The sequence below is a fragment of the Erpetoichthys calabaricus genome, chromosome 8 (assembly GCF_900747795.2).
Source record: "Erpetoichthys calabaricus chromosome 8, fErpCal1.3, whole genome shotgun sequence".
NCBI lineage: Eukaryota > Metazoa > Chordata > Cladistia > Polypteriformes > Polypteridae > Erpetoichthys > Erpetoichthys calabaricus.
The window spans coordinates 163,638,452-164,791,884 of NC_041401.2; the positions used below are offsets into that span (position 1 = coordinate 163,638,452).

A 1,153,433-nucleotide genomic window follows, 5' to 3' on the forward strand; every position below is an offset into this window, starting at 1 on the left:
AAGGTGGCAGAGATAACGGAAAATAATGGTTCTTTTTACCTATGTTATAACTAAAATCAGTTTCTCCAATTTCAAATTAACAAACAGTTTACTGCTTAAACGAGGACAGCCGATCAGCATGTGAGCTTTCTAGAGGTCAGTTATTATTCCATAGACAGAATTTTAACACAAACTTCCAGAGGCTCAGCAAGAGATGTAGCAGGCTGTTGGCCATTATCACAGTTCCCTAATACTGTAAAGCACTTGGTGGTGCCATCTGTCTACAGGTAAGAAACTTTCCGCAATTACTGTAACTGGTCGATTTAATGCGATCCCTCTCGCGAAATTAGCAAACGCCAGTGCTACACTGCTCACTCTTACCTGGTTGGCTAATGTCCGGTCAGTAGTATTCAATGTTCACTTTTGGTCGGGTTTGATGAGCGGAGGGTAGCAGAGGCAAACACGAGTGCGAATGAGGCTGAGGACCTCGCGAACTTGAAACTTCAGTGCCCAGCAGGACTTGCGCAAGCGCATCCGATCGCCGAGCCACCGGCTGGGGACGCGGGCGAAACTAATTGGTGGAGATCGAATTGTGCGGTGCGCTATATGCAGCAAAGCTAGTTAGTGTACAATGTTGATTTAATTTAACAATATATTAGAATTAATTGATTCAGTTATTCCAACTGGTTCCACGTTAATTACTTGCAGAGTTTAAACATAATCAGTTAAAAAAGGTACAAAGTTTGACAAAGCCTTTTCATTTCGATTGTACAAATTAAATTGGTTCAATCAAACTAGATTTTAAACATTACCGTATTGAATACATCTCATTAAATTAATTATTTTTAAAGAATATTATCTCGCAGACTGTAGCTGCATGCCCTTTCAGGAATAAAAAAGGCATTTTATAATTTGCCAGAGAGTCACAGACAAACTCTCATAAATCTGCTTCCACCACAACACGAATCCCGTGGCAATGCTAAATTTTGTTTTAATACATTTCGCAATGCACAAAGATATGGGGTTACGTGTACGTGGAGTGTCCTTACAAATATTTTGCCAAGCAAAGGGAGATTATTTTATGCAAAACTAGATCGCTTTATGAAAAATTCGAAATGAATAAATAGCTCAGAATCAGCAGAAGTAGTTATAAAAAAGCAACACAAAGAGCAGCCCACCTAATCGATTTTCCCCAGTGGGAAGCGTTTAAAATAACCAAGTGGTCTGCAACTACCTTGAAACATAGGCGTGATAAGGGCAAGTAGGTGAGCAGAGGGCATGTGTGAGAGGCGGTCCAGTGTAGCTGGATTCATTTGGAGACCTGCTCATTGTCAGCGGAATGCAGTTCTTGAATGGGGAAATAGCCGAAGTGCCGTTGTGTGAGTACAAAGCAAGTATTAATGTTAAGTGAAAAAAACTTGGAGCGAATAGAGTTTGGCAGAAAACATTACAATTTAAACATTATAATCCGTTTACGTAAATACAGCGAACGCAATCAAAAATGGTTAGTTGGAGGAATTTAATTCAGTTACATTATTGGCGTTCCACGTAAGTGAGTCAGTTAATTCAAGCTCAGTCAGTCATTATCCAACCTGCTGTATCCTAACACAGGGTCACGGGGGTCTGCTGGAGCCAATCACAGCCAACACAGGGCGCAAGGCAGGAACAAACCCCGGGCAGGGTGCCAGCCCACCGCAGTTAATTCAAGATCAGTTTAAAGGAATTAGGTGAACGTACCTTATTTGAGTAGTTTAACTGATCACAGTAATTATTAACACATTTGTTAAAGCTTATTACTGAATGTTAACGAAATATAAGCGTATTATTATACACTCTTGCATTGCACGATACTTTCCTAACGGTTTAAGCAAACCTTTCCTTTAAAATAAATTCTATTTCAATATTTTAAGTCAACTGGCAAAAAATGAGATAATTACCTTTATAGCATTGATTAGTATTGCCAAAGAACCAATTATACAAAAGTAATTAACATATTACACGACTTCCTATCTTCACAAGAAGAAGAAAAGTCTGCTCCTGTGGCGTAGGGTGTGTCACTCAAAAACAATCTTATAATATAAGTAAACATTTTACATTATATGTGTTTAAAATACTGAACTTTTTCATTAGCTTTACTAAATCCAAAGCAAAATAATGTGCTTTCACACTTATTAACTCAGATTATTTTAAATTTATGAAATCAGTTCACAACTTTAAATAAATTCATATTTTTCATTAAGTTTTGAAAAGTGCTTTTCGTTCTTTTTAACCATAAATACAGCATTTATATGCACAAATCTAAGTGTTTGTAAGTAAATTTAATAAGTGAATAGTGTAATAGACAATATGGCAGAAACTACACATTTTTTTTATTAAAGATTAATAGGTAAAGTGCTGCCATAATATGCCTTCATGTTGGGATAGTTCATCCTCAAAATGGATGGATGGATGTTTGAACTGTTTTATATTAATGATAACAAATCACATTAATTAAAATGCATCATTTTATTTTCAGTCAGATTATCAAAGACAAACATGCCCAAAGCCACCTCCATAAACACACAAATGTTTGGTCCTTCAATAACTGCCATGTTCAGTCTTTATCCTTATCTGTCATTAGACAAATAGGTGTAACTTGATAAAATTATGCAGTATCTTTATAGAAAGGATGGTCCCTTTAATTCAAACAAAAAACAAATATAGCCCTCCCAAACATTCTAGAAAATATGCCAAAAAAAATAATAGCACTGACATGTCATATCCTTCTTTTTTACCCCCATTTGAACAAAAAAAAAAAAAGATCTGGCAACATTACGGTGTGGCATCCTAACATGATTGGTGATTCTATGGGAATGAAATTCATTTGCTTTTTATAAACATAAATGATCCGCGTTACTATGACATCTGAACAAATTATGCCAGTGGTACTAGAAACAGATACGGTATGTCACATTGGCAAGCACGCTCATTTTGGGTCAAAACAATCTAAAGTAGCTGAGTAATGACACATTTCATCCATTCATTGTCCAACCCGCTGAATCCGAACACAGGGTCACGGGGGTCTGCTGGAGCCAATCCCAGCCAACACAGGGCACAAGGCAGGAACCAATCCTGGGCAGGGTGCCAACCCACCGCAGGACACACACAAACACACCCACACACCAAGCACACACTAGGGTCAATTTAGAATCGCCAATCCACCTAACCTGCATGTCTTTGGACTGTGGGAGGAAACCGGAGCGCCCGGAGGAAACCCACACAGACACGGGGAGAACATGCAAACTCCACGCAGGGAGGACCCGGGAAGCGAACCCAGGTCTCCAGGTCTCCCAACTGCGAGACAGCAGCGCTACCCACTGCGAATGAAACATTTTTCTGGAATAATTTTTTAAGCTTCAACAAATATTCATTTTCAGTAAAGTCAACCTCAGGTAATTACCATAGAAATTATTTCTGTGAGTGGTGCTGTTAAAGCAATGAAATCCATTCATATTGTTTCTATATTAATTATACTTCTTAATGTGACAGCCAAGAAACTTAAGTCAGTTGTACTAGAAATGAACAAATAAAGCCTTAAAGCCTAATTTTGAATAAAGTCAGTTTAAGATAGCTGCTAATAGCAATGCATCCCCCTGACAAACCGCATTAAACGCACTTAAGTGACTGTGAAAAGATAAAGTTTAGAACATTGTTATTTCTTGGTAAACAGATACATCTGTTAACTGTCACTTGGATTAGAAGAAAGAGTAATCCATACAGTACATCAGCATGGGGGCACATTGAGTCCTAGGTCTGATCCCCTGCCTTTGCTTGTGTGGAGATTTCATGAACTCTCTGTGTCACAAGGCTTTCCATGTGACATCCTAAAATCATGAAGCTTAGGTTGATGTGGTTACTCTAAGCTTGCTCATCGTGACTTGGCAATTGATAGACTGGCACTCCATCCTAGACAGGTGCCCCATACTTTGGTCTTGGAAAAATTGAACTGGATTAAGAAGATCTGTAAATGGATGGATAACTAAATGTTAAAGATTATTTAATTGTTAAAGATTAGCAGATGATGAAACTTGATGTTTAATTATTTGACTTGTTAGTGCTTCCAATCTTCCAAGACAAATCAATCACATTGTAGATTTTTTGTTTTCTGAGAACATTATCCATATGTTTTGTGGTACTGGACAGATTTGTACCTCTTGATCTTTTCCTTCTCTCTCATTTGCTTCAAAGCATGTTATTAACACAGACACTTCATGGTGCACAGATTTAAATGAAAGCATGATCGCTGGAGAGCTGGTGGTACATTTGTCATTTTCACCTCATTATTAACTGATGACTGGTTAAAAAAGTGGACAGCAAAACCTTAATGCAGCAGTTTAAAACTAAAATAGGCACTTAAGGGTCATGAATAAGTTAATTAAAACTATCCATCCATCCATCCATTTTCCAACCCGCTGAATCCGAACACAGGGTCACGGGGGTCTGCTGGAGCCAATCCCAGCCAACACAGGGCACAAGGCAGGGAACCAATCCCGGGCAGGGTGCCAACCCACCGCAGGACACACACAAACACACCCACACACCAAGCACACACTAGGGCCAATTTAGAATCACCAATTCACCAAAACTAAGACCAACAAAACATATTGTTTCAGTAATAAATAAATGGGTTCTAATTAAACATTTGATTAAAGCAAAAACCTGCAGTAACTGGACTTCGAGGACCTGAGGTGAGTACCCCTGACCTACAGTATATTAACTTTTAGTAATGAAATGGAAAAATCACACGTAATGGGGGATCAGAAGAGGTTGGTGAATAACTGTTACACTGACACATTATTGCTACAAATGTTTGTAATGCACCATCTGTTGGAGCGACAAACACAACACATTTATTACTACATGTATTACAAAATACATTCCAATAGATGGTGCACTCTGCATTGATTACTTAGATTTCAACCCGTCTTAATCAGGTAGTACAGTTAGTGTACTAATAATTCTGTAGAGGCTTTACATCGATGTTTTCATCAAAGAGTGGATTGCTGTCACTGATCTATTGCAAAATTGGTGTTACATTTTGTCCAAGAGCAACATCACATCAAGATCCCATTTCACTGGTACCAAGCAACCAGAGGCAACCAAATCCAAGTTATGTCAGCCTAATCGCTGCCTGCAAAGTAACACCAACATACAGAGAAGTGCTGTTTTTAAACTTTGTATGATGCATAATATGGCACTGCACATTTCACAGTGTAGTTACTCTTTAATTTACAAGGATTTGAGTTTTCTTTTTGTTTATGTATGGTGTTAATCCTTGCATTAAATGTTTCATTTTCATTGTTTTTTAAAATATGTGTTTTCATTGATTTCATCACTGCGCATGGGAAAGGTGCTATATAAATAAAATTTATTATGATTAGTAAACGTGAGTCTTATTAGAACATTTGTAAAACTTTTGACAAGGGCAGGGCATTTGGCCCAACAAAGCTTGCCAGTCGCGTCCATCTTATTCTTACAAAACAACATCAAGTCTTGTTTTGAAAGTCCCTAAAGTCCTACTGTCTACCACACTACATGGCAACTTATTCCACATGCCTGTGGTTCTCTGTGTGAAGGAAATATTCCTAATATTTATGCAAAATTTCCCTTAACCAGTTCCCAACTGTGTCCCTGTGTTCTTGTTGAACTCTTGTTAAAGTAACAGTCTCAATCTACTGTGTAAATACCTTTCATATTTTTGAGTACTTCAGTCATATCACCTCTTAATCTCTGTTAGATAAAATTTAAAAGGTTCAGCTCCTTAAACCTTTCCTCGTAACTCAGACCTCTCAGCCTAGTCAATCGCCTTTGGTCTTTTTCTAGCACTGCTGTGTGTTTTTTGTAGACTGGAGACCAAAACTGCAGCCAGTACTGCAGATGAGCCCTCACCAGGGTGTTATAAAGCTTGAGTATAACCTTCCTTGACTTGTACTCTACAGATCAGGGCGCTATATAACCTCCCATGTGAGACCTTATTAAATGCTTTCTGGAGCTCAAGATAAATAATATTATATACCGTCCTGGTCATATGCTGGAATTCTATGAGGAAGCTTCAGAAGGATAGTAATGAAACTGTCCTCCCTCGACTGAACCCATGTTGACTGTTCCCTGAAAATCCTGTTTTTGAGATGGCTTATGTATTATAATTTAAATTATATTTATATGTGTATTGTACTTTTAATCCATAAATTATTACCAATTTAAATTTTACCTCACCTTAAATCTGTTAAACATTATTGAGCACATTTGGAACAGCCAGCTTTTGTCAACTGCGTTTTTTTTGGTGTATTGAAAAGCTTACTTGGAGTACTTGCCATATTGGTTGAATTTAGCCCAATTTATTTATTTTTTGCTTTTTAAGAATAAGGGGGATATTCAGGACTGCAGTAACTACAGGGGGATAAAATTGATGAGTCACAGCATGAAGTTATGGGAAAGAGTAGTGGAAGCTAGGTTAAGTAGTGAGGTGATGATTAGTGAGCAGCAGTATGGTTTTATGTCAGGAAAGAGCACCACAGATGCGATGTTTGCTCTAAGGGTGTTGATGGAGAAGTTTAGAGAAGGCCAGATGGAGTTGAATTGTGTGTTTGTGGACCTGGAGAAAGCATATGACAGGGTGCCTAGAGAGGAGCTGTGATATTGTATGAGGATGTCAGGAGTGGCAGAGAAGTACGTAAGAGTTGTACAGGATATGTACGAGCGAAGTGTGACAGTGGTGAGGTCTGCGGTAGAAGTGGCAGATGTATTCAAGGTGCAGGTGGGATTATATCAGGGATCGGCTCTGAGCCCTTTCTTATTTGCAATGGTGATGAACAGGTTGACAGACGAGATTAGACAGGAGTCCCCGTGGACTATGATGTTTGCTGATGACATTCTGATCTGTAGCGATAGTAGGGAGCAGGTTGAGGAGACCTTGGAGAGGTGGAGATATGCTCTAGAGAGGAGAGGAATGAAGGTCAGTAGGAACAAGACAGAATACATGTGTGTAAATGAAAGGGTGGTCAGTGGAATGGTGAGGATGCAAGGAGTAGAGTTGGCAAAGGTGGATGAGTTTAAATACTTGGGGTCAACAGTACAGAGTAATGGGGATTGTGGAAGAGGGATGAAAAAGAGAGTGCAGGTAGGGTGGAATGGGTGGAGAAGAGTGTCAGGAGTGATTTGTGACAGACGGGTATCAGCAAGAGTGAAAGGGAAGGTCTACAGGACGGTAGTGAGACCAGCTATGTTATATGGGCTGGAGATGGTGGCACTGACCAGAAAGCAGGAGACAGAGCTGGAGGTAGCAGAGTTAAAGATGCTAAGATTTGCATTGGGTGTGACGAGGATGGATAGGATTAGAAATGAGTACATTAGAGGGTCAGCTCAAGTTGGATGGTTGGGAAGGGACAAAGTCAGAGAGGTGAGATTGTGTTGGTTTGGACATGTGCAGAGGAGAGATGCTGAGTATTTTGGGAGAAGGATGCTAAGGATAGAGCTGCCAGGGAAGTGAAAAAGAGGAAGGCCTAAGAGAAGGTTTATGGATGTGGTGAGAGAGGACATGCAGGTGATGGGTGTAACAGAACAAGATGCAGAGGACAGAAAGATATGGAAGAAGATGATCCACTGTGGCAACCCCTAACGGGAGAAAGAGAATGAAAACTACGAATGCTCAAGTCAAGTGTATTTACTGCATGCTATCGCTCAGTGCGCCATTACTGGTGTTTAGATATTGCAGTTTTTTGCAAAATGGCAAATGGCCGGCAAGATAACAGCACCTCTTCAGGAGGGTTGTTGAACATTCCACAATGTGGGAACAAATCTTTTATTATGGTGCTGAGAGTGACAGCCAGACTGAACTATTTCATAAAGTTTCAATTTTTTAACACCATATTTTAGTTGAAAGATTACATTAGAAGTCAAATTCCCCTGTCCTGCAAACACCACATTTGGAAAGGGTGTGCATTTACAAAAAAAAACCCAGCAAAGTTGCTAAGAGAAAATTTCAATTCATTTTAATTTTTATGTTTTCAATTTGATGCAGGTCAAAGTGGATTTAAAAGTAAAAGTAACTGTTGTTTCTAAGACCATTGTACAATAATAAACACAAATATAAAAGATGCTGAAACATAAACAGACGAAACTTTAAGCAATATTTAAGTTCAAATTTCAGCCGTCCCTCCCTGGCTAGCTTTATTTTGACAATGGTCATATACTAAGAAAATAACTACAGTTTAATTTGGAGAGAAGAATTCTGAAAACGAGTCTATCATGGTGACAAATTCACACCAAGGCCATCATGGACAACCAAAAGAGAAATAGTAATGACAGAGTAATGACAAATCAAAAATGACTATTAAAATGAATTAAAAACCAATATAAAACAGCCAGTCTTAACAGCTGTATTCTATGCTAAAATAAAGAGCAGGTTTAAATTTGGACACTGATGGTGTTTCTCCAACACTGACGTGCAGGTCATTCCAGTTTGTCTGTCTATTAGTTTAAGTGGATACAAGAAATCCTTCATATTTTTAACCCATAGAACCTGCAAATAAATAGGCATCCTTGGCTTTGCCCCAAAACCTTTCTTTCTTTCTTTCTTTCTTTCTTTCTTTCTTTCTTTCTTTCTTTCTTTCTTTCTTTCTTTCTTTCTTTCTTTCTTTCTTTCTTTCTTTCTTTCTTTCTTTCTTTCTTTCTTTCTTTCTTTCTTAATCCATATAAGGGTGAAAGTGAATCGAAGCAAGCTGAAGACAACTATCTTAAGCTATAATGAATGTGGTATAACCAGAAGCAGAGGATATCAGTAAATCCTTTAAAAAGACTGTAACAGCACTTTCATTACTGTGGCAGGGTTGATCTGAACTCTTTCTTAAAGTTTCAATTTGGTTTATGTCTCTTAACAGCATTTGAATTTATACCTCATTTCATTAAAAAAGGCCTAACAGTGACCATGTTAAGGAATCTGGACCATATCTTTTAATAGTAAAACACTAATTACATTATGTCGACTGTGAGGTTCCCTAATATTGCAAGTGATAGTTTTAACAGAATAGCTTCTATTTTATTAAGGCCTGGTGAAATAAATTTATTACTGATTTTTATTTATTAGACTTTGACTCATTTGGTTTTAGATTACTAAATTCCTTTAATTATATATTACTTAAATGGAGAAAATGCTTTTGCAATGTAAAATTTTTATTAGGTTTTAATATTTTATTCAACACTAGATGGCAGTATTTCACCACATAATAAATTTTCATGTTTAAACTAGATAAAAATGAAAGGCTCTATATGCTAGACAGATGGATTGATAGACAGGAAAGGCACTGTATGACAGACAGACAGACAGACAGACAGACAGACAGACAGACAGACAGACAGACAGACAGACAGATAGATAGATAGATAGATAGATAGATAGATAGATAGATAGATAGATAGATAGATAGATAGATAGATAGATAGATAGAAGCCCAGCCCTCGAGCAGTAGTGCATGGAGAATCCCACTACTCCATATTGCCAATAAAGTGTCTTGTTCTTTAAACAGTGTAGTCAGTAATCACTGGTGCAGTGCAGTCTGATCTAACTGGCCCTTATATTGTGAACACTAAAAGTAAACTCTGTGGGTCATCACAATAGACAGGAATGAGAGGGAGGAGATATGCATGAGGCTGGAGCGACTCTTCTGCCCCCTCTGCTGGTTAAAGTATGAAGTGCCTGTAAGATAGGGAACATACCAGAGCGTGATATGTTGTATGGTTTATCATTTTCCTCAATACTAGCCCTCCTTGTCTGTTTAAGAAAAAAAGTCAGTGGAGTCAGTTACAGGTTAACATACATCCATTTATTTTGTTTTCCCACTTAGACTTCACAGAGAACTGGAGCCTATTCTGGCAGCACTAAGCACAACTTAAAACGGAATGCCAGTGCAGTCAGTACTCTATTAGATACGTATATATCCATATATTATCCAATTTCCTTTGAAAGATTGTCTAATTCGAGGCTGGTAGACTCAGATTGCCTCCACACATCTTTCACTTGTTGTTTAGGTTCCTTTCTGTGCTGCTCTCCTCTACATGTCCTGTCTGCGTGTATGTCCGCCTATATATTTTTCAAAGGCAGTTTCCCTTACTTGGGATCAATGGTACAGCTGCTCAGAAAGTACAGAGTATACTAATGCACAGACAACACACCATAGCTATGTATGCATTAAAGACCATTTCAAAGGCTAGATAGATAGAAACTTTATTAATAGCAAAGGAAATTGCAAGGTTGCAGCAGCAGACAAAAAAAAAATAAGCACAAACATACATTTAGCAAGAACTGTAGTATTCTTAAGTATACTAATTAGGTACAAATACACATTAACAAAAAATATCTGTTAGTAAATTAACAAAGTGTAGATATTTATTCAGTGTAAAGTGGTGGCGGAGTGGTGGCTCTGAGGCTAAGGATCTGTGCTGGTATCTAGAAGGTTGCCGGTTCGAATCCCCGTCACTGCCAAAAGAGATCCTACTCTGCTGGGCCCTTGAGCAAGACCCTTAACCTGTAATTGCTCCAGGGGCGCTGTACAATGGCTGACCCTGCGCTCTGACCCCAAGGGGTATGCGAAAACTAACACATTTCTAATACGAGAAATCGTATAAGACGAAATTAAGAACAAAAAAAAAAAAAAAAAAGTTATAAGAATTGCACATATCTATAAATTACAGTTTCACCATACAGAATGTCAGTCATGGGCACAGTGCATTTCACATACTGTAGCTTCACTGTGTGTCTGCTTGACCAGCTCAGTACCATTCAACATGCAGGGAACAAGACTACATCAGCTGTGGGGTGACTCATTCTGGAGCCTGATGTCTAAGGGTAGAAATGATCTCACACAGCAGTCCTTGGAGCAACGGTTGTCTCGGTCTGTTACTGAAGGTGCTTCTTTGTTTAGCCACAACCTCATACAAGGAATAAGAGTCATTGTCTAGGATAGTAAGCAGCTTGATGAGTTACCCCTGTTCTACTACTTTCTCCAGTGAGTCCAGCCTGAGTAGACAGATAGATATGAAAGGCACTATATAATAGATAGATAGATCGAACAAATGAATGAACAAACTTTATTTGTCCATAAGGGGAATTTTGGTATTAGGAAATTAAGTTTCACTTACATGTGCTTAGTAGTAGAGCCAGGTCCTGTCTCCTTTCTTGTTTACCCTCTACACACATCCACAGCTTGCCATCTACAGAAATTGTCAGGTGACTCCTGCATCATAGGCTGAATTAATAATGGAGACAAGCTGGAGTACAGGTGGCTTATGGAGGACTTTGTCTTATTGTGTAGGGAGAACAACCGGCAGCTCAGCATCAGCAAGACAAAAGAGCTGGTGTTGAATGCATGGCATGCTAAAGAATGTCTGAGACCAGCCAACATTTAGGGGAAGGGTGTGAAAATGGTGTAGAGGTACAAGTACCTGGGGGTTCACATAAACAGCAAACTGGACTGGTCTGACAATACAGTGGCTCTGTACAAGAAGGGCTAGAGCAGACTGGACTTCCTGAGGAGACTTGGATCTTTTGATGTATGTAGCATCCATCCAAACATCCATTTTCCAACCCACTGAATCCGAACACAAGGTCACAGGGGTCTGCTGGAGCCAATTCCAGTCAACACAGGGTGCAAGGCAGGAACCAATCCTGGGCAGGGCGACAACCCACCGCAGGACACACAGACACATACACACACACACCAAGCACACACTAGGGCCAATGTAGAATCGCCAATCCACCTAACCTGCATGTCTTTGGACTGTGGGAAGAAACTGAAGCACCTGGAGGAAACCCACGCAGACACGGGGAGAACATGCAAACTCCACGTAGGGAGGACCTGGGAAACGAACCCAGGTCTCCTTACTGCAAGGCAGCAGCGCTACCACTGCACCACCGTGCCACCCATGTATGCAGCAAGCTGCTTGAAATGTTTTATCAGTCCATAGTAGCCAATGTACTGTTCTACACTGTGGTCTCCTGGAAAGCAACTTGTGTTTAAAAGACAATGCCTGAACCTAATCATCTAACTAATCAACAGGAACCTAATCAAGGACTTTGTTAAATGGTGCGAAACCACCTACAACTGAATACCAGCAAAACCAAGGAGTTGGTGGTGGATTTTAGGAGTACCAGGCCCCTCATGGACCCTGTGATCATCAGAGGTGACCGTGTGCAGAGGGTACAGACCTATAAATACCTGGGAGTGCAGCTGGATAATAAATTGGACTGGACTGCCAATACTGATGCTCTGTGCAAGAGAGGACAGAGCCGACTATACTTCCTTAGAAGGCTGGTGTCCTTCAACATCTGCAATAAGATGCTGCAAACGGGCGCTGAGCAGGCTCCTGTCAATAATGGAAAATCCACTGCATCCACTGAACAGTATCATCTCCAGACAGAGGAGCAGCTTCAGCGACAGACTGCTGTCACTGTCCTGCTCCACTGACAGACTGAGGAGATCGTTCCTCCCCCAAACTATGCGACTCTTCAGTTCCACCCGGGGGAGTAAACGTTAACATTATACAAAGTTATTATCTGTTATACCTGCATTTTTATTACTCTTTAATTTAATATTATTTTTTTTTATCAGTATGCTGCTGCTGGAGTATGTGAATTTCCCCTTGGGATTAATAAAGCATCTATCTATCTATCTATCTATCTATCTATCTATCTATCTATCTATCTATCTATCTATCTATCTATCTATCTATCTATCTATCTATCTATCTATCTATCTATCTATCTATCTATCTATCTATCTATCTGAACAAACATTAGGAAAGTCTGCTCCATCACAGTGCTAATGCTTGACACATTGGAAGTGATTGTGGAAAAGAGAATGGCAGTAAAATTGGGTGCCATCATGAAAAATCCTCTTCATTCCTTCCAGGAGGCGCTGTCTTGGAGCACTTTTATGGTGTGGTAAGAAGTACCCCTGGGGAACTTTGTTGTCAACTACTAACCAGCAATTCAATGTTTCCTCTTGGCATCCCAGACTTATACTCTTTAAATTACTTGTATTTATTTTGCTATTTTCTGAACAATATATGTTCTTTTTTTTGTTTAGCTATTTTGGCCACCAGGGGCGCACCAGCTCCCCAAACCTAACACAGACAGACACCAGGAACAATTATTTTCCGCTGTGAAACCCTTTGTTTCCCAGCACACAGCACAGTACAAAGTGCCAATAAGCAGCACAGTACAGCAGTTTCTATTCTCTGTCTGTCTTCTGCCTCCACTAATCTTTTTGTTAGCTTCAGCTCTCCTCCTCCTCCCAACTCTGGCTCCTCGAATGAAGTGAGGTGGTCTTTTTAATGTTGCACCTGGAAGAACTTCAGGTGGCCCATTATTATTATCTGGAAGTGCTCCCAGGTGTGGTGGAAGCCCAAAGTAAGGCTCTGCAGCTCCCCTTGGCGACCCCCATGGAAGCCAATAGGTCTGTGCCAAACTCCAACTCCCATGGAGCCCTGTGGGAATCCAAGATGCCACTAGCAATCCAGAGAAGGCAGTGCCCTGGTCCTTCCTTTATAATGGTAATTTAGCATTGAACCTCTGCCCAGTGATATATCTGGTAAGACTTTATTAAATAAATATTAAAAGCATAATTTAGATTAGCTGGAGATTGTGTTTAACCATAGTGACTGAAGTAGGAAAGAAACGTTTTAGATTTATTGCAGTTCTTGCCTTTAGTGATCAGTAACATTTTCTCAGTAGTAATAACTGAAAAAGATTGTTGCTGGGCGAGTGTAGTCTTTGATTTTATTTTGGGTACGTTTCCTGACCTATGATGTATGCAGGACTCCAATGGAGTCCAGTTTCAGGCCTACAATCTTTTCTGCTGTATGAATAACATGCTGTAGTTTATTTTTTGAGTGAGCATACCAGCCAATTCACCTCCCTCTGATATGGCACCTCGTCCCCGTCTGTGATCAGGCCATTGAGGATGGTGTCATCAGCAATTTTACAGATGGGTCACTGGGGGTGCATGAATTGACATAGAGAGAGAGGGAGGGAGAAAAGGAGGGGAGGCAGATCACAGCCCTGGGAGAACCTTGAACTCAGGGCCAGGGGCATAGACTAATATTTCCCCAGATTCACTGTGTGACGTCTGTTTTTCAGAATGTCGCCTATCCAGAGGCAGCACAACATAACAGTATAAAATACTGCAAGCAGTATTGACTTTCTAATAGCAAATGTAATTTAACATAATCATGACATTCACAAATCCCGCTTCATCTAATTGAGGGTTAGGGAGCACTGAAGACTGCCAATGCAGGATCAGGTTCTAGGCTGGAATCACATACACTGGCATGAGAAACATGAACTGACCTAGCACGTGTAATTTTGGTGTGGGAACACCAAGAGAAAAACCCACATAACACAAAAAGAATTTACAAATTCTAGACATAACTAATTAGATGCCACAAGACAGCACTGCTAACAGCTGAGCCGCTGTGCTGCCATTTTGACTGTCTTAAATGGATATGCTCTATAATATGCAGAAATAGTAACAACATATGGAAATGATGAACTCCTGTTCCAAAACAGGGTGGCTGGTAGTCAGAATTTATATTGGAAGCTCAGGCTGCAAGGCAGGAGCCATCTCTGGATGGAGTGCCAGTTCATTGCTGGTCAATTCAAGGTTTGACTGTTGAATACTGGGATAGTCCATTAGAAAACTAAGGTAATATCAGAGGTTAAAAAATGGTTCATTACATAATGTAGGTGAGCACTTTAAATAATAAAAATGCCTGTTGTGACTGTAAGCAATGCCAGAATATTCTGTTTCTATGTTGTTAATCAATAACTGCAATATGTGATCCTGTTTGGAATTGGGAATTTGTATGTTTCTAATGGTATTGTCTGAGAATGGAGCTTTTGTAAGTGCCATGATAGCAAATAAAAAATGTGAAAGGCACTATATTAAGTTAAAAGTGAAAAAGAATAGTAGTCATGGAGGAAGACTAACAGTGTTTGGTAGCAACACTGCTGTGCCCACTGTCCAGCATGGCTCCTTGTCCTTAGTGGGTGGCTTTCAATGTTACTGCCCATGTGGATTCAGGCGTTTCTTTAGACTCCTCCAGGACCTCCTGGTGTGATCTTACTAAGACTTTCTACTATGTCCTGCTTGAAGCCATTGTCCACTACAAGCATCTGTTCACTAAGTAAGAAGCACTAAGTGCCATCAAGAAACAAAAAGTAAGGTTCAAGGTGGCATTTGTTCCTGTTTGGTAAACAGGGAACTCTTGGCATCTGTGGACGCGGATTCACTTTGACAGCACTGCCACACATCTGGACTTCATTGTGTTGCAAGTTCACTAAGATCTCATTGTTTCTTTTTTCTCAACAAAACAATGGCTTCAGATTAGAGATGAGCACTGCTGCTGGCATGCTGCTGTGCCACCTGCACAATGCAGCTGCGAGGCACACACGGCCGCCTTGTGTATGGCTCCGAGTCTTAATCACTACATTCAATTCTTCTTGGGACATTGTTGATGCTTCTGGCATTCCTTGATTTTTAATAAAACATGAACAAAGGATTTGAAAGATCTATTTTAATATAATTGCTTAGTGGGACAGCACAGTGACTCAGTGATTAGCACTGCTGCCTTTTTGTGTTCTGGGTTAGAATTTCTTCCCAATCTGTATGGATTCTTCAGGCTCCCCCAAGTCTGTGTAGCTTTCTCTCAGGGTCATTTGTTTGTCCTCTCGCTTCCAGAAGATGTTAAAGTTAAGTTAAAATGACTAAATTCACCTTGCTGCCCCGATTGGTATTGCACTGTACCTTATTCCCAATGTAACCAGATTAGGTAATCACTCTCTGTGAACCCAATCTCATTGAGCAGATTAGAATATGGTGGGACAGATCATGTCAGACATCCTAACTTTACTGCACAGAGCACCATAGTAAGCATGACCTTAAAATAGTGGACAACAGTAGAGTGCTGCTCTGGACATCAGATAGATAGAAAGATAGAATGTTATTTGTCCCTGTGGGAATTTGTTTTTTTACAATAGATCTTCATTTTAAATAAATAAATACAGGTAGATGGATAAATAGAAATTATATATATATATATATATACATACAGTATAAATATATATATATATATATATATATATATATATATATATATATATATATATATATATATATATATATATATATATATATATATACTCTGGTCTGAACACGCATCAGAAATTGAACTCAAACCAAAATTTAAAAAGCAAAAAAAAGGTTTGATTTGGCAGTCACAGTCACAGTCACAGTGAGGCATTATGCAGACATATTGCTGTTGGTATAAAGGACCCCTGTAGCATTTCTTGATATACTTCTGCTGAATTATTTGTTGACTAAAAGTCCTAAGTGTTAGTGTGTCAGCGAGAGGATGCACAGCTTTGTTCATAATGGCACTTAGTTTTGTTTTAATTTTGATCTTTATTACGACCTCCAGGGGAGACCAGAGTGTGCTCTATAACTGTGCCTGCTCTTTTGATTAGCTTGTTAATTTGGTGGGCCTCTCTTGAAGTGAAGGGGGGGGGGGGGGGGAGGTCAAATTAAAGGGGGAGAATACTTACATAATTAATTATTTTGTGTTTTAAATTTGTAATTAACTTAGACCAATTTGTAATTAACGTCTGTGTGGACTTTCCCTTGGTTATCCAATTTTCCTCCCACTTTTCCTAAGGTTTGCAGTTTAGGTTAATTGGTGATTCTTTCATTCCCACTTTATTTAAAAATAAAACATGTTAACAGAATAAACTAAATCCACCAAGTAGGATTAACATCAAAATCAATCCAAAAAAAGAAATCACCATTCAGAATCCAGAAAGAGTGATGTGAATACAGAACTCCTTCTGAAATAGTTCTTTGTTTATGATAAAATAACAAGTAAAGCAATAAAGTTAAGGACATACCTGGCATGATATTCTAGAATTGTATTAATGGGTTCTTGCCATGTTTTGAAATGAATACTTGGAGATTCTGAATTACTATGTGTGTGTGTGTTTGTGGGTCAGTGGGACTTTGGCAGACAGCTGGGGCCCTTACCAGGCCAGGACACCTGTGTAATAGAAAGGCCAGGGGAGAGAACATACACACTGCGTTATTTTCCCCAGAGCGCAAGATGGCAGCCCCTGTGGGTTGCAGCAGTGCCTCAGACTTGCACAGGGCTCCATGGGTGTAAGAGTTTGGCACATCCCTGTTGGGTTCCATGAGTGCCACCAGGGGGTGGTGCAGGGACTGCAGAGCCCTTCTTTGTTGGACTTCCAGACAATGCTAACAGGTCACCGGAAGTACTCCCAGGTGCAGGAATAAAGGAGTCCATTGCCACAACTTGAGGAGCCAGAGTCTGGAGGGAGAGGATGATGCATGCGGGATGAGGAGTTTAGGCAGACAGGGATAGAGACAGAGAAAAGAAGAGGAGAAAAAAGTACTTTATTGTGAATATTGTGCTTTGTAACTGTCCTGAGAAGGTGGGAAATGAGGGAAGCGTTTCCCACAGACAAAATAAAAAAGTGTTGTGCGGACCTTGTGTCCTGTGCCTGTCTATATTGGGTTTGAGTAGTTGGTGCGACTCCTGCAAGCCACAGGGACCTATTCTGGATGGGTGCCATTTCTATGCCTTGTGCTCATTGCTGCTAGGATTGACTCCAGCCCCACATGACCCTGGATTTGACACTCCTACTGTATGTTTTGGTTCATCTACAGTGTTGGTATGCTATCTTTGTTAACTGATGTAGAAGACAGCTTACTTAATGTAAAACACTGGTGTAACAAAACGCATAAACATTTGGAAGTGTGTGGACATATCTCTGTATGAGTGAAAATGATTTCATTTTATCTACATGCAAGTGTCTGGATCTTTATGTGGTGCTAACTGCACTCTGGTATCTAATTTTACTGCATCGATTGTATCAGAGGAGTGCAAGCAGGCTGACTATCACAGATGATGAGAATTGTTTATGTGCCATTTGAAGTTCACCACAGGATTGTGCCACTTGTGAATTATGTATTGAATATATTTGGTACAAAAGGTCATGTGTTTTGCCTTTCAGAGGAACGCAAATGTGTTGAGTGTTATTAGAGACAGACACAGTTGAACTTTCATCATGCTATGATATTCTCAAACCTGCTTCATCCAAATGTTAGGGTCAGAACCTGAAAACATCTGCACAAGTAAACAACCAACTCCAGACAGGGCATCAGTTCATCACTGGGCTCACTCATTCACACACTCATACAGACATTCCTGTGGGGTCAGTTATAGGTCTATGATATTGTACCCCTCCTCAAGACCCTTTTCCCATCCCAAGACTGATCCCTAGAGTAGCAAAAAAAAAAGGAAAAGGTTAATAAATGATGCAGAGCACCAGTGCCCAGCACCAATTCCTTATAGCCACAACAAGTAGTAAAGAGCACACCAGAGAAAGCAAATTTAAGAATGGAAATAGAATTATTATTGTAAATATTGAAAAATACACACAACAATGAATCAACTATTTACAAAATCCTGCACTGCAGTGCACCCCTCCACACACAAGGATTACAATTAGTGCTGGGCAACAATTAAAATTTTTAATCGCGATTAATCACAGACAATCACAACAATCACATTGTTATACGCAATATTCAATAATGAACTCAAAAGTAGTGTATTGCCTGTATTTGGTGTGCAAACACTTTAAACAAATAAGGTGCTTTTTAACAGCAGTATTCCCTTTAAATACAATACAATACAATACAATTTATTTTTGTATAGCCCAAAATCACACAAGAAGTGCCACAATGGGCTTTAACAGGCTCTGCCTCTTGACAGCCCCCAAGCCTTGACTCTTTAAGAAGACAAGGAAAAACTCCCCCAAAAAAAGGAAAGGCAGTTCAAAGAGAGACCCCTTTCCAGGTAGGTTGGGCGTGCAGTGGGTGTCAAAAAGAAGGGGGTCAATACAATACAGTACAATACACAGAACAGAACAAATCCTCAATACAGTATAAAAATAAAAATTTTAGAAGTGCGGAGTAGAATCTAACAGTAGATGATATCACATAATATGATTTGGATTTGTTTAGAGACATGGAGACCTCATTCATCAAGCTGCCTCCCCCATTTGGCCATTCCACATCTGAAATAGCGCTAATCCGATGAAAGGACCCCTCTTTCCCACAATTCCTGCAATCCTCCATCAGGGATGACTTTACCTTAGGCAGGCAAAACCACTTGGCAGGTGGGCAGTGACACCAAGTGCCACATTTCAGTACCAAGAAGAGAAACAGAATAGGTGAGGGTTAGTATCAAATTATAACTATCATGTTACTTATGTTTTAGTGCTAATGACTAACAACAGAGATGCAGTCTGTACAGTTAATCAGCAGCTCTAGTCAGGATATGCTAAACTGAAGTAATGAGTCTTCAGCCGGGATTTAAAAGCTGAGACCCAAGGGGCATCTCTTATAGTAGCAGGCAGACCATTCCACAGTTTAGGGGACCTGTAACTAAAAGCTCGATCTCCCACTGTTATTTTATTAATTCTTGGAATCATAAGCAGACCGGCATCTTGAGATCTTAATGTGCGCTCAGGTTTGTAAGTCATGATAAGTTCAGACAAGCCGGACCTTGGCTATTTAATGCTTTATATGTTAAAAGGAGGATTTTGAAATCTGCTCTAAACTTAACTTACATAGTAGCAGTTAAATATTTCTTGTAAATCTCAATTAAACATTAATGTAATCAAATCAAATATAAAACCAAAGCTATTTGCCACTGCCAGGGCATTAACGTTTTATCTAGTTTGCTATAGAAAAACAAGTTACTCTTAGAGCCCAGAGCCACGATCACAACATTATAACAGGCACCTTCCGAGCTACAGCAAGTTAACATTTCAAAATCTGTTTTCTTTTTTATCTTAACAGATACCAGCAGAAACATTTTCTTTTATCAGGGAGCAACATAAACAGTCTATGTTCAGTAGCAACTCTTTAAGGGCTAATATTTTTCCAAAAAAACTCAGTTTTCTGAAAAGCGCACAAAGGCAATCGTTTCACACATAAATCAACATAAAACATCTGTTGCTGCCTGTTGTGTCTGTCTGTCGGTGCCTGTATGCAGTTTGCGGTAGTAGTGGCTGTGCAGGGGGGGAGCTCGACGACCAGCAGGAATGCACGGTGGGCTGGCTGTCTTTGTGAGACAGTGGCAGTTGCAGTGAGACGCAGTATGGTTTGTACCTCCTGTGATAGTAAGCGTCTGTCCTCCCAAGCGAACGTTGCCATAGGTGCATCAGCTACACGAATGTGTTAAGCACCACAATCAACTGGGAACCGATCAGCTTATGCTGGTACCTAACTTTTGTTTTAGATCTACATCCCCAGATCACTTCATCAAAATCGGAGTCCGACAAATCAGAGTCTGATTCAGCGATAATACGAAATAAGTTTTGCTTTGAGCATTCACGTTGGTATCTCTCCACATGCCATTTTAGAAGTTGTTTTCTCTTCACTACTCAGGCACGCGCAAGGAGTTAAGGTCAAATCAACAAAGCTAACTTTCCTTCTAGCAAAATCATATTGAAAAGCGCAGTAACAAGAAGATCACTCACTGATCTCTATCGATCTGAGACTGAGGCTTTCAAAATAATAATAATAATAACAACAAACTGCGTTAATGCACGATAAAATAATTGTTGTTGTTAATTAATTAATGCGTTAATGCGATAATAACACGTTAACTTGCCCAGCCCTAATTACAATATGAAACACTTAACCAATATATAACTAATACACACATAATAATTGTGGTGACGAATTAAGAGTAAATGAAAAAAGAATTCTCTAAATGTCCGTCAAAAGAACAAAAGAATTAGTGTTTTCCTTAATCTTCGTTATTGCAGGTCAGCCAGGCCCTCTCCTAAGGATCCCCTATTTCTTCAAGTCCTTTTGCCTTCTGCAGAAATAAAGTTGGGTTAAACAAAATACATGCTTAATGGCGCTCTCTCGTCAAGACAATTTTCCTGTTACAGTGGTTTGTACAACAGGACGATGTCTCTCTCTCTCTCTCTCTCTCTCTCTCTCTATGTTAGTTAGGTCCGAAATGAGACACCGCCTTCCGGAAACATCTTTGTTCTATACTCAGAAGACCGGAAGGAGTGGGGGCTACCTTGGCTTTGTTGCCCTCAAGGGACAGTTTCTCAAGGCTGTGAGGGAAAAAGGACACAAGGCTGTTAGCAACATTCATTCTGAATTGGTACCACATACCTTTGGTGAGTCTGGAAGGCAATCCTCTGGCACACATGCATGACAATAGATTACAGAAATTACTGCAGGATAGACTAATTGACTCAAGCAACATTTACCACATACCAACAGAAAGGAAAGAGCAGCGTTAATAATGAGCAAAAGCATTGATCATTGAAATTTGCTAATGTGTTTTTTGCAGTAAATATGCTGTGTTCACCGGTTACCTTGTTTGGAGAACATTTTCCTGGAAGTTCGTTGTGCAAGCAGCTTTAGCAAACATTTTTCCCAGTGCTTCATGATGCTGGGAATGACACCACAGAGCTATACCAGTCATACACTGAACTTTCACACAAGTGTTATGTAAGAACGTTGCCAATCTGCTTCATGCATGCTGTTGTGATGTCACAACCTGTTCAGTATTCCAGCCAGATTTCCATCCAAGTATTAAAAAAAAAAGAAACAAATTGCAGTATTTTCATTTATGAGGTAAATCAGCTGACCATAATGAGTACATTATTAGTACTCCCACCTGATATATAACACTGATCCCTGTGTGCAGAGATGAATGGCTAATTTACATGCATACTTAGCCATGTGTTGCAGCTACTAGTCAAAACAAGCCTTTAAGGAGCCCTTTCCGTCCCCTTCTCAGAAAACACATAACAATAATAATAATAATAATAATTAAAGATGTGTTACTATCTAAGAGGCATTTTATTCCTGAAGGGAGAAAAAATTGCAAAACATTTGCATAGTTACATGAGAAACAAAAAAAGGGTTGGAGCTGTGACTTCAAACAATGGAATGATCTTCTCCAATGTTGCCACTTTGTGGCATGGCCAATGTGTGCTCCAGGAACGGAACTCTGTGACCACAATGATCTCCATTTACTTATTGCTATTTTGTGTCCATTTGATATATTTTGTTTGTGGTTATTGTTCTGTTTGTGTCTTTTGAGTTCACAGCTCAGGTGACATTTTTGGTCACAATAATTGGTCCATCATAGTTAGCAGATGCACCTCTGGCCCTTGGGGACAGTTAAAAGTCCATTGCACCATTATAATCAACTCAGAACTAGTTTAGATTATTTTTACACACTCAGGCCTGAAAAACCATGCATGTCTATAATGAGGTTTTAAAAATACCAAATTGCAAATAAAATGAGCATACCTAAAATAAAGACATTAAAATATTAATCCATCCATCCATCAGTTTACAGAATCTGGTTAATCCTATGTCAAGGGGAGCCAGTGCTCAAGAACCAACACTGAACATGGCACACTCACTCTGGCCTAATTTACAATCGTCAAATAACCCAGCATGCATTTCCTTCAGGTGAAAAATGGTGTACCCTGAAAAAAGTCAGGCAGATACCCAGAAGATGTGAATACGCAACACAAAAAGTGATTAATGGTGAGCAAACTAATTCGCACAAAATTGAAAAACTCTTGAAAAACTTTGTGTTTCTTGTTGCAAAAATAACAATTTGGATGTGAGTGTCAGTAGACCTATCATAAAATAGGTAATTACGATAGCAATTGACGAGAAGAATTCATAATTGCAGAATTACTGTATTTGATGGTTCCTCTAGAGTGCCTCTTTCTCTTTCTCAGCACATCGTCATCTCATAACAGGCTTAAGTTTCAAGTTTGGTATTTTTCCATCCAACCATTTTAGCTCTAGACTATCTTCAAGAAACTGTGACACACACACACACACACCTATCATCGAGATATTGATGTTTTCATTATCAGGGGTCTCTAAAAGGTCAAGATCTGTTGAAAACTGGAGATCAAAATTTTTGACAAATTTAAAGCTTTCGTTCCTCCCCATACACAATAGGTTATGGTGGGGGAGGGCACAAAGCAAAAATTGTAAAACAAATGGTGTTTCGCTTCTACCATATCTGTAAGCATTTTCTTGCATTAATTCTGCAAGCATCTGATTGTTGTTTAGTATTTAAATGAAAATGTTTAGTAAAAAAAAAAAATAAAACTCACCAAACTCATTTCCTGTTTCATGTAGACATTTTATTAACCCATCAGATGGGTATTGTAATTGTTCTGGTATGCCCACTTTACCAATTATGATGTGTCAAACAAACACCTTAACTGTTCTGATCAGGATTGCCGTACCACCTCAGGGCGAGTTGGGGTATAGTAACTAACTGTCTTGTCTCTTACTTCCACAGCTCAAAAAAGGCACCTCAGGAAGCTCATTCCTGAAAGGTGGCCGAAGGGTGGCCTCTCACTTAGACTTGGACTCGCAGTAGGATGGAGCTCCTCTATGTGCCTGTTTATTTAATTGCAAACTTTTTTGTTGGGAAAAAGATATTAAATGGGGTGGTCCTTTTGGCACCCCATCTTTTTTTGAAACACTGAACTATTATTCATTCACCACAGATAGATAGATAGATAGATAGATAGATAGATAGATAGATAGATAGATAGATAGATAGATAGATAGACAGATAGATAGATAGATAGATAGATAGATAGATAGATAGATAGATAGATAGATAGATAGATAGATAGATAGATAGATAGATTCCTCTGCAGAAATCAAGAAACAGAAGAGGGTAGTTGCAAGGTAAAGGGCAATGGGATTTGTCTCCCATATAGTGGATGTGTTTTGAGATGTGTTCATTTGCAATATATGCAGCCTGTCTCATATTTTAAAAAACTCAAAGTTCTCCTTTCTGGTTATGTAGAAGCATAACTAAAATTCCTTTACTAATTTTACTGGTGCACATTATGCAGGTAGTAAGTTTCCTGTTTTGCAATTGCAAAATTGCTTGCAAAACATATTTTAATGTGTGGTTGTCCGGGTAATGATAATCTGACAAATGAAGAATTTTTGAAGTGCCAACCCTGCCATTCCTGTTAAGTTTCAATTTTCAACCAAAACAAATGCACAATGGCGTAAAAGGAAAACAAAACAGTCACCACATAGAGTGAGTAGCTGACTTAAATCAGCTCTTTTGTTTGGTTCATCAAAATTCGTGGAGTTCCTTAGTTCATGTCAACTCTGGCTCAAGAGACACCTCCTTCTGGGCAGTCACCCTTTTAATGCCCAGGGACCGGAAGGGGCGGAGTTAGTTGCCCTCACCGTGCGGTTTCTCAGCACTGTGGCTGAAGAACATAACAAAACGGTTAGCAGCAGCACCCCCTCTCGGTCCACACACATGACAATTGTCACGTTCACAAAACTGCATGCAAATTGAAACTGGTCTGTTTCACCCATCCCTAATAGTGACCTTTCTGGCTTTAAAATCAGTTGATGAGAACTATTGTTACACCATAGCGTCATGATAAATTTACTCAATCTGTTACAAAAGAGGCTTGTTATTTGCTAACTCAGTGCTACTGCTGTTGTTCATCGTGTTAAGTTTCTTGCATAAATGTGTATGTATAAAAGATGCAGCTTGATATACATAACTCCAGATATAGAATATTTCTTATTTCAGATAAATACTTTTCACTCAACCAGCACATGCATTAATATGTAGTTAATTTTTTTTTATTTTACTCCATTTGAAAGCCACTAGCATCTTTCAGCTGATTGCTTCTTTAAAATATGATTGTGCTACAGTAAAAAACGTTCACATTTAGATAATTTTTTCATGAACAAGCTGTTTGTGTGATATAGAGCAATCATGTTCTAAATGATAGTTATTTTAAGCAAATGTGGGCTGTATTACTAGGAGAAAAATGCAAGTGCCATTTAAATTAGAATTCTCAAGTCAGCTCCTTTATTGGTGTTTCAGTACTACATAAAAAAGATAAATTTTACCAGGTGCACACTTGACCTGCATGTTCTATATCATTTATTACATATGTGCCTGTATTTTCGTTTAGGGCCATAAATACAGTACATAAGATAATGTGCTGATTTATTTTAACAGACAGTACTATTACTGCAATAATTATCATTATTGAAGTGGTAATGAAAACAAGATGACATTCTCTATTCGTCTTTCTACTTTTTTGGACTAGGTCAGACTAAATTTACATTTTTGTCTTATTATCAATGCATTCACCTGCAATATCCATTCAAGATGTGTTAGACTGGCATCCCAGCCAGGGTTGCCTTCTGCCATGTGCCCAGTCCTGCTGAGTCTGTCTAGGATGGCTTCCTGCAGTCATGAACTTCATAATTTTTTTGATAATGTGTGGAGGAACATATAAATAAAAATCAACATTATATTCCACACAGGGTCCACTGAAAAGGTAGAACTAATTTGGCTACATTGGCTACATTCACTCACATTACTGCCGAGGGAGATAAGTTATATCATCCTTATTAATGTTTTTTTAGCCCAGCAACAGAAAGGATTCACTCAGTTACCAACACTCTGATGATGAATCATTCTGACTGTGTATTGCTGGTGACTTCAACCAGGGGAACTTTGGAAGGAACAAACTTCTGGTCAGCATACTCCATTTGAGAACAGAAAAAGCTGGACCTGGTCTCTCCAAGATTTTAATGCCTTTAAATGTAAACCTGTGGTACACATGGGCAGATGTGAATACATCTCACTACCACCTACAAGCTTGTGACAGCAATTAACCAAGCCAGAAGTTCTTATTTGTTTGGTGGGCTGTGATTTCTCAAAATATTTATATTTTTTGTGAGCTTCTGATAATTTTAATTTCCCCTTGTGGACAAATAAAGTATTATCTATTGTCACACACGTGCAATTGGGAAACAGCTAAAGGGCCAGAATAATAGTAATTCCACGTCAGAACAGGAGGCGGTGAGGTGCACTGACTTTCTTTGCCAATCCCTTGTAGACCATCCATGGGAAATCCTGCAAGGTTTTGGTCCCTTTGATGACATGATTTGCAGTTCTGGCGCACCTGATGACGTCACTTCCAATCTCGGCACATAAAGCCACCATCTTTGTTAACCAGCATCAGTTCTATTCTTGGACTCAGACTTTTGAACATCTCACAAATATTTACTCATTTGCAGACAAGGCATATTATATGGGTGGCTACCCCAAACCTTTTTGATGTCTTTCTGTTGTTCTTGTGACACTATCTATCTGTTATATAGCACAATGTCATGTCTTTCAATCCTAACCCAGCATAATCAGCTGCTGTACTCTCCGTTAATTCAAAATTCAGAGAATAAAGAAAGCAAGATGTCCGACTTGCATTTTACAACCAAGAATAAGCTTCTGATTGACATGCCTATAAAGGGCACTTCCACTCATAAGCCCAGTGAGCTTATTGATTTTATTACAATGAAAAATCTTCCGCCATGAAAGCCCTCCAGGGATTCCAAGAGGGGATGGGTCCAGCTGCAGAACACCCTCCATAGGCCCATTTGTTTCCATGGTAATGTATAGGAATACCTCTCAAGTAAAGCTTTTTTAATTTTGAAAATTCACAAGTCACGCAAGGGTTTTCCCTATTTTTAGTCATAATTATTTATTGATTAGTTTTATGTGTAGATTTTCATATTTTTCATTTTTCATTATTTTTATTTTGCAGGGTAGATTTTTTTTGCTCCATACATCTATTTATTGAGTCCTCTAAATCCAATTTTAGGAGTCCATGAAGCCAGAGCCTATTTTGACAGCATTTTGTCCAAAAACAAACCAATTCACAATGATGAGAATTCTGTGACCTTCTGGTTAATTTAAAAAATTGCTTAGTCCTGCTGTATGTACTGTAGGTGCAGCGTAAAAAGAGGAGAAATTATACGTTGTAGTAGGAAGACAGACACGCAGAGCTGGCAAAGGACTTCTCTATAAAAGGTTGACTCCTATATTTGGAATTTGAGGGATTTCTTTGATGGTTAGGATCAGAAGCCACAGTTTAAGAGACAGTAATGGCTAACTCTGAAGCATGCTTTCAATACTGTTGCACTTTGCTCTGTGTTTTCTCCTTGAGATTGAAAGGATCACAGAGGTGCTATATCAGCACAAGAGGAATGCAGTAGGAGAGTGCTAGGTGGGTTTCTTAGTGGACAACATCTCATCTAGAAGCCTACCTAAAGAATGAGGAAGGTGGATTAGGACATTCCAGTGCCATTGGGCCACCTCGAGTGTTTCACTTCCAAGTGTGCTGTTTCAATAGTTTTTATAGTGTTATAGATAGGTTAGTTTAGTTGCCTCAAATCCCCATTTTATTGGATTCTAATCACAATGCAGTCACCATTTGTTTTATTGTTTTATCAGATGAGTCTAATACAAAAGTATTAACGAACCTCTTAAGTTATTTTCTTTATGGGAGAAGAAATGTCAAAACTGGCTATGTAACTGTTACCTGTATCCTCTTACCTTTCTCAATGTCTGTTTTGCATACTGTGTATCCAATACTCGGGACTTCTAATGGCAGGCATGCAAATGGGTTTATTTTTACTTTTAAACCTTTACTTCATCCCAGTTTTACCATCAATAGAGGACTTGACAAGAGTGTCCTCTCTTTACCTTAAGGGAGCATAGATGGACAAAGAATTAACAATTTTGCTTCTTGGCTACACAAAGAGCAGTCAGACAAAGAGACACTGGCTTTAAGCTATTGCTTAAACAAAAAAATATTTATTTCCATCAAAACCATTAGCAGGAAATATATGTGATTCAAAGAATTCTTTTAGGCTTAAATGGAGTTCCATGAGTACAAACTATACATTCTTAATTGAATATTTTAAAGAAAAAGATTTCTTGCTCAAGACAGAGCTCCTTGGAAAGTGTCCAGCAGCTAAGCAGATACAAAGCTTTATGCAAGTGTCTATTTAATCTGAGAGGATCCTTGCAAGTGTCCATTTTTGTAGCAGAGCTGAGCTCTGTACAGAAACCTCAGAAAAGCAATAAATGGACTGAGAAAACTCTTTTTGAAAAAAAGTTATAATAAAAGGCCGTTTGGTAAGTCACATTATGGCAGTGGTGTCTAAATGTACGTGCGTCTTAACAATTTACAGACATTCAATTTTGGTTTAAATAGTTATAGAACACTTGTCTTGAGTATTGAAACATGGTGCTGATAAGAGGGCTCTAGAGTTTTTAACGACATCTGTGGCAGTGAGCTACGCTTCTCATCCAGGCCAGGGCATGAAGGAGACATCAAGCCGCAAGGTATCAGGCAGTTAGGGTTTGAATCAATTTCAGAATGAGAAAGGACTTGATAGAAAGAGACAAAAAAGAGATTACTTACCAGAGAAAATCAGAGTGGGAGCGTCCATGGCTGTTTATACATGAAGAGCATGGGCATGGATCTAAAGGCTTCCTTTTAGGTTATGGAGCTTTGAGCGGACTACGTGGATATGCACTAGGTGATTGGAAGGGGCTGTGTGAAGCATCCATCAGGATTGGAGGAAAGAGTCCCGAGGGTTTGTAAAAACAGAGTGATGGACATTATTTTTGGCAATGTCTGACGTTAGTGCAGGGTACACCTCAGTACTCCTGAGCAGCTCAAACAAGGAGAGGAGGGGGTGCAAATACTGTTGATTATCCACTAGAGTACTGAGAAGTGGGGATAACGTGCTGAGCTGGGACATTAGTTTCTTTTGTTGGAAGATGTCCTTGGGTCACTTGATCAGCCTGGGAAAGGAAAAAGGAAAAAAGACTTGGATTTGTGTGTTGTTTTTGTTTTTGACTTAGAAAATCCTAGGAGTCCCTTCACACTGCCTGAAGAAGGGCAAAGGGAAAGGACTAGAGTCATTGTGTTTACGTCCATTTAAAATGTTTCTTTATTTCATCATATTTATTTATACACAAAGGATCTGTGATTTTTTGATGATCTTACCAATGTGATTTTTTTTAACTTTTGATAAGAATTGATATTTTGATATCACCCTGGTTTATCCTCGCTATGACTTCTGGTCTAACCATTTCAAGGCAGCTACTCTTCTCACCCCTTATCACCTAAAAAAAGAACACCTTATTTGTTTTCATCCCTATTAACTGAGACCTTTAAATTTCTCAAAACATACAGAATGTTGTTGAATCATTATCACAAGCTCAAAGCTATTTCCCATGAGAAACAAGAACTGCACTCTTTAACTAGGCAGCTTTCAAAGAATACATTGTACTCATGTTCAGCTTGAAAAGACTTTCAGGTTTAACACTAGAATTACCAGGGCCTACGAAAAAACTCGTAAATCCGTCCCACCTTAAATCGCGTCTTAAATCCGTTTGTACCTCTCCGCCAGAGTCTTTTGTCATCTAAATTTGCTGATAAACACAAGCTACTAGCAGCCAGCTATTCCATCTCCCCACCGACTTAGAACGAACTTCAGACTACTATAGAAACAGAACACACATGAAATGCGTGTATTCCAAATAACGCTATAATATTTCCACTCTAAAACTCCACTTCAATCCCAGATACTGTAATCAAATCAAGGCAAGGCATGAGCTAGGAGAAGTTCGTTCTAAGTCGGTGGGGGGATGGAATAGCTGGCTGCTAGTAGCTTGTGTTTATCAGCACATTTAGATGACAAAAGACTCTGGCGGAGAGGTGCAAACGGATTTAAGACGCGATTTAAGGTGGGACGGATTTACGAGTTTTTTCATAGGCTCTGGTAATTCTAGTGTTAAGGTAAAGTTTGCATTTTCCCAGCAGACAGCGTCCTCCCACACCCAAACAATGCACAAGTTAGGTTGCATGGCACCTCTAAGTTGTCTAAGTGGTTTTTGAAAGATTGACACCCTGTCTAAGGACAATTGCTTCCTTGTGTCCTTTTCTGCAAGGATACACTCCTGCCCCCATAGTCTCAAAATGAAAGTAATTAGTTAACTGATGTGGCGGATGGCTGGGATGCCCCTTTGATACTGGATTCGGGGGAGCAGCCATGGGATGCACACTACATTCCCCCGGAACATTTGGTGGCAGCACCCCTGGGTTGCATCGGACCAATACCTTGGAACACCAGTGCTCATCCCTGTTGGGCTCCGTGGCCACCACCAGGGGGAGCTGCAAGGCTTCCTGAGCTCAAGTGGGTGGCAATGCAGCCACACCCAGAAGTGCAGCCTAATCTAGGTTAATTGCCACCTGGAGCACTTCCAGGTGGAGTATAAAGGGAGCCTGCAGCCACTAGTCAGGGTGCCAGAGGAGGACGAAGCTGCCTGGGAGAAGGAGTAGTGGAGGAAGAAGAGTGTGGTTTGGGGTGATTTACTTTGTGTGTTGTTTTGGGACTGTGTTGGGCCTGTGGGACATGGGGAAGACATGCCCCATGGCTGAAGAAAAATAAAAGTTCTTTTTTGTTTATTTTTACACGTGCCTCCGTTGTCAGTCTGTGTCAGGTCGATGCCTATATAGCGCCTTTGCCACACTGGTTACTCAAAGTGTTTTATGTAGACAGTTGGGAGACACTTCAACCACCACCAATGTATAGTGGCCACCTGGATGATGTGATGGCACCCTTTTTAAAGCCAGTATGCTCACCATATATTAGCTATTAGGTGATGAAGGAGTTTGAGACAGGGATTGATTAGGGGACAGAATGACCAGGATATTAAGAAACCCCCTACACTTTCCAAAGATGCCTAGGGATCTTTTATGACCACAGGGAGTCAGAAGCTTAGATTAACTCTTCATTTGAAAGAAAGCACCATTTTTATTTACAGCAGTGTCCCTGTCATTGCATTGGGGTATTGGGATCCACACACAGACCACAGGTTAAATGTCCCCTATTGGCCTAACCAATAACTCTTTGATTTTTTTAAAAGGGAATCATTCTGAATTTTGGGGAGTGGACCAATGCAATGTCCAGACCCAACCCTTTATAAAGGCCCCTTTAAAATCACATTAAAAACTGTATCTGTAAACTCTTAGATGCATATGATGATGTAACTGGACTGAATAAAATGAGAGGAAATCATGACATTAATAAAATTAATGAAGAGTTTGTAAGACTATATGCTACAGCAACTGGAGTGTGAAGCTCCAGTTTATAGGAATAAAATGTGACAGTTTCAATGATTTGATTAATAATATAATGAAGACGGAAAACATGAAGGAGTAGAAATAAATTCCATTTGTTTCACACTGTAAAATGAGAAGAAGATGTACAGTAAAATCAGTAGATGTGCATTAAGAGCATTCTAGTCGTTTTACAAAACAAAGGTCCTTTTATCGGGTGGCATGGTGGTGCAGTGGTACTGTTGCCTCCTGGAGTCATTGGTTTAAATCATGGTATAGTACCTGTCTGATAGCAACTTAAAACATGTTTATTTTTATCCTTATGAGGTTCCTCTATATACAAGCAGGTTAGGGCCAAAGGATTTCCCAGTGCTTGGTGCTGGATCGGCTGAGTCCAAAGGATGACCAACGATATCCAGAAGACATGTAGGCTCATTTGATTGGTAACTCTAAATGGACTCAACATGGATATGCCCAATAATGAATTGGTTATATATGTGGTGTTTCATTTACATTTTTTACTCCTTTTATCCAAAGTGATTTACAAAAGGGATCAACATAATCAAGTAAACATCACCCTGGGGGACTGCTATGTTGTGAAATACTTTAACATCTTAGGTTTTTTTATGTTGGTGGATAATTTAATACTGGAAACACCTAAACATTTACACGTATATCCTGCAATACTTATTTAACATTCACTCAGGACAGATACCCCTCTAATACACAAAAAGAATATAATAATATTACATTTCAGTTATATAGTGCCCTTCCCACATCTCAGTGGCTACCACTGGATAACTTACAGGGACTAGATACCTGCACATTTTACCAAGGGCTAGAAGCCGTTCTGCTCATGAGTCGCCCCTGCTGGGATTTATGGACATGTGCTTTGGATTGCATCCCCTGAAAGGGCTACACTTTAGAATACCTTAGCAAAAACCAGGAGTCAACACAACTACTCTTGCTCAGGCTTTTCATACACGAAGGCTACCTTCAAAAAGGCTGTACAGTTGAATGGAAGCCTAGGGATAATTGCTACCCCTGAAAGGACATAACCTAAATAAACAAATTTTGTATTAATAGCAATTATCAGTTATTGATTTATGTCAGTAAAAAATTGACAACTTAGGTAAAGCAATACCTAACTTAGTTTTAATCATTACTTATGTTTATTTGCAGAAAAAAAATGTTATTTATGGAAATATACAGCCTGAACATTTCAAATCACTTTCAAACAGCAAGCTTCGTATCAGATGGTGACTATAGTGTTTAGTCATTGCAGCCTCTTTTCTTTATAAACCAAGTGATGCTTGGGATCATAGGGGCAGTCTGTAGAAGGCAAAATTTTATTGAATTGCTCTCTCTCTAATCTTCAGTAATGAAGGCTAATGTGGTGGCTAGTCTATATATGGTCTAGTTGCCTCTTAAGTGAAGTTATTTTTTTAAACATGTTGAATTACAGTCCCAAGCACCTATCACACATCTTCCTACAAGCCTGTACACACTGGTTAGTTTATCTAAGCTTAAACAAATACATTATAATAAAAATCGACACTAACATTTTTAGACTTATCAATATAGAATTCTTATCTATGTCTATTTTACACACACTCTTTGTAAATACAGTGCTTGTCCCTTGTTCTGTCTTTAAAAAAACTTGAATATTAATAATTTAATGCTGTTTCAGTTACAGAACGCTTTGATTACACAAAACATTCAATGTCAGCTTTTCCGTATGAGTTTTGGTCACACAGGTTCAAAGCAATATTTAAGTAATCCTAAAATAAAAGCACACCATGATAAAACATACACATTATATATTATGAGTTGTATTTAGCAATGTGAAAAGACACAATATTTTAGCAGCATTACGGGACTGTTTGGGGGAAGAGTGTTACAGGATTAGGCTAGAAAACTGATCATCACAAGTGAAGAACTCAGAGCAAAATGCAACCTAGTTACAATTCTTTGGTTACTAAAACCTATCAAAACCATTATCAACTAGACAGAAATTCACAAACCAAGAGAGTCTTCAACTGCTACTTAAACACATTGAGGAAGTCAGCAGTTTGAATGGAGGTGGGTAGCTTGTTCAGCCAGCCAGGAGTTACAGATGAAAAGACTCTGTATTAGGACTTGATGCCACTCAGAGGTGGGATCACGAGATGACATTCATCAGCAGACATGAATTGTCAATCCAGTGTAGTGATCTGAATGGCAGAGTGATATGTGTCCACCTTAGCTAGGTGGACACAAGACATGCCATTGCATTTTGAATCATCTGCAATGGCTTCTTAACATCTACTGGTTCTCCTGCTAGCAGATAGTTGGAATAGTCCAGACATGACAAGGCCAAAGTGTGGTCGAGGAGTTGTGCTCCATACTAGGTTAAATACGGTCTGACCTTGAAGATGTTGTATATAGCGAATCTGCAAGACCAAGAGACAGTTGCAACATAGTCAATGAGGGAGAACTGGTTTATTGATCACCATCCCAAGGTTGCATACTGACTTGGCAGGTGTTAGCTGAACACGGATGGGATGCTGAATAGAGCTGATTCCTCCTTTGTGCCCAACGCTGTCAAGAATGAATTCACTCTGTGGTGTATGGCTGGGGATTCAGCCCAGTCGGGACACCTGGAAGGACTGGGAGAGTGACAATACCTCCCCCAGGCCACGAGATGGCAGCCGCCCTGGTCTGCGTGGGGGCCACGGGAAGAGAGCTTGGAAGCTCATCCCTGTTGGGGCACGTGGTCACCACCGGGGGTGCTCAGATATTTATGTAGCCCTGGAAGGTAGCACTTCCGCCACACCAGGAAGTGCTGCTGGAAGATCATCAGGAAGCACTTGGAACAAAGCCAGGTGAACTATAAAAGAGGCTACTTCACTCCATATAGGCAGCCAGAGTCAGGTAGAAGAGGACAGAGCATCCGACGGGAGTAGTAGAGACGGCAGAAGAAGGTCCGAAGAAATAAAGACTCAACTGAGGGTGGATTAGGCACTATATTGTATGTGCTTTGTGGATAGCAGAAGTAAAAGTGTGTGTTTTGGAACATTCTGCGTCTGCCTGTTTGTGCTCGGGTCCACAGTTCACAACTCCCAGTGACCCTGAGAAGGATTAGTTGAGCTCATTTAACAGATGGATCCACTAAAGTAACCAAGATACTGTAGCTACATAAGCCTGAATTGGAAGAAACTGGTACTGATAAATGAATGATGTTTTGTGTACTGAGTGGTGTTTGAAAGCAGCAGATAAAGTCATGTACAGTGACAAGAAAGGTAAGTGGAAAGAAGGTAGATCAGGAAACACTTTCACACACAAACATAGGAACAATGCACAGTGACCGGACTTCATTATTAGTGTTTTGGTACTTCATTAAAAAAAATGTACACAAAAAGGTTAATGTGTTCCTTCAAGACAGTACATGCTTACTGTTTTTTGAGAAAGAAGAATGAATGTTGTGACAGATAGGGGGCGCTATCGCTCCCTTGAACCCTCAGACTATATGCCAGACACCAGGTAAAAGTCCAAATATAATATTTATTTGAACAATATAGTGCACAAAGCACCCTCCTCTCCACAATACTCATAATAACCAATAATCACTACAATAAACAATCCTCCACTCTCCCAGACGCGTTGCCACCCTTCCACCCAGCTCACCTCAACTCTGGGATCTCCCACAGTCCTTTATCTAGTCCTTGACCCGGAAGTGCTCCTGAACCCCTGTCCATGTGACTTCTTAGCACTTCCGGGTCAGATCCAAAAGTTTTCGTTTCATCCCAGAAGTACGTCAGTCTTTTTGTTCATGTGATTATGACGAACTTCCGGGTTGTATGAGAAAGTCTTGCTGCTCCTCCCTGCAGCACCTTCTAGGGGCCCCTGTGGTATCCAGCAGGGTTGTGGATGAAAACTCCAATGTCCATAATTCCCTGCTGGCATTCGGGGCACCTCTATGCTGCAGGGAGGGCTCCATCTGGTGGCCTGGGGGTATTGGCCGGGATGAAAGGCCAGCCATATCCCACAATGTAAAGAGCAAAGTTTCTGTCATTATTAGAGTTGGAATGAAACTAGGTAATATTGTCTGTTCATCGTTGTTTCTCTGTCTAGCACTAAATGAAATATAATTTGAGTCCAAATTAATTTTTTATACATAAGCCTTCAATGTTCAATTAGGATGTGATGGACTAGGATCCCATCCAGGTTTGGTTCCTGGCCTTGTGCCCAGTCTTGCTCAGCTTGCAATATGCACAATCATGTAGAAAATTATTTTGGAACGTAAACAAAATACAGTACAAACATGTCATTAGGTGACTGAAATGACTAAGAGTCTCTTTTCAGAAGACTCTGTATAACAGTAGACTGGTATAAATAGAAGACATCAGCAGGTGGCCATCTAATCCTTTCCTATCTGCTCTTCTGGCATCACAACTTTACAAATTGATTTCTTCCTTTTTATTGTTCACATTTTTGATTGGCTTATTAGAGCACTTGCTATTTCTGTAGCTTCTCTATCAGGCATGTGAAGAAGGAAGCATTATTAATCTGGGGCTCCCGGCGATCAGACATGAATACCTATGGTCATGCTTGGGAACATCTGGAGAGCACTCTCAGAGGCAGACAGCTTCTAGTAAGATAGGAAGTAATAAACTTTATACTGTAATGATATTTGGGACTGTCCAAAAAAACAATTAATTTCAAACACTTAGGGGTTAGGGCCAGCATCTGGGTCTGCACAAGAGCAACCCATGAAGAGTGCAATATGATGTGCCTTGTATAATATACACTTTCTACTTCACTACAATACAGGCCTTCTTTCTATTCTAGCAGAGCAGTGTGTGTGCAAGTGGACTATACTCAAGCACCCATTTGTAGAATCCTCTCAATCTAAATTCAAGGTCAAAGGAAACTGAAGGCGGAACACAAGGTGGGGATTAATCCAACCCAATGCAGTATATAATATACAGGATATCCATTTTACATTTCTCTTTCATAACAATTAAGATTGTCAGGTGTAATATTATAATACAATGTAATATTAATGTGTGAATTAGGTTTTCAAACAGGGGACCACCATGCTGCTCTTGGGGCTCTGTGGTTGCCTTGCTGTCATACTAAAAAATTAAGCCAAATTTTAAAGATTGTCTTTAAATCTTATGTAATTTTTTAACAAGCATAACTCAAAATGTTCTTCAATTATTGATTTAAGGTAGCCCTTAATCGTGTAGTTATTGATTGTAGCTCAGGTGATATATGAAGGGAACACAACGATATCTCTTTATTAAAATAAAAAAATCCTGGGACGAGATAAGACTTTTTAGCCTGGGATGAGACGTGGCTTTTTCAGAGAGATACTTTCAAGTCCTGCAAGCCAAGACTTTGTGCCAAGAGATTTAACCACACCTGGGGCCGGAAATAAAAGACAAAGAGTAGATGACAAAGTAGAATGTCGTAAAGAATTCAAAAACATTGACGCAATACACATGCAATGCAGGTTAGAGATAATGAAAGTACTAAAATTCGAAAGTCTCAAAAAAAAAATGATAGTAAAGACTGCATTAGTGAAAATAAACGGAAATTATTACTCTGTGAAATAACGGAACAGTGAAAATAAATTGACTATATTGTTCAGATTTAAACTTTAAGTCAGAGACTTGTAGATCGTCTAATTCGTGTTGCCATCAGGGAAAAGTAGTGTTTCTTCCCAATGAAGTGGTGTATCCACGAGAATTAAAAAATTTGTTGTTTGGTGAAAGTGAAACCACATACGTGAGTGGCAGAAACGTGAAGTGGCTGGTGTGTAGCGCAGGCTGGGGGGGTTGGCGAGCGAAGCCCCCTAGTGTGTATATATATATAATATAATATATATATATATTGTGGAAGCTGGCCCGGACACACACAGGTGGACACGTTAACGTCACCCACAACACATTTATTATACATATTATTTACACAAGTGCACCTCAAAACCCCCAAATACCCCAAAGTCCAGGCCACTCCTCAAATGCCTTTTCCTTCTCTTCAGGCCGCCTCTTTCCTCTCCTCCCAAGCTCTGTCCACTTCCACCCGACTCTCGCCACTCTATGAAGGGAGGCTGTCCCTTTTATATGCACCCGGATGTGTTCCAGGTGCTTCCCGGCAATCTCCCACCGGCACTCCCTAGTGTGGCGAAAGTGCCGGCTGCATTCCGGGTGTGGCGGAAGTGCTGAGGTCCAGGGCTATCCAGGCATTGGGGCTCCCCCTGTCAGTGACCACAGGCCCCTAAAGGGTGGAACCAAGGTGGTTGCCCCCTTGAGGTCTGGAGGAGGCACAAACCACCCCCAGCCGCGTGCCACAATATATACAGTATATATATATATATATATATATATATATATATAATATATATATATATATTACAAGAAAACATGACCCTTGATAAAACATAGTGGCTAAACCTTGGTCTTTGTGCTCGGCTTCACTTTAATTCTAACACTCCGCTCCATCTCACCGTGCTGGTGCTTTTCAGACTTCACTCCCATCTCACCATCCAGTGATCAGTGATTCTTGAATGATTCGCTCTTTTTGAATGAGTCTTTTCAGTGAATCATATGAATCAATTTATGAGCACAAAAGAGTCGGTTCAGTGGGACTCAAGTGGACTAATAATAAAGTGTATGCATGGCCTGTGGAACATTTTCATCGCCTTCTGTTCTGCTCCTGCTGGTAGATGTGAGAAGCTCATGCGCAAGAACCATGAAAGAACGATTCTCTTTCGCTTGATTCCTGAACGAGACAGTACCCGAGAATGAGTCTAATGATTCTCGTATATTTGATTTGTGAATAAATCGTTACAAGTTGCACAGTTCTCATTTACTTGTGATTCTGTAACAGAATGTCCTGTTTTAAATTTGCAACCACAATTTGTTTTGTAGTAAATGAATTATCATAAAGAAAATACATAATTAATTATATATGCATACACAAAAATATGAATTTGTTAAATATATGTAATTCCAAAATATTGTATTCATTTGTAAGGCAATTGTAGGGGAACCTCTACCTCTTGAACTACATCTTTTAAAAAATATCAATTAACTAAAACAGGTAGTTTGAAATAATTCATTTAGTAAAATAAGAATAAAATGCCCATCACAATCACCCACCCCATGTCACTCTTCTATTTCATGTATACCGCCTGCACTAATTCGAAGTCTCCCTCTGCTTACATTGGGGGGGGACATAACCCTACCCTCTTGCTCCCCACCTCTTTGAAATGATTCATGACAGAAGAGCGACTGTCCCAAACTTAGGGATTTTTACAAAAAAGAGCATCGTGAGTGCTACCCTTCTCACCCCCTCCACTTTCTAAAAAGAAGTGTGCGCATTTCACTCTCACTCTCTCAGGTCCATTCCACCAACATTACAATATTTTTAAATTTCGTAAATGCTTTTAGTGCCCCTTTGTTTCTGTCACAGCTGCAGTTATTGTCAGACTAATGCAGAAAAAAATGCAATGAGAAAAAAAGATGAATGTTACTTGTAGCTGCTGGTGCGTAAGGCAGGATCAAGCATGGGTCAAACGTGTGCTGAAAGAAATCTCTCAGTCCAAAAGTTCATTTTAGAAGATTTAGTGAAAATTCAAAGCAAATAGTTCACACAAGAAAAAAGAAAAAAAGTAGTTACACATGTAGATTTAAAGGCAAAATATTGGGAAAATGTCTCTTCTCTAAATTTCGCTTTTCTTATCAAACTTTAGTTATTTCTATACTTAAAGATGCTTTACTTCGCCTTCAGTACGCTCTAAATATAAAGCACTGCGCGGTCAATACAGCATGTTGCATTTCATACTATTAGACACGTGTTAGGGCACATAAGGCACAGTTTAAAAACCATGTGCTCTCCCTGCCTCACACACAGCAAGGCAAGTCACTAACTGAGGATAATCTGTAGTCAGAGAGGCTAGAAATAGTTAGAATATACACATTTAATTGTAAGAACCTCCCATAGACTATGCACTAATATGTAGGCAAACATTTAATGTAACTTAAATAACTAGCAAATGGCTCTTACATTACTATCTCTCTATATATAAAAGAAAATCCTGGAATGGAAAGCAAATGCAAGGCTACGATACGTGATCATCTCGAAAGACATTTTAAAGACCCGCGAGACCAAGGAGACTTGCCACGGTGCGTCTCGCGGGGACCGTAAACATGAGACTTGGTGCCAAGTGATTGTCCCAGGGCCGTAGCAGAAAGGACAGCGGCTGTACAGGCTTTAAAAAGATCGAAGGGCAGCATGACAGCAGCTACCCCCCCCAACTCCAAACGCGAGCAACATTATACATTCTGCAAGAAAGAATTCAACCACGCCAGGGGCCAGAAATAAAAGACAGGTATTGCTTTTACAACGTCACACGAGACCAGGCAGTGAGCCATCATTTAAAACAAGTCAACAGACCTCTAAGCTAGCAGTTGTTGGATTGCTTTTGGCAGGTAAGCATCATGTGCTCCGAGCTCTTAAAACAACGACATGCGGCAGGCAGAAGAGACAGCTAGCAAGCAGCAAAAAGACAGCAAATGATCCAAAGACATATCCTTAGCGTACGTTCAGCCGCAACAACCTTCACAACACGAGCAGTATTATACGTCTGGGAAGAATGAGATGTAACCACGGGCGGGGCAGGAAATAAAGAAACAAGTATTGTTTTTACAAAAGTTTTTAAAGTAAATGTGAAAATAATGCATATGTAACAATTCACAAGAAAATAACAATCTCTTTAAATTGTAGATTGCCTTCCTAAGGTAAAGTCATCCTTGATGAATGGGGACGTGGGAATGAGGGGTCCTTTCATTAGCGCTATTTCAGATGTGGAATGGCAAAATGGGGGAGGCAGCTTGATGAATGAGGTCTCCAGGACTTAAAACAAATCCAAATCATATTATGTGATATCATCTAATGTGAAATTGTATCCGTACTTCTAGCATTTTTATTTTTATACTGTATTGAGGATTTATTCTGTTCTATGTAATGTACTGTATTGTATTGACCCCCTTCTTTTTGACACCCACTGCAAGCCCAACCTACCTGGAAAGGGGTCTCTCTTTGAACTGCCTTTCCCTAGGTTTCTTCCATTTTTTCCCTACAAGGGTTTTTTTTTGGGAGATATTTTCTGGTCTTCTTAGAGGGTGATAGTTAATATGATAATATGATTAATATGATAGTTGTAATTTCTTAGTGCCCCTCACCTGCTTCTCTTTTCGATACTCAAATGTGGCACTTGGTGCCACGGCCCACCTATCAAGTTGTTTTGCCTGCCTAAGGAAAAATCATCCCTGATGGAGGATCACAGGTATCGTGGGGTAGAGGGGTCTTTTTATCAGATTGGCTGGCCCAGCACTGACTCGGCAATGAGCTTGATGGCCGAAGTCTCAAGGACTGCTCTGTACTTGTAATATTTCTGTTGCACTATTGTATTGTATTGAGTATTACTTGTGTTCTGTTCTGTGTATTGTATTGACTCCCTTCTCTTTGACACCCACTGCACACCCAACCTATCTGGAAACAGATCTTTTTTTGAATTGCCTGTCCCAAGGTTTCTTCCATTTTTTCTCTACTAGGGTTTTTTTGGGAGTTTTTCGTTGTCTTCTTAGAGAGTCAAGGCTGGGGGGCTGTCAAGAGGCAGGGCCTGTTAAAGCCCATTGCGGCACTTCTTGTGTGATTTTGGGCTATACAAAAAAATAAATTGTATTGTATATCCGGTAAACCAAACACAGGTGTTGGCGAGCGAAGCGAGCAGGGGGCGGAGCCCCTAGTTATTAATAAAAAATAAACATATCTAACATTTTATTTTAGTGTTTACTAAATGTCAATGTTCAGGAACTTTCATCCTTCCTTAAAAAATAAACCCAGGAATTTGGAGAACCTTGAAGCAGAACTGTGTAGCCAAGAAGCAGACTCAGCCTTCACATTGATGTCTGAGTTATTTTGCTGCTTTTTTGACCTGAAGTAGAATGTAATTTGTGAATACTTCTTAAATTTCTCAATTCACACTGTATGTATATTTAATTTATGTAAATTAAAAGTATGAACATTTCAGCCTTTTCTATGTTTTACTCTATATCAAGCATTAAAAAATCTTCTTTTTCTTTCGGCTGCACCCGCTAGGGGTTGCCACAGTGGATCATCTTCTTCCATATTCTTTTACATTAAAAAATAATTAATTAAAAAGTTTTTGTCTTAGATAAAAAAATTAAGACACACACCCACACAAACCAAATTTCAGTGTTCACTTGTTAAAATCACCAGATGCAATATTAGCGATGGGGGATTGACGAAAGATCACAATTATTTGTACCTAATAAGAGTTCAGTGTTTCACAAATTAAGACCAAACAAATTATGTTTTTTTGAAAAGGGTGGAGTGCCCTCTCAGGGTTGGTAGCGAGATCCTGCCCCAAGTGAAGGAGTTCAAGTATCTCGGGGTCTTGTTCACGAGTGAGGGAAGAATGGAGCGTGAGATCGACAGGCGGATCGGTGCGGCATCCGCAGTAATGCGGGCGCTGCATCGGTCTGTCGTGGTGAAAAAGGAGCTGAGCCGCCAAGCGAAGCTCTCAATTTACCAGTCGATCTATGTTCCTACCCTCACCTATGGTCATGAGCTATGGGTAGTGACCGAAAGAACGAGATCGCGAATTCAAGCGGCTGAAATGAGTTTCCTCCGCAGGGTGTCTGGGCTTTCCCTTAAAGATAGGGTGAGAAGCTCAGTCATCCGGGAGGGGCTCAGAGTAGAGCCGCTGCTCCTCCGCATCGAGAGGAGTCAGATGAGGTGGCTCGGGCATCTGATCAGGATGCCTCCTGGACGCCTCCCTGGTGAGGTGTTCCGGGCACGTCTAACCGGGAGGAGGCCCCGGGGAAGACCCAGGACACGCTGGAGGGACTATGTCTCTCGACTGGCCTGGGAACGCCTTGGGATTCTCCCGGAAGAGCTAGAAGAAGTGGCCGGGGAGAGGGAAGTCTGGGCATCTCTGCTCAAGCTGCTGCCCCCCGCGACCCGACCTCGGATAAGCGGGAGACAATGGATGGATGGATGGATCAATTCATAGGTGGGTATGTGAAGAAAAAGGCTGAAAATCCCAGATCTAGAGATATCACACAACGTTTGATGATATACTGTATGTGTCAACAGTCTGCTGTAGTTAAGTATTTACTATGATTAACAGGTCTACTATTATGCAAAATCATGCTGTCGGACTTCTATTAGCAATAACCAAGAATCCAAGCTCATGCTGTACTTCACAGCATTGGTGTTATAATAGTGGGGGGTTGGCCTGACCAGATGGTACAGTGTTTTGGAGGGCCTCAGCTTAAAAAAATTTAGGAGCCCACGCCTTAGATTACTTTTTGTTCAATTGATTGGTGAATTTAAGTTGGTGAGTGACTGGGTATGGGAGGGGTGAATGTTCATAGTACCTTTAATGGAATTTTGGGCCATTCTAGGTCCTTGCTTTACTTCTGGTGCTACCTGGATATGTTTTATGTGTTTCATCACCTTAAATTAGGTTAAGTAGATTTAGTACTATAATATTGGCAACACAGTGGTGCAATTCTCTTAGGGCACTCTGGTTTCCACCAATATCCTATATGAAGGCATGCTATGGTTACTGTTCATTTAAGTTTGACTATTTATTAATGAATATTGGTATGTGATGGACTACCTATTATCTTATTTTACGAAAATAATGAAAATATTTTTTGATTTATTCCAGTGCCATCATTACCATCAAGCCACCCCTGTTAAGCAGTAAGATGCCGGTCTGCTTATGATTCCAAGGATTAATAAAATAACAGTGGGAGGTCAAGCTTTTAGTTACAGGGCCCCTAAACTGTGGAATGGTCTGCCTGCGACTATAAGAGATGCCTCTTCGGTCTCAGCTTTTAAATCCTGGCTGAAGACTCACTACTTCAGTTTAGCATATCCTGACTAGAGCTGCTGATTAATTGTACAGACTGCATCTCTGTTGTTAGCCATTAGCACTAAAATATAAGTAACATGATAGTTATAATTGGATACTAACCCTCACCTATTCTGTTTCTCTTCTCAGTACTCAAATGTGGCACTTGGTGCCACGGCCCACCTGCCAAGTTGTTTTGCCTGCCTAAGGTAAAGTCATCCCTGATGGAGGATCGCAGGAATCGTGGGAAAGAGGGGTCCTTTCATTGGATTGGCTGGCCCAACACTGTTTCAGCCATGGAATGACCAAATGGGGGAGTCAGCTTGATGGATGAGGTCTCCAGGACTCTAAACAAATCCAAATCTTATTATGTGATATCATCTACTGTTAAATTCTGCTCCGTACTTCTAAAATTTTTATTTCTATACTGCATTGAGGATTTGTTCTGTTCTGTGTATTGTATTGTATTGACTTGACCCCCTTCTTTTTGACACCCACTGCACGCCCAGCCTACCTGGAAAGGGGTCTCTTCCATTTTATCCCTACAAGGTTTTTTTTTTTTGAGAGTTTTTCCTTGTCTTCTTAGAGAGTCAAAGCTGGGGGACTGTCAAGAGGCAGGGCCTGTAAAAGCCCATCGTGGTACTTCTTGTGTGATTTTGGGCTATGCAAAAATAAATTGTATTGTATTGTATTGTATTGTAAACTCAGAGACATGCAGGTGGATGAGCCTGTTGTGTTCTGGATAATGGACCATCTGTCAGGCAGACCGCAGTTTGTGAGACTCAAGGACTGTGTTTCTAATACGGAAATGAGAAAACCTGGAGCACCGCAAGGAACAGACCTATCACCTTTTCTCTTCACTCTGTACAGCTCAGAACAGGAGGTCTGCACTAATAAGGTGTACTGATAAAGAGGGATGAGACTGAGTGTAGGTGTCAGGTGGAGAACTTTGTTTCTTGGTGCAAACAGAATTGTCTGCAACTTAACATCAGCCAAAGCCAAAGAACTGGTTATTGACTTTAGTCTCACCAAAGAGCCTCTATGTCTGGTCACTATTCAGGAAGTGGGTGTAGAGGTGGTTCACTCCTACAAGTACTTGAAGGTCCACATCAATGACAGGTTGGACTGGTCTCAGATCATAAAGGAACTACAGAAGAAAGAGCAGAGTAGGCTCTTTTTCCCGAGGAGACTGTGTTCCTTTAATGTAGTAAGTAACATCCTTCACATCTTCTATAACTCTGTGATGGCCAGTTGTGATTTTCTACACTGTGATATGCTGGGCTGGTAACATCACTTTAAGAGAGGCCCACCAAATTAACAAGCTAATTAAAGGGGCAAACTCCATTATGGAACACACTTTGGACCCCCAGGAGGTAGCAGCAAAGGAGAGGATTAAAGCAAAACTGAATGTCATTATGAACAATCCTGCACATCCGCTCTCTGACAGACTAACACTAAGGACTTTTGGACATCGAATTATTCAGCAGAAATGTGTCAAGAAACACTACTGGGACTCCTTTATACCAACAGCAATATGCCTGCATAACACCTCACAGTCACTGTGACAGCCATTCCAAAAGTTTTCTTTCTTTTTAATCTTCTTGCTTTATAGTCATTTGTGTGTGTGTATATTTAGTTTTTTACTTAATTATTTATCTACATATTTATTATTTATTTATTTAAATAGCTGCGGTGGGTTGGCACCCTGCTCGGGATTTGTTCCTGCCTTGTGCCCTGTGTTGGCTGGGATTGGCTCCAGCAGACCCCCGTGACCCTGTGTTTGGATTCAGCGGGTTGGAAAATGGATGGATGGATGGATGGATTTATTTAAATAGATTCTGTAAAAAGACAGATTTCCCATTGGATACAAATAAGGTTCTATCTATCTATCTATAAAGGGTTAGATAGCCTCTGTTTCTGCACAAACCTTTAATGTAAAATATCATTCAGTCATTGTCCAACACGCTATATCAATAACACAGGGTCACGGGGGTCCGCTGGAGCCAATCCCAGCCAATCACAGGGCGCAAGGCAGGAATAAACCCTGGGCAGAGCGCCAGCCCACCGCAGGGCACACACACCCACACACCAAGCACACACTATTTCACTCAACATATGGCTTGTTGACTGCCTACTAAGCGCACATGTGTGACAATTTGAAATCTCCTGCTCAACGTGTACTTTTAGGGCCTGACATCAGTATGCCCGAAACTCTCTTGTCCAGTGCTTCCTCTCTTGAATGCATTGCTATAAAGCCTGCTTCTCAGACTTGTCATTATTTTCAAGGCTCCTTGCTCGCCTCCTGTCTGCTTTTATACTTAATACATACAGTGTTTTAACACATCAATATATATATACATATATAAAATCCAACATCTGTCTGTCTGTCTGTATGTCTGTTCACTTTTCACGAGAGAACTACTTAACGGGTTTAGATCAGGTTTTTTTTATAATTTGCTTGAACATCCATCCATCCATCCATTTTCCAACCCGCTGAATCCGAACACAGGGTCACGGGGGTCTGCTGCAGCCAATCCCAGCCAACACAGGGCACAAGGCAGGAACCAATCCTGGGCAGGGTGCCAACCAACCGCAGGACACACACAAACACACCCACACACCAAGCACACACTAGGGCCAATTTAGAATCGCCAATCCACCTAACCGGCATGTCTTTGGACTGTGGGAGGAAACCGGAGCGCCCGGAGGAAACCCACGCAGACACGGGGAGAACATGCAAACTCCACGCAGGGAGGACCCGGGAAGTGAATCCGGGTCCCCAGGTCACCCAACTGCGAGGCAGCAGCGCTACCCACTGCGCCACCGTGCCGCCCTGCTTGAACATTCCGGTTGATTTTGCGACTTCTCTCATTGCACTATGTATCATAGTTCACTTGCGGTACAAATTTATTTGCATGAATCCGAGGGAAGGGGGCAGGGCCCACCTGAATCACGTGCCAGCCTCCGTTCAAGTTGGTCTACCTCTTGCCATGTGTTGGAGTGTACCTTGCCTCTGCTTAGCTAGCGATAACTGTTTGTTCAACTGACATTATTATCTACGGATTGTTAAGAAGTAATGTTTGACGTTTTTGAGAGAGAGATCGGAGCTACAGTACATGTGTTTCAGAGTGTAGCTGCTGATTGCCAGAGATATCACTGCCACATGCTTTTCTCCCCACATGGGGAACGCTCTCCCGTCAGACCTCAACACAATCGGATACAGTACCAACATCTATTGATTTTTAAAGTTTGTCCTGTTTTACTGCTACATGGGTGCAGCCATAGTGGACAGCTAGTAGTATATATACAGACCACAGTGGTCTTTCCAAACACTCTTTTACTCCTGTTATGTAGTGATGCAAAAGTCAAAATGACAATAAGATATTTAAATGAATCATTGCTCTAGAATTGATAAAAGCAATTCCAGTTTTTTATTTTCTTCCAGTGTCAAGTCTTTCTTTCAGTTTATCTTCTTTTTCCCTGTTTTTCCCTAGTCATTTTACATATTTATCTAATACATGAGTTAAAATGAGAATGTAACCCCAAATGTTTAAAGTGCATAGACTAAAGGAAACTGGGGTGAGATTTTAGGAAAAGAGCCTTTTCAGAGGTGAATTCTGCTCCTATTCATTAGAAGCTTGTTAGTGAGTTCTCCAGAGACGTGTATTCACATCCCAAGAATCACATCTGAGACTATCCATCCATCCATCCATCCATTTTCCAAGCCGCTGAATCCAAACACAGGGTCACGGGGGTCTGCTGGAGCCAATCTCAGCCAACACAGGGCACAAGGCAGGAACCAATCCCGGGCAGGGTGCCAACCCACCGCAGGACACACACAAACACACCCACCCACACTAGAGCCAATTTAGAATCGCCAATTCACCTAACCTGCATGTCTTTGGACTGTGGGAGGAAACCGGAGCGCCTGAAGGAAACCCACGCAGACACGGGGAGAACATGCAAACTCCACACAGGGCAGACCCGGGAAGCGAACCCGGGACTCCTAACTGCGAGGCAGCAGCGCTACCACTGTGCCACCATACCGCCCACATCTGAGACTATTGAAGTAGTAATGAAAAAAAAAAACGTCTTCTGTCCGGAATACGATCAAATTAAATTTGAATCCTATGGTTATCTTTCTCAACATATTTCCAATGAAGGTGTGATAGACTAGAATCCCATCCAGGGTTTGTTTGCCTGGCTCCCTACAGCCTGGACTGGAAGAAAAATCTGATTCCTGAGAACAAACTTCGATACCCCAATGGTCTACTTGGAAACATTGTCTTCATAAAGAAAAAGGCTGCAAGTCAAAATAAGGGTATATCTGAATATCTAAGTTTAAACCACCGACTGCCTGATCAGCCAATTGCCAATGTCAGTGGCTTGGCACCTGACTTTGTAAATAATTAACTTTATGATGTTGGCTTCTCGCTTTCAAAAAACACAGCTGCCGACTGCAGCTCACGGTTCGCACCGGAAGTCAGGCTCACCTTGGTAATTCTCCTGCTGCCACTCTAGCATCCTCCACAGTATCCTACAATCATTTATTGTCCTTTATCCTCCCTTTCTAATCTAGCTCCGATGACCTTCCGTTCCTCACTCTACCTCAGAGTCTCTCTTTTTTTCATTGGCCGACTTCTTAAGTCCAATCCCCACACAGCAAAATAGTCCAAATAATTACAAACAAAAAAAGCGAAAATGCCCACCCAATGAAACAAATACAACAGACATGTAAAAATAAATTAAGTAAATGTGCAACAGAAAAATCTCACAGCAACAAATCTGCATAATTCAACAAAACAAACACATTAAGCAGAAGCAAACAACATTCTGTTCATACTGGGGCCATTTTAGAATTGCCAGTCAACCTAACCAGGACATTTTTCAGGATAATTGAAGACAATTAGAGTGTTGTAACAAAAACTCACACAGATTCAGGGAGAGCAAATATAGAGTACAGTGCATGAACAGTGACATGACGTGGGAATGGAACCCAGGACACTGGATTTCTGCTTCAACAGTGTGTCATCCCTGCCAGTAATATAATGAAATATTTGCCTACTGCTGTTGAATTTTCTTAATGCAGTTCTTGGAGCCCATCTTGACAGCATCAGGTTCATGGTCTGAACATTCCCGTATCACGCACAAGTCCTTAACAGGGTACGCTCATTCACACCCAATACCTATTTATTCAGAGCCAGTTTAGAGCTGTCAGTTAATCTTACATGCCTGCTTCGGTTTATTTGATTTTCCTGGTGGACCATGCAGTATTGGGTCTGACTTTTACTCAGTGCTGCCAGAATGGGTTCTTTGAACTAGATTCACCAGTCTAACTGGAAAACACCAATCAGACATGTGAAGATAGTCGAAGAGCTGAGATTTGAACCCTAGAGCTAGGCTATATTATATTATAAATGGTGGCGCAGGGAAACGAGAAATTTTGGAACTAGGTGTTGGCGACCCTGGGGTATTGGCAGTTGTTTGTGACTGAAGCAACCTCGTTTGGAACCCCTTGCCATTAGTTATAATGGAGCAGTGGAGTGGTGTGTAACAAGCGTTTGCTGTGAAAGCCTTTTATAATAATGGTGATAGTGTGACTGCTGAGCAAAGGGAATTTCAGTGTGTGAACCCTGAACCCGACACACACAGACATGGACTCCAAATGTCATAAAACACACACGTTTTATTTTCAGTATAACAACACAGTGCACAAACTAGCACAATAATGCTCTTTCCTCTCTCTCTTCTGCCGCCTCCAGTCTTCACACGCAAGCTCCGTCCTCTTTCACCCGACTCTGGCTCTTGGAATGGAGTGAGGTGGCCACTTTTATAGCGGACCAGGAAGTACTCCAAGTGCTCCACAATTAACAACCGGCAGCACTTCCGGGTGTGGCGGAAGTGCTGCAGACCACAGTTCTGGAGGTGTCCGGGCGCCCCCTGGTGGTGGCCACATCCTCCCATAAGGTTGAGCTTCAAAGCTCTGTGGCCCCCCTACAATCCAGGGAGGTTGCCCTCTTGCGTTCAGGGAAAGATATACCCCACCTCCCGGTCCTTCCCGTTTCCAGGGATCCCGGTGGGGCAAAGTCCCCAGACGTCTATCACTGGTGTCATTACCACTTAGGACATCACAATCTGCTCACGCAATTACAACATGGGTGCATAATTTCGAAGATCAATCAAATAACAATCGATGGCAGCTATTTGACGATTGTTTGGAATGCGTGTACATTTCATACAATGGTGACATTCCATGGCCTCTGAGATCCCCAGATCTCATTGTTTGTGATTTTTTTTGCTTAGGGGACATCTTAAAAGCCAAGTGTACTGCATACGTCTTGCAACCATCACTGACCTAAAAAGCAGGACTGAAGAGGAATTCCTGGCATTCCTCTTGACATATTATGTTGAGCAATGCAGAATTTCTACAACAGGCTGCCAGAATGTGTACAGAGAAATGGACAACACCTTCCTGATGTTTACTTCAAAATATAAAATGAATATTGGTTACCATCATTAATTGCATATCCTATACAAAATATTTTATCATTAAATTTATTTTGTAATGTGTTTATTCATGCATTGGACGTCAGTTGAAAATTTCCTGTTTCCCTGCACCACCCAGTATTATATTATGGTGCTGTGTCTGCCGATTGTCCCTGCTTTCTGCATTATGCTTGCTAGGAAAAAGCTGCTTTAGAAAATGGATGGATGCATATTATAGCTTATATTATATGATTAAAAGGTTTGTCTGTATAAATAATCAGTGCAGCTGACCATATACTGCCTGACATTGTCCTAAGACTGTCCTACTCCACCAGGTCCTTATAACCAGTGTCAACAGTCAGAAACATTGCGGGGTGAGCCATGGCCTGGCTTGTCCAAACATAATTAGTGTCTTTCTTCCTCTTCCTCCAAACACTGAGATGAAACAATAGGCTTGACATTTAGCAGAAGTGATAAGAAGCTTGTTTTTTCTGTCTTTGGTGATTAGAAATGATGTGGAACCAGTGTTAAATTAAATTGGCCCCACGCTGATTTCCCCAGCCATTCAAAGGAAATAGTTCTGTTGGCACAAAACAGTGACATTTGAAAGAGTCCTGCAGCGTCAGCTTGGAGCAGATGTATTGATGAATAAACATGTCTGTCTTATTTTCACTCTTGCAGAAACTGGCTTAGCAACCCAAACTAATTACGGCATTTTGCTGCTTTCATTGAAATTGGGTGTTTTTTCCCCAAATAATTACTCCCTCCTGTAGTGAGTTAAAATGAAATAACACAAGGAAGATTCCTCACGTCTTTAATTAAAGGAGAAATCCTCTGAAATTAATATGATAAGAACTTTATGAATGTAGGGATTAAGTTGCACCATTCTGTGTCGTGGCACTGGGTGACGCTTACCCCTCGGAGATGGAGCGACACACGCTGACAGGCATAAGCCTTGTGGAGTTAATTTAAAGAATCAACACAGGCCACATTCACAGAGGCTAGTGGTCTGATGGAAGTCAGGAAAATTCAGTCACATGCTCTTAACCCCATCAGCTACTGTATATGAAGCTGTGATGAAGGCTGCAGTATGTTAAGCTCGTCTTGCAACATGAGCTAATCTTGTGATGAAATAGATAAGAAATGGTGCAATTACAAATCCAGCTAATAGCTTTCCTCCTCATCACAGAACGAGTCTGCTGGGCTTTATGCCTGGCTGCATTATTGTGTTATGCTATCCAGTAAAAGAAAGGGCAGCTGCATTTAATATATGATGTAATACAATCAATCAATCAGTCAATGTGTTGATTACATTTGTAAATATATATGTGAAAGTGTTACAGTGCTCTAAGCCTGCACTCAGTGGAGACCACCATACAAAAATAATCTGAATTGAACTAAAATTAGGGTGGCACAATGGTAGCATTGCTGCCTAAATTTAAGGAGACCAGAGTTTGTGTCCCAGATTGCATGTTTTGAATTGGTGACGCTAAATTGTCTTTAGCGTGAGGTGTTGGTGTGTGTTGGCACTCTGTCGAAGGTTAGTTCCTGTCTTGCACCCTATGCTAGCTAGGATAGACTTCAGCACCCTCTGTGAGCCTGGTCTGGATTAAGTGGGCTATAAAATGACCTGAAATGAATTCAATTACTTAGTCGATTGATTATTCAATTAAATTGCCTTCATATCAAGTGCCTTTTTTGATAAGCGTTGGAAAGCACATTCCTAAATACATCATGTGTATGTAGACAACAGAGGACTGTTAACAGAAAAGACCATAAAGGAAAAAAAGAGGTGGAAATCAAGTGTTTCACTTGTAAAATGCAGAAGACTTCACTCTTAATTAAAACGTTAGGATCAATGGAGCAACAGACTCTGGCAAGGAGATCAAGAAAAGGCTTCCCAGAGCTAGATGAGCATTTGCTGAAAGGAATGTAGAAAGATGTCAGGATAGCAAGAAAGATGTCAGTTGTCTCATATGCTTGGTCAAGGTATTTGGGAGGAGTAGTGGGGGTGGTCAGAGCTTTACAGTAAAACTCCTGCTACACTCCACTACACGCTGTAGGTGCCAATAGTCCTAAAATTAGGGAGCTAGCACATTTTTTTTTTATTCTACCTACACTTTTCCCTAGCACACATGCAAACCATGGGCAAATACAGTTTGTTTAATACGCAAAAGACATGATATCATCACTCAGTGCAACATACAGAAGTTACTTTAAAAATTATTTTTCAACAAACTAAAGCGGAATACACATGGAAATAGGTTAATGCAGGTGAATCAAACTAAGGTTATGTTCACACTAATATGTATTCATTGAAAAACACAAGCATTAGTCTCCATTTTTGTCATTTGTCCACACTACCCCAGCGTTTTTAACCTCCTGAAAACAAAGACTTTTGAAAACGCTCTATGGAACCATACACTTCCGAAAAATGCAGACTCAGCAATGCAATGTGAACGGGTGAAAATGTAGAGTTTTGAAAATGTAAGCTTTAAACTTTCCCTGATTTGTTTGTGCTCATTAAGTAGCTCTTCCCTGATTGAATCCTCCTCATCCTTCACGTAAGAAAATCATATTCCAACACAGCAGACATAGATAGCTGCTTTCTATAGTGCTTATGGGTCTAAGTTGTGTTTTGAAGAGTCTGAATGCTCCATACATGCGGAAAGGACAAAACAATTTGGTGGTCTCTATATAATTGACAAGCGGCATACCATCTCTTCTAGGATTTTTCCGATGATACATGCACGTCCACTGTACGTGAATATCCATAAGATACGTGTTTTTGGTTGTTTTAGTGTGAACGACAATATTTTGCTCAAATGACAGCCAGACAGACAGACAGACAACCAGATAGATAGATAGATAGATAGATAGATAGATAGATAGATAGATAGATAGATAGATAGATAGATAGATAGATAGATAGATAGATAGATAGATAGATAGATAGATAGAAGTATTTGGATAGAGCAGGATCTCTGACTGAACAGGCCTAATAGACACTAATTCCTTGTCTGAAGTCACCAGCGTTAAGAATGATTTATCAAAACGACATTGGTACAGAGTGATTCATGTCTGATGTTGAGTCAGCCAGGATGATATAACTTATTTTTCTGGGCAGTGACATGGATTTATTCAGTCTGCAATTTAATGCCTGGATCACACATTTAGTTTTTTCATCACTAAACGTTCACAGAAATCTCCAGTCCTCCTCCTGCTTTTTCTACTCAGTCTGGTCAAACCTGTCCAGAATAAAAATAGCATCTGCTGGTTCTCCGCAGTACCCAACTATCACAGTACCTGAGCTCGCCATAACTTGCTATCAGATATAGCAATTCAGACAACTTACAAGAAAGCAACAGAATAGAATTTTTTTTTTTATGTTCTCTGATGTTATAGACATAGGCATCCATCAGATTTTTTGTACTCACCGTGTGACATTTCTCGAGTTCGCAGCTTGTCTGAGAAGCAAGTGAGGTGAGCCGGTGCACGGGTGTGTGTTGACAGCAGCATCTCTTCAGTTTATTTTAAAAATTCATTCAAAATGTATGGTAACAAGCCAGAGGCCAAATATTTCTATTACTAATTAATAACATCAATTAATTACATTCAAACCATTAATAAGTGATAAGGAGATCGTTTTCATTCAAAGATACTTTCTTTAAATGAAAACATAGTAGTGTGGACATAGCCTAAGATTCTAGAGGGCTGAAGTAGCTGCAGGTTTCCATTTCAAGTGCTTTCTTAATTAGTAGCCAATCACTGCTTCCAATGACACCGACTTGTTTCACCTTAATTTTCATTAACTTGCCTTTTAAGATTCAGAACCCTTGTTCTCTTTTTTCCTTTAACCAACAGCCAAACAATAATAAAAAGTAAGCCAACATCTTACCAGTTAACTAAGGGATCACAAGCAGTTCTGGAGGGTCACCATTTCCTAATCAAAAAACAAATCTTCCTGTCAATGAAAATTATTTTTCATTCTGTGTTTGCTTAGCATTATATTTGGTACATAAAAATGTTCTGATGCACAAAAGGAGAGCGCGGAGCACAAAGGACTGTAACAATAATGTGAATAAAATCCCAATGTGAAATCCAAGGTGACGTCAAAAAACAGAGCAAAATGGTAAAAATCCAGAAAATGACAATAAACATAAGATACAGCAAAATCTCAAGAAACACTCACCACTCCCTAGGACATTCAAAAGAGCCACAAAGTACATTGGGATACCCACTGCCTTTATGGGGCTGTAGGCAGTATCTTACAGTGATGGGCAGCTAGCCCCGCCTCTTTATGGGCAGCTAGATCCGCCTCTTTAGGAACCACCCATAAAACACAAGGAACATAACACAATACACATTGAAATAAAGAAAATAAATACTCACCACTGAAAACAAAGACTTTGAGCATTTGTACCACAGCCATGGGGGGAGCTGAAACATAACAGTAAATATTTACTTGTCTTTCAGCTATTGTTGTGTTGAGTATTTCATTTTGAGATAACTTTGAGTACTGGAGGTTGTGCTGTATAACAAAACAATACGTTGATCTTCATTTTGTGATTTATTTTGCCAACTTTTTTTTCATGAATGATGCCGGTAACCTAATAAATTGTGAAACGCAGTGTCTCTTCTTCACGGTTTACTGGATGTCATCTTCTTTTTCCATAGCCATCCAATGCCACTGCTCTGTTCATCGATGCTGTTATAATGTGCTATTTGGTTTATTTTTTGTTGACTTTTCTGTGAGGTCTGAGTATATATTACAGATTTTGAACCCTATTATTTTTACCTTCATTTCTTCCACTATTCAATACTTTGATCATATCATTTTGTGACAATGTACTAATCATAGTAGAGCATTGATTGTTGTCACAGAGATCTTTCCCAGAATCACTCAGGAGTATCCAACATGTGATATTCTAAAGACCAGTACTTTCTGTTCCAGAATATCCAATATTAGGATTTCCATGTTGCTGTGCTTTGCATTATTTCTCTTTTCCTGGTTACAAACCGATATTTTTCTGGTTACAAGACTTTTTTGTTTAATATTTTAGACTTGACGACTCATCAGATTTCTTTTCTGGTTTCAACTCTTGTCTGTTCTTTCAGCTGCTTCTCATCTCTTGATCTTTTTTTCATTTTACTGTCTCATCTTAATTCAGTGTAGATGCCACTGACTATGCCTCGCACCACTCACTTGGAGTCAAAGGCATCACCATTTGCACTGACTTTACCCTTCACTGTGAGCTGATCCAAGCCAGGATCCATTCAGAGACTCACTGATATCTATATTCTGAGGTCAATGGATTTAAGTGGAAAAGTGAATTTTGTATATTCTCCTCTTGGAGTGTTTGATCATCTCTCCGCTCTCTGTCTCTCTCATTTTCTCTCACACACAAACACACATAAACACACACTCACCCAACACAGACACACCCTCTGCACAGGGCCCCAGGGTGGCTTTGCCTTTCAGACAGAAGCTCTTTCCCAGGTTTATATAGTTCCACCTGAATCCTTACGCAAAAAATGGCACTGTAGACTACAGTATACGCCTAAAATTTTATTACATAAAGTATGAATATGTGGCAGAAATTTCACTTCTGTGTGTCAGAAATGGTGGTTGGTAAAACTGGAGAACCTCAGGGAACTGTCCTGTATCCCTTCTTGTTTACCCTCTGCACAACAGACTTCCAGTACAATACCAGAACTTGCCACCTACAGAAAATTTTAGATGACTCCTCTATCATAGGGTGCATTAATAATGGAGACCAGTTAGAGTTCAGAAAGGCTGTTGAGGACTTAATCTTGTGGTGCAGGGAGAATAACGTGCAACTCAACATCAACAAGACAAAAGTTCTGGTGGTGGACTTTCGGCTTACCAAGGAGCCGTTGAGACTACTCACCATTCAGGGTGAGGGTATGGAAATGGTGCAGAGCTACAAGTACCTGGGGGGCTCACATAAACAACAAGCTACACTGGTCTGGCATCACAGTGCCTCTATACGTTTGGGTTTGGGTTTGTGTGTGTAAATATTGTAAATAAACGTGTTGTGGTACTTTAAAATCATGTCTACCTGTCTGTGTCCAGGCTGTTCCCCACAAAGTGTATATGTTTAATATGTCACTGTGCTCTGTACAAATATTTTATAAATCTACTTTTCTTTCTACTCACATGCACAGCTAATACAAAGCCAGATTTAGCACAGGGACTCATCATTTAGAACTGCTAGGCAAGCATTAGAAGACAAGACAAGGACAACTGCGAAATGGGCATTGTATACTATTTTTGTGTGTCAAAGTCAGCATGAAACTGTATCCTCTTTGCCTTGTTTGGAATGGTAATAATAATTCTTTGCATTTATATAGCACTTTTCTCACTACTCAAAGTGCTTAGCAATTGCAGGTTAAGGGACTGTTAAGGGCCCAACAGAGGAGAGTCCCTATTGGCATTTACGGGATTTGAACTCGCAACCTTCCAATTGCCAGTGCAGATCCCTAGCCTCAGAGCCACCACTCTGCCCATATGATGTATGATTTACCTAAGTAAATCATGCCTATACATGAAGAAAGAATATATAGCCCTGGAACATTGCCCAGCACACCTTTGATGCCGCTGGACAGATGGGAGATAACGTCATCCAATCCTGAAAATCCTTCCAACGCAGCAATGAAAATGGCACTCTATACATCGGGCTCCCACTCCTGAATTGGGTTCTTGTCATGGCTTTCATCTGTTATGCCACATAAGCTGTCATTAAATAAAGCTAAGTTATTTCTCCTATGTGATTTCTTACCGCCGTATTACTAAGGGAGGGGTATCACCTTTTTATATTATATCTATATAGATTCAGGTAGTGTAACATGCTGCAATTACAAAAGAACTTATTCCAACAAGGGAGCTAGCACCCCCTGTTGGATACATCTGGGAAGAATTCCTTGTGTATGAAATTGTTTCTGTAGCCATTGCAAATGTTCCTAATATGAAATCTTTAATGAATAGTAGGCCTGCTATCCAGCAGGATACTTAGAAGTCAAGCAAACCTGAACTTACCCTGGGTTATTGAATCCCTTTAAAATTGTGAGCAAATCTATTAACATCTATTCATGGTGATTCATGGAACATGTTCCAGATATAAATAAGTAAAGATTCTCTCTGGAACTTTCATATGGATGTTTCATTTGGAAACCATAAAGTGTTTCCTTGCTTGCCTTTATTTACAAGAGTGTAAAGAACCAGGAGATTCTTTGTCTTTCAAGTAAGGTCAGGTAGGCCAACTGTGCTGAGACATAAGAAAAACGGCTAATTGGATTCTTTTCCACACAGATAGAGCGGCATCTGAGAGTCACGTATGTATTCTCGATCCGTCCATTAGGAAGTAATTCAAACCTTCTTAAATCCAAGATGCTCTATAAAATGCAAACCATAAATGAAAAGTGGTGGCGCTGGCTCTCAGGTGGAGTCTATTCAGCCTTGTGGGAGAATAGCTAAAGAAGATCTCAGATCAGTAATTCGTCCCACAAACAAATCCTGATAGACACATGTTGAGATCACCTCTTCTAAGCGATTCTAACAGATGCCTTTACTGTTTTTATTGTATTTATCTGTTATTTGTTCAGACCTTATCTTGTTTTCCTCCTGCCGCATAACCCTACGTTTCTATCTCTTTTATGACAGGTAAGCATCTGTTCTTTGAATTTTGATCTTTTTATCTCATTTCCCCCAGTAGTTGCAGACAACATAAGTTTTGTCAAAGAGCACTTGACTCTGGCTGTAGGCAATGTTTTATATCAAAGATGAGAAACCTGCAACTGAAGTAGGAATTAAAAAGTGGATAGAGAGAGCAGCCGACTGCTGATAGCTTGCCATCCTCTTGGACTTTTTCTTTTTTATTTATTTATTTTGCTTTGCCTCAAGAGCTTTGGCTGGGTAATTGATTCCAATCACAGTGCTGAGCTCAGACAACATAAATCTGAATCTTAACTCTTTCATGTGCTTTACAAAAGGCAGTCTCCTTTTTTGGAAAAACCCACACTCAGAGAACTATACCATACACATGTAAGTGTAGACCCATAGTGTGATAATCAATGGAAGGATACTTTACAAATACAAAATACACATATCCACATACTATACTGTACAAAGTCTTAGGCACCTGTGAAAAAATGCTGTAAAGTGGGAATCCTTTCAAGAATAATGCCATGAATAGCTTTTATTATTAACATTTCTAGAAAGTGCAGTAAACTGAAAAAAAAATTAAAACAAAAAAATATGAAATCAATAATTGGTATGGTAGCGCTGCTGCCTCGCAGTTGGGGGACCTGGGTTCGCTTCCCGGGTCCTCCCTGCGTGGAGTTTGCATGTTCTCCCCGTGTCTGCGTGGGTTTCCTCCGGGCGCTCCGGTTTCCTCCCACAGTCCAAAGACATGCAGGTTAGGTGGATTGGCGATTCTAAATTGCCCCTAGTGTGTGCATGGTGTGTGTGTGTGCCCTGCGATGGGCTGGCACCCTGCCCAGGGTTTGTTTCCTGCCTTGTGCCCTGTGTTGGCTGGGATTGGCTCCAGCAGACCTCCGTAACCCTGTAGTTAGGATATAGCGGGTTGAATAATGGATGGATGGATGGATAATTGGTATGACCATCTGTGATTAATATTTATCATTTTAACATTTGTTTGGGAGTAACACAGTGATACAATGGTAGCATTGCTGTCTTGCAGCAAGGAGACTAGAGTTTGCATGTTCTCCCCATGTCTGCGTGGGTTTCCTCCGGGTGCTCCCGTTTCCTCCCACAGTCCAAAGACATACAGGTTAGGGAAATTGAAATCAATAAATTGACCCTAGTGTGTGTTTGGTATGTGGGTGTATGTGTGTGTGCTTGCCCTGTGATGGACTGGCATCCTATACAGGTGTGCTTTATGCTGGCTGGGGTAGGCCCCGGTCCTGACTGCAACTCTGGTCTGGATTAAGCGGTGTCACAAAAAGCAGACACAAGAGTCATAAAAAGGTTTGGGGTAGCCACCCATATAATATTCCCTGGCTCAAATGGGTAAATTGTTAGCACTGATGTGCTCAGAACGGAGTCCAAAACAGAACTGATTAGGTTAGTCAAATATGGCGGCTTTAAAGGCCAGAAAAGGAAGTGAAGTCATTGAGGGCAGAAGCAAAAGGGACCTTTTCCATAAGTTCGGACCCAGACATGATGTCATCAAAAGGGCCAAAACAGGAAATCTCTTCGGTGATGGGTTCTTCACCGGAAGTGATGTCATCCAAGGGTCCGGAACTGGAAGTGATGTCATTAGGGCCAGGCGGGATTTCCTGTGAACGGTCTGCAGGAAAGTGAGAAAAAAGGCCAGTGCACTCCGCCACCCCCTGGCCTGGCATGGAATTATTCTCATTTAGACCCTTTAGCTGCCTCCCATGCACGCGTGTGTGACAGCAGGTTAGAAAATGTTTGTAAATGTCTCAAGAATTATTTAGTGACTTAAAGAAAGAAACAGCTTTCTTTAAACATGTGATGGTGAACTCTCTAAAAGTTTTCAGAATTCTGTAACCAAGTCATGAAGTCCAAGGAACTCTTTGTAGACCTTGGCGATAAAATTGTGGTAAGACATCAATCTGGGCATGGATATAAAGCCATTTCTAATGCTTTGAGTGTCATCAGGAGCACTGTGGTCTCAGTAATTGTGAAACAGAAGAAGTTTGAAACCACCAGAACTCTTCCTAATGTTAACCGTCCAGCCAAACTGAGTTAAAGGCATGAAGGGCCTTGAACGGGATGGTGACCAAGTATCCAACAGTCACTTTAACAGGATGTTAGAAATCCTCTGCTGAGATGGGACAACCTGTTTGAAGTACAACCTTCCTCAGCAGCATTCCATGAATCAGTTGTTTATGGTAGAGTGGTGTTGTGGTGTGAAATTTTGCATATAAGTTGATCAATATTTTGTTATTTGTAAGTCAGACAAAGCAAATGTAATATTAGTGTTTTATTACATTAATATGCTATAATGTGTAATCTAAGAGTCTTTAGCACTGAGTCAGGAAGTCAATTTTATGTCAGGGTTGGAGGAAAGTGCCTAAACCAGTTTGGGAAGTGGTTCTCCACAGACCTCACTCAATCAGCCCCCACAGGCAAGCCAAACTACCTGGCTGGTTAGGATTCACTCAACAAATGGTTTTTGGGGGCAGGTGTGAAAATAAGCCAGTAACTGGGGGATATGTTGCACCAGAATTCTATTGGTCGCAACTTGGCTATTTGGATTTGAATCAGAAGCCATTTTGTACCACGACACCCTATTGGCTGTAGAATGTGAACAGAGAATGTATAAATTTGGTTGCTTTACCCATCCCTCTCTCTCTCACACACCATCATGATGAAGGAGCATCTCATACACCATGAACTCAAAGGAAGACCACACGGAGAAGCACAGCTTGGCAGCCATACAGGCATGTGGCCTGTTCTGAAGAAACATGATTAAAAATGATGACTTAACTAGAGACGTTTTAAGTAACTAACAAGTCTGTGTGCCGCCTGAAACTACACATCAGCATTTATCAAATTGTATGGTTGCCAATATTCAAATGTACTTTGCTTATTGTTATTATCTTATGAATATTATCAATAACACATTATTTAAAGTCGTAACTTAACTCCTGCTTGTCTTTTACTCTATGTAATTGTATGAGGTTATAGGTGTAGAAGGGAAGGTGGGGAGAAATTATCAAGTACAATACCTTATAAACAGTGGTGAGGTTATGGGATTTGAGGCATTCTGATAAAAACTACACATTAAAGAATACAAAAGGGGTAAGCAGAGTAATATAAAACTCTACCAAGACAAAACAAGTGGCTAGATGGAAGTCACTCTTGAGTAAAAGGCATTTGACAGACAGCATTTAAAGGGCTCTGGGGAAAAGATTTTCGGGTCTGATGAGACAAAAATTGAATTCTTTGGAAAGAACTCCAAACAATATGTAAGGTGAAGGCCAGGCACTGCTGATTACCTGCCTAATAAAATCAAGTTCATGCTATGGGGCTGCTTCTCAGCATCAAGGACTAGAGGACTGGTTAGAATTGAGGAGTTGGTGAATGAAGCGAAATACAAAGAGATCCTTGGAGAAAACCTGCTTCAAAGCAAAGCGCTCGTGACCTTAGGCTGGGGACAGTTCACCTTTCACCACAACAATGACTCAAACCATACTGCTACAACAACGCTGAAATGACTTTGGGAAATGTCTCCGAGTTTCTTTGAGTGGGACAGCCAAATCCCAGTCTGTTGAGAGACCTGAGGATGGCAGTTTACGGATGCTTCGTGTCCAATCTAAAGGAACTTGAGAGAGAATGTGGTAGGTAGAATGGAATAAACTGCTGAAATCCAGGTGTGAAAAACTTGTAGAGACTTAAACAAGAAGACTCTTGGCTGTAACTGCTGCCCAATGGGCTACTACAAAGTACTGAATTAGGGATCTAATTAGTTATATGAATGAGAGATTTCAGTTTTAATGAATTTGCAAACCTTTCTGTCATGAGCCATTGCATGTAGATTGATGTGCATAAACAGGCAAATGTATCCATTTGAAATGAAATCTCCAACATTGTAATGTGTACAGAAAGTGAAGGAGTCGGAATACTTTCTGAATCCACTTTATGTTTCTCTGATTCCTACTGAAATATAGCATTTAATGAACTGAAAAAACGTGACATAAAAAATGTAACCACAGAAAATGTCTTTTACTCACACAGCTCAGCTAAATCTCATAGACTCTGAAGGACCAGCAGGTCACATTGGGTGAGCAACACCTTTTTGATTTCTGAGATTAAGTCCCTCTTAATGCCACAATGATTACTGGAGAGAGGAGCAGTTCTAAAATGAGTCGATATGATGAGTGCTTTGACAATTTGGGAGAGGGAGAGGGGGAGGAAGATCCCACCCATTTTCATTTGGCCGCTTGTCTTTGTAGCAGGTGACCTTGTCCACCCCTAAATGCATGCACGTGGCAAAAGTAATTGTGCCCTAACCTCCCAACCCACCCCACCCCCTAACCAAGGCTTCTCTGAGACTTTCATTAATAACCTTCAAAGTGCGCTTGACAACGGGAGAGCTCATTACTGGAGGAGCATCGCTTACATTCCACATTTAATTTAATCAGCTCTTCCATTGCAATAATACAGCCCTTTAATTGGCTCTGTCAGCCTGGCAAACTTGTTGCTAAATAGCTTTCCTCGCACAACTTTTACATTTCTAATTAAGTACAATCAGGCAGAGTGATATTTATCGATTCAGCTGTTTTCATCTAAAAGAGATGTCATTCTGTTTGTTGTTTCTTTTTTTTGTTGTTTTTTTTCATTTGCCAACCAGAAATAACATTTGCACTTTCTCCACCTTAAAATTTAAAATCGGTAAAATAATTAGGAGTGAAAGCACTGTGCCGTTTTGTTCATTTTCTTCATGAATTAAAGGAATAAAAGGAGGCTTAGAAATGAAATGAATCTGCTTAACGTTGGGCAGCTTATCAGTCTGCAATCAGCTGGCAGTCGGGGCCTCAAGATGACTTACAGCAGCTTTTCTTGCTTGGATTCTCAAATCTACCTTGAAAAGGAACTCTGTTTTATGTCTGTTGAATTCACGTCTCTTTTTATTATAAAAGTGTCCATGAAAGGCAGTATACTGTACAAGTCTCCTGTGTTCTTTTTATATGTGAACTAGAGAAAATGCCCTTATACTGTACCTCATCTTCTTACCCCAGTTGTACATTGTCACAAACGTGCTACTTGGGGACAGTCAAACCGCCCAATCACACATGAAACCACGAGAAATGGGGATTTGGAATACGGCACTAATGCTATCTTTTCCTTTACACACGGAGGAAAACAATAGAATAAAAAACCTTACCGCAAGAAACGGCTCTGATCTCCCACGAAGAATACCTCCATATCACTCCATCGATTCATCGCACCTCCGGCTTCCTCCTGATGTCAACCCCGTCATTTCCATCAGTTAATTTCCTGTTTTCATTAAGCCTCCTCCATAAAAGCTCAGAGAAACCACATTGTGTTGTCAAAAGTGTATCAGTTGTTCAAATTTTGACTATCCTGACTTGAACTGGAACCTATGGCCAGTATATGGGGAGGCTCCCCATCTCTTTACCTGTCTTGTTTGTTTTGATTTATTACACATGTTCACCCACAATACTCAACCCCTGGACTCCTTATGCTCTCAGGTTTCCAACCTTGAAAAGACAAACAAGGCCATCTCCTGGTTATCCTACAGGACCTGGGATAGGTGGGAAAATCCTCTACCATCTTGATGATTGCTACTGTCAGTAGACACGTTAGTTTCAGTGAGATGACAACACACCTCAGAAGAATCCTCAGAAGAATCATACATCAAGATTTGTGTCAGGAAAGCCAAAAAGCCCAACTTCTATCAAACAATGAATCTAAAGAATTTAAGAGTGATGAGAAAGAAGCCCTTTCTGCACTCACACCACAAACAGAGTCGATTGTTGTATGCAAATGCTCATTTAGACAAGCCAGATTAATTTTGGAAAAAGTGCTTTAGACTGATGAGATAAAAATTGAGTTATTTGGTCATAACAAAAAGCGCTTTGCATTGCGTAAGAAGAACACCGCATTCCAAGAAAAACACCTGCTACCTACTGTCAAATTTGGTGGAGGTTCCATCATGCTGTGGGGCAGTGTGGCTAGTTGAGAGACTGGGGACCTTGTTAAAGTTGATGGTTGGATGAATTCCACCCAATATCAACAAATTCTTCAGGATAATGTTCAAGTATCAGTCACAAAGTTGAAGTTACGCAGGTGTTGGATATTCCAACCTACGTAATGACCTAAAACACAATTTGAAATCTATAAAGGCATTCATGCAGAGGGAGAAGTACAATGTTCTGGAATGGCCGTCACAGTCCTCTGACTTAAATGTCATCGAAAATCTATGGGATGATTTGAAGCAGGCTGTCCATTCTCGGCAGCCATCAAATTGAACTGAACTGGAGAGATTTTGTATGGAAGAATGGTCAAAAATACCTCCATCCAGAATCCAGACACTCATCAAAGGGTATAGGAGGCATCTAGAGGCTGTTATATTTGCAAAAGAAGGCTCAACTAAGTAATGATGTAATATCTCTGTTGGGGTGCCCAAATTATTGCACCTGTCTAATTTTGTTATGATGCATATTGCATATTTTCTGTTAATCCAATAAACTTAATGTCACTGCTGAAATACTACTGTTTCCATAAGGCATGGTTAGGTGGATTGGTGATTCTAAATTGGCCCTAGTGTGTGCTTGGTGTGTGGGTGTGTTTGTGTGTGTCCTGCGGTGGGTTGGCACCCTGCCCGGGATTGGTTCCCTGCCTTGTGCCCTGTGTTGGCTGGGATTGGCTCCAGCAGACCCCCGTGACCCTGTGTTCGGATTCAGCGGGTTGGAAAATGGATGGATGGATGTCATATATTAAAAGGAAGTTGCTAGAGTTGTAATTTATCTTGGCACAGATACAGCAATTAGGTTTCTGATACCAAGTCTTTATGGATGATGTCTGGTGTTGTGTGGAGTTGTTGCTTTGTTGTTGATCCACATTCAAGCTGAGGACTTTTCTTGTGTTGGAGTGCACTCTTTTTCTTTGCTGCATGATCCTTGTCAGTGCTGTGCTGCTGCTGCTCCCTCAGCTTACCTTCTGGTGGAGGTGAATCAGCTAAATGACTTTAGGTAGAATGTCAGGGGACTTAGGGTATAGTTAACCCAGCAACTACTAAGAGGCATTGTTGTAGGGGCAAAATTATAAACATTATGATTTATATAGATAGAAAAGAAGAAGAACTTTGTTTATTCATAGATAAAAGTGTGGCATAGCTGAACAGCCTGGGCTCAAGGGAGAGAGTGAAATCTCAGGACCAGGTACTCAACACCAGGTACCACCTGCTGAACATCTTTAAGCAGCAGAACGTGCAACAAGAAAGGGAGACGATCAGCTATATCTTCACAGGGTGCATAATGCTGGCTTCTATTGACTACATAAACCAGCACAACAAGGTTGCCAACTATCAGTATTGGCCATTGTATGTGCCAGCACACACCGTAGGTTGTCATCAGTATTGGGGATACTACCATCATGTGGGACATGGCATCACAAATCGACAGTACCAATTCATCTAACTGTTCTGATAGGGTGGGCCAACACAAGAAGGAGAAGAAATGAATGCTGATCAGTGTTCCAATGCCAGATGACAACAGCATCAATGAAGCAGAAAAGCAGGACAAATATAAAGATCTTGAGGCTGAGATGAGTAAGATGTGGGGCACCAAGACTTGAGTTGTGCCTTTGTTGGTCGGGGCTCTTGGTACTATCAAGAAAAGGTTTAACAATTCAGAAATGCAGAAGATCATACTGATAGGAACTGCTTGCATTTTCCACAATGTACTTGGTTATAGGTCCCTTGTCAGGACATGGACACAGCGGTATCCACCGGAAAATTGCCATGATAAACAAATAATAATAATAATAATAATAATAATAATAATTTGGTATTATTAGTGAGTATTATTAGTAAGATAAATCATATAATTGTGAAATATCTTACTAGTTTAGATTTCAACTCTGACCTTTGAAGTAACCTTTTTATGTGGTTTATGACCACTCAGTGGTCACCCTAGAAATGTGCAAAATCTATGTTAACGTGGCAGACCTCATTTTAGAAAAGTGAAGAATGGGAGTCAGTTGTAAGCGTGTCTGTCTGTCTGCCTGCCTGCCTGCCTAGCCAGCTATTTTGAAGAGAACTGTAGTACTGGCCAAGGTTTAAAGATTAGGTGCATTACACACCCTAGCTAATTGTTGCATTTAGACACCGAATGAGGACAGACAGATTTATTTAGTTGCCAATGGCAGTGTTATGGGGTTGATCACCTGGAGCAGTGAGCTCTCATTGAAAGCAGGAGTTTGCCAGTAGTTGGAGATTCTGGTTGGCTGTAAGGTTGAGGTTGTGGCTCTATTAGCCAAGTTAGGCTCCTGATTAACTTTTGTTGGAGTAGACTTATCATTCTGTTTTGCTCTGACGTGAAGATTTTTTCCTTTTTATAACATGGCAGATATTGCTTCCATTTTTCTGTAATTTCTTTTTTTGCTGTGTTTTTTGTTAGTCGCATAGTGGTGGTTATTTTTTCTTTTTCCTTTTGTGTTTTTGTTAATGAAATTTGTTTTTTCAGATATTCTCCACTGTAAATATTTTCACTATAAGAACTGGGAATTGTTTTAATGGAACTCTTTTGCAAATAAAAAGGACCCTTTTTTTCACCATGCTTGCATTGACTTTCACTTATACCTTTTGTCTCAGGGAGATACCTCAGTGTCTGCAACCATCTGCACCAACCTCTTCTGGGACATCCAGTAGTTTGTAATCAAGATGGGCTAGGACAGTGAGAAGACAGACAAGACCTTCTGTGCAAAAGTGTGTGCAGACGTTTATTAAAAACAACAATGAAGAATACAAGTGCATATTCAGTCATTTAATAATTGACTTCTTTAAAAATTGTGCCCATAAAACAGTGACTTCAGGTGTGCAGTTAAATAAATAAATACTCTTAAAACCAATTCATTCTTCCACAATGTATTCCCTTTCTCCCTGTCAGGACACTGGGAGAAATCCCTCCTGCTTACTCTTTAGCATCCTCATCTTCCACCTCCATCGGTGCCCACAGACCCACCTGTGGCCGGTGAGCAGCATCTTGATCTGCCATCTCTGTTGTTACCTTGCAGTCCATAACATTCTGATCAGCAACCTCCATCAGCGCCCATAGATCTGATATGCTACATCAACTGGTAACACAGATTCATTGACTATTTGCCCTCTTTACTGATAGTGGTACACTTTGGATACTACTCAGACTCTATTCCTGCACCAACTCTCCACTGTTCTCATCTGCTCTCAATCTTTCTCCTGGTCAGTTAGCAGATTTGCCTCCCGAACCTTATAGAAATCATCAAAGCTATGGTCCTACTCCAATTTGCTACTCAGCAGAGTCGATGTTGCCTGTTCTGGAATGTATCCCACTAACTCTACTTTTCTAGATCAATTGTTCCTCCTTTTCTCTCAGTCCACTCTCCTTCTTTCATTTTCTATTTTTTTTAAATCATGGCAATCACAGCAGATATTCATTAATCCCACTCCACTCCTCCTACAGTCAACTGACCACGAGCGACTGCACAAACTCACATGTGAACTGCTCAAGAGTGGTGGTTAAACCATCAGCAAAGTGCACTTAAAAATCATTAAAATCAATAATAAATTAAGCCATTAAGACACCGTGTGATATGACTTATCACATGGGTTAGTTTTGACTGCTAGCAGGCCATCTGCTCTGCAATTGACATGTGACAGTCTCCATTGCTTATTTTATACATTCTAAAAGCCTATAGACATTATTTTACCTTAAGCTTAAAGTTCGAGCACTCCCTAGCACTACATAAGTAGACATTTGACGGTGCTTTTTGGTTTTTGCATATATCGCAATATCCATCCATCCATCCATCCATTCATCCATCCATCCATCCATTATCCAACCCGCTATATCCTAACTACAGGGTCACGGAGGTCTGCTGGAGCCAATCCAAGCCACCGCATCCCTATGACCCCCATTCTTGTCATCTGCTTCTTCAGCTTGTTTTTGTTTGCTTGATTAAATGCCCCTACATTTATCTGGTGGGCTCATATTTCCATGTATTAGATTTTTAAATGAGGCCCCAGGTCTGAATGACCTTCACCCAGTGCTGTTACTTGCCAATTTTCACTCCAGATACCCCATTAGTCTTCGGTGCTGAAAGCTCTAATAGGGTTAAATTAAGAAAAGAGGCTTTGAAAGCTTAGAATTGTAGAGAGTGTGTGGATTTCCCAAATAGATTTAGCAGCAAGAGAGCCAAGGGAGAATAACCTCTGTTGGAGAAGATTTCGTGAGAGGAAGGAAAGATCAAGCAGAAAAAAATGATGAGGCAAGAGAGAAATATTAACAACAAGAATGGAAGACAGGAAAGAGTCAATATTGAACCAAAAAGTAGCAATGGTAGGAAATTCCAAAAACATGAAGAAAACTGTCTACTGTTCCAGGCTGACACAAAATGCCTGGATAATTTCGGCCTAACCCAAAATAAATCATAGAATATAATCTATGATCTATAATCAGAGAGTAGGTTTCTAAATGAGACAGTAATGCTTTTAAAAATGATAGACCACTGGAGTAGAGGGGCCATGGATATATCATGTTGCCAAATAGATTGAATAGGTAAAGCATAATGTGTGGCATCTCGGAAGAGTGCATGTAACGCTGATCCTGGTTTTATAGACTGAGGTTTATTACTTGACTAGCAAAATACCCGCGCTTCGCAGCGGAGAAGTAGTGTGTTAAAGAGGTTATGTAAACATATATATACATAAACATATATACTTATATACATATCTACATATACACATATCTACATATATACATATATATATATATATACATATAGACATCCACATATACATACGTATATACACATATACACATCCACATAAACATATATATACATATACAAATTTACATATCTACATATATATATATATATATATATATATATAGACATACATATATACATACATACATTCATTCACATATATATATATATATATATATACATATATATATATATACATATATATATATATATATACATATATATATACATATATATATATATATATATACATATATATATATATATATATATATATATATATACATATATATATATATATATATATATATATATCTACATATATATATATATATATATATATACATATATATATATATATATATATATATATACATATATATATATATATATGTGAATGTATGTATGTATATATGTATGTCTATAAACTGTATATATATATATATATATATATATATACTGTATATATACATATCTACTTAGTGGCTCCTGTATTTAGGATATAGCAGGTTGGATAATGGACGGATGGACATTTGTATGCATAGCCCCATTTGCCCATTTTCATTTTTTTTCTTCCTTCAGTAATATTTCAGCAAACCCGGAGCTTGTCAGTTCAAATCCTGGTACTGACACCACTGTGTGACCCTGAGGAAGTCACTTCACCTGCATGTTGTGCAAAAAACAAAAGTAATGTAACAAATTGTACCTCAGATGTTGTAAGTTGGTGGAATAAAGGCATAAGTAAAATAGATAAATATGTATTATACACATAGGAACTATTCATTTATTTTCAGTTAAGTCATCTGCAGCAAACTTTTATAAATGAGGGTTTCTGATTTTTAGATAGTGCAAACTGTTTCTTCTTTATTGACGTTTTCTCTTGGAGAGCTTTTTTCATTTCATTGAAAATGAAAGCAGCAGCTGCCAAAATATGTAGGTTTTTTATTAATTTTTCAACATTGTGTAAAATAAATGTATAAAGTAACATAAAAAGTTTAAATACTGGTTATTCTTTTACACTAAAATATTACTACAGAGATAGAAAAAAAGTAAAATGGATATGTTCTTTTTCTTTAAGGAGATTAAATATTACTGAAGAAAGAAAAAAAAAATGAAACAGCCAAATGGGGCTATGCATACGAACTTAAAAGGTTTAAATAAAACAGAAATATATATTTTATTTTTAGTTGCTTAACTTGTGGAGGGTGTATCCTGTAGCAAAGCCCTAACTTTTTTCGTGAAAGCCCGTTTCAGTCAATAAGTCTTAAAAAAACGTGTAAAGATATTGACAATAAGCTAAGTCATCTGCAGCAAAGTTTTATAAATGAGGGTTTCTCCTTTTTAGACAATAAGCTACGCAAACCCAGGAAGACATGGAATCGTTTAAATCAAGTATCATTACATCTTCCTTTCTTAAAGAGAAGTAAGGCAGTACTTATAAGCTTACATATTTATATATAGACATACATATATATATATATCTATATCCGAAGCCGTGCAAGCACACTCTTTTGAGAATGCAACGTATAGTTGTACAGAAGAAAAGCAATCTTGCCTCAATTGAATGGCAACCTTTTGTAGGTCTATGAAGTTAATTTAAACTTTAGGTTTACGCGGTGCTTTCTTTCCGAAGTACCTGCACTCATGAATATGTCTGTATGTGTCAGTCGGTCAAATCCACGCGCTTCGCACCGGCGAAGTACCGCTTTTAAATTTTTATTAAGAAGAAAATAAAACGTTTTTAAATTGAGGGAAAATATACTAATAACAGTTTGTTAAGGATCAGTTTTTTTGTGAAGCTGCCTTTACTCGAGTGATCACTTCGAGCTGACTTGGTGGCCAAGTGTAAGCGTTACCTGGAAGTAACCACCCATACAATCAGATTGTGAATCAGACTACGAATGCCGTGAATGTAATTACACACTCACTGCACTTGCTTACGGTAATCGAACCTCAGACGTCAGCGCTAGAGGGGCTTAGCAGCGGTGAAGTATTGGTTTTAAATTTTAATTAAGAACAAAAGAAAACCTCAGAGGTTCGATTCCCGAAAGGGAGTGAAGTGAGTGTCCGGCTACCTACCAGGTATGCTTATGGTCGGACAGCAAGTGACGTAACATCAGCCACGGTGCCTTCAGTTGTGAGAAGCAGATCATAGAATGATTGAAAATAGTTTTGCATTTACCTTTTTAGTAAAAGGCGAGCTTTTAAGCCTGAGAAATCACCCCGTAAATGCACACGTTTAATTGCACATGTGTTAATATGTATGGTTACACAGTATTAAAAGACAGTGAAGAACGTGATTTACCTTTGTTCCCGCGTTTGATAAAAGGCGAGCTTTTAAGCCTGAGAAATCACCCCGTAAATGCACACGTTTAATTGCACGTGTTAATATGTATGCTTACACAGTATTAAAAGACACTCAAAAATTAATGTCATTTACCATCAGCCACGGTGCCTTCAGTTGTGAGAAGCAGATCATAGAATGATTGAAAATAGTTTTGCATTTACCTTTTTAGTAAAAGGCGAGCTTTTAAGCCTGAGAAATCACCCCGTAAATGCACACGTTTAATTGGACATGTGTTAATATGTATGGTTACACAGTATTAAAAGACAGTGAACAACGTCAGTTACCTTTGTTCCCGCGTTTGATAAAAGGTGAGCTTTTAAGCCTGAGAAATCAAAAATTAACGTCATTTACCTTCGTTCCCGCGTGCGACTCGTGCTGTAAATCTCTTCCTTGTTTTTAGTTCACGTGATTACGTAGGAGGCGTGATGACGCGATACGTGACTCCGCCTCCTCCATTACAGTGTATGGACAAAAAATATGTTCCAGTTATGACCATTACGCGTAGAATTTCGAAATGAAACCTGCCTAACTTTTGTAAGTAAGCTGTAAGGAATGAGCCTGCCAAATTTCAGCCTTCCACCTACACGGGAAGTTGGAGAATTAGTGATGAGTGAGTCAGTCAGTCAGTGAGTGAGTGAGTCAGTCAGTCAGTCAGTGAGGGCTTTGCCTTTTATTATTATAGAAGATTAAGAGTGGAGAAGATAAAGACATTTTGCAGAGCTTAAGCACCAATCTAACCTGGTGATAAAAAAAGAACGACAGTGAAGGAATCTCATAGATGAACCTGAAGGACTGAAATGTATGAAAACCAGAGTTGTCAAAAATCTCTCAGAGTTTGGAGATGCCTCACTTGGACCACAGTGAGAAAAACACTGGGTTAACCTTCAATACACAGAGCTGGATTGTGAAAAATAGCAGTTTGAAGATGCCATAATGGGCACAAATCCAGCTGTCACTCCACCTCACTCCAAATACTGAATGAGTAAGAAACGATAGGGTGAAGGTGTAATTTGTGGGATTTTCATTTTAATGAAGTAGCAGGCAGAGCAGAAAGGGAGCAGCAATACTACATTCAATTAAAAGCCTCAATCAGTAGGCAAAAGCCAGATCAAAACAGGGCTCAGTGCAAAGGCCCAGTGATATAATTCCATGTCTGGTGAATACAGTATATTACTCCCTTTGCCCCCTGTCTAATTAGAGTATTATGCTTAAGCGCTAGTCTTTTCTTGTTCCATAAAAATACAGAAAATGAGGACTTAATATTAGACCAATAACTGGCTGGTGGTGGTAAGGGTAGCAGGGAGCTAACATAATTAAATTGTGAAACCTCGGAATTTTCATTGTAAGAATAGTTAGTCTGGAATGAAAGGACAGTAGGAGAGTGGATCAGGTAGTAAGACATTCTTTAATGCTTGGTAATACTTGCTGATAGTTATTAGTCACAGTGGAATGTAAAGATGGAAAAATATCCTGCCCTAGATATTTGATGAACTTTGATACTGGGATAGTGGGTGGAAAATTATTCTGCTCTCAAATAACGGTAAGTGGTAAAAGACCCAATTAATTCTATAACCCTAAAAGAATTCAAAGGATTTAATTAAATTTAAAACATGAGGTAGATCCTGAGGTGTATTGTCCAAAAATAGTAAAATGTCATTTGTATTGCAAAGTACAATTTTTGGGGGACCCTATAAATACTAATTGGAGTAGTTAAATCATCGGAATGAAGAGCAATGGCAAGGGGCCCTAATGAAAGATTAAAAAAGTAGAAGAGACAACAGGCAGCCTTGTCTTGCAACTTTAAAGTTAGAAAAGGGACAGGATATGTCAGTATTAATGATAACAATTGCTGTAGGTGAGGAATACAGTTTAGAATTGTTTTACAAATTTATTACAAATAAATAAAGAAATATCACATTGACAAAAATATTCAAACCCTTTGCTATGACACTTGAAATGTTGCTCATGTACATCCCACTCTATTGGTCATCATTGAGATGTTTCTACGGTACACCTTGTTTTGAGTCCACCTGTGGTCAATTCAGTTGGCTAGACGTGATTAAGAAAGGTGCACACCTGTCTATGGAATGTCCCACAGTTCTTAAAGTGTATCACAGCAAAATGGAAGAAGTTTGGAACAACCTTTACTCTTCCAAGAGCTGGCTGCTTGTCCTAACCAAGGAATTGTGGGAGAAGGTCCATGGTAAGAGAGGTGACGAAGAACTCTAGGGAATCTATGTTGTGAACCTGAGAAACTTTCCAGAAAGATAATCATAATTGATCTGGAGTTTATAGCCAAGTGGCCAGATGGAAGCCTCTCCTCATTAAAAGACACATGAAAGCCCACCTGTTTGCAAAAAGACACCTAAGGAGCTCCCAGACCGTGAGAAACCAGATTCTTGGGTCTGATGAAACAAAGAATAATATTGTGTCTGGAGGAGACCAGGCAGTGCTCATCATCTCTTCAATACCATTCCAAGATAATAATAATAATAATAATAATAATAATAATAATAATCTCCTTATTATAAATGAAAATCTTGAGACGAGGTGGGACTATTGCCAAGAGATTTTTTCAAGTCCCACCCTCCTCTCAACCATTTCAGATTAATGGCCCACGGTTCTCTCACATCTCATTCGTGTGAATGCTTTTGTCAGACGCAGTTCCTGTACTCTCAGCTCTTATAAATTTTTACGTTTTCCTCACTTTAAGCTCCCAACAAAAGAACACTTATGTCCAAATCTTAAGGGTTATCGACAGAAGAAATGAGTACACAGGCAACCCTAGCACCAAGAAATGATGAAGTCAAAAATTGTCAATTGGTTACATGGCAAATTGGCATATCAATAGACTTACAACATCTTGTAGAAGAGTGGTCCCCAAACTTTTTGACAGCAAGGACCACTCTACTAGAAACAAATTTTTCCAGGGACTGGTGGTGCGGGGGAGGGGTGGGGGGGTGAAGGGTTTGAGGATTCAGGGTGGGTTCGTAGGGCTGTTTTATACACAATTTACATTGTATTTCTATTATTATTCAGTTATAATATCCATCCATCCATATTCCAACGCTGAATCCGAACACAGGGTCACGGGGGTCTGCTGGAGCCAATCCCAGCCAACACAGGGCGCAAGGCAGGGAACCAATCCTGGGCAGGGCACCAACCCACCGCAGGACACACACACAAACACCCACACACTAAGCACACACTAGGGCCAATTTATAATCGCCAATCGACCTAACCTGCATGTCTTTGGACTGTGGGAGGAAACCGGAGCGCCCGGAGGAAACCCACGCAGACACGGGGAGAACATGCAAACTCCACGCAGGGAGGACCCGGGAAGCAAACCCGGGTCTCCTTACTGCGAGGCAGCAGCGCTACCACTGCGCCACCATGCCGCCAGTTATAATATCGTAATAGAAATTATAAAACTTACCATAATGCAGAATCATTCTACTCTGTAATCTCGTTTTGGTTGCTGTCACTGCAGAAAACGCTGCCTTACAAAGATAGGATGTTGGAAATGGAAGCAGACTTTTCAGTGCTTTTGTAGCAACCTCAGGATATTCTGCCTTGACTTTAATCCAAAACGTATGGAGATTTGAACTTGTCTCAAACATACTTTTAAGGCCTCCATCATTTGCAACCTCAAGCAGTTGATCCTCTTCAAGCACAGACAAAGTTGATTCACCTGGCTTATTCACAAATGGGTCACAAATCCATTCCTTCCCATTTCGGGGGTCTTTTGTGGTTGGGAATAAAGCTCAAACTCTATTGAAAGCTGAGATAGCTGATCATACACCTGCTGGGAGAAAGAAGGCCCTGGCTTGGTATCTTTAACAGCCTCTGCTAACGTTTGAAACATATCAAAAATCCCAATGTTCACTTGTCTGCCCCATAAATCAAGTTTGGCTTTGAATACAGCCACTTTATCTGCCAACTTGAACAACGGGTATCTTCTGCCTCTGCCCCAATGCTGCTGCTGCTCCACTGCTGCCTCAGATTTTCTTCCTCAGGCTCCTCCAGCACTCCTCCAGCCTGGCTGGATACTGAGTCTGTAGAGTGGGTAAAGGTGAGGTGCCCTAGTGCCTGAATGCCAGTTCATATTGTGAGGTTTGTGAACTCTTTTGGGATCCCCCCCACCCAATGGGAACATCACGCTGAAGTGTGTCCCTGAGCTCGATTGCTTCACAGTAGGGCTGTGAGCCTGCTGTTGCCCCGGCAACAGATAAACAGTCTTAAACAGACGTGGTGATTGCACTTCAGGATGCTTTTCGGCGTGTTGTCCCATTGACGGAGGTCCCAAGAGAGTTTAGAAACCTCACATTTTCTTGAATGAGTGCTGCATCAATAGGAATGTTTCATGAACGAGCATCACTGAACCACATAAAAACTGTCTTCAAATGCAGCAGTTCGCATACGTTTGCAACCCAAGATTTTTCTTCTTTTTTTGCATATAACAAAGACATATGCATTGCATTTGTCATTCCAACAGATTGCACATCACAAACATTAACACTGTTATCGTGTTTTTGTGTCTGCCGTTTCTATAGGAGGGTGACAATGAGTTAAATTCCAGTGGATGTTTTTCAAATGTTGACAAGCAATAAGCAAAAGGTATCACTGAAAACCACAGAAAACAAAACAGCAAAAAAAAAAAAACAGTACGAGGTTCATAGGAAGAATTTTTTTTACAATGTTTCTGTTTGGGGATTGTTGTGCAAATGTGCACAACTGAGCTGCGACCACAGCTAACTGCTCTGTGGGTGATTCATTCAAGCATTTCAAGGTCACTTTGTTGTAATGAAAGTATCTGCTGAATGTACTTCGTAGTAACGGGATTTCTATAGACTCGTGTCATATGGGGAAACTGTCGGGACCGTAAAAATACTTTGTTGTAATACTCTGTCACTTCGGTCTCTCTCTTCTCTCTGGGCCGCTGCAAAGCCCCACCCACCAAGCGTTCTGAAAAGTCTGAGTCTCCATTGCTGGCAGTTTTCTTGCGGCCCGGCTGTCAGACGGTTGCGGCCCAGAAGTGGACCGCGGACCGGGGGTTGGGGACCCCTGCTGTAGAATATCTACAACCGGCCGAATTACTGGGAAGGATGTATCATAATGTTATTGTATAATTTATGTATGAGTGATGGGCTATGCAATAGGACAAGATTAGTTGTATTCAAGATTGGTCGAACAATTCAGAGATGTAAAATTTTAACAGGCGATAAGAAAGGTAATGTGGTACATCTTCCGCAGATAACATTACACACCAAATGAGATCTTGATATGCTATTCGTATTAAAACGTTTACAGTTTCCTGTTAGAATAGCTTTTGCTATGACAATTAACAAATCACAGGGACAAACATTCGAAAAAGTTGGTTTATTTATTAGAGAGAAAGAAACAATATTCACTCACGCGCAATTGTACATTGTGTTGTCGCAATGTAAGTCCAAACATGGAATCAAAATTCAATGCAATATTGCCGAAAAGTTAATTCTAAATTTTGTTTTTACTGAAGTTTTACAGTAAAAGTGAAAGTTTAAAAAGTATTTACTTGTTAATTTCAAAGCTGAACAGAACGAAAACTTATAACGCAACGAATGCTTCTAACGCAACATGAAACATAATTTTTTTTCAATTTATTACGTTTTACAATTTTTTACTATGGTTAATTACTCACTGTAATGTTAAATAAAGTTAGGTCTATTATGCATATGTAACAATTCCGATGAAAATAACAATCTGTTTAAATTGTACATCTGCTTCCCCATACGCGAGCGGCAGAGCATGAGGTGGCTAGCGTTTAGCTCCCGCTTGGGGGTTGTCGAGCGAAGCAAGCAGGGGGTAGAGCCCCCTAGTAATAATAATAATAATAATAATACATTTTATTTATATAGTGCCTTCCCCATGCTCAAGGCACTTGGTGGCAGCATTATGCCTTGAGTCTGTTTGTCATTGGCAGGGACTGAGAGACTAGACGGGGTGGATGGAAAGTTAAATGGAGCAAAGTACAGAGATATCCTTAATGAAAAGCTGCTCCACAAAACTCTGGACCTCCGACTTGCTGAAGGTTCAGCTTCCAGCAGGACAATTAATTTAAGCACAAAGAAAAGACAACACAGAAGTGGCTTAGGGGCAACTCTGGGAATGTGCTTGAGTTGCCCATCCAGATCCCAGACTTGAACCCAATCGACAAAAACTTGAAAATAGATACAGTATCTACCAGTGGTCTCCCACCAACTTGATAGAGCTTGAGAGGATCTGCTGGGAAAGATAGCAGAAAATACCCAAGTCCAAATGGGGGAAGTTTGTTACATCATATCGAAGAAGACTTGAAGCCAGAAGTATGTACTGTGGAAAGGGGCTGAATACTTGTGTCAGTGTGATATTTTCAATTTTGTATTTTTAATAAATTTGCAAACATTTAAGTCCTGTTTTCGCTATGTCATTCTGTGGTGTTGAATGTTACTTGATGTGGGATAAAAATTAATTCAAATGTTTTTTAGCCCAAAGCTATAATATAGCAAAATGTGAAAAAGTGAAGGCGTCAGAGTCCTTTCTGAATCCACTCTGTAGCTGTGCAGTGTTAATTTGTATTGAAAGATGCTATCTTCGTATAAACTGTTTACTGAAGAACAGAATGTGAAACGCATGGTCTCAAAGCTTGGAAAATGAAAAACTTAATTTCTTCACATCAGACTGTTGAAGTCTAAGGATTCGTAAAGATTTGTGGCGATGCTACTCAAAATCTTGCTTTAAATTAACACAAAACAGTTAACTGCCCTGATATGAGGCCAAGCTGAGCTGAAATTTCAAATTTCAATATGGTAGCAGCACGTCCCCTCCATAACAAGCGAATCATTCACTCCTTTTTCTCATAACACGGCACTTTCTCAATCCATAACTCTTAACACATCTTCATGTGCAGCAGATTAAAGATAACTAAGAGTAAAAAAAGCAAACTGTAAACCTGCAATCCTCGAAACTGCATCACTCTCTTTAAAGGGGGTTGAGTCTCATGCATCACATTAAAACAAAAAGAAACTGTAAACGTTTTGATCCTTGAACTCCGAAACCTTTTCAGTCTTCCAGAGAATGGCACTCAGCCGCAATGAAAATGAAAAGAATAAAAGGACTTTTCCTTGGAGAGAGACGTAAAGTTTCAATGAAATGGGAAAGCAAAAGAGAAAATTCCCCAGTGTGGCTCGATTACCGGTGCCGAGCAGCACTTTGAACAGCGGCCTTTCAAAAATGAATGTGTGTGAGAAGGGGTCGGGTCAGCTGTTGTGTGTGCGTGAGTGACAGACATTGCGAGTTTTTACCGTGTGTAGCTGTCTGTCTGTCAAAGAGTGTGAGAATGTGATTGTCCGTGGCAGTGTTAAGAGAGGCCTCCAGAACAGGCACCCGCATGTCAGTGCAGACTGAACGAGACAGACCTTCTGAGAGTGTGATTATAATAATAACCCATGTTATTTATATAGTGCCTTTCCCTTACTATAGAAGTGTGAATATGACAGTGCCAATATGCTTAGGTTAAATTATGCAATCATTAACTGACAGAATCTGTTTGTGCGACTGGCAGTATACTGGCAGGACCCCCGGAGTTTCACACACGCTTTTGTATTTCTTCCAGAATAATTTTCATTCCATTTTCTTTCGGGTGACATGCAGTGTCGTGTTTTACATCGAGGCATGACATGCTTCTAGAATCTGTGTGATGAGAAAATGAGAGCCAGCGTTTGTGAGATTTATCTAGGACGCAGATGGCTCAAATCAGTTCTGATTGTTTGCTTAAGTGGGCATGCAGCTGGGTTTCTACAGCCCTTTCATTATGGAGAATCGGCTAGGGGGCGCTATATGTTAGAGTTAGGCAGCAGTCCTGGGGGAGCCCCCTGTAGCTGCAGGTTTTTGTTCCACCCAATTTTACAAAGCAGTTTTACCTTTAATTGATTTTATTGTTCAATCCTTTGTATTACTTCTCTTACTTTGCATTCAGAAAAGTGCACAAGTGTTAGATTTACAGGACATTTGCCATAAAGTAAGAAGTATTTGTTTTTTTCCCACATTTTTATATGCTTAACTCTTTAATCTTCTTTTTAATGCACTTTTTTCTGTGGAGTTTGCTCCATTAATGGTACAACCCCAACTCCAAAACAATGTTGCACAGTATGACAAATACTAAAACTAATAAAATGGAGTGACTTGACTTGTGTTCAAAGAAAAACAGTATAAAGAGAAGGTATTTCATCTAATCCGCTGCACTGTTATTCATTTATTCTAAAAATGATGACCGCAACACATTTCAAAAAAGTTTTGACAAGGCTTGTTGCGGACTTAAAACAACATGATAAGCTGAAATAACAAGGTGATGTGAAAAGATGGAGCAATCGTGTCATAGTACATAAGAGGTTAGCAGCAGGCACTGAATCAGCGCATTGCCGCACCCACCACTTGACAAGCCAACCCATGATACCAGATTAGGACCCGAGTGCAGCTGTGTGACGAGTGACACCTTAGCACCACACTAGTTCAGAGGGAGTGGAGCCAGTAGGAGTTTTTTTCTGGTGGCTGGAGTGTCAATTCTGCCATCAACCACCAGGTTTTTTCCCTGCAGGTTGGAGGGCCTACATGCAGGGCATAGTTCATAAGGAGCCTCCAAAAATGACCTAGTCCTTCAAGGATGGGTTGAGACTTACCAGTTGATTGACAGATATGTCAGTGAATAATTCAGCACTTTAAGAACAATGTTCCCCAAAGTGACATCAGCAGGATTTGAGGCATTTCACCCTTTATAATTATATAATTTTATATAATTAAATAAACCAGGACTGGTCTCCTCTAGACTTTCTCGTATACTCAGATATGGGGTTGGATATATGAAACCACAAGACAATGATTCCATTTTTATATTATGTACATTAAAGAACCATCAACCACAAATCAAATCAAATTAATAATATATTGAACAATTACTATAAAAGTAAAGTTGAATAAATTGGACTCTGCAACTGCATGAATAAAACAGTACCACTTCCGGTTAGCAGAAATAACTCAAAAGTTGATAGAAATCTATGTTTTATACCTAAAACTTGTATGCAACATTTGGTCGACGTAACTGAAAGCGTACTCAAGTTATCATGTTTACACACACACACACACACACACACACACAGCAACACACACACACACACAGACATAATTGCAAATATGGCATTTTCAGACTCAGGGAGGTCTAATACATCGAGCTTCGTCAAATTCTTGAAATCAAAATTTTGGACGATTACAATACTTTCCTTACGAGAAAGTAAATCGAATTCTGGGAGGTCTAAAATGTTGAGATTCATCAAAATCTCGAGGTCGAATTTTTAGACGATTATAATACTTTCCCTATTCTTCGTATACAAGAAAATAAAAGTTAAAAGATCTGGGGAAATCACATTACATAAAGGGCAAGGCTGAAAACCCCTTCTGAATGTGCATGTGAGGTCTCACAGATGTCACTGTACAATACAATACAATATAATTTATTTTTATATAGCCCACAATCACACAAGAAGTGCCACAATGAGCTTTAACAGGCCCTGCCTTTTGACAGCCCCAAGTCTTGACTCTCTAAGACAGGGGTTCTCAACGTCGTTTTTGTTCCAACCAGCTTCTGTTTTTAATTGAACTCCTGGGCTAATTAAATGAACTGATATTTCCCAAGTTCTGTGTTTAGGGACTGCGGTGGGTTGGCACCTTGCCCGGGATTGGTTCCCTGCTTTGTGCCCTGTGTTGGCTGGGATTGGCTCCAGCAGACCCCCATGACCCTGTGTTTGGATTCAGTGGGTTGGAAAATGAATGGATGGATGGATGTGTTTAGGGAACAATATATTAATTAGAAAAATAAGTTTGCTTAAAAAAAAAATATATTAAAATGTACCAAGCAGTTATATAGGAATAATGTATTTTTTTTCTTTTTAACAGTATTTTCATCTTGATTTTCATTCTACTTTTCAAGGTGTTCTAATTGTTTAATTAATCCATTATTTACTAATTTGTGGGTATGTTGCTAAAGTAGTTGCAGCCTTTGATTATTTAGTGTTGTTTGCCAGCGTGTCTGCTCTGCTCATTTTAAGTTGTCATTATTAAGATACAACGAAGGGGGAAAAACTGCACAGAGAAAGGGCAAAGTATAATGAAATCAACAAAAGAAAGTTAAGCATTTAAATCTATAGCAAAAGCAGAAATTTTATAAATGTCTTATAAATGTAAAAATCATGCTGCTGTGCTTTTCTGAATGTCGAATAAAAGAAAAAAAAAAACAGCTAATTAAATGAGCTCAGTGTTATCAGGTGTTGTCACTGATTAGGAATCTGGTTGGAACAAAAACCTGCAGCCACAGGAGGTCCCCAGGACCGAGTTTGAGAAACACTGCTCTAAGAAGACAAGGAAAAACTCCAAAAAAAAAAAAACCCTTGTTGGGAAAAAGAAATGGAAGAAACCTTGGGAAAGGCAGTTTAAAGAGAGACCCCTTTCCAGGTAGGTTGGGCATGGAGTGGGTGTCAAAAAGAAAGGGGTCAATACAATACAATACAATACACAGAACAGAACACAATATACAATATAATAGTAAAATAAAAATATTACAGGTACGGAGCAGAATTTAACAGTCGATGATATCACATAATCCATCCATCCATCCATCCATTCTCTTCCGCTTATCCGAGGTCGGGTCGCGTGGGTAGCAGCTTGAGCAGAGATGCCCAGACTTCCCTCTCCCAGGCCACTTCTTCTAGCTCTTCCGGGAGAATCCCGAGGTGTTCCCAGGTCAGCCGGGAGACATAGTCCCTCCAGCGTGTCCTGGGTCTTCCTCCCGGTTGGGCGTGCCCGGAACACCTCACCAGGGAGGCGTCCAGGAGGCATCCTAATCAGATGCCCGAGCCACCTCATCTGACTCCTCTCGATGCGGAGGAGCAGCGGCTCTACTCTGAGCCCCTCCCAGATGACTGAGCTTCTCACCCTATCTTTAAGGGAAAGCCCAGACACCCTGCGGAGGAAACTCATTTCAGCCGCTTGTATTCGCGATCTCGTTCTTTCGGTCACTACCCATAGCTCATGACCATAGGTGAGGGTAGGAACATAGATCGACTGGTAAATTGAGAGCTTCGCCTTGCGGCTCAGCTCCTTTTTCAGCACGACAGACCGATGCAGAGCCCGCATCACTGCGGACGCCGCACCGATCCGCCTGTCGATCTCACGCTCCATTCTTCCCTCACTCGTGAACAAGACCCCAAGATACTTGAACTCCTCCACTTGAGGCAGGATCTCGCTCCCAACCCTGAGAGGGCACTCCACCCTTTTCCGGCTGAGGACCATGGTCTCGGATTTGGAGGTGCTGATTCCCATTCCAGATATCACATAATATGATTTGGATTTGTTTAGAGTCCGGGAGACCTCAGCCATCAAGCTGCCTCCTCCAATTAGCCATTCCTCAGCTGAGACAGCTCTGGGCAAACCAATCCAATGAACGGTCCCTCGATGAAAGGACTGTCTTAAAACCCATCATGTCTCTGTAAAGGATATCATGACAGGGCTGGGGAATAATTCAGTAAAACTTTGTCATATAACACCATTTGTCCACAGATGCAAGTTAAGGCTCTACTATGCAATCTAGACACCATTCATCAACACCACCGAGAAGCACCGCTGACTTCTCTGTGCCTGATCTCATCTGAGATTAATAGTTGTTTGCTTGCCTTTGAAAAGGTCATCTCAGATAAAGGAACACTAGAATCATGGGGTAGAAGGATTCTGTCATCAGATTGGACGGCACAGCACTGACTCAGCTATAGAATGGCCAATAGGGGGAGGCGGCTTGTTGGCCGAGGTCTCCAGGACTCTGTTTCTGACTTGTCTGACTCGTTTTTTTACAATCTAGCTATGCTTATACCATTAGCTGATAGACAGATACTGTTGTTTTTTTTCATATATGTTAAGTTGTTTCTACTTTGTTTTTGATCTGTATCCTCAAATGTGAGAGTTCTGTATTTTGTGAGTGGTATAATCTATTCTTTCATTTTGTCTTGTAGTTTGTCCTGTTGTATTGTATTTCTGAGGTGGCAATGATAGATTGGCCATCTAGCAATGTGAAGAGATTGCTTGTGTTCTGTTTCATGTATTGTATTTAACCCACTTTTTTGACACCCATTGTGCACCCAAACTATCTGGGTTCGGGTCTCTCTCGGAATTTTCTTTTAATAGATTTCTTCCATTTTTTCTCCCCAGCAAGGATTTTTTTGGGGGGGAGTTTTTTCTTGTCTTCATAGGGCCGGGATATACAGTACTTAATGCTCAGAACGCATTCCCAGCTCTCTTTTGATGCATCCTCTGAGCACATCATCAGAAATTAACATGATGCGTACTTGAGGTGCAGTACCAGCCATGGGTGCCACATATGTTTAAGCTTTGGTACGTGACATCAGAATTGTTGCTTATTATCAACATCTCCATAGTGACAAACATGCCTGTTGATGCCAGCTCTTTGAAAGTGGATGTGGAAATGTGAAAGACGAAATGGAAGCAAATTTGAGACAGATACGTCCAAGCAAAGTTGAAAATGTCCAAGCAAAGAAGTGGAGATTTGACCATTGCAAGATAACGCTGTGTGGCGGCAAGCTACTTTGCAGCTTCAACAGGATCAATGTGCGTGCTTCGATGTTGAATGAATGGTTTGATGTGGTGAAACAAATCATCACACTTAAATGCTGACATAGGAAAGTATTCACGGTGCTTTTCTTCATCTATTTCTCACATAGTAAATACAAGCATCACATATTCCCCGTCGTAACGATGTGATACATTTAAAAGTCTCACATACCATCTTCTGCAACTTTGTTGCTGTTTTTTTTTTGCACCTTTGCAACAGCATCTGAATGCAAATAATTTTTATCTTCAACATCTTTCTTCCTTCAACTCACAAAATGGCGAAGCCAGACATTGTTTTCTCACCATGATGATCTCTCACACTGCCACCTGGTGGAATCCTCCAGATTTATATAAAGTACGTACAAGAGTATAGTCTGTATACTGCAAGCATAGGTGTTGCATACAGTAACATCAAGTATATCACAGCTGTTAAATAGTCAGCGGGGGGTCTGTCAAAAAACATGGCCTGTAAAGCCCATTGAGGCATTCCTTGTGTGATTTTGAATTACAGTATACAAGAAATACATTGTTGTTGTTGAAGCAGAATTGAATCGTGTTTTGTGGTCCAACAAGTCAACATTTCAAATGTTTTTTGGAAAAAAGAGGAAAAGGACCATCGATGCAGATATCAGCATCAGGTCCAAAAGGCAGCATCTGTCATGGCATTTGTAACTTACTTATCTGTGAGGACACCACTAATGAAAACTTTGATGCAACATGTGCCAGACACACACCATCCTTTCTAGGAATGTCCCAGCATTTTCCAGTAGGACAACACCAAACCAAATTCTGCCGGCTTACAATTGCAAGTTCCTAAGGAGAGAGAGCAGATATGAGATTGGACCACCTGCAAGTCCTGATCTGTCTCCGATTGAGAAAGTGTGACGCATTATGAAACATAAAATACGGCAACAATGGCACTAAACAACTGTGTAGCATAGTGAATGAAATGGGAAAAGGCCGCTTGCTAAACACATTAACCAATTTGTGTGTTCAGTGCCCAAATGCCTAATAAGTGTCATTAAAACAAATGGTGGTGTTGTACAATGGGAAACACTTGACAATCCCAACTGCTTTGGAATTAGGTTCGACATGAGTTCATATTTTCAAAAGAAAATTATATTCACAAGGTTAAACATCAATCTGCAGTGGGCTGGCACCCTCTCCGGGGTTTGTTTCCTGCCTTGCGTCCTGTGTTGGCTGGGATTGGCTCCAGCAGACCCCCGTGACCCTGTAGTTAGGATATAGTGGGTTGGATAATGGATGGATGGATAAACATCAATATAAGGTGTTATTGTAGTGTTTTCAATATAGTACAAGGTGGATGGAAGTTACAAATCACTCCTTTTTTATTATCATAATTTTCTGCATTGTCAAAAATTTTTTGAAAGCGTGGCTGTATTCGAAAAAAGATAATTAATGACAAGCGGAGCAGGCAAGTGATCTCAATGATCAACAGAAACTATTCTAGTGTTACCCACTTGTATGCTTATTAGGAAAAAATGGCTTGACTATCCAGAAAATTAAAAAGAAAAAAATCTAAAAAGGCAAAAACAGAACTTATATGCATCTAAATTCCTGCTTCATTCAGTTAACAATTAGTATAACCACTTTGTAATTTCTGCATTGATACAAAAAACACAAAGTGACAAACACGAGGAGACCATTCATCCCATCGAGCTTGTTTGTTTAGCTAATAGCTACGCTGTCCCAATATGCCATCCAGATTCTTCTCAAAGGCTGTCAAGGTTTCTGCTTCTACTCTATGTCTCGGTAGTTTGTTCCAGGTTTTTGCAACTCTGCTTAAAGAAGTGTTTTCTGGATTTTGTCTTAAATGCACTTTTTCCTAATTTCCATTGATGTTCTCGAGTTTCTAACTTCTGTTGGATGCACTTTATCAATGCCTTTGAGAATTTTGAAGACCTGGATTAGGTCCCCACACAGTCTCCTCTACTTGAGACTAAGCAGGTTTAATAATCCGAGTTTATCGGTGTAGGACACGTTCTTAAGTCCTGGGATGATTTGGTTGCTCTCCTGTGCACAGATTCAAGTATTGTTGTGTCTTTCTTGTAGTGTGGTGACCAGAATTGCACACAATACCCCAGATGTGGTCTCACTAGTACATTATATAATGTCCCTTGATTTATAGTCAACAGTTCTTACAATAACGTCTAGCATTGTATGAGTTTAATCGCTTCTGGACATTGTTTACAGGATGAAAATGTTGTGTCAACTGTGGCCACCAGGGGCTGCTCCAGCTCCCCAAAAACCCAACACAAGCAGGCTCAAACACAAGTTAAAAGCACAAAGAGTCTTTTATTGTGGGAAACCCTTCCTTATGAAGCGTTTCCCACCACCTCAGCCACAAGTACAATAAAGTATAAGCACAGGCACAACTCTTTGTCCTCTCTGTCACTGCCTCCTCCACTCCTCATCAAGCATCGTCCACCTTCCTCCCGACTCTGGCTCATCCATGTGAGGCAGGCAGCTCCTTTTATCTCCCACCTGGGAGTACTTCTGGTGCTCCATAGACGTGGTCTGAAAGCACTTCTGGGTGAGACAGAAACCCTATGAAGTAGGGCTCCCCAGTCCCAGCAGCACCCCTTTGGCAGCACCCACGGAACCCAACATGGCTGAGTCAAAGAAGTCCATGTCCCATGCAGCCCTGTGGGAATCCAAGGCACTGCTACAACCCAGGGGGACTGCTATCTAACTCTCTGGGGGAGATAATGCCCTGTGCATGCTTTCTCACCTGGTCCTTCCATCCCAAGTGCATCCCGGCCAGGTAAGGATGTGGACTATCCCTCAAACAATATAAACTCTTAAATCCTTTTCAAACATTGCTTCCTGTAGGACAGTGTCAGTGTATATATAATCGATGTTCCTTTTGGTACCACTTTGCACTTTTTTACATTAAAATTTAATTTGCAAGTGTTCAAGGGTTTTGGCTGCTACAGAGTCTTTCTTTTGCCAGCTTTGGACTATGTACGTTTTCAGAGCCCTTGCCTGTAACTATTGAATGTTTTCAGTAGTACTAGGGTGCTGTACCGTGTTAGCCATTATGAATGTAGAGAAAAGCCAAGCAAAATGACACCTTTTATTGGCTAACTAGAAAGATTACAATATGCAAGCTTTCGAGGCAACTCAGGCCCCTTCTTCAGGCAAGTGTATATAAACAAAGGAAACTCCAGTTTCTGTATTACATCTTATCTGAAGAAGGGGCCTGAGTTGCCTCGAAAGCTTGCATATTGTAATCTTTCTAGTTAGCCAATAAAAGGTGTCATTTTGCTTGGCTTTTCTCTACATTGAATGTTTTCAGTAATTTATTAAATTTGTCATTTATTGTTGGATATGACTATTTTGCTTTGATTATTGCAAATTATTTTTATGGATTGTTTACAATCACCAACAAATACTGGATTATGATTCTTCCTGCAACAAGACTTAAGATAGTGTATCATGACACTCATATACAGCGGGGAAAATAAGTATTGAACATGTCAAACATTTTTCTCATTAAATATATTTCTAATGGGACTATTGACATGAAATTTACATCAGATGTCGGTAACAACCCAAGTAATCCACACATACAAAGAAATCAAAACAAATAAGTCCATAAATTATGTGTAATAAAGTGGAATGACACAGGGGAAAAGTATTGAACTCATAAAGAAAAGGAGGAACAAAAAGGCATGGAAAGCCAAGAAACCAGCTGAAATCTGTTAGTATTTAGAAAGCAATCCTGATAGCCCCCTATCAGTGCAAATGCATATCAGCTGATTTAGTCCTACTTATCTCCTGCTGGGTAAAAGCAAAGAGCTCTCTCAAGACCTTTGCAACCTTATTGTTGCAAAACATACTGATGTCATTGGTTACAGACGCATTTCTAAACTTCTGAATGTTCCAGTGAGCACTGTTGGGGCCTTAATCCGGGAATAGAAAGAACATCTTTTCACCTCACAAGATTTCTGACAGAGGACTCAAAAGAATAAACAGAAGAGTTGTACAAGAGCCAAGGACCACTCATGGAGAGCTTCAGAAAGACCTGGAATTAGCAGGTACAGTTGTTTTAAAGAAAATAATAAGTAATGCATTCAACTGCCATGGCTGCTATGCACGTTCAATGTGCAAGACTCCACTGCTGAGGAAAAAGCATGTTGAAGCTCCTTTAAAGTTTGCTGCGCAGCATTTGGACAAGCCAATGAAGTACTGGGAGAATATAGTGTGGTCAGATGAGACCAAAATTGAACTCTTCGGATGTCATTGCACACACCATGTTCGGAGGAGAAATGGCACTGCACATCACCCCAAAGACACCATACCAACAGTGAAGTTTGGAAGTGAGAACATCATGGTGTGGGGCTGTTTTTCAGCCTATGGTACTGGCAGACTTAATATTATTGAAGGAAGGATGAATGGAGATATGTTCCAGGACATTCTCGATAAGAATCTGCTGCCATCTACCAGGATGCTGAAGATGAAACGAGGGTGGACATTTCAGTAAGACAATAATCTCAAACACACAGCCAAGGAAACTCTCAATTGGTTTCAGAGAAAGACAATAAAACTGGTAGAATGGCCCAGTCAGTCACCAGACTTGAAAATCTATGGAAAGAACTGAAGATCAGAATTCATAGAAGAAGCCCCCAGAACCTTCAAGGCTTGAAGACAGTTTGTGTGGAAGAATGGGTCAAAATCACACCTGAGCAATGCATTCGACTCGTTTCTCCATACTGGAGGCATCTTGAAGCTGTCATTACCAACAAAGACTTTCCTACTAAGTATGAAATAAATTTCAGAAAAATGTGTTCAGTACTTATTCCTTGTGTCATTCCACTTTATTACATAAAACTTAATTTATGGACTTACTTGTTTTGATATCTTTGTATGTGTGGATTACTTGGGTTGATAGCCCCATTAGAAATATATTTACTGAGAAAAGCGTTGATTTGTTCAATATATATGATGGATAGCCAATATTACAATTTCTCTGAAGACCAGAGTTTGTATGGGGGTTCCTCTTGAAGGTCTGAAAGTCAGCTGATATACAAAAAACTATTTCAGAGACCTTGTCCCCCTTGGGATGTGCAAAAGCTTGCAGAAAGGTCAGATCTTTTTCTAAATAATAGGTTGGAACTGAGGTGATGTGCAAAATGCACTGGTATGCATGCAATAACTGCTGATTCTCCTAAAGGCAGAACTAGGTACCGCTGATGCAGAGTACCGGTGAGTACCCATCCACTTCAAGCACTGCCCTGGTGTAAGGAATACACAGGAACACCACACAGTATTTGAAGTTCAGCTCTTAATTGCACAGCCATATTTAGTGTTATCAAACACAGAGAAGCCCAGCACGCCTAAACCTAATGATAGTACCATGAGGACTGATTTCGAAGCAACAGAAGCTTTGATAGTGGCGCACCTTGCCTTGCCCCACCATTCACGTGAAGTGGTGATGATCACTTCTTCTCTCTCTCTCTCTCTCTCTCTCTCTCACTCTCTCTCATCAGCTCATTTCTAGCATGCTGTCTCCTCTTATGTACTCCTGTCCCTCCACAACAAACACTCAAAATGTGCATCCACCCTACTAAAATGCTTTCCAGATGGTGTAGGGAATTTTTATGAAGTTTTCTGCAACATAAGGTAGCAGCACCCTGTCCCAATCTCCATGCTAAGCCTGCCAGCTGCTACATCAGACAACAGTGTTTGTTTTGAATATAAATGAACCGATAATGAAAACGTGGAGTGTGGCTGCTAGGGGCCACACCAGCACCCCAAATCCAAAGACACAATTGCACCAGAACAGTTCCAGCTCAATTATGTGCTTTTAATTTAAACAACACCTTCAGAATGACTCAGCAATGTGGTACAGCTCTCTCTTTTTTCTCTTCCTCTTCTTTTTCTATACCTCCATGCTCTCTGTCACACTAACTCTTCCCGACTCAAATGGTGATCACTCATTTAACTCCAGACCTGGGAATACTTCTTAATCTATTTGCCCCAGGAAGCACTTCCAGGTTAGGTAGGATCACCGTAGTCCTTGTAACATCAGTATTGAAGAGCTCCCCCTAGTAGTTCCCACAGAACACAGCAGGGCAGGGCAGATCCATGGGACCACAACTCCCATGCTGCCCTGCAGGCATGCAGACTGGGGCTTACCAGATGTGATGCAGCCACCCAGTGTATGGGGGTACACTCTGTCCATAGCAGGCAGGTGACCACTGTGTGGTTCTCAAGTCCATGCTGCTCATTGATTGTAAGAGCACCATTCCAGATGTAGCCACTGTAATATCCTTCCACCTCCTGGCACAGAAAGGAGGCATCTTGCCCTCCCTGGCCATCCTTTAGGCTGTCCTGGCCTGGTAAGGAAATGGTATCCATACCGGCTGGAATGCTGGTCTGCCCCTCACAGGTGTAATTCAATAGCCATCTGTCGTTATGATTAGAGAGAGAGAGGTTAGGGGCATGCACTGAAACAGCACATTTCTGCACCCACCACACAACGAACCACCTCAGCCCAAATTAGGATCTGAGCACAGCTGTGCAACGGGTGACACCTCAGCACCACACTGAACAGTGTGAGGTTTTTTACAGTGACTGAAGTGCCAATCCTGCCACCAACTCCCAAGTTTTCCCTTGCAAGTTGGAGGACCTGCTTACAGGGCTGGATGCAGGTTAACGTCATACCTGGGATGGAGCAATTGCAGGTTAAGGGCCAAGCTCAAGGGCCCAACAGATTATGATTTGAATGATGATCAGGTAACAGTCAATATGAACAAATATGCAAAGATTATTATGCAGGAATGAACACAAGACTCACGCATGCACAAACTTTTGGGGTCTGATAAGCCATACTTGTTTTACTCTGCTGAGTCCTTAACCTGAATGGAGCAGGCAGCTACCCCTGTTCAGCTTTCACATCGCGTTCCTTAAGTTGTCACCTCAACATTGCTGTATCGACTAAACTTTCAGACTTCTGTACGACTCCATTCCAGCCTTTGAGTTGACAGGCGCTCGCTCAGTTTTGATTGATGACATTTTATGCGGGGGAATATGTTCACACAATAAAGGAAAAAGTCGAGTACTCGCCAGAGGGGCGGAAAAAAAAAAGAAAAAGTGTGCCAACTTAAAATGATAAGTGAAGTTTTTGCAACTAGTAATATGAAACAAAAAGAACATTTTATGTGGTAAACATGAAAAAGTAAGAAAAAACAAGAACTCCAAGAAAGGATCATGCCAGCTCCCAAGAATTTACACTGGAGACAGCGAAGGGAGAGCTGTCTGCAGATTCACATAAAACCCAGTGGGTGGCAGTTCTTAATAATAGAAACAGGAGGTGAAACCCTAGCTAGCTTTATCTGACTGGTAGGATAGCCGAGTGGCTGGGCATTGAACTGTAAAAGATATGGCTCTTAGTGCAATCCCCACTGCCATCAACTGGAAGACTATGAGATTCGTTGTGTTAAGATAATTGGGTGCACCATGACCTAGAAACTAAGGTGGTTAGCTATAAGCCAAACATTGTGCAGTCTTTGTGCCGGGGCTCACCAGGGCTAGCATATTCAGGGGCGCTCAAGGACTGTGCAGGCATTGAAGCCCTCCATGGACTAAGTTCAGCAGGTAGGTTCTAGAACCTACTCAATCTACTTTAAGGTTTCAGGGGCCAAAGGCTAACTCACCAGGATTGAATGAAAGGCTGAAACCTCCACTCCATCACAGGGACCACTTTCATTCACACACATGCATATTTGCACACAGTGACAACTTGAAATTGCCAATTAACATAACTTAAGTAAAAGAAAAAAAATTATAACAAATTGCTTTTTTTGCTTGTGTTTGTCTGGCCATTGTAATTTTCATGATATTGGACTTGCAAAACTATTCAGTTATGACAAAGGTGAGAGAACAAAAGTAAAAGGCAAACTTTATTACAGTGAGTAATCATTATGGTTATGAGGTGAATGTGGCACTCTGATAGTGAATTACAGGGTGACCAGATTTTCAAAATCCCAAACCTGGACACTTGTGTAGCATGTACTGTATATCCACATATAAAGCCCATTACTGTTTGGTTAATGCCTGCTTTATCTCATCATCATCTAGAACCTTCTCAATCCATTTCAGGGTTGCGGGGACCTAAAGGGCAACAAGGCTGAAAACAGACCTGGGGAGGACTCTAATCGATGAAGGAGGCCACTCTCGCTCACACACACACACACACACGCACACACGCGCACACACACGCACACACACACACGCACACACACACCATATTCACACACAGTGACAGTGACAATTTGCAATTGCCAAATTACATGATCTGAATAAAATGCCTGGCCATTGCAATTTTCATGATATGGGACTTGCAAACTTACTCTTTTATGACAAATGTTAGGGAACATGCAAAAGTTAAAGGCAAACCTTATAACAGCAAGTGACAATTATGAATACCAAACAAATGTTGCTGTCTGATTATAAATTATAGGGTGAGCAGATTTTTTTAGTCCCAAACTTGGACACTTATGTAGCATGTATGCCCACACATAAAGCCTAATTTGATTAATGCCTGCTTTTTCTCATAATCAGTGCACAGAAAAAAAAAATAATTTCACAAGTAAACACATAAGATTACACATAGTGTTTGGAGTGAAAATAAATAAATGGCAGTATACTGTTTGTTGTTTGTGCTTCATCATCCTCCTCGCAAAGCTGTTTATTTTTAACACAAGTTCCTAATCAAGCAGGGTCCACCCATTGCATTTCATGCGTACTGTAGTAAATGTTAATGTGATGATGTTTGGGGCACGGAAAAACTTTATTAGGTAGGTAGACTGTTAAAACCAGGACACTTGGATTTTCTTCAATTATTTATTGGGGTACATAGAGTGAAATTTGTTCCTGCCATCTCCAGGATGTCTGGTCAATTCAGTAAATTATAGTGTTAAGTGAAATGGTGAATCATTATAATCTGAAGATTATGGAGGTGTGAGGTTGTTTTAGTGTAAAGTTAATACTGAGTAAATGTTTATTTGCTCTGGTTATAACAACTTAAGTTACACACCACATGGTCCTTTATAGATATATATTTATATATATCTTCTCACACACGTGCGCATCGGATGCAGCTAAAGGGCTTGAAAGAGGGCAATTCCGAACCAGACCAGGATATGGAAGAGTGCACTGACTCTTTTTCTCGGTTTTCTGCAGACCGTTCACAGGAAATTCTGCCTGGCCCTGTTGACATCACTTCCGGGTCTGCACCTATGGATGAAGACCCTTCTATTTCTGGCCCCTCTGATGTCATTTCCGGGCCGAGCCTATGGATGAAGACCCTTCCGGTCCCGGCCCCTTTGACGTCACTTCCTATACTGGTCTTTAAAAGCCTCCACCTTTCCCCTATCCCCTCAGTTCTGTTTTGGACTCCCATCTATGCACATCAGTGCTATCACTTATTTCAATTTTGCAGCCAGGAAATAATATACGGGTAGCTGTCCCAAACCTTGCTATGGCTCTTTGTCGAGGTTGGGACGATATATACAAGAGGGGACCCAAAAATAACCGGAAATATTTTTAAAACGTGTTTAATTTAATTTTCTGTACAAACTACAATTAGTCTCCTTCAAAGTACTCTCCATTGGCGGAAATACACTTATCTAACCATTTGTTCCATTGTTCGAAACATTTTTAAAATTCGTCTGAAGTAATGCCCATTAATGCTCTGGTCGTTTCTTGTTTTACCTCTTCGACGTCAGCAAAACGCCTTCCTTTCAAGTCTTTTTTCATCCGAGGGAACAAAAAGAAATCACACGGAGCTAAAGCCGGTGAGTAGGGTGGGTGGTTCAGGGTTGTCATACCGTTTCTTGCCAAAAATTGGCGAATGCTGAGAGCAGTGTGAGATGGAGCGTTGTCATGATGAAATAACCAATCGCCCGACTCCCACAGATCAGGGTGTTTCCTTCTCACACTGTTGCGCAACCTACTTTTACAAAAAAATTCACTGAACACAAGCACAACCTTCCAGACTGATGGCACTTGGCAGACTGACTTTTGAGGAGTGTAACTAGATCGCCCTAGCGGCCCAACCACGTACTACAAGTACCAACCTAACAACAACAAAATTCCGGTTATTTTTGGGTCCCCCCTCGTATATACTGTATATGTAAATATAGATAGACAGATAGATAGATAGATAGATAGATAGATAGATAGATAGATAGATAGATAGATAGATAGATAGATAGATAGATAGATAGATAGATAGATAGATAGATAGATAGATAGATAGATAGTGTTTTGTTTTCCTTGCTTGCATTTTTACCTTTATGGTTAGGAGGATCATTTAACTTGCTAAAAATTAAAACATCAGGAAGACTGAGCTGTTGCAGTATTTCTCTTCTACATGCACTAAATCTGCACACACTCAGGTGGAATTCTGCACACACTTTTATGCACTGACAGCAACTTCCAACCCTCACACGCAGTCTGCTTGTGTTTCATTAACATGTACTGGGGGTCTGTTTGCAGTCAGGGCTGTAGACAACTCCATCTGCGATGAAGCTCTGTGGGAATCCGAGAAACCGCTGCAACCCATGGGGGCTGCCATCTAACGTCCCGGCGGAGGTAATGTTCAACCCAGGCTTGCTCCCCAGGTCCTCTCAGCGAAGAGGCGACACGGCCGGGCAAGGATCCTGACCGTCCACCACAAATGATGTATTATTATTATAATGAAGACAGATATGGCTCTCAATACAGGTGTTTTGCACTTTATATGTGGATACAGAGCTCACCTGTTGATATGTAGGCTCCACTGGATCCAGTATTATAATAAAGGATGTTGTATTTCCTGATTCACTGAAATGATGATCTAGATTGATATTTAAGAACATTTAAAGAGAATTTGTCTATGTGCTTTAGTTGCTAAATTTTATCCAGCACTGACCCATCACTGTATGATTCTAAGCAACCAAGAATGTGCTAGATAGAGCAACTTTGGTTCAATCTTTTTGTGGTGAAGTTACAGGAGTCACTGAAATCACCCAGGCTGTATTTGTAGACATATAATATGTAATCGATTGCAGTAGACACTTTGACGGCACACTAAATTCTGGGATATGAAATACCAGGCCACTGTTTCAATCATCACCCTTGTCAATCTGTGACTGTGAGTGAATCAAAGAATCTGCCCAGGCAGCAATTGGAAATATATGGAAATCATTGTGCTGTAATATTTGAATGGCATTCGGGTGTTGTAAGTAGCATTGCTGTCTTGTGATATCCTAATTATGATACTTTTTTTGTAAAGCTGGTTTTTGTCTGCAGGTTAAAGATCTACTCTCTTGTCCTATTGTGTGTGTATGAAAGAGTTTGCCCAGTGAAGAACTGGAACCCCGTTCATGGTTGGTTCATATCGTGCTCCCTACAATCCTGTTCTGGAGAAAGACAAAAGAGTGAGTGAATGTTCTGTTCACTAGGGATTCGCAGAACACTTGGCCTGAAATCATCAGCTAATAAATAAAAGGTAAAATTACTGCAGAGTTATGAAGGTCGTTCCATAATTAATGTTCCATATTTCTAAAGAGGTTTTGAGCCTGCAGCACTGTCACTGGCACAGTGTCTGAATTCCTGCTTTTTTTACACTTTACATCCCTAGATGTCACATGACATCCAATATCATTCATCAAACATGATGGCTATCCATGGTATCCATCAGAATCAAAATGTAGCAACTGAGATCTTGGAGGTGAATACAAGTGACGGGGACACATCCATAAACTTCATAAAGTGCATTGAGGTTTAATTGTCTATCACTGCAAGGTGTCCATTTGTTCAAAGGTGATGTTCACCACCAGGCCAGCATATATAGATGGAACTGACAATGCTCTCTGATGTTCCATGATCACGGTGGCACATTGGGTAGCGCTGCTGCCTCGCAGTTAGGAGACCCGGGTTCGCTTCCCGGGTCCTCCCTGTGTGGAGTTTGCATGTTCTCCCCGTGTTTGTGTGGGTTTCCTCCCACAGTCCAAAGACATGCAGGTTAAGTGCATTGGCGATTCTAAATTGTCCCTAGTGTGTGCCTGGTGTGTGGGTGTGTGTGTGTGCACCCTGCGGTGGGCTGGAGCCCTGTCCAGGGTTTGTTTCCTGCCTTGTGCCCTGTGTTGGCTGGGATTGGCTCCAGCAGACCCCTGTGACCCTGTAGTTGGGATATAGCGGGTTGGATAATGGATGGATAGATGTTCCATGATGAGACATGGAGAAGCAGGATTTTGTTCCTAAATGTTATACATAAGAAGTGAAGAATACAAATGCCGATTTAACAACAAATAAAAAATTAAAACATTTCTTTTTCTTGCCGTCTGACTGACAAACACACACTGTCATGTACATGTGTTGGTTTTATGAAAGTGAACATTTAATATTGTGGCTGGGATTGGTAATTTTGACCTTGAATGTTAATTTATTTTTGTAAAATGCATTTCTCCTTGTAAGCTTGTAATACAGCATCACATATGCACCTCAGTGGCCACCTTATTAGATTCACCTGCTTGCTAATGCAAATAGCCAATCATATGGCTCAACTCAATCTAAAAGGAGTGAAGACATGGTCAAGAAAATTAGTTGGTACCAAACATCAGAATGAAGTAAGCGATGTTTACCATAACTCTTTGGAGATTTGCATGCACTTGCAATCTTTAAAGTTTACAAACCATGATGTGATAAATAAAAAAAAATCCAAAGAGTGAAGTTCAGTGTGTAAAACAGTCAGTGAAGATAACAGAAAGACTATAAATATTCAAATAATGGCTCCATACAACAGTGAAGTGTAGAAGGGCATCACTGAATGCTCAACAAAGTAGACCTCATAGCAGAAGGGCAACAGCAGTAGAAGACCACCCCAGAAAATGAAGCAGAGGCTACAATGGTGTGGTGCCTCGTGCTATGGTACCAAGTTTCACAATCATGGCACCTGGAGCCATAACTGATTGACGAGTGGAGGGAAGAACAGAGACACAGCAAAGTAACTACTCAAAAACAGACTTCTGGTTTAATCCAAACATGTCAAAAATTGTGACTTTCTGCATGTTTTCCACAAGAAGACACACCAAAGCATACCATTGTGCACATTTCTGTGTTTTCTACACAGAAAATCTACTATATGGAAAGTTTGCCTTTCCTATATGGAAAGTTTGCCCGCAGTGATGCGGGCATTGCATCGGTCTGTCGTGGTGAAAAAGAAGCTGAGCCATAAGGCAAAGCTCTCAATTTACCAGTCGATCTATGTTCCTACCCTCACCTATGGTCATGAGCTATGGGTAATGAACAAAAGAACGAGATCGCGAATACAAGTGGCTGAAATGAGTTTCCTCCGCAGGGTGTCTGGGCTCTCCCTTAAAGATAGGGTGAGAAGCTCAGTCATCTGGGAGAGGCTCAGAGTAGAGCCGCTGCTCCTCCGCATCGAGAGGAGTCAGATGAGGTGGCTCGGGCATCTGATCAGGATGCCTCCTGGACGCCTCCCTGGTGAGGTGTTCCGGGCACGTCCAACTGGGAGGAGGCCCCGGGGAAGACCCAGGACACGCTGGAGGGACTATGTCTCCCGGCTGGCCTGGGAACGCATCGGGATTCTCCTGGAAGAGCTAGAAGAAGTGGCCGGGGAGAGGGAAGTCTGGATATCTCTGCTCAAGCTGCTGCCCCCGCGACCCGACCTCAGATAAGCGGAAGAGGATGGATGGATGGATGGATGGATGGAAAGTTGCTTCATATCCCCTTGCCATTGAGTCCTACAAATAAGGAATTTTATATTCCATAAACCACGGAGCCCTGAATTTAATTTCGGTCTCCAAAGAATCTTTGGGAATACACTTATCAAGATTGTCATCATAACTGACAAAGTAAGCATCCTCTCACCAGTTTGTATACAATACACGTCTGACAACTCAACAAAATGTCTACACTTTACTGGAAATAAGTCAGGCGATTGTTTTGTTTTTCCCCACTAGAGATCTTTATTTAAATGACAAGCAGACATATGTATAATTAATTGGGGGCACTGCTAGTTCCCATAATCAAGTGTGCCGAGTAGACAGGGAGTGTTGGAGAAAGCTGGGGGATTGGTGTCGAGTGTGTCCTGCTTCAGATTTTATCAAAGGCACATTATGTCTTGCTGATTGTAAATGGGTCGAGGCTTTATACTCTTCTGACTCAAGCCCTTTTTGTGGTAAGGGTGATTTATTTTTGTCAGTATCAACCACCCCAGCTATTTGTCCTGCACTAACTGGCATTGATGGTAACAATGTGTCAATGAGCACTTAAAAATGGAAAGCAGTCCTTTTTCACCATAAAAACAAAATTAAGAGATAGATAGATAGATAGATAGATAGATAGATAGATAGATAGATAGATAGATAGATAGATAGATAGATAGATAGATAGATAGATAGATAGATAGATAGATAGATAGATAGATAGATAGATAGATAGATAGATAGATAGATAGATAGATAGATGGTTGATTATAGTTTGTGTCTGCAATGAGGGACCTTCAAACCATTTATAAAAGTTGCCATCATTTCATGGTTTCCATATGGTAACTGACGACAGTTTTATTTTATTTTTCCTTGTAAGATTGCAGGAAGAACAGGGGGCCCACCAAGTGCTATGATAATAAGGGTAAGGAGTATGTCAGTAAAGAGGATTTGTGTTTTTGATTAATAAAATGAATTTTATATTTTAATGCATTCTAGTGTGATAAGTAAAAAGCACAGAGACACAGGTTAGGTGTTGGTTGATCTTCCCCGTATACTGGTTTCAGGTTCCAGTACAGTCAAATGGTCATAAATCACCTCAAACATTTGACAACAAAAAAAGTGCTCTGACTTATTGTATATAGAGGCTTTACAGGAAGTATAATTAACAGCAGCTGGTGTCATAGAAGGTAGTAGTGGATGGAGATGACATCAGTAACAGAGGGATGGAACTGAGGACATCAGAAGGGGACCGGAAGTGAGGTATTTTCTTGGAGCTGGAAGATGAGTCTTCTTATTTTGTTGGGATGGTTGTGGATATTGGAGCGTTATGTCGGGTAGGAATGTTTTTTTATTCTGACATTTTTCTGTGAATGGAAGGAGAGAAAAGCATTAGTGCCCCCCGTTCCAGTTCCCCCTCTCTGGGTTTCCACACACCATTGAGCCTTTTGACTGTCCCCTAATTGTGCATGCGTGACACTAGTTTATCATGGCAGTGAAGAATGACATGGTGTATGTTTTCACTGAACGTGCAGATAAGAACTTCTCTGATAACACTGAAGGACAAAGTGGGCCTTGCCCATTCTGGTAGGCTTTAGTGATATACCAGGCCTGTTAAGAAAGCAGATTTAACAGGGATGCAGGCATCCAGCTGTAACTGATCTCCAGCTTGTACAAAGATCTGCCTGGTGTTCATCTGATAACAAAGGTGTAAATCAGAGTTGCACTGACATCTCTCCAGAAGTCCCTCTGCAGACTTCTTGAGCTGGAAGGTGCAAAATGGACTCAAGCAAAAACAAAGAGCTATAATTCAATGAAAGATAACTAGAATTTGGAGAGAATAACTCATCTATTAGAAGACTCTGATTTTGAAACTGTAAGTGACTTTTCTCCAATCAGGAAAATGTATAACCTTCCTTTAAAACCACATGCACCCCATCTATCAAAGGGAGAAGCGAAGAGCTTTGGAGAATTGAGAATTGGACACACTCACTGAAATTCTCTCGGGAATCCAAAAAAACACTGGGACTCTTCCCAGAGGCCCTCTGGGCACATTCTCCAAAATGACTTTCTAACGTCTTCTCTCAGAAAGTAAAAAGCTATGAGATGTCCTTTCCATAAGGAGCTGAAAAGATTAAATTGTCTTCTCTTCGTGAACCAGAAGCTGAGACCCATTCTATTAAGCCAGAGCTGTGAGGCAGATGTCTGACAAGGCTGAGAAGCCATTACTTCAAGAAGGTAACCTCAGTATCTAAACTCTTGGGCCAGAATGAATAAAGCCTTTTCACTCTAAAGTGGCAAAAGGCAGCGGAAGGCAAGCTGAGGAAGCAGCAGCACAGCACTGACAAAGATAACGCAGTAAGAGACAAAGTGCACTTCCAACACAAGAAACATCCCCAGCCTGAATGTAAATCAACAACAAAGAAATAACTCCACATAACACTGGACATCAATCATAAAGATCTGGTATCGTAAAACTATTTATCTGTGCCATGATAATGTAAAACTCTAAATACCAGTAAACAGCCAGCTTATATTTTATACCCTGTATGTTTGTCTGTCCCCGTGTCTGCGTGGGTTTCCTCCGGGCGCTCCGGTTTCCTCCCACAGTCCAAAGACATGCTGGTTAGGTGGATTGTCGATTCTAAATTGGCCCTAGTGTGTGCTTGGTGTGTAGGTGTGTGTGTTTGTGTGTGTCCTGTGGTGGGTTGGCACCCTGCCCGGGATTGGTTCCTGCCTTGTGCCCTGTGTTGGCTGGGATTGGCTCCAGCAGACCCCCGTGACCCTGTGTTCGGATTCAGCGGGTTGGAAAATGGATGGATGGATGGATGGATGTTTGTCTGTCTAGTCTGTCTGCGTCTAGTCTTATACGTCACTATTTACTATAATCCTTGTGTTTATTAATAAATTGTATTATTCTCTTCTATAAAATGCGTGTGCTTCAATTACCTTGATAAATGTAAGTGTAAAGGCTGGTTAACAGCTCCCTACAACAGAGAAAGGTAAGATACAGTAAATAAAACAGGGGCCTTACCCAAGTATTTGCTTAATTACCAGTATTGTCAAAGGTAAGACTGATAATTAATTAACCAAATAATAATTCACTCAATTCCTACAACACTACTTCTACTACTACTACTGAGCCATCTGCCATCAAGCTCCTCTGCCAGCGCTCACTAGATGTGGGAATACCTTTGGTAAATTTCATAAACAGCTCTTCAGCTCTCCCTGCTCCAAAGTCAAAATTGAAGGATTCCCCTTCCAACATCTGGGGCTAAACCCCACCATCTTCTGAGAGCGAACTTAGGTAAAACTCCCCCTGTGAATGTATGATGGAAGGAGCCCACCACATCCACCAAAGAAGGTTAATTCTACTGGGACAAATCCTTGATCCAATATTCTCTAAGAATCCAGAAAAACACAGAAAAAATTAGGAATCAGTTTGCAAGGGACAGTTAGATTAACTCTCCAATATAACAGAAAAAATAAAAGGTTATGTGAATTAATGAAGATTTATATAAAGGTATTAAAATATAATAATCAGAGAGATAATAAATCAAGAGATTAAGATTATACACATGTGCCTGCTACAGATAGACGTGCAGGAAAAAAAGCAAAATAATGTGAACAGCTTAAGAGATGCACACAAATGATTAAAGGCTGCGTTCAAATGGCACTAACTCCGTCAATAATACATTTTTGTGATATTTCTTCACACTTAATAATATATTTGCTAATGAAGCTTAAGCATATGATTGAAAATGCCTAATTACGCATCTCAAAGAAACTCTGGTCGGCATTAACACATCTCATGTGTCTTATCGCAGTGTGCTGATTTAATGCTTGAATTGAAAATGATAGATTACTAATGATTTATTAATGGCGGTTTATTGGACCAATGGTCCCTAAGGAGTGAAGCAAAAGCACAGATGGGTTTCAGCACTTGAAATTCAGCACCACTCTAATATTGACTTCTAATGAGCCTGAGCTGGAGAGATGCAGCCAGGGAAGGCAGCAGGAGGGGTTGGGGTGAGGATGAGGAAGCGGCAGCCTCATGAAAAAGGCTGGGGAGGAAACTTGTACTGAAGAAGAAGAAGAAGACGTGGTGAAGGCTGGTTTATTCATTCTTTTTGATCCACCTAATCCATGATATAGTCTCGTGAGCACAAGAATCTGTTCCAGAAATAAGGGCCATAGGGCAAGAATCAGTCCTGGATTAGGTACAAATCCATTGCAGGGTACAATTGCTGACAACAGAGCAATTTTCAGTCCTCAGTTAGTCTAACACACTGTCACCACAAGGGGGCACTACTGAAACTACAGACACAATAGCCTCCAGCACATCTTTAAACTCAAATAAATGACTTTATTTGACAACAAAACACATTTCCAATTGGGCATCTGCCACGTCAAGACAGGAATGTACACAATTAATTGTTTCTAAATCACCCCCTCCAAGTTAGAAGGGATCCAACTCTGTTGGGCCCTTAACCTGAAAATTGTTCAAGTGGCACTGCACTCTGTCATCTGACCCCCAAATGTCATACGAAAAGAACTATTTCCTCTCAGGGATTAATTTAGTGTGCCAAATACCAAAAAAGAAAAGTTGAGTTTTACCTATTGCCTCTTGACTCTGACTCTCTAAGGCGATGCAGGGGGCTTTTTTAAATCAAACCTATAAATGCTTTTGGCATCACAGCAGTGGTCATTCAGAGTATTTTAGCATCACACAGAAACCAGAGCAGTCTTTCCACAGGAGAGCCTTCTTCTGTCACCCAAGGACCCTGACACGGCTTCTCTTCTACACTCCAACTCCCATGCCACACTGCGGGAGTCATAACTGGGACCAGCCTAAAGGGACACTGACATCTACCATGAATGGCATTCATGTTTACTCAGTTCATACATTATCATTCCACCCCAACTGGGATAAGAATCGCTAATCATCCCAGCCGGGTTGCAGCTCCTTTCATGCCATCCTTCAGTTATGGACTCCGGGCTGGGTAAAGCATCGCTCTCTGTCCCTGTCAAGATGCCAGTCCAATGGCTTTGGCACCTACAACACATACACCGCACATGTTGAACCTAATGAGAAGCAAAAGAAAGCCGAGAGGGTATCACACAGATAGATGCTGGGTGCACAATAGGGCTTTAAAACTCTACCCTCTCGATCCATGAAATTAAAATCCCAATAAATACCTTGACAGTGTCTTCTAATCTACTTCTTTATGTTTGTACATCACTTATTTTCTTAGTGAACCATCTTTTGATGAAATTCATTACTTGATTAAAATCTGACCATGTTGAATCTGCAATATTTTGACACATTGTCACGACAACTCCTTAAGGTCACCAGTGAAACTAATCCACTTCTGTTTGTGAAGTCTAAAGAAACTGCATAGAAACACAAGGAGAACATGCAAATGTCACACACATGGTGAGTGGGCTAAGATTTGAACCCAGCATTTTGTACCACAGGACCACTCATCCATCTAACAATCAGTTCTAATTTTTTTGTAATTCACCATCACTAACTGCTCCCAAAAAGCATGGTAGTGTGGCCTAGAAGCCCAGAAATCGGACAATAAATTAAGAGCTGCTGGGTTCAGTGTCATCCACTGCCTCACTATGTGAACCTGAGCTAGTTATTTAATTTTCCAGTATTACAGTAATTGAAATATATAGATAACAGCTATGCATTACCCCACTTTGCACTTACATCTTGTCCAGGTTTAGTTCTTGCCTTGTCACCTGTGATGCCAGGATGGATAGACTGTGATGCTCCACCAATGGTGTTTCTGCATTAAGGGCCAATGGGGCACAGCCCTGCCAGCTGCTGTGCAAAATGAATAAGAAATTCCCTCAGTACTTTAACTTGTTATTAAAATATTTATAAGAATGCTTAACTACGTTTTCTTAAGTATCTTTTTCCATGTAACGGCTTATCTAGAAAAATCTTGCTTCTTGTGGTATTTGCAATTGTCTTCATGCATAGTGTGGTGAGCCTTTTTCTGCCTGAGTGTTAGGACTAATTGGCCCTGCAGTGTCCTCTGTATCCTTGGGTGTGAGCGCATGTGCAACATGAACTTTCCACTTTAATGATGGGGTTTTGAAGGTTATGGCCTGTATTGAAGTGAGGACTGTGTGCCAGACGGCTGGGGACCCTACCCAGCTGGGACAACAGGACGGTCCACAAGAGGGACGATACCTTCCCTGGGCCATGAGAGGTCAGCCGCCCTGGTCTGCTTGGGGGCCACTGGAACAGAGCTGGGAAGCTCATCCCTATCAATAGGGGCGCCCAAACAGTTATGGAACCCTGGATGGCAGCACTTCTGCCACACCAGGAAGTGCTGCCGGAAGAAATCCCAGGGGCACCCGGAGTGCTTATCTGACACTTCCGCCACACCAGGAAGTGTCGTCGGACGGAGCACCTGGTGCCCATCGGGGTTATTATAAAAGGGGCCACATCCCTCCAGTAGACGAGCCGGAGTTGGGAGGAAGGAGACGGAGCTTGTGAGGAGGGGAGTGGAGGTCAAAGAAAGAGAAAGAGAAGAGAGAGAGAGAGAGAGAGAGTGACAAGAGACAGTTGTTGGTAATAAGGCATTGTGGTGTTTATAGAAAATAAACGTGTGTGTTTTGGACATCCTGGTGTCTGTCTGTCTATGTCCGGGGGCTGTTTTTCCACAACTGCTTGTTGATTGAGCTTTTCCTAGTTACAATGCAGCGTACGTCATTGAAATGGAACAGAAATATCCAGTATCATTTGTTCCCTTTAAAGGTAACCACAGGAATATATCAAGCATAATACTTTACATTGCATCTTGATTATCGACCTCTGAGGAGGACCACTCTAAGTTTGAGAAGGCCACCAAGGAAGCCTACATGTGCTCCTTCACTTCATGGAGCAGAAGCCAGCAGTCTGATGCTCCTGTTTCAAAGAATTGAGAAGTCCTTGTGTGGTAAGAGTGGGTATGCACATAGAAAATCTTATTTTTTTTTTTAATTTTTTGCTGGGGGTCTTTCTCACAGGCTAACAAATGCTGATATGCTGCACTGCTGAACGTTCAGAGTGAAATTCAAGTAGTGCTGTATGTATAGTCAATGTTTGAGTTATTGTGTTCATTTTCACCTTAAAGCCTTCAATTTTGAACTTCAGGTTTTGCCATTCAATTTAGGCCTTGCATAGCAAATAGGTTTTCCTAGACATTGGGTGGCTTGAAAGGCTATCTTTTATTTTTATAGAGTTTGTATTTTGTTAAATGATGGTGTCAGAGGATGTCACAATGATCTGACATCAGTCTAGACACCATCTCATTGTTTGATTGACTTTTGTGAAGGAAAAGCTATATGAATGTGCATGTTTCATTAGCAAAAGAGAGACAGACATGAGTAGTTAAGTGAGTTAATTTTTCCATTAGAAAAATCTGATCCATTATATAGGAAAATCCTGGAATTGGCCCACCACAACTTTTATGCCTACAATGCCATTGCCAGCGGCACGGTGGCGCAGTGGGTAGCGCTGCTGCCTCGCAGTTGGGAGATCTGGGGACCTGGGTTCGATTCCCGGGTCCTCCCTGCGTGGAGTTTGCATGTTGTCTGCGTGGGTTTCCTCCGGGCGCTCCGGTTTCCTCCCACAGTCCAAAGACATGCAGATTAGGTGGATTGGTGATTCTAAATTGGCCCTAGTGTGTGCTTGGTGTTTGGGTGTGTTTGTGTGTGTCCTGCGGTGGGTTGGCACCCTGCCCGGGATTGTTTCCTGCCTTGTGCCCTGTGTTGGCTGGGATTGGCTCCAGCAGACCCTCGTGACCCTGTGTTCGGATTCAGCAGGTTGGAAAATGGATGGATGGATGCCATTGCCTCTCACAGTCATCTGCTGTAAAGAATGGGCTTAGAAAATGAAAGAGTAAAAACATTTGACATTTTAAGTTATACTGCATAAATGGGTTAATTGTAAAATAAGATTTAAAAATTGGTAGCACATTTATGTTTGAGTGTTTATATCATTTTAGTTGTTTCCATAGCTGATAACCATTATGAGCAAACTCATTCACAATGCATAAAATAAGAGCAGGAAGTAACGGGAGACATGCTGAAGGATTTTGAAGTTTAGAAGTTATATGCTTATTTAACCAGGCTCCACTATTTGAAATGCTTTGGAAAATGACCGGTAAACATAAATCCTAAACAAAGACCATACAGACTTCAGAGCAATACCATCCAATAATTAAAACATTGCAACATTTTATGAACTTGCCTTCTCCTGGTCAGAGCCTGTCCCAGCAGCTTAAGTTCATGTTAGAAGGCCAATCCATCACTGGGCACATCCATTCACTTGCAGTGGTCCAAACAACCTACCCAGTACACTATGGGTGGATATTCATTCAAACATGAGAAGAAATGGGTCGTGTCTGGGGAGTGAGGAGGTTTTATTAAAAAGTAAGCTTCAGACTGTCTGTCTTGAAGTGCCGGAGGTCTATGTGGAGACAAGATATCCATCCATTCATTATCCAACCCGCTATGTCCTAACTACAGGGTCACGGGGGTCTGCTGGAGCCAATCCCAGCCAATACAGGGTGCAAGGCAGGTAACAAACCCTGGGCAGAACGCCAGCCCACAGCAGGGAGACAAGATACCTTTAGCCTAATTCTTCAAATGGAAAAAAAAAATATTTAGCACCTTTCACAGATTTCTGAAAGTGGAGGCTCACACATAACTGGGTTTAAGTTCAGGAGGACTGCGTTGAGACAAGACATATCTTCATTCCACCTTTCAGTGAGTATTTCTTTATGTTTAAGCCCAGCAAAGTAAAATGAAAAAAAAAAGCTGTTAATTTGTGCTTTTTTCTATTTTTTGCTTTGCCCGGCACTATATTAAAAATGATCAAGGAGAATTAAAAATCCACAAAGTCTGTGAATATGGCAGCATTTATTGTCATAGGGTTAAGTATTAGCCTGATAACATAGTGTAACGGGCAGCCGGGATTCCAACCAGGCAAGGACACCTTGGTAAGGGAAGGACCAGGGGAAGGAGCTTGCACATGGCAATGCCTCCCCCAGGATGACTAAGGAAAGTCCCTCTGGCTTGCTACAGTGCCACGGAGCAGGGAAGCTCAACCCTGCTGGGGCCCATGGCCACTGCCAGGGGGTATGTGGAGAATGGCTGAGCCCTCCTGTGCAGGGCTGCCATCACACCAGGAAGTGCAGCCGGTAGGTGATCATGGAACAGCTGGAGCACTTCTGGGTGCTCTATAAAAGGGGACAGCTGCCACAACTCAGGAGCCAGAGCCGGGAGGTGGAGGACGAAGCTTGAGGGAGGAGTGAGATGAGACAAGAAGGGACAAGGAGAGGGAGAGGAACTGAGTGCTGTGTGGTGACTTTAAAACTGTAAATAAACCCTGTGTGGTGCTGGGACTTGTGCCTCTGTGTCTGGTATGTTAGGTTGGGTTTCACAATAGGTAGGTATAGACTGGAGGATGTGCTCACATACTGACACAAGTCTACAATGACTCCAAGGAGATCCAAAGTAGGTTAAGAAGATCTCACAATATCAAAAAAAAAAAGGAAACTGATAAACCCCCGGCCCTTTCTAGCAGGTTCTCAATTGCTTCCTATTAGATGGGGTACCTGTTATTTTTGATCCACATTCCAACACCTTTTCCCCACTTTCCCTGGATTCTTTTCCTTCTGCCACTTGAACCGTAGTCTGTGTGTCTTATACGTTCAATGGCCCGTTAGCTCTTACGGCCTTTTAGGATGTGGCTCAAGATTACTTTTGGGTCACTTTTGGCCCAGTTGAAAAATAGACAGACCTCCATTTTTCACCAAAGACACAAGTCCAGAGCTCCCCCTACTGATTCCAGGCATTCCTACAATTCACAACATAACAGTGGCCTTAAAAGCCCAGAACACAAAAACCTTCTAAAATGGAATGAGTGGCACCTTTATCTCATACTGCTTGACTCCTCTCCTGTATGTCATCCTGCCCTTGCAAAAAATTGATTATTTTTATTAGGGGAAAAAAAATTTGTATTCATGTCAAAATTCTTTGGTATGAAGAATCCACTGCCAAGTTTGCCACAGCTTATGGTGGGTTTATGCTTCTAAATTGTATCCACCTACCCCTCATGTCAGAACATAACAAACTGTGCGCCCCATTCGAAAGGCAATGCTGAACTGGAGGCCTCTCCAGACAAAGACTTTGTGGAGGTGGAGCCTAAAGTGTCTTACAAAATGTAATAATGCCATGACCATCCAATCACGGTCCCTTTGGAATTCTCACTGATAATCCATTCAACTTCTTTGGCTTTGAAATTTCGCTGATCAAGCAATCCTGCTAGCAAGGTGAGAGGATTACGATTTTTGTTTGAAGACCAGAATCAGTCCGCTCCATTCTCCTATGGGGTATGGAGGCCATTTAGAGAAAATGTAAGCTGTGATGCAAGAAGGGCACCTTGAGAAGTTTCTGTATGTGCGGTTGAAACATGCTTTTTCCTTTTTTCATTTGTTTTCAGCTGGGATTTCCCGACTGATTTACACATCAAACATCTGAACTTTGTACCCGGCTCCCTGAGAAGGGACAGCTCTCGTTTGTCATTCTCCTTCTTGCTGCAGAAACACCAGTGCCTGCAGTTAGTCGCATCATAGTGCTGCTCTGAGGAGCACAAATGTATATTTTAAGTATAATGCTATGTGCATTGTCAGAGATCATAAAATGAGGGAATGTGGCAATGGACTGGCATCCCAACCAGTAATGTTTCCTGCCTTGGACTCTTTTCTGTTTTAACACATTCCTATTTTCCCTTTTTACCCTGAACAGGAAAAAGAGTATGAAAAACAGACGTGTAAAAGGTGGGTAAATTGGTATCCGATTGGAGATATGCCTCACAGGCATAGTACCACATCAAAAAAACCCAATAGTATTATGCTAACTATGAAATTGACTTTGTCAGAAGGCAAGTGATTCCAAAGGACTGGGAGATGATAGGGCAATAACAGAATAGGGCAAATGAAGAGTTGTCATTAAATGAGGCACAAGATCAAAAATCAGGATGACAAACGTGCTAAAGTCAAGACAAACTGAACCCCAGAAGTCAACGTTGACAACAGCAAGTGTGAAGTGCCTAAGGTGACTCCCTAACTATAACTATAACTATTTCCCTAACTATAATAAATTATAGCAAAGATTCATTGAAGATTTGATTTTTACATACAGAAATTTGGATGCCAACTGCTGCATGGTTAGTGGCATAATGTCATATGTTGTGTCAATGTCGACCGTGTGACTAGTAATCAATCATCCATCCATCCATCCATTATCCATCCCACTATATCCTAACTACAGGGTCACGAGGGTCCGCTGGAGCCAATCCCAGCCAAAACTGGGCGCAAGGCAGGAAACAAACCCCGGGCAGGGCGCCAGCCCACTGCAGGGCATTAGTAATCAATCATGAAAATGATAAATATGATGGCTGCAGCCATAAGAAATAAATATATAATGACAAATAGACATAAAGCAATATGGTATTATGTTAACATAACAGAATAACATCATTAATAAATAATAACACAATGAATATATTACAACTCATATATCAAAATTATGCCCAGAAATACAGAAAGCTCATGAGAGGCCATATCTTCTGGACATCATTTCCTGACAGCATGTCTTGTTGAACTGGACCTTCTGTTTAGTTTAAGATTTTTGAATCCACCAATATAAATGAAGTTCCTCTGGGGAGCTATCTTTGTGCATGGGGCATCTATATAGAGTGCCAGTCTTTTACTGGGCACACTGTCACTTTCACCCACACTCACTCAGTCTTCATCATTTAATCTGACCTGCATCGGTTTTGAATACAGTTGACAAACTGATTACTTGGTTAATGATGTCAGCAGAGACAGGGAGAACTTACAGTGTGGAATGCAGCACAGTACAGAGGTCATTGTGATGAAAAAAGGGAACACTTAAAAACAGATAAACAGAAAAACGTAAAAAAAGAAGATATTACAGGGAGCAGTGAAACTTGCAGTCAAAAACTGGTAAAGGTTTGTACACTTTTAAGTAATAAACTAACAACAAATCCAAATTGTTAGTCAGGATTTAAATAATAGAATGCAGAGCCAGAAATCAAAATAAATAAGCTAACAGTTATCCCTAATCAAAAATAAATGTGTCGTACATCAAGATGGTGTTTTTCCAATTCTCCACAATCTAAGATACAGAATGTGCCGCTCTGTCAACTTAAGTACACTATTACATCCTGCATCATGATGCTCACAATCCCATGTTAACAACTGGCATGGTTGTCATAAACAATACGACCATGCACCTGCAAAGCACTAAATGGTAAAACAAATCAAAGAAAACCCACACAAACTTGCAATAAAATAATGTCACTGTCATAATGATAAAAATAAACAAATGAGTGAACACAAAATATTGATGCACAAATAAATAAGGACAGAAATAGAAAGTTTTATGACACTCAAATGGCAAAGGGTTGAAGGGGTATAGATAATACCAGGGAGATACAAGGCAAGGCAAAGCAAGGAGAGTCCTGTATCAGTCTTCTACACCATAGAGTCAGGCCCACACTAGCAATAATACTGAATCTCAGTACCCTAGTATGGACAGGAAGGACCAACTGAAGTGACACAACCTGCACTCTAGATTAACAGCCTATAAGCTAAGTGTTGTGAAGCTTGAAGGAAAAGAGAAACAGGTGGTAAAGGGGAAATGTTTTTATTCACTGAGATGGAAATTTAGAACATAGTGACTTTCAAAGTTTGTTGGATAAGCTGGGGAGTTTAGGGGAGCAAGCTGTTTGTCATCAGTCAGGGTAACTTGGTACATAAGCCAATTGGAGATGGAGTAGTCAAGGTTTCATCCATGGCTCAAGTGTCATTTTTTTTCCAATGTATTTCTTGTTTTTCAAATATTATTTTGCAAAGGTCATGACTGAATATGATTTTGTTTCCTCCCTTTCTGTTTTATGGCATCCTTTAATTATATTATATTGAATAATAATGTTATTTGTATGCGCATTTTCTTGTGTATCTTTGTGCTTTTTTGGACCTGTAGATGATGTTTCTGTTGTTTATTGTTTTTATTTTGATCTTGCTATGAAAAGTTGATTTTGGCTAATGTCACGTCTTTTCTTTTGAAAGCATCACATGACTTCATTTATTAATTGGGATGAAATTATAATGAAACAACAGTTTCACAATTTACTATCTCCTGAGGAATAAAACAACACTTAGTGTAGTTAGCTAATTTTCAAGTAAGCCCTAGCACCAGGTTTATTCCTAGTTTTCCCGTTTCTTACTTATATTCTTGACAGTAGATTTTTGTTGTGCCCCTTGACTTGTGTATTTTTGGTCCATTTTGATTTCCTGGTTTAAACATTGTGTCTCACATCCAATTATGTATTGTTTCCATTGCCATGTCCTGATCTTTTTGATTTAATGGAAGATTAGAGATGGAATAAAGAAGTAGCCAAGCTTAAATTACTAAAGCGAGAGGAGTGGGCATTCTCCTGTTAAGGCAGGCCCAGCAGAGTGACACTTTTGACTTCTTCTGCTCCCCCTTGCTTGTCCCATTCAGATCATTATTTTGTGAATGCTAACGTAAAGTATTATGAACAAGAGTATATAATGAAAATTGTAAGACTAAGTTTTCTTTTTAACTTTTATATTTTTGTGGTAGCAACTAATCTAGACCAAAGAAAAGAGAAAGTACTTAAAGGGGTGTTTTGTTGCTTAAGACATGAATATTTTCTGGGCTTTGTGAGTTTGGAGCAGGATAACATACATGCTTAAAAGTGAGGCTCGAACCAAAGGACACCAGCGTGCATGCAATCAATGCAAATGCATTGACTGATTAGATACCTTTGTGCATGGACGCTGCATAATGACAATGAACAGAGAGTAAGGCTGTGTGGGGGTCATCTTGTGCTCAGGTCAGGTCAGGCTGGGGAGCATGCACTTCTACAACATGTTGCTGCACCCACCAAATGACGAAACAGCTCAGGATCCTGGTTGGCAACCGCAGGTAGACACATGGTCCAGTCCCACCCTCCAGAAATGACCATTTATCTGATGCAGCCAGGTATTACATGGGCATCCCTTTGGCCTGGTTCAGCTGCTTAGGTCCTCAGCAATGAGGATCCTGTGATCTGGATCACCCTCGGGGAATTGTGCCAGAATGCTGTAGTGCCGTAATTGATGCTCACTCACAATTCAGATAATGTTCCTCATTCTGGACTCTGTGAGCAACCGCTCATTTGACACAAAGTAAAACCAGCAGTACCCAAGGATTCTCCGAAGAGATACAGTACTGAAGGAGTCCAGTCTTCATCCGAAGTCACTGGATAGCATCCACGTCTCGAAACCATATAGCAAAACTGGGAAGCACCAGGACTCTAAAGACTTGGACCTTAGTGCTTTTCCATAAATATCGGGAGCGCCACACAACCCTTTCCAGGGACCTCTTGACCTTCCATACTCTTCCAATCTGTCTACTGACTTCATAGGAAGAGTCACCAGAGACATGAATGTCACAGCTGAGGTAAGTAAAACTCTCTCTGCAAACAAATATGGCTGGGCCCAAGAAGTCATTAAAGGCCTGGATCTTGGTTTTTACCCCAGACACTCGCAAGCCCAGACACTCAGACTTAAACAACTCAGCGGCATCAAGAAGAAAGAGGGAAGAATGAGGCTCACATGGCCCATGTCGTGAAACACATGCAGCAGGAACACAAAAACTGAGAGACACCCGAACACCACCACACAACAGCAATGCCAGTGATAGCTGCTAACCATCCAAGTTGTATGGTGTGATTGTCACATTTATTTGTTTTGCTTCTGTTTCAGGCATATTAAGAATGTTAAATCTATAATGAGTGAATGAAAATTTTGTTTCCTTGCTTGTCTTGCTGCTCTATCTTGCTGCCTGGGATCCAGCCATTTAGGGTGGCGCATCCAAGTTAGAGAAACTGAGTTACAATGCAGTCAGCCCTGGGTGAAGTTTCAGGTGCAAGTGCATTGTGGCCACAGGATGTGTCTCTTTCATAGACAGGTGAGTGCAAGGATTGGAGGACCAGAGTCAAGATGGATGACATATGTGTGGGTCTACTTAATAAAGAATCTGAATGTGATCATTTAAAATAAACTGTTTTTTAGTATAGGGCCAACCCAAAACCCATCCAAGATAAAACAGACCCTCTTCTGTTTGATTAAGGAAATAAAGTCAATCATTCTTCATAATGTGCAGCCCTTAGCATTTAGTTAGGGTGAAGAGAGGATCCCAAGAGAACATTGTTCCGTTCTGTTTTCATACTTGATATTACTTTCAGGTCATTCCAAAATGTCTCAGTAACCTTTCATGTAATCTTAAAATATCTTCCTGTAAATTTCAAGAAACCTCAGACCAATCTAGGTGCCCTAAAATAGAAAGCATATCCCATTGAGAGGCAAGTCGTTTTCACAGGATGTGATTTTAGGATATTTTTAAATGCATCTGAAATCATGTAAAATGTCCAGCAAGGTTATTTTTTAATTGGAAAAAAAGTACAGCAAAGAATATACTGTATTAGTCCAAAACATATTAAATTTAGTTCTAATGTTTTATGAAGCACAATAATACAGTTATAAATTGCAATTACATTCATTCTCAGATCTGCCTACTCTGATTCAAGGTCATCAATGGAACTTTTCCTGGGAGAACAGGGCACTAGGCAGGAATCAGGCCTGGACAAGGTGCCAGTTCATTGCAGGGTTCACACACACAAGGACAAACCAGTATTGCCAGTTCACCCAACCTGAACAACTTCAGGGATGTAGGAGGAAAACCAAAGTACCCCAAGAAAAGCTTACACAAATACAAGGGGAATGTGCAAACTCCACGTCAATGTCTGGGGGCTGGATTTGAGCTGGATCTTTGTGGCAATGACACTACTGCGAATTTAACAACATGCCAACACAAAAAATACATCGAAACATAAACTGAAACCAAATGACATTTTAGAGAAAACAAATGAGAGAAAGCCAAAGCTCTCATCCAATGAACATTTTGAGTTAACGCCCCCTGTGATTTCACAGCCTAGTACTGTACTTCATTAACAGTGTCTGTTTTTCCGTTGTCAATGCCTCAGTGGTTAGAGCTGCTGCTTCAAAGCTCTTGGGTTCAAGTGCAGTCAAGTCACCATCTTTGTGGTGTTTTTGCATTTTCTCTGTTCTATCAGAGTCATCTTGTTTTCTTGCCAGATCCTAAGCAAATGCAGGTTATATTGATTGGCAATTCTATTTTGGCACCTGTGTGTCCCATCAAGGATTATTTCCTGCAACACAGAGGACCACAGTGGCATGGCTTTGACTGTCTAGATGTAGGTGGAAGCTTGACCTGGAAGTGACTGTTGCTTGAGAATGTAGTGGTGGATGGAAGAGCTAGGTGATAACTTCACCAGGTGAATCTAAATCATTGGGTGGCTCTGAGTCAATAGAATCAAATAGAAGTGGCTGAATCTGAATATTATTCAAGTGATCAGTTTAAAACAACTATGCAGGAAACAACTGATTCATCATCATTATAATTTTCATTCTGCATTTAACTACTGATAATCATAGTGGCAGCATGCCACGCTCGATAGACCAGGCCACCCTACCCTCAATAGCTTCCTCCAGTTTCCATTGAGGAATTCCCAGATACTGCCATGCCAGTCAGCAAAATGTAATCCCTACAGTGTGTTCTTAGTATTAACCCATCAATCTTCTCCCAGTGGGCCATGCCTTGGATCAACCAAGTTTAAGAAGGACATTTTATGTTATGTTAATTACAGTGGGAGTTGCACTTTGGGCTACCTGGTTTCTGTGGTGTTTGGATATTCTCCCAATGTCTACTTAGGTTTTCCTTATCCATCCTAACAACAGGCATGTTAGGGTAATTGGGGGTTCTAAACAGGCTTGTGTGTTGGTGGAGGCCCTATGATGGACTGCCATGGTGAAATTGACTGTGCCCAAAACCACAACCGTGAATTGGATTAACTGGGTTTGTTCTATGAGTTTCTAGTCACTCTGGCACAGGGCTAGAAAAGAATCCCCGCATTTGAGTCAGTATACGAACCTGTGCCAGTCACTTAACCTGCCTGTGCTGAAAGTGAAAATAATGTAATGTACCCTGATCCTGTAAATTGTAAAGGTGTCTGCCCAATTTGAAGTAACTATAGTTCAATTTGCATTTGCATTATGCATTTTAAGGGGGAGGCTTTAATGTTTTCAAATGACAGATTTCTGGTAAAGGGCTAAGGCCTAAAAGACTTAAGCAAGCTGGACAGGAGTGAAGTGTATTATGGGAAAGCTGAAAGGCAATTCAGGACCTTAGAATGTTTTGTATGGTCAGCCTGTTTGCAGCTTAGTGCTGCTTTTGATTTCCACAGGAAAACAACTTGAACTGTAATGGTGTTTTGAGAATCCACTTGTTCTTCCAGCAGAAGAAAACCAGGCGTTCATTTGGGCAATAAGTAGGGGTCTTTTCACTAAGAGTATCAATTCAGTTAACAGTTCAGTTTTTAGTTTCCTTTTAGTTCAGTTTGTGCTCTGTTACAAGAACGAAGTGTTTGATTCATCTGCTGCCTTTCTGACACTGACAGGATCCATGAACATTTAAATGGTGCTCGCTGTCTGCTTAGCTGCTGGACATCTGCAAATGAGCTTTGCCTCCGGCAAGAAATTTTTCTTTTTCACTTTTTGATTAAGAATATATAATCTAAAATCTAAGGAACTGGGCCACCTGAGAACTGTCATATGGGACTGTATGAAGACTGCATGAACCCACCCAGGTTGTATAGTTCTTTGTATCACTTCTATTTGCTGCTATTGGTTATTATGCAAATAAATCTAATTTTTATAAATATCCGATTACTGATTACTAGCACAGCCTAGCATTGATTGATCATTCCTTGGCAAGCTACAGTCCCCTAAGGGCACAAAGTATGCTTTGTGAAGTCCTCTATTGGTGGTAAATTGGGCTGAAGTAAAAGAATGAAAATAAACGACAATCACAGTCAGTGAGCAGCCTGCCATTAGAGGTCTGTTGCAGAAAATACTTAGCAAATAAAAAAAAATGTATTGCTATACAGTAAACAAAATCCAAGGATGTCTTTCATTTACACCAACTGGTGCAGGCTCAGTATGTGAGTAGCAAGGCTCTCAATTATAAGTCTGGTGAGTCTTAAGTGAGCAACTCCTGTTATCCCCTTAGGTTCATTTATATTTAGTATCTAGTAAACATTTCAGTCCCACCAATAAATGCTCAGATAAAAGGTAGCAATATCCCTCTGACAATTAATAACATCCAAAAGTCCAAAAATAGTTAATTGTTAAAAGCCTTGTCTAAACAGTTGCTTTACAGAATTAGACTTCTTATATGTAAAGTGTTATCACAGAACACAGCACAAATTTAAATGTTATATATGATATCTTTTGTTTGCTCTGAGGATGTTGATGGAGAAGTTTAGAGAAGGCCAGAAGGAGTTGCATGGCATCTTTGTGGACCTGGAGAAAGCATATGACAGGGTGCCTCGAGAGGAGCTGTGGTATTGTATGAGGATGTTGGGAGTGGCAGAGAAGTACATAAGAGTTGTACAGGATATGTACGAGGGAAGTGTGACTGTGGTGAGGTCTGCGGTAAGAGTGACAGATGTATTCAAGCTGGAGGTGGGATTACATCAGGGATCTGCTAAGAGCCCTTTCTTATTTGCAATGGTGATGGACAGGTTGACAGACGAGATTAGACAGGAGTCCCCGTGGACTATGATGTTTGCTGATGAAATTGTGATCTGCAGTGATAGAGGGAACAGATTGACGAGACCCTGGAGAGGTGGAGATATGCTCCAGAGAGGAGAGGAATGAAGGTTAGTAGGAACAAGACAGAATACATGTGTGTAAATGAGAGGGACGTCAGTGGAATGGTGAGGATGCAGAGAGTAGAGTTGGTGAAGGTGGATGAGTTTAAATACTTGGGATCAACAGTACAGAGTAATGGGGATTGTGGAAGAGAGTTGAACAAGAGAGTGCAGGCAGGGTGGAATGGGTGGAGAAGTGTGTCAGGAGTAATTTGTGTCAGACGGGTATCAGCAAGAGTGAAAGGGAAGGTCTACAGGATGGTAATGAGACCAGCTATGTTATATGGGTTGGAGACGGTGGCACTGACCAGAAAGCAGGGGACAAAGCTGGAGGTAGCAGAGTTAAAGATGCTAAGATTTGCATTGGGTGTGACGAGGATGGATAGGATTAGAAATGAGTACATTAGAGGGTCATCTCAAGTTGGATGGTTGGGAGACAAAGTCAGAGAGGCGAGATTGCGTTGGTTTGGACATGTGCAGAGGAGAGATGCTGGGTATATTGGGAGAAGGATAGAGCTGCCAGGGAAGAGGAAAAGAGGAAGGCCTAAGCGAAGGTTTATGGATGTGGTGAGAGAGGACATGCAGGTGATGGGTGTAACAGAACAAGATGCAGAGGACAGAAAGATATGGAAGAAGATGATCCGCTGTGGCAACCCCTAACAGGAGCAGCCGAAAGAAGAAGAGAAGAAGATATTTCGTAATATATATATTTCCTAATATGAAGTGTACTGGTACAAATGAAGTCGGGATGCCCGAGTTTATCATGTAGGCAGTTTCGAGCACTTTTTTATTTTCCCGTACAGGTCCTTGGGCAGGAAACAATAAGAAAAGCAAGAGAGGTAAGAGATTACAGAGGTTAAGACAGGTAACAGTTACATAGCTGCTTTTGACATTTATTTCAATCCCCATTAAGAAAACATCCCACGAGGTTATATTGATACATTTTGTGTTGGGTGCACATCACGGGTGATCTAATAACACAAAAAGGAATGCATATTACGCTCAGAAGAATTGCTTATGAATGCTTTATAATCACGTTAGGTTTGTTATTGTCTGCCACCTTCTGATAAAACAATCACACATGATATATCATTTGACTCATCTTGATGTTTAATTATTTTTGGAATCCCCCCTCCTCCTTATTTCTTGCTCTATAGACCTGAAAGCACTCATTTGTAGGCCTATTTAGACCATATTTTGTGCAGGAATTTACACCCTTGTGATAAAGAGTAACCCAATAAGCAAAAACGATCAGAAGGACTTGACGTTGTGCAAGTTTTTTCAACCATCTCTAGGGATTCACCCCCAAAAGGCATACGAGGGGTCAAAGTTAATCCTAAACTTTGAAAAAACGGGGATTGGTAATATAGTCATGCAGAGTGTCATTTTATGGTATTTCAAGTTGCTGATCATGAATATGATCATATACTGCTCAAAACAATTAAAGGAACACTTTTAATTTGAGTATAATATCAAGTCAATGAAACATCTGGGCTATTGATCTGGTCAGTTAAGTAGCAGAGTGGGTTGCTAATCAGTTTCAGCTTCTTTGGTGTTAATGAAATTAACAACAGGTACACTGGAGGGGCAACAATGAGACGACCCCCCAAAACAGGAATAGTTTAACAGGTGGAGGCCACTGACATTTTTCCCTCCATCTTTTCTGACTGTTTTTTCATTAGTTTTGCATTTGGCTTCTGTCAGTGTCACTACTGGTAGCATGAGGCGATACTTGGACCCTACAGAGGTTGCACAGGTTGTCCAACTTCTCCAGGATGGTACATCAATACGTGCCATTGCTAGAAGGTTTTCTGTGTCTCCCAGCACAGTCTCAAGGGCATGGAGGAGATTCCAGGAGACAGGCAGTTACTCTAGGAGAGCTGGACAGGGCCATAGAAGGTCCTTAACCCATCAGCAGGACCGGTATCTGTTCCTTTGGGCAAGGAAGAATAGGATGAGCACTGCCAGAGCCCTACAAAATGACCTCCAGCAGGACACTGGTGTGAATGTCTCTTACCAGACAATCAGAAACAAACTTCATGCGGGTGGCCTGAGGGCCCAACGTTCTCTAGTGGGCCCTGTGCTCACTGCCCGGCACCATGGACCTCGATTGACATTTGCCATAGAATACCAGACTTGGCAGGTCCACCACTGGCGCCCTGTGCTTTTCACAGATGAGAGTGGGTTCACCCTGAGCACATGTGACAGACATGAAAGGGTCTGGAGAAGCCATGGAGAACGTTATGCTGCCTGTAACATCGTTCAGCATGACCGGATTGGTGTTGGGCCAGTGATGGTCTGGGGAGGCATATCCATGGAGGGACGCACAGACCCCTGTACAGGCTAAACAACTGCACCTTGACTGCCATTAGGTATTGGGATGAAATCCTTGGACCCATTGCAGACTCTATGCTGGTGCAGTGGGTCCTGGGTTCCGCCTGGTCTCATGTGGCGATAGCATGCAGGCAGTTCCTGGAAGATTAAGGAATTGATACCATTGACTGTCCCCCATGCTCGCCTGACCTAAATCCAATAGAACCCCTCTGGGACATCATGTTTCTGTCCATCCAACGCCACCAGGCTGCACCTCAGACTGTCCAGGAGCTCTGGTCCCCCAGGACACCATCTGCCGTCTCATTAGGAGTATGCTTCTACAACCCCCCCCCCAAGACGTTGTCAGGCATGCATACAAGCATTTGGGGGCCATACAAACTACTGAGTATGATTTGGAGTTGCAATGAAATTTCGGCAAAATGGTCTAGCCTGCCACATCATTCTTTCACTTTGATTTTTGGGGTGTCTTTGAATTCAGCCCTCCGGAGGTTGATACTTTTCATTTCCATCAAACGATGTGGCATCCTTTCGTTCCTAACACATTTCCCAGTCCATATCAGTATTAATATCCAGCAGGATTTTTTTCCCATTGAGATCTGATGTGTTTTCAAAGTGTTCCTTTAATTTTTTTGAGCAGTTTATTTTTGATATTTGTTTCTTAACTGGTGGTCCTGGTCCTCTAAGAGACACCCTCAGAAGGTTTAAATAACAATTTTCAAACATAGGCCTGTGGGTTATCATTTGGGCTGTTTCTAGATCAGTGATAACATCCATCCATCCATTTTCCAACCCGCTGAATCCGAACACAGGGTCACGGGGGTCTGCTGGAGCCAATCCCAGCCAACACAGGGCACAAGACAGGGAACCAGTCCTAGGCAGGGTGCCAACCCACCGCAGAGTGATAACAATATAATGTTATTTTTGATCCTTTACTTGGAATGTATCTGTCTGTGGAGTTCAATCAGAGGGTGAAAAATGACAAATTTCTACTGCAATCGTGGCTATTTAGACTTTAAACATTTAAAGTGAAGCACAGATTTCCAATATTTGATGCAGCTGTTCTAATTTATGACATACTTCTGCCACATAAAGTAAATCATTACATTTCTTATGAACACCACAAAATTGGGGCAATTTATGCTAATTCAGACTTTTTGTAATTAACAACACTTCCCGTGTTGTTGAGTGTGTTAGTGCTCTTTTAATTTCAGATGTTCTAACTCATCTTCATGATTACAATTAGAGTATATGAGTGTTCTATTTTTTTGGTATGTTATACATTTTCATTGGTCTGCAGTTGTTCTCTTTTTATGTTGCTAGCATTTATGAATTGAGAAAGATGAGTGTCCTCGTCATTTCTCTCCACACCCAGTAGTCCAAAAATCAAGAAAACAGTCTGTTAATTCCATATACAAAAAAATACAGCACAAACAAGGGAGGGAGAAACACATTGTAGGTGCCACACGGGGTGGATGGGCATCCCGGCCAGAAGAGGGGATGGTTCCTTACCAGGATGGGAGGCTACTAACAAACAGATAGGCATCCAGGCCGGGGAGGAGAAGGGGATCTGACCAAGAAGGAAGGACCAGAAGGGATGGACGGACAGCCCACTGGAAAAGAATGACATCCTTGGGGGCTTTTAATTCCACAAACTAGATGGCAGCAACCCCGGATGTCAGTGCCAAGTGAGAAGCCAGCTGGGCATGCTGGGAAATGTAGTCCGGTAGAGCAGCCCTGGTGGGGTCACTGGGTGCTGCAAGAGGGTGCTGCATGGAGACAAGCTCCCTGCTGTAATGGACTTTCACATGATGTACTTTCATCGGGCAGTGGCCCTGGCACTGGAAGTACTCTCGGGTCCTTAATAAAAGGAACCACACTCCATTACCTAGTCAGAGCTGGGAGGAAGGAAGGCAACACTCAGCTGGAGGAGGGCAGTACGGTGGTAAGAGTATTGTGGTGAGAGGAATTATGGTTATAGAGAAAGAGAGAGATCTCTTGTGCTTTTGATACTTGTGGAGGATTTGATGAATCAACCATCCTTTACACTCTGTGTGTGTTCATGTTGGGGGTTTGGGCCTTGCTGACGCCTTGGTTTCCATCACAGCATTTAGAATACAAACTGTTTGTATCTGCTTGTCTTTTTTAAGACTTAACCTGAAAGCACTACTTGTTTTGTAAAGGGGGTAATGATTACCTCCTGTGTATTAAATACTGTATGCCAATTATAAGTTTCTAGTATTTATATTGTTTCACAGCCAAGCTGTCATGCATTTCAATATCTGCAAAGTCAGGCCTCATGCTATCACTGATTTTCTAACATTAGAAAATAAATTGCCATTGGACATTCATTCCAATTTTATGGCCCTGTACCAGGAAAGGTCCTTTCATGCGTCACAGTGAACACATGGGCTACAAAATTCTGACATCTCTCTAAGATGTCCCATGGTCTGGTTGGTCTTTAGTATTGACAATGGACAAAAATGTTGCCACACTGAATCAGTTGTATGAATAACACAAGAGGGATGGAATGGCATATAAGACACTATAGGGATTAGTTATAAACCTTCAATATAAATCACTATGAGACAAAGCCCAAACAATAGTAAGAGTTGTAAAAGTATGCTGATTCCCCAACATCAAAGAAATTTACCGTCCAAGCCAGTTATGATGTTGAAACTGTAGTCCATGTTGATAACATGACAAGAGCATCCACATAACTGTTCAGTATTATGCTGATTTCCTATGGCATTTTCAGTGCTAAATCAGACAAAATCAGCAAGGAAAGTGGCCGAGCACAACCCACCCCCCTTTGTTTGTAAAGACTGCTCTGCAGTACAGGATTTGAAGATATGCCATAGTCCCTATGTTGTCCAATCCTGACGCCATCTGATTACTACTTTAACCTCAATTTGAACAGTTACGTGTGTGCTATACGATATTAATGATTAAGACAATAAGTCAGCTACAAGAGTGGTTGCACAAGCAAGACAATATGTTTTCATTGAGTGGCATAGACAAGTTTTGTGAATATTTTATGTTTATTAATTGTGATGGCCAGATGGGCCACTTTCCTGGCCATCATAAAGGAAGGAGCAGAACGCTAGATGGCAGCCCCCCTGGGTTGCAGTGGTTTCTTGGATCCTCGTAGGGCTCTGTGGGAGTTGGAGTTGGAGGCACAGCCCTATTGGGGTTGATGGGGGCTGCCAGTCGGATCTGCAGAGCCCTACTTTGGGCTTCCACCACACCTGGGAATACTTCCTGATAATTCTGATGGACCACCTGAAGTGCTCCCAGGTGCAGCATAAAAGAGACTGCCTCACTTTACTTGAGGAGCCAGAGTTGGGAGAAGGAGGATGAAGCTTGCTGGAATAGGATTGGAGGTGGAAGAAGACAGACAGAGATTGACAGAGAAGAAGAAAAGAAAGGGCTGTGTGCAGCTTTGTACTGTGCTTGGTACTGCACAGATGGGGAACGATTTGTGAAGCATTTCCCACTGAAATAAAGCTGTGTGTGTTGCAGAGATTCATGCCTGGTGTCTGTCTGTGTTGGGTTTGTGGAGCTGGTGTGCCCCGTGGTGGCCACATAGTGTTTGCTGAGCTTACAAGTAAGTGGTATTTCTGTTAGTGTTCACTGAGTTTATATGATGTTTCTCCTACATCCCACCTCATAAATGTTTGTGTTGATATTCATTGAAACAACTGTAAACATTAGGTGCTGTGGCTTTTCACATGATGCTGTAAAAGACAGAAATATATATATGCACATATACTGTATATACTAGCCCGTGGTGTAAAAAGTCCGGGGTCCTAGAAACTATTGAAATCATCAGAAAATAAACTGGAATGTATAGATGTCAGGTAATTGAAAGGAACTACTCTGGGCATCTCTCTCCTAGGAGGTTTTGTTTTGCCAATGTGCTTACATCACTTTTGCATTAGTGGTGGGAGGAAAAGTAAAAGGGATATCAGTGACTTTGTCTTTGTTCGGAGGTTTCATTTTGCTGACATGCTCGCCTCGCTTGTGTGATTAGTGGCTAAGCGAGTTTTCTGTTTCCTCAGAGGCGGAGCCCTTATCCGACTACACCTCTCACTTCCGGGCCGGACAGACACATACACTTTCACGCATAGACATTTATATATAAGATATGCATATATGTATATGTTTATGTGTATATATTGTCACAGATGGCTGAGGTTCTTACCCAGCAGGGACACCTGGAAGGACCGGAAGGTGGCATAAATATATTCCGAGCCACGAGGAGGCAATCGCACTGGGTCATGGGGGGGACCATGGGATAGGAGCAAGGAAGTTCCAACCCGTCACCACCGCCAGGGGGCGTTTCAAGCCTCTGGAAACCCGGGAAACATTTACTTCCGCCACACCCAAGGAGATGGAGGAAGTTCCTTCCAGGGACACAAAGGGCAGCACTTCCACCACACCAGGAAGTGCTGCCGGAAGAACGTCACAAGGCACCAGGAGCACATCCGGGTAGAAATAAAAGGGGCTGCCTTCCTACAATCTAGGAGCTGGAGTCGGGAGTGGGAGCAGGACAAAGCTCCCATGATGAGAGGAAAGGTGGCCACGGACTATGAAAAGAAGCCCAGAATAGGGGTGATTTGGTGCTGGGAGCACTGTGTGTTGTGCGGGACTGTGTATTTGTGCGAAAAATAAACGTGTGTTTTTATAAAGATGTGGTCTCCGACTGGTAGTGTCCGGGCAAGTCTCAAAATATACAGTACTGTGCAAAAGTTTTAGGCAGGTGTGAAAAAATGCTGTAAACAAAGAATGCTTTCAGAAATATAAATAATGATTGTTTATTGTTATCAATTTGCAAAATGCAAAGTGAGCGAACAAAAGAAAAATCTAAATCAAATCAATATTTGGTGTTACTACCTTTTGCCTTCAAACCAGCATCAAGTCTTATAAGAACACTTGGACAAAGTCAGGGATTTTGTAGGATTATAGTCCGGTGTATGATCAACAAATTCTACCAAACAGGTGCTAATGATCATCAATGTCACACGTAGGTTGAAACGCAGTCATTAACTGAAACAGAAAAAGCTGTGTAGGAGGCTTAAAACTGGGTGAGGAACAGCCAAACTCTGCTACCAAGGTGAGGTTGTGGAAGACATTTTCATGTCATGGCAAGATTGAGCACAGCAACAAGACACAAGGTAGTTATACTGCATCAGCAAGGTCTCTCCCAGACAAAGATTTCAAAGCAGACTGGGGTTTCAAGATGTGCTGTTCAAGATTTTTTAAAGAAGCACAAAGAAACGGGCAACGTTGAGGATCGTAGATGCAGTGGTCAGCCAAGGAAACTTAGTGCAGCAGATGAAAGACACATCAAGCTTATTATCCTTCAAAATCAGAAGATGTCCAGCAGTGCCATCAGCTCAGAACTGGCAGAAACCAGTGGGACCCAGGTACACCCATCTACTGTCTGAAGAAGTCTGGCCAGAAGTGGTCTTCATGGAAGAGTTGCAGCCAAAAAGCCATACCTCCGACGTGGAAACAAGGCCAAGTGACTCAAGTATGCACGAAAACACAGGAACTGGGGTGCAGAAAAATGGCAGCAGGTGCTCTGGACTGATGAGTCAAAATTTGAAATATTTGGCTGTAGCAGAAGGCAGTTTGTTCGTCGAAGGGCTGGAGAGCAGTACAATAATGAGTGTCTGCAGGCAACAGTGAAGCATGGTGGAGGTTCCTTGAACGTTTGGGGCTGCATTTCTGCAAATGGAGTTGGAGATTTGGTTAGGATTAATGGTGTGTTCTCAACGCTGAGAAATACAGGCAGATACTTATCCATCATGCAATACCATCAGGGAGGCGTATGATTGGCCCCAAATTTATTCTGCAGCAGGACAACGACCCCAAACATACAGCCAAAGTCATTAAGAACTATCTTCAGCGTAAAGAAGAACAAGAAGTCCTGGAAGTGATGGTATGGCCCCCACAAAGCCCTGAACTCAACATCATCGAGTGTGTCTGGGATTACATGAAGAGACAGAAGGATGTGAGGAAGCCTACATCCACAGAAGATCTGTGGTTAGTTCACCAAGATGTTTGGAATAACCTACCAGCCGAGTTCCTTCAAAAACTGTGTGCAAGTGTACCTAGAAGAATTGATGCGGTTTTGAAGGCAAAGGGTGGTCACACCAAATATTGATTTGATTTAGATTTCTTTTTTGTTCATTCACTGCATTTTGTTGATTGATGAAAATAAATGATTAACACTTCCATTTTTGAAAGCATTCTTTGTTTACAGCATTTTTTCACACCTGCCTAAACTTTTGCACAGTACTGTATATAAATGTGTACATATATATATATATATATACTGTATATATATATATATATATATATATACAGTATATATATATATATATATATATATATATATATATATATATATATATATTGTAAATAAATAACAAACACAGCATAAAGGTTTGGAGTTGTCCGGCCCCATATACTGTACAGTTTGCTCAATAGGTCAGTGATTTTCCAAAATACAACAGACAGAAATGGCGAAATGGGGAGCATTTATGGAGTGGGACTGGAATTGACACAGGGGAATGCTGGGAAGGAACCGAGGTGGTGGATGGGAGCCATGATATCATCAGAGGTAGACAGAAGGAAGGGAAAGAACACGGAAGTGGCAGTACGTGCTTAGGGAGTCTGGGCACATTCATGGCTGTGCTGCTTCTTTCTTTCTGTAGGAAAAAATAGAGAGAGGTTAGTACCCCGTTTTTTCCCATTGGCAGGAGTTTTCGTGTTGCACCTTGGGTCTTTACGCAGCTCCCTATGCGTGCGTGCGTCACAAAATATATATATATACAGTATATGTACATGTGGATATTTGGACATATATATAAAGAGAGAGTGAGAGAGAGAGACATTTATGAGGAACATCTGCCTCTTCTTTAATGTGATGTAAAAGGGACAAGGAGATGGAGGTTGCACAGTGGCCAGAATTTACAAGCTTTTGTAAATGGAGAAATGGTGGTTGAGTGATGGAGGGTAATCAGGGACACATTCTCTGTTTTAATATTAAAGAAATAATTTTTGTAGTGGTATGCCTACACAGGTCATGTAGCTGTTTTCCTTTGAATTATACATGTATGTGTCCCCAATGTGCATTTTTAATTTTTGTGAATACATACAGTATGCTCTATTTTTACAACCTCAGGTGTCTTAATGTCTAGGTCAGCCATCATGAGACATTGTGTGATGAATGCTAAGAAGGAACTGATGGCTTTAATGGTAAGTAAACACAAATGTGCAGTCACATTATCATCCATTTTGTACACAGTAGATATAATATAGGAAAAGCACGAGTCTCACCCCAGAAGATGTCCAGGACTGTGGAGAGTGGTGTAAAGAGAATTGGCGGGTAACCTGCTAACCTGTGTTAACATAAAAAATGGCTTTTAAACTGTAGATATTGATTATAATAATGTTTAAAGTACCTATAATGAAAGTAAAAATAAGAAAATAGTCAACACAGTGAGAGGGGATATCACTGTGCCCAGGTCTGAATATATGTGTAATGATGGTGGTTAAGCTCTTGTTAATTTTAGAAAAGGCACCTTGTCGTTCTTACTCCTTTCACCCAATATGAGCTCTTTGTCCTCATTAAATGCAAACCTAATAGGACCTAGTAAGTAAAATGTTTTTAAGGCTGCTTTTCCTCTACATCTGCAGGTGTTAGGATCCCTGAGAGACCCAGGCTCATTGCTGATCTGACAGTAATGTGGTGTCCATTTTGTTAGGGTTTTAGTGGGAGACAAGGCCCTTTAAGACAACAAATCTAACAGAGATACAGAAAGCCAGCTGAACTCACTCCAGAACTCCAGAGTGAAGCCTGAAGTGAATGGCTGAACTGCAGCTCCACCAACGTTTGGGTCATCTCTGTACTTCATCCGATTAAATAGGTGTAAATTAGAGTTGAGCTGACACCTCTGCTGAGACTCTGTCAAATGAAATGGCACCCAAAAGGATATTCATTTTAGGTTTGTAACTACAAACTGAAGTCTTGCTGGATGTGATGAATGAAATAACTCACCTTTAAACAGGCCCTGGATTTGTAACGGATAAGTGACATTGATCCAATCACCAGAGTTTTCAAAGGTGCATTCATCTCTTCTGTGTCTTTGGGAGCTGAAAACTGTCGATCAGTTGCCCTTTGGAGAGAAAATCCACACATTGACTCCAAATGAAAAAGCTCATAAACTTTATTTAACCTGGAAGCTGCCCTCCATTGATCATTGGAGCTGGATGCCCTGATCTTCCTCTAAGGTATATTCTTCCAAACAATGTTCTGTTCTGGTGACTGAAGCCATGTCTGAGAAGGCTGAGAAGATCAGTGACTACAATCTTGAGCCAGAAAAAGTAATGCTTTTGCTTTTGAAGTTGCAGAGGACACAGCAAAGAACCTAACAGAAAGCTCAGGAAGCAACAGCACAAAAAAATACCATCCATCCATCCATCCATTTTCCAACCCGCTGAATCCGAACACAGGGTCACGGGGGTCTGCTGGAGCCAATCCCAGCCAACACAGGGCACACAAGGCAGGGAACCAATCCCGGGCAGGGTGCCAACCCACCGCAGGACACACACAAATACACCCACACACCAAGCACACACTAGGGCCAATTTAGAATCACCAATCCACCTAACCTGCATGTCTTTGGACTGTGGGAGGAAACCCACGCAGACACGGGGAGAACATGCAAACTCCGCGCAGGGAGGACCCGGGAAGCGAACCCGGGTCTCCTAACTGCGAGGCAGCAGCGCTACCACTGCGCCACCGTGCCGCCCACAAAAAAATACCATGAATCAAAAAACAAGAGACCACTCCAGTGCAATTAGAGTCTCAAGAAGAGTTCTTCACCTGAACCTGGAGCTTGACATGCAACTGCACACAGCATGGGACAACATCCTTAAAGGCTTGGTATCTGTTTATCTTTGCCAAGAGAAATAGCCAGCTAAGCCGTCCTTTCTCAAGTTTGATTCTTTCTGCTTCACAAGTTCATGACTGTGAGTTTTTAATTACATTGTAGCAAGGGCACACTGACTGTTATGTCATACTTACATTTCAGAAGTCAAATACTAACCTGGAAAGCTTATAAGATCAAGAAAATCTAGAAAACCGTCAAACACACTAAGAATAACCAGCCTCTTCTGCATTACATCTTTGTCTGTGTGGTCTGCCATGCATCCCACATTCTGTGTCAGTAACAGTTAGTACATCCCATGGAATGTTTTATATTTTTTAAAATATGTGGGCATATCAAGTTTTGATCTTCATTTAAACAGTATCTTAGATAAAGGTGATGTAATTGAAAATCAACAAAAATTTGACTTTGCAATAATTTAATCCACAAAAAAATTAACAAATATTCCATTTCCATCTGTGGAAAAAGTAAGCGCACTCTTGGCTCTAGTAGATGGCATTGGCCACTTTGGCCACTTTGGCAAAATCAATCTCAAGGAGATGTCTCCTGTAACTGATCAGCCCTTGATATTGACTGGGGAAAAAAGTTTCTCCACTCCTCCATGCAGAATACTTTCAGTTGTAAAAAATTTGAGATGACTTTTTGAAATCCCAGAAGGAATCTTGCAAAGGTTTAAGATTTGGGCTTTGATTCGGCCATTTTAGAGCCCTCTTTCTTTTCAACCAGTCTTTGGTGGATTTGGTTGATACATTTTGGGTCATTGTCATGGTACAAGGTCCACCTTCGATTAAATTTCACTCGTCTGACAGATGATCTCACATCATCCATGAACATTCCTTGATGCAATGAGGAATTCATAGAGGATTCCCTGGTGGTAACGTGCCCAGGCCCTGATGCAGCAAAGCAGCCCCAAACCATAACATTTCCATCACCATGCCTTACAGTTGGTTTTAGGTTCTTCTGGTCAAATACTGTCTTTAGTTTTTGCCAAATATGTCTTCTGGTACAGTGTCTAAATACCTCTATCTTTGCCTCATCTGTGTAGATCACAATGTTCCAGAAGAAACCTTAAATCTTGCCCTGATATTCTTTCTGTTCAGCAAGGAGTTCTCCTGGCACACCTCCCATTGCAGCTCTAATTTGTGCAGCCTCTTTCTAATGGCACACTCATATACAAGAGCTTCCTGTAGGTCCAGTGATTAATTTTTTAAGTTCTTACAGATTTTTTTCAGCATCTTGTTTTGTAGTCTCAGGCTGAATTTGGTGATGTAGAATGGCGTGGACAAGTTGGCAGATGTTTGAATTTTTCTCCATTTGCAGATGATCTTCTGGACAGTGGCATGGTTAATTTCCAATTGTTTGCTGGTCTTTTTAAATCCATTGGTATTTCGAGCCTTTTTTCTGAACCTAAATGTTTGAGGTTTAAAAAAGACAAGATCCTCTCTAATAACATTCTACAGTATATCATTTGCACCTGGTCTGGTGCATACGATTCTAATTTTGGGTATTTAAGCTAGTGATAAATGTGAGACTAGACTTACCTTTTCCACATGTGAAATTTGCATTTATGTTTATTTAAATTACACAATGGACTACAACATGTAAATATGGCATGGTGTTTGTTATACTGTATTAGATCTATGAATAATGCTAGAACAAAGATAAAATCTTGTGTAAAATGCATAAAAATAGTCAGCTGGAAGAGTTGGAGTTATCAGCCTGATATCCCTGTTTAATTACCGTTTGGATAAAGATCAAAAAGAAATAGCACATACGGGTGCAAAATAATAGCGTCTGCCACAATCACAGAAAAACGTTGTAATGTTATGTTCATTTTTTATATTAACATTGTTGTTCATTTAGCTTGTATTGCACAAGGCTCTGTAAAGGCTGAGGAACACACAGTCCCTTGCGGTTCATTAAACATGCTGGTGCTGGTGAGCTCTCTATTGTTTTTTGTTTCTTTTTTTCGATTGTTGCTTTTCTGGAATTCAACCCCTGTGCTCTGTTTTTTGACCATTCTTTGTATCATGTAGTTGGACTTGTTTGCTATCGGACTGCCATCTTCTTTTGCCTTTTGTGCTCTTCTGAACTTGACTGTATTTCCAAGCACTTTTGGCATTCTGGATCAGAGAGGAAGGGAGATCACTCAACTTCCGGGTGGCAAGCCTCTGAACTGCAAATTAAAAAGAATATGGTGATAGCCAACAGTGCCCCCTCACTGCTCGGGGTAGAATTTCTTACCTGATTGGAACCCTAAAGATGTCCCCTAAGCACACATACTTGACACATGACATGTCCACATATGTTCGAAAAGAATAAAAAATCATGGGGTGTACTTACTTTTTTACAAATGCATATGCAGTTATTACATGTCTATAATCTTCATGTTTATCAATAAATTGTATTATTCTGTTTCTTAAAATGAGTGCTCTTTAGCCATCTTGATATACATCTACTGTAATGGAGGAAAATAAAGTGGGAAGCTTACCAAATATTTTCCAAAAGTAAAACTGATAATTAATTAACCGTTCGATTAACATTAATCAATTGATTATTCTTCTGTCATCAAGATTCCTTACAGTGGACAGACATCAGGTTAGTGTAATATAATAGCAGTAAATTAGATATTATAGTTAAAGTGTAGAAATATCCAGTTGGTCCTTTTGAATTTGCAGAACAAAAGTATGACTTTAGTTTATCAGGTTATGAAAGGTGCATTAGTGGGCACGACAAATATAAAGGAAGGTGCTGGACAAGTGAGAGAAGCAGCAAGCAAATCTTTCCCCAGTGAGGGCTGCAGCCTTCTACAACTGCAAAATTTAAAAATAAAATCAGAAAAAAGGTTTTTCATTACAGAGGCCAGAGATAATATTTTCCTCTTGCTGTGGTTGATTTCTGAGTGATGCACTGACAGAAACGATCATTTTAAAATAAAGGCCAGGCTCCCGACATAAGCCAAGACTATTGACTCGTCCCTGATTGCCTATCTGATTTGCGTCAAATTGCCTCGGCCCTCAATTTTCTGCTTTATTCACCTGTTCCCCGTACTTTATTTATTCTCAAAGCTTTAATCTTTCAAGCTCATCTGAAGATTCTGACCTCTGCTGAAATTAGACAACCCACAGAGATAGAGAAGGTGTGTCCCAAATTGGTAGAATCACACTAAGTAACAGCAGCTAGTTATGCACCTTCACCCAGCACAATCTATGGCCTCTGTGGCTCACCTGATGACATTTCACTGGCCGACCTGCCATATGCCACTATAATACTTTACCATTACTTTATAAAAACAAAACAAAACAAAAAATTTAAACCATTTAGTCAATTGTATTTTAAATGAGAGCACTTCCCTTGAAACAGAACGGAGATGGCAGCAGCTGATCCTGGGGCCGCTGTGAGTGAAGGCATTTGCTGAAAAGTTTGCTCTGTCTTAACCTTGTCGAAACCTTGAGAAATGTTCAGATGCCGACTAGCTTAGAATGATTAAAGCCTCGGCCATGTGACCCAAAAATGACATTCGGCTCATCCTCTATGACCTGTTTGACAACCACACTGCGCTTCCCTGTTGCACTTCTCTCAAAATAATGTCACTCCGGCTGCTCCTTGGGAGCCGTCTTGACAACACGTTGATCAATGTAAGTGTTATGTGTAGCAAAAAGCAGGACCCCACCGGAGCATCCTTGGGTTTACTGACATCACTGTTGGAATATAGCAGGCATGTTGAGGGGGGGGGATTTTTTTTTTTTTGTTTCTAAGCTTAAGCATTGGCTTTGAGTTTTCTGGGTTAGACAAGAGGATTGCTCAGGGTCCGACTGGTTATTAGCTGAGGCAGAGGTGAAATAAAGAGGCTTAGGAGCTCAGATGCATTTATTTATTACCTATAAAATATGAAAGGGTACACCTGACCAGACATAATTATTTTTATTTACAAAATACAGAATACAAAAGTCCATCCATCTGGGGTTTTCGACTGTAGCGTGTGTGCTGGCTGGGGTCAGTCATTTAATTTACTGACAAGTGCAATGAGTGGCTGGGCAGCCTAAAAAACAACTGGACTCAGATCCACAACAGACATTACTCAGCAGGGTTAGAGCAGTGTAACAGTCGTTGAATTTAAGAAGAAATTAACGGCAAACTCGGGCCTCAGATCGGGCTCTCTTTAAAGTTTATATCATAAAATGGTAGTGACTAGCAGTTAATGTATCTTGCGTTTTGATTTTATACTTTTTTTATACTACGTTGTGTTCAGATGCAAGTTGTGGATTTGGGTTGGGAGAAGGCTAATCAATAGTCCATCCATCCATCCATGCATCCAACCATCCATCCATCTTGCTTATTCACTTCAGGTTCATAAATGACCAAAGTCTTCTGAGGCATCATCAAGTGCAAGACAAAGGTGCACAGCTTTTGGAGGAAAGTGGAAGCGCCTTAGTTTAAAACCAGACAGAGTAGTGTATATGTATATATTGTGCACATTTATATCTGCTGTACAGAACTGATTTTGGTGCAGAGAACTAAACCCATCGATTCTTTCTTCTTGCTAAGCCACTGATAGCCAGTCCTGCATTTGCTATAACAATAGATAATCATGTAAACCGCTGTGCTTTTTTAAGGATATTCACCTACTAAGGTTTCCCGCTGCTCTGACAGATTGCACATCATACCTCTACCTGCAGGGCCCATTGAAAAGTCAATAGACCCTTTTAGAAGATTTAGAATTTAACTCCTGAAACCAAGAAACATCTTTGTTTTTTGAACTCGATTTTTTTTTATTAATGTGTGTTCACACCCTTTAATAACCACAATTAAAAATTAACTGTAGTATGACCAGATATCCCAATGCCCATCTGTGGTTTTCTTCAGACACCCCAGTTTTCCTCCTGCACCGCAAAGACAAGCATGATAGGTTGATAGGTAAATCTAAATTGGCTCTATTTGAAAGAATGTGGATGAATACACGATTGTGCCCTGCAACGGGTTTCAGTTCTGTCTAGTTTCTTGGATCAGATCTTTTACTTGTGAGTTTTCACATACGCGTTCTTGGGAGGCGTTCAAAGCAGAGCATCCTTGGGTTTACTGACATCACTGTTGGAATATAGCAGGCATGTTGAGGGGGGGATTTTTTTTTTTGTTTCTAAGCTTAAGCATTGGCTTTGAGTTTTCTGGGTTAAACAAGAGAATTGCTCAGGGTCCGGCTGGGCATTAACTGAGGCAGAGGTGAAATAAAGAGGCTTAGGAGCCCAGATGTATTTATTTATTACCTATAAAATATGAAAGGGTACACCTGACCAGACATAATTATTTTTATTTACTAAATACAGAATACAAAAGTCCATCCATCTGGGGTTTTCGACTGTAGTGTGTGTGCTGGCTGGGGTCAGTCATTTTAATTACTGACAAGTGCAATGAGTGGCTGGGCAGCCTAAAAAAGAACTGGGCTCAGATTCACAACAGACATTACTCAGCAGGGTTAGAGCAGTGTAACAGTCATTGAATTTAAGAAGAAATTAACGGCAAACTCGGGCCTCAGATGGGGCTCTCTTTAAAGTTTTTATCACAAAATAAGTAGTGACTAGCTGTTAATGTATCTTGCGTTTTGATTTTGTAGTCTTTTTATACCACACCCTTTACCCATGTGCGCTTTTCTTCAGACACCAAAGTTTTCCTCCTGCACCGCAAAGACAAGCATCATAGGTTGATAGGTAAATCTAAACTGCCTCTACTTGAAAGAGTGTGGATGAGTACAGGATTTTGCCCTGCAATGGATTTGAGTTCTTTCTAGTTTCTTGGATCAGACTTTTACTTTTGAGTTGTCACACATGTGTGCTTGGGAGGCAGTCAAAGGGTTCAAATTGGGGCATTGACACGCAAGACCAGGGCTTGGCGTTGAGTACTAATGTGTCTTCTCCTCTTCCTACAGAACTTCTGAGGGAAAGGCCACTGAAATCAGTCACTTCTGCCTGATCCTGACCTCCGTACCAGCCCCCACTGATGACATCACTACTGGCACCCATAGCTGACCTCATGCCACTTCCTTCCTGCAAACACACCCTTGCTGTTCCTCCGCTATAAATGCCTACTGTTTCCTCTTTTAGTCAGTACCAGTGTTTAGAACGTCATACCAGTCGCAATAGATCACTCATGGGTGTGCATAATATACAGTACAGGGTGGATTTCCAACTCTTTTTCACTTATCCTGTGCTTTATTACAGAGTATAATCAATATTTTTGTGCCATTTTTTTTATTGTGTTCTGGCATCACAAAAAAAAAAAACTGGTTATTAATGTTTTTTTTTTTGGGGGGTGGGGAGGTGGGCTTGGATGTGTGCCTTCAAAAACTTGATATACTGTATGAATGTACAAGAATCTATTGCTAATTGTTTCCCATTCCTTCATGACCCTAAATACACTACCCTTCTTCCTGAAGTAAGTTCCACAATTTACACAACCATCCTCTTCATTTCTTCCTTCCTTCCTTCCTACTCCCCATAATCCTGTCCCTGCTGGGATCATACAATCTCTCGGAAATGAAGACTTAACTGGCTGTTCTAAAAGGACTGTTTTGTCTTTGTAGAGTTCTATATTGCTCTACTTTCCCCTTTTGTATTCTTTGGTGTGTAGTCTTTGACAGAATGCCTCAAATCCAATAGACTTATCACTGTTTTTAAGGTATCGTAGTATATAACTTCTCCTCACCTTCCCTTCTACATCTTCAACCTCAGGCAATTACAAAGAGTAAAAGACAAGCAGGAGGAAATTTACAACTTTAAATATGTATTATTAATAATACTTATAAAATAATAACAATAAGCAAAATACATTTGAATATTGGCAACCATATAACCTAATAAATAGGGCCCACGATTTACCACGGCCCGTGGAATTTAACGCCACACAGCGGAATTTAGGGTTTTGCAGCGGTAAAACGGCATGCCACAGAATTAACCTAACTGTCGCGGAAAATACCAAATCTGAATCAAATCTCACCATTTGAGGCATATTGATATTATTATGATTAGTTTTGATTACTTCTTTAAGTTCTTTCTTTAGCCTATTGCATCATCTCATTATGTCATTAGCCCTTCCGTTGGAAGAGTAAACATTAATTTTTAAGTCGATTTATAGCATTGGTGGTACTTGTAGCAATTTTTAAATCGATTTATTGGCTGTGGTAACAATTTGACCTATCATGTACTTTACAATCAATTAGGGTTATTTAAATTTAGTAAAATTAATCTCTGAGTATTGTCAATAACAATAACAAGCAACGCAATAAAACTGCAGTGAATATTGGACCGGAACAGCGAGTTAAAGAATTTGGACAGGATAAATTCTACGCCGAAGGTGGTTTACTGTGGTACAAGACTTCTAACGAACCGGTCGATCATGTTAGATGCCAGACTATAACTGATCATCTGGGGACAAAAAAAGAAAACAGAGCGTGCAAATAAATGACAACATGAGGCCACGAATGACCCCACAAGCAGCAAACGACAAAGTACTATTACCGGATGCATTGAACGATCAACTGCTGCAACTGCTGCCAAACATCCGTTAGTGATGGAACTGGTTGAATCCTTCATGGCAGCCAATATACCGCTGGAGAAAGTTGACAACCCTACCATACGTAGTTTTAGGCAGAACCTGAAGAGCGGTGGTGGAATACACTTAGGGAACTATACGTTACAAGAATTTTCAACCAACAACAGGCTAATATAATAGTGAAGCTAACTGGACAGAAAGTGGTCGTTATTGCCGATGAAACGAACGGATGTTGTTGGACGTTATGCTGTGAATGTGCTTATTCAACTGCTCAATGCTTTTAAACCAGATGAATGCACAGCAATGTTAGTGAACACAGATTTTTTAACCGAAGTGAACAATGTAAGCATTATGCAACTGATTATCTGTACTCTGACTGAGGTTAATGTGCACTTCAATGACGTTGTAGAGTTTGTTACGGATAATGCAGCTTATATGAAAAAATGCTTTTGTGACAGTTTGCGAGGAATACTGCCAAATGCCGTTCATGTCACATGTTTGGCCCACATCCTGTCATTAGTTGGAGAAGAGTTTCGTGAAGCACTACAACTTTGTAATATGCTGGCTGCTTCTGTCAAGGCCATATTCTCCAAAACATCAGGACATCGTGCTAGATATCTTCATCATCTTCGATAAATGAAAGCTGAAAAGGCAGTCATGCCGCCAACTCCAGTCATCACAAGATGAAACTCTTGGTTCGAGGCTGTGCTTGGTTCACGCTGAGTACCTAGACTATTATATCTCGTTCGTTGCTACTGAAATCGAACACAGTGGAGCTATAGTCCAGTTAAAGAAGCTGTCGGTGTTTCTGCAAAGTACCAATAAACTTAACGAGCTGAGAGCTGAACTTGAATTTGTATCTGTTCATTGCCAGCCAATTATGAACACTCTGACTTCTTTTGAGGCACAGTCATTCATGGCTGTCGATGTCTACAACAAAGTGTCTGACTTACTGTCTTGCCTGAAATTGTCCGGATTTCCAATTGCAACCAGCAGCTGTGAAGATGCAAAGCACAATGCCGCTGCTAAACTTGAAGAATATTTTGTGGGAACCAAACAGCTGGCAACAGACCTATTCAGATCTGTGAGAATATTTGATCCATGACAGCTACCACTCTTATCGAAGAATTTTGCTGATCATGCACAATCAGTGCCAACAATGATGGCTGCAGCAGATGAATGGCAAGCTTATCTGGACATAGCATCTCATGAAGTAATTCCAGCTGATATCACTGCCTTTTTGCGTGCCTTAGAGGACAGACTTCCTTGCTAAGCAGCTCTTGCTAATGTTTACATTACATTGCCGATCTCTTCTGTTGATGTGGAACGTTCGTTCTCAAAATATGGATCGGTGTTGTCACCACTGCGATATTCTCTGTCACAAGAAAACCTACGAGCTTACAGTGCCGTTTTCTTCAACAATAAATAAACAATAACTTTAGAAACATTATTTGATAGTTTGTTGAGAATAATATTATGCCTACATATGTTTCAGCATCATTTGCCTAAAGAAAATCTGTGGATTAAAATGTGTGGATGTGAACGCTTTGATATACCTATTTGATTAGATAGATAGATAGATAGATAGATAGATAGATAGATAGATAGATAGATAGATAGATAGATAGATAGATAGATAGATAGATAGATAGATAGATAGATAGATAGATAGATAGATAGATAGATAGATAGATAGATAGATAGATAGATAGATACTTTATTAATCCCAATGGGAAATTCACATTCTTCAGCAGCAGCATACTGATACAATAAATAATATTAAATTAAAGAATGATAATAATGCAGGTGAAAAACAGACAATAACTATGTATAATGTTAAATATTAACGTTTACCCCCCCGGATGGAATTAAAGAGTCGCATAGTTTGGGGGAGGAACGATCTCCTCAATCTGTCAGTGGAGCAGGACAGTGACAGCAGTCTGTCGCCGAAGCTGCTCTTCTGTCTGGAGATGATACTGTTCAGTGGATACAGTGGATTCTCCATAATTGATAGGAGCCTGCTGAGCGCCCTTCGCTCTGCCACAGATGTTAAACTGTCCAGCTCCATGCCAACAATAGAGCTTGCCTTCCTCACCAGTTTGTCCAGACGTGAGGCGTCTTTCCTCTTAATGCTGCCTCCCCAGCACACCACTGCGTAGAAGAGGGTGCTCGCCACAACTGTCTGATAGAACATCTGCAGCATCTTATTGCAGATGTTGAAGGACGCCAGCCTTCTAAGGTAGTATAACCGGCTCTGTCCTTTCTTGCACAGCGCATCAGTATTGGCAGTCCAGTCTAATTTATCACCCAGCTGCACTCCCAGGTATTTATAGGTCTGCACCATCTGCACACAGTCACCTTTGATGATCACTGGGTCTATGAGGGGTCTGGGCCTCCTAAAATCCACCACCAGCTCTTTGGTTTTGCTGGTGTTCAGGTGTAGGTGGTTTGAGTCGCACCATTTAACAAAGTCATTGATTAGGTCCCTATACTCCTCCTCCAGCCCATTCCTGATGCAGCCCACGATAGCAGTGTCATCAGCGAACTTTTGCACATGGCAGGACTCCGAGTTGTATTGGAAGTCCGATGTATATAGGCTGAACAGGACCGGAGAAAGTACAGTCCCCTGTGGCGCTCCTGTGTTGCTGACCACAATGTCAGACGTGCAGTTCCCAAGACGCACATACTGAGGTCTGTCTTTAAGATAGTCCACGATCCATGCCACTAGGTATGAATCTAATCCCATCTCTGTCAGCTTGTCCCTAAGGAGCAGAGGTTGGATTGTGTTGAAGGCACTAGAGAAGTCTAGAAACATAATTCTTACAGCACCACTGCCTCTGTCCAAGTGAGAGAGGGATCGATGTAGCATATAGATGATGGCATCCTCTGCTCTCACCTTCTCCTGATATGCAAACTGCAGAGGGTCAAGGGCGTGTTGAACCTGTGGCCTAAGGTGGTGAAGCAGCAGCCTCTCCATGGTCTTCATCACATGTGATGTCAGAGCAACAGGCCAAAAGTCATTCAGCTCACTAGGACGTGATACCTTTGGGACTGGGGTGATACAAGATGTTTTCCAAAGCCTCGGGACTCTCCCCTCTTCCAGGCTCAGGTTGAAGATGCGCTGTAGAGGACCCCCCAGCTCCGATGCACAGACCTTCAGCAGTCGTGGCGATACTCCATCTGGACCCGCTGCTTTGCTGACACGAAGTCTCCTCAGCTCTCTGCTTACTTGCACTGTTGTAATTATGGGTGGGGATGTCTTTCCTATGCTGGTATCAGCAGAAGGATGTGTGGAGGGTGCAATACTCCGAGGTGATTAGTACTGTATTACGAATTATGATTGATTATTATTAAGGATTAAGAATAAGAAAAATTGCATTTATTTTGCTTGGGTTACGAATTAGTCTTAGGGAGTTCTGGTACTGCATTTGTCGTGCCGCGGTACGCCACGGAATTTAAAAAAAACACGCCGCGGAATTCACGATTTCTTGCCGTGGTAAATCGTGAGCCCTATTAATAAATGCTGATATGTAGTTTCAGGTGGCACACAGACTTGTTAGTTACTAAAATGTCTTTAGTTAAGTCATCATTTTTGTCAGCTTTCTTAAGAACAGGCCGCATGCCCGTCTCAACATGGCTGCTGCTTTGTGCTCCTCAGAGTGGTCTTCTTTTCAGACCATGCTGTGTGAGATGCTCCTTCATGTTGTTGGTAAGAGATAGAGGGAGAGGGGTAAAGCAAGCAAATTTATTGATTCTCTGTCCAAACCCAACAGCCAACAGGGTGTCATGCTACAGAATGGCTTCTGATTCCAACCAATCACAAACAGCCATACTTCAGACCAATGAGGGCACACAATACCTTTCACACTTGCCCCCGAACACATTTGTTCAGCTGATGCTTGCTAGCTTGGTAATCTGGATTTCCTTTTGGGGTTGACTGAGCGAGTCCACCGGAGGAATCACTTGCCAAACTGATTTTAGGCTTAAAAATACAAAGACTTATTCCTAAAACTTAGGTTCTTAACCATCAAACCATTACTGTTCTTATCAATGATATAACACTAATATTACACTGCTTTGTCTAAGTTACATATACATCCAAAATATTTTTCAACATATACAGTATATAAAATTTCACACCACAACAGGACGACTTGGGGAGAAACTGGGAGAGAAATCTTCTCATATCTGTATATGCTTGGTACCTGTTATTAATTTTTTGATGAAAATTTATATACTGTACTCAGATTTGCTTATGCTCTTGTAATTAAGGCTGCAGCCTTGTCTGAGTCAAAATATTGGGATTTATTAACTCTTTTGTGAATTAATTTTATGTAAGTTAACATACTTTTATGGGTTTATTTAAAGATGTTTTAAACTGTCGACACAACCTGCAATGGTGCCTATATCTGGTCATGGATAGGGATGATAACCAAGGAACAAACTTCTTTGCCATATAAAGAACCACTTATGCCTTTGATTACTTGCAGTTTTTTCAAGTTAGAGTGAGAAAAAAAAGGTGCAACAGATGTGCATGCTTTGCTTCTTCTCTGCAGTGTTATGTGGTTTATTTGAGATTTTTTGTATTTAAAGATAAGGAAACCATATGAAAGAATAAAGGTTATGTTATCTGATCCATTGTGAAACCTCAAGTCCAACTTTTTTCATAACAAGAGGCTTTCTGCTCATGTCCAAAACTGGCCTCTATGACGAGAATGTTAGCTTTTGAAATACTTACAGTATATTCATCCATTCCTCAGGACGCCCATCCATCCAGGGCTGTACTACTGGAGTCCAGACTCGAGATGTTTTATTGATTGTCTCGGACTTGTCTTGAAGTTAAAGGTATTTGTACTCAGGCTTGTCTTGGTCTTGGCCACTGGCCTCATCAACTAGTTTCAAGTTCAAGTTCAGCTGGCTTTTTTAACATTTTACTTCCATCCATCCATTATCCAACCTGCTATATCCTAACTACAGGGTCACGGGGGTCTCCTGGATCCAAGCCCAGCCAACACAGGGCGCGCACACACACACACACAAACACACTAGTGACAATTTAGAATCACCAATGCACCTAACCTGCATGTCTTTGGACTGTGGGAGGAAACCGGAGCACCCAGTGGAAACCCACGGGGAGAACATGCAAACTCCACGCAGGGTGGACCCGGGAAGTGAACCCAGGTCTCCTAACTGCGAGGCAGCAGCGCTACCCACTGCGCCACCATGCCGCCCAACATTTTAGGATTCCAGTCGTACAGATTTGAACTTACTGTGCTCAATTTTTGTGCACTTTCACATACCGATTAGATTCTCATTTGGGAATGTCCTGATTAATTGTACAAACTCAATTCCCATACTGCCCTGACTGCATCCATAATGGATCTTGCCCAATGGGTTGCTGCCATCCAGTATATGGGGGATGCTCTGCCCATAGCAGGCAGCTACCCAATTTTTCTGTCTTTCTTGATCCCCAAGACCATCCCAGGTGTCACTCAATGGCTATAGGGATGCCAGCCCCCACAGTAATGTCCTTCCACATCCAGATCCTGGCAAGGAAAGAAGATATTGTCATTCCCTCCCTGACATTCAGTTATCAAGGACTCCTGGCCAGGTAAGGGATTAGGGTCCACACCTGGTGGGATGCCAATGTGTCTCTCACAATGATTATAAATGAAACCTGTTATGGATTTAAATAAATATATTTATCTTCTGGAGTGTTTATGCGCATGGATCTTTTAGGAACCTAAAATTGTTCCTGTACTGCATTTCTATGAAGAACCACTTTCTGCAACCGTGACATTTTTTGCTTGTTTGCTTGAAAACACATGTTGTTCTTGGGGTTTGAATATTATAAGTATTCACAAACAAACAATACATGTTTTGCCAAAGTAGATATTAAGTTTATTGTTATTCTCCGTGCAGATTATTTGGTTATGAGCTTTGTTGCGCCTTAAGAGAAAGTGAAAATCTATAACTTGTATCACCTAAGCAGATTGCAGACTGTAGTCGAAGCTTGTACATTTCATGATGGAAGGGGTTGGAAAAAAAGTACTTTAATTTTAACTTGTTTGTACATAATGTGTTTTTCTGCCCAGACCAAAAAAAAAAAGAATGATTGAAAATGAAATGTAAAAATGACCAAAAGGTACAACGGAGCTCACAATAAATATTGTCCTCTGTGGTACTGTGAAGGACACCGAATAGCATTGTCCTTTTTGGGCAGAGATGTGCACATGCAACTTCTCTATAAGGATAAATGGATTATTTCGAAGTAAGGTAGTTTATACATTCAATGTTTTAAGTGACTAATTAAGTGCGTTGTGTGATAACATAAGTGTGTTGTTCAGCATTTTTATTGCTGTTTCTTGTTATTTACAGGCTGTGACCACAAGGGGGTACCAGAGAGCCCCAAACCACAGACACAGTAAAGCACCACATGTTAAATGAATAAAATAAAGGCTTTTATTCTGCCAAAGCATCTTTTCCCAGTCTTCCCAGTAATAAGCCATAATTATAAACACAATAAACTGTCAATTCTTTCTACCTTTCATCCTCCAGCTGACTGTTGCCCACTTTCTCCCGACTCTGACTCCAAACGCTAAGGTGAACCCGAGAGTTCTTCCAGTGACGTTATGTGGCCAGATGGAAGCACTTCTGGGCTACAAGAAAGCCAGGGAGATCCTCCCTGCCAATGCCCTTTACCATCCCCTGGGTAATCCTACAGGGCTGTACTTCCATACTCCAACTCCCATGCGGCACTGCGGGCATCCAGACTGGGACCCTACATGATGGACATTGCCACCTAGAATGGTGGGGGATGAATTGCTCCCCTGCTGGTTCCTGACGTCTTTGGGCATCCCAATCAGGAAGGGAATCATAAGGCGTTCCAGCCAGGTATTGCCCCCTCCTATTCCACCCTTCTGTTATGGCATCCCAGCTGGGTAAGGAATTTGCCTCTGTTCTGGGTGGGACATCCACTCATTCTTTGGGGTATCTACAGGACATAGAGAATGTTACTTGTTATGACATATTAGAAAGGTAACCTGTGTAGTACATTAGAATTAAATCTGATATCGAGTTGTCCATTAAAATGTCAAGTTTCAGTTCAGCTTATTGTGACATCTACTTTGATTCAGCAGAAAGTCCCATATGATGGTGTAAGTTCCATATTATTACATATTTTTAGAGTACTGAGTGTAATGCCAGGTGAAAAACCATTCATAAAGTAAATAAGACGGCCTATTTTGATCTTGCACTGTTTTTTCTCTTTTTTGATCATCTGTATTAATAAAACCGGAAAACACTCTGTCTGCCTTTATACATTTTCAGCTTTATTTGATGCTATTCATCCATTTTGCACACTAAGGAGCTCATTTTAACCCTCAGATCACATTTTGTCTGTCTATTTGTTTATTTATCTGCTTGTTTGTCTGTTTGTTTGCTTGCCAATCACACAGAAACATCTGAACATTTTGACAAAATTATACATGTACTGTAGGTTGACCCAACTTAAATTATAGGCTATATGTTGTTTTTAAAAAATCATTGAGAAGGAGGACACGTAATGAGGACAACCCAAAAACTGAGCATTACTCCAAAATGGTTGAGTCAGTCTTATTGAAATGTTGCATTGAATTAAAGCCGAACAAACATAAAATTCGGGTTACACGGCATTTCAAAAATGAGCAAAAAATGCATGACTCCAAAACTGCTAAGTTGAAGTTCATGAGATTTTGTGTGCATTTTACTGTTGATACAAGTTTAAATCTAGACTTTAAGGCCTTGCAAAAGTTCCGTTAAGACATGGGGTTGTTATATGGGGTGCAAAACACTGAGGAGGCCAAAAAAATGTAAATGCTACAACATACATTATAATTCAATGATGACAAAGGCAGCAACAAGAATACTACAACTAATAATAATAATAAAACTCAGGCTGGCACAGCATAGGAGACACAGATCCACCAACGATAAATCCTAATAGACCAATGGACTGCTTTTACCTTTAATACGCTCAGAGAAGTGACTAAGTTACATCATCCCCAGTGTGTCAGCCCCAGACTGATGGGCTGGTGGAAACCAATTGTTAAGACAGATACTTGAAAGGGTCAGACAGGAGAGACTGGGACCAGTGCTTCCCACTTGTTTTGTTTGCATTCGGGATGTGCCTCACTTTTATACGGGAGACTAGTAGACACAGTAAAGAAAGGTCGGAAAACAGAGATCCTTCATTTAGTAAGTATAATTGAATACATCGCCCACTTGCAAGACAGAGTCTCAAGAATATGATGAAGGAACACTTAGAGCATTCACAAAGAAAGCAATCTAGACAGTACAACTGAGGGACTTCCCAGTGTGAATTTCAGCTGGGGACGACAGGGTTATGGTGTTGATTCTAACTATCCATCCATCCATCCATTATCCGACCCGCTATATCCTAACTACAGGGTCACGTGGGTCTGCTGGAGCCAATCCCAGCCAACACAGGGAGCAAGACAGGAAACAAACCCCGGGCAGGGCACCAGCCCACCGCAGTGATTCTAACTACCCACTCTAAATTGCCAGCTTACTGGCAAGGACCCTGTGAAATTAGAGAATGACAGTGATTGATGGACTGACTGACTCGTATATGAATCTAACCGATGTCCTAAAGAGACAAAATATCACATTTATTTATTTAAACCATGAAAGGACTAGAGGCCATCACTGTTACTTCTCTCTTTACTAAGACCTTAGCTTTTAATCTTCAGTAATGAATTAATTCCGTCTCAAAGGAACAGTTAGAATGAACCATCCTTTCTATAAAGCAAGTTGTTAACACTGAACCTGGTCTGACTTTTCTCTTTGTGCAAGGCATTGCGACTGAAATGGAGATTGTAGTTTGAGTACGTTTATATCGCCTGCTGGAGACAAGAAAAGCTGAGGTGTGGTTGGAAATCAAATGTACAGGTATGCTAGATCTAGAGCTATTGAACAGACTTTCAGCCCCTGGTCTAATCCTATTGTATTAGCACTAAAATTCAATGGCAGTTGGCATGTTTGTAATGATTTTCAGAGGCTTCATGTGGACAATCTCTTTGACTGGCTCACCAAAACCCAATTTTTAACCACTCTCAATATGACTAAAGGTTACTGTTAAATTCTCTTAATAGAATCCACCAAAGAAAAGACGGCATTTACCGCCTCCCAGTGGACATTACCATGTCTTGGGTTACATTGGGCGTCAGCCACATTCCAACATGATGCCATAATACCTACAGTGCTGCATACTTAAATAATACGATCATCTACTCCAGCCCATGGGAGGAACACATGCTCCATGTTTTGGCTGTGCACACCTCTATTCATAAAGCAGACATCTAAATCAATCTAGCTAAATGTTATTTTGGATTAACTGAGGCCACGTATTTAGACTATGTGGTGGGGAATGGCAAGGCCAAACTGCAATGTTCTAAAGCTGCAGCCTTCCATGATTGGCCCCAACCACAAACAAAAAGGTAAATACAAGCCTTTCTTGGACTTGGAAGTTACAATCAACACTTCACACACTGATTTTCCGAGAGAGTTATGTCTTTAACAGATTCAACTTGGATATGGGCTCCTAATATGATGGCATGAAATCCCAGTGATGAAACAGCTTTTCATGACCTTTAGAAGTTTTTGATGTCAGCATATATTTTAGTGGAACTTATCTTTTCTTTCTTTGTTTTTTCTGCATTTGGGGTCTGTGTTTAGTCATATGGTCGACAGTATTGTACACCCTCTCATATATTTGTCATGATTTGGGTTTGGTTATTTATTTTTTATTCAGTTTTGTTCATCAGTCAGTATGATCTTGTATTCAATTTGGTGGATTACCAAGAGAAGGATCCTATTTCTGTCATTTATTTTGTTCAGTTTTCTTAATAGTGTAAACCAGTGGTCTCAACCTCCAGTCCTGGAGGACCTCAGTGGCTGCAGGTTTTCGTTTTAACCCTTTTCTTAATTAGTGTCCTGTTTTTGCTGCTAATTAACTTCTTTTGCATTAATTTTAATTGACTTGCTTTTGAAGACTCAGACCCCTTAATTGTTTCTTTTTCCTTATTTAGCAGCCAAACAATCATGAAATACAAAATGAGCCAAAACATGAACAGCAAACTGTGACCATCATACAATATCTGAAAATAAAGAAAGGTGAAGATCTCAGGAATGTTTTAACAGTGCTCTTAGATAAGAGGAAATCGGCAATTTTGGAAATGTCTGCTATTGCACAATGAGAGCAGCAACAAGCCATGGAATTAAAGAACAGGTTTGATTAGCAACAAGAATCTGTGCCTAATTAAGCAACTGGTTGGAGTGAAAGTGGTTGGAGTTTGAGGCCTTGATGTTGTTGGTCTTCTGTTGGCTCACTCACTTCTCATTTCATTTCTGTTTGAGTGCCAATTAAGGAAAGAAACAAAGCAATTCAGAGGAACGATGAAGAAATTCAGGGGAAGAACTCTTAAAAAACAAGTTAATTAAAATGAAAGGAAAAGGAGTTAATTAGCAGCAAAAACAGGTCACCAATTAAGAAAAGGGTTAGAATGAAAACCTGCAGCCACTGCGGCCCTCCAGGACTGGAGTTTGAGACCACTGGTGTAAAGGTTGTGTATTTTTATAACATTTTGGATACACTTTTACATTTCTATGGTAGCTTCTGTTTTTTGAACCTATCGCTAGGTCCATATCCATCGTTGCCAGGGGCATGGCATCTGAGATTGTGACCTGTTGGTAATCGGAACAAATATTTAAAAGTCCTGTAGTTGGTTCACTTATCCAATCTGCGGACACTTTTTTGCTATTATCCTTCACTGTATTGTCCTTCGGTATTGACTTTTTTTCTTAAACTTTAGATTTTGATTTTTCTCTCACACTCTGGTTTTGTTGCAATTTTTGATCTCTCTCTTTGACCCAATCTCTGTCTGTCATTTTTTTCAAAAAATATTCTCCTTTTGTTGCACTGTCGGGACAGTACCTAAGCAGGAAGCTGTTGGAGTATGAGAAAAGGCCTTTGGCAGTTGGCTGGTGATTCAAAGAAGTTATTATTTCTTCAAGCGGGAGCTCACTTTGGTTATAGATCATACTCTGCTGCGATGCCCGGCAACTAATCTTCGAGTCACTCGGTGGCTTCTGGACTTTCAACTTTATAAATTTCAAGTTCTCCACCACAGTGGGCTGATGCTCTCTCACGCAACCATTACCTCATGGTTAGGTCTGCTTGTCCCACAGTGGGCGAGCTGTCTAGGAGACATCTTCAGGGCTCTGATGTTTAATGTAATTCCACCTCAAACCAAGAAAGGGCATGGTCACTAACCACTTCTCACTCTTTATCTGCTGTTCAGATGCTCACCATCCAGAGGATATGCAACCCAGCGTCTATGTCAGCCAAGAAGCTCAGCCTTTCTGGGATTACACATAAATGTAAAGTATTACACATTGGAAGTATGAAATGTTTGAATACACAATGGGAGGTCTGAAAATTGACAGTACACATTATGAGAAGGATTTAGGAGTCATAGTGGACTCTGAGCTATCGACTTCCCGACAGTGTTCAAAAGCCATTAAGAAGGCTAACAGATTGTTAAGTTATATAACACTTTGTGTAGAGTACAAGTCAAAGGAGGTTATGCTCAGTCTTTATAACACACTAGTGAGGCCTCATCTGGAGTTCTGTGTGCAGTTTTGGTCTTCAGGCTACAAAAAGGACATAACAGCACTAGAAAAAGTCCATAGAAGAGAGACTAGGCTGATTCCAGGGCTACAGGGGATGATGAAAGAGTAAAACAGCTGAGCCTTTACAATTTAAGCAAAAAAAGATTAAGAGGTGATATGACTGAAGTGTTTAAAATTATGAAGGGAATTAGTCGAATGGATCGAGACTATTACTTTAAAATGAGTTCATCAAGAACACATGGACACAGTTGAAAACTTATTAAGGGGGAAGTTTGCACAAACATTAGGAAGTTTTTCTTTACACGACGAACCATAAACACATGGAATAAGTGACCAAGTAGTGTAAAACTAAACCCAAAACTAGACTTGATGTTATTTTAGAAGAATTAAGCGGATAGGAATGGCGAGTTTTATTGCTCTGAATGGAATGTTCTTGTCTAGATTGTTCTAATAATCTAATAAAAACCTGCAACCCAACAGAAACCAGCATTCAGATTTGAACCTTCACTAGAGGTGGAAGGATCAATTCCTTGCCTGAGTATTCTTTCTTGGCATAGCAACAATGTTTATGCACCTTCCTGTGCCCTTTATTTACTCCTTTTTACAACCTCAGTTTTTAACGGGGTTTACCATTACTGCACCCTAATTGTCTTTTCTTAAAATATGTATACATATTGATATATATGTTTGTAAAATGACACAAAGAATACAGATAAAAATTTGGGGTACTGCCTTGGAAACCCGTATAATTTGACAGTTTGAGTAGATTAAACACGTAGTTGGTTGCAGTAATGTCTTTACAGACATGAGTCCAAACAGAAGCGAAGTAGCTAACAGGTTTGCCAGTTTATAAAGGAAGATGATAGGAAGGAGCGGGTCCAAGAGGCCGGACACTGGAGATCACATCAAGGATGGTAGGGTCATCAATCACCCAGTCTGCAGAGGGAGAAAGAGAGAAAGGATCAGAAAACAGTGCCAACACCTGACTTGGCAGGTAATTATATTTATTAGAAGGAACACATTGGTGAGCTCAGCAACACCAGAAAGTTAAGACAATTCTGGAAGACAACTGACCTGGATGATTACAGAATTCTGTCCCTGGTGAAGAAGAACCCCTTCACAACATTTTGCCAAACCAAGAACACCCTCCAGAAGGTAGACCATCATTGTCAAAGTCTACAATCAAGAGAAGACTCCATGAAAAAGAGTTTACCACAAGATGTAAACCACATAAGCATAGGAAGGACAGATTAGACTTTGCCAGAAAACATTTTTAAAATCCAGTCCAGTTCTGAAACAGTTTTCCTTTGGCAAAGGAAACTATGATCAATATATACCAGAATGATGGAAAGAGAAGAGTATGGAGAATGGAAGGAATGGTTCATGATCCGATGAATACCACATCATCTGTGAAAAATGGTGGAGGCAGAGTAATGGCACGGGTGTGCATGGCTGCCAATGGAAGTCAGTCACTGGTGTTTATTGATGATATGACTACTGGCAGAAGTAGCAGGATGAATTCTGAAGTGTACATGGCTATACTATCTGTTGAGATTCAGCCAAATGCTACAGAACTAACAGGACAATTCATTGCATAGATGGACATTGAGCTAAAACATATGGCAAAAGAAAACTAAGTGCTTTTCAATACAAAGTAGTGCAATGCTCTTTAAAGGCCAAGTAAATCAATTGACCTCAACCCAATTGGACATGCATGTCACTTGCTGAAGACAAAACATGTGGTAGAAAGTTCAACGAACAAGCAGCAACTGAAGAGAGCGACAGTAAAGACCTGGGTGTAAACCCAACATTTGGTGATGGCCATGGGCTCCAGACTTCAGACAGTCATTGACTGTTGCAGGATATGGCCGTCCGTTCACCCCGGCAAATACCCCCATGCCGCCAGATGGAGCCCTCCCTGCAACATGGAGGTGCCCCGAATTCCAGCAGGGCCTCATGGACATTGGAGTTTTAATGCACAGCCCTGCTGGATACCATGGGGGCCGCCAGGAGTCACTGCAGGGAGGCCCAGGGATTTATATTTTCCATATAGCCCGGAAGTAGTTCCAAGTCACGGGAACGGAAGAAATGATATACTTCCGGGCTGAAGAAAAAGAAAAGTTTTTACCTGACCCAGAAGTGCTGGATAATCACATGGACTGAGGGCTGAGAAGCACTTCCGGGTCGAGGACTATAAAGGACTGTGGGAAATCCCAGACAGCTGAGCCGGAGTTGGGAGGGAGTGCGACAGAGCTGCTGGGAGGAGTGGAGGATTGATTGTTTATTGTGTTTGAATATTGATTTATTATTGGAGTGTTGTGGAGTGGAGGTGCTTAGGGCACATTATTATAATAAAAGTCAAAATATTAGTGTCTGACGTGTCGTCTGAGGATTCAAGGGGACGAGAGCGCCCATATTTCCACACTGTAAAGGATTTTCAATCAAATATTGAAAACGATCATTATATTTATACTTATGTTAGTTGATCCCAACATTTCTGAGCCCCTGAAAATAGCGGGGCCATGTATAAGAATGTCTGTCTTTTCTAAACGGCTCATACAATATTTTTGGTAAGCCCTTGCTGAAAGTATACACTTGATTCATATAATGATTACTTTATTCCAAATACATTGTGGTGGCATACAGAGCCAAAATTACAAAAAATCTGTCAATGTCCAAATACTTATGGACTTAACTGTATAGCAACAAATACCTGAAATAAATATTGTAAATGTGTTCTATCCTATGTATCCATTTTTGTTTGTCTTTTGTTGGTATTTTGTATTTTTATCAGTTGTTCTGAGGAGACATGCAAGTAAGAATTTCAATGTACTGATTTCAAGTGACAATAAACTTGAATTTGAAGTTGGATGGAATCTTGTACTATTTGAAAAGTTACATCAACCAAATAGAAGAAATCTCTCATTTTATCTGAAATTATGTAATTTTCACCCATCTCTGTATTGATACAAATGCATGTGTGTCTATTGTGCTTGCCATTTGTGCAGCTCACAGACTGCTAATGAAAAAGACAATGCTGAAAACGACTGCTTTCTTGATCTTTGCATAAGGATTCGCTGTACAGGACTGTTTACGGAGACTGTGTATTTGTTCTGTTGTTGCCATGACAGCAGTGAACGTCCTCGTCCCTCTAACTGGGCAGTCTTATACACCTTTGGGAAAGACGGCAGACATCTGTATGCCAGGATGGCTAGAGATCACCCATGAATGACTTTGTGTAAATGAGCCCCTTCTTCTGAATGTTTAGGCTCGACTCTAGCCTTCACTCCTCTCCATACCATGTCTGTCTTTCTGTCTGCTAGAAAAACGAGACTTGGAGAAGTGGGATTTATAAGGGTCATAATTTCATGAGGGCCTCGGCTGACAGTAAGTCCCTGTCTTTAAGTAACTCACGCTCCTCTTTGATGCTGGATCAAGTCAGAAAAGGAAGGACTGGCCATGCATGTGCCCCTGCCTTAAATTACGCAGCTTGTGTTCATTTTCATTCTTTTCCTAAAGGCCCTGCTCCTAGATAAAAGACTTTTGAATGATCTTCTGCAGAAATAAATCTCATTGAAATCTATCTAATGGATTAGTTAAAAAGCGCTTTGCGGCCTCATCAGAGTGGCTTTAACCTGAGGGAAAGAAGAAGGGAAAACGAATGAGAAGAAAAAAAAAGGATGAACTCAGTTTAAACCTTAAAAGTTCATCACGCTGCCACTAATGTTTTGCTGCTTGTGAAACATAAGTGGGATGTTTCAATTATCGTAATTGTTCAGCATCACAAAAAAGTGTTAATTCTGCTGCTTGCAAAACTACAAAGGGAAAGGTGATGGCCTCTCCCAGCTTCGTTGATACGTACATCTCCTGCCTTAGGTGGAGCACTAATAGAAAGAGATTCAGAATTCCCAGAGAATTAATAATCAGCTGCAAAAACAATTAAAGTCAGCGGATTTGGGGGCAAATTTAATTAAACAGTTCATTGCTTAAATTTGTTAGGGGAGAAGAAAATGAAGTATGCAACCCAACGCAGCTTGAATAGCTGAATATTTGGCCGCTTTTTTTGCTAAAATTGCTAAACTTCAGTTTGTTGGCCATTTGGGATCCATCTCTGGATTCTAACCAAGTCCACATCTTGTATACCACAACATATCCATAGGAGCCACATGTCTGTAGACGCACTGGGAGTTCTTAGAGCTCTGTGTTAGTTTTGACATCGTTCATCTGAGAAAAATGTATTTTGTGTGCCGGCTGGCTGTGAACGCAGGTTCAATTAAAGGGGCAATGTCAGGTGGTTTGATTTCTCATCTATTACTGGGCTTGTGTGGTTGTTTATTTTTATGAAGGATTGAGTATCAGAGGAAATATATAACCATATATATATAACACAGTTGGTTATATATAAACAGGGCGGCACGGTGGCGCAGTGGGTAGCGCTGCTGCCTCGCAGTTGGGAGATCTGGGGACCCGGGTTCACTTCCCGGGTCCTCCCTGCGTGGAGTTTGCATGTTCTCCCCGTGTCTGCGTGGGTTTCCTCCGGGCGCTCCGGTTTCCTCCCACAGTCCAAAGACATGCAGGTTAGGTGGATTGGCGATTCTCAATTGGCCCTACTGTGTGCTTGGTGTGTGGGTGTGTTTGTGTGTGTCCTGCGGTGGGTTGGCACCCTGCCCGGGTTTGGTTCCCTGCCTTGTGCCCTGTGTTGGCTGGGATTGGCTCCAGCAGACCCCCGTGACCCTGTGTTCGGATTCAGCGGGTTGGGAAATGGATGGATGGATGGTTATATATAAACACAGTTGGAAATATATAACACAGTTGGTTATATTATATTATATTATATTATATTATATTATATTATATTATATTATATTATATTATCCATCCATTTTCCAACCCGCTGAATCCGAACACAGGGTCACGGGGGTGTGCTGGAGCCAATCCCAGCCAACACAGGGCACAAGGCAGGAACCAATCCTGGGCAGGGTGCCAACCCACCACAGATTTATATTATATTATATTATATTATATTATATTATATTATATTATATTATATTATATTATATTATATTATATTATATGTGAAGTTTGAACTTTTTCTGTATTATTGGGGATTGTGTACACATGCTAGATTAACTGTTATCATGAATGTGTGTCTGAGGATCACCATCCTGAGTCATCTTGGGTAAACAATCCTATCCCATAATGAGAGGGGGCACTGTAGCTAATGGCATCATCTCTTCCTGTTCATAGAGAAAACACCCACAATGGGAGAACCATAAATCTGAGGGACTCACAGAAGGTGTTCTCATTCTGGACGGATGCTCAAGAGAGACATTTTGCTTTATTTTTCTTTGCCTTATATGAATTATCGTGAGTCGTTTCTGTTAAAAGTTATCAAGTTAATTAAATGAGGTGACCCAGCTGGCACCCCAAACTTTTTTGGGATTGATTCTCAAACATTGCACAACCACACTGGTGATTCTACTTTGGCCCAGTATATGTGTGTGCATCCATGAGCTGACGCTGATATGGGCTGATCTGGTATTAATTTTAGGAGATTCTCCTCCTTGCCATCCTTCCTTTTCCTCATTTTTTAGGATATAAGGTGCTACATTAAATATATCTGCTTAGAGTATGTATTTGATTAGCTTTATTTTACAGATTGTATATGATACAGTTTATTAAAGTCTGGTCATAGTTTTTTCTAAATGATTAAATTAGTACAGGAAATATGTAACTATCCTAAAATGTGCAATGTACTACTCCTCTTTAATATAAGAAAAGTTAAAATGAACAATGCTTTAAACTTCAATGATGTAAATGTCATCATTTTATACTTTAAAATTATGATTTGCAAAAAGCAGATTATAAAATGCAGATTACAAATAATTTAATAAGAAAATGCATATTGAAGCTGCACGTTCAGGAGTTTCAAAGGTAATAGTTTTAAAAGGCGTGAATGTGCTTGGCTGTCTAAGATGTATTCCCACTCATGTAAATGAGTAGAGGAATTTATGCACATTTCTTTTCTAATGGCGGGTTAAGTGCTGTCAGTGTAAAAATGATTGACGCTTACCACGTCCCCTTCTGAAGCATCCTGCTTGCATTGTTTTCATTTTGGTATCAGAGGTAGGAAGGAGGAGACAGAGATTTTGGATGCCACAGGCAGTAAGGATGATGGAAGAATACAGATGCCGTTTTGTGAGAGGCCGGAGGTCAGATCCTGTTTAAGAAGCGGGGAGTGCAGGACCATAGCGCTTTGAGTACTGAGAAAAGCACTATATAAATGTAATGAATTATTATTTTTATTATCTCTAGCATTTTTGCCGCCTTAGGCGAAGCTGAAAATATTTTGCCCAAACCACAACAGGAAATGTTATACATATACTACACTGAAGATCCCCCTTGGTGTTTTGAGCGAATATTTTCTTACATATTATATCAAAGAGTGGGAGTGTGGTGATTTAGTATATCAAATGTGATTTTATACAGATATTATAACAATCAAATTGTCCCCCTTGGTGTTTCAAGCACGATGCCACCCCCAAAGAACTTTGCCGCACTTTGTGACGATCTAGTTTGCCTATATGGTGGAGCTGGTCCTAGGAAGGCAGTATTTGTTGGAAGCAGAAGGATGTCTTAAAATGGACACCATAGACTGGCACCCTACCTTGGGCTGGCTTCTGCTTTATGCCAGTGCTACAAGGATAGACACCAGCCCCTACAATTCTGAACAAGATATATCAGGGTGGTGAATGTTGTGTTATGTTATAAAATGATATGATATAATGGTAGCAAAATGGTGTGGTGGTTAGCAGTGCCGCCTCATAGGTCAGGAAATTGGATTTCAGTCCTGGCCCAGTCACTGTCAATGTTCAGTTTGAAGTTTGTTCCGAATGTCTCTATGAGATTTTCTCCATGTTCTCTTGCTTTCTTTCCATACGCCAAAGACATACATTTTAGATTGACTGTCAAGTTGAGACTAGTCTGGAATTAATGAGTGTGGGTGAGTAAGTAAATGTGCCCTGCAATGAACTGTATCCAAAGTTGGTGTTGTTTTCATCCATTCAATAGTGTTAGGATAGGCTTTGGCACCCAATGACTCTGAAATGAAAGGAGCAGGTTCTACTAAAGTGAGGATAACCCACTTTATAATAAAATACTAAGGTCTATGTGTGCATCCAGTTCCTCTGATCAATACGACCGGTCAGTTTGGCCTTGATGAAGCAATTGAAAGAGGAAATGCAAATGTGAGACACATGACGGGGAGTAAAGGCATAGGAGGCACACTGAGAGTCACCTACAAAGACAGGAAATATAAAAGCAGACTAGAGATAAACAAGGTGGCTTGAAAATAATGATGGGAGTCTGAGAATAAGGCTTTACAAGAACGCACTCCAGGCAGGGAATGCCGAGGCAAGAGAGGTTCAGACACATGCAATAACCAAGGGTAGGTGCTGAAGGCACCCATATAGCAGGAGATACCAATTTTGAAAATAATTCTATTAACTGTCTTTGACAGTTAAGTCACTAATATAATATAATATAATATAATATAATATAATATAATATAATATAATATAATATAATATAATATAATATAATATAATATAATATAATATAATATCCCATCCATCCATTATATCCTAACACAGGGTCATGGGGGTCTGCTGGAGCCAATCCCAGCCAACACAGGGCACAAGGCAGGAAACAAACCCCGGGCAGGGTGCCAGTCCACCGCAGGGCGCGCACACACACACACCCACACACCAAGCACACACTAGAGACAATTTAGGATCGCCAATGCACCTAACCTGCATGTCTTTGGACTGTGGGAGGAAACCGGAGCACCCGGAGGAAACCCACGCAGGCACAGGGAGAACATGCAAACTCCCAGGTCTCCTTACTGCGAGGCAGCAGCACTACCCCCTGCACCACCATGCCGCCCTATAATATAATATAATATAATATAATATAATATAATATAATATAATATAATATAATATAATATAATATAATATAATATAATATAATATAATATAATATAATATAACTGCATCCATTTTTTTTCACCAGTGCTTTATTCTGATTTCCTCTTGTGGACTTTAGAAGCAATTGAGAACTGTCCATCCATCCATCCATCCATCCATCCATCCATCCATCCATTGTCTCCCGCTTATCCGAGGTCGGGTCGCGGGGGCAGCAGCTTGAGCAGAGATGCCCAGAGTTCCCACTCTCCGGCCACTTCTTCTAGCTCTTCCGGGAGAATCCCAAGGCGTTCCCAGGCCAGTCGAGAGACATAGTCCGTCCAACGTGTCCTGGGTCTTCCCCGGGGCCTCCTCCCGGTTAGACGTGCCTGGAACACCTCACCAGGGAGGCGTCCAGGAGGCATCCTGATCAGATGCCCGAGCCACCTCATCTGACTCCTTTCGATGCGGAGGAGCAGCGGCTCTACTCTGAGCCCCTCCCGGATGACTGAGCTTCTCACCCTATCTTTAAGGGAAAGCCCAGACACCCTGCGGAGGAAACTCATTTCAGCCGCTTGTATTCGCGATCTCGTTCTTTCGGTCACTACCCATAGCTCATGACCATAGGTGAGGGTAGGAACATAGATCGACTGGTAAATTGAGAGCGGTGATGAGACAATGAGCGGTTAAACAAACCTCCTATGATGGAAAACAATTTTGGACGGCGTTTTCCCTTGCCCGGACGCGGGTCACCGGGGCCCCACTCTGGAGCCAGGCCTGGAGGTGGGGCTCGATGGCGAGCGCCTGGTGGCCGGGCCTGCACCCATGGGGCTCGGCCGGGCACAGCCCGAAGAGGCAACGTGGGTCCCCCTTCCCATGGGCTCACCACCTATGGGAGGGGCCAAGGAGGTCGGGTGCAGTGTGAATTGGGTGGTGGCCGAAGGCGGGGACCTTGGCGGTCCGATCCTCGGCTACAGAAGCAATTGAGAACTGACTTATTGAAATCAAATTAACAACAAAATAAAATGAAGCAATAATAAGAACTCAAAAAGGTCATAATCAAACAATGAAACGCTAAACCTTCAAGGTCTAACTGAGCAAAGCAGGTTCCTGATTAACCTGTTGGGCAGCTGGTCCACTTACTATCTTACTATCACACACTTTTCTTCTGCTCCGCTTCTTCCAGTATCACTCTCCTTCTCACCTCTGCCTTTCCTTCCTCCTGCCAGTTGATGTCTTGTCTAACCACTAGATCCCAACTCCAAGCTCAAAGATCAGGTGGCAAGAAGGGCTTTTAGGCCGGGGTCCATGATAACTTCTGGGAAAACCATGGCAACCGCATTATGAATTTTCAGCGACCACCCAATGTCCCAGTGCTGTATCATTCCTCCTTTGATACAAGATGTTCCTGCATGTCCATATCACCACAAACTTGTACAATGTCATTTTAGGCATTGATAGTGAACGTTTGAGATCCATTAAATGCCAGACTTGTTTGCTGTTTTAAATTGAAACAAATGCCAGGGATATAGATAGATAGATAGATAGATAGATAGATAGATAGATAGATAGATAGATAGATAGATAGATAGATAGATAGATAGATAGATAGATAGATAGATAGATAGATAGATAGATAGATAGACACTTTATTAATCCCAATGGGAAATTCACATTCTTCAGCAGCAGCATACTGATACAATAAATAATATTAAATTAAAGAATGATAATAATGCAGGTGAAAAACAGACAATAACTATGTATAATGTTGAAAGTTAACGTTTACCCCCCGGGTGGAATTAAAGAGTCTCATAGTTTGGGGGAGAAACGATCTCCTCAATCTGTCAGTGGAGCAGGACAGTGACAGCAGTCTGATATGAGGGTTAGGGTCCTGTAGGCAGCCCATTTATTTTGCCATGATTTTTAATGATAGAAACAAAAATGCATCAGAGGCTTGGAGCTCAGTTTTGAACAAAAGGTGGTCCTAGAGTGAGCACAGACTTCCAGTGGGACTCTTGATTATGTATCATCCAGTGCAGAAGGGGTGTGGCTTAGGCTAGAAAGGAAATGACGTCAGCAATCTTTTGGGTTTTTCTCCTATTTTAAGGAGATAGAAAGAACAAAAGTTAGGAGCGTATCACACTTAATTCCTTCCCTGTATTTGTCCAGCACAGAACTGTGAAACACTCCCTATGCCCATGTGTCTGACACTGTATTGTGCTAGTGTAGGTTGAAAAGTAGCAAGAAATTTTTAGGCCCATTCATGATTTTTTTCCCCATGAGCCTGTCCTGCATGTTCTTACCTTTTAAGAATGCAGATTTCACAGAGGATTATTCCTCCTTCCTCACAGCATGTATCTACAGTAAAAGTTCAGAGAGCTTCCAGTTTTCAAAGATGGTGTTTAATGGCTGTCAAATGGGACTGACAGTTTAATTGCTTTCCAATACAATGCAACATTTGATAGTATCTTTAATGAATCACACCTTTCTTTAACATTATTTACTGTATCTTAATGTATGTAGCTTGAATCGTGTTATAGATATTAAGTACTGAATTTGTGTCAATTGATGATATGCTTGAGAGGAGTGTCGAAAATCATATTTTATAAAGATAGAGTTCTTTAAAATGACAGCGATTAAACAGAGCCCTTATTATGCATGTGTGTCTGAACTTATATTTATGATTAGGAACATTTTGAAATATTAATAATTGTTTTAAAATTAGTTTTGGGTGATGTCCTTTTACAGTGTTTATTCATAGGCACGCTATGTTATTTGAAGGAATGACTCCCACTGCTTGTCACATGGGTATGGCATGTGACATTATGTGGGTGGGATATCACATACATGCTATTTAAGATGGATGCATTTTGTAAGAAATACAAAATATGATTAATTTCTTAATGAGGAACACAATGGACTTGTTTAACACTTCTGGGAGTTTTATAATTTAATATGGCTGCTACTTTAGCTTTGTCTATACTTGTGCATGTGCAAGAGGTTTCATAACCCAGAAAGATCAATGAAGATTAATGCAACTCACATTTCTGCATTTTAACATGAATGTTATTCTTCTATAGTTTAGAAAGAACCTACTAAACATGAGTAAAATGACAGTCAAGGTTATTAGAATAAATGTTACTGATATAAACTTAAACATAAATGCCTAAAATCTTCCAAAAGAAAAAAAACAAACACATAAAAAAAATGTCCTGATGTTTAAAATATTGCAGGAGCATTAGCCACACCGTAAAGCATCACGCTGCAGTCATAGCGTCCAGTAGGTTTATCTTCCACTCATCTCCTTTTGAGCTCCTCCATGATCAACCTTAGTAAAAATAGTGGAACCTGTCAACTGTCTAAGGAGAGGAGGAGATGAGCAAAAAAGGATAATTAATCAACCCTTATGTTAATGGTAAAGAGTTCTGAAATAACTTGAGGTACACAGACAGATAAATGGGAAATGTATTATGACCCATAATTGTTTTGAAGATCAGTATCTGGTACTCGCTGAATTCCAAAGTGAAGTATTGACAGGTTTGTCCTAATCATCTGGGACTTCTTTTGCAGACTTAAATAGCCTGCATGCACAAAAGCACTGTGGACAATAATGATAGGGCCTGAAAACCGAGTTTAGAGGTCTCTCTCTCATTATAAGGTGTGGCACTGGAACAGCCATTAGGAATCAAGATCAATGGACTGAAAAGTGCCACATCACTTGTGATTAAATGAGTGATGGAGTCAGGCTGCATGATTGTCAATAATTGGCAAAATAGGTCTAAGATTATAGCGAATCTGCATTTAAAATGAAATAGCATACGCAGAGGTACAAAAAAAACACAACTCCACAGGCCTTCTAAAAGTTACAACCAGCAAGACTTGTCTCCGATCTGCTCCACTGGGATGTTGTATGGGAACAAGTATATGGTGTTCCAGGAAAAATGTCCTTTTCTTGTCACTGTGACATTTTTCTTCTATATGTTTTAGAGACTAAGCATGTAATGTAAAGGTTAGCTGTGTGTAGTCATATGGAATATCCTATGATGTTTACTGTGGTGGTGCTCGCTGTGTCTCTCTTCTCCATCTAGGGTCAGGGTCCCTGGCTTGGACTCCAGCCCACTGCAGCGCATACTCCCTCACTCAAGAATCCAGACACACACCATCATACATCCATCCATCCATTTTCTAACCCGCTGAATCCGAACACAGTGTCACGGAGGTCTGCTGGAGCCAATCCCAGCCAACACAGGGCACAAGGCAGGAACCAATCCTGGGCAGGGTGCCAACCCACCGCAGGACACACATAAACACACCCACACACCAAGCACACACTAGGGCCAATGTAGAATCACCAATTCACCTAACCTGCATGTCTTTGGACTGTGGGAGGAAACCGGAGCGCCCGGAGGAAACCCACGCAGACACGGGGAGAACATGCAAACTCCACGCAGGGAGGACCCGGAAAGCGAACCCAGGTCCCCAGATCTCCCAACTGCGAGGCAGCAGCGCTACTCACTGCACCACCGTGCCGCCCCACCATCATACAGAGTTCCCAATATAACCAACACTCATGTCTGTGAGAAGTGGAAGGAAGAGCTGGAATACATGGGTGAATAACGTGCAAGTGCTACAATGCCAGTGACCAGATTGGCAGCTAAACCCAAATTCCTGGAGCTGAGAAACAGCAATGCTGCCTACTTTGTCACCATACCTGATTAGAACTATAAAAACAGTGTGACGGTAGTAGAACCGTCACCAGGTCTTTTGTCAGTACAGGGAACCTGAAGAACCAGCAGCAGCCACTATTTAGCCAAATATAATACAGTAAAGAGTTAACAGGTACAGTGCTGAAAGACTCATGAAGTTAAATGAATCCCCATAAGACACTTAAATGTTAGCGCATCATTTTGGTAAATATCAGATTTTTGATTTTAGATAATGCCTTCACTTACTGGCTTGGCGAAGTCCTCTTCTTGAGTGGACTAGCAGCTGTGGCAGACAGCTGGGGATCCTTCCCAGCCAGGACGACTGGAAGGTTGATGGATCGGGAGAGGGACAATACCTCCCCAGGGACATGAGAGGGCAGCCACCCTGGTCAGCATCGGGGCCACAGGATCAGAACTTAGAAGTTCAATCCTGTTGGAGCCCATGGCCACCACCAGGGCACACCCGGATGAATTACAGAGCCTTGGACTGCAGCATTTCCACAACACCAGGAAAGTGCTGCCGGAACAGGAACCAAGTACACCCGGAGTGCTTTCGGGTGCCCATGCAGCACTTTTTCCACACCATGAAGTGCTGCCGGAAGATCATCACGGAGTACCTGGAGCACATCTGGGGCATTATAAAAGGGGCCGCCACACTCCAGTACATGATCTGGAGTCAGGAGACAGAGAACAGAGCTTGCGAGGAGAGGAGTAAAGGCGGCAGAAGAATAGAGGGAAGAGAAAAGAAAGAAGGGGCTGTGAGCAATTTATAGCTGTTTAGTGCATTGTGTAGTGCTGTAAAACCATAAAGGAAATTAAACGTGTGTGATTTTGGACATCTAGGGTCTGTCTGTCTGAGTATAAGGGCTGACTCTCCACACATTATTACATGTCAGTTGACGGACTGTTTTCATTCTACACACACGTGGCTGCGTATTCCCTTTATGCTGATGAAAACTGGCAAGTAGCTGATTTCGCAACAGTCGGTGGAAAGTAGTCACAGTGCAGGGATGGTAGTAGTTTAACTCCACTTTTTCATGTATTTTATGTCTTGTTGTTGTTTAAGAGTTTAGATGTAATCCCTGGGGATATGTGAGATGTAGGTAAGACAGTGTATGTATAGGAATATAGTGAGGATAAGGGGGTGTACCCCACCCTCTATCTGAATGGTAGGAGCCCATTGCCTTTAGGAACTACTTAAAAGGCCTCAGTGCCATTTGTAGGGAGGTGTCGCTATTGTGCGTATTGCAAAGGTTCATTTTCTTCCCCATGCTGCAGGTTGTCTTAAAGGTATTTTTACAACCTTGTTAAGCCAGTGAGTCTCCTAGATTTCGGGGAGAGCTTCAGCACTTGGGGAGTGATAGGTTTTGGCTGCTACAGAGCCATTGGACTAGTTATTCGACCTTTTTCTTGCTACCATTTCTTCTTTTTTGGCAGCTTTGGACTATGTGCATTTTATGAGCATTTGCCTATAATTTCTATGCATGAATGTTTTCAGTAATTTATTGAATTTTTTCCTGTTTGTTGCATGTGACTATTTTGTTTTGCTGGATTGTTACATTTTCTTTTTTTTGTATTGTTTATTCCTTCATTTTTTTTTTTTTGTGTGGTTTTTTGTCCTTTATCTCACCCACAAATACTGGTTTATGATTTTTCTTGATTTGGTGACTTTGATTTCAAGAGACTTTGTATTTTATCTGGATTTTGGGATACCTTGAGCCCCGTCTGACTATGAACTATTAGCGGACACTGACCGATGACAGTGTATCGTGACAAACAGTAACAACTGACTAACTGTTGGTCAACTGTTGGTAAGCAAGGGTGTACAAGTGAGATAAAAGGGAACATCCAACAGTGATACATGGGCTATACACACCTTCATAGCAGATAGGTAAGCCTGCCTTGTCATAAGGAAACGCTAATTGTCATTGTCCAAGTGCAATGAAATTGTAAAAACTACAACTGTAAACTGTGTGTGAGATGAACATTGGCAGCTTTTCTCAGGGATGGCCTAACGTCCAGTAAGATATGAGTCATACCTGGGATTCTTCCTGCAGAAATGAGCAATGAAGGCCAGGATTCAGAAGAGGAACAACACTGTTCTGTCTTTGTCATTTTGGGGTACTGGTGTAACTATAGATAGGCAGTTTGTTAATTTCTAAATGAGAAAGTCGGTAGACTTGCCAGTGTAGCAGCAGAAATCCATAACATGTTTGAATATAGCCAGATGTTTGCTGGCATTATGCCCCTGGGTCACACCCTATTCTTCAGTCTGTCAGCACTGGATCAACATTTCAGCCTTGTGCATCGGAGCACAACACCCACATTTCGATCTGTTTTTGAGAGATAGAGAAAAGCATGGCCACTCCAATGGCCCAGTTTTCGCCAGGGAACAGAAAGGCATGATTTATTATGTGTTCTTGCACAGCTCATTGTTCAGCATGAAATGGAGAATGTGCACGAGCCACTGCTTGGCACTGCTACTAAGTATTGAAGAAAGAAGCACTTACAGAGCTACTCCTTCCAAGTCTTTGGAACTCTACTGCTGCTGACCTCCTGCTTTACATTTTATGTGGCTACATATCTCACAGAGACTTGTCTGAACCCACATTGAAAGATTTCTATAGAAAAATTCACAGCTCATTCGCCACTGTTTCTATTCAGAGACCCTACTCTGTTAGACCAAATAATAATTTCTTAACATCCACTCTACTTACATATCACTCATCTTATAAAACAGTCCATGATTCAGTCTCAGTACAGCTCCAGTTTTAACTCCTTCCAGTTTGTTTTTAATTTAGAAAGTCCTGTGGGGAAGCTTCTGCTTGAATCTCAAGGTTCCGTTTGGAATGACACACCTTCTCTGGGAACTGAAACAGCGGAATACTCTGTAAAAAGACTGGCATTAACTTCCAGTTTCTGGAAGAAGACCATCCATCATCTCTTTGCTATTCCAACTGGAATACAGTGAACTTGAATAAACGTTTGGAGGGAGTTTCCCAACCGGACTATCTGAAGATGGTTTTGCCTTCTCTCTGAATCTTGTGATGATCTGGCAATTCCTTCAAAATGAGCTAAAACCTTGAATGAATTGAGATAGCTGGGATTCAGAAAGTCAGTGAAGGCTTTCATGGCACAAAGTGATTGCATGTAACTGGATGTTGCACTGTACTGACATAATGCAGAAATTTAGAAGCATCTGACCCTAACTGTAATTTGTACTTTCCCTGCTACAGGCTCCTCTAAGATTAATACTTTGGGTCATGGGGTGGCACTATACTCTCAGTGCAGTTGCATCGTGAATCAGATGTGGCAATTTATTCAAACAAAAACTACTAATGCAAAAGCTGCTTCTCCAGATATACTGGACTGCCAACAGATGTTCCAGATTCTCCCAGTCTACTCCTCTCTTATAATTTTGTTGGGCCTTAACGGTTGTCCACTTTTTGGACTCCACTTCTAATATATTCTTGGACTTACATCCTCTAGTTGCTTCTTGTTCTTAGCCTTGCCTATCGGTAGTTAGACGTCATCAAATATATGACAGTTACTTGATTAGAGAGGTGCACATATTAGAGCAAAGAAGGAGATGGACTGTTTTCTGTTTGGGGTTATGGAAGTCTGTCTGTGCCTTTCCATCGTTGCACTTAGTGGTATGATATCAACTCATGGCTGTAATAGCAATTCAAGTACTGTATATTTATATTTGTACGTAGTACAATTAAAATTGAACTTGCATGCCTCCTCAAAACAGTTGATAAAAATACAATACAAAACATGCAACATAATAGAGTGTTTAAAATATATACACTCTGCTAGCTGGGATAGACTCTAACATCCCCTGCAACCCTGGTCTGGATTAAGTGGGTTAGAAAATGACATTGCCATGTATCTGTTTTGGGGACAGTGGAAGGGCTCTGACAGAATTGCTGAAAGACTTTTCTTCTCTCAGTGCAAGACAAAAGACTGTCCCACCTATGACATACAGTGACATTTTAACAGCCCCCGTGCAAAGTAGTGTGCTGGGACCCCTGTTTTGATAGCAAAACAGAAACATACATAGGCATCAGAAACATTGTGGGCACCTATGCTCTTGGGGTACCTAGCCAGTGCCCACTATGCCCATATGTTAAGACAAGCCCTGAATATCACTTCTGTCATGCGCCCTCCTAGACCCGCCTCTTTCTGCCTGGATCTTATTTAAGCACCTCCTACTCCACATCACCTCATTCTGATCTTGGACTTCTTTCCGAAAAGACATATTGCTTGTTTCAATATATATTTGTTTTTGTTTTCACCCCAAAATATATGGGATCACGTAAGTGCCCCAACCCTTTCTGATCTGTTCTTGTATTATTCTTACAACATATATATTTATACACTGTTATGTTACAGTATTTGAGTTCTCATGATTGATGGTTCAGCAAATTACAACTTGTGGGTAAAGGCTATCTCTGAATCGACTGGTGTGAGTGCCAACATCCTGGGTACAATTTCCATTCATGACTATTGATGGTATAAGATTTGCATTTTTTTCCCACATCTATTGTCCTCACAGATGGTGCAGTGGTAGTGCTGCTGCTTTACAGTAAGGAGATTGTGGGTTCGCTTCCTAGTTCCTCCTTGTGTGGATAGCGCTTTGAGTACTGAGAAAAGCGCTATATAAATGTAATGAATTATTATTATGTATGTTTTCCCTTGGGTGTTATTACCTTCCTTCCAAATCACCCCAGCTGTGCAGGTTAAATTAACTGGCAACTCTAAATTTGTATTGTTTTAGTTGGCCCTGCTTGCATTAGTACTCTTTCTAGGGCTGTTTCCTGCCTAATGCCCAATGAAGCCTAGGTAGGACTGGTTTATGTGAGCTTGGGGAATTGTATGGTATATATTTTGCCTGTCTGCATACCAGACTGACCTTTTCCTCAATAAAGTGTAAATTAAAGAGCTGTTCCTTAAGGCCATGTCACATTTGATGTTAGTGAGCCTGAGGTAGTCAGAAGTGCACTTCCGTGAAGTCCAATTGTCTACTCAGACATACCCAGTGGCTCTTTGCAGCTGCTGTAGTCCATGAGCTGCTCCTTAGACTGTGTGTATGAGCACTGACAACCAATAAATGCTGGAAGTTCAATGCATATAATGCAGCGACAAGGAAAAAGGAACACAGGGGCTTTGGACCTCACAAACAAATGGGAAGCTTGTCTGTCTGATGTCTCATGTTTTATGCACCATGGTAGAATGAAAAAAAGAAGAAAAGGGGCTGAGATTTTGAGTGAACTGAATTAACAGCTAACCCTTCGTACAACATGGGCTTCATCAGCAGTGCTGTTCGAAGCCAATTTGGAGCACTAGGTGGGGCTGGTGGATGTCACCTCTCGTTGAGTAGTCAGTATTATTAGACTTTGACAACAGGGGGTGAAGGGAGTCCCCTTCTGTGTCCAGATCGTGCACGCCTTCAATAGCACAAACGGTGGCCCTTGTAGCATATACCATGAACTTTAAGGAGTGCACGCCCCTAATTGGTGGGCATCCCACTCCGTTATCATCATAGTTTGATAATGGAGTGGTACATCCTCGGTGTCTGGACTGTGTGCCCATAAGATTGTGGTGCCCTAGGCGACTGCATCAGGCAGCACATAATTGGCTGTTACAAAAAGAGGCGATCAAGACTGTGCTGTAAGGTTTGCACACAGTCAGAAAGTTCGGCATGGCCAATGATTTTCTAGTGGTGAGATCTTCAACTGCAGTTGGCAAGTTTGACATACCACACGACTAGAGGTTGCATAATTTGACATTGGTTTTAGTGGCTCTAGAAGACAGTGCAGCCCTAATCTTGATATCACGTTACAAAAGTCACAGTTTGTTCTGGATTCCACCCCCTGCTTCTCCTTTTATAAGCTGTCTGCCTTAAACCACACCCACCAGGTGCCTTTTGCCCTTAGCACTGCTCATCAGTTACTGTTGCTAGGCAACATAATTTATCTGACTGACACTTGATTGGTGGAGTTTGTATAATTATTTAGAAGTTTCTGCACTCTAGGATTGTACAGTTTAGTCTACAGGTGAAATTTCTGCTTGGTTTCTGGGCTATTCAGCATCTGAGCAGAATAAGTGCTTTGAGCATGGGAAAGGTGTTATATAAATAAAATGTACTGTTATTATTACTATTATTATTATTATTATTATTATTGCTTTCATGATTTTGAGCTCCACCTGCTGCGTTTTGGTTTCCTGTATTTTGCCCGTCAGTATGCGAGAACTACCTTTTGCCCTTTTTTCTAATATTGCTGTTATGCAATAGAACTTACATATCTTTTAATTGATCTGCTAGCTCAAAACCCCGATTCCTAATCCATCTTTAGCAGGCACTCAGCTTCAGGCTGTGGGCTGGGTTTTGTGATCAGGAAAAGCGTCGTGACGAGTGGTGGGCATGCCTCAAGGGTGGAGCTGGGCAGTGTCACGGTGCCATACACTGGTGCATCCATCACCACACAGTGCCATCTGAACCCTCTATATTTTCTTAATGGCCTGAATTACTTAATTATTCTGATCACAATATGCGTCTCTATCCACCTATTCAGATAATAACAAATTGAACATAAATGATTTAGCCCCACATTTCCAGAAGGTTAGACTTATGAGATTTTTTACATTTCCTTTTATCTTGAGAAAACATTTGGCCGTTTCTATTTGCAGGAGGTGTTACCATCGTCTATTCTTCTGTTTGGCACTGGAAGCATATCAATATGCAAATATCTGTGTCTTTTGCAGGCATATTAATTAGTAATGCTTTAGAAACGCTCCACCACGAGACTTCAAAGTGCATCCCACGCTGCGCAAATGGTATTACTTCGCACAGTCTTGAAACTGGGGCAGGGAAAACGGCTGGCGTGTCCTAAAGATGACCCCTAAAATGGGATCATCCCTTTCAAAAAAGAAGAGCTAAGGAAAAGAAATTGGCAGCCTCAGAAGACATGTTTTTCAAAGCCGACAGCATTTTAACAGACTCGTAAGAGGGAACTTGTCATGGCTCCTGTGTGTGTGTGTGTGCGTGCAGGAGTGACTGGGCGCACACACACTGTGATGTGACAGCTTAGAGGACCGTCTGAAGAAAACCCGAGGCGTGCGAGTGACAGACACCTGCACAAGCAGACATTACCGTGCTCAGTCGGGAGGAGCATGAAACAGAGGAATAGAAAGGGGGCTGCACGTACCGGAGTCTTTCAAAGTACATCAATGCATTTACATGAGCCACTTAATCTTATCTTATGATCATGAAGAACACTCTTAAGAATAAAGGCTTTTTAATGGCACTATACAGGGTTGTGTGGTTGCTAGAACCATTGCTTGACGAAGAACCATTTCATTCAGTGAAAGGTTCTTTGTATCTAAATTGGTTCTTTGGGCTTTGAAAGAGTTCCTAAAATGTGCAGAAAAAAATGGATGTGTAGTAGGCCACCTAGCAGAATAAAACATAGCAAAAGAAGTTAACCTTAGCCTGTGTTCTTGTATACAGCAAGAGACCTTTTAAAATCAGGAACCCATTGGTTCCATGTTCTGAGTGAGTGAAGCACGATTGGGTTATTAGTACATTTGCGATAACTTGCATTTATTGGAGCGCAGAGCAGGGAATATAAAGAAGTACTGCAGGATTTTACTTCTATTGCGGACCAAGCCTGTGTATGTTCATTTATTTGTGTCCAGGTTTTTATGGCTTGTATGTTTGCTGCCCAGTAATAAAACTGAAAATTAGGTAGAGCCATGCCACCTTCTGCCTGAGGTCTTTGTAGGGTCACTCTTCAGATACGTGAATGTGTTGAGTTCCAAATAAATGAGGTTATAGTTGAATCTAATTGCTTAAAAATGACTTATTGATATATATTGGAATGTTTTGAAATAAAAAAAAGAAGCTTAGTAAGGATATTCATCTTAACAACGTTAATTCTTCCGGCTAGAGTGAAATGAAGGGTTGACCATCTATGCAAGTCTTGCTTAATTTTTTCCATACAGACGGAGAAATTTTGTTGATAAAGAGCTTTATGTTTACTTGTGATATTTACCCCTAGGTATTTAAACTGATCTGCTATGGTAAAAGGTAGGGTGTCCAATCTAATATTATATGCTTGTGAATTCACTGGAAAGAGTATACTTTTATTCAAATTAATTCTGAGACCAGAAATCTTTTGAAATTCTGTAAGTGCTGTTAAAACTGCAGGCTCAGTGTTTTCTGGGTCTGATATATATAAAACCATATCATCTGCATATAGAGAAATTTTCTGTTCCAGTCCTCTGATAATCCCCTTTATCTGATAAGAATTTCGACAGTGGACCGCCAGTGGTTCAATGGCAATTGCAAACAGCAGTGGTGACAAGGGGCATCCTTGTCTGGTGCCACGTTCTAGCTTGAAGTAGTCTGAACAAATGTTGTTAATACAAACTGAAGCTTCTGGATTGGTATACAGTAGTTTGATCCATGCACAAATATTCGGGCCAAACCCAAATTTCTCCAATGCAGTGAAAAGGTAGTTTCATTCAATCATATCAAATGCTTTTTCTGCATCCAATGATAATAATATCTCTGGGGTGTTTGACTTTGCTGGTGAATATATAACATTAAACAGGTGTCGAAGATTGGAAGATAAGTGTCAGCCTTTAATAAATCCAGTTTGACCCTGTGATATTACCGAAGGCAGCACTTTCTCCATCCTTCTAGCTATAATTTTTGAGAGTATCTTAACATCATTATTCAGAAATGAAATTGGTCTGTATGATGCACATTGTAACAAGTCCTTATTTTGTTTAGGAAAGACAGTGATTAATGCTTGACGAAAGGTTTGAGGTAGAATTTGATTGTCTCTAGCTTCTGTAAATGTTGCCAATAAGAGGGGAGCTAGCTGAGTGGAGAATTTCTTATAAAATTCTACAGGGTAGCCATCAGGGCCTGCTTATTTCCCGCCTTGAAGTGACTTTATAGCATCTAGTAATTCTGATAGGGTCAGAGGTTTATCCAGTTCCTCAGCACTAAAAGTATCTATTTGTGGTATCTGTAATGTATCCAGAATGCATTAGATTGTGTGTTGTCTTCTTTAAACTCAGTAGAATATAAGGTTTTATAGTAGTCTCTAAATGTGTGCATTATATTTTTATGGTCAATGATTTCATCTCCATTCGTGTTGGTGATTACTGGGATTGCATTGTGAGCTTCTTGCTTGTGGATTTGTTGAGCTAAAAGCTTATTAGCTTTCTTTCCGTGTTCATAGTAATGATGTCTTGATTTATAAATAAGTTGTTCAGTTTCTTTAGTTGTCAACATGTTGAGTTCTGTATGCAGAGCCTGCCTTTTCCTATGAAGAGCCTCACTTGGACGCCTGGCTTGTTCTTCATCTATTCTAGTAATTTCACTTCTTAGCTCTGACACTTTTGTGGTTTCTAATTTATTTCTGTGGGAAAGATATGAAATAATCTGTCCTCTTAAGAAGGCCTTTAGAGTTTCCCAGAGTGTTCCTGCAGAAACCTCTGAGGGTGTGTTTGTCTCTAGGAAGAAGCTGATTTGTTTGGATATAAATTCTGTACAGGGTTAAGACGCCATCTGCGAGGTGAGTGTGAGGGGCATAATGATTTTAGCTCCAAGACTAGAGGTGCATGGTCGGATATAACAATTGTGTCGTATTTGCAAGATTTAATCGTAGGCAAGAAATTATGTTCTTGAGTTTGGGTTTAGAAACCTCCAGGGGTCTGATAAGTTGTGGTCAGTTACAAACTGTGTAATTGTCTTTGCAGTGTTAGATGTCGCCCCCCCTGTGACAGGAGTCCTATCTAAGAGTGGATTTAAAACACAATTAAAGTCCCCAGCCATTATAATTTTATGAGTATTTACATTGGGAATGGATACAGATAGATTTTGCATGAATTCCTTATCATCGACATTAGGTGCATAAACATTTATCAAAATCATTTTACAGTTAAATAAGTTGCCCATGACCATCACATATCTCCCTTCAGGACCCGATACTACATCTGATGCTACAAATGAGACTGTTCTATGTATGAGAATTCCCATGAGAATTCCCACACCTCTAGTTTTCTTTGTAAAGCTAGAATGGAACATTTGGCCAGTCCAGTCTTTTTGCAGCCGGAACTGATCCTTGCTTAGTAAGTGGGTCTCCTGTAAAAATACTATTTTAGCGTTTAAGCCTGTTAGGTGAGAGCATACTTTCTTTCTCTTTAATTCGTGATTCAGGCCTTTAACATTCCAGCTAACAAAATTAACTGTCCCATCATGGAGCCATTGATTCTGAATTTTTAATGTCATTTTATAGTCTTAACTGGTAGTGAGGCAGTTTTAATCTTAATTTACAATTTCCCCACGAGTTATTGCCAAACAGCCTATTGTTACGTTAATAGTTATAATTATAAGGATTAAAAGGATAGATTAGATATAGCCTGCTCTCTTTCTCTCCCCCCCTTATCCCCCCACCCCCCAATTTTGCCTCCCACATGAGGCTAGACCCCACTTCACAATGTCCCAGTCCTCTGACATACCGAGCACGTCCAAAACAAAGCTAACCCCCCCCCCCCAAACCCCCCCCCCCTCCCGCAGCGACATTTGAGAATTGAAAAGTAGAGACTTGTTTTAAATGTTGTATCACTGCCTGGTCTCACGTGACGTTAAAGTTTCTCTCGTGGGACATCAAATTGTCTTCGCGTGATGTTAAAGTGTCTTTCACGGGATGTCAGATTGTCTTCCGAGAAGATCATGTCTCGTCTCCCTCTCTAGTCTCTCTGCCAGGATTTTTTTTATAATAGAGAGATAGCACTTTAATAATAATAGTAATAAGTAGTTACATTTACATACTGCTTTTCTACATCAGGGTCCTCTCTATCTTCAGTACCAGAGGCTTAGTCCACCACTCTGAAAATGTGGCCACTTTAAGATATCTGTGAAATGGAAAAACAGGGGAGGGGGTCGTCCATGGAGTTAGGAGCTGGGCTCTTGGAAATGAGGGGCAGGAATGCTAAGTCTATTAGACGGTTTGATGAGAGGGCTCTAGTAGATCAGGGGCTGGATGCCTGAGATCAGAGGATAAAGCCCTGGTAGTCCCCCACTCACAAACTCACCACTGCTTTACATAGACAGTAAGGAGCCACATCAACCACCACCAATGTATACCATCCACCTGGATAATGTGACAAGAGCCATTTTTGCATCAGTACGCTCACCTCATATTAGCTATTAGGTGGTGAAGGGGTGAGAGAGATAGCCAGTTAGAGAAAGGGAATGATTAGGGCACCACAATGACAAGACTGTTGGAAATATAGCCAGGACACCCTACTTTTTTCAAAAGTTGACCAGGGACCAGGGACCAAAGAGAGTCAGGACCACAGTTTAACAACTCATCTGACGAATGGTGGCAATTTTTACAGCACATTGTCCCCATCACTGCACTGGTGCATTGGGATCCACACACATACCACAAGGTATTTGCCCTCGATGGCCTCTTCCAGTAGCAACCCAAGTTGAGCAACTCAATATCCAGTCCCAAGCATGCTTAGCTTCAGGTGGATTAATTATAATTATTATTATTATTACTAGTTCTGAAGTTCAGCTGACATGGTTTGGTTGTAGGGTTTCTTGTAGAACCTTTGCAAGGCAAAGAGTCTTTTCATTCTGGGAAGGGCTTTTTGGGACTTTGGGTTTTGTACATGTTCCTAATATCTGAATTATGCCCAGCTTCAGGGGGTCATGTACCCAAGGTAAGCCCCCAAATATCATCTCACCTTCGCTGTTGGGTGTAATGTTACTTGTTGTATTCTTGAGTCTTTATCACGTCCTTCCCCCTTAGTATTTCAGACACCCCTTTCAATATTTTGGTGTGAATGAAACAAAAATCTTTTATTGTTTAATAGGCTACCTATGGATACCAACAGATCAAAAACACCCACACTTAGCCTGTGTTATAGTATGCAGCAAGTGTCCTTTGGAAATCTGGAAACCACTGGTATTTCACCAGTCTGTAATGACCTATTAAAGAATATTTATGGAATGTGTTTTGGATTAAATAAATAAAGGTTCTTTATGGATCTCTCAAGTGGATGGCTCTTTAGGGAACCTAAAGTGATTACCCTATGGCATTGCTCTGTAGAACTACTCAGGCACCTTTATTTTTTGGGAGTGCAGGGAGTAGATACGTATAACAATACATATGCCATCCATTTACTTTTTATACATCTGTCCATTTTCTAACCCTTTTAAGGGCTGGGCGTACCAATGCAAATTTGAACAGTGTTTATTTTAGTGGAAATATCTTAAACAGGCTTCTTATATCTATCCAATCAGCAAAACTGTTATACTTATTTTTTCTTCTCCACTCCTTCCCACGTGAACATTACCCTTCTGCACTCCCAACTTCAACTTGCCTCAGTGAGGTGGAGCTGGTTCTTATATGCCAGACCCAGGAGTACTTAAAGTGCCACAATATTGTTCCTATGAAGCAGTTCAAAGTCAGATGGAACCATCTTAAAACATGGAAAGCTCCTTCTGGGATGCGAGCCAATTCATGTCCTCTATTGCAAGATACAGTTATTACACTTTGTGAGATATGTAAGAAAGAAGGAATATTGCGCCCCCTGGTGATGCATATTTAACATATAATGTCTTTATGTTCTTTTTCCAATCCATCCTCCCATGTCCAGTCTGAGTCTCTGCTTTCATCAGCCCATGATATATGATAAGAAGCCCACACTGAGCCAATGAAGTAATAGTAGTTATAACTGGTAACTATTAAGATATTTCTGCATTTATTTAGAGTTAGCAATTAATCCAACATGCACATCTTTGGGATGAAACCCAGAATATTCAGAGAAAACCTCATGCAGGCAAAAGGAGAATTTACAAACTCCATACAGACAGTGACAGGGTGTAGGGTTTGATCCCTGAACTCACACCATGTCACAAACTAATATGAAACATTTTCAAGTGAGTAGCATTATTATCCTTCTTCTTCTGTTTCTTCTTCTTCTTTGATCAACCTTCTCCATACAGCTCAGTCCTGCACCAGACAGACCCTTTTCCTTCAGATCTTCTTTTACTTTTTCCATCCACTTCCATTTTGGCCTCCCTCTCTTTCTCATCTCCTGTACTTCCATTCCCATCACTCTTTTGCCCACATATTCAGTGTCTCTCCTCATCACATGTCCATATCACTTCAACCTGCTTTCCTGTACTTTATGAGCTTTCTCTCCCACTTTTGTTGTACCTCTGATTGTCTGGTTTCTTAGTCTGTCTGTTTTTGTAACTCCACACATCCATCTCAACATTTTCATTTCTGACACATCTAACTTCTTCTCCTGCACTCTCTTTACTGCCCATGTCTCAGCTCTATACATCACTGCTAGTCTTACTACTGACTTAAAAACCTTGCCTTTAACCTTTGTCTTAATTGTTCAATCACACAATACTCCTGATTCATTCTTTCAGTTGTTCCATTCACACTGCATTATATAGGTTACTTGTATCTCTGTATCTAATTTTCCATCTTGTGCTACCACTGATCTTTGCTATTAAACGTATCAACTCTTTTCAATGGCTCTTCCTGCAGGGTAACTTCTGAATCCCGATCATCATCAGACCTCATATATTCTGTCTTCTTCCTATTTATATTCAGTCTTCAACCTTGCAAAGCTCTTCTTCATTCTTCCAACTTTCTTTCCACTTACTCTCTTCTGGTGCTACACAACACAATGTCATCAGTAAAAATCATGCACTGGAGGATTAGTCTTTTATCCCATGACTCAACACATCCATAATCAGATCAAAGAGTTGAGAACTTACAGAAGATCCCTGGTGCAGATCTGCTCTAACTGGGATCTTGTCTGTTACCCCAAAACTGCTTTTAACCCGAGTCCTCACATCTCATACATATCCTGGACAATCCTCACATAATTCTCTGGTCCTCTTTTCTCTCTCATGTACCTCCAGACCTCTTGACATAGTACTCTATCACATGTCTTCTTCAAATCAATAAAAAACACATGCAAGCTTTCTGTTTTTCTCAATGCTTCTCTATCAGCTGTCTCAATGTAAAGACTGCATCAGTTGTTTCTTTTCCTGGCATAAAACCAAACTGCTCCTCCTCTATGGAGGTCTCTTCCCTCAGTAAGTCACAACAAAGTAACATAGAATTGTTGTTTTGCAGAGTTTTTGCTGGCAGCATTGGGTGCAACATAGGAGCTGCCCTTGGGTAGGGTGCCAGTTGATCCCCTGCAGGGCCCCACTCATGCACACACCAACACTGAGCCAATGAAGTGTTAGTAGTTTTAATTGAAAAACTGTTGAAATATTTTTGCATTTATTTAGAATTAACAATTAGTCCGAAGTGTACCATCTTTAGGATTGAAACCCAGAATACCCAGAGAAAACCCTATGCAGACAAAAGGAAAATTTGCAAACACATATTAAACACATCCAATGTGGGACAAACTCCAGACACACAAAGAACTAATGGCTTAGGGGCAATGGTAAACTCCCAATTGGTCTGTCTGAAGCTAATTAAAAAGCAATGAGGTAAGCAATTGAATTTCCATTTCTTCATTTTCCACCTTCGGGTTAATAAAGTGTCTGCCCTTTATGATGAGAAGTAAAAATGATGAGTAAATGGGCCCACAATTACTCATTAAGCATAATGATATCCCCGTACCGCACACTATGGCCGCATTCCCATGCCTCTTGCTTCACATTTGGCCATTTGATGCTATGCTGGACAGTGATGGAGTGAGACTACTGCAATTTCTGGATTTCTGTTTGTTTACTCTGAACACTTTCAGTACACTGGGGACATTTTTGAGATTATAGGTTTTTCATATTCTTATTATTTAGCAAATCCCACCCAGTACCAGTTCACACTATCAGCTATAGGCAGAATTTCTTTCAGGGTGGGAGGCCAGGTCAGTGCTAAAGTGCTGCAATTCAGAGTGTCTCAAGCAATGCATTAAATTAATTGTACATTTTAAGAGATCTAAACTACTATTACATTTAATTGTTAGAAATGTTTTAAAACCATTACATGTATGTATGTTTTTTTACTTGAGAACAATTAATTGTTTCAATGTGCAAGAATAGTTAATGGATAGTTTTTGTTCTAACACACACACCAGACTCACAATGATGTTGAATTAAAACACTGAATTGTATGTAATATGAATATGTTGTAGCACTCATTTTTTCTCTAAAACTCCGATCCATCTCATTTAGTTTTTCTCATATTATATTCCAAAAATACAAATTTCAAACAAAAATTCCTTTGCTACTGTATATGCATTGTTTTCCACTTTTCTGTATTTAAAATTAATTTTCTATTAAATTACTTTAAACTACTTAGCTAAGTACTAGTTTTTGATTGAAATTCATTCATTCTACAAAAACAACATTTATTTCTAAAACAAATCTTCATAAAAAGAACGTAACTTGAGTAAATGACAGTGAAAGTTAGAAGAAAAGAAAAACAAACATGATTACATAGAAGAATAATGATGAATGGAAGAAGACGAAGAATGAAAAATAAATAAATAAACTGCTCAAAAAATTAGAGGAACACTTTGAAAACATATCAGATCTCAATGGGAAAAAATCCTGCTGGATACAGTATCTCTACTGATATGGACTGGGTAATGTGTTAGGAATGAAAGGATGCCACATTGTTTGATGGAAATTAATATTCAACCTACAGAGGGCTGAATTCAAAGACACCTCGAACATCAAAGTGAAAAAATGATGCAGCAGGCGAGTCCATTTTGTCAAAATTTCATTGCAGCAGCTTCAACTCGTACTCAGTAGTTTGTGTGGTTCCCATGTGCTTGTATGCCTGTCTGACAACGTCATGGGGGGGGGGGGGGCATGCTCCTAATGAGACGACGAATGCTGTCCTGGGGGGGGGGGGGTCTTCTCCCAGATCTGGAGCAGGGAAACACTGAGCTCCTGGACAGTCTGAGGTGCAACCTGGCGGCGTTGGATGGACCACAACACATAATGTCCCAGAGGTGTTCTATTGGATTTAGGTCAGTCGAGCACGGGGGGCAGTCAATAGTATCAATTCCTTCATCTTCCAGGAACTGCCTGCATACTCTCGCCACATGAGGCCGGGCATTGCCGTGAACCAGGAGGAACCCAGGACCCACTGCGCCAGCATAGGGTCTGACAATGGGTCCAAGGATTTCATCCCGATACCGAATGGCAGTCAAGGTGCTGTTGTCTAGTCTGTAGAGGTCTGTGCATCCCTCCATGGATATGCCTCCCCAGACCATCACTGACCCACCACCAAACTGGTCATGCTGAATGATGTTAACAGGCAGCATAACATTCTCCACGGCTTCTCCAGACCCTTTAACGTCTGTCACATGTGCTCAGGGTGAACCTGCTCTCATCTGTGAAAAGCACAGGGCACCAGTGGTGGACCTGACAATTCTGGCATTCTGTGGTAAATGCCAATCGAACTCCACGGTGCCAGGCAGTGAGCACAGGGCCCACTAGAGGATATCAGGCCCTCAGGCCACCCTCATGAAGTCTGTTTCTGATTGTTTTGTCAGAGACATTCATACCAGTGGCCTGCTGGAGGTCATTTTGTAGGGCTCTGGCAGTGCTCATCCTGTTCTTCCTTGTCCAAAGGAGCAGATATTGGTCCTGTTGATGGGTTAAGGACCTTCTATGGCCCTGTCCAACTTTCCTTGAGTAACTGCCTGTCTCCTGGAATCTCCTCCATGCCCTTGAGACTGTGCTGGGAGACACAGAAAACCTTATGGCAATGTCACGTATTGATGTGCCTGCCATCCTGGAGAAGTTGGACTACTTGTGCCACCTCTGTAGGGCCCAGGTATCGCCTCATGCTACCAGCAGTGACACTAACTGTAGCCAAATGCAAAACTAGTGAAAAAACAGTCAGAAAAGATGAGGAGGGAAAAAATATCAGTGGCCTCCCTCCACCTGTTAAACCATTCCTGTTTTGGGAATCGTCTCATGGTTGCCCCTTTAGTGGACCTGTTGATAATTTCATTAACACCAAAGCAGCTGAAACTGATTAACAACCCCCTCTGCTACTTAACTGACCAGATCAATAGCCCAGAAGTTTCATTGACTTGATGCTATACTCTGATTTAAAAGTGTTCCTTTAATTTTTTGAGCAGTATACATAAATAAATAAATTAATATGATCTTATAAAACATAAAAATATATTTAGTAGAAGAGTAGTGTCCTTATATACAATATCATATTGTACGTCTCCATAGATGAGTACAATACTAAGGTCAAATGGCCGGAAGGACAGAAAAAAACAAACAAAAAACTCCATTTAAGCTGGAGGATGCTTATGTGGAAAGAATGTTAATCTCATGTTAATGTGGATACAATTTTAAAAGTTTATTGCATTCATTTTACTGAAATAACATTGTAGTCATCTATAATTATTGCCACATTTTTGATGGTTGAATGATTGAAATCTCAGCTTCCATTCATTTAACTGTTGAAATCCTCTCCATCTGTCTAGTACTTTGCTCTCATTTTTATAATGGGATAACACCTCACATTAGAAAGATTTTGGACAAGAACAGGTCATTCAACAAAACCTGCCAGTCCAATCCATTTAATTCCTCCTATTTTGAAGGTCCATGAAGTCCTATTATCTACTACACTTTCTAGTAATTTATTTCATGTGTCTATTGTTCTCTGTGTGAACAAAAACTTCCTAATGTTTGCATGAAATTTACTTTTAACAAGTTTCCAACTGTGGCCCCGTGTTCTTGATGAACTCATTTTAAAATAACAGTCTCAATCCACTGGACTAATTCCCTTCATCATTTTAAACACTTCAATCGTGTCACTTCTTAATCGTCTTTTACTTATATTGAAAAGACTCAGCTCTTTAAATCTTTCCTCATAATTCATTTCATGCTGTCCTAAAATCACCCTATTTGTTCTTCTCTTGAGTTTTTATAGCCCTTCTATGTCCTTTTTTGTAGCCTGGAGACCAAAGCTCTACACAGTACTCCAGATGAGGCCTCACCAGTGCATTATAAAGGCTTTTGTGATCTCTCTCTCTCTCTTTTTGATTTTTGATCCCTCTCTCTCTCTTTCTATACACACACACACGCACACACACACACACACACACAGACATATATATATATATTTGAATATGCTATGTTGATGACACATTCATCATATTTAAAAGTGACCAGTTGTCCACAACCACATCAACATAATATTCCCTGTGATCCAGGTTCCATACTATGGAAAAAGAAATAAACTGACTCATCAGTTTCCTGGACATATCCAATGAAAGAGGTAACAACACCACACTGATTTACAAGTGTTTATCATAAGGAATGTTATGCAGACAAAATATTACACTTTGCTAGCAATCATCTATTATTGCATAAATAGAGCTGTGTTAAGACACTATTCAGAAGAGATCACACCCATTGTAATATCAAGAAGAATGAAATGCAATATTTTTTCCAACTGTTCACATCAAATGGCTGCCCAAAGGCATTCTTCAGACATGCCAGGAGATGCCAGAGGAACCCAATCAGCTCCAACCCCCATACGCTCCAGTCCCACCTGGCACACACTTCCTTATCATCATGGGGTATCAGAAGGTACAAGCCCACAGACACGCTGTGCAAGGTACTTTTTAATGCTAAATGCAAGAAATCGCGAGCAGAGACACAGGACATGGTTTACAGCATACTATGTGATTCATGCCCAACTGTATACGTAGAACAAACATCATAAACACTACAATGGGGTCAAAAGAAAGGACCCACGATCTCTGATTTTCATTCACACAAGTTCCACCAGACACACATTTAAATGGGACTCATTGCAAGTAAAATTCAAGGCTAATAATAAAAGTGTTAGAGAGCTGACTGAAACATTGCTATCCAATTATAACGCCATTACCAGACATTTGGACGTGAACCCAGCATATGCAGGTTTGAAAAGAAAAACATGCACATAATAAATAAGACTTTATGACTAACACCCTCTGAACCCCACCTCTTTAATTCTCCCTCCACATCCACCTACTCTTCCCTCCTTATTTGCTATATTTTACTTCAGATTCCTGTAAATCTAATCATTTTCCTCTGATGATGAGATCTGATAGGAGTTGAAAGCTTAAGGATTCCCATCTACAAATATGTAAACTATATCACAGACCTTCTCTTCTATATATATATATATATATAGTTACACACGTGCGCATGGAAAGCAGTCTAAGGCCTTAGATGTGAGTAAGACCAGAGTCTGGGGTTGATTAATTGCATTAATGCCTTTTCTTTCTCTTTCACAGACCTCCACAACGAAAGCCCACCTAAAACTCCTCCCACTTCCGGCAGCAGTTCACACCTCCCTACTGAGTCCATTTCCAATTGAGGACCCATCTCTTCCTGCCCTTCAGCTAATAAACCCGACCAATCCTCTCCTTTAGTCACTGTTAGTTAGGACTCAGTCTTGGATGATTACATGTTTGAATTCATTTTTGTGTGAAACTTCCCCCAAAAACTTTATCTTGTCCCTTTTAATTACAACATATATATCCATCCATCCATTATCCAACCCGCTGAATCCGAACACAGGGTCACGGGGGTCTGCTGGAGCCAATCCCAGCCAACACAGGGCACAAGGCAGGAAGCAATCCCGGGCAGGGTGCCAACCCACCGCAGTACAAACACAAACACACCCACACACCAAGCACACACTAGAGCCAATTTAGAATCGCCAATCCACCTAACCTGCATGTCTTTGGACTGTGGGAGGAACAGTCCAAAGACATGCAGGTTAGGTGGATTGGCTATTCTAAATTGGCCCTAGTGTGTGCTTGGTATGTGTTTGTGTTTGTGTGTGTCCTGCGGTGGGTTGGCACCCTGCTCGGGATTGGTTTCTGCCTTGTGCCCTGTGTTGGCTGGGATTGGCTCCAGCAGAACCCCGTGACCCTGTGTTCGGATTCAGCGGGTTGGTAAATGGATGGATGGATGGAATCCACCTGACCTGCATGTCTTTGGACTGTGGGAGGAAACCGGAGCGCCCGGAGGAAACCCATGCAGACACGGGGAGAACATGCAAACTCCACGCAGGGAGGACCCGGGAAGCAAACCCAGGTCCCCAGGTCTCCCAACTGCGAGGCAGCAGCGCTACCCACTGCACCACCGTGCCGCCCTAACATATATATATATATATATATATACTGTATAGTGGTGGACGGCTGGGACCTCTGCCTGGCCGGGACGCCTGGAGAGCGAATAGACCGGGAGAAGGACAATGCCTCCCCCGGGGCACGAGATGGCAGCCACCACAAGAGGAGCTGGATTCACCTAAAGCACTTCAGCTGTGCGGGAAGCACCTGGAGCACTTCAGCCAGTGCAGTATAAAGGAGGCCACCTTACTCCAGTAGAGCAGCCGCAGTTGGGTGGCAGAGGATGGTGCTTGTGAGTAGAGGAGTGAGGGCGGCAGTAAAGAGAAGAGAAAAGAAAGGAAAAGAGAAAGGAAGGTCTGAACATTGTGAGTTTGAGCATAAACATGTATGTTTTGGTCTGTCTGTGTCCGGGCTTCTTTCACTATATACGTATATATCACACATGTGCAAACATGGAGACAACTAAAGGGCCTGAATAATTGTAATTTCATGCCTGACCAGGGAGCGGCGAGGTGCACTGATTGTCTCTCTCAGTCCCTTACAGACCATTCTTGGATAATCCCACCCGGTTCGGGCACCACTGACGACGCCACTTTCGGTTCCATTACTGCCAACAGCATCACTTTCGGTTCAGATGACATCACTTCCTGTTCTGGCCCTGATAACATCACCTTCTCCACTGGCCTTTAAAGCCACCATCTTAAGTCAACAAGTTCAGTTCAATTGTGGACTCTGATCTGCTAAGATCTGTTTATTATTTTCAAACCCATTTGCAGCCAGGTGTCTCAGTGTCATCCTTATCACTATATATATATATACAGTATATATATATATATATCTGTGGTGGGTTGGCACCCTGCCCAGGATTGGTTCCCTGCCTTGTGCCCTGTGTTGGCTGGGATTGGCTCCAGCAGACCCCCCGTGACCCTGTGTTCGGATTCAGCGGGTTGGAAAATGGATGGATGGATATATATATATATGATTTTGTAGAAAATTTAAATAGAAAAAATATAGCGTGTAAAATAGACTCTCAGAGGGAGTGCAAATCTGATTTGAGTCCATTAAACATTTTTGGATGGTCTGCTTTTATTAATGTAGCAAAATTAGAGCAGGAACACATTTTATAGATAAATGACAAATTTAACAAACAGCTTTAAAGAGAGCATATTGTCCTCCTAGGCCCCAAGTTTGAGACCCTCGAAGTCAGACCATCAGATAGAAAGATGCTCTGTGATAGTAAATGTGTTCCAATGGGATCAGTACTTCATCTACTTCATCTTTCTTATCATTTTTTATTAAAAAAATATTTTTTTAGGTAATATGGTTATCTGTGTATGCTGTAATATAACAAGCAACCAACTTAGAATGAGTGTGTTATGAATGGCATTCCTGAGTGAGCGTGTTGTGAGTGACGTCATAGGTATTGCAGACTGTAGTTATCCTCCACTGCATTTCAGTTAGGTGACACTTCTATGCTTAGATTTAAGAACTACAGTTAGACCAATAGTTCATTGTTGATTTATTGGGGATTGGGTTAGCTAATATAGAAATAAAAAATAAATAAGATATAAAATATGACATCAAATATGACCTATGTACATTACACTTTAAAGTATGCATTATGGAGCCCTGAAGGTAGCATTCCACTGGCATCCACCAAACCCAGACTTGTCCATCAGACTGCCAGATAGTGAAGCGGGATTCATCACTCCAGAGAGTGTGCTTCCACTGCTCCACAGACCAATGGTGGCCTCCTTTACAACACTCCAGTCTCGGCCTGGCATTGTGCATAGAGATCTGCTTGGTTATGGGTACCCATTTCATGGAGCTCCTGACACACAATTCTTGCACTGATGTTGCTTCCAGAGGAAGTTTGGAGTTCAGTTGTAAGTGATGCAACAGAGCTGAGGCAATTTGTATGCACTGTATGCTGCAGCTTTCTGGGTTTGTGTGGTCCACCACTTTGTCGCTGAGTTATCTTTGCTCCTAGATGCTTCCAGTTAACAATAATGGCACTTATAGTTGACTGGGTTTGGAGAGCAGGTATTTTCCATACTGACTTGTGGCAAAGGTGGCTTCCTATGACAGTGACACTTTTAACGTCACTGAGCTCTTCAGTACAAACCATTCTACTGTCAATAACTCAATAATTTGGAGGGGTGCTCACAAACGATTGGCCATTTAGTGTATCATCTTTGTGCTCAGAGGGCGGCACGGTGGTGCAGTGGTAGCGCTGCTGCCGCGCAGTTAGGAGAGCCGGGTTCGCTTCCCGGGTCCTCCCTGCATGGAGTTTGCATGTTCTCCCCGTGTCTGCGTGGGTTTCCTCCCACAGTCCAAAGACATGCAGGTTAGGTGGATTGGTGATTCTAAATTGGCCCTAGTGTGTGCTTGGAGTGTGGGTGTGTTTGTGTGTGTCCTGCGGTGGGTTGGCACCCTGCCCAGGATTGGTTCCCTGCCTTGTGCCCTGTGTTGGCTGGGATTGGCTCCAGCAGACCCCCGTGACCCTGTGTTCGGATTCAGCGGGTTGGAAAATGGATGGATGGATGGATCTTTGTGCTCATAGATTCATGCTGCAGCCTCTATGGTGAGTTTGCATGTTCTCCCTGTATCAAAGTCATTTTTATCTCCGTACTCCTGTCTACCTAACTTTAACGATTTGTATTTAGTTTAAATCCTGCCTCTTAATTTACTCGGTATTATTGATTGTTGATGTGTCCCACTCAGCACTTAACTCTTTTACAGTCTCTAATGCTGTAATGGAAAAGACTGGAGGCCAAAAATGAACAAATGGATAAAGTTTACACTGAATAAACTCTGGGGTGAAGCAAAATAGCAAGCAGCTGTCACAGATTTTAAAGCTGTGCTTGAGCAGAATGATTTATTACAGAGTTCTGACAATCCAAACAAGCAGCGGTGATTGAGGTAAAAGCTGTTTTGGAGAGAGTTTAAATGTAGGTCAGAACGTGCTACTGAGCTAGCACGGACGCCAATCCTTTATATCCGGATCATCAAAGCTGGAAACAACAGGCAATACAAAGAAACGGTGAAGAAAAAAGAAAGAAAGAGCTTTTTGAAAACTATTCCTGAGTCCCTATGCCACCCTTTGAGGTGGTCAGTCACAAGATCGCCAGGTGACTAGAAGAGGCTCCTCAAGATGATGTTTTCTGGTGACCCCAGCATGCACCACACCTCTGCTAAGAAAATGTAAATGCACAGACCTTGTCTGGGGGTTGCCCACTGACCTACTTTAAGGGTGGGCAGAGGCACAGGAGATTTATGTGGCTGACTCTTAGTATTAGGAGTTTGTTGGAGCCATTTTTGAGATTCATTTTGCCGACGTTTTTAATGCAAAATTAATTGCAATTGTTGCTTTTTCATGTTGTCTTGGTGTAATCACCAAATCACTTGGTTTTTTTTTTGCCATTTTTTCCTGGGCATTGCCATTTTGTGTGTTGGTTTGCATGGACTCCACATGGACAATGACCCTGTTGCCAGCCATGTGATGGAAATGTGTTTCCCTATAAAATATGTCAGTGTGCAAAACTGAGCACTAATAAAGCACCAAATTAAAAAATGACTACTAAATAATATTCTAGTATAAGCATTTTGAATTTGCATTTTTCTGACTCTGATTTCTGTTTTGTATTTTGGTTTTGGCATTCTGGTTAATACATAATTCCTTTTCTACTTTGATTATTATCAGGATAAGCCCTTTAACTTGTTTGCATTTCTGTCTCTCACAATAAAGTCTTAACAGTTTGGGGTTCATCCTGTGATGGACTGGCAACCTGTCCTGGGTTTTGTTCCTGCCTTTTTCAGCACGCTAGCTAAGACAGGCCCCAGGACCCTGTGGCCCTGGTCTGGATTGAGTGGGTTAGAAAATGATGTGATACTTTGGGGTGTGCATTTGATTGGAAACATTTTAAGGAGCTCACCTCTCCACTAAGAATGGCATGTTAAGGGATTGCTTATGCAGAATTAGAGGATTTTGACGCTTTGACATTCCTTGGCATTAGGGGGATGATGTACCCCAGTGGCAGTCTGTTATCTTCACTAAGTCCTGTGGCAGATTGGCATTTAGGTTACCTAACAGTACACTGCCATGTATCTTCCAGTTGCTTCAAGAGAGTCAGCTATTTTATGTATAAATGCGCATAGGCGTCAACCACAGCTTAATATCAAATTTATGTACCTGTATGTTGTGAGCTGGCCGAATACAGCTTCAAACAAAGCCGGAACAAATCACAAATATTTGGGACACCAGCCAGGTAATCCCTTTTAATTCTCTCAAACGTCTTGATAAACTTAAACAGGTGCTGTCTGGTAACATTTAACATAAGGCAACAGAGTACAAAACAGAAAATAGCTTCAGCGTTAACTCTAGCTGACGAAACAAAGGAAGGCTTTCCTAGAGCTTTCACTTGTTGGAACTGGTCTCATCCAAAGACATGTTAATGGAGGCAAAGGGAAGACTGGAACAGACAGAGCTAATTTCCATCCTGGGAGCTGTGGGGAGAAAAGGAAACAGAGTTAGCGACAGTGCCCCCTCTCGCCCTGGTAGGTTACCGTTTACCTCGAATGAGCCAACAAGGAGATCCTCAGACGTACATGTGTGACAATGTGTTCAAGAATCTCTGAGCTTAATATCTTGAATAACTGTCAATTAAAATTTGGTATTAATTCTTGACTTTTGTTCTTTTAGATAGGAGTGTGTGATATACCAATCTGCTGTTCTTTAGCTATTCTACGTAGCAAAGACTTTTTAAGCCCACTGCACCCAAAATGGTGAAGGCGAGATCATTTTCTTAAGCTGTTAACTATTTCTGTGCCTTTTCTAGTAATATAAGATATTTTATCCACATAAGGTACTGTACATGATGTGATAAGATCTTTTCTATTCTCTTCAATATAACTGATAAGCTGTTTACCAAAGACACTTAAGTGTTGTAAATGGAAGGCAAAAGATTTGGGGCTCTGCTGAAAGATTCACAATTGATTCGTGAAAATGGATAAAAAAAAGCAAATCAATACAAGAAAGTAGTCTTTGTGCCTTCTATAGGTGCCAGTGAAGAACTGCAGGAGCATCTGTGCTGCTCAAGCTCTTCTATTCGAATGACACAGGTTGCTGGTCAAGAAACATTTTCATTCTGTCTTGGTGGAAAATGTACAACTGAAGTGCCACCAGGTTTGGAGTTTTTGCATTCTAGTGGGGGGAAACAGAAACTGTGAGAACAAATTTTTCCATCTCAAATGCTACACCTTGTGAATAAACTCCTGGATAGACTTTTGACCTTTCCCTGGTAAGAATGCTGATACAAAGGACAGAGTGCCTGCCAGGGTAAAATGTTCCCTTAGTGTGCAGGGTGTCAGCTTGCCTCTGATGTAGCTCCAGTCTGGATTCCCACAGGGCTGTATGGGAATTGTAGTTGCAATTTTCAATCCCAGAAGAACTCTCTTGGAGGTCTTGGTGGGCAGCTTCCCTACACTCAGGTGCCTGAGCCAGAAATGCTGAAGTAAATCTGGATCCCACTTTAAACGAAGCCCATCCTCTTCCACCAGGTGAGTCAGATTAGGGAGCAGAGTGAGACAAAGCTCACCTGGATTGGAGACAAGGAAAGCAAGAGAAAAAAGGTAGAGGTTTGTATTTAATTCAAGTATAATATACTGAGGTACAAAAATGTTTTTTGCAAGGGAGAAAAACACAAATAAAAGGCTTGTTTGAACCTGAGACAGTGTCTAGTGTAGCTGCATCTGAGGTCTGAGGGTCTGAGAAACCCCCCACCAGAGGCCATGACCCTTACAGAAGTCGAATTAGGGGATTCATCAACCCCTGTGTGTGTGAGACTTACTTATGATTTAATATGTCTTATACAACTATGAACATTTTCACAGTCTTTATAATCTCAGCTTTCCCAATTCACTTTGGCTATTGTCATAGCAAACTGAGGTGTTTATATGTGTGCTCACTGTGATCTGTTAAGTAAAGGACGTCCATCAGAATCACTACAGGAGTGATCTCAGCTGTTATTTAAGAAAGAAAAAATTGCAACAATGAATTTCAAGACAACTGTATAGGTATGGTAAAAATTTGCAGAAAACTTGAAAACACATTTAAACACGAAATAAAAAATGTACAAACTGATTTTGTTGGTATTGTAGTGTCTTAAAGGTAAGGTCTTTGCATATGGAAAGCATATAGAAAGCTTTTTGTCCACCACCTTGTGCCACTAAGAACTGGAAGTAAGGCAGTAGAAAGGCAGTAGTATTTCATGTTGGAGGCACAGCTGAATTTGAAGGCCATTTTCATTCGATAAACAGAATCAGAAAACAGATGGAGTAATTGAAAAGTATACACTTGCTGGTACTGAATATTTAGGCCCATTTGTAGTAATCCAACATAGCAATATTGGCTCCTCAGGCTAGCGCCTACCATCCCGTTGTCTTTTTCTCCTCTCAAACATCTCTTGGTAAACCAGGGGCCATTTACCTTTACGTGCAGGTCCAGGGGCCTCATGCATAACGCCATGCATAGAATTCACTAAAACATGGCATACAGACAAAAGCGGAAATGTTCGTACACACAAAAAAATCCAGATGCATAAATCTATGTGTTCACCAACTTCCATGTTCTTCCGCTCCATAAACCCCGGTAAGCGTGAAAAGTCACGCACGTGCACGCGCCTGCTGCCACTCCCCAAGCTCCTCCCAGGATTATGCCTCTTTGAATATGCAAATCAATATAAATAGCCCTTAAGTTCAGAGTTCTGTGAAAAGGCAATGGCAAAAGCATGGGGGGAAATAGAAGAATTTCAGTGAATAACAAGTGGAGGCTCGACTTACTGCCGGCAATGCGGACCAAGCTCTGGCACCGATCGTACAGGGACCGAACAGCCCTTATCAGGGGGGCCGGTACCCCATACTCTCGGAGTACCCCCCACAGGATTCCCCGAGGGACACGGTCGAATGCCTTTTCCAAGTCCACAAAACACATGTAGACTGGTTGGGCAAACTCCCATGCACCCTCCAGGACCCTGCTAAGGGTATAGAGCTGGTCCACTGTTCCGCGACCAGGACGAAAACCACACTGTTCCTCCTGAATCCGAGGCTCGACTATCCGACGGACCCTCCTCTCCAGGACCCCTGAATAAACTTTTCCAGGGAGGCTGAGGAGTGTGATCCCTCTGTAGTTGGAACACACCCTCCGGTCCCCCTTCTTAAAGAGGGGGACCACCACCCCAGTCTGCCAATCCAGAGGCACTGTCGAACCCGTTTCCAGTGAGAGTTGGACTCCGCCAGGGCTGCCCTTTGTCACCGATTCTGTTCATAACTTTTATGGACAGAATTTCTAGGCGCAGCCAGGGCGTTGAGGGGGTCCGGTTTGGTGGGCTCAGGATTGGGTCACTGCTTTTTGCAGATGATGTTGTCCTGTTTGCTTCATCAGGCCGTGATCTTCAGCTCTCTCTGGATCGGTTCGCAGCCGAGTGTGAAGCGGCTGGAATGAGAATCAGCACCTCCAAATCCGAGACCATGGTCCTCAGCCGGAAAAGGGTGGAGTGCCCTCTCAGGGTTGGTAGTGAGATCCTGCTTCAAGTGGAGGAGTTCAAGTATCTCGGGATCTTGTTCACGAGTGAGGGAAGAATGGAGCGTGAGATCGACAGGCTGATCGGTGCGGCATCCGCAGTAATGCGGGCGCTGCATCGGTCTGTCGTGGTGAAAAAGGAGCTGAGCCGCAAGGCGAAGCTCTCAATTTACCAGTCAATCTATGTTCCTACCCTCACCTATGGTCATGAACTATGGGTAGTGACCGAAAGAACGAGATTGCGAATACAAGTGGCTGAAATGAGTTTCCTCCGCAGGGTGTCTGGGCTTTCCCTTAAAGATAGGGTGAGAAGCTCAGTCATCCGGGAGGGGCTCAGAGTAGAGCCGCTGCTCCTCCGCATCGAGCGGAGTCAGATGAGGTGGCTCGGGCATCTGATCAGGATGCCTCCTGGACGCCTCCCTGGTGAGGTGTTCCGGGCACGTCCAACCGGGAGGAGGCCCTGGGGAAGACCCAGGACACGCTGGAGGGACTATGTCTCTCGACTGGCCTGGGAACGCCTTGGGATTCTCCCGGAAGAGCTAGAAGAAGTGGCCGGGAAGAGGGAAGTCTGGGCATCTCTGCTCAAGCTGCTGCCCCCGCGACCCGACCTCGGATAAGCGGGAGACAATGGATGGATGGATGGACCAAGTGGAGGCAAGGAAAAGCATACTATTTGTTGGTTTAAACAGTGGTATAAACAACAAAAGGAAGTTGATCGAGTGACATAGAGTGTCGGAGAAACTCGAAAGCTCAAGTTCATAAAGTCGCACAGTGGCCAAAATAAAAAAGTTGTCAGATATCAAAGTCGCCATGAAAAGGCGAGTCGTAGCCCACCGTCTGAGTATCATATGAAAGCTTATTAGGGTACAGAGAAAAATAAATAGGCATACATTTGGAAAAAAGCACGAAATGTCAACTTTAATCTCGAAATTTCCACGTTAATAATGTAGTTTATTTTGTCATTAAAGTAGAACATCATAAACTTCATCTTAAAATCATTTAATTTACTAGTTTCTCAAATCCCATCATAACTAAAGTAGCACATTAAATGCTTTGTTTTGTATGTCTTCTTCTATGTGCTCTATGTATGTGAATCACTACGTGCTTCTTAAATGGGCTTTCTATTCCTCTGACAGGACACAGAATCCATTACATTCGTGATATTACAGCTCTCTGAATAATTTAAATACTGAGATATATACTTGATATCATTTTCATGATGATAGGAGTTAAAGCATGTATTGAACATGGGAACACGGTGGTGCAGTGATTGTTCATGTCTCACGCAAGATGCTTGCTGCGCCATACGCGGCCTTCAATGAAATACTTTATTGTAGCAGTACTGTCTCTTTCAAACGTACTAACCCCCAATTCCTGTCCTTACTTTTCTTTCTCCAAATACCCAATCGCCACACAATCAGCTCTGTAATAGACATTAAGCAATCTGTAAGCTGAGAACGACGATTCTTCAAAACATTTAAGGAACATTGAAATATCTTCATAGTGCATGTTTAATTATCCTATCCATCTATCCTTTCAGTGTCGCACCAGCCCCAGCAAGAATACAGCGCGAGGCAGGAACAATCTGTGAACAGAGCGCCAGCTCCTTGCTAGCGCTGCGGCACTGTGTCCTCACATGTTTAATTATTAACAATATAGATTATTTAAATAAAGTTGAAGTTTTAAATGTATAATATAATAAACATATTTTGCTGCATTTCATCTTAAAAATTATATCATCATCATATGTAAATACGCACTTTATAAAGTGGCGCAGGTTGTGCAATATTATAACTGTTGTGCAAGTTTACATTGAGGTAATTGTACTTATAAGTACAAACAGTTCTAGATCTAGATCAAGGACCACTTGATGGACTGATTGAGTGTGTTTATAGTTCTTGGGATGAAACTGTTTCTGAACCGCAAGGTCAGTACAGGAAAGGTTGTGAAGTGTTTGTCGGATGAGAGCAGTTCAAATAGCGAATGGCTGAGGCAGCGTGTGCTTGATGCTGTATACCAATAATTCTTTTTCTGATCAGCTGCTGTAGAGCTGTGATTCCACACTCAGATACAGTGTGTGGAACATGACCTGGACACAGACAGGCATACATGTTTGAAACACCCAACACACGTATATTAAAGTGCTCCTTATTTACAAAAGTGCCACAGTCCTCAAAAGTCCCCAAAGTCCTGGCCAATACACACAATGCCTTCTCTTCAGGCCGCCTTCTTGCCTCCTCCAGAGACCTTGTCCTTCTTCCACTCTAGTCCAACGTATGAAGGGAGGCGGCCCCTTTTATAAGCACCCGGATGTGCTCCAGGTGCTTCCCGGCAATCTTCCACCGACACTCCCCAGTGTGGCGGAAGTGCCGGCTGCGTACCCGGAAGCACTCTGGGTGTCCCTGCTTCTCTTCCCCCCAGCACTTCCAGGTGTGGTGGAAGTGCTGAGGTCCAGGGTGCCCCCTGGCGGCGACCACAGGCCCCTACAGGGTTAGCAACCAGGGTGGTCGCACCCACGTGGTCTGAGGTGGGCGTAAGCCCTCTTCTGGTCCACCGTGATGTCCCGGCCGGGTCACCCCCCCAGCCACCTGTGACAAGTGATATAAATACTCCAAGTGGTGCAGTGAGAGTAATATGGAAAAATTTGATCCACTGTGGCAACCCCTAACAGGAGCAGCTGAAAGAGGAAGAAGAAGAAGAAGAAGAAGAAGAAGAAGAAGAAGAAGAAGAAGAAGAAGAAGAAGGTGCAGTGAGAGTAACAATGCTAAAGCAGCTATTGTATTCGGAATAGTTATTCCGTGTACCATTATATTGTTACAGGTTAACTACAATCAGATGCCTTAAACTAATAAACAATATGTGATTAATTTCAGTGTATATGATAAAGCCACATCAGGGATGTGGATATAAAAAAGAAAGGGAAACCACACTTGAAGAAAAGCACTGCTTTGACGCTGGGTACCACCAGTTTGCAAAACTGAGCGGAGAACTTGCATACGCCAGGGTTTGAGTTGAAAATGTGCATGGTTTTACGCCAAGTTTAGGTTTTATACATCGCGATTTGAGCATGGAAACGGGAGTACGCAGCATTTTTCGTTTATACATGAGGCCCCAGGTTATCTTCAGGGTTTATGGTATACATGTCATTGTCATGTTCTTAAAAAAAATAAATGTATCAGATATTCCAATTTTAAATAGTTAAAAAAATGAAACTGTTACTTAATTGTTTTAAAAAATAGTATGAGCTTATTGTTGTAGGAATAGCCTAGAGATAGCCCTCAAAACATTGATTCACAAGATTATAGAACTGCTGTGTTGAAGAGCTGGCAGCAGAAGCATCACTTGCCTACCATTCTTCCTTGAAATCCAGCAATAAGGAATGGCATCGGGTCTTCTTGCAAACCTCCACAGTGACCCATCCCCACAGATAATTAATTTCAAGATGGCTAGCTGTCACTTTTGCAGGTAGATGACCACAGTTGCCCCTATCATGAAGCATATGCTCATAAAAATGCATCCCTCAGGCACAATCGCCTGTCAAAACTTTGAGCAAATCCTCTGGCTGATAAGTGGCATTTAATTAGGGCTTTTTTCCATATGTTCTGGACGGATGATTGGAAAAGACTCACGGAGTTTGCACATTCTTTTTGGATGCATTTTATTATAATAAATATTTTATCACTTGAGACCAAATCCTCTCCATCTGTGAAGTCAAATATGTTACCATCCTGTCTGACCAAGCAGACGTTGCATGGTGTTGACTTTTAACTGTTAATATTTTATTCAGAAGTTTGATTTCAGTTGGGGTGAAAGCGATTGGCTCAAAATAATATCTGGAACTACAAAAATTTGGCACAAAGTGGGAGTGTGTCAGATGGACACCAAAATGGGGGTCACATGTAGCACTAGACCTCAGCTGTCACATATAGTCACATTTCTTTGTTTTTGCAAAGAAGAACACAGGACTATTAATATTCGCACTATTAGATTCAGAGAATATTTTTATCCACAAATCATAATGTTATTGAATAGTCAATCAAAATAACAAGTACAGTATATGTCCTTGTATACCATACCTACCATGCTATCCATCTAAAATGGGTTGAAATGTAAGTAGTCAACGTAGACCTCAGTATTAATGTTTACAGTGCACCATGCAATGCTTATGTCTCTATTATATGCCATTTGGTATTGGATTCACAAAAGCAGTGTTAATTTTTGTGATGCATTATCAGTTTATCTGATGCTTACAGAGGAATCGAAGCATTACACACATCCAAATCTGTTCCTCAGAGAGCCACAGTCAGGGCGACTGACGGAACGGCTCTTACTGATGACATTGCAGTTGTGACCCGCTGGGCTGGCTACCTTGAGCAGTTGTTCAAAGCTGATCCTCTGGCTAGGACATTGGATATCTTTGGGTCCATGGTCCTTAAACTGATCCTCCAATTAACTGTGAACCACCCAGTCTCACTGAGATTGCACAGGTGGTGAACCGGCTGAGAGTAGAGAAGGCTGCAAGGGTCTGTGGTACCAGGGGTGAACTTCTCCAGGCTGGTGGTAAGGCTGTCCTCCTGGTATTGCAAGCGATCTTTGCTTCCATTTGGGAGACTGGCATCATCCCAACTGACTGCAAAACGGGACTTGTTATCCCCATCTGGAAAGGGAAGGGTGATCGCCTGGATTGCAGCAACTACGGGGGGATAACACTGCTCTTGGTGCCGGGTAAGGTCCTTGCTAGGGTCGTCCTCAATAGAATCCGTGATCACTTGCTCGCCTACCAGTGACCGGAACAGTCTGGTTTTACGCCTAAGAAGTCCACCATCGACCGCATCCTGGCACTGAGAATTTTCATGGAGTGCAAACACGAATATCGGCAGAATTTCTTTGCAGCCTTTGTCAATTTTTGTAAAGTGTTCAACTCAGTTGATTGAGCTGCCCTGTGGGACATCCTAAGGGTTTGCGGGATCCCCTCAAGGTTGCTCGATATCATGACTGGCCTATACACTGGTACTATGAGTGCTGTGCAGAGTGGAGGCAGAACCTCTGTGTTTTTCCCAGTTGATTCTGGGGTTCATCAGGGATGTGTTTTTGCTCCTACTCTGTTCAATGCTTGTATGGACTGAGTGTTGGGCAAGGTCGTGGGGTGCAGTGGCTGTGGGGCATCTGTTGGTGAAGATCAGCTGATCTTGACTTTGCTGACGATGCTGTGATCATCGTGGAGTCGATAGCGGCTCTGATCAGGGCTCTCAAAAGACTGAGCAAGGAGTCCGAGTGTCCTGGATAAAAACCAAGATCTAGGCCTTTAATGACCTCTTAGGGACAGCCATCAGCATTGTGTCTGTCTGCAGAGAGAGTGTCGAGAGGTTTACTTACCTTGGCAATGACATTCATGTCTCTGATGACTCTTCCTATGAAGTCAGTAGACAAATTGGGAGAGCATGGGGGGTCATGAGGTCACCGGAAAGGAGTGTGTGGCACTCCTGATATCTATGCAAAAGGATGAAGGTCTTGCTATATGGTTGTGAGTCATGGATGCTATCCAGTGACCTGAGATGAAGACTGGACTCCTTTGGTACTGTGTCTCTCTGGAGAATCCTTGGGTACCACTGGTTTGACTTTGTGTCAAATGAGTGGTTGCTCATGGAGTCCCAAATGAGGCCCATTACCTGCATTGTGAAGGAGCATCAGTTACAGCACTATGGCCATGTGGCGCGATTTCCCGAGTTGAGGACCCGAGTGGCTGGACCAGGCCAAGGGGACGCCCACGTAACACCTGGCTGTGGGAAATAGAGGGTCATTTCTGGAGGGTGGGACTGGACCGCGTGTCTGCCTCGGGGGTTTTCAACCAGGACCCCAAGCTGTTTCATCATGTAGAGGCTGCGGCAACACAATGTTGTAGCAGTGCTACTATTAGTTAAAACTGCATTTCCCAGCAGTCCCTGCAGGGGCTATTGGGGCCAAAGGTGGTGAGAAGGGTTTAAAAGGAGGGCAGGTGTCCGAGAGAATAAAGGTGTGTTTTTTTGTTGTTGTATTTTGTGTTCCATTTACCTGTCAGACTGCCTCCTGTTGATTAAGCCATATTTAGTCTTTGTGTCTTGGATTGTGTCGTTGTTGGAGTCTGGATCGTCATCTGTGTACCTGTGTGCTGATGACTGATTGTGGATTCATTGGCTTCCCCGCAAGAAAAGGAGTGCTCCTGAACCATCCGTCCGTCTTCACCCTTACAGTATCTACCAGTAGGAATGCTTTTTCATTCCCTTTCAGCGTGCAGATCTCTGGACTCACTATCGTCATCTTTCATTGCATCCGGTGTTGTTTCCAAGGACTTTGCTGTGTGGAGTTGTTTGTGTTAATATGTTTAATGTAATATCGCCGTAGGGGTACAGGGATGATATTATTGTTTTCATTTATATTATTTAATTTCATTATATTCTTAATTGTTGTTAGTTCCCAGTGTTTTATTTTGTCTCTGTTTTTGAGTGTGTGCAGGTCGGGCCAAGGCTGGGGACGCCCCTGGGATCTCCTCAACAAAAATAAATAAATCACCGTCATATGGACGGTGTGAATCTTAGCGGCACCGGACCGCTACAATGTACCAGTGCATGCTCCCCAACTTGACTTGACTTGACTATCTGTTGGAATGAAAGGGACATAGCAACCAGAGAGACGCATAGAGATTTGTCTTTTTATTAAGATGGATCATATTATAGTTTAAAATTTTTTATATGTTATTTTTTTGGTACATTTTGTTAGAATTGTACTTCTGTCACTATTCTGATGAGACATGCAAAAAAAGGTTGTGTTGTACTATGGACACTTAACAACAAACTATAACTTGAACTTGAAATTCAACTCAGACTTCCAAATAGTAAAGCATTTCCACTGCTCCACAGTCCAATGGTGGCCGGATTTACACCATTCTAATCAAAGCCTGACATTTTGCATAGTGATCTTATACTTGTGTGCAGCTGCTTGGCCATGAAAACTCATTTGATGAAGTTTCCAATGCACTGTTTTTGTGCCCATGTTCCTTCTAGAGGCAGTTTGGAACTCAGTTGTGAGTGATGCCACAGAGGAGAGGTGATTTTTATGCACTATACGCTATGGCTCGGTGAGTTTGTGTGGTCTACCACTTTGTGACTGAGCTGTTGATGCTTCTTTATGCTTCCAAGTCACAATATTAATTCTTGCAGTTGTCTGGGACAGATCTAGGAGAGCAGATATTTCACATAGTGATTTGTGGAAAAGGTGTTTTCCTATGACAGTGCCACTTTTGAAGTCACTGAGCTGTTTAGTGTGACCCATTATAGTGGTAGACCACTACAGTTTTGGCCTTGTGGACAGAGGCATGTGACATGAGGAGAAATCCATCTATATGACCTTCTGCCCTGGGTGGCTGGCTTTGGGGTCTCTCACTGGAAGTCCTAAGGGGTTGTCAACTCCCCAATAGGCAGTGGGTCTGCTATGACATGGCCTGGGTTGGTGGCAATCTCAAATGTCGACTGCATGACCCTCTGCCTTTGGAGCTCATCCGCGGTTCCTCTCTGGGAGGCCTAGAGATCCCTGGTGGCAGGCATTCACCTCACCCTGCATACTAAGTCTGAAGGGCACTATGGTACCCTTTCCCAGAAGCCTGGTCCCAGCCGATATGTTCCTATGTACCACTGCCAGAAAGCATCCTAGAACACAGGATGGAGGCCTGAAGGGACTGGTGATGCACCTCCTGTGCCCAGAAGAGACCTGGCGAGCCTGGGAAAGTTCCGGTGACCCTCCCGAAGCCCCAGTTCGAGCCGAATAGGAGACTTATAAATTCGGTGGCGTTGTGTGACTGCCAGAAGTCCGGAGGAACTGGGGCTGGCCCCGCTGTGCCCAGGGGGAGAACTGAGAGGCCTATGCAGATCTCAGGCTGTCCCGGTACCCATTTCAAAACCCTGGTTCAAGCCAAACAGGGGACTTAGAGATTTTGCAACAGTGTCAGTGTTCCTCCTGGTGCAAGACAATGCCTGTCCTCATGTGCCCAGTGTGTATAGGCAGTTGCTGGCCTGCACATTCCCCAGAAATGAATCCAATTTAGAACCTTTAGGACATTATGTATCAGTGCATTCAACACTCACCAATGCCCTGATCCAGATCTGGGAGGAGATCCCTAGGACACCATCTGCCATCTCATCAGGAGCAAGTCCAGATATTGTCAGGAGTGCATACAAGCATGTTGGAGCCATACACACTGCTGAGTCACATTAAGAGTTGCCGTGATGAAATTCACGCAAGTTGGATCAGCCTGTGATTTCAGATTTTGACTTTGATTTTCGGTGTGATGTTGAACCCAGCCCTCAATGGGTTGGTGATTTTGGTTTCCATTGCCCATTATTACATCATTTTGTTCTTAACGAATTACACAGTATTACTCAATAAAGATTTTACAGTTGAATATTTTGTTCATCAAGAGCAGATGTGCGATTTAAGTGTTCCCTTAATTTTTTTGGGCAGTATATAATTATATTCAATGAGTAAGTAATAACAATAACAATGAAAGAATCAATTCATTCCTAATGATTTGGCTTTTATAAAAGACGTGTTCAAGCAAATACCAATTAGTAAAACAGAAAGCAATATAGTATAAAAGGTGAAAGGGGTTTGAGTTTCTCCTGTTCAGCCTGTCAGAAGGCCCTTCCCTGTCCCTTTGTGCTAGTTACTCCATGGAGAAAAGTGAAAATGCCAAAGGATTCTAAAGAGGCATGTCATGTACTGATTGCTCTGGGTAGCAGTAGCTTTAAATTGAAAGGAAGTCGAGAGAAGTCGTAAAGTTAAAATAACAAGATAAAGGTCATAACCGTGAAGATATCAATAACAACAACAACATTTATTTATATAGCATGTTTTCATACAAACAGTGTAGCTCAAAGTCCTTTACAAAATTAAATTAAAAAAAACAAAAAAAAAAACAGGCTGGAGAAAAAACAAAATCTGCAGGGGTTCCAAGGCCAAAAGACCACCCTGCCCCAACTGGGCAGTTCTACCTAACATAGATGTTCTAGATCAGTCCGTATGGCTTTCAGGCTTCATATGAATGAAATTAAAGATTATCCATAAACACAGGGGCTGCATGGTACCTTGATCAGTTGGTGGTGGCTCAGATCACCACACTGAAGAACTGGAATCGACAGCAGAGAATGGTACAGATTATTAGGGAACTGAAGAACCCAGAGGAAAATAATAATGCATTTTTAGCATTTTTTAAAAAAAATTATTCTACAGTATTAGCCTGGCGAGTTTCTGTTGGTAAACTATTCCAAATTTTATGTTCATAACAGAAAAGAGCCGCCTTACTATTTCTTTTCAGGATGGCTCTTGAAATTATAAGCAGACCTTCATTTGAAGATCTGATGTCACGACTTGGAGTGTAAGGGGACAAACATTCCAAAAAATAGGACGGGGTGAGATCATTTAAGGCTTTGCAAACCATCAGTAGTATTTTAAAGACAATTCTAAATGACATGGGTAATCAACGTAACAAAGCTAACACTGGTGAGATGTGCTCAGATTTTCATTTTCTACTTAAGATTCTTGCTGCTGCATTCTGCATTAACTGTAAATGATTGATGTCTTTCTTAGGTAGTCCTTTAAGGAGTGCATTAATCTATCTATCTATCTATCTATTGTAACAGATAGAGGGCACTATCGCTCCCTTGAACCCTTGTTCGAGACGCCAGACACCAGATAAAAGTCCAATATGACTTTATTTTATAATAATTATGTGCACCAAGCACCCTCCACTCCCCTATACTCATAAATAACACAATAATACAATCAATAATAAATTAATCCTCCACTCCCAGACGCATTGCCACCCTTCCACCCAGCTCAGCTCGCTGTTGGATTTCCCATGGTCCTTTTATAGTTCGTGACCCGGAAGTGTTTCACCCTCAGTCCATGTGACTTCTTAGCACTTCCGGGTCAGATCCAAAAGTTCTTTTTCATCCCGGAAGCACGTTATTCCCCCGTCACAGTGACTAAGACGTACTTCCGGGTTATAGGGCACGTAATAGTCTCTAGGCCTTCCTGCAGTGACTCCTGGAGGCCCCCATGGTATCCGGCAGGGCTGTGAAGAAAAACTCCATTGTCTATGATGCCCTGCTGGAACATCTCTATGTTGCAGGCAGAGCTCCATCCGGCAGCTTGGAGGTGTTGGCCGGAATATATGGCCGGCAATCCCTCACACTATATATTGTGACAGATAGGGGGCGCTATCGCTCCCTTGATCCCTCGGACCAGACGCCAGACACCAGATAAAAGTCCAATTATTATTTTTATTATAATAATACAGTGCACAAAGCACCCATCCACTCCACAATACTCAATAATTAAACAATACACCAATACAATAACCAATAATCAATCCTCCACTCCCAGACGCGTTGCCACCCTTCCTCCCGACTCAGCTCACTCTTCTGGGATCTCTCACAGTCCTTTATAGTCCTTGACCCGGAAGTGCTTCTGATCCCTCAGTCCATGTGACTTCCCAGCACTTACGGGTCAGGTGAAAACTCTACTTCTTCATCCCGGAAGTACGTAATTTCCTCTATCGCTGTGACTAAGACGTACTTCCGGGTTATAGGGAAAATAGCAGTCCCTGCTCCTTCCTGCAGTGTCCTCTTGAGGCCCCCATGGTATCCAGCAGGGCTATGATATAAAACTCCACTGTCCATGATGCCCTTCTGGAACTCGGGGCACCTCTATGTTGCAAGAAGGGCTCAACCTGGTGGCCTGGGGGTATTACAGTATTACAGTAATCTAGTCGACTGAAAACAAAAGCTTGAACTAATTTTTCAGCATCTTGTAAAGGTATAAGTTGTCTAACTTTGCTGTATTCCTTAAGTGAAAAATACAGTTTGATTAATATGTGATTTAAAATTTAGGTCAGAGTCAGTAATTACCCCTAAATTCTTTACCTCTGACTTGACTTTTAAACCTAAGGGATCAAGTTTATTTCTAATACCCTCACTATATCCATTTTTGCCAATCACTAAGATTTCTGTTTTCTCCTTATTTAGTTTGAGAAAGTTAATGCTCATCCATCCATCCATCCATTTTCCAACCCGCTGAATCCGAACACAGGGTCACGGGGGTCTGCTTGAGCCAATCCCAGCCAACACAGGGCACAAGGCAGGAACCAATCCTGGTCAGGGTGCCAACCCACCGCAGTTAATGCTCATCCATTTGGAAATATAAATAAGACACAGGATCAGAGAGCCAAGAACATCAGGGTCATCAGGCGCTATTGATATATACAGTTGTATGTCTTCTGCATAGCTGTGGTAGCTCACCTTGTGATTTGAGATAATCTAACCTAAGTAAAGCATATAGATTGAAATACGAGACCAAACAAAGCTCAGGATATGAACCGAAGTCAGGAAACAGTGTGGGATTCTGTATCCAAAAGGGAACACATAACCAGAGCCAAATCAAGTAGACATTAATCGTAGTGAAGAAACAGAAAAAGTTTCCATAACCAAAAAATACTAACAAGAATAATTGCTAAAGGCTGAAATATCAGATGATCAGGAAATACACAATGCTGACCTTTATATAGCCGTATTGATGTAGCGACAAAGCACCAGTGAACAGAAATGGCTGATACCATAATAACGGTGCCATGGAAGAATCTAATTCATTTTTAGCATCACGTAAAACATGTTGTGTAGATGTAACTAATGGATTCCTTGATTTTCTAAACTCTCGAAACGATGTGTGAAAAAATGTAAAAGATCAAGGAAAAGTCAGAAGAAAGTTTAAATTGCCAGCCAGATCATGACAGGTCTTTACAGGGAATGGCATTCACTTCAGGTTATAAGGGACTGAGGGAAGCGCATAGCAAATAGCTCAGCAGCCCTGGCTCTAACGGCTCATGAACAAGTGGAGGATTTTGTCCCAAGGCACGATAATTACAAGTGCACATCAGGTCAGTCATGGGTAAACCTCATATTTCTCAGGGTTTCTCATCTCACTTTACACATAACACTAACCAATCATCTTCAGTACAAACTGTTTTACTCACTCTGATTTGTTAGTAGGTGAGTATCCCAGTGTCCATTGATATTACTGTAGCTCTTTTATCAGTCCTGTGTGATCTTGCTCAGGTGAGGTTCTGCCAAACTAAAAGATGAAAACTGAAACTGTCACTCAGGTGACAAAGCGGAAAATGTGATCAGAACAGCATGACACACATCAGTCCACACATCGGCAGTGTGTAAAAGAGCTTCATCTCCTTACTACCTGGTGCTTGGATTTCAAATTATTCTGGGAAAAAAAAAAACTTCCTGCAAAAGAGATGCTTGTTTTAGCGTCTGGCAATGTTTCCTGCCTGGGGAACACCTCTTCAAGGTGATCACCTCACTGTTTGTAATCCACATTCAAACGATTTGACGCCTTTGCTGTTTCTTTGATTCTGACTGCTGTTAACTCCTCCGACTGAGTGCTCCATTTCTTGCTTTTGGCTGTTTAAATACTTGCTGATGAATCTGGACCTAATTTCTAAATAAAATGAGGGCACCACAGTCAATTACAACCTTACCCATTTCATCATACTCCAGATATTTAAAGTAAATTCTCAACTACAATATATATAGGAAGGTTTATGCTAATCTGTGGCTTACAGCAAATATGACAAGACAATAAAAAACACTGTGACTGTGCTACAAGTTTCTGTTCAAAAAGGGAAATGGAAATCAAAGTGAGAGGACAAGATCAGCAACAGAGAAGCAAAAATAAACCGCAGAGAGGAGCAGTAAAGATCTAATACTGTCAGTGCCAATATTAAGAAAACTCCATCAAGACAAGTTTGAGCTTCACCAACAATGATGAGCAGCTTCAGCAGACACAGTAAAGCCCTGATTATTCAGAATGCACAAGGCCGACCAGATGAAGCTGTGCTAAGCTCCAAAAGCAACTTTGTGAAGCCCTTTTCATTACATGTTAGGGCATTTTGGATACTCCATGACAGACATCCCTGTTCCCTGTTATGAGCTGAGGTACTGTGCCCACTGCATAGGGATGGGAATCGAAAACCGGTTCTCCACTGTTTCAATTCCTTGGAATTGTTTGCCATTTTTGCAAACGATTCCCCTATCAATTCCAGTCGCCTCGAATGACATCACCACGTTGCGTAGCGTCATTTACCCAGCAGGAAACATGGCGCCTAAGCGGCACAAATGCTCAAAAGTTTGGTTATACTTTACGAGAAAGGATGACAACAGGGCAACTTGCAATACTTGCAAAGTAGACATTTCATCAAAGGGAGGAAACACTACGAATATGCAAAAGCATTTGCACACAAAACACGCGATAACCTTAAATGAATGTTGTGTTTTTGATCCGCTCCGGAGTAGTGAATCTCAACCCAGCAGCAGCGGTAACGTTTGCACGTCCTCTCCCGTTAATACGGCAGGTAACTAATCAACTAACATTGCATATTATGTTAGCGCGATTTGCCTTATTGCAAAACCTGCTATTACTGTGCATTGCATTTAGATGACCATGACGAGAGAGACAGACAGAGTCTGGCTGTCTCAGATGCTGGCAGTTCTCGCTGCAGTCTACCGGTAGCTTCTCCTTTCACAGAGGCGGGAAAAAGTAAAATGACACAGGCCAGGATAGACGAATGTCACCGAGCAGTGACTAAGTTTGTGGTAAAAGGCTTGCACCCATTTGCCACAGTAGATGCCCCCGATTTTCGGTAAGTGAATGTGTTTAATTGTAGGCTAAGTCAGGGAATGTCAAATTTGCGTGTTCTCCTCTTACCAGATGTTTCATCCGTTTCCATTTCTGAGCTGAAACATGTGTTGAAGGCAGCCGTCACTGCAGATGGATGGGCAAGTTTTAGTCAAGATCATTACCTCACAGTAACGCTGCATTATGTCAGGAATGGCCAGGCTCAAGAAAAAGTCCTCAAAACCAAACCAGTGTACCAGGCACAGACAGGGACAGCTGTAGCAGAGGAGACTGATGAGATCTTGGAGGAGTATGGTATCAAAGACAAGGTGACAAGGTTGTGGCAGCCACTGTTGATAATGCAGCCAACATGGATGTAGCTGTCAAAATAGTTGATGGTTGCAGAATTGCACAGTGCACAGTTCCATTGGACTTGAGTTGATTGTATTTGTTGCTGGCTGATGTAGTTTTATTTTTGAGTGCTCAGCTCATATATACTTTTAAAAAGGAGAGTGTAAATGTTACTGGACATTCTTGTGTAATTGCCACAGAATAATTTATGTTATACTTTGTTATTGCTACAGAAGAATATTTATTTTATTATTATTTTACATTTACACATTTTTTTCTGGGGACCCTGTGGCACCCCATCGAGGAGTCGTAGGCTGTGGATCTCTTAAGATCTCACTGTTGGGTTTGTAAGGTCATGCTACTCCTAAATTTCTATCTTGTTCAAAGATAAGCTATAAAACAAAGTTCTAAGCTAATCGACCTGTGTGTTCTCCTTTTTTAAAAATAAGAATCGATAAAGAATCGAATTGTTAGAATCGAAAATGGAATCGGAATCGTGAAAATCTTATCAATTCCCATCCCTACCACTGCAAAGACCAAACTTAACAAGCCCTATGAAAAGTCAGGCATGCCAGCTGTGTCTTTAATTGTTAATAACTCCAACCTTAATTAAGAACAAAATGAACACGTTGTTTGAATTGAATTTATCATAATAAATAGGTAACAATAAACTAGTGGCTGTTAACCAAGAAATGATTCCAAGCCTAATGGAAACAGTCCACAAAGAAAAAGGCATTTAAGAGATAAGTTGGTATTTGTCAAATCAAAGTTGTTTCTTCACAATCATGGTATATATTATGTGGAATGCAGCTCAGACACAGACGGGTAGACATCATTGAATTCAACCCACACATGTTTATTTACAATTATATACACAATAGTGAAGCACACAACCCAGTGCCACAGCACCAATAACCCCAAAGTCCAGGCCTCTTCACAATGCCTTTCTCTTCTGGTCCACCTCCACTCCTCTCCTCTCCTCTCCTCTCCTCTCCTCTCCTCTCCTCTCCTCTCCTCTCCTCTCCTCTCCTCTCCTCTCCTCCAGGCTCTGTCCTCTTCCACCCGACTCCAGCCATCGAATGGAGGGAGGCGGCCCCTTTTATTCCCACCCGGACGTGCTACAGGTGCCTCCCGATTAGCTTCCGCCGGCACTCCCCAGTGTGGCGGAAGTACCGGCTGCACACCCGGAAGCACTCCAGGTGTCCCTGGTCTTCTTTCCCCCAGCACTTCCGGGTGTGGCAGAGGCCAGGGCTTCTCAGGCATTCAGGAGCCCCCTGGCGGTGACCACGGGCCGCAATAGGGTTGAGCCTCCAAGTCTAGTTCCCGTGGTCCCCAAAGCCACCAGGGCGGTCGCCCCCTCGTGGTCTGGAGGAGGCGTAAGCCCTTCTCCGGTCCTCCTGGGCGTCCCGGCTGGGTACCACCCCCAGCCACTTGCCACAATTACTTTGTCACATAAACTGCATTATAAAGTTAATGTTTTTTTATAAATTTTACAAATGCCTTGTCTGTTCTTGCAGATTACAATAGGGCTTAATGGTACATAAGTCCATAGATTAATATTTTAGAAAATATGAGACATCCTTGTGATAACAAAAGGAAACTAGAAATAATTATATTATCTCAGATTCTTAGAACTAATTTTCCTGAGGTAAGAATACATTTCCTGATCATGTGTCTGCACACAGCATTCATCATTGTTGGAGTTATGACAACCCAACAAGTTTATACATCAGACAAAAATCTACCAAGCACAGTTCAGGGGTAAAGTAAAACATACATACATTGACTTATTTGGCCGACACCTTTATCCAAGGCGACTTACAACATTCATGACAGAGTTGGTTACATTTCTTTTGGTTTTCCAATTGACACACAGGCAGGTCAAGTGAATTGCTCATGGTCACACAGTGTCACTAGTGGGATTTGAGCTCACAGCGTTAGGGTTTGAAATTCAAAGCCTTAACCACTTCACCCCAGAGACTCATGTCTCGTTTATAAAGCTCCTTCTCTGCCTTCATCTCCTTTCAGTCCTCCACATGCGCTTTCTCCCTCTGCCTCCTATCTCACTCTTAGATGAGGCAGGGTGGCTTCTTTTATGTCAAACCCGGGGAGCACTTCTGGTGTCATAGTATTGCATGATTGAAGCACTTCCAGGTCATATGGAAGTTCTCCAAAATAGTTAGGTCCATTCTTCACAGCACCCCCTGCAGCACCCAAGGACACCGACAGGATCACATTTCTGAACTATAATACCCACGCAACTCTGTGGGTGTCCATACTGAGCTCTAGCCAGGGGAGCACTGCTGCTTTTCGTGCCTGGGGACAAAAGGTCCACTTGTCCCTTGTCCATCTGTTATTTTATCATCCTGACTAGGACATAAACTGGTGACCGGCTGGGTTATGTTGCCAATCTTGGGCTCCATCTATTACAGACTCCCAGGTGGGCTGGACTGCCACTCCATCCAATCCGACATTTATAGCTTATTGTCTTACTTTTGCTTCTGTAATTCTGTTTCTAGAGTAGTTATCTTCTGCCACGGCTTGTAATGACAGACATATGTGCGCTCAAATAATAGTGAATTGGCACTGCTAAAGTCACCCATGAGCGTGTGTGTATGTGTGCGTTTTCGCTGCCCTGGATAAGCAGATTAAGAACATGGATAGATTATTATTATCAATATTATTATACCCAAAGTGGAGAAAAACATGAAAAAATTAATGTTGTTCCTAACATTTAGCTTGTGTTGATGCAGGATCTGCTTTTGGGTAAATCGTTTTCCACTTGTTCCAATTCAGAGCATCCTCATGGGTGGTGTTTACTTATCGTCTCTCAGCAGATTGAACCAGAGTTTCTTTGGGCACCAGCATGGCTATGGATCAAATGTCTATACCATAAGGAGGCGCGCAATACTATTTGAATAGATTAATAAATGGAAAATATTGAGGAGAGCAGATAATTTTTTTTTTGGGAGCATGCACTGATAGAGTTTATAATAATAATAATTATAATAATAAATGGCACACTGGTGATTCTGCTTTCTTGTAGTGAAGGAGACTGGGGTTCACAAATGCATAGAGATTGCTTGTTATTCCCAGATATTACGGTTTCTTACCACACTGCAAACATATATTTTAAAGTGACCCATATTGTGTGTCTGTGAGTTGCACCCTGCTTTGGAGTGGCGCCTCATCCATGGATTGTTCCTGCCTTGCGCTTAATGTGTGCTGTTATCGGTCTCAGCCCTGGATAAGCCAGTTGGGAAAACCGATGGATGAATGAATGTCAATCTGTACAGTTCTTGTCACTTAAATTAAATGATACATGCCTGCTCAATATTCTCTCTCATTGTGGCACACGTACGCTTTATCAATCAAGGGTCATTAAACAATCATTGCGACCTAAAGAAAAAAGCTTCAGTATAGTGAAAGAATAAAAGTAACCGTAAGTGTGCCTTTTTCAGTTATTATTGTCTAGTTATCTATAGAAAAGAGATATCAATTTACATCTGAACATCAGTATTCAATAATAATGCTTTCCGAGGTGAATCCATGTGGAGGAAGACAAATGGGGTAGTTGGCAAAGTGAAACTTACAGCTGGTCTCTTTGAAATGGCTGAATCTAATTACAGTAGTCTCCTTTTTGCTTTTTTACCTTCTTAAAAAAACATGGATATGCTGTTTTGTAATTTGTGTACAATCTCCAGAAAGTGGATCAATACTCAACAACAGTTTGGACATATTCAGTAAGTTTAACAGCTTTTTTTTATCACCTATGGACTTGTGTACCCTTTTGCCACACTGTACGCTGTAAAAACAGAGAAGGCATTTTTAAAATTTAGAAAAAAATATTTTATCTTTAGAATGCAATTTCATGTGACAAATTAACATTTATAATGATTGTGATGAAATAGCTCCAACTTGAAAATACCGGTGCACAAAATTGTGGTACCCATAGATAGATAGATAGATAGATAGATAGATAGATAGATAGATAGATAGATAGATAGATAGATAGATAGATAGATAGATAGATAGATAGATAGATAGATAGATAGATAGATAGATAGATAGATAGATAGATAGATAGATAGATAGATACTTTATTAATCCCAAGGGGAAATTCACATACTCCAGCAGCAGCATACTAATAAAGAACAATATTAAATTAAAGAGTGATAACAATGCAGGTATAACAGACAGATAATAACTTTGTATAATGTTAACGTTTACCCCCTGGGTGGAATTGAAGAGTCGCATCGTGTGGGGGAGGAACGATCTCCTCAGTCTGTCAGTGGAGCAGGACATTGATAGCAGTCTGTCACTGAAGCTGTTCCTCTGTCTGGAGGTGACACTGTTTAGTGGATGCGGTGGATTCTCCATGATTGACAGGAGCCTGCTCAGTGCCCGTCGCTCTGCCACAGATGTCAAACTGTCCAGCTCCGTGCCTACAATAGAGCCTGCCTTCCTCACCAGTTTGTCCAGGCGTGAGGCGTCCCTCTTCTTTATGCTGCCTCCCCAGCACACCACTGCATAGAAGAGGGCATTCGCCACAACCGTCTGATAGAACATTTGCAGCATCTTATTGCAGATGTTGAAGGATGCCAGCCTTCTAAGGAAGTATAGTCGGCTCTGTCCTCTCTTGCACAGAGCATCAGTATTGGCAGTCCAGTCCAATTTATCATCCAGCTGCACTCCCAGGGATTTATAGGTCTGCACCCTCTGCACACAGTCACCTCTGATGATCATGTCGTCCATGAGGGACCTGGTTCTCCTAAAATCCACCACCAGTTCCTTGGTTTTGCTGGTGTTCAGTTGTAGGTGGTTTGAGTCACACCATTTAACAATTTAAATTTATTTAAATATGACTATAAAATAAAACAACAAGTATCTTATATACAAACACCTATGCGTGGAACTGTGTGTGTCTGTCTATCCGGCCTGGAATTGAGAGGTACACAAGCGAGGCGAGCACATCTGCAAAACAAAACCTCCGAAGAAAGAGTCACTCGCTTAGCCGCTAATGCACAAGCAATGCAAGCACATCAGCAAAACGAAACCTCCTAGGAGAGAGATGCCCAGAGCAGTTCCTTTCAATTAATTTCTCTACATTTCAATTTTTTTTCTGACAATTTCAATAGTTTCTAGGACCCCATGCTTTTTACAGCACAGGCTTACACAGCTAGTATAATAAAAACAAAAGTGAGAAATGTAAGTGAAACCAAGTTCTACATGTTTCCAAACTGCAGAAAAAATAATGACCAGAAGAAAAATATGTTAAATCCAGAAGAAATTAAATAAGCATAGAAACATCACAATGATAGCGGTTAAATAATAAATGAAAAGAGAGACAATAAGGACACCACAGTGACTTGGGCAGACTTGTGGTAGATGAAATGTATGATAAGTAAATGTAAAGTATTACATGTCGGAAGTAGTACTAGGGTGCTGTACCGTGTTAGCCATTATGAATGTAGAGAAAAGCCAAGCAAAATGACACCTTTTATTGGCTAACTAGAAAGATTACAATATGCAAGCTTTCGAGGCAACTCAGGCCCCTTCTTCAGGCAAGATGTAATCAAGTACATGTCGGAAGTAAAAATTCAAGTACACAATGGGAGGTCTGAATATTGAAAGTGCCCACTCAGGAGTGACTCATCACTACCAATATACACAGCGTGTTCATAAAACCATTAAGACCAAATGTGAGGTTATATAGTGCTCTGATGTGTAGAGTACAAGTCCAAGGAGGTGATGCTCAAGCTTTATAATGTACTGGTAAGGCCTCATCTGGTGCACTGGTTGCAGTTTTGGTCTCCAGGCTACAAAAAGGACATAGCAGCACTAGAAAAGGTGCAGAGAAGAGCAGCTAAGCTGACTGCAGGGCCACAGGAGATGAGCTATGAAGAAAGATTAAAAGAGCTGAACATTTTCATTTTAAGCTAAAGGGGATCAATAGACGACGTGATTGAAGTGTTTAAAATTAGAAAAAGATTTTTGTAAGATAGATAGATAGATAGATAGATAGATAGATAGATAGATAGATAGATAGATAGATAGATAGATAGATAGATAGATAGATAGATAGATAGATAGATAGATAGATAGATAAAGAAATTAGTCCAGTGGATCAAGGCCATTGCTTTAAAAGGAGTTCACTGGGAAAATGGGGACACAGTTGGAAAGTTGTAAACAGTTAATGTTACCCAAATGTTGGGAAGTTTTTCCACACAAATAGAACCATAGACACATGGAATAAGTTACCAAATAGTGGGGTAGACAGCAGGACTTTAGGAATCTTCAATACTCAACTTGATGTTAGTTTGGAGGAATTCAGTGGATAGGATTGATGAGCTTTGTTGGGCTGAATGGCCTGTTCTTATCAATATTTTTGTAACTTTATAATGTTTTTTAATTTAAAAATGAATTTAAGCAAGCAAAAAAACTATTATTTCTAACAATGCCTAAAGAATATTTAAAAAAACAACATAAAGGTTAAATTAAATGACAACAAGTTTGATGCTGGTTGTTTTGTAACAATAATAACAAAAATAAACCAAATTAGAATTTAAGCTTTGATTGTCCTTCACAACTCTGTGCCCTCCAGTGTACCAGCAAGAACCCACCAGTTAAAGCTCAACAACCTGCTGATGTGCCAAATGTTAGAGTAGAGTAGTGCTTTGTGGCACTTTGTAGGATGCGTTTAATTTACCAAACCTAACAGTAATTCACTTTCAAAATCATTAAAAGAAGCTTCCCCTATGCTGGTGCTCAGTCATGCTCCACATCTTCCATGTGGGGCACTAAATGTTACCTTGTTCAGCCCTTGCCAGGCTGGTAGTGTTGGGTTAACTGACAAATGGGTGAGTGTACACTGAGAGTCATAAAAAGCAGCTTACCCCCATGCCAGCAGCAGTTCTTGGCCCAATTTACCCATCCAAAAGATCTTTTGTGAAATATCCTAGAGTCCTTGTGGTGCTGAAGGTTCAGCTTTACTCAACTAGGTTGTGCTCCTCATGACCACTAGAGGGTGCAACATGCTAGCCTCTCTGGAGCTGGCCTCTGTGACCTATTTTTCATTCCATGAGTCGATATCTCCTTGAACTTCAGGGAGGGAGAGAGAGACTGGGGGGGAAAAAAAATCTCTTGAAAGAAACATCCACACTAATGACATCTGAAGTCACAATCCGCTCACACGACATCCATTGGGCTCCAGTCTATTTTTATTCCCTGGCATGGAGCCGGCAGTCAGGCGGGGAGCGACCTGCTTGCCCGGGTTATGTTTTCGTGCGAGAGTTGTTGTGTGCTCACTCAAAAGCTATCTATTGTGACAGCCCGTGAGGTTTTAACATGCTGTGTTTCCATCTTTGTGACTCAGCGAAAGGGGTTTGTTTAACAGCTGCCAAATGCCAGCATTTCTGCTGCATTAAACCCATGTAGCCACAGAGACTCTGGCAAGTGCTGCCAGTCCACTGGGAGCTCTCGGGCGGCTCGGTGCGTGTCAGCTGCATTTTCACACAACAAAGCAGGCAAATTCAAACCGACGCCTCTCTCTCACAGTCAGCAGGAGGCTTTACAAATTCTTCCCAGTGGGACTGAATTTGGACTTATTGTTACAAAGATGACAGCAACTTTTCAGGCCCCTGCTGTGTTTTTAACTGTTAAAACCTGCATTGAATGTGGCGGATTAAGCATTCAGTGTTTTAATATAGCGCCTCAAAAAAGCCTGCATTAAGTTTAAAAAGATGTTTGCTATGGACTGTTTTATTTGCTTTAGAATCTGTAGATTGAATTTAATAACATCTAACTGTCTCCACTTAATGTGTTGCCATGTACACATGTCAAATGTAGATATATATTGTATGTATATATGTAAATTAGTTCTGGTTGTTCTCTTGCCATCTTTATGCATAAGGCTTTAGATTGGAAAACAATATGAACCTGTTTCTGATAAGAGTGAAGGTTTGTTTTGTTCTTTAGAGTTTAAATTTTGTTCAGCAATGCCCATGTTGATTTTCTATTTAGTATACTTACATTTAATAGAAATTATCGTAATATTAATCAATGATAATATCTAAGTAACTATGGCATATCTTTATTGTTTTTGTTGATTACTCTTTGGAAAGCACCTTGATTTGCATATAAATGTTTGATAAGGTGCTATATAAATAAAGTTTCTTCTTCTTCTTATTATTATTATTATCCATCCATCCGTCCATCCATTTCCCAGCCCACTATATCCTAACACAGGGTCACAGGAGTCTGCTGGAGCCAATCCCAGCCAAAACAGGGCACACGGCAAGAACCAATCCTGGGCAGGGCGCCAACCCACCGCAGGGCACACACACACCAAGCACACACTAGGGACAATTTAGGATCACCAATCCACCAAACCTGCATGTCTTTGGACTGTGGGAGGAAACCGGAGCACCCGGAGGAAACCCACGCAGACAACATGCAAACTCCGCGCAGGGAGGACCCAAGAAGTGAACCCGGGTCACCTAACTGCGAGGCAGCAGCGCTACCACTGTGCCACCATACCGCCTATTATTATTATTATCCATCCATCCATCCATTTTCCAACCCGCTGAATCTGAACACAGGGTCACGGGGATCTGCTGGAGCCAATCCCAGCCAACACAGGGCACAAGGCAGGAACCAATCCCAGGCAGGGTGCCAACCTACCGCAGGACACACACAAACACACCCACACAAGCACACACTAGGGCCAATTTAGAATCGCCAATCCACCTAACCTGCATGTCTTTGGACTGTGGGAGGAAACCGGAGCGCCCGGAGGAAACCCACGCAGACACGGGGAGAACATGCAAACTCCACGCAGGGAGGACCCGGGAAGCGAACCCGGGTCTCCTAACTGTGAGACAGCAGCACTACCACTGCGCCACTGTGCCGCCTATTATTATTATTATCATTTAAGATTTGTACACTTATGTTCATAGGAAATTGTCATTTTAAGAATACATATTTCAAAACAAAAGTACGGATTCAACTGCCACCAACATCATTACCTACACTGAGTATTCACTTTATTAGATGCATCCATCCAATATAGTGGTGGTCCTCGTCCAGCCAAAAGGATGCTGGCCTATGTCAGTTCCTTTGTTTGTGTGATTCTTTCTTTCTTTCTTTCTTTCTTTCTTTCTTTCTTTCTTTCTTTCTTTCTTTCTTTCTTTCTTTCTTTCTTTCTTTCTTTCTTTCTTTCTTTCTTTCTTTCTTTCTTTCTTTCTTTCTTTCTTTTTTTAGTATTTTTATTGATTTTAATTAGAAACAAATAACATTCCATACAGTCAAGTCAAATTTAACAAATCAAAGCAAAAAAGACCCCCACCCAAGTGAAAGAGAGAGATGCCAGCAACCGAATCTACTCTATAAAAGGAGCAAGAAAAGAAGGGTATCATTTACCCCGAAATGGAAGCTTATCCTAAAATGTTATTGATTAGATCAGTGGTCTCAAACTTCGGATCTGGAGGGCTGCAGTGGCTGCAGGTTTTCATTCTAACCCTTTTCTTAAAATAGTGACCTGTTTTTACTGCTAATTAACTCCTTTTCATTTCATTTTAAATGACTTGTTTTTTAGGATTTGTTCCTCTGAATTTCTTCATTGTTCCTCTGAATTGCTTCATTTCTTTCCTTAAATGGCACCCAGACAGAAATGAAATGTGAAGTGAGGGAGATGACAGAAGACCAACTAAGTCAGGGCCTCAAACTCCAACCAATTTCACTCCAAGCAGTTGCTTAATTAGGCGCTGAGTCTTGTTGTTACTTAAACCCTTTCTTTAATTCCATAGCTTGTTGTTGCTCTCATTGTGCAATGGCATACATTTTCAAAATTATTGATTTTCTCTTTTCTAAGAGCACTGTTCAAATATTTTGGGGACCAGAGCAGATAAGCATTCCTGAGACCTTCATCTTTCTTTATTTTCAGATACTGTACTTTGGTCACCAGTTGTTTCGGCTCATTTTGTATCTCATTATTGTTTGGCTGCTAATTAAGTAAAAAGAAACAATTAATGGGTCTGAGTCTTCAAGAGCAAGTCAATTAAAATGTATTCAAAAGAAGTTAATTAGCAGCAAAAACAGGTCACTAATTGAGAAAAGGGTTAGAATGAAAACCTGCAGCATTTGAGACCACTGGATTAGATCCTGCCATATTTTTAAAAAGTTCTGAACAGATCCTCTAAGTGAGAATTTGATTTTGTCAAATTTCAAGTAGTATAGCAATCCATAGTTTGAAATTAGTTGCTTACAGATCTCTGCTCTAAATAGCTCAATGTCACAGATTCTGGACAGGATTGAGATTTAGACAGCTTGGATAATAAAAGGGAAAAACTGTTATTGTAAATGGGTACCCAGCTGGCATCAGGTTACTAGAAGAAAGCATAAGGTGGAGGACAATCTACAAGAGAAAGCAACCTTGTTTAGCAGAGAGCATCTAGGTATGCCAGTCTGTCAAAGCAAAGACCACTAAGCCACAATGGGTGCCCCAGGAGGGACCCTACTGACCACATTGTGCAAACATTCAAAATGAAGAGATGTAGGGATACCAGGGTTTAATACCTGGAGTACTGGTAGAACAGCCCACAGAAACATAAGGTGAATGAGCAGAATTCACACACGCGCAGCAACCACACTGGCAAAATGATGAACATTAAAAGTATAATGTGACGGCTAATGTCAAATGATCGGGATTTCACTGCCATTTGTGATATGAACTTTAGGAAGGCTGTGCTCATGCAAGAATGGAAGTATACGCTGGAGGTGAGCTAGCAAACCCTGAACTGAGAATTAGCTTCTCTTTCTACAAAACTAGGACAGAGGCAAGAGGGATTCTTAGCAATTCATATCACATATTTAATGGACAGGCTGCCAGAGGAATTGATTGTGGAGCGTTTTTCTGCAAGCCGCCTGTCAGATGTTCCCATCCTCCCCTCGACGTTTGAACGGCTGCACCCCAGAGACTGAAGACGAGAGAGACATTTGCGTAACCTACCGCGCTTTCCTGAATACCGATTATTCCCTCTAGCCGCTGCTGAGATACCAACAATGGGAGTTTTTCATTTTTGCCACTGTAAATCATTCACTGTTGCTTTGGTCTTTTTCTAGGATTGACAATGTCTCTCATTTTCCCTATTTCTTTCTTTTTCATTGAAATTTCAAATTTTTGTGGTGGTAAAAATGATTTAATTTAACAAGCTTTATAATAAACCACTGTATAATAATTCAGATAAAAATAATATTAAATTATAAGCTTATATTAATAATAATAAACAACTTAATGCCTTAAAAACTTTAACTTTAAAACTATAACTGCTGCAACAGCTCCAGATTTCTGGGTTTGAGTGTTGGTCTGGTCACGTTCAATGTGGAGTTCACATGTTTTCGCTGTGACTGTATGTGTTTTTCCCTGTGTTCTCCAGTTTCTCCCAAATCCTAAAGATGGACAAGTTATTATAACTGTCACCAAGTCTGAGCCAGCACAAGTTTGTAAAAGTCGGCTCCTCAATAAATTGAGAGCCTGTCTAAGGTTCACTTCATGCCTTGTGCTCAGTGCTACTGTTCAATCTCTGGCTGTCTGTAACCATTAAAGTGCATGGATAATAAATATTATCCAGCCATCCATCCATTATATCCTAACTACAGGGTCACAGGGGTCTGCTAGAGCCAATCCCAGCCAACAAGGCAGGAAACAAACCCTGGGCAGGGCGCCAGCCCACCTCAGGGCACACACACACACCAAGCACACTAGGGACAATTTAAAATCGCCAATGCACCTAACCTGCATGTCTTTGGACTGTCGGAGGAAACTGGAGTACCCAGAGGAAACCCATGCAGACACAGGGAGAACATGCAAACTCCACGCAGGGAGGACCCGGGTCTCCTAACTGCGAGGCAGCAGCACCACCATGCCGCTTGATAAATATTATTGATGTACTAAATCAATCAATCAGTAAATAAATACATGAATAAATAATAATAGTATATACAGTAGTTTTTCAAATGTAATTTATTCTTATTTAGTACAGTGCCACACATAACGCCATAGCACTATACAAAAATAACAAATAGAGTTAGGAAAAAAGAAGTGCAACGTAAATACAAAACATAACAATGCATCAAACAATAATTCATCATGCAGCATATATAAAGAAATTTACACTTTTAGACATATATACTGTACAAGATATTATTTCTTTTTATGTGCAAATTCTGACTGCTTTAACTAATAAGGCCAACATTTACAATGAAAAATCTACTCTATGTCAGAGCAAGTGGCACTGTGCATGGCAAGAAGGGAAAGAAAAGTGGGCCTAGTAATCAATTAATTAAAAACCAACATAAGAAAGGATTATTATTAGTTTTACTAGCTGTGCTGCTCATCTAAGCAATCTAAACAATCAATGTGGACCTCAGCATTAACGTTTGCAGTGTAGCCATGCAGTGAATATGTTTGCCATTTGGTACGGGATTCATACAAACCAAGTTTATGTCTGTGATGCGCCATCTATTGAAATGACAAGTGCAATGCATTTTATTACTAAAAATGTTTGTGATGTACCATCTATTAGAATGACAGAGACACAGAAATCAGATGGCACACAGACACACATCCTATTATTAAGATGGATATCATTTGTTTATTTGCCAGAAGCTGCCCAGGTTTCTAGAATTAATAAAACTCTGTGTAGATTTGAGTGTGAAAATACATGTACACCAAAAAACAGAATCAATTGTACGCCAAAAAAGAATCTGATTTATAATTACTGTTGAATGCACATTTGTTTTCAATTTACCCTTTAAAAATAGCAATTACCTTGCAAATCTGAATGCGTGAACACTCCTCAAACCATGCTCAGTTGCCACCCTGAAACAACCATACATGGAGCATACTAATCAACCTCATACATACTGTATACTGTATATATGAAGAAAATGTGTACCTGTAAGGTGAGACATTAGCAACAGAAGAAGACTGGCAAAGAGCAAAAACTTTGAAGTGTGTGAGATGGAAGTTCTATTATTATTCGATTATTCTGTGGCCTACTGGCTGTGTGGTGGAGGATCTTCTTAGCTTGAATGTTGGTCTTGGGTCTCATCTTCATCACAGATTGGTTCAAAGATTGTTAAGGCTTGCACTTCTCTTTGTTTTACTTTGCCACTGCTTTGAGGGAGTATTCTGCTCTGCCAGCCTCATTAACCTTCATGAGCTTGGTGAATTTAGGTCTACTGAACTTGATGTTATTAATAAAGCCAATGATAGGACTGTTTCATGCAGACATCTTTGTCTTCTTTTGGCTGCTCCCGTTAGGGGTCACCACAGCGGATCATCTTCTTCCATATCTTTCTGTCCTCTGCATCTTGTTCTGTTACACCCATCACCTGCATGTCTGTTGCATGCAGACATGAGTGTAATTATTCCACAGCCACCATTCTGTCTCTTGACACAAAGTTGATCATTTTGGGTGGTGAAGTCCATTCATGGTCAGCAGCTTCCAGGTCTTGTTGTCCATCCTCTCAATTTCAAATCTCTTCCAGCTCCAGTATTATTATTATTATTATTATAGGCACACTAAATCGATTATATCAAACATAATTATTTCAAATCAAGATCAGAGAGGGCCGGCACCTATCCTGTCAGCACTGCCACAGGTTATTATTATTATTAATAATTTTTTTATTATTCATAGATAGATTATATACTGTTTCAATTCAGGTTTTTTATAATTAAGGGTCATTGGGGGCAGAACCTATTTGAGGAGCACTTGTGTCAGACTGAGAAACATAACTAGATGGTGCACCAGATCATATTTTCTTCTTCTGCTTTATTATTATTATTATCCATCCATCCATCCATCCTCTTCCGCTTATCCGAGGTCGGGTCGCGGGGGCAGCAGCTTGAGCAGAGATGCCCAGACTTCCCTCTCCCCGGCCACTTCTTCTAGCTCTTCCGGGAGAATCCCAAGGTATTCCCAGGCCAGCCGGGAGACATAGTCCCTCCAGCGTGTCCTGGGTCTTCCCCGGGGCCTCCTCCCAGTTAGATGTGCCCGGAACACCTCACCAGGGAGGCGTCCAGGAGGCATCCTGATCAGATGCCCGAGCCACCTCATCTGACTCCTCTCGATGCGGAGGAGCAGCAGCTCTACTCTGAGCCCCTCCCGGATGACTGAGCTTCTCACCCTATCTTTAAGGGAAAGCCCAGACACCCTGCGGAGGAAGCTCATTTCAGCCGCTTGTATTCGCGATCTCGTTCTTTCGGTCACTACCCATAGCTCATGACCATAAGTGAGGGTAGGAACATAGATCGACTGGTAAATTGAGAGCTTCGCCTTGTGGCTCAGCTTCTTTTTCACCACGACAGACCGATGCAGAGCCCGCATTACTGCGGATGCCGCACCGATCAGCCTGTCGATCTCACGCTCCATTCTTCCCTCACTCGTGAACTAGACCCCGAGATACTTGAACTCCTCCACTTGGGGCAGGATCTCGCTACCAATCCTGAGAGGGCACTCCATCCTTTTCCGGCTGAGGACCATGGCCTCGGATTTGGAGGTGCTGATTCCCATCCCAGCCGCTTCACACTCGGCTGTGAACCGATCTAGAGAGAGCTGAAGATCACGGCCTGATGAAGCAAACAGGACAACATCATCTGCAGTGACCCAATCCTGAGTCCACCAAACCAGACCCCCTCAACGCCCTGGCTGCGCCTAGAAATTCTGTCCATAAAAGTTATGAACAGAATCGGTGACAGAGGGCAGCCCTGGCGGAGTCCAACTCTCACTGGAAATGGGTTCGACATACTGCCGGCAATGCGGACCAAGCTCTGGCACCAATCGTACAGGGACTGAACAGCCCTTATCAGGGGGTCCAGTACCCCATACTCTCGGAGTACCCCCCACAGGATTCCCCGAGGGACACGGTCGAATGCCTTTTCCAAGTCCACAAAACACATGTAGACTGGTTGGGCAAACTCCCATGCACCCTCCTTATTATTATTATTATTATTATTATTATTATTATTATTATTATTATTAGCAGTAGTAGAAGTAGTAGTAGTAGTAGTAGTAGTAGTAGTGGTAGTAGTAGTAGCAGTAATAGTATTAGATGGTTATCCAGTCCTTCCTTGGGTGGTTCTTACCTTACACATAGTGCCATCAAATGAGTATCAAGTTACATGACATATATATTGTAATAAGAGACAAGAAACAATATGAAAGTTTGGGGATTCCACTCTCTATAGTAGCAGTTCTGCAAATAAGATAGCTTAGATATCGAATAGTCATAAAGCACTGAGTAACAACATAGACTGAAACTTAAGAAAAGTGCTCCGTCTTTATAGTTGAGGGAAAGGAAGAGGTGGGTCTTCGGGCGGAAGTGAGGTCAACAGGGGTGTGGAATGCTGATGGAAGTGGGCGGAGATTTAGGCGGGCCTGTCTTCTAGAGGTCTTCAGGAGAGGGAGAAGAGGCGTTAGCACATACTCTGTGTTTTATTCCCACTTAAGCCCTTAGACTGCTTCCCATGCACACACGTGTGACAATATACATCTAATTCTTTTATACTATTTACTGGGCACTACCATATGTAATTTCACAACATATAAAAAGCTTTTGTTTTATATGGCACCTTTTATAATAAGCACACTTTGCAATGTTTTGTTTAATAGCAACACATAAAATTATACTACACTATAAATGTAATTAACTGAAGTCAAGTCAGTGGTGTCATTCTAAATTGTGTGTTTTTAAAAGAGACTTCTATAAATGGATTTTCACCGTATGGCCCGTAGTTGTTGGGCTATGAGATTTTTAAAGCACAAGATTGCCAGTTTAACCCTGTTGCTTAACCTATGTGAAGGTACTTTAAAAAATAAAGATTGTTTGTATCAGGATAGGGTTGTTGGTTTTAAGTAAGAACCCGAGACAATCTGATGATATTTATTACAAGTTTAAATTGCAATAACCTATGAGCATTTTTAATTTGGCACCCCATAGTTGAAGGTGCCAGAAAGAAAGCAAAGGCCAAAGAGGGATCCTACTAAGGAAGAAAAATAAAACAAAAACCTGCCATCTTAGCCCACCTCTAAACATCCATGTAGACATACAGAGGCCAATATTCATTTTCATCATGTGTGGCACTCTGGATGTAAAGCCTCTGAGGACATCCAAGACAGAGCATGACCACGGAGGACTGGCAGGAGACTTGTATAAATGCTCTAAGCTGACATGTGGAGTCCAATATGTTGTCTCCAGATTTGACTCTATATTTCCGGGGTCAGTCAGCACATATGCAGCCTTGGAACGCAGACCCTTTACTTTAATGTCTGACTTGGGAGTGTAGTGACACTAGGGGCCACCAGATGGCACTCTAACCTGTAAATATAAAGGAAATACAAACAACGAATTTCAGACGTGCAAGGTGTAAAATATGTGGACACTAAATAATTTAGATGGCAGTTGAAGAGCTTCATTCTAAACCTTTATAATATCCCTGACATGTATTTGAACAATTGTTCTTGCAGCATTCATAATGTAAATTACAGACATGGAACAGAGCAGCCTTTAATATAATATTAAACTGTATATTGTGAACAATAATACTATCTCCCCAGCAGATGTTAACTTTCATTTTAAAATCATTTCTACAGATTTATTTTTGAAGTTCTATTCCATAGAGTGTGTGGCTATTCAGGTAAGTTGTTTTAGTGAATACTGATGTTAAAAAGAATTTGGGCAAAGCAATACAAATTAAAAAATTAAAACAAAATAAAACTCTTATCCTCTGATTCACTTTCATTTAAAACTTGACTCAAGCTACCTGGAATGAGAACAGCATTGATTGTGAATGGAGCTGGTGGGCAATAAGGCTAAGGATCTCTAAAGCATCACGTTTCTGCAGATCCAGAGAAGTCCACACATTCCTAATGCAGTGTGTTGAAATCCTTCTAAACTATACACACCTGAGTATGTGAGTTACAAAAGTTACAAACTTGCTTGTTGCAAAACTAAATGTCTTTGTGCCTTTAATGCCTTAATGGTGATTAGCATTAAAGAACCTTTAAACAGTGTAAAACAGTGGTTCTCAATCTTTAATTATGCCAACAAGTAAAGTGGGCCGCACAGTAAGAAATCAATGTTACCTTGAAAAGGGAAAAACTAAATGTTTATTGGTTTATAAGATCATTATTGTCACAGTAAAATTCTTATGTGTATGTGCAAATCCATATGCAACACATTATCACTTTCCAGCACTATGTTTATTAAGTATAACAACTTTAAAAGAATAAATGTAATGCAGATAAAGGGGTGGGGTACAATGCCGTGTAACCTGTTGAATGTTTGGTCAGGCAGGCCAAAAGACAAGAATAAACAAGAAAAAGATACTGTGGTGAGTTGGAGTCACTTGTGCAGATGCGGATTCCAGAATGATGGGTTGTAGGCAAAGTGACTTCATCTTTCCTGCTGGATGTTCTCATTTCTGAGAGAGAAGATAAGAAGAACAAACAGACAGAGCCACCTCGTGTATCAGAGTGGGACCCCTACACAGAAGTGTCTAGCACAACCTTACCTTCAAACTTCTGATTTCCTTTCAGAACTACAAATGATGATGTGTGCATAATAGTGCTGGAGTAGTACAAAAATTTTGTATCAATACTAACCTTTCAGACCTCAATGCCGGCACCAAAATGTTTCCAAAGCAAATAACAAATATCTCCAAAATGCCCCATTCTACTCCAAACTCCATTTTGTTCCACACAATTACTCACCTCCATGGTGTGCCGTGCCATTGTGCCAAAGTACACACTCTTTCCTTCTTGAAGCGGTGAAGATCTTGATCAAGTTGAAGCAATAAAAAGGGAGGGCCCCGGTAAAGTCCTGACTATATCAATACAATAATGGGGGTATCCCCCATGAAGTCCTGATCACACTGAAGCAACATCCACCGTAAACTGCTTATTGCATCAATACAATGGGGGTGCGTGGTCCACCGTGAATTCCAGATTATGCTTAAGCACGTACTTTTGTTTCATAAAGAATACGAAACAGATCTTTTTCCACAACTGCAACAGTGAGTGTCAAGGGAATGGGGGGATTGGGGGTAGGGGGTTGAGAGAAAATCTGACATTTAGTTTTGGTACAGACAATACAGAAATGCTGGTACCGTATTGTTTTAAAATTTGGGTTTTTTTCCAGTACCGGTATACCACACAACCTCAGTCTATACACACAGATTGTGTTATTGCAGAATGCCTTGGACTAGCCATGTTCATTATGGATAGGCCTACTCACGCACACCCTAAACTTATGTAGCCCAGGTAGAAATGTGCTTCAATAACTGATTGATGTAAATAAGTTATTAATGTAAAAATGTAAATGTTTGTGTTTTAAACTGTTAATTTTAGTGTAGAAGTTCGTTTACGTGGTTATGCAGACTTTTATTTTGATAACCGGATGTTGTAGAGAAAACGGAAGTGGGTGGAAGGACCAGCTGTAGAGAAGAACGGAGAAGAGAAAAAAGACAGCGTGACGCCGAAGTGGTGTAGCAGAAAGATTGGGAGACAAATTATCAGCAAGATAATTTACCGGAATACGAATGGCTGAGATAGACGGAGAATTTCAATTAGATGTTCACAGTGTCTATCCGGCGAAGAACCACTCGTTAACTCAGCGATGGGAAGTAGCAGTGTGAAGAGGCAGCAGCTAACTCAGCTCAACACGCTTCTGGTGGACGTTCGCTTATTTGGAGACGCTTTTGGATTCGCTCAGCAGCGGTTCCCTGCTCACGGACAGAGGCAGAGAAGTCAGAAGGATTTGTTGGACTGATACCACCATTGCCAAGTAAGGTACCTCTTTCATTTTATTTGTTGCTCCTGGTGGAGTGAAATGACCGCTAAGTTTTTGGTCGTAATGCTTACAAGCACCGAATCAGGCCTGCAACGTTTTGTTTCAATATGAGTGACAAGACTGAATGTGTTTTTATTTTATAATTAATAGTGTAATATAGTTCCTGATTATTTCCAGTTTATTAATTGTGTTTTGTTGGTTTATAATTAAATGGGGAGTTTATAATTGTTTTATAACCCAGTTTCTTAGTGTTTATTATAAGTTTGTGTAGTATAAACTATTGGTTTGGGAACAAATGTTAACGGGTAACTTCTTCTACCTTTATTTATTTGTTATTACCTGACCAGTGTATTACTAGAATTAATTAATAATGTTTTGTTCATAGTGACCCGAGACTCAAAATATTAAAGTAATTAGAATCATAATAAATTAGGCATTGGAGTAAAGAACTCAGGGCCCCTTTCTACACACAGTTAGAGTAGACGGGCTACACTTAAACACACACACACATACACACAAGACACACAAATGCACAAACTTAAGGACTGATTATGAATGACATGTCTGCACAACCTGTAATTCCACGGTACTACACATAGCAACTCTCTAGCTTTGTTTGGAGCAGAACAAATTTCCTTAGACACTGAAAGCTGAAATACCGCGGTCCCCAAATGTCCCCTGGACATTGGAGGATTTGTTGCAACTTACTAATGGTGTGTTATTTCTTCCCATTCTGCTCACTATTGGAGGCATCCCACCTCAGCTGTTAACCTTGTGGGAAAGAAGTGGTTGCCTACAAATGATGATGTCATTTCCCGAGGCCGAGCCTATGGATGAGGACCCTTCCGGTTCTGACCCTTTGGATGACATTACATCCTGTACTGGGCTTTAAAGCCACCATTTTTCCTCTATCCAGTCATTTCTGCTTTGGACTCTGATCTGTACCCATCTGTACATAATTTCTTCCGATTTTACAGCCAGGATATAATTTACGGGTGGCTGCCCCAAACCTTTTTGGACTCTTTGTCCGTTCTTGTGACAACATATAAAATAGAATGCTGGTTCTGTTTGTATATTCCCCTATACATTCCTACACACTTCGACTGATCTGGACCAGATTTTGCATTTTTGTTCATTAGAAACCATTTAGACAAAACAGAATACTATGGAACCCAAAATTTTGACCCTGAGAGTCCCAGGTTTTTTTCTTCTGTGTGCTGCAGTTTGCACGCCAGTACCACCTTCTGGCTCAACGCAAGTGAAACATCTAAACAGACTGAAGCCAGACTATCAGATGAAATGACCAGAGCTTAACATTACTTACACACACAATGCCACATGCTGCTTCTATCTACTGTAATAATAAAAGAGTATTGTGCACTTTTGCAGGAGGGTGTTGGGTGAAGCTTGATCGAGTTTGGAAGTGCAGCACAACACAAAGCAGAATCAGTAGGTGGTTGTTTAACTCCTGCTTTGTCGTCTATTTTCATAATTTGAGCACAACGAAATGTCCACCTTGAACTAAGAGCACATGTGGGACATGACAGCATTCATGGTTACAACTCTGCAAGGAGTTACCACAATTCTGGAATCCAATTGGACTCAAAAATAACAAATTTGTGACTCAGGAGAGCAGAGACATTAATAGACAGGAAGTGTGAATGACAGATGGGACAGCTAGCAGAAACAACAGGGTCACCATTTAAAAAACACACACAGACCTTTGCTCGCTTTCCTTAAACTATTCTAAAAATATACTCGAGCAACACTGGGTACTGGTAGATTGATGAGCATTTTGTCACATACAATAAAGATAGTCTACATCCAAATATGATATTTTTTTATAATGGATATATTCAAAATCCTATTTAAGTCATCATTTAAAATAGAAATTAAAACAATAAATCAGACACTTCATAACATTTTTTATATCATTACTTGGTATTTTATACAGAAGGCATTAGGAGCTTTTGGATATTTATGCAGTGTATGTATTAGTAACATCAATTAACAAAAATCATTTTGAATGAGGGGAATAAGTCACAACAGAAAAAACATTGTTGGGAGGCTGCGACAAAATGGAAATAAAACACAAACACAAGCACAGGACATTCAAAAGGACAGAAAGGTGTGATGAATGAGCAGGGTAAGCAAACGGCCCAAGACATACAATTTTTTTCTCTTATGTGTATATTAATGATGCTATTGTGAATATGAATGTATTTAAATCTGGGGTAGACATGTTGATGGTGATGAAAATGATGCCCCTCCTAATAGAAGAACTTCCATGGTAATGGGGAAGAAGAAACCAATCAGTAAAGAGGAAACAGTAACGCACAGTGCTAAAAAGTGGTGCTGCATCCTCTGGCAGTGTTGCGAAATTAAACTCAGATAATAAGTAAGATGGGGCGGCACGGTGGCGCAGTGGGTAGCGCTGCTGCCTCGCAGTTGAGAGATCTGGGGACCTGGGTTCGCTTCCCGGGTCCTCCCTGCGTGGAGTTTGCATGTTCTCCCCGTGTCTGCGTGGGTTTCCTCCGGGCGCTCCGGTTTCCTCCCACAGTCCAAAGACATGCAGGTTAGGTGGATTGGCGATTCTAAATTGGCCCTAGTGTGTGCTTGGTGTGTTTGTGTGTGTCCTGCGGTGGGTTGGCACCCTGCCCTGGATTGGTTCCTGCCTTGTGCCCTGTGTTGGCTGGGATTGGCTCCAGCAGACCCCCGTGACCCTGTGTTCGGATTCAGCGGGTTGGAAAATGGATGGATGGATGGATAATAAGTAAGATTCTGGTACTATAATGGAGAGAAAAGATATACTATTTATGGCATATCAAGATTCATGCAGACCCGCAGAGTCTTTCCCTTGAGACATTTAACTTTGGCATAAATTTAACTTGCAAATGGTACCTTAGTAAGAATTCCTGGTCTTGACCTTGCCATGATTTAGACTATCTTATGATTCCTTCACGTTCTAACTGAGGTGGAGCTGCCAAAGTCTAGGCTCTGGATTTTCAGTGCACTAGAAAACAATATCAAATTCAAAAACAGTCATTAACCTACATACGCTAAGGAGGGGAACCGGCCCAAAGAATATCCAAAATTCTCAAAAGGTAGATGGGAACTGTCAAACCACTGGGACATGAAAATTTGACTATTGTCTTGGTGAGGAGTCAATAGCTGAATTTCAATAGGACGCAGTAGAAGGCACAATCCTGGTGACATGGCATAAGTCACAATTGACATTAGAGTGGGGGTGGGTGGTTCAATAAATACGGTAGCACAAAGTTGAGTTGGTGGCTGCAATATACAAGCAAAAGAAGCTAACTGGAGATGCGACTTATGCTGATAATTGTGGCAAAACTCATGGCAATTAAAAATTGGAGCAGGAGGCTCAATGGCAGCAGCACAAGCAGAAACTTGTGACTAACTCATACAGGAATAGACTCTTGAATTGGTGGTTTCACATGAGATGGCAGAAAAAACTGGAGTTGGTAGTTCAATGGAGGTAATTATAAAAACTGCAGAGGCAAAAATTGGAAACTTGGTTGTGATGGCAGGCAACATGGGGGAGAAGACAGGAGACTGGGACTTCTGGTTGACATGGGCAAGCTTTACTAAGGGTTCATACGGAATCAAAAGCCTAGATTCTGATTATGCTACCCTGAAGATGCTGAATGTACAAAATCGCATATGTCATAAAAGTCATCCTCCTCCTCAAGATTAATAATTCCAACTGAAAATTATGATACTTCTGAATATTTTTTTCATTTTTTTATTCTAGCAGATAATTAAACATCTGAGTAAGTGCTTTAAAAAATGCCAGCTCTTCATATCTATTTCCGTGACAGATTTTTCAAAAATATAGCTCAGCTTGAACGCAGCTACTTCACAGTTTTTAACTTTGTAAGGTGGGATTATTTTGTTATGAGTCCAGCAGGCTCCGAGGCTCAAAATGAGGTTGAGCCTCCAAAATCTATCTTATAGCTTGTACGAGGCCTTCAAACTAATGTCATCTTTTACCTCAGACTCAAAAGCAGGCTTTGGTATTCACTGACTGTAAATGGGGAACAGCCCAAAGAACACTCAAACATGTTGAAAATTATCAATAGGCAGACCGCTGTGCCAATGTCTCTTGTGATGAGACATTAGTGGCACCTCCTGGGGACACAACAGAAGTAACTGTAGAAACCTCAAAGTAACTTTTTAGAGCATTTATTTAAAAAAAAAAAAACAATAAACAATGCATAGGCATTAATGAATCAAAACTGGTGATCATTAAAAGGCAAACAGACCCTAATTTGTAATCCAATATATGTAAACCTTAAATAGAAGCCAACATACAGAAAAAAGAGGAACTTAGAAAATCCACAATGCAATCCGTAAGTCACAAGAGGAGTGTTTACCCGATAATTATCACATAAGGGACATTAACCCTCAACAGTCACTCAGCTGAGACTGTAGGTGATTGTGATTTTCTTGTTTGGATGGTGTGCCTGGGACCTTAACATTGGGCTGACGAGAGCAAAACCGCGTTAGCGACTGCATTGCATAATTAAAGTGCTCCGAAAGCTTGCCTGGTGTCCTGTGTGGTTCTATCAAAAACTTGCTACAATATATATATATATATTGTCACAGATGCGCGATTAGGGGTCAGCCAATGGGCCCGACATAGCATGAAAGAACAAAAGATGGAGATTTAAAACAAAGTATTAATGCCTTTCTCCCTTCACCAGAAAAACAGAGGACTACAGAATAAACTTTTTGGAAATCCATCAACATAACGTCCGTCCTGATTCCCGTAGATTACTCCACTTCCGGATCCCGTCCAACTGGTGACGTTTCCGTCCTATATTGCTGACTTCACTTCCGGTTCCTTTACGATGACATAATTTCTGGCTCCTGATGATGACGTCATCTCTGTCGTTAACTCTCCACATCATCCCCATTTCCTTTGTCTACTTAACTTCCTGCCACTAGTACATAAAAGCTCTATTGAAGATTGTTTGCTTGTCAACTGTATGGATATTGCATCTTTGACTGTTGTATCAGTCTCAATTGACTGCTTGGATCCACCTACATTATATGGGGAATTTCCCCAACCCTTAATCTGTGTTTTTCATCTGTTTATCTCTTCACTATTATATATATATATATATATATATATATATATATATATATGTTCGATTCCCGAGAGGGAGTGCAGTAGAGTGTGTACGCCTGATGAGCCCAGAATTAGGGCGAAACACGTGTCACGTACTCTTTGCATTATTTGACAGTAAACTATTTCAACCATTCTATGATCTGCTTCTCACAACTGAGGGCACCGTGGTGGATGTTAGCAGACTTGCTGGCCAACCACAAGCGTTGCCTGGTAGGTAACCACCCATACAATCAGATTGTGACACAGACTTCGAATGCCGTGAATATATATATATATATATATATATATATATATATATATATATATATATATATATATACAGTATATACGAAGTAGGGCTCCCCACAACACCCAACATGGCTGAGTCGCAGAAGTCCAATTCCCATGAAGCTCTGTGGGAAACCGTGGCACTTTCACAACCCTGGGGTGCTCTGGGGGATATAATACCCTGTGCATGTTCTCTCCCCGGTCCTTCCAATATGGAGGCGTCATTACCAGAAGCACTAAACCTGCCACTGAAAAAATGGGGCCAAGAATGAAACTGCCATGACATTGAATTGAGACAATTCTTGAACTAACCATGCCTGATATTCCCCTGCAGTAACTGTTAATTGATAAACATAATAATAATTTCATTTAATAATAATTTAATAAGTGACTTTTGAATATTTTTACTTTCTGAAAAACGCATGCATGCTGGCTTAATCTTTTCTTGTATTATTTACGATGACTGATATATAATAATATTTTCTTTTTACTTTAATTTTGGACTTTAGGGAGTGATAATGGATTCTCAAATAAGCCAGCATCATTTAAGAAAAAGTAAAAAAAAATTATTAACTTAAGAAAATTGTAGGGAGGAGAAAAAATAATAAATATCATAGAACCTAACTTACTATTTTCTTTGTTCCTTCTTAATCTTTCTAAAGGTTTTTCTCACAAGGTATTATCATGTCTCATATGTCAAGTGGGTATTAACCCACCACGACAACAACAAAATAGACAATCTGTGTGAAGAATGCTGCAGTGCATATTATCAACTGAAGATGAAAATGGCACTAAAATATGTCATTGTAAATTGTTTATATAAGCAGTATTTACTATACTTTTGGGATTATATGAGTTTAAAGGAACGCCTTTTGGATTATTTAGTGATCCAGCAATGTTTCAATATTTTATAGTGTTCCCAGCAGAAGTGAATTAACGATTCCCTGTTCTTTTATCTTTTGTTTGCGCCAGTCTTTTCTTCAAATTTTCATTTTCATTTTATCTAGTTACAGTTAAATAAAAAAAAAAACAACATCAACATGGGATTAAGGGTGTGATAAGTGGTCCATGGTGTAGGGTAGCTTTTAAATAAATAATCGTGTCCTGGTAGCATGTGGGCACCAATTGGGAATGGGCATGCATTAGCTCACTTCACTCTGGCGTTGATTGGGGTGAAAGTGAGCTTCAGTCAGGTGCCTCCTTCACACCACTGAGGTAGCAGCGTATCACACTCACACCAATCAAGCCAAGATAAAAGGAGCCTGCATGGGACAAGAAGGGGAACAGAAAGAGAAAAACAACAGAGAAGGAAGAGACAGAAAGGAAATAAAGAAGAGAGAAGCAGGATCAGGAGACACCAAGAAGCGGATGTAATTTAGGGCTGAAGCTCAAGGGGGCTGAAGAGGGCTACTACAACTGAACATTGTTGGAGTAGATGACCAGTTCTTTTCTCTTGTGTAAGGAAGTGGGAGATGGAAGAAGTAAAGTGAAGCTTGGTGTGGTGCCTTGCTGGAAGCCTTGAAAAGCAGGGACCCAAGCCTGTAGATGAAAAAGGTTGGCCATGCTTGTCGGAGGAATGTCTCCTCTGTCTGCAGGATCCCATATGGGGTAAACAGAGGAGACGTAGGTTTTAGAAGAAGGCACCAAGGGTCATGAGATTTTAAGAGGCTGTGTCCTGCCAAATGATTTTTAACCTCATTTTATTTATTTGTAATGTTGCTAACCTCACTGGTTTGATGGATTATTTATTTATTGAAGACTAGCAAAATATCCGCGCCTGGCAGCGGCGAAGTACTGCCTTAAAATTTTTATTAAGAAGAAAAGTAAACCTTTTTAAACTGAAGGAAAATATACCAATAATTATTTGTTAAGGATCTGTTTGTATATCACGTTGTCAGTTCAGCCCTCCGGTTGTAATATGACCAAGCTGTGCACTGAGCTTACTCTTGAGCATGCAACGTACAGTTGGCCATGTGAAAAGCAATCTTGCCTCAAATCAATGCCAACCTTTTGTAGGGTCTGTCCCTGAGACTTATTAATTGTCATTGCAAAGCAGAGCCTTACTGGAAATTGGAGGTGTTTGAATTGAAATGGGAGATCAGAGGGTATAACAGGGATGCGAGGAATAAAAACTCTCTCCCCTGAGCCACTACCAGTAAAAATAGTTGCCTCAATTAGGTTCTTTTGCAGACACGTGACCTGAAGTCTCGTGCCGTTACAAAGTTTTGGTGGCTGCAAGTTTCTGAGTAACATTATTGGTGCCCCAACCTTCAAAATTAGATTATGCTCAGGAGTGCCTGGAGAATTCAGAGTGTGGAGAAACTCTACCGGATAGTGCACCGCGTCTTCCACTTCTACAACTGAATCCACAGACTGATATGTTTTCGGTTGTGAAGGTAATTCTTGAAGTAAAATGTGGTTTATAGTCGTAGTCATATCATTTCTTGGTGTCAGGATAGCTCTCTCCCTCAACCATGACATGTCGTCTTCGTGGAGATTTCGTAGATTGGGGTAAACATTTTGAAGAAGGCTTTGTAAGAGGCATTGGCGGTTGTCCAAAGGTGTAAAATATTTTGCCATTTTGGTACACTTGAAAGCGACAACCGAACAATTCAGCGGCAGCCATCAACTCACATGCAGAACCATAGGTGAAGGGCTTAAGCATTTCACTCTTATAGTGCTCCTGTGTAGTATGATTATCTCCTGTACTGTCATCAGTCCACACCTTGAACCTGTCCCAGTCATTCAATACATAAGACACAATGTTCTTCCGGATATCAAGAGTGAGCCTGATATGGCCGTACAATATGTAACACAGAGAATGGAAAAGGCAGGCGCCATCTCCGGGCATGGAAACCACTCGGTAAGTGACAGTTCTTTGATCGATGGTTATCACCTCGATAGACATGTTAATGGGGGTACGGTTGGAACGCTAAAAGAAATGGGTACCTGAACAATGTAAACTAAGTCAAAAATACCTACACAATAACTATAATCATAATAAACGAACAATAAAACAGCGGAGAAGCCGTGAATTAAATAAAAAGGCTGCAGTTATCAGCAGGGAGACGTGAATACCGTGGCAAAGCAAGGAAGGGAATGAAGAGACCGGAGCGACAAACGGCCTTATAAAGGCAGGCAGCCAACTACGTGGGAGGCATGGGGATGGGGGACCCAACGCCGCCTCAGACGGCGATTGAGCTACAGGCTGTGGACGTATATATGTACGTAAGTAGGATTCAGTTAACGTTGGGAACCCGCGTACCAAGTTTCTTGAAGATGGGCCCATAAGTAACAAAGACAATTGGAAAGTTCAATATGGCGGCCGACAGTGGCGTCATACCAACGAAATAAGTACATACATCGGTTTCGGTTAGCGCAGGGAAGCCGCCTACCAAATTTTGTGAAGATGGGGCCATAAATAAGAAAGTTTAACATAGCGGACGTTATCGACCGTTATGACCGTTACGCGTAAAATTTCGAAATGAAACCTGTTTAACTTTTGTAAGTAAGCTGTAAGGAATGAGCCTGCTAAATTTCAGCCTTCTACCTACACGGGAAGTTGGAGAATTAGTGATGAGTGAGTCAGTGAGGGCTTTGCCTTTTATTAGTATAGACTAGCAAAATACCCGCGCTTCGCAGCGGAGAAGTAGTGTGTTAAAGAGGTTATGTAAACATTTATATACATATACATATATATACATATCTACATATACACATATCTACATATACATATATATACATACATATACACATCCACATATACATATACATACATATACAAATTTACACATCTACATGTATATATACATATGTACATATATATACATATAAATATATATATATCTACATATATACTGTATACACATATATATATATACATATGCACATATATATATATATATATATAAATATAGACATACATATATACATACATACATACATTCACATATATATATATATAGCAAAATACCCGCGCTTCGCAGCGGAGAAGTAGTGTGTTAAAGAGGTTATGTAAACATATATATACATATACATATATACATATATACACATATCTACATATACATATATATATATATACATATATATATACACATATCAACATATATATACATATATACACATATCAACATATATATACACATACATATACACATATACATAAACACACATATACATCCATCCATCCATCCATCCTCTTCATATATACATATATACATACATACATAGTGCGTTGTAACACGGGCTGTGATTGTTACATGGGAGGGAGACGACAAATCACAGCTTCCCGCTTTCTAATCGGGCTTGTGATTGGTGCTTCGACTGATGCCCAGATCCCACAGTATCTCCCCTTAGGAGAGGCGTTAGGCAAGTGTAATTGAATAGCGGTGCTGCAAGTTTAGCTTTACACCTGTTTTTAAGGCTTATTGACTGAAAAGGGGCTTTCATGAAAAAAGTTAGGGCTTTGCTACAGGATACACCCTCCACAAGTTAAGGAAGTAAAAATAAAGGTATATATTTCTGTTTTATTTAAACCTTTTAAGTTTGTATGCGGGTGGCATGGTGGCGCAGTGAAAGGTGCCAGTTAGGAGACCCGGGTTCGCTTCCCTGTGTGGAGTTTGAATGTTCTCCCCGTGTCTGTCTGGGTTTCCTCCGGGTACTCCGGTTTCCTCCCACAGTCCAAAGACATGCAGGTTAGGTGCATTGGCGATTCTAAATTGTCCCTGGTGTGTGGGTATGTGTGGGTGTGTGCGCCCTGCGGTGGGCTGGCACCTTACCCGGGGTTTGTTTCCTGCCTTGTGTCCTGTGTTGGCAGGGATTGGCTCCTGTATTTAGGATATAGCAGGTTGGATAATGGATGGATGGACATTTGTATGCATAGCCCTATTTGCCCGTTTTCATTTTTTTTCTTTCTTCAGTAATATTTCAGCAAACCCGGAGCTTGTTAGTTCAAATCCTGGTACTGACACCACTGTGTGACCCTGAGGAAGTCTCTTCACCTGCCTGTGCTGCAAAAAACAAAAGTAATGTAAAAAATTGTACCTCAGATGTTGCAAGTTGCTGGAATAAAGGCATAAGTCAAATAGATAAATATGTATTATACACATAGGAACTATTCATTTATTTTCAGTTAAGTCATCTGCAGCAAACCTTTATAAATGAGGGTTTCTCCTTTTTCTTCATTGAGGTTTTCTCTTGGAGAGCTTTTTTCATTTCATTGAAAATTAAAGCAGCAGCTGCCAAAATATGTAGCTTTCTTATTAATTTTTCAACATTGTGTAAAATAACTTTATAAAGTAACATAAAATGTTTAAATACTGGTTATCCTTTTACACTAAAATATTACTAAAGAGATACAAAAAAAGTAAAATGCATATATTGTTTTTTTTTAAGGAGATTAAATATTACTGAAGAAAGAAAAAAAAAAACTAAAACAGCCAAATGGGGCTATGCATACAAACTTAAAAGGTTTCAATAAAACAGAAATATATACTTTTATTTTTACTTCCTTAACTTGTGGAGGGTGTATCCTGTAGCAAAGCCCTAACTTTTTTTGTGAAAGCCCGTTTCAGTCAATAAGTCTTAAAAACAGGTGTAAAGCTAAAGACATTAAGCTACGCAAACCCACCAAGACATGGAATCGTTTAAATCAAGTATCATTACATCTTCCTTTCTTAAAGAGAAGTAAGGCAGTACTTATAAGGTTACATATATATATATAGACATACATACATATATATATCTATATCTATATATATCTATATATGTATATTTATATATCTATATATATCTATATCTCTATATACATATATATATATATATATATATATATATATATATATATATATATATATATATACAGGGCCGGATTTATATGAAAAGAGGCCCTAGGCTATTCCACTTATGAGGCCCTTTCACCTTCCATTTTTAAGTTTGTAAATTACATGAGAGATAATAAAATTTTGCTAACAATTTGAATGTAGGCCCCTCTTGATCTTGAGGCCCTAGGCTGAAGCCTAGTTAGCCTATAGGAAAATCCGGCCCTGTATATATATATATATATATATATATATATATATATATATATATATATATATATATATATATAGATATATATATATATATATATATATAGATATATCTAAATCCCCGCGATGTACTGCTTTTAAATTTTTATTAAGAAGAAAACCTTTTTAAATTGAGGGAAAATATCCAAATAACAATTTGTTAAGGATCTGTTTTTTTGTGAAGCAGCCTTAACACAGCTTTTCCGCTGTTTTATAAACGAACGCCATATAAGGTCTTCCTTTTTCCTTGCTTCGCCAAGGAAGGAGCCTTTTTATTAAATCCAAGGGTTCTTCGCTTTTTTTTCTTTCTTTTTTTACGATTGTTATAGTTCTGTTTGTATACCATGTTGTCAGTTCAGCACTCCGGTTGTAATATGACCAAGCTCTGCAAGCTTACTGTTAAGAATGCAATGTATAGTTGTACAGGAGAAAAGCAATCTTGCCTCAAATCAATGGCAACCTTTTGTAGGTCTATGAACTTAATTTAAACTTTAGGTTTACACGGTGCTTTCTTTCCGAAGTACTTGCACTCATGAATATGTCTGTATGCGTCAGTCGCTCAAATCCACACGCTTCGCAACGGCGAAGTACTGCTTTTAAATTTTTATTAAGAAGAAAAGAAAACCTTTTTAAATTGAGAGAAAATATACCAATAACAGTTTGTTAAGGATCTGTTTTTTTGTGAAGCTGCCTTCACTCGAGTGATGACTTCGAGCTGACTTGCTGTCTAACCATAAGCGTTACCTGGTAGGTAACCACCCATACAATCAGATTGTGAACCAGACTACGAATGCCGTGAATGTAATTACCCCGATCTACATGCTGTCAAATAAACAAACCACACGCTGTGGCGCAATTTTAGGGGCTTCGCCTCTAGCGCTGACGTCCGAGGTTCGATTCCCGTAAGGGAGTGAAGTGAGTGGGTGGTTACCTACCAGGTAACGCTTATGGTTGGCCAGCAAGTCAGGTAACATCAGCCACGGTGCCTTCAGTTGTGAGAAGCAGATCATAGAATGGTTGAAAATAGTTTACTGTCAAATAATGCAAAGAGTACGCGACACGTCTTTCCCCCTTATTCTTGGCTCATCAGGTGTACACACTCACTGCACTCGCTTACGGTAATCGAACCTTGGACGTCAGCGCTAGAGGGGCTTCGCAGCCATGAAGTATTGCTTTTAAATTTTAATTAAGAAGAAAAGAAAACCTTTTTAAATTAAGTCTTAAAAAGAGGTGTAAAGATATTGACAATAAGCTACGCAAAGCCACCAAGACATGCAATCGTTTAAATCAAGGCGCGAGTCGAAAAACACCATCCCATAATATTAGTTAACGATTAACACATTTCTATATGTATTGTAAGCATACAATACAACTACTAATATGTTGCGCTTATTTATCTGGTGTACCGACATTTTTGCTTATTTAACCCTTTAACCGCCAACTCCCTAAATATTCCCCAAGCCAGGCGAAATCTGAACAATTTTTGTTTTTTTACTTTTTTACATTTTTTTTACATTTTTTACATTTATTCAAGCAGTATTGACCACTAAATGTTGTGCAAGTTGCCAGTGTATACACGAAATCTATAAATGTAACCTGAATTCTCAGCTAAGCAAAACATCTTGATACCAAACCGTGCCCTTTTCAATGGTAGATACTGTCGAAACTGTAAGCGGCCCTTCCACGACAATAAACTTTCATCAACTGCAACTGACGGTCCTGGCATGTAGGGCAACTGAAATGCTTAAAATAAATGATCAATCAAAGGACGTAGCTTGAACAAGTGGTCGCGGTTTGGATCTTTCTTATCTGGCTCGTTTCTGTTGTCATTCAAATGAAAGAATTTCAGGAGCAAAGAGAATCGGTTACGTGTCATGACAGCTGCAAAAATAGGTGTTGCATACATAGGATCTGTAGACCAGTACATCTCAATATCTGGTTTTCTGATTATTCCCATCAACATCAAAATCCCAATGAATTTTTTCATTTTGTTTTCATCAGTGTCAAACCAAGCACGAACACGGGAATGTGGAGGTAAATTGGGATTTTTCTCAATAAACTGTGCTGCATACAGATTTGTCTGATGAACAAAATGTCTAATCAAATCAGGTGACACAAACAGCTCATAAAACTGCTCAGCGGTGTAATTGTTTACATCAACAATAAAGCCACACGTTCCCTCAAACGAATGCAGAAAAGGTAGTTCACCTCGGGCAGCAGCCCAGCTGAGATGCTGGGGATACACCCACTCAGCGCCGTCATCCGATGCGTTTTCATTCACAATATCATGCAGCGCACGTTGCTGCTCATCACTGTCGCTAAAATCTTCTTCAGAACTGCTACAATCATGATCAGAACTGTCCAAAATCGCCTGCAAAGCCTCACTTGAAGTCAGTTTACGTTTCGCCATATTCACAGCTGTTACATGCGAATCACGTCACATGACCGGCCAAAACAACCACAGACTTGTCGAAATACAACGTAGTAATAATACCCATGCCAAACCGTCAGTTATACTACTTGCCAGGCATTCATATAACCACAGGCAAATGTGCCGGATAATTCCGGCAGTATGGCGTTAGCATTAAAACAGCGGTGCCGGATATATCCGGCAGAGGGCGGTGAAGGGGTTAACGGCTGAAATCCAACGTGGTTTGTGCCCTTCAGAATGAAAACATTTTGCATTTATCTTTTTAATAAAAGGCGAGCTTTTAAGCCTGAGAAATCACCCCGTAAATGCACACGTTTAGTTGCACATGTGTTAATATGTATGCTTACACGAACTTTAAAGGTTTAAATAAAACAGAAATATATACCTTTTATTTTTACTTCCTTAACTTGTGGAGGGTGTATCCTGTAGCAAAGCCCTAACTTTTTTCGTGAAAGCCCGTTTCAGTCAATAAGTTTTATAAACAGGTGTAAAGATATTGACAATAAGCTACGCAAACCCACCAAGACATGGAATTGTTTAAATCAAGGTGCGAGTCGAAAAACACCATCCCATACTATTAGTTAACGATTAACACATTTCTATATGTATTGTAAGCATACAATACAACTGATAATATGTTGCGCTTATTTATCTGGTGTACCGACATTTTTGCGCGTTTAACGGCTGAAATCTAACGTGGTTTGTGCCCTTCAGAATGAAAACAGTTAGCATTTACCTTTTTAATAAAAGGCAAGCTTTTAAGCCTGAGAAATCACCCCGTAAATGCACAAGTTTAATTGCACATGTGTTAATATGTATGCTTACACAGTATTAAAAGACACTCAAAAATTAACGTCATTTACCTTCGTTCCCGCGTTTGACTCGTGCTGTAAATCTCTTCCTTGTTTTTAGTTCACGTGATTACGTAGGAGGCGTGATGACGCGATACGTGACTCCGCCTCCTCCATTAGAGTATATGGACAAAAAACAGGTTCCAGTTATGACCATTACGTGTAGAATTTCGAAATGAAACCTGCCTAACTTTTGTAAGTAAGCTGTAAAGAATGAGCCTGCCAAATTTCAGCCTTCTACCTACACGGGAAGTTGGAGAATTAGTGATGAGTGAGTCAGTCAGTCAGTCAGTCAGTGAGTCAGTCAGTGAGGGCTTTGCCTTTTATTAGTATAGATTTTAAAAACTGCTCTGCACGTAATGGGAACACTATCTGATTTTTTTGATGGCTTTAAATAAAAGCACTCTTTTGTACCTTCACCTGTCTGCATGTGTGTGTCCTCATTTGCCTGCATGGTTCATCTCGGTTATGAGTATCAATGTTTTTAGGGTGAAGAGGCACACACCCTGGACATACAGCTGACTCAGGCCATCACAAAGGGTTGAATTTGCAGCTCAGTAGTTGTATTCTTTTAGGAATGAAGTTTTATGGTGAGGTTATCTTAGGGTTAGTTGAGAATAGATTTCTACTGAGCCAGTGCATATCTCTGAGGCATGTAGTATGTTTTAAGTATGTTTTATTGGCCATCACTAACATTGCAAACTCTTCTCCATTCTCTCAGAAGAAGTACAGAAACACTAGCCAAATACACAAGCTTCAAACATGCACATCAGATCACCTTTACCAAGTTAAAACAGTAGGTGGCAAGTACTCCAGCTTTTGTCTATGTCAGTTTCTCTCAGACTCTGCCACTATGCTATAATGCCAGCTTAATGGAATTGATAGTTGTGCTGGCTCAGATACCGAATCCTGAAGACCAGGCATTTACTTATATTTTTAGCTTTAATGACACATCTCTGAAACCCATCACAATCCCTGCTGACATGTTATAGAAGGAAGTGAAAGTACATGAGAGTGTAGCACTTTTTTGAAAGTAACAAGTACCATTGTTCAGTGCCCTAGGTGGGCTTATGACCACTGCCCATCATTGTCCATAGTGGGTACTTGGTATTATTAGCCTTTGACGACAGGGAGGGGAGTCCCCCTCATTATCTGGAGCATGCGCCCCTTCAATTGGACAAACAGCGCCCCCTTGTGCATATACTGTGGGATTTATGGAGTGCATGGCTTTCATAAGTGGTGCCCAGTTGGTAATGCCACCTACTCAGTATCATCAGAGTACAGCAGCACCCCCTCAAGTTTACTTTTCGTCAATGGTGCCTACTTCTTATCATTATAGTTTGATGACCTGTCCCCCTTGGTGTCTGAAGCGTGCACGCCTTCAGACACATAATTAATGCCCCCTTTGTGTACATACCATGGAAATTTTTATAATACTTCTATGACCCTTCCCCCTCAGTGTTCGAAGCATATACTTTTATTAATGGTGCCCCTCAGATGATGGCACCCTAGGTAGCCACCTATGTCACCTAACGGATTGACCAGCTGTGCCTTTGCTCAAGTTACTTGTCCAATGTCCACATATCATTGGCATATCTTTTTATCTTAATTGGTAAGAGACACTCTTACTAACACAGTCTCCTCTTTCAACCATATTACTGTGGGACATCAACCTGAAGACACTTGACCACCCTTACTCTTCAATCCAGGAAGCCACCAATAGTGGACATTTGGTTTGAACTTGTGTCTGAGAGAGATGGAGCTCCTGCTTTTTGTTTCATGGCAGACTCCATCATTATTTTCTTTCGTTTTTGGCAGTCGATTAAACAGGGTTTACCAGAGTGGTACCCCAACTCATCATGCTGTTCTGTTCTTCTTACCAACATTTTAAATCGCAGCTTCTGTACACAACTTCTGTGCTATTTTGTACACTATATCTTTGAGATTTCTCAATAGAGTCCCTGTGGCAATCTGTACTCATCAGTATGGAAGGAGTTGGTGGGCACCGTGATGTCCCTACATTGATGGATTAAAGGCCAGTTAGTCCACATGACCATAATCATCAAATTCTTCCATGTGAACCCTGAATACAATGAGGACTGACTGAGGTCATTTATGTCTAGAAGGGGGCTGGGTGGTCTCGTGGCCTCGGAACCCCTGCAGATTTTATTTTTTCTCCAGCCGTCTGGAGTTTTTTTTTGTTTTTTTCTGTTCTCCCTGGCCATTGGACCTTACTTTTATTCTATGTTAATTAGTGTTCCCTAATTTTAATTCTTATTTATTTTGTCTTTTTTTCTCTTTCTTCATCATGTAAAGCATTTTGAGCTACATCATTTGTATGAAAATGTGCTATATAAATAAAATGTTGTTGTTGTTGTTGTTAGTAGTCCTTCTTCAAGTCCTTTAGGTTCCCCCTACTCCTTATTGTACATGCTTGTATCCTTTACCACCTACGAGTATATCAGGTTTCTTCCACTAAAATACGCATAGACGTCAGACATTTAGTAATTGGCCATCAAAGGTATTCAGTTTGCAAATAATACAAATCAATTATAACAAAATGTGACTAAACAAAACAATCATTATGTAATTCAATCAAATGTCAGCCGTCTGCTTCATTTATTATGGCTCAGATGAATTGAGAGTGGAACTGTCATAAGCATTTTGAAAGTATGTGCATAGCTTCAGAAATCTTCAACAGGAAAATCAAGAAATGCTACGGCACTTGCTGATGATGAAATGATGACAACAAAAAAGTTACATTTTTAAGGACAATTTAAATTTGTTCAAGAGTAAAATATTACCTTAAAGTACACCGCAGAAACAGTGTACTTTAATCGTAAAAAAAAAAATGTCTGTTAAATGACAGTGTGAAATCCTGAGGCTTGCAATTCCATGCAAAAGCAAATCTCTTTGTCACTGCCTCCAGTACGCAAGATTAGCACCACGCATCTGCCAGAGCCGAAGCGTGTCTGAATAACTAAGCTCACCAAATTCGATAAGTCACGGCCAACATGCAGGAAAATATGAAGTTGAAACAGAGGTCATCTCTAACTTTTTTTAGATCAGTTATGTATTTGATTTCATATAATAAGAAATTTAACTGTGTACATTTTTGAAGTCTGAGGAGCTTCTTTTCTTTCTTCCTTCCTCAGTTTGTGCTGTTACACATTTTATATGTACCTCCCAAAGAATAGACTCTAGCTTTATGTTTTCTGGAGAGTATAATCATTATGGTAATAGCAGCAAAGTTATATAGACAGGCCATTGCAAATAAACTTCACCGGCAAGAAACTTCAAAGTATCCGTGCTAGTGTTTCTTGGTAAAAAAAGCATTGAAAGGGCAGGTTAAATACCTCACCTACATAATCAAAAGAACATCTAATATCAAGGGGAATTCAAGAGGGTTTATTAATAACCAGGACCTTGAAGACCAGCATGTGAAGAACGTATGATTTAATAAGGATTTATTTTCAAGGATTCAAGGATTTTATTTAAGTGGCCATTTACACAAAATTATCTAAGGCACTTTGCATTGATAATACATAAAATACAAACTATAGAAATAATTTTTTAATTACTAAAAAGTGAATAAAAAGACAAAAAATTCACACATAATAATAATAGAGTGTTTTCAAGCAAAGGCTGTAATAAACATGCAGAAAAATTGAAAAAAGATATACAGTATGTGTAAATGGGTAAGGTAAACACTTGAGCAAAGAAGTAGGTCCAGATTTAATCACGACTTTGTCTAATTATGAGTGGCAAGAAACTACAAAGTACTGGAGCAAAATAATTAAAGGCACAGTCCCCATAGTTTCCACGCAGTAAGGTGGAATGGACAGGAAATGGGCATCAGAAGATCCAAGGGCTCTGCTTGGCACATGCAGGCTAATTAAATCTGCTAAGTAGGTCAGTGAGCCACCACACAGTTAATATTTAAAATTGTATCTGTTGATCAATGGGGGGCCAGGGCAAATGGGACACTCCTGGGGTACTGCGAGCTCTCGCAGTTGTGTATGCATGTGTGTCAATAAATGAGCAACTGAATTTTGAACTATCTGGTTTACATAACAGACACTTAAGAAGACCACTGTAGAGGGCGTTAAAGTAGTTCAGATGTGAAAACATGAAATTGTGAATTAGACTCTTGGCAGCAATCTCTCACTATAGTAAGTAAATAAGTAAGTAAAATTTATTTAGAAATCGCCTTTCACAGACATAACATCATAAAGCACTGTACAATAAAAAACACAAAAAGTGCCATCTAAATATAACAAAACAAGAAAAATAAAAATAAAAAATAAAACAGAAATAAACAAGAACATATTTAAAAATAAGCTAAAAGTCCAAGTAGAGGCTACTCAGCAGTGTTCAAAACCCTGCTTAACAAAAATGTCTTAAGTCGCTTACTAAAAGAATTAACTGATGCAGTCATGCGCAACGCTAATAAAAGACCCAATGGACACAATGGACTGAAAAGCACAATCCCCACATAGTGCCCGGGAGTCTAAATGGTGGCACAGGCAGCCAGTGATATATTGTCCACAGAGAGCTCTATGGGTGAGCACCAAAATTTTAAAACAAATTCTGTAATAAACCAGAAGCCAGTGCAATGCATACAAACTATGCACCCTCATGACTAGATCGAGTTGAGAGCCTAGCAACTGCATTTTGGACTAACTGTAGCCAAGAAAGGGTTAGGGATTTATTCAGACCAGTATAGGGTTAGGCATTTATTCAGACCAGTATACAGAGTGTGACGGGTCCATGGCTCATATGAAAGGCCAGTTTTTAAATAGATAATCGCCACACTCGTGGTTTAAAGAGGGGGCATGGTATTGTGGCCGGAGCAGTTCCTGGGGGCTTTGTGATGCTCAACCAGTTACATTACTGATGGTACTGGGTTTGAGAGCTCCCCAGAAGCCAGATGGGAGCATGGAGCAGAACCCACATCGTCACAAAGGGCATTACAGTAGTCAAGATGCAGAGGTGATGCACAAGGATCTCCAATACCATTCTTCAGACTACAGACCTCAATTTAGAAAAGTTTCTGAAATGAAAAAATCAGGAACAGCTAACAAAATTTCCATGTGAATCCAGGCTTATTGAAAATAACCCCCAGATTAGGTAAATTCGATTTGGCAATTGGAGAGCCAGACGCCATCTTGAGTCTAATCTCAGAGTGAAGGCTAGGGGGAGCAACAATTAGAACCTCAGTCTTTTCTGATTTCAGCTGGAAGTAGTTATTACAAAGCCAGTTATTAATCTGTGACAAGCAGTATGCTGGGAAATCAGTCAGTTTAGGTTGGCAGCTACTCGCTGCTATGTCTTGTGATAATGGACCTTACTAACTTTTACCCTGGTTTACCCCTCTCTGACAATAACAAGATGCCACATTTATAATATGCGGTCAAACATTGCGATTATATTAAAAAACAAACCAACAAACACAATAAAGAAGTTTGATACACACACGCCCAGCTCAGAAACATAAAATGCGCACAACACAATGTAAAAACCACAGACAACAGGTGACCATTCCATTAATCCTCACGATTTGAAAGTTCAAACCATAACCAGGGTCACACATGTGCATCAGAGGGTTACCCTCCAGATTCCTTCCAGGAATGTAGTTCCACCCGAAAAGGGGCACTGCCACTAACTGTGTTGTCTTCCTTTTCCTACACAGTACTGAGAAACGTGAGGGCAACTGACTCCACCTCTTCTGGCCCCTGTGCCATAAAAATATGACCTCTCAGAAGGAAGCGTCACTTCGCGAGTGAGCGATTAGAGAGACAGAGCTCGTGCATAACTTAAAGATATCTAGAGAATTAGTTGGCCTTGTGTTAATGGGAGGCTGCTATATGGCTCTGTTTTTGATTACATCAAGCATTTCTTTTTATTTTTAATTCATTTAATTTAATTTATTTTATTGAGTCTGTCATTCCTTCAGATGACCACACCAGATAAAGCTCAGTTAAACACAGAATGGAAGATGGAGAAGCCTCTCAGATAAAAAACACAGTTTATTCCCGCTGACTCTTCCACAGCCTGCAAACAGCCCACTCCTCCAGGATAACTTTAAGGGAATTGTCAGCCTAGGTAAAGAGTATCCATAATAATTTCAGACTATCACTAAGAGGTGTGCCAAAATCTTGGTGTTGGTGCTTGACAAAAAATTACCATACTGGGATCACTTCCTCTAGTGAGTAGGGATGGGAATCGAAAACCGGTTCTTGTTGAGAACCGGTTCCCACTGTTTCAATTCCTTGGAATTGTTTGCCATTTTTGCAAACGATTCCCCTATCGATTCCAGTCACCTCGAATGACGTCACCGCGTTGCGTAGCATCATTTACCCAGCAGGAAACATGGCGCCTAAGCGGCACAAATGCTCAAAAGTTTGGTTATACTTTACGAGAAAGGATGACAACAGGGCAACTTGCAATACTTGCAAAGTAGATATTTCATCAAAGGGAGGAAACACTACGAATATGCAAAAGCATTTGCACACAAAACACGCGATAACCTTAAATGAATGTTGTGTTTTTGATCCGCTCCGGACTAGTGAATCTCAACCCAGCAGCAGCGGTAACATTTGCAGGTCCTCTCCCGTTAATACGGCAGGTAACTAATCAACTAACATTGCATATTATGTTAGCGCAATTTGCCTTATTGCAAAACCTGCTATTACTGTGCATTGCATTTAGATGACCATGACGAGAGAGACAGACAGAGTCTGACTGTCTCAGATGCTGGCAGTTCTCGCTGCAGTCTACCGGTAGCTTCTCCTTTCACAGAGGCGGGGAAAAGTAAAATGACACAGGCCAGGATAGACGAATGTCACCGAGCAGTGACTAAGTTTGTGGTAAAAGGCTTGCACCCATTTGCCACAGTAGATGCCCCCGATTTTCGGTAAGTGAATGTGTTTAATTGTAGGCTAAGTCAGGGGATGTCAAATTTGCGTGTTCTCCTCTTACCAGATGTTTCATCCGTTTCCATTTCTGAGCTGAAACATGTGTTGAAGGCAGCCGTCACTGCAGATGGATGGGCAAGTTTTAGTCAAGATCATTACCTCACAGTAACGCTGCATTATGTCAGGAATGGCCAGGCTCAAGAAAAAGTCCTCAAAACCAAACCAGTGTACCAGGCACAGACAGCTGTAGCAGAGGAGACTGATGAGATCTTGGAGGAGTATGGTATCAAAGACAAGGTTGTGGCAGCCACTGTTGATAATGCGGCCAACATGGATGTAGCTGTCAAAATAGTTGATGGTTGCAGAATTGCACTGTGCACAGTTCCATTGGACTTGAGTTGATTGTATTTGTTGCTGGCTGATGTAGTTTTATTTTTGAGTGCTCAGCTCATATATACTTTTAAAAAGGAGAGTGTAAATGTTACTGGACATTCTTGTGTAATTGCCACAGAATAATTTATGTTATACTTTGTTATTGCAACAGAAGAATATTTATTTTATTATTATTTTACATTTACACATTTTTTTCTGGGGACCCCGTGGCACCCCATCGAGGAGTCGTAGGCTGTGGATCTCTTAAGATCTCACTGTTGGTTTGTAAGGTCATGCTACTCCTAAATTTCTATCTTGTTCAAAGATAAGCTATAAAACAAAGTTCTAAGCTAATCGACCTGTGTGTTCTCCTTTTTTAAAAATAAGAATCGATAGGAGAATCGATAAAGAATCGAATTGTTAAACAGAATCGAAAATGGAATCGGAATCGTGAAAATCTTATCAATTCCCATCCCTACTAGTGAGTGTAAGAATTTATGAGTAGAAAACGTCTTTTCATGATAAAAGAGTGTCACTAGTGGTTTTATTTTTATTTCATGGGTACAGGAAGTAAATCTCAGCACTCAAAATGTATTCCTAATACAGGCAAGGCAAATCATGAAATAGTTGTCCAAAGACAAAGAATTAATAGCAGAAGTTATAAAAAGGAATTTGTATTTTTTTTAGACTGGGGGGGTGTAATGAAGGTTAAACTTATGCTCAGAAAGGAAGAGAAATGAACAATGTTAAAGAACTAAAAAATAATAATATTTCTTAATCTATTCTTTCCCTTTATCTGTATCTGTAATATCCAACATTTTGTGTGATCATTTGTCTGATGTAATGTCTTTAGATAATAAATTTGAATTGGATGTTTAAAAGAAAGAAACAGATTTCTGACAGTAAGCATCATATCCAAAGTAAAAAGTGTTAAAAGTTTTTTGGGAAGACATTCTTCACTGGTACAAACAGCTGTGTTTTATGATGTTACAAGCTACAACTCCACTATACTATATACTAAATATGTGAATTTCCCCTTGGGATTAATAAAGTATCTATCTATCTATCTATCTATCTATCTATCTATCTATCTATCTATCTATCTATCTATCTATCTATCTATCTATCTATCTATCTATCTATCTATCTATCTATCTATCTATCTATCTATCTATCTATCTATCTATCTATCTATCTATCTATCTATCTACACATATTTTGTAGGAATTATGTCACTGAGAAGAACTTTTGTTAATTATGAGGTATGTGCAACTTGTGGTTGAGAGGTTGAAGTTTCCGAATCGATTTTATTGCAAAAGAGTGCTTGACTATAATCTGCACATTCACTGAATGTGAAGCTGCTGTTTTGATATTCTATACATAACATCTGAAGATCGCATTTAGTTGTATAGGATGAATTTATGAGCTTCTGGAAAGAGGACAAGTTTTAGAAGCACCCCTTCTTCTTCCAGGAACACAGCTTAGGGGAATAGAGGTGGCAAAGATAAAAGGCCAAGGATGGAATGGAGTTGTGTCTGAGCAGAAGGAGATGCACTACACCCCTACTGGTCCAAGAGGCATGTGATAGGATTGTCTAAAAGTAAGGACTAAGAGAGACGCTCAGTGTGTCTGCTTTTCCATATATTTAGATAGCTATGCTGTGTCTCATTCATGCCGATGACCATGTGTCTCTGCAGGCAATCCTCTTGTGTCCGGCCAAGAGTCAAGCTGGACCACATTGGACCAGTGACTAATCAACATACTAAGACAGGAAGCCACCTGATATTTTAAGCAAGCAAGAAGAACTGCTTATTATTCAGGTTGTCTTTTAATTATTTTGCCAACCTCACCCTACTTTACTTCTGTCTTGGGCACAATTGGAAACCTTGAATTAATCAATGCATAAAATATAGACTTTTTCTCTCCTACCTGCTCTGTTTAATTGCCTGGGGATCGAGATATAAAAGAAAGGTGAAAGTACTTAAGTACAACAGCAGTCAACCCTGACAGTGATCAGCTGATAAGAGTAAACATACAAGGGCTATAAGTAGGATTGGGGCAATCTGTCCAGGTCTACATAGTACAGAGTCTGAAAGGGAGAATACATTCACCTTAGGACCCTACCACAAAAGTAGGGATATGGAAGTCGTAGTTTAATTATTATGTACGGGAGGGATGATTCATTGTTGCAATCCCTAAACATTACAGAAGATAATATCTGATACTCTATCAATTGATGATTGTGTGGGTATTACACTAAAACAGCAAAGAGTCCCTGGATAAAAGAGCTGTGAATACAGATTGACGAAAAGAATAAAAACATTAGAAAATATTCCAGTGTACAAATCCTGTAAAGTTATAATTGTAATAAATAAACCCTGCAGATGCTGTAGTGTGTTTTTAGTGTTCCAGATAAGAGTTTGTAGGAGTAGCCTGCTCGGGATTTACATGTGTGCAAGTGAGCTTAAATAAACAAGGCCTAAGGCTCATTCCTTAATGATAGAAGTCCTGGGCTTTGCCATTAATGAGGAAGACTTGCAGAGAAGGAGAAACAGTCATTTAAAAGAAAGAGCTGGGACACTGGGATGAAGCATGGAGGCACCAGTGGGCAGCTGTAACTGCTGGCCATCGGCAGGTGGGACTAACTGAACAAATTGCAAACAGGAGTTTTATGAGTTTTGTCTTTGTTTCATGTTTACTCTTTTTGACCCACTCCTGAAATGTAAAATATGTTTTCAAAGAAGTCTTTTAGTGTCCTTTAGGGATGAGTTCACGTGGGGTCACGCCCAGTATCTTGCCTTAAGTATAAGGTCCTACCAAGTGTATGAAATTAAGCTTCAGTAAAATAAGCAGCTGTTCCCTTTCTTCCACACTGGATGTTGTGATGATTTTATTACATTAAAAGATTATTTTTAACATGTATCTCTGCAGAATGAATAATCAGAACAGGATTAGCGAAGAGTAAGCCTGACAAATACCCGATCTTCTTTTATCCGGTCCAAGTGAAGCTGAAATGAGTGCATCCTCTTATCTTTTTCTTTCAACTGAAGCTTAGCGATAGTTTGAAGAGCTCACAATGCCTCTGCCTTTGCCTTTTTCTTACTCAAATATTCAATTACACAAGAAACTTGCACCTCTTCTGGCTTTGATCTTATTTGATTCACTATAAAAAAAAGAGCCCAGGGGTTCATACCTTTCCTGTCACGTGGCATGTGTTCTGTAGTGACTGCATGGTCCATCCCGCCAGCCATCCATTCATCTGTCCACACTTCTTTCCATTAATCAAATTGACATAAACCAGTTCACTCTTTAAGGTCTTTCTGATCTAAATAAAAGCAAAAGTAGCACTATGTCAACTACTGTCACCTTCACTTCACTTTGATGTAAGTAAAAAACAAAAGGCTTAAATTGGATCAACATAAACAAGAAAACCCATGGACATCCTGTACTCCCAAGATCAAAGATCTAGTCTCAGTAGTTCACAAGTACCAGCAAGTTGCCAGCTGTCATTCTTCTTCTTAATATCACGTAATTGGCTTCTGTAATTTCCTTCATACACAGGAGAAGTTACTGCTGTTTTTTTTCTTTCTGAAATGCTACCTTCCGAATCAGTCTGCCTATGCAGCTTGTGAACCCCGATAATTTCTTGGAGCTTGCTGCTAGCCACATTTTTTACTTCACCATTGTATATCATGTCATAAGCTTTTTTTTTTTCAAGATCATGGATGTTGACCCAGTGGCTCGCAAGTAATGATGCAAATGATAGATGCAACCCTTAGTATTTTAAATATATAGATAAATACACACATATATTCTCCAACCTGCTTAATCCATTCAAGATTATGATAGAGAGTAGCCTTACAGACAGCATTGTTCGCAAGCAAATGCTCCATACCCCTACTGGTCCAAGAGATGTATCAAGGGTGACAGAATGTCTAAGCCCTTAATTAAGGGCTAAGAAAGAGAATCAGTATCTCTACTTCTCCATCCATGCTGATGGCCATGCTGTGTTTCTATCATTTTAGCCAAAGGCCAAGCTGGACTACGTCAGACGGGAGACCAACCAACATATTAATATAGAGAGCCACCTCATAGAATTAGCAAGCAAGAACAACTCCTTATTATCCTGGTTGTTTTTGGTATTATTTTTTTAACACTCATTATATTTGGCTTATATTTTGGGCACAATTGGAAACCTTAAATTAATCTATGGTCGGAGAAGAACAGGCATCCTGGCCAGGGAGGTGCATGGGTTATTACCTGGATGGGAGGACCAATTGGAATGATGGATGGATTGGCCGACTAGGCAGAAAGATAAACCTGTGCCCAGCTGGTATAAAATAATGGATGGACTCGCAGAAGCCAAAACTTGGAAGTGGTTCCATCCCCCATGCACTAGGTGGCAGTGGTCCTCGTATGGGAACCTAGTCAGGACACTTGCAGGGGTTGCTAGTGAAATGGAGTCTGGAAGTGCAGCCCTGTAGGGGGCCCTCCCTTGGGATTGGTAGAAGGCATTGTAGGGGGAGGACCACCCTACTTTGTTTTACCCAATCTACGTGTGGTGCTTTACAGAGTCTGTGGATTGAGGCTCTCTGTCGTCCCCTTGTGGTTATCTTATAAAAACAATTATAAATACCAGCCAACCCATGGCATAGCATACGCCACATAATTATTTATTGATGGGTGAACACTTCCTGAAAGATACAGTTGTCCAAATGGGGTGGGTTTGAGGATACGACTGTGAGTGAATAAAAACATGGAACTCTGGAGAGAGCAACATACAATTGTCCATGACTGAAAACTGGTTTTGGCAGATACAGGCATATCGTTTCGAAAGTTTGGCCCTGTGCCTTATTAATTGTCATTGCAAAGGCCAATCTAACAGGAAATTGTCTGTGTGTAAAAGTAAAAGGCAAATTTGAATCTGATGGGGTCAGGGATATCCGGGGAATAAGGACAGTTTGTGAGGTAGGAGCTCATCACAGAGACTTCTTGCTGGCATGAGGTTTCTGAGAAGCATGACGACTGAACCTATTTTAATTTTGAGTTTATGCGGAGGCATGCCAGTGGGAGTAAGACCATTAAGAAATTCTTCGGGGAATGAAACTTGATCTGCGGGATCGTCTGTGACAATGGAGGCAACGCGGGTGAAAGTTACTTCGTCGGTAGGGAAAAGTGTCAGTACTTGTTCATTAAGGTGTAGTGAGTCTTCATTGGTGACGCTTAATATAGCTCGCGTACTGAGTTATTCCGGAGTCACTGTTGAGAAGTCGAAGTCGCCATATAGTTGTTGGATGGGATCAGAAATAAAAGGAAAACAATGTGAAGGTAATGGACGTGGGAGGAGTGTTAGAGTTGGCGGGCAGGGCTCCGTCGTGTGTGCCATGGTCGCTCGCTGCACAGGGAATGCACAGGGAGAGAATGAACACATGTGGAAATCATCGGCGCGCATGGCTGCTTAGTGAATTGTTGGTGGGTGGGGCTCTGTGAGTTGGAGGGCGTGGCTCTGTCTTGCGTCTTGCCTGCCATGGCCCCATGGTCTTAGAGTTGGTGGGCGTGGCTCTGTGAGTTGTCATCGTATCCCATGGTCTTAGAGTTGGTGGGCAGGGCTCTGTGAGTTGGCTGGCGTGGCTATGTCGTGCGTATCCAATGGTTGTCTTGCATGCCCTGGTCGGCTGCTTAGTGAATTATAAATATAGATTCTCTCTTGCTTTTTCTGGTATTCTGTTAAATTGCCTGGAGATATAGATATATGTAAAAGAAAGGGTGATATATTTATCTACAGTAGTAGTCAACCCTGGCAGTGACCAGCTTATAAGAAAAAACATACAGGGGCTATGATTAGGATTTGGGGTAATATGTTCATGTATACATAGTAAAAACTCTGAAAGGTAGAATAGTGTCGCCTTAGGATCCTAGAATGAAATTAGAAACATTGGAGTCATAGTTTTATCGCTGCAACAACTTACCATTACACAAGATAACATCTGCTATGCCTACAATCGATGCATATGTGGCTGCCACAGTATAACAGCAAAGTTTTTCCATGAAAAAAAAATGTGAACGGTTTGCAACAGTTTGAAGAGAGAAGTAGCCTATCCAGAGAGCACCGTGTACAAAGCTGGAAACAAAGGGCCCATTGTCGGTCCCCATTCATGCACACTCACAAAAGGCTAATTTAGATTTACCAGTTATGTATGTTGTTGTACACGATCAAGTCAGAATCATCGGCACAAAAATATGAAGTAAGGTCACAGAAAGTGTTAGATGGAACAAGATCACTAACAGCCTCTCACCTTTCACCCAGAGGACAGAACAGACTGATATCACTCTCGTTTGGAACCCAAAGAATCTAACTCTTCTTCCTATTGGGCTACTTAACCAACACTGTTGTCAGAAATAATTGTTCTTAATCTGATCAAGAGAAACACGAGCATGGAGCTCTGTTAAAGAGGTTAAATAAGCGATTACTTGACTGACAACTTTATTTTGCTTTTCTGAAACTTGTATTTCAAATAAACAGGGTAGTGGTAAGTCCCCCACACTTTATATTCTCTCTCTTTACCATTATAACATGTACATAAATATAAACTTATAATAGCCAGAATTCCAAAGCATTTTGAGGTTGTCCTGGACAGGACAAATCATCACACTTTGCACTTTCCCTGTATTTGATAGAACTGGCAACTCAACTCACCAAATCAATACATTGCACTGATGCCATCCCAGGCACATGTGTTTTTGAGTGTGGTTGGATCTTTTAAAGGTTTTCTGATGATTAAACAGTGCATTTCACCAGAGACTGAAAATCTGGTTTCACTGAAGCAATTGGTGTGATTGGATTTGTGATTATTTTGGTACCTTGGAAAGATTACAGGCTGGGGTCACCACCATAGAAGTAAAAAAAAAACATGATAGGATCCTTCAGGCTACTTGAAGGAAGACATGTGAACCTTACACTGTGTTCATTATCCTCTAGAAAATGCCTGATATACTTTTAAAGGCTTTATGATGTCTGAGGATTCAAGTCGTTCAAAGCAGAAAAACTGGCGTCCTTGAAGCAATTGTATGGCAGCCTCTGACCACAACTGGGACTGGACTGAAAGCGAATCCTCAATGAAGTTTTTGAAGTGTTCAGGTAGATGTGAAGTCTTGAGGACTGCAAGGACAAGTGCTCGACTAATAAAGGGTGAGAGGCTAGAGTGACAGAAAGAGAGATGGGCAGTAGAAAGTTGTGTCATGGTGCTTGGGAACAGAATGGAGGTGTGGGCAAATGGACCAGCCATCCTCTATTATGAAGACCCCAGTTGGATTCAGGTAGTTATTGTTTTTGTCTATTATTTTGTTTTTGTTCTTGGTTTGTCCCTCAAATTACTTTTATATTAAATCTTTTTATTTATTCCAATTTTAGCCTCCTACAGTATACACACAGGCACATTAGATAGTTCAAAACATCTGGCTATTTTATGTATTATGAATTAGTGAGTTAAAGAGTGCATTTTAAAATTGCAAACATTCCTTTTACAAAAAATGAAGCAATACAATATGATATTTGAATAACCTTAAAGAAAGAAATTAAGTATATAGAGCACTGTCCTATTCAAAAAAGAAAACATGAAATCTTTGTAAGAATACAGCTCAGTGTTTGATTACGCATATAAAACAAACAGGTGCTAATGATCAATGACATTATGAGTAAGTTAAATCAAAATGATTAAATGTAACATGAACAGCTAACTGGACAAGGGACAACCATACTAGAAAGGTGAGGTTTTGGTAGATGTGGATATTTAACTGCAGATCTTATGCCATGACAAAAGTGACCATAAGGATAAGGCACAGGTTGATCACCCTTCATCACCAAGGTCACACCCAAGCAGAAATTTCACATCAAAGAGATGTTTCCAGATGTGTTGTCTAAGCTCTTCAGCAGAAGCACAATCAAATGGGTAATGTTGACAACTGGAAAGGCAGTAGTCATCCATTTAAACTGAGTGCAGCAAAAAAGATCAAATTTACTTCAAAACCACTTGGACCTTAGTACACCCTGGAAACATCTTATCAGAAATGGTCTTCATGGAAGAGTTGTTACCAAAATGTCATTGCTGTGAGTTGGAAATATAGCCAAATAACTTACCTATGCCCAAAGACTGGGGTGCATTAGGCAGGTTGTCCTCTGAAGGACAGGAGAACTGTATGTGGATCAATGTTTTCAGGCAACAGTGAAGCACGGTGGAGATTATCTGAAGGTTTTGGGCTGTATTGCTGCACAAGTAGTTGGTGATTTGATCAAAATTGACACCAACCCACTGCTGAGAACTACAAGCTGATTATTATTAATCATCCAAGCATCTGATTGGCCCTAACTTGATTCACTGGTGCGTGTCTGATCTGTGGACCACTCTGCGGGCTCATCTTAAGTATGTACTACCGCTCCGGGTTGAGAGGAGACACTTATGCTAACCTGCTCCTCTCTGGTTCCATTGCAGCACTGAGAAGACACCAAGTGAAGGCAACTTACTCTGCCCCTTCTGGTCCCTGACCTATAAATACTGCTGTGCCAAAAGAAGGAGATCTGTCTTTTGGCAAACCTACCGCAGGATGGAGTTCCTTCCTCTCAGTACTTCCTTTAACTAGCCTGACGGCAATATGATTTTTAGAAGTCTTCTTTCCTAGTGGCATGCATAGAGGCCATAATTTGCATTGTTTTTACTAATATTTTGTTTGAATTAAATGGGAACAACCAGGTTGGTGCCCCAACATTTTTCAGTTGTAACGTGCAGTACCTTTCTTGACCACATGTGACAATGACCCCAAACACACAGACAAAAATATAACAAACTATCTGCAGTGAAAGGAGGAACAGAGAACACTGCAACAGCTGGTATGGCCCCCACAGATCTCAACACCATTGAGCAAGCTTGGGACTACAAGTCAGAAAGCCTAACTCAGAGGTGAAACTGGGGCAAGTTCTGAAACAATCAACCACACAAGGACCTTCAGAAACTGAAAATCAGTGGACCTAAGAGAAAGCAAAGGGCAGTCTAAACAAATATTGGCATCGGATACAGATGGGCTGACCCCGGTAGTGATATCATAGATGGTGACACATCAATGTTCCTTTCTACAGAGGGGAAAGAAAAACAGATACCGTCATTGCTTAGCAATCCCACATCTAAGCCCGTAAGTTGTTCTCAAAGCGCATGTGTGTGACTATATATATATATATATATATATATATATATATATATATATATATATATATATATATATATATACACATAGACACACACACACACACACACATTCACTGGCCACTTTGTTAGGTACACATATTAAACTGCTTGTAAACGCAAATATCTAATCCGCCAAACACATGAGAGCAACTCAATGCTGAAGTTCAAACAGAGCATCAGAATGGGGAAGAAAGGTAATTTAAGTGACTTTGAATGTGTCATGTGTGTTTGGTGCAGGACAAGCTGGTCTGAGTATTTCAGAAACTGCTTATCCACTGGGATTTTCATGCACAACCATCTCTAGGGTTTACAGAGAATGGTTGGAAAAAGGGAAAATGTTCAGTGAGCAGAAGTTCTCTGGGCGAAAATGCCTTGTTGATGCCAGAGGTCACAGGAGGATTAGCCGGACTGGTTCAAGCTGACAAAAAGGCAAAAGTAACTCAAATAACCGCTCATTACAACCGAGGTATGCAGAAGAGCATCTCTGAATGCACAAGATGTCAAACCTTGAAGCAGATGGGCTACAGCAGCAGGAGACCACACTGGGTGCCACTCCGGCCAGCTAAGAACAGGCAACTGAGGATACAATTTGCATGGGCTCACCATGGACAGTTGAAAACCTGACGGCACAAAAACGTTTCCTGGTCTGATGAGTCTCAATTTCTGCTGCAACATTCAGATCTGTGGTATCAGACTTTGGTGTCAACAACATGAAAACATATGTAGTATCAATCTTTCAGGCTGGTGGTGGTGTAATAATGTGGGGGATATTTTCTTGGCACACTTTGGGTACTTTAAAATCAGCTGAGCATCGTTTAAATGCCACAGCCTACCTGGGTATTGTTGCTGACCATGTCAATCCCTTTATGACTGCAGTATACCCATCTTCTGATGGCTACTTCCAGCAGAATAACACGCTATGTCACAAAGCTCAGATAATCTCAAACTGCTTTCTTGAATATGACAACGATTTCACTGTACACAAGTGGCCTCCACAGTCACCAGATCTCAATCCAATAAAGCACCTTTGTGATGTGGTGGAACGAGAGATTCGCATCATGGATGTGTGGTTGAAAGATCTCCAGCAACCACGTGATGATATCCCGTCAATATGGACTAAAATCCCTAAGGAATGTTTCCAGCACCTTATTCAATCTATGCCTCAAAGAATTATGACAGTTCTGAAGGAGGTAGGGAGTCCAATCCGGTACTAGCAAGGTGTACCTAATACACTGGCTGATGGGTGTGTCTATATATATATATATATATATATATATATATATATATATATATATATATATATATATATATATATATATATATAGATGATATCATGATATCTTGTGCAATAGTGTTCATGTGCAATTAAGGTCTTATGTTGAATGTTTGTGTTCTACCTTATTTCTTCTTATCCTTTTGTAATTATATTTATTAAATTTTGACACCGCAGGAACTGCACCTAATTTTGTTGTATATGTTACAATGACAAAAAGATATTCTGATTCTGATATATATATATATATATATATATACAGTATATATATATTGTGGGGTGGCACGGTGGCGCAGTGGTACCGCTGCTGCCTCACAATTAGGAGACCCAGGTTCGCTTCCCGGGTCCTCCCTGCGTGGAGTTTGCATGTTCTCCCCGTGTCTGCATGGGTTACCCTGTGGGATCCAGCAGATCCCCGGGACCCTGTGTTTGGATTCAGCGGGTTGGAAAATGGATGGATGGATATATATATTGTCACAAAAATGAGACATAGTCACATAAAGGTTTGGGGCAGCCACCCGTATAATTTGTTCTCTTGGCTGCAAAGTTGCTTTCTTTTGAAATATAGCACCGATGTGCTCTCAACAGAGTCCAAAACAAGACTGAGGGAATAGGGAAAAGGGGCAGGCTTTTCAAGGGGAAGACAGGAAGTGAGGTCATAAGGATCGAGCCCATGTTCTTCAACCATTGGTTCAAGCCCGGACGTGACATCACAGGGGCCGGAGCCAGTAAAGTCTCCTTCCATTGGCTCGGTCCCGGAAGTGACGTCAAGAGAGCCAGGTGGAATCTCCCGTGAATGGTCTACAGGAAAGGGAAAAAATGAGTCAGCGCACTCTGCCACATCCCGGCATGCCTCAGAACTGCCTTCACTCAAGCCCTTTAGCTGCCTCCCATGCGCACGTGTGTGACAATAGATATATATATATATAGATAGATAGATACAATATATATATATATATATATATATATATATATATATATATATATATATATATATATATATACTGTATATATATATATATATATATATATATATATATATATATATATATATATATATATATATATAAATAGATAGATGCGATATATATATATATATATATATATATATATATATATATATTGTGGAGGACGGCCAGGGTTCATGCCTGGCCAGGACGTCCCTTGTACTTGTATTCCGGGGGAGCAGCCATGGACTCCTCAATACCTCCCCCGGGACGCTTGGTGGCAGCCTCCCTGGTTGATGATGCCTCAGTTTCCCACAGGGTTTTATGGGAGATGGAGTGCTTCCCAACCCTGTGGGGACCTGGGATGGCCGCCAGGGGGCGAGGCAGAGATAGTTAAGCCCAGCTGGTCTAATCATGGGCCCCACACAGGAATGCAATTGGGAACAGGTGAGCAAGCACCAAGAGCACTCTCGGGAGGGCTATACAAGATGCCAGCAACCACCACTCAGGGCCAGAATTGGGAGGAAGAGGACGAGGTGCCAACGGAAGGATTGCTGTCTTGAGAAAGAGAGTACTTTGGGACTGTGTTTTACCTGTGGGGTTCACGGGGAAGACGTGCCCCACAGGTGAAGAAAAAGATTTATTTGTGTTGTGTTAAGTGCTTGTGGGACTGTGTTGGGCTTGTGGGACACGGGGAAGACGTGCCCCACGGCTGAAGAGAAAATAAAAAGATTTGTGTTCAATTTATATGTGCCTCAGTGTGAATCTGTGCCGGGTTGGACGCTTATATAGCTCCTTGTTCACAATATATATATATATATATATATATATATATATATATATATATATATATATATATATATATATATATATGTATACATATGACATGTTTATCCAGGGTGACTTACAAGATCATGATAAAGTACTGTTGTTTGCAGACAGCTGGAGCACAGGCAGGTTAAATGTCTTGCTCGGGATGACAGATTGAGGCAGAGGTGAAAACTGAACTGGCAGCCTTAGGGTATAAGGTCCACTGCCTTATCCGCTAAATTGCAAAAATCCATGTTTGTCTTTCTCGATTTTATCAGCCCAATCATGTTTTTCATTTAACAGAAGTTCACAACACATTGGCCTACATTAACACCATTTTAATTCATTGTCTTAATGCAGCTCGGAACAATTTACATTCAGCTTTCAGGCACTGAACAAACTGGGAAAATCAGCTGGATAAAATAAGCAAGTATAATTTTCCTAAAGATGGCTGTGGGAGGACCATTCATGTGGGAATAGGGTCTCCTTCGTAGAATGCCATTGTTGAGGCTTGATTTTACAAATTAATTAGCTGAGAAGATTGGACTATATGTAATTATGGAGCCATTGTTTGCCTTACAGAATTTCATTAGCAATTTACGGGATGTAAGATGCACGTTTGCAAAACAAATTTGCCACCTTGAAAGGGACATACAGAGACCAAATATAATAAATTAGATCTTGCAGGGATCTGTACATGAGATTGATTAAAAAATAAACATTTGCCATCCTGTCAGCTTTCTCCAAAGCTGCAAAAATCCTGCAGGATTAAGCAACCGTGAATGATGCATTCATTATGCACATTGCCTGGTGCAGAGAAGATTTGCATCACAATAGGTGAGGGAGAGCAATGCGTAGAGCTTTATTATTAAAAGTTCGTCCAATGACACAAACTAAAGGTTTAACGTTTGACCCGAGACAAGGTGGCAGATTCCCAATTACACATAATCCTGTACAGCGATGCAAGTTTTTCAGAACACTTTAAAGATTAACAGTTTAGAAATCAGCAGTTGCTTCAGAAATGTAATGATATATGAGATAAATACAATAAAGACCGAAAAATGTCTTAATATTCATTATGCAAGAAAGAGAGCAATAATTTACCTCTTCGCTGCTAAGTGTCCTTGGGGCATTATCTTAAAATGTTTTAGTATTAATGGGCTTCATATATCATCTGGGAAGGTGCGGCACAAATCTGTGTGTAAAGTGTGAAGATGAAGCACCATCCATCTGTTTTTTTCGTTCCTACTCTAGCTCTTCTAGGGTACCAAGTGGCTGTTGTCTATCCCAGTGGCAGTGAGTGTCACTTCTTCACATTGGAATGATTTGGGACACAACCAGGTTTGCTCATTTCTAGGTTAAAAACGTGTAGGGCAAGCTACAAAGGTGAGCTAGCACACTGCAGGCAGCCACTAAGGCATTGCCAGTATTCATAATGTTCTTTCTGTCTCTTTCCATTTTATTCTCATTCTTTCTCTTAAGAATCCTGTCCCTGCCTTCTACTGCCTCAAGAGACTGATGGAACTGGTGAGCAGAATCAGGTCATTGATCAGTTCTTCCAGGTCTGAGATCATTATGACGGAATGAACAAATTTGTTATCATTCCATGTTTTGTGCTTCCATGTTTTTTATTTTTATTTATTTTTTCAGTTAAGGTAGCACTATGGGCACACCCTTAACTATATCATGAAGTCAAACTCTAACCAATGAGTGATTCGTCTATCTAAGCTATTCCAATGGTTTGGTACTGATTGTACCCTGAGGCTATGCACCATTAACAAAGCATTAATTTTTCCATGGCAGCATCCCTTATGAACCACAAAGTTGCAAAGTCAGAAATCATTGTGTCACTTTGGGATTGGTTTCCTAATTTCAGGTTGTCCACCTTAGTGTATTGTTGGTCACTGTAATGAACTAATGTAATGGTTTTATTTTTGCTTTTCATCCTCGTAATGGCTTCTTTCACTTTCATTGGCACAACCCTTGTCTTCATTTTCAACAATGGCAACTACAGACTTCAATCACGTCTGAATTTTCTAATTTGTAATTTTAAACTGTGGAGCAAGGAAAGCAAGAAAAGATTACCCTTTTTCCCAAACATTATGGAGGGCAGTGTATATATATATATATATATATATATATATATATATATATATATATATATATATATATATATATATATACATATATATGTATATATATATATATATATATATATATATATATACATATATATATATATATATATATATATATATATATATATATATATATATATATATATATATAATATAGTCACAATAACGGTCCAAAGACAGGTTTGGGGCAGCCACCCATATATTGTGCCCTGGCTGAAAATGGGTAATTTTGTAGAGAGGTTCACAGCTTTGAGTCCAAAACAGAACTGATTTGGCTTTAAAGGCCAGGACAGGACCAGAACCGGAGGTGATGTTGTTGGTGATTAGAAGTGACATCATCAATATCACCAGAACTGGAAGTGACGCCTGTGGGGAACAGAAGTGTCGTCATCGATAACACCGGTACCAGAAGTGACGTCATTAACGGGACCTAGCAGGATTTTCCGTGGATGGTCTACAGAGGATTGAGAGAGAAAGTCAGTGCAGCTCACCACCCCTTGGTCTGGCGTGGTACTACTATTATTCAGGCCCTTTAGCTGCCTCCCAATCGTACATGTGTGACAATATATATATATATATATATATATATATATATACAGTATATATCAAAATCTCCACTTGCTGCAGGGATATCGAACTGTTGGCCGTAAGTTTACGTCCTTACTACTTGCCCAGAGAGTTTGGACATGTCATTGTTGTCATCGTGTACATACCTCCTCGGGTGGACGAGGAATCAGCGAGTGACATCATCCATTCTGCTGTTGCTAAGTTACAAATGCAGCACCCTGAGGCGCTTGTGCTAATCGCTGGAGACTTTAACTATGTGACGCTGGACAAAACATTACCTGCATTCTCCCAGTATTTGGACTGTAACACCCAGGGAAATAAGACTATTGATTTACTGTATGCAAACATTAAAGACGCATACAGCGCCACCCCGCTACCTGCACTTGGGAAAGCAGATCATAACCTGGTTCTGCTTCAGCCTCACTATAAACCAAAAGTGAGAGTCCTACCTGTAACCACACGATCATTCAGGAAGTGGACCCCGGAGGCTGAGAATACTCTGAGAGAATGAGAGAACTACAGACTGGGATATCCTGAAGGGATCACATAGTGAGAATATTGAGGAAGTTATTGACTGCACTACTGACTACATCAACTTCTGTATGGACATTGTAGTTCCAGTAAGAACAGTACGCTGCTATGCTAACAACAAACCATGGATTACAAGTGACATCAAGGGCCTTTTGAACCAGAAGAAAAGGGCTTTTAAAGACGGTGATCAGCATGAGCTCAAGAACGTGCAGAAGGAACTCCGAGTCCAGCTCAGGGCGGCGAAGGAGCAGTACAGGAGAAAGCTGGAGCAGAAGTTGCAGAATAACAGCATGAAGGAAGTGTGGGATGGGATGAAGATCATCACTGGCTGCAGCTCGAAGCGGGGTACCACCATCGAGAGAGATGTGAAGAGAGCAAACCAAATGAACAACTTCTTTAACAGGTTTGACCACCCTAACCCACTCTCACACTCACCTCAGAGTACTGCACCCTCCACACATCCTTCTGCTGATACCAGCATAGGAAAGACATCCCCACCCATAATTACAACAGCGCAAGTGAGCAGAGAGCTGAGGAGACTTCGTGCCAGCAAAGCAGCGGGTCCAGATGGAGTATCGCCACGACTGCTGAAGGTCTGTGCATCGGAGCTGGGGGGTCCTCTACAGTGCATCTTCAACCTGAGCCTGGAACAGGGGAGAGTCCCGAGGCTTTGGAAAACATTTTGTATCACCCCAGTCCCAAAGGTATCACGTCCTAGTGAGCTGAATGACTTTCGGCCTGTTTATCTGACATCACATGTGCTGAAGACCATGGAGAGACTGCTGCTTCACCACCTTAGGCCACAGGATCAACACGCCCTTGACCCTCTGCAGTTTGCATATCAGGAGAAGGTGGGAGCAGAGGATGCCATCATCTATATGCTACACCGATCCCTCTCTCACTTGGACAGAGGCAGTGGTGCTGTAAGAATTATGTTTCTAGACTTCTCTAGCGCCTTCAACACAATCCAACCTCTGCTCCTTAGGGACAAGCTGACAGAGATGGGATTAGATTCATACCTGGTGGCATGGATCGTGGACTATCTTAAAGACGGACCTCAGTATGTGCGTCTTGGGAACTGCACGTCTGACATTGTGGTCAGCAACACAGGAGCGCCACAGGGGACTGTACTTTCTCCGGTCCTCTTCAGCCTATATACATTGGACTTCCGATACAACTCGGAGTCCTGCCATGTGCAAAAGTTCGCTGATGACACTGCTATCGTGGGCTGCATCAGGAATGGGCTGGAGGAGGAGTATAGGGATATAATCAATGACTTTGTTAAATGGTGCGACTCAAACCACCTACACCTGAACACCAGCAAAACCAAGGAGCTGGTGGTGGATTTTAGGAGGCCCAGACCCCTCATAGACCCAGTGATCATCAAAGGTGACTGTGTGCAGATGGTGCAGACCTATAAATATCTGGGAGTGCAGCTGGATGATAAATTAGACTGGACTGCCAATACTGATGCGCTGTGCAAGAAAGGACAGAGCCGGTTATACTACCTTAGAAGGCTGGTGTCCTTCAACATCTGCAATAAGATGCTGCAGATGTTCTATCAGACAGTTGTGGTGAGCGCCCTCTTCTACGCAGTGGTGTGCTGGGGAGGCAGCATTAAGAGGAAAGACGCCTCACGTCTGGACAAACTGGTGAGGAAGGCAAGCTCTATTGTTGGCATGGAGCTGGACAGTTTAACATCTGTGGCAGAGCGAAGGGCTCTCAGCAGGCTCCTATCAATTATGGAGAATCCACTACATCCACTTAATAGTATCATCTCCAGACAGAAGAGCAGCTTCAGCGACAGACTGCTGTCACTGTCCTGCTCCACTGACAGATTGAGGAGATCGTTCCTCCCCCAAACTATGCGACTCTTTAATTCCACCCGGGGGGGTAAACGTTAATATTTAACATTATACATAGTTATTGTCTCTTTTTCACCTGCATTATTATCATTCTTTAATTTAATATTATTTATTGTATCAGTATGCTGCTGCTGAAGAATGTGAATTTCCCATTGGGATTAATAAAGTATCTATCTATCTATCTATCTATCTATCTATCTATCTATCTATCTATCTATCTATCTATCTATCTATCTATCTATATATATATATATATATATATATATAAATACTGTATATATATATATATATAAATACTGTATATATATACTGTATATATATATATATATATATATATATATATATATATATATATAATAGGAATGTGTGATATACATCATTTACGATTATATTTTAATTGCTGTTTTAACGATGTGCGGGATTAAATTATCGAGTATGTAACTCGCTTTGCAAAACAAAGAAACATGGAGTTCATTCACTAATGCAACAGTATAGACCACTGCGCATGCGCAAAGCGAGTTGCGTAGGCAAGCACATCCAGCAAGCCGCAAGTTAGCGTCCCTCCCTGCCTCAAAATGAATGAACAAACAGCGCCAGATGATAAAACAGCCTTGCCATCTACGTTGTCAGAGTTAATTGCCAGACGTGGTTCATTCTCACCATGGCAGTGGTTTGGTTTTGAAAAGATTGATGTTGCTCAAAAGACGGCAATCTGCAAACTTTGTGGTAAATTGATTGCAGTTAAAGACACCTCGACAACTAACTTATTTCACCATTTGCGAACTAACCACCGCACAGAATACGAAGAATATGAAAAGCTTAAGGAGTCAACTGTCCAGCACAAGTCTAAAGCAAACACGGTACAAGCACAAAAACACACTCAGCAAACTTTAGCGGACTCATTCTGCAAAAAAGTGCCTTACGACAAGAAAAGTAACAGATGGCATGGCATCACCAATTACATCACAAAAGATATGGTGCCAGTTCAAGTGGTTGAGTGAGATGGTTTTAAACATCTTTTGAATACTTTAGACCCAAGGTATACATTGCCTGGCCGAAAATATTTCAGTCAAACAGCTCTGCCTAAGTTGTATGATTCGTGTCGCCAAACTCTGATGCATAAACTGCAAAAGGTTTCACATTTTGCCACAACAACGGATTTATGGTGAAGCCGAACATCCGAGCCATACCTCTCCCTGACGGTGCATTTCATTGACGAAAACTGGCAACTGCAAAGCTTCTGTTTGCAAACATCCTACTGCTGGCATCATGGTCACTGCGAGAAGACCGCATGGTTTGCATGACAACAGACAGCGGGGCTAACGTTGTCAGTGCACTACGGATTAATAACTGGAAGAGGCTACCTTGTTTTGGGCATAGGCTTCATATTGCGATTGGTGAGTAATTTGGGGTTCCTCTATAAAATGCAGTTTAGGTTAAATTGATCTTATTTATTATGACGTTTAAAAATACAAAAAGACCTGATAAGTAAAGCTATAGATGACAAAAATATAATTCAATATAATTTCAAATGATACATTACATTATCTTGGAATTATCGTTATCGTCAAAGTCCCAGCAAATATCCAATATTGCACACCTCTAATATATATACAGTATATAACAAATTGCACAGAGCGAGATCAGGTGAACATGAAGGCCACCCGACATCACCACGCAGGGAGATCAGCCTCCTTGGAATATGAGCTGTTGCTCCATCCTGTTGAAACCAGGTCTCCACCACATCTATTTCTTCCAAGTGGGCCCACAAAAAGTATCATTTCAATGTAACGTTCTGAAGTTGCTCCCCCTCCTCAAAAAATTAAGGGCTTTCAATGCCAAATTCTGCAACAGTGCACCAAACTGTAGCACGCACACTGTGCATGGGTCTCTAATGAAGATCAAGAGGATTGGTTTCAAGCCCAATAGTGAAAGTTTTGCTTGTTTATGCACCCATTCAAATGGATATGTGCCTCATCGCTGCACATGACAATGGCATCTCGATGCACAGTTTGCAGAATGTTTGCGCACAACTCTCTACGGCTCTCCCAGTATCTCTCTGTGAGTTCACGCACTACCATCATGGATGGAAATTAAGGTCCTCATGCAAAATTCTCCTCAAAGACGTGTTGGAAATGCTTAAGGCATAAGCATGTTTGTGCGCTGAATGTCTAGGAGACTGCAAAATTGATGGCCTTACAGCTTGGATGTTTTCAGGCATTCATACAGTCCGAGGAAGGCCTGCAGATTTTCTGTTCAATGTTGTATCCGTCTATCTAGATTTAGCCACCCACTGAAGAATTGCTTTCCAATTTGGGATGCCAACGTTAGGGGGAAGGCACGTTGTGTAGTGACTTTGTTTTTGAAGAACGCTTTGACAGAGAAAGCACGGTGCGCATCAGACCAAGGCATGTAGCCGACTGAAAACTACAAGGAATCGCATATCAAAGGATCCCCACACCAACTCACTCAGCTGCCTCTGTCTCGCACAATGACCTTGAGAAATATGGTACTTCATTATTGGCTCGCCCTGTACAGTATATATATAAAAAACTGGGGAAGTTCACTAATAATAACAGGGGCACCACCTGGGCAATCCCGTATGATAACAAAATAAAAGAAAACAAGGGCATAATGGAATGTTGCCAGCTATAACATCCACTGCCTGGATTTCTCAGAAAGGGGTCATATACAGGATCTAGGAATGAATGAGATACAATCTTCCGGGAATGTCCCTTTTAATACAACTCCTGCCAGAAGGGGAAGAGCCTTCACTGGGCACCATGGACAGAGTCAGATGTCCTCACTGGGTGTCTTTATGGGGTAGCAGGTGGAAGAGAAGAAACATTTTGGCAAAAATACACCCTCTCATCCCAGACTTACCTCAATTGAGCCAGGAAGGAGATCCTCAGGTGCACATGTGTGACAATATGCAGACCCTTAAATCAGAAACACACCTGGTCAGTCTAGTCTTTGTTTACAAAAGGTACTTTATTGTCCAGAATGAAATAAACAAGGGAAGATGAAATAGAAGGATCCAAAATAACCCAAAAGGTAAACAAAATAATTGTTAAGGACGCGCAGGATTATTGTGAACTGAAAAAAGCAGGAGATTATCAGAACACTGAGCAGACAGGGTCAAAAGGGAAACGCATGGGTCAAAAGCCAGAAGAAAGAACAATAATAAGCAAGCAAAACCTGATGGAAAAACAAGAGTACAATTTCTTCTTTAGATTTGAAACTGACACTACAGAAACCGAAACTTTTTGTCTACCAAGGGATAACTCTAAAGTGTGACTACTTCCTTCTTTATATGAAATGTGTAGTGACATCAATGGTGTGAAGCCTTTTAATATATTTAACTAATTTGGGACCAGCTTAGGGGAGGAAAGGCTGCAGGGAACTGTGGTATCTGGGGTGAACTTCTCCAGGCTGGTGCTAAGGCTGTCCTTCTGGCATTGCAAGCAATTTTTGCTTCCATTTGGGAGACTGGCATCATCCCAACTGACTGGAAAACAGGACTTGTCATCCCTATCTGGAAAGAGAAGGGTGATCGCCTGTATTGCAGCAACTACAGGGAGATAACACTGCTCTCGGTGCCGGGTAAAGACCTTGCTAGGGTCATCCTCAATAGGATCCGTGATCACTTGGTCACCTACCAGCGACCAGAACAGTCTGGCTTTACGCCTAAAAAGACTACCATCAACCGTATCCTAGCACTGAGGGTTCTCATGGAGCACAAACAAGAATATCGGCAGAGTTTCTTTGCAGCCTTTGTCAATTTTCATAAAGTGTTTGACTCAGTTGATCGAGCTGCCCTGTGGGACATCCTGAGGGTTCACGGGATCCCCTCAAGGTTGTTGGATATCATGGCCGGCCAATACACTGGTACTGTGAGTGCTGTGCAGAGTGGAGGCCGAACCTCTGTATTTTTCCCAGTTGATTCTGAGGTTCATCAGGGTTGTGTTCTTGCTCCTACTCTGTTCAATGCTTGTATTGGCTGGGTGTTGGGCAAGGTCATGGGGTCCATCATCACTGGGGCATCTGTTGGCGAAGAAAGATTCACAAATCTTGACTTTTCTGACGATGCTGTGATCTTAGCTGAGTCAGTGGAGGGTCTGAGCAGGGCACTCGAGAGACTGAGCAAGGAGTCTGAGTGTCTGGGCTTGCGAGTGTCCTGGATAAAAACCAAGATCCAGGCCTTTAATGACCTATGGGCACAGCCATCAGCAGTGTGTCTGTTTGTGGAAAGAGTGTCGACCTTGTCTAGAGGTTTACTTACCTTGGCAGTGACATTCATTTCTCTGGTGACTTTTCCTATGAAGTCAGTAGACAGATTGGGAGTGCATGGGGGGGATCATGAGGTCGCTGGAAAGGGGTGTGTGACGTGCCCGATATCTATGTAAAAGGACAAAGGTCCAAGTCTTTAGAGTCCTGGTGCTTTCTGTCTTGCTATATGGTTGCGAGACATGGATGCTATCCAGTGACCTGAGACAAAGACTGGACTCCTTCGTAACTGTGTCTCTCCAGAAAATCCTTGGGTACCATTGGTTTAACTTTGTGTCAAATGAGCGGTTGCTCATGGAGTCCCAAATGAGGCACATTACCTGCATTGCAAGGTAGTGTTCAGTTACGGCACTACGGCCATGTGGCACGTTTCCCCGAGGGTGATCCAGCACGTAACATCCTCATTGTTGGGGACATGAGTGGCTGGACCAGGCCAAGGGGTTGCCCACGTAACACCTGGCTGCGGCAGAGGGAGGATCGTTTCCGGAGGGTGGGACTGGACCACGTGTCTGCCTGGGGGGTTGCCAACCAGGACCCCGAGTTGTTTCGTTGTGTAGTGGGTGCGGCAACACACTGCACCAGTGCATGCTCCCCAACTTGAACTTGAACTTGGGACCTTTATATTATACTTAAGACATTAAGGGGTGTTACTAGAATATACCATTTATCTGTGTGAACTGATTGGGGTAAATTGAAAGGATTTCAATATGATATGTAAATTAATTTGCTGTACTTAAGATACTTTGACCTTTTAGCCAGTCTGCCATGTTGCACTGAACAAGAGTACATGATTGCTTGTAAGAGTTGAATTTGAACCCTGGTCCAATGTGTCTGAGTCTCATATCCTTCTGAGCTTATGCTTAAAAGCTGATGCTGTTATTTTATTATTTACTATGATAAATGTATGCCTGGTTATTTTATATAACCCCTTAAGAGAAAATGTTATATTTATGGTATAACCATTATTCTATAGTACTAAGTTTCCTGTTTTTTGTACCCAGCTGGATCATAAAAAAATTAGGCCATTGTTTTTTTTTGGAAAACAGGATGAACATGGACAAACAGACATCTCCTAAAATAAGAATAAAAATAATACAGTACATTTAAAATGTCATGTGCATCCTAAGAAAACAGGACTATCAATCAATTTGTGGTCATTTAAGGTATCAACATTTGCCATGTCCCATTAGCAACTAGGTGTAACCAATCATGTTAAAAGTTTTTTGATTGTGTAATGAATTCGTTTTTGAGTAGTGACCTAATTAATGAATTGTATAAATATAGCGCAGAGGACACTTTGTTTCTTTGTAACATGTGGCTAATAAGATATGCACTTGTTACCTCTTGTGAGATTTAGATAAAGAATAATGATTCTCCTGCCTATGTTTTATTGCTTAAATTGGGGCATTCCAGTGAGGGGTGTCTGAATTTATTATTTTCTTCCACATACTCCACCAACATGGTGTAAATAAAGGACGTCCATTTTCGGATACACTTGTGACGATGTTTTAAGACTATTCTTTATTTACAGAGTATTGACTCTAACAGGGAGCTGAGGTTATGTGATCAAAACCAATTCGTCATCTATACAAGAAAAATTAGGATGGTAATAAAAATCTATATTATCAACTCAAAAAGTAAAATTAAATTGTAAATAGACTCTCCATGTCTAACAACCAAATATATGGATAAAGATGCATGAATATTAAAATAATTAGCACAATGCCTCTTTGGGCCTGTCTAAACACAATAGGGATAACTTCCAAAGTCTGAAATCAAGTACAATCCCAGTCTTCTGCTTCCTCTACATAATTGCCTCCTCTTCCAACTTCAACCTCAACAAACTGAGGAAATGACAGCCCTGAAAAGTTCAGCTCTGGGAGTACTTCTAGTGCCATTCCACTTTGAGACGAAATACTTCCGGGTCACACACAAAACTACTACTCCCAGCAACCTATGCAGTACCCTGGATCTCTGCAATACAGGACTGCTGCTGCCATCTAGAGAACTGGGGGTTTATTGCACTTTTATAGTGCATCCCCAGCCAACAATCCAGGATGTGAACCAACCTGTAGCCAAATGTTACTATATATACAGAATTATTTGTTTTCCTCTATTTGCTGTGGTGTTTTGTGATCCCCTTATCACAATATATGCACATATTTTGGAGGTTTAAATATCAGGGTGTCCAAAAATATAGTTTTTCATGATTTGAAAAAAGAAGAAAATGTTGTTTTTCTTAAATGCCTTTTTGTTTGACCTCGGATGACAGGTCGGTTAGACTATTGGTTTTGACTTCAACTTTTGCTTTGAACTACATTTCAACTCCTGATCTTCTTTAATAAAAATTCTCACTGTCTCATTTACAAAAACATCTAAAATATTATTTTTGCTTTGGCATTTACAAGTATTGATTGTTGCTTGATGTAAGGGAAAATCAATGTAAATGATTTTAGCACAAGGTTGCAACATAGCAAAATATGAAACAGTAAAGAGATCTTACTCTATATATATATATATATATATATATATATATATATATATATATATATATATATATATATATATATATATATATATATATATATATATATATATATATATATATATATATATATATATATATATATATACTAGATATACTATATCTTTATATATAAAAAGTTGCAAGCCTCTGATTAACCTGCTGAAGAACTGATAATAAACTCTTGGTTGGAATTATGGTTTTCACCAATAGATTTATCTCAAAGCCCTGAGCGCCAGAAAAATCGAATCCCACCAAAAAGTTGTGATAATAAAGAAATTTAGAGAAAACTGCAATGTTGTGTTACATTTAACAGTCAGAAATGGTGATCTTAGTACCAGTCTACAACAATTATTGACTACAAATCAGTGGCATCATGGTTCTGGTCCTGTCTGTATTCTTTTTTTTTCCTTGATCTTATTTATGGTTCATTTACAGAAATCTATGAAGAAGTGAAATAAGAAATCAAAAATTATTTTTGAATTACTTCAAAATGATCTCTTATCATAGGAAAATGTTTTTCCACAATGGTCTAAAAAATGTAGGATATTCAATGTTAAGTCTTTGCATCTATTTATCATATTTTTTTGTCTGGAAGCGTAATACTAGTCCCATGATTTCCTTTGAATATTCTACCAGAGTGTTCTGTATTCCATAATTTAAACTGAATTACATTACTAATGTCCCCTAAGAAACAGGGTCCATCACTGTCCAGGGTCCAAACTGGCTTAATGATAAGTCTGTTTTGATTGCATTGTCCATTTACAAATCTTTCTTCATGTGATATGCTAGATCCTACCTCCCTCTTTCTTTGTGTGTTTTGTTGCCTTTGTTCATCAGATGCTTTAGCTCTGACAGCCATCTTTCTTTGTGGTTCTTCTTTCCTCTATTCATTGGTCATTGCAGCTCTTTGTGGATGCTGCATAACATTATGCTCAGGCAGAGATACAAAATACTATTTACTGTGAAAGAAAAATTAACTGCTTGCAAGCTACTAAGGGCTAAAAGCTGAGAACTCAGGTTCGCTATAATGGCAGGTTATTCATACAGGCGTCTGTCACAAGACAGGTTGCAGTAAGCTGACCTAGGACAACTTCCTTTTTTCTGAACGCATCTGTTAGATACATTAAAGATGGACTTTCCTTCTTTAGGGCCCCTCAGACACGTACACAAAACTGAAACAGTTGGCCGATATGTGCAATACAAGATGAAATGCTTGGGTAAACAATATTGTGCTTTTTTTATAAGTAAGGTGAAGTGGAAGGGAGAAAATATAAAAAGCCAACTAAAAAGCGGAACCTCACTCTTCTGCTTTGCAAAACATGAATCCTATGTACTGAATAAAGACTGATTGATTGAACTATTCCTGTCTTCCTCGGGAGTTACTTCCACAGTTTCCATCAATCTATCCTTAATAACCCATAATGACAAAGTGAAAACAAGTTTTAACAAATGTACTGTATTAAAAATCAAAAACTGAAATCTTTTGTTAATTTAAGTATTCAGATCCTTTGCTGTAGCACGCTTCATTGTGGTCAGATACATTCTGTTTGTTTTAATTCTCCTTGAGATGTGTCCAGAACTTGATTGTAGTTCACTTGTGGCAAATTGAATTGACTGGACATTGTTTAGAAAGTCACACACCTGTGTATATGAGATTCCACAATTCCCACTGAATTTCAAGACAAAAAGCAAGTCATGATGTCCAAGGAACTCTCCGTAAACCTCCCTGATCAAATTGTGGTAAGGCATAGTTTAAGGCAAAAGGATAAAATCATTTCTAAAGCTTTAAGTGTTCCCAGGAGCACAGTGGCCTCAATCCTTATGAAATTGGAAGAGTCTGGAACCACCAGGACTCTTCTTAGAGTTGGCTATCTGGCCAAGCTGTTTAATCGGGCATGAAGGTACTTAGGGAAGTGACCAAGAACCCAGTGGTCACTCTAACCAGTCTTTAGAAATCCTCTGCTCAGATAAGATAACCTGTTGAATGGACTACCATCTCAGTAGCCCTCCATCAATCAGGTGTTTATGGTAAAGTGGCTAGAGAAAAGCCACTTTTGAATGAAAGGCTTATAATGGCATTTAAAGCCTTTCGGAACATGTGGTAAATGATTCTGTGGTCTGATAAGACAAAAGTTGAATTATTTTTAAGCAGAGCAAAACCAGATATCACGTGCCTAATACCATCTCTACGGTGAAGCATGGTGGTGGCAGCTTCATGCTAAGGGTACGAGTGATATGAGTTTTTCATTTTTAATAAATTTGCAAATGTTTCTCAAAACATATTTTTACTTTGTCATTACAGGTTACCGAGTGGAGATTAACAGACAAAAATGGTAGATGTATCCATTTAAAATTAAATCTGCAAAACAATAAAGTGTGCAGAAAGCGAAGTGGTCTGAATTTTTTTCTTTATCCACTGTAATTGCCAAATTTCCATCCATCTTCCAACCCGCTGAATCCGAACACAGGGTCACAGGGGTCTGCCGGAGCCAATCCCTGCCAACACAGGGCAGGAACCAATCCCGGGCAGGGTGCCAACCCACTGCAGGACACACACAAACACACACTAGGGACAATTTAGAATCACCAATCCACCTAACATGCATGTCTTTGGACTGTGGGAGGAAACCGGAGCGCCCGGAAGAAACCCACGCAGACACGGGGAGATTATGCAAACTCCACACAGGGAGGACCCGGGAAGCAAACCCAGGTCTCCTTACTGCGAGGCAGCAGCGCTACCACTGCGCCACCGTGCCACCCTAATTGCCAAATTTGAGTTCTTTAAATGTCTCTTATGCTATATGGACTATCATGATAAACGAGTTAGCCATTCCAAGTGAAAAAATGAACAGCTTCCCTTAATTATACAGCCAGTATATGTACAATTCAAAATCGTTTTGAAAATGTAAAACTCTTCATAGAACTAGAATTGGCAAAAGTGGAAAACAAGTAAATGTAAATGCAAATGGTGTGCCACAGTGGCCCTCCCAGCTCCTAGGTTTAATTCCTGATCCAGTCACTCTCTGTGCGGAGTTTGCATGTTCTCTACATGTTCTCACTGGGCAGAACACTGGAGCCAGGGGCCAGATGTTGCAATCCATTTTCTCTGAACTGAAGATACCTGCTCTGGTCGGTAATCACATCAGGTACAGATTATGCACAGACCACCGGAGGACACGCACACCTCTTCTGAAATCTGGGTGGTTCACTCTGCTCTGGACTTGATATTCATATCAGATCTCTATTTTTAAATGTTGATGCCCGCGTGCTTTAATATTTAGGTGTTTTCCTCTAATGATTATCTCCTTTGTTCACTTTCCTGCCTTATCCTAAAGACATGCAGGTCAGGTTTAATGACAGTCCAGTCGGAGTGAGTGTGCTCTGTAATGGAAGGCGTTGAATCCATGGAAAGTTTTTTACTTTTCACCCAGTGCTTGAGACAGAAACCCATTCCCCCAAAACTCTGATTTGTAATAAGCAAATTTAGAAAACACATAGTAAATTCAAAAAATTCATCGATTGTAACCACCATAACAATACATTCAATGTTAATGTAATTTTTCTATTAACAGGCACAAATCAGCATTTGCAAACTATGTGTGTGACATTGCTTTGTTGCCAAATACCATCAGAGCATTGAATTGCACAGATGCTTTTATGAAAGCGCCTTCTTATAATACATTTAGATAAATTAACCCCAAGACTTACTACAACAGCCAGCAGCTGATGAATAAACATATTATTTGCGATGCCAGCTACCAGCTCCTGAATGGTGTTGCCTGCTATTTTTTATTCTTTCATTGGCAGGCACCTTTGCTCAAGGTGACTTACAAAATTAGGATGCATAGTATATGCTTGGCAAGACAAGATAACGTTAGCAGTCAGAATAAATATTTTTTAATAAATATGAAGCAAATTGAAGGCTTCAGAAAAATCCTGAACAGTGGTTCATTTGTCCCAGGCCTTTAAGTTCGATCACCAGCCCAGCTATTGTCAGTGAGGACTTTGCCTAGTGTTCTGGCTTCCGCTCTCATCCAAAATACAATAACAGTAAATTTCCCTGTTGAGGGTATGTGTGTCTGTGTATATTTGTGTGAAAGTGACAAGTGGCATGGATAGGTCCTGTTTTAGGCTCTGGCAAAGTGAATGGAAGGACAGAGGTATTGAAGTATGAGGTGTCACACATGCACATCAGAGGGTCGACTTCCGGGTTCGTCTGAGGTAAGCACTTCCACCCCAGGACAGCAGTGGGAAATATACAGTAGCTGACACTCTTATCTCTTTTGTTACCAACAGTTTGGAGAAGATACCCATTTGAGGGCAATTGACACTACCCAGGAACTATAAAATTAAGGTACTCCCAGAAGGTAGGGTCTCATTCAGGAGATGAGTCCCCCACATTACGGAGCTCCTACCCTGAGAATGGACCACTCTGCAGAGCCTGTACACTCGCGGCCAATGGCTAGAAATTTGCTTTGTTATTTTACCATGCTCTCGAGCATTTGTATTTCTTATTTGCTTTAATTTTCAAGTAATCGGGGTGGCCAGCTGGCACCACAGCATTTATTCTTGACTTCTGTCATACCCGCCATCAGTGTCTTCTGTTGGAGTATTTTAGATCACATCTTGTGTTCGCCACACTTTTCAGATCTAATTGAGTCAAAATGTCCCAACATTTATGATTGACAACTTAATTAGATTGAACTCCATTCTTCTCTTTTGCCTGTGAAAAATCTAAGTCCAGTCTGTGGGGACAAGTATTAATAATAATAATGTATTTTACTTATATAGCACCTTTCCCATGCTCAATACACTTCGCAGATATTTGAACAGGTACATAAGAAATTAGCACAGAAAAATATGAAATTAATAACACTGGATATAAACTACTATCAAATATTAAACACCAGATAAAACATTAACACACAAAATACAAAGGTGTGAAAAAGAAACAAACAACAGGAACCAAAAATACAAAAATCTAAAAGAGAAACCAAAACCAAATAACATTATTTGTGTAACAGTACAGGTAGGGATATCAAGGTTGATATTAAATCACCACTAAAGAATTACTGTCTTAACCGAGTTCGCAGTTTAGTCAGATGCAATTCCTTAAAAAAGAACAATTATACTGTTGAGAATGATAAACAGTGATGAGTAAGAGAGGACTGGATTCTGCTATTAGTTGTGGCCGATGATGAGGAAGCAGTCAGAAGCAGAGAGAGGTGTCAGGGTTCTACCCTGGTAACCCTGGTTAATCAAACAAAAAAATTAAAGAAACAAAACAAGTGCTTAAGTGCACAACATAAAGGACAGCGATGTAAGGTCAATCATTATGGCTTTCTCTTGCTCTGTTCTCTCTTGTAAGCATCTCTGGCTCTTAGTGGACTCCAGGTTGGCATAAAGATGCCTCCTTTCCGTGCCATTGCTTTATATGGTGGATCAGATGGAAGGGGTAGGGCTTGCTCCGAGCAGGAGTGCCCACACTGGGTGTATTCTCTGGGCTGCGGAGAAAGGACAGGGCAGCCCCCTCGCCCCAGCAGTGGTATTACTTACCTCAGTAAGACCCTTGAGGACCCCAGACTGTGCACATATGTGATAAAGTTTGAAGCAAAACTCTCAAAAGACAATAGACATTCAATGGCTGTTCTTTTGATGTTTAGATTAGATCTAACAATTCCAGGCAGACCGCTACCCTGACCTGTGAACACACCCAGAAGGAGTCACTTCATTTGGAGCTGCAGACTCAGTAGGTATTTGCAATGTGTCAGTTAAGGATTAATATACAAACACTATTCTCCATGTGATGAATCCTGTGTTAAGCAAAGCAAAAGTAATTGGTAGAAATTTTATTGTGCACAGATCCATCTCCACGGTTTACTTCAATGTACTGTAATTTTGGGAAATTGACACTCTTGTGATCAAATCTTTGAGCTGGATAGAGTAGTTCAGAGCAAACAATACTGCAGTATGCCATCTTGTAAATATTCCAGACTGAACCTTTCCTCTGGATAGAGTGTGAAATTTGGTGAAGTTCATCACGAGAGTATTTTGGCAAAGAACAAGTTCAACTTTTATCCAGTAACTACCAAGGTCAATGAAAGGGCAGAGGAACTGGGCAGTAGGGCAAAGCAACACAGAGAACAGGCTGTTGGACTTGCTTGTAGTGAAGAAAGGTGAGATATGGCATCAGGTGGTAGCAGGAAATTAAAACAGATTCATTCAATGTACTGGAAAGAGTTTCCAACCAATTGCCTCTGAAGAAAAAAAAAAAATGGTAATTAACACCCTTACCACCCAGAGTGTATTCCCCTATGTTTCTGAAACAGACTAACATTGATGTTTGGAAATATAATAAAAATTCATGGTGAGTATGTTGAAAGTATAGGGGATTTTCTGAACCTACTTATTCCAATACAGGCAAGCTCGTGCTCAAAGTGGCGAATAAAGCCCCAACTGGATACACATCTGGACTCACTAAAACTAGTCAAATAATGTAATGTGTTTAAGTTGTGTATGGTGTAGAAGTTACATACAAATTCTATTTATTTTCCTATGAACTTCAATCATGTTACCTTGCAGGAACTTTAAAAAAATAGGAAGATGTCCTCCTTTTGCCTGTCTTCTGGATTTGCTGAAAACATTTAAAACAATAGCATTGTTTAAAAAAACTGGACAAAGGATTTGTGAATTTAATATTAGCTAACCTATTTTTTCTTATAGTCATGTAACTAGCGGTGTCATTTTCTTCTACAAAGATGTCCTGAAAATACAGTAGGTGTTAATTTTCTGCTTTGGGATGTGTATGTGAAGACCCCCTTTTGTTGATTTTGTGGCATTTCCTTCACAGGGCAAAAGGACTTCTTGAAGAAAACCCATTTAGATTCAAGGAGAATGACAAAGTCAGGGATTTGAATCTAGGACTTGGAAGCTGTGAGGAAGCAGAGCTAACCCCTGCCCCATCAAGACACTCCCAATAGACAGCATATGGGATTAAACCAATATGTTCCCTTGGGTATTGTTAAATTATTTCTGGCATCTGTTAAGGGACAAATGACTTATCTGTGGATTATTGCAAGCATTAATATACCAGGAAATTGTTTCTCACCATCAACAACATCTTGTATATTTTTTATAAAATATGTACCAGGAAGTCAAAAACGGACAAAAGAAGTGTTAGCCAAGGGGAAAAACAATAATCAAAAATCTGGGACAGAAGTGATAGTTGGTAACCTAAAATCAACCATGCACTAAGGTCTACTTGAAATTAAACTAATTACACCAAACCAAACATAATTTTATCTGTCTGTTTTGTATTAAAAGAGGTTTTATAGTTTTTTGCTGCCTTACTATTATTATTTTTCATATTTGTATGCGATTTCTTCCAGTTTAATTATTGGTACATTTTGCACTGTCTCTTTAAATTTACTTACGTTTCTTGTTCTTTATGACTGGTACAGTCTCCCCCTGGCTATTTAGGTCAGAGAGCTCAGTTGTGGTGCATTGAAGTTTTGTGAAGTCTGTTGTGAGTATTCACTTTCATTGTTCTTCATTTTCTAGCTTCGACTATACTGTTCTGTTTCTTGGAGTTCTCCTGTTGGATCATATTCCGTTGGATACATATGACATATTGAGTCTTGTTCACTTTGGTATAGTGACTTGTAAGAGGTAGTGAAAAGAATATGAAAATGATCGGCAGAATCTGAAGTCAAACAACGAGCTATGGGTCAAAACTAGAAGTCAAGAAGTTCTTTCATCAAAGGCAAAACACAATTGTAAAATTCAGAGTCAAAAACAATAGCAGGGATTTGAAAAACCAGAAGTACTAAATAATGATCTTTTAATGTAGCAAAACAAGTTGTATCTCTTAAGCTTAGATGCCCTACAAATGTCTTCAAGTGACTTTTGTATTGTCGCAAATTGACACCACAACTGAACGAAACTCTAGGAAAGATCTTCAGGAGATGACAGAAATAGAAACTTAACATAGTGGCATCTAAACACGAAACAAAACAACATTACAACAAAACAAAACTCTCTCAAAGCAGGGTTTTACACAAAATAAAAGACTATATTCAAATTCCTTGAGTCGCAAAGCCATATAATCCATATACAGTTTGATGGGAACTTCGCAGGGATTTACACAGAAATCCTGTGTAATTAAGCCCTGGCTAAATTACCAACATTAGGCTGGTCATTCTCGTCCCCTAATCATCCCCTGTCCCTTGTTGACTATCACTTATACCCCTTTACCACATAAAAGTTAGTACATGGTGAGTGTAATTGCCCAAGAATGGCAGCCATCGCATCATCTAGGTAGATAGTACATATTGATAGTGGTTGAAGTGGTTCTTCACTGTCTATGTAAAGTGCTCTGAGTAGATTAGAAAAGCACTATGTCATTATAATATGAATAATAATAATTATTATTATTGTTGTTGCTGTTGTTGAACAAGTTTCCTTTGTGCCATTCCATCCCTATATTGTGCTAGACAATTCTGTTGCCACATGATGGATATAATGAGATAACAGTCCAAGGAAACAAACCAGGAGATGGAAACAAATCAGAAGGAGCAGCTCAAGGAGACTCTAAATAACAGACCAAAGATCAAAAATCTAAAACAGATGTCCTGGACATCTGAAAATCATATTCCTATAAAGATCATTAGTTTTACCGAGTTTTTTATTTAGATTAATGCATAAACTTGGACGTTAGAGAATACCATGTCACCGTCTTAAATACTGACCTTGTTGTGATGTCATATGTATCATTCTTTTCATAAATCTCTGTTCAAATTGAGATGCAACAATATCACCATCATAACAATAAAATAATACATCATAAGAATATTCAAAGAATAATATGCAAAAAAATCTAAAGCATTCAAATAATTCAAATAACTAATGCCTATAACAAAATCATGTCAAAAGGAGAGGCAAGGACTGGAATTTTAGCTCTGACGCTGTGTATGGTTTTTACTTTTTGTCTGTGTTTTTGATTCCGTTTCTGTTTCTAACAGTTTTTGTCTTATTTTGCTGCCAGTCTTGTGTCTTGCTGTTATGAACAAATACTACCAAGCACACAGAGTCCCTAAAAACTCACTAGAGGGGAGGGAAGCAAACCCATACTATTAACAAAAAATTCAGACATGAGCGTCAGTAGCCTTTGCACCCTAGGAACCAAGTTACCCGAACTATTCTATAACATTTCAATAATTGCTTACTGCTATGATGCTGATCTTTCTGATCATAAAATATGTCACTATGATGGCATAATTAATTGCAGAATTATGGTATTTGAGGGATCCTCTAGAGTGCCTCTTTCTCTTGCACATTTGGCTCAAAAACTAATCAGCACATTGTCATCTCATAACAGGCTATTTTTCCGTCCATCCATTTTAGCTCTAGACTATCCTCAAGAAACTGACAGACATACACACGCAAACACAGACAGACACTCATCCATCATCAAAATATTGATGTTTTAGGTATCAGGGGACCCTAAAACATCAAAATTCGTTGAAAACCGGAGATACTTTTTTGACAAATCTAAAGCTTTTGCTCCTCCCCAATAGATGATAGGTTATGGTGGGGGAGGGTGCAAAGCAAAAAGGCAGCGTAGTATCTTTATAAATAAAAATGCTGTGTAACAAAATAATAATAATACATTTTATCTATATAGCGCCTTTCCCACGCTCAAGGCACTTACAGAATATAATAAAGAACGGCAGAATATACAGTATATAGCATTGTACAAACCAGATAAATAAATAAAGAAGATTAAGACAGTAAATTCTGAAAAAAAAAAACAGACAACATAATTGATGGTCTAGCACACACATACAGGTTACATTGGCATCTTGACAGAGAAGTAAACTGAGAGAAAGGTAATAAAGTCAAGTAGAGCTAAAAGCCTTCCTGAACAGATGAGTTTTGAGTTGTTAAAGCTCTAAGCATCACAAGATGTAAAAGAGGGCGCCTGAACAGGCAAATGAAATCCAGAGCCAAACAAGTCCCAAAGCACAAATAAGAGAATGGTCAAAACAGAGCAACAGGTCAAAAAATCCACAAATCACAAAGAGAACAGAATTAACACAACAAACCTCACTACACCATGAACACATTCAATGAAGCTCAAAGGACTGTGGGTTTTCCTCAGCCTTTATAGCCTCATTGGCAGGTGGGCCCACCTCTTGGGGAACCACAAACACAAGGAATATAGCATAATACATATCGACATGTGAAACTTAAATAATACACACAGGGAACACAAAACATGGACACAATACAAACAAATGAACCATTTGAACCCCAGACGGCAGGGGACCCTGGCTGAAACGCAATATGGACCGCTTGCATGTCTTTCTATCACTCTTTTGGATTTACATTTTAAAATAAAGTAAACATTATCTTTTTATGTTTTAGCTTTTTCTTACCCGTTTTGTCACGGCCTCTCAGTCCCCTCAGATTTTTTCGGGTCAGCACTCCTAACCTGCCTGCTGTGGTGTGCCCGGTGTAAGAGTGCCCCTTTGCTCTCTGTCCTCATGGCTTACTTTACCTCTCTTTGTTGGTTGGTGACTTGACAAGGAGACCAACTCTGAAGAGGAAGTCAGGCTATGGAAACTCGTCAGCTTCCTTTACACAAACTTTTCATTCATTCTGATGTGACTCTGTACCTCCCTCATCTCTCTTGCTCCCTTTATGTCAATTACACTTTAAAACTGTAGGGCATGTTTGCCTGACAACACTGACTGCAGGACAATGGCAGTCCCGGAGAGTATCAGGGGTTGTTTACTATCACTTCCTCACAGTAGTGGTGCCACCTTCACGCACTCATTAAAAGTACTGAAATGCTCTTGATCTTTCAGTATAAAACTGAAAGCTCACCTCTTCAGATTGTAATTAACCTTGAAGGACTAAGTGGTTGCTGGGCATTTAACTCCTGCTGATTTGCTCAGTCTGCTTGTTTGTGTGTAATGATATGAACTTTATATTTTGATCTGTTTGTTATCTTTTATCCATTTAATTGCTTCTTATTGTAATTATCACAATGTCTGACTACTGTTTACTTGTAATATTGCACTCCCTGCTTACAATGCTAATGTATTTGATTATAATTTGCTGAGGATAAAAGCATCTACTGAACAAACAAATACGTCATATGTAAATGCAGCCATAATAACCGGTAATGCAGTGGCACAGAGGCTAACACTACTGCCTCATTGTCACAATGTTCAGCAGCTTCAATATGTTTAGGTGCTACTCTGGGAGTTTTATTTAGTTAAAAATTAATTTTACTTATCGTTTCCATTCTCTTATTTTCCCCCACCTTAATGATGTTGTGCTGTGCTTTCATGTCATGTTTCACATCTAAAGATGCGCTCTGATTGCCTGCATCAATTGATGATGTACAGAAAGGGCCTGTTTAAGAGTCTAGGGGTGCAGCACAGACTCCTTCTGTATGTTTCTTAAACAATGAAAGAAAAGGCTTTGTTCTAAAAAAAATGAAAAAGCCTTTAATGATTTAGATTTCTGAATAAAGCCAAGGTCACATTTCTTGACTCCTAGTTGTGGGGTATTTTAGATTTGCCGTCACTGATGTCATCACTAGACCATGTCAGTTTAAACGACTGAAAATCGCTGCCCGTGTCAAACTTACTGACTGAGTGCCAACTTTCTAGCACAGTCTTGCTCTCCCTTTTTTTCTGACAGCCCAAATGTTCTGCCTGAAGGAATTGATGGTGTATGATGGGTTAAGACATATGGCAAGTTCAGAAGCAGTTTTGCCCCTCTTTTCTTTTTTTTTGTTCTGTCATGGTGCATAAAACACAAGACATCAGAAAGACAAACCTCTCTTCAGTTTGTAAGGTCCAAAACACCCACATTCCTTATTCTTCATCGCTGCCTTCTATGTCGGGGTGGCCAATTCCAACCCTGGAGAGCTGCAGTGGCTACAGGTTTTTGTTCTAACCCAGTTGCTTAATTAGGAAGTATTCCTCACCAATAACAGATCTTATTTAATTTCATGTCTTGTTAGTGTTTTAACTTTACCATGTCAGTTCATTCTTAAATCACAGATTTTTTTTCTTCTCCAATAATACATGTATCATCCAAGTGATTTGAAACCTAAAACGGATGAGTAATTGCTGGAAAATAACTGATGGTTTTACCACAGTGTGTCATGAATATGATCTATTTCCTAATATTTTGTTTTGTTTAGTTTTGTTTAGCATTTTTATTTTTATGCTGCAGCACCATTCATGTGTCACACACGTACGCATGGGAGGCAGCTAAAAGGCTCACAAGTAATTCCTCACCAAACCAGAGAAATCCTAATCCTTGCTCTTTTTCATTGACAGACTGACCACCGGAAATTCCGCTTGGATCCAATGAAGTCAATTCCGGTCCTGGGCCAAAGACGTCACTTCTGGTCCCGGCACTGAGGATGTCACTTCTGGTTCCTGTTCGATGACATCTTTTCTCGTTTCCCACCATAAAACCACCATGTTTGTCTGTTTGCTTGGTTCTTGTTTTGGACTCACATTTGTTACAATTGGGAACGTTCATTTCTTCAGTTTGGCAGCCAATTCAAGTATACGGGCAGCTGTCCCCAAACCTCTCTCTGTGTCTGGTGAATTATTCCACACATGTCATTTTCGGTGTGACTATAAAACATGGTTGGCATGCAACATCTTGTATCCTAATTGTTGGATAAAAATAAATCAAAACCAAAAGTTTCTTGGGAATGCCCGTTTCACGGTGTCTACCTTTTCTTTGGTTTTCTGACAATGGTTTTTGATTTACCCCTTTTGGTGTAGATTGATCCAGGTGACTAACAGTTTTGACTTCTGCTTGCCATTTTGACAATGGTTTTGCTTTGCCCTCTTCAATATTTAATATGCCCCAGTCATAAAATTTATTGCTCTAAAAAAGCATGCAGCACCATGCAAGAAATATGGTGGAAAGAGTTAAAATGCTTCTGCTATTACAATTTGTTTGCTTTGAATCATATTTTGGCTCACATATAAGATTTCCAAGATCAGCATTATCTTCTCTATTTGTATTTCTTTCCAGTTGTTGTTAATGTTATTGTTATGCAAGTAAGAATCTTCCTGATCTACTATGTACACTGAAGCGGTGCACACAAATGATCGCAGGATGGGAGGAATGCTGGGTTGGCCAGCCAGCAGCAAATTTCTTTTATTTTCAATCAGCAAAACAGAAATGTAACAAAAAATGGCACTTCACTCGTGCAGGTTATAAGAAACAAAGTCTTCCTTCACAAGGCTAAAAAGACCAGCTTCAGGATATTCAAGCCAGGTTCACATCAGAATGTGATGACCATCTCTGTGGCTGCTCTGCCTTTATATGTTGTGGCCCAGAAGGGGCGGGGCTTCTCTTGGCTGGGTGCCCTCAAGGGGCGGTTTCTTCAGGCTGTGTAGGAAGAAGGAGACAAGTCTGTTAATGGCAGTGCCCCCTCTTGTCCCGGTGTGGTATTATTTACTTTAGGTGAGCCTGGAAGATGACCCTCTGGCCCACATGCATGATAACACATACATTTGAACTTGAACTGAAGCTTGCTTTTACAATTCATTTTTCTTCTTTACACTCGACTGAAATAATGCTAACACTAAAACAATTGCCAGTGGAATTGTTTAATTATTCTAGCACTATTATGAAACTTGCAGGTTTAAATATTACCCAAAGGACCAGTGACCACATTTATAAAACCTTGTTTAGATTCCTTACTGAATTTTTTCTTCCATTTGAAAGACAAAAATGCTGTACTCAGAAAAAAAAACCTTATTTACCACATGCCACTCGAACTTGAGTTATAAATCTCAATTCAGCTTAAAACTAATCATGCGTGCATACGATTTTTGCATCATCACCTCTTACCAGTAACCATTGTGGCGGATGGCCCGGTCCCATACCCGGCCAGGATGCTCCTTTGACGCTGGATCCGGGGGAACACCCATGGGCTACACTCTACGTCTCCCAAAATACTTGGTGGCAGACTCCCTGGGTTGCATTGGGGCCACAATAGTGGAACACTGGAGGTCATCCCTGTTGGGCTCCGTGACCACCGCCAGGGAGAGCTGCAGGGCTTAACGAGCCCATGTGGGCTGGACTCCAGCCACACCCGGAAGTGCAGTCTGAAGTACTGTAGGTCAACCAGCACCTAGAGCACTTCTGGGGGTGCTGTAAGAGGAGCCTGCAGCCACTAATCAGGGCGCCAGAGTTGGGAGGCGGAGGAGGAGGACAAAGCTGCCTGGGAGGAGTGGAGGAAGATTATTTTGTTGTGTTTTTGTTTCACTTTGGTGTGCTTGTGCGGGACTGTGTTGAGCCGGTGGGACACAGGGAAGACATGCCCCATGGCTGAAGAAAAATAAAAGTTCTTTTTCTTTGATTTTTACACGTGCTTCCGTTGTCAGTGTCTATATAGCACCTTTCACACCATGTACAATCATGGGGAAATTTACAGCCCCATTTCAAATATATCTGACAAGCTGTTTGTTGGTCACAAAGTATATAGGTCATTGCAGTTAAGCCTCTGTAGGTCTTGTGTGGGTCACATCTACACATACTTTAACTGCCGGTAGTGAGTAGCACAAACTGATCTTCATGTCTCGGCCACTACACTCTGGGTCTGTGCAAGAGAGTGTTTCATAAACCTTGGATTACACCAGTGGTGGGTTGCTGAGTGGGTTGCCTAATCCAGTGTTTCCCAACTATTGTCTCACAAACCAGGTTGCTTCTGGTGGGTAGTGGGTTGCTGTCTTTAGCTCTTGGGTGAGTCCTGGGTGGGTAGTGGTGGGTCATCTAAGTAATCAGCAATGCTGTGCGATATGTTTCCCCGTGTCAAAGTGAGCTTGTTTCACCAAGGGGGGTCGCTGATCTCATTCATTTTACCAAGGGGGTAACCATAAAGGTTGAGAAACACAGATGTAAGGAAAGAAGTGTGGGCAGAATATATAAGAATTAGTCATGTTTGAGCAGCACCAATTAAAAGAAACTTTAAAGGGCCCTCTAAGAGTTAGAAAACATATGAGACCCTGTAAAATAATAATAATATTAAGATTTATTACTGCAGCTGATTTTGGACATTTCTAGAGCATTATTACCCTATTGTTTTCCTATCGCCCTCAGCTAAAAGTATGACTCACTTATCTCAGTTATTTTTTTTTAATATTCATGACTTAATTACCATATAAGTTTGGCCATGTCCCTGAGTAACATCTTTTCTACAAACCAAGGTAGAATAGAATACAAAAGGCAGCAAAACAAAACTTTAGTCAACGTGAACCTGAGGTATTAGTTCCCACACTACTGTTTGTTACAATAAAGGAATTGTGGGTTGAGCTGGACCACCTTGCAACAACATTAGTCAGAGACATTTGAGCATCCCATGTAAGTTGTATATTAATTGAATGAAAGTGCTTCTGTATACCAAAGCAAATTCACTCAGTGACAGAACATTTATCGTAACATGTGTGCAGTCAATTGTACTGATTACATTAAGAAAATCAATAATTGCTGGAAACTGCCTTTAGATCTTGGCCTACTCACTCTGTCCATAATAAAATTTGTTGTGTCTGGGTAAGATCTTAATTATACCATCCCACAGAGATGAGATGACAAAGATGACTGCGGGATTCCTGATCAGTAAGCCAGTTCATGCTCAAAAGTGCCTGTCGCCAAATACACTACAGTTGTTAAAACTTGTAGCAGAACAGAGATTGCATGATTTCTGTGTGAAGGTCTCTGTTATGCAGGCTCTAATACAGCAGACAGCTCCAAGAGCATGGCTCCAAGACACTTAAATCGGCTTAGAAGCGAGTCAACAACATGAGCCAAAAATTAATTGCAATTCCTGAAAACTCAGTCCTTACATAGCCTACCATTGATGATATTTGCCAAAAGAGCTGACACTGCCATTGGTAGTTATGTAGTACAAAACAGGACGTATGTTTTATAGTCCAAAATAGATTGGCTGTACACTAAGGCAAATAAACATTAAATGTCTGCATTAGGTGCTACTACTAACACTGAACACAGCTCTTTTGAGAGAACATGTCAATAAACTGTGATATAATTAGTTCAAGAACATTGAAATGTGATAGACTTATTATTGAAATTTGGAATGCAACAAGATTTTCTGTTTACTTCATTGTCCTGCCGCATGAAGTCACTAACACTAAAAAAAGTCTGCGTAGTACTTATGGATGTTTGAAATTTGACATAACGATAAGCCAATTCTTATGTCAAGTTCGAGTTTTATAAGTCCTGACTTTTTCGTAACAAATGGCTTACATAATGTAATAAGCTCCACAGAACACGGAAAGAGGTTTGGGGGAAGCCACCCGTATACTTGAATCTGGCTGCCAAAATAAGCGAAGATTGTGGTTCAATGTTTCAGATTTCAGTCCAGAACTAGAACAAAGCAAAAAGGCAAACATGGTGGTTGTATAGTGGAAAATGGGAAATGATGTCATCAGACAGAAACCGGAAGTGGTGCCCTTGGAGTTGGGACCGGAAGTGCCATTGCCTGAACCGGAAGTGCTGTCATCGGACCCAAGCAAAATTTCCCATGATCGGTCTGTCAATGGAAAAGAGCAAGGATTAGTGGACTCTGCCATCCCCTAGTTTGGCGAGGAATTACCATCTTTTGAGCCATTTAGCTGCCTTCCATGCGCACGTGTGTGACAATATGTTTCCGAGCATTAGAACATTTTATGTTTGAGGCCCCAGGAGACAAAAGAGAGGATAAGGATCTAAACAGGAAAAGGTCAAAAACAGGAAAACCACCAAATGTTAAAAACCCAAAGGCCAATATACTAACCAGACTTCAAAGTTGTGAAAAATGCAAATTCCTAACTCCCTAAAAAGATTTTTTGATCAGTAAACTACACACGTGTGTGTTTAGCTTTCATTGTACAAAAACTTGGATGTTGCTGATATTGGGCTGTTATCTCAAATAGTGGCTGCTCGGTGACATCACACGGCTGCCACCTGCTAGCACCGAGGAGCTGCTGCCAACAAGAACATGACGGAAACCATTAGAAAATACACATAATGGTTGTGCCCATTGGTGAATACAAAAATAAAATGGCATTGAAAAAATATAAATCCAAAAAATAAATCTAAATTAAAGTAACCTTACAAAGCACATGCAAAACTATAATGGGGACAATAAAAAAGCTCAAAAGCGGATAGTTGTCTAAAGCTACCTTCATTCTTTATATTTCTTTTTACTGTTTGATACTGCCTGAGAATCGTCATATCTTCACCCAAACGACAATCAGGAATTACAGCTAATAAACCAAATGACCACCTTCTGCTGGGTGTCTGGTAGCTCGCTTGTGGAGGTTCAAAATGGGAATGCTCCATCCCTCTTTGAAGATGCCTGTGGCCACTACTGGATGCTTCTACTTTTCAAAATTTCACATGAAGAAAATGTGTAAATGGGGTCAGTAGCCCAGAATTTCAGCCCATCAAAATGTCTTCTGGAGGAACATTATAAAAACTTTGAGGTCTAATGGGCCGGAAAACATATAAGAAGTTGGAAGAGTTAAAGCTGAGAAAAGGAAATGAGATGAAATACTCATTGGTGCAATTGATTATATTCTTTAATTAGAAAAACATTAGAAGCTGAGGATTTGCAATTTAAACACAACCTGGGGGATTGTGGAGACCAGAGCTTATCTTCATTCAGACAGTGCAAGGATGCTTTCTATAATTATAGCCACCAGAATGTTGAGTTGTATTTCTATAAATTTAGTGAAGAAATGTGAACAGCTGAGGCTGAAAGGATTGATTATGGGAGATCATGAAAGGCAACAATGAGAGTAAGTAGGCTAAAGTGTAACAAAAAGGTTGGACCCTGTAAACCTACACTTTATGCCAAAAGTACATGGACATCCTTCCAAATTACTGAAATCAGATAATTTATTTGCCCGTTTTCTTAAAAGGTACCTAAACTTAAGCATATAACCATGCAATCTCAATTGATAAACATTGGCAGTAGAATGGGCCATAATGAAGAGCTCAGTGACTTTAAACTTGGCACTGTCATAAGATGCCACCTTTGTCACAAGTCAGAATGTAAAATTTCAACTCTGCTTAATCTGTTTTGGTCAACTGTAAATACTATTGTTGTGAAGTGGAAGCTTCTCAGAGCAACAACAAGTCAGTCGTGAAATGTTAGACCATGCAAACTTGCAAAGTGGCGTTGCTGAGAGCTGAAGTGCATAAAAAATCACTTCTCTTCTGTTGCACCATTCACAACAGAGTTCCCAGTTTCCTCTGGAAGCTACATCAGCACAAGCACTGTACATCAGGATCTTCTTGAAGTAGGTTTCCATGGCTGGACTGCTGCACACAGGCCTAAGATCACTATATGAAATGTTGCATGTTGCCTGAATTGGTGCAAAGCACGATCCCATGTCTTCTCTGGAGTGATAAATCACACCTTTACTAGACTGCATAGTGCCTAAGGTGAAGTATGGTGGAGGAAGGATAAAGGTCTGGGTCTGTTTTTCGGGGACTGCGGTAAGCCCTTTATGGTTATGTACTTCAAACTTTGTTGGAGAAGGCCCTTTTCTGTTCCAGCATGACTGTGCCACTGTGCACAAAGGGAGATCCATAAAAACAAGGAGGACCTCAAATGGCCTGATAAGATCCCTGAACTCAACCCTGCTGAACACCTATGGGATAAATTGTATTTAATAAGCAATGACCTAATGGCCTGGGGGATGAAGCTGTGTTTGCAGCCGGTGGAGTGTGTGGTTTAGAACTTACCAGATAAAGAGGAAGTAAAATCAAGAGATGAGCTGGATTGCTGCCATTAGAAATGATAAGATTCAGCCATTCCCAAATATCGGATGAAGTAGTTGGGGTCCTCAAGTCAAGCCAGTTATAATTTTCACTGAAAGGTCAGAGCTGTACACACTCTGTGCCTCATGTACAAGGAGACAAAACTGGAATTGTGTGCATGCACAAAAAAATCGAGGTGCATAAAACTGCCTACGCCAAGTTCCACGCACTTCCCCTTTATAAATCCTAATGAAAGTGAAATTTAACGCACCTGCGTACGCTACAGCCACATCCCGACTCCTCCCAGAATTCTGCATATTTGAATATGAAAATCAATATAAATAGCCCCTTCCATTCAGTGTTTTGTTAAAAGACAATAGAAAAACACATAGAAATAAGAAGAATTTCAGCAAATGCAAAGTGGAAGTAAGAAAAAACATATTATTTGTTGGCTTAAGCAGTGATATAAGCAACAAAAGAAAACTGATGGAGTGATCCAGCATGGCAGAGACACTGGAAGGTTCAAGTTCAGAAAGTCGCACAGTGTCCGAAATAAAAAAGAAATGGTCAGATATCAAAGTCAATGTGAAAAGATGAGTCGCAGCCCATTCTCTGTTTATTCTTCTTCAGGCAATATTACAAAAGCTGACCCCAGTGTCGAGGGCGCGACTCCAGGTGGTGATGGTGATACTGTACCCAACACATCTTCAGACACTGGCTGCAAACACACCTCAGCCATCGGAAAATACTGACAGACGCTGTTCTGGAGTAACAAAATGCAATAGTGAATGCTGTAAGAGATGTGGCCAGTGAACTAAGGAATATAAGAACTGTACTATGTGATATTGACTACAAATTAAATAAATCGGTTAAAAAATAAATGCTGCATCAGATTTCCATTTTTTACATTCTGCTAATTACATTCAAACAAAGTTGTAGCGCTGTTTGATAGATGGATAGATTCTCTGCTCTTTACATGGCTCTTTGAGGTGACTCGCTATCTTTAAAAGGACTGCTTGCCTTTTGCCACACTAGTTGGAAAAGCACCTGCGACTTGTGGAGCTGTCATTTTTATAGGTTCTCCAGCTATATATGATGTAATGCCAGCTCATTCTTTTGGTGATTCATCCCCGGCTGATGTAAGTTTTGCAGAGCCATTGCAATAGCAATGTGCGTGCAGTTGACTGTTCTGATTACATTTAGAAAACCGGATATTGCTGCGAATTGCACTTTGATGTTTGCTAATTCAACCACAGTGTTTGGAAATCTTATATATCTGGATGAAAAGCGGATAATACCATTCTATATAGCTGGCATGACACAACTCAGTGATGACTGAAATACCCAATCAGTCAACAAGTTTACGTTGAAAAGCTCCTGTGGCTAAAAACCCAAGAATGGACAGAACTTGCAAAGGAGCAGGTAGAGCACAATTCCTCAGAGTGTGCCTTTGTGAAAGGGGAGTCCCAAAACATATGCCTGTGGGAGGCCAGAGCTGATTGGCATTGTCCAAAATTAGAGAAAAACTCACATTACATGTCAGCGAGAAATTGCCAGAAGGCCGATGGTAGACTCTGAAGTGAGTTGGAAGAAGGTTCTATGGTCTGATGAAACCAAAACTGAACTTTTTGACATAGCCAAACACTACAGATTATAAAAAACACACCATCCCCATCATGAAGCATAGTGGTGGTAGCATCATGCTGTGTGGTTGATTCTCTGCAAAAGGTCCAGGAAGGTTTGTGAGGGTAATGCAGCAAAATAAGAGAAATCCCAAAGGAAAACCTGATGCAGTCTGCAAGAAACCTGTGCCTTTGGAGAAAATTTGTGTTCTAATAAGAAAATAACCTCAAGCATAAAACCAAAGCTACACAGGAATGGATTAAAAATGACAAAGTTAATGTCCTGGAGTCTCAGTCCAACTGAAAATTTGTGGCAGGACTTGATTCACAGACTTAGGGCTGTCATGGCAGCCAAAGGCACATCTACTAAATACTCACTTCAAATGGGGTAAATACTTATGAGATCAATCATTTTGTGTTTTATATTTCTAACTAATTTAGATGACTGCAGAGATCCGTTTTTGCTTTGACATTAAAGATACTTTTTTTTGTTGGTCAGTATGAAAAAAGCCAAATTAAATCTGCTGTGATTCAGTGTTGTATAATAATAAAAAGTGAAAACTTCCAAGGGGATAAATACTTATTATAGTCACTGTATAAACATCTTAGCTCAAAATGTATCACAGTTAAGTAGATGGAAGCATTTATTGAAGGTATGATTAAGCATCACATGACAAGTACAGAAGCATTTGGAAGCAGATAACATGGATTCAGAGATCATCTTCACTTAATGTGTTAAAAATGTTATAAGAAAACAACAAAAACATATAATCTGAGAGGTACATATGGTATTATTTGTCTTAATTATTAAAATCCTTTGATAGGGTGCCACAATAGAGGCGACCGACCAAACCAAAGAAATGGCAGCCCCAAATGCAGTGCGTAGATAGTGGCAAGCTTGCTAAAATACAGAAAATATTAACTTATGTTGCAAGAAATTTTTACTGAATTGAGTGATGTTAAAAATGGTGTCATGCAGGATTGTTCCTGTTATTAATTTGTATATATATTATTGAGATAAAAATCATTCAACAAACTAAGTTTTCAGATGACATTAAAGTGATGGCAAATACCTAGCAGTCAGGAAAGTCATTACACATGCATTTCTCCAGAGCTCAAGGTTGGTCAGGCCTGTGGTAGATATAAAGTTAAATTATTACACATGAAATCGCAGTGGTTTTCTGAATCTTGAAAGTACACCTTATGTGAGGGACTCCTCAGTGGACTCATCCAGAGGGTGCTGAAAAGCGATTAAGAAAGCTAGTAGGATGTCAGGCTTTAAGGCCTACTGTATCAAGCAGAAACCAGAGGGCTTATACTTAAAACAAGACATTTGGGGATCTCATGTGGAACAGTGTGTGCTCAGTTTTGGTTTCCATGTTATAAACATAGATGTTAATATGCTAGATAAAGTCCAGGAATGCAGAGAATGAGTTATGTAGGGATACTAAAGGAACTTAGAAATGTTTCCATTTTACCATATAGAGAATAAGAAGAGACATGACAGAAATTGCTGATGTTTTCAAGTGAGTAAGTAGGGCGATTTCCAGCTGTTACTTTAAAATGAGATCTTCAAGAAGAATATGGGATCATAAATAGAAGCTAATTAAGAGTAAATTTCACACTAATGTGAGAAAGACCAGATATAGTAGAGCTGCATTCAGAAACTATTCAGACCATTTCACATTTTGCTATATTTCAGCCTTGTGCTAAATCTTTTAAATTAATTTTTTCCTTCGTTAAACAACACTCAGTATCCCAGTAAAAACTAGGTGCAAAAGGAATTTTAGAAATGTTTGTATATTTATTAAAGACCCTATTCAGACCCTTTCCTATTACTCTTGAAATCTGGCTCAGGTGCATCCTATTGCATTACTCATTGTCAAGATGTTTCTACAACTTGTTTGGAGTTCAACTGTAGTCAGTTTAATTGGTCGGACATGATTACACACACCTGGAACAAGGCACAAGGCACATATCAGTCTATAGAAGATCCTACAATTGACAATGTATGTCAGAGCAAAAACCAAGCCATGAAGTTGAAGTAATTGCCTGTAGAGCTTAGAGACAGGCTTGTATAGAGGAACAGATCGGGTGAAGGCTGTTAAAAATTCCTGCAGCACTTAGGTTTCCCAAGCGCACAAAGACCTCCATATTTCTTAAATAAAATAAGCCTGGAACAACCGCAATTCTTCCTAGAGCTGGCTGCCCAGCCAAACTGAGCCATTGGGAGAGAAGGGCCACAGTAAGAGAGGTGACCAAGAATCTAAAGGTGTCACACACATGTGCTTGGGAGAAAGTTGATAGGATCAAATAACAATGTTTCTCAGCTGGGCCAAGGGTTGGCGCTGTTATTTAACCATCTCTCCTTTTGTCCCTCTGCAGACAGCAGAAGAATCAACCAAATAGTGACATCACCTCCAACCTGTCCCTCTGATGATGTCACTTCCAGCCTTTCTCGATGACACCTTCCCTCTCAGAACCCAACTATCAAGGTATCACCTCCTCTTCCAGCCACCCTGGACCATCCAGTTTCTGTCTCCACCATATAAATGTCTCTGTTTTCCCTTTTGTATTCAGTTCTGTTTTTGTTTCACTGCATTTTTCAGTATAGGGGTTGCCATCCCCAAAACATTTTGAGTCTTCTGCTCTCCTTATTTACAATGGTCACTCTGGATAAATTCCAGAGAGCCTGTGTGGAGTTGGAAGAAAGACAGCCACCACATTAACATTCCACTAATCTGGGCAATTTGACAGTGTGGCCAGATGACACATGAAAGCCCACCTGGAGTTTATGAAAAGACACCAAAATAACACACATCGACTATGAGAAACAAGATTCTCTAGCCTGATGGAACCAAAATAGAACTGTTTGGCCTCAGTTCTAAGCAGCACGTCTGAAGCAAAACAAGCACTGCTCATCACCTGCATAATACTTTTCCAGCGGTGAAGCATGGTGAGGGCATCATCATGATGTGGGGATGTTTTCCTGTAGCAGTGACAGGGAGGCTAGTCAGGGTGGAGGGAATGTTTAAAAGCGTGCAAAGTGCAGTTCCCATTGAGGTATTCCTTGTGTGACTTTGCGATGTACAAGAAATAAATTGTTGTGACCATAGGCAGGGTTGAAGGTTCACTTTCCAACAGGACAATGACCTTAAGCACAAAGCAAAGACAATGCAGTTGTGGCTTAGGGACAATTCTGTGATTATTCTCAAGTGGCCCAACCAGATATCTCCAGGAGAGACCTGAAAACAGCTGTGTATGGACCATCTTCATCCAATCTGACAGAACGTGAGAGGATCTGCAGAGAAGAATGGCAGACAATTCCAAAATCCAGGTTTGCAAAGCTTGTCATGTCAGACCCAAAAAGATTCCTGGCTGGAATCATAAGTACTGAGTAAGGGGTTTGAATATTTGTGTCAATGTGATATTTCAGTTGTTTATTTTCAACAAATTTGAAAAATAAATTCTAAAATTATGTTTTTGCTTTGTCATTTTAGGGTATTTAGCCTTGTTTGATGAAGAAAAAAATGAATTTATGCTATAAGGCCTAATGCCTAATACTAATGCCTAAGGCTGAAACATGAAATACACAAAATATGTAAAAAATCAAGAGGTGTGAATACTTTCTGAAAGGACTGTAGAAGTGTGGAATCAATTCCTAGGTAGAGTAGTGGACAATAGTAGACATCTGGGGACATTAAAACATTCAATTCAGTGTTATTTTACAAGATAGGTGAACAGAGTTTGATGAAATGTGTCAGGCAGACTGGCCTATCCTCCTCACAATGTCCTGCCCTGTTTATTTTGGCTGCACTACGTGAATTTCCTTATTCAGATTTTAATTTCAAATATTCCTGTAATGTCCTCTGACATGGTGATTGTAACAGAAGAAATAATTATTGTCTTCTGGAGTTTTTTTTCGCTAACGCCCATTTTGTAAGAAGCTATTTAAGTTAAAGGTGTTTGATAAATTGGAGATGTACCTGTCTCACTTTAATATCTCTGAAATTACAGTGGTTTGAAAATTGGTCCCATCACTTTATAATGACTTTCATAAAAAGTTTATTCATGTATTTACTCTATATTTATATATGTATATTATGTACACACTTTTACAACTTAATGTTAAATACATAAAAGATGAATATAAAGTCATGTAAAATTTTCTTTACAGGAATTCAGCTTTACAGTACTTCACATGAAATCGTATCACGTATTTACAAAGAGTACGAAATCCGCAAGGTCGATGCTTCCAATGCACTGCACCTCCATAGCTTAACTCCAGCAATGTCTTTGTATTGCTTTGTAATATTTTGTCACAGCACGCATTATGAAGTCAGCTTCATGGGTGACCAGTCTGTCTGGTTCCTGGGGAACTTCACATTGAAGTTCTTTCACCCTGAGACCCATTTGATTCTCTATGGAAACTTGTAGGAGTTCTCTACCCAAAAACATAATGATCCCATGATAACAGCTGAGGATGCCTGGAATTGGGCTCTGTTGTCATTCAGCAGCACAAAATTTGATCATCATCTCCAAACCAATGTCTAGTTGTGACAATTTATATATTGTTAATAACATTTACTGATTGATTGGTTATTGGTTCGATAAACAATCAGACGTCACCAGTACTAACACACCATGGTGCTGACCATCAGAAAAGAACTCAGCGCTTTGCTTACACCAGTAATCTAATGCTGGACCTGTAATATTTGAAACATTTTGATCCCCTTTTTCTTTCTTAATTTACAAAATGTACAGAATTACATTAAGCACAATACACAAATTACACAGACATGGCATCTCCACAACATATATTGTAACTTTCTTTGCAAGAAGAACAGAAGAATACTGGAATTTTTGACACGTTCACTTATTTTGTAAAAACATGATTGGACTTCATTTATTAATTGGAGGAGTCAGCTTTATTTGCATGGACTCACTTTGCCGACACACACACAGTAATAACAAAGCATACAAGCAAATTAGTTCAGGGTCAGATATTTCAAATTTCAATTTGACTGCATTACTGTGGAAAGTCAACTTTATACTTCTTCAGTGTAATCCCAGTAAAGATCCCATAATCTACTACCCCTGTAGAAATGCCCTGCCATTAGCTGTGCTAGCGCTAACCATGACAGTAGCAGTTTATTGAAATAGCACCAAGGCAAATATTGTACTTGAGCAATATTACAAATTGGAGAATGGCAAAATACTTGATTTCTATTCACAAGATGCTTAATTGTCAGGTGCGTCTTTGACAAATACTAGAATCCCATTTGTTACATTTCCTAGATAGATAGATAGATAGATAGATAGATAGATAGATAGATAGATAGATAGATAGATAGATAGATAGATAGATAGATAGATAGATAGATAGATAGATAGATAGATAGATAGATAGGAAGCAAAAACAAGCCCCTATTGAGTAAAGACAGAGTCCTAAAATGTCCCATCATTAGAAAAACGTTTGGTAGGAATGGTGAACAAATAATATAATACCATTAAAGGAATGTGTAGGATGAACTTATAATAGTAAATATTTCATACACAGAGTTACAAATAGGAGTGAGACAATCAGGGTTGTTAAATACAGAGTGGCACTTAAAGAAGCAGCCATGCTCACTGTTAGGAGACCCTTATTTTAGCAGCAGCAAACATATTTAGTTGAAGGTAGCAAGAAATCCCTGTGTACATTTTGTATACATTTTTTTAGTTCTGTTATGACTGTGTAGTGATGAGAAGACATTGAAAAGTATATGTTTGATTATGAAGTTGTATGTTCATATTCTTGGAACCATACCTCATTACCTGTGCTTCACAATTCAGTCAGTGCTCTACTGCTTGCTCTGTGAGCAATGCAAGGAAACCAAGAAACACTTCTGTCCATAATCCAGAGGTTGGCACCACATTCCAGATCACATGGAAAATCAACATGTCAATTATCACAACAGAATTGTGTGTAATGAAAAGTCATGTCAGCTGGCTACTTTTTAGATAGATAGATAGATAGATAGATAGATAGATAGATAGATAGATAGATAGATAGATAGATAGATAGATAGATAGATAGATAGATAGATAGATAGATAGATAGATACTTTATTAATGCCAAGGGGAAATTCACACATTTTTCATGTGGTACCAGGTATAAATGCCCATAGCTGTATAGGTGGTAGCAGGAAGGCTCATTACATTATATATTGTCCCATGCTATACAGTAACAATGAACAGTCAATCAGTCAGTCATTTTCTAACCCACTTTGTCTTGAACAGGGTTACAGAGGGTGCTGGAGCCTATCCCAGCTAGAATTGAACACAAGGCAAGAACAAACCCTGAAGAGGGCACCTCTCCATGGCAGAGAAAACCTACATACACACATACAGACAACCCTACCATATTAAATCTGACCTGGGACTGCTAGTGGTTGTGTTAATAGGACAGCCGTTGAAGTTCCAGAGGGCAATCTTGACCCAGAAAATGTTTATTGTGATATTCCTATAAGCAGATTTAAATCTCCTTCTAGCCCGACAATGAGAAAGGCTGGAGTCACTGATGACTGGCAAGAGACTGATGGATGGGTAAAAATGCACAGACCTATCTCACCCTTAAAGCCATTCCTAAAACTTCTAGAAGGCACTGATGGGTGAGACAAGGGCTTGTATGCTATTGGGGTGAGAGATGAGACCATCAAGCCCCTGCGATAGAAAGGGATGCATCCTGTACAGGAAAGTCTAGAAAGGTCAGGGTCTTTCTGTTAATTTGGTACTTTCTGACTCTTCATGTTAACTCTTCCTTTGCTTATTTAAAGTAAATTGACATTATTCTGGGTTTGGTGGTGGGTCAAGAGTGCCCCTTTTGTTTATGATAGATAGATAGATAGATAGATAGATAGATAGATAGATAGATAGATAGATAGATAGATAGATAGATAGATAGATAGATAGATAGATAGATAGATAGATAGATAGATAGATAGATAGATAGATAGATGTTATCAATTACCAGCTTTGGATGAAAGCATCTGTTAAAGAAATACATATAAATGCAAAGGATACTTTGTAGGACGTGTAGCCTAGCAGCTACACTCCTGAACCTTATCTAAGAAGGTTGTTGTTTCAACACCCTGTGCAAGCCACTTATCCTGTCTTTACTTACATCTGAGTCATATGGAAACAATTGCACCCATACAATTTTAATTAATTTTAGGTAAAAGCGCCAACCAAAATAAACGTAATGCAGAGAATCGGCCTAACAATTCTAGATTGTGCAGACAAATTTTGCTTGCTTTTCAATGAGCATTTATACTGACTCATTATTCCCAAACAGTCTTAGCAGAACAGTTAAGAGACAGAAGTGCATGTTATTGCTTGTATAAAAATGAAGAGGCATGGGCCATTCCTGTGTTTGAGCTTCTGGTTGCAAACTCTAGTAGAATTGAGGTATCATCTCTCCTCTCTTCACCATTAGGTGCCTCCAAATGATATGTACATTATAAAGTGGATGCTTTCAAATAAAAACAGCTCTTGTCCAGCAGTTCCATGGCATACAGATGTCAAGTGAATTGTTGGAAGGCGTGCTCGGTTGTTTTAAGGTGTGTATTGTGACTGTGCACCGGTGACGTGTGGCGCCACCTGTCTGTTGAGTTATGAGTTTTGCCCCTTCTGGAATTGTCGTCTCCCTGAGGAGCTGGAGTGAACAGGCTTTTTAGGATCAGCAGCCATGTAAATGTCCCACCTCTTTATTCCTTCGTTTTCCAGACTGTTAACAGACATAACTCCTTGCTCTTGCTGGTCGGTTAGCCACATGGCACTTCCAGAGTCTTTTGTTTTTCATGCTGGAGGTTTTTTTTTTATCCTTTTTAGGTCCTTCAGAACTCCTTTTCTTGTGCAGATTCTGTTACCATACTTGAAGTTAATAAGTTTAGGGTTGTGCAGTAACCCCAATATAAATTCTCACAAACTGAACTCCACCTGCACACTATGGAAAGACTTAAAACAAATAAAATTAAAAGAAAAATGGCAGCTCTGCAATGGTGAATTCTGCATCACATCACTGTCTCCATTTTAAGCTGCACATAAAAGGCTTCATCATGTCCCCTGTTTAATAATCACATTATCACTTAAGCTCTAGTATTTCATATGTTGCTATTGATGTAGTATTGGGCAGAAAATAAGAGAATATTAAAGTTATCTTAATGAGTAATGGAACGTAGCTGCCACAGCTCACCTATTAACAAATTAATGAACAGCAGAGTTTTTTTTTGTTTCTTGCTTTCTGCACCATAGAAGTTAAAAAAGTCATTTTAAAGAAAACCAAACACAGAATTGTTTCCCTTCTCTCTCATTCGTGATACCTCATATTGCTTTGTATAGTGCCTTTCCTGCAGGCTTTGGTCAACGTTAGTTAAACTTTTTCTCAAGAAGCCTGAGACATAGAGAAAGGTATGACTCCACTCAAGAAATGTGCAAGAGAATACATAATGCATCCCTCCGCTGTGGAACTTTAAACAGAAAACTTATTGCTGTCAGATCCAAAGAAAATCTAAGGATTATCATGAACATTCCTGAGGAGGTAACTGTATGCTCTAAAAAAAAATAAATGGTTTGGCTGTAAATCAAGTATTACCACGTGTAAAATATCAGCCAATCAAATTACACAATCTAATAGTTACATCCACTATGAACAGCATGTAAGTTTAAACAAATATTACCTAATAAAGCCAGTAATTGGCTTCTTGGTAAAAATCCATCTGTTCATTTCCCCAGTTCTCTTAACCCTATTTTATGGGCAGAGACTATCCTGATACTGCTGGGCACCTGAATAGGTTTGTAATATATTACTTGGCACACCTACAGTTATCTTACAAATTAACTAACTTAGAGCCACCAATTAATGTAACAAGTACGCCTTTGAGACGAGAGAGGAAGACTGGAATACAGAAAAGTCTCGAGAGACACAAGGAGAACTTGCAAACTGCGCACAGTCAGTGATCAGGCGGATATGAGAATGTGGTCTCCTGGAGCTAAGGGGTGGCAACATTACCTGCTCTGGTGTTGTTTTACTGTCTTATTAATTCTAACTTTGAAATCAAGCATGTACAAAGAATCCTGAGGGGGGCAGCACTGAGCAAACATGACTGACTTTGTCACTGCACTATGTGCCATTGAAGCTGATTTTCAAAACACAAAAATACATTTTTCTTTACTTTTTTGCACATTTAACATCTCATTATTACAATTTATCTCTATATTATGATAATATAATAAAGTTACAGACTTAATCTATGGCATTAAATCAGGGGTACTAAACTGTGGCCCTAGAATTCTGCAGTGGCTGCAGGTTTTTGTTCCAACCAATTTCATAATTAGAAGTCAGGCCTAGCAGATAATGAACCATGGTATTTAATTACTTGGCTTGTTAGTGTTTTCATTCTTGCAAGATAATTCTTATCCCATTGTAGATTTTTCATTTTCTGAGAACTATTATCCATATGTTTTGTGGCCCAGAGCAGATTTGTATCTCTTGGTCCTTTCCTTCTCTCATTTATCTCAAAACATTGTATTAACACAGATGCTTCGTGATGCACATAAACAGGTTTAAATGGAAGCACATCAGCTGGAGAGCTGGTGGTTTTTCTGTATTTTTCACCTCATTGTTAACTGATGATTGGTTAAAAAAATAGGCGACAATTAAAACATAACTAAAACAGGCAATTAAAGGTTTTGAATCGTAAATAATGAGTTAACTAAAACTACACCCAAAAAACAGGTAGGTATAATAGTAAATACATGGGTTCTGATTAAAAATGTTGGTTAAAGCAAAAAGCTGCAGTTACTGTGGATCTCCAGGACCAGAGTTGAGTACCCCGGCCTTATGTAATGCAGTGACTTCGCCACCCTGTACTGAAGGAGGGCAGTAATGATAGCAGCAGAGTGTTAGTTCATCTTAACAAAATTAGACACTTGCCTTTCCCTTCTGCAGCAGACCTTGTTATAAACCTGTTACACTGTCATTGGAAGCATTGAGAAACACTGAATGTGTGATGAGCACCAGGAAGTAACGTCTACACCCTGTATTGAGAATGAGAGATATGACTGTCCTAGGCTACAGATCTGGTTAGCTTAGTATGTTAAAACACGAGACTTTGACAGAAAGGCTGGATAACTTAAAGATGGTCAGAAGTTTGGATGCAGTCAAGTCAAGTCAAGTTGGGGAGCATGCACTGGTACAGTGCGTTGCCACACCCACTTCACAACGAAACAACTCGGGATCCCGGTTTGCAACCCCCCAGGCAGATACGCAGTCCAGTCCCACCCTCCGAAAATGACCCTCTGTCTGCCGCAGCCAGGTGTTACGTGGGTAACCCCTTGGTCTGGTCCAGCCACTCGGGACCCCAACAATGAGGATCTCACGAGCCGGATCACCCTTGGGGAAACGCGCCACATGGCTGTAGTGCCATAACTGACGCTCCCTCACAATGCAGGTAATGTGGGTCATTCGGGACTCCATGAGCAACTGCTCATTCGACACAAAGTCAAACCAACGGTACCCAAGGATTTTCCAGGAGAGACACAGTACCAAAGGAGTCCAGTCTTCATCTCAGGTCACTGGATAGCATCCATGTCTCGCAACCATATAGCAAGACAGGAAGCACCAGGACTCTAAAGACTTGGACCTTCGTCGTTTTGCATAGATATCGGGAGCACCACACACCCCTTTCCAGTGACCTCATGACCCCCCATGCTCTCCCAATCCGTCTACTGACTTCATAGGAAGAGTCACCAGAGACATGAATGTCACTGCCAAGGTAAGTAAACCTCTCGAGAAGGTCAACACTCTCTCCGCGAACAGACACACTGCTGATGGCTGTGCCCAAGAGGTCATTAAAGGCCTGGATCTTGGTTTTTATCCAGGACACTCACAAGCCCAGACACAGACTCCTCGCTCAGTCTCTCGAGCGCCCCGATCAGAGCCTCTATCGACTCCGTGAAGATCACAGCATCGTCAGCAAAGTCAAGATCCATGAACCTTTCTTTACCTACAGATGCCCCACAGCTGCTGAAGGAATGAATTTGGATGCAGGAGGAAAAGAATTTCTACCAGAAATGGCGAGAATCTGTAATGATGTAATTGTTTCTTTATTATGAAACACAACACTCACATGACACTTACGTTTCCCTTCTAGAGCAGGCCTTGTTTTTCCTGGAGATCCCTAACTTATGGTGGGCCCAGTATGAACCTGATACACTAGTATTGTAAGTATTGAGGAGCACTGAATGTGTTATAAGTACAAAGCAGCAATGGCCTAACCCTATAGTGAGAATAATAGATATGACTATACTGCCCTAGAGAACTGTTTAAATTAGTTTAGCATGCTAAGCACAAGATGTCTTCAGATGGACTGGATAACTTAAATTTTTTCAGAAGTTTGGATAAAGGAGGACTGGTGCTTGGAATGATGAGGATCCATAACAATATAATTATTTCTTTATTATGTGATACAATATTCATATGACACTTGCTTTTCCCTTCTGGAGCAGGCCTCGTTTTTCCTCAAGATCCCTATCTTGTGGTGGGCAGGTTACATTACTATTGTAAGTACTGAGAAGCACTGAATGTGTTATAAGTACAAGGCAGTGACGTCCACACCCTATAGTGAGGATGAGAGATATTACTACACTGCCCTAGAGAATTGTTGTATTAAGTTAGCATGCTAAGACACAAGATGTCCACAGAAGTATATGCTAAATTTAACTCGGTCATAGTTTTGGATGCAGCGAGAGAAGGACTGGCACTGGGATGGTGAGAACCCACAACCATATGAAGATTTTGTTAAATTGAAACACAACCCCCTCACTCATGCTCACTCATTACAACAAGGACACAGGTGACATATCAGTAAAGTACAGAGTGTGCATTGACAAATAGTGCAATTTGACACTAGCAGCTGTTGTCTGCTTAAATATAAAATAGAACAATGATGTGAGATATGAAAGAATTGCTAATAGCCTATGCTTGTTTTATTTTACAGTTAAACCTCTAAACAAAATTTATTTTGTTTTGATTAAATTAGTGTTTAGGTATGGTGGAAGGATAAAAAAAAGTCACAGCAAATACTGCAAAATCAAAAAGGACCGATGCCACAGGTACCTGTCCTGTAATAATAAAATATATATTTTAAAAATTAAATGAAATACAAGTATATATCCACAGAAGCCAAGAGAAAACATAAAATTTAATTCCTTTTTTAATAATAATAATAATTTGTAATGATTTAGAGAAAATGAAACTGGACCTTTGCTTCTGGTGAGCTTGTTAACACATGACAGCAATTGACAACAACGGTGATAGCATCTGACCAAACCTCATACGATATGTGTGCAAATATAAAACTTTTTGCATCTTGCATTACTGCTAGCAGTGAAATCGAGTTGGATGATTTGTGGCATGCCTACATTGAGCGGCTTTGTGTCAAACTGCAACAATTTTCGGTATCGAGATCTGATTTGATTGTTTTTGAACACCCTTCCCCTCTGCCACAGTAACACTACTATAGAAATAATAATCTGCTTCAACTTCAGGTTTACAAGTAGTGAAGTTCTATCGCATCCAGATGATATGGCATAAGAAGCCATTGATGGATCCATTTTCTCCACAGGGTGTCAATTTATCATAGCTGTTCATGTGTCAAATGTAATTCGGTCCCTGTCTTTGCAGTGTCCTGCATTTTCTTTGCAGAATGCCCTCCAGGTATAAACACGATTGTACTTCATACACAAGATCACTAATGTCCCATAATCCAGTCATCACAAGGTATTCAGTAATTTAAATGTTAGACTATATGCTTGTCTGCTAAACTTTTCGTTTTTGTGAGATCTAATGAAAATATTCTGTTATCTTAAGAAAACAGTAAAATAAAAATTATATTGCCTGTCCTCTCTCTTCTTCTGTATACTGTATTCCATAGCTATAAGACACATATCTCATTTTTATTATATCATAATGATATTATTTGTATATTACTGTATTATAATATTCTGATATTACCATTATTTTATCTTTGGAATAAAATCTTGCAATTACAATATAAAGCATCTTTATATTAAATGTACAGTGTTATTGTGAAATAATATCTTAATATTATATTTCATAATTTTGAAATACATATCTTATACTATATGTAGTATCTTGTATATATCTTGTGACTGTGAAACACATATTTTATTTTTGTGAAATATTATTTTGTTATTACCTTCATACATGCTCAAGCCTGCTAATTACAACTGAGGGTCATGGAAAGTCAGAGCCCATAATGCTGACACTGGGAGCAAAGCAGAAACTAATTCTTGCATATTGCACCAGTCAATTGCAGGGCACACACATATCCACAATCACTGACGTTGGTGCCAATTTAAAATTGCTAATTTTAAGACTTTCGGGTTGTGGGTGGAAAATTGGAGTATCTTGGGAGTCCTGGAGGAAAATCCACACAGACAAGAGAAATATGTGCCATCTCCAAACGACAACAACTGAGTGTAAGATTGTTTTTCTCTTGCACTTGAGTGCATTTGCCACCATAGACCACAGAATTCTCATTACTCATTGTAGCTTCTATGTGGCTCTGTCTGGTAGGGTATTGAACGAGTTTTCATTTTATACAACAGGCATAAAATTCTTTTTAAGTTGATGATTGTATGTGAGAGGTTTATAATGTCATATATGATGTAAATCAAGGATCCATTCTGGGGCCACTATTATTTTCAATTTACATGCTTCCATCAGGCCAGATTATATGAAAGTACAAAGTGAACTACCACAGCTATGCAGATGACACACAGCTTTAGTTATCTCGCTCATATTATGACCCGGAGGCTCTATGCCCATTGATCAAATGTTTCCGCTTATTTAATTATTTCTCCTTTGTAATTGTATATTTTCTCTTAACTTCTTGTAAAGTGCTTTGAGCTACTGTACCAACTGTAAAATGGGCATTCAGTCCAAAAAATTAAAGAGTGATGATCAGGAGAAAGAATGGAGTCAAAGCGAAAAGCAAGGGTCAAAACCAAAAGTCACAAATAGAGAAAATTCAAAGCTAAATTGTAAGACAAAAATCAAAGTCGAAAGGTAGAATGTTTTTTTTTTCAAAACGCCAGTAATCAAAATTAAAAGTGAGTAGTACACTAAGTTCAGTCCAGTCTCCAACATTATTCCAAAACTCCACAAGCAGTGCATCATGGAATATCCTCTTGGAAACAGGCGATGCAAAACCCACAAAATAGCAGCAGAATGCCGAAAACATAATGGTGTTTTGGAAAAGATGGTGTCACACACACGCGCATGGGAGTCAACTACAGGGTCTAGTTATTGCTGAAGTGCCGCATGGGACTGATTATGTGCACGAATACCTTCTCTCATTCCTTGCAGGAACACTTAAGAACTTTACTTCCTGTTTCAGCATAAGACCACCCCTGGGATGACGTTACTTCCTCATAACGACTCACCTCTTCCTCCCTCTCCACCACATAAACCCGATGATCCTCCTGGTCTTCAGTCTGTTATATGACTCAATTTGAAGAGACTACTCTCGTTTCTAACCTAAAGATATTTTGCCTTACAGTGAACCTGACAATATATGGGGCAGATCAACTCAAACCTTTATCTTGTTCCCTTTGTTTTCTTACAATGGCAATAAATATGAAACTTCTGAACAAATGTTCTAAACAACATTTTGTTTGCAGAATTGGATTCCTTGGGTGTTAATAACCCAAAAACAACACCAACAAAAAAAAAATCTTTGTATGAAAATATACTATATAAATGAATGTAGTTACTGTTATTTGGAGATTATTTATAAATATAAAATGCTAAGCTCTGTTCATCTGTCACACTGGGGCTAGATTCTTCATTTTGGTCTTAATCAAAAGCTTATGACCTTCTACATTCAAAAAATTTCAGGTAACAGCAACCTCAGCAAAGTAACCTGTGGTCGTGTGTTTGTTCAGGAAAGTGATTGCAAAATTATGTGACATGACGGAAAGAAAAGAAGAGCAGTGACATCTGCTGAGTGTCAAGCACATCACAGAAGGCAAATAAGTGACAAACAATAAGAAACGAGAGGACAAAACATTGAAGCACATATCAAGAACTGGCCTGATATGTTCCGCAAATTCAAAAAGTTTTAAGTCCTGGTGTCCCAGTGGCTACTTTACTGCCGGCCAGACAAGTTTACTGTAGTAAAAGCACGGACCCCGCAAGCCCATCTATTTGAAAATCCCTCAAGCCATGATACATCCATGTTTAGAATTCTTAATCAATTGTAAGTATTGTGTTTATTGATCACTGAACATTGAATTGTAATAAATGTCAATAAAGGATGGCTAAGTGACCTGTGGTCACGTGTTTACAGCATAGTGAGTGCAAAACTAAGTGATGGCCACTGCAATGGCAAAAAAGAAAATAAACTGCAGTGATGTCTGCCGAGTGTCAAGCAAACTGAGGCGGGAAACTGAGTGACAAAAAATGAGAAAGACTAAGAAGGCAAGACTCTGAACCGCATTCACAAGCAAGATGTTATTCTGAACACAGAGCAATGGAACAGCAGACAAACATGATGGCAATGTGACCGATGTCAAGCTGCAGTTTTTAATGCTGAAAACAAATTCATGTGTTCCCACAATAGAAAAATTCCAGTTGTTCTAGATGAGCCAACAGAAGTTAAAAAAATATATAATGATTTCCACAAGAATTGAAAGAAGTAACTATTTAGAAAACGTAATATTATCAGCTCCATATCTTTAAGTTAATTTTTGTTTGCATTGTAGTTTAGGTCTGTTTTGATATAAATAACTTGCAGTATAAATATTGCACAATTTTGAAGTATCTCATTATTGTGAGGTAATATTCCATAATTCTAAGATACATACTGTATCATGTATTTATATATTCTGTCTCTTCCTAACCTGAGATAATCTTTTCATGAGGTCATGCTGTGTAATTATTGGACAAGCACTGCCTGTCTACTTCTTCTCACGCATCATGACAATGGTTTCCCACTTTTTATAAATGTTGTCATGTTTAACTTACCAACTAGATATTTTATGACTCTCCTATCTAGCAATTACTATAAGGTAGGATAGATAGGAATCTGGTGAAATACACTCAAATGCACCCACAGTCACTAACATCAGGCCAATTTATAATCAAACCAATGGGCACATTTTTGGGAAGTGGGAGGAAACCACTGCACTGGAAAAAAAAGCAATGTCAGCACTAACAACTGTGCCACCGTGCCAGTCAGGGCCACTTCAACTCAAGTCAATCATTTTGACCTACTGCAGCACCCACTCCAGTCCCCTAATGAGGCCCTGTTCACCATTCATCCAGCCCCTGTGAGAATGGCCGGGTCGATTTAAACTCAGGGCGCATAATCTTTGCCAACATGCCACCCAGGGCCACTCCTATTTATGTCAAATACTTCAGCTCCTGCAGACTCCTCTGCACCCACTTCAGCCACCAGATGAAGCTCTGCTCACTAGCCATACACCCCACTTACACTGCACCCTGCTGTACACCCTGTAGCATAGCTAGGCATGTAAATAAGGGAAGGTTAAACCGGGCTATCTTGCAGATGGACAGCTGTGTTTATTCCTCCAGTCTCCTTGCCGTAAAAACATACTGGAGCTTTGAACTGGAATGCATAGTGTTGTACATGAAACCAAGGTGAAGATCCTCAGTCTGTCTTCTTTGTATTCAGTTATTCCAATGTCTGAATCGCTATGAATGTAAATATTATCATCAAGGCGACTTTCTGCTTTATTACTCATGCCTTTCATTCAGGGGACATAATTAGCAGCTAACAGAGCCTAATTTCAATTCGAGGACACCAAAGACATAGCCCTTAGCTAAATCAGGGACATCTTTCCAAAGGAGTCCTTTTTGTCTTGAGGTCAAGGATATTGCAGCCTTTTCCTTTTAGGAGTTCAATTGTGTGCCCGTGTCTTTGTCAAGTCAGCCTCTGATGATCCTTCTCTCAGGGAACACTGAGCTGATTTCAACACTGGAGAAAATTTCAGTTTGCTCCTGGTTTTTTGTGCCCTGAGATGGACACAAAAAAGATTCAAGGGAATGTTAAGGCAGTCTTCATGTAAATACTGAAATCAATAATACAAACCCCAAAATGTTAAAAAAAGAAGCCATTTAAGTCAGCATAAAAAGAAAAAACAAATTCAAAGGAGCTGTCCCCACGTTCCTCCAGATGCTCAGCGATGTCAGGTTTTCTGAGATGGCCTCAGCGTCTGCCCTCTGACCATACCTGGATTGCTGATCCACTGCTGTTTAGCAATTGCACCCTCATGAGCTGCACGCTGCTCGTGATTTTCTTTTGGTGGCCTATTAATGTTACCCCAACTCTCTGCATATCCCTGCAGTCAACAAAAGAAGAAAACAGTAATAATAATAAATGAATGGGTGCTGAGATTGGTAATCACTTTCATGATTAGGAAAATGTATTAGTGAGAAACTTCAATTTCAACAAGACCGCACCCCCCTAGGCCTAAAACTGAGCTGGTCTCCTTCAGTTTCTGTTAAAACATGTTTCTGTCAAGCAAGCTAATATAAATGATTCAGAAACTTACCATAAGCAAATAAACTCTGTAGGCATGAGTGCCACCTACAGACAGGGTAGACAATTGCAGACTAAGGCATGCATGGCTTAGTGAGAGACATTCACATTTTGTTCAGGAACGAGACAGAAAGGCTCTATGTGTTATCGTCTGTTTACCCCTTACACTTATCAAGTTTGTTATTAGACTGGTCTACTCCCGCACCCTAAATAATAACACACATATACATAGATATACACATACACTTAGATCCTAACCACAACAGTGCCCTATGAATGACACACATGCAGCTGGTTAATTTCTAGCACAAGTGCTATAAGAATAACACAACTTGTCACTCTCTTAGGACTTCAAGAGACTTACTTATTATCGGCACAAACATCATACAATGTTTTAAATATATCTCAGACCTAAATATTACTTTTGGTCTCCAAGAAAATATTCAAACATACAAAAGCTCAGTATCCTTGACTATAGACCATTTATCAGCCAAGAATGCCGTACTTTACTTACTGTTCCCTATTTATGGGTGGAGCTCTCATCCTCCTCTCTTAATAAACCTCGCAGCACAGAGGTAATGGCAAATCTCCGGCTGCACCAGGTGCTCAAAGAAATCTACCTTATTACTTCAATTACTCTCGACATTAAGACAAAGCATAGAAAGATGAAAACAAGTTAATACTTATGACATAACAGTAATAAGTAATAGAAAATAAGATTGATAGTAAAGTCTGGATAAATAGTCTTAAAAAAGCTTACTGAAAGGAATCAGTGATGTCAAAGATGAATGTCCAAGGGAGGCATTTGATTTAGCAATCGATGTTCATGAAAATACCATAAATTGACGATCGGATGAAAACTGGTCACACGTATCTTTGTTTTCTTTTCTGACGCTGCTCTTCCGTCGTCGCTGTTTCTCTTCTGATGCTGCTTTTGAGGCATATTTATTATAAAATTTCATGCTGTGGTTTCACAACACATGATTGTTGCATGCACCTGACTGGTTGGCTGTCAATATGATGGATGAATTTTGCTCCCAAAATAATAAAATTGTTTGATGTTGCCTGAGGTATCGGCATGTCTTCCTTTCCCAGGCTGTAAAACCAATTTAGCTCTATGTTATGAACAACTGTTATAAAAGTAAAGTGTAAGGGAAGAGGATATGCCTTTTATATTATAATGCCTATACAAGTGTCCTGCATCTGAATTCATCTTGCTGGGATTGCACAAAATGTAATAAAAATATAGAGAATAATTTGTAGATTTTATACACCATAACATTCTAGTAATCATATCTCTTGAAACCGGTTGGCTTTGAGGGTCACACTCAGATATAAGACTAGGCCCTACCTACACACACGTCTCAAGTAAAGTTCATGTCCTTACCTTCAGGTTTCAATCCAGGTCTTAAATTATACGGATTACTTTCAAGCAAGTCAAGTCAAGCTTCTGGATTTAATCAAGCCAGTCAAGTCGAGTCATAGTTGAGAAGACTTGAGCTAAAAAATTGCTCTCCACTATCTGTAGTTAATCTAATTATGATAATGTTGGATGCATACTAACATCTAGACTAAGAACAGAAGGCTAAGAATTCTTAGAGAAAACTATTCACAATTAGAAGTAATAGTAATTGGCACATAATCAATAGGTTTACTTTTTAAGTGATTGGCATTTGTTTCCTACGATCAGTTTTCCACAGTTTCCTCATAATTGCACTGCATTTAAATAAAATACATTTTGAAAGGCTATGCCACTTCAGAGTAAAGTATCTACATAATTTATTCCCATTTTAAAATAACTTGTTCACATAATTTCACATATTTTTGTTGTTCTTTATTTTGCCTTGTACAACTTTTTGCACTAGGAATTTGTTAGTTTTTGCATACCCCTTAGGGTCAGAGCGCAGTGTCAGCCATTGCACAGTGCCCCTGAAGCAATTGCAGGTTAAAGGGTCCAGCAGAGTAGGATCCCCTTGTAGCAGTGATACTATTAGTTAAAACTGCATCTCCCAGCAGTCCCTGCACGGGCTGTTGGGTTCAAAGGTGGTCAGAGTGGCTTAAAAGGAAGGCAGGTGTCCAAAGGTGTTTTTCGTTGTATTCTGTGTTCCGTGTAACTGTCTGGCTGCCTTCTATTGATTAACTGTATTTAGTCGTTGTGTCCTGGATTGTTTCATTGTTGGGGTCTGGATCGTCTTCTATCTACCTGTGTGCTGAGGACTGATAGTGGATTCATGGCTTTACTGCAAGAAAAGGAGCACTCCTGAACCATCCACCCATCTTCACCTTTTAAAGTGTCTACCGGTAGAACTGTTTTTTCATTCCCTTTCAACGTACAGATCTCTGGACTTCCTATCATCATTTCATTACATCCGGTGCTGTTTTCCATGGACTTTGCTATGGGTAGTTATTTGTGTTTATGTGTTTAATGTAATTTCGCCATAGGGGTATAGAGGTGGTATTGTTTCCATTTATTTAATTTAATTTCCTTATATTCTTTAATTGTTGTTTGATTCCAGTGTGCATTATTTTGTCTCTGTTTGTGAGTGTGTGCTGGTCGGGCCAAGGCTGGGAGAGTCCCTGGGATCTCCTCCATAAAAATAAATAAATCACCGTCATCTTGATGGTGTGAATCTTAGTGCACCGGACCGCTACACCTTTAGCAGTAATGGGGATTCAAACCAGCAACCTTCTGGTTACTAGCGCAGATCCTTAGCCTCAGAGCCACCACTCTACCCCCAAATAAATTAATATAAATTAATTATAAATTAACAAAACATTTTAGCAATTCCCCCATCTTTTACATGGTTTGCACTTGCAGAAAATTAAGATTGACAGGATTTTATCACTTACTTGTGAACAATATACCTGCATTATCTTCCCTCTATGACTTAACACCTGCTTAACAAGGTAACTGGTTATAAGCACTGCCAGTATTCACAGGAAGTATTTACAAGAATACAAATGGTGCTTTCACAGTGGAAATATGGGGCCCGTCTATCATTAGTGACAATCAAAAAGCAAACCTAAGGCTTATCATTTCGAGTTCCATGTTTGCTGCCTCCATAGTTCATTTTAGACATGGCACTTGGATGATAAACATTGCTTTTTACTTATAGTGGAAGCCTAACATGGTTCATGGTTTTCAATTCACCTGTACTATGAAAGTTACTATTTCTGATTCTAGAGAACAAAGAGAAAATCCACATGCACCACCTACAAAATTGGTACAGCGGGTGACAGGAGTGAGAACTGAACCAAGATCTCTGAAAATCTCACTGTGGAGCTGTCATCATACCACTGCATCAAATTAATACAAAGGATTTCATGAGATCATTACAGACTTTAAAGGCAAATGCTGCACAAGGGGAGACACAGAATGGTAAAACAGTCCACTGCCATCAAAGTAAACTCTCAATATGTGCCGTTACATGGACAACTAAGGACTTCCATCCTCAGATGCAGTAAGCATCACTTAAGCTTTGAGAAAGGCTTGTTTCTGATCAGGAAAATTCATATTGATGTACAAGTTGTGCACATGACTCGCTCTCAGTTGAAAAATAGAAAAGAAAGAAAGAAAGAAAGAAAGAAAGAAAGAAAGAAAGAAAGAAAGAAAGAAAGAAAGAAAGAAAGAAAGAAAGAAAGAAAGAAAGAAAGAAAGAAAGAAAGATGTCCTGGCCGTCTGCCCAAACACTTCACTCTGTCTGGAGATTGCTAATAAAATCCTGCTTCTCCCTTGTAGTGATCTTCACATTTGGGGTTGCTAAGCAATCATCAGTCATTTAGTCCCAAGGTCACAATGATAACGCAGATAAGGAAATGCTGACCTCCCCGTACAAAAGGAAAATTAATAACAGGGACTGAGACGTTCTGTATATTCTGTACATGTTGTGAATATTATCATTCACCCAGTGCATGAGTGGAGGGCACAGTGTCGGGTCTCAAGACAATTTTCATGCTTGCTAATTTATGCAATTAAATATAGTAGCTTGACAAATTCAGAAATGCCGATAAAAGATCAGCTGAGTGACGCACACCAGCACTGGAGATACCTTTATTAGGTACAAAGTGATACCCTACAGCAGATTCCCAGTATCCATCCTTTAATGACATTGGCCTCCTCACTGACCAGCCCAGCCGAAATCACAGGGATCACATTCAAGGAGCACCAACAAGCCAGTGCCAAGAGGTATCTCCTTGCTGCTTTAGCCTGATAGAAATAGTAAGACATCTTCAGATAACATTCATGAGTTGGATTTACCGGTTTAAAAGAAGATGGCCGTCGAGTGGGGCGATCAGAGGACGTGTTAAAGCGCTTGAAAGTGCTGGAGCAGCAGCGTCTTGCAGAGGAAAGGTGACCGTCTAAACTGAGGAGAGAAACAAAGGAAAAACATGAAGATGTGACTTGCATTTGTGCAAAGGCACCATCTCCTCTATCTTCACCAACTTAGTTGCATGTGCTGGGTGAAAAGGATGGTGAAGAAAATGCAAATGGTGGAATGAAGAGCGAAAGTGGAAGGTAGTAGTGAGAAATCTAGAGCAGCCAATGGACCGTGCTTATGTGTTCAATGATACCCAGGCAAATATGATGCAGTGCTCTAAAGGGCATCCCGCTAGGTGGACTCATTGGGTGGGTATATGATGCCACACCTTTTCTTCAGATGCAAGAGTTACAGTAAAAAGCGTGCTGATTCCAATGAGTGGACTACATTATAAGTGACTGTGAACATCCTGTCATGAAAGTCATACATTCATCCAGTGAAGGCAGGTGAGATGAAGGCTTTATTGAACCATTACCTCGATTAAGTGGAGATGTGAATGATTGGCATAAATAAAACTGTTTTTACTGGTGGGCAGCTGATACTTGCATTACACAGATGCAGAAAAATACACTTTAGAGAGCAATGTTTCTTGTTTTGTACCCCAAAAATATTTTTTAAAACCCCCAAAATTCTTTTAGTGAATTTCATGTTTCACAAATTGACAGAAAAAAGAATTTTTGTGTTAGTTCCATGAAACTATATGCTAATCAAAACTTTACTGTTATAGTCTCTTTGAAATACAGTAACAGTGTATCCCTGTAATTTATAATGCTCCTCTTCCTCAGTGCATGACAGTTGCCTTCTCCAACAACTGCATATGATTTCTACATAAAAAATAATATCAGCGTCTGGCCCATCCATGTTGAAAGACTGTCAAGATTAAATTAACTGATTAGTTATTTGGCATTAACAAATGTCATTATAGAAATGGGAACCCTCAACAATATACATGAAAGACAAACCTGAACCAGTGGCTTATTATGGCCACTGACAGATGAGGAAATCGTATAATCTGAATTTGAAAATTTGGTATATTGTATAATTTTAATATAACAGTTTACCTGTCCCATAGGAAAATTTTGCTGCTCAAAGGTTGATATTTGATGACTCATGAGACTTAAAAGAGATTTTAATGTATACTTCATTTAGGAATCAACTTTGTCACAGATGTTTCTCCTAAAATTCCTTAGGAGAAATAACTGTACAGTAAAAGGAGACATAGGGTACAACCAAAGTAAATTGGCAGGTTAAGTGAATTTCTTGTAGTGTCGTCACATAGTGTCAGTAGTGGGATTTGAGCCCACAACATCAGAGCTTGGAGTCTAAAGCCTTAAGCACAATGCCATACTGCCTGTCTTCTTTTCTAGAGTGAGTCTGATCTAATTCGAGCACAGCAATATAAATCAGGGCAACTAATGGTAGTATTCAGAAGCAAGGACTACAGTTTTGTAATCATAGGAAAGTGCTCTTTTACCACAAACTATTGGTCATATATTTCACTATATATTACTGAGCACACAATGCAAAAATTTTCAAATTACAAAAAAAAAAAAATTATAAATCGATATAATAAAAATATAATATCAGTATTGTATATATAATATCAAGGAACTACTTGGAAAATCCAAGCCCATTGTGTGACTTTGCTGCTGAAACTGAAGAGCACACACTTGTGAGGATACCGGGGTATTTTGTCTCATGAGAAAAATCTGAGAAGATGGAGACAACAGAAAACGTCTGCATTTTATATCTTTCTGATCTCAATTGTTATGTAGGAAAAACCAAATAGATAATAAGAAGTTTTCTTTTTGGATTTTTTCATTCTTGAGTGGCATTATGCAGCTGCAGACACAAACAGGTGAACATTAAAAGGTAAAGTACCACTTCCAGTTAATGGAAATAGTCCAAAAGTTGATAGAAATCCACGTTTGGTACCTAATACTTGTATGCAAAATTTGGTTGACCTAACTGAAAGCGTACTCAAGTTATCGTGTTTACATACACATACACACAGACAGACAAACACACATAATTCCAAAAATGGTATTTTCGGATTCAGGGAGGTCTAAAATGTCGAGATTCATCAAAATCTCGAAATTGAATTTTTGGAGGATTCCAATACTTTCCCTGCACTTCATATATGAGAAAGTCAGGGAGGTCTAAAACGTTGAGATTCATCAAAATATTGATATTGAATCTTTGGACGATTACAATACTCTCCCTACACTTCATATATGTTAAAGTAAAAAGTCACTAAACAAGACTTTAGGGAGCAGTAGTCCTTGTTTACTACCCCCAAAAAACTTTTAAACACCCTAAAACTATTTTTAGTAAGTTTTGCATTTGCCAAATTGCAAATCATCAGCAAAACAAATTTTAATGTCAGTTTTACGAAACTGTATACAAATCGAAACTTGGCCACTATATTAATGGTATACATTGTTTAAATCACAGTAAACATTTACAGAACCTCTAAACTATGTGCCTACAGCAATGTTTAATGTTCCTCGCCCTCACTGGCAGTAGTCTTCTTCTATGATTGCATGTGGTTTCTATCTGCATAAAAAATAACTTCATTGTCTGCCCTAAACATCTGGGAAGTCCATCAAGATTCATTTCACTGCTTAGGTCTTTGACCATTGCCCACATGTTTTTGGTCTAAACAAATGTTATAAAAGAAATGTGAACTCCAAACAAGACACATCAGTCAAGTTCATACAAGAAGCCTTAAATCATTCTACACCTGAGAGACGTTACAATTTATGAGTTTAACATAACTTTCTCATACACGCATAATTCAATTCAAGGTCATAAGAGCCAGTGCTTATCCTGGTAACAATTGTCACAAGGTGTGCACCAGTGCTGAATGGGATGCCAGTGCATCACTGTGTATACTCACTAAATGCAACTAACCTCTATATAATTGGGAGGAAAGTGGTGAACTTGGAAAAAAAATAATGCTAAACATAGCAAGAATATGTAATCAGTGTCTGGGCAAGCCATTCTCATGGAGTCAGGGGACCTCATCTCCAACCATGGCACAAGCCTCGTGTATGTTGTCACACCTGTGCGCTTGGAAGGCAGGCTAAGGGTTTAACTGAGGGTGGAACACAAGAGCAGGTTTTTTTGAAGTGCACTAACCTTTCCTCTCCCACTCCTACAGATCTCCTGAAGAGAAACCAGCATAAAATTCCTCCACTTCCTGCTTCCCTTTCCTAACCACGCCTCCTACCAAGGTCACTTCCAGCCTCAATTACTGGACCCCATCTCTTCCTTCATGGCTACTATAAAAGCCCAGCACCTTTCCTCTTTAGTTGTCCCTTTTTTGGACGCAGAACCAGACATTATTCTGGAGCTACTTCTTGAAATTGTGATTTTTGTTGCATTGTATGCTGTACAATATAGGGGGGCAGTTCCCTTAACCTTTTTCTGCTCTCTTTGTGACTTTACAATGTGCAATGTCATAATTATGACCTGGCATTGTATCTTATAACATATAGAATGGGTAAGAAGGAAACATGATCTCATTTTGAGATATGTATCATTTTTCATCAGTATATTTCTTATTCTTGAGGTAAATATATTATTATAATTTTGTAACTGCATCTTTATTATCACTGTATTTTATCACAGTGACAAATATATCTCATTGTAAAAACAAACTGTCCTGTTATTAAGGAAAAAAACTCATTGTGGGGTTGAAAGTATTAAAATCTTGCCTTTATGAAAAAGAATGTTGTTATTGAGATAATTATCTCATTATTATGAGGTAGTATCTCAGTATTATGAAATAGTTTCACATTCTTGAGAATATTATTTCATAATTATTTCACAATTTTTTGTTTTTGAAATAAGTCTTCGATCTATGAGCTAGAATACATGCCACTATTTGAAACATCACCCTATTTTGCTGTTAAGAAAATGATGACAAATTCAGACAGAAATATTTGATTGCCATCATATCAAACTCATGAAAGAAGTTATTATTATTGTTATATTAATATTTCTTTATTAAGAGGTGTCATGTCTTAATTACAACTTACACAAGTCAAATATGACAATAATCTAAATCCTAGTGTTAATGTGATCACCTTCTGCACCGCAACATTGATTTTTTGAAAGCTATAAATGTTAGGACCAGCTGAAATGCAACACGTGAGCCAAGGTATTGCTTCATAGTGCTGAAATGCGTGTCTGTTTCTTAAATATTATATGTTATAATTAAATCATAAAATGATAACAAAATTCAAATAATGATTAATGTTTACAATTATGACATAGTCTTTGAAGTGAATGACAAAAAATATTGAAAAATGTATTTGTTATGGAATTGGGCTCACATAATATTGAAACATTTTGTACTGAAAATTTTTACCATAATACGTAATGACATTTAATTAACTAATTCAGTCTAAAATCAGTATTAAGAGTATGTATACCTGTATATATGAGCATTTATATAGTATATGTGCTAAAGTAAGCTCTCATTTTCATTGATAGAGAGGGTCATTTTATTTCATGAAAAAGGCATAATTATAATGTCTGCAAAATACAGTCTATACATCAATTTATCTATTATATAGCTCCTTACCTATCTATCTACAGTGCCTCTTAAAAGTATTCATCCCCTTAAAAGTTTTCACATTTTATTGTTACACAACATTCAATCACAGTGAATTAACTTGGATTTTTCTTTAAACTGATCAATGGAAAAAGACTAAATGAAAACAGATCTCTGCAAAGTGGACTAAATTAATTACAAATATAAAACACAACATAACTGATGGAATACATATTCACATTTTTCAAGTCAGTATTTTGTAGATGCACTTTTGGCAGCCATGACAGCCTTGAGTCTGTGTACACAGGTCCCTATTAGCTTTGTCTTGCCCAGGTCTCTTGTGGACTGCATTAGGTTTTCTTCCAGCATGTCTTCATATTTTGCTGCATTCATTTTACCCACACAAGTCTTCCAGGGCCTGCTGCAGAGAAGGATCCCCACAGCATGACACTGTGACCACCATGTTTTACAGTAGGAATGTTGATCTTTTTAGTTTTATAACATACAGTGTTCAAACATTTAGTGTGATGCTCAAAAAGCTAAATATTAGACAAATGAGACCATACAACCTTCTTCCATCTGACTTCAGAGCCTCTCGTGTGCCTTCCTGCAAGCTCAAGACACGGTGTCTGAAATGGGGAGTTTGAATTGAATATGATACACATGCAGAGCAGGTTAGAGATAATGGAAGTAGGAAAATTCGAAAGTCTCAAAAAAATTATAGTATTGAACAGAAAATATTACTCAGTGAAATAACGGAACAGCAAAAAGAGATTGAATAATGTTTGAGGATGTTTGGGGGAGAAGAGAGACAAGGCAGTGAGACAAAAGGACAGCTGCTATACAGGCTTTTAAACGTTCGAAGCAGCTCACGAGATGCAGATCATGTGGCATGGCAGCAGCAGCAAGTCAGCAGCTGATCGAGCAAAGAGGAGGTAAAAAAAAACTGAATTTGTTTCTCGTTGAATCACCATTTAAGATGGCTTTCGGAAGAGTGACCACGTCTCCTTGGGGTGCGTTCAGCCCCCCTCTTCACAAAGAGACCAGGGGGCAAAGCCCCTTAGTTTCCATTGTGACAGATGGCTGGGGCCCACGCTTGGCCGGGATGCCCCTTCACCACACCTGCCAGGGGGATAAGAGTGGGAAGCCCAGTATCTCCCCCTGGACGCTAGATGGCAGCCTCCCTGGGTTGCAGCAGTGCCTCGGACTCCCCCAGGGCTGCATGGGGGTTAAAGTTCTGTGCAGCTCTGTGGGGTTCCCAAGATGCCGCCAGGGGGTGCTGCAACAGGAGCAGCTGGCCTGTTTTTGGGCACTGATTTCACCTTACGTGGAAGTGCAGACGGATGTTGGCAATCAACTATCTGAAGCACTTCTGGGTCCCCAATAAAAGGGAGCCAGCGACCACCATGCAGCGGCCAGAGTCGAGTGGAGGAGGACAAGGTTGCTTGGGGGAAGTGGTGGTGCCAAGGAGAAGAAAGTGCTTTTATTTATGTGTGTGCTAGTGCTTGGGACTGTGTTGTGGCTGGAGGGATTACGGGGAAGATGTGCCCTCCAGCTGAAGAAAAATAAAAGTTCTTTGTATTTCACAAGTGCCTCAGTGTGAGTCTGTGTCAGATTGGGCGCAATACAGCGTCCAGTCTTACACCATAAACAACAAAAGCACACAGGACTAAAATGGGTGTACAATATTGATAAACCCTTAAGGAGGAGTAGTCCTTTCTTTCCACTCCCCAAAAAGCCTTTAGAAACTCCAAAAAATTCTATATGAAGGGAAACATAGATCTTTTGCTCAACACTCCCTGTTATGTTTTGTGATGTTATATTTTACATACACCATGACCCTAATCAGGAAAAGCAATTTAGGCGAGATATTTTAAAATAACTGAACCAGATTTAGCTGGACAATGGCCATGGTGGCATGATGCTTGTTGGTTTCGGCAAATAGGATTGTCATTGTCCGGTGTACAAGCTCATACATTTACAACAAACTGATGCCATCCTATGTTTATTAAAGCAATGCCTTCAATTTTTCAAAAGTCAGGGCCATTAAACACAAGCATTGCAAGTTCTCAATACCAATCAACACTCAGCATTATGTGCTATTTATGGCATCTCATTGCATTGCATGCATTATAAGAAAATTACTGAGGAAAGTAAAAAATAAACACGCACACAAAATATGGGATATCGCCAAACCACAATAAAACAGAATGAAGCACAATTTTATTTATATTGTATGCTGTATATTTTCGCAGAAGATAGTAGAAGGAGAGTAACCGAGGATGCTGTGTTTGAGTGGTTAAAAACAAATGGAAACTTTTACTGTTTCTTGTCGTTAGACATTTTTTCAAATCCATTTTATGATGAGACAGATCTAATTTTAATGCTTGATGCAAATGTGGCGTGTTGATTTGTAAAAAATGTAAATTAACTTTGAATGAGCCACCTTTGAATCATCTTAATAACATTAAAGAGCTCAGATCCTCTGTCTCTGTCCATCCAGTATTCCCTGGACCTCCACACCATACCTCCACTACAGATGCTTTCTGTGGTCCAAGACTGGATTAAGTGCATAAAGTAAAAATAATGTGACACAAATTTATACGGCAAAGTTGGCATTTAATCCATTAAAGCATTGAATGAGGTTAAAAAGAAATGATCTTAAGTTCAGGAAAGTGCTGCATCCATCTGTTAAGTCTGCACTTTCCTGGATGACCTTTTTTTCCCTGTGTATTTTCAGTCATTTTATATATTTTTGCTTTACTAACCCTTGATATATGGCCAGTCTCTCCTATACATAACAAAAACAGGAGATTTATGTGCCCAGGTCTACAGTGTGAGATTTAAAACCTCTCTTGCAACAGAGCATAAAGTCCGTTTAAGGAATAAATCACCGGTGGCTACTTACTCGAGATTCATTTTCATTACGTGCCCCAGTGACAGGTATCCAGCAGCGGCAAAGTTTTCTTTGTAGCGACCCATTTTAATGCCATCCAAAAAGTCATCCACTGTGCGACAGGAGGTGAAGTCGGGGACGTGCTTGTTTGTTAACGGGTAGTTTAACCTACAGGGAAGTCACAGCACCTTCAGTCAGTTAGATGTAATCTCTACAGGTGATTAATGTTGTACAAGTGCAATGAAAGTGAGTAATAAAGCAATTCATTAAGGGAAAGGATCAACACGATTTCTGAAAGGTAAACAAACTTTAGTCTAAAAGACAAAAATCAAACAGTGGCATCAGTGTCTGAAATGAAATACCCCACATAAAAAAGGTCACGGTTGCACCGCATATTGAGATTCACTCAAGAGGTTTCAGTTTTAATATAAATGTAATCTCATGCACTGGTAGCAGAAATGACTCAAATGTCTGAGAGTGACATAAGCTCTGAATCACATGTCTGACCGTACAGGTTATAACCTAAATATCCTTGTCCTTTCCTCAGCCGTCCAATTATTAATAGCATAGGTGGAAGAAAAACAGAACACATGGAAGGAACGGCAGTACAATTGAAACTGGCCATCTATTTATATAGTAAAATAAAGGATTTGGTATTTGGAATAGTGGCAAACATAAACTTTGCTAATACTAATTATTCATTGTATAACATTTTCCCAATATTCACAAAGGCAAAAGTAGACCTGCTGAGTGAAAAAGCTGGCCTCCGATGGGTTAGTTTTTTTATACCTTTTAACAGCTAAGATAAGCAGCAGGTACGCCTGCTATATTTCCTTACTTCTGCCTTCTATCGGCCAAAAGAACGTAATATCGTTTGACACACTACCCCCCTAACATGCTGGTCATGTCCTAAGCTCTGCATTCCTATTTGTCTTTCCCTTCCATCTTCCTCTTTTCTGGCTTCCAGAAGATCAAACTTGCATCGAACAGAAGGAGCTCAGGCGGGCCAACTGGCCCTTTTTTGGTGGTAATCTGCTTATGCTGTTCTGAACAAGACAGCGAAGTTATCAGCAGACGCAGTACTGCCAGTCGGAGTGCACAGAATAGATAATGTCTACAGCTTGTAAACTCTGAAGTTTGCTCAGAAGGTCGGGCTTCTTAATTCTTATTGCATGCCGGATGCTTATCAGGCAGACTGGCAGCACTGACAGGGACTTCCCCATTGAGAACTAAGCAAAGCCAGCAGAAAAAGGGCTACAGCGATCCAACTATGTATAATTAAAGATATTTCAAACTAGCTGGGGTCTGTTCCTATCTCAATAGTCTAAAAAAGTTCCTTATTCAATCACGCACTTCACTATACCCAGTCACACTGTTCTACTCCATTTGAACCACTTGGCTGTCTTCTGCTCACCACGAAAGGGGTGAAGTGGAGAGGTTAAAAGGGCTGCCTTCTTCTTCTGTTCACTGTTTGTTATGTTGCTAGAGCAAAATAAAACTACTAGATGTTTCTGATTTTCTATTTAAATTGTAAAATTCAAGATTTGCTTTGTTCCTTTTACCTTCCCCTTCCTTTGTCACTGTTTAACTGGAGTGCCGCTCTCAACTTTTCTCCTTGTTCTGGTTATGTTCCCTCATTCTTCCTTGATTTGTTAACTAGCCAGAGTACCAAGTATTGCCCAGGTATACTCGTATAATAGGCTAAAATAAGAAAGCTGGTATTTATGTGTTTTTTTTAAATGCTGCTGGCAGAAAAGTTAGTGTCCCATCCATCATCTCCACTACCTATCAATTTTTGCTCTCATGCATTAAGAATTTGTTATTTTTCTACATGATTGGATTCCATAACTGCAGGAACTCCTTGAACGCTGCTTCTGTGTATTTGCTGGTTTACTATGGTCTCATGAATAGATGTTAATTTCATATTAGCAAATGGATGATTTGTGGTGCAATTGAATTTTATAAAATGGCATTTAAGTGTGGTAAAACTAGCATTTTTGTGTCGTTTCCTATATTGAACCCCTATTAATGATGACACTGTTGAAACTCCATACACACTCTGTATGTCAAGTTGTGTTAACTATAATACAAATGAACAATTTCATGAACATCTACTCATCTGTTTTGGAGTAATGCATGTTTCTTGTGGTGTTGGTTCTCCCGCTTTACAACTCCCCTAGTGGAATTCTGGAAACTCCGTGCAGTCTAGATTTTAAATTGCATTACCATTTTGTGACAGTAGACATGGCCTTTTTGAATGATGCATGATCTTTATGTTGGTCCCCCATCACACCATACCACACAACACGCAGTCCATAAGCCATCATATCCATTAAATCACTGAGTGAATGTAACCTTCACTGTAAGTAGGGCCAAACCTAGTCTTGCTGAAGCCAGATGTATAATGTATGTATGAGTGAATGTTGCTTAAAACTGGGGAGGAACAATTAGACACTTCTCTGAGTGTCACATTTCTAAACCAATCCAACACCTAAAGAAGGTGGTGCTGAAAAAAAGGGAAGGTGATTTTGAACTGAAAAGATCAGAGCTGCTCTCGTTAACCTGGTCCAACAGACAGAAAACTTCTCATTACCATGAATTGTCTACAGTCTCCTAAAAAAACCTTATTACACATATAATGTGTGTCTTGTGGGCAAAGAGCACATTACACTTTTTAGAAATAAACATAACCTTCTGGAAGAGAAAAACCTTTCTGTTGCATCAGATTATACATTGGCGCTTGAAGACATCAATGGACGATTGGTAATTATGAATGATACTTTGTCACAGGTGTTGTGTCTGCTCTCTGTTGTTCAGTTACAACGATACTGTTGGAGTCGATGTAAGGTCGAAAGAATTGGCAGCACTTTCATGAAAATATGAAGAGCAAAATATGCATTGGAAGTAAACAATGTGACACACTCCATCAGTTGGACTGCCGTTAAGAGAGCTGAGTAAGAAGAGACACAGGAGATGCAGTACTCAAAACACACAAATCAACAGGTCGGCCTTATGACTCTAGTAAAGCTGACTGCATACAGTACCTAAATGAATAGCTAAACTAATATTTTTAATAACTAAAGAAGGTTAACATTACTATCTAATTATGAATGCAAACATGTCATGAGAACATAGTTATGGCATTTCAACGTGTTGCATATCTATAGACCACGAAGCTTTTCTAAACTCTGTTTGCTGTTGTTCTCCCATATAGTGGCGTACTCAAAAATGACAGAAAGATATCCCAGCAGACAGAAGCACATCTCAAACTTGTAAACTCAAGTTGCTGTGGTGGTCTCCATGTGTTCCTGTCTGTCTCCTTTGTCGTCACGCTCATTCCAATGTACAAATTAATTATTAAGCTTCAGTTAGTTTGTGCTACTTGAGTTTCTAAATTGATAACAGTGATTTAAGCTTTTTATTTTCTGTCTGTGTGAAATATTTTGTTCTGATTCTTTTGCGCTTTCCTTCTAAACTTCACAGATTTCTCTGGCATTCACCACACACTTTTTAGCAGGTTGTCCTCAAACATGCATTCACATGCATAAATAGTATGCCAAATGAATTACTACTGGCTGAACCGTTTTGGTCTGATAATGCAGATTTGTAAATTATGAGGAGCCTTAAAGTCTAAATTTTAAGTTACATCAACAGTGATTTGCATGCAAACTGTTAAGAAATTCAACTCAAGGTGTTTGGAGTGATGCTTTTCTTTGCCCTGCAGCCCCATTACAACAAGAATTCCTGATTCATTTTTTGTAAATACCATGTAGCCTGAATTTTAAGTTGCTTCAACTTTATTATACATGCATTAAAGTAAACTTACCTATTTTGAAATAATATACAGTTTTTGATTTGGGCTACCCATTGCAACCTCTTTACCAGATGAAATCTTTAAAATGCCATATAGTCCAAGTTTTAAGTTGACCAACAGCAACCTAAATGCAAAATTTCAATCAACTGTTTTTGCATGATTGGCAAACAAACCAACAAACAAACAAACAGGCAAGATGCAATCTGAGGGTTGAAATAAGGTCCTTGGTGTGCAGAACAGATAAATAACATCAAACGAAGCTGAAACATTCAAAAGACAGATGAAGAATTTATTATTTTAGATTACGTTAACATTATTCAAAGTTATTGTCTGTTATTATGTTTATTACTCTTTAATTAAATATTGTTTTTGTATCAGTATGCTGCTGCTGGAGTATGTGGATTTCCCCTTGGGATTAATAAAGTATCTATCTATCTATCTATCTATCTATCTATCTATCTATCTATCTATCTATCTATCTATCTATCTATCTATCTATCTATCTATCTATCTATCTATCTATCTAGAAGAATTGCAATCCACCACCTATAACTCAGTGGGAAAGTATCTGAAATTGGACAAAAACGTAATTCTTTAGAAAAATCATTTTGAAAATATTTTTAGAAGTTGGTACAAATTTCTTAATGTAATTGTAACATAATCTGGATGGGCTGCGTTTAACCTTTTAACTCAATTTGCCATTTTATTTTATGCAAAAAAAGACATTTTTGATGTGGCTCTTTTGGCGCCAAGTTCTCTGAGTCTACTAAATATTGGGGAACATATTGTATGTATTTGTTTTGACATTATTGTGTATTGTTAATGCATTCTGTTCTTTAAAACTATAAAGTAAAATAATAAAAGGTGTTAATTCAAAATTTATGTGCCAGCAAGACAAAGGACATACTTAGTTGTCTAGAACAGGGGTAGGCAACGTCAGTCCTGGAGTGCCACAGTATGTGCAGGTTTTTGTTCCAACCCAGTTCCTTAACGAGAACTCAATTATTGCTGATGAAGCACATATTGCTTAAGTGACATTTTAATGCTTCATTTTAGTGGTCTCGCTTGTTAAGGTTCTCCAACCTTAATTGCTTATTTCAATCTTAAACTGCTGCATTCAGTGTTTTAATTGCTCCTTATTAGCAATAAGATGTAAAACAGGGGTAGGCAATGTCGGTCCTGGTGAGCCGCAGTGGCTACAGGTTTTCATTCAACCCAATTGCTTAATTAGAAACCAATCATTGCCAATCTCAGACCTTATTTAATTTTATGGCTTGTTAGTCTGTGCAATGTAAGGCTCTTATATCGTAGATTTTTTTCCTTTCCAAGGATATCATCCAAATGATTTGAAGCCTAAAACAGATCATTTTCAGTCTGTCACATTTTTCTATTAAGTGTTTTATTAAATCAAACCGTGTATGATGAACACACACAGATGTAATTGGAAAAAAGCTAGCTGGAGAACTGCTGGCTGCTTTGTCTTTTACATCTTATTGCTAATAAGGAGCAATTAAAACACTGAATGCAGCAGTTTAAGATTGAAATAAGCAATTAAGGTTGGAGAACCTTAACAATCGAGACCACTAAAATGAAGCATTAAAATGTCACTTAAGCAATATGTGCTTCATCAGCAATAATTGAGTTCTCGTTAAGGAACTGGGTTGGAACAAAAACCTGCACATACTGTGGCACTCCAGGACCGACGTTGCCTACCCCTGGTCTAGAATGTCTCAAATGCCATTAGAGAATGTTGGCATGTTGTTGACAAGCACATTGTGTGTCAGCATGGACTGCTGCTATGAATTAAGATACTCCGCTGTGTTCAAACAGCAGGCAAAGCTTCAGCAAACTGGCAAACTACATTACTATCCAAGATTGGGGACACACTTAGTTGTCAGTTGTCCAGAATGTCTCAAATGCCATTAGAGGACATGTCCAAACAACAGGCAAGGCTTCAGCAAAGTAGATTGCGATCTGAGATCTGGTAACCCTTAAGTGTCCACAACAAAGATGGACTGACATCAGTGTGGTCCATCTGAGTGATTATGTCAGATCTGCCACCCATACTGCTGCAGAAACCACCTTCAGTCACAACACCTGCAATGGTGGCAGGGCAGCAAGATACACAGGCCATGTTACTGGTGTTACAGCTGTGATATTTCATCAAGGACCCGCCCTGTCCCAAGGCTGGGGTTCAGATTCATGTTTTATTTATGTTAACATTACTTTTATTGATTATGTCCATTATCCTTTGTTTTTTTGTCTATATATGTAAACTGCCGGTGTTATGTTTCATGTGTTTTGAAACATAAGAGGTGGGGCCACATCTCAATCGCTGCCAAGAACTTCTCTCCACCCAATAAATTCAGAGGGTCTGCCACAGTTCCTGGTGGTTTGTTGTGAATGCTCCCTGGAGTTGGTAAGTTTTGTTGTGCTTACTACTTTTGAGAATTTCATGACTTCTGACCTTCTACTCCTGTGTGTATTTATTATTGGATTCTGTTTTGGGACCGTATCTGCTCTGGATTCCTTTACTATTTAGGCAACTCCTTTTTGTCTTTTTTGCTCCACAGAGCTTATTTTATGCAACAGAGCATTATTTTCTAAAGATGCTGTGCTTTTCCTTATATCTAACGAGGGTTTGGAGGTTTACTCCAATCAAGTGGGCATTTTTAGAACTGTTCGGGACTTACATGCTTTCAGATTCTCCGCTCGAAACAAGAGAATAGCAACCCATTAGAGGCCCTCTGGTCTCGCTTCCTACACATCTGACACTCTGATCCAATGTCAGACATTGGTGTAATGGAAAATGTGTGCCTCCCACCGCAATAGTGAAGACTGGACCCCCTACCCCCCAAAAATGCATTTGTTTTAAACCCACCTGCCAGAAACAATTAAAATAAACAGCAAGGCACAGGGCACACCCAGCTGGCATGAGAAATGTTTCACGTGTTTGCTAGATTGGATTGGTTTTGGTTGCCTGCCATATTTAAAACTTACTTATTTTCATTTCCAACTGGGGTAGAAAAAGGAAAGGACTGGTGCTCTGTTTGAGGTTCAAATCCATTACATCTCAAAAGTTTAAATCTGAGCCATGAATACTTAGCTTTATTACTAGCAGGGCACAAACTAAGCTGAATATCTTACCGGCCAAGAGTCTCTGCACCTTTCAGATGTTCTGGAGTGCGCATAAGCTTGTCAAAAACAGTCACAATCTGGCAGAACCTGGGCCTCTCATTGCGGTCTTTCTGCCAACAATCCAGCATGAGCTGATGAAGAGTAGCTGGACAGCCCATGGGGGTGGGTAGACGATATCCTTCCTCCACTGACTTGATAACCTACAGGGGGAAAAAAAGGAGTAGATGTTCAAAAAGTCTTCAACACTGATGGGTAGTTTATACAACTAAAGAGCACCCTGCAGTAGCCTGGGCCAATGGCTGAAGCTGTGGAGGACTACTGAAAGTTAAAGGATGGCCTGCAGACTGAGTGTCTTCCCGCTTCCTCAGCACTGTCACCATGCAAGTAATCTCAAAGGTAATATGCTATATCTTGTATAAAAATTTGAAAAGATCTACGAAGTTCTATGAAAAGCTGCCACACCCAAAAAAAATATCTTTAAAAAGGTCAATGGGGCTAGCTGTGCATTTATTATACCTAAAAGACCAGATGCCACTTACATCTCTGTTAGTCAAATTCCAGTAGGGCCTTTCCCCATAAGACATCACCTCCCACATGACAACGCCATAGCTCCACACATCGCTGGCTGAAGAGAATTTGCGGAAAGCAATTGCTTCTGGAGCAGTCCAGCGAATGGGGATCTTTCCACCCTGTGATGAAGCAAGAGAGACAGCCATGGCTGGGTTAACATTTTTTTAGGGACATACCTATAATCATAGTCCTACAGCCACCAACATCAGCAAAAGTCTCATTAAATTTACCTTAATTATCATGTCCTTTATGTTTAATTTGAGTGTTGTGAGCTGCTGATGTCACTAGCCTTCTTAACTAGCTACAGCTTTGCCAAGACACGGAAATCATTGCTGCGCACCTTAATGCATATGTGGCATCATGGTCACCATCCCACTTAGTTTTGTGTCTTAACTTTCTTTCAATAAGAATGGCTAAGTTATTGGAACAAAATGTGCATGAAATAAGCAAATTGTTAAGCCAATGATCATTTCTTTTAATTTGTTTTTTTTAACTTCTAGCAGCAGCCTTTGAAATTTTCAAATGAAGTGGTCTCCATGGTCTTGTCCGGTTTCCATTCTTTTTGTCACTTTTTTGTTACATTCCTGTTCAATTTCTACTTAATATTTATAGTACTGGGGTGTTTTACCATGTTAGTCATATGAATGTAGTGAGAACTCAAGCAAAATGATACCTTTTATTGGCTATCTAAACAAATTACAATATGCAAGCTTTCGAAGCAAACCTTTCATTAGCTAACTAAAGAGATTACAATATGCAAGCTTTCGAGGCAGCTTGGGCCCCTTCTTCATGGAAGGTTACCTTGCCTGAAGAAGGGGTTTGAGTTGCCTCGAAATCCTGCATTTTGTAATCTCTTTAGTTAGCCCAGCGTTTCTGAACCTTGAAGTATTTGCGACCCAAGTTTTCATAACAGTTTTAATCGCGCCCCCTTAACGTTTTTTTGAAACCCTAATAAAATGTATTCCTATATTTTTTGCTGTTGATACACCGCTACAAGTTTAAAATTTTCCTACGAATAGTGAAATTACGCCACATATGGCAACATTCGTGTCCCCTTTTTTGTTATTCGTGCCCCACAGTTTGAGAACTGCTGAGTTAGCCAATAAAAGGTGTGATTTTGCTTGACTTCTCACTACTTAATGTTTAAAAATTAGTTCAGAGTTAAATAGGTTGAGGCCTTCATTTGGTCTATGGCCCTCAGATGTTGCAGCTACTAAAACTGCAGTCACTTGATGGTAATAAAAAAGGGATTTGACACGGTACCGGCCTCTCACCTTCCTAAGTTGCTCTTTTAGTGGGTTTCGTTTAGGCTTCTCAGTTTTGACTTTTGCTTCTTGGTTTTACGAGTAAGTATAAGAATGACATTTTGCATATTTTTATTTTTATTTAAATTATTTTTATTTTATTTTCATTTCACAGTGGTATTTGTTTATTTTTTTGTATGTTTGGTGACACGCGTTTTTAATGACATTGCTATGTTGCTATACCAATGGCGACCTTTGCTAGTAAGTGATCTGACATTCACTTCATATGTGATGTCAGCATGCAAAAACTATTTAGGACAAAAACTCAAGCTTTTGCATATGCTAAGATCTTGGAATTCTGTACAAATTATTATAGTTAGGAAAAGGATCAGTTATTTACAGTTAGGGCCTTCTTTTGCAACGTTTTCTTCGACTCTGACTTTTGGAATTTTGGTTTGGTTTTCAAACGTGTTACGTATTAGATAGTTTAGGTTTCAGATTCCTGCCTATTTTCTGATTATTCTTGCGCACTTGCTAAACTTCATCTACTGGTCTTTTCCTTAGGTTTTCCTTAGGTTTACGACCTGTCAGTCTACCAACTCACCAGTATACTTGGTAAGTGTAATAGTCGCTCCCTTGGACTAGTTTTACATTGTCACAAATCTGAAATGGTTTGCATAAAGCACTAAACCATATCTTGGCTTTTACCTTTCTTTTTGTCTTTAGGTTTATGCTATGAGGATTCCCTTCTGGATTTATTTTTAAGAGTGTTTCTTTGACTTATTTATATCCTTTGTTTGCTCCAGATCTTTCAGTTCTTTGCCAGGTAATGGTTTTTCATTTTGAATTATTCCTCCTTCTGTCTTATATTTTCCTTTAAATTTAATTGAATTATTATCAACTTCTGTTCTTTGTTCTTTTGTTAAAGTTAGTTCTGAAATTTTTGTCAGTTTATTTAACACATAGTAAATTTGTATTTGAAATATTGTATGGTTTTGGTGTTCCTATTAGAATAAAATCACAACAGTTATGAGTGACAGGATGCAGAATCAATGTAGTTCTCAATATCACACTGATGTAGTCTTTTAGCTCTGAGAACAAACTAAATGCTGAACTAAATTGTTTTCCTTTTCCTAGCTGTAGTCAATTCCATAAATTGTCTTCCTAAACGTGAATAACATAAACAAGTGACTAAACAAAACTGTGTCTTAACACACTCCATCTCTAATTATGTAAATGTCTTTTATTATGGAACCTTGCAAAAATCTCTCTTTCCACATTAAGGTTCAAATTGTGAATGAACACAAGAATTACATTAAAGAACAAATGACCAAAGTAACATTACAGTACATATCAAAGAGGGGGTCTGTCACTGCTGTGCACATTACAACCAATTCACTGAACACTAGATCTAAAATTGAATTCCTTACTTTAATTAGATTTCTTCTTCTTCTTCTTCTTTCGGCTGCTCCCGTTAGGCGTTGCCACAGCGGATCATCTCTATAGTTGTCCGCATATTGATTTGGCAAAATTTTACACCAGATGCCCCTCCTGATGTAACCCTCCCCATTAATCTGGGCTTGGGACTGGCACAATGAAACACACTGGTTTGTGCATCCCTAATTCTCTCAAAAAGGAGCTCACATTCCTATTGTATAAATAAAGACTGGACAGTGAGCTCATGCGGCACATGGCATTAACTTTCAGATTTAAACTGCTTTTTTGATGAAAATTATCTTAGTTTCAAGACAACATATTGCCCCCGTTTATGAAAACAATAAGCAAAAAAAGAATACATACAAAAATTCTGGATAAGTTTGGTATGTTTGAAGTCAGTTATTACTTCAAAGTCTATATAAATAATATTGTACGCTGTTTGAATCAATGTACCCTCTAATTTTTTCTTTTATTGATGAGTAGATGTGAATAATACAGGAGCTGGTATTTACTATTTCTGACTGATTTCTTCAATTTCCCCTGAATTGATGAGCGCTGAAAAGTGCCAACACAAGAATGATCAAGAGGGATGAAGTAGTGGTCCCTTGTGGGTAAGAGTCATCCATAGTGGTGTTTACAAAGGGAGAAAGGCACAATAACAGGTGCCAGACAGCTCAAAAGCCCTGCACAACACCAAAAAAAAAAAAAAATAGGTGTGCAACTTGTGCACCTGCACAGCTTAAAAGGAGCATAAGTTTGGATGTGTGTTTTCTTTGTCTGTTTATCGGTGTGTTTGTTCACTACTGATGCAAAAATGGCTGAACTGCTTTCACAAAATTTTACAGGTGTGTTGCCATTGGTCCAACTTAAAATATAGGCTACATGTCAAATCAGGGAGAGAGATTATAATGAAAGAGGGGACAACCCAAAAACCTGTGCAGACAAAGGGACTACAATTTCCATCAGTCAGCAGAAGTGCACGGGGGCTGAAGTGAAGACACCTATAGCCCGCACAAAATTTTGTAGCAACCTAAGTGCAATCTCATTAAAAGCAAGAGGTATATACAGAGTTTTCTTCTCAACTAATTTGGATAATAATTTAATTGTCTCACTGGATTACAGCTTTTGTCTCTTTCTCTCATAGTTTATATCCAAGAAGCACTGATACTTCAGGTAATTAATTTGCCCCAAAATCTTTGTTGTTAAATAAATCATTATTTTAAAATTCATAAAAAAGCATCTCTCCAAGTGGCTTGCAATGGTCATCTATGGTTAATCCTGAGAATTAATTCACATCTTACGATGCATATCCATTTCCTTTTGACAAAGACTTCACTTGTTTTTCTGAGACTCCAGCGGATTTAAATAATTTCACCACCCTCCTCATTTCTTTACCAGTCTCTCTACACAACATTGATGGCTGTGTCACTGAACGCCATTGTATCTTACTGAATGTTGCTGTCCTGCATTGATAGAGATTAGAGTAATCATGCTACATTTTTTTCTGGTAAAATTTTATTTACTCTATGGATTTAGACAAATAAACTCACTTTTTATACAGTTAATACGTCCAATTATGAAGAAGCAGAAATTCAACAGATTAAAGATGAAAGATGAGAGACAATCAGAGAAAGGAGAAAAATGAGGAGTCTTAAACTACAGCAAGGCTCAACACAATCGGTAGTAGGCTGTGTACATGTGGAAAAAATAAAATAACCAGTAACGGCGCACTGCACGATAACGTGTAGTGAATACCCTTGACGTGAGCATTCCTAGTTTTCATCATCTTTCTCTGTACGTTTAGCTTTCGTTTGCTCAGAGGTTGATGCACTTGCTCTTCTTTCGTCGGCATCTTTTCACATTAAAACTGATTAAGTCAGTGTTTGTGTTACAATTACTTAGTACATTTTCTTTAATTTTTCACATAAACTGGCACTTAAGTCTTCAATCTGCCTCAAAAATTATTTAAGATATGAAAAAGTAGGGGAATTGACTGCAAAGGTGGTAGGGATGAGAACGGCACCAGTACGCATGCGCCGCACGCTGCCGAGAACTGATTCTACAATACAGTAATCCCTCCTCCATCGCGGGGGTTGCGTTCCAGAGCCACCCGCGAAATAAGAAAATCCGCGAAGTAGAAACCATATGTTTATATGGTTATTTTTATATTGTCATGCTTGGGTCACAGATTGGCGCAGAAACACAGGAGGTTGTAGAGAGACAGAAACGTTATTCAAACACTGCAAACAAACATTTGTCTCTTTTTCAAAAGTTTAAACTGTGCTCCATAACAAGACAGAGATGACAGTTCCGTCTCACAATTAAAAGAATGCAAACATATCTTCCTCTTTAAAGGAGTGCTTGTCAGGAGCAGATCATGTCACGGAGATAGAGAAAAGCAAACAGATCAATAGGGCTGTTTTTCTTTTAAGTATGTGAAGCACCGTGGCACAAAGCTGTTGAAGGCGGCAGCTCACACCCCCTCCGTCAGGAGCAGACAAAGTGAGACAGAGTTTGTTTTTCAATCAAAAATCAATACGTGCCCTTCGAGCTTTTAAGTATGCGAAGCTCTGTGCAGCATGTCGTTTCAGGAAGCAGCTGCACAAAAGATCACAACGTGAAGATAATCTTTCAGCATTTTTAGACGAGTGTCCGTATCGTCTAGGTGTGCAAACAGCCCCCTGCTCAATCCCCCTACGTCAGGATCAGAGAAAGTCCGCGCAAAAGAAAGAGAAAAGTAAGCCGGGTAGCTTCTCAGCCATCTGCCAATAGCGTCCCTTGTATGAAATCAACTGGGCAAACCAACTGAGGAAGCATGTACTAGAAATTAAAAGACCCATTGTCCGCAGAAACCCGCGAAGCAGCGAAAAATCCGCGATATATATTTAAATATGCTTTCATATAAAATTCGCGATGGAGTGAAGCCGCGAAAGGCGAAGCGCGATATAGCGAGGGATTACTGTAAAACAAAATAAAAAGAGGTATAACCTTGGAGGTCATCATCACTCCGAAAGCAGATAGTAGACATCACGTAGTATATGTGTACCAAATTTCAGGTCAATAGGTCAAACGGTTTGTGAGCTACAGTGATTTAAAATCCTGGACAGATAAACCAACAGCCACGGTAGCGTATTATATAAGAAGATGACTACCGAGTACAAATTCTTTTGCTGTAGAGAGTGGACCTTACTAGTATGGTTGCTAAAACAGATAAACATATCCATGAATCAGCACACTTTGTCCTGATAGGCAGCCATTTATGTTACTGATGAGGATAATTTTCTAGCCATTATCCATCTTGAGGTTCTGGAGACATTTTTCCAAAATGAAAGTGTAGGAAGTGACCAACTTCAGAACTTTTAAATGAGCAGCTTTTGTTAGTAGAAGTCTGTTGATCTTATCAGTTGCAGCACCACATTTGCACTGATGCTGCAAAGCTCCAAGTGACATTTGGAGACACAGAAATGATTCCGTTTTCCAAAGCGAGAACACTGGCATTTTGTGACTTCACAATGGTCTGCTTTTTGTTGCAAGATTTCCTACAAAGTATGGTAAACTGTAATTCAGCTTTAATCTTTTTTACTTACAAATCTAGAACTTTAATCATAAATGTTTCATACAGAGCAATGTGGTATATGTATCCTTCCCTCAGGAAAGGTTTAGCCATTCATTTCTGATAGAAATACATTACTTCCAGCTTTATATTATTTTCACCAACTTATCTCAGAAGTGAGCAAAGTGCATTTCTAAACTCAGAACTGCTTTGAAGTGGACACATTTGCCAGGTTTTTGTATTGTTTTTTGCTCAACTATGAAAAAAATAACTGATTTCAAAAATGCCAAACTTATCCTTTATATCAGTGGTTCACAACCTTTTCTGTGTCCCAGCACCTCCTACAAAAGTAATATCATGTTTGAATATGGAGAAGTTAAATTTCTATTTTTTGAGCCACAAATCGAACCCCATACAGTACGAATTGAACTCCAAAACATAAGCTTTTAACTCAGTGTATACAATTTCAATATAAGTTGAGCAATTTTTTAATAACATTAGAACAATCTAGACTAGAACAGTCCATTCAGCCCCACAAAGCTTGTCAGTCCTGTCCACTTAATTCTTTTAAAAAAACAACAATTCTAGTTTTGAAAGTCCCTACTGTCTACCACACTACTATGTAGCTTATTCCAAATGTCTATGTTTCTTTGTGTAAAGAAAAACTTCCTAATGTTTGTGTGAAATTTACCCTTAACAAGTTTCCAACTCATTTTAAAATAACAGCCTCGATCCACTGGACTAATTCCCTTCATAATTTTAAATATTTCAGTTATGTCATCTCTTAATCTCCTTTTGCTTAAACTTAAAGGCTCATTTCTTTTAATGTTTCTTCATAAATCATCCTCTGTAGCCCTGGAATCAGCCTAGTTGCTCTTCTCTGGACCTTTTCTAGTGCTGTTTTGCCCTTTATGTAGCCTGGAGACCAAAACTGCACACAGTACTCCAGATTAGGCCTCACCAGTGTGAAATAAAGCTTGAGCAGAACCTCCTTGGACTTGTACTCCACACATGAGGGTGCTACATAACCTCACATTTTGTTTGCCTTCTTAATGACTTCTGAACACTGTCGGGAAGTTGATAGCGTAGAGTCCACTATGACTCCTAAATCCTTCTCATAAGCTGTACTTTTAATTTTTAGACCTCATATTTTGTATTCAAACCTACATTTTATTGTCCTACGTGTAATATATTACATTTACTGGCATTAAATTTAATCTGCCACAAATCTGCCCAAGCCTGTATGCTGTCCAAGTTTTTCTGTAATGATATAACAGATTCCAAATTATCTGCCAATCTACCTATCTTGGTATCATCTGTAAAATTAAAACCTTTATACCTTTATAAATCTTAATTGATGATCGGGGGGTTGGAGTATCCTGCAAAGCATCAAGGACCACGAGAAAATGACACATGATCAACGACAGAGGGGTTTGGGGGATTGGAGACCCCAGTGAAGCAATGGGCGCTGGCCCACTGCTAAGAAATGAAACACAATCGACAAGCTTTGTCCCCTGATAACACTTGCACTGCAATTCAAAAACAACTGTGCTGCATTTAAAACTGCTTCCCTACTGCCAGGACCACCAACACTGTTGCATCCAGTTTAGTCCCTTTCCCTACCTCTGACAAACCTCAAAATCAATGACATTTCACAATTAGGGCATAGAAATTAATACTAGACCTCAACGCTCTCTATGGATCATTGGAAGGTCCAAATTTCATTCTCTTATTAAAAGTTATTTGCCTTTACAAATTTCCAGCTGCAACAAGAAACTGATGAGAACGTGCATTTCTGTGGCTCATTCACAGGTGACAATTGCTCGTGCAATGCTTGATTCTTTCATATCACAAAACAGGAACACTAACTAATAAATGGTCTATATATTAAAGCACACTGCAAAACACTGATTGCACCACAATAACGCTGAACAATGCACCTCACTCAATTGTGGCGAATCGTGACACAGCCTTCCTTCTTGTCACACCCCCTGAAATGTCATCTCGCATCCCCTTTAGGTATGGGCACCCGAGGTTGGTAACCCCTGCTTTAAATACAACCCCAATTCCAATGAAGTTGGGATGTTGTGTAAAATGTAAATAAAAACAGAATACAATGATTTGCAAATCCTTTTCAACCTATATTCAATTGAATACACTATGAAGACAAGATATCGAATGTTCAAACTGATAAACTTTATTGTTGTTTTGCAAATCTTCACTCATTTTGAATTTGATGCCTGCAACACATTCCAAAAAAGCTGGGACAGGGGCAGCAAAAGACTGGGAAAGTTGAGGAATGTTCAAAACAGGTGTAACCAGGTGAACAGGTTAACTGGAAACAGGTGTTTGTCATGATTGGGTATAAAAGGAGCATCCCCAAAAGGCTCAGTCGTTTACAAGCAAGGATGGGGCGAGTTTCACCACTTTGTGAACAGCTGCGTGGGCAAATAGTCCAGCAGTTTAAGAACAACGTTTCTCAACGTACAATTGCAAGGAATCTGGGGATTTCATCATCTACTGTCCATAATATCATCAAAAGATTCAGAGAATCTGGAGAAATCTCTGCACATAAGCAGCAAGGCCGAATACCAAGACTGGATGCCCATGACCTTCGATCCCTCAGGCGGCACTGCATTAAAAACCAATATCATTCTATAAAGGATATTACCACGTGGGCTCAGGAATACTTCAGGAAACCATTGTCAGTTAACACAGTTCATCGCTACATCTACAAGTGCAAGTTAAAACTCTACCATGCAAAGCGAAAGCCATATATCAACAACACCCAGAAACACCGCCAGCTTCTCTGGGCCCGAGCTCATCTGAGATGGACTGACGCAAAGTGGAAAAGTGTGCTGTGGTCTGACGAGTCCACATTTCAAATTGTTTTTGGAAATCATGGATGTCGTGTCCTCCAGGCCAAAGAGGAAAAGCACCATCCGGATTGTTATCAGTGCAAAGTTCAAAAGCCAGCATCTGTGATGGTATGGGGGTGTGTTAGTGCCCATGGCATGGGTAACTTGCACATCTGTGAAGGCACCATTAACGCTGAAAGGTAGATACAGGTTTTGGAGCAATATATGCTGCCATCCAAGCGACGTGTTTTTCAGGGACGTCCCTTCTTATTTCAGCAGGACAATGCGAAGCCACATTCTGCATGTGTTACAACAGCGTGGCTTCGTAGTAAAAGAGTACGGGTACTAGACTGGCCTGCCTGCAATCCAGACCTGTCTCCCATTGAAAATGTGTGGCGCAATATGAAGCACAAAATACGACAACGGAGACCCCGAACTGTTGAGCAACTGAAGTTGTACATCAAGCAAGAATGGGAAAGAATTCCACCTACAGAGCTTCAACAATTAGTGTCCTCAGTTCCCAAACGCTTATTGAGTGTTGTTAAAAGGAAAGGTGATATAACACAATGGTAAACATGCCCCTGTCCCAGCTTTTTTGGAACGTGTTGCAGGCATCAAATTCAAAATGAGTGAAGATTTGCAAAACAACAATAAAGTTTATCAGTTTGAACATTCGATATCTTGTCTTTGTAGTGTATTCAATTGAATATAGGTTGAAAAGGATTTGCAAATCATTGTATTCTGTCCCAACTTCATTGGAATTGGGGTTGTACTAAATTGATGCACTTAGTCACACACAGCTATGACATCAACTCCATATTACACAATGTGTAATTTTATTGATGTCTTTACTACTCAGAGCCTACAAGCAAATTATAAATAGGCAACAAAAATAACTATAATTTTTATAATGCTGAATAAAATCACATACAGTACAAATAATGAAAAAGACATTCAATTTTTCTCTGATCCTCACATTGTTTAAATATTTCTGGCCACAAAAAATTGCTCAGTGGCTGACTACTGGAGAAACACTTACACTGGTTGTGTAGGCACCATCAGGGTCATCTTCCAGGACACGTGAGAGGCCAAAATCAGACACTTTGCATACCAGATTACTGTTGACAAGAATATTACGAGCTGCCAGGTCACGGTGAATGTATCCCAGGTCGGACAGGTACTTCATGCCGGCCGCAATCCCCCGTAGAATTCCCACCAGCTGGATGATACTGAACTGACCATCGTGTTTCTGTGGTAGGAAGAAAATAATGAAAAATGTCACGAGCATTTGGAAAATAGTTACAGAAGACAAGAATGAAGTGAAGATGAATGGATGTACTGACACTCAGAAAACTGAATAAAATGAGGAAATTACTTCACATCCACAATGTACAAGATGAAGATGGAGGGTCAGTAGTCAAGGACACCACTATGTTGTAAATACATAGTCAGTATGAATAAGCAGCTTACACAAACAGAAGTACCAAAGTTGTAAATACTGAACACTGAAAATTCTGTTTGTGTCACATCTGTCCTGATGGACATTCACCCAAGATGTACAAAACTACATGTTGCTCATGTAACACCTTGGTTTTAACTTCATAAATTTTTCCTGGTGGTATAATATGCCTGCACATTGGAGAATTTCCTCTTGGGCTCGATAGAGGTATGTGATAACCCACCGGGGCGAGAGAGGGAGCCGTCATTAACATTCTTTTCTCCATCTCTCCCCACAGCACCTGTGATGGCACTTAGCCCCGCCCCTTCCTGTTAAGAAGCTTGACTGGCCAAAAGGAGGCGTCATTTCCACTAAGAGTGACCCGCTAGATGGAACTCCAGTGAATGAGCCTTATTTCAACAGCCAAGAGATGGATACTTTATTATTGTGCCCAAGAGGCAATTTACTTTATCGCCAAGAGGTGTGATTTTCTTTTGGACCATAGTTTTTAAATGAGACAACCCCATTGGTGTCCCAACTTTTCCTTGATGCTGCGACCTTTCATTCCTGCACCCGACCACAGCCTTTTGTAGTGATTGTCATAATGTCTGTTTTTATGTTAGGGTCAATATGTTATTCTATTTTGGAATCATATTTCTATTTTCTATTTTTCTAACACTTGTTAAGATTTATTGCTACGATAGTGACACTGTCAAGGTGTTACCTTATTGTCGTTTACTCACAGCCACTTTTTTAACAGCTAATGACAAGCCAAGCAGGCATGTGGGTTTGTGGAATTGACAGTAAAATTCATTTTCCAGGCAATTTTGTAATTGCGAAATGCAAAACCCCCCCCCCCCCCAATTTTTTCTTTTTATTGGTGGTCTTTATTTAAATATTACATTACAAGCAGGTGCATGCGAATTAATCCATAAAGATGCTTCCTGTGTGAACGGAACAAATTTGGCTGGAAGTGAGATGCAATTTATTTGCGAATTTTTCTGAAATGTGACACTCTACCTGAACTGAGAATGCAGTTTTCACTCATCACTGTTGATGGTAAAGCTCCATTTTTTTCAGTCACATGATTTATTGTTACCTGGTTTATCGACTGCTGCTGAAGGAGGTTGACCAGTAGGGTATACCTACTTTTTCCACAGTACACTGTGAATGTTTGATGAGTGTGTTCAATATAAAGATACAGTCAGTCAGTCAGTCAGTCATTATCCAACCCACTATATCCTAACACAGGGTCACGGGGGTCTGCTGGAGCCAATCCCAGCCAACACAGGGCACAAGGCAGGAACAAATCCTGGGCAGGGTGCCAGCCCACTGCAGATATAAAGACATAAACGATCATAAATGTTTGGGTGTTGTGTGCTTAATCATATTGTGTATGTCTATATTTGTGACTTAGATGATGATCAGATCACATTTTATGATCAATTAATGCAGAAAACCTGGTTATTCCCATTCACATACTTTTTCTTGCCACTGTAATTATTTTTTACCCTGCCTCTGAACACTCACTTAGTATCCTTGCCAGAGCATAACATCAATATTCTGTTAAGACACAAAATAACACATTGAAGGAGGTATGCAGATGTCTGATATGGTGAATGGAAACTCTCCAATGTTGATGACTATTTCAGTAGTTTTCATAGGAGCCAGTGCCAGTGCTGTTGGCATATTTTTCTTAAGGGACTATGAGCTGCAGGAGTTTACACCAAACATGCCATCTTCTAGAGCTGTGTGTGTGCCAAGTGCAAACTGATTTGGATTACAACTTTTGCCTTTTCCTTTATTTATTTCATAGAGCACAGAAGAGCAGTAGACAATCCCACTATCTCTCCGTTCTCCAGTGCTAGTTTCATAGGGTGCCCCATACAGACCCCCAAACTCCTACAGCCAGGAGCACTGGTAGCTCTTTAATTGTCCCAACATTTATGAGAATTGTGTTATAGAGTGGAGTTCTATTTAAGGCTGATGCTAGCTGATGGGTTATCTCATTTAAAAAGACATTTTGTACTCGAGCTCCATATGCGCAAAGTATACAATTATTCAACTCAAAATTATATATCGAGCACATCTGTCTCGTTTAAAATTGTCCAAAATGTTTCCAGGGCAAGATCCAACCTGTGAACGCTGCAATCAAGTTCCAGCATCACTAGGTCACATGTTTTGGGCCTGCACCAAGTTAATATCATTCTGGACCAAAATCTTTAAATGGCTATCAGACAGCCTTGGTGTCACAATCTCTCCTAATCCACTAACAGCTGTGTTTGGTGGACTTCCAGATGGGCTTAAAGTGGAGAGGGACAAGCAAACTGTAATTACCTTTACTAAACTATTGGCACGTAGACTTATCTTGCTCAATTGGAAGAATCCTAACTCACCTATTCTAAGTCAGTGGGTAACTGATGTTTTATAGTTATTGAAACTGGAAAAAATCTAATTCGTACTTAAGAGGATCTGTACAAAATTTTTTCAATAACATCAATAACATTTTAGAATAAGCATTTAAATTGAGGAAGAAGGTCCTGTCCCCTCATTTACTCCATTTATCGTTATTGATTTATTAATTTATCTATTTAGTTATTTTTACAAACTTAAATTTTTACTCTGCTGGCCTAGCTCTCTTTTCTCAGGGGTGGGGGTTGATTTGTTTCAAACCAATTTTTATAAAACTTGAGTTATTGGTCATCCGGGAGGGACTCAGAGTAGAGCCGCTGCTCCTCTGCATAGAGAGGAGTCAGATGAGGTGGCTCGGGCATCTGATCAGGATGCCTCCTGGACGCCTGCCTGGTGAGGTGTTCCGGGCACGTCTAACCGGGAGGAGGCCCCGGGGAAGACCCAGGACACGCTGGAGGGACTATGTCTCCCGGCTGGCCTGGGAACGTCTCGGGATTCTCTCAGAAGAGCTACAAGAAGTGGCCGGGGAGAGGGAAGTCTGGGTATCTCTGCTCAAGCTGCTACCCACACGACCCGACCTTGGATAAGCGGAAGAGGATGGATGGATGGATGGATGGATGGATGGATGGATGGATGGATGGATGGATGGATGGATGGATGGATAGTTATTGGTATGGAATGTTATTTGATTTTAATAAAATCAATAAAATAAAAAAAATAAAAGGACATTTTGTGAAGACTGGAAACATTTATCATCTACGTCATTTTTGATGAATGACCACCATATTCCATATGTGTGGATTTTTTTATACACATTATCCATTGGTAGAATATTTAGTCCCAGGTATTTGACTGTCAACACGGCAGTTCAAAAATAGTCAGGCACTTCATTTAATGTCTTCAGACTCTCTTGTCAATTCTCCACTACCAGTAGGGTTAGGGGACACCTATACTGACGTACTGTGGAAAGGCATACCTTCCATATGTGTATGCAAGAGTTTTACTGGGTGGGAAAGTAAGTATGTCCATTCTCTCTGTATCAATCAACATGAAAGCTTTACTGGTAAGAGTCATGCAGATGGACTTTTATGTGATTTGCTTTCATATTTTGCATATAATATTTAGACATCTGCGGTGGGTTGGCACCCTGCCCGGGATTGGTCCCTGCCTTGTGCCCTGTGTTGGCTGGGATTGGCTCCAGCGGACCCCTGTGGCCCTGTGTTTGGATTCAGCGGGTTGGAAAATGGATGAATGGATGGATATTTAGACATGTATTTTTGTAATGATAAATCATGCGTGGCGGACAACTGGGGTACATACCCGGTCTGGACGCCCCTTTGCTATATGTTTAGGGGGAGCAGCCATGGACTGTGCAATACCTCCCCCTGGACGCTAGATGTCCGCCACACTGGGTTGGAGCAGTGCCTCGGTTTACCAAAGGGTTCCATCGGAATTGGAGTTGGGTGCAGCCCTGTTGGGTCCCACAGGTGCCGCCAAGGGGTGCTGCAGCTGGGACTCCTGAGCCTGTATGGGCAGCGTATTCACCACACCCGGAATTGCAGCCAGAACTTGGCAATCAATCACTTGGAGCACTTTCGGGTGAACTATAAAAGGGCCCAGCAACCACCACTCAATGGCCAGAGTCGGGAGGAGGAGGACGAAGCTTGGAGGAGGTGTAGTGGTGCCAGAGAAGAGTGTGTTTTGAGTGCTTTATTTGTGTATTGGTGACTGTGTTGTGCCTGTGGGGGTCACGGGGAAGACATGACCCACAGGTGAAGAAAATAAATATATAAATATACATGCCTCCAGGTATGAGTCTGTGTCGGGTCAGGCGCCTATATAGTGCCTTTTACACATGTATTTAGAAAAAACTTGTACTAGACAACAGAAAAAGTTTTCTTGTATCCATCCATGTACCAGAGAATAAATAAGAATTTACTATGCCTGTTCTACTTAGAGAATACTAGATCAGAACCAGTATAATCTATTAACTTAATCTATTGCCCACTTGAGTATGCAAGGACTAAAAACAAGTTTGTCCTAGACCAGGGGTATGAGTGAAACACTGAGTTGGTAGAAGATTCAAGGACATACTGCAAGTCATATGTAGCCAGGACTGGTCAAGGGGCACAAGGCCTGAACATGAAAGGGGACTTAATTCCTACACTATGACATCCCGTTGGTCCAAGAATTGCAGCAGAGAAGCTTCAGAGCTACAGTATTCAGAAGCTCAATGTCTCTCTCATGCCATCAGTTCCATGTAGAGACCATGCCACAACAGGGAGTAAACAGCTTATAACATAACCAAGATGTAAAAGCCATCAGGCAATCTAGGTACATTAGATGCCTAGACTCACAGCAGGAGGAGCTGCTATCCATCCAGGTTGTACAGGTGCAATGTGTCACACTCATTTTGCTTTGCATCTGCTTTGGACACATTAGGAACTTTGAATTAGAGGATGCTAATCTATAATGCATGTGTAACAGTGTAAACCTTCTCTCCTGCTTGTTTTGGTTTTCTGTCATCACCAAGTTATAGAAACAGAGAAAGGGGGAAGCAATTAAACATAATAGCAGTCAAACCTGATGGTGACCATAAGTGGAGCTTCAAATTGCAGCTTTGTCTTCATGATGGTAAGTGTAAGCATATGAGAGCTATAGTGAGAATTTGGGAATCACTGTTCAGATATACATAATAAAGAGTCTGAAAGTGGGAATAGGGTCACCCTAGGACCCTTCAATGATAACACAGCAGGTATATATGTATCAACACATGAGTTTTAGTGGGTAGGTAAGTTTATCCAAGTCAGATTCTATAAACATTTTATATACTGTTTTACTGGTTGGCGTACATTATTTGTGATGCATATTGGCTCAACATATGTATTCAAGAAGGACATTCTTTGAATGCATTATACATGTCTGTGAACAGAAATGAATGTCTGTGCAAAAAAAATAAATTATATTAAATTACAGCACAGCACCGTTTACAACAGTAAGTCAGAAGTTAGTAGTCAGTAGTAATCACACAATAAATTCTGGAAGAAGCAATAGCTTTCCAAAATAACAGCTCTGCTATTCCAAAGCCTGCAATAAGATTGATTAATTATTTGTAATTCCATTCATTTTTTAGTTTCATTAATTTAATGTGACACATATGGTACAGTACATCCCATTGCTTGCTTTGTACACCAGCCATTTTTTTTTTATTTCAGCATTTACAATTTCATTTACTGATAGGCAGTAGTACATGTGTGATTGTTTTTGTTGGTGGTTTTGCATTAAAGGTTACCAAGTTCTCATTCATTTAGACACTGTTAAAAGGGAAATTAGCAGAAAGTCAGGCAAAGTTTTTACTCAGAATGCACTTTATTGCGAAGTATTTGTTAATCCCGAAACTAAACGCCAACGGTGGATTAGATAAACGCACCGCCAGTACCTTCTAAATCAGAGGCCTGTAGGGCAGCATGCAGAGAGAGGTCCACATTCCCTGCTCTAGGAAATGACTTGCAATTAGCTTGACATCTTTGCAATACATGATTTTAGAAACACCACATATTATCTGAGGTGCAGGATTAACTGGTATGACATATTATGAAGAAATGAATAAAAGTGCAGTTTGAGAATGCTGTTCTTACAAGTCTTAAGGGAATAACTGGAAATCATGCAGAATAAGAGGCTTGGCAATAAGTAATAACAAACACACAACATCTATTAGTTTTTGAATGCCTTATTTCCATTATAGTGTCACGGGAAGTTATTATGGCAGTGTGCCCTGAAAGGAATGCCAGTCCATCATTTTGTCCATTCATGGACTCAACCGCCCCTCCTTTAACCGTCACCTTATCGTGGTGGAGGGGTTTGCGTGTCCCAATGATCCTAGGAGCTCTGTTGTCCGGGGCTTTATGCCCCTGGTAGGGCCACCCAAGGCAAACTGGTCCTAGGTGAGGGATGAGACAAAGAGCGGTTAAACAAACCTCCTATGAAGAAAAAACATTTTGGACGGCGTTTTCCCTTGCCCGGACGCGGGTCACCGGGGCCCCACTCTGGAGCCAGGCCTGGAGGTGGGGCTCGATGGCGAGTGCCTGGTGGCCGGGCCTGCACCCATGGGGCTCGGCCGGGCACAGCCCGAAGAGGCAACGTGGGTCCCCCTTCCCATGGGCTCACCACCTATGGGAGGGGCCAAGGAGGTCGGGTGCAGTGTGAGTTGGGTGATGGCCGAAGGCGGGGACCTTGGCGGTCCGATCCTCGGCTACAGAAACTGGCTCTTGGGACATGGAATGTCACCTCTCTGAAGGGGAAGGAGCCTGAGCTAGTGCGCGAAGTTGAGAGGTTCCGGCTAGATATAGTCGGGCTCACCTCGACGCACAGCTTGGACTCTGGAACCAATCTCCTTGAGAGGGGCTGGACTCTCTACCACTCTGGAGTTGCCCCCGGTGAGAGGCGCCGAGCAGGTGTGGGTATACTTATTGCCCCCCAACTTGGAGCCTGTACATTGGGGTTTACCCCGGTGGACGAGAGGGTAGCCTCCCTTCGCCTTCGGGTGGGGGGACGGGTCCTAACTGTTGTTTGTGCGTATGCACCGAACAGCAGTTCGGAGTACCCACCCTTTTTGGAGTCCCTGGAGGGGGTGCTAGAGGGCATACCTTCTGGGGACTCCCTCGTTCTGCTGGGAGACTTCAATGCTCACGTGGGCAATGACAGTGAGACCTGGAAGGGCGTGATTGGGAGGAATGGCCCCCCTGATCTGAACCCGAGCGGTGTTTTGTTATTGGACTTCTGTGCTCGTCACGGATTGTCCATAACGAACACCATGTTCAAGCATAGGGGTGTTCATATGTGCACTTGGCACCAGGACACCCTAGGCCTCAGTTCGATGATCGACTTTGTGGTCATGTCGTCGGACTTGCGGCCACATGTCTTGGACACTCGGGTGAAGAGAGGGGCGGAGCTGTCAACTGATCACCACCTGGTGGTGAGTTGGCTTCGATGGTGGGGGAGGATGCCGGTCAGGCGTGGTAGGCCCAAACGTGTTGTGAGGGTCTGCTGGGAACGTCTGGCAGAGCCCCCTGTCAGAAGTAGCTTCAACTCCCACCTCCGGCAGAACTTCGACCACATCCCGAGGGAGGTGGGGGACATTGAGTCCGAATGGGCCATGTTCCGTGCCTCTATTGTTGAGGCAGCTGACCGGAGCTGTGGCTGTAAGGTGGTCGGTGCCTGTCGTGGCGGCAATCCCCGAACCCGCTGGTGGACACCGGCGGTTAAGGATGCCATCAAGCTGAAGAAGGAGTCCTACAGGACCCTTTTGTCCTGTGGGACCCCGGAGGCAGCTGATAGGTACCGGCAGGCCAAGCAGAATGCGGCTTTGGTGGTTACTGAGGCAAAAACTCGGGCGTGAGAGGAGTTTGGGGAGGCCATGGAGAATGACTTTCAGATGGCTTCAAGGAGATTCTGGTCCACCATCCGGCGTCTCAGGAAGGGGAAGCAGTGCAGTGTCAACACTGTATATGGTGGGGATGGTGCGCTGCTGACCTCGACTCGGGACGTTGTGGGTCGGTGGGGGGAATACTTCGAAGACCTCCTCAATCCCATTAACATGCCTTCCAATGAGGAAGCAGAGCCTGGGGACTCAGAGGTGGGCTCCCCCATCTCTGGGACTGAGGTCACCGAGGTGGTCAAAAAACTCCTTGGTGGCAGGGCCCCGGGGGTGGATGAGATACGCCCGGAGTTCCTCAAGGCTCTGGATGTTGTAGGACTGTCTTGGCTGACACGCCTCTGCAACATCGCATGGACATCAGGGACAGTGCCTCTGGATTGGCAGACCGGGGTGGTGGTCCCCCTCTTTAAGAAGGGGGATCGGAGGGTGTGTTCCAACTACAGAGGGATCACACTCCTCAGCCTCCCTGGAAAAGTCTATTCAGGGGTCCTGGAGAGGAGGGTCCGTCGGATAGTCGAGCCTCGGATTCAGGAGGAACTGTGTGGTTTTCGTCCTGGTCGCGGAACAGTGGACCAGCTCTATACCCTTAGCAGGGTCCTGGAGGGTGCATGGGAGTTTGCCCAACCAGTCTACATGTGTTTTGTGGACTTAGAAAAGGCATTCGACCGTGTCCCTCAGGGAATCCTGTGGGGGGTACTCCGAGAGTATGGGGTACCGGCCCCCCTGATAAGGTCTGTTCAGTCCCTGTACGATCAGTGCCAGAGCTTGGTCCGCATTGCCGGCAGTAAGTCGAACCCGTTTCCAGTGAGAGTTGGACTCCGCCAGGGCTGCCCTTTGTCACCGATTCTGTTCATAACTTTTATGGACAGAATTTCTAGGCGCAGCCAGGGTGTTGAGGGGGTCCGGTTTGGTGGGCTCAGGATTGGGTCACTGCTTTTTGCAGATGATGTTGTCCTGTTTGCTTCATCAGGCCGTGATCTTCAGCTCTCTCTGGATCGGTTCGCAGCCGAGTGTGAAGCGGCTGGGATGAGAATCAGCACCTCCAAATCCGAGACCATGGTCCTCAACCGGAAAAGGGTGGAGTGCCCTCTCAGGGTTGGTAGCGAGATCCTGCCCCAAGTGGAGGAGTTCAAGTATCTCGGGGTCTTGTTCACGAGTGAGGGAAGAATGGAGCGTGAGATCGACAGGCGGATCGGTGCGGCATCCGCAGTAATGCGGGCGTTGCATCGGTCTGTCGTGGTGAAAAAGGAGCTGAGCCGCAAGGCGAAGCTCTCAATTTACCAGTCGATCTATGTTCCTACCCTCACCTATGGTCATGAGCTATGGGTAGTGACCGAAAGAACGAGATCGCGAATACAAGCGGCTGAAATGAGTTTCCTCCACAGGGTGTCTGGGCTTTCCCTTAAAGATAGGGTGAGAAGCTCAGTCATCCGGGAGGGGCTCAGAGTAGAGCCGCTGCTCCTCCGCATCGAGAGGAGTCAGATGAGGTGGCTCGGGCATCTGATCAGGATGCCTCCTGGACGCCTCCCTGGTGAGGTGTTCCAGGCACGTCCAACCGGGAGGAGGCCCCGGGGAAGACCCAGGACACGCTGGAGGGACTATGTCTCTCGACTGGCCAGGGAACGCCTTGGGATTCTCCCGGAAGAGCTAGAAGAAGTGGCCGGGGAGAGGGAAGTCTGGGCATCTCTGCTCAAGCTGCTGCCCCCGCGACCCGACCTCGGATAAGCGGGAGACAATGGATGGATGGATGGACTCAACCACACTTATTTATACCAGACTAGTCTAAAGATGCTAGTTTCCTAAAATGTGTGTCTTTAGAATGCAGGATGGAACTGGATTCTTTATGGACAATCTAAAGTATGCTTGTAGAAGTAGAAAGCAACTGCAGCAAATGAAATCCAAGTCTCTGAAGGTCTGAGACAGAAGCAATGCTAAACACAGACCTGTCATTATAGGGCTATAAACAAACAGCGAGCAACCCGCATTTTATTTAGCGTGCTTCCTAATGAACAAACGGCAATGCGCACCAACAAGTAGAGTACAGGCAGGTGGAAGAATCCACTAACACAGAAATTGACACTGCAGCCATTTGCTTTACATTTCATCCTTTTAACACAACCAATTAGATGATGTGAATCCGGGGGAAGGGGTGGGTTTGGTTCAGCACTTACCCGAAGGAAGGAGTCCAAAGAACCATTTTCCATGTACTCAGTAATAATCATGACAGGTTTACCTGAAAAAAGACAAAACAGTCAGCCTTTTAGTCAGTCTGGAAGAGGAAGTGCACACATTCCAAGATCCCCTTCCCCAGGGTCAGGGCACCACTGTTTAAAAACCTACTTCACATCTTTTTAACTTATGTCATACACATAAAATCTAGTTTTGATATAGATCATCACTAATTAGCTAAACATATCTAAATGAATAAAGTGGACCACGGTCCCCTTTTTTTAGGTATGTACCACACTGAGTGCTCAGCTTCATTTCCACATTATGTATTTTATTATAACAGCAGTACACTTATTCATGTAGGCAGTGTGACATAGTATTGAATGCTTTGGACTTTAAACCCTGAGTATGTGGGTTCAAATCCCACTACTAACACTTTGTGATCCTAAGTCACTTTACCTGCCTGAACTCCAATTAAAGGAAAAAGGGAATGTAACTTAATGTATATCTCAAATGTAACTCACCTTGGATAAAGGAATTAACCATATCATAAGCAACAATAACAATCTAACTCAAGAAAGAAAATAAAATCATTCAGCACTTGTATAAAAGCGAGGAACACAAATATTAGAATTAACATCTACTGGGATCCAGAAGGATCAAAAATGTTCTGTCACTGTGCAGTCATGCTGTGGGTTTAACTAAATCACTTGCCTGTGTCCTGTGATTTTTCTTTTTATTGTTATTTTTGTTGTTTTTGATTTATTTTTCATGTTTTTTTGTTTTGTTTTTTGTAAATATTGTTTTCTGTAAAAGTATTACTTAGCTTTTTATAGTTTTGTGAATTTTTGCTTCTGTTGTTGGATTTTGCCTTTCGTTGTATTTCAAACTTGTTTGCCTTAGGCTTGCCCTTTTTTGCTTATTTCTGGCCTTTTTTGCTTTCTTTTTTTATCTTGGATTGTAGTGAATACATTCTTCATCCATAAAGATTCTATTTGTATTTTTCTTTGTCCTGTTATGCCAGTAGTTTAATAGTTTCCTCCCCCTTGAAAATATATTTTGTGTATTTGGGAAATTTAAAAGTACTTTGAAATTCCCAATTTTCAGTTTATTCAGACCTGAAAATCTGCCTCTTGAGTTTGGGGTCTGACTGTCTGGGGTGAATTTTGTTTTGGGGCAGATTAGTGAGGTCCTGGTATGGCCCCTTTTCAAGTATTTTTAGGTATGCTCCCCAACTGACCATATTGTGCATCATTATCACTACAGCTTACTAATAGTGCCACTTAATGCCACTCTTGACCCCACCTTTCATATGCTGCTTTCTGCTAACCACACCCTCAGCCCTGTCTGTCAAGTACTGTTGATAAGAAACGTATTTATATAATAATGTAGTCACATGACTGGGAGTGATGTGTGCCTATTAAAATAGCGCAAACCCTGTCTGGGCCTGTTCTGCTCAGTCCATGACCTTAGTACACCCCCAGTGTTTCTCCACTGCATGCTTTTGGATTCATCAGGTTTTGTATTGTTTTAGTAAATTTTGTCTGATGTTATAATATGCGGTCACACATGTGCACTTCAGAGGAAGCAAACAAGCTCTAAGGTGAGTGATATTACACGAGATAAAGGATTGATTGTGCATACTAATGCCTTCTCTCTCTCTTTCAACAGCACCAAAGAAGAAAAATAATCTTAACATCCACGTACCTACACTACTACTGGTTTCTCAAAATGGCTACTACATAGCAACCCCATCTCCGAATATCATCAATGACGTCACTTCCGGCCCCTCTGTAATGAGGTCACTTCTGACTCCTAAAGATGATGTCACTTCTGGCCCTCCGTAATGACGTCACTTCCGGTTACAATAGATGATCTCAATCCGGTTCCACCCTGATAACATCACTTCCATCTGTCTGTTTTGGTGTCACTTCCTGTATTAAATCATTTCCTGCCACCATTTTGTATATATATACCACATGTAACAGCTACAATTTGTCAAATGCTTTGGTTTTTGATCGATTTTTTTCATCATTTTTCACTTAGTCCGAAGGACATTATACGGGGAAATTCCCCAACTCTTCTTGGAGTTTCAGAGTGTTTTTCATTCTATTACAATACCACTGAGGATGTTTGTTATTTAAAATTATGCTGTGCTTAAAAATGTTTCCTATGGTCTTTGTTATTTTTCATAATTATTGGAATTATTAAATAATTATATTTAATATTATTTTAAAATAAGTAAGTCTTTAAGAAAATGTTTTTCTTTAGTTTTGGATTTTTCTGTTACATCTTGTAGCATTTTGGTGGGTACCGCCTTTTTGGACTGTGGTTACTATCACCAGGTGTTTCATTGACAGAGGGCACGGCTTTAAAATATTTCCTGATGATGTCACATGTAAGATACAGCTAGCACATCGTAGATGGTTATGCTAAGTACTTATGGGTTTGTTTTTTTTTAAAGTTATTTTTGTTTGTGGTTTTGGGCTAGCACCATTTTTTACTTTGGTTTTGATTTATGTCTTCAGCCTGCTTTTTGCTTGATAGTTTGTTTAACCCCATAATATCTGGCCCTTGCTTGCTGCTGCACCCTTCTTTCTTCTTTTGGCAAACACTACGTATTCAGAACATCTGACATCAATTCTGCTCTGTAGACAAAACCATCAGTTTCCATTTTACTTCAGTGATCTTTCTGGCCTTGGCTCCTGTTCAATCTTTCTGCTGCTTTTCTGAATTGCTGCTTGGTGCAGTCTGAGAGGGGTCACTCAAAAATTAAATTAATGAGACACTTCTTAGAAATAGCCATGGATATGAGAGTGAAAAGGAGTGTGTGTGGCTTTCTATGAGTACTCACGCATCTAAATGTGAATGAGTGTACTGTTTCATTTGTGAGGTTCCTAGACACCCCAAAGGTAGAATATCTCACAAAATAATTTTTCCCACAAAAACAGAAAATCCAGGGTCGAAAGGGTTAAGACCAATGGAGTGGTGGGTGCCAAAGTGGTTTGTCATAGCCAATGCCCGGCCGGGACGCCCCTGCTGCATATGTTCCGGGGGAGCAGCCATGGGCTCCTCAGTACCTCCCCTGGGATGCTTGGTGGCAGCCTCCCTGGGTGACGTGGGTGCCTCAGTTTCCCGCAGGCCTCCATGGGAGATGGAGTTCTCCGCAACCCTGTGGGGATCTGGGGTGGCTGCCAGGGGGTGCTGCATGGATCCCAGAGCCTGCCTGGACACCTCTACAGCCGGGTGGACTATAAAAAGGGCCAGCATCCACCACTCAGAAGCCAGAATCGGGAGGAAGAGGACGAGGTTGCCTGGGAGGAGTGGTGGTGCCAGAGGAATGATTGGTTTGGTTGTAGTTAAGTGCTTTTTGGACAGTGTTAGGCCTGTGGGACACGGGGAAAGCGTGCCCCATGGCTGAAGAGAAAATATAAAGCCTTGTTGTTTTTACATGTGCCTCTGCATCAGACTGTGCCAGGTCGGGCACTATATAGCGCCTTTATCGCACCATTTATCTCATCCCAGCTCCAAAAAGGCAAATCCTTCGCAAAACATACAAGATGGCTTAAGCACAGCCCATTCCTAGCTGCTGACCCCACTGACTCCTTAAAAGTTGATTTATCCGAGGCTTCATCTGTGCTCTCAGACAAGTTGAGCATAAGGAGGTGGCAGATTAATTAAGGTGTCTTGATAATAATCTGAACCCTCATTTACATCCAGAGCTCAGAAGTGCATTGTCTTTTGCTTCCAGCAGCAGTCTTAAAGCATTTTTTTAAGGACTGGGATTCGAAGAGGCTGCTGCATTTATCACTTCACTCTGTGTTGAGCCCACAAATCATAAACATGCAAGCAAACCCAATAAGAATTCACAGAGCATGTTGACAGGTGAGTATTTTACTTTGGGATTATTACTGCACAGTGACTGCAGATACAGCATCGTACCAGAATGTGCATGGTTTCCCAAGGGGCATGAATGCTTTATATCAAACAAACCACTGTCACCCATGAGCCAAAGATATGTGGTACCACCCTGGAAAGAGAGGGGGCGTTGTCACTAACACTCTTGCCTCCTTTTTCCCTTACAGTGCATAGAAACCACCTGTTAAGGACAGCAGAACCTGAGAAGCACTGCCCCTCTGGTCTGAACGATTTAAAGGGAGACATCTCTAGAAGGTGGCATCACATTTTGGACCTGAGTGCCCGATTGCCAGGAACCACTCCAAAGCCTGACCAAATGCCGCTAGAGGGCAATAAGAGACTGCAGCCTATGTCGATGAAAACATTCTTAAAACTGATGATTTGCATATATTCAGAGAGAATCATAAGCATACGTATATGAAAATAAGTATTCTATCCTAATGCACGCTAGTACAGTAAGGGTTAAACCATAAAAAAGCCCTTGTCTGTATATTTTATTATTTTCCTCTTTGCAGCTGCAAACCGCCAACATCTTGCAGCTAAGCTTAAAACCTTTAGTCAACAACACTGTTAACTCTGAGAGGGTTAGGCAGATCATTGTTTTAGAAATGCAGTTGCTCAAAACTTCAACCTTGAGAGATGCTTGGACATCAAGTAACTTTCATTTGAACAGCACAGTGTCTCATATGTGGGTCTTTCTGGTTTTGACTGAAGATGTGCTCTTGATCAATCAATTAGTTTCGGACACCTGCATAGGGTATGAAGTAATGATGCCAGTTTCGGTCAAGTGATGGACATTAAGTAATGGTGGGTTTGGACATTAGGTAATGATGGGAAGAACCAAAATCAGGAGAGTATTTTGAATAAGTGATAAGAATTGTAATAAATGTAAGCTCACTGAATTTGCTAATGGCTCATCTCACTTGATTTGAGTCCGTGTATGCATCACGCAATAAAACTAAAATTTTCTGCTATCGTCCTGAAACTTTGTGTGCCTTCATTGAGCAGCATGTTTCTGCCACAAAAACCTGTTTCTTTGAAAGCACCATTGAGCGCCTGTTTATTTTTTAATGTAAATTATTTGCAGTTGGCACCCCGACTATTTTGGGAGTCGCTCTGCCTTCTCACTCACTCCCCTACACCACTTACTTCTAGTGACAACTCCCTCCAGACGAATGACATTAGGGTGGTCAAATTGTGCCATAATGCTGGCCTCACTGAGGAAGTCTCGCCTCTGCTTCTCTGTGTAGCCGGACTTCAGCGTCTTCAGGGCCACGGGAATTTCTCTTTTGCCAGGCAGCTTCATTCGACCGTAGCAAACCTCACCAAACTCTCCTGCATGGAAACAAAGCTGTTCAGAAGATATACCAGATTGCGTAGCTATCAATTGTCAAGAGATAGAAAAAGCAAAGAAAAAGATTTAGAAGAAAAACAATGATGCAGATAAAGAATAGCTACATCTCCATTTGTGATCTGTGGTACTTCATCTTGGTCCTCAGCTTAAGCTGATGTTTCATTACTAAACTTCTAGTCAAACTTCATGACTGTAGTTCATCAACAATATATTGACCTGGACCCATATTAATCGAGAGTATCAGAATTACTATAAGAATTGCACTAAAAGTCACAATAGGATAAGAATTAGTCCAACCTCAGAGTAGGAAATAAGAAGTATTTATGAAGCATCCCAGTCCCAGATCCTGCTAAGAGTAAGAATTCTCTTGTGAATATGAATGATGTCACAATTTTACAGCACCACTTGCCATAATTTGCTAATTCATGATGACGTTTTGTAGCTTTCTGATATTAATGCTAAGGCTTCAACACAAAGATAATAATAATAATAATAATAATAATAATAATAATAATAATAATAATAATAATAATAGCAGAAGAAGAAATAGAAGGAAAACATAATGTAGAATATTGCAGTAAGCAGCACGGAATTGTAGCATGGAGATGAAAAGGCCGAGACACACACACCATATTAGACACATAATGGGCAGACTTATAGGGATGGGAATCGAAAACCGGTTCTTGTTGAGAACCGGTTCCCACTGTTTCAATTCCTTGGAATTGTTTGCCATTTTTGCAAACGATTCCCCTATCGATTCCAGTCGCCTCGAATGACGTCACCACGTTGCGTAGCGTCATTTACCCAGCAGGAAACATGGCGCCTAAGCGGCACAAATGCTCAAAAGTTTGGTTATACTTTACGAGAAAGGATGACAACAGGGCAACTTCAAAGGGGGGAAACACTACGAATATGCAAAAGCATTTGCTCACAAACCACGCGATAACCTTAAATGAATGTCGTGTTTTTGATCCGCTCCGGACTAGTGAATCTCAACCCAGCAGCAGAGGAAACGTTTGCACGTCCTCTCCCGTTAATACGGCAGGTAACTAATCAACTAATATTGCATATTATGTTAGCAGGTTTTGCAATAAGGCAAATCGCGCTATTACTGTGCATTGCATTTAGATGACCATGACGAGAGAGACAGACAGAGTCTGGCTGTCTCAGATGCTGGCAGTTCTCGCTGCAGTCTACCGGTAGCTTCTTCTTTCACAGAGGCGGGGAAAAGTAAAATGACACAGGCCAGGATAGACGAATGTCACCGAGCAGTGACTAAGTTTGTGGTAAAAGGCTTGCACCCATTTGCCATAGTAGATGCCCCCGATTTTCGGTAAGTGAATGTGTTTAATTGTAGGCTAAGTCAGGGAATGTCAAAGTTGCATGTTCTCCTCTTACCAGATGTTTCATCCGTTTCCATTTCTGAACTGAAACGTGTTGAAGGCAGCCGTCACTGCAGATGGATGGACAAGTTTTAGTCAAGATCATTACCTCACAGTAACGCTGCATTATGTCAGGAATGGCCAGGCTCAAGAAAAAGTCCTCAAAACCAAACCAGTGTACCAGGCACAGACAGGGACAGCTGTAGCAGAGGAGATTGATGAGATATTGGAGGAGTATGGTATCAAAGACAAGGTTGTGGCAGCCACTGTTGATAATGCGGCCAACATGGATGTAGCTGTCAAAATAGTTGATGGTTGCAGAATTGCACTGTGCACAGTTCCATTGGACTTGAGTTGACTGTATTTGTTGCTGGCTGATGTAGTTTTATTTTTGAGTGCTCAGCTCATATATACTTTTAAAAAGGAGAGTGTAAATGTTACTGGACATTCTTGTGTAATTGCCACAGAATAATTTATGTTATACTGTGTTATTGCTACAGAAGAATATTTATTATTATTTTACATTTACAAATTTTTTTCTGGGGACCCCGTGGCACCCCATCGAGGAGCCATAAGCTGTGGATCTCTTAAGATCTCGCTGTTGGGTTTGTAAGGTCATGCTACTCCTAAATTTCTCTTGTTCAAAGATAAGATATAAAACAAAGTTCTAAGCTAATCGACCTGTGTGTTCTCCTTTATTAAAAATAAGAATCGATAGGAGAATCGATAAAGAATTGAACTGTTAAATAGAATCGAAAATGGAATCGGAATCGTGAAAATCTTATCAATTCCCATCCCTACAGACTTATTTAAAAATGAATGCCTAAATTCAATGGGAATTATTGGAATTGTTCCTGTTTTGCTCTCTATGCTTTCTGGGATGGGCTTCATCCTCCCTACAACCCTGCTCAGGATAAAGCTGGTTTAGAAAAGGGATGGATGGATGGTTGATCAGCAACCAAACTTTCAGAAGAATCACCTCCCCTCTGTTATGGCACTAGAAAATGCTGCATAATGTAACATTTTTACTGAAACTAGCCACAGCTATTCATGCACTATTTCTGAAGTTTCATTCACTGTTCCAGTGCCCTGATCGTCTTCCACTGTGCTGTACCGTGTGTCTCTCTGTGATCTCCCCTTATCTTCTACAAGGCTCTATTTATCCAGTGCTGGAGGAGTCTCCACCTACCTTCTTGAACCTCCCTAGTTTTGTAAAATGTAACAAGAATATTAAAAGGGGTTCACGGAATGCAAAGATCAGCGTACCTGTGTGGCATTTCAGTGCAATCACTCATCAACCCTGCTTATCTTAATGGTAATATGCAGGCTTTTACAGTGCAGTTTGCACCCATGACCACCTGTGTGTTGATACTGTGATATTGCTTGTGATTCAGACGTGCATGAACATCCACACTTGGAGAATTATCTTTATGTGCATGCCAGTTTGTATGAATGCAACTTGCTTTAACATTACCTGATGTGGAATCATGGAGAAAATGTTTAAATCCTGGTATTAGCTCAAGCATTATAAGTGCATTTAAAGTTTGGTTCAGAATTCAAGAAATGCTTGGTTTTGACATACACAAATCATCGCTATTTCAGAGCTGCATTTACATGTAACTTTACAGTTTCATGCCAGCTGACAGTACTAGGCTTCTCTGCGCAGATGGAACAATCACGTAACATAGTAAATTTATGATGAATACTGTTTAATCTCTGTCAGATAAACATCTTTTTTATGAGTTCACTGTTGTCCATTGTTTCCAAAACAGTCAGCCTTTCCTCGAATATGTGTGCCAATCTCTGTCTGAACGCCATCTTCTGGCAGCTCCTAGCAAGTTAGTACAGCTCACAACATGTGACAGATGTGAAAGGGTCTGGAGAAGCTGTGGAGAATGATATGCTGCCTGTAACATCGTTCAGCATGACCGGTTTGGTCATGATGGTCTGGGGAGGCATATTCATGGAGGGACGCACAGACCTCTACAGGCTAGACAAGGGCACCTTGACTGCCATTAGGTATCGGGATGAAATCCTTGGACCCATTCTCAGACCCTATGCTGGTGCAGTGGGTCCTGGGTTCCTCCTGGTGCACGACAATGCCCAGTCTCATGTGGTGAGAGTATGCAGGCAGTTCCTGGAGGATGAAGGAATTGATACCATTGATTGGTCTCCACGCTGACTCGCCTGACCTAAGTCCAATAGAACACCTCCATCTGACGACGGCAGGTTGCACCTCAGATTGTCCAGGAGCTCATCTATGCCCTGGTCCAGATCTGGGAGGAGACCCCTCAGGACACCATCATTAGGAGCATAACCCGATGTTGTCAGGCAGGCATACAAGCATGTGGGGGCCATACAAACTACTGAGTATGATTCTGAGTTTCTGCAATGACATTTCGGCAAAATGGACTAGCCTGCCTGCCGCATCATTTTTTCACTTTGATTTTTGGGGTGTTTTTTAATGCAGCCCTCTTTGTAGGTTGATAATTTTCATTTCCATCAGACGATGTGGCATCCTTTCGTTCCTAACACATTATCCAGTCCATATCAGTATAGATATCCAACAGGATTTTTCTTCCCATTGAGATCTGATGTGTTTTCAAAGTGTTCCTTTAATCTTTTTGAGCAGTGTAGTTTACTAAATTAGGGACATTGATAATATGCTTTTACGCCTAATCCTAAGATTAGTAACAAAATTGTGATTTTTTTTTAACCAGACACCAGTATGGGCACAGAAGCTATTCTAAAGATTCAGTTGTACACAGGCACACTTACAGTTAAATAGGAATGGTTCTAACAAGAGAACCACCTATCTTATTTTATTCTTACAAAAACAATTCCTTGACTTTTACTTTCTCAAGATGTAATTAAAAATGTTGACATTAAGCTGGGCATGAAGGCCTTGAGAAGGAGTCAGGATTTTAATTATTATAGTTAATGTGCAAAGAAAAACAGACAAGCAGCTTCAGTACATTAAGTATATTAACTCTTTATATATAACATGGAAGGAGAACCACAGATGGCCTATAAAACTAATATTTAAAATATCTGTTTAACCATATGCAAAATATCATAAATATCAGCCTCACATCTTTCCATGGATTCTTTATAGAATCAATTAAGAGATAACAATCTTATACAAATAAAAATCTTAGCAATCAGTGCATAAGCTGAGTAATCCCGTTAAGGTAGAATCCTGTTTTATAACCTCCACTTACATACATGAATCCCCTTATGGAGTTTGTCTTTGACAAAATGCTCTGCCGTCACAGAGTTACATGAAAAAAAGATTAAATTATCATCAGCAATCACCTTGAATCTGAAATAAAACCATGGAGCATGTGTCTCCTAAGTAGTGTGACGAATGTTACTTTTAACTAAGTAAATTAGTTAAATTACTCATTACTTACAAAATAAAGTAACTAAATATTTTATATATTGTGAATGTTGTGCTGGAGACTTTCCTGGCCGGGACGCCGTAATGGAAGGACAATATGGAAGGAGGCATAACCCAGCTGAGATGGAACTGAAGCAACATACCTTCCAAAGGGATAATTTAATAGATATGGAGGAGGAGTTGGTGCATCCAGGGCAGTTCCTCCCCCAGTACGATAGATGGCAGTGCTCCCCTGGTATGGACTCAGTAAGGACACCCGCAGGGATTTATGGGATTCGTAGTCCTGAGGGACAACCCTGTCAGAGTTCTTGGGTGCTGTAAGGAGAAGGATTCCCTGCTTCAGGAGACTTCCATCTGACCTGGAAGTGCTTCCCGACAGGCTATGTCCCAGTGCAGGAAGTAGTTCCGGGTCTGAAATATAAGTGAGCCATCCAGCCTCCTCCAGTGAGTCAGAGTCTGAAAGCAGAAGGTAATTCTCACCTGGAGGAGGAAAGGGAAGATTGTGGATTGGCCTGTGTTTGAGGTATTTTGTGACCAAACTGTTTATTTTGCTCCTGGGACTGTTTAGTGTGGTGTGTCTGGGGTTTTGGGGCTCAGTGGCTGCCCCTGTCTTTTACAATAGTTACTTATTATAAAATGTAATGCATTACTTTTGCATTACTTCTTCTTTTGTTTGAAAAACTGCATATTTGGTCAGCACTTGTTATTAAATCCAAAGCCCATATATGATTCATCATGAAACTGATTAGAAACAAAGCCAAACATGATTATTTTCTGGTGTTTTATAAATATGTTTAGTCCTTCATGTGCTGTGAAGTAAATCACATTTATCTCCTTTTTATGAACAACCCAGTCATACGGTGCCAACATATCTATAGCAACAACCTGGAATAACAGTAAACTGACACTTTAATAATATTTTCCTGTAATCGGATTGCATGCAGCACACTCCTCACCTTGGCTGTGCAACTGAGCCCCGCAAAGGAGCGGCATACCGGTACGTTTATTTGCTTCTGGCCTTACACCCAGTGCTGCTGAGGTGATAACAACCCTGGTATTTTTTACTTAAATAAAATAAGTATTGCATTTGTTTTCTCATTACCTTAAAAAGTAATTAGCCTACTTGGCCTACTTTACACACATTACTTTTAACAGGTTACTCCCAACACTGCTCCTGAGATTGTGCAGCTTAGCTTAGCACTGTATGTTTAGCAGATCTACATAAATGCAGCAAATTCTGAAATATTGTGACAGATAATATCAGCCAGTAGAAGAAATAAAGTGATAACCAGAACATGTGCCTCTGGAAATTAGCCTTTGTAGACAATTACACCATTTTCTCCATGCTGGATGTTTGTATGAGGTGGAGAAATGCGCTAAAGATGAAATCCTTAGCTGTAACATGGTTACTCACAGAACAATCAGTGTGTGTTAACCCGGTTTCTATGAGACCAATATCGCAGTTCCTCTACCCGGAATACGGGTATGAACTGCATTTTTGAAACTGGATTTCCATGAATAACTAAAGCACATGTAAATGCCCTTAACTGAAGAGAGATTGGTATCTAAGTGAGGAAGAAGGTTCAGGCTTTGGACTTCAAATGCTGTGGTTGTGAGTGCAAATCCTGTTACTGACACTGTGTGACATGAGCAGGTCACTTCACCTGTCTGTGCTCCAATTGGAAAAACAAAGAAATGTAGCCAATTCTATTTCAACGTCCTTGGATAAAGGTGTCAATCACATACGTAAATGCAAAATGCACACGTTTTTGCTAAAATTTAGTTAAATAAACAGAAAAACTAAAGTTTTACAAGAGTGACTTTTTGAATTGAATGCCTGCCTTGCCCATCATTTATTGGTCAAAGGTCCTGTCTGCAGTTCAGAAAGTCACTCTCGTGCATCCAAAAAATGATTTGTTACATGAACTTAATTCAAGTATGGAGAGTGGTCTCACACATTTAGATTGAGGAGTTTTAAAATGAAATATTTGTTTTAAGTTGGTACATTCACTTAGTGTTCAGAAAACATAACATAGTTATAGTAAATTAAATGAATGTCTTTCTGTAGAATTAAAGTAACTGAATCACTCTCATTAAGGTTAAATTACATATCCATCCATTTTCCAGCCCGCTATACCCTAACTACAGGGTCACTGGGATCTGCTGGAGCCAATCCCAGCCAACACAGGGCGCAAGGCAGGAAACAAACCCCGGGCAGCACGCCAGCCCACTTCAGGGCACGCACACACACCAAGCACACACTAGGGACAATTTAAAATCGCCAGTGCACCTAACCTGCATGTCTTTGGACTGTGGGAGGAACTCGGAGGAAACCCACACAAACACAGGGAGAACATGCAAACTCCACAGAGGAAGGACCTGGGAAGCGAACCTGGGTCTCCTAACTGCGAGGCAGCAGTTATATGTATATGTTTCTTAAGTCAATCCAACTAAATCGTATTTTACTGCATATAAATAAAAATTGAGAACAGCAGTGCAATTGAATAAATGCATAGAACATAAAAAGTTGGTAAAAGTCTAGTGTTTCACTTCTTACTGCAGAAGGTAAATAATTCTGTTTTTGTCAATTGCCTTTTTCATGTAATTCTAACATTAATTTAATTGTCAAAGAAAATGATGCTTTTCTGATGGAGGGTGGCTAATGTGTATCATAAATCAACTTCTACACACCCATAAACCCCATGGCATTTGGAGAAAAAGTCCATTTATTAAAAGTCTTTAACTTCCTTTCCAAGTATACAAAGGTGTGGGGGTCCTTTGAACATGTTGTCAACAAAGGGGGCAGTTCTTTATGCAAAATGTCAGACTTTATGTAAATCTGGGAGAGTTATGCATATATAAAGCCTGATTATTTTAAGTTAAATCAACCTAATTTAATTGTGCAGGTAGAAAATGGGAATAACACATTTCAAGGAGTAGTAAAGTATTAATTTTGAGTAAGTTTTGTATAAAATAAGCGAGTAATGACAACAGTCCCTGTGACGGATTATGCTTCTTTTGAAAGAAAATATTCTGATTGCTTTACTTAAACACAAATTAATTCCGTTAGTGTGACATCTAACAAATTTAACTCAATGTAACTAGAAATAGTTAAGTAACGCCAGCAAACATATCTATTTTAAGTTAACATAACTTAAATTAAATACATAAATTGAACATCCTCCATAGTTCATTTTTTCTTGAATGTTAAGACTTTTAGATTTCCTGTTTAAGATATCCGCTGAGAATTCTGGAAGTAACAATTTAACAATATTTTAGCAAAAAAGGCATACATCTTGCACGCTATGAGCAGACGACTGGCTAACTGAAATGTGAATTATACAATACCAGTAACGTGAGATTTTTATTATTCATGGCTATTTGTCATATTATTTGCCATTATACAACACCAGTAACGGCGTACTGCACAATAACGTGCAGTGAATACACTTGACTTATAGTTTTCATCCTCTTTCCCTGTACGTTTAACATTTGTTTGTTCAGAGGTTGATGTTCTTGCTGCTTCATGAGCAGCTCGTTTTTTCCACTCTATAGCGGCCTGCTTCTTCTCTTCTTCCGTCAGCATCTTTTCGCGTTTGTGTTGCGATTACTTAGTACGTTTTTCTTAATTTCTCACTTAAGCTGGCACTTAAGTCTTCAATCTGCCTCAAGAATGATTTTACATATGAAGAGGTAGGGGAAGTGACAGCGAAGGTGGTGGGGATGAGAACTGCACCTGTACGCGTGCACCACACGGCCTCCCTGCTGGCTGCTGCCAAGAGTTGATTCTACAATAAAATAAAAATAAAAAGAGTAATAAAAATCATCTCCCCGAAAGCGGACAGTAGAGGTCATGTAGTATATGTGTACCAAATCCTGGACAGACAAACGGACAGCCATGGTAGCGTATGATATAAGAAGATTGGTCATTATTGGCTTCTGATATATCATAAAGTGTTTTCACTCCCTTATGCATGAAAACATGAGCTTATTTTTTTTCTCCCCCACTATTACAAAGTACAAGGGGTAAGTCAAGGCTGTCTTAACAGCATTATAGGCCCCCGGGCAAAGCATTGCACTGGGGCCCCTGCTTACACAACCACTCAGCAAGTCACAACATACATAGATTAGCATGGGGCCCCAGGGCAACTGCCCAGCTTGCCCATGCGTTAAGATGGCCCTGGGATAAGTAACATGAAAAATTCATTTTTGGGTGGAATATTCCTTTAATAGGCGGCACGGTGGCGCAGTGGGTAGCGCTGCTGCCTCGCAGTTGGGACACCTGGGGACCTGGGTTCGATTCCCGGGTCCTCCCTGCGTGGAGTTTGCATGTTCTCCCCATGTCTGCGTGGGTTTCCTCCGGGCGCTCCGGTTTCCTCCCACATTCCAAAGACATGCAGGTTAGGTGGATTGGCGATTCTAAATTGGCCCTAGTGTGTGCTTGGTGTGTGGGTGTGTTTGTGTGTGTGTCCTGCGGTGGGTTGGCACCCTGCCCAGGATTGGTTCCTGCCTTGTGCCCTGTGTTGGCTGGGATTGGCTCCAGCAGACCCCCGTGACCCTGTGTTCGGATTCAGCGGGTTGGAAAATGGATGGATGGATATTCCTTTAATAAAGTCATAACCATTTACTACAAAAACACAGTCTTTTTGGTTTGTAGGGTCCTTATCGTCTTGTGTACAGAGTACAGTGCAATTCATACTTGCCTGTGCTAATCAACATCCAATAGTCTCCACTCTCTGGTTCCATGATCTAGTCTACATTGCCTCAAAACCTCTATCTTCCTTACCTGAATTATCTCACTTATTTTATAGAGTACCTGATCTTCTTCAATAAGCTCTTATATTTCTAAAACCACACAAAAGGAGAGTAGGCTGATCACATCTAAAACTAACCTTTAAAAAGCAAGGAGGAGTACAGACTCCAGGTCTGACCTCTTTTGGCCTGTCACTGCACCGCACTTCACTTCGCTTGCTGTTAAAGCTCCTGGGAGTTTGGAGCTGAGGTTTGGAGGTCATGAAAGCTGAGTTGAGACCTTGCATTTTTGGAGGAACGATGACCTTGACCTTCACGGAATTCTTTAAATGTGGACTTGAATGGAGCAAGAACAAGACTCTTTACTTCCCAGCTCCACGAGTACTTTCATTTCTCACTGTGTTTAGGCTGCTGTGGCAGTCGCGCAAAGTGAAACGAACCGGTTAGGCTGCGTCTTCGCATTACGGAGACGGAGAAAGGTGAAGGAACTAAATCAGCCGCCCAGATGGCACATTCAAAGCTCATCCCAATCAATCGATGTTTATCCAGTGAGAGACCGTCAAGTGCTTCAGTCGCCGAAGAGCTGCCGCTGCCTGCGATGCCTATTAACACGAAGCGCTAATGTATTCTCCACAGTTAATCCTCACAGACGTGCAGCTGCCGATGCTTCCGTGATTCAGTTTCAGGCACGCCAGCCAGAACGCATCTTCACACAAAAGCCGTGAAGTAAAACAGTTCCACTTATTTTGACAAGTACTACTTAAAGCGTAAAGTGAGATTTCAATATCCGTATTGAAATAAAAGGCAGGATTTTAGCGTAACGCACTTCCAAACGTGCAGCCACAGCCTCCACCGGCTTTGCAGAATTGGGCAAGGGGGAATAAGAGGTACAGGTGCTTGAATTACACACTGATTTATGTCTGCATCTCTTAAAGTACACAGTTCCAGATATTGTAAGATTTGCAAGCGATGATTGGAAAACGTTTCTAAAAGGTAACCAAAAAACAAAGGAAGATATCCTGGCAGAATGGTAAAGATGAATGGGTGTACGCATTCACCTTACCGTGCTGTGTTACAGTCTCCGATCTATTTGTGAGAGATAAACTGATGTTCCAATAGATTTTACTACATACACAGTTACGACGTGCCTGTTCTCTTGACAGTAATTGAAAAACTTCAATCCATCTCCTTGTGAATATTGTAGCGACCTCCGCGTCAGGCTCGAAAAGAAGGGGGAAAATACAGACGGACGAAGTATGTAGGCTATGACAGAACAGTTTACTGAAACAGTAAAAAAAACAAAACAGAGTTGTAACACAGCATAAAAAATGAACGTCTTTGATTTTGAACTATTTATAATCTTCTGTATATACACTGCCTGTCCAAAAAAAAGTCGACACCAAAAAAAAGGTCACACACTCTAATATTTCGTTGGACCGCCTTTAGCTTTGATTACGGCACGCATTCGCTGTGGCATTGTTTCGATAAGCTTCTGTAATGTCACAAGATTTAGTTCCATCCAGTGTTGCATTCATTTTTCACCAAGATTTTGCATGATGGGTGCATCACTTCATCTGCCTCTCTTCTTACCCTGATGCGTCCATCACTCTGGAACAGGGTAAATCTGGACTCATCAGACCACATGACCTTCTTCCATTGCTCCAGAGTCCAATCTTTATGCTCCCTAGCAAATTGAAGCCTTTTTTCCGGTTTCCCTCACTGATTAGTGGTTTTCTTACGGCTACACAGCTGTTCAGTCCCAATCCCTTAAGTTCCCTTCGCATTGTGCGTGTGGAAATGCTCTTACTTTCACTATTAAACATAGACCTGAGTTCTACTGTTGTTTTTCTTCGATTTGATTTTACCAAACGTTTAAGTGATCGCCGATCACGATCATTCAGGATTTTTTTTCCTGCCACATTTCTTCCTCGAAGACGATGGGTCCCCACTATCCTTCCAGTTTTTAATAATGCGTTTGGCAGTTCTTAACCCAATTTTAGTAGTTTCTGCAATCTCCTTAGATGTTTTCTCTGCTTGATGCATGCCAATGATTTGACCCTTCTCAAACAGACTAAACATCTTTTCCACGCCCACGTGATGTGTCTTTCGACGTGGTTGCTTAAGAAATGAGAAGCAACTCATTGCACCAGTTGGGGTTAAATAACTTGTTGCCAGCTGAAAGATAATGGCCCATGCAGTAATTATCCAATAGGAGGCTCATACCTATTTGCTTAGTTAAATCCAGGTGGCGACTTTTTTTTTGGCCAGGCAGTGTATTATTCTCATATTCGTGGTCCTGAGAGACGTCTTGTAGTCCCACAACACCTTCCTTCTAGCCCCTTCTCCTTCAAACCCCAACCCTCTTTCCACCCTCCTATCCCCCCTTTCCACGTCAATCATACCCCCGCTGTCAGTCCTCCGCGCTGTACTCGGCCCTCCATCACTCGGACCCAATAGTCCTTGCAAAAGGCCTTCAACCTGGCTGGGACATTACAATATATTTTTTTTTCCATGTTAGTGTTGTAGTAAGGTAAAGCATAATGTGAAACGGTAGCAGAGACAGTATAGACAAATGAATGGGTATACACAAACATCCCTATATCCACAGTGTACTCTGGTCTCCTTGATCTGCATGCTCACATCCTAATGGAACTCCTATGATTTCTTTTGTCATTATCTTCTGAACTCTAACTACCATTGCTGCTGGCTGCTAAACAGAATGGAGACCAAGAATGAGGAGTAGTAGCAGTGAAGTAATTCCTTTCTCACACTATTACTGTATGGGTCAGTGAAATGAAATCTAATAAAATGCATGCACACACTCCAGTTTACTTTAAACTCTTTGTGTTCACTATGGGGGCATCTTAAAGCCCCAAACCATTGATACAACTACAATACACAGTCGAAATAAATAATTTTTTTATACTGAAAAATATTATTAACAGGCTTCTTCAGAGCCTTTATATCCGGTCACTCTTTAGGGTGGTGCACTACTACAAGTATTTGGGGGGCCACAATAATGACAGGTTGGACTGGTCTTGTAACACAGAGGGACTATATAAGAAAGTGCAGAGCAGACTCTTTTTCCTTAGGAGACTGCGTTCCTTTAATGTAGAACAGGTTTCATCCTTCAAGTCTGTCAGGGTATGACATGTCCTTAAGTCATGGAATACACTTTTTTGGAAATGCTGGACAACAATGAACTCATAACAAGATATCGATCTGAAAGAGATCTTGAATGTTACGTGATTACTCCATCTACACACCAAAGTCATGCCCTGTTTTCCAAGATGAATATGTTGGTAACATTATGTGTAAAATGCAGCTTTGCAATAGCGAGGATATCATTTCTTCAATTTTGAACCAAATTTTGAAACCTGTACAATGAGGTAATATGGAGATTCCAATATTTCCCACCACTCCATGCAAAGTAATGTTAAAGCGACCTGCATTTATGCAAATCAGCACACTCATAAAGATCATTGTCCCAATTGTGGATGAGTATTCATATGTGAATCACAAGAGATTTAACAGTGGTGGTCATGGATGCAATCTGTGTTATAGTAGCCAGCATATTACCCTGCAGGGCTGGACGGCTGATAAAAGAGAATTGTCACAAGAGTACACTGAGCTTTTCATTGTATGAACCCCTTAATCATATGCATTATAGTTTACAAGCCTGGGAATTTTCAAAAAATGTAAGCATAGACTCCCAGGGTGCTGGGTAAAAAGAACCTTGCAGAAGATAAGGGACATCACGGAGAGAGGTTTGACACTGCAGAAGATGATTGGGAGAACCGGATGAGTGAACGCAACTTCAGAAATAGCATCATGGCAAGTTGCAGTAGAACAATGTTACATTATGAGATGTTTCCTGTGGCCATAACAGCAGAAAGGAGCGCTGTAGATCATTCATTGTTAAATAAACATGCCCGTTACTGTGCATTACTCTCATTCAGTGTGCGTATCTTGGTCTTTCCATCTCAGTGTTTGTTGCAGTAGTACTCTAGACTAGCTCTGCTGCCCATCTAAGACGTGTTCAAATCTAAGTATTGACTGTTACTGTTTGCAGCCCATTTGCTATGTGTCTGTTACATATTATTTAGTTCAGGATTTGTAAAAGCAATGCTAATTTTTTGATGCAACATCTGTTGAATTTGTAAAAGCAGTAATAATGTTTATGATGCACCACCTGTTGGATAGCAGAGACATAGCAACCAGATGGATACACAGACACTTGACATTTTATTAACTCTTTGAGGGCTGAATATTTTTTTCCAAAAAACATAGTTTTCTGAAAAGCAATGGCTTCACACAGAAATCAATATAAAACATCTGTTGCTGCATGCTGTGGTTGCCACTTTGGCAAGAATGTGTGGCAGGCTTGCTGCCAGGCTGTCTTCACGTGACTGGGGCAGCAGTGTCACAGTGCAATTCAATCTGGTTTCTACCTCTTATCATTTTTAAGTGGCAGTCCTCCCAGGCAAATAGTGTCATAGGTGTGTCAAGCTACTTGAACCTGTTCAGCACCACAAATACCTGGGGACCAATCAGCTGAAGCCAGAACCTCACAATCGTCTTCGATCGCTTGTATCAAAATCGGAGTCTGACAAGTCATAGCCCAGTTCATAGATAGAATAGGCAAAACGTCATCTTAGGAGTATTCTGCTTTATGCATCCGCTTTGATCTCTCTCCAGTTGTCAGGGCCATTTTTGCCATTGTTTGTGCCTCGCTAGTCATGGAAGCGCAGGAAATCTCAGTCAAAACTAACAAAGCTAACTTTCCTTCAAGCAATGAGACTCCAACTGAAACATAATGGTTGGTTTTGTCACAGTTTAACAGATTACCATTGTCAACTCCTCTTTTTGACAAAAGTTGACATCAACCCTGAAAGAGTTAAGGTGAGTGTTGTTACAAATTATCAACAATTACTTGCAGCGTAGCCAAGTATCCTACCCTATTAGCATTTCCTTCTTCTACTTTAAATATTATTATCATTTTTGCCATTATGTTTGTGGTGAACCCTTAGCAGTATCAGTTCACTACAAAGCATTATCATTATTTCTAATGTCAGAAACGTGTGCATGGGTAGCAGCTAAAGGGCTTGAATGAGGGTAATTACACTCCAGACCAAGGGGTGGTGGAGTGCACTAACCCTTTTTTCTCTTTCTTCTGCAGACCAGTTGTGGGAAATTGCACCTGGCCCCGATCACGTCATTTCCAGTTCCAACCCTGCTGACTTCACTTCCTCTGCCCGACCTTAAAACCGCTGTTTTGTATCCTGTAAATCAGTTCTGTCTTGAACTCAGTGTGAAAAACGATTTCTCAAATCTTTCTTTGAATCCAAATTACATTATATAGGGTGGCTACCCCAAACTTTTTCGTGGCATTTTATCTATTCTTTTGACACTAAGGAAATTACAAAACATCATCATGAATACCCACTTTTCAGCTCAGAGTGCTGTTGAAACATAACATCATTCATTTTCAAATGTGAACTCCAGCTCCAAGGTTGAAGTAAGTGTAGGATGCTTCAGAAATACTTTTCACATCCCACTCTATGGTATTACAAATTCTTATCCTAGTCAGACTTTTAGTGCAATTGCTAGGAGTAATTCAGAGCTGTGCACAGAACTGTACACAATAGTCCAGATGCGGCCTAACTAGTGCATTATATTGTCTGAACATAGCATCACTTGATTTATATTCAACATCTTTTCCAATTTCACCTAACATTTCATTTGCCTTTTTAATAGCTTCTGCTTATTGTGTAGTGGTGCTACATGATTAATGTCATCATAAATGTATTTTTTTGCTGAGTTCCATCTTTCGTCATGTTGTCCTGTTTACATGGTCTGTGTGTATGTAAATATGCTCCCCTGGAAAAAAAAGGGGAAGGATAACACTGTGCAACCGTGGTCCCTCCTGATAAATGGTCCTGTCCATCTCATCACCTGTATCCGGTCATTCACTATTTAAACAGAAGGACAGAAAGAAAAAAAAAAAACATCCCGTTCTACTAGACCGCCAATTCACTACAGAGACAGGAGAAAGTACGGATCCAGATCATTCACACCTTTGTCTACCTGGCACTTTCAGTGCCCGACAACAACATTTTTGCACCGCAAAACCCTGAACTTGGATTACGCCACGTACCGAGGATAAGCACGGTGAGACTGTTTCTTGTTGTTTGGGGAGAGGAGCAAGCCATCATTTTCGATCCGTGTGATTTCCAAAGGACAATTTTTCCAGCTGAACCAGGTTCACAAACATTATTAATTCTCCATTAAATCTTCTGGACTTTTATGTGCGTTTCATGTTTTCTGTGTGTCTTATTGAGTTCGTGTTCAGTGTGGGGTCAAGGGAAGGATTTGTATTGTATATTAACTTTGTGCTGCACCTTTTCTTTTTATTATTACTTTCCACCAGATATTTTTGGGGTTGAATGTTATGTTGGGGTTGGTTGGGGTATGATATCTCTTATATATATTTCTCTTCTGGTTCATCCTGCTTCCACTTCAAAACCGGTCCCGCCCACATGCAGCCAACATGGCATTTCTTGATTCCTATTCGTCCTCTTCCATGTCATGCACTATACTGGCCTGCTGAGTGTAATACATCCAACAAATACTCAAGGTGCTGCCACAACAGTAAAGTAGCTTTACCACTTTTACGGGAGCCACCTGTCTTTACAACAGCTTCTTACACAGCAAACATCAGAAGCTAAAAATTATCATGAACACATTTGAGAATACAACTCTTCTCTAGCGTTTGCTTCCATGGGTGCACAGATAACTCAACCTCCTGGCCACGGACCATACTGTTTTAAAATACACGGGCAAATTTATCACCAAATCTCTCCACTATATGCTAACACTTCTACCTCTACAGGATATGGACAGTTGTATGTTTTTGAAATAGCGCAAGTTATTGAAGTACGCTTACAAAATAAAGCGAACTCTGCATGCAGCGAAAATGTACTTCTCCAGCTAGATTCCATGCTCAGAACTGTCAACCGCTTCACTAAATCATACAAACACATGCATGAAATTGCTCACTCCAATCCAACAGCATTCAAGGAAAACCCTAGGCAGGATTTACAACGATACAATGCCCCGACACGTCACATCGATGTTGCAGCGATTTTTGTCGGAGAAGATGGTGAAATGCCTGCCAAAAAGGACATTTGCATCTATCCCATAGGCAACTCCTGTAAACAGATTTCCACGCTTAATATGAATTGCGATCCTATGGTTTACCCACTTTTATTCCCTTACGAAGACATTGGGTGGCACAAAGATTTACAACATGATCCCGATAAAAGAACCGCCAAGCAAATAAGGCTTACTCAATGCCAATTTTACGCGTACAGATTAGCAATGAGGAATACATTTAGTATTTTGCACTCCAGCGGCAATCTATTCCAACAGTATGTCGTAGATGCGTATGTTAAAACAGAGGGCGGGCGTCTAGCTATCTCAGATTACATCAACAAGATCTGCGCGTGGAACTATTAGACGCACTGCAAGCAAACACTGAAAATAACAACGTACGTGTAGGCAAAATGATCATATTACCGTCCACATTTCCAGGAAGTCCAAGATACATGCAACAAAACTATCAGGATGCCATGGCCATAGTATGTAAATTTGGAAAGCCTGATTTATTTATCACTTTCACATGTAATCCTGCTTAGCCGGAAATTCTACATGCACACTGCATCTTTCAAGAAGTATTTATTTCTTCTTGATTTCTGAATTCCTTTCTCACCATTTTCCGTTCCTATTCTTACACCGCCATATGCTATGGTGGGCATCGGCTAGTATATATTGTTTTGAGTTTATTCATTTTTTTTTATCAATGTATACTCACTTTATTATTTTACATACTGTTTGTTTTTTTTGGCTTATTTTGATCGATTTTGGGGGAAGTTTTAATGGAAGAAGTACAGCTTGTTGGGTCTAAAGTCCTCAACTTCCCAGGCCTCAGATCTTGGTGGTGTAGCTGCCAGTTTTGGAGAGCTACAATTGCTTACTGTAGATGATGAAAATGCTGTGCCAACACAAACCCCTACATTTTTTAAGTCATTGCTTCCTGTAGGTTAGTGTCTCCCATTTTGTTTATATAATTGGTGTTGCTCTTCTCCGTGTGTAGCACTTTGCACTTTCTGTGTTAAATTGCATTTTCCAAGTGTTCACCCAGGTGAATAACTTGTCCAAGTTTTTAGGGTTGTTTTTGCTGACTTCTCAGTGTCTGCCATTCCTACAATTTTAGTGTCGTCAGCAAATTTCACACTTTTCTAACAATACCAAGTCAAGTCAAGCTGGGGAGCATGCACAGGTACAGTGCGTTGCCGCACCCACTACACGTCAAAACAGCTCGGGATCCAGGTTGGCAAGCCCCCAGGCAGACACGTGATCCAGTCCTACCCTCCGGAGATGACCCTCTATCTGCCGTAGCCAGGTGTTACATGGGCGACCCCTTGGCCTGGTCCAGCCACTTTGGTCCCCAACAATGAGGATCTTATGAGCCGGATCACATTCGGCGAAACATGCCACATGGCCGTAGTGCCGTAACTGACGCTCCCTCACAATGCAGGTAATGTGCCTCATTCTGGATTCATGAGCACACAAAGTCAAACCAACGGTACCCAAGGATTTTCCGGAGAGACACAGTACCAAAGGAGTCCAGTCTTCATCTCAGGTCACTGGTTAACGTCCATGTCTCGCAACCATATAGCAAGACAGGAAGCACTTGTCTAAAGTCTTATTTTAACAATACCAAAGCCTATGTAATTAAAATAAGTCAAAACAATTTTGGTTTAAGGACAGACATATGAGGGACTCCACTGATGATCTCATTCCACATGGAGCACTCTCCTCTAATCTGTACTCTTTGTCTCCTTCTAATTAATATTGTAACATAACATTCTCAGACCCTCACAATGCAATTCAGAAGTCTGGGGGTTGGGCTACAGCCTATCATGGTAGAACCAAACATGATACTAGTCCATCACAATGTAACCCCAAATTCACATTCACACAAAGCCAGTGTGGAATTACTAGGGAGAAAAATAACATTATTAGAAGACAAAAGGCGCTATAAGTGAAAAATATAGTGTTGACTTAAATCAGCTGAGAAAAGATGGAGGTAGGAAGTAAATCTGAAAGGCAAACATTCTGCATGGAAAGCTTATTATCAGACAAAAAATTGAAAGAAAAATGAAATTGCCATCACCTGAGCCAATGATCTTCTCAATTTTGATCCTGGATGCCTCAATTTCACGGGCAAACTCATGGATGGCCTGGCAGGGGTCCTCATAGGTATGAGGATCAATATAAAACTTGGATTCTGGGAACTTTACTGCAAAGGGAAAACAATATTTATATTAAGCACTGATAAAAACCCACGGCAATAAACATCAGCTTTTCTTTTTTTATACCAGATGCCTTGTGTGCAAAGATAATCAAATTGTGCAGCTCTCAATTTAATGTGGATAAAGCAGAAAGCTGTCAAGGATCTACTGCAGCATACCTGGTATCCCAGCCCAAGACAAATGGCAGCCTTTATTTATTTATTTATTTTATTTTTTTGGGAGATTTGTTTGCATTTACATTTTTATGAGCAAGGTGATAGATATATTGGTCAAAGCTTATACTTTAGATCTGCTTCTCCTTTGCATCATGCAGACTGTCCATTATGAGGTGTTCAATTGTCTTCTAATATTCTACATAGGAGTGGATCAGATTTGGCAGAAATCATCTAGTAGAACCTGTACATCAGCAGGTTAAACCTTGGCAGGATTTTCAGTTGGATTCACTTATTTGAACTAATAAAAACAAGTGTTGAATTTCAAGGACTAACAATATTTAAATGTGACAGATTGAAGCAGAACTACAGTATCACTAACATAGCAAGATTTGTCCTTTCAAAATCTTGTAAAACCCTTTGTCTCACTGTATCAGGCACATTCAGCACTTTTGTAATTTGTTAACATACTACCTAATATTTCATGTTCTCTAAATTTACATACCAATTTCTTTCTTGGAAAGTCTCTCCTCATTCATGTGCTATATGAATTTTCAGAGTTACCGCTGGTCTTGTCACAAGCTTCTGCTACATTCCACTCAAATGCATTTCCAGGTGTAGATTTAGGAGAAATGCTGTTTTGGGCTTTAATGTTCAGTGTTTTGGTCTTGTGGCATTGACTAATGCTTTAGTACTCAACTCCCAGTCCTTTCATTGTCATTGGGATCTGCACTGGCAATCGGAAGGTAAACGCCAAAAGTGACTCTACTTAGTTGGGCCCTTGAGTAAGGCCCTTAACCTGCAATTGCTCCGTCCTGGGTATTAAGTTAATCTGCATCCAGACCTGCAAGTAGGACCTCCAACTTTCAGGGAAAACTTGGGGGTTGGTGGCAGGATTGGCACTCCAGCCACCATAAAAAAAAAAAACCTCACACTGTTCCATTCCAACTGAACTAGTGTGGTGCTGAGGCCGGCTGCACTCGGGTCCTAATGTGGGAGCCTGAGTTGGTTTGTCATGTGCTTTGTACGACAATGCGCTGTATCAGCTCCTAACCTCTCTCTCTCTTTCATTGTCTCTATGGCACAACATCTTTAGGTTACCCTTTGAAAAGTACCTCCTCTCTGTTATGATTGGTACTTTTTTTTTTAATATCTTTGTGCCTTTCCCTTTTTTTATTTTTTGGAGATCTATGCAGCTAAACTGATGCTTTCATACAGTAGGTATCTTATTTTGACATGTTTTTCTCTTCCTTAAAATGTAAAAATTTTTATTGTCTGCCATTTTGGATTGCTCACCAGTGCCGCTATTTTGTGGTAGGAGCGTCAGCCATTGCTTAGACTACTCTCCCAGAGTTAAACCGGCATGCACAGCATGTGTTGTCATATGTGCGGCCTATAAATCCTGGCAAATTTAACTTTCATTTGAATAAAAAATACTTTAGATGTGATTCTCTATGTCTTTCTGATCTTGGTTTCCAGACTTTCTTTTTGTCAAAAGTTCTTGATTCTTGTCTTACATTCCTGGCTTGGTTTGTCATTTTGATATTAACTCGTAATCTTTCACCGTGCGTCATCACTGATCCTGTAATTAAATACTTGTCACTATCTCTTGTTGCACAGATCACCAGTTAGGGGTCATGAGATAGAGAAGTATTTTGCAAAGTTTGAGTTAAAGTCAGAACAACAAACCTCATGAAAATTAACATCTGAAATGGCATTAGGTCTCTATGGTAATTTACTTGATACAATGGTATCTTTAGTGAGGAACATAAAGAAGCACCGGGTTGTGGGGACAGCAATGGAGAAAGCAATGTGGACTTGAAACCATTTTTAAGTATTTCGAGATTAACTGTAGGCACTCAGTCTTTATTTAAGAATCTCTTCTCAGTACCATTAGTAGTGAATAATTTAAATATGACTGCTCTAATCGATCCCAGAGCTGTAGAGAATTTTATAAGCTCCTCGAATGCCTCCAATATTGACCACAATTTCTCTCTGTAGCTGGTAAGTCTATTGGGGAGGAGTTCTTAAACACATTTTACCAACTCTTCCACTTCAAACCTGGGTATCACATTCTAAACGTTTTTGTATTAAACTCACCAGTTCCACAGATTATTTGGAGATTTCCTTAGTTTAAAAACATAATCACCATATTAACTACAGTAGCAAAGAAATTATGGGATCTCCTGATCCTATAATTAAAATCTTTTTCACTGTCATGCTTGACCTTTGTAGGACTGATCAATTTTTACCTCTATTGGAAACACTAGGATCAGAAAAGGGGTAGTAGCAATGTCCACCTTTCTCATATATCCACTTTGTTATCAATGCCCACTATGTCGATGTTTTAGACTCCATTACTTGTCCAATATGTGATTGTTCTACTGGTTTTGTGGCGAGTGAATTAGAGAGGACAGTGCTGGTGTGTGTACAAGAGAGTCACACACTACCTTTGGAGGAGTGGTGACTCTTTGGCAATAGGATCTGTGCTGGTAAATGGAAGGTTGCCCATTCAAAAACTGCCAATGCCAGAAGAATGCTACTCTGCTGAGCCCTTGAGAGGGGTCCTTAACCTCCTTAACCTAATTGCTTAAGGGACGCTGTACAGATAGCTGACCATGCACACTCCTCCCAAGCTTCTGTCGCTCTGTGTCTTTGTGGGGTATGCAGAACATGACAAACTCCTAATGCAGAAATTTGTATGAGCCAAAAAGAGTTAAGTGGTATCCTTTTAAAAATAAGGGAGTAGCCAAACAGGAAGAGCTCCGCCCATTAATCCAACTTTTCCGCCCCCAGGCTATAAAAGTTGACACTTATTTTGCCATCTTGCAACCAAATATACATTTTTCCCAAAGAGATTACTATGAAAAGCTCTTGTCCTGAGGCTATTCTTTGCTAAGTACTCTCACGTTTCTGCTATTAAACATGGTTTTCCCACAAGGGACCCCAACTCTTTGTTAGTTTACTTGTGTTTTATTTTACATAATCCTTTTGGATTATTACGTTTGTTTATTAGTCCGATATCAAAAGGAAACAGCAGTCAGAGATTAATGCCGATAAGGAATGTCCCACACCGTCACCTCTAAAGTGCTCACTGCTTGCTTTCAACCAAACGGTTATTTCAAATGTAGACCCAGCAGAGCAGACAAACTCACTCAATACCTGGGCGCCTTTCATTGTTTAGAACTTTAATCTTCTGCTACACATGAATTCTCCTAGCAGTCCATGCTTGCCTCTCTGCTTTTACTTTTTTTGAATATTTGTTTTTAGTGTTTTGCTCTGGGCAACTGGCTAATCCGAGAAAGAGGAGAGATGTTCTTATTCCGAGAAAAATAATGGATTTACACTGAAAGTTTAGCAGAAAAAATAAGAATTTATTGAATTTCCTGAAGTGCACGCTGAGCCGCAGAAATAACGCAGAAGAAAGAGATTTAGTCTCGGTGAGATTTAGCATTCTTTTCTGCAAATGCCAAGAAGCAGCAGGCAGCTCATCAAAACGTATGAAAAAAATTACAACACATTTAAACGTGGGGCAGTGAAAGTCAAGATACAGAATTAAATGGTAAAGCTTCCAAGCAATGGCCAGCGAGCTGCAGACTTGACTTTAAAAATAACAATCCCTAAAATATTTGATCCATTCATTTTCTGTGTCACTTAACCAGTTCACTGCAGTCGATCTTGGCAGGACTGGGTGCAAGGAAGGAACCAAAACTGTATTACTAGTACTTCTTATGATCTATTTTTCCTTTTTAAGTTTACATTCATCCATTTTGTGGTCCTTATATTACCACTAAAAATTACATAGGAAGGGACCAGAGCCTATCCCTGTTGTGTTTTATCCAGCATCTGATCCATTACTTAATTATGTTTCCTCTTTTTGGTCATTTCTGTTATTATTTTAGATTTGGTTTTGACAATTTCTATTTTTTGTTCAGTACTATTTTAAGTATTTTTTCATATTTGTGTATTGTATATACAGTGGATTCAGAAAGTATTTAGACCTCTTCACGTTTGCACACTTTATTGGGTTGTAGGTTTAATATTGATATCCATCAGGTTACACTCAGTAACCCATAAAAAGTGAAAATATGTTTTGCAAATTTATTACAAAAATCAAAACCAAAATCTCTCATTTATGTAAGTATTCAGGCCCTTTGCTGTGGCATTCCAAATTATGGTCTGGTCCATCTTGTTTGCTTTATTTCTCCTTGAGATGTGTCCAGAACTTGATTGCAGTCTACCTCTGCCAAAATGAATTGACTCGACAGTTTAGAAAGTCACACACTTGTGTAAATAAGGTCCACTTCACACTGCATGTCTGCATAAAAAACAAGCCATGAAGTCCAAGGAACTCTCTGTAGACCTCTATGATCAAAATGTGGTGAGGGACTGATCAGGGCAAGGGGATAAAACCATGTCTAAAGCTTTGAGCTTCTCCAGGAGCACAGTGGCTTCAATGATAATGAAATGGAAGACGTTTAGAACCACCAGGACTCTTTTCTAGAATTGGCCAAACTTAGTAAGGGCCTTGTTGAGTGAGATGACTAAGAACTCAATGGCCACACTAACAGAGCTTCAGCGATGGTCTGTCAGAAGGATGACCCTCTCAAAAGCACTCCATTAATTAGGCATTTATGGTAGAGTGGCTAAATGGAAGCCACACTTAATACACTGCAATTTGAGGACTCTGAGAGGATGAGGAAAAAGACTCTCTTGGCTGATGAGACAAAAACTGAAATATTTGTGCAGAACTCCAAGCCCTATGTCTGGAGAAGACAAGGTACTACTCATCACCCATCTAATACCATCCCTTTGGTGAAGCATAACAGTGGCAGCATCATGCTGTGGGGTGCTTCACAGTGACTAGGAAGACTAGTCATAAATGAAGAACGAATGCAGCAAAATACAGAAAAATCCTTGGGTGCATGTGACCTCATGGTGATGGTTCACCTTTCAGCATGACAATTACCTGAAGCACACGGCCATGAAAAAATTGGCGCGGCTTCAGGAGAAGTCTCTGACTGCATCTGAGTGGCTCAGCCAAAGTCTAGACTTAAACCCCGTAAAACATCTGAGGAGAGACCTGACGATGGCAGTTTACAGATGCTTTCTATCTAATTTAATGGAGCTTATGAGGAAGAAAAAGATAAACAAACAGGTCAAATCCAGGTGCGCAAAACTTGCAGAAACATACCCAAGAAGAGTTGAAGCTGTAATTGCTGCTAAAGTAATGAATTAATGGTCTGAAGACTTACAGTATATGAATGAGAGATGTCAGTTTTTGATGTTTAATACATTTGAAAATCTTTCTGAAAACATGTTTTTAAATTTGTCTTTATGTGTTATTGAGTGTAGACTGATAGGCAAACATGGCTTATATATCAATTTACAATTAAATCTATAACATATTGCAGTGTGCAGAAAGTGAAGGAGTCTGTATACTTTTTGCATCCACTGTTTCTTTGATACATCTCTTGTGTTCAGTGAATGAAAGAGGCGGGTCATCATTGACATCATCAGTGACATCATTGCTGAAGGGCAGGCCTTAGCCTATTTTTTTCTGGCTGAGGGCTGAGATCATCCAATGGGTCATTAAGTGTTGTAGGATGAGAATCATTATTGGCAATACTATTTGGATTTTATTGCACTTTTCTTTGAATTTCTAACTTGTTGTAATTTTGTTGGATTCTATTGTTGTAATTTTGCTCTTATTTCCTTCTATCAGAACAATCCTTTAGCCTAAAGTTGAATAACAGGGCTCAGTGGGCAACTACCTCATATTTTTCTAGATAATTTCCAGGAAGAAAAATAGTTCTATTATATATTTTACAGGGCATTTAATTTCTTTTGATAATTCTGAATTGCACATGCAAACTTGCAAAGCTGGAATGAAACAATTGAATTCAATAGCTTATTATAATGAAACCACATTTTTAAACAGGACTATAAGTAAAGGAAGACAAGTGACTAGCACAAGTCTGATAAAGATACATCATGAAGGGAACTAAGGAGGCTGAGGTAATAGGCATTTGGGTGAAATGCAATGCTACCCACTGTGTCCGTTTTCATAGTGCATCTTCTCCTCTTCTGGATCCTGGAAGGCTTTGCTGTAACCGCAATGTCTGCAGAATAACAGAAAAAAATACATAAGCAGAGAGAAATCAAGACGCTTGGTTAAGTCCAGGAAAGTGTTTCTTTGGAACACTTTGTGGGGTCAACTGGTAGCTCTTGTATGAGCCTGCAGGACAGACTTTGAGGACATCAACTTGTGGCACAGCCACACCATTTCTTTAAGTCACTGCTGAGATACGTGTATATGCTGCAAGAAAATGCAGGTAACATTGCAATACCATGAATGCCCAGCAGGTAGCACTGCTTCCTAACCCTGCCATTAAGTGGATTCTAAATAGGTTGTGCTTGATTGGCTGTGCGGCACATGGAGCCCTAGCTGGTCATGGCATTGATGTGTTTGTCATTTCATATACAATGATGAATGGCAGCAAAATACAAATCCTACTACTCATATAGCACCATCCAAGATAGTCAGCTTTCCCAAACTCTGCAATCCTACGTATTGGTTGACTGTAAGTCATGTTGTATTATTTACATGACATAACCCTCATTGTCAAGGAAGTCACCAGGCTGTCTTTTGCAATTTTTGGCCACTTAAATGACTTACTCAATGGGACGGACAGCGCCCATCCTTGCATTATTGTCTAACATGCTGGTGGAGGGAGTAGTTTAGAATTTCTTTTCCTGGGGATGTAATTCCCAAGCAGTGGACTTTCTGCAACTGCCATTATCTTGTACCGTTGACCCATGGGTAAGATGGAGGAGCACAAATAGGCAGAGCTGAAGTGCAGGGTAAGGCAGCAGTGATTAACACCTGATATGGCTGTCAAATCTCACCTTCGTGGCACCAGGTTTTCAGATGAAGAATCAGCCAAGGAGTCCGCAGAGGCAAGCTTGGAGGGCCAGTCAAACGAAGGTTTGCTTTCTGGAGTCATTTGGCTTGAAAAAAAATGGGAGGTGTTTGTTATTTGGCTGGGAGGTGTGGCGCCATCTGCCTGATATACTATAAGTGGCATGATGGTTATTGTGAGGGCATGGTTCTGAAGTGGTGAAGAAACTCTGGAGTACTGGTGAACACTGGAGTGGATGTGTGATGGCCTGGAAGAGCCTCATCTTGTGCTTCTTAACACTAGAATTACCAGAGTCTACGAAAAAACTCGTAGATCCGGCCCACCTTAAAACCGTTCTCACCTCTCTTTTGTCTTCTAAATGTGCCGATTAAGAGGAGCAGCGAGCAGCCGGCTATTCCATCCCCCACCGCCGCTGAATGTTCACTAAGTTTTCCCAGCTCATGCCTTGTTTGATTATCTGGGAGTGACTGAACTGCTGGAGTTTTAGAATAGAAATAATAGATCGCTATTTGGAATACATGCATTTCATGCGTGTTCCGTTTCTACAGTAATCTGTGTAAACACATTGCTAAAACAGAAACTTTTTCATATTTTAGTAATAAATGTTACAAAATGTAGGCATAAACTATAGAATCTGTGAAGCCTGAAGTCCAAACATCAAATAAACACTTTTACAAAAGGTTCAAGGATGATACAACAGCTTCCGTGGCTTAACGCTACGGTTTGCTGACTTGGAGCACCACTGCCTTACTGTGCCACAGAGACATGAGTTCAATTCTCACCTTTGAAGAAAGTGTTTTTTTTTTCCTCAAACGGACATTGAATTTATAAATTGGTATGCACTGTAAATCGTTAACTTTAAAATGTCAATCGCGGTTATTTCTGTTGATTAATTCATGCTTTTTTACTTAGAGTCAGAACAGGAGCTTTTTCAGCTTATTCAGCTTCTGATCTGACTCAAACAGCGCCAGTATAACTTCACACCTGATCTGACGCTGTTCGTTTTCAAATAATATCGCATTACTTCGACGATGTTTTCTGATTGGTACTATTCGCGTCATAAAATGATTTCTTCAAAACGTCACATATATTTGTCTCTTTCTTTTTTTAAAATGTGCGTTGTAGCAATCAGCAACTGGCCACCTGCATGTTCTTGCGCACACTAAATAAGACAGCGCTATATGCAATCATCAGATTCAAATGTTAACAGTTATATAGCACAGAATGGAAATCAGCAGTTCTTAGCATTCCACCACGCAAGCTGTCATATCAACCGCCTACTGTAACTTGCTTTCTTTTTTCTTCGGTTATAGTCTTGAATAAAAGTGCATTTGTTTTGTTATACTTTTACATCAACATATGTTCCTGTGTTTGAGCTACATGGGCATGCTCAAAAAATACACGTATAATGCACGAAAAGTGCATGCAGACACTTCAGTTCGCAAGCATTGGTACGACAATGCAGTCACAAGTACACTGCAGAGCTTTAGCGCGTCTTTATGTGAAAACAGCAGTGTCAGATGGGGAGTGTCTGATGATTGCATATAGCGCTGAAGTTACTGCTCTTTACTATGCTTTCCTCTGCATGTCCTGGAGTACAAAAGAAACAGCATACAGCAACACGTGGGGACTGGCAATACTGGGGGAAAAAAACACGCGGTCGTATGTATCGTGATACACTGCAGAACTATAGCACGTCTTTATGTGAAAACAGCAGTGTCAGATTGGGGGCGGTAGGGATGGATCCTGAACGCGACTGAGACAATGAAAAGTGAATTTTAAAAAAATAAAGCTAACCTTTACAAATATCATAAATTACACCGGCTGTTACAGACTGAAATCAAATGTATCTTTTTATTCTAAAATAGTGAAAATAAGAACACTTCTCAAAAGGGAGTTGTGCAGGATTGAACTCATGACCTTCTGATTTCCAGTCAGCGACTGATACTGTTGCACCACGGAAGCAGTGATACTTAATTCATGTCAATGTCTCACACTAAGGTGGCTTTTTTTGGCGGTGGCTTTTTTTTTGTACTTTTTGTGAAAGTGTTTCTTTGATATTTGGACTTCAGGCTTCATACATTATATAGTTTATGCCTACATTTTGTCATTTGCTACTAGAATATATAAAACGTTTTTGTTTTAACAATTTGTTTACACAGATTACTGTAGAAATGCAACACATATGAAATGCGTGTGTTTCAAATAACAATCTATTATTTCTACTCTAAAACTCCACTTCACTCCCAAATAATCAATCAAGGCATGAGCTGGGAAAAGCTCGTTTACGTTCTAAGTCATTGGGGGGATGGAATAGCCGGCTGCTGGCAGCTTGTCTTTATCGGTACATTTAGATGACAAAAGACACTGGCGGAGAGGTGAGAATGGTTTTAAGAAGCGATTTAAGGTGGGCCGGATCTACGAGTTTTTTCGTAGGCTCTGGTAATTCTAGTGTTAATGCCTTTGTGTACTGAGAGGTCAGTATCAATCACTTCATTCTGTAAAACCACTTTCATTATAAGGTTTGGAATTCCATAGTCTATCCTGCTAACAAGTTCTGCAAGGTAAGAAGTAACACAGAATGAATCTCCAGTGTAAAAAGGGTGCATTTACACTTATAAAGTCCATTTATTATCACCATCACCATCACCAATCTAACTTAAAAGCCCTGAAAAACAACCCATAAGAATAAGAGAAAAAGTGCTATCTCCACATTGGATTTTGGTTGATATTTAATTTCAGGTCTACCTATGATGCTGCGGAAGCATTTCATCACTGGTTCTCTTATTTCCAAGATTGGCAAATTGGACCCCTTGGGAATCTGGTGATAGAAAACACTTTGGCCCAAACCTACCACACCCTCACAGTTAGATGGTAATGGGATGTTTTTTTCTAGACTTGCTAAGAAGAAGATATGATTTCTTTATTCTTTATCAAATGTTCAGGTGGTTCAAATCCAGACTCACAAGACAGCAAAATATGGAACAGAGAGCAGTACATCCCGATAAAGGTCCCAAGTTTCACAGTCCATCATAACACTAGAACAAATGTCTATACCCCACATTATTAAGTGGCCACATTTCATATACGTATCAGGATTTAAATTTTGTATTTTTTTTAATATCTAGCACAAGATTCACGAAAAGTGAAATGTGTTTTCACTATAGACACCATAAAAAAGGTGTGATGCAAAATTCATGGTGACTAATCACATGACTAGTCGCTCATGCTGTATAATGTGGATGATGTTGCCAGATATGGTGGCTGAATCTGAGTTTGAATTCCACCCTCAATGATTGTCCATGTGGGTTTTTATCTAGGTGCTACAGTGTTCCTACCACATCTCCAAAGATGTTCTGGTTAGGCCACTTCACAATTCCAGACTGAAATTTTGTGAGTGTGAGTAGGCCCTACAATAGAGTAGCACCCTGTTTAGAGTTGTCTTCAACCTTGAACCCACTGTTGCTGAGGTAGGCTCTGGCCCATGGGAACTCTTCTTCTACATGTTAAAATATTGCTAGCATTAACTGGGTGAGAAGGTTATGTGCAGTTTTTATGTGTTCTTCATGTATGAAAGGTTTTCCCTAATCTATACAGAGGACAGTAAAATGTTGTTGGCAGCAGATAGAACTTCTGGTTTCCTTTCATCACCTGCTTCTTGGTCAAAAAAACAAACAAAAATAAAAACAATGGTCCAGTCAAACTCAAGGGAGAACTTATGGTATGTGCTTTCAATACTCTGAAATAGATTAATAACTGCCTTTTAAAGGTTTAAAGGAAGAGACATAAGAAAACAGCTTTCACAGCCAAGGATTATCCCAGAGTCTCACATGTTCCTGTTAGAGGAGATAGCATGCAATAAAGTAGCCACCCAGAACATACTTGGAGTTTACCATTGTCACAGCAAACCAATGATCCACATATCATAGAACTGAGAATTTACTTTTTTGTTACTTACCTTGTAAAGACTTTTCCTTTTAAGTTTTAGTGATCTTTTGCAAATTTTTATCTATCTGCATTTCATTCTTTTCTACTGTCAAACAGAATGCTGACTGATTCACTTTAATCTTTGTTTGTTATACGCATCTTTTGAATATGATGATTTGTATATATATATATATATGTTTACTATGTGAGGAGAAACATTTATTATGTGAAGAGCAGTTTGAGTAGCGGTTATGCTGATTATTATTGCTGGATCATATTTAAGATATCACCTTGCCTTTTCTGCCAGGTATTCACAATTCTGAATGTGCTGAAAATTGTCTTTCTGTGGACTGAGCTGGCGGATTGCTTTTTCCACCTTGGACAGTTGCTGTGGAGGAATTTAATTTAGTGACAATTATAAAAACAACAAGAAGATTCTTGTACATGTTAAGTTTTGTTAACTTTTGTGCCATGTGACGATGTGCCTGCTAATTTTGAAGAGCTTGTGGATATTCCTACTCCAGAGCTAGAGGTATTATGCAACATTTAATAGTAATATATGGACGGATGCTACTTTTTGACTTTTGTTAGGGAATACACATAATATGGTGCTATATTTATTCAGTACACTTAACCTTTTATTTACTGTTTTTGTTTTCTTTCCATTTCTGTGTAGTGCTTCTCCTAATGGTATGTTTTGTTTTGCAACATTTTCATTTTTATAATAATGTCTTATAAGTAAATTAAGTTAATCTTGAAACCCAAAAAATCGATCATAAAATCAGACCCCGACTTATAATCGTTCAAATCTTCTTACTTCCTCCAATCTCGCATCAGTTTCTCAGACGTATCGAATTTTGTTGCAGCAGCGCAGTTATCAATTTCTTTCACCATTTCAACGACTTTTAATTTTAAACCAGCTTCATATTTTCTTCTGATCGAACGCTCCATCGTAGATAAGGGATGCTCTTACGATAAAGGTGTCTGAAGGTGTGATATACAAAAAACACAAAACAGTGCAATTGTCGCTTCGGAATAGTTCGGGTATTACCATGTGGTCATGTAGGCACAATATTTAAAAATAAAAAAGGTAGTGTGCTCTGTGGTTACTCTCTCAGGTGGGTGTTAGCATATCATAATCTCTAAGACCAATAGCGTGAGTTTTCCGCATTCGACTTGTACGACCAACATTATAAAATTCCAAAAACTATACAGTAAAATCAAGCCCCGACTTATCCGCGGGAGAACTTATCCGCGAGTATATACGGTATGTATCATAACAAGTCCAGTACCACGGGGGGTTGAGGATGTCAAAATGGGGCACCACTCTCTCAAATGAACTTCTGACCCTTTGAAATTTGGATGTAAGGATTTTAGAGCTCTTTCGCTTATTTAAATTGCATCCTTTGTTCATGGTCAGATGACTACACTAACCACTAATACTTAATTTACACCGAAAGCAACACATCAGCACAGCATACACATTCTTCCATGTAATCCATGCCAACTCCATCTTTATTTCATATATAAATGCAATCAGGAATAAAAATAGCAGATTTTGTAGTTTTCAAAGTTTTTTCTGCTAATTTAACCATGTTTGTGAAATAGTGATGGAATAAAGTGTAATTTTACTTTTGTTTTGAGCCCATATTGTTTGTTTAGTAAATGAATTGAGCTTGTTACGGTAATTACAATAGTTGTGATATTCTATGTCTAGTGCTGTTATAAATATGTATGTCTTCAATATCTATGAATCTGTTAAAGAAGGTGGATGTTGGAGAATGTCAAAGATACAATCGTATTTTTTTGTTTTCTTTGAGGGGAGGTTATTAATACAGAATTCTTTAAATAAATATTAATGCTTATCTATAAGAATAATTTTACCAGTGATTTTTCACTGTTGTTGTTTTACTTTATGGGACTAAAAGTAAGATTAAACTTTTACTTGGGTATTTGCAATGTCTCCATTTTGACTGAAATATCACTGTCCCTTCAAAATTTCAGATGTACTCCTACAGATTTATTCACAGCACCTTATCCACTATCATTATATATCTATTGTATATGTAATGCAGAAATTATTACCAATGGGGGGTTAGCTTATTTTAAATTTTATAAACATTATTGAGTTCATTTCTTGGTGTACACAAGTGTCACCTTGCACTTTTAGCAATATAGTTTTGTTAGTGGGCTTTTGTTAAGATACCTCTTCAACTCTTCAGTCAGTCAGTCATTTTGCAACCCACTATATCCTAACACAGGATCACGGGGGTCTGCTGGAGACAATCCCAGCCAGCACAGGGCACAAGGCAGGGACAAACCCCGGGCAGGGTGCCAGCACACCGCAGGGCACACGCACACGCACACGCACACCCACACACCAAGGACAATTTTTAGGAAAGCACCTAACCTGCAAGTCTTTGGACTGTGGAAAGAAACCGGAGCGCAGGTCTCCTTACTGCGAGGCAGCAGCGCTACCACTGCGCCACCGTGCCGCCCGCTTATAAATTCAGTAGAACATTAAACTAAAGGAGTCTTTATGCAGTCCCTTATGCTCTCAGCACAACACCAACATGCTGGCTGGAATTGGTGAAACACGCCAGTGGGTGGTACATCTGCCAGTCAGAAATATCTCTGTATGTCCCTTCAAAGGTAATTGACCTTTACTTTTACAACTCTGATGCAACTTCCTAGGCATTTTGAAGCACTGATCTGACTTGTAGTTTCTGACTAGTCTGGTATGTGCGGGTAACATGCAGTTCCTGAGGGTCTTCACTGATGCATTCTTCCTTCAATCACTGACTGTCTAGCTAGCTTTAATTTCTATAGCATTCCACATCCATATCAGGTTATGCTTTTCACTCAGAGTCACAAAGTGAGCCAGGATTGCAGTTTGTCCAAGCTCATCTTTTACACCCTTACCCGCTACAGCACTGTAAGCTTCGGCCACCAAAAGGTAGGACTATCCATTAATCTTACTGTGGTGAACATCAAGTAATGAAAAAGTGACCTGAATGACATCTTCAATAAACAATGATCAGAATGTCAAGCAGCCAAGAATTTGAAACAAAAAGAAAATGTCTTTGTCAGACAAAAAGCTTGAAGGACAAATTGATGTAGAAACATTAATCAAAGACTGTGAAGAAGTGCACAAGAAGCAAAGTATTTTAAGCCTATGACTGGCAACTATCAGGGCAATTCTTGGCCGGGCTACTGGAATGGACAAAAATTTTGAATCTTCATATAGTTTAAACTCTCCAACGAATTTTAATTTTTTCAATGTTAGCAAAAACACCTAAAAAGTAGGTTTGAAATGCATGGTGGGCTGATGGATATGCTACTTGTGAGAGGTGAGACATGACTATGTATCAGTTTTGATTTTTTTCTTACCTCTTACGACAAATCAGCACCATCAGGAAGGTCCCCAACCCCATAATAAGTGCCAGACAAATCCAGATAATTGTCATGGTGTTGTATCGGAGAGGGACTAAAACAGAGAAGATGGAAATGAGCTTGGTTAGTTGGATACACCTGCTGTCATTTAATTGTCATCTCCTAACCAGACTAAAATATGACAATGAGTTAAACTTCCTACATTATTTAATTCAAAGGCGGCACAAGTAAGACAGTAAAGAGACCCTAGAATTTAAAGAAGTGGTCATATTAGTGTTAGCCTGGAAGTGGCTCCCCATTTAAGTATCACTCTACTTTCTTGTCTCTCAGTTATTTATCTCTTGAAAGCCTTCATCCTTGATTATTAAAGCAGTAGGCAGTTATCCATTTACCTCATAAACAGATCCAAACCAGACCCAAAATAGTTTTTGTACAGTGGATGTAAATATAAGAGCAAACTGACATAAACATTTAGATTTTAGGCCATCCATTTATAACTTTGACTTTCCACTATCTTGCTGGAAAACAAATCTCCTCACAAGTGTTCTTATTGACAGCACCAGGCTTTCCCCGTATTTTGCAGCATTCATTTTACCAACTACCCTCCTAAGCCTTTAAGGGACTACTACAGATTAGAATTAGAATCCTGCAGCATGATGCTGTCACTACCATGCTTCATGGCAAAGATGACGTATTTTTGATCATGTGCAGTGTTTGGTTTATGACAAACATGGCATTTAGTCTGATGTCACAAAGCTCAATTTTGGTGTCATCAGACCATAAAACCTAATTGCCTAAGAGATATTCAGTGACTTAGGCATTTTCTTGTCTTTATCTGTAGACCTGAGATTTTCAGTCACACTTTCATGGAGTTTCATGGAGTTGCTTTGGAGTCTGTGTATCTGTGTGTCTGTCCGGTTGCTATATCTGTATCATTCCAAAGGATGGTGCATCACAAACATTTGTAGTAATAAAATGTATTACATTTGTCACTCCAACAGATGGTGCATCACAAACATTTATAGTAATGCATTTTATTACTACAAATGTTTGTGATGTGTCATCTGTTGAAATGACAAATGCAATTCAAATTAATTACTACATGCACTACAAAACCACAACCCTAAACCACAGTCCAAGCAATATACTTTTATTCCTTTTTTTCAGGCACCTTCTCACAATCATCTTGTCTAATTACAGTAATAATAATAATAACAAGCCACCAATTATCCAATAAATGATCTTTTGGGAATTTTTATCCTTCCTCCTTCTTCGCCTCCACTGAGTATTGCCTAGTGACTCCAACTCCCCCATCTGTAGAATCGGGCTCCCATTTTATGTCGGACCAGTGAATGCTTCCTGTATCAATCCAGCCCCTCTAGGAAGCACATCCGGGTCATAGAGAAAGTAGAGTAGACCTCCCCTGACAGTGCCCTCTACTGATCAAAATGGACCCCTACAGGGCTGCACTTCCAGACTCCATTTCCTTAGCACCCCTGCAGGTGTCCCAAATGGGCTCTTACACAAGGACCACTGCCACCTAGCATATGGGGGATGGACCCACTCCCAATTTCCAGCTTCCTCTGGTCCCTCCATTATTTTATACCGGCTGGGCACAATATAATCTTTCCGCCCAGGTGGCCAATGATGTTTCTCTCGGGCCTCCCATCCAGGTAATAATTCATGCTTTCTCCTGGCCAAGGGATGCCCCTTCATATGCCACAATGTGAAAACTCCCAAAGGTTGGGGGGGTTGAACACTTTTTATAGGTGCTGTACCTTCACAATTCAATCACTTTTCTTTAATGTTCTGGGATATAATTGGGTTTGAAGTGATGCTAGCTGATGTATCATGGTTGTGTTCCTTGGCATTGTGAGATTACAGTGAGGGTGACAAAAATTAGAAGGTAAGGTTTTCTAACATATTATACATTCACATCCTTTTAACAAAAATCATTTCAGGATTGGTTTGAATCTGTACCTCTTCCCTTTCTCTTTATTCTGCTTCTACCAGTGTCCTCTGAAAAGAATGAAAAATGTTTTAGAAAAAAAAAAAAAAGGTCTAGGTACAAATGCCCCCTGGTGGATCATAATGGAAAATGCCTATAGCTAGGAATATGGATGTGGTCAGGGTCAGCCTCTATAAGCTATCTTTTGGGACAACAAGTCAATGCTGAAACATCTATAGAGACTCTTGGGATGCCCAGCCATGCAACGATGTGGCTGCCATTTAGAGTTGACTAATTAGAGGCCTCAGGTAGCCCTCCGAGATTTGAGGCTAACCCCCAGGTAAAACAGAATGAGGTCGTTTTGGTGAGACAAACTAAGTGGTATGTCTGTGTGACTGAGCTTACACACACAGTCTCAGTGTGACTCACCTGCAAAATCTGTTAAGGGTAAGAAATCAGTAACGTTACAAATCCACACAAAGTTTCACCATTACACACAGATCATCAGGCATTAAGTGTGATTAAGGATTTAATGATGTAGGTAACGGTGCCAACTCTTTCATCTCTTGCAAGGTTTACATTTTGGGTCTTTTATCTGCCTTCCTTACTGCTACCAGTCCTCCAGAAATCTGTTACTCCTCAAAAGTGAGCCTTCTTTGTCCTCATTTCAGCAGATTTCCTTCTTGCACTGTTAAGCCCCTACCATTCACTGGGCTTTAGTTTGAATATTCTGCTGAAATAACTGGTGGCTTCTTTTCTGAGGTAAAGTTCAACTCATAACCCACAAAGCTAAATGCAAGGTAACTGCAGAGCATCTTAAATAAGATAACATAGAGAAGGCAAACACATATAACAATAGCATGAATAATAGGGTTTATCACAATCTCTCATTTTAGTTATTAACAAACAGACACAGAAAATCTACCTTCTGATCAAAGTAGATATTCTGGAAATGTTTAAGATCAGCAGTATCATTTTCAGCACAATAAAGATTATTTAGCCTGCAATAAGATGGAATTGATAAACAGCAGTCAAATAACAAGTAGGACTCGGCTTCATTAAAGGCCACAACCAAAACGCCACCCACAATTCAAACAGGACCAATTCAGAAATCTAAATCAGAAATGCACCTTAACAATTACTTTGTTTTTTTATTTGTTTGTACATCATTCTACATGGCAAGCATTAATATTTGGATGCTTCACTTTGTGCTTCGATTTCTTTCAAAGTACAAGCATGCTGATGTCACACGTCACATCATGGTGTATGGAACATTGCAGTGGTGCAGTCGAGAAGGCAGGAGTCAGGAGTCAGGAACCCTGAGAATCCACATGCTGGACTGCAAATGGATCCCCCACAAGTCTTCCAGTGTGCAGCAAACTGTGACCCACAAACCTCTCCAGTGCACATGAAAAGTAGACAAAGCAACATCAGTTGTACCTTTTACAATTGTCTGGGTGCATATTTCTGGTTTTGTTGGCTCTGCATGTAGCCCCTTAAAAGAGGAGAAATTTGCTTAAGACTTTTATGGTTAAGTGTCTTGTGCAAAATAAGTAAATACAACAGTTTTTGTCAGTGGTGCAACTAGAATTTGATGGATTCTACTGAGGCCTTTCTTATCTGCAATGCAATGGTGATGGTTACAGGTTGACAGATAAGATTAGACAGGAATCCCCTTGAACTATGATGTTTACTGATGACATTGTTATCTGTAATGAGAGTAGGGAGCAGGTTGAGAAGACCCTGGAGAGGTGGAGACATGCTCTAAAGAGGAGAGGAATGAAGGTCAGTAGGAACAAGACAGAATACATGTCTGTAAATGAGAGGGAAGTCAGTGGAATGGTGAGGATGTAGGGAGTAGAGTTGGCGAAGGTGGATGAGTTTAAATACTTGGGATCAACAGTACAGAATAATGGGGATTGTGGAAGAGAGGTAAAAAAGAGAATGCAGGCAGGATGGAATGGGTGGAGAAGAGTGTCAGGAGTAATTTGTGACAGACGGGTATCAGCAAGAGTGAAAGAGAAGGTCTACAGGATGGTAGTGAGACCAGCTATGTTATATGGGTTGGAGACGGTGGCACTGACCAGAAAACAGGATACAGAGCTGGAGGTGGCAGAGTTAAAGATGCTAAGATTTGCACTGGGTGTGACAAGGCTGGACAGGATTAGAAATGAGGACATTAGAGGGTCAGCTCAAGTTGGAAGGTTGGGAGACAAAGTCAGAGAGGCGAGATTGTGTTGGTTTGGACATGTGTAGAGGAAAAATGCTGGGTATATTTGGAAAAGGATGTTAAGGATAGAGCTGTCAGACAAGAGGAAAAGAGGAAGGCCTACTGTAAGGGAAGGGTTATGGATGTGGTGAGAGAGGACATGCAGGTGATGGGGGTAACAGAGCAAGATGCAGAGGACAGGAAGATATGGAACAACATGATCCGCTGTGGCAACCCCTAACAGGAGCAGCCAAAAGAAAAAGAAGACCCCCAAATGGAATTAAATTAAATGTAATTTTAAAAAATATCTCCATAAATGAGATGCATGAAACATATAAACTACATAAAAGGTTTGTACAAGGGGTCAAACTGCTTGTGTCTCAAACAGTTGGACACAGAGAACAAATGACCAGAACTGGAGATGACTCAATTCAAAAGATTCCTCACATTTTCGAACCCACATTATCCAGCTCAGAGGTGAGCCCTTTGTAGAGTTAGCTAAATACAGATCTCCTTTACTCAGCTGCACATAGCCCATCTCTGACCAGTATGAGTGATGATCGTGCCTGGTGATGACACCTGATCACCTTTTGTGTCGGCCCACATCTTCTCCATGCAATGTCACCACTACTGGAGAGCTAGTAGTATGCAAGAGAAAGGCTGTGATTCAGCAAACTTGCCAACCAAGTTCACCAATCTCAGATCTCCATCTCTACCTGCTGTTGGCTCCAGATGAATACCACATCAGACCTGTTTGTTCAGCCACTGTGGAGATTGCGTGCTTCCTGTAGGATAAAGAACTAAAGAGGGTACTTTGTAGCAGCCAGTTCAGAATACTTATTGAGCAGGTGGGATCAGCTGACTGTAGTGTTTACTGCAAGGCTCTTAAGTACTTATAGTCAGCTACCTGATAGATACAAATACTCTCTAGAAGGTCCCCATCACTTCCAAAGATTTCCATAGAGCACTGTCTAGGGTTTGTACTTGTACCTGTGGTGGAAATGAATTAAATAGGAATGCCCCGATTACCTGGCAGTCTAGTGCTTTCTGTGACAGGACGTTAGGGAGGAGCAACTGGCATGAGTGATATCTACGGAAGAATAAAAGGAGTTGGAGGATCCAAAGTACTTGTGTGCAGGGTGAGGAGAAGCTGTGAAGTTGATGGGAGTTAGGAAAGACTACATGAGGAGGTGTGGATGAGGAGGTGGAAGTCAGGACTTCTGAGGTTTGTGAGGAGTTGGTTTGTAAGTGCATGATGGAATAAGACCTGTGATTGTTATAAGTGTATGTCGAGCAGGAAAGGCAAGGTGTATCAGTTATTTTCCTGGTACCTGGGTGAATGTTCATCATTTTTTGAGGTGTACCCCCATGGACCCTAACTGAGGAAAGTTGGCTTAGGCACACTAGTGAAGTGATTCGCCTACTTTGTGTCAAACAATAAATACAGTGGAACCTCTGTTTGCGAGCATAATTCGTTCCGGAAACGTGCTCGTAGTCCAAAGCACTCGTATATCAAAGTGAATTTCCCCATAAGAAATAATGGAAACTCAGATGATTTGTTCCACAACCCAAAACTATTCATACAAAATTGATTAATATAAAAGTAAAAATACATAAAACAAATTAACTTGCACTTTACCTTTGAAAAGAATCATGGCTGGTGTGAGTGAGTTTCTAAACTCTTGTGGGATTGCACCCAACGGGATGACACGCTGAAGAGCGTCCCAAAGCAATCGCAGTCTCCCAGCGCTATAGCAGTTCTCTGTAAAAGCGAATCCGAAAAGATCGCGGACATGCTATAAGCGCCTGCCGTCAATGGGTGATACAAGGAACAAGGAACATTATAAATGTGCAGGGCCCTGCCTGACTGCTGTGTCTTTGTATAAATAACCGCGCTGTTGCTGTTTCAAGCTGAATAAAGTTTATGTTGCTAAAGTACTGAGACTCAGCTTCTTGTTTTAGGGTGCAAGACGGGGACTCACACGTCACAGCACACACGCGCGCGCGTGAGCACACACACACATGAGCGCGCACACGCGCGCACGCACACAGTCACAATGCTAATGCTGTAGTAAACACTATACGCTCGTACGGATGTTGACTATATGAGTGAGGCACGCTGACTCAGACGGAGAATAGGAGACGATTGCCTACAATCCCGCAGTGAGAGAGAGAGAAGAACCATCAGCTCAGTTGTGATCACATGACTCTCAGCAGACAAACTACTCATACTGCAAGACCTCGCTCATTTATCAAGTGAAAATTTATTAAAAATTTTTGCTCGTCTTGCAAAACACTCGTAAACCAAGTTACTTGCAAACTGAGGTTCCACTGCCCATCCTTCATCCTGAAGTGTCTTTCCCACCCTGTGTTTGTTACAAAATTCATAATTTCCAATAAAGAAAAAATAAATAAATTCCAAATATTATTTAGTGCATTCCTAATGCATTCGCAATTCCTAATCATCGGACTCGCTGGCTTAGCACTGACTCAGCTGTGGAATGGCCAATAGGGGAGGCAGCTTGATGGCTGAGGTCTCCAGGACTCTGAACAAATCCAAATCGTATTATGTGATATCATCTACAATTGAATTCTGCTCTGTATTTGTAATATTGCTATTGCACTATTATATTGTGTTGAGGATTACTTGTGTTCTGTTCTGTGTATTGTATTGTATTTACCTCTTTTTTTGACACCCACTGCATGCCCAACATATTTGGAAAGGGATGTCTTTTTGAAGGGCTGCACGGTGGCGCGGTGGGTAGTGCTGCTGCCTCGCAGTTGGGAGACCTGGGGACCTGGGTTCACTTCCCGGGTCCTCCCTGCGTGGAGTTTGCATGTTCTCCCCGTGTCTGCGTGGGTTTCCTCCCACAGTCCAAAGACATGCTGGTTAGGTGGATTGGCAATTCTAAATTGGCCCTAGTGTGTGCTTGGTGTGTGGGTGTGTTTGTGTGTGTCCTGCGGTGGGTTGGCACCCTGCCTGGGATTGGTTCCTGCCTTGTGCCCTGTGTTGGCTGGGATTGGCTCCAGCAGACCCCCGTGACCCTGTGTTTGGATTCAGTGGGTTGGAAAATGGATGGATGGATGTCTTTTTGAACTGCCTTTCCCAAGGTTTCTTCCATTTTTTTCCCTACAAGGATTTTTTTTGGGAGTTTTTCCTTGTCTTCTTAGAGAGTCAAGGCTGGGGGGCTGTCAAAAGGCAGGGCCTGTTAAAGGCCATTGCGGCACTTCTTGTGTGATTTTGGGCTATATAAAAATAAATTGTATTGTATTGTAATGAATAAAGCAGAAAAAAATCTGCAAGTAGAGAGATCTTGCTGCCAATGTGCCAATCATGACCCTATAAACACAATAGAAGTGGATTCCATGTCCCAGAATCTTTGTTTGTTCTCTTTCATAGTGATAATAAAGATTACACTTCTGAAGTAGACTGACGTCAACATCCCAGCCATGCATTCCTCTACAATCTTGATGTCTGCCGTTTCAAGCTTGGGCTATCCCACTGACTACGCTACTATAACTTTGCCTAAGGGAAACAAAATTAGCTGCAGGACCAACATGTTTACCCTGTGAATGGTGGTAAATTATTAAATTATTACAAAATCACAAAATAGCGCACCTCCAATCAACAAACATTTAGGATTGAGGTTGTATACAAGCGTGCAGCTCTTCTGACAAATCACATCTAGCTTTAAGATTGTTGTTATAGTGAAAAAGATTGGTGCGCTGATGACATTAGTCTACATCCTGTGCAAGGTCACAAGATGAGAGACTAAACACAGGTAATAGGTCATAGATACTACTCCCCATGTCAATAATATTCTTTCCCTGAAAGAAGTAAGTTGTGGTCACAGTGACAGCACTCTGAAAACTGAAATCAAAAGAGTGTGAAGTATGTGAGGTGAAGCCCACCATGAATTAATGCATGGGTGTTTTCCATTGTTTTTTGCTTATTGTTGTGCTTTCTTAATGAATGTCAATGCATACCAGTTTATTTGTATAAACTTGCGCATTCCATACGCGTCTGCCTGTCATTTTGTGTTTAATGAGAAAAAAAAATTCTGGAGTCACTTCTTGTCATGTTCAGACATTGAGTTGAGCAGTGTGTGCTGTGGTTTTTCAGTTATTTCTCAATTATGATTATTCTCTTGAAATGGATGTAGAGATCTCCATGGTGTAGGGGAATATGATTTTTATTACATTGTATTTTCTTGTACTTTAAAGCAAGGGGGTGCCAACACCAGTCCTGGTGGGCCACCGTGGCTGCAGGTTGTCATTCCATCCCTTTTTTTTAAATGAGTTCACTGTTTGTGCTGCTAGTTAACTCCTTGTGAATTCATTTTAATTGAATTGCATTTTTAAGATTTGTTCCCGTGAATTTCTTAATTTATTTCTTTAAACGGCACCCAAACAGAATTGAAATGTGAATTGAGTGAGCCAACAGAAGACCAACTAATTCAGGGCCTCAAACTCCAACCAATTTTACTCCAAGCAGTTGCTTAATAAGGCACTAATTCTTGTTGTTAATTAAACCCGTTCTTTAATTCCATGGCTTGTTGCTCCTCTCATTGTGCAATGGCATACATTTCCGAAATTGTGGATTTTCCCTTTTCTAAGAGTACTGTTCAAATGTTTTGGGGACCTGAGCTGATTAACATTCCCTTTTTATTTTCAGATATTGTATGATGGTCACAGTTTGCTGGTCATGTTTTGGTTCATTTTGTATCTCGTCATTGTTCGGCAACTAATTAAGGAAAAAGAAACAATTAAGGGATCTGAGTCTTCAAGAGCAAGTCAATTAAAATGAATTCAAAGGAATTAATTAATTCAAAATTAGTTCAAAAGAAATTAATTAGCTGCAAAAACAGGTCACTAAGAAAAGGGTTAGAATGAAAACCTGCAGCTACTGCGGCCCTCCAGGACTGGAGTTGGTGATTCCTGCTTTAAAGAATTACAGTTTTTCATTAATGTTGAAATTGTATTTTACTTGAAGTTTTGATCACTGTAAAAGTAACTTTTCTAAACAAAGAAAGAGAAAAGTGTTAGTAGAGTACTAGAGACAGAAGGAAGTTTTACAGAGATGGGTCTTTTCTGAATTCCAAAGAGCAGACAGACCCCTTTTTCAGACAAGTAGGTTTTAAAGAAAAGTCAAAACTTTCAACATAGCAAAATTATATTTTAAGAAAGGTCAAATTCTAATGGTAAGTTTTCTGGGCTTTCCACTTGCGTAAAATGTGCACTTTCGAATTATTAGTTAATTGGTTAATTTTGTGCATGCACATCTCATGAACATATACAGTACTAATATGGTCTGCAAAAATGACGCCATACAGAGAGGGGCTAAGGGTGCTCAACTTGGGCCCTGATAACTTTTAAAATGTCAGTAGCTTAAAGTGAAATTAGTGAAGAAAGAGACAGCCAGGAAGGAGGAGTAGAAGAAAAAACACAGTCACCAAGAAAGAACATGCTATGAGATGTAGCAATGTAACCTTAAGAAACTGAATGTAACACACATTGAATGGGTTGGCCAGCGTCTTCCCTGACAGCTCCTGAAAAATCCAGGTTGTATGGTATTATTTAGGTACAGTCTATGTTGTAGGACAGTCTTCCCAAAACACTTCCACGATAAACTACATAGGATAGGTAGGTTACTTTAATAAATTCTGAAATTTCCAGTGCAGTTTTTAATCTTATGATTGCAGCTGTTGAGGACTTATCTAAGTCTGGATTTAATACACAATTAAAATCTACAGTCTTTATAATGTTAGGAGTGCTCATGCAGGGAAATGATAAAAGTATCTTAAAAGAATATTTCATCTGAAAATTATCATTTTTTTGTTAGTGGCCTTGTGTTATTATAGTGATGGGCGAGAAAGGTTTCAATCTTGTGTTTTCATAGAGAAGGGAGATTATAAAATTTTTCATGCAATGGACTTCAATGAGAGCCAGTGGGGACTAATGCTGAAGTCAGAAAAACACCAATTTTTGGAATTTGCTTTTAGTAAATTTTTCTTATCGCTTTTTTAGCATGTGCATATTCATTCTCTTTCATCTATGACTCTATCCGAAATGTACCTTCAATTCATTTGAAAATACTTTGTTCAGAGTGAAAATTATTAGTGGCAACACACAGGTGACAGTGTGCCCTCAATGTTCTGAATAGAATAGGAAAGACAAAAGGAACTGGGAGATAATTCAACCCAAAATACTAGCAGAGGTCAACACCAAAGTCCATATTTACCAATGAGTAGTAAGCCTAATATGCTAGTCAAAAGATTTCTCGGATACTACATACCATGCTAATGTTTCTGTAACGCCACTGAACACACAAAAAGGTTTTGAAAGTATCCATCCAAAATATTAGGAAGTGCGCAACCCTGATCTTCATGGCATCTCAAAGGTGATGTCAGGCATTGTTACTTCTGATTGTCCCAGTATAGCAACCACCTAGCAATTGTATGCAAAACATGACCAAAGTATTGGCACTCACAGAAAAAATGGCAACACATCAATGTATTAAATAATTTTGACCCCCAAGAACATTTAAAAACAAGGATATCCATTTAGAAATGACAGAGATAATGGGGTGTTGTACCGTGTTAACCATTGTGAGTGTAGTGAGAAGTCAAGCAAAATGACACATTTTGTTGGCTAACTAAAAAGAATACAATATGCAAACTTTCGAGGAAACTCAGGCCTCTTCTTCAGGCAAGATGTAAAGCTTGCATATTGTATTCATTTTAGTTATACAATAAAAGGTGTCATTTTGCTTGACTTCTCACGAAATGACAGAGAAAAAATGTTTTGAAAGGCACCAAATTTAGCACTCAAGAACAGAATCTTGGAATGTCAACGCTCCACATCTAAATATGATTTTCTGGTTAAAGAAAGGGAAGTGTTTATCAGGTAAGGGAATGGTATAGTTTCTATTATATGACCTGAAGGGGGAGCTATATTGTTAGACAACAGCTACACTGTGTAGTTTAGATCTTAAAGTGTGCATACAATGGTGCTCCTTTAACGCTAGAATCCCTGAAGCCTATGAAAAAAGTTGTAATGCTGGGCCACCTTAAATTCCTTTGCACCTCTTCATCAGCACCTTTGCTTTGCAAATGTGTCAATCAGCACTGGCAGCCTGCTATCCCATCCCCCACGGACGCAGCTGAAGTTCTCCCAGCTCAAGTCTGTTTATCGTGGTATGAGGTGCCTGGAGTTGTATAAGATAAATGAGCGATGGGCGCTGAGCAGGCTCCTGTCAATCATGGAGAATCCACTGCATCCACTGAACAGTATCATCTCCAGACAGAGGAGCAGCTTCAGCGACAGACAGCTGTCACTGTCCTGCTCCACTGACAGACTGAGGAGATCATTCCTCCCCCACACTATGCGACTCTTGAATTCCACCCGGGGGGGGGGGGGGGGGTGTACACATTAACATTATACAAAGTTATTGTCTGTTATATGAGGTGGGCTGGCGCCCTGCCCGGGGTTTGTTTCCTGCCTTACGCCCTGTGTTGGCTGGGATTGGCTCCAGCAGACCCCCATGACCCTGTAGTTAGGATATAGCGGGTTGGATAATGGATTGTCTGTTATATCTGCATTTTTATCACTCTTTAATTTAATATTGTTTTTTTATCAGTATGCTGCGGCTGGAGTATGTGAATTTCCCCTTGATTAATAATCTATCTGTCTGGTGGTGTTCGGACCCGTGTCTCACTATATATATATATATATATATATATATATATATATATATATATATATATATATATATGCATATATCTGTGGAAGAGAAGGTGTGTGATACTCATTCATTCGTCATTCTAAAAAATGACCAGCTGAATGAGTCCTACAACCACATCAACACAATATTCCCTGCAATCCAATTCACCATGGAAAAAGAAATGAACCGACACATCAGCTTCCTGGACATCTACATTGAAAGAAATAATGGCGCCACCCTGACCACAAGTGTTTACCTTAAGGAACGCTATGCAGACAAGACATTGCACTTTGTCAGCAACCACCCAGTATCTCATAAACGGAGCGGTGTTAAAACTCTATTCAAAAGAGTCCACACCCATTGTAATACGAATACAAAAATGAATGAAAGACGCTATCTCTTCCGTCTTTTCACTTCAAACGGATACTCAAAAACATTCATTAATCGAAACTTACACAGAAGACGCCAAAAAACTCAGCAAACAATCGACTTGAACCAGAACCCCCACCCTACCTGGTACTCACTTCCTTATCACCACAAGGTGTCTGAAGGTGCAGCACACATCCTGGCCAAGACAGGTGTCAGAATAGCACACAAACCCACAAATAATCTGTGCATGGTCCTCTTTAATGCTAAAAACAAGAAATCGACAGCAGAAACACGAAAATGCAGTTTATAGCATTCCATGCAGTTCTTGCCCAGCGGTATACATAGGACAAACTTCAAAAAGCATTGCAACACGAATACATGAACATCGCAACGCCATCAGAAGGAAGGACTCACGATCACTGATCTACACGCATACTAAATCAACAGGACATACATTTAACTGGGACAATGTACAAGTAAGATTTATGGCCAGTACCAAAAGTACTAGAGAGCTGGCCGAATCTTGGCTATCAAATGAGAACGCCATCAACAGACATTTGTATATAAACCCAGCATATGCAAACTTAAGAAGAACATGTTCATAATAAATAAAACTTTGCAACCAATAACCCCCCCCCCCCGTTCAGACTGACTTAGCCCCCCCACCTCCCTGCCCCCCCACGTAACTTTTGCTATATATTGCCTTTGATTCTTGTAAGTCTAAGCATTATCCTCTGATGAAGGCATATATCTATATATATAAAATATATATATAGTATATATGTATTGTGTGTATATATATATAGATTTTTTTTTCATTAATAAAAACATGTATAAAATGGAAAATCCAGAAAACAGAAAAGTTTTAAATGGGCATTCAGATCTCCTTATTGATTCTAAAGCCTGTTTAGCTTTATTATTCTAGAAGAAGAATGGTAATGTCAGTAGTTGAGGTATGAGGAAGAAGTTAAATAAAGAAAACGAGGCCAAACTCTCTCCGAGGACCAATTTCTTTAAACTCACCAGTTTTCTTGGTCTCAATCTCCACAGTTGGGCTAAATCGTCCGCAGCCAGCAGATGTTCGTGCACGGACCTGAAACACATAGCGGGTCCCTGGTTTTAGTCCAGACACTTGCGCACTTGTGCCTTTTGATTTCAGGGTTGAATAGTTCTGCTGATCTTTTTCCTGCAAGAAAGGAAAAAACTGAATTAAAGCATCACTGAGTGGTGAAGTGCATTCCTTAACTTACTTTTCACTCACTCAAAACCCTCAGCTTCTTTTCAGTCATTGGTTTGTGTCCACCTAATTAAACGCAGGTTACTGCACACCTGCTGCATGGTAACTTCACTCTGTGTATGGTGGCAGTAAAATGTTGCACACAGAAGGAATGGCAGCTTTAGAGCTGCAATACATGAAGGCAAAGAAACGAGCCACTGAGAATTACAGTGTCTGGAGGCTGGTGAGAGATGGAAAGAAAGAAAAAAAAAGGAAGATTAAGGACACTCTAGAAACATGGTGTGAGGAATTGCCGGCCATATATTCCAGCCAACACCTCTAAGCCGCCGGATGGAGCCCTACCTGCAACATAAGGATGCCCCGATTTCCAGCAGGGCATCATGGACTATGGAGTTTTAATACACAGCCCTGCTGGATAACGTCGGGGCCGCCAGGAGTCGCTGCAGGGAGGCTCACAGGATGACTATGTGCCCTATAACCTGGAAGTGCGTCATAAACACATGACCGGAAGGAACGATGTGCTTCCGGGGTGAAGAAGTGGAGTTTTTATATGACCTGGAAGTGTTCCTAGTCACGTGGACAGAGAGGGCGAAACACTTCCAGGTCAAGGACTATAAAAGGACTATGGGAAATCCCAGACGTCGAGCTGAGCTGAGTAGAAGGGTGGCAACGCGTCTGGGAGAGGAGGATTGGTTTATTGTATTGGTTATTGATTATTTATGAGTATTGTGGAGAGAAGGGTGCTTGGTGCACAGTATTATTATAAAATAAATAATAATTGGATTTTTATCTGGTGTCTGACATCTGATCTGAGGGTTTCACAATGGAGAGTGCTCTGAAAAGTATAGAGTGGGAGATTTTTACAGTTTAAATGCTGAATTCATACACAAAAACAAAATAATTTACTAGTTACTACAGTTTTGTGACAAATCCCTTAGCATACAGGTAAGCGGCACAACAAGCTGTATGGAACACAAGTCTTCTGTGTCCACTAGGTAGCAATTTGGTTTTCTTCTGTGAAGGATGACCAATCAAGGAAGGAGACATTGTAGTGAGAAGGCTCCAATCTGGGAAGGGATACGTAATTAGCACTAATAAATCAGAGTGTTACTAATGTCTACAGTTTAAAAAAACTGCATTTTCATCCATCCACATTGAATCTCCAAGCCGACATTCTCAGATGTGTAATGCTCTAGGAAGCGATATCAGAAGTCTTTGTTTCCTGGCACTGAAAATTCTGGGGTAGTGTGGGTGAAAGGTGAAAATGGAGACTAATGTCTGTATTTTTAAAATGTATTAGTGTGGACAGGGCATCAGTTATCCCTGTTTTTTTTTTTGTCCCTGCTATTTATTTCTGTTAAACACTATTCATGGGTTTGATACCTTGGCTACTATTTCTGGATTTGAGAAATTACTTGAGAGCACCCTTGGCTTTCTCAGATTATTTAGCTGAGCTGAGTAACTCTAGGGAGTCCACTGATAATACGTAACCCAGACTGCTTAGAACGGTAATTGTGAACCCTGGGTTAGACCGGAGAGCAGAAGAGAATGGACCTGTTTTAGGGGAGTGCCCCGAATATTTCCTTTTGGTAAATAGCCTACCTCTTAAAGCACTGCTTTCTAATGCATTTTAATGCTTTACTTTCCAATGACCGAGATATGTGTAAATTGATTCTGTAAGTCACCCTGGGAAAAGTGGCTGATAAATGAACAATGAAAATCGTAATCAAGAGCCAGTCTTGTATTTATGTAATTTTGGAGGGGTCCCTACATCCTCTGAAGAGAAAATTTCACATTACTAATCTATGCACCGGCAATCACAAAAGAGCTGAGCACCTTGTCCATGCAGTTTCTTTTTGTTTGTTTTTATTAAGCTTCAAGATCATACCATAATAAGTACAAAAAGTAATCCAATCAAATAAGAACAGTTATTGCAAACATTCCTAAACTTTAATATTGGGAATTGCAAAAAAAACATAATCAACCCCCTACCCTGCAGTTCAGAGAGCCATATGAACAAAGGGCCCATTATGAAACACCTCCTCATGCATTTGAAAAATCAAAAGAGAAACAGAGGAGAGACAAAGGCCCGGCAGAGTATTTTAGAAGAGAACTAATGGATTCTTGCCAAGTTCTGAAAAGGCTTTTCACCATTCCTCATAGGGAAATGTTTTTCTAGTTTTACATAAGACATCACATTCCCATTGAGTTATGGAGGGTGGGTTATCACAAGTGATTCATTGTGACATTATCGTATCCCATCTGGTATTATTCCTAATAATGGCATAAGGGGATTAGGAGTGATTGTAAATCCAGAAGTATATAACAAATAAGATAAAATGCTGTACCAAAATGATTTCAAAACTTATGACTTGAAAATGGGTGAACTTTAATATAATATGTGAAGAAAGTTGACTGGGGAAAAGTGAAATTAAAGTCCAATTTGGAACTGTAATGATGGGTTCATTTTAATTAGCATGGTGAGATACTTTTGGTTCATTTTCTTCCAGGGCCATTAGTAAAGTAACTTTCTGTGTTGGGGATTAGGATATGTAGGGAGGGCAGCTAAACCAACATAAGCTGAAACTAACTTTTTATTAGATATGCAGGCAACTCTATTAGGTTGCCAGTGCCCATCCCTCCGCTAATCTCCTTTATCTCTGCCTGGTTCCAAAGAGAAATAGAGAAGTGGTGACAAAGGACAGCCCTATATAGTTCTGTGTTCTAATATAAAATAGTCATAATTTCTATTGTTTCCACAAACATAAAGCTTCTGGGCTGGAATATAATCATTTGAGCACTTTCAGTCTGTAGCAGACCCCAGGGATGTAGATGGTGCAGGGGCCACCAGATGGCACTGCAGTCTGGTTATCTCAGAACATCAGGGGGTGGGCAGGACTCCATCCAGAGGGTTATAAACGGCCATTATCTGCAATGCACAATGAGCACCAAGCTGGAAGGAATCTGACAATGGCAGGGGTGCTAAACAGGACAGATTTTAACATTTTCTTGAATGTATTAAGACAATGCTGCCATCCATTGTCAGCCCTGCCAGGACAGACTTTCCATCCCTGAGTTGCTCAGTTTGGATTAAGCAGATTTAAGAAAGTTATGTTATTTTATACTTCACTTTTTATATTTCAATTGAACTCTTGGCAGTTTAAAACACACACTCAGGGTCATATAGAGAGTCAGTTTTGGATTTCAGAAATCAGCCTCATGGGTTTGCTGCTAACTTCTTAATGCAGGGGTGTCAAAAGGAGATCTTGCAGGGCAGCAGTTCCTGCAGATTTTCATTCTAACCACTTTCTTTATTATTATTATCATTTTTTTTATTATTATTGAAACACTTTAATTTAGGTACTGCAAAAATACATATATTACTCATTTATGGTTATGTAAAAAGACCTTAACAAACACTTCGTTGGGTCTTCATAACACTTACAAAGCATCAGTAAAGTGTTTATTCTAACAAAACTTCACTTTGGAGTGGTCTGAGTTATCCTAACTGAGACACATTTCTCTTGATATTACAGATTTAGTGTAAGACGTGTGAATCCTTCATATTAGCAAGTTATTTTACCCTCATATCAATATGCCACACTGCACAAAGATGAATAACCGATTTACTGATTTAGAAGTATAATGAAGACCCAAAGAAGTGTTATGTTATGGTCCTGTGACAGAAGAGTAAATGAGTAATAGATGCATTTTTGCAGGTCCTAAAATGTTACCATTATTATTATTATTATTATTATTATTATTATTATTATTATTTAGCAGACAACGTTATCCAAAGTGATTTAAAAAGCAAATTACAATATACGGGGCGGCACGGTGATGTAGTGTTAGCACTGTTGCCTCACAGTAAGGAGACCCAGGTTTTCTTCCTGGTTCGCTCCCTGCATGGAGTTTGCATGCTCTCCCCATGTCTGTGTGGATTTCCTCCCACAGTCCAAAGACATGCAGGTTAGGTGGATTGGCGATTTTAAATTGTCCCTAGTGTGTGCTTGGGGTGTGTGTGTGTGTGTGTGTGCCCTGCCCGGGATTGGTTTCTGCCTTGCACCCAATGTTGGCTGGGATTGGCTCCAGCAGACCCCCGTGACCATGTGTTGGGATTCAGCGGGTTGGAAAATGGATGGATGGATTATAATATACCAGTGATGGCAGACTGCACGGTAATCCACTTGACTTGATCATTCCTAGCTGTCATCCTCTTTCTCTGTACGTTTACCATTCATTTGCTCAGAGGTTGATGCGCTTGCTCCTTCCTGAGCAGCTCTTCTTTTCTCCACCCTATTGGCCTGCTTCTTCTCTTCTTTCGTCGGCATCTTTTTGTGTTAAAACTGATTAAGTCAGTGTTTGTGTTACAATTATTTAGTACGTTTTTCTTAATTTTTCACTTCAGCCGTCACTTAAGTCTTCAATCTGCCTCAGGAATGATTTAAGATATGAAGAGGTAGAGAAAGTGATGGCAAAGGTGGTGGGGATGAGAATGCCGCCCGTACGCATGCGCCGCACATCTGCCCTGCTGGCCGCTGCTGAACGTTGATTCTACAATAAAATAAAATAAAAATAAGAATAACCTTAGAGGTCAATCATCACCCTGAAAGCGGATAGTAGACATGTGTACCAAATTTCAGGTCAATTGGTCAAACAGTTTGCGAGCTACAGGTGATTTAAAATCCTGGACAGACAAACGGACAGCCATGGTAGCATATTATATATCAGATACAAGAAAGATTAGAAGAAGCAAGCATCCATAGCAACAGAGAACAACATTAAGTACCGAACAAAAGGGAGTAGTACTACTCTATAGTTATACCTAGAACTAGACTAAGACAAACATCGATATCTTAAGCTGTTTGTCATTACAACAGCAGCTGTACTGTAGAAGAGTAACTAAGCAGTTCCAGACTCTTTAGTGAAAAGGTGCCTTTTGCAAAAGTGACCTTAACACGAGAAAATAGCATCTAACATGAATGGACAAAGGGAGATTCTTTGGAGCAAGAACAGAGAAGCATTGTCCAGTCTGGTGAGAGGAGGGACAGTAAGCAGAAAGGCAGGGGCAGAACGGGGACTTCCTGTAGGGACACATGGAGAGACTGAAGACTGGAGATGCTGTGCTGAATCATTGACATAAACATAGGCAGGAATAACAATAATGAGATTTGTTGCTGTATCTTTTCCAGGTTCCTAAAACTGAGCAGCTACCAAGCTGGCAAGATAGAATCAAGCATGAGTCAAACTCATAACAAAAGAAATTTCTCAGTGCACTAAAGTTCATTTCAAAAGGTTTAATGAAAATTTAAAAAAGAAGAAATCACAAAATGTCAGAAATAAAAGGCAAAAGAGGAATAAAGATGTCTTCTTCTGTGTTTCATTATAATCTTAGCCTTCTCATGTTAAACTTTAGCTACTTTCTATACTTAAAGATTGTGTTATTTCTCAATGGCAAATTTACAGATAGGCTTCACTTAGTACATTCAGTATGTTCTGTACATACAGCTTGAAACTGTTGGTCGTCCATGCCTTACCAACTGCAAGGCAGATCATAAACTGAACTAGCCTGTAGTCACAGGGACAAGAAATAATTACAATATTCCATTTATAATTTAGCTTGTGGGGTTATAACAAAACCTCCTATTAACTGTGTGCTAATATATAGACATGTTTTAACATAACTAAGAAAATACATCTGTCAATTTAACATAACCTAACTAACTAAAAAAAATGGCTCATACAAGATGCTAAGACAGCCCACAGATGAACAGCCAATTCAGGGGTCTTAAGTTAAGTTTCTTGTAGGCCAACATTTTTTGCTCCACTCAGTTCCATAATTAGAAACCAACTCTTGCTGTGAATGAAACAAAGTATTTAATTCTTATTCTGCCATACCAAACATTTTCTTTATTCTGAATATACTATTCTATGTTTATTGTAATGTATTTCTCAGACCTTCACATTTTCTTTCATAAAGAAACTTAAAAATGAAGTCAATTAAAATGAAGGCTAAAGAATTAGTTTCTATTAGCCAAAGTAATTGAATACACATCAATAAAGAGGCTGGAATGAAAAGCCTGCATCCACTGCGGACCTCCACGATCTGTTTGACATCCCTGCCTTAATCAATACACTACAGACAAACAGGATACATTGCTAATCTTAAAAAGGAAGAAATGAAATGGGTATCCAGTAGGCATTTTATCGAAAGGAATATGACCAAGAGGGAGTTGTAGTCCATTCGGTGACTGAGTAGATAGAAATCAGGTTAGCTGCACCCTCTTTTAGACTAGGATTCTTAAACTTCTAGGAAAATCAATCATAGAATGGATTCCAAATTATCTAAGCATCCTTATCATGTTTGATACTGAATATTGTCCATATTTTACTTTTTTTTTCAAATCAGTGTTTTGAGAACAATCTCTTTTCTGAATCAAGCAACTCACATTATCGGCTCATCACGAGAACATTAGAATAATCGGTAAGCCTGCAGACTGCGAGAAGAAAATGGACTCGAAGGCGATTTGAAAGTGAAGAAAGAAAAGTGTAGCACAAAATGCTGGTGTCATTATAGCCACCTGCACATAAAGTACATCTTAAGCAATGGGGATGGTAATGTGTTTGAGAGTGCTGTGTAATCATGCTGGGCCGTGCTCTGAAATGCGTTTCAACTGTTTCCAGATCCGACAGATAATGAGGAGCAGAGTTATGTGTCAGGTACAGTTTTCTGTCATTTTGTATTACTGAACTTCAGCTTACAGGATGAGGTTTTGAAATATTGTGGAAATGAGGTAGGCGTCCTGCCTGGGGACAGGGGACAAGGGTGACAGCTGGTGTCTAGGTAACCAGTCTTGCTAGGTCAACTTGAAAGGCTTGGCATATTGGACTGCAGTTTTGAGGTAAAGTTCAGCACTAAGTAGGAAGGTCTGATCCCTTGGTGTGTAAAGAATAATATGCATTTCAAGAGGACTTCTTATAAAGAATAAAAATAAGTGTTAAAATTTTAATTTTTTAATGGAATTAAAAACAACAGTAATGGCAAGTAAAATAAGTACACTGAAATCTGCAATGCAAATGAGTTATACAACCAGCAACAGATACTGCTGCTAATAGTAATATGACTGCAGTCCAAAAATATGTCAAGAAAAGTGGACCAAAAAATGGTGTCATGACCTATCAATACAAATAAAAATAAAAAATAACAGGCCAAAAATTGTGATCTATAACAAAAACTGAATTCTGACATCAAAAATAAACTTTCATGACACTCTTAGAGTTTTTTTCTTAATATATTTGTTATTTTTCACTATTTTCAACCTACATCAAGTGATGATTGACCAGAAACCATGTATGTACAGAAGTGACAATTTTAAAGGTTGTGTTTACAATTTTGATATTAATTGAATAATCCCACAAATGGTCATTTGCTTTGTACACTAACCATCACCCCTGTATATTCAGTCTACATTCGGATTAATTTCTTAAAAAGTTTATTCAAAGTTTTTGATCATTAAAAATTCATAAAAAAAAAATGAAAAGTTTGCTCAAGAAAAATAAACAGGCCAGTGATTTTACTATCATTCTTAAAAGTCTCATTGCTGATTCAGGGTGTGGTAAATTTTATCTGGAGGATTTAGTTTCATGTTTGCTTCTTTTGTCTGTTTTTGCATTTGTTATTTAATTTTACCACTGTTGTTTTGTTGCGAATGTATAACCGTTTTGCTCCTCCTAGGCAGTGCCAAATTGAGCATGGATTACTAAGATAATAGCATCCATTGCTAATGCCATGCTCTTGGAAGTCGTAGTCCATGATGTCTTTGACATGATGCTGTTTGAGCTAGTGCCACATGGTGATCTCTATTCAAAATTGTGGATAAATTCTAAACCTTTTTGTGTACAGTGTTGTTTAAGAATTAGTGGTTAATGACGTCTTGGCTAGAATAACCTTAATCTAGCTAGGCCCTCAAGGCTATCTGCTGGCTTTGGCCAGTGCAGGCTCAAAAACAGGGAGCCAGCAAAATGACTATGAATATTAGCACAATATAACAAAAGCCCCACAAGAGGAGGGATACACATAAACCATAGGCTTATACTAAAAGGGCAAACGACAAATCCTTACAAATGAGGGATTTATTAACAAAAAAGAGCAAAACAGACACAAAGATGTTGCCTAAAAGACAATCCACAGCAAACAAATCCCAACACGATATCCAAAAAGTAGAAAACTTAAGATAGTTAGGCCCCTAAGGCTATGCTGGCTTTGGCTGGAACAGGCTCAGAAATGGGGAGCCAGCAAAAATACTATGAAAATTACCAAAATATAACAAAAGCCACACAAGGTTGGAGTGGTAGCTGAAAAGTGTCTGGAAAGTTGCTGGTTCTAATGCCGTTACTGCCAGAAGGGATCCTACTGTGTTGGGCTCTTGAGCAAGGCCCTTGAAGTGCCTTGAGCATGGGAAAGGTGCTATATAAATTAAATGTATTATTATTATTACCCTCAAAGATTGCTTCGGGGGTGCTCTACAATAGCTGACTCTGTGCTCTGATTTCCAGAAGGTCATTTGAAAAGACAATTTTCCTCAGGGATTAACAAAGTATATGAAATCAATAAAAAAATATATATAAAAAAAAAAAAGAGTAAGGATGGCCGTAAACTACAGGCTTGTAGTAAAAGGGTAAAAAAATCCTTACAAATGAGAGCTTTATTAACAAAAAAGAGCAAAATAGGTAATCCACAACAAACAAGCCCCAATATCACACAAATAGTAGAAAACTTAAAGCAAAGCAAGATATAATCAAAATCCCAGAAAAGCCAAAACAGAAAACACAATATTCACTGAAACTCCAACAGGAGAATGATTCCCAACTCCTAAGCCTTCTCAGCCAATTTAAACAGCCTGCGGGAGGGCTCCGCAGTGGTGCTATCAGGGTGCTCTGCCTTCTGGGGCTCCACCCACAAAGTACCAAGAACATAACTACATTTAATATTACAACACACCATTACAAAATAACATATGAAATCAACAAAAACAACATATAGGCATTAAAAAATAAACCTAAATGTAACAAAAAACCACAATAAAACCTAAACTTCAAACAGATACATAGCAGCCGAGGATTCAAACTCTCAATGCTGGATGCATGAGGCAGCAGTGCTAAATACATGCTGTATGGAGAATACTCAAGTAATGCTGAAGAAGAAAAATAAGATTATGCCAATCACAATTACTAATTATTTAATCTGTATCTAGGGCAAATTAAAGGAAACAGTGACACTTTAGTTTAGGTGCTGCAAAAATTCATTTATTTCTCATTTAATCTTATTTATCAAAATCTTAACAAAGGCTTATTTTGGTGTTGATGAAGCCTACAAAGCATCCATACAGTGGTTATTCATCTGTGCAATATGGCCTATCAAAATAACTTCTGCACAGGGATGAATAATCTATTTACTGATGTCTCATAATCGTAATTAAGACTAAGAGAAGCCTTTGTTAAGGTTTTGTTACATAAGAGTAAATGAGTAATGGATGTATTCTGTGGTACCAAAATTAAAGAGTTACCAAGGAAACAATTATGAAATACCAACTACTGTAGAAAAGCAGTTACCCTGGATAGGCATGCCTTAAGATATTGTTTAACCAATATGCTTACAGTTAAACAGAAACAAAGACATAATCAGCAGTAATGAAAAAGAAAATATCTATGTTGGCTTTGAAAAGCACAAGGGAATAATCATCAGATTACATTTGTGACACTTTCAATAGAAGGCTATGGAATTGCCCACTGGCTTGCAGTGATTGGATTTCTAATATATTAAATGGTAGTTCAGGACTTGGTACCTTGCACTGCATTTGACTAGCAGCGCCCGCTGGTGGTTAAAAGCAGAATTACTAACTAGATTTATTTCATTGTGGAGAGGGAATTGAAAAAGGTGGGGATGTACAGTACTCAGTGCTTTGAAAAAAATGATTAAAGGTGAATAACTCAATAGGAATTACATAACCCTGCAAAAGTTATGACAAACACAAGTACAATGTTAAATTAAGAGATAAAGAGAAAGTGGCAAACAAAAAATTAGTTTAGTGGTCATTTTAGAAAGTCATATTGAAAGGTCATAAACATAAGAAAGCAATGCATTGCAAACAAGAAAGAAGTAGCAAATAACACAATGAAGCTGTGATTAATTACCAAGAGTCTGCTTTAAAAATTGACTAGTAACCCTCTCAATGATTGATAGCCATGAAATTACTTTTGACCGGCCAGTACAAGAAGGAGGCAGAATGGTGGGTATGGTCAAGGGCATAGAATGACGTATTCCTGAACATAATTCATTTATGACATTTGAAAATCTCTTTACTCCTCTCAGTCCTCAGACATCTGATCTTTGTATAGCCTGAATCAAATAAAAATTGATTAGCCTCTTAGCTTTTCAGAGCTCCCTTGATCGGCAACTTTTTTTTTGTCTGAGTTTCCGCATATTCTCCGAGTTTGATTCAAGACTCTGCGTTGATTGTTAAAATAAATTCACAGGATAGTCAAGACATCAGAGGCTCAACTGATGGAGAAAATTATTAATATTGGCAGAAAAACACAGAAGAATTAGTGGGGTTTCTTGACTGTATGAAGTAATCAAAGACTAATAGATATGCGTAGGTAGATGTTGTGATGGGTGGCCTGATAGTCAGTTAATGTGCTGGTAGAAAAGGGTTGTACAGGGTAGATGTAGAGAAAGCACATGCCACTAGATACAGTACAGGAGGAAGGGTGCTATCAAGGGATGGCAAGTCATGTTGTTTTAGATGGAACATTCAAGAAAAAGCAATTGGCATATTCAGCCTGGGCAGAATGATGATACTAGAAGGCTGGCAATTACCAATTACCAACTACTAATTACTTGGAAGATCATAATTTCCAAATATAGAAAGAAACGGGTTATGGGGAACTGAAAGTCTGGTTCATTTAGGTAGACGTGAAAACACCAATCTCACTCTTGTGTGAACCAAAACAATGTCAAAACCCTTGGAGAAAGGGTGGTCTTGTTGGAGTACCAATTGCAAGATGGAGGGGTTCACATGAGGTATGAATGTAATGTAACTACATGAAACAGTGTGCATTGTATGTGAAACTGTGTGTGCTTTTGTAGTTACACTAATCTTCTGCTGAGGGTAATTATGGAAACTTATTACCAGCATAATGAGTCAAGGGTTAATATGGAGCATTGAAAACAATAAAAAAGTAACAATAAATATACACATAGGAAAAAAATGTAATACAATTCACATAAAACATTTCAGATATTACAGCTCTCTGAACAATTTAAATATAAAGATGTATTCTTGATATCACTGTCATGATGAAATGAATTAAAGCATGTATTAAACATGGGGACACAGTGGCGCACTGGTAGCGATGAGCTGGCGCCCCTTCCAGAGATGTCTCTGCGCTGTGCACGACCCTCGATGAAATAATTTATTGCAGCAGTACTGTCTCTTTAAAACGTACCAACCCTCCAATTCCTGTCCTTCTTTTCTTTCTCCACATAACCAATCATCACACAATTAGCTCTGTAATAAATATCAAGCCATCTGTAAGCTTAGAATGCTGATTCTTTAAAACTTTTAAGGAACATTGAAATACCTTTGTAGTACGTTTAATTATTCCATCCATCTATCTATCCTGTCCCAGCAAACATAACGCACAAGGCAGGACTAATCCTTGGACGGGCCGCCAGCTCATTGCTACCGTTGTGCCACCATGCCAACACATTTAATTATTAACAGTGCGCATTATTTAAATGAAGTTAGAAATTTTTCTGTATAATTTAATATACATACGTTAATGCATTTCATCTTAAAAATGATATCAAGAACTCCGATAAGATAACTCTTGGAAATCTAAATCGACTTAGAAGCCAGTCATCATCATCTGTAACTACGCACTTTCTTCTATTGAATTGCGTTCCTTTATTGTTATTTTATGGTACAATGAGATTCAATATGCAAATCATTCGTAAACTTATTTTCCTATAAAATGATAAAATAACAATAATAATAATAATACAATAAAAATCAATGAAAAATATACAATTTGAAAGCATAAGCACAATATAAATGTACATATAGTGCAGATAGTGCAAATGGTTCATAAAGTGGCTCAGGTTGTGCAATATTACAACTGCAGTGCAACTTTACAGTGAGGTAATTGTACTTAGTACAAACAGTTCTACCTGGAGCACATGATGGACTGATTGAGTGCATTTATAGCTCTTGGGATGAAACTGTTTCTGAACTGCGAGGTCCGTACAGAAAAGGCTCTGAAGTGTTTGCCAAATGGTAGAAGTTCAAATAGACTGTGTGCATGGCTGAAGCAGTGTGTGCTATAAATGTTCTCCAGGGCTAGATGCTGTATCCCGAAAATCCTCTGCGCTCTCGACACAATCCACCATAGAGCTTTCCGATCTGCTGCTGTACAGCTGTGATTCCACACTCAAATACAATGGGTTAAAATACTCTGAGTGGTGCACTGAGAGTAACAATGCTAAAGCAGCTGTGGAATAGTTGGCCATTTTGTGGACATTATATTGTTACAGGTTGACTGTAATCAGATGCCTTAAATTTATAATGCTAGAATTACCAAAGCCTACTAAAAAACTCATAATCCCGGCCCACCTTAAATCCCTTTGCACCACTCTGTCAGCATCTTTTGTTTTGTTAATGTGTTGATCAGCACAAGCAGCAAGCAGCCAACTATCCCATCCCCCCACCAATGCAGAAAGGGCAGAAAGTTCTCTCAGCTCAAGTCTGTTTACCTGCGTGTGAGTTGTATAGGGTAAATAATATATCGTTATTTGGAATACATGCATTCATGTGTGTTCCGTGTCTACAACAATCTATGTAAACAATTCATTAAAACAGAAATGCTTTTCATGTTTTAGTAATAATTGACAAAATGTAGACATGAAGTGTATAAAGTGTGAAGCTTGAAGTCCAAATATAAAATAAACACTTTCACAAAAGGTGCAAGTATAACAAAACAAGTGCGCTTTTATTCAAGAATATAACTGCAGAAAAAGAACCTGTGTTAGGGTGCGACATTGACAGGCCTTAATACGACCGCTAAACCCTGAAAAATCATTCAAAGAGATATCAAAGCAAAAGTCAGCACTGGGAGTCTTAACAGCACAATTTATACATGCATGATCTTTGATATCCATAAACTCAGATAGTGACACATTTGAGATGATAATTTTTGTAGCATTTGTGAGATGTTCAGCCCGGACACAACCAAACGGACACCAAATGTTCATAAAAAACACACTTTTTATTTGAATTGGCCCGACAAATCCAAATCCCACACACTCACAGAGCTTCATGCACCAAACACCCCTATTTGGGCCTTCAACTGTCTGTGGGCTGCCTTTCCTCTCCTCACAGGAGCTTTGTCCTGCTCCCACTCCCGACTCTAGCTACCCGACTGTAGGAAGGCAGCCCCTTTTATATTCACCCGGATGTGCTCCAGGTGCTTGCTGATGACCTTCCAGTGGCATTTCTTGGTGTGGCGGAAGTGCTGCACTAGCTCCCGGAAGCACTCCGGGCGTCCCTGGAAGGTTCTTCCTCCACCTGCCCAGGTTTGGCGGAAGTGCAGGTTTCCTGGGCTCCATGACGTTCGGGGCGCACCCTGGCAGTGGCCACGGGCCCCTATAGGTTTGAGCCTCCGGGCTCGGTCCCTGTGGTCCCCTCCTTATCCAGGGAGGTTGCCCCCCTCATTGCCCAGGGGACGTATAAACTGCCTCCTGGTCCTTCCAGGCATCCCAGCTGGGTTGCATTACTGACAATAACCACATACCTTTGCAGACTTTATCAACCATTGTCGTGTCATGATGACAACAACACAACAAGGAAAAAACAAAATGCCAAAGAAAGCAGAGCAAAATAATTTCTAATAAGTGATAACAATATCTATGCTAAAAATAAATGGCAAAATCAGATTCAGTCCTTCAAAAAAACCTAACTGGGAAGTAACCATTAATAAAAAAAATCTTTTGTAGCCTTTCATATCTTTCTGAGGATGTAGGCATTCAGACCTATTTGGAGTCTTCAAGTTCTTTGAGCTTCTTGAGTTCTGTGGGATGCAAAATTACAGCACCCCTTAATATTTATTAATTGTGATTTGTTCCCAGATGCATATATTGTAATATGGTTAGTTGGCAATCTCCGTACAGGCACAAACCATAACATGTGTATTGAAGATGCCTCCACATTACCTTTTCATAGAACTTGACCTCGTACTCTAGGATGACTCCATTGGGCTGCTCTGGTTCATGCCACATCAGGGTTACACTGTTCTGACTTGTATTCTCTTGTCGAATTATCATCACCTGAGATGGAGCTGTAAAATAAAGAAGGAGAAAGAGGTCAGAGGCCATGAGCAGGACAGGGCTTTCATGATTCAACCTAACATAAAGGGAACTTCAGACGAGGTTGAGCACTATCAAATATGATGTACTTGTTCAGTGATATTTTGGGCCACATCTGCACAGATAAAGACGGCATCATGAGAAACAGCTGAAAAAGAGTAACCAAGTGCATCCCTCACCTAAAGGTATACCATACTCTGACAAACTCAGGAAGATAAATGGCTTTAGTCTTGGAAAAAAACAAGACTTCTTGAAATCCACATCCAGGCACTCTCACACCTTTTTTATCATCAATGGACATCTGCTATCTATTGGGGTAGTTAGACTACTTGGGGCTTGCCTGGTCCTTTAATTGGGAGCTGCAGTTCATAACTGTAGGAACCCCTGGGGCCAATAGAGGGAGCTCTGAAAAGATGTCCTCAGAAACTTGGCTCTTGGAAGGAGGTCTGGGGTTGCCCCTAAAGTAGCAGTAGGCTGAGTTTTAAATCTGCCTGTTTAGGAGAAGACAGCTAGACATGGAGACAGGAGGAGAACAAGACAAGGATCCAGTGTGAATGAGTAAAAAAGCCCAATGCTGAAAGAAAGGTGGAGATAGCGAAGTTGTTGAAGGAGATATTAAACTGGGTTACAGTGTTTGGAAGTATGCTAATCAGCCTAAAACACAGACAGGTTCAAGACCTGTTTCTGCAAGCTCAGAGGAGAAGCTGAATTTTAGTGTCCTTTCTAATTATTCACACTTAAGTTGCAAAATCTGTGTATTCTCTCCTTTGTATTCATTTTTTGTGCATTCTGGTCTTTTTGGTGTTATTGTTGGTTTGAGGATGGCGTGTCCTCTACTTGCAATAGCTGCCTTTTTTGATAATAATCATCCCAAAGAGCTTTCCAGGTCCTACACAATGTAACTAATGGAGATGACAGAAATAAGTTAAGACAAATAATTCAGAAAGACACATCAAGAGCTGAGACTGACCTCTGAACCTGCGGACATTGAGTTCTAATTTTGCTGTCGCTCTAACAGATCCGATAGCTTATGTTTTGGTAGGTCTCTAGGATTTTAGAAATGCTACAAATTTTGAATTAAAATATTAAGATAGAACAATCAGTCTTAACATTGGATATCACGTTTTCAAGGAAAGTATCACTCCAAAGCACTTTTTGGAATGAGGGCTGCACAATCTGCCAAAAGACAATTTATTCCTTTCTAAATTAAAGAAAACACAGGTTTGTCTTCTGTGGGGGTGGTAAAAGTAGGATTTGAACCCCTGGCTAATACCTGAACCACTCTAACATGCCGCCTGCTGCTCAAATGCAGACACTTTATGGCCAGTTGAAATGTACTAGCTATTAATTCAGAGACAATCTGTGGCCTGCATTAAAACCTGAGGCTTTGCTTTAAAGGTAAAATGAGGAAGAAAAATGATAAGGTTGATATCATTTTCTCTGAGCAGAACACCACCTTATTTCACGGCACAGTAAAATATATTGTAATTTACAGAAAAACTTTCTAAATGCAAATGCAAGAAGATCACAAAGGCAAATTCAGCATGGCATGTTTCATACAGTTCATAGAGCCCTTGCCCATTTTCCCCAGGTTCTGACTCAGGTCCCCTACCTGCCTGGTTTGTGGTGACGTTGACCGCTGTTGAATGCCGGGGCTCCTGGCTGATATATGAGACCCCATTAACTGTCTCGATGAAGAAGGTGTAGTTCATGTGTGCTCCGAGGTTCAGAACAGTCACCCACGGCTGGCTCAGGCCCACCTGCTGTGGTACATAGCGGACCGCTCCGACACCGCCGCTGCTGCTGCTGCCGCCTCCACCAGATCCACTGCATGTTTCACACTGCCCGGAATCCCAGATGCACTTCCTGCACATGACATTGTATCGCATGTCTGTGCGCCCACCTGTGTCATAAGGGACGCTCCATTCTAAGCTGACGGAAGTGCCATTAACTGTTGAGATCACATTGACCGGGGCAGAAGGGGGTCCTATGAAACAGGAAATTAGCTGTTTTAGCAACCATACAGAAAACATCTCCAGGAAGCTTTAGAAAAGCAGAAGGAAAAAAAAAAGGTCAAATTTAAAGCTGTAATGTTTGAAAATATTCATGTCACCTGCATTACTATTATTATTACTAGACCAATGTGTCATAGAGGCAGTTTGGTGGCTTAGCTTGTAGCCAATAAGTTCAGTTAGAGGAGAGCATTCTGTGTGGAGTACACATGCTGTTGGCATGTTGGCATGGGGTTGCCTCTTGGTGTGCCAGTGTTATTGAGACAGGAGCGTTTGGCTGTTAGGGCTGTAGTTAACTAGCAAGAGATGTGAAACGAGAAGGGTGATGGGAACGATTCAGAAAGTGGGCATCTCTGCAATACAAGTGATGTACAGGTGCTATTCAAAATGAAAGAGCAGATTTCAAAAATGTATTTCAAACAAACTGTATAAGACAAAAACACATTCCACACATCACAGGACAGAGGGAAGTTCAAAGTTTAAAAGCCTGCCTAAAAGTACCAATGAAAGCCACCGAGCACTGTTTCTCGTTTATAGTAAAATGGTGACAACACCACAAGAGAAATCATTTTGTGTGCTGCAATTTGCGAAGTGTGAGTCCATTGCTTCAAGTGCAATGTGAATTCAGCCGATAGTTTGACAAACAGCCGCCTCGTCATAATAGCAATCATCTATGGCCTCCCAGGTCTCTAGACCTTACCCTCTGTGATTTTTATCTATGGGGGTACATTAAAGAAAGAGTGTTTGTTCCACCTATGCCCACTAATCTTCAAGATTTGCGACATCGAATTGAGAAAGCAGTGAATTCAGTAACTAGGGACCAATTGACTCGTGTGTGGCAAGAAATGGTCTACTGTTTCGATGTTTGTCGCGCTACACATGGTGCTCATGTTGAGTGCATGCAGCCTCAAGGACCATAGGACCAAACTTTTAATTTTTCTCTGTCTAGTGATGTGCTGAATGTGTTTCTGTCTTATACAGTTTGTTTGAAATACATTTTTGAAATCTGCTCTTTCATTTTGAATAGCCCTTGTACATTAAAAGCACATGTTGTGCACATGTGCAGCAGACATTCATTTTGGGGGCCCACCATGAACTTGTCATTACATGATGTAGGGATTTTTTTTTAACAATTTCATTAATTTTTTAGGTTGCACAGCACTTCATTCAGTTGTGTTACAGCTTCAGGGTCCTGGATTTAAATTATGGGCTTTGAATCTGCATGTTCTTCTGTAATACTTTGGAATATTCCAGTTTTCCTATTGCTTTCTAATGATGTGAACGTTAGGTTGATTAGGGACTCTAAATTGATTTAGTATGAAAGTGTCTGCTCTGTGATGGACCACATTGCACCTTGGCTCCTGATGCTGCCAGCATGGCCCTAAAATGGATTTACAAGATTCAGATAATGGAAGGATAGATAGGTTTTCATTTTCCAAATTCTGATGTTATGTTACCATGTCTGTTAGTTGACACCTCAGTGAATAAATCTGAGAGAAGCTGTGAGACAAAGTCTCTGAACTCCTCTCACCAGTAAGCGCTTTTATAGTTCAAGGCTGCAGGTCATGCGTACCATCTTCAAAGGGAAAGAATGAAATTCTCTGAGTTGCACAAAATGTGACAGGCTTAATGGGAGAAAAAATAGCTGGCACTCGATCCTAATGAACGTTTTGACAAAAAAATCTATAAGTGCGTGGAAGTCTAGAGCGGCTCAAGTGGCCCTTGTGGATTAGAGAGCACCTGGCTGCAAATAAATCACCCCGACGTCTGAAAACAAGGCTATTTCTCTCAGGCAGTGATACAAACAGGAACACAGAAAGGTGCCAAGATGTGTCTCATACAATAAGGCATCAGTTGCACTTGCCCGATAGGCAGTGGGTTTCCATGATTGACTTCTGTTAAAATGTGAACCTTTGGGCTCAGTGGTGAACCTGCAATAGTCTTGTATAAAGTGCCAACTGTAAGGGACTTGTAAGCTGCCCAAAAGATGGAAGGATGGGGGAAGGTGGCTGCTTTAGGACACCCTAAATGGTAGCTCTCCTGGTTTACAGTAGTGCCCCAGATTCCCACAGGGCATCATGGGACTTGGAGTTCGATATCTCAGCCCTCTCTGGTACCGTGTTTGCTGCCACGGGGTACTGTGGAAGATTCATATGGCATGACGTTACCGCCTGACCTGGAAGTGCTTGCAGACCTCGTGGGCAGAAAAGCAGAAGCACTTCCGGGTTGGCCAATATAAAAAGACGGGACTGACCTCACAGAAATGAGCCAGAATCGGATGGTAGGTGGACAAAGCTTTCTGGGAGGAGCGGAGGAGTAAAAGACAAAGAACAAAGAAGAATTGCTTATTGTGCAAAGTATTTACTTGTTGCAGTGGTGGTGGGAAACTATTGTAAAGAGTTTCTCTGAATAAAATAAGATCTTTGTGCTTTTAACTTGTACCCTGTGGCTGTGGTGTTGGGTTTGAGGAGCAACAGTACCCTCTAGTGTCCACACCACATTTGAGTAAAGGTAGAGATACCTTTCTGAAAAGTGACTTCAGTAAAAGTGAAATTTGCCCAGCATGAGAAACTACTCAAGTGGAAGTTTTAAAGTATTTAATATTTTGTGTACTTTCAGGAAATTACCAAAGTACAAGGTAGAATCTCTCTCCCTGTTTTTAATAGTCAAAAACGTTCTTACAAACCCAAAATAATTAAGGTGTATGAGTCATATTCCAATAACTAAAGTATGAGCCAAGTAACTGCAGCTTGAAGCAGTGTCATTCAGAGCAGGTAGACATCTTAATGACTGTATCTTAATTCATTGGGGAGGGCGCTAACAGGAGACACGTACAAGCCTCCTCTGCTTTAAGGAGAAGCTAATCCACTCCTAAAAAAACACTTTGTACAGCTCACTTTCATAATGCAAATGACTAATTACAATGATTTTAAGTGGAAAACATTTAACTGCATCTCCGTCCTAAAAATGATCTATTTTGTTCAGAAAGCACATGAAAATTGACAGAATTAGTTTAATAACATTGGTCATCAAAACAAACCTTAATAAGGCTTTGTCCTTCATTAAATAACACTTAACCCTTTAACCGCCAACTCCCTAAATATTCCCAAGCCAGGCGAAATCTGAACAATTTTTGTTTTTTTTACTTTTTTACATTTTTTTTACATTTTTTACATTTATTCAAGCAGTATTGACCACTAAATGTTGTGCAAGTTGCCAGTGTATACACGAAATCTATAAAGTAACCTGAATTCTCAGCTAAGCAAAACATCTTGATACCAACCGTGCCCTTTTCAATGGTAGATACTGTCGAAAACTGTAAGCGGCCCTTCCACGACAATAAACTTTCATCAACTGCAACTGACGGTCCTGGCATGTAGGGCAAATGAAATGCTTCAAATAAATGATCAATCAAAGGACGTAGCTTGAACAAGTGGTCGCGGTTTGGATCTTTCTTATCTGGCTCGTTTCTGTTGTCATTCAAATGAAAGAATTTCAGCAGCAAAGAGAATCGGTTACGTGTCATGACAGCTGCAAAAATAGGTGTTGCATACCTAGGATCTGTAGACCAGTACATCTCAATATCTGGTTTTCTGATTATTCCCATCAACATCAAAATCCCAATGAATTTTTTCATTTCGTTTTCATCAGTGTCAAACCAAGCACGAACACGGGAATGTGGAGGTAATTGGGATTTTTCTCAATAAACTGTGCTGCATACAGATTTGTCTGATGAACAAAATGTCTAATCAAATCAGGTGACACAAACAGCTCATAAAACTGCTCAGCAGTGTAATTGTTTACATCAACAATAAAGCCACACGTTGCCTCAAACGAATGCAGAAAAGGTATTTCACCACGGGCAGCAGCCCAGCTGAGATGCTGGGGATACACCCACTCAGCGCCGTCATCCGATGCGTCTTCATTCACAGTATCATGCAGCGCACGTTGCTGCTCATCACTGTCGCTAAAATCTTCTTCAGAACTGCTACAATCATGATCAGAACTGTCCAAAATCGCCTGCAAAGCCTCACTTGAAGTCAGTTTACGTTTCGCCATATTCACAGCTGTTACATGCGAATCACGTCACATGACCGGCCAAAACAACCACAGACTTGTCGAAATACAACGTAGTAATAATACCCACGCCAAACCGTCAGTTATACTACTTGCCAGGCATTCATATAACCACAGGCAAATGTGCCGGATAATTCCGGCAGTATGGCGTTAGCATTAAAACACCGGTGCCGGATATATCCGGCCGAGGGCGGTGAAGGGGTTAATAAATACCTAAACTTTATCACTTCTACACATAGTTTTACATTCAAAGGACTAGCCTTTTGGTTATTCTTGTCTGCTTTTAATTAGTTCACACTCTGTTCGGGAGTTCTGATGCCCAGGATAATGTGAGAAGACAGGTGGGCAACATATGTGACAAGGGCAGTGAACCATTGCATGTGAACACACACAAGCACCTCACTTGACCCTGTTCATCAGGCTGCCATGAGGACAGTGTCTGAACACAGCAGAATCAGCCCCGCAAAGAGCTGAAACTGGGACTGCACATCATCAACATCCAGCTCCGCCCCAAATATCCAGCTCCACCTGAAACATTAAGTTCCGCCCCTGCTGCAAGGTGTTCATGAAATCACTTTAAAGATCAGGAGTTCTTAAACTTTTCTGTCTGAGGACCCACATAAGCAAATTGGTACCATTTTGGAACCCAAGAAGAGGATTAATACCATAATGACAACAGAGTCACATTTTGGAACCCAAGAAGATGATTAATACCATAATGACAACAGAGTCACATTTAGACAAATTAGCAGACACAATTTATGTAGACATATGGCTGTTCACAAATCATTTAGCAGCATAACATAAAATGCATTGTGAGTGGTGGGGTATATAGGGTTTTCTAACTCAATTGAGTTATCATATGTTCAAAAAAGTTATCAAAGTGGTCGTAGATAGCAATACTCTATCTTATATGAGCAGCTTTGAAGTCTCCATCTGTATGGTTATCTGTCTGTTATGACAGGCAGCTACGGCCATTACCCAGCCAGGACACCAGCTGGATGGAAGGACCAGGGAAAAGAGTATCCACAGGGCACTACCTTCCATGGGATGCTAGCGACTGTGGCAGGGCATGCTGGAAGTTGGAATTTGGTACAGACCTGTTGGGTTTGGTGGAGGCCACCCAGGGGGAGCTGCAGAGCCCTTCAACACCTGAGAGTGATTCCAGGTAACACCGATGAGCCACCTGGAGCACTCCCAGGACCTGCTTAAAAGGAGCCGCCTCACTAAAGTCAAGGAGCCAGAATCGGGAGGAACAGGACAAAGCTTGCCAGAGAGGAAGTGGAGGTGGAATGAAGAAGACGAAATATTGTGTGTATGGGACTGTGCTTTAGAACTGTGCTGTAATGGTGGGAACGAATAAATACAGAAGATGAATAAATAGACTGTGTGTTGTGCTGCACTTGAGTTTGTTCCTGTTGTGTCGGAATCTGGGCAGATGGAGCGCCCCTGGTTCCCACAATGTGTATGAACGGTGTAAAGGTGTTTGTGTACAGCTCTGTAAAACCACAATACCACCATGCTCCGCTCTCCAATAACACCCTACTTCCCCCACAGGGGCCGTCCTGTATTCTTTCATGGAGAGTTTGGTTACCCTAAGGAGAAGCATGCATTTTAGTGAACTGATTGAGGAAAATGTTGTGCATGTTAAAATAGTATATTTATTTTCTGTCTTAATGTTGCAGTAAGAAATGTGTTTAGCAAAATTTGTTGGAGTAAAAGTGCTCATTTGACTTTGGAAATGTAGGGAAATAATTGTGGAAGTAGACAAAAAGTTTATACTCAAGTAAAGTAGAAATATTCTCAAAACCTGCTCCAGTACAGTAATGGTACTATTTCTAACTTGTTGCTATACAACACTGACCTTGGAGTAAGTAAGGCAGAGCTGTATGTGTGTGAGAGAGGGACATAATGTTACGACAGAGAGTGCCATCTCAAAGAGGACTGTAGAGAACACTGGAAAGTGCTTCTGATGCCCCCCCTCTTTAAACCCGTGTTCGGCTAGACCTCAGAAATCAAGCATTAAAGTGAAGTAACAGCCAGGTAAAGGCTGCTAATGTTAATGAAAGTGAACAAAGGCAGACTTTGGATTTTTTTGCCGAGACAAATTTGTGAAGATTAATTTAATAACAATGAACAAGCTGGAAAGTCCTCAAGTTGACTTTTCTGAAGGAGAATTCCACTTTTTAAGAGAAATGTCTAAGACCAAAAATGTTTATTTGCTCTCAGCTATGCATCATTGATGGAAAATGAAATGGAACTTGCCCTTGAAAGATTACAGCAGTACCCAAAATGGTGGAAACAACAAGTTAAAGTTTGTATGTTGGAACCCCATGTGCCAATGGAAAAGATTTGTTGAGTTGAGGTGTGCAATATACCAGTTTATGGAATTATTCAGGAATGCCTATGGTCCATCAAGTCTTCGGCTCTGTGTGTAAGTGGAAAACAGTGACTTAAATGTAAAATCTTCACTGAGTTTAAATGGTAACTCAGAAGGACATGAAATACAAAACAGTTCCTTGTCATAACTATTTAGTGTTTATGCCAACTTGTAAGAAACCCTTCCTGAAATTTGTGAAAGAACATTGGATGACAGTTGATCACCCGTAGTTGTGAAGTGATCATCATTGTTTTTTGATTCTTTCTCTGAAGTTTGACTTTTTACAGAAGCCTTTTAAATAATTAAATACATAGTTAGATAAATAAATTTAAATTTACAACTACCAGACAAGAATACAAAGCAACAAAATTAAACTTAAAGAAAATTGCTGACCTTTGCAGTCACAGTCACAGTGAGGCATTATGCAGATGTATTGCTGTCTGGCGCAGTGGTTAAGGCTTTTGGACTTCAAACCCTGAAGTTGTGGGGTTCAAATCCGACCACTGATACTATGTGACCCTGAGCAAGTCACTTCACCCCACCTGTGTTCCAACTGGAAAACCCAAAGAAATGCAAACAACTGTTGTAAATCACTTTGGATAAAAGGGACAACCAATTAAATAAATGTGTAACAGAGCCTATTTAGCGTTTCTTAGCAACATTTCTGCAAAATAATTTGTTGGCTGAAAGGGTGTTAATGTGTCAGAGAGAGGATGTGCAGCATTGTTCATAGATTGCACTCAGTTTTGTTTCAATTCTCTCCTTCACTACGACCAGCATGGAGTCCCCAGAATTCTTCCTATAACTAAGCTCTGCCCTTTCAGTTGTCTTTGATTAATTCCAATAGGCCTCTCTTAGCCCAGCAAACCACAGTGTAGAAAATTGCACTGATCATCACAGAGTTATATGTCACCTACCAGCAACCTTGTTTTTCAGCTCCTGTCATGTTAGCCTTGCATCTCAAAATTTCCACCGATATAATCCAGTACATGTGTGTGCTCTTCAAGACGCAGTAGCCCTTTACCTGATTTTTGGCTATACTTCTGCTCTCCATGCCAGTTTCAGTGTAGTAAACACTGTTCCCCTACCCTTTCACAATCCCTTAACTTTTGTATTTTAGGTGTGTTAATAACAAATAAAAGCTGCAACAGCCTGACCACCAGAATTTCTATATATTAAAAAAAAAAACTCTGTGATGTTAACTGCTTCATTAGATCACAAACCACAACCACAACTGTTTGGAAGCCACTTCTTTAAATATTTATTTTAAGTGGTTCACCTGTTGTACCTTCTACTTGTATTTTAAAAATGATGATAATTAAACTGAATAGACTGCATTATTTGCCTTCACCTAAAATGAATGGATTAAGTCTTCCCATAATGACCCACCATTAGCAACTTAATTATCATTATTGTGTAACGCTGATGAAATATTCTGGCTCATCCATTCATTTCTGCATCTGCTTGATTGTTGTATTGTATTTTGGAGAGCCAGCGAAACAATAACAGCAACAACGAACAGCATTCATAATCACTAACATTAGGGGTGTCAGGTAGCCTTAAACTATTGTCTTGGGTTGTGGGAGTTCAGTACAACAGGCAGAATTCCACAGAGAAGGAACCCTTGCAAACAATCAAACTAGGGTCCAAGGGCTAATTCTATGTTCTAAATCTGTCTTTTCCATTACAGAGCATTGAGTATAAGCAGGAGCCATGCTTGAATAACAGATAGATAGATAGATAGATAGATAGATAGATAGATAGATAGATAGATAGATAGATAGATAGATAGATAGATAGATAGATAGATAGATAGATAGATAGATAGATAGATAGATAGATAGATAGATATTGTACTTTATTTGTCAACAATGTGGAATTATGCACTCAGGGGACAATGGAACTCAATATGCACATCTTTGTGATGTTGGGAAACCAAATCACTTAGAGAAAAACTACATTAACTTATGAGGACCATGCAAACTCCATGAAGAAGGTGCCCTTGCCAGCAGTCAAACAGGGTTCCGTTTCTGTGACCCTCAGTTGGATTAAGCATGTTTGAGAATCAGAGCTGGGGCTAAGGCAGCACAAAGTTGAGTAGCTGCAATCTAATTAAATTTCCCATTAGTGGAACTCTGTTGACGGTTATTAGCACTAAAACATAAGTGAAATGATAGTTATAATTGGATACTAACCCTCACCTATTCTGTTTCTCTTCTCAGTACTCAAATATGGCACTTGGTGCCACTGCCCCACCTGCCAAGTTGTTTTGCCTGCCTAAGGTTAAGTCATCTCTGATGGAGGACTGCAGGAATACAGGGATTCTTTCACCGGATTGGCTGGCCCAGCACTGACTCAGCTGTGGAATGGCCAATAGAAGGAGGCAGCTTGATGGCCAAGGTCTCCAGGACACTGAACAAATTCAAATTGTATTATGTGGTATCATCTCTTGTTGAATTCTGCTCTGTATTTGTGATATTTATATATTTATATTTATATTGTATTGAAGGTTACTTATGTTCTGTTCTGTGTATTGTATTGTATTGATCCCCACTGTACGTCCAACCTATCTAGAAAGGGGTCTCTCTTTGAATTGCCTTTCCCCAGGTTTTTTCCATTTTTTTTCCCTACAAGGGTGTTTTTTGGGAGTTTTTCCTTGTCTTCTTAGAGAATTAAGGCTGGGGGGCTGTCAAAGCCCATTATGACACTTCTTGTGTGATTTTGGGCTATACAAAAATAAATTTTATTGCATTGTAACTCGATACAATTAAAATACTTAGCAATATTACAATTACAGACTCGAATTTCATGACTAGCTTTACACCTACAGTATGTTTCCATGCAAATAATATGCAAATGTTGTAAATGTCTTGAAGGACCAGGATTCCATTTCACATGTTGTTTGTGGAGGCGAGTGTGGCTACTCAATCTGTACACATGTACATTATTTTCATGCAGCTGGAGAGCACATTGAAATTTATAAGTTTATGACATAATATGATTTACTTTGGGATTGTATTGAGGTCATCGTGATCCTTTTTCAGAAATAAAGACTTTGAGTTGTATGTTGTAAAGATAACAACTTTTCAGTTTTACAACTCATTAAAAGAAGTTGAATGATGGAGAGAATTTAATGCTGGGAAAACAATATGTCTTGGGACCCTTTGTAATTAAACATATATTTGTTTCTTGTGATGTACAGCCTCTTGATGAAAGACTTTTTAAAGAGGCAAAACATCTTTGTCATCCAATCCCAGAAATTCTGTACAAGTAGATTTCGAGAAGCTCTTAATATCTTGTAATTTATTCAAGTTACACTTTTGTATTGAACAATGAAGGATTGTTTTTTTAGACTGAATGATTTTCCAAAGTATAGACAATTATGCCAAAGTATGCCACAAGGCATATCTGATGAAGACTATAAAGCTGAAGCATTGTGTCTTTCACCTTCTTTACTTTTCCACATGAAAATAACCTTTCATTTTTATCCTCTTCAGAAAATCTTACTTTTATCTGGGCACCTCTAATTTTGTTTCTTTTACTGTTTCCATCCTCTCACCAATTGCAGAGTCCTTTAGGACCCCACTAATTGACCAACCCCACTCCCCCAAATGCTAAGGCCAAGCTCAATACTGCCACTTGACTTCATACTCACGTGTACAGGGTGCAGCTGGAGGGTCCTGGGTGGAGCGGTAGTAGCTGGTGTCACACTGACAGATGACAGCTGCCCGAGTTTCTGAGTGGCTGTGCACAGGGCATTTCCCACATAGGTCATCTCCGGGGGTTGGCTTGTAAAAGCCGGGTTCACAGGCTGTAGATGAAAAATTCAAAACAACAATGGCTTAGGCTGAGTGACAGAGCATTAAGATGGCAGACAGATAGACAACACCCCCAGCTCGTCTCATCTCCTGACTCTCAGCACATTTGACTCTGATAGACGTCGGATTTCAGGGGCTGAATCCTAAAGTTAATACTACAGTAGCCCTTGGATACTGGCTGCTGTCAATTGACTTGATATGTCACACTTCAGCCTGAGGGGGCGCTGCAAGGTTTGCACCTACTCATTCTTTTGCTTTTTAATAACAGGTGCTCTGATTCTGCATGGATGAATTTGGAATTAGAAGAATTACATAAGTCCCTCAGACTGCAGGCCTCACATCTTGTGTGCTTGACTACCCTACAAATAGATTTAAGATTTTCGTAACTCTAATTTTGCCAGTTAGTACTGAGCAGCTTATAAAATCCGTGCGGTGAGCATTAGACCACTTTGTGGGGTGTACATGTAAGGATATTAGAACAATTTTGACAAGACCAGGCCTTTCAGCACATCAAGCTCGTCCATCCTATTCACCTGGATTCTCCAAAACAAAATCAGGTTGAGATGTGCAGGTCCCTAAAGTCCTACTGTCTACAACACTACTTGGCAATTTATTCTATGTTTCTATGGTTCTTTATGTGAAGAAAAACTTTCTAAAATGTGTAAGAAATCTGTCTCCAACTGCATCCCCATGTTCTTGATGAACAATTCATTTTAAAATAACAGTAGGGATCCACAGTACTAATTCACTTCTTTATTTTGAACACTTCACTCATATCACCTCTTAATCTTTGTTTGCTTAAACGGGGTTGAGTATCCCTAATATGAAATACTCCAAAATCTGAAACTTTTTAAGCACCAACATGGATGCCACAAAATGAAAATTCCACACCAGGGATCTCTTTAATAAACCTTTGATTGAATTCAAGTGTTAAAATATGTGTACGTCAAAAAGTGGATGTGAATAACATATGTGCATATTCAAAATGGATTTATTTTTTCAGAGGGGGATGTGGATGCCTAGACCACCAAAAAACACAGATGAGAACATGCCATTCAGCCCAACAAAGCTCGCCAGTCCAATCCAACAAAGTTCACCAATAATGACACACAATCAATTATCTGGAGTGATGGGAGTCGGGATAGGGGGACCCCATGATGTATCAAACACCACTAAGCAATGAAACACAGTTGATGAGCTTTGTCTCCTGTGAAGTGACTTAATAACATGGCAGTTCAAAAGTGCTAGATGGCAGGTGACTTGTGCATTAGTGAAATGTCACTGTCTGTGGTTAACAAAAGCAGCTCCGTTCCTTGCTAGGTGCCCATATTGCAATATAAGTTCAGTAAATTGCTCTGATTATGTCAGGAAAGTTGGACCCTGCCGCAAATTACCTTTTTATGTTGGCAAAAACATGTTATGTTTTATGTGTGTACTCCCACACCATATGGAAACTGAATGGTAGAGCCTCGTCGCATGATGGAGTAAAGCTTGGCTGAGATATTCTGGATGGGTTGGCCAGTTCTGTGAGAAGTAACAACAAGTTGCTGATATAAACTGAAAAAAAATATCAAAAAAGTCTTTCAGCGCAAATACACAGCATTGACCCTCTTAAAAGGGAACTAAAAAAGAGTGTGTATCATATTCTTCACTTTTGAGGTTCAGTATGTTTGTCAGGTCAGTGCACATTGCAATAATAGCTTGGTGATATGAATTATTATAAGTGTGAGTCGTTATTTAGCTAGTTTGAGTACAGTTCCCTTCTTGATCAAGAGTGCCCCCAAGAAATCTCATTTTGTATATTCTCCTTCTGGTTCCAGACATTTTGGATTAGGGATATTCAGCCCGTGTTAACATTTATTTATGCACATATTTTGGTCTACTTTGGTGATATTTAATCAAGGATTTAATTTCTTTTATTATTTTCACATTTTGTTTCAGTAATTTAAAAGTCAATTTTCACTATCGTTTTAGTTTTCTTTCTTTCATGCAATGCCATTATGAAGGTCACGTGACCTTGATTGTCACAATGATGATTTAACAGAAGGTTGGAATTTAAAAATGCCAGTGTTTGTACTTTATGTTATCCCTTAGTGAATGAATAGCGATGATTCATACCAACAGCTACCTTTATAGATCCCTTGATATTGTTATGACGCACTGAGTGCCAAGGATTATTCTGAGCACAAAACAATCACGAGAAATTTTGGTCTAAAAGACAAGCAAGGGTTGGAAGCCAAAACAAGAAAAAGTGACCAGAGTCAAAAGACAAAACAAAAATCAGAAGTCAGATACAGAAGAAGGTCGTTACCAAAATGTAAAATCCTAACGTTAACACGTTCTGGAAAGTCATAGAAGGTTAAAATGTGTAGTGTCACATTTTAACCTTCTATTCAGATTTAACATTTTAACTTCTTAAGTATATTATTTTACATTTATTTACATTAAATTTCTTCTGTAACAAATCTACCCATGCCTATATTCTGTCTAGATCTCTTTGCAATGTCAAGTCAAATCAACACGAAGTGAAATGTGTATATGCTGAACTCCAAGACTGTGCATTAATAAGAGCAAAAGAGGACAATGACATATACATGAATTTATAAATATCAATAAAGATCATTCTGTTAAATGAGTGCAATAATATACATTATAATCTTATGTATAAACATCTACGCTTGGAAGTGTGTGTGTCTGTCCATTCTGGAAGTGAGAGGTGAAGTCGGGGTAAGGGCTCCACCTCCGAGGAAACAGACTCGCTTAGCTGCTAATACACAAGCGAGGTAAGAATATTGTCAAAATGAAATCTCTGAAGAAAGACAAAGTTGCATAGCCGCTAACATCGGCAAAATGGTATTCCTTTTACTTTTCCTCCCGTCGCAAACGCACAAGCGATGTGAACACATTGGCAAAGCGAAACCTCCTCCAGAGTAGTTCCTTTCAATTATCTGACATCTCTATATCTCGATTTTTTTTCTGACGATTTCAATAGTTTCTAGGACCCCGGGCTTTTTACAGCACGGGCTTACACAGCTAGTAGTAAATAATAAGTAATAACTAAATAAATAACTTAAATACTGCGGTGGGCTGGCGCCCTGCCCGGGGTTTGTTTCCTGCCTTGCGCCCTGTGTTGGCTGAGACTGGCTCCAGCAGACCCCTGTGACCCTGTAGTTGGGATATAGCGGGTTGGATAATGGATGGATGGATAACTTAAATAACTTAATGTAAGAGAGTTAACCATGGGGCATCATTTGTTTCTAGACAATCTACACTTCCACCTAATTTAGTAATCAGCTTGATATTTACATTTCTATCCTGAGCAGTCATCCCATAACAGATCCTTGAGGGACATTGTTTTAGCATCATTTAGAACTCTGCACTCTGTACACCTCAGACTTATAGATATAACAGCAGGTCATGTCACTTGCAGAAATTCTCAGATGATTCTGCACTTACGGGGTGTATCGATAAGGGGGATGAGACAGAGTATAGGATTCAGGTGGAGAACTTTGTTTCTTGGTGCCATAAGAACTGTCTTCAAGTTAACATCAGTAAAACCAAGGAACTGGTTTTTTACTTCTTCTATACCAAAGAGCTTCTGTGTCTGGTCACTAGTCAGGGAGTGGATGTAGTCTTCAACTCTGTGATGGTCAGTGTGATTTTTCTATACCATGGTGTGCTGGGCTGGAAACATCACTTCAGGAGAGACCCACTGAATCAAAAAGCGTCTTTAACAGGCAGGCTCATTTATGGGATACCCTCTGGACCCACAGGAGATCATAGAAAATTAAAACAAAAACAAACAAATAAAAATATTAAAATTAAAACAAAAATGAGTATTATTATGAACAATGCTGTGCATCCTCTCTCTGACACAAGCACACTTAGGACTTTCATCCATCAAATTATTCAACAGATATGTGTCAAGAAATGCTATGGGGGCTCCTTTATACCAACAGCAATACGCTTGCGTAATACGTCACTGGGACTGGGACTGGGACTTCCAAATCAGAGGTTTTCATTCTTTTTAATTTTCTTGATTCTTATTCACTCTGGTGTGTCTTCAAACAACAGTGTGTGTACATTTATTTTATTTATATCTTGACTTACTGTATTTATGACCAAAATTTAATTAAAGAACTTCGGTTAAAAGCCAAATGTCCCTCTGTGACAAATAAAATTCTAAAATGAGTCCAAAGAGACAATGGCTTCTTAAAGACATTGAATTATTTTAAGTTTTTGGAGGTTGAAACTTCTATTCCATTTACCTCATTTTAAACTCAAAAGATTCTCTAAAAGTCATACATTTCTCAATAATAGAGCTTTTAGGAAGTTTCCCCATAGACAAAGAGAATGTGATTAAAATCTGTCAAAACATAGTTTGCTTTTGTCAGTGGACAAGAACTTAGAACCAATGAGAGCAATGAATTATAATCCATATATTACTATTGTTCAACCAAACAAATTTAATTTTCAGCAGGTTTTAGAAACATTTTTTATTTCACGTTACAAAGGAAAGCATGGAAGCAGCAGCTACTGCTTTTTTGCTCTCCATGTTGTTTACTTTTGCATGGTGCATCAGTTCCTATTGGGCGGCACGGTGGAGCAGTGGGTAGCGCTGCTGCCTCGCAGTTGGGAGATCTGGGACCCGGGTTCACTTCCCGGGTCCTCCCTGCGTGGAGTTTGCATGTTCTCCCCGTGTCTGCGTGGGTTTCCTCCGGGCGCTTCCGGTTTCCTCCCACAGTCCAAAGACATGCAGGTTAGGTGGATTGGCGATTCTAAATTGGCCCTAGTGTGTGCTTGGTGTGTGGGTGTGTTTGTGTGTGTCCTGCGGTGGGTTGGCACCCTGCCTGGGATTGGTTCCTGCCTTGTGCCCTGTGTTGGCTGGGATTGGCTCCAGCAGACCCCCGTGACCCTGTGTTCGGATTCGGTGGGTTGGAAAATGGATGGATGGATGGATCAGTTCCTATTCGATTGTTCTCCACATCGATTAGCTGCCAAAATTTACTGGCATTGAAGTATTTTAAAAGTTTGACAGGAAGTTGTGAGGAATCATGTAACCCGTGATCTTCTTTTTATTTCTAGTTGTATAATCTAACGTCCCTCAAGGCAACTGCAGTCATTAGATGTGACATGATGCTGGCCTAATAGGAAATCATTATTGTGATGAAATGCTATTGCAGCCCTAGTTCACCAGATAACATCCCTTACTATTTTTGTATTTACATTGAGTGTTTTGTTTTATTCTTTCAGTATCCCTTGATTGCTGTGGTTACTGTAATTAGCATATTTTATTTCTAACATGCTGTGATGATTAATGTACATTTGTGAACTTAATGATATTCTCTATTTTGTCTTTGCTTTAGAGCAGGTTAGAGATGTTACAAAGGCAAAGTGCTTTTTTACATCGTACTTGGTGATGGATGGGATGGAATTTTCTGTAAAAATCATTGCATTTCTTTGATACTGACAGTGTAATTTTATAAATAAGAATATGTTGTCAAAAAGAAAAATGATCTTTTAACATATTGAACAGATTGTTGCCAAAGTAAAAAGTTAATTTATAGCATGAAAAACAGACTTGTGATCTCAAAGTGTTCCTACTTTATTTGCGAGACGTGTGTTTCATTACAATGTTTATAGCCTTTTTGGTAGATTTAACATTATGTGGCTGCCTGTCTCCATCATAGTAAACCACTACAGTTTCCCAAAACAAACTGTTGAGCTTGTAACTGTTGCATGACGCTCAGACTCACAGCATTGATAAACGGAGATTTGTTTATTTTACTTTGGGGACCTCAGGAACAAACCCAGCCCTAACCTGCCACACACATGATCTCACACACAGAGACATGTAATAAAGCAGCTGAAATTGAACTGATCGTAAAGAATATATTAACCTGTTATAATAAGTTTGTTATAATATTAAGTTTAATGTCACTGTCTCTGTGCAGACATTTTAAATCTATTTTTCTTTTCTTTGTACATGCATAGCTGAGCCAGATTTAGTACAAATTAGATCAGCATTTAGAATTGCTGGGCCAAGCATAGGACAAGATAGATAAAGACAGCTGGAGGAATGTATACTCAGCCTAAAGACAGGTGTATACTATTTTGTTCTCTGCCTAATGTCAGCACAAAATCTTCTTTCCTTGTTTGGAAATGGACTATTTGCCAATGTGGGGGCCTGCACGTGGAGAAAGCAGTATAAAAAACTTGGATAGCAGCCAAACACTTCGGAAGCTGACGGACTGATGGAAGACTACGTCATTTGGTCTTGAAAACCCTTCCTACGCCGCGACGATGACTGCATACTCTACGCGCCAGGTCCCCACCCTTGGAATGAGTATTGCAATGCGCTTCCCTCGTCTTATATGCAGCATAAGCTGATATTAAACAAAGCTAAGTTATTTTTTCTCTCATGTGATTTTTCACCCGCCATATCACTAAGGGAGGGATATCGCCTCTTTAATTTATAATTATTTAAATTCAGGTTAATTATGACGCCGCAATTGAAAAGAATATATTTCCAAGGAGATAGCGCCTCCTATCGGAAAACATAACCAAATAAAGAGGGTAAGAAACAATTAGTAGAAAAACAACACACATGCAAAAGCCCACCGAATTGAACAAATGAAACCTGACTAAACACTAAGCGCAAAATAGTAAGTGGTAAACACTCTCAATACTGTCCACAAACTGTCCGGTTCCACAGATTCAAATTATGATGATCAACTGAACAGCCTTGGGAAAATTATGAAAAGTATTGTCCTACTGAATTCCAGTTGTTACATATAGATTTGAAGTGCTCCCCAGATTAAGATGTATCCAACCAAGACAAGATCACAAAAACAACCAGACACAGGACAAGAACATAAATTTAGAAAAACTATAATCTAAGATGGTTGTATTTTTAACCTGACTGAGGGTGAAGTGCTGAAGCAAATACACATACTGTAGATGACTGCAATCCTGCACTTTAAAAGTCTATGCCTTACCTTATTTCCCCCAGCAACCCTTACATCAAAACTTGTGAAGCTACCCAATGGCAAAGTATTCCTAGGACTGCTGGGATTTGCAGTCCATTTAAGTATCTCTGCTACAAGCTACTGACCGATTAATGTTCTTGATCTAACATCACTTACTTGTTCAGGTTTTCACTCTATTTTGTAATTTAATTGTGTGGAGGCATGACACATTAGATATTATTCCACACACAGTTGGACACAAGCCCCTTTTATCATTTGAGCATCTGCTCCTGTAGAATTCTCTCCACATCTCTCATCCAGCTCCAGATTGGATGGAAAGTGCATGACCAGTTCTAAACTGTTTTGGAGCAGAGTGCTTAATGGAAGGTCTTTTGTAATTCCAGGGGATCTAATGTAGGACCAGAATTTTACAGGGGTAAGGAAAAGCCTGTTACTTACAAAATTAAACCTGAGAACTCACATTTCTTTTAATAACAGCCAAAACAACAATGGAAAGATCAGTCGAGAAAGATTGAAGAAGAAAGAGATTCTTTACTGTCTTTGAAATGAAGTAGCTGGATACATCAATACTATGAACTAATTTAGAAATATCTATCTACCAGTAACAGCGCCCTGCATGATAACGTGTAATGACTACACTTGACTTGAGCATTCATAGTTTTCATATAGTTTTTCGTTTGCTCAGAGGTTGATGCACTTGCTACTTCCTGAGCAGCTCTTTTTTTCTCCACCCTAGCGGCCCGCTTTTTCTCTTCTTTCGTTAACATCTTTTTGTGTTAAAACTGATTAAGTCAGTGTTTGTGTTGCAATTACAGTAATTAGTACGTTTTCTTTAATTTTTCACTTAAGCTGGCCCTTAAGTCTTCAATCTGCCTCAAGAATGATTTTATATATCAAGAGGTAGGGGAAGTGATGGCGAAGGTGGTAGAGATGAGAATGACGCCCGTATGCATGTACAACATGGCTGCTGTGCTTGCTGCTGCCAAGAGTTGATTCTTCAATAAAATAAAAATAAAAAGAAGAATAACCTTGGAGGTCAATCATCACCATGAAAGTGGATAGTAGACGCCACATAGTATATGTGTACCAAATTTCAGGTCAATAGGTGAAATGGTTTGCGAGCTACAGGTGATTTAAAATCCTGAACAGAATCAAAAGTATCACATATTCCATATTTAAAAGCCAGGAGTTTTGCCTCCGACCCAGAGTATGGTGCCTATGTGTGGTGGACTTAAAAGTGACATTCATACCGGCTGTACGTCACATGAGGGTGCTCGCTGTCTAAATATAGCAGACACCACTCATGTTTGGAAATTCTCTGTACTTTCAAACAAACCAATCGATTCTAAAATGTGATTGTAGAATTGTGTACCTTTTATGGCTAGCCACACAGACAAAGGGTCATTGCCCATGTTATGATTCAGGGCCCAACATTTCAACAGTCCATGGATCTTTTTAGGTGCAAATAAAGAATTAATCTATATCCTGACCTCTGACTCTTGCTATACAAACCACAGAGTATATACAGCCATAGAGTGAGCCCTGACTAATGCTAAGGAAAGCTGGGCTAAGACGGATGCAAGAGAAAAAAGTCTGCTTCAGCATTGTTGCATTTGCTTTATTTTAATTAAATCTTCTTCTGAGTCTCCTTATTTGTGCATAAATACATTGTGCTGTTGTTCTCAGGTGGTTTGTAAAGTTTATAGTTCCTTAATTTTCATATTTATTTGTAAGAATTAAATGATTTTTGATAATAGCACAGTGCCACTCAGGGTTAGAGAAGAAAAAATCATACTATAATATTTTCAAAAGTGTGTAATCCTATTCACAGAAATGGGAGACTGGAGCCTATCCTAGCACCACCGATTGCAAGGCAGTAAACAGTCCTGCCCGTAACAATGGTAGATAAACAAAAGTTCAATTAAGAGACTTTGGAGGTGAGCCAGTCAACACACTTTTCAAGATGACGTAACTCCACTGCATAAAGTAATTTCAAGCTTAATTTTTTTTATACCTCATCATCAATATTTCCCTTAAAAGAAATTAAAGCAAGTAGCTGCATTTATGTGTTTGTGGGGTTCAAGGGTGTGAAAGAAGACGGAAAGCCAGAAGGTGCCTATCTCCGTCAGCTCCCTCAGGCTCCTGCATGGGTGAATTTTTTCCTTCTGCCCCCCTCCCCAAACATCACCCCCCAGCCTTCGCTCAGGATTAGACAGGTGGCAGGCTTGTCAGAGGAGTGGAGATGCATTGCTTGTGCCCAGGAGCACTGAGCGGCAGTGCAGTAGACACTTTGACACTACTGTGGGATTTTTTTTTCTTTCTTCTCTCCTGTTGAAACAGGTAACAAAAAGCTAAGAAAAGGAGGAATTAAAAAAATAGAGAAGAAGGAAGAATAAAAAAGTGCAGCGCACTGTATAAAGACTGGGAATTTGCCAAGCGTGTTTTAGTTTGCATAGGTTTGCTCTCTATAACAGCAGTACTCAGTCACTAGATTATATGCCGGACAGTCACTCCTCCATTCAGATTCTGAAAACGTTCTTTCCTCTAAAGGTTAAAGGAAGAAGGAGTCCACCTCAGAAGCACCCTGCACCAATTTACAGTCAATAATTATTCTAATCTAATTAATCTAACCCACATGTCTTTGAGATGTGAGAAGAATTGAGAACTTGGAAAAAAACACATGCAAATATCGGGAGAAATTGCCAAATCCACAGGCTCTAATGAAGGTCTCCAGTGTTGAGCGGCTTATTACTGCACCCTTGTGCTCTCCATGTCTAACCTTATCAGCTTTCCAAAGTCCATGCATAAATACAGAGATAAAGTATTGTTATAGAATGAGCTAATGCACCCACCAAAGACAAAAGCAACATGGCTGAGAAGCAAAAAGTGGGGTTTTTTAAACACCTTTAATGTCCCGTTCTGTGCTTTTGTTTCTTTACAGCTTTACAATTGGACTGTAGCCTCTTAATAAACACATAAAAATAACACATTTGAATGAGCATCAGATCTGATCAGGTCTAGGACCCCGGAGAGCTTTTTGGCCACTCTATCCCACCACTAGCACCAGGGGTGTAGCACAGAACTCTGGGCCTATATATAAGCAGCCTCTGTGGGACCCTTCCTCTTGAAAGTAAACTTTTCATTCCAGGCTTTGAAGGCTCCCCCCAGTGCCCCCCCCCCACTACAATGCCCACGCTGGCACCCCCAATTGGATATAAGCTTTAAAGTTTTATTGCTGTTTGTGTTCATTTTACTCTATTATTCTTGATGTTTGTATGTTAACTTTGTTACAAAAATTATATCTTAATGATGTACCATCTCTTGAAACATTCTGATGTATTTTGCACGTGGACACCCAGGAGGTGGAACGACCCTAATGTTACTTCTACTGGGTGCTCCCTCTGCCTATATTTTAAGTCATGGAGAGAGAAACCTAGCAATGAATCACTGAGTTTGTCCAGGAGTATTGCTTTTAATTTGCTCTTTCTGGATTTGTGGATTTTCTTGCTCGATTTTTGGTTTCTGATCATTGGTTTACGGACTTGGATTTGTTAGCTTTATGTTGTCTTTTAGGAATACATTATTGTATAATATTTGCTCTTTTGCTATTTTGTACTCTTAAATTATTTCAATAAATATATAATTTTATACAGATTCTTATTCTGCATTTCCTAAACAAACCGGAGGGCTGTTCTTTCATTTTGGGGAGATTAGTAAAGTGTTTTAAAGTTTTGGGCCTGTGTAGGCTGTAGCCTGCAGGAAAAAGTTGGACACTGGCTGACTTGGAATGGACCTTCTCTGGGCAGGCTTTGTGGAGAATTCTGCAGGCCTCACACACCTTTTGCCAATTTTATTATGACTCCATTATAGAACTGCCTATCTCTGCCTTTTCTGGGCACACCAGTTGAAAGGAAGATTAGTACAGACAACACCACTGTATTTAAAAGAATTGTACAAATGTAATTACAGATAATATACAGAAAGTAAGAAAGAGTGAAATCTGTTCTTTTTGCACTGTTTGATTGTTTTCCCCCCTAGATTTTCACTATAATGTATTTAGTATAGACACTCAGTGCCCACTTTATTAGGCCCACCAATCTAGCACTGCGTATGACCTGATTTTCCCTTAAGGACAGACAGCCTGTATAAGTATGGATTTAATGAGGTTCTCAAAACATGTTTCTGTTGAATCATTAACATCACGCAGTGTACAAAGTACAATGAAGTTTGTGATGAATCTCCCACTCCAATTGATCTCAAAGGTCCTTAATTGAGATCTGAGGACTGTGATGGACTGGTAAGTGACTTTCATGTTTGTGAGGTGTTGTATGTTTTGCAACCTGGCGCATTACACTGTTAGAAATTTGAGAAAAGAGCACATGGTGGATATAAAGGCATACTGTACCGATGGTAAGCAGTACTGTTTAGGTACACAGTGACATTCAAATGACACTCTAATTCATATTTTAATGTTTCTAAAGAAAATATTTCAGCACCCTGACACATTACTACCACTAGCCTGTACCGATAATGCAAGACAGGATAGATCCATAGATTATTTTCTTTATTTAAAAAAGTGAACCTTCCACACCTGTAAATTGCAGCACAAATTGAGATTTGTCAGGTCAGGTGACATTGACCCATCTTCGGTCATTCAAATCACATGCCCACTGTTACCTTTTGTTCCTGTTCCCATCTGGCAGAAGTTGGACCTGACCAGGTCTTCTTCTGCTATATCCGATCCCATTTAAGGTCTGACAAGTTGTCAATTCACAGATTGCCTACTGTGAAGATCTGTGATGTGAGTATTGGGTGGCCTGTCTGTTAATTTCAATGAATCTGGCCATTTTCCTCTGACCACTCTCATTACCAGGGTATTTTGCTCTTAGAGCTGTTGCCCACAGGATTTTTTTTTTGGTTAACACAACATTGGTCTGTAAACTCTAGAGACTGCAGTAAGTGCAAATCCTAAGGGAGCTTTATCGTGTCTGGTACTAAAAATAATACCACAGCTAAAGTCACTTAGATCATGCATCCTGCTCGTTCGAATGTTTCGTTGAATAGCACCTAAGCCACTTCATCATGTCAGTATGGTGTATTCACTAAATTGTAGCCACATGATTGGCAATTTAAAATAGAAGGCTATTTGTGTTGTTGAGCAAGTGGGCTTAATACAGCAGCCAATTTACACATCTATTTAACATACTGGATGTTCATGCTGGATATTCTTTTACTGAAACTGCTGTATGAAAGTCTTCTGTCGTGGAGAGCTGGGGGCACTGTCTATTATTTTATGTATTCAGCCCAATAGTTCAAGCACTTGAGTGAAAGCTGCACATCTTCTGTTCACATTCATCCCATAGCGGTCCTACTGTACATCTTCCAAAGTCCCACAGTACTGTGAAAGAGCCAGTGCTTTGCAAATTTTCATTTACATTTTAATATACGTAGTATCATACCTATATTACATATTTTGAAAAATGACTAAATAATTTTAATATTGACAATAGCCAGCCTGTTTTTTTTTTTACTTCCTTTGCTCATCCTACCAACAATATGCATATAGATAATGCTGAAATAAACATAAACTCGATTTCTGGCTGATATAGTGACATGACTGTTAAGGGGGCGCTCTGCCATTATATTAGAAGAAAGCACATCAAGGCGGAAAGTAGATACACACTACCAAGAGAGGCTGTCTCCTTATTTACACACTACCACGCGCCTGCGAAATCCGCCAGTGTGTATCACTATGCAAGTGCATGTTGGCTTGTCAGTTCCCTGTCAACACACACAGCGCATTTTCAATGGAAATTTGCATCACGGCGAATTTTAATGTGCACATCTATTTGCATCCCAAAACCTTCTGACCTTTTTCCCCCCCAAGTCATTTTCAACTGCAATAAGGATGCAAATAAATACGCGGATTTCTGGGGCAGGAGCAGCATTAAAAATTCTACTATTGGCTGAGTAATTGAAAAGAAAAAAAAAAAATTAACAAGGCGCTCAACAAGCACTTCATAATAATTCTGTGGAGAGATTAGTGGCCGGTGACATTGACAATATTTGTGTCAGTGCACTCCTGCTGACTGCTAGGGGCACCTACACTGATTTTATTTTAATCGCAATTAAAAAAATACAGATTATGTTTCATATTATTATTTATTAATATTGTTATTGCTATTATTATTATTAGACACAAGAATAAAGAAAATAACAAGCTATTACCACTATTATAATAATCTGTTGCAGTAGTCAAAGTCTTGTCACTTTAGTTGCTGTACCTGCAATAAATTAATAATAATCATCATAATAATTATAAATATTAATAATTAAAAAGGCATCAGAAAGAGCCTTTAGCCATAAAACACCCAAACACGAATGATCTATCTAACAGTGTTATTGAAGCATCATCGGCCTCACCCTTTAAATCAATGCAGAAGCTTCATTATTTTTAGCATAGCATACTCCACTTAGCAGTGCTATTCAGATTATTTTATGTTACTCTTTTTATAGTGTTTTTGAAGTCATTCAAGTGTTTGTTTTTAATTTGCCATGTCTAAATCATTTTCTTATTCCCTGTGGGGGTCTGTAGTGGTATCTGCTCTCTATTTGGTATGATCATCCCAAACAATGGTGCAGTTTCCATATGCTTACTAATTAACCTGTTTCATAATGTCTTTGACCAAACAGAGTTAGAATTTGGATATAAGAGCAATCTATATATACAATGTTGTATGTTTTGCCTTCAAAAAGTGTTCAGACCCCTTTACTTTCTTCACATTTTGTTATGTTGCAGCCTTCTGCTAAAATCATTTAAATTCATTTTTCCTTCATCAAACAATACTCAGTACTCCATAATGACAAAATGAAGACTGGGTTTTAGAAATTTTTGCAAGTTGGCTCAGGTTGCATCTCATTCAATTGACCGATGTTTCTATACCTCATTTGGTGTCTACCTGTGATCAATTCAATATATTGCACATAATCATGAAAGGAACACACCTGTCTACAGAAGGTCCCAGTTGACAGTGTGTATCAGAGAAAACCCCAGAGATGTGAGGCCAAAGTAATTGTCAAGAGGATTGTGTCAAGACACAGATTTGGGGAAGGCTACAATAAGCTTTCTGCGGCACTGAAGGTTCAGCAATGTACGGTGACCTCTGTAATTCTTAAATGGAATAGGTTTGGAGCAAACACGACTCGTTCTAGAGCTGACCAATCAAGGGAGAAAGGCCTGGTTAAGAGAAGTGACCAAGAACTCAGTGGTCATTCTAGTTGCGCTCCAGAGAACCTTTGCGGAGATGGGAAAAATTTCTAGAAGAACTTCACTGGGTTCTGAACCCTGGATGTGTGAGGCATTAAGCTTCATTGTACCTCAGTCTACTCCATAATACTATTACTACCACTGCTAATAATAATAATAATAATAATAATAATTTTCCATATAATTAGACCTTATTAAGAGGTGTGGCGGACTGCCCGGGCCCTTGCCCCGCCGAGATACCCCTCTGATGGAAGGGCCGGAGGAGACAGCATTTGCGAGGCACTACCTCCCCTGGGACTCCAGAGGGCAGCCCTCCTGGGTAGCTGTGGCACCACGCCAGGGGGAGCTGCAGAGCCTTGTCTTGAACTTCCATTACATCTGGGAGTGATTCCAGGAAATGCTGATGAACCAACTGAAGCACTCCCAGGAGCAACATAAAAGGGACCACCTCCCTTCATTCAGGGAGCCAGAGTTGGGAAGAGGAAGACGAAGCTTGCCGGGAGAGGAGTGGAGGTGGAGAAAAGAGAAAGAAGAAGGAAAAAAAAGAAAGGACTGTGTAGTTGATGCTTGTGTACTGTGCTCTGTAGTGGGGAGCAAAGGAAAAGCGCTGCCCCACAATAAATAAAGGAGTGTGCTGGACAGAAATAGTGTCTTGTGTGTCTGTTTGTGTCAGGTAGGATGGCTGGTATGCCCACTGGTGGTCCACATAGGACATGCCACTAATGCTGCCAGCTGTTGTGATGCTGAGCTCCCAGCCCAGCCTCTGAATATCTCATACACTAAAAGGTATCTTTATAGGAGTTCTGGTCTACAGCCCTCTGTTCTGCTGGACTAAAGATCCTTCTAACTTACATATTCCCAAGTGTCTAGACAAAGGCTAATTGCTTGGAGTAGTGATATTATATCATTTGTAATATCCCTCTCTCCCCTATCACCAGTTCACATACCGAATCCTTCTCCTCCACAACCTTGGGCAAGGCCACAGTAAATCACAGTTCACACTCACTCACATCAAACACACAGCTTTAGGATGTAGGAGTAGAACAGAGCATCCTAACAAAACACACAAGGACAAGGAGCAAACTCTCCACAGACAGTGGCCAGACTGGGTATTGAAATGGAGGTACCATACCGCCTGCGCTTCCAAACAGGTGCTACTGGAAGATATGTTGGTGAGGTTACTCTGTGGTTTGTGTAAGGATCCCAATGACACAGTGCAATTACACTGACACTGTGTTTATAAAAAACAGTGCAGTCCTTTGGATTAGGCATAAATCTGAGGTCATGACTCTCTATGGTTATATAAGGTCCTCGGACATCTTTCAAAAAGAGTAAGGTGTTTCCATGGTCTGGTCATTCTGGCCCCTTACTTACCCCTGTCTCTAATTGGGTAAGTATTTCTGTCACTTCTTCACCACCTAATAGCTAATGTGTGGTGAGTGAACCAACATGGCTGTCGTTTCATCATCCGGGTGGAAGCTAAACATTGGTAGTGATTAAAGTAGTGATTTACATTGTCTATGTAAAGTGATTTGAGTAGCTAGAAAAGTGCTATTTAAATGTAATAAATTATTATTAAAAAGCACCATTGTTCTATATTGTTCTGTTATTTTATTATTTAAATTTAAAAATATAAGAAATAAAAAAGCCATTGTAGGCCATTTTATGAATGCTGATGCCCCACTCCCACATCTTCATTGACAAAGTCTCCTTTGACTTTTGGTGGGATTCTATCAAGCACACAGAGTGGCTAATAAAGCTGCAGTCACAGTATCCATCAGACGCCCACCATCAGACTTTTTCTCCAAACGGTATCAACAGAAGATGCAGAAACATCTGGTCCATGAATTAAATGAGATTCCCCGGTCCTGATGGCTCACCACCCAGTTTCAGTTCTGAGATGTAATTACTGCCATCTGCAGCACTAAGTCTGCTTGCAGTAATTTCTTGGATGCTAATGCTACTACAGTTTACAAAAAAAAAATAATTGACTTGATTGTAACGTCGATTGTGGGATCAGCTAAATTCCAGCTGCTAGATTAACAGATGCTGCACCAAGCTTTTTAGGCCAGATACAAAGAAAGGGGTCAACTGAAATCACAGGACCTGATTGACCTTAGGGAGTAGTATAGAAAAATGTATTCTTATAATTGGATTATATAAGTATTATAAACGCATGAGAAAAGTAGACACTATATTTTATTAAGTATTAAGATGTGAGAGTTAGGAGTTAAAAAGCTCATGCCTATATATTTTTATTACCCTGTATAACCCACAGACCACCATTATCTCTCAGATTAAAGTCTGAATGTGTAGGAGAGTTGAGAAGAGATGGGCCCAATGATAAGAAGGGGAATGTAAACTCTTGGATTGTAAATAATTGGTGAGCGCTGGGAAAGAAGGGAGTGCAGGTAGGGGTTGTCAGACACATATGATGGACAGCGAAGACTTTGACATCCGCCTAGCCGAGAGATAATGGTAGATTAATTAGGGTCAGGACTAGAGCAATGGAATGCTAGATTTCAGATGAGGAAGAATAATGGCTGAAATTAATATGAAGTTTAACAAAAATAAAAGGTGTCCATTGCTGCAGGCTCATTGTTCCATCTTAAGTGAGTCTTTATGCACGTCATACAATAAAGTTTCTGAGTGTTTTCATTGGGGCTAAGGGTGCCCGTGTAGAAGCCTGCTTCAACAGTAGCTCTGTGTTTTAGTCTGGCACAACTGAGGGGTCTCGGCCAATCATTTAACTGGCATCAAATTATCCAGAAGAACAGAGACTGAGGCTCTTCATTTACTGTACAGTACAGTATATGCAGTACAGCCATAATTATAGTTGTAGGAGAGTAATGATTTTTACTGAAATTTTAATTTAAATATATTGTGCAACGAGAAATCTTTGAGCAAAATGAATGTTAAAGGGGCACAAGACAGGGGAAGATTGGAAACTGTGAATTGTAAAATGAAGTCGTACTGGAAGAAGAAGGTACTGGGAACTCATTATGGTAATGAAAGTAGCATAGATATGATGTCCTGCTGAGACTTAGGCTGAGTGCAGGAAAGACAATTTCCAGTCAACATATTTTCTAATCAAAGGGCTCTGATACCGACACTTGGTTGACTGCCAACCCTACTGTGTCCTGGGCACCCTTATAGACATCCATCCATCCATTTTCCAACCCGCTGAATCCGAACACAGGGTCACGGGGGTCTGCTGGAGCCAATCCCAGCCAACACAGGGCAGGAACCAATCCCGGGCAGGGTGCCAACCCACCGCAGGACACACACAAACACACCCACACACCAAGCACACACTAGGGACAATTTAGAATCACCAATCCACCTAACCTTCATGTCTTTGGACTGTGGGAGGAAACCGGAGCACCCGGAGGAAACCCACGCAGACACGGGGAGAACATGCAAACTCCACGCAGGGAGGACCCGGGAAGCGAACCCAGGTCCCCAGGTCTCCCAACTGCGAGGCAGCAGCACTACCCACTGCACCACCGTGCCGCCCCCTTATAGGCAACCAATTTTTTTTTTAAACTGTTAATTTCATAAAGGATTTCAGGAACCCAATGGCTATCCCGTTAATACAAACTACAAGAACCAGCCAATGTGCAAGTTGACCATGGGACACACCACTCACAAAAGACTTTCAATGGAACACATAGAATGCAGAAATAAATCAACATAAAAAAAAAAACCAAAGAATTTGCCGGCTGCCCACAGGAAGTTGCCAAGCCTGGAATGGGTCCCTGGAGGTGAGATATAGTAGTACTTGCCAATGTGTTAGTGTCTTCGGTCTGTCAGCCTGAAGGTTACTCAACTGCTGCAGTTATTTTGTTCCTGTAGTTATTCTTAGTATTGCTGTCTATTTTTCATAACAGTCCATGACCTAAACACTTCATACAGCAGCAAGGCTGAATTTCAGCTTGAGGGTGGCCAGATATGCCCCTTAAATATGCAGCAGTGAACAGCCAGCCATCCTTATGGCCAAATTTTTAAACATGCCCTGTAATCAAAACAAATCCTAGCAGAGCTACCTAGACAATGGGGTTTTAAAGAAAAGGATGTCAATTCCTCTATGCTGAAATAACTCTTAGAGAGTTGATTAAATTTAGTGTTTTGATTTGTATGTGACTTTGGACAAAAGCGTCACCTAAATGAGTACACTTGGATTGGGACCTAATAGTTTAAGCCGTTGACTAAGGTACATTTAGAAACTATTCAAACCCCTTCACTTTTTTGCACTTTGTTATTTTGCAGCCTTAAGCAAACAAAGTGTAGAAACATCTCAGTGATGATCAACAGAATGGGATGCACCTGAGCCACATGTCAAGGGCCACAACAAAAACTCTGAATACTGTCAATTTCATATTTCATTTGTATATGTTGTGGAACGAGCCCCAGACACAGACAGGCAGACATGTGTTAAGCACCACCACATGTTTATTTACAATAATCAAGTGCACACAAACCCCCAAAACTCCCCCAAAGTCCAGGCATCTTTCACTCTGCCTCTCTTCAGGTCCACCTCCACTCCTCTCCTCCGATCTCTGTCCTGCTCCTCTCCTGACTTCAGCCATCAAATGGGGGGAGGCGGCCCCATTTCTAACCACCCGGATGTGCTCCAGGTGCCTCCCGACAATCTTCCGCCGGCACTCCCCAGTGTGGCGGAAGTGCCGGCTGTGCACCTGGAAGCACTCCGGGTGTCCCTGGTCTTCTTCCCCCCAGCACGTCCTGGTGTGGCGGAAGTGCTGAGGGCCAGGGCCCCAAAGGCATTGGGGCACCCCCTGGCGGTGACCACGGGCCCCTTTAGGGTTGAGCTTCAAAGCTCTGTACCCGTGGTCCCTAAAGCCACCAGGGCGGTCGCCCCCACGTGATCTGGGGGAGGCATAAGCCCTCCTCCAGTCCTTCCTATCAACCCCAGCCACCTGTGACAATGTTTAATAAATTTGCCAAAATTAAAAAAAAATTTTTTTTTGCTTTGTCATTGAATATTGAGTGTTGCTTGATGTAAGAGATGATGAATTTAAAGGATAACTTTAGCATTTTTCAAATTGAAGTTAGTTCATCACAGTTGTAGTCCACAGGTCGACCCTTCCGATTCGCAGGTTTACAATTTGTAAATCTGCCTATTTGCGGGTTTGCCAGCAATAATTAAATGAAAATTATTTGGCAAGTTTTGTGATCTATTGTGGAAAACTGCAGATGATGCTGCTGCCCTGCTGCGTGAATGGACTGCAAATCCCTGGGAGGACTGTGTCATTGGACAGCATTGGCGGTTACCACTAAGGCTGCTGGGTGAAAGGGGAGGGTGCTAGTTCTAAAAATGAGCCAAAACAACCTAGAAGGATTGTAATCGGTGGTGTCACTGCACAATTAGATTACAATTATACCCATCAGACAAAAATTTGGAAAAGTCTGGATCTATGTTCTTGTCCTGGGCCCACTTGTTCGTGTGATTATGTTTGGGTTGTTAAATGTCTCATCTGGGAATTTACCCAACTTTGACAAATCTTCAGATACATCAGCATAATGTGAGGATAAAACTTCACAAAAGCTGGTGGCTGTTCACAGCGGATGTCATTTCATAACTACACCAACGTCACATGCATCTGTGAAGCTGGACTGTGTCATGAGTGTTTATCGTTTTGTACTTAGTGTTTTGTTGGATTTCTTTTGTATCTGTAGCATTAATCATTTGTATTGTTTACTATCATAAATATACCCACAGATTAATTATAAACTAAATTTGTTCACTAAAGAACTGCTAAACTTTTTCACCTTTGTCTCGGATACCAGCCTCACACACATTGATTATGCAGCGACCATTCTATCCTGGGGATCTTATTTAGCACAATAAACTTTGAATATAGTGTAATCATAGGTCTTAAACATATTTGCAGAATTTCACATTTGTGGGATCCTGTGCCCCTAATCCCCATGAATGGCAAGGGAATACTGGATATTAATTTGCCAGTTAAAATTGCATTATAAAATGAAGCATGTTTTAAAATAAATCTTTAAAACGTCTTGTCTGTTCTTGTAGCTTACAGTGGAGCTATTTGACTCAAAATACAGTTAGGTCCATAAATATTTGGACAGAGACAACTTTTTTCTAATTTTGGTTCTGTACATTACCACAATGAATTTTAAATGAAACAACTCAGATGCAGGTGAAGTGCAGACTTTCAGCTTTAATTCAGTGGGGTGAACAAAACGATTGCATAAAAATGTGAGGCAACTAAAGCATTTTTTAACACAATCCCTTCATTTCAGGGGCTCAAAAGTAATTGGACAAATTAAATAACTGGAAATAAAATGTTCATTTCTAATACTTGGTTGAAAACCCTTTGCTGGCAATGACAGCCTGAAGTCTTGAACTCATGGACATCACCAGATGCTGGGTTTCCTCCTTTTTAATGCTCTGCCAGGCCTTTACTGCAGCGGCTTTCAGTTGCCGTTTGTTTGTGGGCCTTTCTGTCTGAAGTTTAGTCTTCAACAAGTGAAATGCATGCTCAATTGGGTTAAGATCAGGTGACTGACTTGGCCATTCAAGAATGTTCCACTTCTTTGCCTTAATAAACTCCTGGGTTGCTTCGGCTGTATGTTTTGGGTCATTGTCCATCTGTATCATGAAACGCAGCCCAATCAATTTGACTGCATTTAACTGGATTTGAGCAGACAGTATGTCTCTGATCACCTCAGAATTCATTCGGCTGCTTCTGTTCTGTGTCACATCATCAATAAACACTAGTGTCCCAGTGCCACTGGCAGCCATGCACGCCCAAGCCATCACACTGCCTCCACCGTGTTTTACAGATGATGTGGTATGCTTTGGATAATGAGCTGTTCCACACCTTCTCCATACTTTTTCCTTGCCATCATTCTGGTAGAGGTTGATCTTGGTTTCATTAGTCCAAAGAATGTTTTTCCAGAACTGTGCTGGCTTTTTTAGATGTTCTTTAGCAAAGTCCAATCTAGCCTTTCTATTCTTGAAGCTTATGAGTGGTTTGCACCTTGCAGTGCACCCTCTGCATTTGCTTTCATGCAGTCTTCTCTTCATGGTAGACTTGGATATCGATACGCCTACCTCCTGGAGAGTGTTGTTCACTTGGTTGGCTGTTGTGAAGGGGTTTCTCGTCACTATTGAAATGATTCTGCGATCATCCACCACTGTTGTCTTCCGTCGACGTCCAGGTCTTTTTGCGTTGCTGAGTTCACCAGTGCTTGCTTTCTTTCTCAGGATGTACCAAACTGTAGATTTTGCCACTCCTAATATTGTAGCAATTTCTCAGATGGGTTTTTTCTGTTTTTGCAGCTTAAGGATGGCTTCTTTCACCTGCATGGAGAGCTCCTTTGACCGCATGTTGTCTGTTCACAGCAAAATCTTCCACATGCAAGCAGCACACCTCAAATCAACTCCAGGCCTTTTATCTGCTTAATTGATAATGACATAACGACGGACTTGTCCACACCTGCCCATGAAATAGCCTTTGAGTCAATTGTCCAATTACTTTTGAGCCCCTGAAATGAAGGGATTGTGTTAAAAAAAATGCTTTAGTTGCCTCACATTTTTATGCAATCGTTTTGTTCACCCCACTGAATTAAAGCTGAAAGTCTGCACTTCACCTGCATCTGCGTTATTTCATTTAAAATTCATTATGGTAATGTTCAGAACCAAAATTAGAAAAAAGTTGTCTCTGTCCAAATATTTATGGACCTAACTGTACGTTTCTTAACCTGTATGTAGTTTTATATTTGAAAAGAAGATTGCAACAGTATTATTATGAAATGTGCTCTTTTAAAATACAGGTTTCTTGCATGTTTGTCTCAGTAAAGCATACAACTGTTTCTCACTTTTTTTACTTGACTTGATTGGAACGTCGATTGTGGGATCAGATAAAATTTCATGCCGCACCAAAGAAAGGAGTCAATTGAAAACATGGGAGATTTTGGGGTATTTATTTTTTTCTATTGTGAGGGGGTTACCACTAAATACTGATGATATTAATATATTGAAATTTCCTTTGTAGCAGATACCTATTTCCCTAGATGCATCATCCTGTCAAATGTAAGCTTTTTAACTAAGCTGGAAATAGTATTTTTGTTGATGACTGAGTGATTGAGTGAGCTAGTTAGTCAGTCAGTGATTCAGTCACTCAGTTTTGCATTATATATAACATCAAACATCAAAAAGCATTGCAACACGTATACAGGAACATCGCAACGCCGTTAGAAGAAAGAACTCACAATCACTGATCTATATGCATACTAAACCAACAGGTCATACATTTAACTGGCACAATGTACAAGTAAGATTTAAGGCCAGTACCAAAAGTGCCAGAGAGCTGGCTGAAACTTGGCTATCAAATGAGAACGCCATCAACAGACACTTGGACATAAACTCAGCATATGCAAACTTAAGAAGAACATGTTCATAATAAATAAAACTTTACAACCAATACCCCCCCTCCTGATCACACTGACTTAGCCCCCCCCTCACTGCCCCCCGCCCCCCCACCACGTAAGTTTTGCTATATATTGCCTTTGATTCTTGTAAGTCTAAGCATTATCCTCTGATGAAGGCCCCTGGTAGGGGCTGAAAGCTCAGGAATAAAAACTACTCCATGATACGTGATTCATTTTCTCCCTTTGTGGATCTCCAGCTGCAAATATAAATATATATATATATATATATATATATATATATATATATACAGCAGATGAATGCAAGACAAATGGAATTATGTAAGCATCTGTCTGTAAGACAGAGTGAACAAACACTGTATGTACTCTGTATTTACGTTGCAATATAATTTATTGACAAAGCTCATTGGCATTTTTGAATATGACTCAGTGTTACAAAAATATTGAATAAACATAAATGTAATAACTTATTTTTTGATGAAGTAATTCAAAAAATAATTTTAAATTCTCCAACTTTTAAATTAGTTAACTCAGTCCCCGAATGCTCCTGAATGTTACACCATGCGTACATTTTCATTTAAAATATAAGATGACAATGTTTACTGCTTTGACATTTACAACATGGTTCATTTTCCTTTCCCTGTAATTTAAAATTGAAGTAGCACATTGCATATTTTAGAATGGTGACTCATTTTTCTGCTATTATAATTATTTATAAAAACTGTTTCCATCTTTCAATAGAGAAACTGGCCCTAGTGTGTGTAGTATGTGTTTATTTATGTGTTGACACTATGATTGTCTAACACCCTGCCCAGGGGTGCTTGTTGGGGTAGGCTCCAGCTTCCCTGCGACTCTACTCTGGATAAGCAGGTTTGGAAGATGGATGGATGGATGGATGGATGGATGGATGGATGGATGGATGGATGGATGGATGGATGGATGGGTGGAAGTCCGTCCTGATCAAGTTTTAAAATAAAGCTAAACAGCTACATGCTGTAAGCAAATCTGTTTATTGCTGCATCTCACAGATTAAACACAATCATAAAGCACACCTTGGGTTAAATGTTTTGTGCCAGGATATCCTGTGATGGCTTAAGGGTGGTTTATTGGCTTTCTCTTAAAGCTAACAGGATAGGCTCTGCCTTCTGGTCTTGTGTACTTAGATACATGGGTACTTAAGATTGATGGATCATTTTACAATGGGGCATTTTAAAATTGTGGAATGGGTTCAGAGTGGCACAATGTTTCGTGCTGCCTTTGGGCATCTGTATGGGTTGGAGGGGTGGGGGGGGGGGGTGCATGCTCTTCCTACCGAAAGACAAGTTCTGTATTTTTTCAGTATTACTGTTTTCACGTTAATGGATTTAAAATAGAAGTACCTAGGCAAATTCATTAATTATAGTGCGCCTTCAAGTTTGACTTTGCATTGCAAGCTTTAACTAACTGTATACCAATCATTCCATATCTGTAAACACTCTCTCCAAAAATGACTCTGTTATATTTTGCAATCAAAGTTCACAATTCACATCAAAACTTTCATATACTGAATCTGCATCTAAATAAATGTAAAAAGTGCAAACGTACCAGTGAGGAGTGTATATTGCCAGTCAGTTCAGAAAAAAAGAAGAGCTTGCTACAGGCAGTCAGTCCTAGGACTGCATTATGGTGCTATCACTGTTTAATAGTGATGTGCTTTAGTTTTTTATTGTTATTTTGGCCTCATTGTTAAATGAAAAATGTTCTAAAAAGAAAGAGGACAAGAAGAGAATCTACACCTTCGACATCCTCATTCTGTCACCGCCCAAACTCAGTTCAGTTTTTCAGTTGGTAAGTAACCATTCTTTTAAAATAGCCTTGTTTGATTTTGTTAAGTGTTACATCCATTCATTATGTGTTTTAAATATTTATTTGTATTATGGTACATTGTGAACAATAGAGGCACTGTCGACCCCTTGAACCCTCAGACCAGACGTCAGACACCAGATAAAAGTCCAATATGACTTTATTTTATAATAATTATGTGCACCAAGCACACTCCACTCCACTATACTCATAAATAAACACAATAAATCAATAATCAATCCTCCACTCCCAGACGCGTTGCCACCCTTCCACCCAGCTCAGCTCAATGTCTGGGCTTTCCCAGCATCCTTTTATACCCCCTGACCCAGAAGTAGTTCCTGTCCCATAATCCACAAGTCCTCATTCCTTCCGGGTCAGGGCAAAAGTCCTTCTCTTCAACCTGGAAGCACGTCGTTTCTCCTGTTCATCTGACCAGGACATACTTCCAGGTTATAGGGCACATAAGAGTCCGACAGCCTCCCTGCAGTGACTCCTGGTGGCCCCCGTGGTATCCAGCAGGGTTGTGCATACAAAGTACAAAGTCCATGAGGCCCTGCTGGAATTCGGGGAACGTCCATGCTGTCAGGAGAGCTCCACCTGGCGGCCTGGGGGTGAGGGCCGGAATATTTAGCCGGCCATCCACCATAATATACCCTTTCCAGTGTAGAAGGTTTCCGACAGAGAATACATTTGTTGGGTTATTTTATCCATCCATCCATTATCCAACCCACTATATCCTAACTACAGGGTCACGGGGGTCTGCTGGAGCCAATCCCAGCCAACACAGGGTGCAAGGCAGGAAACAAACCCTGGGCAGGACGCCAGCCCACCGCAGGGGTTATTTTATACTGCAACTAAAAATACACACTATAGACTACGAAGCATTTAGCAAGTAAGTAATTTGTGTTTAAGATGTTTTATATTATGAAGAAGCCTCACTGTTGGATTGTACAAAGAGATGCACAGCAGCAGTTTGAGAATGGAGATGGCCTAGGGCTGGCGTCACAGTACAGTATACCCAATGTTCTGACACCCCCTTCAATGGGTACTGGACTTTCTCAAAGTTAAGACGGGCAAAAATCACAACTATGGGGCTCATTTCTTTTTTTGAACACTGGCTTTTCGTTGTATGTTTGACAAGCCATTTGTTTTTCAGAATGCAGCTGCCAAAATCTTAATTAGGAAAAGAAAATCTGAGCACATCTCTCCAGTTCTGATGTCACTACACTGGTTACCTGTGTCATTTAGAATTGACTTTAAAATACTGCTTATGGTTTACAAAGCCTTAAATAATCTCACTCTATCCTATATTTCAGAATGTCTTTCACCTTACACTCCAAATCGTAACCTTAGAGTGTCTGCTTATAATTCCAAGAGCCAAACTTAAAAGAAGTGGTGAGGCGGCCTTCGCCAGGCTAATACAGTGGAGCACTTTAAAAAACTACTGAAAACACATTACTTTAACATGGCCTTCTCATGACTTCACTGTAATTTAATCCTGACACTCTGTATATCCAATTCATTATAATAACTATTCATTCAAAATTTGTACTAACCCCTACTCTCTCTTCTGTTTCCTTTTCCGGTGTCCTATTGGTGGTGGCTTGTGCCACCACCATCTACCCAAAGCACCATGATGTTCCAACAATGATGGATGGATTAAAAGCCAGAAGTCTGTATAACCATCAGCATCAAGTGACTCCGTGAGAACCCTAACTACAAAGAGGACTATTTCATTTATGTTAGGTAGAATGCCCAAAGGGGACTGGGCGGTCTCGTGGCCTGGAACCCCTACAGATTTTATTTTTTTCTCCAGCCTTCTGGAGTTTTTTTTTGTTTTTTCTGTCCACCCTGGCCATCGGACCTTACTCCTTTTTATGTTAACTAAGGTTGTCTTATTTTAATTTCTTATTTGTCTTTTATTCTTCTTTTCTTCATTATGTAAAGCACTTTGAGCTACTTTTTGTATGAAAATGTGCTATATAAATAAATGTTGTTGTTGTTGTTCTGCTGTTATGCACCTAAAATCTGGAATAGCTGACCAATAGAAATTCGCCAGGCTAATACGGTGGAGCACTTTAAAAAACTGCTAAAAGCCCATTACTTTAACATGGCTTTCTCATCTTAGTGTAACCTTAATATTCTGTGTATGCATTGAATTATCTTTTTTTTCTCATGGCTCCAAAATCCATACTAACCCCTACTTTTTCTGCTGTTCTCTTTCTGATTTTCTGTGGTGGCGATCTGCGCCACCACCACCCGATCAGTCCCTACATTGATGGATTGAAGGCGAGAGGTCCACATGACCATCATCATCATCATCAAGTTCTTCCATGTGAAGCCTGAAAACTATGAGGACTGATTGAGATCGTTGATCTTAGGTAGAATGCCTAGAGGGAGCTGGGTGGTCTCATGGAGTTGGAACCCCTGCAGATTTTGTTTTTTTCTCCAGCCATCTGGAGTTTTTTTTTGTTGTTGTTGTTGTTTTACTTGTCATCCTAGGCCATCAGACCTTACTTTATTCTATGTTAATTAGTATTGACTAAGTTTTATATATTTTTTCTTTTTTCATCTTGTAAAGCACTTTGAGCTACATAACTTGTATAAAATTGTGCTATAGAAATAAATGTTGTTGTTGTTGTTGCTACATTACATGTAACAACTTGCAGAGATGAAAAGTCATTTAGCATAGTGACAAGTGTGAAAACTTGGCTGAGGGCAATCACATTAGATGCAGATTTATTTGGGTGTGTATGATGTGTTCACCTAACTAAGATTCTTGAACGTAAGAATGAACTCTCAAAATTATGAATGAATTCAGACAAAATAAGTGCTGACTACATCTGCTGTTCAAGCAAAAGTTATTTATCACAACTATATTCAAAGCAGGATTAAAACTTCCCTCTCACTACCTTCACCAAGGACACATATATATTACCGAAAAATTATGAATGTCACATATGTAAATAATTAAAAGCCAGACTAAATTTACCATCATGGCAATCTGGATGCATGTCCTGGGGCCTGTGATGGTAAGGGGCCTTTTCACCAGTATATCCTTGCAATCGAGTATCTAGTGGTCTCAATCAACATTTCTTAATATAGGGGTGCAAAATTTTCTTATTTTTCTGTTCATTGTCAATGTAAGCCTCTCTTTTCTGAACTCTGAATTTCTAAAGATTTCTGTTTAGACTGTCTTTACAAGCCTGAGTTTCATATATTTTTTTCTCCCATTGCAAGATATTTTGAAAATTTGGGGGATTTTAATTGTATTTTGAACTTGTAAACCCAGTTCCCTATTTTGTGCCTGAGCTGGCCGAAGCCTGCAGGTAATAGTTAGGGAGGGGGCTGCCTAGTGGTGAGACTACATTAAGACAGGACAGTGAAGGCCCTTGCTTGCTATGTGCTTCATTCTGGAGGCCTCACATGCCGTTTTACCATGTCTGGAACTCTTTTTCACAATAATTGAATCAATCAGTCCAAAGAACAATCATTTAACCAAGCCGTACATTGGACATCCTTTCAATCTGTTATATTTATTATAGTGGTTTCCATGGTGGTACCATGTGGTACCTACGTAGTGGTACCATGGTTCATGGTATCAGTACTGCAAAGGTGCTATAAAAATAAATTTAATAATTATAATAATTACTGTTATTGTAACATCGAAGCTCCAGAGGACTAGACTTGGGTCCAGCCTATCCACTACATATAGTTTTCGTGTGTTTAAGGACCCCATAAATTGATTGATTTTTTGATTACTTGATTGATTGATATGTTCAATTAATGTTCATTGAAAAACTGATTGAAACTGTTAAAACAAGGCAGTCATCAGGAGGTAACTGATGCCAATAAATCCAGCCACAGTTGAGAGTGACTTATCAAAAGATAAGAAGTTTAAGAGGACAGAGAGAGAAATATTGCTAAAGAGAACTGATGTTATTTGAAATTAAAGTCAATGAGATAACTGTCATGGTCTCGCTTGCTAAACTCATGTCGTGCGCCATCCCATTCAATCTTAGAGAGGCCACAAGCCTCTAGTTCTACAGGATCAACTACCTGCCAGTCTTTTTATGCCAGTCCATCATGCCATATCTGGTGCTTAAAGCAAATTACTTGGTACGTGCAGAGCTCCAAAAGTGGAATGCCCTCCTGCCGCTTCAGATATCAAGGAAATAAAGGCCAGATGATGGTACATTTTCTCTGACATGTCATTCAATAAACTATTCCAGTTTGGTGGATTTGGATGGGCTTAAATGGCTTCGGTCTGCTTCCCTGGGAGAGCCTTAGAGGAACCTAATCAGGCAGAGGCACTAAACCACCCAGCCGAGCAACATGATGAAAAGCAGACGCTCACGCTTTAAGCAAACAGGAGTCATTCTCGTCAGGCTGTGAGCAGAGGACCAGAGGGAGACGAGAGAGAGAGAGAGAGAGACACACACGAGAGGCTGGCTGTCAGACTGGAGAGTATAGACACTGCCTCAGAAGCTGAAAAACAGAAAAAGCCTGGCTACCCCAACCCCCCTGTGCCCCATTCCTTTGTCCCTTACAATGATAAGCACTTCAAAAATTATTAATCCAGAAAGGGATCCTATCGGCAGACCATCTGTACCATCATTCATTCATCTCTGGCCCAACTCCCCCTTGGGACAGAGCAACATCTGTTAATAGGGACTAAGGAATTGATGGATGGGTCTGTCGCAGAAATGGGCCACTTGATCACGTGGCACAGTCAACACATCAGATGCATCACATTTACTCGCTTTTTGTTTTGTACAAAAGGGAAATTAGGTCAATTGATGAGTGACAAGAATTATGAAAATCGAGGAAGTGGCCATTTCTTTGTGTTAAACTTTGCTCCCGACTCTTTTATTATAGAAATGGGCAGAAGTTGGGGATAAGCTTGTTCCTATTCTTTATTTGATTTCTTTTTTCTTTTCTAATTTCACAGTTTCCCAGTGGGAGCACAAACACAGGTGTATTCCTGTAATATGTCAACACTGAGCCCTTCACACTGAGCCTCTGAGTCTATGTAGCCTAGTATTATGGTCTAAATTTACAAGATAATTACTTTAGTTTGTTGGAAAAATATGTATAAAAAACAAGGCATTTACAGTAATTTTGCCAGCCTAGCTTAATATAAAAATATCTCAAGACACCTGCTTCTAAACTGACATGGGGAGAAATAACACTTTGAAAATGCTTATGTGGTTTTGATTCATGAATTCCTCGAGCTATTAGCTCCACTCTGATATCCCAGAAGGGCGGCTCATTTAGTTTTCTATTGTTTCGCTGAGTGCTTTAGAACATAGGAAATTTTACAAATGAGCAGAGACTATTCAGTCCATCAAGCTCATTTGGTTGGCTAATAGCTAAGTTGCCTCGACATCTCATCAAGCCGGTCCTTAAATGCTGACATAGTAATGGATTCAGCTGCACGCCTGGCACTCTAGGGTTTGTTCCCTTCAGGAGTTTCCACTGGGTTTGCCCCCTTCTACAGCTCTGATGGGGTTTCTTTTCTACTTTTGGTGTTATAACCAGCATTAACTACTTCTGGAGACATACTGGTTTTGTCACCTTCTGGAGTTGTGCCAGGTTTGCTAATTCTGGAACTCTGCCCTGATAGTCTACTTCTGAGCTCCACTGATTGCTTCTCCTTCTAGAGCCATGTCAGGTTTGCCTACTTCTTGAGATGTGTTGGGTTTGTCTCTTTCTGGAGTTTTGCCAGTTTTAACCCGTCTGTCTAATTTGGAAACCTTCCAGGTTTGATCCCGTCATAGAAGTCTACCAAGTTATCATACATCTGGAAGTCTATTGGGTTTGTCTGCTTCTGGAGATCCACTGAGGTGGATCTAGAGCTCTACCAGGTCTACTTACTTCTAGAGCTCTGCAAAATTTGTCTCTTTCTGATGCTTTACCAGTATTGTGTCTTTCTGTAGCTCTACCGTTTCTGTCTACTTCAGAAGAAATCCAGGGTTCCGAATAACATCTGGTGGCACTACCAGGTTTGCAAACTTCTGGAGCTTTAAAGAGTATATCTTGTTTTCTGGAGCTCAGTCTGATCTCTCTTTATGGAGTGCTACCTGGTTTGCCTAACACTAGAACCTTGTTAGGGATGCAAAACTGAAAGCAAGACTGATCTCAGCAGCATGCAGCCAGCCCTTGTTAAAGATTCCTGAGGTTACTATTGTGGGATGTACTTGTAAAACAAGACTACTAACCTCAGGAACATTATTTAGGCATTTCTATGATTAGTGGTGGAGTGGTGGCTCTGAGGGCTTGGGATCTGTGCTGGCAATCGGCAGGCCCGACCTTAGGCATAGGCGAAGTAGGCGACCGCCTAGGGCCCCGGCATCCTTGGGGCCCCGGATCAACGGCGGCCAGGCCCCCAGCCCGCCCCTCCCCTCGCAATGCATTCCAAAAGTTTCAAATATCCCAAAAAATAAAAAAGGACAAAAAAACTAAAAAAAGAAAAAATACAAAAAAACTAAGCTGGGCTTAGCTACATACCGCCACGTGGTGCCCAGTGGAAACAGTTCAAACTGGCTAAATTGTAGCAGCTAACTACAAAAGGGACACAGGGTGATGACCTCGTAACGTTACAAGAAAACGTCTCCTTGGTCTAATTTTCACGCATTTCGCAGAGCTTCCAGGGGGGCTCCTGGACTCCCCTTTCGCCTAGGGCCCCATAATACCTAAGACCGGGCCTGCAATCAGAAGGTTAACCTGCAATTGCTCCATCCTGGGTATGATGTTAACATGCATCCAGCCCTGCAAGCAAGTCCTCCAACTTTCAGGGAAATGTGGGGGTTGGTGGCAGGATTGGCACTCCAGCCACCATAAAAAACCACACACTATTCATCTCCATTCAAACTAGTGTGGTGCTGAGGTGTCACCTGTGGCAGGGATGTGCTTGGGTCCTAATTTAGATCCTTGGGTCCTAATTGAGATCCTCAGGAGGCTAAAGTGCCTTCCGTCAACACTTTCAGTATAAATCATACATGAAGAAGCACAAAGCAGTGTCACAGATCACTCTGACTCTTTATATTAAATGCTATGGTAACAAGAAAGCCAAAATTGAGATGGTCTGTGAGACCCTTATTTCTCTGGGCTTGTCCCCTTTGCTTTCCAGCACAGGATCAGATCACACCCTTTATGACAATCTGAATATGAGCGAGTCCTACATCACCCAAGAAATTCAAGAAAGAAAAAAAGGACAACTCCTTTGACTTACATGCATTTCATAGAGTACTGAGAAAGTGCTATATAAATGTAATGAATTATTATTATTATTATTATTATTATTAAAGGGGTCAACTAGAAAAGACCAGCTCTTCTGTCATCACAAAAGAGAAGGCAATCCTGCCTTAGAGTCTCAGAAGTGACACTCAGGGACAAAATGATTATATTATGCATTAAAGGGTTGATTGATCCACTGCCTTTATTTTCAATAAACATATTAGCATGCATCTGCTGATAGATTTCACATGGTGTCCTGTTCATCACTATACTGTGCTCCCCCTAGTGGTCACATGCCACTTTTTCTGAACAAATAACTGATGTGTTGTCTGTGGCTTATTACAGTTTTGTGTAATGTTTCGCTGCATTTGTTAATTTATTAACATATTATTCATTTACAGTTTGCTTCACTTCTGGGCTTCTGCACTTGGCTATGGTAAGTTTGTATGCTTCATAATTGTGCTTTGCTCAGTCTTGATTCTCCATATTCTCAAGTTCTTGCTATCTCTCTTCTTACCATTTTACCATCTGCTGACTGACAACACTTTGTCAATTAGTTCTTGCTAATCTACTCATTGACTCCTGCCTTTTCTAGACCAAGTTTGGACTGGCGGTCACCTCTTACCATGTGCAGCTCTATTCTGGTGATCATTCAGTGCCTGAGGCATGACAGATGATATCTGGTGGTTGCCTTAGGCTGAAAACAATTCACCTTGGGGTGAATCACAAATTGCCTAACTGGTAGCATTACAGTGTCAAGAAAAAGAGGTTCCTAGAAAATTAAACTTTTTACTACTCATCAGCATCTTGAAGGAACCATAAACAAAGCAAATGATAGAATAAGCACTGAAATTGTATAAAGCTGTCCTTATTTCCCATGGAATTCTTAGACATTCTTGGCATCAGTAAAAACAAGCAAATTGAACATAAAGTCGAAGCATGATTCAGTACAACACAGGACTGAGAGCAATTCATTGTGTAAAAGCTTTGTTATTTAAAGGGCATCTTAATGTTGTGATCTTATATTGTCTGCTATCAATAATCCAAGGAACCCAAAACAGTTCATAGGTTGCATTTTTGCCAACTTTATTGATGCTAATAGACCGTGAGAATCTCCACACTAATTCTAAACCAGCTAATAGATGTCACCAAAAATGACACACTAGAAAATATGCCTGACAATTACTCTGGCTCTAAATAGCAGCTGCCCTTCCTGTGGACCGCTCCTGTTATCACTAAAACACATCCAGAAAAGCCCGCTGGAAGACATGCAGGACATTTTCACCAACCTCAGAACTTCACATTGCATTTGTCACACACGTGCGCATGGGAGGCAGCTAAAGTGCTCAAATGAGGGTAATTCCATGCCAGACCAGGGGGTGGTGGAGTGCACTAACCCTTTCTCTCTTTCCTCTACAGACCAGTTGTGGAAAATTCTGCCTGGCGCCAATCACAAAATTTCTGGTTCCTGGCCAAATTATGTCACTTCTGGTCTCCTGGACCTGATGACATCACTTATGGTTCCGGCCTCAATGATGTCTCTTCTGGTGCCACCCTCGATGACCTCATGTCCGGTTCTGACTCTGCTGACCTCACTTCCTATGCCTAACCATAAAACCGCCATTTTATTTCATCCAGTTAGTTCTGTTTTGGACTCGAATCTGTAAACAGCTTGAATTTAATTGCCTACTTTGCAGCATGATTTCAAGTATATGGGTGACTGCCTGAAACCTTTTCTGTGGCATTTGTCTGTTTATTTGACACAGTCCATTCTAATTTGGTTTTATAAACATTTTTTTGTATTTAGAAGCCTACCATCTTCACTGATACCCATCATGATGCATCTCATCCTCCCAATGTCTTCAATAAATGAGTTTGATGTTTCTTTCTCTTCTGTCACAACTTCCATGCCCTGTTGTCTTTTTATATCTCCCAGCACATTCAATTTGTCTTCCAGTTACCGCTTTGGGACATGTATTCACATGACCAGTGGGCATGGGCGGTGCTTTCAGTGATGCCTATTTGGTCTGTCATTGATGTCTTTGTGCCCTTTGAGGTTGGACTATCAACTCTTGCATATTAAGTTACCGTTTTCTTACTCATGCTTGATTTCTGACTAATTTTCTGTTTTTGCTGTGATGCTATTTTGTTTTTAATTTTTCTTTACTTTGTAACCATAAGGGGGTGCCGGAGAGCCCCAAACCACAGACACAGTAAAGTACCACATGTTGATAAGCTAAAATAAAGAATTTGTATGCCGTTCTTAGTCACCTCTTCACAATCCTCCCAATAACAAGCCATCATTATACAATACATGAACACAAATCACACAATTCTTCCTCCTTGTCTCCCCACCTGAGTGTTGCCTACTGCCTCCCGACTCTGAATCATCCATGTCTAGCAGTGGGTTTCCTTTTATGCCAGACCAGGGAATGCTTCTGGGGTCATGTTACACCTTCCAGGAAGCACTTCCAGAACATAATGAAAGTAGGGAATTCCTCCAAAGATAGCACTTTCTTTCAATCTCAAGGAACCCCTACAGGGCTGCACTACTGGACTGCATCTCCATAGCACCCCTGTAGGAGTTCTGATTGGGCTCTCATACAAGGATCACTTTGTGATATATGTCCGGCCGTTCATCCCGGCCAATACCCCCAGGCCGCCAGGTAGAGCCCTCCCTGCAGCATGGAGGTGCCCCGAATGCCAGCAGGGAATTATGGACATTGGAGTTTTCCTTTACAGCCCTGCTGGATACCACGGGGGCCACTTGAAGGCGCTGCAGGGAGGAGCAGTGACTATTTGCCCTACACCCCGGAAGTACGTCAGAGTCACATGGACAAGAGGAATGACGTGCTTCCGGGATGAAGAAGAGGACTTTTTATCTAACCCGGAAGTGATAAGGAGTCACATGGACTGAAGGATGGGAAACACTTATGGGTTAGGGACTATAAAAAACTGGGAAAAACACCAGAGCGTTGAGCTGAGCTGGATGGAAGGGTGGCAACGCGTCTGGGAGAGTGGAGGATTATTGTAGTGATTAGTATTGATTTTTATGAGTATTGTGGAGAGGAGGATGCTTTGTGCACTGTGTAGTCTGAATAAAAACAATATTTGGACTTTTACCTGGTGTCTGGCGTTTGATCGGAGGGTTCAAGGGAGTGATAGCGCCCCCTATCTGCAACAACTTCTACCTAGTGCATGGGGAATGGAAACACTTTCATATTGGCTGAGCACAGAGTCTTTTCCACCCAGCTGGCCAAACTGTCCATCATTCTTGTCGGGCCTTCCGTCCAGGTAATACCCCATGCTCCTCCCTGGCTGGGACGCACTGTTCTTATCCCACAACTTGAATACACATTTTATCTGTAAGTTCTCTCTCTCTCAATGGGGGTTTTCAATTATACAGAATTCTAATTTTGATGCCATTTTGTTTGAATTTTTACTTTACTTGAATTCACATTTTTCATCTAAACTTTCTCTCTGTGGAAGGTTTGAATTATGCAGAAATAAAATGTTGTAAATTCTTGTGTTTGAACAATATTTTGTATCTTCTTATATAATACTCTACTGTGGCTGTCTGTATATCTGTCCAGGATTTTAAATCACCTGTTGCTCGCAAACTGTTTGACCTATTGACCTGAAATTTGGTACACATATACTACATGACGTCTACTATCTGATTTCAGAGTGAGGATTTTTATTACTCTTTTTATTTTTATTTTACTTTATGGTAGAATCAACTCTTGGCAGCAGGCAGCATGCCTACGGGCACCGTTCTCATCCCTACCACCTTTGCTGTCACTTCCTGTACCTCTTCATATCCATCCACCCATCCAGTTTCCAACCCGCTGAATCCGAACACAGGGTCACGGGGGTCTGCTGGAGCCAATCCCAGCCAACACAGGGCACAAGGCAGGGAACCAATCCTGGGCAGGGTGCCAACCCACCGCAGGACACACACAAACACACCCACACACCATGCATACACTAGGGCCAATTTAGAATCGCCAATCCACCTAACCAGCATGTCTTTGGACTGTGGGAGGAAACCGGAGTGCCCGGAGGAAACCCACGCAGACACGGGGAGAACATGCAAACTCCACGCAGGGAGGGCCCGGGAAGCGAACCCGGGTCCCCAGGTCTCCCAACTGCGAGGCAGCAGTGCTACCCACTGCGCCACCGTGCTGCCCCCCCTCTTCATATCTTAAATCATTATTGAGGCAGATTGAAGACTTAAGTCCCACCTTAAGTGAAAAATTAAGAAAATGTACTAAATAATTGTAACACAAACACTGACTTAATCAGTTTTAACGTGAAAAGATGCCAACGGAAGAAGAGAATCAGCGGGTCGCTAGAGTGGAGAAAAGAAGAGCTGCTCAGGAAGCATCAAGCGCATCAACCTCTGAGCAAATGAATGATAAACGTACAGAGAAAGAGGATGAAAACTATAACTCAAGTGTATTCACTGCAGTCTATTACTGGTTATTAAATAATGCTGCACTGTTTTTGATGCCATATTTGCTTCTCCTGGGCATTAGAGTTTTGGAGTTTTTGTTGTAGTATTGCCAATGTAACAAAGCTGAAATGCCCTGCAAATGACATCAGCTGTGTGACAAGATACAAGGTGAGTGCTCCATCCAAGTTTGCGGATAAGTCCTTTAAAAACTTTGCATGTGTTTGCTTGTTTACGTTCTCTCTAGACTTATTGACTACAGAGTTTTTTCATTTGTAGTGTGGGCTTTGTTTTGGTCTTGGTGAAAGACAGGTCTGATTTTCATTTTGTAACTTTCTGCTCTCCTTTTGACTATGTCTCCTTTCCTGTTCTATTTCATTTAAGGCATCGTGTCCTCTTCAAGTCAGTCCACACTTAGGTATCAATCTTAGTTTGAAGTAACACAATCCAGGCTTTTGCCTTTCTCATGGCTACATCCTCACCACCTCCTTTTGCACCTTGTTCCATTCTGCATTCATGTAAATTAACTGAAATAATCATGAAAATAAACCCACCCTATAATTTTGCCATTTTGTCACTCTGTCACCCTCAAGCACTACTCATTCATTCTTTCTTTCAGAAAGCTTCTTTCTCAAAACCATACCAAGCATAAGGGTAGAAGAGGAGTGCTGATTTTAAGGATGTAATGATTTGGCAATCGCAGAGATTGTAAGAATATCATAGAAGAAGGGTTGGCTGCCATCCCGGCCACAGTGGATGGTTTACTACCCAGCCAGGATGTCTTGGTCGTGGAAAGATGACACAAAATTTCCACCCAGGACTATGTGCTTCCCCAGCAGCTCTCTGGTGGGTCTCCCATATACACACCCTCAGGATTTCTTAAGAATTGGAGTTCCAACGGACAGCCTTCCTAGGTCTCATGGGAGCCGCCTCGGGGAACTGTGAGGAGGAGATTTCCTCCTTTAAGGGAGATTCAGCCTGACCTGGAAGTGCTTCCTGGATGCAATGTGGTGGCACCAGAAATATTCCTAGTTCTGGTATAAAGAAAGCCACACCAAGTCACTTGGTGAATCAGAGTTGGGTGGATGAGAAAGAAGATCACTGAGGAGGAAGTGGAGGAGAGGGAAGAGACAGAGAAGAAGACATTTTCTTGTAACCGTGCTTGTGCAACCTTTGAAGAAACCTGAGAGAGGTATCTGTGCATAACAAATTATTTGTTTCAACCCAAGACTTGTATAGATGTAGTTGTGTTTGTGTTTGGAGTGCTGCAACACCCACTAATAGTCACACTGCTTCCAATGGATTCGTGAAAGATTCAGACCCCTTCATTTTCTGTACACTTTATTGTGTTGTACATTTAATTTTAAGTGGATAAATTTCCAATTTTTGCCCTTGAATCTTCACTCAATAACCCATAATGACAAAGTGGAAACATGTCTGCAAAACTGATTAAAATTCAAAAACTGAAATCCATCATTCATAAAAGTACAGCGTTAAAGCCCTCTAATTGCACAGGCTAAACGTAAAACAAAATAAAGTGCGTTGAAAGGGAAATGGCCTGAATACTTTCTGAATATCACATTGCATTGTGAACAGTGGCTTCACAACCTGCAACAAGTTTCTCTCGATTTTCTGCCAGTTTGAAAATCCAGTTCAGAGCTCACAGCTTTGGGTAAAATCATAAAGTGTATGCCAGGCTTTAAAGTGATATGAAAAATGGAAACCCATGGACTTATAGGCAATATGACTCCTGATGATTGCTTTTTATTAAATGCTATGTTCTGTCCAGCAGAAACATCACTTTGTAACAAAAGCTGTTCATGATGTCGCTTAATTTAGTGCTCTTCCTGGGAGATTATTTTGCATGAATAAAGCAATGTGTTTAAAAGGAATTTATCATTTAGTTGCCTAAAGTAATTTTACGTAAGCCAACTTCTTAGCACTGAAACCCTGGATAAGATTAACTATGCCATTTCCACCTGGCACCATCAGTTAATGTACTGTGTAATACCTGGCCGGGACGCCCCTTCACCACATCTGCCAGGGGAACAAGGGTGGGAAGCCCAGTATCTCCCCCTGGATGCTAGATGGCAGTCTCCCTGGGTTGCAGCAATGCCTCGGACTCCCCCATGGTTTCATGGGTGTTGGAGTTCTGTGCAACTCTGTGGGGTTCCGCAGGCACCGCCAAGGGGTGCTGCAACAGGAGCTGGTGGCCCCTTTTGGGCAATGGTTTCGTCTTACCTGGAAGTGCAGCTGGATGTCAGCAATCAAACACCTGGAGCACTTCCGGGCACCCAATAAAAGGGAGCCAGCGACCACCACTCAGCAACCAGAATTGGGAGGAAGAAGACGAGGTTGCCAGGGAGGAGTGGTGGAGGAAGAGACAGTGCTTGGTGTTAGTATTGTACTCTGCTTGGGACTGTGTTGTGCCTGTGGGGTTCACGGGGAAGACGTACCCCACAGGTGAAGAAAAATAAATAGTAGTTTTATTTTACCCGTGCGTCCCATGTGAATTTGTGTCGGGTCAGGCGCTATATAGCACCTTAATCTTACAATACGTAAAATATAATCGCCAGTGAAGAAACATATACACACAGCTGAGAAATGTTTGCATCTGTTTTACAGTCTGGGCACTGTGCTGTTTTATCCAGAGATTCGCACTCCTGCAGAAGTCTGGATCCATAATTTGCTCATTGTCTGTGTAGAGACTTCATGTTCTCCCCATGTCTATCAGGGTTTAAGGTGTGTTAGGCTGTGTGGCACCTCAAAATTGGCGCCATGTAAGTGTGAGGGTGAGTGCATGAGTAATCTCAGTAATGGGTCTGCTGTCCTGTGCAAAGCTCATTCCTAACTTGCACTCAATGCTGCCAGAATAGGCTCTGGCCTGCATGACCCTGAAGTGAATTTAACAGATTGGAAACTTAGGTTGTTATGATTTGAGACCTACAACTACCAGGATCAGCATTAATGGGTCATAATGTGAATTCATTGTGCTATTTTGAGGTTTGACTGAAAAGCCACAATATTCTGACCAGGTAAAGACTTAGTGATTACATTAAGAGTTGGATAGCTGGATGACCGAGGAGCCACAGTCAAATCAACCATCCAACCAATCAACTTTTCATTTAAGCAGCAACTTCCGCAGTGCTCACTATGGTATTTTCTTGGCTTTTTCATTTATTACTTTTTTGTGTTCAAATATTGATCATATATGTCTGTAAAACCTTGCTGATATGTGTATCGTGCCAATAAAGCTCTACTAAATTGAATTATAATCATCAGACAAGAGTCACCAGTAGTGGAGCCATGCAGAGCTCTCGTGATTGACACTAGAGACGGGTTTACCAGGCACATATCAAATAATCTGAGTAGATAAAGAGGAGGCTCATCACAGCTGAGGCTGAACTGGAGTGCAACACCTCAACCGGAAGCACAGAAATGGCCAAACAAACTGAAGGACATGAAAAAGAGGAAGGCAGGGGCAGGTTCACTCTACATATATATTGAAGCAGGCTAGCACATTGCATATGACTATTGAATTGGCTGCCAATGTATAAAAGTGTAAGTAAAACTGGCAGTACAGCATGTAAACAACAGGGATGAAAAATCAGTTAGCTTTCTTTTATGGTGTCTTTAACAGAGTGCATGATTAAAAAGCATTAACAAATAAGTTTTAAAAATAAAAACCTGGACATGGACACAAATAGAAGAACATACGCAGGCCTGGTTCACAATAGAAATAAAATTCTGCAGTACTTCTTTATATTCCTTGCTTTGTACCCCAATAAGTACAAGTCATTGCCAATATACTAACAATCCAATTGTGCTTCACTCACTCAGAATCCATCCATCCATCCATTTTCTAACCCGCTGAATCCGAACACAGGGTCACGGGGGTCTGCTGAAGCCAATCCCAGCCAACACAGGGCACAAGGCAGGAACCAATCCTGGGCAGGGTGCCAACCCACCGCAGGACACACACAAACACACACCAAGCACACACTAGGGCCAATTTAGAATCAACAATCCACCTAACCTGCATGTCTTTGGACTGTGGGAGGAAACCGGAGCGCCCGGAGGAAACCCACGCAGACACGGGGAGAACATTGAAACTCCATCGCAGGGAGGACCCGGGAATCGAACCCAGGTCCCCAGATCTCCCAACTGCGAGGCAGCAGCGCTACCCACTATGCCACCGTGCCACCGTGCCACCCTCACTCAGAATATGGAACCAATATAGGAAGTATTTCAAGATAGAGAAGCTTTTATCTATTGCAGCTGCTGCATGTTAACCACCCTTTTCCACCCTCTCAAATGTATGCAGTTTTTAATGTCTGAAAAACATTCAGGATTAAATCACTTAGATATCTGTACATATACAACGTTTTTGCATCCTATGAACAATTACACTACAAATTTCCAGCAACACATTTCTTTCACTACCTTCAAATTAGAAACTTTGTTAAATAAAAATTGCCCAATTTCCCTCACCTTCCACCTACTTCTCTGTAGGAAAAAACATTGATCAGTCTTGTGGACTCAGACAGCATCTCCGTAATATATAAAACATTTTAAAGCCCCTCCCTTTCAAATATCCAAGAGTACAGTGGGAAAAGAATCTTCACTCAACATTTCAGAAAATAATCCATTCGAGCAAATCATACAAATATCCATCCATTATCCAACCCGCTATATCCTAACTACAGGGTCATGGGGGTCTGCTGGAGCCAATTGCAGCCAACACAGGGCACAAGGCAAGAAACAAACCCCGGGCAGGGTGCCAGCCCACCGCAGGGCACACACATACATCAAGCACACACTAGTGACAATTTAGGATCACCAATCCACCTAACCTGCATGTCTTTGGACTGTGGGAGGAAACCGGAGCACCAGGAGGAAACCCACACAGACACAGGGAGCACATGCAAACTCCACACAGGGAGGACCCGGGAAGCGAACCCAGGTCTCCTAACTGTGAGGCAGCAGCGCTATCCACTGCACCACCGTGCCACCCTCATATAAATATTCAACTTAAAATTGAATATCAAGCACATCTGTCTCATTTAAAATTGTCCAAATTTTTTCAAGGGTAAGATCCAACCTGTGAATGTTGCAATTCAGTTCCAGCCTCATTGGGCCACATTTTTTTAGGCCTGCACCAAATTAACATCATTTTGGACCAAAATCTTTGCATGCCTATCAGACAGCCTTGGTGTCACAATCCCTCCTAATCCACTAACAGCTGTGTTTGGTGGGCTCACAGAGGGGCTTAAAGTGGAGAAGGACAAGCAAACTGAGATTGACTTAACCAGACTATTGGCACGTAGACTTATCCTGCTCAACTGGAAGAATCCTAACTCTCCTCTTTTAAGTCAGTGGGTAACTGATGTTTTATATTATTTGAAATTGGGAAAAATCAAATTCGCACTTAGAGGATCTGTATAAAAGTTTTTCAAAACCTGGCAGGATCTAATCAATGACATTTTAGAATAAGCATTTAAATTGAGGAAGCAGATTCTCTCCCCACTTTTTTATTCTTTTTATTTTTATTCATTTATTAATTTATCTATTTACTTATTTTTACTAGTTTAAAGTTTTACTCTGATGGCCTAGCTCTCTTTCTCATGGATGGGGGTCAATTTGTTTCAAACCTATTTTTCTTAAACTTGACTTACTTGTATGGGATGTTATTTGATTTTAATAAAATCCAAAAAATGCTAACCAAAAATCTAATCAAAAATATTTACTTTAATTATCATTATTTTGTAATTGTTTTCCAAAATATGCTAAACTAATAACTCTCTTAATGGTAGATTGTGTTGCAAGCAGTGTTTTGAGAATTTTCAGGTAAAGAGAATAGTCTTGCAGAGCCAGACCTATAAAACATACAAATGAAGACAACCCGGAGAGAATTTGTCTTAAAAATGGGGGGGAAACATTCAGTCTGAAATTTCTAAACCAATGCAACACCACATGAGGTGGAGCTCAGAGTAGGGGCTATGATTTAAACAGCGTAATGGCGTGCTTGTTAACCTGGCCTAACACAAAGCAAGTCATGATGGATAATCTTCTTTGGCTGGAAAGTCTCCTAAAAAAACCTCTGTTAATCATATGCATGTGTATTGTGTGTGCAGAGTGTTAAAAATAATCATAACCTGTTGCAAAGGACAAACCTTTCTGTAAAACCAGATTATAATTTGGCATTCAAAAACATCACTGGGCTAGCTGTAAAAGTCAACAATGTGACCCTCCATTAGGATGATGCTGATACCGTTAATGCAAGGTTGACAGAAATGCCAGCTATGTCATGAAAAATATCAATTTGAACTAAATGGTGTGACTGCCGTCCTGTCCAGATGCTCTTTCAGCTTTGCACCCAGTGATTGCTGGGATAGGCTCTAGCTGCCTGTTATTCGTATAAGATAAGCAGATGATGGATAAATGGATGAATAGATGGACTAAAGAGTGTTCTCTCACACTTAGTTATAAAGAGGTGAAAAGTTGAATGAAAATTGTTAAAGGAGAGCCAAAGGACATGTCGTTTTCAGTCCTCAGTACCTCTGAAACAGTAAATGTGCCTAATGACTCTGATACCATTCCAGTAGAACCACGGACAAGGCTGCAAATTACCCAACATTTCACTGCACATCTAAAAAAATAAGTAAAATAAGTAAGCATTACTGTCTAATTGTAAATGTCAGACATGTCATACATGAATATGGCTGCAGTGTTTTAACATTTAGTATTGTCACGCGTGCACGCCTGAGGATCACCCTTTAAGCTCCTCCCAGGTACTGTATGTGATACCAATCCAGGCCGAGGGGGGTGCTGCCACTAACCGTCTTGTCATTTTTTTTCTCTACAGTGCCGAGAAACTGTCCAGTGAGGGCATCTGACTCCGCCCCTTCTGATCCATGATCTATAACAGGGTAACCAATCAGAGGGAGGTGTCACTTCTGCAAGAGTCAAGCAGAGCTAAGGAGCTATTCAAATTTACTAAACCAGAGTAAGGAGCCTGATTAATGGCTGCTGCTCAATATTTTGTTTCCCTTTTTAAGGCATCATGCGATCGTTTTTTGTTGAGAGTGAAAGTAAATGAGGATGACTGGATTGGCCCCCTCAAAAATTTTTCTGTTGCAAGATTGTCATTACCTCAGATGACCACAGTATACATACAGAAAGGGAGAATGTGAGAGAAACCACAAACACTGTTTACTGCTGTTACGCAATGTAGTGATGCAATCATCAAAAGGACTGCAAGATGTATAAATTAATCAAAAAGCTTCAGGTAGTGAGCTCTTGAATTGATGACAGCAATGTTACCTGTTTTCGCTCTGTGTCAATTCTTTTGTTCAGTTACTTTTTCTCTCCCCTTGTATTTCCATTTATTTTACTTATCAGTGTAATGCATACCTAGGAGGTGTGACATTGCAACCCCAAACGTTTAAAGTTTTCAGGAAAACGAAGGAAGTTTTTTTTGGAAGAAACCCCGTGGGCGGAGCCTTTTCAGCAGCAGATTTTGCCACTCTGCTCTACAACCTTTTAAGCAAGTTGTCTCCAGATGTGTATCCTCATTCTAGAATCACATACTGTAAGGCCTCATGAGATTAACAGAAGAGTGGTGATGTGTTACATGTTAATTAGAACATACCAGTAAGAATTTCACTGTACTCTGTACATGTGACAATAATGGTCTTGTAACCTTGTAAATATGATTTGAAATTGGAGTATTCTGTTTATTGTTCTGAAGTTTGCATTTTAGTGCTCAGTGTAGCTGAGAAAAACGTTAGGTTCCATATTCTTTAGAAACAAAGTGGGTTTGGGTTTTTAAGTCCTCTGTTGGTGGTCATGAAGTATTGAAAGGGACTCACATTGCATCGGTATTTTCAGATCCTAAATAAAACTGACTGATAAATATTTCAGCTCCCTCTTTAAAGGTCTAGATTCTTTCTTGTACTCAACATTAGTGAGATAAATGTAATACAAGAATTGTGTGCAAAACTGTGTTTGCTTCTAGGCAAGTATTTCTTTTGTTCTACTTTAACTTGTATTATATCAGTAATCCTACTGGACTGTAAATATTTCTATAATGAATTAGTCTAACTATTGCTAGTAATCTAATTTCTTTTTCTTTAATGTAATGTAAGGACAATTGGAAAAGCTAAAACATTTTGCATTGAAGTAATCTGTATGTTATTTGCAACATGTTCTGACTTATTGATCTTAAGATAATAAGCTTCATTTTAAAATACACAAAATAACATACTGAGACTTTGAAAATGCTGTGAGAATGTTTCAGCTCACTGTGTTCATTAACCACAAAGTGCATGCTTGATTGATCAGATTTATTAATCATAATTTAGGATGCACCTCTCAGTGCAACGAGTTTTTAAAAAACTTTTAGAATGAATTGTGCTCAAAGGCCGTATGTAAAAGCAGACTGCAGCCGCTTCATTTATCCAGCATTATGATCTGTTTGTAGAAGGCGCTCCATAAACATAAGTTTGAGGAACTGACTGAGCAAATAATTCAGCTTTGACAAGAGGTTTAAAAATGAAATATAAAGAACAGAGCTGATTTAGTTGTGGTTCCTAGAGCTATAATGATGCATGTGTTAGGTTTTCATCCATATCTCGATTATTTTCTTTCATGTCTTGTTCCTTTTCCCAATTTTTCACCCTTTATTTCCATTTTGCTTGCACCCTTACCCACCATAACCTCTTGTCTATGGGAGAGAAGTGAAAGCTTTAGATTCAAAAAAATTTTGATCTCCATTTTTCAAAGGATTTCGACATTTTAGGGTCCCCTGCACACCAAAAACATTGATACCTCAATGATGGGTGTGTGTCTATCAGTGTGTGAATGTGTCTGTGTGTCACGGTTTCTTGAGGATGGTTTAGAGCTAAAACGGCTGAATGGAAAGATACCAAACTCGAAAATTAAAAGAAAGAGTCACTCTAGAGCAGGGGTCTCCAACATGTCGCTCGCGAGCTACCAGTAGCTCGCAATCCCTTTCCAAGTAGCTCGCCAAAGGGTTAATGAATCCTGCATAATTTTGAAAACTTGATTAGTCAAATTAGGGGTGGGCGATCTTTCAATTAAAATGATATCACGATCCTTTTAACACAAAATCACGATCCAAAATCTGAATTGCAATCTATCTTTACAAAGTGGCATACATTTAAGAGAATATCTGGACTCAAACTCATCAAGACCTAAGTAACACTTTATTTTAAATATCAAACAAAGTTGAATTCAATTGTTCTCTCGTTCGGTAGCTAAGCGGGGGTAATGAACACGCCTCGAAGCTGGCGAGTGAGTGAGGAGGGCATGCTTCCCTCCCCTTGGCCCGCTGCATCTCTCTTGGATTTGCACAAAAATAAAAATTAATCGGCACCGCAAGTGAACTTTAATACATAGCGAAATAAGGGAAATCGCAAAATCAACCGGAATGTTCAAGCAAATTATAGAAAAAAACCTGATCTAAATCCGTTAAGTAGTTCTCTCAGTGAAAAGCGGACAGACAGACAGACAGACATTTGATTTTATATATTATATATTAGTAAACCTTCAAAATAATGTGCAGTTAAAGTCTCAATAGCATTCTCAGTATTTCTGGAGCTTAGAAGAGCCAGATAACTATAAGAATCTTCACCAAGCAACTCTGAAAATGTCTGCTTTGTTTGGGTCTCCATACCTCTGTGGGTCTGTTTTTCTGACATGAATGTCGTGAAATCAAAGTTCAGAACAAGACTGACAGATGAACATTTAAATGACTCCATAAGAGTGAACCTAAGTGGCTCCACTCCACCATACACCTGCCTCTCTTGTTGAGTCATCTGACTAACTAAAAAACACGTCACAAATGCAACTGGACATGTGAATAAAGTGAAACAGTGACATGGAACAAAATGACAAATGAAAAAGTCATATCTGTGTATTTGGAATTGCATTGTTTAGTTTTGACAGCATTCATGTTTTAATTCAATAGTGTGAGATACACTAGAAAATGTATACTGACATACAAAATGCACTTGCAAGTGAACTAAATATTTTTTTGTGATGTTTTAATGCAAAATGTTGTGGACACCAACATTTTGTAAATATTCAGGCAAAACAAGTTTATTCAGTTTATTTGGGTTGAAATAAGCCATGAGAATAGCCATTAGAAAACATGAGTAGCTCTCGGCCATTTTCATTTTGTAAAAGTAGCTCTCAGGGGAAAAAAAGGTTGAAAACCCTTGCTCTAAAGGAACCTCAAATACTGTAATTCTGTAATTAATTATGAATTCTTCTCATCAATTGCTATTATGGAAGGTAAAAAATTTATACATTAAGCATAAATAGCATATATTAGATATATAGCCGTAAAAGTAATTAACAGCTTCTAAAACATTAGATTAAGCATAAATTAGAATGTTAAGCAAATAAGGTCAAGTAAATGGTTAACTAAAAAATCAGTCATTGCATTTTCTAGTAAAAAAGGAAAGTTACCAGTATTAAGAGAGGAAGAATAGAATAGGACAAGAATGACGTACAGAAACTACTCGAGGACAGGATAAGGAGGAATGAGAACAACTGTGTTCAAGGCTAGGAAGCTGAGGAACGATACCACTGACTTAATATAGAAACAATGGTTCTGGTTGGCACGTAAGAAGCCAGCTGGAACAGTGAGTCAGCAGAAACAGCAAAAAGAAGATGATGTAATGTATGGAAAATAAAATCAGTGTATTCATGTATTAGCATAAATAAATATAGACAAATATATAAGCATTAACCTTAGTGTAGATACTAATGCAAGTCAGGACTGCCAAGTAAATGATTAAATAAAAGCACATGCCATGTTTCTTTTTAATTGAAGCTTAGCTTTAAATCATCATTATAAAATAGCTTGAAGGCCAAGGGAAGGGAAGTGATAAGGTTGTGACCAAATATGGAAGAAGGAACATCTGCCCAGCCTTAGACCAATCAAAAATAAGCAAAACAGAAACTAGAGATGAACAATGGACAGTAAAAACAGGTGCAGAATGAGCTCATTGAACGAGGTCAGAGTGATAAGAAATGATATATAAGCTTTGGGTTTTGAACTGTTCGGGGCTCAGCTCAATTTGGCCGTATTGGGTTGAGTCTGTGTTTTTATTATTGTTATTTTATTGCAATAAAAATTTAGATTCTGTTTGCCTATTATGAGACTCTTAATAGCCTTCATTTCAGGTAAAAAGCCTTCTGGTGACAATTTTTCAGCCATGACACTATCATAATGATCTATTTTATGACCAGAAAGATCAGCATCAGAGCGATAAATAATTACTGAAATGTTATCGAATAGTTTAGGGTATCTTGGTTCCTAGGGCGCAAAGCCTACTGACGCTCACATCCAAATTTTTTGTGTTTCTCTTGCCCATACTACTGTTGTGGTTAATTTGTGTTAATTGAATTTGCAGCAAAAGTGGCAGAGCCTTTTTAGGAAATTAATTATGGCTGCAGTCACCTGATGGTATTATAAAAGATTCTTTGTTTGTATTTCAGCCAGGGTTTGTGCAACTCTCAATGCCGCTTTGATAGATTCATCTCCTTCACCTGAATATAAAGATGGAGGGTGGCCCAACAGAAGTAACAGCGTGGTGGCCTCCCCTCTTAGGGATTCCACCCTCATTACACAAGGTAATTTAATCTTGAGGCTCATACACACAACACGTAACAATTAAACAAAATGTACATAAAGCATATTAAAAAAAATTACATTAAACAAGAGCTAAAGATATACAAATGCCAGGGAACAAGTGCTCACAAAGCCCCTGCTTGCCTCAGCACCTCACTGTGGCATTAGTTTCTCTGTGAGTAAGGCTCTAAGTCTTATAAGGAGCAGCACACAAAATGGCAAAATCAGTGTGAGGTCTCCGAATGTTATGATGCCCAAATTTCATTATTTTTTTGTATAAATTCCTATTCAGTTCTTTATAACATGTATACGGATTATGTGGTTTTTGAGACCCCGAGAATTCACATATGGGGTTTGATTTCATTTAGAGCCCATTTAGAGAAAGTTCATTATTTAATCTCATTTTATCGCTATTCCATTTTTGTTCCTGTTAGGCAGCGGTATGTTAAGAGTCTGTTTCACCTGTCTACATGGAGAACTTGCACAGAATTGTGATGTCAATTTGATAACAACAGGCATGTCTAGGGTATCCAAGCTTGACTGATAAACCTTGTTTCTCTGCCTTAAAAGATCTTTATTTATTCTTTGTGGTTTTTTGATTCCCCACTATTGTTTTTGACAATGACTCTTCTGGTTGTATTTTGGCTTTGATGAAAGATCTCCTTGACTGCCAGTTTTGACTATCAGCCCATTCGTTGACTTACAATTCTTCTGGTCATTTTCATTTCTCTTTTGCTGTCTCTTATGAGTCAGTATATTAAAAGACCCAAAAAACATGCCAGTGCCTTCCATCACCTGCCCAGAAAAGACTTCATGCAAGGCAACCTGACTGCAAAGTCCACAGACAGGCCTCAACCTACACATGTCCAAAAAGGTGATCTGGTTCTAAAAATTCAAAATTTGTCTTTAAAGTTTGTATAAATGCCCTGGAAGGGAGAGGGACCATGACAACTCCAGGCTTGCGAACCAAGTCTAATTCAAAATCTTTCAGATTTAACAGATCTAAATTCGTAATGCAATAATCCAATTCTGAAAGCAGAAGCAAACAACCCAAGAAGTCAGATGAACAATACCTACAAGAACAGCTCTTTCCAAGCATTAATGTAAATGCACAATGAAAAGGCTGAGGGCGGTCCTTCAGAAATGACATCACAGAGGCCCGCCTCCTGGGGTGTTCCAATCAAAAAAATATAAAGAAGACTAGAGAACACAGAAACACAATACATAGATACTACATTAGGAATAAATCAAACAGTATTAATAAAAAATATAGAATTACAATAAACACATGAAAAGTGGTATTTTAAAACAAACAAAGATGACACAAGAAAGGAAAATAAACCTAAACCAGACAAATAACCCTGGCTGTTATGTGACACAATGAATCTCATTTAAAAATATTATAATTTTTTTTTCTTTTTGGATTTTTCAGTTGTGTTCAATTATTGATTTCTTTTTTAATTAGTGTTTTGGCTTTAATAAACTCAGAGTCTAGATTATATTTATTTATTTTTTTTGTTTAGAATATTTCTGTTTGCTACTCTTAGTACTTTGAGTTGTTGCTTTGGCTATGTATATTACACACTTGGTTTTGTTGAGCTTAAAGTTTGATTGCTTTTGTCCTATATTCTAATTTGTTTCCTTATTATTTTTTTTTGCTATATTTATTGTTAAGTATGTGGTTTTCCAAGGAAATGACAGGCTGATACACTGATAAATTTCTAGGGTGCCCACCTGGCTATCCACATTTACTTAAAGTTTTGAGCAAAAACAACACACATTGGTGTTAAAAAAGAAACAAAATTACTGCCACCATAACACTCTAGCTAAGTCACTCTGAGTGGCTTCTTCAATTATAATTAATCTCGCCTGCTCAGGTAGCTGGAGAAGAAGTGATGCCTTCTTCCAGGCGGTAGTGCTTTTATGGCCCAGAGACCAGAACGGGTGGAGTCAATCACCATCATTGGGCAATTTCTCTGCATTGTGGAGGAAGAAGAAGACAAGATAGTTAGTGGTAGCCCCCATTTCGGCTCCGGGTGGTAGTACATACATGAGAGGAACTCAGAAGATGACCCTCAGATATGTGTGAGTGACAAATAATAAATATTTATGTATAGTTTTGGCTTCAAAGTGGTATTTTACATGTTTTTTGCTGTATCCTTTTAGGAACTTATAACAGCAAGGATATCTTTTATTTGAACTTCAGATTACATCCTTGTTGGTCTACTGAAACTTTCAGAAAGTCATGTCATCATCCCCAACTTAGCCACTGTTTATGTGGAGTTTGAATGTTCTCATAAGCATTTTTTCTATATAATCTCATGTTCTTCCAAATCCTCACAATGTGTAATCCAAATGAATGGCTGTGTCTACAGTGCATCCGGAAAGTATTCACAGCGCATCACTTTTTCCACATTTTGTTATGTTACAGCCTTATTCCAAAATGGATTAAATTAATTTTTTTCCTCAGAATTCTGCACACAACACCCCATAATGACAATATGAAAAAAGTTTACTTGAGGTTTTTGCAAATTTATTAAAAATAAAAAAAACTGAGAAATCACATATACATAAGTATTCACAGCCTTTGCTCAATACTCTGTCGATGCACCTTTGGCAGCAATTACAGCCACAAGCTTGGCACACCTATCCTTGTCCAGTTTCGCCCATTCCTCTTTGCAGCACCTCTCAAGCTCCATCAGGTTGGCTGGGAAGCGTCGGTGCACAGCCATTTTAAGATCTCTCCAGAGATGTTCAATCGGATTCAAGTCTGGGCTCTGGCTGGGCCACTCAAGGACATTCACAGAGTTGTCCTGAAGCCACTCTTTTGATATCTTGGCTGTGTGCTTAGGGTCGTTGTCCTGCTGAAAGATGAACCGTCGCCCCAGTCTGAGGTCAAGAGCGATCTGGAGCAGGTTTTCATCCAAGATGTCTTTGTACATTGCTGCAGTCATCTTTCCCTTTATCTGACTAGTCTCCCAGTTCCTGCCACTGAAAAACATCCCCACAGCATGATGCAGCCACCACCATGCTTCACTGTAGGGATGGTGCCAGGTTTCCTCCAAACGTGACGCCTGGCATTCACACCAAAGAGTTCAATCTTTGTCTCATCAGACCAGAGAATTTTCTTTCTCATGGTCTGAGAATCCTTCAGGTGCCTTTTGGGAAAACTCAAGGCGGTCTGCCATGTGCCTTTTACTAAAGAGTGGCTTCCATCTGGCCACTCTACCATACAGGCCTAATTGGTGGATTGCTGCAGAGATGGTTGTCCTTCTGCAAGGTTCTCCTCTCTCCACAGAGGACCTCTGGAGCTCTGACAGAGTGACCATCGGGTTTTTGGTCACCTCATTGACTAAGGCCCTTCTCCCCCGATCGCTCAGTTTAGATGGCCGACCAGTTCTAGGAAGAGTCCTGGTGGTTTCGAACTTCTTCCACTTATGGATGATGTAGGCCATTGTGCTCATTGGGACCTTCAAAGCAGCAGAAATTTTTCTGTAACCTTCCCCAAATTTGTGTCTCGAGACAATCCTGTCTCGGAGGTCTACAGACAATTCCTTTGACTTCATGCTTGGTTTGTGCTCTGACATGAACTGTCAACTGTGGGACCTTATATAGACAGGTGTGTGCCTTTCCAAATCATGTCCAGTCAACTGAATTTACCACAGGTGGACTCCAATGAAGCTGCAGAAACATCTCAAGGATGATCAGGGGAAACAGGATGCACCTGAGCTCAATTTTGAGCTTCATGGCAAAGGCTGTGAATACTTATGTACATGTGCTTTCTCAATTTTTTAATTTTTAATAAATTTGCAAAAACCTCAAGTAAACTTTTTTCACGTTGTCAATATGGGGTGTTGTGTGTAGAATTCTGAGGAAAAAATGAATTTAATCCATTTTGGAATAAGGCTGTAACATAACAAAATGTGGAAAAAGTGATGCGCTGTGAAAACTTTCCAGATGTCCTGTATATTGGTTTGGTGTTGGCAGGCGTTATTATGTAATGAGTGTGCTCTGTAATGGACTAGCATTGAGTCTATGGCTGCTCATGCATTAGGCCTGATGCTGCTGCTCCAGCTGAGATCATGTAAAGGAATAATTGGATTAAGAAAATTGATAGATGGATAATGTTAGGCGAATGAGCTAAACTATAGAAGTAAACTGATTCCAAAAATATAGCTGAGTAATATGCCAAAAATTTTTTGCAGCTGATTTAGCTCTAATTTTACTGTCAGTGAGAATAGGATTTAGGTGCCCGTGTCATTGAATTGGATTGCGAAAGTTCAGTAAATGAATAGATGAGTGAACGGTTTTAAATGAACTGAAGGAAGCACCCAGCACTGATGACTGACACTTCAAGAGATATCCGCTTAATTAAGTGACAGTAACCAGAAAATCTACAATGTAATGTACTGATCTTCATAAAGGCACACATTGGGTGTAGTGTGGCAGCTGTCCCAATGTATCTGCCACCATGCCTTGCAAAAGTAGATCAGTAATGAAAAACTGAAAATTTTGTACAGCATGTGGAGACAGGGATCAGAGGAAAAGGTCAAAATATTTTTTACATGTTCTTTATGTGCAAAGAAGAAGGGTTGATACATTTGTAGATGAGGACCACCATTTAATAATACTTTTTAATCAGCCATATTCAAAGCCTTGACTGAAATCAATGAAAATTCCTATTGTCAAATATGGTTGTTGAGAGCATTAATCCTGTATGAAATATTCTTTTACACATCCCTTGTTTTATCTTGTAAAAGTGTTGACAAAAGGTATTTTAACCTCTAAAGTTCTTTTTAAGTTGATGGAAAAGTTAAAGATGGAAATACCTAAATTAACAGTCTTGATATACATGTACACCATGCAGTACTTGCTCAATTTAACATTCACTTATCACTCATTATTATCACAGGGCCTAGTACGGTTACCTCAGCTTCAATAACTTAGCACGAGCCAGAAGTCACTCATCTCACGAGCTACACTCCTGCCCGGATGCCCAAATCACTACCCCCTGAAAAGAGTCACATTTACAAAATACCTTAGTAAAGGCCAAGAGCCAGTTCAATAACTGTACACCTGCTAGGATTTCCAGATCATTACCGTTGACAGATTGCACAAATCAAACAGAACCAGCATTTTAGCAAAACGTCCAAGACCGGCCACCTCAGCTTCAGTACCTTAGCAAGGGCCAGAGGGGTGCTTATATCTATTGGTTCTCTCATTGTTTCCCCTGAAAGGGCTGCTCAATAACTCTAACATAGGCCAGGAGGTTGTCCTGTCAAGTTGCCTTAATCCTTCAGTTTCCTAACTGCTACCCTTAAAAGAGCTGAACAAATAACGAATCACATTCTTAAGTTTGTTTTCAATCCATTGAAGGATACCGTACGTTGACGACATGGCCATATTTTACCCAGAGGTAATTGCTTGACCCTTCAGGTCAGAAGCAAAATTTCCATCAATCTGGAAGCAGAAAGTACTGAAGCACTACTGTAACCACAGAGAGAAATGGATCATGTGATGCGCAAGTTACTGTTTCATCCATTTTGCAGTCATGTGACACATAAATGCCAAAAAAGGAATCAAACCAAAAATAAATAAATACAAACTGCAAACTATAACAGTAAGTGGCACTGTACTCGTGTCCTCAGACTGCATGAAGTATCGTTGTGGCTTCAGAATTGCCACTTTCTAGTCATATCAATACTGCACTCACACATTAAAAGCTACTGTGTCATCTGTAAGAGCTGTATAGCATCTGCCTCATGAGAATAAAGGTGCCAGCGAACAGCATCTTTGAAAACAACTCAAAATGCTTGCTACACTATAAACGTTCACAGACATTTGTGCAAAACCATCACTTTCATATGTTTCACTATCACTAGAACTAGAACCTATAACACTGTCATTGGCCATTTCAGAAGAGCTACAACTATTTTAAATTGGTTTCTTCTTCACTCACTTTACATTCCGACAGCCCATATTTATCTCTCCTACTAATGTAGTTTTAGCCCCCCATCACAATCTGTAGCTCAATGGAGACAAGTACACTTGTGTACGATGATGGGAATATGAGTTGTTAAAGTTGTTAAAGAGGACTGGATCAGCCAGTCTAGTGGCTGAAGCATTTCTTTAAAAAAAGCATTTTTATATATCTAAAATCATTTCGAGGACCCTGTAGCCTGCGGGTCAGCCGAGGTTACCTCGTCCATAAATCATGTGTTCTATCAATTCGTCCTATTTTGTTGATTTGTACTACCATACCTCAAATCGTCTGGCCTGTGGTACCATATCAAAAATGTCTACAAATCTAGCAACTATAATAGCTAAAAGAAAATGATAGTCATTTATATTTTATAGCAAAATGCTTCTAAAAAATCATATTTTACTTTAACTAACTAATCTAAGAAGCTTGAAAAACTTCAAGTGACATACATTAATAGATTAATTTGCTTTTATAAGAAAATGCTGTCAAGTAAATTTTAATAAAGGCCATACTTAAAAGTGATCCTTAAACATCAACTGCTGGGTAATTGTCTCAATAGTGTAGTTTTTTGCACTTTAATTTTAAAGAGTTCAGGGGTAGGGGTTGATTTGTTTTCGATCCTATTTTTGTAAAAATTGATTTATTTGTAAGGAATGTTGTGTGATTTCAATAAAATCAAAAAAAATCTAAAGAGTTCTGCTCCATCCAGATAAGGTGTGAGCTGAGAAGCTCTGATGAAGTTTCACTTTTAATGTTAAAACTAGCTGATGCCCACAGTAGCATACGGCGGTGTAAGAATAGGAACGGAAAACGGTGAGAAAGGAATTCAGAAATCAAGAAGAAATAAATACTTCTTGAAAGACGCAATGTGCATGTAGAATTTCCGGCCAAGCAGGATTACATGTGAAAGTGATAAATAAATCAGGCTTTCCAAATTTACATACTATGGCCATGGCATCCTGATAGTTTTGTTGCATGTATCTTGGACTTCCTGAAAATGTGGACGGTAATATGATCATTTTGCCTACACGTTGTTATTTTCAGTGTTTGCTTGCAGTGTGTCTGATAGTTCCACGCACAAATCTTCTTGATGTAATCTGAGATAGATGAGACGCACGCCCTCTGTTTGAACATATGCATCTACGACGTACTGTTGGAATAGTTTGCCGCTGGAGTGCAAAATACTAAATGTATTCCTCATTGCTAATCTGTACGTGTAAAATTGGCATTGAGTAAGCCTTATTCACTTGGCAGTTCTTTTATCGGGAACATGTTCTAAATCTTTGTGCCAGCCAATGTCTCCGTAAGGGAATAAAAGTGGGTAAACCATAAGATCGCAATTCATATTGAGCGTGGAAATCTGTTTACAGGAATTGCCTATGGGATAGATGCAAATGTCCCTTTCAGCAGGTGTTTCGCCATCTTCTCCGACGAAAATCGCTGCAACATCGGTGTGACATGTCGAGGCATTGTATCGCAAATCCTGCTTAGGGTTTCCTTGAAAACCATTCGTACAGATGCTGTTGGATTGGACTGAGTGATTTCATGCATGTGCTTGTATGATTTAGCGATGGGGTTGATGGTTCTGAGCATGGACTCTAGCTGGAGAAGTACATTTTCGCTGCATGCAGAATTTGCTTTATTTTGTAAGTGTACTTTAGTAGCTTGCGCTGTGTCAAAAACATACAACTGTCCATATCCTGGAGAGGTAGAAGTGTTAGCGAATAGTGGAGAGATTTGGTGATAAATTTGCCCGTGTATTTTAAAACAGTATGGTCCGTGGCTAGGAGGTTGAGTTATCTGTGCACCCATGGAAGCAAATGCTAGAGAAGAGTTGTATTCTCAAATGTGTTCACGATAATTTTTAGCTTCTGATGTTTGCTGTGTAAGAAGCTGTTGTAAAGACACAGGTGGCTCCCGTAAGGGTGGTAAAGCAACTTTATCGTTGTGGCAGCACCTCAGCTACTTGTTGGATGTCTTACGCTCAGCAGGCCAGTATAGTGCATGACATGGAAGACGACTAATAGGAATCAAAATTTGAAGTGGAAGCAGGATGAACCAGAAGAGAAATATATATAAGAGATATAATGAGTAACATCTGGTTTGGACATGTGCAGAGGAGAGATACTGGGTATATTGGGAAACGGATGTTAAAGATAGAGCTGCCAGGAAAGAGGAAAAGAGGAAGGTCTAAGAGAAGGTTTATGGATGTGGTGAGAGAGAACATGAAGGTGATGGGTGTAACAGAACAAGATGTAGAGGACAGGAAGACATGGAAAAGGATGATCCGCTGTGGCAACCCCTAACGGGATCAGCCGAAAGAAGAAGAAAGTTGAGTAACATTTGCATAAAAATGATAACCCATTCCAAAGCTACGAATAATATGGCCAAGGGAATGCATAGAGATACAGAAGAGCAGAGGGTCGAGGTGACAGTGTTTTTGTTCAATGTTGCCCTAATGTGCAGATCCCAATATGTTTGCCCACACTGGGCAATGTTGGTTTATATACTGGGCTGTCATTAAAGAGCCATCATTTTTAAAAGTGTAGCTCACGGAACACTAGTATAGACCAGTAAATCATTATCCATTCATCCATCCATCCATTCTCTTCCGCTTATCCGAGATCGGATCGCGGGGGCAGCAGCTTGAGCAGAGATGCTCAGACTTCCCTCTCCCTGGCCTACTAGCTCTTCTGGGGGAATTCAGAAGTGTTCCCAGGCCAGCTGAGAGACATAGTCCCTCCAGCATGTACTGGGTCTTCCAAGGGCCCTCCACCCGGTTAGATGTGCCCGGAACACCTCACCAGGGAGGTGTCCAGAAGGCATCCTGGTCAGATGCCCTAGCCACCTCATCTGACTCCTCTCGATGTGGAGGAGCAGTGGCTCTACTCTGAGCTCCTCCCAGATGACCAAGCTTCTCAACCTATCTTTAAAGGAAAGCCCAGACACACTGCGGAGGAAACTCATTTCAGCCACTTGTATTTGCGATCTCGTTCTTTCAGTCACTACCCATAGCTCATGACCATAGGTGATGGTAGGAGCGTAGATTGACTAGTAAACTGAGAGCTTTGCCTTTCGGCTCAGCTCCTTTTTCACCACAACAGACCGATGCTGAGCCCTCATCACTACGGACGCTGCGCCGATCCGCCTGTCGATCTCACGATCCATTCTTCCCTCACTCGTGAACAAGACCCCAAGATACTTGAACTCCTTCTCTTGGGGCAAGATCTCGCTCCCAATCCTGAGAGGGCACTCCACCCTTTTCTGGCTGAGAACCATGGTCTCGGATTTGGAGATGGTGATTCACATCCTAGCCGCTTCACATTCGGCTGCGAACCGATCCAGAGAGAGCTGAAGATCACGGCCTGACGAAGCAAACAGGACAACATCATCTGCAAAAAGCAGTGACCCAATCCTGAGTCTACCAAACTGGACCCCCTCAACGCCCTGGCTGCGCCTAGAAATTCTGTCCATAAAAGTTATGAACAGAATCGGTGACAAAGGGCAGCCTTGGTGGAGTCCAACTCTCACAGGTTCAACTTGAAACAGGTTCAACTTACATGGCAATGCGGACCAAGCTCTGACATCGGTTGTACAGGGACCAAACAGCCCTTATCAGGGGGTCCGGTACCCCATACTTCCGGAGCACCCCCCACAGGATTCCCCGAGGGACACGGTTGAAGCCTTTTCCAAGTCCACAAAGCACATGTAGACAGTTGGGCAAACTCCCATGCTCCCTCCAGGACTCTGCCAAGAGTGTAGAGCTGGTCCACCTGTTCCACGACTAGGACGAAAACCACACTGTTCCTCCTGAATCCGAGATTTGACTATCTGACAGACCCTCCTCTCCAGGACACCCAAATAGACTTTTCCAGGGAGGCTGAGGAGTGTGATCCGTCTGTAGTTGCTACACACCTTCCAGTCCCCCTTCTTAAAGAGGAGGACCACCACCCCAGTCTGCCAATCCAGAGGCACTGTCCCCAATGTCCATGCAATGTTGCAGAGGCGTGTCATCCAAGACAGTCCTACAACATCCAGAGCCTTGAGGAACTCCGGGCATATCTCATCCACCCCTGGGGCCCTGCCACCAAGGAGTTTTTTGACCAGCTTGGTGACCTCAGTCCCAGAGAGGAAATCATTACCAATAATACATTTTTAAAAATTCTGCAACTGTAGCCAGTATAAAAGGATCATTCTTGAAGTTGTTCAAATTGTTTTTTATTCTTCTACAATCAAAATTTAAATCCCATCAACAAAAGTAATTCACAGCATTACTTATTCTGAGACAACAGTTAAAAGACAACATAAAAATGCCAATGAGGTATTTATTGAACTGGTAGTGCCAGCAATTAACCCATTTTGAACCACTGTATAAAGGGACCCCTCCTAGCAGCCCCCCAGTGCAGTTAATTTGGTTTACCCAAAGCCACACTGCCCCTAGTCTGCCCACATGCACTCTGAAAAATGAATGGTTCCTTTAATGGCATTTTATGGTTGTTTACTGGGTTGTGTGATTCATCGTAGAACTATTGCTTGACAAAGCACCATTTATTTCTTTGAAGGGCTCTTTGCATATGCAGTTGTTTTTTTGTGCTTTGAAGACTTCCTAATATGTAGAGAAATCCATAAATCTTTAATGTATGGTGTGCTACCTAGCAGAACCTGGACTTAGCCTGTGTTACTATACATAGGCAGCAAGAGTCCATTTAAAATCACGACCCATTGGTATTTCACAAATCTGTTACCATCTAAGTCTTTTGCTTAAGACGCATCTGCTTTGAAATGCAGTTTCTGCATTTGGCAAATTACATCCATGGATTTTTCCATGATGCACTTTTTAAACACTTGGTCAGTAGACACAGAGCCATAACCTTACCAATGGCAACCATAACAAACAGAAGTTTGTACCAATTATTAACTAAAATGTTGAGCTTATGTGCACCCCAAACATCCACTCAATGCTTTATAGCCCACAATGAGCACTAAATCTGTGCTCTCTCTGCACTCTGTGCTCTTGGCCTGGCCTATCTTCTGTTCCATAGCAGGATCCCCATCACCTAGAGTGTAGCTGCAACATAAGCTGGAGGGATGCCATTCATTCTAAAGAGTAACCTAGTGCTGAACTCTGAGATGAAGACCATCCATAATGGTGTCGGATGAAATTGCCACACATACTGTAAGCCTAAATCTTGCTAACGTAAGGTAAGGTGCACAAGCAACAGAGACTAAAGAAGAAGCAATGAGCTCATCTTGCTGAAGAGGAGAATCGACTGCCCGTCAGGTGTAATGTGTATGCTAGCAAAAGATTAACCACTGTGTGTGAAACCTGGAAGGCAAACAAGATGTCACCAAATTGAAGAGGGAGAAGAGCTTCTGAACAAAGAAAGAAAAAGTGCACTAAACATTCTTCCATGTACGCCAGAGAAATCGGAACAAAGCATTGCTTACACCCAGAGTCAACAAGAAAGAAACCATAACTACACCAGCTTTGGAAAACTTTCTAATATGAAGACAAAGACACAAAGTTTTTCATGTAATGCTACCTAGGAGGACACTAACAGATTAAGAATACATGCATTTAGCCTGAGTTATTTATGCAGCAAGAGTCCTTTTAAAATTATGACTTATCACTAAGTTTATTTACTCTATGGAGCCTCTTCAAGATCAAACTAACTAAAGGTTCTTTCTGAAAACTTCATGGGTCTTTTGGGAACCAAAAATGATTCGTCTGTGGCATCACTCTGAAGAACCACTCTAGCACCTTTAGTGTGAGGCCACTGTTTGCTAAGATTCATACTGGGTAAAGCTGAAAGCCAGCTGCCTGCACCTTGAACTTCTTTGTAAAATTAGAGGAATGAACGTTGGCTGTGTAAACGGATAAGAATGGGTTAAGAATATTCCATAAGGGTAACGTATGGCAGCCTATTGTGTTTAATTCTCAGTATGCATGCATAACTTTAAGCGCCTGAAGGCTCCGAGTCCTGCTTGAAAGCTGTCACCAAACGAGGATCGACTCTCCTTAAAAGGACATACAGTGTGACTTGTAGGCAAGCAGTGACAGAGTGACACCACCTGCCACAATGCTTTGAAAAGAAATGCGTGACATTGTTCCACTCCCCAAACCCCCGATATGCTCAGAGATAAAACTTAAAAAAATAAAAAAAGAAATAAGAAAGAGATTGCGCTTCCCCGCTGAGAATTGAAAATAATAAACTAAATAGACAAGAGAAATTGAAATTCTCCTCAATAATCGTTTCCTTTGTTGACCATTGTTTACTAAAGATTTGTAACTTTGCACTGACAGGCGTTATTACAGCGGAAAAGCATTTGTAGCAAAACACATTTAGTGTAATTACCGCGGTGCGCTCGAGTGTCAGCTCTCCTCGAGATGTCAAGCGGGTAACAAGCAATTTCTTTTCCCCTCTCCTTGTACCAAATAAAAGAATATATTTCCAGGTGATGAATTTGGCTCTCATGAAAGGGGAGAGATCAGCATTACTGCTGACTTGAGCGCTTTGTCATTCTGTCAGACGGAAGGATTAAGGCGCAGGTGTCCGCGTCTTCACTTTAGACACACGGAGGCTGACTGCTAGCTGCGGAGATTCATCTCGTCTCGCTGCCATTGTCTTTGTCAAACGCTTGCTCGGTTAGTTAACATGGCAGGTCGACGCAATCGTGTCCTTTTTAAACAATTTCTTGGGGTTGAGGAACGATACCGAGAAAGTATAGCAGCCAAGTTTAAATAAGTTTATCCATTGTCACGCGGGGGAAAAGCCAAATTAGGGTCGCACTTAGAGAAGCCAGCGGGATGTCGCGTTCTCATTTGAGACAGGAGAATCCTGGAAGCCGAAGGGTAACATTTGTATTAGACGTGCGCAGAATAACACTCTCACCGAGCGAGTAAATCGACCAAGAAAACGCCACACTAATGACTACGAGCGGGTTTTGCTTATTAGAAAGGCGGGGCGGCGCCGCAGTTAGCGGAATGGATTTGTTTTGGATTCCCGTCTCAGTCATATAAGTAGTTTTCACGTTCCCTTCGTGTGCTGGTGCATTGTCACCGACTCCTTGCGACACACCAAAGTCCTTGTTAGGTTAATAGGCGTCTTTGAATGTCGCTGGTGTGCTCGAGGCATCCTTTCTGAGCAAGAAACTTCTGAGAACGGATTAAATTTCCCACGACGTGTAATAGAAACAGCGAAGTCAAATGGGTGTTTAAATACGAAGAAAACAAACAAATTAATCAGATTATTTTCCATATACGACTCATATATTCCACACTCTATCCTCAGGAGTAAATCCCGCCGTTTTATGTGCATAAACATAATGAAAAGAAGAATGGTGGATGTGCGTTTTTTGTGTGTTTGGGGGGAGGGGGGTTGCAATGTTTTTGAGACCCCAGAACAGCCACCATTCACTCCTCTATTTATTATTTAATGTGCGTCATAAGGTTGCAGGGTTTAACAGGGTTTGCGTGCGATCAGTGCTGCATGAGCGCGCCTGCATGAGTTGATAAATGAGGGGCACGAATGCGAAGACCACAGGCATTTCAAAAGGATTTGTGTCCTAATTTCAGAAAAACTTCAGTTACCCATTATTGTCATGTACTGTGAAAGGGGCGATGATGATATTGTATGTGCCACAGGCTCTGCTACTTCCAGTTATTTATTTCACCCTCGTACTAGCGGAGGATTCGGAAAAGAAGGAGGCTGTAAAGTTTCCTCTGTCCACACGTCAGTGGTGCTGATTTACCCCAGCGCTAGTGCTTATGAAGTCTACTGGGATGAAGCAAAACTAACAAATTTATTTGTATTCTGATGGATAAAGTCTCATATTGAGCTTTAGGGAGTCTGAATGAAATAAGATTACATCCACTACCAGCCAAAACTAGCAAGGTTTATGTTTTTGATAGAAACGTATAAATTTTTTTTATCAAGATGCCATTAAAATGATTTTAAAAATACAACCAAGGCATTACTAATGTTACTACTGGGAACTATTTTTTGAAATGACTGATTATTAATTTATTATTCACATATTACTGCAAAGCCCCATTTTCAGCAGCCATTCATTTGGTGCCCTAGTGGTCAACTCCCTTAACTTATTCTTCATTAGTCATTTGAAATGCATACTGGTTATTGGAGAAACCTTTGGAATTGCAACTGCTGGAATCTGTTATTCCATTAACTTGGTTTGCAAGGTATTGGCATTCCTAAAGTTCAGCTCTGGTTTCAAAAATGGGCAAAATGAAAGTGATTTCTCTAGAAACATGTCAGTCTATCATTTTTTTCTTGTAGAATGAATGCTATTCCAGGTGACAGATTGCTAAGAAACTGAAGATTTCGTACAGATTACTATCTTGAGAGAAGAAGGCAACATTGATATAACCAGGGTACACTCTTAAAAGGAATGGTTCTTTAATGGCACTTTAGGGTTCTTTACTGGTTTGTGTGGTACCTCATAGAACTAAATTTAACAATCATTCTGGGAACGGTTCTTTGCATATATGACGTTGGTTCTTTATGCTTTGAAAAACTTCCTAATATGTGGAAAAATCCAAAAATCTTTAATGTATTTCATGTTATTTATCTCGCTTCCCGGGTCCTCCCTGTGTGGAGTTTGCATGTTCTCCCCGTGTCTGCGTGGGTTTCCTCCGGGTGCTCCGGTTTCCTCCCACAGTCCAAAGACACTTCAGGTTAGGTGGATTGGCGATTCTAAATTGACCCGTGTGTGCTTGGTGTGTGGGTGTGTGTGTCCTGCGGTGGGTTGGCACCCTGCTCAGGATTGGTTTCTGCCTTGTGCCCTGTGTTGGCTGGGATTGGCTCCAGCAGACCCCCCGTGACCCTGTATTTGGATTCAGCGGGTTGGAAAATGGATGGATGGATGGATGTTATCTATCGGGACTCCAACAGATTAAGAAAACCTGGACGAGGCCTGTGTTACTGCACATAGGCAGCAAGAGTCCATGACCCATTGGTATTTCACAAATCTGTGATCATCTAATTCATGGTCATTTACTGTGTGGAGCTTTGCTTTGCTTATGATGCAGCTGTGAGACCCTCTTAACTTCAGCTATCAGTGTTCCTCACAGGGCCTCACTTTGGCAAATTACATCCAGAGATTTCTCCATGATGCACGATTTAAACACTTGGTCAGAGAACACAGAGCCATAACCTAACCAATGACAACCATAACGTGCAAATGTTTGCACCAATTATCAACCAACAGGTTGAGCTTATGTGCAACCAAAACATCCACTCAATGCTTTATAGCCCACAATGAGCGCTAGATCTGTGAACTCTCTGCACTCTGTGCTCTTAGCCTGCCCATGACTTCTGTTTCATAGCAGGACCCCCGTCACCTAGAGTGTGGCTGCAACATTAGCTGGAGGGATCCCATTCACTCCAAAGAGTAACATAGTGGTGAACTCTATGAGAGGAAGACCATCCATAATGGAGTTGAATGGAATTGTCACACATACTGTAAAGCCCAAATCTTGCTAAAGTAAGGCAAGGTGCACAAGCAACAAAGACCAAAGCTGAAGCAATGAGTTCAACACTCTGTATGAAACCTTGAAGGCAAGCAAGATGTCACCAAATTGAAGAAGGAGAAGATCTTCTGAACAAAGAAAGAAAGGGTCCACTAAACATCCTTCCATATATGCCAGAGAAAGTCGACCCTAAAGGAATTGGAACAAAGCATCTCTTAAACCCAGAGTGAACAAAAAAACACAAACCATAACTACACCAACTTTGATTTTGAGAATTATTGACAGTAACTTAGTAGTTAGGATAAATCCCACAGATGTATTCTAGTTATTGATATTCCTGTACCTGTGTGAAGAAGAAGTCTTTAGCAGTTTTAAGTTTATTTTCCTAAATTCATTAGGGAAGTTCAGAGAAGTGGCTCACACACTCACAGAAGATGACATCCAAAGATGTCTCCATTATGTGCCATTAAATCACTTGGTCAATGAGTAAAGAGAGAGATTTATGAGGAGGCACAAACCCGCGCAGACTGGTCAAACTGCAATCGCAGTTCAGGAGCTCTAGAAACTTTATAACTAGCTAAGAACGTATCCATCTAACAGGCTGAAATGAATTATTTTTCATGATTTTTTTCTTATCAGAATAACAACATTTATTTCTATAGCACATTTTCAAACAAATGACGTTAGCTCAAAGTGCTTTACAGGATGAAGAAAGAGAAAAAAGAAAAAATATATAGGAAAATAAAATTAGGCAATACTAATTAACAAAGAATAAAGTAAGGTCCTATGGCCAGGGAGGATAGAAAAAACAAACAAAAACTCCAGACGGCTGGAGAAAAAAAATAAAATCTGCAGGGGTTCTGAGACCACGAGACTACCCAGCCCCCTCTGGGCATTCTTCTTAACATAAATGACCTCAATCAGTCCTCATGGTATTCAGGGTTCACATGGAAGAACTTGATGATGACGGTCATGTGGACTTCTGGCCTTTAATCCATCAGTGTATTCATAGGTTTTGTGTGTTTTTCTATAGGAGGGAAAAGTATAAGTGCAGATTTATGTTTTGCATTGTTTGATCTTGGAGCGGCACGGTGGCACAGTGGGTAGCGCTGCTGCCTCGCACTAAGGAGATCTGGGTTCGCTTCCCGGGTCCTCCCTGCGTGGAGTTTGCATGTTGTCCCCGTGTCTGTGTGGGTTTCCTCCCACAGTCCAAAGACATGCAGGTTAGGTGCATTGGTGATCCTAAATTGTCCCGGGTGTGAGCCCTGCGGTGGGTTGGCGCCCTGCCCGGGGTTTGTTTCCTGCCTTGCGCCCTGTGTTAGCTGGGATTGGCTCCAGCAGACCCCCGTGACCCTGTAGTTAGGATATAGCGGGTTGGATAATGGATGGATGGATGGATGTTTGTTCTTGTCCTTTGTCTTTACATATGTGCATGTATCCATCTTCTACTATCCTATGTTATGTGTAAATTGTATTATTTGGTTTATTGCTGTAAGTGTATTTGAGTTATTGTTGAAAAACTGTCAGCACATCCAAACCATGCACAAACAGAGATGGTATGTTATACTCTAGCTTGTATGGATCTCGTCATAGCTCGGCTATTCAGACTGGAAGGTAAAGTCCAGATCTCTCATATGTTCCACACACATCAGAAAGGTTGGAAGTTCATGTTCTCCTGTCTCCACCATACAATGTCTTACATTCCTGTATTCACCGTTATAGTTCATCAGCCTACTTTTCAAAACATTGTGGCCTGCAGAGGGCGCTCCTGCCGCCCAACCCCGACAGTTCAATTCAGCACACACGCTTTTATTTATTTATTTTTTCTTTTTCCTCGTTGGAAATGCCTTCCCCCATTTCCCACCTGTACAGGACAGTTCAGGCACAGCACTGCACAAACACACACACTTTTCTTCTTCCTGTTTCTTTCTCATCCTCTCTTTCTTCCTCTTAGTCTCTATTTCTCCAGCAAGCTTTGGGAACCTCTGCCTGACTCTGGCTCCCAGAGTAGTGGCGGCTGGTTCATTTTATAGGACACCCAGAAGTGCTCCATGTACTCGACGACCTTCTTCTGGCAGCACTTCTGGATGTGGTGGAAGTGCTGCCACACAGGGATCAGCAGCACCCATGAAACCCAATAGGGCTGCACCAAACTCCAGTTCCCATGAAGCCCTGTGGGAATCCGAAGCAGCAGGGGGGCTGACATCTTTCACACAGTGGGAGGCACGGCTATGGATATGTTGCCTTCCCAGGTCCTTCCAGTATAAAGGCATCCCAGCCAGGTAAGGGGACCGGATGTCCGCCACAACATGTAAATGGTGGCAAAGGAAAGTGGCACACCTGCTTCCAAATTGACTGGAGAGGAATTGGGTGAAGATATTAACCTATTGTAAACCTGTTCTAAGAAGGAGCTGCTTGGCTTGGTCCCACTGTGACCAGAGTCTCTCAACTAGATGCCAGGATTGCTCCAGAAAAAAAAATGTACCTAATCCTTCTTCTCTCCAGACTCTAAACAACCCATCCAAATGCATGGGTGCAATTTCTTCGGGCAGGAGGTTTCATGACATTCTGCATTTTAACATTGATCATATCAGTCCCTATTTAAAGCCACCAGTGAAACCTCCAATGGACACAAGCAAGACTTTCTGGTAGAAGGAAAGAGGTTCTTCATTGAACAGTTTCTCCCTTACAGACTGATAAATGGCAAAATGAGTGAGAAAGTAGCTTATCAGATTGAACACGGAACGGAGGGAGTCACCCCATTGTAGAAGGCAAAAAGCCATCAATGTGAAAAATGTGAAGTGCCATCATGTTCTCTTCTTCTTCACATCCTGCTGCTTGTGTAACTTGAGCAAGTCAAGCAGATGTATGCAACAGCTTGGCAGATGCAAACCCCAAACCCACCTGGAAATACCACCTGAAGATTCTCTTCTCTGCCTTTCTACTGTCTCTCAGATCTTTATCACTTTGCTTGGCCAGCTTGCAAGATTTGGCAATGTCTTGAGGTCTTGCCTGGGCTTAGGAAGCCAGCCCACCCACTTAACACTCCTCGTTTTATTAATGTCAGGAGGCTTCTTGGTCATTCGCTGCCAGATAATAATGTTTAGACTCAGGCAGGAATGCAATATGTTTGTAGAATAGAGAATTGTGACATTTTAACCAACATGATAGTCACAACACCACTATGAAGATGTAAGTTATGAACTAGCTCTTGATGGGGCACCTGTCCGTTATAGGTCAAATCAATATATGTGACAAACATATTTTGGACTTTTTGTTGTTTTAGATTAATAAAAAAAACTCATCTTAGTTCTTCCCAACGTTAGCAGTATGGTTCATTGCGTCAGAGAAGAGTAGGCATCAAAGGTAATATGTTCGCTTTGATCCCTGATGGTAATTTTTCTTTCTTCAATGATCAAGACACACTATAGTAAAGGTGAGAGTCTGTCAAGAAAAGCCCTAGCCATTTTGAAATGAGAGCCGTGAAGATGCGCTTAAGTCAGGGAATGATGTGAAAGCATCCCACCGCAGTCGAAACAAACCACTAGCGGCATCAAGTCAGAAAGCGCTCAAGAACGCTGACAAGTGCCTTCCAGTTGAACTGTGACAATCAGTCATGTGCAAGATCAGTTTGGTCCGGGCGGAGGATCAAAAGGAAATAAGCGCACCTGATTGTAGGGCTCTAAACCTCTTATTTCCAGGCAGAAGCTTTTGTTTCACGCGAGTTGGCCATAAGCCGACGGATTTAGCATCTGTTAAACACAGAGCACACTTTTCGATCGCGAAAGCTGCATGGCTTAAGAGGGTTCCACGTGGGAGATTTTGTCCTAAAAAAGTTAATGTTAAGAAAGCCCGCTTTAAGGGAGAACTACAAAAATTAGTGATAGGAAGAAAAACAAATGATTGAGGAAAGGGTTTTGCAAGTTGCGTCAACACGAGCACGTCAGCCTTATAGTGACGGATGCTCTGAGAGAGAGAGAGAGAGAGAGAGAGGAGTAGGATCATCTCCTGAAATGTTAAAGAAAATAAAAATAAACAGGAGTTTACTTATTCGTTCTATTTCTAACGTCTTTTTTAAATATAGTGTTAACCAGAATTTTTTTGGCTGCAAGGCGGGAGCCATTTCTGGACAGGCGGCCAATCAATTACAGTCACTCGTTCTGGGCAATTTAGAGCCTCCAATCAACCAGCTGAACCTGCCGTTGTGTGGAATTTGGGAAGGCGCTGAAGTATCAGGACAAATCAAACGTAAGCACTGGGAGACTTGTAAACTCCACACAGACAGCGAAGCACTCGCAATTTAAAGCTGCTGCAGTAGTGCTAAACGTTGCATCCCTCATTACCGCTAGACTTTATTGAACGCTTGTTAAATGGCTACTTATAGGGCTTCTATCCACAATTCTCCATTTTATCACACAGTTAGCATAACAACTCCCGAGGAGAACAGATGATGGGAGTTTTATATTCTTTATTGTTTTCTGGTGGAGTATACAGAACACCACGGTATTCCTGCTCGAACTCCGCACTGTCTGTTTTGCGTGCTTCAGATCGTGTCAGACACGACACTAAATTTAGATATTATAACGAACAAATCCCCTGCCAGTAAAAATGTCGTTTTACACTATTTTCATTACACCCCAATTCGTATACTTCTCTTCACCGATCGTGAGCTGCAGCCCCGTTCACTGCAGTTTGAATCAGCGCTAACATATCGTGCTGCTGATAAAATAAACAGATTCCGGATTATTCAGTTTAGCAAATCACCGCAGATATACGTATAATGCAGGCAATTAATGTGACCATTTACGATTGCCTAAAGTCTACAAAATATAAACGCAGTATAAATGCCATGCCTTGTGGCTCCCGTTGAGGTGCAGAGCGGGACATTCAATGTGAAATGCTGTTTGGTTTCATAAACGTCTCAACCCACAGGCGCATTATTTGTCGTCCACAATAACATACTATACTTCACTGTAAGCAGTCCAGCCAATCAGAATTAATATAAAGATCACCGCTCATTGCCGCGATTCATTGCGATTCAGAATGACCTCTGCCACAACCACCGTGGTTTAGGAGTTTGCCATCTGCCAGCTGGACTTTTCAGAGTTTTGTTGTCCTGTATGCCTAAGATTAAGCATATAACGCGATGAAAAAAGAAACGAGCATTACTAATAACATCCATCCATTTTCCAACCCACTGAATCCGAACACAGGGTCACGGGGGTCTGCCAGAGCCAATCCCAGCCAACACAGGGCACAACAAGGCAGGAACGCCATTATTATTAATAACTTGGACTCCGCTGGCTCTGCTGTGATGAGATTGACTTCTGCAATGAAGCATTCAGAATGAGGAGCTTCTTCATTTATAGATGATACCTTCCTCCTATTGTAAGATAGGGACCTTTCCAGCAGTTTGCTTCACATATTTAAAGACCAAAGTCTCCTTTACAAGTACAGTCTTTGAACCCCCAGGTACTTGCAGCTCTACACCTCTTCCACGTCCTCCCGTGAATGGCGACTCAGAGGCTTCTTGGCACGTCAGAAGTCATCTACCAGTTCTTTTATCTTGCTAATGTTGAGCTGCAGGTTCTTGCACCACAAAAGAAAGTGTTCCACGATTTTTCCTGTATTCTGACGCATCTCCATTATTAATGTAGCCTATGATGGATGAGTCATTTGAAAATGTCTGTTAGTGTCAAGAGCTGGTATTGTACTGAAATTCTGTTGTGTAGAGGGTGAACAGGATGAGAGAGGGGACAGTTCCCTGCGGTGCTCCAGTTCTACACACCACCATTTCTGACACACAGTCCCTCAGCCTCACGAACTGCTCTCTGTGGGTCAGGTAGTTCATGATTTAGGAGATTATGGAAGCACCAAGATTCAAAGCCTTGAGCATCTTCTCCGGTCGATGAGACAGAACTGTGCTAAAAGCACTGGGAAAATAAAAGAACATTATTCTGACTGTGGCACCAGCTTTGTCCAAGTGGGAGTAGGCTCTGTGGAGCATGTAGATGACAGTATCCTCCACACCTATATGTGCTTGGTAGGCAAACTGCAGAGGATCTAGATGCTCTGAAAGCAGGAGTTGTAGCTGTTTTAGGACCAGCCTCTCAAAGATCTTCATGATGTATGAAGTAAGAGCAATTGGATCACTGAAATACTGTTTCCTTGGCACTGGGATCTCACAGGAGGATTTTCACAGCTGGGGAACCTTCTGTAAATTCAGGGAAAGGGAGAGCAGATGCTGAAGGACCCTGCAGAGATGACTGGCACATGTTTTCAGTACCCTGGGGCTGATTCCATCAGGCCCCGAAGACTTGTTTATGCAGAGTCTGCCCAATTCTCTCCTCACTTGATCAGCAGTGACACACAATCCAGGGAGTGGAGGGGGGCTGAAGACCACAGGTGTGATGCCATTGAAGCTCTCTTTCCTTCAGCAGGCAAAGTTACATCAAAATGAAATAAAGATGACAATATGTCCATGCAAATAGCTGCCTCTTGTTCTCAAATGAAAACCTGTCTTCTACTTTCCAAGCATGAGGTGTTGTATGTTCAGCCACTTCCTCATCTGTGCATTTCCTTTCATTTCCCATTTTCTGTTATTATGATGGTGTTCTGTGAAAGGCATTATATATCAAACAAAGATTCAATAAAATGGAAGACAAGCACTTTATACCCTTACATCTAGTAAAGATCTTGCATTCTATATGATGCCGGAGATGCCACCAACCACTGGGCATCTTGAAAAACCTTTCAGTTCAGAGTGTTGACTGCACTACACTCAGTCCAAGAAAAGAGATCTCCATATTCTTGTCCAGTCCTTCAAAGCTGTTATGTAAGGTTTTAGCTGGAAATTTAGTTGTTTAGTTTAATGGACTGCAAGATGTCTCTCTAGATTTTTCCCCTGTCTGACGCCATTGTCAAGGGTCACAATTTCCATACCAGTTTGGTAACACCAGTAGTCACAATCATAAAGGTACAAGTAAGCCTGCGATTCTCTAGAGAATCGTAAATCCAAGAATGGCAATCAGTTTCTGTTCCGTTCGATGGATGGATGACATATCATGGAGGGTGGGTGCGTCTGGGGAAATGTCATTTAATTAAATAAGCATATCTGTACTAAGGTGGTTTTGTTTTGTGGAGACGTGATTCCGTTGCCTTTGCTGACACTGACTGCTGGCAGAGTGGAGCACAGCAAGTTTAGTTTACAGGTTGTGGTGTTTGTGTGCCAGCCACTGAGTCTGGGAATCCACTGGGTTTGAGTCTGTGACCGTTATGTGATCTATATTACTGGCATAGTGGATTAGAGCAAGTGTAGTGTACAGGTTGTGTTGTGTGGGCACCACCTACTGACTCTGGGAAGCCGCTGCGTTTGACTCTGGGGCGCCCTGCGTTTGACTCTGGGGCACCACGGCGCAGTGCGCATGCGCTTCGGTGCGTCCGCCGCGTCCGCCGTGCATAAATTAACTGTCGTTTAGTAATATAGATGTGTCCTCACAAGGGACTACGAAGATCCAGATCTACCTGTATGGTTCTGGATTCAGCTGGGATTAACTGACAGCTGAAACAGAGGGAAGCAGCAGGAGCCTTCACCGACTGCTAATTTGAAAATCTTTTCAGTCAACTTAGGTGAGTAGGGCACATGTCTAGATGCTCACAACAGATCTGGAATTTACCTTCATTTCTTGGTTATCATGGAATGGCAACATAAAGAAATGTAATTAGAGCCCTGAGCAGTGCTAAAGCTTAGTAAGATGAAATGTAATTTACAATAAAACACTACTGGGATTATAAGCAGTAGGTGGATTTAAGCACTTTGAGGGTTTGAACAAGTTGTGAACTGACAAAATAAAGGAAACACCGCATAAAATAAGGTGAAAGTAGGTGCTCTTTACAGCAGTAGTCATTGAAATAATTAGAATGTAGAATCCCGTGGCACTTAATGTCATGCGCAGAAATTCTGGACAGACTCATTTGCTTGTTATTTTGTGTTTAAATGCTTGAAGAAGTGACATGGAGAAATAACTGATGGCTGGGATGCATTTGGCAGGAGTTTTAGTGATGAAGAAGATGATACCATCTTATTGTTTTGTCATGAATCACAGTGAAATTAACATGAAAATATATCATCACCTAGAAGAGCTGGCACAAAGTAACACATTAATGTACTCTAATTAAATTTCCCAGTAACAAAAGAGTGTAATGTGCTACAGTTTATATTCTTGTAGTCACATTAAGTTAGTGAATTGTCTTGTGATACATGCTGCATGTTCCACATACATAACATGTAAATATTGCAAATGTCTCAAAGGGCAGGCATTCCATATACCCTTACATTTGGGGAGTTCCAAAAAAGCCTGCAGCATTCAGCGTGGAGCACCAAGTACGTGGAGCTAACTTTCTTGACGGCACATGACATTTTTTGAGTCAGATAAGCCTTGAACAACTCTAATCTTAACCACTGTGTAAAATGGCAGAGCTTGGGAGGTCTACAAATAAACTTTATTGGTGGCCATTAGAGTCAACTACACCTACTTGGTGCTTCAAGGAGGAGGCTCCAGGCTGCAGGGGTCTATGTTTGAAAATAATATATACATATATGTAATGCATAGAAAAGAGGGATAAGCAAAGGATGACCTTTCTTCACAGATATTAGGATTTTTGCACATGTATTTCTTGTTCTTCATGTTAACATTATGGCAGTGACATTACCTAAACATCATTTTTGTATTCTGTTTTTAGCAGTCCTTGCCATTTTGTGACTATTTAGCATGGCCTTTAACTTATTGTTTGCAGTTGCTATACCAGTTGTTAGGGAGGTCACATGACAGTTTGAGTAGATTTGTTCAGCCTCTAAATGATGGCGGCACACAGTTTGTTGTTTTCTTAATCTGTGTTGTCAGTGAGCGGCTGTATTCCATTGACGTTTATTAAATTTCTCTCTTTGATTAAGCATTTTGGCATTGTATGCGCTTGGTGTTGGTGAGTTCTCCTCTTATTATTTGTTGTTATTTCTTTTAATTTTCTGGCTTTTTGACCTTTCTTGGCACTGTTTTTGCAATTTGACTTTTGATGAACATATTAGGATTTGGTTATTTTTTGTTCTTTATTTCTCCTTATACAATTTCTCATATTAGGAATTTGTTAATTTTCACATACCCCTTGGGGTCAGCCATTGTACAGTGCCCCTGGAGCAATTGAAGGTTAAGGGCCCAGCAGAGTAGGATCTCTTTTGGCAGTGACGGGGATTCGAACCGGCAACCTTCTGGATACCAGCACAGATCCTTAGCCTCAGAGCCACCACTCCACCCTTAATAGGCAACTCTTTTTTTTTTTTATTCTTTTGAGCATTTCATTTTATTTTTCTATCTCATTAAATAAATGTTTTATTTATAAAGATTCTTTATTTGTCTTTTTTGAGACCAAACCCGGAGGTTTATGGTGACCTTCCTCCTTGTATTTTTTTGTGATATTTATAGTATTTTTTTTGCCAGCTACACATTTTTGAGCTTACTCCATCTGAAACCAGTAGATAGTATTTTGGGCCTTACTAGACTAATGAGATTCTACTGAGCAAGACCAGTGAAGATTCTGGCCTGCTTCTTGACTTAATTTTGGACATCTTACCTACTTTACTTTGGAGGAAACTCTAATCGTAACATGATGGAAATCTAGAAACAAAATCAGTTTGGCCACAAAATTGAGAAACAGGCTTCACCATCTTCAAAGACCAAAGAAGAATTCTATATGCCAAAGAAGAGGGAAACTGCTAAACCCCTGGCCCACAAAAATAAAATGGAGCTTCTTTATTAAAAACAAGAACAAAACAAGAAGAAAATGAGTCAATAATCTTTGCCAAGGTCTTTTCTTTAAACTCCATCAGTGGCTACATTTCAAATGTTTAAAAGTCTACCTTGTGCATTTCAATTTTCCAATTTGAATCTTCTGTACTAACTGCAGTTACTCTAAATCGACTGTACTCACAAGCCATCCCCATGTCCAGTTGATTCATGTTTACTTATGTAGACTTTAAAGGTTTGTTTACTTGTAATTGATTGTGTATTGACGTATCTTATGCTCTAATTTATCATGTTACAGGACTTTGAATGATTTTGTTGTTTGTTTTTATTAAACCTCCTATGACTGAGTAGTCCATGAATGATGCTATAAAAACTAAAATGAGATTGACTTCAGTGGAGAAGTGTGCTCTGATGGCCTCTTTGTCTCATGCAGGTACTGTCCTCATCCCTAGGCCATCTTCCCATTTCTCTAGTCTTTTGCCAACTGAGCAGCATCTAACAAAATATATAATCACATTCTGAAGGTGCGAGTCATGGGAGACGAACATATCTCAGCATTTTGTTCGAGACTCCCTGGCCATTGTAGGAAATTTAAAGTCAATTCAATTTATTTTTGCATAGAGCTCTTCATTGAGTGTAGGCGCAGAGCACTCAAGTCAAGTCTCAAAATAAAGAGCTGGACTCATTGGACTAGAAAATAGGCCGACTGTGTTATGTTAATAGATCTGGTGTGAGTGTCGATGTCAATGTGTGCATAATAGGGTCCTGCAGTGGATTGGCACCTCATCCTTCAGGTGTTTCCTGCCTTGAACTCAGTGCTGCAGGATAGGCTCCAGTCTGCCACACTTCTGAATTATATTAAGTGACTTTGAGTATGCTATGCTAGTTTATAAGGGTCTTAGAAGATGATGGATGCGTCTCCCACCTTGTGCTGCTAAGAATGATTCTTGTAAATCAAACACGGGTAAAAAATAACCAAAATAGCTGCCAGACAAAAAGAAATATCGTAAAAGTATGCATTTTGTTAGAGTAAGAAAGTGCAAAAAAAAAAAAAAGAAAGAAAAAGAAGCCATTACTCCATGGGGCAAAACCATTGGGCAGGTTCATCCCCTGCACCTTGATAAACCAAATCTCTATCCATTTTCTGAGCCACATTGTTCTAGTAATGGGTAATGGTGAACTGGAGACCGCTCTGATAACTATGCACACAAGGCAGTTACTCAGTCATCCTCGTAATATAATTCATAGCCTATGATTTCCCTTAATATTTTTCAAATTTATGGGATTACAGGCATTTTTGTTTCATTTCCTAACTCTTCCTATGTTTGCAAGGCAACTAAAGATTTGAGACACAGGATTCTGTTTCAGAAATTAGTCGGCAAATGAACAGACTCACAACTGCCAGCCCTTCTTTGACCAGAATTATGTCAGAAAGGTTCTTAAACAAACTATAATCAAGAAAAGCTCAGCTCCAGACAGAATAAGGGGGTGTCTGCTTCACTCCTGTGCAGAGTAGCTCTCTTCAGTGGTCCACTCCATATCTGAGATGTCTTTGGATTTACAGCAAGTGCAGGCAAATGATATTACATTAGCAAAGAATACACAAACCAAAGAATTAAATGACTTCAAACTGGTGGCCATAACTTCTCATATTATGAAATCCTTTGAGAAATTAACTAAAAAACAATTATTTAACAAAACCCAATCCAATCTGCACCTGCACCATTATACAAACAGAGCAAAGGAGGAGTGGAGGACACCAGAGCAACACTTCTGGATTTACTGTATGAAGGATCACAAAACTATGCAAGATGACCGTTTAGAAATTTCTTGTCTGCTTTTAGTAGAATCCAACCCCACATTTTAGCTGATAAACTTATACTGTTTGGACCCACACTTGGTGGGGTGGATAATGGACTGTTTTTTTTGATAGTTTAGAATATCTATCAGAACACCGCAAGGCTGCTGTCTGTCACCTCTTTCATTTATCTAATGCACAAGTAACAGCAGGTGTCCACACAAAAAGAGACATATGCTGAAATCTGCAGATGGGCAGATGACTCTGTCATTGTGAGTCTACTACAAGAAACAGAGGTTACCCATGGACCTGATATTGATGTGTTTGTTCAAAGATGTGATTGTTCCTTTTTACAGCTAAGCAATTACTAAGACAAAGGCTATGGCTGTAGATCTCAGGTGCTCTCCTCCTTCCACTGTCTCAACTTTAATTGAAAGGAAGACAGTGCAGATGGTAGAACACTACGAATATCTAAGGGCAATCATTGAAAGCAGGCTCATTCTTGATCTTAACACAGAATAAATTTGTAAGAAGATGCAGACACGGCTTCTCTTTCTTTGGAAACGTGATAGTTTTAAAGTGGACAGATGACACTTTTTATAAGTCCTTTATTCAATCTGCTGTTACATTTGCTTTTATACTGTATGTCACACAAACATTAGTAACTTCTTCTTCACATAGAAAAGTATAGACACATGGAAAAAGTTACCACGTAGTGTGGTAGACAGTAGGACTTTAATAAAAATAATCCTTTACATTTAAAGAATACTTTTCTCACTACTCAAAGCACTTTACATAGTGAGTGGGGAGCCATTTCAGTCACCTCTAATGTGCAGCATCCATCCATCCATCCATTGTCTCCCGCTTATCCGAGGTCGGGTCGCGGGGGCAGCAGCTTGAGCAGAGATGCCCAGACTTCCCTCTCCCCAGCCACTTCTTCTAGCTCTTCCGGGAGAATCCCAAGGCGTTCCCAGGCCAGTCGAGAGACATAGTCCCTCCAACGTGTCCTGGGTCTTCCCCGGGGCCTCCTCCCGGTTAGACGTGCCCAGAACACCTCACCAGGGAGGCGTCCAGGAGGCATCCTGATCAGATGCCCGAGCCACCTCATCTGACTCTTCTCGATGCGGAGGAGCAGCGGCTCTACTCTGAGCCCCTCCCGGATGACTGAGCTTCTCACCCTATCTTTAAGGGAAAGCCCAGACACCCTGCGGAGGAAACTCATTTCAGCCGTTTGTATTCGCGATCTTGTTCTTTCGGTCACTACCCATAGCTCATGACCATAGGTGAGGGTAGGAACATAGATCGACTGGTAAATTGAGAGCTTCGCCTTACGGCTCACCTGGATAATGCAATGGCAGCCATTTCTGCGCCAGTACACTCACCACACATTAGCTTTTAGGTGGTGAAAGGATGAGAGAGAGAGAACCAGTTAGAGTCAGGGGATGATTAGGGAGCCAGAATGACCAGGCATTGGTGGACAATTTAGCCAGGACATTGGGATACACCCTACTCTTTACGGAGGACCAGGGATCTTTTATGACCATAGAGAGTCAGAACCTTAAATGTATGCCTCATCCGAAGGACAACGCTGTTTTTATAGCACAGTGTCCCCATCACTGCACTGGGACATTGGGCTCTACATTCAAACCACAGAGTTAGCTCTCCCTGCTGGCCTCACCTTTTCCAGCAGTAACCAAAGCTTTTCCTGGTTGGTGTCCCATCTAAGTACTAGCCGGGCCTGAACATCCTTAGATTCAGGAGAATGACCTCTTCTGAAGTGCATGTGTGGCTGCTGGGACCTTCAAACTCGACTTGATGTTATTTTGGAAGAACTAAGTGGATAGAACTGGCAAGCTTTGTTGGACTGAATGGCCTGTTCTCGTCTAAAATTTACTAATGTTCTACCACTTTTAAATTAGAGTTTAAAACTACAGAAAGTGTGTACCAATAAGAATACAAAACCTTTGTTTGGAACATATTTAATGTCAATGCTAACAGGATGCCCATGGCCATTGTACTTTAATTCTAAAGCTGTTCTTCACAGCATTACTACAGCTACAAACAAAATGCATTCATTTATTATCCAACAGAATAACATTAGTGCTGCTTTAAAGATTTTTCTACTCACCCTTGGTTCAAAAAATACAACAATAAAAAAAATCCTCAGTGCATTGCTTATGAGGCATTTGAAGACTCTCTTGATAATGGCTTTGATGTGAGATTCTTAATAGCTAAAAAAAACGTAATTAGTCTTACATTTGTTCTGTTTGCTATAGAGCTCTTCACTCATGATTGTTCATTTTATAAACTTGTTCTGTAATGATGGCTGTAATGTGTCTGTGTGTGGATAGAGTGTCAACATTGTTGAGAGGTTTACTTACCTATGACTTTTCATATGAAGTCAGTAGACGGATTGGGAGAGAATGGGGGGGTCATGAAGTCACTGGAAAGGGGTGTGTCGGACTCCCGATATTTATGCAAAAGGACGAAGGTCCAAATCTTTAGAGTCCTGGTGCTTCCTGTCTTGCTATATGGTTGCGAGATATGGACGCTATTCAGTGGCTTAAGATAAAGACTGGAATCCTTCAGTACTGTGTCTCTTCAGAGAATCCTCGGATACCGCTGGTTTGACTTTGTGTTGAATGAGTGGTTGCTCATGGAGTCCCGAATGAGGCACATTACCTGCATTGTGAGGGAGCGTCAGTTACGGCACTGCGACCATGTTGAGGTTTTCCCAGAGGATGATCCTGCTCACAGGATCCTCATTGTTGAGGACCCGAGTGGCTGGACCAGGCCAAGGGGACACCCACGTAACAGATAGAGGATCATTTTCAGAGGGTGGGACTGGACCGCGTGTCTGCCTGGGGGGTTGCCAGCTAGGATCCCTAGCTCTTTCGTCGTACGGTGAGTACGGCAATGTGCTGTATCAGTGCAAGCTCCCCAACCTGACCTGACCTGTTCTGTAATGCTTGTCCCAAAACAGTCCCGGGATGATATTTACTCAGCTATGTTGACCTCTTTTGTAAGTCACTTTAGATAAATGGGTCTAATAAGTTCATAAATGTAAATGTATCACTGATGTACCATAAACAAAAATATTGTAATAATCTTCTAAATATTTTTTTTCTCCAACCTCTCTTCTTTTCCAAAAGGTGGATATTGGCCAAAAACATATTTCTATGATGCATTTCCTGAAAACAAAACCAGACCCTTAAAATGAACATCATTACTGCAGTGTGGAAACTGACAACAAGTTTGGGTTGATCTCCACCTTAGAAGGTGTGAAATGTAACCCACTCCGTGTTTTTACCATGTTGTGACAGCATCAAACGTTGAAGTAAACTAAAGACAACACTTCAACAGCACTGATGGTACAATAAACAGTTCTTTTCATTAACATTACCATTTCAGAATATTTTATAAAAATGCATTGTTCACAATATGCCAGTGTTTTTCTTTAAAAGACAATTAGCCAGTTGTGTTTTAACTTCCCTGCTTAAGCATAAACAAAGTAAATAAAGTCAGTCTTGCTTCCCACAAAAGCTAAGGGTCATTAAAATCGAAGTTAAAGCCCAACTTTCATTGTTGTAGCTTGCCGCACACCACTGGGATGGCTCAGCTCTCTGTTCCTCCACATTTATCAAGAAGAGTGGAATGAGGAGAGTCATTGGGCTGTGTATTGATAAATGGCCGGATCACACATAAATCAGAAAAGTCTCCTTGAATAAACAAGGCAGTGCAGCCAGCACCTCAGAAGGAAAACTAAGTGCTAGCAAGAGGGGCGGACCGAAATACGGAAACAGTAGATACCATCGCTCAATCTGTTGTCAATAAGGAAATTAAAAAGCTGCAACGTGATGGGAATAAGAGCAGAATGGATGACTGTACAGTCATAGGTGCAAGTTAGAATGGTGTGACTCAAGTGGAATGGATAGAACTAATACAGAGAAGCCAGCCTGACAACTGGATTGGTGCTCAACATGAATAGCAATGAGATCTCAGTGGCTGTGGTGTCCCAGTTCATTTCTGTGATTTCTTCCTGAAACAATCAGCAAGATGAATTGATAATAAATAAATAAAATTATTAATCACCACTTGCTTTAGTAAGGCACAATTCAGTGCATCATCTTGCCCTTTTCCTTACCATTTCTTCAATTGCAGTATCAAGGAAAGTCAGAAACATGCCTGGAAGCACTGGGACTCATGAATACACTCATATCACACATACACAAAGAATTTGGAGCTGCTGTTCAAACCTAACCTGCATGGAATATGGAGCAGATCTGCAAGACTGAGAGAAGAAAAGAACAAACACAAAACAATACAGACAAGGAAGAAGATCTAAAGTCCACTCAAAAACTGGACAGGTAGGGATTTGGGCCCAGGCATCCAGGGAGCTGTGAGGGAGCAGAGATCACCACTGTACTGCCAAGCTGTTCAGCAACAAAATGGATATCATAATGTGAAAATGCATTTTTAATAGAAATGCATAATGACAATAGAATATGAGGGTGAATGTTGCAGTATCCCAAATAGATGTGTGTTAGATTAAGTGGTCTTAGTGTGGATGTGAGAACGAATGTGTCCTGTGATGAACTTGCATCCTGTCCTCTGTTGGTTCAAGACCTGTATGCAGTTTGATAAAAATAAGCTACACTCCACCAGAATAAGCAGCTTGGCAAAACTAATAAATAATATAAGAAGGGAAATATTTACAATTTTTTTTGAGAAAACTTTGTTTCCAACAAAATAGTATTGTTTTAGTTCTTAAAGCTTAAAATACATATATATATATATATATATATATATATATACAGTAAATACATGAGAGAGAGAGTAAGTGCCATATGGGATTTTCCAGCATCCATCCAGAAAAAAAGCTGGTCCCTTGCCTGTAAAGAAGTTCAGAATGGAAAAGCAGCAATGGATTTGCATCCTGTCCAGGATGGGAATTGGTCCGCTGCCTGAAAGAGAGGCCAGAAAGATGGAGGGATCAGGGATTTAGCCTATTCAAAGTATATATATGTGTCACTGCTCCTATTTTCCAAACCATGGGGCAGACTGGGAATTATAGCCCTGCTGGGGGTTTGTGGATACCACCAGGGGGAGCTACAGGGATCTACCATCCCTACTTTAAGACACTTCATCCTGATTCGGAAGTACATCCTCTGGACCTTGCCCAGGCATTAGAAGTACTTCCAGGCTTTGGCTTAAAAGGAGCTCTCTGTCTCACCTCGGAAAGCTGGAGTCGTGAGACTTTAGACAACACTTGTGAGGAGGAAGAGAAGTTAAGAGTAAGAGACGAAAGATGAAGAATACACCATTCCATGACTGATGTCTGTTCATGTCAGTTGTGTCCATATAGGTGGCGCAGTGGTAGTGCTGCTGCTTTGCAGTAAGGAGACTGTGGAAGATCGTGGGTTCGCTTCCTGGTTCTTCCCTTTGTGGATAGCGCTTTGAGTACTGAGAAAAGCGCTATATAAATGTAATGAATTATTATTATTATATAATGTATATATAGATATACAGAGAGAGAAAGTATATAAAGACGTGATGTAAGACTGGACCACCAACAGGGTGTGCTAGGCTCCCACTCAGTGATTGTCCTGGGCTTAGTTACTCTCTGCATACAAAACAATACTGGGAAAATAACTAAATAAATAAATCAAAAAGAAACAAAAAACAGTAGCTGTTTTAATTATTGCCAGGAGTTAACTGTAACTTTTCTCAATATCACAAAATGTATTTTGTAATTTCAGAAGGCAAATTTCTCCAAAATTATGCTTGGCCTAGTCCATGTTGCACTGTAAGACTTTTGCAGTTCATGAATTTTCATAATGTTTCACTTATATGTGTGTTAAGATGACAATTAAAAGTCAAATCCTGGTTAAAGGGACACCAATGGAAACTTCTTTGATTTTATACAAATATTCTGATGTTGTTATCTACACAGAGGACCACAGACACAAGGAATAAGTGACCAAGTAGTGAGATGGACAGGAGGGCTTTAGGCACCTTCAAAACTCAACTTGATGTTATTTTGGGGAAACTGGAAGAAAAAGCATAAACAAATCCTGTAAAAATACATTGCATTCTTAATAATTGATTTACCTGGACTCCAAGGGATATTCAGTAACTTGGATATTTTTTTGTCTCTGCCCCTTGACTTGTGCTGATAAATGGTTAAAATAATGATTTTTACACAGATAAATGCTTGTACATTTACATTTAAGCAGTGTTTCGGCTGTCAGTATCAATGAAGTGTTTAAACGTGTTAGAATCTTTTATGAATAATTGATGTATTTCAATAAAGTCACAATGGCACAGAATTCCTAATTTGCATAAAATTAGTATATATACATAAAGAATGATCCAACAATTTAAAAATGGCTAACAATATAATTTTCTGTGTGTGTTGATTTTATTTTTTTCGTGGTTTTAACACTAGAATTCCTGAAGCCTACGAAAAAACTTGTAATCCCAGCCCACCTAAAATCCCTTTACACCTCTTCATCATCGTCTTTTGTTTTGTAAATGTGTCGATCAGCACAAGCAGCCTGCTGTCCCATCCCCTGCCTTGACGGAGCTCAGCTCGGGGGCAAAAAGTTCTCCCAGCTCAAGCCAAGGCTCTTTATCTGTGTGTGAGGTGAGGTGTACCAAGATTAAATTCAGATGCATACAGCAGCAGAAACATAAAAACAAGGACAAATAATAGCCAATCAATCAATCAATCAATCAAATGATATGTATAAATAAATAAATAAATAATGTTCAGAAACACCAGAATGGTATTTCAATACAAAGTTAATGAATACCCCAGGAGGAAGCATTAAATGCCTGACAGAAGTGGGCAGAAAAGGTGCTTTTTAGCACACCATGGCAGAATGAGCCTGTGGCTAAAAGGGCTCCAAGACAGAACCTCCTGGAAGGGATGGAGGGGATATGTTTCATGATGACATCCTATTTTGCTACCATCCTATTTTCTACAACAGCTTCCACTGTGTCCAGGGTTCACCCTGTGATGGAGCAAGCTTTCTTGATAAGTTTGTTCAGGGATTGTGCTTCTTTTGAGCTCAGGGTTATTCCCCTGGAGACCACAATGTAGAATGCCACGCAGGCTATTATGGCCTAATAGAACATTTCTAGCAGCTTGTTGCACACATCAAAAGATCCAATCCAGTCTGCTCTGATCCTTCTAATATGAAAGCACTGTGTTGTCAGAGCAGTCCAGTTTATTGTTTATATGGACTCTTAGGTACTTGTAGCTATGTACCACTTCCATGCTTGACCTACAGGGACACCTAGAATTTTTAGGAGTTCACTGGGGCTGTCCTGTCCTCAGAAATGAACCAGAGGCTTCCCTGAAATGACTACTCAAGGGAGTCTGAAAATGACTCCAGAAAAGATAACTTGGGTTTGGGAGGATCAGTGGAGGCAAGAGCTCTTCTGTCAGGAGGAACAGAGGGGGACAGGGCACTTATTGTTTATTCAGGTCCAGAGAGTGTTACGATTTGTTGACTATTTTATGCTCTTGTTTGGTCATTGTTTATTAACCTGCCTCTTCTGTGTCCTGCCATTGTTATACATACAGTATATAAACAAACATAATGCAAAGTTGGCTGACTGATTTACTCACTCTTTGAATATAAAAAAAAATTAATAAATTATTTCCCATTCAGGTAAAAAGCTGAAATTTGGAAGGCTGGTATGTCTATGCCAGTAGGTACCCACTAAGAAAGTATATTTTGTTATTTCAATATTTAGGAGTACTCCTTTAATAGACAAACAAAGTACCCCAACAATTTAGAAAACCTGTGACTGCTTTGATTAAAATTTGGCGACGTTATAAAAAGCAAGTCATCCAAGCCTTGTTTTTATATTTGCCAATACTTTTTTGTAAATTTTTGATATTTATTAATATTATGCTAAAATGCCTGTACTTTGCTGACTGGGGGCTTAATGCAAACAAAGTATGCAGTAAAAGAAATTGACAGGCACACGAAGATCAGCACTAACCAATAGGGTGGAAAGAAGACTGGGAAGGAAGGGGCGGTGACCTGGACAGGAAAAAGAGATGTGATCCTGTTTGGCATCTACAGTCAGGTATGAAATATAAGGAGAATGTTTGGTGAAACTTAAGGAAAATTCAAATCTCAATGGTTAGTAAGCATGCCATAAAGCTCTAAGTGAGGGTGTGGGGTGCTGTGGCTGTGAGAGTTGGTGTTGCTTCACTGGAAGCAAAAAGAGATGGACAGGGAAGTAGAGGCTGAAATCGTGTCCTCAGATACAAGAAAAGCTGTGAGTGACAGTGTTAGTTCAGACTTAAAGGGGTACCCCACGAGCCACTCTGTTGTACTGGGTATTCATATCTATGGACTTTGAAAAGGGACCTAATTATATTGTTATTTTTTAGTTGGGTCAATCAATCAATCAGTCAATCAAATAGCCTTTTATTGTCAATCCACTATATGTACAGAACATACAGAAGAATCGAAATACTGTTTCTCTCTCATCTTCGTAGTACAATAAAATATAAAATAAGTATACAAGTATAACATATACTGTAAGATAAATAAAATTAGAACTTGTAAAGTAACCTAAGTACAATGTGCAATAGTCAGTAGTGCAAAAGCCACTTACAGTAAAAAGTAAGAAGGTGCATTATAGAGTAGCTTATGAGATGTACAAAAAGACAGACAGTTAGCAGCAGATGTAATATTGAGTCTTTATATAATACCAGCTGAAGTAGGGTACTTGGTAGATAGTGACTCTTGTTACGGTCCAGGGGCAGGGGGCAAGGGGTGAAGATCGTGGATAGAGTTCAACATCCTGACAGCTTGGTGGATGAAGCTGTTTGACAGTCTTGTAGAGCAGGCCTGGAGGCTCCTGTACCTTTTCCCTGAGTGGAGGAGGCTAAAGTGGGAATGTAAGGGGTGGGAAGAGTCCCCAGCAATGCTAATGGCTCTACGGGTGAGGCGGGTATGGAAAATGTCCTTGAGGGATGGCAGTGGGGTACCAATGATCTTACTGGCCGCATCCACTATGCGTTGCAGGGACTTCCTACAGGAGGCAGTGCAGCCTCCATACCATACATGGATGCAGCTAGTGAGGATGCTCTCGATTGTGCCCAGGTAGAAAGAGCACATGATAAGGGGAAGAACTTGTGCTCTTTTCAGTTTGCGTAGGAAGCAGAGGCGGGTTTGAGCTTTCTTGGCCAGTGATGTGGGGACACCTTATAACATTTGAGATACAATTATTTTGTTTTTCCAGTTAGAGTCTAAGCAGGTGAAGTGACTTAATCATGGTCACATAATGTCAGTAGAAGTCCTTGAACACACAACCTCATGGTCTGAAGTCCTAGGTCCAAAACTTTAACCACTACACCACACTGGCCACCAATAGTAATGGCCCTTGGCTTAGCAATGGTAAAGGGATGCTGGCACCAGAGGGGTGTGCGGGGCCTATGGCTGGCCAACCCTACATGGGGCCGGTTATGTCAAATGCTGTTACTGGTATGTGCGGACTGTATAAACTTGAGTGCAAATTTAATAAAAATAATGTTAACATACACCGGATTTTCTCATTGCAGTATTCAGCTAAGTTTTTGCAAGACAACATGCAGAGTTTATTTAAATATAACTGGAGGATGTAACTTGAAAAATCCGCTCAAACGGGACACACAGACCTCAAAAGCGGGGCCCCCTTAGGCGCGGGGCCTGAAGCGGTCGCCCTATTTGCTACCCTCAAACGCCGCTCTTGGCTGGCGCACACATGCTGCTGCTGCTCCTCCCTGTTAACAAGACTTATCGTTAAAATTCACATTGAACCTTACACTTTTTGCACTTCTTTCACTTTCTCTTACTGCATGTATAGTTCATGGATATTTATTTTTATGGACTTTGCCTTGACTGAGTTTGCAGCAACTGATTCGAATCTTTTTTGTGGTTAACTGAACAAAACTTTATTCTTTTTGATTCCCCTTTTCTGCCTGATGCCTTATTTGTGAACATTTTTCCATGCACCATTGAGATGCAGGAACTGGGAATGTTCAGTCTTCTTAATTAAAAATAAGCTTCAATTATTGCGTAACAAATAAAAATACTTCATTACATAACATTTCTGATAAATCTAATTAACGAAGGCTCAATGTCTTATGAAATTTCCGGAGTGAAGCCCGGTAACACAGCTAGTACAATAATAAAGGTTTTGATTTTGTACAAATTCCAGCCTTCTTGGCATATTTTTTTTGTTTTGGAGTCGGTACAAGAGCACCTCATCTTTCTATACATAAATTAATAACGACAAAGACTTTCCACTAATTGTCACTGGCTCTGTTCATTCAGCAAGGAGAGGGCTGTGCTCCCCTTTAATAAATAAAAGAGCAAGCCAACCAGGACACTCGTGTATTAATTTATCAAGGACTGGGACTCACTTTATGACATGGATCGTCTTACTGTGAGAGGCAAATGTGATTAAATAGTATTATTTTGTAGTCTTATGCATTATATGATTGATAGGAATTCGGTTATGTGTACAGTTCTGCTATTTTGAATGTAATCTATTAATTGATTTTTCAATTGAAACTGGAAACGATTTGCTTTTTGTCGAAGGTGGAGGAGACATCGCTCTAAAATTTTGACGAGATGTCTGAAGAGTGACATTGAAAACACCATGCACTCCGAGCCCTAAAGAAAATTAAGACTTAAAAGAAAATGAAAGCTCACCTCTAGGTTGTCATTTCTTAAATTATCTGTCCTTTAGAAGCCTTCTATTATCCCTGAGTTTCAGTGGAAATTTTCCCTTAAAGCATAATGAAGTTTTTAGGTTTTGAAGCAGGCGGAGTTCTGAAGTAGAAATGCAGTCCAAAGTGGGCCAGCGCTCGAGACCATTGCCGCAGTTCAAAGGGTATAATCTGCCAAAAAGGTCACAGACTTATCTTTTTGTACAGTTAGCTGTTCATGTGTGCAGAAGTTCAGGCTGTTTTTAAGTGATATGATTTTTGATTGGATGAAAGCAAAAAATGTGCAATTAACGCGTGCATATCGTGTGTCCATTTCCACAGGTGCTGCTGTGCTGAACTACCTGAGCACATACATAATAGTGTTTATCTGTACATTAATAAAACAAAATAAAATTAAACAAATTGATGAATGAGTGACTGCACGATCCGGTGCTGCAAAGTTCTTAAATGCGACTGTGCGTGCCCACGAGTCAGCAAGCCAGCGCTTCAGAAGGATGCAAATCAGCATCTTCAGCTGCACGCCTGCTTGCCCACTGATCCAAACGGGAGATTGAACATGTCGTGCGACGGCGATTCCTCTCGTTATTTCAGCCTGGCATGACGTTCCTTCCGTCACTCAGCCCCACTTTAAGTTGACACGCGTCCAGAGCCGCCGCCGGCACTTAAGCTTTTCTTATAAAGCTTTAGAAATGCGTTCGTGACACTTCAAAGGCCGCCTTCAGATGTGACACGGCCGAGAGAGCGGGGTTAATGAGCAAAGTGGTGGCGGCTCCGGCGCTCGCTCTCTCGCTCCTAGTCACGTAACGGCCACTCGCAGTGGGTCACTCGTAATTTGTTCACGGAGCAGGACGCATTGCTGTCTCTTTTGTTTTGAAGTTAGTGATGAATGGCTGACCTACACGCGTGAGTCAAGTCGTCCCTTTCCGGATTGCCTCTGACTCCCTGGGGTGCCACATGGGAAGATGTTGTTGCTTCCTTCCTTCCTAGCGAGTTTGTCATGTAGCTACATGAGTCACAAGTGGCAAGTGCAACAGAAACCACTGCCACCCGGGCCGCCTACTATTATTAGTAATGGAAAGGATAGACAACTGTGAGGCTGAGGAGCCCACCGACGTATGTGTGTGTCCTTCAGTTCTTTACAAGCAGAGAACCCTTATATGTGATTTTCTGTAGATGCTCATCTTTGCCTTGGCAATTCACTCAGTCAAATCTTCCATTTGTGCTACTATTTCATGGAAACACCCTCTCAAAATACCCTTTCCTCCTCAGAAAAACGCAGGCTACCAATAAAAACAATATACGTTGTGGGGAACATTTCTTTGAGATTCTAATCCATGTGGACAAGCAATTTCTGGACATCTTTCAGCTGCACATTCTTGCTGTGAATCCCCTATTCTTCCACATTCCAAAGATTCAGATTCTGTGACTGTGAAGGTCACTGAAGAGCACAGAACACATTGTTACATTCATGAAACTTTTGTGACATGCTGGAAGCAGCCATTAGGAGATGGGTAAAGTGTGGCGACGAAGACTTGCATGTGGTCATCAATAATGTTCAAATATGCTATGGCAGTCATTGATTCATATTAATAAGGCCAAAGTGTGCCATAAATATTCCCCACACCATCATACCACCACCACTAGCAGTTGACACAAGACAGTTTGAGTTCATGGATTCATGCTGTTGCTGCCAAATTCCCTCCTACCATCTGTGTGCCTCAGAAGAAATTGAGATTCATCAGACCAGGCTGTGTTTTTGCAGTTATTGACTGTCCAGTTTTGGTGGGCTTGTGCCCTCTGCAGTCCCAGCTTTCTATTCTTGGCTGACAGTAGTGGAACCTGACGTGGTCTTCTTCTCCTGTTGCAGCCCATCTGTCTCAAGGTTAGACACGACGTGCCTTCTCAAATGCTTTTCTGCTCATCACAGTTGTACAAAGTGCTTATCCGAGTTACCAAAACTTTCCTGTCAAATCAATCCAGACTTGAGATTCTCTCCTGACCTCTTTCATAAATAAAACCTTTCCATCCACAGAACTTCCACTCACTGAAAGTTTTTTTTTTGTTCTCCATACCATTCTGAGTAAATTCTACAAAACTGTTGTGTGTGAAAATCCCAGGAGATCAGCAGTTGCCGAAATACTCAAACCAGCCCATCTGGTACCATCAATCATGCCACAGTCAAAATCACTGAGAGCAAATTTTTTCTCCATTCTGGTGTTTGGTGTTAATACTGTATTATCTGAAGCTCATGGCTTTTATCTCCATGATTTCATATATCGCACTGCTACCACCTGATTGGCTGATTGGATAATTACATGAATAAGCAGGTGTACAGGGGTTCTTAGCAATTTGCTAAGTGAGTGTTTATTACTCCACATGAGCTGTGTGCCATGGATGTACTTCCTGTCCCAACTGCCATCCACTGAATATTTGAAATAACGTTTCTATACAATTTATGTCCTGGGAATGCCCCCATTATCAACTTTTTGGACTACTATCTGAAACTTTCTGTTTTCTTCAGTTTCTATTTCATCTTACTACAAATATTTCTCCTTTTTGATGTCTCTACACTCTTAAAAATATTGGTTCTAAAACAGCATTTTACTAGGTTGTGTAGCTTGGCATAGCTCCTTCTTCTTGACAGAACCATTTCATTCTGGGAAGGGGTCTCTACATATAGAATTGGTCACTAATACGCAGATAAAATAGAAATCTTTCATGTATAGTAGGCCATCTAGCAGGCTTTTGACAGCTCAAGAAAATCTGAACTCGGTGTATGTTACTGTGTGCTGCAAGAGTTCCTTTAAAATCATGAAGTTATTGGTACAAATCTGTTATCATCTAGTCATGATTATTTATGGAACTTGTAATAGATCTAAGTAAATCAATAGTTCTTTCTGGAACATTCATGTATGTGGTTCTTTTGAGAATCAAAAATGGCTCACCTATGGCATTGCTCTGAAGAATCACTTTGGCACCTTTATTTTTAAGACGGTACTCTTTACTTTATTGAAAAATGTTCTCGTTGGGCACAATGAGCACAAACTCATTTCAGCTTTATGTTGGAATCTCCTAATTATCTCTATCCCTATTGTACTCTGGAAAACGTAAATGAATGCTCCATGCAAAATTGATTATTTTTGTTCATCTTTGTTCTATCCTGTATTGTTTTTAGTGATATCCAAGAAAATTTTCTAACCTCATATTGTCAAGAATGATAGAGATCACAACATTTATGATAAAACTATTATGTCTGCCAAAGCAAATAGCAGATTTTTAGCATAATGGAGGTGATTGGGAGAAGAGACGTCAAAATGTACAAGACAGAGTATCATACCCAGAATCTGTTCCTGTTTAGATCAATCCTAAATGCTTAACAAAAAATCAGAGTCAAAGACAGAAGAAAGGATCTAAAGCACTAACAATGAATCATAAGAACAGTTACATACCAAAGACTTTAGGTTTACTCAAAACCTCTGAGCCTGCCTTTTATCCTATCAGCACTGCACACCTCCGAGGATTCTAGCATAGCAACTTTATAGCAATAGATGCTCAAAATAGTGATGCCCAAAATGTTATAAAAGAACATAAAAAATATATAACTATTAAAATAGAAAAAGAAAACCAATGCCAAAATTGTGCTCTATGATCCCAAAAATCTATATTTCAATACAAAGGATAACTAAAAGAGCTGAAGGAATTGAAGGAATAATTTAAAACTAACTTGAAATATACCCACGGAGTGTCAATATTGAAAAACAGCAATCATCAATAAATATATTAATGAAGCAAAATCTCAGTTTACTCATATCATATAATCTATCTATCTATCTATCTATCTATAATCAACATCAGTTATTTATTAGTATACTCACAATGTGCCAGCCACAATAAATGTTTCCTGAAATATTGTTAAATAAACATTACATTATGGGTAATCCAATATTTCTGAATAATGACAGAAGTGCATGAACAGGAAGTATTCTTAGATACACTCGACCTTTTGAATTTTAAGCTCTCCTGACCATTCATTGGTTAAGACTCCTGTTTTCAGTATGAAAACGTGCTTCAGTTTCATGAAAGGCACACAACTCAAGCTACATATGCCCTACTATAATTTCATCTAAAAGTACAGACATTAATCTCCATTTTCACATTTCATCCACTCTGCCTCAGCATTTGTAACTCCTGAAATCAGAAACATTTGAAAACAGTCTCCAAAGGTGTATACTTCTGAAAACACCAGCTCGGTGTTGCAATGTAGATTGGTGAAAATGTAGACAACACATACGAATCAAGCAAGTAATCAAACAATTGGTCACCAAGTCAACACATCAATGAAAAAATGAGTAAATCAAATTATTGATCAAGTTAAACATCACTTCATTCTTCTTCCAACTTCTTACCTCATTCATGGTTATGAACACAAAGTGAGAACCAACTCTGAAGCAGGCCATTGCAGAGCATATTCACGCGCACACCAAAACTCGCTTGCACCGGGCCAGTTTAGAGCTGCCATGGGAATGTGGGATCAATCGACTGACTGACTGATTAATATGTGACTAATTCAATTAATCAATCGTTCAATGAACCAATCAAGCAATTTGTCAAACAATCATCCAACTAATGTTCAAACCAGCCAGCGAGGTAATACACTGCTTAGCCAGTCACTCAAAATACTGTCAAGTTCATTAAGCTCTCAACCTATTAAACAGTCATTTCATCTGTCATTTAGTCCCTAGAAATGAAAACCTATAGGTAAGTAATCAAAAAATTACTCCAGTGAGCAGTTAAAAAGTCAACAAAACCAATAAGAATAGTAGATTGATGAAAAAGGCAATCATTCAACTAATTGGCCAACTAATCAACCAAGAAATTAATTGGGAAGGTAAACACCTGATCAATCAGCCAGTTAACTGAAGAGAGTCAAATGGATCAATCAATGAAAACGTATGTGGATTAAGCAGTTCATTAAGAAATTAAACAGCCAATCAATGAATTCAGCAGTCAAATCACTGAGATGTTTCCTTGTTTTTATTACTGATTATTTGCCTGACATATTTATCTTACAATATTTGCTTTTCCAATATGAGCACGGGCAGGTGAATTGACTTATGCAGGGCTACACAGTGTCAGTAGCAGGATCTGAACCAACAACACCATGGATTGAAGTCCAAAATTTGAATGACTATGCCACGCTGAAAGTCTGTAATGTGCTCTTTAATCATGTCTGAAATGTTTGATGTGGAATTTTAAACTGTGGAGCAGAGAGGCAAATCAAGAGAAAAAGTGTCTTTGTCCTAAACATTGTGGGGGGCACTGTACAATTAGCCACAGACTCTGTATGTATGGAGGATATATGTACACTATACAAATACATACTTTCACCTGCATTATGCCTCACTGTGACTGGGACTGCCAAGTTAGAAGTTTTCTTCTTTGTAGTCATTCTGGTGTGTGCTCAGGCCATAGTAAGTGAGTTTGTCGATTTATTTATCTATTTATGTATTTTGTTTATTTAAAGAGCTTTTGTTGAAAGCCAAATTTCCCCTGTGAACAAGTAAGAAAGAAAAGTAACAATGTGCATGTAAATGTATTTATTTATTTACTCATCTACATATTTATGTATTTATTTATTTAAAGAGCTTCTGTGTAAAGCAAAATTTTCCCTGGGGACAAATAAAGTTCTATCTATCTATCTATCTATCTATCTATCTATCTATCTATCTATCTATCTATCTATCTATCTATCGCCGAGGAAATACTGTATTATGTGGACTTGGTATGCAGTCTCAGGATCTTAGGGTCACTAAGTGAATCCAACTCCAGTCCTGGCGGGCCGCAGTGGCTGCAGGTTTTCATTCTAACCATCTTTTTAATTAGTGAGCCGTTTTTACTGCTGATTAACTTGTTTTGCCTTAGTTGTAATTGACATAACTCAAATCCCCTAGTTCACGGGTGTCAAACTCCAAGCCTGGAGGGCCGTAGTGGCTGCAGGTTTTCATTCTAACCCTTTTCCTAATCAGCAACCAGTTTTTACTGCTAATTCACTTTTTTCCCCTTTATTTTAACAGCCATGTTAGAAGGATTCACTCCTTTGAATTGATTCGTTTCCTCATTAAATGACAGCCAAAAAGAAATGAGATGTAAAATGAGCTAACAGATGACCAGCTTAAACTGGGGCTTGAAACTCCAACCAGTTTCTTAATGAGAAGACAATTCTTGCTTTTAATTAAACCCGTTATTTAATTCCACAGCTTGTTGCTGCTCTCATTCTGCAACAGCAGACATTTCCAAAACTGTTGATGTTTTGTTTTTCATAAGAACATTGTCAAAGTGTTTTGGTGAGTTGAGAGATCAATCTTACTGAGACCATCACCTTTCTTTATTTTCAGATATTGTGTGATGTGGCAGCATGTTTTGTGTCTCATTATTGTTTGGCTGCTAATTAAGTTTAAAGAAACAACTAAAGAGCCAGAGTCGAGGTAACTAAAAAAAGTAATTAGCAGCAAAAATTGGTCACTAATTAAGAAGATGGTTAGAATGCAAAATTGCAGCCACTGCGGCCCTCTAGGACTGGAGTTCAACACCCCTGCCCTAGTTGTTTCTTTTTCCTTAATGAGCAGTCAAACAATAATGACATACAAAACAAGCCGCCACACGATCAGCTAACCTGAAAATAAAGAAAGGTGAAGGTCTGTCATGTTGCTCTGCTCAGGTCACCAAAACATCTTGATGGTGGTCTTAGAAAAAGAGAAAATCAACAGTCTGCTGTAGCAGAATAAGAGCATCACCAAGTCATGATATTCAATAACGGCTTCAATTAACAGCAGGAACTGACTTCTCATTAAGAAACTAGTTGGAGTGAAGTTGGATGGAGTTTGACATTCCAGTTTCGCTGCTCATCTGTTGGCTCACTTCACATCTCATTTCTGTTTGATAGATAGATAGATAGATAGATAGATAGATAGATAGATAGATAGATAGATAGATAGATAGATAGATAGATAGATACTTTATTAATCCCAATGGGAAATTCACATTCTTCAGCAGCAGCATAATGATACAATAAATAATATTAAATTAAAGAATGATAATAATGCAGGTGAAAAACAGACAATAACTATGTATAATGTTAAATGTTAACGTTTACCCCCCCGGATGGAATTAAAGAGTCGCATAGTTTGGGGGAGGAACGATCTCCTCAATCTGTCAGTGTCAGTTTGGCTGCCATTTAATGAAGAAACAAATCAATTCAGAGAACTGAATCCTTAAAATCAAGGCTATTAAAATGAAAGGAAAAGGAGTTAAGTAGCAGTGAAAACTGCTCACTGTTTAGGAAAAGGGTTAGAATGAAAACCTGCAGCCACTGTGGCAATCCAGGATTAGAGTTGGACACCCCTGTGTTAAGTCAAATCCATTTAAAGCTGGTGTGGAGCTCTGCCAAGTTTGTTACATGATCTACTCTGCATATCCTACAGCAATCAATAGCGCATGAACCTTTTCATCACTTGTGTTAGAATCTGTACTTTGCTAACTTTTATACAGTCTACGTCTTGCAACTTTCTTACTTGTTATTATATTAATTTGGGCTTTGCTAATCTCTGTGAAAAGTGTTTTTTTATAAAATTTCAAGTGAGTAATTTAATGATTAGTCATGCTAATAGCAATTTAGAAAAAAATGTATGCATGAGTGAGTGAGTGAGTGAGTGAGTGAGTGAGTGAGTGAGTGAGTGAGTGAGTGAGTGAGTGAGTGAGTGAGTGAGTGAGTGAGTGAACTTTCATTGGTAGAGCACCTTTCAAATAAACCATTTCAAATGCCAGTTTCCACAGAGGGCATTCTGACATTTACTCAGACCTTGCTGGCAGTTGGCAGTGACCTCAGGTAATTGCCTTTCCCTGTGAACTTGTCACAGTGCTCTAAGCATGCACTCAGTGAACAGTGCTATACAAAAGTAAACTGAATTGAATAATAAACTGATGTCCAGTGCCCTAGTCATCAGAGACTTCATAAATCTTGCTTAATCACAATGTGATAAAGATGGTGATTAACTCTGCTTACACATTTCTGATGTCTCAGACTGACTTGCACTGTGTACCCTAGAGTACTGATATGGGTGTAGATGGCCCTCTTTGTCCTAAATGATGGGGCTCACTGAGATGGTCTGTAAAGCCTTCATTCCTGTCTTGGTGAGCTGTGTCTGGAGAGTGTGGAGTTTTTGCCACTTTATCGCTGTCTTGCTGATAAACTAATCATGAAGTTTAATCTACCTGAAAGCTTCCTCGGGGGTATTTAGAATCCCGCTATTAAATATTTTAAAGCGCCGCTAATCATCGAAGAGGAAAATGTGCAGCTTTGCTAATTAGTCACTAGCACATGCATCACCGCTCAAAGAGTGAAACTAGCACTTTGATTAAGGACCACCCGGGGTGTTTCTTCTCTCAGACACTTATCTCCACACTAACACAAAAGCATAACACCGATGGATCTGGAGCGTGCAAAATGCTGACTGCTGCCTGTTGGCCCAGACACATCACAGATGAGCCACCCTGAGGTGCAAGGTAGTGATTTAGCACTTTCTTCTACCCAGGTCAGCAATGTGGAGCCACAGGTGCAAAAGTGAAGCACATGATACGATACGGCAGTATTTGATCTCCCACCAGCACATTGGTAGTAGAGTGTGATTTAAAGCATTATAAGGGGGAGGTGATAAAATATAAAGGAATAAACATTCTTGATTGATGGCCATGAAAGTCATCACACGATGTTAACTATAATTGCATTGCGGTGTTTACTACTTGGTGTATCCCACCGCCCCACCACAACTCAAGTTAGTTACTTCTGGCTCTCTATACATATTAGGTTGCAGCTGCAGGCAGCAGATGTTATTACTAAAACACATCTTCCCCAATACTGTTGAAATAACCACAGATTCTCATATCACAGAGTACCCACCAGGGATGCTGAGTGCCCCTCAAACTTTCCAATATAGCATGCTCAAACCTGTGGGCTGCTGCTCAAACTCTGGTAGTCCTCTTAAGGAGAAACACTCCTTTTAGGCAATCCTCACTTGAGGCCTAACTTTCCCAGTATGCTTTGCTCCCAGCTGACACTGAAAAGCCAAGCAACAGTCTGACAGCTTTGTCTGAGTTACAGACTTGGCCAACACCTCTCCACTGCAGATAAGCAGGAGTGACAGCTGCAACAGATGGGTGCGCACATCTGGGAGGAGAGCGAGCAGTGTCGCCGGAGAGAGTGGGCACACGTAATGAGACACCTGCTAGCATGTCTCCAAGGTCAGCGGGAAGATGCAACACCTTGATTGATTGGGACTTGGCACCGTGGTTCACGCCTGTCATTTCCCATGACTTCATCTCTCTTCATCAGGGCTGAATACAAAATAGATGATTTTTGTACTGTCTACTGTTCTGAGGCAGGATCTTCTCCAAGGTATTTTTGGCCTATGTGATATGCTAAGAAATGCTTTGCTCTAACAGTTGGGCCCTTCCTGCATGAGGAAGGCAATTACACTGAAGCATAATTAGTCTAGGGCTACAGATGGCTGGCTTAATACATGATAGTGGGTGGCCTTCTCCCTGAAGGTGACTAGGCATTGCCATGAAGGACAAAGAGATCCAGAAGCTTCCCTACATTTCACATGGCTTCCTTCCATTAGGCCATGTGTACAATCTTGATTTATTCTGTCTCTGGTTAATAAGGCCCTGGCCTTTGGGGTGACTGACAAAAGGGGTCTGTAACCAGATGTGACATCTGATAAGAGATCTGCTTGAGAAGAATGGGTCAGAGTAATGTACGGGAAATGTGTCCATTTATCCAACCATCCATCCGTCTAGTTAATTTCCCTTATTCTTCATTCTTCAATTTTCTGGGAGAAAGCACAAGCTGACTGGGCACCACAGGGACTTATATGGGAGCCAGTCCTGGATGATGCAGCAGCCCATTACAGAGCACAAACCCAAGCCCCTGCACATTGGCCCAGTTTATGCAGGTTCTGCAGTCATGAGGAAAATAAACTGCTCAAAAAATTAAAGGAACACTTTGAAAACACCTCAGATCTCAATGGGAAAAACATGCTGGATATCTTGTCGCAGTTGAGGCCCCTATCGACCTCTTGAACCCTCAGGTACCACTCCAAACACTGGGTAAACATCAATTATTATTTATTTTATAATAATGTGCGCAAAGCACCCTCCACTCCACACTACTCATACAATCAATAATCAATACACTATAATAACCAATCCTCCTCTCCCAGACGCGTTGCCACCCTTCCACCCAGTTCAGCTCGACGTCTGGGATTTCCCATAGTCCTTTTATAGTCCTTGACCTGGAAGTGTTTTGCCCTCTCTGTCCAGGTCATATAAAAACTCCACTTCTTCACCCCGGAAGCACGTCGTCCTTTCGGTCATGTCTTCATGACGCACTTCTGGGTTATAGGGCACGTAGCACCCTGTGAGCCTCCCTGCAGCGACTCCTGGCGGCCCCGACGTTATCCAGCAGGGCTGTGTATTAAAACTCCATAGTCCATGATGCCCTGCTGGAACTCGGGACATCCCTATGTTGCAGGTAGGGCTCCATCCGGCAGCTTGGAGGTGTTGTCCGGAATATATGGCCGGCAATCCCTCACAATCTCTACTGCTATGGACTGCTATGGACTGGGTAATGTGTTAGGAACAAAAGGATACCACATTGTTTGATGGAAATGAAAATTTTCAACCTACAGAGGGCTGAATTCAAAGACACCCCGAAAATCAAAGTGAAAAAATAATGCAGCAGGCTAGTTCATTTTGCTGAAATTTCATTGCAGCAACTCAAAATCATACTCAGTAGTTTCTATGGCCCCCACGTGCTTATATGCATGCCTGACAACGTCGGGGGGGGGGGGGGGGTCTGGGGTTGGGGGCATGCTCCTAATGAGACGACAGATGGTGTCCTGGGGGATCTCCTCCCAGATCTGGATCAGGGCATCACTGAGCTCTTGGACAGTCTGAGGTACAACCTGGCAGCGTCGGATTGACCGAAACATAATGGCCCAGAGGTGTTCTACTGGATTTAAGTCAGGCAAGTGTGGGGGGTCAGTCAATGGTATCAATTCCTTCATCCTCCAGGAACTACCTGCATTCTCTCTCCACAGGAGGCCGGGCATTGTCGTGAACCAGGAGAAACCCAGGACTCACTGCACCAGCATAGGGTCTAACAATTGGTCCAAGGATTTCATCCCAATACCTAATGGCAGTCAAGGAGCCATTGTCTAGCTTGTAGAGATCTGTGCGTCCCTCCATGGATATGCCTCTTCAGAACCTCACTGACCCACCACCAAACCGGTCCTGCTCAACGATGTTACAGGCAGCATAATGTTCTCCATGGCTTCTCCAGACCCTTTCACATCTGTCACATGTGCTCGGGGTGAACCTGCTCTCATCTGTGAAAAGCACAGGGCACCAGTGGTGGACATGCCAATTCTGGAATTCTATGGCAAATGCCAATCGAGCTTCATGGTGCCGGACAGTAAACACAGAGCCCACTAGGGGACGTCGGGCACTCAGGCCACCCTCATTATGTCTGTTTCTAATTGTTTGGTCAGAGACATTCATACCAGTGGCCTGCTGGAGATCATTTTGTAGGTCTGGCAGTGCTCATCCTGTTCCTCCTTGCCCAAAGGAGCAGATACTGGTCCTGCTGATGGTTAAGGACTTTCTACGGCCCTGTCCAGCTCTCCTAGAGTAACTGCCTGTATCTTGGACTCTCCTCCATGCCCTTGAGATTGTGCTTTGAGACACAGCAAACCTTCCGTCAATGGCACATATTGATGTGCCATCCTGGAGAAGTTAGACTACCTGTGCAACCTCTGTAGGGTCCCGGTATCGCCTCATGCTACTAGTAGTGACACTGACCGTAGCCAAATGCAAAACAAGTGAAAAAACAGTCAGAAAAGATGAGGAGGGAAAAATGTCAGTGGCCTCCACCTGTTAAACCATTCCTGTTTTGGGGGTCGTCTTATTGTTGCCCCTCTAGTGCACCTGTTGTTAATTGCATTAACACCAAAGCAACTGAAACTGATTAACAGCCCCTTCTGCTAGTTAACTGACCAGATCAATAGCCCAGAAGTTTCATTAATTTGATGCTATACTCTGATTAATAATTACTTCTTTAATTTTTTTGAACAGTTTACAAGCTAAAATAACAGTGTATGTTTTGTACCGCCTGTGATGATGCCAGTCCCCTACAGACTCCCTCTTCCCACATGGGAGTCTGCTGAACCAACACCATCGACAGTTAGATCGAGATGAGCTGACAAATGAGGACAATTCTTTGATGATGTCAGAGGGTGGTGGAAAAAGTGCCCAAGTGCTTTTATTAAAAACAGTAAACACAAAAGTAAAACCATCAAGTGTCAATTGTGCAGTGTTCTAAAAAACAGTACATATACAAATCCATAAAAATGCAGTGAAAAGTGGGGATAAAAAAATCAATAAGTAAATCCATTAAAAATCAGAGGTTAAAAATGCAGACTATTCCTGATCTCAGCCCACCTCCTACTCTTTCTTCACGGCTCACCCATTATTCACCCATTGCTCACCCATCCGGCAAAGACTCAGCAGCCACGAGCTCCATTATGCTGACCCCCATCTTGACTGCCACCAGACATCACAGCCAGACCGTCCAAGTCGTCTCTTCTCCCATCTTCCTTCGGTTTCTCACTTGGTCACACCTCAGAAGCCTAGGGAGGGAACCTGCCTTGCTCGCCACACTCCATCCGAACATTCAGTGGGGCGAACTAGCTCCTACAGCGCCACAGCTTCACGGGGACCCAGCTCATACCGTCTCCTCCTTCCAGGTGCCCAGATTGTCCTTCCAAGACTGCCTTTCTTTCTTTCTTTCTTTCTTTCTTTCTTGATCCTTTTGTGCCAGCCAGTGTATATACACACTTGTCTCTGTAGGGGGCAGCACCTTAATCACATGCCACAGAAAGCCAATGATGCAATTGAGAATGATCACACCGGCACATGCAGGTGCGACTCGTCCCATCTACCTCATTAACTCCCCGCAGTTGTGTAATCGCGCCCACGGAGAGTGAGATGGCTTTATGGATTTAAAAGCTGGCCCCATTTTTTTTGAAGCTGTGGACCCGCTATACCATACCACCATCAACAGGTCCATGAGATGTAGAAGAAGGTCTTGATAAAGTGCAAAGACATCTGAGAGCCGTGTTTTAGGAAATGCTTTCAATCTTTTTCTGGTGCTCCCCCTATCATCAATAAAGCTAAGAAAGTTGTGTTGGCGTGCGACAAACACTCTGTTGTAAATGCTGCCATGTTCATATCCAAACTGTATTTACAACCATATTTACTACACTCTGTAACAAAGAATGGTTGTAGACTGGAGCATTTCATGACTGATAGAATCTACACTCTATGGCCAAAAGTTTCAGGATCACATGATCATCACACTATATGAGCATGTTGAGAAATCCCATTCCAAAATAATGGCCTTTAACATGGAGTTGATCCCCTCTTTACAGCTATAACAGCCTCCACTCTTCTATAAAGGTTTTCCATAAAATTGTTTGTGTGAGAATTTGTGCCCATTCACCCAAAAGAGCAATTGAAAGGTCAAGTCCTGGTGTTGAATGGGAAGACCTTGCTTACAATTAACATTCTGCTTCATCCCAAAGATGTTCAGTAAGGGCTCTGTGCAGACCACTCGTAGTTTCTGTGTGTCTCACTGTACCTAGCTTTGTGTACAGGTGCGCAGTCATGATGGAACAGAAAAGGCTCTTCTCCAAACTGTTGCCACAAAGTTGAAAATACACAATTGTCATGTTTTTGTATGCTGTAGCATTAACAGTACCTTTAACTAGAACCAAGGGTTTTAGCCCATATCTCAAAAAACACCCCAGATCATTATACCTCCCTCTAAAAAAAAATAACAGTAAGCAATATGCAGTCTAGAAAGCAGTGTTCACCTAGAATCCATCAAACCCAAATTCATCCATTAGTCTGCGAAATAATGAATCATAATTCATCACTCCAGAGAGCAGGTTTCCACTGCTCCAGAGTCCAACGGTGGTGTGCTTTACACCACTCCATCTGATGCTTGGCATTGCAAATAGTGATCTTAGATTTGTGTGTAGCTGCCCAGCCGTGGAAACCCCTTTCATGAAGCTCCTCACGCACAATTCCTGTGCAGAGGCAAATAGAAATCACATGAAAGGAGCCCGGGAAGATGGCACTATTATTGGTTGAGGAAGGAGACAACAATTTCCATTATGCTGAGAGAGAACCATCTTCCAACAGTGTTGTGTTGTTTTGAATGGTAATTCCATTTCTCCTTCCTTCTCATTCCCGCAGTCCATACAATGTATTTTTAGATCTTCATTTTTTGTGATTCTTTATTGCATTTTTAGCTGACATTTTATTATCACTGTGGTGGTGGCCTAATGTATTGTGAAATTCAGTGTCTCTCCCTCATTACCTTCCTTAATCAGAGCCAACATAATACACATTCACTTGTCTGACTCTGTCACCCAAACCAAACCAGGAACCTTTCCAAGGTGCTCTGGTAACCACATGTCCAAGCCAATGGCGTTAAGCAGAGCAAGGTTTTTAATAAGCTATGAGCTTTAAGTCAGTGTTTCTTGACCTTTTTGGTGTTGCATCCTACTTTTTCCTGTATAAGTGTATTCTGATGATCCCAAACCAAGCGCAATCATCAGAGCTGGGGGGTTTCCCCTTGATGAGTCAAGTGCGATTGTCAGAGCAGGCGAGGAACATTCCTCTTGGTGAACAGGGGAAAATCGTTAAAGATGGAAGGAGATCAAAGCACAAGCCACCACGACCCAATGACAATATAAACAGCAGCAACATATAGCCCACCACTATAACTGTCTTTCTGAACTAAGATCTTGGATGGCTAATAATTTTCTTGATCTGAATCAAAATAAAATGGAGGTGCTTATTGTGGGTCCATCAGCTAAAGCCCAAATTGGTCTTGGATTTCTTGGCTTTTTCTCTGTCTTTTGCAAACCTCAAGTCCTCAATCTTGGTGTTATCTTTGACAGTAACCTCTCTTTTGAGAAACAAATAAATTCTGTAGTCAAGAGTTGCTTTTCCCAGCTTTGTCTATTAGGTAAGATCAAGCCATTTTTATCTTTTATGGATCTTAAGAAAGCTACTCATGCTTTTATCTTTTCTCGCCTTGATTACTGCAACTCGCTGTATTCTGGGATTAGCAAATCCCTGCTATGCAGGTTACAGTTGGTCCAGAATGCTGCCGCTCGCTTTCTGGTTGGGGGAAGAAAGTCTGTTCTGTTTCTCCAATATTAGCTTCTTTACACTGGCTGCCAGTCAGTTTTCAAATTGATTTTAAAATCTTGTTGCTAGTTTTTAAATCTTTACATGGGCTTGCTCATGCCTATTTATCTGAATTGTGTGCTTTACACCAGCCATCTAGAGTGCTTAGATCTTCTGGTCATTTGTCTCTCGTTGTCCCTCACACTAAGTGTAAAACTAAGGGGGACAGGGCTTTTGCAGCTGCTGCTCCTCGTCTGTGGAACTCTTTACCTCATTACATAAAGGAGTCGTCTACAATTGAAATGTTCAAAACAAGATTAAAGGCTCATTTCTATTCACTTGCATTCTGTGATCTTCAGTAATACTGATGGTTTCCTCATTGTGATTATGTAACATTACTTCTATTTATTATTTATTTTATTTATGTTCATATATTTTATTTCTATTTATGTTATTTGTATGTTTTCTTTTAGTCTATTATTGTAACGCACTTTGGCCACAGCATTCCTATGTTGTTTTAAATGTGCTATATAAATAAATTGACATTGACAAGTGCTTCATCATCATCGTCTTTCTCTGTCTGTACTACTATCTCACAGACTCTGTCTACATGGTTTCTCAGGATGGTTCCACTACTTCTGACTGTATCACATTCCCAGGTAAGAGTAGCCCTGTCAGAATTCTTATGTGAAAAATATCACTGGTCACAGGAGAGCAAGAAATCAGAGCTAGAGAACCAGAATAAGCAAATGACTTATTGATCCAGAAAACAACTTGGGGACTTTAGTACTTGGAGCAAATGGAAATACATGGAACTATGCACTGTGGCATAGAGTCATTCAGGTGCTGAATACTTGCACTGTCACTTGAAGCATCTAACCAGACTTAATAATGGATTTGGCAGTGAGCTGTGGACAGTGGGACGCGATGCTAATCCAAAAAGACCAGTAATTTGCCCCTTGTTTTAAGTCACAGTCTCCAGCACCATTCTAAGGTGTGTCTCAAGCTCAGCCCTCTAGTGGCAGCCATGCGCATAACAAATATTCCAAATTAATCTTTTACATTCCATTTGCTTGCAAATTACATCATTCTGTCTAGGGACAACTGCATTATTTCATGGGGTGCATGACAGAAATGAGGACATAAAAGTACAAATGTATGTTAATGAATAAGGACCTCATTCAGTTGAGGTCCTTACAGAGGCCTGCTCATCACGAATATTGACTACTTGCCCATACATCTACTAATCCATCCATTATCAAACCTGCTCAATTTAGATTGTGGTCATGGGAAACAGAGCCTCACACAGCAGCAACTGGCGCAAGACAGGAACCAACTCTCTACAGGTTCCTTGTTCACCATGGGGTAGACTCACACACTCACTCTCGCACATATTGGTCTGATATAGAGTCAATAATGAACCTTACTTCTTCATGGCTATGGTTAGAGTGTCAATTCAAAGACCAGTAACTAATGGCCAAGAGTTCTTGTCTGGATCTCATAACTTAGTATTGCATGGCCTGTGCTATTATCTCATGATCCGTGACTACCCAGAGATTTGTTATCTCAGTCTCATGATTAAATATATAATGTCTTCAATGATCACTTAACCCTTCAGACTAAATATTTAATAGATCATAGCTATCATTTATTTGTCACCCCTCACTATTCAATGGTCAAAACAAAACTGGCATCTTGCAAGCTCTCCTATTATCTCCTTGTGATGACTTTTTTTATTTTAGGGCACAAATGAAATATTAGTATTGATGCTTATCTGCCAGTCATAAGCTATAAACTTATTACCAAGATGTTATGTCTAAAGGTTTGAGTTGCTTTGTTTCTTTCTTCTTTTACTTTTTTGGATGAGTGATGTTGTTATTACATGGCAGTGATTTATTATCTTCTAGGTTAGCAATGAATTGTTGTTTCTTTTTAATGGCTAAGTATATCGGCTTGCCATTATTTCTTTCCTTGTTCCCTTAAATTAATATCTTATGTCTCATATTATTATTTTATTGAAACTACTTAAAGTCTTGATGCTTGCCTCATTACTTATGCCAGTACTTAGCATATATAAGTTTGAGGTATAAAGTGACTCCCAAGATGTAAAATCTAATTGCCATGAGTTATTAACATATTTTGACAAATTAATTTTGTTAATATTGTTTCATTGCAGTTGCTTTGTATCTTGTGCCCTAGTAATTATCTCATTATTAGTAATGAGCCATCATCTCATCCTGATGATTAAGTATTGTACAGCATGTGTTACTATTTATTTATCCAGACTACTATTCTATAACAGCCATGAGTTATTACAGTATCACCTAATGTTACTATCTTGTGCCTAATGTATTATTTCATTATAATGACTTAGCATCATGTGGCCCTAATTATTATCTTGTGGTTAGTGATGATATATTTTCTCCTACCTGTGACTAAATATCTAATACTCATGAGTTATTACCTTGTTCCAACAAATTATTGTCCTGAGGCCTGTTTTATTATTTATTTGCAAAGACTTTGCGTCTCGAGGCTGGAGTCATTATCTTTTTCCAATACTTAGTACATATAACTATGAGATATAATTTGCTTCCCAAGATGGAATATCTAATGACTAGGAAGTATAGGTAAAAGTTCTCACTTTAAGTATGATTTCATTACAACGAGTTCGCATTTTTTGCCCAAGTTATTAATTCCTTACTAGTTCTAAGTGTGAGGTTTGTGCATACGTGTCCTGTTAATTGGCTGGCCAGCCATCCAGACTTGGCTTCCACGCTGTGCCCAATGCTGCTGAGACAGACCCTGACTGCCTGTGACCCTGACCTAGATAAACAGGTAAGAAAAATAATATATAGGAAAGGTGTCATCTAAATCTCATCACTGCTTATTGAATTGGCCATGAGTTACAAATCCCTAACTATCATTCATTTCTTCCTTTTCTTTTTTTTTATTTACTAGGCATTTTTTTTATCATTTTTTTCTTTCCATTAAGAGTTTTGAGACAAGAAAATGCTGTCATTATTCTTTTACTTTGAAATCATCTTGTCTGATTTGATGCCGTCTTCATTTTTGCTGTTTAGTGCTGGTGTACCATTGGTAGCCATTTTCCTAGCATATGACAGACAGGAGATCGTGATGCATAATATCGTCATTGCAGCAATTTAAAAGGCAACATTGTGACCTCTTGGTTGTCCGAGATTCCGGATAAAAACCATCACAAACCTTTCTCAATGTTAATGATTTAAGGGCTTCCGACATTTTTGACTTGATTCTGGTTAGCATTACTGATGAGCAAAACAGTTAAGCTTAGTTTTGACTTTTGTGGACACGTACATTAATTTTGAATGCAATTTCAAGATTGCAAAATGTAAAACCCAGTAAACAAACATTTTATGAGGATTTACAGATTTTTTTGCTGTGAAATATTGTCATGGTTAAGCCAAGGTTCCTCCCCTGGATGATGTTTACATTTCTTTTTCTTCTTTGTTTATTTTTCATTATTGTTCATTATTTTCTATCATTTCTGATAAATCTTGTCTAATTACGTTTTTTCTGTTAGTTTTGTTCTATTTCGTTGATATTTAGTTTCTCCATATGTTATTCTGTTCTCTGGTGTTCCATGTATTTTGTGAGTGGAACCTCCCCCAAAAGTGGGAGCCACCCTTCCATTACCATTAATGAACAGCCCCCAGCCAATAAAGGCAGGGTGGAAAGTAAAGTCCCCTTGTGGTTCATTTGAATGTGGTCCGGTTGATTTTGGCAGTTCTTGCAAGTGTTGCTTTCCTTTTTGTACGGTTTGCTTCTGTTTCATGGATTATTTTTGTGAATTTTGATTTGATAGATAGATAGATAGATAGATAGATAGATAGATAGATAGATAGATAGATAGATAGATAGATAGATAGATAGATAGATAGATAGATAGATACTTTATTAATCCCAATGGGAAATTCACATTCTCCAGCAGCAGCATACTGATACAATAAATAATATTAAATTAAATAATGATAATAATGCAGGTGAAAAACAGACAATAACTTTGTAAACTTTTTGTCTTGCCTTTTTTGCTCCTTTGAACTATTTGTTGCATTTTTCCTTTTCATTCAATAAATTCCTCCTTTATAAAGATTTCTTGTGGCCTTGCTCTGTGCAAGACAGGGGTTGATGGTGATCTTCTTGCCTGAGGGTTATTTTGAGTCTGAAAATATTTTTGAACTTTAAGAGTTAAAAGCACTTTGTCCTTTGCAGGTGAAGCCAGCCACTCATGTGGAAGGTAGGCTGGCTTTTGGTCCGTCTCCTCTGGGCAAGCTGGTGGGATTCTGGTCTGTTTTCCTGGATGTTTTAGTAGGCCTTATCCACCTTAGCCACTTGAGAGACTGAATCATAACAGAAAACAATTAATTCTGTTCCTTAAAATCTCATTCACATTTCTGTGCCTACCTGCACTCTTTTCCACAACTGTGTAATGCATGTAATCCATTGTACAGCAGTGACTTCAATTCTATTTATGCACCTCAGAAGAGCACTGTGCGTTTTTTTTGAAATTTGTGACATGCGGCATATTTTCTACGTGAAGAAACACTACAACGCACCATTGCGCATTACTGTGTTTTCTCTGCTGGAAAACTGATAACGTAGAAATTCACTCCCCTCCGGCTTTAACTCGCAACCGCTTTTCCCTTTCCTTGATTCCTGCAAATGAGGTTGAAGACGTGCACAATTCACTGTTCGTAAAGCTCACAGTTTTTTCTGCTTCTGATGCATCTTTAGCATTGTGATCGCCAAGAGTGTCATCATAACTGGCAAAGTGATCATCATAGTACTCTCAGCACAACTAGATAACACTTAGACGTTAGCTCAACAAAACTTCTACACATGTCAGGAAATGAGCCAAGTGGATACTTTTTTCCAACTAGAGATTTTTAATTAATACTGGATGACAGGCAGACCCATGAAGAATTAATTCATGAAAACACTTCCAAAGAGGAACTAAACATTTTTTGTCTTGTGTCAATAACACAATTTTTGCTGGAAGATTCAATTTGTGAATCATTTCGCTCATCACTAGTTAGCATTTTTTAACTTTATTTTCCCAGCATTTTGTTGACTTCAGTAACAGCCTCACTACACTTCTTTGATTCTGATTTTTGAACATCCATTTCTGGGTTAGTTTCAATGATTTGCCTTTGTTTTTACTGATCCCTGGCAGAACATCAACAAGAAATTCCTCATTTATGTTTTGTTATCTAATGGGTTCACCCAAGATGAATTATAAATTAAAAGAGCATCAATAAATAATTCTCATGTTTACCTATTTGAAACATTTGCTGATGAAATTAAAGAAGACATGAATGTTAAACTGGCATCCTGGAGTGTCATGGCTTAGTTTTTTAACCTCCACTGTCATGGACATAAATTAATATTTCATCAAGATTTATTATAACTTCTACTGGCCAATACTTATTCTTGAGTTCCGTAGAAACCCTATTGGGATCCCTATATAATTACTTAATTTGGGTGCATTATTATTATTACTGTATTGTGCCCATGCTAATTTATATGTGTAATAAATCAAAATGCCTTAAAGACTGATTTTCAAATCATTGTGAGTTAATATTTCAGTCTTGTGAATCCCTAATTGTGATTCTGTGCTTAGAAGGTAATATAGAAGCCTTCATCTTGCTTTTGAAATTTAGTTTTAGAAAGAAACAGGTCACGATTCAGTCATGAGGCCTAAATAATTAGCAGTTGAGTTAAGGTTATAAGAGTACAGCAAAGTAAAGTTTATCTCCCTTGATTCTTCACTTATTTGTATGTCTTTTGGGAAAAAATGAGCATGAAATAAAAAAACTTTCTGTCCTGGTAGCATGAAAGACAGGATCCAACTCTGGACAAGGCACCAACCCATTAGAAAGGCCCAATCACACACCCACATCCACATATCTTTGGGGCGCAGGGATGGTTGGGGGCAAAGAAAGCTGCACAATGACAGATATTTGGAACATTAACTCTCAAATTACTATTTGTGAATAAGTACATTGTTCAGACTTTAGATGTAATGGCTATGGGCTACTGAATAATTTCCATGACTTAGTATGAAATAGTTGTAAGATATTATCACCTTATTTCCATGAATTAGTATCTTTTTAGAGCTGTATTACTATTCCTATGAGAGCCGTAAATCATTCATTTACTAAACGTGCTTATTCTAACAAAGAGTCATGGCAATGGCTGTAAAGGACACAAGGCAAATCAACACCCATCCATTCACAGGACCCTCACACACTCACACCAATCAGTCTGACCTATAGGAGTCAGGTGGAGAAGTTTGCTTCTTGGTGCAAAGAGAATTCTCTGCATCTTAATATCAGCAAAACCAAGGAACTGGTTATTGACTTTAGCTGCACCAAAGAGCCTGTAAGTCTGGTCACTATTCAAGTAATGGATGTAGAGGTGGTCCACTAATGCATGTACTTGGGGGTTCACATTAATGACACGTTGGACGGAGGAACTATAGAGGAAAGGACAGCACAGGCTCTTTTCACATCATCTACAACTCTGTGATGGCCAGTGTGATTTTCAATGCTGTGGTGTGCTGGACTGGTAACATCACTTCCAGAGAAGCCCACTAAACTAACAAGGTAATTAAAAGGGAAAGCTCGGTTAGGGAATGCACTCTGGACCCCCTGGAGGTCGTAGCAAAGGAGAAAATTAATACAAAACTGAGTGCCAATATGAACAATGCTGTACATCCACTCTCTGCCACACTAACACTGAGGACTTTCAGCCAATGAAAATTCAGCAGAAGTGTGTCAGGAAATGCTACAGGGACTCATTTATAAAAACAGCAAGATACCTGGATATACTGTAGTTTACTGGGACTGTGACTGCCAAGTTTTCTCTATTTTTGTTTTTCTTCTTTGTTCAGAATAGAGTGTGCGTGTTAATGTATTTATTTATGTACTCATCAACAAATTTATGTATTTAAAGAGCTTCTGTGCAAAGCAAAATTTTCCCGGGGGACAAATAAAGTTCTATCTTTCTAATAGAAATAAAGATCTATCTATCTATCTATCTATCTATCTATCTATCTATCTATCTATCTATCTATCTATCTATCTATCTATCTATCTATCTATCTATCTATCTATCTATCTATCTATCTATCTAACCTCTGTGCCTTTAAGACATGTGAAGAAATTTGGGGACACCCCACATAATTACATAAACTGTATAAAGACAATGACTGGTCCAGGGTTTCAACCCACCTAAAAATAAAATAGCCATACTGCCCACCATGCTGTTGTTCCACTTATACCTGATGTAATGATCAGACTGACTGGCCATCTAAACAACAGTGATTTTTATAAAGGCTAGATCAAGAAGCAAAGAGAACATGTTTACTAATAAAAGGGTGGTGGCCAGGTCAAGGAGCACACAGGATACTGTAATAGGAAGGAAGAAAATCAGCAAACTAACCTATGGGAAATAATAGAGTTGAATGACAGAAATCTGGCTAGAGACATGAAACAAATTAACAAGAGAATCCCTAGCCAAAAGTAAAGTTATTGCCAGTGAAACTTGAGTTTTCTGTTTAAAGGACTGGGATATCAACAGCATTGCGCTGTGTCAATAGTAGATTAGCAAGGATGTCACGTGATGTAATGGTGCCAATGATGTGACAACATTCATCCTAACAACCGTAGAAAATAGCAGGCATTGCAGCTATGGAGGACCATCAAAACAATGATAAAAAAAAAATGTGTATGCACGATGACGGGATAGAATTCATGATATTTGAGGCGTTACCTTATCTTCCCAAAGAAATTTTTAAAAATAATTTTCCACCCCTTTCTAAAAAGAATATAATAGTATCATCTTAATATGTAAAGTTATTAAAACTGTACAAGTGTGAGAAGATCATTAAGGCCTTAAGCTATTGTTATTAAAAGTCTGTATTGTTCTCAAAACATTGCATCTTAGATCATTATTTAGTATTTTTATCCAAATCATCAAAATGAAAGCAGGCAGTTCTCTTTTGAGCTTGTTGGTAACGCCATATGTGGCCCCAGAGATATGATACTGCAGAGGGTTTGGTATCATCGCCTGCTTCATCATCTGGATACAAAGTGGCTGCCTGTCATATGCACAAAGTGCTCACTATCAGCACTCACTATAGGGTCAACATTCAAGAGTCTGAAACGACAGGTTAAGTGAGGGTACAAATAGGTTTCAGGATGTTTATGGCACAGGGGAGCACATTGGGGTGGGCGCAGCTGTCAAATTTAGAACCATTTCATTTTTTTGCCTGTCCACTGACAGAGACACAGTGGACTGTCATTATAGAGTCATGAGTGCCACTTGTACAATCCTATTTTTTTTAACCCGATTTCAAGGTGCTCTTCCCTTACATATGCACTTTGTTTCCATTTCCACTTGTCACATCCTATTTCAAGGAGTACACTTTGATTACTTGTCAGGCATTTTCCAGCCAGTGATGTGCTACATTTTCATAAAAATGACTTCCATCAAATTGGAAAGCTACATTGCCTTCTAGAAACTTCCCACAGAATAGAATTAAAGAACAGGGCTTCAGTGCCACACAGAATTTATAAAGAGGCTTTTCCCAGCACTTGGTGACCCAACATAGGAGGCTGTTCCCTTAGTGTGGTAGGCAGGATTATCAAATCAGACAAGTCTTCTTCACCTGAACTGTTTTACAAATTCTTGGCACGTAGTGTAGCATAAGGTTAGGGGCACTGAACTATAAAGGACAAGACTTCAGTGGTTTCAATTTCTACCTTTGAGATCTTAAATAAGTTGCTTAACCTCTGTTTATAAAAATGATATATAAATGATTGCAACATGAGGTGGCACAGTGGTTAGCACTGCTGCCTCACAGATCCTAATGCTTAAGTTCTGTGCCTGGTCATTGTCTGTGTGGATTTTTCTACATTCTCCCTCTGTTTGGTATTCTTCCCACATTCTTAAAGACATGCAAGTTTGCTTAATTAGCATTTATAAACTGGGCAAATATGAATGTGGGAATGTATTTAACAAACCCATGTGATGGACTGGCATCGTTTCAAAGGATGGTTATTACTTTATACCTGCTGCTGCCAGGATAGACTCTGACTCCCCATTAGTTGTGAGTGAAATGATTTGTGTGAAATTGAATTTTCAGAGTTTCACGAAATAAATGGTGTTTTACAACCAGTGATATCTGAACGACCTACACATGTATTTTCATCTCATCTGCAGCCTTCTCATCCATGTGCAAAAGCACAGTACATTTGTTTTCTTGTTCAGAGAATGGAAAGGGGGATGCAGGTAGAAAGAATTTGCATGCACATATTTCAGGGGTCCTTCTTGTCTGCTATTATTCATTGGCATGAGTGCATGGCTGCCTGTGAGACTCTGAAAGGATCCTGGCATGGATCAGCATAAACAGCTGGTGAAAGTGAGTGCAGATGAAGTTACCACTGATCTAAAATGAGCCGTGTGATGCAGAATAAGTCACACAAATGTACAGGCAGGCGGGGCATGAGACAGATGACAGTATGTGGAGCTATGTGGAAGGAGTTATGGAGGGTCAGGCCACAGAGTTACCCTTAGTTACCCTTATATTTGTCACACCACTCTTCTCAATAGATTATCTTCGATTGGCATTACCCACACTCCACTAGATTGGTTCATATCGTATCTCTTAGGCCGCACTCAGTTCATTCATCTTAAAACTTTCACATCCCAACCCACCGCTGTTACTTCAGGTGTGCCCCAGGGCTCTGTTCAGGGGTCTCTCCTTTTCATTATTTACCTCTTTCCCCTCGGCAATATCTTTCATGAATATAACATTAATTTCCACTGTTACACTGATGACACCCAGCTTTACTTCACTAGCAAACCTACTTTTTCCTTTCCACCGTCCTCATTTATTGACTGCATAGCAGAAATTAAATCCTGGTTTTCTTCAAATTTTCTTAAATCAAAAAGTGACAAAAACTGAGGTTTAAAATCAACATTTTTCAAAACTGATCATTTTTTATTTGTTATTGATAATTCCTCTGTTTCCCCTTCCCTACAGGTTAAAAGTCTGGGTGACATCCTTGACAGTACTCTATCTTTTCAGTCCCACATCAATAACATCTCCCGGTCTGCATATTTCCACCTGAGTAACATTATTCGTATTTGCCCCTCACTACTGCTATCCTTGCTCATAGCCTTGTCACTTCTTGTCTGGATTATTGCAATTCCTTTTTCTTTGGTCTTTCTCGCAAATTCCTCTAACAGCTTCAACTGGTCCAGAATTCAGCTGCCCACGTCATAACGAGAACCCTCTCTACTCACCATATCACTCCTGTCTTGAAGCAACTTCACTGGCTTCCGGTTAAGTTCCGCCTTGACTTGAAAATTCTCCCGTTAACTTTTAAGGCTATCCACAACCTTGACCCTCCTCCTCCATGTTGCTATTCCCTCTCACACCCTTAGATCCTCTTCCTCCATTCACTTGACTGTCTCCTTCGCCCATCTTACCACCATAGGGAGCCGAGTGTTCAGTTGCTCTGCTCCCCAGCTTTGTAACTCATTACAATCTGACCTTGAAAATATTGATTTATTCTCACTTTTCAAATCCAAACTTAAAACTCATCTGTTAAAGACTGCTTTTTCTCTTTGATTATAATTGTTGTGTCTGATTTAAATTTTTGTATTTTTAGTTTTGTTTATAATTTGTGTTTTATCTATTGTTCGGTGTCCTTGAGTATTTAGAAAGGCACCTACGAATAAATAAAATGTATTATTTTTATTATTATTATTATTATGATTATTATTATTAGGCAACAATATTCCTTACTTCACCTGGAACAACTTCCATCGAAAAAAAAAATACTTTTTTGTGAATTTTGAGTCTCATAGTTGCAACATCACATGGAAAAAACATATTTCGGGGCTATGCAATACCATAGGTGAAATACAACTCCACTTTTTCGCTCGTTCCTGTTTCTCAGGACTCTGAATTAAATTAAGCCAGTTTTAGAAAATTATGTCTCATTAATTGTAATTTATCCTAATCTTTTAATTTGCTTTGACTTTATATAATAATAGTACTATGTTGAAGGCAATGGTGTTGGCTTTTCACTCAGGTGTCATTCAGGGTGGCAACTTCTGAGCAGATTCAACCCTAAATGTTGACATGGTGCCTGCTTTAATGAGCCATTTAGAATACAAAAATTACAGGTGACAAATTTCTAGATTATATTTCAGGGGTGCTTCTTGTCTGCTATTATCCATTGGCATGGGTGCATGGCTGCCTGTGAGTCTCTGAAATGATCCTGGCTTGGATCAGCATAAAGAGCTCTTAAAAGTGAATACAGATGGTGTTACCACTGATCTAAAATGAGCAGCGTGATGCAGAATAAGTGGCACAAATGTACAGGCAGGCCGGGCGTGAGACAGATGACAGTATGTGGAGCTATATGGAAGGAGCCATGGAGGGTCAGGCCGCAGAGTTACCCTTAGTTACCCTAATTTACCTAAGTTACCCTTATATTTGTCACACCACTCTTCTCAATAAATTATCTTCGATTGGCATTTCCCACACTCCACTAGATTGGTTCATATCTTATCTCTTAGGCCGCACTCAGTTCATTCAGCTTAAAACTTTCACATTCCAACCCACCATTGTTACTTCAGGTGTGCCCCAGGGCTCTGTCCAGGGGCGTCACCTCTTCATTATTTACCTCCTTCCCCTCGGCAATATCTTTCGTAAATATAACATTAATTTGTGATGCAGAATAAGTCTCACAAATGTACAGATTCAACCTTAAATATTGACATGGTGCCTGATTTAATGAGTCATTTAGAATACAAAAATTACAGGTTACAGATTTCTAGATTATGGGAATATGCCCAAAGAAAAATGGGGTCTGTGATTTTGAAGTGGTATCACCACTTGTTCATCTAGGAAGTCACCATTGGCTGACATTTTGTCTAACACATATACTGAATGATATGCAATGTGTGTAAAACTTTTTACCACCTTGTAAATTTTCAGATTTTATTATTACACAAAATTGAATCACAGTGGATTTCATTTGGTTTTGACACCAATCAACAAAAAAAGACTCTTTCATGTCAAATTGAAAATGTATCTCTGTAAAGTGGTCTTAAATTAATTACAAAAATTAAATACCAAATCACAATCATCAATGGTGCTGCCAATTGGTTTTAGAAATCACAGAGTTAGTCCAATGGAGGTTATCAGTCTGTAGTCAAGGGGTTTCATTTGAAGGATCCTGCATATGGAAGGTCCAACTTGTGGTGGGTTAGTATGCGAGCCTAAACTGTTTTTTCTTGTGACCCAATTTGACCTATTGCATGTCTTTACAATCCTGAATCACTGCTGAAAGTGGCTGAAAATCATGCAGTTTCCCCAAAAATCGTCCTTCCCTCTTGGAGATTCACCACCAATGGTTGTCAGAGGGGGTTCCCCTTGAAACGTTACGGATGAACAAAGTACTTTTTGGGGGCTCCCCTTAAAAAATCACTAATGAACAAAGTCCAGGGGTTTCTGCAAAGCTTTCCACAAACCGTTCCTGACCCTTTCTCATTCCCTTCAGTTGTAATTCACGACTCAATTACAGATAGTGACCCATAGTTTAAGAAACACTGGTCTCATGAAATCTAAATTGAACTGTCTGGCCATCTGAATAAATGTCATAAAAAAAATAAATACATACACAAATAAATAAATTTAGACCACTTTGCATAGATTTAGGCCACTTTGCAAAGATCTGTTTTCACTTTTTTTCCATCGATCAGTGTCAAAAAAATCAAATTAAATTCACTGTAATTGAAATTTGTCTACTAAGAAATCAACAACTTTTAGGGAGGTGAATACTTTTTATAGAAACTGTAGGTTAACTGGTAGAGAGTGCTATACAGATCACATTTAGATTATATGAGAAATGGAAATAGGGCTCACGCTGCATCAGCCTTCTGGCCTAAGACCCACAGCACACTGTAGCTGCATTACCATGTAGAAGCAAACCGCAAAAGGCAAATGCATCGAGCATAATGAGCATTCAATTGCTGTTAATTATGCTATTGATGTGCTCTTACTTACCTAAGCATGTCTAATCGATGTACAGTAAAATAAGAAGGGACGCCGCATGGACGGGCAAAGGAGATTGCAAAGCAAACACACGAAAGAGCCAGTGGAGCACAAGTAAAATGTCAATTTACGGAAATTGGGAGCCTGAAAGCTTGGTGAAAAGCCTCCCCTGAAAGGTTTCAGACATTGTGCGTTGAGTCCGACGCCTCTTTACTGTGATGGAAATCTATTAAGTGACTCCTTCGACGCTCCATCCCAGGCGCTGGCACCTGCCTACTTTCCTCGCTTTTTGACAACTGTAATTCTCCCATTTTGCTGGCGGAAAGGTTGATGAGATAGTTGGAGGCGGCCTGCCCGAGGGAACAAAAAAAAAATGAGAGAGAAAAAGGAAAAAGCCTCTGATTTTCATCCTCTGTCATGAAACTCCTTTAAGTCAGGCATGAAAGGAGATAAGAGCCCACCAGCTCTACACATGAAATGAGTGGGGGGCATTTTATGGTATCGATCAAGGTGGGGCAGAGCAGTACAGAGTTTTAGTTTGGCGGCCACATAGCACAAGATGCAGTAGTGTTACTAGATTATTATTATTTACTTGTTTGGCTACCACCTTTATCCATTGCGACTTAACAACATTTAGGACTGGTTACATTTTCTTTGTTTTTCCAGTTGGAGCACAGGCAGGTAAAGTGGCTTGTTATGGTCACACAGGGTCAGCAGCAAGATCTGAACCCACAGCCACATGGTTTGAAGTCCAGAGTCTTAACCGCTACACCATGACTTTAAGCATTACTTCCACTTCTTGTTCCAGTTTGTTTTTATTGCAAATTCACACAAGCAAGAAAACAAAAATTAAGGATAATTTAAGAATTTGTCTGTAGATATCTTAAACAAGGATATTTAATCCCATTTGCAATCTTAAAAGTGTTTTAAGCCTTTTTCAAGGCACTCTAGCTTTACTACATGGCACCCCTGGATTTCCATTTAGAGTTTCTGTACTTGTTTATTATTTGTGCTGATTAGAAAGGCACTATATTAAAATAAAATGCATTGGCATTGGCACTGCAGTCAGTATTACTGCCACACAACTCTGGTTCAGTGGTGCTATTTCAAACACATCCACTCTCTGTCACTGTTGTGAAGGTTGCATGTTCATTGTATGATCTCTCATTTTCTCAAAGGCAAAAAGAGGTTTATGAAAGATTTAGTTCCATCTTAAACTGGCCCTGCTATGCAACTGATTAGCATTAGCATCATGAACCTATGCTATCATTAACTAAGAGTCCCAAAGCACTTCCCAGAAATGCCTACTGTTTGGGAGTTTCCTATCAACCCCGGCTAACTATAAAAGCAAAACACAGGATCTTCATTACAAAAAAAGTTTATTCTCATAAAATGCTCTGCTGCACTGTGAAGTTCTGAAGAGCACAAAAGGCATAAAGAAGTTGCCAGCAAACACAAGGCAATTGAACAAAGGCCTAATACAAAATCCAAGGCAGAGTCAAAAAATACAGCAAAGGTTTAAGATGTCCAAAACAAGCATAGAACCCATCGAAACTCCTAAGCACATTCAAAATGAACTGCTGGACCATCCGCATTTATAGGGTGGAGGAGAGTTCATGTTTGTGATTGGCAGGTGGCCCCACTTCTCAGGGGACATCCCAGAAAACACATGGAACATAAAAAAGGCAGCTTATATACATAAACAAAATTAAAAATAATGAATGATGCACATGATCAATATAAAGAACAGAATAAAGAATGAACAAAAGAGACATAAGACATGAATTTGAAATTCAGCCAAGGGAGGCACCATGGCTGAGACATGACACTTGTCATACACGCGCACTTAGGGGACACCTTCAAAGCTCTCATAGGGTAAGCAATTCCACCCCAGGTCGATAGGGGGTGATGTTTGCTAACTGCTACACCCCTTTCATCCACATTACCGAGGAGCAATTCCAAGAAAATGGTTGGCCTCACTTTCCCTCCAGATGCAAAAGTCTTGCCCCTTCCAGAAGGATCCCATGTTCATTATGGCCAATCACCAGCAGAGAAGGTTCATTCTGAAAATAGCACTCCAGAGAAATGGAGCTCCTGCTCAGTGGCTGACTTGTAATACATTTGAACCATAGCATAGGCCATCATTGTTTTTATTTTAATACTATTTTTAGTTTCATTAAACAGAGTTTTACCAGGATGGTATCCCAATACTTCACGTGCACTCTTTCTGTCTTTGCTCCCTATAAAGATCAAAGTGGGTTTAGGGAGATGGATGGATTTCTTCCTGGAACATTCTAAAATGATAAACAGGAAAAAATATTTTGCAACAGGCCTCGATTTTAATCACTTGAATGCGGTTTTAGTTTCCTCAACAGGGGTTATTTGCTACAAACTAAAACTGGATGATATCGAGTTTATTACAGACAGCCCCATTTTCACACAAGTTCCAAAATGTTACATATCACATGATCAAAGTGTGTGGTATAAATTAGGTAGGCCAGGGTTTCTTGCATCAAATGGGCAGAATGTGCCCATTTGTGTCCTGCACATGCCTGGTTGTGTTGTTTTGTTTGGTCAGGAATTCTTCATCCATTCTATTTTTTTGTTGATTTCTTTTAGTAATCTGTGCACTGGGGACATTTTATTCATTATCGTCATCTACATTCTAGTGCTGGACTGGGTTATGGACTGTGTTTGTGTGTGTTTAATTGTATAGTGTGAATCATCTTGTGGACTTTTGTAAATAATTATATATTCATTTAAGCATAGTTCATCAGTTATCGTCATCTGGGTTCATTTTGTTCGGTTTCTGCATTTATTGTTTATTTAATACATTCTGTTTGAATTTAATTTAAAACTGGTGTTCTTTGTCTCTGTGTGTGAATGTGTGTGGGCCAAGTCAGCACTGAATGTGTTTTTTTGTTGATCCGAATAAAATTAACAAATCACCATTTTAGAACAGTGAGAATCTGAGCACCCCATGCACCCCTAAAAATATGATCGCAATCAAGCTGAGGTCCATACTGAAAGTCAGATGCGTCTGTTATCAAAATCAAGCTGCTAACCAAAACTCAAAGACCTGTAACAGAAACTTTTTTTTTCTTTAACCAGGAAGACAATGATCCAGAATTTAATATGCAAGTTAAACAGGGGTCATCTGTCAATCTCAGATAGCAGTGGGACATCAGGGGCATGCTTTAATACCATTGCTTTGATCACATAACATGCAACATATATTCAAGGGAAATCTGAGAACAGTTTGCTAGAACAGGGGTCGCCAACTCCAGTCCTGGCTGCAGGTTTTCATTCTAATCCTTTTTTTAACGAGTGCCCTGTTTGTGCTGCTAATTAATTTCTTGTGAATTCACTTCAATTAAATTGCTTTTTTAAGATTTCTTTATCGTTCCTCTAAATTGCTTCATTTCTTTCCTTAAATGCATCCAAACAGAAGTGAAATGTGAAATGAGGGAGCCAACAGAAGGCCAACTAAGTCAGGGCCTCAAACTCCAACCAATTTCATTCCAACCAGCTGCTTAATGAGGTTCTGATTCTTGTCGTTAATTAAACCCGTTCTTTATTCTGTGGCTTGTTGCTGCTCTTGTGGTACATTAGCAGACATTTAAAATTGTTGATTTTTTCTTTCTAAGAGCACACTGTTAAAATGTTTTGTGGACCTGAGCAGACCAACATTCCTGAGACCTTCATCACTCTTTATTGTCAGATATTGTATGATGGACACCAGTTTTTTGGCTCATTTTGTATCTCGTTATTGTTTGGCTGCTAATTAAGGAAAAAGAATCAATTAAGGGGTCTGAGTTTTCAAGAGCAAGTCAATTAAAATTAGTTCAAAAGAAGTTAATTAACAGCAAAAACAGGGCACTTATTAAGAAAAGGGTTAGAATGAAAACCTGCAGCCATGGTGGTACCTCAGGAACGGAGTTGGCGACCCCAGGACTAGAAAACAGTTAACACCTCTGATCTAAAATGACTGCGCCATAATAAAACACAGATGTCACCACATCATAAGAGTTAATATTTAGAACATCTTCAATAAGTCATGTAACCAAAAATGAATGTTTCCATGCTCTTTTGTACTTGTGCAAAACTGTCAGTGACTTTTTCTGGTGTCAAACATGGAAAGGGGGTTTCAGAGAGATAGAACTTTGGTGCCGCTTCTTCTCTGCTAAAATCTGCTGGCCTAGATGTTGAGCCATCCATAAGTCTTAGAGGGAATCTTGGCTGGGATCAGCTTATGTAGCTGAGAAATGTGAGCACAGAAGATGTTATCACTGACCCCAAATGAGCAATGTGAGGCAGAACCAGCAGTGTGAATGTGCAGGTAGGCAGTGAACACAGCAAACAAGAGCACATGGAGTCACATGGAAGGAGTCTTGGAAGATCAGATGGTTTTGAAGAACAGCACAGGAAGGAGGCCATAATTTTGAATAACTTCAAGAGAGCAATATTCATAGCTTTCCACCTCAAACAACTTTAAAAACTCTGAAAAACTCTTTTTAGTAAGTTTAGTGTTTTGTAGTTTTTAAACTGTATGTGAAATAAATTTTAGAGGCAGTACCAAGAAATTGTGTTCATAATAAAACCGCTCTTTCGCTCAAAAGTGTCATTTGTGATTGGGATTTCAGAATACCACCTCCAATCTTACATGCGTGATTAACCAAGGGGAACCAGGCCCCCAGTTCTTACATTCATGATCATTTCATCAAGGAGAAACATCCCCAAGCTTGTGGGTCGTGAACATACCATTTAAAGGTAAAACTAGGTTGTGAGACCCTAAAAATTGAGAAACATTGGCTTAAATGATATATTAAGCCCATGCTCATTTGTTGAAAAAGGCCCCTCCATCTTGAATTCAGCTCTTAAACCTGAGCCAGGTTAGCAAGAGGGGCACCTAAGATGGGCTGGAACAGGCCATGTCAAGTAGAAAAGTCGCTTTACCAGCTGTCAGCAAGCCATTTTAGACAGGCAACAGAACGAAAGAAGGCTTAACTTCACCTTTCTTCCAAGCTTAATATAAAAAGCTGCTGAGAATGAGGCACATCCTCTTACATCTCAATCCACCATTTCACCTGATCCTGACTATCAACATCAGAGAATGGAAACAGAGGTTAAAATAAAATATTTACACCCAAGGGCCCATGAGTTTCTCAAAAGTGTGATGGCACTGCACTTGATAGTGGTGACACCCCAATGTAATGAGATGAAAGACTGTAGTAGACCTTCAGTTTCAAGCTGCAAACAGAGGTGTTAGTTTTATTGTAATGAATGAGTTTGACCAAGTGATGTAACCATCACATCTACCAGAGAGTCCTTGAATTTTTTGGCAGCAAACAATGATTTATTTGTCTGAATAAGAAGAAGAAGATGAAGATGGAGAAGAAGAAGAAGGTAAATTGACCAACTGCTTTGTTTTCATTGACTTAAACAGAAAGACTCGTCTTTGCTGTTTGTCTTTGTGTGTCATGTTCTGCCTCTCTGTATCTGTCTGTGTGTGCAGAGGTCTAAACATAAAATAAACAATTCAGATGACCACGGGCAGACTCCCATGAAACAGTCCCTATGATCCCATTTCCCCAGCAAGCAGCTCTTTATAACAATTCTCTTTACTGCTGCCTTCTCAGAGCCTTTGAAGCAGACCTCTGCAATTCCATTATGCACAGGTATTTGAATTCCTTTTATACTCTGTAAATGCCGGCACCTTTTCCATTCCGTCATGTGCTTGTTTATTCCATAAAGCCGCTACAATGAGGCAGCTTACTGAAATGTAGAATAGAGGAGCATTTCACTGTCAAAAATGACAACAGTACAGAGTGAAGGACTCCACATCAGGCTCACTGAGGTAATGGGGGGGGGGGGGGGGGGGGTCATATATTATAACATGGAAGCAATGGCATTACACATATGGAGTTAAACACCCCATAAATAGAATGAGCAATCCATTTATGTCTCCTCCTGTCAGTCATGTCAGTTGCCACACTGATGTTCAGGAAAATGAAAGATCATCAAAACAAGAGGAATGCCAGCGGGCTGCTGGTCTGCTGATACAATTTTTCCCCTGGTGTTATCACTTTTTCTGTCATGTTCAGCTTGAATTTATGATAAAAGATGGCACAGTGAACTTCTAGAAGTCTTAAGTCCTGAACGGTGGTTGTTGGCAAGTAGAAGGCTTGTACTGTACGTATGTAATTGAACACTCCATGTGGGGTCTGTGCTAACTCTTCTGTCATGTTCTGCTTGAACTTATGGTAAAAGATGGCACAGTGAACTTCTAGAAGTCTTAAGTGCTGAATGGTGGGCATTGGCAAGTAGAAGACTTGTAAGTATGTGATTGAACCGACCATGTGGGGTCTGTGCTTTAGGAAAAGTTTATTCTGTGGCAGTAGGCCTGAATGATCAGTAGAGAGTGCTCACAAAATTAAATTAATAGGTCATGGCCTATAAAATGATCTCCTAAGGCATGACTGGGGTGAAAATAGGAGCTCATTAAAGCCTATCTTGTCTTCAACCTTAACATAAAATCAAAAATCTTTGGCACTCATCATTGTCGACAGTTTTGGTGTTAAATTCAGGAAATCTTCTTCATGTGATTCCAGTCTTGAGCATACTGTATGTAATAAATACAGTATAATGTTATTTATGTTATTCTCCGGTAGCCTGGTGGTCCAGTGAGTAGTGCTGTCACCTCATTGATTCAACATTCCAGGTTCAAATCCTGATTCTGGTCACTGTCTACATGGAGTTTTTTTTTTTATATATCTACATGGGTTTCTCTCCCACATGCCCAAAAATATGCAAGTTAGGCTAATTGTCCCTGTGTTGGTTTGGTGCCCTGCCCAGGACTGTTTCCCTGAATCTAATTGAACTAAGCAGGTTTGAATTTTTTGTTTTTTTTTACTTTGCATTGTAAAGACAGATTTCTGAAAAGTTCGTTCATCCCATTCACTGTCTTTGAAGAGTTTGGATGTTTTAGCCAATGTATGAGGTTCACCTGTTTAAAAGCAAGTTAATCTTTCACTTGCCAGTACAGCATCCTCAATTTAACAAGTTACGGATTCAGCAAGGTGTGGGCACACTGGCCCATGTAAACTCCAATGTGCAGTTAGCAGACGGTGGATTCTCTTCTATCATGCTGCACACGTCATAGACTGGATTAAGATCTGGTGATAGAGAAAGCCAATGCAACAATGTGACTGAAACCTTGTAGAATGAAGCATTATACTGCTGAGAAAGCCTATTCACACATGGCTATTAGTGATAAGCAAACCTCGCTGAAGTTGCTTCAACTTGAGATCAGTGAAATCGCAGAAATGTTTGGGAAGATTGAGAAACTCTGTGAATACTTTGAAGTTAATGGGGAAGAAGAAACTGAACTAGTTATAAGTAGATTATAATGGTGCAATGATCTTTCATGTGTCCTGGTGGACTAGGGGAACATCTGCCAAATATGCAGGACTGATTATTGTGGCCAAAAATGTGATCTGAGCTGTGAGGCATTAGTGCTAATCAATATACCACCATGCCTGAAGCAACAAAAGATCGACAGATAGCCACAAACAAAATACAAAAATGGCCACAAACTATATATACAGTATCATAATGCTTACAGAGTTCCAGTCTTTTGGTGCTAATTAGTGATATCCTGAAGCAGTGATGTGGGCCTGCCTCATTTTATTTTTTGAAGTCAGGGACCACACAGCTGGCACTTCTCCTTTGTTTCCAGTCTATCTGTGAAGATGCTTTGCACTTTTTTCTATCATCAAAAACATATAAACTCCTTGTAAATAGTAAAAGTGTTTGTCTGATGCAACATAGACATCTCTCCTCTCCAGGGATCAGATTTATAAAACTTATGTCAGCGGGTTGGAAAATGGATGGATGGATGGATGTATGCACAAATAGAAACTTGAAATGGGCTACACAGCTTTCCAAATAAATGTCAGGATTTATAAAAGAAAACTTGATGGGTGAATAATTGTGGTCCATCAGTGCAAAACATTGCAGAGAAAGGGGGAGATTACAACACCCTTGATCAAGTTGGGACATGCAGCCAAACCAGGTAAAGGACAACTGAAGCGTATAAGCAAGAGCAGCGTTTGGGGGTGGTAAGTGTGACTACCACCCCAGGCCCAGTGTATAAGGGGGGCCCTGCTTTTGAGGTGACGTGTCCCGTTCGAGCAGATTTGTCAAGTTATATTCTCTAGTATATATATATATATTTGAGATGCTTCTAAGAGGAACCCTTTAAAAATCCCTCTTCCATACATGTATGTCTTTAAAAACATTCCATAGTCCACCTTCATCGCCCAAAAATTGTTGCCAGTATAATCCCTTCCTAAAATAAGAATAGCCCATTAGTCACTGGGTTGGCTTCTCCATTCTATAGAAAAAGACATTGCATCCAGATTAGACTACGAAGATGTCATCAACGACTTTTCCAATCAGAAGTCAAGAAACGTGGATTTTCATCTAGTTCTGAAATAAAACTAAAGAGCCTTGAAGGGGTGTGTCCACCTTGGGGTTTCATGCGTGTCTCATATTTTGATGTAACGTTGTTCAGCTGTTAAGTTGTTTATGATGGGCAAAAAGATCAGGGGCTTACTTCAATCTAATATATGATTAAGAAAATCTTCAGGGGTTGGGTGCAACAGAATAGGGGAATAAGCCTCTAAAATTTCCCCTTACAACTCCACTGTACTTGACTGTGGCAGAAAATCAGAGCAAACCCATTCTGACGCACATGCAAACTCCATGCAGGGAGCATCTGGTGCATGACCCCTGGACTCTTTAATACATTACAACTGTGCACCGCTGCAGCACATGCATTGATAATTAACATACTATCCACATTATCTGACAGTTATTAGAATAATTTTTAAAATATTTGATACAGTGGAACCTCGATTATCCGGTCTTCAATTAACCGTGCATTTGGTTATCCGTGTTCACCTAGAATCACCTAGTGTGAGACATCACAAGACCGCCAAGATTTCGCCGCCAAGAATTCCGACTACAGGAATGTACACTACATGTGTCACAGCTTAAGTTTTCTTTGTCGATGGGTTTCTGAGAATTATTCTAAAAGGATTGAAAGTGCAGTATAGCATCTGTGCACCAGCCAAGCGATCCCCTGCTATGAAAAACCATTAGACTTAATCCGATGCAGAGGACTCGTTCCGAACACTCTCCCTCCTCTTTTTCCAAATTCAGACGACTGCCATTCGTCAATAAGTTTTGTATGGGTCGCACGGTCTGTGTAGGCGACGCCTTGTTCCGGGTTCATTCAATTGCCGTCCACACCTCAAGGTTAGAAAGCAGTTTTGTGTAAGTTCGTGCTGAAATGTCGGGGTCCAGTGCGGGAACAAAAAGAAAAAGAGTTGTTTTGTCAGTTGCTATGAAACTGCAAATTGTTGAACATGCTGAAAAGAGGGAATCAATTGCTAAGCTTTCATCAGAATTTAACATAGGAAATCAAACAGTGAGTGATATTGTTCGGAAGAAAGATGAACTCTACAAGTTTGTAACTTCATCCGATACATTTAACGGGATGAGTGCGCGCAAGACAACAAAGGGTTCAAAATTTCACGATCTGGATAGAGCTGTGTTCAAATGGTTCAAGCAAAAACGCGCCGAGGGATGTCCTGTATACAGGCCATTGCTGCTCGAAAAAGCGAAATGGTTTCACTGTGAGATGAAGATTCCTGAACCATTTGTTGCGTCTCAAGGATGGCTGCAATGTTTCAAATCTCACCACGGAATTAGACAGTTGGATATCCAAGGTGAGAAACTAAGCGGTGATTCTGACGCTGCAGCACTATACGTAACGGAATTTAAACGTCTTGTCGAGGCTTTCTTGAGCAGGAAGCGGATTCAAATTTTAGTGACATCCTAACACTTCGCAAGCTCCGCACATCAATAAAACTGAAGCGCTGCAAGAACACAAAGCAGTGTCTCCTGTCTGATTTTGTCAAGAAAACTTCATAAACAACACAAGAAAGTTAAGAATTTCATTGTACAGCACCTATTCTAGCATTTGCGAATTTTTATAATTATTTTCAATTATCTGTGATTTTTGATTATCCAGATGACGGGCGCCGGTCATTAAACCGGATAATTGAGGTTGTATTGTATCTGTTTCCCTCTATGTCCTGTCAGCTTTCCTCGATAATCTCGAATGTACTATGAACCTCTCTTGACGGGTGCTAACTCTATCAAGTACTTTCCCATAAACCCTGTTTCTCAGACTCTGTCACTTCAAGGTGCCTTGCTCACGTCCTGTTCGCTTTTATACTTTCCATCTTTGAAGGCGACTCTCTCAGAGTGCCTTCTACACTGTTACTCTTCCTCATGTGTCTCACACTCACCCTTTATCTTTCAGTCACATCACTAAGGCCTAGCTGACCAATTGCTCTTACAGACTGGACACATACACACACACGCAAGCACACAGACTCAGTGTTTAATTATATAGTAGACTAGGGGCCTTCGCCCCCTGCTCGCTTCGCTCGCTAACCTCCGTGTTTGGTTTTCCAGATACACGCTTTCAAGATTTTTTTTTCTTTGAATTGTTGCTATTTCATTAGTTTTTTATTTTCTTTCAGAACTTCTGTAAAAACAATATTTGTAATCTTGCGAGTCCCAATATGCTGAATCTTTTTAATGAGGTCAGGATAGGTTTCTCTGTTTGGAATTTCAGCACAGACAAAACGATCTACATCATCAGCAGTTCATTTTTTTTACAAAGTAAAAAAGTAAGTAGAGTTCTGCATTGGACTCCAGTCTGTGAAGTTGTGCTATTTTCCTCTCACAGTTCCAAAAGTACATGGGGCTACCAAGGTGATACCCCAGCTTTTCTCTAGGTTTTTGTACAAGGGCTAGACAGAACGTTTTTGACTCCTGGGGTAAATGTAGCTTTTTAAATAAGCAGACAGATAAATATATATAAATGAACAAAGTAACCAATAAATGCATGTGCTGTAAACTCTGTTTTTGAAATTCTCAAGATTCTTTATTTGTCACATGCATAGTTATACAGGACAACACGCAGTGAAATGCATCCTGATCCGCTTATCAAAAACTGTGCAAAGTTAGAAGAATATCAGTTATATTAACAAAAAGTCATAGATTGAAAGGTAACAGTAAAGTAGAACATAATAAATAAGTACAATTATGTGAATAAAGCAGAATTAAGTGTTAAGGTGCAATAGTGTAGTAATTATTGTGCAAAACCAAAGTTAGACTGGTGCATAGTTAAATGAGACAGTTTGTTTGTTTGCGCTACTGCGATCTTTACTTTCTTTTTTTATAATTTCTAATTTTCCTACTTTCATATCCTTTAACTTTCTCCACATGTGTATAGCTCCGTTTTTTTTTTTGTTTTTTTTTTGAGCCTTTCTAATTTTCCTGATTTCATAGTCTCTAATCTGCTCTGCATGTGTTTAGCGCCAACATTTGTAAACGTCTTTATGAAGTTCTACTTTCTTTTACTCATTGTCTTTTAATTCTGACCCGGACTGGACGTGCTTTTTTTTCAATTCCACTTGTTCCAGGCTGATAATTACTTTCCTTATTTTCTAAAATTGCACCTCGATTATTCTTTTTTGCTCTTTTTTCTGTCCAACGCATTTGAGTCTCTTTTCTCCGCGCTGCTTTCTTCTTCGCTTAGATGTCGACATTTAATTTATAACGTACCTTAAACGCTTTATATGCGCTGAGAGCCCTGGATCTGTGTGTGCTCAAATCCTTCACAAGACTGAATGTTTTGCTGCCTATTGTCCTATTTGATAGATTGTAAGTTGGGCGTGTCTTTGGTCTCGCGGATCTTTAACATGTCTTACGAGAAGATCACTTATCGTAGACTTGCTTTTTGCTTTCCAGGACAGGATTTCTTTTTATAATAGATAGATTTATATTAATGGTGGCCTTAAAAAAACCTGATGGAAAAATACCCTTAATTTGAGACTTATTTTAGTATTAGGGCATTGGTTTGTCTGTTAGCCCCACGGCCACCCCTTAAACTCCACTCATCCCCTAAAAGGTTACATGGCTTGGTCAGAATGAGAATGTGAATTAATGGTTGGGTCCCAAGCTGCACATCTACAGTATGCATTGCAGTCACTCACTATAAGTGCAAACCGTGTTTATTATTTAAAACTGTATGCTTTCCATAGAGAACTCAGAGTGGTTCTTCCAAGAAATGCTAGATAGATAGATAGATAGATAGATAGATAGATAGATAGATAGATAGATAGATAGATAGATAGATAGATAGATAGATAGATAGATAGATAGATAGATAGATAGATAGATAGATAGATAGATAGATAGATAGATAGATAGATAGATAGATAGATAGATAGATACTTTATTAATCCCAATGGGAAATTCACAACGGGAACCATTTTTGGTTTCATAAAGTGTCATGCACATGATGGTTCCAGAAAGAACCATTACCTGTATTAGATCTGTAACAGGCTCCATACAGTGAATAACCATGACTTGATGGTAACAGAATAGCATACAATAACACAGGCTAAGTCCAGGTTTTCTTAATCTGGTAGTGTCCTGCTAGGTAGCCTACCATACATTCAAGATTTCTCTTTTTTACCCTACATACTGTATTAAGAAGCTTTTCCAAGCACAAAAGAACCAACTTCAAATGCATCCCGGAATGAAACAGTTCTTTGTCAAGCAATTGTTATAAGGAACCACACAACCCAGTATAGAATCATATAGCACTATTAAAGAACAATCATTTTTAAGAATGCATGGTGAAGGCTGTACAGGCAAAACCTTCTTTCTTTAACTTTTTTCCCATTTTTACCGGCATGACAATAATATTTTTTTACAATTTGGTGTTGCATCACAAGTCTAGTGCAACTTTTCCCGTATTTGTATAACAGAACGGGCATTCCGTTAAATCGCAGGTCAGTTATCACTTGTCCAGATAGCATCAATGGAGGTGGAGTATAATTCAGGTGGGCTTTTATTCGCGGAACCATTTATTTTTGTCAAAGCCTTTATCTAAAGTGACTTAAAAGTATTTACGTCTGCATTCCTGCACAGGCAGCCAGCCAGCGTTTTTCGCTATATATCGGCGGCTGTGATCCAAGCCGCACCCCCGTTCTTTGCAGTCCAAGTGTTTGTGAGTGCGCCACGTCCACCTCTTGTCGAGCTCTACCAAGTATTCCACGCGCCTTCCCGTTGGCGTTGCGCTAGGCTCTCGGTGCGCGCTCGTCATTCCGCTGCCCTCATACCGAGCCGCCTATTGAAAGATGCGAGCGTTCGGAATAAAGAGCACAGCGCCGCTGCCATTAATAGCCCTCCTTCAGCTCCGTCCAAATGCAATTCATTATCACTCTTGCAGACACAATCTGCCTCACAATGCAGCTCATCATGCCTTTTGTGTTTTGAGACGCTATTCAACATAAAAAGCCACTATCCGAAATAAAGATTGATTTCAAACTGTGGACGGTTTTGCACCTTTTTTCTGATTTATTATTACCTTTAGAATAAACACAGTCGGATGCCGGACGGCACTTTACAACGATCAGCCTGGCTGTCAAAATTAAAGACTCAAAAGGCAAATAAATTCATAGAGGAAGCTATTCAGCGGATTAGATTTAGAAGGCTGAACTTTAATTTCTGTTTAAAAAAAAAAATAAAAAAAGATACTGTTTTTATTGAAGGATTATTAGGGCACAAAACATGATTTATATCTCCCGTCTGAAGGCAGAAAATGAAAAATTATCCCCAGGTCTATGGCTGAAATGCTGCTTGTGGTTGGATGACAATTAAAACGGCTAATTTTCCATTCTGACATTGAAGCTCTGGTTATAAATCTTTCCTGAAGGGCATTTTTACAAGATGAAAAATGAACTCTCGGAGTAAATCCACAAATACATTGTTTTTGATGCTTTCTTCCTGGCGCGCCATTACGCGCCGACTCAAACCCAATAATAGCTGAGTGAGGAGTTTCCTTTTCTCATTTAATTGCAGCCCTGATATTGTGATAACTCGGAAAAGAAAACGGAGCGGCCCTTCGCCTTGCCGAATGCTGCTCGAGATGCATCATTTATCTAGTCTCTCGGCGCAGATAAATAGATCAAGAATGCTTCCGTTTAAGGAAAGGCATTTTGAATAATGGAAGAAAAATTAAAACAATAAAAATAATTTAAAAAAGAAAAGAAGCTCCCAAGAATTTCCCAATAAGCTACGACCCACAAGGCGAAGAGCGGGGATATTCGGAGCTAAAACATTAAGTTGACAATCTAAAGAAAGATCCAACGTGCCTTCGTTATCCGGGCAAATACGCTAATAAATAGAAGTCTAGAAATCTCTTTACGCGGTGTAAATGTGATTCTTAATTATGGCTTATGGCCTGATTTAAATTTTACAGGACAGCTAGATTGTTGCTTGTTTACTGCTGAACTGACATTTTGAGATAGGAATCAAAAAAAAAAAATCTTTAACAAAATGCACTTCATTTCTCTTCATTCATTTGAGGCTTTTTGCGTTTCCTACCCTGCAGCTCAGTCCCTTCCTAAAGTACATTTGCGCAATTTATTTTCCAGCTTCATGTTAATAGGAGTCATTTTTATTATAATGCGTATTAAAATAAGGTGACATGTTCACTTAACTGGTGAAATTTCAATAAAATTGCTAATTTTGTTTTCTTGAGTTTCTCTGCTGAGATAAAAAAAAAAAGAGTCTTTATCCATAAATGCCTTGAGTCTGATTTGAAGAATCCGCTTTTATGAGATGTCTGCCACGACCCTTCTCAGAAGATCCCACAATCTGTTGAATGCAACAGGGCACAGCAGGCTGGGTGGCAAGAATGGAGCCTCTGCTAACTGGAGTGATATGGGTAGTGAGGTCAAGAACAATGGAGACCCCTGTTGGCTGTGCGTATAGAGAGGATGATATACAAGTAACTTCTGATGGCTGGACTGCATAATATGGGAGTACACAGGAGGAGAGTTGCACATGGTGTAAGAACAGGTGAAAGAACCTACAAAGCTGGAGTAGTAAGGACAGGATTGAAGCACAAGAATATAAGGATATAATGACGATGTTCAATTGACCTCTGCCAGCTGGATAAAGATAAAGGAAATGGGATTAAGAACAAAGAAGGTTCCTGCAGACAAGACATATGGAGTGTTGATAATGTTCAAATGACCTCTGCTGGCTGAAGTACTATACATAATTTGGAAGCAGAGTGAAGGAGAGTTGCACATGGTGTAATAGCAGGTGAAAGAACCCAGAAAGCTGGAGTAGTAAGGGAAGGATTCAAGCACAATGGTGTCCCATCCACACCCCCATTGGAGGAAGATAGATAGTGTACAATTGACCCTTAGCAGCTGGAGAGATATGGGTGAGGTGATAAAAAACAGAACAATGGAGATTCTGATACTTTTCTGTTATCATGATGCAACTCGTATTATTATTTTTAATATTAGGCACCCAAAGGGCACTTTAACATTAGGGACCTATAGGTAACTATGCTCCACCCCCACTAATTTTAAGGTTAGTATTTGTGGTTGGGGTAGGAATAATAATTTAAAATCCAAAAATTAAGCAAACGGGGGAGCGGCCTCAGCGATTTGCATCATGATAATAGAAAAGTACCAAGATCCTTACTGGCCCGGACTAAGATGATGTAGAAATGTTGTCCGCTGCCTGCATTGAATGAATAGTATAGAACAGGGGTCGGCAACCTATGGCACGCATGCCCAGAACGATTTTCAATGGCATTCTGATTGAATTGAAATATAGTAAAAAATTATATTTTAATTACAGCGCACATGTTCGCGCTGTCACCTTCGTTTTGCATATGTGACTCACATGTAAATGGAAACCGTATTAATGTTAAATTCTGCTCTATACTTCTAAAATTTATATTTTTTATTTCTTACTATATTGAGAAATTGTTCTGTTCTGTGTACTGTATTGTATTGTATTGACCCCCTTCTTTTGACACCCACTGCACGCCCAGCCTACCTGGAAAGGGGTCTCTCTTTGAACTGCCTTTCCCAAGGTTTCTTCTATTTTTCCCTACAAGGTTTTTTTGGGAATTTTTCTTAGTCTTCTTAGAGAGTCAAGGCTGGGTGGCTGTCAAGAGGCAGGGCCTGTTAAAGCCCATTGCGGCACTTCCTGTGTGATTTTGGGCTATACAAAAATAAACTGTATTGTATTGTAATAAACTGTATGTTGAGTGCAGGCCGTGGTACGTTAAAACAAACCTCTTGTTATTATTAAGTAATGTACTTCCCTAAAATGACTCATAAAAGACAAAAACTTGATGTTCACTCTTGGACGAATTAATATAGATTTGTACAACAAAAGGATCGTGCTGTGTGTGCATTATGCTGTGAAAGTGCCGTGTGTCGTATGTCAAGAATACAAAGGCATTATCAAGCTAAACATCAGTTCACGTTTACAAACTCTGATGAGAAAAGTGAAGCTGTAAAAAGGGCTGTTTCTTGCATTAAGAAACAAACTACTTATTTTAGTCAAATAATTGGAACCAAACATAAAGCCACTGAATGTAGTTATGCAATTGCTTTGCATTAATTGATTAATAGCTCTGATTAATAATAAAGAATGATTAATCATATTAGAATTCTTGATCATTTTTCTTATTCAGACTATGTATTTTGTATTGAAAAAACTTGTAATTTATAATTTGTAATACAATTTTTAATAAATTTGTTGAAAATTAAAATTTGACAAAACATTCTTTTCACATATGATCCTATGTATTTTAAAATATTAAATGACCAATAATATAAGATCCGGTTATAATGGGCTTCAAAAGTATGCCTAATATATATCACAAAATTGGCAGAATTATGCTGGCACACGGAATAACATTGTAACACAGATACGCAGAACACCGCTGAAAGGCTGCCGACCCCTGGTATAGAAGTCCATCCATTTTCCAACCCGCTGAATCCGAACACAGGGTCATGGGGGTCTGCTGGAGCCAATCCCAGCCAACACAGAGCACAAGGCAGGAAACAATCCTGGGCAGGGTGCCAACCCACCGCAGCTGGTATAGAAGTAATAATAATAATACATTTTACTAATATAGCACCTTTCCCATGCTCAAGGCACTTCACAGAGTTTAAGAAAGTACAGCAGGGTATACAGTGTATAGCATTGTACTAAACCAGATAATAGATAGTTGTGTTAGCGAATTAAAGGAGTGGATGAATGAGAACTACTTGTCTTTAAAAACACATAAAACAGAAATATTAATTGCTGGAGGGAATGGCGCTGATCATAACAATATTTTGTCATCATTTAACTCGGTTGGAATCCCAATTAATTTTACTGAATCAGCCCGCAATCTAGGAGTTATCTTTGACTCTAGTATGTCATTTAAAGCGCATATCACAAAGATGTCCAAAACATGCTTCTTCCATCTTAAAAATATTAGGAAATTAAGGCGCTTTCTAAATAAACAGGATTCTAAGAAATTAATTCATGCATTTATCTCTAGTAGGATTGACTACTGCAATGCGGTGTTCACTGGATGTTCAAACTGTTCTTTATACAGCCTCCAGTTAATACAAAATGCGGCAGCAAGAATTATTACAAGAACAAGAAAATACGAACACATAACTTCAGTTCTTAAATCCTTACACTGGCTCCCGGTTAAGTTTAGGGCAGATTTCAAAATCCTTCTTTTAACATATAAAGCATTAAATGACCGAAGTCCGGCTTACTTGTCTGAACTTATCATGACTTACAAACCAGAGCGCACATTAAGATCTCAAGATGCTGGTCTGCTTATGGTTCCAAGGATTAATAAAATAACAGTGGGAGGTCGAGCTTTTAGTTACAGGGCCCCTAAAGTGTGGAATGGTCTGCCTGCTTCTATAAGAGATGCCCCTTCGGTCTTAGCTTTTAAATCCCAGCTGAAGACTCACTACTTCAGTTTAGCATATCCTGACTAGAGCTGCGGATTAACTGTACATACTGTATCTCTGTTGTTAGTCATTAGCACTAAAACTTAAGTAACATGATAGTTAGAATTGGATACTAACCCTCACCTATTCTATTTCTCTTCTCGGTACTCAAATGTGGCACTTGGTGTCATGGCCCACCTGCCAAGTTGTTTTGCCTGCCTGAGGTAAAGTCATCCCTGATGGAGGATCGCAGGAATCGTGAGAAAGAGGGGTCCTTTCATTGGATTGGTTGGCCCAGCACTGTTTCAGCCGTGGAATGGCCAAATGGGGAAGGCAGCTTGATGGATGAGGTCTCCAGGAGTCTAAAATTATCCAAATCTTATTATGTGATATCATCTACTGTTAAATTCTGCTCCATACTTCTAAAAAAAATTTTATTTTTTATTTTTGAGGATTTGTTCTGTTCTGTGTATTGTATTGTATTGACCCCCTTCTTTTGACACCCACTGCATGCCCAACCTACCTGGAAAGGGGTCTCTCTTTGAACTGCCTTTCCCAAGGTTTCTTCCATTTTTCCCTACTAGGTTTTTTTTGGGAGTTTTTTCTTGTCTTCTTAGAGAGTAAAGGCTGGGGGGCTGTCAAGAGGCAGGGCCTGTTAAAGCCCATTGCGGAACTTCCTGTGTGATTTTGGGCTATACAAAAATAAACTGTATTGTATTGTATAAGTAAATAAAGAAAAGTAAGATAGTAAATTCAGAGAAAAAAAGCCTAACAGACAACATAACTGATGGTCTCGCACACACACGCACAGTTTACATGAGCATCTTGACATAGAGGTAAACTGAGAGAAGGGGAATAAAGTCAAGCTGAGCTAAAAGCCTTCTTGAACAGATGAGTTTTGAGTTGTTTTTTAAAAGAATTCATGGAGTGATTAATTTCGGTAGGTCATTCCGGAGTCTGGGTGCTATATAGCTAAAGGCCCTGTCACCCATGGAGTGTAGATTAGTGTGGGGTACAACAAGATTTCCAGAATCAGAGGACCTTAGTGGGCGGGCAGGCACATAGTGATGGAGTAGGTCACTGATGTAGTTTGACGCAAGGTCATTTAAGGCTTTGTAGGTTATTAGTAGGATTTTATATTCGATTCTGTAAGACACAGGGAGCCAGTGAAGGCGAAGCAGGATGGGTGTGGTGTCCTCGCTGCTGCCGAGTTTTGAATAAGCTGGAGCTGTGATATAAGATTAGAAGGGGCACCTGCCAGTAGTGAGTTACAATAATCGATGCAGGATGTGATAAAAGCATGGACAAGTTTCTCAGCATTAGAAAAGGAGAGGAAGGAGCGAACATGTGATATGTTACGGAGGTGAAAGTAAGAAAGTTTCTTAATGTGATTTATGTGGGTGGAATAAGAAAGGGAGGAATTAAAAATGACACCAAGATTCTTTGCAGTAGAGGCAGGTCTGATGAGATCACCGCCAAGATGGACTTGGAAAGAGCTCATTTTATTAAGTTGCACTTTAGTCCCAATTTGCAGGAGTTCAGATCAAGTAGGCTTGAGATGTAGTGGAGTAGAGTAGAATGTGGTGTTACAGAAGAAGAAAATCCATTGACAGATGGAGCAATATGGGAAGGGGCAAGGCACAAAGGAGGCATCTTCTGGACAAAGAAACAGGGATATAAAGATGATGTTCAATCAGGCTATTCCAGCTGGACAGAGATAAAGAGAGGAGGAATCAAGAACAATGAAATTCCCTGAAAGCATCAGATACTGTATACAGTAGCTATAGGGTGTTAAAGATGTACAAGTGACCTAATGGCATGGAAGTCGGCATGAAGTATAGTGGATGAGAGCTGCATGTGTATAACCGGGTGGAAGAAACTAGAAATCTGAAGCAATAGGGAAATGATGAATGACAATATAGACCCCATTGGTCTAGAGGAAAGAGAGAAAATATGTGCAATTGACCTTCTCCAGCTGGAAGAAATAAGGGGAAGGGGCTGAAGAGGAATGAAGGCCTGTGCTGGCCTTGGATATAGGGTGTGGATGATGATGGAGTTACCTCAGCTGACTGTAGCATGTAGTATAGAAGTAAGCCTGAGAAACAGTGAAGAAGAATTGAATGTGGTGTTGAAGCAGATGAAAAACTCTTAAAGGATGGCGCAATACAGGAAGGGGAGTTTATTTAAAGGAAACTCCTGCTGGTTAAGGATATCAAAATATATTATTATTTTCTACCAGATGGATAGTGATAAGTGAAAGGGGGCAGAGAATAATGGAGGTCGCTGAAGGCAAGAAGTATTAGGTGTTGGTGATGAATAAGTGACCCCTGATGGCAGGATTGTAAAGCATGGAGGAGAGCTGCACAAGGTGTAATATTAGAACCTAGACTGCTGGAGCAAAAAGGATAAATAAAGAGTAAGTCAAAAGCGAGACTCCCACTGGCCTAGGGGAAAGATAGGAAAGATGATGTGCAGCTGACCACTGCTGTCTGGAGAGATATGGAGGAAGGAAGTCAAGAACAATTGAGACTCATGTCGGGAAGGGGTATAGGGCAAGTAAGGTGATAAGGAGGGACCTGTGATGGCTGGAGTGTTTAATATATAAGTAAGCATGAGACACAGTGGAAGAAAATTGTGTGTGGTGTTGAAGCAGATACAAAAAAAAAACTAGAAACCCTGGAGCAATGTGTGAAAGAGGAGGAATAATGGCGATAGCCCCCTTCTGGCCAAGTATATAGGGATATAATGATATACAAATGATCTTTGCTATCTAGAATGTATAGAAGCAAGCCTTAGATATGACAGAGCATTAGATGAAAGACCCTAGAAGGTTGGAGCAGTATGGGAATGGACATTGGCCAAGGGTACTTAATGTGCAGTTATGCAATAGTGACCTCTACTGGATGGACAGAAGGAACATAAAAGAGCATGCAGTGCAGATCATGGGCTTCTGACTGAAGAGTGGATATGGAGAGGAGTACACATGGTGGAGACCTCTGGTAGCAAGAAGTGCATGCATTATGATGACTGATGCATTATGGATCTCTGCAGGACGGAGAGAACAGCATAGAAAGGTAAACGAAGCGCAGATAAGACAAGAGACATGATGTACACTGTTATGAGGTGCACTAATAAAAAAGTGAGATGAAGTGAGGTAACACAAAAATCCCATTTAGAGTATAAAGGAAAGGGTAAAGAAATCAGTTAAGCACAATGAAAGCCCCTACTGGACAGGGAAATATGGAGTCTCATGACAAAGTAATGACTTCTTCTAAAATCAGGGAATGACACTGAACTAGAAATGAAATACAATGGAGAAGGTTATACAGTGTAGTAGAAGAGCAAATTCTTCTGATACATGAATTGATCTGAGGATGGATGAGGTACAATTGAGATATGTGCTGTACAGATATAAACTGGGTGTCATGACAGAATAGTCGTCTGCTCTGCTGAAATAAAAGGATAAAACAAAAGAAAAGGCTCTGGTGGTCAAGTAGCTGTTGTGATCTCACAACACAAAAACAAAAAAAAGCAGCGTAGGTTGTGAAATTAACAAAAGTAAACCAGTATGTCACAAGGTTTGGGACCCAAAAGCAAGCTTAACCACAAACAGCTTGACCCCAAACTCAAAAGGCAGGCTTTCAAGTCCAAGCAAAAGTACAAGCAAAACCTCAAAATATTCAAAAATATATTTTAGAGGAGAGGGTAACCATTAACTTCCAATCTTTAAGGCAAAAACTCAAACAGGTTTCTTTATAATTTTTGTTACAACCAGGGTTTGTTCACTAGGTTATGTTTATTTTCTTTTTGTACTTTATTGTTATTTTTGTTGCTTTTGAATGATTAGTTTTCATGTGCTTTTTGCTTTTCAGAAGAGGTTCATTTTGTTGTTTCTGGGTGCACATAAGATTACAAAAAAGGGTTGTGAGACCTTTAAACGTCCCACACAACAAGCCAGGACCTTCATTGCTGAGCCTAAAGATGGCCTCACCCCAGGCAGCTTCACCCCAAACCCCACAGATAATATTCTTCCTGTTCTGACCTCAAATGTGGAGTTTGAATGTTCTCCCTGTGTCTGTCTGGGTTTCCTCCGGGTACTCCGGTTTCCTCCCACAGTCCAAAGACATGCAGGTTAGGTGCATTGGCGATTCTCAATTGTCCCTGGTGTGTGGGTGTGTTTGGGTGTGTGCACCCTGCGGTGGGCTGGCACCTTGCCCGGGGTTTGTTTCCTGCCTTGTGCCCTGTGTTGGCAGGGATTGGCTCCTGTATTTAGGATATAGCGGGTTGGATAATGGATGGATGGACATTTGTATGCATAGCCCCATTTGCCCGTTTTCATTTTTTTTCATTTTTCAGTAATATTTCAGCAAACCCGGAGCTTTTCAGTTCAAATCCTGGTACTGACACCACTGTGTGACCCTGAGGAAGTCACTTCACCTGCCTGTCCTTCAAAAAACAAAAGTAATGTAACAAATTGTACCTCAGATGTTGCAAGTTGCTGGAATAAAGGCATAAGTCAAATAGATAAATATGTATTATACACATAGGAACTATTCATTTATTTTCAGTTAAGTCATCTGCAGCAAACCTTTATAAATGAGGGTTTCTCCTTTTTAGAGAGTGCAAACTGTTTCTTCTTCATTGAGGTTTTCTCTTGGAGAGCTTTTTTCATTTCATTGAAAATTAAAGCAGCAGCTGCCAAAATATGTAGCTTTCTTATAAATTTTTCAACATTGTGTAAAATAACTTTATAAAGTAACATAAAAGGTTTAAATACTGGTTATCCTTTTACACTAAAATATTACTAAAGAGATAGAAAAAAAGTAAAATGCACATGTTGTTTTTCTTTAAGGAGATTAAATATTACTGAAGAAAAAAAAAAAAAACTAAAACAGCCAAATGGGGCTATGCATACGAACTTAAAAGGTTTAAATAAAACAGAAATATATACCTTTATTTTTACTTCCTTAACTTGTGGAGGGTGTATCTTGTAGCAAAGCCCTAAGTTTTTTCATGAAAGCCTGTTTCAGTCAATAAGTCTTAAAAAGAGGTGTAAAGATATTGACAATAAGCTACGCAAACCCACCAAGACATGCAATCGTTTAAATCAAGGCGCGAGTCGAAAAACACCATCCGATACTATTAGTTAACGATTAACACATTTCTATATGTATTGTAAGCATACAATACAACTGATAATATGTTGCGCTTATTTATCTGGTGTACCGACATTTTTGCGCGTTTAACGGCTGAAATCTAACGTGGTTTGTGCCCTTCAGAATGAAAACAGTTTGCATTTACCTTTTTAATAAAAAGCGAGCATTTAAGCCTGAGAAATCACTCCGTAAATGCACACGTTTAATTCTTTATCACTTCAAACAACTGAACTATCCAGAACATTTCAGGTATACATCCAGCATTCAAACTATGTATAAAAAACACAGCTGTTAAAGGAATTCAGCATTTCTTAATTGAAAATGTTCCTTTAATCCTCAACATGTCTCAATGAGTCGTTCTGGTGGTTTTACTTGACGTTTTGATATTCTGGTTAATTGTGTTTGCAGTTGAGATGTTCTTTCCTGATTTATACTTGTTTTCTCGTTAATATTTGTTTCGCTGGTGTTAGTGTTCTGATTAGAGGTTATTGGTCCTTTGATGTCTTGACGGTTTCTTCTTAGAACAGCTCCTATCACGCAATTCCGTCACATACTGGTCTATTGTTTCTCCGCTTTTCTGGAAACATGTAAAAAAACTTGTGCCGCTCAAATGTCACATTGCGCTTTGGGTTGCAATACGTTTCGAATTTTTCAACTATTTTATTCAATTTCATATTGTCTCCATCTTCTTCAAACTGAAAATTGTTATACACCTCTAGCACCTCTTCGCCAATTACATGTAGAAGCATAGACGCTTTCCTTTTTTCACTTTTCCTATCTGCTTCAATCGCAGCAAGATACAACTCGAATCTCTGTTTAAATCTTTTCCAATTTTCAGCTACATTTCCCTTTGACTGGAGATTTGGTGGGGGCTGTAATCCTAACATATTTTTTTTTATCTTTTGATAGAACGTCTTAGCGCTTTCTGATCACGTTTTCGGGTTACTCACAGACACGAGACTCATTCAAAAGCTGAACCTCTTCTTCACATTCCTCTTCCAATCCACCACTTCTGAGACCATGTAGTGATCTTGTTAGGTTCGTAGTTTAATCAATACACAGGATTGAAAGATATAATAACTTTTTAATAGACAGACTTTAGAGACATTTACTGTACAAGTTACTACTCGTTCTTTAGTTCACGCCCATTCTCCTACTTGCATCGGCATTCACAGGCATTACTAATCATTCTGTAAGTATCCCTTAATAGACCTTACTAATCAACTATCATTACAAAATCCAACGTGGTTTGTGCCCTTCAGAATGAAAACAGTTAGCATTTACCTTTTTAATAAAAGGCGAGCTTTTAAGCCTGAGAAATCACCCCGTAAATGCACACGTTTAATTGCACACGTGTTAATATGTATGCTTACACAGTATTAAAAGACACTCAAAAATTAACGTCATTTACCTTTGTTCCCGCGTTTGATAAAAGGCGAGCTTTTAAGCCTGAGAAATCACCCCGTAAATGCACACGTTTAATTGCACATGTGTTAATATGTATGCTTACACAGTATTAAAAGACACTCAAAAATTAACGTCATTTACCTTCGTTTCCGCGTTCAGCTCGTGCTGTAAATCTCTTCCTTGTTTTTAGTTCACGTGATTACGTAGGAGGCGTGATGATGCGATACGTGACTCCGCCTCCTCCATTAGAGTATAGGGACAAAAAACAGGTTCCAGTTATGACCATTACGCGTAGAATTTCGAAATGAAACCTGCCTAACTTTTGTAAGTAAGCTGTAAGGAATGAGCCTGCCAAATTTCAGCCTTCTACCTACACGGGAAGTTGGAGAATTAGTGATGAGTGAGTCAGTCAGTCAGTGAGTCAGTCAATGAGGGCTTTGCCTTTTATTAGTATACATATATATATATATATATCCTCACCCACTCAGTGCCTTTTTTAGATTGAAGTCAGGTGTGAGTTTTGCATAGATATTAGTAATATCTGAGGCTACAATGGACAGACACCATGTCCTAAATTTTTTCTTGCCTTGCACCTTCACTGGCTCTTTAATGGCACTTTGTGGGTCTTTACTGCGTTGAGTGGATCCTCTCAGAACTATTGCTTGACAAAGCACCATTTTATTATTTACATATGAAGTTATTTCTTTGTGATTTGAAAAACATCTTAATCTGTAGAAAAAAGCTGAAGTCGTTAATGTACAGTAGCCTACCTAGCAGGATGGTAGCCTGTGTTACTGTACATTTGCAGAAAAATTCTATTTAAAATCAGGAACCGGTTGGTATTTCACAAATATGATACCATCTGTTCATGGTTATTTACAGTATGAAGTCTGTTACAGATCTAAATAAATAAAGTTTCTTTCTGGAACTTTCATGTGGATGGGTCTCTTGGGAACCAAAAATGGTTCCACTACGGCATCACTCTGAAGAACAGCTCTGGCACTGTTATGTTTAAGACTGTAATGCTACCAGAATAGGCTTCAGCAGAAAAGCCCCCTCAATTTTGATTAAGTGGGTTTGGAAGTGCTATTTTATATTTTGTAGTAATGTTTAAGTAGAATGTGAAAGACATTTCTGGTTAATTTCGAAGAAGCATTGTTCTTTCCAGTTTAAAAATGGAAGCTTAATTGAGTTCATGAGTAAAAAGTGTTAATCTAACTTGACATTTCCATTTTTTTCACTCCTTCTCAGCCCAGTAAGGCAACATTTTAATTGATGGGTGGCTGGAGATGATTTGAAGGAACTGGAGAAGTCATTTTGGAAGACAAGAAGAAGAATATCAAGAACAACAAAAAGCAGCAGCAGCTGCAAGTTAACATAATTCCAATTTTTTGTTTATTCTTTCTTTTTTTGGAAATAATGTACTTATACAATATTAAACAATTGTGAAATCCACCATGGTGGAGATTTAAGTATGAAAAAAAAGCTTTTTACTTCATTATATTTTTACTGGAAGTTACTGGTATTTTTAATGTCTTTTTATGCAATTTCTCATTTCTGTAAAGATTTTCATAGTCTTAACCTTGGAACGTTTTGTTTGGTTTAACCTGCTTTTAAACTTTTTAATTTTCTTAATTGTTTTCATTTTCCATTATTGTACTAAGGCCTCAGAGCACATTAAGACTCCAATGTGGGATTTGGTAATTTGATTTAGATTTTAACTTCAATGTTTTGACTTGAAATATGGAGAATGCAATCCATTAGGGGTAAAAATTGAGACAATTTTAATTTTTGTTGATGTTTTTTTCATAAGTGCTAAAAGTGGTTAAATAGAGATTTGTCCCCATTGATTTACTTTTGATATTTTTCAGAAGATATTATATGATCGTTACAAGGCTGTTGCTCAAAGTTCGTGTTATAGCCTTCATACACTGTTAGCAAACTCAAAGGAAGCTTCACCACATTTTGCCTCACACTTGTTTAGTGAAGTGCCATATTACTGTATATAAAATTTTTTAAAATAATGTACTTATTGGAGTCAACTTAACTATTTTACATATTGCATTACAATCTTTTCTTGAACAGACTTTTTTACTGGCAACCTACAGAGTAAAACATTTTCCTTTTTAACAATTTTATTTTTTTAAGCAAGAGAAAGGAAAGTAAACCTTGGGTGACAATATTATATTGACAGACACATTCTCATGTCATATACTGTGTCCTCCAAAGTCCTGGTCTGTGTGTGGTCTTTATGTTGTGACCTTTCTCCAGGTACATCCAAAGATGTGCAGGGTAACTTAAATGGCAACTCTAAAGTAAGTGAGTGTACATGTGACAGTATGACATGTTATGGGTAGGCTGCTTACTGCCTTGGATTTAATGCTGAAGGAACAGGCCACAAATCCTGAGGAGCTTGTACTGAAATATGCGTTTTCTTAAAAGGAATGAAAAATATATTTTTAATATACTGTCATGTGTTAGTACGCCTCTCTCATAGCTCCATGACACTTTTCAAATCCTGGCTTGGTCATTGTACAGTGTGGGTGTGTTTTTCTCTTCTCTACCTCCGTGTTGTCTCCATCTATTCTGGTTTCCTTCTTCATCTCAGACATTTTTCTAACTGACTAATCATTATACTTTACTACTCTCCAAAGACCACACTAAAACATCTTCTTTCAGCTGCTCCTGTTTGGGGTTACCACAGTGGATCATCTTTTTCTGTCCTCTGCATCATGCTCTGTTACTTCCATCACCTGCATGTCCTCTCTCACCACATCCTTAAACCTTCTCTTAGGCCTTCCTCTCTTCCTCTTCCCTGGCAGCTCTATTCTTAACATCCTTTTCCCAATATACCATCTCTCCTCTGCACATATCCAAACCAATGCAATCTCGCCTCTCTGACTTTGTCTCCCAACCGTTCAACTTGAGCTGACCCTCTAATGTACTCATTTCTAATTCTCTCCATCCTCGTCACACCCAATGCACATCTTTAACTATACTACCTCCAGCTCTGTCTCCTGCTTTCTGGTCAGTGTCATTGTCTCCAACCCATATAACATAGCTGGTCCCACTACTGTCTTGTAAACTTTCCCTTTCACTCTTGCTGATACTCGCCTGTCACAAATTACTCCTGACACTCTTCTGCACCCATTCCACCCTGCCTGAACTCTTCTTTTTCACATCTCTTCCACAATCCCTGTTACTCTGTTCTGTTGATCCCAAGTATTTAAACTCATCCACCTTCGCCAGCTCTACTCCCTGCATCCTCACCATTCCACTGACCTTCCTCTCATTTACACACATGTATTCTGTCTTGTTCCTACTGACCTTCATTCCTCTCCTCTCTAGAGCATATCTCTACCTCTCCAGGGTCTCCTCAACTTGCTCCCTCTATTTCTACAGATCACAATGTCATCAGCAAACATCATAGTCCACAGGGACTCCTGTCTAATCTCGTCTGTCAACCTGTTCATTACCATTGTAAATAAGAAAAGGCTCAGAGCCGATCCCTGATGTAATCCCACCTCCACCTTGAATACAGCTGTCACTCCTACCGCAGACCTCAACACTGTCACCCTTCCTTCGCATATATCCTGTACAACTCTTACGTACTTCTCTGCCACTCCCAGCTTCCTCATACAATACCACAACTCCTCTTGAGCCACCCTGTCATATTTTTTCTCCAGGTCCACAAAGATGCAATGCAACTCCTTCTGGCCTTCTCTACAGTATACTTCTCAATTAAAACATAAAGAATTAAAAATGCAATTAGTGTATTCATTAAAATACAGCATACAGCAACAATGGATTTACATTAAAAACCAAAATAAGTATTCAAGTGACCTACATTTTGGGAAAGATTTATTTTAGCATTTATCTTTGAGTGATTATGATTATTTTAAATATATGGAAGCAATTCAAAAAGTAAATACATTTTGAAAATTACGTGGTAACCAAAATGAATAGAAGCTGACGCAAAGCAATACATTCACAATAGCTTATGGGTTTAGTCTCGTTGAAGTCAAGGTCAAATGAACATGGACGCTCTGCTGAAAGATTGCAACCTTTGTTGAACAACATGCCGTAGTGTTGTGTTACCTGTGCAGAGGGAGTGAAACCTGCTGCAATTCACTGAAGAATGTTGGCTTGTCCAAATCAGTAAAATGTTTGGGCACCCATCTTGCACAAACGTTATGGTGCCCCACGTGATCATGCACTGTGGCATGTGATGAACCATAGTTGATACCCAAATCTGCAGCAACAGTAGACAACGTAATCCATTAGTCTCTTCTGATGAAGCTATTTGCCATGTTGATGTGGGCTTGTGTGCGTGATGTTGGTGGTTGACCAGATCGAGCTTCATGGGCTCCACTTGTTCTACCCAATTTAAACATTTCTGCCCATCTATAAACTTTCCGTTAAATCAGTTGGTGTTCATTTCCACACTGAGTCAACATCCTTCTGTGAATTTCAGCAGGTTTCACTCCCTCTGTCCAAAGAAATCTCATTGCAGCGTGTTGTTCAACAATAATGCAATCCCACAGAAGTTTCTTTTCCCTTGACCTTTACTTCAACTAGACTAACGAATAATGAACATGTTATAATGCATTAGCTTCCATCCATTTCAGTTACCACATAATTTTCAAATTGTTCTTACTTTTTGATTTACTGTCATACAAACAAGTAAGAAAATGTACGGATGATGTAGTATCCAGGTGTGTTTGGAGACTTGGTTAGCTGGTTTGAAAGTTGGAGCATTTAAAAAAAAAGAATTTATAAGAATTTATATTACAATTTTGTTTGTTACATATTTTTTATAACAGTTAATCATACTAAGAAATAACATTGATAGCAGAATGTAATTATATGTATTTTTAGTGCAGATAAATGTTTTTTATACCATTTTACAATATCATTTGGCTGAAATTGGTTTCATAGGCAACAGATTCCAGCTCCTGTTGATGTAAAGATTCCTCCAAAGAGAGCTGAAATAGACGATACTAAAAGATCCTGTAGGTAGATGGGTAAATAAAGGACACTACAAAGATCATTATAAATGTTGGCCCTATGGTGTCTAAGACTACACTGTGAAATGTCTGCACTCACTGACGGTTTCACACTGATCATGTCACTTCTAGGCTTCTGGTCAAATAAATAAGCAAACAAATTAATCAAAGCAGTAATTTGCACTGGCGCAGGTTACTGCAGGAAGTTCCTATATAAAATACATGTTTTCTGATAGATAATGCACTACACAATAATTAAATAGACATGAAAAACACCATGTGATAGATAAAAAGATATATACTGTAGATAGATTATTATTACGAAGTGGAATCACTTACTTGATTTTCAGATGAGAAGCCTGTGAAGACTTACAAGCAGACTTATTTAGTTGCACTGAAAGCTCTGTGGGTTTAAACAGGAATTCACGAGAAGGCTACCAATTCATCAATATGAACTCTTCTGATTAATGAGCTGTTTTTCAGAAATTAGTTTTTCTTTTTTTTTTTTTGGTACCGGCTAATTGCTCTCATCCACACAGACTTTCTTCAGGATGCTATTTCATGACTCTGCTATAATTTCAGCCCATTTTTTCCTCAACTTACAAGGCAGAAGTTTAAAAAATAAACCATTATGGAAATGAGCAAGTTGAGGAAGTCCCAGGCTGGCGTGTCTCTCACTAAGGCTCATTCAGATTGTTTAATGGCATTTAGAGGGAGGCGGGCAATTCCAGGTTTCCCATACATACTTTGTTAGCTTCTGAATTGCAATTTCAGCAGCTTTTGAACACATAGAAAGGGTTTTACAGCCAATTAGTTATTGATAAGACATCTCTGGGTGGATAAATACTAGGCAGCCAATAAAGGCAAAGGTTCCAAAGCTGCTAGGTGAAAATACAATCGAGAGGTCTGGATGATTTATTTGAAATAAAAGCATCTACACATGATTATGGAGAAAAAGAATGAGACTGACCTGATAAGAGATAATATACTCAAAACTGACTTAGTGCAATTCAGGGGCACCACTGATGTGAAGCTTATCCTGGTAGCATTACAGGGAAGGCAGGACCCAGCTTTGGACTGGACATTAGTCCATATGAGGGCCTGGTCAAGCACACACCCATACAGGGTCCATTTGGTATCACCAGTTTATCAGACCTTCATGTTTTTAGAAATCAGGCAGAAAAAAACAGAAAAACCCAGAGAAACACATTGGTTATTGGATGGGCCAGGTAGTGGCTGACTACTGAGTCATAAGACCACCCCTCACTAAAGGTACGGCTTAACATAAAGTGACTTTGTTTCACATGAAATCTCTTTGAGATTGTGCTAATTATTAAAGATGTAACAAAAATCCCCCCAGTGATGCATAAAGTTCTATCTATCTATCTATCTATCTATCTATCTATCTATCTATCTATCTATCTATCTATCTATCTATCTATCTATCTATCTATCTATCTATCTATCTATCTATCTATCTATCTATCTATCTATCTATCTATCTATCTATCTATCTATCCTCAGTCCTAATGTGCAAGCCTCACTTCCAGGAAAGGCACCACATCCATCTTGGTGGAAATGGTAGTTCATCTCCGGACACTGAGGCAGTAGCACTGTCAAGTTCAGCACCTGATATATAATATGATATGATTTTATGCAACAAAGCTTTCTGCTTTATAATGTTCAGATGATCTATTGGATAAGGCAACTGATGCGATTCTAATAAAAACCGAAGAGCTCATTTTTCACTTTATCATCCTCACTGTGGTCCATGCTGTAATCTTGTTTCTCAGTATGGCCTCCGGCCATGACTAACACCTTATTGTCTGTTTGACCACTGACATCACACATACCTTTGGCTTAGTGACCTCAACAGGCCATTACACACAAGAGAAATGCATCTGCACATGTTGACCACTTTGCTGGGGTAACATTAACAACACCCACCTAACCCCATCCTCCAACACTTGACTGGACATTTTGATTAACATCATAATGATTTAAAAGGAATCAGTGGTTTTATGACATTAGACTTCTCAAAAATATATTTTTCTCAAAATCACACCAGCCTAAAAATTTACATTTTCTTTACTTGAATCTTTTATGCCAATTGACCAGTCTACATTATTTTGCAAATTGACTGTGCAGCACTACATACAATTAAGTACTGTATATATTAATGGTCTACTTTTTGCTCTATTGTATGTGTCCTCACAAGTGCACATTATTGTTTTGTCATTACCTGATTCTGGGAGTACTGTGGAAAGCACTGCTGCTTCACAGATCCAGTGTCATGTGCTTGAATTCAGTGCCTATTTGTTGTCTGTGTGGACCTTGCATGTTCTCCCCTGATCTGCATGGATTTTCCTATCTATCTATCTATCTATCTATCTATCTATCTATCTATCTATCTATCTATCTATCTATCTATCTATCTATCTATCTATCTATCTATCTATCTATCTATCTATCTATCTATCTATCTATCTATCTATCTATCTATCTATCTATCCTAAAAATGGGCTTCATTTGGGATGAGTTAGGTGAAAACCACTGCTAATCAAACAAGAGCATACTGTAAATACTCTTCCCTCATGTGCCACAAGGCACTTTTGAAGAGCGTTCTATGAAAAGATATCAGAAATGCTTCCCAAAATTGTGCAGGTCTGGTGGATTGGTGACTCTGACCTGGTCCTGTTTACACAAGGGCTTCCTTAGGTTTTGCCTGGCATCTCAGACACTTTTGGCCCAATGCCTATAGGTCCAAGGTCCTGCTCCCTGCCACTTTGGACATAAACAAGTAAATAGTCAGGTGGATAAATGTAGTACATTTGTCTTAAAACAATGCAAATCAAGACATGCTAAAAGGTGCAAAACACAAAATTCTCTCTTACATTTAAAGAGAAACTTACAGGGGTTTTAGCGGATACAAAGTGACCTCACACATAGCTGTTTGCTGTGGTTTTGAAATCATTCCCTAGTCACACAGAGTCAGTTCTTTTGTAAACTAAACCATTGGTGATGAGTGAAACTATTTTTTATCAGAGGATGCATCTATTTTTTTTTTTCCGATTGGTGATTGTGTTGCAGATTAAAATATGCTTTCGAAATGAAAATATGCAGGAGAAATTAACTTAGCTATAGGGTTTCACAAAATTGCATATTTTTTTCTGAAATGTTACTTGTTAATGTTTCTTTTGTTGTGCTTTACTCTGCTGTGTATTTGTAATATCTACCATTATGATAATTGTACATTATAATGTCATTTGAGTTAGCAGCTTAAAAAGAAAGAAGCAGCCTTCTAACTTTTGCTAATAAGACCTGCTGTTATGTTTTATGGTCTTGCAGGCTTTTACCACAAACCCCATGGAGCAAGTGGTCTACTTGTAACCAGTTTCACAATGATGCTTTGCTATAACCGTGTGCTGACACATCAGAAGCATTGTTTTAGTTTGTTTGAACTCCAATATCAGATACAAGGACACTTCAGATTTTATGAGCCCTTCCCTCAAGGAAGAAACCATAGATTTAAATGTATAGATAACATTTATAAGCTTCTGGTAGAATGATAGATTTTCAGAAGCATGAGTACACTTCACTATTCCAGGTGAAAAGCATAAGCAGGAATGGAGAGTAAGTCATGCTGAAATAGAACTGGAATACACCAAGTGAGTCGCTCCTTCATTTTTACTCCTGTTTGGTCTGGAAGGTACCGTATTTTTTGCACCATAAGACGCACCTGACCATTAGACGCACCTAGGTTTAGAGGAGGAAAACAAGAAAAAAAATTTTCTGAACCAAATGGTGCACTGATATGTTTAATAAAATATAGCAGAATAATATTTCAACCATGTAAATTCAACAGCGGTATTAAGAAACATCATCACTGTCATTAACAAATAAGGAGAGACTTTAAGGTTCAAGCACTCTTCTAGTTTTATGGAAATCCCAAGAACTCCTCATCGCTAGTGTCAGAATTTATGAAGCTCAGTTGTTCACAATCACTTTGCAGGAGCGGCATAACCTGTCCAAAGCCACCAGGGGACAAAGCACGTTTGGACCAATGCTCCCTGAAGTTATATCGCCAGTCTAGTCCCATCTATATTTGTAATGCCACAAAGCCCTTCATCTCGTGTTTTGTTGGGGGTTTCCAGTTTGAAAAACGAGAATGCGGTGCAAGCACAGCCCTCGATTCAAAAAATTGCTCTGCATACATGTTTGTCTCGTCTGACAGTAGCTGAAAGGCCGCTTCAGGAAAGAACAGCCTGAAGTAGTCCAGTGGCTGGTAATCTGTCGAGTCCAACAGCAAGCCATACTGTCTTGTGAAGTCCGGTAGCCAGTTTGGCTCCCACGGATCAATGTCTAGGTATTCCTCCCACACGAACCTTGCCATAGGTGTCCCAATCAGCTGATGCTAGTTCCTCACTCTCTTGTTCGATCTCCTGATCACTCTCAACAAAATCAGATTCTGAAAAATCAGAGTCCGACTCAGCGATAATGTGCAAAACATCGTCTGCTGAGTATTTTGTTTTCTGCACTTGCTTCGCTCCCTCATGAGATGTAGATGCCATCTTGCCTTTGTTTATATTTGTTTACATTTCACAATTCACACACACACACGCAAGGATTAGATGCCGAGTCAATGAGTCTAACATTCCTCCAAGCACAGAGGGAATGCCTGTAACGTAACAGTGAGTTTTGTCGCCCCAGGTAATACACATCATGGTCTGTGACGCAATATTCGCTCCATAAGATGCACAGACATTTCCAACCTTCTTTTGGGGAAAAAAAAGTACTTCTTATGGTGCGAAAAATACGGTACATCAAGGAAGCTGAACTACCAGAAATGTAGGTTAACAAAGAAAGTCACTCTATTTGTCTTGATGCTCACAATATACAGATAGCCTTGCTGTTTGTTTCTACCATTCCATCCAAGGATCATACAAGACCATGATGGACCAGAGACCAATCAACATACTAAGATAAAGAGCCATCTGGTAGCCTGTTATCCAGTTTAAATTGTTTTGTCACACTCATTTTATTGTACATGGGCATATTATCTATAATGTACCTTAATAAAAGGACAAGCTCATGTGTGTATATTTGTGTATCTGTGTGTCCGTCTAGTAGGTAAGGTTAGGAAGAAAGATTAAAAAATAGGCAAACCACAAACAAGAATGGTAAAACAAATCAAAAATGATAATAAAAATACCAAAAAAAGTGTCAGAAAATAATAAAATATCATCCGGCATTATTTGCTTGCAGCAGCACTGTGGTAGCAACGTTCTTACACCTGCTTGGGCTCTTTAAATGAAATTTAGAGCTGTAAGTCTAGTGACTGATAACTTTTTAAGGTGAGCAATGGACAAGTGATAATAGGGATAAATTAATATGAACATTGGAAACCCAAATCTTCAACATGACTAGGCTAGAGTCACTAAACCAGGCCAATGCAGTAGAGACCACTGCTGCATTTTCCCAGCAAAACACTTCTACTATAAGAGTGGTCAGTTTGATGTGTGATGCTGAGAGGAAGTGGCAAAAATGGGCAGCTCTTTCCAAAGAGGAGAAAACTGCAGTGAGGTCAAGGGATCAAGTACATATTGTTATACAAAACAGAATGGTGAACCCATATATCAAATCAAAAACATCAAGTCTTTGTTGATTACTTACATTTCACCATGTCTTAGATGGGTAGCACAACTAGTTCATGAATAAATAGCTAATTTTCTCTCCTACCTGTTCTAGAACTTCATCTAATTGCCCGGGATTAAATATTGTGAGGGATGGCCGGCCAAATATTCCGGTCCACACCTCCAAGCAGCTAGATGGAGCTCTCCCAACAACATGGAAGTGCCCCAAATTCCAGCAGGGTCATATGGACATTGTAGTTTTTATAAACAGCCTTGCTGGATACCATGGGGACCACTAGGAGCCGCTGGAGGGAGGCTCACAGAGTGCTATGTGCCCTATAACCCGGAAGTGCGTCATGAACACATGACCAGAAGGAACTACGTGCTTCCGGGACTGAAGAACTGGAGTTTTTATATGACCTGGAAGTGTTCCTAGTCACGTGGACAGAGAGGGCGAAACACTTCCAGGTCAAGGACTATAAAAGGACTATGGGAAATCCCAGACGTCGAGCTGACCTGGGTGGAAGGGTGGCAACACGTCTGGGAGTGAGGAGGGTTATTGATTATTGATTTATTGTTTATTGTGTTTATTTGAAGATTGTGGAGAAGAGGGTGCTTTGTGCACGTTTTGTTCTAATAAATATAATATTTGGACTTTTACCTGGTGTCTGACGTGTGGTCTGAGGGTTCAAGGGGTCATGGGGACCCTAAATCTGTCACAATATACAAAAGAAAGGGGGACATATTTAACTACAATAGCATTTAACCATGACTATGGTCAGGCTGTTAGGAGTAAACATGCTGTACAAGGGCGACAGATGGGATCTGGGGCATTCTCTTCAGATGTACACAATAAAGAGTCTAAAAGGGAAACTAGGGTTACCTTAGGATCCTAGTGCGACAAAACAGTGAGTTAAATGACTCCATTTGGACTTTATGGTTTTCAGTCCAAATCATTAACTGCTAAGCCATGCTGACACTAACATGGTGGATCTCTAAGATCTTAGAGCTTGTAATCCCTTTCTTATGACAGACGAGTATGTGCATGTAGCGGAGGAAGAGGAGGGTATATATGCTTATACGGGATGTGCGTTTTATAAGAATAAAAGAGTCTGGGCCCCAAGGGTTATGCATTCTGATCTAAAGCTAGTTGTGATAAATGGAAAGCAACAAAGACCCAAAACCAGAAAGGTTTTTAATTTATTATCCAAGTTAATGTGGACTGATGCTACCTCGAATAACTGACACTTCAGATAAAACGAGTGACCACTGTCATTTCGGACTACAAATTACAGAAAGATTTTTGCCAAGTATCACTTTTAAGCCTCTTTTCATACCTTAGTGAATTTAATGTTCCTCACTTCTTTGTTGCAATGTTCCGCAGTCACCTCAGCATCAAAATGTCGACAGGTGTTGTGTCTTCCTGCTGATCAGTAAATAAAAGTGTTGTCTTGATGGCATTTAAAGCATCTGTATGAGAAGTCGTGTGTTGATTTTCTGTGCAGTCCTCATTGTGGTATAAATACAAAAAACCTAAGTGAACAAATCAGTAGAGCAAGTGTACACAGTCAATGCTGGTGACACACTGACACACAGCTGAGAAGTGCAGTTGGGGAGAACTGAGTGAGTTACACCCAAGTTCCCACCATCACCAGCTCCTTGACCGCCTGCACAGTGCAATCGAGGTTCAAAGTACAGCATTTACATACTCAGTGCAGTATTCCCAGCAGAGCTTTTGAGAACTAAATGTAGTGTCTTAGACATACAGATTCACCTCAGTTAATATAGAACCTCATTTAATCGGGGCACAGATAACTGGGGTTCTGTTGTTTATATAAAACATTTACTGAGGTGCATTCCCACAATTAAGAAAAATATTAGGTAAATAATTCATAATATCTAAACTAGGCCAATAAGACTCGTATTCTTCCTTGAATTGCTTTAATTATTATTATCGTAACTATAAGAATGAGGAAGAATTAACAAACAAACCAATAAACACTGACCACAAGGGCCCCTAAACGACAGGGTGCCATCCCAGAGTAATGGCTTCATGTAGCTGTGTGCAATGACCTTTTTTCTTAATACCCTTCTTTATAGCTAACAATCCATCTGTCCATCTCTTTTTTGAATTTGCTTGTTCAATCGTGGGATCACAAAATGCTGCAGCCAGTCACCAAACCTGAATTGTCCATTGCAAGACATGCTAAAACACAAACTCAAACTTGCCAGCGGCATAGCTAGAACTTTATGGGCCTTAGTGTAAGAAAATAACTTGGGCCTCCCTCCTGTAAAATTAAATTAAATCCAATTAATTGGATTCATTAGGTGAAGTGGTGGCTCTGAGGCTAAGGATCTGCACTGGCATTCGGAAGATTGCCGATTCAAATCCTGTAAAAAAGCCAGAAGTGACTCTACTCTGTTGGACCCTTGAGTGAGGCCATTAACCTGCAATTGCTCCATCCTGGGTATGATGTTAATCTGCATCCAGCCCAGCAAGTAGGCCCTACAACCTGTAGGGAAAAACCCGGGCGTTGGTGACAGAATTGGCACTCCAGCCACCATAAAAAAAATCTCCCACTGTTTCATTCCATCTGAACTAGTGTGGTGCTGAGGTGTCACCTGTCGCATGGCCGCACTCTGGTCCTAATCTGGTATCCTGAGGTGGTTTGTCATGTGGTGGATGCAGCAACATGCTGTATCAGCGTCTGCTCCTAACCTCCCTCTGTCTCTCTCTCTCAATTAAAAATGAGATACGTCAAGCAATAAGCTACCATAAAAAGTCAAAAGTCATAATTGAGTTTTATGAAGTTGTGGAAATGATAACATTAATCTTACATTCTATAGGCACGGCATGTTAACAACATGTTAATGTAACATGTGAAACAACGGCCATGTAGTCACAGCCTCATTGACCCTGGTGCAACTGCTTTGCCTGTACTGCCTATAATTATGCCACTGTACCCGAACAATTTAGAATGACCAGTTTCCCTGGACTGCACATCTTTAAGATGTGAGGAAAACTCTTGTAGGTACAATTAAAAAAAAAAAAACAGGGTGTGTGCAAACTCCACGCAGATAGAATTTCAAACTGGGATTCCATCCCGACGTCCCTAATTACTGGTAATCTGCTATCAGTAGCCTTCTGCTTGCATTGCTTTACACTGACCAAGTGCTTCTTTCATCAGGGTCCCTCCTGTTTTCTTCTCAATGGTTTTCTGATAGGCTGCAGCTCCAAATGATCAAGAATAAAATAAGCAGACCATAAAAATAAATAGACTGCGTGTTCTCATTATATGTGTTGATTTGGAAGTATACAGTTTCTGTACTTTACCAAAGAATACTTTTGAATTTGTGTGGGAGGAGAGAATGAGAAAAAGACAGAGAAAGCAGAGAAGGGCGTAGAGAGGCAAAAGGGCATGGACTGAGAAAGAAAGGCATTGTCAGCACGCAAGAGTTGAGAAATGAGTCTGACTGCAGCTGCTGTTTCATACCGGCGCAAGTCTAATTATGGGTCTTTTTTTTTTTTTGCACATCCTGTAGAGCTGAAATGCAGACTTGGAGTTCTCACCTCAGAAATGCCCCAGCATTTTTACTTGTAATCTACACAACATGATAGATTTGTCTGCCAGTGCTTTCCCCTTTCTGACATTTATCTCTGCATTAATTACTGAAAAAGCAGTCATCTGCCAAGGGAGCCCTGACTCAGCAGCGCCACTTACAGGTAAAATGGGCAGGGAGTGAGTCATTGGCATGATTCTGAGAACAGATGGATTTTTAGGAGTATTGACTGGAACTCTTGCTAGGCAATGAGTCTAAAAACAGGTTCCTCTTGATAATTGTGGCCACCCAGTAGGGCACATGGGGCACTAGAGATTCATCTTATGATTTGTTCTTTCCCCAACCCTATGTTTTAAAACTGGGTACCCCGGTGGCTGAAACTGTGGATGAAAGCATAGCCCCCTGTTATCCAGCACAGGGCAGAGTTCCATTGCAGGACAGCTTCACTTACAGAGGACCAAATTAATGTGACCTAAAATACACTTTCATATTGTCTAATATGAGTACCTCAAGGCAGCATCAGGAACCAGGTGTCAGTTTAAAATTTATTTATACACTTTTAATATAATGACTTTATCAGAAATATAAAACTAATTACTGAACGAAATAAATTAAATATTTAGGTAAAAAGAAGAAGAAATACTGATGGCCAAGTGAAGCCATTGAACAGGGCAATAGATCATCATGATCAGAGTGGTGACTCTCCCAACCCAAACAATGATGGCTGTTCAGGAGATGATGTGATATAAAATGAAAAATACAGTATGTGCTGTCATACAGTATGATGGTCTGTCACAAAGGCCACCCACTTTGGTATGCAGGGAAGAAAACCTGATAAATTCACTTTCATCTGATCCTAGACTTGCCACCCCATAGACGTTCAGAAGCTCTCCATCCATACACATATAGAAAAAACAACTGTCATGATTTTAGTCAGTATTCTTTCATTTTGTCTTATGCAGAGAAAGAAACGGCTATGAGGTGGTCTGCCTATCTCAAGTGCAGTGCTGCGGATTTAGGGCAGACCCCATGCTACACAAATGCTGACCGAAAAATTTCTGCCCTGATGGTACTCACTGACAACATGAAAGTAAGAGAAAAAATGGATTTGTTTTTTAAAGAAACTATTCATGAATCTTTCTATCATAAAAGGTGGCATATGAGATAACGTTTAGTTACACTTACGGTTCTAATTAGTTGGGTGATGGCTTTATCTAAAACAACTTACAACATTTGAGACACACCTTGTTATGTTTCCTCTGTTTTGCCAAGTGAAGTGTCAGTAGTAAGATTTGAATTTACAATCTCGGGGTTTGAAGTCTAAAGCCTTAACCAATATGCTACCCTGCACTTAGTAATTCAGTCACACATCACGTCTCACTCCACAATATGAGTAACAGTACAAGAAATGAAGAAAAGCAACAGAGTTGCCATATCATAAAGCTTACACACAGGTTTGTTTCCTCACTGAGAAGTGTGCGTGTTTGACCATTATTCTTTCTCCAGGATTCCTCCCATGTCATTAGATGTAAAGCATGAATGATTTTGTGCGATGCTGTGATTGCATTAAGGGCCAGTTGGGCACAGCCCACCAGATGTTGCATAAAATGAGTAATAAGCTCCCCTCAGTAGTTTAGCTTATTAATAAAATATTTATAAGAACAGGTTTGACTTCTTAAACAATTTCTGTTCCAATGTTTCTATCGTAAACTCAATTGACTACTTCTCTAGAAAAACATTGCCTTTTATAACACGTGAACTTGTATTCATGATGGATGCCTATTTCCAAGCTGAGGGGCTGGTTTGATCGGCCCTGCAGTGTTCCCCTAGGTGGTTGGGTGTGTGCCCAGGTGCTTTGCCATATTTGGTGGAGGGGGAGATGCAACTAGAAATGGGCCAGAACATGAAACATAGTCAGAATAATCATGCACAGGCCATAAAAAACTCTGATATCAAAAAAGCAAAAGCAAAACTCATAATCAAGGTCAAATGTTGTAGTTAAAGTTCTTTTACCAGGATTAACTATTATCATGATGATGCAGACTTTGTTTTTTATTTTTGACTAGTTGATTACCCAGTGGCTTCGCTCACTGAGTGCAAGGGAAAAAAATAAAATGTAGTCTATAAGTTATTAAACAGTAAAACATTAACATTTAAGAAGTAAAGATACATTGAGCACTACTGGAGTGGTTTCGGGTAAACTACATATTAAGAACGCTATAACACAACAGGTAAGTAGTAGATCCCTTGCGAAAGGCGTCACATGACCACTGTGGTATAGAAATTATATTTTTTATGTGATTGTCCAAATTTTTGCCTGACAACCTTGCACTACATGCCCATGATTTACTTGTTAAAATAATTAATCACAAAAGCAACCTTGAATGTTGCACGGTTTTAGTGACCCAAACTTACCTTAAGGGACAGTAAGTAGTTGTGCAGGGTAATTTACAAAAAGAGTCCTGCTTCGATGGCGTCGATTACACTCATTCGCAAAGATTTCCACTCTCCCAGGAGCCGACGGGGGACTTGAAGTGTCACAAACAGTTCAAGAAGAGAGGACGCTGTCCGAAACTGCGAAGCTCTCGACTCGGCGGAGCAGCCCAATATTCCGCACCTCCCAGCATCCACTTTGTTCTCACGACACCTCGCAGCTGAAGGCGGTCTCATCTTCACATTGTTTACAGCTCGGCGCAGTTAAAAGTAGAAAGACGTAAAGCTGTTTTCCTCATCTCTTCTATTATCAAGTACTGCCAACTAAAAAAAAGTTACAATGTGGCAGTTTCAGCGACAGTCACGTGGACGAATAAATAAAACCTCTCTGTCAGAACGCAGCTGGCGGTGGACGGCTCAAAGCTGTAGTCCAGACAGGAGGGGTGGGAGAGGGCGACGCAGGGTGCATACAAATAATATCAATTCGTAAAAATGATGTCCACAAACGAAGCGATTAGTTCCTGTATTATAATATGTTCTGTGGTCATAGGTAATTTCCATATCATGTGGTCATACGTAATTTCCATTTCATATGTAATTTCCATTTCAAACGCGAAAAGAATTTTATATATATACATTATTTATGTTTTATAGCCTTTTCCATGGCCCCTAAAAATAATGGAGGTAGTGTTATGGAGTCTTTAATGGTCAAGGAATTTAATGCTTTGGTCTGCTTCTTGGTTTAAGATGTTTTCGAAGGTGTTAATTTTAAAATGCATCTTCCCAAGGTGCCATTTTATTTTTTAATATCGTCATTGTTTACTGTTTGTAATGTAGGGTTGTTACAGGAAAGATGTCCAAGTGTTTGCAAAACACTACATAATTATCGTGAACATATAAATGTTAGCATTATACACCCTTTATTGTCCAAGTTTGTGACTAATTTAACAGTTAATAGTCTAGCGTTATCATCATTAAACATCTGCCTGCCAACAAACTGTTTTTTTCTTCAACTTTGATTTAGTTTTTTTGTTTTGGTTTAGGCTACATGAAATGTTCAGGTTTTTGACTCTCTGACTGCGGTCTCTCAAATTACGATTTTCTCTCACGTCCTGAAAGGTGTTTATTTGATTCTCATCCTCCCAATTTACTACCTTAGCTTGTTATTACTATTACTACTGCTGATTTCCTCCCACTTAAAACTGCTGCCATCCTGTGTAGTCATTACAACAAGACAGAAGAAAGTCTCAAGGAAGTTATCCGCAATCTTGGACAGCAAGGAGTACATATTGACAAGCTTTAGCCCGTTGCACTCATGATATCATGGGTTGTAATGTCGCATCACAATTTCCTAATAATGCCATAGTGAACACAATTGGGTTGGGAAACAACACAAAAATAGATGAAGCTATTTTTTTAAATTTTAGAATCAAAACTGAAATGTTTGTGCTTGATAGCTCTCAATGGGTATTAGAAAGATTAGGAAAACATAAATGCAAAGTAAAAAAAAAAATTCAAACACACCTACAGCAATGCACTTTATAATAACAGCTCAGTAATGGCATGAGTCACCATTTAGCTGGTTTAGTTGGTGGAATGGGTGGAGAAGAGTGACAGGATTAATTTGTGACAGACAGGTATCAGCAAGAGTGAAAGGAAAGGTCTACAGGACGGTAGTGAGACCAGCTATGTTATATGGGTTGGAGACGGTGGCACTGACCAGAAAGCAGGAGACAGATCTGGAGGTAGCAGAGTTAAAGATGCTAAGATTTGCATTGGGTGTGATGAGGATGGACAGGATTACAAATGAGGACAATAGAGGGTCAGCTCGAGTTGGACGGTTGGGAGACAAAGTCAGAGAGGCGAGATTGCATTGGTTTGGACATGGGCAGAGGAGAGATGCTGAGTATATTGGGAGAAGGATGCTAAGGATATAGCTGCCAGGGAAGAGGAAAAGAGGAAGGCCTAAGCAAAGGTTTATGGATGTGGTGAGTGAGGACATGCAGGTGATGGGTGTAACAGAACAAGATGCAAAGGAGATATTGAAGAAGATGATCCACGGTGGCAACCCCTAACGGGAGCAGCCGAAAGAAGAAGAAGAAGTTGCATTTCCCCACTTGATCAAGTGTGCTATCATTTCCCTGTTTCTCTAAAATGTTTCGTAAACATGGGACAGAGTTGGTCTAACTATACACAAGTTTTGTCATCAAGTTTTCTTTGAGAAATCTCAACTTTTGCAAGAAAAGTTGCATACGTGCTGCTGTGTGGGTACGCAAGTTTTATAAATCTGACCCCAAGTTTTTATGCTGTGACGCGTTAAGGACAGGTGGCAGAACAATGGATGGCATGAAGCGTGGTTGAACTGCTAAGATATTTTACGACATATCTTAATAAAATTAAGTGTTTAAGTGTTTCAGATCTTTTTTCCTTAAAGACTTAATATAAAAAACAGTCGTTTGGTGAAACTTTGTGTGATATATAATAAACATGCATTGACCGTACATTACAAATATCCATCATCCCATTCATTACTGAACTTGTTTAATGAATTGCAGGGTTATGTGAGGCCTCATCTTTTGGCACAAGACAAGAACCAACCCTGGGCAAATTACCGGTTTGTCACAGAGAACATCAGGCCCCTGTAGTTAGCCGAACATGCACATGCTTACAGTGTGGCAGTATCTACTGAAAGATGGGAAATTTGTACAAATTCCCTACAGGAAATAACTGTGCCAAGATTCAAACCCAAGTTATTGAGGCTGTTAGGCAACATCCCAATCTATTTTGCAAACATAAACATGCACAGAAAATGTTATTTGTTGCTTCTCATGTTAGAGTTGTGTGAAGGAATGTGCCTTGCAGGGAACATCTAGCTTGTGCCAAAGGTCACTCTGAAAAGGCTCTGTGGATATAAACTTTATAAGAGGATTCATTAAATACATGGATGACTTTTGACCACAATTAGTGACAGTTCTTGCATATTGTCACAATCTTTGAAGGTGGCGTGGAATAAAGGTTAACTAATTTTATAAAAGAGAGTAGTGATGTTGCTTTCCAGATCTAATTGTCTGTGTTCAAATCCTGATGTGGTCTGTGTTTATTTTGCATGTTCTTGCCATGTCTACCTCGGTTTTCCTGTGGGTACTCTGTTATTCTACAACCTCAATGGTGTGTCAGACTGATTGACAATTCCAAGCTGACCCCTAGTATATGCATAGTCACTAGCACCCTGCTGAGTTGAACCCTGCGCTACTCACTCTTAAAATGGATGGTTCGATAGATGGCATTTTATTCAGTTTTTTGGTTAATCTATAAACTATCACTTGACAAAGAACCACTTCATTCCATTGCTTGGTTATTTGGGCCTTGAAGGCATTCCTAATATGTGGATAAACAGAAATTTTTAATGTACAGTAGGAAACCTAATGGGATACTGACAAATCAAGACAACTTGAAGTTAACACATGTTACTCATCTTTTTAAATCATGAGCCTATTTGAATTTTACATATCTACTACCGGGCGGCACGGTGGCGCAGTGGGTAGCGCTGCTGCCTCGCAGTTGGGAGATCTGGGTACCTGGGTTCGTTTCCCGGGTCCTCCCTGCGTGGAGTTTGCATGTTCTCCCCGTGTCTGCATGGGTTTCCTCCCAAAGACATGCAGGTTAGGTGGATTGGCGATTCTAAATTGGCCCTAGTGTGTGCTTGGTGTGTGGGTGTGTTTGTGTGTGTCTTGCGGTGGGTTGGCACCCTGCCCAGGATTGGTTCGTGCCCTGTGTTGGCTGGGATTGGCTCCAGCAGACCCCCGTGACCCTGTGTTCGGATTCAGCGGGTTGGAAAATGAATGGATGGATGGATATCTACTACCATCTATCTGTGATTAGTCATGGACCCATTATGGATTTAAAGGCTTTTTCTAGATACCTTTATGTGGATGGTTCATTTACAAACTAAAAATGTATCTCCTATGGCATCACTCTAAAAGAACACCTTGGCACCTTTGTTTTTAAAAATGTAGGATGGGCCCCAATGACCCCACCTTGGAATAGACTGATTTGAAACGAACTGACTCCCTGATTTTGATAATAAAAAAGCTTCTGTGTCTTGGATTCAGTGTCTCACCTAGTCATTGTTCTGGTAGAGTCTATATGTTCTCTCAAGATCTGCATGGGTTGTCATCCCACATGCTGAAGATGTGCAGATTAGATTCTGCACTGACCCTGTATTAGTGAATGTGTAAGTTTCCTGCATTATACTAATGGTGGAAAGCATCTGTCATCAAATTAGACAGACCAGCACAGATGAGTACCGTAGAGTGCACAGGAGAGGCTGGGCATCCAGTCAGCAGAGGGCTCCGGGAGTGTACTGTAACTGTGTCTGACTTTGTCTATTCTAACTGAGCATGGACCCTCAGTAGTTTATATTCTCCAGGAATGTTGTTGACTGGAGTTCGTGTATTCCTCTCATCTAATATCAACTGCTCATATTTCACCGTTAATATATCTGCAAAGTTATTATTAAGTTCCATCCATCCATCCCCACTTAAACCCACATATCTAGAGCAGAGTCGCTGTGTGGCTGGGGCCTATCCCAGGAATCACTGGGCACATGACAGGAACATCACCTGGACAGGACAAACACAAGCCTGGGGAGGACATCCATCAGCAAGTTGCTTTGTTTGACTGTGTGATTGAACAAATCTGTATCTTTATGTGTATTCATTAACTAATTAGTAATTTGCCCTGTGTGTAATTGTAATTAATCTGTAAACTTATTACAGTGTTGTGAGACTGCACTCAGTGTTGAGCACTATTTAAAAAATGGATCGAATTGAATAAAATACTAAGTGCTTTTGGGATAGGCTTGAGCCTCTACAACCATGAATTGGATTAAGTGGGTTTGAGAAGGTTAGGTTATGTGGTGATTTTGTAAAAGAGTCTGTGATAATCCTCACTATAACTGGTATAATCTGAAATAGAATTTAATTGATTTTAGAGGGCACTTGGATATGTTTCTAAGCCTGAAAAGTAATAAAGCAAGTTAAGACTGAATGGTTTTGAAAAACACTTTCTGTTAGTTCTCATTGTGATGAGCAAAAGTTGAAACTAGATTCTGCAAAGCACTTTGCCATAGTTTTCAACAAGAAAAGTCTGTGTAAAAAGACTGAATAAACCTCGTCAATGAATTATGAACCCTTGTGTACTGCAGGGGTCTCCATAACACGGTGATCCTTACAGCTTTGTTCCTACTATGATTAACTATAACAAATTAGTCCAAGGTGAGAGTTTATTCAAAAATTGAATTTCTCATATGGCTCATAAGACCTTACAGAGAAGAGGGATTAAGGGGTCACTCCTAAAGCCAAGCCTGGGGATGGCATTCTTCAGAAAGTGCCAGGTACATGGATTGGACTGGCTGATAATAAAACTCACGTGGAGAAACTATGAAGGGCCAGTTGTAATACACTGAGGTGGTTCCTAGCATAGTCAGTATAGGCAAATGTGTAGGGAGGTAAATGACCCGGGACACACAGATGCCCCTGTGAAGCACACCCTCATCACCCTAGCATTTATTTTGGTGGCTGTAGCTGGTGCCTCTTTAATAATAATAATAATTCTTTGCATTTATATAGTGCTTTTCTCACTACTCAAAGCTCTCAGCAATTTGCAGGTTAAGGGCCATGCTTAAGGGCCCAACAGAGCAGAGTCCCTTTTGGCATTTACGGGATTCAAACTGGCAACCTTCCGATTGCCAGTGCAGATCCCTAGCCTCAGAGCCACCACTCTTTCACTGTTCGCCACTCCTCCACCTTTACTTCTGTTAAACAGAATGGAGCCCAAGAAGGAGGAGTGGTGGCAGAAAAGGAGTTCGTGACTCAAAGTCCAGTACTGAGCAGGTCAGTAAAATGACATCACGCAAAATGCATGCATGTACTCCTCTTTACTTTAAATTCACACAGGTCTATGGAATAGTACACCAGCATAAGATCTATACTGTAACACCTGGAGTGTTGGCTCTGTGGCTAAAGAATCTGGGCTGGTTACTCAAAGATTGCCAGTTCAAATCAGAAGGACAGAAGGAATGCTACTCCATTAGGCCCTAAAGCTTTGCCATTAACCTGCAATTGCTCCAGGGGTGCTGTACAATAGCTCACTTTGTGCTCTGTTCCTAAAACTCTAAGTAAGTTGGGTTATGTGAAAAAGAGAATTTCCCCTTGGGGATTAATGCACCATACCAAAAATATTGCCTCATTTACAATTAAACAGATAAATTAATTAAATGCAATAAAATAAATAATAAAAAGTTCCCACAAGTTAGTAGGATTGGTTTTTCCATCTTCATTACATTGATTTTGTTTCCACTTTGTCAGTGGGTATATTGTTAATCATCTCTAATTCAGAACTAGGGGCCTCATGTATAATGCCTTGCATAGAATTCAGACTAAAACATGGCATACAGATAAAACTAGAAATGTGCGTATGCACAAAATAATTCAGGTGCATAAAACTCTGCCTAAGCAAAGTTCTGTGCATTTCCCTTTATAAATCCCAATCAGCGTGAATTTTAATGCACAAGCCCTCCTGACTCCTCTCAAAATTTCACATATTTGAATATGCAAATCAATATAAATAGCTAGTTCCATTCAGTGTTTTGTTAAAAATCAATGGCAAAAGCATATGTAAAAAAGAATTTCAGTGAATGCGAAATGGAGGTCCTGCTCAGTGAAGTGGAGGCAAGGAAAAACATACTATTTGGCTGCTTAAGCAGTGATATATGAAACAAAAGGAAATTGATGGAGCAGCACAGCATGGCGGAAGCACTCAAAAGTTCAAGTAGCACACTGCTCAAAATAAAAAAAAAGTGGTCAGGTATCAAAGTAAACATGAAAAGGTGAGTCGCAGTCCACTGTCTGAGTGTCAGCACCACTGAAGGAGGTAGTGGAATTCCGGGGCTCACACCGTTTGAGCAGTGAGCTGCTGCAGTTATTGGTGAGACCATAGGTACAGGGTTCCACGTTCACCCCCCTGGCCAGATATTTTCTTTGCACGTGGTGACCCCTTTTTATAGAACTATTATTTTTTTATTATGCCAATACAATTCAACATGGTGGCACAAAGTTGACCTCTTGTGGCATTTTTTAGTTCTTTGGCCTACTTATCCTGCATTAAGTGCACACATTTTACACATTTTTCCAGGTACTTCGAACTTCTCCTAAATCATTCATGCTAGGGTAAGTGGTGGACTCTGAACTGGGACCATTTCAATGAGGGAGGGTATGTGCCCAAAACTCCTATAATCAGCTCTTGCTCCCCATAGTCCTAAAAAGGAACTTGCATTAGGATGGATAGACTAGGAAAGAGTGCTGTTGCTTGGTGATTTTACATTTTGGCAGATCAAAGCACTCCAGTAGGTGAAGGAATGTTTGAAGTTACATAAGTGTATTTATCAGTAGGAGCTTAGCTGACGGGTCACTCTCTTTCCAGCATCAACACTTCCCACATATCACTTATGGCAGTAAACACACAAACAACAGCAGATGTGTTTTAGCCTTTACGCGTGTACTGAAAGAATTTCAAAACACCAAAGAGCAGTGCGACAGACCATAAATGTATTGTTTACCCTTTCAAAATGCAGAAAAATATACACAAATGCTCAATATGTTCTTCAGATTTACTCTACAACAACACAGAGAACCATTTCATTCTGCTTCAGATTTTGGAGGGTTTAAATACCTTAAAATGATGGGGAGAATTTGTGAGCTCATCCTGTTTGAGTTATTATGCATTGGCCAAATTTAATGTCCCTCCCTTAGTTTGTGCCCTGCCCATCACTTTCAATCCCACCCCTCGGTTTTTCTCTTTTTCTGTGTAGTCCCACCTATTGAATTAGAACTTTGAACTCTGTTTGATGTATCATCAAGGTGTAGAAGTGCTACCACTGGAAGGACTCCATTTCCCAGCAGCCCGAAGGGGATTGCCCTAATTGATTGCTTGAAATGGGACAAGAAGGGACAATAGGAAACTTGAAAAAAGGGCCAGCGAAGTAGCATGAGGTGGGGCTGTGTTTCTTTCTTTCCCGTATGTCCAATGTAACCACTGTGAAGTTATTTATACCCTGGATTGTTTCTCGCAAGGATGAATGGACTGTCTCTTGCCTGCCTGTTGAGTGAATAGCGGAGGATTAGTCATTGTGTGTCTTCGGAGGGAGAGCTCCCACAAATCTTACCCCTCGCTGCTCAGGACTACTGGTAGGACTGTTTAATTCATTTATTACGGAAGCTGTTCCCGGGATTGTCAATTTCATCTTTACTCCATACCATTTCATCCGTTTCTGCAGTATTGGTACTGTGATTAGGACATTGTCGTGAGTGTTTATTGTTGGGATTGATTGTTGTGTGTTATATTTGTATCGCCGAAGGGGAAGGAGAGGGTTGTCTAATTTTTGTTGTTTATATTTGATTTTACACTTAAAATATATTACACTCAATTGTTTTGATTGGGGGCGGCATGGTGGCGCAGTGGTAGCGCTGCTGCCTCGCAGTTAGGAGACCTGGGTTCGCTTCCCAGGTCCTCCCTGCGTGGAGTTTGCATGTTCTCCCCGTGTCTGCATGGGTTTCCTCCGATTTCCTCCCACAGTCCAAAGATATGCAGGTTAGGTGGATTGGCAATTCTAAATTGGCCCTAGTGTGTGCTTGGTTTGTGTGGGTTGGCACCCTGCCCGGGATTGTTTCCTGCCTTGTGCCCTGTGTTGGCTCCAGCAGACCCCTGTGACCCTGTGTTCGGATTCAGTGGGTTGGAAAATGGGTGGATGGATGTTTTGATTGGTGTCTCTATCTGTGAATGTGAGCGGGTTGGGCCAAGGCTGGGTGCGTTCCTGGAATCCCCACCAAAAAAATAAATAATTCACCGTCCTAGCGACGGTGTTAATCTGGGCGGCACTGGACTGCTACAAATGCATTAAACAAAATCCACTGATGTGTCCAGATCAGGCACAGGTGTGATTCCAGATGTTGGTAGCTTTTGACTTTTCTCCAGCATAGCAAGAAGAGATGCAGCAGGAAGTAATTTAAAGAAAGCCCCAGCCAACTTGGCTTTCAACTGCACATAAGCAGGGGAATCTGCCAAGTCAACTCCATAATAAACTCTTTGCTCAAATTCCATACATGTGTTCTTGTTTTAAGCACTTTCTTCAAGATCTCCTTGTTTGTTATTTGGCATTGATTGCTGTTTTTATAGAGCATTCTTGTGCTTGATTGAGTTGTATTTGCTAAAATATTTTGTTTCTTAAAAAATGAGCACCTCCAACTGTGAACCAATAAATACTAATATTCTTAAATTTTTGAAGACCACTTCATGAAACACTGGTAGTCCTCAGTAATCCACAGAAGCCCAAAAACCAGGTGAATATCCCATCACAAACCGGGATGCCTCATAAAATCTTCCTGGTGTGAATTGCATTCATCTTCAATTTATTATGGAAATGTCTTAGTGCTGGGTTTTTTTTTTTTTTGGCTCTTACAATATGATTTTGTACATATTATATACCTATGTTTTATAAGATCGTATGGATTTATTTTTCTTTTTGACACATTCTTTATTATTCTTACTTTATCTTGTTTGTTTTTTTCTTTTCTTGTAACTTTCTCTTTGACATCTTGTAAAGTGCTTTGAGCTACATGGTTTCTATGAAAATGTGCTATAGAAACAAATGTTGTTGTTGTGCAATGGAGATTTTATGTCATTGGTTGTGGTGACTGTCGGTTATTTGAAATATTTAAAAAAAAAAACCATAATCATCTTTAATGTCATGCTTGTTTTAAAGGGCATTACCATTACTTGTATTTTCATCTTAGTAATGACCTGGCTGCACATGTGTAATATGTCATCAGGTAAATGGATTGTCCTTTCATCCCATCACTATCTGAAATTAAGGATAAACTACAGACTTTGCTCAAATTTCCTTCACTTTCCACTTAAGGAACTCTAGGCTATGCTTTTCTGACTTTTTATTTTGGTTTTCAAATTGTTTTGATGATACTTTGTTTTTGAAATTTGCTATCCTTGCCTTCTGGGCCATTCATTATTCATTTTACCTTTGGAAGTACAACACTCTGTAGGTGAGCCATCAACTGCTTTTCAGCATTCCCCTTGTAAACTAAAGCCAACTAAATACCAGAGACTCATCCAATCACATGGCTGGAGTTTTTGGGTGGTTTCTAAAATTTGTTTCCTCTTTGCCCATTGACTTTGAGGACTTACCACAGTATCAGAGTTTATGATCCTGTCAAGTCCAAAGAGTTTCCTGATGTCACAGTTAGTTAACAATCTTCTAAAAATATCTGGGGTTGATTTTCCTTTAGACTGCTCTTGGAGTTTTTTTATATATGCTACAGTTGGCAGGCTCCTAAAAACTGAAGGATCATCTCCACACATTTTGAGAGTTCTACTGAAGACCCCTTCGGGTAACTTTCTCTTTTAACGGTTTAATTTTAATTCTCCACTGTTATGTATTAAAGTCCCCAATTTGTAAAAGACCAGTGGCTCCCATGGTCAGAAGATTTCAAATGTTAATCCCTCCTATTGTTATAACCAGGAAGTAAAATGGTTTGTCCAAATGGGCACAAAAGAGAATCTTGGCATTTCTACATGATAATCACCCTTTTCCACCCTCTCGAGCTTACACAGTTTTTAATGTTTGGAAAACGTATGGGATTAAATCAATTAGAGATTTGAATATAAATTATTTCTCTGCTCTCCTTTGAACAATTATAGTCCAAATTTAATCTTCCATCAACACAATTTTTTCACTATCTCCAAATTAGAAACTTTGCTAAACGAAATCTGCCCAGTTTTCCTCACCTCCCACCTATAGTATTTCTATTCCAGAGGAGATATTGATCAGTCTTGGGGACTCAGACAGCATTTCCATAATATATAAAAACATCTTAAAATCCCTTCCTTTTAAAGATCCCAGAGTACAGTGGGAAAAAGGATCTCTTACTCAACATTTTTAGTGAAAAGCAGCCACAAACAGAATTCACTCAAGCTCCACATGTACAAAACATTCAATTATTCAAATTAAAATCTTTAATCAAGCACATCTATCTCATTTGAAAGTGTCCAAGAAGTTTTCAGGGCAAAATCCAACCTGTGAATGTTGCAATCGAGCTCCAGCCTCACTAGGTCACATGTTTTGGGCCTGCTCCAAATTAACATCATTTTGGACCAAGATTTTTAAATGCCTTTCAGACAGCCTTGGTGTCCCAATCCCTCCTAATCCACTAACAGCTGTGTTTGGTGGACTCCCAGATGGGCTTAAAGTGGAGAAAGACAAACAAACTGTGATTGCCTTTACTACACTATTGACACGTAGACTTATCTTGCTCAACTGGAAGAATCCTAACTCACCTCTTTTAAGTCAGTGGGTAACTGATGTTTTATACTATTTGTAATTGGAAAAAATTAAATTCTCACTTAGTGGATCTGCATAAAACGTTTTTAAAACCTGGCACAACCTAATCAATAACATTTTAGAATAAGCAGTTAAATTGATGAAAAGACTCCTTTCTGTTTATACTACTCTTAGCAGTCTTGCTCTGGTTGTTGGCCTTCCAGCCTTTCTCATGGATAGGGGTTGATTTGATTTTAGTTTTGTTAAGTTTGACTTGATTGTATGGAATGTTATATGTATTTAATAAATTCAATAAAAATGTATTAAAAAAAAAGAGAATCTTGACCACTGAATTACAGGAGGGGGCAATTGAGAAGAGTAGCCAGTGTACAGGCCAATTCAACAATGCAAAAGATCATGAGATTAATATACTTTCCCGAACTAATTGCACAAGATTGAAATTTTTGTTTTTTTGTTTGAAAATGTTAAACTTGGTTGCCATTATTGCCATATAAATAGTGTACTGCAATCACACATTAAAATGTCTATTATCAGGTGATTTAATAATTAATACCACTGCAATCAAGAATATATGGATATAGTGCGTTTTTGACTTTCCAGTTACAAACCTTATGTTACTCTTATCTGAGTTTTTCTCCTGATTCTTCTTTTTTTTTTCTTGTTGCTATTTTTCTACTCTTACAACAATACTTAAGCTATGCACATTCTAAGTGACAGCAGTCTCCTTGGCTAATTCATTGTGTATTCCATAGTACCGTTTTTGGATTTCAGTGTTCAATCAATACTGTACCACAATCAGGTCACCCCTAATTACCACAGAGTATTCCGCCCACTGACTAAACCCCAAAAATGTTCAGAACACTTGAGGTTACCCTTTGATGAATAATGCCCTAATGTGTACTGAAGGTTTCCCAGCAGCCAGATTGTTAAATTTCCAATCTTCAATTGTAGGGGTCCCCTGCTTTGGTGTACAGATGGGTAAAATAAACAGAATGTGTCTTATTTGGTATGTGAGAGGATATAAAAGCATGCTGTCTGTCACATGATGTGACAGAAATACAAATGGAGTTGTGGCACATCAGAGTGCCTTCCCAGCTGAGCTGGGCTCTTAAAAGGTCACCGCCAGTGCTGCTATTCCACAAACTTCACCCGGCTGACTTGCATTTTCTGAGTGTGGATTTAGGATTAGTGGCTTTTAATTAAATAGCCAATTTGTAGAAGCAATGGATTAGACAGGATAACAGCAGACCTCTTCTACCCGGGGACTAATTTAAAATGGAGCAAACACAAGAGATACATGAAGCCCCAGAGCAGGGGAGACATTTTGGCTTTATGGATTCTTTTGAGCCACAGGCTCAGCTTTGTTTACTTAATGTGGTAGTAAAGATAATGTCACAATTCCTTAATTGGTGTAGCTCATAATGATAGTAATAATAATAATAATAAGCCCTGTGGTAAATGAGCCTCAAAGTATTCATGAGGTAGGCTAGCTCGCTTATACCACACCTTATTCCCTCTCCTATACCATCTTTTTCAGCCATGGCCTCCTCTTTCTTCTGCCTGCCACCACACTCCATGGCCTATCAGAAACCTTGCTACATTGTTGGCCAGTAAACTATTCCAATTGATGTTTGTACATCATGCACATATGACGGATACGTACTGGCAGCACCACCAGTTTTCTACCAGGCTGTGACACTGGAGCCAAGTCCTTCTGACCAATATTAATAATTGATTTTAGCGTTTATTGTGTTCTATTCACATTTCTCCTCCAGGTTTTGAGGTGAGGTTGGCAGCATCTTCTTTAGCCCTTGCAGATTCTACCTATCTTTCAGAATCTGCTTAGTGTCAGCCCCTGCCCACCTCCCTTCCCGTCTCCGTCCTGTTGGCACACTCACCCATGCAGGCATCCCTATGCTCTTCAAAGCCAGCACTGCAGACACATCTTCCAATTGGGACCAGCCACTCTCCTTCTGCACTGCAATACATTTTGGGGGTGTCTCTTTCCTCAGCATGACCCACACACTGGCCCCTCACTTCCACCAGAGAGGAGGAGTCTGCCCCGGTCACCACATCAGTGAACATTGCCAGATTGCGGATCATGGCTGTGCATTTCTTGTAGTAGACCCGCACACTCACAATGGCAAGGCAAGCACCAATGTCCTGTACAGCCAAGTAGAAGCCTCGTCTTGCTAAGGGGCCGACTCCACGCACCTCAGTGTTCAGCTTAAGCCGTCGCACTCCCAGGTCCACACCAGTAAAACTTTCATCAGCAGCAATGGTGTCAATTTTGGTGAACTGGTTTTCCCAGATATTTGTCCCAACGTCTCGATCAGTCTCGTAATAGTAGAGGTTAAAGGTCTCTTTGCAGGTGCCTAGAACCCCTGGCATGCTGTTGCAGTCCCGGAGCGTGAACTTGATTTCAACATAAATACGACGGGCACCATCTCGCTGTATCCAGTTGGTACGCAGCCAATTGTTTTGATTGGGAGTCATAACGTTACACACCTGGTAGGTGTGAATGGGGCTGAAGTATTCATCCATCTCATTAATGGCTTCCCACTAGAGAAAAGAAAAAGAAAGAGAAAAAACTTTAAACTATTTGGTGAAAGTAATTCATCCTTAATTTTTAGAACTTAATAAGCCAAGAACATCAGTGGAACTAAAGAAAACAGAAACATATTTGTTGAATGCTGATGCCTCAGAACTACTACATCCTCAGCTATAAACACTGCATCTCCCATGAGGCCTCAGGGTTTCCCAGTACACTTAGAACATTCCTCCGCTTTGAAACTGGCACCAGTGCCCTAGGACCTCAATGGAAGATCAAAGTTCAAGAAAATTGAATAGCAGAGATAAATTCTGATGAAATGTAAAGAAGAAGCCACACATTTCACTCCCTTTAGGCCTCTACCTACAGGGTGTTCCACCAAATCTGAAGCTGGTTGAACATTTTAATATCTAAACTCCTTTTATTGATTTATTTTTTTTCATCATGCCCTTAAGTAGAATGGAAACTGTATAATAAAAACTGCATCTCCTGGAAACTGTTAGGAGAGGAAAAGTTTTAAAAAAGTAAACTGTGCTGAATATGTACAGTGCCTATGGAAAGTGTTTACCCCTTGGACACTTTAACACTCTCTTGTTATATGACATTTAAAAACAATGAATTTAATTTGACATTTTTAACATTGATCAATGGAAAAAGACTCTTTAGTGTTTAAATGATTACAGGTTTCTGCAAAGTCCATCCATCCATTATCCAACCTGCTATATCTTAACTACAGGGTCATGGGGGACTGTTGGAGCCAATCCCAGCCACCACAGGGTGCAAGGCAGGAAATAAACCCCGGGCACGGCGTAGCCCACCGCAGGGTGCACAAACACACACCCACACACTAAGCACACACTAGGGACAATTTAGAATCGCCAATGCACCTAACCTGCATGTCAAACCCTGAACACTATGGCCAAAATAGGATTGCCAGTCCACCAAGCCTGTATGTCATTAAACTGTGGGAGGAAACTGGAGTACCCAGAGGAAACCCACACAGACACGGGGAGAACATGCAAACTCCACGCAGGGAGGACCCGGGTCTCCTAACTGTGAGGCAGCAGCGCTACCCACTGCGCCACCGTGCCACTCTTTCTGCAAAGTGATCTAAATAAATTACAAATATAAAACACAAACTTAATGTATGGGCATTGTACCCGAGAAGATCATCAAACGTAAACTGGCAAGGTGTTCCACTAAAAAGAAGAGGAGCTGACATTTTACGTCCACCATTACACCATTAGTATATCCAGGTGTCTTTTTGCTGCTTTTCCTAAACTTACAGTACATGGCACACCTTAGAGTTCTCCTCCTTCTCCTCTAGTCTGTGCCATGATGATCAGCAGAGCTGGCAATGGCAGCTGATGAAAAACATTTGAGTGGGGGCAAAGTTTTTGGGGGGACAAACTGAAGCAGCACTTATGTATTATATAGTGCCTTTCATATATATCTATCTATCTATCTATCTATCTATCTATCTATCTATCTATCTATCTATCTATCTATCTATCTATCTATCTATCTATCTATCTATCTATCTATCTATCTATCTATCTATCTATCTATCTATCTATCTGATTATTCCACATGTTCTCATGGTCCTTATCATAGTGTCAATGCACATCTTGGCCTGTCCAGACCCATAGGACAAATCCAGGCTAAAATGTATTATATCCTTTTCACCATGCTGCCCAATCTGATGCCAACGTTCCTATTTCTACTGTGATCCAAAACTTAAGTCTGTGACATTCACAGTCCCCTTATTCTTCCAGTAACTTGTCCTATAGATGTGAAAAGGAACAGTTCCACCTGTTACCCAAATTTTATACTACACCTGTCTCCAAATTGTCCAGTCCTCTGCCAACTTGTCCAGTTCCCCATTTTGCAAAAACCCACACCACGATGCACCCCCACCTCAGTAAATTTCCAATAATTGATAACACATCCATAATATAAGTTCAATTCAAACCTTATACAGCCTCTGCCTCAGTTTATGGTCATTTTCACTGTATTCCATAAATGCAATCATTAGTCCTCTTATTTTTCTGAAGTCTGTCATTTATCAGTTTATCATTTACCACACCTACAGAGTCATTCCCACCCTAATTGTGTTCTACATTTGGTTTAATTGTAAGATCCACAGACCCCCACATCTTAAAACATAACTTGCCCCCCAACCTGTCTTGCACTACTGTACACCCACAGAACAGGTCCAACCTAAATCTTTTTCTGCCTTTATGATCAGATTACTTATATTTCCATGAACATAAATTTTACCTTCCTTTTCTTTAGGCCTGAAAATTTCTCAGTTTCTTTCTGTTTAAACTGAGTCACTTCACTCAGTGTGACGAACAATGTAGCATGGATTGTGAACTATCTTAAAGACAGACCTCAGTATGTGCGTCTTGGGAACTGCACGTCTGACATTGTGGTCAGCAACACAGGAGCGCCACAAAGAACTGTACTTTCTCCGGTCCTGTTCAGCCTATATACATCGGACTTCCAATACAACTCGGAGTCCTGCCACGTGCAAAAGTTTGCTGATGACACTGCTATCGTGGGCTGCATCAGGAGTGGGCTGGAGGAGGAGTATAGGGACCTAATCAATGACTTTGTTAAATGGTGCGACTCAAACCACCTACAACTGAACACCAGCAAAACCAAGGAGCTGGTGGTGGATTTTAGGAGGCCCAGACTCCTCATGGACCCCGTGATCATCAAAGGTGACTGTGTGCAGATGGTGCAGACCTATAAATATCTGGGAGTGCAGCTGGATGATAAATTAGACTGGACTGCCAATACTGATGTTCTGTGCAAGAAAGTACAGAGCCAACTATACTTCCTTAGAAGGCTAGCGTCCTTCAACATCTGCAATAAGATGCTGTAGATGTTCCATCAGACAGTTGTGGCGAGCACCCTCTTCTACGCGGTGGTGTGCTGGGGTGGCAGCATTAAGAAGAAATACGCCTCACGCCTGGACAAACTGGTGAGGAAGGCAGGCTCTATTGTTGGCATGGAGCTGGACAGTTTAACATCTGTGGAAGAGCGAAGGGCGCTCAGCAGGCTCCTATCAATTATGGAGAATCCACTGCATTCACTAAACAGTATCATCTCCAGACAGAAGAGCAGCTTCAGCGACAGACTGCTGTCACTGTCCTGCTCCACTGACAGATTGAGGAGATCGTTCCATTCCACCCGGGGGGGTAAACGTTAACATTTAACATTATACAAAGTTATTGTCTGTTTTTCACCTGCATTATTATCAATCTTTAATTTAATATTATTTATTGTATCAGTATGCTGCTGCTGGAGAATGTGAATTTCCCATTGGGATTAATAAAGTATCTATCTATCTATCTCTAACTATCTCATACTATTAACTTGATCAATGTTTCCCAATATTTTTTTCAGTAATGACACAATTTTTGAAACGAAACTCATCCCAAGGCACACCACTATTTTACTAACTACAAATACATTATTATTATTATACAGTAAGTGCCTTGAGTATGGGAAAGGTGCTATATAAATAAAATGTATTATTATTATTATTATTATTATTATTAGGTGCTCAACTGTCCGAAAGGTTGGGATTATTCAGTCAGTTAAAAAGGAGCTCTGAGAGAGCGTTCAACAGACATGGCACTTAGTGAGCACTTTGGTGGCATCTCCAAGCTGCTTTTTCCCTTTGCCCATCCCTCTCTGCCTCAAAGGCAATAGGTAGCCACACTTGGTGACTTGGCACAGTCTGACTTTGCTTCCATTGGTTAGCTTCAGGGTCTCAGGATATCTGTCTGCAACTGGATACCTCTAGTCAGGAGGGGCTGAATTCATTCTTATATAAAGACTCAAAGCTGTAATTGTTGCCAAAGGGACTTTAGTAAACTAAAGAATTAAGAGAAACTGTATGAATGGCACAGTTTTTCTGATTTTTTCTCAGTGTTTTTTGAGGAGCAGCCGTATCCTCTAGGGGTGCGAACAGCCCCCGTGCTCACAATATATTTGAGGAGTTTTATTTAATATGTAATACGCACTCTGGTTGGGTAGCTTCTCAGCCATCTGCCAATAGCGTCACTTGTATGAAATCAGCTGGGCAAACCAACTGAGGAAGCATGTACCAGAAATTAAAAGACCCATTGTCCACTGAAACCCACGAACCAGCGAAAAATCCACGATATATATTTAAATATGCTTACATATAAAATCTGCGATGGAGCGAAGCCACGAAAGTCAAAGTGCGATATAGCGAGGGATTACTGTAATGCTTCATGGTGGTAAAGCTGGAGTTGAGTCTAAAGACAAAACTCTTGGTTTACCAGTTAATTTACATCACTGATCTCACCTATGATCATGAACTGTGGATAATAACTGAAAGATTGCAAGTATAAGAAGCAGACATCAGGATTTTTCACATCCTGAAAAATGGCTAGACTCACACTCCATGAAAGGGTGAAAGGCTTAGAAATTTGGGAGAGCTTCTGAGTACAATTGCTGCTTCTCAGGATTGAGAGGAGCCAGTTGAGGTGGTCGGGGCATGTCATAAAGATGCCCCCAGTCAGCCTACTCTGGAGCTGGTCTGTGCATGTTCCCACTGGGTGGATTACATCATCAGCTGATTTGGGAACACCTGGAAATTCAGTAAGAAGAGCTGGAATCTGTAGCTAAGGACATTGAAGTCTGAGTTGACCTACATGGCCTGCTGTCACCACAGCCCTCACCAGAAAAAGTGATTGAGAAAGTGAGAAAAGATTCTCACAAAGAAAGTCTCTACTCCACGTATGTCAATGCCATTCTGGAGGGCCTAACTCTCTGCCATGAAAAAATTGGCAAATGTTGGTCCTCCAATGGATCGACATGGTGGCCTCCACCCAATACTTTTTAAAGGGACAGGGCACATAACTAAACATGCAGTAAATACATAAACGCAAAAATACATAAAATACATACAATACCTAACAAATAATTAATTAACAAAATAATATTCAAAACATAACAACACATTACCAATAAGAAAATGTACAAAATTATATTTCATAAACAATAAAAATATTAAATTAAAGAAAGCTTTAATTCAGCCATGAAAAAATTGATGGCTATACCATAACAAAGTGTGTGTGTGTGTTTGTGTGTGTTTCAGGTCAGGTTCCCCTTGTTCATTCCAAAATAAATTAGTTCATCTCCTCTTAGGCAGGATCATCTACATGGGGGACATCCAGGTAATTACAGACAACAATTAGTGAATGAAATGACTAAACAATGGACTCATTAACTACTAATAAAAGTCACTAATTGAGGATCTAATTAAGCAAAGAGGAGATGGTGGAGGCGGCATGAAGCTTCCCTGTACACACTTGTGTACACACAGCATGAGCTCCCAGATGAAAGGCTGAATGGATATCCTCTCTGCGTAGGACTTTTGGGTGAAGTTGTGAAGATTTTTCAGTCAGTATCTGGCACAACATCCAGGGTTCTTTCCTTCCTTGCACCTGATATTATCAGGATAATCAGTTGTTCCTCATGACCGTTATCGGGTTAGAAAAAGGATAAATGTTTTCACTCTTCAAGTGCACTCTGCTCGCTCCCTTACACCTGCCTTTGCTTTGGTGTGATCAAAAAATTGATGAAGTGAATGTGTAAAGTGTGGAGGCCTTAGCAAGGTACCTGTAACAAGGGTTCAGTCAGTGTTTCACATACAGGAAACTGCCACAAGGCTTACTTGGACCAATTTAGGAGAAATTCCAGAGAAAGATTTGGATGTTACACAACAAGTCACATGTTTGACTGTGTTTCTACAGTTAGGAGTATCATGGCCTAGAAGAACTCCTGTGAACATTTCTCTGAGGTTTTGCCAGTCACCTGACGAAATCACAAATGACCATCAGTTTCAATATAAAGGTAGTACACAGGTGTGAATGATTAAAGAATGACAATCATATTCTTTTTTCTAGAGCCTACGGTGAATCCTTAACTCTGCTAATGTCTTTTTTGTCTTCTCTTCCTACCCAGTATCATTTTACCAAGCTAAGGATACAATGTGGTCAAAAGAAAGATGGAAACTCCATTCTTAAATGTTTATTTTTATTTTTACAGCATGCATATATATATATATATATATATATATATATATATATATATATATATATATATATATATATATATATAGTTACAGCTCCATCCAATCTGACTTTTCTTCCTTTGTGAGAAACGTCTTCCCCGTTTCCCACAAGCACAACAACACAGTCCAAAGTTCAAAACACTGCACAATACTAACCCTTCTTCTCTTTTCCTTTCTCCTCCACTCCTCCTCCCAACTCTGGCTCTCCGAGTTCTGTCTGCTGGCTCCTTTTATATGTTACCCGGAAGTGCTCCAGTTGCTTGATGATCTACTACCGGGTGTGGTGTAAGAATCACCCATATGGGCTCTGGAGCAGCTGAAGCGTCCCCTGGCGGCACCCCCAGATCCCAACAAAGCTGTATCCATCTCCATCTCCCATGAAGCCCTGTGGGAGTTCGAGACACCACTGCCACCCAGTGTTCTAGGGTTAGGTAATGTTCTGTCCATACTTGCTCCCCCAGTCCTTCCAAGGAAGAGGCACCTCGGCTGGGCAAGAATCCCAGACGTCTTTGACAAAAGTGCTGTAGACTTTATTGTTCCTGTGCTGTGAGGTGTAAATTGGCATTCACATAAAGATCATAAGTGTGGATGAACACAAAAATGTAAATCACACAAAATATCACAGTATAAACACACAGATGCTGATGGATTCAAACTGTATTATAGTAGGCAGCGTATTAGACTGAAGATAAGTGGGGAGGATTGGGTAATTGACAATGATATATTACACAGGTAAGGTAAGCTTTGAACCTCTGGAACAGTCACTTTACACTTTACAAGCCATAAAAGGTTGAAGAAGACAGACAGAGACACCTGGGGACTTGAAGAAGTAAAGCCGTTCAGAAAATATGGGGGGATCATGGAGAGAAGCATGGAATGTGACTCCTGACAACAATCCACAGCAGTGGAAGAGTGAACACCAATTCGCAAACAGCACAAGAAGAGCTGGGGCAAGTTTCAGTGTAACTGTTACTTTATCGGGTGTTTCCTCTGGCCATAACATCATGAAGGTAATTCTTCTGAAAGTATGGCAGTGGATCGTTCATTGTTAAATAAACTTGACCATTACGTGGACTCTCATTTGCTGTGTGTGCCTCAGTCTTTCCATCTTGGTCGTCATTACAGTTTTATTTGGAATATTGTTGAGAATTGGCAAGAATTATATGCAGCTCAGTGCAATATCCTACCTTAATTGAGCTTTCTTTCCTCTTTATATTCTTCTCTTGCTACTTTTATTATTCTTATTATATTCTTCTTCTTCTTCTTCTTCTTCTTCTTCTTCTTCTTCTTCTTCTTCTTCTTCTTATTATTATTATTATTATTATTATTATTATTATTATTATTATTATTATTATTATTATTATCTTTGTGGTTATCCCTTGGCCATAGTATCAAACAGCTATAAACCATCATCACAAGTGGCAATTTGTGGCACGGCATGCTATAAAATCACAACGTTATTCATTCTCAAACATGAATTCCTACTCTTCACTGGGAGGTGGAGTAGGATACTTCATGACTGCTTCTTGTGTCCTTATCTGAAGTAAGTCAAATTCTTATCCTAGTCAGGCAATTTCTAGGAGTAATTCTGAGATACTTGATAGACACAAACTCTGGTCTCTGACTTAGTCACTTCAGGACATCAGGTTTTCCTCCAGGACTCCCCTGTGTTTTGATGCATTCATGTTACTCTCTACCCTCACAAGCATCCCAGGGCCTGCTGCAGAGAAGCATCCCCACATCATGATGCTACCAACACCACATTCCATGGTGGGGATGGTGTGTTTTTGATATTGTGTAGTGTTTAAACATGCTGTTTAGTTTGATGGCCAAAAAGCTCCATTTTGGTTTAATTAGACCATAGAACCTTCTTCTTGCTGCTTTCAGAGACAGTCATGTGCCCTTTCTAGCCAATTTGTCACGTGTTTTTTTTAACAATGGCTTTCTCTTTACCATTCTCCCATAAAAATTTGACTGGTAAAGCACCCAGGCACAGCAGTTGTCTACACAATCATTTCAATATCTCTACTGTAGCTCTCCTAGGTCTCTTGGTGGTCTTCCGCAGTAGTTTTCTTCTTGCATGATCACTAAGTTACTGTGAATGACCTGGTTTATGCAGAATTACAGCTGTGCTATTCCCTTTCCATTGCCTGAACTATAGGGGATATTCAGTGACTTGGATATTTTATGGTCTCAATCCCCTTACTTATGCTTTTCACTCAACTTTTCATGGAGTTGCTTGAAGTGCTCTACTGTCTTCATTGTGTAAAGAGGCAGACAATGTAATTTGCCACAAGTTGTCCGTTCCAGGTATGATGCATTTATACAAGCAAAACCCCTTCACTATAGACTGGTGACTCCATGGGATTCATTCCATGATTTTTAAAACCAGCTGGGTCCACCATTGAAGATTTAGGAGTGTCATATTGGAGGTAATGAATATTTATGAGATCAATTATTTTGTGTTATATGTTTGTAATGATTCAGATCACTTTGCAGAGAGAGGTGGTACAGTAGTAGCACTGCTTCCTTGCAGTAAGGAGACCAGAGTTTGCATTCTGGGTCCTCCCTGTTTGGAATTTTCATGTTCTCCCAATGTCTGTGTGGGTTTCCTCTGGGTGCTCTGGTTTCCTACTACAGTTTAATGACATACAGGCTTGGTGGACTGGCAATCTTATTTTGGCCATAGTGTTCAGGGTTTGTTCCTTCCCTGCACCCTGTGCTAACTGGTATAGGCTCTAACACCCAATGCAACCCTGTTCAACACTATGGTTGGGAGCATACAGTGCATTGCTGCACCCACCACACTGCGAACCACCCAGATTGAGATCCGAGTGCAGCCACTCAATGGGTAACACCTGAGCACCACACTGAACAGTATGAGGTTTTTTACAGCGGCTGGAATGCCAATCCTGCCACCAACCCCCAAGTTTTCCCTGCAAGTTGGAGGACCTGCTTGCAGGGCTGGATGCAGATTAACGTCATAACCGAGGATGGAGCAAAGAGGGTTAAAAAATGACTGACTGACTGACTTTGCAGTGATCTGTTCTCAGTTTGACATTACAGAGTCTTTTATTGCCAAAAAGCCAAACTAAATCCACTTTGAATCAATTTTGTACATTAATAAAATATGAAACTTCCAAGGAGGTTGTCATGCGCATGTGCATAGTGAACAGCTGAAGGGCTCTTGTGACTATAATTCTACCTCCAGGGCTCCAGCGGTTGCCACTGTGTCCTAATGCCTTTCTCTCTTCCTCCTTCTGCAAATCAAATGATTAACAGCTGCAACACCTCTGATGTCACTTATGGTGTCCGTCCACCTGGACCCGACTCTTCCTGTCAGAAGCTCTGCCGTCTTGGGATAGTTCTGTTTGGAGCTCACGTTTACAAATACAACTCCACAATAATTGGACATATTTCGTTACTTCTTCAAAACCAATTATACTGGGTGACCAGGCTGGTACTCCAACTCATTATTGTTGTTGTCTCTTTCTCTTACAAGGTCAATACTTTTTAAAGGTACTGTATATGTTTCATGTATTCTATTTTTATGATCTCTGCACTTACATATTTATTTATAACATTTGATCATCATGCTAAAGCACTGCACATAGAAAGCAATATATACAAGATTTCACATTTATGAAAAACTAAGAGACCAAATGGAGTAATGGCTGATCTATATGAAGAATGTCTCTTATGCCTACAGCAACTAAAGAATTTTCTTATTTGATTTCCAATGGAATAAATAAGAAGAGAAACTTTCAGTTGAATGATTTGGTCCTGGGCTCATAAACCACTTCCTTAGCTTCAATGTTTCCTTTATTATATAACACCCAAAATGGTGCACATAAATATGAAAATTTTAACAATGATCAGAAATTTGTACTTTCTCCATGTAGTAATCAGAAATAAACAATGAAGAAATAGCTGGTCTGAAAAATGGACGGATGAATGAGGTGGCGGTTTTAAACTCCCTTACCGAGAGTGACTAAAGAATTTTCTGCTTTGATTTTCATGAAAAAATGTCTGATCATTTTTTTTTCTTTACAGAGCAGAGCTGCAACCCAAGCAAAGCTGGCTAAGGAATTTCATCCAGAGGCAATTAACTCGTCTCCCCGAACTCGTTCTTCAATTAATAAAAAAGCGTTTGAGGCAAGCTGCACTCGGAAAGACCTCGTTCGGTTGCAACTGGTGATCCCCCGTGGGGCTGATCTTCCGCAGAGCGCCTTTGCCGCTCTCCTTTCATCTCGCTAAGCTGGATTCTGTGTAACCCAGACTGTGGCGCCTGATAAACAGCACGCAGCGAGAAACAGCCACTTGCAAAATGATTTCCAGCATATCACAAGTAATTAGGCGGTCTAAAAAAAAAAAAACCCATTGGGCAATTGAGATGTCTTGAGCTAAGTGACAGACAGAGGTGAAGCTAAAGCCGGCTGGTGACAGGCATCTCTCTCTCCAGTTTTTAACCTACATAATCCATTTGAGGTAGGGTAGCAGGGGCAAACCAGGAAGAGGCCCTGTCCAGATGGTCAGTCCATTATAGGCCAACACACAAGCATCACCCAATACTGCTCTTTATTGTGCAGTTTATCATATTCCACAGTTTCTGAAGTGTCTGATTTGTCATGCAGTGCTCGACGCTGTTCCAGGAGAGATGTAAAAATAGAACATCACTGATCCATTATGATTAATTTTTAACTATCACACAGGTCTAATGACTAGAAACAAGAAAAAACAAAACTACTTAAATGTTCCACTAGTTCTCTTTTCTTTTGCTAGCAGGCAGATTTATTCAGCAGCTTATTCTGCAGATAATTTAGAGAAGGCGTGAGATGACAGTGAGAATGGTGTGCCTCGTCCCTACTTTCCCACATCTGTATCTGAGACCCCGGTGATCTACACTTTACCTAAGACCTTTGATTATGGGGCTATTTTGCGCATGCTGGCCCCTTTTGAAAACTATATTTTTGCCTCTTTTGTCAAACACCTTTTGACTAATAATTAAACTATTAAGATTATTTTAAGCAATGGCAGGTCCAAATGAACTGAGTGGCAGAGAAAAGAAAATGCTTTTTAAAGAAGGAACAGGCAAAGGTCAATACACACAAATTTAGAGTCACTAATAGCAAAACCAAAAATAACCTTTAGGTCCTTTCAGCTTCATTCATGTAAGGTGGAATTAACTTTTCCCTTTTAATTTTTCTTTCCGCAAAATGCAGTGTGTTTTGAAGGGGTTTAGACTCATATTGTTCTTTCAAATTCCACACTAAAGGAAGATTGATGTGCCTTTTCCTCACCATACCTTTCTGGAGGTTAAAGTCGTTATTTTATTGCAGGAAGCACTTCAAGTAACAGAATATTTTATCTGTGGCACTTCTTCATGATAATCACCTTTTTCCATCCTCTCAAACTTACACAATTTTTCAATGTTTACAAAAGGTATGAGATTAAATCATTTAGAGATTTGTATATGAATAATGTCTTTGCATCCTGCGAACAATTACATTACAAATTTAGCTTCCCATTAACACATTTTTTTCACTATTTCTAAATTAGAAACTTTGCTAAACGAAATCTGCCCGTTTTTCCTCACCTCTGACGTATTTATATTACAGAAGAGATATTGATCAGTCTTGGGGACTCTAAATATATAAAATCCAAAGTCTGCCTGCCTGCCTGCCTGCCTGCCTGCCTGCCTGCCTGCCTGCCTGCCTGCCTGTCTGTCTGTCTGTCTGTCTGTCTGTCTGTCTGTCTGTCTGTCCGCTTTTCATGAGAATACTACTTAACGGATTTAGATTGGGTTTTTTTCTTTAATTTGATTGAATATTCCGGTTGATTTTGTGACTTCTCTCATCATGCTAACTATCATAGTTCTCATGCAGTAGTGATTTTTTTGCATGAATCCACATTCACGCGCCAGCCTCGGGGCATATCTTACTTTCGCTTAGTTAGCAAACAAGAGAACTACTTAATGGATTTAGATTGGGGTTTTTTTTTCTATAATTTGCTGGAACATTCCAGTTGATTTTTTGACTTCTCTCATCGCGCTAAGAATCATAGTTTGTTTGCAGGATCGATATATTCACGGTAATCTGAGACAGAGGCTGCAGGCCGAGGAGTGGGAGAAACGTGATGTCAGGAGTGGGGAACCGGGCAGGACTCTCCTCATTGTCCTGTTTCACTTGCAGGCAGAGCCATAGGGGACTGCTAGTGATATGTAAAACCATTTTGAAGTCCCTTCCTTTGAAAGCTCCAAGAGTACAGTGAGAAAAGGACCTCTTACTCAACATTTCAGTAAAGGAGTGGAAGGCAGCCATGTACAGAATTCACTCTAGCTCCATATGTGAAAAGCATTCAATTATTCAACCTAAAATTTTTTATCGAGCACATCTATCGCATTTAAAAGTGTCTAAAATGTTTCCAGGGCAAGATTCTACCTGTGAATGTTGCAATCGAGCTCTAGCCTCATTTGGCCATATGTATTGGCATGCTTCAAATTAACATCATTCTGGACAAAAATTTTTAAAAGCCTGTCAGACAGCCTTGGTGTCACAATCCCTCCTAATCCACTAACTGCTGTGTTTGGTGGACTCACAGAGGGGTTTAAAGTTGAGAAGGACAAACAAACTGTAAATTCCTTTATTACACGACTAACATGTAGACTTATCTTGCTCAACTGGCAGAATCCTAGCACACCTCTTTTAAGTCAGTGGGTAACTGATGTCATATACTACTTGAAATTGGAACAAAATCAAATTCTTACTTAGAGGATTTGTTCAAAACTTTTTAACAACCTGGCAGGATCTAATCAATAACATTTATTTTAGAATAAGCATTTATACTGGGGAGAAATACACCTTTCTCTTGTTACTACTCTCAAAAGGTTTACTCTGGCTGTTGGCCTTCCTCTCTTTCTCATGGGTTAGGGATGAATTGAATTTAGTTTTGTTAAGTTTTTTCTTGATTGTATGGAATGTTACATGCTTTTAATACCTTCAATAAAAGATATATAAAACCAACATAACATTTTTATTTTAGAGCTGTAGACACTGTATCAGGAGTTCCCAAACTGAGGTGCCCAATGGCATTTCAGGGGATTGTAACAGAGAGGAAGGCTGTGTCACGATTCACCAGAATTTAGTGAGGTGCATTAGTGTAGTTCAATTAGTGTCTTGCAGTGTTCATTTATTGGTTAGTGCTCCTGTTCTATGATATGAAAGGAATCAAGCATTGTGCGCTTAATTCTCACCTGTGAATGAGCTGTAAAACTCTAGTGGGTTCCTTGCTGAGGACGAAACGTTTGTAAAAAAAGAATGGAATTTGGACCTTGCAATGATCCGTAGAGAAGGGTGAGGTCTCGTATTGATTTCTGTGCAAGACCTGATGTGAAGTGTCACTGATTTTGAAGTTTGGTTGACATTTTTGTGAGGGCAGGACAAGGGGGACTCAATTGAATGCAACACCTGCTGCTTACTGTACACTCAGACCATCTCTTCTTCTGGCTGTCCTGGAAGTAGCACAGAAATTTTAACTGTGAGGCACATCTATTTTTGAACTACCTTGCAGGTGTTATTGGGGGACAAATCTCAACGACTGTATTTCAGTTGTCACCTGTTGTTTCACTTGGGTCTTCAATCCCCCAGACCCCTCAATCTTTGACAATGTGTCATTTGCTTGTGGTGCTTGATGTTTCACAGGATACCCCAAGACCTTGGATCAGCAATCGAGTGTCTAAGCTTCACATGGGTTGCATTTATAAGATTATTGAAATTTATAAAGGAACATTGCTTAATTTAAATTTAAATTTTATACACTGATTAAAAGCTTATTTTTTTGAGTTAATTTTGTTCACCGGCATTACTGAATGTAGCTTTAGTTTGTGGTTCAAAAATTTGACTTCTTCAATTTCAAATGTGACATTACTTTTGTAGGAGGTGCAAACACAAATCAAATAATTTCTGTGAGTGCAGGGCATATAAAAGCTTGGGATCCACTGCACTATATTAACAAAACAACTGCGTGTTTCAATCTGACTATATTATTAGTGTTTAATTTTGCTTAAACTGCAAAGAACATTTTAAATCTGCAAAGGCAGTTTACAGGACCCTTGAATTTAAGGCAAGTTGATTAATTACATATCTTTATTCATTCTTTCTTTCTTATGATTTAAGTCAGGGGTCGGCAGCCTTTCAGCGGTGTCATTCCAAACCTGTGTTACAATGTTATTCTGCATGACAACATAATTCTACCAATTTTGTTATACAGTATATAGTATCAAAATTGGTCTGGTTATAATGGACATACTTTTGGAGCCCATTATAACCGGATCTTATATTATTGGTCATTCAATATTTTAAAATACAAAGGATCATATGTGAAAAGAATGTTTTGTAAAATTTTAATTTTCAACACATTTATTAAAAATTGTGTTACAAATTATAATATGCAATTTTTTTCAAAACAAAATACATAGTTTGAATAAGAAAAAATATCAAAAATTCTAATATGATTAGTCATTCTTTATTGTTAATCAGAGCTATTAATCAATTAATGCAAAGCAATTGCAAAACTACTTTCGGTGGCTTTATTTTTGGTTCCAATTATTTGACTAAAATAAGTAGTTTGTTTCTTAATGTCAGAAACAGCCCTTTTTACAGCTTCACTTTTCTCATCAAAGTTTTTAAACGTGGACTGATGTTTAGTTTGATAATGTCTTTGTACACTTGACGTACGACACACAATACTTTCACAGCATAACGCACATACAGCATATCCTTTTGTTGTAATCTATATTCATTCATTCAAGAGTCTTGAAAAGAGCGAATATCAAGTTTATGTCTTTTATGAGTCATTTGAGGGCAGTATATTACTTAATAATAACAAGAGGTTTGTTTTAATGTACCACAACCTGCACTGAACACATAGTTTCCCTTTACATGTGAGTCGCATATGCAAAACGTAGGTGACGGTGCGAATGCTTGCATTGTAATTAAAATATAATTTTTTACTATATTTCTTTTTTCTTTTTTTCATGTTTTAACATTTTATAATAATAATAATTTACATTTATATAGCACTTTTCTCAGTATTCAAAGCACTATCCACACAGGGAAGCGAACCCACAATCTTCCACAGTCTCCTTACTGCAAAGCAGCAGCAGCACTACCACTGTGCCACCTGTGAGGACAATTTATTGAATTTATTAAAATCAAACATCATTCCACACAAGCAAGTCAAATTTTACAAAACTAGGTTCAAATCAAGTCAATCCCCAACCATGAGAAAGAGAGCTAGGCCAACATATTCAAACTTTAATAGTAGAAAACATAAATAAGTAAATAAATAGAATAAAAAGGGGAAGAGAATCCGCTTCCTCAATTTAAATGCATATTCTATAATGTTATTAATAAAAAATAGTCGGACAATTTACAAATAGAACTTTTTCCTGATTATGAACACCCAAAAACTGGTATTTGAGGCACAGTCACTGACACCATTTAATTTTGAGCCAGTCTGCAGAACTGCATGACCATTTTCAGCTTAGCATCCAGTTTGCGGCATTGAAATGCACATTTTACAAAACTCTACACACAGTTCACTACACTAGACACTGATATCAAAATCTGAAATCTCTTTTGTTTAAACCTGGAAAACACTGCTATTCAAAATGGCACACTCATTGGCCAATTGCCTATGCCTAATTCTACAGTGTGTAAACACATACTGCCAATTTGTTTACTTAGACAGCAGGGCAGGAGCACTAGGAATATGCAACAGGTTAGTTCTGTTGGTTTGAACAACAATGGAGGCACATATTGCTCAGAGAAGAAGAGGAAGAGGTGTGAGGATAAGAGAAGGAGGACAAAGATGAGGACAATGACATGGAAGTAGAGAAACAAGAACCACGAAGGATGCAGTCTGGGCCACCCTGGCTGATCATGTGACCTGGTGGTTTGAGTATGTGGGAGCCTGCTCTGGGGTTCAACTTCTATCCTCGATTTTTCATGCTGTATCTCCCTCAATAAACAATATTCCTAAAAAAATGTTTGTGTCATGGAGATGGAAGGTGTGTGATTGTCAGACCTACAGATGCATACCCCCTTCCCCAGGCAATGGAGAAAGCATGTGGAGATGTAAATGAGGGGGTATGCCTGGGGTGGATATGTCACTCCAGATAATACTTCTTCTGCTGTCTTGGCAGAGAGAGCATCACTTGCAATGTCGATGAGGTGCTGCAGCCAGACCAAAACAGGAGCCCTTTTCCCTTCTAGTTCTTTTCTTACTTGTTTTTCTTCCTGTTAAAAACAGTTTCCAGTATTTTCTGTATTTGTTTTGCCTATAATCCTAAATTCATTCCCACTTATAGATTAAAATTTATTGTTACTAGAAACAAAAATTTGACCTTCCTCAAGTATTATATTCATGTTCATTTCAAGAAATGTTTGAATATGTTTAAAACCAAGTACAGCAGACTGCCATGCTCTAAAAATGCAATAGGGATTGTAGTGGTTTGCATTTATCTCATCAGTGAATGAACTTTTCATTTGATGGCTTTTGCGTAGAATTTTGATTCAAAAAATCTAATTTTTATAAAAGTTTAAATGGATTTTAATGTAGTGGTGCCCTGTCCAGGGTGTTGTGCCAGCCTTGAGCCCTGTGCTTGCTGGGATAGGCTCCATCCCCCAGCAACTCTGCTCGGGCTTAGAAAATGGTATGGTTTGCAATGAGAGATGTCTGACATATTTCCTGTTGTTGAGTGTTAAGAGTTTTGAAAAGTATAAAAGAGAAGTAGTTTTAGAAATCATATATAAACGTTTGGGAAAAAACAAAACCTGTAATAGTAAAGGGCCTGGAGACAGCGAGATAAGACCAGTGATCAAATGTTTTCAGGCAGAGTCATCTGTCAGTAGGTCAGCTAGCCAGTCATATTTCTATAATATCACAAGGTCTGGAGTCCCATGTGGATTTTTGACATAAAACACAGCCTGTCAGTGAGATCAACGAACAAGAGCCATCAAAGTCAGAGAGAGAGAAGATGGGAGCATGCACTGATTTTACAGCACATTGCCGCACCCACCACATGACAGACCACCCTAATTGGGACCCGAGTGCAGCCAACGAATGACACTTCAGCACCACACTGAAACAGTATGAGATTTTTTACGGAGGTGGGAGTGCCAATCCTGCCACCAACCCCAAAGTTTTCCCTTGTAAGTTGGAGGACCTGCTTGCAGGTTAACGTCATACCCAGGACAGAGCAATTGCAGGTTAAGAGCCTTGCTCAAGGACCCATTATGGAGTAGAGTCACTTCTGGCATTTACGGGATTCGAACCTGAGCCTCAGTGCCATCACTCCACCCATATCAGAGAAAGAGACGATATTTAATTTGTATGTCCAACAATACAGCACGAGTGCTGAATCTGAAAGTCACCCAGGACAGCATCCATTTTGACATTGCTGCTAATCTTCCATAAGCTTTTAAAGGTAGTATCTATATATACAGTATATCCAGACTTTGCTATATTTCACTATTTAATTTTTTTCTACTGGTGTTTTTCCATTTTAATAAATACCATCTTGCTTTCCAATTTCTTTACTTTGTCTTTAGACCTAAAGTGACTGAAGCAATAAACTAAACAACAGAGCACATAGTATGGGGAGATTGCCATTGTTTTTCTCATTAGGGTTTAGCAGGTTGAGGAATGATGTTCCCCAAAAGAAGTAGACCTCATGGCGAGAGTAAACATATTGTAATGACCAGCGTAATAAACCAACACAATTCTGAGGTAGGGTGGCGCAGTGGGTAGCGCTGCCGCCTCACAGTTAGGAGACCCAGGTTCGCTTCCTGGGTCCTCCCTGCGTGGAGTTTGCATGTTCTCCCCGTGTCTGCGTGGGTTTCCTCCGGGCACTCCAGTTTCCTCCCACAGTCCAAAGACATGCAGGTTAGGTGGATTGGTGATTCTAAATTGGCCATTTGGTGTGTTTGTGTGTGTCCTATGGTGTGTTGGCACCCTGCCCAGGATTGGTTCCTGTCTTGTGCCCTATGTTGGCTGGGATTGGCTCCGGTAGACCCCCGTGACCCTGTGTTCGGATTCAGCAGGTTGGAAGATGGATGGAATTCTGAGGTACTGGAATTTCAGAGGTGTACCTTGAGTCTTAGTTCACTAACAAATGGTGCCCTGTTTTCTGGGTTATTGAGTGCACCTCCTAAATGATAAAAGAAAGCTCTCCTTATCTATCAGTTGGTCTTCTGCCACTCATGTTCTGTCTTCATCTCCCCGCTCTCCTTCCTTCTGCTGCTCCTACCTTTTTCTCAAAAACTTCCTCCTGTTACTCATCTCCTAAGAGGAGTGTCCTCCCTTTACAAGACAGAACTACTCATCCCTGCCCTTTCACTTACAGTCCACCTCCCTTTCTCTTCTTTAAAAGACCATCAGCAGCTGCCCGCACATCGCAATATTGTTGACCAGATGTGCTACTCTTCTAAGATGGGGTGAAATCTAAATAATCAATGTAGAACTCGGCCTTAATGTCTGCAGTGCACTATTTGGTATTGGGTTTGTAAAAGCATTGTGTTAATGTCTGTACCGTGTCATCTATTGGAATATTAGAGACATCCCTACCGGACAGACGCATAGACACTCGAAGTGTACCCGTTTGTTGATCTACACAAGCTAATGAGTCCCTATGTGGAGTATTAAGGGGAGACTGGCAATGTAGGCATCACTCATATGTACGGAAAAGATCCAAGTGTCAGTGTATGTGTCATTATGTGTGTGTGAAGCTTAAGAGTGTGAGAGTAGACCACTCCAATAACAAACATGTTGAGTTTGCCTCATTCCACAATAACACACATACTTGGCCTCAGTTTTTACACTTTTAACATTCATTCTAATCTGATGGTTTCAGATAGTTTAACAAAGTAAAGATACACTGAAAATACAACCAGCAGACTTACTATATACAGTAGTATTCACAGAGCTTTCCGATACATTCCACACAGTAACTTTGATATCCCCAGCAGGCCTTACTTCCAGTTATGTTTAGTTAGAACTAGCGATGAGTGAAACAGGCAAGTTCGGTCCACATACATTTTCATGAAACTGACACTAACTGACACTGCACAGGCAAAACACTAAACTTGCTAAAGAGTTTTTTTTTGGGGGGGGTTTTAAAGGCTTAATTTTAGGTTCAAAACAAGAAATACTGCTGCCTAAAGCATCATTCACACTTCTGTGGTTACTTGTCTTCTTTTCTGTAGCTGCATAATGCATGTTATCCATACCACACTGGTAAAAACAGTTCTATTGATATCAACTCAGATCAGTGCAGTGCATTCTTTAAATCTGTGACATACTGCTCATTTCCCAGATAAAGGTGCACCAAAATGTACCATCATGCACACTACTGTGTTTCCTCCACAGGGAAACTGAGAAGACGGAAAGTCGACACTGCTAAAACTCCCTCTCCCCGCCATTACCTAGTAGCCACCTTATGCCAGTTGAGGATATGAACCCACACTTCCAGTGATTTTTGTTGTTTTCACGAGAAATATTTATGTACATACTAAATAGCAGATGGACCCATGTGTAATTAATGGGTGTAAATGCTACCAGACAGGATTTTAAAATCTTTCATGCTGTGAGAACAGCAACGATTTCACTGGAACTGCAATGCAATTTATTTTGCAATATTTTTTTTGTGTATGAAGTAAGGTTTAATGACTCAGCTGTGGAATGGCCAATAGTTGGAGGCGGCTTGATGGCCGAGGTCTCCAGGACTTCTGAACAAATCTAAATCGTATTTTGTGATATCATCTACTGTTGAATTCTGCTCTGTACTTGTAATATTTCTTTTGCACTATTATATTGTATTGAGGATTACTTGTGTTCTGTTCTGTATATTGTGTTGTAATTACCCCTTTTTTTGACACTCACTGCACGCCCAACCTACCAATTTGAACTGCCTTTCTCAAGGTTTCTTCCATTTTTTTTCCCTACAAGTGTTTTTATTTTTGGTGGAGTTTTTCCTTGTCTTCTTAGAGAGTCAAGGCTGGGGGGGCTGTCAAAAGGCAGGGCCTGTTAAAGCCTATTGCAGCACTCCTTGTGTGATTTTGGGCTATACAAAATAAATTGTATTGTATTTTAATGTATTTCTGGCTACTTAATTTTACATGAATCATTTTGCTCATCACCACTTAGAACTCTTTGGCACTCCAGAGTATAGTCTCTTCTCATATGATTGCCAATGATGGTAGAATGTATAGGTATACAGTGTCCATTTTAGGACCTCTCCTATCCTGTCACTGCCAAAACAGCATCTGTTTTCTGAAAAAAAATGTCCTTCACACCTCACACAAAATCTTCCACGCATTCTGCCATCTGACAAATCACCATTCCTGCCTCTGATGTCCACCAAAGTCTTTCTCCTGCCTCCTACCTTGGATACAAAACAAGACCAACACAGGCTGGAGGCTTTCAGAATGGGCAAAAAAATTGTAAATAATTTTCGAGACGAACGCAGTTAACCCACCCTTCACTTTTCACATAGTGCTGCTTCAACTCACACACCACAGGGCAAGCTGCCTATATTGTTACGTCGTACTGTGATTTCTGATCACAAGGGAAGGCAGGAGGTAAGCAGAACACTGAACCTGACCTCCCTCTGAAAGATGATTCATGTAAATGAGATCTGAGCCAGTGTTTATTAAATGTCATAGGAAAACAGTCATAAATGGTTCAGAAATGTCACAGTGACACAGATTTGAACAACTCTTAGGAGGAGGAGTTAAAGATGTTATTAATTTAATCGGATTCAGGAGGAACAGTGTGGTTTTCGTCCTGGTCGCGGAACAGTGGACCAGCTCTATACCCTTAGCAGGGTCCTGGAGGGTGCATGGGAGTTTGCCCAACCAGTCTACATGTGTTTTGTGGACTTAGAAAAGGCATTCGACCGTGTCCCTCGGGGAATCCTGTGGGGGGTACTCCGAGAGTATGGGGTACCGGCCCCCCTGATAAGGGCTGTTCAGTCCCTGTACGATCGGTGCCAGAGCTTGGTCCGCATTGCCGGCAGTAAGTCGAACCCGTTTCCAGTGAGAGTTGGACTCCGCCAGGGCTGCCCTTTGTCACCGATTCTGTTCATAACTTTTATGGACAGAATTTCTAGGCGCAGCCAGGGTGTTGAGGGGGTCCTGTTTGGTGGGCTCAGGATTGGGTCACTGCTTTTTGCAGATGATGTTGTCCTGTTTGCTTCATCAGGCCGTGATCTTCAGCTCTCTCTGGATCGGTTCGCAGCCGAGTGTGAAGCGGCTGGGATGAGAATCAGCACCTCCAAATCCGAGACCATGGTCTTCAGCCAGAAAAGGGTGGAGTGCCCTCTCAGGGTTGGTAGCGAGATCCTGCCCCAAGTGGAGGAGTTCAAGTATCTCGGGGTCTTGTTCACGAGTGAGGGAAGAATGGAGCGTGAGATCGACAGGTGGATCGGTGCGGCATCCGCAGTAATGCGGGCGTTGCATCGGTCTGTCGTGGTGAAAAAGGAGCTGAGCCGCAAGGCGAAGCTCTCAATTTACCAGTCGATCTATGTTCCTACCCTCACCTATGGTCATGAGCTATGGGTAGTGACCGAAAGAACGAGATTGCGAATACAAGCGGCTGAAATGAGTTTCCTCCGCAGGGTGTCTGGGCTTTCCCTTAAAGATAGGGTGAGGAGCTTAGTCATCCGGGAGGGGCTCAGAGTAGAGCAGCTGCTCCTCCGCATCGAGAGGAGTCAGATGAGGTGGCTCGGGCATCTGATCAGGATGCCTCCTGGACGCCTCCTTGGTGAGGTGTTCCGGGCATGTCCAACCGGGAAGAGGCCCCGGGGAAGACCCAGGACACGCTGGAGGGACTATGTCTCTCGACTGGCCTGGGAACGCCTTGGGATTCTCCCGGAAGAGCTAGAAGAAGTGGCCGGGGAGAGGGAAGTCTGGGCATCTCTGCTCAAGCTGCTGCCCCCGCGACCCGACCTCGGATAAGCGGGAGACAATGGATGGATGGATGGATTAATTTTCTTAATTTAGGAAACTACTCCTAACTTTACCACGATTTAGGAGATCTCACGTGTTGTCCTGTCTCACTAGAAGCTGCCAGAAGATGGCATTCAAGTAGAGATTGCCAGAGATTGGCACACACATTCTGGGAAAATTTTGGAATGTTTTGGAAATGATGGACAAAAATGGATACAAAAATAACTGATTTCATATATTCCTATTTGACCTGGAATAATATACGTAACAAATTTTGTACATCATGTGATTGCTTCATCAATATGGAGAAGCCACACGCAGTCAGCCAAAATTAAAGTACGGATAATATAACATTTTTTGATCACTGTGATCAGTTTTCCAAAGTGATATTTGTTTATGTCATAACCAATCATTTCTCTAATTTTGCAACCAATTTTCAATTCTCTTACAAAGCATAAAGTAATTTGTAGATTAATCCTCACACTCCACATGAGGTAACATCAAAGCATGCTGCATTCATGCAAATCATTGGTTTTCCTGGAGTTGTTGGTGTGATTGATGGCACACATATAAAGATCATTGCCCCGAGTGTGGATAAGAATGCATGTGTGAATCACAAGTGATATCACAGCATCAGCACACAGGTGGTAATGTTTGCAAACTGCATTATAGTAGCCAGCATATTACCCAGAAGATAAGTGGGACTGGATGGATGATTGACAATGAAATGACACACAGGTACGCTAAGCTTTGCATTTCACAAATCCCTGAAAAATTCACAATATTATAAGCCTGGGAATGTTCAAGAAGGCAAATTGAGACCCTTAGGGTGCTGGATAAACAGAACCTCACAGATGAAAAAGGGGGGATCACGGAATGAGACAGACTCTTGAAGAAGATTGGGAACACATGGAAGACTGAATACATCATCTGAATCACAGCAAGAATAGCTGTGGGTAGTTTCAGTATAACTGTTACTTTAGGAAGTGTTTTCCCATGGTAATAATATCTGGAAGGTGATTCTTCTGTAAGTATGGCTGTGGACTATTTATTATTAAATAAATGTGCTTGTTATCGGGCTTTACTCTCATTTGGTGTGCATCTCAGTGTTTTTGTCACAGTTTTTGTGCTTGTTACAGTATTACTGTTGATGATGTTATAAAATGGCAACAGTTACATGCAGCTTAACGGAATATCCTACTTATTATGTTTTCCTTTTTCTTCCTCTCCTAGCTTTAGTATAAGAAATCTATAAAGCATCATCACAAAATGCCTTCATGTGTACCATTTTGCAGCTCGAGATGCTGTAAAACCGTGGCGTGATTTATTCTAATAACGTGAGCTCCTAATTCTCCCTGAGAGTAAGTGTAGGATTCTTCATAGCTACTCCTCACTCTAGCATAGGTGTTATACTATGTTTTGTAATTTAAGTTTAATGTCACTGTTCTCTGTGCCCACTGTTATGGACTCATTCATACAGGCCGACCAAGTATGGTACACAGGGGCACCACATCTTCATTTAGAATTGCCGAGCCAAGCACAGGACTAGAGAGCCAAAAGACAACTTGAGAATTGAATAGTCAGCCTAAAGACAGACTAGTATATTTCTGTCCTCTGTCAGCACACTTTCCTTGTTGGGAGAATGAGAACTGTACGTAGGCATTGTGCTATTCCTGTATTTTTGAAGGTGGGGTTTGAGTCCTTTCCTTTCCTTGTTTGGATCCAAGAGAAGGAGCCTGCACATGGAGCAACCAGAATATAAGGATGGAACTACGGCCAACACTTTGAAGCTGCCGGGCGGAAGTCTTCTGTCCGGTTAAAATCCTTTCAGCGTGGCGACGAAAGATGGCAGACGGTGTAGGTCAAGTCTCCCACATGCTTGATATGTCTGTCATAAGCTTGCCGTTTGTAATACCGCGTGAACCCGTCAATAAAGAGCTAGATTATCCTTTTTACTTCTCGTGTAATCTTGAAACCGTCTTATTGCATGCTGGAGGGGGATAATACCTTTTTTATTTATAATTATTTAAATTCAGGTTAATTAAAATGCCGCAATTGAAAAGAACACATTTCCAGAGAGCTAATGCCTCTTAAGGAAACAGTAGGTCACATTCTTCTCCTAGTCAAACTTTGGGTACAATTCCTAGGAATTGTTTTGAGATGCTTGGTAAATGTAGGTACTGATTTTCTTTTCATCAAACTAGCCTAAATGACTTCACAAGGTCAAAATACTGGTTTAAGGTATCAGGATGTTGAATTGCAGTGGCTGCTGAGGTGACTGAGGAAAGCCCACTTCTATGTTAAATATTAACACACGAGCAGTGGTGCATCAGGTGTACAAAGTGGACGGATGGAGTGGGGTCTGCAAGACAGTTCAGTTGGCACCTTAAATTACAAGTCTTTCAGGTCTCCAATAGCTAATTAACTAATACCTCTTACCTATTACCCAGCAGGACTGTCCGATACCCCAATAACTCTGACTTCATTTAACTCTTTAGCTCTCTCTCTCTCTCACCTTGCACAAATGGGCACCTTGGGTTTGCCCTTCTGCCTTTATTTGCCGAGTATGAGCTCAAAGCGAGATTCTCCTGAGCACCTGCAGAGCCTGCTGACAGACCGAGATTTATTAAAGGTTGGGATTTATGTTTTATTACAGTATAATTAAAACAATGTTTTCAGCAGTTTGGACTTTATTCTCATTAAAGAAAGATTCCCCAAAGCCTGGATTTACATTGCTCAGTAATTCTGCTTCATGTCTTTTAAAAACAAAATATTCCCGTGCTGAAGAACTTTGAAAAGATTCAAAGATAAGCTGGAGTGAGGGAGCTGAAGAGAGCGTAAGCAGCATGGAAAAAGAAAAATTGAACCGATCTGATGGACACCGAAAAAATCACCATTAGGTCTCCAAACCCAGAAAATGTGCCCTTTGAAATATTTAGGGTTTTAGCGAGATGGAAGATTAGACAGCAGGATCAGAACAAAGGTAATAACCACCTCTGGATGAAGAGCCATTCCACTGCAGTAATTTAAAGTAAATAATTGGGATGGGGGAGTGGGGGGAATTGAATGCCTTGGGAAAATCCACATGGATATGGAAGATAAACCTAAGACCTGGGAGTTGTGAAGGCTTAAAGACCATAACGGATTATAAGCGCAGCGATCAGCAGGTCAGCTATGACCCTATTCTCCCTGACACCTTGAACAGTTTCTTTGCACGCTTTGATGCATCTAGCAGCAGGGAGACTGTATACCTCCCTTGGCTGGAGGAGCAGCATCAGCCTCTAGTCCTGCAACTTCACTAAGTGAGGTCCACCCTGAGGAGGATCAACACCAACAGAGCTGCAGGACCAGATAAGGTGTCGAGTAAGACACTGAAACTATATGCTGATCAATTGGCAGGAGTCTTTCTGGACATTTTCAACCTTTCTCTACAACTTGCAATGGTCCCTGTCTGACTCAAATCCTCCACTATTGTGCCAATGCCTAAAAAAACAGCGGTCACCTGCCTTAATGATTACCGCCCTGTGGCTCTGACCCCAGTAATAATGAAGTGCTTTGAACGAATCATCCTAAAGTACATCAAGGATGCCATCCCTGCTGGATTTGACAACCATCAGTTCACCTACAGGAGGAACAGATCTACAGAGGATGTCATCTCAATTGCACTTCACACAGCCCTGACTCATCTGTAGTGCCCTAACACTTATGTTAGGATGCTATTCATCGATTTTAGTTCAGCGTTTAACACAGTAATCCCGGACAAGCTGGTACAGAAGCTTCATAATCTGGGTCTGTCCACATTGTTGTGTCTCTGGATCGGGGACTTTCTCACCAACAGGCCTCAGGTGGTTAGAATTGGAGATCGTACATCAACCACACTGGTTTTGAAAACAGGCACGACACAGGGTTGTGTGCTCAGCCCAGCACTCTTCACGTTATTTACGCATGATTGCTCTGTCATCCATGCCACAAATATGGTTGTGAAGTTTGCAGATGATACAACCATGGTGGGTCTCATATCAGACAATAATGAGACTCACTACAGAGAGGAGACACAACACCTAGCAATATGGTGATCAGCCAACAACCTCATCTTGACACCAAAGTCTCTGCCTTTATAATACTGATAACCAGATTAGAGCAGTAGTTTAAGAGCTGTCAGCCATGTACATGTTTTGGTGAAGTGGGAGCTGTGCTTTTGGATAAAACTCTCAGTTTTCCAAATAGTGTATGACTTCTTCCTGGCATCTCATCATAAACTATGATTAGGAACTAAACTGATACAAACACTAGACAGAGCACAGAAACTTGGTTTTATTATAGATTACTGATCTTAATTTGAGAGTTAATGAGAGGGTGAGGTGCTTGGTAATCTGAAAAGACCACAGGGTAGGTAGGGGTTGCTGTTCTAGATAAGAAGACACCAGAGGAGTGTTTTTGAGTCACAGGCTTCCTCCCACTGGAGGGGTAACAAGCGCATCTCTTTAAAAGTAGGTTTAAGTACAGGACCGGCTGGAGGTATTATAATTTAGGAACAACTACAAACAGCTGGAATTCTTACTTAAAGAAGAGGGATGTCTTTCCTACTAAAGAAAAGCTGTTTATATAATCGATGTGTAAATACTGCACAGTACATACTAGTGGCATCTGTTTTTTCAGTGCTGGTTTCTGACACCTTTTTAAATATTGACCAGGTACATGATGAGAAAACCCTCTCCAGTGTCCTAATAGTTACATTCTAAATTCCTCTAGGGGGCAGCGTTTATCGCCACATGTCTCTGGTGGGATTTATTAAAAGGGGAACCAGGCCTGCAGCAAAAAAAAAATCTGTGAGGTATAATAACTCACCTGCAACTGAAAAGGAGAGGCTGCATTCTAATTTATTAAGTTAGGTCCCAGTGGCTGAGGCATAACTCAACATTTCAAAAGCAAAGAGACCACCAGGGGCATTTTTAAATGATAAATTTGTAAAAGATACACTCAGGAAAATGATAAAAATAGTAATGAAGGAAAACAAGGAGACATGGTGGCAAGAGAGAAAGGGCATGATAACCGATTGGCTCAACACAAACCCAAAGGACTGTTAAATTTCATTGATTGCAAGCAGAGTGTAGGTGGCAGGCAAACTGGCATCGAGGAGTACATGATAATTAGGAAAATCTGATATGAAAAGGAGGTTAGAATGAGTTAGCCGAATACCTCCATGCCTCACTGAACAAATTCAACCAACATCACAGGTAACCAGATACATCGGAAATGGGAGGAGAACATTGTGTCTGCCTGCTTTGCTTCTTCAATTCAGGGTCTTTTTTTAATAAAAGGCAAAGATTAACAGCAGAATCTGAATATTTGGTGTATTTCCTAAATATGGAAATTCTGTAGAGAAATAAAGATATGGTATCAGCACTGATCTTCCTGATTAAGAATATTTCAGAACTATACAAATAGTGCTGTGAGCCAATTGGCTTTCTGATCATGAGGTCATGATGAAATTTTTTAGTTTATTAAATACCCCTGTCAGACACGAGCACTTAGGGAACGACTTCAAGGTTCTAGAGATACTGGTAATTCTCCTCCAGAGAGAGTGGAGGTGCTGTCCCTTACCTCTTCTTCCCTTTCACCCACAGCTTTCACAGTCTAAGAAGAGCTCTGACAATATTTTCACATCTGGGGCCTCATGTACAATGCCGTGAGTAGAATTCACACTAAAATATGGCATATAGACAAAAACAGAAATGTGCGTATGCACAAAAAAATCCAGATGCCTAAATTTATGCATACAGCAACTTCCATGTTCTTCTGCTACCTAAATCCTGGTCCAGGTAAAATGGAACAAATGTGCATGCGCCTGCTGCCCCATTCCGACTCCTCCCAGAACTACGCCCCTTTGAATATGCAAATCCATATAAATAGCCCCTTATGTTTTGCTTTCTGTGAAAAGACAATGGCAAAAGCACGGTTAAAAAAAGAATTTCATCGAATACCAAGTAGAGGCAAGGAAAAACGTACTATTTGTTGGTTTAAGCAGTGGTATAAACAACAAAAAGAAGTTGATCAAATAACAGAGAGTGACAGAAAAACTCAAAATTTCAAGTTCAGAAAGTCTCACAGTGCCAAAATAAAAAATGAGATTTATAGCCCACCTTCTGAGTGTCATTTGGAAGCGTATTAGGGTACAAAGAAAATAAAGACAAAATAGGGACAGAGTGGAAAAAAAATGCTGAAATGTCAACTTTAATCTCAAAATTTCCACTTTAATCACTTAGTTTATTTTGTCATTAAAGTAGAATGTTATAAACTTCATCTTAAAATCATTTAATTTAGTAGTTTCTCAAATCACATCGTAACTAAAGTAGCATGTTAAATGCTTCGTATTCTATGTGTTCTTCTATGTAGTCTATGTGTGTGAATCACTATGTGCTTCTTAAATGGACTTTCTCTTATGCTACGCTGACAGGACACAGAATACATTACATTCATGATTTTACAGCTTCCTGAACAACTTAAATACTAAGATATATACTTGATATCATTTTCATGAGGATAGGAATTAAAGCATGTATTAAACATGGGAGCACGGTGACGCAGTGATGACGACATGCTGCCGCCCTGTCCAGAGATTGTTCCTGCCTCTCGCAAGATCCTTGCTATGCCAGGTGCATCCCTCAATGAAATAATTTATTACAGCAGTAATGTCTGTTTCAAACTTATTAACCCCCAATTCCTGCCCTTTGTTTCTTTTTCTAAGTAACCAATCGGCACCCAATAAGTTCTTTAATAAATGTAAAACCATCTGTAAGCTTAGAACACTGATTCTTCAAAACTTTTAAAGAACATTGAAATATCTTCATAGTACATGTTTAATTATTCCATCCATCTATCCATCCAGGGTTGCACCAATCCCAGCAATCATACAGCGCGAGCAAGAACAATCTCTGAATGGGGAGCCAGCTCATCGCTACTGCTGCGCTATCGTGAACACACGATTACTTATTAACAGTATACATTATTTAAATGAAGTTTAAAATTAATCTGTATAATGTAATACTGTATAAGTACTTTATTGCATTTCATCTTAAATGTCATATCAAGAGCTCCAAGAAGATAGCACTTGGAAATCTAAATCGACTTAGAAGCCAGTCATCATCATCTGTAAATACGTGCTCTCTTCTATTGAATTGAATTGAATTCCTTTATTATTATTGCATGGTACAATGAGATTCAATATGAAAATCCTCAATAAACTTATTTTCCTATAAAATGCTGAAATAACAGTAATAATAATAATAATAATAATAATAATAATAATAATAATAATAATAAAAATAATAATAATAATAAAAATAATAATAATACAATAAAAAATAAATACAATACAATATGAAAGCATAAGAGACAATATACATGTACATATAGTGCAGACAGTGAAATGGTTCAGGTTGTGCAATATTACAACTGTATTGCAAGTTTACAGTAATGTAATTTTACTTATAAGTACAAGCAGTTCTACCAGGAGCACTTGATTGAATGCATTTATAGCTCTTGGGATGAAACTGTTTCTGAACCGCAAGGTCCCTACAGGAAAGGCTCTGAAGCCTTTGCTGTATTTGTGCAGTTCAAATAGACTGTGCGCTTGGCTGAAGCAGCGTGTGCTAAATTCTATATTCTGAAAATCCTCTTTCCGATCAGCTGCTGTACAGCTGTGACTCCATACTCAGATACAGTGGGTTAAAATACTCTGAGTTGTGCACTGAGAGTAACAATGCTAAAGCAGCTATGGTATTTGGAATAGTTTGGCCATTCTGTGGACCATTATATTGTGTAACAGTAGAGGCGTGGAGCCACCTCTTGAACCCTCAGGTACCACTCTGAACACGAGGTAAAAGTACAACAACTATTTATTTTGTTGTCACACAGTGCACAAAGCACCCTCCACTCCACACTCATATACAACAAACGCTTCTCTATAAATCAACACAATCCTCCTCGCCCAGACACTTTGCCACCCTACCTCCCAGCTCAGCTCAGTGTACTGGGCTTCCCACAGTCCTTTTATATCTCCCGACCCGGAAGTGGTTCCTGGCACAACCCACAAGTCCGTTTCCTTCCGGGTCAGGGCAAACAGTCCTCTTCTTCATCCCGGGAGCACGTCGTTTCCACCAGTCACGTGACTGTGACGCACTCCCGGGTTATAGGGCACGCCAGAGCCCACTAGCCCCCCTACAGCGACTCTCGGTGGCCCCCAAGGTATCCAGCAGGGCTGTGTGTATAAACTACAAAGTCCATGAGGCCCTGCTGGAAGTCGGGGCACCATCATGCTGTCCGGAGGGCTCCTCCTAGCGGCTTCGGGGTGGCGACTGGAGTCCGTAGTCGGTCGTCCATCACAATTGTTACAGGGTGATTACAAGCAGATGCCTTAAGCAAATGATATGCGGTTAATTCCAATGTATTTGATAAAGCCGCGTCAGGGATGTGAATCTAAAAAATAAAGTTCCACACAGGAACAGTAGCACTGCTTTGACGCTGGGTGCCGCCAGTTTGCAAAACCAAGCCAAAAACTTGTGTACGCAGTGGATTGAGCTGGTGTGAGAATGTGCATGGCTTTACGCCAAGTTTAGTTTTTATAGATTGCAGTGTGAGCGTGGAAACAGGCATATGCAACATTTATGTGCGCACTCACCATTTATACATGAGACCCCTGGTCCGGATACACCGTCTCTTCTTCCCTGGGGCATATATATGCATCAATGAGTCGAAAGTCAGAATTTATTCGAGAACCTGCATCTGGTAGGATCGCTATCTTTACCCTTTGTTTGATGCAAATTAAAACGTTGAGTTGATGTGTTCCAATGTCTGGTATCACAAACATAACCACTGATTACCTCCTAAGGCAATGGCTTCCAATTTAGAAGTCTACTGGACAAGAGACAATACATTCCCATCAGACTCGGGTGACTAATTCCCATTTTGGGTCCACTCTTCTCTTGTAGAATAATAAGAATAATAAAACATTCACAATCCAGTCTGGTACCAGTAACGAGCAAAACAGTTTGCGGTTTTCTCAAAATATTAGTGAATAAATGTTTTTTTTTTTTGTGACTAATGAAATTCACATCATTAGCATTACATATTTTCATCTTTTCTGTAGCATTTCATGTAAAGATGAAAAAGAGAAATTAACCCTGATCCAAAGTGTGGAAAGCAAGCATGAATAGGGAGCACTCCTCTGCAAGCACTTTGGAGGCGCTTCTCTGCTGCTAAAATCCATTGGCCAGGGTGTGTGGCTGCTGGTGAGAGCCCTGGCTTGAATGATTTTATGGAATTGGGAAAACAAAGCACAGATGGTGTAACTTTTGACCCCAAAAGAGTGGTATGAGGAGGATATGCAGGCAGTCAGTGCACAAGGTAGATGGGAGTGTGTGGAGCAACACTGAAGGAGCCATGGTAGATTGGAAGGTCAGGAAGCATTTAAAGGCTGCTGAAGAAGAAGTCAGTAGTTTTGATTGTGGAAAAACCCTTAGGGAGTAAATTTCCTTGCTTTCCATTCCAAGAAAAACTTAAAATTGGCCTAAAAAATAAATTTTAGTGAGTTTTACATATCACAATTGCAAAAATACATCTAAAATTAATTATAGGGGTAATTTTGTAAAATAATCAACAAAGTTAAACTTTTTCTGGGTGTCCTTAATTACTAAATAATTTACACTTTCAATTTTGCCTTCATAGTGGGTATTGCAATTTGTATAGTGTCTGTCTTTAAACGTATGATAGGTGTTCTCTCAAAATAACTTTTACAAGTTAGGGAAATGGCAGCAATTGGACCTAAATTAAGAATTCTCCGACTTTCAAACCGGCAAACCAAGCCCCTGAATGCACTTGAATGCTATGACTATGAAGACTGCCACTCCATGATCCAATTTTAACCAGGATCTTTCTTGAAAATAGCTTGCAGCCATGAACCCAGGCAAAAGGATTTAAGTAGTGAAGCAAGTCTTATAAGTTCTGCTCTGTAAGTGTTTGGCCATCTCTCTCCCTCTCCCTCATACACACTGTCACACACGTGCGCACGTGCTCTTTTTCTCCCTTTCCTGTAGACCATTCACGGGAGATTCCACCTGGCTCTCTTGACGTCACTTCCGGGACGGAGCCTATGGAAAGAGACCTTGCCAGCTCCGGCCCCTGTGATGTCACGTCCGGGCTAGAGTCTTTAGTTGAAGACCCTCATGAGCCCAACCCCTTTGACCTCACTTCCTGTATTCCCCTTTAAAAGCCTGCACCTTTTCCCTATTCCCTCAGTTCTGTTTTGGACTCGGTTGTGTGCACATCAGTGCCATATTCATTTAAACAACTTTTGCAGCCAGGAAATCAATTATACGGATGGCTGCCTCAAACCTTTCTATGACTCTGTGTCGAGTTTGTGACAACACACGTACACCACCTGATGTCAGGAGAGTTCTGCCCCTTCGGAGAGTCTGTAGAGTCCTTTGTAGCCCATCTCTTCCAGGAAGCAGCAATTAATTGAAATGATTTATTTGACATTTTGCATGCTTAATTTGCATAATTGTGTTTGTGCTTTTACAATAGAGTTTAAGTTTACATTTAAGTTTTAAGTTTCCTAAGTTTAGTTTAAGTTCATTAAATAGTTAAGGCTTTTACTAAGTAATGTTAAAGTAATTGATTTTTGCCCTGAGCATAAACAATTGGGGGTCAGATGTGTAAGAGCCATTTACTAGTTATTAGTGCATAGTCTATGGGAGGTTCTTACAACCCCCATAAGTTGAATTGAAATGGTATATTTTAACTATTTCTAGCCTCTCTGACTATACATTATACTCAGTTAGTGACCTGCCTTGCCATGTGTAAGGTGTGGAGGGCACATGGTTTTAAACTGTGCCCAGTAACATGAAAGACAACATGCTCTAATGGATGTGCAGCGCCGTACATTTAAAGTGTACTGAAGAAGAAGTAAAGCATCTTTCCTGGTCCATGTGGTTCTACAAGAACTTTCATACCGAAAACTCTACTGATGTCATTCATTGTTTGATATTGATTATAATGATATTTAAGTGCATAATGGCTCACCATCTGTGTCCAGGCAGGTACGTCAGCTTCCTTACATATCCATATGGCAAATTGGTTGCTCTGAACTTACACAGTATGAGTGAGTAAGAGAGTGTGCTTGAGTGTGTCCTGCAGTAGACTGATATCCCATAACGGGCTGTTTCTTCCTTTGTGCCTGATCGGCACATCAAAGCCTGAGAGTTTCCAAAATATATACAGTATGTGGGTTCAGAAAAGGAATGAATGAATGAGCATTCTCACCAAATCAGATGTAACTTACAGTAGAGCATCAGTGGCATGGAGCTCAACTGCAGATACCAGGTTATGAAGGTGCAGTTACTGGTTATCAAGGACTGGCACGGCACCAAGTTAACACTTAACCTTTGATAAATGACTCCTGTAATCAACAATCCTTCATTAATGTGCTATTCTGAGTTAATGAGCAGACATGATCCTTTCCCTCAATCTTATGTTTTAAAGTAAACCCACTTTCATTTTTCAATTGGCACCACTTAATATGTAAAGCAGGGTAGCAACTTTACCCATATGTGATGTCTATGGCAGCTGCCTGGGCGCCTCTGTGCACTTACAATCTAGTCATTACTTTAGGATATCATTTTCCAGCTTGTCTGCAGCTACAGCCGCTAAACCTCGATCAGCTTTAGTCTGGGTAATTTTATTTCCGCCAGATCAGTTTCCCACAAGAACATTAATGAAGCCATATTCATCATGTGTAATAAGCAATAAAACAACGATTCAATAACCAAACACTTGAACTGGGCCATAAAACCATTTTCTGCGGGAATTAAATTATTAAACCACAATTAAGCATATTTACAACCCAGAAATGAAGCTAATAAATTTAATTAATCAGCCCATAGGCCATTAAACCTGTGAACTGTTACTCATTAAACATTCAAATACCCACCCAATGAAAAAGAAAAAAAAAAAAACTCTTTAGAATTACTGCCCCTACAGGTAGACGTTGGTATTACAGTTCTACCTGCCTGCAGTTGGAAACAAAAGAAGACGGAAGGAGAGACTATTGAGTTGGATACTGCTGCCATGAAAATAATAAGAGCAGGGCTTCAAGAAAAGCTCTCAGACCCCTGGTGGCTCTGTTGATTGCAGTATTTTAGGTCTGGTGTTCCAGATCAAGTGCATATTTCTCTACATTTTTAAATAATTTCTACCAAATAGTATGTTTCTTGTGATTATTTGCTAAAATTCTTAGTAATCAACTACCACTTAGTAAGCTTGAAATACTACCCTAGATCAACCAGTCCATCAATTTTCTAATCCAAGGGGGCGATGACTATCCTAATAAGAACCCTGGGCAGGGTACCAATCTCACCCTGATAATTAGTGTTCCCTAATTCTATTTTCTTATTTATTTTGTCTTTTTTCACTTTCTTCATCATGTAAAGCACTTTGAGCTACATCATTTGTATGAAAATGTGCTATATAAATAAATGTTGTTGCTGTTGTTGATAATTTTTGCTCATTTAAACTGAAAAAAAATTATATTGTTGAAGTGGCAGAGTGGCTAGATGTACTTAATTACAGACCTAAAAATCTGGATTCATATATATATTGTGGACACTAGTAGGTATTCCAGCTCCCTCAAACCCAACACCACAGACATGGGGCATAAGTTAAAACACCAAAGAGCCTTTTTATTGTGGGGAAAACTCTTCACAAAGCGTTTCCCACCACCACAGTCACAAGTACAATACAAGTACAGCACAATGACTCTTCTTTCGTTCTTTTAAAGGTGTTTGCCTCCTCCGCTTCTCCCTGCAAGCTTCATCCTCCACCACCTGACTCTGGCTCGTCCCTGTGAGGCACAGCAAGTCCTTTTATATTGGCCAGCCTGGAAATGCTTCTGCACTTCCGCCAGTGCAATATGCAAGCAAGAATTTCAAGTCCCATGGTGCTTTGTGGGAATCCAGGGCACCACTCCAATCCAGGAGAGCTGCCATCTAGCATTCTAGGGGAGGCAGTTACCTAAAGAAGTGGCCTTCCCCCATCCTTCCATTTCTATATTGTCACACACATGCACATGGGAGGCAGCTGAAGGGCCTGAATGAAAGGGCCAGACCAGAGGGTGGTGGAGTGCACTAACTATTTCTCTCATTTCTCTACAGACCAGTTACAGGAAATTCCACCTGGCCCAGATGATGTCACTTCCGGTTATGGGTCGAATAACATCACTTCTGGTTCTGTCCCTACTGATGATGTCACCTCTCATCCCAGGGTCAATGATGACATCGCTTCCAGTACCGGGCCAAATGATGGTGTCACTTCCAGCCCAGCCCCAATGATGACGTCACTTCCTCCACACTCCTTTAAAGCCACCATCTTTGCACCAGCAAACCAGTTCTGTTGTGGACTCTAACCTGTACTACCACTATCCAACTAATTCTGCAGCCAGGAAAACAATATACGGGTAGCTGCCCCAAACCTTTTGGTGTCTTTTTGTCAAGTTTGTGACAATATATACCTTTGGAAAAAATTAGGAGACCACTGCAAAATTCTGAGTTTCTCTGGTTTTACTGTTTATAAGTATGTGTTTGAGGAACTTGAACATTTTTGTTTTATTCCATAAACTACTGAAAACATTTCCTCTGATTTCCACATAAAAATAACACACTTAGAGAATTTAATTGCAGAAAATGACAACTGGTCAAAATAAAAATAGACGCAGTGTTTTCAGACTTAGAATAATGTATAGAAATCATCCATCCATTTTCCAACCAGCTGAATCCGAACACAGGGTCACGGGGGTCTGCTGGAGCCAATCCCAGCCAACACAGGGAACCAGGCAGGAACCATTCCTGGGCAGGGTGCCAACCCACCGCAGGACACACACAAACACACCCACACACCAAGCACACATTAGGGCCAATTTAGAATCGCCAATCCACCTAACCAGCATGTCTTTGGACTGTGGGAGGAAACCCATGCAGACACGGGGAGAACATGCAGGGAGGGCCCGGGAAGCAAACTCGGGTCCCCAGGTCTCCCAACTGCGAGGCAGCAGCGCTACCCACTGCGCCACCGTGCCGCCCATAGACATCATGATCATAGTCAATTTTAAACAACTTAATACTATTGTTTGAATTTAGGAACAATTCAGAAATCGGTATTTGGTGGAATAACCCTAAAATTTAATCACAGCTTTAACCTATTCTCTACCAGTCTTTCACGTTGCTTTAGGAGGAACCTTTGGCCACTCCTGGCACAAAAATTCAATCAGCTTGGCTTTGTTTGATGGCCTGTGACCATCCATCTTCTTCTTGATCGCAATCCAGAGGTTTTCAATGGGATTCAGGTCTGGAGATTGAACAGGCCTCCATCTACACCTTGACTGAGCTGCCTGTGTGTCATGGAGCATTGCTTTGCTGGAAAACACATTCCTTTTACTTAGAGAACAATGTCAGAGCAGAAGGAAGCAAATTTTCTTCCAGCACAACTTTTTATATTAATTGAGTCATACATCCTTCACAAACAAACATCTGCCCCATTCCATCCTTTCTGAAGCACCTCTAGATCATCACCAATTCTCCACCACATTTCACAGTAGGTGTTTGACACTGTGGCTTATAGGCCTCTCCAAGTCTCCGTCTAACCATTAGCTGACAAGGTGAAAGCTGAAAATTGGACTCATGAGAGAAGATGAGCCTACTCCAGACCTCCATGGTCCAGTCCTTATGGTCTTTAGAAAACCTCAGCCTGACTCTACTTTGCTTCTCATTGATGAAAGGATTTTTTTCTATCTTTTCATGATTTCACCCACACCCGGAGAAGTCTATTTTGAACTGTCCTTGCCATGCACTTAACCCCAGCAGCCATTTGCCTTACTTTTTGTCGGTCAATTGATGTCATCCTACGGTTGTTGTGTGATATTAGAAGGAGATGACGATCAGCAGATTGCCGTTTTTGCCCTGTGCTGATCTGTAACTTTGTTGTCCCCAATGTCTACTGCTTGACCTTGTTCTTCATCTGTGAAATGATGAGAACGAAAACAACCTGATGCTCACTGTTTCCCTTTGCTAGTAAAGTCAGAATTGCACCCTTCTTTTTCTCACTTAGAACTCTCCTTTTTAACTCTTTTGTTAGATAAAATAAAAAATAAAATATATTGTTAGATAAAATAAAAAATAGATATTTTTGCATTCTGATTACATTTAAGGTGCTACTACCAATGTTTTTGAAATCCAAATTGGTCATATTGCAAGAGGATAGTGATGACCACAGCAGTTTTTATTGCTTTTCTTCATTAAATAAGATTTGGTTCAGAAACTTACCTAATCAGTACCTCATTAAATAAAATGAGGTGTTCTTTTTTTGAAAAATCACCACAGACACTGGAATGAAATGGCTGCTGTACATAGACAATGCTGATTTTTATAAAACAAAGTGGAAGAGAGAGTTAACAGTTACTGTAATTAAGGGTGCACATCTTAAGGATCACTTACTAAGCCTATGTTGGTGAAACATGACAAGAACGTCCCTGAATCCTTTCATCTATTAGCAAAGGATCTTAGCTATCAAGTGGTTTAATTTTGCCACCAATATTGAAGTTTATAACAGATCCAGTTTATCTGTTGTGTTCTCCATAATGTGGTGATGCCAGTTATCGCTTCTTGGCCATGTTGCATGTCTCCCAACTAAAATTACCTTCTGCATTGCTTGTTTTGTGAGACATTTCATTTGTTCCTGTCTGTACCTGGCAGTATCATAGTTTGCTCTGACTGTGATCTTGGAGCCTCTAAAGCATTATGTATAAGATAAGGCCATATAGTGGAGGGAGTTAGGTTTGACTGCAGAAGGAAGCCACACGATAATGAGTGAATGAACATGATGAAGATCACAAGTGCAGCATTGACATCCTGACTGTTCAATAGTGACAGACATCATATAGCTATCTTTGACTAATGCATACATAACAGTAGTAGGGAATCCACTGAAACTGCTGTAATTCCCGGGAAAACGGGAACGGCGAAGCTTGCATATATAGCGTGTAAAAGTGCAGCTCATGAATGCCAGGATGGGGCAGCTTTGAACAGCAACTTGAAATGGCAATGCATCAGTCTGTTGCATCCGCATTATCTGTGCTAAGAAACTTGCCATCACAGAATGATGTCAAGAAACTGGATGCATCAGTAAAAACTGAAATGGCGGTGTTTCAGAGCAATGGCAAGCGCGGGCGTTGTTTAGAACAAGTGTATCAGTATCTGATGACTGTCCCGCCTACTTCAGCGGAGGCAGAGCGTGCTTTCTCAGAGGCTGGCGTACTCTGCACGGAGGTGCGCTCTCGCCTGGACAACCACATGCTGGACACGTTATGCTTTCTACGTTCTTATTACTGCAACTAAAGATACATGTACTTATATGACAGCATGAACTGCTTGTAGATAAGGTTAGTTTTTTATTTGTGTCAACATATTGCAGTAGTTTTATTAAAAATAAGTGTCGGTCGTTCTAAAACCATTCACATGTGAGATGCCCGTGCACTGTGTCATCCCCGGGAGCCTGGGATCCCCAGGAATGACATGCAGGGTTCCCGAATTCCCGGGATATGGATAAAACCGTCCGGGAATGGATTCCCTAAACAGTAGGGTACTCGCAATATGACCTCTAAGTGACTGTGTTTTTTACTATACATTGTCACACAGTTTGGGAGACATTGTCAACATCACTTAACTTGTTACTCTAGGTGACTGCCTTATGGAAATTGCTATTACAAATCATTTTTTACCATTTTCACTACATTCAAGCTTTTGAATTTAATAGCAGGTAAAAGCAAAAGCAACATGTGGGATTTGAGTGGCTGGTGAGCAGCTAGCGATTACCATCTATTGTCAGTGCCAGAGGAGATGGATGAACATCCCTGAGGGCGATTCCTTGTTAAAAGATAATGGAAAGACAGTCCCTCTGACCAGATCGGAACAAGAATCCTTAACCAGCCGGGAAGCCAGTATGTTGGGAGGACCAGAAGAGACACCAGTATCTGGGTACTATGTCTGCCTATACACTAGAGGGCAGCATCCCTGAGATTCAGGTCCCCTTCGGATACCTATAGGACATTATGGGAAATGGAGTGCCGAATTACAGTACTGCTGGGAGCGGGATGTAGAGGGATATAGTCCCTGCTTTGTGGGACTCCCATCTGACCCGGGAAGTGCTTCCTATAGACCATGTCCTAGCCTTGAAAGTACTGCCAGGTTAAAGATCAAAGGAGTGGTGCCATCTCGACCAGACAGTCAGAGTTGGGAGGACGTAGATGAGGCTTGATGAGAGGAGTGTGGATGTTAACGATTGAGTTCTGGGCTATTTGGACTTTGATAGTTGTATTCTCTCTGTAAGATTATGTGTGTTAATATAAAAGGACTTTATGACTAGTTTGGGTGTAATTGTGTGTGCTGTTTGGCCTGCTGGTTACACCACCCATTCATCTATTTTCAGATTATCCATTCATCCATCCATTGATAATTCTTTTTATTTTTCTGGAGAATTGCAGGGTGTCAGATATTATCTCAGCATCTTCTTAATCCAAGTTTTGAAATTCAGACAGCTGGAGCCAATTCTGGAAACATCTGGCACAACCATACAAACGGTGCCAGTCCATCATCCAGCCAGAACCTCTATATGATGAGTGACATTGTTTCACTGCAGCCTCATGGATCCATTATCCTAGGATAAATTCCCAACCCAATTTCTGTGTGTGGAGTATGCAGGTTTTCCCTGTGTCTGTGTGTCCATTTTTTATATACTGATCTTATGTGTGTGTGCACCTTGTGATGAACTGGCACCCACTCCAAGGTTGTTTCCTGCTTCCCTCCCTGTGTCACCTGATTAGGCACTGGCCCCCAAAATTGTGATTTGGTTTAAGTAGGACTGAGGATGCTATGTCTATGTCTTGCACAATTCAATTGATTGGACAGTACATGATTTGATGATTAAGTAACTTCTTGACCACATGCCATATTGTAAGGTGGAGATTTTAATCTTCCCTGTTATGATTTGAACCCAACTACCGTATATACTCGTGTATAAGTCGGGTTTAAAACCGAAAAATCAATCATAAAATCTGACCCAGACTTATATGCCCGGTCAAAAATGTGAGCCTTATTTATTTTTTTTTTTTTTACATCTTATTGCCTCCTCCAATCTTGCACCAGTTTCTCAGACACATTGAATTTTGTTGCAGCAGCACAGTTATCAATTTCTTTCGCCACTTCAATGACTTTTAATTTGATCGAACGCTCCATAAGGGATGCTCTTACGATACAGATGTATGAGGGTGTGAGATACAAAAAACACAAAACAGTGCAAACGTCACTTCAGAATAGTTCAGGTATTACCGTATGGTCACATAGGCACAATACATAGAAAAAAAGGCAGCGTGGTCCGTGGTTACTCTCTCAGGTGGGTGTTAGCATATCATAATCTCTTGGACCAATAGCGTGAGTTTTCCGCATTCGACTTATACGACCGACATTATAAAATACCAGAAATTATACTTTAACGTCAAGGCCTGACTTATCCACGGGAGAACTTAAATGTGAGTATATATGGTACATTAATCGTAGGTTACAAATTACAGATGCTTGTACACTCAGGACCAACTCCAGAAGAACACTAGTTGATCACAGGACACAAACACTAAACCAGAGCTTATCTTTCCAGCAATGGGAGTCGACTCTGGATGGGACATCAGTGCATTGCCGAGTACTCAAGCACGATTTAAAGCCATTCATATAGTGATTGATAGATTCTTTGGACTGAGTCATGCGCTTCTCTACCTTGAGGACTCAGCTTCATTATTAATCACATACTGGTCAGGCCAACAGGAGTCTTGTATTTCACCAGCTCTCAGATGACCTTCTGAATTCTGCTTTCCAGACGCCTAGAAAATGGTCATTTTTACCAGCAAGACACAGCATGTCCATAATAACATCATTAGTCTTTTGGAAATGGGTCCCTATGCGCCTTGGTTGGTTTGAAGATTTGCTTGATGTGGCACCCCAGATGAGCAACCCATTCTCCTTCACGGCCCAGAAGTGCCGCAGCTCGTGTCACTGTGTAATGTTGCAGCACTTAACCTAATTATACGAGCAGAGCGCTGGTTGTTTAAAATGCTGCTGTCTCTTCTCAAAGGCCAGACCTGCCTAACCAGTAGAGACGCAGAAGACCTTGGAGCAGTTTGAGCAGCACAAATAACCAGTCATTAGATATTCATCTGATAAAGTGGCCTTCACAAGAAACACCAATGTAACTCACTTTATAAAGCAATCACAAATATAGTAAAGTGAAATAGAATGTGAGCTCATGGCCAGTCTAAAACTGATCGTAGCAGCATTGGGTTCAATGCACCAACAGAGGGCACAACAACACACTTGCTTACAATTGACCAGTTTAGAATTGCCAGTTAACCTACTGCACACACTTGGAGAGGAAACTGGAAGACATGGAGAAAAGCATTCAGGAAGAACTTGCTGAAACTGAACTCAGGTCATTGGATCAACTGTATGAGACTGAAGCCTAGACTTCTGCATCACAAGACAAAAAGAAAATCATGAAAACCAAACATACTAAAGTGTAATATGGAATCTTTGGGAAAGAACATGCATTTAAGTTAACATGAAATCAGAAGGACAATTTTCCGTATGTTGTTTCTTTACAACAACCACCATGTAGCATGGGTGACATTTGTGAACAGCCTTATTGGAGATTTCTCTGACTTGCACAAACTTCTTTAATCTTCACTAGAATTTAAATGGTGCCTCTTAAAATCGTGTTTACAAAACTTTGGGATGTTAACAACAAAGCCTCATCTTTGAGTTTAGAGTTAGATAAAATTTCTTCACATCTTGAAAGTACTTGGTTCAAATCCTGGCCTGGTCCAGCCCTATGTGAAGTTTACATGTTCTTCTTTTGATTTTGTGGATTTATTATAGAAGGTTAGGTGACAGTGGAGCTGGCCAGGATTAAGCAAGTATTGATATGCGCACATGGGGGAACTGTGAAAAACTGATTTTCCATCCATCTTGAACCCAATGCTGCTGTGAGAGACAATGGCTTTCTTAAATGAGTTAAAATGAAATGAATGAATGGATGGATGGATGGATGGATGGATGGATGGATGGATGGATGGATGGATGGATGGAAGAAAGGATGAAGTATAATAAAGCTTAGTTAAGCTTAAGGTTCCTGGGGATATACAGGAACCTTTCATTAACAGCTAAAACCATGGCACTGCTGAAGAAGGCACAGAAATGGCTATTTAGCTTAATGACGCTGAAAAAAGCTGGCCTGCCCTCGACAGGTGCTGCTGACCTGCTACTGCTTACCATGGAGAGTATTTTAACTCATTGTGTCTGTGTGTGGTATCTTAGCTGATCAGAAAGCTCTACAGTGAGTTGTGTCGAGAGTGCAGAGGATTGTCAGGGTGCAGCTTCCAGCCCTGGAGGACATCTATAGCACACGCTGCTTCAGGAAAGCCACCATCAGCATCTGCATGGATTCCACCCACAAATGTCATAGTCTACTTGAACTTCTCCCCTCTGGCAAACGCGTCGGAGCCTTTTGTGCATGAACCGTGAGGCTGAGAGACAGTTTCATCCCATAGAGCAGTTATGTTTTCATATTGTATATTTGTATTGTTTTAGTGTGCTATTTTTGTCATTTTATGGGAAGATTATTTATATTTATTTTTGTGGAGGAGTTGCACAACGAATCTTCAGTTCAATTCAATTCAATATTGAATTTTTATCTAGCTCCTTCAAAGTAAGCCTGACCTTACACGCTTTTAGATAGCAACTTCAGGAACTCTTAAATCAAATAATTGCTGTTTTATTCAAAGATTTTTACAATCGCAAAACAAAGTAGTTATTGCACATAATACATTTTATTGAAAGAATACCTACTAGAGCTTTACAGGTAAAATGTATAAAGCATTGGCTTGTATGGGTTCTTTTTTATTAAACAATATATAAAAGACATTTAAATAAGACACAGAAGCTGTTCTTATTTTGTATGGTAATTTTTAATGATGGTCTCACAGTGGGAGAGCTGCTGCCTCACAGTAAGGAGACCAGGGTTCATGTCCTGGGTCCTCCCTGTATGGAGTTTGCATGTTCTCCCAGTTTCTGTGTGGGTTTCTCTGAGTGCTCAAGTTTTCTCCCACAATCCAAAGGCATGCAGGTTAGATGGGTCAGTAATGCTCAGTTGGTCCTGGTGTGTGTGTGTGTTTGAGCGTGACTGTCCTGTTATTGACTAGTGTCCTGTCCAGGGACTGCTCCCGCCTTGTGCCCAAAGCTTCCTGGCACAGGCCCCAGCTTCTCAGTGACACAGTGCCATAAAAATGGTGATGAATTTTTTATCCATCAAGGTTAAAACTTACCAGTCCTGCACCACATATAAATTCATGCCGATTGTTTTATCCTTTAACAAATATGAGGGACGCAAGCGGACTTTTGGGACAAAATGATCGATTCTTGAGAATGGGCATACCTTTAAACTGGCCGTTCCTATAATTCTAAATTTCTTACAAAACTGTTATCAAAGAAAACCCCTTCCCGTCGTTTTGTTAACAAGTATTCCCCGCCCGGATGCTTTCGTTAGGGAAGAACAGCGTGGCGTCTGACACGAGAAAGGCATAACGCAAGGTGGTGGTGATGTAGCGAAAGTGCGGAGGACTGGCGCGGAGCGGAAGAGCAGCTGCCTGACGAGGCGATCCGTTTATCATCTATTTATTTATTTATTTATTTATGTATTTGGGGACGGGGGTACAGGGGGTCAACTCTCTGCTTTAATGTGCGGAACAGCTTGCGCAAATTTCTACAAAGGGTTAAAAATCATTTGCGAGATTAATTGGCCAGAAATCACACAACATCTGCTTCCTGTCTGTTTGTTTGCCGAAATCCGCAAAGAAATTAATCATATCTGACAGGCAGAAAAGAAAGGCAAAACGGCTCCTCGACACAAATGCGTTAAGCGTGGTGTCAAGCAATATGTCACTCGTACCAATTGTTTCTATTTCTTTCTCCTTTTTAATTATATGCATCCTAACGACTTTTTCTATTATTAATTTTTTGTCTAGTAAGAACAATCGTCTCGTGGCAGGTGCTTCTTAGGAGATAAAGAATGAAGCGTTGTTACTGACAGATAAGGATGTCCGGCTTTTCCTCTCGCATCGCCCTGTCCGGCTCTCGACTGGGTGGTGTTGAGGCTCACAAACTGCCCATGAGATTTTGCTCCACGACGCCACCTAGCATTATTTTATATAGCGTCTTTTTTTTTTTTGCGCAAAATAGAGAAGCGCAAATTATACGTATATCTGTATCTCTATACAGATAACAGTGCTGTAGATCGTTTTCTCCTTTGTCATACTACATACAATGAAAGTATTATTATTATAATAACATTGCAGTTCACTTTCCTGGGATTCCGGCACAGTTTTTCTGTCAGGCCGTGATTTTTAGATCTATGCAGTCAAGCCTTTAAGCAGCAGCCTCAGGTAAGGAAAGGTTAGAACTTTATTGACTGACCCTAAATATAACTCTTTTTGAAAAGGCTGCACACACTCATTGAGCAAATTCTTAGGACCACTATTCTAATATTGGGTAGCATAGGGCCATATTAACGTATGGGCATTGGCCGCCGGCCCCAGGAGCCTAGGGGTCCACAATGCTTGTAATGCCTATGTATGTTTCTGTTTCGCTATATAAACAGCGGCCTCAGCGCACTACTTTGCCTATATGATGCTGTTACCAGACGGCCCAAGAGTACAGCCTCCTTTTGCTCTCAAAGCCTCAGTTCTTCATGGCATGTATCCCACAAGGATTCCTTGTAGACTGCAGGCCACTTTGACCTGATTGCACCATACATTCATTGTGCAAGTCTCCCTCTTCGACCACATCCAAAAGTGTTCTAGTGGATTCAGGTCCAATGAGTGGGAAGGCCACTGAAGAACACTGAAGTCATTGTCATGTTCATGAAACCAGTTTGAGACAACTTCTGCTTTATGAAATGATGCATTATTAGGATGGAAGTAGCCATTAGAAGATGGGTAAACTGTGGCCATGAAGGGATGACACATGGTCAGCAACAATACCTGTGGCATTCAAGTAATGGTTGATTGGTACTAATGGGCATAAAATGCGCCAAGAAAACATTCCAACACACCATTACACCACCACCTCTACCAGCATGGACTGCTGACACAAGGCAGGTGGGGTGCATGGATTCATGCCATGGGAGTCAAGTTCTGATCCTACCATTTGTGAGCGTCAGCAGAAATCAAGATTCATCAGACCAGATTATGTTTTTCCAGTCATCAGCTGTCCAGTTTTGGGGAGCCTGTGTCCCCCTGCAGTTTCACCTTTCTGTACTTGGCTGACAGGAGTGGAACTGAACATGTTCTTCTGCTGTTGTAGCAAATCTGCCTTAAGTTTTGACATATTATGCATTATGAGATGCTGTTCTGCTCACCACAGATGTACAGATTGGTTAGGCAAGTTACCAAAGCCTTTCTGTCAGCTTAAACCAGTGTGACCATTCTCCTCTGACCTCTCTCAACAACAAAGCATTTTCATCCATAGAACTGCTGTCCACTTGGTATTTTTTATTTTCTGCGCATTTAAACTCTAGTGACCGCTGTGGGTGAAAATCCCACGAGATCAGAAGTTACAGAAGCACTCAAACCAGCTCGACTGGCACCAACAATCATGACACGGTCAAGATCATATTTTTTCTCATTCTAGTGTTTGAAGTGAACATTAACTGAAGCTCCTGACCTGCATCTGCCTGATATTATGCGTTGTGCTGCTGCCACATGACTGGCTGAATAGATAATTGCATAGACAAGCAGGTGTACATGACTTCCTAATAATTTGCTCATTGCGTTTTTTAATGTAAATTGTTATGACTGAAAGAGGTGTCTGCTGCTGTTTTATCTCCTGGTACTCCAGTTTTTCTCCCACATCCCCAAAGACATGAGTGTTGGGCTAACTGATGAACACAGATTTGCACTTCATGGATGTAGTGTAAGCGTATGGATGAGTGGGTCTTACAAAACTGGACCTCCTTTTAGGGCTGTTTCCTGACTTACACCCAGTGTTGCTGACAGAAGCTGTGGCTGCTGTGACCCTGAAGTGGATAAAGTTGGTTTTGAGAAGGTTATGTTCGTTTTAAATATATATGTGATGGCCTACCTGGCATTAATTAGCATAGAGAAGTGATGCTATGAGATCGCCTGTGCAAAATGCAGGATTCTGGGAAGATGACTGATGCCTCACTTGCACCAGGAAACTTGTTTATCAGCTGGTTTGATATAAATCTGTGTAAACGCTTCAGTCTGACTTGGATTCGGAGGCCATGGTGACCGCCATTGGGGCTGTGTATATAAAAAAAAAAAACCTTTAGAGGATTTTTCAATAAGCATTTGACTTTGGGAAAGAACAGTGGTGCAAACTGTTGCTTCACAGTCCAAATTTGTTACTTTCTGTATGCAGTCTGCATGTTCTCCTGGTGTACAAATGTGTTTTCTCTGATTATTTCAGCTTCCTTCCACTTTCCAAAGGCAAATAGCTTAGGAAAACAGGTAAATACTGAATTGACCCCTGTGTGTATGTGGTTGTCCGCATTATTTTGCCCTGCAGTTGCGCTGGTATCACATCCTGTGCTCACTTACACTTGATGCTCCTGGGACAAACTCCAGTTTCCTGAAATCCTATATTGGAGAAATGGAGTAAATGGACTGGGAAAAAAAACGAGTTTGCATCTTCTTCTCACAATACCTTTACAAAGAAGCTTTGTTTTAAAATAGCTAGAGATCCAAAAGCAGCCTTTTGTACGACGTCTGCAGCATTCCCCCACAATTTTACCAAGCAAGGTATTGTGTGCCAAAAACTGCTCCATAGCATAACAGAATAAAAAATCAAGTATAGCAGGCAAGGGTGACACCTTGTTAGCAGATATGGCGCCATCTGTTGTGTGGAATTGGTAAAAGCTGGGAATGAAGAGGGCAACTGTGAAGAAATGCAGCGGTGTTTACTGGTGCCACCTGCTGTGTGGAGCAGATAATGCAGGAATGTAAAGACCACAGAAGGAACAACATGAACACAAAAAAAACAAATACATACATTAGAACTGAGTCGGAGACAGACTTTCAGTATAAAACGTTTCTCTACTGTAGTATCGACTTTTTTTTTTGGGTTGTTTAGTGAATTTATCCATTCATCCATCCATCCATTATCCAACCCGCTACATCCTTACTAGAGGGTCACGGGGGTCTGCTGGAGCCAATCCCAGCCAACACAGGGCACAAGGCAGAAAACAAACCCTGGGCAGGGCACCAGCCTAGTGGATTTATATTCCTAGTTTATACACCTGCATTAAACAGTCATGGATTTTATATTGAATCTGACGTCTAGATGTATCCAGCCAAAAACAGTCAATTGAAAAAGTCATTCTTGAATAAAAATAGAGTTATTATTCTGAAAGGCTACTCAATTAAAAATATAAGTTGCCCATAAGCGAAGTAATCAAATAGAAGTTTTAAAGTATCTGATATTAAGTGCACTTAAATACAAGTAGATGCAGGATCTCTGCCTGTGTTATCACAGGTGGCGCAGTGGTAGTGCTGCTGCTTTGCAGTAAGGAGACTGTGGAAGATTGTAGGTTTGCTTCCTGGTTCCTCCCTGTGTGGATAGTGCTTTGAGTACTGAGAAAAGTGCTATATAAATGTAATGAATTATTATTATATTCATTCATCCATCCATCCATCTATCAATTCATTTGTGAACCTCACTCATCCAGAGGAGGGTCATGGGTTATTCAGAGCCTACCCAGCAAGCTTTGGGCACAAGGCAGGAACAACTACTGGACAGGGTGCCAGCCCATTGCAGACTGAACACACACACACACAGATAAAGGGCAATTTAACAGGGTAAGTCCTAACCTAACCTGCATGTCTTTGGACTGTGGGAAGAAATTGGAGCTCAAAGAGGAAACCCACATATAAATGGGGAGAAAATGCAAAGTCCATGTGAGGAGCACCTAAGACTTGAACCCTGGTTTCCTTGTTGTGAAACAACAGCAATACTACTGTGTCTCTGTGACCCCAACACACACACACTTTTATATTGTCAAGAAAATATACTTATGAACTTAAACTCAGAGTACCTTCTTTTTCGTGTTTCACAATGACAGAAGTATGAGCCAAGTAAGTGCAACATGAAGTAGTGAGATCAGAAATTTTAATGACTGTATCTTACTTCAGTGGTGCAGATCCTTATGTGTGGGGAATACAGGCCTTGCTTTGCTTTAAGAAGGATATAATCCGTTTCTGATAACCCCTTCAGAAAGTGAATTTTTATAACATGAACTGCTAATTGCAAGGATTTTAAAAGGAAATACATTTTCAGTATTTTCAGTACAAAAAAAACTTTGTTCAAATAACACCAAACTACATGTAGATTAACAGACTTACCATAATGATAGCATTAGTCATCAAAAGAAACCCTAATCAGCCACTGCCTTTGACTAAATCATGTTTAATAAACTGCTTTATCTTGACTCTATCACATTCAAAAGTGTTTCCTTAGGATTTTCCAAATAGTTCAGGATCAGTTTTTGGAGCCATGTGGCCAGGTGAATGAACCGCAGCACGTGAACACACAAATACATCTGCACAAGTACAGCCTGAGGATCAGCCTCATCCAATTCAGCAGGCTGCCATGAGGACAGTGAGTAAAGACAGCATCAGGTGTGAGAATGACTGAGATGGGACGGAGTGTCACCAACATTCAGTCCTGCCCCACTGAGATGGCTATCTATCTATCTATCTATCTATCTATCTATCTATCTATCTATCTATCTATCTATCTATCTATCTATCTATCTATCTATCTATCTATCTATCTATCTATCTATCTATCTATCTATCTATCTATCTATCTATATTGGATTCTACTGTGGAGTTAACACATTCTCTCAATGTCAATATGACTTTTCCTCCATCTATTTCCATCAGAACAGGTAACCCACCTGAAGCTAAGCATATTTGGGCCTGGCCAGTACATGCGTGATAGGCCATCTGGAAAATCTTGGGTTGCTGCTGGAAGAAGTGTTGGTGAGCCAACAGGAGGTTCTTACACTGTGGTCTGTGTGTGGGTCCCAATATCCCAGGGCAATGATGGGGAAACTGTACTGTAAAAAATGGTGTTGTCCTTTAGATGAGATGTAAAACCAAGGTCCTGACTGTCTGTGGTTGTATAAGATCCTTGGGCATCTTTCAAAAAGAGTAGGGTGTTTCTCAACGATCTACTTAAATTGCTCACCACACCCTCATCCATTGTAGCCCTCTAATTGTCCCATGTTGCTAACTGGCTAACTATGTCTCTCAGCCGTTCTCTACCTAATAGCTAATATGTGGTGGGCATTCCATCACTAGATAGATAGATAGATAGATAGATAGATAGATAGATAGATAGATAGATAGATAGATAGATAGATAGATAGATAGATAGATAGATAGATAGATAGATAGATAGATAGATAGATAGATAGATAGATAGATAGATAGATAGATAGATAGATAGATAGATAGATTCAATTTTATTTGTCCTGAAGTAGAAAATAACATTTTACAGAAGCTCCAAAAAATATAATAAATTTGAAATAAACAAAAACATCTCTCTGAAATCTACCAACCCTCCAGTTAACACACATAAAAACGTCTGTTCTGCTTAACAAAGAGCTGCTACTGTCAACAACAGGCTTGTGCAGAAAGATGACGTCAGACCTGCTCAGATAGTGCCGCAGGTTTATATTTAAAGACATTAACATTTGGATAAAGCAGGGTTCATGAGTGAACAGGCTAAATAGACGCTAATTCCTTGTCTGAAGTCACCAGCATTAAGAATGATTCATCAAAAAGACATTGGTACAGAGTGACTCATGTCTGCTGCTGAGTCAGCAAAGGATGATGTAACTTACTTTCCCAGGCAGTGACATGGACAAATTCAGCTTGCAATCCAATGTCTGGATCACACATTTAGTTTTAATTGTGCTCCCTTTATCATCACTAAACATTCACAAATATCTCCAGTCCTTCTCCTGCCTTTTCCACTCAATCTGTTGAAACCTGTCCAGCATTAAAATGTCATCTGAAATAAGATGTGTGAGCTGGTACTCCACAGTACCTGAGCTTGTCATAACTCACTATAAGATGTAACAGTTCAAACAACTTATATGAAAGCAATAAAACATGTTTCATAATATATACTGTAAAGTGAGCCCGGGTCTGAATCCTTTCCACCTTACTTTAGTCCTCGCTTCAAATCTTCACCTCTTTCATATCCAGACGAGTTTGTAACTTTGATTCTTGCCATGGGCATTCACTCTTTTGGCCAATTTTATTTTCAGAGAAGCAGCTCTTCTGACAGGGTGTAATGGGGCAGTGATTGCAGTGCTAGCAAGGAAATATAGGAATATTTAATACATCCCATTATACATTTTTTAGAATCTTTTATGTTTTACGATGTTATAGATATAGGCAGCCATCAGATCTTTATGCTCATATGACATTTCTCAAATTCACAGTTTGTCTGAGAGGCAGTTGAGGAGGGATGGTGCATGGGTCTGTGTTGATAGCAGCATCTCTTCAGTTTAGCATAAACATTACTTCAAAATGTATGGTAACAAGCCACAGACCAAATTTTAACATCAGTAATTACTAACATTAATTAATTACATTCAAAACATTAATAAATCTAAAAATATTTTTAAAAGAGAACATCACACATGGTGTGGCGCCCGGAAGCAGGATGCTGCGCATTTTTGTTGGTTGAAGTGATTCCACACTATGTAAAGTGCTTTGAGTAGTTAGAAGAGTGATACTCATATACATGTAATTAATGCATTATTATTATTATTATTATTATTATTATTATTATTATTATTATTATTACTGTTGTTGTTAATAATAATAAAATTGCTGTTTCATCGAGAGGTGGTTGCAGCAACGCGTTGTACCAGTGCATGCTCCCTAACCTGACCTGATTATTATTATTACCTTCCACTTTTCAAAGTTACCCACATTGTATGGCTCTGAATCTGTATGTGTTCTGTAATGGAATGGCACCCCACTTTAGAGGTGTTCTTCACTCGTGTCAGTTGTTCTGATGTAGCAGGGCTCAAATGGAATAAGCCCACTATGAAGTAGTTAGTCTTATAACCAACAACCCTATCAGTCAGTTGTGCGGATGGAGTTCTCCTGTCTGTTTTAACAAAGCTGTGTCTTTATCTGTACTCATTCTGAAATTAGTAATTTGTAACGCTTATAATCACATTTACTTGTGATATATATGGTTAGGAGCATGCGCTGATAGTGCTTTGCCACATCCACCTGGATTGGGACCCACCAACAACCAAGTTTTCCCTATAAGTTGTTAAAAATCTTGACCTGCACTTATTGAAAATGGTTATACAAACAACTGAACTAGGTCAGACACTTGTGCTGCACTAGGGTGTGGACCTGAAAATGTTTTGGGAACCCAGTGCTGTAAAGAGAGAAACATAACAGTGAAGATCACCCAAAAGAACAAGCAACCTTATGTGATTTAGAAGTAATCTAGGTGGATGAATGACCTGCCTAAAACATGCAACCCTCTGTGCTTTGTGAAAGAGGTGAGTGCAAATTGGCTAATTTATTCCATGTTAGCATGTACTTTGTGTAACTAATAACTACTCACATCTTCACAGAAGTGTCAACCGACTGTCAGCCAGTCTTCTCTTGATGTCTGAACAGTATTAGACTTAATAAGCCACTTAAACTCCACTAATTACAATTTCCTAATTAATTAGACGCATGCTGCCCTGCCACATTTTGACACTTGAAAACTGATGTATTCATTAGGATGCTACGGTATGGCCCATAGCCCAAGCCCCTGTGTCTTTTACTGATTGTCTTGTCTATAGAACTATGGCACTATACTGTCACTGTGAGCATGTGGGTTGCCACCACACTTGCTATGGATGCTTCAATAGGATTCTGGAAGCAACAGAGCTAATTTGAGAAAGTTTGCCTACGTGTCCAACACACAACAGAATCGGCAGTATAAAATTAATATTTAAAAGTGTACAGACAACTATTTGGCACCCCTCCATGAAAAAAGAAGAGCCCATATTTGTCACTGAAATAGCCTGAAACGGGCGAAAGTAATTAGCATCCATCATTGCTTACGCCGAATTTAACAAAAATCAAAGTTTGCTTTAGAGTTTTGATTCAACAGAATATTTCAAATAATAATAGAAATGAAAATGGCATAGGCAAAAATAGAACCCTTAACCTAATAATTTATTGTACAACCTTTAAAGGCAATCACTACAAACAAGCAATTCCTGGAGCTCTCCATGAGACTTCTATACTTGTCAGCAGGTAGTCTGGCCCTCTCTTCCTGAACAAACTGCTCCTGCTGTGTTAGGCTTGAAGGGGTCTTCTCCAGACTGCACATTTCATTTCTTTCCATAGATGTTCAATAGGATTCAAATCAGGGCTCATAGGAGGCCACTTCAGAATGGTCCAGTGTTTTGTTCTCATCCATTTTTAGGTGCTTTCAGCTGTGTGTTTTGGTCATAATCCTGTTGGAGGATCCATGACCTGTGACTGAGACAGAGGTTTCTGACACTGGGCAGTACGTTTAACTCCAGAATGTCTTGATGGTCTTGAGATTTCCTTCTTTCCTGCACAGAATCAAGGCACCCCATAACAGAAACAGCAAAGCATCTCCAAAACATTACTGAGCCTCCTTCAAGTTTCACAGAAGGTGTGGTGTTCATTAGGTCAGATTATCTCAGGGCACAATGTGAGCTACCACAGCTATGCTGATGACACACAACTGCATTTATCAATTGCACCTGATGACCCCAAATCTCTTGATTCACTAACACAATGTCTGACTTGTATTTCAGAATGGATGAATAGTAACTTTCTCAAGTTAAATAAAGAGAAAACTGAAATCTTAGTGATTGGCAATAATGGATACAATGAGGCTATTAGAAATAAACTGGAAGCATTAGGATAAAAAGTCAAAACGGAGGTTAAACTCTTAGGGGTAACTGTTGACTGTAATCTAAATTTTAAATCGAATATTAATCAGATCACTAGGACAGCATTTTTTCATTTAAGAAACATAGCAAAAGTTAGACCTCTTATATCATTGAAAGATGCTGAGAAATTAGTTCATGCGTTTGTTTTCAGTCGTCTAGATTACTGTAACGCACTCCTCTCAGGACTACCCAAAAAAGACATAAATCGTTTGCAACAAGTGCAGAACGCAGCTGCTAGAATCCTAACTAGGAAAAGAAAATCTGAGCACATCTCTCCAGTTTTGATGTCACTACACTGGTTACCTGTGTCATTCAGGATTGACTTTAAAATTTTGCTTATGGTTTATAAAGCCTTAAATAATCTCGCCCCATCTTATATATCGGAATGTCTGACGTCTTATATTCCAAATCGCAACCTCAGATCCTCAAATGAGTGTCTCCTTAGAATTCCAAGAGCAAAACTTAAAAGAAGTGGTGAGGCAGCCTTCTGCTGTTATGCACCTAAAATCTTGAATAGCCTGCCAGTAGGAATTCGCCAGGCTAATACAGTGGAGCACTTTAAAAAAAACTGCTGAAAACACATTACTTTAACATGGCCTTTTCATAACTTCACTGTAATTTAATCCTGATACTCTGTATATCCAATTCATTATAATAACTATTCATGGTGGCTCTAAAATCTGTACTAACCCCTACTCTCTCTTCTGTTTCCTTTTCCGGTGTCCTTTTCCACCACCATCTACACTAAGTACCATGATGTTCCAACAATGATGGATGGACTAAAAGCCAGAAGTCTATATGACCATCATCATCAAGTGACTCCATGAGAACCCTAACTACAAAGAGGACTATTTCATTTTTGTTAGGTAGAATGCCCAGAGGGGACTGGGTGGTCTTGTGGCCTGGAACCCCTACAGATTTTGTTTTTTCTCCAGCTTTCTGGAGTTTTTTTTTTTTGTTTTTTCTGTCCACCCTGGCCATCGGACCTTACTCCTTTTCTATGTTAACTAATGTTGCTTTTTTTAAATTTCTTATTTTGTCTTTTATTTTTCTTTTCTTCATTATACACTTATATATATTATTATATATTATATATTATTATTATACTTATTATATATCTTCTACACTTTGAGCTACTTTTTGTATGAAAATGTGCTATATAAATAAATGTTATTGTTGTTGTTGTTGTTTTCCTTGAAATCTTCATTTTTTCATCTATGAACATAGAGTTGGTGTAACTTGCCAAAAAGATTCAATTTTGTCTCATCTGTCCAAAGGACATTCTCCCAGAAGCATTGTGGCTTGTCAATACACATTTTGGCAAATTCCAGTCTGGCTTTTATATGTTTTTCTTTCAACTGTGGTGTCCCTTTGGGTCTTCTTCCACGGATGGTGCGATCAGACACTGATGGACCTTGACCTTGGAGTTCAGCTTGTATCTGTTTGGAAGTTGTCCTTGGCTTTTTGTCTACCATTCTCACTATCCTTCTGCACATTCTGGGGTTGATTTTCCTCTTGCATCCATGTCCAGGGAGGTTGGCTACAGTTCCATGGACCTTAAACTTCCTAATAATATTTGCAGCTGTTGTCACAGGAACATCAAGCTGCTTCGAGACTCTCTTTTAGCCTTTGTTTTTAACATGCTTGTCTATAATTTTATTTATGATATCCTAATTTCAACTCTCTTCTTTGCATTCTCTAGTCCAAGGTTCAGTGTAGAACACACAATGATACCAAATAGCAGAGTGACTATTTTTTTTCCATTTAAATCGCATGAATGACTGATTGTACGATGGTGACATGGTGTGAAACTAAATAAAGAAAACAACTAGTTTGAAAAATCACTCTAATCCAATTATTGATGATCTTTTCTAGGGGTGCTAACAAATATGTCCAGGCTATTTTAGAATGTTTTTGTAGGATAAGCAATACTTGATCTCTTTTCACACTTGCTTTGCTTTCTCGATGACATATCAAAGGCATGCTGGTATACAGGGGGCAATCATTTTTCACTTAATCACTTTTCAGTAGGTGTACATCACTTTTTCAATGAGCTATAAGGGTACCAACTAATTTGTCCTTATCTGTATATGTGAAAATCACACACAACTAAATCAGTAATATTAAATGAACAATTGAAATTTGACATAATTTAGAGGCTCATAGATCAATTCACTTTAAGATCTGGTGGGTACAGCTTATTACAGTGGTCCTTGATATAAGATGGCAGACTAAGCACTTAGAGAGGGGGTGAACCCAGTAATCTGAATGGCAGTAAGCTCTTTTCCACAGCAGCAGGGTGGTTTATATTGGGGCTGAGCAACACTGTGGTGGCATTTTTAAAGGGGGATTACTTGGCATTTGAAAGGTAGGAAATAAACAATGAGGGTCTGAATGAGGTGGATGAAAGCTGGGGAAGTTAGCCTGATAAGCAAATGGAGGAGGAGCTGCTTAGCTGGAAGGAGCTAGGAGAGCCAGTATTTTGTGAAGAGGTCAAGGAGGCTGCATGAATTAGGAGCCATGCTGGAGAGGAGACTTCTAGGAGTCACCCACATCTCTACAGGTTTGTGAGGGACTGTGAGTGTGATCGTCATGTTTGCACATAAAGCAGAACACAATGATGTAACCTCCAACATGGTCTGGTGTCTGAGTATTTGTTATTTTGGAAGCATTAACTGTGGCCTCTAATAGCAAGAATGTTTACTTTTGCTGGGTTCACAAACACAACATTTATTCATGGACAGATTTTTAAAATCAATGGCAAAATCTCCAATCAAACCTAACTCACTGCAAGTGCTCTTCACTTACACTCATTAATTATGACCGGTCAGACAATATGTGATTGTGTTATCATCCAGACTTTTTGAAGCAAGTTTGAAATTATCAGCACAATATCTGAGAGAAAGATGCTCTTCTAGTTTCATCCTTACAAAGTCAGTGAAAAGAAACCTTCACATCTCATTCATGTTTTCATGAGACAATGATCTCTCTGAATCGGATATTGTCTGTCAAGGGAAAGATCTTGAAATCTGTAAACTGATTACGATGACAACACAATGGATCATAAGAAAGAATGACATGTAATGTGAGAGGTTTGGCGATTTTGTGTTTCATCAGGGAAATTTCAGACTATAAAATTTTAACTTGTCATAGACATTTTTTTTTAGGTGTGCAACAAAATCCCCAGATTGGAGCAAAATCGGTGGTTGTACCCATCAACACTACTCATTAAGAACAAGCAGGTCAGTGACACATTATGACCTAGTCTGTGACTTGCCACTAACATTTTCAAATAGGTTTAAAATTATCAGCTCCAAATCGTGTAGTGTGAGCAGATGTATGATAAGTGGTGAGAACAGTGATGAGTAAAAGCCAGTGAGAATGTAACAGACAGGAACAAATGCAAAGTGATTTCGATTCCTCCATGACTTTTATTGGCCTGAGAAGACGTTTTGTGCAAGACAGTGGATGCCTGTTTGATGTCTCATTCTGTGGTGACACGTATATATCGGCAAAATGTAAATACTACAGTTCCCATGAGGCTTTGCATGAAGAATTCTGTCTGGGGCTGATATGGGAATTTATCTTTCCATTCTATATATGAAATGCTAAGCGTTTGAGGCAAAGACTTTGATCTTGGTCTTGATTGAAAGCTTAAGATGTAATAAACATTTCTTAAGTAAAACTCTGGGTAGCGCCAATACTGCAAAGTTATCGAGGGTCATGTCTTTCTTACCGCAAACTTGATCAAAGGTGATATACTGTAGCACAAAGAAAAACAGCAGCAGCAAAATCTACTTCAACATACTTGATGATAAATATGTCAACTTTTTCATGTTTAACTTTTGGCCTGGAACGCAGGACCAGAGCACATAGTCTTAACCCAAGAGTTGGCTCAAAATATCATAATGGTTTGGAATCACCAATTGTATTTAGTCTAAATACAATATTTTTTCCCCACTTTCAATTTGCAGTGAAGTTTGAAACAGAGCTACAGGTTGAACAGAGTGAGCGGTAAATATTGTGATGATGAAATGAGGTTTGATTCCTATCCAATATTATTGGATCTGTATACAATTTTGATTTCAGTATTGATACCAACCTTCGGACCTCAGTTCCAAAATAATCCCAGTGTAAATAATGGATACTTCCAAAACCTCCTTTCTTACTCTAGGCTCCCTGGTGTGCCACACTATGCACCACTTCCCTTGTGATAGCTCTGAAGTCAAGAGCACATTGAAGCAATGGAGATAGGGATCCCCTATGTAATCTAGATCACGTCAAAGCAATTTTGGGTCCCCCATTAAGTCTGAATAACTTTGAAGTAATCAAAGTAGTTATCGAATGACGTTCCGATCACATTGCAGTGTGTACTTTTGTTTCATGAAGTCTACAAAACAGACATTTTCCACAACTACAATAATGAATATTGAGGGAAGTGGAGGGCAGGGAAGGTTTAGGTTTTTGGTATTTTTCGATTCCAGATATGCCACACAACCCTATTATCCATTACATGAATGTTTTTCTTTCATTGTGCAGTTCCCTCACTATTTTGTCATGGTCCCAAGAATCCTACCAAATGGAGAAACAAGGCAGATAATTGTTTAAGGGACCAGGAGAAGATGATGAAAAAACTAGCCAAAGTTTGATAGAGAGACAACAATAAATCAGTTGTCTCGGCCAAAACACTAAACTAAGTAACAAGTAAAAGATCAAAAGTAAAGACTCATTAATCAGATGTCATGGAACAGAAAATACATGGAAAGTTATTTACAGAATCTGAAGATAACTAGGGAAGGCACGGCATTGAGCTTGTATCATCCTACCTGTGATATCACACACCATGCACATTGTAACAGTAGTGCTCCCTTGAACCCTCAGGTACCAAGCCAAACACCAGGTAAAAGTCCAAGACTTTTTATTTTTATAATAATAATGTGCACTAAGCACCCTCCACTCCACATTACACATACAATAATCAATAATTAAATAATCCAACACCAATCCTCCTCTCCCAGACACTTAGCCACCCTTCCTCCCAGCTCAGATCAGTGTCTGGGCTTTCCCACAGTCCTTTTATATCCCCTGACCTGGAAGTGATTCCAACCCTACAGTCCATGATTCGCTATCATTTACGGGTAAGGTTAAAAGTCCTTTTCTTCATCCCGGAAGTGTGTCCTGATCACATGACCAGAAGGAACGACGTGCTTCCGGGTTATAGGGCACGTATAAGTCCTTGAGCCTCCCTGCAGCGTTCTCTGGTGGGCCCCACGGTGTCCAGCAGGGTCGGGAATAAAAACTCCATTGTCCATGATTCCCTGCTGGTCTTCGGGGCACTTCCATGCTACAGAGAGGGCTCCATCTAGCAGCTTGGGGGTATTGGCCGGGATGAACAGCCGGCCATCTCCCACAACATACAGCTAGTGATGAGTGAAAAATTTGCTGAAACTGATTTTACAGTGAAACTTAGAGCTTTGGTTCCCAAAAAAGTTTTCAAAGCCAATTGTGTTTCACCACAAGCAAAATCTGTGTCATTAGCACATGTATTTTCATCTCATCTGCAGCGTTTTCCTCCAGACTCATTTATTAAGGCACCAAGCATTGAAAGAAGGTGCGGCTAGAGAGTAAACACCACCAAGCACTCTGCCGCTGCTAAAATCCATTAACCTGGGTATGTGGCCGCTGCACATTGGCTTACAAAGTTGAGGAAACAGAGTGCAGATGGTGTTACCCTTGTGTTTCCTGCCCCTCAATGAATTGTGGGAGGTGGATCTCATGGGATGCAGTGAGACAGACTGATAAAGTTGTGTCAAGTCACTTAGAATGAGCCACGTAACTTTGAGACAGCCCTAGATGGTGGCTGAAGAAAGTAAGAGCATTTGCAGGTCTGGAGTAATATTTTAATATAGGGAGCAATATTATTCACTTCACCTCCGAAAATTTGAAAACAAAATTACTTTAGTGAGTTTCACATTTCACAATTGCAAAATCACATGGAAAACAAATTGTAGGGTCAATTTTAAGAAACAACGCTCTGCTGTTTCACTTGTCTCTATCCATGGTCATCTGTGTATAACAATATTAAGACAATCATAACAAACGGCTTCATTAAGTAACTGAATGACATAATTTCAATGTCAAGAATACTATTTTAACAATGTAATTAAATGTGTGAGTTAGAAATTCAAATGAACAAAACTCCTACATTAATCAAAAACTCACCACAAAGTGTGGAAGAGATGACAGGAAAATATATCAAGAAGACCCAGATCATATTATTTAGCCGTCCCGGGTGAGGCCATATTGTCTCTGGATTAATGGCTGTGCTCATTGTTATGGGAATTTGAAAAGTTCCCACTTGCAAGATCTCACCTTTCCACTTTGTTGCATTTACTTAAATTTATGGTCGGCATTTTGGGAGAAACTCATGAAGCCACTGTTGATTTATTACTCAGTCTACACAAAAAGGCAATTAAAGATAAGCTCTAATTTTCTGTGTATATAAAAAGTAAACTTAACATTTTAAATGTGTATCACAACAACTCAATTACAATCTGACTGTTTCTGGCCCACCTGGTATTATTTTGTATTATTGAACGAAGTGTAAAGTCGATGTTACATTGCAGCTTGGCTAATTGGAGCAGCATTGTTATGCCTGAATTGACCCCCTGGGTGCTCCCACTTTGAAGGGCACTCTTTACAAAATGAAAACAATATTCCTATGTATTCGTTTTTAAGAGGTAATTTAGCACTTTAAGATTTTGCTTAAAATTGGGGGATTTTCTGTGCCGTTTTTACAGTAGTATGGTGTGAATTTGTGATTTCCAATGCTCTTGCCGATGCAGTGTATCTGTGTCTTAACAATGCGTGATGTTATTTCTCTTCATTCATTTAAGTGTGGTGGACACGGATAGTGGCTACAATTTACTGTTCAGGTTCAGTCAAGATCAAAACTCCAGTCACTGACATTGATTCATCCTCCTCAAAGAACAACAAAAAGCATGAAGTCATTTTAGTCATCTGAGGTATTGGAAAATACACCTTGTCTCTGCAGCTGCATGGGATCTCACTTCACGAGGTAAGGTTCTCATAAATTTGGTACAGGTTTATTGGTGTTCTGTCACATTCATGTGTATCACCTTTTTGTGAGTTCTTAGACAATTTTAGTATTTTTTTGTACCACCGAGTCCAAATTTACATTTAATTAGTGGGATTAGTTGCTTGGTTTCAATTCAATAAATTTATTTGGGCAATTTTCATTGCCATTTTTGCAGATTTATGATCATCTTCACTTGTGCTTCTATCATAAGGAAGTGTTCCATGTTGTTAGGGGCCATGTCCTCGGAGGTCAATGATGAGACAGGTTTAAAATGTCATTGAAAAGTTCATTTCCTATTTGAGTTGGCAGTTTTAATGAATAGATAGATAGATAGATAGATAGATAGATAGATAGATAGATAGATAGATAGATAGATAGATAGATAGATAGATAGATAGATAGATAGATAGATAGATAGATAGATAGATAGATAGATAGATAGATAGATAGATAGATAGATAGATAGATAGATAGATAGATAGATACAATAGTGTCAAAGTGTTTTTTTCGTATAAGGTCCTATGTGAGCCTAGTTTCCCCTTTAATACTCTTTATTATGTAGACACTATCAGAATGCATCAAATCCCATATACTTACAACTCTCTGGTCAGGTACTGTACTGTATTTTAGCACTTCCTTCCCCGTCCCCTTCTTTATGTATAACCTCAGGCAATCAGATGCATTGAAAGAACAGGCAGAAGAAGGAGCAACACATTTAATAAATTCTGTTTTTTAGGTAAGTCCCAAATTATGAGCAAAATCATTAGAGCGAGACAAAAATACTATTGTAGCCTAAGTAGCTGCACAATTTGCATCCACAAGCAGCTTTCAGTCTTATGTTCTGCTCGGCTTGGTCTTTGCTCTGTATGGCATTTGAATAGAGTATTTAAAACCCCTTTTTGTCAATCATTGTTTTGTTCAAATGAAATCCCTTTCCTGAAAGCTTTCCCTGATCTTGAGTCTTACTCATAATTTTGACTTTGTTTTGGTAATGATGCATTATAACTTGCCAGTTTTTACCTCTTTTTGACTTTTTCCTGGTTAATTTTCAAAAAGCTCTCACTAACTTTCTAGTGGAACAATCTCTCCTTTTACCACTGTGCACTTGATCATAACATGTGAGAATACCCTGTGATGGACTGGGGCCTTGTGTAAGGTGGTCTCTGCCTTGTGCCTGGTGTTGTTGGGATAAACTCTGGCTCCCATGACCTTCAATTGAATTAAGACAGTTGTGTGAATGTATGTGTGCACTCAAAAATGTGAGCATGGGTCCCCCACACCAATGTTCCCCATGGGGAACATTGAAGATCATAAGTGTTGCACAGCATTTGACCTCTCACCCATTTCCACCCTTAGAGTTGAAAAGAGTACTACGGAGGATGAATGACAGCACCTCCATCTTTATTCTACAGGACCCGCAGATTCTATGGAGAATCCACTACATCCATTAAACAGTATCATCTCCAGACAGAGGAGCAGTTTCAGCGACAGACTGCTGTCACTGTCCTGCTCCACTGACAGACTGAGAAGATCATTCCTCCCCCAAACTATGCGACTCTTCAATTCCACCAGAGGGGGTAAACCTTGAACATTATTCAAGTTATTGTCTGTTTTTTACCTGCATTTTTTTATTACTCTTTAATTTAATATTTTTTGCTGCTGGAGTATGTGAATTTCCCCCTGGGATTAATAAAGTATCTATCTATCTATCTCTATCTAGCTTTGAAGGTATTTAAATTGCGTCACCATCCAGAATTCTAAGACCAGTTTTCCAGGATGATGGACTTACCTGAAGAAGTCTTTATTCCTTATGCTTATGGTGGTAATCATCACCTACCTATTGTTTTATTTAATTCTTTCTTTTTTCAACCTGGACATTGAAAGGAATATCCCTTGAGGATTACAACTCTTTATTAGTCTATTTCTGATCTATTTACAGTGCATATAATTAAACTGTTGTGGAGACCGGCTCGGACACAGACAGGCAGACACGCTCATGTCACCCAAGACATGTTTATTTACAATATGTACACAGTCCATATCGTGCTCACAAACTCCAAAGACCCCAATGTCCTGGCCACAACACAATGCCTTCTCTCTCTTCAGGCCGCCTCCTTGCCGTCCTCCCAACATCATCTTTCTTCCTCCCGACTCTTGTCGATGACTGGAGGGAGGCAGCCCCTTTTATACACACCCGGATGTGCTCCAGGTGCCCCCCGGCAATCTTCCACCGGCACTCCCCAGTGTGGCAGAAGTGTCGGCTGTGTGACTCCGGGTGTCCCTTCTTCTCTTCCCCCCAGCACCTCCGGGTGTGGTGGAAGCGCTGGGGTCCAGGGTCCCCAATGCATCAGGGCACCCCCTGGCGGTGGCCACGGGCCCCTACAGGGTAGAGCTTCCAAGCTTTGTACCCGTGGCCCCCAATACAACCAGGGCGGACGCACCCTCGCGTTCTGGAGGAGGAATGAGCTCTCCTCCTGTCCTCCTGGGCATCCCGGCCAGGCATGAACCCTGTCCGGGTGCCACACTGTATATAAAAAATAATGTATGTTATTCTATAAAGGGCATTATATTTTAAGGAGAGATGTCTCCAAAAGCCACACGGCCATGCATATAATTTCTAAATTGTTTGCGTAATTTCTCATGTCTGTCCAATGACTCATGTTTATCTTGCTAAGATAGAATAAAAAAGGAAAACCACACTTTAAGATGGAGGCTGACAACATCATACTGGGGAAACCCGGCCTAAGCAAATGCCTGTTGGTACCTGGCATGTCAGCTCCCATGTGGTCATTTTTTTTTAATTTCCAAGGATTTGTTTAATTTTAATTGCATTTTTTGTGTTATTCCACCAGCTAATACAGATTAACAAATGCACCCATGAAGATTCTCCTGAAGGATTAGTCCATTGTTTCGGGTTTAGGTTTTTTGGTGCCAGTGTTCCCTTAAGTCCTGGTAGTCCTGTATGGATAGTCCAGCCCTGATTGAGCCCACTGACATACATCCACACTCACATTCACTTTCACCAGTTTAGATGCTAATAAAACTGTCAAGCCTTTAAAATTTGGCAGAAAAGACTGAACACTTAGAAGAAAACCCACTTGGATTCAGGGTGAACATCAAATCTTCACAAAGAGTTTAGTCACAAGATTCAAACCCAGCATTTCTTATTATTGCTATCAGACACTTTAGGTGAGCAAAACTTAACATTTTATATTAGACTGAATAACTTTTTTGAGTAAAAACAAAATTCTGATATATTGTATATATTAAAATTGGGTACCCAGATATTAAGTGGCTACTGGGCAAAACACACATAATAGATGACACTGGACTATGATAAACTTTGTTAGTAAAGTAACATCCATCCATTTTCCATACCGCAGAATCCGAACACAGGGTCACGGGGGTCTGCTGGAGCCAATCCCAGCCAACACAGGGCACAAGGCAGGAACCAATCCCGGGCAGGGTGCCAACCCACCGCAGGACACACACAAACACGGCCACACACCAAGCACACACTAGGGCCAATTTAGAATCGCCAATCCACCTAACCTGCATGTCTTTGGACTGTGGGAGGAAACCTGAGCGCCCGGAGGAAACCCACACAGACATGGGGAGAACATGCAAACTCCACGCAGGGAGAACCCAGGAAGCGAACCTGGGTCTCCTAACTGCGAGGCAGCAGCACTACCACTGCGCCACCGTGCTGCCCGTAAAGGAACATCTTATGACAATTATTGAGCATTTCTGTAAGCCAGTGTGTAGACAGACATGACCACTTGCAGGCAGTAAGCACTGAATATGTGTTAAGGTGCTCTTTAAGGGGATTCTAGAACAGCAGGAAACTTGAATTATTCCCCCAGAAAATTAAAGGGTAGCAAGGAAATTCTACAATAGCAACTGAATGAGAATAGCCATCCTGCAAGCTAATATTAGAAGCACGCCTTGAAAATTAACTCTATGGCTTCAGAGATATGGATTTTTAGTTTGTATGAGCTCCAAATATTTAAGACAAGGAAATTTTACATTTTATGAGCCTCTGGAAAGAGAAGAGCCAGTATTAGAATTTTGGACCCTGGATCAAAGACACAATATTGTTTTTGGAAAGAGAAACACATTTAAGTAAGCTTTAAGTTAGAAGATGAGCTGAACAAACAGAACAAAGTCACCAAGGATAGTTTAAGTTACTTGAAGTAACTACAAGATATTCAGCTATAAGATGAACCAGGTTGTATGGTGTGGATTGCCACACTCTGTTTGCTTTCATGCATGGTACTAGCTATAATTCTTGGGCATTAAAACTTATGATGCTGGGAACAACTACCGTATATACTCGCATCTTGAAAAACGAAAAATTGATCATAGAATCAAACCCCAAACTTATATGCCCATTCAAAAATATGACACTTAATTTTTTTTTCAACATCTTCCTGCCTTCTCCAATCTCACACCAGTTTCGCAGACACATCAAATTTTGTTGCAGCAGCGCGGTTACCAATTTCTTTCGCCACTTCAATGGCTTTTAATTTAAAACCAGCTTCATATTTTCTTCTGATCGAACGCTCCATTGTAGATAATGGATGTTTTTACCATAAAGGTGTATGTAGCCAAAGTAGAAATGTGCTTAAATAACTGATTGATGTAAATAAGTTATTAATGTAAAAATGTAAATGTTTGTGTTTTAAACTGTTAACTTTAGTGTAGTAGTTTGTTTATATGGTTATGCAGACTTTTATTTTGATAACCGGATGTGGTAGAGAAAACGGAAGTGGGTGGAAGGACCAGCTGTGAAGGAGAACGGAGAAGAAAAAAGCAAAAGAGCGTGACGCCGAGGTGGTGTAGCAGAACGTTCGGGAGACAAATTATCAGCAAGATAATTTATTGGAATACGAACTGCTGAGATAGACGGAGAATTTCGATTAGATGCTCTCAGTGTCTATCCGGTGGAGATCCATTCATTAACTCAGCGAGGGGAAGTAGCAGCATCAAGAGGCAGCAGCTAACTCAGCTCAATGCGCTTCTGGTGGACGTTCGCTTATTTGGAGATGCTTTTGGATTTGCTCAGCACCGTTTCCCTGCTCATGGACAGAGGCAGAGGGGTCAGAAAGATTTGTTGGACTGATACCACCATTGCCAAGTAAGGTACCTCGTTCATTTTATTTGTTGTTCCTGGTGGAGTGAAATGACCGCGAAGATTTTGGTCACAACGCTCACAAGCACCGAATCAGGCCTGCAACATTTTGTTTCAATACAAGTGACAAGACTGAATGTATTTTTATTTTATTATTAACAGTGTAATATAGTTCCTGATTATTTCCAGTTTATTAATTGTGTTTTGTTGGTTTATAATTAAACGGGGAGTTTATAATTGTTTTATAAACCAGTTTCTTGGTGTTTATTATAAGTTTGTGTAGTATAAACTATTGATTTGGGAATGAATGTTAACGGGTTACTTCTTCTACCTTTGTTTATTTGTTATTACCTGACCAGTATATTGCTATATTTAATTAATAATGTTTTGTTCATAGTGAGACACAAAATATTAAAGTAATTAGAATCATAATAAATTAGGCATTGGAGTAAAGAACTCAGGGCCTCTTTCTACACACAGTTAGAGTAGACGGGCTACATGTATAAAGGTGTAAGATACAAAAAAAACAGTGCAAACGTCGCTTTGGAATAGTTTGGGTATTACCGTGTGGTCACGTAGGCACAATACATAGAAAAAAAGGCAGCATGCTCCCTGGTTACTCTCTCAGGTGGGCATTAGCATATAATCTCTTGGACCAATAGCTCAAGTTTTCCGCATTCAGCTTATACAACCGACATTATAAAATACCACAAACTATTCGGTAAAATCAAACCCTGACTTATCCGTGGGAGAACTTAAATGCGAGTATATACGGTAAGTCAAACAAAGCTGAGTGAGAGAGAACACTCTCCAGGGGCCTCATGTATAAATGGTGCGTATGCACAGAAATGTTGTGTACGAATGTTTCCACGCTCAAATCGCGATGTATAAAACCTAAACTTGGCGTAAAGCCACGCACATTTCCACGATAACTCATACCTTGGCGTACGCAATTTCTCCGCTCGGTTTTGCAGACTGGCACCCAGCATCAAAGCAGTGGTACTGTTCCTGTGTGATCACCCTTTCTTTCTTAGCTCCACATTCCTGACGCGGCTTTATAAATACACTGAAATTAACTGCATATTGTTTATTAGTGTAATGCATCTGATTGTAATTAACCTGTAGCAATATAATGGTCCAGGGAATAGCCATAGTATTCCAAATACCATAACTGCTTTAGCGTTGTTACGCTCACTGCATCTTGTTCTTCTTTTTGCTGCTCCCGTTAAGGGTTGCCACTGCGGATCATCTTTTTCCATATTACTCTCACTGCACCACTCGGAGTATTTATATCACTGTATCTGAGTGTGAATCACAGCAGCAGCTGATCAAATAGTTAAACATGTACTACGAAGATATTTCAATGTTCCTTAAAAGTTTTGAAGAATCTGTGTTCTAAGCTTACAGATGGCTTAACATCTATTACAGAGCTGATTGTGTGGCAATTGGGTATTTGGAGAAAGAAAAGTACGTTTGAAAGAGACAGTACTTCTGTAATAAATTATTTTATCGAAGGTCGCACATGGCGCAGCAAGCCTCTTGCGTGAGATATGAACAATCACTGCGCCACCGTGTTCCCATGTTTAATAACATGCTTTCATTGCTATCATCATGAAAATGATATCACGTATACATCTCAGTATTTTAATTATTTAGAGAGCTGTAATATCTCGAATGTAATGGATTCTGTGTCCTGTCGGAGAAAGAGAAAGAACGGAAGCACGTAGTGATTCACACACATAGAGCACATAGAAGATCAAATACAGAACAAAGCATTTAACGTGCTACTTGAGAAACTAGTAAAATAAACGATTTTAAGATGAAGTTTATGATGTTCTACTTTAATGGCAAAATAAACTATGTGATTAAAGTGGAAATTTCGAGATTAAAGTTGACATTTCGTGCTTTTTTCCCCACTGTGTGCCAATTTTTTTTGTCTGTACCCTAGTAAGCTTTCACATGACATTCAGACGGTCCGCTGCGAGTCGCCTTTTCACGGCGACTTTGATATGTGATTTCTTTTTTATTTCGGGCACTGTGCGACTTTGTGAACTCGATCTTTTGAGTTTCTCCGACACTCTGTCACTCAATCAACTTTCTTTTGTTGATTATACCACTGTTTAAACCAACAAATAGTACGTTTTTCCTTTGCCTCCACTTGGTATTCGCTGAAATTCTTATATTTTCCCCTGTGCTTTTCCCATTGTCTTTTCACAGAAGGCTATTTATATTGATTTGCATATTCAAAGAGGCGTAATTCTGGGAGGAGTTGGGGCGGGACAGAAGGCGCGTGCACGTGCGTTACTTTTCATGCTGATCGGGATTTATGTAGTGGAAGAACATGAAAGTATGCGTGCGCACAGATTCCTGCATCTGGATTTTTCTGTGCGTATGCACAATCCCGCTTTTGTGCTTACGCCATGTTATAGTGTGAGTTCTACGCACGGCGTTATACATGAGGCCCCAGGTTATCCTTAGGTAAAGTCTGAGAGACAGCTACTAACTGAAGGTAGATGACTTTTTATTCCTAATGGCTAGTGAGTGTAAGAATAGGAAAACGAGAGTAAACACAAAAATAAAAACATATAACTGTAAGCCTACAGGTAAAGATTCTGTCAATTTCATAGAAGGGGTTTATGTTTTAAGGAAAACCTTTTCCATGATATAACACAGTCCTCTGTTACATTGACACACTTATACGGGGCTGAGTTTGGGTTGCTCTTAGTGATGAGTGAAATAGGCAGGTTTTAATTTGCATAGAGTCTGACAAAGTTCATACTAAAATGAATTTCACATGTAAAAATGTGAAGCTCAATAGAGTATCTGGCGGTTTTAAATCTTTTTGGGGGATGAAAAGCAAAGAATACTGCTCCCTAACACCTCAATCATAATTCTGTCTGTATCTGGGATTTTTTCTGCAGCTGTATAGAGCATGTAATCTGTACACAACAAGTAATATCAACTCTGTGTACGCCTCTTGTGGACATCACCGTGGAGGCGTGCAAAACATTTTTTAACCATTCAACATGATGCATATTTTTAATACAAAGACACAATGAAACACAGCACAAGAAAACTTGTTATGCAAGAAAGAAGCTGCTGCCAAAACCTCCTTCCCATACCGGTACCTGTCAACCACCTTATCATTATATTTTCATAGTAGATCTTTATTTAAATACTCAAACATGAATTCAGAATTAATTATTGCAAACACCTTAATTAAAGGAACTAAACACCTTTTTCCATGAATGGCACAAATTTCCCTAGAAGACAAAATATAATTTATTTCCCAATTTTTTTTTGGAAAGCAAAGCATCAAGAATACGCTGTGGATTCAGTCATTCAATCGGTCTGTCATTTTGTCCTGAACAGGGTCACAGGGGTATTCTGGAGCCCATCCCAGCTAGCACAGGGTGCAAGGCAGGAAGAAACCCTGGACAGGGCGCCAGGCCATCACAAAGCACACACACACACAGACACCCACTCACTAGGGCCAGTTTAGGATCCCCAACTTTGGACTGAGGGAGGAAATTGGAGCACCCGGAGGAAACCCACCCAGACACAGGGAGAGCATGCAAACTCCACGCAAGGAGGACCATTGACACAAACCCTGGGCTCCTTACTGCGAGGCAGCAACACTTCCACTGCACTACCATGCTGCCCACTGCAAACTCAATTAATGTGAATTGTTTCACTCATCACTAGTTGCTCTCCTCTCAGGAGTGCTCAGGAAAAACTACAGTCGGTTACACAGACAGAATATGCCAATTTTGCATGGTTAGACATAAAAGTAGGGCTGGTCTTGTCTTTTGCATGAGATGAATGGCTAGAGCTGAGCTCTGGTGTTATTTTACCCTTATTTTTATTATCATCCCTAGGTATCCTGTATTTACAGTATATGTGAGTACAAATAAACATGAACAGCAAACATAGGATTCAGAAAGAAAAGGAAAAGGATAAGGCAGATAAACTTTCATCAAAGTCAAAACAGACCTCAAGGTCACAGTGCGGCCTACTAGAGACTGACCTGGAAAAAATGGGTGAAGGAACAGATCTGCCAGGACCTAACGCTGCAGTATTGGCACCAACCGAAAGCGAAAGTGACAGCAAAACTGCGAGTGAAACAGGTGAGGAGCTTTTCTCGATTTCCAGGATGATTATTGGAACTGAGCATGGCCCTATCACCCCCACTGTCAATTGTGGCTAATAATCCTCCTGAGTCAGTAGCATCAACCCCAAGTGGACTCACAACTCCACCTACAGAGCACAGAGAAGACCGAAACACACTTTTTGATTTGAAGGAAATGATTGCCACACTTGGGGGGACATAAACGTTATAAAGAGCAATAAAAAGAAGGATATAAAGAAAGAACTAAAGGACCTAAACAAGACAAATGAGAAACAGCATCAGGATATAAAAGACCTGGAGACAGCAAAGTAGATGAGTGATCTGAACCCAAGATTCTGGAGGTGTGAGGCAGCCTCACAAACCACTATGTCAGTTTCCAGCAGACATTGTATTAAGATGCCAGTTTTTGTTAAGTTGTATACCTTAATGATTTGCACCCTTTTCTGTTTCTCTTATTGTGTCTTTTGTTTGATCGTCAGGACTAATCCTGCAAATAAATGTTTCTCTACACTGTATGCACGTAGTGTATGAATTCTGCATGCATAGCATGTAATAAATACACCAAGCTGCTTGGAAATCAATGCCCTGCCTAGATTGATATGCCCATTGCATTTCTATGACATGGCAGGCTGACCCTCTCAGATTATTGACCCTTACGTGAAATGTCCCCTTCCTGCTGAGCCCCATCTCTTCTGATCCAACTTACAAACTGCCAGTTTTTTCAAACACTGACTTAGGCAGAAATGAAGTCAACCTCAAGCCTTTACAGTTTCAAAGAGAAATGGCAACTTATATTTATTTAAGAAATCATTACAGAAATTAATTGCTTTTATTGAAGTGGTGATTGCTTAACCTTTAACTAATTAAATGTGGTAATGGTAATACAAGTGAAAGTTTCCATTTGGGACTGAGAGATTTTTTAAGTTGCTTTTACTGACCGTTGTGCAGCTGACTCTCTCGAAGGATGAATCAAAGGGCGTCTGCCATAGAATATTCAATTCACTTAGCTAATCCATGTTGGCCCTAATTAGAGGACATCTGTTTCATGTACTTGGGTACAACAGTGGCACTGAATGTGTTACAAACTGCACCAGGCACCACTTCATGAAGTGGAATTCTAGTATCTGCAGTTACAGTGCATCCGGAAAGTATTCACAGCGCATCACTTTTTCCACATTTTGTTATGTTACAGCCTTATTCCAAAATGGATTAAATTCATTTTTTCCTCAGAATTCTACACACAACACCCCATAATGACAACGTGAAAAAAGTTTACTTGAGATTTTTGCAAATTTATTAAAAATGAAAAAATTGAGGAAGCACATGTACATAAGTATTCACAGCCTTTCCCATGAAGCTCAAAATTGAGCTCAGGTGCATCCTGTTTCCCCTGATCATCCTTGAGATGTTTCTGCAGCTTAATTGGAGTCCACCTGTGGTAAATTCAGTTGATTGGACATGATTTGGAAAGGCACACACCTGTCTATATAAGGTCCCACAGTTGACAGTTCATGTCAGAGCACAAACCAAGCATGAAGTCAAAGGAATTGTCTGTAGACCTCTGAGACAGGATTGTCTCGAGGCATAAATCTGGGGAAGGTTACAGAAAAATTTCTGCTGCTTTGAAGGTCCCAATGAGCACAGTGGCCTCCATCAACCATAAGTGGAAGAAGTTCGAAACCACCAGGACTCTTCCTAGAGCTGGCCGGCCATCTAAACTGAGCGATCAGGGGAGAAGGGCCTTAGTCAGGGAGGTGACCAAGAACCCGATGGTCACTCTGTCAGAGCTCCAGAGGTCCTCTGTGGAGAGAGAAGAACCTTCCAGAAGGACAACCATCTCTGCAGCAATCCACCAATCAGGCCTGTATAGTAGAGTGGTCAGACGGAAGCCATTCCTTAGTAAAAGGCACATGGCAGCCCTCCTGGAGTTTGCCAAAAGGCACCTGAAGGACTCTCAGACCATGAGAAAGAAATTCTCTGTTCTGATGAGACAAAGATTGAACTCTTTGGTGTGAATGCCAGGCGTCACATTTGGAGAAAACCAGGCACCGCTCATCACCAGGCCAATACCATCCCTACAGTGAAGCATGGTGGTGGCAGCATCATGCTGTGGGGATGTTTTTCAGAAGCAGAAACTGGGAGACTAGTCAGGATAAAGGGAAAGATGACTGCAGCAATGTACAGAGACATCCCGGATGAAAACCTGCTCCAGAGCGCTCTTGACCTCAAACTGGGGCGATGGTTCATCTTTCAGCAGGACAACGACCCTAAGCACACAGCCAAGATATCAAAGGAGTGGCTTCAGGACAACTCTGTGAATGTCCTTGAGTGGCCCAGCCAGAGCCCAGACTTGAATCCGATTGAACATCTCTGGAGAGATCTTAAAATAGCTGTGCACCGACGCTTCCCATCTAACCTGATGGAGCTTGAGAGGTGCTGCAAAGAGGAATGGGCGAAACTGGCCAAGGATAGGTGTGCCAAGCTTGTGGCATCATATTCAAAAAGACTTGAGGCTGTAATTGCTGCCAAAGGTGCATCGACAAAGTATTGAGCAAAGGCTGTGAATACTTATGTACATGTGATCTCTCAGTTTTTTTATTTTTAATAAATTTGCAAAAACCTCAAGTAAACTTTTTTCACGTTGTCATTATGGGGTGTTGTGTGTAGAATTCTAAGGAAAGAAATGAATTTACTCCATTTTGGAATAAGGCTGTAACATAACAAAATGTGGAAAAAGTGATGCGCTGTGAATACTTTCCAGATGCACTGTATGTGCTCACTAGAGGCACCATATAAATGCATTGTGGACAAGAATGAGAGTTAGGTTGGAGATCTGCACTGATACCCTGCAAATGTAAGAAATGGGGGTCCAAATGAATTCTAGTCTCTTTAGCCTGTTTAATTTAAATTGACTGTCATCAGAAGAGTGTCCAAATATGTTTTTGTAGCCCCGTACCCTTCCCTTGTGCTTATAATGGTAGACAGTGTGGCACAGTGGTTAAGGATTTGGAACTCAAAACCCTGAGTTTGTGGGTTCAAATCCTGCTGCTGACACTATGTGACCATGAACAAGTCACCTGACCTGCCTGTGCTCCATTTGGAAAACCAAAAGAAATGTATCCAATTGTATCATAAATGTTGTAAGTTGCCTTGGATAAATAACCTAACGTAAATGTATTACAACAAGAGTTCTAGACATCCAGGGTAAGGAGTGGCTTTTGCCTTTAACTGCCCCCTCTTCCCATTCTCCATCATGGTGTCTGCCTTGCCCCTCACTTGGGAGGCTATATTTACATGGTGTGGGTATATGCCAAGGTTTCACGCCTTGTTGAATTTTTAAATTTTCGCCATGGCTTGCCTGATCAAGTGTGTGTCTCCAATTCTACACGTGTTCTAATTAACGGCCAGCTCCTGATCTTCCTTTACCCATCTATAGACACTTACTTCAGCTGCTAATAGAACTGCACATCCTAATCTACAGTTATACAGTAGGTACACATGCTCTGCTAGGGCAATGCTAATGTGGAGTTTGCAAGTCCTCCCTAAAACGCATGCATTAGGTTAATTGGAAATATTAAATTGCCCTCTTGTGATTGAGTATGAATGTTTGAGGGTACCTGGGGTGGACTAGTGCTCCAACCAGGGTTATTTACTTCTTTTCACCCAGTGCTGCCAGGATTTCTCCCCTTGACCCTAGATTAGTTGAGTTTGATAACAGATGGATTCAGAAATCCATTCTTTAAACCTGCCCTGCTGACAAGCTCTGAATCCTCTCAGGAGGGACCCTTTTTCAAGACAGGAAAGACCCTGAGGACCAAAATGGAAGCAAGATGCAGTTTCAGCGGAATGGAGCAAACAGAACATTCCGAGTCAAGTCAAGTCAAATCAAGGTTAATGTCATACGTACAGTACACTGTACAATTAGTGCCGGTGATAGGTTATTTTGTGCCTTAGGCCGAACTTATTAGTGCGTCAACGGCTGTTTGGTAGCTAACCTGTGAGGCTGCCACCTCCCCTTAATAATCTGTGCCCTAGGCCAAGCTTACTAGTCTGCCAACCGACTGTTTGATAGCTAACCTGTGTGGCTAGTTTTTCCCCCCGCCCCTTTATGATCTGCACCCTTGGTAAATGCCTAATTCACCTTAATGGTGGTGCTGGCCACTTGCCGGAGTGTTTCTTCAGAAGACTTGATGACAGCACAACACAAAAAAATTAAATTCATTAAAACAGTATACGGTATATAGCATGCAACATATGCAGTGGCAATAAAAGGTATTCATCTACTTGGAAGTTTTCACGTTTTTATTATACTACAATGAATCATAGTGGATTTAATTTGGCTTATATGACATTCATCAAAAGTAAAAGACTCTTTAATCTCAATGTTAAAATAGATCTCTGCAAAGCGGCCTAAATTAATTACAAATATAGAATACAAAATAATTGATCACATAAGTCTTCATCCCTTTCAAGTCATCATTTAGTAGATGCATCTTTGGCATGACAGCCTTGAGTCTGTGTGCTCAGGTCTCTGTCAGCTTTATACATGTGAACACTGCGATGCATTGGGATTGTGCATCAACAGCGTTCCTCAAGTCCTGCTACAAATTCTGAGTTGGATTGTGATCTGGACTCTGACTTGGCCACTCCAGGACGTTAACACTGTTGTTTATATTTCATTTCTGTGTAGCTTTAGCTTTATATTTGGAGTTGTCATCTTACTGGAAAACAAATCTTCTTGCAGACTAAATTAAGTTTTTCTCCAGGATTTCCCTTTATTTTGCTGCATTCATTTTACTCTCTACCCTCACAAGTGCCTGATGTAAAGAAGAATCCCCACAGCTTGATGCTGGCACCACCATACTATATGGTGGGTATGGTATGTTTCTGATAATGTGAAGTGTTTGGCGTTTGATGTTTAATCGGATGACCAAAAAGCTCAATTTTGGTCTCATTAAACCATAGAACCTTCTTCCAGCTGACTTCAGAGTCTCACATGTGTCTTCTGACAAACTCTAGCTGAGAGCTCATGTGCGTAAAGCCCTCCTCTTCCTTCCTGCCAGATATATAACGGCCATGTTCTTGTTAATTTTCAGTTCTGTTTTAAACTCAGGTCTGTAAAGACGTATTATTGCGTTATTTCCTCGTTTCCAAGTATACAGGGTGGAATCCCCAACTGTTTATGATTTCTCTCTTTCTATTTTACACTGTATATCAATTGTATATATTTTACAGTAAGGTGCCTTTTCAATATAAGGTTTCGCCAGCACAACAATATCTTGAGGGAATGAAAATGTGTTTTTGAAGAGTAGAATTCTGGGATGCATGCAAGTAAATTAAAGCATACTGGGAGATACTGTACACACAGGTAAAAGCAAATACTAAAACAGTATTAATACTATTAGAATGTGTATGTTTAAGTGCAGATAAACTAACCAGTGTGTATATCATTGCAAGAATATGTGAACTAGGGGCTTGGAAGTTTGTAGTTAGAATGTTCTCATAGCTTCAGTGACAAGTAACAAGACCACTGGAAATTATCAGTTGTCCGAGTTTAGCTGATGTAATTGTTGCTCCAGCCACCAAACCAATAAGTAAAGGGTAAGGATTGGAAATGTATTGTCACAGACATCGCAATTGTCACAAAGAGGGTGACAGAAAACATTTATGTACCATTCTTTCAGTCTGTTGAGCTTTTCAGTTACACTGCCTTTTGTTTAACTGCTCTAGTCGGATGAAGTTGTTCTAATATGTGGACCCTTAGCTGGTCTCTGACATTCAGTTGGAGGCATTGGTTACCTCTTTCTATGTAACCTAATACAGGATGATCTAATGTTCCATAAATGGACTTTGTTTAATACATTTCTAATACTTATATATTGTTGAAGTCTGAAGAATCGTTTATACATGAGTGTTGAAGCAGAACTGTAGGTCAATATTTTTTTTCCCTATCAAGAGAGACAGACATGAGAAGAGGATAAAAAACAACACGCATCACGTCTAGCCTAAAAAGACAAACACTTGAGCCACCAAACGCCAGTTAGCCACATGACACAAAACTTGCTGTGTGATTCTGATCAGGTTGTATGTTTTCATCCATTATTTTAGCTAACTTTTGGGTGTAAGCCTTAATTCTCTGAAAATAAACATAAGTTGAGATTGAATTGAAGTTTGGACATTATTTTCAGTGAAATTGGCTTGTAGTTTGACACTAGCAAACTTAGTCCAGGTCATAAATGTTAACAGCCTTCCTCTTGTGTTAGGGTCAGCACCAACCCGTTTTACTTTTTAAATGCATAAAACTACTACCTAATTTTGTTTATTGCATCAAGGCTTTTTGACTTTGTCAGGAATCTGTATTTAATTAAAATAAAACAAAAAAAAAAAACAATTGTACTAAATTATAAAATGCTCTGGTGAAAATTATTACCTTTGTGTTGGTAGGGTCAGTTTTGACCCACTTATAATTTAAGGTTATAAAACAATAGTTAGGGTCAAAACAAAAATCCTAAACACACTTTGAGGGGCTTCTCTCTTTGCCTGTGTGTCTCCTTACCTGAACAAACAAAACAAACAAACAAAGACAGACATGTTAAAACATGTAAGGCTTGCATAAGACAAATTTAGTTTAGCGTTGGTTACTTGCAGAGTACACATCTCCTGTTTGCAGCAGTCAAAAATGAGCAGAAGATTTACAGTAAGCCAAGCTCTGGATCATATCTTTTCTGAAAATGAGGCAGAGGACACAGAACAGCATAGTGATACAGATGAGCAGGTTTCCGAGGAGGATGACATTGTAGAGTATCTACCAGAAGGCACAGACACATCTGATGAGTCTGATGAGGAGGTCAACGATGCTGAAGCTGCACTCACTCCTGCTGAAACGTTCAAATCCAAAAGTGGTAACATCTGTTGGAGCTCAGTACCTCCTGACTTACATGGCAGGGCAGCTGCTGCAAATGTCATCAAAATGACCCCTGGAATCACAAGGTTTGCTGTGACGAGAGTAAGTGACATCAAGACATGTTTTGATCTGTTTATGCCATTGTCACTAAAGAAAGTCATTATTGCTATGACAAACATTGAAGGAAAAAAAGGTTCATGGCGACATGTGAAATGACATTGATGAGGAATACCTGGATGCTTATATTGGTGTTCTTCTTCTTGCTGGTGTTTACAAATCCAGCAATGAGGCCACTGATAGTCTCTGGGATGCGTCGACAGGCAGAAATATTTTCCGGGCAACAATGTCACTTCAGTCATTTCGAATGATATCAAGAGTCCTTAGATTTGACAACAGAGAAACTAGAGAAAAATCTGACAAGCTTGCTCCCATCAGGGATGTCTGGGAAAGGTGGGTGCAGCTCCTTCCACTGATGTTCAACCCAGGGCCAGAGGTAACAGTAGATGAACGTTTTGTCCCTTTCCGTGGAAAATGCCCTTTCTGGCATGCCTAGTAAGCCAGGGAAATATGGCATACAAATTGGGGCAGCCTGTGATGCAAAAACCAGCTATGCATGGAATCTGCAGATTTACACAGGCAAACATGCAAGTGGCATTCCTGAGAAAAATCAAGGAAAACGTGTAGTCCTCGATATGACTACTGGACTGCGGGGTCACAATATCACATGTGACAATTTCTTTACCAGCTATGACCTTGGACAAGAACTTCTCAGGTGGAAACTTACCATGGTGGGCACAGTAAAAAAAAAATAAACCTGAGCTGCATGCCGAAATTTTTCAGGTGAAGGACAGGGCTCCACTTTCTTCAAAATTTGCTTTTACAGACAACACCACGGTTGTTTCATATTGTCCAAAACAACACCGGAGTGTGATACTTATGTCCACTTTTCACAAAGACACAGCTATGTCATCAGCAAGTGAAAAAATGCCCATAATTATCTTGGACTATAATAAAAACAAAGGTGGAGTGGACAACCTGGACAAGCTGACTGCCAACTACACTTGCCAGAGAATGACCAGGAAATGGCCAATGGTTGTGTTTTATAACATTCTAGATGTGTCTGCATACAATGCATTTGTGTTGTGGACCCACATTCACCTAGGGTGGAACTCAACCAGAAAAAACAAGCGCAGAATGTTTCTTGAGGAGTCAAGGCACACATTGAGCAAAGGGAACGGGTGCCCCGGGACCCAGCCGCTGCAGCCTTGGTCAGACAGCTGCAGAGCTCACGTAGCACTCCTTCCACACCATCAGCAACACAAAGAGCATCAGTGCCAGCATCCTCTTCGGCCAGCACTGCCTCAACATCAACCTACACAGCCGCAGCCACAACCCCACTGAGGCCACCTATTTCTAAAAGAAAGAGGTGTCAGGTGTGCCCTAGCAATAAAGACAGAAAGACAAACGTACTATGCTTCTACTGCAAAAAATATATTTGCAAAGAACACACTAAAAGTGTCACTTTTTGCCACACATGCATCTAAATGCACATGCATGTTCTTGCACACAAAGACGTTTTTTGGAACTAGTGCCTCATTTTTATTGGTTTGATTTGCTTGATTGTTCGCTGTTTGTTTGACCTTGCAAATCCACATTTTGAGATTTACTTGTTTAGCTTTCCATTTATATTAAAATTATTTTTGAAAATACTTTTTTGCCTTTTTCTTTTAAATAAATATATGTGGGTCAAATTTGACCCGTAACACCATAGATGTTACTATAGTAATTAATATTATAATAAAAAATATATATAACAAATTTATTTAAGAGATGTGTTCTAATACCCCTCAGTAATAGTCAGGTAACATAACAACCTTTTATTTATTTAAATAATTCTCTTGAGGTTCATTTAATCATTTTTTAAAATTGAAAACGAGAGGTATGCTGTTAAAGTAAAAGCTCATGAGGTCACAGCAAAAATATTAAAAAACATTCTTTTAATGGACAAGGAAGCGTAACAAAGTAACCAAGAGGTAAGGAAAAAAATTGGATGATAAATAATTGTTTTGAGGGTAATATGGCTGATTAAAGACACGGGTCAAAACTGACCCGTTAACATAAGAGATAGTAACAGAAAGCTAACATAAGAGGAAGGTTAAGATGCTCAGCTATATAATGAGTTTAGCGTTACTGAACTGGGAGCAGGTGGTGGTCTGTGATCCCAGCAGGATTAGGCTCCTGGCCTCTGTTAGAGTATTTAGTGCAAGCCTTTCAAGGGTAGCCAGTCCCTGCTAGGCATCTCTGTTCAAAATCCCTTCAGAGGTGGTGAAGAGGGCGCTGAAGGGTATATATGAATCCAGCAGGAGCAGGCTCCTGGTCTTTGTTAGGATATTGAAAGGTTTAGTCCTTGCAGTGGGGGAAACAGAATAAAGTGCCCTCAGCCATTGTTTAGGTTCAGCCAGAGGTTTAGGGAAGAATCTTTTAGAAAGGTAGCCAGTCCTTTTTCAGGATTTCAGAGGTGTATTGTGGGCAGTTCATGTAAAACAAGGCTAATAATTAAGGCATTTCCAGGATTAAGTTGTTCACCAATAAAAAGAGAACATTTCAACATCTTTTGCAGTGCTAGGGTTTTGTACCGTGTTAGCAATTATGGATGTAATGAGAAGTTAAGCAAAATGACACTTTTAATTGGCTAAGATGTAATTTGCCTGAAGAAGGGGCCTGAGTTGCTTTGAACGCTTGCATTTTGTAATCTTTCTAGTTAGCCAATTTTGCTTAACGTCTCATGACATCTTTAGTAGTAACTTTCATGATAAAATAGGGGTCCACACACAGAGTTTTTTCTCTAACTATCAAGCCCTTAACACTTGTACTGCCTTGTTTAACTTTATTTGATTATTTTTGTAATTGTCTTTATCTGCTGTGTTGGATTTTAATATGTATTGTTAAAAAAAATGTTTCCTTTGGCATGGTGAGTGACAAAAGTTTAAAACTTTGGTCTGAAGATGTCATCATAAACCTCATTTGTTTCCATCTTATGGCATAAGGGTTTTACTGCAGTTGAGTTTAAAAACAACTAGCTGGGTTTGGCCTGCAAATTAAACATCAGCTGATTTGTATAACAATCTCCTAAACTCTTTAATATATTATTCCTTTTACAGATTTTTCAGATAAATAAATTTTAATCTGTTATTTCAGTTTCATCACCCATTGAGTCTTAATGTCTTGTCAGTTAAGCAATAGAAGGTCCAAGGGGTCACCATTGTTGGGCTGTGTTTTGGGCATCAGTTGTCTTTAATCCAGTCCTGCCTCATGGCAGATGAAGGTGTTTATGTAAGTAAATACACCTGAGTTATTGGTCTGCCACAACCCATCTTCATCACCAAACCCACAGAGGCTGAAGTATTGACTGCAAGACAGAAATCAGCCCTGAAGGGGGCGCCAGGCCTTTACACATTCACTCACTTCTACAGGGCTAACTTAGACTCTGCAGTTAACAAATTCTGCAAGTTCTGGGTAGTTAGGTATTAAACTAGAGAGCCTACAAAAAATAACTCACAATGTGCAAATTACACACGGGCAGAGACTAGATCACAATTTTGATCCAATTCTTCTCAATCTGTGAGGCAGCAGAACTAACCATCAAACCACTAAGCCGTGTATTTCTCTATAAGGGAATCCTTGTAATGGAAAATTGAGGAATACCATTTGATTTCAGCAGAGTTTAGTCTCTACAAAAAATTAAAAAAAAGAATTGTGCAGAACTTAACTTTAGTATTGATTGAAGCACCGCTGTAAAATATCAATATTTATGTAAACTAGAAGGCAGCGCCAGGGGTCTGCCTAAAGATTTGCATTTCCTCCAGGAATCTTCACAAGCTATTACACAATGACATAATTGCCAGCTTAGAATTAAGGAGATAATCAGTTTTAGCAAAAAGTAAATATTTGCTTTCCAATTACACTGGGAGGCAGTGATTGATTTGACAGCCTCACCAAGCCTCCCACCACACAGAAAAAAGCAGAAATGCCATCAGATCCCAGCGCCACTCCGATCCGTCCTGGCATGAACTCTGGGATCTTACCCAGAAAAAAGTTTATAATGGCGTCCACTTCACAATCTGTTTCTGTGACCACAGTTGTTATTTTTTAGGCACATTAGCATCATTCTTAAACTCTCTATCTAGCTTTATATGAAATACACCTACCACCCCTTTTGTAGGTGTCACAAGAAATGATCTATCTATCTATCTATCTATCTATCTATCTATCTATCTATCTATCTATCTATCTATCTATCTATCTATCTATCTATCTATCTATCTATCTATCTATCTATCTATCTATCTATCTATCTATCTATCTATCTATCTATCTATCTATCTATCTATCTATCTCCAGTGCTGCACATCATACTTACTGTTCCTCCTCCATGCTTACTTTGACCTCACTCTTATGTCTCCGTCTTTAATTGAGTCTCATGAATTAGTATGGAGGCTCAGTTTGTATAATGTTGAAGGTTATTGCTTTTTTTCTCATTTCCAGTAATGTACTTTTTAATGCCAGGACAAAACGGTAAAAATAAGAGTAATCAAATTTATTATAGTTCACAAAAGACTTTATTGATTTCCTACTATACACCTTTTTTCTGTGACAGAAGGAGAGCCAGAACAAATCACTTAAATGAATAACTATCTGTTAGCAACAATGTTGGTCTCCTTTTATAGAAGTTGGTTGGAATGAATTCTGCTTATAGCCTCTCTGGTTCACCAGGATAGATGATGGCTAACCCGGGTTGAGAAGATTATAATAGTGGTGCAGTTGGTAGAAGCCCCTTGGCACATTGAAAACTATAATTTGAAACTGTACAGGAGCTGTCCTAGTGCTGAAATGATCAATCTGCATTAACTACCAAGTCAAGTCAAGTTGGGGAGCATGCACTGGTACAGTGCGTTGCCGCACCCACTACACGTCGAAACAGCTTGGGATCCCAGTTGGCAACCCCCCAGGCAGACACGCGGTCCAGTCCTACCCTCTGGAAATGACCCTCTATTTGCCGCAGCCAGGTGTTACATGGGCGACCCCTTGGACTGGTCCAGCTAATTGGGTCCCCAACAATGAGGATCTTATGAACCGGATCACCCTCAGGGAAACGAGCCACATGGCCGTAGTGCCGTAACTGACGCTCCCTTACAATGCAGGTAATGTGCCTCATTTGGGACTCCATGAGCAACCGCTCATTCGACACAAAGTCAAACCAGCAGTACTCAAGGATTTTTCAGAGAGACACAGTACCAAAGGAGTCCAGTCTTCATCTCAGGTCACTGGATAGCGTCCATGTCTCACAACCATATAGCAAGATAGGAAGCACCAGGACTCTAAAGACTTGGACCTTCGTCCCTTTGCATAGATATCAGGAGTGCCTAACACCTATGTATATCACTTTTTTTGCTTAACACTAGAGATATGGAGGCCATCTTTGATTTATGGTGTTTTTACTATGTTCTGTTGAGAAGGGCAATTTTCTGACTGGTTGGTGATTTATTTAATGTCATTCACAATATTCCAGACATTTGTAAATGTTTCATTTAAGGTGCGGAGCAGGTTTATATCTGTTTGTCCTGTGAAATTAATTAATACAGCTATTGTCACACTTGTGCGCATGGGAGACAGATTACAGGCTTGAATAAATGTGTTTCTCCACCGGACCAGGAGTTGGCACTGTTCTCTAACACTTTCTCCTCTTTTCCTCTGCCTATTGGGATTAATAAAGTATCTATCTATCTATCTATCTATCTATCTATCTATCTATCTATCTATCTATCTATCTATCTATCTATCTATCTATCTATCTATCTATCTATCTATCTATCTATCTATCTATCTATCTATCTATCTATCTATCTAGAGACATCAGTTTCACTTCCATGTCCCGTAGATCCTGCCCCTTCCTGCCTGCCAGATATATAATGATGGCCATTTTCTTGTTAATTTTCTGTTCCGTTTTGGACTCAAGTCCATAAAGATGTATTATGACATTATTTCATCATTTTCAAGTATACAGGATGGAATACCCAACGCTTTATGTTTGTTGTCTCACTCTCTCTATTTTACACTGTATATCGATTATATATATTGTTTATACTCTTCTGTAATCAAACATAATAAACAAACTCGATAATAAGGATCATTATATATGTGTATATATATATATATATATATATATATATATATATATATATATATATATATATGTGTGTGTGTGTGTGTGTGTGTGTGTGTGTGTGTGTGTGTGTGTGTGTGTGTGTGTGTGTATCTGTGTGTCTGTGTGTGCTATATAGTGCCATTTCTATCTATCTATCTATCTATCTATCTATCTATCTATCTATCTATCTATCTATCTATCTATCTATCTATCTATCTATTGTACCTCAGTCATTTTAGACAATATATTTCATATCAGTTATTGTGTTTATTTTATATAGTGCACTTTTAGTCTTCCTATCTTAAAAATTAGGGAGACACTAGAATACATATCATAATATTTCAGGTCATGCATAAATATACTGCATGAATGCTTGTGTTGTCAAACACTAGCCTGAAGATAAGACCTCAGTGATTTAAATGGTGAAGGCAGTGCAAACTGACCCAGCTTCACAAGGAACAGCAGGTAAGGTAATGCTGGCATGGAAAGGGAAGGGAAAAAGAGCATCTGGTTAGGGAAAAAATTATCCCAAAAGACTTTCCCCCTTTTATTTCTAATTAATGTCACTTAAGCTACTCTTTATATTATGGCTACCAAATCAATAACCTTGTCACATCTTCTTCTGTGTAAGATACCCTCAAGTTTATTCCCAGTCTGTCTGCTGGTTTTGTTGTATGTTGCTTTTGAGATCAAATTATAAAACAAAAGAAAACACAATTAAAGGACGGTGCTAGCCAGGATTAGTTGTTATCGAGGTTCAGTCCCAGACGAACTCTTCCAACCGCTAACACAGAGCCTTGGCTCTTCAACGTCACGCGCCGACGACTTTGACTTCTGTTCAGCATGAAGTTCAGCGTGCGGCGTGATCACGTAAATGGAATCCCCGCGCCAAGCAGAGATGCTACTGCGACACTAATAAGAAATAATCTATAAAAAAGGACGACCGGAGGAGTCTGTCAAAATGAACGAGATGAGCAGAGCTTGTTTATCTGAAGAATCATTTCTACAATTAGTTTTCTGCCTTATTGATTAATGCCCTGAGAGCGTGGCCACCCCACGCCTAGCGCTGCGTTAAATGACTGCCGGAGTCGAGCAGCAGGTCGCACACTGCAGTGTCAGTAGACTTAGTAATCAATCAGCTTGATCCCTCTTCAAACCAGGAGGCGTGCGGCTAACAAGAGGAAAAAACGATATGCACGCCTCGTAAAATCATCCATTATCCTGACTGCATGTTGTTGTTTTCGGCTCGCTTTGACAAGCGTATTGATTAGCCGTTCGCAATGAACCCCTTATTAGGGAATAAAATAGCAGGAGGAAATGACAGAGTGCGAGTCGAAACGCTGGCAGAGCCAGGCAGCTGCTCACCTTCACGTCAAGAACATGCAGCTTGGCATGACCCCGGGCAACTTAAGACCACACTTTCTACCTACTGGCAGCCCCATAGTGCCGCTAGGGCACACTGGAGGTGCCGACAACACCGTATCGGCCTGGCCTCGGGTTCAAGCTGCTGACCGCGTGCGCTATAAAATGCAGGACTGGTCTGACCCTAATTAAAATGCAACAGTCTTGGAATAAAATGCTCTGCTTAATATGAAAACCCGATTTTACAAACGAATTTGAGACGGTGCTTGTCGTGAAAGGTATTACAGCGTTTTAAGTCTGATTGATTTCACATTTCTAAACCAAAATGCGCTAGGTAAAGCGCAAATGATTCTTTCCTTTGAAAAGTAAGTTTTGTCAATTTTTATTTTGAAATACTACTACTACTACTACTACTACTACTACTACTACTACTAATAATAATAATAATAATAATAATAATAATAATAATAATAATAATGTAAAGTACAGTCAGTCACACAGGTTTCTAAAGAGGCGGTCACACCTCTTAGCGGGTGAGTGGCAGGGGTAAAGCTAACGAGGCGGCTATAAAGTGCGGGGTGAAAAGTATTAGCTGTGTGGAGACGGTGGGGTCAAGTGAAGTGGATACTTAGTTAAGACAGGCAAGTTGTAAGGGTTTGTAAGTGTTTTAAGGCTTTAGATGTGTGCACCGTAACCAAGATTAGCGGAGATAAAGATCTCCGTGAGTCCCTCTGATCTTACCCGGGTCGAAACCACAACAACAACAACAACCACAATAATAATAATAATAATAATAATAATAATAACAATAATAATAATAAATTCATGTTATATAGAGATCTGTAACAAACACAATGCTATCTATCTATCTATCTATCTATCTATCTATCTATCTATCTATCTATCTATCTATCTATCTATCTATCTATCTTAAAAATAAAGGTGCCAGAGCGATTATTCAGAGTGATGTCATAGGAGAACCATCTTTGGTTCCCAAAAGACCCATCCACATAAAGGTGCCAGAAAGATCTGTTAGATCTATAACAGGCTCCATACTGTAAATGACCATGAATATAAGGTTTGTTAAATCCCTATGGCTCATGATTTTGCTGTATACAGTAACGCAGGCATTTTCTTAATCTGTTAGTGGTATATAGCCATAGTTCTACAAGGAACCACACAACCCAGTAAAGAACCATAAAATACAATTAGGGAACCAGTATTTTTTTAAGAGTATTTATCCACGAAAAAGTGAATAGAATTTATACCTTAAAAACAAACTGGATGATTTTGTTAGATACTATATATAACTTCTTCTTCTTCTTCTTCTTCTTCTTCTTCTTCTTCTTCTTCTTCTTCTTCTTCTTCTTCTTATTATTATTATTATTATTATTGTTATTGTTATTATTATTAATAACCTGTTAAGGAACATCCATCCATCCATCCATTTTCCAACCCGCTGAATCCGAACACAGGGTCACGGGGGTCTGCTGGAGCCAATCCCAGCCAACACAGGGCACAAGGCAGGAAACAATCCTGGGCAGGGTGCCAACCCACCGCAGGTTAAGGAACAGGTTATTAATAATAATAACAATAATAATCAAGAGCACTTCATTCTCATCATATCCTGAAATATTGGGTTCAATGCAGGAACCAAGCCAGGTCAGGAGAACTCGACTCTATCGCATGGATCCTTTCCGGTTTGACTGGATTTTAATTATGAATTGAAAAGAGTTTCAATCCAGATCTGGAAAATTAGGTGTCTTGTTAAAACGAATCTATATTAAAAAGTTTAACTTTGGAAAAATGATTTTTGTTCACGATTAATAAGAAAAGTACTATAACAGTTAAAAACAATGATAATCAGCGTTTGTGAAGAGCCCTTTGCTTAGTATCAGGCGTCTTTGCTTAGGGGACAGTTTAAGCACTTTGGTTATGACAGTTCTCTGCTGCTCCAGGCGTGGGCGCTGTAGGGTAACGCCTTCTTTTTCTCCCTCTGCAGACCAGGGGCCTCATGCATAACGCCGTGCATAGAATTCGCACTATAACATGACGTAAGCACAAAAGCCAAAATGTGCTCACGCATAGAAAAATCCAGATGCAGGAATCTGTGCGTTCACCAACTTTCGCGTTTTTCTGCTATATAAATCCCGCTAAGCATGGAAATTAACGCACGTGCACACGCCTACTGCTCCACCCCAACTCCTCCCAGAATTACATCTCTTTGAATATGCAAATCAATATAAATAGCCCTTAAGCTCAGCATTCTGTGAAAAGGCAATGGCAAAAGTATAAGGAAAAATAGAAAAATGTCAGCGAATACCAAATGGAGGCAAAGAAAAACATACTATTTGTTGGTTTAAACAGTTATATAAGCAAGAAAAGGAAGTTGATCGAGTGACATAGCGTGTCGGAGAAACTCGAAAGCTCAAGTTCACAAAGTCGCACAGTGCCCGAAATAAAAAAGAAGTTGTCACATATCGAAGTCGCCATGAAGAGGTGAGTCGTAGCCCACCGTCTGAGTGTCATATGAAAGCTTATTAGGGTACAGTGAAAAAAAAAAAGGCACACAGTGTGAAAAAAGCACGAAATGTCAACTTTAATCTCAAAATTTCCATTTCAATCACATAGTTTATTTTGTCATTAAAGTAGAACATCATAAACTTCATCTTAAAATCGTTTAATTTACTAGTTTCTCAAATCCCATCGTAACTAAAGTAGCACGTTAAATGCTTTGTTTTGTATTTGATCTTATATGTGCTCTATGTGCCTGAATCACTACGTGCTCTTCTTCTGACAGGCCACAGAATCCATTATGTTCGTAATATTACAGCTCTCTGAATAATTAAAATACTGAGAAGTATATGTGATATCATTTTCATGATGATAGGAGTTGAAGCATGTTATTAAACATGGGAACACGGTGGCGCAGTGATTGTTCATGTCTTATAGCAAGATGCTTGCTGCGCCATGCGCAACCTTTGATGAAATGCTTTATTACAGAAGTACTGTCTTTTTCAAACGTACTAACCCCCAATTCCTGTCCTTACTTTTCTTTCTCCAAATACCCAATCGCCACACAATCAGCTTTGTAATAGACTTTAAGCCATCTGTAAGTTTAGAATGCTGATTCGTCAAAACTTTTAAGGAACATCGAAATATCTTCATAATGTTTAATTATTCTATCCATCTATCCTTCCAGTGTCACGCCAGCCACAGCATGAATACAGCGCAAGGCAGGAACAAACCGTGAACAAAGCTCAAACTCGCTAGCGCTCCGGCACCATGTAGTTAAAGTTAAAGTTTTATCTGTATAATATAATGAACATATTTTGCTGCATTTCATCTTAAAAATGATATCGTCATCATATGTAAATATGCGCTTTATAAAGTGGCTCAGGTTGTGCAATATTATAACTGTATCATAAGTACAATTACCTCTTGGTAACTTACAAGTACAAACATTTTACAAAGAGCACTTGATGGACTGATTGAGTGCGTGTATAGTTCTTGGGATGAAACTGTTTGTGAACCGCGAGGTCCGAACAGGAAAGGCTGTGAAGCATTGGTCAGATGAGAGCAGTTCAAGTAGCGAATGGCTGAGGCAGCGAGTGCTTGATGCTGTATACTGATAATTCTCTTTTCAATCGCTGTAGATCTGTGATTCACACTCAGATACAGTGATATAAATACTCCGAGTGGTGCAGTGAGAGTAATATGGAAAAAGATGATCCACTGTGGCAACCCCTAACGGGAGCAGCTGAAAGAAGAAGAAGAAGGTGTAGTGAGAGTAACAACACTAAAGCAGTTATGGTACTTAGAATAGTTTGACCATTCTGTGGACCATTATATTGTGACAGGTTAATTACAATCAGATGCATTAAACTTATAAACAATATGTGGTTAATTTCAGTGTATTTAGGGATGTGGATCTAAAAAAGAAAGGGTAATCACACAGGAACAGTAGCACTGCTTTGACGCTGGGTGCCGGCAGTCTGCAAAACCATTCAGAGAACTTGCGTACGACAGGGTATGAGCTACCATGTAAAAGTGTGTGGCTTTACGCCAAGTGTAGGTTTTATACATCGCGATTTGAATGTGGAAACATTCTTACGCAACATTTCTGTGCGTACGCACCGTTTATACATGAGACCCCAGGAGATTGATAGCTTGTCCACTGCTGATGTCACTGTCGTTTTCCGACTACTTGGACCCGGATGTCACCTTCTGCCATAATCCCTCAGTGCTGGAAGACCTTCTGTCTTTCTTAAGCACACTCCCGTCTGAGAAAGGCTCATCCTTTTCTTGTGTGCATTTTTTCTTTTTGAGCTATAAGTTATATGAGGTTTGCTTACAGGTGATCCAATTTTTTTTTTGTTAAATACTTTGCACATTCAAAAATGTATAACATGGATATTCCAACATTTTTAAACATAGAATAATAAAAAAACATAAGAAAGTAGCCATTACAATAAGATATTAAAGTTAAATGAGGCTGGAAAGCTTTAACAAAGCCTTATTTAACTTTGTTTTGTTGCGATTGCAGACTTATTGGCGGTCCGATCCTCGGCTACAGAAGCTGGCTCTTGGGATGTGGAATGTCACCTCTCTGAAGGGGAAGGAGCCTGAGCTAGTGCGTGAGGTCGAGAGGTTCCGGCTAGATATAGTCGGACTCACCTCGACGCACAGCTTGGACTCTGGAACCAATCTCCTTGAGAGGGGCTGGACTCTCTACCACTCTGGAGTTGCCCCCGGTGAGAGGTGCCGAGCGGGTGTGGGTATACTTATTGCCCCCCGACTTGGAGCCTGTACATTGGGGTTTACCCCGGTAGACGAGAGGGTAGCCTCCCTCCGCCTTTGGGTGGGGGGACGGGTCCTAACTGTTGTTTGTGAGTATGCACCGAACAGCAGTTCAGAATACCCACCCTTTTTGGAGTCCCTAGAGGGTGTGCTAGAGGGCATACCTTCTGGGGACTCCCTCGTACTGCTGGGGGACTTCAATGCTCACGTGGGCAATGACAGTGAGACCTGGAAGGGCGTGATTGGGAGGAATGTCCCCCCCGATCAGAACCCGAGTGGTGTTTTGTTATTGGACTTCTGTGCTCGTCACGGATTGTCCATAACGAACACCATGTTCAAGCATAGGGGTGTTCATATGTGCACTTGGCACCAGGACACCCTAGGCCTCAGTTCGATGATCGACTTTGTGGTCGTGTCGTCGGACTTGCGGCCACATGTCTTGGACACTCGGGTGAAGAGAGGGGCGGAGCTATTAACTGATCACCACCTGGTGGTGAGTTGGCTTCGATGGTGGGGGAGGATGCCGGTCAGGCCTGGTAGGCCCAAACGTGTTGTGAGGGTCTGCTGGGAACGTCTGGCAGAGCCCCCTGTCAGAAGTAGCTTCAACTCCCACCTCCGGCAGAACTTCGACCATGTCCCGAGGGAGGTGGGGGACATTGAGTCCGAATGGGCCATGTTCCGTGCCTCTATTGTTGAGGCGGCTGACCGGAGCTGTGGCCGTAAGGTGGTCGGTGCCTGTCGTGGCAGCAATCCCCGAACCCGTTGGTGGACACCGGCGGTGAGGGATGCTGTCAAGCTGAAGAAGGAGTCCTACCGGTCCCTTTTGTCCTGTGGAACTCTGGAGGCAGCTAATAGGTACCGGCAGGCCAAGCGGAATGCAGCTTCGGTGGTTGCTGAGGCAAAAACTCGGGCATGGGAGGAGTTTGGGGAGGCCATGGAGAACGACTTTCGGACGGCTTCGAGGAGATTCTGGTCCACCGTCCGGCGTCTCAGGAGGGGGAAGCAGTGCAGTGTCAACACTGTATATGGTGGTGATGGTGCGCTGCTGACCTCGACTTGGGACGTTGTGAGTCGGTGGGGGGAGTACTTCGAAGACCTCCTCAATCCCAATAACATGCCTTCCAATGAGGAAGCAGAGCCTGGGGACTCGGAGGTGGGCTTCCCCATCTCTGGGACTGAGGTCACCGAGGTGGTCAAAAAACTCCTTGGTGGCAGGGCCCCGGGGGTGGATGAGATACGCCCGGAGTTCCTCAAGGCTCTGAATGTTGTAGGGCTGTCTTGGTTGACACGTCTCTACAACATCGCATGGACATCAGGGACAGTGCCTCTGGATTGGCAGACCGGGGTGGTGGTCCCCCTCTTTAAGAAGGGGGACCGGAGAGTGTGTTCCAACTACAGAGGGATCACACTCCTCAGCCTCCCTGGAAAAGTCTATTCGGGGGTTCTGGAGAGGAGGGTCCGTCGGATAGTCGAACCTCGGATTCAGGAGGAACAGTGTGGTTTTTGTCCTGGTCGCGGAACAGTGGACCAGCTCTACACCCTTAGCAGAGTCCTGGAGGGTGCATGGGAGTTCGCCCAACCAGTCTACATGTGTTTTGTGGACTTGGAAAAGGCGTTCGACCGTGTTCCTCGGGGGATCCTGTGGGGGGTGCTCTGGGAGTATGGAGTACCGGACCCCCTGATAAGGTCGGTTCAGTCCCTGTACAACCGGTGTCAGAGCTTGGTCCGCATTGCCGGCAGTAAGTCGAACCCATTTCCAGTGAGAGTTGGACTCCGCCAGGGCTGCTCTTTGTCACCGATTCTGTTCATAACTTTTATGGACAGAATTTCTAGGCGCAGCCAGGGCGTTGAGGGGGTCCGGTTTGGTGGGCTCAGGATTGGGTCACTGCTTTTTGCAGATGATGTTGTCCTGTTTGCTTCATCAGGCCGTGATCTTCAGCTCTCTCTGGATCGGTTCGCAGCTGAGTGTGAAGCGGCTGGGATGGGAATCAGCACCTCCAAATCCGAGACCATGGTCCTCAGCCGGAGAAGGGTGGAGTGCCCTCTCAGGGTTGGGAGCGAGATCCTGCCTCAAGTGGAGGAGTTCAAGTATCTCGGGGTCTTGTTCACGAGTGAGGGAAGAATGGAGCGTGAGATCGACAGGCGGATCGGTGCGGCGTCCGCAGTGATGCGGGCTCTGCATCGGTCTGTCTTGGTGAAAAAGGAGCTGAGCCATAAGGCAAAGCTCTCAATTTACCAGTTGATCTATGTTCCTACCCTCACCTATGGTCATGAGCTATGGGTAGTGACCGAAAGAACGAGATCGCGAATACAAGCGGCTGAAATGAGTTTCCTCCGCAGGGTGTCTGGGCTCTCCCTTAAAGATAGGGTGAGAAGCTCAGTCATCCGGGAGGGGCTCAGAGTAGAGCCGCTGCTCCTCCGCATGGAGAGGAGTCAGATGAGGTGGCTCGGGCATCTGATCAGGATGCCTCCTGGACGCCTCCCTGGTGAGGTGTTCCGGGCACGTCCAACCGGGAGGAGGCCCCGGGGAAGACCCAGGACACGCTGGAGGGACTATGTCTCCCGGCTGGCCTGGGAACGCCTCGGGATTCTCCCGGAAGAGCTAGAAGAAGTGGCCGGGGAGAGGGAAGTCTGGGCATCTCTGCTCAAGCTGCTGCCCCCGTGACCCGACCTCGGATAAGCGGAAGAGGATGGATGGATGGATGGATAAAGTAATAAATATAAAATAACCAATACTAGCATAAAATCGTAATTACATTAACTCCATGAAAGGAGAAAATCAACTGTGCTAAGTTCCCCATCTAGTTATTCATTTTATTAAAAACCCAATAATTCATTAAAATTATCCAAATAACTAGGAATTTGCAAAGAAACTAATTTATTGGCTAAAAGGAATACCATCCATCCATTTTCCAACCGGCTGAATCCGAACACAGGGTCATGGGGGTCTGCTGGAGCCAATCCCAGCCAACACAGGGCACAAGGCAGGAACCAATACCAGGCAGGGTGCCAACTCACCGCAGGACACGCACAAACACACCCACACACCAAGCACACATTAGGGCCAATTTAGAATCGCCAATCCACCATGTCTTTGGACTGTGGGAGGAAACCAGAGCGCCCAGAGGAAACCCACGCAGACAACATGCAAACTCCATGCAGGGAGGACCCGGGAAGCGAACCGAGGTCCCCAGGTCTCCCAACTGTGAGGCAGCAGCGCTACCCACTGCGCCACCGTGCCACCCAAAGGAATACCTAACGTGGTAATTAACTTTAAGATTTCAATTTCAGTCTCATTAAGCAAATGCGGCTTTTCAGGCACAGATAATCCATACCCTAAACTCACTGAGGGTGGAGCCTACCCTTGCAGTATCAGGAATCTAAAGGAGTGATTTTTGCCATTCGCTTGGTACAACCAGGATAGATTCTGACCCTGACTGCTCTGAGCTCGATTTACAGTATTTTCAGCGTTGGACGGTGACATTAGGATGGTGTGATTTGCTTTCTTATTTTGCATATAACGTTGTTGTGCATTTTACCACTTAGCTCCCCTTTCAGCACAACACAAGCTGAAGTTCTGCTCTGTCCTTGATACTTGTGTCACAATCAGCTACTGCATGCACTGTAGAAGCTGTATGCCATGTTGCAGTCCTTGTTACCTGCCCCCCGGCTCCAATCAACCACATTTGCCTTTCTAAACTCTTCCTATATTTATATTAGGGGAGCTGCATCTTCTCTGTGTAATTAATTAGTTCCAATACCTTTGAACTGCAGGTTGATAAAGTTTCGGTATTTTACAAAAATAGCGTGCGGATAATGCAGCCATTAGGATGTTTATAGTGCAATGTAAATACTGTGGACATGTTTGTTTCCTCCATACTTCTCATACGCCCTCCTTTCTTCTTCCATATATTTCCAGAGAAGTGACGTTTGTTAATTTGTTTCCTCTTCAATTCACTTCTAGGTAAGACTTTTAACTTACCTCAAGCAGTAGGATACGTGAGCTGGTGTGCGAGGTGCTCAGTTCACTGTATTAAGGGATATTTCAATTAAACTGAAGAGCTCTGACAAATTTTCTCCATTAATAAATGTGCCAAATTATAACAAAATTGGTCTACTGGGAGCCAAGTTGTTTAATGTGGACAGACAGACAGACATGGCTATTGCAGTAGGTGCTCTTCACATTATATATGAATTTACCTAAAGAAGTGAACTAAGAGTAGAAATGATAAAATATAAATTAAAAACTATTTTATTGATTTTATTAAATGTCTTAGAGAAATGCTACTTTTGAAAGGTACACTCTAATTAAAATAGAAAAATTGGGCAAATTGGCTTGTGGTAAAGAACAGCATGAACGGAGTCATATACAATTATGTTTGTATAATTTTGTTAATCCAGTTGGTTAATCATGGATGGGTCCTAGGGGGACCCTATTCTTACTTTCAGACTCTTATCACCAAGACATGAACAGTGTCCCAAATCCTCACTATAGCTCTTGTACTTGCCCATCATAAAACACGGTCACCATTAGGGTTGACTGCTACTGCGGCTAAATACTTCCCCCCCTTTTAGTCATATCTCTGACCTCAAGCAACAAGAAGGAGCACCTAAACAAGGAAAAGAAAAGATTTACACTTTTATTCAAGCATTACAGGTTAACATTCTCTAAATTAAGATTCCTAATTAGCAAGGCCCTTAACCTGAAATTGCTCCATCCTGGGTATGTCATGAACCTTCATTCAGCCCTGCAAGCAGGTACTTCAGCTTGCATGGAAAACTTGAGGATGAGTTGGTGGCAGGATTGGCACTCCAGCCACTTTAAAAACAACCAACACTGTTCCACTCCATTCAAAGTAGTGTGGTGCTGAGGTGTCACCCATTGCACTGCTGCTCTCGGGTCCTAATTTGGGATCTTGAGGCGATTTGTTGTGTGGTGGATGCGGCAACACGCTGTATCATTGTATGCTCCCAACCTCAACCTCACCTTAACATTTATGCCAGTGTTGTGTTTCTGTAATGCAATGAGACATTGTACTGTCACGGTCAACTCGCCTGTCATGTTCAGGCCATTGACCAATTCTGTCTAGGCCTAGCTTATGTGCTTGAGCCTTCTTCCAGCTCAGCTTTGCTATTGTAGCCCTTTGTCTAGAGCAAAAGAGTTTTTTTGTCCTTTGATGTTGTGGAAGATAGGTGGCGCTATAATGTGTTAACCCAACACAGACATAAGTTGGAGGCACAAGTCCAAAAAAACACACGTGAATTTATTTATATACAGTGTCCCCAACAGCCCAATCACACAGTATCCTTTCTTTACTTTCTTATTCTCTTTCTTTCTCTCTCAGTCATTTTCTTTTCTCCTCTACACCTCCTCAGCAAGCTTCGTCCTCTTCCTCCCAACTCTGGCCTCTGAGTAGTGTTTGCTGGCCCCTTTTATTACGCCCCCGGAAGTGCTCCAGGTGCTTGATGGTGTATTTCAGATGTGGCGGAAGAACCGTTCTCCAGGGCTCATCTTCAGTTGTAGCACCCCCTGGCGGTGCCCTCGGATCCCAACAAGGCTGCACCAAACTCCAACTCCAATGAAGCTCTGTGGGAGTCTGAGGCACCACTGCAGGGGGGCTGCCATTTAGCGTTCTGGGGGAGGTAACATTCTGGCCACACTTGCACTCCCAGTCCTCCCAGCATGGAGGTGTCCTGACAGTCTGCCACAATGTTTACCGCTTACCGGTATATGTAGAAGGTCCAAGTTTTTAGTTTATACTGGTGTTGACCTACTGGTCCTAGAGTAGAACACACAGATATTAGATAGATATTATCTCTCTGATGTGGTATGTTTATGACACAATTGGTTACATTTCTTTTGGTTTTCCAATTGAAGCATAGGCAGATGACAGCGTCAGTAATGGAATTTGAACCCATAACCTCAGGGTTTGACGTCCAAGGCCTTAAGTACTGCACAACTCTGCCTGCAGGTTATCAAGGTTTGTTTTAAATACATATGTAATAATAATAATAATTTTAAATTTTTTAATAATAATAATTTTGCATTTATATAGTGCTTTTCTCACTACTCAAAGCGCTCAGCAATTTTAGGTTAAGGGCCTTGCTTAAGGGTCCAACAGAGCAGAGTCCCTATTGGCATTTACAGGATTCGAACCGGCAACCTTCCGATTGCCAGTGCAGATCCCTAGCCCTTAATGTTTTCATAACATTATATGTAAAATAAGAAAGCAAATCACACCATCCTAGTGTCACCATCCAACACTGAACCTCCTAAATTGACCTCAGAGCAGTCGGGTCAGAATCTGTCCTGGCTGTACCAAGCGAATGGCAGAAACCAATCCTGGAGATTCCTGATGCTGCAAGGGTAGGCTCCAGACTCAAATCATTGCAGAATAAGTTTATTTTCTTACTTCTTGTATGCATGTTTTCAGGTTATTTTATTGATATATTTTATATTCTACTGTGTTGTTTATGTTATTTTATTTATGTATTTTACTGTGTATGTAGCACTTTGGATCAACTCCTATTGTTTTTAAATGAATGACTTGATTTGACTGACACAATGGTTAGTTTATATCAATGCAACACAGACAATGGAAACATCTTACTATATTAAATGAAAATCATTTATTGCTTGGGGAAAGACATTATATCACCATAAACAGCAGAAACAATATCCAATTTAGTAAACTGCTTTGTGATAGCGATGAGAGGAAAGACAATATATAAATGAAAATTAGATTATTTTATTTTATCGACAGTTGTGTGATAATATGGACTCTGACAGACACCTATTTTTGACTTGCAAAAAGCCTTGTACCAGTACTGACCACTAAAGGTGTTATCCAAAGTGCCTTGTGGCAGTGCTAATTATGAAATTAGTGACTGTATGTAACATCCCACAGATGCCTGCCAATCTGACTGGCACTGCGCCCATCTCCATACGTCACCTTGCAGCACTTTCTGGTTCTGCTCAGCTATGCAGCCACACAAGTGTTTTTATTTCTTTAAGTAGTAATTGAGATACAAAAAACGCATGTTACAACTCATTAGACTCACAAAAAAGATCTCAAACTAACCTAAACATGGCCAAATCCTGGACAGAAAGAGTAAGTGAACTCTCTCATTGAAAAGTTCTAAGAGAGTGTGAGTATTAGTGGCAAAAGCATCAGGCCGGCTGACTTTTCTAGAAGCACCCTGTGGACAACCAGAGCAGACACCACCTGTGTCTCAGACACAAAACGCTACAAATGACTCCAGAATTTTCAGAGGTGCCCCAGGCTCCGTGCCCCTCCCCAGTCCTAAAAGTCAGGATGGCAGCAACTCTACGACACCAACTCTAATCAGTCAAGTCCAAGGAGCTGAAATTCGGAGGCACCCACTAAATAGTGCAGCAAAATCCTGGAGCTCCAGGGCAGCAGCTCTAACTGAAGTGTAGCTCCTTCCAGTTGGAGACGAGCGATCGTGGGCCCACTGAAAATTGAGTCTCCTCTGTCACACTGAGAGCTAAGCATCCAAAAATAGACACAGCCAAGAAATCCTACTGGTAGAAAAGTGCAGGTGGCCTTTCAATTAGAGCGGCCAGCCGTTTGGCTGTTTCTCTGCTGGCAGGAGCACCCTGTAAGTATGTCAGCTTGGAGGTGACAAATAATACAACAGAGGGAGAGGAAGGAGCTTGTGGCGGTGGGCACATGATGAACTTATGGAGATGCACCTAATGAGCTCCGACACCCTGCCCTGCCACTTGTCTTTCCTATTAAAAGCTACAATAGGGCTGAGTGGCTGCTGGGTGCATAAGAGTGCACTACCACCTGAGTGGCACCGCTTTGACTGTTAAAGCCTGCAGCAAAGTGGCTGCCCATAGATACCTGGCTGGCACAGTTGTTTCTACTCATCTGGTACAATTTAATTCCTGCCAATCAAGAGGCTGTCTAAACTCCCATCACATGCTCCAGTGATGCTAATCATTAAGGAAGGTGCCAGCCGACCTCTAAAGCTGCCTAATTATCTCTGAAGGTCTTTTGGCAAGTAGGCTCTTTCAATTGTGTGGCTGATTTCTGTCACTACCTGTAAATCGATCTGCTCGCCTCTGGCACTGGATCCATGTTGTGATTTCTTGCGTAGTTGTCATTTTTGTTTTCACAAGCTCATATCAGTAGCTTGTAAATGCAGATGGTACCTGTAAAGATGGGGGCTTACTGGCAAATGAGCCATGCAGTATTTAAGGAAAGCAAACATTTCAACATGTATGGTTGTTGAATTAATTCACTGGACAAAATGGCGGGGTAAAAATGGAGGATATTGTATATATTCTTGCTTCTCTCTTCTTCCTACCATTCAAGTCTCTTCAATATCTCACCTTCTCTTTCTTTTTTTTTTTTTTTTTAATTTTTATTGATTTTATTGAAATCACACAACATTCCATACAAATACATCAATTTTACAAGAATAGGATTGAAAACAAATCAACCCCCACCCCTGAGAAAGAGAGCATGGCCAGCAGACTTAAATTTAAACCTTGTAAAAATAAGCAAATAGATAAAGTAATAAGTGAATATAGATAAATGGAGAAGACAAAAAAGGAGAATAGGGAGAGAATCAGCTTCCTCAGTGCTTTAAAAGCTTATTCTAAAATGTTATTGATTAGATCCTGCCAGGTTTGGAAAAATTTCTGCACAGATCCTCTAAGTGAGAATTTTATTTTTTCCATCTTCAAATAATATAAAACATCAGTTACCCATTGACTTAAAAGGGGAGAGTTAGGATTCTTCCAGTTGAGCAAGATAAGTCTACGTACCAATAGTGTAGTAAAGGCAATTCCAGTTTGTTTGTCCTTCTCCATTTTAAGACCATCTGGAAGTCCACCAAACACAGCTGTTAGTGGATTAGGAGGGATTGGGACACCAAGGCTGTCTGAAAGGCATTTAAAAATCTTGGTCCAAAATGATGTTAGTTTGGTGCAGGCCCAAAACATGTGACCCAGTGAGGCTGGGACTCGATTGCAGCGTTCACAGGTTTGATCTTGCCCTGGAAACATTTTGGATAATTTTAAGCGAGACAGATGTGCTCGATATATAATTTTGGGTTGAATAATTGTATGCTTTGCACATATGGAGCTCAAGTGAATTCTCTACATTGCTACCTTCCCCTCCTTTTCTGAGATGTTGAGTGAGAGATCCTTTTCCCATTGTCCTCTTGGATCTTTGAAAGGGAGGGACTGTAAAATGGTTTTATATATTGCAGAGATGCTGTCTAAGTCCTTGAAACTGATTAATATATTTTCCAGCATAGAGGGAGGTGGGAGATGAGGGAAATCGGGCAGGTTCTGTTTAACAAAGTTTCTAATTTGAAGATAGTGAAAAAAATGTGTTGCTGGAAAGTTAAATTTAGAATGTAATTGTTTGTAGGATGCAAAGACGTTGTCTATGTACAGATTTCTAAGTGATTTAATCCCAAATGTTTTCCAGACATTAAAAACTGTGTATGTTTGCGATGGTTGAAAAAGGTGGTTCTCGTGCAGAGGTGCCACCGATAAAAGATTCTCTATCTTAAAATGTTTCCTACATTGGTTCCATATTATGAGTGAGTGAAGCACTATTGGGTTATTAGTATATTGGCGATAATTTGCATTTATTGGGGCGTAAAGCAAGGAATATAAAGATGAACTGCAGGATTCTATTTCTATTGCAGACCAAGCCTGCATATGTTCATCTATTTGTGACAATGTCCAGGTTTTTATACAGTATGTTGTATGTTTGCTGCCCAGTAGTAAAATTGAAAGTTAAGCAGAGCCATGCCACCTTCTGTCTTTGACCTTTGTAGGGTCGCTCTTTGGATACGTGGATGTTTTGAATTCCAAATAAATGTGGTTATGGTTGAATCTAATTTCTTACTTATCTCACCTTCTCTTTCAAGCCTTAAGTAAGCCTTTGGTCCTGCAGTGACTTTAAATTCCAACCTTCTGGTCATTGTTATATCAGGGGCACCTCAAAATCAAGGGAAGACCTACATTTGCAAGAGAGACACCAGTCTGGAGGACTCTTCAAGGCAGGCTTTTGCAAAGTTTGACATCTTGAAGGAGAATAAACAAAAAACTTTCTCTCCAAGCCAGGATCTCTGTGGTGCCCTCTGTTGTCCTGAAGGCCCAGGCTTCAGTGGCCTTACTCTGTTCTTCTATATGCATTCTTAAAAATAACGGTTCTAAAATAGGACTTTATTGGGTTGTGTGGTTCCTCATAGAACTGGTGCTTTACAAAGAACCATTTCATTCTGAGGAGGGTTGTAGCATATGAAATTATATGTTTGGTCTTTAAAGGTTCATAATAAGTGGTCAAAAAAAATCTTTAATGTTTAGTAGTCAACTTAGCAGGATCCTAACAGATAAGGAAAACCAGAACTAAGCCTACAGTATTTTATTTTATGCAGGATGAGCCCTTGTAAATTCGTACAGATCTCTTACCATCTCTTCATGGCTTTTTATGGACCCCGTTATGGATCTAAAGAAATAGTTTTTTTTTTTTTTCTGGAACCTTCTTGTCATTGGTTGTTTTGGGAAACAGAAACAGTTGCCTTATGGCTTCGCTCTGAAGAACCACTCTGGTGCTTTTATTTTTAAGACTGTGAGTCAGTGTCCTGAAGGAGATTTGTTCTCTTTTTGCAGGTGACCCTTCTCTTTCTCTTTCTCATTATATTCTCTTTCTTTTTCCTGGGTTTCCTGTTTCTTACCCCTCTGAGAACACAGACAGTGCCTTTCATTCACATTTGGTTTGACAACATGCTACAGTATGTGTGGCTCCTGCCACAGTCCTCTCTCTTTCCTAGGGCCCTGCTGTGGCACCCTTTCCTGCTTGTAATCCCCTATTTCACCTTCACAATATCCATATTGAGAAAGAAAAAGATAAGAGTTATGGCAGAAGAGCAGCAAGTCAAACTACAGAATTGCAAGCATCTGGAGATTTGCACATTTGTGAATCAAAGGCTACCGTGTAATCACTTTTTAGAAGCTTATGTATTAAGAGGGCATGAAGAGACAGCAGTGATTTAGAGACCCTTGTATTTATTTTACTAAGCTAACTTTAATGGCAGCCTAACGTTAATGGAAGAGTAGAAGGAGACTGTCACCTGAAGGCAGAAGATGATTTTTTTTTAGCAGCTTATGTTTTTCTTTTCAGAAATGTGCCAAGAGTGGTAAGAATAGTTGGGTACTGATTGGCATCTACCTGCTTTTGGGCATGGTTGCTGAGGAAATTTGTCATAATTCTGGATTTAACCTCCTTCAGAAAGAGATCCACATCAAATGTGCTGAGGTTCGTATTGGTGTACAGAACAAAAGGCTTTTTCATTAGAAATGAGTCTATAAATGTAATTCTAGGTAAGAGGTTTATCAGAGGCCTAAATCCACAGAAGGCTTTCTGCACAATTTGGAGAACAGTGATTTACCATGGTAGATTGTTTCCAAATAGATTGACAAAAACGGACAAACAAGTGTAAAGCATACAGAAGCACTAGGACGTCCATCCATGTCCACCAGTGATGACAACATGTGTAATTCTGTCCCATGATTCTGATAACTCAGTGAGGATTTTGGTCCCTGGTACACCTTTAGCCCATACAAAATGGAGCACTGCTCTCTACTCTTCTTTGGTGCGAATGAAGAGCAGACCGGCCATGTTTCTCTCCTTGAAAACAATAAACGAAACTGACTAATCAAGATTGAATCTTTACCACTGTAACCAGAGTAGGTCAATCCATTAGGTGACGTAGGCAGCTGCCTAGGGCACCATCACTAGAGGGGCGAGGTTAATTAAAGTTAAAGGTTAGTGATGGGTGACATTCATGTGCTCCAGAAAGCCTCAATCCCAGTGCCTTGGACACTGAGGGACACTGTTTTGGTAACTTAATAGGCACATGCTCCAGACACCAAGAAGGACCACCCCTCACTCCATGGTCCTCAAAGTCTAATTAATACTGAATGTACTATGAATAAGGTAGTGCAGTTGTTTCAGGTGAAGACCCTGGAGTATTACTGGTGCCAGGGTATTGCCTGTGGGAAGTGTACAGAAGTGTCAGAAAGTAGGGAGGGCGTCCCCTCTGGACTACAGCTCCCAGCATTCCCTGCAGGTGTTCAAATAGGTACAGAAGCCTAGGTATGCTGCCTTCTAGTGGGTTGGGGGGAGCATACAACCTTCATACGGCGCCTCCTTTGATTTCTCTGTTGTATTGAACTCCCGGATGGTTAAGGGAATAAGGCAAATCCCAGCGGGGATGCCAGCCCATGCAACATGTATTATTGTCTGGCAGCACAATGAAAAAAAACAAAGTACAATCTCTGCTGGACTGGCTGCATGCAAAACTCCTGTCACCTACAAGTTCTCACAATACGTTAAACCTTTAAAAGAGAGCACAGCTACATTAGAAGAGATCCCTGTTTCTGAACGCCTTCTTCAGTTCTTCCCTTTGCAGGAAACAGTGGGCTGTGCCAGGGTCTTGCTCCTGAAGATCCCTGAATCTTCCTTGGAGGAAAAACACATTATTGAATTCCAAGGAAGACTGTCTGCCTGAGCAAAAGTGCTCACAGTGTTGAGGAGCTGCCACTGCATGTGCTGTAATGTAACGTAATGTAAATTAAACGTTTGGTGCTGTTTCCATTACCTTATGCCAAGCTTTAAAATTGTTTTAACTAGTCTGTCGTTGTTTTTGTGCACCAGGGAATCTTCTGTATCGGTAGTTCCCAAACTTGGTCCTGGGGACCTACTGGGCTGCAGGCTTTTATTCCAACCATCTTCTGTTTTTAACTGGACTCCTAGCCTAATTAAGTGAGCAGTTATTTACCAGTTTCTGTGTTTTGGGGTCAATGATCAAATTACGAAAGTAAATGTGTTAATATATTTTAGAAAAAATTAAGCAGTTATATGTGGAAAATGTATATATAAACTGCTCAAAAAAATGAAAGGAACACTTTGAAAACGCATCAGATCTCAATGGGAAAAAACCACACTGGATATCTCTACTGATATGCACTGGGTAATGTGTTAGGAACGAAAGGATACCACATTGTTTGATGGAAATGAAAATGATCATCCTACAGAGGGCTGAATTCAAAGACACCCCAAAAATCAAAGTGAAAAAATAATACAGCGGGCAAGCATGTCCATTTTGCCGAAATTTCATTGCAGAAACTCCAAAATGTACTCAGTAGTCTGTGTGGCCCCCACTTGCTTGTATACATGCCTGACAATGTTGATGGTGTTGGTATCAAAGGTATCAATTCCTTCATTCTCCAGGACCTGCCTGTATACTCTCGCCACATGAGGCCAGGCATTGTCGTGTGCACCAGGAGGAACCCAGCATAGGGTCTGACGATGGGTCCAAGGATTTCATCCCGATACCTAATGGCAGTCAAGGTGCTGTTGTCTAGCATGTAGAGGTCTGTGCGTCCCTCCATGGATATGCCTCTCCAGACCAGCACTGACCCACCACCAAACCGGTCATGCTGTTACAGGCAACATAATGTTCTCCACAGCTTCTCCAGACCCTTTCACGTCTGTCTCATGTGCTCAGGGTGAACCTGCTCTCATCTGCGAAAAGCACAGGGTGCCAGTGGTGGACCTGCTAATTCTGGTATTCTATGGCAAATGCCAATCATCCTCCATGGTGCAGTGAGCACAGAGCCCACTAGAGGACATCAGGCCCTCAGGCCAACCCTCATGAAGTTTGTTTCTGATTGTTTGGTCAGAGACATTCACGCCAGTGGCCTGCTGGAGGTCATTTTGTAGGCTCTGGCAGTGCTCATCATGTTCCTCCTTGCCCAAAGGAGCAGATACCGGTCCTGTTGATGGGTTAAGGACCTTCTACGGCCCTGTCCAGCTCTCCTAGAGTAACTGTCTATCTCCTGGAATCTCCTCCATGCCCTTGAGACTGTGCTGGGAGACACAGCAATCCTTCTGGCAATGGTAAGTATTGATGTGCCATCCTGGAGATGTTGGACTACCTGTGCAAGCTCTGTAGGGTCCAGGTATCTCCTTATGTTACCAGTAGTGACAGTGACCAAAGCCAAATGTAAAATGAGTGAAAAAACAGATGAGGAGGGAAAAATGTCAGAGACCTCCACCTGTTAAACCATTCCTGTTTTGGGGGTCGTCTCATTGTTGCCCCTCTAGTGCACCTGTTGTTAATTTTATTAACACCAAAGCAGCTGAAACTGATTAACAACCCCTTCTGCTACTTAACTGACCAGATCAATAGCCCAGAAGTTTCATTGACTTGATGCCATACTCTGATTAAAAAGTGTTCCTTTAATTTTTTTGAGCAGTGTATCTATATTTTTACTTTTTGTTTATGTTCTCACTGATTTCCACTCTGCCTTTGCATTATTGACTAATTAGCAGGTCTGCCGCTGAAGTAGTTACAGCCTTTCATCATTTAATGTTGCTCGCCCGGGTGTCTGCTCTGCTTGGTTTTAATTGTCACTATTAGAGTAAAATGAAAGGAGCACGCAACACAGAATAAGGGAAAATAATAGGAAAACATCAAAAAAAGAGTTAAGCATTTAAAGCTATAACAAAAAAAAAACTTCTATACCTATAAAAATGTGAAAATCATACTGCTGTGTTTTTCTGAACGCAGAATAGGAGAAGAGAGAAAAAGAGACCAGCTAACTAAATGAGATCAATTATTATCAATTATCATGAATCTGGTTGAAACAAAAACCTGCAGCCACAGGGGTTCCCCAGGACTAAGTCTGGCAACCACTGCTCTATATTGACTTAATAAATATACATGTATTGCCTATAAACATATTTGCCCCCTGGATGTTTAAGACATTGTACCACAGTGGATTTAATTTGGATTTTTTTAACACTAATCAGCAGGAAAAGACCCATTGATGTCAAAGTAGAAAAAGACCTCTGTACTCAGATCTGGCTCTATCTATAAGTAAAACAGCAGTATGTCGTGCACTCGGTCTGTGCTAATACACCCAACAATATTTTAATACTTGTACCTTGTAACTCATAGACCTCAATGAGCTGAAACAGGAAAGAGGCAGCAGGCTGGACAGTTACATTGCTTTCCAGATACAGCTCTGTGATTTTTTCATTTATCTGCTTATAAGAATCTTGTTCTTAAAATATTTCTGCCAGAAGAAGCCATTCTCATTTGTTATGTGCACATTCAAAGGAGCTATATTAATAAGAGCTTTTAAGAACAACTTTAATTCCATCTAATATGACTGATATACAAGAATAAAATGAATTACACGCTAAACTGCTTAATGATACAATAAAGCATCAAGATAGCAGATATGTGAGAGGTGTGTTTGTGAGGCGTGATACTGAATTGGAAAAGAAAGCACAATAGCACACCACCAGAAAATGGTTCAGAGGCATTTTACAATAACAATACTAATAATTTAAAAAGTTACACTTGTGAGAGAGAAGCTGTACTCAGACTTTCTGTAAACTTTCTAAAGCCTATACACATCGGTTGAGGTGGACAGATTCCAGAAGAACAGAAAGCACGCACACTGAAAGCAATATTGACTCACTTCTGGCCGCAATAAGCACACGCTTATAAGAACAAGTCTCTGATAAAAATCACTTTGGTTAATGTCACACTTCAATGAAAATTAAGAGTCACATAATTGCTTCCCACGCCGTTTAATATTGCCGCAAATGCCTGAAGCTATAATGTCTGAGACACGACTTTTCTGCCCGTGCAACTCAGGCTCATTTTGATTTATGTGGGTCCGTGGTGTTCCATTACATTTGTATTCTGACATCGGTTAATCTTAGCAAATGGAAAAGAAGAAAAGAAGTGGACTAAAATAATTGGGCACAGGCTCAATATTAAAAGGAAGAAGTGTTGTCTTTTTTAAACCATGTTTGTCATTCCAGGTATGTGTGGATCTCTGAGCCCACCTCTTAGTGCCAACACCAGAGTATTAGGTTTGTCTTTTCTCCAACAGGGCACTGGCACCAGGGAAAATCTGTAGAAGGGTGTCTGACATTTTTCACAGACTTTAGTTTCAATTGAAATTGTTGAAGCCAAGTGAAACGTTATTTAGACTTTTAGTTCAAATGAACAGTGAAATACCAACAAATGCTCACTATTGAAATGTGGTATTATAAAATTAGTCAGATTCTGTATTAAATCAATTGATATTTCATTATCATATTAATAACTTCAGCTCAAATAAATCAAAAAATAGTTTTCTACTTTGTGAAATTTTCATAAACAGATTCATAGATGTTGACAACAATGTATTTATAAATACTATGGCCCCTGAGTCCTGACCTGAGAGGAACACACTTCTCAGGCGGCCACAGACTGTCCAAGGGGGCAAGAATAACTGGAGAAGCCAGTTATAAAAGCAGCCCCTAGAAGATCATCGTGACAGACGTATCTACCTGATCATTGCAGAGATTTTCTCTTTGCCTGGAAGAGGAGGAGCTTTATGAGGGGGTTGTGTAGTGGTCGGCATATTACCATAAATGTAGGTGGGGTTGTAGTAAATGTCATACAGGTATGCTGAGCTTGACATTCCACAGACCCTTGGAATATTCACATTATTCTTTACAAACCTGGGAAGGTTCAAGAAGTCAGGCATAGCCTTCCAGAACATTGGATAAATAGATCCTGGCAGAACATAAGAAGAGAGGACCATGGAATGAGACACATCAATTAACTGTGGAAGATGATCAGGAACACTGGAAGAGAAAACGTGACATTAGTAACAGTGGCTGAAGAGCATAGTGGCCTAGTTGATTAGTTTGTGTCCTGGAGATTGGGGATTGACACAAACATGAGGTGACTGCATTGCTGTCACCAATCTAATGACCCTGGGAGTTCGAGAGAAGAAGAAACAAAATCAGCCACTTTACATCTAATAAGGACCTTTGGCTTCTTGAGCAGGTACTTCCTCCATGTAGCTTAGATCTTCAGAAAGGCATGCACTCTCAGCTACTTCGTCCCTTTGTCAACTCATTTATGCCACCCAGTTCTGTCTCACTCCACTCACCCAAGGTCAGAGCCAACCTGTATTCAACACTCCCCTCCGGTCTCCGTGATCTTACTACCCAAGGCCAAGGTGCCCCACGTGAGACTCACTGGTGGCTCTGCACCCAGGCTGATGGGCTGAAGTAGTGGTGATATGCTATCAAATCGCTCTCTTAAAGTGCTGTGTCTGCCTTTCCCCAACACTGCCCATCAGTCTGCTTTTATTGCCAGCTTCTCCTGGTATTCTTGCCCCATCAGACAGTCTGTGGCTACTTGAGGAGCTTATCTCTCTCAGGTTCCAGGGGTGTAATATTAGTTGCCTAGACTTAGAATATTCACAGCTATTGTAATTGCTAAAAAAACAATACCAACTCAAGGAAAATAAAACTGCCAGTAATGCAACTTACACAATAATTGATTTATAACCGATGACAAGTTATTTCTGCTTATAGCGATTAAACACAAGGCGGAATCGGAGACAATGTGAACCGGATAGATGGCTGCTTACACTGCACTGTGAATTGGGATTAGTGGTAAGTACAGTTATCTGACTGCTGACAAAAAGCAAAAGAGCTCAGAAATCTCTTAAATCCTCAGTTGAGGAAGTGGGGCAGTTCAGTTTTGAGAGTGACAACCGTTTGCCACCCCATGCCACACTGTCTGCCTTTTATTAAGCTCTGTCTTATAAATATGTGCAGCATATAGAAAACTGTGCAAAGCCTTAGGCACTTTACAGTAGATAGTCCACAAAACTGTTTGTCTCAGACACTGATTTTAGGTCTTATGGATTAACGTGCGTAAGAGCCATTTGTTAGTTATTTAGGTTATGTTAAGTTGATAGAAGTATTTTCTTAGCTATGTTAAAATGTATTCTTATATATTAGCGCACGGTTTATGAGAGGTTGAATATTCTTATTATCTCTTGTCCCACTAACTACAGATTAGTCTCAGTTAGTGATCTGCCTTGCCCTAGGTAAGGCATGGAAGGCGCACACTACTTTCAAACTGTGCCCAATTGTATGTGTAGAAGAAGAATGTTCTCCTCAGCATCATGTATTTCTTTGTGTTTAGTAAATTAGAATTTTTACTATAACTATTTTGTAACTTGCCAGTGAGAGACGCTTTGGCTTATGAACTAACAAAAATATGTTATTCCAGGGTTCAGGAGAAATAGTGTCCAGATGAATAAAATGTAAGCTGTTTCTTGTTTTCCCTTTTCTCAGAGTGAATGTTTCAGGGACAAGGTCACAAGGCTGCAGAAAGTACATGAAGTTTATGCAAAGGCGTCTCTCCTGTGCTTAGCTTCCAAAACACAGATAATGCTTAGCTCAACAGACATATTGTTTAACTTTACTGTTTTGATAAGGATGTTCTTTTTCCTGTTTTTCTCTTTGAGATGCTGAAGTATAAAAACCCCTCCTGGCTTTTGATCAGGGTTCAATTGAGCTTTGCGGCAATAGGTTATACTCTTTTGAATCTCTACTTACTGCGACTCCAAATGAATAAATAAAGAGAATTGAGAAAATATTATCTGTCTGCTTTTCAATGTGCCTTTTTCGTCCACATATGTAACGTAACATTTTCTACAGAATGTGCAGCACCATACTTATTGAAATGAATTAATGAATATATTAAGTAAAGCATAGAGAAATAACTCATTTTCATATATAGTAAACAGCTAATGTTTAACAATAAAAAGTTAAATTTAAAGAAGCAACATTTTTTCCTTTTCTGCCTTTTATTCTTAAACTTTTTTTTTTCTTTCTCTATTTTCATGTAAACCGTTAGCTTTGAATTTTCACTAAACCTTTTTTTAAAACAAACTTTATTGGAGTGAGAATCTTCTTTTAGTACACGTTTGGCCTATGCTTGATCCTGCCTTACCAACTTGTATCTTTGATGGAGTAAATAAAGAATTAAAAGTGCTTCAACTTTTCATCAGTCCATTCAGTTTCTAAAACTAACTATTCCAGGGCAAGGACGCTGGGAAGCTCATCGGGCTCAAGACAGGAACAATCCCTGGACAGGACTGTTGCTCATCGTAGGTAAAACACACACACATCAAGGGCCAAATTAGCACCGCCAATCCACTTACTCTGATTGTCTTTCAAAATAGATAATTCAATCCTCGAGCACCTGACGCATTATATTTTCCAGCCATGTCATGTCATTTTCTAACCCGCTTAATCCAGACTAGGGTTTCAGGGAGGGCTAGAGCCTAGCCCAGATATCAGAGAGCCCAAATCAGGAACAATCCCTGGACCGAGCACAAGTCCATCGTAGACTGAATACACGCACATCCACACACCAAACACACGCGGGGCCAACCCGGGTCTCCTGTATACCGCGAGGCAGAGCCGCTGCATCTGCGCCTCCGTGCCGCTCTATACGTGTCCTAATTTGTTTACATAATAAAAACGTGGATATTTTATCACAAGGAAGTACATTAACCCGACAAAAAAAATCTGAATTTTAAAGTTTTAAACGTATTGTTGTAAATGTGATTTAAGTTTATATTCCAAAAAATGTATAAGTGCGGCAGTGACAAAGTGGCTGTAAAAATGTAATTATTTTTATGGCTCGTCTGGCTCCCCAAAACCTTAATGTCAAACTCCGGCCATGCTAGCCAAACTTAAGCCCTCCACATATATCGAGATGAAAGTGAAAACGAAAACTTTTGTCCCAATCGCCAGAGCACGAATCAAGTCACTCAGACAGCTTCGTAAGCGGGACACGGAGGGTGATGTTCCGCTCCAGACCTCTGGCTTCGAATTGTGCAAATGAAAGTTAACACAAGCCCCGAAAAAGCCTTCTGCCGTGGTTTGCCCAATGAAATGCTTACTGACACGGGATGAATTCTTCCCCTGACACTTCACAGGACTGTACGGGAAAGCTACCGTCTTTGCATGGCACATTTTAAACTGCATCCCCCAAGGATGGCATACTTCGTTGATATCCATATTAAAGTTTACATAGCGGAAAGAAAAGACACAAAGAAACAATCTGAAGGGAGGGAGAGAGAGAGAGAGAGAGAGCGTGAGAGAGAGAAAGACCCTCACTCCCTCCCAAGACAGTATCTCTCTAGGTGGCAGGGTGCATCTGCTCATCCATTCATTTCTGTGCCAGATAACCTACTGAGTAATATTTCATGAAAGCAAACGCAGACGTGCTCCCTTCCTTCTCCTTGTCTCTCTCTCTTTCTCTTTTTTTTTCTTTATTTATTCACTCATTTATTGTTGTTTTGTTTTGGAGCCACCGCTTAATTTCGTAGGGCCGAAATTATGTCATGCTTTCAAAATAAGAAACCCCCAAGTGGCAGAAAGTGTGAAAACATCATAATTAGCGTCTAGTTAAATTTAGATTTCATCAGAACTTTGAGAACTGCTGTCAAAGCGAAATAAAAACGAGCAGAGACGCCTGAGATGAGGAAAATAATCACTAAGAGGGAATCCGAAGAGAGATGAACAATAAGTCAAGCATTCGGCGGAAAACGCTTATAAAATGCAATTTGCAGTCAGCGGGTTGCGTGCATCCGAGTTCCCTACTAGAAGATTGACGTCTTCGGGATTTTTCAAATGGACTGGGATCGTTGTAATATAACGTCTCCGAAACTTTATTGTGTTAAGGTCCTTTAATGTAACTAAAAGTTTGTATTTATTTTTTGTGCTACATTTTTAGACCTTCTATTAAAGTCCCCATAATCTCCTATAGCTGCAGAAACAGCCCCATATATAATAATGGGTTTGCAGGACGTCCCGTTAATATTGTTATTATACAGTGCGGAGAACTTTACACAATTGTAGTTGCTATCATCACCGTACCTCCTTACAAGTAACAGTCAGTCAGTCATTGTGCAACCTGCCATATCCTAACACAGGGTCATGGGGGTCTGCTGGAGCCAATTTCATCCAGCACAGGGTGCAAGGCAGGAACAAATCTTGGGCAGTGCGCCAGCCCACCATACAAGTAACAATTTAAGTTTAGACATCAGGAAAATATCCAGTTACTGACATCAGTGTACCACCCAACAAGGAATGATTTAAGCTCATTAGTAGATTTATCACAAATATTAGGAAAGCATGCAAACACCACACAGACCAAAATGAGAACTGAATCCAACTCTCTGTCGTACGTTGGTGTTCAGGCATCTCTCAGTTGTTGCGTTTCTGCTGTGTGTGGCTCACATGAGCCTTCTGGTCTTTGTTCTTCCCTTTTTTTTTCCTTTTACTTGAAGGTGCTGGCGTTTTGAAGTTTGTTAGGACACAAGGTGATCACTTCCAGCCTTATTCTCTATCTGAATTCATTACGACAGACCATGTCAGTATGCGTCCACATGGTGTCCATGCACAATCAATCAATATTCACATTGCTTACATGCACGCCGGTGGCCAATGGTTCAAGAAATTTTTTCCTAAACACATGTGTTATCCTTCCCCAAGTCCTCAAAGCCTAGAAGTGACCTTTTGTTTTATTTTCTTAGTTTCGATTGCAACTAGTGCTAAATGCAGTTTCCAGAATCTTAACTAGGAAAAGAAAATCCAAACACATCTCTGCAGTTTTGATGTCACTACACTGGTTACCTGTGCCATTTAGAACTGACTTTAAAATACTGCTTATGGTTTACAAAGCCTTCAATCATCTCGGTCATTCCTGTATTTCAGAATGTCTTTCACCTTACACTCCAAATCGTAACCTTAGATCTTCAAATGGGTGTCTGCTTATTATTCCAAGAGCTACACTTATAAGAAGTGGTAAGGCGGCCTTCTGCTGTTATGCACCTAAAATCTGGAATAGCAGACCGATAGAAGTTCACCAGGCTAATACGGTGGAGAACTTTAAAAAACTTTTAGAAACACATTATTTTAATATGGAATTCTCATAGCTTCATTTTAGTTTAATCCGGATATTCTGTATATACATTTAATTATCATTATCATTCACGGTGGCTCTGAAATCTGTACTAACCCCTTCTTTCTCTACTGTTCTTTTTCCGGTTTTCTGTGGTGGCGATCTGCGTCACCACCACCCGATCAAAGCACCGTGCAGTCCCTGCATTGATGGATTAAAGGCCACATGAAGTCAACAGGACCATCATCATCAAGTTCTTCCATGTGAACCCTGAATACCATGAAAACTGATTGAGATCATTGATGTTAGGTAGAATGCCTAGAGAAGACTGGTTGGTCTCATAGTCTTGGAACCCCTGCAGATTTTATTTTATTTTTTCTCCGGCCATCTGGAGTTTTTTCTGTCCTTCCTGGCGATCGGACCTTACTTTATTCTTTGTTAATTAGTATTGCCTAATTTTAATTATTACAGCTAGGTCCATAAATATTTGGACAGACAACTTTTTTCTAATTTTGGTTCTGTACATTACCACAATGAATTTTAAATAAAACAACTCAGATGCAGTTGAAGTGCAGACTTTCAGCTTTAATTCAGTGGGGTGAACAAAACGATTGCATAAAAATGTAAGGCAACTAAAGCATTTTATTAACACAATCCCTTCATTTCAGGGGCACAAAAGTAATTGGACAATTGACTCAAAGGCTATTTCATGGGCAGGTGTGGGCAAGTCCGTTGTTATGTCATTATCAATTAAGCAGATAAAAGGCCTGGAGTTGATCTGAGGTGTGGTGCTTGCATGTGGAAGATTTTGCTGTGAACAGACAACATGCGGTCAAAGGAGCTCTCCATGCAGGTGAAAGAAGCCATCCTTAAGCTGCGAAAACAGAAAAAACCCATCTGAGAAATTGCTACAATATTACGAGTGGCAAAATCTACAGTTTGGTACATCCTGAGAAAGAAAGCAAGTACTGGTGAACTCAGCAACGCAAAAAGACCTGGACATCCACGGAAGACAACAGTGGTGGATGATCGTAGAATCATTTCCACGGTGAAGAGAAACCCCTTCGCAACAGCCAACCAAGTGAACAACACTCTCCAGGGGGTAGGCGTATCGATATCCAAGTCTACCATAAAGAGAAGACTGCATGAAAGTAAATACAGAGGGTGCACTGCAAGGTGCAAGTCACTCATAAGCCTCAAGAATAGAAAGGCTAGATTGGACTTTTCTAAAGAACATCTAAAAAAGCCAGCACAGTTCTGGAAAACAGATGAAACCAAGATCAACCTCTACCAGAATGATGGCAAGAAAAAAGTATGGAGAAAGCGTGGAACAGCTCATTATCCAAAGCATACCACATCATCTGTAAAACACGGTGGAGGCAGTGTGATGGCTTGGGCGTGCATGGCTGCCAGTGGCACTGGGACACTAGTGTTTATTGATGACGTGACACAGGACAGAAGCAGCTGAATGAATTCTGAGGTGTTCAGAGACATACTGTCTGCTCAAATCCAGCTAAATGCAGTCAAATTGATTGGGCAGCATTTCATGATACAGATGGACAATGACCCAAAACATACAGCCAAAGCAACCCAGGATTTTATTAAAGCAAAGAAGTGGAAAATTCTTGAATGGCCAAGTCAGTCACCTGATCTTAACCCAATTGAGCATGCATTTCACTTGTTGAAGACTAAACTTCAGACAGAAAGGTCCACAAACAAACAGCAACTGAAAGCCGCTGCAGTAAAGGCCTGGCAGAGCATTAAAAAGGAGGAAACCCAGCATCTGGTGATGTCCATGAGTTCAAGACTTCAGGCTGTCATTGCCAGCAAAGGGTTTTCAACCAAGTATTAGAAATGAACATTTTATTTCCAGTTATTTAATTTGTCCAATTACTTTTGAGCCCCTGAAATGAAGGGATTGTGTTAATAAAATGCTTTAGTTGCCTCACATTTTTATGCAATCGTTTTGTTCACCCCACTGAATTAAAGCTGAAAGTCTGCACTTCAACTGCATCTGAGTTGTTTCATTCAAAATTCATTGTGGTAATGTACAGAACCAAAATTAGAAAAAAATTGTCTCTGTCCAAATATTTATGGACCTAACTGTATATATGTTGTCTTTTTTTTCTCTTTCTTCATCCTGTAAAGCACTTTAAGCTACATCATTTGTATGAAAATGTGCTATAGAAATAAATGCTGTTGTTGCTGTTGTTGTTTTCTTGACTGCCTTAAAAATCCCTGGCAAGCATTTCCACTTTTGTGTGGATTAGACTAGTTACTAATGTAAAGATACAAAAGTTAAAAAAAAAGAACAAAAACTTATAAGTCTTATAATTCTTATTGGAAAACATCATCTGTTATAAATACCTTTAACACTTTAACATATGGACTTTTAAGCTTCAGAATATAATAGTATGCATCACTAATGCTAAAATCCTTAAATTCTGCATCAATGACCGAGCAAGCAATTGAACCAGAGTCCATAAGGCTGTGAGGTATAAGCTGTCACCACTGTGCCACCTCCAGCAGGTTTGCTTGATAGAAATGAACCAGTAGAAAAAACTGATAGCACTGTAACAGCAAGGTGCTTCCAGAAAGTGCTAACTTATGTATTTAATTAGGTTTTCTTTGAAGACCAACATTTCCGGTATTTAAATGTGTTACACAGTTTCTGTAAATCATTGACCAGCTTTAGCAGGAGATAAAATTAATAATAAAGATCTGCCACCCTGACTGGGAGACGTGCAGGAGCCTGACTGCCAGGGTTAGAGCAGTGGCCTGATGACTCTAACGGAGAATGAGTGACCGAGGAGGTCGGAGGGTGAGAACCCGAGCTCAGGGAAAGTCTCATCAGCCACTTCCATACATCAAAATAAAGGAAAGGCTGTGCTAGAGTGTCCTTCTGACTGTTTTTTTTTCTTTACACTCTGCTCTTCTCCTATAAAAGATGTCTTATCACTGTCTCTCAGACACAATTATCCAAGAAAATATGAATCCTTAAATTCAACATAATACTTTCTCATTGATTTGAAACATGCCTTGCCATCGCATCTGTGAAATTCCTTAATTTACTTATGCACAGTGGTGTGTGAAACAGCACAGTTTGATCTCAAATTTAGTATTGTGAGATCGTTCATGGGCAGAAACACAAAATTCACAAAAATACGTTTTTTGGGGGTTGAAAAGAAGGACTATTGCTCTTTTCTCAGCCATCCCATATGCTCCACAGCTCCTTCCATGTTGCTCCACAGGCTCTCCTCTTGCTTACATATTGCATGCTTATATAATCACACTTGCACTGGTCGTTTGGGTCAGGGGTAACACCATCTGTGCTTTGGCTCTCCATCTCTGTTAGCTGATCCAACACATTAGTACCCTCATACCTAAACTAATTTTAACAGCGAAGAAGGGCTTGCAGGTATGTACTTTATAGTCACAGCTCCACTATCAGTACTGTGCGCCATAATAAATTTCCCCACACTTTTGGACATGATGAAGAAGTTTGCAGATGAGATGAAAATACAAGTGCCAATGGCACTAATTTTGCTTGTGGAGAAACACAATTTGTTCAATTTAACTCAACTCTCGTGCTCATCACTACTTAAACACCCAGCTTGGTGTCCAGTGTTGACGCTCCACATCTCTAAAGATCTGAGGTCACTTCTCACTTCTTCACCTGCAACATTCAGTTAAGGGATCTCTTTACTTTGGCCTCATGTGAGTGTTTATGACTGTGGTATGTATCAATTCACAGGAAAATAAAAATCTGTTTAAATTATACATCCACATCCCCATACGCAAGCAGCAGAATCGCAAAGAGGCATGGGGGTTTGTGAGCAAAACGAGCAGGGGGCAAAGCCCCCTAGTGCTTTATATGAATGTTTGTGAGTGTCTCCAGCACTAGACAGGCATCCTGGCACACAGCAAGTGGTGTTCTGTGTTATGCTGCTGCTCCCCAAACCATGATGCCAAGCACTGGTGAATTACTACTTCCAAGAATGGCCTCCTCATATCTTCTGCACCTGACTTCATCCATCATTGATTACCAAACTGAAATGAGACACATTACGGTAGATGAATCAGTGTCACCATGCTGCTTAGTGCAGCCTTTCTCAATGCCAATTTCCCATTTATGTGGAGGTCTTTAAGAGGCAGGTTATTTGGACTTGGCAGTGCCACACAGAACACAGCTGACAAGGAGAGTAAAATGTATATAGATAGATAGATAGATAGATAGATAGATAGATAGATAGATAGATAGATAGATAGATAGATAGATAGATAGATAGATAGATAGATAGATAGATAGATAGATAGATAGATAGATAGATAGATAGATAGATAGATAGATAGATAGATAGATAGATACTTTATTAATCCCAATGGGAAATTCACATTCTCCAGCAGCAGCATACTGATACAATAAATAATATTAAATTAAAGAATAATAATAATGCAGGTGAAAAACAGACAATAACTTTGTATAATGTTAAATGTTAACGTTTACCCCCCCCGGGTGGAATTGAAGAGTCACATAGTTTGGGGGAGGAACGATCTCCTCAATCTGTCAGTGGAGCAGGACAGTAACAGCAGTCTGTCGCATATATTTAATTTATAGCAGAAAACAAGTCAGTCTCTCATACTTGCTTATTTCAGTACAGATTCACAAGAGGTAAAGCATATCCTGATAGTACTGAGAGAAAGGGTGGAAATTTATAAAGGGCACAACACCAGGGCATTGCAGAGCATATTTACTAGGTCCAGGGCATTTTAGAGTGACCTGCCAACAAAACACATATATCTTTGGGAGGAAACCAGAGTTCAAAGTGAAAATTCACACAATAGCTAGGCCTGCCTCTAGGGAGGTCATTTAGTCAGGCTAAGCACACCCGTCCCCAATGTTATGTCAAGCACCACCGCCCATGCTGTCTGGTATGCTGTTACTTGTTGGATTTTTGGGACTTTATCATACCATACCACCTCTGTTATGTCAGATGGCCCCCACAGCATTTTGGTCTGGAGCAGGGGCTTCCCATAAACCCCCAAAATGGCAATCTCCAGACCTGCCAACAACCAAATTTCAATTGTTTCAATGAAATTAATTCCACTTTACCACTGCAGTGTCATGTACTCAGTGTTGTATACTGGTAGAATGAGCCGCAATAGAGCAGCACTTCTGAACAGGGTGAGGAAATAATATGTAAAAGTTTATATTGGGCTGAGAGATTGTAGCAACATTACAGACACATCGCTTTGAACACTATGTCCTCATCAGGTGTGCGACTGTTTATCTCTTTTGCTTTTTTTCTTTACAGTCATTGCTGTTTAGCTTTGTTTTCTGGTCCTGACTGTCTGTATCTTTTTCTTTTCTTATTCATGCTCGCTTGGTGTTTTCTATTCTCTGTAATTTTGGGTTGCTGTAAAGCAAAACAGTCTTCTCTATCATTTGAGTAAAACAAGGCAAAGAGCTTCTCCATCACTGAACACTGTGGGGAGCCCACATTTCACTGTTTTAGATCCATTATTTTTAAAAGAAATATAACCAATTGTATTTTAAATGTTGTTAAGTCGCCTTGATAAAAGGGACAGCCAGATAAATAAATGTAAATGTAATGTATATATATGTCAAAAGTCATAAAGAAGGTGTGAAACACTTACAGTAACACAATCTGACCATTTCAGCACCCTTAGAGTTTCATTTCCCACTTTTCAATGTGTCAAGAGGCTGCTACCGACCACATAGCTATTAGAATTTTCCCCACCCGGAATAGTCATCGTCCATCCTGGATGGATCACCCTAGAGAGGCCAAAAAGCAGCATTCAATCCAACTAAGCTCTAAAAAAGTAGAAAATATTTACTGTTAACAGATAGTTATTCATTTGCATGGTTTGCTCTGGCTCTTCTTCTGTCACAGAAAAAAAAAAAACATGTATACTATGAAGATAACCAATCAATGTCTTTTGTGGGCTAAAGTAAATTAAATTTGATCATTTTTATTTTTATAGTTTGTCCTGGGATTTCAGTGAACATCAGAGGACAAGAAAGAAAAAAGCAATAAAGCTCAAGATTATAAAAACTGAACCCACATGATGATTCGTGAGCCTCATTCAAAGAAGGAAGTCAAATCAAGCATGTAGGTGCAAGAGTAATCATGAGGTGCAGCGATAGATAGATAGATAGATAGATAGATAGATAGATAGATAGATAGATAGATAGATAGATAGATAGATAGATAGATAGATAGATAGATAGATAGATAGATAGATAGATAGATAGATAGATAGATAGATAGATAGATAGATAGATAGATAGATAGATAGATAGATAGATAGATAGATAGATAGATAGATAGATAGATTATAACATTAGAAAACCTGAAATGAGAACAGGCAACTCATCCCAATGAGTTTGATTGTCCTAGATCTCTAAAATAACACCAAGTTGTGACTTGAAGGTCCCTAAAGGTCTGCTCTCCACTGCACATCTTGTTAGTTGATTCCATGTGCTTGCAGTTCTTTGTGTGAAGAAAGAATTTCCAACATTTGAGTCACATGTGATGTTTTCAAGTGTCCAACTGTGCCCTGTGTTACATGGTGCCGTTTTTGGTCCAAAGACAGCATTAAATAAATTAGTGAATATGAAGCAAACATAACACCATAATTCAATAACCAATTAAGACAAAGAATAAACATAAGCTTACTTTATATAATAATTCAATAGTAATCATCCATCCATCCATCCATTCTCCAACCCGCTGAATCCGAACACAGGGTCACGGGGGTCTGCTGGAGCCAATCCCAGCCAACACAGGGCACAAGGCAGGAACCAATCCTGGGCAGGGCGCCAACCCACCGCAGGACACACACAAACACACCCACACACCAAGCACACACTAGGGCCAATTTAGAATCGCCAATCCACCTAACCTGCATGTCTTTGGACTGTGGGAGGAAACCGGAGCGCCCGGAGGAAACCCACGCAGACACGGGGAGAACATGCAAACTCCACGCAGGGAGGACCCGGGAAGCGAACCCAGGTCCCCAGATCTCCCAACTGCGAGGCAGCAGCACTACCCACTGTGCCACCATAGTAATCATTGACCTGAAAATAAGTTGTTTTATTTTTTATGTAATGGCGTATGTCCCAGAGAATGAGAATCCTGTGGCTCTTATTCAATGGCATGCAAGACCAGAAAAATGGAAATGTCTCACTCAAGTTAACCCATTAAGTGCCCTGCTTCTTTTGGAAAATAGAGAGATGACAAAGTCTAAAGCATTTTGTGTGATTTGTTTTGGGTCAGAGTTGGAAAAAGTGTTCACCAGTGGTCATGGGAAAGGGAGCCTGGAGTATATAACTACTATAGACAGTGTAGTAGGAGTAAACATGCAAGGACTATAGATGAGATGTGAAGCATTCTAGTAAGATCTACAAAATAAAGAGTCTTAAAAGGAAAATAAGGTCACCTTAGGACACTACCATGACAAAACTCATTTAACAGTGGCACTTTGGGTCCTGTCTTGTGACATTTCATATTTGGTTAGAATGGATTTGTGTGGATGATACTCTGTTGTCTATGTCAGAGTATCCTAATCCTTCTACAACCTTTAAAGAACATATGAACATTGGAAAGTATGACTGAGAGAGAGAGAGAGAGAGAAATGAAACAAGAAAATTAAGCCGTAAACAGAACTTTTCTTTTCTTTGTAATATGAACTTTTTCTGTATTTTTGTGTGCACTGTCTGCTTTGAATTTTACTAAAAGTTTTAAAATGAAGATATTTTGATTGTGGAATTATTTTTACACATTTTGTTCTACAGAGTAAGCTAAAGCTGCAGAACCTCACAAATACTGGACAAATGCATATCTAAAATTACCAAAGTTCTGCAGCTTTAGTTTGCTTTGTGGGATTCTGGTAATAGCTGATGCATTGAAATGATTCCACAGACAAAATATTTTCGTTTTTAAAAGCTTTAGTGAAATTTCATAGTAAAACCAGTTCACACAAAAATAGAGAAAAAGTAGGTATTGCAAAGAAAAGAAAAGTTATTGTTTGAGAAAGTTCTATTTAAAGCTTATATATCTTGTTTGTCTCTTTAAGTTTTCCAATACAGTCCATTTCTACACGGTCCGATAACTGCATGGTTATCTCACTTACAAACCACAAGTCCATGCTAGCGATGGGACTGATTCTAAACACACTGACTTAATTAACACACTGCATCACAGATATAGCTGAGAAGATTCCATCTCATGTTATCTTACTATACAGTTGGTAAAAGGCTATACCATAATCTATAGCTAAGAGAAATAATTGTATTCTATTCAAATTAAGCAAACAATAATATGAGCTTAACTTAAAGCTTTAACTTTCTAACTGTGGCTCTTACAGCAGCTACAAGTATATTAGTGGAGATTGTGATGTTTTAACTGAATCTCATGAACTTATAAAGCCCAAATAGCATGCTACATACTGGAACTTGCATTTCAGACACCTAAATAAAGTTTCAGGTACAAGTAAGCATTCTGTTCTTTTTTTTTTTGTTTTTTGCACAAATGAAGTTGGGAACACAGATACGTACATATTTGCCAGAACATGTCTTTGGTGAGAAAATCTGGAGCATGAGCATCTCCAGGTGAAGCGTAAAGAATGCTTTGCTACCATCAATGTTACCAGACCCTACCAAAATTACATCTGTGTGTTACTTGTTTGATGTATAAATATGGTCTTTTTAAATTCTTTTTGAAATATGTAAACTGCAAAAGTGAACGTGCCCTGAATGATAGCTGTTACTTCCGTTGCTATACCTGTGTATGTCCCAGAGAATGAGAATCGTGAGGCAGGGCCATCTTACCAGCATCATAGCCCCCAAGGCAAAGTAGTGCACTGGGGCCCCTGTTTTGATAGCAAAACAGAAACAAATACAGGCATCAGAAACATCGTGGGTCCCTATACTCCTGGGGCCCCCAGCCAGTGCCCATTGCGCCCATAAATTAAAACAGCCCTTTCCCGAGTCTTTCTTCATTGGCACATAGGTCTACAAAAATGGAAGTCATATTCTGTTTAACGCACAGGTGTCCCACTGCTCTAAGAAAATGGACAGATGACAAAGTTTAAAGTAATTTGTGTGATATGTGTTGGGTCAGGGTTCAAAATAGTGCCCACCAGTGGTAATGGGACAGAAAGCATGTTGGCAGTTTGATGGGGAACCGCTCTGACAACATTAGGGGATGCTCATCAGTGACTCCAAAGAAAGATGCTTCATGTTAAATACTAGGTGCTCTCTTAAAAATAAAGGTGCCAAAGTGGTTCTTAGGAGCAGTGGCATAAAAGAACCAGTTTTGATCCCCAATAGAATGTGCCAGAAAGAACCTTTATTTGTTTAGATTCATAGCAGTTGTGGACCACACAGGCTGGCACTGCCAGTTTAACCCAACACAGACAAGAATGGGACACAACTTCAAGGCACACACGTGTTTTTTCTTTTTCTTTTTACCATGTGGGAAACGTCTTCCCGGTTTCCCACAAGCCCAGCATAGTCCAAAGCACCAACATAGCACAATACAGTAAGTTTTCCTTTGCGCTTTCTTTTCCTCTCCACTTCTCTGGCCAAGCTTCGTCTTCCTCCTCCCGACTCTGGCTCACCGAGTAGTGTCTGATGGCTCCTTTTATACTGCACCTGGAAGTGCTCCAGGTGTTTGATGACCTAGCTTCTGGCAGCAGTTTCCAGGTATGGCGGAAGAACTGCCCAAAAGGGCCCAAAAGTAGATCCTGCTGCAGTACCCCCTGGCGGTGCCCACGGATCCCAACAGGGCTGCACCAAACTCCAACTCCCTTGAAACCCTGAGGGAGTCCGTGGCGCCATTGCAACCCAGGGGGGCTGCCATCTAGCGTCCTGGAATAGGGTAATGCTCAGGGCCACGCCTGTTACCCGGTCCTTCCAACGTGGAGGCGTACCAGCCTGGGACTAGTGCCCCGGCCGCATGCTACACAGGTTGCATAAAAAGCCTCAAATAGATGATAACAGATTTGGGAAATCCACTGCATTCCTGATTTTAAAAGGACTCTTACTGCCAACAATAACACAGGCCTATCTCAGGTTTTCTTGATCTGTTAGTATTTCACAGGTAGATGGTTGGATAATGGATGGATGGATGGATGGATGGATGGATGGATGGATGGATGGATGGATGGATGGATGGATGGATGGATGGATGGATTACTATACATTGAAGGTTTAAGTTTTGTCTGCATGTTAGGAACCATTTCAAAGCTTAAAGAGCCAATTTCATATGCAGAGAACCCATCCCAGAAATGAATGTCTATTTTTAACAAGCAATGGTTCTTCAAGCAACCAGACAGCCCAGTAAAGTGTGATTTTAGATCCATTATTTTTAAAACTGTAAGGCACTAGGCCACAATATTCATAACTAGTCCTTGGTGACTGTAAATTAATTGTTTGTTCAGGGCACAGATTCGTTACAGATAATGCTGAAATTCATGACTTATTTGCAGCTACTTATTTGGCTGTCTACGTATTGGCGGCTACCTGGGCACCGAGATGCTGGCAGCATGAATGTATCAGCTACAACCCATTGATTTAATGCGCATTGCTGCATGTACTTTATCATAAAAATTACTTCTTCTAGTCAAGTATAAATGTTAATGTAGATGTTAATTGAATGTGTTTTGTCTGGCAGCCATTTTCTGTTGCTGAGGATTATGCAAGATTTAGCAAATTTAACAAAATCTTACAAGTTGGTCGGGGAGCACATTGATTATCAAAAATGTAACACAGTATTTATGTTACAAAGGGTAAACGACAGAGTTTACAATGATCTTAGTGCTAGAATGTGTTCGAGGGGAACTGACCCCACTTTAGTGCCTTGGATCATAAATAATTAAATAAATAAGGGAGTAGCATGGCCATCTTTTTCATCCAGCATTTTGCCATTGATTTTTGTGTCCAGTTGTTGTCTGTATGGCTCTTGCACCTTCTCCCTGTGTCTTTGTGGGTTCTCTTTTCAGCACTCTAGGCCTCCATCATGCATCCTTGAAGATCTGCAGTGATTCCAAATTGGCCTTTTGAGAGTGTAGACATATAAGTGAATACATACTGGGATGGACTGGCACTTTTTATAGGACTGTTTTCTGACTTTGTATCTTGTGCTACCAGGATACGCATCAGCTCCATTGACCTTGAACTGGATTACGCAGATCTAAAAATTTTATATTAAAAATTTAAAAAAGTATTTTACATACTGAATTAAAGGGAAAAAAAACATCTGCATTGTGCATTCAGTAATTCAGAATATACTTTTATGAACAGAGTTATTGGTCTTAAATTGTATAGGCAACAACATCTAGAATTCAAATGGTGCATCCAATCAAACCTGGCACTTAAATGGCTCATTGCAGATTAATTGTACTCAAATTTACTGATTAAAAATAAGCTCAATAGCCTTTAATTAAATCAATTACTAGCATTTCATTGAAACTCATAATTGTACAGGGTCATCCAAACAGAAGAGCAATGCTTTAGTTTTTTTTTTTTTAATTACTGGATTCCATAAAAATAAAACTTTGCAACTGTTTTGGCCCTCAGGACAACTTGGCATACAATGGTGGATGCCATACTCATCACAAATATTACTGAAAACACCATATACATTTCCCACTCTTGTAAGAGGGTTCTCCTCTGGGTTTTAGGATGTTATTAACTTTCTTTCTTTCTTTCTCTTTTTAATATTGTGATATTTTGATTAGTACCTTATGTGTACTATGTATAAATGTGTCGTGTACTCTTTGTATTATTTGGCAGGCACTGTATCACATATCTGCAGTGGGCTGGCGCCCTGTCCGGGATTTGTTTCCTGCCTTGCGCCCTGTGTTGGCTGGGAATGGCTCCAGCAGACCCCCGTGACCCTTATGGCGGACAGCCGGGTCCCATGCCCGGCAGGGACGCCCCTTCTGCATCTGTCCTGGGGGAGCAACCATGGGCAGCTCAATACCTCCCCCAGGAAGCTTGGTTGCAGCCTACCTGGTGGACAGTGATCCCCCAACCTCTCGCATGGCTCCATGGGAGATGGAGTCCTCCACAGCCTGGTTGAGGGCTTGGACGGCCACTAGAGGGAGCTGCATGGAGTCAGCAGCCCAGCTGGATGTATCTTCAGCCCGGAAGGGAAATTAGGACCAGGTGGTCAAGCACCTGGAACGCTTCCGGGTGGGATATAAAAAGGGCCAGCCACCACCACTCGAGGAGCCAGAGTTGGGAGGAAGGAGACGAAGCTTGAGAAGGAGTGGTGGTAAAGGAGAGAGAATTGTGTTGTGTTGGACTTGTGCTTTATGTGGACTGTGTATTGCCTGTGGGTCACGGGGAAGACGTGCACCCACGGGTGAAGAAAAATAAAAGTCTTGTGTGTTTATACGTGCCTCTGTGTCCATCTGTGTCGGGTCGGGTGCCTATATAGCGCCTTTGTTACATCCTATAGTTAGGATATAGAGGGTTGGATAATAGATGGATGGATGGATGTATCACATATCTATGAGCTGCATTTCTGAGAGGATGTGGCAGATGTTTGCCGACTGGATGACCAACAACAAGCGTTACCTGGTAGGTGATCACCCAAATAATCAGATTGCGACTCACACCTAAGAATGTAATACTCCGATCTTCACCTTGTCAACTAAGCAAACCAGCCTCTGTGACACAACTTCAGAGGGTACACCTCAGCCGCTGAAGTCTGAGGTTCGATCCCAATAAGGGGATGCAAAAGTGAGTACTCCTAATGAGCTCCAATAAGGGCGAAACACATGTCGCGTACTGTTCATATTATTTGGCAGATACTGTATAATATATATATATACATATATGTTTCTAAATTATATATTGTAAGTGAAAAACAAGACCGCAATAAAGAGTTAACCTCATATAGTTAAATGGATGTCAACAAAAGAAACATGCAATAATTACAGAAGCATGTTCACAGGCGTGAGTCTTAAGTTCTTCTGACAGAAATAGACAGTCTATGTGGACCAACACCGGAAATGACGTCAGTGCCCTTACAATCATCAATTTTCCGGTCTGCAGAGGGAGGAAGGGAAAAGGTATTAGGACACAGTGCCAAACCCTGGAGCCTTGGGGAATCACAATCAAAAGAGCTCTTAGGCTGTTCCTCACATACATGCGCATGACAGGATATATATATGCGCATGGGTTTGGGGACCACCTTCCTTTCTCTGATGAGGTAAACAATACTACCACAAAAGGGCACTGATGCTAACCTTACCTTCTCTTTCCTCCTTCACAGCAAAGAAAAAGTGCCCAAGATGGGATGACTGACCACACCCAACACCCAGAAAACTCCACCCCTTCCGGGGCCAGAAAGGTTCCGTCAGAAGCCAAACTAACTAATCCAGAGAACAGAGCTCCTACTGCTAACCGCTACCTGTAATTCTGATTACTTTTGTTTGAGCTGTTACAGGCTGTCTTTTCACTTTACAATTAAATGGGGTTATCAGGGTGGTACCCCAACCTTTCTTGGCTTCTCCATGCTGTCTGCTTGCGGATAATTTCTTACAATATATTGCCACAATAACTGTCCACAGACATCAAAAAAGTTTGGGACATCCATTCGTATATTATGCCCTGGCTGCAAATGGGTAATTTTGGTTGATTTGTTCACAAGTTGGAGTCCAAAACAGAACTGATTTAAGAGTGAAAATATGGAGGCTTTAAAGGCTGGGACAGGAAGTGACATCATCGGGACCAGAACTGGAAGCGACGCCGTCAGGACTGGAAGTGACGTCATCAATAGCATCGGAACTGCAAGTGGCGTCTGTAGGACCAGAAGTGGCATCATTAATGGCGCCAGTAACGCAAGTGATGTCATCAATGGTGCTGGGACCTAACAGGATTTCCCATGGATGGTCAGCAGAGGACTGAGAGAGAAAATCAGTGCAGCTCACCATCCCCTGGTCTGGCGTGGTACTACTATTACTTGGCAATCAAACATGTGTGACAATATGTATTTATATTATTCAGCACATTATACTAGGAGAGTGATTTGTAGCCAATTGCAGATAAGGTACCCAGTTCAAAGGGCAGGGTAATTTGGTTGTTGGCATTGTCTTGTCTTCCCTCCATTGAGGCACAGGAGGAGCAGTGACCTCACTGCTGGTATAACCTCAGAAACCATTTTCATTGCAAATTGATGGTCACATAAAAAGACTTGAAGTAAGTGAAGTCAACATTCATTCCAGGATTAGTCTCTAATCTTGGCACAGAAGAACTGAGAATTAAGCCTAGATGACAATATATTGGATGGCGGAGCCAATTCCTTTGTTTTCTGTTCTTTTTACTGCCAGCTACCTTTTTATGTTCTATGTGTTGTAGTAATTAAATGGGTGACCCAAAGTTCTCCAGCCCTTATTTCTCTCTCAATTTCCTTCTAAAATCTATACAGTATAGAGAAGGACAACGTAAAAAACTTGGTGGTCTTCATGGAGCACCACATTTATTAGCTGCTTAATGAGAAGTACTGTATACTAAAGTTCCTTTATCAAAACAGTGGGTTCAAATGAATGGCTTCTGTGGGCTCTAGAGTGTCTCTCATACTGTAGAGACGAGTTTACAGTGAATGCTGATTTCCAGCTGGTTCTGTTCTTTTATTGAATTTGGGCCAGTACAGGCAGGGCTTCTGTATTAGGCTAAAGTGATTTCATTGGTGTGGAAGAAGGAGGAGAGGTTAGTGACTGTGTCTCGACTAAACCAATCCCCTATTTTACCTCTTGTGCTTAACCTCCAGCACACTTCTTTAATGCGTTTGTGACAGTATATACTGTATGCGTACATGGCAGTTGGGTTCCTGGAGAAGCACGGGCCCTGGAAAATACCCTAAGGTATTTTAAATTTCAATGAGACTAGAAAGGGGTCAGTAAGTCTGTCACTTCAAAATGTACCAAAGACAGACAAAACCTGAGGGCAGCAGAATGTGAGAAATCACTGAAAGCTGTTCAGATCAACAAATGACAAGTAACAAATGCTGAATGGAAGTACAGGATGCCAGCTGCCGACATTCAATGGCAGACATTCCAGGAGCACTTCTGGGTGCTTGGCTTATAAATGTACCCTGGGCAGCAGAAGTGCAGAGCACCTCTTGGCAGCCACACAACTTTCTAGGAAGCATCTGAATTAGAGACAAAGAGGTCTTGGCAGTCTGAGGCAAAGAAAACAAAACTCTTCCCCACTAGTCTAGAGTAGTGGTTCTCAGATTCAGTCCTGGGGCTCCCTTATGGCTGGTTTTTAGGTTTTTCTCCCAACAAGTTTCACAACTAGTGGGTCATTTTTACTCTAAAGTCATTTCATTGTTTATTTTACTGTTCTTTAATTTTGAATTAATCGCACTAGTGTTAGTTTACATTGATAAACGATTAAGAAATGCTACATAGGCACGCTGAGCTCTGCTTTCCATAAACTCTTTAAACATTAAATTTCACATGACCAGGACAATCCAGACTCCTTGGGCATTAGATCAATTCAACCTTGCAGAAGATAAGGGGGATCACGGAGAGAGGCATAGCACATGACTCGGGAAGACGGTTGGGGACACTGGAAGAGCAAATGCAACTTCGGAAAAAGAAAACATAGCTGTGGGTAGTTTCAGAAAGTGTCACTTTACTAGGCGTTTTCTACGGCCATAACGTGTGGGAAGGCAATTCTTCTGAAAGTACAGATGTGGCTCATTCATTGTTAAATACATGTGCCTGTTATTGGAATTTCCTCTTATTCATTGTTTGTGTGTGTGTGTCTCTCTTTGACCTTCCATCTTGGTGATCATTACAGAATTATTCTTGATGTTGGTGTTAAGTGACAATTACTTGCAGCTTAGCACAATATTCTTCCTTACTAGGTTTCCTTCTTCTTCTCCTACTACTTTGAATATTATTATTATTATTATTATTATTATTATTATTATTATTATTATTGTAGTGAAGCCTTAGCCTTAATATCAGAAAACTACAAAGCATCATCATGAGCGCCAATTTGTAGCTCAGATTGCCGTAAAAATGTGACGTTGTTCACTCTCAAATGTGATCTCCTACTCCTCGCTGGGTGTGGATGTAGGATACTTCATAATTACTTTTCATGTCCTTCTCTGTGGTCAAACAAACACTTATCCCAGTCAGACTTTAAGTGTAACTCCTAGGAATAATTCTGAGACACTTGATAAATACAGTAATGGATCTCAATAAGATAAATCGCTGTACGGTGCAATAATTAGAGATGCTACCTCACAGATCCAACATCCCAGCTTTGAAGCACCTGTGTGGAATTTACATTTTCTCCCGGTGTCTCTGGGGGCTTTTATAAGGTACTACAGTATTCCCCCCACATCACAAAGAAGCATGTGTTAGGTTGATAAGCCATTTTAAATTATCATCATACCTTATCATGGCATGCCGTATCCAGGTGAGAGCAGCGTCATTAGCATCCTTAAGATCTTCATCAGTACATGTAGGGCCTCGGGAACATTCATGGAGAATGTGGTCCATTGTTTGGGTGGGCTCACCACAGGGACATTCAGCACTTGTTGTGATGGCTCATCTAAATAGGTTGTCCCTTGTTTTGCCAACCTTTGACCTAGCTCGGTTAAGCAATTTTAAATTCATTTGAACAGATTTTTACGCTGGAAGAGGTCAGATCAAATAAACTTTTACACAGTGTGGCCTAGTGTGTATAATACTGGACATTTATTCAATCCCTGCCACTGACTTACTGTAGGTTTCTAAGTGAGCCACATTACCTGCTAGAGCCCACATTCTATAAATATGAAAACAATTATGCTATTAGGAGCACTGAAATGCCATATATTTTAATGAGGTTTAATTATAATGATTTTACAATAACCGGGAAACTACAAATTGTATAAATAAGGTTCACAGAAAAGACATATCTTAAGGCTGTGGTTTAAACACCCCAGGTTATTTCAAAACGTTTTGTCCCCTAAAGTCCACAAGTATTCCTATTTAATGACTTACCAGTTTAAAATTTTCCAGGCAGGAAGGCAGGAACAGTTCTCAGTCTGTCACCCCCATCACACTCATGCTGGCCAGTTTTAAATCCCTCAATAACCTTTTATGAGTTACACTGAGGTAAAGGTAACGCAACTTAAATGTCACACTGACATGAAGGTGCTGGCTTGTGGGAAATCTACACGACAAGTTAAACTACACACAAAGGCAAAGTGATCTACTGTGAACTGAAACAGACACATGGCTCCTGTGGACTTAATCCTTAGGATATTAGTAAGAAATGTTATGCAGGAAGGCACGGTGGTTAGCACTGCTGCCTTAAATATCCAGAGCTTGATGTTCCAGTCATTAGCCCTGCCACTCCAGTTCTGTCAGCTCTGACTTCCTCGTGCATGCCAAAGATGTTTATGTTGGGGCAGCTGGTGATTTAAAATTGGCCATATATGTGTTGTGGGATACAGTCCACACACAGACAAGTAGACATCGTTGTTTAAACCCACACACATTTATTTACACTATCTACACACACAAAGTGAAGCACACAACCCAGTGCCGCAGCACCAATCACCCTTAGTCCAGGCCCTTCACACAATGCTGCTTCTCCTTCTTCCTGACCTCCTCCATTCCTCTCCTCTGAGCTCCGTCCTCTTCCACCCGACTCCAGCCATTGAATTGAGGGAGGCGGCCCCTTTTATACACACCCGGACGTGCTACAGGTGCCTTCCGATTAGCTTCCTCCAGCACTCCCCAGTGTGGCGGAAGTACCGGCTGCGCACCTGGAAGCACTCCGGGTGTCCATGGTCTTCTTCCCCACAGCACTTCCGGGTGTGGCGGAAGTGCGGAGGGCCAGGGCTCTTCATGCATTGGGGCACCCCCAGTGGTGACACAGGCCCCTATAGGGTTGAGCTTCTTAGCTCTGTTCCCGTGAATCACCAAAGCCACCAGGGCAGTCGCCCCCTCGTGGTCTGGAGGGGGCGTAAGCCCTCCTTCGGTCCTCCTGGGTGTCCCGGCTGGGTACCACCCCCAGCCGCTTGCCACAGTGTAAACATGGATATTTGGTTGGACCAAGCTACAGCAGATAATCCTAGATTTTACTTTCAGAAGTAATCCATTATTTCAATAAATAGGTTTAGAAAAGGAATGAATGAGTTTGCGTGAGAAAAATCCTAGTTATGGATTAATGTCCTGTCCGTGACTGTTCTGTGACTTGATACTCTACAGTAAAGCACCCAGAAGTCCTGAGTTTGGAAATTCCAAAAGATGACTGAATGTGGCAGTGGCTATCAGTTGGTATCCTGTCCAGAGAAGCTTTTCTTTGGTGTCAGATCCTGTTAGGACAGGCATTGTCTCCTTATAATGCTGTGTTGCAATGGATATACTGTACTTCTAAAATGAATGAATGATGTGTGTGTGTGTGAACATGACCTGTAATGGACTGACATCCTATCCAGCGTGGGGTTGTGCTTTATGTGGAATCTTGAAAGGTTATTCGAGCCCCGTGACCCTGAACTGAATCAAGTTTGTTTCAAAATGGATGGATTACATCTTAGGCTCTGTGTCCCATCCAAAGTTGGTTCCTGTCTTGTGCAATATGCTGTTTCTCAGCTCAGTTAGATCCTCTCTCAGCAGTGATGAATGCTTTGCCGAATCCCTCCTCTGACTGAATACCAGTCTACCTCTGACACATAATTTTTCAATAAAGACTGTATGATATATCATTATAGGATATATATTATGAATGTACACACTTGAGAATAATCATTCACCCCTGCACTTTATGACTTGTCCAGCACAAGTCATGTGGGACCAGCAGTCTGACACAAGTGATTTAGTTGGTTGCTCTAGGGAAGATGCCTTCAGAGGAGCCATATGATGAGAAAACTGTCCCATGGCGAGCAAAATCACATTCAGATTTTCCTTCTGACAGTGAAAATGTCTACATGATCAAAAACCTTTCTTGAGATAGTGAGCTGTGCCTCTGATGAGGCAGACCTGTTTCTAAAAAGTGGATATTCCATATTCTTTTGTTTTTACTAAACTGTTGTCTCATGAATTTCAAGGCAAGAAACTGGCTCACTTGCTTCAGTTCTGGACAGTCCATTTTTTCTATTGGTGACCTCAGGGGTGGAAACGTTCATTTAAAAGTGGTGTCTCTGATTGAATGGGACAGGAGATTTGGATATCATTGACAAACAGGTGCATCCATTTATGGCAGTTGTTAATAGAATTTGTCCTAGGGACAATGCTGCATGCCATAGTAATGGCTCCACAAATTAATTCAGCTCTTCTTTACTTCAACTGAGCCTCAGAAGGTGAGATGGAGACAGCTACTCAGAGCAGACACAGGTGACTCACAGCATTCCCATGTTTCTCTGCACCCAACGAATTTAGGTCTTGCTAAACTATGGAGGAACAGTTTGTGTTTAGGAGCCTGAGCCCTTGGTATCTGAATACAAGTGTGTGAACAAACTGTGTGTGTTCTGTGCATCTTGTTGGATGTAATATTTGTTTTGTTTACACAAAAGACATTAAAGTTAGGGTTAATTGGTGACTCTCAGTTAGCCTAAGAAAGAAAGAAAGAAAGAAAGAAAGAAAGAAAGAAAGAAAGAAAGAAAGAAAGAAAGAAAGAAAGAAAGAAAGAAAGAAAGAAAGAAAGAAAGAAAGAAAGAAAGAAAGAAAGAAAGAAAGAAAGAAAGAAAGAAAGAAAAGTTAAAGGACTGGAATCAAAGAAAAGGATGAAGGTTTAGGATCAAGGCAAAGTGGCTATACAGAGGGGAGTCAAGCAGTCAGGAATGAAACCCCAGGAGGAGCGAGCAGACAGTGCTCACAGGGGTGGGTCACTCTTGCTAAGTGTTTTAGGAGCAGGAGCTCTGAGTGGGATCCCATTGAAGGCTGAGAGATCGCAGTGGGAGAAAGGAGCAGGGCTTGCAGGGTCCCCGCTGAAGGTTGAGGGATGGCAGCAAAGGAGACCAACCAGATTCAAAGGGATGAATGTGCTTGTCGGCAGCAGAGCAGAGAAGACCTTGTCAGGTGAGCAGCAGAGACATGATTTTGATGGAGACACCAACGCTCATTGTCAGTATTAGAAAAGAAGATCCTGACTGTGTTTTAGCCTTCTTCTTTTTAACCCGTTTGGATTTATTTATTATTTACTGATGTATTGTGACTTTTAAATTCTATCAGAACACTATTTTTCTCTTGGGACTATTTATTGATTATTTTGTTGAAAGAGGACTGCCCTGCACTTTATTAATTTGTGAATGACTGTGTGAAAATAAAAACACCTTGCGTATTTTCACCAACCTTTGCTGGTTTGAGTCCTCATTGCACTGGCTCAGCCTCGGTAAATGACTGAGATGGACTGCAGCCTGACAAAAGTTGGATCCCTTCTTGTACTGCTGAGATTGACACTGTCTTCTGTGACCATGAATTACGCGGATTTAGAGTGTAGATGGATAGAAGGTGAAAATATATCTGGAATTTGTAAACATTTAGTGATGCAAGTTTGTCAATGGAAAGATAAAGAATCAAAATTTGAAACTGAATTTTGAATTAACTTACATTCACTGTGATCCTTTTGACTGGGTTGTTCATCTGATTTAGTGTGAATTTCCACTTGGGGTTAATAAAGTATCTATCTATCTATCTATCTATCTATCTATCTATCTATCTATCTATCTATCTATCTATCTATCTATCTATCTATCTATCTATCTATCTATCTATCTATCTATCTATCTATCTATCTATCTATCTATCTATGGATGGCGGAAAGTATCTATAATCGGTTTGCTGCATATGGGGTTATGCTGGACACTCAGCATTACTTGACAGCAGCGGTAATCAAAATACTACAATTCTGATTCAAAGTTGATTTAAAATGGCTACAAATCACAATGCTGTATATCAAACCTTGAAATTATAAGTATGTCATCATAAAGTGGATTTGAATAAATGTCCACCAACAAGAAACAGTAAAAGTTAGAAATGCTGTACCCGTCTTTTTCTTTCTACCACATTTTAAACAAGAGTATGCGCTATAAAATTGCACTCTATTGATATGCAAGTGTACAACAAGTTTGGGCTTTACATAAATGTAAGGCTTTGCTCAGATATAAAAATTGTGGTGTCATCTGTTCATGTCAGAGTTATTGTCAGTTGTTCACAGTGCAATGAAAGTGCTATTTACACATTTGACCAACATGCACCACACTGTCTTTGCCATGTTCTGAATTTCATAAAATAACATTTTTATAATATAACATCACAAAAACATAATAAGTGGTGATGAGCTAAACAGCTGTGTTTTCTTTCACATACAGATTGCTGAAGTTAGCACGATAATTTGTTTCATATGCAGTTTTACAACTGTGAAACTCACTAAAAAGATTTTTTTTCTACAATTTTTAAAGACTTGGGGGCTGTGCCCCCTGCTCGCCAACCACCGGGCGGGTGCTATCCGCTAGCCACTTCGTGGCTCTACCGCTCGCGTATGGGGATGCGGATGTACAATTTAAAACAGATTGTTATTTTTATGGGAATTGTTACATATGCATAATAGAACTAACTATTTTACATTACAGTGAGTAATTAAACATAGAAAAAAATAATAAAATGTAATAAATTGAAAGAAAATTTTGTTTCATGTTGCGTTAGAGGTATTCGTTGTGTTGTACGTTTTCGTTCTGTTTGGCTTTGAAATTAACATGTAAAAACCTTTTAAACTTACACTTTTACTGTAAAACTTCAGTAAAAACAATATTTGGAATTAACTTTTCTTCAATATCGTATTGAATTTTGATTCCGTGTTTGGACTTACATCGTGACAACGCAACATATAACTGCCCGTGAGTGAATATCGTTTCTTTCTCTGTAATTTCTTTTGTCTTTTTTGAATGTTTGTCCCAGTGATTTGTTAATTGTCATAGCAAAAGCTATTCTAACGGGAAACTGTAAGCGTTTTAATATGAATGGCATATCAAGATCTCTTTTGGTGTCTAATGTTATCCATGGAATATGTACTACATTACCTTTCTTGTTACCTGTTAAACTTTTACATGTCAGAATTGTTCGACTGATTTTCAATACAACCAATCTTGTCCAATTGCATAGCCCATCACTCATACATAAATTACGTAATAACATTACGATACATCCTTCTTTCAACAGTAATTTGGCCTGTGGAAGACTGGACGGTGTTAACGGTTATAGATATTCTACGGGATATTGTAAGTTGATGTTTTCATCTTCTGCACCGTCACCAACAACTTTTTCAGCATAGTCTATTGATACACATTTAACCAATTTGCCCTGTAACCGATCATCGAACTTCATTGTTTCTCGGTGCTAGGATTGCCTCTGTACTGACTTCTTCTGTTGATAACCCTTCAGGCTGAAATTCTTCAATAAGATTTGGACATAATAAGTCTTCTTTTATTGGGAACTTAAAGTGAGGAAAGTGTAAAAACTTACAAGAGCTGAGAGCGCAAGAACATGTTTGACAAAAGCATTCACACAAATGAGACGTGAGAGTACCGTGGCCATGGGCCGTTAACCGGAAATAGTTGAGAGGAGGGCAGCACCCCCTCTACCAACTTAAAAACATCTCTTGGCAATATCTCATCTCGTCGCAAGGTTTTCTTTTATAATAGATAGATGTTTCAATGGTGGAAAGAAAGGAACATACTATTCTTCACAGGTCTGAAAACACTGTACACCCCATATGGACCCATAAATATCTCAGAAAAGGGTGAAAATAAATGTCTTTTGGAAATTCAACACATGCTAAACACAACCCACGACGAGACTAAAAGAGTTAACTTCTAGCCTAAAGATACAATCCAAATTACAAGAGAAAAAAGCATTGTAGCTGCAGTCTTAGATGAGATCCCACTTTTGCAAGTGATATGTGAAATTAGGGTGAGATGATAAAGGCATCCTACCATCAGCCCCAGTGCATTCCTGTTGCCTGATGCGAATAATAGTATTCTTGTCAGCACTGCTATACAGTTGTGTGTAAGATGAAAATATAGGGATAAAGGGAGTTTTATATATACTATACTAAACATCGTTCATCTGTCACAAAACTGCATTGTTTTACGTTTATTTATTTATTTGAAAAGTGAAACCCATAAGTTTCCCTGCAACTTTCATTTTGTTAAAATCAGTGGCTAATAATTACTTTAAAGGGTCTGTCAAGGATCCGTAGTCTACGCACTGGTGTGCAGTGAGATATATTATAATATATTAGATTGTGCATAATGGCTGAATTAAAGATATCAATCACGTAACTATCAGCTGTATGGCCGATTTCAGGGTCATTGGCAACAAATACCTGACGGGATACTGCCCTGGCTTTGAAGACAGTCCATGTCTGACCTGAGACTACTTTTCAGTTGGTATGACTTATGATAATATAACACATTATGTGCTAAAGCTGTATTAAATGCATCCACCATCTCTCTATTAGTTTTACATCTTGCTCAGTCATGTGTTTCAACGTGATAAAGGCTTGGCAGGATCACTCCCTGGCCTTAAAGCCACTTCATCACTAAACCAAAGTCTGATTTATGATAATATAATATGTTACTTATAAATGCCTCATTAAGGACATTAATCATCTATCTGTCAGTGTCACTGTTGAGTCCCACTCAGTCCAATCCAGGGTCACGCCTAGCAGTGATGGACACGTGATATCTGTGACCCAAAGTTCTTTTCAATAAGGGTGATTTATGATTTTGTAACATGTTATAAATGCAATGCCATACACCCACCATAAATCAACAGCCCAAGACAGTTTATGGCTGGATGTGAAGCAGTGGCCTCACAATCTTCAGTGTGAGTGATGTAGCCTTCTGTCAAGTAGTGTGTAGTGCCCGGGAATAAAGTGATCCCAGATAACTGACACGACCCGAGCACCTTCAAACCAACAGCAAAAAAACATCAAAGCTAATATTTTTTCCCTATTCAAACTGACCCATCATAATTAAAATCAAGAGTAGAGGATCATCACCCAAAATAAGAGCTTCCACATTGCTTGATTTTATTGTCAGTGTCAGCAATTGAACAGCATCACAGTGAGAAAGGTGGTGAAATCTGAGAAGCGCAACCTGGGAATCGACTGCTGCTCAAGTATGGGCAAAACCACAATTTCTAAGTGAATGATGGTCAAGTCGCTTGTCAGTAATTATTACTATGACCACAGGATGTCAAACAGATGCTCTGGATTCCACACCTAAGAGTGTTTTCTAACCTGGTTAAATGGATTACCATTGCAAGGAGCTGTGGCTTGCTGTATTCCATTATATGCTCTTTCCACATCTTTCCAAATCTTTGGATTTTTCTGCAGAATTGAAACTCAGCAGCCATTCAGACTTATGTCAAGAGGTTTCACTTATTGCAGGGTCTTTTCTAGCCTTCTCTGTTGCCCTATGTGGTATATTGATTTTTAAGATGAAATACTGGAACACAGTCTTCTTTGTATGATCTGAGAACATTCACTGCCACGAGGGCCCAAGAGGTTGCTTAGCCTGCAGCCTGGTCACTGTTCAGTGCGGGTTGTGGAGACTCGCTCGGACACAGACAGGCAGACACACTCATGTCACCCAACACACGTTTATTTACACTATTATTTACAATTTTCAAGTGCCACAAACCCCAATCTTCTCCAAAGTCCAGGCCAACCACTCTGCCTCTTCGGACCGTCTCCTTCTCTCTTTCTATCACCTTGTCCTGCTTCCACCCAATTCCAGCCTCGAATGAAGGGAGGCGGCCCCTTTTATCCGTACCCGGATGTGTTCCAGGTGTGCACCGGCAATCCCGCGGACACGCCCCAGTGTGGCGGAAATGCCGGCTGTCCTCCCGGAAGCACTCCGGGTGTTCCCTCTCTTCTTCCCCCCAGCACTTCCTGGTGTGGCAGAAGTACTGGGGTCCAGGGTCCTTCAGGCAGGGGGACGGCCCCTGGCGGAGACCATAGGCCCTTACAGGGTTGGGCTTCCAAGCCCTGTACCCGTGGCCCCTAATACAACCAGGGCGGACACCCCCTCGCGGTCTGGAGGAGGAATGAGCCCTCCTCCTGTCTTCCTGGGCATCCCCAGAATTGTGCCACAGGGTACAATTTGACGAACTGAACCTACAGCCTCCCAAGATGGTGTTGGGGGGCTACCAGGGACCAAAGAGTGTGAGAACACAGATGTACTGTGGAGTGAATTATGACTAAAAAAGTAAACCTTTTCACTATGTAATTTACTGTATTATGTGAGATCATTTTTTGCATGCACGCCATCATTTTGTGGACTATTGTGTACAGTTGCTACCCTGTTGCTGTCTTTCAATGGCTAGAATTGTGCAGCATGATATCACTGTTGTGATGGTATAAAGATCAGCATTTTGAAGTTTCAGCTTGTACAAGTTTGGGGATATTTAACTATGTTTCTGTGTTTCTTTTCTCGGTTTGAATATTTCAGACCAATATTTTTGGCTACACACTTTTGACAGCAAATTTGGTTGGTGTTTTGGTTATGTTGTTAAGTTTTTAATGTCGCAGTTTTGACCGTAGCCTGCCTTATTGCTAACATTTGATCTCCCGGTTCATTTACTTTCCATCCCCCTAAATTTCTCAGTCATCAAAAGTTCTTTAATCAAAAACAGAACAGTGTTCAAAATAATAATGCAGTGCCCAAAGTTTCCTAAATAAATAATCCATAAAAATGTGAAAAAGTGGAGGGTAAAATCCAAAAATAAATCCTTTAAAACAAGTTTAAAACTATGGCAGGAAGTTGTCCCTTAAAAAAAAAAAAAAATAATGGTACCTTATCCCTTTAAACTGGCGGCTCCCCCGCTTATCCCATACAGGCCTTGCAACAACAACAACAACATTTATTTCTATAGCACGTTTTCATACAAATGATGTAGCTCAAAGAGCTTTACAAGATGAAAAAATAAAAAATAAAAATAAAATTAGGCAATACAAATTAACAAAGGATAAAGTAAGGGCTGATGGCCAGGGAGGACAAAAAAAATAACAAACAACAAAAAAAAAATCTCCAGGGGGCTGTAGAAAAAAATGAAATCTGTAGGGGTTCCAGGGCCATGAGACCACCCAGCCCCAACTAGGCAAGCAGGGAAGTCACCCTGTTCGCAGGTGCAGCTGGTCTGGTTGACTTCCGTCCCCTGGCTATGTACAGGCTCCAACACTTGACCAAGACTTGAGTACCCAATGACCAGGGCACTCATGCTGGGGCTCTCCCTTCCAAGGCTCCTCGACCATCACTACCTCCCGCGGAGAGTCATCCATAATCCTGGTCACTGCTGCTCCTCTGAAATGCTCAGCAGGAGCGACCCAATCCATTCGCCCCGAGTGCTGGCCAAACGCTCTTTTTCCAGGGCTCTCCTCCCAGCTGCCTGCCTTTTCTCACCAGCGAGCCTCTGCTCTCTTGTTCCTGCACTGGTTGTTTCCCATTAATCCGTGTCTTCCCTTTCTTTTTTTTTCCTACAATCTCCATCTGCACTCGTGCTTCTCTTTTTTATGTAGGGACATGGCACAGGCGTGGCCATCAGCAGCTCTCGGCATCAGTTACGGACATGGCGACTCTGCACCTGTGCACTTTAAGTGCGGAAACGCCCGCACAGCATCACACCCGGGAACTGCTCCCATATGCTACCACACCCCCTCCTTAAAGCTACGAATGCAGCGATTATCAATTTAAAAAGACAATCAGCCGCAGACCTCACTTTACCACACACAGCATCTGACATTATTGATGAAACACCTTAAATAATGGACCATGTACTGCCCATGGATTAAGGAAGAGATTTTTTTGTGTTTCTTTTTGAACTGTCATTTTTGAAATCTTGAAAACGTTGTGCTTTGACTATGTCTTTCAGTTTATGTTCTGGTCTTGGTAACAGAATTAATATCTATTTGGTAACTGACCTCTTTCTGGCTTTTTTGGCCCATTGTTTTTTCATTCTTTCATTTAGAATAGTAACAAACACAAAAAAAAAAAGTGACCATGAAATTCCTTGATTATAAAAAATCGAAAACAAATGCCTGATCATGACTCTAGGCTTCTCAGCGCTTACTATTCTCTTTTCGTGATGCCCTTGTGCTGTTACTGCATGCATCCCATAGACAATAGTAATTAGTGTCTGTTGGCACTTAGGCAGCCATTACACACTAAGTTAAGGTACAGCAAAACGGTGACCAGTGTCACGATGTTTTGGAATTGACTTGGAAACATTTTACTTGAGCTTCTTAAGGAGCTATCTAATCAATATTTCATATTAGAACTTGTGTAATTTAATGTAACATTTTATATTTTTTTCCTAGGGCATCACCACTTTGTGTTCCTGTTACTGCGGATGTGTCCCTGAAGGTTGTTAAAAATCACAAACATGATGGTGTAAAACCATATGGCTGCATTCCCTAAAATTTCTCTTTAAAGTTCCAATAACCAATTCTCAGTTAACAGACCACTAGCTTAGTTTACGACATTTTGTTCTGTCAGTTAGCTTAGTTTGATCGCTTCCTGGTTTTGATTTGTTTTTTACAAACATCAATTCCATTAAAAGATTAGCCTTTTTGACCAGTCATGGCAGAAAAGACATTCAAGTCAAGTCAAGTTGGGGAGCATGCACTGGTACAATGCATTGCTGCACCCACCACATGACGAAACAGCTCGGGATCCCGGTTGGCAACCCCCCAGGTAGACACGCTGTCTAGTCCCACCATCTGGAAGTGACCATCTATCTACCGCAGCCAGGTGTTACGTGGGCGACCCCTCGGCCTGGTCCAGCCACTCGGATCCCCAGCAATGCAGATCCTGTGACCTGGATCACATTTTGGGAATGGCACCACATGGCTGTAGTGTTGTAACTGACACTCCCTCACCTCCCTCACAATGCAGGTAATGTGCTTCATTCAGGACTCCATGAGCAACTGCTCAGAGAGACACAGTACAAAAGGAGTCCAGCCTTCATCTCAGGTCACTGGATAGCGTCCATGTCTCACAACCATACAGCAAGCACCAGGACTCTAAAGACTTGGACCTTCGTCCTTTTGCATAGATATTGAGAGTACCATACACCCCTTTCCAGCAACCTCATGACCCCCCCCATGCTCTCCCAATCCGTCTACTGACTTCATAGGAAGAGTCACCAGTGACACGAATGTCGCTGCTGAGGTAAGTAAAACTTTCGACAAGGTTGACACTCTCTCGGCAGACATACACACTGCTGATGGCTGTGCCTAAGAGGTCATTAGAGGCCTGGATCTCGGTTTTTATCAGGACATTCGCAAGCCCAGACACTTAGACTCCTCACTCAGTCTCTCGAGTGCCCCGATCAAAGTCTCCATTGACTCTGCGAAGATCACAGCATTGTCAGCAAAGTCAAGATCAGTGAATCTTTCTTCACTAACAGATGCCCCATCTGAATAGACAGTGATTGAGCGAATTACTAGAGCAGGATGTGGAGCTCATCCAGCCCACCGTGGTCCTTGATCTCGAGCACTATCATCACTGGCAGCTGGCATTACCTGCCCTGTCTTGAAGTTCTAATAGTTGTGCCATAGCTACCATTTTGATCTCCTTCAGCAATTGTGGGAGGAAGCTGCCATTTAATCTCACATCTGCCCTCTGGTGATTAGAAGCTGATTTGCGGGAACACACCAGCACAGAGGCAAAGCTGAGCTTTTAATAAATAAAAGATGTGAATGTATACATGGATAAGTAAAGTAGAACAGTAAACTTATTACTGAAAGATGATTGACTAAGATAATAAAAATGGCATTACATTTTTCACCAAAAATGATTTAAAGATTATTGCAGTTTGTTTTGAAATGTATGCATCTTGACTTTTTCAACAAAAAACAAGACTAAAGGCTGATTAACATAAGGCCCTGCGTCTCACAAGCACACACTTTGTTTGCAGACGTTTCCAAATTACCACTCAAAAGCTGAAGTTAAACTCTTTGAGAGAGACTCTCTCACTTGTCTAATAATGTTAGGGTCACTAGCCTGCAGACAGGGTGTCCCCTGAGCTGACCAACTGGGCACTAAATGACTCAAAGGAATGGGAATTACTAGGTCCTAGCAAAGGAGCTGCATATACAGTCCCCACTTTCATTGATCTTATTTACACTCAGTGGCCCCTTCATTATATCCACTTCCTAAACAACCTGAACTCTTTGAGGCATCAATACAACAATCTATTGGGAACATTCCTTAAGGTTTTTGGTCTGTGATGACTTGATAGCATCACACAGTTACTGGAGATTTTTGGGCAACACATTAATGCCTAAGGCACTCTATCAAACAGAGATCTGGGTACCACGCAAACCACTGGAGGAAGATAAAGTCAGTGTCATGTGTGTGGAACCAGCTTGAGATACTGTGTGTTTGTGACAATAAGCATTATCCTGCTGGAAGCACCAAACCTATCGAAAACATTCACCCCCTAGAAGGTTTTAGCATTTTATTAGTTCATGATGAGCAAACATGGAGTAAGCTCGGGCTAGAAGAGTGGTAGACTTGGGATAGAAAGGCACATGAACAAGAGGGGTGGAGATACTTCAGAGAAAAATAATCAGATCAAACATCTGGCGAGATAGCTTTCATCAGGTCATATTTTATTTCAAGTAAATTGTTTCAGCTAACCTATGTGTCTGGGGCAAAAGTGAAACACCATCTTGTCCTCTTGGCTCTGAAAGAGGATCACTTGAGTATCTACTCAGTAGCTGCTCAAAAGCCCTTGGGCAAGGGCATTACCATTGGCACTATGACCAACAGAGTAGCCACTGCTGTCAAGAAAGACAATCAAATGTGTCAAAGCTGAAGAGAAAACCCACTTGCAGCTAAAAGAAAAGTCAGGAATTCTTAACACTGTCTCATACTGTGAGCTGAGAGGTGACTTTAATTAATGACTCTGGTTCCCAGCATTTATAAAATCATCCACGCTTTATCTAGTCATAGTTATTATTTCAGAATCCACCAAACACCTGATCGTGCTGGAACTAACAATACCCTGGGAAGAGCACATGGGTGAAGCCAATAAAAGTAAGTGTGCCAGGCTGCAGGAACTGGTGCAGCAACGCCATATTGAAGGCTGATTGGTCTACTGTGGAGGTAGGGTGTCATGGTTTTTCAGGGCACTCACTGTGCAAAGCATTAACTCTTCTGGGGATCACAGGGGTAAAAATATAAGGCTATGTCATGCATGTGCATCTGAGGATCTCCTTGAGGGCTCATTCGAGGTAAATGGTAACCCACCAGAGCGAGAGGGGGCGCTGTCACTGAACTTGTTCCCTTTTTCCCCACATATCCCAGAAACCTCCCAGTGAAGGAAATTAGCTCCACCTCTTCCGGCCCTCCCATTATAAAAAGACTGGGTGCCTCCACTAAGGTGACTTGATGAGACCAGCTCCGGTGAGTGAAAGCTCTGGGATAGTCTTCCATTGTTTTGTCTGCTGAAACTAAACACTGTAGTAGTTTTGGTTCTTTTCTTGCTTGCCTTATGTTGAGTGTTACAGGACGGCACCTGTTAAGGTTTGAGCAATCTGAAAGAATTAAAAAGGACTACCCGGCTGGTGTCGCAAACATTTGTGATTTGTTCAGGCTTTGTTTGAACCTGTGTTCGGCCACCCCACAGCTATTACATCCATTCACGGATAATTAATGCTGGGGATCCAAGTTGGGGCCAGATCAACCCCAGATGGGTTACCTGGGAGAAGGAGTCTGATGTTGAAAGACCCCAAACCTTCAAGAACCCCAGGATTTGTTACTAATTCTGCAATCCCAGCACATTCATAGGATGTATTTTGCATTATCATCAATCATACTGGGTTTCATTTATCTTTTTTGACACTGATCAACAGAAAAAGACTTCAAAGTGGAAACAGATCTATGCCAAGTGGTCTAAATTATCTAAAAATATAAAACAGAAAATAATTGATTGCATAACATAATGCAGAAGGAGACACTTTGGACATAAATTTATTGTTGTTTTATCTCTGTTTTTGTCTTATTTTGTCTTAGTTAAATATTTTTATGTAGCACTTTGAGATTTACTATTAATGTAAAGTGCCTTATAAACAAAATGAATTATTAATTATTATCCATCCATCCATCCATTATCCAACCCACTATATCCTAACTACAGGGTCACGGGGGTCTGTTGGAGCCAATTCTAGCCAACACAGGGCACAAGGCAGGAAACAAACCCCGGGCAGGGCGCCAACCCACCGCATGGCACACAAACACACACACCCACACACCAAGCACACACTAGGGATTATTTAGAATCACTAAAGCATCATAATCTGCATGTCTTTGGACTGTGGGAGGAAACCCACGCAGACACGAGGAGAACGTGCAAACTCCACGCAGGGAGGACCTGGTATTAATTATTATTATTATTATTATTGTTATTATTATTATTATTATTATTATAAAAGAATACAAATGGGCAGCAACAATATTTGGCTATGGGGAGCCATTCAAATGATGCTCGGCTGGTATTAAGAGACCTAATGTGTGTTCAGAAAACACTCCCATGTCACTACGCTAAAACCAACATTCTGTACTGTTGATACAAGGCACGATAGATTCATGGATTCAAGTTGTTTATATAAAATTCTGCAGGTCATATCCCCAAGGTGCTTCACTTTTATAAACATGAGGACTGAGCGTGTGTGAGTGAGGGCACCTTGTGATGGACTGGCAATCCTATTCATGGTTTGCTTCCACCTTGTAGACTGAGACCAGGTATGAGTATGGATCCACAATGCATCTATAAGTCCTTCTGAAACTCTGGGTTGGAATTAATGGGTTTGAGTGAGTGAGTAAGAGAATCTATCCATCCATCCATCCATTATCCTACCCGCTATATACTAACTACAGGGTCACGGGGTCTGCCGGAAACATCCATCCATTCATCCATTTTCCAACCCGCTGAATCCGAACACAGGGTTGCGGGGGTCTGCTGGAGCCAATCCCAGCCAACATATGGCGCAAGGCAGGAAACAAACCCCGGGCATTGTGCCAGCCCATCGCAGGGTGCACACAGACACACACCAAGTACACACTAGGGACAATTTAGAATCGCCAATGCACCTAACCTGCATGTCTTTGGATTGTGGGAGGAATCTGGAGTACCCTGAGGAAACCCACGCAGACACGGGGAGAACATGCAAACTCCACGCTAGGAGGTAAAAGAATCTTTAAGAAAATTAAATTTGTTTTGATTATATCACATGAAATAACACCATAGACTCATCCTCTGGCATGTCTCTCAGCTTACCCCTTACAGAGATGGCTAGATGGTACTGAGGGCAGTATTGGTATTATGGGATGTGTTGGGAACATTCTTAATTATATTTTGTGTTGTGTTCATGAATGTAAAAAAAAACAACTATTTACAATTAAAACAATTTTTATGAGTTTCATTTTGCCAACATCTGTAACAGATTTTTTCTTCCTTATTTTAAAGGTATGCAGGTCAGGAGAATTGGCATTCTTAAACTGGTCTGGTGTGACTCAATGTGGGTGTTCGTGCAAAAGTGCACCAGGCGATGGACTGGCACTGTGGCCAACTGCAGCCAACGAAAGGCCATTCTGTAACTCATTATATGAAAAAGAATAAATGAATGAATGAAATTTTAATTACATAAGAGATGCATTTGATTGCAATGCTACACATCAAGTTTACTGTTATTTCACTTCATTTTTATTTTATTTAAGTAAAAGTGTAAACTTTCACAGTTTAGTTTTTGAGTCATGGTTTTGGTTCACAATGTGAAAAGAATCCATACTTGAAAGCTTTACTCAGGAAGAACATTTTTTCACATCTTGGATTTATATAAACAAATCAAGAAGAAGCTGAAAAGCACATTTCTAGATTTCTTTTAAAGAACAAGCTAATGATTTATTAAACTGGCAGAAATTGCCTTTTGTCCCCCTCAAAACACATCAGCAGTTTTTACTATGGTGGACAATCTGAACACAACATTTACATTTTTATTATTATTAGTACTAGTAGTAGTAGTAGTTGTAGCAGTAGTGTTTCTTAGTAGTAGTAAATATATTATACAAAGAGTGGACTAAACCAGACTGAACCAGAGCCAGAACTGGCCATATAACAACAACAAAAACAACAACAACAATGTATTTCTTGAATAACCCAAAATCATCTCAATGTGCTTTAATAGGCCTAGTTTTTTGACAGTCTTGACTCCCTAAGAAGACAAGAACACACACCCCCCTTTGTAGGTTGGAAAAAATCTTGGGAAAGGCAATTCAGAGAGAGAGAGAGAGAGACCCCATTCCAGGTAAGTTGGGCATGTAATGGGTCAAAAAATGGGCAAATACAACACACAAAACAGAATGCAACTAATCCAGAAGTAATATGAGGAACTTGTAGTTGGCTGCGTATTTTGATATCTTAAATATCTTCACACCTTAACTAAAGGTTCAGGCTTTGAAAAGCCAAAAGATACATTTTGCTCTAGGCCATAGCCATGAGTAGAACATTAATTGGTAGAAGGTTCAAGAACATAGGTCATGCATGACCAAAATTGGCTCAAAAGCATGAGGCATGCATGTGGGAAGGGATCCGGCTTCTAAACTAAGACACCCTATTGGTCCAAGAGGCATAACAAGAAAGCATAAAATGAACACTAATACAGGGTCCACCAACACCTCAGTGTCTCTGTCTCCTCATCCATCATGTCCATCTACACCATGCCAGACCAAACAGCAACCAGCTCAGAAGTGAAATGCAAGATTTGATACAGAAACTTGGTATGTATGCATTTTAGGTGCCTAGATGTCTAGCTTGAAAAGCTGCTATCCATCCAGGTTGAAAATGTTGTTTCCCCACCACTTCTGTTTGCCTTTACTCTAGGCCCATTTAAAATTGTGATCTGTACAATGTTATGAGTTAATAAAAGTTTGAACCCACTCCTCTAGCCTGGGAATTTGAAGGTTAAATAAAAAAGTGAAGCTTTCATTGCAGTCCACTCTGATTCACCAGTGACCATAGGAAGAGCGCCAGGCTGGTGAGTTATATACAAAGAACTAGGCTTAAATGGTCTGAGGTATTCAGGTCTACGTAGGAACAGGTCCTAAAGTGAGCAGAGGGTCATCTCCAGACCCCTCCACAACAAAATAATTGTGAAAAATCTATTCTTGATACTGATCTAATTTCTTTCTTTCTTTCTTTCTTTCTTTCTTTCTTTCTTTCTTTCTTTCTTTCTTTCTTTCTTTCTTTCTTTCTTTCTTTCTTTCTTTCTTTCTTTCTTTCTTTCTTTCACATTACTGTGACTATTTTTAAGGGAGTAAATGGCATTTACTGCATGAACAGAAGTGGGAAATAGGCCAAACCTGAAGAGCAAATGCACAATTAAAAAAAAAACATTTGCAGTCTTTCATTTATTTAAATGTGAGGACTTTCAAGTCCCATCACTTATTTGGAAAATTCAGGTTGGATATGTCCACACACACCTAAGGGTATAGAGAACACTGCAGTGCCAATTGGTGCAACACCTCATCCGGAAACTGTACATGGTACAAAGACAATTTCACATACTACAACAAACAATAGTTTTCTCGATAGGTAATTATTATTATTAGATAGCATACAATTTATAAAAAACATTTTAAAGTCCCCTCCTTTCAAAGATTCAAGAGTACATTGGGGAAAGGATCTTTCACTTAGTATTTTAGAAAAGGAGTGGAAGGCAGCCAGACACAGAATACATTGTAGCTCCATATGTGCAAAACACTTAATCATTCAACTTAAAATCTTTTACTGAACACATTTATCTCGTTTAAAATTGTCTAAAAAATTTCCAGGATAAGGCTCAACCTGTGAACATTGCAATTGTGCTCCAGCCTCACCGAGCCACATGTTCTGGGTGTGCAAAAAATTAACAACATTTTGCACCAAATTATTTGAATGCTCGTCAGACGGCCTTGGTGTCACAATCCCTCCTAACAAATTAACAGCTGTGTTTGGTGGACTTCTAGGTGGGCTTAAAGTGGAGAAGGACAAACAAACTGTAATTGCCTTTACTTCACTATTAGCATGTAGACTTATCCTGCTCAACTGGATCCCAGCCCACCACTATTAAGTCAGTGGGTAACTGATGTCCTGTACTATTTGAAATTAGAAAAAATGAAATTCTCACTCAGAGGATATGCACAAAACTTTTTTAAAAATATGGCAGGATCTAATCAATAACACTTTAGAAGCTTCTGTATCATGGAAAAGGATACTCCTACTCCTTCCTTGCTGCTTTTAAAAATTTGCTTTGGTTGTTGGCTCTCCCCTCTTTCTCTAGGGTGGGGGTTGAATTTTGGTTTGTTAAATTTGACTTGATTGTATGGAATGTTATTTGCTAATAATTAATTCAATAAACAAGTTACTATTATTATTATTATTATTATTATTATTATTATTATTATTATTATTATTATTATTATTATTATCTCTTTATCTAAGGTGATTTACAAAGAAAGTTATAATACATATGAGAATGATTAGAGAGGATCAAAAGCAACAGAGATCAAAATAAAAAAACGAGCAAGAGGGAGAAGAACTACTATATACTTCAAACTGCATCTAGACTAAGATAAAATCCGTATCCTAAACTTTTTGTCAGTGTAATGGCATTTATCCTGTAGAAGAAAAACAAAGCTGTTCCAAAATACTTTAATGAAAAGATACCTGAACACGAGTAAATTGGTGTAGTTAGAATAGACAAAGCTTTGGAGGAAGAACGGATGTGATGAGAAGTCAAGCAAAATGGCTAACTAAAAAGATTACAATATGCGAGCTTTCGAGGCAACTCAGGCCCCTTCTTCAGGCAGTTTTTTTTTTTTTTTTTGAAAAAGAAAAATAGTTTATATACACTGGATATTTGTGTATACAATATATTACTCTCCCTAGCTTTTCTTGCACAGGCGTCTATTTGTAGTTATTATACTTCATTAGTTTGCTTGCTTGTTAAGGTTCTGAATCTTTAATTATTCCCTTTGTTATTTTAACCAACAGCCTGTTTTCAATGAACCACAACAGAAACAAATAAGGCAGGCAAGAGTGGAGGCGTTCATTTAGTAACAATTGTGAAAATGGCAGCTTCAATAAAATAATTTAGAAAAAAATAAATAGAGAGTTCCATTTTAAAACCCACACATGTTCAATGAAATTCTATTGGAATAAATGATACAGTTTTGAATGTATTACATAATCCAGCTTAACAAAGGGACAAGTGTCTGTGTATCTGTCAGGATTTATGTTTCTGTTATATACCATTTGGTATGGGATTGTAAAAGCAGTGCTAATATTTTGATGCATCTTGTGTTGGAATGAAAAATGCAAGGCATTTTATTACTACAAATGTTTGTGATGCGCCATCTGTTGAAATGAAAAATACAAGGCATTTAATTACTATAAATGTTTGTGATGTGCCATTTGTTAGAATGTAAAATGCAATTCATTTTATTACTACATGCATTACAAAATACATTCCAATAGATGGTGCACTGTAAATGTCAACACTCAATATGGTGAAAACTACATTGATTACTTAGATTTCAACTAACAGCTTGGATTTTAGATGGGTAGCACCTCTAGTACAGAATGTAAAAAAAATCTATCTATCTATCTATCTATCTATCTATCTATCTATCTATCTATCTATCTATCTATCTATCTATCTATCTATCTATCTATCTATCTATCTATCTATCTATCTATCTATCTATCTATCTATCTATCTATCTATCTATCTATCTATCTATCTATCTGTGCATTCAGCCTTTCAACAACAACATTTATTTATATAGCACATTTTTATACCATGTAGGTCAAAGTGTTTTACATGACATCCAAGAGAAAGTACATGAAAAGAAAACAATTAAGATTGGGCAATAATATTAAACAATAAGTAGCAAAAGAAAAAGGTAGGGTCAGATAGCTGGGAGGAGAGAAAGCAAAAACTCCAGTTAGGCTGGAGAAATAAACAAAATCTGCAGGGGTTCCAAGGCGAAAAAAAGACCACCCAGCTGGGCACTCTTACTTAGCACTTAGGTCCTTCTTTGCTTTTGGGCAATTTGGGCAGCATGTTGGCTCAATCTTTTCTAATTGGCTGCTACTCCTTCAGTTTCTTGCCAGGCGATGTTGATTTGTTTCAAGTCACTGTGGAATGTTCTGTGCCACGTGAGCTTTGGCCTTTCTTGTTTCTGCATCCTTCTGGTGGAATCCATTTAATGGCCGTCTTTGAATGGCATTGTTCGGGGAGATGCAGGATGTGGCCGGCCAGTCTCATCCGCCATTCCACAACAATTTCAGACAGTGGACATACTTTTGCCCTTCCCCAGAGCTCTTTTTTGGTAATGTGGTCAAGCCAGCTTATCTTCAAGATCTGCCTCAGGCATTCTGGTGGAACACATTCAGCTTCTTATCAGTTCTCATTGTACTCTTCGAGGTTTCACTGATATAGATGGTTGTTGATAGAACAATGCTGTTGTCCAGCTGGAGTTTCATGTCAGTGGTAATGGTGGTGGCAGGCCAGATGGAGCACATTCTTTGAAAAACTGCTACTGCCTGGTCGATGATACATCAGCTTCAATGTCCCAGTCATTGCTTACTGTGCTGCCTAGATAAGTGAAGTGGTCCAATTTTTTGATTTCTGTCTGGTTAACCTGGATGGCTTAATCACCTTCATTGCTTTTGTTTTCTCGGTGCTGATTCTCAGTCCAATTTTCTCAGTATTCTGTTCTAGGTCCAATGTGAACCTCTGTAAGTCTTCATCATTTACAGCCAGTAAGACGATATCAGTGGCAAAGTCCTAGTCTTTCAGTCTTGTTTGGTCTCTCCATGGTGTACCTCAGCTAGGCCCATTTGTTGTTTCCTTGATCACAAACTCAACCATTAACAAGAAGAGAATTGGGGACAGAATACTCCCTATACCAGTGATGATGCTAAAAAGTCTGTTGTTCCTGTTTCTGTCTTAACACAGCAGCGGGAGTTTGCATACAGGCTTCTGAAGATGTTGATCTAGCCCTGAGGAACACCATTAGGTCTACGCAAAGTTCCAGAGGGACTCTCTGTGAACGCTGTCAAACACCTTCTTGAAGTCGATAAAATTCTGGTGCAGCAGTCTTTGGTGTTCAAAGCTCTTTTCAATGATATTTCTGAGAATGAAGATCTGTTCAGGAGCAGGAGTGATTGCTACAGAAACCAGCTTGATCTTCCCTTAGTACTGCGTCCACAGCTGCGTGCAGCCTATTCAGTAGCACAGTGCAGAACAGCTTGCCAGGAATAGACAACAGCGTGATGCTTCGTCAGTTGTTACAGTTGGACAAGTCTCCTTTTTTCGATAACTTCATTATTGGTCTGTCCTGCCAGTTCTATGGCACTTTCTGTTCTCGCCAACAGCAGTTATTCAGCTTCGTCAGCTCGGTTACTAGATTTGCTTCCACCATATTTAAGCATCTCTGCTATGATTTCATCCAGGTCCACTGCTTTGTTATTCTTCATCACTTTGATCGCTGCTGCTGCCTTCTTCTCCATGACCTGTTCTTCACTCACATCCAGGGCTTCCAGAACAGGCACCTGATCAAAGCTGTAGAAGCCTCCTAGGCTCAGATGATTCAGTGTTTCTTGGAAGTGCTCCATCCAGCGCTGATCTCGTTCTTCTGCTGTAACAAGAAACTTCCCTAACTTGTCTTTCACTTACACATCTGAGTTACGCTTTGGTCCTGTTAGTTCCCACACAATGCAGTATAAGGTCTTGGTATCACTGCATCTAGCTGCTTCTTCCACCTTGGTGCCTTTCTTGTCTAGCCAGGCATTCTTATCAGCACAGCAGCTCCGTTTCACATGTCTTGATATTCTTTGACACATTTTGCCTTCTCTTCTGCTGCTCTTGTGCCATCTCTGTTACTCTTTGCCATTTTCCTTTCATCGATAAGCTTCCACATTGGTTCCAAAATCTACCCTCTGTGACAGTCTTCTTCTCCCAATTGTTCTTGCTGCACTTTCTGTCACTGCCTCCTTGAAGTTTTTCCACTGGTCTTACAAACTAGTTCCTGCCTCCTGTAACTGGTGGAATCTGTTCCATAGGGTTATTTGGTATTGCCTTGACACAGTCTGGTCCTTCAGCTTATCATTTGCACAGGGTTTGATTTTCTCCTGTTTGGTGAGCTTCTTCAAATGCAGCTTCACTTCGACTCATAGTACGTGGTGGTCTGAACCCACATCTGCACCTCTGCATGATCTGACATCAACTAGAGCTGATCTCCAATGCTAGCTGATGCAAATATAGTCAATTTCACTGTTGGTGGCCTCATGCGGTGATCTCCAGGTCTTCTTATTGATGGTTTTGTGCCGTAAGTGTTACTGATGGTAAGACTGTTAATGCTGCATAAAAGCAGTAGGCGTACGCCATTGTCATTGGTCCAACAACATTCTCCATACCTTGCCTGCTGATGTCAATTTGCGCATTCAGCTCATCCATTAGCAGGTTCCCATTGTGGCTGGGAATATTGGTGAACATGTCCTGCAGCTGTTTGTAGAATTGTTTTTTTTTAGCATCATTTGCCTCTTCAGTTGGTGCATACACTTGGACGATGGTGATTTTCCCATGTCTTGACTAGAGGTGGATCAGTGATGATGAATTCATGGACTGGCTTACAACCAATAAATTCTGTGGTAGCTTCTTTGTCGAGTGCCGTGTTGACTCCTCAGGTGTGTTTCTCTTCATGACTTGAGTAGGGAATTGTTTTGCCATCGCTACACAGTTTCCCGCTCCCACTCCAAGGACACTAAGCTAGTAGCTGGGCATTCTATCTAACATAAATATTCTTAAATCAGTCTTCTTTGTTTTCAGGCTTCACATGATAAGTTTTGATAAAGCTGGTCTTGTAGATAGCTGAGACACTCGCCTTCATTCCTTCATCATGGTTAGCTGCAGGGTGCCTTGATCATATTTCAGCCAATCATCCATTTGTACAGAACCAGGCCACACTCACTTATGTCAGGCAACTCTGAATTGATTAGTTAATGTAATGTCTCCAATATTTGAGAAAATCTATGTAGGCACAGCATTATCAAATTCATATATTCAGCCATACCACCTGCAAAGAACTGGTAATCTACCTGATGCTAAGCATGTAAGGATCATGAGAGTATTTGGATGGAAGACCAGCTAGAAAAATCTTGGGTTGCAGCTGGAAGAGGTGCTAGTGATGCCAGCAAGGAACGTATCCTCTGGTCTGTGTGTGGATCCCAATGCCCCAGTGCAGTGACAGTTATGTCGTATTGTACAAATAGTGCCATCCTATGGATGAGACATAAAACTAAGGTCCTAACTCTCGGTGATAATTAAAGATCCCTAGATATCTTTTAAAAAGAGTAGATTTTCCCAATGTCCTGATTAATTTGCTTACATGGCCTCCTAATCATCTCCTGTCTCTAACTGGCTAACTGTCTCTCTAATAGCTGGTGTGTGGTGAGCATACCGGTACAAGAATGGCTGTCACATCATCTACGTGGACGCTGGACATTAGAGGTGGTTGAAGTAGATCTTCACTATCTATGTAAAGCGCCTTGAGTGTCTACAAAAGCGATATATAAATGTATCTAACTAACAAACTAATGAGGAATCAGAAGCTCGTGGGAACAAACACCAGCAGCCTGAACCGAGTTTCAAAACCAGTATCACATTCCGGCTGTCCCTTCCCTGTCCGCCACCCTGCTTAAAACAGGGGCCAAGCCTGCTTACTGATCTTAAATTACAATTCAGAATGAACATTTTAAACAACAGTGGATAAAAACCCAAAAAAATCAAATCTGAGAATTTAATTATTCTGCAAAACTGATAAAAGGCTGAATCAAAAGCACAATGAAATGTATTTATCCTCAGTTGATGGAGTTGCTATCTTGGGTTTCCTGTGTCATGGCAGGCGTCCAAATCAGGACAACAAGGATGAAATGCTTCTCTCAAATTGTTTAAAGGTCAATTGAATGCACTTATAATCTTATTATACACAAAGTGACAGAAAAAGGACAAAAAATCCGCTTCAGAGCTGCTGTGTTATTATTTTCTGTAATAATAATACTACATTCATTTTAAAATATTTAGTACAGAAATTGATTTTAAAAAGCTTTCTCTTTTACTCTCTGTCAAAGAACAGCGTGTGATCATTCAAGAAAACAGACATGCTAGGCTGAAAATTTCACAGCAGTTGCAGGGGTGGCATAGCAGTAGTAATAGTGCCCTCAGAGCCAGTGACTTGGATTCAAATTGCAGCCTGGTCAATGTTGTTTTTTTGAGTTTTCACTGAGTACTGCAGTTTTCCTCCCTGTATCTGAATCTGAATATTCTGAATTTTCCCTGTGACAGATAGGGGGCGCTGTCGTCCCCTTGAACCCTCAGACCACTCATCAGACACCAGATAAAAGCCCAAATATTGACTTTATTATTATAAATAAGTGCACAAAGCACCCTCCACTCCACAATTCTCAATAAACAATCAATAATAATCACAATAACAATTCCTCCATTCCACCCAGCAGCTCAGTCACCCTTCATCCCAACTCGGCTGAACTTTCTGGGGTTTCCCATAGTCCTTTTATATCTCTTGACCCAGAAGTGCTTCTTTCCCTCAGTCTGTGTGATTTCCCAGCACTTCCGGGTCAGACACAAACTCCTTTTCTTCAACCCGGAAGTACGTCATTTCTTCTGTCCCCATGACTGGGCTGTGATGAAAGACTCCAAGTTCCATGATGCCCTGCTGGAATTCGGGGCCCCTCCATGTTGCAGGGATGGCTCCATCTGGCGGCTTGGGGGTATTGGCCGGGATAAACTGTCAGCCATCCCTCACACCCCTTAGGACTGATAAAGTTTATCTAATCTATTTAGGGTCACATATACAGAGTACAATGAAATTCATACTTGCCACTCACCGGCTCCAGGACTGTAGAATGGCATTATATTCAGGACAGGCTCCATCCTCTATTGTCAAAAAATACCTCGACTGCCAAAATAGGCCCCCACTTACTTGTGAATTTGTAACCCATAAAACACCAGGGAATGAGTGCTATGTGACATCGTCAGAGTGACAGTATAAAGATCGAGGTCTCCATTGCTGGAGTATCCAAGATTAGGGTAAAAACAGTGTTGGTGTGTGATTCCTCATGACTAAAACTTTGTTATTGCTATTAAGGTCTTTGATTTTTGATTAGTGTTTTAATTTAACACAGGTATGTTAGATTTTCTGTAATGATCCAACTTTTTGATTACGTCTCTTCTCCAGATCCAATTCATTAAAAATTCCCAGTATCTCTTTGAGAGTCAGTACAATCTGGTCTTCTAATAAGAAATATTGTGGAACATTGACCAGCATCTGCAAAATCCTGGAGGCATTTTGTGTTTATACCTTTAACAGATTAGCAAAATACTTGTTTTTTATTCACTTAAAATTGTTAGAAGAATAAAAATGCAACATTCTAATTAGAATCCATTCTACTCAGCGTCAAGTTGTGTAGGTACCTTAAAGTATAGTCCAGTGGTCTTGCCACGCAATCATGAGATTGATCAAAGGTCTCCCAACCATTCACAAGCTCATGAAGCTGCATAGAGTATGGCTGCTTTCGATTTGTGGTCAGTTCAATTGAATCTTGAAGTTTGAGAGGGCATCAAATCTCCTGATTTCATAACACATGAGAAAACTGAGTAGTGTTGACCAGCCCTTACTGTAACTCAGCTGCACTCCAAATGCACTGAATCCAACAAACTAGAGATATGGCAGGAATTACTATCCAAAAAATTTAGCATACATTGATTATAAAATATATTAATTAACTATAGTTCAATATTTTAATAAATTCTTGTTTTTCATGGCACACGAGAGTGGTGATACGTTACATGTTGGTTGACCAGATAAGGAAAAATTTCACTGTTCTCTGAAGATGTGACAAAGTGATTATGACTACTTGTACCACTATTACTACTACTACAACCACTATGATCCTAAATTGGATGTGTGAGGTAGAAAATGGATCAATGATGACATGTTAATAAAGGATAGACATCCATTTTGCAATTTCAGTTCCTGCTTTGTACCTGATGCGGCAGAGATAGACACAGACACTGCATGACTGTGAATATGATATACAGCTCAGCAAACAAATGGATGAATGGAAAAGTAGAGTACTGTTGGGATAGACACCCACGACCATGAGCTACAATATAGGTTGATAAACACAAGATGAATGGTGGATCGAAGGAAGATACCTTTCATGAACGTTGATCTCAGCTAGGGTGGATTACAGTACTTCATTTGCTGCTGCCAGGTCTTCATGTGTCTAATATTGGATTTAGTGTGTTCAGCTCCTGGAAGGATGGATGGATGAATTAATGCCAAGGCTTCTGCATACATCACAACCTTTTCCAGACTATGCCATGTATGACAATCTCCATTTGGTGGATGGGTGATTATGTTCTGTTGATTAAGTGATATATTCACTAGTCTACCAATCCAAAGAAACATATACATTATCATGATCTTTTTTAACAATTGCTGTGCCAGCAGAGTGAGTTGTTGAGAAGTAAGGGGCAGTCTTGTGCCACTGATTATTAGATGAATATCTCAGTTAAAGACGCCTGAGTATGATGAGTGATAGGAATCCACTTTGAATTTAAGGTACCTGCAACCCTGGCTGGTTGTTTGGTCTTTCTTCCATGTTCAAGTTTGCTGTTTTCTGAAATAACTCCTGTTCATGCATAACCTAACATGACTTAACTTCTACAGAATGACACCTTTATTTTAGCATAGCCAACCTTTATAATTAAACAAATGAATAATTATCTCAGAGAGACTGATGTTTCAAGATAAGGAAGACAGACGTTTTGAGGTGAAGTGAGGATGACGCTGGAGAGTGGTGATGTGTTACATGTTGATCTGCAGATGCAAGTAAGAATTTCACTGTACTCAGTACACGTGACAACAACAATCCTATGAACCCATCTAATAATCTAACATATCATAACCTAACATTACATTTTCTACCTGTTTAATCTAACTCATTAACATAGGGACCACAACCCATCCTGAAGTACTGGGAGAAAATCAAGAAACAGGCCTGGACAGGGTGGCAGTCTATTGCAGGGCTGTATTCATTCTTGTGCTTTTTTGTTTTCAATTTTTTATTTTCTGTGCACCTGGGAGTAGTCTTAGCAGGGAGAAGCTGCCAGGGAAAAAAAGGCCTGATGCAGCAGATGGTCTCACTGCAAGATCTGGATAGGATGTCCACCTAGTTTTGATTGTGTTTTTGCTAAAATCCTCAAAAAAGCTGCACCTTAGTGAGTCTCCAAGGTGACCCAGGAGGAGCAGTGAGCACAATGACAGACGTGGCAGGGTGAAATTACTCTAATTTTAACAAGGAGGCTTGTGGCTAATGTCTTGAGAACTGACCACAAATGCATAGCAATAACAGAAATACACCAGACAGAAAAATAGGCAAATACTGTATGTTATATTTAATTTACGTCTGTGGTATAATGACTATGTCAGAAGAAAGAAAAGCCTTGACAGTTAGAATGATCAGAAAATAAAAGGTTTTAAGTCAGAGAGAAAAAATCTTTGAGTTATGATCAAAATACTAACAAAATGGAAAACAAGATTGGGCATCAGAGCCGGGAAAATGGACACTAAAATCTGTGGTCAAAAACACAGCAAAATGAATCAAGAACCACAACAGAAAGAAATATTAACAAAATGGCTAAGCCCAGATGGAACATACTTTTAATTTTCATCCCAAAAGAAGAAAATTATGAGCTCTACATCACCATGTTACATACACACAGCTGTAGCATAACAACTCTACCATCACATGGCCAAAAACCATCCAAACCGTAACAAAACAGTTGTGGTAAAGTAAAAAGCTCAAAATGGTGTTGAAAAGGATATAACACATCAATGAAAATGAAAAATCAAACATTTAAAGAATACAAAGCTCAGAGAAGCTCTGTCAAAATCTTAGTGTTCTACCAAAGGGTGAGAAGAGGACCAGGAGATGAACCAATGTCAGAACCATGATGTAAGACAAAACCTCTTTGACGAAACATTTCTGCACTAAAGCCTAACCAGATAGCAAAGTAAGAGAGAAAACACTAAGATCATAAGCCAGAAATTTGAGAAGGAAATATGACAAAAGTTTAATAGTGTTTATGTCTAAAATAACGATACAGAATAAATCTTTATGCCGGATTTAAAAGGTCACGCTGACGATTTAAGGTGTGGTGACAACGTTCCATGGCAAACGGGAGCAGCGTCCCAGTAATGGGAATCATAACACAGCAGTGTGCAGTTGCAAAGCAAAATAATGTTGCAGCACCGTGAATTAATTACTCACTATATTCAGGAAACTTTATAATGCAAGGAAACCACACAGAGATGTTCTACTAAATAAGTAACCCATATTTGCATTGTGTTCAAATGGTAGTGGAACCCGGGATTAAAGAAGAAATGTTGGGACACCAACTGGGTTGTTCCATTTAATTCTCTTTAATTCACTCCAAAATATATTTTTAAAGGAACTTCTGTTATTGTGGGCCTGAGGTGTGACAATGTTCCTCCTGTATTTTTGGGCCAGTGAAGGCTGAAGTCTACCAGTTAAATTTTGTGTTGGGCTTCCTGTAGTGAGGCCTACTTTGAGAAGTCAGACAGATGTCTGAGGAAGGCCTGAATGTTTTTAGCAGACCTCATCAGCTTTTATAAATGTACTGTAAGAGTCCATTCTGACAGGCTGCAGGATGTGCTGGTATAGCAGTAGTTCAGATAAGGGACACAAGGCTTTGCAGAGGGTAATGAAAAAAGTGCAGATCGTCACTGGGACACGGATACCATTTCTGCAGGATGTATTTGCCAAACACAAATCATAAAGGAAGCCAGTCACACTTGCATGGATGTTGTTCCCTTCTTCCATCAGGCTGGTGCTATAGAACTATTAACACCCGAACTGTGAGATTTAAGAGCAGATTCTACCTGCAGGTAATAAGACTGCTCAACTTTCATATGTCATAAGCTGTCTGTAATCAGCTGAGTGAATTACAGGTAAGTGCAACATCTGCTGTGATTCTTGTACAGTATATGTAATGTTGTGTTTAGTGCTATTTACTGTGATTATTGCTAATAGTATATTTAAGTTTATGCGCTTTCTTTTCCAGATGTTTTATGTTGATATTTTGTCTGCATGGGACATAATGCAAGTAAAAATCTCACTGTACATTGTGTATGAATTGATGAAAAGACCTTGACCTATAGTACATCAGGTAAGCTGATTTGTGTTTTCTGTTACATAAAATTAATTTCTGATTTTTTATATATTCTTTAGAACATTAGAACAATCTAGACAAGAACAGGCCATTCAGCCCAACAAATCTCGCCTGGTCCTATTCACTTATTTCTTCCAAAAAAACATCAAGTCGAGTTTTGAAAGTCCCTAATTTTACTGTCTACCAAACTTCTTGGTAGCTTATTCCAAGTGTATATCATTCTTTGTGTAAAGAAAAACTTCCTAATGTTTGTGCGAATTTTACCCTTAACTAGTTTCCAACTGTGTCCACATGTTTTTGATTAAATTGTTTTAAAATAACACTGTACTAATTCAATCCACTGTACTAATTCCCTTCATAATTTTAAACACTTGTCACCTCTTAATCTTCTTTTGCTGAAACTGTAAAGGCTCCGCTCTTTTAATCTTTCCTCATAATTCAACCCCTGTAGCTCTGGAATCAGTCTAGTCGCTTTTCTCTGGACCTTTTCTAGTGCTGCTATGTCCTTTTTGTAGCCTGGAGACCAAAACTGCACACAGTACTCCAGATGAGGCCTCACCAGTGCATTATAAAGGTTGAGCGTAACCTCCTGTGACTTGTACTCCACACATCAGGGTCACTATATAACCTAACATTCTTTTTGCCTCCTTAATGGCTTCTGAACACTGTCTGTAAGTTGATACCTTAGAGTCTACTATGACTCCTAAATCCTTCTGATAAGGTGTACTCTGTTCTTGGTCATGTGTTGCATGTTGGTTGGACATGCAAGCTACACTTTCATTCCACTCTGTACAAATCACCAGTGCTTTGAGGTGGTCCCAGTATTCCATATCAGCACTTTCTCATATTTTCTTTATTTATAAAAAAAAAACAATGTGTCATTTCATCAAACTTTCATACTTCTGAGGGAACCATGAACCACTCTCTTAATTTTTTTCTGTGTTTCAATTTGCTTTCAGACCTTAAATTGGGATGCCCCTAAACGCACTCCCCTTCCTGCTCTCCAAAAAAAAAAATCTGTCTATCAGCAAGCATTCAGACCTCCAAGGGGGATCATCCAGCCACAGTTCCCACAGTTGTCCCAAATAGAAATAGCTTCTTTAAATCCACACTCTTTCAGACCTTGAAAAGGGAACTGAAGAAACTGTAACACAGGCATTGAATCAAGAACATTAAATAAAAACAGGGAGTACCGCCAGTTTCTTTTTTGCACTTCAGCCACTGAACGTGACAATACTACTACTGCAACTACTACTACAGCTGCTGTTTCTATTTTTTTCTTCTTTTTAGTGATTCTTGTGTGTGTTTGAGAGGGCTGTTGTTTCTTATAACATTAGGAGTCTTTAGCGTTGGAGTTTTTAGTTATAAGAACTGTGTGTGAGAGGCAGCCACATGGTGCTTAGTGTGCAGGCAAGCTGATTGTTTGATTACATCAACTGTTCCACAGTGACACTCATACTCAAGGCCCCTGTGCTCACAACAGTAATAAAAAGGAGCCAAAGCAGTTTTAAAGGAGAATCATGAAGGGTGAACAAAGGACCAAAGAATGAGAGAGAAAGAATTGGGAACATGAACCAATGCAGTGGTGTGAATACAGGCAGTCTGTAGCCACATGAGGAAGGGAGACCTGTGGCATTTGATGGGTGGATTGTTCTTTGTTGAGCACAATGAAGGAACAGGAAGCAATCAAATGGCCTCCTAGGGATCCTATAGATGCTGAAGAGCGTATGTGGAAGATGAAGGTCCACCTCCAAGCATCCTGACGGATAGCGAAGGATGGTGGCTGGGGCGAGAACTGTAGAGAAGAAACGCAGCTACAAAACTGGAAAGGTGAGCTGGGGAGACCGGGAAGAAATATGTGCTGGTTTCAGAGAGTGTGTTTTAAAAGGAAACCTGATACTGGGTTATTATTGGATTTTATGGTATTTATTCTTGATTTTAGTCTCCACAAGAGACACTGGTTTTTATGTGTAGATTACTTATTAATGGGAGAATCCTCCACTGCACGTTACTATTACTGGACACTTTATTATAGTTAATAAAAGCACTGAGCACTTTTAAACAATCCTCTTGTTTCTATGTGTCCTCATTGCTCAGTCCATTCTTGATTTGAGGACTATATATAGTGCCTTACACTTCTATCTATCTATCTATCTATCTATCTATCTATCTATCTATCTATCTATCTATCTATCTATCTATCTATCTATCTATCTATCTATCTATCTATCTATCTATCTATCTATCTATCTATCTATCTATCTATCTATCTATCTATCTGATCATTCCACATGCTCTCATGGTCCTTATCATAGTACCAATGCACATCTTGGCCTATCCAGACCCATAGGACAAATCCAGGCTAAAATGCATTATACCCTTTTCATCATGCTACCGAATCTGATGCCAGCTTTCCCATTTCTACTTTGAACCAAAACGTAAGTCTGTGACATCCACAGTCCCCTTGTTCTTCCCATAACTTGCCTAAAAGGAAAGGAACAGGTGCACCTGCCACCAAAATTTTATACTACACCTGTCTCTAAATTTCCCAGTCCTCTGCCGGCTTGCCCAGTTCCCCATTTTGCCAAAACCCACACCATAATGCACCACCACCTCAGTAATCTTCCAAAGACTGATAACACATCCATAGTATAAGTTCAATTCAAATCTTATTCTGTCTCAGCTAATAGAGTTCCCAGTTCTTGGTCATTTCCACTGTATTCCATAAATGCACATCATACAATCACTAACCCTCTTATTTTTCTGAAGTCTGTCATTTATCAGTTTATCATTTACCACACCTACCGAGTCATTCCCACCCTAATTGTATTCTACATTTGGTACCAGTCTGCCCAGTAGTATGCAAGTTTACCAAGCTTACCTCACCTGGGCACAAATTCACATTGTAAGATAGACAGACCCTCACATCTTGAAACATAACTTGCCCCCAACCTGTCTTGCACTATTGTACACCCACAAGTCCAACCTTTTTCTGCCTTTATGATCAAATTACTTATATTTCCATAAACATAAATTTTGCCCTCCTTTTCTTTAGGCCTGAAAATTTCTCAATTATTTTCTTCTTAAATTCAACGTGACATAAGATGTAGCCTCATACTATTAACTTGATCAATGTTTCCCAAACTTTTTTTTCTGTAATGACACACTTTTTGTAACCAAACTCATCCCAAGGCTCACCACTATTTTATTAACCACAAACACATATCTTATAGATGTGCTCAACTGTCTGAAGGGTCAGGACTATTGGAGAAGTCCATTTGAAAAGGAGCTCTGAGAGAGAGCGTTCAACAGACATGGCAGTTAGTGAGCACTTTGGTGGCATCTCCAATCTGCTTTGCCCCTTTGCCCGTCCCCCTCTGCCACAGAGGCAATACGTAGCCACACTTGGTGACCTGGCGCAGTCTGACTTTGCTTCCATTAGTTAGCTTCAAGGTCTCAGGATGTCTGTCTGCAGCTGGATACCTCTAGTCAGGAGAGGCTGAATTCATTCTTATATAAAGATTCAAAGCTGTAATTGTTGCCAAAGGGACTTTTACAAAGTACTGAATTAAGAGAAACTACTGTATATGAATGGCAGATTTTTTTTTATTTTTAATAAAGTTGCAAATCATTCTGAAAACATGCTTTTGTTTTGTCATTATGGGTTATTCAGTGTAGATTGTTGGACAAAAATGTCAAAATCTATTTAAATTTAAAAATATAGCACTATAAAGTGTGCAGAAAACAAGGGAGTGAATATCATTCTGAATCCACAGAATGAATCCAGACCTGGACATTCATTTGTCTGTCTAGTGCCTTACACCTCTATCTATCTATCTATCTATCTATCTATCTATCTATCTATCTATCTATCTATCTATCTATCTATCTATCTATCTATCTATCTATCTATCTATCTATCTATCTATCTATCTATCTATCTATACCTGGGACGCACTGGTAGGTAGTCCTCAATCTGGGTTTTGATGGGGGCATAGCAGCATCCCACTGATCCATCTCTCACCCATTGGAGCATGGATGGCGGAAAGTATCTACAATCGGTTTGCTGCATATGGGGTTATGCTGGACACTCAGCATTACTTGACAGCAGCGGTAATCAAAATACTACAATTCTGATTCAAAGTTGATTTAAAATGGCTATAAATCACAATGCTGTATATCAAACCTTGAAATTATAAGTATGTCATCATAAAGCGGATTTGAATAAATGTCCACCAACAAGAAACAGTAAAAGTTAGAAATGCTGTACCCGTCTTTTTCTTTCTACCATATTTTAAACAAGAAGGGGTTACATCACGTCCAGAACATATCAAGGGGTTGTGTTTGTTTAAGGAGGTTGATATGAAGGATACTTTTCCTTGAATATTTTCATGAAGATGCTATCAAATAGACATATGGTTTATGTTTAGAAATTAACATTTTCATGAGGACATTCTTTGAAGGTATTGTTGAGAGAAATGAATCAATTAGTAGATGTATTTGTTGCAAATATTTTAACCCTTAAACCACCACAACTGGCTATAGTTGGCTCCGAATGCAATTTGCCAGCATGCCAAAGCTGATCAGTCAGTGCCGTACATTCTCGTTGAGCAGCCAGCTCATGACCATTGCTGCCCCCTAGCGAATCAGCATCACTGTTGCTGGGATTCAGCCGCTGCACTAGACTAGCCTGCAAGCATCAGCGTTGGCCTCTGTGTTCTTGCGTGCAGCCAGTTCAAGTGCAGTTGGCTCTGTGATTTACTGAATGTCATCAATGGCATCAGTTGTACCTTATACATATAATAATAGATTGTTGCAGTAGTTTTTTATAGTTTTTACATTTCATTGGCAGTGTGTAAAATGATCAGTGTTGCAATAATTGTGATGCTCTTTGCATGAAAAAAATGTGTTCCATTAAAATTTCACTTTTTCTTGGTAAATTGTAACGTTTCCTTAAAAAGTGCAGCAAAAAAGTATTTGGCGTCCGGGGGTGCATTAACCCCCCAAGTATGTGACGGTTTAAGTGTTAATAAGAGAATGCAAATTGTACAAGATATTCATTTGGGTGTTATTGAGAAAAATTCATTTCAATCATCCTATCAAGGGCAAGCCTTTCTTCAAAAATGTATTTCCTGAAGGATGCTAAGCATGGAGATGCATTTTATCAAGGCTCTTAAGTATAGGGGTACATTTGCTTGGAGATGTTAAAGGGCAGATGGAACTCCTTGAAAATATTCATAAAGCAGTTATGGAGTGAAAGACGTCTCATGAAAGGTGTCAATGAAAGTGTTATCAGGAACGTGAATTTAGTTGAAATTGTTTGAAATAGGAGATTCATTTCCTTAAGGATGTTGCTAATGATGTTACCAAGTGGAATGCATTTGTTCTGGGATGTTTATTAGGATGTTAATGCAGATGATGCATTTCCTCAAAAATGTAACACGGGAGTGCTTTTGCTTAAAGATGTGCTTTCTTGAAGATGTTCATGAGGATGTTATCAAAGAGTGTGGCGGATACCCCTGTGATGGAAGGACCACAAGAGAGGGCATATTCAGGGCAATACCTCTCCCTGAACTCTAGAGGGCAACCCCCCTGCCTCACAGCGTGGCCACACGTTTGGAGCATAGAAGCTCAAACCTGCTCAGGCCCGTGGCCACCGCCAGGGGGCGCCTGGACAGTTGCTGCCGGAAGAAGGTTTTGGAGCACCTGGAGTAATTCTGTGTGCCCTATAAAAGGGGCCACCTCACTCCAATCAAAGAGCCAGTGTCAGGAGGAGGTGGATGAAGCTTGCTGGGTGAGGAGTGAAGGCGGTAGCCTAAGGAAGAGCAGAAGAAGGGACTGTGTTTAGTTTCTTATACTTTTGTAGTGTGCTCTGTAGTGGGGAGTGAAGAAAAGTGCTGCCCCACTTGGAAACAAATGTGTGTGCTGGACAGAACTTGTGTCATGTGTCTGTCTGTGGCGGATAGGGTAGCTGGTATACCCCCTGGTGGTCCACAAGAGATGAACTTTTCTCCAGAATTTTGGATGGAAGTTCCTGAAATAAATGCACTTCCTCAATTATATTAACATGTGGAATGTATTTTCTCCATGATTTAACCAAGAGACTGAAGGTTCTCAATGATATGAACTTGCATTTTTTGAGTAAACTTTACCAGAATCTTAAAACAGAGATTTGCTTCCTAGGAACGTTGATAAAGAGGATACATTTCCTTAGAGTTGTACTTTATGACACTAATTAGGACAATTGCTTCCTGATGAATTTTAGAAAGGGAGAGGCTTTTCCTTCAGCATGCTAAGAATGGAAGATGCTCACATGGATGCTATCAAGGAGATGTGTTTTCTCCAAAAAAAATTACAGGAGATGCATTTTTTGAGGAACGTCTTTCAGGATATTATTGATAGAAAGTCATTTCAACCAGAATGTTAAAGAGGATTTTATTAAGTAGCATGTATTTGTTGGAGATGACCATGAGAACCAAGACGATGCACTTCTTCAAGGATATCAGTGTGGGTGATGTACTTCATGAGGCAGCTCCTAAATGATGTTATTAAGAGAAATGTGTTACTTCAAATACATTAATATGCCGATGTATTTTCTTAAAAATTTAACAAGTCAGCCGTAAGCTCTGAACAATGTTAATAAAAGGAATGAATTTCTTAAATAATGGAATTGGCCAATTTTCCCAAGAATTAAAGAAGGTTCCATGGCAAGCAGCTAAGATGTTGACTTTAAACCACAAGGTTTCAAGTTCTATTCACCGTGTGCCTCCTCACTGAGTAACCCTGCCTAATTTCTTATCCTGCCAGTGCTCTAACTGCAAAGCATATCCGTAAACAGTTGTAATGTGTCCTCATCTAGAAAGTCCCTTAAGGTAAAGGTGTCAGCCACATCTACATATTAATAATTTCCTTAAGGATGTAAATAATGATACTAATAAGGCCATTGGACTTCCTTAAGCATTTTAATAAGAAGATGATTTTTCTTGAGGATGTTAAGAAAGAAGGAGGCATTTCATCAAAGTTGTCAGTAATTTTAATGAGGTGATGTGTGTTCCTGAAACAATACTCACAAAGAATATTGCTCAATAAAGCCTTGTTCACGTTTCTGTGTTTACATGTGTTCTTTTCTGTAGCTATGCAACACATGTAACTTGTACAATACTTCTAAAATCAGATCTACATCAACATGGAGGAGTGCAGTAGGTCTTTTTTGAAATGTGACATGGTCCATAGTTTTTAAATAAGATAACACAATGAATTGCACCCTTGTTCATATTAATGTTTTTTTTCTACACAGGAAAACTCACTACACTGAACATTGCTGCTGCCTCATCCGGCCCTTCAAATTGTTACCTAACAACCACCTTATCCTAGTTGAGGATATACACACTTCCAGGGATATTTTTTAAATAGAGGTCTTTATTTAAATAATACATCATAGACAGATGCAAATGGAATTAATGCATTAAAATGCTTCCAGAGAGGAGCTAAAACTCTTTCTTCCTATGTGAACAGCACAAATGTCACTGGAAGCGTACCCCCAATTTATTTTCTAAATTATTTTTGCAAAGTAAAAAACACCAAGTTTCATTACTGAACACTATTCTTGAGGGAGTTATCAAAAGGAATACATGTCTTCAAGAACATCGACTAAATTAGACCCTTATCTATCTATCTATCTATCTATCTATCTATCTATCTATCTATCTATCTATCTATCTATCTATCTATCTATCTATCTATCTATCTATCTATCTATCTATCTATCTATCTATCTACAGTACCTTCATTTTGTTGCAGACTTCTTCAAAAATTATTTAAATTAATTTTTTCCCTCTTCCAACAACACATAATACCATAGAATGATAAAGTCAGTCATCATCCAACCTGCTACATTCTAACACAGGGTCACAGGGGTTTGCTGGAGCCAATCCCAGCTATTTTGGGATTTTTTGCTAAGTTATTAAAAATAAAAAACTGAAATATTTTATTTACACTTGTAGTCAAACCTTTTTCTATCATGAGAGGTCAGGTTGGGGAGCATGTACCGGTGCAGCACATTGCCACACCCACTGCATGATGAAACAATGCAGGATCCTGGTTGACAACCCCCCAGACAGACACGTGGTCCAGTCCCCCCCCATTCAGAAATGACCATCCATCTGCTGTGACCATATGTTACATGGGACCCCCCTTGGCCTGGTCCAGCCGTTCTGGTCCTCAGCAATGAGGATGCTGCAAGTCGGATCACCTTTGGGGAATTGCGCCACATGGCTGTAATGCTGTAACTGATGCTCCCTCACAATGCAAGTAATTTGCCTCATTTAGGACTCCATGAGAAACTGCCCATTCGACACAAAGTTAAACCAGAGATGCCCAAGGATTCTCCGAAGAGACACAGTACTAAGTACCACAGGAGTCTCTAAAGACTTGGACCACCACACACTCCTTTCCAGCAACCTCATGAACCCCCCAATGCTCTCCCAATCTGTTTACTGACTTCATAAGAAGAGTCACTAGATACATGAATGTTGCTGCTGAGGAAGGTGAACCTGCTGATGGATGTGCCAAAGAGGTAATTAAAGGCCCGAATCTTGTTTTTTTTCCAGGACACTCACAAGCCCAGACACTCAGACTCCTCACTCCGTCTCTCGAAAGCACCGATCAGAGTTTCCATTGACTCTGTGAAGATCACAGCATTGTTGGTAAGGTCAATATCAATGATCTTTTTTGACAAATTAATGCCCCACAACCTACCCAACACCCAGTCCATGCAAGCACTGAACAGAGTTGGAGCAAGAACACACCTCTGATGAAGCACAGAATCAACTGGGAAAAATACAGAGGTTCTGCCGCTGCAACCCCCACCGCGCACACCACTCACAGTACCAGTGTACAGACCAACCATGACATCCAGCAACTTTGCTATGGCACTTGTTTGGAGTCCACTTGTGATCAATTCAATGCATTGGACATGATTAGGAAGGCACACATCTCTCTGTAGAGGGTCTTACAATTGACAGTGTGTATCAGAGCAAAGCCCGACCATGAGGTTAAATGAATTGCCTCTGTGAAGCACAGATCTCAGGAAGGCTACAACAAAATTTCTGCAGCATTGAAATTTCCAAAGAGTATAGTGGCCTCCATGATTCTTAAGTGGAATAATATTTGGAACAACTACGACTCTTCCCAGAGCTATATGTTTGACCAAACTGAGCAATCAGAGGACAAGAACCTTGAAAAGAGAGGTGACCATGAATGATCATTCTGGCTGAGCTCCAAAGAACCTGTGTGAAATGGGAAAAACTTCCAGAAGTAAAAACCTCCACCAGAACACTTTACTACTCTGGGATTTAAGGCAGAGTTGGCAGAAGACAAATGAAAGCCCACCTGGAGTATGCAAGAAGAAGGCACCTAAAGAACTTACAGACCTTTCAGATAATGAGAAATAAGATTCTCTGGTCTGATGAAACCAAGATTGAATTGTTTGGCTTCAGTTCTAATGGTCACATCTAGAGGAAGTTGGGTAAAACTCATCACCTGCACTGTGCCATTCCATAGGTGAAGTATAGTGGTGGCACCATCATACTCAGTGATTGTTTTTCAACTGAGGGGACTGGGAGACTAGAAGTGGTTGAAGGAAAGTTAAAAGTAACAAAATACAGGGATATTGTTTCAGAAAACCTGCTTCAGAGTGCTCTGGACCTCATACTCAACTTAAAGTTCACCTTACAATAGGACAATGACCTGAAGTACAAAGCAAAGAACAACACAAGAGAGTGGTTTAGGGATAACTCTGTGAATGTTCTTAAATGGACCAGCCAGAGCCAAGAGTTCAATGCAACTGAACATGTCTGGTGAGACCTCAAAATAACTGTCCAATGGTGGTCTCCATTCATTTCAGAAGATCTGCAGAAAAGAATGACAGAAAAGTCCAAATCCAGATGTGCAGTTTGCTGCGCCATACCTAAGAAAACTCCAGACTGTAATGGCTACCAAAGGGGGCTTCAGCTGCGTATGAGTAAAGGGTCTGAATACTTGCGTCAATGGGATATTCCTGTGATATTATATGATAATCTGATTTGTGTTTTCTATTTATTAAAATTAAGTTCTTTATTTGTATACATTCTTGTTTATCATGTTGCTAGAGGGTTGTGATGATTTGCATATTGGTGGGAGATAAAAGTAAGAATTCCACTATACTCTGTTCACAAGACACTACCATTACTCTTACTACTAGTGCTAAAGCATATTGTGCATTTCTTAAAGAGTATAAGGAAGGAGGATATAATTCTTCATGTACACAAGAGGAATGCTTTTCCTCAGTGATGTAGAGAAGCATTTTTTATTGAAGGAGATGCATTCTTTAAAGGATGGTATTGTGGACAAGGTAGATGTTCCATAAAGAATGTTAATACAAGTAATACATTTCTTTGACGATGTTACTATTAATATTAATATATAAAGTAATATTTTTGGGAAATATTTACAAGAGGTACACATTTTCTTCAAGATTTTAATAGGGTTTAATCAAGTAAGTTGTGTTAACTCATGGATTATTAATGAAGCTTGGGTGATACTGTTTTGAACACTCATTTCCCATCTATATAAGCCCCCTTCTCTCTGATATTCTAGTATTTGGTTATTACCTGTTGGGCCCGATGGTATTCTGAGAGTCAAACCAATCTGAGCGCTGTTGTTACACGAGAAGAGATGGAGTCTAATCAGATGACCTTTTCAAGTATGAAGAATGGCCGTCAACAGCACAAGAAGAGACAAACCATAGATGGGGTGTCGGTCTACCACAGGTCTTACCAGATCTTTTACTCGGTCAGTTTAAAGACTCCAATTCACCCTACATGTATGTTATCCTGAAGAAAACCCACACGGCCATGTCATTTTGAGTCCATCAAAGTTGTGCTGATGCCTCACTTGAAATGTTGACTTCACAACTGGAAATGAGAAGCAACAGGGTGTCTACCAGTATGGGACAGCATAAATTTTAGACTATTGAAGTCAAGTTAACCGCCCAGACTCAGTATTGCTGGAACCAGGCAATGAATGTGTCCTGGCTGCTTTAATAATAAAAAAAAAGTCAAATTAAAGTTATTCTCAATGCTTGTGTTATCTTCAAAAGCAAATTAAAAGAAAGCCAAAGAACAATGTCGAGTACTGCAGAGCTGTGCTAAATGAAAACGCTTTAGTAATTACGGAGTGTAATTAATGTCAGGCAGGGTATCTGGGCCGCTGCTCTCAGTGGCCATTTGATGGAGAGGCTTCTTTCAAGTGACTAGGTATCTGTGTGAAGTTTTAATTGCAAGTAATTAAACAGCCTGCTGAGGAGGGCACCGGGTGGCAGGGGCAGGGCAGGTTGGGCCAAGTTCTTGTCACCGTGTGGCTTAATCTTTCATTTGACGGGCCACAGGCTGCTTCTGGTGAATGCGCTTCAAAGCAAGTCATTAAGTTGTCGGCAATTAACTCCTTTTTGTGCCGGAGGCTCTGCACTCACGTCTGCGGTTTTAAATTGTAAGAAATGGAAAGCTGCTATTGCTAGCAGAATTGGTCCTGGTAGGCAGAGGGGTGTGTGGCTGTAAAGGTGGGCCAGGTGGGCACAGCACACACACCTTGGTTTGACTCTTGGTTGATGTGAAATGTGTATGTTCCCCCTATTTTCAAATGGGTTTCTCCCACTTTCCTCTCAGTTTCCTCCTACAGTGCAATGGATTTGCTGTGTAGCAGATGGTCAAGGCCCTTGCCCGGCCGGCACCCCTCTTCTTTATATGGTCCGGGGGAAAAAGCATGGACTGAACAGTACCTCCCCCGGGACACTAGATGGCAGCCCCCTGGGGTGGCAGTTGTGCCTCGGATTCCCGCAGGGCTCCATGGGAGTTGGAGTTCTATACAACCCTGTTGGGATCCAGGGGTGCTGCCAGGGGGTTCTGCAGTTGTTCCTGAGCCCGTGAGGAAATAGGTCGTCAAGCACCTGGAGCACTTCGGGGTGGGCTATAAAAGGAGCCAGCAGCCACCACTCCGGTTGCCAGAGTTGGGAGGTGGGAGATAAAGCTTGCCTGAGAGGAGTGGAGAAGAAAGGAAACAAAGAGAAAGTAAATAGTATTAAGTATTGTGCTTGAGACTGTTGTGGGCTCGTGGAGATGGGGAAGACGTTCCACATGAGCGAAGAAAAAATAAAAGCAGTTTGTGTTTTTATAAGTGTGCCTCCTGTATCTGTCTGTGTCGGGTTAAGCGCTGGTATAGCATGATTGTTACAGCTGTTAAGTTTTATTGGATGCCCTCCATAAGTCTGGTCTATTGTTTCTAAGAAAGGCTGTAGCTATTATTGGTTAGTCCAGTTCAAAAAATGAATGGAAGAATAGTGGAAAGAGCTTTGTGCTCTGCTTCCATACAACAGTAATGCACAAGAGCAAGTGGAAAGGCTCACATCTTCCATTGTACTTGTCATATATGTGAATGTTCAATAGACGTTATAAGGGCAGATTGTTAGGAGACATAGGGGCAAGAGTTTCAGTCTGCACCACGTCTCTTGTGTTTGCCCCTTTCCTTTATAGACAAGCAGACAATTATCTGGATGAGAAACATTCCGATTTGCGCCGTCTTCATTCTCCAGAATGCTTAAATCACTAAAAAGCCCACCCTGGTGTCTGTGATGGCCAGCAAATGGACTGCTAGCCCTGGTGCTAGACCAACATACTTTTTTTCCTCACAATTTATTGGCAATAAATTGTTCCTTCTCCTGCAACATGTACTCATTTCATGACTCTTTTGTGTTATTTTACAGAAGTGACTTTTCTAACATGTCATAGAAGGGCAAAACAAAAAAAGAAGCAGTTGTGAAACAAAACAAGAAGTCAAAGAAGGGAACTTAAGTGTCACAAATTGGAGGGTATAACATTAATAAAATTCATTTCTTATGGAAGAGATGATGCGCTTGTGCATCAATTAGTGCTGCTGCCACAGTAGTAGTGTCTCGGGTTCGAACTCTGCAGCTAGTCACTGTCCGTGTGGCTTTTGAAACTTATACGCCTGTGTCTGCATGTGCTGTCCTCTGGGAACATCCGTTTGTTTTACACTTCCCAAAGATCTGTATGTGCACATAAATATTTGTGTTAGGTTTAATTCACAATTTTAAAGCAAACTGTGTAAGGGTGTGAAAAAATGGACCCTTTGACAGAAAGGGGCTCATCATTGGTTCCTGCCTTGCACCTAATGCTTCTGATAAAGACTCTGACACCTTGTGACCCTAATTTGAGTTAAGTGGGTATAAGAATATCATCTTAACTTTATAGAGTGTAGCAGTAGAGGCGTTTATCAACCTCTTGAAACCTCAGGTACCACTCCAAACACCAGGTAAAAGTACAATTATTATTTATTAAATAATAATATTGTGTACAAAGCACCCTCCACTCCACACTATTCATACGATAAATCAACTCTTCACTAATCACAATACTCTCTCTCTCTCTCTCTCTCTCTCTCTCTCTCTCTCTCTCTCTCTCTCTCTCTCCTCCGCTCCCAGACACTTAGCCACCCTACCTCCCAGCTCAGTGTCTAGGCTTTCCCAGAGTCCTTTTATACCCCCTGACCCGGAGGTGTTCCTGCCCAACAGTCCACAAGTCCTTATTACTTCCGGGTCAGGGTAAAAGTCCTTTTCTTCAACCTGGAAGTAATTGTCAATTTGTACTGTATTAACAATAAAGAAAAATCACCAAAAGAAAAATAGCTATAAAAAATGGAACAATAGTAGTATAAAATCGTAACAAATATTGCTCCATGAAAGAAGAAACACACCTGAAATAAGCTCACCCTCTGGCGATTAATATTAGTTGAAACACAGCAGTTTATTGAAATGATCTAAATAACTAAGGGCTTGGGAAAGAAACTGCTTTATTATATAACAGAAATACCAAAGGTGACACTTACAGTCATATAAAAAAAGTTTGGGAACCCCTCTCAGCCTGTTTAATAATTTACTCTACTTTCAACAAAAATATCTTTCATTTCCTAGGAACATCTGAGTACTGGGGTGTTTTCCGAAAAACGATTTTTAGTGAAGCAGTATTTAGTTGTATGAAATTAAATCAAATGTGAAAAACTGGCTGTGCAGAAAATTTGGGTCCCCTTGTAATTTTGCTCATTTGAATGCATGTGACTGCTCAATACTGATTACTTACAACACCAAATTGGTTGAATTAGCTTGTTAAGCCGTGAACTTCGTAGACAGGTGTGTCCAATCATGAGATATTTAAGGTGGTCAATTGCAAGTTGTGCTTCCCTTTGACTCTTCTCTGAAGAGTGACAGCATGGGATCCTCAAAGCAACTCTCAAAAGATCTGAAAACAAAGATTGTTCAGTCTCATGATTTAGGGGAAGGCTACAAAAAGCTATCTCAGATGTTTAAACTGTCAGTTTCAACTGTAAGGAATGTAATCAGGAAATGGAAGGCCACAGGCACAATTGGTGTTAAACCCAGAAGGTCTGACAGGCCAAGAAAAATACAGGAGCGGCATATACGCAGGATTGTGAGAATAGTTACAGACAACCCATAGATCACCTCCAAAGACCTGAAAGAACATCTTGCTGCAGATGGTGTATCTGTACATCGTTCTACAATTCAGCACAATTTGCACAAAGAACATCTGTATGGCAGGGTGGTGAGAAAGAAGCCCTTTCTGCACTCACGCCACAAACAGAGTAGCTTGTTGTATGCAAATGCTCATTTAGACAAGTCAGATTCATTTTGGAACAAAGGGCTTTGGACTGATGAGACAAAAATGGAGTTATTTGGTCAGAACAAAAAGCGCTTTGCGTGGTGGAAGAAAAATACTGCATTCCAAGAAAAACACCTGCTACCTACTGTCAAATTTGGTGGAGGTTTCATCATGCTGTGGGGCTGTGTGGCTAGTTCAGGGACTGGGGCCCTTGTTAAAGTCGAGTGTCAGATGAATTCAACCCAATATCAACAAATTCTTCAGGATAATGTTCAAGCATCAGTCACAAAGTTGAAGTTACGCAGGGGTTGGATATTCTAACAAGACAATGACCCAAAACACAGTTCAAAATCTACAAAGGTATACATGCAGAGGAAGAAGTACAATGTTCTGGAATAGCCGTCACAGTCCCCTGAGTTGAATATCATTGAAAATCTATGGGATGATTTGAAGCAGGTTGTCCATGCTCGACAGCCATCAAATTGAACTGAACTGGAAAGATTTTGTATGGAATGAATGGTCAAAAATACCTCCATCCAGAATCCAGACACTCATCAAAGGCTATAGGAGGCACCTAGAGGCTGTCATATTTGCAAAAGGAGGCTCGACTAAGTACTGATGTAATATCTCTGTTGGGGTGCCCAAATGTATGCACCTGTCTAATTTTGTTATGATGCATATTGCATATTTTCTGTTAATCCAATAAACTTAATGTCACTGCTGAAATACTACTGTTTCCCTAAGGAATGTCATATATTAAAAGGAAGTTGCTACTTTGAAAGCTCAGCCAATGATAAACAAAAATCCAAAGAATTAAGAGAAGTTCCCAAACTTTTTCATATGACTGTATGTTAAAAATTTTAATATCAGTCTCAAAATACACAGAAGGGAAAGCAGCTCTCCAAGCCATAATACCAACTCTTTGTCAAACATTATACCGCTAAACGACCCTCACTCAACATGTCACAAGCTGGACTTCTGTTCCGTCATTGCTGTGGGACAATCGGCCTGTTTGTGCACCGCAGACACCATTAAATACGCCCCACAGCTCTGATCTTCTGCCGTACATAAATTGCACCTCTCTTTCTAACCCTTTGTTCTCTTTCAGTTAGGTTCAGTTAGGTGAACTGCACCTTCATGTGTGATTAATTAGTTCAAACACCTTTTAGCTGCAGGTTCTTTACAATAATAACATGCAGATAATGCAGCCATTAAGTAATTTATATTGTAACATAAATACTGAGGACATGTTAATTCAGTCTATGCGTAATGTGCAATGCTTCCATAATTTCTTTAATCTTCAATTCATTTCCAAAAAGGTGATTTTTTTTGTATGTATGTGTGTGTGTGTGTGTTTCTGCACAAGTGACTTAAGTGTGCATCTCACTTAGTGTTTTGATTAACTTATACTGGGGATCCGAGTGGCTATCAGATGAATGAAAAAAGAAAATAAACAAATTGACGCAACCACGTTCAAGGTAAAGTTGAAATAGTAAGCTAATTCATAATTGGAGTTGCACAGAATGTTTCTCTGTTTTAACATACATGTGTTTATGGATTTATCAATGCTGTTCAAAAGGAGATTTTAAAATTTCAAAACTTTGTAGAAAGCAATCTGTTGAGATGTCTCAACAAAAATTAAACTGAATTGAAAAGTGTGCCACATTTCAACAAAACTGGTTCACTGGGGGCTGAGTTGTTCCAAGTGGACAGACTAACAGACAGGCATGACTATCTCAATAGGTGCTTTGTGGAATATATACAAATGCACCTAAAAGTAGCATAATGCAAAGGCCCTGAGAAACCCTAACATTTGGCAATCTATAATTTTTTTAATAATAATGGAGTATTTTGTTTGTTTCTTTCACTTATTTATTGTTGCTATAAAATCACAATGTTATGTTTCTGATGTCATCATGACACCATTTTTTTTATATCTATATCATTTACCTTAACTCTAATTTGTGCATTGTTTCCATATTCGTTGTTAGTTACATGCTGGCAGCATTATTCATTGCTTCATCAAATTGCCAATATTTGAAAAGGTAGTACCGTATTTTAAACATTCATGTTTATGGATAACGACTCTAAAAAAACACATTTTAAATTGTGAATGTACTAAACCCAGGAGAGACAGTGGAATGTGAACTAGAGCATCAGTCAATCTGTTGTCAAGTTCAATACACTATGCAAAAATCAAAAGTCCTAATACAAAAAAGATATGTTTAACAACCAAAAATACAAATTTCAAATTAATAACTTTCATACTAATACTAAGTTTATCTAAATCTAGGATTATCAGGAAGTGCACACACCAACTTGTATGGAGTTGCCCCAGGAACATCACACATAATTGTGAATTTCTCCTTGGGATTAACTCTTTCAGGGCTGATGTTGACTTTTGTCGAAATTCAAGGGTAGAGGACAGTAATCGGATGTAAACTGCGATAAAACTCATCCTTACTTTTTAGTTCGACTCTCTTAGCTTAAAGGAAAGTTATGGAGCTTTGTTGATTTGACCTCGATTCACTGTGCATACATGAGTAGTGAAGAGCAAACATCCTCTGAAATGGCATCAGCATCTGGCGAGACTAAAGCAAATGTGCAGAGCAAAATACTCTATGGACATTTTACGCATTATCGCTGAATTGGACTCTGAGTTTGACTCAAGTGATCTGGAGATGGATATCGAAAACACAAATGAGGTACCAGCATCAGCCTATCGGTCCCCAGATGATCATGGTGCTGAACATGTTCGAGTAGCTGATATGCTTACAGCAGTGTTCGCCTAGAATGACCACAGATTTTGATGATAAGAAGTACAAACCATATTGCATCACACTGTGACTGCCACTGCTACTGTCGTTGCCCACCTGCTATGCGAAGACAGAGAGGTAGCCAGCCTGCTGTGTATTCCTGCTGGCCATCAAGCCGACCCTGTGCAGTCACTGCTGCCAGAGATGCCAAACAGGCACCAACAGCAGCCACGGCACATAGCAACAGACATTTTATATTGATTTATGTGTGAAACCAATGCATTGTGTGCTTTTCAGAAAACTGAGTTTTTTTGGAAAAAATATTCAGCCCTCAAAGAGTTAATAAAGTATCTATCTATCTATCTATCTATCTATCTATCTATCTATCTATCTATCTATCTATCTATCTATCTATCTATCTATCTATCTATCTATCTATCTATCTATCTATCTATCTATCTATCTATCTATCTATCTATCTATCGTAGCACAATCCCAGACCAGTGATATCGCTATAGCAAAAACCTACATCATGGCTTTAAAATGCAGAGCCTATCTTTAAACAAAATAGCATCATGGGAGAACACAAAAGTATTTCAACTCTTTAAAAGTGATGAGCGAACATTGCCGAGTTTGCTTCGCCATGAGTTCACCGAAATCACAGAAATGTTCGCAATATTCGCCTCCATGAGATCAAGGAAAAAATAACGCAGTTAGAGACACATAATCATATGTTTCCTCAATACAAAGCAGAAATGCCAAAATTGTAGTCAAAAAGTCAGAAAAAAGTAGGTCTTTTATAAGCAGAAGATTCAGAGTGGTGTGTTATGATTGAAACCGCTGGCTCATTCTATTTTTTTGAGGTTGCGCTGAAGGCTCTCCAAACTGTCTGTGCTGATGCTTGGCACTTTTTATTCAATCAAAAAGACAGAAATGTCTTGTAAATAGAAATAAATCTTTCATTATTTTTTATTATTTCATAGAGTCTCCTGCATTTGTGGTGGAGTGTTAGGCCCCTTCAAAGTTTGTTTTCACTCTTGCCACGCCATGTGGCTAATTATTATGCATGCATAGGGCATGTGACTCCTTTTCTTATATTCACATGGAACTTGAAGATGGACCTGCACGTTTGGCTACAAGCACAGATAACTCATCCCAAATAATCAGCATTATATACCCGGGGGGCGTGTTTCCTTAAGAGGCATTAGCTCTCTGGAAATGTGTTCTTTTATATTGCGGCATTTTAATTAACCTGAATTATAAATTATTATAAATTAAAAAGGTATTATCCCGGGCGGCACGGTGGCGCAGTGGGTAGCGCTGCTGCCTCGCAGTTGGGAGACCTGGGTTCGCTTCCCGGGTCCTCCCTGCGTGGAGTTTGCGTGTTCTCCCCGTGTCTGCGTGGGTTTCCTCCGGGCGCTCCGGTTTCCTCCCACAGTCCAAAGACATGCAGGTTAGGTGGATTGGTGTTTCTAAATTGGCCCTAGTGTGTGCTTGGTGTGTGGGTGTGTTTGTGTGTGTCCTGCGGTGGGTTGGCACCCTGCCCAGGATTGGTTCCCTGCCTTGTGCCCTGTGTTGGCTGGGATTGGCTCCAGCAGACCCCCGTGACCCTGTGTTCGGATTCAGCGGGTTGGAAAATGGATGGATGGATGGTATTATCCCACCCAGCATGCAAAATGACGGTTACAAGCTTACGCGACAAGTTAGGATAATTCTAGCTCTTTATTGACGGTTTTACGTGGCATTACAAACGGGAAGCTTATGACAGACATATCAAGCTTTGGGACTCTTGATCTGTGTAGTCCGTCATCCTTCGTTGCCACGCTGAAAGGATTTTAGCCGGACAGAAGACATAATCTTCTGCTCGGCCTCGGACGGAAGACATACTCTTCCGCCCAGAAGCTTCAAAGTGTTGGTCGTTGGTCCATCCTTTTATTTTGGTTGTTCCATGTGCAGGGTGTGTTTCTCTGGTTCCAAACAAGGGCAGGAAGGATTCCAGCCCCACCTTCAAAAAATACAGGAATAGCACAATGCCTATATACAGTTCTTATACTCCCAACAAGAAAATAAGATGGTGTACTGACAGAAGACAGAAATATACTAGTCTGTCTTTAGGCTGACTATTCAATTCTCCAGTTGTCTGCGGCTATCTAGTCCTGTGCTTGACTCGGCAATTCTAAATGAAGATGCTATGCCCTGTGTACCATATTTGGTCTGCCTGTATGAATGAGTCCATAACAGTGGGCACAGAGAACAGTGACATTAAACTTAATAAAAACATATAGTATAACAGGGCGACCCCTCAATGTTGGCTGTTACAGTACTGGAAGGATGTTGCACTGGCCTCACAAAGCATTATGGGACTCTGGTATAAAAAAATTCCTCCTAACTGGCTGAATTATTAGTAAATAATTCAACAAACAAGCAGAAATGCGAGCCCAGCAAATTCACTGCTAATAATGCTTTTGCGAAATTCGCTGATCAGCACTACTCATTAGCAAGGAAAAAATGACTACCGACATTAGATTGTTTGGATGTGTCCAAAACATTACAGGAAAACAGAATAAAAATAAAGAAAACTACCAATCATAGTAGTGAATAGACAGGGAAGCGCTATTAGTTAGATTGTGTGCTCTCTGCTTTCTTTGTTTTTCACTTTAACATTTTGCATTGTGATGGTCAGTCCTCTACTTTACCTTCTGTAATTTTCACCTCTAGCTTGTTCCCAGACTAAATTTCAGCTTGTTCTTGAATATTTTCTCTTCTCCTGGTATATTATCTTTATTTTAAATAAGAGCTTTATACTAGCATTGTCTTAAAAAGGAAAAGGAAATTAGAATCGAAGGGCTTGTTGTAAAAATTTACTTCATTTATATACCAGCTACGGTATGATTGCCTGCCTAAAGTAAGATAGCTTCTAAAGAGCAGAGAAAAAACAAATAAACCAGAAAAGCAGTCCACATAAAGGTATTAAAACACACCATGCAAAAGGACAAAATAAAAGCTGAGAATTTAAAAAACAATAAGAGTGCAAAAGAAAAATACTAAAAATCACAAAAGCTAAAATTGTATAATGATTCTGGCCTCTTTTTTTAAACATTAGAGAAGAAAAAATTCAGTCCAAACAGCACATCATACTTAATTCACCACATTTCTCCCTAAAGTCCCAGTATCTATTACACCCATGTGTTTTATGAAGGGGAGGAACATGGAAACCTTAACATCACATGCCCAGCAACATCACAGCACCTCATAAATCCATTATGAAAATTTCACAAGTTAAACAAAATCAAATGAAATTAACAAAAATGTACAAAAATCACACAATCAGGTTAAACTCTCAGGTAAGAAGGTGACGCAGTTAATTTACATCACAATTAGAAATCAAGTGTTAGGAAAGTGTGCTTTAAAAAAACCTGCCAAGCCTCATGAAACTCAGACACCAAATATAAGATAAATGGTTCCAAGAACTCATCTAACCAAGCTTTAAAGTATCTGTTGTTGACACCAGGCCAGTTTGTGGATCGATCTACTAAGGTGTTTCATTTGCATTGCTGCTCACGTTTGATCTGGTCTCCATCCATATTACCATGTACTGTATCAAAATGGACTTACCCCATGTGATGGGTACGTCAACCACCCCCAGTCACCCTGGATCGAGGTCGTGTCCAAAAGGTTCACTGTAGGAAGGAAAACAAGATTATGACTGTTACAGCACCATAGGACATTGTGTAAGTTACTTTTTTTTATTTACCAAGGACAATTAGTTAAGAAGTAGAGTTAGAAAACTGGAAAATGTCCCTGGAAAAGTCACATTTTGCATGTATATATGAACTTTGTGACTAATGATCATTCTTGCTAGTTTGTATCACTTCATCTCTCAGCAGTGTAGCACTCACTAGCTGCAGAAAGAAAGAAAGAAAGAAAGAAAGAAAGAAAGAAAGAAAGAAAGAAAGAAAGAAAGAAAGAAAGAAAGAAAGAAAGAAAGAAAGAAAGAAAGAAAGAAAGAAAGAAAGAAAGAAAGATTATGATTTTATATTCCAAATACACCCTGGTTTTTACAAGTCCATGAACTTATCATATCACGTTGTTTATATGACTTAACTTGCTCTTTTCTTGATTTATAAATGGTGAGCTTGGCCTGTCCAATGAGAACATTTCCAATCAGCCATTCATCTTGATTATTCTTATTTCTATTAACACCTGTGGAAAGACAGCCCCCGGACACAGGCAGACAGACACCAGGATGTCCAAAACACACACGTTTACTTTCAGTAAAGTCCACACAATGCCTTGTTACCAACAACTCTTTTCTTTCTTTCTTTCTTTCTTTCTTTCTTTCTTTCTTTCTTTCTTTCTTTCTTTCTTTCTTTCTTTCTTTCTTTCTTTCTTTCTTTCTTTCTTTCTTTCTTTGTCCTCCTCTCCCCTCCTCACAAGGTCCATCTCCTTCCTCCCAACTCCAGCTCGTCTACTGGATGGAGGAGGCCCCTTTTATAATAACCCGGATGGGCTCCAGGTGCTCCATCTGACGACACTTCCTGGTGTGGCAGAAGTGTCAGATGAGCACCCGGAAGCACTCCGGGTGCCCCTGGGATTTCTTCCGGCAGCACTTACTGGTGTGTCGGAAGTGCTGCCATCCAGTGTTCCATAACTATCCGGGTGCCCCCTGGTGGTGGCCACGTCCTCACATAGGGATAAGCTTAACAGCTCTGTTCCAGTGGCCCCCAAGCAGACCAAGGCGGCTGCCCTCTCGTGGCCCAGGGAAGGTACCATCCATCTCGTAGACCATCCAGGCGTCCCAGCTGGGTAGGGTCCCCAGCCGCCTGGCACACACCATAAATAGATATACAATCATTAAAAGCCAAGTTAAGAATGTTAAAAACAGTGTTAAGGACATTTAAAAGAGTCAGAAGTCTAGAACAGAAAAAGTAAACAATGGAATAAGCTCTCTCTTTCTCTCTCTCTCCACAGAAAGGACATTGGTCTGTGACTGAAGGATCAATCAGTGAGAGATAGGAATTAACAGCAATTATGCCATGCAACACATGCCATTGCAAATCACCAGGGGCCTCATGTATAAATGGTGCGTACGCACAAAAATGTTGCGTACTCCTGTTTCCACACTCAAATTGTGATGTATAAAACCTAAACTTGGTGTAAAGCCACACACATTTTCATGGTAGCTAAATGCTTGGAGTACGCAAGTTCTCAGCTCGGTTTAGCAAACTGGTGACACTCAGAGTAATAGCAGTGCTTCTTAAATTAATTTAATGCATCTGATTGTAATTAACCTGTAACAATATAACGGTCCACAGAATGGTCAAACTATTCTAAATACCATAGCTGCTATAGCATTGTTATTCTCACTGCACCTTCTTCTACTTCTTTCAGCTGCACCCGTTAGGGGTTGCCACAGCAGATCATCTTTTTCCATATTACTCTCACTGCACCACTCGGAGTATTTATATCACTGTAAATGAGTGGGGAATCACAGCTCTACAGCAGCTGATCAGAAAGAGAATTATCAGTATACAGCATCAAGCACACGCTGCCTCAGCCATGCTGTCTATTGAACTGCTCTCATACGGCAAATGCTTCAGAGCCTTTCCTTGCAGTTCAGAAACAGTTTCATCCCAAGAATTATAAATGCACTCAATCAGTCCATCAAGTGCTCCTTGTAGAACTGTTTGTACTTATAAGTACAATTACCTCACTGTAAACTTGCGATAGTTATAATATTGCACAACCTGAGCCACTTTATAAAGTGCGTATTTACATATGATAACAATATCATTTTTAAGATGAAATGCAGCAAAATATGTTTATTATATTAAACAGATAAAACTTTAACTTCATTTAAATAATCTATATTATTAATAATTAAACATGTGAGGACACGGATTGTTCCTGCCTCGCGCTGTATTCTTGCTGGGACTGGCACGACACTGGAAGGATAGATGGTTAGAATAATTAAACATGTGCTACGAAGATATTTCGATGTTCCTTAAAAATTTTGAAGAATCAGCGTTCTCAGCTTACAGATGGCTTAATGTCTACTACAGAGCTAATTGTGTGGCGATTGGGTATTTGGGGAAAGAAAAGGAAGGACAATAATTGGGGGTTAGTACATTTGAAAGAGACAGTACTACATAAATTATTTCACTGAAGGTCACACACGGCGCAGCAAGCATCTTGCGTGAGGCAGGAACAATCACTGCGCCACCGTGTTCTCATGTTTAATAACATGCTTTAACTCCTGTCATCATGAAAATATCAAGTATACATCTCAGTATTTTAATTATTCAGAGAGCTGAAATATCATGAATGTAATGGATTCTGTGTTCTGTCAGAGGAAGAGAAAACCGATTTAAGAAGCATGTAGTGATTCACACACATAGAGCACATAGAAGATCATTTACAAAACAAAGCATTTAATATGCTACTTTAGTTACGATGGTATTTGAGAAACAAGTAAATTAAGCGATTTTAAGATGAAGTTTATGATGTTCTACTTTAATGACAAAATAAACTATGTGATTAAAGTGGAAATTTCAAGATTAAAGTTGACATTTCGTGCTTTTTTCCCACTGTTTGTCTATTTTTTTTTCTCTGTACCCTAGTAAGCTTTCATATGACACTCAGATGGTGGGCTACGACTCGCCTTTTCACAGCAACTTTGATATCTGGCAACTTCTTTTTTATTTCAGGCACTGTGCGACTTTGTGAATATGAGCTTTTGAGTTTCTCTGACACTCTATGTCACTCGATCAACTTCCTTTTGTTGTTTATACCACTGTTTAAACCAACAAATAGTACATTTTTCCTTGCCTCCACTTGGCATTCGCTGAAGTTCTTTTATTTCCCCCCGTGCTTTTGCCATTGCATTTTCACAGAACACTGAGCTTAAGGGCTATTTATATTGATTTGCATATTCAAAGAGGCGTAATTCTGGGAGGAGACGGGGCGGGATAGCAGGTACGTGCACATGCGTTACTTTTCACGCTTACCAGGATTTATGGAGCAGAAGAACGTGGAAGTTGGTGAACGCACAAATTTATGCATCTGGATTTTTTTGTGCGTACGCACATTTCTGCTTTTGTCCTTACGCCATATTTTAGTGTGAATTCTACACACAGCGTTATGCATGAGGCCCTAGTTCTTTTGTTCAATGGTGGTCTATAAAAGTTCTGCCAAACTGGCTCTGGTATCTCTACCCACCAAGTCTACTCCTCCAGGGTGACTCTGGTGTTGCCCTCAGCACAACATAGTCTGTACAGCTCTTTCCCCACAGCACTGTCTAATGAAGTTGTTCTATACTGTAGATGGTATGAATACATGACTTCAGTATCCTAAGGTTCTAAACCACAGTCATGTTAGGAAAGCCTTCATTGGACTCGGGCAAATCTCTGCTAGTGGGGAAATTCCCGATAAAAGATTTTACTTTAAGCTGAGGGGCTGGCATGGATCTTTTGCAGCAGATGGTTAGCCTGCTTCAGTGAGTGCAGCTTCAACACCTCCACCAACTTCTTAATTCCATACCAAGAAAGAAAGAAAGAAAGAAAGAAAGAAAGAGAAAGAAAGAAAGAAAGAAAGAAAGAAAGAAAGAAAGAAAGAAAGAAAGAAAGAAAGAAAGAAAGAAAGAAAGAAAGAAAGAAAGAAAAAGAAAGAAAGAAGAAAGAAAGAAAGAAAGAAAGAAAGATTTTCTGTGGTGAGCTGGTGTGTTTTAGACTCTCCATTACCCTTCTCCTCCATCACAAATGCAGCCTCTAATCTAATTATAAAGCTAAGGCTTGGAGAATAAAACCTCAGCCAGAATCAAGAACTCAATATTTGATTTAATTTAGTGATCATCAGGGGGTGGGAGGATTATGTTTAGGCTTTCCACTTGGGAAATAAATGTCTGAAGGAGGTGTGGGGGTATTAAACACTGGAGTGCATCCTGAGGTCCAAAAGTATGAGCCACTGACCGTGGCCTGAGCGCAGTGGCTGGGAGCTTCAATGGTTATTATTATCATCATTTTTTATTTTAAAATTGCACCCCATAGATTTAAATGGATGACAGCAGACACTCCTCTCACTATATCATACATATTATGTGATGGTGTTGAGACATGTTTAATAAAAAATAAAATGTGTCAAAACGATGAGGATTAGCCATTATAACACAAGGCACTAGTTTTACAGCATTAAAAGATAAAAGTGATAAAAAATAAAGAAGGAAAACAGTGCTCATGTTTCTCCCACAATATCAGAGTCTCTGCTACAAGATGGCCAGTCAGGCTAACGTCACACTGCTAGAAGCCTTAGTGCTCTGCCAGCACAGGCTGAGCCGATTAGCCTAATCCAGTAGGGGAATTGAGCATAAGAAAGAAATAATCTTTTCCTCTTGGTCTTCTCGTTTTACCAGAGACAGGTTTATTAGACTGAACTTGAGTGTCCACTTTACTCCATTGACTTGTGGGGCAGCTTCAGCCACATATAAGCAGGACATACACTTCTAAATATAACAGACACAAATTAAGGGTAATGATAAATTGTTTGGTTCTAATGCTTACGTAGCAATAAAAATATTCTACATTATCCATAATTAACCATTTTCTATAATTGAAATTATATTAAGATGTATTATTATTATCATTATTATGCATTTATCCATTTTCCCAACTCGCTTTAACACAGGGAGCCACAGCCCTGCCCTGCAACACTGAGGACAAGGCAAAAATCAGTGTTGGCATATACAGTATGTCAGTTAATTCAAGCCAATATGGCAACATGAAGATTTTGCTTTCATATTTTACATATTCATATTAAGACAAATATCTTTATAAAGCATACATTAAGAAAACATTTACAAATCAAAATTTATTTCTTCTAACCGTCCTTCTTCTCAGATAATGGGTAAGAGCTTGCTATGCCTGTTCTACTTAGAGAATACCAGGTCTGAACTAGAATAAACTATGAACTAGGGGTCTCTACATCCATATTAATCACATTTTGTGAGTCTGCAAGGACAAAAAAAAACAAGCCATGAGTCATATGCTGCATTGGCAGAAGGCTCAAGGACGTAAGTCATGCATAGCCAGGATTAGTTAAAGTCCACAAGGCCTGAACACTGCGATGTCCCAATTTATGCACAATGTTGGCATAATTTCAGAGTTATAGTGAAGCCCAGGGTCTCCCTCTCCATCAATTTCATCCAGAGACCACATGGTTCAGGAGACCAATCAGCTTACTATTAACTTGCCTCCTGGCCATTTAGGCACATTTGATCCCTAGACTCCTAGCAAGAAGAACTGCTGTCCATCCAGGTTGATTTTTCACTCTCATTTAGCTTTGCTTCTGCTTTAGGCACATTAGGAACTTTAAGTTAGAGAACGTTAATCTGCAGTGCGTGTATCAAAGTTAATCCTTTTCTGCTGCTTGCTTTGGGTGGGGCTCTATTTTGTCACTTGTAGTCATAGATATAAGAGAAGGGGGTAGTGTTTAGCCCAAGTGGCAGTCAACTTCGATGGTGTGCATAAGTGGAGCTGCAAATTCAAGCTTTATCTTTATGACAGATATGTTTGTTGGAAAATATGAGGGCTACAGCAGGGACTTGGTGCACTCTCTTCTGGACTGCACAATAAAGAGTCTGAAAGTGAGACTCTTCCACCATAAGACATTTAGGGTTTCCAATCAACCTGACTTGCATGTATATATTTAATTTACAAATGATTTTTCCTGTTGCTGTTATTATTATTTACACACTTAATGGTTTTGACACTACTCCTAGCATCAAACCAGTTTTGGTACAAGAAACAAAGGAAAATGTTCCAATGTTCAGTGGAATGACTGAAGTGTGTGAAGCATCTGTAAATTCTTCTGATGTTTGGCTGTGTGAGGAATTTGGAGACTTGGGTGTGCATAGCACACTGAAACACATACTTTATTATTGGGTATTATGAGCATTAAAGAAATCAAATTAGAGGGAGATCCATAACTTCTCATAGATAGATAGATAGATAGATAGATAGATAGATAGATAGATAGATAGATAGATAGATAGATAGATAGATAGATAGATAGATAGATAGATAGATAGATAGATAGATAGATAGATAGATAGATAGATAGATAGATAGATAGATAGATAGATAGATAGATAGATAGATAGAATGAACTATATAAAATGTTTTCACATTTGTCTTATGCTTGTGTGTACTAATACTTTATTGATAGATACTTTATTAATCCCCAAGGTGAAATTCACATACTCTAGCAGCAGCATACTGATAAAAACAATATTAAATTAAAGAGTGATAAAAATACAGGTATAATAGACAGTAACTTTGTATAATGTTAACGGTCGCTCTGCCACAGATGTCAAACTGTCCAGCTCCGTGCCTGCACTAGAGCCTGCCTTCCTCACCAGTTTGTCCAGGCGTGAGGCGTCCCTCTTCTTTATGCTGCCTCCCCAACACACCACCACATAGAAGAGGGCGCTCGCCACAACCGTCTGATAAAATATAATAAAAGATGTTCTATTATATTATATATTATATTTTATTATATCTCCTCTCACATTTTCAAAGTCTGTTTCGAACAAATCCACAGCTTTGAGGTAGATGCCTGGCTTTGATCTTGACCTGCACTTCTCGCTATCACATTCTGCCACTGATCTTGACTTGTCACTCACAAGGATGTTGATTGCACACCTAACTGTTGGTATCTGTAATAATATAGAAAGTTCTACTTGTTATGTATTTTCTAAAGGGACAATGGCAGGTATGAAGTTGTAAAGTACACTTTGGTAGTGGACACATCACTATCCATATCCAGAAAGTGTATTAAAAGGCTTACAGGCAATTAGGTAATTTAACATTCTGCATGGAGTATAAGCAAAGGTTGTTCCCTCACTGTGTCACTCATGCACGTCAGAGGGTCAACTTCCAGGCTCATCAGAGATAAGGAATACCACCCCAGGACACCAGGGGTGCGAATACTAACTATATTGTCTCCTGGATCACCCACAGCTCCAAGAAGATGCACTTTGAGGGTAATTGACTCCGCCCCTCCAGCTCAACAAGCTATAAAAGCAGGGCACATCATTTGGGAAATGAGTCCCTACCAGAAGGAATTCTGACCCTGAAGCTTGCCCACTCTTTAGAGCTACTTACCCACAGCCAATGATTAAATTTTATTTTTTGTTCCTTATTGCACATTGTGCCCTTGTTATTTCACTCCACTTTATTACTGTGTGTCAATCTTTCATCTGGACTCTTGTATTACTTAAGTACGGTGACAGCCATAAAGCACATCAAGCTCACCTGGAATATTCTGTGCATTTCTGGTCTCCGAATTACAAAAGGACTATGGTGCATGAACTATGAGGAAAGGGTGAAGGACTTTAACCTTTTTTTAGTTTAAGTAAGTGGAAATTAAGAGGTGAATAAGTGACAAGACTAAATTGTTTAAAATTATGATGGGAACCAGTAAAGTGGACACACAGCTATTAATTTAAAACCTGGGTTCTTCACCAAGAACATGGAGACATAAATGGAAACTGAATAATGGTGAATTTTTCACACCTTTTACAAAGTATTTCTTCACACAGAGAAAAAAACAAACATAAAATAAATACCCCAACAGTATAGTGGATAGAAGTGACTTTGGAGACATTCAAGTTTTAATTTATAGATTTCTTTTGAAAGAATTATGTGAAAAGAGATTAAAGTTGTTATGGTTCAGCCAGGGTTATTCACCTGACTTTAGCTTATTTCTGACATATTTAATATTTGTGTTGTTATTTATTAAGACCCCATTTCTCCTTATTTTTGTATTTTGTTTCCCTTATTCTAAAATTGTGTTTTTCTTGAATTATGTTTACATTATTTAATTTGTAAGTATTGTGCTTCTGTGTATTTTGTCTTGTTCTCTCATTCGGCTTGTATTTTGTTGCTGGAACCCAAGGAGGTGGGGTCATCCTGATGTCACTGTTGAAGAACCTCCCACATTTTATAGGCTGAAGATGAGAGCAGGTCCTTCACAAGTTTAGATGGTGTAATAAAGAGTTTTTCGTGTAAGTATTGCTTGTCATTTGGATTTGATGGTTTTTCCAATTATTTCTGCTATCTCTTTGGATTTTTGCTAATAGATTGTGTATTGTGACATGTTGGACTGCCTTGTTGGCATGTCATTGTTGTCATCGTGTATATTCCTCCTCGGGCGGACGTGGAGCTAGCGAGTGACATCATCCATTCTGCTGTTGCTAAGTTACAAACGCAGCACCCCGAGGCACTTGTGCTAATCGCTGGAGACTTTAACCATGTGACGCTGGACAAAACATTACCTGCATTCTCCCAGTATGTGGACTGCAACACCCGGGGAAATAAGGCTATTGATTTACTGTATGCAAACGTTAAAGACGCATACAGTGCCACCCCGCTGCCTGCGCTTGGGAAAGGAGATCATAACCTGGTTCTGCTTCAGCCTCACTACAAACCAAAAGTGAGAGTCCTACCTGTAACCAAACGATCATTCAGGAAGTGGACCCCGGAGGCTGAGAATGCTCTGAGACAATGTTTTGGAACTACAGACTGGGATATCCTGCAGGGATCACATAGTGAGAACATTGAGGAGGTTGTTGACTGCACTACTGACTACATCAACTTCTGTATGGACACTTTAGTTCCAGTAAGAACTGTATGCTGCTATGCTAACAACAAGCCATGGATTACAAGTGACATCAAGGGCCTTTTGAACCAGAAGAAAAGGGCCTTTAAAGACGGTGATCAGCATGAGCTCAAGCGCGTGCAGAAGGAACTCCGAGTCCAGCTCAGGGCAGCGAAGGAGCAGTACAGGAGAAAGCTGGAGTAGAAGTTGCAGAACAACAGCATGAAGGAAGTGTGGGATGGGATGAAGATCATCACTGGCTGCAGCTCGAAGCGGGGTGCCACCATCGAGAGAGACGTGAAGAGAGCAAACCAAATGAACATCTTCTTTAACAGGTTTGACCACCCTAACCCACTCTCACCTCGGAGTACTGCACTCTCTACACATCCTTCTGCTGATATCAACATAGGAGAGACATCCCCACCCACAATTACAGCAGCGCAAGTGAGCAGAGAGCTGAGGAAACTTCATGCCAGCAAAGCAGCAGGTCCAGATGGAGTATCGCCACGACTGCTGAAGGTCTGTGCATCAGAGCTGGGGGGGTCCTCTACAGCGCATCTTCAACCTGAGCCTGGATCAGGGGAAAGTCCCGAGGCTTTGGAAAACATCTTGCATCACCCCAGTCCCAAAGGTATCACGTCCTGGTGAGCTGAATGACTTCCAGCCTGTCGCTCTAACATCACATGTGATGAAGACCATGGAGCGGTTGCTGCTTCACCACCTGAGGCCATAGGTCCAACACGCCCTCGACCCTCTGCAGTTTGCATACCAGGAGAAGGTGGGAGCGGAAGATGCCATCATCTATATGCTACATCGATCCCTCCCCCACTTGGACAGAGGCAGTGGCGCTGTAAGAATTATGTTTCTAGACTTCTCTAGCGCCTTCAACACCATCCAACCTCTGCTCCTTAGGGACAAGCTGACAGAGATGGGAGTAGATTCATACCTGGTGGCATGGATTGTGGACTATCTTACAAACAGACCTCAGTCTGTGCGTCTCGGGAATTGCAGATCTGACATTGTGGTCAGCAACACAGGAGCGCCGCAGGGGACTGTACTTTCTCCGGTCCTATTCAGCCTATATACATCGGACTTCCAATATAACTCAGAGTCCTGGCACGTGCAAAAGTTTGCTGACGACACTGCTATCGTGGGCTGCATCAGGAGTGGGCAGGAGGAGGAGTATAGAAACCTCATCAAGGACTTTGTTAAATGGTGCGACTTAAACCACCTACAACTGAACACCAACAAAACCAAGGAACTGGTGGTGGATTTTAGGAGACCCAGGCCCCTCATGGACCCCGTGATCATCAGAGGTGACTGTGTGCAGAGGGTGCAGACCTATAAATACCTGGGAGTGCAGATGGACGATAAATTAGACTGGACTGCCAATACTGATTCTCTGTGCAAGAAAGGACAGAGCCGCCTGTACTTCCTTAGAAGACTGGCATCCTTCAACATCTGCAGTAAGATGCTGCAGATGTTCTATCAGATGGTTGTGGCGAGTGCCCTCTTCTACGCAGTGGTGTGCTGGGGAGGCAGCATTAAGAAGAAGGATGCCTCACGCCTGGACAAACTGGTGAGGAAGGCAGGCTCTATTGTTGGCATAGAGCTGGACGGTTTGACATCCGTAGCAGAGCAACGGGCACTCAGCAGGCTCCTATCAATTATGGAGAATACACTACATCCATTAAACAGTGTCATCTCCAGACAGAGGAGCAGTTTCAGTGACAGACTGCTGTCACTGTCCTGCTCCACTGACAGACTGAGAAGATCATTCCTCCCCCAAACTATGCGACTCTTCAATTCCACCAGAGGGGGTAAATGTTGAACATTATTCAAGTTATTGTCTGTTTTTTTTTTTTACCTGCATTTTTTATTACTCTTTAATATTTTTGCTGCTGGAATATGTGAATTTCCCCCTGGGATTAATAAAGTATCTATCTATCTATCTATCTATCTATCTATCTATCTATCTATCTATCTATCTATCTATCTATCTATCTATCTATCTATCTATCTATCTATCTATCTATCTATCTATCTATCTATCTATCTATCTATCTATCTATCTATCTATCTATCTATCTATCTATCTATATCTTTGTTTGCCCTTTAGAGCTTCATTTTGCTTTTTCTATATTTGTATTCAGTTTCTTCATTTATGGAGAATCACTGGGGACTTGATTCTAAAAGCCAGAGTTTTCATGGTTTCTCCCACTCTGTTAGGCATTTTTGATATTTCTATATATCTCAACCTAATTAACCATAATTGTATGCCTATAATGTTCTTGTGTTCTTGTGTGTATTACACACAATGTGTTTCTCGTACTTGACCATTGAAGCATATGTATGAATTATGATACCAGGGACATTAGGCAATATCTTTCGAAATAAATCTCTAAATAAATTTCTTTGAGGGGGTGAGGTAAAGCTTACATACAGTGGTGTGAAAAACTATTTGCCCCCTTCCTGATTTCTTATTCTTTTGCATGTTTGTCACACAAAATGTTTCTGATCATCAAACACATTTAACCATTAGTCAAATATAACACAAGTAAAGACAAAATGCAGTTTTTAAATGATGGTTTTTCTTATTTAGGGAGAAAAAAAATCCAAACCTACATGGCCTGTGTGAAAAAGTAATTGCCCCCTTGTTAAAAAATAACCTAACTGTGGTGTATCACACCTGAGTTCAATTTCCGTAGCCACCCCCAGGCCTGATTACTGCCACACCTGTTTCAATCAAGAAATCACTTAAATAGGAGCTGCCTGACACAGAGAAGTAGACCAAAAGCACCTCAAAAGCTAGACATCATGCCAAGATCCAAAGAAATTCAGGAACAAATGAGAACAGAAGTAATTGAGATCTGTCAGTCTGGTAAAGGTTATAAAGCCATTTCTAAAGCTTTGGGACTCCAGTGAACCACAGTGAGAGCCATTACCAACAAATGGCAAAAACATGGAACAGTGGTGAACCTTCCCAGGAGTGGCCGGCCGACCAAAATTACCCCAAGAGCGCAGAGATGACTCATCCGAGAGGTCACAAAAGACCCCAGGACAACGTCTAAAGAACTGCAGGCCTCACTTGCCTCAATTAAGGTCAGTGTTCACGACTCCACCATAAGAAAGAGACTGGGCAAAAACGGCCTGCATGGCAGATTTCCAAGACGCAAACCACTGTTAAGCAAAAAGAATATTAGGGCTCATTTCAATTTTGCTAAGAAACATCTCAATGATTGCCAAGACTTTTGGGGAAATACCTTGTGGACTGATGAGACAAAAGTTGAACTTTTTGGAAGGCAAATGTCCCGTTACATCTGGCATAAAAGGAACACAGCATTTCAGAAAAAGAACATCATACCAACAGTAAAATATGGTGGTGGTAGTGTGATGGTCTGGGGTTGTTTTGCTGCTTCAGGACCTGGAAGGCTTGCTGTGATAGATGGAACCATGAATTCTACTGTCTACCAAAAAATCCTGAAGGAGAATGTCCGGCCATCTGTTCGTCAACTCAAGCTGAAGCGATCTTGGGTGCTGCAACAGGACAATGACCCAAAACACACCAGCAAATCCACCTCTGAATGGCTGAAGAAAAACAAAATGAAGACTTTGGAGTGGCCTAGTCAAAGTCCTGACCTGAATCCAATTGAGATGCTATGGCATGACCTTAAAAAGGCGGTTCATGCTAGAAAACCCTCAAATAAAGCTGAATTACAACAATTTTGCAAAGATGAGTGGGCCAAAATTCCTCCAGAGCGCTGTAAAAGACTCATTGCAAGTTATCGCAAACGCTTGATTGCAGTTATTGCTGCTAAGGATGGCCCAACCAGTTATTAGGTTCAGGGGGCAATTACTTTTTCACACAGGGCCATGTAGGTTTGGATTTTTTTTTCTCCCTAAATAATAAAAACCACCATTTACAAACTGCATTTTGTGTTTACTTGTGTTATATTTGACTAATGGTTAAATGTGTTTGATGATCAGAAACATTTTGTGTGACAAACATGCAAAAGAATAAGAAATCAGGAAGGGGGCAAATAGTTTTTCACACCAGTGAAAGACTTTTTCAGTGATTATTGTCTTGTTGTTTAGAAAACAAGGACGGTAATTCACATCTGGCTATCAGCATTCAATAATGTCTGCAACAGAGCTTGTAGACGACTCTTCAAGGTGAAACCACAGCTTTGAATTGAAGTGCAGTTCTTTAAAAGTGACTGAATCTGACACAATGTTTTGCTTTTTGCCCTTTTCATTTCCTAAAATGAGATGGATACCACTCGATAAAAAGTGTTTTTAATACTTGATAATATTTATGGCTTGAAACATTGACTAATTGAGTAATTTTAATGCTTTTTTACACATTGGGAACGTGGTACTCAGTACTTCCATTACAAAATTCTAGATCAGGATATGTATTTCTTTAATTTCTCTCTATTATATAAAAAAAAAAAAAACCTGCAACAAGACTTTTTGCAAGAGATTTTTTCAAGTCCTGCGAGACGAGACTTTTGACATGAGATTTTTTTCAAGTCATGCCCTCCTCTCAACCATATTCAACCACGCACACGGTACTCTCACCTCTCATTTATGTGAATGCTTTTGACAGACACAGTTCTTGCTCTCTCGGGTCTTATAAATTTTAACGTTTTCCTCACTTTGAGTTCCCAATTAAAGAAGACGTATTATGTCCAAATCTTTTTGAAGAATTTTATCACAAAGGTTTATCAACAGTAAAAATGAGTACACGGGCAATCCTAGCACCAAGAAACGATGAAGTCAAATGAAGCCAATCATGTCGATCGGTTACACGGCAAATTGGCTAAATGTGTATCAATAGACTATGCTCAAACAGTTGGTGGTGATCGTACAGCAGATAAAAACATCAACTTACAATATCCTGAAGAATATCTATAACTGTTAACACCATCCAGTCTTCCTCCACATGAATTACTCTAGAAAGAAGGATGTATCCAAGATAGGTAATGTAGTACATCTTCAGGGGATAACATTAGACAACAACAGGAGATCTTGATAAGCCATTCGTATTACAATGTTTACAGTTTCCTGTTAGAATAGCTTTTGAAAATACAATTAGCAAATCTCAGAGCTAAACATTTTAAAAGGTCATTTTATTTAATAGAGAGAAAGAAATGAAATTCAATCACGGGCAGTTATACGTTGCGTTGTCACATGAAAGTCCAAACACAGAATCAAAATTCAATGCAATATTGACAAAATTTTAATTAAAAAATTGTTTTTACTGAAGTTTTACAGTAAAAGTGTAAGTTTAAAAAGTATTTGTGTGTTAATTTCAAAGCCAAACAGAACGAAATCATATTACCCAACGAATAACTCTAACACAACATGAAACATAATTTACTTTCATTACTCGCTGTAATGTAAAATAGTTAGTTCTATTATGCATATGTAACAATTCTCATGGAAATAACAATCTGTTTAAATTGTACATCCACATCCCCATACGCAAGAACCCCAAAGAGGCTAGCGCAGTTCCTGGAGTTTGGCGAGCGAAGCGAGCAGAGGGCAAAGTCCCCTAGTATAAAAATTATTCACTTTAGAACACAATTACTTATACAATGATGGTGAAGGAAGAACTTTGAGTTCATTCATTACAATAAAGCTAGAAGAATGGATCAATATTCTACCCTTTGACAGTGAGCCCTCTTCCTTACTAAGTCACAGACACACACAAGACAGGATGGCATATTCTGAGAGGATGTGTTTTAACGTAGAACATTTTTAGAGTGACTCTGTACTACAACATTCATACTTTTCTCTCATGGCCCGATTCTTTGTCTAGACCCCCACATATGTCCACCACTCCAACTCCTGTGCTGTTATCCTTGCAACCACCTGGTCTGGAAGGCGATACAGACCGCAGATGCAGTGCACTTTCTACTGGGCCTATGGATACAACTGACAGGACTGACTGCTGCTGTGGTTCTCCTCTCCTATCAGAGGACATCTCCTCTTTTCTCTATACCTCAGACAACAAAAACAGAGCAATGAGACAAGCAAGGGGAGCAGGCAATAAACCTGTATTCCATGATCTTGGTCTTTAATGTTTCAGAAAACAGAAGCAAATTAAAGTAAATGGGTGTGGCTAAACCAATAATACAACCTGGAAATTTCAGTAGCTGTCTTAGATAATGACACTGGCTGATACACCCAAAGCGTGAGGCATCAAGTCTTTTAAGGTTACTTGTCTATATCACATGGATCTTCACTGTGACTGCATTCTTCCTGATATTCCCTCTTTTCTCTTCATACTTTCACTTTTAGTTGCTGACGAAGGTAAACACTCCTAGCCCACCTTTGTACCATGTCATTTTGACAGATCATATCAGCACATGTTTAAAAGGTCTGCATGCACAGTCATAACCAAGAGTTGAGGAGCTTCACTTTTAAGCACTTATCTAGAAAGCGACCCGTTTGCCATTTAAGAATCTGTCCTTTCTTCTTGCTATACTGTCCTTTTTACAGTGGTAAGTTTCATGTTTCCTAGTTTAGCCTTCTGTCTGTTGTCTGTAATAACCCTTATTCGTTATGTGGCTAAAATCTGTTACTTTTACAGAAATTAAAAGTTCAAGTGTGAAACAAAATGAAGAACTTACAGTTCAGGCATGCAGTTATAATAACATAAAAATTGTTTCTAATCCTTCTTAACATTTTAAGGCACATAAAAATAAAATAAAATAAAACATATAAATGCATGTAAAATAGAATAAAATCACATCTTCTACAGGATGTAAAAGAAAAAGACCAGTGTGTCTCATTGGTCACTTTGATACCCAGAACACCTCATGCCTGACCTGCTGTGTCATCTCCAGCTGAGTTGCGGCATTCTATAGCATCGAGTCAGGTTGCTGCCTGAGTCAAGACACACAGAAGGATTCTCTGACATCTCCTTTATGGAAGCCAAAACCTTACATTCACATAGGATGACCACTGTGGGAAATACAAGAGGGTTTTACAAGTGGACTTATAGAGAAGTAATAAACAATCCTGACAATTTACTACTTCGTAAAAATCATAAACATTCATAGAATGCACTATTATGTCTATGACATTTGGAACTTAATTTCTTAATCTTCCCATTTCACGTAATAAATCTTATAGACATTCTGGATTTGCAGGGCAGCTACATTTGCTTTTTCTTTTTTTTACACAAGCTGAATAACTTTCTTAGACATTGTGGGTTTCTACAAAAAGTCATTAAGAAGGCTATGCTACATAAATCTACAAAACAGGGAAAGGATGTGGCATGCAAGATCGGCACGCAGAATACTAATCATCATCTCCCCCTGGCCAGCACCTTTCATCCTGTGACCAGAAAAACACAACACGCTGCATAAAGAAATGTTAGCATTCACTGACAAGATTTATGTAGCTTCTATTTTCAAAAATCCCAATGGAGTCTTATACAAGAGACAAAAAGAGAAGAGAATCCTCATTCTCAGGGAAAGGTGCAACCCAGTTGTGAGAAACCTCAGCCCTGCTTTGCATGCAACAGGTCCAGAGCAGCACCCTGTGAGCATACACAGTGCCACCTGGCACTCTGAACAGTTGGGGACTCAGCCAGGGAGGTGGGATGGGGACATCCAACAGACTGCAACAGCAGAGTCACATTAACTCAGTCAATGTGGCATCAGATTGCTGTGTTAGTCTTTCTTCTTAATGTTATTGTTTAACAAAAATGATTCATGGGGCACCTGGAGAAGACCAGTGGACTAATTTCTGGGAAGTTTTTTACCTCCCTTACAAGTTGTAGTTTAATTTTCTAAGATGTCAAACAGTCACCTGTAACATTTATCCTATAATGTACTTGAGGACTTTGGACAAATCTTATCTTGTCTTATATTATATTATATTACTAGACATTAAGCGCGTTACAATAACGGGCACTAGAATAGTAGTGCATAAACATTAGTAGGAACAGTCTATATTAAATGGCAAAGGACCGTCTATTTTCTGTTACAGTAATACTGGCTTGTATGTGGCTGTAATATGCGTCACTGTATTGTGTGCCTTTAATTTTCTCTCACAGTAATACGTCTCTCCAGAAAGTATTTTAATCTGTGCTGGCGTGCACCTGATTATTGCATGTATGGCGTCTCCCCAGCAACGGATTTTATGTGCGCGAAAATAAATCTACTTTTAAAAGTCATCCTATTGTAATATCATGAAAATTCGTATACTGTATTTAGGAAAACACTTTACACTTTACCGGTCCAAGTTTGTTAATCGCAAATCTGACATCCTCAGAGTGGACATTTGCACAACTACAAACACTAATCCCACCTCTTTGGGGAAGCTGGTCTCCACGTCTCAGTACCCGATTGGATTTTTTGTGCGTTATGTTTTAGGTTTTACCTTATTTACCGAAATCCGATTGGATCGGCCGCGCGATATTCTGTAGGTCCCGCCCTCTCTGTCTTGTGCGACGCATCAGGCGGCCTTTGAAGTATCGCACCGTGCCCCGAGCATGCGCACTTCACCAGAAGACACCACACACGGACACATGGACGCACACAGGGATTTTATTAAAGAGGATATTACTAGTCGTCCCCCATGGCTCCACCTGTGTAGTAGTGAAACAGGATAGTGAGGAGGGCCCTACTCTTGATATCATGCTTCTCCCTCCCCTCGGCCCGCAGCCTCTAACTCAGATTAGCGTGAATATATTGCTCCTACAAGCGAAATATGATTCTTAGCAGGAAGATAGAAGTCATAAAATCATTTGGAATGTTAAAGCAAATTATAGAAAAAAACTCAATCTAAATCCGTTAAATAGTTCTCTCGTTCTCTAGCTAAGCGGAGGTAAGGAATGCCCCGAGGCTGGTGCATGAATGAGGAGGGTCCCGCCCCCGCCCCTTGACCCTGCCCCCTCCCCTTGGCCTGCTGCATGTCTCTCAGTACCACAAGCGAACTATGATACATATTGCAATGAGACAAGTCACAAAATCAACCGGAATGTTCAAGCAAATTATAGAAAAAATCCATTAAGTAGTTCTCTTGTGAAAAGCGGACAGGCATACAGACAGACAGACAGACATTGGATTTTATATTATATTATATTATATTATATTATATTATATTATATTATATTATATTATATTATATTATATTATATTATATTATATTATATTATAAGAGTTTTGCAGTAGTAGTGCTGAAACCTCGCAGCAAGGAGACCAGGATTCACATCCTGGATCATCCCTGTGAGGAGTTTGCATGTTCTCCTCATATCTGTGTGGGTTTCCTCCGGGTGCTCTGGTTTGCTCCCACTGTTCATAGACATGCAGGTTAGGTGAACTGGCAACAGTAAATTGGCCTGTGTGTGTTCACCCTGCAATGGACTGGTGCCCTGTCCAGGGTTTGTTCCTGCCTTGCACCCTAGGCCATCTGAAATAGCCTCCAGCTCACCTGTAACCCTGGTCTGTTTAAGCAGGTTAGGACAGGACATATTATATTATCATAAACCTCACCAGTAAAAAAGCAGAATAAAAAATATGATTATATTATGTAATTACATTTTAAAACCCATATAATTTATTTCATGGTTGTAGTGCACTACAGCCTACCTCAGAAGCACCGGAAACAAGGCAGGACCTGGCAAGAGATGGGATGCCAGTCCACCACAACCTCAACTCAAATAGAACCACTTTAGAACCACATATTACTCACATCAGTCAAATCTTATGGAATATGTGAGAAAACTAGATTATTGAGAGGAAAACAGCACAGAGATACAGTGAGAAATGTACAAATGTCACATGGACAGTAATCCAGCACAGAACTCAAAGCTTGGATGCTGGGACTGTGAAGCCGCAGTGCTAAGTTGCATTAGTGCACATTACAGGTGCCAGTATAGGCCTGTGCCCACCCACTTTTCTAATTTGATCACCCTGTTTTATAATGAAGTTTTATTTTTTTTTTTTAAATGAAAAAGAATGTGTATTTCAGGGTCCCTAACTCTGGTACTGGAGGGCCTCAGTGGCTGCAGGTTTTCATTCTAACTCTTTTCTTAATTAGTGACCTGTTTTTGCTGCTACTTAACTTCTTTTGTATTAATTTTAATTGACTTGCTCTTGAAAACTCAGAACCCTTAATTGTTTTTTTTTTTCTTTAATTAGCAGCCAAACAATAATGAGATACAAAATGAGTTAATTTACCTTTTTTAAAAAGTATTTGGAAAGCATATACAGTATAAGGATGATGATTTTACTGCTTACATCTACCTATTAAAAATAAGGCTGTCTTTCAGTTTTACCAATGACTTACACTTAAAACATCTGATATTAACAGGAGGTTATAACTAGTAGTTTATTATAGTTGTGTTACATAGGTATGTCCTATTAGAGGGAAACATAAACAAGGCAGAAAAGTGTGAAGCATTTCAACAAAGAGATCTTTTAGGTTTTACTTGCAAAAGCAAACACAGAGAACTGGCAAACATTCTAGAGTCTGATGTCGCCACTAGAAATGAAGTGATGCCCCAATGCCAAGTGGAAATGTCACTGCTAGCTTCCTTAACTTTAACAATGGGTGCTGGAAAATCTACCACCACTCTGCTGCCAAATGTGGAAGGATGAGCCAAGGTCACAGATTTGTCCACTATTGACAAGCCACCAACTAAATCATGCTCTGAAATTTCCAACATCTTTTATAACTGGTAAGGCCCATAGTTTTGCAAACACATTGGTACAGCAGAAACAGTGAGTTGCTGTTATACAGTATTTGAAAAGATGCAATTATTTGTAAAATGTGCAGGCATTTTGGTCATAACTTAATTGTGGATAAATTCACTTGTGGATTCAGAAACTAGAAACAACTTCCATACCACATGCACCTCAGAAGAGGTCATCCATTTGAAGCTAAGCATGTTCAGGTCAGGCCAGTACTTGGATGGGAGATCAACCAGGAAAAGCTTGGGTTGCTACTGGAAGACGTGTTGGTGAGGCCTGTGGTCTGAATGGGAATCCCAATGGCCTAGTTCAGTGACGTGGACGCTGTACTGTAAAAATGGCACCATGTTTCAGATGAGATATAAAATTGAAGTTCTGACTATCTGTGGTCATAAAAGATCCCTCATAAAAAGTAGGTTGTATCTTGATATTCTGACTAAATTGCCCATCACAGTCTGTTCATTCTGTCCCCCTAATATCCCCTGATCTAATTGTCTATCTCTCTCAACCCTTCACTACCTAATAGCTACTGTGTGATGAGCATACTGGCGCAAAAAATGGCGGTTGTTGCATCATCCAGGTGGATGCTATTGGTGGTGGCTGAAGTGGCTTTCCCATTCACTTTGTAAAGTGCTTTGAGTAGTGTGAAGAGTTCTATATAAATGTAAAGAATTATTATTATTATTATTATTATTATTATTATTATTATTATTTATCACATTGGGGATGTTCAAGATGTGAGTCAAGTAAAAGCCGGGGGACAGCACTTTGTAAAATACATATTACAAGGAATGCATAACATTTGCCAAAAACAAATCAATTTGTGTTCTGCTATATAATGTTATTGTTCAAAATAATAACAGATATTATTTGTGTGTTTGTGCCTTGTGAAGGGGCTTGTGTCTCGTATGCATCATAAAAAGGTAGGCAGTCAGCTACTTTTTAAAATTCATAAGTGTACTTAAAATAGCGTTAACAAAAATACATTCAAAGTAGACAAGCAAAGGAAAAAACTGATGACCCTATGTACATTGATATGTTTGAATTCCTTTTTTTATTTGAATGTATATTTACCAATACTAAAAATAAAAATAGGCCGACTCGTGACAAATTTAGGCTCATCCATTTTTGAAATCTTGGCACCATTACTAGCATATTGTCTATTTTGTATTTAATAGTGAAATCATCCAGAGCAATAAAGTATTAGTACACACAAGCATAAGACAAATGTGAAAACATTTTATATAGTTCATTCTATCTATCTATCTATCTATCTATCTATCTATCTATCTATCTATCTATCTATCTATCTATCTATCTATCTATCTATCTATCTATCTATCTATCTATCTATCTATCTATCTATCTATCTATCTATCTATTCATTCACTCTGGGAGAAATGAATAATTTACAAAACAGTCATCAATTATTAGCCTAGTTCTGAGGCAGGATTTCCAAATCCTACCCTAGCAGTGTTCGAGTGCAAGGCAGAAATCAAGTTTCAAATGTTTTTCCATATATACATAGTACATGGTGTATATCAGTGGTTCTCAAACTGTGGGGCGGGCCCCCCTAGGGAGGCGAGAAGTAACAAAAAGGGGGGCGCGAAGATGTGAAAAAAAGAAAACAAGAATCAAAAATATGAAAAATACATCTATTGAAACCAAAACAAATTAACTTAAACTACACTCTGATAATAGAAAAATAAATATAGAGTTAGATAAATGTCGATAAAAGTTAAGTAGGTATAATAAAATATGCATCTATGATATATCATTAATTTAAAAAGAACAAATTGGTATTAATGGGCTCCTTTCAAAAAAACATTAGGGGAGCGCGATTAAAACTGTTATGAAAACTTGGGTCGCTAATACTTAAAAGGTTGAGAAATGCTGGTGTATATAATATAATGAAATTCTCTCTCTGTATATATACAGGCGCGAGGATGGCAATTTGAGCACTTACAAGATTGTACCTAAGTTCACTGTGCCATCATGACATTCTTTTTGAGTTAAAAAAGATATTATGTTAATAAAACTGTTATAATAGTCATAACTTGTATGTCTTTTTCCATACAAACAACTGTAAACTTACTTTGGCCCACTCCTGTATTGTCAGATATGAAAACCTGGGTGGCATGTTGTAGGTTGTGCTCATGTAAGAAATGAGGGAAACAATAATCAGGTAACAGAGTCGTTAACTTCTCTTCTGCCTTTATCCCTAGAATGAAGGACACATCCCAAAGGACCTCTACATCACAACAGTTGCATCTATTCTGGTCAAATCCCTCTTTAAGAGTCAAACAAGCTGGAAGCTGGCATTCATTTGAAGTCCAACTATTAGAACAAACGGAGCGTTCTTCCTGGAAGCAACTGGCTAAAAAAAAAACATCCCCACATAGCCAACTGCCACAACCAAACCTTTTCTTAATTGTCAGCATATTAAACTTGGTATCCATCCTAGACCACAACCTTTTAACTATCTTTGTTTTCTATTTCTTACAATAAATTGTAAACATACATTTACCTGGAGAGTATCTCATGTGTCTTTGTGAAAGGAAACACAGAGGGAAAACACAACACAACCGTTAATGCAATTTCCATTTCTGTCTGTAAAGTGTAGAAGAAACCCTTGGAAGAAGACTGACATCATTTCTTCAGTAATGCCGCAATCCCCACCTCTTCCAGTTCCTCTGCCATTTACTGTATACTCCTGCATTCCCAGAAGTCATTGCTTATGTTTGGACTTTTCTTCATGTGAAGAAGCTTATCTTCGCATGAGACAAAGCACTGAAGACTGGCGACAAATGCCAGGATATCGGCAACTTCATTTTCTATCTTTCACTTCAACTGAACATTAAATAGGGTGTGCCTTAGATATACAAGGTGGCACAGAAAAACAAGAAATTTTGGAACTGGGTGTTGGCAACCCTGTGGCGTCTGCAGTTGTTTGTGAAAAAATGCCACCACATTTAGAACCCCTTGCCATTAGTTATAAGGAGTAGTGGAGTGGTGCGCAATGGGTGTTCCCTGTGAAAGCCTTTGATAAGAATGGTGATAGTGTGACTGCTGCAAAAGGGGAATTTCAGCATCATTACTAGTTAGGATGTCGTGATCGTGTCCCATCTGCTCATGAGATTACAACGTGGGTGCGTAATTTCGAAGTTCCCAGGTTGGACCGCACACATCCTGCAACCTTTGCTGAACTAAAAAGGAGGATTGAAGAGGAAATTGAATCATATATTGATTATATTGATTATAATCATGAATTGCATATCATTTAATCATTAAATGTATTTTGTAATATGTTTATTCGTGCATTGAACGTCAATTGAAAATTTTCAGTTTCCCTGCGCCACCCTGTATATATATATATATATATTATATATATATATATATATATATAGTCATACACGTGCGCATGGGAGGCAGCTAAAGGGCTTGAGTAAGGGCAATTCCGAGTCATACCGAGATGTGGCAGAGTGCACTGACTCTTTTTTCTCCCTTTCCTGTAGACCACTCACGGGAGATCCCACCTGGCCCTCTTGACGTCACTTCCGGGACCGAGCCTATGGAAGGAGACCTTGCTGGCTCCGGCCCCTGTGATGTCACGTCCGGGCTCGAACCTATGGCTGAACACCTTCATGAGCCCGACCCCTTTGACCTCACTTCCTGTATTCCCCTTTAAAAGCCTTCACATTTTCCCTATTCCCTCAGTTCTGTTTTGGACTTGGTTTTGTGCACATCAGTGCTGTATTCACTTGAACGACTTTGCAGCCAGGAAATCAATTATACGGGCGGCTGCCCCAAACCTTTCTATGACTCTGAGTCGAGTTTGTGACAATATATATATATATATATATATATATATATATATATATATATATATATATATATATATATATATATATATATATATATACAGTATATATATAAATTCACAAAGGAAGAAAATGAGTCATGTATCACCACAAAGGTTCAATATGAGCCACGTATCTTGAAATACTCTTTTATTCCCGAGCCTTTGGCACCTATCAGATGTCATCTTCAGAGTAAAATGATTTCACATCCATGAATCAAAGGCAAGCATCTCAATATGCAAATCATTTCACAGACCTTTGCTTATATATATATATATATATATATATATATATATATATATATATATTTAATATATATATATATATATATATATATATATATATATATAGTGACCACAAAGGGGCACCCCTGAGCCTCAAAGCACAGATACTTTTCTAAGTAAACACCACCCTAAATACACAAGTATAACAACAGGTTTTTTTCCTTCTTCCATCCTGCTGTTGCGTGTCACCCACTGCCTCCCGACTGAGTCCGCAAGATGAGGCAGAGTAACTCCTTTTATGTCAGACTCAAGAGTACTTCTGGTGCTAGGACATTAGGGGAGAAAATATTGACCAGAAAATTACAATATACATATGTTGCATCCTCATGGACACTGAATTTGAATCCAGGATTCAGCACTTACCACTCTGTCACCTTAAAGAATATTGCATATACCAGCAGTAATCCCTCATACTGTTCCAACCAATAGACAGAATGTTCATCAAGTGTGGTCAGTAACCCTAAATACTGAATTGATATAATGCACCCTTGTTGCTAGCAGAGTGTACTTTATTGCATTTCTTTATATATTTGTTTATCTATAGGAGGTAAATGGACAAAACTATAACTGTATGAAGAATTATTTTTAAAATTACTCCAGAGCCTTGACCAAGTCTCTCTAATTGCACCGGCTGTGGTGTCCGCACTTTCACCCATCACATTCCATGTCACCACGTCTGAATGATTTTTAATTTGATGCAAATGTATTTCAAAAGCTGTGCAATCTGTATAATTTATGTGACGAGGCCCAGTCCACTTATTATTAAAGTGCAGAGAGAGGTTCAGCAAGAAGAATTCTAGTCCCTCCAGGTTTAATTACATTTGATTACAGCCCCGAAGAGCTTCCCAGCAGTTTGAAAGCAGCCACTCCATCGCATGTCTGTCTCAAATCTAGACATGCAATGAGACCTCAATTATGCATTTTTACTGTTAATTCAGAAGAATGAGGCTGTGCTGTTTGTTTAAATGGGTTGTAGTTTGCACCATTGAGACTTTATTTCATTAGTTGAGGTGACACATCATTTACTATAAGGCCAATGAGTGTTCCCAGAGATGTTTAGCGGTTATGTGTAAGCCTCTCTTCATTATACTGACTCATGGACCTGCTTGCACAGATGCATGTCCGTCTTCTGGGTTTTTGGTGAGCAGTCATACTGTATTTCATGTATTGTAATGAAAAAAATGGGTGCATTGTCATAGCGGCACTGAACCTAGTATGATGCCAAGGAGGCCAACATATCAGACAAAAAGAGTTCTGAATAAATAAATAAATAAATAATAAAGGAGAAGGAAAAATAAAGAGCTAAACACCACAAGATGTAACGGGACTGTGGTGTACCCTGCACAATAAAGGAAAGCAGTCCTCCAAAATGTCAAACCAAAGACTAGACCTGCCCTTAATTCAGGCCTGGGCCCCTGATTAAGCCTCACCCTAGACAGCCTAATCCCTACTCCAAAGACAGTCTTCGGCCTGCACAGACCCACAACTTCGACCAATGCTGTTAAAGTTCAAACAACCAGGAGGTCAAATGTAAAATCTTAAATCTGAAAAACTGATTAGCAAATGTATTAATAATACTTTAACTCTTTTCAGTATTGTTTTGTTTCTTTTGAATGTGTCTTTGTTAATGGCCCCCTTCTTGGTTAGCTTATACAATTCAGTCTTGACTCATTTGAGCCTAACTGACCTGTGCATGCCATAAAGCCTTCTTCTAGAGACTGGCATCAGGATGATTTCATGTCTAGGTCTGAGACCTGTTTTTTTGGGTCCTGAAGCCCTGTTTCTGTATTGTGAGCCAGGTGGTTGTAATTCCTTCAGCTCTATCCTTTCACCTCAGTCTTCAATTAACCCTAAAATCAGATGGGTTTGAATGATTTCCACTTTCCCAGAAGTTATTTATTTAATGATATTCCAGCAAAAATACTTTTGTTTGAAATGTTGTGAGCTTCAGACTGGATAGCTTTAAATGTGGATTCTATGACATGAATAACATGAGATTTTCTAATGGAGAAATTAAAATTATATGCTGTTGTCACCTCTGGTCACCACAAATTATATTCTAAACATTGCTATCTCCATTCTGCATGAAAACATGACATTAAAACTTGTCTATTGCCATCACTATCAATGAGGTAAGTGCCATATAAGAATAAATTATTTTTTGGGTGGAGTTCTCTTTTATTTCACCATAATGACAGAAATGGAAACCTAGTGGTAAAAATCTAACAAGTGGACAATGCGTAGGGTGACACACCATCAATTGCAAGTTTGAGATGAGGTTTTACAGGGCTGCATGGTGACAAAGTGGTTAGTGCTACAGCTTCCAGGGAGATGGGGTTCAGGCTCCAGCTCTACAGCTCCTCAAGTGGAGATTGTACATTCTCTCTGTGTCTTTGTGGATTTTCTCTGGGTAGACTTCCTCTGGATTGGTGGATCTAAACTGACATGAAGTAGAGGGTACAGAAAAATGAATGGACTGATGTTGGTGCCTCCACACCTTTCCTTTATAGTTACCTCTCATTGATGATATATTTGTCGCATCTCAGCGTGTCATTATTTTAGTCTTTGAACACAAGTTGCTGTGCCAAGAAAAAGTGGGAAGCTTAGAGCTAAATGACTGGGAGCCGAACACGTTGAAAAAAGGCATAAGATGGAGTTGTACTTGGAAACTTAGTAAAATATTTTGAAACCTGGAGTTTTTAAATTTTTGTTTAGTTACTGTGTCAAAGAGTCAGTTATTACATTTCTGTTTATTAAGCACTTTTGTGTCAAACTCAAAAATAACAGTGATAATAGAATATACGTACCTATATAAGGGCAGCATATAAACCACACACTTTTAAACAGCACTTTACAATGTTATGTAGTTTAAAGTAGACCTCAAACTGGCCTATGGTGGCTAAAATAGTGTTGATAGACAGAACATTGCAAATCAGCTGATGAGAAATTTGTATTTTTCGTTATTTTGTTAGTTATTATTTGTGAAGTGTCTATGTTTCTTAAACATGACATCTATATCTTTACGTATCTGTATATATTGTCACACACGTGCAAATAGGAGGCAGCTGAAGGGCTTAATGACTGGTAGTAACATATCTGCCCGAAGGGCAGCGGGGTGCACTGACTCTTTTTCTAAGTCTCCTGCAGACCTTTCCAGGTCTTCAATTCAAATGCTCACTCACTTCTGAGCACGTTCCTTTGAAAGTCATGAACGCATATTCCGACATTGGTTTATTTAACAATGTTTTAGTAAAAATACTGTATATGTGTTTGGAGTTTTGTAAACATATGACTGGATGCCTGTGGATTGTGTCATAGATTAATATCATTCAATGTGCTGAATGTTACCTTTTTTATTATTGAGGATTTATTTTGTGGTGTTTTTATTACTCTGTTTTGGCCATTGTCATCTTGTGCATCATGAAGTATGCAGAACTTCTGCTATAACTGCGGAGGCTCAGTAACACAACGTTATTCCTCAGTGGATGAATTCCTTCAAACAAAATCTTCTAGTTTAGCTAGTTTATCTCCAAGTAGGCCTAGCGCTAGATTTCACTTTCTTCTGTCCCTGACTTCTCTTATGATTTGCCCTTGTGCTTTGTTCGCTGGTTATCTCTTTCTTTTTGGTTTAGCCCTTTGTCCTTCATTATGTATCTGCCTGAAGTGACATCTCCTGTTCTCCCTGCTACTAACAATAATTTGTGAAATGCTGCCTCAACAGACTGTGCGACCATGAGTAGCATGAGTTTTTTTGCAGATGTTTTTGATACTGTTTACTGCAGTCTACCGTTGTTAACCATAGCCCCCTTTTACAGCACTTATATCCGAAAATTCGTTATCTCTGTTCTGCATGAAAACAAGAAAAACAACCTTTTCTTGGCCATCACAAAACATATAAAATAATATCATTTTTGGTGGTGTATGACTTTAACTCAATTCAAAGCAGCCTGACTCAGTGTGGGACATGCAAGGAAAAATGTAAAACGTTATCAAATCTTTGCACAGTGAGGCAAGCTTGGCTGCATTATGTAACTCTTTGATCTACTTGCGTAGGCAAGCTTTGATATTATCAGCTTTTATCGATCAAGTTATTTAACTGCCCTCACAGTCACACCTCATAAGCTTGTAAACAAACTCACCTTTTACAGATGCAGGACATGTTTTGTAATTGAAGGTATCAAAGTGCGATATTGCCATTTTGCCTGAGGAGTATACATGCAGAACCTGTGGTGGGCTTACTCGGGCTGAGGTCTAAAAAACCAGTGATAACATTCACAAAATGCAATTCAGTAATTCATAATATATAAATTCCCCCATGTGGTTCTTTTTTTATTATTTTTAATAAAAACAGTTGGCATTTTCTCACCTAAACGAAGAGTGAAGCTCTTTCTTCCACAAGGGGAAGCCGCTGACAGAGAGCTCAGTGCCCCGGCAATTAAAGTGAGGCCAGGAAAACCTTTAAATAGAGCAGCCTCAGGTGACTGCCGTAATGACTGTAACTAGGCTCAATTAAGGGAAAAAAGAGGGAAAAACATAATAAAGAATCAGAGATCAAATAAATGAGAACTAATGAAAAACAATTAACACAAATGAATCCATGAATGAAGCAGGCAAAATAATTTAAATAGAAAAAGAAAACGATTATAAAATAAAATTCAAAATCAGGGACAAAGTGCCAGCACAACCCTGCTCAACTGGACAACTGCCTTTCTCCAATTCAGACACAGAAGAAATGGACTAGATCATCTAAATATTTTAAGAAGACCTTTTAATAAGTCTTCTGATCATAAATTGAAAGTAACTGTATAATTTTGTACTGGTCGAGAGAGATAGCTCTGCACAGAATATTTATGCCATAGATTGCCCTCACGGAAGCTGGGGCTGTTATCTACCTAATAAGCTGGAATGGCTGAGCTCATCCATCCTCCTGTATGCCCCTTTTCAAACCCGTCATTTCAAGTGCTGCTTCCACCACTCCCCAGGTAGTGGTGATTGGGTTTCCAGAATCCAAACAGCAGGAGGAGAATGACCAGGAGGGACAGTCATCAGACTGCCAGGGATGTGTATCCTGCAGCTTCTCTTCACAGAAGAGTAAAGCTGATGGACAGGCCATGTCTTATGAGGCATGCGATAATATGCAATCTATGTTTTAAAGTTTGTCTGGTTATTCCATGTATTTCTTGACTGTTAACCCTCTGTTTCTTTGTACACCTGCACATGCTGGTTTGAATCAAAAAGTGATGCTGTCTACCGGTCAAAATGTATTTGCAACCATCAGTGTGTGCAACTCAGTGTACAGACATATGACATCTAGTTTAAGTGGCCTTATCTAATGGAAATTTTCATTATCACAACTAAGAGATGGTGGCTTTGATTCCAGTTATCCATGTTAGCATCATACTTTTGCCATCTCAGGGAGGGCGGCCTGAGGAAGAATGGGAGCATTGTCTTCAACGATTCATCTTTGGTGTTACTGGAAATTTTGTCATTCATATCCTTTGCTTGCTCTTTGAACATTTTCAAAAAAAAAAATACAGTGGATTCAGAAAACGCTGAGACCTCTTCACTTTTTTCACCTTTTGTTATGTTGCGGCCTTATGCTAAAACCTACGGTGACCCCGAAGGGCAAGTGACAAAAAAGTTAAAGGTGTGACACGCATAATTAAACAAGGAGACACTCAAACTGAAGGTGACACGCACAATCAAATGAGGTGACGCGCAGAATTAAATGTGGTGGTGCACAATTAAAAAAATGTGACATGCAGAATTAAACAAGGAGATGCGCACACTTGAGGTGACGTGTACATTCAAACGAGGTGACGCGCAGAATTAAATGTGGTGACGGACAATTAAAAAAGTGACACGCACAATTAAACAAGGAGACTTGCACACTTAAGGTGAAGTGTAAAATTAAATGTGGTGTCGCACAAAATTAAAAGTGGTGCTGCACAATTAAAAATTGGTGATGCGCACAGTTAAAGAAGGTGACACGCACATTCAAACAAGTTGAAGCGCAAAATTAAATGGGGTGTCGTGCAAAATTAGAAATTACGCGCTCACAATCAGAGGGGTGATGACAAGAAAAAGTGTATGGAAAGGGTAGGTACCTTGGCAAAACAAAAGGAAAATACTGATTTGTGGAAAGGTTTGCCTGTCAGTCCACAGGGGAAATTTCCGGTTAAGTTGTGTGTTGAGTGAGGGAAAGTTAATATAGCATTCTTTTTTCAATTACATTGTTGGTGATCACAGTTCCCGATGTACTGTATGTACATAAAAGTGTACATTAACAGACGGACATTCATTTTGTTTTTTTCCCCATGCAAGAGTTATATAAAAAACGATCCCAAAGTAAACTGGAGGTGCTCCCCATTCCTATTTTTTGCCTGCAGTGAGGCACTTGATAGTTTGTTCCAGTTTGTTAAGATTCTACATACCGTTTTATTTTATTAACAATCGCTAAAGGAATTATTCTAATGTAATCCTTTGGGGCCACCATAAAAAACATTTAATTTCATATATCAACATGTTAAACAACACTCACCACTCCAGAATAACAAAGTGAAATCAGGAGTTTCACAAATTTATTCAAAATAAAAAACTGAAATATCACATTGACACAAGTATTCAGACCCTTGACTACTGTATGAAACATGAAATTTGGCTCAGGTGCATCCCATTCTATTTGTCATCATTGAGATGTTTCTACACCTTGTTTGGTGTCCACCTGTGGGCGATTCAATTGACTGGACATGATTAGGAAAAGCACACACCTGGGTTTATAAGGTCCAAAGTTGACAATCCAACTCATGAGGTCAAAGGAATTCCCTGCAGAACTTAGAGGTAGTATTGTGTTGAAGCACAGGTCTGAACAATGCTACAAAAATAATTCTGCAGCATTGAAGACTGCCAAGAGCACAGTGGCCTCCATAATTCCTAAATAGAAGAAGTTTGGATCAACCACAACTTTTTCTAGTGCTGTTCTCTCGGCCAACCTGAGCAATTGTGGAAGAAGTGCCATGGTAGGAGAGGTGACCAAGAATTCATTCTGGCTGAGCTCCACAAAACCTGTGTGGATATGAGAGAAACTTGCAGAAGGGTAGCCATCACTACAACACTCCACCAATCTGGGCTTTATAACAGTGGCCACACATAAGCCTCTCCTCAATAAAAGACACACAGAAGCCCACTTGGAGTTTGCAAAAAGGCACCTAAAGGACTCTCAGACTGTGCTAAATGAGATTTTCTGGCTTGATGAAACTAAAATTAGCATCATGTCTGCTCATCAAGTGTCCATAGATGAAGCGTGGTGGTGGCAGCCTCAAATTATGAGACTCTTGTCAGTGGCATGGACTGGGAAACTATACAGGATTGAGGGAAAGCTAAATGGAGAAAAATACAGGGATATCCTTAACAAAAGGGTGCTCTATAACACCCTTGACCTTAGACTGGGCCAAAGGGTTACCTTCCAATAGGGCAACGGCCCAAAGTACAAAGCAAAAATAACACAGGAGTGACTTAAAGACAACTCTGGGAATATCCTTGAGTTGAACCCAGTCAAACATTTCTGAGCAGCCATGAAAACAGCTGTCCACCACTGGTCCTCATTCACCCTCACAGATCTTAGGAGGATCTGCAGAGACAAAATGTGCAAAGCTTGCCACATCATACCCAAGAAGACTCCAGGATGAAATGACAAGACAAGAGCAGGGGCTTCTGCTAATTTTTGAGTAATAATTCTGTTGATATGATACTTCAGTGTTTTATTTTTATTAAATATGCAAAAATTCCTAAAATCCTATTTTCACTTTGTCATTTTGGAGTACAGAGTGTTGTTTGCTGTGGGGAAAAATGAATTTAAATGATTTTACCACAAGGCTGCAACATAATGAAATGTGAGAAAAGTGAAGGAGTCTGAAGATGTAATGATTTTTTTTTTAGTTGATTTTTTTTGGTTTTTGTTCACAAAAAAATTGTCCTACAATTTCTTTGCCCTCTATTATTTAGTCTAAAGTTCCTGTGCACAAATTTAGCCATTCGGACTTTGTGCAATTTGGCAAAACAAAAAAAAAATTATGAAAATCTATCTCTGTAGTCTTAAATAAATCAAAAGACATTAGGAGAAAGTATTAGACTTGGAGAATCTTTATGGATCATCGACACCTAGAGGATTCTGATAGTTAATCCAAACTAGATTGAGAGGTATGGTGAGCCATATGTGGGTGTAGTGAGGAGGATGAACTAGAGGCCTGTACACATTTAAATCACTCGACAGAGCTGCTCCAGAGGCTTAATAGGATGTGATACCTTAATCTGAAGTAGACAAAGGTTACGTCGCTGGAGGCCTAGAGGCCGGTAAGAGTTTGATCCAATGAAGATATGGACACTGCATGGGAGAGGGAGAGAAAGCTTACAGGAGAATGACAGTTTCATCAGAAACAGACAGAGGCGACTGTGAGTTGTTACTCAGGTCTGAGGGGCCAAACAGGCCATAAATCAAATGTTTTTGTGTTTAATCTATTGGTTTTCATGTGAACACTATTGGTTTATGAGAATTTACTATGAGTGTGTATGCATACTTTATGTGTGCAATATTGGTTTCATGCACATGAACTCCATTGGTTTGTGTCAGTATATTATCGGTTTCTGTGTGAACTATCAGCAACCCACGTTCTTTATTTTTTGGATCATTTCTTTAAAATAAGAAATCTGTGATGTGCATAGGTAGGAGGTACTGCTGTGTGTTTGGATAAATCTTTTGATTTTAAAAGTCATATGATGGTCTCAGGGCAGCACAGTGGCGCAGTGGGTAGCGCTGCTGCTTCGCAGTTGGGCGATCTGGGGACCTGGGTTTGATTCCCGGGTCCTCCCTGCGTGGAGTTTGCATGTTCTCCCTGTGTCTGCGTGGATTTCCTCCGGGCGCTCTGGTTTCCTCCCACATTCCAAAGACATGCAGGTTAGGTGGATTGGCGATTCTAACTTGGCCCTAGTGTGTGCTTGGTGTGTGGGTGTGTTTGTGTGTGTCCTGTGGTTGGTTGGCACCCTGCCCAGGATTGGTTCCCTGCCTTGTGCCCTGTGTTGACTGGGATTGGCTCCAGCAGACCCCCGTGACCCTGTGTTCGGATTCAGTGGGTTGGAAACTGGATGGATGATGGTCTCATTTGTAATATTACCAGTAAATGTCGAATTAGAAATGTAAAAATAATCCAGACACTGCAGAAATATTATCAATGAAAAATGTCAGCTTAATTATTGCTTGTTTTAATGCCAGAAACAGTAGAACACCACTGAGTTTTATATCCTTATACAGTGGTCATCAGTAAGGACAGGCTCTTGGGGCTTAAACACCACTATTTATAACTTTGCAGCAGAAGCACAATCCTGACTAAATTTAAGACATGATGTTGGATGCAACATAAATGGATTGATATTATGTATGATTGTTTGCCAGAGCTGCTGCTTTACATTTCCAGAGTCTTGCATTTGAATCTTGTACTCATTCATTGCTTGTGCAGGGTTTCCATGTTCTGCCCGTGTACCCTTTAACATCACCCCTCTAGCTAAGCCACTGTGAAAGTCGAGGAAAATGGCCCCAAAAATACACTGCCACTACTCTTTCCACCCAAGGGTGGAAATGCATTAGCATACACTCGAGAGGAACACTGGCATAACCTGACATTGATCTTTGGGGACCAATAAACTGCAAAATGTAATGTTTACCTGGAAGCAGAGCTCTGCATGGAAATAATTTTTTGATCTTGTCGTCTCAGAGACAAAGTTTCATTCCACTCCCAACTGAAAGGCACATGAATCGGACACACAGCCTAAGTCGATTCTGAAAACAGCAGAATCTACAAGGGTAAACTAAAACAACACTGACCAGTAATGACTATCATTCATCTGCCTTTAGAAGCTGCTATGCATTGTCACACACGTGCAAGTAGGAGGACATTGAATGGACCAAGTGAAAGTAATTCCACACCAGGCCAGGTGGTGGCGGGGTGCACTAAACCTTCTCCTGTTATCTCTACAGACCTGCTGCAGGAAAACCTGTCTGACTCATCGTTGAAGGCGTCACTTCCGGTTCTGGCGTCTAGGCTGACGTCACTTCCATTTTCCAGTGCCTAGTCTGACGGCACTTCCAGTTCTGGTGCCCAGGATGATGTTACTTCCGGTTCCCCCATGTCACTTCCGGTTTTTCCAGTTAAAACCACCATCTTCTCAAACGTCAGTCAGTTCATGTCTGGACTCCATCAAAGACACTTCTGTCTTAAAACAAACCCATGGTGGCTGCCTCAATCCTTTTTAAGTGTGTCAAGTCTGATCCTTTCGCAGCATATTCACTTTAATGATTGTAATAACTCAAGTAAAGTGAAGTGTTTTGTCATGTGTGCATAGTACATTCAAATTTGTACTTACCTGTCTAAAACCTCCATTTAAAAATAAATCTTTTTTTGTGAAGAGGAAGTGTTCTGAGAGGTCCATCCTCATTCTGACTGCCTACTCCTGACTCCATGAATAAAGTCTAACTCTCTGCATCCGCTCATAACTTTGACATTTAGTCCCATGGAGCTAAACCTCGAGTTGTTTCATAAGGGTACTCTGGAAATACAGACCCCTGCTTGGAAGAAACATGTCCACTTTTCTGTCTTGCAATTTTTTCTTGGGCTGATTTGATTTTACATGATGAATTTGTATTTATTTTGTGTTACTCAGTAAGTTTCGAACGAAATATCTTGGTGTGATTGAAGTGTTAAAATGCTGAAGGGAGAAGTCAGATGGATTCCAGCCATTATCATTAAACTTAGTTAAATGTGTAAGGCGAAGAACAGATGGATGACAGCTGACAGTACATTTTGCACAGATGTTTATAAGGTGGGTGGTGTGCTGCTGCTACCTCACATCTTCAGAGTCTTGGGTTCAAATCCTCTCATGCTATTGCAGATTGCATATGTAACCAGAATTGAAAAACAACTATTTGATACTGTGATTCATAACTCTAATCATGTCTAACATACATACATTTTTTTAGCTAAAGCAAATGACAGTTCTTTCAGGCAGGGACCTAAACTGATTAGAGCAGATGCACTGTTTGCAGATAATAAAAAGAATATGCTCTATTGGGGTCTTAGAGAGTCTAATCCACGCATAGCAAATGCAGATAGCTGACCAAATGTGCTTATTTAGTAGTAACCCATACATGGAATTGGTTAGTGGAAAGTGAGCATATATAAAAATTCTCAACTAGAAGCCCCAAGACAATGTGACGTCAAATCTGTGACGAGAGCCATGCCTGTGCTCTTACCCAAAGATGGAGCCACAGTCGTCAAAAGCCCCACTGAAAAACTACAAGACTACTGCGGCTTTATTTCGACTGTATTTGTACGTGTGATTACACTGCAATGTAAATTAGGAGCGAAGGCTGCATTTTAAAGCCGGTTACATAGGTGTATACTTTCTTTTCCATCGTATTTCTCTTATCTTAATATTTCCACCGTGGTTAGTAAAAACAGGGGTATATAGAGGGGTTCAAAGTATAGCCGCATTTCTAAAACAACACAGTCCCAGTGAGCATGCGCCCTCTGCTGGACACAGCATGATCCATAGTGTGCTTTGTCTTCATTGCCTCTTACCAGGATGACTGACAACTTCAAATTGGCCTGACATGACTGAGTGAATGTGGCCTACAGCAGTGGTTCTCAAACTGTGGGGTGGGCCCCCCTAGGGGGGCACGAAGTAAGAAAACGGGGGGCGCGAAGATGTGAAAAAAAGAAAACAAGAATCGAAAATATGAAAAATACATCTATTGAAGCCAAAACAAATTAACTTAAACTACACTCTGGTACTAGAAAAATAAATATAGAGTTAGATAAATGTCGATAAAAGTTAAGTAGGTATAATAAAATATGCATCTATGATATATCCATCCATCCATCCAACCATTTTCCAACCCACTGAATCCGAACACAGGGTCACGGGGGTCTGCTGGAGCCAATCCCAGCCAACACAGGGCACAAGGCAGGAACCGATCCCGGGCAGGGCGCCAACCCACCACAGGACACACACAAACACACCCACACACCAAGCACACACTAGGGCCAATTTAGAATCGCCAATCCACCTAACCTGCATGTCTTTGGACTGTGCTGGTATCCCGAAGGTTGATGGTTCGAATCCCCGTCACTACCAAAAGAGATTCTACTCTGCTGGGCCCTTGAGCAAGGCCCTTAACCTGTAATTGCTCCAGGGGCGCTGCACAATGGCTGACCCTGCGCTCTGACCCCAAGGGGTATGCGAAAACTAATAAATTCCTAATACAAGAAATTGTATAAGGCGAAATAAAGAACAAAAAAAAAACCATGCAAACCCAGGTCTCCTAACTGCAAGGCAGCAGCGCTACCACTGCGCCACCATGCTGCCTCTATGATATATCATTCATTAAAAAAGAACAAATTGGTATTAGTGGGCTCCTTTCAAAAAAATGTTAGGGGGGGCGCAATTAAAACTCTTATGAAAACTCGGGTCGCAAATACTTAAAGGTTGTGAGACTTGCCCGGACACCATCAGACTGAGACCACATCTTTATCAAAAACCTTTTATTTTCGTCCCGTTCTCCACACAACACAGCTCAGTCCCGCACAACTCACAGTGCTCTAGCCCCAGTCTCCCTTCTCCTGGGCCTTTTCTCGCCTTGTCCCTGGGCCACCTCTACTCTCTCTCCAGGAGCTTCGTCCTGCTCCTGCTCCCGACTCCAGCTCATTGATAGGAGGGAGGCGGCCCCACTTATAGTCACCCGGATGTGCTCCAGGTGGTTCCCGGCAATCTTCCCTTGACACGCCCCTGTGTGGCGGAAGTGCCGGCTGTCTTTCCGGAAGCACTCCGGGTGTCTCTTTTTCCTTCTTCCCCCCAGCCCTTCCTAGTGTGGCGGAAGTGCTGAGGTCCCAAGTCCTCCAGGCATGAGGACGCTCCCTGGCGGTCCGGAGGAGGCATGAGCCCTCCTCCTGTCCTTCTGGGCGTCCCGGCTGGGTACCACCCCCAGCCGCGTGCCACAAGGTTGAGAAACGCTGGCCTACAGTATCACTCTACTCAGGTTGGGTTCTGTCTTGCACTTGATGAAGTTGCTGCTCCATGACCTTGAATTAGATTAAACATCTTAGAAAATGGACAGATGAATATGTTTGAAGTTTTTTTTTTCTTATGATACATTGTAGATGTGTAAAACTCGTTATCAAGTAGTCAAGACAGAGCAGAGCTTCTATGGGACCTTCAAGGTCAAATTGACAGTTCTGTGGTGAATATGTTGAGCTAATGGGCTGCTGTTGTCAAAATGTTTTAAAATCAACAATAAACTGAAACCTCAAGGAAAGAGCACTTTCTTATACTGTATACTCAGAGTGTATGCCGTTTTTTATTCCAACAGTAAGACAGTTAAAAAATAACTTAAAATACACCAAACACGACTGAACTTTTTGTCTATGAAAGCCACGGAATCTGCAACAGTTCAAATACAATGCTTTTAAAAAGAATTCACCCTCTTGGAATTTTTCACATTTCATATTTACACAAAATTAAATCACAATGGAATTGATTTTGCTGTTTTGACACTGAGCAACAGAAAAAAAGTCTCTTTAATTTAAAAGTGAAAACAGATCTCTGCAAAGTGGTCTAAATGATTACAAATATAAAACAGAAAATAATTGATCACATCGGTATTCACCCCCTTTCTGGTGCAGCCAATTGGATTTAGAAATCACAGAATTAGTTCAAAGGGGTTTCCAGTGATTGTCATATAAATGCACTTTATCTGGAAAGTCCTACTTGTGGTGAATCAACATGGCGGCCTTACCTACACAATAAAGACACAAGAACACTGCAAGCAACTCCATGAAAAGGGGACTGAAAAGCACAAGTCCAGGAATGGAGTCAAGAAAATATCCCAGTCACTAAATTCCAAGTTAAATCAATCATTAGAAAATAAAAAAAGAGCTGTAAATCTGCCATAAACACACAAACTGATTGATTGTGCAAGAAGAAGACTAGTGAGGGAAGCCTCTGAAAAATATGAAGGAGTTACAAGCTTCAGTGGCCAAGATTGGAGAGAGTGAGCAGGCAACAAGTGTCACCTAGGTGCTTCACCAGTCATAGCATTATGGGAGAGTGGCACAGAGAAATAAAATGCACATGACATCTCGGCTACAGTTTGCCTGAAGGAACCTGGGAGACTCTAAGGTCAGATGGAAGAAGATTATGGTCTGATGAAATGCTAGACTGAACACCATGTTTGAACATAGCATATTATCTAAATCCCACCACCCCTACCATGAAGTATGGTTGTGTCAGCATCAAGCTGTTGGGATTCTTCTCTGTAGCAGGCCCTGGAAGGCTTCTGAGGAAAAATGAGTGTAGCTAAAGGAAAACCAGCAACGTGGGAGAAGGTTGGTTTTCTAGTATGACAACAACCTCAAGCATAAAGCCAAAGCTACACAGGAATGACTTAAAAATAACAACGTTAATGTCCTGGTGTGACTAAGTCAGTCCAGATCTCAATCCAATTTAAAAATGTCTGGCTGCTCTTGAAAAAATAAAAAACTGTTTACTCACAACCCCCATACCACCTGGCACAGCATGAGGAGCTTTGCAAAGAAGAAGGAAAAATGGCAGTGTCCAGATGTGCTGTGCTGATAGAGACCTGTGCACACAGACGCAAGGCTGTCATGGCAGCCAAAGGTGCACCTACTAAATACTGACTTGAAGGGTTGCATACTTATGTGATCATATATTTTGTGTTTTGTATTTTTAATTAATTCAGACCACTTTGCAGAGATCTGTTTTCAGATCTTAAAGAGCTTTCTTCCACTGATCAGTTATAAAAAAACCCAATTAAATCCACTGAAGCTCAATGTTGTATAGTAATTAAATGTGAAAACCTCCACCTCTACTATTTCTAGGCCATGTAGTACATTTTTGAGTTATCATGGACAATATTTTTGTCCCTAACAAAAAGAAAGAAGCCCATCATCTATTGGTTGGAAGTAAGTTCGACATACATTTTAAATAAGATAAATAATTAAATAAGATGCTGCAGATGTTCTATCAAACGGTTGTGGTGAGCGCCCTCTTCTACACAGTGGTGTGCTGGGGAGGCAGCATAAAGAAGAGGGACGCCTCACGCCTGGACAAACTGGTGAGGAAGGCAGGCTCTATTGTAGGCACGGAGCTGGACAGTTTGACTTCTGTGGCAGAGCAGGCACTGGGCAGGCTCCTGTCCATCATGGAGAATCCACTGCATCCACTAAACAGTATCATCTCCAGATAGACGAGCAGCTTCAGCGACAGACTGCTGTCACTGTCCTGCTCCACTGACAGACTGAGGAGATCGTTCCTCCCCCACACTATGCGAATTTTCAATTCCACCCGGGGGGGTAAACGTTAACATTATACAAAGTTATTTATTTATCTATTTATCTAAAAATGATTCAGTGTAATATAGCTTGCATTTATAAATTGTTGTCTGAAGTTTGGCTTGAGGGTTTCGCTGTCCTGAATTACAAAGTCAGACTAATGGCCTCACGTTTCCCAGTGTGTGCCTTACATACTGTAAGTAATTTCCAAAGCAGATTTGTGCCCATTTCTCTCATGTTAAGTGCTGCTAACAATTTGTAATTCTTCTTCATCCTCCATTCTATCTATCCCCAATTCTATGTGGGGTCTATGTGCTTGATCAACCTTCTCCAAACAGCTCAGTCCTGCGTGCCGTCACCAGTCCTGCTTGTTTCCTTCAGATCTTCTTTTACTTTATCCATCCACTTCCACTTTGGCCTCGCTCATTTTCTCAGATCCTGTACTTCCATTCCCATCACTATTTTGCCCACATATTCATTGTCTCCCCTCATCACATACTAATGCCAATTCAATCTATTTTCCTGTACTTGCTTAGTTATCTCTCCCACTTCCGTTGTACCACTGATTGTCTCATTTCTTATTCTGTCCTTTTCTGTAACTCCACACATCCATCTCAACCTTTTCATTTCTGCCACATCTACTGTAACTTCTTCTCCTGCACTCCCTTTACTGCTCATGCCTCATCTCTATACATAATTGCTGGTCTTATACCAGTAACTATCTTAAAAATCTTACCTTTGACCTTCACTTGAATTCTTCAATCACACAATACTACTGACTCATTCTTCCAATTGTTCCATTCATACTGCAAGTTATCTGTTATTTCTACTATCTCTATCTATTTTTCCATCTCAGTCTACCATTCATCCCAGGTTTTTAAATGCATTCACTTTTTTCAATAGCTGTTGCTGCAGGATCTGAATCCTGATCATAATCAAACCTCATATATTCTGTCTTCTTCCTATTTATCTCAATCCTGTTCTTTCCAAAGCTCCACTCCATTCTTTTAGCTTCATCTCCATTTACTCTGTTTTGGTGCTACACAACACAATGTCATCAGCAAAAGGATTGCTTTTTTTATCCCATGACTCAACACATCCATTGCCAGATCAAAGTGGTAGGGACTTACAGAAGATCCCTGGTGTAGATCAACTCAAACTGGGACCTTGTCTATTACCCCAACACTGCTTTTAACCCAAGTCCTCACTCCCTCATACATATCCTGGACAATCTTCACATACTTCTCTGGTTCTCCTTTCTCTCTTATGTACCTCCAGACCTCTTGATGGGGCACTTTATCATAGGCCTTCCCCAAATCAATCAACACCACATGCAAGCTTTCTGTTTTTCTCCCATGCTTGTCTATCAGCTGTCTCAATGCAAAGACTGCATCAGTTGTTCCTCTTCTTGGCATAAACCAGAAAGGCCCATATGATAAGTGGTCCATGGTGTTGGAAAAGTTTTAAGGAAATAATCAGGTGTGGGGCTCCAGTTGGGTGTGGGTTTACTTGAGTGTGCTTTGCTCCCCCTCTAATTGAGGTACTTGGCTGATTGGACCATATGCACAAACAGAGGCGGATGGATTGGTGAGGCACCTGAATTGTGCCGTGAAGGTAACATTGTCACATCTGCACCAAATCAGAAAACAAGAGAGTTAAAATTAGCTTGCACAGAAGGAGGAGGGGAGGAAGAAAATTAGAACAGCCAAAGAGAGAAAATACAAAGAGGAATAGAAGGATGACAGAATGAAGAAAATGTGATAAAATGAGAGAAGGAAAGAGAGCGAGAGAGAGGGAGCACCCATGCTTGAACAATGGAGGCAGGTGGGTGGGTGAGAGCCTCAGGGCTGCAGGAGCCGGAGGCTGTAGAAGGGGCACTCCTACTGAGCTCTATGCTGGGAGTAGGAGCCCCTATGGTGGTCTCTTACCTAAACCTCCTCTCTATACCCCTTCTCGATTTTTCATGGTGTGTGACATCAGCTTTATCCTTCTGCACTTAATAATAATCCTGAATATCACCCTTCTCCTTTTAAATGGATCCAATCACACTGTTCCTCCCCTCATCCGGTATTCTCTAACATTCCTAAATTGTCCGCATTAGATCCCACAACACATCTATCCCTTCTTTCCTAAACTCTTCCTCACTTCTGGTGGTATTTCATCTGGTCCTGTTGCCTCTCCATTTTTCATTCTTTTCAGTGCCTCCTTTACTTCCTCCCTACTTAATCTTGATAATAGCCCTTCATTTGGGGCTCCATCTTGAAATAATACCCTTGGATTTTCTTGTACCTATCTTTTAAATAGAGAGGTTTAGTGTCAGGAAGGGCATCTTGCTATAAAACGATAGGCAAACCTTAATGATGGAATCAGTCCAATCAGCTTCAGACAATGTGGCTAACAATTTGTACTTAACTGAGCCCATCTTAGCAAACTGTCATTTCGTCTTCTGAACTCTGTCACCCAAGGGAAGGGCATCCTTTTTGGGTTAAAGTCCACATTTATGTCTAGTCCGCACTAAAATGGAAAAAAATGATAATGCTGTATTAATTGCAAGAATTTTCCTTCCACACTAGAATTTTCACATCATTTTTTAATAGTTTGTGTTTTTGGAGGATTTCCAAAATAGTTGAAAATAGTTCCAGTCAGAAACAATATGCCTCTTTCTGTCTAAACTATCTACCGATTTCTATCTAACAATCTGAGATCACTTTATTGTCACACCAGAAATACAGACATAATAACATTCTGTTAATACATTGGCTTACAGGGGGTAAACCAGAATATTCCATTATGTATGTAGCTATACTAAACTTACATTTATATTAAGCAAGCACATGAATTTAACATTAACTTTCCAAGATTTGTTGTCAAATCAGAAAACGCATAAATCTTTCCTACTGTCAGCCCAGAGTGCTACAGTATGCCATTTCCACCAAGCAGCTTTACACAATATTGAGATGTTTGTTTAAAGAGTAAACACAAAGTAAAATGAAAAATAAAAAATGAAAGGACAAGGCAAAGAAAGAGGTCTTCTTCATCTAGGTCTTATCAAAAAACCTTTTTCACTGCAGAGTTGCTAACACCTTTGACCACTCTGAATACCACACAGAAGCCACAAATTTAAAGTCTTTTGCTTTTCAATGCAACAACACTTATAGATTGTACAATGCAATATTTACCCCAAACAAGCAATCAAAATAGACAATACAGAGAACAACAATCTTTTCCATTTTGATATGGATCTCATGACAATGAATATGATATAACAATCATATTTCAGCCTTTTTAGCATTTTCACTGCTACTGTTTTCACATTTATACACTTTGTGGAGTATTTTCATAATGATTTATTTTTAATGTTTGAATGTGGATTGATATTCGAAATGAATATCAAAAATGTGTGTTTTCAGATGTATTCATGTTAGTGTGAGACTAGGTCTTATTTTATTCCATCACTGACTAGGGAAATTAAAGAAAGGAAACACGGCAAATAGCAGGCAAGGTGGCTAAGGTACGGGACTTTAAACACCATGATTGCCAGGTTAGTGGCTGCCTCTGACTTACTGTGTGACTTTGTGCAAGATGGCTTGACCTGTGCCTCGGTTGTGAACAGTAATACTGTCTCCTCATAACAGTGGAAGCTGGATATGAAACAATATGAATAATAATAGGACTGAGGTCATGTCCTTATTTCTGAATCGTAGTGTCCTTTAAATTAAGAGAAATTTATTGTGACAGCCAGTTGCAAAGATCTCCTTAGTTTCTGGACAGTGAGAGATTGCTTGTAGTTTAGACAGATCGGTTAATGTGTTAGTTGTTCTTTTAGGCAGGAATATGTCCCATGTGGAATATTAATGCTTTGCAGTTGAAATTATTACAATTTGAAGGCATTTAACTTTAGACAGAAGTCATTGGCTTAAACCATATTTATTGTTATTGATTCACAATACTAGTGTTTAATAATTGTTACACTAATATTAAATATAGATTTTTCAGATTGTGCAACCTATTTTAAAAAGTGTAATTTATAGAATGATGAGGATGTTAAAAACAGAACTAACCCCAAATGGATATGGCACACACTGTTTTGTCTGAACATTATGACCTTGGCATATTAAATAATTTTGAGATGCTGCCTCACTTTGCACATTCTATTCACTGGTGCAGCTAGAATAGAAACCCCTGCTCTTAACCCTTTAAGCTAGTGGATAGTCTTATACACAGAAGATGTAAATCACTAAAAATAAAACAAAGTTGTTTTTGTTTTTTTGAAAGAGCTATGCAGGAACATTGATCATTATGCAAGTTAACAACTTACAAATAAAAGAGTGTAAGGGCCTTTTGGTAGACCACATTTCCTAGCATTCTGTCTTTCTTTTTCTAATAAGGTGTTTTGTTATTGTGGGATCCTAGGGTGACCCTATTTACCCTTTGTAGCAAATAAGCCCTTTGTTCACCTCTTGAACCCTCAGGTACCACTCTGATAGCCAGGTGAAAGTATAATAACTATTTATTTTGTTATTAAATTGTGCACAAAGCACTCCACACACCACACTACTCATATAACTCACAATACTCTCTCTCTAAACCAATCCTCCTCGCCCAGACACGTCGCCACCCTACCTCCCAGCTCAGCTCAGTGTACTGGGCTTCCCACAGTCCTTTTATAGCCCCTGACCCGGAGGTGGTTCCTGGCACAACCCACAAGTCCATTTCCTTCTGGGTCAGGGCAAACAGTCCTTTTCTTCACCCCGGGAGCACGTGATGCCGACGCACTCCCGGGTTATAGGGCATACAAGAGCCCACTAGCCCCCCTACAGCGACTCCCGGTGGCCCCCAAGGTATCCAGCAGGGCTGTGTGTATAAACTACAGAGTCCATGAGGCCCTGCTGGAAGTCGGGGCACCATCCTGCTGTCCGGAGGGCTCCTCCTAGCGTCCTGGGGGTGGCGACCGGAGTCCATAGCCGGTCGTCCATCACACCCTTTAAAATTTTTTACTATGTAGACCTTAACAGAATGCCCTAAATCTCATGTATAGCCCATCATGTGTATTTTTACTAGCCTGGTCACTGTCAGGATTGACTGCTATTGTAAGATATGAAGAGGTAGGGGAAGTGATGGTGAAGGTGGTAGGGATGAGAATGGCGCCCATACGCATGCGCACTATGGCCGTTCTGCTGGCCGCTGCCGAGACTTGATTCTACAATAAAATAAAATTAAAAGAGGAATAACCTTGAAGGTCAATTATCACCTTGAAATTGGATATTAGACATCACGTAGTATATGTGTACCAAATTTCAGGTCAATAGTTTAAAACAGTTTGCGAGCTACAGGTGATTTAAAATCCCGGACAGACAAATGGACAGCCACGGAAGCGTATTATATAAGAAGGATGGGGTGTGGTGGATTTCCAAGCTATAAAAAACTGCTTTAACTGATATAAAGTTCTGGATAAGCATTAATGTTATTAAAAACCTACTTCTGTTAAATTAAGATACTGGGGCTTATTTTCTTCAACAGGACTTAGTGTCACCCTCTGCAACTGGATTTAAAAAATTCTAACTGGAACAATCCCAGCAATTCTGGATTGTCAGAACCTCTGCACAGGTACCACACCGGGAAGTGTGTTGAGCCCTTTTTTTACTCCTTGCTCACCTCTGTCTGTGCTGCCAAATTCCACCATTAAATCTGATGATGACCCCAACATCCTGATCATTAATATGATGAGACAGCTTATTGAAGAAAAATCTGCCATCTGACACAGTGGTGCCAGGACATGATTTTAGATATTATATGTTTGATTTCACAACATTTAAACCAACATACCTTATGTGGCAATACACCAGTGCTACTGCATATACCAAGTGGCATGTGTTCAATTCCCCAGTGGATTAGTATCTGCATGGAGTTTGCACCCTCTCCCCATATCGGCACAGTGTATACAAGTGAGGATGCTGTTATAATGACAGTCAATTCCCATAATAACACCAAACAAGCCAAAACCACTCAAAAACAGTACAGTTATTAAATACGATACACATGAGAGCATTACAGAGAAATCAGAATAAATTACAAAGGAAAACAAAGGAAAACCAAAACTCTGTGACCGCTCTAGGACTAATTACATAGTTCCTTGATGCCTCTTTTGCAGTCCTTGGTGTCTGTTGACTCCTGAGCCTAAAGTTGCCAGTACAGTGCTGGGCCTCAAAAGAGAGCCTCCCTGAAAAAGATTAAGATGGTCTCTCACCTATACGTTGGGTACGGTATGCTGCCCCCTGCTGTTTAGCTAGCACTTTCCAAGCTTTCCACTTGAATGGTCATTTTGGGCCCAGCTAACCCAGTTAATGGATATGTACTGGCGTCTGTCTGCCTGTGAGGCCCTGCGAGCTTCTCTCTTCCTTTCATGATCTCATTGTCTTTCTCTGGAAAAGTGTCAGCCACACCTGACATCTGCCTAACACCACCTCACCTATAATATCCACAATTTAACCTATATCCATTTATCTATTAGTCAAGTGCTACATCTTTCACTGACAGACTAAACCAGAATTGACTGCACGTGTCATTTATCATTATTCTACTCAGAGGCAAGAAACAGAGAGTACAGAAATCAAGAAGAGGAGGGGATACAACTTCTCATTCTCTCATTGTAAGTCTTAACCATAAAAGTCCTTAATTTATAAAATGTATGTAAAGCAGAAGCAAAGCAATTGCATATGGGTAGGCCATTTACAACCCAAATACGACCTGGATGAATAGAAGCACTTCTCATCAAAGACTAAACACCCAATATACCTTATGCTAAGGTGGAAGTCCTCCTAGCATTACGCAGTCTTTCAAGCAGGGCCTCTGGCTACAATGGCTGGTTGTGGAACTCAGACTGGCAATTTGATGACAGCTTTTCACACTGACAAGGTAGCCTTTGCCATCTCGACCAGTCCAATCCAGGGCCTACCTTTCTTCTAAATTCTTCCATTAGTCAATGTTTTACCCATGTTAAGTCTCGTAGGATGTGCCTTGTGTGTTTACATCTTACCCTAACACTTACCCTAAACTATACTATGTTTTTCTGGTGCATGCTGTGATCACTTTTGTATTGTTTGTCTAATCAAAACATGCTGGAAACACATAACACATAATTATTCATATTCCAACACAGCCCATTCTCATATTGCCTGTCCTCTCGTGTTCCAAAGGAACATTGCATATTCTCACCAAGGCAACAACCCACTCTCTCCTGTACTATTGAACCCGTCTGTTCCCTTCTTAAGCATCCTGGACTTATGCATTGTGTGCTCCTGTATTCTCATGGCCTCTCCTATACCACCTTAGAGGTCTCTTTCTGGCTCTCTGTTTTTTTGGGTAGATGTCTTCTGCTCCTGGACTCTACCTAAAGGTGACTTTGCCTTTAGCAACCTCTTGCTAACCATTCATAGTTAGGATTTCCTATAGTGGACCAGTTTTGTTTCTGATCCCAAAATATGAGTTTAACTGTTCATTGTGAATTGTACTTTGTGTGTATGAGTGTGCCTTTTAATAGACTTTCATTATGTCTATAATGCTGCTTACCCTGCCCATAATCCTGCTGGAGTTAAATCTAAACTGTGACCCTGGAAACGTTGGAGTCAGAAAGAGGATGGCAGGAATATCTTATGTATCCATCCATTTTAACCCACTTTTCCTAGGTTAGAGCTAAACTTAGTCCTGACAAAAAAAGGGGATGCCATTCAAGCACAGGGCACAGTTGCACATATATGTCATACATGGCTAGACATACAGCATGTAGACCACAGGCATGTAATCCACATGAACACAGGGAGAAGGCATAAACTGCAAACTGGATGCGTTCCAGCCTGGAACTGAATCCATATCTTAAACCTTTGATGTTGTTACACATTTTGCAACACTAATAGTTAAATATTCCTATCTATGAAAATGTATCTACCATTCAAACAATGTTATTACAGAAAAAAGTTTTAGAAATTGGATGGCTGGATAGGAGAATGACATAGTGTCTGTCCCGCTCATCAAAAGCCTTGGCCACTGTGGCGTAAGAACTCCTCAGTTTAGAGAAACCGGAGGTCGTCTAAAATGTTGTACTGTATATTTTGGATGTGCTTACAGTGACTGCACTGAGAAATAATCCAACGCTATAATTGCAAGGAAATCACGAAGGAATTTGAATCACATCAGTTGAAGTCATTCTCCTGCAAAATATTTTGATGGCATTTTGACACAGGAGCTTAGCTGAGCTTGGCTTGCCCTAAACGAAATGGGGGCACCGGAATTGATGGACAGGAGACTCAAACGCACACTTGAGTGGGGAAATTTTGAATGATTTAAAACAAAACTCATTTTGAAAACTGGCTGTAGCACTTCCAGAATAGATCTTACACTAGGAATATATAATAATAATAAAACCAATCAAATTCAAAGCACAGTCAGGAATTTTGAGATTGAGTTTCTGTCGTATGTTCAAAATGTCTTATTTAAAATATGATCCATGACCACCTACATCATCAGCCTGTGATGTGCCTTATTTACTTTCCATTAGTCTACTTCTCTTACAGCCCTAGAGTGTCCCAAAGCAATGCAGTTAGCCTCTTGACCACCAGAGGGCACTTGACTACATGCTGTAGAAGAGTTAGAATTAACTCATTTATTTATACATTTATTAAATTGCCAAACCCAGTTATTCCAGCTGAGGGTTACGAGGACTTGGATCTTATCCCAGAAACTTTAGGTACTATGAAGGAACCAAACCTGAGTGGACTGCCAGTCCATCATAAGTCACAATACCCTTAAAAGCATAAGAAAATGGCAGCGGATCATCTTTTTCCATATTACTCTCACTGCACCACTCAGAGTATTTATATCACTATATCTGAGTGTGGAATCACAGCTCTACAGCAGCTGATTGGAAAGAGAATTATCAATATACAGCTTCAAACACACGCTGCCTCAGCCATGCTGTCTATTGAACAGCTCTCATACGGCAAACGCTTCAGAGCTTTTCCTCGCAGTTCAGACACAGTTTAATTCCAAGAACTATAAACACACTCAATCAGTCCATCAAGTGCTCCTTGTAGAACACTTTGTACTTATTAGTACAATTACCTCACTGTAAACTTACGATAGTTATAATATTACACAACCTGAGCCACTTTATAAAGCGCAATTTACATATGATGATGATATCATTTTTAAGATGAAATGCAGCAAAATATGTTTATTACATTATACAAATAAATTGTTAACATCATTTAAATAATCTATATTGTCAATAATTAAACATGTGAGGACATGGTGGCGCAGCGCTAGTTAGTTCAGGGATTGTTCTTGCCTCGCGCTGTATTCTTGCTGGTGCTGGCACGACACTGGAAGGATAGAGGGACGAAGTAATTAAATATGTACTACGAAGATATTTCAATGTTCCTTAAAAGTTTTGAAGAGTCTGAATTCTAAGCTTACAGATGGTTTAACACCTATTACAGAGCTGATTTTTAAATTTTCTACTTTAATGACAAAATAAACTACGTGATTAAAGTGGAAATTTCGAGATTAAAGTTGACATTTCAAGCTTTTTTCTCACTGTGTCCCTATTTTTTTTTCCCTGTACTCTAATAAGCTTTCATATGACACTCAGACAGTGGGCAACAACTCACCTTTTCACGGTGACTTTCATATCTGACAAGTTCTTTTTTATTTCAGGCACTGTGCGACTTTGAGAACTTGAGCTTTCGAGTTTCTCTGACACTCTGTGTCACTCGATCATCTTCCTTTTGTTGTTTATACCAACAAATAGTATGTTTTTCCTTGCCTCCACTTGGTATTCACTGGAATTCTTCTATTTTCCCCCATGCTTTTGCCATTGCCTTTTCACAGAATGCTGAGCTTAAGGGCTATTTATATTGATTTGCATATTCAAGGAGGCGTAATTCTGGGAGGAGTTTGGATGGGGCAGCAGGCACATGCACGTGCCTTACTTTTCACGCTGGCTGGGATTTATGGAGCGGAAGAACATAGAAGTTGAAGAATGCACAGATTTATGCATCTGGATTTTTTTGTGCATACGCACATTTTCGCTTTTGTCCTTACACCATGTTTTAGTGTGAATTCTACACACAGCGTTATGCATGAGGTCCCAGAACTACCGGCATTTCCACATTTTTGCCTTCCGACTACCAGTAGTGGTACATACTGTCAGTTTGGAGCACATTAGCAACTCACCTTCAATGGGGGACCCCTGTCAAAGTGCGTCTTACTCCCACCTTTTATTCAGATTGCTCAACGAGTACTGACAGTTGTTTTTCTTCACTTTAGACACTGAATTAAACCAAAGTGCTACCATTAATTTAGACCAACTTGCAGAGATCTACTTTCTCCTTGATATTAAAGAGTCTTTTTCAGTTAATTGGTGTCAGAAAAGTCAAATTAAATCCATTGTGATTTGAAGTTGTATAACAAAAAAACTGAAAACTTCTATGGGGGTGAATACTTTTTATGACCACTGAATAGAAGATCCTGCCTGCTGCCTTTGTGATTTCTAATGTTCCCAAGTGGACAAAGCCATGTGCAGGATGGGTTTATAGCCCCAGGTATTTTATACCTTTTTCTGCAGAGAAGTCATTGTTTTGCCACAGATGCCCATATGCAGAATGGACCTATTGTTGCTTGTGCTGTGCAGATAAGATATTGCTGTGTGCTCACTTTTATTGTGGAATATCGAGACAGTACTCCTGCCATTGGGAGAAAAGCAAGCACTTTTATGTGACTTGGGGCATGGACATATAAATGTGTGTCCACTTTGATATTGACTTTACTGCCCCCAGGTCTGAAACCAGGGGTAGTGGGTTATTGTATTGAGAGCGAGTCACCTAGAGTGTGAGGTGCACAATGGCTGTGCAATGGCCTACAGCTTATTCGTAAATACTAAACTGTTCAAAAGCACCTTGTTCCTCTGACCTCTTTACAATCCAGGATACCGCATTACGCACTACAGCCATCATTTTCATAGTCATGAACAACAGAGTTTTAGGCCTGGTGACAAGTATTCCAGTATCTGTTAATCCATTTCCCCATCTATTTCCAATAAAAAAAAATTTCTAGGGGAAAAAAAAAGAAACACGTGAGCAGGCAATAACGTAAAGAGAGCGACAAGCCACCCGAAATAAGAAGCACTTACAACTGACTAATTAAATCGAGTAAGTGCCATGTGAACAACAGGCAGAAGCAGACACTTTTTTTGTTCACCTCACTCTGCAATCTGCCAGAAACATCTGGAGATAATTGGAATTTGAAAGCTAGGGCTTCACAATTAAGCATTCCATAATTTACTGAGCTCTGCTGCTTGAGTAAGGCAATAATGAGGACAAAAGGTAATATGTGGATATATTGTCGCCATCTCCCATGTGAAAGGCTTTCAGGGGAGTTGACAGTAGAGTTTTATTTCTTTGCCTTCCTGCCCTGTGTGAATTAATGAATTGCTCTTCTAAAATGCCATAGATGGGTCAATCAAGGACACCTTCCAAAAACTTTGATGGGTCATCAGTGCCACTTCCAGTGCGCCTTCTGCAGCACTTGCCGTGAAAGTCAACTGACAGCATGCTTACCTTTGTGGGTCGGCTTCTTTACCTAACTTGTGGTGTGTGGTGTTGCCCCCTACTAGCTAAGGAAAAGAGTTGCAGAATACAGGGTTACTGTATAATATTGTACAACACTTCCACAGTTTAGTGTCTACCATAACCCTTTTCAAACAGCAGAAGTAGCTTTACTAACAAGAGAAGAACATTCAGTCTATCAAGTAGTCCATCTTTAAACTAACTTATTCTGCTTCAGAATCACAAGATAGCCTATAGTAGCAGCATTTTTGGAAAAGCATAACCCAATCCTGGAAGGTGCCCCGGTCTACATGAATGTCCACACTCGCTCATATGAGGCCCATTTTGAGGCACTTATTAATCTAACATGGGAATCTGGATGGTTTGGGAAGAAAATCCACACACGCAGAACTCACAAACTCAACAAAAACTATGCCCAGGCCAGGATTTTTAACCCAATTCCCAGGAACTGCAGAGTTAACCATTGCATCAGTTTTACCAATCATTTGATTTAAATTAATAACAGTATAAATAATACTTCAGAAAAACATCAAAGCCACAACCAGTTTCCTGGAATGCAGAGGTGAAGTCTGATGGGGAAGCGCAAATTGAACAAAAATAACTGGAAGGCAAAAAGGGAAACCGACTGAGATGCCGGTGTGAAAATCACTCCAGTCATGCGAAAAAGTGAACGCCTAGGCGCCTTTAGCTATTTATAGCGTCAATGGTGTTGGCCAGTTCAGTCCAGCAGCTCCCCCTCGTAAGGCAGCCGCTACCCGTGGCCCAATGCACAGCGTGACATCTCTCCTGCTGTCCTTACTGTCAAGTGCTGCCATATGATGAGTGTCAGGCTTGTGCACACATCTTCTACTCGCTCTGCCCGTCTCTCGTATGGCGCTGCTTCATTTGTTCAGAAGCCTATTAGGCAGGAAAGTGTCATTGGGTTATTGGGTCAGACGAGCAGCCGCACCTTTCAGACATCGTCCTCCTAGTGTCTGTCATTCCCTCTGCCAATGCGTGTAGAGCGTTATCCTGCCCTACATGATTCCCAAACAAAAAAAATAAAAAACCACAAAATAAGGAAAATCATTTTGACATGCATGCTGTCACTCTGTGGTTGGATCTTGTTTTGGCTTTACACAAAGTTGCATGATGGGCCCAGAATGTTAAAGCACAGTGTGAGTGCAGGCCAGTTAGGGAGTAGGAAGGAGGGACAATTGAGCTCGGGCATGGTATGGAACAAACGTGCCTAGTGTGAGTACACCTTTAGAATGTGTGCTGATGTGAGAAACATATTACATTTTAAAAAATGATAATAATGATGTACAGCTGTTATGAAAGCCAGCAGTCTACCTGTTCATACTCTCTAGACAATCTGGAAGGCTCTGAGACCATATTTTGAACTCTTTGTTGACTTTCAGCAGCTTCTGAGACTCTATTGGTGTCTTTTTAGGTTTCCTTTTAATCTTGTCTCCTGCACTTGTCTAATAGACTCTCCTGTTTGAGTGAGTTTATAGATGGAGAACAAAGAGAAATAAAGAAGTAACGGCTACATTGGATGAGCTGATTATAATTGGCATCTGTTACCTTTCCTGGGAAGTGAAGCAGGTAGCTGGTATTGCATCTTGAAGTTACACAATCAATGCTAACATCTTTGCGGCACTCAATCAAGAAATGGGTCACCAGGGGGCAGTGTAGCACCTGGACAACACACCATACACTATGATGGGGGAGAGGTGGGGGTGTATGGGCTGACGAAGATGGCCATAGTGACTCACACAATATTGCACTCCAGATGGGGACAGTTCTAGAATGGAGAAATTGGAGGCTTCTGTTTTGGTATCCCAAAAGGAACTAGACATTTACTTTTACTCCAGGGACCTTTGGATGCAAAGATTTTGTTTGTCAAAGTGCATGGGACATAGAAATGAACATCTTGAATCAAAGTCTTTGGTTCAAGGACTCACCCAGAGTGATACCCCACAGGTCACGCTGTCATTACACAGCAAAATCGTCCATAGTTAAATCAACTCTGATGATGGTAAAGTATCCCTCAAACTGTATATAAATAGAAATGTTATCATTATATACACTTTAAAAGGAAACTTCATTGAAAAAAATGTATCTGTTGTTTACTGTGTGTTGTATGTAAAATAGGGAATAAAATGTTTTAATCTTATGATTTTATGAAGAGCAGAGATAACAAAGATAACACAACAGCCTTTTACGGGGACCAACACGGAACAAATGGCAAACAATATCAAAATGTCCACAAATAAATCCCAGTTTATTCTAGTTGTATATTTCCACCAGTGAAGCACATATTTGGCAAACACATTGTTACATAATTCACTTTCGAAAAATTCTTTTTGTGAATTGCTAGGGAGAGCATTCAAACAACCCATAGCATTTTAACTCAAATCAGATTCCCTTTATGATTAACATTCATTCAAAAAATGTCACAATTTGTTCAAGAAAGAATTAATTTACCGAGTTTAATGGCACCTCTCAGTGTCAGTGTGCACCAACTGTCTGGTCTGTGGCCATTGTATTATGCTCCTCAATGGCAGAATACTAAATGGTTGGTGACCAAACTGACATGAAATCTTGTGAATTATGTTGCAAGCTATCCACCTATGCTGTTTGAATGGTTATTCATTTTCCCAAACTTCACCCCCTATCAGCCTGACATGCACCACTCAAAGCTGAACAAATCAGCAGAATCCAATGAAACTCCTCTCTTCTTTCCGTTGTACTCAGATATACTGTATTTCATCAGACAGTTTTCCTTGTCATTCTTGTAAGATGGTCAGCTCACAATGACAAACTCACTCTGTACACTCAAACAAACTGACTCTGTAGCACAACTTGCCACAGGAGTAATTCAAACTATTAAAGAAATGAGGAATACATCTTTAATAATCAAGAAAAAAAGGACAAAGATAAACAAAATAACTTAAGCAAAAAGAAAAGATATAACAGATAGATAGATAGATAGATAGATAGATAGATAGATAGATAGATAGATAGATAGATAGATAGATAGATAGATAGATAGATAGATAGATAGATAGATAGATAGATAGATAGATAGATAGATAGATAGATAGATAGATAGATAGATAGATAGATAGATAGATAGATACTTTATTAATCCGAAGGGGAAATTCACATACTCCAGCAGCATCATACTGATACAAAAAACAATATTAAATTAAAGATTGATAATAATGCGGGTAAAAACAGACAATAACTGTTAACGTTTACACCCAAACCCCCCCCCCCCCCCCCCCGGGTGGAATTGAAGAGTCGCATAGTTTGGGGGATAATAACACAATGTTCATTAATTTATTCATTTTCTACCATTTATCCAAAACCAGGTCACGGGGTCAACAGTCTTAGCAGTGAAGCCCAAGTATCCTTTTCCCCAGCCACACTTCCCAACTCCTACTGTGGTATCCCAAGGTGTTACCAGGCCATCTGTGAAACATAATCTTCCCAGTGAGCCCTGTGTCTTCCCCGGGGTCTCCTCCCTGGTGGTCGTGCCTGTAAACCCTCCAATGGGAGATGTCTAGGATCACCTCAACCTACTCATCTTAATGTGGAGGGTCAGCAGCTCGAATCCTATCCCCTCCCGGATGTCTGTGCTTCTCACCCCATCTCTAAGGGAGAGACTAGCCACTCTGTGTAAAAAGCTCATTTCGGCCTCTTGTACCTGTGATATTATTCCTTTGGTCATTACCCAAAGCTCATGACCATAAGTGAGGGTAGGTTCATAGATTGACCGGTAATTCAAGAGCCTTCCCTTCTGACTCAGCTTCTTTTTCCCCACTACAGATCGGTATAGTGACTACATAACTGCATTCGCCGCTCCAATCCATCCATTCATCTCACCATCCTTTTTCCTACTCACTTGTAAACAAGACCTGAAGGTACTTAAACTCCTCAATTTTAGACAGTTACTCACCACATTTTTCCTACTGAGGACCATGACCTAAGATTTGGAGGTGCTGATCCTTCTACCTGCCTCTTTACACTCGGTCACAAACCATTCCAATGCATGCTGGAGGACCACGTTGTCTGCAAAAAAGCAATGACACGATTCTAAGGCCACCAAACTGGACCCCCTCCATACCCCAAGTGCATCTTGACATGCTGTCTATGAAAAACACAAACAGGATAGGAGACAAAGCTCAGCCTTAGTGGAGTCCCACACCACTGGAAACAGTGTGGATGTTTTTCTGTGTATGCAGACACAGCTCTCGCTCTGATTATACGCAGAGCAAATAGCCTTTAATAAGGGCCATGGAACCCCATACTCTCCCAGCACACCCTACAAAATCCATCGAGGGATACAATCATACACCATCGGTAAGTCCACAAAACATATGTAGACCAATTGAACGGGTGGACCAGCTGTTTACAACACAAAGTGTGAAGCACTTTACAATTTGTCACATTAAACTGCATTTTCCAAGTGTCTGCTCAATTTTGAAGATCGTCCATATTTTTTTGGATTTTTTTTTCTGCTGCTTACTCAGTAATTTGCATCTTGAGACTTTTAGTGTCATCTGTGAAATCTTCAGTTATATTAGGTAATACAAAATCTATGTCATCATGAACTAGAAACCATTAACATTCTAACAACAGAACCCTGAGGGACTCTAGTGATGACCTCATCCATTTGAGCCATTCTCCTCTGATCTGTAATCTTTGTTTCTGGTCCATTAACCAAACCTAAATTGTTTTCTGAGATTTGAATGTTGGTTGTAGAGTTTTGTTACATACTAAGTCATACAAACAACAACTAGAAAACAAACACTTATTATACATGTTAGTGGAATGAATACCAATAATTATTACAGATCATACTTTATTTCTAGATTTGATAGCAGCCTACCTAGCTTTAACAAAGGATGGTGCTTGTGATCAGTAGCCAGCAATTAGCTCCTAACGGGAGGAAAGGGCACTTGGGCCAATGCAAGGAGAGAGAGAGGAACGCAGGGAGAGGAAGAGGCCAATGCAGGGAAAACAGCTTAAGCCACCATAGCCATCCCTGTATGTGAATCAAGCTGAGCCACTTTAGCAGGTGTGGCTGATCTGAACTGAAAGAGCTGATGTGGAAAGTGAATTGAACTTCAATGTATGTATGAATTAATCCACTTTAAATAGTGCACCTCTTCAGGGATTGCATGGAACAAGATGAAGGACTTCCGTAAGTGCACAGAAAGAAAAGAGCCACAGGAGGTCTGTGACTTGTGTTAAGCCACTACAGTTAAGTATGAGGTCTCATTTGAGTATCTTAATGAAGACCATGATTCTCACTCAGCCACTTCGTTAGGTGTGCAAATGATCTGATCCATTTCAGGAGGTTATAGGAATTACTTTCAACCATTTTAGTGGGTGTGAAGTCTGACTTGATCTACTTCAAGAGGTGTGTGGCATATTCTGATCCACTTCTGGGAGATTTTGAATTTTCCTGAACCTCAGCAGGCTTGAAGTCCCATCAGAGCCACTTCAGAAGGTACTGTAGAAGGTGTGTGGCTTGTCCTGATCCTCTACATGAGATCTCTGATTTTCTTTGAGCCACTTCAATAGGTGAGGCCTTATCTGATCTACTTCAGGGAGATTTTGAATTTTCCCATTTGAACTGGCCCATCACAGCCACTTCAATAGATGAGGCCTTATTTGATCTACTTCAGGGAGATTTTGAATTTTCCTATTTGAATTGGCCCATCAGAGCCACTTCAATAGGTGAGGCCTTATCTGATCTACTTCAGGGAGATTTTTAATTTTCTCATTTGAATTGGCCCATCAGAGCCACTTCAGAAGGTAGTTCAGAAGGTGTGTGGCTTGTCCTGATCTTCTACGGTAGTTCTCTAATTCTCTTTGAGCCACTTCAATAAGTGAGGCCTGATCTGATCTACTTCAGGGAGATTTTGAATGTTACTGAAGCACTTCAGTAGGTCTCAGGGACAATTTGAACCACTACATACAGGATGCACTTCAGAAGGCTTGTCCTGATACTCTACATGAGATCTCTGATTCTCTTTCAGCCACTTCAATAGGTGAGGCCTGATCTGATCTACTTCAGGGAGATTTTGAATTTTCCCATTATTTGAATTTTCCCATTTGAATTGGCCCATCAGAGCCACTTCAGAAGGTGTGTGGCTTGTCCTGATCTTCTACAGGAGATCTCTGATTCTCTTTCAGCCACTTCAGTAGGTGAGGCCTGATCTGATCTACTTCAGGGAGATTTTGAATTTTACTGAACCACTTCAGTAGGTCTGAGAGAAAATCTGAGCCATCTCATATAGGAGGCACTTCAGAAGGTGTGTGGCTTTTCTTGACATGCTACAGGAGATCTCTGACTTTCACATCTCAGTAGGTGAAGCCTGATCTTATCTTCTTCAGGTAGTCTTTGAATCTTCCTCAATCACTTCAGCAGGTCTAAGGACCGATCTGGGCCAATTAATGGGCATTTTAGAAGGTGCGTGGCTTGTCCTGATCTGCTGCAGATTTTTGATTCTTGTTGTGCCACTTCAGTAGGTGAGGCCTGATCTGATACATTTCATGGAGTTTTTGAATGTTCCTGAGTCATTTTAGCAGGTCTGAGGCAAATTCTGAGGCACTTCAGAAGGTGTGTGGGTTGACAAGCTGTAGCTGTGCAGCCCAGGAGGTCTGTGTTCTAGGTAGAGCTACAGCACCTCTCGAGGTGTAAAATTACTTTAGTTTGTGACTCATGATTTGCACATCCATAATTGTGTATGGCCAGTGAATGATGAAGGCTGAGTCGCTTAAGGATAACAGGATGTTTAAGGCTGAGTAAAGAATAATGGGATGGGTGCCCGTGTGATACTTCTTTATGGAGAAAGTTTAATTTACTTTCTGTCCCCATATAATGATGGAATTGTACAGAGTAAATCGTACTTCAATTGCACTGAGCAATTGAAAATTGCATTCATTTGACCCAGAAAGAAACCTGCCTTGGTTAAAGTGACATGTTGAAATATAATATTGCTCCCAGTGAAAGGTGCTATATACATTTTTGCTTAACTGACAGACAAGTTGAATTCTGTTAGATCCCTCAGCAGGAACATCAAACAGAGAGAACACCATCTTTGAGAAGCTGGCTGACGAGTAGAATGTCATCCTGCCTCCGAGTTCCAACTGCTCTAATTATATTTCCCAGTTGCAGGAATGAAATGATGGAGGATGTGCTACCTTTCCCTGACCCGGCTCCCAGACAAAACGCATTAATGAATGAAGTGCTCTCCAGTTACACGGGGCAGTGCACCGTGATTAAACAGCATTATCTCAATGCTCACTATAAACCTGATCAAACAGCGGTGAGGGTTCATCATTCAGCGTGAGGCAGGAGTGAATCTGAAGAGGTGATGATTATTTAATGGCTGGCCTGACGCCTCACAGTGCCTCTGCCGCCTTATGATGAGATGAAAAGAGTCACTCAAAAGAATCCACTTTTATTTTCCACTGCTTTCATTTCTGGCAAAAGGTGCTTGGCAAATGCTGGAGCCTCATTGACTGGCACTTGAACTCCTCTTGATACCACCCACACACACACACTCACCCCCCCCCCCCCCCCCCCCCCACCCACCATGTTCGCAGCAGCAGCCACAGGTGACACGTCCCATTTGTTAGTCAAACCAAATGGCAAAAAAGGAAGAAGAAGAAGAAGAAGAGGCAGCAGCTGACTCCAGTCATCTCCGGCGAGGCTGCGGCACTCAAATCAAAGCGGCTGAAGGGGTGCATACATTATCCTTCATAAATCCCCAATTATTGTCACCTGAGTTAATTATGCTAATCTCTGATGGCCCAGCATATGAGAGCCCACTTCCTAACACCTCCCAGCCTTTTAAGCTGGTGTTTGTGACAGGCATGGTGAGCACTGCCATCCAGCATTAGTCTGGTTTAGTGGTGTTGGTGACTACACATCATGTGAAGAGGTGAGAGGAATTAGGTCAGTAGAAAAGCCACTCATCAACAGAGTGATGTTTTAATATATTTTCAAATTTAAAAATCTCCCCAGTCCTTTAACTACTACTGAGTTTTTTTAAGTGCCATTATTAAAGTCCGCAGGGCCTTGCATCTAAGCCTTAGTTGTCCAGTTAAGGTAAGATGGAAAGTCTAGCAAGTAACAGAGCATTGAATTCACAAACCCACTTATTCCAGCTTACTGACACAGGGGGTCTGGAGCCTAACCTGGCAGCACAGGGTACATAGCAGGAACCTCCCTGGCACATGGCACTAGTCTATTGCAGGGCCTACACTAACAGTCACATGCTGTCAGCATAAAATTTAAAACAACCTAACAAACATGTGAGAGAAAAACAGGAGAACCTACAGAAAAAAAACAACATTAGGACCAAATGTGAGCAACGTCCATGCAGAGAGTGAATGGACTGGGATTTGAAACACTGTGCCACCATCAAAGGTGAGGTGAAAGGAGTGCTAAAAACTGAACTCAGGTAGAAGCATTGCTACTTAGACAAAAAATGACTTACCGTGAATTCAGAAAGTGTTCAGACCCCTTCACTTTCTGCACACTTTACTGTGTTGTAGTTGTAGTTGTAATTTTTAAAGGATAGATTTGCCATTTTCATTCAGTTACACTCAGTAACCCAAAATGACAAAGTGAAAACGTGTTTTCAGAAAGGTCAGCAAATGTATTAAAAATCAATACCTGAAATGTTTCATTCATGTAAGTTTTCAGACCCTGGATTCAGCACTTTGTAGAAACCCCTTTGGCAGCAATTACAGTTTCAGGTTTTCATTGGTAGTTGGTGGATCTGGGCTGTCAAACCCCATGAGATTGGATGGGAAGCGTCTGTAAAGTGCCATCTTCAGGTCTCTCAACACATGTTCTATTTGGTTTGAGTCTGGGCACTGGTTGGGCTGCTCAAGGATAGTCAGAGACTTGTCCCAAAGCCATTCTAGTGTTGTCTTGGCTGTGTGCTTCTGGTCATTATCATGCTGAAAGGTGAACCATCACCCCAGTTTGAGGCTTTGTGCACCCTGGAGCAGATTTTCTTTAAGGACCTCTCTGTATTTGGCTGCACCTCCATGCTAACCAGTTTCTCTGAGCCTGCCACTGAGAAGCACCCCCACAGTGTGATGCTGCCACCACCATTCTTCACTGTAGGGATGGCACAAGGCAGGTGATGAGCAGTGCCTGATCTTCACTAGATGTAGTGCTTAAGGTTATGCCCAAAGAGTTCAATTTTGTCTTATAAAACCAGATAATCTTTTTCTTTATGTCCTTAGAGTTGTGTAAATGCTGTCATATGTGGCTTCCATGCAGCCACTCTACAATAAACGCCTAATGGATTGAGTTCTGCTGAGATGATAGCCCAGGTTTTCTCCGTTCAGGGCCCTTCTTTCCTGGTTACCCAGTTTGGCCAGGCAGCCAACTCTAGGAGGAGTCCTGTTGGTTCCAAACTTCATCCATTTCACAATTATTGAGGCCATTGTGCTACTGTGTTCCTGGGAATACTAAAATCTTTCAAAATGGTTTTATCCCCCTGTCCCTGATCTTTACCTCAACAGATATTTGATTTTGGAGGTGTATGGAGAGTTCTTTTAACATAATGGCTTGTTTTTATCATCATTCATTGGCAACACACAATTATGGATGGGACCTTATATACACTGGTGTGTGAATTTCTAAATGATGTCCAAATAGTTCAATTAGTCTTAGATGAATGCCAATCAAATTCTAGAAGTAGAAGAAGACATTGCATTTAAATTTAGCTTTTTCAGACATTGAGAGTGCTTTAAATAGAGAGTGGGTAGCCTTTTCTAACATCAAAAATGTGCAGCATCCACCTGGATGATGTGACGGCCACCATTTCTGCACCAGTATGCTAACCACACATTAGCTGTCAGGTATTAAATAGGTGAGAGAGACAGTTAGCCAGATAGAGACAGGGGGTGATTAGGAGGGCAGAATGACCAGGCAATTTAGCCAGGACATCAGGATACACTCTATCTTTATGAAAGATTGGGATCTTTTAGCACCACAGAGATTCAAGACCTCGGTTTCTTGTCCCCCATCACTGCACCGGAGCAATGGGATCAACATTCAGACCACAGGATAAGCTCCCCGTGCTGGCCTCACCAACACCTCCTCCAGCAGCAACCCATGCTATTCACGGATGGTCTCTCATCCAAGGGCTGGCCAAACTGAATGCTTTTGATTTTTAATAAATCATTAAATCCCTCTGAAAATGTTCATTTTGTCATTATGCTCTATTGAGTGTTCATTGATTGGCAAAAACAGCAACTTTATCTATTTAAAATGAAATCTACAGCACAATAAAGTGTACAAAAAGTAAAGGGGCTTGAATACTGTGGTAGTAACCCCCGAGGAAGACAGGAATGGTTCAATCAATTAGTCTTTATTCGGGCACAGATGAGTACGTGGATTCATGTTTTGCAAAGCAGAAGAGCCAAGTTTCTCGGTTTCAATCGGCTTTTAATATTCATTTTCCTCCCCCCAACCCTACTTATGAAACAGCATCTAAGCATTTCATCAATTCGGCCAGCCGTTTCTTTTTTGCGTATGTGTCAGGAGGGGCCCCAAAGAAGTAAAGGTCATCAAGGAAAGGTTCCTGAAAAAGGAAGTTACCCAAGTTCAGCTTACTTCACCTTGTCTTATGAAAGATGCCTGTATGAATAACCTGCCGTTACAATAAAATATCTTTTACTCCTTAGTAGCTTGCAAGCAATTAAACTTTCTTTCATAATACTTTCTAAGTTCACTGGAAGTAAATATAACAGCAAAGCAAAATGTATTTAATCTACTAAAAATAACCTAAATTAGTAAATATCCTCAAATATATAGTACATACCGTTCTTCAGAAAACATAAGCAGAATATATGCACACTTCATTTATTAAAAGTCATATTCATGAAATACTGTATATACACATGCACTCACTTACAACTAGAACCAGTACTGGCAACTCAATTTCAAACTAATCATTATGTGCGCTCCTAGCAAATGTATGTTAAGCAACTACTCAGAATTATCCTTAAATATAAGTTAACAATGTAGTCAGTCATTACTAATTATAAACAATCATTCGAGACAGCAAAGACATCAGAAATGAGAAAAGAGAAGCTTAGTGTTTTGCAGTAGTGAACACACAAAATGAAAGTGGCATTTATATCCAAAAAGCTTTTTAATCTTGTTGACATTAGGCAAGTACAGTTAGCTGAGCATCAGCACGTAGAAGCCAATTTGAAAAATGCATGTTCGTGTGGTCGTGCCATACTCCCCTAAATACATGAAAGTAGATAGATAGATAGATAGATAGATAGATAGATAGATAGATAGATAGATAGATAGATAGATAGATAGATAGATAGATAGATAGATAGATAGATAGATAGATAGATAGATAGATAGATAGATAGATAGATAGATAGATAGATAGATAGATAGATAGATAGATAGATAGATAGATAGATAGATACTTTATTAATCCCAAGGGGAAATTCACATACTCCAAAATATAAAAAAATAAATATACCCACACACACTTTGATCTGAACACACACTGGAATGATTATAAAGTAAGAAAATTTAAAAGAATGAAAACGTCTGACTTGACTTTCACAGTCACAGTGAGGCACTATGGAAACATATTGCTGTTGGTATAAAGGACTCCGCATAGTGTTTCATAACACACTTCTGCTGAATGATTCATTGGCTGAAAGTCCTCAGTGTTAGTGAGTCAGAAAGAGGATGGGCAGCATTGTTCATAATGGCACTCAGTTTTGCAAAAGAAAAACAAATACATAGGCATTTAGAGAAGAATTTTTCTCAATCAAAAACATTTGTCTATTATTGCTGTTCTGAATTACTGCACAGTGCTTAACATGTATAGATTTGTATATTTTATCTTTTGTTACTTAAAATATGTGCTTAGATGAACACAGCACCATGTGTTGGTTACTGGCTATGTGTGGCATCAGAATAAAGTTGCTTGTAAGAGAGCACAGCTCTTGTGTGTGCTAAGTGCACCTCGCTTTTGCATTATGTACTGAAAGGGAGCATCTACTGTATTTGAATAAAGTGCTGACTGCTTTCATTGCTTCTCCTTTCAGACAACTGAGCACCAATTTCCTTGTAAGAATACTTGGCTACAGTGGTGGATTTACAGCTCAAGGGGGCCAAACTGCAGACCTCGTTGGAGCCCCTTTCTTTTTCCAAAAAAATTTAAATTGATTTTAGTATTTGATAAGGGCACTGTAACCTAACATTATTACAGTATGTTACATTTTGAACTAAATGTGCAGTTCACATTACTATAGCAAAACAAAACCTCATATGTTAACAGTTAAATCACTGCCAGCTGACCTGCCAACCATTCAACCTTCAAAGAAATGTCTCAAGCACAGACAGTGGTGTGTATATATATATATATATATATATATATATATATATATATATATATATATATATATTGTATATATTGTCACAAATAATTAGACAAAGAAGTCAAAGAAAGGTTTGGGGCAGCCACTTGTATATTGTCCCTGGCTGCAAATGGGTTATAAAATATTGCAGTGATGTGCACAAGTCAGAGTCCAACACAGAACTGATTAACTGGTTGTAAGATGGCGGCTTTAAAGGTCAAAATAGGATATGATGCCATCAAAGGGGCCAGAACTGGAAGGATCTTCCTCCATAGGCTCGGACCCAGACATGACATCATCAAAAGGGCCGTAACTGGAAGGGTCCTCCTCCATGGGGTTGGAACCGGAAGTGATGTCATCAAAGGACTTGGAAACAGGAAGTGATGTCATCAAAAGGGTCTGAACCAGATATGAATTCATCAGAGCCAGGCGGAATTTCCTGTGAACAGTCTGTAGGACAGTGAGAATATGAGTCAGTGCACTCCACCACTCCCTAGCCTGGCATGAGATTACTCTCTTTTAGGCCCTTCAGCTGCCTCCCAGGCGCACATGTGTGATATACATATATATATATATATATATATATATATATATATATATATATATATATATATATATATATATATATATATATATACACACACATATATATTACAAAGTTTACTGTTGCGAGAAGCTGATCATAGAATGTTACAAAGGTTACTGTCAAATAATGCAAAGAGTACGCAACACGTGTTTCACCCTTATTTGGGCTCATTAGACGTACACACTCGTCTGCACACCCGTGGCGGATGTTTGCCGTCTGGCAGACCAACCACATGCGTTACCTGGTAGGTAACCACCCATAAAATCAGATCGGGACTCAGACAACGGATGCTATGAATGTAATTACTCCGATCTCCAGGCTGTCAAATAAACGAACCACATGCCGTGGCGCAGTGTAAAGAGCCTTCGCTTCTGACGCTGACATCCGAGATTCGATCCCCAAGAGGGGTGGAGATGAGTGTGTACGCCTGATGAGCCCAAAAAAGGGCGAAAAACGTGTCACATACTCTTTGCATTATTTGACAGTAAACTTTGTAACATTCTATGATCTGCTCAAATCAGGACTCAGACAACGGATGCTATGAACACACACACACACACACATATATACTGTATATAGTGCCCTGCAGAGGACACTCCTGCCACCCAAATCTAACACAGACAGATGCAAGACACAAGTTCAGAACACACAATTTTTATTTTGTCCTGTGGGAAACGCCTTCCACCTGTACAGCCCAGTTATAGCACAAGCGCAGTACAAAAATGCACACTTTTCTTCTTTCATTTTCTTCCATCTCTCTCTCTCTCTCTCTCTCTCTCTATCAGTTTGTTTCCACTACTCCTAGCAAGCTTTGTCATCCACCTCCCGACTCTGGCTCCTGGAGTAGTGGCAGCTGTCTCCTATTATAGAGCCCTTGGAAGTGCTCCAGGTGTCCCATGATCTTTTTCGGGTAGCACTTCTGGGTGTAATGGAAGTCCTGCAGCCAAGGGCTCAACCATTCTCCATGCGCCCCCAGGCTTCCATGCTAAAATTCTGTGGCACTGCTGCAACTCGGGGGGCAGTTCTCTAATGGGGGAGGTAATTTCCTGAATATGTTTTCTCCTTCCATCATATAGGCTTCCTGGCTGGGCAGGGGCACCTGCCACTTGCCACTATATATATCAGTATATCAATATAATTAATGCAGTAAAAATTCTATCATCATTACCACTAGTGTAGCTGTTTTTTTCAAGGGTCTCCAAAATAGTTCCAAATACAGCAACTGGAAAGGTTTGAGCATAAAGTGTGACACATATATAAAAATATCTGACATTCCAAGTGTCAGGATTTTAAAGGTTTTATTTAAGTTCAAAGCAAACAATTGACACAAGAGAAAGGAGAAAATGATAATGCACACACAAGTAAAAGAATAAAAGAAATAGCTTAATGTCTGTGATTTTCTGTTTTGGGTTCACAGTAAGTACCTCAGTTATTTTTATTTAAGTTATATCAAATACAATATTTTTATATTCACTATTTTAATACAGAATCATTCTGTCTATGGCAATACAAAAACTATCCATTAAATATTTTTGCACTTTAAAATAATTGATACTGGCAGATAAAACACTGCTTAAAATTTAAATATGCATGCATTTATCTTTCTAAAAACATTTGCTTCCTTAATGGTCCAGCAGTTTTTGGTATTAAAGTATGAATTTAATGTTATATATTTTCATGGGAGTTTTTAACAGTGATGTTATTATAAAAATGAATTAAATTTATCAATATGCAGTGCTTGTTTAAGACCAATCTTAAACTCTGTCTTACATATATATTTAAACTGTTGACTACTTTGTCTAATGTTTAATTTTGCAAGGCAGAGTACTTGATAGCTAGAATCAATACACTTAATAAATGTTGGTGACGTGTAAAAAACAACAAGTAATATCTAACATATAGATTGATAAATACAGTATTTTGTATGTCCTTATTTGTAAAACTATCTTTATACTTGTATAATGTCTAAAGAGAAGGACGTTTTGTTACCAGTTGTGGCTTTAACACATTTATGTGTAACAGGTAACATTTTTGTTGAGCCATCTGGTTGGGGAAAGGTTAGTTAACCAATGTGGTCCAAGTATGTGTAGGGGGTACTTTACATTCTTTTAGTTTATGTGGCTTACAAGCCCATTCACCCATGAGGAAAGCCTAGACTGGAGGGCAGGTTTGAAAAGGTGGTCTGTGCACCTATTGTTTCAGTCATGCTGAAAAAGGATTGGATGAACCAAGGGAGTCACCTGCATCCATTGGTCCAGAGGTATACCTTCTTCTTCTTTTGGCTACTCCTGTTAGGGATTGCCACAGCGGATCATCTTCTTCCATATCTTTCTGTCTTGTTCTGTTACACTCATCACCTGCATGTCCTCTCTCATCACATCCATAAACCTTCTCTTAGGCCATCCTCTTTTTCTCTTGCCAGGCAGCTCTATCCTTAGCATACTTCTCCCAATATACTGAGTATCTCTCTTCTGCACATGTCCAAACCAGTGCAATCTCGCCTCTCTGACTTTGTCTCCCAACCATCCAACTTGAGCCGACCCTCTAATGTACTCATTTCTAATCCAATCCATCCTTGTCACACCCAATGCAAATCTTAGCATCTTTAACTCTGCTACCTCCAGGTCTGTCTCCTGCTTTCTGGTCAGTGCCACCGACTCCAACCCATATAACATAGCTGGTCTCACTACCGTCCTGTAGACCTTCCCTTTTACTCTTGCAGATATCCATCTGTCACAAATCATTCCTGACACTCTTCTCCACCCATTCCACCCTGCCTGCACTCTCTTTTATATCTCTCTTCCACAATCCCCATTACTCTGTACTGTTGATCCCAAGTATTTAAACTCATCCACCTTCGCCAACTCTACTCCTTGCATCCTCACCATTCCACTGACCTCCCTCTCATTTACACACATGTTTTCTGTTTTGTTCCTGCTGAACTTCATTCCTCTCCTCTCTAGAGCATATCTCCACCTCTCCAGGGTCTCCTCAACCTGATCCCTCTATCACTGCAGATAACAATGTCATCAGCAAACATCATAGTCCGCGGGGACTCCAGTCTAATCTCATCTGTCAACCTGTTCATCACCATTGCAAATAAGAAAGGGCTCAGAGCCGATCCCTGATGTAATCCCACCTCCGACTTGAATGCATCCATCACTCCCATCGCAGACCTCACCACAGTCACACTTCCTTCGTACATATCCTGTACAACTCGTACATCACTCTGCTACTCCCGACTTCCTCATACAATACCACAACTCCTCTCAAGACACCCTGTCATATACTTTCTCCAGGTCCACAAAGACGCAATGTAACTCCTTCTGACCTTCTCTATACTTCTCCATCAACACCTTTAGAGCAAACATCACATCTGTGGTGCTCTTTCTTGGTATGAAACCATACTGCTGCTCACTAATTATTACCTCAATTCTTAACCTAGGTTCCACTACTCTTTCCCATAACTTCATGCTGTGGCTCATCAATTTTATCCCCCTGTAGTTACTACAGTCCTGCACATCTCCCTTATTCTTAAATATCGGCACCTGTATACTTTTTCTCCACTCCTCAGGCATCCTCTCACTTTGCAAGATTCAATTAAACAATCTGGTTAAAAACTCCACTGCCATCTCTCCTAAACACCTTCACGTTTCCACATGTATGTCATCTGGACCAAGGGCTTTTCCATTTTTCATCCTCTTCATAGCTGTCCTTACTTCCTCCTTGCTAATCCGTTGCACTTCCTGATTCACTATTTCCACATCATCCAACCTCTTCTCTCTCTCGTTCTCTTCATTCATCAGCTTCTCAAAGTACTCTTTCCATCTGCTCAACAAACTCTCCTCACTTGTGAGTACGTTTCCATCTTTATCCTTTATTACCCTAACCTGCTGCACATCTTTCCCAGCTCGGTCCCTGTGTCTAGCCAATTGGTACAGGTTCTTTTCTCCCTCCTTAGTGTCCAGCCTCTCATACAACTCATCAATATGCCTTTTCTTTAGCCTTCGCCACCTCTCTCTTCACTTTGCACCTTATCTCCTTGTACTCATGTCTACTCTCTGACTATCCCACTTCTTCTTTGCCATCCTCTTTCTCTGTATACTCTCCTGTACTTCCCCATTCCACCAACAGGTTTCCTTTTCCTCCTTCCTCTGTCCAGATGTCACACCAAGTACTCTTCTTGCTGTCACCCTTACTACATCTGCTGTAGTTTCCCAACTGTCTGGTAATTCTTCACTACCATCCAGTGTCTGTCTCACCTCCTCCCTGAACTCAACCTTGCAGTCTTCCTTTTTCAACTTCCACCATTTGATCCTTGGCTCTGCTCTCACTCTCTTCCTCTTCTTGATCTCCAACGTCATCCTAAAGACCACCATCCTATGCTGCTTAACTACACTTTCCCCTGTCACCACTTTGCAGTCTTCACTCTCCGTCAGATTGACTCTTCTGCATAGAATGTAATCTGCCTGTGTGCATCTTCCTCCACTCTTGTGCATAACCGTATGTTCCTCCCTCTTCTTAAAATACGTATTCACCACAGCCATGTTCATCCTTTTGGCAAGATCCACTATCCTCTGACCTTCATTCCTCTCCTTGACACCATACCTACCCATCACCTCCCTGTCTCCTCTGTTCCCTTCACCAACATGTCCATTGAAATCTGCTCCAATCACCACTTTCTGTCCCTTGGGTACACTGTTCATCACTTCATCCAACTCACTCCAAAAATCTTCTTTCTCCTCCATTGCACACCCAACTTGCGGGGCATATGCACTAACAACATTCATCATCATACCTCCAATTTATAGCTTCATAATCATTACTCTGTCTGACACTCTTTTCACGTCCAAAACACTCTTGATATACTGTTCCTTCAGAATAACCCCTTCTCCATTTCTCCTCCTGTCCACACCATGATAGAACAATTTGAATCCACCTTTGATCAGCCTGGCCTTACTCCCCTTCCATTTATTCTCTTGTATGCACATTATATCAACCTTCCTTCTCTCCATCATATCTGCTAACTCTCTCCCCTTACCAGTCATACTGCCAACATTCAAAGTTCCTACCCTCAGTTCCACTCTCTTTACCTTCCTCCTCTCCTTCTGCCTCCGGACACATCTACCCCCTCTTTTTCTCCTTCTTCTTTGGCCAACAGTAGCCCAATTTCCGCCAGCACCCTGTTGGCTAACAGTACTGGTGGCGGTCGTTGTTAACCTGGGGCTCGACCGATCCTGCATAGAAATTTGTATTGTTGTACGCATATTGATTTGGCAAAATTTTACACCAGATGCCCTTCCTGACGTAACCCTCCCCATTTATCCGGGCTTGGTGCAGAGGTATACCAAAGAACAAAATGCACCAATAAAAGAAAAGGCTCCCCCTCCTCCTATATCCGTTCTGTCCCCAATGTAGAAGAGCCTCTCTGCCACTCCATGCAGAGATTATGCTAAATCTGGACAAAAGACATAAATCTGGACAAAATGAGACAAGACACACCATGTAGTAGTGCGTCATCCAGGTCGTATTTTTATTATTTTTGTCAACATTCATGTTAACACTGCTTATTATTATTTTTAGGCATATTATTTATAATGCATAAATAAATGTAACTACACTTCTGCCTGTTCTTGCCTGGTGTTATGGATGGAAAAGGGTTTGGGGGAGAAAGTGCTGAACTACAGTACTTGAAGGTGTGGTATGAGTATGAAATTTAAGATATTCTGGTAAAGTCTACATAATAAAGAGTGTTAAAGGGGAAAATAGGGTCACTTTATCATGACAAAACAGTGAATGACTAAGGAACATGCAGCAAGTGGTTTTTGACTTTTTTTACTGTAAGGGCACTGAATGACCTTAGTTTTTAATAATGGTAATGGGCTGTCTTGTCTTTTGGTAACAGTATTATATAATAAGACCATAGCAAACACTTCTTTGGGTCTTTATAATACTTACAAAGCATCAGTAAAGTGTTTCTTCATGTCTGCAATGTGACCTACTAACAAAACTTCCCTTTATGAGTGGCCTGAGGAGGCTTAACTGAGACACATTTCTCTTGATCTATACTAATTAATAAAAGGCAAAGCCCTCACTGACTCACTGACTGACTGACTGACTGACTGACTGACTCATCACTAATTCTCCAACTTCCCGTGTAGGTAGAAGGCTGAAATTTGGCAGGCTCATTTCTTACAGCTTACTTACAAAAGTTAGTTAGGTTTCATCTCGAAATTCTACGTGTAATGGTCATAACTGGAACCTGTTTTTTGTCCATATACTCTAATGGAGGAGGCGGAGTCACGTATCGCGTCATCACGCCTCCTACGTAATCACGTGAACTGAAAACAAGGAAGAGATTTACAGCACGAGTCAAACGCGGGAACGAAGGTAAATGACATTAATTGTTGAGTGTCTTTTAATACTGCGTAAGCATACATATTAACACGTGCAATTAAACGTGTGCATTTACGGGGTGATTTCTCAGGCTTAAAAGTTTGCCTTTTATTAAAAAGGTAAATGCAAACTATTTTCATTCTGAAGGGCACAAACCACGTTAGATTTCATGCTCAAGAGTAAGCTCAGCACGCAGCTTGGTCATATTACAACCGGAGGGGCTAACTGACAACGTGGTATACAAAGAGATCCTTAACAAATAATTATTGATTCATTTTCCCTCAGTTTAAAAAGGTTTACTTTTCTTCTTAATAAAAATATTTTGATATATATCAAAATATATCACGTCATCACGCCTCTCACGTAAGCACGTGAACTGACCCGCTGCCATTTGCAATGCCATATTCACGAGATACAAGTTTAATGAGAAGACACGAGGTATAAACGACAGTTTGGATCACTTTGTAACAGAGTTAAAATTGCTGTAGCGAGAAACTTTTAACTGCCGGGTCTTAGCTAACATTAAATAAACCCGTGGACATCGCAACATCACACAAGAGAGCGGCTCACGTGAAGTGACTGAACGCAGCAGGAGTGATCACTTCAATGAATCAAACCTGTTCAAAAAACACATTACACAATTGATAAGGTACGAAAACAATATGAAACCGATTGTGGATTTGCGTACAGCCACTGAAACTTTGTGACGGCACGAGACTTCAGGTCACATGTCTGCAAAAGAACCTCATTGAGGCAACTATTTTTACTGGCGGTGGCTCAGGGGAGAGAGTTTTTATTCCTCGCAACCTTGTTATACCCTCTGATCTCCCATTTCAATTCAAACGCCTACAATTTCCAGTAAGGCTCTGCTTCGCAATGACAATTAATAAGTCTCAGGGACAGACCCTACAAAAGGTTGGCATTGATTTGAGGCAGGACTGCTTTTCACATGGCCAACTGTACGTTGCATGCTCAACAGTAAGCTACCACACAGCTTGGTCATATTACAACCGGAGGGGCGAACTGACAACGTGGTATACAAAGAGATCCTTAACAAATAATTATTGATTCATTTTCCCTCAGTTTAAAAAGGTTTACTTTTCTTCTTAATAAAAATTTTAAAGCAGTACTTCGCCGCTGCGAAGCGCAGGTATTTTGATATATATATATATATGTATATGTGTATATATATATATATATATATATATATATATATATATATATATATATATATATATATATATATATATATATATATATGTCTATGTCTATGTATGTCTAGATATATGTAGATATGTATATATATGTGTATATATATGTAGATATGTATATATGAAGATTGTGACACAGACTTCGAATGCCGTGAATGTAATTACCCCGATCTACATGCTGTCTACATGCTGTCAAATAAATGAACCACACGCCGTGGCGCAACGTTAGGGGCATCGCCTCTGACGCTGACGTCCGAGGTTCGATTCCCGAGAGGGAGTGCAGTGGAGTGTGTACACCTGATGAGCCCAGAATGAGGGCGAAACATGTGTCGTGTACTCTTTGCATTTATTTGACAGTAAACTATTTCAACCATTCTATGATCTGCTCCTCACAAACTGAGGGCACCGTGGCGGATGTTAGCAGATTGCTGGCCAACCACAAGCGTTACCTGGTAGGTAACCACCCATACAATCAGATTGTGACACAGACTTCGAATGCCGTGTATATATATATATATATATGTGTGTGTGTGTGTGTGTGTGTGTGTGTGTATGTATGTATGTATGTGTGTATATATATATATATATGTATGTGTATGTATGTATGTGTATATGTATATATGTGTGTGTGTATGTATGTGTATATATTTGTTGATATGTGTATATATATATATATGTATAAATATGTGGATGTTTATATGTATATATATGTTTATGTGTGTGTGTGTGTGTGTATATTATATATATAAAAGACAGCAACACTCATAACAATGACAACACAATTACATTGACAATCATGTTACGTTATTTTTAAAATGTTTCTTTTTCTTTTTCATAACCTCTTTAACACACTACTTCTCCGCTGCGAAGCGCGGGTATTTTGCTATATATATATATATATATATATATAGATAGATAGATAGATAGATAGATAGATAGATAGATAGATAGATAGATAGATAGATAGATAGATAGATAGATAGATAGATAGATAGATAGATAGATGTGTGTATATATATATATATATATATATATATATATATATATATATATATATATATATGTATGTGTATATGTATGTGTGTATATGTATGTGTATATATATGTTGATATATGTATATATATGTGGATGTGTATATGTATATATATATGTATATATGTAGATATGTGTATATGTAGATATGTATATATAAGTATATATGTTTATGTATATATATGTTTACATAACCTCTTTAACACACTACTTCTCCGCTGCGAAGCGCGGGTATTTTGCTAGTATTACATATTTAGTATAAGACTGTCACACACGTGCGCTTAGGATGCAGTCAACAAGCCCAGAGGTGGGCGATTTATTATCGGACGGGAGGTTGTATTGTAGTACTGATGACTCTCTCTCTACTTTTATAGAACCAAGAAAGAAAAATAACTCACTCACACCATCCACAAATCTCACCATTGAAAATGGCTTCACATCAATATCAAGTTCTGGTCCTATTTTGATGACATCACTTCCATCCAGCCCGAATGACGTCACTTCCGGTCCGTCGCTGATGACGCCACTTCTGTCCAGCCCGAATGATGTCACTTCCAGTCCCTCACAGATGACGTCACTTCCGGATCCACCTAAACTTCCTGCCACGTCATTTCCTGTAGCCATTTTACCTTCTGTATAAAAGTGATCTACTCAGACCCATGAATTGTCGAATGTACGATTTATTTTGAATCTTTTTTGAGCATCTGTTGCATCCAAGCAATATACGGGGCAATTCCCCAACACTTTATATTTGTTTTGTGATCTTATTTCATCACAAGACCTTAGAATGCTTTGTATTAACAAGGAGGTTTACCATCATGTGGATATGTCACACTGCACAGAAAGAATAACTGACCTACTGATGATTTATAAGTGTTATGGAGACCAAAAGAAGCCTTTGTTAAGGTCTTGTGACAAGAGTAAATGGGTAATAGGTGCATTTTTGCAGTACTTAAAATTTAAGTACTTAAATCTTAAATCAAACTGCTACCTGTTTTTGTTTTTTCTATTAATGCAGATTTTGTTTCTGTGCCTATAAATTTACCAACAACTAACCAAGACTTTGTCTTTCTAAAGAGGTTTCGTTTTGCCGACGTGCTTACATCACTTATATTATTAGTGGCTAAGCAAGTTTTCTGTTTCCTTGGAGGCAGAGCCCTTACCTCGACTCCACCTCTCACTTCCGCGCCGGACAGACACACATACCTCCACACGTAGACATTTATATATAAGATTATTTTAAACAACTTGCTACTTTTACAAAATCAATTTACTTCCATGAACTTCCATATGTTTGAGGGAGAGTTAATATCTACTACATAATAAAACACTAAGGTCTGTGTGTCAAGTCCCTCAGAGCAATCTGATTTGTCACTTTGGCTTTGGTGTGATTGGTCAGTTTGAGTTTGGTGACACGACAAAAAAGGAAATGTGAGTGTGAGGCGCACAAGGAGGAACAAAGCCATTTGAGGTACAATGAGAGCTCCACTTCAAAGATGAAAAGTATAAAATTAGACAGGAGGTGTGAAAGCTACCTCGAAAATAATGAAAGAGTCTAAGAAATGAGTTTTACAGGAATGGACTTTAGAGTCGGAGCACCGGTGAAGAGATGTTCACGCACACGCGAATATGGAGGAAAGATACTGAAGGTACATGTAAGTAAAGAGATAACAAATATTTTTTTCATTATTCTATTACCTATCAGTAGTGTGGCTACCTTACATATAATTTCACAGTTTTTGGAAAGCAGAGTTTACATCTCATAATAAAGCTGTTTTGTTTTATGTCCATAACACGGAATAGGTCTACTAAATATGGCAAGGGATGTTCAGTGTCTACTTTACAAAGAGTGCTGCTGCTATACTGAGAGCTTATCTTCGGTCCTCTCTCACACAGGTATCTTGATGTGCAAAAAGCATAAACTCAGTGCAGACGAGGTTTAAGGCTGGGTCTTTAACAGCACACTCAGGTGTTAGCCAATGCACTGGGCCATTATACTGTGATACACTCAGATGTACTACGCAACAATTGCGTCATTTACTAAAACACTTCACGCTCCAATATCATGACTTACAACTCTAAAAATATTTGTGTTCAGTCATATTTTGATTGTTCATGTAGCTGAGTTTGTCCCAAATTACCTGAGCTCTGCAGATTTTAGTTTGCATAGGACAGTTCTGGCAATAGTGTGACGCGCTTTCAAATAATTCCATAGACCAAAAATCTTATGAAATTTTACTAAAATATTTACTATCAAAACAATTCACACAAAAAATAGAGAAAAAAAATGATATTAAAAAAAATAAAAGTTCTTGTTTAAAGAAAGTTCTATTTAAGACCTATTTAACTTACTCCATATCTTTCTTAGTCATACATTCGCATTACATGAAGAACATTAAGCACGGACAGAAAACCGTATGCTAATCTCCTATTTTCTAACTGGCTACATTAATACTCAGTTTTACAAATATATTAAAGAAAGATCTATTTTGTGTTAACTTACAGGGGGTCAAAGACTATACCACAATCTAAATAACTCTGAGAAACAGATATTCTATTGGAAATAAGCGAACACTTAAATGAATTTAAAATTGACTTTCTAAGATTGGCTCTTACGGTTCATTTAAAACTTCTTACTTTGAATATAAGCAATCAATCTTACTTTGTAATGATCCTCTTTGAAAATGAAAATAAGTATAGTCTTTACTAAATAAATATACTATTTAAAGAGTAAAATTATTTGCATTTTTAAGTAAAAAAGCGCAATTCCCTAAACAATCTACTCATTCATTCGTTACTTTTTTACTATTTGGTCATCATATTTAAGTAATTAGTTTTAAAAAGGATATGAAAGTGTGGTTGTAATGAGGCCAAGGTATTAAAAATGTTATAATAATACTGCTGTGGTCATTAAAGTGTATACTTTACTAATTTAAAGCTGCAGCGAGTACAGAGTCAAAGTAATGGCTTAGAGACCCCAGATCATTTATAAAAGAGTAAGTGGGCAGTTTGTTTGTGTAACAAAAATAAAGGTGCCAGAGTGGTTCTTCAGAGCGATGCCATAGGGGAACCATTTTTGGTTTCCAAAAGCCCCATCCACATGAAGGTTCCAGAAAGAACCTTTATTTATTTATTTAGATCTGTAATATGTTCTATAAAGTAAATAACCATGAACAGATAGTAACTATTTTATGAAATACCAATGGGTCATGATTTTCAAATGACACTTACTCCATAACGTCCAGTAACACGCAGCTACATTCAGGTTTTCTTAATCTGTTTGTGTCCTGCAGACTATCATGCATTAAAGATTTCAGTTTTTTCTGCATATTAGGAAATTTTTCAAAGCATAAAGAACCAACTTCAAATCAAAATGTCCCTTCCCAGAATAAAACATTTTTTTTTGTCAAGCAATGACTCTATGAAGAACCGCACAACCCAGTAAAGAACCATATTTCCCCATTAAAGAACCATTATTTTTAATTGTTTGTAAGTAGTGTGGCACAACCTTCTGTACCCCCACATTTCTGACAGGATGTCTCAAAGCACTTGGAGAAGGCTGCTATAGCTACAGACATGATAAGATCCATAAAGAAATTGTCAAGTGGGTGGATCAACGGAGGGTCAAAGTCAACAGATGCTAAGAATCACCGCCTGAACTTGCCACATTCTTAAATGAAGGAGCTAAGGTACCTAGTTTCAAGAACAACTGCCAAGGACTCCTATTGTATTTCACATCATACTACAGATTGAGAGATTCGGGTGGATTTGAAAAAGAAACTCTGGCAAGATTTGAAGGAACACAAAAACCATCCTGGTAGCCAAATTTAATGTTCCTTGGAAAACAGGCTGCTGTATCTCACCAGACAAAGAAAGTGAAGTATCAGGACGAGATCAGTGAAATTTTTTGTCAAGGGATGGTGCACAACATTACTTCCCATTGATGTTAGTTGCCATAGACTTCCAGCAACATCAGTGCTCTATTTTTTTTTTACAGAAATTTGGGATGGAGCCCAAACATTTGAAATAAGTCACTTGGAAGATTACTGTGGTGGCTGAGGCCAGCTCAAGATGGTTACAGCGCTGACCAGAGCCCATATCTGGAACCCTTCTGCAGGTGAAGGCTAATGTAGTTTTCACTACCTTATTTGGGTGAGGGGTTCAGATTAAGGGGTGAAACACTAGTGACCCTGAGATATCTGCTGAAAATGCAGAAGAGTTTCCAAACCTCATAGCACCATTCTACAAAGTTTCTGTAGTTCCTGCCTGTAGGCATAGCATATTTTAAGTTTATTTTACTTGTTGTGAATGTGACTGGAGACACCCTGCAGCATAACATCATAGGGCACTGGCATTTCAAATCCAGTGGTCAGGTACCCTGGCATAGAATGTGTGGGCCTGTGTGTTGTAGAAGAAAAGATGTTTCTTCTATATTGTGAGGCTTGTGAGCCTGACAGCCTTTGATTAAAACTGACTAAAGTCATGTCAAGACAAGTTACAAAAGGCATGCAGTGCTTCATGGGATTGCTCATTGTTACAATTGCATGCATGGATGTCTGCTAATAAAAGAATAGGACATTAGGTCAGGTTAAGGTTATGCTGTAAACAGGTACGTTAATTAAACCACTGGAAATTTTATACAAATCAGTAATGTCTCTGGAGCTAGAAATTTTAGAGATGCTGTTTGTTTTATTTTCTTGTTACAGTTACATCATGTATAAAAGAAAGTGTCATTGATGCACTGATCAGCAATTGTTATCAGTCTGCCATAGCAGCAATAAGGCAGTCAGATTGGTTACAATTTTTTAAGCAAGGTGAACTTCCTCTACAGTGTATGTGTACACACCAACTAAGGATATTTCAATTTCAAAACGTGCTTGATCCAAATGAGGTTTATGAGGAGAAGGAGTCTTTTTTGACAGGAACCATCTCTTGACGGGGCGCCAAATAGTGAAAATTGTTCAGGAACTTCACTGAACTCTGCAAAATGCATTGCAGTCAATGAGTAAGGAGAAACCGAGTACTTTTAAGTGGTTACAATGGCGCAATGGTCTTTTAAGTGTCCCAAAGGTCTAGGGAAGCATTTTCCAACTATGCAGAACTTATTATTGTAGCCAAAAATGGGATCTGAGCTGTGAGGCAGCCGTGCTAACCACTGCAGTGTGGTGCTTGAAACAATAAAAGAGACAGACAAAATGATAACCACAAACAAAATATAATACATTGCCACAATCCAGCAATGAGTAAATAAAAATAAATATAATTCTGCTCACTGAGTTCCAAAGTTGGGGTACACATTGGCAGTGCAACAAAGTGGCAGCGTTGGACTGGATCTTTTCAATGTTTAAATTCGTGGCTCCTGGTGCAGCTGGAACATCTTTTTTGCTTCCAATTTATTTATGCAAATACTTTTTTCTTCCATCAAAAGATAGAAACAGCTAGTAAATAGTATTAAATATTTCATTATTATTATTTCTTCACATGGCCTCATTCTGCATCATGGAAGAGGATAGGCTTGTTTTGACTGGTGGTGCGGCACATGGCTTATTATGCATAACAGAGTGAGCCAGCACACAGGGATCAGTGTTACAGTATATACCTGGTGGTAGTACTCATACTATTCTCATTATGGTTAGCTAATATGCCTGTAAAAGAATAATACTGCAAGTTTTTTGCTAGGTGAAATTCTGGCAGGATCAAGTTTGGACATCACACATGCCCGAAGCAAATCAGGCAGGGATCTTACAATACGCATGCACCAAAGTTCTGCACATTCCTGCTACAGCTGTGGGATGTCCCGCTAGCTTTGTAAAACATCATAAGGCGCTGAGAAAAAAAAATGACTGCACAAAAAATTTCCAGAAAAATATTCAGCAAACAAGATTACCGCTGAGCACAGCATATGTGCTGTGGAAAATGCTTTGGGCTGGTTTTGCTGATAGATAGATAGATAGATAGATAGATAGATAGATAGATAGATAGATAGATAGATAGATAGATAGATAGATAGATAGATAGATAGATAGATAGATAGATAGATAGATAGATAGATAGATAGATAGATAGATAGATAGATAGATAGATAGATAGGGGCGGCATGGTGGCGCAGTGGGTACCACTGCTGCCTCGCAGTTGGGAGACCTGGGGACCTGGGTTCGCTTCCCAGGTCCTTACTGCGTGGAGTTTGCATGTTCTCCCCGTGTCTGCATGGGTTTCCTCCGGGCGCTCCGGTTTCCTCCCACAGTCCAAAGACATGCAGGTTAGGTGGATTGGCAATTCTAAATTGGCCCTAGTGTGTGCTTGGTGTGTGGGTGTGTGTGTGTCCTGCGGTGGGTTGGCACCCTGCCCGGGATTGGTTCCTGCCTTGTGCCCTGTGTTGGCTGGGATTGGCTCCAGCAGACCTCTGTGACCCTGTGTTCGGATTCAGCGGGATGGATGGATGGATGGATAGATAGATAGATAGATAGATAGATAGATAGATAGATAGATAGATAGATAGATAGATAGATAGATAGATAGATAGATACTTTATTAATCCCAAGGGGAAATTCACAATTACGTTTCACAATTCCCTTGATCAACGCTTCTGCCAAAACCAGGGAAAAGAGAAAGTGACTCACAGCAAAGCCAGTTTAAAATCAGCAGTTCACCAAAAGTGTGCAATGATGTGTGATGTGAAAGGAAAATCAGAGTATGTAAAGAAAAATTGATGCACATGGAGAACATGCAAACTCCAGAAGGGCTGTTACCAGGTTGGAATCTAAACCCACTCTCCTGGAGTTGTGCTAACCGTTGTTCTTCCATGCTGCCTGTTTAAGTTTATGGTCATGTGTACACAATCCAATTAACTTTTCCCATAGTGGCAGTAGTACAATATCAAGAACAGAAAATTAATGCAGCATTATACCATAAATGAAGAAGCACTCATCACTTTGTCAGTTTTGTGTGTCTGCTGAGTAACCTAATGACCGACCCAAGAATCTAGTGGTGTGAGGAGAGGGCAGAAGTGACTGTGAAGGATGTCTACCTATACTATGTAATAATACTATTACATATGGTGTATGAACATTTGAGGAACCCATGAACCTAAGCCTGAAGACTGAAAGGACTTATTTGAATAATTGAACATTTAATTGACTATTTATTGCTTGTTTTGTAGTTTTAAAAAGTTCTTATTCTTTTAATTTCACGGTTTTTACAAGAGAGCTTGGGTGTGTTTTATTGTGGCATTTAAGTGCTTTTAGTTGCTGTTAGAGTAGTGCAGACAGACCACGCCATGAGCATTGCCCACCAGTTGCACTGTGCTGGTTATGGTGTAAAGCAGGGAACTCAAACTCCAGTCCTGGAGGGCCACAGTGGCTGCAGGTTTTCATTCTAACCATTTTCTTAATTAGTCTCCTGTTTTTGCAAACACAAATGAATCGGTCAAGTGCTTCATTCACACCTTGCAGCACATGCTCCTAAATGATGCATAAAAGGGTACCTACATGGTGAAATGGAGGAGAAACAAAAGAAGAGAAAAAAAGGAATGAAGGTAAAAGGAAAGAGTGACAGGCAGGATCAGGAACCATGCTGTTTTGGATGGAGGTCGGAGGTAGAGAAGAGAATGTGGCCAGTGCTTAACAGGGCTGAAGAGGATCCTGTGCTTTGAGTAGTCTTCTACGGATACTTGGGCATGGTGGGGGGGAGAAGGAGCAGGGCTCGTGGGATCCCTTGTGTAAGGCTGGGGAACATGAGTTGGGTGTAGATGGTTGACTGCACCTGTTGTTGGGCATCTCCTCATGCTGCAAGGCCCTTACAGAATAAGCAGAGAAGATGTCAGATTTAGAGAGTTGTATTGAGGCTCATGACTGATTCAAAAGAAGACTTGTCTGGAGGTTTAACTTCGTTTTTATGGATTTATTTATTGTCCTTTATTTGGACTTTTAACCTTCACTTTTCACCTTGATCTTTTGGATTACTAGGGGGCTCTGCCCCCTGCTTGCTTCGCTTAACAACCCCCGTGTGGGCGCTATGCTCTAGCCACTTCGTGGATCTGCCGCTCGCGTATGGAGATGTGGATGTACAATTTAAACATTTCATGGGAATTGTTACATATGTATAACAGAACTAACTATTTTACATTTCAGCGAGTAATTAACCATAGTAAAAAATAGTAAAATGTAATAAATTGAAAGAAAATTATGTTTCATGTTGTGTTAGAGTTCTTCATTGTGTTATACGTTTTCGTTCTCATTGGCTTTGAAATTAACATGCAAATATTTTTTAAACTCTGCGGCGTTCTGGCGCCCTGCCCAGGGTTTGTTCCTGCCTTGCGCCCTGTGTTGGCTGGGATTGGCTCCAGCAGACCCCCGTGACCCTGTAGTTAGGATATAGCAGGATAATGGATGGATGGATATTTTTTAAACTTACACTTTTACTGTAAAAGTACAGTAAAAACAATTTTTGCATTGAATTTTGATTCCGTGTTTGGACTTACATCGTGACAACGCAACATATAAATGCCCGTGAGTGAATATCGTTTCTTTCTCTCTAATAAATAAACTAACTTTTTCAAATGTTTGTCCCTCTGATTTATTAATTGCCATAGCAAAAGCTATTCTAAAAGGAAACTGTAAACGTTTTAATATGAATAGCATATCAAGATCACCTTTGGTGTGTAATGTTATCCGCGGAAGATGTAGTACATTACCATTCTTGTCACCTGTTAAAATTTTATATGTCAGAATCGTTCGACAGTAGAGTCTATTGATACGCATTTAAACAATTTGCTGTGTAACCGATCAACAATTTTTTGCATTAATTCATTTGACTTCATCGTTTCTCAGTGCTAGGATTGCCCGTGTACTCGTTTCTTCTGTTGATAACCCTTTGGGATGAAATTCTTCCATAAGATTTCGACATAATAAGTCTTCTTTTATTGGGAACTTAAAGTGAGGAAAACGTAAAAATCTATAAGTGCTGAGAGCGCAGGAACTGTGTCTGACAAAAATATTCACACAAATGAGAGATGAGAAGACCGCGGGCGTGGTAGAAAATGGTTGAGAGGATGGCGTGATTTGAAAAAATCTCTTAGCAATAGTCTCGTCTCAAGATTTTCTTTTATAATAGATTTATTTATTTAGTTATGAAATACCAATGCCATCTGAAATAGAGAAATGATAATTCCAGGATGCTGACTGTAAGAAGCTTTTCCAGTCATCTTTCTCCAATGTCTGTGTTTTTTGCTTATTTGTATCTCTTCTTTTCATTTGGTGGTTTCAAACATACCTTTTTCTTTGAATCTCTGCCTCTTAGGCCAGCATCCCAGTGTCATATTTTCAGTCTGACATTTGGCATGCATTTAAAGAAAAAGCCAATAAGGACCTGGTAGGAGTTTGTTTCTCACATTACAGACTCTGATGTCCTTATCCTCTCATGTAGTTGTACATCTGGGCATTCCCTTTATTTTTCTATCCTGCTTAGATCCATTTTACCCTCTTCTGCCAAGACAATATTGGATATATTTGTAAAAATCTTTAGTTTCTTGTCAATGTGTCTCATGGAATAACCCTCATTCTGCAAAAATAAACAAAACAGACTAACATGTTTCTTGAGAAAGTTCTTTCGTTTTGGACATTTTTGGCCACTGAACTTTAGGAATGACATGACCTTACAACCCAAGTGATCAGCATAACAGGTTTCAGCAGTGCTAATGCAATTACAAAGGTTCCTCTAGTAACCAATTTGCATTTAAAAGGACTATTTAAGGATAAGAAATTGAAGGAATAGCTGTTAAAAGAAGGGCTTTGCAGTTATATGTGAATAATAACTTAAAAATCAATAATGTTAAGAAGTAATAGTATCTTGAGAAAAAATGTATCAGTTTCTATCAAATACATGAAAATATCCAGGTGTGGAGGACCCCCCTCATGGGCTTGAACAGGGTATGTAATAACCTTCTGGGGCCAGAGGGGGCACTGTCACTGATGTTCTCTTCTTCTTCTCTCCCCACAGCTCTGAGAAACCACCCAGTGTGGGCACTTAGCTCTGCCCCTTCTGGGACACGCCATCATAAGAAGCTTGGCTGTCCAAAAGGAGTTGGCATTTACCCAAGAGCCAGACAGAGCTCCCCTGACCCCGAGTGACTGACCCTTTACATGAGCTATCAGAGCAGAGCCTGTTGCTTAACAACCAAGTGGCAATTTGTTTTGTTTGATTTCTGACTTTGTTTGTATTTGACCAAAAAATATTAAACGGGATGACCTGGTTGATGTTCCAAATTATTCCTTTCTTTTGTGATTAATTTTTTTATTGAGCAAAAACAAATCGACAGGAATAAATGGACATAACATACAAAGTAACCCAAGAGGCTGACCAAGGGATTACTGAAAAAAAAAATCTGAGATCAAGCTGAGATTTAAACAATTGAGCTGCAGCAGACCAGGATTTGATTGCATTTGTGGAAGCACCATTAATCCGTGCTGCAGCCAACTCCAAATGTATTAAATTGTAGAAGGAGGACTGCCAGTTGTCAACAGTGACGCAGAGAGATGTCTTCCAGAAGGAGGCAATAATTAGTTTGGCTGCAAGGGTACCCAGATAGAATAACTTGAGTTCAGAGAATTTGAGAGGAAAGTCTAGAAAGGTCTAAAAGAAGGAAAATTTGAGGTAACAGAGTGATACTGCAGAAAAGAAAGGAAGACAGTAGGTGACATACATGTGTCCAAAAAGAAAGGACATGGGGAGAAAAGTGCCAGGTAAACCAAGGGAACATAAATAACAGAGAGGATCAGCAGTGAGGCCCATCAGAAACCGTTTGCGGGGAGTAGGATAGAGTCTGTGTAGAAGTCTGAACTGGGTGTAGTTTGGGTTTCTAAAACAAAGCCTTACATTGGAGAGAAAAGTGTCCCATGAAAAGGGTGAAGGAAGTGGACAAACGTCGCTAGACCAGAGACAAATCAAGGGCAGAGGTTTATAGGATGCTTTGCAAAGTAAAGAGTAGAGGGCAGAGACCCTTTTTTTTCTTGGGAGAGAAAGAATAAAACTAAGAGTATAATGAGTGATTTGGTATGGGTGGAGGGGGGTAAGTCAGGGAAGTTCCACATGTCCAGAGCACTGATCAGAGTTGAAAAAGAAACAGGAACCAGGGAGATTAAAACGTGCTTGTAAAGACTGGAATGTCATAAGCCCTGAACTATAAAACAGATATGGAATCACACTAATTCCAGCACGCTGCCAAGGAGGAAATACACAGGGGCGGCCACCTAATGAAAGAGTAGGGTTATGAAATTTAGGAATGAGAGAGTGCTGTTTTCCAGAGGGTGCAAGTAACTTTTCCACATGATGTGAAATATTGATAGCATAGGGCAAAATTGGCAAGTTTGGTGGCTTTAGACTTCAAGGAGGTAAACAGGGCACCTTGAAGGGAAACTGGGAAAGCAGGGGAGGATTCTATAGGGAGCCATGAAGAGGGTCACAAATTATTCCTATCTATCTATCTATCTATCTATCTATCTATCTATCTATCTATCTATCTATCTATCTATCTATCTATCTATCTATCTATCTATCTATCTATCTATCTATCTATCTATCTATCTATCTATCTATCTATCTATCTATCTATCTATCTAAATAATACAGGGAGATTCACTTGAAAGAGGCCCCAAATATTCTGTTGTTACTCCTGTTAGGATGAAGCAATATGAACCAAAAAAGTACACTATATACCTTGATGTACATGTAATCAATTGCATTACATGTGATTCTGGGAGTGGTTTCCGTTTTCTGACAGACACATTTCGATGCAATGCTCCATGTTCTTGAGCGTATCGGGAAGCGTCTTAGAGGGAAAAGCAGAAATTTCACATTTGATCTTTTCCTTCAGATCTTCCACAGTGTGAGACTTGTTCCAGTAGACTTTTCCTTTGAGCATAACCCAAAGGAAGGAGTCTGGTGGTGACAGATCCAGCGACCATGGTGGCCAAAGCCTTTGAAATTACCCTGTTGCTGAAGAAGGACTCAGTTTCTGCCATGCTCCTTGCCGATGTGTGACACGTTGCTCTATCTTTCTGGAAGTAAACTTCCATTAACTCACGATCATCCAGTTGTTTCTGACATCGCTTAAACGAATTGGTGACCCAATAGGTTCGCACCCTGAAGACGCGCTGCTCAATACTCTACGCCACCATCCTGATGAGAAGTCAAGTGACTGAGTGAAGGGCTACGGAAGGTATAAAGTGCCTTTTCTATCTATCTGTCTATCTATCTATCTATCTATCTATCTATCTATCTATCTATCTATCTATCTATCTATCTATCTATCTATCTATCTATCTATCTATCTATCTATCTATCTATCTATAGTACCTTTGTTTTGTTGTAGACGTCTTCAAAAATTATTTAAATTAATTTTTCCCTCTTTCAGCAACACATAATACCCTAGAATGTTTAAATAAAAACAGTATTTTGGGATTTTTTTATTAAAAATAAAAAACTGAAATATTTTATTCACACTTGTAGTCAGATCTTTTTCTATCAAGTCAGTTCAGGTTAGGGAGCAGGCACCGGTACAGCACATTGCCACACCCACTGCATGATGAAACAATGCACGATCCTTGTTGACAACCCCCCAGGAAGACATGTGCTCCAGTCCCCCGCTTCAGAAATGATCATCCATCTGCCGTGGCCAGGTCTTACATGTCACCCAAACCCCCCCCCCCCCCCCCCCCCCCCTTGGCCTGGTCCGGCCGTTCTGCCCTTCAGCAATGAGGATACTACAAGTCGGATCACCCTTGGGGAATTGCGCCACATGGCTGTAATGCCATAAGTGACGCTCCTTCACAATGCAGGTAATTTGCCTCATTCAGGACTCCATGAGCAACTGCTCATTCAACACAAAGTCAGACCAGTGGTACCCAAGGATTCTCTGAAGAGACACAATACCGAAGGAGTCCAGTCTTCATCTCAGGTCACTGGATAGCGTCCATGTCTTGCAACCATATAGCAAAACAGGAAGCACCAGGAGTCTAAAGACTTGGGCATTTGTCGTTTTCCAAAGATATCCACACTCCTTGCCAGCAACCTCATGAACCACCCCATGCTCTCTCTATTGATTAGATAGATAGATAGATAGATAGATAGATAGATAGATAGATAGATAGATAGATAGATAGATAGATAGATAGATAGATAGATAGATAGATAGATAGATAGATAGATAGATAGATAGATAGATAGATAGTTCCTTATCTATCTATCTATCTATCTATCTATCTATCTATCTATCTATCTATCTATCTATCTATCTATCTATCTATCTATCTATCTATCTATCTATCTATCTATCTATCTATCTATCTATCTATCTAACAAAGGAAGGACAAGTCTTCCCATTTTCACTTGATCTATGTCAGCCAGCTCAGGTTGTCTGACTAAGTGACTGCAACTCGGGTGTAAAGCATCTTTAATGACTTCAGTTTACAGTTTTTTTTTCTGTGAGAATCCCCTGTCTCTCTAACCATGACAAACCAGAGCGCTCTTGATGAGACAAAATTTAATCTTCAGTGTTTTTCGGAGCAAATTGCAGAGCTGACAGCGCCGGCCCAAGACCTACAGTACACTTCCATTAGGGGTAATTCACTCTCTTTTAAAAGCACCAAGAAGATGCAATGAAACTTTCATCAGGTCTCATTAAATACAAAGCAAACACCAGAAAGCAGCTCATGTGAAAGGTTCCATGCTGCTCACTAAACTGATACTCTATCGTGAAGTCAGGCTGTTTGGCTTGTGCATTCAAAAGCAGTTTTTCCTTCCCCTCTTTCTATTCTATCTTTAAGCCGTAAGAGTTCATTATTTAATGACTTCTCTTCCCAAGAGGGAAAGTGTGGAATTATTATGTGCAAGTTATCATAATAGCGTATTGTGCTTTTGAAAAAATGATTTTCTTTCAGAGATATTACAGGAAAAAGATTTATGATATTAAGAAGTAAGGATTCATGGTCTGAAAATATAAACAATTCTATTTTTATTATTATTCAACAGTGCAGTCAGCAAGCTTGTTCCTTAGGGCCTTTGACCCCATCAGCTCTGCTACTGAACTGTGTTGCCCTCATAGTCTGATGGCACCCACTAAGGTGGAGGTGACTGGTATTAGGATTAGACTGAAGCAGGCTGCAAACCATTGTGAATCCCATCAAGTTAATAATAGACTGCCTTTCTTTAGTGATTGCATGCTTGCTTGTTTGACTTTAAGAAACTGTTTCGTAATCCATCCATCTTTTTCTCACCCCTCTATCCAGTATTTGTCCATTATGAAGGGTTGCCTATGCCTATCCTAACAGCACAAGGCAGACACCAACTCCAGATGAGATGCCAGTTCATCACAGGTACCATTCACCCTCCTGTGATGGAGCCAACTTAGAACTTCCAATTAACTGCACACATATGACTCTGAGATGTTGAAAGAAATCAACACAAAATGTTTTGTTTATATTTTGAGAAATCAATTATATGGGGTTTGCCCTCAGGTGCTCCAAATCTTCTTATTGTGTCTTCTTGTCCTTAGAATATGTAGAGGTCTGTGTCAGCATGCACTTCCTTGCTGAAAATAAACCAACTTTTATTTGAACCTGGGACTGTGCTTGTGTGTTCATGTTGTGGTTTGGGCCACTGATGCCCTGGTGTCCATCACAACACACATGTGCACACACACACATACATATATACATAAGTGTGTTTATATATATATATATATATATATATATATATATATATATATATATATATATATATATATATATATATATATATATATATATATATATACATATGTATATTTATAATGGAAGACGACCATAGCATATAGAATATATACAGGACAGGCCCTCAGCCCACTAGATTGTAGTCCCCCTAGGTTACAGCAATGCCAGGGTTTCTCACAGGGTTTCATGAGAAGTGGAGTTCTGTGACTCAACCCTGTGGGGTGCTGTCAAAGGTTCCGGTGGGGATTGAGGAGTCCTAATTAATGGGGCACCAGCCTTACCCAACAGTGTTCCCAGGCCAGGTCTTCGGAAACCCCAAGGATCACTTAAAAGCAGCTGCCTGCCTTTATTCTTGAAGCCAGAGTCAGGAGGGAGAGGACAAAGAGGAAGAGAAGACATTGCTGTGTACTTCTATTATTGACTATTTTTACATTTGACCCTGAGGATCCTGGGATGCAAGCATCCTAAATAATTTAGTCCCCACTTTCAGAAAACTTTGTTCCATTAATTCACTCAAGTGTTTCTAGTTTTTTTAGACACAAGGTAAATTTTACGTCAAAGTTCAATTCAATTGAACTCAATTCAGTTCAATTTATTTTTTATAGCGCACTTCAATGAGTACAGGCTCGGCTATAAAGCAATGACAAAAATAATTAAATCATACATCACTTACATACACGCGAATAAATTAATGTGGAAATTAATTTCCATATCAAATTTCCAAACTTGAAAAAAGAATTAATTTACTGCTACTGCAGTTGTTCTGCTTGGAAAGCGAGCCCAGGAGAGCAAGTGGTCAATGGTGGGTTAACAGAAGGCAAAGTCTTTGAACAGAAAACAGGAAAGTGAACTGCAGTAGAAATGGGGTCCAAATCTCACACTGGCGACTTGGCCTGAATGCTGCAAATTGAGCCAAAATGAGGAGCACTTAGCCATCTGCGTGGATACAGGTCCAGGTTCTATCAGGCTGCTCCATCCATTAATCTTCAGAAACTGTCAAGCAGAGCTTTATCAGCCAGTAGCTAACAGTAGATGGGGTGCTAGCCCATCATGATGCATACACACAATTTGTGGAGGTTCTCCCCACAAAACACAAGGGACTTGTTAAACATAATGCATAAATGCTAAGTTGTGAATAAACATTAAAACATTAATAAAAACTACATAATACGAAGAACCCCAGTACATAATAACCCATTGTTTCTTTACTCTCAATGTCCCGGGTATGGGTGCAAACCCTGCTGAACTCATCCCTTGAAGTGGGTCAAACCTTTGCTCTTTCCGTCTCAGCAATCCTTAACTGACAGCCATTTAAACACAAAACTAGCAAATCACAAACAAGCAGCATATTCCAAATGTTAAATATTGCATTTACTTGAATTTGAACAGAGGGAAAAAATAATTTAAACAATCTTTGTGAATAATAAAACCCTTGAAGGTGCACTGTTGTTCTAGAAAATAAATGACCAGCAAAACCAAGGTCATCAGGTCATCCAAATCCTTTCATGTAGTTTTCATTTAGACTCACAAAACTCTTCAGGGTTGTCATTCACAGACTGTAACAGCAATGTGTTAACAATATTACGCTACCATAGTCTGGGATCAGTGCTGTGTTTGCAGATACAATTTCATCATATCTTTCATGGAACAAATGTCTATGACAGAGCTTCACAGACATAAATGCTCCACTCGTAGAAGTGGACTGATATGTCTACAAATGTATTGGGGTGGGAAATGGCAGAGGTTCTAATATGGCAATATTTCAGTTTGAGACCTTCTGGAAAGCAGAAATATGCAAAGGATGATGGTAGCTCAGATGGTATGTTATGGATTATGTCTAGCATGCATTATCAAAGGATAATTAAAGAAAGAAACTCTTCACAACATAAGAACTTAAGACATTTGACAAAGGTCAGGAGACGGTTCAACCCATCAAACATGGTTGTTTAGCTAAGAGCTAAGCTATTACAATATCTCATCCAAAACCTTCTTAAAGGCTGTCAAAGGTTCTGCTTCAACTACATGCCATGGTACTTTGCTCCAGATTCCCACAACTCTTTCAGTAAAGAAGCGTTTTCTGACTTTAATCCTGAATGCACTTCCTCTTAATTTCCATTGGTGTCCTTAAGTTCAGGATTCACCATTAAATTGAAAGAATTCTGCTGGACCTTTGAGATTGAGATTTTTTGAAGTCTCTATGAGCTCCACATGCAGCCTCCTCTGCTCAAACCTAAACAGGTTTTATTTTTTAAGTCTGTCAGAGTACGACATGTTCTTAAGTCCTGGGATGCACATGGTTGTTCTCCTCTGCACAGATTCAAGTGCTGCTATGTCTTACTTGTACTGTGGTCCCCAGAACTGCACATAATACTCCACATGTGGTCTTACAAGTGCATCATATAGCCTTAGCAGAATATCCCTTGATTTATATTCAACAGTTCTTACCATATAACTTAACATTTTATTTGCCTTTTTAATAGCTTCCACACTTTGCTTAGAAGATGAAAATGGTGTGTCAACATAAACCTCTAAATCCTTTTCACTGAGCAATTTTGCACTGTGCCTTTCATGTCATCTTGGCAAGATGCCCACTTCTAGTGAGAACAGTACTAAATTGTCTCCATTCACACACAATTTGTCTAAATGTGGACCGACGAATATGTAAACTCTTTGAAATTACTTTGTGACTCTTTCCAGCTTTATGCAAATCAACAATTCTTGATCATAGATCTTCTGAGTTCTGTTTTTTGTGAGGCATGTTTCAGAGCAGCAGATGCCTCTTGTGAATAGCAAACTCAAAATGTTTGTGACTTTTAAACTGGTCAAAGTAGGTCTAAACCACACTTCCTATCTCATCTTATTGATTGGTTTGCTAAATGCTGACTCCAGTTAGCTTTTGTAGAAGCCATCAGCCTAGGGGTTCACATGCTTGTTTCCAGCCTACACTTTCAATGTCTAAACAATGCATTAATTATATGAGGGACATTCAAAAAGATTCCACACTTTTTTTTAACTCTGTTTATTAAGAGTTTCAAAACATCACTTTTCTACATAGTCACCTTCCTTTGCGATGCAAACTTTTTAATGCCATCAGCAAAAAATGTTTTTGGTTGAGCGCGTAGCCACTGATGCACCGCTGCTTTTACATCATCATCTTTCTTCATTCCTCATGGTCGTGGCTGTAGCTGGACGTCCGGAGCACTCTGCATCCATCACACTGGTAGTGCCATTTTCAAACATTTCAATCCACTCATAGACGACTCTACGAGAGAGAACTTTATCCCCGTACTGAGCACACACTGAGATGAATTTGTGCTCCCGGCATATCTCCCACCCACAAAAAGCGGCAGAACACTGTTGCTCTTTGGTGCAATTTATAAGTTTCACAGCCATCTTCACCACAGGGTGATAACTCTTATACTAAACTGCAAGAGCGTTAGGCTTGCCAGACAGAACTAGTCACATGAAACTCTCAGACACAACCAATTACTCCTCCTCCCGCCTTCACTGTTTCCAATGAAAATATAAAAGGGTCGAAACTTTTTGAATGTCCCTCGTGTACAAGAACATTACAATAATTTGTGTTTTTTTAGTTAAAATATAGTGGTTGTTCTTCAAGGTAACTAAGACAAAGTTCAGCTTAATCTATCTATCTATCTATCTATCTATCTATCTATCTATCTATCTATCTATCTATCTATCTATCTATCTATCTATCTATCTATCTATCTATTGTGATTACCATTCTCTGGCATCCCAACCAGGATCGAAGTTGGTTTCTTACGATTACGCAAAGTTTCAACAGTGATGGATTAAAAGCCAGAAGTCTGCATGACCATCATCATGAAGTCCTTCTGTGAGAACCTTAAATACAAAGAGGACTATTTCATTTTTTTTTAGGTAGAATGCCCAGAGGGGACTGGGTGGTCTTGTGGCCTGGAACACCTGCAGATTTTATTTTTTTTTCTCCAGCTGTCTGGAGTTTTTTTTGTTTTTTTCTGTCCCCCCTGGCCATCGGACCTTACTCTTATTCTATGTTAACTAATGTTGTCTTATTTTAATTTCTTACTTTATTTTTCTTTTCTTCATTATGTAAAGCACTTTAAGCTACTTTTTTATATGAAAATGTGCTATATAAATAAATGTTGTTTTTGTTGTTGTTGTTACCAGAATGAGTTGCCTGAATGGAAGGACAGAAATGGTGTGGACTATGACCCGGACACAGACAGGCAGACATGTTTATATTACCCCACACACGTTTATTTAGGGTTTCCATGATACAATCCATCACTACTCACACAAGCCCCAATACCCCTCAGTCCAGGCCAACACAATGCCTTCTCTCTCTCTCTCTCTCTTCAAACCGCCTCCTTCTCTCCTTCAGAAACCTTGTCCACTCTTCCACCCAACTCAAGTCCATCTCTGAAGGGAGGCGGCCCCTTTAAATAAGCACCCAGATGTGCTCCAGGTGTGTTCCCGGCAATCTCCCACCGACACGCCCCAGTGTGGCGTCTCCCCGGAAGCACTCCGGGTGTCCCTGTTCCTCTTCCCCCCAGCACTTCCTGGTGTGGCGGAAGTGCTGCGATCCAGGGTCCTCCAGGTATTGGGCTCCCCCTGGCAGTGACCACGGGCCCCTACTGGGTCGAGCTTCCCAGGTCTGTACCCGCGGCCCCCAGGGCGGTTGCCCCCTCGAGGTCTGGAGGAGGCACAAGCCCTCCTCCGATCTTCTCAGGCGTCCTGGCTGGGTACCACCCCCATCCGGGTACCACAATGGATAGGCGTCCCAACTGTGATGGGAGTTTGTTCCTTTCCCAGAAGGGAGGCCTGTTTGGAAATATAGATGGTGGTTGCTCCCCCTGCTCATAGTTTTCCCCAGTATGCACAATGGCAGTATTCCACTTGTACAACTCCTACATGGATGGGAACTGTAGTCCTGTGTGACAGTGCTGTCAGTCTTCTTGGGTGCCACCAGCCGGGAGCTGCAGAAGAGCACTATCCTTTCTTTGAAGGGCTTTCAGCATGCAATACTGTGACACCGGAAGTACTCCTGGGTCCAGCAAAAAAAGAAGCTGGTTTTCCCACCTCAGAAGTCAGAGTCAGGAAAAGTCTGATGGGACAACATGGGAGTTGTGAAAAGAAAAATAAGAGTGTGTGACTTTATTATTTTGTCTGAAAAGTAGGAAATTGGACATCTGTGAAGGTGGTGTCTTAAAAAGGGCTTCTTATATTTGAACCTGTTTCTGTGTTGGTGTAGTTGTGTCTGGTGTTTGGGACTCAGTGGTGCCCTCTGATGGTCGCACTATCTATCTATCTATCTATCTATCTATCTATCTATCTATCTATCTATCTATCTATCTATCTATCTATCTATCTATCTATCTATCTATCTATCTATCTATCCCTTCATAGAGAAAGCTATTGAATGTTATTTTTAATAGATGCTATCCTGACACACTGTACATGTCCCATACAGTCTCCCTTACAGAGTTATATGGTTAAAGTTGGTGTGTTTAGTAACAAATCATGGGATGTTTAATGTTGATTATCAATGTGGCAAGTCCAGCTAATTTGTTGTCTGGACCACACTGCAGTTGGTGCTTAACACATGAAGCGATCAGATGCACTTACAGTAATTAAAAAGACATTTGCAACAGTGCATCTGATTGTAATTAGATCCTACTTAATCCTAAACTCACCTGTCTGGATCAAATGACCAGCAGCTGTTCAGGTGTCAGAATTCAGCGTCCTCAAGCCTCAGTCTGATCACAACGTGTTTTCTCACTAATGTACTGTGCCGCTCCGGCTTTAGCACCATGGACAGTGCATCAAGTTCCCATGCTGGGAATAGCAAGCCAAGACAAAAAAAAATCATATGCTGTCTGCATCTATTTAACATTGCACTTGAGGAATAAACATTTATATTTATCGGTGTTCCACTTTCTAAAAGGAGAGGATGACTCCAATTAAAATTAGGGACTTTTTGTTTTTTTTTAAAGGTCACACCATGCTACAGTGTTCCACGAGTCAGAGCACGCTGTTCCGAAATTAGACTGGCGTCACTTTATTATTTTCATTTAGTGTGGAAATGTGAAAGCGATTAATGTTGCCACTCTAAAAACCTTTCTAACTAGAAGTACAGTCAAGAGGTAGGCCTTTTTTTATTTTTTCTGCCTTCTTTTCCTGCTTTTTCAGCTACAAATCTATGTCAGTTTGAGCTTTTTTTTTTATCATTCTACAGTATCCAATTACTTATTTAATGAAACTTAAATGCTGCACCTAATTAAAACAGGCTATGGTTCTGTGAATTGGAAAAGAAAAGATGCAGAAAAAAGCCTGATGAATAGCATTGGTATTTATTACCATGTTTGTAAAAACTCAAGAGAATCACTTTCCATTTTCCTCACTAAGTTTATCACAAGTGCAGAGGAGTTGTAGCCGTGGGTTTGCAGCAAGGGACGCCAAAGAGGTGAGCAGTCTACAGCAATCAATACTTCATTTCTGCGTACTTAAGTTAGTCTTTATATTATATCATATTTTAAAAGCGAGCATTATCAAAAAGTTTTTTTTTTTGGTCTAACACTTATGTACTACTCAAAAATTATTCCATTGAAACTTGTCTGAAACTCATTTGCACAGCAGTCAGTCAGTCAGTCAGTCAGTCAGTCAGTCATTATCCAACCCACTATATCCTAACACAGGGTCACGGGGGTCTGCTAGAGCCAATCCCAGCCCACACAAAGGCGCAAGGCAGGAACAAACCCCGGGCAGGGCGCCAGCCCACCGCAGGGCACACATCCACACACCAAACACACACTAGGGACAATTTAGGATCGCCAATGCACCTAACCTGCATGTCTTTGGACTGTGGGAGGAAACCGGTTTGCACAGCATAACACGTTAAATTGAAATGTGTCAGGGTTTGGCCAGAACTCCACCAAAACCACTCCTTATGCCTATCAGTGGTCTCCAGCACCTCCTAATGTGATGGGATAGCTCTGTTCTAGATCTCTGCTGAAGTGTTTCTGCAAAAGGAAAAGTTTCCAGACAGGAAATAAACTCCTTTCTTCATGTATGAATGGCACAAAGTTTTGCTGGAAGTGAAACATAACTTACTTTGTAGATTTTTTTTTTGTAAAAGAAAATACTGAGGTTTGCTGCAGATTTGATTTTAAGCAACTCATTTTCCTCATTCACTACTATTCTTTGAATCCAATATTTAATAAACCAGTGGCATAGCTGGCTTGCTGAAGGCCGCTGTGCAGCACCCTAAGGTGGGCCCTTCCTGTAAAGCATAACTGTTAGTAATTTATTCACAACTACATCCTAGTGGCCAGCTGGGCAGTGGTGTCTGCGACTGCGTCACTATCAGGTCACACACTGGCGACAAACAAACCAGCTCTCTAAATCGAATTTGTAATAATGTTTTCAATCACTTTATTACAGCAGCTGTAAGTTAGCGAAAATTAAAAACAATTGCGGGAATGGAATGTGGAAGGTGTGGGTAGTAGTAGTTGTAGTAGTACATAAATATATGTAAAATGTGGACCTGCTTACTTTTTTCCAAGTCAACTTAATGAAGGAAGATGATTAAAATGTAACGTAAGCTAGAAAGTAGAAACTGTTCTGTACTATAAAATGAAGCCATTTCAATTTGTAACAAATTAAAACAACACCAGCTGACAGGATACTACAATCGACCTGTTTTAGGGAAGTTCAGAGGAAATGGACATCATAAAGTGTTCACGCTGACAAATCCTCACAGTAGTGACACTAATGCACAGTAAGCCATACTAAAATATCCATCCATCCATCCATCCATTTTCCAACCCGCTGAATCTGAACACAGGGTCACGGGGGTCTGCTGGAGCCAATCCCAGCCAACACAGGGCACAAGGCAGGAAACAATCCTGGGCAGGGTGCCAACCCACCGCAGATACTAAAATATACGTACAATAAAACAGATTACAGATATGTGAAACTGTTAAAGCTTGCAAAAATGGAACTGATTGACAAGTCACAAATCATATTACTTATACTATCACTAGCACCTTAAAATACTCGCTTGTGTGCCTTCTGTTGCGCAAAAGTCTACACATATATTTGACACGTCAAGCTGTCAGGCACGCTCGTACAGCCAAGCCACTCAGTCTGTCTTGCGACGTGGTGCTTCTGAGGTCATTTCTCATAAGTTTTAACTTTGAGAATGATTGTCCACACACAGCAACAGTCACTGGCATAGTCAGCAGTAACATGTAAGCCGTGCAAACGTCACTGAAAGTAGACGATAGTGCACAGTGAACTATCAGCAGCAGTTCAGCTACTTTGAAAACAGTTGGCTTGGTTGACAGGATGGACTGAAAACACACACGGAATGACAACAATTAAGTAGAAAACGCTGGTGCAATACTGTTCAACGAGAAGATCGGCAGCAGCATACAATTCGTCGTCAGCAATTGAGGTCAGAGTTGATGGTAACAAGACATTGCGCGTTGAAGCCACTGCATCGAGACTATGAAACCGCTGTTTTAATTAAGTCATTAAAAAATGTTTTTAAAAATCTATACAGCCCCAAGTTTGTTTCCTGCCTTGTGCCCTGTGTTGGCCGGGATTGGCTCCAGCAGACCCTGTAGTTAGGATATAGTGGGTTGGATAATAGATGGATGGATGGATATACGGCCCCCAGTGAGCCCCCCAAGCTTGTAGGCCCTTGTGGTTTGCACAATCTGCACAATCCATTGCTACGCTATAGTAATAGGCATTGATTTCTCTACTGCTTTTTGTCATTTGAAGTCATCTAATTCACTAGTGAGACCACATCTGACGTGCTGTGTGAAGTTCTGGTCAACACACTACAAGAAAGAAATAGCAGAACTTGAAACTTTGCACAGGAGAGCAACCAAGTCCATCCCAGGACTTACAGACTCAGTCCTGAGCAGACTTAATCCATGTCTTCAAAATCCTCAAAGGCATTGATAAAGGAGATCCAGCAAGATTCTTTCAGTTTAAGGGTGAATCACAGACTCAAGGACGTCAGTGGAAATCAAAGGGAATAAAATTTAAGACTGAAGCCAGAGTTTAACTTCCCATTCTTTTCTCTCAATCTAAAATTGAACACATTACAACATGATTTAAATACAGACAAGTGTTTTCTGACCAGATATGAGGACTGTTTGCATCTCTTGGACTACAGATCGACATTGTTTTGAAAAACTAATCAGAAACTTCAAAAGACTTTGTTGGACTGTGATCTTATCCAAAGATCTCGACCATACATTGTTCACCTCTCTTGCTAAAAGAATCTTAGCCTAAAGAGGTCTATTATTTTTTTACAATTAAGATGTCTCACCTAAAGGTTTTCCAATGTTGTTATTTGTCCTAGTGTGTATATAAACACAGGGAACTCCAGTTTCTGTATTACATCTTGCCTGAAGAAGGGGCCTGGGTTGGCTCGAAAGCGTACATATTGTAATCTTTCTAGTTAGACAATAAAAGTTGTCATTTTGCTTGACTTCTCACTATATTCATAATAGCTAACACGGTACAACACCATAGCACTATGGAAAAAGTTTGTAACAAACACAAGTCTTCCTACAGCTGTCCTCCTGGGTAAACAGAAAAAATTGGTGGAGAAGGGCCATGTTGAGAAAGGCAAACAAAAACCCAAAAAGCCTGTTTGGAGATGGGAGAAACTACCAGAATGACAACCACCACTTGGCTTTATGGCCAAGTAGCCAGAAGACTCATTAAGTGCCAATTAGATTTGCAATGAAGCATCAAAAGGACTCACTGAGTATGAGAAATAAGATGCTCTGATTTGATATAACAAGGATTGAGCTATTTGACCTATGATATGCTGAAACTGTGCACTGCTCAACACTTGTGCAATACCATTCCAGCACTGAAGCATGGTGGTGGAAGCATCATTTTGTGGAGTTGCTTTTTGGTGGCAGAGACTGGGAGGCAAGACAAGGGCAAGACTGAATGGGGCAAAGAACAGAGATATCCATAATGAAAACCTGCTCCTATGTGCTCTGAAGGTTCACCTTTCTAGGCACAGAGCCAAGACAATGCAGCAGTGGCTTAGCGGTTATTCTCTGAAGGGTCTTGAGTGGCCCAGCCAGAGAATTGAACACAATCAAACATCTCTGAAGAGACCCTACAACAGCTCTCCACCGACAGTCCCTATCCAGCCTTACAGGTCTTGTGAGGACCTATAGAGAAGGGTGGGATTATGCGTTGATTACAGCACGTTGTCACACCCACCATACAGCAAACCACCTGGATTGAGATCCAAGTACCAAGTGAGGGTGACACCTTGAAGAATGGCAGAAAAACCCCAGATCCAGGTGTGTGAAGCTTGTTACAAGCTTGTTGGAAGAAAATTCTTTGTTAGTTGTGGTAATTACAACTCAAAGACACATGATATCCTATATGGTGTTCCACAAGGCTCTATCCTGGGTCCGCTGCTCTTCTCAATCTACATGCTTCCGTTAGGTCAGATTATCTCAGGGCACAACGTGAGCTACCACAGCTATGCTGATGACACACAGCTGTATTTATCAATAGCACATGATGACCCCGATTCTCTTGATTCACTAACACAATGTATGACTTGTATTTCAGAATGGATGAATAGTAATTTTCTCAAGCTAAATAAAGAGAAAACTGAAATCTTAGTGATTGGCAATAATGGATACAATGAGGCTATTAGAAATAAACTGGATGCATTAGGATTGAAAATCAAGATGGAGGTAAAAAGCTTAGGGGTAACTGTTGACTGTAATCTGAATTTTAAATCGCATATTAATCAGATCACTAGGACAGCATTTCTTCACTTAAGAAACATAGCAAAAGTTAAACCTCTTATATCATTGAAAGATGCTGAGAAATTAGATTCACACGTTTGTTTTCAGTCGGCTAGATTACTGTAACGCACTCCTCTCAGGAATACCCAAAAAAGACATAAATTGTTTGCAACTAGTGCAGAATGCAGCTGCTAGAATCCTAACCGGGAAAAGAAAATCGGAGCACATTTCTCCAGTTTTGATGTCACTACACTGGTTACCTGTGTCATTCAGGATTGACTTTAAAATTCTGCTTATCGTTTATAAAGCCTTAAATAATCTCGCCCCATTTTATATATCGGAATGTCTGACACCTTATATTCCAAATCATAACCTCAGATCCTTAAATGAGTGTCTCCTTAGAATTCCAAGAGCAAAACTTAAAAGAAGTGGTGAGGTGTCCTTCTGCTGTTATGCACCTAAAATCTGGAATAGCCTGCCAGTAGGAATTCGCCAGGCTAATACAGTGGAGCACTTTAAAAAACTGCTGAAAACACATTATTTTAACATGGCCTTTTCATAACTTCACTGTAATGTAATCCTGATACTCTGTATATACAATTCATTATAATAACTATTCATGGTGGCTCTAAAATCTGTACTAACCCCTACTCTCTCTTCTGTTTCCTTTTCCGGTGTCCTTTTGGTGGTGGCTTGCGCCACCACCATCTACTCAAAGCACCGTGATGTTCCAACAGTGATGGAATAAAAGCCAGTAGTCTGCATGACCATCATCATCAAGTCCTTCCGTGAGAACCCTAATTACAAAGAGGACTATTTAATTTATGCTTAGGTAGAATGCCCAGAGGGGACTGGGCGGTCTCGTGGCCTGGAACCCCTACAGATTTTATTTTTTTCTCCAGCCGTCTGAAGTTTTTTTTGTTTTTTCTGTCCCCCCTGGCCTTCGGACCTTACTCTTTTTCTATGTTAACTAATGTTGTTTTATTTAATTTCTTATTTTGTCTTTTATTTTTCTTTTCTTCATTATGTAAAGCACTTTGAGCTACTTTTTGTATGAAAATGTGCTATAGAAATAAATGTTGTTGTTGTTGTTGTTGTTGTTGTTATGTCAGACCCAAGAAGACTCCAGACTGGAATCCTTGACAAAGGGGCTTCACTGAAGTACTGAGTAAAAGGTCTGAATGTTTGTGTCAATCATTTAGTTTTTTTATTTTTAATAAATGTGCAAATAATTCTGAAATCCTGTTTTTTCTTTGTCATTCTGGTGTGCAGAGTGCTGCCTGATGAGGATATAAATGAATTTTAATGACTTTAGCACAAGGCTAATGTGTAAAAAGTGAAGGGGTCTGAACACTTTCTGAAGGCACTGCAGTGTTGCTTTATGCCAGAACTGTTAAGCATCCATCACGGTAAGCGGAAGCTGATCTAACTCATCACTAAAGGCATTAAAAAAAAACTGCCGTATTGGCTGCTGACAAAAAGGCATAATCATCAGCAGAGGGGACGTGTACAGTTACAACTCTGCACATAAATATGAGCCACAGGTTTAACAAGGCAAGAAAGCACAGGTTCAGAGTTGTGACTGTGCACGTCCGTGGTGTATACAAGTGCACGAAAACATATATATAAGAATTACTGAACCAAGCAACGACTTTAATTCAAGACGTCCTGAATTCATCAACCTCTCGGGAGTCTGCATCTGAGGCGTGTGTTTATAAATCTAGCAACTGAAGTCCAAAGATTAACATGCATTCACCCATGAGAAAAAAAAAACAGTACTGGCTGGAGCCTTTCCTCTAAACTTTGATGGGAGAAAATGACAATTTACCTTTTAAGGCGTACTTCATGTTGAGTGCAGTGTCAATGAAATAGATACACAAAATATAATTAAATGAATACATACAGGAATAAGCAATATTTCATGACACATTTAATTATTTAAGGTTACATATTATTGTATATTTATTTATTGTCAGATTTCATAATTCATTTATTTTTGTCTGATATATGGCTCCATAATTAAGAGCCTACTGCCTTTCCCTCCAATGCATGGCAGGGATTTCAGCACAGTGCTGAGCCATCAGATAGGCTCCAAGAGTTCAGCCAATTCATCATCACAGTTCAACGGGCTTACGTTTGAGAGTGATAATGGCAGAGGAAAAAGAGAAACGTTTAATCAGAGGTGAACATTAGTGCTGATGTGATAATCACTGAAGAGCAGCTGGTGTGGTGAAATTACAAAGAGCAGGACCACGAGTCAACAAAGAATGGATTAACAGCAAAGTGCCTAACAACTTTAAGAGTATGCAGTTATTACAGTAAGGGCCTCATTCCATACTACATAAAACATGAATCGACAAATAAAACCCATCAGACCAATGCTGTTTATCTTAAGGAACTGTAACTATAATGGAAAAATGAGGAACAAAGTTTGAAGAAGAGCAAAAAAAGGTAGAAGTCAAGATTGTACTGGGCTAAAAGAACATTGCTGTGGACCACGCTTTTGGGTTTGTATACAAACATAATGTAGAAATGTATAGTGAGGAAATCTGGTAAATGTCTTACACTCTTAAAAATCCTGGTTCTTTAATGGCATTTTATGGTTCTTTACTGGGTTGTGTGGTTCCTCATAGATCAATTGTTTGATCAACCACCATTTCATTCTGGGGAGGGTTCTTAGCATATCATGTTAGCTCTTTGTGCTTTGAAAAACTTCCTAATATGTAGGAAAAAAACTGAAATCTATGCTCCTAGCAGGACACTAACGAGGTCAGGAGCATGCACTGATACAGCACAAATTGGCGCACATTAGGACCCGAGTGTAGCCAGCCTCAGCACCACATTACTACAAATGGAATAGAAGAGTGTGAGGTTTTTTACGGTGGCTGGAGTGCCAATTCTGCCACCAACCCCCAGGTTTTTCCCTGAAAGGTTGGAGGGCCTACATGCGGGGATGGCTACAGATTAACATCATACCCAGAATGAAGCAATTGCAGGTTAAGGGGCTTGCTCAAGGGCCCAACAAAGTAGAGACACTTTTGGCGTTTACGGGATTTGAACCGGCAACCTTCCAATTGATTCACCTCAGATCCACCACACCGCCCAGGGCAGTAACTGTTCAAGAAAATGTGGATTTAACCCGTGTTATTGTATTCAGCAAGAGTCCTTTAGAAATCATCACCTATTTGTTTTTCATATCCCTCAACATCTATTCATGGTTATTTACTGTATGGTGCCAGTTATGAATCAAAATAAGTAAAGGTTCTTCCTGGAAACCTCATGTGAATGGGTCTTTTGGGAACCAAAACTGGTTCCCCTATGGTATCACTCTGAAGGACCACACTGGCATCTTTATTTTTAAGAGTATACATTCTTAAGAATAATTGTTCTTTAATTGTTTGGTTCTCTAAATTCTCATATAGTCTTTCCTCGATGAAGGATACTTTCATTAAAGGGTTCTTTGCATGTGAAGCTGGCCCCCAATATGTCCAAAAATAAACATCTTTTCTGTATAGCAGGCTACTCAGCAGGATATGAGCAGATCAAGAAAATCTGAACTTAACCCGTGCTATTGTATGGAACAATAGTCCTTTCAAAATCAGGATCTTAGTGGTATTTCACAAATCTGTTATCATCTATTCATGGTGTCACACACGTGCGAGTAGGAATCAATTAAATGGCCTAAATAAGGACAATTCCACATCCGACCAGGGGGCGGCAGGGTGCACTAACTGTCTTTTTCGATCTCTTGCAGACCATTCTTGGGAAATCCTATAGAGTTCCGGTGCCTTTGATGAGTCACTTTCTGGTTCCACCTCTGACAACATCACTTCCGGTCCCGCCTCTCATTATGTCACTTCCACTTCTGGCCCCGATGACATCACTTCCTCCACTGGCCTTGAAATCCACCATTTTGTCTATATGTGACTGTTCTATGTTGGACTCAGTCTTGTGAACAACTCACAATCCTTAGCTACCTTTTTGCAGCCAAGACATTTATGATGTCTGTTTGTCTTTCTTGTGACAATGGTCATTTAAGTAGCTAGATTTTAAGTGCTATCAGCTGTAAAATAAATGCAAAATTTCATGAAATTTCAAGCCATTTTGGAGTGATGTATTTCCCTACCTGATTAAATTATTTTTAAATGCCAGGTAGCTTGCGTTTTAAGTTGGTTCACCTTTAGTATTCAAGCAAAACCTCATTAAGATCAACTCAGCAGTTTTGCAATAATGCTCAGCTTTTGGGTTAGCCCCTGATTATAACCCTTCTCCCTGTTGAATTCTTTTCAATGTCATAAAACCTGTACTTTAAACTAGACTGATTGCTGCCTACGTGCAAAACATTATGAAAATCAATTTAGTTGTTTTGTCACGACTGGCAAAAAAACAGACAAACAAATAGACAAGATTTGTGATTTGAAATGGGCCATTAGTGTGAAAAACAGCTGAAAAACTACAGACAGGGTGTACTGAGATTTTCATTTATATACTAGATATGATACTTGTCTATGATGGAATGAAATCTAAGTAATCAGCGCAGCCCTCAGTATTATTCAGCGTCCAGCAGTACACCATCTTTTGGAATGTATTTTGCAATGCATGTAGTAATAAAATGCTCTGTGTATTTCATTCCAACAAATGATGCATCACACACACTAGCCCTGCTTTTATAAATCCAGTACCAAATTGCATTTAACAGAGTCATAGAAACTTAACAGACACATAGGTACACAGGCACACACACAGACATTTGTCCGTTTTATTAAGCTTGACCATAGAGGTGGCCAGGGTGGACTTGAGCTCTCCATAACCCTGAAGGGAAATAAGCAAGTTTGAAAAATTAGAGATGAGAGGACCCTGTAATAGACTGGCATCCCATTCAGTCTTGATTCCTTCTTTGCACACAATGTTGCTGAAATAGACCCCACTACCCCAAAATGGACTAAGTGGTTCTGGAACTGTAATGCCATAGTAACAATAATTAAAATAATGACAATCCTGTTCGATAGATAGATAGATAGATAGATAGATAGATAGATAGATAGATAGATAGATAGATAGATAGATAGATAGATAGATAGATAGATAGATAGATAGATAATACTTTATTTGTCCCCAAAGGAGGTTAAAACTTTACAGAAGCTCAAGAAAATAACCCCCTCAAATACACACAAGCTTGGTTAATATAAGAGCTTCTTCCGTCTGATAAGAGTCTTGTAGGTGCTTCAAAAAGCATAAATTGAAAAAGGTGCACAATATCCGTTGAGGGAAATTAAATACAATTGATTTTAAATCCCTATTTATATAAACAAATGACCCATGCAAATGAACTACCGCTCAAGCATTATAGGAATCACATTTTTTACCATAGTGCCTTTCTGTAGGAATAATATCTACAAACAACATTTTAAAAGAAGCACAGCATTGTAATCTCTGTCATGTGTCCTATCAGTTTAACCCCCACCATGAACCACCAAATAGCTGAGTTTCCCTTCTGACCTTTCTGCATTGATTTGCATTTAAATGATCTGATTTCTGACTCTCAAAAATTTGATGAGAAAGCAAAGATAATCGTAATTTTTATTAGATGTGTTTTAGTGGTAGCTGCACCTTTATAATATAAAAATGAATACAGAGTGTGGCACACACCGTCGTGAAGGGTCATTGGGCACTGACCTTGGTGTCCATCTCCAGCGTGCTCAGGACCAGTCTCATTATTCAGTTAAATGACAGATGTTTAGCTGCATAAGTGTGCTGCAACTCTGTTAAGTAAAGAAAAAGAAATGGGATAGGTATGTGGAGGTGAGCTATATTAAGACACAGGATAAAAAATAATTGAAATAGGAGATGGAATTCCTAGGGGAATGGTAATGTGTGGAGCACAAGCTCGCATGGATATTAGTAGGCACTCTGAGAGGTAGGTAGAGCTATAAATAAGAAAATAATTGAGTCTGGCCACAATCTTCTTATTTTCTACACTGCTGTCCTGAGTTTTAATTTTGTAAAAGAAATCCTTACATGCTACCGCTTGCCCACGGCAGACATAGCAGGAAATCAAGGTTTAGGTGGAGTAAACTATTAAAGTCTCTCCAGCAAGCCGCACAAAGCAGAGGAGCCGTGGGAAGGAGCAGCGCTTGGTGATTCTCAGCAGGCGGTGGACATGAGTAAGGATGAAAAGCAATGCCTGCTGATCCTACTGAAAGTTTCTTAGAAAATGGTAAAATGGTAATTATAAAGGGTTATATGAAAGCTCTTTGACATTTGAAGACATATTCTCTCTATAATGGGTCTAATGGTGCTGGAGAGTTGCAACATGTTCCATGTTGGTCGAACATGCAAGTAAGAATTTCACTGTACTCAGTACACGTGACAATACTGTATGACTGCTTTGCTAAACTGCATTTGCAAACATGTTGAAGACGAGTATGTATCCATACAAGGATTCTCCAGGCAACCTGGGGTTCCTCCTATATTACAGACATGCTGATATGTAAAATACACTGTGGTGGACTGAAAGTACCCTTACTTGGCCGCCATCATAAAGGAAAGACCGGGGGAGAGAACAGGCACATGGGGCATGGGCACTTGAGCACTAGATAGCAGCTACCATGGGTTACATTAGTGCCTTAGATTCCCACAGGGCTCCATGGGAGTTGGAGTTCAGCACAGACCTTTTGGGTTCCGTGGGAGCTGTCAGGGGGTGCTGCAGGGACTCACCCAGAAGTGCTCATGGGTGCAGGATAAAAGGAGCCCACTGACACTGCTCCAGGTGCTAGAGTCGGGAAGAGGTGGACAATGATTGCTGGAGGAGGATTGGAGGCAGAAGAAGAAGAGAGAGAGAGAAAAGCTAAAGTGCTTGGTACTTGTAATTGTGCTGTGCAGGTGGGCAACAAAAATGAAGCGTTTTCCACAAGAAAAATAAAAAACATGTTGTGCTGAACTTGTGTCTGTCTGTGTCGGGTTTGGGGAGCTGAGTGCCTCCTGCAGGCTACAACACTCATTAAATAATACCTGTACACCTGCTTCTCCATGCAATTACCTAATCAGGCAATAAACTTGACAGCAGCACGATGAGTATGCAAATACAATACAGGAGAATCAGTTAATGTTAACATCAAACACCAGAGTTGGGAGAAATGTGATCTAGGAGACTTAAACCGAAGCATGGTTGTTGGTGCCTGATGGGCTGGTTTAAGTGTTTCGTCTGGAATTTCAACACACAATAGCCTTTAGTGTCTGCTCAGAATGGTGCAAAAATGTAAAACATCAAATGAGCAGTAGGTCTGCAGACAGAATTGCCTTGTTAAATAAAGAGGTCAGAGGACAATGGCCAGACTGGCTTGAACTGACAAAAAGTCTTTGGTAACTCGAATTACCACTCTGAACAAGTATGGTGGGCTGAAAGGCATCTCAGAATGCAGATTTTTTGTTCTTACCCTCCCCAATGAAGAATTAATTTTGAATTTTACTTTCTTGCATTTTGATTTGGCTTTTGTTTATTGAATTTTGGCATTTTTATTTTTATGTAAGGTAATTGTAAGTTATATTTGAAGTTGGAATTCTCTTTAAATTCATTGTTTTTAGTTCTGATATTCTTTCTTTGGAATTTTGAGTTTAGTAGCAGAGGGTAAGATTACCCTTTCAATGTATTTTTCCTTTTTTTCATATTGTTATTTTTATAATTATATTTAAATTTAATAAATTACAGTTTTGCATGTTCTTTTGATTGTTCTTGATTTGCTTAATTAAATCAATATAATTCTATGTATTCTGGTCAGGATTGTTCTGTTATGTTTAGCCAGGATCTCATCCATGGGTCAAGGCAATTTTTGTCAATTTAATATGTTTCTTGCTTAAGTTATATATTGTTGTTTTGATGTTTGGATTTTTTAAATAAATTCTTTAATTAAAGAAAAAAAAACTTCCCAAAAAAGCTTCCTTTATTGTGAAGCCCAGATTTGACTGTGATCTTCCTGCCTTTCCTAATAATATTTGTAGGTATTTATCAACTTCTAAAGCCAATGTCCTATTTTGTTTGGGCTTATGGAGATCTACAGTCTGCCTAATGTGTTGGGGCTTGGCTGCTTGGGGTGTAGGCAATCCAGTGGGCCTGGACCAGAAAATATGGCAAGTTGAACCTTTTGTGTGGGTTATTTTGGTCACCTACAGCCATTTTTCTGCATGGTGGTTAAACCTAACAGTTTAATTTGTGATGTTTTTCTTCTCCTTCATGATTCTTGTTTTTAGTAGCAAATCAATCAAACCCATTACTGAATAGATAGATAGATAGATAGATAGATAGATAGATAGATAGATAGATAGATAGATAGATAGATAGATAGATAGATAGATAGATAGATAGATAGATTGTGCTTTATTTGTCCCAAGGGGGAAATCTGCCTTCTTACAGAAGCCCGATAAATACATTAATACATTAATAAATATCATTATATTGTAACAAAAAATTACCCCCTCTAAAATAAACACAAGAATGCCTGAAAGGAAAGGAAAACTATAAAAAACGAAAATTTCTGACTTCTGGCTAAAGATAAAAAAGCAGTCACAGTCTGAATGAGGGTGTTATGCAGGTGTATTGCCATTTATATAAAGGTGTGTGAAGAATGTTTCTTGAGACACTTTTACTGGATAATTCATTGGCTAAAAGTACTCAGATTTTTTCTTCATTCTCACCATCACTACTACTTCCATCAGGCTGAGATTCATGTAATTATTGTATATAATGTTATGTAATATTTAAAAGTCACTTAATGCAATTCAGGGTCACTTGGTGCCAAAGAAAAAAGGAAGGTGACACCCATGGACAAGGTGGCACTCTATTGCAGGGCACATACATGTCAGTTTATTCACACTTTGCCAGTATTGCCAGTCTTCCCAGTGTATTCATTTTTTGAAGATGTGGGAGGAAAACCAGAGTGCACTGAGGAAAGGCCAACGGATACAGGGAGAACACTCCAACAACACACAGGTATGAGATTTTAATCCTGGACTCTGCAGGAGGCTGCAGTGCTAATGTTATATTATATTATTTATTTATTTTATGAGCCCGCTTTATCCAGTCCATTGCCATGGGAACAACAAGATTAGTCTCACATCAAGAAGTAATCTTTTATAGGACAGCCTCACACCCAGAGCAGTGCAGTCTCAGGCTGCTAATCAGTCTAACAGCATGTTTTTAAACTGTGGCAGCACTGTGAAGAAATCTGTGGTGACAACAAAGAGACTTCACATTGAAGGCACATCACAACATCTGGCAATTTACTTGGAGTGTGTGTACCAACATACTGATCCAAATGGGTCAGGCTATTTTTTCATTACTATATACAACCACATACAAACAAGAATGGAGGGGTATACTATTAATTGCAAATGTATTCTGATTGAATTTACAGTTGCCATAATGATTCAGAAAATTCTAATTTTGGATTTGTCTTTTTGGGCAACTTATTTCTGCTCTTTGAGTATCTATTTATTATTCATTTTTTTTCTTATTGAGTTCTTTTAGAGCAAGCTGGAGTTTTCCACCATTTCCATCTCTTTTATTGCATATGTTGAGGGTCTGAACTTTAAATTGCCTGGTCAGGCCGAATCCTACTCTTAGTAGTTGGAGTAAGCAGGACTGGGTGAGCCTCTTCTGGGCTGCTTAGTAAAGTTCCTGGCCCACTTTTGTGTTCCCGTTTGACTTCTTAACCACACATTTGTCATGTTGGAGATTCCTAATCATTAAAGGCCTAAGCTATAGCTTGTTTACCTTCTGTCAAATTCTGAACTGGCTGTTACAGAAGAAAGCTGATAATGCCACCCAGAATATAAAACACAATGTTCAATATTGTTGCAAAATTCAAATAAAAATGCCAAAAGAATGATAACCTTTCACATAACCTGATATAAACACAGACCTGTGAATGTAAGAGTTCCAAAAATAAGGAATTTTGTGCAAATAACTTCAAAATAAACATGTGAGGACATATTGAATTGAGGATGTAGCTATAAAACAGAGCTATTAAAATTAAAACAGTGAGGAAAAACTAGACTGAATGGCAGAAGCAGAATGAAACTTGCCAAAAGACCTCTGTTCGCAGCAGAGTAATTACTGTTGCCTGGCAATGGCAAGCAGGAAAGGCAGAGATGAGAAAATGACACCAGAGGCACAGGAAAGGTGGGACAGAATCAATATGTTTCTTAGGTGGCTTGCTCAGAATGTCACTGTACTACCAAAATGCAGAAAGTGGCAGACCACAAAAGGAGAGAAAGACGGGTCAGAGGATAAAGCGTAAACAAGTAAGCGTATCAAAGTCAAAACTAGAAAATCAACCCTATCATTCCTGTATCCCAAAATGTAACCCAGAATTTGAAGTTGAAAACACAATCATGTGATTGTTCTACATAAAATCGAAATTAGAAGTGCATGAGACCTTTCATAGAATGTTTCCACGATCTTAGACAATGAGAGCTCCATGCTGTCCGCTGTAAGTTGAACTGACACCTAGCAACCTGAGAGTGCCTGCTAAACCACAGGTGCTTATTATAGTGATGCCAAAACAACAACTAAAGGGGCATTGTGGGAATGTCAATACATAACAGAAACTATGTCTGTAATGTTAAAGTCACAAATAACAATGAGTGCATATTGTGGTCAAGTAAGGAAATGCAAGGCACCATAAAATAATGTTGGGGCTCCAACCTGTTCATCTCTGTTTAATTCCAGTGTGCAACAAAACCAAAAATAATAAAAATGGGCCACTATGTGTGCCACTTCAAGAAGATGGCTCCAAAGTAAGAAAACCATCAGGCTTGATTGAGGTTGGAAGGGAGCTCTGTCCTGCAATGCATTCAGTTCAAAAGTGACCGCCTCCTTCTGGTAGCTGCGGGATTTATAGGCGGAGTCAGTTTTGCTCACTGGGTGTTATTTTTGAGAATAATAGTGCAAGTGCCCCCTCTCAACCCCAGGTTGTAGTACACACCTCAGATGAGCATGGAGAGTGGTCCACAGATACACAGGCATGTATAAAATCTTTACATGACTGTGGCAAAATAATAAAACTCCCACAGAATAAGGGCCTGCTTATACTTCACACTCAGAACGCGTACGCACACACATCATGGCTGCCATATATTCCCAGCATTCATTTGACGCGTCCTCTGAGCACCTCCTCAGAAATTAACGAGACACGTGCGCGAGTTGCAGTAACAGCAAAAAGTCGGGGGGCGCAGTGTGATCACATTGGAAAGTGACATCAGAGTCTGTGTTTAATACCTACATGTGACAGAAAGCTGCTTTGCAGATCCTTCAAGAGTGATGTGCCCTCTTTGATGTTTGATGAATGGTTCGATGTGGTGAAGTAAAATGCTGACATACAAATGCATTCATGGTGCTTTTATATTCAAGAGTCGCATATTCCCCATCATAATGACATGATACATTTTAAAGGTCTCACATAACATCTTCTGTTATTTTTTTGTACTTTCACAACATCATCAGAATGTACGGTGCCATATTTGAGCCACAGAGAAAAAAAAGTTAGGGATATAGTGAAAAGGTGTATTTTGTGATTAAAGTGGAAATTTTGGCTTAAATCTCAAAATGTCCACTTTAATCTTGTAGTTTATTTTATCATTAAAGTAGACCATCATAAATGTCATCTTAAAACCAACCCAGTTGTTAATCGCTACGTGATTCTGGGGCTTCCTCCTGTATTGACAGCAGTGGCAAACAGCAATCGCCACATAGAACACATTAAATGTATGTTATTCCAGCTCTCTGCACTTTTAGAATCCTTAGATTTACACTTGATATCATTTTCATGATGAAATGCATTAAAGTATATATATTACATTTTACAGATAAATCATTAACTTCATTTAAATAATGAATACTGTTAATAATCACACATGCGTGGGCAACACAGTGGCAGAGTAGTAGCGCTGCTGCCTCGCAGTAGGGAGTTACGTCCCTGGTGTTCCCTGCCTGGAGTTTGCATGTTTTCCTGGTGGGTTTCCACAGTGTGCTCCCGGTTGAAATGACGCTAGTGTTTGTGTGTGTGTGCTTGTATTCACCTTGCGATGATCTGATGCCCCAACAAGGAATTGTTTCTGGCTCGTGCCCAATGCTAGCTGGAATGAGTGCATCCCTGGATTGATGGATTTAATCATTAAATATCTATCCTTTTCAGAGATATTGTGGAAAGGTGTCCTCAAAACTTAATGGATGTTTCAGGCAATTCACAACACAGCAAAGCCGACCCTGTTCTCACCGTGATAATATCTCACCCAGCGACCTGGTGGAATCTTCCAGATTTACGTAAAGTACACGCGCAAGTATAAACAGTACAACGCTTGCGTAGCAGTAGCATCCAAAGGCCCACTCATCGCTTCGCATTAAGTATAAACCCGGCAAAAGTGGTATGGTTTGAACTGGCCATGGTGCTGCTTTTTAAGATCAACAGCTTAGTTATTAGCCCACATTGAAGTTCCTTGGCTTCTAGAGTTTAGGAAGGTAATATGCAAGGTATTTGGGTAAAATGTGAAAGTGTTACCCCATTCTCTGCAACATTGACCCAAAATTAGCATGTGGATGGTGGGATGCTTTAGCTGAAGAATGCCTCAGCAATGAGGTTGGGGTCTACAGAAGAGAAGCTGAAAAGATGCACAACATCTATCACATATTGCCATCAAGTATGTTTTCCACTAGGGCAGGAGAAATGTTCATATGAGGTGATATGTATGTCTGGTCAGAGAAAGATTTAGGCCTCCAAATATCTTGGCTAATCAGCTGTCCTCTAGAAGTCACTAACCACATCATATGTGTGCACATTTAAGTTCACCAGGGAAGTAGAAGTGGAATGTCCCCCAATGGCCACATTTTTACTATTGGCTCTTAGGGTATGAGAATAACTATAATCTGAGAAGTGATTCCAACCGAAATTTAAAAAACGTTCTCCTTAATGCTGGCAGATTAGTGACCAAGCATGGAGGGAAGATTACACAACATGACCAAGCAACTATGAGTGCAGAGAACCTCTAGTATTTGAGAAATGTATCTATAATATATTTAAGGGCAGGCAGTTCTTATCTTTTTCTTTTGTGTGTTCTTTTATAATCCTTTTTTGCATGATTTATGGAGTAAAACCCCCTGCTCTGTGCATTCCAGCAGTGTTTAACTAAGCATACACAGCAGCACCGTCAGGGGGAGCTCTCGCAGGCCTCCATGTGCTCAATTACTTAGCCTTCAAAATTTGGCTGACAGGACGTCTGGTATTTTTACAGCATACTCAACACAGAAGTGGGGCAGCATTCTGAAAAGCAAATTCTGCTGAGATAATCTGAAGATGGCGCAAGATGATAAGCTGACGAGGCTCTCAAGTAACTTCTTGGTGTGATTAGTTGCATTAGAGTTGTGGAGCTGTTTTTTTTTTGTTGCTATTTTCTTTTTTAAGGAGAAGTTCGTTGTTAAGGTAGGCATAACTTAACAAATGCTTGTGGGGTGAACAGCAGAAGAAACCTTACGGAATAAAGAAATGAGTGAATATGTAGTGGGGATGACGGCCTGGATTATATAACTTTGTGCAGAACAGCAGTTTGAATCTCAATGCATTTATTGGCACTAAAATCCACATTAGGAGCGCTTGATTTCATTGTGAAGAGAAAATATTAAAGTGATGCAAGAGCCTCGATGCGTGGGACTGAAGCATTCCTAAAGAATAATTGTAGTGTGAGAAATGCTATTTAAGGGCAGACATTATTTCAAAACTCTCCAATCCCGTTTCATGTGCTTTTCATAAAGCAACATGCAAGAATCCAATCATTGTTACCTCACCTCATAACGCGGGACTGGAGCTATCTGCAGTTTTTATTAAACACGCTTTATTGTGACAAAGAAAAAGAAATAAATGTGACCTCCATTACAAAGGCAAGCGCTTACAAAATCCCTCATGCATTCAACAAAGCTCTCTGTGTGGTTAAAGAAAACAAACAAGCAAGAAAATATTTCTTGGTTTTCAGCTATGGAACTCCTTAACCTCTTTAACAGGGGGCTGTCCTGAAAGGCGCTATATCTCCCAGCTCAGGGTGACATGAACTCCTCTTGTAGCTGGCAGTGCACAGTTGTCTCTCTTCTGGGTAGACAACTGGCTGTCTCTGGCTGATCTTTTTATTCATATTGACTTATATATTATTTATTATACATATTGACATATTGACTAGATGTTATTTTAGAAGTGGATAGGAATGAAGAGCTTTGTTCAGCTGAATGGCCTGTTCTTCTCTAGATTGTTCTAATTTTCTGATATTGTTGGGGCACCAAGACTAATAATTTGCTAAGCATATATAATATCAATTAAAGTTTGGGAATCTCATTTAGAACAAGGCTTTGTGCATCTGTCTGCACTGCCTTTGTGATGTTTGTATGTTCCATGTACCTGGATGGTGTAAGACACTAGGGGTCGCTGTTGCCCCTTAAACCCAACAGACAGACGCTCAGGACACAGGATAAAAGCACTCAGAAGTATTTTCTCCCAAAGCAGCCCAGCTACAATAAACAGGCAAGTGAATGCACAATAATCTATATATATAATTCACTAAGCCGCCACCAGTGCAAGCAAGACACCCATGGTAGCACGTAGGACGGCGCCAGACCCACCAACTCTAAGACCATTGGATACGACAACAACTCGCAGAGCCACGCCCACCAACTTGTACACAGCAACTCACAAAACAGAGCATCATTCGCATTCGCCTCTGCTACACTCCACATGCACCTCTGAGCCACGTTGACTTTTCATTATTCTTTTCGGTTATGACACACAACCGCGTCCACCATCGCAAACTGTTTTACACACCATGGTCTTAGAGTTGGTGGGTGGGTCTCCGTGAGTTGCTCTTGCGAGCAGGCACATGACCAGGTGGTGTGTATGCTTCGAGAACAAGGGTGGACGCGGCAGGACCATCTAAGAAGAGGCATGTTTGTCGCGGATGTGAATCGCTGTATGCAGCGTGTAAAACAGTTTGTTTGTCGCGGATGTGAATCGCTGTATGCAGTGTGTAAAACAGTTTGCGAGAGGTATCCCATGGTCTTAGAGTTGGTGGGCGGGTCTCTGTGAGTTGCTCTTGTGACTGGGCACATGGCTAGGCAGTGTGTATGCTTCGATGTGAATCGCTGTATGCAGCGTGTAAAACAGTTTGTTTGTCGCGGATGTGAATCACTGAATGAGCATGTAAAACAGTTTGCGAGGGGTATCCCATGGTCTTACAGTTGGTGGGCGGGTCTCTGTGAGTTGCTCTTGCGAGCAGGCACATAACCAGGCAGTGTGTATGCTTCGAGTGCGAGGGTGGACGCGACAGGACCATCTAAGAAAAATTATGTTTGTCGTGGATGTGAATCGCTGTATGCAGCGTGTAAAACAGTTTGTTTGTCGCGGATGTGAATCTCTGAATGAGCGTGCGACGGCGGTCCTCCAATTATCAGTCACAGACAATTGTATGTTGCCCTCTTCAGAGTTCCATCTTTTCATTCACCTACAGTCGTATCCTCAAACCCACCCCATTTGGACAACTGTGTCTTTCAGGAAGTGTTCACTCATCAATACAAAATTATGCGGCATATGCTACGCCGCAGGTTGGCTAGTACTATAATAATAATCTAATATTCTCTCCTCCACACCTCCCAGCAAGCTCAGTCTTACACCTCCAGACTCCAGGCTCGCTTGCTGGATCTCCAACAGTCCTTTAAATAGTCCTTAACCCGGACGTGCTTCTGTCCTTCTGCCCACGTGACTTGCTAGCACTTTCGGGTCAGATGGAGAATTGGCTTTTTCGTCAGCCTGGAAGCAATTTGGGGCTTCCATCTATGTGATTTAGGGGTACTTCCAAGCTATGGATGATGCATGTCTCCTCCGGTCCCCTCACAGGTTCTCCTGGCGGCACCCACGGTACCCAAAAGGGCTGAGAAATCGTGCTCCAAGTCCCAGGATACCCTGTGGGAATCCAGGACACCGTTACACTCCAGGGGAGCTGCCATCTAACGTTTTGGGGGAGGCAGTGTCCTGGAAAAGCTGCCTTCCCCCATCCTTTCATCTCAGGGGTGTCCAGGCCAGGATGAGCTGCCGGCCGTCCACTACAATAGGTTTTCTACTCTAAAAATATGTGTGTGACCAGTGATTTGACAGGTGTCCTACCATGTTCTATCAATGTTTGGAAAGATTAGGCCATGTGGTCTAAGGAAAAGACCAGAAGCTGAGCTTGTCTGTTAAAATAGTAAAGGTCAAAAATCAGAAACTCTAAAGGAGTTGAGCTAGATGTCCTAAATGCAAAATAATCTATATGAAAACATGAACAAAAGTCCTTTACAAGGTATCCACAACCTTGGACATGTCAACAATTTCCAGATAAGTGATCATATGCTGTAACTTCCATGAATTGAACCATAGCAAAGAGCTACAAAATAGCAGTGGCAACAACAAAAAAAAATGACATGTTATATAGAAAAGATAATGCTAACAAAATTCTGAAATATTCCTGAGGAAAGATACATTAAAAATACCAATGAATTCAGAATCTATGATGTCAATAATCCCCAAACACCCATAACTGAACAAAAGAAAACATTTATTTCAAAAATAAAAAAAAAATAATTTCCTAATTAGTAACACAAATTTTAAAAATCGATACAAGAAATGTTTATATTAAAGCAATTTATTTATTAATGGCATAGTTTGACAACATATATTTTAATGCTAAATCTGTCATTAATAACAGGGTTAAGTCATAATCAGAAATTGACTGGAATTAAAGGATGGAATTTTACCTGACCAGTAGGCTTTTATAATGGACATTAATAAAGGACAGATGGACATTCCGCCTAGGAGCGATGGTTCTGATTGTTCTGGGAATCCTGCACAGAATGGATAATTCCTTATTTAGCAATGAGGTTGCAATAACAAATGGATGGAAGGGGGCTGTTTTTTGGGGTCATGTACAACCCCATAACAATTTGGTGGCAGTATCTCTCTAGTAGCTGTCTCATGTCAGGAGCAGGGTTTGATAACACTCACCAGGACAGATTTGGAAAAAGAAATAGAACAAAGGATTTTATTGTGTAGATTTTGAGGAAGAAGCCTGTTTTACAGTATTGCATTCAATAAAGAAGAGTATATCATGTTCCTGCAGTTGTGCCTGGAGTTGGAATTCAGAGATGTCCCTCTGTTGGTTGCAGCCAAAATATCAGAATAAAATTGTTAAACAAACTCTATGCCATTCCTTCAGTTCAGTTCATCATAAAATTAGTTCATCAAGAACATTGAGACACATTTGGAAACTTGTTAAGGGTAAATTTCACACAAACATTAGGAAGTTTTCTTTACACAGGGAATCATAGACACTTGGAATAAGTTACCAAGTAGCATGGTAGACAGTAAGACTTTAGGAACTTTCAAAACTTGACTTGATGTTTTTTTTAGAAGAATAAAGCGGATAGGACTGGCGAGCTTTGTTGGGCTGAATGGCCTGTTCTCATCTAGATTGTTCTAATATTCTAATGTTTTAAAGTCTGAGGTTCTTTACAAAGTCTGACCCTGTCATTATGCAAATTTCTACATATAAAAATGTATGACCTTCTGTAACGAGAAAAAGATATTTATAGTTTGCTATAAATGACTCGGAATATTTAATGTGTGTGTTTTTATTTTGGGATTATTTAAATGTAGCTTTTAAGTGAATAAAAAACTATGTGCCAAGAGCTCATAAGGGAATGATCAAAGTGTAATTGGAACAAAAGACAAATGCAAATGAACTCATTAGATCACAAGGAGTCACATGACCAATGATTCATCTGTTTTTCAAGTGTGTTTTAAAGGAGTGTTGACTTCTGGGGGAATATGCAAGTGTAAAAGAAAATGCAAGAAAAATTATTATCATTGGAATGTATATGTTTAAGCTTGGATAATCTAACCAGTGTGTATATGCTTGTAAGGAAATGTGAAATGGGGACTTGGGACTTTAAGATTAACATATTTTATGGTTAGCTTAAAGTTTGGTATTACCAACAAACATACTATGAGAATTTATCATTCAACCAATTATGGCTGAAGTAATATCTTATATAAAGTAGCCATCAAATAAACCCTATTAAGAAAAGAATTTTAAAAAGGATTTTGTGAGACATGTTCATTGCCCAAGAGAGAAAACAACTCAATTTACCACCTTCCATTTCTCCACCTACAAACATCACACAAGACAAAGACTGCAGCAAATAAAGCTGTAGCTACCTGATTTAAAGCTTGCTGTGTGACCCTTATTTGTATGTATCTAAAATGTATGCCTGAACCCAAGTAATGATTGAAATAGAGCTTGAGCATTAACATGCAGGGTATACTCGTTAAACAAGTCTAATGATTTAGGCATTTCCAGCATTAACTTGTCTGTCAATAAGCAAGAACCTTAGAGGTTAAAGTGCCTTTCATGATAAAAACATTCCTTCATCAAAAACAAAGATCAGACAAGGAAGTTGGACCTTAAATTTAAAATGGCATCTATAACATTACTCACATGCCTGCCTACCAAATACTATGCCCCTCATTGCTGCCAATTTAAACTGAAATAAAGACAATGCATACCATAAAATTAACCATTCCTAATTATACAAAAGCACAAAACATCACATACACATTGTCAGAAATGGACACAATGGATTGATTGTGTTTATCTGGTGTCGCAGGTGGCTGGGGGGTGGCCGGGATGCCCTGGAGGACTAGAAGAGGGCTTACGCCTTACCCAGACCACGTGGGGGTGACCGCCCTGGTACCTATGGGGACCATGGGTACAGAGCTTTGAAGCTCAACCCTGTAGGGGCCCGTAGTCACCGCCAGGGGGTGCCCCAATGCCTTTGGAGCCGTGGACCTCAGCACTTCCGCCATACCTGGAAGTGCTGGGGGGAAGAGAAGCGAGGACACCCGGAGTGCTTCCGGGTGCGCAGTCAGCACTTCTGCCACACTGGGGAGTGCCGGTGGAAGATTGCTGGGAAGCACCTGGAGCACATCCGGGTGATTATAAAAGGGGCTGCCTCCCTCCATTCGTTGGCTTGAGTCGAGAGTGGAGAAGGATGGAGCTCAGGAGGAGAGGCAAGGAGGCGGCCTAAATTCTAAGGTATTCAAGTTGGCCTGGACTTTAGGGACTTTTGGGGGTTTTGAGGTGCACTTTTGTAGATATTACTGTAAATAAACGTGTGTTGGGTGAACCGTCAGTGTCAGCCTGTCTGTGTCCGGGCCAGCTTCCACACTGGTCTAGTTTGGTGCCAGCTAAAGTCAATGCCTATCACTAATTCATGGGATCATCTTCATCACAGGATGTGAAATTTCTTTCCTGAACCTGTGTCAGAGGGATATGAGTGCTTGAATCTGCAAACTCAGTTACTTGATGGGTATAGAAATGAAGTTGTCTATCTGCTGTACCACATCAGAACCCAGTCGTGTATCTCACTGGAGTTCACTCAAGGTGTCTGATTGCCCTCTACAAAGAAACCTGAATAGATTACCTTTCTGGTGGAAGATTAATTTTGCATGCACAGTGCCAGACGTCACTGATGTTACTATGCCTACAAGGTGGCCAGAAGTCTTTTTTCAACTTTTTATTACTTCTGCCATTTTGAGGGCCTCTTCATGTATTTGTTAGGATTCTATAATGAGTGAAGTTACTAACCTATGACAAGCTTATATTAGACTGGACAGAAGCAGAAAACCACAAATGATAAGAAAACATGGATTCAAAGGCATGACACATTTACATGGAAGGCACTTGTGTGACATGCACTCCTAATTGTAATTACTGAGAACTTTTGGCTTGTAGCAGGTGTGCTGGCCAACACAAAAAACCCACATGTGTGGGCCGCTGCCAGATTTGCCCAGCCGTAGACCTTAATGAGTGTCGATCTGTATAAAAACATAGTGAGTGCCCATGGCTCATTAGAGCTCCACAGCTGTCAGACAGCTGCTTTGTTCTCAGACATGAAATACAATTAAAATGTTCTCATCAAGATCCTCTCACTCCAGCATAACCCTGGGTGTCTGCCTGTAGTCCTTTTAGGGGATCAGTCCTTAACCGCTACTCAGATCCCAGCCCTCTAGTATTTCAATGATAGTAACTCCACGTTCTGTACATGTCACAACTTCACTTCATGTTCCAATTTGTATCTAAGATCACAGTGGTAAGAGCAGGTCATCTAGGCCCCAGTATCTGTGTTACCAACCCAATGTTTGTTTACCAGCAAACAGAAAGTTGAAAGAAACTTTTAGTGTAAGATCCGTGGAAGTCACCCCCAGAAGTTGACATGCTGGAGATAAATCACAAAAGCCTGCACACTTTTTTTACTTCTAAGTCACTGTTCATCAGCTTCAAGGAATCCTTTCTCAAACTCAAACCAAGTTAATGCCAAAGCTTTCTGTGAGGTAAATAACTCAGCATAACCTTCTCAAACCTGCTGAAGAGGCAGAGCCCATCAGGTGCAAAGCAAGAATCAGCCCTGGATATGGCACCAGAGCATCGATGATCCCATTCAAGTGCATGGCCACATGTGGCCAATGTAAAATATTTACTGTGCCTAAACTGCACATCTTTAGGGAAAATGGAAGGAAAATCCACACAGACGTTGAGAAAATGTGCAAACTCCACTTGGAGTGACCTGGTGCAGCAACCAAACCCAGGATTCTGGATTCACAAGGCAGCAGTGCTAACCAATGTGCCACCATGAGAGGTAAATATGATCTTCAAAATGAAACAAATGCTGGTGGAATAGAAACTGAAACCCCTCAGGGAGTCTGCACAGTGGGCAGCAGGCTTAAGATGTAAAGAAAATCTTCACACCTGTATTCATTTCACACATTCTAGTGCCTACTTTCAAAATGTGGCAAAGTAGGAGGTTGTTTCATTCAACTACATTTTTAATAATTAAAAATTTGAAGAAGTAAGGACTTCATAAGTCCACATTTTGTCAAGTCAAATCTTCATAAATTTCCTGTCTGATGCAAGTACTGATAAGTATGCCTTTTTGCCCTGTAAGACACAAGGACCAACTTATTTGCCTTTAGCCTCATTGCCGAGTGATGTGTTTCCATACAACTACACTTATCTCATGTTCCTTCCAGTTGGAAGACAGCATCTTTAAAGTGTAGGCTTTCAGTTTTGATATAGATTTACTACCAAGATCAGGTTGGGCTTTGACCTAATGCCATTCACTGTCTGTATACTGTGATATTCCCGTGTTTCTTATTTTAAAGTGAACTACAGTACACAGAGAAAATTATGGAGATTTTAAGCATTAGCTCACTTCACTATAAAAACTTATTTTCAGGTACTCTGCCATGCTGGCAAAATAGCTTAATACCCCCTTACCCTGAAGTGGAAGAGGAGCCGAAGAAAAAGGATGCATTAATGGATGAACCAGATTTTTCCTGTAGGTGGTGTTGTTCTATTTTCCTAAAGATCTTTAAAGTCAAAGGAGAATCTACAGTAAATGAACTACTACAGTAGTTCTCCTACACATTTGCTAATGGAATTTGGGTCTTATCTTTAATTTGATATTACACTGTTCATGAGTGGCAAACCTCTCTCTAAAATGTATAAAAAAGTAAATAAATAAAATATTGAATCCTTTAGTATTCAGCTGCATTGTTATGATAAATATGACTAGCCTCTGATTGACTGGCATCCCTTCCCTTCCTAAAAGAACATTGGAAATGGTTGGCTCTGCTGGCTTTGCCCTTTAGGTGGTGCTTTTCCAATACTTTGTTTACCTCAGACTCTTAATACTTGGAGTGTTCACGGACTACAATCTTCCAGTTCTGCTATTTACTTACTTCTGTATTTCTATGTGACCTTTGACTTCAGGAGGTACTCTACCTGAGTGCAGTGAGGTTCCATTGTTACTTATTTAAAAGTTATTGTTATTATTATTAGTAGTAGTAGTAGTATTATCACCACTTTCCTCTCAGTGCACTAAGACACGCTGGTGCGTTCACCAGAGGTCATCCAGACCTCTCTTGCTTTGAACTTAGCCCACGGTTCAGCTGAGGACTCATCTAAGAATGCAGGTCGTGTCAAGGAGTGCAATCTTCTGGATCTCTTTTGCACTGACTCTACATGAGAGTTTGTCCAGCTGCTCCTGGAATCTGGACTTGATTGTTCCCAGTGCACCTACTACTACTACTGGAGCCACTCTTATCCTTGTGCTCCACATGCATCTGAATTCGATCTCAAGGTCTTTATACTTGATGATCTTCTCTGCCTCCTTGCTCAGGATGTACTTATCATCCAGAATTGTTGCATCGATGAAGACACACAACTTGCTCTTCTTGTCATGGAACACGATATACAGCCTGTTGTGACAGTGATGGTACAGTCTGTTGGAAGCTTTCTGTCCAACATGATGACACAGTCTCTGATGTCATTTGCAAAATTATTATTATTATTATTATTATTATTATTATTATTTCAAAGTTAAAATAAAATCTCTTAAATATGTATCTAAATAATTGAGCTATGGCAAACCACAGACAAAGGTGCTCTACAATGGTTTGGTGTTCAAATGTTGGGTCCTTTCTTGCACATAATGATGCTGAGAGGAGCTCCCAACCCTGTTACCATAACCTAGTTAAGCATATACAGAATCTGGATGAATGGATGGATTTACTAGTTGTGCCCAGTAGGTGCTGTTAGTTTAATACTCAGACTCCTTCAACCTTTTTTACAGTTTGAGAAGAGTGTGTGCCGAATACAGTCCTCCAATGTTTCCTTTTATTAGCTACTAGGTCTATGTTATAACTTGAGATATTCATTGCATGCAGAGAAACTCCATTATTGCTTAATTCAAAGATAAAACAATATAAATAGAAATAGAAATGTAAATAGAAATTGATAGAGTATTGATTTTATTAAACCTAATTGGGCTTAGATACTCTGCCATAGCCATTGAGGGCTGACTTTATGACTTGCCTCGGATACTCCAGAATAGGCTTTAGACCCCACGATTGCAAAGCATCTCCAAAAACATTCCAGAGCCACATTTTACTGTAATGCTGGTGTCAGTAGGGGGATAGCTTCATTCATTGTTTTGTACTGCAGTTTCACTTTAGTGTAATCAGACCCTGTTCTTCTCTGTATTGTAACCCTGTTAGGCCTGTAAAGTTTCTTGTAAAAATGCATAATGTTAATGGATCTCTGAAAAACACAGCTTGATTGATTGATGTGTGAAATAATAACATATAACTGAGGACATTGTGTAATTTCTTGAAGGCTGCGGAGCCCATTGGTGAAGAAACCCTCAATTTAAATGTAGTTTGAATTGTATTTTTAGGTTGAAGAACGCAAAAAACGCTGAATGGATGAAGACTTCAATGTCATTCCATAATTCACCCCTCTTCACCCAAACTATGATCATGGTGGTGGAAGGCAGCAGGTAACTCTGGAATGGATACCAGTCCGTGACAGGGCACACTTGGAATTGGCGAGAATCACTGATTGACCTAAGACTGTGGGATCAAGGCCCAGGCAGCATTGGAGTGAACTTTAAACCTTTACACGGGCAGTTTTGAGCCCAGCCTCTTAAATTGATGGTGGCAGAGAAATTCATCAGACATTATAGAGACTCTGCAAGCACAGACACAAAAGTCTTGGAGCTGTTTCTGCTTTTTAAAATAACACTTACTGCACTTAAAGGCACATTATAATTTTAAATTTAGGATACATAAGAACTCTCTAGTCTCCAGAACTAACCGTAAAAATAAGAGCACCACACTTCTTAAATGAATGACACATTGAGTCACTTCTGATCAATGCTGTTGTACTAATCCATCAGCCTGTCAATCCATTTTCTATATTTACTCACATGTTAATTAATTTGGTTGACTCTTGTATCAAAAGTGACTTATTGTTAAGTTATTGGCCATTAAGCTCACCATTACAATATTCACGTTTCGTGGTACTTTCATACTGTATCCTCTGCAATGTCAATTATAATAAAAGACACAATGGCTAGCACTGCTGCTTCACATGCCTAGATACTGGACCAAAATCTTGCATATTTAGTGTCCTTACCTTGGCTCTGTGGGGTTTTGCCTTCTGGTGCTCCATATTCTCCCACATCTCAATATGTGTGTGTTAGATTAATTGGCCAGTTTAAATTGTTCCATTATGGGAATGTGGCAGTAGTGATGGACTGGTACCCCTTCCACTGCTGTTGCACACACACGATGCTGCTGTGATAGATACCACCTCACTCAATATGGTGCCCTAGACAAGCATAAGGGTGCCCCAAGGATTGGTGCTTGGCCCTCAGTTCTTCTCTCGATAAACCTCCTAACTAGGCCTCATTGCTCTGCCCCATGGTTTCTCTTATCAATGTTATGCTGATTATATGCAGCTGTACTTGTCATTCACTCCAGAGGAGTACATGGTATCAGCTAGAATCTGTTTCACTGATATTTCAATCTGGATGAAGAAACACCATGTCCAGCTCAATCTGGCAAAGACTGGCCTTCTTACTATCCTAGCTCATCCATCTATTCAGCACCCCACCTCTGTTCAGCTTGGCTCATTATCACTAACAACAACCAAACCAGTCCTGCAGATTCACCCTATACAATATCCTCAAAATCAGACAGTATCTGACGAGTATTCAGCACAACTCCTGGTCCAGGTTTTCTTATCACGTCTGGACCACTGCAACTCTCTGCTATCAGAAATTGTGTCAACAAACCACTGCAGATTATTTAAAATGCAGCAACACATCTGGTGTTCAACCAGCCGAGGCGGGCAAATGTCACTCCTCTTTGCAGATGACTGCATTGGCTCTCTGTAGCAGTATGTTTTAAGTTCACACTCTTGATGCTTGCCTATATATATGGAGACACTTGTGAGGACCTATGGTCCTTCTAGACCACTCAGGTCAGCTGATGATTGGCATCTAGTGATGCCACTTCTGCATGGTATCAAATCTCAGTCCAGACTTCTTTTCATGTGTAGTTCCTGGCTGGTGGAATAAGCTGCCCACTTCCATTCAAAATGCTGACACCTTCAATTTGTTTAAGAAGCATTTGAAGACTGTCTTGTTAGGTGAATTTCTGTCCAACTGATATTACCTATTATGTTTTGTAACCTAGAAATTAAAACTCACTTGTTATTTTGTTCTGAGCTCTTCACTTATGATAATCAATTTCATAACCTTGTCCTATTACACTTCCCAAGCAGTCCCCCAGACTGATGTCTACTCGATTATGCTGACCTGTTCTTTAAGTTGTATTGGATAAATGTGTCTGCTAAATAAATAAATGTAAATGTAAAAATGAACTGGACAACCAACATACAATGGGTGGATGAAAACCAATACGTTTCCTGCTCTTTTTCTTCCCATTCCTAGTAACACAGCTGCAGGAGGGCACCACAAATGAGACAAAAGGCAGAATCACTGGATCTAAAAATTTAATCTGAGCTCCGATGTTCAAAATCGGAATAAGTAGAAGGAACTGATGTGGGTAGCATGGAACCCGGAGTGGTCTTCAGCTTATCACCATTTTAATTTCCCATGCTTGATTTAAGTACTTAATTGGCAAAATGAAGTCAGCAATTAGCATTACTACTTTAGAGCTCCATAATCCTGGGTTCAGTTCTGGGTCCAAGCACTGTCTGTGTGGTGTTTACCCATTCTCCTGACTTGCATATTGATTTTCTCCAGGTAAAGTTTCTCCCTCAGACATGCAGGTTTGGGGCTGGCCTGTTTTGAGCATAGACGGACATGAATGTGCCTGCAATGAACTGACTTTTCATCCAAAGCTTTTCCTTTACTGTGCCTGATGGTTGTTAGGATTAGCTCCCCAGTATTGTCTTGAAAAAACAGATGGGATATCAGCTTATTCTGTTGCTCTGCCTACAAGTAACTACCTTGAAGCTTTTAAGAGCAGAATAAAAAAAAAGACATTTCCTGGTATTTGTACCATACTGTAATTGATTATTTCTTTAGATGTCAATTAGAAAACCACACAAAAAGACTGAAGGATTCCTCAGATGTTTGGCTGCATGCCATTGCTTCTGTCTGCCAAACTGTTAAAAAAAAAAAAATCAAACGTCAAACAATATGACTCACCTTCCTATTTTAAGGTTCACTTTCAAAGCCGTGTCTACCTGCAGGCAAAACAAAGTAATAATGTAGTAATAAGCAGCTCCCAGCCGGCAGTGTGAACCAGCAAAGGTGTCCGCTATGGCGCTGTCAGCTAGCTCACATTGCAGTAAATCTGATTTCTTTTGGCTTTTGCTGCACCCCTTTGGGAATGCAGGCACGGCTGAGTGGTGTGGGAGCGCAGCATCCAGGAATGATAAAAAGTGCAGAAAACAAGACGGAGGAGACACCTTTTGTGAGGAAACTACCCCTCCTAGTATCTGACTAGTGATGCAGTTGCTTTAGGATCGCCATCCATCATCAGACCTTTGGCCACCACCCACCTCAGTTATGTAACTCTACTGAAACCTCCTATTAGTAGTTGCTGGGAAACTGCAATTACCTGCAATTTTCTGCTGGTAGAATTCAACAGACTCACTACTTTTGATTATTGTTTAGTTATTTACTTTCCATACCTTGATTCTCAGTATAATTTCTTTTCAAAGTGTTACTGTATTGTCAATCTCTTTTAAAATGTATTTAACTTTTAAAAATGTTCTCCTTTCTTTTTTAAATGTTTGCTTTTACTTTGCAATATAAGATGACCTGCTACTCTTTATTATTGATTCCCTCTCAGTCTGCTTTGACTGTGTCTACTTATCCTTGGACTGTCAATTTCATTAACATAAGCCCATCCTTTGAAACTGGAAAAAGCTACTTGAGTTCTCCCATGCTCCTTTTAGGTCTCAACACTCACAAATTTGCAATAAGAGGCTGTGATCCTTACTTACAGGGCAGGCTACTCGTTGTACTTTTAATAACTAACAAACTGTTTATCTTTTTCTTTTCATAGCCTTCTCCTTCCAAAACTCTGAACTTTTTCTATAAAGTGGAAGGATTCCTATATTCTTTAAGCTTTGCTTTATCCTCTAATGAAAATATTCTGATTGTCACCCTGCCAATTTCTGGGAAATTCTCTTTTTATAACTTATAAATGTTTAAACGCTCTGTGTCACAGATTAATGTGTAATCTGCCCCCCAGGAATGTTAGTTTCTTCAGCCATTTGATGGAGTGTTTTACACTGTTTTTCATCATTTATGTTCTTTTGTTTTATTGGTCAGATCTCTTATATTGTTTCCCAAGGCATAAAGATTGGACACCACATCTTGATAGTGTTCTGATGTGAACGACATCCCAAAACAAAAGCAAAAGCAGAGGTAGAAAGACAAGAATCAAACAATAATAATTGTTCTGTCTAAAGAGAAATTGAATCAGACTGATGGAGAAAAGGAATCAGCAAATGAAATGTCAGAAAAACCAAGCCACAATTTGATACCGGTCACTTGCCAAAATGCTAAACTAATTGTCATCACAAAATCAAAAATCAAACCCAAAGACACGACACAAAAGAAAGTTGAACAAGAGGTTTGCTTTATCCACAATCTTGGACAACAAAGTGCATCCAGCTGACCTTTAAACCATTGTGACAATAATGTTACATCCCATGCACGGGGGTATTTTTCATACGTGGATTACTCGTTTAGCCGGATGTAATTGTTGACGATTTGGCATGATCCTGGATCTATTGGTTTTTCGAAACTCTTGCTGGAAGTGTTGTCATAGCAACACATCCAAATTCTTAAACCTTGTTCTATACAAACAAGGATTAGCTCACACACTTAATCAGTGTCCATGCATGGAATTCATTCAGTAATGACTTCGCCGTTCATGAATGAGCGACCAATTGATATCGGTACGCAAATTATAAGAAGAGAATTTCATATAGAGAGGGGTTTGCGCAATCGGCAAGATCCTTTATTGCTCTCGGAGGAAATTCTTTTCGAAAGATACTGCTTTAGCCGAGGGGGAATATTGTACCTCAAAAATTTATTAGGACCTTATATTTGAAGTTAAACTCGGCAAAGTCAGGCTCTCACAACCACACCGACAGTAAGCATTGCTTTGAGATTTGTTGCAAGTGGCACTTTTTTTATATACTGTAGGCGATGCGGAAAATCTATCTAAAAGTGCAGTTTGCCAGGCAATTCGTAAAGTCTGTTTGGCTCTGAAATATTTCCTTTGGGTTTTCATTGTGTTTCCTGGACATCTGCGTGTGCAGACAAAAGAGGCGTTTCATGCCATTGCAGGTAGGTAATACACAGGCAAAAACACCCACAGTTCCATAAAGAATCTCACAATCAGCCTAACATTCTCATTACCCAGGATTTCCAAATGTGATTGGGGCACATGGGACTGATCAGAGTGGAGTTTGATCAAACATTATTTGGAAAATGTACCTCTCCTCCTGATGAATAATCAGACACAGTGTCTTCATCAGATATTTGACCTTTGTCAATATCTTGTTGGTCAGACACAGGTTCTAGGACGTCATGGACCTCCACCTGTTTTTTTGCTTGTCTGCCTTCTTATTAGCTTTAAAATTAATGTTCTTTACATTATATATGATTCTTTATGTCAACAATTCTTTAAATAGTTATATACCAATATTTACCAGTTTGAAGTATATTCTTGTACTTCACTTTAACCTGTTCCCGTGTTCTCCTTGTGCTCACATTCGATCTGGAATTATGACATATTAAATAATAATTAATCTGACACATAGGAAATGAAACGCTGCTCTTAGTAAGTACAATGCACATGCATTTAATTTGTCAGCCACTTATTGCCAGCCGACTTTTCTGGTTTGGGCTGCTTTTGCAGTGTAACCCCTTGTGCATATTAAATCTTGCGATTCTTCATGTCCTTCGAATGAAAGGTCCTGCTCTGCTTGTGTTAAAAAAAAAAATGCGCCCGTTCTTTCGTCATTTTGTTACAGCCTATCAAAGACTTGCTGATCATGTTTTCTAGACTCAATATATATGGGCTTTTCAATCAGCACGGGCGCGCGCATTCATCTCGGATGATTAGATACAGCTCGACTAATCTAATATATGGCTGCGTTTGAAAATCCGACTTATCCCGGATGAGTTTCACTGGCATTAACTTATCCAAGATGAGGCATCTGATCTCGGATGATTTAAGCGACGTACGGAAAATACCCCCCACATCTTGTTATTCAGGCTTATCAATAGTAAATAATCATACACAAATTATAGGAGTATGTGAAAAACAAAACCCCATAACACAAAAACTGTAAAATAATTTAATATCATTAAAATGAAACTTAAAATGGTAGATACAGATTGTACATTGTAAAAAGTTCTAGGATCTCATCATTAAACTAACCAGAACTCTTCCTCAAAACGTAAAGCAAAAATCTTTATCAGAAAAACTTGGTCCCAAGTCATAAGTGTTTTTTTTTAAAAAAAAACAAAAAAAACATTGTATTCACAATTGTTAGACAACCAGGATGTTTTTGACCTTTAAACTACTGTAATGGTGAAGCCATACATCATGACGTCTAGTTGTCCCCTGGCTAGCAACCACACTAGCAACAAATAAACAAATAATACTTACACAGTGGCAAATAAGAAGAACAAAACTGCAGTATGTCAAGACATGAAAGATATTGAAGTGCCTAAGAATAATTCCAAAAGTGAAAACTTATTAAAGAATTACATTTCCCACATTAATAAAAAGAAAAAAAATTTAGAGTAGAAAATTTAAAAGAAATCCCAATCTCTAATGTTTGTGGGGTTTGATTATGATTTTTGGTTAATTCCAATGCCACTTGATGTGAACATGTGGTGGGTGTGTCTAATTAGCTATGGGGTCATCACATGGTCTTGGCTGCCATTTAGGGACACTATGGCCTTGAAGCACATCCAGATTGTAAGTTCTGTTTTTTGTTTTTTTTTTGCTATGCATTTATTTCTTAAATATTTATGAGCCACTTTTCCAATAGTGCTTCTACTTTTGCACTTCAATGTTCATTCTCATTGAGAACATTTGTTCTTTAGTGCTCCTATTTTCTTTTAAGGCAATTAGCTTTTCATTTTTTAATTTTTCTAATTCTTGAACACTCATTAGGAGCTAGCTAATAAAGGCAGATGCCCTCACTGGCTGCTTTAGAGTCGAGTTTGCAGTGAACTCTGAAGTACTGCAGATAGCTTCACACTAGTGCTAAATCCTGTTAGGCTTTTCTTTGTGTGCTGATCCTTAATTTTTCAGTTCCCTGTCACTACGTAATTCTAAACAATTAAAAAAATAAATATTTTAACTTATACTTTTTTGTTGTCTGGTCATGACAAATGTCTTGAAGTGTCTCTCTGTTGTGTGTTTGGTTAGGAGCTGGATTGCCTGGTTGCCATTGTTTAAAGTCAGGAAGAAAATTTCAAAATAAAGACTTAAACAGAAAATAAAAAGCCACTTCTTTTAGAAAAAAGCAAAGACAGAAGAACATGCAGTAGTCAGAAATCTAAATATACATATACATTGATCATCAAAATTCAAAACACTAATCAAAAACTGAAGTAAAAAATCTAAATCAGACTCTCTATTTAACCTGTTGGTAATACTTTGGATATTAAAACTCTATTAAATTTGCCAGTTTTCAATTTTATCCAAAACGCTGATTGAAAATTACAGCATGTCAGTCTCTTATATAGGAGTACCATTTCATGTGGCTGGCAGCTGTTACAATAAACGATATGGACACCTCCATGAAAATCAACACAAATCAAAAAAGTCAACACAAAAATGAAAAAGAAAAAAAAAAGAATAGTATTAATATGAACTAATAATGTTAATTAAACTTTCCCAGAGGTGATTCTGGACACATTTAACATTCAAGTTTTCAGAAGAAAATTAGAACATTGTGAACCTCCTACATCTTCTTTCTTGTATTTCTCTTTAGTATTTCTGGCATGCCCTTTCAGCTGCACCATCTCTTGTGATTGGCATTGTTTCTTATAATTCCTTTGATTTTTTTTTCTTTTGATGACATCTTCTCAAAGGTTTGGGATGGGTGCAGGTGAGGTGTCCTTTAACTATTTGAGTAATTTTAGTTTTAATTTTAAATTGTTTATATTTATTTTGTTTAATTATCACAAAAGAAGTAAAGTTACAGTTATATGAATCAATCTGTTAATTTAGATGCTTACTCCACTAAGCTATAATACATTTCCAATTATTTGTTCATTTCATGTTAGCAAGTGGCACCTACATGAATCTGTCTTCATACGTACTGGATGGTTCAGGCCTTTGTCTCAAGTCATTTGAGAGACAGTATTTGTTTGGAATAAACAGAAAGGATTGTGATGGGCATGTGTGTGTCATTCAATGAGCATTCAAATACTTTTTCAGTGTTGTGTGCAATAGAGCATTTTTCTTTAGGGAGTATAAAGCGTAACTGTCATCTTCAGTAATTACAGAGTATTGGCCGGGAAATCATTTCTGAAAGAGTAACCTAACCAGGAAAACTGGAGCATGGTGATAAACGTGAAGAAGTCTCCTTCATATACTCAGCCCAAGCATATACGCAGTGAAAACAAGTAAGTGCAAGGAAGGCAGGATAGAAGCTAAACATGAATAGATGCCAGTCCATGGCAAACGTATAGAAACGTGCCTTTGGGCTCCAAGAGAAACGGAGGTTCCTAAAGAAAATTCTTGCCAACAAACACAAAAAATGCAGGCTCCTCACTTTTGAAATTCCCTAAATTCCCAAAGCAATTTCAGCTCATCTTCTAATAAATGCTCTGTAAAAGCAAGATGTATAATCCCTGCTTAAATATCACAAACGTTTCCAAAAGAAGCCCATTGTGCTTCTAAAATAAGGTTAGTCTGCACAGTGATTTTAAAGGACTGAACTTTACTTAAGGCTGAATGAATAATTACTCACACAAGGAATTTGCTAAAGTGCAACACAGTGGCGCAGTAGGTAACACTTATTTCCGATTAAATTTGTTCTCTAGTTTTATCCTAATGCTTTTTACTCATGCGAGTTTCCCCCAGCAAGGTTGGACTCCTTTTACTGTCCAAAGACCCAGGTGGGCATGTATTAGTGTGCATGGCTGGGATGTTTGGATAAGCTAAAGTTATTTATGAGCATAAATACATTGTGGACCTCCAAGGTGGGCACCGCTGCCTCAACCCAACCCGGCACAGACAGACGCAGAGGCACAACTTCAAAGCACACAGAGCTTATTATGTTTCTTTTCCCTTGTGGGAAACACCTTCCCCATTCCCCACAAGTATAACACAGTTCCAAGAACAACACAATACACAATTCTTTTCCTTTTCTCTCTTTTTTCTCCTTCACTCCTCCAGGCAAAGTTAGTCTCCCTCCTCCTGACTCTGGCTCACTAAGTAGTGTCTGCTGGCCCCTTTTATATGGCACCTGGAAGTGCTTCAGGTGCTTGTTGATCTACTTCCAGCAGCACTTCCGGATGTGGTGGAAGAGTTGCTCTCCAGGGCTCAGCAGCAGCTGCAGCACCCCCTGGTGGTGCCCACGGATCCCCACAGGGCTGTATCCAACTCCAACTCCCATGGAGCCCTGCGTGAGTCCGAGGCACCACTGCAACTCAGGGGGTCTGGCACCTTGTGCTCCAGGGGAGGTAAAGCTCTGGCCATGCTTCCTCCTCTGGTCCTTCCAGCATGTGGGCATCCTGGCCAGGCAAGGGCCCCAGCCATCCACCACAACATTTAGGGATTCGGACAAGAAATGTGCAAAAAAGACCCTTATGATGGAGCAATTGTGCAGCATTAAAGACATGACTAAGTAAAAGGAAATAACTTGTCTGGGAACTCCTACAAATGACACCACACTAGAAAACAGGAGTGAGATGAAAGGCCAAGTGCAAATCAGCGTTTTCAGTCAACTGTATCGTGGGAGGAAACCTAAAGATTGCAACAAATAAAAAGGTCTGGGTTAGTGATTAGAGGAAATATGTATTTGTGCATAAAAGTGTAATATCAGGGGGCACAAGAATGAAATGCAAATGGGGCCCTTCTTCTTTATTGAATTACCTCACAGGCTAGTACATTTACCATCACACACATGTGTTTGTACAGAAGCCAAACAGAATACACCATGTTATAAAAAAATATGGTGTAAACGCAGACCATTACTTAATAATCCATCAACTTATCTATTTTCCAAACTTGCTTAACCAGAGGAGAGCCATGGAAAGCCTAAAAACTGAAAATGAAAGTGGTACTAAGACAAGAGTAATGTTGTGAGGTGACAGGGAGTAAGCAATCAGAGGGCAACTTCAAACATAGAGTAAGCAAATGAAGCGGTCCCATTATATATTGAGTAGGTGGGAGGAAAATGTAGAGTACAGCAAGCAAAGAAGAGCGTTGGGAAAAAATCAGTGTGTTGCTAAAATTGAAAAAAATCAAATTGTATTTAAGGCTAAAGATGAGATAAACAATCACGGTCAATAGTAGGCAAAGGTTAGAAGTGAAAAAGATCATTAAACCATGCCAACAAAGCCAAATACGTAAAAACAAATATAGCTTGAGAGGAACACACTAATGTCCTGACTACCTAACACAGCTAAATGAATCACAAGTTTGTTTACAGGATCCATTAAGTTGAACAACACAATTAATGCAGCAGCATTTCATACAGTAATTGGTTAGTGACATCACACACTGAAACTTTTGGTCATCACATGTTGGAAATAGTTTACCATTGCTATAAACAGCATGGTTGGGGCAATTTGGAAATGTGCAAAATGATAGTGACAGTTGTGCTTCAGAAACATCACAAATGTAACAATAAAAAATACTAACAAGCCTAAAACAAGATCCAAAACACAAGACATGGATTCTGCCAGACTTAAATATGAATGTCATGATGATATGGTTTGCCAAAAGGCAGGAACAGAAACAAACAACCAGGAAATAGAAATGCAGGCAGTGATGTAGTTAGAAGAAACAAAGGTCAGAATACCCTAAATAGAAAGAGAACATTTTGTCAATGTTAAGGCTGATACCAAAATGGAACCAAAATTAAGAGATGTCCCGGAGACAAGTAATTGTAACCAGAAACTAATAGAGAGATTGTCAAACCCAAAATATTACTGAAAAACCATAATTGAGAAAGGTAAGGCAAAATTCAACAACTGAAAAGATGTTAGAAGAGATAAATAAAAGAAAATGTTCAAAGGTTTTCATTGAAATCCATCAAATGAGGATAATTATGATTTCATCACCACCACTGATACAAAACGTTTACCACAACACAAAAAGGAGACAACTGGAAGCAAACAGAAATAATGATGATCTCTTTCAAAATAAATAACATACATATGCATATGTGAAACAAGGACAAAATCACAACAGTCAAAACCAAAAACAACAATCCAAATTCAGAGTTTAAAAGGAATAAACAAAAAAGTCTTAACACAGAAGTGCCTTTTATACTAAAATAAAAAAAAAAAAGTTGAGAGATACAGAAAAGGGTCCAGTACACAAATGAATAGTTAAATGAGCTGCCAGCATTTTTAAATGTTTTCATAATGGCATCTCATATCGTTACACTGATGACCACTGCACTAGTAATGGAAAACATTTTTCACCAACAACATGACAGTGTTTTCAAAAATGAAAAAGCCAAAATAATGTCCATGGTGTAACCATCATAACAATAAAGATATTTACAACAGGAAATAACAGTTCAGATCAATAAAACTGCTCTAAAATGAGATCCTGATGAACACATCTTACAACTACTGCCATGGACAAGTACATATGAGAGCACCTACAAGTGGTACTAAGGCAAGGAAAATACAATGAGGTGAGTAGGGAGTAAGCAGTCTAAAGACAAAATCATTCACTTGTTTGAGGGTCCGTGTAACACAGTTAAGGAGGTATAAACAATGATCAAATTCCTACACCACACACCGAGGCAGTTCTAATATACACAATAACTTGAAAGCAGCAGTATAGTTAAACACAATCAGATTTTTTTCGTACCTGCCAAGTTTTTCCACTGCCCTTTAATCACACTGGTAAAGACATTCAGCACTAAAATAAAAAACTGCCCATTTGTGATTTTTTTTTTTTTGGAATTAACCCAAGTGCCCAGATAAGCAATCAAGGATTATAAAGCAGGATGAACTGGAGAAATTCCAAATCATTGCAGATAATCAGAAAATCAGCATTGGCCGTTTTTTTACTTTAAATGAGCTAATTAACATATGACATGTGTCTGAAAATCAGCTGCACAGAACCATGTTCCCAGCTTCCACCAAGGCCAGCCATTTGCTTAAGGTGAAAAAGAACATGAAAATGCTGCACAGATATTTGAAGTCATGACAGTGAAAATTTCTTCATCTACTGTACTCAGGAGTGTGGAATGAAGCATTTGGAGCCCAGTGAGTGGAGAACAGAAAGAGTGATCTCAGGACAACATATTGATGCCAGTTTCCGGAAAGTGTTGAATTCAGCACCCTTTATAGTATTTGTAAGGTGAAGTGAGGCACCATGTTGTAAATGGTTAACGGGAAAATTAATGCGGAAAGATGGGTGATTCAAAGGGAACCTGCATGCATAGAGAGATAAATGACAAGTTAAATTGTGGAGCTACAGCTATAATCATGGTGGACCAAGGAAGAAGGGTACCCAAGACTAGAGAAAACCATATGGGGTGTCTGGGCATATAAAATAGGGCACCTATCTAAACATAAAGAAAGTTGAAAACATTTGGCCCTCAATTCATTTAGCAGGCATAGAGACGTTAAACAGGTTTCTCCTCATGCTAATGAAGATACATGTAAAGGGTACCACAAAGAAGAAGTTTGGCACAAGAGCACTAGTTATAGGAACACAGATTGAAGGAATCTGAAGCCAATGCAAAACAAAAGATATGAGAATCCATAACATATCTATATCAGTTTATAAAGGGGTGCACATATACAGGATATCAAGACAAGAAAAGTGTAACACAGACTGATAGATAAGTACAGTAACAAAACAACACCTTGATCTACAGCCAAAGTCAACATTTGTAAATCATGCTAAGAAGTAGAGTGTAATGAAGCAAGAGTGTGCAAGCAATCAGAACACATCCTAATATACAAATGTACAGAGTATATATATATATATATATATATATATATATATATATATATATATATATATATATATCTTAATACATAATTCGCCTGCCTCCTCACTCACTCACTCATGTCCGTCCGAAGCCGAATGCGCAGTCGCCTTCTGCGCACATCCGAAGCCAAATGCGCAGTCGCCTTCTGCGCAGCTGCCCGAAAAACCTTACGAGACCGACATTCAACCCCAACATCATGGCAGGCGGCGGATTTACGGCCGCAAAAATTCAAAGAGAAAGGCGACTTCGATTAAAGCTCTAAAGGTCTGAAAGGCGATTTCGACTACAGCTCGAGGCCTAATTGCGCATTCTGATTCAATTACGCAGTCATTCAATACACCTATATCAGGTTTGTGGTGCTTATAATTATTACTATTCCATATTGTACTGGAACATTCATCATTCAATATTATACTACTAGGGGGCTCCGCCCCCTGCTCGCTTCGCTTGCCAACCCCTGGTGTTGGGAATGACAAAGAGCGTGATGTATGAATGAGATATAGAATAGTGTGAAGGTGTAGATGATGTAAATAGAAAGCAAACAATAAAGTGTGTGGCACAGTGTAAAGGTTTATTGGAAAATGTCTTTGCACACGCCGTTTAAGTGTAAAAGGTAATTCCAGGTCAGAACTTGTAAGGTTAATGAAGATGGTTATTGTCGTGATCAGAGTCAAGTTTGTTAGAGCTTAGAAAGAGTTGTGTCTCTCCAGGAAGTCATGCAATGACTTGGGTATTTAGGTTTTCCATATTAATATTTTTTGGACATAATATAGTGCGTTGTGTTAAAAGGGGCATTTGGTCTAATGAGATTGCTGTTCCAAATCTCTATGTAACTAAGTCGTCGCAGATAAAGGCTTGAGGAATTGTAATAATATGTGGGTGAAGTCCATCTGTATTGGTGAGTGTACCATCTCCCAGTTGTAATAACCAATTGTTATGATCTGGATGTGGACATCGCATGTTTTGTACTAACTGTATCTTTTGAAAGCAATGCCAATTGTCTGCGTATTTTAAGGTGTACTGAACAATAGCTGAGCGCATGGAATGTGGAACAATAGCTAAGCACTGTCTAAAATCTCCTCCTAATAAAAGTACCTTTCCTCCAAAGGGAATATTATTATTCATAAACGTTTGTAGAACTTTATGAATGGTGTTGAGTAAATGAGTGGATGCCATTGTACATTCATCAATAATTAACAGTTTTGCAAGACGGATGTCACGTGCAGTGCCACTGTTAATGTTCATAGTGGATATCGATTTGTAGGATCTAATGCAGTTCATAAAGATTTCACTTTCAGGTACATCGTTAGTTAGAAGCTTCTGTAGATATTCAGGATATGAATGTAAAGGAGGCAGTCAAATTTGACCCATTTGAGAACAACGTGTAAATTCATTACTTGTATTGCTAGTTGTTTCTTCAGGGAAGTTAAGTGAATGACAATGATTGCAAATGACATTCATTAATCCCAATGAATTTTCCTGAATAGTGGACTCAGTATTGAACGCGTTGTCAGACGTCTGCGTTTATTTATTTTGTCCCCTCGCTGCCATTTCTGTATGTCTGAGACGGGAGGTGTTTCGTTTTGAAGCCGTGCCTGTTTCGATGCAGCACTGTGAGACGTGCCCTGCATGTGTCTACGTTCAGTGTGTCTGTCCATTTGGGTTCGTTTCTGTAACTGTGTTAGTTGAGCTTTGCGCTATTGGAGCCGAGACATTTTTTCTTCTAGAAATATGGATAAGTAACAAGGAAGATTGCACTCACTGTTAATATGGAGCCTTTTCTGCGGTTGAACGGTTAATAGTGCCTCATTGTAATGAGATCCACCTATGCTGCATATTGTGAACGTGTTGAGATGACGTATGTTTAATACGGGCGGTTCATTTAGAAATGGGGCTTTGTGTGTCATCTGTTATTTATGTTACTGTGGTCGTGGGTCTGAATCGTCGTTTTCTGTAACTGTGTTAGTTGAGCTTTGCGTTTTTGGAGCCGAGACATTTTTTCTTCCAGAGTTTCATAAGCAAGTTGGAGCCGACGTGTATTGTTTTTTTTCATGCGGGTTCGTGTGTTTGGTCCTGTTACTCGAGCCGTATCGTTTTGTACCCGTGATCGTGAATTCATGAATTGTTTGTTCTTCAGCGTTAGAAATATGGATAAGTAATAAGGAGGATTGCACTCACTGTTAATATGGAGCCTTTTCTGCGGTTGAACGGTTAATAGTGCCTCATTGTAATGAGATCCACCTATGCTGCATAGTGTGAATTGTGTTTGGTCCCGTTATCAGAGCCGTATCGTTTTGTACCCATGATCGTGAATTTATGACTTGTTTGTTCTTGAGCATGATAAATATAGATAAGTAATAAGGAGGATCGCACTTACTGTTAATATGGAGCCTTTTCTGCGGTTGAACGGTTAATAGTGCCTTATTGTAATGAGATCCACCTATGCTGCATAGTGTGAACGTGTTGAGATGACGTATGTTTAATACGGACGGTTCATTTAGAAATGGGGCTTTGTGTGTCATTTGTTATTTATGTTACTGTGGTCGAGGGTCTGAATCGTCGTTTTTGTGTACGTTTCGTGTGCTATGGCCGTAGACTGTCCCGTTTCGTGTCCAATGGGCTTTGTGTGGTGCTTGCAGCTTCTTTTTTTTTTGTGTGCTAGGGGCTTGTTGAATCCTCCTCTTTGTGTGTCCCGTTTCGTGTGCAACGGCATCTGACTCCTTTTTTCTGTAGTCTGACTCCTTTTCTGTGTGCGCGATGCCTCACTTTTTATTTTACGTTGCATTCGATCCGGTTCCCGTTGCTTGCGGGGGGGGGGGGGGGGGGGGGGATTTGTGGGGCGCCTGCGCAGTACGTCTTTTGCGGCCACGGCCCATTGCCGGATGTCCCTGCGTCCATCCGGTTTAGCATTCTCGGTTAGTAATGTGGATAGGCCTGGAAAATTCATCAACTAACAGTACAAGCCTGTACAGTACTGAGTAAAGTGGACTACAATCATTACAAAACAACTTCTTCATTACTTATCATTTGTTCTTCATACACTGCTGACACAAACTCGTGCCCATTTCATCTTACGTTGTCGAAATGGGCTCTTTGTCTAGTATATATATATATTGTCGCAGGTGGCTGGGAGGGCGACCTGGCCGGGACGCCCTGGAGGACCAGAAGAGGGCTTACATCTTCCCCAGACCATGTGGGGGCGACTGCCCTGGTACCTATGGGGACCACGGGTACAGAGCTTTGAAGCTCAACCCTGTAGGGGCCTGTGGTCACTGCCAGGGGGCACCCCAATGCCTTTGGAGCCCTGGACCGCCACACCCGGAAGTGCTGAGGGGAAGAGAAGCAAGGACACCTGGAGTGCTTCCGGGTGCACAGCCGACACTTCTGCCACACTGGGGAGTGCCGGTGGAAGATTGCTGGGAAGCAACTGGAGCACACTGTATATATATATATATATATATATATATATATATATATATATATATATATATATATATATATATATATATATATATATACAGTGTAATGGAAGGCATGGGTGGTATTTCCTTACCTGGTTGGGAGGCCATTACAATGGTGGACAGTGCAGATAGATGGGCATCCCAGCCAGGATGGTTGCTGTTCCCTTTCCCAATCAGAAGGCAGGTATAACAGGAAGACGTTAAATTTGCTGATTTGGCTGACACCCTTATCCAAGGCAAATAACAAATTTTTAAGAAGCAAATGGTTACATTTCTCTTTTTTTTGTTTCTGCAAAGTGAAGTGACCTTGCTTATGGACACACGGTATCAGTAGCAGGATTTGAACTCATAATCTCAGGATGTGAGACCCAAAGACTTAATCACTGTGTCACACTGCATGGACATGAGAGAGATTTCCTGAATTCCCCAGTGCACTGGATACCAGTGTCTTTCTGGCATGGGTTCCATTTGGATACCCGCAGAGCTGCATTCAAGTTGTAGTTCTGCGCTCTTGGAATCCATATTTGCCACTGAAGGGAGGTGTCAAGTGGAGGTTTTGCCTGACCCAAAAGTATTCTCTGGCTGGAAATGTTATTGGGCTCGGTTTAAAAACAAACATTCTGCCCTCACCTAAAGGAGTTGGAGTCAGGAGAAGAGGACTGCAAAACAGACGTAGGAAGGAATGAAGGAGGAAGGAAAGGAAAAAAGGAAAAATGAAGATTGTAGTATTTTCTGAAGAAGCCTGTGAAAAGATATTTGTGGTAAAATAAAAGTCTATTTCATCCCAGGACCTATGCCAGTGTATTTGTTATCTGGAGTTTGGGGACTATGATACCCTCTAGTGCCCACAACAGTAACATGGGAAAACTAAAGCATATTAACAACAAGCGAGCAATCACATAGTACTTCCATCTTCATATACATGAGGTCATGTGAAAGTAGTATTATACAAGAGAAGCAAAGTGGAGTGAGAGGGGGTAAGAAAAACAAGGGTCAATCCCAGACAAATTAAGGTAATTGCAAGGGATAATAAAACAAGATAAAAAGGAAGTAACCAACCGGGAACACATTAATTCAGACAATATATGGTATGAAGATGGAATCAAGCAAGAAGAGGGAAATAGAGGGAGAATGTGTAAGCAGTCAGTATACATTTTAATAACAGTATAGGCATGGAGGAAACTTAAGGGCATAGCCAGAAAATGGAAGTAATTAGATGACACCTTCATGCACAGATAAATGAAGACATGTATTTATTTGTATTAAACGAAAGCAGCATAGAGCAGTGATATAAATACCTAGAGAACACCTTTATATATACACCATTTACGTCTATGGTAAATCTGAATGCTATCTAATTAAAGGAACAAAGGAGACATTCATGCACATGTAAAAGCAGGCACACAAGCCTCACAAGATATAGATGGGTAAGAGTGTCTAAGCGGTGTGAGGGATCATTCAGAAAATGGAAGAGTAAACAATACCAAACTAGAGAAAGACAGAAAAAGAGAGGTCCCTCGCCTGCTCTAAGACAGTGAATGGAAGTGGCATTTATCAAGCAAAGGGTACCACGATGTACAGTGCAGATAGAAAAACTTATTAAACAAAAGAACTACAGCGGGAGTAGGTACTGAAAAGAGATACTGATGCCCATGAAGCAAGTGGAGTGTTCTGAGGTGAGTGGAGGTTAGCGATTAGAGTACAAATTCAAAGACATGCAAGAGGGGGCATATAAGTGGTGCCAAGCATACAGCCAGAGGTCAAAATGAAAAGGAAGTCGTAGGCAAGCACTCCTAAACATAAGTAGTCAAGTGAAGTGAAATGGAATTAAATTTTGTATCTACATTTAAAACAGTGCACACAAGTAGTGGTAAACAAGAGGAACATGGAATGGGTGATCATGAATCGTTTGCTACATATAAACGGGCACATGCAAACACTAACAAACCAGAGAATGGAAGAAAGCCAAGTGACGACAAAATAAACATCTTCATCTGCTTGTAATAGGGCATATAAAAGTGAGCCTGAATAGGAGGAGTGTGGTGAGGTGATGCTGGATTTGTCTCTTCATCCTCATGCAAGACTGCACACATCCCTATCAAAAAAATAACTGTAGGGTGAGAGGGCTCCTTAAGTCACCAGCACAGAGCACACATCCTAGTGACACTAAGTCATTGTGCCAAGCAAGTAAAGCATAATGAGATGAGAGGCATCACACACATGCACATGGGAGACAACTTTAAGGCTCATCAAAGGTTAATTTAACCATTGGTCAAGAGTTGGCGCTGTCTTTTAATGCCGCTCTTCTTTCCTCACCTACAGGCCAAAAACCTCTGGTGTTTCCAATCACCTGAGCCCGCATCTTCCTGCCTCCCAGCTTTAATAACCATCTTCACCTCCATCATGCTTCAGTTCAGCTTTGGACTCGCGTTTGGAAAGATGTTACTATGATTGCTGTTAATTCGTGTTTGTTATTTTGCCAATAATTGCATGCTGTTTGCCATCTGGTGCCCTAGCTCTTAATGATCTTTGGTATCTTTTTGTTTGCATCTTCAAGACAGATGTGTTGCAAGTGTCATAAACTTAGCAGTAGCTTAGCATAAAGTCTCACAAACTGTAGCAAATCCCCCACAAAAATAAAAAGTGAGTTAACCTTAGGCTTGCGTAACAGAGGGGAATCAAAGAATCTTTATAAATGTAAACATTTATTTCACAAACATACACTAAACTCAAATACGCTCAGCTGAGTACAAAAGGCACAGAAGTATTTGCATGAAACAGACAGTCCTGTAGCAAGCAAGTCCCAAAAATAAAATCCAAAAGAATTGTCAAAAGCAGAGCAAAATGGTCTCAAAATCCAGGAATCCACAAAAACACAAATAAATCCAAGAATTCACCAACATCACTAAGCGCATTCAATGAATCACCAGGGACTGCTTCTTTCCTCAGCCTTTATAGGGTGGAGGGCAGCCCCTAAATGGAAATGGACAGGTGGCCCCGCCTCTTGAGAAACCACCCACAAAATATATGGAACATGGAGAAATAACGTTATGCACAAAACTAATTAAAGACCCAGAATGATGTAAATAAATAATGAAAGTACAGTAATCCCTCGCTATATCGCACTTCGCCTTTCGCGGCTTCACTCTATTGCGGATTTTATATGTAAGCATATTTAAATATATATCGCGGATTTTTTGCTGGTTCGCGGATTTCTGCAGACAATGGGTCTTTTAATTTCTGGTACATGCTTCCTCAGTTGGTTTGCCCAGTTGATTTCATACAAGGGACGCTATTGGCAGATGGCTGAGAAGCTACCCAACTTACTTTTCTCTCACTCGCTCTTGCGCTGACTTTCTCTGATCCTGATGTAGGGGGATTGAGCAGGGGGGCTGTTCGCACACCTAGACGATACGGACGCTCGTCTAAAAATGCTGAAAGATTATCTTCACGTTGCTATCTTCTGTGCAGCTGCTTCGTGAAGCGACATGCTGCACGGTGCTTCGCATACTTAAAAGCTCGAAGGGCACGTATTGATTTTTGATTGCTTGTTTTTCTCTGTCTCTCTCTCTCTCTCACTTTCTCTGCTCCTGACGGAGGGGGTGTGAGCTGCTGCCTTCAACAGCTTTGTGCCGCGGTAAAACCAAACAGCCCTATTGATTTGTTTGCTTTCCTCTCTCTCTCTCTGACAGTCTCTGCTCCTGATGCGCACTCCTTTGAAGAGGAAGATATGTTTGCATTTTTTTAATTGTGAGACGGAACTGTCATCTCTGTCTTGTCATGGAGCACAGTTTAAACTTTTGAAAAAGAGACAAATGTTTGTTTGTAGTGTTTGAATAAAGCTCCTGTCTCTCTACAACCTCCTGTGTTTCTGCGCAAATCTGTGACCCAAGCATGACAATATAAAAATAACCATATACACATATGGTTTCTACTTCGCCGATTTTCTTATTTCGTGGGTGGCTCTGGAACGCAACCCCCGCGATGGAGGAGGGATTACTGTACCTAATATACTCGCGGATATGTTCTCCCACAGATAAGTCGGGACTTGATTTTACCATATAATTTCTGGTATTTTATAATGTCGGTCGTATAAGTCGAATGCGGAAAATTTGCTCTATTGGTACAAGGGATTATGATGTGCTAATGCCCACCTGAGAGACTAACCATGGAGCACACTGCCTTTTTTATTCTATGTATTGTGCCTACGTGACCACACGGTAATACCTGCACTTTTCCGAAGGAACGTTTGCACTGTTTTGTGTTTTTTGTATATCACACCCTCATTCACCTTTATCGTAAGAGCATCCCTTATCTACGATGGAGCGTTAGATCAGAAAAAAATATGAAGCTGGTTTTAAATTAAATGTCGTTGAAGTAGTGAAAGAAATTGGTAACTGTGCTGCTGAAACAAAATTCGAGCCGTCTGAGAAACTGAATGCAAGATTGGAGGGGGCAAGAAGATGTAAAAAAAATAATAATAAAGTGTCACATTTTTGAACGGATGTATAAGTCAGGGTCTGATTTTATGATTGATTTTTCGGGTTTCAAGACCCGAGTATGTACGGTAACAATATTAACACAGACAAAAGAATCAATCATGAATAAAAAAGACACAAGACAAGAATTAGAACTATTGCCAGGGAAGGAACCCTGGCTGAAACATAACAATGGGTAAGTAAGCAGGCCCATAGAAGTTGGACTGAACAAGAGGAAAGAAGGAAATAATTGTTTTCATCCACATTTAAGGGAGGAGGCACATGTAAAGGGTGCAAATTAAAAATAGCACTGTAGGATATAAGTCACTGACAGAGAAACACATTCAGGGGGCATCAACTATAGTTAATGGCATTAAACAAAAGGAGCATACTGAGGTAATTGGAGAACCTATTTCTGATCTACAGTTAGGTCCATAAATATTTGGACAGAGACAACTTTTTTCTAATTTTGGTTCTGTACGTTACCACAATGAATTTTAAATGAAACAACTCAGATGCAGTTGAAGTGCAGACTTTCAGCTTTAATTCAGTGGGGTGAACAAAACAATTGCATAAAAATGCGAGGCAACTAAAGCATTTTTTTAACACAATTCCTTCATTTCAGGGGCTCAAAAGTAATTGGACAAATTAAATAACTGGAAATAAAATGTTCATTTCTAATACTTGGTTGAAAAACCTTTGCTGGCAATGACAGCCTGAAGTCTTGAACTCATGGACATCACCAGATGCTGGGTTTCCTCCTTTTTAATGCTCTGCCAGGCATTTACTGCAGCGGCTTTCAGTTGCTGTTTGTTTGTGGGCCTTTCTGTCTGAAGTTTAGTCTTCAACAAGTGAAATGCATGCTCAACTGGGTTAAGATCAGGTCACTGACTTGGCAATTCAAGAATTTTCCACTTCTTTGCTTTAATAAACTCCTGGGTTTCTTCGGCTGTATGTTTTGGGTCATTGTCCATCTGTATCATGAAACGTCGCCCAATCAATTTGACTGCATTTAGCTGGATTTGAGCAGACAGTATGTCTCTGAACACCTCAGAATTCATTCGGCTGCTTCGTTCCTGTGTCACATCATCAATAAACACTAGTGTCCCAGTGCCACTGGCAGCCATGCACGCCCAAGCCATCACACTGCCTCCACCGTGTTTTACAGATGATGTGGTATGCTTTGGATAATGAGCTGTTCCACCCCTTCTCCATACTTTTTTCTTGCCATCATTCTGGTAGAGGTTGATCTTGGTTTCATCTGTCCAAAGAATGTTTTTCCAGAACTGTGCTGGCTTTTTTAGATGCTCTTTAGCAAAGTCCGATCTAGCCTTTCTGTTCTTGAGGCTTATGAGGGGCTTGTACCCTCTGTATTTACTTTCGTGCAGTCTTCTCTTTATGGTAGACTTGGATATCGATACGCCTACCCCCTGGAGAGTGTTGTTCACTTGGTTGGCTGTTGCGAAGGGGTTTCTCTTCACCGTGGAAATGATTCTGCGATCATCCACCACGGTTGTCTTCTGTGGATATTCAGATCTTTTTGCGTTGCTGAGTTCACCAGTGCTTGCTGTCTTTCTCAGGATGTACTAAACTGTAGATTTTGCCACTCCTAATATTGTAGCAATTTCTCGGATGGGTTTTTTCTGTTTTCGCAGCTTAAGGATGGCTTCTTTCACCTGCATGGAGAGCTCCTCTGACCGCATGTTGTCTGTTCACAGCAAAATCTTCCACATGCAAGCACCACTCCTCAAATCAACTCCAGGCCTTTTATCTGCTTAATTGATAATGACATAACGACGGATGTGCCCACACCTGCCCATGAAATAGCCTTTGAGTCAATTGTCCAATTACTTTTGAGCCCCTGAAATGAAGGGATTGTGTTAAAAAAATGCTTTAGTTGCCTCACATTTTTATGTAATCGTTTTGTTCACCCCACTGAATTAAAGCTGAAAGTCTGCACTTCACCTGCATCTGAGTTGTTTCATTTAAAATTCATTGTGGTAATGTACAGAACCAAAATTAGAAAAAAGTTGTCTCTGTCCAAATATTTATGGATCTAACTGTATATTTGAGAGAGCACACACAAATGGTGCTAAACAGGAGGGATGTAGTGAGGTGAAAAGAGAAACTGACCTTTAAGAGTAGCGTAGTAAGGAGAAAGAGGATAAGAATCTTTATCCACTAGCAAAAGGGCACATGCACACGTTATCTAACGAAAAATAACAGAAAAGGGAAACTCGAGTGACATCCAGCTAATGGTAGTAAACAAGAGAAGTGTGGCAAGGTGAGGGGATAAGCCATTTTAATCTGCATTTAAGAGAGCATAAAAGGGTACTAAGCAAGAGGAGTGTATTGAGGTGTAAAGAGATAAGAATCTTCATCTACATGTGAAAAGGCACATTCTAAGTGGCCCTTATCAAAAAAAAAACAAAAACGAGGGAGGAAGAGGGCTTTTCAAGTCACTGATGGAGAAAATATACCAAAGTGCCATTGACCTAAAGCAACACAGTAAGCAATCATAGAGCACCATTTTATTTAGAGATGCAATCTGAAGATGATAAAAACATTACACTCCAGGCATGTCACTGGTCAGAAATGATGAAGGGATTCTTGCCTTCCTTTGTTTTCCTCCTGAGTTTCATATTCATGTGATCCATTTGAATCCAACTGCCAAGGCTGGCTTTGATTTATTTTCATTGCAACTGGTATCTGACATCTGCAGATGCAATTGGATTTTAGGAGTTTGGGCCCACAACTAGAATTCAATCTGGGAAGATTTCATTTCACTTTCCTGCTGTCTAATAAACACTCAAATAATCAATATTCAGCATACGGTTTTACTCTCTTTAAAGCTAAGGTTTCCTGAAATTGAAAGTGACTTAAACTTGCCAGACCTTCTCATGGTTTAAGGAGGGAACTAAACTGCAGCTCCACTCCATGACACGTTAAAGACCCACACGCACCAGTACAAAAATGCCCTTTAGGCTGAATTTCTATTAAAATGCCAGCAATCGATGGCTTTACACTGAACAAGCGTGCAAAGGAAATTGCTCACAACCTTTGTTGAACTCTGCTTGGCCAAACCCAATTACAAAGTGAACCCAGCCGTTGTCCGCCACTGCTGAGACTTCTCCTGTCTAAACTCAAAGAATCTTATGCAATTGTGGACTTAAATTCTGTTCCTACCTGCAGGGCAAAATAGAAGGATTGCTCTTTTTTTTTATTATTTGTTTTAGGTTTGCATCTCCTTAGCTTCAACAGCAGAATGCTGGTCTGGCAGTTGCTGTCAAGCGTGTTCAGATATAACTGGTAAGCTGCGTCAAAAATCTGAAGACACTAAAAAAATATATTCATACCTCTGCCCTGGAAAGACAATATCTCCCCTGTAGGCCTGTCAGTAATTATATCACAAATGGGTCCATATGGCACACTAGAAATGTGCAAGTGACCTTGCTGGGCTGCAAATATTGACGGTGAGCTCCACAGCGTAAGTGTGAGCCGTGCAGTCAGAAAGTGGATGGAGAACATTGTGCCCTCGCAGTGTGTCTCTGTGAGTTCAAATGCAGGCTACAGCATTGGCTCTTCTCACTCACATTTCTGTTGTTTAGATCTCATTAGAGCCTGCCAGTAAAGGGGAAATTTAAAAAAATGTCATTACTCTTTTTTACTTGTCCTGTCCTACTATAATAAAAGTCTGAATTAGCGTAAACTGCCCTAATTTAGGTTGTTCATAAGAAATGTAATGATTTACTTAATGATGTAGAAATACATAATTAACAAGAATCCATCCATCCATTATCCAACCCGCTGAATCCGAACACAGGGTCACGGGGGTCTGCTGGAGCCAATCCTAGCCAACACAGGGCACAAGGCAGGAACCAATCCCGGGCAGGGTGCCAACCCACCGCAGATTAACAAGAATGGTTGCATCAATATATTTGAAATAATAAAATGTTTTTTCTCATTTTAAATGTCTCCATTGTAATAGAAATTTGTCATTTTTCACCCACTGATAGAGGTCCACAGAGGGTTAGATCACTAGCAAAGGATCAGAAGTCAAAACTAACATCATATTCATAATCACTGACCTTGACATTGATTAAAATGATACCCCACTTCCTTAAGTTTAAAATTTGTCATTTTCTGCCTTTTGAGAGTGGGTTTAAGAGGCTAGAACCACAAAGGAATCATAATGTGATGATTTCTATTTATTTATATACAAAAAAGCATAAAACGACACCCCACATGGCTATATTACTATTCCCCCAATATTTTTAAAGTTTGGTAAAAAGGACCACTTGTTTTTTATTAGGGAGTGAACCTCTGTGCTCGGTTGATGTCTGATAATTTTTGCTGGACACACCTATTGGTTTACTTTTTATCATTAGGGTGTACTATCCTGCACAGAATATGGTCCACAAATGGCCTAAAAATGAGGGGTTTCCAGGTCTAGAGTGCCATAAATAAAGGGGATCCCCAAAAAGCCTGGCATCTTGCATAACTAGACATCAAGGTGAGTCAAACAGTATATCATATGTGTGGTGTGTCCCAGGAGATGTCTGACAAAAAAACCTGAAGTAATTTCAAATTGTTCAAATTAGCTCATGACGTTCACTGTTGGATATCTCATTCAATGCTCTTTGTTTTCTGATGCACTTTATAATAATACTGGCTATGAATGACGCTCCCTTGCTCATGACGACTTTGTCCTGCCACGACAGGATGGTCCAAGGCTTGCGGACTTGTATTTTGTTGATGATATTGCCTTGCTCGGAGCCACTCAGCACACACTAAATAGTTACATAGCATCGTTGGAGCATGAGGCGGCAAAAGTTGGGTTACAAATCAGTGTATTGAAAAGCAAGATTCTACATGTAGGGTATCCCAGTGTTGGCACCACCATCTACATCAGTCAACAGCGCCTCGAGGAAGTGGACCACTTGAACTTAGGTGGGTAGGTGGGTCCAACTGTTGGATTGGGAAGGTGATGGCTGTTATTCACCACTTTCGGACTATCTGGAAATCCAACAGCATTGCTCTACCAAGTAAAATTTGCCTTCTGAATTCAATTGTTATTCCTATCACTAAACGTGAAATGCAACTGCAAGTATCGTGAAATGCCTGAACGTGTTGCAGGAATGGGGCCTCCAATGGATCCTTCGTAACTCATACCGTGACCACGCCAGAAATGAAGAGGTATATCGTTGAACTGCCACACACCCTCTAGCTTATACTGTCAATGAACACTGGTTTTGGCACACGGGCCACATTCTCTGAATGCCTTCTGAACACCTACCAATAGTGACCATGCTGTGGATGCCAGTGCATGAGAAATGGAAGCAAGGGCAACTGAGGCAAACCTGGCGGCACACATTTCTCAAAGACCTTCATGCAGTCAACTTGGTATGAGATGAAACTGCTGCTGACCAATCTTGATGGCAATAGCTTGGTGCCCAATGTGCCACCTGGCGCAGTAGGAACTAAGTCTAAGTAAGTAAGTTTGATTGATTTTTAAAATTATTTTATTTGAAGGAAATAACTTTACATACAATCAAGTCAAACTTATACAATGAAGAAAATAACATTCCATACAATCCAAACAAACTTATATAACAAATGACTTCATACTCGAAATAAAAAAAAAAAGTTGAAAAAAAAAAAAACTGTCAGAAAGTTAAAAAAACAAAGCAGGATCAGAACGAGACAAGGCCTAACAAAGCAGAACTCAGCTCCAACCATTGATGGACTGACTGATTCACATCACTACATGTTATCATCCTCTTTTCCATCCCTAACACACGTGTCAGCAGGCCAGGACCAGGATGCTTCTGAGAAGGCAAACAAAAAGTATATCGTCATAGCAACCAGTAGAGACCTTCAAATAATCCACCTGAGTTTGTTTTAGTCAAAAATTTGTAGAAAACAATAAGATGCAATGGGATTTCTTCAGCCACAACTTCTGGTAATTGGGCCGCAGTCAAATGTGGGAGAAGCCCGAAGGCTTTATGCAGAAGGATCAACACGCTCTTGGCATGAGAACACTCACATTTGCTACTTGCCAATGGCAGTTTTAAAAGCATAGGTAGTTTATTTTTATTAAAATATCTCAACTTTGCTTGTTATTCTCTCTGTCCTGTTTTAAGATCACTTTCTTTAAGGTAGTAAATTAAACAATAACTTAATATCGTAGCATTATGAATTGATTTAAGCAGGTGTGAAAATGGAAAAGTTCTGTATGTTATGTAATTGTTTCCACATTTTAGCATTGCTACTTTATTGTGAACAAAATTACACACACATAGTGTACTCATTGTAAGAAAGGAGATGGACTGGCTTGTGTCCTGAGCGGGATGGATGGAACTTTACCTGGCTGGGAGGCCTTGATAATGGATTGTCCTAATAGACAAATTAAATTAGGTTTAGGGTTAGGCCTAGGGTTAGGGTTAAATAATAAAGGTTCCTAGCCTTATAATGGATGCTTCTAATGTAAGGATGGGCATCCTGCACAGGTTGGGTAATTCCTTACCTGGCCTGGAGGATAGATAGAAGGGGACTGCTTCCTTTGGTCATGTACACCCATTACATGATGGGTGGCACACTATCCCTCTGGCTGCTCTTCCATGTACACACCTGCCTGGCAGCATGGGAGTTGTAGTCCTGCTGGATTAAATGGGAGCCACTGGGGGGAGCTGCAGGGAGGACGATCCCATACATTAGGTAGGTTTCACCCTACTTGGAAGTGTTTCCAGAGTGTGAGGATGTGGCACTGAAGGTCCTCCCCAGACCAGGATAAGACAGGCTGCTCCACCATCGATGATGAGTCAAAGTCAGGTGTCGAGGAAAGGAAAAAACACACCAGAAGATAGGAGACGAGACAGTGCATGACTGTACTTGTTATTTGATCAAGAAGCCTGTTTAAATGTGTTGTATTAAATAAAAATGTTTATTTGAATTTGAGACTGCATCTGAGTAGTCATACTATTTTTGTATTTGTTTTTTTCCTGATAGATGAAAGACGTGCATTGCCAGTTTCTTCACTGATAGTTCAACCACCATTACTGAAATAATGATAAACAGATGAGAACAATATGAAAAGAAAATAGCACAACAGCAAAAATCACATCAAAACATCAGCAACTGTCATTTTGTGGCATTTCCACCTCTTAAGGCCACCTCTCCTTAACACTTCTGGCACACAGATGAGCCTCTGAACATGTAATTGTAAGCTGTTATCCTGCTCCTGTGGAAGAGCTTCACAAAGCTGCTGGCCACTAACAGGCAGAAGGTCACACCTCCAGATGTTGAGATTCAGGGCATCCTAAAGGTGTTCCATGGGGTTAAGGTGAAGGAATAAGGTAGACCTAGGTAGCACCAGCCCACCAGCATTCTTCATGAGAGTAGTAGGACCACTGTAACTGTGTGCGGCTTGGCTTTGCCCTTTTGTAGGCTCAGGTATCTATGAGGAGTAAGCAGAAGGGTCTCTCTGACAGGTCACCTTCTTCTGCCCCTCCCTGTGATGTCACCGATGTGGGCATTGTGTCTTCAGCAGTATGAGTGTCAGACCTGAAATGATGTCTCAGAAGGACGAGTCTGATGTGCCGGTACTGCTCTGGTGTAGTCATTCAAAGGTAACCTGATCTTGGATGTTCATCTGTTCTGCTTGTCTGCCAAATGCTTGCTTGCAGCTGGAATACAATGTGGTGGCTTAAAACCCAAAGTGTCTGGCACCACTGCAATGTAACATGTCTGCCTGAAGCATGCTCAGTGGCCATCTCCCATGCTTCTGGTGACTGGATACAGTTAACATTTTTGTTTAAAGGATTAAGAGAAGAAATGTGGTCAGACATACAAGCAGGAGTTGTTACCATAAAAATCAAACCAATCCATCGCCAAGCCAAGAATGTACAACAAAAATCAAAGACCGAAACGTCAAAGAGAACTTCATTAACCAGAAAAAGATTTTTTCACTTTTTTGTTATGTTACAGTTTTTGTTCCTATGACTGGCTGATCAGTAACTCACAACTTGTGGGTAGCAACTGTTCCTGAATCTGCTAGCATGAGTGCCAATGATCCAGTGAGTTTGTCCCTTAGCCTTTTTTAATTGCTACTGCCATTTTTACTAAGTTCTGGTAGAATTAGTTGAAATGATTTTTGTTCAGTATTTATGTATTTTAAGTTTGTCGCAGATGTGATGTCTATGTGTGTTCCATGTGTTTTCTCCTTAGTGCATGCCAAGTTCAGTTGAGGAGAGGTACATTTAAAAATTGATACATTCTTAACAGTACGTAAGGTATATCTTGAAACACACAAATTGAATATTGAAACACTTGTATGATGTATTAAAACACTAGCTGTGCTTGAAATCAAAGTAATCAACTAGATCTTTAGTATCAAAGTTTGCAATGCACCATTCAATCTGTTTTACGCCATTTAGTATGGGATTCATAAAAGCAGTGTTAATGTTTGTGATGCGCCATCTATTGGAATGACAAATGCAATGCATTTTACTGCTAAAACTGTTTGTGATGCTCCATCTTTAGGAATGACAGGAACATAGCAAATGTAAGGACACACAGGAAGACACACAGACACTTATCGTTTTATTAAGGTGGTGTAATAGATGCCAGAGCAGATGTGGGCACGGCTGGACTGAAGAACAATACCTGGCCGAGAGGCGAGTGTGATCGAAAGACAGGGGGAGATAACCTGTCAGGCCTACATGCTTCCCCGATACGCTGGAGGGTAGCATCCCTGAGTCAGAATTCCCACACGAACACCTGCAGGGAATGCTGGGACCTGTAGTCCCGTGGGGCAGCCCCGTCAGGTTCTGTTTGGGCCACCAGGGGTAAATGCCGGGATTAATGATCTCTAGTTTGTGGGGATTCCAAATAACTCAGAAGTATATACAACAGGCTAGGTACTCCCTGGATCAAAGATAATAGAAGCCACTTGATCTCATCCAGGAAAGTTGGAGTCGGGTGCGGAGGATGGACAAAGATCGCCTAGGAGGAGTGGAAGAGAAACAAGCAAGAAAGAAAGAGAGAGAAAGAATTGTGTTGTGTTGCGCCACTGTTGAAGGATTTTGTAAGGTATTTTGTATAATAAAATGTGTGTTTCCATCTGGGACTGGTGTCTGTGGTTTGGGGTGCTGCAATGCCCCCTACTGGTCATAGGGAATATAGTGAAACGTATATGCTGAGATTAGGGCTCATTCCCAATATGCTGAAATGCATACACTCTCTAGTGAAATGCATACTGAGATTCTGTCTCATACTGTGCATTATATGTTGGAATGCATAAATGTAGGCTGAGATTTTGTCTCATAAACTATATAAAATTACTTTTAATGTTGGACATGTATTGACTTCGCTGTAACTAACTAATCATGTCCCTAATTTTTTTTAATTTTGGCAGTTATTGGAAATTAAGTAACAGCTGGAAAACATCAAGGCAGTTGTGAAATTGTGTGCTTTGTGCTGTGAGCTTTCTTCAGGGTGGCATCTAGGCGGGCACAGGTCCGTTACTCCTAGTTGCCACTATGTTGCAGTTTCATACAGAAAAACTTGCACGTAATGTCTCTCCTCATAACACAGGAGATTCTGTTCATTATTATTTTGAATGCTATTTATTTTATTCAATTACATTCTTAAAGCCGCTTAATTTATTCCTTCTTGCTCAAGGGAGCTTGGGGTGGACTAGGATGGGGCAGAGCCTGACCCAGCAGAGCAAGATAAAGTTGCAAGGCAAGAACCAACTTAAAAATGTGTTTAATTTTATTACACTGTGCTTGCATTCAGCATGAATAATATACAGCCTAATACAGAAACACTGCATTTTATTGTGGATTTGATGCTTTTCATTTTTGACTGTATGCACTTTACGATGTAGTCTGAGTTGCAGGATAAAGCGTATTCATCTCAATATAGAGTGATCACACTTCACTATATAGTATAAGCATTTTAGCATACAATGCAAACATTTCACTACCTAGTGTATACTTTTCAGTATATAATGTATGTGTGTCACTGCGGGGTGTTTGCATCTCAATATACACTGTGTGCATTTCAGTATATGGGGTATGCATTTCATTATATGGTGTAAGAGTTCCAGCATGCAGGATATGTGTTTCTGTATGCTGTGTAAATGTTTCATTACACAGTGCAAGCATTTCATTATATATTGGCAGCGTTTCAATATGGAGTATATGCACACTTATGTTCCAAATGGCACCCCAAGACCTCTTTGTTATAATGTCTTTTGTGACTGTTAATATTTATCACCCATCCTTTCCTTTTTATGTTTGACATGTGCAGCGTGTGCAGGTATGCTAGAAGCTGACGGTCTGCTTTAATAAATTTTGTCTTCTAATTCTGAGGAGACTTAGAGGAATAAATGCTGTCGAACAAGTAGAGCGAATCCAAACACAGCACTGTGATTCCGCATACTGAAGGACCAGCTACATATGCATATATGAAGCAGAGGAACTGCATCACATATGGATATGCAATCAGCAAAGAAAAGCCATGCCACCTTATACTTCTGACCCGCCATCAAAATGGCACATACACACATACAGTAGACCAACAATGTGTGTGAAACACTTTGCATTATGCGTAGGACTCTTACAGCAATTCTCTCACATATGACTGCTTCTGCTCAACACTGAACGCACCGATTCTCCATATGGACCAGACCTTCACACAAGTACTCATATAAATAGATACTGTAACACCCGCACATAAGCACATGTACACAGTAACACCCAGCAGCAGCCTTTGTCTTTGTATATATTAGCGTTCACAACCAAGTAAAATTTAAAATGAGTGCCATCCTACCTTAATCATTTACTGCACCTTTTTCTGATTTTATGTAGAGATCTTATCTTCTCACTAACCCTGTAATGGTACATAACACCGTACCATATTTTTAACTTTTATTTTCCGGAACCCCCTTCCACAGTTTTGATTTTGAGACTTTCAGATTGTCCAAAGGACTAATTAGGGGTTCCCCGACCACCCAGGACTCCCAGTATTTTGCACCTTGTTAAGGACCCCCCCAGGCCATAGTGTCATCTTCAGCTCTAGATTTTCCATGACAGCACCTTTTTTTGGAATGTGGAGACAAGGGCCTGAGCTGTGTGAAATTTCAAACCAGCCTGTCATCGAGACTCAGGATGATTTTCGCCACGTCTCATCTGTTCAAGTCCTGAGGTGTCAAGACACAGAGAATCCGTGTGCACAGGAGCTGAGAAAAGGGTAAACTTTTCTTTTAGAAGGACGCATGCAGCAGTAACAATGATCTTCATTCTTTGCATTGGTGCAGCGGTCAGTGCTTTTGTGTCACTACTCCAGAGCCCCATATTTAAATCCTGACCCAGCCTGTGCCTGTGTGGAGTTTATACATTCTCCCTGTGTTTGTGTTTTTTATATTCTAAAGACAAACAGGTTTTTATAGTCTATCACCTCTAACTTAGTCCTGTTAGGGTGCATGAGTATACCCTGTGATGGACTGGCACCCTGAGTGGGGTTTAATCCTGCCTGACGCTCACTTGGTTGCACAAATCCTGAACTGGATAAGATGGACTCAGTAAATGAATGACTAAATCTTCATTTTTTTTCTTTTATGTAGCACCTTTCACCACATGACCTCAATACCCTTTAGTATACGATAGTGATATTCTTTAACCGATGTTAAGTGCCAACAGATCAGACATATCTCTGAGAGTCACACAGACTGAGCAGAGGTGAGATCAGAAGTAGCAGTGTGCAGACTGCTTAGTCCCACTGTCATAATGTCTGCTATAATAACCATGAAAAAGGACCCCTGCTTTATGCTGCTCACAGTATTTCACAAAATTCACCAGCAGCATTGAGTCTGCTGAGGGAAATTACCAAAGACATGCAAACAGAAAATTAACCAAAGCAAATCTACTATATAATAGAACACTGAGGTCTGTGTGTCCAGTCCTTCTGAGCAATCTGATTGGTCAGTTTATCTTTGGTGTGATTGGTTGGTTTGGCAACAAAAGAGAAAGAGTGAGTGTGAGGAGCAGTAAAGGTGCATGAGTCACCTTTAAAGAGGATAAGTATAAAACCGGACAGGGGGTAAGAAAGGTGACTCAAAAATAATGACCGGGTCTGAGAAGAAGGTTTTATGGGAATGCACTCGAGAGAGGGAGTGCTGATTAAGACACATTCACACACGCAAATACAGAGGAAAGATGCTTAAAGAACACATATGGCAAGAGACGGCAAATATTTGTTGATTATTCTATTATCTGTTTTCGACAGGTATTTATGACAAGTAAAAACAATAAAATATTATTTCAGAGGCAGACACTAAATAATTATTATAGAAAAAAAGACAAAAATCTGAATTTACTTTCATGTTTCACTAATTACAGTTTCATCAAATTGGGTGCATCAAAGGCTGTTTAGCTGGGTGAAGAAAATTAACTCCACTCGGCATGTTTTGACCTTTATATTCACTCAGAACGAGTCGATTAGAAGTTAATGCATTAACCATAGACCTGCAGCAAATTCCTAATTCATGGACCACTTCTGCTTTTAAAAGCAAAATAAAACTTTTTGCACCGCCTATAAAAAGTATTCACCTCCCATGCATGTTTTTACATTTTATTGCTGTGCAACATTAAATCAGAGGGCATTAATATTGGCTTATTTGACACTCAGCAAGCAAAAGACTCTTTATATTGATATTAAAGAGAAAACAGATCTGTGCAAAGAGAGAGAGGTTGGGTGCATGCGCTGATAGCACATTGTCGTACCCACCACACAAACAAAACCACCTGGACTGGGTGTGGTACAGCAGGTGGCACCTCAGCACCACACTGGAACAGTGTGAGTTTTTTTATGGTGGCTGGAGTGCCAAACCTGCCAGCAGCCCTTAAGTTTTCCCTGTAAGTTGGAGGACCTGCTTGCAGGGATGGATGCAGATTAGCGTCATACCCAGGACAAAGCAATTGAAGGTTAAGGTTCTTGATCATTGCGGTGGGCTGGTACCCTGCCCGGGGTTTGATTGATAGATAGATAGATAGATAGATAGATAGATAGATAGATAGATAGATAGATAGATAGATAGATAGATAGATAGATAGATAGATAGATAGATAGATAGATAGATAGATAGATAGATAGATAGATAGATAGATAGATAGATAGATAGATAGATAGATAGATAGATAGATAGATACTTTATTAATCCCAAGGGGAAATTCACATACTCCAGCAGCAGCATATTGATAAAGAACAATATTAAATTAAAGAGTGATAACAATGCAGGTATACAGACAGACAATATCTTTGTATAATTTTAACGTTTAACCCCCTGGGTGGAATTGAAGAGTTGCATAGTGTGGGGGAGGAACGATCTCCTCAGTCTGTCAGTGGAGCAGATCACTATATTGGTTCCCTGTAGCGTTACGTATTAATTTCCAACGCCTGCCTAGAGAGTAGTCAACAGTTCAGCACCTATATATACGAGGGACGTTCAAAAGGTTTCCGCACTTTTATATTTTCATTGGAAACGGTGAAGGTAGGAGGAGTAGTAATTGGGCATTAAAAAGTTGGTACGATGCTGGGAAAATTGCATCGCAAATGAATTGGCTCACTCAGCCCACAATTCACCTGATGTGCAGGTCTTTTGAAAGTATTGGAGTATAAATAGGAAAACTCACATGGAGAATGGGAGAACAGCAAACCCCACATAGACAAAATGGCAGAGAACGTAAACCTCAATAGTGTGTGCACAAAAATCAAACAATCATATGTCTTATATACACTGTATAGTACTGTATATGTCCATCCATCCATCCAACCATTTTCCAACCCGCTGAATCCAAACACAGGGTCACGGGGGTCTGCCGGAGCCAATCCCAGCTAACACAGAGCACAAGGCAGGAACAAATCCCAGGCAGGGTGCCAACCCACTGCAGGTATAGTATATGTATATATATATTTTAGGATGCATAATGGTGTTGTGGTTAGCATCTTGGATTTAAATCATGTGCCTAGTAATTACCTGTGTGGATTTTACACATTCTTCTTGTGCCCAAGTTTTGCTCCCATATACCCAGTGCTTGAAGTGCACCCAAATTACAGGATATATTCTGTTTTTGTCTATTTGATTGAAGAGCTGCATGTGTGTGGCTGGGGGTATGGGCTGAACTACTTAGAGTACCTTGATGATACCATTATATTTGATCAAACTGCATTTCCTCCCATGTGAACTTCAAGCGCCACAAGATACAATAACGTTCAACTGAAGACTGGAGGGGAATATTCCCCATGTCACACACATGCGCGTGGATGACAACTTCAGGGCTCGTTTACTGGTAAGCACAGTCCAAGCCAGGGTGGCACTGTCACTTAATGCCTTTTCTCTTCCTCCCTCTGCAGAATGGATGATTGACGGAGTTTAAAAAAGTACTGAAACTTTTTGAACATCCCTTGTATATACTGTATATACTAGGGGGGCCAAGCCTCCTGCTGCCTTCGACTCCCAACCTCCAGTTGTGTCCAGAATATTAGTAAAATTTGTAAATGTTCAAAAGAAAAATGATTATTTATTGGGGTCAAAAATCACGAAATTCTATAAACATGTAAAAGAAAAATTAATTATTATTTAACGGACTAAAAATCATGGAATGAGAACAAAATATTTACTCTCTTACCGATTGGCGTATTCCCGTTAAACTGAGATCCACTATGCTCGATGAGTATTTATAAGAAAATAAATAAACGATCCATTCATTTTAACTTGCATTCTATTACATAAAAAAAACTTTTTAAAAAAAAATGTCTCATTTAAATAACAAGAAAAATCACGTGAAAACTAAAGTGGTATGCAATGGGTCATTGTAACTCGACCTTCAGCTAACTAAATCACCTAAATACAAACATTGGTGTTATGAAGAGATAATTTTGTTGCTGTGAAAGAATGTTTACTTGAACGAAAAATAAAAACCACGACTTTCTTGGTATTAAAAACCACAACTTTCTTGGTATTAAAAACCACGACTTTCTTGATATTTTAGTTTATAATTTAAAAACAGAATAGGAATCTGATAATCTAACAACATCACATTAAAGTTTGATAAATTCTGAAAAGAATGATACCAAAAATATTTATGTAGGTTTCAAAATAAGCCTGATTTAAAGCGTGATAAAAAAGTGACATTAAAAGTCACATAAAATCATTGCACAAAATTGTTGCACTTTTAGGCTTAGGATTTTATAGAGTTGATATATGGAAACACTTGTGATGGTCCTCAGCGTGGCACCAAATGTCAATCTTGACGCTTTCCATGGCATGGGGGATCGAGTTGCCTATCCTTATTCAAACTTCTGACTCCCTCTGTGTTTTTAAGAAGCATTTGAGACCTCTTTTGTTTGATGCATTTCTGTCTAACTGATAATAGTTATTAGGCTTTTGTAACCCAGGAATTGTTAACTCGCTTGTATTTTGTTCCAAGCTCTTCACTTGTAATGGCCAACTTTGTAACCTTGTCCCATAACACTCGCTTCCAAACAGTCCTCCAGACTGACGTTTACTCGATTTTGTTGACCTCTTCTGTAAGTCGCTTTGGATAAAACTGCGGGCTAAGCAGAAAAATGTAACTGCACTGCACTTGCCAGTGAATTTAAATGCATAATGGCAAACAGATATTTGCAGACTTTTCAATACTTTTAACACTGGCTATTTTTTATTTTTTCAGCATGTGCTGCTTTGTTGTGCCATTGTGTAAAGTGTCTTTATAGTACAAGCAATAAAGAATACAAGGTCTTTGCAGAGAAACACCCAGAGGGACCTTAACAAAATTGAAAAGTTCACATTTTAGGTGAATATGACTTTTTTATTGCTGGTGTTCATTCAATGCCTCCTGACAGGAGTCCATCAACATGAAGCCAAATTCATGTCTAGATATTTGCCGTAACCAGGAATACAAAAGCAGCAGTCGCCCTGACTACATATACAGTAGTTGCATTGTGATTGTGCAGACCAGAGTTTCACTCAAACATTGAAAAACAATCAGAACAAACTTATAAAAAAAGGTAAAGTGTATTGATCTATACATTCATTTTCAAGACACAGTAATCCTTCTCATGCTTTCATAACTTGGCAGCAATGGGCACAAGGCAGAAGTCTGTCCCCGTGGGCAACCAATTGTCTCCTTATTCATTTAATCCAGATAAGCTCAACTGAAAACTAGCCAGTGGAATATTTGGAGTTTGTTCTTTAAATGACAGCCTGGTTCACAACTGAGAAGAAAATAAACGATTTTGTAGAAATGCAAAAATATCAGAGGTCTGGCAGACATTAGCACTTATCAAGAATTACTGCAGGCTGGACATTCGGGAAGTAGCATCCTTCTCACAAATCATATGATAGTGGACAAATTATTAGGAATACTGCATTTGAATTAAATTATTTTCTTACTTGTTTACATTATTTAAAAAGAAATATATTTATAGATATATATATCTATATATACACATATATATATACAATGGTGGGCAAAAGTAGGTTCACAGTTGTTCATATGGAAAAAGACATGCAGCTTATCATTACTACACTCAAGCACACTTTAATAATAAGAAGAAGACAAATAATGCAAGTAAATAATACAATAATTAATAAATAAATAACACAAAAGTAAACTATGTGTTTCGCGTATATCACTGAGCATTTTTTTTGTTGGACATAGCGGAGGTCAAGGACTTCGTTTCATTGGATTAAGCAGGTTTAGTAACTAGATGGATGATTTGTTTCATTTCATTTATTTATTTTAATTTCTTGGTAATATTCGATTCCATTTATTTAAAAACACTAAAAAACAAATTCCTTGATTCTTTTAACCATTAAGAATTTTTGAAAAGCAGAAAATGTATTTTTAATTGTAAGAGATATTTTAGATATACTATGGCTCTAGACTTATGTGAGTATTAGATTACGTTCAACTGTCGGTGGCTGTGATTTAAATTAAAGTAGGTTTGAAGACATGATGGGTGGATGGATTGATGGATGGATGGATGGATAATTATTATTATTACTATTACTTAAAAAATATCAAGATTTATTTAGTAGACAATTAAAACAGAGCTGTTTCAAATTAAGGCTGACTAATATCTGAGCATTAAATATTGCTGTATATATGTAATACAATAATCAAGCCTTATTATCCTCTAGCTAATATTTTTACATTGACCTCTCCATCCAGCCACCGTAATAAAACCTCACACTGTTCCAGTGTCTTGCTGAGGTGTTGCCCGCTGCACTCCGGTCCCAATCCAGGTGTTCCGTTGCGGAGTGGGAGCGGCAATGCGCTATCAGTGCATGCTCCCTAATATTTAGGAAATGAAATAGAATACCTGAGAGATTTAGTTTCACAATCTTCCAATTCTATTGAAATATACTTTGAAAAAATGATGATGATGATTATTATTATTATTACTTTACTTTAATTTGCTGTTGGCTGCTGAGGTGTCTGTGTCCCAGCCAGGTACCTAACACACCTTTACAAAGAATGTCAGCAGTTCCCATCAGTGAGATCTTTTGCATTTCTTGGGCTGTGTGGTGTCCTGGCAGCTTCTACAGATTCTCGTCAAATACTTTCTTGATGGCACCAAGAGCCTCGACCACCACAAGCACAACTCTTGTCTTGGTGAACAACAAGTCTACTGATCTTGATCTACAGATATTTCTATTTTCTCTGCTTGTCAGCTTTTTTAAGTAATATGTTGTCGTCTGGGACTGCTACATTGCTTCTCAATTTTGTGAATGACCACCATATCAGGACATACTTTTATTATTATTATTATTATTATTATTATTATTATTATTATTATTATTATTATTATTATTATTATATCGGTGACTTAATCAAAAATGACAATGATGGTTTCTGCATAGTAATTAAATCAAACCACATTATCCTGTAGAGGAAAAGCAGTTCCCAAAAATAAACGGGTGGACGAATGAAAGAATGGAGGCAAACATGAATTAATGAATGAAAGAACAGAGGAAAGACAAAAATTAAAAATGAAAAAAATAGATGAAGGGATGCATTGACTGAACCATTCTTAAAAACATTTCTGATACATATCAGGTGAGAGTTGCTATGTTTTATTCTGTTCAGAATTCTACATCCCTGACATTAAGAAAAGGGCTAACTAATAATAACAAACCTTTTATGGATTCAAACTTTTTTTTATAAAAAAAATTGATATGACCAATAATTTGTTAGTTTTAGAGGTTAGGCGAAGTTAACTCACCTATACAATTTCTGTTTTTACAAATGTGACATGTCCATATTTTTACTGTGTATGACTTTTGTGAAATTGAAAGAGGCAACTTTAAATGGTAAGACGACAAAAGAATTGATGATTGGAGAAGTATGTAAATGCTCAAATGAAAATGGGGTCTTGATGACACACTTAGAATATCGCTATTCATTAGCAGTCAAAGGAAGGAATTTTGAGAAGATCTAGTCCACAGAATGAAATACTTCATATCTGATTTGCTGTTGAAATAGAGAAAAGTTTTAAACTAGAGAACTCTGTTCAAACTGTGGCTTGAATGCTATTAAGGAGGATTTGGGGCTTTTGTGAATAAAATATTACTGAGCACTGCCATTGCATCATCCCAATTTAAAGAAAATGTTATAAAGGTTACAAATGCCTAGAATAGATTAAGATGGTGATGTCATATTGAAATAACAAATGTGAAGATCCTATCTCCCAACACATGAAGCACATAAACATCCATCCATTATCCAACCTGCTATATTCTAACTACAGGGTCACGGGGGTCTGCTGGAGACAATCCCAGCTAACACAGGGCGCAAGGCAGGAAACAAACCCCGGGCAGGGTGCCAGCAGCACATAAAAAGGTGCCACTAAAACTTTATTAAGAAAGCCCAACTTGTCAATGCATTTTCTGGTATTGTTTTACCCATCACAGTGTCATGCAGGTACAACTCTCTGTTCTGGCAGCTTCATTCGTAAGATTAGATACAATCATAGATAGGAAGCTGCTCCATCACAAAACACACTCAGTCACTCAAAAATGAATTTTATAATCGTGTTTATTCTAATACAGTGGTTGTGGGAGGCCATGGCATATCACAGCTGCACTTGACGCAAGGTGAAATTCCAAGAATACATTGTATATTCTGATGCTTGCATCAGTAATGCCAGGCCAATTCGCTGTCGGCAATTAACCCTAACCTTTGTGTCTATGAGACAAAGAAGGAAACCAAACCATGCAACGATTACCTGCGCTCATGTAGCAAAAATGTGCAAACTCTACACAGAAAGGGCTCAAGCACGCAAATTGAACTCAAGTCTCGGGTCTGGAAAAAGGAACTTCTAATTACCGGGTCATTGAAAAAAAACCTTAGCCAATAACACCCTAACTTTTAAAAAAGTCACAATTATTATTCCAATAAAGACGAAATATTCTGTTAAAGGCTACTGCAAACATTTTAGAGGTGATTAGCTGTCAGTACAATGACACTTTTCTATTTGTATGCCATACCAGAAAATCCATAATATTAAAACCACCCCAAGAAACACAAAATCCAGAAGGTTTTGGTTTGATAGGTTTTTAAGATATCAAAGGGACACCATCATAATTTTCCTGTCAAGCTCTGTCTCTGCAACATACCAGACTCGGCCTGAGTGCAGGACACATAGTGCAGGCAAGTTCTGTATCTGGAGCTGTCCAGTGCTGAACAGTAGGTGCACAATGGCAATGCAAAGTGTTGATCGACCATGCAAAGTGGCAGCTAATTTAAAAACTCCCTCAGCATATTCAGATTTATTTCCTATGGGCCTAAATCAGAACAAAAAGAAAGAAAAGAAAAATAACAAGAAAAATTAATCATTGTCATTTTTGAGACTATGAACTTAATTCATCAGTAAATGGACACACATAATATATAAACATATTCTTTAGAACTTTTACATACATACTGTATCTTTACAATTAAGAAGGAGCAGAAAATCTCTTAAAATTTACCATTAGGTAACATTTTGTGCATTGTTAAATGTGAGTGGGCTACATATTGATGCCTTTAGCTTTTAATTGATATGTTATGTTATGTTATGTTATGTTATGTTATGTTATGTTATGTTATGTTATGTTATGTTATGTTATGTTATTACTAGAATTGAACAGAAAATGGAAGCTTGCGTATTAACTGATATGTACTGAGTTGAAAGAGAGGTTGAGTTGCTTATGTTGCTATAGTAACCTCATTTCAATTAAAGTTAAACAAAATCTGTTTTATAATCGGGCCCCAGTGAAAAATTATTTTCAAAAATGTTTTTTCCAAGCTTGGAAGTATAAAGTGGAATACTGAAGTACCTTTTGAAACTGTCAATTGCAAAAAAATGAATGAAATGCAATTGATGACTATCATGATTTTGAATATGCAGTTTAAAATAAATGTCTTTCTTTATTTTTTGCTAACAGTTAAGTAAAGTTACTTATGAAAATATATTGTCTCTTATTCTAATTCTAAACTTTGTGTTTCGTGTATTTTTCTTCACTTGATGTTTTATGCAAATATTATTATGTACCCAGTGTTGTGTATTTGATCATTTTTCTGTGTTAACCCTGTTGTTCATTTTGAATGTATGTAAAGCGCTGTGATCAAGGGAAAGATGCTATATGAATAAATGGTATTATTATTATTATTATTGATCTGATTTTTTAAATATATTGTTCAATAATCCTTGTCAGATTAATTTAGAAATAATTCTTTACTTGAGGTATGCATTGAAGATAAATTAAGAACTTTTTTATTTTAAATGACTTATGAAATAATTGCTCTCTCCCTTCATGTGACTCCCTACATATGTGTGTATATAGTGTTTAATATGCACCAAAAAGTTAGCATGTAAACTTATATATAAGACTCCAATATTTTACTTAATTACATTGATTTTCTTATGTATATAAAGTACAGCACCAATTCATGTATTTTCTTTAATGTAGATTTACATAACTATATATAGTCATGACAGTCACTAAACATTTTTGAGAATAACAGAGTAGATCAATTATAATATAGCCTATAATACTTTCATATGTGATTGCTCATGTTCTTAGCGGATATTAAAAACTATGTAGGAAATTCAACATGAATATAAAAATTCAGCAGGTTGATTCAAATTAATAATTTTTGAATAGTGCATGAATTGTTTTTCGTTTTGATATTTGAAACACCTTTAACTTTAGATAGATAGATAGATAGATAGATAGATAGATAGATAGATAGATAGATAGATAGATAGATAGATAGATAGATAGATAGATAGCGTTGCATATATGTCTTGCCGAAGCCAATATAGCGCCTTGCACTCAATCTCCTCGGACAGAGCGAATCTCTGAGACTTTTCTGTTTCTTTCCACTCTAAGAGCTCGCTCCCGATGTACCGATCTACAGATGGTTAGTCGCATGCAATTCTTTCTTTTCCTTGACTATTCTTCCGCGAGTGCCTTACTCACAGTGTCCATGCAACACTATTAAAATGTTCTAAGAACTTCTCCAGTCTGTTCTAACCAAATTCAATCCATCGCGGCGGAAATGACACTGTCGCAGATAAGATCTTTACCAATTTTCACCACTTTGAAGGTTGAACAGTGACGAGCAATAACTTTAATTCCAAGCAATAATTCCCCGTTAATGGCAGTCACTTTCGGTTAGAGGAGAACGCACGAAAAGAAAGTCACCGATTTCCCATCTGCCCATCTCTTCACTTACCTTCATTGCTGCTCGCTGCAGTGCAGACGGCTTTAAAGGTGATATTCCACAGGAGAAATACGAGTAGTCCCGATCTTGGAGCCATCATTGCAATGTACACCCTGTACATCAGCTTATCTGTCTGTGTACAAACAGGCAGCTCAAAGAAGAACTCCAGGCACATTGAACAGACTTTGGACTGGCTTCACTTCGCCACACGCACACGCACACACACATACACGCGGACACACACACACACTCTCGCACTCACGCGCGCGCTCTCATCCGCGCACATACACACGCGCGCTCCACGCACACGCGCATCCAAGCACGCAAGCACACACAAACACACAGCACAAGGGAGTGGGCAGCCGCTTGTCACATTTTAACAACCAATTACAAGAAGGCATTTAATGCTTCCTCAAGCCAAACACTGTACTGCATAGCGTATTTCTCCCTTTTCACCCCTTCCTGTCCCTGTCGGCTGTGCTTTAAACAATTGTGTACACGGCAAGGATGAGGCTTTGCTCGCTGAGCCACTGGAGAAACGCAAATCAGACACAGTTCTGAAGATTCGAGGTGGAAGTCGAGAGCTAATTTAGATATCACGTTTACGTGTTCAGCAGGAAGCCGAAAGCGTTGAGAAACAGAATGTGTGTCGCCAAGTTTGGCAAGCGAATGAAACGAGCGAAGGAAATTGACAGAGATAGTAATGAGAATCACTCTTGTATATCGATTATCTTACGCGGCTCGACGTTCGCGAGGCTCTGGAAACAACGTTCGCACCACAATGTCAATTATAGTTTATGTTCAGCAAAGGCAGTGCAGGAAAATGAGCTACACACTGTCAGAGTGATGGGTTCAGAAAAAACATGGGAATAGCTTTTCGAAAAGTGATCATTAAAAGAAACAGAACAAGACAGTGTGAACAGAGAGTGGGGTTTAGAATAAGCACAACATGTCAACTTTTTGTATTTTCAATTAATGTGTTTGACTTGAGTTGGAGAGCAAGACGATGATGATGGCGAGAATGACGGAAATGGAAATAAGTATATATACGAGGTAGTCTGCTTCTGCAAGCTGTAAGGAGACAGCTTAACCGCTACTGCCTTATAGAAACATAGAAATGCACGCTTGGCCTTGTGCCACTCTGACTTTCCCGGAACCGCGACGGTGTCCTGTCCTCTGGTGGAGCAGCCCTCCTCCGGCTGGGATAGGCTGCGCTGGCGAGTGCATTATTAACCTACTGGGAGCGCAGCTGGAGCTATTATAAGACTCCGGGCGGCGGGGGAATTAATGAGACAGCGCAGCTCCAAAGTGCAAGGCGCCTTTTACACAACATTTTGAATAATACAAACTAAAGAGTGTATTGATAAGAAATGAGCTTTGCCGCTGCGTTTTAGTACCGCAGCCTACAGGTATAATAGAAGTTAAGTCTTTCTACGCTATTACTTTGTTAAAGGCTGAACGCTATTACTTGATAAAAAGGCTGAGTTATTATCAGTATGAATGTAGAGTGACGTCAAACACATACAAGTGAAACATAATCGGGATAAAGGAAATACGAGGATACACACATTATTGAAAACAAGTCAAACCTCGACGTTATTTGTGCTCCGAGTCCTTATCTTCACTAGCAAGGTTGCCCGCTGCCGCATACTTTTGAAAAATCACATACAGCATGTCGTAGATAACTTAAATTGAACAAGACTGCGACATGCAAATTAAACCATAATCCCTTCACTTTATTAACCGAGTAGTATCTTGAGTAAGAGATGAAGTTTAAAAACGGAATGTTCATGTAAGTTCATTGCTACACATTTCAAAGACACTACACAATAGGGCTATTTATTTATTTATTTTCTATTATTCTTCTTTGCCTTTAGATACTGTGCTGGATGCAATGGGGTGATGTAGCAAGTTTTCTGAAGACACGGCTGAAAGATTTGAGCCGAAAGCTGTCCATAGTTTACACTGCTGAAAACCTGTGTATTTTATCAACTCTGACCCGGGGGAGGCATCGTGGCTGCACTGATTCCAGATTCAACCGATTTTTCTTCAGAGGTCAGTTCTTGTCTGATTAGAGCCCGCGTTTGCGTCTGCAGTGAGTTCAGTGAGGAATATAGTGCACTGTGTGTGGGGGAGTTTTAATCGTGAAGATTCAACAGATTTGCATGATACTTTTCTCTGTTTAAAATGATTACCTTTGAATCTGTTTTTGCGCTTAATTGTTCATAGCTATGTTCTGACATATTAATACTTATTATAGAAATAAATATGTGAAAAAACAAAGCTCAAATTAGAACGTCTTCACGGGTGCTTAGTAAAATGACGCACAATACAGAATTTCTGACCTGAGATCCAAAATAAAAAGTCATCAATCCTATCGATTTATCCATCCGTTTTCGACCCCAGTTCAGGGGTGCGTGGGTTTGGGTTTGAGAAAAAGCGGATGGTTCTTAATCCTGGACTGAACAGTGGCCTTTCTCAGGACTCAGTTGTATGCACTCAAACCAGCCCAATATAGAGCCGCTAATTAACCCAAAGTGCACCTCTTGAAGTTTGAGGGAAAAAAGAAACAAAAACAGTGCAAAGAAACCTCTCGCGCAAAAGAACAGAACTTGAACACTCCATAGAGAAGTTCAATGCAATATGAACGGCAGACAATTCGCCAGAGCTGCAGGTGACAGTTGTGACCCTTAGGCCATCGTGCCTGCCTGAAGCAAATATAAAAGTTCAGATAAATGCAGGAATTACTATTTGAAGAGATCAGAAAGGGGAATCAGCTCATTTTGCGTTGCTCGGGTGAGTGGGTTAGCAATAAACGGCATACCTGTTAAGGGTCTTCATGTCAGTTGACCTCTGACAAGGTGCTGACGCTCCGTGACTCTGGAATGGACACATAAAAGCAAAAATGGGTGGATAGGTGAATACACAGATAAAGTATAACCTTAATAATGAACCTATCACTCTTAAAAATAAAGGCGCAAGTGTGGTTCTTCAGCGTGCCATATAGGGGAATCGCTTTAGATACTCAGAAAAAAAACCACCTACATGAAGGTTCCAGAGAGAAACATTTATTTAGATATGTTAATGTCTATGAATGGGTGATAACATCCATCCATTATCCAACCCGCTATATCCTAACTACAGGGTCACGGGGTCTGCTGGAGCCAATCCCAGCCAACTCAGGGCGCAAGGCAGGAAACAAACCCTGGACATGGCGCCAACCCACACACCGCAGAGCGCATACCACACCCACACACGCAACAAGCACACACTAGGGACAATTTAAAACCGCCAAAACACCAAACCTGCATGTCTTTGGACTGTGGGAGGAAACCGGAGTACCCGGAGGAAACCCACGCAGACACGGGGAGAACCCGGGTCTCCTAACTGCGAGGCAGCAGCGTTACCACAGCGTCACCGTGCCGCCCTGGGTGATAACAGATTGGTGAAATTCCAATGGACTCATGATTTTAAAAGGACGCTTGCTGCACAATAAGACAGGCTAACCGCAGGTTTTCATGATCATTCAGAGCCCTGTTAGGTGACCTGCAATAAATTAAAGAATTCTGGTTTATCCACATGTTTGGAACCTTATTAAAGCAGAACAAATACATTTTCATATGCGAAGAACCCCTGTCAGAATTAAGTGGTTATTTGTGGAACAATGGCTCAACGCGGAACGTCCAACACAGTAAAATGCCAAAACAGAGCCATTCTTTTTTATAGTGTGGAAGTTCCTTTTCTTATTTATTTATTTATAAATGTTTTATGAGAGCTACTAAATTGCATACTTCATTTCCTCCAAGAAAATAAATAAGCGGTTAAGCGTGCTTTATTAACAGGCACGGCATAAAACTTTTGAGAGCGGACATACTTTCTACATAGCTTTACAAACATCAGCGATTGAATGTGCCACACAAGTTCCCCGGTGTGAACACTTGTGAACGTTCAGGATAAGTCTGGGATTAAGGGGCAATCATCATTAGGGGAGCGGACACGAGAGAAGGTAACAGAGAAAATATAAACTGGTACACTGGAGATCTTTTGGGTCCGGAACTGAATGAATGGACAAAGCAAACAAACTGCGATTAATGTAACTTATGAAAGCTAGCCTCGCAGGCAGAAGGCAATACCTGCTCGTTTTGATTTTACACGCATAACTTCAGATAGATAGATAGATAGATAGATAGATAGATAGATAGATAGATAGATAGATAGATAGATAGATCAAACAATGTATGGATGCATATGAAAATTTAAACAGTAGAGAGGAACAACGGAACAAAAGAGCAAAAAGGAAATGCCATGTGGAAAGAGGATTATTTATTTATTTACTTGCAAAACTCGACAGTTGTAATGAAAGAGAATTTAAAGGTCAGAAAAAAATGCAAAAGCAAAATGCGTTTTGACACGTAAAGGCAGGAAGGATCGCCCTTTCAGCAAAGTCAATAAGTCTAATAACGCAATGGTGGGACCTGGCGGCTAGTTTACCCTAAAGGATGCGTAACTTCTCGTTTAACCTGCCTATACCAGAATATAATCTAACGTAATGTAACATTCTCAAACCTGTTTAACCAAGTGTCTAGTCGCCAGGGGATTGAGTTTATCTCGCCATCACTAAGCTCAATGTAGGAAACAGCCCATTGCAGGGCCCACTCACTTAGACACCCAAGGGGGACGATCAACCTAACCTGAACGTTTTTGGGACTGTGGAAGAAAAACCCGCTCATACACGGGCAGAATATGCAAACTCCGCGCGGGGACAACCTCTTGTCGCAGGATTTGAACCCTGCATGCCGGCTTCGTGGGTCATCTGTGTTACTTATTGACGTTAGCTTGCACTTGTACGTAATCTAGTTTGAGTAAAGCACCCCAATGTGCGTAACTAATATTCCGACAGCATGGAATACACGCAGGATCAAAGTGTGCCCACTTTACAGCTGTCAGTCAATCCCCACGTCTTTGGGATAATATCGGAATACCCCGATAAAACCGCATGCAAACTCGTGGAGGTTGAGTTGAAGCGCAAACTCGGTACAGAAGGAACTCAAGGCTCTGGAGCTTTAAGGTTATGATTGTATTGACCACAAGCCTTGGACGTTAGAAAAGTACTGTTTTGATGCTTTACAAAATGTATAATAAACGTGTGTGGTAGAGTTTAGTACATGTCGATATCAAGCATGGGAAAGGCAGCTATATAAAATAAAAAATATCATCTTCCACTCCAACCATCCATCCATTATCCAACCCGCTATATCCCAACTACAGGGTCACGGGGGTCTGCTCGAGCTAATATGAACCATTTAAGTAAAACAGCCTTAACTTTAGCTACTTTTGGAAAGGCCGGCTGTTAACAGAGGTGTTCCATACATTTCTTATCCTCTTATATCGGAGACAAGACAGAAACTTATTCTGCATTGCAGCCCACCGCAGGGCACAACCGCTCAAAAGCCCACACTCACTCAGTGGATGTATTGATGAAGACTGATTGCATCAGAAAGGTGAAAGAGCAACAGGCTGGCAGAGGGGTATGCCATCCTATGAATGAAAGATTTACAAATGGTTCACGTTGTATATTATTTCTTTTATATAGTTAGGTCATTTTAAAGAACGTAGTAACGCAATTGGCATTGAATTCGGAGGAAAATGCCACAAGTTAGTACATTAAAATATTCATTTAAACTTTACAAGAAGGAAAACGAGAACTTCTTTCGTTAATTAATCCATAAATTCATCCTCCATTCTTTCAACCAACTGCTACCTGTCAGTTTCTACTACCCGCTTATCCAATTGAGGATCAAACGGAAAGAATCCCGCACAACAACAAATCAAGCCTAACAATTGTAAACCGGGCAAACGTATGTTTCAACCATCCATCCATCCATCCATTATCTAACCCGCTATATCCAAACTACAGGGTCACGGGGGTCTGCTGGAGCCAATCCCAGCCAACACAGGGCGCAAGGCAGGAACAAACCCCGGGCAGGGCGCCAGCCCACTGCAGATGTTTCAAGCAACTTTTATTTTATACAGCGTCTCGTATTACATTTTGCAAACATTATTTAAAAAAAAAGTAATGTGTTGTGTTCAACAATGGTGTAATTATGAGAGGAAGGACCAACTCTCACTCCCGCACAGCACATTACACGTGTAACTAATCCTGCATCCCCTGCTCGCACTCAACAGCAATGACCGCGGCTGTAAAGATAAAGAGCAGACATTGCTTTATTACATTCAAAAGAAAGACACCGACGTCCATCCGCGCTCAAGGCTTCTGTACACTGTCCTTTCCCAAAAGACCTCAGGATAGAAAAAAATCAAACTCTCATATCACAAGTGCAGACCTGACACAAGAAGGCAGCATAATCGAATTATGTTACTCAGTTCTGCACTTTCATAGAAAATACTTATAAAAAAACTTGGAAGCCGTAAGGGTTCACAAAACAGTACGCGCTCATACCGTACTTTGTAAGGCTTTCTGCTTTTGCTTTTCATTTCAACAGAAACTCTTAATTAAAGTTCGCTGCTTTTACTCTGTCTGTAGCATCTTTTGAGAAGGATGAGCCACGGTTTCTCAAAATGTATATTTTTAAATCTGTCAGAATGTTAACAGTTGACATTTTGGACAGGCTCATTAAGCTAATTGAACATCCGAGAAGAAACAAGACACTGCAGGTTTCCTGGAGCACCTCTGCCCTAGTGACAGCAATGTCATGTTCACTTCGGGGAAATTCTTTGTTTCCCACAGAGATATGATACAAAAAAAAAAAAAAACAGTCCCGTTTTCGATGTCATAAACAGAGTAACAATTTTAGATTCATAATATCTTTTGATAAACACTTCACATATTGCCTTGCAAAAAAATCTTTATACCGGGAACAACAGACAGACAGATAGATAGATAGATAGATAGATAGATAGATAGATAGATAGATAGATAGATAGATAGATAGATAGATAGATAGATAGATAGATAGATTTTCGGAAATCTGTGAACATTCTGGAACTTCGGATATTTTCATTTTGGTTAGGATTTACGTTTTTTGTCACATGATCAGTAACAGCGCTCATTGTCTTCAAGTCACTCTTACGGGTGATACAGCCACATAAAGTCAAAGACGGCTTATTTTGTTACACAAGCTACAAGTTAAGTGTTGAAAGCTAAACCCTTAGTAGAATTCTACCACAGCATAAGGACATTTTTGTAAGCTTAACTCAGCGCGCGTCTATCGCTAAGGATGCTGTTTATTACACTTTACTTTCCAACAATAAAATGATAGTACTCTGAAATGTTTCTAATTTTGTTTCACCTTCATTATCATTTATCATCATAATCATTATTTTCCTTCTTCTCTTCATCATCATCATCATCATTATTATTTTCCTGCCTTGCACCATATGCCTGTAGGGATAGGCTCCAGCTTTCCCGCGACTCTTCTGAGTTTTAAGTGGGTTTAGAAAATGGATGAATGGATTATTAATATTATTATTAGTAGTATAGTAGTAGTGAATCATTAATACATTGCGGACACATTAAATTTTATACCGAATCTCGAAGCAGTAATTACAATGGATTTGCATTTTAGCAGCAGGATTGATGTATAAATAATATTTATAAGTATACACAATTCGCCAGCTCCAATACCGCTGTCTTCCCAGGGGACGCCCCATTGCAGCGCTTCCTTCAAAGATAAACCTTTCTGGACGTTTCATCGTCATAACAGACGTTGTTCTCTGTGCTCTCTGAGTCAGTTCTGCATTCGTGGCCCCTGTCGAGCAGACATGCCTCCCTCAGTCACTAAGGTCTCAGGCCAGTTCTGTAAGTCACTGTTATTGTACGTAAATTCCTATTATTTTATCAGTTTTTTGAACACTTGATCCTCCTCATTACCGCTATGATATTGCGCCATGTCGCTTCCTTTTTGCTTTAATCATTTAATTACTCCATTAGTCTAAATGGCTTTTAAATTAATTTCAGAAACGGTATACTAGATTTCATCCGTCCATATTTTTTTCTTGGGAGTAAGAGATCTTTCTCGGGTGCAAGAAAAAAACACGCTCACATAGGCATTCTCCTTCGGTAGCGGCTTTTAAATAAACCTGCTTCAAGCTTTTTCATTTTAGAAGGAATACTGATTGAATCAACGCTGATCTGTAAAAATGCATACAGTCTGGAGTGATATTGCCCTCTGTCTTAGGGGGCGATTACAAAGCAGCACCGAACATTCCGCCATCGCGCTGCCCTGTACTTCTCCGTTTAGTGCGGCCCAGGAAAATGCATGCGGATGCCTGTCCGATTGTGCTCTTTGTGACATCTTAAAGTTGGCTCGATATTTGAGTGGAGTTTTCTCCAGATTCTCCGGGTTTCCTCCAACATCACAAAACTCAAATTACCACTCATGTAAGACTGCGTGGCAACTGTAAGTTAGCCAGATGTTTTGCACTGTGTGCGCACTTGCGCCTTGCATTCGTCTGTGTGTTCTGCATTGAAGAGCACCTTCCAAGGTTTTCTTTTCCTGCCATGAGCCTGTTGCTACTATTAGCGGCTCCCGGGTGCCCTGAAATTAGTCTGTGCTGGCTCAGTAAATGAAAAATGTAGGCTCCAGCAGTCCTATGTTTTGACTTTAAATGCAACGGCTGGGTGGACGCGCTAACCAAAACATCTGCTATTTCGAAATCAAAGACATTAACCCCCAAACATCCCACCACTACCACCAGCACCACCCTTTCTTGCCATTCCCCATCTACAACACGTAAAATGATCTTCTGCTCCAGCCACGATTCCGAGAAGAGGCTGATCTCTCGTTTTTCACATTCCAGAAGATCATTGGAGGTTCCGAATTAGTTCCGTTGAGAGTGCAGGGTGTTTCCAGCCTTGCGCCCTGTGCTGCCAGGAATGGCCCCGGTCGTAGCGACCCTGCACTCTTAAAAATAAAGGTGCCGGAGTGATTGTTCAGACGCGGATGCCATAAGGGAACAAAGTTTGGTTCCCAAAAGAACAATCCACATGAAGGTTTCAGAAAGAACCTATAGTTACTTAAATTTGTATCAAGCTCCATTAATAACCATAACAGACGATGACAGACTTGTGAAATAACACTATTAAAATAACTTGCCACACACTGTATACAAGGCAGGCTATAAGTTCAGGTTTTTCTCATCTACCAATATTCCGCCTGTTATTGAAGATTTCTGTTTTGTCCACATATTAGGACCTTTTTGAAAGCCCAAAAGAACCAACTTCATATGCAAAGAGCCCTTCACAAAATGAAGTGACTCTCAGTCGAGCAGTGGTGTCAATCCAGTGCCTTTTTTAAGAGTGTGAATTGCAGTTCGGGGATTTGAGAATGTGAACTTATTCAGATAAGTATAAAGCAGCATTACATCCAAAGCTTATCAATACATTGAAAGGTGTCGTGAAATATAACCTATTATGTATTTACTTTTACAAATAAAGAAAGACAAGAATTACGCCGATAATGAGACTCAAAAATTGTTTCCACGTTTAAAATGAATGAAGAAATTAGGTGAAATGTGCGTATGGAGTCCTCCTGTAATGCCAATTCCTATCTTTTGACGGCTTTCAAGCATGCAGGCAGCTGTTTTAGGAAGTCTTCAAACGGTCTGTTGTAGAGGATAAGACGAACTCTATTACACAGCTTACCACCACAATACTTTAAATATTACTCTATCTATCTATCTATCTATCTATCTATCTATCTATCTATCTATCTATCTATCTATCTATCTATCTATCTATCTATCTATCTATCTATCTGTTCGTCCGTCTGTCTCTTCTTTCGTCTCCTGCTCGGAGTGGCGGTGCAGGTCTCCGAAGCCGGAACTACCCTGACGGGACGCCATTCTGTGCAGCTATGTATGTATGTATGTATGTATGTATGTATGTATGTATGTATGTATGTATGTATGTATGTGTTTGTGTGTTTTAAAATGTGTTTCTTTTTAATTTAAATTCTGGATGCATAACCCTTTAAAATGTGAGCATCTAATATATGCGTAAAGCCCCGATTGCTAGAGCTACCGTGTCTGTCCGCTCTCGCACATCACAGCTGAAGAGAAGCAGAAAACTATACGAGGGGCAAGACCTGCCCTAGTTAGACAATTTATGGGAACTATATGGAGTCCCACTTTGCCAATCTAAAAATAATGGTTCAAAATGACACTTATGTGACTTGTTGTTTGAGTTTGCCTGAAAAAAGAGACATTCATGCTCTGAACGGTTCCTTGCTTTGAAATTTGTTTTTTTTTTTTCGGGCTTTGAAAAAGGTTCCTAATACTGCATATAGAGGAAACAGAAATCCTGGTGTATTAAATTAAATTGCTAGAGCATTTAATAATTTGGAAACCTGTTATGATATGTTCATGGCTATTTGAAATATGTTATAGATCTGTAAAGATTCTTTCTGGATTCTTCAAGAGGATGGTTCTTTTGGAAATCCAAACCGGTTCGTTCCCGTATGATATCGCTCAGAAGAATCGCTTTGGTACCTTTATTTTTAAGAGTATGAGGCACGCAAATGCAGTTTCCACATTCTTAGTGTCATCCACTTCACGAAAGTCGAGCTACATGGTTTTATACACGTATGTTTTCAAATTTCGGCCACTCTGATTGTTTTTATAATTATGATCGTTGTATTTGTTATCCACTTAAACATACATCTATTCGTTTTCAAGTATCCTGTCTTTTCTGTTGATTGCAGAACTTGTGATGTCACGACATTCTCTAACCCGCTTACTGCTACCGACCAGGGTCCCGGGCACTCTCTTCTTCAGTGTGGTTCTTTAGCTGGCTGTGTGATTCCTCGTATAACGATTGCTTGACAAAGCACCATTTCACTTTTGGAAGAATTATTTCCAAATGAATTTGCTTTTTTTTGTTCATTGAAAAGATTCCTAATATGTTGATAAAACTGGAATATTTAATGTTTGATAGTCTGCCTATAGCAGGATGCTGACAGATTAAGAACATAGCCTGTGTTATTGTATACAGTAAAAGTCCTTTGAAAATCACGACCTTATTTGTATTTCACAGATCTGTTACCGTCTATTCATGCATGCTTTTTTAATTGTATGTAGCCTGTTACAGATCTAAAGGTTCTTTATGGAAACTTCAGGTGGATGGGTGTTTTAGGAACCATGGTTCCCTTGTGCCATTGCACTGAAGAATCACTCTGACACCATTATTTTTAAGAGTGGGGTTGCTGAAGGCAGGAACAAACCCTAGTCAGGTCGCCTGTCCATTGCAGGGCGAACTCACACACAAACACACACATTTAGATAGATAGATAGATAGATAGATAGATAGATAGATAGATAGATAGATAGATAGATAGATAGATAGATAGATAGATAGATAGATAGATAGATAGATAGATAGATAGATAGATAGATAGATAGATAGATAGATAGATAGATAGATACTTTATTAATCCCAAGGGGAAATTCACAATCTACACACTAGGGGCAATTTAGCGTGACCAGTTCATCTAACATGCATGTCTTTGGACAGTGTGGGAAATCGGGAGCACCTGGAGAAAACCTACCCAAACATAAGGAGAACATACAATCTCCATGCAAGAAGGAGACGTGACGCGAACCCTGGGTATCCTTTACTGTGAAGCAGCTGCGCTGCCACTGACTGCGGGACGACAGCACCCACTGGCCGTGGACGGGATGGCGGACCGTCACCTGGCACACTTGAAATGTCAGAGTTACTAATCAGTGTGGCAGGATTAGTGGGGTGTTTTTTTTAGACACCGGGGTGCCCAGTGGAAGCACACGAGGATAACATATACACGCCACTGAGACTGAAACAGAATCAGGGCTGCAGAATGTAATGCCTTGGCACTCCTTTTTTTCTCTTTGATCGTATGTAAATAGCCTACAGAGGTTACTTAAATGTGATTTTTAAAAAGTTTTCAACCTGATTAAAAACGTTGCGCGGAAATAATATTTTGTTGATCAAGAAGAAGAGGGAAAATATCCCTGCGGGATGATTCTTTCAAATGCAGATGTAGAGCACACGAGTGCAGGGACAAGCGAGACAGATTTTCGTGCTATTTAATCTCCAAAGAGGAGAGATCGACTGTTTCATCGCAGTCGCCTTCAAACACAAGGCAAGAACGTGCGAGAAAACCTTAAAACTGATTTACTTCAGTACTGCTACATCCAAATGAATAAATAATCGAATAAAACGCAGCGTCAAGAGGTGTCCATTTAAAGCACCTAAAAAATAAGCCTTGGGATCGTTCAGCAGACGTGCCGTGCCGCTCTGCCCGGACAGTCGGCGCTTTATTGATTCGTTTTATTTGGTTTCGTGTCTGCCTGCTTATTGGTAGTCCAACTTGCGAGCCCCTTATTTACTGCGCGGCGGCGTCACGTGACCTGCCATTTTTGATGCCCTAGCGCCCTCTGTGCCCAGATCGTTGTAAATTTCTTAACCTTTCTAGTGAGCATCTCGAGCGAATGCACGCGAGTGCTTTAACTTTTAGAACGGGTTATCTGCCCCCTCTTTAAAAAAAATATTTTAAATAACATTGGAAGGTTGTACAACCGTTCCCAGTTAAATCATGTCTCATTTATAGCGCCACTTTTAAATAAAGAGACCTTTTTAGCGTGTCTTTTCTCGAAGGAGATTCTTTCGACAACTTTGTAATAAGGACATTCGGATTCTGTGCATGTTTAATATATGCAAATTACTCATGCAAATGAGAAGCTGCCAAGGACTGTGGGGGTCAAAAATATTGCTGCGGGAGAGGCCAGCGGACTGTTCGGTGTGGGTAAATTGTTGAAGTTGTAGAACGAAGTGTTCCTGCCGTCTCTGCCTTGTGTCCTATTAACGTAACCTAGCCATCCAATTTATTTTTATTTTGACTTATCTCCAAGGCGTTTTGACTTTTGCATAACACTGTCTTGAAATCTAGGCTACGTGTCTGTGTTTTACTAGCAGACAAGTCTACGAGGCAGTCACACATGAATATCCCCAATCCACTCAGCCACCACTTGCCAAATTCCAGCTCTGGATCCATGAGTCTATGTTTGGATCCCATGGTGTTCCAAGTTTGCCCCCACATCCCAAAGATTAGGTTAGTTGACTTTAAGCCGGCATGCGGCTATCATTGGAGAAGGACCGGCGTCCTGTCCAAGGTTAATTTCAGCCTTGCGCCCGATATGGCGTAACAAGCTCCAGTATACAGTATATTCAGCATTTATTTTCCTATTTACCTTTTATTTTAAACCTTATTTTGTCATTCTCCGGAAACTAGCTCACTGCTGAGTCTGAAACAAGCAAAGTTCTAAATAAGAGTAACTAGATCAGATCACTCACTGCATTCAGTTTATTAGTTAAGCAGCATACACAGAGCATGGCAGTGTACAATCTGTAATTGGAGGGCCTTCCTGTCGGGCCACCTGTCTGGCTGATGTGATCAATTAGAGCTTGGAATTCAAATTCCGGCAAAGTCAAATCCTGGTCTCCATGAAGTTCACAGAAACTTCACAAAGCCGTTGGAGCTCGCCGTGTCGGCAAATTAAGAACACGTATATATTCGTCATTTGAAATGGACGTCTTCAAGAAGGCTACAACCAGTTCAGCTCCGTTCAGGTATGATCGGATTTTACAGTTAGTGGTCTATGGAAAATAAAAGGGCAGTGCATAGCATAAAGGTGCAAACGCATGTTCTCTTTGGTCGGTATACTCTTGAAACAAAGCGACGCCATAGTGCAGGGGTGTGGAACTCCGGGCTTGGAGGGCTGCAGTGTCTACAGGTTTTCATTTTAATCCTTTTCCTAATCATTGTCCAGTTTTCACTGCTAATTAATTTCTTTCCCCTTCATTTTAATAGCACAGTTTTTAAGGATTCAGTCATCTGAATTTATTCCTTTTCTTCATTAAGTGACAGCCAAACAGAAATGAGATGTGCAACAAGCTAACAGATGACAAGATAAACTGGGATTTCAAACTCCAACCAGTCTCACTCCAACCAATCTCTTAATGATAAAACTAATTCTTGCTTTTAATTAAGCCCGTTATTTAATTTCATGGCTTGTTGCTGCTCTCATTCTGCCACAGCAGACATTGCCAAAACTGTTGATTTTTCTGTTTTTTTAAGAACACCATCAAAATGTTTTGGTGACCTGAGAGATCAGCCTTACCGAGACCTCCACCTTTCTTTATTTTCAGATAGTGTGATGGGCACAGGTGAGCTGGTCATGTGGTGACATTTTTCATGTCTCATCATTTGGCTGCTAATTAAGGAAAAAGGGACAACTAAGGGATATGAATCAAGTTAGATAAAACTAAGGCAAAAGAAGTTAATTAGCAGCAAAAACTGGTCACTAATGAAGAAGATGGTTGAAATGAAACCCTGCAGCCACTGCAGCCCACCAGGACTGGAGTTCAATAACAGTGCAGTGGAACCGTTTTCAGTTACTAAAGGAACCATCCACATGAATGTTCCAGAAAGAACCTTTCATTTACTATAACAGATTCCAAAAAAAAAGGAATAGATAACAGATTTGTAAGAAAACGATAATGTAATGATTACAAAAGGCTGCTTTCAGTAACACAGGTTAATGGTCATCTGCGAGTATTCAGTAAGGAAGCTTTCTGCATATTAAATATTCCTGTTTTGTCCACATATTAGGAACCTTTTCAAAGCCCACTGAAGCAATTACATATACAGTGGATTCAAAACATATTAAGACACCCATCTCTTTCTGCACATCTTATTTTGTTGCCCCACTCAGTGTGTGAGGACATCTGCTGATGCTACTGGACACATTATCAGTGATGTTTCTGAAGCCATTGGATGTTTTAGTTCTTTCAACATCATACACACTCATCCAGGTGACCCAGGTGGGGCTGATCAGACCACATCTTGTGTCCATTTGGCATGCTAGCTACTTTGACATCACTCTTCTCTTGATCCTTAGCCATGGAAAGGCTCTCTTCTCTGCTTCGGTGGTCTTGTGGATGGTTCTGCTTTTCTTACCCTCATATGACTGATGGTCTTAGTCAGAGAGTGGGCTACAAAGCCCCTGCAGCCAGTCTCCACAGAGAACCACTTGGCTCTCCATCCCCCTTGCTGGCATTACCTCACCAATCCTGCATATTTGGTGAGCTTCCACTCAGAAAGCCTCTTCCAGATGTTCCTACCATGGGACTGTCAACTCCACCATCACAACTTACTTTGTAACATCAGACAAGGTCTAGTTGCAAATTATTGGGGAACTTCAGCTGTTCTTTGAGGTCCACCAGCAAATACCAATTACTTGCTGAGCTCAATGTGCCTGCTAATGTTTCCTCTGTGGTTTTGACTGCTAACCTGCTCTCACAAAGGTGATTGTCTGATGGAAGGGGGGGGGGGGGGGGGGTGATTTTCTCAATAGCCTTCAGGACTTGGTCATATAGCCATCTGTAAAGTTCCTCACCAAGTGCTTCGGAGCAGCTGCTGAGGATGTGTTCCAATGTCCCTTGCATGGAGCACAGTAGGCAGATTGGAGGCTCTGCTTTGCCCCATATGTGCAGCTTTAAATAGGTAGGCAATACATCATACGCTGCCTGGATGAGGAATTTTATTACTTGTGGATCTGATTTCTATATCGTAGTCCTGATCACCTCTCTCTTGACAGCATTCTCCCATCAACTCCACACTCCTTATTGTCTTATTGTGACTTCCCTGTATGACCTTTCCTCTTTAAATGCTGCTCTCACCTCCTGCTGTAATAGCTTCCGCTCCTCAATCCCCTTGATGATTCTATTGTGGGGAATCTCAAAGGAACCTAGTCCAACTTGTCCTCGTGTCATTACACCCACCAGCCTCTCGTGGCTCAGCCTTGACTCAGTCTGTTGAACCACCTCCTCTTCCCTCCATTGTCTTCCTATTTTTACTTTAATTCCAGCTGTGGCTACCTTAGGATCATTTGAGGTCCTGCATTGCAACACTTCCCTGGCCCTCATGGTCTTCAACTCCATCTCCAAGGACTAGAGAGGCAGATGTAGATGAAGAGTGCAATGATCTTAGGCTTTGGTAGCCCCAGCCATTTCCTGAGGTGACATCTCACTTTCCTTTCCTGGATTTCAACTGCGGAGATCGGTACTCTGTAGACAAGAAGTATCCACAGGATCATGGGAAGAATGCCACACTGATACAGCCAAGCCTTAAGCTTCTCTAGCAATCTAGAGCAGCCTATGGCTTTCTGCCAGCTGTACAGCTCTGTGCAGGTTGGTTGAACAGATGAGGTATCCTTCACCGAGCTGTCCAAAACCTTCCCAAAATTCCTGACAGGCTTCTCTGAGACAGTCTTAATACTTGTTTCTGCAATGTTGAATCTTTACTTGTCTGACATTTTTCCCTTCCTTGATATCAAACCCATAATCACACAGTGAAAACATATTTTAAGAAAGGTTTGAAAATGTATTAAAACTATAAAAAACAAGATCTCTCATTCATATAAATATTCAGAACCTTAATTCAGTACTTTTTAGAAACTCCTTTGTCAAGAATTAATACTTTGAGTCTTCTTGGTTTAGTCTCTACCAGTTTAGCCCTTTCTTCCTGGCAGGATCTCTCAAACTTCATTAGATTTGATGAGAAGCATCTGTCAACTGCCAACTTCAGGTCTTTCCACAGATGATCTAAGTCTGGGCTTTGGCTGGGTCACTCAGTGATATAAAAAGTCTTGTCCTAAAGCCAAAGCAGCGTTGTCTTGGCTGAAACATGAACCACCAACAAATCTGAGGTTGCATGTACTCTGGAGCAGGTTTCCTCAAGGATCTCTCTGTATTTGGCTTCAATCATTCTACTCTTAGTACTGACCAGTCTCCCTGTCTCTGCTGCTGAGAAGCACCCATAGAGCACGATGCTACCACCACCATGCTTCACTGTAGAGATGTTATTAGGCAGGTTATGAGTACTTTTTGGTCTTTGCCAGACATTGTGGTTGGAGTTCTGCCCAAAGAGTTCAACTTTTGTCTCATCAGACCAAAGAAATTTTTTTTCCACACACTCTTATGATCCTTTAAATGCTGTTTGGCAAACTCCAAGTGGGCCTTAGCTACTCTGCCATGAATGACTGATTGATGGAGTGCTGCTGAGTGCTGGTCATCCTTTTTACAGGCTTTTCCATCTCATCAGAAGACTATTGAAGCCCTGTTAGAGTGACCATTGGATTCTTGGTCAACTCCCTAACCAAATCACTTCTTGCCCAGTTACTCAGTTTGACCATATGTCCAACTCTAGGAAGAGTCCTGGTGCTTTCATACTTCTTTGTTTCAAAATTATTGAGGTCACTGTGCTCCTAGAAACACTCCAAACTTTAGAAATGGTTTTATGCTCTTACCCAAATCTTTGCCGTAGCACAATTGGAACATGGAGGTCTACAGAGAGTCCCTTGGACTTTATGGCAGACATGCAGTGTGAATTGGGGCCTTATATACACAGGTGTGTGCCTTTCTAACCATGTCCAAATGATTCAGTTTACCACAGGTGGACTGTCCAACTCTGAACACATCACAAGAGTAATTAAAGCAAATAGGACACACGTGAGCACAATCTGGAGTAACACAGCAAAGGGTCTAAATACAGTACTTAGATAAATGACACATTTCAGTATCTGATTGTTAAATTTGCCAATCTTTATTTTGTCATTATGGGCTGTTAAGTGTAGACCGATGGGCAAAAGTGGCAAGTTTATCCATTTGAATTTAAATTACAACACAATAAAGTGTGCAGAAAGTGAAGGGGTCTGAGTACTTTCTGAAACTACTGTATAAAGAACTCTTTCCAGAATGAAATGCTTTTCTGTCAACCAGTGGCTCTATGATGAACCACACACCCCAGTAAAGTGCCTTTAAAAAAAAACATTTATTGAGTCTACTTGTTTTAGGATGCGTCACTGTGATGCCATGGACCTGCAACCAATGGTGCCTTCCTGTATCCGGAGCATCAGTAGTCATGACTCAGATGGATTAGGGCAAATGAGGACACAAACAACACTTATGGTGCAAAGTTTATTTATTAATATCAACAGTGTCCACAGTGCAGTACGGTTCAAACCCCAAATCAATCTCAATATACAGGGTGAGTCTAAATTATGTTATCATTTGAATGGTGGAAACAATTTATTCATAAAACATACTTCATATGTGCAAGATGATTTACAGGAGTGTCTCAACCTGTTTGCCATCATGTTCAACACATGTACCATAAGTGGCACATAAATTGTCCAGAAAAAATTGTATACAGTAATCCCTCACTTATCGCGGGAGATAGGTTCCAAGGCCGACCGCGATAACTGAATTTCCGCGAAGTAGGGACACTATATTTATTTAATTATTTAACGTGTATTTGGACGTTTTTAAACCCTCCCTGTATTGTTTACAACCCACCATTTACTCTATTAAAAACAGGGACAACTGCTAAGCAATATGAAATCGGTAGATAAGTTTACACTTACTGTATAGCGAAGTACACGTAGCAGCTTGTAGGCGGTCATGACGTCATCGATCTTGTTGCAAAGATTCCTAAAGCAGATTCCATCCAGACTACTGCCTTATTACGTCCACTTGCAACTCGTTTTGCACCCTGGTTAAAGGACACTGCGGCCGTAGATCTTATATGCTTTTCCTCCTTTTTAAATAAAAAGAATCGATGTCCTGCAGCGGTGTAGCTGTTCCCTTCCTTCAACATATCCAAAACATTTACCTTTTCTGCAATCATTTACATCTTCTGTTGGTGCTTGGACACGGCCCCTGAAGCATTAGCACGTTAATGATGAATGAGTGAGATGAGACTTCCTGGTTAATGCAGCGCTCCGTCGCTGAGCCAATCAGCAGCACACAGGAACTTAACTGCGTGCTCTGATTGGGTAACTTCTCAGCCATCCGCCAATAGCATCTCTTGTATGAAATCAACTGGGCAAACCAACTGAGGAAGCAAGTAAAAAGAAACCCGCGAAGCAGCGAAAAATCCGCGTTATGTATTTAAATTATGCTTACATATAAAATCCGCGAAGTCGTGAATCCGCGAAAAGTGAACCGCGAAGTAGCGAGGGATTACTGTATAAGTATATACACAGCAGTACCATTAGTGTTAACATAATTTTGACTCACCCTGTATATAAAATCCAACGTCTGTCTGTATGTATGTATGTATGTCCGCTTTTCACTAGAGAGCTACTTAAAGGATTTAGATCGTGTTTTTTTCTATGATTTGCTTGATCATTCCAGTTGATTTTGCAACTTCTCTCATCACATTAAGAATCATAGTTCATTTGCAGGAGCGATATATTTGCACTAATCAGAGACAGAGGCTGCCGGCCGAAGGTAGGGGGAAGCATGACGTCAGGAGTGGGGAGCCAGGTGGGGCCCTCCTCACTCACGTGCCAGCCTCGTAGCATACCTTGCCTCCACTTAGCTAGCAAACAAGAGAACTACTTAATGGATTTGGATCGGGTTTTTTTTCTATAATTTGCTTGAACATTCCGGTTCATTTTGTGATTTCTCTCATCACGCTCAGTATCATACTTCGCTTTCAGGAGTGATTTATTCACACTAATCCGAGACAGAGGCTGCAGGCCAAGGGGAAGGGGACGCGTGGCATCAGGAGTGGGGAGCTGGGCAGGGCCCTCCTCACTCACGTGCCTGCCTCCGTTCGAATCGGTCTACCTCTGGTCACGTTTTGGTAGTGTACCTTGGCTTTGCTTAGCTAGCGATACCTGTTGTTAATTGATTTTTAGTTTGTCCTGTTTCACTACTATACGGGCAGAGCCGTGGGCGTCAGCTAGCAATCCATAAAGCAATGTCTTGAAGATAAAAAACAATAAATAAATAAATCCATTGCATAGTTAAAAGAAGAAGGGGACATGATTGTCTCCCCCCTTTCGTTCCTCAGTGATCACTCTGTCATCTCCCATGCTCACCTTCTGGGCCTTGTAGCAGGACAGAGACACTGGTGAATGCAGCCATCCTCCTGACTCCCTTCCCAGCCACCTCTGTCTTTACCCACTGGGATCTTCCAGCTGCCTCCTTTGGCAGGTCTCTCAAAAACAACAATTTATTTTTTGTATAGCCCAAAAATCACACAAGGAGTGCCACAATGGGCTTTAACAGGCCCCGTTTTTTGATAGCCTACCAGCCTTTACTCCCTAAGAAAACAAGAAAAACTTCCTCAAAAAAACCTTGTAGTGAAAAAAAAAGGAAGAAATCTTGGGAAAGGCAATTCAGAGAGAGAGAGACCCCTCTCCAGGTAGGTTGGGGTGCAATGGCTTTCACATAATGGGGTAGCTACCATTCAGTACACAGAATAGGACACAAGTAATCCTCTTCACAGATCTAGATGGTCAAACTATCACTGCCACCTCAGGAATACAATACAATAGTTCAATAGAAATGGTACAAGTACAGAACAAAATGCAAGAGTCGATGATACAGTATCACATAATAGCATTCTGATTTGTTCAGAGTCCTGGAGACCTCGCCAACAAGCTGCCTCCACACTGCTGGTCATTCCACAGCTTAGTCAGTGCTGGGCCAGCTAATCTGATGTCTCGAGCCCACGATTGTTCTTGCACATCAGATTGGCAGAGGTGATCCACTTCTGGAGTGCCATTCCTTTCACTACCTCACTGGGGATTCAGACCACATTACCTCCTCTCCTCTCCTCTTCTCAACACTGGCTCAACCGTCTGATCGTGCTGTCTCATTCCCCGGTTTTATTTTAAGTTTCTCTTTCTTTTTCCTTTACATCCCTGCAATATAGGTCTTGCACTCATTGACCTACGGAGTTGCTGATGTGGGATGGTTGTATAAATCACTCACTTGAATGTGCATAGCAAATTAGACACAGTAGCCACATGACTTTTTTGCATACATCTTCACTTGCAGGTCTAAGAAGCACAATTTTAAAACAAAACCCTGCACCTGTTCTAACCTGCCATGGTCCCTTTACATGTCATACGACATTCACAGAGCCAGGCTACAAAGTAAAATAATACTATTACAAAAATGAAAGTAAAATACTCTTGTCCAATGAATCAGCCGGAAAGAATGTGGACAACATATGTGGTTCTATTCAAGGATCCTGGATAACTGAATAATGTCAAAGTGCAGCAGTGGTGAATGTTGTGGCCATTCAGCTTTTGAGATTTGCCACTTGTACAGCTCATTGCATGCTAAAATGCATTATAGCTACATGATAACATATTGATTTCAAGGTACCTTAAATTCACATATCTTAAATACATTTCAAAGTATCGTATGGTAAGCAGAACTAACATTTTGAGAGATCTCCAGATGTATTTTTGAGATATCCTAAAATGAAATAGAGATCAACCACATGACTGTTTCACAAAATGTTAAATGCATTTTTAGACATCTGAAATACATTTCCAGATATCATAAAATGAAATCCTAGTCACTTTCAGATATAGCTTGTAAAATATGTTTTAAGATATTCCAAATGAATTTTGAGATATCTTCAAAAGATTTCTCATGCATTTTTAGATACCTGAAAATAGGTTTGTAGGCATTTCAAAATACCTGAAAATTACTTCTTATAAGCTTTCTGTCATGTTAGGGTAACCTGAAATGCACCTGAGACCATCTGATTGGTTCATGAAGCAACTTTTAATATATTTCTTGAAATTTTAGGGTATGAGGAAATGCAGTATTTGCAGAAATGTCTAAATGGCCTGTAATCTACATACAGTATTCTAAAATGCATATTCAAATTGACAAGTGTTTCTCAAATTAATTTTCCAATAAATTCCTCATCTTTTTTTAGATATTTTAGCTATTTTAATTTTATCCCAAATTAATTTGAAGGTATATCTTAAAACTTTTAAATATATAAAAAAGGCCAGAGGTTATTTTAAGATATCTTAGTATTAGCTTGATATATCCAAAATACAATTAAAGGTATCTCAAGTGTATTTCCACATAGAGTATCTCAAAATATCCTCCTGTCCCTTCTGAGATATTCCAATAGATCTTAAAATCGCTATCTCATTATTTTAAGATATCTCAAATACATTTTGAAATATGCATCCCAAAAATAAACAGGACTGGATTTTGAGATGTTGAAATCAGTTTGTGATATCACAAAATATAGGGCAAATGTATTTTGAGATATCTCAAAATGAATCTTAGATATCTGAAAAGGAGAACTTCATTTTAAGATATCGGAAAAATCAAATGTTAAGTTGGTTTGGGATATCTGTGACAGGTGTCTGGTCACACTTACAGGTAATCTAACTTAGATACCATTACAATATCCGACTACGCCACCCAGTTTTATTAAGGGACTGGGAACTTTTGAAATGTATGATAATAGCACACAGGTTTCTTTAAATTGGGTGGTGAGTAAACACACAATGAAAGACACAACAGTAATTTCAGGAAAAGCAACAGTAACTTCTATTACACAAGACAATATAAAGTACATTAAAAAGATAAACGAACATAACAAAATCTAAAAATATCAGGAACGAATTTCCTTTTTTTTAAAAAAGGAAAACACACAGTCCACACTCTAAAAGTCCGTTAAAAACAAGAATTGGAGGATACAACCTTTAGTGATGCAGAGTCCAGTTTGCGCCCTGTGTTACCCCAACAATTAATCGTTCAACTGTCCACCGATGCACTCTGTTCACCGGACACTCGTTTCCCGACAGAAGTTTTGTCAAATCTTTGAATGCTTGTCGATGTCTCTTCGTCGTTCCTTTTTATCCACTCTGGGCTCCTTGTGTTGCTGAGACCTAGGCACGCCTCATTTCTCGTCTGCCAGCTTTGCTTGGTCCTTTCATGCGGCTTCCCTCTCTCGCTGGACCCACAACTGGCGTCTCCTTGTGGAGCTGTCTCTTCCTCCCTGGAAGTAAGTGTTGCCGTCCTTGTGACTCGTGTCATGCCAGCCAGGTACCCTCATCTGCCTACGAGCCCCTGTGCTCTATTCGAGTGTCTTTGCAGCGTTCTCAATGGACCGTCCTTCCTCTGCCTTCTCCTGCCCCAGGAGTTTAAATCTCCTTCAGTCCCTGCCGTTGTCAGTCCTGGACAATCGGTTTAAACATGGTACATCTAAATTTCCTGGGTTTAACAGTTAATGAAAACACAAGTTAACAAAATGTATTGTTACCAACCATTAATTAGTACAGATCTGCTGATTAGAAAACCAATATTGTCAAACATGTTAATTTCCAAGTCATGTAAATACAGACATCCTCCAAGGAAGGAGCAGTTCTGTTATCACAACTTGGTATTGTTTATAATCTCAACCGGCTAAAAACTTCAAAGCGTTGACTCCACTAAACTGCATTCACTAAACAGTGTCATCTCCAGACAGAGTAGCAGCTTCAGCGACAGACTGCTGTCACTGTCCTGCTCCAATGACAGGCTGAGGAGATCGTTCCGCCCCCAAACTATGTGACTCTTCAATTCCACCCTGGGGGGTAAACGTTAACATTATTCAAAGTTATTGTCTGTTTTTACCTGCATTTTTATTACTCTTTAATTTAATATTGTTTTTGTATCAGTATGCTGCTGATGGAGTATGTGAATCCCCTTGGGATTAATAAAGTTTCTATCTATCTATCTATCTATCTATCTATCTATCTATCTATCTATCTATCTATCTATCTATCTATCTATCTATCTATCTATCTATCTATCTATCTATCTATCTATCTATCTATCTATCTATCTATCTATCTATCTATCTATCTATCTATCTCCTTTGCAATACAGCAAATACCTACATCCTGCAGACAGCCTTTTAACTTCTCACCCCCAGTCCCAACAATGGGTGCCTAATGGAACCACCCAGTGTACAAAAAATGTCCCCCTCTGACATATCCGTCTGGAGCTGGCACGTTCTCATCTTGCAATTCTAATTTTGTATAATTGTAAGATTACCTTGTATGAGTGAGTGTTGCTGAGTGTGCCCTCCAAAAGACTGGCATCCTGTCCTCCATTCAAGTTGGTTTCTGATTTCGTCTCAGTGATGCTGGGCAGTTTTTAGCTTTTCATGATCCTATAATGGAGTTAGAATTTTTATCAGAAAAGAAATGGAAAATTAAAGAAATGCATAGATCCTCTTGTTTTTATTTTATTGAAAGAAAGAAAGAAAGAAAGAAAGAAAGAAAGAAAGAAAGAAAGAAAGAAAGAAAGAAAGAAAGAAAGAAAGAAAGAAAGAAAGAAAGAAAGAAAGAAAGAAAGAAAGAAAGAAAGAAAAGTGATCCTACTCCAGTTCCTGCAATCCTGAACTGCATTAAGCAGGTTTGATGATGGATGGACAAATGCACAGACAAGCAGACGTTTTTTCCAAACTGTACCTGTAAAGTGTCTTGGGAGCAGTGAAGGAAATCTTTGTATTAAATGAAGTTTATTTTCTTGTACTTGTGCCCCATTTGGTTTGTTTTCTTCCACAAGCTTGATGCATTTTGAATAGGCTCTGTCCACCATGTCCCTAAACTGCATTATGTGGGTTCAATAATAAAGTGAATTTCTGTGAAGGTGAAGATCTGTTTTGCACCCTGTCTAGTTTTCAGTTTAGAAAAAGTGCACTATTAAATACATTTTATTCCTTGGACAGAGAGCTGTGCATGTTTGGTTTCTGCCTTGTGCCAATGCTGCTGGAACCTTAAATTGGATTAAAAGAGATTGACAATTTATGAATGGATGGTTAAATGGATGGATGGACAGATCGAATCCCGGATTTTAAATATTATAGCCTTCAGAATCCACCTTCTTTTCCACTGTAAAAGAAAATAGCAGGCCATGAAGACAGATATATTTGGAAGGTGGACCAGGGGGTAAGGAAGGAAGAGAAACAAAAGCGTAGTTGTGGTCAGAGGTGTACATACACTCATCATGGACATGTTAATTGTGGGTTTTCAATGATTTCTTGGAACTGTTCCATTTCTGGGGTGGCGCAGTGGTAGCGCTGCTGCCTCGCAGTTAGGAGACCTGGGTTCGCTTCCCTGCGTGGAGTTGCATGTTCTCCCCGTGTCTGTGTGGGTTTCCTCCGGGGGCTCCAGTTTCCTCCCACAGTCCAAAGACATGCTGGTTAGGTGCATTGACGATTCTAATTTGTCCCTAGTGTGTGTGTGCCCTGCGGTGGGCTGGTGCCCTGCCCGGGATTTGTTCCTGCCTTGTGCCCTGTTCTGGCTGGGATTGGCTCCAGCAGACCCCAGTAACCCTGTTTTAGGATATAGTGGGTTGGAAAATGACTGACTGACTGTTGTTTTTCTGGGGTGGAGTGATTGTACAACATACATCGTTAATGACTCTAAAAAACAAGAATTTGGTGCACAAGTTTGAATTTATTTTGGATTTTTTAAAATCCACACAGGGTCAAAACTATACATACAGGCTTAAATATACACATAAACCTACTTATGTTTTTAAATAAGTGGTACTGAAATTATTACAATGTCTTTTAACTTGACAGGGCCAAAGCCTATGAAATTCTCATTAGTGATCTACGAATACATCAAATTTTTCTTTTTCTCTTTCTCATATTTATGTATTAGTGACTTATGTGGTTAAGTGTTTTGTGCTGTGATTGGTATGGGGTGGGAAGTGCTGCAGCGCGATCACATGTATATAGGGGTGTGAGAAAGGCGCAATATAGCGCCCGACCCAGCACAGACTGACACAGAGGCACGTGTAAAATCCAATCAAGACTTTTATTTTCTTCAGCTGGAGGGCATTTCTTCCCCATGAACCCCCCAGCCACAACACTGAACCCACAACACACAATCCTCCACCTTGACACCACCACTCCTCCCAGGCAACCTTGTCCTCTTCCTCTTCCTATATATATATAATGTGGCAGATGTCCTGGGACTTTCCCCCACTGGGATGTCTTGAGGAGGGAAGAACCGGGAGAGGGGCAATATCTTCCCTGGGACGCAAGAGGGCAGCCCCCCTGGATTGCATCGGGGCCACAAACTTGGAGCTTGGAAGCTCATCCTTGTTAGGGACCGTGGCTACCGCCAGGGAACGCCTGGACTATCCCGGAGCACTGGACTGAAAAATCATCAGGGTGCACCTGGTGCACAGCCGCCTCACTCTATTCGGGGAGTCGAAGTCTGGGGGGCAGAGGAGAGAGCTTGCGATAGAGGAGTGGAGACGGCAGTGAAGAAAGAGAGAAGGAAAGAAAGGACTGAGCTATATTGTGGGTTTGTGCATTGTGTGCTGGAAATGGCAACAAAGAAAATACACAGTGTGTGTTTTGGGACATTGTTGGTCTGATCTTTCCACTGTATATATATATAGTCACATACGTGCGCATGGGAGGCAGCTAAAGGGCTTGAGTAAAGGCAGTTCCGAGTCATACTGAGATGTGGCAGAGTGCACTGATTCTTTTTCTCCCTTTCCTGCAGACCATTCACGGGAGATTCCACCTGGTCCTCTTGACGCCACTTCCGGGACCGAGCCTATGGAAGGAGTCCTTGCCAGCTCCGGCCCTTGTGATGTCACATCTGGGCTCAAACCTATGGCTGAAGAACTTCATGAGCCCGGCCCCTTTGATCTCACTTCCTGTCTTCCCCTTAAAAGCCTTAAAAGCCTCCACCTTTTCTCTTTTCCCTCAGTTCTGTTTTGGACTCGGTTTTGTGCACATCAGTGCTGTATGTAATTTACGACTTTGCAGCCAGGAAACAAAGTATATGGGTGGCTGTCCCATACCTTTCTATGACTCTGAGTCGAGTTTGTGACTATATATATATATGTATTGTAAAAGAAAGCACAAAACGCACATGGATGCTGGGACTGCTGATGTCATCGGGGTGAGAGAGAGGGAAGGCGGAAGTGGCGTGTTGATAAACCGTTTTCAGGAGGATTCATGGCGGTGTTGCGTCTTTCTTTCTGCAGAGATAAAGAGAGAGAGGTTAGTACCCCGCCATTCCCGTCTGGCATATGCTGTCGCGTTACGTTTTGGATCGTTCCGCGGCTCCCTAATTGCACGTGTGTATATATATATATACTGTGTATATATATAATTTATTGATAGTTTGTAGCCGTTTGTTGTATTTTGTTTGTTGTTATTGTTCCCTCTGCATTTCTTGTTGTTTGGGGTGCAGATCACATTTTTGCCCACAATCGTCAGTCCAGCATTGTTGGCAGACACTTTCCTAGCTCCCAGGGACCATTAAAACACCATTGCACCATTATAATTTACTCACAATTCTAAACTAGTTCAGTTCCTCTTTCCCCATTGAATTCAAAGCATTTCGCGGAGTTCGGTGAAGCTACCAAACTCACAGTGAAGTGAAGTCTTTTGGGTTTGCTCATCACTAATGAGAATTAGAGAGGATTGGGGGTTTGACACAAAATGTTTCTGTGCACTGAATAGTGGTGATGAGGCAGGTGAAGTCTTCCATAAAAGGTCTTGATCTGTCAGTCACTTGCATTACAATTAAAGACAAAGCTGAGATCATACACAAGGTACAAAACTGTCCTTCACTGAATTGTACTGATTGATTTCCATGATTGAGCATTTTACACTAGTAGTATGGACGCCCTGGGTCTAAAGGAATGTAGTGAGACTATGTGGGGGCATCTCTCAAGTCCCAATAAATGCCAGATTACATTTCTTGCCAACCTGGGCACACTTTTCCCAGGAGGAGCGGGAGGCTGTTGCAGAGGATAGAGAAGAGCAATCTGCCCCGCTCAGCATGTTCCTACTGCAACCCTCATCAGGACAAAGTGGCCCAGAGGTTGAAATGGAATAAGACTAATGAAGAAAACAGCTCTTTGGGAACAAAAGGCAATAATTGAGCACAACAGATCTGTTCAGCACCAGTGGGTTTTTGTGTAGGTAGTATACAAGTCTACAAAAAAATTTCTAAAAAATAAATTAATAAAACAAGCACATGGCTTAATTGAAAGAATTCTCTCCTGCTCCTGTAAGCAATGCGGCAGAGGCTGCTAATTAATGTTATGTAGCAAGAATCTAAGGTCATATAGACATTATGCTATCATCAGCATGTTCTTGTTTAATTACTGAATCAACATGACATTACAGCTTGAAATTAAAATGCTTCAGAATGTTAAGCTGCAGTGTACCTTTCCTTAGCAAACAAGCGGTCTTTGTTGTTCTTGTCGTTGAGAAGATTTCTAAATAGAGCCAAGTTGGAAGGCAAGCTACGTGAAGTAAATTCGTTTTGTTATTAATTTATTACTACTAATCGCCAGAATAGACATTGGCTCCCTGTGACCCTCAAATGGAGAAGCGGGATGGAAAATGGATAGATGGGTGGGTTAGTTTATTAGCAGGTTAGCGATTATTTCACGCAAGTATAAAAATTATCATCTCATGTGGGTAACACTCAGTGTAGTCACTGAAAGCAGACACTGTTTAATGGAAGGTTACAAATGCAGCACAAAAAAACACTTCATTACAGAAAGCAGTTCTTATTTATTAACCCAACCGTGAAAGTGAAATTCTCCTGAATATGTTTATTTCATTATAGATAGATAGATAGATAGATAGATAGATAGATAGATAGATAGATAGATAGATAGATAGATAGATAGATAGATAGATAGATAGATAGATAGATAGATAGATAGATAGATAGATAGATAGATAGATAGATAGATAGATAGATAGATAGATAGATATTAGGCACTATATCATTCATAGATGGGTGGAAGGACACTTGTGGATGTCAAGAAAGTGTTGAGATCCCAAAAGGGTCACCCCTAATTAGGATTAATTAATTAATTAATTAGGATTAATCCTAAAACAAATAATATTAAACAAAAAGAACTCTTCTTAGTGCTAATAGTAGTTAAACAGAAAGAAAAAACAGTTTTTGTGACTTTTCTTTTAAAGGTAAGCAGCTCAAGAGAACAGGATCTTCATCAGGGGAAGTTCGGGTCCAAAATGAGACGCCATTCCCTGGGGCGTCTGCTCTTTTATATGACTCTGGCCAGACAGGGCAGAGTCATTTGGTCTCACTGTTGCTCTTCTTGTCACTGTGGGTAAAAAAAAGACACAACAATGTTAGTGACAGTGCTACCTCTTGTCGCAGGGTTATATTGCTTACTTCTGCTAAATGTGGAAGGTGATCCTTTGACATGCATGTGTGACTATTGTGATGGATGGCCAGGGATTGTGCCCTACCGGGAGACCTGGAGGAACTGAGAATCAGGAGGAGGGAAATTTATATCCCGGTACATGAGAGAGCAGCCCCCCTGGATTGTATCGGGGCCACAGGCTTGGGGCTCTGAAGCTCAAACTTGTTGGGGTCCGTGGCCACCACCAGTGGGCGCCTGGACAGCTCTGGAAACAAGATCTGCAGCACTTCCACCACACCAGGAAGTGCTGCCTGAAGAGGAGCCGGGATGAGCTGCTGGCTGTCCGCCACACTATAAATGTATACTGTCACAGGAGGTTGGGGGCCAGACCCAGCCAGGATGGCTGGAAGGACTGTAAGGTGGTCTATATGTCCCCTGGGCCACGAGGGGGCAGCCGCCCTGGATGTTGAGGTGACCACGGGGAAAGAGCAATGAGGCTCAAACCCACTGGGGCCCATGGCCACTGCCAGGGAGCACCCCGAGCATCATGGAGCCTGGGAGATCAACACTTCCGCCACACCTGGGAAGGTGGAGGAAGAACCTTTCAGGAATGCCTGCTGAGTGCTTTCGGGTGCAAGGGCAGCACTTCCACCACACCAGGAAGTGCTGCCGAAAGAGCGTCATCAGGCACCTGGAGCACATCCGGGTGGAAATAAAAGGGGCCGTTCAACTTCAATCAGGGAGCTAGAGTTGGGAACAGGAGCAGGACGAAGCTCCCATGAGGAGAGGAAAGGCACCCCATGGACATTTGAGTGGAAGACCCTTGTTAAGGGTGATTGGTGCGGGAGCACTGTGTGTTGTGTGAACTTTATTTGTGTAAATAAACGTGTGTTTTGTAAAGTGCTAGTGTTAGTCTGATGGTGTTCGGACCCGTGCTCACAATACACATATATATATAGTAAAAAGACAAAAGGAAAAGAGTTGAGACTCAATCAGGACACTCTCTTTAATGTCTTGAACTGAAAATCAAAGTAAAGAAATGAAATATGACGACTTCTCGTCATTGTTGCTGCTCCACTAAGTAGATGGCTGTGAAAACAATGCTTCAGAGTTGTAGCTCTGTCTTCTTCTAAAAGAGTTCCTAAAAACAATGCCAACTTTCAGATGAACAGCAGTTTATATAGCAGGGCAGGGACCACAGCGATAATACTGGAAGTGAGGTCATTCGATGATGTTTATACTATGTATGAGAGGAGACACAAAAATTCCTGGAATCTGTGAACAGCACCAAAGTAGAGTGAAGGTATTATTGATACTTTCCAGTATCGTATGCCTAAAGTATTATTAACCAGGCTGCCATTGTGCTAAATTGATCAGATGCTTATTTCTGACATTTTTTCGACATTCTGAAAAAAGCATGTCAGATCATATTGAACATCAAGGCAACAATGATCTAATTTTTCAGCTTTTGTCTAGGACTCTGGAGTTCTTCCAGTGCCTCTGTATTGCCTGCCCTGTGTACTATCGGGTCCCACCTTCATAGTGCCCCCCACGGCACCCAAGGACCCTAAGTTATTCCAGGCAACCCTGATGGTGTCCAAACTGGGCTTAGGCCAGGGGGACATTGTTGCATTCTGGGTCATGAAGTCTTCATCCATTGCTTGATTGGGTTTTAAACTGACATCCATCCTGGCTGGGTTGCACCTCTATACCTGTACTCCATCCATTACAGCTCCCAGTCGGGTCAGAGATCATCCCCAACTCCAGTTGGGATGCCACTACATCCAATCTGACATTTGCAATATACAACTCCAAACTCCAGAAGCAGGCTGAGAAGCCCTTTGAAGCCAGGACCCAAAATGTGCTTCCAGGAACACTCTTGTTCCTCTGTGCCTCACTTATGGAGAGGCTTGTCATAGCAAAATACTTCTGTCTAAATTCTAAGAGCTCTCTTTGGTGGGATGTTTAATGGTGTTTCGCCTCATGATGCAGCAAAAGACTGCATCTTTCCAAGCAGGTGCTTAAAAAATAACTGTAGCTTTTGACTGCTGCTGTTTACCATTTGGGAAAACAGAATGGAGGAGACATCCATTTTAAGTTTATCCAGACAAAGAAATGTTCTGATACAGATTTAATGCATGAAAACACTTTCCGACAGAAGCTAAACTCCTATATTCCTCCATCAATGCCATGAATTTTGCTGGATGGGAAGTACAATTTGCTTTGCACATTTTTTTTGTAATGTGACACAACACGTCTAGCTGCAAATCCACTTTCACATGACTCTCTTCCCTCATCAATAGTGGGAACTGAATTGTAGCAAAGACACAGGGCTCACTCACTCCCATAGGGTCAGTTTAGAGTTACCAACTAACCTAACATGATCATCTTTAAGGATGTGGCAGAAAAATGAGATCAACCAGAAAAAAACAAGCAACACCAGCACAAGAACAACGGGCAAACAATATGCTGGCACCAACAGGGCATGGGATTAACTCCTACTCTGCTACTAAGCCTTTTTTTATAAATTTGCTCTATATATTCTGTAATGTTTGATTATCTATATATATAATTCACAAAGTCGCCGCCAAAGGGGAAGACACCCATGAAAGCACGCACACCAAAACAAGACACCTATGAAAGCACGCACACCAAAACAAGACACCCATGAAAGCACACAGGAAGAGGTGTGGATTCACTAAGCCGCCGACAAGTAGGAAAGAGCGTCGCCCACCAACTCTATGACCATTGGATACGACGACAACTCACAGAGCCACGCCCACTAACTGGGACGCGACGCCTCAGAAAAAACGGCGTCATTTATGTTCATCTGTTGTACGCTACACATGGACCTCTGAGCCACCTTGAGTTGGGGGCAGCAAGTCTTTGATAGGCTGCAACAAAATGATGAAAGTATGGGCGCATTTTTTCACACAAGCTGTGTGTGTGTGGGTGGGTGTTAGTTAATTTGTTGCTCGAAGGATTTCAAGATTTAATATGCACAAGCGGTAACAATGCAAATGCAGCCCAAACGAACCAAAAATCTTCCACAGTCTCCTTACTGTAAAGCAGCAACACTACCACTGTGCTACAAGACAGTGAATGCAGTTAAAGAATGCACCAGGCTCGATTTTACTTTCACTTCTGTTTGGACAACTGTGTCGTTCAGAAAGTGTTCACCCATCAATACATAATTATGCGACATATGATACGCCGTGAGCAGGGCTGGATTTTCCTATAGGCTAACTAGGCTTCAGCCTAGGGCCTCAAGATCAAGAGGGGCCTACATTCAAATTGTTAGCAAAATTAAAATTACACTAATAAGGAGAAATTCTACGCATATGACTAATAAACAAACATAAAAATGTATTGGTTAAGATCAACACGTATTACGTATTTTATTATCTCTCATGTAATTTACAAACTTAAAAATGGAAGGTGAAAGGGCCTCATAAGTGGAATAGCCTAGGGCCTCTTTTCATATAAATCCGGCCCTGGCCGTGAGTTGGCAAGAGCCACAAGTGTTCAGCGGTGTTTCCGAAACTCGGTCCTGCTGAACCCCTGTGGCTGCAGTGTTTGTTCCAACCAGATTCCTAATCATTAATGCCGGTGAAACTCATCAGGGATAAATCGGTTTTTCAAATGCAGTCGTGTAGCAGATTAGCTGGATGTAATAATCCGAGATGAATGCGCACCTCCGCGCTGAGTGAAAACACAATGTATATTGCTGCAACAAAATGATGAAAGAACGGGCGCATTTTTTTCACACAAGCTGAGTGGGTGGGTGTGTGTTAGTTAATTAGTTACTCAAAACAATTCAAGATTTAATATGCACAAGCGGTAACACTGCAAAAACAGCCCAAACCAGGAAAGACAGCTGGCAAAAAGTCACCAACAAACTAAACGTGTGTGCATTGTACTTACTGAAAGCAGCGTTACGGATTTTGCAAATGTTCATTTTTTTCCCTCTGCTTAAAAAACATTGAAAAAGCGGCGTATACTATGCCTCGGATTGGTTTGCAGCGTGTAAAACAGTTTGTCCCGGATAATTTGCTATCTACACAAGTAGGAACCAGGAAGCGAACCCACAATCTTCCACTGTCTCCTTACTGCAAAGCAGCCGTACTACTACAGCGCCACAAGGCAGTTAAATAAGTTATATTTATATTTTTTACACATCACACACTAGAAGCTGCTGACGAACCCTTCTCTTCGTTGTCAGTCTGTAGCTGCGAAAAAATAAAAGCAATACGAGTTTTAACAGACGTCATTGAAGTGTATCATAAGTTTCTGTAACGTTAATAAAAATGGCCAGGAAGTGTCACTACAGAGGTGAGTGTTAAATGCTTTGAAGCTTCGATACGATTTCCGACACAATTGCTTCAAACATGTTGATGCTTCATGAGGCTTCGGCGTCCTTCCCCTCTCCTCCGAATTTTTCAAATGTTAATTTTTTCCCTGTGCTTAAAAATCATTAAAAACCCAGCCTGATTATGCGGCGTATGGTACGCCGCGGGTTGGCTAGTTTACATTATTTAATGTTTATTTAATACATTAGTTTTCTATTATAATCTCTTGCATAAATTGTATTAATTTGTATTATCTGTTTGCCTGCATATGTGAGCCTGGAAATGAACAAAGATGAGACAGAAATAAGATGCAGGGGAGTTTGGTGTGGGGGTAAACATGAAATATGAGTAAATCGGTCATTAAAATGTTCAATCTTTTTAATCTTTAGACTATGCAGTTGTGAGGTTGTTTTCAGTGTAAAGGAAATACTGAGTTGATGTTTAGTCGCATAACATGTCACTAAGCCATTTTTCTTACAGTTCAACATAAAGTAAGTTGGTTTTTATTTTTCACTGTTTCAAGCATGGACATCATGTCATTTAAGGCCATGTCACAAATGACAGCATTTCCAGGGATTACAGCATCTTTTCATGAAGTCCAGTTAGTCATTGACTCACTCTGACAAAACCAAACAGGTTCATAAGTGCTGAGAATCAAGGAATGGACATCTGAAAGTACAAGGCATAGAATGCATTGAAGATGAATATGGAAACTGAACATTTTGGACCTCACAAATAGCTGTCATCAGGTATACTAAACTAAAGTAGTGAATCTTCAGCCTGGATCTAAAAGTTGAGTGACATCTCTACTACAAGCGGGCTGGTGTTTTCATAGCTTTGGAGCCTTGTAACTAAAAGCTCCAACTTACCCTGTTATTTCATTAATCTTTGGAATCTTAAGTACACCAGCATCTTGGGACCTTAACACACACTCCTGTTTGTAAGCAATGATAAGTTCAGATAAGTAAGCAGAACCTTAGCCATTTAAGGCTTTATATGTTAAAATTTTTAAATCAGCTCAAAGTTTAACTGGAAGCCAATGTAAGGACTCAAGAATTGGAGTTATGTGTTCCTACTTTCTAGTTCTTGTAATGATTCTTGCAGCAGAATTTGAATTAACCGATTGCATGATTTGAACAGCCACACTGCAAACAATGAAATCTAAGCAAGTGAAAAGTATTTACATCATGACAATAAACCCTGATTTCCTTAATGCAGGGGTGTTGAACTCCAGTCCTGGAGGGCCGCAGTGGCTGCAGGTTTTCATTCTAACCATCTTCTTAATTAGTGACCAATTTTTGCTGCTAAATACTTCTTTTAATTAACTTGACTCTGGCCCTTTAGTTGTTTCTTTTTCCTTAATTAGCAGCCAAACAATAATGAGACACAAAACAAGCCGCCACATCACACAATATCTGAAATAAAGAAAGGTCTCAGTAAAGGATTGATCTCTCAACTCACCAAAACACTTTGGACGATGTTCTTATAAAAAAACAAAAATCAACAGTTTTGGAAATGTCTGCTGTTGCAGAATGAGAGCAGCAACAAGCTGTGGAATTAATAACGGGTTTAATTAACAGCAAGAATTGGCTTCTCCATTAAGAAACTGGTTGGAGTTTGAAGCCCAGTTTAAGCTGGTCATCTGTTGGCTCGTTTCACCATCTCATTTCTGTTTGGCTGTTAATGAGGAAACAAATCAATTCAGAGGGAGTGAATCTTTGTAACATGGCTGTTAAAATAAAGGGGAAAAGATTGAATTAGCAATGAAAACTGGTCGCTGATTAGGAAAAGGGTTAGGATGAAAACCTGTAGCCACTGCGGGCCCTCCAGGCCTGGAGTTTGACACCCGTGCCTTAATGTAAGACTAATCTAAAAATTGTATTTACGATTATTTAGCTTACTTTAGAAATCTTGTCAAGTAAATTTTGCTTACCCCATTGGCAGATTTTTTTTTTGCTCTATAAAAGAAAACAATTCCCTTTTAAAGTTTTTTTGTTTAATTTTTTTCATATACATTTTTGCAGTGCACTAACCACACCTGCACTTTATTAAGTTGCACCTCATGGAATGTGAAGTCAGTGAACTTTTTGGTATGAGACCAAACTTTTCCTATGTGAGTAATGCACTTAATTCTACCCTAGGTAGTGCTGTGTACCCCTGCAAGTAAAATGACATAATAAAGCATGGGAAAAGAATCATACATTACAGGAACTGGGTAGTGAATAATTGGAAAGACATATTATATTTATGTGAATGGGATAGTAAGCTGCAAGAATCGGGTAGAGAGTAATAGGAAGGATATAAAACATTTATAAAAGTAGATTAGTTCATTACCAGAATGGTACAACAAGTAATAATACATTTATGGGAAAGAGGACAAAATAATAGGAATGACATAGAAAGGTAATGAATTTATAGGAAGAGTATAGTAAATAACAGGAATAGGACAGTGAGCAATAGAAAGGAGAGAATAATATTTAAGGGAGTAGGATGGTAAATTACATTAGTGCGACAACAAGTGACTGCAAAAAGATAACAACTTTATAGGAACAGGATAGCAATTTAAAAGGAATGGGATGAGTGATTGGAATGAGGTGATAAATGTACGGAAACAGGATAGAAAATAACAGGAATGGGACAATGAGGGACAACAATGAGATAATACGTTTATAGGACCAGCATAGTAAAGTGCATGAATTGCACAAAGAGTAACTGGAAGGAGCAAAAACATTTATTACAAGAGAACAGTAAATTATAGAAGTATAAATTTCAAATTTCACCCAAATCAGATTTTTATTTTGTAATATATCAAGAGACATAGCCAGGTGTTCATTTTGAAATCATTATAAAGTGTAAACAAATATGTTTTTGACTGCAAATAATTTTGGGCACCCTAATTACTTTAGGGGGCGACAGGGGTGTCAGCAGCCATACCACCTGTGCCTTAGAAGAGGTCATCCGCCTAAAGCTACGTATGTTCAGGCCCAGCCAGTACTTGGATGGGAGACCAGCTACGAAAAGATTGAGTTGCTGCTGGAAGAGGTGTTGGTGAGGCTGGCAGGGGGCGCTTACCCTGTGGTCTGAACGTGGATCCCAATGCCTCAGTGTAGTGATGGGGACACCCTGCTGTAATTATGGCACCATTCTCGGTGGTCATTGAAGGTCCCTGGGCATCTTTCAAAAAGAGTAGGATTTATCTTGATGTCCTGGCTAAATTGCCCATCACAGCCTTGCCCATTCTGGTCCCCTTTCTCTAATTGGTTATCTTTCTCACCACTTCACCACCTAATAGCTAATGTGTGCTGAGTATACTGGCACAATAATGACTGCCACTGCATCATCCAGGTGGATGGTACACGTTAGTGGTGGTTAAAGAGGTTTCCCTCTGTCTATGTAAAGCACTTTGCATAGCAAAAAAAAGCACTATATAAATGTCATTAATGATCATAATCAAAATAATGGGAAGCATGCACCTTACTCGGAATAACAAACTTGTTTTTGTCTATAATCACAGGCCATATTTTTAGTGAACCTTGCAACAAATTCTTTGGAATCCAGCTATGAGCCTTTTGTGATCCAAATCATTACTCTAGCTGAACAAAAATTAAACAATTTTTTGAATTTCATAAATAGCTTAATTAAAAGGCAATGCCAAACTCATAATGAGAATGTGTTATATTTATTTGGCTGAACAATTTGTATAATTGTCTTTTGATAAACCCATAATTGGCGACATACTTATTATCCTCTTAAAGAGTCATAGGGGGCACATTTACAACTGTGTACAAATTATTTTTGAGAAGCTATTGCCATTCCATGTTTTTACAAAATCAACAATCATTGCCTTATAAAACAAATACAAATTTTAACCCACATCCCTCAATTAAGCAGTTTCTAGCTTGACACAATTAACTACATAATAAGTGAAGGATTTTGATAAACATAAAAAAAAATTCCATGGGCAAATTTCTAACATTCAACAAATTAAAATAAAGAGCAAGCATCACTCTGGTTGTCTTTATGTCTTATAACCACAAGGGAGTGCCACCGAGCCCCAACCAAAGACACAATAGGTTTAGGTTTAGGTTTAGGTTTATTTGTCATATATAGGTTAGCACAGGGTCAACATACAATGAAATGTGTATGACGAGAAAAACAAGTCACTCAGTCTAGATCCAATAAAGCTTAAAAAAAGATTACAAGTTAAAAATAGACAAGCCATATAAAATAAAATGTGTATGTTTTAAAAGAAGTTATAGAGCAATATTACCCAAAACAACAATTTTATTTGCCACCAACACTTTTGTAATTAAATACCAGACAAAATGCTCAAGTATAAACGGATTCTCTTCTTCCATTCCATCCTCATAATGAGTGTCACCTACTGACTCCCAGCTCTGACTCCTCGAGGTGAGGCAGTGGGATTCTTTAAATCTTGTCCCAGGACTGCTTCTAGTATCTCTAGGCTATCCAGAGAACTTCCGGCTCAGGCAGAAAATGGGGGAAAACCTCACCAGGCAGCACCATCTGGTGGCACCCAAAAACCCTGACAGGGAAGTACTTCTGGACTCCAAGTCCCATGCCACCCTGCAGATGTTTTAACTGGTTTCACCCAGGAGGAACACTGCCACCTGCTGTGTCGGGTAATGAACTGCTACCGGCACCCATGTTCGCCCAGTCCATTCACTATCCTTCTCTCTGTGCAGGAATGAAGAATTTAAGGCGTCCTCGGTCAAGTCTCAACTCCATGCTGTCATTCCAATATGGCATCCCTGATTGGGATGTCTGTCCATCCTCTCTGGAACTTATAGTCTTTATTATTTTGAAATGCTTGTTCACTATGGCCATATGAACTAGAACTGCTGAAAGTAAAAACTAAATTATGAGCAAAAAGAGACAGAAGCAATAGAATTTAAGAAGCTTTTAAATAACAATTGTACTTGTACTGGATAAAGGAAATTTACATTTAAAAATTCATTTATCATTATCTATTTGATTGAGTAGTATGCCGTTGTAATGTTTTGTTTCTCGAAAATAAAAATTTAAAACGTACAACTTAATTTAGCTGGCCCTTCTACCCACAAGTGTCATGATTAGTGATGAGCAAAACGATTTGTGTGAAATTGAATTGGCAGCGCTGGGAGTTATGTTTCAGGTATCCACATTCATGGATGCGTATTACAAGTGATGAGTTAAACAATTTGCATGAAATTGAAATTGCAATAAAACTCAATGTTTCTCTCCAAAAAGGAAATTATGTTTTGCCTCCAGCAAAATTTGTGCCATTGACACAGAAAAAGAAAGTTGTTTATTTCCTATCTGGAAGTGTTTACATGCATTAATTCTGTATGCATCTGCCTGGCATGAAGTATTTAAATAAAAATACTCAAAAAAGAAAATCACCTAATTCATTTCCTACAGACATTTTGTTGTGCCACCAAGCATTTTCTGGTAGTTTGATACCCAATTTCACAATTATGAGGACAATCATGTTAATCATAATCCTAAAGATGCATCAGAGAAAGAAAAGAAACTTGAAAATCCATGGCGTATTCCCCTGCACGAATGAAGAATCAGGAAAGGATGGGTGATGGCTAATGTCACAGCACGGCTGGGGACTGAGGGGAATGGCTTTCCATGCAGTGAGATTTTCCTGTGCACAATGGGGTGTTTTTGCATGTCATATTTAAAAAAAAATGAACTGCAGTTCTCTATGGTAATGTCACCTTGCTACAAGAAAGACATAGAAGCATTTGAAGCTGTGCAGAGAAGAACAACCAAGTGCTTCTCAGGACAAGGTGAGCCAAAATGAAGTAACACATTTCTGATGGTCACTGCGCAAGGTAGAGACAGCCGAGTGAGTTGAGGTGGGGGTCCTTTGATAGGCGATCCCTTGTAGTTTTCAGTTGGCAACATGCCTTGGTCCAATGCGCACTGTGGTTTTGCTGTCGAAGCGTTCTTCAAAAACAACGAATCCATCATCACTACGCAATGCACCTTCTGAACACACTTCATCATTCCCCCTAACGTTGACGTCCCAAATCAGAAAACAGTTCTTCAGTGGGTGGGTAAATTTAGACAAACGGGTACAACGTTGAACAGAAAATCTCCAGGCCATCCTCGGACTGTATGAACGCCTGAAAACATCCAAGCTGAAAGGGCATCAATTTTGCAGTCTCCTAGACATTCAACGCGGAAACCTGCTTCTGCCTTAGGCATTTCCAACACGTCTTTGAGGAGGATTTTGCATGAGGACCTTAATTTCCATCCATACAACATGATGGTAGCACATGAATTTACTGAGAGATACTGGGAGAGCCGTAGAGAGTTGTATGGCAATACTCCGCAAGCCATTCATTGAGAGGCCATTGTCGTATGCAGTGACAAGGCACATTTTCATTTGAATAGTTGCATAAATAAGTAAAGCTTTTGCTATTGGGCTGAAACCAACCCTCGTGAATTTCATCAGAGATGCCTGAACAGTGAGAGTGTTACAGTTTGGTGAGCCATTGCAGAATTTGGCATTGTAGGCACTAACTTTTGAGAAGGGGGGGAGCAACGGTCACCGTCACTTCAGAACAGTACATTGAAATGCTAGAGAACTTTATTGTGGCCCCAAATGGAAGAAATGGATGTGGTGGATGACTGCTTTCAACAGGATTGAGCAACAGCTCATACGCCTCAAAGATCCATGCAAGTTTTGCGGGAGATGTTTCCAGGAAAGCTGATCTCCCTGGGCGGCAATATCAGGTGGCCTTCACGTTCGCCTGATCTTGCTCCATGCAACTTCTTCTTGTGGGGCTATCTCAAGTCAAAGGTATACACACACCAACCTTGTCTTCACAAAATCGCCCCTCTTTCCCTTGAAATGGCCAAACGAGTCATGCGAGCATTCAGAAATTGTCTTGAAGAGTGTATTGCTAATGATAGCCACCACCTTGAAGACATCATTTTTAAAACACAGTAAAAAAAAATCTATTTTGTATACTGTTTCTTGTGTCGTAATCAAATTTGTTTTACCTTGCAGTGCTTTTGTAGAATAAATGCTTGAAATGTGGTACTACTTTTTGGCTCACCCTGTACTTTGACAGGCTCAGAGAATTAAACTTATTACGTTTTGAGACAAGGAGATTGCATGGTCTTAAAGGTATTGATAAAGTAGATCCAGCAGAATTCTATCAATTTAATGGTGAATCATATTCTCAAGGACACCAGTGGAAATTAAAGGGAACTGCATTTAGGACTGGAGTTAGAAAACACTTCATTACTCAAAGAGTTGTGAGAATCTGGAATAAACTATCAAGACATGGAGTTGAACCAGAAACCCTGACAACATTTAAGAAGAATCTGGAGGTGATGCTGGGACTGGTTAGCTATTAGCTAAGCAAATGAGTCCAATGGACTGAATGGTTTCCTCTAGTTTGTAACATTTCTTATGTTTTTATCTCTCTATTATAAAAAAAAAATCTGGAGAGAAACAGTAGGGCGTTGAGACGTGATCTTCACGTTAAGATCACGGAAGACAGTTAAAAAGCCCGTGAGGACCTTAAACATGAGACATTGTGCCAAGAGATTGACCCAGGACTGTCTCGCGATGACGTAGAACATGAGATTCTTGCAAGGACACGCCCAACTTACAATCAATATCAAATAAGACAACGGGGCAGCAAAACATTCAGTCTTGTGAAGGATTTGAGCACACACAGATCCAGGGTCTCAGCGCATATAAAAGCGTATAAGGACAATACGTTATAAATGAAATGCTGATGAGCACGTGAAGTAGAAAGCAGCGCGGAGAAAAGAGACTCAAAAGCGTTGGAGAGAAAAAAGAGCAAAAAACAAAAAATAATCTAGGTGCAAATTCAGAAAATAAGGAAAGTAATTATCAGCCCGTAACAAGTGGAATTGAAACAAAGCACGTCCAATCGGGCTCAGAATTAAAAAGGCGAATAGAGATCGAATATATGGACGTAGGTGATATGTCTGAAGTATGTAAATATTGTAAGGCTTTGAAGTTTAAGTCAAGAGAATTTCAAAAACGGAGTTTACCTCACATGCATTTATTGATTACTTTGTAAAAAAAATTATTAACTGCTGATGTTGTAGATCATTTTGTCTGTGCTGAAATTCCAAACAGAGAAAGCTATCCTGAATTATGGTACTAAGTCATTAAACACATGTCTCACGGACCTCATTTAAAAGTTTCAGCATATTTGGACTGGAAAGATCCCAAATATTGTTTTTACATGAGTTCTGAAATAAAAGTGAAACTAATGAAATAGCAACAATTCTAAGAAAAAAAAATCTTAAAATTGTGTATCTGGAAAACCAAACACGGGGGTTGGCGAGCGAAGCGAGCAGGAGGCGAATCCCCCTAGTATTCTTATAAGAAATAGAATTGAACTAGAAATAGAATTGGTTTAATATGTGTGATACAGATTACATGCATTATGCATCTAATAAAAAGAGCACAAAAGTGTGCAATGGATTTTATGGAACAAAATTCTTTGTATTCCACCTTAAAAACCTTTAAAATCTCAGAAAAACTCTTCCATGTGAATGAACATTTGTCTGTTTAGTTTATTACTAGTTGTGATTTTACTCAACTTTTCATTTTTTTCTGGTTCTGCTTTTCACATTTTCTTAGATTTTTCTTTGGATTGTGGGTTTTGAGATACGAGCAGGGCCGGTGCCACCATTAACATGAATTAGGCAGATGCCTAGGGTGCAGATCATAAGTCCTAAAACCTAGGCATACAGTTTAGCTGCTGAATAGTCAGTTGGTGCATTTATAACTTTGGCCTAGGGCACAAAATAACCTAGCACCGGGCTATGAGGAATCCATTTGCATCTTTCTTTCTTTCTTTCTTTCTTTCTTTCTTTCTTTCTTTCTTTCTTTCTTTCTTTCTTTCTTTCTTAGTCTTGAAATTATTTCATGACTTGACAAGATGCCATCTTGGTTTCTCTTGTTGGCATTTGTGTACAACTAGAAGTCACAACTTGTGACATCACTGGGATGGTATAAAATATTGACTTATAATTATTGTTATTACTAGTGGGCTTTCCCCCCTGCTCACTTTGCTCGTCAACCCCCTCGGCCTGCGCTACGCAGCAGCCACTTTGCGTCGCTGCCGCTTGCGTATGTGGATTTCACTTTCAACAAACAACAAATCTTTTAATTCTCACAGATACGCCTCTTTATTGGGAAGAAACACTACCTTTCCCTGATGACAACATGAATTAGAAGATTTACAAGTCTCCGACTTAAATTTTAAATCCAAACAATATATTCGATCTCTTTCCACTATTCCGTTATTTCACTGAGTAATAATTTCCATTTGTTTGCGCTAATGTGATCTTTACTATTATTCTTTTGAGACTTTCGAATTTTAGTACTTTCATTATCTTTTGCCAGCTCTGCATGTGTATCGCGCCAATGTTTTTGAATTCTTTACGACATTCTACTTTGGGCATAAGGACAATATGCGTATAAGGACAATACGTTATAAATGAAACATCGACGAGTAAGTGAAGAAGAAAGCAGCTTGGAGAAAAGAGACTCAAAAGTGTTGGAGAAAAAAAACAGCAAAAAATAATAAATAATCTAATAATCTAAGTGCAAATTCAGAAAATAAGGAAAGTAATTATCAGCCCATAACAAGTGGAACTGAAACAAAGCACATCCAATCGGGCTCAGAATTAAAAGACAGAGTAAAAGACAAAGTAGAACTTCATAAACACGTTCACAAACGCTGGCGCTATACACATGCAGGGTAGATTATGAAAGCAGTGGAATTCGAAAGGCTCATAAAAAAAACGTATGCACGATACAAATGTGGAGAAAGTTAAAGAATATGAAAGTAGGAAAATTAGAAAGTATAAAAAAAGAAAGTAAAGATCGCAGTAGCGCAAACAAACGGAAATTATTACTCGAAAAAGGGAAAATAATCACCACGGACCAGGGGTCAGAAATAAAAGACAGAGTAGAAAACAAAGTAAAACATCATAAAGAGGTTACAAAACAAAGGGGCCAAACACATGCAGAGCAGGTTAGAGATAATGAAAACTGGAATTCAAAAATGTAGGCGTGAAACACATGCAGAGCAAGATAGAGAATATGAAAGCAGAAAAAAACGACAGTGTCAAAAAAAGAAAGTAAACATCGTATTAGTGCAAAAAAAGAGAAATTATTACTCGGAGAAATAACTAAAAGGCGAATAGAGATCGAATATATGGACACAGGTGATATGTCAGAAGTATGTAAATATTGTAAGGCTTTGAAGTTTAAGTCAGAGAATTTCAAAAATGTGTTTTACCTCACATGCATTTATTGGTTACTTTGCAAAAAAAATTAACCAATTTAAAGCTTCTACTCTTTGTCTTTTATTTCCGGCCCCGGGTGTGGTTAAATCTCTTGGGACAAAGTGTCATCTCGCGGGACATGAAAGTATTTCCCTGAAAAGTCACGTTTCTTCCCAGGATTTTTTTTTATTATAATAGAGAATTTTTTTTGATATATGGTACGCTGTATTAATCTCCAAGGGGAAATTGTCTTTTTGCATGACCTTTGGAAGTCAGAGCACAGGGTCAGCCATTTTACAGCACCCCTGAAATAATTTTCAGGTTAAGTGCCTTGCTCAAGGGCCCGACAGAGTAGGATCCCTTCTGGCAGTAATGGGATTTGAACCAGCAGCCTTCCAGATACCAGTGCAGAGCCTTAGCCTCAGAGCCACCTAACTTAACCTGCATACCTTTGATGATTCAGGTGGAAACTCCACACAAACACAGGGAGGAGAGGCAAAGATGATATGAACAGTTACTAGACCCAGGATACTAAATCCTTAAAGCTCTGTGCAACCCCTTATAGTGCAGTTGTTTATATAATTTGAACTGTTTCTGTGATTTGAACACAGGCGGGTTGCTCCAAGCTACGTGTTAAGTGTCAAATACAGAGTCAGTACTGCTTAGTGAACAAACAGATTACCAAAGCCGCTAGGCTCAGTTTTTAATGTTTTTTTCTGAAATTAAGCAGGTGCATCAGGAGGGCCAAAAAGTGCCTGTGGTAATGAAATAAACACACATAATCTTAGTAATAGTGATCCATTTGTTTAGTGTTGATACATAATGAGTCCACATTTCTATTGCAACCACATATCGAGATGAACTTCCAAGGCCCTGATATGGAGAGCTTGCCTGTAAAAATATTTTCAAAGCAGAAAAAGCAGGTTATCATATTTCCACAGACTCTCACTTGTGTTGTTCCAAGCCTGTGAGACACATGGGGCTAAAAGAAATCCTCAGCTATTGACAAGTTCCATCTAAATCTGGTCGAGAAGATCTGGCAAACGCAGCATTTTGTCTTCTAAGCAGATTACGACACATGCCTGCAGTTTTCTGGAAACTTTCTCTGGAAATGACTTTCTGACAGCGGACTTTACAGCTGAACACCAATTCAATTACTCACACAGCCAACACCAGCTGATAGATCATAGCAGGCAGGTCGAAGGTGATCTGTCTTTTAGTGCCAACAAAGACATGCTGAGCTTTTCCCATTACCTAGCAAAGCACTTCAAAGAGTTATAAACTCAACACTTTACCACAAGCTGGCAGTGGAATATAAACACACTGCTGAGTAGCAGGACCTGTTCAAAAGTGCATTCAGATGGAGGAGTGCCTGCTTTTTTAAGGCGTAGTTGAACAATGGCTCCACAGAATATAAGCAGCACTACCTCTCGTGCCTTCACACAGCAGTCGGTCAACTCTTTAGCTCCATGAACACTCTGCTTTGTTACATGTGCTGCATATTATTGTGCTACAGCCAGGGTTTTATTTGTCTACCTTGTGTTTATTTTCTGTTTACTTGATGTTTTTCTTTTTGAATTGTTATTTTATCAGATCTTTGTGTAATGTCTGTTGTTTGTTTATTATTTAATATTAATGTACCATCTTGTTAAGTGTTCTCCCATTCCCTGCATTTTATAAATGCAGCTCCAGGAGGCATCAGTGCTGCAGGGTCTTCCCTTCTCCTTTATATTCAGAAGTTAGAGAAAGATCCAGCAGTGGGTCATTGAGTTTGTAAGAAGTTCTTTTATGAGTATTGCTTTTTCTTTGGATTATCTGTTTCTTTATTTGCTTCAATCTTTGGATTTTATTTTTGGATTGTATAGCACAATTTCTTACAGCATTGTAGCCCAAAGTGCTTTACAAGACGAAAAAAAGAAAATTATAAGACACATCCTTTTGGCTTTTTTGTTCCTTTTCTCTTATTTTTCTATTTTTGTTAATAAAGCCTCAATTTTTAAAGATTCCTTTTTTAGATTGAATTTACAAGCCAGAGTTGTATTTTTTTTTCTTTCTCTTGTAAGATATTTTGATATATTTTGGGACTATAATCATAATTTGATCCTTTTAAGTCTGCTGTCTATTTTGATAATGCTGGTTTGACTTTGTGTTGAATGAGCGGTTACTCATGAAGTCCCAAATGAGGAACACTGTCTGCACTGTGAGGGAGCATCAGTTACAGTACTACAGCCATGTGGAGTGAGTGTAATCCTACTTGCAAGATCCTCATTGTTGAAGTCCTGAGGGGCTGGACCAGGCTAAGGAGATGCCCATGTAACATCTGGCCATGGCAGATAAAGGGTCATTTCTGAAGGGTGGGACTGGACTGCGTGTCTGCCTGGGAGGTTGCCAACCAGGATCCCTAGCTGTTTTGTCATGTGGTGGGTGTGGCAACGTGCTGTACCAGTGCATGCTCCCCAACCTGACCTGACCTGACCTGTCTATTTTGAGATGATTTGGTCGAAGCCTGGGAGAAGTAATTGGGGACTGGCTGCCTGGGGTGAGACTTCATTAGAACATGCCATTGAAGATCCTAGCCTGTTTTGTGGTTCATTTAGGAGGTCTCACACACTGTTTTGACATGCTTGAGACCCCTGATCCTTTTTCTAACATTTTCTATTCTTCTTCAAAAACAATACATGTTTTATATTTTCATGTATGTATACCTTATGCTTGTGCCCTTGGCCAAACCTTCCATGTATAGTGTGTCTCTTACCTCACCACTGTTTGTATACCAATTATTCGACTCTCACCTGAACCTCGGTTACTCCCAAATGGCTGTATTATGCGTTTGGGCATTTGTGAAAGAAATTATTTTTAATATATTTTTCAATAATTTTATATATTTTGTGAAGGAAATAATAGTTGAACCGGTGTCCCATTTGGGATGAAGAATAGGTTACACAGCCAAGAAACCCTCATAATGGATAGAGAACTCTGGTGGTTGGGCATCCTAGCCAGGATAGTTGGTGTTCCTTTCTGCAGCTGGGATGATATTATAAAAGGACAGGGTGTGATTGCCTCCCAGGGCTGTCTGTTCTTCCAGTACACCTTATGGCAGCACTCCCTGATGTACAGTAAATCACATGCAGGGCTGAATGGGATTTAGAGTTCTGGATGGCAACACTGCTGGGGTTCTTGGGACCAACTAGAGGTGCTGTTTGGAGAAGGTTCCCCTATTGGATGGGGGTTCCACTTGAACCAGAAGTGCTTCCTCACCACAGTGCTGATGCACCAGAAAGAGACCTCTGACTCCCTCATGGAATTGAAGTCAGGGGTGGTGGACAAAGATTGCTCGGGAGGAGTGGAGGAGGAATTGGAATTGTGAGTTGAAAGTTTGCTGATTCTAGGAAGAGAAGCCTGTTAAAGGTATTGTCCCAAAAAATAAACAGCCATTTGAAACTGAGACTTGTATTGAACAATTGTGTCTGGAGTTTGGGGCTTCAGTTTTATACATATTGTGGAAAAAACAGAGAGAGAACGATGAAGGTTTGGAGGGGATCCACCCCGTATAATCTCAGCACAACTTAAAGTTTCAGAAAAATAAGTAATCATAACAGACTGAGTCACAACATTGACTAATCAGGGGAGTGGTGAGTTCGGATTTTATAGGTATAGGACCGGAAAGGGTGGGCTCTCAGGAGGAAATGAGGTCTGTAGAATGGTGTGATGTAGCAACAGAAGTGGGTGGAGCTTTAGTTGGGCTTTCCTTCTGGTGGCCTGTGGGAGAAGGAAAAAAGGCATTAGTACCGTTCAACAACCCTTGTCTACAGTTTTCCCCCAATTAAGCCCTTAGACTGCCTCCCATGCATGCGTGTGTACCCATATATTGCTATTATTGAACAAATAATTTCTTTCAGCCTCAGCCAAAAGAAGAACGCCTGTGTATATTCAAAGTAGCTCAAGTAGAATGAGAATTCGTTTGCCACTCTCCAAAAGACCCTTTGACTTAAAATAAACAAACCCATTATAGAGTAACTTCTGAACATCTCTTTATTATAAAAAAAATCCTTGCCTTGAAAGCAAAAGCAAGGCTACAATACGTGATCTTCTCGGAAGACATTTAAAAGACACACAAGACCAAAGAGACTTGCCACGGTGCGTCTCGCAGGGACTGTAAACATGAGACATTGTGCCAAGAGATTGACCCAGGACCATCTCGCGATCACTTAGAACATGAGATTCTTGCAAGACATGCCCTACTTACAATCTATAAAATAAGACAACGGGGCAGCAAAACATTCAGTCTTGTGAAGGATTTGAGCACATACAGATCCGGGGTCTCAGCGCATATAAAGCGTATAAGGACAATACGTTATAAATGAAATGACGACGAATAAGCGAAGAAGAAAGCAGCGTGGAGAAAAGAGACTCAAAAGCTTTGGAAAGAAAAAAGAAAAAAGAATCTAGGTGCAAATTCAGTAAATAAGGCAAGTAATTATCAGCCCGTAACAAGTGGAATTGAAACAAAGCACGTCCAATTGGGATCAGAATTAAAAGACAGAGTAAAAGACAAAGTAGAACTTCATAAAGATGTTCACAAATGTTGGCGCTATACACATGCAGAGCAGATTATGAAAGCAGTGCAATTCGAAAGGCTCCAAAAAAAAAAAAACGTATGTGCGATACAAATGTGGAGAAAGTTAAAGAATATGAAAGTAGGAAAATTAGAAAGTATAAAAAAAGAAAGTAAAGATCGCAGTAGCGCAAACAAACGGAAATTATTACTCGAAAAAGGGAAAATAATCAACATGGACCAGGGGCCTCATGCATAACGCTGTGCGTAGAATTCGCACTATAACATGACGTAAGCACAAAAGCCGAAATGTGCTTACGCACAGAAAAATCCAGATGCAGGAATCTGTGCGAACGCCAACTTCCACGTTCTTACGCTACATAAATCCCGCTCAGCGTGGAAATAAACGCACGTGCACGCACCTGCTGTCCCGCCCCAACTCCTCCCAGAATTACACCCCTTTGAATATGCAAATCAATATAAATAGCCCAGTGCTCTGTGAAAAGGCAATGGCAAAAGTACGAGGAAAAATAGAAGAATTCCAGCAAATACCAAATGGAGGCAAAGAAAAACGTACTATTTGTTGGTTTAAACAGTTATATAAGCAACAAAAGGAAGTTGATCGAGTGACATAGCGTGTCGGAGAAACTCAAAAGCGCAAATTCACAAAGTCGCACAGTGCCCAAAATAAAAAAGAAGTGGTCACATATCAAAGTCGGCGTGAAAAGGTGAGTCGTAGCCCACCGTCTGATTGTCATATGAAAGCTTATTAGGGTACAGTGAAAAAAAAAAGGCACACAGTGTGAAAAAAGCACGAAATGTCAACTTTAATTTCAAACTTTCCATTTTAATCACGTAGTTTATTTTGTCATTAAAGTTGAACATCATAAACTTCATCTTTAAATCATTTAATTTACTAGTTTCTCAAATCCCATCGTAACTAAGGTAGCACATTAAGTGCTTTGTTGTGTATTTGATCTTATATGTGCTCTATGTGCCTGAATCACTACGTGCTCTTCCTCCGACAGGACACAGAATCCATTACATCCGTAATATTACAGCTCTCTGAATAATTAAAATACTGAGAAGTATACGTGATATCATTTTCATGATGATAGGAGTTAAAGCATGTTATTAAACATGGGAACACGGTGGTGCAGTGATTGTTCATGTCTCACTCAAGATGGTTGCTGCACCATGCACAACCTTCGATGAAATGCTTTATTACAGAAGTACTGTCTTTTTCAAACATACTAACCCCCAATTCCTGTCCTTACTTTTCTTTCTCCAAATACCCAATCGCCACACAATCAGCTCTGTAGTAGACGTTAAGCCATCTGTAAGCTTAGAACGCCGATTCTTCAAAACTTTTAAGGAAGATCGAAATTTATTCGTAATGTTTAATTATTCTATCCATCTATCCTTCCAGTATCGCACCAGCCACAGTATGAATACGGCGCGAGGCAGGAACAAACCGTGAATGAAGCTCAAGCTTGCTAGCGCTGCGGCACCGTGTAGTTAAAGTTAAAGTTTTATCTGTATAATATAATCAACATATTTTGCTGCATTTCATCTTAAAAATGATATCGTCATCATATGTAAATACACATTTTATAAAGTGGCTCAGGTTGTGCAATATTATAACTGTATCATAAGTTCAATTACCTCACGGTAACTTGCAAGTACAAACAGTTCTACAAGGAGCACTTGATGGACTAATTGAGTATGTTTAGAGTTCTTGGGATGAAACTGTTTGTGAACCGCGAGGTCCGAACAGGAAAGGCTGTGAAGCGTTGGTCGGATGAGAGCAGTTCAAATAGTGAATGGCTGAGGCAGCGAGTGCTTGATGCTGTTTACCGATAATTCTCTTTCCAATCGCTGTAGATCTGTGATTCACACTCAGATACAGTGATATAAATACTCTGAGTGGTGCAGTGAGAGTAATATGGAAAAAGATGATCCGCTGTGGCAACCCCTAACGGGAGCAGCTGACAAAAGAAGAAGAAGGTGCAGTGAGAGTAACAACGCTAAAGCAGTTATGGTATTTAGAATAGTTTGACCATTCTGTGGACCATTATATTGTTACAGGTTAATTACAATCAGATGCATTAAATTTATGAACAATATGGGGTTAATTTCAGTGTATTTGATAAAGCCGCCGTCGTGGATGTGGATCTAAGAAAGGGTAACAACACAGGAACAGTAGCACTGCTTTGACGCTGGGTGCCGCCAGTCTGCAAAACCGAGCGGAGAACTTGCGTACAACAAGGTATGAGGTACCGTGGAAAAGTGCGTGGCTTTACGCCAAGTGTAGGTTTTATACATCGCGATCTGAACGTGGAAACGTTCTTACGCAACATTTCTGTGTGTACGCACCGTTTATACATTAGCCCCAGGTGTCATTGTAAAAAAAAGCAGGACAAAGCGAGGTCAGAAATAAAAGACAGATTAGAAAACAAAGTAAAACGTCATAAAGAGGTTACAAAACAAAAGGGCCAAACATATGCAGAGCAGGTTAGAGATAATTCAGGATAGGTTTCTCTGTTTGGAATTTCAGCCCAGACAAAGCGATCTACATCATCATCAGTTAATAATTTTTTTTGCAAAGTAAACAATAAATGCATGTGAGGTAAAACACGTTTTTGAAATTCTCTGACTTAAACTTCAAAGCCTTGCAATATTTACATACTTCTGACATATCACCTGTGTCCATATATTCGATCTCTATTTGCCTTTTAGTTATTTCCCCGAGTAATAATTTCTCTATTTTTGCACTAATGCAAAGTTTACTTTTTTTTTTTTTGACACTGTCGTTTTTTTCTGCTTTCATATTCTGTATCTTGCTCTGCATGTGTTTCGCGCCTACGTTTTTTTGGGGTCTTTTGAATTCCAGTTTTCATTATCTCTAACCTAACAAAGTTATTAAACACATGTCTCACTGACCTCATTTAAAAGATTCAGCAATTTGGACTCAAAAGATTTAAAATATTGTTTTTACAGTTCTGAAATAAAATTGAAACTAATGAAATAGCAACAATTCAAAGAAAAAAAATCTTAAAAATGTGTCCGGAAAACCAAACACGGGAGTTGGCGAGCGAAGCGAGAAGGGGGCAAAGTCCCCTAGTTAATTTAAAAGAAATCCATGATGATGTCTTTTACCATTCATAGTTTATTTATGGTATTGATCATTATTTCTTTTCTTTAGTTTATCTCACACCCACTCTCATGTTTTGGGAATCTGCCTTTAACTGTTTCAAGTGGTTGGAGTCTTAAAATAACACTGAAGACAGAATGTAAATAGATTAGGAAAAGAACATGCAATATTTTGTTGGGTAAAGAAGGAAAATTGTGAAAGGGAGCCCTAAGGATCAAACCAGAAAGTAACTAAGGACTGCCAATTCACAAAATATGGTTGACTAAACAAAGCAAAATCTTGAGTATCTAATGATCCTTTCCCTAAAGGCTTTGAATAAAGAATTTAGTTGATTACATTTTAAATTAAAGAGAACATAAACATCATTCTTTTACAAAATGGAAATATCTGATGTCATGCATTCATACTAGAGGGTCGCCTTCTGGGGTCACCTAAGATATATAGTACCGCCCCAGGATGAGAAGGGGTGATATTGAGAACAGACTTGTCTCCATTTGTCCCTCACAGCCTTGAGAAACTGCCCCTTGGGGGCAATGGAGCCAAAGAAGCCCTGTTCATCTGTACAGTTCATCCGGTATAAAAGGAAGACATTCCTGGAAGGTGACGTCTCATTTGGACCTGACAATGTTAGATGGAAAATCTTTAAGAACGCCACCAGAACAGTTCAGAAGGCATCAAGCAAACAACTGTCGTATCACCATCACACATGTGTTTTAGTTTTTGATCTTGTTTTGTTCATATTAAACAGGGTTTGCCCGTTTGGCTCCCCTACAATTTCTGATCTTGCCCTGCCTCATTACTTGCCCCTCTACACTGTATATTGAAAAAGAGCAACCGCCCAGCCTCATACTATAAATGTTAAATCAAACACACACAGGCTTCCAATTATTGAATGAGGATATCTAAGCACATAGGCCCCCATTTTATACACTGATTTCACATTTTAACCAACAGGTGGCTCATGTAATTGTTCGTATTCCAAAAATATTTAATCTCCAGGTTTCAACCAGCTGTAAAGACAAGATGTCAATGGCATTCTGTTATAAGAGGTATTCATATTGTCTCTTTCCCCATGTTTCTCTTGACAATATGTTTGGAAACTACCACCCCTTTACGTATATTATGTATAATTGCAGCAGGTCATAATTTAATAATGATTGATAAAGATTTAAAAATAAGGGTTTAAACTTTGCAAGAGAGTTGTGCTCATCTACTGAAAATGTAGGCTCCGATTTTGGTTTGGTTTACTTATCATACATATACTAGTCTGGTATACCCCCATGAACCCCGATAATCCATCCTGATGTTTTGTTTGCCAACTCCTCCATCGTCCTGACTATTCTTTTGATAAGCCGCTAAAGGTCATGTGTCATTACACAACATTTCCAGTGATTTCCAGTTGTGGACTTAATTTATATAATCTTAAAGACTTGAAGGCAGTCACAGTGTGTTCTTCTCACCACCTGTCATATAGTGTGACATAAAAAGCAACTTTTTTCAAACAGTCTCTCCTAAACAAAGTCAAACAGGTCTGAGTTGGTCTTAAGTCACAAGGCCAGGCTCTGTGTACATGACAGCTGACAAGTAAAGAGAGCTCATCTCCAATTACAATGAAAATAATGTTAGCAATGAAGAATTAGGAGTGCCTCTAGTTTGGACCTCGCAAAAAGAAGAGAAGCTCATCTGTCTGATGCCTCATATTGTACATACCATGTCATAAATCAGAAAAGAAAAAAGGGCAGAGAATGTAGTTGAACTCGGCATACCTGCAAGCCCTTCACAAGGCCACCAGCTCTGTCAGGCAGCACATTTGCTGTCAGAAAAAGGGTTAAGCTTGCAAAACTTTGGAAATGTGAGACTGTACCGGAAAGTCATCACAGATTCACGTACATTTTTATCCACCTGCAATTTCTAGTAATGTTAATTGACATACTTGGGCAGTGATATTAGTAACTTCACTTGCCAAGTTTGGTATCCCCTCGACCTATGGAATGTGATATCAGCTTTATAAGATAGTATGATCTCTGTCACTGTCTAAATCAAATCTGTTCAAGGGAAATTATATAGAAAACTGCTGAACAGATGCTGAAAAGTCAAGAAAATGCACAGCAACTAATGGAAAAAGTGCTTCACAGACTTTATATCATTAGCAGTCTGAACGATACAATTTGCTGTCTCCAAAAAGGTTATAAAAGCTGACCACACCCCAGTGATGTTTAATGCCTCATCCATCCATTATCCAACCCGCTATATCCTAACTACAGGGTCACAGGTGTCTGCTAGAGCCAATCCCAGCCAACACAGGGTGCAAAGCAGGAAACAAACCCCGGGAAGGTCGCCAGCCCACCGCAGTTAAAGCCTCATCATATGTTAATATTCATCATACTGTGTAGCCACATCCCCCTAATATTATTATAGGTTCCTAGAAGCAATGGACGATCAATGTATGAGAAACACACTAAACTATTGTATAAACTGTAAACTGGAAAAATAAATCTATTAACACTTCTGAATGTGTCAGGTAATAATTCACCTGTTAAAAGATAAAAAGATAAAGAAAAAAATACAATTTTTATTAGAAAGCTAAAGATACCCATATAATTGATTATTGCGTATAGATAGATAGATAGATAGATAGATAGATAGATAGATAGATAGATAGATAGATAGATAGATAGATAGATAGATAGATAGATAGATAGATAGATATTAGTCACTATGTAACATAGAAGCAGTAGATAGACCCAATCAGAAGTCTAACGTACTAAGCCAGAAAGTTTGTTAATCAAAGAATCATTGAAGAAGCACAAGGGAAAGATTTTGTTTTGATTTCCACTACTTGGACAATGACTGACTCATGATTTCAGCCCAAATAGCATCTCCTTCTCTCTGTTCACAGATACACCAATCAGATCCTTCTAGCCATTGGAGATCTTTACGAAGGAAGCAGAGAGTGCCTGAGTGAGTGAGTGACAGCCATTGGCCAGGTTACATAATGTACCGCTCGTTTCTGACTGAAACAGTATTATTTGAACTATAAAGAAGCAAAGCAGTTTGGAGGAAAGGCAGATATGACACCATTACTCCCTCTTGTCATTTTTGGAACAAAGTTACCCTTAAAGGACAACAGCAATCATAACAAAAGTTCCTGGAGCTGCTTTCCAGTATTTCTCATGTGGAAAATCACTTTCATGCTGACACTGTGGGATATTCCAATAACAAACAAATAAATTGAATGTGTTGTATGAAGGGGCCAGCACTGGCTGCCTGACTGCTTTCACTAAGAAGAATGTGCTTTTATAATTCAGCAGACCGTATCGGACTGTAACTCTGGTGTGATCACCTAGGATTTACGATGATAGCTCCAGATACTCTTTTATTTAGCAAACATTTAACACAGATGACTTCCTGTGTGTGGTGGTGTCTCCATGTGTCTCCAATGTGTTCCAAGTGATCCTGAAACTTGCTTGTGTCATTCAGAGGCAAGCAGTCGGTAGGCCTCTATTAAATATGTAATGAGATAAATGTGGCTAGTGAACATATTTTACATCTTACTGATAATCTGCTGGACTCAGCTGTTCTGCTCTTGCACACTCGTAAAGGAACAGAGCACACCAGCTAGTTTTTTAGGCTACCCTGTCAATGGTCCTTGCATGACTGATGTTTTCACATCTCCATCAGGGATGGGAGTCCCACTCTTAACATTTCATCATCAAAATAACTGTTAAAGTTGCAGGTACTTTATTTCTCCACCCTCACTAAATTGCTAATGACATGGTCCAGACAAGAAGTAAGTTCTGTGCATGATTCTGAGCCTCAATATCCATCCTCAAAAAAAAAAGAAGAAACACAGACTCACACCAGACCATCACTGGAAAAAAAAGGACACTGTAATAGCTGGACTTCCGTAAAGGTTGCACATGAAGGTGTTGCAGAGTTCAGTACAAAAATAAAAGAAGCTACAGTATATAAAATGTAGAAAATCCTCATTAATAGAAGTGATACAATAAAAGCCTCCTGTTTGGTTTATACCAGCAGAGTTCACAACAGTTAACCAGAGAGTCATTCTAATGTCACTTCAATTTGTAGAGAAGATATCTTTGTTGTTTGGGTGCCTACTGTATATCCAACTTTCTCTGACATCAAATTGGTACTACCTACTGAGCTCTGTAGTCCAACTGAGACTCTGTTAGCTGGAGGGGAGTGATCAGGGAGACCAATTTACGACCCCCAAACCTATAACAAAGAATTTCAGTACAATTAATGGGCTGTCCATAAGAAACACCATTTCTGAGCAGAAGGTTCTCGCATAAAATGTCCCTGGTACTAGAAAACCTTGGGCTACGGGTCAGTGATTAGCTTGTACTAATGTCATCTGATCTAGACATTCAGACAATACAAATTGCTCAGCCATTCATTGATTATCTTTCAGAGTGTCTGCTAGTTAGAACTGGGAATGAGGTTATTCTGGGCTTAACAGAGACTTCTGTTCAAGATATTTTCAATTCCTATCTCTAGAAGTGATTCTCCTACATCTAAGAGGAGGTCTGATTCATAGAGTATGAATGGACACTGATGAGCATAAGTGGTGAGCAAAGCATCTCATGCAGAATTGAATTTTCAGCAAAACTCAATGTTTCACTTTACAAAAAGAAATCACAAGATAAATGACGTTTTTCTTCCAACAAACTTTGTGTCATTCAAACAAGAAGAAAGGCTTCTAGTTACAGTGTGGAAACATTTTAATGCTATAATGTCAGTCATTTAAAAAGAAATCACGAGAAGCGTCCAACGAGGATAAGCATGGGGGAATGTTTTGGTGTGTGTGGAAAATATGCCGCAAATCACATTTTTTAAAAAATGCACTGTTCTCCTCTATGGTGAAGGGAACAAAAGTAGAGTATAAGTGCATAAGTAGAGTACAGTAATCCCTCGCTATATCGTGCTTCGCCTTTCGCGGCTTCACTCCATCGCGGATTTTATATGTAAACATATTTAAATATATATTGCAGATTTTTTGCTGGTTCACGGATTTCTGCGGACAATAGGTCTTTTAATTTCTGGTACATGCTTCCTCAGTTGGTTTGCCCAGTTGATTTCATACAAGGGACGCTATTGGCAGATGGCTGAGAAGCTACCCAACTTACTTTTCTCTGTCTCTCTTGCGCTGACTTTCTCTGATCCTGACGTAGGGGGATTGAGCAGGGGGGCTGTTCGCACACCTAGACGATACGGACGCTCGTCTAAAAATGCTGAAAGATTATCTTCACGTTGCTATCTTTTGTGCAGCTGCTTCCTGAAACGACATGCTGCACGTTGCTTCGCATACTTAAAAGCTCGAAGGACACGTATTGATTTTTGCTTGAAAAACAAACTCTGTCTCTCTCTCTCTCTCTCTCTTTGTCTGCTCCTGACGGAGGGGGTGTGAGCTGCCGCCTTCAACAGCTTTGTGCCGCGGTGCTTCGCCCTATTGATTTGTTTGCTTTTCTCTATCTCTGTGACTTTATATGCTCCTGACGGGCACTCCTTTGAAGAGGAAGATATGCTTGCATTCTTTTAATTGTGAGACAGAACTGTCATCTCTGTCTTGTCATGGAGCACAATTTAAACTTTTGAAAAAGAGACAAATGTTTGTTTGCAGTGTTTGAATAACGTTCCTGTCTCTCTACAACCTCCTGTGTTTCTGTGCAAATCTGTGACCCAAGCATGACAATATAAAAATAACCATATAAACATATGGTTTCTACTTCGCGGATTTTCTTATTTCGCCGGTGGCTCTGGAACGCAACCCCCGCGATGGAGGAGGGATTACTGTATACGTGCATAAGTAGAATTGGTTTTACTGGTATAATCGGCATTACATGCTTCACAAAGCAGCAGAAAAGAACGCAGTAGAACCTGGAAGCGTGAAGAGGCAGTATTCCTTGATTTCTGCTCCAGAAAACTCATTTTAGTCAGTGTCATGTTTCATGATTCCTAAATCAACTTTAGTAACCTTCCTTTTTCAGTTATCACTAACTAGCTGTCCCCCGCAGCTCTGCCCACGTAGTAGTGAAACAGGACAAACTTTAAAAATCAATAAACAAACAGGTATCACTAGCCAAGCAGAGGAAGGGTACACTACAAAATGCAAAGGTAGACTGACTCGAACGGAGGCTGGCGCATGAGTGAGGAGGGCCCTGCCCGGCTTTGTATTCCTGACGTCACGTTTCCCCCTCCCCTTGGCCTGCGGCCCCTGTCTCGGATTAACATGAATACATCACTCCTGTAAGTGAACTATGATGCTTAACACAATGAGAGACGTCACAATATCAACCGGAATGTTCAAGAAAATTATAGAAAAAAACCCGATCTAAATCCGTTAAGTAGTTCTCTCATGAAAAGACAGACAGATGGGTGGCACGGTGGCGCAGTGGTAGCGCTGCTGCCTTGCAGTTAGGAGACCCGGGTTCGCTTCCCGGATCCTCCCTGCGTGGAGTTTGCACGTTCTCCCCGTGTCTACGTGGCACCCTGCCTGGGATTGGTTCCTGCCCTGTGTTGGCTGGGATTGGCTCCAGCAGACCCCCGTGACCCTGTGTTCGGATTCAGTGTGTTGGAAAATGGATGGATGGAAAGATAGATAGGCAGACATTTGATTTTATATATAGAGAGAGATGATGTCATTGTAGTGGAGGGAGCTGTGAGAAGATGTGTTTATAAGGTAGTCAGTGCGTATTATGGAGCAATACCAAGAACCACTGGGTGAGAACAACAGTGAGGAACACCATCAAGTGAAAGAAGGAGTCCATTCATGCAATGTTTTGACAAGTCCCTGGATTTGACAGAAAGGATGCCAAAAACCATATAAAATGGAACCTGCTACAAAGACATTAATGAAGACCGTTTTGTGGAAGGAATTTGGTGAGGATCAGACAGGTTCTGGTAAAAGAATTCACAGCAAGAATGGAGTCCAGAATAATTTTTCACTGCAAGAATGGCATTAACTGAAGGTGCTGTTAACAGGTAGATGGTGCACTTTGAGGAACTCCTCATTTGATGGTTAGGACCTCTAAAGAGACAGTAGTGTAGGTTGAAACTGCTGGGACTCGGGTCCATTTCTGCTCTTCTGTGTTAAGAAGCCCCACAATGTCATCCGTAATGACTAAAAAAAGATGAAGATGATTAAAATGTTCAGTGTGTATCAACATACATGCCTAATCAATAATGTACAATTAGATGGAAAACTACCAGAGGTTTGACAAGACTGGAATGGCGTAGACAATTTTGAAACAAGTTAGTGAGGCTGGCATAAAGAAAACAGTCAAAAGCAGGGAGAAGTGCTGGGGTACCACCCTGGTAACCCTATTTAGTCAAACCAAAAAAGAAAGATAACAACAAGTACTTAAATGCACAACTTTAAAAACATTGACCTAAGGTCAGTCACTCTCGCATTTCTCGTGCTCTGCTTGCTCTTGTAAGCGTCTCTGGCTCTAAGTGGACTCAGGTCCTGGTTGCCATAAATACACCACTTTTATGTGCCGTCTCTTTATATGGTGGATCTGCTGGAAAGCATGGGGTTTGTTCTGAATGTCAAGGCTCACTGGGCATTTTCTCTGGAATGTGGAGAAAGGACAGGATGATGTTGGTGACAGTGCTCCCTTTTGCACCGGTGCAGGGCTGTCTTAACATATGGGCACAATGGGCACTGGACGGGGGCCCCAGGAGCATAAAGGCCCATAATGTTTCTGATGCCTGTGTATGTTTCTGTTTTGCTGTCAAAGCAGGGGACCCAGTGGAGTTCTTTGCCTGAGGGCCTACGATGCTGTTAAGACAGCCCTGCTGGTAGGTACTGCTTACCTCACTATTTCTTACCTCAATCAGGCTTATCTGGGGAACCCCAGACACACACAAGATATTGGAAATTGTGTGCATAATGTAAATTTACTACCATTCTGGGACTTACTTAACTGTTTTGAATGTTGAAGCATTTTTCATTTTTCTTAATTTGCTTCATCAAAGACAGAAATATCACAGTTTTGCTTATTAACTATTTTGGCAGCAGTGAGTCAAATTCATAAATAACAATGATAATAGTATTTAATTACATGTATTAGTAGAGTACATACAATACTTATTTCCTAGTAGCATTTTACACTATCATGTAGTTAAAAACAGAGCCTAAATAGGTTTGTGGGAGTAGAGTTAGCTTTCATAGAAAAATGTTAAAGTATGTCAAAATTTGTGAATTTCCCCTTGGGATTAATAAAGTATCTATCTATCTATCTATCTATCTATCTATCTATCTATCTATCTATCTATCTATCTATCTATCTATCTATCTATCTATCTATCTATCTATCTCTTATATAGTGCCATTCCTATCTATCTATCTATCTATCTATCTATCTATCTATCTATCTATCTATCTATCTATCTATCTATCTCTTATATAGTGTCATTCCTATCTATCTATCTATCTATCTATCTATCTATCTATCTATCTATCTATCTATCTATCTATCTATCTATCTATCTATCTATCTATCTATCTATCTATCTATCTATCTATCTATCTATCTATCTCTCTTATATAGTGCCATTTCTATCTATCTATCTATCTATCTATCTATCTATCTATCTATCTATCTATCTATCTATCTATCTATCTATCTATCTATCTAAAATTGCATTTTTATATGATTGACTGTTGGAGGGTTTTTGGCTAATTGTACTTTGCATTTGTTCAACATAACCTTTTGATAAGTATGCACTGGGCAGTTCAAACCTATGTTGAAATTTAAATCCAGCATTCTTCATGCAATGGACCATGAAGGATAGCATATCTAGGTGGCACTTTGCTGGTAAATTATTGTGTCCAATAAAAATTAAATCATTATAATCTACAGATAATGAGGCCATGAGATTATGCTTAGCGTAACATGAATATGTTTTGTGTTTGTAATTAATTCAGAGCAGCTTGCAGGAAGATCTGATTTTACTTTGAGTCCTTTTCTGTTGATCAGTGTCAAAAAAGACAAATTAAACCCACTGTGATTTGATGTTGTATGAAAAAATAAATTGTGAAAGCTTTCAAGGAGTGAATATTTCAAATTCAAATTTAGCTTTGTAGTGGAAAAATCTTTCCTCTGTTTTCAAAGAAGTCATTCTCAGAGACCAGATGAAAATGCAGAATGATTTTTTATTTGCACACAGATATGCACAAATGGCTCAGTCCATGGAGCAAGTAATCAATAAAACAATTCACCTGCCTTTACCCTTTTCTGTTATATTACCTCATCTAATATTTCACGTCATCTGATGTTTAATATGCATAATATAAACAGCTTCATCCACTTGATGAGTGCCTCCAGTATTTTCTGGTTCCTTTTGACTTTCCCATTAATCTGAATATTACCTTGTAACAGGGGTAATTTGCAGACTTTTCTATTGATTTTAGCACAGCTACATTGGAGGGGTGTTTGGACTTTCCCATTAGATTATTCGCACTTTCTAGAGGGGTGTTTGTTACTTGCCTACTTCATTTTAACCAACTACCTTGCTGGCTCCTCTAAGATGAGGCAAAAGCCTCAAGTGCCTACACTTAAAACAACATGTAGTTAACCCTTTCTTATCTTTGTGTTTAATAATTCATTGTTATAACTTCATAGAAGTATATACTTGCATTAAATTGTAAAATTATATCATGTATTAATTAACAATACTGATTAAAATTTTATAGCTTCAACACCATCTCCAATCCATTTGGAGAGTTACAAAAACAGATATGTGGATATTCTCAAAAATAATTAAGCATCTACAGGGTTAATAAAGATTCCATTAACAACTCACCATTCTCTACATGTGTTTTCTTGTTTCTCATTAGAAATGTATTGCCTACTTATCGCATCTACTTCGAATTAGAAAACACTGTCATTTTGGCATACCAAAATGGGTGGAGGAAGTGACTAGTTTCCCTGATTCTAAAATCACACACCCTTTTCCTCAATCCAACAGATAAGAACCCAAAGAACTGGTAAATGACACCAGCCTTTCATATGACACCTTGCCAGCACCCCTTTCTTGTGCCATAGTCAATATTTTTAGATATACAGTGATTGCAAAGTATGCCTGGAACTAAATCATTTTGGAAATGTGTATGTGGTTCTTCTAGATAAAGCACATTTGGAGTTCAATTCATTTTTACAGAATAAACTAAATTATTTAAAAATATATTCCTTTAACAATCAGTATGGTAGTAAATACGCCACTATAAGCAGATGCATAGAAATGGATGCCACACATTCAGTGGGTCAGAAGGTCTGTTATGCTCCACAAAGAGTCACAGATGCCAGATGCTGAATATTGACTTGGGAAAAGGGGCAGCCTGAGGCAATGCAGGAGTGTCTGCACACTAGCATCCTCAAAATGGTTGTTGTCCCACTGGACTGAAGATCACTGACCATTCAATTTTTAAAAATTCCTAGAGGAACAATGAAGAGTTTTACTGAGATTTGAACAATTCTGGCTTTATTCACATTACACTGATTGTGATTAGGGGAACAAAGAGTCTGAGAAAATTTCACATCCCAACTTAAGCCGAAATTGGCAATGACAATGGTGATATCAAGATTCTTTCAATACTACAACCTATGTCTACCAAAGGCCTACTGTTGTTAAAATCACTTCCTCAGGTTCCATCAATTTAGTTTCCTTTTATATGATAAAAGAAATCAGATAGTTTAAAAGAAACAAAGGGCACAGTTGGGGTACCAGACTGGCAACCCCATATTATTGGATTGCAAAACAAAAAGGAAACATGCAATAATTGTGGAGACGCCTTTCCAGATGAGAGTTTAAGACTGAACTGGGAAAGACGGTGGAGCTTCTAGTTTTCAGTTTTCCTGGCAGGAAGAGGCGGGTCCAAGTGGACGGATGCCGGAAATGAAGTCAGCGGTGTAATAGCCATCAATCATCCGGTCTTCAGAGGGAGGAAGAGAGAAAGGCATTAAGACACAGTGCCAGCCTCTGTTGTGGCGGCAGAATTACAGTCACTAGAGCCCTGGAGCTGTGTCCTATGCGCATGAAAGTGGCAATATGTATAAAATAAAATGAAAAACAGTAGGCTCATAGTAAGGACCAGGAGGGAGAAACAAACATGGTGAGACAAACGTGATGTGTTTACAAAGCCTTGAGAACAACAGAAACAACAGAAAAAAAATTAAAGTTTAAGACAGAAGTGTTAGAGAGATATTTTAGGTATCCATAATCGTGTAAGCAATTTACATGTAAAGAAGTAAACAATTTTCATGGAACTGAATTCACAATGAAACTCAGTGTTTTGCTCCTGAAAACAATCGCAAAACTGATTATGCAGATTAATTTTATGCTATTAACACAAGACAAAATGTGTTTTTTTACTTATCTGGAAGTGTTTTCACACATTCCTTTAATATTCATCTACCTGTCACTTAATATTTAAATTAAGATCTCTAGAAATATCACCAGACTAAATCATTTCCTGTTACATCTAGATATTTTCTTGAGTCATTAGACATTTGTTGCATTTGTCCTGGTAAGAAGATGCCCACTTTGCCAATGTTAATGATAATCTTAGTGATCACAATCCTAAAGATGCAGGCAGAAAAGAAATTTGAGACCCCACGGTGCACAGATTGTCACAGCCCTCATGTGCAAGAATCAGGAAACAGAAAAGGGCAGATGCAGAAAGGTGAGGTTAGGGCTAAACCAATGGAGAAAACACAGTAAAATGTACAATGTTGCATTCTAGTGTGGATTCATTGGAAAATGTGTCATTTGTCATTTTCTTCTTCTTCCTCTTAATCTTTTCCCACCATTATGTGGGGTTGATGTGCCTCATCAAACTACTCCAGACAGCTCTCGGTCCCACACCTCTTCCTCGATCAAACCTTTTCCTTCAGATCTTCTTTTTTTTTCATTCACCTCCACTTCAGCTTCCCTCACTTTCTCTTTTCCTGTCATTCCATTTCCATCACTCCTTTGTCCACATATTCATTGTCTCAACCTACTTTCTTGTACTTCCTTAGATATTTCATCCACTTTTATCGTTCCTCAGATTATCTCATTTCTTATTCTGTCCTTCATTGTAACTCCACACATTCAACTTCTTCTGTAGCAAAAATGCTCCATGGATGTTGACCAGGGCTTAATTACACTTGTCAACAACAATTTTGATCCAAATATTGCAACTAGTATTCTAAGCATACTTAATTAATGCTGAATTCAAATATGAAGTCAGATTTCTTTCTATCATGCTTAGATTTCTTGTGATGCCATCTTTAACTTTTCAACTTTTATTGTTATCATGGGGTTAAAGTATTAATAAATAAATATTTTTTTTAAATATAAATCACACATTTTTTGTTTGATTCAATTATGGTGACTTTTTTGCCATGATGGATGACTGGCACTTATCCACTGAGTCCTCAAAATTAAGTTTGAAAGCTGTCCTTCTCCATAACAGAAATAAACCTTATTTATTATTTAGCTTATATTACTAATATTAAACAGTCGAACGAAAACATGAGGTTATGTTTAGAAAACATTCAGTATCAAAAATAGAAATTAAATATCTGTGAGGATCTAAAGTGGCCTGCGCTTTTGCTTGGTTACACCAAATACTGTAGTTTTTGCATGACTAGACCAGTAGGGACAAGAAGAGACGTCAAGTTTATATGTCTCACTTGTTCCAAGAAAGATAAATGTGGTATACAATCAAATTGTTGACTCTGAGAACATTTACCTTCCTCATCAGTATATCAAACTTGGTCAGGTCAGGTCAGGTTGGAGATCAAGCACTGGTCCATGGTGTTGCCGTACCCACTACACGATGAAACAGCTCGGGATCCTGGTTGGCAGCCCCCCAGGCAGACATGCGGTCCGGTCCCACCTACTGGAAACGACCCTCTATCTGCTACAGCCAGGTGTTATGTGGGTTTCCCCTTGGCCTGATCCAACCACTCGAGTTCTCAACAATGAAGATCCTGGGAGCTGGATCACCCTCAGGGAATCACACCACATGGTCATCGTACCATAACTGACGCTCCCTTACAATGCAGGTAATGTGCCTCATTTGGGACGCTGTCAGCAACCGCTCATTTGACACAAAGTCAAACCAGCAGTACCCAAGGATTGTCCAAAGAGACACAGTACCAAAGGAGTCCAGTCTTTTTTTCAGGTCACTGGATAGCGTCCATGTCTTCCAACCAGCAAGACAGGAAGCACCAGGACTCTAAAGACTTGGACCTTTGTCCTTTTGCATAGATATTGGGAGCACCACATCCCCCTTTCCAGTGACAATCATGACCCCCCATTCTCTCCCAATCCATTTACTAACTTCATACGAAGAGTCACCAGAGACATGAATGTTACTGCCAAGGTACATAAACTCCTCAACAAGGTCAATACTCTCTCCTTAGACAGACACACTGCTGATGGCTGTGCCTAAGAAGTCATTAAAGGCCTGGATCTTGGTTTATGTCCAGGACACTCGCAAACCCAGATACTCAAACTACTCACTCAGTCTCTTGAGAGCCCCAATCAGAACCTCCATTGACTCCATGAAGATCACAGCATTGTTGGCAAAGTTGAGAAATCTGCTTAGCAGAGCTTCAAATGTGTCTGCAGAAACTTTTTGGGAAATCATAAGTCTGAAACTATCTTGAAACAGTGAGTGACCTTCTCAAGTCATACCAAATCATCGGGTGTAATTTATCAGTTTATCAAAAAGATTAAATTCGTGGACTCACATTTAGACTTTTCATGGAAACCCTTGTTACAGTGATGATCATAGGGAGCAGTTTCATTAGAACATTTCCAACAAGGAAAAACATTACCAAGGCAATTGGAGCCCCATTTGGCTGGCTGACTACTTCTGGATTCTTACAAGCGATGCCCCTGATCTGAAATACAGCAGATAATTGAAAATTGTTCAATATTAGATTATATGCTTTCTGTTTTATTAAGCATGTAAATATCACATACAATATTTTCAAATTAAACTTGCACATCTTTCAGAAACCTTACTTGATATACAAAGCTGTAGATCAGGGGTCTCCAACCGTTTTTCCCCTGAGAGCTACTTTTACAAAGAGAAAACAGCCGAGAGCTACTCATGTTTTCTAATGTTTATTCTCATAGCTTATTTCAACCCAACCAAACTGAATAAGCTTGTTTTGCCTGAACATTTACACAATGTTGGTGTCCACAACTCACATGTTTCATTAAAACATCACAAAAAATATTTAGTTCACCTGCAAGTGCATTTTATATGTCTGTATGCATTTTCTAGTGTATCTCACACTATTGAATTAAAACATGAATACTGTCAAAACAAAACAATGCAATTACAGATACACAGATATTAATTATTAATTTGTCATTTGTTCCATGTCATTGTTTCACTTCACAAGAGTATTCACATGTCCAGTTGCATGTGTGATGTGTTTTTTAGTTAGTGAAATGACTGGCACTGCATGGAGTCAACAAGAGAGGTGTATGGTGGAGTGTAGCCACTTAGGTTCACTTTTATGGAGTCATTTAAATGTTCATCTGTCAGTCTTTTTCTGAACTTTGATTTCATGACATTCATGTCAGAAAAGGCAGACCCAAACGAAGCAGACATTTTCAGAGCTGCTTGGTGAAGATTCTTATAGTTACCTGGCTCTACTAAGCTACAGAAATGCTGAGAATGCTGTTGGGACTTTAACTGCACATTATTTTGAAGGTTTACTAATATATAATACTAGCAAAATACCCGCGCTTCGCAGCGGAGAAGTAGTGTGTTAAAGAGGTTATGTAAACATATATATACATAAACATATATACATATATATATATACATATACACATCCACATATATATATACATATATCAACATATATATACACATACAGACACATATATACATATACATATTTGTATATCTACATATATATACACATATATACATATACTTATTTGTATATCTACATATATATACACATATATACATATACATATTTGTATATCTACATATATATACACATATATACATATACATACATATCTATCTACATACATACACATATATCTATCTATCTATATATATATATATATATACACATACATACATATCTATCTATATATATATATATATATATATATATATATATATATATATATATATATATATATATATATATATATATATATATATAGCTGATTACCCAGTGGATTCGCTCACTGAGTGCAAGAGAAAAAAATAAAATGTATGTATAAAATAAGTTTGATTGCCAAATTTATTTTTCCACAAATAAAGGGCACTTACAATAACATAGAAATCAATATAAACAACATTAACATCATTATCATATGAGAATATGAAGTAATATATAAGAAGCACATTGCATATAAATATAAATTATTAAACAGTAAAATGTTCTTCTATAATACGCTACCGTGGCTATTCGTTTGTCTGTCCAGGATTTTAAATCACCTGTAGCTCGCAAACCGTTTCACCTATTGACTTGAAATTTGGTACACATATACTACGTCACGTCTACTATTCGCTTTCCCACACATATGAACAAATATATATATATATATATATATATATACACATACATATACACACACATACACATATATACATATACATACATAGTGCGTTGCAACACGGGCTGCGATTGTTACATGGGAGGGAGAGGACAAATCACAGCTTCCCGCTTTCTAATCGGGCTTGTGATTGCTGCTTTGACGGATGCCCAGATCCCACAGTATTTCCCCTTAGGAGAGGCGTTAGGCAAGTGTAATTGAATAGCGGTGCTGCAAGTTATTGCTCTTTTTATCTTTATTTTATTTTATTGTAGAGTCAACTCACAGCTGCGCGCACCAGTGCGTGCGTGGCGGATGCGTACGGCTGACGTTTTCATTGTCTACCACCTCCGCTAATCATTCTTGAGGCAGATTGAAGACTTAAGTGCCAGTTTAACTGAAAAATTAAAGAAAACATACTAAGTTTTAAAAAAAATCATTTTTAACGGGAAAAGATGCCGACGAAAGAAGAGAAGCAGCGGGACGCTAGGGTGAAGAGCTGCTCATTAAGCAGCAAGGTCATCAACCTCTGAGCAAATGAATGGTAAACGTACAGAGAAAGAGGATAAATACTATGAATGGTCATGTCAAGTATATTCACTCCACGTTATCGTGCAGTGCGCTGTTACTGGTATTTTGATAAAAGAATCTGAATAACATATAAGAAGCGTATAAATTATTAAACAGTAAAACATTAACATTTAAGAAGTAAAGATACATTGAGTACTACTGTAGTGCTTTCGGGTATAGTACATTTTTTGTTTGCCCATTACATGCATAAATGTATAAATTTTTTGGTGTACCTACCCAAGAACACGCGACATGACCCGGCAGTTAAAAATGTATCGCTCCAGCAATTTTAACTCTGTTACAAAGTCATCTAATATGGTATTGCAAACGGCAGCGGGAGCGTTTCTATAAACTCAATTTAAACTTACTGTTTACACCGTGCTTTGAAGATGCATAGTATGCGACATGTGTTTCGCCGTAATTGTGGGCTCATTAGGAGTACACAGTCACTGCACTCCCTTTCTGGAATCGATCCTCGGACGTAGAGGCGAAGCCCCTAACGTTGTGCTACGGCGTGTGGTTCGTTCATTTGACAGCATGTAGATCGGGGTAATTACATTGCAGGCATTTGTAGTCTGATTCACAATCTGATTGTATGGGTGGTTACCTACCAGGTAACGCTTGTGGTTGGTGAGCAAGTCGGCTAACTTCTGCCACGGTGCCCTCTTTCAGTTGCGAGAAGAAGATCATACAATGGTTGAAATAGTTTAATATATATAGCAAAATCACCGCGCTTCGCAGGGGCGAATATGGTATTGCAAACGGCAGCGTTTCTATAAACTTAATTTGAAGTTACGGTTTATACCGTGCTTTGTTTCATATTCTTTTCCTACTTTATCAATTGTGTAATGTGTTTTTTGAACAGGTTTGATTCATGGAAGTGATCACTCCTGCTGCGTTCAGTCACTTCATGTGAGCCGCTCTCTTGTGTGATGTTGCGATGTCCACGGGTTTATTTAATGTTAGCTAAGACCCGGCAGTTAAAAGTTTCTCGCTACAGCAATTTTAACTCTGTTACAAAGTGATGCAAACTCTCGTTTATACCTCGTGTCATCTCATTAAACTTGTATCTCGCGAATATGGCATTGCAAACGGCAGCGGGAGCGTTTCTATAAAGTTAATTTAAGGTTAGGTTTATACCGTGCTTTTTTATACCTCGTGTCTTCTCATTAAACTTGTATCTCGCGAATGTGGTATTGCAAACGGCAGCGGGAGCGTTTCTATAAAGTAAATTTAGACTTACGGTTTACACCGTGCTTTTTTATACCTCGTGTCTTATGAAGATGCTTGTATGCGTCACTCACTCGCTTCTTATTGTTTCGCTGCCTTGTCAATTGTGTAATGAGTGTTTTCTTCAGCGCTCTTTGGGGCTCCTCCTTCTTTTCTACGTACTGAGTTCACAGTCAGTTCACGTGATTACGTGGGAGGCGTGATGACGCGACACGCAACTCAGTCTCCTACGGCCATCTTGCTGCCTTCCATTACAGTATATGGACAAAAAAGAGGTTCCAGTTATGACCATTACGCGTATAATTTTGAAATGAAACCTGCCTAACTTTTGTAAGTAAGCTGTAAGGAATGAGCCTGCCAAATTTCAGCCTTCCACCTACACGGGAAGTTGGAGAATTAGTGATGAGTCAGTCAGTCAGTCAGTGAGTGAGTGAGTCAGTCAGTCAGTCAGTGAGGGCTTTGCCTTTTATTATTATAGATATAGAATCCAGTGTCTGTCTGTCTGTCCATTTTTCATGAGAGAACTACTTAACGGATTTAGATCAGGTTTTTTTCTATAATTTGCTTGAATATTCCAGTTGATTTTGTGACTTCTCTCATTTTACTATGTATCATAGTTCACTTGTGGTACCGATTTATTTGCACGAATCTGAAAAACACGTAGCGGGCTGAGAGGAGGGGCCTTCCTCACTCACTTGCCAGCTTAGGGCCGTGTGCCTTAACTCCGTTTAGCTAGCGAACGAGAGAACAATTGAATTCAACTTTGTTTGATATTTAAAATAAAGTGTTACTTAGGTCTTGATGAGTTTGAGTCTGGATATTCTCTTTAGTGAATGCCATAATGGAAAGATAGATTGCAATTCAGACTGTGGATCATGATTTTGTGTTAAAAGGATTGTGATATGATTTTTTGGAAAGATCGCCCACCCCTAATTTGACTAATCAAGTTTTCATATTTATATAGGATTCATTAACCTTTTGGCGAGCTACTTGGAAAGGGGTTGCGAGCTACCAGTAGCTCACGAGCAATGCATTGGAGACTCCTGCTGTAGATATTCTAATAATATAATAATAATACATTTTATTTATATAGCGCCTTTCCCATACTCAAGGCACTTACAGAATATAATAAAGAACGGCAGCGTATACAGTATATAGCATTGTACAAACCAGATAAGTAAATAAAGAAGATTAAGACAGTGAATTCTAAATACATAAGTGGATTCAGCACTCAAAATACTATATGATTCAAGTATTTTCAAGTGACCAGGTGTGTCTTTTTTACTGTGTAAAAAGTAAATTCTAGAAAATATCCAAGCCCTGACTTACAACAGAATTTCCAACTATTTTGTTGTCATTGTAGATGCTCCAGTGCATGTCTGAAAGACAACAGCCCTTGTAGAGATAGAGAACGAGAAAAACAAAGAAAAAGCAGGTATTAGGGAGAATCTAAGTGCTTAGAAGGAGACCATTTCAAAGGACTGATTGCTGAATTGCCTTAACCGCAAGTTCTTCTTTCTTTTAACCATAAAACAAATTGAAATACTGGTTTCCTCAACGTTTTCATGGTTTCTGAATATGTTTCCATGATAATGAATATAAATCAACTGGAGGAGCACTTTGCTTCACACTCAACACAAAACATGTTAGCCTCCACATGTAATCCTTCAGCACTCTCTTCAGATTTAGGCAGTTAATGAATGTTGAGGACTCAGTCATGCTGAAAAGGGTGATGTCATTTATTAACATTCTTAATAGACAGACCCATATTCATGAGAATGACAATTTAAGGACTAGAGCAGAATATTTCAGTAGAGGATCATGTAAAACATGAAGGAAGAGTCAAAAATACAAAAGCCCAGGAAAAAAAATCTAAATAAACTTAAAATTAATGCCATCATTAGGAAAAGCATAGTCAAGAACATTAAAAAGTGTCAAAAATAAATATACTGCTCAAAAAAACTTAAAGGAACACTTTTTAATCAGAGTATGGCATTAAGTCAATGAAACTTCTGGACTATTGATCTGGTCAGTTAAGTAGCAGAGGGGGTTGTTAATCAGTTTCAGCAGCTTTGGAGTTAATAAAATTATCAACAGGTGCACTAGAGGGGCAACAATGAGACGACCCCCAAAACAGGAATGGTTTAACAGGTGGAGGCCACTGACATTTTTCCCTCCTCATCTTTTCTGACTGTTTTTTCACTCATTTTGTATTTGGCTACGGTCAGTGTCACTACTGGTAGCATGAGGCGATACCTGGACCCTACAGAGGTGGCACAGGTAGTCCAACTTCTCCAGGATGGCAAATCAATATGTGCCATTGCCAGGAGGTTTGCTGTGTCTCCCAGCACAGTCTCAAGGGCATGGAGGAGATTCCAGGAGACAGGCAGTTACTCTAGGAGAGCTGGACAGGGCCATAGAAGGTCCTTAACCCATCAGCAGGACAAGGAACAGGATGAGCACTGCCAGAGCCCTACAAAATGACCTCCTCCAGGCCAATGGTGTGAATATCTCTGACCAAACAATCAGAAACAGACTTCATGAGGGTGGCCTGAGGACTTGATGTCCTCTAGTGGGCCCTGTGCTCACTGCCCAGCACCGTGGAGCTCAATTGGCATTTGCCATAGATTTGGCAGGCCCACCACTGGTGCCCTGTGCTTTTCACAGATGAGAGCAAGTTTGCCCTGAACACATGTGACAGAAATGAAAGGGTCTGGAGAAGCTGTGGAGAACGTTATGCTGCCTGTAGCATTGTTAAGCATGACCGCTTTGGTGGTGGATCAGTGATGGTCTGGAGAGGCATATCCATGGAGGGACGCACAGACCCCTGTACAGCCTACACAACAGCACCTTGACTGTCATTAGGTATTGGGATGAATTCCTTGGCCCCATTGTCAGACCCTATGCTGGTGCACTGGGTCCTGGGTTCCTCCTGGTGCATGACAATGCCTGGCCTCATGTGGCAAGATTATGCAGGCAGTTCCTGGAGGATGAAGGAATTGATACCACTGACTGGCCCCAACGCTCGCCTGACCTAAATCCAATAGAACACCTCTGGGACATTATGTTTCGGTCCATCTGTCTCCGCCAGGTTGCACCTCAGACTTTCCAGGAGCTCAGTGATGCCCTGGTCCAGATCTGGGAGGAGATCTTCACGACACCATTTGTCGTCTCATTAGGAGCATGCCCCGATGTTGTGAGGCATGCATACAAGCACGCGGAGGCCATACAAACTACTGAGTATGATTTGTAGTTGCTGCAATGAAATGTCCGCAAAATGGAGTAGCCTGCCGCATCATTTTTTCACTTTGATTTTCAGGGTGTCTTTGAATTCAGCCCTCTGTGGGTTGATAATTTTCATTTCCATTAAACGATGTGACATTCTTTCGTTCCTAGCACATTACCCAGTTCATATCAATAGAGAAATTCAGCAGGACTTTTTTCCCATTGAAATCCAATGAGTTTTCAAAGTGTTCCTTTAATGTTTTTGAGCAGTTACCATATGAAAATAAGACAAAGGATTACAGATAAAAGAAAAGTTACTGCAACTAAAGGCATTAGAGACAGTGTGATTGCACTAAGACTGAAAGCCATGGGCCTTCTTCAATACACCTGAATAAATCCATAAAGGTGAGAATACTAGAAAATTGCATCTGAAAGTGGAAAGCACAGCCAGAGATCAACTGCATGTGACAGGCGAATCCCAGGACAAATTAGGTGCAGTTCGTGGGGCCAAGGTTGAGTATTCTGAAAATGTAACATGACAGAAGGCTGGACCAGGCACTCCCTCCGCATTGAGACCCATGCAGCAAGCATCCAGCCTCGACTCCTCAGAAGCCCAGATGACTTTATCCTGGAAAATGGAAGTCGTAAACCATTGCTTAATTATGTCCTTGTCTCAAACTCAAGAGCTCTTATTGTCTTACTATGTGGCTTTTACTTCAAGATAACATGTCCCTGCATTCATCATGTGAGTTCTTCTCTAATATTTTATTTGTTAGTGTTGTGCTTTGAGCATCTTTTCACTCTTAACTTTGCATGTCTGGTTGCTTGCTGTATAGCTATTTGTACTCTCTTGTGAATTTGCTTCTGCCTTTTTCAAAACTGTTCATTTATCATCTAAATTCCAGGCCTTGGGTTTTAAGATAAATTACAACTACTCCAGAGCATCTCACATTTTGTAAACATGACAATATATGTTCTTGTACCCACTCAGTTTCCCAAAGTTGAGCTAATGCTTGATTACGGGTGTGTGGAATACACAGTACATTTTAAGTATATTATGATAAACAAAACTTAGTCATACTTGGGCATCACACTGTCTGTGGTCTCAGCTCTGCCTGAGTCTAACTGGGCATGAGGTACTCAACATATGAATGTCTGGTAGGTTGTGTAGCTTTCTCGGAATATTCAGCAAAGTAAGCTGTTTTATTTTTTTGGGTCTTATGGTGACCCTAGTTTCTCTTGATTGTGGAGACCTTAATAAATTGTTTAAAATCCCATACACTTATCACTCTGTGATCAGGTACTTTAGCACTTCCATCCCTCTTCTCTTCTACATCTGTAACATCAGGTATTTAGACAAAGTAAAGAAACAGATAGGAGTTAAGTTACACATGTAATCATGCATTATTGATAAAAATACCCAAAATATTAAGGAAACAGAATACTATGTGAATCTTGCATTCATAAGAGGCGTATTTTCAGTCTGCCTTGCTTTGCTACCACATGGCCTTTGAATGGAATATTGAAATAAGCCACATGTCTGTCTCAATATGGCTGCCAAGATAGAGTTGTCTTCATTAAGGTCTCCTCTTCATGGCCAGATGGTGAGAGAGGTGTAAAGTCAAGGTGACCACCTTTATATCATTCTCACCACAAAATAACAAACCAATGTCACAGAATGCCCTCTGATTCAAAACCAATCATAAACAGCCACACTTTAGACCAATAGAATTCATTTTCCAATACCTTCCTGACCATTTGTGAATGAAAGCACTCAGGTACAACTTATCCCCTTGGTTAGTCAGTTTATGGCCTTTCTGTGGTGGATGGCTTAATGGCTCATGTAAGTCCAAACACAGCCACCTTTGCCAGGCTGGTCTGATGTTCCATCCTCTCACTATAAATTCCTCATCCTTAGTCAATCCTAAAGACATGATGGGTGTTGGTTAGATAAACATCAAAGTAATGCTGTTCTCATCAATGAAATAAAACATGCCTCCTGAAACACTAATATTATATTTGTTTTGTCTAGCTTACAAATATCACTCCACCACATGTCACTCCACCACCTTGTTAAGAGGTTTACTTACCTCGGCTGTGACATTCTTGTCTCCGGTGACTCTTCCTATGAAGACAGTAGGTGGATTGGGAGAGTATTTTGGGTCATGAGGTTGTTGAAAAGCGGTGTATGGCACTCCCGAATAGATATGCAAAGGACGAAGGTCCAAGTCTTTAGAATCCTGGTGCTTCCTGTTTTGCTATATGTTTACAAAATATAGACTCTATCCAGTGACCTGAGACAAAGACTGGACTCCTTCGGTACTGTGTCTCTTCGGAGAATCCTTGGGTACCACTGGTTTGACTTTGTGTCGAATGAGAGGTTACTCACAGAGTCCCAAATGAGCCACATTACCTGTTATGTTGAGGAAGCATCAGTTGCAGCACTACGGCCATGTGGCATTATTCCCTGAGGGGGATCCGGCTCGCAGGTTCGCTGAGTGGCTGGACCAGGACAATGGAATGCCCACGTAACACCTGGTTGTGGCAGATAGATGGTCATTTATGGAGGGTGGGACTAGACTGTGTGGCTGCCTGGGGGGGTTGCCAACCAGGATCCCAAGCTTTTTCGCCATGTGGTGGGTGTGGCAATGCACTGTACCAGTGCATGCTCCCCAACCTGACCTGACCTGACATATAAGCAAATCTGGTAACTTGCAACAAATGTTCTTTATCTTAACAGTTCAAGCAATGCATCTCTTAATAAGGTAAGGGTTAATCTGGGGTGCAGTTTGCCACTAATGGATGATGAAGTCCAGCACTCCTATTTTGTTTACCATCACCTACAGTAACACCAAGTTTGAATCAAATCAGACTGTCAGCATATAGTCTATGAAATGACCACAGTAGGACTGTGAAATAAAAATGAATATGTTAAACAATTAGAAACTTTAGTCTGGAATCCTAAGATAGTAATAGGAAGAATAGCTAAAGATCAGAAAAATAAGAAACTGTGGAGGTGGGAAGAAGTAAACATTTCAATAGGGCAAGAGAAAATGCTGCGCCTCGAAGAACCCTGGATCACTGAGTTTATTAACTGAGTGGGAAGCTCAGCAGTAGGTTGTTCCTGAGTTCACCACCTATAACATGAACACACAGTCCAAGGAAAAAGCCATATACTTATAACAGATGAAATGCAAACTCTTTATTATTTCAATATAAGAGCAAGGATTGCATCAGTCTTTACTACATAACCAACAAATATTTATATCTTATAACTGGAAATCAATCCTAACCTCTCTCTCTCTCTCTCTCTCTCTCTCTCTCTCTATATATATATATATATATATATATATATATATATATATATATATATATATATATATATATATCTACCTATATCTTTGTATATCATTTTCTAACCTGCTTTGGTAAAAAATTGGGCAGCAGACAGAAGAGGGTTTGGGGATGGCCACCCCGTATATACTGAAAAATCAGCAAAGGAGAGGAAACACATTTTTACATGAGTGGAGTTCACAACTGAACTGGCTAACAGGTTGTATAGTCTCTATAAATATGCTGAATAGGAGGAAGAGGTGTAGTCAAGGTGGCCGGAACAAGAACTGATGTGGCAGACAGGTGGATTCTGGGTACCTGAAATGACCACCAGGGGTGGTCATCAGGGGTTTCCGGAAGTGATGTCATTACCAGGTGGGCCGGTGGGATGTCATTGAGAGGCAGGGCCTTTGGCTAAACTGCAGAGGAACAAGAGGAGAGAGGATCAGGTAAAAGTGCCAACCCCTGGTCTGGCTGACGAATAATACTATTTGAGCTTGTAAACTGTCCCCCATGTGTACGTGTGTCACACTGCTTAATCCAGAACAGGGTTGAAGGTGCGCTGGAGCTTCTCCCAGCTAGCATAGGACAGAAGGCAGGAACAAACAGTTCATTATAGGGTGACCACACACAAACATACACACACACACCAAACACACACTAGGGCCAATTCAGCATCACCATTTCACGTAGCATGCATATCTTTGGACAATGAATGGAAATCGGAGCACTTGTAGGAAACCCACAAAGGCATATGGAGAAAATGCAGGATGTGAACCCTGTACTGTCCTTATATATAAATACCTGTATTGTGTGTGTGTATAAAAGCATCAGACACTTGTAAAGAAATGTTGTGAAGTTTTCAAAACTAACACATTGAAAAGTTGTTACTAATCATTAAACTTCCTAGAACATGCAATAAACAGAAAGAAAAACATAAACAACATGAACATTTGGTGTGACCACCAGTTGTCTTTGGTCTACTGTGGTGCATTTTTTGAAGGTACTCACATAGTCAGTTGTTCCAAGCCTCAAATCCACTCTTACTTGCTTTAGTCTCTCAAGTAGCCCCATAGTGGACCAATGATGTTGAGATCAGGGCTTTGTCGGAGTCATACCTTCTGCTTCAGGATTCCCTGTTCCTCTTTTAACTGCAAAATAGTTATTTTTTATTATTGTTGTTGTTTTATCCATGTGTTTGAGATCAATTGTCATGATGCAGAATGAAGCTGGGACCTAAATGATGCCCATCTCTCAGATAGTATTTCATAATGCTGCCTGTATTCTCAGCAGTGAAGAGGCCATCAATTTTGATCAAATCACCAACACCGTCTGCAGATACACAGCTGCTGTCATCTTTCTGTGATCCAGTCCATGTGTTTTTGTGTTTGCTTCCACCTCAGAGGAATGGATTTTTAAGTCTCAAGTCTTCTATGAAGACCACTTCTGATAAGGCTTCTCTGGACTGTGGATGAGCATACCAGGATATCAGTGGTTTCTGCCATTTCTGAGTACACTCTACAGATAATGGTTCTTTAATGGCATTTTATGGTTCTTTTCTGGGCAGTGTGGTTTCTTTACAGAACTGTAGCTTGAGAAAACACCATGTCATTCTGGGAAGGGTTCTTTGCATATAAAGTTGGTTCTTTCTACTTGGAAAAAATTCCTAATATGGGGAAGAAAAAAAATTTTAGATGTTAGCGTTAGTAGGCTCTGAACCTTAGGAACCAAGTTACCCAAACTTTTCTATAACATTTCAATAATTATTTACCACTCTGATGCTGATCTTTCTGATCATAAAATAGATCATTATGATAGCAAATGTTGAGAAGAGTTCATAATTCATTGCAGAATTATAGTATTATCAAAAATTAATTTGAGGGCTCCTCTAGAGTGCCTCTTTCTTTTGCACAATTCGGCTCAAAAACGAATCAGCACATCATCATCTCATAACATACTTATGTTTCGAGTTTTGTATTTTTCCATCCAGCCATGTTAGCTCTACAATGTCCTGAAGAAACTATGACACCCTAAAACATCGAGATCCGTTGAAAACTGGAGATAGAATTTTTTGATGAAACTAAAGCTTTCACTCCTCCGACATAGACAATTAGGGTATGGTAGTGAAGGGCGCAAAGCAAAAAACAGAACTCTTTAATGTATGGCAGGTTACCTAGCAGGACACTAACAGATTAAGAAAACCTGGACTAAGCCTGTGTTTACTAAACATATACACTGAGGGTCCACTAAAAATCACAAGCTATTGCTATTTCACAAATCTGATACCATCTGTTCATGGTTATTTAGTGTATGGAGCCTGTTATAGATCTTAATAACTAAAGGCTTATTCTGGAACCTCCATGTAGATGGGTCTTTTGGGAGCCAAAAATGGTTCCCCTATGGCATCCTTCTGAAGAGATATGCTGGCATCTTCATTTTTAAATGTGTATATAGGGATGCTGGACATCTTCCAGCTTGGAATGGAATTAAGCTTAATGTATTTCTCATTTGCAGGACTCAGATTCCAGTCCTCAGCCTTGCCTACTTCTGCGCTTCTGCATTAGAGTTTGGAAAGCACATTTGGAAACACCTGTCTGCTTCAGAGTGACCCTGAAGATGCTCCTCATGTCCTATTGCTATGCTCATTTTTGCCCGGTGTAAGATTTGCAGTTAAACCATCACATCTGCCAAAACGTCACCTGTTTAGCTAGGCTGTACCTTCTTGCTCAGTTTTATTCCCTCTGAATGGCTGTGTCTGTTTCAGTTCATCACTTTATTTCATCCTACACATGATGTCACTGATCGCTGTATTTGCTTAGTCAAGCACTGGGCTTTATAATAATCTTCTGATTTTTAACTGGAAAGTACCCAGTTGCTATGTTAGTTTCTTTTAAGGACATTAAATTATTAAATTGTATTGCTTCGGTTTTTGCAAAAAAAAAGAAAAGTCTGTAACTGTAATAATTTACTCTTTTCTGTTGACAATCTGGAGATATAAAATGCTGTATCTGTCTAAGACAAATCTTTTTGTGAAATATCTAAAGTGCTAAAGACTTTTCTGCAGCATCTTAAGCACACACACGCACACTGTCTACATTCATGAGGTGACCATAAATTAAGGAAAAGCCAAATACAGTAACTTTCAACACATAGCCCTTGATATTTCAATGCTCTACACCATCTACACGGGACTTTTATTTTTTCGTAATCTTCTAATTTTGTGATTTTGGGATCAACAACTGCAGGAGCTCAGACAAGATTTCATCAGACAAGGTTAAACCCCCAAAACAACAGACACTCAAATAAGAAGAGCTACTGCCATACCCAGAGACAACCTTCTGGAATATAAAAACAAAGACAACAAGAACCGCATCCCCCTTGTTGTCACCTACAACCCACATCTTGAAACACTTCCAAAAATTATAAAAGAATTTCAGCCAATACTAAACAATAACCAAACACTGAAAAATGTATTTCCTGAACCTCCCCTCCTGGCATACAGACAACCACCAAACCGTCAACAACTAATTGTCCGAAGCTCCCTAAGTGAACCAACAGAAAATGGCACATCTCCATGCCTACAGAAAAGATGCAAAACATGTGCCCACATTTATGATACAGACCGTATAGTTATACCACACTGCCGACTTGAACATCACATAAAGGGATCATTTTCCTGCAGATCATCTAATGTAGTCTACCTAATTTTCTGCATGAAATGTCCTGACACTGCACTCTATGTGGAAGAAACTGGACAAACACTTCGCCAGAGAATGAATTTACACAGGTTCCACATTAAACATGGTAACACAGATGTTCCTGTAGCGGCCCACTTCAACAGCCATGGACACTGTGAGAGGGACTTTAAAGTCACAGTGCTTATGGGCAACTTCAAAACACAGCAAGAGAGAAAAGAATTGGAAGTTAAACTCGTACTAAAATTTAATACATTACAACATGGCTTGAATAAAGAGAAGAGTTTTATGGCCAGATATGAGGATTGTTTACATCTCTCAGAATGACAGACAACCTGTCTACATATCCACATTGTTTTGAAAAACTCATTACAAACTTCAAAGACTTTGTTGGACAGTTATCTTATCCAGAGATCTTGACCATACATTGTTCTTCTCTCTCTTGTTAAATTAACCCTAGCCTGAATGAATCTATTAATTTTTTACATTTAAAATTTCTCATTTGAAGATTTACCAATGTTGTTTCTTGTCCTAGAGTGTGTATATAAACACAGGGAACTCCAGTCTCTGTATTACATCTTGCCTGAAGAAGGTGCCTGAGTTGCCTCGAAAGCTTGCATATTGTAATCTTTTTAGTTAGCCAATAAAAGGTGTCATTTTGCTTGGCTTTTCTCTACATTCATAATGGCTAACACGGTACAACACCCTAGTACTTCTAATTTTGTGTAAATTTACAATGGATAGAAAACATCATCCCATGACACATTTTTGCACATTTGTTTCCCTCTTTTCCCAGTGTGTGAATTGTCAGTTTCAGTGTCTTACTCACACAGTGAGCTGAATCCTCATGTTTTGCAGTCCAGTACTGAATTAAAATGACCACACTTGTTTCTACATCAAACATCTATAAGAAAAACTTAAGATGGACATTAAAACTTCCAGTCGACCCAGAAAGTATGCCAGAGAAAGAGCAGTTAGTATAACAAGCAGGGCCAGATGAACCTTTGGCAAAATAAGCACATACTTAGGGCATCAAGGGAAGAGGGAATCACAGAAATTTTCATTTGCCGGATTTACCATGGACCATATAGTACAAAACTGCAAATGGTGCAGTTGAGCCAGGTTCTGCAAAAAGGGGATCACACATTAAATTAAAAAAAAAATACATATACCCAACAATAATAATAATATTAATAAAATAGTAACAGGCTGAATGCTTTGTCTCTACTAAGTATAGAAACATGATGTATTAGTAAGATTAGCTTTGAAGATCTTATGAAAGACTTTGCAATTAAAAAAAGTAAGAGGATACCTTTCTGATTATATAAATAAACTATACAAAAATAAATAGTACAGTATTGCTTATCCTACAGTAAGTTTTGTTTAACTTCAAAAAAATATTTTTTTATTTCACGGTTTACTGTTGTTTATATTTTGAATTAGACATATATGGGGGCACCAAAATCATTTAAGTGTTGAGGGCCTCTAAAGGTACTGATAACAAGAAGAAGAACAACAACAAAAATAATATAAAAATGCTGGTATTGTTTTTTTTTTGTTGTTTTTTTTTTGGTACTGTGTGCGCTATAGACTTGTAATATAAGAGCAGGCTGGCCGAATAGATGGATGAATGACAGCAGTTAATAATAATAATAATAATAATAATAATAATAATAATCTGCGGTGGGCTGGCGCCATGCCTGAGGTTTGTTTCCTGCCTTGCGCCCTGTGTTGGCCGGGATTGGCTCCAGCAGACCCCGTGTCCCTGTAGTTAGGATATAGCGGGTTGGATAATGGATGGATGAATAATAATAATAATAATAATAATAATAATAATAATAATAATAATAATAATTTTTTTTTCTACCAAAAGCCGACCATTCTGTACATTATTAAGGATAAAATGCACGTTTTACCTCAGCCGTTCTCCTGCGTTAAGGTAACTAGTGAGTCTACTAGTCGTATGGGTTTCGGACGTTTAGCATTTCAAAGATGAATATGAATATCCCCGGGTATTAAGAGTGAAAAAGCACGAGCAGACCCATAACAATCTTCTTAATGGCACACTTTTCTCACCACTTGACACTTGCACTGATGAAATTCGTACAGCCCGCACTGATAATAGCTGCCCTTTATGGTAGTGTATGACCGATGGCGTGTAACCAACAAAAAAGGATAGTGCCGATAGAACAGAAAGCGGGCCTTAGCTAATATATAATATATATATACAAGATAAGACCCGCTTTGTTTATAGTAAGGTAAAAGCAATATTTCCTATATACCAGCCCTAAGACGGTGTTAGATTGCGCTTTTCGTTTAACACGGAGAAGTGAGTAGCAGCATTGATTCAGTAAGTCACTTTAGTGTTCTAACAGAGCTATGCAGCGGGCGCTCAGCAGAAGTCCTCTCCATCTTTCGGTAGCAGTAAGTTTTTGTCGTGAGGGAATCGGTGGCGATCTTAACTTGTTTGTCATCGGGAAAAATATGCGTCCTCAGCTTTTCCATGACAAGGCCGTAGGTCTCATGTCAAAGACCGGTATCTGGAGTCCCGCTAGGCTCTTTTGATTCAACGAGGAGAATGGCTTCAATTGAGTTCTGGTGCTGTCTTGCTGTGGCACAGCAGGCAGTGAGATGCTGCCATACCCATCACTGCTAAACAACCACTAAAGACACTAAGGAAATTAACCCAGAAGAACGAGGTCACATATTGCAAATCAGTAAGACAAAAATGCATAAATCAAGCCTAGCCGTGCAATTAACAGGCAACAAAACACAACAATATGTAATTGCGCGGTGTAATTATGTTAAATGTGCAACTTCTCTATACACTTCCATACAATTATATCAACAGAAATTATCTGTACAGCATAAATAAACTTGAAGCGCGTCCACCGCCAAGTCACGTTAGCTCACATCGCTGATCAGGCAAGGAAAAGTTCAGAGGCAAGAAAAAGAAACGCAAAAGTCTTCGTGTTCAAGCTAGTGAAATATTTGACTAAAATGTATGTAACTGCTGTTTCTCGTATATCCGTTTAATCACCATAGATAGATAGATAGATAGATAGATAGATAGATAGATAGATAGATAGATAGATAGATAGATAGATAGATAGATGCATTTGTGCATTGATTTATTCATTTGATTAGAACGGATTTTGAAATTGTAGCAAATTTACAAAGAGCTGCATACACGTGAGAGAAAAATGCGCCGTTATCCCTTTGGTCGTGTTCTGTTTGAGACTGTAGGCTACCCTTTTTAGAAACCACTCCAGAGGAATTAAATCAAATAAATGACTTAAATTAAAAACAAATAAATAATAAAAACGTTTCTGAATAGGCTATCGGGTGCATAACAAATATAGAAACTATTAAAATAAAAGAAAAAGAAAAAACTGCGGTGGGTTGCCGCCCTGCCCGGGATTGGTTCCCTGCTTTGTGCCCTGTGTTGGCTGGGATTGGCTCCAGCAGACCCCCGTGACCCTGTGTTCGGATTCAGCGGGTTGGAAAATGGATGGATGGATGGATGGAAAAAGAAAAAAGCAGGCTGCTTGGCATTAAATATTACTTTAAATTCTAGTTTAGTGTTGTGCAATATCGGAATATTCTACTGCAATAAAATAAATTTACTCTCCGTTAATATGAAAGAAAAATTCACGAAATGTTTGCTTTACAGTATAGTGGTAAAATTAAACATTTTAAGGATAAAAAGTATAATTCACAATGCATAGGTTATATGCTTCAGCAGTAAATGACAATACAGCAAATATTACACAATGAAAATAAAGTGCAAACAATCTCAGCATATAACTCCTTATTAAATCACACTTACAGGGTTTAACTATAATTTCTTAAAAGAAATGATGTGGCTGTTTTGAATCACTGATGAAGGAAAAGATCAATCAAAAGTTCTGTGTGTCCACATTGACTGCAGCAAGAATGAAAATGTTGATAAGATGACCAGTTCCTGCAATCACAAAAATGAAATTAAACTCTTGAATAAATAAGCCCAACAAGCAGACAACACTGAGTGAGATCAACCTGGGCAGGGTGCTGATGTGTTTATAAAATTACAGCATTTTGTCACTTTAAGCACAAGTTAATCATCACACATCACTTAACATTCTTCAGCACTCCAGGATTTCTGATGTTGTCCCCTTAGAAAACCTTTTGCATAATTAAAGTCTACAGCTCCATTAACTTTTGAGTGTCTTTTGTCAAAGCTATTTATCATTCTATATTTCAGTCCATTGTATATTTTGCAATAATTGCTTGTTTCTTTTGAGTCCTACAATGTTGATTGTCCCAAAGAAGCATTTAATTGAGGGGTCCCCAAATCTAGTAACGAAGTGCTTCTATGGATGCACATTTTCATTTCAATGCTTTCTTAATTAGTGACTAATTTTTTTCTGCTAATTGACTTATATTTTCTTCATTTTAATTGACGTTTTAAATATACTATATGTGTGTGTGTATGTGTGTGTGTGTGCATGTGTGTGTGTGTGTGTGTGTGTGTGTGTGTGTGTGTGTGAGTGTGTGTGTGTGTGTACATTAGGCTCAAAACCAATGGACATACATTAACAACAATATGGGCACTAATGGCAGAATAGTAAACTTAGTATTTGTTTGCTCTGCTCATTGTGAATATTCATTAGGTTCTCTCATACTGTTGTGCTATTTGATAGAAAGCAGAATACACATTTAACCCCAAAAATGGAAACCTGCCTCAGAGCCTATTTGATCATACAACATAAGGAAAACAAGTGGCGAATGTGCGTGTCTCCATTGTGAATCTAAATGTTAGCAAACATCGCCTCCATTGGAAGGATTAAGTTCAAGGAGTGACAAGGCTTTGGTTAGTTTCTCAGACCTTGAATAGCCCATCTCATACAGGTAAATAAAACAATTCAGGCAAATCCCTCCACCAGGCCTTGCACTTAACATTTTCAAGTTTTTGTTAGCAGCTGAAAGATGGAACTTTTCATCTCTGAAAATCAACCAACACAAGACCTCAGCCTATTTATTCAAGCTGTTCAGCCACTGCCATCTTTGGCTTTGTCATTTCCCATATAATCACACAAAATGCATTTGCATTTGAAACCATGAATTTCTTTCAAAGACAATCAAAGGATTGAATATTAATCCCACTTTCAAGGGGTCTGAGAGTGAAGAGCATGGAAGAGAAATGTGCAATTTCATCAGTTTGATAAAAGCCACCAAAGCTTTGCCCATTTCCATATTTTTAACTTTATTGTAAATTTTCTTTTTCTGTAAAGAGTAGATAGAATTTCATGCATATTCACTAAATTAATATGGAAAATTACTCTGATCTTTGAATTCAGGAAATATAAGTTCAAAGGTAAGGATAGGGAGAACATAGGAACAAAGCAAGTGGATACATTAGCTCCAAATTTCTTCTATTTGAATCTATTTTGATTTCTTTTTTTTTTTTGCGATTTTCATTTTTGATTAATGTAAAAGATTTGGAATCAATGTGAGAGAATCTGTTTTTCTTGTCACTGCTGCAGGAGCTGGTGGAAGCTTTCAGATGGATCAGTCTCCACAGTTCCTATCCTTATAACAGACAGAAAATGGTTGCTTTAGTTCACAAAGTGTTCATAAGACACCAAAACAACAAAGACAAAGAAGTATTTGATAGATAGATAGATAGATAGATAGATAGATAGATAGATAGATAGATAGATAGATAGATAGATAGATAGATAGATAGATAGATAGATAGATAGATAGATAGATAGATAGATAGAAAAGGCACTTTATACCTTCCGTAGCCCTTCACTCAGTCACTTGACTTCTCATCAGGATGGTGGCGTAGAGTATTGAGCAGCGCGTCTTCAGGGTGCGAAACTATTGGGTCACCAATTCGTTTAAGCGATGTCAGAAACAACTGGATGATCGTGAGTTAATGGAAGTTTACTTCCAGAAAGATAGAGCAACGTGTCACACATCGGCAAGGAGCATGGCAGAAACTGAGTCCTTCTTCAGCAACAGGGTAATTTCAAAGGCTTTGGCCACCATGGTCGCCGGATCTGTCACCACCAGACTCCTTCCTTTGGGTTATGCTCAAAGGAAAAGTCTACTGGAACAAGTCTCACACTGTGGAAGATCTGAAGGAAAAGATCAAATGTGAAATTTCTGATTTTCCCTCTAAGACGCTTCCCAATACGCTCAAGAACATGGAGCATTGCATCGAAATGTGTATGTCAGAAAACGGAAACCATTCCCAGAATCACATGTAATGCAATCGATTACATATACGTCAAGGTATATAGTGTACTTTTTTGGTTCATATTGCTTCATCCTAACAGGAGTAACAACAGAATATTTGGGGCCTCTTTCAAGTGAATCTCCCTGTATTATTTAGATAGATAGATAGATAGATAGATAGATAGATAGATAGATAGATAGATAGATAGATAGATAGATAGATAGATAGATAGATAGATAGATAGATAGATAGATAGATAGATAGATAGATAGATAGATAGATAGATAGATAGAACCCTCAATCTCTTAGTCTGTACTTTTAGAGGCCCCTGAACACCCATCATCCTTGACAGGAGAGAGAGAGAGACACACACACACAATATTGTGGCACCAAGTGGCAAAATGGAGTCTCCACTCGTCACTTGGCTGTTTCAGGTCACTCAAATTCCTTAACAGTACTGCTCACCATTTCTGCACTAGATGGAATTCTTTTTGAAATTTTGTAGGCTTGTTGTTTTTATTGGCTCCCATCCCACTGACACTGAAGCTGCTCATTTTCATGATGGATCGGCAGTTTATACTGATGGTGATCATGCCCATGTTGATGCAACTTGTCAGTGTCATTGCATAGCCCTACCATCGAAGTCACTGTCCCTAGCAAATACTTCCAACTCCTTAAACAGTTTCAATTGGCAGGGTGGTCTTTATTTCTATTGTGGCCATGCGGCTGGTGACAAAAGCACATCAGCAGATGTTGTGAGGGCTTAGTTGATAGATAGCACAGCAGGGATGTCAAGTGCTGTGCTGTCATGCAGCTCAGCAGAGGAGTTAAACGCTGCACTTCTGTGTGGTGATCCATCAATTACAACTGAGCATGGACTCAGGCTGCTGTGAAAATGTGCATAGCGGTACACCAAGTTTAGTTTTTATACATCTCGACATGAGCGTGGAAGCAAGTGTATGCAAAATTTTTGTGCATATGCACCATTTTTACATGAGGCCCCTGATTGTTATAAGTGAGCAGGTGAACCTCCTTGTCAGGAGCTGCAGATGCACTGGTCTCTCCGTTCCAGGTCTGGATCTCAACTTTGAGATTCTCCTCCTATTGCTGCTCCGTAACACCTCTGTGGTGTTCTTTGTCCTATGTCTGAACATTTTAACCACCAGCACTGATTCACATGGCTGAAATGGGGTCAGTTAGCAGCTCAATTCTATTAGCCTGAAGGTCCACTGGTGTCTGCGCACCCAGGCTAATAGACTTTAGCAGTTGGAGAAGCATTGGTGGAGCTGCAGAGGTAGCAGTCTCTCAGATGTCTTCCTCCCTGTGCTGATGCTGCAACGGAATCCAGATTCTGGATCTCAGACTCAAGACTCACCAGCAACTCCTCAGAAAAGTCTAGGAGGTCCACTGCAGGATTACACATTTTGCTAAATCATAGGTGGGTCTTATTCTCATCCCACTACTTTCACCAGTCTAGCAGCACTGAGTGAATAAATGTCATTGTGCATTAAGTCACGTGAGAGCGGCAGTCCGGATGCAGGTGTGGATGTGCAGCTAATGAACTTGTTGACTGATTGATTGAGTTGAGTATTCATATTGATGCCTCTTGTCTGAGGTGAAAATCTAATGTGGGTGGTAGGGGGGTTTGAGCAGCAAATGCAGATAGCAGGACACGTTCTGTGAATCTGAAGCCGAGGAAGACGATGGAAGTGATCTGGCTGAGGTGAGGCTTAAGACGGTTGAAAACTTTGGGACTGAAGGATTCTATTTTTTTGTGGTGCTGATCTTTCTAAATTACTTTGAACTAAATTTTTCCTGCTTTCATTGAAGAAGGAAAGTTTGAGTTTAATTGGGGAGTGTGTGTTTATGAAAGAGTGCGGTGTGTTTCTTTTCTTTGGGGGGGGGGGTTGATTGAATGGTGGAGCTTTAAGTAAGACACAATACATAATAAAAAAAGGTGGTGGCAGCTAATACTACTGTGAGACAGTGGGCATCTGCTCCTGTTTGACACATTTAGTTATTACAGTACATGTGTTTACACCTGCATTAAAATGTCACAATCAGATGACACCTGACCACATTATAAAATGAGTGTAAAAAATGCTGGTGGTGGATCACACAGCCGACAGCGTCACACAGCGATCACATTTAACACAAGTGGAAATGCAAAGGCTTTTTTATCCTCCAGTCTGTAGAAAGCCAAAAGAATCACGTAGGGCACTTGTAAGCGCAAAGTGTGGTCAACCCTGACACCTGGGCACACCTGTGCACACGGATGAAGAGACTTACCTCCTTGGCATCATGTGAAAACACTGAATTTCTTTATGACAGTGTGACACATCAGCTTCTTTTCACTCCTTTATTTTTGGTCGTTACAAGCAGACAGTTTCGATTTGCTGTAATGAGATGTGCGGTGCTGCACAAATCAACATGAGCAGACATTGAAGACACATTTTAATGTCAGGTGTAAATGTAATCCAGTTAAATTATATACGAATACAATGTTTTTATGATACATTGAGAAATGGTCTTTGTGGAAACTAACGGTTAGTGCATGCTGTATGTAACATGTTTTGAATAATAATGAAGAGGGTCGCTTAAAAATAATCCAGTTGCCGAATCTGGCCTGAGGGCTTTGAGGTTGACACCCATGCTACTCAGTAAAAAAATGTGTGGCACCATTGGAACAATGTGTCCATCCATCCATCCATCCATCCAACCCATCCATTTTTATTTATTTATTTATGCCGATTCCAAGTAAAGCATTTGCAAGCACCAGCCTTAGGCATTTCCTGATCTATGTGTATGCCCACTCCAATGCCTCTTTGCCATCGCTTCAGTACCTTTGCCACGTATTAGTGAAATAATCTCTAGGACAGAAATTGTATGGGTTCCCAGCACAGCTGCATTTGCCACATCTCCTTTCTTCCATACTGGAATTAATTTATAGTCTTGTAACAAAGTCTTTCAAAGTGTCAACAATTTCATCATTGTAATGTATTAATTTGTTTCGTTTTTGATACTCTTCGGACTTGAGACTAGTGATTGGGGTTTAATTTTCTTACACATTTCAAGCATACTTCATTTGCATTAGATATATTTATGTAATCAACTTCATTTATTCCAGTATATTCTATAAATATGTTGTATGCCCTCATTATTTAATTTGCATTGCATTCAATCTCTGTCCTTGTTATTAGCTGCTACTTTCTCTAAAAGGGAAGAATTTTTGGAGGACGTGGTTACATTTCACTGCTGTCATCTTCGCTCTTTTGACCTACCATTTCAGAGGCCTTAGTGAGATGCACAAAAGAGCATGAAGTGAAGTGCAAGTGAATGCCTCATATTTCATTATCAAGAAACCGGGCTCTGGACTTCTTAGCTCTCGCACTTGTCATGTTGTCCATGTTTGCTTTCATTCTGCACTCAATAACCCATAATGACAAAGTGAAAACATGTCTCTCTATTATAAAAGGAAATCCTGAGACGAGACTTTCTTTGAGGTAATTTCAACTCCCGCCAGAAATGATTTCAGGTCCCGTGAGATGAGACTTTTTGCCAAGATATTTTGACAAGTCCCACACTCCTCTCAAACATTTACAACCACGTCCACGGTCCAATCACTTCACATTCGTGTGAATGCTATTGTCAGACACAGTTCCTGCGCTCTCAACTCCAAGAGGGGTCGGAAATAAAATAAAAAAAGTCGCTTTCGTCTCTGCTACAGTCCACTTGCACCTCTGAGCCACGTTGACTTTTTATTGTTCTTTTCGGTTCAGGCTGCTTTTCTATATATAATCCACCAAGTTGCCCGACCAAGGGATACGCACACATGCAAGACAAAGCCCAGCTCGCCAACTCTAACCCTCCTCCCGCGTCATGGGGTACGCATGCCAGAGCCCCGCCCACCAACTCTAGCACTTACTGTCACCGGTTGCATTAACAAGCAACCTTTGTGGCATCACATGCATGTACTTACACTGACGACAAATATGACAGCTCTTCCTCACAAACAAGATTTCGCAAGATGGGAAAAACGGAACACCTGCAACATTACCTTCACATTGTTTTCCTTTTATTTCTGATCCCGTTCAACAACTATGTGGCGACACTGACTTCTCAACTGTGACTCCGGAACAACTCAGTACGTGAGCTATATTAAGCGACACCAATGAAGACTCGCTACACCTTAATGTACAGGTACTGAAACTTATCCCTACCGCCGAAGTAACTTTCACCAGCGTTGACTCCATCATCACAGATGATCCCGCATATCAACTTTCATTCCCCAAAGAATTTCTTAGCAGTCTTACTCCCACTGGCATGCCTCCGCATAAACTCAATCTTAAAATTGGTTCAGTCGTCATGCTTCTCAGAAACCTCATGCCAGCAAGAAGTCTCTGTAAAGGCACTAGACTGACTGTTACCAGCAGTCACCGCAATGTACTAGAGTGTAAAACAATCACAGCTGCTACCTCACAAACTGTCCATATTCCCTGGATTTCCCTAACCCCATCAGATTCAAATTTGCCTTTTACTTTTACACACAGACAATTTCCTGTTAGATTGGCCTTTGCAATGACAATTAATAAGGCGCAGGGACAAACTTTCAAAAAGATATGTCTGTATCTGCCAAAACCAGTTTTCAGTCACGAACAATTGTATGTTGCTCTCTCCAGAGCTCCATCTTTTTTTCATTCACTCACAGTCGTATCCTCAAACCCACCCCATTTGGACAACTGTGTCTTTCAGGAAGTGTTCACCCATCAATAAATAATTATGCGGTGTGGCTAGTGCTGTATATTTCAGACATGCTTAATCCAGTTTAGGGTTTGCAGCACTGGATACTAGGCAGGAAACAGCACTGAATAGGATGCCAATCATGTGAAAATGTACACTTACCAATTAACCTATTTGTTGTTTGAGGATGTGGGAGGAAAACTTATGCAGGCAAGAGTAGACCATGCAAACTCCACACAGCTAAGTACCAGATATGGAATTCAAAACCAGTGTGCAGGATCCATGAAGTGGAAGTGCTAACCACTGCACCACCATACCACTCAGGTTTCTTTTTATCTATTCTACATACACATTACTTGGCACAGTCAGCATTACAGACCTGGCACTCTCATTTGGTGACAGTAGCAGTGTCGGAATGCCTTTAATGCCTCTGGAAGAGTTTAACATCTTAAGACTCCGTGAGCTGCTTCCAAAGCATAATGATCGTGTAAAAAAAAATCCATTTGGATTTTTGAAAGGCAAAGGAATGCATTTTTGATGCCAATATTTCTCATCATTTATGTATTATGCTGACAAATTAAAAATCTCATACGCCAAGTATTTATTCATAAAGTATTTTTTGCCAATATGGAAAGCAGGTTTGGCCAACATTTATTAATGACTTCAAAGAGACTTCATTCTCTTCTGTTTTATGTACTTGCAGAAATGCAATAGTAGGGGTGCACTTGAAAATGTAATATTTCTGTTAGCCTTGGGGAAAATGGTCAGACTACTGAGTGATAAACATGCTTATTTATCTAATTAACTGCAAAATTTCTTTATAAATTATATTCATTCTTTATCCATTTGGACATAAAATTATTATTTTTCCCTCATGCTCAAGAGTAACCCTCACATAACTGGTTGGGTAGAAAAGCACAGAATTTTCAAGTCACTTTTGGCTGTGGCGTCTGGTTTTATTAAAGCTCATTGCAGAATCTGAATTGAAGTGGGAATTTCAGCTTTTTAAACTTGAATGAAAGGTCCGTTATGGAGAGTTCTAATCATAATCTTGTGGGAATTTTAATTCCCACATCCCAAAAATGCATGTGTGTTAGGTTGACAAGCATTTCTAAATTGGTTCTGTGTAAGCATGAGCAGGTCCTGTGATAGGCTGGTATCTTGCCCATTGATGATTCGTGCTTCACACCGATGTGCTGCTGACTCCAGCACCCCCATGACGTGAACTGAGCCAAGCAGGTATGAAAATATTTGGTTATGCTAGAACATTTATTGGCTAGTATGGACATCTGTCTCACACTTCCACAGACCTGTCTTCAAATAGTTGCCCTTCCACACATTGTGTACTGTTTGCATATCCCCCAGTGTTTGAATGGTTTTTTACCCTTATGAGTAGGTGTGTGCGTGTCTGAGTGTACCCTGCAAGGGACTGGCTACACATAAAATGTTTTCTTCTTCACACCCAGTACTGTCAACATAGACTCTAGTCCCTCAGGACACTGAGCTGCTTTAAGCAGTGTTGAGAACCTTATGATATACTAGCTGAAATACCCAACGTTCCTCAGGTATATTTGTGTAATTGGTTAAGGTAAGAAAGCAAATATTTATGTGTTTGTTTTTTATATGTTGATCCTTTTGTCATTGCTGACTGAAATGCAAGTATTCTATCCATCATCTACACTACTGCTCTATCAATTTCTCTGCTCTCATGACTCCAAAATTTGTTCATTTTCTGTATGATAGGATTCCATAATTTTAGTAACTCCTTGCTGGATTGGAACCATGAACCTCTTTGTATTTCCTGGTTTACTATGGTTTCACAAACAGATGTTTAATCATCCATTAATAAAGTGGATGGCTTGTTGAATAACTGAATCCATGTACAACTGAGAGCATTTCCAATCGGGGGGACAGGGGTATTTAAGTTTCACTGATATCACCACAGATCTCAGTATTATTACAGGAGACATAACCCGTGGTGGTATTCGATCTCTTTGCCAAAAATGTAAAAAGTTGGCAAGGTATCACTGGCCAAGCGGAAGGTGGGTATGCTCCAACGTCAAACATTGCCACTGTATCTGATCGTGTTCAGCTCTGACAGGAGAGCATCCACTGCGTGGGTAGAAGAGCACATGGATATCTCTGCCAATGAACAGTTACCCTCTAAAAAATACATACTGTAGCTGTGATCTCTCTCTCAAAAATGTCAGACGTTACTCTTTAATAATTTCTAAATCACGGGTGTCGAACTCCGGGCCTGGCGGGCCACAGTGGCTGCAGGTTTTCATTCTAACCCTTTTCCTAATCAGTGAGTAGTTTTCACTGCTAATTAACTCCTTTTCCCTTCATTTTAATAACCCTGTTTTTAAAGATTCAGTCCTCTGAATTGATTTGTTTCTTCATTAAATGGCAGCCAAACAGAAATGAGATGTGAAACGAGCCAACAGATGACCAGCTAAACTAGGATTTCAAACTCCAACCAACTTCACTCCAACCAGTTTCTTAATGAGAAGCCAATTCTCTGTGTTAATTAAACTCGTTTAATTAATTCCATGGCTTCTTGCTGCTCTCATTCTGCCACAGCAGACATTTACAAAACTGTTGATCTTTCATTTTTTTCTAAGAACACCGTCAAGATGTTTTGGTGACCTCAGAGATCAGCTTTACCGAGACCTTCACCTTTCTTTATTTTCAAATATTGTGTGATGCATGAAAGTGAACTGGTCATGTGGCGGCTTGTTTTGTGTCTCATTATTGTTTGGCTGCTAATTAAAGAAAAAGAAACAACTAAGGGGGTCAGAGACAAGTTAATTATAAATAAGGCAAAAGAAGTTAATTAGCAGCAATAACTGGTCACCAGTGAAGAAGATGGTTAGAATGAAAACCTGTAGGCACTGCGGCCCACCAGGACTGGAGTTCGACACCTGTGCTCTAGATGATAATATCTGCTGAACAAATATCTGCTAGCTAAGAGGAGACAGGGTATGCTCCAACACGTGGTGAGAGGTTGAGCGACTCGAACAGAGGATGGCATGTGAATGAGGAGGGCCCCGCCCAAATCCCTACTCCTGAGGCCCCGCCTTCCCCTCCCCTCAGCCCGCAGCCTTTCTTTCGGCTTCGTGCTAATAAATCGATTCTGCAACCAAACTATAATACTTAGCATGATGAGAGAAGTCGCAATATCAACCGGAATGTTCAAGGAAATTATTGAAAAAAAACCTGATCTAAATTCGTTAAGTAGTTCTGTCATGAAAAGCGGACAGACATACAGACAGACGTTGGATTTTATATCTAGGTATAATCTAGGTACAGTGAAAATCGTTTAACACGAAACTGAGGGGACTGAAATATTTTTTCATGTTAAAAGAATTTCGTGTTAAAGGATATTACAAAAAAAAAAAAAAACATGCAGTATATTCAACAAAATCAAGTTTATTAGAGTACATTTTATTTGCATAGATATGTATATATGCATGTATTTAATAAAAATGGGAGCATTCTGAGATCTCGCTTGTTTGAACCAAACAAGTAAAGACGTCTCTAAATCCTCGTGCTTGGCCGTTCTCATCCATTTTCGCTCTGGCTCAAACTTACTCCGTTGAAACATTTCCGTAATTTGCTCTCTTTTTTTTTTTTAATTACTGTATTGTTGATAATGTAGAGATAGCAATATCAAAATCTTTACAGATTTCCGTTTTCGTCTTCTGTTTTTGATCAACAGCCTTAAGAAGCTCCATCTTCATTTTAAGCAAAATAGCAGTTTGCTTTCCCCCTGAGCTCTTTGCCATTGTGCTCATAAAAAAAATTCTTCTAAAATAGAAAAAAAAAAACGCGAACCAAAATCACTGATTTTTACTCACACTGCGGTGTACTCGTCACCGAATTCCAAAGCTAATTGATGAGAGATGAGATGTTTTTGTGTGGCGTTTGTAGGGGTGGAGGGTGAAAGTAGCTTAGATAAACAAAATTGGCTCGTGTCACAGGCTATTCCGAGGGTATTTCAAAGCCAAGTTAGCCTCCTTTCTACGAAACATGTGAAACCACCTCTCTTTCATTTCACACCCCTCTTAAATCTCGCCTGCGCGGCTGGTGTTTTCCGTATTTTGTTCATTCCCAGAAGTGAAATCTTTTCGTGTTAAGCGATTTTCATTTCGTGTTAAGAGAAAAAAATGCATGAAAATACATAGTAGTTTGTCGGGACCGTTGTATTATTTCGTGTTAACCGATATTTCACCTTAAGCGTTTTCGCGTTAAACGTATTTCACTGTATATCTATATCTATATATAGGTATCTGCGGTGGGCTGGTGCCCTGCCCGGGGTTTGTGTCCTGCCTTGCGCCCTGTCTTGGCTGGGATTGGCTCCACAGACCCCCGTGACCCTGTAGTTAGGATATAGCGGGCTGGATAATAGATGGATGGATATAGGTATATAATATTAACCCTAACGCAAACAATTTTCCTCAGCAGTTATAGTGCCCTCTTATTGTTACAGTGCTGTGGATTATTTTTTATTTATTTAATCTGGATTTTTGGCCAGGCTCAGATCTCAAGCTTTATGCTTGTTTGTGTCTTTTTTTTTTAACCTGTGGAATCCTCCACCATTTTGTTTTCATCCAAATAGTGTCATGTTGATTCTTGTTGATAGGACATTGGGGTGTGGCCTCACAGGTCGTGACCCTGTCAGTCACAACGCAACAGGAAAAAACACGTCATTTGAGGTTCACTTCCTCATCCAACTAAACAGATTCCAAAACCTTTCTTTGCCATTCAAATTTTTGATTTCTTTTCGATCTTCTGGCTAAGAACTTGGCCTTCCCTTCAGTTTTTGCCTGACATTTCTGACTTTGGTATTTGTTATTTTGCTCTCCTGGTTATGACCCTTGCTTCTTCTTCTTTTCACTACAGCTTTTTTTTCCAGTGGCCTTTAAACTCTCTTGCCCCCTGGGCATAATATCTATGCTGTAAGCTTAAATATAGGCATCAATTTTGAGCCAGTTTTATCAATTCTATTTAAAGTCACCCATCCATCCATAGATGTTCTAAACCTGCCTTTTCTTTTTCAGGTTTTGAGCAGCTAATACCTCACCAAGTGGAAAAACACACAAGGCAGGAACCAATCCTGGATGGAATGCCAGGTGTTACTTTACAATTTTGCAATGTGTTGAATTAACGCCATATTTGCCAATCAATACTGTTTCTAATTTTTTTTTAGTTTAATTTCAGCTGAATTTAGGTTGATGTATTTTTTATTTATCCTGCATGGTACATTGCAGCAGTGGGTAGCACAGCCATATCATTGATCTTGCATCATAGGCTTGACTCCCATATCTCCTATGCTGTTTCTTGCAAGACCTACTTGGATAGCCCTCCTCCATAACCTGTGGACCTGCACTAGATTAATGCTATTTCATCCTCCATACAAATTCAGATTGTTCGGTTGCCACCTCAGCTCTAGTGCTCGCTACATGCCTGAGCTATTCCAAGTCTGCAGTAAGGCATCTATTCATCAGTTTCCATTTTTTCTATTCCATCATTTCAGTGGTATCCAGCTCCTAAGCAGGTGGGTTCCTAACAGAAAACAGACCACAGCCATGGGCAGTCCATCTCTGGACACACTCAAACACATCTCCATCCCCATTCAATTTACAGCTGCCAATCCACCTAAGATGCATATTTGTGGGATGTGGGAGGAAGCTTGTTTAGTCGGATTTTCACAGAATTCTGGTTATGCTGCATGAGTGAGGCATGAGGGGGAGTTGTGTGAAGCCTGAGGAAAAATTCTGGCAGGCAAAGAAAGTTTGAGGAAGGAAAGAAGAAAGGCAGCGGGGTGAAGAAGAGTTCAGCGCTGCATCCTTTCATGCTGCCAAATGCTCCAATTCAACGGAGCTCAATTGAGGTTCAGCTTTTGAACCGATTAAACCGAAAGTCTGGCTGAAGCTAATTCCAACGAGATTTTACAGCGTTGACTTTGATAATCACATTTTCATATAAATTCCAAAAGGGCTTAATTATCCACTCTGTCAAGCTGCACGCCTCCCAAAGGCTCCCCTTAAAAAGGCAGAAGCTCTGCAGCGTGTGACAGATCCCGTTACACGGCACGACATTGGATTCTTAACATCTGCAGTCGGGAGCCAGCGCAGCACATTTGAGTCTCAGCCTCTGTCCACTTTCTGATTGGCTTGTGCTGAGATCAGCACGTATAAAAAGAGCGAGGGCAGCCAACCTGTTAGAAATAGAAACTCTTCATTAGCGGCTTGCCAGAGATGTTTCGAGCAACTCCAGAGCAAGCAAAGCTGCCAATAGCCGAGTGCGCAGCTGCCTTCTGCTTAAAAGTAATGAAGGGAATGTTCTTGCCTTCCTTTGGAAAAAAAAGGAGCTCATTATTCAGAAATTGGGGTGGGGTGGGAGGCAGAGTGACATGAACATCTCAATTAGGCATCTTCACAGAAGATCTTGAGCGCGGCCTCGACTCTCTGGCCTTCTGCTTCCCGCTTCTGCTGGTGCTGCTGCTTCTTTGCACGTTTCCTAAAATGTCTCATCTGCATGTGACAAGTCACCTTGCCGCAAACTTGCCAGCAGCTACAGATCTCAGCAAGCGGAGTCAGGTAATTGACTATTTAGTTAGTTTCCACACACAGGGTCTGATTTGAGAAATGAAGAACGCAGCACATTAGACGGCTTCTAAATTAGTCGTCGCAAGGGGCAAAAGCTGACAGTTGCAACTGACACAACTCATTTGCTAGGCACGATGTTCTGGACGCCTGCGACTTTAAATTAGGAATATAAGTTGGGGAGAAAAAGTGAGTTTTAGTATTACACCCAGAAAAGAGAAAAACAGCTTTCCAGTGATTGACAGTCTTGAAAATATCACATTTTTCTTTAGCTTGGAATATCATGAAAAGAATGCCTCTGTGTGCTGCTCCTAGCCTGGTGCACATCGATCCAGCCTGTTGGACAGGCAGTAGGTCCTTTCTTGGAATAAGTTATGCTTTTAAGATATTTTAAGTAAAATGAGTGTTAATGGCCTTTTGGAAAAATGTAACTTACTTGTATTATGTGCTTTATTTATATGCAATATTTAAAAAGACCAGCTGACTTGTTAGTTTTATGTTTTCATATTGTATTGTTACACAACAATAAATCACAATGGATGCTGATCAACAGAAAAAGATTGTTTAATAATCTAAATAAATTAATGACAAATACAATACACAAAATAATTGATCGCATAAGTATTCACCACCTTTAATTTCACACTCCTAACTCATCACTGGTGCAGCCAATTGGTTTTAGAAATCACAGAATTAGTTCAATGGAGATAAGCTGCCTGTAGTCAAGTGGTTTCAATTGATTACAGAATAAATACAATCAATTAGGTGGAAGGTCCAGCTTGCAGTGAGTCAGTATGGTGACCTAACCTACACAAAGAAGACATAAGAATACTCCAAGTGTCACACACGTGCGCATGGGAGGCAGCTAAAGGGCCTGAATAATTATAGTTCCATGCCAGACCAGGGGTGACGAGGTGCACTGATTTTCTCTCTCTATCCCCTGCAGACCATTCACAGGAAATCTCATCCAGTCCCGGTGCCCTCGATGACGTCACTTCCGCCTCCCACGATGACATCACCTCCGGTCCTGAAGACGTTACTTCTGGTTTCTGGTACCCTTGATGACATCACTTCTGGTCCCGAAGATGTCACTTCCAGCTCCGCCGTCCACGATGGCTTAATTTCCGACATAAACGATTATGTCACTTCCGGTCCCAATGACATCACTTCCAGTCTCAGGCTTTACAGCTGCCATTTTGACAAACTTAAATCAGTTTTGTTTTGGACTCTGACTGGTGAACAACACATCTACTTTACCCAATTGCAGCCAGGGCATAATATATTGGTGGCTGCCCCAAACCTTTTTTTGATGTCTACAATTCATTCTTATGACACAAGAATCTCCATGAAAAGGAGATTGAAATGCATAAGTCAAGAGATGGAGACAAGAAAACAGCTAGTTCAGTGAATATGCCTTGAAGTCCAGTTAAATCAATCATGAAAAAATAGAAAGAGTATGGCACAGTTGTAAATCTGCCTGGAGTAGGCCATCCACAAATGTGATCATTCAAGAAGGAGGCCACCAAGAGAACCCAAAAGGCGTTAGAAGCTAAAGCGGATAACACTGGAGAGACAGTGCAGACAATGACTTTTGCCTAAATGCTTCACCATTCGCAAGTTTATGGGCAAGGGCCAAAGAGAATAAATACACATAATAGCTTGGTTTGATTTTGCCAGAAGGTACATGGGAAACTCTGAAAGTTCTGTCTTCTGATGAGACCAAACTTGAACGTTTTGGCCATGAGATTAAGCAACATATTTACCGTAAAACAAACACTGCACTATATTGATACTATCTTATCACAACCATGAACCATGGTGGTACCAGTATCATGCTTTGGGGATGCTTCTCTGTTTCAGGTTCTGGAAGGCTTGCAATTGAAGAAAGTATGGGGAAAAACTGAAGGAAAACTTGCTAAAGTCCTCAAGAAGCCTGTACCTTGGGAGAAAATTTATTTTCCATCAAGAAAATGACTCCAAGCGTAAAGTGAAAAGTACGCAGGAATAGCTTAAGAGCAAAAAAATGCTAATGACCTAGAGTAGCTGAGATCTCAGTCCAATTGAAAATTAGTGGCCTGAGTTGAAAAAGGTTGTAGCCATTTTCATAGTCAATTTTTTGGGTTCACCAGTGATCTTGTCGGTGAACTCTTCCCTGAAAATTCACCATGCAGCCAGCTTAGGCAATTTTTGTTTTTCCCCCAGAGCCCCATGATGCTTTGTGAGGCCAGCAACAGTTGTATAGCAACCAGTGTTGGATGGAGATGTCACTATCCAATCTGTGTTACCTGCATATTGTGCTGCCTGATCTGATTCGCCCATGCGTGAATAATTTACAGCATGATCATGAATGCTTGATGTTAATACCCAATACTCAGTACTCCAGCTGGATTTAAAACCACATGCATTAAAAAAAAAACGAAAGAAAACTTGAAGTATTTTCATCTGAGGAATACATTAGCTAACCATAGTGACAATATTATGAAAATACTTTGTTGTTCTATATAGGTTCATTGACAGTTTCACTTTCACTGCTGAATTAAGCATGTTATGTATGTATTTCATAATGTCTACTTCTGCTCTCTTTCCACCATAAGACACTTTGCTTTTTATATCATTATGAAGACAGTCCTTCCACGTGAGAAATCTGGAATGGGAGAAGTTCTTGCCTAGGATTTGGAGGACACTTGATTGATGACCCAGAAGCTCCACAACAACATTTCTATTCAGAAGAATTCTTGGAAGGTGAAGAAAGAAAGAGAAAAACAAAATAAAGGAAGAGAGCACCAAAGGAATCTTCAGGGTCTGATGTCTTACATTTTGCATTACTCAGAAAAATACTTGTATTGTCCGCATTTGGTACAAAGGAAATATCCACACAATAAGTATATATGGACATTGACAACTAGCATAATTTACAGTAATTTTCCTTAGTTAAATCTTCAAGGAGCCATATTCAAGAAAATTGTTGTAATTATGCCTCTGACACTGTACCACACTTTTGTCATCCATGACCATTGTACCTAACATGAAGCAGATTCGCTTAAAGTTTCAGCCATTTTCTTTCTGTCCTGTATGAAGGGGGATCACAGACCCTTAAAAGCTGGCCCAGGTATCTCGTATTTGTATTTGTACAATTTACACCCCTGACTCTTGTGATTGGAAGATTTCATAAATGCTTTATGCTCTTTCTCTGAATCAAGGAGGTTCTTAGCAATTCATAACCTTTACTCCAAACAAACAGAGAATGATACTCACATGGAATAAATTATGAAGTAGTGTGGTAAAAAGTAAAACTTCAGACACCTTTAAAACTCAACCTGATGTTATTCTAGAGAAATGAAGTGCATAGGATTGGCGAGCTTTGTCAGGCTAAATGGCCTGTACTCGTCAAAATTATTGCAAAGTTCCCCTGTTCAAAAAGATATTGTTATAACGGAGACTCATTACTTGGTTGTGTCATGTCTTCTGTCTTTTGCTATTACAGTATGTTTCCAGTTTTTGCTGGCTATCCCAAATAGCTACAGCTGACTCGTGACCCTGCTCTGTATAAATGTGTTTGGAATATGACTGGATAGATAGGTGGGCACATGTCAGTTATGTTTTTACACATATAATTTTTGTTATGATGATGTCATTGTACAATCATTTTGAAAATTTAGATTTTATGCCAACAGCTTGGGAGCAGCCATCTTTCTCATTTCTAACAGAGCTTTTGTCAGTACATAAGGACTGAAATGTAACTGTGGCACTTTTATTTAAATGGTTATCAATGAACAAAACATGCAAATTTTGACTCACATGTAGTTTTCTGAAACTAAGACTTACCATATATACTAGTGTTTAAGTTTTCCCGTGGATAAGTCGGAACTTGATTTTACCGTATAATTTCCGGTATTTTATAATGTTGGTCGTATATGTCGAATGTGGAAAACTCACGCCACTGGGCCAACAGATTATGATATGTTAACATCCACCTGAGACAGTAACCATGGAGCATACTGCCCTTTTTTCTATGTATTGTGTCTATGTGACCACAATACCAAACTATTCCGAAGCGTTGTTTGCACTGTTTTGTGTTTTTTGTATCTCACACCCTCATATGCCTTTATCGTGAGATAATCCCTTATCTACGATGGAGCGTTTGATCAGAAGAAAATATGAAGCTGATTTTAAATTAAAAGTCATTGAAGTGGCGAAAGAAATTGGCAACTGCGCTGCTGCAACAAAATTCAATGCATCTGAGAAACTGGTCCACGATTGGAGAAAGGAAGAAAATGTAAAAAAAAAAAAAATTAAGTGTCTCATTTTTGAACGGGTGTATAAGTCGGGGTCTGAATTTATGATAGATTTTTTGGGTTTCAAGACCCGACTTACAGAAATAAATTAGAAACCAAGAAAATATCAGAGCTAAGAAGCGAAATTACTAGAATAGATGAAGAACAAGCCAGGCGTCCAAGCGAAGCTCTCCACAGGAAAAGGCAGGCCCTGCACACAGAACTTAACATCTTAACAACTAAAGAAACTGAGCAACTTATTTATAAGTCAAGACATCATTACTATGAACACGGAGAAAAAGCTAATAAGCTTTTAGCTCAACAAATTCACAAACAAGAAGTTCGCAATGCAATACCAGTAATTACCAACACGAATGGAGAAGAAATTATAGACCATAAAAATATAATGCACACATTTAGAGATTATTATAAATCCTTATATTCTACTGAGCTCAAAGAAGACAACACACAATCTAATGCATTTCTGGATACATTACAGACACCACAAATAGATGCTTTAAGTGCTGAGGAACTGGATTAACCTCTAACGCTAACAGAATTACTAGATGCTATTAAATCATTACAAAGCGGGAAATCAGTAGGCCATGATGGTTACCCCGTAGAGTTTTATAAGAAATTCTCCACTCAGCTAGCTCCCCTCTTATTGGCAACATTTACAGAAGCTAAAGACAACCAAATACTACCTCAAACATTTCGACAAGCATTAATCACCGTCTTTCCTAAACAAAATAAGAACTTGTTACAATGTGCATCATACAGACCAATTTCACTCCTGAATAATGATGTTAAGATACTCTCAAAAATTCTAGCTAGAAGGATGGAGAAAGTGCTGCCCTCGGTAATATCACAGGATCAAACTGGATTTATTAAATGCCGACATCTATCTTCCAATCTCCGACGCTTGTTTAATGTTATATATTCACCAGCAAAATCAAACACCTCAGAGATATTACTATCATTAGACGCAGAAAAAGCATTTGATATGATTGAATGGAACTACCTTTTCACTGCATTGGAGAAATTTGGGTTTGGCCCGAATATTTGTGCATGGATCAAACTACTGTATACCAATCCAGAAGCTTCAGTTTGTATTAATAACATTTGCTCAGACTACTTTAAGCTAGAACGTGGCACCAGACAAGGATGTCCCTTGTCACCACTGCTGTTTGCAATCGCCATTGAACCACTGGCGGTTCACTGCCGAAATTCTTGTCAGATAAAGGGGATTGTCAGAGAAGGACTGGAACAGAAAATTTCTCTATATGCAGATGATATGGTTTTATATATATCAGACCCAGAAAACACTATCCCTGCAGTTCTAACAGCACTAACAGAATTTCAAAAGATTTCTGGTCTTTAAAATTAATCTGAATAAAAGTATACTCTTTCCAGTGAATTCACAAGCATATAATATCAGATTGGACACCCTACCTTTCACCATAGCAGATCAGTTTAAATACCTAGGGGTAAATATCACAAGTAAACATAAAGCTCTTTATCAACAAAATTTTACCGTCTGTATGGAAAAAATTAAGCAAGACCTGGATAGATGGTCAACTCTTCATCTCACTCTAGCCGGAAGAATTAACACTGTTAAGATGAATATCCTTCCTAAACTTCTTTTTTTATTTCAAAACATTCCAATATATATCAATATATCGTTTTTTAAACAGTTAGATTCAACAATAACCTCATTCATTTGGAACTCAAAACACCCACGTATCCGAAGAGCAACCCTACAAAGACCTCAGGCAGAAGGTGGCATGGCTCTACCTAATTTTCAGTTTTATTACTGGGCAGCAAACATACAAGCCATAAAAACCTGGACACAAATAAATGAACATACACAGGCTTGGTCCGCAATAGAAATACATTCCTGTAGTACTTCTTTATACTCCCTGCTCTGTGCTCCAATAAATGCAAGTTATCGCAAATATACTAATAACCCAATTGTGCTTTACTCACTTAGAATATGGAACCAAATTAGAAAGCATTTTAAGATGGAAAATCTTTTATCGGTGGCACCTCTGCAAGAAAACCACCTCTTTCAACCCTCACAAACATATCTAGTTTTTAATACCTGGAAGAGTTTTGGGATTAAAATGCTCAGAGATCTTTATATAGACAACATATTTGCATCTTTTGAACAATTACGTTCAAAATTCAACCTCCCAGCTACACATTTCTTTCACTATCTTCAAATTAGAAATTTTGTTAAACAGAAATTGCCCGATTTTCCCCACCTTGCACCCTCCATAGTGCTGGAAAAAATACTGCTCAATGCCGAGGAATTAAACACCATTTCCGCATTATATAAAATCCTATTAGAGTCCCTACCTTTCAAAGATCCAAGAGGACATTGGGAAGAAGATCTCTTAATCAACATATCAAAAAAGGAGTGGAAGGTAGCAAAGCAGAGAATTCACTCGAGCTCCATATGCGCAAAGCACAGAATTATTCAACTAAAAGTTATGTATCGAGCTCATCTGTCTCGCTTAAAACTGTCCAAAATGTTTCCAGGGCAAGATCCAACCTGCCAACGCTGCAACCAAGCTCCTGCCTCACTGGGTCACATGTTCTGGGTCTGCACCAAATTAACATCATTTTGGACAAAAATTTTTAAGTGCCTTTCAGACAGCCTTGGGGTCATAATCCCTCCTAACCCATTAACAGCTGTGTTTGGTGTTCTTCCAGACGGACTTGAAGTGGAGAAGGACAAGCAAACGGTGATTGCATTCACTACACTTTTGGCACGCAGACTTATTCTGTTAAATTGGAAGAATCCTAATTCTCCTCTGATAAGTCAGTGGGAAACCGATGTTTTATATTATTTGAAATTGGAAAAAATCAAATTCTCAGTTAGAGGCTCTGTACAAAATTTTTTCAAAACCTGGCAGGATCTGATCAATATTATTTTAGAATAAGAGAAATAACTATTATCACATTTAACTCCCTTCTCTTTCTCTTATTTACATATATATTTATTTCTCCCTTTCCTTTGCTTAATGTTGTCTTATTAAAAAGCCCTAAGCAATTCTCCTTTAGCTAAGCTCTCCTTCTCAGGGGTGGGGTTTGATTTGTTTTTAATTTGTTTGGTTATAAATTGATCTGTTTGTATGGAATGATTACAATAAAAATTCATAAAATATAAAAAAAAAAAAAAAAAAAAAAAAGACCCGACTTATACGTGAGTATATACGGTAAATTCATTTCTTGTGAAATACAAAACACACAGAAAAGGTTGTTAGAGATTTAAGGTTTATTTGCTGTGGAAAATTAGGAATAATGCTACATAAAATTAAATTTAAACTTTTATGTTTGCTTGTGTTATTTTGGCATCTATGTAATGAATGTAATCCATCGACCGCCATCAAAATCAGTTATATTTATGCATCTTGCTTATATCATCACGGAGGAGTACAATGTGTTTTTTTTTTTAAATATGACATGTTGCATTCTTTCCAAATGAAAACACACAAAATACATCATGATGTACATTACTTTCTTTTCTCCACAGAAACACTCACTACATGGGAAGTCGTTCCTTGCTCAAATTACAAACCAACCGCCCTTTCCTGATTCTTCATTTCTAAAGAAGAGGTTGAGGATGCACACTCTGAAAACAATGTGAAGCTGCAAGTCTCTTTTCTGTATGAAATGCATCTCCATGATCGTAGCCACCAAGATTGTCATCATAAATGGTAAAGTGGGCATCATACTACCAGAACATACCAGTGTGGTTTCCCTTTCTATTTTAGATCCACATCTCTGACACAGCTTTATCAAATACACTGAAATTAACCACATATTGTTTATTAGTTTAAGGCATCTGATTGTAATTAATCTGTAACAATATAATGGTCCACGGAATGGCCAAACTATTCCAAATACCATAGCTGCTTTAGCGTTGTTACTCTCAATGCATCATTCAGAGTATTTATCTCACTGTATTTGAGTGTGGAATCACAGATCTACAGCAGCTGAATGGAAAGAGAATTATCAGTATAGCATCAAGCACACACTGCCTCTGTCTATTGAATTGCTCTCATTTGACAAATGCTTCAGAGGCTTTCCTGTATGGACCTCGCGGTTCAGAAACAGTTTCATCCCAAGAACTATAAACACACTCAATTGGTCCATCAAGTGCTCCTTGTAGAACTGTTTATACTTACAATTACCTCACTGTAAACTTGCGATACATTTATAATATTGCATAACCTGAGCCACTTTATAAAGAGCATATTTACATATGATGATAATATCATTTTTAAGATGAAATACAGCAAAATATGTTTATTACATTATACAGATAAAATGTTAACATTTAAATAATCTATATTGTTAATAATTAAACATGTGAGGACATGATGTCGCAGTGCTAGCTAGTTCAAGGATTGTTCCTGCCTCACGCTGTATTCTTGCTGGGGCAGGCACGACGCTGGAAGGATAGATGGATAGAATAATTAAACATGTACTATGAAGGAGGAACAGTGTGGTTTTCGTCCTGGTCACGGAACAGTGGACCAGCTCTGTACCCTTAGCAGGGTCCTGGAGGGTGCATGGGAGTTTGCCCAACCAGTCTACATGTGTTTTGTGGACTTGGAAAAGGTATTCGACCGTGTCCCTCGGGGAATCCTGTGGGGGGTACTCCGAGAGTATGGGGTACCGGCCCTCCTGATAAGGGCTGTTCGGTCCCTGTATGATCGGTGCCAGAGCTTGGTCCACATTGCCGGCAGTAAGTCGAACCCGTTTCCAGTGAGAGTTGGACTCCGCCAGGGCTGCCCTTTGTCACCGATTCTGTTCATAACTTTTATGGACAGAATTTCTAGGCGCAGCCAGGGCATTGAGGGGGTCCGGTTTGGTGGGCTCAGGATTGGGTCACTGCTTTTTGCAGATGATGTTGTCCTGTTTGCTTCATTAGGCCGTGATCTTCAGCTCTCTCTGGATCGGTTCGCAGCTGAGTGTGAAGCGGCTGGGATGAGAATCAGCACCTCCAAATCCGAGACCATGGTCCTCAGCCGGAAAAGGGTGGAGTGCCCTCTCAGGGTTGGTAGCGAGATCCTGCCCCAAGTGGAGGAGTTCAAGTATCTCGGGGTCTTGTTCACGAGTGAGGGAAGAATGGAGCGTGAGATCGACAGGCGGATCGGTGCGGCATCCGCAGTAATGCGGGTGCTGCATCGGTCTGTCGTGGTGAAAAAGGAGCTGAGCCGCAAGGCGAAGCTCTCAATTTACCAGTCGATCTATGTTCCTACCCTCACCTATGGTCATGAGCTATGGGTAGTGACCGAAAGAACGAGATCGCGAATACAAGCGGCTGAAATGAGTTTCCTCCGCAGGGTGTCTGGGCTTTCTCTTAAAGATAGGGTGAGAAGCTCAGTCATCCGGGAGGGGCTCAGAGTAGAGCCGCTGCTCCTCCGCATCGAGAGGAGTCAGATGAGGTGGCTCGGGCATCTGATCAGGATGCCTCCTGGACGCCTCCCTGGTGAGGTGTTCCGGGCACGTCTAACCGGGAGGAGGCCCCGGGGAAGACCCAGGACACGCTGGAGGGACTATGTCTCTCGACTGGCCTGGGAACGCCTTGGGATTCTCCCGGAAGAGCTAGAAGAAGTGGCCAGGGAGAGGGAAGTCTGGGCATCTCTGCTCAAGCTGCTGCCCCCGCGACCCGACCTCGGATAAGCGGGAGACAATGGATGGATGGATGGATGGTACTATGAAGGTATTTCAATGTTCCTTAAAAGTTTTGAAGAATCTGCGTTCTAAGCTTACAGATGGCTTAACGTCTATTACAGAGCTGATTGTGTGGTGATTGGTTACTTGGAGAAAGAAAAGGAAAGACAGGTATTGGAGGTTAGCACGTTTGAAAGAGACAGTACTGCTGCAATAAATTATTTCATCGAAGGTCGCACACGGCACAGCAAGCATCTTGTGGGAGGAAGGAACAATCTCTGGACAGGGCGCCAGCTCGTCATTATCACTGCGCGACCATGTTCCTATGTTTAATAACATGCTTCAACTCCTATCATCATGAAAATTATATCAAGTAAACATCTCAGTATTTTAATTATTCAGAGAGCTTTAATTTCATGAATGTAATGGATTCTGTGTCCTGTCAGAGGAAGAGAAAGCCTGTTTAAGAAGCACGTAGTGATTCACACACATAGAGCACATAGAAGATCACATACAAAACAAAGCATTTAACGTGCTACTTTAGTTACGATGGTATTTAAGAAACTAGTAAATTAAATGTTCTACTTTAATGTATGATGTTCTACTTTAATGAAAAAATAAACTACGTGACTAAAGTGGAAATTTCAAGAATAAAGTTGACATTTCAAGCTTTTATCTCACTGTGTCCCTATTTTTTTTCTTTTCTCTGTACCCTAATTAGCTTTCATATGACACTCAGACAGTGGGCTATGACTCGCCTTTTCACGCTGACTTTGATATCTGACAACTTCTTTTTTATTTCGGCATTGTGCAACTTTGTGAACTTGAGCTTTCGAGTTTCTCCGACACTCTATGTCACTCAATCAACTTCCTTTTGTTGTTTATACCACTGTTTAAATCAACAAATAGTACATTTTTCCTTGCCTCTTGGTATTCTTCTATTTTCCCCCATGCTTTTGCCATTGCCTTTTCACAGAATGCTGATCTTAAGGGCTATTTATATTGATTTGCATATTCAAAGAGGCATAATTCTGGGAGGAGTTGGGTGGGGCAGCAGGCATGTGCATGTGCGTTACTTTTCACGCTGACCGGAATTTATGGAGTGGAAGAATGTGGAAGTTGGCATTCACACAGATTTACGCATCTGGATTTTTTTTGTGCGTACGCACATTTTCGCTTTTATCCGTATTTCATGTTTTAGTGTGAATTCTACACACGGCATTATGCATGAGGCCCCTGGACTGTGGCTGGGCTACTCCAGGACATTGAGAATGTTGTTTTTAAGCCATTTCTGTGTAGGTTTCTTGCAGATGGCATCAGGTTTTCCACCAAGATCTCCTAATGTTTTACTTCATTCATTTTCCCCTCTACCCTAGTTTACTAGGGCCTGCTATAGAGAAACATCCCCACAGCATGGTTCTACCACCACCATGCTTTAAGATGGGGATGGTGTGTTTTTTAATATGGTTCATTGTTTTAACATAGTGTGTAGTCTGAGGGCTAAAAAGTTCAATTTATGGACTCACCAGACCACAGAACCTTCTTCTTTCTTCAGGGTCCCCTATGTGCCTTTTAGAAAATTCTAGCCAAGATGTCACATGCAGTTTTTATCAACAGTGGCAATCTCTTTGCCACACTTCCATAAAGCTGCAACTGGTGAATCACCTAGACAACAGTTGTCGTCTTCACAGTCTCTCCAATCTTAACCATTGTAGCTTGTAACTACTTCAGAGTTCCTAGAGGTTTGGTTTTCTGGTGGCCTCCCGTACTTGTCTTCTTCTGATTACTCAGTTCTGCTCCAGGTAGATTTACAGCTGCGCAATATTCTTTCCATTTTTTTTAATGATTTATTTAATTGGACTCCAAGTGATATTCAGTGACTAGGAAATGTTCTTGTTTCCATTCCCTGACTTGTGCTTTACATCAAGTTGCTCATATTGCTCTTCTGTCTCCATTGTGTAGGTTAGGTCACCATACTGGCACTCCATAAGTTGGGTCTTCCAGATATGGTAGATTATTACAGCAGTCTATTGAAATCACTTGACTAAAAATGGGTGACCACCACTGAACTAATTCGGTGACTTCTAATACCAAACTGGCTGAACCAGTGATGATTTTGATGTATAATATTAAAGGGGTGAATACTAAAGTGATCAATTATTTTGTGTTCTATATTTGTAACAAAATTAGACAAATTTGCAGAGATCTGTTTTCAGTCTGTTTCAATGACATTAAGGAGCCTTTTTCCTTTTGATCAGTGTCATAAAACGCTAATTAAATCCACTTTGATTTAAGTTGTATAACAATAAAAAGTGAAAACTTGCAAGGGGATGAATACTTTTTATAGGCACTGTATGTGAAGATGATGCCACTTGTTGGATATGGTGGAGTGATACCAAGTTTATAAGTATTTTGTATGTCTTTATTTGTAAGTGAGACAAAGCAAATGTAATATTATGTAGAGTGTCAGGAGGCATGTTTTACTTTATTTATAAGAGCAGCAATGCTTTACCTAACCAACTTCAGCACCACACTCTTTAGGATTGAAATTTATGGTCAGGATGGAGCCCCAGGCCAGCTTGTTACTTACATGGGCCTATACTTATCATTTTTGGCCACAGAAAGGCCATAAACTACCTAAACAAAGCAGCTGGAGGATGAGATGTACCTGAGTGCTTCCATTGGTAAATGGCCCAGGAAGGGATAGTTAAACTAATTCTATTGGTCTGAAGTATGGCTGTTTATGATTGGTTTTGAATCGGATACCATTTTATACCACAATGCCTCACTGGTTTGTGATGAGAATGGTATAAAGTTAGTCACCTTGCCTTTACCTCTCTCTCTCTCACCATCTGGCAATGAAGAGACCATAATGAAGACAGCTCTACCACGGCAGCCATATTGAGACAGGCATGTAACTTATTTCAATACTCCATTCAAAGGCCATGTTGTAGCAACACAAGCTAGACTGAAGATAAGCTGAGAGTCAACTATGGACACAAGAATCACTACTACTTAGGCTGTAAGGGTATGGTTTGCCAGCATTAACACTGTATTCTGTTTCCTTATTATTTTTGGACATATTATCAATAATACATAATTAAATGTGCAATTTAACTCTTACCTGTATCTTTAGTCTGTCTAATTGCCTGAAGTTACAGATGTAGAAGAGAAGTGGGAATGAAGTGCTAAAGTACCTGACCACAAAGTGGAAGTGTATGGGATTTAAGACATTTTATTAAGGTCTACAAATTAAAGGATATAAAGGGGAAAATAAGGCCACCATAAAACCCTACAAGACAAAATATTGGATTTAGAACTTGGTCACTTAAAGGACATATATTGGTCTAACAAAGATACATTGATTTTGTTTAATCTTATATTGAATTTATTAAAAGCATATAACATTCCATACAATCAAGTCAAACTTAACAAAACTAAATTCAAATCAACCCCCACCCAGAAGACTCATTGATTTAGTTGATTATTTGATGCAAAGGTGGTAGCCCCACTAAATTACCTAGACTCCTAAGTGTGAGATTAAGGCAGCATGATGAACTCTGCAGCTAAGGATCTGCACTAGTATATGCAAGGTTGCTGGTTCAAATTCTGTTATTGCCAGAAGGGATCCTACTCCATTGGGCCCTTAACCTGACGTTGATCAAGGGATGCTGTATAATGGCTACAACTGTGCTCTGATCCCCAAAAGTCATGCAAAAAGACAATTAACAAACACAAGTATAACCAAAAAAACGTAATTTGTAATGTATACAATGCATGCTGGGTTTCTTATGACTTTACAGCTTTGAACAGCGTTGAATAAAGATTTACTGTACCAATTTATTTGATGTGAAGGTAGGTTGCCCACCATATTAGGTGGCAGATCATTTTGAATTTTTATAAGGTGTCTGAAGACTCTTCACCTTTTAAGAATAGTTATTAACCTAATTTAATACTCATTGATAGAGTGATTTAATGCAGTGACAAATACTGTTGATAAGCAACAAGAGAAGGACTCCAGACTCCATTGCTGTTGTGATGAAATGGGACACCTGCCTTTTTTGGGTTTGTCTATAGGCTAGGGAATCAAAGGGGCAGAAACAGGCAAAAGTTACTGAGGAGTTCGCACAACAAATAAAGAATGAGAACAACAGACACGCAGCCTTTCTTACAGGCCTTAGATTTCCAATGTTGCTGTTCTTTTCCTGTCTCCTTGCCCATCACATTATTTCCCTCTTTGTGCTCTCCTGCTGATTCTTTCACTTGAACAAGTAAAGCAATTTGTCCGTGTCTGAATGTGTGGCTTTGCTGCAGAGGTCTTGAGTCCTGAAAGATTTAGCAGGAAAATCCCACCTCGACAAGTGCCGGCTAATTCTCTTTAAGTGATAAAACCCATTATTAGATAAATAATGGCAGTTTGCAGCTTTAGAAACTGAAGAAAGATTGCTTCCTACAAGTGAAATACGTGTCTAATGAAGCCAGAGGGGCAAATATAAAAGTCTGCAAATGGCAAGTGCAAATTAGGTCAGAACACATCTGACTTGGTGAGGACTCAATAATTCACGCCTTTTGCTTTTCCTTCTTCCAGCTGAGTTGTTATTTTTAAGCAAGTTGTATGCCTTTCCTCCCCGCAAAGCTCGCTGAGAACCTGCTGTCTAATTAGCCTCGCCTGCTGGGAGATGCAAGACCAGAAGAGCTCAAAGTGTGCACCCAAATTGCTTTTGTAGTGTACCACTACCCCAGGATCCAGTAAAACGTGCCACTTAGTTTGTGCACTGGGTGAGCGATGGCACCATTCAATGGGCTTATGCGCTGTGAGCAGATCTGCTCTATAGAGTTCTGCAATGTCCAATCAAAGGGTCAGCAGAGGGGAGCTAGAGAAAAACAGCTTAATAAATCTTCATTATTCTATGGAAAATTTCAAGTTTTAAAATTGTATATGCCAGAATTGGTTATGGGCCTTTTTCTGCTAGGAGATTTCTGGCCCAACTCAAGCTTCTGCCAAATTGGCTCCTCTATACTGTTCCCTCAGGTTGTCAGTGGGGTAGCAAGAGATCCATCATTTAGACTGAAAACAACAAGATTGTGTTTGAACTTTGTCAGGATGGTTTCTATTGCTCCAGTTCAGTAAGTGTGAGAAGTGTGCAAGATCCTTCATGGCACACATGGCACAGGAAATACTTAATTATCACATTACTCTAACCATAGGCTGGCTGGAGATGTTGTTATCCTGGAAGACAACCTGCCCTGCAGAAAGCTAATGCATTCAACTGTGCTTAATCTGATGGACAACCATGAATGTCTGTTGCTTAATGATAACCTAGGGGTTTTGGAATAAGCTCCCCCACTGATTTTTAACTGTTATCATATTAGAGTCTTTTCAGATTTCCCTCAGCTAAGTGCCCATTCTAACAGAAGAGAACCTCCTCCCATAGTACCCTCCATATGTGTGGTGAGCACAATTCCAAAAGAGCATGAACACTTAAAGTGTGAAGGAAAGAAAGACAAGGACATGGAAAAATACCAAAGGGTCAGACAGATTTAATGGCAAAAATACTTTCCACAAAACCAAAATTCTAAGATGAAAGGAGAGCTAAAGTCTAAAGACCCAAACTAACAAAACATATATCTATAATGCGCAACAAGAATGAGGCAAAAAAAAACTTGTTTATTGAAATTATTTCAAAGCTAGGACACACCACTAACTTTTATAAATGTGCACATTAACACAATATAGCATAAGATGTTCCTCTCCAGAGACTACAAGCAGGCATAACAACTTGTAAACAACATGGCCGGTTATCCAGAAACAGTTGCAATATGACGGTGACCAAATTAAAACAGAACAGATAATGATGTTGTCGGAATAACAATAACATTAAATGAGCATTTCAAAAGAATAATATGTGTGAGTTCAGGGTGTTGTTTGTAGATGGATACAAAATTGGCTCAGACACAGGAAGCAGAGGGTGATGGTGCGAGGAACCTTATCAGAATTGATAATTAATAAGAGTGGTGTCCCACAGGGTGCAGTGCTAGGACCGCTGCTATTTTTAATTTATATAAATGATTTTGATAGAAATATAAGTAACCAGTAACGGCACACTGCATGATAACGTGCAGTGAATACACTTGACTTGATCATTCCTAGTTTTCATCCTCTTTCTCTGTACGTTTATCATTCATTTGCTCAGAGGTTGATGTGCTTGCTGCTTCCTGAGCAGCTCTTCTTTTCTCCACCCTAGCGGCCCGCTTCTTCTCTTTTTCCGTCGGCATCTTTTCATGTTAAAACTAATTAAGTCAGTTTTTGTGTTGCAATTACTTAGTATGTTTTTCTTAATTTTTCACTTAAGCTGGTACTTAAGTCTTCAATCTGCCTCAAGAATGATTTAAATCAGGGGTCCTTAATCACAGTCCTGGAGGGCCGCAGGGGCTGCAGGTTTTTGTTCCAACCCGGTGGCTTAATTAGAAAGCAATTCTTGACAATAATTTAATTTCATGGCTAAAATGGAGGAGTAATTCTCAGTCCTTCACTTTTTTCTCTTCACTTTCCGTCCAAGTATTTAATTAAACCCAATAGTGCATGATAAATAAACACAGGTTTAAATGATGAAATGCTGGTCTCTTGTCATTTGCATGTTATTGTGAATTAGGAGCAATTAAAAACCAAGACTACAGCTGTTTAAGATTAAAATAAGGAATAAGGGTTCAAAATCTTAACGAGTGAGACAACTAAAGTGAAGCAGAGGTGTCACTTGAGCAATAAGTGCTTCTTATTAAGCAGCTGGGTTGGAGTAAAAACCTGCAGCCACTGCGGCCCTCTAGGATCGTGATTGAGGACCCCTGATTTAAGATATGAAGAGGTAGGGGAAATGATGGTAAAGGTGGTAGGGATGAGAACCGCGCCCATATGCATGTGCCGCACGGCCGCCCTGCTGGCCACTGCCCATAGTGGATTCTACAATAAAATAAAATAAAAATAAAAAGAGGAATAACCTTGGAGGTCAATTGTCACCCCAAAAGTGAGTAGTAGAGATCATGTAGTATATGTGTACCAAATTTCAGGTTAATAGGTCAAACGGTTTGTGAGATACAGGTGATTTAAAATCCTGGACAGACAAACGAACAGCCACGGTACTGTATTATATATAAAGATAAGTTGGCGAAGTTTGCCGATGATACGAAGATAGGTGAATTAGCTGTTAATCTCAGATTCATTGAATCACTAGCAAAATACCCGCGCTTCGCAGCGGAGAAGTAGTGTGTTAAAGAGGTTATAAAAAAAAAGGAAACATTTTAAAAATAACGTAACATGATTGTCAATGTAATTGTGTTGTTATTGTTATGAGTGTTGCTGTGTTTTATATATATAAAATACACACACACACATACAAACATATATATACATATACATATACACATATATATACATATCTACATATATATATATATATATATATATATATATATATACATATACACATCCACATATCAACATATATATATACACATATATACACACACACACGGTTTATGGGTGATGATTGTTTTACTCTTTTTATCTTTATTTTATTTTATTGTAGAATCAACTCGTATCTGCGCACAGCAGGGCAGCCGTGGGCGGATGCGTATGGTGTATTCACTCCATGTTATCGTGCATTGCGCTGTCAGTGGTATTTTGATAAAAGAATTAGAACAACATATAAGAAGCGTATAAATTATTAAACAGTAAAACATTAACATTTAAGAAGTAAAGTTACATTAAGTACTAATGCAGTGCCTTCGGGTATACCTCATTTTTTGTTTGCCCATTACATGCTTAAATGTATAAATTTTTTGGTGCACCTACCCGAGAACACGCGACATATAACCGAGCGTGGGAGAAGCATGGATTTTAAACACGCGTTGAGTTCATGTGCTGGTCTCCGTCGTGGAATAACTGGTAATGTTTGACTAAAATCTACAGCGAGTAAAACGACATTACCTCCTATTTTTTTTTTTACGATCTCTGAGATGTTGCTTTTTTCGGTTCAAGGCTTCATAAGCTCTTTTATGTTGTATGGTGTACTTATCCCAAACCATCATCTTTGAATGTTGCAAGACTTTCGCCTTGTATGTAGATCGGGGTAATTACATTCATTGCATTCCTAGTCTGAATCACAATCTGATTGTATGGGTGGTTACCTGGCACTGTAGGGTCGCCACCCGTCCTTTAAAATACGGAATCGTGCCGCGTTTGAGAATAAAAATTGCACGTCCCGTTTTAAATCAATACTGGACGGGATTTATCCCGTATTTTTTTTATAATTTTTTTTTTAAAGCAGCGTCTCATGCAAATCATCCCACACGCATTTTATGAAGATGCCTCCTTTCCTACTTTTGATTGGGTAATACTTGATGTCATTGTTAGTTTGATTGGTGTTTTTAACTGTCCAGTGAGGAGGGCGTGTCTTTTAAGTACAGTCTGCAAAGTGTTGGCACTGAGATGTGGCGTCAGCGCCATAGTTGAAGCCCCTAACGTTGCGGTCAGCAAGTCGTTAATCTCAGATTCATTGAATCATAACAGAGTGACTTGGACAGCATACAGGCTTGGGCAGATTTGTGGCAGATGAAATTTAATGTAAGTAAGTGTAAAGAATTGCACGTAGGTAGTAAACATGTTAGATCTGAATACACAATGGGAGGTTGGAAAATTGAAAGTACACCTTATAACAGTGGTGTCCAACTCCGGACCTGGTGGGCCACAGTGGCTGCAGGTTTTCATTCTAACCATCTTCTTTATTAGTTTGCTGTTTTTGCTGCTGATTAACTTGTTTTGCTTATTTTCAATTGACGTGACTCAGACCCCTTAGTTGTTTTTTTATCCTTAATGAGTATCCAAACAATAATGAGACACAAAACAAGCCGCCACATGACCAGCTAACCTGGAAATAAAGAAAGGTGAAGGTCTTGGTCGTGTTGGTCTGCTCAGGTCATCAAAATATCTTGACGGTGGTCTTAGAAAAAGCAGAAAATCAGCAATTTGCTGTGGCAGAATGACAGAAGCAACAAGTCATCATATTCAATAATGGCTTTAATTAACAGCAAGAATTGGCTTCTTATTAAGAAACTAGTTGAAGTGAATTTAGCTGGAGTTTGACATTTCAATTTAGCTGGTCATCTGTTGGCTCATTAGTTAATTAGTAGAGAAATCTGCTCGCTGATTAGCAAAAGGGTTAGAATGAAAATCTGCAGCCACTGTGGCCCACCAGGACCGGAGTTGCACACCCTTGCCCTATAAGAAGGATTTAGGAGTTGCAGTGGACTCTACACTATGAACTTCCAGACAGTGTTCAGAAGCCATTAAGAAGGCTAATGGAATTTGAGGTTATATTTAGTAGTACCCTGATGTGCAGACTACAAGGCCAACAAGGTTGTGCCCAATCTTCATAATGCACTGGTGAGGCCTCATGTAGAGTATTGTGTGCAGTTTTGGTCTCCAAGCTACAAAAAGGACATAACAGCATTAGAAAAAGTCCAGAGAAGAGCGACTATGTTGATTCCAGGGCCACTGGGGATGAGCTTTGAAGAAAGATTTAGTTTAAGCAAAAGGAGATTAAGAGGAGACATGATTGAGGTGTTTAAAATTATGAAGGGAATTAGTCCAGTGGATCGAGACTGTTACATTAAAATGAATTCATCAAGAACACAGGGACACAGTTGGAAACTTGTTAAGGGTAAATTTTGCATAAACATTAGGACGTTTTTCTTCACACTGAGAACCACAGACACATGGAACAAGCTACCAAGTGGTGTTGTAGACAATACTTTAGACTTTAGGGACTTTCAAAACGAGACTAATGTTCTAATAACATCCAGAAAATGATTCAGAATATTAAAAAATGAACAAAAATAATAATTACCAAGGCTTAGAATAATGTCTACACTGTCTAAAGATACATTATATTACTTGAATAATAAACTGACTTCCACTAACAGGAAGTGAAATGTATCCATTGGGGGATAATGCACTGAAAAGTTGTCACATCTTTATAGTCAGTGTCCGTGACATCGACAACAAGAAGATCAGGGTTCCCTCAGGTGACAAATCCTAACGGTGTCATGTAAACAATCAAAATAAACTTTATCAAAATAATTCAACATGGAAAATACATCAGAAAACCACAATCCTAGAGTTAAAAGAAAACAAAAAAGTAACAAAAACTCCTGTATAAATAGTACTTAATAATACACAAACCCAAACTAAGCTGGCAAGACTGGATTAAACGGCACAGAAGGTGAATCAAAAGACCAGATAATTCACGATAAATACCCACACAGGTGTAGATGGAAACAAGTTAGATGGAGGAGTGCTGATTGTTTTGCCATTTGCTTCTTATTGCTAATAAGAAACCAGTTTCAAGACCAAAATAACCGATAAAGGGTGGGGGATCTTAACAAACAAGACAACTGAAATGAAGCATAAAAATATTGCTTGAACAATAAGTGCTTCAGCAGCAAGAACTGATGTCTCATTAAAAACATTGGTTGCATGTTTTGTCTTGGTAGAGTAATATATTGCTCTACTTTCCCCTATTGTATTATTAATATGTAGCCTTTGTCAGAATGCCTAATCTCACAGACTTACCACTGTTTATAAGGTATTATCTATATATATAAAATCCCTATGTGCGTCCAGGTGTCCGTGTGTGGGTGTCTTCTGGTGAAGTGCGCATGCGCGGGGCACGGTGCGATGCACGATATTACTGTCAGAGAAAGTTAGAGGCGTTTTACGGAAATACAAACCAGTATTACTGCGAGAGGAAATTAAAGGTACACAATACAGTGACGCATATTACAGCCACATACAAGCCAGTATTACTGTCAGATGAGATTAAAGGCATATTACCGACGCACACGCCTGTATTACCGCCAGAGAAAATTAAAGGTATATTACAGACGTACAAGCCAGCAGACGTACAAGCCAGCGGACGTACAAGACGGTATCCTTCAATAAGGGCGCGCACAAAAAGGCGAGCCTCAAAAGGGCGACCTCAATTGGGCGCAGCGAATAAAGGCGTGCGTAAATAAAGATCTGCACCTTTGTTGGTCTTCACATATTCCAGAGCCATTTGAACTAAATTATCTATGAACGCCTTTATTCGCCGTGCTCAATTGAGGTCGCACTTTTGAAGCTCGCCTTTTTGTGCACGCCCTTAGTGAATAGAGCCTTGAATACAAGACAGTATTACTGTCACAGAAAATTAAAGACACACAATACACGGCGGCAGCCCACGAAGAACGGTCAGCTCAGCAAGTAAACATCAACAAAAGAAAGGCTGAAAGAAAGAAAAATACGACCAACAAAAAGAATGAGGTCAAAGTCCCTTGCCATTTAATATAGACTGTTCCTACTAATGTTTATGCACTACTGTTCTATCGCCCGTTATTGTAACGGGCTAAATGACTAGTAGTATATAACTTATCCCCACCTTTTCTTCTATAATAATAACAATATGCAAAGTACATTTGAATATTGGCAACCATACAACTTGATTAAATGGTGATGTGTAGTTTTAGGCGGCACACACAGACTTGTAGTTATTTAAAATGTCTCTGGTTAAGGCATCATTGGTGCTCAGCTTTCTTCAGAACAGGCCGCATGCCTGTTCAATATGGCTGCCAAGCTGTGCTCTTCTTTGTGTTGTTCTTGTCATCAGAGGTTAGTAAGAGAGATATGCTTCTTTATCATCAGAGGTTAATAAGGGAGATAGAATGTGGTTGAGCAAGCAGATTTATAGATTCTCTGTCCAACCCCTAGAGCCAATAGGACATCATAGTACTTAAAGGCTTCTGATACAAGCCAATTCCAAACAGCCATACTTCAGACCAATGGGGCAAAGAAAATCTTAAAACCTGCCATCTCCCAAAACCATATGTTAAGGTGCAGCTTGGCTTTCTTGCGGGGATTGAATGACTTTAGCAGTGCTGCAATGGTAGTGCTGCTGCTTTGCAGTAAGGAGATTGTGGGTTCGCTTCCTGGTTCCTCCCTGCGTGGATAGCACTTTGAGTACTGAGAAAAGCGCTATATAAATGTAATGAATTATTATTAAACACTCGCCAAACTGGTTTAAGGCCCCCCCCCCCTTCTCCATCTCTGTCGCAATATTCAAAGAGACCCATTCCTGGGGGGGGGGGGGGGTAAACATGAATGCTTCTCACTAATGTAACACTATATTACATTGCTTTGCCTAAATTACAAATAAAGACATACAAAATGTCTATCAAGTTATATGCAAAATCTTATATCACAACAGTTGCAACAATAACCTTCAGCTACTGTACTCCAGCCCTCCAGGGCTGACTTTGCAGGCCCCTGCTCGATTGTAAAACTTCCCTCTTCTTTTTTTTTCCAGACCAATATCATGGCTTCAAAAAGTTTGCTGTTTTACATGTTACTGCTCTGCCAGTACTAAATAATGTAGACCACCAAGGGACAAAATGTGGCATCTTCTAATAATATTTCTATTTGTAAGCTTGTGCCTGATGAGTTATAATCACCCCCTAATTTAAAACACGGTTGTGTAGAATAATCCCATCTGAAAGTGCACTTCCCACTTTCTGTCAGAAACCTGAGAAGCCTCACCCTTTTTCCTCTGCCACATCTCAAATGGTAACTGTTTCCTAGGTGGTCAGCCTCTACTAAACCTGACATGCTGATTACCACTGAACCCCCACTGTCTACGTTGCCTTCAGGGCACTTTCTCCTTTTGCTAGATGGATGTCTGCCCCTTGCTTTTATTTTTTTCCCCTGGAGTCTTCTGGGATGCAGACTAATACCCTGTAATGGACCTTCGATGATTGCAACAGTAAGTCATTTGCTGAACCCCTTGGCACTTTGGGTTGTGTATTTGGTGTTCAAATGAGTCTATGATGTATAGAGTTTGTTTATTGAGTGCCTGAACAAAAATTTGATGATTTTGAGCTCAAGTGTAGCTCATCAGACTAATGAGAAATTCCTGCCTCTGTGGGGCCCACAGGTTAGGCCTGGCAAGTGTGCTAAAATGAACAAAAGATGCTGTATAACCTTCTGTGCATCTATGACGTCACATTCACTTTACATTCACACACTGGTTTTTGCTTTTAATGAAAATTTTTCACAAAGCAGTTATTACCACAAATAAATGAGACAAAAAAATTCAATAATATCAATTTTTAGTATAATTTAATTCTGTAATTTTTTCAGTAGTATTCCAGACAGAAGGGCAGTTGGCTTAATATGATAGCTATTGATTTTGGAAGACAAAATGAACCTTTTTCATTTAAGCTGCCTTGTGTTAAGGCATTGCTTATTTATTCTGGTAATTAATGTGGCATGACCACATTGTGTGTTTAATAATTTAGCCATTTTTTATTTAGGGAGGGAGTCATTTCAGATGCTGTTTAATGATGACTCTAACACATGGCTGAAGTGATAGAAGGCAACCAGTAAACCATTACAGTGGGAGCGTTCACAGGTAAGCCACTTCACATTGTCTTTGAGGTCAGATTCAGACGGATTTCAAGCATGCATCCACTGTAACATTGAGGGCTACTCTAGCTGATCTATGTGGATTAACTAGGAGAGATGGGGTTTATATATTCAAACCACTTGCAAAAGGACTTTCATTAAACAAGCAGTACATGAAAAGTCATTTCAAAATGGAATGCAACTCATAGGCTCTTCAAATTACTGAAGTCGGGCCTACTTCCATTATAAAGTATCACAAAAATGATACCAAGCAACAGTGAAGTCAAAGTAATAGATACAAATGATCATGTTTTTACAAAGAGTGTGTGTTCAACACTAGCAGCCCTGGAACAAGCTTATCAAAGGTCCCTCCAGCCTGGGCATAGGGTTTGGTCCTTTAGGCTAGTAAGTTTAACTTTCACAAAGCAATGGTTAAACTGGATTTCACTGTGAACCTGACACTGGAATTGAAATGAACTGATGAAATATCATGAATAGATGACTGTCTCATCCACCTGGTCTCAATAAGCTCAATATGGCATTCTCAAGCCCACTTAACCTAATTCAAGACTTTGGAAGTAGTTGAGAACACCTCAGCAGCATTGGGTGCAAGGTAAGGAAAAACATGGAATGGGGCGTCAGTCCATCACAGGGCACACTTTTGCACTGCCCCACACAGTGCCAATTGTAAATTACAAATTAACCTAACCTATGCATCTTTGGAGATGTTTAGGGAAAATTGGAGCACCCAAAGAAAAACCAATACAGGCGTGAGATGAATGTGCAAACTCTTCATAGAAGTGGGAGTCAACCCAAGGATTCAGGATCCCAGTGCCAACAGCGTTAAACTGCTTAACTACATCATAATGTGATAGTACCTCAATAACTAATTTACTTCAGTACAGTTTATGTTTTATGACCCAGAGGAGTGTTCTTGTGGAGTTCCACCTATCCAGGGTCATGTCAAGGAAGTCAAGGTTCTTGCCTACCTTGAGTTGTGCCTTTCAAAACCCCATTCTTTACCTCCCATTTCCTCCCTTTCTGTTATGGCTTGGCCAGGGTTTCCTCCATTGAAGAAGTTTTGTTTTGTTTATATTTGTTCATTTTGTTATTTTTATGCATTGTTTGTGTTTCATATTCAAAAGGCCTTTGTTTTCCTTCTTTTTATATTATATTATTTTCTAATCAATATTATATTGTTTATAAGTCACTGTGTATTACCTTTTGTTATTAACTATTGTCCTTGTCATTTTTATATTGAGCCAAAGGGGGTGGGAACTCCTGATGCTGCAGTTGATGGACTGCCCCCCCAGAACTATGCCATTTTAGGGTAAACATAGTTCTAGTGAGGTATTTGTGTATGCGCACATTTGTTCAGCTCTGCACTGCTTTTTGGATGGTGACTTTTTTGTTATTATTGTACTTTTGTTATGAACGCTGGTTTGGATTATGGACTAGGTTTTGGTTTGCATTCTGGTTTACTTTTTTCTGTGTAACAATTTTGATTCGTCTCTTTTTTGTTTTTGACAATATTCTGCAATAAGTACTTTAAATATATTAAGTAAACTTTGTTTTGTTACTGGGGTCAGGGTTTTATATGATTCCCCTTCTCCTTGTTTCAGCCTTGGCTTCATTTTAACTTGTTCAGGCTGAGTTTTGGGCCAGGCTGATCTGGGTTCTAGGCCTCATATTATTGTAGTAAGACACAGGGAACTTTAGAAGGAGTTGCTGCACCATAGTGATCCCCATTTATTGTTTGGCTAAAAACACGAAGAAAAAATGTTTAAATTGTAGTGAGTTTGTCTTGTTCTGACATAAACCTTCTTCAGACTGTCCCAAGATGGCGTTGGATCCGGTTATGATGTCTACAGGATGGAAGGGGCGGCTTCATCAGGAGGGTCGAAACTGGAAATGACATCAGAGGCTGTGGAGCTGTCAATTATCCTTTCTACAGAGGGGAAAAGAGAGAAGACATTAGACAACAGCTCCACTCTGTGGCTCGGAGTATGACAGTTATTAAATGAGCCCTGAGGTTCATGTGTGATACTTACAGTACTAAATGGAGCCATACTGCTTTGGCTAAAAGGTAACAGACAATTCCCAAAGGACCATGTACAAGAATGGCCGCTGTTCAGAAGTTTGTTCCCCTCTCTACTCAGCCTCAGAGACAAGATCCACATGTGTCATGGGGAAATGCCCAAAAAGCAAGGTGAGAGCTCTGAGATTAGATGTGTAAAATATATACTTAATATTGTTGAGTGAAACAGCTGTGTCTTGATTCACATATACTGTAGTTACATGAAACTGAGGCTAAAATTAGCTTTCCATTTGATGTGTGTGGGGGGAGGGAGGGGTTAATGTTTTTTGTTCTGGAATACAAGGAATTTTGCGGTTTAAAGCCTTATTCACATTTTTGTATTTACATTCATTTATTAAGCATCTGTGTAAGGCAGGAAATTTGCATCAAATCAATAAAAACAAATCCATTTTTTGGCTTTGTTCACATCACCACGCATATTTTCCTCACAAAGTCACACCAAAACACATTCATGCACTACAGGAAAACACACCGCAAGGGAACCCACCCCTTGCCATTGCCTAGCAATCACTGTATACTTTTTCTGCATTCCTGCAGATTATTTTGTAAAAGGTAAGGTTTGTTCCCTGGCTTATGTTCAATCTCTTTTTTTCGTGCCTGTTTTGTATAACTTGGCAGAGTCATGGTTCTGATGCTAGGTGTCCTGGGTATGACATTAATCTGCATCCAGCTCTGCATGTAGGCCCTCCAACCTGCAGAGAAAAATCTGAGGGTTGGTGGCAGAACTGGAACTCCAGCCACCATAAAAAACCTCACACTGTTCCACTCCATTTGAACTAGTGTGGTGCTGAGGTGTCACCCATTGCATGGCTGAACTCGGGTCCTAATCTGGGATCCTGAGTTGGCTTGTCATGTGGTGGGTGCGGCAATGCGCTGTATAACCTCTCCTCCTCTTTGTTTAACTTAAATAATTTTTCATGTTATTGTTATTATGTACTTTCTGCTAATATTGTTCTGCTTATTTATCATTTAGTATTTAGTATTTAGTACTGGTCAACAGAAGGTTCTACATAGTAATGGACGGTAAAAAGAGTCGCTGGAGAAATCAGAAAAATGGACTTCCTCAAGGTTCAGTGCTGGCTCCTGTTCTGTTCAATATATATACCAACAACCAGCCTGTGTTCACCAACATATTAGGAGGTTCATTTATGCAGATGATCTCTGCTTAGCCTCCCAGTCTGTTTCCTTCCAAGATATCCAAAAGAGACTTACCAATGCCCTCAACAACCTCTCAGAGTATTACACTAAATGGTTCCTTAATGCCAACCCTGGGAAGACACAGGTCTGTACTTTTCATCTTAACAATAGACAAGCAAACACAACTCTAGAGATCAGGTGGAATAACGAAGTACTGAAGAACACCAAACATCCTGTTTACTTAGGCATCACTCTGGACAGGACACTGTCTTTTAAAGAACATATTTTTAAACTCAAAAAGAAGATATCCAGCAGGAATAATCTCCTTAGCAAACTAGCAAACACATCCTGGGGAGCAGACCCTATGACCCTGCGATCAATGGCCATGACACTGTTATTAACAGCAGAGTATTGTGCACCACTGTGGGCTAGGTCAACCCATGACAACAAGGTTGACCCAGAGCTAAATAGTGCATGCCGAATCATCACTGGCACATTGCGAACAACATGCCTTCCTGCTTTATACAAGCTGGCTGGGATCGCACCTCCCCATATATGACAAGAAAGTGGTTCAAGAGTAGAAAGGTTCAAGCAACTGATGGACTCCAAACACCCACTTCACCATCACCAGGAGGTAAATTGCCGACTACCTTCTCATCGGAGTTTCACCACAGTGGAACTCTTTAATCCAAAGCAGTCCACAAAACATAGGCTTGAGAGGTGGCGAGAGACTGACTGTAGCGCTCCCAATGAAGCTCTTCCTACACCTCAAGAGAATCTACCCAATGGAACATCCCTTTCTAGGAAAGACTGGGTCGTGCTTAACCGAGCTAGGTCAAAGGTGGGCAAAACAAGGGACAGCCTATTTAGATGGGGCCTCACAACAAGCGCTGAATGACCCTGTGGTGAGCCCACCCAAACAATGGACCACATTCTCCATGAATGTCGCCGAGGCCCTACATGTACTGATGAAGATCTTAAGGATGCTAATGACGCTGCTCTTACCTGGATGCGGCAGTGGCATGATAAGATATGATATGATGATAATTTAGTATCTGTTTATTGTAATATGATAATTTGTTTTCCTTGTGCTTTGTATGTGGAACCACAAGAGACAATTCCTGATGTTGTCACTGCAGGACCACCCTCAGCCATTATCTTTAGAAGCTGAGAGCAGGTCCTTCAGTGGTTCATTGTCATTTGGAGTGTGTCTTGTTCACTGGGAATATCGACTTATCTGGCTTCTTGAATTATTGCTTTTGTTCTTGGATTTCATTTTCTGTTCTTCTTTGTTTATATGAATAAATCCTTATTTTATGAAGATTTCTTGTGGACTTGGTTCTCAACCAAAATGTTTATTTAGAATGGTTTTTGTTTCCCCTGAAGGGCAATTTGATTCATTTTGGGACTTTTAAAATAATCTGAACTTTAAAAGTCTGCTCCCCATTTCTGGGCCCTGGTCAGGCCTGAAGCCTGCCTGAGGTGTTGGCAGTTTAGGCTACCTTTGGGGAAGCTTTTCTGGGCAGGCTAGAGAAGGCCTGGCCTGTTTTGTGGGGGTTCCTTAAGCCCTTTACCATTTTACCATTTTCCGTGCTGTTTCACTGCAACACAGATGAGGTTGAGGACATGCACAATCAAACCACTAAATATTACTTATGTCTCCAACATAACTTTAGGATTATGATCACCAATATTTCCATCCCAATAGGCAAAGTGGGCATCATACTACCAGAACAACCTTATAACACTTCCCATAGTTCAACAAAATGTCTACACATTACAGGAAATGAGTCTTGTGTATTTTTGTTGTACTTTATCACTTTATTTAAACCATCAGTGACATACAGAATTAATGTATGTAAATGCTTCCAGACAGGAACTTAACATATTTCTTGATGTGTCAATCATGTTTATTTCACCATCCTCAAGACAATTTCACATGAATGGCTGGTTTATCACCATTAATCAATATTAAACATCATTTTGTTGATTTCCTTGAATGATTCTTACTGTTATTAATTTTAGTTTTTATTATTGTTTTTTTTTTATGTAACCATGCTGTCATTTTGAACAATGGACTTCTATCAGTAGTACAGTTTTATCAATGTTATTAATGGGTGACACCATGTTGTTTTTATCAATGAAGCCCTTTGCTAGTCATGTGTGCTGACAATGATAATTATGAAAAATGGACTGACGAAGACTATTATAAAGGAGGGTCTGACAATGATCATTATAAAAGGTTGTGGAAAACTCCAAATGGAATCCGAACATGGAATTTGAATCTTAAAGAAGGTCCTGTGATTTTCTAATACTAAAGAATAACAAGACTTAGTTTTATATCAGATGATTTTTTTTAATTAAAAAATACTGTTTTTTGTTGGACTTTTAATAAAAGCACTAGTTCAGTTTTGCACCTACTCCTTTGCTAGATGTATGTGTCCTCATTTGCCCACCTCACCTCGGTTATGACTATCGATGCTGGCAGGTTCAAGAGGCGCCTAAAGGGAAATGGAAACTTGGGCCTAACCTACACCGTCAGATTTGGATGTTAGCTTATCTTTTTTATGATTCAGAAAAAAATATTTCTAAACTGTATAAATGTATTATTGAGGTCATTTTGACATTTGGGAAGGTTTTGGACAATATATAATCTTCTTGTATATTTATTTTTATAAGTAACCAACTCTAGGCATATCTTAATAATTATTATTATTGCTAGGCCATGCCCACCAGAAGTTACATTACGTGACATCATCTGCACGAAGTTTTAAAAGCCGATACCATGTGCTCATTGACATCTGAGATTGCTGTTGGTAGTTTACAGTGTGTTTGCCTCTTCAGAGATCTTTAGCTTAAGAATTATTTTTGCCTAACACTTTTGGCAGTTCTGCCTGGTTCTGTTGATCTTCTGGTTTTGACTTTTGCTACGTTCTAAGTTTCAGCCCATCTCCTGATTCCTTTTTGCCAGGGAAGTTTAGCTTTAAAAAAAGGCAGGTGGGCTCTGCCTATGCTGAGACCCAGCTGAAATGCTAGCTCTTCTGTCTAGCATTTATTTATTTTTCTGCCTTTTTTTTTCTTCATGACCCTTTAGATTTAGGTGAATTGTTCCCCCAGCACTCTATATTCCGGCTCTCTGCCAGTTCTTTTATAATGGTCTGTCCACAAAAGATGTTCCTTCAAGCAAAGGTAAGTTTGAATTTTAAACGATGTGGACTAAAATATGGTAAACCATTGGGTGATGGTGCCTCCACTCTGTAAAAACATGGCATATGATTTAGGTCAGGCAGCCAATAAACACTTGTTAAAATCTTACAAATCATAAATTATTTCAAATTAAAGCCCATTGCTTGGCCGGGAACAATGCTGTATGGTGGCCTGTGAATTTTTAGGGTTGCCACTGGCCCTACAAATTGTCCTAGAAGTTGATTTTCATGTTGAGCTATAAATAAAGTCTTTGCTGAAAGCCAATTTGGGCAAATTTAAATGAGTTTTTATTAAACTTTATAGGACCATATAACAAAGTTTGGAGTTCATAGTGTGGTTTACTGTTCTCTCTGTAATCTCCTTCTTTATGTCCTTAAATCAAAACAAATAAAACCAAAGGTGCTCACTGAGTGATCTAGAACACCAGGCCATACAATGACAATGAGCACTTAGGAACACAATGTTCAGCAAGCCCAAATGGAATTTAAGGAAGAAGCAGACCCCAGAATACATTTTTGCACAGCCTTTCAGGAGATACAAGGTTTGGGAGGGCTTCTTTCTGGAAAGATTGCAGATTGAGCTTAATTTTGGAGAGAAGATGAAAGAAGAACAAATGGAGCTTATTGAAATCCTAGAAGCTGTCAGGACTTCAATTAATTTAAATGTTTATCATGAAATCAAAGCTACTGAGAAATGGCAGTGATGAACCGTAAAAGATGTCCCATGATCTGACACCCTAAGGAACCTTGAGCCGACACAGGTGTTAAGTTATATCTGACCATCAGCTGAAGCCAAATATTTATCTGTACACAACGGAAACTTTTCACAAGTTTAGGAAAAAATCTTCAACTGCAAACAAAGCAAGAAAATTGTCTTGAACAGATTAAGAAGCTTAAGGGATCATCTGGCTCCCCAGCAAGCCAAAGATAGCATTATAAGGATTTCAAAAAGAAGAAGACATTGTTTAGACAAGAAAGTTTTACTCAGTTACCACCCTTGGAGTTGTGGGGGGTGGAATGTCCTTCTTAATAATTCTAAAGAGGCCACTATAAAATACCTGGAGTCTCATTTATATAAGTTTGAATGGGTTTGAGCGTGAAAATAACAAAAAAAAAGTCAGATTTATAAAACGTGGCACATGCACATTTCTATGTAATTTACTGTTTTTAAATCAAAGTCACCTTGTAAATGTCTGTACATTAATGCAGTTTGAGTGTTTGCCTGACACATCCATAGATATGAGCATGCTAGTCAATCTCACACATAGACAACCACGATCCTGCAGAACTTCATTGGCTGGTGGAGCAGCTTCGAACTTGACCCATCAAGACACTGCCACCTGCATCTGGTACGTTTTAGGGTGCACTCCACAACTGAGCACACAAGATCATGGGTGGCATTTGTAAGGGAACCTTTCCCTTGCCTTGCCTCAGCTTTGAAGGGCAGGGGGAGACAGTGTGTATAGGGCATTGTTTCCCCCGGACTGCTAGATGACAGCCCCTTGAGTTGTGAGAGCGTCATGGTTTTTCTCAGGCCATCACGGAAAATGGAGTTCTTTGACTCAGCCCTAATGGGTTCCGTGGGTGCCCCCAGATGGTGCTCTGGGAACACTATTTTATGGGGCTCCAACCTTAACCCAGAAGTGCTCCCAGGCCAAGACTTTGGAACACTAGAAGTACTTCCAGGGATCACATAAAATGATCTGCCCAACACAACTCTGAGAGCCAGACTTGTGAGGAAGAAGATGAAGCTTGATGGGAGGAGCAAAGGAGGCAGAAAGAGAGAGGCTGAAGGAGAAGACAACAGACTGTTGCTGTAGTGCTTATTGGCTGTATTGTGCTTGGTACTGTGGGAAACACTTATATGATGGTTTACCACGAAACAAAATAAAAAAGAGCCTTGTGTTTGCAGCACTTGTCTAGAGCCTGTCTGTGCCCCCTGGTGTGTCACACATAATAGCATCTCTCCTCTGTGTTCTGTGAGTCAGAGAAAGATGCCAGCATCTGAGTAGGTGGCCGTTATTACCTGCCACATGTAACAACATGATTGCTGTTAAATGAAGCAATACAGGCCATTTGAAACATTGAAGGTTCAGATAGTTACCTTCAGTAAGCCAGCCGCCACGTACAGCACCATTACACCTGTCAAAACTAATTTGTCTCAAAATAAACGAATCAGTGGTTGATACAGGCCACTGAGCCATGACATTTATCAGTCTTATCTTGGCATCGCAGATGACTTGTGCATTAAATGAATGTCACTGCTCATCGTTAACAAAAGCAGCTTCATTCTCACTAGGTGACCTTATTGCAATTTGAGTGCAGTAAATTGCTGTGGAGAACTGAACACATCCACTTATTGCTATTTTATGCTGGCAAAAATATGGTATATGTATGAGCACCCACGCTATACAAAAATTGGATGTACAGTAATCCCTCGCTATATCGCGCTTCGCCTTTCGCGGCTTCACTCCATCGCGGATTTTATATGTAAGCATATTTAAATATATATCGCGGATTTTTCGCTGCTTCGCGGGTTTCTGAGGACAATGGGTCTTTTAATTTCTGGTACATGCTTCCTCAGTTGGTTTGCCCAGTTGATTTCATACAAGGGACGCTATTGGCAGATGGCTGAGAAGCTACCCAACTTACTTTTCTTTCTCTCTCTCTTGCGCTGACTATCTGTGATCCTGACGTAGGGGGTGTGAGCAGGGGGGCTGTTCGCACACCTAGACGATACGGATGCTCGTCTGAAAATGCTGAAAGATTATCTTCACGTTGCTACCTTCTGTGTGCAGCTTTTAAGTATGCTGCACGGTGCTTCGCATACTTAAAAGCTCAAAGGGCACGTATTGATTTTTTTTATCTGTCTCTCTCTCTCTCTCTCTCTCTCTCTCACTCTCACTCTCTCTCTGCTCCTGACGGAGGGGGTGTGAGCTGCCGCCTTCAACAGCTTTGTGCCGCGGTGCTTCGCATACTTACAAGCCAAACAGCCCTATTGATTTTTTTGCTCCTTTGAAGAGGAAGATATGTTTGCATTCTTTTAATTGTGAGACTGAACTGTCATCTCTGTCTTGTCATGGAGCACAGTTTAAACTTTTGAAAAAGAGACAAATGTTTGTTTGCAGTGTTTGAATAACGTTCCTGTCTCTCTACAACCTCCTGTGTTTCTGCGCAAATCTGTGACCCAAGCATGACAATATAAAAATAACCATATAAACATATGGTTTCTACTTCGCGGATTTTCCTATTTCGCGGGTGGCTCTGGAACGCAACCCCCGCGATGGAGGAGGGATTACTGTAGTGCCTTGCTGGTTGGTTAATGACAAAGTGAAGCATGGGTGAGATATTCCTCACCTGTCAACCAAATTCCTGAGAAGTGACAAAAGGTAGCCAATATAAACTGACAAAAACCTAAAAAAAGATTTTCTTTGCAAATACGCAGCATTGACCCTCTTAAAATGGAACATCATATTTATCAGTTTTGAGGTTTAATATGCTTGTCACATCAATAAACATTCTATCACAGCTTGGTGATATGAATTATTATGCATTTGAGTCATCAATTAGTTGGTTTGATTGCATTTTCCCTACTTCATCAAGGGTGTCGTCATTTCCCAGCTTATCTGAAACTAGCTGTGTTTGGTCTTCGGGACAACAAACAACTGAAAACTCCACAGCAGTTTTATTATTGTCGTGAACTTGGAAAGGCGTCAGCTAACTCTTAAGAATTATGCAGTGTGGAGGATGTGGACTCACCTGTGCTTGCTGCCCCACTGGCTTTCATAAGAAGACACTGGCCATACCATATCTTAGCCATATCGCTGGTATATGAGTCCTATTAATCTTTGTCTCGAGAAAATACCTCCAGATAGACAATGTTTTTAAGTGAAAACTTCAATCCTTGCCCTCCATTGCTGAGGTGTTTCACTCACATGTTGTTGAGCCACAGCGTTTATTTCGTTTCTACATTGTGTCTCTTCATCTGTGTCATTAGCACAACGTTGTTGTTGCGCGGTGGCGTTTGCTGCACTGAGGTCTTTCGTAGTGAGAAGTGAGGTGCATGCAAGTGCCGAAAAAATGTAAAAGTGCATACATACGCCATCTAGTGGGAGTGGTTGAACGTGAGCAGAACAGACAGCTCCATACACACACACACTGGTCTTTCATTTATATATGTCTAATCTGCCAGAGTTGTAATAAATATACGTATGTATACCTGTCGAGCTTTCTTTTATAAATCTCAGCATTTGCATGGAAAATTGTATACACATATTTCAAGCCTGTTTTTGTGCTTATGCAAATGTTATAAATGAGTCCCTAGATCAGACATATTGGGCTTTCATTGTAAAGAAAACCACTAGATAAGACAACATAACATTGTCAACATATAAAATTAATCAAACCTTCACTCTCTTCTAGTGGGGTAAGCAGAGTGGTTGCTGGTTTCATTCTAAACAACCTTGTAGTCAGAAGTGTATTTTGTCTCCTAATTAAAAGCTTTTATAATTAAGCTTATCAATGCTCTCTTTGGTTGCACATGTTGTCTCACAGATGCAGAGATCTGGGTTCAAATCACAGCCTGGTTATTGCACATGTCCAGTTTGCTAGTTCTTTCTGCATCCATGCATTTTTTCTTCCAGGTAGTCTGGTTTTACTCTAAGTTCTCTAAATTGTCCATTATGAGTGAACTAGTCCAGTCCAGTTCAGGGTTGGTTCCTGTCTTGTACACCATGCGCCATGAAGAAGGGATAAATTTCTACATCCGGCGCCGCCGTGAGTGGCAGCCTTTTCAGCAGCTCCGTGTATGACTGTATGTGTATGTGTACTTTTCTACTTTTATTTTTCTATTTTTATTTATTGATCACTCCTATTACTTTATTTTATGTGGATTCGTTCCCTGGACACACTTACTTTTACAACGTGGGCATGGATTTTTACACGCCGAGACTCGCCTATTCAAGTACTCAACTTCGAGCGCTGAGAACAAATGCCAGTGCCGGTGTGGTTCCATATTTACCCGACGAGGTAAGAAGGCGGTATCGTGGCAGCAGAGCCGGCACTAAGCTAAAAATGAAGCGGCTTGCGAGAAAGTGGCGTTTCAAGCCTTCGGTGCCTTCTGTGATTCTGGGGAATGTGAACTCAATCTCAAATAAGATCGACGAACTGGCTGCGCTGGTGAAAAATGTCAGGACCTACAGAGAATGCAGTTTGTTGTGTTTTTGCGAAACCTGGCTAAATAACACCATCCCAGATGCCAACGTGGAGCTACCCGGGTTTAGCACAGTTAGAGCGGACAGAGATGCAAGTACCTGTGGGAAGCACAAAGGAGGAGGACTCGCTGTCTATGTTAATACACGGTGGTGTAACTCTGGACATGTTAACGTCAAAATCTCCACTTGCTGCAGGGATATCGAACTGTTGGCTGTAAGTTTGCGTCCCTACTACTTGCCCAGAGAGTTTGGACACGTCATTATTGTCATCGTGTACATCCCTCCTCGGGCGGACGTGGAGTCAGCGAGTGACATCATCCATTCTGCTGTTGCTAAGTTACAAACGCAGCACCCTGAGGCGCTTGTGCTAATCGCTGGAGACTTTAACCATGTGACGCTGGACAAAACGTTACCTGCATTCTCCCAGTATGTGGACTGTAACACCCGGGGAAATAAGACTATTGATTTACTGTATGCAAACGTTAAAGACGCATACAGCGCCACCCCGCTGCCTGCACTTGGGAAAGCAGATCATAACCTGGTTCTGCTTCAGCCTCACTATAAACCAAAAGTGAGAGTCCTACCTGTAACCACACGATCATTCAGGAAGTGGACCCCGGAGGCTGAGAATACTCTGAGAGAATGTTTTGGAACTACAGACTGGGATATCCTGCAGGGATCACATAGTGAGAACATTGAGGAAGTTGTTGACTGCACTACTGACTACATCAACTTCTGTATGGACATTGTAGTTCCAGTAAGAACAGTACGCTGCTATGTTAACAAAAAGCCATGGATTACAAGTGACATCAAGGGCCTTTTGAACCAGAAGAAAAGGGCTTTTAAAGACGGTGATCAGCATGAGCTCAAGCCCGTGCAGAAGGAACTCCGAGTCCAGCTCAGGGCGGCGAAGGAGCAGTACAAGAGAAAGCTGGAGCAGAAGTTGCAGAATAACAGCATGAAGGAAGTGTGGGATGGGATGAAGATCATCACTGGCTGCAGCTCGAAGCGGGGTACCACCATTGAGAGAGACGTGAAGAGAGCAAACCAAATGAACAACTTCTTTAACAGGTTTGACCACCCTAACCCACTCTCACTCTCACCTCGGAGTATTGCACCCTCCACACATCCTTCTGCTGATACCAGCATAGGAAAGACATCCCCACCCATAATTACAACAGCGCAAGTGAGCAGACAGCTGAGGAGACTTCGTGCCAGCAAAGCAGCGGGTCCAGATGGAGTATCACCACGACTGCTGAAGGTCTGTGCATCGGAGCTGGGGGGTCCTCTACAGCGCATCTTCAACCTGAGCCTGGAACAGGGGAGAGTCCCGAGGCTTTGGAAAACATCTTGTATCACCCCAGTCCCAAAGGTATCATGTCCTAGTGAGCTGAATGACTTTCGGCCTGTTGCTCTGACATCACATGTGATGAAGACCATGGAGAGGCTGCTGCTTCACCACTTTAGGCCACAGGTTCAACACGCCCTTGACCCTCTGCAGTTTGCATATCAGGAGAAGGTGGGAGCGGAGGATGCCATCATCTATATGCTACACCGATCCCTCTCCCACTTGGACAGAGGCAGTGGTGCTGTAAGAATTATGTTTCTAGACTTCTCTAGCGCCTTCAACACAATCCAACCTCTGCTCCTTAGGGACAAGCTGACAGAGATGGGATTAGATTCATACCTAGTGGCATGGATCGTGGACTATCTTAAAGACAGACCTCAGTGTGTGCGTCTTGGGAACTGCACTTCTGACATTGTGGTCAGCAACATACGAGCGCCACAGGGGACTGTACTTTCTCCGGTCCTGTTTAGCCTATATACATCGGATTTCCAATACAACTCGGAGTCCTGCCATGTGCAAAAGTTCGCTGATGACACTGCTATCGTGGGCTGTATCAGGAATGGGCTGGAGGAGGAGTATAGGGACCTAATCAATGACTTTGTTAAATGGTGCGACTCAAACCACCTACACCTGAGCACCAGCAAAACCAAGGAGCTGGTGGTGGATTTTAGGAGGCCCAGACCCCTCATGGACCCCATGATCATCAGAGGTGACTGTGTGCAGAGGGTGCAGACCTATAAATACCTGGGAGTGCAGCTGGATGATAAATTAGACTGGACTGCCAATACTGATGCTCTGTGCAAGAAAGGACAAAGCCGGTTATGCTTCCTTAGAAGGCTGGCGTCCTTCAACATCTGCAATAAGATGCTGCAGATGTTCTATCAGACAGTTGTGGCGAGCGCCCTCTTCTACGCGGTGGTGTGCTGGGGAGGCAGCATTAAGAGGAAAGACGCCTTACGTCTGGACAAACTGGTGAGGAAGGCAAGCTCTATTGTTGGCATGGAGCTGGACAGTTTAACATCTGTGGCAGAGCGAAGGGCTCTCAGCAGGCTCCTATCAATTATGGAGAATCCACTGCATCCACTTAATAGTATCATCTCCAGACAGAAGAGCAGCTTCAGCGACAGACTGCTGTCACTGTCCTGCTCCACTGACAGATTGAGGAGATCGTTCCTCCCCCAAACTATGCGACTCTTTAATTCCATCCGGGGGGGTAAACGTTAACATTTAACATTATACATAGTTATTGTCTGTTTTTCACCTGCATTATTATCATTCTTTAATTTAATATTATTTATTGTATCAGTATGCTGCTGCTGAAGAATGTGAATTTCCCATTGGGATTAATAAAGTATCTATCTATCTATCTATCTATCTATCTATCTATCTATCTATCTATCTATCTATCTATCTATCTATCTATCTATCTATCTATCTATCTATCTATCTATCTATCTATCTATCTATCTATCTATCTATCTAAATTGAGCTCCGAAACAAGTCATACATTTTTAAACTGGCTGGATCACCCCTGGAGACCTTCTTCTTTCTATTCGGAACATTCATTTTTGGATGCTTTCTCCATTTGTGGATCATGCTTTGAAGGAATTGTTTTCTGAAAAACAATAAGATTGAGAATTTGTTATAGATAGATAGATAGATAGATAGATAGATAGATAGATAGATAGATAGATAGATAGATAGATAGATAGATAGATAGATAGATAGATAGATAGATAGATAGATAGATAGATAGATAGATAGATAGATAGATAGATAGATAGATAGATAGATAGATACTTTATTAATCCGAAGGGGAAATTCACATACTCCAGCAGCAGCATACTGATAAAGACAGTATTAAATTAAAGAGTAATAATACTGCAGGTATACAGACAGACAATATCTTTGAATAATGTTAACATTTACCCCCCCCCCGGGTGGTATTGAAGAGTCGCATAGTGTGGGGCAGGAACGATCTCCTCAGTCTGTCAGTGGAGCAGGACAGTGACAGCAGTCTGTCGCTGAAGCTGCTCCTCTATCTGGAGATGATACTGTTCAGTGGATGCGGTGAATTCTCCATGATTGACAGGAGTCTGCTCAGTGCCCGTCGCTCTGCCACAGATGTCAAACTGTCTAGCTCCGTGCCAACACCAGAGCCTGCCTTCCTCACCAGTTTGTCCAGGCGTGAGGCGTCCCTGTTCTTTATGCTGCCTCCCCAGCACACCACCACGTAGAAGAGGGCGCTCGCCACAACCGTCTGATAGAACATCTGCAGCATCTTATTGCAGATGTTGAAGGACGCCAGCCTTCTAAGGAAGTATAGTCTGCTCTATCCTTTCTTACATAGAGCATCAGTATTGGCAGTCCAGTCCAATTTATCATCCAGCTGCACTCCCAGGTATATACAGGTCAGCACCCTCTGCACACAGTCACCTCTGATGAATACGGGGTCCATGAGGGGCCTGGACCTCATAAAACCCACCACCAGCTGCTTGGTTTTGCTGGTGTTCAGGTGTAGGTGGTTTGAGTCGCACCATTTAACAAAGTCCTTGATTAGGTTCCTATACTCCTCCTACTGCCCACTCCTGATGGAGCCCACAATAGCAACTTCTGCACATTTTAGTATTATTTTGTTAATGACTTTGTATATTAATACAATGTGGCTTATTCTGCTCCCATTTTAAGCCACTTATTTCTATTTCTTTCAGCTTGTGATTAAAAAAATATATCACAGCTCCTTCTAATTACATCACTTGTACCAGATGCTACCAGGACAGGTTCTGGCTCTAACAATGTTAAAGTATTAATTAAGTTTGAATGTGGTTAGATTTGCTACTTGCAGTTTTTGCAGGTGAGTTTAACATTTAACTGTAAGTGGTCATTAATTTGAGCACTCAGACGTGTATCCTATCTCGTCAGTGCTTTTGATAAGGTCAGGTCAGGTTGGGGAGCATACACTGGTACAGAGTGTTGCCGCACCCACCACACAACGAAACAGCTCGGGATCCTGGTTGGCAACCCCCCAGGTAGACACATGGTCCAGTCCCACCCTCTGGAAATTACCCTCTATCTGCTGCAGCCAGGTGCTACATGGTTGTCCACTTGACCTGGCCCAGCCACTCGGGTCCTTAACAATGATAATCCTGTGAGCCGGATCACCCTCTGTTAATCACGCCGCATGGCTGTAGTGCCGTAACTCCCTCACAATGCAGGTAATGTGCCTCATTCAGGACTCCGTGAGCAACCGCTCATTCAACATAAAGTCAAACCAGCGGTACCCAAGGATTCTCCGAAGAGACACAGTACCAAAGGAGTCCAGTTTTTGTCTCAGTGTCCATGTCTCACAGCCATATAGAAAGACAGGATGGGGGGCAAGTCTTTTATATGTGTTCAGTTCTGGAGTTCCTTACCTTACAGCAGCTTTTCAATACAGAGGCACAGGTGCACGAAACGTGATATCCTGGCCAACTGTACATCATGTGAGGTCATCTACACATTGATCTGCTTCTCATTTAAGGAAGCCATCACTAATCAAGGAGATTTAGGAAATTAAATAAAAAAAACACTACAAGATTCATGGTAGTCAGGAATCATAGAGTTCAGAAGTGTTGTAAACTTGCTTTGGATGATTATCAGTTTAATTTTTGTCATTCATTTCTTATTTTTTGTGATGAGATGAGTCACACTATGGAGTCAGTTATTCTATGTGTTTTTGTAATAATTTATGGATTTTTTTATTTGAGTAAATAGTTGCCAAGAGCACTTACTTTGAGAGTTTGAAGGTGGTGCTGATGAAAGCTCCTATAAAGAAAGTTGCAGGGCACCTCCATGAGTGTGCACACATCCAAGACAGTAAGAGAGGAGTCGTGGAATGCTACGCAAAATATCCGTGCATATGGACGTGAGGAGGCACACTGACACAAGGTGCCAAGTTGCATACAAAAAGGAAAAGTTAGCCAAGCCAATGCATAAGTTAAAGAGCCCAACAGACAAGAACTGAATTGGAATTTCTCACCAGTGAGTAATTATAGTTGGGGTGTCTGTGGGTCTACATGTGCGCATGAGTATGGATTGTAGATACTGTATGCAGGACTTCTTCCAGATTATGACACATACATCAGACTACGTAAAGGCTCAGAAAGTGATTGGAAGGGGCTAGGTGACACATCCACTGGGATTGGAGGACACAATCCAGCAAGCATAAAAAATGGGAAGGTACACACTTGTCATGATTTGGTCTGATTCTGGGTCATCCAAGGCCTCCAGTGTTTATTTCTATCATTAGGTCCACTTCCAGCATTGCTAAGTTTATCTTTGTGCTTTTTTCTCATGTGTACTTTTGGTTTTGATGCTCTTGTCCTCTCAGCCACAGTAATTGTCTCTTGTATTGGGCTTTGGTTTCATTTCACTTTATTTTTTTCGTTTTTTACGGTTTTGCTCAAAAGTTTATCTGCCACTTCACTGACAGAACAAGACTAGAGGTTATCTTTGACTTTTCAGCTGGGATGTCAATTGTTATTGGAGCGTGCATTAAAAGTCCTTGTGACTCTTGGTTATCCCCTAGAGCTTGAGAAATCAGGATAAGCCCATGATCTGGACTTTAATTTAATTTGAATTATTTTTCTTTTGAGAAAGTCCATGATTCCCTTAAGCAACCTGAAAAAGGGAGAAGGGAAAAGGCCTGGAGTCATTGTTGTGTTTTGGTTTTTTTCTTTACCTCATTATTTTTGCTTATGCACCTGATAAATGTTACTGATCGAGTTGCTAGTGTGACTCTTTCACTTATCTTTAAATTTTAATACTTTGATATTATTTTAAAATCATCTTATTTTTAGTAAATAGCTGTCAATTTTACCATCTCACTCACCCTGGTTTATTGAACTACTAGGTGCCCCATGATCAGAGCCCTGCAAGGTATATGGTGGGTACAGGATATCACATGTAACAATTATAATTGTTATTTTACTTTCACTATGCCTGTGTGTCATCTTTTTATTATTATTTATGGGCTTTTATTGTGACTGTTTATAGTTTTTGACATCCTTTCTGTGTATTATGAGGTGCCATTTTGATTTCCATGGTTGCTCCTATTTTTTGAAGTTTTTTGATGATTTCCATCCTGGATTTCTATGCTTAGATGACCAGAAGCATCCATCATAGCACATCACTATCTCAGCAGTAAAGAGGTTTTCATTAAGCACTGCCTAGTTGTCCAAAATTGTGGATAATTTCAAATATGTTTTGCGCCATTACTGTTAACTTTCTCAGTTTAAAAAGATTTCTGGCTATGTATTGGTTTAACTTTTCTTTTTTGTAGTGATTAGAATTTCAACACTAGGTATTCATTCTAAATTACATTCAGACGTCTTAGCTACAGGTCATGATTCTGACTTCTGCCCACCATTTCTGTTTGATGTCAGGTTTAGTCTCCTAGCTGATTTTTGTTACATTTCATCTCCCAGCCTGTGAAACTCAAAGTCTGGTCACCATGTTACAAGAAAGACACTTGAAATATGCAGAGAGCATCCAAATGTGTCCCAGTACTTAAAGACAAGTTGTACTCTGACAACCAAACCTGTTTACTCTTAAGTAGAGGAGACAGCATGGGAACCTAATCCAAGTCTTCATAATTCACTAAGTACATTTCAACTTAACGGCGAGTCACAGATTTGAGGACACCAGTGGAAATTAAGGGGAAGTGCATTTGCAGCTGATGCCAGAATGCACGTTTTTTCTCAAAGATTTGTCAGAATCTGGAACAACCTACTGAGATATGTAATTGTAGGAGAATCCTTGTCAACAAGGAGATGTCGGGACAACTTAGGTGTTAGCTAAACAAATGGGTCTGATGGACTGAGTGGTCTCTTCTTGTTTGTCAAATGTGTTATGTTCTTATTATTATAATTACTGTTGTTTAGCATTCCTATATGAATTAGTATAGAGCCATTATGTGTGTGACATCACAGATCATTACCTATTTAAGATTTTAAGAGGTTCTGGAATTCACATTTTGAATACTAGCATAAAGAATGAATCTCATTCTCAACAGGAAGTAGGAACCATTTTTTTTCTACTCAGGTATTGAACTATGCCCACATACTTCTGACAATGATTTTTGGTTGTGATCCTAATACAAAGTTCTGGTGACTGATTCTAGATAGATAGATAGATAGATAGATAGATAGATAGATAGATAGATAGATAGATAGATAGATAGATAGATAGATAGATAGATAGATAGATAGATAGATAGATAGATAGATAGATAGATAGATACTTTATTAATCCCATCAAATTTCTACCATATCCATTTGTGCATCCTATACTGTACTTTCATTTTAGGCACAATAATATGAAATGCAGCACTAAAGTGTCTTGACTGTTTCAATCTTTTTATACAGGAAGGATCAGATTTATTTTTGGAAGACAACATCGCTGAAAGCAAAATAGTCTGGGTCAAACAGGTGTCTCACATGTGCAATTGGGAGGCAGCTAGAGGGGCTGAATAATAGTAGTACCATGCCAGACCAGGGGGTAGCAAGGTGCACTAACTTTCTCTGTCAATCCTCTGCAGACCATCCATGGGAAATCCCCCTAGGTCCCAGCGCCATTGATGACGTCAATTCCAGTACCTATTGGGGGGGATGGGAGGGGGACGTGTTTGGCTAGGGTGCTATTGATGACGTCACTTCCGGCCCCCAAAGACGGCACTTCCGGTGCCAATGCCATTAATGATGTCACTTCCGGTCTTGATGATGTCACTTCCTGTCCTGGCCTTTAAAACCGTCATATGCTCACACTCAGAAAAGCTCTGTTTTGGACTCAAACCTGTGAACATCTCCTTACAATTACCCATTTGCAGCCAGAGCACAATATACGTGTGGCTGCCCCAAACATTTTACAATGTCTGTTTTTGTGACACAGGGTTTGTTAGCAAAAGTTTGAATCTGCTACCAAATCATAAGCACATAACGGCCTGGGACAAGACATAGTCAAAACCATATCTGTCATTCTGGTCGGGCCTCAGGGGCCCATGAGTTTGCCCTGTCCATTAATGATTTTTTTATTAGGATGGGTGACCAAAACCTAATAGTGAATCAGGACTGAGGCAGGAACCAAGCCTGGATAGAGCATCACACTGCTGTGCTCATTTATAAATACAGTTCAAGGTCCTGGGTGGTCAGAGGCACAAAGAAGGAAGCGACCCTGGACAGGATACCACCCTTATTTACTAATTTACTAAATATAATTTTAATTTTTTAATTTTTAATTTACTAAATTTAATTTAAATATAAATATAATTTAATTTACTAAAAATATCCTTTGAATTAGTATATAGTGTGCAGAGTGAGAAATGGACACTTCCCAGTGACCCTTCTAGAGGAAAGACAGAATTGAAGGCCAATAATAATGTGTGTTTGATACCTAAATGTTATGTGCACCCTGTATTTAAGTTTAATTTAAAATGTTTGTGTATCTCATATTGCAAGAAACTGAAACAACAGTCATATTTCAGTCAATAAAAAAATACAATCTAATCTGAAGGGAAATAATTATACACTACCTTCCCTAGAGCAGCGGCAAAAACTACCAGCAATACGGGTGACCAACATTACTCCCCTATTAGTCTCCAATATGGCCTCCAGGATCTACTTCCCTATATGGCAATCCAGATAACACCTCAAATAATGAAAAAATATTATGAAACTCAAAAATGATACAAATGCAAATACTTATTTATAAAGCTGAGTCCACACTACTACTTTTTGTGTAATAACACAGACTTTAGCCTGTGTTTTCATGTTTCATCCACACTGTCCCGACATTTTTAACCCCTGAAAATGGAGACTTTTGAAAATGCTTTCCTGTCGTATACTTCTGATAACATGCACTATATTGCCAAAAGTATTGGGACGACTGCCTTTACACACACATGAACTTTAATGACATCCAATTCTTAATCTTTAAGCTTTAATATGGAGTTGGCCCACACTTTGCAGCAATAACAGCTTCAACTCTTCTGGGAAGGCTTTGCACAAGGTCTAGGAGTGTGTTTATGGGAATTTTTAACCATTCTTCCAGGAGAGCATCTGTGAGGTCAGACACTAATGTTGGACGAGAAGGCCTGGATCACTCGCAGTCTCCGCTCTAATTCATCCCAAAGGTGTTCTGCGGTGTTGAGGTCAGGGCTCTGTGCAGGCCAGTCAAGTTCCTCCACACCAAACTCGCTCATCCATTTCTTTATTCTTTATTCTTGCTTTGTGCATCGGTGCACAGTCATGTTGGAACAGAAAGGGGCCATCCCCAAGCTGTTCCCATAAAGTGGGGAGCATGAAATTGTCCAAAATGGCTTTGTTTGCTGAAGCATTAAGAGTTCCTTTCACTGGAACTAAGGGGCCAAGCCCAAGCCCTGAAAAACAACCCCACATCAAAATCCCCCCTACACCAAACTTTACACTTGGCACAATGCAGTCAGGTAAGTACCGTTCTCCTGGCAGCCGCCAAACCCAGACTTGTCCATCATATTGTGTGATTGGTCACTCCAGAGGACATGTCTCCACTGCTCTAGAGTCCAGTGGTGGTTGGCTTTACACCACTGCATCCAACACTTTGCATTGCACTTGGTGATGTAAGGCTTGGATGCAGCTGCTCAGCCATGGAAACCCATTCCATGAAGCTCTCCACGCACTGTTCTTGAGCTTTTGGAGGTCTGTAGCTATTGACTCTACAGAAAGTTGGCGACTTCCGCACACTGTGTGTCTCAGCATGTGCTGTCCCCTCTCTGTGATTTTGTGGCTGAGTTGCTGTTGTTCCCAATTGCTTCCACTTTGTTAGAATACCACTAACAGGTGACTGTGGAATATTTAGTTGCAAAGAAATTTCACAAATGAACTTATTGCACAGGTGGCATCCTATCACTGTACCACGCTTGAATTCACTGAGCTCCTGAGAGCAACCCATTCTGTCACAAATGATTGTAGAAGCAGTCTGCATGTCTAGGTGCTTGATTTTATATACCTGTGGCCATGGAAGTGATTGAAACACCTGAATTCAATGATTTGGAGGGGTTCCCAATACTTTTGGCAATATAGTAATGTGGACAGGCAAAAATGCAAATTTCTAAAAATGGAGACTCTACTCCACAACCTGATTAGTTCATGCTTATTATATGACCCTTCTCTGATTGGATCTTGCTTGTTAAAACATCACATTGCCTGATTAGTCAGCCTTCATCGAAAAAAAACGTAATCTAACATAGCGAGCATAGAAGCATTGCTTTTAATGGTGCTGGTTGTGTTGCTTATCTATATGCATCTAAAATGAGTTTGGCACAATTTGAAAGCTGCATACCTGCACAAAACGCAAATACTTTACCGGTTGCTTCCGTTTTGTAAAAAATCCCACTTCATTACCAACCCTACAAGGATTTTTTTGCCTCTGCTTGTGTGTGCAGTGTAGGCAAATGGCTATGGCATATGCATTTTCAGTTATTTTAGATTGAATGGAGATACTTTCAGCAACGATGTGATAACACTAGTATGGGCATTTTGTTTAAAAACACCACTTTAAAATGAAAATGTAGGAGTGTGGACGTAGTCTGAGATCACACATACTGTATACAATCCTGGCCAACAAATGTCCACACAAAGCATAAGCAAACACAGACGAAAGTCTGTCAAAATCTAAATTTTTTAAATGATTTCAGTCCTTTTAAGGGTCCCAGATAGGAATGTTGAGCTGTTAAAAGTAGAGAGGGCACTCAGAAACAGTATAGCAAAGCTTGTGTGCCCTGCCAGTAGACCTCGTCAGGCCCACTCCCAGTACTGTATTCTTTGGTTAACAGTGGCACATCTGGGTTCACCTGGTTGTCCTGTCCTGAGTAAAGAGGAGGTTGATATGAATGATATGAACTTTGAGCTCATTACTCCCAATTTCCATGTTATCAAACTTTTTTTTATTTTTATTTCATTACATTTTAAAAGGGAATTTCCTGGAAATGAACCAACTCTACCTGCTTGGTTGGGCCATTTCCGTTCTTTCACTCCTCCGTACATGGCCTTCAGATTTTTAACATTTAACTTATACATATACAAATAAAGACAGCATTAGAGAAGCAGAGCAGAGAAAATGACTTGGATACAAATGACTTGTTACAAAGTGAGTATTTTTGGTTTCAGCAGAGCCATGAAATTAAATGAATATATCAAATTAAGTGATAGTCTGTCAAATGGCTATGAAATGCCTTATCACTAGCACAACAAAATATTTGAACCAGTAAGCTTGTTTACAGTCATTTCTGTAATGTATGACTGGTTACATTTTTATACTTGCATATCAATGATGTCAGTCAGACAGAAATGGAATGGATGAAGTTCACCTGCCTTTTCCTAGAGAAATTCAGTTTGCCTTTGATTTCATGCAAATTCCCAACCCCTGCTTGGCACTGCCGGCGCTGTCATGGTGCTCCTTTATCTGCCTTCCAGCTAACTGGCAGAGGTGTGTGCCAGACACATCAAAAGTGAACTCTGCCAATCTAACACACCTTGTTCCAGGTTTCTTCCTCATGATGTTTCATTTGCTGCCCAGTTCTTCCCTGTTCTTTGATCGCCTCACCACAGTAAAAATTTTCTACGTGTTTAATGTAAGGGTACACCTTACTGATTTTAAAAACTTGCTTGCTCCTTAATGTATTTTGAGCAGCCTCATGTTCCTCCCATGATGGCCAAACATCCTACTTCACAAATGAATTAAAGTATGCATAAAAACAGTGCACACACAAAACTTGTTTTTTTACTTATGATGAAATCCAAAAAAAGTGGAAAGGCATCATTTAAAGCTGGTGGCAGCTCCATTCCACAGGGCTAGAGAGTTAAATAATGCTGCGGGAGGCAAGGCACACTTAACTGCCCCCACATATATCCTTACTTGGAATGACTTACTTGTATCTCAGAATGGATGAATAGTAACTTTCTCAAATTAAATAAAGAGAAAACCGAAATCTTAGTGATTGTCAATAATGGATACAATGAGGCTATTAGAAATAAACTGGATGCATTAGGACTAAAAGTCAAAATGGAGGTAAAAAGCTTAGGGGTAACTGTTGACTGTAATCTAAATTTTAAATCGCATATTAATCAGATCACTAGGACAGCATTTTTTCACTTAAGAAACATAGCATAGTTAGACCTCTTATATCATTGAAAGATGCGGAGAAATTAGTTCACGTGTTTGTTTTCAGTCTTCTAGATTACTGTAACGCACTCCTCTCGGGACTACCGAAAGAAGACATAAATCAATTACAACGAGTGCAGAATGCAGCTGCTAGAATCTTAACTAGGAAAAGAAAATCAGAGCACATCTCTCTAGTTTTGATGTCACTACACTGGTTACCTGTGTCATTCAGGATTGACTTTAAAATTTTGCTTATGGTTTATAAAGTCTTAAATAATCTCGCCCCTTCTTATATATCGGAATGTCTGACACCTTATATTCCAAATCGTAACCTCAGATCCTCAACTGAGTGTCTCCTTAGAATTCCAAGAGCAAAACTTAAAAGAAGTGGTGAGGCGGCCTTCTACTGTTATGCACCTAAAATCTGGAATAGCCTGCCAGTAGGAATTCGCCAGGCTAATACAGTGGAGCACTTTAAAAAACTGCTGAAAACACATTACTTTAACATGGCCTTCTCATAACTTTAATGTAATTTAAATCCTGATACTCTGTATATCCAATTCATTATAATAACTATTCATGGTGGCTCTAAAATCTGTACTAACCCCTACTCTCTCTTCTGTTTCCTTTTCTGGTGTCCTTTTGGTGGTGGCGCACCACCATCTACCCAAAGCACCATGATGTTCCAACAGTGATGAATTAAAAGCCAGAAGTCTGTATGACCATCAGCATCAAGTGACTCCGTGAGAACCCTAACTACAAAGAGGACTATTTCATTTATGTTAGGTAGAATGCCCAGAGGGGACTGGGCGGTCTCGTGGCCTGGAACCCCTGCAGATTTTATTTTTTTCTCCAGCCGTCTGGAGTTTTTTTTTGTTTTTTCTGTCCACCCTGGCCATCGGACCTTACTCCTTTTCTATGTTAACTAATGTTGTCTTATTTTAATTTCTTATTTTGTCTTTTATTTTTATTTTTTTCATAATATAAAGCACTTTGAGCTACTCTTTGTATGAAAATGTGCTATATAAATAAATGTTGTTGTTGTTGACTCCAAACCCATGTGTCCAGAGCAGGGTCACGGGAAAGCTAAATGTAATCTCAGTAAGTATCTAACGTAAGGCAGGAAAAACCCCTGGACAGGACGCCAGACCATCATAGAATGAAGACACTCACAAACAAACACACGGGCCAATTTAGCATCACCAGTTCACCTACCTGTATGTGTTTGGACTTTGAGAGGACAGGCATGAGTCGATGCACATAATCAACATATAATATGTATTGTAATACAGAGTTCATAATACAATACTTCAATAAAATACAGTACATCCTCGAAACAAAAGGTAAAATAATGAATAAATAAAATTATTTTTGGAGAACGTGAAAAAATAAACAAATTGCTTTAAATCAATAGAGCACATAAAATAGACATTAAAATAACACAAATGTTTAAAATCTTCACCACTTTCATTTAACCCAAATGTATATTTTAGTATATATTTTTACTTTCTCCTATACATAGTATAGAGAAAGTATAGGAATCGTGAGAAAATTTGACCTCGAGATTTTGATGAATCTTGACGTTTTAGACCTTCCTGAGTCCCAAAATACCATTTTTGAAATTATGTCTGTCTGTGTGTCTATGTGTAAACACGATTACTTGAAAACACTTTGACTTTGTCAATGAGATTTTGTACACCTCCATTATATCAAAAATAAGGAATCATATCAACTTTTGGGCTGCTTCCAACAACTGGAAGTGGTACTTTAACTGAATACTTTCACAAATTTTCAAGTAAACTATGTTTATAATTACAGACAGATGATTCAAATATTATATAGATATTTATAATGATAAAAAGCAAATAGATATGAAATTTGAGAAAAATTACTCAACCGAAAGTAGTATTTTATTTAAACAACCATCCGAATTTTTTGTATCATGGAAATATAAGGGCGGCACGGTGGCGCAGTGGGTAGCGCTGCTGCCTTGCAGTTAGGAGACCCGGGTTCGCTTCCCAGATCCTCCCTGTGTGGAGTTTGCATGTTCTCCCCGTGTCTGCGTGGGTTTCCTCCCACAGTCCAAAGACATGTAGGTTAGGTGGATTGGCGATTCTAAATTAGCCCGTGTTTGTGTGTGTCCTGCGGTGGGTTGGCACCCTGCCCAGGATTGGTTCCTGTGTTGGCTGGGATTGGCTCCAGCAGACCCCCGTGACCCTGTGTTCGGATTCAGTGGGTTGGAAAATGGATGGATGGATGGAAATATAAATGTGTACACGTTGTTAAAAACTGTTTTCAATATAATGCATATTCTTTCAGTAACTACTATTAATTGTAATTTATACATAATCAGTTTAACAATAAAGTGTAAACATTGAACGTGTCATGTAAATATAAAGATGTAATGGGAACAATAAGCTACTACGTCCTCATCATGTTTTTTTATTTTCCACCATCATTGTCACAATTAAATGTAGCTAAATGCAGTTTTACCTATAGCAATTTATTGCAACACATATTATATAATACTAACACTTTTCCTACATTTGTAGGTGATTATAACTCTTTATACTTTGCACGTAATTTAGGTAATGCATACGTAGTCATGAAAAAATTCCACTATTGTTTTCGATCTCCCTAAGTGCAAAAATATAATCTTAATATAAAGTTTGATTATAAATAAAGATAAATGATTGTGTATCAATATTATCAATTATTAATGATCAGAAACAAAGACAAATGATATTTGAGAAATATTGCACAACTTGAAGTGGTTCTGATGACCTTTTCCTCTATTTCAGTATTCCAGAAAGTCGAGGAGAGCACACTCACGATTTTTTAGTATTGCAATTGCAAAACTGAATATGAAACTAAACTTGGCTGTTTCGCTCATCCAGCACACTTGTTTAAATACCTTAACCATTTAAGACTCTGTCCGACCCTTTTAAACTAAACATACAAATTCCACGACTTTTATAAGACATTGTACATGCGGTAGATAACTTAAAAACATTCCAGAAATTAACCACATTTTTCAAACTGACCAATACAATAATATATGGGAAAAAAAAACACAAAAATAAACATCAATTTCAGTTCCTAAAATGTGCATGTGCCATTATTGTGATGCTTGGAAGCTTGTAGTGCAGAGAAGCAGTGTGAATTGCAGTTCTAAAATACATAAAACTTTTACATTGAAAATAGGCAAGAAAAGGATCTTTGTCCGGAATAGGCATTTTGGAGTTGGGACCTCAGAATTTTAAATAAAATATTCTTAATATTTTCGGTCAGAACCATAAAGTGGTCTGACCCGCATCTGACCCCTCACTACTTTTAATACGGTAGCCATTTGAAAAACACTTTTTTATCCTATTTCTGCACATAACGTCTGTGCATGCAAAGTTTATTTAATGAAATCTTAGAAGCACATAGCTAGACAGCTGCAGAATCGATTGATGGTAGTTCCCAAGTCCCTAGCCCTTAAGGGCCAATGATATTATTCGGTCAGAACCATAAAGGGGTCTGACCCACATATATTCTCAATAATTAATCTTTTTCCAACAAAACCAAGTTAATAAAACTGAGCAGGATCAAATCAACTTTCCAGTCAAATTCCCCAATTCTCTCACTCCAACTGGAATGCCCGTACATCGACTGAAATTAAAAATAGGATCCACTATTAATCTATTGTGGAACATCAATATGAATAAAGGATTATGTAATGGAACAAGACTTACTATTACAGAATTGAAACTTAATGTCATATTCAGAGAAATTTTTACTGGACCTGTCTACCGACGGACCGGAAGTCCCATTTGAGATGCCACTTGTGGACCACCAGGGGGCGTATAGCCACCCAACCCAACACAAACAGGCAGAGGCACAAGTCCGGGACACAGCACACTTTTATTCAGAGCTGGGGAAGTGCTTTTGCCTTGCTCCCCAGCAGCAACACAGTATAAAGTACTAAGCACACAATAAACAATACAGTCCTTCCTTTCCTTTTGTTCTCTCTTTCTCTTCTCTCTTTTTCTTTTCCACCTCCACTCTTCCCTCAAGCTTCATCCTGCTTTCTCCCGACACTGACCCTTAAGTGAAGTGAGGTGGCTCCTTTTATACTGCTCCTGGGAGTGTTCCAGGTGGCTCGTTAGGCAGATCTGGGATCACTATAGGTCTCTGCAGCTCCCCCTGGCTACCCCAGGGTTGTCCCGAACTCCAACTCCCATAAAGCCCTGCCGGAATCCATGGAGTCACCGCAACCCAAGGGTGCTGCCCTCTAACGCTCCTGGTGAAGCAGTGTCCTGTGCACATCTGCTCCCCCAATCCTTCTGCTATATCAGCCTACCAGCCAGGCAAGGACCACAGCCATCCGTTACACTGGCTGTAAACACAAGCTGCATTGCTACTTGGATTATAATGGTATTTTTTGTCAACCTTGTTTTATTTGCTTATAATTCGGAAATGTTACCCAAAATAAATAACCTATTAAATGTGTAGTGTTTTCTCCTGCCTGTTTTTTCACTCTGTCCAATTGGATGAGGTTACAGATAAAGAAGGGAAGAAGGCTAAAGTGCCAAAGTACATTACCTGACCACAGAGTGCTGAGTGTATGGGATTTAAGGCATTTTGGTAAATTCTGCATAAATAATAATGGAAAATAGGGACACTTAAGATCCTATATGACAAAAACATATCCTTTCTATTACATGTCTTTCATCTGCATCACAAATTTCGTCTCATATCTAATATATGGCATGTGTATCTATCTTTCTATCTACCCCTCTGCTCCACAATTTAAAATTACAAATCAAACAATTCAGAGCTGATTGAAGTGCACATTGTCAAAACAACACTTTTTCTACTTAGTCTTTCCATTTCAGAGCACCATAATATTTGGGACAATTGGCATAACAGGTGTTTGTGAGTCCTCAGGTGGGTTTCATTACTTCATAAGCTGCCTCGGCATAATTCTACCCTTTGGAGTCTGTAGTTGACATTGTTCAACATGAGGACAAGAGCTGTGCCAGTGAAAGTCAAAGAAGCCATTAAGAGGCTGAAAGAACAAGAATAAAATCATTACAGATATCAGTAAAACCTTGGGATTACTTAAATCAACTGTCTGGAATGTCATTAAGAAGGAAGAACGTGCTGGTGAGCTCAGTAATCACAAAGGTACTGGGTGGCCAAGAAAGACCACTACTCCTGATGACAGAAGAATCCTCACTATGGCAAAGAAAAAAGCCTCAAATGCCTGTCAGACAGATCAGAAACAGTCTTCAGGAAACAAATGTTTGTGTTGAAGACGACCTCATAAACAGAAATACAGGCCACACTGCCAGATGCAAACCACTAGTTAGTCTCAAAAACAAGATGGGCAGATTACACTTTGCAGTTTAGTCCTTAAAGGATCCTGCAGAATTCTGGAAAAAGTTCTTGTGGACAGAGAAGACAAAGATGAACCTATATCAGAGTGATGGCAAGAGCAAAGTGTGGAGATGAAAAGGAACTGCCCAAGAACCAAAGCAGACCACCTCATCTGTTAAACGTGATGGTGGGGGTGTTATGGCTTGGGCATGTATGGCTGCCACAGGTTCTGAAACACTTTTTTTCATTGATGATGTTATTGCTGATGGCAGTGGCACAGTGAATTCTGAGGTGTACAGAAACATCTTATCTGCTTAAGTTCCAGTAAATGCCTCCCAGTTCCTTGGACGGAGCTTCATCTTACAACAAGATAATGACCCAAACATACTGCTAATGCAACACCGGGGTTTTAAAAGCTAAAAAATGGAAAATTCAAGAATGGCCTAGCCAGTAACCCTATTTATATCCAATTGATCAGGCCTTCCATATGCTAAAGAGAAAACTTAAGGGGACAAACCCCCAAAAAAGCAGGAGCTGAATATGGCTGTATTAGAGGCTTGGCAGAGCATCACCAGGGAAGCTCCTTAGCACCTCATAATGTCTATGAATCGCAAACTTCAGGCAGTCATCGCATGCAAGGGATACACAACAAAGTACTAAATATGACTGCTTTAATATACCTGCCAGTGCTGTGTCCCAGACATTATGGGTACCCTGAAATGGGGCAACTGTGTTGTGGTTTCTACATGTGGTGACCAAAATGTATGCAAATATCCCTAAATGAAAGTCTGCAATGTGCACTTTAATCATCTCTAAATTGTTTGATTTGTAATTTTAAATTGTGCAGCAGATGGGTAAATCCATATTTATTCCAAATATTATGTAGGACACCCTATCTATCTATCTATCTATCTATCTATCTATCTATCTATCTATCTATCTATCTATCTATCTATCTATCTATCTATCTATCTATCTATCTATCTATCTATCTATCTATCTATCTATCTATCTATCTATCTATCTATCTATCTATCTATCTATCTATCTATCTATCTATTTCTTCATCCTGTTCGATGACCCCCCCATATTCCTCTGTGTTCTTAGGCCCGGCCACCTATGTACCAGTTCATCTGAACATACAAATGTAAGAAGCAGGTGCCTAAGAAATCTTAGGTATGCATGCTCTGTTCTTATAAGTCTGGACTTCCATGATGCCTTCCATAAATGAAGATGGGAATCAATTAATATTCAGTTAGCCCTCCAGAGTGTTTGGCCCAGCTGGTGGATGCTCACCTGGCATGTACCTAGTGGTGTATGCTCACCCCTCTGATCCAGTCTGGTGGCTTTATCTTTGACAGAGAGCCCCTATTCACTTGTTTCATGTTTTAGATCCATAATACTTCCCTAGTGTCTCAACCCTAAGCCCCTCTTTTAATTCTTTTCATACCCTTTGTAACATATCAGGATTCTAAACCAGTGTGAGGATTGCCTGATGTCACAAAGTCACCTCAGCCAAGTGTATTTATGTAAAGCATACCCAGAGGTTTGTGTAATGCAGTTATTATAAATGGATGCCATTAGGGTGGCTTTGCATTCAGTGAACTTTAAACAGCAGGGCAGGCCCCCAGTTCTGCATTTTCTATCTTATTCTCTGTTATTGCATTAAATGAATGTGATTTATGGTTTTTCCCTCACAGGCTTTTAATAAATGCAAACCTGTGAATCCCTGCTTAGACTTGGTCTATCCTTACCCACAAGGCAATAGCCATTGCTCAGTAGGCACTCTACCTTTCTTGTGCTTTAATTTTTTTTTCTTTTCATTGCACATCTTAAGCACATGAAGCTTGTCCACAAAAAATATAAAGTGTAATTCCTTTTCATTTCACTTGTGTTAAACTGGAGATTGGTTTCATTCTCTGTAAGCGCCAATCTCGCAATTACATCAATTTCTGCATAACAAAGGGACGAGGGAATCTAGGATTGTGAATGAGATTAAAAAAGCAATTTTGCAAAGCCCTTTATCATTAGCCGAGTAACAACATTTGTACTTACTTGTTTAAGAAGCCATCCACTGAAAATTGCTTTGGAGGTAGACTTCATTCCGAACGTAATGCTTAAATGCAGCTTCTGCAACCATGGATTTCTAATCTCTAGGACATGCGCAGCCTAAAGAAGCCTTTGAGACGTGTGATTATTCAAACTTCCATTGGCACTAGAAATGCTAAGCGATTAACTCTCAGAAAACCTCTCCACGCCACTCTGAGCCTCTGGAAGCTGTGCCTATGTGGCCTGGCACACTTACAGTAACCGGCTGCTGCCACTCAAGCCACTCAGCCTCCTGCTCTCCACTCTGCAACTGACTCTGTAGTTCTGAGTAACTCTCTCTGAAGAATCTTTCTTTATATGGCGTCTTTCCTTCATAGACGCAGCATGGATGTTTATTAATTGGCACTATTGGAAGATCACTAATTAAAAGTATTCTTAGCATGTCACCATATCGCCCAATTCATCCACTGGCTGGCCTATCTATAAGCCCACTAATTCCACTTACTTGCTTGCAGGAAGGTTTAGAATATCCTGAAAGCTTTTGAACAATTCCAGACCGTCACTATTACCATAGCAGTCCAACTGAAGTGTATGTCTTTGGGATGTGGGAGAAAAACAAAGTATCTGACAAAAAAATGAATGTAGAGAACTTACAAATTTCAATCAGGCAATGACCAGGGGCCTCATGCATAATGCCATGCGTAGAATTCACACTAAAACATGGCGTATGGACAAAAGTGGAAATGTTCGTATGCACAAAAAAATCCAGATGCATAAATATGTGCCTATGCCATCTTCCACGTTCTTCCACTCCATAAATCCTGGTCAGCGTGAAAAGTAGCGTGTGTGCATGCGCCTGCTGCCCCATCCCAACTTCTCCCAGAATTATGCCTCTTTAAATATGCAAATCAATATAAATAGCCCTTAAGCTCAGCGTTCTGTGAAAAGGCAATGGCAAAAGCACGGGGGGAAGTAGAAGAATTTCAGCGAATATCAAGTGAAGGCAAGGAAAAACGTACTATTTGTTGGTTTAAACAGTGATATAAACAACAAAATGAAGTTGATCAAGTGACATAGAGTGTTGAAGAAACTCGAAAGCTCAAGTTCACAAAGTCGCACAGTGCCCGAAATAAAAAAGAAGTTGTCACATATCAAAGTTGCCGTGGCCCATTCTGAGTGTCATATGAAAGCTTATTAGGGTACGGAGAAAAGAAAAAAAATAGGCACACATTGGGAAAAAAGCTTGAAATGTCAACTTTAATCTTGAAATTTCCACTTTAATCACATCACCTATTTTGTCATTAAAGTAGCACATCAAAAACTTAATCTTAAAATCGTTTAATTTACTAGTGTCTCAAATACCATCATAACTAAATGCTTTGTTTTGTATTTGATCTTCTATGTGCTCTATGTGTGTAAATTACTATGTGCTTCTTAAACGGGCTTTCTCTTCCTCTGACAGGACACACAATCCATTACATTCATAATATTATAGCGCTCTGAATAATTAAAATAACTGAGATGTATATGTGATATTATTTTCATGATGATAGGAGTTAAAGCATGTTATTAAACATGAGAACACGGTGGCGCAGTGATTGTTCATGTTTCACGCAAGATGCTTGCTGTGCCATGCACAACCTTTGATGAAATACTTTATTGTAGCAGTACTGTCTCTTTGAAACGTACAATTCTCCCCAATTCTTGTCCTTACTTTTCTTTCTCCAAATACCCAATCGCCACACAATCAGCTCTGTAATAGACGTTAAGCCATCTGTAAGCTTAGAACGCCGATTCTTCAAAACTTTTAAGGAACATTGAAATAGCTTCATAGTACATGTTTAATTATTCTATCCATCTAACCTTCCAGCACCAGCAAGAATACAGTGCGAGGCAGGAACAATCCTTTAATGGAGCGCCAGCTCCTCGCTAGCGCTGCAGCACCATGTCCTCACATGTTTAATTATTAACAATATAGATTATTTAAATGAAGTTTTATCTGTATAATGTAATAAACATATTTTGCTGCATTTCATCTTAAAAATGATATCGTCATCATATGTAAATATGCGCTTTATAAAGTGGTTTAGATTGTGCAATATTATAACTCTATCGCAAGTTTACAGTGAGATTATTGTACTGATAGGTACAAACAGTTCTACAAGGAGCACTTGATGGACTGATTGAGTGTGTGTATAGTTCTTGGAATGAAACTGTTTCTGAACCGCGAGGTCAGTACAGGAAAAGTTCTGAAGCGTTTGCCGTATGAGAGCAGTTGCAATAGACAGCATTGGCTGAGGCAGCGTGTGCTAGATGCTGTATACTGATAATTCTCTTTCTGATCAGCTGCTGTAGAGCTGTGATTCCCCACTCAGATGCACAGAAAGAGTAGCACTGCTTTGACACTGGGTGTCGCCAGTCTGCAAAACCAAGCACAGAACTTGCGTACGCCAGGATATGAGCTACTGTGGAAATGTGCTTGGCTTTACGCCAAGTTTAGGTTTTATACATTGCTATTTGAATGTGGAAATGTTCTTACGCAACATTTTTGTGCGTAAGCACCGTTTATACATGAGGCCCCAGTGTACCAAGATAAACCCCAAGACCACATATATCTTATAGCCAATTTCAAACTGAGCTCTTTGTATTAAGGCTGGGTGCTCAACAGCAGAAGAGAAGATGCTTTTTTGTTGAATTATTGCTCGCCTGGTCTCATCCAAACCTTATCCTTGCCTAGCCTAGCAGTTCCAATCATTTGTCCCGGTTACCACTGTTGTCACACCAAACGTAGTCAGCCTAAAACTGAACAGGAGTGATGCTTTGGCAGGTTGTGTGGGACAGCGGTTAAGGTTTTGGAATTCAAACCATGCGGTTGTGGGTTCAGATCCCACCACTGACACTGTGTGACCGTAGCAAGTCACTTCACCCGCCTGAGCTCCATCTTGAAAAACAAAAGAAATGTAACCAATTGTATCTCAAATGTTGTAAGTCACTTAGCATAAAAGTGTCGGCCAAATAAATAAATGTAAAATGCCTGGAACTGAAAGTAGTCTGAATACGGGCATCCATGCCTCCTTTCCATGTGACTTGCAGAATTTTCTAGTGAAGTGTTTAACGTGACAACAGTCACTCTGTGGCTTTCTAGCAAATGACAGTCAGTGAATTGCAGTAAACTCCACTTGATTTGCTCTTTTTTTTTTGTTTGCCCATGCACCCACATGATTTAAACAGCATAGTGAACCTTTATTTATTTATTTGAATTTCTAGCATCACATTGTCAGCTCATTTCCAGGCAGTGAATTTATTCTGAAATACAAGAAGTGAACTTTCCTACAAGATATTGGATTTCACAGCATGAGTACAGTCTGCATGGGGTAAACGACCTGGATGGCAACTTCATAAGGCTTTTTTTTACACTGCCATTTTGCTCTGCGATGAAATTTCCTGTCTTCGATGAAAAGAAGTCCTTTGAATTCCAATTGCTCTATTGCCGCTGCCAATGGAAGAAAAGCAACCTTTTCAAAGGCCTTTTACATACTCTGAGCGCACTTTTTTTTTCATCCCAGAATTTTCTTTTTTTTTTCGTATTTGAGTTTGACATTATCAACTTTGGCCTTTTTGTAGGGAAGTTAAACTATTACTGAACAATTTTGTTCAAAGACACATTAGCATGCATACATTTTAAAAGCAAAGCGATCTGTCCCTTGGGACTGAAACTCATATCTGTCAAATGACTGATGTATCCTGCATACTGGACGGCTCATTAACATTAATAATTATTAATGAGAATGACAATAGCCAACCCAACTCACTAACTTAGTTCAAAAACTGTTTGCCATTGTTAGGACATAATGGGGGGGCACTATATTCATCTGTCCTATAGACCTACCGCCTCTAACACATATAGGAATTAGTTCTGACAGCATCAGGAGAACCAGCCCTGGATAGGGTACAGTCCTCTGCAGGATACACTCACATAAACACGCACAACAAGACTATTAAATGTCACCAATCCGCCGAAACTGCACATCTCAGGGATGTAAGATGGAAGCTTGGGAGTCAACCAAGGGGGCCAGGGGGAGGTGGGGTGCACTAAGCCTCTCTCTTTTCTCTCCGCAGACCAACCACGAGAAATCCCTCCTGTCCCGGCCTTGAGGACGTCACTTCCTGTGAACCAGTTATAATAACCCCACATCCTCCATACTTAAACAGTTCTGTTTTGGACTCTAACCAGTACACATTGTACACAAATTTAAGCCTTTTGCAGCCAGGGAAACTATACGGGTGGCTGCCCCAAACCTTCGTTGTGTGTTCGGCTATTTCTTTTACACCCAGTAAAGGAACACAGACAGAGAGAACTGTATCTGGATCAGAATACTTACTTTTATCAATCATTCAGATGAAGCAATGATGAAGTTGAATTTAAAGATGTGGACAAAATTGTAAAGTAAAGTGACATTCAGTAGACTGAAAGCTAAAGCTTGCAGATCGATGGAAGTTGAAGCCGCACTTAACATTGACTACACAGTTGAACGTGAAGATGATGCTATAGTGATCATAAAATGACAATTTAAGTTGATGATCTGCGGTGGGTTGGCACCCTGCCCAGGATTGGTTCCTGCCTTGTGCCCTGTGTTGGCTGGGATTGGCTCCAGCAGACCCCCGTGACCCTGTGTTCGGATTCAGCGGGTTGGATAATGGATGGATGGAAGTTGATGATTCTGAATATGAACATGAAGACTAAACTGATGTTGAAAGATGACAAAGACATCTGAAGAACAAGATAAAATCGCAAACGCAGTTTTTGAATTGGAAGGCAGAGTTAAGATGATGTGGCGGTCTGAAGGAGATGATAGAGATAAAGACTAAATTTCAGGATCAGGTGACTAGACTGAAAGTTAAAGTTGGCAGTTATATGGAAGGCAACATTGCATGTGATTATATAAATTTAGAGAATAAGGCAATTGTGATTGAAGTGGGGTAAAAATGAAGCAGGGCATGCCCTCAGGAGACCTAGAGTAATCTAAAATGGAAACAAGTAGGACAAAGGTCCAAGTCTTTAGAGTCCTGGTGCTCCCTGTTTAGCTTATATGGTTGTGAGACATGGACGCTGTCCAGTGACCTGACATGAAGACTGGACTCCTTTGGTAATATGTATCTTCGGACAATCCTTGGGTACCACTGGTTTGATTTTGTGTCAAACGAGTGATTGCTCATGGAGTCTTGAATGAGGCACATTACCTGCATTGTGACAGACCGTCAGTTATGGCACTTACAGCCATGTAGTGTGATTTCCCTAGGGTGGTACTGCTTGCAGGATCCTCATTGCTGAGGACCGGAGTGTCTTGCACAGGACAAGGAGTCACCCACATAACACATGGCTGTGGCAGATAGAGGGTCATTTCTGGAGGGTGGGACCACGTGTCTGTCTGAGGGGTTGCCAACCGAGATCCTAATTTGTTTCGTCGTGTGGTGGGCACAGCAATGCATTTTACCAGTGCAACTTGAAACAAGTAGAAGAGCAATTTGTAGTTGAAGGTGTTGATGAAGTGGAATCTTCAGGCTGTCGTGATTTGGTATGATTTGGGGTCCTCAAATGCCACCATTGTTAAGTTACATCGTTAGGGCCACTTTCAATGTTGCTAGCTGTGTGGCCTCTGAGGTTGTGACCCATGCATAATTGATGCAAGTGGAAAAAGGGCAGCCATGAGTTCAAATCCTTATCTGATCTTTGTTTATTTTTGTGCTCTTTTTCTGTGTGTAATTTTGGTTTTGACCCTCTTGTTCTTGTTGTTTCTTATATCGGGCTTCAGTTTCATTTTGGTTTCTACCTTTTTATTGTTTTGTTTATTTATTCTTATCTCCCAGTTTTGCTCAAAAGTGTATCTCTCAGTTCGCTGACAGAATACAAGCTAGTGATGAGCTAAACAGGGATATTTTGACAATATACTGTACAATTTACAAAACTGACACTAAAATGTGTTTTGCACATGATTTTTCCAATTGCAAAGAATAAAACTCACTAAAAATGTTTTAGGGTTTTGAAAGTTATTTTTGGCTAGAAAACAAAGAATATTACCCCCAAAGCCTTGTTCACACTTTCGTGTTTACTTGTGTTCTTTTCTGCAGCTATGTAATGCATGAAATTTGTCACATGCCAGTACAGTCAATTCTATTTAAAACCCTTGTACAAATCACAGTGTCACACTAAAAAACTCCAATGTGCACATTAGCAAACCCCCTTTGTCGTTCCTTGATTCCTGCAAATGAGGTTGAGGATATACACTCTCCAGGCACCATGGAGCTTCAAGTTTCTTTTCTGTCTCTGATGCATCTTGAGGATTGTGAATGAGAAGACTGACATCATAAATGACAAAATGGATAATCGTACTACCAGAACAAGAGCAAGATGTCTACATGTGACAGGAAATAAGCCTAGTGACTTTTTTTCATTAGAGATCTTTATTAAAATAATAAATTAACAGATCATACGTGTAGAATTATTTTTTTTAAATGTTTATCAGCTGCTGCTTGAAAGTGGACGCTTTTAGTTCAGTTGCTGCTTGTCTGGAAAAATGGAGCTTTCAGTTCAGCTTCTGCTTTTGTAAAGAGTTGAACTCCATTGCTGTTTGGTAAAAAATGGAGCCTTTCTCTAAATGGAACAGAAACTTAAATGGAGTTTTCTATCTGCTGCTGGTAAGTTATAGACATTTTCATGAAACTGTCTTTCTGGCAAAAAATCTTTTTCTTTCCATTTTCAATTACAGGTAATTAATTTGCGCTAAAAGTAAAGAAGCCATCTGGGAATTGTTTCCTTGAACTGTAGGAAGACTGCCTGAACCCACCAAGGTTTTGTAAATCTCTGTATTTCTGTGATGCCCGGGCATACTCCTCCTTGAACCCAGGACATTGTTTGTCATAGACCAAGATAGACTATGGTGAATGAGGACACAGAACAACAAGAGTGGTGCAAAAGTGATTTGTGCCTTTTATTTTCCATTCAAAGTGCCCAAATTAAAGTACAGTGCAGTTTTCAGCAAATTTACAGGGAGATTAACTTGAAAGAGGCCCTGAATATTCTGTTGTAACTCCTGCTAGGATGAAGCGATCTGAACCAAAAAAATACGCTATATACCTTGATATATGTGTAATCGATTGCATTAAATGCAATGCTGGAAGTGGTTTCTGTTTTCTGCCAGACACAGTTCGACGCAGCGCTCCATGCTCCTGAACGTATTGGCAAGCGTCTTGGTGGGAATTTCACTTGGATGTTTTCCTTCAAATCTTCAATATTGCGAGGCTTGTTCCAATACACTTTTCCTTTGAGCATTCCCCAAAGGAATAAGTCTGGTGGTATCAGATCCAACGACCCTGGCAGCCAAAGCCCCTTTGAAATTACCCTGTTGCAGAAGAAGGACTCAGTTTCTGCCATGCTCCTTGCCGATGTGTGACACGTTGCTCCATCTTGCTGGAAGTAACCTTCCATTAATTCACGATCATCCACTTAAACAAATTGGTGACCCAATAGGTTTGCACCATGAAGACGCACTGCTCAATACTGTACACCACCATCCTGATGAGAAGTTGAGTGACTGAGTGAAGGGCTACGGGCGGTATGCGCCTAGAAGTTGCAAACAGAGGTTAAATGTTGTGACAGCTATCCGGCGCCTACCTCATCGATCCGACGCAGGGGCATCGTGGCTTGTTCGAGGCTCCATATACAGAGGAGCACATTGCACGTTGTTTCGTTCAGATTGCTTCGTCCTAGGGAGAGTTATTACAGAATATTCGGGGCCTCTTTCGAGTGAATCTTCCTGTATAATCCACGATAAAATCACTGTCCTGGTGAGTAAGATTAAAATCAATAAGTAATCTATTGATATCAAGGGTAAAAATCAAGGTTTGATTTGGTCTTTAAAATTACTCTACCTAGGGCTGCTCTTTCTCTCTCTCTCTCTTAACTCACTCATCTCTCCCACTCCACTCGCTCCAGTCACCCAACTCCCAGGAATAATAATCAGTGGACCCCAGTGGAACCCGTCAACAGCAGCCCCCAAGTGACTCCCATCCCCTCCACCTTTCTGTCAGTGCCCAACAGGATGCGTTTAGCCTTTTATGCCTTCCTTGGCATCCACAAGATCTGTCGATCACTCAGCAGAAGTGATTCAGTCTGCTCTAAGAGCACCTCTCACCATACTCCTCCGTGGGGCTTTCCATGTCAGTGTCTCTTTCCGGTTGCTATTAGTAAGCCAGGAAGACAGATTGATCATTCCTTGCTTGGCTGTGGTCCCCTAAGGGCACAAGAGGATGGTCTTGTGAAGCCCTCCACTGGATGTAAAACTGAGTTGAAGTAAAGGTTTGGAAGCAAAGGCAGGCCCAGTCAGCAAGCAGCCTGCCATTAGAGGTCCCCAGGGAGTACAATATGGACAGTGAGATAGGTTAGAGTTTACAATTGTAATTCTGGTTTTGACATTTCTTCCTATCCAACAGTAAGACAAGAACTTAATAGGTTAGCTGGTACCATTTGTGTGATCTGATAACACAATAAAACAATAGCCATAGGAGCATAATTCACACCACACATGAAAGTTATGGTAAACATGTTCAAAGTTTTTGTGAAATGCATCTTCAGTGACTTGGGGTCATTGTTTGTCCCGGGTATTTCAACATCAGATATCCTCACCAAGGTGAGCCAGTCAGGGTTGATCAAGTCGCAGCAGCAATTGAACATGGATTATCCCTCTCAATCCTCCTTTTGCAACTTCAGTAGCTGATCTGATGGCCTTCCTCTTTGCCTCACTGCGATGTCCAACAGCATTAAACCTTTAGACACTGGGCACCCTGTAAATAAGTCCCTGACATCCTGTTTCAATGAGCATGCAGTTTATTCACCAGCCTTTTCCTCTGAGATTTTTCTACTAGCTCTTGGTACCTTTCAAGTTTTCACTCATTGGATTCCTCCAAACATTCTTCCCAAGGCACTGTGAGCTACACCAGGACCAGCTGCTCGACCGTTTATTTTAGTATATGATGTAATTCTGCAAATCATTTTTATTGTTAAAGGTCACATTGATCCTTGCCACTAGAAATCCTTTCTGCTAGAACTATATATATATTTTTTGCTTTCCCTTGAGTTTTTCCTTGTGGCCAATAGCAGGCACTCCTGAGAAGTTCTTGAAGTAAAAGGAATGACAAAATCACCCAGTTGCATGAAAATGAATGATTTATTGCAAACAAAATAAATCCATGGAAGAAGTTAAACCATACACAATGACAATAAAATAAAGCCTGTCAGGACCTTCTTTTACACTAATGAGTCCCTGACTACCAGTCCACTTGTCCTACTCCAATATAAGCTTTCTTCCTACTTTCCAGACCTTTTTCATTGAATCTCTTCATTCTTATCAAGTTTGTCCTTGCCAGTTTTTAGCTCACCATACTAATGATTTTTTCTTTTATTAATTATTAAATTATTGATCCTGCCAGTACATACTAAACATGGCACTCCTTTCAAAGAAAGGATCCAACAAGGTGTACTTGTAGTCCTAACTTTATTTTCTCTTTGAATGTGTGAAGCTCAGTCCACGGAGGAAATAGACGTTTATGGATAGTCCCATCATTTGACAACATTTGATTTTAAACAAAAGCTGAGACAAGACAAGCCAATGAGATGTCCTGGAGCTCTAACTACAGGACACTGCTAAGGACATACTGTAATCCATATTGCCACAGAACTTGAGACACCAAACTCTCAGTCATTAAATTTATAAAGAAGAAAAACTGCCGCAATTGAGCCTGATATGGGGCATTCCTAATCTTTGAAAAATGTTAGCCCATACAGAGCAGGTCTCTTTATTTCAGAGAGAAGCTTATCTTTTGTACCACAGTAAACATAACAGATGGGCACCAGAAGCTATCACCAGAGTCGGCAGCAATGTATTGTGAAAATGAAATAAGAAAAGATTCAATCCCAACCATACAACAATGGATAAATCAGTTATCAAACGCTGCCACATACAAAGGATTAGGTTTCAAAGTTTAAAGACAATTTTTTCAGAAGCATAATTGTGTACGGGTTTATCTTCCTCATGAATCCTCGACGCACACACATCAGGCTGACCACGCTGAGTTGCAACTTTTGATTGACGACTTTGTTATGTTTTCAGTACCAAGCATCACACAGACGTCCTCTGTAGTCAAGATAAACAAGCGCTAAAGGGTTAACCCTTTAATTGGTGAAGGTGCCCCCTGCTTCTTCTATACGGCGCACATCCTTTGCACAATAGCATATTAACAGCCATTACTATATGTGAGCATGTGTGGGCACTACTTGAGGCAGCTCAAGGAACGATAAGGAGCGAGTGATAGGGAGCAAATAAAGTTCAGCCCATCAAGTGTCACTAGGGGCATATTGGCATCTAATGAGGCTAGGGTGCCAGAGGGCACTTAGGCAACTTGCATGCCACCCATCATATACCTTTTATTATAGTTTGATCTCTCACTGCTTTCAGTAGTATGCTGTGGTGGCAAACTCTATGGCAAGCACTGTGTGAGGAGAAAAGAGACAAAGGGGCATAAGAAGTGTTGGGGTCTCGACAGAAAAACTGCAGTATGTTATGTTTCAGCCAGGGTTGCTCCCTGGTACTGGGGTTCACATTCCTTTTCTGTGTCTTTTTTGTTTACGCTGATATTGTTATTCATGTTTATTATTTGTATAGGTATGTAGTCTTTGTCATTATTGTTGATCATTTAGTTTCTATGTGTTGTGAAAAGATGAGCCTCGACACAAGTCAAAGGTTTAGGGTACCCACCCGAGTACTTGACTTTGGCTGCAAAAGGCAAAGTTTCAATACATTTGCATATAGATCTGAGTCCAAAACAGAACTGCTCAACGGAGGGAGGAAGTTTGGTTTTATAGGGAGGTTTAAGGAAGTCATTTCGTCCTTGGGGCCAGATCAGGAAGTGATGTCGTCCTCGGGGCCGTGTTTGCACTCAGGCAGAATTTCCCGTGTCTGGTCTGCAGGGACAAAATAAGAGGTTTGAGTGCACCCCACCACCCCCCAGCCGGGCATGTAATTCCCTTCTTTTTGTCCCTGTGGCTGGCTCCTACTGTATGTGCACTTGTGTGAGAGTGTCAATGCACGTTTTAGATTAGATTAGATTAGATTAGATTAGATTAGATTAGATTAGATTAGATTAGATTAGATTAGATTAGATTAGATTAGATAACACGTTTTTATCCCATGAGGATATTGAAATGCATATTGATTTTTGTGGGTGTTTCCCCAAGAGGATGGGCCACCGGTCCATTTCTCTCAAGGGACTTAACTCATCCCAGTAAACAATGAGGAACTCTACAGTCCATTGCGGTTCATTTTAATGTGCTTGGTGGTTCTGATGAAATCTCCTTTTGATTACTACTGTGCTTTTTGTGATTCCTGGATTTTGTGACCTTTTTGGTCTGTTGTTGACCATTATTTCTTATACTGTATTAGCCCTTTTTTACCACTGGATTGCTTATTGCAGGCAACTCCTTCTGTGCCTGTTGTGCTCTTTGGAGCTTTATTGTTTTCACAGCATTTTTGTACCATATAGATATTTTTATATACAAAAATTATTTGTTTCCTCTGTGTCACACAAGCTGAAGGTTGATGGTTCCTTCCTTTCGTGAGGGGTTTTTCTTCAGTTTTTGGGATTTTATGCTTAGGTACTCCAAAGATCGTGACACAGTGTTGTTTGTGGCATGAAAATTCTGGTAGAAACTGAGAGAGATGCTGTTAGAAGGTGCCCAACCATTTAGAGATGCAGGCAGATTGGGTGAGTGATTGAGTGAAAGAGAGAGAAAGATACTGAGAGCACTTAAAGAGCAGCACTTATGAGATCTGCACCTCTGCTTAAGTCCAGTGGTTAGAGTAATATTGTGGACAATTCTTCGCTTTTCACACCAACCCTAAACTTCACATTCTTTGCTGTGTTGGAAGCACGAAGTCCAAACTGTTGTAATACAGTGGATTCCAAATATACAGTGCATCTGGAAAGTATTCACAGCGCATCAATTTTTCCACATTTTGTTATGTTACAGCCTTATTCCAAAATGGATTAAATTCATTTTTTCCTCAGAATTCTACACACAACACCCCATAATGACAACGTGAAAAAAGTTTACTTGAGATTTTTGCAAATTTATTAAAAATAAAAAAATTGAGAAAGCACATGTACATAAGTATTCACAGCCTTTGCCATGAAACTCAAAATTGAGCTCAGGTGCATCCTGTTTCCCCTGATCATCCTTGAGATGTTTCTGCAGCTTAACTGGAGTCCACCTGTGGTAAATTCAGTTGATTGGACATGATTTGGAAAGGTACACACCTGTCTATATAAGGTCCCACACTTGACAGTTCATGTCAGAGCACAAACCAAGCATGAAGTCAAAGGAATTGTCTGTAGACCTCCGAGACAGCATTGTCTCGAGGCACAAATCTGGGGAAGGTTACAGAAAAATTTCTGCTGCTTTGAAGGTCCCAATAAGCACGGTGGCCTCTATCATCCGTAAGTGGAAGAAGTTTGAAACCACCAGAACTCTTCCTAGAGCTGGCCGGCCATCTAAACTGAGCGATCGGGGGAGAAGGGCCTTAGTCAGGGAGGTGACCAAGAGCCCGATGGTCACTCTGTCAGAGCTCCAGAGGTCCTCTGTAGAGAGAGGAGAACCTTCCAGAAGGACAACCATCTCTGCAGCAATCCACCAATCAGGCCTGTATGGTAGAGTGGCCAGATGGAAGCCACTCCTTAGTAAAAAGCACATGGTAGCTCGCCTGGAGTTTGCCAAAAGGCACCTGAAGGACTCTCAGACCATGAGAAAGAAAATTCTCTGGTCTGATGAGACAAAGATTGAACTCTTTGGTGTGAATGCCAGGCGTCACGTTTGGAGGAAACCAGGCACCGCTCATCACCAGGCCAATACCATCCCTACAGTGAAGCATGGTGGTGGCAGCATCATGCTGTGGGGATGTTTTTCAGCGGCAGGGACTGGGAGACTAGTCAGGATAAAGGGAAAGATGACTGCAGCAATGTACAGAGACATCCTGGATGAAAACCTGCTCCAGAGTGCTCTTGACCTCAGACTGGGGTGACGGTCCATCTTTCAGCAGGACAACGACCCTAAGCACACAGCCAAGATATCAAAGGAGTGGCTTTAGGACAACTCTGTGAATGTCCTTGAGTGGCCCAGCCAGAGCCCAGACTTGAATCCGATTGAACATCTCTGGAGAGATCTTAAAATGGCTGTGCACCGATGCTTCCCATCCAACCTGATGGAGCTTGAGAGGTGCTGCAAAGAGGAATGGGCAAAACTGGCCAAGGATAGGTGTGCCAAGCTTGTGGCATCATATTCAACAAGACTTGAGGCTGTAATTGCTGCCAAAGGTGCATCGACAAATTATTGAGCAAAGGCTGTGAATACTTTCAGGGTATGTACATGTGATCTCTGAGTTTTTTTATTTGTAATAAATTTGCAAAAACCTCAAGTAAACTTTTTTCACGTTGTCATTATGGGGTGTTGTGTGTAGAATTCTGAGGAAACAAATGAATTTAATCCATTTTGGAATAAGGCTGTAACATAACAAAATACGGAAAAAGTGATGCGCTGTGAATACTTTCTGGATGCACTGTATATTCAGAACCCTTCAGTTTCTGCACACTTTATTGTTTTGTAGATTTATTTTTAAATAGAAAACTTGGCTTTTTTTGTCTATTAATATTCAATAATTCATAATGACAAAGTGAAAACACGTTTGCAAAAAGGTTTACAAACTTATTAAAAATCAAAAGCTGAAATCTCTCATTCATAGAAATATTCAGACCCTTATTTCAGTACTTTATAGAAGCTCCATTTGGCAGCCATTACAGCTCCAAGTCTTTTTGGGTAAGTCACTCTAAACTTTGCACATCTGGATTTGGACACTTTATCCCATTCTTCTATGCAAATCCTCTCAAGCTTCATTAGATTGGATGGAAAAGTCTGTGAACTGCCTGCCATCTTCAGGTCTCTCCATAGAAATTATATGGGGTTTAAGTCTAGCCTTTGGCTAGATCACTCAAGGACAGTCCCGATTCGTTCAAGAGCCACACCAAGCATGTCTTGACAGTATGATTTGGGTGAGTGTCAGGGTGAAGGGTGAATAGCCACCTCAGCCTGAAGTTGCATGCACACTGGAGCAGGTTTCCTTCAAGGACCTCTCTGTGCTTGTCTGCAATTCATCCTTTCTTCAACTCTGATCAGCCCCCTGTCCCTGCCTCTAAATGCACCCCTACAGCATTAGGCTGCCACTACCATTCTTCACCATATGGTCGGCGTTAGACAAGTGATGAGCCAGATATGGTCTTTGCTAGACTGTGTTCTACCCAGAGAGTTCAATTTTTGTCTCATCAAATCAGAAAATCTTTAAATGCTGTTCGACAGACTCCAAGTGGGCTGTCATACTGTATGTCTTTACTCAAGAGTGGCACCCATCTAGCCAGTTGACCATAAACAGCAGATTGATTGATTGATTGAAATGGTCGTTCTTCCAACAGGTTATCCCATCTCACTCTAGACAACTCTAGGAAGAGTCCTGGTGGTTCCAAACTTCTTCCATTTCACAATTGTTGTGGTAAGACCCATTTAGGTTTATGGCAATGAGCACTTTTAAATAAATAAGGCAGAGTGGCATTGGCATGAGTGGTTGCATGGTGGAACAACTTTGGGGTGTTACCGGCCAAGCAGTTATATAGCAGTCAATTGCCTCATTAGCAATCTGGAGTCCATGACTACAGCACCTGCTCCCAATGGAAGAATAAAAGGTGCCTGTGCAGGAACAGGGGGAACAGAGATTGATGAGAAAAGAAAAACAGAAAGAGAAAGATGGGAGGATGAAACAAATTTGAAAGAGGAAGGAAAGGCAGCACTGTGGAGGTAGTGATGTAGATAAGAAGGGGAAGCAGGTGGTCGAAAACAGTCCTGAGAGGAGCATGCTCGAAATGTGCTCTTAATTCACAAGCGAGAAACCACAGATAAAGTAGCAGTGAAGGTAAATTGTTGTTTTATTTTATATAATTTAGGAGTAAGACCATAAGGAGAATCAAAGACTGAAGTATTGCATAAAGTATTAAAAGAATAGATGGATGAGTCTAAAAACAGAAAAGATGGACTGTTCTACATTGAATACCAATCCTGAAAACAGAGCCATCTGATGCACCGTTTATGCCCATTAGTGTACATCTCTCCAATTAACTTAACATCCTCAAGCCCACTTAATCCAATTCCGGGTCTCAGGAGGCTGGTGGTTATCTCGGTGAAATTGGGTGGGGTGTAAGGTAAGCCACAAGTCCACCATAGAACTCGCTCCTGCATACATGTACCCTCAGTGTTCACACAGAGTCAATTAATCAACCTGGCCATCTTTTGTGATAAGGGAAGAGGAAAGAAATGCAAGAATGTTTAGAATATACAGAGATTCTAACCCAAGACGCTTGATCCATGAGGCAGTCAGACTAACCACTGTGCCAATGTGCTGCCCACTCTAATTAATGTAGTAAAATGCATCTACCTGAAATTTTCAATGATAAAGCTAATTTGAGGGCACCAGAAATGCCTTGATGTTTCATTAATGGAGTTAATGGAGTGTTTGGATAAATGGCTAATTCAGGGAAGCAATGGTAGGAGTTAAATCAGCAGCCTCCATTTCTTTGCTGCTGAGCTGCACCCTTCCTTCAGTGCGTATGCAGCAATGGCACAAAGCAATCCAGATGGGAGGTGAAAATGGTCCATCATGATTGAGTGAAGGTGTGAACTTAAGTGTGACACACAGGATGGTCTCTGTCCCATGTCACCTTATAGTAATGTGTGAACCCTGTTTGAATTCACTTCATCTCGAGTTTGGCAAAATCATGGATACATCTGCAAACTTTTTCGGAATTTCCCAAACTGCACTGAAGTCAATGGGGAAGGAGAAACTGAAGTAGTTTTGAGTGCATTATAATGGTGCAATGGTCTTTTAAGTGTCCCTGAGGGTTAGGGTTTGCAAACTATGTTGGACCAATTATAGTGTCCAAATGTGTGACCTGAGTTGTAAGGCAGCAGAGCTAAGCACTACGCCACTGTGCACTAAACAACAAAAGATGCAGAGGGAGCCAATACCACAAACAAAATACAACCAACAGCCACAAACTAGCAGTAAGTAAATAAATTAGAGATCATTGCACTCACCGAGTTTTAGTCTTGGATCACACATTGGCCATGCCATGAGGACGGGGGAGTCGGGAAGGAGGGATGGAGATTAATGCATCTCATTATCCGAAACAGCTTTTTTATCTCTTGTGTTTGCGACCCAGCTTCAAGATTGTAAGATCAGCAATGATCTTACAGTAGGTAGGTGTGAAAGTTCTACGCATGGTTGCTTCAGTGATGATACACTGGCCTTGCAAAGCATCGTAAGGCACCTAGAAAAAAATGTCTGCCTAAGCTGGCCGCAAAGTGATTTTCTAGGAAAATATTCTACGAATAAGGTTACCAGCAAACACAGCATATTCGCTGCAAAGACTGCTTTAGTGAATTTCACCAATCAGCACCATCACCTTGTAATGAGATAAATGGTTTCTAAGAAAGCAGGTATGATTAAAAAGAGCTTTTTCATTAGTTGTAGACTGCCATCCATTATCATGTATTTGTAATGGTACATTGTATATTTTAAAAATTCAGGAGAAAATTATGAAAAATAAGTGTAATTTCATAAACATCAAATTTATAATTTAAGGACCAAAAATTAAAAATGATAAATATTTGGGAGGATGAGAGGTTCATTCAAACATACATGTGCAGAGTCAAGCATAGTATGTCAGAGCTCCCCCTGCTGGCAATGCCACATCATTAAAATACATTTTCATTTCATTGTGGAGTTGAATTGACCACAAACCCTATTTTCTTGAACTCCATCCCTTAACATCGAGTGATTTGTCCACTTCACCACATATAAACCCCTGACTCCCCCTTCTTCTTTAGGTCAGTAAAGGCTTTTTTCACTTTCTCCATCACTTAGAAACTCCATTGTGACCCTAGATTCCACCCCAAAATATTTCAAATTGGGCACTGCATAATGAATTGGTGTGAACAGCCCACAGATTGACTTCAAGTGATGCCAGATGATTTGTAACCATTCCTGTCACGATGAGGATATTTTAATCAAAGAATGGAGGCGTCCCCACGACACCTGTAATAAGCACTTGCTACCTCAGGCCCTTGCAGGCTATAATTCTAAGCCTCATTACTCCTCAGCCAGATTCTTTTTCTTTTGGTACTTGTTTATGTCTTTCTCTCCCCTCTCTTTTTCTCTTGCAGAATGTCACCAAACACAGAAAACAAATCACTACATGCTTAGTCAAGCTGATCAAAGCATAACACAAAGCCACCACTGGCATTTGTAGTGAAATTATCTGTGGAGAACTGAAAGTCACTTCATTGCTTTAGTTCTTCACACATTCTGGGTTTGGGGTTGCTTGGAAAACAAAGCACAATGATAATGAATGGAAAATCTGGGGACCTGGATTGGAAAATCTCTTTTAATAAAATGTCAAATAGGAGTGCTAGGCCATGGCCATTCTTGCCTTTCACATAATTACACACCAGTGACAGATAACTTGTGGCAATAACAGACAGTCTTTCTTCTGGACAGTACTGTGGTAGTGTCAGAAGGCTAAGTTTTCCACGGGTCATGGCTGTTCTTTTGGGTCATGGACTTAAGAACTGCAAAGGAAGCAGACAAATATCTAAGCTCTCTGTCATTGTTTTGCTGCAGAAGAGAGAATTAAAGGTAAAGGTCAGGAGATGAAGCAAGGTCAAAAAGACAAGAAAGGGTCCTTACCAAAAAGACAAACTGATTTTTCACCATGCCAGAAACACTAACCAACACTTGAAACTGAAGGACAAAAATTTTCAAAAGCTGGTGGGAAAAAAATTGCACACAAAAGGTTAAAGAAATCCAAACACAAAGGCCTAAGTGACGCAATAATATGAGCACTTATAGGATCATACCAAAGATATTATGAGAAGCACATTCCTTGGGAATTCTGGGAGTTTAACTCATCAACAGCAGTTGCCAAAGTCTCAAAATGGCACTGCCTGTCAATATTTAAGATGACATCATGGAACGACAGTAAAAATTTAAGGCTTCCTCAGGAAATTACATAGAACAAAATTAATGCCAAAATCCTGATTCCTTGGCTTCAAAAAACTTGGATTATCTGCCAAGATGTCCAAAACAAAGAAGCTGTATAAAATTAATAAAATGCATCAATCATAATAGTCTTACCTACAATCACCACCTGTTACGACTTTTGCTTAATAACTGTTAAGGTTGCAGCAATACCTTGACCCTGTTTTCATTTTGTTTTGTTTATCATTTTCTTCCCTCCCTTTCCTTTGTCTATTTATTTATTTATTTTTGCTTTTTATCCTTCCACAGTCCCTAACCCTAATCTTTTTGCTTCTGCAGATGTTGTTATAATTAGGAGTTCCAAATATGGTGAAAGTTATATGAGTCGCACAAAACAATCTTAACAGACCTGTCCAAATATGACTCTACCCCAGAAAGCCAGTTCCCAACTACTTACCAGTAGGCTTCAGCCTGGTCAGGGCCAAAATGTAGAACTGATTTTTAAAAGTCCAAAAAATGCAAAATAGTATAATATACCAAAAATGTCTTACAAGAAAGAGAAAAACTCTGTCTCAAAGAAACAATCCAAAAATTCATCTTTATAGAGGTTTTCTTTAATAAATAAAAGAACAAAACAAAAATCACAGAAGTGGAAAATGGATTAACTTAGACAGATGTGTACATTTCCCAATGCGTTATATAAAGAGAGGAGTCCAAAAACCCAAGAAAAAAATAAAATATAGTAAGCAGAGAAGACAACCAAAAAGCAATACTCACAACAAACTCTGAACGTGCTCAATGATCCACTACTATAAAGGCACAGGGAGGACTCAGCAGCAGAGAAGTCAGGGTGGCCCCGCCTCCTGGGGCTCCACTCACAAAGTACAGGGAATGAATGAACAGGCAAATCTTTAGATCACTCCATGTAAAAACTCAAGCTCGTCTGACTATTCTAATATCTCATCTTTTGGACTTGTTGGCATCTTTGCCACTACTATTCAAATATATCTCTGTCCTAATACTGGAATTCAGTAAACTCAACATGGATAAACATTTAAGCCCCTTTTATAAAGCAGTTAGCCAACAGTGGATTCTTAGAAGCACTGAGAAAGGAAACTTTTGTTTTCTTTGCAAAATATTTTTAAAAATCAATTTCCTAAAAAAAGGATAATTAGAGAAATGATGCCAACCACTTTTCTCTGCCGTCTCCCTTGTCTTTTTTTTTTTTTTTTTTTAGTAACTCACACTGTCACGGATAAGAAGCTAGGACCCCCGTTAGCGGCAACAATCGTCTTCACTTAGCTCGGTTTTTCTTTTCTCTGCAGGGGTTTTAAAGTCAAATCTATATGTTTGCAGTGACAAGCTGAGGACTGCCGCTGGCCTGCCATTGCTGTATGCTTTCTCTATTGATTATGTACCCCAGGATACACCATTAGGCTAGTCGGACATGGTGAAGCTCAAGCTTTTGGAAAGAAGTGTGACATCACCCTCCTCATAGACCGGCAGGAGTCGCTTAATGGCTGATAGTCCAAAGTATAAGTGAAGCAGAAAGGCTTTATTCTCAGACTCAGGTCTGAAATGTACACCACAGCAGAAGCCCTAAGACCCAGTGGGCTACAAAATGTGTGCAAATGGCAAATTGTCAGTGTTAGGTCAGTTGCCAGGGACAGATCTCTGGGTCTTTACATTGCAGTGGACTGCATGACAGGCTGCAAATGAAGAGGAAAGGTATGAAAAAGATTAAAACTCTGGTCCACATCCCAATAAGAATCACATGACATCACACGTAACTGTGGGTTCTAATTAAGAAGACTCGTTCAACCTGCTGTTTTCATATCGCATAGCCTCAAAGCTTCACATAAAGCTCTTGCAAATTAATATACTGTGTGTGCATATATACAGTATACAGTACATATAGTACCTAGTATTCACCCCATGGAAGTTTTCACATTTTATTATTATTCAGCATTGAATCAGTGGATTTGATTTAATTTATTTGGCACTGACCAACAGAAAAAGGCTCTTTAATGTCAAAGTGAAAACAGATCTCTGAAAAGTGGTCTAAATTAATTACAAATACAGGGTGGGGCATAAAGATCTCCCACATTTTGAGGGACAACTGTGCGGACTGAAGTAGGGGTAAAGAGGTGGGGTAGGTCTCATTCGGTAGGTCAGGCTCTAGCATTTTCAGTACCCATCATGAGATGGACTGGTGAACATCGGGGCTTTGTTGTTCAAGCGTATTTTTAGAACAACCATACACATTCAGTCGAAATGCATCTGTACCAGATCGGAAAATGATTTTGCTATGAATGTCTAACTTTGGACAACTGGGTCCACACTGAAAAGAAAATCACCTGGCAGCCAGAAAATATGGAAGCAGTAAGAGCATCCATTTAGCAATTGCCAAGCCATTAGCATGCCATGGCACTGGGGATATCAAGTCAGAATTTGAGGAGGATTCTGCATGTTGATTTAACACTGCATCCTTACAAAGTGATGTTGGCTCCAGAATTAAGTGAGAGATCATGCCAAGTGCAGAGCCCTAAGTGCGGAAAATCTTGAGCAGGTTACCACTGCAGCTGTTCTTCTGAATAACGATGAGGCTTACTTCCATATCAGCGGAGCTGTAAACTAGCAGAATTTTTGCTACTGGGCTAAACATAATCCTCATGAAATCCACAAACGACCTTTGCACACTCCTCGCATAACTGTTTGGTGTGCAGTTGCCGACTTTGATGTGATCAGCCCGGCAGGTATGTTGAAATGTTGGAGAACTTTCTGCATCTCAAACTAAATGATATGCATACAGAACATGTGTGGTTTCAACAGGATGGGGCCAGAGCCCACACAGCACGACATTTGCTCAGAGTATTGAGGGAAATGTTCCCTGGGCATTTAATCTCTTTAAGGGGAGATGTGGGGTGGCCGGCACGGTCACCAGATTTAGGCCCATGTGACTTTTTCCTTTGGGGATACCTAAAGGAAAAGGTTTTCAAACATCGTCCTCAATCTGATGAGGATTTGAAAGAGAGGATCATGCAGGAAATTGACGCCATTCCACCTGAGATGACCCGGAGAGTGATGAAGAACTTCGAGGAGCGTCTTCAGCAATGTATTGCCAACAACGGCCACCATTTGTCTGATATGATTTTAAAACCCATTAAAACAAACTGTTTTTTAGGTACTTTTCAGAAACATATAGAATTTTTTTTTAGATAGATTCGTTCATTTTTTATACCCCTTCAAAATGTGGGAGATCTTTATGCCCCACCCTGTATAAAACACACAATAACTGATCACATAAGTATTCACCCCTTCCAGTCAGTATTTAGTAGATGCACGTTTGCCAACCATGACAGCCCTGAGTGTGTGTCTTCAGGTCTCTATCAACTTTGTACAGCTGGACTCTGCCGTTTTCGCCTGTTCTTCTTTGAATAACTGGTCAAGCTGTGTCATAGGGGACGTGAATGAACAACCTTTGTAAAGTTTTGACACTAATTTTCATTAGTATTGATCAGGGGTGTCATTTATAAATGAAAGCATGTGTACACCAAAAATAAATCCACTTTATAAAATTTGTTGTATGTACATTTCTACATAACCTGCATTTTATAAATCACAATCATCTTGTAAATGTGTAAGTGTGAACGCGTCTCCAATCTTGTCCAGTTGCCACCCTGAAACAACCATATTAATTGCGGCTAAGTCTTTGCAGACACAACAACTGAAGCAGGTAGGTGATTTTTTGGGTTATGAAGATAGACAGCAGGAAGGGGTGCTTGACCATGCTTGACAATGGGGTTGGTGTGTTTTTGGTAACATGATGTGTTTAGCTTATACCAAATATGACTTTTAGTCTGAATTGGAATATGGCTAAATTTTGGTATCATTAGACCATAGAACATTTTTCCAGCTGACTTTAGAATGTCTTCTGTGCATTCTGGAAAACTCTAATTGAGTTGTTACGTGTTGTTTTTGTCTTTGCCAACCTTCAGATTTGTCATAGGTCTCTTGATGGCCTCTATAAAGTGGTGTTGTGGCCTGCAGGGGGGACTCCTGCCACCCAAACCTGACACAGACAGATGCAGGACTCAAGTTCAGGGCACACGCTTTTATTTGTTTTCTTTTGCCCGTGGGAAACGCTTTCCCCCGTTTCCCACATGTACAGCACAGTTACAATCACAGCCAGTGAAGAGTCGGTCTGGCTAGGCAGGGGCCCTGGCCGTATGCCACAGTGTCGTCTTCTAGAATAATCACCCAGTTTTTGTGGATAGCCTACTCTAGGCAGATTTCCAAATGCCATGCTCTTTTACTTTCATAATGACTGACTTAACTCAACTCCAAGGGAAATTAATTGACTTGGATGATTTCTTCTCTTGAACAAGCACTTTCAGCTACTTTTTGTATGAAAATGTGCTATATAAATAAATGTTGTTGTTGTTGTTGTTGATCCCCCAACTTGTGCTTTTCAGTCATATTTATATACTGTACAGCGTTGCTTCAATTGTTCTTTGGTTTTTGTTGCATTAGTTAGGCCACCATACTGATTCTACGATTTGCATTTACTGTAGATGAAGTCAATCGAAACCCCTTGACTACTGACAGGTGATCTCCATCGAACTAACTATGGGGCTTCTAAAACCAGTTAGCTGCACCAGTGATGATTTAGGTGTGTCGTATTAAAGAGAGCAAATACTTATATACAATCAATTACTTTGTGTTTTATATTTATTTAATTACTTTAGACCATTTTCTAGAGAAGTATTTCCACTTTGACATTAAAGAGTAAAAAAAACAAAAACAAATTAAATCCATCGTGATTTATGGTATATAACAATAAAATGTAAAACTTCCAAGATGATGAATACTTTTTATAGGCCTGTACAGACCATTGAACCCAGAAAGACATGATTATAGTTCATATAACAGTCAGGAAGGAGTTTCATTCAAACGATTTAACAAAATACAAGGGATTATGAAGGAATTGAGTATGCACAGTACCAAACAGTGAAAAGAAAAACAAAATCTTTCCCTTCTGGGCCTTCCCATACTCCTTTAGGGCTGTCTACCTTAGTATAAAACCAAGATGCTTCTTCCCACGTCCCAACTTCCTCAATGCACTTGCCTACTCTTCCTCCTCACCTGATTAGCCCCTGTCCATTTTTCCATTTCTCTCAACTCCATGCTTGTTCAACAGAGTAGGTGAAGCCCCTGATAAAGCTAGCCCTAGGTTTATTTCTTATCTCCTACCAGGATTTACTTCTGCATTTATGTTTCCAGATGTCTCTAATGCAGGGGTGTCCAACTCTGGTCCTGGTGGGCCGCAGTGGCTGCAGATTTTCATTTTAACCATCTTCTTAATTAGGGAGGTATTTTTCCTGCTGATTAACTTATTTTGCCTTAATTTTAATTAACTTGACTCAGACCCCTTAGTTGTTTCTTTTTCCTTAATGAGCAGCAAACAATAATAAGACACAAAACAAGCCGCCACGTGACCAGCTAACCTGAAAATAAAGAATTGTGAAGGTTTCGGTCATGTTGACCTGCTCAGGCCACCAAAATATCTTGACGGTGGTCTTAGAAAAAACAGAAAATCAACAGTCTGCTGTGGCAGAATGAAAGCATCAACAAGTCATGATATTCAATAATGGCTTTAATTAACAGCAAGAATTGGCTTCTCATTAAGAAACTGGTTGGGATTTGAAGCTTCGACTTAGCTAGTCATCTGTTGGCTCGTTTCACATCTCATTTCTGTTTGGCTGCCATTTAATGAAGAAACAAATCCATTCAGAGGACGGAATCCTTAAAATCAAGTTAAGCAGGTTAAAATGTAAAAATATCAGTTTTGGTAAATTCAAGTCTTTTGAGTATCTCGCCATTATTATTCAGGGAGATTCTCACGTTCTAGTATTATCCGTGTATAGACCTCCAGAATTCAACACGTCTTTCTTTGAGGAATTCTCTGACTTGATGTCAATCTTAATTACAAACTATGACACACTCTTAATAGTCGGCGACTTTAATTTTCATATAGATAATCAATGTGACCAAAAAGTAAAAGAATTTATGAACCTCCTGGACTCTTTTGATTTGAGACAGCTCGTTAATCAGCCTACACATAAAGCAGGTCATACGTTAGACTTAGTAATTACTAAAGGACTAAAACTTGATATAAAGCAGGTCATTGATATTGGTCTATCAGACCATTTTCTTCTACTTTTTAATATAGAAATAATGATAGAAAACACTCATGAGAAGCATATTGTTAAAAAACGCTTCTTTGACTCATCAGCAGCTTTAAAACTTACAAACATTCTAACCAATCAGTCCGTTTATAGTGCCAACTATAATAGCGAGGAGAATGTAAATAGTAAGGTGGAAAGATTTAATACTAAAGTGAGGGCTGCTGTTGACTTAGTTGCACCTGAATAGACAGTTAAAAAATCTTCTAGCATTGTTATACCATGGAAGACCCAAAGAGTGTCTGATTTAAAGAGAACATGCCGTAGAGCTGAGCGTAAATGGAGGAAAACTAAACTAACTATTGACTATGAAATATTAAAAGTTAAAATAACAGAATACAATAACACAGTCCGTCTTGAGAGGCGCTGCTATTTCTCTAAGATTATAAATAACAATGCTAGTAATCCCAGAGTCTTATTTTCGACAATTGATCATCTGTTAAACCCAGGTAACTCAAAGGAATGCCTCCTAAGTACTTCCAGTAAAACCTGTGAGGCTATTGCTGTATTTTTCAATCAAAATATTAATGATATTAGAAATAACATAGTATATCTCCCCAACACTAAGGATCCTCCTAAACCCCAGTACTCCATAATAAACAAATTAAAGTCTTTCACTAGGATAGATTTACCTGATTTACATAAAATAATTTCTCAAATGAAACCCTCCACCTGTGCCCTTGACCCAATACCAACAACTTTTTTCAAAGAAGTATCGGGCGTGCTTAGTGATAATGTTCTTGACATAGTAAATTCGTCATTAGATACGGGGGTCTTCCCAGACTGTCTTAAGACTGTGGTAGTTAAACCCCTACTTAAGAAAAATAATCTCGACCCCTCTGCTCTTGAAAATTATAGACCCATCTCTAACCTGCCTTTCTTAAGTAAAATTCTAGAGAAGGCAGTCATTATACAGTTAAATGAGCACATCAATAAACATGCTATTCTTGATAAATTTCAGTCAGGTTTTAGAACAAATCACAGCACAGAAACTGCGCTCGTTAAAGTAGTAAATGACTTGCGGGTAAATGCAGACAGAGGCCATTTATCTGTTCTCATCCTCTTAGATCTGAGTGCCGCATTTGACACCATTGATCATAATATTCTTAAGAATCGCCTTAGTCAATGGGTGGGCATCTCTGGCAGTGTCTTAAATTGGTTTGAATCCTACCTGGCAGGGAGAAAATTCTTTGTTAGTTATGGTAATTATAACTCAAAGACACATGATATTCTATATGGTGTTCCACAAGGCTCTATCCTGGGTCCACTGCTCTTCTCAATCTACATGCTTCCATTAGGTCATATTATCTCAGGGCACAACGTGAGCTACCACAGCTATGCTGATGACACACAGCTGTATTTATCAATAGCACCTGATGACCCCAAATCTCTTGATTCGCTAACACAATGTCTAACCTGTATCTCAGAATGGATGAATAGTAACTTTCTCAAATTAAATAAAGAAAAAACCGAAATCTTAGTGATTGGCAATAATGGATACAATGAGGCTGTTAGAAATAAACTGGATGCATTAGGATTAAAAGTCAAATCGGAGTTAAAAAGCTTAGGGGTAACCGTTGATTGTAATCTGAATTTTAAATCGCATATTAATAAAATCACTAGGACAGCATTTTTTCACCTAAGAAACATAGCAAAAGTTAGACCTCTTATATCATCGAAAGATGCAGAGAAATTAGTTCATGCGTTTGTTTTCAGTCGGCTAGATTACTGTAACGCACTCCTCTCAGGACTACCCAAAAAAGACATCAATCGTTTGCAACTAGTGCAGAATGTAGCTGCTAGAATCCTTACCAGGAAAAGAAAATCCGAACACATTTCTCCAGTTTTGATGTCACTACACTGGTTACCTGTGTCATTCAGAATTGACTTTAAAATTCTGCTTATGGTTTATAAAGCTTTAAATAATCTCGCCCCATCTTATATATCGGAATGTCTGACACCTTATATTCCAAATCGTAACCTCAGATCCTCAACTGAGTGTCTCCTTAGAATTCCAAGAGCAAAACTTAAAAGAAGTGGTGAGGCGGCCTTCTGCTGTTATGCACCTAAAATCTGGAATAGCCTGCCAGTAGGAATTCACCAGGCTAATACAGTGGAGCACTTTAAAAAACTGCTGAAAACACATTATTTTAATATGGCCTCCTCATAACTTCACTGTAATTTAATCCTGATACTCTGTATATCCAATTCATTATAATAACTATTCATTCAAAATCTGTACTAACCCCTGCTCTCTCTTCTGTTTCCTTTTCCGGTGTCCTGTTGGTGGTGGCGTGCGCCACCACCATCTACCCAAAGCACCATGATGTTCCAACAATGATGGATGGATTAAAAGCCAGAAGTCTGTATGACCATCAGCATCAAGTGACTCCGTGAAAAACCCGAACTACAAAGAGGACTATTTCATTTATGTTAGGTAGAATGCCCAGAGGGGACTGGGCGGTCTCGTGGCCTGGAACCCCTACAGATTTTATTTTTTTCTCCAGCCTTCTGGAGTTTTTTTTTTTTGTTTTTTCTGTCCACCCTGGCCATCGGACCTTACTCCTTTCTATGTTAACTAATGTTGTCTTATTTTAATTTCTTATTTTGTCTTTTATTTTTCTTCTCTTCATTATGTAAAGCACTTTGAGCTACTTTTTCAATGATAATGTGCTTTATAAATAAATGTTGTTGTTGTTGTTATTACAATGAAGGGAAAAGGAGTTAATTAGCAGTGAAAACTGCTCACTGTTTAGAAAAAGGGTTAGAATGAAAACCTGCAGCAACTGCGGCCCATCAGGATACCTCTGCTCTGATGGAATGCTGTTGCCCACTAGTGGCTTTGGGAAGCATTGCTGCTACCAAGCTCAATCCCCACCAAAACGTTGTTGGTATTCAAGCCAGGTAAGGGTTTCTCCTCCAGGACCATACACTAAATTCCAGTTTTCTCCATCCAAATGCTTCCACCTACAATATATATGTCGTCACACATGTGTGCTTGGGAAACAGTTTAAGGACTTAAATACCAAGTGTAAGTCCACTCGTGACCTCTTTTCCATCCCCAGGTCTGAAGATTGTTGACTTGAAGGGAATCTGATGTCACTTCCACCTCCAGAACAATTCCTGCCTCTTTAACTCTGTTTCTTCCTCCACAGCCACTTTAAAAGAACAACCCACTTCAGAACAACTGTATTGTTTTGGACTCACTTCTGGGAAGACATTAACAACAATGAAAGCTTTTGAACTTTACATTATTGAACAATGCTTGTTTCTTTTTTCCAATTTTCAACTTCTGCAATAATTGGGGACCACCAGCTGGTGCCTTAACACTTCATCTTTTTTTGTCATTAATATATAGTATATTAAAGTTAATACCCTGTCTGTGGTTGGTTCTTGTCTTGCCCTAATACAATTCCCTCAACACTGAAATGGATGATGAACTGATACATGAACAATCTGAAAAATGGTAGGAGACCACTACAATGATGCTGCTGTGTACTGACCACGCTGCAGGATTGGTACATATTGTAAACTTTTCTCACTATTTCTGTTCTTTTGAGGCCTGCCATTTACATGTAAAGTTCTGAGGTCTTTTGCTGCCCACTAACATTACCTCATTTAGCTCCAATTCCATGATCAGATGTGCAATAAAGGAATTAATTAAATTCCCACTTACTTGACTTATAGTTTCCATTGATCTTTTTGGTTTTGATGCCACATTAATTTTGGTGTTATCAAGTCCATGCTGTTTTTGATTGTTCAGTGACACATAAAAGCAAGCCAACTAGTGCTAGGCAGCATGGCCAGTAGGGGACATAGCAGCACCACAAACCCCAGACACAATTGCACAACATTATTAATAGTATATTAATAAGGAAACAACTCTCAATAGGCTTCTTGTCACAATATACAGTTTCTCTTCGCTGTATATCTCCATCTACCTTCCACTCTTCTCAAAATGCCTTATCCTTCTCCTACCGATTCCAACTCCCTGGGCCAAGAAAAGGTTCTCTTTTAACTCCGGACCAAGGAGTACTTCAGAATTTAATCTATTGCCTCCGGGAACTACTTCTGGGCCAGGCACGACTCCAATGGTCCTTGTGTATTCAAAGAACCCAAAGAACCCAAATGGCCAGTAGTAGTTTGCAGCTTCTGCAACTTGTCACACTCTCAACAGATGTCACCACTGATTTTTTCTCTCTGCCATGCTGCCTTCTCCATCAGGTTGTTTCTGCTGTTTACGGTAAGAAAGACGCAAACTCTGATAACTTTGCAAAGGTTGCCATCAGCCACATTATTTGCTTCCCCAGCATCAAGCCCGTCATAAGCTTCCAAGCCACAGTGGTTCGTATCAGCCAGTTGTACTGCACATGCCTGAGCTGTTATTCTTCTTTCCAGATCATGTAATCTGCTTCTGCAATGTGCTTCATGATCAGCAGATGTCACTGGCCTTCTTAGTCTTTCTGCCATGTCACCTTCTTGATCAGTTAAATTGGAGTTTGCCATTAGATGTATTTTTTGATTCACCGGTGTGTGTCACATCACACGTTTTTGATTAAGACCAAGTTCAAGGTTCTAGCCCCAGTGGTTTGAGTGTAATTGTGTGACAGACCGACACAACCCTTAGCATTTTATTTATATAGATATATATCTTTTTTCACCTAGATCATGGAAATGAAAGTTTAAAGGTGCCACACAATGGACTATAAACCCATTCAGAGCTGGTGCTTGTGTGTAATTTTGTTGGTGTGCGTACGTGTACCATGGGGTGAACACGGGAGTCTAGCCAGTTTTTGTGTTGCACTAAAAGCTGCTTGAACAAGCAAATTCCTGCAGTCATTTTTGCTAATAATTATGTTTAAGAAATAAATAAATACTCTATGCATTTAATTGATGCCTTCCAATAGATTTCCATCCTGACCAGATTTGTTCCTTCTTTCAGTAAAATACAGCTCTCCATGATCCACTGGGTTCAGGCATTGGATGGATGGCTTACTTGCTGAATTCCTGGAGAAGGTGATCCAAAGTGCAGAAAGCAGATGCCACCCCCCGTTGTTTAAAAGGATCCACCACAGACTTTTCAGACCCTTTGAAAAGCAGAGTCTCCAGATTGCTAAGGTCCTCCTAATGTGTCTTTTGATGTTTGCCTGAGACCTATCAAAACAGACTGAACCACTCGTCTCCCCACTCACTTGTAAAGGTGAAAGTCTGAGCAGAAGCTGCATCACCCACCAGCAAGTGCCCCTCATTTACAAAGAGGAGCTTTCAGATTGATTTTCATTGGGAACAGCTGTTCAACTTTCATTCACTTTTGTTACATAACGACTTTTTTTTTTCCTGCTATCCTCTAAATCCCTGAGGTGTAATTAGAGCAATGAATTCATTTACTCATTACCATAGTTATGTAATGTGAACTAATGCACTGTCGAGAAACTGGGTTGAAGATAAGAGCATCCCTTTTATGAAGAACCCTTGCTTGCTTTTTCTAGAACATATGAAGCGCTTGAAAGGGAAGTGTGACATCTTCTAGCCACAGGGCAGTCTGTCAGATTCTCAGGTTCCTGTTTTAGTTTTATTTATTTATTTGCTTCCATTGCTCTTTCTAGACGACTCTTTCGTGTATAAATAACTGGCTTTTTTTTTCTTTGTTTCTCCCTTCTTAAATTAGTGAAAGTGTCAAACTTTTCAGCCATGCCTTATCAGAACAGATGAGTGGCAAAAAAAAGATAAAGAAATGGTGAAGGTAAAAATATTCTCAGACAAGTAATCTCTGTAACATAATTTAATTACATTTTAATTAATTTCATTGTTGGGTTGTCAGCCACATAATTAAAGGTGCCAGAGGGTCTTTGGACATCAGGAGGACAAACCTCAATGAACAAGTCAGTGTCAGTGAGCAGATTAACAAAGGGTTGCTGCTTTGATCCCCACCTTGGACTTTCTGAAACACCCAAAGCAAATCACTGAGTACCAAAGGTTCAACGATGGATACCATTTACCTATGCTAATATATATGCCTACAATTTGCTTGCACATTCCAGTTGATTTTGCGACTTCTCTCATCAGGCTAAGTATCATAGTTCACCTGCGGTAACGATTTATGTGTGTGAATCCGAGAGACACGCAGCGGGCCGAGGGGAGGGGGACGGAGCCCTCCTCACTCACGCACCAGTCTCAGGGTGTATCTTACATTCGTTTAGCTATTGAACAAGAAAACTACTTAACGGATTTAGATTGGGCTTTTTTCTAGAATTTGCTAGACATGAACATGATTTTGCGACTTCTGTCATCATGCTAAGAATCATAGTTTGCTTGCAGGAGTGATATATTTGCAGTAATCTGTGAGAGAGGCTGTGGGCCAATGGGAGGGGGAAGTATGACATCAGGAGTAGGGAGCCAGGTAGGGCCCTCCGCACTGTCCTGTTTCTCTTATATGCTGGCAGAGCTGTGGGGGATGGCTAGTGTATATATGTGAATATTGTCAGTGCCACATGGGTTGGATGGGCATCTTGAGCAGAAAAGGGGATGGATCCTAACCCAGACAGGAGGCTCCAAACAGGCAGAAAGGCATCCCAGCCAGGAGAGAGGAAGGAGACAGACCCCGGAGAGATGGCTAAAAAGGATGGATGGACAGCCCATCAGTTGTAAAAGATGCTACAGGGGATGTGTTATTCTCCCAGGAACGAGCAGGGAATGCTGGGAGATGTAGTCCAACAGGGGGTGCTGTTGGGAGATGCGCTCCCCAATTTATGGGACTTCCGTGAGACGTACTCCCAGATCCTTCATTGAAGGGACCCCACTCCCTTGTCCAGGCAAGTTGGTGCTGGGAGGACGCAGAGCAACACTCGACTGGAGGACGGCAGTGCAGTGTGCAATGAGAAGAAGAGAGGTATTGTGATGAGAGAGAGAACCTGTGTTTCTGTGCTTTTGCAAGTTTGTGAAGTACTGTGTATAATAAACACACCATTATTTGAACCCAGAACTAAATGTGCTGGTATGTTCGTGTAGAGATTTGGGGTTCACTGACACCCTGGTTTCTATCACTGTATATATATATATATATATATATATATATATATATATATATATATATATATATTGTAGCAGATAAGCGTGTTGTCCACCTCTCGAACCCTCAGGTACCACTCTTCGGACCAGGTGAAAGTATAATAATTCTTTATTATAATATTATACTGTGCACAAAGCACCCTCCACTCCACACTCATTAAACAATAAACTCTCTCTATATCCAATACTCCTCCTCTCCCAGACACGTCGCCACCCTACCTCCCAGCTCAGCTCAAATGTCTGGGCTTACCCAGAGTCCTTTTATAGCCCCTGACCCGGAAGTGGCTCCAAGCCAAACCCACAAGTCTGTTTTCCTTCCGGGTCAGGGCAAAGTCCTTTTCTTCATCCCGGGAGCACATCGCTTCTTCCAGTCACGTGACTGGGATGCACTCCCGGGTTATAGGGCACACAAGAGCTTACTAGCCCCCCTACAGCGACTCCTGGCGGCCCCCAAGGTATCCAGCAGGGCTGTGTCAAAACACTACAAAGTCCATGAGGCCCTGCTGGAACTCGGGGCGCAAATATGCTGTCCGGAGGGCTCCTCCTAGCGGCCTGGGTGTGACGACCGGAGTCCATAGCCGGTCGTCTGTCACAATATATATATATATATATATATATATATATATATATATATATATATATATATATATATATATATATATATATATATATACTGTATGTATCCTGTATATTTTCAGGAGAAAAACAAAAAAAAAGAAAACAATAAACAGATGGCAGTACAAAATCAGATTTCTTGCTTGGGGGAAATCATGTGAAAATAAGCAGGTAGAAAATGATCTCTGAATGTATTGTGTTATGTCCAGTCCAAGACACATCTGATCAAGGCAGTGCTAAACATTTTGAGCAAAAAAGACATAGTTGACCACCTCGGCACAAGGTGATGCTGAAAACTGTCAGGTTTGTTATGCTGAAGTATTACTATATTTTACGCTGTATCATTTGTTCTGTCGATTTTGTGCTGGTCCTTTACACACTGAGGGAAAGGTTTACTTACCTTGGCAGTGACACTCATGTCTCTGGTCACTCTTCCTATGAAGTCAGTACACAGATTGGGAGAGCATGGGCCGTTATGAGGTCACTGGAAAGTGGTGTGTGGCACTCCCGATATCTGCAAAAAAGGACGAAGGTCCAAGTCTTAAGAGTCCTGGTGCTTCCTGTCTTGCTATATTGTTGGGGACACTATCCAGTGAGCTGAGATTAAAACTGGACTCCTTTGGTACTATGTCTCTTTGGACATTCCTTGGGTACCGCTGGTTTGACTTTGCATCAAACAAGGAGTTGCTTACATAGTCCCAAATGAGGCACATTACCTGCATTGTGAAGGAGTGTCAGTTACAGCACTACAGCCATGTGGCGTGATTTACACAAGGGTGATCCTGCTTGCAAGATCCTCATTGTTAAGGACCCGAGTGGCCGGGCCAGGTTAAGGGGAATCGGAACACCTGGCCATGGCAGATAGAAGGTAATTTCCAGAGGGTGAGTTTGGATCGCATGTCTGTCTTGGGGGTTGCCAACTGGGATCCCAACCTGCTTTGTTGTGTGATGGATGCGGCAATGTACTGTACCAGTGAATTAGATGGTGAGACATAAGAAAGAGAAGAGTGAATCAAAAGGTCTCTGTTATTGCATTATAAAGAGGGAAAAGTATTTTGTGGTACAGGGTATTCACATTTCACAAGGGCCCAAAAAGACCTCTGGAACTGCAATATTACCCAAAGGGGCCAAAATCTTCACCATTGCATCTGTGGTTAGCTTCTAAAACTCAGTTGGTTACATTTTCATGAGGGTCCCTCTGGCTTTTGGGACCATTCAGGGATTCACACATATGGTGGTCTAACCTACACACTGAAGACAAAAGAACACTCCAAACAAATCCATGTAAAGGACAAGCCAGAGGATGGAGACAAGATAATATCCCAGTCATTGAATATCCCTTGAAGTCCAGTTAAATCCATTGTCACACACGTGCAATTGGGAGACAGCTGAAGGGCCTAAATGATAATAATTCCACTACAGACCAGGGAGCAGCGGGATGTGTTGACAGTCTCTCTCAAGCTCTTGCAGACCATTCACGGGAAACCCATCAGGCTTCCAGAACTACTGTTAATGTCACTTCCGGTCCAGATGACATCACTTTCATTTTTCCGGTGTCAATGATGGGGTCACTTCTTGTCCCGATGACATCACTTCCGGTCCCAATTACGTAATTTCTGGTTCTGGCCCCGATGACATAATTTCCTTTACTGGCCTTTAAAGCCTGCATCTTATCTCCATACTATCAGTGCTAATTTGGACTCAAACCTGTGAACATCTCTGTTCAATTTGCTTCAATTTTGCAGCCTGAAAACAATATACGGATGGCTGCCCCAAACCTTCATGATGTCTGTGACTCATCTTTGTGACACCATCCATTTTCTAAACCTGCCTTATCATTTTGGAGACAATCCCAGCAAGTATAGTGCACAGGGTAGAAACAATTGTTAGACAAGGTGCCCATTCATTACAGGGTGAAAACAAAGACTCACGTGTCACCCACATACCAGGGCCAGTTTAACATCACCAATCCACCTAACATGCATGTCTTTGCATTTTGGGAGGAAAATGAAGCACCTGGAGGAAACCCATATGGACACAGCATATAGAACATTCAAACTCTACTCGCACTTGCCACCACACTACCACACCACTCCTAGACAAATAAATTGTGACCGGTGTCACTGTTGGTTAGTTGCCCATAACAGTTTCCCAAAACAGTGGTGACCATCGTTCTTGTGCAGTTCAGTAGTTCCCCTGTTCCATTTTTCCTCCCGCAGAGCGCTGTCAGCAGCATGTTCTTACAATCTTAACTACGAGTTGTCTTTCTGTTAAACAGTAAACCTATGGCAAAGTAACACAGCTGCCCTTCAGAAACTCCTTCTTAAACAGTATTTTAACGAGAAACAAACACTCTCTTAACTGTGCCCTTTGTGGAATCAGCTGCAGGCTTCTCAGACGAGGTTTAGGACATTTAAAAGACCAAGCCCCGGTCAACCTAATGACTCACTCTGCTGTCCTCTCTCCCTCAGTCTGCATCTGCTCCAGTCGCTGCTTCCAAACCGTTGAACCCGCTTGATGAGGAGGACTTTGTGTTCTTTCAAACTTTGAGATGGGAGTTGGACCACCATGTTTGATAGTTACAACAAGTGTTCTTTTCTACTGCTGACAAACCGGTTCTGAATAAGATCTTGTGTTTGTACCTGCCAGTTCAGCAATAAAGATATTGTACTTGGGAAACCTGTTCCCTTTTCCAGTCTCCTGTGCAACAATGTGACCCAAGCTTCACAAAATCATTAAGAAATGGAAAGAGTTTGTCACAGCTATAAATCTGTCTAGAGCAGGCCATCCACATCATCTTGAGTGATTGTGCAAGAAGAAGACCAGTGAAGGAGGCCACCATGAGACCTGTTTGAACTCAGAGGGAGTTACAGGCTACAGTGGATCAGTTTGGAGAGATTGTGCAGGCAACAACTGTTACTTGGGTGCTTCACCAGTCGCAGGTTTATGGGAGAAGTGCAAAGTTAAGGCAAAAAAATAGAAAAAAAAAACACAAATAGCATCTAAGGAGAAGGCAAATGGAAAAAAATTGAAGTCAGCTAAAAGAAGGTTCTCTGGTTTAATTATACCAGAATTAAACTAAATCCCACATTTGGCATAAGCTAAACACTGCGCCTCATCGAAAACACAACATTCTCACTATAAAGCATGGTGGTGGTAAGATCATGCTGTGGGGATGCTGTAAGGCTTGAAAAGTTTGAGGGGAAAATAAATGCAGCAAAATAAGAAAAATCATGGAGGATCATCTGATGCAGTCTGCAAGGAATCTGTGCCTTGGAGAAAATGTGTTTCCCTGCAAGACAAGGACTCCATGCCTAAAGCCAGAGCTACATAGGAATGACATCAAAAACAGCCATGTGAATGTCCTGGAGTCAGAGTTCACATCTCAGTCCAATTGAGAATTTGTAGCTGGACTTGATAAAAGCTGTTCTCCATGGATCCCCATGTGACCTACCAGAGCCTGAGCAGTTTTGCAAAGAAGAACTGAGAAAATGGCAGAGTCCTGATGTGCAAAGCTGACAGAGGCCTGAACACACAGACTCAAGGCTGTCATATGTGCTTTAAATACTGGCTTGAATACTTACGCAATTGAAAATTCTAACAATCAAAATCCAAGATTAAAAACTGAACAACACTAGCAAGTGTAATGCCTCAGCAAAGGACCAAAGCCTCTCAAATCTTATAAAAAGCTGAGGACGGACCCCCAGCCATACAGTCAGAAGACCCCACCACTAAGGTTCAATGCGCAGAAGACAAGGAAAGTAATTAACAGAACGAGCATAAGAAGGAAAGTGAAATTAACAAACAAAAATATAATAGTTTATGCGCAGTATTATACAGTATACATGAAAAGAAAATAGAATAATAGGCAATAACAAAAAACAAAAACAGTTTTTAAAAAAACGACAAAATAACCATTTAAACAGAAACGATGAAGCTCTAGGAAAACTCATTTTTGTTTTTTGTTCTCTGAATCTCGTATATCAATCTCATTTTGTCTCCTTTCTTTTTGGACTTCTCGCCAGTTCCCCAACTACAAATGTGTCTGTCAGTGCTTTCTGTCTTTGTGCACAAGAAATATTTATAAATACCCGCACCTTTCTTCATGAGTTGATTCTTTCTACATTTTTCTATACTCATTTCTTGCCCTCATAAAATTCATTAAGCTCTCATTTGGTGGGTTTTGAACTCACGTTTTTTCATTTTTATTCATTTTGAGCTCTACTCTATATTTGTTCTTGTATGGTTGCCACCATGTTTGCTGTGCAGTTGCCAGACTGTTGCTAGGCCTGAAGACATCTTTGCCATGACAGGTTAAAGGCTGGTGTTGCAAATTAAGAGTTGACGGAGTTTACAAATACTTCCTAAGAACTTTCTTTTGTTACCTGGCTTCAATTTTTGTCTCTCATTTTGGCTTAATAAATTCATCTCCTTTCTGATTCTTGATCTTTTTTTGTCTCTCGATCATCTTTTTTGTCTTATACAGTATTTTGAGGTCTGTATAATGACTTACAAATATCGTACTCCTCATCTCCTGACCCATTTTCATGCAGTCAATAGACCTTTCTTGGTGTTTACAACAGTGAGATGATTTCCCCTAAAATGAACTGTCTTGAATAAGACTACAGCTTACTTTTATAGCAAATAAGATGAGAAGATAAGGACAGTGGAGCCAACCTTGGAAAAAGATGTTGGGAATGTGCAGATTCAAGATCAACTTAATTGTGATGGATATATACTCACTGGGAAAATTCCTAGAACCACTATACTAATACCACCTCGCTGAGCTCCATCATCCAAAGCCATTTGTTCTCTTATCAGTGCTATGCCGATGATACACAACTGTACCTGTCATTCCCAGTATCAGCTAGAGTGTCTGCATGTCTTACTGCTTTCTCAATCTGGATGGAGGACCACCATCTACAGCTACAACCGAGCTTCTAGTGATCCCAGTCAGCCAGTCTGCTGAACTCCCCATCTCTGTACAGCTTGGCTCACTGTTGCTAACACCTGCCATGTCAGTTTGCAAGCTTCAGGTGGTGATTGATGACCAGCTATCATTTTCTGACCTCATTTCTATTGTTTCTCATTCATGCAGATTCACACTGAACAACAGCCACAAGATCAGACCTCATCTGATAGAGTATGCAGCACAGCTTCTGGTCCAGGCTTTGGTCTTGTCGCATCTGGACTACTTCAACTCCCTTCTGGCAGGAGTAACTGCATGTGCTATGAAGCTATGGCAGATGATTCAGAATGCAGTGGCCCGTCTTGTATTTATCCAGCTGAGATGGGCACATGTCACTCCTCTCTTCAGGTTGCAACATTGGCTCCCTGTAGTAGTGCACATTAAGTTCAAGTCCTTGATGCTTGCCTACAGAGTAGTCAATGGGTCACTATTACCTGCGTATATGGAAACACTGGTGAAGTGCTGTACACCTGTTTGCCCACTCACGTCTGCCAGTCAACAGCATCTGGTGATGCCATCTATGCTTGTTTTCAAGTTTCAGTTCTTACTCTTTTCCTGTGTAGTTCCTAGTTAGTGGAACAGGCTGTTCACCTCCATCCATACTGCTGACTCGCTCAATGTATTCAAGAAACAATTGAAGACCCATCAGCTCTGTGAATATCAGTTGAATTGATAGGAAAAAAAACTTTGCTCTGTGATATTTTATGTTTTTGGTTAATTTGTTGTTACATTAAGTTTAAGTGCTTTATCGATTGTAACCTATGATTGATTGATTAATTACTTATCACATCTTCTCACTTGTGGCAATCAACTTTTGTTACCTGTCCTTCTACACTTGCTAAACAAACAGGCCCTTGCCTAATGTTACTTAATTATGTTACCTCCTTTGTAAGAAGCTTTGGATTAAAAGCATTTGCCAAGCAAATAAATATAAATGTAAATGTACTGAGTAGGGCCTCCTTGTGCTCTCAGTACAGCCTTAATTCTTCATGGCATGAGAGAGAGAGAGTGAGAGGTTAGGAGCAGGCACTGATACAGTGTATTGCTGCACCCAAAACATGACAAACCAACTCAGGATCCTGGATTAGGACCTGAGTGCAGACAATGCGACGGGTGACACCTCAGCATCACACTAGTTCAGATGGAATGGAACTAATGTGAGGTTTTTTATGGTGTCTGGAATGCCAATTCTGCCACCAACCCCCAGGTTTTTCCCCTGCAGGTTGGGGGGCCTACATGCAGGGCTGGATGCAGATTAACGTCATACCCAGGACTGAGCAATTGCAGGTTAAGAGTCACTTTTCTCATTTACTGTACTTCATGCATGGATTACATAAAAGTTTGAAAAACATTCCTTTCAGATTCTGATCCATGTTGACCCGACTGCATCATGCAGTTTCTGCAGATTTACCAGCTGCACATTCATGCTGTGAATCTCCCAGTCTACCACATTCCACAGATGTTCTACTATATTCAGATCTGGAGCCTGAGAAGGCCATTGAAGAACACTGAACTCATTGTCATGTTCTTGAAACCAGTTTGAGATGACCTCTGCTTTCTGACATGTTGTATTATCATGTTGGAGGTAACCAGTAGAAAATGGGTAAATTGTGGCCATGAAGGGTGCACTTTGTCAGCAACAATACTCAGATAGACCATGACATTCCAGCGATGATTCTGTGGAATTAACGGGCATAAAGTGTTCAATGAAAACATATCCCACACACTATTACACCACCACCAGCAGCCTGGATTGTTGATACAATACAGATTGGGTCAATGGACTCATGCAGTTGGCACCAAATTCTGACTTTCCCCTATGTGTGTCTCAGGAGAAATCGAGATTCATCAGACCAGGCTATGACTTCCCAGTCTTCAGCTGTTCAGTTTTGGTACCCACTGCAGCCTTTTTGGATGAAAAGAGTTAAACCCAATGTATACTTCTTCTGTTGTGGCAAATCCACCTTAAGTTCAGACGTATTGTGCATTCTGAGATGCTTTTCTGCTCACCACAGTTGAACAAACTTGTTATCTGAGTTACTGTAGCCTTTTTGTCAGTTTGAACCTGTCTGTTCATTCTCATCAGAAATGCTGCTCACTAGATATTTTTGTTTTCTGGCATCATTCTAATTAAACTTCAGAGACTGTTGTGTGTGAAAATCCCAGAAGTTCAGCAACTACAGAAATACTCAAACCAGCCCATCTGGCACCAACAATTATGCCACAGATGAAATCACTGAGATCCCATTCTCTCCCAATCTAGTGTCCGATGTGAGCATGAACTGAAGCTCCTGACCTGTATCTGCATGATTTTATGCATTGTGCTACTGCCACATGATTGGATGATTAGACAATTGCTTGTATAAGAAGAGGTGCAGGTGTTCCTAATATTTTGTCCAGAGAGTGGATATTTTGGTTAATAACTGTAAGCAGCTTTTTTATCAAAGGCAGAAGACAGATTTTGTATTTTATTCTGTATTTCATTTCAATGATAATTCATCAACATGTGCAAGGAAAAGGAGATGGCATGGTGGCACAGTGGTGGCACTTCCGTGTTGTAAGAAGGTGACCAGGGTTTGCAACCTGGGTGCTCCTTAAAGGCATGCCAGTTTTGTGAATAGACATGTGTGTGTTCACCCAATGACGGAATGGCACCCTGTCTAGGTCTTGCTCCTACCTTGTGCCTAATACTTGCTGGCATAGGCTTTAGCTGCCCTGTGATCCTGCCCTGAATAATCGGGATATGAAAATGGATGTATGGGTATGTGAAAGAAGAGGAAAACTAACACCCACTTCAGGAGAATTAGTTTTCATGTTATTGATCACTTAATCTAATATTCATTTATTTACCCTTGAAAAAAATACATGCTTGGTGGATTAGTCTTGCCTGTCAATCATGAGAACTGCCGACATTTAATACTATGGCTCATTCCTATACAGCACTCTCAGAAAGACCAATGCATCAGGGTTTCTATATTTTTATAATCTTTCTAGGTGAGTAAATATGCAGTGTTATGTTTGTTGGTCCAAAAATACAAGTATGATGTAGAAGTTTTGAAAAGCATGTTGAATGTTATTAAATACCTTTTGAACTGCTTAATTTTTAATATAAGGATGAAAAGACGGCTAGTAACATTTTCTTGTCCTATTGCTTGCATAAAATGCATTTAAGATGTGGTCACTACTTGTTTTGTCTTGTTATATGTTGAACGTACTGCCTAGTTTTACTTTTAATCTATTGTGACGGGCGGCCAGGGCCATTACTTGGCAGGGATGCCAGCTGGATGGAAAGACCTGCCCCGGTTCATTAGAGGGCAGGCTGTGGCATCATGGATTCCTGCAGGGCACCCTGGGAGTTGGAGTTTGGCACAGGCCTGTTGGGTTCTGTGCGGGCTGCCAGGGGGAGCTGCAGAGCCCTACATTGGGCTTTCACCACACCTGGTAGTGATTCCAGGTCTGATTAATGAGCCACCTGGCACACTCCCAGGGCCTGCTTTAAAGGAGCCACCTCACTCCATTCAGGGAGCCAGAGTCGGGTGGAAGAGGATGAAGCTTGGAGGAGGAGGAGGAGGAGGAGAAGAAGAAGAAGAAGAAGAAGAAGAAGAGTTGTAGCAGTGCTACCATGGGAAGAACTCCATTTCCCAGCAGCCCAAGGGGGATCACCCATATAGGATGAATGAACCGGAAGTAGGGGCTGCGGTGGATGAAAGAAGTCAGCAAGAAAGTTGAAAATGGCGGTCTGACGGAACAACAAGAGATTGGTGTTTTTGTGTGACCTGTCCAACGTGTCGTCTAAAAAGTTAATTGTGCCATGGATCATTTCCCCTTAGGATGAATGGACTGTCTCGTGCTTGCCTGTCATGTGTATAGTGGTGGATTAACTGTAGTGCGTCTTCAAAAGGAGCGCTCCTGGAAATCTCACCCATCGCCACTCAGGACTACCACTAGGACTGTTTCACTCATTTACTACGGAAACTGTTCTCGGGATTCTCATCTTCACACCAAACCATTTCATCCACTTTTGCTGTATTGGACTGTATGAGGACATTGTCGTGAGTGTTTATTATTGTTGCTCATTGTTATGTTACATTTGTATCACCGTAGGGGAAAGAGGAGGTTTGTCTGATTGTTGTTGTTGTGTATTGGGTTTTCATTTAATATATTATTTATTCATTCGTTGGCTTTGTGTCTCTTCTTGTGAGTGTGGGCCAAAGCTAAGTACATCTCTGGAATCTCTACCAAAAAAATAAATAAATTGCCGTCTTAGACGGTGTGAATCTTGTGGCACCGGACCACTACAGAGTGAAGGTGAGAGAAAGGAAGAGAAAGAGAGAAGAAAAGAGTGTTTTGTATTTGAAGCATTGGCCTGTATTGCTGTGGGGAGCGAGAGAAAAGCACTTCCACATAGAAATAAAAAGGTATGTCTCTGCCTGTCTGTGTCGGGCCAGGGTGGTTGTACGCACCCCGGTGGTCCACACTATAAAAATAAAAATATAAATATAAATAAAATTATAAATCATTTTCACTTGGATGTCTGTTTGTTTGTCTGTTTGCTCACTAAACACATTAAAACAGCCCCGCCGATTCTCATAAAATTTTGCATGTGCCCCACCATTGCTCTGACTTAAAGTATAGGCCGTATGTCATTATAATTGGAAGGATGTATTTCAAAAACCAGCATTGCAACGGGGACTACAGTTCATCAGCACACACAAAATTTTATAGCATCCAGAATCAGAAGGTACGTACAGCATTTTCTTCTCAATTAATTTGCCGTTGTCTTGCAGGATTGCAGCTTTTGTCCAAGAGTACATCTTTTTGTCTCTTCATCGATTGTGTTTACTCATGTTGAACTTCCAAAAGAATGTTTTCCTCTGTTTATTTATGCCCAGGCAATGCTGGGTACTTTGGTTAGTTATTTTATAAAAGTAGAACTTTTCTTGAATTAATGAAAATGTAAATGAAGCATTTCTGTTGATGTAATTGAGTCTAGTGAATGAAACAGACATTGCAATATGCAGTGAAGTGAAACGATGTAACAACATGGTGAAAGTAGTCTAGTTTATTGTTCGCTGTATTATAATTGAGGTTTTTGATGGTTAATCTGTTAATTTGTAAAATTGGAACAAGTGGGATTACTTGTCTTAACATAAAGAAATACACATAATTTTGACGTTAATATATGCCCATGAAATTTAAAAGGAGTGAATTTGTAAAATGTAATTCTATGTTAATATTAAAGTCAAAAGCAATTACACTGAGCACCATATATAATTATTGTGGAAGCCCAGGAGAAGGACAGGCAATCTGGCCGGGATAACTGAAGGTTTCATGCCCAGCATAATGGAAACACCAGATAAAAGGACTCAGCAGGAGGATGTTATTTCCCCTCACAGCAGGTGGCAATGTTCCTAAGGGTTAAACCCGATTAGGACACCCACATAGTGGCATAGGAAATGGAGTCCAGAAACGCAACCCTGTCAGGACCTTTGGGGACTGCCAGAGGACACTACCAGGGGAGGACTGCTCTGGTTCCCACATGACCCAAAAGTACTCTGAACGACTTTGAGAGTAGTCCAGAAGCAATTCCCAAGTCAACTTTAAAAGAAAGTTTAATAAGTCAGAGTTGGGAGCCAGTGGGCTACACTCTTGGAGGAGGAAGGATGAATTGTGTGCTTTATTTTGTTGATATTCTTATGGAAAAGGTGCTTGGGTTCAATCAGGTCAGGTCAGGTTGGGGAGCATGCACTGATAAAACGCGATGCCGCACCCACTACACACCGAAACAGCATAGGATCTTGGTTGGCAACCACCCCAGGCAGACACGTGGTCCAGTCCCACCCTCCGGAAATGACCATCTATCTGCCGCAGCCAGGTGTTACATGGGAATCCCCTTGGTCTGGTCCAGCCACTCAAGTCCTCAACAATGAGGACCCTGCGAGCCAGACCACCCTTGGGGAATCACGCCACAGCCATAGTACCATAGCTGATGCCCCCTCATAATGCAGGTAATGTGCATCATTCAGGACTCTGTGAGCAACCGCTCATTTGACACAAAGTCAAACCAGCGTTACCCAAGGATTCTCCGGAGAGACACAGTAACGAAGGAGTCCAGTCTTCGTCTCAGGTCACTGGATAGCGTCCATGTCTCACAGCCAGCAAGACAGGAAGCACCAGGACTCTAAAGATTTGGACCTTCATCCTTTTGCATAGATATTGAGAGTGCCACACACCCTTTGCCAGCGACTTCATGACCCCCCATGCTCTCCCAATCCATCTACTGACTTCATAGGAAGAGTCACCAGAGACATGAATGTCACTGCCAAGGTAAGTAAACCTCTCAACGAGGTCGACACTCTCTCCGCAGACAGACACACTGCTGATGGCTGTTCCCAAGAGGTCATTAAAGGCTTAGATCTTGGTTTTTATCCAGGACACTCTCAAGCCCTGACACTCAGACTCCTCCGTCAATCTCTCGAGAACCCCGATCAGAGCATCTGTTGACTCTGCGAAGATCAGCATCATCGGCAAAGTCAAGATCAGTGAATCTCTCTTCACCAACAGATGGACCCCATAACTCTGCCCAACACCCAGTCCATACAAGCATTGAACAGAGCAAGAGCAAGAATACACCCTGATGAACCCCAGAATCAGCAGGGAAAAACACAGAGGTTCTGCCATCACTCTGCACAGCACCCACAGTACCAGTGTACAGTCATGACATTCAGCAACTTTGGGGTGATCCCGCAAAGTCTCAGGATGTCCCGATCAACTGAGTTGAATGCTTTACGAAAATCAACATAGACTGCAAGAAGCACATTTGCACTCCACGAGAGCCCTCAGTGCTAGAATGCAGTCGATAACAGACTTCTTAGGCATAAACCCAGACTACTACGGTTGCTGGTAGGTGAGCAAGAGATCACAGATCCTACTGAGAATGACAGCACAGAGAGCTGTGTTATCCCCCTGTAGCTGCCGCAATCCAGGCAATCACCCTTCCCTTTCCAGATTTTCCAGTCAGTTGTGAAGATGCCTGTCACCCAAATGGAAGCAAAAATTACTTGCATTGCCAGGAGGGCAGCCTAACCACCAGCCTGTAGAAGTTCACCCCGGATACCACAGATCCTTGCAGCCTTCCCTTCCCTCAGAGGGTTCACCACCTGTGCAATCTCAGTGAGACTGAGTGGTTCACAGCTAATTGGAGGATCAGCCTCAAGGGCTGTGGACCCAGAGATGTCCAACACCCTAGCCAGATGATCAGTTTTAAACAGCTGCTCAAAGTAGCCAACCCAGTGGGTCACAACTACAGCATCATCCATAAGGGCCATTCCATCACCTCCACTGAATGTGACTCTTCGAGAATCAGATTCGGATGTGCATAATGCTTTGATTCCTCTGTAAGCAAAATGTAGGTCACTAGACCATAGTTGGTGTGTCACTTGCTCATAGATTCCTCTAACAAATGCCTCCTTATCTGCCCTCAGAGCCCTTGCAGCCATCCGTTTTACTTCCCAATACAGACCACAGTTGTCATCAAGCCATGCGCTGCGACTCCTCGCGATGATATCCGGAGTGCCCTGCGAGATGAAACACCTTCTTCTGGGAACACCGGTAACGCCAACACAACCCTTAGCAGTCTTCAGAGTCTTGTCACAGAAGATCTCCTACATCACATTAGGATCGTCAGTCGCACCCAAGTCTGCATGTTCCTCACATAAACTGATCTTGTAGCCTGATCTGGCCAGGTCCAGCCTCATTCTTCTAGTAGGTGGTAGGCTGCTGGACCTAGGCTGGATGTTCAGAGTAGGAACAAAAAGTCTATGGCCAGAATTCACAAACTGGGCACTTCTATAAACACTACAGTTCTATAAGAGGCTCCAGTGTCTGCCTACGAGGATGTGATCAATCCCCTTCACCACACCACTAGTATTGGAGTACCAAGTCCAACAAAGCAACTCAGGGCACTGAAACCAGGATCCAGCGATCCACAGCTCCTGACCTTTTGCAAAGTCAAGGAACATGGAACCACTTTCACCATAGTTGCAAGACCCATGGGGGCCAACACAATTCTCATAGCCAGCCGTGTCAGTGCCAGTGGTCACATTAAAGTCACCCATGACCAGTATATTGTTACCTGATAGGTACCCATCTACCACCAATCAAAATTGCGAATAAAATGTCTTCCTCACTGAAATTATTATTATTATTATTATTATTATTATTATTATTATTATTATTATTAAACATCACTCATCACAGACTGCGCATACACTGAGACAACAGACAAGGCACCCAGAGAATGCCCTAATCTGAGTTTCATAATACGCTCATTAAAAGGAGTGACATCAGGCACCATTGGAAGGGGCTGATTTGCCACAGCAACCACTACTCCATGAGTATGAGAGCCATTCAGTGCGACCAGAACAATAAACATGTAACCACCTATAGAGATCTGGCTAGTCCCAGGTCTGAGCTCCTCTGAGAGTGTAGCCACTGAAATGCTCAGTTTACAGATGTCTTCCGATAGCAGAGGAAGATGATCATCATGCCAGACAGACAAGATGTTCCATGCATCTACCTGGATGGGCCGCCTCAAATTGGGACCCAAGTGCTGCTGTGCAGCAGGTGACGCTGTCACCACACCAGTTCTGATCCTAAATAAGCCTGATTCCATTAGCTCCCCAGTGATTTTAACTCTTCAGGGGATGAGGCTTCTGAGGGCTTTCCTCGGTCCCCTTTATAATGAGACAAGTCTTCCTGCGGGCGGCAGAGCTACTCCCACAGAGAGCAGAAAGGAGTCCTGTCTGCCGTTTTGGAGCTGTGTGAAGTTTTTATGCTAGCTGGAGTACCAACCCTGCCACCAACCTTGAAGTTTTCCATGCAAGTTGGAGGCTTAAAGTATGTTTGGACATTATTGTGTCTGAGGTTTGGGGCTATCTGGCACCCCCTTGTGGTTACATTATATACGTATTTAACTCATCCCCGATAAAACATTCTCAGAATGAACCTTGTGCCTGGACTCCTTCATTCTAAATATTCCATTTTCTAGACTTTGGAGAGGTGAAATACACTGCACCCTTCCAGTGAGTCCATAAAAATCCTCCTGACTCAGAAATGGTAATCAAATAACCAGATGATAGTTAAGACAAACTCCACATGCGAAAAAGAGAGAAAAATGGAGAGAGAAATCAGGCACCTAAAGGGAATAATAGTGATTTTGTGTCTTCTAGAGATCATAGGTTGTGCTGTAGTAGAGTGACAACACCAAATAAATGGAAATCCCCAGTTGAGACCACCAACAGTGGCGGCTCGCGTATAGGCACAGTGGAACTGCAGCACCCCCTAATTCCACTTGATATTATCAATATTATTATTATTATTGATATTATATTAATATATATTATATTATCATTTAATATAATGAGTCCTTTTTTCTATAATTCTTTCTTTATACTTGTACAATATATAATCCTTAAGCTTAATGTCAGTAGCCATACCCCAGTTTATGAAAAAGATACAAAAATCTTTGTATGGAACTGTGCGCTTTACAGTTCCAGCGGCGTGGTGTTTGGCTGTTGTGCGCATGCGCACATAGGAAGCTGCACGCGAGGCTGCAATGGAGAGAGAGCACTGTCGTGCTGGTGGAAGGTAGTGGTTTTTTTTTTTACTCCGCGTGTGTTGTGCTTAAAAACCGTGTACCATACTCTTGAATGTGATAAAGTGTAGAAATTGATTATTATCCTGCTTCCAGCTATTCTATTTGGTTCATTTTTTTTTCGGTTTCTGAATAAATTTTCTTTTTATACATGTTTGTTTCCTTTTACACAATTTTAAAACAAAGGCTAAAAATTTTCTGGAGCAGCACCCCCACTAATTTTAGCTACGAGCCGCCACTGACCACCAAGTATGTTTGTTTGTCTTTGGCCACTTCTTCTCTAATTCTGACAACTATGCATTCTCAAAGGGTGTTTGTTTCAGGGCATAAACGTCAAGTATCAGACCAAGGACCAATGGAACAGAAATAAGAACAGACTCCAGACGTGTAAAATTCTGATTTTATTATATAAAATGGCAACAAAATGAATAGATGCAGTCTTATTAACCATTCAAATGCTCTTTATACAAGCTCAGGTGAACAACAGATTGGGTAAAAGTGTTCTTAAAATCATAATAGACAGAAAACAAACACAGTAAAAACTTCATCTATATGCTGGAGTATGGGGCACTAGAGGTAAGTAAACCAGTCCCTCCTCATCCAGCAGTACTCCATTTCACTTTTCCTTTTTCAAACTTAATGCTAACCTGGCCACCTATTAACCTTGAGGATAACTGTCAGCCCCTGGATGGATCACAACAGAGACATAAAGACGACAGCACAAGCCTAAAAATGGAATTCCACAAGCAAATATAAGCAAGTGACATTGTCAAGATGTAAGGGTCTCTGGAGGGCCTGTAAAGGCTCACCCCTCCATCACCATGAAACATGGCCTCAACACCAGCAGGTCGGATGTCGAAGATTTGACATCTGTTAGCGTCTTACACTCTAAGAAATTGAGACACCAAAGTCCAAGGGGCCCACACATCAAGACGGGATTGTCTTAGGTGTCGAGACATCACACGCTGCCTCTCCATGCAAGCAGAAGCGGAGTCCCTCAGTCCCAAAACTCCTGGCCCAGTTGCTCTCCGACTCCTGCAAGGAGCCAAAATTCTTAGTGTGTATTTAGATAAAACTGAAGGCCATCTGTGCTGTGGGGGTGATACTAATCTGCTGATGCACTGCTTCTCCATTAATCCATTTTAATTTTAGTCCGACACTTTCAAGATAAGGATGTGTAGTGTTACAACCTTCAAACTGCCACTGAAAGGCAGTGGGCTTTAAAGGACTAAGAGATAAGGGCACAACTGCAGAACTGTCCACTCCCTGTGATTAGGTGACCAGCAACCAAAGGATAATAAAAGAACACGTGACAGCGAGCTACCGGTGAAGCAAAAATCCAATAAAAACAGGTTTTATCCCAGAAAGCAATAATAAACTTGATAATACGGTGCGGAGAATAAGATACTTTCTGACAATGAGGGTAGGACATAACTTCTATTGAAGGACAAATATGAGCCAAAAAGGATTAGAAAGATCCTAAGCTGCATTGTTAACAGAACATAAGAAAACTGACAAATTCATCTGTCCATTAACTGAAAAACTAATCCCAATTTTAGGGTCATGGGGATCCAGAGCCAACTCCAGCATCAATGGGCACAATACAGGAACAAACCCCGGGCAGGGTGTCAGTCCATGGCAGGCACACTTTCAGAAATGTTCGTAATGGCCCAAAATCAAATCACCAATGAAATCAAATCAAATTTTATTTGTCTCATACAATTATACACACAGTACAAAATGTCGTGAAAGGTTTATTTGCTAAACTCCAAGACTGTCCATTCAATAAAAACAAAAGGCCAATTAATAATACACAGCAATACATGACTTTATAAATATCAACAAAAATAATGATGTTAAATGACAGCAATTGTATTAATTTTATTAGAATTCTAAAAATATATAATAGCTAAGTAAAAATAAAAAATAACAAGAGACTTAACAACAGGGCATCATGTAGCTCTAGAGTCTAGAACTTGTACTCATTTAGGATGCAGATGGACTGTGGACAGAACTTCCTCCTCAGTCTCTCTGAACTGGTCTTCAGGCAGCCATAGTGTTTCCCTGATCACAGCACAAAGAAGAGGTCATTGTTGGGATGATGGTGTCACTGATAATTTTCTTTGCCCTTGTCCATCATCACTTGGTGGAGATATCCTAAGAGGTTAGAGAATGTACACCCAGTGTTATATTGGACTAACTGCAACACTCTCTGAAGAGCCTTCATGTCTTGCTGAGTGTTGTTTTCAAGCAAGACAGTAATATTTCCTGTCAGGATACGTTTGATAAGGAGTTTGCAATAAGTATCGTCTATGATAAAATCTTAACTGTTGTTTTAACGATGTGTCAGCTGAAATTATCGAGTATGTCACTCACTTTGCAAAAATCATAGACACGCCTCTACAACTGCGTTAGGTTACGTCATCAGTGTTCACCTCCCCCAGTGTTCATTGTGTTAACTGTGAAAGGAATTGCACCAGCAAAGTTTTCTGTTTAACATTTCAGCCTGTTAATAATAAGCGTTAACAGATAAAGGAGTTCCATGTGGCTTCATTACCCCTTCATGGTGGTTTGCACAAAGTAGCACATTGTGAGCCACAATGCAGAAGCTTCGGAGGTTAACTGGATTCAAAGCCAGAGCGCAGCAGTACAGCACCTGCAGTGAACATTGGTTACAATGGTGTGGTAGACGGCCCGGTCAAGACACCCTTTTGAGTAGAGGACCGGGGGAGTAGACATATCACCAGCAGTACCACCCCCTGGACACAAGAGGGCAGCCCCCCTGGTTTACATCAGTTCGGAGGTTAACCGGATTCAAAGCCCAAGTGCAGCAGTACAGCACCTGCAGTGAACATTGGTTACAATGGTGTGGTAGACGGCCCGGTTAAGACACCCTTTTGAGTAGAGGACCGGGGGAGTAGACATATCACCATCAGTACCACCCCCGGGACATGAGAGGGCAGCCCCCATGGTTTACATCAGGGCCATGGGACTGGCGCTTAGAAGCTCAACCCTGCGGGCGCCCATGGCCACCACCAGGGGGTGCCTGGATAGTTCCAGAGCCGTGGTCTGCAGCACTTCTGCCACACCCAGAAGTACTGCCAGAAGAGGAGCCGGATTCCCATGCACCACTTCTGCCACACCTGGAAGTGCTGCCGGAACTTGATCGAGCAGCACCTGGAGCACTTCCAGGTGCGGTATAAAACAGGCCGCCTCACTCCACTCGGGGAGCTGGAGTCGGGAGGCAGAGGACAGAGCTTGCGGGAGAGGAGTGAAGGCGGCAGGAAAGAGAGAAGACTGAGAGAAAAGGAGTGAGCATTATCGTGGGGTTTGTGCACTGTGTGCATTGTGCTGTGCCAAGGAAAAATAAAATGTGTGTGTTTTTGGACATTGTGTCTTAGTGTCTGTCTGTAGCCGGGCTGACCTTATATATGGGATAACTTAAAGTCTCATACAATCTCATTCGCTTTCTTTCCTCCCTCATACTGATTGATCACCTTCATTTTTGTGTCGAGATCAATTGCCTTTTTTCCTGTAATTGTAAGACAAATGTTACTGAACACAGTTGAAACCACTGCAGGTAATAAACTGAGATCGAGATGCATGAGTCACAGCACACGGAGCTGGCATGGCCAATACTGTCGTTCCTCTATAAAATGGAATTTAAGTGAAATCGATCTAGCATGGAGTCCCGTAGGTGTCAGGCAAAAAAATAAATAAATTCCTTCAAACAAATTATTAATCCATTTAAACAAATTATGTAATGCATTCGAATGGATTAATTTTATTTCTGTAATAAGCATATTGTCATGCCGTCCGTGCGGCATGGGTAAAAAACTGGTCCACGACAAAGATATCCGTCAGGAAGCCTTTAATAATTAACTAAACGTTATTCAGAATTATTCAGCAATACATTTGCAATGAATTTAATGAATAAGATGCTGCTTAACAGGTCGCTGCTGTAGCTCAGAGTACGGAGCACTTTTAGTGTGCCTCCATACACCATGCCTGTGAGCAAACAACAACCAAAAAAACTGCGCTTTTACTGTGCATAACCACCAAGATAACTCACCACATGATCAAGTCACCCTGAACATTAGAGACGTTAAAACAACAGCCCTGAACTTTTTCTGGTCACTACACTAATCCATCCCCCCCGCTTCTGCTGTGCTGAGTCTCTTCAGCACTGTATGGGTTTAGCTATATACTCAAAATAAGTCATTATTAAGAACTGACTAACACTAGGCCAACTTACTTTTTTTTATTTTTTTTTTTAACAACACAACAAAGCCAATTATTTTTCTATTACTGCTGAAAGCGGACAGGTTTTCTTATAGCCCTCCCTGCTCTGGTACATGGCAAATTCAGAGCGTCATCTTCAGAATGAGATTGGTTGTGGGAAGTTGGCAATTCTTTATGATGCCTACAACTGGCAGCTGTCTGCCTTTTCTTGGGTGTTAGTGTGCTGCAAGTCTCTTCACTGGAGAGAAGCTGCATGTGGCCCAAATCCTCCTTTTTGGTTGGATGTGCCAGGTTGTAAGGGTTCTCCCTGCTCCAGATTGTTTTCCAGCACAGAATGGCATAGCCTCCTCATTTACATTGGAACACTGTCACTAGTATATGGAAGTAGGCGATCATGATGCAAAACCTTTGAATTGCGCTGATCCCGGACCTGATACAGAACTGGGCCAAGGTATTTAGTAATAACCTGAGGGCCACGCCATGGTGCCTGTAGCTTTGGACTGTGACCCACCTTCTTGGTACTATCCCTAACATATACTAAATCACCAACCTTATAAGGATGCTCCTTAGCCTGCAAGTCATATGTCTTCTTCTGCTGAATCTGTGCCACCTTTAGGTGCTTCCTGGCCACAGGTAGTTGACTAGGGCTTTCTTGAGGACATTGGGCAGTATTTGGAATAACATTCATATCCTCATTGCCCCAGTAAACACGTCTAACCCATCCCCTTGCCTCAGGGTCTCTGCCAAGTGTTGCTCTGTAATTATATTCATGCACCTCAACCAACCTTTGTGCTTCAGACAGAGTTGTTGGATCTTTATTCATGACTTTGTAAGCCATACGCTGATTGTGAAGCCCCTTTAGGAAAATATCAGCGGCTAACTGGTCCTGCAGGTCCAAATTTACTCCAGGATATGCTAATGTCACTAGACGACGCACTTCCTCTGCAAACTCTGCCCCAGACTCCTTTTGTTGGCGAAGCTCACCAAGTCATCAGCGAATGGTGGGGGGAGGGGGGGTCCACCTGTCCAAACCGCTGGGTCAGCTGCTCCACCAGAAGGGCATAGTCTTCTCGAATGTGTTCAGGGAGTGAACAGACATAACGCCCTCTGAGTTTTTCATACAGCCAATCCACTCGTTCAGCACCAGTCCATACATGCCTCTGTGCCGCCCTCTCAAAAGGAACAAAAAAATATCTCCCAGTCTTCTTTACCATCTAAAGTGGCTAGTTTTGCATTTGTGCAGCATGATTTTGCAGGGCGCTGTCCATGATGGTGGTAGTAGCTGTTTGGGCCTTCCTGTAAAGAAAGTGTTGTCATTATTTTCCTGAGACAGACGGCTGGGCCTGCCATTCTCCAGAATGGGTGAATGATCTGTTCTGTCAGGCAGACTCCTGGTTGTGGTGGATAGTGGTGCTATAGCTATCCTATCCAAGATACGGGGGTGTACAATGGGTTCTGAAGTAGGGTCCCTAGCAGGACTGGAGATGCGAGATCGCTGGCGAATGACTTCTAACTCAGAACCAAACTGCTCTGCTGTTGTCAGTGCAGGTCTGGGTGTGCTTTCATACATGGACAGCATTGGAGGTCGGGAAGCAGATGGCAAACTGGGTCTTAGCCTTTCAAATGTTCTGGAAAACACTTCTGGGCCTTCAGGGGCTACAGGGGGACTGTATCCATAGCATCCTGCAAAGTTCTCACTGCAGCCTCAATTTTCTGCATTGTTGGTGACAAAATTTGTTGAAACTGCTGGACCTGGTGCTCAAGTAAGGTTTTCAGCCAAGCAGGTGGCTGCTCAGAACTCACAGCCCCTTCCTGTGATTTATGGTCAGCTTCTTCCATTATCTTTAATTTGGTTATTTATTAATCTTTGTTTATCTTGCAAACTGAAGTAGCCGCTCTTATTTTTCCCACAATACAGGCTCTATAACTTATCAGTGGTAAAAGCACATATTATTTATTTATTTTTATTTTTTTAACGTGGCACAGGCTAGTCTGGTGCTTCAGACGGCTAGAGTCGTGCTGCCTTGTCACGTGACCTTGAAGTGCCGCAGTCCGTCTTCCTATCTCTCTCCTCTTTGTTTATTTATTAGATTAAGTCCTAAGTCAATGTCCCAGCCTATGTAACGCTCCGCTCTTCCATTTCGTTACCACGGTAAGCACTTATTTCTTTGCAACTGCTGTTTTATTTGTCTTCTACACGGATGAATTAATCCCGATGCTGACACCACTTGTCGTGCCATCCGTGCGGCGTGGATAAAAAAAAAAAACTGATCCACGACAAAGATATCCGTCAGGGAGCCTTTAATAATTAACTAAACATTATTCAGAATTATTCAGCAATACATTTGCATTGAATTTAATGAATAAGATGCTGCTTAACAGGTAGCTGCTCTAGCTCAGAGTACGGAGCACTTTTAGTGTGCGTCCATACACCATGCCTGTGAGCAAACAACAACCAAACAACCTGCGCTTTTACTGCGCATAACCACCAAGATAACTCACCACGTGATCAAGTCACCCTGAACATTACAGACATTAAAACAACAGCCCTGAACTTTTTCTGGTCACTACAATATGCTTATCAGGCGCGTTTTATTTCTCAAGCCGCCTTGATTAGGGGTCCCCAATTCCAAAGCACATTTATTTCTTAATAATAATAATAATAATAATAATTCTTTCACTGTTTAATACACACACACAGATCCCCGCCTTCTCAACCCGCTCCATCCCACCACTGTGGATGCAGATGTTGGAGTAGGTGATGACACAAGGAAGGGAGTAAAAAAGAAAAAAAAAGTCTTTTAGCAGGTACACGGGAATTCAGAGAAGGCAAGTCTCTACACACTGCCACTGAAAAAGAGATCACGAGCTACTTGATGATACCGGAGGTGAGCAGTGATGTAAATCTTGAGTGGTGGAAAACACAAGAAGTACATTTCCCCAAATTGGGGAAACTTGCAACATCCCTACCTCAAGCAACCCTTCTATGAAGGCTTTCAGCACCGGAGGAAAGTTGTAACATGTAACTGTGCTGCTCTGAAGCCAAATGCTGCGGACAAACTCTGGTGTTTCTGTCACACAACTTGAAGTTTCCTCATTAGAATTTTTCAGTTGTTTTATTTTTATTGATATCTTTATGCAATATTGGAAAAACTGTGAAGTTAGTAATTTGTTTAAAAATGTTATAGGTTTTTTATTTTTTTGTATCTTGTATTACAGAACTTGTTTGCAAATGCTATAGTTTTTTTTCTGTGCAGTATTTGACAGAACTGTTTTGTCTTGGTAGAGTAATATGTTGCTCTACTTTCCCCTATTGTATTATTAATAAGTTGCCTTTGTCAAAATGCTTAATCTCACAGACTTCCATCCATCCATCCATTTTCCAACCCGCTGAATCCGAACACAGGGTCACGGGGGTCTGCTGGAGCCAATCCCAGCCAACACAGGGCACAAGGCAGGGAACCAATCCTGGGCAGGGTGCCAACCCACCGCAGTCTCACAGACTTACCACTGTTTATAAGGTATTATAATATATAACTTATCCCCACCTTCCCTTCTATATCTATAACCTCAGGCAATTAGGTGTAGTAAAAAGACAAGCAGGATTTAAGTTACACATAAAATAATGTATTATTGATAATAATCATAAATAATAGCAATATGCAAATTACATTTGAATATTGGCAACCATACAACCTGATTAAATGGTGATGTGTAGTTTAAGGGAGCACACAGACTTATAGATACTTAAATGTCTCTAGTTAAGGCATCATTGGTGCTCAGCTTTCTTCAGAACAGGCCGCAAGCCTGTTCAATATGGCTGCCGAGCTGTGCTCTTCATTGTGTTGTCTTCATCATCAGAGGTTAGTAAGAGAGATATGCTTCTTTATGATCAGAGGTTAGTAAGAGAGAGAGAGAATGTGGTTGAACAAGCAGATTTATAGATTCTCTGTCCAACCCCTACAGCAAATAGGACATCATGGTACTTAAAAGTTTCTTATAGAAGCCAATTCCAAACAGCCATACTTCAGACAAATGGGGGAATACAACATCTTAAAACCTGCCACCCCCAAAACCATATGTCTTTATGGCTTTCTTGCGGGGGTTGAAAGACTTTGGCAAAGAAACACTCGCCAAACTGGTTTAAGGTACCCCCCCAACTGTGTTGTAAAATTCAAAGAGACCCATTCCTAAAGGGGGGGGGGGTTAAACACTCACTTATGTAACACTAAATTACATTGCTTTGCCTAAATTACAAATAAAGACATACGAAATATTTATCAAGTTATATGCAAAATCTTACATCACAACAGAACTTTGGATTTTTACACTATAGTACAGTATGTTAGATATGTGTGCTTGCTTGTGTGCTGCACAGTTCACTTTACAGCAGAGCAGTTTATGTTTATCCATACTGTAATGTTCATGCCCTGTAGTTCAAATTTGATTACTATTTTATTCCCTTTGGATGCATATCGAGTTTAAATTAAGGGTAAGTGTCTGTTCAAAATGCTCTCATTACATATGTTTTGTTAGTCTTTTGTGTAAATCCTGTAGGCCAATTAGAAATGGTTTACTCATACTTGCACTGTTTGATTTCACTAAGACTTTGGTGATTTTAATGTTTTTGTGTATTTTACTTCAGTTTTGAGTAAATAAATAAGATGTGTTTTCTTTAACTGTTATTTGCATTAATTTCATTAGTAAGCTACAATTAATATCCTATTAACAAGACTAAGCTCGATCAATAAATATAATTATGTAAAGTACCAGAAAATATCGAATTATAATTTTTTGTCAATATTGCACACTTATAATTTCGAAGGTGGATGTGTAGAGGTTTTTTAGCAATAGGATGGTAGCCTAAAATTCCTGAAGCATCTTAGATGGTAAAGACATTGTCATTCTTCACCAAGGTGTTGATGTGCTTGAATTAGTTAAGTAAAGTTCTCGGTTATGTGGATATTGAGGTATCTAAAACTGTCCACCATCTCCACTGAAGTACCATAAATACTGAAGGTGTTTTACTGCTTCTGCTGTTTCCACCCAAAATCCACATTTAACTCCCTAATCTTTCTGCCATTCAGGAGAAGATTGTGGTCCTGACACCAGTGTGACAGCCCCTCCCCTTCATCTAGATATGCGTGCTGATTGTTTTTACATATCAAGCCTACCACAGAGTCCTTTTAGGGTCCTGTGTATCCATGCAGTCATACGTATGAAGGGAGTACAGCAGAGAACTCAGAACACAGCCCTGTGTAGCCTCTGTCCTGAAACTGAGGGATGATGAGGTGTAGCTACTCACTTAAACCACCTGAGATTTTGGTGATGAAATTAGAGGGATTTATTGTGTTAAATGCTGAACTATAGTCTATAAAGAGTATTCACACATAATTCCTTCTCCTCTTGTCCAGCTGGGCCAGAACTGTATGTATGATCATTGCTATTGTATAAATCAACATAAACACAACCAGAACATGCAAGTTCCAAAAAGAAAGTGAATAAGTTGTAGTTCAGACCCAGTCACATAGCAGCAGTCAAATTGTCACGTGTACAGAATACAGTGAAATATCTTACCTGCATACCCCTCCTCGAACCGCCACCTTACCGTGGTGGAGGGGTTTGCGTGTCCCAATGATCCTAGGAGCTCTGTTGTCCGGGTCTTTATGCCCCTGGTAGGGCCACCCAAGGCAAACTGGTCCTAGGTGAGGGATGAGACAAAGTGCGGTTCAACAGACCTCCTATGATGAATAAAAAATTTGGACGGCGTTTTCCCTCGCCTGGACGCGGGTCACCGGGGCCCCCCTCTGGAGCCAGGCCTGGAGGTGGGGCTCGATGGCGAGTGCCTGGTGGCCGGGCTTGCACCTATGGGGCTCGGCCGGGCACAGCCCGAAGAGGCAACGTGGGTCCCCCTTCCCATGGGCTCACCACCTATGGGAGGGGCCAAGGAGGTCGGGTGCAGTGTGAGTTGGGTGGTGGCCAAAGGCGGGGACCTTGGCGGTCCGATCCTCGGCTACAGAAGCTGGCTCTTGGGACGTGGAATGTCACCTCTCTGAAGGGGAAGGAGCCTGAGCTTGTGCGTGAGGTTGAGAGGTTCTGGCTAGATATAGTCGGGCTCACCTCGACGCACAGCTTGGACTCTGGAACCAATCTCCTTGAGAGGGGCTGGACTCTACCACTCTGGAGTTGCCCCCGGTGAGAGGCGCCGAGCGGGTGTGGGCATACTTATTGCCCCCCGACTTGGAGCCTGTACATTGGGGTTTACCCCGGTAGACGAGAGGGTAGCCTCCCTCCGCCTTCGGGTGGGGGGACGGGTCCTAACTGTTGTTTGTGCGTATGCACCGAACAGCAGTTCGGAGTACCCACCCTTTTTGGAGTCCCTGGAGGGTGCGATAGAGGGCATACCTTCTGGGGACTCCCTCGTACTGCTGGGAGACTTCAGTGCTCACGTGGGCAATGACAGTGAGACCTGGAAGGGCGTGATTGGGAGGAATGGCCCCCCCGATCTGAACACGAGTGGTGTTTTGTTATTGAACTTCTGTGCTCGTCACGGATTGTCCATAACGAACACCATGTTCAAGCATAGGGGTGTTCATATGTGCACTTGGCACCAGGACACCCTAGGCCTCAGTTCGATGATCGACTTTGTGGTCGTGTCGTCGGACTTGTGGCCACATGTCTTGGACACTCGGGTGAAGAGAAGGGCGGAGCTATCAACTGATCACCACCTGGTGGTGAGTTGGCTTCGATGGTGGGGGAGGATGCCGGTCAGGCGTGGTAGGCCCAAACGTGTTGTGAGGGTCTGCTGGGAACTTCTGGCAGAGCCCCCTGTCAGAAGTAGCTTGAACTCCCACCTCCGGCAGAACTTCTACCATGTCCCGAGGGAGGTGGGGGACATTGAGTCCGAATGGGCCATGTTCCGTGCCTCCATTGTTGAGGCGGCTGGCCGGAGCTGTGGCCGTAAGGTGGTCGGTGCCTGTCGTGGTGGCAATCCCCGAACCCGTTGGTGGACACCGGCGGTGAGGGATGCCGTCAAGCTGAAGAAGGAGTCCTACCGGTCCCTTTTGTCCTGTGGGACTCTGGAGGCAGCTAATAGGTACCAGCAGGCCAAGTGGAATGCAGCTTCGGTGGTTGCTGAGGCAAAAACTTGGGCATGGGAGGAGTTTGGGGAGGCCATGGAGAACGACTTTCGGACGGCTTCGAGGAGATTCTGGTCCACCGTCCGGCGTCTCAGGAGGGGGAAGCAGTGCAGTGTCAACACTGTATATGGTGGGGATGGTGTGCTGCTCACCTCGACTCGGGACGTTGTGGGTCGGTGGGGGGAGTACTTCGAAGACCTCCTCAATCCCAATAACATGCCTTCCAATGAGGAAGCAGAGCCTGGGGACTCGGAGGTGGGCTCCCCCATCTCTGGGACTGAGGTCACCGAGGTGGTCAAAAAACTCCTTGGTGGCAGGGCCCCGGGGGTGGATGAGATACGCCCGGAGTTCCTCAAGGCTCTGGATGTTGTAGGGCTGTCTTGGTTGACACGTCTCTACAACATCGCATGGACATCAGGGACAGTGCCTCTGGATTGGCAGACCGGGGTGGTGGTTCCCCTCTTTAAGAAGGGGGACCGGAGGGTGTGTTCCAACTACAGAGGAATCACACTCTTCAGCCTCCCTGGAAAAGTCTATTCGGGGGTTCTGGAGAGGAGGGTCCGTCGGATAGTCGAACCTCAGATTCAGGAGGAACAGTGTGGTTTTCGTCCTGGTCGCGGAACAGTGGAAAAGCTCTACACCCTTAGCAGGGTCCTAGAGGGTGCATGGGAGTTCGCCCAACCAGTCTACATGTGTTTTGTGGACTTGGAAAAGGCGTTCGACCGTGTTCCTCTGGGAATCCTGTGGGGGGTGCTCTGGGAGTATGGAGTACCGGACCCCCTGATAAGGGCAGTTCGGTCCCTGTACAACCGATGTCAGAGCTTGGTCCGCATTGCCGGCAGTAAGTCAAACCCATTTCCAGTGAGAGTTGGAATCCACCAGGGCTGCCCTTTGCCACCGATTCTGTTCATAACTTTTATGGACAGAATTTCTAGTCGCAGCCAGGGTGTTGAGGGGGTCCAGTTTGGTGGACTCAGGATTGGGTCACTGCTTTTTGCAGATGATGTTGTCCTGTTTGCTTCATCAGGCCGTGATCTTCAACTCTCTCTGGATCGGTTCGCAGCTGAGTGTGAAGCGGCTGGGATGGGAATCAGCACCTCCAAATCCGAGACCATGGTCCTCAGCCGGAAAAGGGTGGAGTGCCCTCTCAGGGTTGGGAGCGAGATCCTGTCTCAAGTGGAGGAGTTCAAGTATCTCGGGGTCTTGTTCATGAGTGAGGGAAGAATGGAGCGTGAGATCGACAGGCGGATCGGTGCGGCGTCCGCAGTGATGTGGGCTCTGCATCGGTCTGTCGTGGTGAAAAAGGAGCTGAGCCATGAGGCAAAACTCTCAATTTGCCCGTCGATCTATGTTCCTACCCTCACCTATGGTCATGAGCTATGGGTAGTGACCAAAAGAACGAGATCGCGAATACAAGTGGCTGAAATGAGTTTCCTCCGCAGAGTGTCTGGGCTCTCCCTTAAAGATAGGGTGAGAAGCTCAGTCATCCGGGAGGGGCTCAGAGTAGAGCCGCTGCTCCTCCGCATCGAGAGGAGTCAGATGAGGTGACTCGGGCATCTGATCAGGATGCCTCCTGGACGCCTCCCTGGTGAGGTGTTCCGGGCACGTCCAACCAGGAGGAGGCCCCGGGGAAGACCTAGGACACACTGGAGGGACTATGTCTCCCGGCTGGCCTGGGAACGCCTCGGGATTCTCCTAGAAGAGCTAGAAGAAGTGGCCGGGGAGAGGGAAGTCTGGGCATCTCTGCTCAAGCTGCTGCCCTCGCGACCCGACCTCGGATAAGCGGAAGAGGATAGATGGATGGATGGATCTTACCTGCATACTCGACCAATTTGCAACATGTTGCCATTCTCTCTAAAATTCAGAACATCATTTTAATTAATACAAAACCAACACTGACTTACTCCTTCTCTGTTCTCCTTTTACCTGAAATTGTTCCTTTAGGTGTGTTAATTAGGAAGTAAAAACTGTCTCGCATGTGCACTGGGGGTTATCTTCCTGGCTCTGTAAGCAGTTCCACTCTGAAACAACAGACAGTGCTGATGCTAACAGTGTCTTCTTTACCTTCCCCAGTTACGACAAGCAACCCCCTAATGCCCAGGTGGCTCTGCCCCTTCCGGTCTGGACATTATAAAAATGAGCCACCCTCACAAGAGGGTGGCTCATTCTCAAAGCAAACGGTAAAAGAGACGGAGCTCCCTTTAACCCATCTTGTTGTCTGTCTTTTGAAGATGGCTGATTTGGCTTTAAATTTGATATTGCTAGTGAACACAGAAGCACTATATGTGTTTTGTTTTTTGCCAAAACAATTAAATGGGGTAGACGGGTGATGCCCTAACTATTCTTACTGGCTGTTTTGCAGTCTGTTCACTGGCTAGAAAGGAAGTTAACCATCAGAAAGAACAAAAGAAATACACAAGTACAACTCTAAAGAGAATAGTAGGCAAATGTTAAGTGCACATGAGAGGGGAAGTTAGACTCATAAAATAAACACACTGATGCTGTGTTCACACGCCATGAGAAATACGAGCCATTTCGCATGAACGCACTTCCAGATCTTAGCTCCCAATTGAACAATTCAGAGATAAAGTAGTTAACCTGAATTACTCGATTTGCCACATAATGCTGACCCCACATCTTATTTCATTATCTTAATACATAATTTGTCAGTCTACTCACTCACTCACTCACTCACTCACTCACTCACTCACTCACTCACTCACTCACTCACTCACTCACTCACTCACTCACTCACTCACTCATGTCTGTCCGAAGCCGAATGCGCAGTTGCCTTCTGCGCACGTCGCCTTCTGCGCACGTCGACTTCTGCGCATGTCTGAAGCCGAATGCGCAGTCACCTTCTGCACAGCTGCCCGAAAAACCTTACGAGACCAACATCGCAGCAATCCGCCGCGAAAATTCAAAGAGAAAGGCGACTATGGCCTTGAAAATTCAAAGAGAAAGGCGACTTCAACCGACATCCAACCCCAACATCGCGGGAGGCGGTGGATTTACGGCCACAAAAATTCAAACAGAAAGGCAACTTCGATTAAAGCTCTAGTGGCCTGAAAGGCGATTTTGACTACAGCTCAAGGCCTAATTACGCATTCATTCAATACACCTATATCAGGTTTGTGGTGCTTATACTTATTATATATTATACTACTCCACTCGTGCCCGTTTTATCTTACGTTGTCAAAACGGGCTCTTTGTCTAGTATAAAATAAAATAGAAGCCAAAAGTGGCTATTTTGTGGCTGTGCGTGGAGTGATACAATAATGCAAAGTCAGAGCGAATCTTAATGAAGTGTATTTTTTTGCAAAGTTTTAAAATTCTTTAATTGTTTTTCATGGAGAACCTAGACATGAAATGGCAACACTAACTACAACATTACTTCCGGCACATAGAAATATCAAATTTAACATCTAGAGCTCCAAAGAAGAATAACTGGTTGAGTAAAAATGGTGGTAAACAGCACCAGTATAAAATACTATGGACAGTGTTGACTGGGCAGTTGCATCGGGGTCACTGGGAAAAATCATTCACCCATTTGGAAGTTTCACATTTTATTGTTATACAACACTGAATCACAACAGATTTAATTTGGCTTTTTGACACAGAACAACAGAAGAAGACTGTTTAACATCAGATCGACAACAGCTCTCTGCAAAATGGTCTAAATTAATCTATACTAATTAATAAAAGGCAAAGCCCTCACTGACTCACTCACTGACTGACTGACTGACTGACTGACTGACTGACTGACTGACTCATCACTAATTCTCCAACTTCCCGTGTAGGTGGAAGGCTGAAATTTGGCAGGCTCATTCCTTACAGCTTACTTACAAAAGTTAAGCAGGTTTCATTTCGAAATTCTATGTGTAATGGTCATAACTGGAACCTGTTTTTTGTCCATATACTCTAATGGAGGAGGCGGAGTCACGTATCGCGTCATCACACCTCCTACATAATCACTTGAACTAAAAACAAGGAAGAGATTTACAGCACGAGTCAAACGCGGGAACGAAGGTAAATGACGTTAATTTTTGAGTGTCTTTAACAAAGTTAAACAGGTTTCATTTTGAAATTCTACGTGTAATGGTCATAACTGGAACCTGTTTTTTGTCCATATACTCTAATGGAGGAGGCGGAGTCACGTATCGCGTCATCACACCTCCTACATAATCACTTGAACTAAAAACAAGGAAGAGATTTACAGCACGAGTCAAACGCGGGAACGAAGGTAAATGACGTTAATTTTTGAGTGTCTTTTAATACTGTGTAAGCATACATATTAAAACATGTGCAATTAAACGTGTGCATTTACGGGGTGATTTCTCAGGCATAAAAGCTCGCCTTTTATCAAACGCGAGAACAAAGGTAAATGACGTTAATTTTTGAGTGTCTTTTAATACTGTGTAAGCATGCATATTAACACATGTGCAATTAAACGTGTGCATTTACGGGGTGATTTCTCAGGCTTAAAAGCTCGCCTTTTATTAAAAAGGTAAATGCTAACTGTTTTCATTCTGAAGGGCACAAACCACGTTGGATTTTGTAATGATAGTTGATTAGTAAGGTCTGTTAAGGGATACTTACAGAATGATTAGTAATGCCTGTGAATGCCGATGCAAGTAGGAGAATGGCCGTGAACTAAAGAACGATTAGTAACTTGTACAGTAAATATCTCTAAAGTCTGTCTATTAAAAAGTTATTATATCTTTCAATCCTGTGTATTGATTAAACTACGAACCTAACAAGATCACTACATGGTGTCAGAAGTGGCGGATTGCAAGAGGAATGTGAAGAAGAGGTTCAGCTTTTGAACGAGTCGCGTGTCTGTTAGTAACCCGAAAACGTGATCAGAAAGCGCTAAGACGTTCTAGCAAAAGAGAAAAACAAATATGTTAGGATTACAGCCCCCACCAAATCTCCAGTTAAAGGGAAATGTAGCTGAAAATTGGAAAAGATTTAAACAGAGATTCGAGTTGTATCTTGCTGCGATTGAAGCAGATAGGAAAAGTGAAAAAATGAAAGCGTCTATGCTTCTACATGTAATTGGTGAAGAGGCGCTAGAGGTGTATAACAATTTTCAGTTTGAAGAAGATGGAGACAATATGAAATTGAACAAAATAGTTGAAAAATTCGAAACGTATTGCAACCCAAAGCGCAATGTGACGTTTGAGCGGCACAAGTTTTTTTACATGTTTCCAGAAAAGCGGAGAAACAATAGAGCAGTATGTGACGGAATTGCGTAATAGGAGCTGTTCTAAGAAGAAACCGTCAAGATATCAAAGGACCAATAACCTCTAATCAGAACACTAACACCAGCGAAACAAATATTAACGAGAAAACAAGTATAAATCAGGAAAGAACATCTCAACTGCAAACACAATTAACCAGAATATCAAAATGTCAAGTAAAACCACCAGAACGACTCATTGAGACATGTTGAGGATTAAAGGAACATTTTCAATTAAGAAATGCTGAATTCCTTTAACAGTTGTGCTTTTTATACATAGTTTGAATGCTGGATGTATGCCTGAAATGTTCTGAATAGTTCAGTTGTTTGAAGTGATCAAGAATTAAACGTGTGCATTTACGGAGTGATTTCTCAGGCTTAAAAGCTCGCTTTTTATTAAAAAGGTAAATGCAAACTGTTTTCATTCTGAAGGGCACAAACCACATTAGATTTCAGCCGTTAAACGCGCAAAAATGTCGGTACACCAGATAAATAAGCGCAACATATTATCAGTTGTATTGTATGCTTACAATACATATAGAAATGTGTTAATCGTTAACTAATAGTATCGGATGGTGTTTTTCGACTCACGCCTTGATTTAAACGATTGCATGTCTTGGTGGGTTTGCGTAGCTTATTGTCAATATCTTTACACCTGTTTTTAAGACTTATTGACTGAAACGGGCTTTCACGAAAAAAGTTAGGGCTTTGCTACAGGATACACCCTCCACAAGTTAAGCAAGTAAAAATAAAAGTGTATATTTCTGTTTTATTTAAACCTTTTAAGTTTGTATGCATAGCCCCATTTGGCTGTTTTAGTTTTTTTTTTTCTTTCTTCAGTAATATTTAATCTCCTTAAAGAAAAAGAACATATGCTTTTTTCTTTTTTTGTATCTCTTTAGTAATATTTTAGTGTAAAAGGATAACCAGTATTTAAACCTTTTATGTTACTTTATAAAGTTATTTTACACAATGTTGAAAAATTAATAAGAAAGCTACATATTTTGGCAGCTGCTGCTTTAATTTTCAATGAAATGAAAAAAGCTCTCCAAGAGAAAACCTCAATGAAGAAGAAACAGTTTGCATCTAAAAAGGAGAAACCCTCATTTATAAAGGTTTGCTGCAGATGACTTAACTGAAAATAAATTAATAGTTCCTATGTGTATAATGCATATTTATCTATTTTACTTATGCCTTTATTCCAGCAACTTGCAACATCTGAGGTCCAATTTGTTACATTACTTTTGTTTTTTGCAGCACAGGCAGGTGAAGTGACTTCCTCAGGGTCACACAGTGGTGTCAGTACCAGGATTTGAACTGACAAGCTCCGGGTTTGCTGAAATATTACTGAAGAAAGAAAAAAAACAAAAACGGGCAAATGGGGCTATGCATACAACTGTCCATCCATCCATTATCCAACCCGCTATATCCTAAATACAGGAGCCAATAAGTAGATATGTATATATACAGTATATATATATATATATATATATATATATATATATATATATATATATATATATATATATATATATATATATATATATATATATATATATATATATATATATATATATATATGTGAATGTATGTATGTAGGGCGGCACGGTGGCGCAGTGGGTAGCGCTGCTGCCTCGCAGTTGGGAGATCTGGAGACCTGGGTTCGATTCCCGGGCCCTCCCTGCGTGGAGTTTGCATGTTCTCCCCGTGTCTGTGTGGGTTTCCTCCGGGCGCTCCGGTTTCCTCCCACAGTCCAAAGACATGCAGGTTAGGTGGATTGGCGATTCTAAATTGGCCCTAGTGTGTGCTTGGTGTGTGGGTGTGTTTGTGTGTGTCCTGCGGTGGGTTGGCACCCTGCCCAGGTTTGTTTCCTGCCTTGTGCCCTGTGTTGGCTGGGATTGGCTCCAGCAGACCCCCGTGACCCTGTGTTCGGATTCAGCGGGTTGGAAAATGGATGGATGGATGGATGTATGTATGTCTATATTTGTATGTATATATATATATGTAGATATGTAAATTTGTATATGTATGTATATATGTATATGTGGATGTGTATATGTATATATATATGTATATGTAGATATGTGTATATGTAGATATGTATATATATGTATATATGTTTATGTATATATATATGTTTACATAACCTCTTTAACACACTACATCTCCGCTGCGAAGCGTGGGTATTTTGCTAGTTATAAATATAAAACACAAAATAATTGATCACATAAGTATTCACCCCCTTTAATAGAAATCAACTAAATCATCACTGATGCAGGCAAATGGTTTTAGAAGCCACAGAATTAGTTCCATGGAAATCGCATGTCTGGTGTTTCATTTGATTGTTGTATAAGTGCACCGGGTTGGTCCAACTTATGGTAAGTCAGTATGGTGGCCTAACCTGCAAAATCAAAACAAAAGAAATACTCCAAGTAACTCTGCAAAAAGGTTACTGAAAAGCACAAGTCAAGGAATGGAGATAAGAAAATATCCAAGTCACTGAATATCCCTTGGAGTTCAGCTAAATCAGTTATTAAGATGTGGAAGGAGTGTGGCACAGCTGTAAACCTGCACAGAGCATACCATCCACAAAAACTGAGTGATCGTGTAGAAGACTAGTGATGGAGGCCACCAAGAGACCTCTGATATCTCTGAAGGAGGGACAAGCTGCAGTGGCTCAGATTGATGCCACTGTACAGACAGTAACTGTTTCCCTTGTGCTTTACCAGTCACAACTTTATGGAGGGGTGGCAAAGAGAAAAAGTGCACAGGACATCTTGGCTAGAGTTTGCCAGAAGGCATATGTGTGACCCGGGGGAGATGTGAGGGATTTGTGTGGTATTTTTCCTTGTTGGAGTTTTTTTTTCTTTAATGACATTGTGTGAGATGATTATTTAAACATGTTTTGCAAATTTTATCACTATATTATTGGATGGTAAGGAGGGAATTATTTCAAATGTGAATTTTTAGTTTTCTCACTAATTTATGGTGTTGGTGTTTCTTGTATTCTTTTTTGGAGTGATATTCACCACTATCCCTTTGGGATTTCATTTAGCCTGTGTCATGTGTTCCGGATTATGACTAATTGGGAGGCAGGACTTCTACTTTAAAGGATCAGCAAGCAGTGTTTGGAGGAGGCAGGACTCTGGTTTGAACTTGGGGGTTTTGTTTGCAATACCCTGAGAGCGAGTGCTGCTTTTGGCCCCTCCAAAGGAGCGCAGATAGTTGAAGAAGATCGATTTACGCCGGATATGTGCAGCGGGTGCATTGCCTTAAATTGACAGGATCCAGAACAGACGGTACAACCAATGTGAAGGAGAGAGGTGCAGCAAGTGAGAAGAGATCAGGGAATCATCTGACTGGTGTGTCCAATTGACTTCATGCTGTCCGGGATTCGACATAGTCAATAGTATCTGTGCTGCAAGCACTGCATTATTCTGTTTAGATGTTGGGGATTTTGTTTTTATTTATTTTTTATTAAAAATTATAATTTTTGTTCAAAAAGATTGTCTATCCAATGTGGTGGTTGCTCATCCCTGTATATAAAAGAACCTGCGCTTAGCAGCTCTTTGGAGTTTAGTTAATTTTGGGTCCCAGTTCCCTTCCCTTACTGGGTGGCGTAGTCAGTCAGTTATTTCTGGGGTATTGAGTGGGGTGGAGATCAGGGGAGTTGGGCATTTAGGTGCCCCATACCAGTGACAGAAAAAAAGATAATATATAGTGATCCACCCCCCACATCCTTACATATGGGAGACTCTGAAGGCAACTGGAAGAAGGTTCTGTGGTCTGATAAAACCAAAATTGAGCTTTTTGGCAATCAGATTTGAACACTGCATATTAGCATAAACACATCACTCCAATCATTAATCATGGTGGAAGAAGGATCATACTGTGGGGATGCTTCTCTGCAGCAGGCCCTGTACGGCTTATGAGATTAAAATGATTGCAGTAAATTACAGGGAAGTCCAGAGGGAAAAACTGATACAATCTGCAAGAAATTTGCACCTTGGGAGAAGATTTGTTTTCCAACAAGACAATGACCCCAAGCATAAAGCCACAGCTATGACTAAAAAACAAACAATGTTAATGTCCAGAAGTTGCGAGTCAGAGTCTAGATTTCAGTCCAAATGAGAATTTGTGGCTTGACTTATAAATCAATGGCTGTTCACTCACAATCACAATGCAACCTAACAGAGCTAAGCAGTTCTGCAAACAAGACTGGGGAAACATAGCCAGATGTGCAAAGCGGATAAAAACCTGAACACACGGCTATCATGGCTGCCAAAGGTGTGTCTACTACAGGGGTCTCCAACATGTCACTCGCAAGCTACCAGTAGCTCGTGACCCCTTTCCAAGTAGTTCGCCAAAGGGTTAAAGAATCCTACATAA

At 40.3% G+C, this 1,153,433-nt stretch overlaps 1 protein-coding gene across 1 annotated transcript; it reads right to left on the minus strand.

Annotated features, from left to right (window-relative positions):
- Positions 1-300,631: 300,631 nt before the first annotated feature.
- Positions 300,632-934,192, minus strand: epha8 (eph receptor A8). Its single transcript, XM_051930368.1, has 18 exons — positions 934,031-934,192; positions 770,021-770,085; positions 591,110-591,773; positions 422,390-422,545; positions 411,878-412,252; positions 410,113-410,237; positions 395,630-395,792; positions 382,355-382,451; positions 374,169-374,236; positions 367,824-367,949; positions 348,847-349,032; positions 343,782-343,843; positions 333,363-333,572; positions 323,201-323,350; positions 322,671-322,861; positions 315,722-315,877; positions 308,192-308,297; positions 300,632-303,733 (listed from the first exon to the last, which is right to left on the minus strand). Exons 1-18 carry the CDS (start codon positions 934,137-934,139, stop codon positions 303,581-303,583), a joined length of 3,162 nt encoding a protein of 1,053 aa, XP_051786328.1. The 5' UTR covers positions 934,140-934,192; the 3' UTR covers positions 300,632-303,580.
- Between the last annotated feature and the right edge of the window lie 219,241 nt (positions 934,193-1,153,433).

What these genes read in the sequence shown, in the direction of transcription:
- epha8 (XM_051930368.1), bottom strand. Translation starts at nt 934,139, where the DNA reads ATGTACAGGGTGTACATTGCAATGATGGCTCCAAGATCGGGACTACTC. An exon ending in GTGCTGATTTGTCGTAAGAG is followed by an intron (nt 374,237 to 382,354) that starts GTAAGAAAAAAA and finishes GTTATTCTGCAG; the next exon opens with ACATTGCGGTTACAGCAAAG. An exon ending in GGAATTTGACTAACAGAGAT is followed by an intron (nt 322,862 to 323,200) that starts GTAAGTGGCATC and finishes TTCCCCCTGTAG; the next exon opens with GTTATCAAGTCAGTGGAGGA.